Source organism: Aulonocara sp. 'chitande type north' Nkhata Bay, linkage group LG3 (assembly GCF_057382095.1).
Source record: "Aulonocara sp. 'chitande type north' Nkhata Bay isolate Kocher_YH1m ecotype deep benthic linkage group LG3, A_spYH_male_GT1.1, whole genome shotgun sequence".
Classification (NCBI taxonomy): Eukaryota; Metazoa; Chordata; class Actinopteri; order Cichliformes; family Cichlidae; genus Aulonocara; species Aulonocara sp. 'chitande type north' Nkhata Bay.
This window is the reverse complement of record NC_141346.1, coordinates 19,019,290-20,115,494: the sequence shown is the minus strand read 5'-3', so window position 1 is coordinate 20,115,494 and position 1,096,205 is coordinate 19,019,290. Positions and strand designations below refer to the sequence as shown.

Sequence of the window (1,096,205 nt, the reverse complement as noted above, 5' to 3'; positions counted from 1 at the left end):
TTAACTTGTGTGTGTCTTTGTGATACAGTGCGGTTGTGGGTGATAGGAGTCACTTTTTAATTCTGCTTAAAAAATTATTACAGTTTTATTGAGTCATTTAATGGACATCTAAAGTTTGAACAAACCTGTTTATTTTTGAAGAATTTGGTACCAACAAAAATGGAAATGTGGAAGATTCCCAACAACCAAAATTTGGTTAAGACAACAATGTAGTAAAAATATCTCTAAAAGTTAATTCTGTTCATCTGGACGTAGCGTTTTGTGGGAGAAACATTTGGTCACTCATCCAAGTGACTTCTTCAGTCTCAGCTGACTGCAGGTTTCCCCAATCGTATAAACAGTACATTTGCATAATGACTGAAACCAGCCCACTGAAGGAACAATGGGCTGTGAGGTCAGTTCCTTAACCTCCTACCTGCCGTCCACATACGTGGACATCACATTTTGGGTTATTTAGACCAAAATACTCAATTTTGCTCTACAAGGGCCTGATATCAACTTACGAGGACACTATACTGCTACTGTTCTATCAAAATTTTAATCAAATATCCTTATGTGGCTCTGATTTCTCTTAAAAACAAAAATAAGGTAAAAAAAATGATCTGGTAATTCTTTGTTTTTACATTCATCGGGCCCCAATATGCCCAAATATCAAAGAGAAATTAAAAATGTATGCCATGGAAGAGTTTGGATCTTAGGAGGTTAATCTTAATTATGCAAATTCTCATGACCATTGATCAACAACCACTGACCAAAACCCACTGATCAAAGTCCACTGATCAATGGCCATGAGTCCCATTCACAGAGAGTTGGGGAATGGCTGCAATCACAGCATTGTAAGATGGTGAAAGATGTACCCTTAGGCCCCCTCCTCGATTCAGAGGTGGTCTTTCCCTTTTCACTTAAATGGCCTCCTTAACTCTGCGCTCAAACCAGCGTTCCTCCCTGTCCAGGATGTGTACATCCTCATCCTTGAAAGAGTGTCCACTGGCCTTTAGGTGTAAATAGACTGCAGAGTCTCGGCCTGACACGGTAGCTCTTCTGTGTTGTGCATCCGCTTCGCCAGAGGTTGTTTGGTTTCCCCAATGTATAAATCCTGGCAATCCTCCTGGCACTTAACAGCGTACACTATGTTGCTCCGTTTGTGTCGGGGGACCCGATCCTTGGGGTGGACCAATTTTTGGCGCAGCGTGTTTTGGGGTTTAAAAGCTACAGAATGCATGTTTAGAAAAATGCGTCTCAACTGCTCTGATCCTCCTGACACATGCGGGATCACCATCTCTGAATTGAGGAGGGGGGCTAAGGGTACATCTTTCACCATCTTACAATGTTACAATCAATGTTGTGATTGCGGCCATTCCCCAACTCTCTGTGAATGGTACTCATGGTCATTGATAAGTGGCCATTGATCAGTGGGTTTTGGTCAGTGGTTGTTGTGGTCATGAGAATTTGCACAGTAAAAATTAACGAACTGACCTCCCAGCCCATTGTTCCTTCAGTGGGCTGGTTTCAGTCATTATGCAAATGTGCTGTTTATACGATTGGCGAAACCTGCAGTCAGCTGAGACTGAAGAAGTCACTTGGATGAGTGATGAAACATTTCTCCCACAAAACGCTACGTCCAGATGAACAGAATCAACTTTTGGAGATTTACTTACCTGGATGATTGAGACGTAGTAAAAATATGCTGTTATAATATTTAAAATAGCAATGTTGATATTCACACAATAAATGTTCTATATGAATTCAGCACAAATTTAAGGTGTTCTATTCACAAGTAAAGAATTAAGTTAATACCGTTTGCCCTATGCTCTAGTAAGTGTTGAAAGATGCAGCTTAAGAGTTCTGAAGCATGTCTTTATTAAGTAATAACATGGCACAAAACAAAGGAGACAGGGATTCCTGGTACTGAAAAACCTTGGTAACCAGACACTCGTGGAATAAGTTGATGTCTTTTGTAAAGAAAAATGTGGGTAATCTGAGACGCCATTGATATTCAAGGACTTGCAAACCTAGTTTTTGGGTAAAGAAGAAAGAAAAAGGTCTTAGCTTTTAAAGCCATACGAGAATAAGTATAAGGTGATTTAAAAGTGATCAGGACGTCATCACAATAACAGGTTTTGAGTATCTTACAGTCTATCCAATTAGGACAAAAGCACAAGAGGAGTGATTACTATGAGCCAAAAACACTGAATTTCTTTTTGAAATGAAGATAAAAATAAATAGTTAAATGAAATGAAAAAAATCTAAAGTTTATGTTCGTGTTTCCTTAACTTTATCTGTTATATCTGTTGATAAGGCCTCAGAGCTGCATGTTGATCTCAAACTGTTTCTGTATGTGTATTGTCCAGCTTATGCAGCTTGTTAACAGGCATAAAATTGATGTGTGGTATCTATGCCAGCTGAGCAGTCCTGTTGGAGCAGGGGTCTCAAACTCCAGTCCTCGAGGGTCGGTGTATTGAATCTTTTCAATGTGTCCCTGTTGCAACTTACCTGAATACAATTAGTATGTCATTAGCAGACTCGATAGAACTTAACTGCATGCTGAGGTGGAAATTCAGCCATTTGATTCACGTTACAGCAGCTCATGAGTGAATGAACATGGTGCAATAAAAGTACTTTTAGAAGTACAATTTTCCAAACACTTACATTTATTTAAATTTAATTGAGTAGCGTTAGGGGTTGCCACTTCAGCATGCAGTCAAGTTCTATACTCTTGCCAATGACCTACTAATTACATTCAGGTGTGTTGCAACAGGGACACATGGATATGTTTCAAGTCACCAGCCCTCGAGGACTTCAGTTTGAGACCCCTGTGTTAGAGGAAGAATAAGAGTACAAGTGCGCAGCTCGTCTTACCTTCTGCAGCTCTGATGGAGGATGAAAGCTGATGTTCAGGAGACTATCTGGTGGATCTGCAGTACTTGGACAGATCTGTCTGTTGGTGTCTCTGTGAGGACACCACTCTGTCTCTCTTTATGTACATCCGCTCCACTCTCCACACCCAGGAGGGGTGGATACAGAGGCGGCATCTACAGTTGAGCTACCTGATAGCTCCACTATCAGAGTTAATATAAAATGCAGCACAGATGGAAGACATGCAAAAAAAAAAAAAACAACCCCAGCTTCAGTATTACTCAACCCATAGCCAAGCTTGTACTTACATAGCCAAACCTTCTCCTAGGATAAGCCAGGTATGGAAACAACGTGATGATACCCTTTGACATTTCTCGAAGGCCTTGTCCTACACAGACAAACACAAAGTGCAACCACTGTTAAAAGTCTAAATGCCACCTTCAGCAAAATAAATGTGGGAGATGCATAAAAAGAATTTATGAGATATAAATGTATGAAATAAGTATATCAGCATACCCATGTCGTACACGTGTCGTATGTGCCACCAATATCTTGACCATCTGCTATCCGTCAGGCTTTATATCCGAGCATACTGTATTAAGTTTGAACCGTCAGCTCGTTCAAACACACGTTAAAGTCCGTTTGGCTCGACACCACCGAACAGAGGCAGCAATATAACATAGCTAACATTAACAGTGCAGTGGATCCTGCTTGTGCCGTGATATTCAGGACTGCAAACCGAGCAGCATCACTGACTTTCAGCTTGTTGTGTTTGTGGATGTATGACTGACTTTAATTATCCACAAAATCGTCAGATTCTCTGTAAGATTGAGGTCGACTATCTAACGGCGTATAAAGCAAAGGCTTTAAAAACCAAGCTGACGCTGAAAGTACAAACATCACTAATGTCACATAACTTTGCCGACATGTGGCCAACAGTAATGTTTTAATGTTCTTCGTTATTAAACATCGTCGGGTCTGCCGTGATATGTTTACAGTGGGACTTCTGCTCATGAACCTCTACGCACAGTGTTAGCAGACCGGGGCTGTACGAAGTCACTTTCATCTTTACGCAGGACAACCGCAGTAGATGTGCACGGTGTGAGGTCTCGCAGCAAGCTATCAAATATGGCGCATTTCTCGGCTTTAAAAAAAAACAAAAACGCTATGCGTCGCCAGGTGTTTCATCGGATTTGAGGTGTTACCTCCTTTGACAGTATCACAGTATCAGCTTAAAGTACTTGTTGCAGGCTGCTGAGTTTGCATATTTTGCTGTGAAGTACAGCAAGACTTTTGACCGCTTCATCTTGGGCATTTTTAATCTGTAGCTCTGCTCTAAAAGAACGTAGGTACCTGGACCCGCCTACTATCCTCGGAAATGTAAAATTATTGGCTAGAATCTAAAGTGTATCACAGCTCAGGAAAAAAAAGCACCGAAATAAAGCACCGAAATGTGTGCTGCTTTTTGGTCTGGTTACTACCGTTTATGTCAGAACCGGTCCCATCATGGCACCGGACACCGGTGCCCATCCCTACGCAGGACTGTAAGCTGTCGTCTGTGAGGCGTGAGCGGTTTTTGCTGGGGAATAGCTGCTCAAATACGTATGTGGATCCTGTTAAGATTAGATCATTTGCAGTGCCTCAATAATGCTATGCTTTTTATTAATAAGTATTATAAAGTTATATAGTGTAGTATAAGTGGGCACAGCCCTGAAAAATAAAGGCATTACACCATGTGTCCTTGGGGATACAGTCTTGTGTGTTATGTTAGTGTTTTCAGTTTTGTGTCTCGGTGTTTGTGATTGCTCCCAGCTGTGCTCTCCTCCTGTGTCTTGTTCCCAGATTATCCCTCTGTTTCTTCAAATCATTTTTTCTCACTTTAAAAGTATGTCAGCTAACTGCCAACAGTCCATTGAGTTTCGTTTCCAACTTTCTTCACGTGAGACATGATACGTGAGCTGCTGAGTGAGTGAAATGTCCTGGTTGGTTGTCTGTAGCCTGACAGTCCAGGATCAGGGTGATGGTCCATCACAAATACAGATGATAAGCAGATAGGAGGAAGAAGTTGTGTGTGTATATCTATCTATCTATCTATCTATCTATCTATCTATCTATCTATCTATCTATCTATCTATCTATCTATCTATCTATCTATCTATCTATCTATCTATCTATCTATCTATCTATCTATCTATCTATCTATCTATCTATCTATCTATCGTCAAACTCTTACCCACTTTATTCCCAGTGTGAGCGGAAATCAGCATTATGACTAATAAAATGAATTCCAGTTTATTCAATAAATATCCATCTTTAAACACTGACCTGTGTTCATTGTGGAGCTGCTCAGCTTCAGGACAAACTGAGCAGTGACAGGAAGCTGCCAGGAGGTGGCAGCACACAAAAACAACTGTGCCAGAGGAGCTTCAGTGGAGTCAAAAACAGGTGTCACACAGCTGGCAATGTGATGGCTGTTAATTTCATGTCTATTTCATGGTGAAACTGGTAAAACAAAAACCTTCCTGTTGTGTTAAAAAACCCTGCCCAGCTTTTAGTTTTTAGATGCATAAAAGTCTCTTTTAAATTTGTTTATTGGACCAAGGTTTTATTTGACTTTGTCAGGAATCTCTAATTAGACAGAAAGACACAAAAAAATAGAATTTCACTAAATTATAAAATGCTCTGGTGAAAGTCATGATGTTTGTGATGAGTATGAAATGGGGATCATATCTTTGCTGAAGATGAGGAAGAACCAGAACAGCAAAGCAATATGGATGAGCATCTTCCTGAGGACGATACAGATCCACTAGTGGACAAAAATACATCTGATGAGTCTGAGGAGGTCAAGCCCTGGACATAAGCCTTTCCTTCGGACTGAGAATGATCACATCCGTTGTGAAACAGATGTACCAGTTTGGCTCTGACCTTCCTAAATCTTGATTAATCATTAGTGTTATGAGCAAGCGCTTTGGCAACAATGGCAAGGAAAAACTCCCCTTTAACAGGAAGAAACCTCCAGCAGAACCAGGTTCAGGGAGGGGCATATGGGCTCAAAATGTGGTCATAAATATTTTGTACTTGTAAAAAAGATTTGTGTGTGCGTAAAAGAGATTTGTATGTGTAAAAAAGATTTTTGTGTGTGTAAAAAAAATTTGTGTGTGCGTAAAAAAGATTTGTGTGTGCGTAAAAGAGATTTGTATGTGTAAAAAAGATTTGTGTGTGCGTAAAAGAGATTTGTGTGTGCGTAAAAGAGATTTGTGTGTGTAAAAAAGATTAGTGTGTGTGTAAAAGAAATTTGTATGTGTAAAAAAGATTTGTGTGTGCGTAAAAGAGATTTGTGTGTGCGTAAAAGAGATTTGTGTGTGCGTAAAAGAGATTTGTGTGTGCGTAAAAGGGATTTGTATGTGTAAAAAAGATTAGTGTGTGTGTAAAAGAAATTTGTATGTGTAAAAAAGATTTGTGTGTGCGTAAAAGAGATTTGTATGTGTAAAAAAGATTAGTGTGTGTGTAAAAGAAATTTGTATGTGTAAAAAAGATTTGTGTGTGCGTAAAAAAGATTTGTGTGTGCGTAAAAGAGATTTGTGTGTGTAAAAAAGATTTGTGTGTGTGTAAAAGAGATTTGTGTGTGCGTAAAAGGGATTTGTATGTGTAAAAAAGATTAGTGTGTGCGTAAAAGAGATTTGTATGTGTAAAGAAGATTTGTGTGTGCGTAAAAAAGATTTGTGTGTGCGTAAAAAAGATTTGTGTGTGCGTAAAAGAGATTTGTGTGTGCGTAAAAGAGATTTGTGTGTGCGTAAAAGAGATTTGTGTGTGTAAAAAAGATTTGTGTGTGCGTAAAAAAGATTTGTGTGTGCGTAAAAGAGATTTGTGTGTGCATAAAAGAGATTTGTATGTGTAAAAAAGATTAGTGTGTGCATAAAAGAGATTTGTATGTGTAAAAAAGATTTGTGTGTGCGTAAAAAAGATTTGTGTGTGCGTAAAAGAGATTTGTGTGTGCGTAAAAGAGATTTGTATGTGTAAAAAAGATTAGTGTGTGCATAAAAGAGATTTGTATGCGTAAAAAAGATTTGTGTGTGCGTAAAAAAGATTTGTGTGTGCGTAAAAAAGATTTGTGTGTGCGTAAAAAAGATTTGTGTGTGCATAAAAGAGATTTGTATGCGTAAAAAAGATTTGTGTGTGCGTAAAAAAGATTTGTGTGTGCGTAAAAAAGATTTGTGTGTGTAAAAAAGATTTGTGTGTGCGTAAAAGAGATTTGTGTGTGCGTAAAAGAGATTTGTGTGTGGACTTAGAAAAAAAACCCCTGCAAGTTACAAGTGCGAATTTTGACCCTATTTTTCTTCCTTTCATCTGATTGGTCAATGTCATGTCAATCACAAATGTAACAATCCAATCAGAGAACAGATGGGTTTGACTGTCGGAGGGGCGCTTTTTTGAACTGCAGGTCTTTGAAGGGAATAAATGTCCTTTTATATGCTTTTTTTTACGCACACACAAATTCTTTTTACACAAATCTTTTTTACAAGTACAAAATATTTATGACCACATTTTGAGCCCATAGGGGCGGCCATCTGACTCAATGGGTTGGGGATGAGTAGATATTACTGGAGCATTTTGCAGTGTTTTAGCACTCATAAGTAAATAATGTGACTGTTTCTTCCTAGTGGAGAGTTCACAAGGTTGAACTCTAGAACTAAGGTTCTGCACAGATGCCCAGTACAAAATAAAGAAGGATTATTTTCAGTTCCGAGTCATGCAAAGTTACTCCAGCAGAGCCAAGGAATTTTAAAAAATTATGGCAGTGGAAAATAGCGGCTTATTTTGTCGAGCACAGTGGACAGTCACAGGCTCTACTTCGAAGAGTTTTTACAGAGGATGATTGTGCTTATTTAAAGTAACGTAGCTGCAGGACTCCCAGCCCAGCAGGGGGGCAGTTTTAAACCTGCAGCCAAGTTTAGAAAGCATTTTTCTGAAAAGCCTGTAGAGGAGCAAAAACCACAGAAACCACAGCAGATGTTCTGAGGAGGAGTCACAATGTCCGTACTTTGAAAGCCTGAAACTCTCCACAAGCGTAAACGAGCACATACAGTCTTTGTTTTGCAATTTAGGAGGACAGAGGCATCATGTAAAGGAGATCTGAAGCGTAAACCCAGACTTCGGCTTCACGGGCTCAGTGTGTTGAGTCTGCAGTGTTCAGTAAAAGTAAGCAAAAGAACAAAAAAACAAACTCAAAGAGGATGTGAGAATGTGTCGCCCTGTCAACCACAGCCAGACCACAATAAGCACACGGACTTTCCATCTAACTGATGAGTGGAAAAACACTGTGAGTGCCTCTTTATTGAAAAAACAAAACTTTATTTATTAGATGAATAAAAGCATAAATATAGCATATACATATATATGTACAGTGTTGGGAAGGTTACTTTTAAAATGTATTCCACTGCAGATTACAGAATTCATGCACCCAAATTGTCACGGCGGGGTGCGCCGATGTGTGATGAAACAGGACCCAAAAGCAGATGACGACGAAGAGTAGTAAGGTTTTAACAGAAAGGTGAGGCTTTATTAGATGACTGCAGAAGTAAACCAGGAAACCAAAGTAAACTGACAAGACACTAAGAAACAAAATACTAAACCGGTACTGAGACCAAAAACTAGAACTATGACTGAGGTGAGGTAAACAGGCGACCCGACAATAGCATGCAGAAAACAAAGGGCTTAAATACATACATGAGGTGATCAGGGGAAGTGAAGACACATGGGGGAACAGCTGACTGACATAAACCTAATGACAGGACCAGGAGAGGAAAGCTAAATACAATGAACAAAGAACATATGACACTGTCAGAATAAAACAGGAAACACTAAACCTAGACATGACAACACAAACTTAACAAACCTAATGCGTGATGAATAATACAAGAACCCAAAACATAGAAAACCAGAGGAACAATAAACAATAACTGCCCAAACTAAAGACAGATAGGAAATGACACAAAACTAATCACATAACAAAATGAGACAAATACAAACATGAACTCAGAGCGCTGGGTCAGAGACCCAGCCTGTGACACAAATGTATTTTGTAACGTATTTGGTTAAGTTACTCAATGAGAGTAACATATTCTGAAGACTTTGGATTACTTAATATACTGTCATGCTTTTTACAACGACATGAATGTACTACTGCTGTGTGATTTATTAGTATTATTGAAGGCTACTCGCCACCCCACTAACATTGTTAGCTGCCGTTTGCTGAGGTTAGTTCATAGACCGCTTTCAGAACTGCACATGATTATTTGCAGCTAACAGGTTGTTAATCCTATCCATCAAGTCTAACAGTCTGCAGTCTATGAACTAACCTCAGCGACACTGTCGCCAAATTGCTTGCTCATAGGAGGTTATCTGATTGTTGTGGTTTTCTCTCTTTTCTCTGTATTATTGTACAGAGAACATTCATTGTACTTACAATATAAAGCACCTAAAGGCAACCTTTGTTGTGATTTGGTGCTGCATTAATCAAACTGAATTGAAAATGTAATTGTTTTTATGCCAATAAAGGGCACTGAATATAAATCCTAAAGAAAAGAGAGGTCCCAACGGTTAAGTATTCATAATAATAATAATAATAACAATAATACATTTTATTCAAAATGTGCCTTTCAAGACACCAAAGGACACTGCACAATAGGATAAAACACATAATAGAACAATGACACAATGAAGAACAATAAAATAAAAGCACAAGATAAAATGAACAAACAGTGGATTCACAGTGAATATGCAGATTTGAACAGACGGGTTCTGAGCTGAGATATAAGAAAAGGCAGGTCAGGTGCTTAACAGGTCAGAAAGATAAGGAGGAGCAAGGTTATGAAAGGCCTTGAAGATGAGCAGAAGAAGTTTGTACACCATCCGGAGTTTCACTGGGAGCCAGTGAAATTCCTGGAGAATGGGGGTGATGTGCTGGTAGAAGGGATTTTGAACCAGTTGAAGCTTCTGGAGGGATTTTTGGAGGAGACCATGTAAGAGAGAATTACTATAGTAAATGAAGGAGGAAGGAAGAGAATGAGACTATGGACTAGAATGGACGTAGACTGGGTGGAAAGAGAAGGACGTAATCTGTTAATGTGGTGTAGATGGAAATAGGCAGAAAGGGTGAGATTACTGATGTGAGATTTATAGGAAAGTGAACTGTCTACGATGACACCAAGGCTCTTAACCTGAGGAGAAGGGAAAACTGTGGAGTTATCAATGGTGAGTGAGAAATGAGTCGCCTTCGCCTTGGTGATTCACATATTGATCCTAAGAATGTATTTAAGAAATTTTACGAGTGAAAAGCAACAAAAACAACTGCTATTAATGTTTTTAAAAGGATTTATGGAAAAAGCCTGACGTTAAGACCTAACAGGGAAAGATCAGGAAGCAGACATATCTTTGTACAAAGAGTCTATGTTGACTTTTCTAAGCTGCATCTCACACTTGATGCTCAGTGGTCAGTCAAACAAGTCGTCAGGCAACTTCTGTCCAGTGCAGGTAGGTGGTGCTGTTACCAAAGAAACAAGGAGCGCCTGTTGAATAAGTTAACCCCAGATCGAGCTTTAAAAATATTCGAGGGGAATCAAAGTGTTACCTTTGGCTCTGCGTCGACATAAAGACACCATGAGGACAGTGGCAATGAAGTATGGACAGAACACCAGCAGGTGGAAAGGCAGTCTGAACTCAAGCTGGAGGGAGGGGGCATCAGGGTGTGGAGCTGATCCAGGGGTGAGGGATGTAAAAGTGGGTGGTGGGGGTGTAGATGTAGGCAGGACTGTGGTTATTGGATTACCTGCAGAGAGAATCCCACCTGTTCAGGTGAATATGTGGATGAAATAAGAGGTGAAATTAGAGTGAAGCTCCTCACCTGTGACAGTGATCCAGCTGGATGGAGACTCTCCATGACCGCTGATGTCACACTTGTAGAGGCCTTCATCAGACCTGGAAACATGCTGGATGGTCATGTGACCTGTAGGCTGCTCCCTGATGAGGGAGCCATCTTTATAGAAAGCAGCTGGGAGGTTGGAGGGAGTGGTCTTTGTTTTACAGAGCAGAGTGACGTCATCTCCCTCCATCACAGGGAGGACAGGACTCTGCAGGATCACTGATCCACCTCAACACAGAGACAAACTACAGCATTTCATCCATTTACACACAGCTTCATCAACACTAACTCCACACACTCAGCTTACCAGTGACTGTCAGGTTAACCATGTTACTGATGGGACCCTCTCTGGACTCACACCAGTAAACTCCACTGTCCCATGGGAGCGTCATGCTGATCTTACAGGAAGAATTGGACCATCTTCCCCACGTTTCTCCACAGTGACTCTTTCCTTCAAGTGTGCTTCTCCTCAGAGTCCATCCAGCAGAGTTTTCGGCCCCCTCACAGCTCAGAGACACAGACTTTTCTTTGAAGAACTGAGAGCTGTTTGGGTTCACAGTCAGACGAACTGAATGAAACAGGGAAAAAATACTTGGATATGAGAAACTGTCAACCTGAGCACTGATCACAAAGGTCAAGCAAGTTTCCACCGTAAATATTGAATTTTTAACAGTATGTAAGTGATCCAGTTTTGGCAATCACACTGATCCAGGTACAGACTTTTAAGGTTTATCAAATCTGGATTAGCAGGACTCTATTTGGGATTACTGGCAGTGCCGAAATTCATTCAAAATAAACAATGTTTAATTACCTGTGTTAGGTTTAAAACTAAGAGGTATTTCATTAGCAAGGCAATATTTTTTTTTACACACAGCCATGTTTACCTTGCATACACAGTGACACAGAATCGCCTGTAGGACCACAAAAGCCACAAGTCGGAGAGAAAAAGTTGCCTGCTGCTGTTAGCTAGAAGAGCTAATAAATAACAAATGCTTCCAATTCGAAGCACCAATCTTTCCAGGCTTTTGTCTTCATGCCTTTACTCCACTGGCTGTAAATATTAAGACCATATGAACAGATTCTTATCTCAACTCTAATCTACTTGTGAGCACCCTTGAATGACTTAATTCATAACACATTTTTAAATGAATGTCTTGACTTTACCAAACAGTTAACAGTTTGTCTTTATAATTCTAATGAATAAAAACTTATTTATATAAAGAAAATATTGCATACAGTTAATCATAAAAACCTAAATGTGTACTACAAAATAAATGTACTACTTCTGCTATATTTATTTAATGGTACTGACAAGTGGAGGTGAAATTTTTAATTGTTCTAAAAGCACATATAAGATGTCTCTGCTCCAGTTTTAGTGATTGAAATTTTAGGATTTTCTTTGGATGTCACTTAGCACTAACTGGCTAGCATTAGCCAATAGCTTAGCATTGACCTCTCACCCAAGTACGGTCACTTCTAAGTACGATGTTCCCGATTGAAGCTAAAACTAAAGCTTTAAACAGTTCACTAATCATTAACATACTGTTGTTCCATTTGACTTCAGCCATCTTTTATATACAGTTTATAGTCCCAGACTGCACAGATGAACAAGCTCTGGTCACCTGCTGATGAATTTTCTACTCTCATGCTCCGATCACTGTCTGTTTGTCTCTGTAACAGCGTCACTTCCTCCTTTTCTGCTTTCATTATCAGTGAGGCCACCAATGGGAGCTCTTGTTAAAACCATCTCCTCCCTTTGTAGCTGTTTGTTTTCTTTCCTTTTATTTTATTTTTTTCTCTTGGTACAACACGAGTTTGACCTTTTTCATGTTTTATACCATCATGTTGCCCTGTGAAGCATCGGGGTGAAGCAGATTGTATGAAATGAGAGTTTAAGCATGTAATCAATGAGTAATAATAATGAAAACTTTTCCTTAAACCAACACCTGAATGCTTAAATTAAGTTTTTACTAACAAAGACGAAGCTCACTGACCTTGGTTTGTCGTGTAGATCAGCAGTGAGGTCAGGACTGAAGACAAATGACACTTGGGTTAGTTTTTAATTTGAGAGGTTTAACGAAGTGATCAGAGGGCAAAGTGACAAAAAAAACACTGAAGAAAAGCCAGCAAAGGAAGGAGAAAAAGTGCTGAAAACAAGGAATTGATTCAAACGTAAAGAGAATTTAAATACAATTTCAACGTTTGTATTTGTTACGGCCCTAGCAGGACGTAACAGTATTAAAATGTATTAAAATGAAAAACATGCAAACTTCCTGTAGGAGTATCATTACGACCTTTCTGAGTAAGTCTCACAAATTAATCGTAACAAAGCCAAACATCCCTAAAAGCATTCTTTGGAGAAATGTTTTTGTTCCCTTTTGCACGTATCTTTAACTAAACTTTGTAGAAACAGAGGGAACTTACAGAGCAGCCACAGCACAGAAACTTCCCCCATCTTCACACTTGGTAAGTTAAAAGTTTATAAGTGATCAGTTTCTATGCACACCCTCCTCTTCCTCCTCCTCTGTGACTGTGGTTTCCTCTTCACTCATCAGTACGAGGCTTTTCTATTAAATCAAAGCTCTAATATCTAATATGAAGTAAATATGAATGTGATTTTATTAACCATGAGCTCTTTGATTCCCTTTCATGGGGAGAATCAGAGAGCTTTAATGGACAATGATTGATGAGGTGATGACCTGTTATGTCAGAACATTAGGTTTTGTTTTCCTGATAGTGAGAGCAGTTCACATGAAAGGAAGTGAGATGGAGGTGGTGTTGTGCTTCTCTCTCTTTTAACCACAATCGGGTGGTTTGTAAATGTGTTATTGGCGACTGTCAAGCCTTTGAGTCGCCGAGCAGCTGAATAGGGGAATAATGTTGACGCGCCCACTGTTTAAAACGTAAGTCAAAGTTCCAGGTTAAAACTCCTTTATTTGTTATCAAATCCTTAAAATCCGTAGAAAAACAATCAAAAACATTCTAAACTTGAACAGTCAGCAAAAGTCGACTTCCCCCATCACCCACTCATTCACAAAAATTCCCTCGGGACGTGAACAGGTCATATAGCAATCACTATTACTATTACAGACACCACGTGACCCAAAGCTACGCCTATCCACAACAGGTGTCATTAGACAAACTTCCTTATGCCCTTATGCAGTAGAGGTTTTTGATACAGGCGACATGGGCAAAAAAAAAAAAATAATAAATTGCTGTACTCATCCTGCCCCGATGTCATGCCAGCGCATATTGGGAATAGCATAGGCACCGATCGGTTTTCTGCCGCCCATTTGATGGGAGTAAGAGCGCCCTCCATTTGCGAGGTTCGCTTGCTGCACAGGGAGGAGAGGGCGGGGCGGCAGGGGATTCTCTGACCGGCTGGAGCAGCATCTAATAACTGTGTGTCTTTGTCCTGTCTCCCTCCCCTCACCCCCAACCAGTCACACGAAATAGCTGCCACTGAGTGTGATTCTGTCAGGTATTTCTTCCTGTTAAAAGGTAGTTTTTGCTTCCCACTGTTGCCAAGTGCTTGCTCACAGGGGGTTGGGCTGGGTTGTATTATTGTTCGGTCTTTACTTTACAACATAAAGCACCTTGAGGCAACTGTTGTCGTGATTTGGCTCTGCATTAATAAAATTGAAATGCATAGAAATTATTTATAAATCAATAAGTTATTACTACAGGTGAATACTACTAGGCTGAGCTATGGCAGAATAATGAATGAGAAATCCATAGAAGTTGAATAATAATATAATAAATCTGTTTTCTTTTTATGGCTAAAAAAAAGACTTTTCTGCATCATTTCACATGGAAAGTGTTTTAGCCCTTCAAATTGAAAAAAGTATGAAAAGTTTGTTTTTTTTTTATTGTGAAATACTTGCAGGAAGTCTGAAATATGAAAAAATGTTAAACTGTGAAACATCAGGAATATAAATAGTTTCATTCTTCACACCATAAAAATGAAGGTTTATTGACATCTAGTGGTTCAAAACAAGAATGTAGTGAACATGTGTGAGCACTGTCAATCAATTTAATCAAAAAAGTATTTTCTTAAATTAGTAATTATTATTATTAGAAATCATTTTCTGTGACAGGAAGCAGGTAGGCTGAGACTCTGCACGTGTTTCATATATCACAGTAAAGCCTGTGATATTGTAAAGTGAAGGTTCATTATGTTGATCTGAATCTCTCTGAACCAGGGGTAGGGAACTCCAGGCCTCGAGGGCCGGTGTCCTGCAGGTTTTAGATGTGTCCTTGATCCATCACAGCTGATTTAAATGGCTAAATTAGCTCCTCAACATGTCTTGAAGTTCTCCAGAGGCCTGGTAATGAACTAATCATTTGATTCAGGGTGATATCTAAAACCTGCAGGACACTGCAGCAACATCCCCCAAAAACACGAAGAGGAGAGTCCTGGGGCCTGTTCTTCGTACCTCGCTAAGTAAGTTAGCTGGATTAGATTGTTGACGATTTCGCGTGATCCTGGATCGTTCGGTTCCCCGAAGCTCATCCGGGACTTGCTGTCATAGCAACAGAGCCGTAAGCGTAAACCTGCTCGGGAGCAGGCTTACTTTATGTAAACAGGATTAGATCGCGGCCACGCAGGTATGTCCGCTTCATTTATACGAAAGCAACAGCGATATTTTACCACTGTTTCACCATAAATAAATAACATCAATGTAACTAAAGATAATGCAGCACTTGATCCTTGTATTGATGTCACACAGATACATACAGGTCATTTCCTAAAAAAAGGGAAATGTACTATTAACATTCTATTACATGTATGTGATTATTACAGATCTAATCCATATTTCAGAGTAGTAATTGTAAATTACTTCGTGTAATCAAGATGAGAGACCACGGCTATAAAAGCGAAGGTGGATTTGGGAAGTCTGTCGCAGCCATGTCCTGTCCGTATACGCGAGCAACCCATTGCGGAAGGTGCAAGATTGATAAGGAGAGTCCTCAGAATCCAGCGTATATTGCGGGACAGACAGGATCCTTTAGCTCAGCGCGACAGTGTGCTCATAGAGAGATATCGATTTTCCCGTGAGGGTATTATTCACTTAACCAACTTGTTGACGAGGGGGTGCAGGACCACCACCTGTCTTTTTTTTTGCTCTGCCCTTTTCTTGGTTGCTGTTATGAACAAACTAACAGAGTATTACAGGCCAGTATTACCTTGCCAAGAGACGAAAAGCAATCTAAGAGATAAATATTACCATTCTGTAGAATACTCCTGTATTCCACTTTTACTTGTTCCCATGTTCTTGTGGGTCCTGTTGTGGCTCTAATGTGAAAGGGGATATAATATAACATATTATAATATAATATAATGCCATATGATATTGGACAATATAGTGTCATATGATAGATCTACCCTACCGCCTACTGGTGTTGGCCAGAGGGGCCGATGGCGCGATATGGCAGCCTGGCTACAACCGTAGCTGCCTCCACCAGTGTGTGAATGTGGGAGTGAATGAATAGTGGTATCGTAAAGCGCTTTGGGTGCCTTGGAAAGCGCTATATAAACCCAATCCATTATTATTATTATTATTAAATTACCTACGAGTTTGATTTGTCAGCAACTTTCTGCCAGCCCTCTCTCCTTGCTTTTGCAGCCTTTGCAGTGTTCTCTTGCGTTTTAATTAAACTCTGAAACTCCTGAAATCCCTCACTCATGAGTTCTTGCTCTGCTGCCGGAAAATACCGAGCACGCCCCTTCGACATTTTCGCCGACCAATCAGCGGGTTGCCGATCAATGTTTCTACTATCGATGCGTAGCCCCTTTTACGACACCCAGTGATGTCACATTACTGCGTCCAGCTGTACTAATCGTCAACAGCAGGTGTGTTCGGAGAACCGGATTAGCGAGCTCACGGTTAGCGCGATGGTTTGGTCTTGGATGTGTCATTTGATCTTGGATGTAGTAAGCGACGTACGAAGAACAGGCCCCTGGCCCCTAGCCCTGCCAGTGTAGCTGAGTGGAACTGAGCATTAAGACCTGCAGTGTGAACGTAGCCTTAGAGTAGGGATGTCAAACTCCAGGCCTTGAGGGCAAGACTTTATAGAACTTGACTGAATACTGAGATGGCGACATCTAACCCTACTCAAGTAAATTTAAATAAATGTAAGTAAGTGTTTGGGAAAGTGTACTTATTTAATTACTCGTATTGCACAATGTTCATACACTCATAGTGCAAATAACATGAATCAAATGGCTGAATAGCCACTTCAGTACATTGCCACAGTCAAGTTCTAAAGTCTTGCTAATTCAGCTTATTTAGCTTTATTGCAACAGGGACACATTTAAAAGTTTCAGCCCTTGAGGACTGGAATTTGATCTGTTTCTGAGAAGTGATGGGAGAAAACTTTAAAAAGCTGATGTGAGATGGGTGGCTTCTAAAAACAAAGACAGAATGGCCTTCTTTTGTCCTACATTTCATTCTGTTCATTCATCCTTCGGTGGGTGAATAACTTCGAATTTGTCATTTTTGAACATTTGGTAAGGTGCCTGTTTAAATGAATTCACTCATCTCCCTTCATGGACTACACTTGAATAACGTTGCACTCTACCTTATCTAACCAGCATATTAAGAGGCTGAGACAGGCTGTGTAATGGCCCTCCCATCCTCCTATGCTGGCTCATAGAGAGTGTGACTAAATTAACCACACCCTGTGTTCAAAGGACAGGTTCTTCCTCTGCTTCTCGTGCTTCAGCTCTGCACACCTGGGTTCATTAACTCACATACTGGTAAAGCTCTGATCAGCTGCCCACAACTTAAGATGGAGGAGGGATTTCATCAGATGCTTGATTATTAGACTCAAACAGTTAGGAAAGTTGGCTCTTTCAGTCTGAACCTTTGGCTCATTGACCTTGTCTTACCTCTTCTTGTTCTCTGTGCAGGAAATTGGGAGAGAGAGAGAATTCCTGTGAAGAGAGATTCTGTGGACCTGCCTGAACTGAAGCTTTGGATTCACTAACTGGAATTTATCTCTACTTTTAAGATTAGGCTTAAAACTTTCCTTTTTGCTAAAGCATATAGTTAGGGCTGGACCAGGTGACCCTGAATCCTCCCTTAGTTATGCAGCAATAGACATAGGCTGCTGGGGGATTCCCATGATGCACTGAGTTTTTCCTTTCCAGTCACCTTTCTCACTCACTATGTGTTAATAGACCTCTCTGCATTGAATCATATCTGTTATTAACCTCTGTCTCTCTTCCACAGCATGTCTTTTATCCTGTCTTCCTTCTCTCACCCCAACCGGTTGCAGCAGATGGCCCCACCCCTCCCTGAGCCTGGTTCTGCCGGAGGTTTCTTCCTGTTAAAAGGGAGTTTTTCCTTCCCACTGTCGCCAAAGTGCTTGCTCATAGGGGGTCATATGATTGTTGGGTTTTTTCTCTGTATGTATTATTGTAGGGTCTACCTTACAATATAAAGTGCCTTGAGTCGACTGTTGTTGTGATTTGGCGCTATATAAATAAAATTGAATTGAACTGAAAAAAAAAATCCTTCTGTTGTCACATTCTGTTGTTACTTCACTGTAAATAAACGCACTGAACTTGGAGTTTGTGTTAGTCCAGTCAGTCTATTAGTTATGACCGAGAGGGGGAATTCCTCGCCTGATTTCAATGTGTTCTCCAAAAGTTGATTCTGTTCATCTGGACGTAGCGTTTTGTGGGAGAAACGTTTCGTCACTCATCCAAGTGACTTCTTCAGTCTCAGCTGACTGCAGGTTTCCCCAAATCTTATAAACAGTACATTTGCATAATGACTGAAACCAGCCCACTGAAGGAACAATGGGCTGGGAGGTCAGTTCCTTAATCTTTATTATGCAAATTCTCATGATCATTGATCAACAACCACTGATCAAAGACCACTGATCTATAGCCATGAGTACCATTCACAGAGAGTTGGGGAATGGCTGCAATCACAGCATTGTAAGATGGTGAAAGATGTACCCTTAGGCCCCCTCCTCAATTCAGAGATGGTCTTTCCCTTTTCACGTAAATGGCCTCCTTGACTCTGCGCTCAAACCAGCGTTCCTCCCTGTCCAGGATGTGTACATCCTCATCCTTGAAAGAGTGTCCACTGGCCTGTAGGTGTAAACAGACTGCAGAGTCCTGGCCTGTAGAGGTGGCTCTTCTGTGTTGTGCCATCCGCTTTGCCAGAGGTTGTTTGGTTTCCCCAATGTATAAATCCTGGCAATCCTCCTGGCACTTAACAGTGTACACTATGTTACTCTGTTTGTGTCGGGGGACCCGATCCTTGGGGTGGACCAATTTTGGGCATGAATCAAGACTTGTTTTTAATTATTTTCAAATCTCTTTCAGATACGAGGACATCTAGAACATGATATCATGAAGGTGAAGTTTTTATGTAGTTAAATCCTAGAACCTCACCAGGGCTATAGTAATGAAACAGGTTTCCTGAGCATGTGGGCTTCTTTGCATACAGTACCATGGCACCAGATGGTGCAGGTATGCCACCTTTAGCCACCCAGCAGCGTCTGAGGGCAAAATTTAGCAGGCAAGAGACAGGGTAAGACTTTATAATTGTATTACAGCATCCATACCTGTGTAAGGAGGGGTTACATCACATGTTTGTTTTTCTTCCAATAACAACAAGGCAGCATGTGCCTTTCATAGTTTTACATAAATGTAAATTTCTTATTAAATAGCCGTGTTCTCCTGCTCTTTCTGCAGACCAGCTGGTGCCACAGGAGTGAGGAGGCATCACCTTTGTGGTTCGAAGAATCAACAAGAGTCATCATTGCATCAAAGTTGAATGGTGCGTTGTTGTATATTTGAGCCACTAAATAAGCCACACACAGAGCACTAACTAGGCTAAATGTGTTGCAGCATACTATATTGCAATACCTGGATAGCTCAACCTGGGGTCCGTTCTTCGTACCTCGCTTACTACATCCAAGATCAAATCATCGCGCTAACTTTGAGCTCGCTATTCTGGTTCTCCGAACACACCTGTTGTTGACGATTAGTACAGCTGGATGAAGTAATGTGAGATCACTGGGTGTCGTAAAAGGGGCTACGCATCGATAGTAGAAACATTGATCGGCAACCCGCTGAGTGAGGGATTTCAGGAGTTTCAGAGTTTAATTAAAACGCAAGAGAACACTGCAAAGGCTGCAAAAGCAAGGAGAGAGGGCTGGCAGAAAGTTGCTGACAAATTAAACTCGTAGGTAATTTATTATATTATATTACATTATATCATATTATATTATATTACATTATATCCTCTTTCATATTAGAGCCACGACAGGACCCACTAGAACATGGGAACAAGTAAAAGTGAAATATAAGAATATTCTACAGAATGGTAATATTTATCACTTATATTGCTTTCAGTCTCTTGGAAAGAGACCCTGAAATAATCTGTTTGTTTGTTTATAACCGCAACCAAGAAAAGGGCAGAGCAAAAAAAAGACAGGTGGTGGTCCTGCACCCCCTCGTCAACAAGTTGGTTAAGTGAATAATACCCTCACGGGAAAATCGATATCTCTCTATGAGCACACTGTCGCGCTGAGCTAAAGGATCCTGTCTGTCCCGCAATATACGCTGAATTCTGAAAACTCTCCTTATCAATCTTGCACCTTCCACTATGGGTTGCTCGCGTAAACGGACAGGACATGGCTGCGACAGGCTTCCCAAATCCACCTTCGCTTTTATAGCCGTGGTCTCTCATCTTGATTACACGACGTAATTTACTATTACTACTCTGAAATATGACTTACATCTGAAATAATCACATACATGTAATAGAATGTTAATAGTACATTTCCCTTTTTTTAGGAAATGACCTGTATGTATCTGTGTGACATCAATAAAAGGATCAAATACTGCATTATCTTTAGTTACATTGATAATATTTATTTATGGAAAAACAGTGGTAAAATATTGTTGTTGCTTTCGTATAAATGAAGCGGACATACCGGAGTGGCCGCGATCTAATGTTGTTTACATGAAGTAAGCCTGCTCCCAAGCAGGTTTACGCTTACGGATCTGTTGCTATGACAGCAAGTCCCGGATGAGCTTCGGAGAACCGAACGATCCAAGATCACGCAAAATCGTCAACAATCAAATCCAGCTAACTTACTTAGCGAGGTACGAAGAATGGACCCCTGGCCAAAACAAATCCTGTTTATTTGTTTGCATCCATGCAAACGTAAGTCCTTACCTTTGCATGCTTCTGTTTATTGACGTAGTCTTACCTGTTCTTCTCTGTGCAGGAAACCACCACTGAGAGAGAATTCCTGTGGAGAGAGATTTTGTGGACCTGCCTGCACAGAGCTTTGGATTCACTAACTGGAATTTATCCCTCTTTTGTCACATTCTGATGTTACTTCACTGTAAATAAACACAATGAACTTGGAGTTTGTGTTAGTCCTCTCAGTCCATTAGTTATGACCGAGATGGGGAATTCCTCGTCTGATTTCAATGTCTCAGTGTTAAAGTATAAACACACCAACAACAAAGAGATCAGTAACATTCAGTTCAACTCATGGCCATTGATCAGTGGTCTTTCATCAATGGATAAACTCGACCCAGATTTGTAATATAGAATAGAATAATCCTTTAATTGTCCCACAAGGGGAAATTTGGTTGTAACAGCAGCCAGAAAGACACATATACAAACAAACAGTACACAGGACACAGAACAGAAACATACACAATTTTTTTCTTACATATTTACATCAAGGATAATGGTTACTATAAACAGAGTACTGTGCAGTTATTAAATAAAATAAAATAAACTACAGATAAGAGGCAAACCCAGGTTGTAGTGCAAATCGGTTCGACTCCAGCTTTTGGTATTCTATCCTGTGGTGTTTTGTGACGTGCATGTTTATTTGAATTGTTTTTTCTGTAACACGTCTGAGCCTGTTTGTTTTTGTTTTATATTTTGAAAATCTAAAATAATTTTTTTTTTAAAATATGCTGCTGTTGATTAATGGTCATGAGAATTGATATTAATTATTAAGGAACGGACCTCCCAGCCCATTGTTCCTTCAGTGGGCTGGTTTCAGTCATTATGCAAATGTACTGTTTATAAGATCGGGGAAACCTGCAGTCAGCAGAGACTGAAGAAGTCACTTGGATGAGTGACGAAACGTTTCTCCCACTGAAATCACTGAACAGAATCCACTTTTAGGACAGGTCCCATAGTCTCCTGGAAGAGTGAATGAAAACACAGTGCTGCTGTAATACATCAGTATTGTCAGTAGATGGAAGCAGAGTTTACATGAGAAACAAGGTCATTTACAACATCACTGACTTTTCAGAGTCTGTTTGTGCTGATTCAGGATGAGAAGATGGAAAAAATGATTCCGAGGTCCAGTCTTACTTACATGATCAGAAATTTACAGATATTAGAAAATGAAAAAAGATGTAAAAAAAAAAAAAGTCAAAAAAATAGAAAAATGAGCCGTATTTTATGAAGAGTTCAGACAAAGAGAGGTGTTAATCATCAGCATATTTATGGACCAGTAAATGAGTCAAAGTGTTACCTTTGTCTCTGCGTCGATATATAGACACCAAGAGCAGAGTGGAGATGAAGAACTGGCAGAAAATCAGGAGGTAGAGGACAGCTCTAAATGCAAGTTGAAGGGGGGCTGTAGTTTTGGGTTTACCTACAGAGAGAATCCCACCTGTTCAGGTGAACATGAGGATAAAATTAAAGGTGAGTGAAGCTCCTCATCTGTGACAGCTCATCTGTGATATCAGCTGGATGGAGACTCTCCATGACCGCTGATGTCACACTTGTAGAGGCCTTCATCAGAGCTGGAAACATGCTGGATGGTCATGTGACCTGTAGGCTGCTTCCTGATGAGGGAGCCATCTTTATAGAAAGCAGCTGGGAGGTTGGAGGGAGTGGTCTTTGTTTTACAGAGCAGAGTGACGTCATCTCCCTCCATCACAGGGAGGACAGGACTCTGCAGGATCACTGATCCACCTCAACACAGAGACAAATGTTATGGAAATTTTAACAATAACCTGCCACACACCCAGTGAGCTTGATTTGAAGTGGGTTTAATAAACACATTGCAATGTGGAGAGAGCATCCCAGTGAAACACCAGGACCATCTCTGAATTGTGGCCACCGCCCTTACATCTTATATACAGACACACAGACAAAGAACATTTCTCAAACTCTTACATGTTGGCCCCTCTCACAGGGGGGCTATACCTCCTCCCTCACAGAGAGAATTATGACCTTGTTTTCTGCTCAGCCTTCACCTAAGGATTTACATCCCTGATAAGCAGAAGGAGCCTCACTGTGTTAACTTTCCACATGCATGTAAAGTAGTGGCAGGAGTGCTCTTACTATAGTAAAGTGAGAAAGTAATATTACTATAACTAATGTGATATGATTAAATATGTGATTAATACATGAGAAAAGAAATCTGCCACCACACAAACTACAGCATTTCATCCATTTACACACAGCTTCATCAACACTAACTCCACACACTCAGCTTACCAGTGACTGTCAGGTTAACCATGTTACTGATGGTACTCTGATTAGACTCACACCAGTAAACTCCACTGTCCAATGGGTCGATGTAACTGATGTTACAAGAAGAACCAGCTGATTTCCCCCAGTCAGCCCCACACTGAGTCCTCTGTTGTTTGCTTGTGTTTCTCCTCAGAGTCCATCCAGCAGAGCTGTCGTCCTCCTCACAGCTCAGAGACACAAAGTCATATTCAAAGAACTGAGAGCTGCTGGGACTCACAGTCAGACGAGCTGTGAGGAACAAGAGGAGACACATACATTACATTGTTATCAGGCATATTTTACACTGACTGAATTCACATTGTGAGTTGTTTTATGCTGACTTTCAGTGATGGGAAATTATCACTTTCATTCTTGTACCTCACATTTATATGACATCTAATCATTTAGACTGATATAATAACATGATTAGATACACCGACAATGACTGAGGAGGAGTCTGTCTGCAGTTAGCTGCACCATGTTCTTAATAAATGTGTCCCACAGTCTCCTGAGAGAGTGAGTCAGGTTTACAGTGTGACAGAAGAAGGTTACTGACCTTGGTTTGTGGTGCAGCTCAGCAGTGAGATCAGAACTAAAGAGAAATTAAACTCAGGTTAGTTCAGAGTTTCACATTCAACAAGACAGCAGACGCATGAAAAACACAGAGTGAGCTTACAGAGCAGACACAGCAGAGACGTTTCCTCCATCCTGCTGCTCAATGATATCAAACCAGCTCTGAGATCAGCTAACGCAAAAACCTTCCTCCTTCTCCTCTTCTTCCTCCTTGTGTTTGACTTGGTGTCAGCATTCCCTTTCCCCCCAAAACTCTACAAATAGAAAAAGCAGAACCTCAGTGGTTGCTCAGAGGGGTGTGTTTTGCAGTTTTTTCGTCATAAATAAAAAGAATCTGAGCTACATTATTGAAAGGATTGATTTTAATAATAGGTTAGCAGATCGATAGAAACGAATTGTGTCTCCCTGTGAGAAACGAGCCAGATTTTACTCCTGCTGTCAAAACGTGAATAAACTGTGACATCAAACTGGCAATCACACTTTAGATGAGCTGCTATAAAGTCACTTCTTATTGTATCTGAAACATAAATGGTTATAAATCAGGGATGTGATCACCACTAACTGATAACCTGGTGGGATTTTCATGTGTTTTTGTGTGTCCGTGACACTTTCTGATCAGTAGTTATGTGCAATACCACTGATTTCCTTTCCAATCGGATACCAAGTAAAATTCAGGGTGGTATTGGCGATACTGATCCGATACCTCATAATGATTAAAGGACGTCAGGTTACTTGTTCTTATCATTTAATAATGCAGAATTATCACATAGAAATAAAAAAGCTTTTTTGAACACCTTGCCTGCACTTAAGGACTCCGCGAGAGACGTCTGTCTCACCCTAGCAGCACCTGACCCTGTCCACCCCTCCTCTTCAGTTCATCTCAACATAAACATAAACAATGTGATTTACTCTGAGGTGTTTGACGACTTTAGTGGTGTTACCACAACACCTCACTATCTTGCCACATTTACCACAAACCGCGTCTTGGCTGTTAGTGGAGGTAAAGTACATCGGCCAATGACTCCATTTACACACAGCCATTGTTGTGAGTGTGTGCACCAAGGGGCAGCGACACATTTATAAAGCCATATTTCACACATGACTATTAAAGACGGAAGAGGAAGTAGTTCCTTCCAGTGTAGACAATCCGAATTATATCATTTCTTTCCACTCTGTATCTGTTAACGATAAACTACAAATAGGGGAGGGGGCGTGTTTTATAAGTAAGGTTTGAAGAGAGAAAAAAAACAGCGGTTTGTTTACTTCCTATATGAACGGGAACCGCCCACAGATTGGCTGAATGATTTCCGTGTGATTAGTTTTTTTATTGAAAAAAAGAGCGCCATCAATCAGCTATTTAAACGAACCATGTTTACTTTAATGTAAAATCGCAACATAAAAATCTAAACGAATAAACAAATGTCGGTTAATGTATCCTCCGCTGGTCCGGAAAACTCCAGAAAGTTCTGGAGCCGGTAAAGAAGCTTCACCGGAACCGGCGCGCTCATTCAGAGTAGTTTCCACCGTGGTCGTGTTGGCGGTACGTGGCTGAGAGCTCGTGAGTAACTGACAGAAAACCTTTAAAAGATAAACGTTTACCGGCTCCTCTGTTTTTACTGACACATTGAACGTGACCGTCGCTGTTTACTTACCGTTAATAATCTGTAAAGCGCTAACGTTTTAACTGGTTCACGGTACGAGCTGGTACAGCAACGTCACATCATTTTCTGCCGTAGTTTAAAACGACGGTAAACAAACGGATATTTGCGTAAATCTCTACTGTGCAATGTAAACTAACTGGACTCCGTGACTTTAATCCTGCGTCTATTCCCTCCTCAATCTTTGCTGTTTTAGGTTAAGCGCAAATGGCTGTTGTAACGTTTTCGTGGCCCTGCTGGATTTTGATGCTCGTTGTCGTCGCCACCGCGTCCACTTTCGCCGGTGAGATTTCGCCTCGGCGCCGAACCGAACAAAACAAATCACTCTGCTGACTGTGCAAACCTCTATGTGTGATTTAGTATTCGGTGCCTTTTATTGGTTGGAAAAATGTTCCAAAATCTCAAAGTTGTGGTCACGTCACGTCATCGTAGATGGCGCGTTGGTCGTAAGTTTGGAAGCCTTTGAATGGAAGAGTCGCGAGTTTAAACAGGGAGACTTCAGATCGTTCCCTGCGGTGCTTACTTGTCAAACATATTGAGCCACAAACAACGTTCCTGTCAAAAGGGAGAAGCTGCTATCAATTTTCTGCTAAAAACTTTAATAGACACAAAAATACCTTTCAAGTGGGCCAATATATAACCTCTCTTTAATTTTGTAAAGATGTTTTAATTGGCTGAAAAAAGGCAGGCACAAATATGTTTGCAAGCAGGGGCGCCTCCAGAAATTTTCTTAGGGGTGGCCATATAGGGACCCCTAAAAACACTGGGCTTACACACCAACAACAGAATTTCCAGTCTTATTATGCTTTTGTAAAATATAGGTTACTTTAAAAATATGGCAAAAAAAGAGAGAAAGAAAATAAATATGTACTTAGTTAATTTCCTGCTGTTAAAGTTGATATGACTAAAAATAGGTACATAAGAAAAATTTTGAACTCAATAATAAAACCCTCTCTCTTGTGCTCAGTCTGCCATTGCTATAACAACAAAAGACTGATCCATTGGCGTGAATGGAGATAATGCGACTCTTCCATTTAACGGCTGTAGTATCAGCTGAGTTGTGTATTAGATATGATGCGTTATACTGTATCAAATCCCTCACGCCCGACAAGTTGGAAGGACGCCTCTTCTACGTCACACTGGATGCTCTTATTCACAGAGTTACGGTAAACTAGGCGCCACGTGAGTTCCACTGATATGTCCAAATATCAAACTGCAATATTTACTTAGGGAGTTTACACTCCACTGATTAAAAAGGCACTTTTGAAAAGTTTTTTGAAAATATGTCACTTCATTCTGTGCAACTGTGCAAAAATTAGCTTTTCAGCCAGTTTCTGAGGAAAAGGAGTATCAAGGACACACTAAGAAGAAGAAAAATATTTTCATTTTGAAGGTTTTTTTAAAAAAAAATCTATGGATTTATCAAGCAAAAAAAAGTGGTGCTCCAGAGTGGAAGGAGAGTGAACAGGAGGATGACTGCAACGCTAGGACTTGGGATTTGGCTATTGAGGCCCATGGTGGGTGTGAAACATGAAGGAGGGTGAGTAGTTTGGGATTTTTGTAAAACAATGAGATATTGTTAGCACTTATGCACTTGTACTGTAACTTGTGTGATATCTGCTGGCTCACTGAAAATGAGGAGTCAAATAGACGAGTGGCGAGGCTGAATCTATTTCGTGTGTGTGTGTGTGTGTGGTAACCCAGATGACAATGACAGTGAGAGTTTATACCCTTAAATAAATGCGTCCAGACAGAGAGAGCCAACAATGTCTTGCTGCATTATTAACCAAAAATGTACTTACAGATTTTAGAAGTGTACCAGATAAACATACCTTTTGTAAATTCTCTAACCTCTGTGTTGTTTCGTCTTTCAGAGCGCAAAATCATCACCGCTGGACCCGTCGTCACTCTGCCGTGTCAACCTCCAAATGACCGCTCCATCCTAGCTGTAGAGTGGACAAGAGCTGACCTGGGCTATAAATACGTGGTTTTGTACCGGGCTGGACACTTTGACTCTGTCATCGGGTTTAAGAACCGGGTGGATCTGCAGCAGGGGAACATCATCAACCTGAGTGTTGTTGTTCCTCCAGGTGAGTGAGTAGAGTTGAGTGTGTGTGTGATCAGAGGTGAAGCTGCTTCCTGGTTGTTGATGTTTGTTTGTAAAGATGTTGTTGATGAGACTTTGTAGAAAGCAGCTGGTCTGAGTGATGTGATCAGAGTGCAGTAGATAATGTCTGACAGCAGTTTGAAGAGGAAATGGATTCTGTTCTGTTCTTCACTCATCACCTACCTGACAGCTGACACCTCACACCTGTTTCTCACCTGCAGGTCAGCCAGGAGGACTCACAGAGGATGGATCTGTTGGAATGAAGTTTTTGTTTAGGGAGTTCATGGCGGTGGTGTGTGTGGTGGGGGTGTTGGTGATGTTTTCAGAGCTGCCTTTGAAAATGTCTTTGGTTGTTTTGTTGGTGGTGGTGATGGTGTTGTTGTTGTTTTTTTGAGGTACAGAAAACTTAAAACAACAGATGCAGGGTTCATATCAGGCTGCAGTTGAACTTGAGTCTGTTTGAAATGTTTCAGTTTTTTCCAGCTGATCTGAGGTGACCGCAAAGATTTTCAGGTTTCATATTTAAACATCCATTAATTAATTAATTAATTAATTTATTTATTTATTTTAAGTGGAAAAAAATGTCCAGAGTCAAAGTTGTGCTTTTAGTTACTCACTGTCTGTTCACAAAAATCATGCTTAACTGGAAGTCTTCATATTCATTTGAAAAGAGAAAGTTGTTACTTTTACTTGTTGCATCAAACTACCTGCTGCTTCACTTTAAACAGATAAAACACTCATGTTTATATCAGAGAGCTTTCTAAGCATTAAGCACTGTGCACACTTCTTAACTTTGTTATTGCACACAGTTTTTAATATATTTATTTCTATTGCAGACTTCATTAGTAATAGTGAAATGTAGGATTTATTTTTATTCTATTTTAAAAATGAAATGTATTTCATCAGAAATCTGGGAGTTTGTGATTCTAATGTTTCTACTATAAAGTTAAAGTGCCCTGTTGATATCACCTGAATAAAACTGAAGCTGGAATCAAAGTGTCATGCCTGTACTGGTTCTTTTCATTTTAAAATGTTACTTATTTGATGGTTTCAATCATTTTTAATCCAGAGAGGAGTTAAATCAACTCAACCCTCTCTACCGAAAAGTCACTTTGGACTCAATCTGCTTCAAACTTCTGCTAGTCGTGAATCAAACACCAAAATGTGGTTATACAAAGTGGAAAAATTACAATCAAATCAAAATCTGCAAACTTTGACCCCCACAGAGTCGAGCTTTTCAGTTCAATCAGCTGCATTTTGATGTCATTGGCATTACCTCAGCCAATTAATGCCAGTAATTCCTTTAAAGAACTGCAAACTGTTGGGACTCACAGTCAGATGAGCTGGGAGGAAGTGGAGAGGATACATAGAAATGTTTAATTAATTTAGTTTGTGGTGCAGCTCAGCAGTGAGATCAGAACTAAAGAGAAATTAAACTTAGGGCTCTACTTTGAACTAACCTATGTGTGAGTATTTCTAATCCAGCTCCTGCAATATTTGTGTTTAATCCTGTCCACACCCACAGACTCACTGATATTTATCATTTTTACGTGATGTTAGAGCTTCTGGGATACGCCCACCTCGAGGGCAAAAGCTATACTGGGTCCTTTGCCCTGCAGTCATTCGAGTTTAATTAAAGTGCCAGATGTTTGCTGTGCTCTCCAATGCACTAATCAGTGTTTATTTACAGCTGAAGAATGTAGAGCAGCGGTCCCCAACCCCCGGGCCTCGGACCGGTACCGGTTCGTGAGTCGTTTGTACCGGGCCGCGAGAGTTGAGGCTCAGGTGTGAAATGTATGGTTTTCAGGATTTTTATCGGTTTTCAGCGTTATTTTGTTATCGTTTTTATCGTTTACTCGGTTTTCCTGGGTCTTTTCACGTGTGTTATGAATAAATTTTCTTTTTTTCGGTACCAGTACTAGTTTTATTTTGTTGTATTTATCCGCAACACCTTAAAGGCCGGTCCATGAAAATATTGTCGGGCATAAACCGGTGCGTGCCGCAAAAAAGGTTGGGGACCGCTGATGTAGAGTATGGCACCAACATGTGAGCACACCTCTCCTAACCCTGCCTTACAGACCAAATCACACCAATGCCTGCTTCTCCATCAAAGTAAAACATGAACCCACAGCAGAGGCACGGACTACAAACTGAACAAAGGGAACATGGAGTACAAGGACAGGAGTGACATGAGAAGCAGAGGAACCAAAACCTAAGAACTAGAATTCCAAAATAGAAACCAAAACACTAACAGACTAAACAATGAGGAAAATAAAGATGAATAATGATACAAACGTCAAAACATTGGGTCACCGAGCCAGGACCGTGACACTGGCTGTGCAGAGCAGCTGGGAAGTGGACCTGAGCAGAGAGTCCAGAGTGTGGAGAACTGATCTGAGCAAATAAAGAATGAAATCCAGGATCAGGTCTGAGCAGGAGAGCTGAGGAGGTGAAGCTGACCACTGAGGCGGAGCACAGTGGAGGGTGGATGAAAGGCAGCAGGTTTGGTGATCAGATGTGGACGAGATGATAAACTTTCACTGTTCTACTTTTACAGTAATATTGTTTTTAAATGTGTTTTAGCTGTGAAGTCAGTTTTAAAACAAAGACAATCAGCTGTTCAGTCTGTTTCACAGTGAGACTCTTTCTAGACTCCTACTTTGAAAAACAAAAGTTACTAGAAATAAATCATCTCTAACACTCAGATGACAGAAGACCTCTTTGTAGAAATGACAATAAATGCACAGCTTTATTTATTACTGATATAAAGTTTGCAGAGATCACCGAGACACAATAGAGGCGATTCAGAGGTGATGCTCCGTGGTGACATCAGTGATGACATCATTATTCTCATCATTATGAGAAGCGCAAAGGAAATTTCCTGTAAATATGTAGAAAGACTAGTTTACACAGGGAGACTAGTTCATCATTAGTACACTGAGTGATGAGTCAGTGATTCAGTGTTACCTTTGGTTCTGCATCGATACAAAGACACCACGAGGAGAGTGAAGTATGGACAAAACACCAGCAGGTGGAGGACCACTCTGAATGCAAGCTGGATGGAGCTGCAATCAGGGAGTGGAGCTGAGGAAGGGGGCACTGTTTCCATGGTGGCTCGCACTGTAGCTGTGGTTGTAAGTGTACCTGCAGAGAGAATCCCACCTGTTTAATCTAAATTGTATTTAATCAATTCACTGTTTCTTCAAATAAAAACATTACTCTTCCTCTTCACCTTCTTCCTCCTTCTATTTGACTTGGTGTCAGCATTCTTGTTTCCCCAAAACTTTAGAAAAGCAGAACCTCTCTGCAATGAAAAGAGAACATGTTGGATTTACTTAATTCAGTAGTAGACATTGGTTGCACACAGAGGTTTTTCACCTTAAACAACTGAGTTAAATCACACAGGTCATTTGGGCCTATCCCAAATGTGATAGAGCGAGAGCCGGGGCACACCCTGGACATGCCACCAGTCTATTGCAGGGCTAACGCTGGAGAATATTTCCCAACTAACCTAACCCCAATAACTGCATGACTTTTAACTGTTGGAACCAGAGTACCCAGAGAGAACCCACTGCTAACTAGCTGGATTGCAGACTTGAACCCAGGACCTTCTTACTGTGAAGTAACCACCGCGCCACCAAGCTGTCAAGCCTGACTTCCCAAAAGTAGGAAATCTGTGGTTACAAGGCTTGATGCAGAATTTTCTTTACGTTTTTGTCCTTGACAGGTTAAACCACAATAAATAGCAACAGCATACACATAGTTGTCTTCCTCTAATAACCCCAGTGATTTTCCTGTGGTTTGAAATCTCGTGTGATCTTGTGAATTTCATAAGTCCAGGCAATAAACTATTCTTACTAGATTGTATCATGTCATCGACACAAGATCAAATTAAGTTGTTGAATTTCATGCAGATCCCACATGATTTAATTATGTTGAGCATAGAAACATTAAATTGTTTTGTTCAAATTCTAAGTTAGTAAACTGTAAATGTAACAACCACCCAATTTCCTTTTCTTGAATGTGGTGCCTTTGCTTACACTTCAAATAAATCAGAGGGATGTTTTTCAGCTTTTTTTTTCACAGATACACTAAAATTACTGACTGAGTTACTGAAAATATTCATGATTATCGATCATATTTCATGTTGACAGGCACACGATTTGTCTTCTTGCAAACTGGAAAAACTGTGTTTCCAACCTTTTTGTCGTGACCTCACAGAACAGCAAATTAAAATGATGAAAATGAAAAACAAAATAAATTTATTTGTTGCTGTTGCTACGTTATAAGGTCAGCTCCTTGTCGGTTTTGCTTTGGTCAAGAGTTGCTCACAAACTAATAATCCACCACCAAAGAGAATCTGGAGTACATAAAACCACAAACAATGGCAAAAACCCTCCCCTTCGTCATCATTGTCACCTGCCACATTTTTTCACCACCCAAAGCTAAAGAACAACATGTCTCCGTTATTTAAACCACTTTTGTTTGGACTGAACTGAGCTGCAGAGAAGTCATTTAGCTATTTTTTCTCCAGAATTGCATCTCTACAGCTTTCTGTAGTGCCAGTTCAAGTTGGCCCTTAGCCTGAGACACCTCATTACCATCAAACACATCCAGCACTGTTTCACGCAATAAGACATGAAATAAACATAATGTTTTAAGAACAGATCAAAGTGAGTGAGATTAAAGCAACAAGGCAAGGATGACATGGTTTTATGTAACTTAAGCCAGGTACTGTACTTGTTTCCACCAGCCTTGGAAAGCTGAGGGAAAACAGGTTGAGGGTTGAATAAAAGTATAGTTTTTGGTGTAGAAGGTTCTACATCAAAAGAGTTCAGAGGATATAGAAGTGCTGGGCAATTTATTAAGGATTGCTTCAGCTTCACTGAACAGGATTTGGAGACCTTTGTCACCTACTGTTTGCCATGTAAAAGAGGAATCAGTGACCCTTAGCTTACTCCCCTCAAACATGGTATTTTACTGATGTCAACTCTTCCCCCCTAGCCTCTTTCTTAGTACCAACAAGATTAGTTCCATTATCAGACCAGACAGGCCAGATACATTTTAAAGTATTTGCTCGGATATGAACTTAAGTGGCATCTCATTCTTAATCCATATGGTTTAATATAATGTTGTCCCACTATTTTCAGCAATAACAGCTTCTGCACGTCTGTGTAGGATTTCCACAAGGTTTAGGAGTGCTAATGGGAATATTCGATCATGTTTCAGAAGTGTCATATCAGACACTGATGTTGGATGACAAGGCCTGACTTACAGTCTGCACTCAAATGGATCCCAAAGATGTTCTGTTGGGTTGAGGTCAGGTCTCTGTGCGGGCCAGTCAAGTTCTTTCACTCCAAACTCATTAATCCACCATCATCCATGTCTTTATGGAACTTGCTTTTGTGCACTGTTAGAACAGAAAGAGGCCATCCCCAAGCTGTTGCAGAAAAGTTGAGAGTTTGAAATATTAAATTATACCTCAAAGTGGCAGCATTGCTTGAAAGAAGAGTCTGAGTCCACATTACCTCTTCTTCTTTTTTATATTTCCACAAACAATTTGGTCCACAAAGAGACTTCACCCTGTTTAAATCCTTACTAACTCTTTCATCTGTCGCCCACCTTTGACACCAGAGGGAGGAAACATTAGCACATCTCTGACATTTACAAAGAATTTTCTAAGTGTGGTGCAAATGGTCCTGTGTGTAAAGACAGCAGGGACTTTTGAATTACATGACTTCTGTAAAAGACTTCAGTTGAAGTCATGTGACTTAAGAGAAACTGGTGATCTTTACACTTTATCTGTAGACCTGCCTCATTCGCTCTGCTGCTGCTCTCTGAATAAACACCTGGCCACACAATCATAGCAAATGTTATAAACAAGTTACAGTGAAGTTATCAAGAAACCGTTTAATATGATCATTTCAGAATCAGAATCAGAGAAACTTTATGAACTGTCAGCAGCAGAATACACACATACAGCAGACAGCAGAGCAATCGTATAAAAAGAATTGTAGAAACAGAGATAAAAATATAAAAGGAAAGTCATATTAACAGTAATGTTAGTGGGATATTAACAGGTATTATAGCTGCACAGGTATGCAAGTGTACGTTGTGGTGTAAAAAAAGTGACGCTTTGCAGTGAGGTGTGTTTACTGTGGTTCAGTATTTGTGGATCTGACCACGTGGTTGAATTAAATAGTCTGACAGCAGCAGGAAGGAACGGCCTCCTGTTGAAACTGCTCCAAGGAGGTTGGAGTCATCGCCAGGTTTCTGTCACCAAAAATAAATGAAATAAAGTTCATGTGAGGTTAAAAGTTTAATTAAGACTAAAAGTTTTGACTGCAGCATTCTGAGGGTCCTGTATGGATGTTACTGAGGTTGTGGGAATGTTCCTTCCGGGTAACAGTTAAAATATCTGAAACAAAACTTTTTTTCACATGTTTCTGCTACACTGATATTTTACCTTTTTCTTAACGTGACCGAGTTGGTTAAATTTAGTGGTGGGATGAGAACTGAACAGTAAGTATGAAAGTTTCCTGAAAGAACAAAACTTTTACTTATTCTGATGCACGAAATCAACTGTTTTTAGTGAGAGGCAGCAGTTCTGACAGCTTTTTGCACTGTGGCTGCTGAAAGTCGGGGTTTTGTTAGCAGTCGACTGTCCTCAGTTTGTTTTCTCGCTCCTTTGTTTATTTTGGTTCTTTCAGTTTACTTTCTTGTTTAAAGACATGACTCACTGTGTGCACTAGCATTCATATAGATAGGCTGCTGCTGCAAGCCCCACAGCAGGGTGGACTAAACCATTTTTTTTTATCTGTAAGGGGTGAAATGGCATCACACCTAGTATTATCACGGCTAGTTAGGAATCAAAGTTTAGTCACCTGACTGATTTATTCATGAAATTTAAATATGACACTAATTACTAAAAAACAAAACAAAAAATGCAAACTAAAAAAAAAAATGTTTCAGGTTTGGATAGACCCCTCCCACCTCAGGGGCCCTGGGTAGTCCTACTCTTCCTCCACCGCTTCCACGCCCCTGCTTGCGTTGACACGATCACGGAAGACGCGGAAGACGCACGGATATTTAAACAACATTAAATGTTAATGTTTTTAATAAAGTCCAACTCAGATAATCTCACGTCCAGGATCTATCGATAAGGAAGTTTAAAGTTTTTTTTTTAAAGCTGAAGAAGGAAAAGTCCGAACACGGAAATGAGAGCTGGCAGGTCTGCGTGTCTCTGCTGGAGTTTACTGTCTGTCTGCGTCCTGCTGGTCTCTGCAGGTGAGACTCAAGCTGTTTTAAAGCAACATGAAGTATGAGAGTTCACTTTATATTACTCTGAAAAGTCCGTAATACTGAGCCTATAATATCTGTGTCATTAGTGTCTGTTTAACCTGTGCTGTGGAAACTCAGCACGCAACCCGATTTATTTGCAGTTCTTCTGAAATACGCACGGCGGGGTGCTGCGCTCAGTTCCCAACAATTTCTTTTCACTAACACGACAAGATCCGGAGAAATGATGTTGCTCTGCGCTGTCACTGAGGGAGGAGTTTAAGGTGTGCAGGAGGAGGTGGAGACTATATGGACTGCATGTTTCCAAGTGATTCATGTATTTTAAAAAACAGCTTTTACTATAACCTGCATAAAACTAGACCCGTTTTGGATAATTAATTGCAAAAGTTATGCATTTTTACCACCACCAACAGTTTATTTTGTTCCCCTTTTTGGAACATTGTGTTATAGCCTACAACAGGATTTTACCAAAGAGTAATGCTGTGCAATACTACATATTCTTGTATTCATCCAATATCGAGTAAATATAGGGTCAGTATAGCTTTTAATTCATAAAGGCAGATTATGTTGGGGTGAGCAGTGTGTTGTGATTTATGGGCTCGGTCATCCTCAAATTGAAAATTCTGAACACATTTTCAATCTGATACCAATATCATCACTGTACTGATATTTGCATGGATCTGCCCACCTCTATAGGAAGGGTTCAGAGGCCGATGTGCTCCTAATACCTGTCCCAAGACCAGATAGCTCAATGCAGGTGAGCTGAGTTCTATCAGGGAGGGTACAGGGACATTTCCCGGCGGCCTTGGGATCATTTTTGCCAGCCATGGACTTCAGCTGTGCAGGAAAGCATTGACAGGGCTCTGACAATCCACACATGTGGTGTGGCTGTGTTAGGCTCACTTAAAGACTGTTTGCTGTTACCAATGCATTTGTAGTTGTAGGGGACTGTAACACTGTCATGAGAACTCCCTCTGTTCCATTTGTCCACAGTGTTCCCACAGAGACGGAGACCTGCTGATCTTTGAAGGATTATGAAGAATCTCCAAACAGTTTAATAGTAAAACGGCACCGAAAACAAGAAAATAAACAATTTAGATTAAAAGATAGATCATAAAAGGACTTAAGGGGCTCATAAGATTATAAAGTTACCTGAGCTGCCGTGTGAAACACATGAAAATCCCACACTGAGTGGTCTCTTAGCTCCTTACTCTGATTGGCTGCTATACTTTGAACCCATTAAACTCTCTGCTCTGAATTATTTCTTCTTTCAGACCGCAAAATCATCACAGCGGATAGTGGACAGACTGCCACTCTGCCGTGTCGAGGTCCAAACAGCGACATCATAGGTGTGGAGTGGAGCAGAGCTGACCTGAAGACACAATATGTCCTTTTGTACCGAGACGAGCAGCTCGATCCAACAAACCAGCATCCGAATTTTAAGGACCGGGTGGATCTGCAGGACAGACAGATGACGGATGGAGACGTGTCTTTGATTCTGAAGGATGTGAAAACTGAGGACACAGGAACATATGAGTGTCGTTTGTTAGATGGGAAGTCCATCAGCAGCATCTATCTGAGAGTTGTTGCTCCAGGTGAGTGAGTAGAGTTGAGTGTGTGTGTGATCAGAGGTGAAGCTGCTTCCTGGTTGTTGATGTTTGTTTCTAAAGATGTTGTTGATGAGACTTTGTAGAAAGCAGCTGGTCTGAGTGATGTGATCAGAGTGCAGTAGATAATGTCTGACAGCAGTTTGATTCTGTTCTGTTCTTCACTCATCACCTACCTGACAGCTGACACCTCACACCTGTTTCTCACCTGCAGGTCAGACAGGAGGACAGAGTGGAGATGGAGTGAACGAGGATGGATTTGTTGGACTGAGAGCTGGTCTGCCTCTTCCTGTGATGTTCATCATTGCTGGTGTATTTTTAATTTACCGAAAACATAAAAAACGCAGGCGTCACGGTTTGTACTATCATGTGTGAACTGAAACTCTTTGTTGCACTACATGAAGCAGGAAAATGGTGGAGCGGTTTACAGTGGAGATGTGGCCATTACTTTTATTTATTTTTTGCACAGAAGGACAACAGAGCAATGCTAAACAGTATCCTGCTAACAGAACTTTGGCTCTTTGCAACCATTTGCACAGACAGCATGCTAACACTAAGTTAGCCAATAACACAGAGTGTTGCTGAAAGTGGGTGTATGCTGACCCCAGCCCAGCAGCCAGAGTCTGAACTTGCACAGGTAACAAAGGCAGAGATGATCAGTCAGACTTGAAATTGGTGTTTCTACCTGTCCGTGTTTCTATAGTAGAGCAGCTGTGGTGATCACTTTGAAGTCATCTTTGCTTTGTGTTGAAACCTGAATAATAAAAGAAAGATCATATATGTGTGTCCTCATTAGGACAGGGATTTTTGTTGATGTGTGGGACTCGGTGTAATGACACCAAAGCTGGTTATAAGACACAAACACAAGAATCAAACTGAGCTGTTAAGAGTTTATGACAGAAACTGAGTAATTTGTCATCACATGAAGTCAGATTATATCAAGTAATTAATAGACATGGAACTATTTTTTCTTCTCTCCATTAAGTGTTTTCTCTTAAAGGTGAAGCTAGTTTTCCTCTCTATGAATTATAATGTAAAATGTCCTGTTTTTACAGTTTTGTAAACAAAGCTTTATATTTTATACGCTAATGCTAACAAAAACTGTTTCATTTGTGAATGTGAAGATATCCTGTAAGTTGTCAGATTAATGCAGCTATTACAGTAAAATGACTCTTTGCACAGATAAAGCTTTACCTCCATGTGTGAGTGATCGAAGCAGATGCTGTATAGACATGTTTGTATTCACTGAAATTCACAAGAACGTCTCGTGTGAAGTTCACATTTAAAAACAGGGTCTAAACGGTAAAGATGATTTGGTAGACAGAGGATGGAGGGTGGGTGGATGAATTGATGGATATTTTTTATACATCCAAATAAGAAAAAATGATTATAATTAAGGATTAAACTATATCACTGTACATTCATGCTACTGGAAGGATTCATTAAATAGAATAACATCAAGTGAAACGCTACATGTATAAAGGCTACCTTACACCACAAAGCCTCGCTCTAAAAAGCTTTCACAGATTTAACACTGTGAAGCTGGGAATAAAGTTTCTATTTTTAGAGTATGTTTGGCACCATGTTGTGCAAGTACCGCATGTGATGTTACTGGGTTGGTTGGCTAATAGACTTCTATTCATTTATGTTAGCTAACTAGTGACAGATCAGATGTACCTGACTCAAACTGGCTCTCCTCCTCACTCTTAAAACAGGTGGATTTTCATGTTTCAGTTCAGCTAGCCGATGTTGAAGAATCACTTGCTGCTAAAGAGACAGAGGTGTAAATTAACCTTTACACATGTAATGTTTCATGTCCACTTTAAATACAATGCAGGGATTTAGTGTAACACATGGGATACGTCCAAGTGAACACATTTACGTTAATTACTTACATAAAAGTCTTCTTAGCTTACAAAGTTTTTCTATCAGGCTGTAAAGATGTCGTTATGTAAACTTTAACAGATTGACAGGTGACAGGATATGATGTATGCTGCTGTAGTGAAACTGGAATGGGGTTTAAAACTTGTGATTTTAACACAGATAATTTATGCACTTTTTAATTTTATGATGTTTAAGACTTTGAAAAAGTATTTTCATGAAGTCAGAGCTCCTATCTTGAGAGCACAGGGTTAGCTTAATGTGACATCAGAGGCTGAGGAGGAGGAGAAGCTTCCACTTTATCTTTGTGGTAAAATGTTTCACTGTGTTTAAAGACATGAATAAAAACTGTGTTAAATCAATGTTTCTGTGCTGACTGTGTTGTTTTCTGGTAGAAGGAAGTTTCAGGAGGAAAAGGTTTTAAAACTCAGAGAAGCTGTGCTGAGCTGTATGTTCCTTCCAGGCAGACGCAGATCAGGGTGTGATCAGTTAAGTAAAGACGGCTAATGCCCAGGAGTGCAGGGTGCTGTCCTCAGACATGCAGTTTTACTAACGCACAGACATGAAAAACGGAGAGAGTATAGAGCGCTCTTCCAACAAAAGGTCAAAGGTCAGTAAATGCAACATAAAATCCAAAGCAAAGAATTACTCGGACATAGAAATGGTGATTAGTGATCAGACGTCTGAATCTGGGACTTTTACTGTGAAAGGGTTTTAAAAAACTGCTAATTAATAACCAGACAATACAGACCAAAGAGAATTGAGGGAAACATTTACAGGCTGGATTATAAAAAAATCAAACAATAATCAAACATCTTATTTGGTCTCTTATGACAGAAAAACGCTGAGCTCAGGCATTTAAAGAAGACATTAAGATTAGAGACATGTTGCCTCACACACTGACCACACATTGGTCTTTTTGTAGAAAGTATTTGTTATTAGTATCATGTAGTCCATCCCAAGCTTCTCATTGACTCTTGAAACAAAAGGCAGTAAACTCTTGCTGTGTCCTCTATACTAGACTACAGGTGGACACAGCTGTAGTCTAAAGGGGAAAAGTCTTTCAGGTCACATCAGGAAAAGAGGCTATCCTAGATCAGATTCAAAGTCTAATCAGAATTCCTGATGGGTGTAAAGGAGTAACTTCTTGAAGCAGCCAGCAGGTGGCAGCAGATCACCTCTTCAGTATCCTTAGAGAGCAATTTAGGATGTAAAATTGGATTCAGAATTCAGCATTTCTCCATGAGTCATTGAAATAGAGACAAAGATGGTTAAAAACTACAACACAGAGCAGAGAAGTGAGTGCAGAAACAAAGAAAATAGAAGATTGTTTAACACAGACAGGCGACTAAGACAGAAACAGATGTGTAACTGCCCATATGGAAAAGAAATAGATAAAAAAAAAATTATAAAAGACTTGCATAAGATGTGGCCTACTTCATACAGTGAATCATATAAGGCTTATATGATTTACTCATGAAAGTGGCCACTTTCTCATTACTTTCATATATTGTTTTAATAAGTATCCAAGTATACAAGTTTCATTTATATAATTTTTCAAGGGATCTTATATCTGTTTTCACTCTTGTATGCTTTTCATACAAGTTTCACACAAGACAGATACAAACAGATATCTCCAAGCTCATAACCATGCTGCACTCAGTGAGCCCATTCTGAGAAGTCGGGAGTGTGTGTCATCTGTCCATAACTCTGGTTTTCAGAGCTAGCCTAAAGCTGCTCTCAGAAACACGGAAAACACACAGTGACAAAGGCTTAACTCAGTGTGAACACACCCAGAAATGATTAACAGCATAATCAAGGAACAAAAAGTCGGAGCTTAAATTAGACTCACAGTTTTTTAAACATGCTTTATCTGTGTCTGTAGCTCAGACTGACATTTGAACCAGAAGAATGACACATTAGAACATTTACTCAGCTCGCCATCAGTCTTTGTTCAAACAGCAGGGACCAAACTAGGTGCAGAAACGCATTAATGAGGTGTGTCTGTAGGAAATGTACAGATATTTATTTTACCTCTCCAAAAGCTGATTCTGTTCATCTGGGCGTAGCGTTTTGTGGGACAAACGTTTCGTCACTCATCCAAGTGACTTCTTTAGTCTCAGCTGACTGCAGGTTTCCCCAATCTTATAAACAGTACATTTGCATAATGACTGAAACCAGCCCACTGAAGGAACAATGGGCTGGGAGGTCAGTTCCTTAATCTTAATTATGCAAATTCTCATGACCATTGATTAACAACCACTGACCAAAACACACTGATTAATGGCCATGAGTACCATTCACAGAGAGTTGGGGAATGGCTGTAAGATGGAGAAAGATGTACCCTTAGGCCCCCTCCTCTATTCAGAGGTTTAAGTGTTAAAGAGTGTCTACTGGCCTGTAGGTGTAAACAGACTGCAGAGTCCTGGCCTGTAGAGGTAGCTCTTCTGTGTTGTGCCATCCGCTTCGCCAGAGGTTGATGTATAAATCCTGACAATCCTCCTGGCACTTAACAGCGTGCACTATGTTACTCTGTTTGTGTCGGGGGACCCGATCCTTGGGGTAGACCAATTTTTGGCGAAGCGTATTTTGGGGTTTAAAAGCTACAGAGACCCGGTGTTTTGAAAAAATGCATCTCAACTGCTCCGATACTCCTGACAGAAACGGGATCACTACAGGTTTTCGCTTGGGCAGCAGTTGTCCTTCTCTCCTGGATCAGCTGGAGCTTTCTTTAGGTGCCTTTCCAGCTTTGACAAAAGTCCAGCTGGGATAACCACATTTACTCAGGGCCTTCTTGATGTGATGTTCTTCTGCCTGTGTTCAGAGCTGCCCACCAGCGGGTTGCGGATCGAAACCAAAAACTTGGAGATGTTATAGGTGACAGAGTTGATCATGCAGACTATCGGTCTTAAAGGTGCACCCTGTTTATGTATTTTCGGTAAACCATACAGACTTCGTGTAGACTCCCCTGGATACAGCCTGTGGTATGAGGTCCAGTCAATAGCCTTGTCTTGTTCTAACTGCTTCAGAGAACTCTCCCCAACTCTCTGTGAATTGCCATTGATCAGTGGGTTTTGATCAATGGTCATGAGAATTTGCATAATTAAGATTAAGGAACTGACCTCCCAGCCCATTGTTCCTTCAGTAGGCTGGTTTCAGTCATTATGCAAATGTACTGTTTATATGATCGGGGAAACCTTCAGCTGAGACTGAAGAAGCCACTTGGATGAGTGATGAAACGTTTCTCCCACAAAACGCTACGTCCAGATGAACAGAATCAACTTTTGGAGATTTACTTACCTGAATGATTGAGCATGCATCAAGTTATTTATTTTACATTTATCATTTAATTATTCATATAAATAAATATGGAAACCAGCAAAACTGATTATTGACATGGTTCACTATTTACTTAATTCTCTGGAGTACAGGTGTGCAGAACATTTTTTATGCATCTTCTTTGGATGTCATCACAGGAGAATTCAGCTCAGGCCTGTGCATGGAGGCAGCAGTATATTTCTGCCTGCCGGTGGTCTTTATGCTTTACATACTTTCTGTCCCACTGGATTAACACCTGGCTCACTGTTTGCTGAGAAAGGCCGGATAGTAAATAATCAGGAGATGCAATGGTGGGTCAACTTTGAATAAAGATAATTATCTGAGTCTGCTAGAAAATGTTTTCTCTACAACTTTATTAGAACTACTTTAGCTTTTAGCAACTTTTCTTACTGCAGGTTTTTATGTTATTCCCAGAAAAACAGGATGAGCTCTGGAAAGATTTCTGTGAAACCTTTTTCAGGTTTCAGGTTTCCATAGTGTGGTTTAAGGTGGTTTGAGAATGAGCAGAATAACCTGACATGCATGTGTCTGGGCTGACGGAGTACCTGGTTATAAGACACAAACACAAGAATCAAACTGAGCTGTTAAGAGTTTATGACAGAAACTGAGTAATTTGTCATCACATGAAGTCAGATTATATCAAGTAATTAATAGACATGGAACTATTTTTTCTTCTCTCCATTAAGTGTTTTCTCTTAAAGGTGAAGCTAGTTTTCCTCTCTATGAATTATAATGTAAAATGTCCTGTTTTTACAGTTTTGTAAACAAAGCTTTATATTTTATACGCTAATGCTAACAAAAACTGTTTCATTTGTGAATGTGAAGATATCCTGTAAGTTGTCAGATTAATGCAGCTATTACAGTAAAATGACTCTTTGCACAGATAAAGCTTTACCTCCATGTGTGAGTGATCGAAGCAGATGCTGTATAGACATGTTTGTATTCACTGAAATTCACAAGAACGTCTCGTGTGAAGTTCACATTTAAAAACAGGGTCTAAACGGTAAAGATGATTTGGTAGACAGAGGATGGAGGGTGGGTGGATGAATTGATGGATATTTTTTATACATCCAAATAAGAAAAAATGATTATAATTAAGGATTAAACTATATCACTGTACATTCATGCTACTGGAAGGATTCATTAAATAGAATAACATCAAGTGAAACGCTACATGTATAAAGGCTACCTTACACCACAAAGCCTCGCTCTAAAAAGCTTTCACAGATTTAACACTGTGAAGCTGGGAATAAAGTTTCTATTTTTAGAGTATGTTTGGCACCATGTTGTGCAAGTACCGCATGTGATGTTACTGGGTTGGTTGGCTAATAGACTTCTATTCATTTATGTTAGCTAACTAGTGACAGATCAGATGTACCTGACTCAAACTGGCTCTCCTCCTCACTCTTAAAACAGGTGGATTTTCATGTTTCAGTTCAGCTAGCCGATGTTGAAGAATCACTTGCTGCTAAAGAGACAGAGGTGTAAATTAACCTTTACACATGTAATGTTTCATGTCCACTTTAAATACAATGCAGGGATTTAGTGTAACACATGGGATACGTCCAAGTGAACACATTTACGTTAATTACTTACATAAAAGTCTTCTTAGCTTACAAAGTTTTTCTATCAGGCTGTAAAGATGTCGTTATGTAAACTTTAACAGATTGACAGGTGACAGGATATGATGTATGCTGCTGTAGTGAAACTGGAATGGGGTTTAAAACTTGTGATTTTAACACAGATAATTTATGCACTTTTTAATTTTATGATGTTTAAGACTTTGAAAAAGTATTTTCATGAAGTCAGAGCTCCTATCTTGAGAGCACAGGGTTAGCTTAATGTGACATCAGAGGCTGAGGAGGAGGAGAAGCTTCCACTTTATCTTTGTGGTAAAATGTTTCACTGTGTTTAAAGACATGAATAAAAACTGTGTTAAATCAATGTTTCTGTGCTGACTGTGTTGTTTTCTGGTAGAAGGAAGTTTCAGGAGGAAAAGGTTTTAAAACTCAGAGAAGCTGTGCTGAGCTGTATGTTCCTTCCAGGCAGACGCAGATCAGGGTGTGATCAGTTAAGTAAAGACGGCTAATGCCCAGGAGTGCAGGGTGCTGTCCTCAGACATGCAGTTTTACTAACGCACAGACATGAAAAACGGAGAGAGTATAGAGCGCTCTTCCAACAAAAGGTCAAAGGTCAGTAAATGCAACATAAAATCCAAAGCAAAGAATTACTCGGACATAGAAATGGTGATTAGTGATCAGACGTCTGAATCTGGGACTTTTACTGTGAAAGGGTTTTAAAAAACTGCTAATTAATAACCAGACAATACAGACCAAAGAGAATTGAGGGAAACATTTACAGGCTGGATTATAAAAAAATCAAACAATAATCAAACATCTTATTTGGTCTCTTATGACAGAAAAACGCTGAGCTCAGGCATTTAAAGAAGACATTAAGATTAGAGACATGTTGCCTCACACACTGACCACACATTGGTCTTTTTGTAGAAAGTATTTGTTATTAGTATCATGTAGTCCATCCCAAGCTTCTCATTGACTCTTGAAACAAAAGGCAGTAAACTCTTGCTGTGTCCTCTATACTAGACTACAGGTGGACACAGCTGTAGTCTAAAGGGGAAAAGTCTTTCAGGTCACATCAGGAAAAGAGGCTATCCTAGATCAGATTCAAAGTCTAATCAGAATTCCTGATGGGTGTAAAGGAGTAACTTCTTGAAGCAGCCAGCAGGTGGCAGCAGATCACCTCTTCAGTATCCTTAGAGAGCAATTTAGGATGTAAAATTGGATTCAGAATTCAGCATTTCTCCATGAGTCATTGAAATAGAGACAAAGATGGTTAAAAACTACAACACAGAGCAGAGAAGTGAGTGCAGAAACAAAGAAAATAGAAGATTGTTTAACACAGACAGGCGACTAAGACAGAAACAGATGTGTAACTGCCCATATGGAAAAGAAATAGATAAAAAAAATTATAAAAGACTTGCATAAGATGTGGCCTACTTCATACAGTGAATCATATAAGGCTTATATGATTTACTCATGAAAGTGGCCACTTTCTCATTACTTTCATATATTGTTTTAATAAGTATCCAAGTATACAAGTTTCATTTATATAATTTTTCAAGGGATCTTATATCTGTTTTCACTCTTGTATGCTTTTCATACAAGTTTCACACAAGACAGATACAAACAGATATCTCCAAGCTCATAACCATGCTGCACTCAGTGAGCCCATTCTGAGAAGTCGGGAGTGTGTGTCATCTGTCCATAACTCTGGTTTTCAGAGCTAGCCTAAAGCTGCTCTCAGAAACACGGAAAACACACAGTGACAAAGGCTTAACTCAGTGTGAACACACCCAGAAATGATTAACAGCATAATCAAGGAACAAAAAGTCGGAGCTTAAATTAGACTCACAGTTTTTTAAACATGCTTTATCTGTGTCTGTAGCTCAGACTGACATTTGAACCAGAAGAATGACACATTAGAACATTTACTCAGCTCGCCATCAGTCTTTGTTCAAACAGCAGGGACCAAACTAGGTGCAGAAACGCATTAATGAGGTGTGTCTGTAGGAAATGTACAGATATTTATTTTACCTCTCCAAAAGCTGATTCTGTTCATCTGGGCGTAGCGTTTTGTGGGACAAACGTTTCGTCACTCATCCAAGTGACTTCTTTAGTCTCAGCTGACTGCAGGTTTCCCCAATCTTATAAACAGTACATTTGCATAATGACTGAAACCAGCCCACTGAAGGAACAATGGGCTGGGAGGTCAGTTCCTTAATCTTAATTATGCAAATTCTCATGACCATTGATTAACAACCACTGACCAAAACACACTGATTAATGGCCATGAGTACCATTCACAGAGAGTTGGGGAATGGCTGTAAGATGGAGAAAGATGTACCCTTAGGCCCCCTCCTCTATTCAGAGGTTTAAGTGTTAAAGAGTGTCTACTGGCCTGTAGGTGTAAACAGACTGCAGAGTCCTGGCCTGTAGAGGTAGCTCTTCTGTGTTGTGCCATCCGCTTCGCCAGAGGTTGATGTATAAATCCTGACAATCCTCCTGGCACTTAACAGCGTGCACTATGTTACTCTGTTTGTGTCGGGGGACCCGATCCTTGGGGTAGACCAATTTTTGGCGAAGCGTATTTTGGGGTTTAAAAGCTACAGAGACCCGGTGTTTTGAAAAAATGCATCTCAACTGCTCCGATACTCCTGACAGAAACGGGATCACTACAGGTTTTCGCTTGGGCAGCAGTTGTCCTTCTCTCCTGGATCAGCTGGAGCTTTCTTTAGGTGCCTTTCCAGCTTTGACAAAAGTCCAGCTGGGATAACCACATTTACTCAGGGCCTTCTTGATGTGATGTTCTTCTGCCTGTGTTCAGAGCTGCCCACCAGCGGGTTGCGGATCGAAACCAAAAACTTGGAGATGTTATAGGTGACAGAGTTGATCATGCAGACTATCGGTCTTAAAGGTGCACCCTGTTTATGTATTTTCGGTAAACCATACAGACTTCGTGTAGACTCCCCTGGATACAGCCTGTGGTATGAGGTCCAGTCAATAGCCTTGTCTTGTTCTAACTGCTTCAGAGAACTCTCCCCAACTCTCTGTGAATTGCCATTGATCAGTGGGTTTTGATCAATGGTCATGAGAATTTGCATAATTAAGATTAAGGAACTGACCTCCCAGCCCATTGTTCCTTCAGTAGGCTGGTTTCAGTCATTATGCAAATGTACTGTTTATATGATCGGGGAAACCTTCAGCTGAGACTGAAGAAGCCACTTGGATGAGTGATGAAACGTTTCTCCCACAAAACGCTACGTCCAGATGAACAGAATCAACTTTTGGAGATTTACTTACCTGAATGATTGAGCATGCATCAAGTTATTTATTTTACATTTATCATTTAATTATTCATATAAATAAATATGGAAACCAGCAAAACTGATTATTGACATGGTTCACTATTTACTTAATTCTCTGGAGTACAGGTGTGCAGAACATTTTTTATGCATCTTCTTTGGATGTCATCACAGGAGAATTCAGCTCAGGCCTGTGCATGGAGGCAGCAGTATATTTCTGCCTGCCGGTGGTCTTTATGCTTTACATACTTTCTGTCCCACTGGATTAACACCTGGCTCACTGTTTGCTGAGAAAGGCCGGATAGTAAATAATCAGGAGATGCAATGGTGGGTCAACTTTGAATAAAGATAATTATCTGAGTCTGCTAGAAAATGTTTTCTCTACAACTTTATTAGAACTACTTTAGCTTTTAGCAACTTTTCTTACTGCAGGTTTTTATGTTATTCCCAGAAAAACAGGATGAGCTCTGGAAAGATTTCTGTGAAACCTTTTTCAGGTTTCAGGTTTCCATAGTGTGGTTTAAGGTGGTTTGAGAATGAGCAGAATAACCTGACATGCATGTGTCTGGGCTGACGGAGTACCTGGTTATAAGACACAAACACAAGAATCAAACTGAGCTGTTAAGAGTTTATGACAGAAACTGAGTAATTTGTCATCACATGAAGTCAGATTATATCAAGTAATTAATAGACATGGAACTATTTTTTCTTCTCTCCATTAAGTGTTTTCTCTTAAAGGTGAAGCTAGTTTTCCTCTCTATGAATTATAATGTAAAATGTCCTGTTTTTACAGTTTTGTAAACAAAGCTTTATATTTTATACGCTAATGCTAACAAAAACTGTTTCATTTGTGAATGTGAAGATATCCTGTAAGTTGTCAGATTAATGCAGCTATTACAGTAAAATGACTCTTTGCACAGATAAAGCTTTACCTCCATGTGTGAGTGATCGAAGCAGATGCTGTATAGACATGTTTGTATTCACTGAAATTCACAAGAACGTCTCGTGTGAAGTTCACATTTAAAAACAGGGTCTAAACGGTAAAGATGATTTGGTAGACAGAGGATGGAGGGTGGGTGGATGAATTGATGGATATTTTTTATACATCCAAATAAGAAAAAATGATTATAATTAAGGATTAAACTATATCACTGTACATTCATGCTACTGGAAGGATTCATTAAATAGAATAACATCAAGTGAAACGCTACATGTATAAAGGCTACCTTACACCACAAAGCCTCGCTCTAAAAAGCTTTCACAGATTTAACACTGTGAAGCTGGGAATAAAGTTTCTATTTTTAGAGTATGTTTGGCACCATGTTGTGCAAGTACCGCATGTGATGTTACTGGGTTGGTTGGCTAATAGACTTCTATTCATTTATGTTAGCTAACTAGTGACAGATCAGATGTACCTGACTCAAACTGGCTCTCCTCCTCACTCTTAAAACAGGTGGATTTTCATGTTTCAGTTCAGCTAGCCGATGTTGAAGAATCACTTGCTGCTAAAGAGACAGAGGTGTAAATTAACCTTTACACATGTAATGTTTCATGTCCACTTTAAATACAATGCAGGGATTTAGTGTAACACATGGGATACGTCCAAGTGAACACATTTACGTTAATTACTTACATAAAAGTCTTCTTAGCTTACAAAGTTTTTCTATCAGGCTGTAAAGATGTCGTTATGTAAACTTTAACAGATTGACAGGTGACAGGATATGATGTATGCTGCTGTAGTGAAACTGGAATGGGGTTTAAAACTTGTGATTTTAACACAGATAATTTATGCACTTTTTAATTTTATGATGTTTAAGACTTTGAAAAAGTATTTTCATGAAGTCAGAGCTCCTATCTTGAGAGCACAGGGTTAGCTTAATGTGACATCAGAGGCTGAGGAGGAGGAGAAGCTTCCACTTTATCTTTGTGGTAAAATGTTTCACTGTGTTTAAAGACATGAATAAAAACTGTGTTAAATCAATGTTTCTGTGCTGACTGTGTTGTTTTCTGGTAGAAGGAAGTTTCAGGAGGAAAAGGTTTTAAAACTCAGAGAAGCTGTGCTGAGCTGTATGTTCCTTCCAGGCAGACGCAGATCAGGGTGTGATCAGTTAAGTAAAGACGGCTAATGCCCAGGAGTGCAGGGTGCTGTCCTCAGACATGCAGTTTTACTAACGCACAGACATGAAAAACGGAGAGAGTATAGAGCGCTCTTCCAACAAAAGGTCAAAGGTCAGTAAATGCAACATAAAATCCAAAGCAAAGAATTACTCGGACATAGAAATGGTGATTAGTGATCAGACGTCTGAATCTGGGACTTTTACTGTGAAAGGGTTTTAAAAAACTGCTAATTAATAACCAGACAATACAGACCAAAGAGAATTGAGGGAAACATTTACAGGCTGGATTATAAAAAAATCAAACAATAATCAAACATCTTATTTGGTCTCTTATGACAGAAAAACGCTGAGCTCAGGCATTTAAAGAAGACATTAAGATTAGAGACATGTTGCCTCACACACTGACCACACATTGGTCTTTTTGTAGAAAGTATTTGTTATTAGTATCATGTAGTCCATCCCAAGCTTCTCATTGACTCTTGAAACAAAAGGCAGTAAACTCTTGCTGTGTCCTCTATACTAGACTACAGGTGGACACAGCTGTAGTCTAAAGGGGAAAAGTCTTTCAGGTCACATCAGGAAAAGAGGCTATCCTAGATCAGATTCAAAGTCTAATCAGAATTCCTGATGGGTGTAAAGGAGTAACTTCTTGAAGCAGCCAGCAGGTGGCAGCAGATCACCTCTTCAGTATCCTTAGAGAGCAATTTAGGATGTAAAATTGGATTCAGAATTCAGCATTTCTCCATGAGTCATTGAAATAGAGACAAAGATGGTTAAAAACTACAACACAGAGCAGAGAAGTGAGTGCAGAAACAAAGAAAATAGAAGATTGTTTAACACAGACAGGCGACTAAGACAGAAACAGATGTGTAACTGCCCATATGGAAAAGAAATAGATAAAAAAAAAATTATAAAAGACTTGCATAAGATGTGGCCTACTTCATACAGTGAATCATATAAGGCTTATATGATTTACTCATGAAAGTGGCCACTTTCTCATTACTTTCATATATTGTTTTAATAAGTATCCAAGTATACAAGTTTCATTTATATAATTTTTCAAGGGATCTTATATCTGTTTTCACTCTTGTATGCTTTTCATACAAGTTTCACACAAGACAGATACAAACAGATATCTCCAAGCTCATAACCATGCTGCACTCAGTGAGCCCATTCTGAGAAGTCGGGAGTGTGTGTCATCTGTCCATAACTCTGGTTTTCAGAGCTAGCCTAAAGCTGCTCTCAGAAACACGGAAAACACACAGTGACAAAGGCTTAACTCAGTGTGAACACACCCAGAAATGATTAACAGCATAATCAAGGAACAAAAAGTCGGAGCTTAAATTAGACTCACAGTTTTTTAAACATGCTTTATCTGTGTCTGTAGCTCAGACTGACATTTGAACCAGAAGAATGACACATTAGAACATTTACTCAGCTCGCCATCAGTCTTTGTTCAAACAGCAGGGACCAAACTAGGTGCAGAAACGCATTAATGAGGTGTGTCTGTAGGAAATGTACAGATATTTATTTTACCTCTCCAAAAGCTGATTCTGTTCATCTGGGCGTAGCGTTTTGTGGGACAAACGTTTCGTCACTCATCCAAGTGACTTCTTTAGTCTCAGCTGACTGCAGGTTTCCCCAATCTTATAAACAGTACATTTGCATAATGACTGAAACCAGCCCACTGAAGGAACAATGGGCTGGGAGGTCAGTTCCTTAATCTTAATTATGCAAATTCTCATGACCATTGATTAACAACCACTGACCAAAACACACTGATTAATGGCCATGAGTACCATTCACAGAGAGTTGGGGAATGGCTGTAAGATGGAGAAAGATGTACCCTTAGGCCCCCTCCTCTATTCAGAGGTTTAAGTGTTAAAGAGTGTCTACTGGCCTGTAGGTGTAAACAGACTGCAGAGTCCTGGCCTGTAGAGGTAGCTCTTCTGTGTTGTGCCATCCGCTTCGCCAGAGGTTGATGTATAAATCCTGACAATCCTCCTGGCACTTAACAGCGTGCACTATGTTACTCTGTTTGTGTCGGGGGACCCGATCCTTGGGGTAGACCAATTTTTGGCGAAGCGTATTTTGGGGTTTAAAAGCTACAGAGACCCGGTGTTTTGAAAAAATGCATCTCAACTGCTCCGATACTCCTGACAGAAACGGGATCACTACAGGTTTTCGCTTGGGCAGCAGTTGTCCTTCTCTCCTGGATCAGCTGGAGCTTTCTTTAGGTGCCTTTCCAGCTTTGACAAAAGTCCAGCTGGGATAACCACATTTACTCAGGGCCTTCTTGATGTGATGTTCTTCTGCCTGTGTTCAGAGCTGCCCACCAGCGGGTTGCGGATCGAAACCAAAAACTTGGAGATGTTATAGGTGACAGAGTTGATCATGCAGACTATCGGTCTTAAAGGTGCACCCTGTTTATGTATTTTCGGTAAACCATACAGACTTCGTGTAGACTCCCCTGGATACAGCCTGTGGTATGAGGTCCAGTCAATAGCCTTGTCTTGTTCTAACTGCTTCAGAGAACTCTCCCCAACTCTCTGTGAATTGCCATTGATCAGTGGGTTTTGATCAATGGTCATGAGAATTTGCATAATTAAGATTAAGGAACTGACCTCCCAGCCCATTGTTCCTTCAGTAGGCTGGTTTCAGTCATTATGCAAATGTACTGTTTATATGATCGGGGAAACCTTCAGCTGAGACTGAAGAAGCCACTTGGATGAGTGATGAAACGTTTCTCCCACAAAACGCTACGTCCAGATGAACAGAATCAACTTTTGGAGATTTACTTACCTGAATGATTGAGCATGCATCAAGTTATTTATTTTACATTTATCATTTAATTATTCATATAAATAAATATGGAAACCAGCAAAACTGATTATTGACATGGTTCACTATTTACTTAATTCTCTGGAGTACAGGTGTGCAGAACATTTTTTATGCATCTTCTTTGGATGTCATCACAGGAGAATTCAGCTCAGGCCTGTGCATGGAGGCAGCAGTATATTTCTGCCTGCCGGTGGTCTTTATGCTTTACATACTTTCTGTCCCACTGGATTAACACCTGGCTCACTGTTTGCTGAGAAAGGCCGGATAGTAAATAATCAGGAGATGCAATGGTGGGTCAACTTTGAATAAAGATAATTATCTGAGTCTGCTAGAAAATGTTTTCTCTACAACTTTATTAGAACTACTTTAGCTTTTAGCAACTTTTCTTACTGCAGGTTTTTATGTTATTCCCAGAAAAACAGGATGAGCTCTGGAAAGATTTCTGTGAAACCTTTTTCAGGTTTCAGGTTTCCATAGTGTGGTTTAAGGTGGTTTGAGAATGAGCAGAATAACCTGACATGCATGTGTCTGGGCTGACGGAGTACCTGGTTATAAGACACAAACACAAGAATCAAACTGAGCTGTTAAGAGTTTATGACAGAAACTGAGTAATTTGTCATCACATGAAGTCAGATTATATCAAGTAATTAATAGACATGGAACTATTTTTTCTTCTCTCCATTAAGTGTTTTCTCTTAAAGGTGAAGCTAGTTTTCCTCTCTATGAATTATAATGTAAAATGTCCTGTTTTTACAGTTTTGTAAACAAAGCTTTATATTTTATACGCTAATGCTAACAAAAACTGTTTCATTTGTGAATGTGAAGATATCCTGTAAGTTGTCAGATTAATGCAGCTATTACAGTAAAATGACTCTTTGCACAGATAAAGCTTTACCTCCATGTGTGAGTGATCGAAGCAGATGCTGTATAGACATGTTTGTATTCACTGAAATTCACAAGAACGTCTCGTGTGAAGTTCACATTTAAAAACAGGGTCTAAACGGTAAAGATGATTTGGTAGACAGAGGATGGAGGGTGGGTGGATGAATTGATGGATATTTTTTATACATCCAAATAAGAAAAAATGATTATAATTAAGGATTAAACTATATCACTGTACATTCATGCTACTGGAAGGATTCATTAAATAGAATAACATCAAGTGAAACGCTACATGTATAAAGGCTACCTTACACCACAAAGCCTCGCTCTAAAAAGCTTTCACAGATTTAACACTGTGAAGCTGGGAATAAAGTTTCTATTTTTAGAGTATGTTTGGCACCATGTTGTGCAAGTACCGCATGTGATGTTACTGGGTTGGTTGGCTAATAGACTTCTATTCATTTATGTTAGCTAACTAGTGACAGATCAGATGTACCTGACTCAAACTGGCTCTCCTCCTCACTCTTAAAACAGGTGGATTTTCATGTTTCAGTTCAGCTAGCCGATGTTGAAGAATCACTTGCTGCTAAAGAGACAGAGGTGTAAATTAACCTTTACACATGTAATGTTTCATGTCCACTTTAAATACAATGCAGGGATTTAGTGTAACACATGGGATACGTCCAAGTGAACACATTTACGTTAATTACTTACATAAAAGTCTTCTTAGCTTACAAAGTTTTTCTATCAGGCTGTAAAGATGTCGTTATGTAAACTTTAACAGATTGACAGGTGACAGGATATGATGTATGCTGCTGTAGTGAAACTGGAATGGGGTTTAAAACTTGTGATTTTAACACAGATAATTTATGCACTTTTTAATTTTATGATGTTTAAGACTTTGAAAAAGTATTTTCATGAAGTCAGAGCTCCTATCTTGAGAGCACAGGGTTAGCTTAATGTGACATCAGAGGCTGAGGAGGAGGAGAAGCTTCCACTTTATCTTTGTGGTAAAATGTTTCACTGTGTTTAAAGACATGAATAAAAACTGTGTTAAATCAATGTTTCTGTGCTGACTGTGTTGTTTTCTGGTAGAAGGAAGTTTCAGGAGGAAAAGGTTTTAAAACTCAGAGAAGCTGTGCTGAGCTGTATGTTCCTTCCAGGCAGACGCAGATCAGGGTGTGATCAGTTAAGTAAAGACGGCTAATGCCCAGGAGTGCAGGGTGCTGTCCTCAGACATGCAGTTTTACTAACGCACAGACATGAAAAACGGAGAGAGTATAGAGCGCTCTTCCAACAAAAGGTCAAAGGTCAGTAAATGCAACATAAAATCCAAAGCAAAGAATTACTCGGACATAGAAATGGTGATTAGTGATCAGACGTCTGAATCTGGGACTTTTACTGTGAAAGGGTTTTAAAAAACTGCTAATTAATAACCAGACAATACAGACCAAAGAGAATTGAGGGAAACATTTACAGGCTGGATTATAAAAAAATCAAACAATAATCAAACATCTTATTTGGTCTCTTATGACAGAAAAACGCTGAGCTCAGGCATTTAAAGAAGACATTAAGATTAGAGACATGTTGCCTCACACACTGACCACACATTGGTCTTTTTGTAGAAAGTATTTGTTATTAGTATCATGTAGTCCATCCCAAGCTTCTCATTGACTCTTGAAACAAAAGGCAGTAAACTCTTGCTGTGTCCTCTATACTAGACTACAGGTGGACACAGCTGTAGTCTAAAGGGGAAAAGTCTTTCAGGTCACATCAGGAAAAGAGGCTATCCTAGATCAGATTCAAAGTCTAATCAGAATTCCTGATGGGTGTAAAGGAGTAACTTCTTGAAGCAGCCAGCAGGTGGCAGCAGATCACCTCTTCAGTATCCTTAGAGAGCAATTTAGGATGTAAAATTGGATTCAGAATTCAGCATTTCTCCATGAGTCATTGAAATAGAGACAAAGATGGTTAAAAACTACAACACAGAGCAGAGAAGTGAGTGCAGAAACAAAGAAAATAGAAGATTGTTTAACACAGACAGGCGACTAAGACAGAAACAGATGTGTAACTGCCCATATGGAAAAGAAATAGATAAAAAAAAAATTATAAAAGACTTGCATAAGATGTGGCCTACTTCATACAGTGAATCATATAAGGCTTATATGATTTACTCATGAAAGTGGCCACTTTCTCATTACTTTCATATATTGTTTTAATAAGTATCCAAGTATACAAGTTTCATTTATATAATTTTTCAAGGGATCTTATATCTGTTTTCACTCTTGTATGCTTTTCATACAAGTTTCACACAAGACAGATACAAACAGATATCTCCAAGCTCATAACCATGCTGCACTCAGTGAGCCCATTCTGAGAAGTCGGGAGTGTGTGTCATCTGTCCATAACTCTGGTTTTCAGAGCTAGCCTAAAGCTGCTCTCAGAAACACGGAAAACACACAGTGACAAAGGCTTAACTCAGTGTGAACACACCCAGAAATGATTAACAGCATAATCAAGGAACAAAAAGTCGGAGCTTAAATTAGACTCACAGTTTTTTAAACATGCTTTATCTGTGTCTGTAGCTCAGACTGACATTTGAACCAGAAGAATGACACATTAGAACATTTACTCAGCTCGCCATCAGTCTTTGTTCAAACAGCAGGGACCAAACTAGGTGCAGAAACGCATTAATGAGGTGTGTCTGTAGGAAATGTACAGATATTTATTTTACCTCTCCAAAAGCTGATTCTGTTCATCTGGGCGTAGCGTTTTGTGGGACAAACGTTTCGTCACTCATCCAAGTGACTTCTTTAGTCTCAGCTGACTGCAGGTTTCCCCAATCTTATAAACAGTACATTTGCATAATGACTGAAACCAGCCCACTGAAGGAACAATGGGCTGGGAGGTCAGTTCCTTAATCTTAATTATGCAAATTCTCATGACCATTGATTAACAACCACTGACCAAAACACACTGATTAATGGCCATGAGTACCATTCACAGAGAGTTGGGGAATGGCTGTAAGATGGAGAAAGATGTACCCTTAGGCCCCCTCCTCTATTCAGAGGTTTAAGTGTTAAAGAGTGTCTACTGGCCTGTAGGTGTAAACAGACTGCAGAGTCCTGGCCTGTAGAGGTAGCTCTTCTGTGTTGTGCCATCCGCTTCGCCAGAGGTTGATGTATAAATCCTGACAATCCTCCTGGCACTTAACAGCGTGCACTATGTTACTCTGTTTGTGTCGGGGGACCCGATCCTTGGGGTAGACCAATTTTTGGCGAAGCGTATTTTGGGGTTTAAAAGCTACAGAGACCCGGTGTTTTGAAAAAATGCATCTCAACTGCTCCGATACTCCTGACAGAAACGGGATCACTACAGGTTTTCGCTTGGGCAGCAGTTGTCCTTCTCTCCTGGATCAGCTGGAGCTTTCTTTAGGTGCCTTTCCAGCTTTGACAAAAGTCCAGCTGGGATAACCACATTTACTCAGGGCCTTCTTGATGTGATGTTCTTCTGCCTGTGTTCAGAGCTGCCCACCAGCGGGTTGCGGATCGAAACCAAAAACTTGGAGATGTTATAGGTGACAGAGTTGATCATGCAGACTATCGGTCTTAAAGGTGCACCCTGTTTATGTATTTTCGGTAAACCATACAGACTTCGTGTAGACTCCCCTGGATACAGCCTGTGGTATGAGGTCCAGTCAATAGCCTTGTCTTGTTCTAACTGCTTCAGAGAACTCTCCCCAACTCTCTGTGAATTGCCATTGATCAGTGGGTTTTGATCAATGGTCATGAGAATTTGCATAATTAAGATTAAGGAACTGACCTCCCAGCCCATTGTTCCTTCAGTAGGCTGGTTTCAGTCATTATGCAAATGTACTGTTTATATGATCGGGGAAACCTTCAGCTGAGACTGAAGAAGCCACTTGGATGAGTGATGAAACGTTTCTCCCACAAAACGCTACGTCCAGATGAACAGAATCAACTTTTGGAGATTTACTTACCTGAATGATTGAGCATGCATCAAGTTATTTATTTTACATTTATCATTTAATTATTCATATAAATAAATATGGAAACCAGCAAAACTGATTATTGACATGGTTCACTATTTACTTAATTCTCTGGAGTACAGGTGTGCAGAACATTTTTTATGCATCTTCTTTGGATGTCATCACAGGAGAATTCAGCTCAGGCCTGTGCATGGAGGCAGCAGTATATTTCTGCCTGCCGGTGGTCTTTATGCTTTACATACTTTCTGTCCCACTGGATTAACACCTGGCTCACTGTTTGCTGAGAAAGGCCGGATAGTAAATAATCAGGAGATGCAATGGTGGGTCAACTTTGAATAAAGATAATTATCTGAGTCTGCTAGAAAATGTTTTCTCTACAACTTTATTAGAACTACTTTAGCTTTTAGCAACTTTTCTTACTGCAGGTTTTTATGTTATTCCCAGAAAAACAGGATGAGCTCTGGAAAGATTTCTGTGAAACCTTTTTCAGGTTTCAGGTTTCCATAGTGTGGTTTAAGGTGGTTTGAGAATGAGCAGAATAACCTGACATGCATGTGTCTGGGCTGACGGAGTACCTGACAGAATCCATGATCCACACTGGTCGTCCAACAATCCTGCTTCCAGGGAACATTTCCACAACAAGTTCTAGTGATGCTTTCAAAGAAGGAAGTTTGAAGTAATGTTTCTGTAAAATGTTATTTCATAAAACGTCCCCACAGTGGACACGACAACAGTGAAAAGAAATCTCCATTATGGGACATTATATCAATCAGTGAATCAATCAGTCAGGCCTTTATTTGTCACATGCAATGTTACACATACCTGCGTTGAAAATTTGACCGACCATACATATATTGCACAAACATCACATTGGGAAGACAGGTCGGAAACAGAAATAAATGTAATGGTTTGTACAATAATTAGTGACAGAGCTGCAGTGGTGCACACAGTACATGACGGATCTTTTCCTCTGAGCAGGAATATTTACTGGTTATCTACAGAAAAAAATTTGAGAGATGAACATCTGAGTCCATTTATTCAAATAATCTCCACATCAGAGATGGAGAGGACAAAGTTAGTGAGACTCACAGAGACACAACAGAGCTCTGATTCAGAAGTGATACTCTGTGGTGACATCAGTGATGACATCATAATGATCATCCAGTCCCTGATCAGGGTGAGCTGGCAGGATTGAGACACGAATGTTATTTCCTGCAAAAATGTAAGAAGTGTTTCAGCTGTTAATTTATAGAGAATTCTGCATATTGATTAATCAGAGAACGATTCAAAGTGTTACCTTTAGTTCTCTGTCGACATAAAGACACGACAATGAGAGTGGAGATAAAGTATGGACAGAACACCACCAGGTGGAAAACTACAAGCTCAGGTGAAAATAAGTCAGGATGCAGAGTTGATGGAGTGGGAGGTGGTGTAGAGGTGGGTGGTGGTGTGGTAGTAGGTTTTTCTGTAGAGAGAATCCCACCTGTTCAGGTGAATATGTGGATGAAAAAAGAGGTGAAATCAGAGTGAAGCTCCTCACCTGTGACAGTGATCCAGCTGAATGGAGACTCTCCATGACCGCTGATGTCACACTTGTAGAGGCCTTCATCAGAGCTGGAAACATGCTGGATGGTCATGTGACCTGTAGGCCGCTTCCTGATGAGGGAGCCATCTTTATAGAAAGCAGCTGGGAGGTTGGAGGGAGTGGTCTTTGTTTTACAGAGCAGAGTGACGTCATCTCCCTCCATCACAGGGAGGACAGGACTCTGCAGGATCACTGATCCACCTCAACACAGAGACAAACTACAGCATTTCATCCATTTACACACAGCTTCATCAACACTAACTCCACACACTCAGCTTACCAGTGACTGTCAGGTTAACCATGTTACTGATGGGACCCTCTCTGGACTCACACCAGTAAACTCCACTGTCTGATAGGAAAACATTGTTGTTACAGGAAGAACCAGCTGGTTTTCCCCACCCATCTCCACACTGAGTCCTCTGTTGTTTGCTTGTGTTTCTCCTCAGAGTCCATCCAGCAGAGCTGTCGTCCTCCTCACAGCTCAGAGACACAAAGTCTCCTTTAAAGAACTGAGAGCTGCTGGGACTCACAGTCAGACGAGCTGAAAACATATAGAACTACAGTGTCAGTGCAGTCTTATACAACCACTTAAGTCCTCATACCAGATGTCATTGTATGGTCAATAAATCAGTTGTTTCTTGCATTAGACTAATTGCCAACAAGCAATTTTTGGTGTGTTTGATCTAAATAAGACATGACAACATTTAGACTGAACAAGAGTAACTCTGACATGTTCTTAATAAATGTGTCCCACAGTCTCCTGAGAGAGTGAGTCAGGTTTACAGTGTGACAGAAGAAGGTTACTGACCTTGGTTTGTGGTGCAGCTCAGCAGTGAGATCAGAACTAAAGAGAAATTAAACTCAGGTTAGTTCAAATTTCACATTCAACAAGACAGCAGAGGCATGAAAAACACAGAGTGAGCTTACAGAGCAGACACAGCAGAGACGTTTCCTCCATCCTGCTGCTCAATGACATCACACCAGCTCTGAGATCAGTTCATGGTTACACTGAGTAAAACCCTCCTCTTCCTCTTTCTCTGTCTCTGGGTCTTAGACTTGTGGTTAGAAAAAACCTTGTGTGAAAAAGCTTTGTGTGTTTATTTCTCTGCTTCCTTGAAACCAAAGTTTTACACGTTTCAACTGAATATTGAATAAGAATTAAAAGCAACAAAATCTACAACTGACATTTGACCCTGAATGCAACACCAGTACCTGTATGATGTCTTCACTGACTGTCCGACCTCTTTTAATGGATGTTTTCTCAGCTCTTTGAAATAATTATATTGACTGCATTAAAGTAATTATTGATTTAATTAATAATATCGCAGATTGAGCCAAACAAACTTCCTGTAGTTGACTGCACGTTAACTGTGCAAACTTTAGTTGCTTTTGTGCTTCTCTCTGTTCCAACCACTGACTTGTGGTCCGAAAGACTAAATAACTTGAATGGCTGCACAACATCAGACTACACGTCACGCCCTGGTTAATGTTTGTGAAGGTCTGAAGGAGACGTGTGCTGCATACAGTGATCTTTGTTCATGTACCTGCAGTGACAACACAGATCACAAATCTTGTGTTTCTCCTCAGAATCTATCTGTCAGTTAAGTTAATACATTATTATTCCTACATTATTCATGAAAACATTTATGTTACTTGGGATACAATATAGTTTTTCAGTTATCAGCACAAAGGTCAGATAAACATTAAGTGTGCTTTGCTGCAGCGCTCACGTGATCTCAGCTCATCAAGAAGGAAACCCAAAATCACAGAACAGAGCATCAGGATTATGATTCTAGTTTGTGTTCATATGAAGGATTTTTCAGTGTGTTATTTGATGACAGTTACAACACAACACATCTCTGTGTGTAATTAGTTCTACAGTAAATAAGTAAAGTAATCCATTATACTAACACTGCTACTCATACTGTCTTTGCTGATAATCATAAAGTTAGTGATCTGTCAAGCTTTGGTTGGTCTTTTAAAGCTGTACAAACAAACAAATATGTGCAGAATTAACTGAAAGAAGATGATCCTTATCATACTGATATTTCATAACTGTCAGATTAGAGATGCATGAAGTATCTGAGCAATAAATTTGAACACATTCTGGTCCTGCTTCCTCATTGGCTGCAGTAATAATGACTTCAGACTGTCACATGATGACGTTACTGACTTTGGTTTGTGGTGCAGCTCAGCAGTGAGATCAGAACTAAAGAGAAATGAGTGTCAGATTAGTTTAGAGTTTGTGGTGGTGAAGTGGTCAGAGAGCAGAGCCAGGAACATCTCCGTGAGCTGATTGTAAGAAAATAATGAAGCAAAGCCAGAGCAGGAAGTAGGGACATTGTTGAATTCAAAGATATGAAGAAGATTCATGTTACAGACAAACATCAATGAAATCAAACTACAGACATGACTGGGGCAGAAAATCAGCCCTGGCTTATTTTAGCCAGGGCTGATTTTATGTCTAGTCTCTGCTGGGCTGCCCAGGTTGCCTAGCAACCATAATACTAACAGCTGGAAACGTTTCATACAGCTTTGTTTGACAGAAACGAAGGAGAAAATCTTTTGTTCATTTGTTTGTTTGGTTCTACATGAGCTTTGATCATTCTCTGTAAGATTAAGCTCAGCTATTGAACGGCGTATATTTTAAAGTAAAGGCTTTAAAACCAAATAAGTACAAACGTCACTAATGTCACATAACTTTGCCGACATGTGGCCAACAGTAATGTTTTAATGTTCTTCGTTATTAAACATTTGCACGCAAATAAGTGACATAATATTCAGTATTTACTTTTAAATGTGTACTCTTCGGGCGCCCCTCATCTGCCATTTTTTTTCCGGCAAAATTATCCACACCCACCGCCGCGCTATGCATTCTGGGATATGTTGGGCAATGAAGTCTACACCGCCACATCCTTAAAATTCAGGGAAATGAAGGACGCATTTCGAGCAGCCTTCGAAGTGGCACAGCCTTCGTCGCGTCGCTGTGACGTAATCGGGCTTAAAATGCGGCCTTTAAGGCTGCAGACCCTGAATTGGGATACAGCCTATTGCTGTACAATGCCATCTGCCATCTTAGTTGAATTGGTCACATGACTACATCATATGACTAAAATGTGTCATCATTTTCGAAAGCCTCGGTTTTTCCAGTCCGCACTGCAACGTGAAAACGCTATTTTCAAATTTATCTGCATTTTCAAAAAGCTCACATTTCCTTGACCAAAAACGTCGTCTCAGTGTGGACGGACGAAGGCCAAAATGGAGAGAAAAAGATGCATTTTCAAACAAATTCGGATTAGTGTGGACGTAGCCTTATTGTGACTGCTTTCCCTCCTCCTCCACTTCTTCTCAGAGTCACAGCCTCCTGTGACTGTGATGAGTCGTTACTGCTTGTTGCTGGTATGACTGTTGACAGTGCAGCAGCAGCCCTGAAAGCTAACATGTGATAAGAGTCTTTCTTCCTCTTTCTGCACTGTTACATATGAGTGCATCAGTGTGCTTTTCTCTGAGGATACAAGTGTTAAACCCACAAACATGTGACCCAACTAAACACTGGGTGAAAAGCTGACACAAACGCTGAAAAAATAACACTTTAATGTGTGAAGTCCTTCACCTGAATCTCAAAACATTAGAAATGGCTTTGTAACCATAATAAATGTGTCTCAGTCTCCTAGAACTAAAGATCACGTTTCCTCCGACCTGCTGCTTCCTGATAATCAGACCAACACTGAGATAAGTTCACAGTCACATCTAGTAAAACCTTCCTCCTCCAGCCTGTGACTGTGGCTTTCTCTCCCTCAAGCATTATGAGAAACTTTTATTCTTTGACTGAAAAAAATTGGAAAAATAAAGTGTTAAAGATTCAAACTGAAACAGTAACGATGAACAACTGATATCAGGACCTGAAGGCAACATGAGCATCTGTGTGATGCTTTCATTGACCCTCCGACCTCCTGTAAGGAGGGTTTGAAGCTCTTTTTACACAAAGAAAATAAAATTCAGCTATTTAATATATTATTGATAGTACATTCAATGATTTTTTTTCAGACCTTTTGCAGATTGTTAGATACCAGCTGTGTCTTTCTGTAGCTGAATGTAGGTCAACTGTGAGGTCTGAGTTGGAGGTGAGCTTTAGCTTCTCTCTGTTTCAACCACTGACTTGTGGTCAGAAAGATAGTAAATAAATGTTTGGCTGCACAACATCAGACTGAAAGAAACACTAAAGATGTGAATCAGAATACTTTATTGATCCTTGTAGGGGAAATGTTGTGGGTTACAGAGCTTCAGTACAAACAGTAACAAAAACAGACAATACAAGAAGTAAAAAATAGCACAATATATACAATATATATATATATATATATATATATATATATATATATATATATATATATATATAGAGAGAGAGAGAGAGAGAGAGAGAGAGAGAGAGAGCATGTGCAAAAAGGGTGTAACTATTGCAGTGTTTACAGTGTGTTAGATGGATGCGTTGTACAGGGAGATGGCCACAGGCAGGAATGATTTCCTGTGTCGTTCAGTGGTGCTTTTCGGTAATCTCAGTCTCTCACTGAACGAGCTCCTGTGACTGACCAGCATGTCATGGAGTGGGTGGGAGGTGTTATCCAACATTGTCTTTATCTTGGACAACATCCTCCTATCCGACACCACCTTAAGAGAGTCCAGCTCCATCCCCACAACATTGCTGGCCTTACAGATCAGTTTATTAAGTCTGTTGGCATCTGCGACCCTCAGCCTGCTCCCCCAGCATGCAACAGCATAGAGGATCGCACTGGCCACAACAGACTCATAGAAAATCCTCAGCATTTTCTGGCAGATGTTGAAGGACCTCAGTCGCCTCAAAAAATAGAGACGACTCTGGCCCTTCCTGTAAAGTGCTGTGGTGTTTTTAGCCCAGTCCAGTTTATTGTCAATGTGTACTCCAAGGTATTTATAGTCCTCCACAATGTCAACACTGACCCCCTGGATTGAAACAGGGGTCAAGTGTTTCCTGGTCTTCCTGAAGTCCACGATCAGTTCCTTGGTCTTTGCCACGTTGAGCTGCAGATGATTCTGCTCACACCACGTGACAAAGGAGTCGACCACAGCCCGGTACTCTGTCTCATCATCCCTGCTGATGCATCCAACCACCGCAGAGTCATCAGAAAACTTCTGAAGATGGCAGGTCTCTGTGCAGTGGCTGAAGTCTGTGGTGTAGAGGGTGAAGAGGAAGGGGGAGAGGACAGTCCCCTGTGGTGCCCCTGTGTTGCTGATCACCTTGTCAGACACACACTGTGGGAGACGTACATATTCAGAATCAGAATCAGAAGACTTCATTTATCCCCAAGGGGCAATTAACAAACAACAGAGCAGTATAATGTTGAAGGACAAATAATAAATATACAGTATATACACTTTTAAAATGACACAGTTTTAAAAGTAAAGTGACTGAAAGTGAATAAAGTGTCGGTAGTATAAGAAGACTGTAGTTTATATTGTGGTCTTCCTGTCAGGTAATCAACAATCCAGGACACCAGAGAAGCATCCACCTGCATCGCTGTTAGCTTATCACCCAGGAGGGTCGGCCTGATGGTGTTGAAAGCACTGGAAGTCAAAAAAAATATGACCCTCACAGTGCTCGTGGCTGGTCCAGGTGGGTGTAGACACGATTGAGCAGATAGATGATGGTGTCCTCTGTTCTGAGACGCAGAGAAGCTGAGCTGAGCTGCTATCAGATCACTTCTGCTCTCACACTAACAGAGTTTTTGTAAATCCTCTAAGTGTTTACTCTCCATGTCGTCAGAACTCTAATCTCACTGAAATCCAACTGAATGTGTTGCACAGAAACCACATCACACAAGCTGAGCTGTGTTGATGTAACTGCAGTGAAAACACAGAGTCAGTATTTATCTCCACATAATGTTCAAAAGAAACAGTGTTAAATGGGTCTCTAAATATCTGAAATAAAATGTTCATTAATCAGTGATTTGATAACAAATTATTTGTTATCAAATCAAATGTGATTTACATGTGGTGGTCCTGAAACATTGGCCCTGACCTACTTAGAAATGTCTGACAGTCATGAACAGTAAAAATTAGGATTTCAGTCCTGCTTCGATTTGATTTGTACTTTCACTCATATTTCTATGGATGTAGCATGTTGCAGCTAATGCGTGCTCCACCCTGTTGCACACATTTGATCACTTATGACAACAACAACAACAACAAGAACAAGAAACACTGCTGTGAAATAATTGAAGCTACAAACTAAATGATCCAAAATCAGTCGATCTTTCATACTGTCTGTGGGTCTTATGAGCCAGGCTGTGACAATGTGCGGGCTCACCTGGGATTCAGACCCAGGACCTCTCATTTCATATGAGGCTATGACAAAAAGAGTTGGGACAAAGAGAGCAGGGGGCCATCACAGCACAAACCACATGAGCTGTACGTACAGATACTAAAGAGTGACACGGACAACTGGAGCAGTTTGAAATGTTTCACAGGATGTGGCTTTAATAACAAAAAAGCACCAACAAGAAAGAGTCAATTTCAAGGCTCACTGAAAAATTCACAGTTTGTGTTGATCCAGGAAGAGGTGAAAAGACAAAAACTGCATTAGTCCAGTCTGAGTCATGTGATCATGTGTTTACAGTCAGGCACCAAAACGCTATGACAGCATCTGTGTGTGACGGGTAGATTTTATTCCGGTCAGAACCATCAGGACACCAGCTACTCCAGTGAGGTGATCAGGTAGGATGTGGAAACATGAAATACCAAAATCAAACAGGAAGTAGCATGACTTTGTCTTTTTCTCTGATATTTGACCTGAAAATGTCTTTCATGTAAAAATAAGCTGAAAACGTCTTTCAGTGACAGAGCTGCAGTGATGCACACACACAGTACATGATGATCTCCTCCTGTGAGCAGGAATATTTACTGTTTATCTACATAAAAATATCCAGAGATGATCATCAGAGTCCATTTATCCAAATAATCTCAACATCAGAGATGGAAAGGACAAAGTTAGTGAGACTCACAGAGACACAACAGAGCTCTGATTCAGAAGTGATACTCTGTGGTGACATCAGTGATTACATCATCATGCTCATTATCCAATCCCTGGTCAGGAAGAGTGGGCTTGGTTGAATCACTGATGCCAATTCCTGAAAAAAACAAAACAAATGTAGAATATCTATCGGCTGTTTATTCATGAAGAGACAGGATTTAATCATCAGCACATTCATTGATCAGTGAATGATTCAGTGTTACCTCTGGCTCTGCATTGATATAAAGACATCATGATGAGAGTGGAGATGATATATGGAGAGAAAACCACCAGGTGGAGGACTATTCTGAATGCAAGCTGTAGAGAGGAGTCAGCGGTCAGATCTGGAGCGGTGGGAATAGTTGTAGTGGTGGGTGGAGGTGTGGTTGTATGTTTGTCTGCAGAGAGAATCCCACCTGTTCAGGTGAATATGTGGATGAAATAAGAGGTGAAATCAGAGTGAAGCTCCTCACCTGTGACAGTGATCCAGCTGGATGGAGACTCTCCATGACCGCTGATGTCACACTTGTAGAGGCCTTCATCAGACCTGGAAACATGCTGGATGGTCATGTGACCTGTAGGCTGCTTCCTGATGAGGGAGCCATCTTTATAGAAAGCAGCTGGGAGGTTGGAGGGAGTGGTCTTTGTTTTACAGAGCAGAGTGACGTCATCTCCCTCCATCACAGGGAGGACAGGACTCTGCAGGATCACTGATCCACCTCAACACAGAGACAAACTACAGCATTTCATCCATTTACACACAGCTTCATCAACACTAACTCCACACACTCAGCTTACCAGTGACTGTCAGCTTAACCATGTTACTGATGGGACCCTCTCTGGACTCACACCAGTAAACCCCACTGTCATGAGGGAACACAGTGATGTTACAGGAAGAACCAGCACCTTCTCCCCACCCATCTCCACACTGAGTCCTCTGTCGTTTGCTTGTGTTTCTCCTCAGAGTCCATCCAGCAGAGCTGTCGTCCTCCTCACAGCTCAGAGACACAAAGTCATATTCAAAGAACTGAGAGCTGCTGGGACTCACAGTCAGACGAGCTGTGAGGAAGAAGAGGAGACACATACATTACATTGTTATCAGACATATTTTACACTGACTGAATTCACATTGTGAGTTGTTTTATGCTGACTTTCAGTGATGGGAAATTATCACTTTCATTCTTGCACCTCACATTTATATGACATCTAATCATTTAGACTGATATAATAACATGATTAGATACACCGACAATGACTGAGGAGGAGTCTGTCTGCAGTTAGCTGCACCATGTTCTTAATAAATGTGTCCCAAGAGAGTGAGTCAGGTTTACAGTGTGACAGAAGAAGGTTACTGACCTTGGTTTGTGGTGCAGCTCAGCAGTGAGATCAGAACTAAAGAGAAATTAAACTCAGGTTAGTTCAGAGTTTCACATTCAACAAGACAGCAGAGGCATGAAAAACACAGAGTGAGCTTACAGAGCAGACACAGCAGAGACGTTTCCTCCATCCTGCTGCTCAATGACATCACACCAGCTCTGAGATCAGTTCATGGTTACACTGAGTAAAACCCTCCTCTTCCTCTTTCTCTGTCTCTGGGTCTTAGACTTGTGGTTAGAAAAAAACCTTGTGTGAAAAAGCTTTGTGTGTTTATTTCTCTGCTTCCTTGAAACCAAAGTTTTACACGTTTCAACTGAATATTGAATAAGAATTAAAAGCAACAAAATCTACGACTGACATTTGACCCTGAATGCAACACCAGTACCTGTGTGATGCCTTCACTGAGTATCTCACCTCCTTGGAGGGAAAGTTACGCAGCTCTTTCTTGACAATTACATTTTAAATATATCGACTATGCTAATGTAATGTGTCTTCCTGTAGCTGACTGCACATTGACTCTGAGGTAGAAAGCTTTAGTTGGTTTTGTGCATCTCTCTGTTCAAACCACTGACTTGTGGTCAAAAAGAGTAAACACATTGAGTGGCTGCAAAACATCAGACTACACATCATGCTCTAGTTAACATTTAGAAAGGTGTAAAGCAGACATGTGTTGGATACAGATAGTTGTGTTCATGTACCTGCAGTGAAACATTATCTACCAATAATGTTTATAGGAGACGCTGTGACATGAACGAAAAGGGCTAAAAATTCACTGATTTGTTGACATTCAAAGGACAATGCCTAAAAATCACAGAGGTAACAGAAAACATGGACACTACCTGACGTAAACTTACACATTTGTGGATTCCTCTACAGATATCAGATGTAAAGCACAGATGGAGAGGATCATCATCAGCATACTGTCAGTGTCTATATCTGAAAATAAAGATTTTTAACAACTCAGTGATTTGTTGACTTTCTGCCTAAAAACAAAAAATAGAGACAGTAAAAAACACGGACATTTACTTACTTTGAGTCACATGTTTGTGAAATCCTCTACACGTTTAGCAATCCAAGTACAGACATGGATTTAGGTGCACACACAAAATGACATTTACAGACACACATGCATTTGCTGCAACAATATCCACATAGAATCCTCTTTCACATGAGTTGGACAATGTAAGGAAAGTTCCATGTGCGAATTACGGAGAAAGCTGTAAGATGTCAGCATTAGCAAATCGTACATTTTAACATTAGCTTTTTAAAATTGTATTTTAATCCTCAATGTTCTCAGAGGTTTGTGCTCAGTCAGGAAGATAAGAAGCGATCCCTGAATCCACTCCCAGTCACATGATGTTATTTTTATCATCTACTGGACACTATTTAAAGTAACATGTCAGTATCTGTGAGGGAAAGTGCATGATGCATATCCTCATCTGAGCAACCAGGTTGTCCATTGATTTCAATAACAACACAGGAAAAACTATAATAAAACAGTCCTTATCAATAACTCTTTTATGTGTTCCTCAAATATCACTGCAGGTTTCATTTAGAGATAAACTGGATGCTACTGTCAATAATTAGTTACAGAGTTGCTGTCGTACACATACAGTAATGATGATAGAAATCTTCCTTTATGAAAGAATATTTGGTTTTTAATTTAGATAAAATGATCCAAAGATGAACATCAGACTCAATTTATTGTAATAATCTCCACAACAGAGATGGAGAGGACAAAGTTAGTGAGACGCCAACATCATCATGCGTATCATTCAATCCCTGCTCAGAGTGAGCAGATAGGATCAAGGTATAAAGATTGTTTAGTAACGAGTCCATTAGCTGAGCTATGCCAGAAAGCAGTTAGTGAACACCAGAGTGGTGTAAATCATGTCGTCTCTGTCATCCTCTACAGGAGTCCTCAGGGTCCATTTCTTGTTCAAAACACTGTGCTGTACATTATGATTCAAATAAAGACTCCAAGGTAGAGCGAATTAACAAATAGTGAATGTTTACTAAGGGTTACGTTGCAAAGATCCAACTAACTCCAAAGGTTAAATAAAAAAAAGGAATCAGCAAACCAAAGTCCAGGTAGTTTCAGGAAACAGCAGGAGTCTAATCAGCTCATCAGAAAAGAGGACAAAACAGGAAATACCAAAATAAAACAGAATGTACCAAAACATGTTCCTTTAACACCTGATCTGAAAACATCTGCAGGTTTCATTTAGAAATAAGTTGGATTATTTGTACAAAACAGTAGTTACAGAGCTGCAGTGGTAAACACACAAACAAACCAGGAGATTTAAGCTAGAATACAAAACAAAATATGACAAGAATAATAAATATGACTTAAATTTCAAGTTAAAAAGTACTGGAGCAAAGACCCAGGCCTGTGAACAGTCCATGGACCTGAGAAGGAAGGAGAGGGACTGAGGAAATATCCAGAGGAAACATTATCTATATAGCAGATGTTTGGTGTTTTTTCTCCAACATCAGATCTGAAAGCATCTGCAGGTTTGAATTTTTAGAAATAATCTGAATGCTTTGAAGAATCCCTTAGTTACAGAGCTCCAGTAACACACACAGTATATGATGAAAATCCGCCTCTTAGGATCAATCTATTTGATCTTCCCCTGCCAGTGGCAGACGCCCACAGACATCGCTGCGTTGGTGGTTCTTTGTGTCTGGGGGTGGGCGTCCAGGTACACACCGGCTCACTCCTGGTGGCTGCTTGTCGGGGCCTGGAGCCTGGGGCTCGCTCGGGCCTCTTCGGGGGTGGGGTGCCCCCGGCCTCTCGGCCTGGGGCTCGGTCACTCCGGCACAGCTCGCTGCCGGCGGAGCTCCCGGGCACGTCACTGCAACTCCCCCTGGCTTCTGCTCCGCGGCTGCTGAGTGAGCCCTCATCTGGGACTCTCCTCAGCTCTTTCTGGGACAGTGGCGCGGCTGCTCCTCTGTTGGTCTTCCTTGGTCTCTTGTGCTCTGAGGGCCTGGATGTCTGGAGCCTGGATCTCCTCCATACCTGCTTCATGCCCTGGAGGACGGGGCTGTGGCCCCCCCACACCCTCTAGCAGATCATTACATGAAGGAACCTTTTAAATACAAGCGCGTCCATGCTCACAGGTGTACACACGGGTGCTCACACACACAAACTACACCCTTTTTGGCTGCTACCTCAAAGCACACTGTGCGCTGTCGATCTTACGTGCTGCACAATAATGTTTAATATTTTGTATTTACTGTTATATTCACATAGATCATCACGATGATGTTGTTTATTATATTGCTCTCTTTTTTGCTTGTTTTCTCTTTTTTTTTTCTAGCAGAGAGGTAGGTGGTAAGGTTGTGGTTGTAAGTGTACCTGCAGAGAGAATCCCACCTGTTCAGGTGAATATGTGGATGAAATAAGAGGTGAAATCAGAGTGAAGCTCCTCACCTGTGACAGTGATCCAGCTGGATGGAGACTCTCCATGACCGCTGATGTCACACTTGTAGAGGCCTTCATCAGACCTGGAAACAAAGTCTCCTTTAAAGAACTGAGAGCTGCTGGGACTCACAGTCAGATGAGCTGTGAGAGAATTCAGTGTATTTTTACTAGATTAATTGACCTGCTGACTTTTACAATTCATTAATGGATGACAGGAAGACATTACCATAAGCATATCATTACAGTATTTACATTGGATTTGTGTCTAATACAGTTATTTCTTGTATTAATGTTCTTAAAGTCAACCAACACCATACATATAACAATCACATGAGTATTCCAGTTGTTTTTTTAAGCATCAAATGTATTTTACCTCAGCTTATCAAAATTCAGCATCAAAATCACAGAGTCATCTACAAGTCTCCATTATGCTAATATGTTTTCATCTATGTTTTACCATTAAGTTTTTTGCTGCAACATGATGCATCTCTGTGTGCAATTAATTATTTTCTAAAGGCAGTAAATTATGGAGCGCCAGGACTGCCATAATGAATTAATTAAATACACCATTAAATAATTAATTAAATGTGTCAATAATTAATCAAAATTGGAATTAATTAATTAAATAAATAGTTATGACACATGTAATTAATTAATTATTGACACATGTAATTAATTAATTATTGACACATTTAATTAATTATTTAATGATATATTTATTTATTTCATTTTGGCAGTCCTGACGCCTGGCTCTCATCTTGAATTAATTCTATCTGTCAGCCTCACCCATCAAACTCAGGGGGCGGGGTTAACGCTGATCGAGTCAAAACCATTGCTTTGGCCTGGTGGCCATTGTTTCTAGCACACAACAACCGGCATGTGGAAACTAACAGAACTGAACTTTGAAAAACCCTGTTTGTGTGTCACTGATAGGTTTGTAGCTTGAACCCATCCGCTGGAACATTGAAGACAATATAATTACACTGCAAAGCAAGACACAAGGTTCTGGTTTACTCATGCATGAGGGAGGTGTCTGGCTGGAGCCAAGTGTCGTCCCACCACTTGACCTCCGTCAGAGACTCTCAGCCAGGCTCCCCATAGCACTCCTTTTATTGTGGTTACATGAATATGCATAGGTTCATTAACATATGACGTCTACATACACACAAAGAGTACCTTGCCTGTGTATGTGGGTGGGTGTGTGTGTGTGTGTGTGTGTGTGTGTGTGTGTGTGTGTGTGTGTGTGTGTGTGTGTGTGAGAGAGATCTGTGTGAGGTCAAGATGTGACCCTGTGAAGACTCTGGCGCTAGCTTGTACCAGGACGTCTGGGTCCGTCTAACAAAAGGCTCTTATACTTAGACAGATATACGTGTGCTTGCTATACCATAAATCAGCAAAAGAAGATACGACCTCTCCTCTGTAGGGGAGTGAACTCACCCCCCTCTTCATGCTACACAGAGTTGTTACAGACCTCTTAGGATGAGACATTCTTTCAATCTACAAATGATTATATACTTCTAAGCATAAATGACAATCAACAATACAAATCTAACAGTCACCAAATACCGTTTTAATATTTTTTTAGCCGAGAATGTAGTGGTTTAATCTTCATGTGTCTGGTCGGTTTGTCAAGATACAGCCTCTTTGCAAAAGTGTTTCGATGATTTCGGAGATGTCTGCCCAGTCTCACGGCAAAGCGTGGGATAGACCCGCTCGCCTCGCAAGCAATCCCACCGACAAAGCGCAGGCCCCGGTACACAGCTGTAGTAACCCCCGCTGACTTCTTTTACTGAGGTTATATTTATCGATGTTTTATTTCCTGATGTTCTTATGTGTCCTACGTGTTTCAGTCGCCAATTCTGAATTATAACTAACATTAAAAACATGTTTAAGGAGGAGAGAGAGCAAATAAATCTGTTTAACATCTGATCTTTGGGTTTTTGTTCAGTAATCAGCGTGACCTGTGTATAAACGCATAAAAGAGATAACGTTGGTGTTTCCGTCATGTAGTAACTGCTGGCTTTAACTGTACAAAGGTTGTTCGACACTATGAAACACATACAGACTTCATGATGTTCGGCTAATATTTTTATTGTGAATATTAATCATGCTGACCTCGCTCTGTACACCACGCAGCGAGGTCAGCATATCCACGATATCCTCAGCTCCATGAGTTAACACAAAGTTTCCCAGCTGACTAACTGCCAACTATTCCAGAGACGTGAAAATATACAGCATAAAGAAAAGTGTAAGAGACTCAGCAGCAGATTAGAATAACAGTTATACATTTAATAAATCACCAAATGAATCCAAGAAAGGAGCAAACCTGTTCCGACAATTTGAGTTTGTATTCCCTCAGCTGCAGACTCGCTGCTGTTTAAATGTTTGAAAAGGAAGATTAGATATAAAAAACGTCAAACATAGACTCAGTCTGCCTTCACATTTGATATGAGGCCAGCACGTATAGTGGCCTCAGCAGGCTATTACTGAAATACACGTGCTATATCATAAACTATGATATAAATAGGGAGGTCCTATTAACATGTTTAGTTTTAAAGGACACCTTCCTGCCTGTAGTCTCCTTCATGAGCAGTATTAGTTTTCTTCTAACATCCAGAAGTCTGCACAATGTGTTTCATAGTTTGTAACAAGCCTTTGACAGGTAAACATAACATGACCGAAAAAGCAAAAAAAAAGCAAAAAAAAAGAGAGAGAGTGTTGACATAAGAAGAGAAAATGCTCTCAATTATGGAGACAGGCAAATGGTTCATTTATGTTTGATGTGTGTTTATTCCTCCCTAAATATCGTTGGTGAAGTTTGCCATGCACGTCAGATTTTCCTGCGCATTTTTATACCTCTGCCAACAGAGAGAGAAAAAAAATCACATTCTAACAGACAGCTGGTGCTTAGAATACAGTTGAATAACTATTAAAAAACAGATGATATTTAGATGATAGTTCAGTCTAACACATGTGCCAGTGAACCATTAAACGTCTGTGAAACTATGCAGTTATGAAACGTAACTTTAACCTCAGCCAAACCGATTTGCTCAGTTGTAAATAAAACAGCGAAGTAAACGTGACCCGACAGACAGAACCTGAGTGAATGAAGTCCAGCGTTTAACCACTGAGAGCTAAAACTCAGCTGAGGTTTGAAAGCTGTGTGCCGGTGATTGGACATCAGCCGCTGATAAAGCTGTTCGCCTATAAAGTGCTCTGTAAGGAAACGAGCTCCAGCAGCTCTGCGCTCGGGGAAAACACTATATTTACTTATCTTGTGCAGAAAAATGCGCTGACATTGCTTTATATCGAGCACCGGCTGCCCAGTTAAACTGTGACTATCACCAGGTAACGTAGGCGTGTTTCTTGAATTAGCAGCAGGTGTTAAACAGCTGACAGATGAGGAGGAGGATGCATGCAGGTAAACTGAGGGTCTGTTGAGCTGATCGCTGGTTTCGTGAGAAAAATGTCAGCTCGTTCTTTATGTTACAGAAGCACAGAGACACAAGACCAGGCGGAAAGAGACGATCGTTCGGTGAAAATGAGAATCTGCGAATGCAACATGTGGAACACGGAGAGTGGAATATGTAAACAAACCGGTTAACGTAACCCCGGTGCACTCTGCATGCTAACTGTTAGCAGAGCTAGTGAAATCTCTGAAAACATCTGAGCACTTTTGCAAACATGTTCTATGTTGACAACCTGACCAGACATACGTCGCGACATTCGCGGCTAAAACACTGTTAAAAGTGTAGCTGGTGACAGAAAAACGGGGTATTTTAAAACTACACCACCACCATTGCTGCCTGTGATTTGATCTGCATTCTGGGATACCTGGCTGCCCCAAGTCTACACAAGCAATCGAGATCGACCTGTTTTGACTTACTTTGCACGGCAACCAATCAAATGTTAGAGAAGCTGCATGGGCAGCGTTAACCCCGCCCCCTGAGTTTGATGGGTGAGGCTGACAGATAAAATTAATTCAAGATGAGAGCCAGGCGCCAGGACTGCCAAAATGAAATAAATAAATATATCATTAAATAATTAATTAAATGTGTCAATAATTAATTAATTACATGTGTCATAACTATTTATTTAATTAATTAATTCCAATTTTGATTAATTATTGACACATTTAATTAATTATTTAATGGTGTATTTAATTAATTCATTATGGCAGTCCTGGCGTTCCATAAATAAGCATGAAAATCTTAAAATAATGAAATAAACACTTTCAGTCTCACAGCCTTTATGAAAGCTTCATAAAATTAATAATCTGTCAAGTAAGTTTGTCTTTTTCAGTTGTAATAATGGATGAATAAATACAGAAACGAGAAAAGAGTGTGATCCTCATTATGCTTATATTTCATAACTGTCAGACTTTAGCTGCATATCTGAGAAATAGAATAAAACACATTCTGGTCCTTTAGTTTGTCACATGATGTTACTGACATTGGTTTGTGTTGAGGCTCAGCAGTGAGATCAGGGGCCCGTTCTTCGTACGTCGCTCACTACATCCAAGATCAAACCTTCGCGCTAACCGTGAGCTCGCTAATCCGGTTCTCCGAACACACCTGCTGTTGACGATTAGTACAGCCAGACGCAGTAATGTGACATCACTGGGTGTCGTAAAAGGGGCTACGCATCGATAGTAGAAACATTGATCGGCAACCCTCTGATTGGTGGGCGAAAATGTCGAAGGAGCGCGCTCGGCTCTGTATTTTTCGGCAGCAGAGCAAGAACTCTTGATTGAGGGATTTCAGGAGTTTCAGAGTTTAATTAAAACGCAAGGGAACACTGCAAAGGCTGCAAAAGCAAGGAGAGAGGGCTGGCAGAAAGTTGCTGACAAATCAAACTCGTAAGTAATTTAATAATAATAATAATAATATATTGGATTTATATAGCGCTTTTCAAGGCACCCAAAGCGCTTTACAATGCCACTATTCATTCACTCTCACATTCACACACTGGTGGAGGCAGCTACAGTTGTAGCCACTGCTGCCCTGGGACAGACTGACAGAAGCCAGGCTGCCATATCGCGCCATCGGCCCCTCTGGCCAACACCAGTAGGCGGTAGGGTATATTTATTATATTACACTATATTATCCAATATTATATTACATTATATTATAATATGTTATATTTTATCCTCTTTCACATTAGAGCCACGACAGGACCCACTAGAACATGGGAACAAGTAAAAGTGAAATATAAGAATATTCTACAGAATGGTAATATTTATCACTTATATTGCTTTTCGTCTCTTGGAAAGAGAGCCTGAAATAATCTGTTTGTTTGTTTATAACAGCAACCAAGAAAAGGGCAGAGCAAAAAAAGACAGGTGGTGGTCCTGCACCCCCTCGTCAACAAGTTGGTTAAGTGAATAATACCCTCACGGGAAAATCGATATCTCTCTATGAGCACACTGTCGCGCTGAGCTAAAGGATCCTGTCTATCCCGCAATATACGCTGAATCCTGAGGACTCTCCTTATCAATCTTGCACCTTCCGCAATGGGCTGCTCGCGTAAACGGACAGAACATGGCTGCGACAGACTTCCCAAATCCACCTTCGCTTTTATAGCCGTGGTCTCTCATCTTGATTACACGAAGTAATTTACAATTACTACTCTGAAATATGAATTACATCTGTAATAATCACATACATGTAATAGAATGTTAATAGTTCATTTCCCTTTTTTAGGAAGTGACCTGTATGTATCTGTGTGACATCAATAAAAGGATCAAGTGCTGCATTATCTTTAGTTACATTGATGTTATTTATTTATGGTGAAACAGTGGTGGAATATCGCTGTTGCTTTCGTATAAATGAAGCGGACATACCTGCGTGGCCGCGATCTAATCCTGTTTACATAAAGTAAACCTGCTCCCGAGCAGGTTTACGCTTACGGCTCTGTTGCTATGACAGCAAGTCCCGGATGAGCTTCGGGGAACCGAACGATCCAAGATCACGCGAAATCGTCAACAATCAAATCCAGCTAACTTACTTAGCGAGGTACGAAGAACAGGCCCCAGAACTAAAGAGAAACGAGTCTCAGGTTAGTTTAGAGTTTGTGGTGTTTAATGAAGTGATCAGAGAGCAGAGCAGACACAACATCTCTGTGTGCTGATTGTAAGGAAAGACTGAAACAGAATCAGAGCAGGAAGGAGGAAGATTGTTGAATTCAAACACGTGAAGAAGATTCGTGTTACAGACAAAGATCACTGACAACAAAATAGACAGACTGGACTGGGACATAAAATCAGCTCTGGCATTAAGAGTGGCTCATGTTCAAAGTTGAATCTCTCCCTTTCTAATTACATTCCTCCATCTATTTCATCTATTTTCTCACCTTGTTACTTTCACGTCTTTGTCACTTCCACTTACTTATTGTTGGGACTGTGCTCCCTCCTCCTGCACTTCTACCAGGAGTGGCTGTAGCTAGACAGAGCAACAACATCTTCTACTAATTGGAAGGTTGGTGGTTTGATATCTGACTTCCCAAGTCTGAATGCCAAATATACTTAAGAAAGATATTAACTCTAAGTTGCTCTCTCATGTGTCCATCAGAGTGTGAATGTTAGATAGGAAGCACTCAGAGCAGAAAAGCACTATATTAAAAAAAAAACAAAAAACACCCAGCCCTGATTACAACTTCTTGTTAGATTTCTTCAGCAAAAAACACACAGACTGAACTTACAAAACAGCCATAGCAGCGATGTTTCCTCCATCTCAATCACCCAACGTTATGTTAAATAAAGTTGATCCTTTTCATCAGGAAGCTGTCAGAGGACGATCTAAGCACAAAGTCTGATCTTCCTGTCAGTCACAGCAGGTCGGCTGAAACCAAATGAGGTGGAGATGGTTTTGTTGCTGCTTCTCAGTTTTGAGGTCAGAGAGACAATAAATAAACTGTGTGGCAACACACTGACTTTACTTAACTTTAAGCATCAAAAACTGGCTTCAGTGTGACTAAACCCTGCACGAGCCTAAAGCAGGAAGCAATGAACCAATAAATGTTCACATAACCTCCTTAACATGAATCCTAGAAGAAAAAAAAAAACAGATGGCATAATTTAGAGTATCGGGAGCTCATGTTTAGTGATGTGACTGAAAAACAATTTCTGCATTTAGTCTCCTGGAAGAGTGAGTCAGGTTTACAGTGTGACAGAAGAAGGTTACTGACCTTGGTTTGTGGTGCAGCTCAGCAGTGAGATCAGAACTAAAGAGAAATTAAACTAGTTCAGATGTCTTTTCTTTTCTTTATTGCTGAAATGAACAGCGACAAAATCTACAATTGACAGCAGAATCTGAAGGCAACATGAGCACCTGTGTGATGCTTTTAGTGACCCTACAGCCTCCTCTGAAGGGGAGTGTTTGAAGCTCTTTTTTCACAAATGAAATAGAATGCAACTAAATTATTTAACATTTTATTGACAATACATTCAATCATTTTTTTACGACTGTTGCAGATTGTTAGAAATGAAATGTGTCTTTCTGTAGCTGAATGTAGGTCAACTGTGGGGTCTGAGTTGGAGGTGGGCTTTAGCTTCTCTCTGTGTACTAACCACTGACTTGTGGTCAGAAAGATAGTAAATAAATGTTTGACTACATAGCATGAGTCTGCATGTCACACTCTGTATACTCTTTGTAAAGATGTAAAGCAGAGCTGAGCTTCTATGAGGCAATTTCTGCTCCCACACTAACAAACTGTATCTCCCCATAATGTTTAGAGGAAATGGTGTGACAAAACTGAACAAGAACATGAAGTAAAGATTGACAGGAACAAAATTTACAACTGACAGCAGAGCCTGAAGGCAACATTAGCAGCTGTGTGACGCCCTCTTTTCTGACCCTTTTCTGTGAAATAAATGCATCAAGCGTTGTTTGAAATACTGTTTTCACAATAAAAATAAAATTCTTGAGTGTTTTATTGAAATAATGATTTTATCAGTCATGTTACAGATTTTTAAAGAAAATAAAATTCAACTATTTAATATATTATTGATAGTACATTCAATGATTTTTTTTCAGACCTTTTGCAGATTGTTAGAAACCAGCTGTGTCTTCCTGTAGCTGAATGTAGGTCAACTGTGAGGTCTGAGTTGGAGGTGGGCTTTAGCTTCTTTCTGTTTCAACCACTGACTTGTGGTCAGAAAGATAGTAAATAAATGTTTGGCTGCACAACATCAGACTGAAAGAAACACTAAAGATGTGAATCAGAATACTGGTGCTTTTTGGTAATCTCAGTCTCTCACTGAACGTGCTCCAGTTAGTACGTCATGGAGTGGGTGGGAGGTGTTATCCAACATTGTCTTTATCTACCACCTTAAGAGAGTCCAGCTCCATCCCCACAACATTACTGGCCTTATGGATCAGTTTATCGAGTCATTGTTGGCATCAGTGACCCTCAGCCTGCTCCCCCAGCATGCAACAGCATAGAGGATCGCACTGGCCACAAGAGACTCTTATAAAAAACCTGAGCATTTTCTGGCAGATGTTGAAGGACCTCGGTCGCCTCAAAAAATAGAGACGACTCTGGCCCTTCCTGTAAAGTGCTGTGGTGTTTTTAGCCCAGTCCAGTTTATTTTCAATGTGTACTCCAAGGTCAGTGTTGGGAAGGTTACTTTTAAAATGTATTCCATTACAGAATACAGAATACATGCCCCAAAATGTATTCTGTAACGTATTCCGTTACGTTACTCAATGACAGTAACGTATTCTGAATACTTTGGATTACTTAATATATTATCATGCTTTGTAGTAAAGGGACCTCTGACTAATACGGCGGGGTCCCTGTCAGCTCGTAGCCGAAAAATAGCTTTACTTTGTTGTGTGGGTCAACTTTTCTTGCGAGAGACAGAGAGAGGCGTTGAAAGACTGCTCCAACGGAACTTATTGTTTCGGAGGAAAACACGAACACGGTGTACAGTCGAGTCTTAATAGCTTACTTACAACTGGGCTCATCAGGCACTCTTCTTGGCTGAAGTGGTTATTATTATATTTACATGCTTCCAGCTCCCGTTTTTCCTCGATGACAACTCCTACCTTTCCACTCCCCTTTTTCTCCCTCCTCGCGCTCACAGACCCATAACGTGTATGGCAGTGCATTCTCCCTGCAACACGGACTACACTGCCCATGATGCTACATTCTTTAGAGCTATGCTTGTAGCATTCTGCCTGTTAGCTTAGCACAACAACAACAACAACGAAAAGGCGCTCTCTCACCCAGGAAACACACAGTCGCAGAGAGAGAGAGAGAGAGAGAGCGTCACCCTGTAACCATGGCAACTGTAACGCTGCCGCCTGGAACAACAGAACGTAGCTGTCAAACAAAACCCAAACAGTCCTGACCCGCGACAAAATGAAACAGGAAAGTACCGCCGTGTAATCCATTTATTTCAACAAAGTAACTGTATTCTGAATACCACCTTTTTAAACGGTAACTGTAACAGAATACAGTTACTCATATTTTGTATTTTAAATACGTAACGGCGGTACATGTATTCCGTTACTCCCCAACACTGTCCAAGGTATTTATAGTCCTCCACAATGTCAACACTGACCCCCTGGATTGAAACAGGGGTCAAGTGTTTCCTGGTCTTCCTGAAGTCCACGATCAGTTCCTTGGTCTTTGCCACGTTGAGCTGCAGATGATTCTGCTCACACCACGTGACAAAGGAGTCGACCACAGCCCGGTACTCTGTCTCATCATCCCTGCTGATGCATCCAACCACCGCAGAGTCATCAGAAAACTTCTGAAGATGGCAGGTCTCTGCAGGGCTGGACTGGGACAAAAAATCGGCCCGGGCATTTTGACTAGAGACCGGCCCACCAAGTATTATAGGAAAAACCATAAAGCCTTTGAATGAAAACAAATGCTGTTGTCACAGTGATGTACACTGTCTTGCTATCAGTCTAATAAACTTAGACCTACACCATACTCCCTATTCTGGTATTCTAAACAGTACCTGAAAGTAGACTGCTTGGTCGAGTTAACCTCCTGAACTATCTACAACACATGGTGGAAACCTGAAATTAAGACAGAGAAGACTAGAGTGAGACATGATCATTACTGATTACTGATGACAGATTTAGATATATTTTCATAAACCATTCATTTGCCACATCAATAAACAGCATGGCAGGGCAAAATATTTTTTCTAACATGGCAACCTTTAAAACGTGAAAGGAGACAGAAAGACAGATGAGAAAGAATAAAACTTAATTGACTTTTTGATGGCATTTTACACACAGTACTGGTGCAGTATCTAGAAAATGTGGGAAAATACTGGCATCATGTGCAGTACTTAGCTACTTCTGAAGAAATTATGATGGGACCCTCAAAAAAATTACTATGTACAATAATGGATTTCTATATTTTACATCAGATGAAATCGTTTGTTGTAAGATTCAGATAATTATTTTTTAAAAGCTAGACATTTTAAATGAGAATAAGAAAGAAAAGTATTTCTTTGTGCCCCCCTCTCCCTGTTAATGCCCTACCTGGCCCCCCTGGCAACACTTTGCTAGATCCGCCCCTGCACAGTTACCAGCTGTCAGCTACTTAGAAAAGGATCCTGGTGTTATTTGTCTCTCAGAAACAGTTCATAACTTCCCTTCAACTCATTCATGTCACCTAAAAGGTAAACCTGTTTCTCCATCACCTGTTCAGCTCTGATGATTCAGTAAGGACATCTCCTGGTTTCATCTTCATGTTTCCCTCTCACCACATATCCAAACCGACATCATGACCAGCAGCTTTACAGCTGTGGCCCAGACGCGGAGCCAGACATTTGAAACACCCCGGGCTTAGCCCTAAAGGGTAGTATGCATGCGGGATCTTTTTTATTTTATTTTTATTTTTATTTTTATTTTTTTTTTGGGGGGGGGGGGGGGGGGGGGGGGTAGAAATGACTGAAAGATTAATAGGCTCTGTTTTGAGTTTTGTTCAAAAAAGAATGACTTCATATAGGATAAAAATATATCACATATGCAGGACACCTTGAGCTAGGTTTTTAATTAAGCAGCAAGGCAGAACAAAGTCGGGGCTGTATCAAGACACAGGGACTAAACCCCAATTCAACCAGACCCAGAACTGATCTGGAATTAAAACAGGACTACAACAGTTCAAAATCAGGACTACTGAGGACTTAACCAAGACAGAACCAGAATCAGAACTAGATGATAGTAGCACTAAAAATCCTCATAGACCTGCACTACGCTTGTTTTTTTTTTAATTCTACCAAAGTCCACTATTTAGATTGAGAAAAGTTTATATAATTATTTAGCCTTGTTGTGCAAACAAGCCTGCAGAACTTAATAAATTTAGAATTTGAAAAATAGCAAACCTAAAAAGAAACACTAGGTACGAGATACATGAGTACCTATGATACAGTGATACTTTTGGTAAACAACCATTTGACTAACATGTGTGTCTCACCTGCTCTTGTTCATCTCTGTTCTGTCCTCATTCTCCATCTCCCTCTCTGTCCCTCTCTCTCCCTCTCTGTTCCTCTCTCTCCCTCTTTGTGCTGACAATCATCAAATATACAGTTGAAACCAGATATTTACAAACTCTTCAGATAAAAAACACTTTTTTAATTGTAACATCAAATCAGACTAAATGTTTATTTTTTAGATTGATAAATATAAAAAACATATTTGTTAACTTTAAGAGTAAAGAGAGAAACTGTCTGTATTTCTTAATTGCAAATGGCACCAAATTGTGTTCAAAACTGAGCCACACTTATGGAGCTCCACAGTTCTGTTCCTGGTGTTTGGTTGACATCTCTTGATTTTCCCATGTCAAAGAAACAGGCTCTGTGTTTTGCCTTATATGCATCCACAGCTGTGCCACCAATTTACTCACATGGACTCTACTAACCTATCAGAAGCTTCTTCAGCTCAGAATGGAATCGTCTGGAGTTTTCTTATTAATTAACAATAAACTTAGTGTATATGTACTCCTAAATTTAATGAAAGAGATAAAAAATAGACAGCTCTGTCTCTCTTTATTCTGACATTTAACTAATTCAAAAGCTATTTCAATATTTATTTATCCAAAACAAAACAAGTTTACTCTAAATTGATGTTGTACAGTAAAAAAATGTTCTTGTGTTTTCCCTAAAGTGTATGTAAATATCTGGTTTAAACTGTGAATATACTGCTGTGTATTGAAATTCCTCTTGTTTTGCATAGAAATATACTGAACAACATACAAAGCATAATATATAAAATACTACCAGAGTTTTTTCTTTGAAAGAAGCCCCTTATGTCCATTCTTGTATATTAGTGCATTACTGAAACCGATTTATTTAGCCGTGGAGGAAACTGAAAATATGAAATAAACACACATGTAAGCTAAGACTCTCTAAAGAAACAGCATTGTTGTTGGTTCGGCTTTTCATTTCACCATTTGTTGATTCACTTGAAGAGAAAGTAACGTAATAATGGGTCAAGTGATCAGTTTGACCTCAATCTTTCGTGATACACCGTCATATTTACATTATTTGTACAGTACGAATGATTTGCTTTGGTATCTGGTCGAACTTCAGTTCTCCTCTGTCTGCCTAGCTCACTCGTAGGCAGCAGCTGCCCCGCCCCGCTTAGTGCCTGAGCTCGGATCATACCAATATTAGGGGGAATTTACGCACAGTCGTAAATTCCCACAGTGTGCACTATGTGCTTCGAATATTGTGTGTAGTTTTTGTTTTATACAGTTGTCAGCCAGGCATCTAACTATGAAAAAATTACACCCCAAAATACCCCGGGCTTCTGGAAAAACAACTGGGGCTTAAGCCCAGTAAGCCACCCCCCTGCTCCGCCACTGCTGTGGCTCCAGCAAACATCAGCTGATACTAGAAATTAATATTAAATAAATTCTAACAACAGCTGATTAAGCTTTAACGTGCTGCTGTTGTTTAGTGCAACATCCACTGTTTTCCTCTTTGTGGAAACAAACAAGAGAGAAAAGCCGATCAGCTGATCATTGATCAGTTTCATGATTGAAGTAGAAACAGGAGAGAGAGGGGAGAGAATGAGAGAAGAAGAGGCAGCTGTGCAGCAAAGACACAGAATAAATCCAGCTTTGTGTCTTTTTTCATTATAGCTAAAGTCCTGGACAAACTGTGTTCCTTTTCACCTCAATACCAAACGCACAATATTTTCTCTGAATACGAGACGACTCCTGTAGAATGACCACTCGGTAGCTTTCTTGTGACGCTGCTTTATTGAACGTGTATCCAGCATGGGTTATCACAGCACAACAACGTGTGTGTCAGCTAAGACATAGAACAGGATATAGACAGCCCCCTGCCGCAAAGCATGTCCTAGTGGCGTAAAGCCGTAATGCCCACACGCTTGACACAGGCAACCCAGTACATGACATCTCCCCCCTTTTCATGTTATTTCCAATAACAAACCCCAAATAGAACAGCAATGACACAATGATAACATGTGACACTATAATAGCCTCAGGGCGGTTCTCTTAAGGACCGAGCACAAACGGCTTACTGTCGGCCTGAAGGGCAATGTCCACAAAACAGGACTTATTAAACATGGCAAACCTTTAAGGTAATTAACTCAACCAGGTAACAGCAGTATTGGTTGCAGCTGAAAACATAAGTGCAAAACAGCAACAATACAACATTCCCACTCCCCAGTCCTTCCTTCTGTCCCATTACCCCAGTGTCTATAGATCCAGCCTGTTGACTGGCTTGCGTACCCGGCCGCACCTCGTGCAGAACTGATCCGGTACGTGAGTGGGAGCAAGCGTTGGGGCAAGACTAGGGGCCAAATGTGGGGTCTCTGGAGTGGACTCACCAGCGCACTGAGATGGCGGTTCCTCAGCGTCCACAGTGGGTGTTGGAAGGGGTTGTGGCATAGCCCGTGGAGATGGTTCGAGGCGGAGATGGCGGCGGTTCCGTCGCAGCACTGCACCTTGGGGTGTGGCAACGAGATAGGACCTTGGAGTGACGCTCTCCTTGGAGATGATGGCCGGTGTTGCCCAAGCCTTCTCCTGGTCCAGCTTAGTTAGGACAGCATCCCCTGGATGAAGTGGAGGTAGGGGCTTAGCACCATGGCGGCGGTCGAAGTAGAACGCCTGCTTGGCCTTCTGACCAGCATCCCTTCGTTTAACTTCTCTTTTGTTTGGCCATTTAGGTTGAAGATTCTTCTCCAAGGAAGGCAGGGTTGTCCTGATCTTCCTCCCCATAAGAAGTTCCGCTGGGCTGAAGCCTGTAGTGGTACAGGGAGTAGACCTAAAGCACATCAGTGCTATCAGTGGGTCGTCGTGCCGGAGGATTTTCTTTGTAGTCTGCACTGCCCTCTCCGCGTGACCATTTCCCTGTGGGTGGTGGGGACTAGACGTTATGTGGGTAAAATCCATCTCTCTCGCGAAGGCCTGGAACTCAGAGCTGGAGAACTGAGGGCCACTGTCACTCACCACCACGTCAGGGATCCCAAACCTAGCAAAGGTCGACTTCAGTTTCTGAACAACTTGGCCGCTGGTCGTGGATGGTAGGTGAAGTATTTCCAGAAAACGTGAGTAGTAGTCCGACACAATGAGATAATTATTCCGGTTGTGTTCACAGAGATCCAGGGCTATCCTTTGCCATGGACGATCCGGCAAAGGTGTGGGGATGAGCGGCTCCTTTGTCTGTGTTGGCCTCTGTGCCAGACAGGTGTGGCACTGCAGCACTACATTCTTTAACTCAGTGGAGAGCCCCGGCCACCACACAGATGAATTAACCCTGTCCCTGCACTTGGTGAGGCCTTGGTGCCCTTCATGTAGTTTGTGTAGAATGGCTGTTCTCTGCGACTTTGGAATGACGATTCTGCAGCCTCGTATAACCAGGCCGCCAGCCTCTGATAGCTCGTTTTTCACTTTCATGTACGCTTTCATGTTCAATGGCACACTAGCTCCGTGTACAGGCCAACCCCTGCGAATGTACGTAATGACGGTCTGTAGTTCAACGTCCGTTGCAGTGGCTGCTTTAATGCTTTCCATTTGGCTTGGGGACGCTGGAATGCCCTGTAACACGGTGGCTATGTAGCAGTCCACTTCACTGTGAGTGCTAGTGTCATCCTCAGCCCGAGTCTGTGGACTCCGTGACAACGTGTCGGCGATGACAAGCGTTTTGCCAGGGACATAGACGGCCTCCGGCTTGTACCTCATGAGCCTCATCAGGAGGCGTTGACACCTCAATGGAACATTGTCAAGGTCCCGGCTATTGACCAGGGGTACCAAAGGTCTATGGTCGGTCTCAAGCCTGAAGCGATCTAAGCCACATATATACTTATCAAACTTCTCGCAGGCCCAAACACTTGCCAAACACTCCTTTTCGATTTGTGCGTAGCGTGTTTCAGCCTCCGTGAGGCGTCTAGAGCAGTAGGCAACAGGTTTCCACTCTGCGCCATGAAGCTGAAGCAGCACAGCCCCAAGCCCGTAGCTACTGGCGTCGGCAGATACAGCTGTGAGTCTGTTGGCGTCATAGAAGGCAAGAACAGGTGCTGATGTAAGCGCTCTCTTAATGTTCTCGAAGGCTGCCTGCTGTGGGTGACCCCAGGTCCAACTGTTTTTGCTTTTAAGCAACTCGTACAGTGGCTGGCATACTGTGGCAAGAGCAGGAATATATCTGCCCAGGTAATTAACCATTCCTAGGATCCGTTTAAGCTCTTGCACATTTTCTGGTGACGGCAGCTGAAGAATGGCGTTCACTTTCTCAGGGTCTGGCCTGACCCCAGAATGGTCGATCAGGTGCCCTAGGAAGCGAAGCTGGCTCTGTCTGAAGGAGCACTTCTCTCGGTTGAGCTTCAATCCGGCTAACTCAATGCGCTGCAGCACCTTCTCAAGTTGGGTGTCGTGTTGTTCCATGGTGGCCCCATAGACCAGGATGTCATCCATAAAGACCTCCACACCTTCGAGCCCCTCTAAGGTCTCCAACATCTTTCGCTGAAAGATCTCTGGTGCACTTGTTATCCCAAAGGGCAGCCTCTTAAAGCAATACCTGCCAAATGGCGTGATGAATGTCGTTAGTTTGCAACTCTCGTGATGCAATGGGATCTGCCAAAATCCACTGGCTGCATCCAGCGAGGAGAAGACCGTTGCCCCACTCAACCTGGACATCGTTTCCTCAGGGGTAGGCAAGATATAGCGCTCTCTTTTGACAGACTTATTCAGTTTTGTCAGATCAACGCAGATCCTGGCCTTTGCTGTGTTCTTCTTCAAGACAGGCACCATTGGGGCACACCATTCGGTAGGTTGGGTCACCCTCTCAATGACACCATGGTTCTCCATTCTTTGTAGTTCCTCCTTCACTTTCTGCAGCATGGGGAAAGGCACACGGCGTGCTGTATGCACCGCGTATGGCACAGCATCGTCCCTTAACTGAATTTTGACTGGTTCAGTTTTCAGTGTTCCGTGTTCACCGTAAAGTGGTTGGTTCCTGGTGAGTGAGATCGTTGCTTCATCAATTCTTCTCACCAGGTTCATCTGCACTGACAAGGAGCGGCTGAGAAGGTTGCTGACTCTGTGTCCACGAACCACATACACCTTGGACAGGTAGTCTTTGCCTTTATAACTTATTGTGGCTTTTAAGTAACCGAGACATAACAGCTCTCCTCCGGGGCTATCTAGAGGGCGATCAGAAGGCTCTAGTGTTCTCTTATGAGCAAGTGTGTGTAACGTGTCCTCATTTATGATAGTGACATCTGCTCCTGTGTCAATCTTAAATTCTATTGGGGCAGAGTCTAGCAGTAACTGCACAGTCCATGCTTCACTATTTCCGTTTGCATTACACACTGAGCCTAGAAAATATGAGGCCTGCTCTCTTTTCTCTGTCTCAGTAACCTCATTCACTGATCTGGTGTTACGACACACCCTGGCCCAGTGTCCAATTTTTTGGCAGCCATGGCAAACAGATTTTGCTGCCGGGCACCTTTCATCCCTGGCATGCTGTGTCTTCCCACATTTACCGCATTTCTTGTCACGCCCCGCCCATTTTGTTTTCGCGGGTAGCCTGACGCGCTGTTGTTGTGATTTCCAGTCCATGCTTTTCCGTTGATCCCGTACCTCCTGTACTGAGCCTCCCTCATCTCCCTGCAAGCTGACCTGCGCTGCGACCTCCTCTGACTGTCTGACGATCTGTGTCGTTTGCGCCAATGTGAGGTCCTTCATCAGCTGTAGCCTGCGGGAGAGGTCCTTGTCTCGTATCCCGACCACAATACGATCGCGGATATTTTCCTCTTTACATGCACCAAACTCACAGTGCTCTGAGAGGTCATACAGGGCTCGGATAAAACTCTCTGCCGTTTCGCCTGGCCGCTGGACTCGCTGGTGAAAACATGCTCTTTCATGTATAGTATTCCGCTGCGGGAAAAAATACTCGTCGAACTTCCTCATTACGACGGCGAAGTCGTCACGACTTTCATCGGCGGCGAAGGTGAGTGACTTGTAAATGTTCTCTGCTTCATTTCCCATCGCGTAGATTAGGCAGCTCACCTGTACTTGTCCTTCGTCTTTGTGGAGTTTCGTTGCGATCCTGTAGCGCTCGAAACGCTGTTTCCAATCGGACCATTCCGTCGGCTTATCGAAGGGGAAGCCTGTCGGGGGATTAAACTTAGCCATTCTGTCGTTTTCTCCCTTATGGCGTTATTCGGCGATGGTCCAGGCCACTTCTGACACCATGTAGAATGACCACTCGGTAGCTTTCTTGTGACGCTGCTTTATTGAACGTGTATCCAGCATGGGTTATCACAGCACAACAACGTGTGTGTCAGCTAAGACATAGAACAGGATATAGACAGCCCCCTGCCGCAAAGCATGTCCTAGTGGCGTAAAGCCGTAATGCCCACACGCTTGACACAGGTAACCAAGTACATGACAACTCTGTTTTTTACGGGACAGTTGGAAACTCTAATAACTAACCTTACAAATAAAATAAGATAAAACAAGTTCAACATCAATAAAATCATAGCACCCGCCCAGCAGTATATAAACTCCGTCATGCTAGCTAGTACACAGTACGAGTTATTGTAACTGACTGTAAAAAGTCAGCACAACAAAAATAAATTACACTTAAACTTGGTTTATATCTGACCCAGATATTGAGCAGATAGATGATGGTGTCCTCTGTTCTGAGACGCAGAGAAGCTGAGCTGAGCTGCTATCAGATCACTTCTGCTCTCACACTAACAGAGTTTTTGTAAATCCTCTACGTGTTTACTCTCCATGTCGTCAGAACTCTAATCTCAGAAACCACATCACACAAACTGAGCTGTGTTGATGTAACTGCAGTGAAAACACAGAGTCAGTATTTATCTCCACATAATGTTCAAAAGAAACAGTGTTAAATGGGTCTCTAAATATCTGAAATAAAATGTTCATTAATCAGTGATTTGATAACAAATTATTTGTTATCAAATCAAATGTGATTTACATGTGGTGGTCCTGAAACATTGACCCTGACCTACTTAGAAATGTCTGACAGTCATGAACAGTAAAAATTAGGATTTCAGTCCTGCTTCGATTTGATTTGTACTTTCACTCATATTTCTATGGATGTAGCATGTTGCAGCAAATGCGTGCTCCACCCTGTTGCACACATTTGATCACTTATGACAACAACAACAAGAAACACTGCTGTGAAATAATTGAAGCTACAAACTAAATGATCCAAAATCAGTCGATCTTTCATACTGTCTGTGGGTCTTAGGCTGTGACAATGTGCGGACTCACCTGATTCAGACCCAGGACCTCTCATTTCATATGACGCTATGACAAAAAGAGTTGGGACAAAGAGGGCAGGGGGCCATCACAGCACAAACCACATGAGCTGTACGTACAGATACTAAAGAGTGACACGAACAACTGGAGCAGTTTGAAATGTTTCACAGGATGTGGCTTTAATAACAAAAAAGCACCAACAAGAAAGAGTCAATTTCAAGGCTCACTGAAAAATTCACAGTTTGTGTTGATCCAGGAAGAGGTGAAAAGACAAAAACTGCATTAGTCCAGTCTGAGTCATGTGATCATGTGTTTACAGTCAGGCACCAAAACGCTATGACAGCATCTGTGTGTGACGGGTAGATTTTATTCCGGTCAGAACCATCAGGACACCAGCTACTCCAGTGAGGTGATCAGGTAGGATGTGGAAACATGAAATACCAAAATCAAACAGGAAGTAGCGTGACTTTGTCTTTTTCTCTGATATTTGACCTGAAAATGTCTTTCATGTAAAAATAAGCTGAAAACGTCACACACACACAGTACATGATGGTCTCCTCCTGTGAGCAGGAATATTTACTGTTTATCTACATAAAAATATCCAGAGATGATCATCAGAGTCCATTTATTCAAATAATCTCAACATCAGAGATGGAGAGGACAAAGTTAGTGAGACTCACAGAGACACAACAGAGCTCTGATTCAGAAGTGATACTCTGTGGTGACATCAGTGATTACATCATCATGCTCGTTATCCAATCCCTGGTCAGGAAGAGTGGGCTTGGTTGAATCACTGATGCCATTTCCTGAAAAAAACAAAACAAATGTAGAATATCTATCGGCTGTTTATTCATGAAGAGACAGGATTTAATCATCAGCACATTCATTTGTCAGTGAATGATTCAGTGTTACCTCTGGCTCTGCATTGATATAAAGACATCATGGTGAGAGTGGAGATGATATATGGAGAGAAAACCACCAGGTGGAGGACTATTCTGAATACAAGCTGTAGAGAGGAGTCAGCGGTCAGATCTGGAGTGGTGGGAATAGTTGTTGTGGTGGGTGGAGGTGTGGTTGTAGGTTTGTCTGCAGAGAGAATCCCACCTGTTCAGGTGAATATGTGGATGAAATAAGAGCTGAAATCAGAGTGAAGCTCCTCACCTGTGACAGTGATCCAGCTGGATGGAGACTCTCCATGACCGCTGATGTCACACTTGTAGAGGCCTTCATCAGACCTGGAAACATGCTGGATGGTCATGTGACCTGTAGGCTGCTTCCTGATGAGGGAGCCATCTTTATAGAAAGCAGCTGGGAGGTTGGAGGGAGTGGTCTTTGTTTTACAGAGCAGAGTGACGTCATCTCCCTCCATCACAGGGAGGACAGGACTCTGCAGGATCACTGATCCACCTCAACACAGAGACAAACTACAGCATTTCATCCATTTACACACAGCTTCATCAACACTAACTCCACACACTCAGCTTACCAGTGACTGTCAGGTTAACCATGTTACTGATGGGACCCTCTCTGGACTCACACCAGTAAACCCCACTGTCCACTTGGAAAACATCGATGTTACATGAAGAACCAGCTGCTTCTCCCCACCCATCTCCACACTGACTCCTCTGTTGTTTGGTTATGTTTCTCCTCAGAGTCCATCCAGCAGAGCTGTCGTCCTCCTCACAGCTCAGAGACACAAAGTCTCCTTCAAAGAACTGAGAGCTGCTGGGACTCACAGTCAGACGAGCTGTGAGTAATAGAGTAGTAGAGGATATATAGACCAGGGCCCATATTACATTTCATATCTTAACTTCTAGTCCCATATTCCTTGTTTTCATTCACTATCAATTGTTACTGGATGATAATAAATCAGATATTATTTCTTACATAAGAGTCTTTGTTAAGGTGCAGATGTATTTGAGTGTAAGACATCTGTTTAATTGTAATTCAACATGAAATTATGTAGACTGACAGGAGTAAGATAACATTGATTTGACTGAAGTTTGGCACCATGTTCTTAATTAATGTGTCCCAAGAGAGTGAGTCAGGTTTACAGTGTGACAGAAGAAGGTTACTGACCTTGGTTTGTGGTGCAGCTCAGCAGTGAGATCAGAACTAAAGAGAAATTAAACTCAGGTTAGTTCAGAGTTTCACATTCAACAAGACAGCAGAGGCATGAAAAACACAGAGTGAGCTTACAGAGCAGACACAGCAGAGACGTTTCCTCCATCCTGCTGCTCAATGGTATCAGACCAGCTCTGAGATCAGTTCATGGTTACACTGAGTAAAACCCTCCTCTTCCTCTTTCTCTGTCTCTGGGTCTTAGACTTGTGGTTAGAAAAAACCTTGTGTGAAAAAGCTTTGTGTGTTTATTTCTCTGCTTCCTTGAAACCAAAGTTTTACACGTTTCAACTGAATATTGAATAAGAATTAAAAGCAACAAAATCTACAACTGACAGTTGACCCTGAATGCAACACCAGTACCTGTGTGAGGTCTTCACTGAGTATCTCACCTCCTTGGAGGGAAAGTTACGCAGCTCTTTCTTGACAATTACATTTTAAATATATCGACTATGCTAATGTAATGTGTCTTCCTGTAGTTGACTGCACGTTAACTGTGCAAACTTTAGTTGTTTTGTGCATCTCTCTGTTCCAACCACTGACTTGTGGTCAAAAAGAGTAAACACATTGAGTGGCTGCAAAACATCAGACTACACATCATGCTCTAGTTAACATTTAGAAAGGTGTAAAGCAGACATGTGTTGGATACAGATAGTTGTGTTCATGTACCTGCAGTGAAAACACAGAGTCAAACATTATCTACCAATAATGTTTATAGGAGACGCTGTGACATGAACGAAAAGGGCTAAAAATTCACTGATTTGTTGACATTCAAAGGACAATGCCTAAAAAACACAGAGGTAACAGAAAACACGGACACTACCTGACGTAAACTTACACATCTGTGGATTCCTCTACAGATATCAGATGTAAAGCACAGATGGAGAGGATCATCATCAGCATACTGTCAGTGTCTATATCTGAAAATAAAGATTTTTAACAACTCAGTGATTTGTTGACTTTCTGCCTAAAAACAAAAAATAGAGACAGTAAAAAACACGGACATTTACTTACTTTGAGTCACATGTTTGTGAAATCCTCTACACGTTTAGCAATCCAAGTACAGACATGGATTTAGGTGCACACACAAAATGACATTTACAGACACACATGCATTTGCTGCAACAATATCCACATAGAATCCTCTTTCACATGAGTTGGGCAATGTAAGGAAAGTTCCATGTGCGAATTACGGAGAAAACTGTAAGATGTCAGCATTAGCAAATCGTACATTTTAACATTAGCTTTTTAAAATTGTATTTTAATCCTCAATGTTCTCAGAGGTTTGTGCTCAGTCAGGAAGATAAGAAGCGATCCCTGAATCCACTCCCAGTCACATGATGTTATTTTTACCATCTACTGGACACTATTTAAAGTAACATGTCAGTATCTGTGAGGGAAAGTGCATGATGCATATCCTCATCTGAGCAGGATGATCTCATCTGAGCAACCAGATTGTCCATTGATTTCAATAACAACACAGGAAATACTATAATAAAACAGTCCTTATCAATAACTCTGTTACTAATTATTGACAGTAGCATCCAGTTTATCTCTAAATGAAACCTGCAGTGATATTTGAGGAATACATAAAATAGTTGCTGTCGTACACATACAGTAATGATGATAGAAATCTTCCTCTATGAAAGAATATTTGGTTTTTAATTTAGATAAAATGATCCAAAGATGAACATCAGACTCAATTTATTGTAATAATCTCCACAACAGAGATGGAGAGGACAAAGTTAGTGAGACGCCAACATCATCATGCGTATCATTCAATCCCTGCTCAGAGCGAGCAGATAGGATCAAGGTATAAAGATTGTTTAGTAACGAGTCCATTAGCTGAGCTATGCCAGAAAGCAGTTAGTGAACACCAGAGTGGTGTAAATCATGTCCTCTCTGTCATCCTCTACACGAGTCCTCAGGGTCCATTTCTTGTTCAAAACACTGTGCTGTACATTATGATTCAAATAAAGACTCCAAGGTAGAGTGAATTAACAAATAGTGAATGTTTACTAAGGGTTACGTTGCAAAGATCCAACTAACTCCAAAGGTTAAATAAAAAAAGAATCAGCAAACCAAAGTCCAGGTAGTTTCAGGAAACACCAGGAGTCTAATCAGCTCATCAGAAAAGAGGACAAAACAGGAAATACCAAAATAAAACAGAATGTACCAAAACATGTTCCTTTAACACCTGATCTAAAAACATCTGCAGGTTTCATTTAGAAATAAGTTGGATTATTTGTACAAAACAGTAGTTACAGAGCTGCAGTGGTAAACACACAAACAAACCAAGAGATTTAAGCTAGAATACAAAACAAAATATGACAAGAATTAAAAAAAAAGAACAAACTAGGCATAAAGCAGGATAATAAATATGACTTAAATTTCAAGTTAAAAAGTACTGGAGCAAAGACCCAGGCCTGTGAACAGTCCATGGACCTGAGAAGGAAGGAGAGGGACTGAGGAAATATCCAGAGGAAACATTATCTATATAGCAGATGTTTGGTGTTTTTTCTCCAACATCAGATCTGAAAGCATCTGCAGGTTTGAATTTTTAGAAATAATCTGAATGCTTTGAAGAATCCCTTAGTTACAGAGCTCCAGTAACACACACAGTATATGATGAAAATCCGCCTCTTAGGATCAATCTATTTGATCTTCCCCTGCCAGTGGCAGACGCCCTCAGACATCGCTGCGTTGGTGGTTCTTTGTGTCCGGGGGTGGGCGTCCAGGTACACACCGGCTCACTCCTGGTGGCTGCTTGTCGGGGCCTGGAGCCTGGGGCTCGCTCGGGCCTCTTCGGGGGTCGGGTGTCCTCGGCCTCTCAGCCTGGGGCTCGGTCACTCTGGCACAGCTGACTGCAACCCAGCTTTGCCAGACGGGCGCGTCACTGCAACTCCCCCTGGCTTCTGCTCCGCGGCTGCTGAGTGAGCCCTCAGCTGGGACTCTCCTCAGCTCTTTCTGGGACAGTGGCGCGGCTGCCCCTCTGTTGGTCTTCCTTGGTCTCTTGTGTTCTGAGGGCCTCTGGATGTCTGGAGTTTTGATCTCCTCCATACCTGCTTCATGCCCTGGAGGACGGGGCTGTGGCCCCCCCACACTCCCTAGCAGATCATTACATGAAGGAACCTTTTAAATACAAGCGCGTCCATGCTCACAGGTGTACACACGGGTGCTCACACCCACAAACTACACCCTTTTTGGCTCCTACCTCAAAGCACACTGTGTTCTGTTGATCTTATGTGCTGCACAATAATGTTTAATATTTAGTATTTACTGTTATATTCACATAGATCATCACAATGATGTTGTTTATTATATTGTTCTCTTTTTTGCTTGTTTTCTCTTTTTTCTCTCTCAACAGGTGATCCAGGTGATTGATATGTGGATTTTTTGTCTGTTTTGTTGGTTTATGTTTTTTGCCCTCTATGACAGTTCCTCTTTCCTGCTGTTTTCCTTTCTCCCTTTTCCTTTCCCAGTCAAGTCTGTCCTGTATTTAGCAAGTGAAAATAGAATAAAATAAACAATAAAAGGTGAATTCAATAGACCATTACGGCAAGGTTGGGATGGTCCATTTGGTAAAGTAAATCCGTTGGGCATCTTTCTTTGCCTTTAGACAATAATTCTGATGGCAAAAGAGCCAAACGGGACAGGCAAAAAAAAAAAGAAAAAAAAATGATCAATTTATTTGTTTAGCTAGATGAAAATATCCCGAGATGAACATCAGAGCCCATTTATTCAGATGACACAACAGAAGTTTGTTTCAGAAACGATGCTCTGTGGTGACATCAGTAATTACATCCTCATGTTCATCATCGAATCCCTGCTCAGGATGAGTGGGCAGGTTCAAGATGCAAAGTTTGTTCCCTGCACATACAAAATATGAAAAAGTATCAGATGTGAACCAATGAAGAGTTCAGATGAAAAGAATATAATCATCAGCATATTAGGGGATTGATTCAGAGTGTTACCTTTGGCTCTGTGTCGATATAAAGACATCATGAGGAGAGTGGAGATAAAGTATGGACAAAACACCAGCAGGTGGAGGACCACTCTGAATGCAAGCTGGAGGGAGCTGCAGTCAGTGGGTAGTGCTGAGGTGGTGGATGAAGGTGTGGTTGTATGTTTGCCTGCAGAGAGAATCCCACCTGTTCAGGTGAATATGTCGATGAAATCAGAGTGAAGCTCCTCACCTGTGACAGTGATCCAGCTGGATGGAGACTCTCCATGACCGCTGATGTTACACTTGTAGAGGCCTTCATCAGACCTGGAAACATGCTGGATGGTCATGTGACCTGTAGGCTGCTTCCTGATGAGGGAGCCATCTTTATAGAAAGCAGCTGGGAGGTTGGAGGGAGTGGTCTTTGTTTTACAGAGCAGAGTGACGTCATCTCCCTCCATCACAGGGAGGACAGGACTCTGCAGGATCACTGATCCACCTCAACACAGAGACAAACTACAGCATTTCATCCATTTACACACAGCTTCATCAACACTAACTCCACACACTCAGCTTACCAGTGACTGTCAGGTTAACCATGTTACTGATGGTACTCTGATTGGACTCACACCAGTAAACTCCACTGTCCAATGGGAACACAGTGATGTTACATGAAGAACCAGCACCTTCTCCCCACACATCTCCACACTGAGTCCTCTGTTGTTTGCTTGTGTTTCTCCTCAGAGTCCATCCAGCAGAGCTGTCGTCCTCCTCACAGCTCAGAGACACAAAGTCTGTTTCAAAGAACTGAGAGCTGCTGGGACTCAAAGTCAGACGAGCTGTGAGGAATTTAGTGTATTTTAACTAAAATTAATTGACCTGCTGACTTTTCCAGTTCATTAATGGGATGACAGGAAGACTTTACCATAAGCATACATTAAGGTATTTACGTTGCATTTGTATCTAATTAGTAATTTAATGAATTATTATTCTTAAGAACACTACTGCAAACAACCAACACCATCTAGATAACAATCACAGGAATATTTCAGGGTTTTTTAAGCATCACATTTATTTAACTTCACCTCAGCTTATTAAAAGTCACAACAAAAATCACAGCGTGATCTCCAAGTCTGCATAAGTCTGCACTAACATGTCATCATCTATGTTTTTTCATCATGATTTTATGCTGACAGTTGCAACACAACATATCTCTGTGTGTAATTAGTTACTTTTTAAAGGCAGTAAATAGGCTTTTTAAATAATGAACTGTTAGTCTCACAGCCTTCGTGAAATGTTCATAAAATTAATGATCTGTCAGGTTAGTTCGTCTTTTTTATCTGTAAAAATGGATGAATAAATACAGAAATGAGAGAAAAATGTGACCCTCATTGTATTAATATTTCATAACTGTCAGATTACAGATGCGTGAAGTAGTCGAGGACTAAATTCAAACACATTGTGATCCTGATTCATCATTGGCTGCAGTAACAACTAACAATGTTAATGACTATAAACTGCATGACAGCGCCATATGATGAACTTACTGACCTTGGTTTGTGGTCCAGCTCAGCAGTGAGATCACAACTAAAGAGAAATTAAACTCAGGTTAGTTCAGAGTTTGTGGTGTTTAATGAAGTGATCAGAGAGCAGAGCAGACACAACATCTCTGTGAGCTGATTGTAAGGAAAGACTGAAACAGAATCAGAGCAGGAAGGAGGAAGATTGTTGGATTCAAACACGTGAAGAAGATTCATATTACAGACAAACGTCACTGAAAACAAACTACAGAGTGTTTTATGAGCTTTTTAAAGATTTCATCATCTGAATCTTCCAGAAATACACAGAGTGAACTTACAGAGCAGCCATAACAGAGATGTTTCCTCCATTTAAATCCTCAAACTTTCTGTTAGATGAAGTTGATCCTTTTTTCAGGACGATGGAGGAGTTTTCTTTGAAGCTGTCAGAGACGAGGACGATGTTAAACACAAAGTTTGATCTTCTTGTTAGTGACAGCAGGTCAGCTGAGACTTGTTGCTGCTTTTCTGTTCTGATGTCAGAGAGACATAAACTGTGTGGCTGCGACTGCACCTTGCATCACCAACAACACACTGACTTTAGTTCAGCTCAAGCGTCATAAACTGGTTTCAGTGCAACTAAAACCTGCACAAGCCTAAAACAAGAAGCAATGAACCAATTATCACATCTACTTTAACATGTCTGAGTACTAACGTAACAATAATGTTCACATGATCTCAGATCTATAAATGGTGTCTGCTCCCTGACATCAATCCTAAGAAGTAACTGAGATCAGCAGCAGTTTGACAGCCAGTAAACGCGTCTCTCTGCTTCTTCTTCTTTCTGCATCATTACATGTCACAGGGTCAGTGCGCTTTTCTCTACCAGGAAGCAATTTTATATGAGAGTTAACCCCACAAACACAAACATGTGGTCCTAATAAACACTGACAGAAAATCAGCTTTATTCTTATCGACTGCTCCAGCTGGCTCAAACACTGAAGAACTACACAGTAGAACATGAGCTGATGTTTATACCTGAAGTGTAAATGACACATTTCTTTTCTATAAATTCAGTTTTAACTGCAATTGGTTGTTGAATAAAAAATATTCTATTGCACAGATATATTTCCTTATGTGTGGATGTTTAATTTAGAAAAACAGGTGACATCATCTAGACTGTCAGAAAATCAGGTTTGGTGATGCAACAGGAAAAGGATTTTTTCTTTTTTAAATAAATGTGTCCCACAGTCTCCTGGAAGAGTGAGTCAGGTTTACAGTGTGACAGAAGAAGGTTACTGACCTTGGTTTGTGGTGCAGCTCAGCAGTGAGATCAGAACTAAAGAGAAATTAAACTCAGGTTAGTTCAGAGTTCTGAAACGTTTCCTCGTGCTGCTCGCTGATATCAGACAAAGACTGAGTTCAGGTCACTCTCATATAGAGTAAAACCCTCCTCTTCCTCCTCACCTGTGACTCGGTGCCAGTGTTGTGGTTTCCTCTCTGAACTTCACGCAAAAGTTAAATTATTTGGTGGAAATAAAGCAGAAATACAAAATTTTAAATGAAAAAAATTGAACCAGAACATGAAGTAAAGATCAACAGCAACAAAATCTACAACTGCACCTGAAGGCAACATTAGCAGTTGTGTGATGCCTTCACTGACTCTCTGACCTTTACTTGTGAAATAAATGCATCAAGCACTGTTTGAAATACATTTTCACAATTAAATTAAAATAAATTCTTAAGTGTTTTATTGACAATAATGATTTTATCAGTCATGTTGCAGATTGTTACAAACCTGCTGTGTCTTCCTGTGGCTGACTGTGGTTTAGCTGCGAGGTTTTTGAGTTGGAGGTGAGCTTTAGCTTCTCTCTGTTTCAACCTCTGACTTGTGGTCAGAAAGGCAGTGAGTTCACTGTTTGGCTGCTCAACATCAGACTGCACGTCACAAACTGATGGCTTTTAAAGAACATCCTACCTATCAGCACTAAAGCACAGTGCTGATAGAAAACATGGACCTACTTTAACTCTTAGAAATGTCTGACAGTCATGAATGATAAATATGATTTCAATTCTGCTGTTTTCTAGACTCCAATTAATTTTTTATTGAATGTATTTCAGTTTGATTAATTTCTCATTTTTGTTATTATCATGACCATATAATGCCCAAGTAGCATCCTCTGTAGATGAAGAAGCTAGCATAATACTTTTCACTATTTTGCAGGTATCTCTATCTGTATCTAGCGACAAATTGCATGATCCAACACCAACTAATCTTTCATACTGACTGTGGGTCTTATGAGCCAGGCTGTGACAATGTAAGGCTTGTGTGGGATTCAGACCTGGGACCTCTCACAACCTGTCATACGAGGCTATGACAAAAACAGATGGAGAAAAAGTGCAGGGGGTATCACAGCTAAAACCAAATGAGCTGTAGGTACACGAACGAGAGGAACAGTTTAAAGAGTTTCACAAGATATCATTTTAATAGCAAAAGCACCAATAAGAAAGAGTCAATTTCAACACTTTTACACTCTGTCAGTATCTGTGAGTGAGCAGCAGCAACAACCTGGCCGTTGGAATTCAGTCAGAAACGTCAACAATAGGACGCCAGGTAGTTCAAACTGATGATCGCGAAGGAGGCAGAGCAAGCAGAGTTGGCAAAAGTTCAGACATTAAGTACAAATACAAACACTACTGTAAAAAAATACTCCAGTAAAAGTTGAAGTACTGATTCAAGTTCCTTACTCAAGTATAAGTAGAAAAGTGCAGGCTCTGAAATGTACTCATTAGCTCTATTTTCAGTCACCTACATTGTAGAGGGTGACTTTGCCTGTAAACAGTAAAATGTGCACAGTCAGAGGTTAAAGTGGGTTCAGTAGGTGGAGAAACTCTAAAATTGATTGTAGTGACTGAGTGTAGGGCATAAAATCATAATTTCTATTGAGAGCTCCAGTAGATTTTCTTGGGAACATTTGCTGCTTATCTACATAAAAATATCCAGAGATGAACATCAGAGTCCTTTTATTCATATAAGATTCACAACAGAGGTGGAGAGGACAACATTAGTGAGACCTAAAGAGAAGCACCAAAGCTCTGATTCAGAAGTGATACTCTGTGGTGACATCAGAGATGACATCATAATGCTCATCGTCCAGTCGCTGCTCAGGCTGAGTGGGCAGGATCAGGACACGGAAGATTTTTCCTGTAAAAATGTATGAAGTGTTTCAGCCATTAATTTATAGAGATTTCAGCATATTGATTAATTAATGAATGATTCAGTGTTACCTTTAGCTCTCTTTCGATACAAAGACACCATGAGGACAGTGGAGATGACGTATGGACAGAACACCACCAGGTGGAAGAGCAGTCTAATCACAAAGTGGAGTAAGGACGAGTCAGGGGGCAGAGGTGTGGTTATATGTTTTTCTGCAGAGAGAATATATGATTATTTCAACCACATGTGAATATATAATGAAAAAAGAGGTAACATAAGAGTGAAGCTCCTCACCTGTGACAGTGATCCAGCTGGATGGAGACTCTCCATGACCGCTGATGTCACACTTGTAGAGGCCTTCATCAGACCTGGAAACATGCTGGATGGTCATGTGACCTGTAGTCTCATTCCCAATGAAGACACCATCTTTATAGAAAGCAGCTGGGAGGTTGGAGGGAGTGGTCTCTGTTTTACAGAGCAGAGTGACGTCATCTCCCTCCATCACAGGGAGGACAGGACTCTGCAGGATCACTGATCCACCTCAACACAGAGACAAACTACAGCATTTCATCCATTTACACACAGCTTCATCAACACTTTAATGCCTGGCTTCTGATGGCCTTGTCTCGTCTCGTGTAACTTTAACCCTCAGAGAGTCTTTCAGTCTTGTTCTCTAAAACCTAAAGAAGATGGATTTGATCATCTGGTAACTGGGTTCATTAGTGCCCGATCCCAAAACGTAACATATTACACTTTGTGACAACACATCTCTATGCTACACGTTCAGAAACAGGAGGAAACATGAGAACTGTTTGGACTGAATCAACACATGTATATTTATTTTACTTTCTCTTCATGAATAGTTTTGGAAAACTCTATCAAACACGATTAAGGTTGTTGTTAAAGTTAGGGATAAGTTTATGGTTGGAATAAAAATAATAATGTATACTTCATTGAGCGATGGGAAGGGTGCAGCATCATGCCGCAGGACCGTATGCTGCTGTCTACACCGGCGAACTCTCACCCCATTTACCCACCCCTTTAGCTTCCTGATGATGTGATGTGTTTTCGTGTCATGTTGTGAAGATTCATGTGCTTTTTGTGCTGAGGGGTTTTTGTTTTCTGTTCTCATACTGATCTTCTACCAGGAGCTCAGTCTGAGTAGAGTTCTCTTTTTCTCTCCTCCACTGCCCTCTTGTGTCCTACATTTCATTTGTTTTCTTTCCACTACCTGTTCTGACCTGTCTCACCAATGTGATTTTTGTGTAATATATGTATGGTTGGAGGAGGTCCAATCTTGCTACAGGCAACTGCAAGTGACAAATAAAAGCTTTGTCATCATCATAATCATCATCAACACAAACTCCACACACTCAGCTTACCAGTGACTGTCAGGTTAATCATGTTGCTGACGGCACCCTCTCTGGACTCACACCAGTAAACTCCAGTGTCCCATTCAGGAATAACTTTCATGCTACAGAAATATTCTGGTCCTTCTCCCCACACAGCTCCGCACTCAGCTCTTTTGTCTGTGCTTGTGTTTCTCCTCAGAGTCCATCCAGCAGAGCTGTCGTCCTCCTCACAGCTCAGAGACACAAAGTCTGCTTCAAAAAGCTGAGAGCTGCTGGGACTCACAGTCAGACGAGCTGTGAGGAACAGGAGATGATATATAATATATTATAGCCATTTTTCAATAATTCTGACACTATGTTGAACAGCTCCTTCGAATCAATGGTTTCTGTGGAAGCATGTACACTTGGACAAATAAAGAGGATAATATCTGATTCATTGTTATTTTTGCTGTGAAGAGCAATATACGCTTGTCATTTACTTAAACACTGAGATCAAAAGTGTTCATAAAAGTTGCTTTAATCAAACATTTACTGATATATAGAGGGAAAGAAAGAGACTCTTGGATGAGCTCCAAAGAGTTACAGGAGAGAGAGATCGGCTCTGTGCTGTGATTGTATTAAATTATATCAGAAAATCAGACAGAACAATTTCCAGCTCTAACTTTCATCTGTTTTCGTTTTTCCTTTTCCCACTGACAGAAAATATCTCAAAAACCGAGAAAGTCATGCAGATTTATTTAACCAAAACGTCAAACTCAGACTAAATGAAAAATAATGCATATGTCATCTATCCATAGCAGCATGCATATCAAATAAAGTTTTAGGAAAGTTTCTTCATTCTTTGCTGAAAAAGTTCTGTTTCTTCCGATTTAAAGAAAATAGGTATTTATCAGTTTGAAATGGACTTACAGTTATTACAGTTTCCCAGAATTAGCCAGTGATAGCTTTTGTAAAATATGTCCTTTCTTGTCGAAGGAAAACTATTTTTATTTTTAAAAACATATTATTTTCAAAATTAAACTTGAGAAAGTTGATCGGCCCATTGCTTAAGTGTTTGGATTCTGGCGCCTAGGTCCATGCACAAAGCTACAGGAGCTTCTAGCTTTGTTTGACTGTGTGTACAACAAACCCGATGACATTAACTACCAGAAAGTTGAAAGGCCAAACAAAAACACACTTTGACACCAAAGACTGGGCAGGCAAATGATTCAGCACCAAAACAGTTAAAAACGTTTGTGGTTATTAAAATAAAAATGCTCATCTTTTCTAAGGACCTTGCAAAGAAAAGCATCTGGACTTCTTTAAGTTGCTTGAAGACACTTCACCTCTTATCTGAGAAGCTTCTTCAGTTCTAAGGTCAAAGGGTGGACAGTCCCAGATTTAAGCTCTGTGGGTGTGTCCCACAAGAGGGTCATGGACCCCTCATCATCCTCTACCTATTCACACGAGCCAAGGTGTGAAAACAGTTGTAGGCCACAATCTGAATCTGTCATGATCTAAAAAAGCTTCTTGGATGAGAGGTGAAACATACAGACGCTTTTCTTTCCAAGCTCCTCAGACTACGATGACCTGGATGACTGAGAACCAGTCATCCAGACATGCCCATCTTTTCTCACTATATTCATACATTTGTTTATTGTGCATTGTACTGGATTACTAAGCAACTGAAACAGCCTCACATATGTTAACACAGGGGAAAATAGTATTTGCTGAAGTACACTGTTTTTGTCAGCTTGTTTACTTTAACAGTCTCAATGTTTCTTTCCTTGTTGTACAGGGATTTCTCCGTTTGTACAGTTTGGGTTTCAGGTTGTTTCGAAAGATCAGTATAATTTTAGCTAGTTGGTTTCAGTATTTCTCAAAGCCTCGCTATCTTTTACAACCCTTAACCTCGTACAAATGGAAGATAATTTCTGCTGACCTTTGGTTTGTTTCATCTGCAACATTTTTAGTATTCCTAGTCTAATTCTGATAATTTTGATAAATTCAAAAATTGTAGGAAAAAAAGTAGCCAGAAAAGCACAGGACAAATCGACTGTGCTAAACTGGCCAATTACAATAGTCGTGAGCTGCATTGACCCGACTTGAAGTCACAGTTCTCTGGAGGTGTCCATCGGGCTAGTTGGAAAGTTAGGACACTGAGGTTAAAATAGACCATAGGTGTCAAACTCTGGCCCGCGAAGCCATACCAAATTACTATTAGAGCTAGCCTACTGGTATTATACAGCTAATATATATATTGTTTAGTATTAAGCTTTGCTTGTTCCATATTCCGTTTTTCAGCAAAACGTGTTTGAGTCCATAAGAAAAGATTCATTCTTATATCTGGCGGAATAAATATATTTCAATAAATATTAACATTAGCCCGCGACTTTGTTCCAGTTTTGAATTTTGGCCCACTGTGTATTTGAGTTTGACACCCCTGAAATAGACTTTCCGGTTACTTCATAGGTTGCAACACAGATTTCCCACAGGAGTCTAAACAAGACCTTAGGAAAACAACTAACAAATGGACAACTGTACCCTCATACACACAATAATAACATGGACTAAACCACCACTCAAAACCACTAGCACTTTATATAGCCTCTGTAGGAATTATCTACATATTTCACTGATCTAAACTGCACTACTGTAAATGCTGTAGACACAATCATTCTGTACAATAGGATAATTATAATTCTACAACTGTTTATAACTTGCATAGCTCATATTTCATATTTCTGTATAGTTTTCATATTTATATCCTGTTTATACCTGTACATAGCTTGTACACTCACTACAGCCTGTACATACTTATAGTACAGCAGATCTGTACGCTCTACTGTACAATATAAAGCGCCTTGAGGCGACTGTTGTTGTGATTTGGCGCTATATAAATAGAATAGAATTGAACCGTGACACTCCACATTGTTCTCCTCCATAAAAACGACATCTGCATCTGCTGGGTCCAAAGTGGTCAGTTACTGTCATGGAGTTGAGTGTGAGGAGTGAGGACCCAAATGCAGAGGCCTCGAGGCAGGCTAAGTTTAACTGAAAGCAAGCCGTTTATTTCGGCTGATGGTAGGAAGTGCAAAAGGTAAAATATAAAGTTCAAACTTGTGAAGCAAAAAATATTAACTTATTGAAACCGAAAGCATTACAATTAAAAACTGGAACCTGTGCTAAGGCTGGACATATTATAACTGGGAGAACAGACACTTTGACAAAGAGTATACGTGAAGAAAAGGAAACTTGAGAGAATGAGACAACTAAACAATTGAAGTAAATCAAAGCATACAAGACAAAGGAAGGAACTGAAAGAGGAACAAAACTAATGCAACTATGAACTCAAATAACAACTTACACACTAACAGGAAAAATGCATGTGTGTGTAACTAGTAAGTCCAAAGAAAGTCCAAAAAGCTCAAATGCCAGGTAAATTGACCCAGTGTTTGACTTTTAACTGCTGGAAGGAGTGATTGAGGTTTAGGAAAATAATACAAACAACAAAATTCAACAAAAAAGAGGTCTGTCTGCAGTTAGCCGCACTATGTTCTTAATTAATGTGTCCCAAGAGAGTGAGTCAGGTTTACAATGTGACAGAAGAAGGTTACTGACCTTGGTTTGTGGTGCAGCTCAGCAGTGAGATCAGAACTAAAGAGAAATTAAACTCAGGTTAATTCAGAGTTTCACATTCAACAAGACAGCAGAGGCATGAAAAACACAGAGTGAGCTTACAGAGCAGACACAGCAGAGACGTTTCCTCCATCCTGCTGCTCAATGACATCAAACCAACACTGACATCAGCTCATAGTTCACTTCAACTACAACCCTCTTCCTCTTTCTTTGTCTGTCAGTTTTGTAACTTCATCCCCACTGTATATCATGAGAGGAGTTTCTTTGTTTGACCAAAATAAACCAGAACATAAAATAAAGACAACAAACTAACAGCAGAAACTGAAGGCAACATAACTACACATCTATCTCACTCATCTACAATAAGTGAGATAGATGTGGTTTGGACAAGGCAACGTCTCCCTGCTTCAACCACTGATTTTTGGTCAGAAAGAGAGGAAATAAACTGTGTGCCTACTTCTTTCTGCCTTCACATTTTGAAAATCCTTGTTCCTTTAGTCTTGATCCTACATGTTTTTACATGTCTGAAAAGCACATCAGACACAAAGAGCTGTGTTAATATAACTGCAGTGAAAACACAGGCAGAATCGGCCTTCATCTCCTTATGATATTCAGAGGAAAAAAGTGTGTAGGTCTCTTTATATATGAAATGCAAATGATCATAAATCAGTGATTTGAAGACTTATAAAGGACATCCTGCCAAAGGATCATACAGAGCTGATAGAAAACATGGATGTTGATCTCCTTTAACTCTGTTAATGAGTTGTAGAAATGTCAGTGGGACAAGTGCTGTAGGGAGCAGTTCAGAAGGGGAATGGTCTGAAGGTGAAAACAGTTCAGAAGGTCGACCAGCAGATGACCTTGTTGGAGTCGTCTGCTGGTTTGTTAGACCTCTGTGGAGGTCTAGTGACCATTGTCCTCAAAGGGAGGATGCGTTTAGGTCTGGAATCACCTTACCCTGGTAGAGGAATGTTCAGGGAGCTGCAGTGTCCAGTTTCCTCTTTGAAAGAGGAGGGGAGCACAAGGAAGTAGCTGGTAAGAAACACAGCAAAGGAGGTGAAGGGACATGAAGTGTAACAACAACAAAATCCTTTAGCCAAGTCAGGAGTCCATTAGTCCTGGGTTCATTTCTTGGGCAAGTGCTCTGACATACAATGTAAATCAAGAATCAGATACAGACTCGAAGGCAGACTAAATTAACAAAAGTTAATCTTTATTGAGGATGAAGTTGGAATGATTCAACTAACACCAAAAGTTACATTTTCAAAAAGCAGGGAACCAAAGTCCAGGTAGTTTCAGGGGAAAAGGTTCAGATGGAGTCACCGCCTGGTAGTTATAATTCCATCAGGAGTGTAATATCCTCATCAGAAAGGAGATGAAAACAAGAATTAACAAAATAAAACAGGATGTAGAATAGCATCTTCCTCTAAAACCTAATCTGAAAACAGTTGTAGGTTTCATTTAGAAATGAGTTGAATGCTTCCTACAATAGAGTAGTTACAGAGTTGCAGTGGTAAACAAACAAACAAGGAGAGTTAAGGTAGAATACAAAACAGAACATGAGAAGAATTAAAAAAAAAAAAAGAAGATACCAAGCACAAGACAGAATAATATAAATAAATTAAATTTCAAGTTAAAACATGCTGGGGAAAAGACTCCGGCCCATGAACAGTCCAGCTATTTAATCATGCAGGACAGGGACATAAAACATGAACATTATCTATGTAACAGTTTTTAGGTTTTCCTCCAATATCAGATCTGAAAACATCTGCAGGCTTGATTCAGAAATAACCTGAATACTTGGTGAAAAATACCTTAGGTAGGTTTTTTTTCCGGTGACGTCATCCCAACGCATGGCAGCCTAACGAGTAGCGCTCTCTCATATATGATTTGTTCACCCCGCGAAGTGTCAAAATTATTACCAATTTTTGATAGATAGTAGAGTTACAAGCGGGGTGAACATGGGGAAAAGAGACAAACAGAAAAGCTCAGCAGAAGAACGTGTAAACGAAGGGCCTATGGCAGCGGCATCGCCATCTCGACATGAAGTCAATACTAGGGCCAATATGGATGAAGGCTCGGGCTTGACCATGATACTGGAAGAATTACGGGACTTTCGAAGAGAGTTCCAAGAATTTAAATCCGACTTGGTCAGAGCCAATAACAGGATAACCGAAGCAGAAACCCGCATTGCAAAGCTGGAAGACCGGGTCCAAAACGCGGAACAGGTGATGCTAAAGATGTTAAAAATTATCAACGAGCAAGAAAACAAAATTGTGGATCAGGAAAGCCGGGCCCGGCGAAAGAATCTGAGGCTGTATAATGTCCCTGAAGGAGTGGAGGGGTCTTCGATGACAGTTTTTGTGGAAAAAGTATTGACGGAATGCCTCGACCTCCCCCAGGGCACAGAGCTTGGTATTGAGAGATCACACCGGGCCCCGGGAGCAGTGAGGAACCGAGAGGGAACCCCACGTTCGATATTGATTTGTTTTGCACGTTACAACACCAAGGAAGAAGTTTTGCGTAAAGCGTGGGCCAAGAGGACTGTTCTGTTGAACGGTCAGAAAATATATTTCGATCAGGATTATGCACCAGCTATTCTGCGAAAACGTAAAGGCTACGCTGAAGCTAAAAGAGCTCTGAAACAACAGAACATAAGGTTCCAGACTCCTTATCCTGCTAAATTAAGGGTCTTCTATCAAGAGGGAACCATGCTTTATGCGACGGCGGAGGAAGCAACCGCGGACATGCGGACAAGGGGATTTCAGATTGATAAAGTTGCCCAGAAGCAGACTTTAACGGAACAGCTGTCAAATTTGACGTGGGCGAAGATTGGAAAGTCGCAGCGGTGTGACTCGGAGGGACATAGAGAAAGTCCCAATAGTGAGCAGCTTCAGCTATCTAGAAGGTGCTCTCCCTCTACGACAGGAGACTAATGGAGATATACTGTGCGGCCGCAATGGGTGAGATAACAAAAACTTTTCCCTTATTAGATGATTAAGATTGCAGAGAGACTGTGGAGAAATGCACCTTAAAGGAGCTAGCAGGGGCCCTTGCCCTCCAGTCAGGGGAGGTTTCCCCCTGTCTATGGGATATACGTGCCAGGGTCTGTTAGGACTGACCCCAACCTTGGAATCACATATTACTTTTGTTTTTTTGTCTTGTTTTGTTTTTTCTTTGTCCGATTCTGGACGATTGTGGTTGTTTATTATTTGGGTTGTTAAAGGGAGTTTACCAGTTGATAAATTAATTAAGTCTGGATATTTTATTTCGGATAAATGACTGCTAGAGGAATTAAGGTTATATCTTTTAATGTGAATGGGCTCACGAATCCCATTAAACGAAGTCGAATCTTGAATAAAATGAAGAAAGATCGAGCGCAGATAGTATATTTACAAGAGACACACTTGAATAATAATGAACATGAAAAACTCAGGAGGATGGGTTTTACAAATATGTTCTCCTCAGCGTATGAATCAGGCCGCAGACGGGGCGTGGTAATCTTGATTTCCAGGGCACTGAACTTTGAAAAGTCATTTGAACTTAAAGATAAGGATGGGAGATTTATACTGGTACGGGGAACAGTTGATGGTAATCAGGTTACTCTAATGAATGTGTACGCCCCACCAGGAAGTGACCTAAGCTTTTTTAAGTACATTGTTAACATAATGGTGACAGAAACTCAAGGCCCTTTAATTTGCGGCGGTGATCTGAATATACGCCTACAACCGGACCTAGATAGCTCTAAAAGAAAGAAGCCGGGATCGAGTACATTATATAAAAGAATCTCAGCACTGTTCGATGAGGTGGGTTTAATTGATGTATGGAGAAATCGCTTTCCTACAAGGAGGGATTACTCTCATTTTTCAGCCCCACACTCACTTTACACGAGGATAGATTATTTTTTAATGTTTGGAAGAGATAGGGATAAAATCTTAACATGCGAGATGGGCTTGATAGATATAAGTGATCACGCACCGCTGTACCTAACGATTGATATGAATGTACACCCAAAAGTTTCAATTTGGAGATTGAATTCATCCCTGCTTAAAGATGTAGAATTTAGGAAAGTAATAAAGGCAGAGCTCAAAGATTACCTTGAAATTAATGATAATGGGGAGGTTTTACCCCCGATACTATGGGACGCATTAAAAGCTGTTATGAGGGGGAAGATTATAGCATTTGCCTCCTTCCAAAAAAAAGCAAGAGAGAAAAAAATGGAAGATTTACAAGCGATTCAAAAACAATTAGAAAGTGAGCACAAACATAAGCCTTCAGCGGGCACCTTGCAGAAACTAACAATGATTAGAAATGAAATAAATACGCAGAGTATACAGACGATAAAGAGAAAATTGTTATATTTGAAACAGAAACATTATGATGGAGGATCGCAATCAATGAAAATTTTAGCATGGAAACTTAAGAAGAAGATAGCGGAGAATACTGTAACTAAAATCAAACACCCAGAGACGGGGAATATAATGACTCATCCTTGCAAGATACAAAACGCCTTTGAGTCATTTTATAAAACATTATATGCGGGAGTCCCAGGGGGGGCTGAACACGAAATGGACAACTTCCTGAACTCTTTATGCCTACCAAGCTTTAACGAGGAACAAAATAAAACGATGATAGCGGAGGTGACGGAAGCTGAACTTGTGAATGCCATCAATAGGCTGAAATCAAATAAGTCACCAGGCTCCGATGGTTACACCGCGGAGTGGTATCGGGAATTCAAACAGGACTTGATCCCTACACTACTTACTACTTTTAACTGGGTGTTAAAAACAGCGCAAATTCCACCGAGTTGGAAGGAGGCAATTATTTCGGCTATTCCGAAAGAAGGGAAAGACAAAATGGAGTGTGGCTCATATAGATCTATTTCTGTCCTTAACATAGATTATAGATTGTTTACTTCGATAATGGCCAGGAGAATGGAAGAATTTTTACCTGACTTAATTAACAATGATCAAACGGGGTTTATAAGACGACGACAGACCCAGGATAATATACGTAGAACTCTTCATGTAATACATCAGATACAGACATCTAAGAGTACAGCCATGCTTATGAGTATTGATGCAGAAAAAGCCTTTGATTCTGTAAATTGGGACTTTCTATATAAAGTCCTGGATAAATTCGGCTTACATAAGGGAATTGTTGATACGGTGAGGGCACTATACACTAACCCCACCGCAAGAATTAAAGTTAATGGTTCTCTCTCAAATAGCTTCGTTCTGCAGAGAGGAAATAAACAAGGCTGTGCTTGGTCCCCGCTCCTGTTTGCATTGTACTTAGAACCCTTGGCACAATCAATTAGACAAAATAAAGACATTAAGGGGATCACTATTGCAGGACAGGAACACAAGCTCGCTTGTTATGCGGATGACATATTGATCTATTTAGATCAGCCCACTAACTCCTTGCCTTCGCTGATGAATCTGTGTCAAAAATTTGGGAAACTCTCTGGATATAAAATTAATATGTCTAAAACTCAAATTCTCAGCTATAACTACAACCCCCCAGCTCACATGGTTGTTCAATATCCAATGAATTGGCAAGCACAATCATTGAAATATCTAGGAGTTGTTATTCCCAAGGATTTAACTAAACTATTTGAGGAGAATTTTGGTTCTCTACAAAGGAGAATAGTGGGTGATATTAGGCGATGGAACATGATCCCCTTTCTTTCTTTACACTCACGAGTTGAATCTATTAAAATGAATATCTTGCCAAGAATATTATATTTATTCCAAACACTACCAATATCCATTGATCCAAGTCGTTTCAATGAATGGGATAAAATAATATCGCGGTTTATATGGGGGGGGAAGCGGCCGAGGGTTTGTTTTAAAACTTTACAATTACATAAGAAGGTGGGAGGATGGGGGTTGCCATCACTAAAAAATTATTATCGGGCTGCTCAGTTGAAAACGGTGGTTAATTGGTGTGATACAAGCTACCAAGCACACTGGAAGACTATAGAGGAGAATATATTTTCCTCCCCAATACAAGCTGTCCTGATGGACTCGAATATTCGAAAATATATTGACAAGATTCATAACCCCTGGGTGTCGTGCACACTTAATATATGGAGAAAAGTCGTGAAAGAATTCAAACTTGAACAGGATTTGGCTTTATTCAAATGGTATGCATATGATTCTGACTTTACCCCGAATAAATTGGACTCACGTTTTAAAAGCTGGCCTGCTAAAGGGTTATCTACATATGATAGTTTGATAAAGGATGGGAACCTTATTAGTTTTGACATGCTGAAACAGAGACACAATCTAGAAAAACAGGATTTTTTTCGATACTTGCAAATAAGACACTATATAAAGACAACAATCGGTCAGATGTCAAATACTAACGTGGAATTGGTAACTTTATTTAGACAGGCGTACAGTGGGGATGTTGACACAAGACTCATTTTTTTTTGGTACAATTTTTTTATGAATAAGCTTCCACACTCAACTGATTATGTGAAGATGTTATGGGAAAAGGAGGGAGGGATGTGTATTTCTAGGGAAGAATGGACTCAGATGTGGGAATGGCAATGGAGGAGCACTTCCTCCAAAAGCTGGAGGGAGTTCGGATGGAAAACTCTGATAAGGTTCTTTATCACTCCATGTCAAAAGGCTCACTATGATGGGAATCCTCCCGTGTGCTGGCGAAACTGTGGATACCAAGGAGCCCATCACACCCATATTATGTGGGACTGTCCTGTGCTACGGACTTACTGGAAAGACATTCATGGTATATTACAAGGCATTTTTAACTGTACATTCCCTCAGGATATGAAGACAATTTTTTTTGGCTGTATACCGCAGAACTGGTCCAAAAGTGACATATGTCTGTTAAGAGCTTTATTGGTTGCAAGTAAGAAATGTATAACAAAGAAATGGTCCTCGCAAGACATACCGACTTTGTCATTATGGTGGGAAATTACGTTAGAGATATATAGGATGGAGGAAGTAACAGCTCATGTTAATGACAGGATGGCCTGGTTCCATCTGTGCTGGGATAAGTGGGTCCAATACGTTAATACCTATAAACCGAATTTTCTCTTTAAAGCTTGAAACCACCAATTTAGTTAATTGTTTACTCCCGACAGAGCTTTCTCCTTTTATTTTATATATATAATTTTTTTTCCTTTTTTTTTTTCTTTCTTTCTCTTTCTTTCTATCTGTCTGTCTTTCTTCTCGTTTTGTTTCGTTTTTCTCTTGTAAACTGTGTTAATTAATGCCTGTAATCATCTTTATGAGGTAATATTGTAGAAATAAAGAATATAAAAAAAGAAAAAAAAGAAAAATACCTTAGGTACAGAGCTGCAGTAACATACACAGTACATCATGGAAATCCTCCTCTTAGGATGAATATTTGTTGTTTGTCTGCATGAAAATATCCAGAGATGAACGTCAGAGTCCATTTACTGCAATGACGTCAGAGGTGAAGAGGACAAAGTTAGTGAGGACCACAGAGACACAACAGAAGTTTGTTTCAGAAGCGATGCTCTGTGGTGACATCAGTAATTACGTCCTCATGTTTATCCTCTAATCCCTGCTCAGGATGAGTGGGAGGGATTGAGACGGAAAGTTTGTTCCCTGCACAAACAAAAAATATGAAAAAGTATCAGATGTGAGACAATGAAGATTTCAGAACAAAAGGAGTTCATCATCAGCACACTAAGTGAGGAAATGATTCAGTTTTACCTTTAGCTCTGTGTCGATATAAAGACACCATGAAGAGAGTGGAAATGAAATATGGACAGAACACCACCAGGTGGAGGACCACTCTGATAGCAAGGTGGAGGGTGGAGGAGTGAGAGGCCAGTGTTGTGGAAGAGGGAAGAGCAGAGGTGATGGGCTTCACTGTGGCTGTAGGTTTTTCTGCAGAGAGAATCAGGTTCAGGTGAATATGTGGATGAAATAGGAGGTAACATAAGAGTGAAGCTCCTCACCTGTCACAGTGATCCAGCTGGATGGAGACTCTCCATGACCGCTGATGTCACACTTGTAGAGGCCTTCATCAGACCTGGAAACATGCTGGAGGGTCATGTGACCTGTAGTCTCATTCCCAGTGAAGACGCCATCTTTATAGAAAGCAGCTGGGAGGTTGGAGGGAGTGGTCTTTGTTTTACAGAGCAGAGTCATCTCCCTCCATCACAGGGAGGACAGGACTCTGCAGGATCACTGATCCACCTCAACACAGAGACAAACTACAGCATTTCATCCATTTACACACAGCTTCATCAACACTAACTCCACACACTCAGCTTACCAGTGACTGTCAGGTTAACCATGTTACTGATGGGACCCTCTCTGGACTCACACCAGTAAACTCCACTGTCCAATGGGAGGATAAAGCTGATGTTACAGGAAGAACCAGCACCTTCTCCCCACCCATCTCTTCCACACTGAGTCCTCTGTTGTTTGCTTGTGTTTCTCCACAGAGTCCATCCAGCAGAGCTGTCGTCCTCCTCACAGCTCAGAGACACAAAGTCTCCTTCAAAGAACTGAGAGCTGCTGGGACTCACAGTCAGACGAGCTGTGAGTAATAGAGTAGTAGAGGATATATAGACCAGGGCCCATATTACATTTCATATCTTAACTTCTAGTCCCATATTCCTTGTTTTCATTCACTATCAATTGTTACTGGATGATAATAAATCAGATATTATTTCTTACATAAGAGTCTTTGTTAAGGTGCAGATGTATTTGAGTGTAAGACATCTGTTTAATTGTAATTCAACATGAAATTATGTAGACTGACAGGAGTAAGATAACATTGATTTGACTGAAGTTTGGCACCATGTTCATAATTAATGTGTCCCAAGAGAGTGAGTCAGGTTTACAGTGTGACAGAAGAAGGTTACTGACCTTGGTTTGTGGTGCAGCTCAGCAGTGAGATCAGAACTAAAGAGAAATTAAACTCAGGTTAGTTCAGAGTTTCACATTCAACAAGACAGCAGAGGCATGAAAAACACAGAGTGAGCTTACAGAGCAGACACAGCAGAGACGTTTCCTCCATCCTGCTGCTCAATGGTATCAGACCAACACCGACATCAGCTCACAGTCACTTCAAGCAAAACCCTCCTCTTTCTCGTTGACTGGCTGTTAGTGTTGTGGTTTCCTCCAGAAATGCACTAAATTGAACATCAGCACCTGTGTAATGCCTTCGCTGCCAGTCCGAACAAACCACAGGGATGTGTTATAGCTCTAGCTGACACAGAGTAAAATTACTGACTATGTTACTGAAAGGATTGATTTTATCAATTGTGTTACAGATTGAAAGAAACAAGTTTTGTCTTCCTGTAGCTGACAGCAGGAAGTGACCCGGAGGTGGTTTTGTTCCTGTTGACTTCTCTCTGTTCCAACCACTAACATGTGGTCAGAAACTGTGTGGATGCACGACATCAAACTGCATCAGGCTGTGGTTAAAGATTTTAAAGGTATTTGGCAGAGGTGAGCTGACGTTTGATCACTTCTATCAGCTAACAGACTTTTTTTAAACCCTTTAACCATACATGTCGTTACACCTCTTATCTCACTGAAATCCAGCTGAACACGTTCCAGTTCACATTTCTCTTGGTTGTGTGTTTGGGATCATTGTCTTGTTTAAATGTTGGCCCTCATTTCATCTTCGTCAGGCTGGTAGCAACACTATACCAACTTCACTGCTGATTTGGTGTTTTCTGGATGATATGCAGTGCCTTTTGACCAAACGTGGTGTGCATTATGGCATCCAAAGAGTTCAGTTTTGGTTTTATCTTGCCAGACTATGTAATTCCAGTATTTCAAAGGTTTCTCTAAATGTTGTCCAGTGAACTTGAAACGTGCTTCAACAGGCTTTTGTTTCAATGGAGTGTTGCATGGTGAGCATGCATATGGGCCATGGTGGATGAGTGCATTGCTTATTGTTTTCTTTGAAACAATCATCATGAGATGTGTGTTGTGTGAAAACTTGCTAAAAAGTTACCTTTTTATAGACGATCAGTTGGGAAAGAATCAGCTGATATCAATTTCCACCAAGTGGCAAATTACTAATTACTGATAGATTTCAACTAGTGTCATAACTTTCCACGCCTTTTTCCACCTGCTTTTCTTCACGTGCTCAAAAAGTTTTCCCTGTGTTATTTTTAATTATTACACTTCATTTATGGACAATGGACATCTATGGTTTTCTTTGCACGTGTGGATTGGTTTGGAAATGCGTATATATAATATATATATATATATAGCTCGAGACGTTGTGGAGGGTGAAGGTAAAGGTGGTCCCAGTGGTAGTTGGAGCAGTTTTCCTTTAACACAAGAGGACTTAAAGACTCAATTAAGCGCAAAGCTGTTTTTCTGTTGTGCAAGGGGCAACAGGCAAATTGTTTTTTTCTTGATATCATCTCTTATTTTCAACAAAGTTGGGGGGGGGGATCCAATTCCTATTAGTATGTGATTTTGAAATTTTTAAACTGGCCATAAAAATCTCCAAATTTCATCAACAAGTTTTGTTAAATTGGAAATTAATGTTTAAACATAACTTTAGTCCCCACAACATTCCATTGTGGAATAATAGGGTGATATTGAATCAGGGGAAATCTATGTTTGTGGAAGAATGGATGACAAAACAAATTTGGTCTGTGACACATATAATGGATGAAAATGGAAATATACTTGAATTAAACAGGTTTATTGAGAAATATGGCATGAGTTGCTTGCTTGAGCTCTCTAAAAAGGTTTCACAGAATATCCCAGTAGTCCTTATCAATATGATAAAGAACAGTTTTTCAAATATATCGACTCCAAATTTACATAAAATTAAATTAGATGGTCTTGACTTGGTTAATGAAAAATGCAATAATCAGTTTTTGAGGAGGTATTTGGTTAACACCTTTCTCCAGGAAAAAACACTCACTCATCTTTAAAGATTATAACAAATCTGAGATCTCGTTGATCAGAACCAAATATTTAAAATGTCCATTCCCCCCCAAATTTAAAGAAGTCCATTTTATAACTACCACAAATATTTACCCCTCCAATGAATTTATGAGAGAAAGATTTAAATTAAGGAACCTTTTAAAAAAACAAGCGCGTCCATGCTCACAGGTGTACACACGGGTGATCACACCCACAAACTACACCCTTTTTGGCTCCTACCTCAAAGCACACTGTGTTCTGTTGATCTTATGTGCTACACAATAATGTTTAATATTTAGTATTTACTGTCATATTCCCATATATCATTGTGATGTTGTTTATTCTATTACTCTTGTTCTCTTCTGCTTGTTTTCTTTTTTTTCTTTCTCAACAGGTGATCCAGGTGATCGATATGAGGATTTTTTTTTCTTTTTCTGCCCGTTCTGTTGGTTTTTCTTTTTTGCCCTTCTCCCCCGTCCCTCTTCTCAGCTGTTTCTCTTTCCCTCTTTCTTTCTCCCCTTCTTTCCCCCAGTCAAGTCTGTCCCGTATTCAGCAAGTGAAAATAAAATAAACAATAAAAGGTGAATCAAATGGACCATTACGGCAAGGCTGGGATGGTCAATTTGGTAAAGTAAATCCGTTGGGCATCTTTCTTTGCCTTTAGACAACAATTCTGATGGCAAAAGAGCCAAACGGTAGTGATGTGTCCTCTGTGTCGAAGCGTCGAATCGTGTGTCGGGTAATCTCGGGGGCGTTTTTGTGAAGCGCGTATCGAGGCTTGCTTTGATTACGTATGCAGTGACGTTCGAGGCCTCGCGGGCAGTCCGTACCACGTGACTGATTCAGGGACTGGTTCACCGGTTCGCGCCAGATTCGAAATTAAATGGGCAGCAAAATACAGCTGATTTCCCATCACACTGTGTTGTGGAATTGGATTACGTACGTGTTACATAGTTACTTGAGCATTTCTTCTTCGATGGAACCAGCAAGGAAGAGATGTTTTTTTTTTAATTTTGTCTCTCCTAATAAAGTATGCACATAAAGTATCCTAATATTAATATTAAGTATCCTAATAAAGTATCCGTCGACGGGTCCGGGCTTCGTGTTTACGCCTTTTTTGCGCTGATTCTGAAGCTGCAGGTTTTATTTCTCTTCAAACAATATTGACCGAACCAGCAGCAAAAGAAGATCCAAACTACGATTCACATAAACATCGTCATGAATTTCCTCTGACTTTTGCTGTTTTGCTTTCACCAGGATAAAATCACACTTCATGCACAGCTTTCTCTCTCTCTCTCTCTCTCTCTCTCTCTCACACACACACACACACACACACACACACACACACACACACACACACACACACACACACACACACACACAATACTTCAAGAACAGTTTCCCGTCTAAAAATCTGTTTTCTGCATTATTCGCTTGTTTGTTACGCATAAGACCTCCGTTGTTTACAGCGCTGTCAGCCGCTGTTTTTTCCCATTTAAATACTTCCGAAAAGAAAACCTAATTTCTGCCGTTCAATAGGCTACTAAAATAATTTAAACTTTTTAACATTATGCAAAATTGCAAAACGCTAAGGTGTGTCTCTAATAAAACCTCTATTTGCTCTGCTTCACTTCAGCAGCATCAGGTAATGTTCATTTGTTGATTGATGGTTTTCTTTTGGTTTTGATCTACTGCAGAATATTTTTATAGAATCGTTTTTCTGTTTTAGCCTCAGCTATGTTGACACAAAGGCATCTGCTGTGATGCTTACACATTAGATAAAGTCTCGAAAGTGTCAGCTTTCTTTTTATAGTTATACAAATATGCAAATGTACTGATCTATGATCTGAATTATACTATTGACAGACTGTCTGAGGCTAACAGTTTCATACCAAAACGCTGTCCTGATAGTTTCCACTTTCTCTTTTGTATCACACATACTGAGACAATATTCGGGATAAATAACCAAGAAAACAATTTATTTATTCAGTTTAGAGGTTTACACATCATTATAATCACAGAGCCCGCTTCACTTGAATTGTCCACTTGATGGCGCAGTAGAGCAAATGAATCATCACAATGCTTCGAACCATGAGTCGACCAATTGGGTGGAAAGCTTCAGTTCATCATGAGGCTTCATCTCACCATCACTACCAAACGGGACAGGCAAAAAAAAAAGAAAAAAAAAAAAAAGAGAAAGATTTAAATTTGTGTCAGACAACTGCTATATTTGTAAAACAACGTTGGAAACAACAGAGCACATGTTTTATGGGTGTGTGACAGTCCGGAATTTATGGAAATCTCTCCATGTCCTAATATTATCCCAGTATGGAGATGTTGATTTTCGGTCTTTTCAAAATGTTCAAATTGGAGTAATTCTTAAGGACAAAAATAGTGAGTTTTTAATTAACGATCTCATTATTATAACAAAACATTACATTCATATATATATATGTCGCTTGTCTGTTTGAGATTGTCATTGTTCTAAATAAAGCTTATAGAGAAAAAAATTTCTTGAGCTTTGTTTACTTCCTGTTTGAACAGGTATTTCCTGTATGTTTTAATGTTTTTATTTATTTTTATTTTGTTAAGTAGTTATTGTAGGCTGCTAACAAGTGGAAACATGTTTAGTTTATAGTACAATAATTAAATAAAATATAAAAGTCAGTTAGTCTATCTAGTTGCAGCCGCTGGTTCACCGTTCACCTGGAAGATTCCAGAACGTTCTGGAAAGGTAAGGAGGCTACGTAAGCTCCCGTCACGGGATCACTGTGTTCATTTATGAGTAGCGTTTACACCGTGGACGTCGGCGCCCGCCAGCTCGTGAGTAACGGAAACGATTAAACTCTCCTTAATCGAGCGACAACTCATCTCCGCTACATACCGGATGATTTCCCGTCTAAATAATCTGGATTTTGTAAACGCCTAATTATAAAATTGATCTACGTTACGATCTACGACGTATCGGTTCAGGTTCCTGTCGCGGTGTAAAAACAGTAAGTGAACGGAAACTTTTACTCCAAGTTTAAGTTGACTGTGTTCGATTAATGTTATTCTGACGATCGGTTTTCCCCTACTGTCTGCAGTTTTCAGTTAAACAACAATGGCTGCGTGCTCGCTGACTACCTGGATTTCGCTATTCGTTGTCGTCGTCGTTCCCTCGGCTGTCGTGTCCGGTGAGATTTCGCTGTGGCGTTAAAATAAGCATCATTAATCGAAATCAATGAGTCCCGTAAAAATCTGTTCATTTCTGCTCTGAAAACATCGGTGTCTTGTGTTGGTTAAAAGTAGCCCACAAATCAAATTTGTGCCGGTACGTCAATACGGCGCTCTGGTAGCAGCGATTTATTAAATGATGCGTCATTGCGGCCGCCATATTGTATACAGGCAAAGGTAGTTAATGAGGTTAGGACTGTTTTTATTCATGTACTAACTTGGTGAATGATAACCCAAACTCGTTACAGGTGGTGATAGTGTATGATACAGAACATGGTTGCACCGGTCTCTGCCTGAAGCCCATTTATAAAATAGATTTTGCTCATTTCAACAAACAGTTTTTTCTCCTTTCTTTTAAAGTTAATTTCTATTCTCCGGTTAAGTGATTACGTGTGAACCCTGCTTTGGGGAATACTCTGAGTTTATTAAGGCTGTTGTGTTTTTAACATGTTTTAATGCTGTGGTGTCTTGTTCTGTTTAATCTTAACAACCCACTATTTAAAAGGAAGGAAAAAAAAAAAAAGTTAGTGATCTAGTGATCACTGTTGGCATCTCTCGCTTTTTATTACCACTATTCATCGGCAGCACGTTGTAAAGCTCAGTTTTTAAAACCTTACCATGTATCTACGGCCCAGCCCACGTAGCAGTAAATTAATGACTATTCTTGTATTGTGGATGGATTATCGTTTGAAGCTTCTGAATGTCCTCTGACAAAGTCAAGTCACTCCCCAGCCATCCCAAACAGAGCAAGGACCTGATTTACCTGCACACTAAAGTACACAAAGCACAACATGTGGCCATTTATATTGTTTAAAACAGATGCTATACGTAGGTATTTTGTAATACATTTTTAATTAATTTTAAGTTGTTCATTCTACTTTATTTTTTGTATTGAGTTTTTTTTTTCTTTTTTAAACAGTGATGTGGAGGGTATTTTAAAGTTCAGACTGGTACAGTTACAATAGAAAGGCATCACTTATTGGCAGCGGTCGCATAGCTGTTCTAACTGTCAAATACATTCGATTCCTCATCAAGTAGGTAGTGATTGGTGATTAATTAGTTTATGAGCTGTGTTCTACATATCCAATGGCCTGGGGTGAGTAGAAGAAGTTTGTGTTAGTAACTTGTTTACAGGTGACTCATTCATCTGTGAAGAAATTGACACTCACTTGTGGGCCTTTTCACATTAAATTCCTAACAAAGAGTCTTCATTAACCCCTATTGTGGATACTTTTAAAAGCAAAGAAAGATGGAAGGCAGAGCTCATCATGACCACAAAGGACAGGATTAGAAATTAGTACATCATAGTGAAGGGGGGCATATAGAGCACTTAGTGTGGCATGTGAAGATCATGAGGACAGGGTAAGATGGGTGCAGGTTATCCACTGGTTATCTAGAATTGGCCAATGGTATGCTACAGCACTATTATCAGATGGTCAGCCAGTACTCTCTTATAGCCCTTTTTCTACTGGTACTTACTCGGCTCGGCTCAGTTTTTAGGGTTTTCCGTTTTCCATTAGTGTGGTAGCACCAGTGACCAGGTTATTTCTCAGTACCTACTCGGCCACAGTTCCAAGCGATCTGAAAATGTGACATCAACAGACTACATGACACCAATTTGTAAGTCAGTGGCATCACTTGATGAGTCATGAGCGTGTCCCTCATAAAAATCAAAACTGATATTTTTGAAACCTGACAGTGAGGGAAATGGCTACACAAAAAACAACTCTATGGTCCCCGAGTCTGACAAAAAGCCACTGATAGAGGAGCAGGTATACCATCGCCTCGACATCCTCCTTGTGACATTCTTGTTGCATACAAATGATGTCATGGGACTTTCAGCCGCATGGCTATAGTAATCCCATGCACATTAGGTGGTATTTGAATGTAATAGAAAACAACTCAAGTTACACTGATCTGAGTAGGTACTACTAATGGAAAAGAGCTGTCAGGGGTGAGCCACATTTACCATTTACTACCACTCTGTTAAGAGTTTGTATGCTCTACATGTATGGAAATCTCACAGCAGAGGGCAGCAAATGATCTGTTTCACACTGCACGTTAGTCATCCATCTGCTCAAATACTTCCATAAACATTTGGGAACACATAGTTCCAAAATAATGTTGTTAAAGTTACTTTTGCAACAGGTTGTTTACTGTGAATAAAGCATATACTTGTTTAAACAAAGCAAATAGTCAGATGGTGTTATGATGAAAAGTGTCAATGTGATTGTTTCTTTTCTTTTTTTCCCCCCCTTATCTCAGAACTATCAGCTGCTCTTGACTGGTCTGCTGCTGGTTTCAGACAATCAGTTGTTCTCCTGTGGTCAAATGCTGCTTGCCTGGACTGGGTTATGCTCTAAATCACAGGTGTCAAACTCCAGGCCTCAAGGGCCGCTGTCCTGCTTGTTTTCCAACTAACCTGCCCTTGTAGCTTCTTATTGGCAAAGCACACCTGATCCAGGTAATCAACAGCAGGTAGGGCAGGGATATCTCAAAAACAAACAGGATGCTGGCCCTCAAGGACTGGAGATAGACACCACTGCTCTAAGATGATACTCAAGAAAAAATATATTAAAAAAAAATCAGACAGCTTTCAAAAGTTCTTTATCGGTTTCAATTGTGCCTCTTTTAACCTTGATGTTTAAGTTGCATTACCTGTATGTGCATGTACTAATTTGACAGCAGTGACCTACTGTGGGAATTTCTACATTTCTCTGTGTAAAATGTCACCAAGGTTATAAATGTCCGTGAGTGACCTGGGCAAGAGGTCAACAGAAGTTGTAACGAGTAAACAAACTGACACTTAAATTGGGCCAATTTCATCTGAATGAACACAATATCACGGTGTGTGTGTATAGATATAGATTATGGTTGAAATGGGTACAATTCCAACTGATATGAAGGACTTTGGAAAATTGTACGTATGATAATACCATCTTTGAGCAGTGTGCAGTGACTGACAATCTCAAACTTCCTGGCATTTCAGCCAACAGCAGCAGCTAGTTCTTGGAGCAAAAAAAGGCACTTCACATCAAAATAAGCTGTAGTATGCCTGCTTTTTATTTTTTCCCCCTTTTTTAAATATTTGATTAAAAAAGGACAAGAAAAAAATAAACTGCCCACATGCTATGAATTAGTCTAAATAAACTTACAAAAGTAATGTTAACATTCTGGATGTTAATGCACACAAAGACATGTTCTGTCTTCTTCTGCAAACTCGTCACTTTCTAGCCAGCTGTAGGAGCTTTTCTTCTCATATTTGTGATCTGATAGAAAAGGTAAATCTAACAGATTTAAATAAAGTAATTGAGTTGGTTTTCTTGTGGGCCCACAGAGCAGACATTCAAGTGACAGTGGTTTCTGTTTGTTGTTTTTATACCCTTTTTTTCCCCTGAAGTCTTTTTTTTTTTTTTTTTATATCAGAATTTTATTTTTAGTTCACTATAGTAACCCTGCACTTTACATAAAGAAGACTTAATCCACAATCCTACTATGGCTACATGACAGGTGTCTGACCTAAGTCAACTTCAACAGGAGAAGTGAGCCTATGGAGCAAAAATTGGGGCCAAAGCTTTTCTTAAACTGAAACTGAAATTCTAAGTTTTGATGTCTTGGTGCATGCCCAATTATCCAGGTATTTATGATGATTTTAGTTTTGATATTTAAAAACACGTGTTAAAATAATTATCAGAATATTAATATAATAATATTAATTTTGAATTAATTGTTTTACCCTGAAGCAATTTTTTTTTTTTTTTTTTTTTTTTACAGTTTTTTTTTTTTTACAGTTTTTTTTTTTTTTTTTGCGTCTGCTTTTTTTAAATTTGAACTCTTAATTTTTTCAGTTTCAGACTTCAGATCAGATGTTCAGATCCTGATTTTGTATTTTGGGCATGTATCATAGGGGAGGGGCAGAGTGTGGACTAATGATTGACAGTTGACATTTGTTACAAATTAAAAATAAACATTTTAGTTAAAGGTGGCCACCGTTCTGTCACAGATTGCGGCAGACACCAGCCAACAGGTAAGAAACACGGTTTCTGATTGTCCTATGATGGACTATATTGCTGGGTGAATGTTTGTAACATTAGCTTAATGACTGAATGAATTAACTTAGTAGTCAGTCATTAGTCAAAGCCCCGCACCTCTTCATTGATACAGGCCCACAAGGCAATACTAAAAATAAAAAGGGTGTAAAGCTGAAGGAAAAAAAACAACAAGAAAGATTTGTATGGAAAAACATGTATTTTATAAATTTATTCAAGACAAAATAATTCATTTGGGTTTTATGTGTATGTGTGTATATATATATATATATATATATATATATATATATATACATATACACACACACACACACACACACACACACACACACACACACACACACACACACACACACACAGTGGGGCAAAAAAGTATTTAGTCAGCCACCGATTGTGCAAATTCCCCCACTTAAAATGATGACAGAGGTCAGTAATTTGCACCAGAGGTACACTTCAACTGTGAGAGACAGAATGTGAAAAAAAAATCCATGAATCCACATGGTAGGATTTGTAAAGAATTTAATCTTAAATCTGGGTGGAAAATAAGTATTTGGTCACCTCAAACAAGGAAAATCTCTGGCTCTCACAGACCTGTAACGTCTTCTGTAAGAAGCTTTTCTGTCCCCCACTCGTTACCTGTATGAATGGCACCTGTTTGAACTCATCATCTGTATAAAAGACACCTGTCCACAGCCTCAAACAGTCAGACTCCAAACTCTGCCATGGCCAAGACCAAAGAGCTTTCGAAGGACACCAGGAAAAGTATTGTAGACCTGCACCAGACTGGGAAGAGTGAATCTACAATAGGCAAGCAGCTTGGTGTGAAAAAATCAACTGTGGGAGCAATCATCAGAAAATGGAAGACATACAAGACCACTGATAATCTCCCTCGATCTGGGGCTCCACGCAAGATCTCATCCCGTGGGGTCAAAATGATCATGAGAACGGTGAGCAAAGATCCCAGAACCACACGGGGGGACCTGGTGAATGACCTGCAGAGAGCTGGGACCAAAGTAACAAAGGTCACCATCAGTAACACACTACAACGGCAGGGAATCAAATCCCGCAGTGCCAGACGTGTTCCGCTGCTGAAGCCAGTGCATGTCCAGGCCCGTCTGAAGTTTGCCAGAGAGCACATGGATGATACAGCAGAGGATTGGGAGAATGTCATGTGGTCAGATGAAACCAAAGTAGAACTTTTTGGTATAAACTCAACTCGTCGTGTTTGGAGGAAGAAGAATACTGAGTTGCATCCCAAGAACACCATACCTACTGTGAAGCATGGGGGTGGAAACATCATGCTATGGGGCTGTTTTTCTGCCAAGGGGACAGGACGACTGATCCGTGTTAAGGACAGAATGAATGGGGCCATGTATCGTGAGATTTTGAGCCAAAACCTCCTTCCATCAGTGAGAACTTTGAAGATGAAACAAGGCTGGGTCTTCCAACATGACAATGATCCAAAACACACCGCCCGGGCAACAAAGGAGTGGCTCCGTAAGAAGCATTTGAAAGTCCTGGAGTGGCCTAGCCAGTCTCCAGACCTCAACCCCATAGAAAATCTGTGGCGGGAGTTGAAAGTCCGTGTTGCTCGGCGACAGCCCCAAAACATCACTGCTCTCGAGAAGATCTGCATGGAGGAATGGGCCAAAATACCAGCTACTGTGTGTGCAAACCTGGTAAAGACCTATAGTAAACGTTTGACCTCTGTTATTGCCAACAAAGGTTATGTTACAAAGTATTGAGTTGTATTTTTGTTATTGACCAAATACTTATTTTCCACCCTGATTTACGAATAAATTCTTTACAAATCCTACCATGTGAATTCATGGATTTTTTTTTTCACATTCTGTCTCTCACAGTTGAAGTGTACCTCTGGTGCAAATTACTGACCTCTGTCATCATTTTAAGTGGGGGAACTTGCACAATCGGTGGCTGACTAAATACTTTTTTGCCCCACTGTGTTGTTTTTCCTACAGATGGGGTGATGTGTGTGTAGTGATTTCTTGTTATGTTGTAAATTGTTTCATTGTGCTGAGAAAAGAGAGAATGTTTAATTGCATAAAACAGTGCCGATTAGGGCTGGGTGTCGTCACTTGTGCAGAAAATGCAGAAAACAGATTTTGAGAGAGAGAGAGAGAGAGAGAGAGAGAGAGAGAGAGAGAGAGAGAGAGAGAGAGAGAGAGAGAGAGAGAGAGAGAGAGAGAGAGAGAGAGAGAGAGAGAGTGATGTAACTTTATGAGTGAAGGGCTCCTGCAGAGTGTTTCACACTAATATTTCATTAACATAGTTCAATTAGCCTGACTTAGCTGCCTCAGGTCCTTTACTCTATGTCTTTAAGACACAAACTTTACTTTGGATAACCGGGTTTGAATAAAAGGTAAACACAAAAAATTCTTTCTAATACATTAATTAAAATGTTCAAGAAGCAATTTAATTTAAGTTCAGCATAGTCAGAGAGCTTTAAGTCAGATTAAATTCTGTACATTTGATTAAAAACTAATAATATTAAAATATCAAGCAGCTTCCTAATTGTTGGACGTTTTTCTCAGTTTCTTTTTAGATTTCTTTGTTTTTTATTTCTCTGAAACATGAAAAACACATGTAAAATGATGTAAACTGTATTTTACAGGAACAGGTCGGGTATTTAAATGCCTTCAGCAATATGGCGGCAGCAAATACGCGTCTTACTACCCCGATGCTTTGTTTCTGTGCTTCAATCTGTGGTCGTCTAATCCTTGTCCTCTTTCAAGAAGTCTGCATCTGGGAATTGTTTTAGATTTGATCAACAAACAATAGATTCAGTCTTTCTGGGAGAAGCTGTAGCACATCAGCCCAGTTTAATAGTTAAAGCTCAGTCAGAGGAGAACTCAGGAGGACAGAGGAGGGAAATGCTGGTAAATTAATAAACCATCAGCAGAGCTCGAAGTTCACACAGCTAGCCTCCTATACACATAAATAACTGAGCTCATCTTCATCCCGAGTGGATGGATGTCAGCTGAACATGCCAAATTGTTTGAAGGGTTGACTTCTGTCTGGTTCTTTATTGCTCTCTGTATATTTTTCGTATGAAACACATGGGCCCTGCAGGGCTGTGGGGTTTTATGTACTGGCAAAAACACTGAAATGTGTAGGAAAAAAGTTCACGTTAGAAACCACAGAACTGAATTTATTTACAAATTTTATTTTTAAATAATTTATTTAAAACCACTTTTGTCCTGGTTGAACAGCACACGCAGAGTCTCATATAATATTCCCTCCCTTTTTCAGCTCAACAGAGCTAACTGGTTTCTGATCCTTAGTGTAGTTTTACATTAACCTCTCTGCTCTGTGTTATTTCCGCTTTCAGGCCAGAAAAACATCACAGCTCATTCTGGACAGAACATCCCTTTCCTGTGCCGAGCTCCAAACAACAAAACCATCCATGTAAAGTGGAGCAGAACTGACCTGGGGGAAGAATATACCCTTTTGTACCGGGATGATGTGTTTGTTTCAGGAAACCAGCATCAATCTTTTCAGAACCGGGTGGATCTGCAGGACAGACAGATGAAGAATGGAGACGTGTCTCTGATTCTAAAGAATGTTACGACTGCCGATGCTGGAACATACGAGTGTAAGGTGTTAGTCGGAAAAGAAATGAGGCTCAGCTACACAATCACACTGATTGTTGATCCTCCAGGTGAGTGAGTAGAGTTGAGTGTGTGTGTGATCAGAGGTGAAGCTGCTTCCTGGTTGTTGATGTTTGTTTCTAAAGATGTTGTTGATGAGACTTTGTAGAAAGCAGCTGGTCTGAGTGATGTGATCAGAGTGCAGTAGATAATGTCTGACAGCAGTTTGAAGAGGAAATGGATTCTGTTCTGTTCTTCACTCATCACCTACCTGACAGCTGACACCTCACACCTGTTTCTCACCTGCAGGTCAGCCAGGAGGACACACAGAGGATGGATCTGTTGGAATGAAGTTTTTGTTTAGGGAGTTCATGGCGGTGGTGTGTGTGGTGGGGGTGTTGGTGATGTTTTCGGAGCTGCCTTTGAAAATGTCTTTGTTTGTTTTGTTGGTGGTGGTGATGTTGTTGTTGTTGTTTTGAGGTCCCCTAAGGAAGCAGGGCCCTGTGCTTCGTACGTCGCTCACTACATCCAAGACCAAACCATCGCGCTAACCGTGAGCGCGCTAATCCGGTTCTCCGAACACACCTGCTGTTGACGATTAGTACAGCTGGATGAAGTAATGTGAGATCACTGGGTGTCGTAAAAGGGGCTACGCATCGATAGTAGAAACATTGATCGGCAACCCTTTGATTGGTCGGCGAAAATGTCGACGGAGCGCGCTCGGCTCGGTATTTTTCGGCAGCAGAGCAAGAACTCTTGAGTGAGGGATTTCAGGAGTTTCAGAGTTTAATCAGAACGCAAGGGAACACTGCAAAGGCTGCAAAAGCAAGGAGAGAGGGCTGGCAGAAAGTTGCTGACAAATTAAACTCGTAAGTAATTTAATAATAATAATAATAATATATTGGATTTATATAGCGCTTTTCAAGGCACCCAAAGCGCTTTACAATGCCACTATTCATTCACTCTCACATTCACACACTGGTGGAGGCAGCTACGGTTGTAGCCACAGCTGCCCTGGGACAGACTGACAGAAGCCAGGCTGCCATATCGCGCCATCGGCCCCTCTGGCCAACACCAGTAGGCGGTAGGGTAGATTTATTATATTACACTATATTATCCAATATTATATTACATTATATTATATTATAATATGTTATATTTTATCCTCTTTCACATTAGAGCCACGACAGGACCCACTAGAACATGGGAACAAGTAAAAGTGAAATATAAGAATATTCTACAGAATGGTAATATTTATCACTTATATTGCTTTTAGTCTCTTGGAAAGAGACCCTGGAATAATCTGTTTGTTTATAACAGCAACCAAGAAAAGGGCAGAGCAACAAAAGACAGGTGGTGGTCCTGCACCCCCTCGTCAACAAGTTGGTTAAGTGAATAATACCCTCACGGGAAAATCGATATCTCTCTATGAGCACACTGTCGCGCTGAGCTAAAGGATCCTGTCTGTCCCGCAATATACGCTGAATTCTGAGGACTCTCCTTATCAATCTTGCACCTTCCGCAATGGTTGGCTCGCGTATACGGACAGGACATGGCTGCGACAGACTTCCCAAATCCACCTTCGCTTTTATAGCCGTGGTCTCTCATCTTGATTACACGAAGTAATTTACAATTGCTACTCTGAAATATGAATTAAATCTGTAATAATCACATACATGTAATATAATGTTAATAGTACATTTCCCTTTTTTAGGAAATGACCTGTGTGAAATCAATAAATGGATCAGGTGCTGCATTGTCTTTAGTTACATTGATGTTATTTATTTATGGTGAAACAGTGGTGGAATATCGCTGTTGCTTTCGTATGAATGACGCGGGGATACCTGCGTGGCCGCGATCTAATCCTGTTTACATAAAGTAAACCTGCTCCCCAGCAGGTTTACGCTTACGGCTCTGTTGCTATGACAGCAAGTCCCGGATGGGCTTCGGGGAACCGAACGATCCAGGATCACGCAAAATCGTCAACAATCTCATCCAGCTAACTCACTTAGCGCGGTACGAAGAACAGGCCCCTGGTCAAAAACTGTTGAATCTGCTCAGAGTTCATATAGAGTCTGGTCCACATGTCTGTACTAATCATTCAGCTCCCTCCTTGAATTCTTTTTTTGTGAGCTCAAAGGATCCTGAGCGCTGACTTGTCTGCAGCTTTCGACTTCTGATAAGCTCAAGAAATAGTAATAATTTTGAATTTGTTTTCCTGACTGCAGCATTTACATCTGCTGCCCTGACTTAGAGCAGGGACACAGACACCCAGCCCTTAAACTGACTGATGTTTGCACAATCTTCTCATCTAACATGTTGAAGAGAAGTCTGCTTTGTTTTTGCTGTTCAAGCTGGGGGAGAAAGACTGAACTCTGATTCTTGAAGTGGGGAAAACATACATTTTGAGAACCACTGAAATAAACACTATTTATTACATGTTGTTAACTGATGTTAAAGAACTTCCTTAGTTATATTGTTCTTTAGTTACAAAACCTAAAGAATATGGATTTCATCAACTGGTCCCCCAAACACAATTGACACCCAGTTTCTCAACAAGAAACATGGGTTCAGGAGTGCCCTTTTCCTGCCGGATACACGATGGATGGGTGGCAGCAGTCGTGTGCCTTAAGGGACTGTCAATTGAGGACATGGAATATTTATTCCTATTCAGAACCATAATAACAGGTTTCTTGCTGATCAGAGCTGGCTTGGTCCTGGCTTATCTAATATTAAAGAAAGTGGTTACAGCTGTTCAAAACCCAACAAGGCTAGCTGCTATGATCAAAGTGATGGAAGGGCTGGTGGGTCGACTGGACCAGCACAACGTCATGCTGCAGGACCGGATGCTGCTGTCTACACTGGCGAACTCTCACCCCATTTACCCACCCCTATTGCTTGTTCTGTGTTTTCAGGTTATGATGTGAAGACTCATGTGCTTTTTGTGCTGAGGAGTTTTTGTTTTTTGTTCTCATACTGATCTCCTACCAGAAGCTCAGTCTGAGTAGAGTTCTCTTTTTTCTCTTCCACCCCCCTATTGTGTTGTACATTTCATTGTTTTTCTTTAATGTAACCTGTTCAGACCCGATTCCCTAATGTGATGTTTGTGTAATGTATGTATGGAGGTCCAATTATTCACTGCAGGCAACTGCAAGTTACAAAGGCTTCATCACTGCACACTGTAAAAACTGTTAAATTTATTCACCTAAATGAAATGTAAAGTATTCTAAATTTAAGTACATCTTTGTATATTTTTGATAGTTAATTTGTTGTAATAAATTAAATGTACATTTTTCTTCTGTTTCTTGTTGTTTTGAGATCAGCTCTGGATTAAAATCGCTTTATATTTTTGGCAAATCACAAATTGAGATAATTGTAAGCACTACAGAGGACCGTTGTAGCAGTTTTCAACAATGCAATCAATACAGCATCACAGTAATCATCTGGGTAAAATGGAGTGCAAAATAAACCTACTTCCACATGATGGATTGTACGTGCACCAAACACCTATCCACAGCTTGCATCCAAGGTCCAGTTAAGGGGGGGATTAGGCCTTCCCTCAGAGATTACACTTTCCCTAACTCAATATTGCACCATGCTCAGATGCAAGTCGTCGTAAACTTGCATAGCACCAACTACCTTCTGCAAAAGTTGAAGTGCAAACTGAGTTATCAGGTTTCTCCTGTTAACCATTAAGAGGAAATCTGGAGGAATCTGAGGTAGGCCTAATGAGGAGGTATATTTCACTTCTTCTCCCTCCTCCAAGTTACAAAATGAGATCTACCAACTAATGAACTCCTGACACTGAGCTTTTTTTTTTCTTCTTTTTTCTTTTAAACACTTAATTGTAATTGGGGCATTTAAAAAAAAATCATTGGTTACTGTTATAGCGGACACACTAGTCCACTATCTCTGAAACGTGATTCTGTACTGTTAGAACTTTATTTACAACGAGTCCACATCAAAAACACATTCTCGTTTGCGAGTAAAGATGTGGTTCTGAAATTAATACAAATAAGAAATAACATAAACATCTTTCTCACTTGTTTAGCATTTCTTACACTTCAGTATAGAGAACACCATACCAGATTACAAATGGACAGAACCAGATACCAGAAAAAGATTATCATAATGACATAACCAGATGGCATGAACACAAAATCATAGTTTAGGATAATTCCCCCATTTTCGAGTCAACACCACCCTCTAGTGGACACAGTGCTCACTCAAATGCCGCTATGTTTACACAGTGGTTATTAGCAAGAACAAGTTTGTATGTTAGCATAGTAACTACATCTGTTGCTCCACAACAATTGAAACAACTTAGAAACGAGGGATATCCTGTGAAGCCACACTACTACCTACTTTACTTTTCTATAGCATATCTACTGACACACAAGCCGTAGTAACAGGTCTACATTGGTACATTAACTGCAACAGAAATAAAATGTTCCCAATGTTACTGGTTCTATGAACGCACACTTGCCAGCATTAGTCCAATTCAGTTCAAGTCCATAAATTATCCTCAGCAGCGCTACTCTACAACTACGCTCTCAATTGCCATAGAAAAATGCAACTCTGCGCACTCTGATTGGCTAATGTCCCCTGTGGGAATCATGCTCCTCCCCAATGACTGTATAAAGTTACAGTCATTGCTCCTCCAATGCAGTGAATGCATGACCGGGCAAGGACTTTTTAACAGTTATGTTTCTGCAAAGGTTAAGCCACCAGTGTGCACAAGGCCTTTGATCAGTGTGATATATTTAATGTGAAAATATAATTGCTGTTGTTATTTAAGAATTTTCAAATTTACCGTTTTAAAAAGGAAGCAGAAAAGAATAGTAAAAAAATTATATCATTATTATTATTTATTTTTGATGAAGATGACGAATTACACTGTATACATGTATCTGCATTCTTGAACAGTAAATCTAAATATAAAACGACAATTCAGATTGTGATTTGCCTAATTAAGTATGAACTTGTGTAAGAAAAATTATTTTCAATTCTTCTAAATTAAATTTGATTTTTTTTTAAAGTGGCCTAACAAATTTGTTCAGTACTATAAATGCAGATTTTATTTCTTTTAAGTGAACCGTGAATACATTATTGACTGAATGAGTTTAACTTTATTAAACTACTGAAGTCGCTGAAGTGAGTTTCTTTAATCAAGATGTTTAAAGAGTCTAAGATGTTTATTAGCCATCTCCTCTCTGTCTAATCATAATGCATTTTTTACTTTATTGGGATATTTTGTATGATTGTTTTATGTTTAACTTTTGTGAGAACATACTTTTTTCGTATGCGACTGTAACGGAGCGAAGGTGATGTTTTTCCACAGTGTTTTTAAAGGAGGGAAACCTTCCTCCAAACGGACAGAGCAGTGGAGCCGCCAAGGGAAAGTACACGAATTAAAGACTGCATAATTAAAATATAATTTATTATATTTAAACAGCTAAAAATGTAAAATGAATTAAACCAGCCCTGGCCAGGGGACAACACAATAAAAATCAATAAAACACAACATTAAAAGTCCAGTGGCGTCCGCCACGGTATAAAAGTCACTAAGAATTAAAAATCCAGTGAACCGGTGCAGAAGGGAAACCCGGCGGCGTCCTCGCCTTCCTCTCCGCGTTCTGCGCCCCGGTGCGCTAAAGAAAGAAAGGCAGCGGCAGTCACTACTCTTTTAGGCAGATGCCATTCATTAAAGGGGACGAGTCAAAAGACTTACCCCGGGTGGGCAGAGCTCTCAACTCTGCCCGCCGTTTCTTTGTAACCGCCAATCGGTACCGGCCCGCCGTCTCTAATTTCCCGCAGACGCGTAATCTGGCCTCCTGTTGCTGCAGCAGTCGGACCGCTCGCTCCGCGTCCTTGGTCGCTGGCGCTGTATCTTCCTCCCCCCTTAACGCCAAGCTCCACCAGTGTTATGTGTCACTGAGCACACCCTGTAAATTACCACTCCCTCCTTTCCTCTCAGGTGTGTCCAATTAGTAAAACGGGAAAATGGCGGAGTCTCTCCAGAACAGATTGACGGTATAACCAAAACATCCATCCATCCATCCATTCGCTTCTCCTTTTCAGGGTCGCGGGGGGCGCTGGAGCCAATCCCAGCTGTCATAGGGCGAGAGGTAGGGTACACCCTGGACAGATCGCCAGTTAACACACAGGGACAGACAACCATTCGCACTCACTCGCACATTCACACCTAGTGGCAATTTGGATTATCCAATTAACCTATCCCCACAAGCTGCATGTCTTTGGACGGTGGGAGGAAGCCGGAGTACCCGGAGGGAACCCACGCAGACACGGGGAGAACATGCAAACTCCACACAGAAAGACCCCGGCCTGATGCTGGAATTGAACTCAGGACCTTCTTGCTGTGCGGCAACAGTGCTAACCACCGTGCCACTGTGCTGCCTATATTGGTATAACCAAAACATGCAATATAAAGAAAACACTGCACAAAATATAACCAAAACATGCAATATAAAAAATAGATAAGCACACTTCACATTAAAACACAGCAAAGCAAAACATCATCCGTCCTTCCCTGGATGACACGACAACTATTTTTTTAACTTCACTTTTGAACGAATTTCACTGCCAAACATCAAGTTAAATGTGGTTTCTGATTGGTTTAGATCAGCGGTCCCCAACCTTTTTTGCGCCACGGACCGGTTTATGCCCGACAATATTTTCACGGACCAGCCTTTAAGGTGTCGCGGATAAATACAACAAAATAAAACTAGTACCGGTACCGAAAAAAAGAAGATTTATTCATAACACACGTGAAAAGAGCCAGGAAAACCGAGTTAACAATAAAAACGATAACAAAATAACACTGAAAACTGATAAAAACCCTGAAAACCATACATTTCATACCTGAGCCTCAACTCTCGCGTACCAAACGACTCACGGACCGGGACCGGTACCGGTCCGAGGCCCGGGGGTTGGGGACCGCTGGTTTAGAGTATAGCGCTATACTCTAAACCACTACAGGTGTATACGCACTACAGGTGTATACGCACTACAGGTGAAATGATTAGATTGTGAAACACAAGTTTGTTTTTCATTAAAAAATTATGATTGACCTCAAACTGGAGATACATTGATTTTTATTGTAAGATTAAACAACAACAGCAAAAAAAAAAAAATTGTTTACGTGTCTACCTGGTAGAAGTGGTTGTCACAGCTACAAGAAATCACGTGATCACTAAAGGTAAAGCGGCTGAGCGCACCTAAGTGTTCGCGGAAGTAACTCGTTGTGTTACTGTGGAATTTTACAATCTCGATTACATGTCGACTCAAGGTTTGTTCTTGCTTTAATGACAGCTTTAATTTGACTTCACAGGATGATGAGAAACTCTGTGTCAGTAATTTTACGTGTCGATGTTTACCTCATGCTTCCTGCATCCCGTATATTTTATGTTAATGTCATACGGTTGGTGTTGCATACGGTGCGAGCTGTTGTTTCTTCAGGTGTTTCTTTGGAAAAACTGTATTTAAGTGAAAGGAGATGACCAAAACCTTTGAACATTTTTACGTAGTTTGAACTAATTTTACTCGGTAGATTCAATTTAATCATTAATCTTTTATTCCGTTTAGTTTTTCGGACAGCTGAAATGTCTGATGCAACGTCTTCATTCTGGCTCCGGTTGATTTTACTGGCCATTTTCATCCCTTCTTCCTCCGGCGGTGAGTTAAACTATTTTCTGATATAGAAAATGACTTTGGGCCTAGCCCGAACCTTTTTTTATTCTATTGAGATTAAAAATCGATTTTCAAGGGAGACCTGGGCAAGATAGGCAGCAGCAGTATCACACAGCAACAAAATCTTTAAAAAGAAGTTCTTTGGAATTGCGCCACCAGCCGCTGTATTGTTCAAAGGCCTCATTGAACACACACATCCAGAAAAAAAAAATCACAACTCATTGAATTCACGACTGATTTCTCTGCAGAGGTGAAATGAAATTTATTGGAATTCTGGCGTCCATGTCTGGAGTTTACTAATGATTATTAATGATTAATTATGATCATAGTTATGGAGGAATAAACAACCCCTGAGGATATTTTTACATATGTCAACATGATGATTCAAGATATTTAGAATCTGTGCTTTCATACTAAAATATTTATTTTTATGTTAATTGTAATTAACAAGATTTGTTTAAAAAGTAGAATAGCCTACACAAAAGTACATTTTCAGGAGTTTTGGGCTAAAGTCCTAAAAATTTATGTGTATCTGTATAATATAATCATATGTGAGTCTTGAATTTTGTGTGTGATACAGTATTTCAAAGGAAAAAGCCATGACCTCCGCTACTTGTATCACATATTCTACACATGTATTATTTTCCTGGTAAAAACATTAGTTTTATTTGGGAATTTAATTGCTCATAAAATTGAGTCAATTCATTTAAAGGGTGCATTTAGCTGCTTTTTAAATCCTTTCATTATTTCTAATGCACCACTGGTAAAATAAACATACAACGAATACTACTTTTACTTTTGTTTTTGTTTTTTTCAGCTTGTGCAGGCCTTTTTTTTAAAATTTTTTTTATCTCCAGAAGACTTCTTGCTTGATGAAAAAACATCTATGTGGAGACACTTATAATAATTCAAGACACTTTAACACAATAATAGTTGATTTTATTGGGTTCAGTTGTCTCGAACTAGCAGTAGGATTATAAGAACGATTACTTATTTCGTAATCTATTAAAACAAACTGTTCCCTAATGGTAAACTAACTCCTATTCAGAGTCCCAGTCAGGGTTTGCTTGCTCAAAATGAGGCTATAAGTGGCGACTGCACACCTACAGTAAACACATCAAGTCTGTGTTGGGGGAAAAAAGAACTCAAACTAAGTAATGGCAGGGTTTGTTTTTTTTAATAATGTTGTGGATGGATATCAGCTGAAGATGTGGAAATGTATCAAATGACTTTTGCTTGGGTTTTTAATCCCCTTGTTGAAACTTCATAGCTTTTGTGTTTGTAAAAATGGGGTCATGCCTGCAGCATGCTGGACTTTGAGTATATCACCCAAAACGGTGAAATTTGCCATATTTTTACAAATAGTTTTAAGATAAACTGATGTGATTGTGTCAAATGTAAACTCACTATTTCCATTCAGCAGGGGGTTTGGGTACTCAGGGCTTTCTCACTCTAGGTTTTCACACTGTGGTTGGCTGGGTTAGAAGTCAATATTGCCTTTCTCTTTTTTCTCTCATTCAGACCGGTTTAAACTGACTGCTGTGTTTGGCAAAAACACAACTCTTCCATGTCAAGCTTTAAATGGTAATAAAACCATTATTGGCCTAGAGTGGAGTAGACCTGATCTGGGGAAAAAATATGTCCTTCTGTACCGGGACAATCAACCTGATCCTACCAAACAGCATCAGTCTTTTAAGAACCGGGTGAATCTGCAGGACAATCAGATGACAGATGGAAACGTGTCTTTGATTCTGAAGAATGTTACGACTGCTGATGCTGGTATATATGAGGTTCGCATAAGCAGAAAACGCTGGAAGAGAGCATATCTGGACAGTGATCCCATCTGCACCTTCAGCCTGAGTGTTGTTGATCCTCCAGGTGAGTGAGTAGAGTTGAGTGTGTGTGTGATCAGAGGTGAAGCTGCTTCCTGGTTGTTGATGTTTGTTTCTAAAGATGTTGTTGATGAGACTTTGTAGAAAGCAGCTGGTCTGAGTGATGTGATCAGAGTGCAGTAGATAATGTCTGACAGCAGTTTGAAGAGGAAATGGATTCTGTTCTGTTCTTCACTCATCACCTACCTGACAGCTGACACACCTGTTTCTCACCTGCAGGGCCACCAAGACAAGAGAAAGATGGAGGCAAGACTGAACTGATAGTTGTTCTGACAGTTTTTGCTGTGGTTGTTGTTGCTGTTGTTGCATTTGCAGTTGTTGTGCATAAACAATGTGCCCACTGTAAATATAGGGCACTACCCCTAAACACTAGTGTAAACAATAGTAAGACAACTACAGTGTAACTACAGTATACTATACTGTTAACACAGATGTGTCTACAATATACTATAGTGTAAGCCAGTAGTATTCTAAGCCTACATTACATTACACTGTGACCTTACAGTACACCAGACTGTAAACACAGGTGTACCTGCACTATACCATTGGCATGGGTGTATCTTCACTACACTCTTAGCACATGTGTACATACCCTACATGTGTTCACATTGGTGCATACCCTACATGTGTTCACATTGGTGCATACCCTACATGTGTTCACATTGGTGCATACCCTACATGTGTTCACATTGGTGCATACCCTACATGTGTTCACATTTATGCATACCCTACATGTGTTCACATTGGTGCATACCCTACATGTGTTCACATTTATGCATACCCTACATGTGTTCACATTGGTGCATACCCTACATGTGTTCACATTTGTGCATACCCTACATGTGTTCACATTTATTCATGTGTTCACATTTGTGCATACCCTACATGTGTTCACATTTGTGCATACCCTACATGTGTTCACATTTATTCATGTGTTCACATTTGTGCATACCCTACATGTGTTCACTTTCGTGCATACACTACATGTGTTCACATTTGTGCATACCCTACATGTGTTCACATTTATGCATACCCTACATGTGTTCACTTTCGTGCATACCCTACATGTGTTCACATTTATGCATACCCTACATGTGTTCACATTTATGCATACCCTACATGTGTTCACATTGGTGCATACCCTACATGTGTTCACATTGGTGCATACCCTACATGTGTTCACATTGGTGCATACCCTACATGTGTTCACATTTGTGCATACCCTACATGTGTTCACATTTGTGCATACCCTACATGTGTTCACATTTATGCATGTGTTCACATTTGTGCATACCCTACATGTGTTCACTTTTGTGCATACCCTGCATGTGTTCACTTTTTTGCATAGCCTGCATGTGTTCACATTTGTGCATACATTACATGTGTTCACATTTGTGCATACATTACATGTGTTCACATTTGTACATACCCTACATGTGTTCACATTTGTGCATACACTACATGTGTTCACATTTGTGCATACATTACATGTGTTCACTTTTGTACATACACTACATGTGTTCACATTTGTGCATACACTACATGTGTTCACTTTTGTACATACACTACATGTGTTCACATTTGTGCATACATTACATGTGTTCACATTTGTGCATACCCTACATGTGTTCACATTTATGCATACACTACATGTGTTCACTTTTGTACATACACTACATGTGTTCACATTTGTGCATACACTACATGTGTTCACTTTTGTACATACACTACATGTGTTCACATTTGTGCATACATTACATGTGTTCACATTTGTGCATACATTACATGTGTTCACTTTTGTGCATACACTACATGTGTTCACTTTTGTGCATACATTACATGTGTTCACTTTTGTACATACACTACATGTGTTCACTTTTGTGCATACATTACATGTGTTCACTTTTGTGCATACACTACATGTGTTCACTTTTGTGCATACCCTATATGTGTTCACTTTTGTACATACATTACATGTGTTCACTTTTGTACATACCCTACATGTGTTCAAACACTACATGTTCTCCCAGGTGTACTTACACTACATGTAATCACATGTGGATCTACACTACACTTAAACACTAGTGTGTCTACAGTACACTATACTGTATGCCTAGACTACATTATAAGACTATACTACATTATAAGAATAGGTGTATGCACTACACTCTAAGCACAAGTGTATGTACACTACACTGTATTTGGAGTACACTACATTATAAGCCTGCATTTGTCTATCTACAGTGCACTACCCCATAACCACACGTGTACAGTCTGTTTTTATAGACTGACTAAAATACAGTTGTTCTAAGAGCTGTTTTTCTCAGTCTGTTATGTTTAATTTGTTAATTGTACTAATAATTTTATAGTCTGTGTTAGGAGCCTCTCTTCATTTTAATCGCTCTTGTCAAACACTTATTGTTGCTAAAAAAAAATGAGGACTTTTGTGCCTGTGAAGACTGATTTTCACAGAGTTTGTAAAAAAAAAAAGTAGAACAAATGCAGCTTTCTGGTAGCTCAGACCTGTAATCTGTAATTTAACCTTTTTGTAGTGTAGCCGTTCTCAAACGTCAAGTCTCTGCAGGTGGAATACAAACAAGGATCTGCTGATGCTCTGACCTGACAGTAAAATTTTACCTCCTTACTTTTATTGTTGAAGAATAATTCCAAATTATTCAGCTGCTAAGTAAGGCACTATAATAAAGGTTTGAGAACCATTGATTCAAAACCAGAGCACTTAGAAGTAATTGTACATTGTACAGTTTTTACAGTGCCACTAAGCTTGAAATGATTGAATTTATCATCATTCAACTAAAATTGTGTAAAATCTGGGTTTTGTGAGTTCAGATATCTGAGAATAAAGTTGTATTTATTTGATATGTTTGTGTATTTATGAACCTCCTGGAAGAAGAAAAGGAGCTGAAAATAGACTATTAACTTTACTGAAGCACAATAACTGCAACCCACCAAAAGGAGCTTCCTTCTACAAACAGTTGCTGTAAACATAAGCGCTGTGACTGTGATGTGTTTATGAAGTACTATGAGTGGTTTAAAGCTCCATTACAAAGTGACTATGTAACAAGTACAAGTTTATAAAGAAACTCAGAGGAATGCTCTAATGCCTTACAGGTTTAAAATGTGAACTTGCTCCAGCTTCATTCAAGATTACACTGAGGTCAACGGACTTATATTCGGTCCTTCCACATACAGTTTGGTCCACTGAGATTTTAGTCAGCCTTTAAAGGCAATCATGTCTTCTCATCAGATCTCTTCTCTCTCTGTGGTTTTTATTTTCTGCTGTGTTTTCAGGGTTCTGAATGTGTGCAGAGATAAACTCAGCATAAACAAATCAAACAGGTTCACTTGTTGTTTGTGACACAGAATTTTAAAGGCTGGTACTCTGAGGTCTGAAGTAAATCTTTCACATTCACATGTGTTTCTAACATGTATTCAGGGCTGTGTTAGTGTTTTTTAGAGCAGCAGGGACTTTGTACAGAAATGTTTGACTGATGTGTGGAGACGTCAAAGAATAGCATCTATACATTTGTCAGTGCTGACGCACAAACCCAGTAGGTCATAGGCTCCTATTGTGTGTTCAAAAACAAAGTGGACAGGCAGGTTTTCAGTGTAACATACTAAAAATAAGTCATTATGTTACACAGAAGATATATCTTCAGTGCTGTCATGTGACATTTTGGACATTTTGCAGTTTATGGTGTAGTGCAGATAAATCTGTACACCTTTGCAACTTTTTTTTTTTTAAATAATAGAACCTATAACTTTAGAATAGTTTGAGACCTTTGTTAAATTTGTTGCAGGATAAACTTTTTCTTATTTTGGTGCTTCCATTGTTTGTTGGTCTATTTAATGTTTATCGAGTGATTTTTATTAATAAAAACTGACTAAACATGTAGGAAACATTTAAAAATGTTGTGGGAACATTGATTGTTAATTAGGAAGACAGGAGATTGAAATCGTTTCTACAGGCTGAAGAACAACTGGATTCAGCATCTGCACATTCCTTAAGAGAAGCTCAGTCTCAGGCTATCAGAGGAAACACTTAAATATTTTGTATGTCAAAATGTTGATTACAATTTAATTAATTCTGTGCAATAAAAACAAGTTGAAAAAAAATCACAGTCATTATTTACTGAAGCGATCTATACTCTGAAACACAAACATTTTTCTTGGTTTGTTTTATAGAAATTACAATGACACACGCACAACATATGTAGTGGTATACAGGCATATTCATTCATTCTTTTTGTTTCACACATTGTACAGCAGTAATTCATGTCCTATACACAAACCTTCCTTTCATTTAAAGCAACACTGTTTCTATGCATGAAAAGGAGCAGGAAGAAGAATAAACACTCATACCTATACAGTTCTTTCTGATCCATACATAACTGCGGCATCTGATCTATATCTCGTCTCCGTGCATAATGGTGACACCGCTGGAGTAGCATCCCAGTTCCATGGCAAACTGGGATGCTACTCTTGCAGCTTCACACTAATACTTTTCCAGTCTACTGTATCATACCTTGCCATTTTCCCCTTTGACATTTGGAAATGGTGTTTTTCATTGAATAAGTTTGGCTAGTTGTTAGCAAACACATCATAACAGACCTTCGTCCCCGGTAATTGTCCAAATCATGAAGATGCCTGATCATTACGACCATGGCTTCTTCTGGTGTTCCATTGAGCTTTATCGTCACTTTGCAATTTCTCGTCCATGTTGCTTGGATTTTATTTTATTTTTTGTGAGATGTTCATTCATCACTATTCTTTGTTTTTGAACGCACATCTCATAGAAACCAAACACCAGAGCTACTGACACTGAGAATGGTGTGAAGTCTGGCGGGGATGAGCCCCTGGTGGAGGAGCAACAAACACTAGAGCGTCAGGTAGTGGAGGCTTTTTGCGAGCAAAAAATTTCCCCTGCATAGCAACAACGTCGCAGCGTGTTATACCCTTCCCATAAAGAAATCCACATAAAGACATACAAAGTTTAAGGATGTCATGATGAGCAAACCTCCAAAACCTGAAATCCTTTAGACAAAAAGCCTTCACATCTCGAATTGCTCTTTGATATTCAAAATATATATGGTACCTTCTCCAGTGTCTTCCATTTGTGTTACTGATTCATAGACAGCAACATTACCTAAATTTAAAAAAAAAAAAAAAAAGGAATAACCCTGTCATACTCTTGGATCACATGTTAGCTAGTAGAATTGGGGATCTTGTGAAAATTGTTAGAGTAGTGAATAGCGACACATAGAAACACGTACACACTACAGACAATAATTGTCATAAAGTGAGATGTTGCAGACTTAGCTTCTTTATTGTTATCTCTTTGTATTTATAAAAGTGTTGTATTCAAGTCACACACATTCACATTTTAGTTCTCTGTTTCCTTGTCTTTTTAGGAACTTTTGTGATTTTTCACGGTGTCCTGTTGATTGATACCATACTAGAATTTCCCTTTTTTCCTCTGACTGCTCAAAACTGGAAGTTACTGGCAGTCGTCAGTATTTATTCTGGTATACTTGTAATTACAGTGCACTTGTTGTATTCTGGCAGCTAGTTATAAACTCGCTGCCACCTCCTTGATTCCATATCAGGAATTAATACCAAATACGCCAGGCATATCGAAGCAAAACAAATCTATCTTGGTCCCAGTATTCATATGGCTTCTTTTTAAGTTCTTTATTGGACCCAGTGGAGGTGGTGAGTGACAGGAGAATGGCGGCTAAGCTGTCATCCCTGATGGACAACATCTCCCACCCCATGCAGCAGACTGTGACAGCACTGAGCAGCTCCTTCAGTGGGAGACTGCGGCACCCACGGTGTGGGACGGAGAGATTTCGCAGGTCTTTCCTCCCCACTGCTGTCAGACTCCATAATAAAGACTTTAACTGATCAAGCACACACATCCATACATATGCAATAATACTAAGTGCAATAATCCTTTCTGTCATCGTTGTATTTTTACTCAGTTGTATATAGTATTTGTATTTGTATTCTATTTTTATCTTATTGTATATTTATTTTATTTTATTCTACTGTATATAGTATTTTATTTTATTCTGTACAGTTGTGTACTGTATTTATTCTTATTGTATTCTAATTTTTGCCTCATAACTTTTGCACTGTCCACTTCCTGCTGTGACAAAACAAATTTCCCACGTGTGGGACTAATAAAGGTTATCTTATCTTATCTTATCTTATTAAAGTTTATTCTTTCTGCTTCGTGACAAAGAACAAGCAGAGTCCATGTGGGTTTCATATTTTCTTTTTGTATAGCTGTCTGACAAACTCAGATTGTTATTGATAACATCTTTGCTGTCTGAAATAGTTTACCTCCATTTTTCAGAGCATAGCTGAATTAAGGTTATTGCATTATCCTTGGCATTGTTTTTAAGACAAAGGCTCCAATTAGTAGATCTATGACTCATTGGATAGCATACCTTGTGTTTTTATGGAGAGAGTGCAAATATAGAATTTGAAAACAGTAATACAGACATGCATGAAAATCTAATTTACAGACCTCTGGCAAAGTGTTATGTATCTGCTTTATGTCTGTAGTGTTTTGGTTGCTTCTACTGAAACTAACTTTTTAATATTCAAATTGATTAAAAACAAATAGTTTTTTATAGACTTGCTTGACAAATATGTTACGACCCGGCTCAAAAGCCACCACACAAAAAAGGAGATGAATACCAGAATGTTAGTGAGAAGAGGTTTTATCTTAAAATGGCATAGCAGGTTGGCTAAAATGGCTCCCTCCAAGGCAAAGACTAGTGAGCTTCCCTGAAAGCCTGCCTCAGGTCACCTTTTATCCACACCTGATTAGGTCAATTAGCAACAGCTGAACCCACTGAAGAGATTAGGGGCTGCAGAGGGAAGTAACAAAATATTACAAAGAAATAATCAACTTTCGTCTTTGAATGACACAAATTACCCAAATCAATTTTATACATTTTTATTCTTCACGTTTCAGCACAGTTGTTTGCTTCAAAGTAAAACAGCTTTGGTGTTGTGCAGGTGTGCAAGTCTGCTCAAAGTAGACTTGCACACCTTGCACACATTTTAAAAAAAGCATCTAACTCTTCATAGTCGCAAACAATAACTAGTTTCTTTTTTTTCGACTAAATCTACATATTATATATGTATACACATTCTGTATTTTTCATATGAAAGAAACTATACTGTGGTGGGGCTTGCTAATTTCTTGTTTTTGATTTATGTATGTTTTGTTTTGTTTTGCTTTATTTTTGTTGCATATGTTGTTTGTTTAATTTAAGACAAAAAAAAGAATTAAATGAATGAGAGGTAAAACTTGAGGGGGTAGGGACAAATAAGTAAATACTTCTGCCTACTCCTTTTCAAACAAATAATGGAATAATAGTTTGTAATGATTGTGAAGGCACGTGTTTGAAATGTTTGAAATAAAAATGAACTGAACTGAACTGAATCTTGTGTTCATCAACTGAATCCTGTATTTCATTAGATTTTAAATATGTATTGCCACAGTATCCCCATTGAATCCAGTTGTTAAACATTACAGGAAAAGATTTTCAGCTGGATCACCTTCCACACATTCAGTGTCATATTTTAATCAGAATATTTTTAGAACAGGACTTTTGACTAATTAGGTGATTGAGGGCAATATGTTGCACTGGATGAACTGAAAATTTTGTAACATGTGTCATAGCGAGGCTGCTTCCTAAGACAGAGACACAAAACATTTGTTTTATATTTTCATCTTGTCTCACTCCACCTATCTCATACGGGTAAAGATAGTAATTAATAATTGAGTGATCAAATGCATAAATAGCCTATATAGAGTGAATATGTGTTTGGAGGATTAATTCAGGTTCAGAGTGGTAGATTTGGTCAGACAGACAACAGATAAGCATAATCAGACTCACACAGCGTCACAAAAACCCCCCAAAATTTTCAGAAAACATGACCTCTGACCTCGAGGTCACTGTCATTCAACGTATCTGACATTTTTAGGAGATTGTATGGTTTACAGCTCCATTACAAATGAAAATGTAACCAGTTTGAGTCTATATTTAAACACAGAAGAATGCTGTGATATGTTAAAACATGTTGTACATTTGAACTCGCTCCAGCAATGGTGTTAAATTCAGCTTTTGTCATGACCTGGGTAAGTGTCTGGTGTTTTTCCGCCTAGCACCTGCGCTTTCCTGTGCTGCTCCTGTGGGTGGAGCCAAAGGCCCTCGTTTGTTTTCCCCAGCTGCAATCCATTGGAGGCAATCACTGAGGTGATACTTACGCCAGCTCAGTCCTCTACTTACTGCCAATTCATCTGCTATATCATGGTGGTAACCTCCCCTCCTTGTCTCTTGTTGGGCATGTTTTTGCCAAAACAAAACAATATGCTAAGCAGTTACAGAATTACACTGTGGTAAGAGAAAGATACCACAAACGTGTGTGTGTGTCCTCCACTACATTATTTAATTGTTTTTACATTTTCTAATATTCCGTTTAATTATAAAAGTAATGTTATAACATAGCTTAACAAATAAATAAACACATCTGTACTGACTAACTGTTTGTGGATCAGACTGAAAGGATATGGACACATGTGTAAATCAAGTAGCTCAAAGCATTTTCTAAGCAGTTTGTAATACAGTCAAGACCAATAATCCGGGCATTAGAGATCCTTATTCTTTCACTGTGTTACAAAAATCCATCCTCTTCCGCTTATCCTTTTCATCGTCGTGGGGGGCACTGGAACCTATCCCAGCTGTCTTAGGGCGAGAGGCGGGGTACATCCTGGACAGATCGCCAGTCTGTCACATGGCTAACACATAGACAGGAGACAGCCAATCGCACTCACATTCACTCTCGCATTCACACCTATTGGCAATTTATTGTTTCCAATTAACCTATCCCCACCAACTGCATGTCTTTGGACTGTGGGAGGAAGCTAGAGTACCCCGGGAGACTATGCAAACTCCTCATAGAAAGACCTGGGCCTGATGGTGGAATTAAACTCAAGACCTTCTTGCTACAAGGCAACAGTGCTACAATAAATGTAAATGAGAATCTAAAAAAAAATAAAAAATAGAGCTTATACACATGTTTCCTTTGAATTCCCATATAGAAAAGATATTTATTTAAATAAATATAAAAATCTTACAAAGTTTGTATCTGTCTTGTGTGAAACTTCTATGAAAAGCATACAAGAGTGAAAACAGATATAAGATCCCTACAAAAATTATATAATGAAACTTGTATGTTTTGGATACTTACTAAAACAATATATGAAAGTAATGAGAAAGTGGCCACTTTCATGAGTTAAGTCATATGTTTTTACTATTTCTTTTCCATATGGGTTAGATTCTTGTCATGTAGAATTTTGTCCACACAGCAGCTTTTAATCAGCCCACAAAAAAGTTTATCACTTTTATTCAAAACACCAAACATATTGTGTGTCTATATCATTGTGGAAAAATTCAGCTCGAGTTCAGACATGACTGTATCTAAAGGAGCCATTAGAAAGCCGAATTCATAGATAACATGTATACATTCCACCTTTTGTTTGAACAGAAGTCATGTGACACAGCAGCTTTTCATTCTACTTGAAATATTTGTTTACGTGTTAGTTGCAAGCCTGTCTGCTTTACTCTGCAGCTGCTTCCAGACAAGTGGAACAATAGTTTTAATCACAAGGTAACAGGTAAAGAGAAGCTTTTGCAAGAAGTCGCTCTCAGCACGCCTTTGTTTTGCAGGGGGGAAAACAACAACATAGCTTTCTCAGGAACAAGCAGGGCAACATCAGCAGGTGCGCCAGGCTTCATTAACTGTTGTAGTTCAACAACCCAGACTGAAGACAAACCACCACTTTAAGTATGTAGAGTTATAGGTCATTGGAACAAATGATCTGTGTGTGTGTGAAGCCAAAGGGAGCGAACAAAGACAAGTCCTGTCCATGAAATATGGTATACTTTGTCCAAACAGGAGGACAAGAACTGGATGCAAATCTCATACATGAAACCATCAAAACCAATTTTTGGTACGTTATTTCAATTAGTGCATAAACATACATATCTAAACTTTGACTTTGTAAGCTCCAATAGTGATTACAATAGAATAATGCTGCTCTATGATAGATTTTTAAACTATTTGTTTGTTTGTCAAAGTTGCCGGAAGGATATATTAAGTCTTTGTATTTACATTTAAAATTCATTATATGTGAAAATGTACTTTTCTTTATTTCTGTTCAAAGAATGATCTTACTAACTGTAGTAGTGAAGACGGCTGTAAAGAAAACCCCATTTCAGTAAGGCAGCTGCACTCATCTGCTTCTCAGAGTTACACCATTACAACAGCTTCCTTCCCTAAAAAATTGTGCTCCCATATTTCCCCCCCTCTTGCCTCATACAGTAAAAGGTCTTGAATTATGAGGCCCCATCATATCCCTGAATCTGAGGTTTCATCATGTGCTCAGACTGGTGCACCATCAAAAACTCAAAAACTTTATTGAACAACAAGAAAATGCAGTGAAGTAAATTACAATACCCTCAAACTGTGCATAAGCTACATCCACACTCAGTGTGTGATCGGTGAGTTTAAGTCACCCAGTCTGTAGATGGCAGCATTAGTTCTATCTTCTCCACCTTTCCTTATAACCATTCCTTTAGGTGACTTACATAACAGCAGCAGCCACATCCTAACACACACATTAACCCTGCAGTATGCATCAACAGATGCTCAAACAACAAGTGGCATAAACGTATGATATAACTGTGGCTAATACTTGACCTAAACATATAGGTTAAATGCTTAAAAATTTGCACTCACATTTACATCTGTGGGCAATTTAGAATCACCAACAAACCTAAACCCACCAACTGCATCCGGGAGAAAACGTGAAATGGACACACATGCAGAACTTGCAATGCAGATAGGAGAAGAATATATTTACAATAAAAAAGTAGTCAGAAGTGAGCAAATAATGCACGATTACATTTTAGGGACCTTACTTGCCAGAAACAATTAAGCTAGGCTGCTAATATGTGTTTATATTTAATGTTTTGATAATGTCTGTTTAAAGATTTGCCATTGACTATTTTCACTCCCTCTGCTGGTCCTGCAGCTTACTGCAACTTCTGCATGCACACAGCCATAGTCTCAATACTGACATCATTACTCTAGTCCAATCATCTTCTTTTTAACCTTTTTTTGAGCCAATCAGCTGCCACTCTGCACGGTTTAAATCTCAGTGCTCTTCTGTCATTTTCCTTTTTAGACTCTAATTCACTTAATCCACCTCCTCCACATCTCCACTTTGAGAGATACCTCAGTCAGAGCTCCATCTAAACCACAGTCTTCATCAGCCCTCTGTCATACACAAATTTAACATGAGGAATTGAGGACTAACAAAGATAATTAGTTTATTGATTTTAAACAAAATATGGTTACCGTGTGAGTAAACATCAGTCACATGTGGTTGATACACCAAAAACGTCAGAAAGCAAAAACGTCCTCCTTCACTTTTGGCGTCTGTGCTGGCAGATGTTCTCACACACTGTAAAAAACTTAATCATTACAAAAACACGGAGTAAAAGTAACCAATTGATTTACAACTCGAAACACAGAACACATTTAATTTTTTAAGTTAAGGTAGAGAGGTTCAGATGTGGTGCTCTTTGTTGATGCAGTGATGTTGTAATTACAGTCATCATCCAGTCCCTGCTCAGCCTGGTGGGGTGGGCCAAGAGAAGACAGAGTTTAAACAAAGAGAGGAATTTATCATCAGCATATTGATTGATCAGTGAATGATTCACAGAGTTACCTTTGGTTCTGTGTTGATATAAAGATACCAAGAGGAGAGTGGAGATCAAATATGGACAGATCACCAGCAGGTGGAGGACTAGTCTGAAATTAGGATGGCAGAGGGAGCAGCCAGGGTTTGGAGCTGTTGTGGTGGACAGTGATGTGGATGTGAGAAAAGTTGTTGTGGTGGGTGAAGGTGTCGGTGTAGGTTTATCTGAAGAGAAAATCGTAGTTGTTAGTGTGAATATGTGCATTAAATTAGAGGTGAAATCAGAGTGAAGCTCCTCACCTGTGACAGTGATCCAGCTGGATGGAGACTCTCCATGACCGCTGATGTTACACTTGTAGAGGCCTTCATCAGACCTGGAAACATGCTGGATGGTCATGTGACCTGTAGGCTGCTTCCTGATGAGGGAGCCATCTTTATAGAAAGCAGCTGGGAGGTTGGAGGGAGTGGTCTCTGTTTTACAGAGCAGAGTGACGTCATCTCCCTCCATCACAGGGAGGACAGGACTCTGCAGGATCACTGATCCACCTCAACACAGAGACAAACTACAGCATTTCATCCATTTACACACAGCTTCATCAACACTAACTCCACACACTCAGCTTACCAGTGACTGTCAGGTTAACCATGTTACTGATGGGACCCTCTCTGGACTCACACCAGTAAACTCCACTGTCCCATGGGTAGATGTAGTTTATGTCACAGGACGAACCAGCTGATGTTCCCCACCCATCTCCACACTGAGTCCTCTGTCGTTTGCTTGTGTTTCTCCTCAGAGTCCATCCAGCAGAGCTGTCGTCCTCCTCACAGCTCAGAGACACAAAGTCTCCGTTAAAGAACTGAGAGCTGCTGGGACTCACAGTCACACGAGCTGTGAGGAAAGGGGGAGAATATATAATATTTGCATGTGATTGGCTTGGTTGAATCAATACACAAGAATCCGATCCTGTGGCCCATGATGGCGAAGCTGAAACACATTACAGAGCAGAGCCAAGTTCACAAATTTATTGAGATTTTAAATATCTCCTGTTCATCTCAGTAAATGAATGAGTGTCTAAACTTTCCTTTTTTAGGGAGATTCGAAATTTGGGCAAAATAAGGCAATGTGGTGCAGACAAGGCGGGAAAAGTCATGTTTCTCAGGAAAACTGAATATTGAAACAAACTGGAATGTTTATTAATTGTTTTTTTGTTTTTTTTTTTGTTTTTTTTATGTTTGTTTTTTAAGAGTTAGCTGCTGTGACATTTTCATATCAAATACAAGATAAGTCCGTCTGTACATCCAATTCATGCTGCTTATCTGGGTTGGTGGGGAAGCACTCTGAGCTGAAATTTCCCAGGGACATCAACATGCTCCTGAGGCAGCCTAGAGGTGCCCTGCAACATCCAGAGCCTTCAGGAACTCAGGGTGAATCTCATCAATCCCAGTCAAGGTTAGCAGCTTGCCACCAAACAATGAACAATGTTTGTAGAATACCGCTTCCCTCTCCTGCATCATCTGACAATTGCCAAAATCGCTTTGATGCTGACCAAAAGTCACGTTTCATTGTCCCACTGAACTCCCAAACCTAAGTTTTTACAAAGCCGCACTCCGCTCGTCCTGCCAGCACCTGTTATCTCCTTCTGGAGTCCCACGGACTAATAAAGCCCAGTAAGACTCCTCCTGCATGACGGCTCCCTTCAGCTCCAGTGTCCATCATCTGGTTCTGGGATTACTGCAGAGACAGGTGCCATCAACCTTGCAGGATTCTCTGCAATAGAGGTGCAGAACATTGTCCAATCTGGCTCAGTGCCCCCAGCCTCCATTACAAAGCAATCAAACCAATGCTGGAGGTGGGAGTTGAAATTTCGTGGAGTGAGGGCTCTGACAGATGTTCCCAGTGCACCCTCAGAACAAAAGAGTATCTGGATGATGAATTCTCCAACACCCCATCAAGGATACAAGTTAAGCCGCTTATTTAAATAAAATATAAATAATGGAGACAGTCAGCAGGAGTGAGATAAGACTGATCTGTTTTTATACATTTTCTTTCACCATGTTTTAATAGCCTCTTGCAGCCTCCTGAGAGAGTGAGTCAGGTTTACAGTGTGACAGAAGAAGGTTACTGACCTTGGTTTGTGGTGCAGCTCAGCAGTGAGATCAGAACTAAAGAGAAATTAAACTCAGGTTAGTTCAGAGTTTCACATTCAACAAGACAGCAGAGGCATGAAAAACACAGAGTGAGCTTACAGAGCAGACACAGCAGAGACGTTTCCTCCATCCTGCTGCTCAATGACATCACACCAGCTCTGAGATCAGTTCATGGTTACACTGAGTAAAACCCTCCTCTTCCTCTTTCTCTGTCTCTGGGTCTTAGACTTGTGGTTATAAAAAACCTTGTGTGAAAAAGCTTTGTGTGTTTATTTCTCTGCTTCCTTGAAACCAAAGTTTTACACGTTTCAACTGAATATTGAATAAGAATTAAAGGCAACAATATCTACGACTGACAGTTGACCTTGAATGCAACACCAGTACCTGTATGATGTCTTCGCTGACTGTCCGACCTCTTTTAATGGATGTTTTCTCAGCTCTTTGAAATAATTATATTGACTGCATTGATGTAATTATTGATTTAATTAATAATATCACAGATTGAGCCAAACAAACTGTGTCTTCCTGTAGTTGACTGCACGTTAACTGTGCAAACTTTAGTTGTTTTGTGCTTCTCTCTGTTCCAACCACTGACTTGTGGTCCGAAAGACTAAATAACTTGAATGGCTGCACAACATCAGACTACACGTCACGCCCTGGTTAATGTTTGTGAAGGTCTGAAGGAGACATGTGCTGCATACAGCGAGCTGTGTTCATGTACCTGCAGTGACAACACAAGATCACAAATCTTGTGTTTCTCCTCAGAATCTGCCAGTTAAGTTAATACATTATTATTCCTACATTCAGTCATCACTCTATATTTAATCATCAAAACATTTATGTTACGTGGGATACAATATAGTTTTTCAGTTATCGTTTTAATAGTTATTAGTTACAAGACAGCAGAGGCATGAAAAACACAAAGTGAACTTACAGAGCAGACACAGCAGAGACGTTTCCTCCATCCTGCTGCTCAATGACATCACACCAGCTCTGAGATCAGTTCAGAGTCACATCAAGTAAAACCCTCATCTTCCTCTTTCTCTTTGACTGCCTCAGAGTCGTGGCTTCTTCTCCACTGAACACCATGAGAAAGTTTCAGTTTTTGGTTAAAACAAACCAGAAAGAAAATGTAAATGCTGAAACAGAAAGACTTGGATTGAAGCAAAATCTACAACTGACAGTAGTTTTGTTGACAACGTCTTATCAATAATAAATTAATGTTTTTAGGTTGATAGAGGCAAGTATTTCATTTTTTTCTGTATCGGTTAACTGACCTAGTCTTAGTACCAAGAAGTTCCAGCTTCTCTGTGTTTTAATCTCTGAAACGTGGACAGACACTGTGTGAATACGCGAGATCAGACCACATGTCATGCTCTGGCTGATGTGCTGCTATGAGATCTCTTCTTTCTGCTCTCAAACTACCAGATATTTTTTTGCAAATCCTCAAAACATTAACTCTGCATGCTGTTACGGTTGATATGACAGAAATCCAGCTGAACGTGTCTGAGAGAAACCACATCACACACACAGAGCATGTGTAACTGTAGAAAACACCCACAGTCAGTGAGTATCTCCCCATAATGTTCAGATAAGACGGTGTGACATGGGTCTCTTTATAGCTGAAACAAAAATGGTTATAAATCAGTTTTTTGATGACTGTTAAAGCATGTTTCCTGCTTAACGGTCACACAGAGTTGACAGAAAACATTTTCTGTATTACTGAATCTCAGCAATAACTTTGTGTTGTCTTATTTTGATTGTTGTTGATTTCATTTCATTTGAAACATTTAAGGTCTTCACTTCCAAAGCAGTGAAATAAAAAAAAACTAAACTACACGAAATAACTAAAAATAGCTGTGATGTCAGTAAGTACACTCCCGTTCCCGTAGAAGGGTTGCTCTGCGTTCTTGGGAAGTCGGGACTCCTGTGTCAACTTACAAAGTCTGGAATAGTGAAAAGGTGAGTACGGACTCTTGTACATGAGTATTGAGAAACGGCCTAACAGTCTGCAGTCTATGAACTAACCTCACCAAACGAGCATTCATCATTAATAGTAATAAAAATCACACAACAATAATACATCGAAGATACTGAAGTTTCGCCCATCCCATTCTTCTTATGAAATGGTGTCGGAAATGGATTCCTGCCTGTGCACTGCTGGCTCTGGGTCCATTGTGTAACTGATGCCACCAACATTAACAGGACACTTACATTACAGCCTTTATTGCTCGTTTTGTTTGGATTTACAGTAATCAGAATCAGAGAAACTGTATTAATCCCAAACTGAAATTGAGTTTAAAAATAATTTCTTTTTAAAAAAAGAAAGAGTCCTGGGTTGTACTTGAACATGGGCTGGCCGCTCTCAGCCCTGCGATATATGACTACATACACTCAACAAAAATATAAACGCAACACCTTTGTTTCTGCTCCGATTTGACATGGGATGGACATAAAGACCTAAAAGTCATTCCAGATACACAATATAACCATCCCTCCCAAACAGTGGTCACAAATCAGTCCAAATGTGTGGTAGTGGGCACATCTGCCATATTGAGATAATCCATCCCACCTCACAGGTGTGCCACATCAGGATGCTGATCTGACATCATGAGTAGTGCACAGGTGTACCTCAGACTGCCCACAACAAAAGGCCACCCTGGAATGTGCAGTTTTTTGCTTTATTGGGGGTCTGATACACAACAATATTGTGTATCTGGAGTGACTTTTAGGTCTTTATGTCCATCCCATGTCAAATTGGAGCAGAAACAAAGGTGTTGCGTTTATATTTTTGTTGAGTGTAGATATATATTCACTTGTCAGAATAAAAATGAACAAAAATGAGAAACGGTGAAGAACTGCAAGCAAGTGCTCGAGGGGAAAAGTCCTTAGTGACCTTTCATTACATTTTGTCAATCCGAAACTCGTTGGTGTATTTCCAGGCACTAGGTGTACCGAGTGTCTCCCCGACTGTTATACAGTTCACACTAATTCTAACATTGCATAACTTATTTTTTCCATCATCACTCCTTCCACATACATTCCACGTAGATGTTAGTCAGCTTTTAAAGGCAATCATGACCTTTGATCAGAGCTTTCCTTTGCGGTTTTATTTCCTGCTGTTGTTTGAGGGGTTTGGCTGTGTGCCAAGCTAAACTGAGCATAAACAAATCAAAAAGGTTTACTTATTATTAGTACCTTGGCAATTTTAAAGGATGAAACTCTGAGAAACTTTATTTGTCTTTATTTATAAATCAGTCTGATCGAATGTACTTGGATGAGTGTCTAAAGCTCAGGCTGACTTTTGAGAGAGGAAACATTCACATCTGTTTCTTACATGTATTCAGGGCTCCATCACTGTTTTCTAGAGCAGCAGGAGCCGAGTGAAATACAGAGTCAGCTTTGATATTTTCTTGATTCCAGTCATAACCAATCATAGAGCAAATGTATTAAATAACTTTTTGTACAGAAGCTACAACAACACAAACTGAATCAGTGTTTGATTGCTGGTTTTTATTTGAACTGGTCTGTAGGTGGCAGCACTGTTTATTCTCTAACCTCCACTTTTCCTTTAACCCACTCAAACCCACTTCTTAAAACGACTTATCTAACAGTCACACTCTACAGGGAGAAAATCACCTGTTTTCTCTAAAACAGGTGATTTCTGTTTCCAAGAATTATTTCACTTTGGATCTTGATCTGTGCTCAGCCCAGCTTCTTGCAAACTAGAATCAAAGGACTTTGTAACAATCAAAGTTTGTGATTAGCAGACTTGGAGGAAGAGAGATAACTGCTGTCTGTACCTGTGCTGCTCTGCTGGACTTTGCTGATTTTTACCTGTTTGTTCAGTAAGTGAAATGCACATAATAACAGCACCGCAATAATGATGCTTTTCACGCTGATTTTGCATGCATGTGTTTAAGGTTAAGGAGAAATCAGGCAGGTACAGCTCATTCAATAAACACATGCCAATATACTGTAACGATGGTTAAGTGTTATTGTACATGTTGGTTATCTTTGCACACTGTTTGTTCCTTTAAGATTCATGTTTGGTTGTGCTGCAGGAAGTAGGGAGGGTGGTGTGGAGGAAGGGGAGGGGGGACCTGGGTTCTGTGTTGTGTGGGTGCCAGGCTGAAGAGAGGTGTAGCACGAGGGCGCTCTCCCCTGAGTTAGCAACCCGCTTGCTTATGTGCCGAATAAACGGACAAACTGAGACCCAACCGTCTGGTTCTTGTGAACGTTACATTGGTGTCAGAAGTGGAGAAAGAAAAAAGAACCCCAGAACGCCCGAGACCCTGTTGCCGGCGACGCTTGCCGTTACGAGACGAGGATGTTGCCGGGCAGGATTAAGAAGGAGACGGAGGAGAGAGAGGTTCGTCCGCGCTCGCCCGCCCATGGAGTGAGGGAAACGGCGCTGCGGCTGTCTGCCGAGGTTGGATTTTCTCCAGGTTTGACTAGGCTCGGGAACTGTTCGCACAGCGGCCGCGATTCCGGCGGGAAGGAGTCGACCTCGCTTGGCGCGCCGTCACGTGATGTAAACAAACATGGCGGCGCCCAGCAAGCTGCAGCGAATATAAAAACGCCTAAGTTCAGCGGCAAGACGCCATGGGAAGTGTTTACCGCACAGTTCGAGCTGTTAGCTGTTGCAGCTGGCTGGTCTGAGGAACATAAAGCTCTCCAGTTGGCTTTGTGCCTGTGTGAGGATGCAGCTGCATGCCTGCTGCTGCTAACCGAGGAGCAGAGGGGAGATTATAATGCTCTGGTCAGAGCACTTCAGAGGTGCTTCGGGCAGTATAACCAACCAGTGCTGCTGAGGTCGGAGTTCCACAGCAGACGCAGATTGCCAGGTGAGCCCCTCCGCATTTTGGCCCATGAAGTCGAGTGCCTTTGCCGGAGGGCGTATGACAGCATGCCACCATCAGTGCAGGCGGAGTTAGCTCGGGACCAGTTCCTGCAGGCCCTGAGCCCTAAAGAGCTCCGTATGCAAACTCAGCTTGCTCGGCCGGCCACACTCAGTGCAGCCCTGGAGCTAGCGTTGGAGAGGGAGATGCTTGCGGGATCCTCTGGGGGCGCTGATGACGCACACGTGGTGAGGGCTGTGTCAGCACCTGTGGAACAGACGGAGACGCCAGCGGGCCTGTGCAGTTTGGTGCAGGCGGCTTCGCTGCAGTCGCCTTCCCCTCGGGATGGCCCACACCGCCGACCGCAGAGCTGCTGGGGATGTGGACAAGTCGGACACCTCATCAGGCAGTGCCCCAAGCTTGCAGCGGTTCAGGGAAACGCCCATGGGCCCGTGTAGGCGGGAGTACACGGGCCTGGGAGAACAACATCCCCACTCCACCGCCACCCCCACCTGGTGCGGCCATCGCTGTGGGCTGGACCCAGGTTGGCGGCTTTTGCCATGTTCCAGTGACGATTGCGGGGGTGTCCTGTACGGCCCTGCTGGACACGGGGTCCAATGCAACGCTGGTCCGACCCGATGTTGTCCCACCCGGAGCTGCTGTGCAACCGACTAATGTGCAACTTAAGACTGTGACCGGTGATCTGGCCCCAATGAGAGGGAGGGGAGTGTTCCAGTTCAAGGTGGGGGACCTCGGTGTGTCTTATGCTGCCTGGGTGGCTGACGTGCAGGACGCCTGCATCCTTGGGCTGGATTTTTTACGAGCCATTGGTGGTGTACTGGACTTAGGCAAAGGCTTCCTCGCACTCCCTGATGGGAAGAAGGTGCCGCTTATTCCCCCCCCCCGGTCTGCACAGCATCTGCCGCAGCGTCCACCTCCACCGCAGAGACCCCTGCAGACCCGCCAGCAGAACAGCGAGCGGAGGAGGAGGAGAGGCTCTCAGCAGTGAGGAGTATCTGGTCAAAGAACTGTGAGGGGCTGACTCCACAGCAGCAAGAGAGTCTATGGCAGGTACTAAAAGAGTTTAGTGACATTTTTGCCCTGAAAGAAAGTGATGTTGGCTTGACACACTTGGTAGAGCACGTCATTGAGACCGGGGATGCCCAGCCTATTAAAGTGCGCCCCCGCCGCCTGCCCCTGGCTCATCAGGAGGCTGCAGACAGAGAGTTGTGTGAAATGATGAAGGCGGGCATCATAGAGCCATCTGATAGCCCGTGGGCCTCCGCGGTGGTGATGGTGCCTAAGAAAAAAAGTCCTAGGATGCGTTTCTGTGTGGACTACAGACCACTCAACAAAGTGACGAAGAAGGACTCTTACCCCCTTCCCAGGATTGATGAGTCTCTCGACTTAGTAGCCGGGTCCTCCTGGTTCTCCACCCTGGACCTGCGGAGTGGCTACTGGCAGGTGCCACTGTCCCCGGAATCCAGACCGAAGACAGCCTTCTGCACTAACAGGGGACTATGGCAGTTCAAAGTCCTGAGCTTTGGTCTTTGCAACGCTCCTGCGACCTTCGAGAGGCTTATGGACAGTGTGCTGGCTGGCGTCTCACGGCAACGGTGTCTGGTTTACCTGGATGATCTTCTAGTGCACGGGAGCTCCTTTGATGCTGCCCTGGATGCCCTGAGACAAGTGTTGGAGAGGGTGGCGGCTGCAGGCCTGAAGCTGCATCCCGACAAGTGCCACTTCATGAGGAGGGAGGTGGAGTTTCTGGGCCACAAGCTGGGTCGTGAGGGCATCAGCACTTTGGAGGAAAAAATTCACACCATTACCGAGTGGCCCACACCAGCAGACCAGAAACAGCTCAAAAGCTTCCTAGGACTGGCGTCTTATTACAGGAGGTTTGTGAAGGGCTTTTCCTCCATAGCCGCACCACTCTTCCACCTGCTGCAGAAGGACCGTGACTTCATCTGGACCCAGGACTGTCAGCAGGCATTCAACACCCTCCGCAAATCGCTGACAGAGTCCCCAGTCCTTGCCCCCCCTGACCCCACCCTGCCTTTTGTCCTGGACACTGACGCAAGTAATGTGGGGCTGGGAGCTGTGTTGTCGCAGGTTGGGCCGGAAGGTGAGAAGGTGGTGGCGTACTTCAGTCGGGTCCTGAACAGGAGTGAGCGGCGCTACTGTGTCACACGACGAGAGCTGCTGGCTGTGGTGGCAGGGGTGAGACACTTTAAGTACTACCTGTGCGGCACAGCATTTGTTATCAGAACTGATCATGCTGCCCTTCAGTGGCTGATGTCTTTCAGGGAGCCAGAGGGACAGGTGGCTCGCTGGCTGGAGGAGCTCCAAGCCTTCAATTTCACTGTGGAGCACAGAGCAGGGACGCACCATTCTAACGCAGACGCCCTCTCTCGCCGCCCATGTGCTGCAGCTGGCTGCCGTTACTGTGAGAAGCGAGAGGAAATAGAGCGGGAACTCACGACAATAGACGGAGCAGCACAGCTCGCCTGCAGGGCTCTTCTGGTGGTGGATTCAGCGGAGTGGAGGGCACGGCAGGAACAAGACACAGACCTGCTGCCGGTCCTGCAGTGGCTGGAGAAGGGGGAGCAACCCCTTTGGGATGAGGTCACTGGGTTTTCCATCTGTACCAGGGGGCTATGGGCCAAGTTTGCAGCTCTCAGGCTGAAGGAGGGGGTGTTGGAGCGTGCCTGGAAGGATCCTGCCACGGGGGAGGAGAGGTGGCAGGTTGTGGTGCCAAGGTCGCTGAGGTCAGCGGTGCTGGAAGCCTGCCATGGGAGCACTGGCTCCGGCCATTTTGGGGTCTCTAAGACTCTCCGCCGCCTCCGCCAGGGCTATTACTGGGGTCAACAGCGGAGGGATGTGGAGGACTTTTGCCGCAGCTGTGATGCATGTTCCTCACACAAAGGGCCACAGGACCAGTCCCGGGCTCAGCTTCAGCAGCAACCAGCAGGGGCTCCAATGGAGCGAGTAGCTGTGGACGTCATGGGCCCATTTCCTCGCACAGACAGAGGAAACCGCTATGTTCTTGTGGCCATGGACTATTTTACCAAGTGGCCGGAAGCATACGCCATCCCAGATCAGGAGGCTGAGACGGTCGCTGATGTATTAGTGGAGGGGATGTTCAGCTGCTTTGGAACAGCAGAGACCCTCCACAGTGACCAGGGGCGTAACTTTGAGTCCAAGGTATTTGCTGCCATGTGTGAACGCCTTGGGATTAAGAAGACCCGCACCACCCCACTTCACCCCCAAAGCGATGGACTGGTGGAAAGGTTTAACAGGACGCTGGCCCAGCAGCTAGCCATCCTTACCTCAGAACACCAACGGGACTGGGACTACCATCTTCCCCTTATCCTCATGGCCTACAGGTCGGCAGTGCAAGACTCCACCCAATGTACGCCTGCCCTGCTCATGTTAGGGAGAGAGCTGAGAACTCCTGCAGAGTTGGCTTTTGGGAAGCCCCCGGACGCGCCAGAAGCACCACCAGGCCGGGACTACGCAAGGAAGCTGCAGGACCGGCTGGATTCTGCACATTCCTACGCCCGGGAGCAGCTGGCGAAGGCAGGCCTGCGCCAAAAGAGGAATTATGACATCACCACTAAGGGGAGGCACTTCCGTGCTGGGGAGCTGGTGTGGGTCTACAGCCCAAAGAGAAAGAAGGGACGGTGTCCTAAACTGGATAGCAGCTGGGTGGGGCCTTGCAGCGTCCTAGAGCGAGTGGGGGAGGTTGTTTACAGGGTGCAGTTGCCTCCTAGGGGGAGGATAGTAGCGCTGCACAGAGACCGGATGTCCCCCTACAGAGGGCAGTCCCTCCCGTCCTTTCCAGAGGGACGTGTACAGAGCGTCCATGACCCTGTTCAGAGGGGCCCCCGACCGGGGCTGCGTTCCCCTCCCTCGGACTCTTCACCCCAAAGCCCCGACGCTCCGCGCCCACCTCAGGGGCTCAGGAGGTCAAGGAGGGAACGTAGGCTACCACCCCGCCTCAGAGACTGTGTCGTTCCCTCGGGGACGAGGAACTTATTGCTGGGGGGGCAGTGTAACGATGGTTAAGTGTTATTGTACATGTTGGTTATCTTTGCACACTGTTTGTTCCTTTAAGATTCATGTTTGGTTGTGCTGCAGGAAGTAGGGAGGGTGGTGTGGAGGAAGGGGAGGGGGGACCTGGGTTCTGTGTTGTGTGGGTGCCAGGCTGAAGAGAGGTGTAGCACGAGGGCGCTCTCCCCTGAGTTAGCAACCCGCTTGCTTATGTGCCGAATAAACGGACAAACTGAGACCCAACCGTCTGGTTCTTGTGAACGTTACAATACTTTTTGTGGAGCCTGATTAGCAGATTTGCATTCTGGGTTGAGTTCATATTCAACATATCGACATGTTCGACCTCTTTTATTTCTTCACATATTCTGACACTGTACCAGCTTCAGAAAGAGGGCAAAGTGCAAAAGACTAAATTCCCTGATTTGTGCTTCAATATGTGGACGCAATTCTTGGTGCCTTTAGGTTCACTTCATAAATTTAGCAGTCTATACTCCAAACACAAAAGTTTGTTTTATAAACACATATGACATATGCAGTGCTATATTTATATACTTCTAAGACTATTGTAATCAAGTTGTTACCACTTTGCTCACAATATCTTTGTCTTTGTTTTCTATTATTAAATACATTATAACAACTGTGATACCTACATGGTTACCATGTGCTTTGAAGAGAGAGTAAATCCTATGAACAGGATTGAGATTTAAATGCAACACACGATAACAAATGAATGAATGAATACAAGATGATATATATCATATGATACAGCTCAGTGGTCTTTGTTTGCTCCTTAATCTGAAGTAGGAGAAGGAGGTTTGCCTTGTTTCCTTTTCTCACCTTTGACCGGGTGTGGTGCTTGTCCTTAATTGCACTCACCTGTCACATGTTATAAAAGGACTGCACCCACCTAGAGCTCACTGCTTCTTCACTCCCACATGGGGCGGCAACTGAGGTGAGTTTTTGTTTGGGTCTCCTGAGTTCACGCATTATTTTAAGTTAATGAGTGACTTAAATCACATTTTGTTTCTTTTCAGAGTTGGCAGTCCATGTGTGTCCTTTAATACTGTTTATTCGAATAAATCGAGAAGCCTGTAAGTAATTGATAACTCTTCATTCACATTCTGACCAGATGAGCCCATAATGGTAACAAGCTCCAACTTCCTCTGAGCCTCCTCCTCCTTAACAGTTGCTATGGCAATTTCATCACTGAAATTGAAATACAGCTCTGCTTATTACACAACGCTTTCTGTTTAAACTTTCCTCATAATGTGGTTGCAAATTTGTTTTGAATGTTTACTCTCTTCCCTCTCCGTTTGTTGTTGTTGGCAGTTTTAACTGGCTTTAATCTAAAATCTAAAATCCATGTTAATCTATGCGAAATTTAAGACAATATTAATAAACAAACAAATGAATGTGCCCACTGAATTTCTTTAAACATTTATTTGGTACAGAAATGTAGAAAATCAAATATGGACCATTAGTAAAAAAAACTGTAATCATCATGGATAATCCTGATTGGCCTCAGTACCACTTACTGTACAGTTTCACCTCTGCTGTCATAAGGACAGACACAGGAGATTTTTCATACTGCATGCTACTACCCTCTATACACAATCTATACAGAGATTATTCAGATGCATTATCAGTCACTGAAGATCACATATTTCAGATTTTTCTTACTACAAATGATTATATTTATACTTTTTAATTGTAAAAAACAAATGATTATAGAGCCTGAATAATGTATTTATGGTGTTATTTGTGCTGAAACAAACTATGAAGTCTGTATTTAGTTGTATTATCTTCAAACAAACGAACTGTAGAAAATATGCATGTGTTTGATATGTGTCTGATATTTGTGTAGCAGAGGAGCAACAGTGATTCATAAAATGCTTCTTTTTTTGCTTTGTGGCTACAGCTCTCCTCACTGACCTGTAAAACATCCACATAAAGACAGAAAGTTTAAAGTTGTCATGATGAGCCAAATCCTCCAAAATCTGATATCCTTCAATCAAAAAGCTTTCACATCTTGTATTGCTCTTTAATATTCGAAAAAATATACAGTACCTTCTCCAGTTTCTTCCATTTGTGTTACTGATTCATAGACAGCATCATTACCTACATAAAAGAAACATCCAGCAACAATTAATTTAATGTTATTGGACTCAATAAATATCACATTGTCATACACTGCAAAGACCAAGTATTTGGAAACTATATAACTAAAACCAGAATTATGCAATATTTTCGTACTGTGAGTCTGCATGCTGTTGATATGAAGTGAAACACTAACATTTGGATTATTTAAAGTCTTTACAATTTTGTTTAACTTTGATCTATTTGTCAGTTGGCTGTTTGACTGCTTGCTCAGCAACTGATTTTTAAGAACAAGGTTAGTGGACCAATACTGATAGCCATGAGTTGCATGTACATTAAGGTTGATAAAGGCTTAATGGCAAGTCCAAATCATCTTCTTTAGGGATCACCACAGCAGATTATCTGCCTCCCTCTCAGCCTGTCCCTCTTATCCTCCACAGTGACACCAACCCTCTGAGAAAAAAATCCTTTCAGGCCACTGTGATCCCAGATGATCCCAGACTGGAGAAAATCTTGTTTTTTCTGTAGTTTCATTGTTTAGTACAGGATAAATAAGCCAACACCAAAAGCAGTCTCCTCTCCTCCTGATTCATCAGAAATTCTATTCAGTTTGGGTTATTGGTCATGTGCCTGGTCATGTGATTTTTCTTAAAGCGATACAGGCACCGATTGATCTTTGTTGTGTCAGTTACTTTGGATGTTTGACCCCAGGGATTTAAACCCATCTGCCTTCATGACCTCTACTCCTTGTATGTTCATCTTCCCACACACAGTTACTATGTCTTGCTTCTAGTGACATTCACTCCTTTTCTCTCCAAACCATACCTCTACCTCTCCTCTATTCCAACTGCTCCCAACTCTCACTGCAGATCACGGTGTCACAGGGGGAGTAGGTTCAGCCAGATGGCTCTCCAGCCCAATCGGGCGAAGGGGGTATATGGTAGGGCGTGGTCTGGGGTGCCGTGCAGGGAGGGCCCACGCACCTGCGCGGCAATTACGCCCACCGACCTACACAAGGGGTTGTTGTGTGTTGTGGTGTGATGTGCGGCTGGCAGTTTGGGATTGTCAGCCAATGCAAATAAATGGCTCATAATTACAATCAGTGGTGCCGTGGTGCCTTATTCACTCCACACATAGTTTACAGAGAGTCCAGCCTGACCTCATCAGTCAGCCTGTCCATCACCACTTCAAACAATAGAACTGATCCCTGATGTAATTCCACCTCATTGTTAAACCCATTTGTTACTACTGCTCACCTCGCTCATTGTCTTCATACAAGTCCTCCACCACTCTCACATACCACTCTATCAGTCTTGACCTCCTCATGCAAAGAAAATGCAGTACCGCAGTTCCTCTTTTGGCACCCTCTCAAATGCTTTATTTAGATCCACAAGGACTCCTGACATTCTCTGTACTTTTACTTTTGGCTTTTAACTCCATCTCAGTTCACATTAAAATGGTAATAATAACTGGTTTCAGTACTGACCAGGATGAAGGCGACTGCATTCATGACTTTCATTCTGACAGGAAATGAAGAGCTTTCAGGTCCGACAGCAGCTAGTGTGATAACAAACAGAATTGAAAGATGTTATGAGACATTTTTACAAAATATAATTTAATAAACTATAAAACAGAGTAAGTTTACTTTACTTAAACAGGCACACATTTCTATCTGCTATACATATTTGCTAACGCAATACATGAGGACTGAGTTCCTTCTCAAACATTAAGATGGTTTTTAAAAAAGTCATGTTTAAATAACGTTGCAATGCTACTCACACTTAACCGACATGTAACGTGATGGCGACTCTTTTCCTGAGTACTGACACTTGTAGGAACCTTCATCAGATTTTGACACTGCCAAGAAGTTCAGCTCCTCTCGGGAATCATTTTGGATAAGTTTGTTATTGTGGTAAAAAGCCACACTGGGGAAGTTTTTTTTTATTCTCAAGTTGCAGCTAAGACTAACGAAAGTTCCCTTTTTCACAGGATCATCAGGGATCACCATGAGAGGACCTGAATAAAAATCTGAAAAACAGTCAGAATATATTGTTTCAACTGGATCAGCTGGTGCCGGCTTTCAGAAAAAAAACAAAAACAAAAAACGCTTATTTGCAATAATAATAATAGATTTCATAAATGTCTTGTAGCATGAAGATGTGATATGTGACCTGGCTTATTTAATAACTATTCTATAAAAATAATAATTTCCAAATAAACAGCAGGTTTATGAACTATATAGAGCTTTTAAATAATAATAATAATGAAATAATAATGGATTGCATTTATATAGCGCTTTTCGGGACCCCTCAAAGCGCTTTACAATACCACTATTAATTCACTCTCACATTCATACACTGGTGAAGGCAGCTACAGTTGTAGCCACAGCTGCCCTGGGGCAGACTGACAGAAGCGAGGCTGCCATATCGCGCCATCGGCCCCTCTGCCCAATTGTGTCTAATGATATAAAAACCTAACCTCTAAGCTCCAGGGAATTTTTTTTTACATTTCGCCTGATTCAGCCTGTAACCAGCTGCCTTTTTGGAAACAACACTGTTTTAAATTCCAAAACATTCTTTTCCTAATTACAAGCCCAGAGTAAAATATGAAAAACATAAAAAAATATATTAGTAGCCATACTCAGTACTAAAACGTCAAGAGAAAATAATGATACAGATGTTATTGAATATGTCTAATAAAATAACACCAGCATTGCTCTAAATTGGACAAAACAGTAAGTGAGGCATAACTAATCATCCTTTCTTTTAGCTCACAGAGCCCTTTGAACTGTCGAGGTCAAGGACATTCACAGAGTTGTCCTGAATCCAACTCTGTGTGCTTAGGATCGTCGGCCTGTTGGAAGATGTGGCACTGTGGAGGAGATTATCATCAAGGGTGTCTCTGTACGTGGCTGCATTCATTTTTCCCTCAACACTGACTAGTCTCTCAGTTCTTGGTGGTGAAAACATCCTCACCGCAGATGCTGCCACCACCATGCTTCACTGTAAGGATGGTAATAGTCAGGTGATGAGTGGTGCCTGGTTTCTTCCAGACACAATGCTCGACATCGGGCCTGACATTTTTGCTTGGTTGTTCTTTTGGAAAGTTTATAAGAGTAACATAACGAAATGTGGAGCAAGTGCTGTGAATACTTTTACTGCAGATGGTCCTTTTTGCAGCTTTTACATGATAATCTTCAGGAATATTACTTTGGTGTCACAGATAACATAACCTTTACATTTTTGCCTGTTTTTTCACAAAAAAAATTTTAAAATACAGAATATTGAGAGAAATATTTATGAAACATTATAAGATACAAAAAATATTCTACATACCCTGTAAAGTGATGTTGACTGCATTGCTGAACTGTTTTGACATAGACTCGCACCAGTAAACTCCATCATCTGAATATGAAGCTTTTGTGTAGAGTGTGCATACGGATTCTCCTAGATTCCAAACGTTACTGCAATACGGCACGCTATTCTCAGGGAACTTCCTCACTCTCCACCAAATAGAGTTTCCCTTGCAGGTCAGTCTGACAAAGTCAAAGCCTAATCTTTGCTCTACAGGGCCGACTGTGAGAGATGCTGCTGAATAAAGATCTGAAAAACAACACGGATAGATGAGTGAAAGCACAGGCACAACACATAAAAACTAAGTATCAAGCATTGACATGAGCTTAAATGCAAGTAAAAGCACATGGATCTAAGATAAGATAAGATAGAACTTTATTAATCCCTCGGGTGGGTTCCTCTGGGAAATTCGACCTGACATTAAATACAGCTTATCAAAAAGAGACAGAAACAAACTGACCTGCAGACCAGACAAACTTTGGTTTACTGTAATAGGTGTAGTAGTAGTTCCTTCCTCTTTGCGCTCTGCACACATATGCTGCTGTGTGTGTTTGTCCAGTAATGATGTACAAAGTCTGAGCAGTCTCGCTGCCATCTGGTAGCAGCTCGTACTTGTAGGCCTCTTCTTTTATGTCCAAATCAGGAATAGCTTTATACCAGTAAAAGCTCCATCCCTCCGAAGGATATTCAATCTCACAGCTCAGAGTTACTGAGGCTCCGGGACTCAGCCATGAAGGGGACACGGTGAGGACAGGTTGCAGTTTAACTGTTGAAAGAGTTTTTTTAAATCAGGTTTTTAAAATTTGTTTTATTTTTTCTAATAACATTGCTAAGTGATGGGTTCACAAATGAGGTGAACAGCCAGCTTATCATCACTCTGGTTTGGCCTGTGTTCACTTTTGAACATAAATGGTAAATGGCCTGTATTTGTATAGCACTTTTACTAGTCCCTAAGGACCCCAAAGCGCTTTACACATCCAGTCATCCACACACTGGTGATGGCAGCTACATTGTAGCCACAGCTGCCCTGGGGCGCACTGACAGAGGCGAGGCTGCCAGACACTGGCGCCACCGGGCCCTCTGACCACCACCAGTAGGCAACGGGTGAAGTGTCTTGCCCAAGGACACAACGACTGAAACTGTCCAAGCCGGGGCTCGAACCGGCAACCTTCCGATTACAAGGTGAACTCCCAACTTTTGAGCCACGATCGCCCTTATAAGTAAATTAAGTAAATAAGTAAATTGCTACAAAATTAGAAACTGCCATTGTTATACATAAGACTAAATTTATTGATGTTATTTGAACCACAGCATGTCACAGTACGCTGTGTGTGGCACACATGAGCTAAGCAGGGAAAATGAACACACTGGGGAACACAAGTGAACAAGATCAGACTAATGAGCCGAGTGAAGAAGAACTCAACATGCTCACAGGACAAGAGACTGTAAAAACAGGACAGGATCATTTGGATGAAACAGTTTATATGGGTAAGACATGTCTGTCCAACTTACATGATATAGTGACTGGAATGACATTACTCCATTCTGTCAAGGAAAGCCCCATGTTGCCCCTGCATTGATAATTTCCTTTGTCTTCCCAACCAACATTGTAGAATGTTCTTTCATTGGTTGTGTAATATGTGGTGAACCTTTCTGGTCTCCAGTCATAGCTCCAGTAAGTCCCTTCTCCTCCTGGGATCTCACATCTGACAGTGAATGCTTCACTCGTGTATATCCTGGTCCAGTTGGGCTGTATAGTCAAAATGGCCGTAATAGGAACTGTTCACAGAAAATATTAAATTAAGAGACAGAAGCATCATTCAATTCAGTCCTATTAAATTTAATTTACTTGATGCCAAATCATGACAGCAATTTCCTCAACGCGCTTTATATTATGAGGTGATATATGAAACCCAAATCTCTTCACTTCAAAAAAAGTCCTAGACTCACTAATACATCCAAAAGTGAACATCCTCTCCTGTGGGGATAAATAACCAGCCTGATCTTTGAGTTTCAGGTGAAGTGTCATGCTAGTCTAAATGCGTGTCAGCATCTTAACTCCACTGAAGGAGGCAATAAAGGAGGCACTAAAGAATCGCCAAAGTGCCAAATCACAACAAAAGTCGCCTCAAGGCGCTTTATATTATAAGGTAGACCAACAATAATAGATACAGAGAAAAACCCAACAATCATATGACCCCCTATGAGCAGCACTTTGGCGACAGTGGGAAGGAAAAACTCCCTTTTAACAGGAAGAAACCTTCAGCTGAACCAGGCTCAGGGAGGGGCGGCCATCTGCTGCGACCGGTTGGGGTGAGAGAAGGAAGACAGGATAAAGACATGCTGTGGAAGAGAGACAGAGATTAATAACAGATATGATTCAATGCAGAGAGGTCTATTAATACATAGTGAGTGAGAAAGTTGACTTGAAAGGAAAAACTCAATGCATCTATTAGATAGATATGATACAAACCACTTCAGCGCAATACCTGTAATACCTACAGCATATTCTAATCGCTCTATTAGGATATTATGTCTGACAGTATCAAACGCTGCACTAAGGTCTAGCAGGACAAGCACAGAGATGAGTCCACTGTCAGAGGCCATAAGAAGATAATTTGTAACCTTCACTAAAGCTGTTTCTGTGCTGAGCTCTGAAACCTGACTGAAACTCTTCAAATAAGCCATTCTTCTGCAGATGATCTGTTAGCTGTGGTTTAATTTCTTCTGCTTGAAAGCCCGATGTATCAGGAACATACAGTACAGTACTTAAATTTCTATCTTTCAATTTACAAAAGAACTCTGTGAAACAAGTGAAAGATTTAAATAGCAAAGTCAAGCACAAGTCATCATTGTTATTTCCATGTCATACTTCACTAATGTAATATTACTGACAGAAAGACAAAAAGAAGGACAGAGAATTTAACTTTCATAACAACGATATAAATAGCTAAACTCACGAGTGTCTTTAATGATGGCCTTATCACTGTTGTATGTGTGGCGACCTGAATCACTTCTTCCTCTGCAGGAGTAGAGACCTCTTTGTGATACAAGAATAGCTTTCTTCCCTTCATATTCTGTCATAGGCTCTTCTTTAGAACCAAATGAAGCAGCACTGTACCACAAAATCGTCCATTTGCCAGAGCCCTCCACAGAGCAGCTCAGTGTCACGCTGCCCCCTATTGGTAACTGATACCTTGTTGGTCTCAGTATGGCAGTGGGTGTTTCAAAAAGGTACTTCACTTTTCCAGTAGTATTTAGGGAAAAGGGCAAGAGAGAGCGAGAGAGAGAGAGAGAGAGAGAGAGAGAGAGAGAGAGAGAGAGAACATAAACGTGTTACTTATTTCACAAGAAAAAGTACTACATAGAGAGTATATACAATAAATGTCACTAATAATGCTGTCATGTTAGTGAATGTTTTAGTTGTTACAGTCCCCTAAAAGGTATTTTTTGTTTCTGAGTGAGTTTTATTTACTGATGAAAACAATTTCACAAATCTGAAACCTCTTTTTAAACACTCTGTAAAAAATATAATAAAATATAAATAATATATAAAATATAATATAAATACTAAGACAATTAAACTACAGAAAATGCATTGCCACACTAATTAACCATGCACATGTGCTCATAGATTAGGAGAAAAAAAATACATGACAAACGTGTATCATAATGTTTCTTACAATAATACTACACATGTACAGCATGCCGCATTTTGAGTTTAATACTAATAGGAAGTTAATCTGATATGTTTGGGATGTGTTATTGTACTTTAAAAGCTGTTTCAGATATTTTGTTTTTGAACAAAAATAGCTAGTAACACTGAGCAGCACAAAACACAATGTTCAACTCATTGAGCTGAAACTAATAACTTGAATAAACATTTTAAAAATTATGCAATCCAACCAATGCAACATCAGATGAACACTGAATATCCTGTGTTCATTGGACGTTTCACCTCATCGTTTCTGAGCCTAGCCAGGCTCAAAGACAACAATAAACTCAATATGAACTGTTCACATTAAAACATCCATTTAGGAGATAAAAAAAAATCTGATCTTTATAACGTATGAATAAAGTAAATGTAAGAAGGCTAGTTGGGTCAAGGACAAACTGTAACACAACAACACATTCACAAACTATTATGAAAGCAACTTAAATTTATAGTCTTTATTTTGTGATAGTTCTTATTTTCTTTTTATTTCATGTCATATTTACTTTGCCCAAGTATTAGCCTTTACCTGTCAGGAAGAAATCTTTCCTGAGGCTTACTGTATGGTCTCATTGTCATAATAGCACACTTTAGCCAGTGTTAGAAGTATTTCTTATTCAAAAATGAACCCTGTAGAAATACCAGTAGGCCTAATCTAAATTTGTGAGATAATCACTACAATTAGGAATATAGTATGTGTCTGTGGTTGCACTTGTTTCTCCACCAGTGGTTTCTGCTGGATAACCTAAAACCTCTGCACCAAACCTCATGGCTGAGTGCAATATTTTCTCATGTGACCAACAACATGTGAACTTAAAATATAGTACAGAAACATAGAATTAATAGTTTTATGTGTAAAATATAAATACAAAGAAAATGTTAATTTGAGTGTTACTCAGACTGAAATAAAAGAAAGCAGTTTCTTACCTTGAGCATTGCCAGAGAAGAGTGATGCGAGCACTAGAGCAAAGATTAAATTGAGACATTATGAAACTGAAAATCATAATCCGCATTCTCTCTCTCTCTCTCTCTCTCTCTCTCTCTCTCTCTCTCTCTCTCTCTCTCTCTCTCTCTCTCTCTCACACACACACACACACACACACACACACACACACACACACACACACACACACACACACACACACACACAGCACTTAAACAGCACTTCTGCACTTCATCTCTCACAGTAGAAAAACATTTCTTTTAATTATTGCCATTCGTAGAAAATACTTACAAAATAACCCCAGCAAAGTGTGTCTCATGCTCATGTCCATCACTGCTGCTTTCTGATACAAAGCTTATCTCGAGGTTTCCTACTTTGCATAAATAATGCAGAAGAAAGAGAAGTTATACACTGATGAAAGCTATTTTGGAGAAAGGTATACATAATCTATGCAAATCATACAGAATTTACTCTATTAATGCACTCAGCCAAAGAATTATAAAGTAATGGGATAATTATACCCTGTTAAGAATAACAACATTACATCAAAAATACCCCAAACCAAATATATATATATATATATATATATATATATATATATATATATATATATATATATATTAGGGGTGCAACGATACTCGTATCGGTATTGAACCGTTCGATACAGTGCTTTCGGTTCGGTACGCATATGTATCGAACAATACAAAATGTTTTATTTATTTTATCAACTTTTCTTCTGATGATGCTGTCTGTGTTGAGAGCTCAGTGGATCTGCATTCGACTACTCCGCCTAGGCTGCACTGTTGAGCGCAGATCCACTGAACGCAGCACAAGCTAGCAAGACAGAAGCTAAGCTCGTTGCAACATGGCAACTGCCTCAACGCTACCTGAAATTGAACCTCCCCCACCCTAATTCAGATCTGGCGTTTGGAACTATCTTGGTTTTCATGTGGAGTATGACCCTGATGGTAAGCACGTCATGGACAAAAGTAAAACAGTATGTCGGATGTGCCACGCAATGCTCAATTTGTGGGAACTAGTGCGTTAGCGCAGTTAGCTTGTTAACGTGTTGACGCCGTCCAGCCCCACGCACGGGGCGATCCGCGGTAACTCGTTAACAGAGATTTGCCGCGTTATGGCTTTAATGTCATTTTAACGAGTTTAAAGCTGACAGCACTAGTGGGAACACAACGAATATGACTGCACATTTACGCCGACATCATCCTAGTGCAAAGACAAGTGGAAGCAGACAAAAACAACAAGCATGCATGCTACAAACTTTACCCGAGTCATTTAAACAGCCGATAGCACATGATTCTCCTTATGGGGACCACCACCAGTAGGTAACGGGTGAAGTGTCTTGCCCAAGGACACAACGACCAAGACTGTCCAAGCAGGGGCTTGAACCGGCAACCTTCCGATTTCAAGGCGAACTCCCAACTCTTGAGCCACGATTGCCCATGTTATATTTATCTGGAACTATTCCTGCTCATGATTTTCTTTATTTTCATAATGTGCCATTTCATTACACGTCTGTCTAAAGTTTGCTAGTATTTTACTAACAATTGGGAGATGAATGTGTGGTTGAAGGAGCAAACTTTCCCTGTTGTGTTGTCACCACTGTTACGTCCTGTCCACGCTGTTGTTTGTATTGATTCAGTTTTTTCAAAATTAAAATTGAAGAAATGGAGACTTGGACAAGTTGTAATAGCATAATATCCTGAGCTGGACCAAGATATTGTTCCTAATACTTTAATAAGCCCACTTGTGAAATAAATAAAAATTGTAGAAAACTTAACATTTCTACGTTGAAGTGAGTGAAATAGGAATAACCCTGTCATAATCTTGGATCACATGTTAGCTAGTAGAATTGGGGATCTTGTGAAAATTGTTAGAGTAGTGAATAGCGACACATAGAAACACGTACACACTACAGACAATAAGTGTCATAAAGTGAGATGTTGCAGACTTAGCTTTAGAAATCTATGGGTCAAATCATCACAGTTTAAAACTGTGACTGTAAAAGTGTTTCTTCCTTTGCATTTCAGGTTTTGTCTTTTATTGTCAGTTTTTGAATTCACTTTAAGGAAATACAGGATTCTCAGCCCACACTTTAGACGCGCCTCTGCTTGAATGGGTGTAGCACAAAAGTCCAAGGCAGGTACAAACCTGGAATTTTGTTTTCACCAAATATGACAAACTCAGTGAAGCACAGTCAGAGGCAGCCTACCTAAAAAATAAAGCAATGCTTTATCACAACTGCAGCTTGAAGCAGGGCACATGTGCTGTCTGATATGAGCTGAAAACAGCCAATCAAACCACCCACAAAAGTACCAACAAATGTAATAAAGTCATCACTGTGTATGAGCAGAACAAGACAAGCAGCTTACCTTTTAGTTTTTTTGAAATCTCGATTGAAAACCAGCTTAAAATGCTCTGAAAGCTTGTTGCTTCAGACAAAGGAGTGAATGAAAAAGAAAGACAAAACCATCTGTTATATAGCAGAGAAGCACCGCCCAGACGTTAACACACAGGTGAGCTACCTGCTAACATGTGAATGTGTGTTCAAGTCACACAATTCACATTATAGTTCTCTTTTTCTTTTTTTTTTTAGAAACTTTAGTGATTTTTCACGGTGTCCTGTTGATTGAAGCCATACTAGAATTTCCCTCTTAACCCCACCTACTCAAAACTGGAAGTTACTGGCAGTCGTCAGTATTTATTTTGGTATACTACAGTGCGCTTGTTGTATTCAGGCAGCTAGTTATAAACTCGCTGCCACCTCCTAGATTCAATATCTGGAGGAGTTAATACCAAATATGCTGGAACCTACTGAAGCTAAGCAAATCTCTCTTGATTACAGTATTCATATGGCTTCTTTTCAAGTTCTTTATCAAACCTTAGTCTTGCTGTTACATGCCAAAGTACAAGAACAGTCCATGCGGGTTTCATATTTTCGTTTTGTTGTAGCTGTCTGAGAAACTCAGATTGTTATTGATAACACGTCTGAAATAGTTTCCATCATCATCATCTTTCAGTGCTGAGCTGAATTAAGATTATTGAATTATCCTTGGCATCATTTTAAAACAATTTTAGACCAAAATCTAATTTACAGCCCTTTGACAAAGTGTTATGTATATCTGTAGTGTTTTGGTTGCTTCTCCTGAAACCAACTTTTTAATAATGAATTTGATTCAAAACAAATACAGTTTTTTTATAGACTTTCTTGACAAACATTACAAAGAAATAACCAACTGGGACCTTGAATGACACAATTTACTAAAACCAATTTTATAGACTAATATTCTTCATGTTTCAACACAGTTGTTTGTGTTGTTTCCCACATTCTTTCAAAGTAAAACAGCTGTGGTGTTGTGCAAGTTTGCAAGTCTGCTCTGAATAGAGTTCGCAAATTTTAAAAAAGCATTCTTCATCTTCATAGTCAAAAACAATAACTAGTCTCTTTTTTCAATTAAATATATGAGATTAGTTACTCAAATCTTGTGTTCAACAACCGAATCCTGTATTTCATTAGATTTTAAATACATCTTGCCACTGTATCCCTGCTTTTAAATGTTTTCAGGAAAAGTTTTTCAGCTGGATCGCCTTCAACAAATTCGAGCTCATATTTTAATTAGAACAGTCTTAGAACAACAGGACTATTGCATTGGGTAATCTGAACACATATTTTTTATATAAGTAACAATTATATTTTTTCCATGAGGCCCAAAGGCAGAACTAGATGCTTTCTATTTGTTAGCTATCCACATCATAGTAAGGCTGCTTCCTAAGACGGAGACACAAAATATTTGTTTTATATTTTCATCTTGTCTCACTCCACCTGTCTCATACAAGTAAAGATGGTAATGAATAACTGAATGATTAAATGCATAAATAGCCTATTTAGAGTGAATATGTTTTCTTTGTACCTGTAGGTGGACAGACAGACAACAGCAAATAAGTTATCCTAATTGGGTGTTTATAAAGTCAGCAATAAGGCACAGAAAAAAAGATCCGACACCAGGATAGGACAGACAGACGCAACAACACTGTCATCCCCTATGTATCTGTTGTATCAGAAAAACTCAGGAGAGTTTTCTCCAAGCATGACATCCCGGTGCATTTCAGACCCAGCAACACACTCAGACAAAAACTGGTTCAGCCGAAAGACAAAACGCCAAAACACAGACTTAACAATGTGGTGTATGCTGTACAGTGCAGCGAGGAATGCCCAGACCTCTACTTTGGAGAGACCAAACAGCCACTTCACAAGCGTATTGCACAACATAGAAGAGCCACCTCCACAGGACAAGACTCAGCTGTCCATGTGCATCTTAAGGATAAAGGACACTCTTTCGAGGATGGCAATGTTCACATTTTGGACAGAGAGGACAGATGGTTTGAAAGAGGAGTGAAAGAAGCCATCTATGTCCACTGTGAGCGACCATCTTTGAACAGAGGCGGGGGTTTACGACACCAACTCTCTGCCATCTATAATCCAGTTTTGAGATCCCTTCCCAGACGCCTTAACGCCCACTCACATCCTGGGCCATCTGATCTCAGGAATTTGCATGATAAGGTGGGGCCAGGTTTCACAATGAACCCACCCGAAACTCTGGCTGATTGGGCCCCACACCCAATTTCACACCTTGGCTCAGGTGATTAGAGGATCATCAGGGGGTCCTTTTGTCCCTGTCTGAGTGGTGTCCCAGAAACGATGTGGGCTTCATAGATAATTGGCAAACCTTCTGGAGGAAACCTGGTCTTGTTAGGAGAGATGGCATCCGTCCCACTTTGGATGGAGCAGCTCTCATTTGAGAGCTGCATTCATCTCACCTGAAACCCTGGCTGATTGTGACCCACACCTGTTTTCACACCTTGGCTCATGTGATTAGGTAGAGGATTGTTACGGCCAGAGGCCTTGGAGGCCTTACTCCTTCCCTTACGCCTAGCAGAGGGGGTCGTAACAAGGATCATCAGGGGGTCTTTTGTCCCTCTTTGGGGGGAAACTCCCACTGGGTTTAAATCTGGGACTCTCCGCTGTTTGACTCCAGAACTGAAGAAGCTTCTCAGATGAGAGGTGAAACGTCTTCAAGCAACTTAGAGAAGTCCAGACGCTTTTCTTTCCAAGTCTTAACAAAGAGATGAATAGTTATAGACAATTCCACAGTGTCGCAAATGTCACGTGAAACATGACCTCTGACCTCAAGCTTACTGTCATTCAACCTTATCTGACATTTTTAAGAGACTTTCAGGTGATGCACCTATGCTATCAGTTTGAAAATCCTGGGCCTGCTAGCTGCCTGCCAGGCTTAACCTCAGCTTTTGTCTGTGTTCAAGCATCTTATCAGCTGATCACTGAGTTCAAAAGACAGTTGCACAAAAGACAGTGACTGATGTCAGACTGATGTCAATGATTTTCATTTCACACACAGTCAGTGATATCCTGAGCTGAACTGACAGCAGCATTTACCGTTTAAACCTTTGAGGAAATGCTTTTTATTCTTCTGTGAGATATTTTTCATTTTTAGGTATTCTCTTATCACGTTTAGACACAGGGATCACATTTTAGACATGAACACAACTACTAATGTTGATATGATAATTTAAGAAAAAACATGTTTTATCATCTTAGAGTAAGATTTTTTAATTATTTTGATCACCATAACTGTGAAAATCCCACATATTATCATGAATCACTCTCACATCAACTCATCGTTGCATAGTAAAATCCCCTATCTATCAATACCAGTGGGAATTACAGTGATAGGACAGATGATATTTCCTCAGAAACCCTAAAAAACTCCCCATCTTATTAGGCCTGTTTAGCTTGTCCAGCTGAAAAATCACAGTTATGGTTAAAAAACACAGTTTACCATATTAAACACACTTTAAAAGGCAAACTCCTCATATTTGGTAGAATCTTTTCTGACATCTCCTGGGTTACCACAAGCAACATTTAGTCTGTATCTCTGGTGTTGATTTCAGACACTGACGGGCTGCTATTGATCTCTGTTAGAGTGTCGTACATGGTGAAAAATAGCACTAAACGAGTACCAGTCATGTCAGATGCGGTAACAACGCATCTTATCTAAGCAAGAGCTTGCATGAAAATAGGTCAGCTGATAGATTTAGCACATGCTGCTTGATCAAAGCGAGACATAACTGAGATAAACTGCAAGCTGCATTTAGGTGCTTTCAACCTCGTCGTGTTCTGTTTTAAGAATAAATGAAGAGAATAGTAACTGCTGTCTTCAAAGATAAGATAAGATAAGATAATTCTTTATTGTTATTGCACAGTCATACATAGTACAGTAGTACAATGAAATTGGAAAAACTGTCCTACGTCGGCACTACATATAACACAACACGACACGATATGACACATCACAACGCAACAAACAACACAACACAGTATATTAACTTGGTATAAAAAAGAAGAATAAGTGTATGTGTATTGCACACTGTTATTATTGCACATTAATTGTTATTGCACCTTGTTATAAATATAAATATTATTATTGTTATTGTTTTAAACATTGTTACCTCCCCCCTAAAAAGTCCAGGGAGGTATCCAGTCAGGTCAGCTGTTTGCATTGATCAGGGCTATTGCCCTGTTGTAAAAGCTGTCCTTGAGTCTATTTGTTCGGGACCTCAGCAGCCTGAACCTCCTGCCAGACGGCAGCAGCTTAACCACCCGGGTGTGTACAGTCCCGTAGGATGCTGCGTGCCCTCTTGAGACAGCGAGTGCTGTACAGGTCCTTCAGGGAGGGAAGAGGATGTCCAATGATTTTTTGGGCCATGTTGATGACCCTCTGGAGTGCCTTTCTGTGTGCTGTGGTGCAGCTGGAGAACCACACACACAATATGTCAGCACACTTTCAATGGAGCAGCGGTAGAAGACGGTCAGCAGCTCCTTCTTCAGGTCCATTTTTCTGAGGATTCTCAGAAAGTGGAGACGCTGTTGGGCCTTCTTTAAGACCGCAGAGGTGTTAGAGCTCCATTGGAGGTCTGTGTCTATGTGCACACCCAGAAACTTGAAACTGGAGACCCTTTCCACGCACTCCCCGTTGATGCTGACAGGCTGCAGCTCGGACTTCCTCCTTCTGAAGTCAACTACCAGTTCTTTTGTTTTGGTGGTATTGAGGTCCAGGTTGTTGTCTGCACACCAATCTGACAGCCTCTGAACTTCAGCTCTGTACACTGTCTCATCTCCCCCTGAGATGAGCCCCACCACGGTGGTATCATCTGCAAACTTGATGACTGTGTTGTCTGGGTGGGAACTAACACAGTCATGTGTGTACAGAGTGTACAGTAGGGGACTCAGTACACAGCCTTGTGGAGAGCCAGCACTTCATAATACAGCAGCAAGAAACTCAGACAGAAACTAAGTTTTTATAGCTTACAATGTATTTTTGCATAAGTTCTCTGAAGACTCTGCAGTAGTTGGCCTCATCACTGATATCACCACGATAAAATAACACTTCATGCACATCTCTCTCTCTGTATGTACTTCACGAACAGTTTCTCAAATCTAAGGCTGGGCAAAACGATTATTTTCCTAATCGATGAATGTAGAGATTAATTTTTCGATGCATCGATTAATCTAACGATTCATTTTTCGATCCGATTCAATTTCGATTTGATTCGATTAACGATTTTTTTCCCCATTATTTGACTTGTATAGCAATTTCACATTTACTAATTCATGTATATAAATGAAAAACACAAATTTATTCATTTGAAGACCTTTTAATAAAAAAAAAATTGCAAAATAAAGTTGTAGAGGTCGTACAATCAATACAATAGAGATAGCATTTAACAAGAAATGAAATGTGCAAACATATATAAAATTAAGGAAAAGTTAACAAAACATTTCAAATAAATAGCAACAATGGTGTCTTTAAACAAACAAAATGTAACATTCACTTTGCTTTCTGCCAAAAAGTGCTCTTCATTCACAAAACAAAATCCACAATAACATTGTACTACAATCTTCTGTTTTTAACAAAAAATTAAATGTTTTGCAAAACAAATATAACAAAGGAAATCATAGCAAAAAATTTATAATATACAAACAGCAGCAATGGCGTCTTTGAACAAATAATGAAATGACAAGTTACCCCTAAGTAGGACTCTGTGACCAGACTTGTCCAAGCATCAGTGGTAAGGGAGATTTTGGATGTGGCCTTTTTTAGTTCTTTCCTTAGTTTCTCCACTGAAGTTTCATACTTTCTCTCCATCATGCTTGTAAAATGACGCTTAGATGGCAGAGTGTAACCTGGTTGGAAAGTGGTCAGCATTTCTTTGAATCCCTCACCCACAGCAAGTGGTCTCTTGTCTTTTAAAATCATAGATAAGACGCTCTCAGTAAGTACAGCCACCTCCTGGGGGGTGCATGGTGTACTTCTTCTCTGACAGTAGTCCTCCAGACTTTTCTGTTTATTCCTGAAATCATAAATCACACACAGCACACAGATGAATTCGAATAATTACAAAATAATTATATGGAAAGCATAATATCAAAATAATTTGATAAGGATCTGGTTTAGATAGATAGATAGATAGATAGATAGATAGATAGATAGATAGATAGATAGATAGATAGATACACACATACTGTTATGCCATGTGCTTTCATAGCATAACAGTAAGAGGTTAATAATAATCCCCAATGTTGAACATATGATATGCAGTAATCATGATGGCTGGAAAAGATAACGTTTAAACAGCCATAGCTGATGGCACTTTTACTGGTGCACTGCTTTCTAGTCATTAGATGGCATAACTTTGACCTATAAGATCAAGCTGGAGAAGCATTATGTATAAAAACAGCGTTCAAATAGGATGAAACACATTAAATTTGACAAATCAAGAGTTCATTGTCATTTTGCTTTTGCAAGCACTTTAACAATGTTGTAATAGTGTCCACGACGGCTACGTTTAGCAGGTGGTGCATTATCCTTGTTAACATTTCTCCTGCGGCCAATTCGCTGTCTCACATTTTTGTCTTTCGCCGATTCTGATAATCAGCCTGCGTGCATTCCGACTCATTTTGCCAGCATGGGCCACAAACAAAAAAACAATAACAACTAAACAGCAGCTGCTATATGTTACTGCTAAGCAGCTTAAATGAGTTTTGCATTTACGGAGGTTGGGTGTTTATCTGTGTCTATGAGTGAGTGTACGTCTACGTGGGGGGGGTCTGGATGAATTAACAGGTAAAAACTAGCGTTAGTAAAAAAGTTGAAAACTTACGGTGGTTTGTCCTTTGCAGAAGCTGCTCCTGGATGCCGTCGTTTGAGGTGCTGGTGCATAGGTCGTGCTTTTATGATAGGCCATTTCCACCTCACAAAGCCGGCAAACGACTGAATCACTTCCTTTTCTGTTAAAATATCCCCATACTGTAGAACTGCGTGTCCGGGTGGAGTGATTTAAGTTCACTGCAACTGCCTCACTCATGATTCTGCTACTCGCTGCCGCCATGTCTTTTTTTTGAAAGTGATGACGCATCGACGCAGATTTTTTTACGTCGACGCGTTGTCCCAGCCCTACTCAAATCTCTGTTTGCCACCAACATGTAGCCACACATCTGAACGCTTATTGATTTTCTCTCCTGATATTTAGACTGTAGTGTTGATATTTTAACCGCTGTTTACCAGTCTGCCTTTGTGTTCAGCGCTGGCGGCCACTGTTTTTTTTTTTTTTTGTATTCAAATGGCTTCTGAAAAGAAACTCTCACGTCTGCTGTTAAATACTGAAGAAGTTAAAACTTTTTAAATTATGTTTTGTGAATTACCAAACACTTAGCTGTGTCTCTAATTAAACCTCTGTAACATTACTCTTCTTTACTTCAGCAGCATCAGGTAATGCTCATATGTTGATTCATTGTTTTCTTCCATTTTTGTTCTATTGCAGAATATGTTTAAGGTTATCTCCTATAAAAAGCCAGGCCAGAAAAATCTCCTTCATATTTTTCTGTATTTTATCTAATTTGCTACAAAGGCAACTGATGTGATATTTACACCTTTGATAAAGTCTCACAAGTGTCAGCTTTCTTTTTATGGATATATAAATATGGATATGTACTGATAAGTGATCAGAATTATAATATTTTTATTCAAATTGAATCGAATTGAATCATGGATTGAATTAAATCGGGATCCTGTGAATTGATTATAGAAATCAGTGACGATACCCAGCCCTACTCCCCCCCCCCCCATCTGCCTGACAGTGTGGAAAAAATACCCAATCAGCCTTTTTAGATGAGGGTAAAAACCTAAAACTAAAAGCAGGAGACCATTTAAAAAAATCACAACTAAGAATGTTTTGAATTAAAATCTTTTTGTTGAAAGTTTACACCTTAAATGATGATAAATGCATTTTATTTTTGAACTCATCTATATCCCGTGAAGACACATTGATCAAGGGGATGAAAGTTGGCACTGTGATGGTAAAAGAAGAAGATATCATTGATCTGTTTGTTGTCCTTGAGGAGGCAGTAATCCTGTCTGATCTGAAGGGTGTCCCTATTCAAAGTATAAATAACAGAACATCTATAGAAATGAAAATGTAAATATAAGATCTGAGATCAAACAGGTAAATGGATGTTGGTTGGCTCATAGAATTACTTACTTAAGAAGTTTATACACAAAAAAATGTAGAAGAAGAGAGTCTATTTCTTAAAAACTGCAAGGCAGCGCTTGGATATATATGTTGAAAGAACATGTTATAATTTTAAACACGATTTCACTTTAGTTTTTAATTTTTAGAGGAATTAAAACATAACTAGGTTCAGCTTCACTAGCCTGTAGATGAAGCAATTACAGAGAAACACCAGAAGATGACTAAAGAAATCATCAATGACAGCTGAATAGAGACAATGGGGCAACGGTGAAACGGGAAAGGAGAGAGGTTTCAGTCATTTGTTTCAAAGAAATGACCACAGGTGTGATTGTGAAGCCTTACAATCTCTTTCGATTAGATCTCCATTTAATCAAGAAAGCGAAGAAAAGCCACAGAAGTGGCGACTCATAGAACTTTATAGTCAAAGTCAAATAAACTTTATTGTCATCTCTGCTATACCCAGTGCAGCAGAGAGACAAGACGACAAGGCTCTGGTTACATCAGTGCAAGAAAACCAAATAAATATATATAAGAGGAGTAAGAAAATAAATATAGGGAGACCGGGGATAGTTGTAACGTGGGTCAGTTGTAACACTTCCAATTTCTCCAATCAGGGCTAAGTTTCAAATGATGTGACTCATCCTGTGCATGCCCAATTCAGTTCTGCTATCACGTGAAAAATCAGCACATTTTGTCAAACACAGATAATTTAACATGAAAAAAAGTAATTTGTATGCCAAAAAGTAAGTTTTTCTACTTTATTTCAATTTCTAATAGCATTGTCTGCTTTGCAGTTAAACTCATCAAACTTAAATTATGTTATTTGTATGTCTATGGGGATATATTCTGTGTAGGTCTTTAGTGCTAATGTTTTAGCCGTTGGCTGTAATGCTAGCTAGTTCATGGCTATAGGAGTCGGGGTTAGTTGTAACAGCAACAGTCTGGGTTAGTTGTAACAATAATGCAGATGTTACAACTTACCACACTATTACTTTAACTTATATTAAACAAGTTGGGGCAACGACATCAGCAGAGAGAGGTTCACTGGTCGCATTTGTATATGTGGTTAATGCCATTAACGACACAATTCCTCCACTGTTTGTGTTCCCACACATACATTATGCAGCCCACTGTGTCAGAGATGGACCAGTAGGAAGTACTGGTAGTGGAAATAAATCAGGATGGATGCAAGAAACAGATTTCCTCATCTTTCTGAAGCACTTTGCAAACCACACCAAGGTAAGCCATGATAAAAAGTAATGGAATTGCGATGCTGGTGAACAACTACATTTTTTCAGCTTCATTGTTATGTTCAAAATTGGTGCAAGAGTTGTAGGTTATAATGCCCACTGAGCCAATGAGGCCAAACTCAAGGAAGACCAACCAAAATTAATGAAATATTCAGTTGCAGAAAATTCCATAATTTGTCTTTTTGGGGGGTTGGAATATGTTCAAAAGCTAGATTTCTGCATTCTGTCACACACACACACACACAGCTACATAAATGGCTCTAAGTGCATTCATGTATTGAATAAACAAAGATTACATGTTAATGTTTTGTTAGTACCCTTATTTCATTGTGTTACATTTCACCCCAGGATATGTTACAACTAACCCAGACTATGGGGTTAATTGTAACATTTCACTCTTTGTGTTTGAGACCATACCATGCAATGGGTAATTGTGCTGCAGAGAAAATAGCTGCACTATTTAATAGCAGAGACATGTAAATACTTTGGATTACATTTTGAATCCACTACCTTAAAAGAGCTTCACTTTACAGACAGAAATGTCAAAAATGTTACAACTATCCCCGGTCTCCCCTACGCTTAAGTCTAAATGATCAAGAGAAACTACAATTTACAGTTTAGAGTGGTTTAAAGTGACCAGTCTAGCAGCTTGTAAGCATGAGATTTCTTGAAGGTAAAAATTGTCCAAGCGCTGAGACAGTCCCACTCGGCCAGACTCTGATAGTTTTTTGGCAGACCTTGTGCGTTTCAGCAGTAATGTATTCGCGGGCAGCAGCATCACAGTGGCGTGATCAGATGAGCCGATTAGCAGGCGTACAGCTGCTGTAAACTTAATTCAGGCGGATTTGGAATTTGGAGTGACTGTCGTGAGAATTGCTTGGTTGAAGTCGCCGGGCCACAATAACGAATCCTTCCGGGTGCGCAGTCTGGAGCTTGTTGACAGCTTGAGAAAGCTTGACTTTTATTCATCTCAGCAGCTGAACATAAGTGCCCTTTTGATCTTCCATCTGTTCGATGAGTGCAATCCGTCATATATCGCTCTGCAGCTTAAAGCCTGCTGCGCCGTGTCTTACTCACACGCTACAGTTCAAAGTGACGGACATCGCTTTCTCGCTTCCAGTGTGTGCGCAGTTAGAATAAATAGCCTTATTAGGCTGCTCGTTAATGCCCAGCACTGCTCACACATCTTATTTGCACCACCAGTGCAACAGTTTCCTCGTATATTTAAAGGCTTTACTTTGTAGCTCTCTGTGATCCTGTCTCTCAGTGACGTGTGCGGCGGTCAAACGGTCGTTCACGCGCACAACACAAAAACAAAACGCCTGCTTTTATGTGAGCGCGCACAGAGAGAACCACAAAGTCTGCGCGGAAGGTTTTTAACGTCCGCTCCTCACACCGTCTCTGACTGAATGTTTTGGTTTCTGGAGCCAGCAAATAAAAATAAAATGTTTTGTTAACGCGCTCCAGAATCTGAGCAGAAATGATGGTTTCCTAAACTGTTAATCTACAGAGAGCGCGGACAGGTCACGTGGTTTACTTACACGCAAGTTTACAAATCTAACAAGTTTACAAATCTAACAAATACGAACAAACCTCTTATGTTAGTTCAAACTCACCTGCAGACACAGACGGTGAGTCCAGCTGAGACGCTCCAGCAGCTATTTCCGCCTGATGATCCGACTCTTCAAAGTTTGCTATATATCCAGAGGATACTGAGATTTACCGAGAACAGAACATCCAAATTTAATCCTGACGGCGAGTTTAAAGAGGAGTTTTTCATTAAAGCTGAACGTTATTTAGGGTGAAAACAGATGCGTTTGTGTTCAGTGACAGGGCTGCTTGTCTTTTGAGGAAGAAAACAGACTGAGGGTGGGGACATAACACGTCATAAACACAAAGGGGCTCATTTCACTGAATTAAAGGTTTGGATTCAGAGCTGATCAACAACAAAACTGATTACTAATCTACCATCAGTCACATTAAGATCACCATAGAAGCTGTTTAATAGAATAAACAGGAGTCAAGCTCAGATTTAGGTGGCTCTCCTCTGACTATGACCTTGATGTAGGAGAAACCTTCCATCATACTGACAGTGGCCCACATTTGATTGGCTCTATCCTGAGAAAATGAACATGTCTGCGAAGAAATGTGTGGCTGAAAACCCAAACAACATCTGCAATTACAGTGTAAACCAGTGGTGTGAAATATGAGGCTCACAGACCTGAACCAGCCCACCAACAGTGAAGTGAAAAATCATGTATGATTTTTGTTCCAAATCAGAGTAAGTGGAGTGCTGCTACTGAGACATGCTTTCCATTCATAAAGAGAAATTAAACTCAGGTTAGTTCAGAGTTTCACATTCAACACGACAGCAGAGGCATGAAAAACACAGAGTGAGCTTACAGAGCAGACACAGCAGAGACGTTTCCTCCATCCTGCTGCTCAATTATATCAGACCAACTCTGAGATCAGCTCACAGTCACATCAAGCAAAACCGTCCTTTTTCACATTCTTGTATGTAGACTGGCTGTCAGTGTTGTGGTTTCCTCTAGAAATGCACAAAAGCAAACATCAGCACCTGTGTAATGACTTCACTGTCTGTCCAAACCTCAGGCATGTGCTCTTTTTGACAGAGTAAAATAAATGACTATGACTATGTTACTGAAAGGACTGAGTTTATCAATTGTGTTACAGATTTAAAGAAACAAGTTTTGTCTTCTTGTAGTTGACAGCAGGAAGTGAGCTGGAGGTGGTTTTGTTACTGTCGACTTCTCTCTGTTTCAACCACTAACATGTGGTCAGAAACTGTGTGGATGCACAACATTGAACTCCATCACGCAGTTTTTTGTGACTTATGTGCCGTGGCTCCAACAGGTTGGGAAACACTGGTTTACATGAACATAACTTTAACATAACATGAATACTTCTATATATATAACTTCTATGACTACACTGCATGTTCCTGCTCAGAACTCCAAACAGTTTGTACAGTGGCTTGCCCCTTGAACTTTTTCACATTTTGTCACATTACAGCCACGAATCAATTTTATTGGAATTCCACGTGAAAGACCAACACAAAGTGGTGCACACGTGAGAAGTGGAACGAAAATCATACATGATTCCAAACATTTTTTTTTACAAATAAATAACTGAAACTTGGGGTGTTTGTGGCTTTTTGTATTTGGCAGAAGTGAGCTGCAGTTTGATCACTTTTGTTAGCTAACAGACTTTCTGTGAACCCTTTAAATGTTTACTATACATGTTGTTACAGCTGTAATCTCACTGAAATCCAGCTGAACACTTCCCAGTTGACACTTCCCTTGGTTGTGTGTTTGGGATCATTGTTTAAATGTTGGGCCTAATTTCATCTTCATCAGCCTGGTAGAAGCTTCCTGCTTAAAGGTCACACAGAGTTGACAGAAAACATTTTCTGTATTACTGAATCTCAGCAATAACTTTGTGTTGTCTTATTTTGATTGTTGTTGATTTCATTTCATTTGAAACATTTAAGGTCTTCACTTCCAAAGCAGTGAAATAAAAAAAAAAACTAAACTAAACTAAATAACTAAAATTAGCTGTGATGTCAGTAAGTACACTCCCGTTCCAATTGTAGAAGAGTTGCTCTGCGTTCTTGGGAAGTCGGGACTCCTGTGTCAACTTACGAAGTCTGGAATAGTGAAAAGGTGAGTACGGACTCTTGTACATGAGTATTGAGAAACGGCCTAACAGTCTGCAGTCTATGAACTAACCTCACCAAACCCAGCTAACAATGTTAGCTCGGTGATGAGCATTCATCATTAATAGTAATAAAAATCACACAACAATAATACATCGAAGATACTGAAGTTTCGCCCATCCCATTCTTCTTCTGAAATGGTGTCGGAAATAGATTCCTGCCTGTGCACTGCTGGCTCTGGGTCCATTGTGTGACTGATGCCACCAACATTAACAGGACACTTACATTACAGCCTTTATTGCTCGTTTTGTTTGGATTTACAGTAATCAGAATCAGAGAAACTGTATTAATCCCAAACTGAAATTGAGTTTAAAAATAATTTCTTTTTAAAAAAAAGAAAGAGTCCTGGGTTGTACTTGAACATGGGCTGGCCGCTCTCAGCCCTGCGATATATGACTACATACATGCTCAGCCAACTGAGCTAAACCTGTGCCTGCATTAAACTGCATTTAATCGCCAAAATTGGAGAAGGGAGAACTGACTCCCTCTTCCCGCGCCACCACACCCACCCACACATGCAGGGCCTTGGGGTGCAGGTGTGTCACCAGGGTGCAGGGGAGGCATCCTCCCTCTGTCCCCTTCTGGCCGCCTGTGCCTCAATTTTATTCCACAACTTAGACATCCACATTACTCACCCTCTCATAACACATACATATAGGGCCTTTTGGGTGGGCACAGAGGACAGTCTGTGTATTGAAAATCACCTCTGGCGCTGGTGCCCATTTCTCAATTTTAAATCCATGTAGACATTGAGGGTTTCCAGGAGGGGCTGTGCTGACACCTGCTGCTCTCCCGTGTTTTAAATTTAGAACAGCACGCAGCAACACTACATACGAGCAGGTGGAGGGAGGTTTGGGGTCTTCACACACCCCCGTTCTCTGTTAGCCATCAGGGCTGGGCGGAGGTGTTGGCCGTCCGGTTGGGTTCTGGGATGCGAGCCTCTCTGCTACTACTGAGCCGGGGGCGATCTGCTTGTCTCCACCTCAGGGGAAAGGGTAACATCTCCTGGGTTAAAGTAAAGTAAATCCGTTGGGCATCTTTCCAAACGGGAAGGGAAAAAAAAACAAAAAAACCCCCAAAAAACCAAAATTGGAGAAGGCATAGAGAGGGGATAGCCTAACATATGGAACAGGAAGTGACCACCGTGTATTCTATTTAGTTCAACAAAGTAACTGTATTCTGAATATCACCTATTTAAATGGTAATGGAACGGAATACAGTTACTCATATTTTGTGTTTTAAATACATAACACTGGTACATGTATTCCGTTAATCCCCAACACTGCCTATTAAAACAGGTTAATATTGGAGGGGAGTTAAAGGGATCTGCTGGATTAATAGTGGCCTCCTTGCTGTTCGTCAAACAAAAATAAAACATAAAAAACAACAGATTTAGGATTCACAGCAGCCTCCAGCTCAGTCTCCTGCTGCTGTTCCAGTTATTTTAGTTTTCATTCCCAGATTTCAAACATTCCTAGAACTGGGAATAAAAGAAAGAATGTCCAACCCACCTACATGTATACTTACCCTCAGCAGGCAGTAGGACGTCATCCAGAAACTTATCTTAAAGCAAAATGTGGAACAACATTTGATAACAGTTCAGTTCCTTTTGTTTATTTTGCCCCAACAAAGAGTCACATTTAAACAAAGAATGTTCAGATTCATCCAGTAACACAGCGGTCCCCAACTCCCGGGCCTCGGACCGGTACCGGTCCGTGAGTCGTTTGGTACCAGGCCGCGAGAGTTGAGGCGCAGGTGTGAAATGTATAGTTCTCAGGGTTTTTATCGGTTTTCAGCCTTATTTTGTTACTGTTTTGATCGTTAACTCGGTTTTCCTGGGTCTTTTCACGTGTGTTATGAATAAATCTTCTTTTTTTCGGTACCGGTACTAGTTTTATTTTGTTGTATTTATCCGCGACACCTTAAAGGCCGGTCCGTGAAAATATTGTCGTGCATAAACCTGTCCGTGGCGCAAAAAAGGTTGGGGACCGCTGCAGTAACAGGTATTCATCACATGTGGGAGAGATACAGAAAAATGTGTGTTTATATGATGTATTTTCAGTCTGGTAATCCTTCATCAACAATAAAAACATTTTCACTCTGAATAACTAACTATAAACATATCACAACATATAGACATTAAGTAGTTTTTCATTTGCTAATACCCAGTATTAGCAGTAGATGGCAGCAGACTCTGAAGGCCTTTATAAACCACAAAACTAACGTCATGTCTATGTTCTTCTTTGTGTTCGTTGTCTCTGTGTTTCACATTTAAAATACATGCTATCTGATGGAAGCATGATTAACTGTGGTTCTATAATTTTTTGGACTGGATCAGGGGAGCTGTCCAGTTTGAGCACCTCGGGGCGACTGTTGCTGTGATCTTTTTATTTGCCATACAAATGGAACTGAATTGACTGAGTTGAATTATTTCAATCAAACAATTAATTCAATTAAACTGACTAAACATGATGAAATGTTTTCTTTTTCATCAAACCAAATTTCACGATTTTGAGTTTGAAAGCACAGAATGCTTTTAATTTAATAATGAAACAGTTCATTGGGTTTCTGAAAACTGTCATATGAATTGCTGCTTGTAACTCACACAATGCAGCGATGCTCATGCTGTTTATAGTCTGTGGTTGCAGTTAATTTGTTTGTTTCCTATCTGAACTGAAGACAGATGTTTTATCAGTCCATTCAAATTTTCCATCAGTCATCTTCATGAAACCCACAGGACAACACGAGAAGAGCAGCTGGACTCCACTGGCTGGACTGGTCGACTACTTTGGAGATTGGAGTAAATGACCTCTGGCTCCAGGAAATCTGAGCACACAAACATGCACAGCTCAACCCACAGCTCTGTACAAAACCAAACCTATATGCAGTTAAATCGCAACAAAACAACAAAAGAACTGTTGAGTGTCATCAAAATGAAACATTATTGATCAAAGCTCAGACAGTTTAAATAATATAAATGTTATTTTTAGGGCAGAGTGTTCATCTTTCGAAAACTCATTGTCCTTATCAATGTCAAAATGCCATGAATGAAGCTCAGTACTTCCTCCAGCATTTTCACATTAAAAGTTTTTCAGCCTTTCTGTCATAAATTAACTTTTAATTTGAAAGAAAGCCAGCAGGAAATGCTTAGGTTTAGTAGTTCATGGAAAAGAAACAATGAGCCTCAGCAGAGTGCTGACTGTGTTTCTGTCACCCAAACTTTATCTTATAGTTACTCACCCAGAAACCGCAGATCAGGACCTGCTCTATGTTTATGCTACAGATACATTTCCTGGTCACTTTAAAGGATCATTTCAACCTTTTAGAAAAAAAACCTAATCATTTTATAGTGAAGAATAACTGTACCTGCAGGTCTGTTTGCTCTGAAGCCAATTTGTTCATAACTAGTTCACACTTCGGAGTAGGCTGCAGGTTTTTACAGGTTGTACTGGCAGCCTTTTTGTTCAATTCTTACAATGAAAAGTAACATAACAGAGAACAAAACTGATAACCGAATGGAAACTAAAGCTTTTTCCTAATTCATCTGACCCTAACCTTTGACCTAAGATCTTGAAGAATTATATACGAAAACTGTGTATTTTATTATCTTTACCCATATGATTGGAGCACAACTGGCAGAAATCTACAGGGAGTGCAGAATTATTAGACAAATGAGTATTTTGTCCACATCATCCTCTTCATGCATGTTGTCTTACTCCAAGCTGTATAGGCTCGAAAGCCTACTACCAATTAAGCATATTAGGTGATGTGCATCTCTGTAATGAGAAGGGGTGTGGTCTAATGACATCAACACCCTATATCAGGTGTGCATAATTATTAGGCAACGTCCTTTCCTTTGGCAAAATGGGGACAAAAGAAGGACTTGACAGGCTCAGAAAAGTCAAAAATAGTGAGATATCTTGCAGAGGGATGCAGCAGTCTCAAAATTGCAAAGCTTCTGAAGCGTGATCATCGAACAATCAAGCGTTTCATTCAAAATAGTCAACAGGGTCGCAAGAAGCGTGTGGAAAAACCAAGGCGCAAAATAACTGCCCATGAACTGAGAAAAGTCAAGCGTGCAGCTGCCAAGATGCCACTTGCCACCAGTTTGGCCATATTTCAGAGCTGCAACATCACTGGAGTGCCCAAAAGCACAAGGTGTGCAATACTCAGAGACATGGCCAAGGTAAGAAAGGCTGAAAGACGACCACCACTGAACAAGACACACAAGCTGAAACGTCAAGACTGGGCCAAGAAATATCTCAAGACTGGTTTTTCTAAGGTTTTATGGACTGATGAAATGAGAGTGAGTCTTGATGGGCCAGATGGATGGGCCCGTGGCTGGATTGGTAAAGGGCAGAGAGCTCCAGTCCGACTCAGACGCCAGCAAGGTGGAGGTGGAGTACTGGTTTGGGCTGGTATCATCAAAGATGAGCTTGTGGGGCCTTTTCGGGTTGAGGATGGAGTCAAGCTCAACTCCCAGTCCTACTGCCAGTTTCTGGAAGACACCTTCTTCAAGCAGTGGTACAGGAAGAAGTCTGCATCCTTTAAGAAAAACATGATTTTCATGCAGGACAATGCTCCATCACACGCGTCCAAGTACTCCACAGCGTGGCTGGCAAGAAAGGGTATAAAAGAAGAAAAACTAATGACATGGCCTCCTTGTTCACCTGATCTGAACCCCATTGAGAACCTGTGGTCCATCATCAAATGTGAGATTTACAAGGAGGGAAAACAGTACACCTCTCTGAACAGTGTCTGGGAGGCTGTGGTTGCTGCTGCACGCAATGTTGATGGTGAACAGATCAAAACACTGACAGAATCCATGGGTGGCAGGCTTTTGAGTGTCCTTGCAAAGAAAGGTGGCTATATTGGTCGCTGATTTGTTTTTGTTTTGTTTTTGAATGTCAGAAATGTATATTTGTGAATGTGGAGATGTTATATTGGTTTCACTGGTAAAAATAAATAATTGAAATGGGTATATATTTGTTTTTTGTTAAGTTGCCTAATAATTATGCACAGTAATAGTCACCTGCACACACAGATATCCCCCTAAAACAGCTAAAACTAAAAACAAACTAAAAACTACTTCCAAGAACATTCAGCTTTGATATTAATGAGTTTTTTGGGTTCATTGAGAACATGGTTGTTGTTCAATAATAAAATTATTCCTCAAAAATACAACTTGCCTAATAATTCCGCACTCCCTGTATAAGCTGTATAAACTTGAGATTTTAACATGTGTTCATGCAGACTGCGATTTTTGGAAACTTTACAAATCAAATCAAATCAAATCACTTTTTATTGTCACATCACATGTGCAGGTACATTGGTACAGTACATGTGAGTGAAATTCTTGTGTGCGAGCTTCACAAGCAGCAGAGTTGTGCAACATACAATAACGTAAAACAAGCAAAATATAAGAATGTCTAAATCTGAAACTAATAAATATATGTACAATATATATATATATGCATACAGTATATGCATTTACTGCTTCATTGTGATGTTGTATTGAAATCATGACTCATGTGACCCAGGGCCCAGTATAATGTTGTGAAGTTTGAAGAAGATCAATAAAAATGTTGGGTAATATACCATTTTTATGATATTTCTCATTTGGTGTGGCCTTAACCCGATAGTAATCGGTCTAATTCCATCCAAAAACAAAGACTTGTCAAAGAAGAGAAGAGTATCAGCAGTGTGGTGATTCTATATCGGCAACTTTGTATAGCTCTGATGCTGTTAGAGAAGAAATGTGCAGATCACGTCATTTTGGTCATGTGGTGAACATGACTCTAGCTGCCCTGATACCATTTAAAATACAGCAGCAGAATTTCAATGTAGAACAGCAAGTTAGAAACTTAAAGAGATTCAGCTTAAAATAAACAATTTTTAGCTTAAGACCAAGAGCCTCTAAGGCTGGATTCACAATAAAGCCCCACTGTGAGCTGTGGGGGTCTGCAGTGACAAAGCAGAGTGGTTGTACCTCACCTCTCCTCTTTGACTGTTTTTTCTTGTCTTTGATGATGATTCGTCCATAAGTGACGTCTTCCCTCCTCACTGTGGAGTAGACTGCAGCTGGATCGCTCTCTGCACAATAAATACACACAGTGGACATCACTGCAGCTAGAACAGGCGAGAGCTGAAATGAGCTTTCAAACATTGCAGGAAGACACACAAGAATGTAGAAAATATATGATCTGAAATAATGAACTGGCTGTTTGATGGGGTTTGGTTATAATGTTCAGAGAGTTTTGGTGAGAATCTGAGTTTCTCTGGAGTTCTGGGGAGAATTTTTTAAATGTTTAAATCAAGTTATTCCTTTCCTCTTTTCTTTAACTTTCCCTGTAACTTATTTAAAGTGACACTGGACTTCATAAAGATAGCAACATGGACCCTCAGCATATAAAACACTACCTGGGCTCTGTCTGGCTGGCTGCTGTTGATAATTTGAGGTTATGATTTCACTGTATATGACGCCATCTGTGATGTCATTTTCTCTAACTTCTTCTGCATCCTCTGAAATGAAGAAAATGAACAGCAATGTATTTTACTGCTTGGACATAAAAGTGTTGGACATGTTTGTTATTACAAGTTTCAAAATAAATCTATAAAATTATTATTTTTAAAAAATGTAATAATCTTACCTTTGGGTTTTCCACATACACATCGTTTCACCACCAGAACCACTAACATAAGCAAAACCACAGCACACACTGATCCCATAGATGACAACACAGCAATGAGTGATGGAGTGACGGAGGCAGATGTAGGTGGAGGTGTGGTGGTGTGATTGTGATTGTCTAAAATAAAGCAAACACAGTCATTAAAGGACTGGATTCAAATCCAAATGAGATGCTGTGGCACGACCTCAAACAGGCTCTTCATTCTCAAAACCACTCCAATGTGTCTGAATTCAAGCAATTCTGCAAACACGAGTGGACCAAAATTCCTCCACAAGCATTTTGTATTTACCCATTTTATCTTTGATTAAAATTAAAATTGTTTGATAAAGTGAAACATTCAAGTGTGACAAATATGCAAATAACTAAGAAAAATGAGGAAAGGGGAAAAGAACTGAGGTGACAGTGCATATACCTACTTGAAAAGTAGACTAGATCGATTACATATGACACTTCTATCAAAGTCATGCGACTTTCACAAAATGCTGCAGCATCTCGTGTTCCTGGAGAAATTACAGGGTCTGAGAAAATCGCTCATGTGCATCCATCCACCAAACCAGAAACAGACATCCTGTGAGATAAACCTGACACAGTTTCCTCCTCATGTTTACTTACAAGTAATAAAGAAAGAAAATGTAAAATAAAGGCATAGATAACAAAGAAAGCTATAACCAGAAACCACTGTGGCTTCTACAGAAAGCACTGAATATGAGTCACATCCACAAAGCAGTCCACATGTTAAAGTAGTGAAGCATGAAGCCAGGGTGTCTTTTCTTTCATTGTTATCGACCTTTACAGAATTATATGTGGTTTTCAGTTGGTCTCAGTCTTCAATTAATATTTTTTTCTGTTTGAAGCAGAAAATCTTCTTTTTTTGAGTGTTGTCAGCATTTTAAAATACTTTCACCATGACAACAAATGCTGCAGACCTAATCTTCGTGTCAGTGATAAATAGGTCCAAACCCTCGCTGATCAATCAGTACTTCAGAAACAAGATCTGTAAGATTCCACAGACCACTGGAGCAGACAAATGGTCTTCATTGTACATTGATAGGCAAGGAAGCAAGAAATCGAGCAAGAAACAACTTTATTCCAGCATTTTTAAAATCTTATGGCTTAAATCCTAAACCTGGTTAGAAAACAATGCAAAGGCTGGCTTCCTAACCTGTTTTTATTGGAGACTCTGTCTCCTGAATTTGTTCTTTACTTAATATTATTAAAGATATTTATTGATAAAAATAATTGCTGAGTGTCCTGAACAATGACCCGGCCCTTCAGAAAAATAACTCCTTAACTCTTAGTTAAGTTTTTGTTATTTTTTTGAGACTTCTACACCATTTTTAAGGAAATAGAGTTTAAAAAAATACCAGACGCTAGCAAATATAATAAAAATTCAAATATGCAAATTAATATAGATTTGTTTTATTTTAAATTCTGTTAGTAGGTTAAATAAACACTCCATTTTCAAAAAAAAAAAAAAATCATGTTTCAAGTTTTAAAATGATGAAGCGGGCAGTATGAACACACATGGAACTCACCTGGCAAAGAAAAGGCCAGAGAGCCAATGAGGACGCAGGAGACAATCCACATTTCAGTGCTGAGCTGCTGCTGAGGTTGTGATCAGTGTCTGCACGATAGAGGAGGACTGAGTAAGACGGGCTTAGACTCTGTATTTACAAAACACCCAGAGCTCACTTTTAGTCTACAAACAGCTGTGAGGGAGGAGCCAGTTTATTAGGAACACCTCTTTCACTCATTGCACTCAGACGCAGGCCTGGGGTCAGCTGTTGCCTGCTGTGAGTGAAGAAATGATGCTAAACTTTTTTACTCTGTTTTGTTTTTGACACTTTCAATAATTCTGCAGCGCTCTGAAAGAACACTTAGATCAAAGAACTGATAATATTTGGGTATATAAATGTGCATATAATATTCTGTGCTTCAAGACATCACTTAAACAAATATTAAAGAAAAGTGATAGTCCCTGTTTAGATTTCATTATATTATATTTTTTAAGGAATGATCCACCCTGCATGACTGCCAATGTTTTGCATGCAGGGCCGACACAAATGATGGTTACTCATGTGCAGGCAACATATGCAGGACATTAAACTCTTAATCACAGATTCCACTGAAAAATTCATCCGGATCAGGAGAAGTGTGTTCTAGATCCAGCAGCAACGTGAAGAAGAGCTGCAGTGTGTGTGCCCAGAATGTGCAGGAAGACACAGCATGCATATAACAAGTGCAAGAAGTACAGATGCAACACACATAGAAGAAATGTGTTATACAGTCAGCATGAATAGATTGAATAGATTATTCTTCTATTTATGTTTGCCAAGGATAAACATAAACATAAACAAAGTCAGAGTGCTGCCCCCTGCTGGCTGTATTTATCCAACCTTTTCATCCACAGTCAGTTCAGTCAGCCTCTGATTCTGATTCGTTACAGCACTGCAATCCAGCTGAACCTGTCCCAAAGAAAGCAAAACACACACTGCGCCATGTTAAAGTAACTGCAGATGAAAACACCGGCACAGTCTACCTTTAACTCCCAGAGGAAACAGCATGACCTGAATCCCCTTATATTTGAAGTACAAATGGTCATAAAACATGTATTTAATCAGTATTAGAGAAGTAGAAGAAGGATTAGAAAACATAGACTCTGTTATGGGGTTGCTTAAATGTGTGAGAGTCTATTTGAATTCTGTTTGATTCATTTAATTTTATCAGCTAATGAACTGTTCAGCGTGAGAGTGAAGACCTTCAAATTCCTCGGCACCAACATCCTCATTGAGCATCTCACATGGACCCATAACACACAGCAGATCATCAACGACTCTTCTTCCCAAAAAGATGAGAAAATTTTGGATTTAACAAGTGCTACAAAGCACTTGTTTTATTATTTTCTATGCTCAGAGTTAAGTTTACTTTGGGTTTAGTTGTTATTTATTATTTATTTAGTTTTGTGAAGGGAACTGGCAAAGCAAGATTTTCATTGCTCTGCGTAACCACTTGTGTTTTTGGTGTATATGACAATAAAGCTTGTGAATCTTGAAGAAATCACAATAAAAATGTAATGATGTCAGCTATGGATCTTTCTTTTGATTAATTTCATGATGCGATGACCTCTGCCCTTTACTCAGCCTTCCTTCTGCACGTGTTCTGGGTTGCTGGTGGGTGGAGCGAGACCCATCAGTCCCAGATTGAAACAGCCTTGCTGGGTGCCGGGAGTAGCAGACAGAGCCACAAACTGCCAGTCTCATTACGTCTGTGACTCAGTATTTTCTAGTTCTGGACATTGTGGTGTTCGTTTTAAAAAAATATTATAATTCTTAGGTTCCTGGTTATTCATTTGCCAAGTTTAAAGTGTGTTTCTGTTAGCCTTCTGTTATTAGTGGCCTTAGTTGTCTAATCTTCTATATTTAGTCAGTCTTGTCCCCGTGTTTACTCTTGTCTCCCCAGTTTCTTTGTCCAGCTTGCGTGTCAGAGTCTCTGTCAGTGTGTTTCCAGTCTTATTTTGATTTGTCTCTTGTCCTGTATGCACTTTGTTCAGGTTCGCTTCCCCTTTGTCGTTATGTCTGATTTGTGTCTCCTGTGTTTCTACTTTTCCCATCCTATCGTTATCATGTGTATATCAGTCTCCCTCTGCTTGTTACTGCATTTTTCATGTTCTCTTGTTTATGCCAAGTTCCTTGCTTACAAGAGTCCTTGTTTCTAGTTTATCTTTTGTTTGCTACTTTTAGTGTTTCTTTGTACTTTATTTTTTAGTTCCGTTTCACAGCAAATAGAGCTGTTGCTTAAGTTATTTACTTCCTCCTATGTGTTCGGGTCCTACCCTTGCCTGCCACACTGACAAACTTGACACCAGTGAGCTTTGATCTGTTGAAAGGCGCATCTAGTGGTCATACTGGTACACATCATAAGTGATGTTTCCTGGGTTCTATGGGTGTTTCGGGCCTCTCAACATTACACGTCCTTACCTAGATGATCCAGCCCTGTCCCAGCAGCTTTACCCAATCACCACCACTTGTAACCCACAGCCAACTGGCAGCTGTCTCTTCTGCTCCTGTTGGAGTCCTGGTGGCTATACTTTTGTATGGTCCCCTCAGAACACCAGACTGAGCTTTACTGCTGGGCTTTGGGGATCAACTAGCCAACAGGATGGAGCCAACCGTGCTTCCACTGGTCCTTTATGAGCCTGGGCCAGCTTCCTTTTAAAGTGACTTTGTGTGAAAAGTCACTTTAAAACCATAGTGGAAAAATGCAGCTCAAGTTCAGACACGACTTCATCTCAAGGAGCAGAACAATGAGTCCACTGATAACATGTACACATTCCACTTTTTATTTCTACAGAAGTCTGGTGACACCGCAGTGTTACACTACACTGCAAATATGTTTTTACATGTTACCTGCAGGCCTGCACTTCACTCTACTGCTGCACATCAAACCTGAATGCAGGTTCCTCTGCACCAGCTGCAGTGTTTGCTAAGAAAGTGCAAACAGCCCAAATGAATAAAACAGGACAACAAAACTATTTTTTGTAATAATCAGAAATGACAAAGCTATTTTTTAAATAGTGTTTTCATGCTGATTTCAGGTTGTTGTTTTTTTTCATGGTTTTACTGAAACGCAAGCACCAATCAAGAAAATCTTGCATTATCATCAGTACTTAGACAATTAAGCAAACATCATGGCATCTGTTTTAAGCAGCTGCGAAAAAAAATGTGTTTTGGCGACAGCGTGCTAGTGAAGGGTCAGTCTTAAGTGGCTTAACAAGCAACAACAGCTGAAAATGGTGAGGAAGAATGATTGAAGAACTATTCCTCAAGGCCACTTTAAAACATCACAATAAAGTCTGGCTGCTTGGAGGCAAAATATATAGAGATGACATATGGCTCAAGACAGCAACATAGAGGGTGACAGATATCAGAGGTTTTTAATCACGCAGAGAAACAGTGAAGGGCACAAAGTTTGAACATCTTAAAGAAATTAAACAACCGATCAATGTAAAACATCTGTTCCTCCTCATGCACTGTTTCTAGATTCTATCAGTGGCCACGCCCCCTCGAAGGTTAAATCGTCTGTCATCAAGGAAGTTAAAAGTTTTTCAAGGCTGAAGGAGGAGAGATGTCTGCTGGTACATCTGCGTCACTCTGCTGCGGTTTGCTGTCTGCCTGCGTCTTGCTGGTCTCTGCAGGTGAGTCTGAGCAGGGTCTGGAACAGGAAACCAGTTCATTCCGCAAGTGTGTTTGCAACTGTTAGGCTTTAAGCTGCAGGAGTGAATATGCGATAACACTGCTGTTTTATATTTTCCGGTCTTTTGAAAATGCCTGTCAGTCTGTGTTCATGGATACTTTAAAACTTGTGCTAAAAAAAACTATAATGCGAGAGGAAGATCAGGTTTACAGAGTGAGGCATCTACACAAAAAATAAATAAATAAACATTTTAAAAAGTTGTAAATGATGTTTTGAATTAATAATTTATAGCTTATGTATTATTTATTTATAACAAAGTATTTTTGTAATATTTAGGAGAATTTAAACGGCAACATAATTTTTGTAAAGGTCAGTTTTTGTTTCTTGATATAAGCCTGCATAGCTATGGGTAGTGTCCAGCAGAGGGACCTGTCACGTAGTTAGCCACAAGCTGCACTTCCAGCTCAGACCCAATTTTGTGGCTCACATGTGCCACAATGCAGCTCTCAATGAAGCGTGAAGCAGCGTGATACAAGACAAAATTAAGGTACATGTTTTAAACTGTACTTTTCCTGGGAAAAATGAGAAGGCATTATTATGACTTATGACACTTGGAAGAAGGCAGCTAAAGAAATCAGAACAAAGTTAAAAATTTTGGCTCACCTGAAGAGCTAAATAATGGCAGTCATGACATAAGACATAAGCACGCTGTAGTACAACGGCATTATGAACCCATTCTAGCAGCCAATCCATGATTCCAGACATTGTTAAACGAACAGATGCTTGTGCAGTGCTTACAACTAACATTTGTGAAGTCATTGCTAAACGACAGGAAAATATTGAAAGGGAAAGAGTACAAGTGATGTTAAACAAAGGGGAATATGGTTCTGTGTTTGGTAATACCGAAACTGAAACATCATTCCCAGATGGTTCGGTTGCATACTCAAAGGCAGATTCTACTGGCAGTCATGAGGTGGAAGCAGAAGCTGAACTTGCAGCCAAAAGCCACAGAAGAAATACTGGCACAAGAAACCAAGATCAGACAAATGGAAATTGAGTGGAAATTAAAGGAATTGGAAACAAAAGCAAGGTTGGAGGAGGAGAAAACTAAACACTATCAGTTAAAGGCAGACAGTGAAGTGAAAGTAGCAGCTGCCCTAGGAAGAGCCTTTAGTGCTCAAAACGACATTGAAAGCCATGATCTAGCATCCTGCCACAACTTAGAAAATTCCGCAAATCTCCCCAACAGCGCGACACAACTTTTTTTTTTTGTTATCATCTATTGTCCACCTGGGCCTTACACAGAGTTTCTGCCTGATTTCTCAGACTTTTTATCTGATTTAGTTCTCAGCTCAGATAAAATAATTATTGTCGGTGATTTTAACATCCATGTAGATGCTAAAAGTGACAGCCTCAACATGGCATTTAATCTGTTATTCGACTCAATTGGTTTCTCTCGAAACGTAAAAGAACCCACCCACCACTTTAATCACACTCTAGATCTTGTTTTAACATATGGCATAGAAACTGAACATCTAACAGTGTTTCCTGAAAACCCTCTCCTGTCTGATCATTTCCTGATAACATTTACAATAATTGATTACACAGCAGTGGAGAGTAGACTTTATCACAGTAGATGTCTTTCTGAAAGTGCTGTAACTAAGTTTAAGAATATAATCCACCCACTGTTATCATCTTCAATGCCCTGTACCAACACAGAGCAGAGCAGCTATCTGAACGCTACCCCAACAGAGGTCGATTATCTTGTTAATAATTTTACCTCCTCACTGGCGATCGTGGCTCAAGAGTTGGGCGTTCGCCTTGTAATCGGAAGGTATCCGAGCCCCGGCTTGGATAGTCTCAGTTGTTGTGTCCTTGGGCAAGACACTTCACCCGTTGCCTACTGGTGGTGGTCAGAGGGCCCGGTGGCGCCAGTGTCCAGCAGCCTCGCCTCTGTCAGTGCGCCCCAGGGTGGCTGTGGCTACAATGTAGCTTGCCATCACCGGTGTTTGAATGGGTGGATGACTGGATATGTAAAGCGCTTTGGGGTCCTTAGGGACTAGTAAAGCGCTATATAAATACAGGCCATTTACCACTACGTACGACTCTGGATACTGTAGCTCCTGTGAAAACTAAGGTCTCTAATCAGAAGTACCTGACTCCGTGGTATAATTCTCAAACACATAGCCTAAAGCAGATGACTCGTAAGCTGGAGAGGAAATGGCGTGTCACAAATCTAGAGGATCATCATTTAGCCTGGAGAAATAGTTTGCTGCTTTATAAGAAAGCCCTCCACAAAGCCAGAACATCTTACTATTCGTCACTGATTGAAAAAAAAAAAAGAACAACCCCAGGTTTCTCTTCAGCACTGTAGCCAGGCTGACAAAAAGTCAGAGCTCTTTTGAGCCAACAATCCCTTTAACGTTAACTAGTAATGACTTCATGAACTTTTTCACAACTAAAATTTTTATCATTAGAGAAAAAAAATACCAACAATCATCCCACAGATGTAATATTGTCTACAGCTACTGTCATGGTCTGGCTGGTGGACCGTGGGGATGTGGGGAAAGGAGGACCCAAAACGCAGACTCTGCGATGCAAACAGTGCTCTTTATTTACAGTGAAAAGCTGTAAACACAATAACTCCCCGTTGCTCCCTTGAACCCTGTGTGCGTGCTTCCCCCCGACGTCTGTGCTCGTGCTCCCCGCTGTTGTGTTTCTGCACACCCCGTGCGTGCTGCCTTTCTGGACCACTCTTCCTCCTGCAGGGAAACCATAGAAGCAGCCGTCAACACTAACCTTCGGCGGGCATATATGAACAGCACTGACATATGCTGAGACACACACTAACTTAGTACGATAACTCAATGATCCCGCACCGGTGGGAGCTCCAACACTCTCCTAAGTAGCTCCCCCGACGAGCCCTGATCACCAACAGGTGTGGCAGAAACTTAAGGTGTGGCCAGTCCTCCCGCAGGGCCACACCCATCAGGCCTGCAGGTGGCTGTGCTCCATCCTCCAGCCACACCCACAGACATACACACCTACACACCCACACCCTGCCTATACATACGAGTGGAACACAGACTAACACAGCATTGTGCAGAAAAACACACACATCACCAAATAATAATAATACTACTACTACTAATAATTAGAGATGGCACGATACCACTTTTTTATGTCCGATACCGATATCATAAATTTAGATATCTGCCGATACCGATATGAATCCGATATAGTGTTTTTTAATCAACAAAACTGTTTTTTAAAATATCTTGCTGCATTTTGTATAAGTTCATACTCAAGTTTAAAACAACAACTACACTAAAGCTATTCTGTTATACCTGTATACAAAAAAAATATTTCATAGTTCAGCAATACTGATCAATCTAATAAACTTAGACCTACACCATCCTCCCTATTCTGGTATTTTAAAGAGTACTTAGCGTAAATATTAAGCAACCTAACTAATAGGGTTCCAACTCCCAGCAACAACAAAAATAAATAAATAAAAAATAGGGAACCACCCCTCACGCGCCACCTCATGATGCTTAATCGACGTAATCAACCTTAATTTGATGCAGTGTGAAAAAAAATGCACAGAAATCAATTATTTTTCAAGAAATATTAAATAGATTCAACATCTTTCTTCAACAAAATTGCAGACTGCACAGATGGTACCTTCCCAAAGTAAAAAGTACTATAGCTTACTAGGTATATATATATTAGACTTAATCACTATATACAGTAATTGATTTCTATTCATTTTACATCAAATTAAAACTTTGGGTGTCAGATAATTATTTATTAAAAGCTCGACATTTTAAATGAGAATAAGAAAGAAAAGTATGTCTTTGTGCCCCCTTTTCCCTGTTCATGCCCTATCGGCCCCCCCTGGCTAAACTTTGCTAGATCCGCCCCTGCACAGTTACCAGCCGTCAGCTACGTAGAAAAAGATCCTGGTGTAGAAATTAATATTTAAATAAATTGTAACAACAGCTTATCAAGCTTAAACGTGCTGCTGTTGTTCAGCCGCTGGTTTGCTCTTTCTGGCGCAAAGTGGACCAAAAACAAATGAGAGACGGACTCGCGACAGAAAAGCCGATCAGCTGATCATTTAAGCAGTTTCACGATTGAAGTAGCAGCCGGAGAGCGAGAGGCAGTCGCTCGTTAAGCTTAACGTGGGAATGCTTTACAAACATTCAGAGATGGACTTACACACTTGCTTTACTTCTCTCGGGGATAACTTTGTCGTAGATGAAATGCCAGGTTGCTAGCGAAGCTCCAAATGCTATCCAGACCACCGACGGGTCCCGCATGCCACAGCCGCTCTATCACGTGATGCATACTGCTCCGACTGCTAACGTTCTGAGGTGAGTTACGGCGTGTTGCAAGTTTTGTGAGGTGCTTTTGTGATATTTAATGGATCGGATTACATTTTTTATTTTTCTCCGATATCCGATCCAGTAATTTAGGTCAGTATCGGACCGATACCGATACGTAATATCGGATCGGTCCATCTCTACTAATAATAATAATAATAACAACAACATTCAAAACTGCTCAAGGACCCCCGAGTCCTCCAGAGCCGGGTCCGTGACAGCTACTCTTAGTACCATTGATGTTTTCTCCAATTGATCTTTCTGAGTTAACTTCAATAATTACTTCCTCCAAGCCATCAACGTGTCTTTTAGACCCCATTCCTACAAAACTGCTCAAAGAAGTCCTGCCATTAATTAATTCTTCGATCTTAAATATGATCAACCTATCTCTAATAATCGGCTATGTACCACAGGCCTTCAAGGTGGCTGTAGTTAAACCTTTACTCAAAAAGCCATCTCTAGACCCAGCAGTCTTAGCTAATTATAGGCCAATCTCCAACCTTCCTGCAGTGAAATAGGACACCCCCCCCCCCCCCGGCCCTTACACACACAACACAGACATCACATGGGGATACAGGTCGGAGATCGGTAGCGTTACAGAAAACAAACGCTGAAATATACACTACAATGGGAAAGTACAAGAGGAAAAAAAGAGACCTCTACTCTTGTTGGGCTCCTGGGAGGATAGCATGAGAACAGGAAACAAAAAAACTCCTCTGCACAAAAAAGCACATAAATGTCCAGAGCACAACAGTATGGAACACGTGACAAGCCACAGGGTCGGGTGGGGGGTGAAGAGTAATCCGACCCAAACACAGCAGCCATCCTGCCCAGCGCTACCATTCCACCGCGGGCTCAGACCCGCCGTGTTCCCAGGAAGGAACAAGCATCGAAGGCGCTTGGAAAGGGAGGGGGGATGAGTGTGTGCATATCAGTGTATATGTATGTGTGCGCGTGTCCAGAGTTCAGCTGAGACAGTGTCCTTCGCCCTGCTAGGCTAAGTAAACAGTCTGCCAGCCAACCCAGGTGGCCTTGCATGGAATGGGAAGGAACAGTCTAAACACAGTCGTTATCAGGGTGTTTTTTGTTCGGCTCCAGCCTTGCAACCGCAGCTGGCACCGAAAGGGTATCCGCATGAAGTGATGGTGGTTTTTACTTTAGTGCGAACAACTCATATGAATTTTAAAGCAGTTCTACAGTCCAACACTGGTCTCTCAATCTCCCGTTGGAGAGCCGTGAGCTTCGCCATACTTGCGTTCTGTGATGTTGTCATTCTTGTGCTCAAAGAGCCGATTCTGAGAACTCACGACCACAGTGAGCCTCCCCAAGGTGTAATCCAGTCTGCACTCAGAGATCTTATTATGAATATTCGCAGCAGCCGTAGCTTTTCCAAGATCTTATCCATGCTGCACTCAATGAGCCCATTTTGAGAAACTCACGCCTCTCCCATCGTTTCAATCCCAGCGGGCAGCCTTGTGGGGGTTTCTTAAATCTTCGATAAGTCAGGGCCAAGCCAGCTCTGATCAGCCAGAACGCCTGTTACCATGGTTCCGAATAGGTAGATATCTTCAGCACTTAGGCTCACCCAAGCCCAAACTTCTCGTTGAGAAAGGGGTGTCAATTGCATTTAGGGACCAGTTGATCAAATCCATAATTCCTCTTTTAGGTTTTAGAGAACAGACTGTGAGAGAATGTTCCAGGGTAAAGTAATACAAAAAACACGAGACTAGACAAGGACATAAAAGGCTAAGCAGGGAAGCTAAGGGAGAGGAGGAGAGGAGAAAAGTGGGACCGCCTTCGTCAAGAGCAATGGCTTATTTGAAGAGTTTCAGTCAGGTTTCAGAGCTCATCACAGCACAGAAACAGCTTTAGTGAAGGTTACAAATGATCTTCTAATGGCCTCTGACAGTGGACTCATCTCTGTGCTTGTCCTGCTAGACCTTAGTGCAGCGTTCGATACTGTCGACTATAATATCCTATTAGAGCGATTAGAACATGCTGTAGGTATTACAGGTACTGCACTGCAGTGGTTTGTATCATATCTATCTAATAGACTCCAGTTTGTACATGTAAATGGAGAGTCCTTTTCACACACTAAGGTCAATTATGGAGTTCCACAGGGTTCAGTGCTAGGACCAATTCTGTTTACATTATACATGCTTCCTTTAGGCAGCATCATTAGAAGACATAGCATACAGTTTCACTGCTATGCTGATGACACCCAGCTCTATCTGTCCATGAAGCCAGATAACACACACCAATTAGTTAAACTGCAGGAATGTCTTAAAGACATAAAGACTTGGATGGCCGCTAACTTTCTGCTTCTTAATTCACCTGGTCCAGTCACCAGTCACCTTTCTCACTCACTATGTGTTAATAGACCTCTTTGCATTGAATCATAGCATGTCTTTATCCTGTCTTCCTTCTCTCACCCCAACCTTTTTAACAGCCTACAAGTTTTTTTGTTTCTTTGTAAATATGGCCCTAAATATCAATGAGACCCTTTAAATGTTACATAATGTTATATAATTATAAAATGTTTCCTTCAGTGACAACTTTTATTCAAGATTTAGCACATGCATGTTTCCAAATTTCAGCAACATTTTGAATGCAGGGGTATTTTTACAGAGTGGCTTTGTTTTCAAATGTGAAATATAAATATATCCACACTGCACATCAAACACACAACTCGCTCCCGAGAGAGTATATTTATTAACAGTGTCAGGATCTTACACTTTGAGTTTTCTTGTGTCCTTGTGATTTTCTATTATGATTTGTTCTAAGTTCACTTAGTTGCCCTAGTTTAGTGTCTTAGTTTGAGTTTCTTGTATTCTCTCTAAATTTCCTGTGTTACGTTTAAGGTCCGCATCTTGGTGTCAGTGTTTTTAGTTTCGTGTCCTCTCCATCCTGTCATGTGTAAATTCCTCAGCTGTGTTCCCTGTTTGATTCCACTTCCCTCATTATCTTCTGTGTATTTATGTCAAAGTCTCCCTCTGTTCCATGTCGCGTCGTCCCTCAGTGTTGTGTGCGTTTCCCAGTGATTTCCCTGTGCCTCCTTGTGAGTTAGTTTTAGTTCATCCCAGTGTACTTTTGTATCGCCCTTTTCCTTTCTGTTAATAAAGCCGTGCTTTGAGTTCATGCACGTGTGGAGGAAAACCTTTTTCTCTTAGATTCTTCCTCTGATTGGCTGCTGGATAGGTAAACAGTCGTACTTTGATCCATTTAACCTCTCTGCTCTGTGTTGTTTCCTCTTTCAGTCCATAGAAACATCACGGTTGAGCCCGGACAGAACGTCACTCTGCCATGTCGAGCTCCAAACAACACCTCGTCCATCTGCGTAGCAGAGTGGAGCAGGGCTGACCTCGGGACAGATTATGTTCTTTTTTACAGAGAGAAGCGAATTGATCCAGACAACCAGCATCCATCCTTTGTGAACCGGGTAGATCTGCAGGATGGGGAGATCAAAGATGGAGACGTGTCTTTGATTCTGAAGCATGTGAGGGCGAACGACACTGGAACGTACCATTGTCGTGTCGTTAAATGCCGTCAACGGCAGAGTCTTAATATTCCAACTCCCCCCATCAGCAGCATCCAGCTGACTGTTGTTGATCCTTCAGGTGAGTGAGTAGAGTTCAGTATGTGTGTGTGATCAGAGGTGAAGCTGCTTCCTGGTTGTTGATCAGACTTTGTAGAAAGCTGCTGGGTCTACTGTACTATGAAGAAAGTTGAACTTACCCAGTATACTGTCTGTTGAAACATCTACCCAGGTTTTATCAGTTCAGCTGAGAGCGTGTTCAGAGGGGGTGTACGGGATGGGGTTGGCACTGATCACAAACTGGGATTTTTATCTTTCCTTGTAAAGAAAATATTGAAAATCATGCAGCGTCAGTAAACCCACTCAACAACAGAGTGATGTTGTTTTATATGGTATTTTTTGGATGTCCAGTTTTGGTCCACTGAAGGGGCTGTTGTGGATGTCTTTTCAATGTCAAACTTTATATTCATTATAGGCTCTGCTGTAGGATGTTTTCTGTGTGAAGGAATGCAGAGTTATCAGCAGACAGCTGCAAGATGGCGTGTGAATGTCATAGTACAGGCCTCAGGTCTGTGATCACATACCTGACAGCTGACACCTGTTTCTTACCTCCAGGTCTACAAGGAGGCGTCAGCAATGGAGGAAGCATGATTGCATGTGTTGGACTTATAGCTGGTCTGTTTGTTCTTGTTGGTGAGTTTTGATCCGTAGAAAACCTGCCTGGAGCTGAAATGTCTTGGAATTTTAAAAAAAATGTTTATCTTTAATTTTCCAGCTGAACTCTGAGTCAACACTGTTGTCATTCAGGATTTGAAAGATTCCCACAACTGGAAAGATTCCAATGAATGTCAAACCCACTCGTCGTCACGCTCATCAACCAACAGGAGGTGATGTTATAATAGAAAATTCAGTGATAGCAAATTGTGTTTTAATTCAGAGAAGCAACACGTTTTGATAATATTTAGGTTAGCAGCACTGATCCTGCGTTCAAACCTGAGCAGGACCCTCCCACCAGTGCAAACAAATGTTAATTTACTGTAACTTTTAACCCTTGACCTTTATTTGTTGAACTACAAAAGTCCAGCTTGTTCATTATTCTCTGCAATGTCACGAGCCATTAAAAATCAGATGAAAAGTTTTGCAGTAACATGTGTCCTACATTTATTTTGTATTTTTTAAATGTAACATTTCATTTTTACTGTGTACTGAAAACAACAGCTGAATATAATGCATAATGCTGTGAGAAGTCTTTTTTTGTCTGAATGTTTAATCTGATTTAGACTTTGATCTAAACCCTGGATTCATCAAAAAAAATGAGTACTAAGGGAAAAACACAATTACAGCTTATCACTGTCTGACAGAAAAAGGTTTATAAATCTGGCTTCTTATCATGTTTGTGTAGTGTGCTTGGCTCTAAGTCACCATTCTGACATCCATCTGTGATGAAAGACAATCCCAGGAAGCTCTTATTACAGAGTGAAGAGTACCACTGCCTAACTGGAGGGTTGTCACAGTTGGTGCATGGCTGTTATTGCACAGTGATTACCAACAGCATACACGTAAATGTAAATTTATAATACATGAGCTTATAAAGACAGACACAGGCCTGCAGTAATGAGTTATAACACATTTTTATTTATTTAAATAATACCTTCTGCTCAGAGTTCTCCTCTCTGTGTGGTTTTATTTCCTGTGATTTCAGTTTCAGTCTGTTTCAGTTAAACAGACTGAGCCCTGGTACTAACATGACTTTAAAGTTGTTACTCTGAAGATACTCTGAACTTCTTTCTGTACACAGATCTGTGTCTGTAACTGAGGTTGACCTTTGCCACCAGAGGGAGAATACAGTAAAAATACAGTAACTGACTTCAGCTCAAGCCCAGACAGGACTGTGCCTGTAGGCACCAGTGAAATATGCACTTTTATTTCTAATTAAGTCATTTCACTTATGCATGAATACCCCAGTCTTTCATTCCCCTGCAGACATTTGGATCAGGCAGTGTCTGAGTTTTTCATAAACAGTAGGTCACATGAAGCCTGCTCATTTTGCTGCAATGTTTAAAATGTTTCACTTAGTTTAAGAATGATCAGTTAACCTGATGTGGGTGAATAACCCCACTAAACCATCTTAGCATAGGTTGTATTGTAAAGCTCTACTCCCAAAAAATACAAAAAGAGCTTAGTGTACTTGTTCTGCTATGAAACTGGGCAACCAAAAAGAGCTGTGGGCTCCTCATTCAGTTTGTATGTGTGGAAAACCTGCGAGTGTGGACAAAGAGATTTTTCTGGATTTTCTTATTCCAGTGATAAGATAAGATGACCTTTATTAGTCCCGCAGGTGGGAAATTTGCTTCATTACAGCAAAAGTGCAAAGCTTTGTAGCAGAAATTAGAAAACACTGGAATGCAATAAAATAAAATATATGATATGATATGAAGGGATATGTTTTTGGCATTATTTCTGTAAGCAGTTGCAAATCTAAATCTTCTGTCAGTTACCCCAACCTTCATCAGCAATGACACCTGTACCACATTCAGACGAAACACCGCTTCCCAGCTTTACCGGTTTAGTTAATGAGAGAAATGTGTCTAATGAGGTTTTGTCTCCAGATTGTTGAAATGCCATCTTTTTGCCATAAAAAACTGACTTGTAGTGAAAAAAGAGAAAGAAAATCACATTTCTTTGGCCAGAACTGTACACAGTTGAATATTTTACTGGTGCTTCTGAACATCATTGAATTGGCTTTGATTCATTATATTCTGGAAAACAGCAGGATTGTTATTTTTTGATGCAGGGTGGTGGGATAAAACCTTGTGTAAGCTTATATTCCTGCAACATCCTCAGATGATCCATTTGCTTACACTTGTCCAAGTTAGGGTCACGGGCTGGGTGCTGGAGTCTACTCCAGCTGTCACAGGACATCACAGACAACCATTCACACTCACACCTTTAGAATAACCAGTTTACCTAACATGAAAATTCCACACAGAAAGACAGTGCTACCTACCATGCTGCCCATCCTCTGACCGTGAGAAGAGTCTGGATGCAGCCAAAATCTCGTTCTTTTTGTCACTACCCACAGCTCGTGACGATAGGTGAGGGTAGGAACGTATATTGACATGTAAATTGAGAGTTTCACTTTTACACTCAGCTCTCTCTTCACCACAACAGGTATAGGGTCCACATCACTGCGTCCGCAGCACCAATCCATCTGTCGATCTCCAGCTCCCTCCTCCCGTCACTCGTGAACAAGACCCCGAGATACTTAAACTCTTCCAATTGGGGCAAAAACTCGTCCCTGACCCGGAGTGGGAACTCCACCCTTTTTCCGGCTCAGGACCATGGCCTCAGATTTGGAGGTGCTGATCCTCATTCCCACCGCTTCACACTCGGCTGTGAACCGTTCCAAGGCGAGCTTGAGGCCATCACCCGATGAAGCCAACAGAACCACATCATCTGCGAAAAGCAGAGATGAGATTCTGAGACCACCCAAGTGAAAGCCTTCCGCCACTTGGCTACGCCTATAAATTCTGTCCATAAAAATTGCAAACAAAATCAGTGACAAAGGGCAGCCCTGGCAGTGCCCATCACCCATCAGGAACAAATCCAACAAATGGATTCTGTTCTGTTCTTGTCTGTGAAGTGGAGCAACACAGTTTGAAAGTATTCAGTTTGTGAAACTGTGAAAGAGGTATTTCCACAAGAGGCTATATTGATGGAAATGGTGATCCTGAAATTCTTTGGAGAGGCCAAGGCTGCGACATGGAAAAGGAGACAGAAAGTTGCCCAGATGGCACATGCTCCACTTTGTGTGAGGGTAGATTTTGGTGCATCCTCTTCACAGACATGTTTCTCTGTACTTAAGCCTGAAATACAGTTTGGAAAGATATTTGTGACTTACAATGCGCAGAGGAAGACCTGGCATTGTTCAAAGCCACAAATATCATGTCCTCATAAAACACATTGCTAAATAGCATCTCTTTCAGACACAGACAGACCTCTTCCAGTCAAATGTGCTACAATCATCAGGCCCCCCATCACCGATGACCCAGGAGGGTTCTTCCTGTGAGGACAATGCTGCTGTGGAAAGGAGTATATGCTATATATTTAAAGAGAAGAAAAATCCTCAATCTCTTGCAGAAGATGTCATGTCACAGCAACCTGAACATCAGAAACAGCTCTTTCCTTTGTGCTAGGTGTGCCCAGACCACCTTAAACTTGACGAGGCTGTTCAAATTACAGGATTGTCCACATTATTGTCAGCATGATGGGAATGATTGGGAGTAAGTTGTAATGAATCAGATTAAATCTCAGTGTGGAATTATGACTTTTAATTGCGTTTTACGATAGTTACGGGTCAGAGTATCTGTTAAGAATAACAAGTATCTCTTAAAATGTTTCCAATAATGAAACATTTCAATATAATGTAGACAAAAACGAAAAATAAAAAGATAGTTACGGATCAGGACTCCCCGATCCGTACCACGCATGTGCAGGGGTTTTCTTCTTCTTCTGTTCGTTTAATGGCAGTTTACTCCCCAGTGTAAGAGGATACTGCCACCTGCTGACCGAGCGAATGAACCCTTTTGTAAACTGAATTAGCGTCATTACAACCCCTGTGTGGCCCTGGGACCATAAATGGTCCCTTTAGGTTTTCAGGTACAAGCCATTTGCACTGTGTTGAATGGAATATAGCCAAATCCTCTAAAAAAAAACTTGGCATAATTTCATTTCAAAATTCAAGTCTGACTTCCTTAAATTAGCTTCAGTGGCTAAGCTAACAATACACATCCTCTCCGAGCCCTGGGGACCATTTTTGGCCCATTGACTTCCATTATAAACGCTATTTTTCACTGCAGAATTATTACCATTAATGTCTTGGTGATTACTTATGTTTCCGTTTCGTTTTGGTCTATGGGCCTTAGAGTTGTAATTTTTTTATTTGTCCACCGGGTGGCGCCCTTGCTCCACATTTGATCCCGGCTGGAAAACAGCGGGCTGCTTAGACAGACCTGCGGGAAACGAAGCCTCATTTCCGGCGTGCAGCAGCGGCTTCGCCCGCTGATCGGGCGGGACCATTTTCGGCCCCTAGGACGTGAGAGGGTGCATTTTTTTTTAGTCAACAGGAAATGACGTATTTGTTGTCACGTGGTATCGGACGTGTGTGCTTAGAATTGTAATTTTTTTATTTGTCCATCATGTGGCGCTCTTGTTTCACATTTGACGCCTGCTGGAAAATACAAGTTTTACAGAGGAAAATCCCACATTCAAAGCAGTGTCTTTCTGCTCAAATGATGAGTTTGGATCATCATCAATGTGTGTGTGTGTGTCTTAAAAAAAATAAAGGAGTGTGTGTCTAACCTCAGAATCAAAGAGTGTGTGCCTAATTTAAAACGTTTTCTCCTTTTGAAGTCTGCAGTTCAGTGCACCCTGCAATGTAAACAAATCAAATATGAAACGAATACCAAAGCCAAATTAGACTTGTTTTGTCTGCAAGCTCGGGTTGTTTGTGCAGCTGCACTAAAACCGTGGTTATAAGAATGAGCAGTAGCTGGGAGTAATCTTTTTCACAATGGCAAGACGGTACAACGCGGAGGAAGCCCTGCGACTCATCATGGACCCCGACAGCGAGGAAAGTGCCCCATCCTCGGGGGATGAATCGGATACTTCTTCAGAGGAGGAAACGGAGGAGCAGGAGTCCGGTTCCGACTCATATGGATCGGAGTCCGAAAGTGAGAGCGGAGAGGAAGAATCAGCGGGGTGGATCTCAAAAAATGGAACACGGTGGTCACCTACGAACGCTGAGACGTTCCGCTACGTTCCAGCGGCCACGGGACGCACCGGACCCACTTTATACGCCCTGGCCCGGATCAGTGACCCACTATCCAGCTTTTCCCTTTTCCTCACGGATGACATTATCCAGCACATCGTGTCAATGACCAATCTCCAGGGGAGACGTGCTATGGCTGACTGGAGGGACGTGGACAGCGATGAGCTGCGTGCCTATGTCGGACTAATAATTCTGGCCGGTGTTTATCGTTCCCGAAACGAAGCCACGATCAGCCTCTGGAGCGAGAAATCCGGCCGGGTGATTTTTCGTGCAACCATGTCGGAGAAAAGGTTTCGCCACATCACCAGAGCTGTGCGATTCGACGACAGACTTGCGAGACCAACACACTCTGACGACAAACTGGGTCCATTTCGCAAGATCTGGGACATGTGGACCCATCGTCTCGAAATGATGTTCCTCCCAAACAAAGACATTTGCGTGGACGAACAGCTTGTCCGATTCAAAGGGAGGTGCAGCTTCAGGCAGTATATGCCCAAAAAGCCGGGGAGGTATGGACTGAAGGTATGGGCGGTGTGCGACGTGGAGACGTCTTATGCCTGGAGGCTGCAGCTGTACACGGGCAAAGCAGCCACTGGGCGCGCTGAGACCAACCAGGGTATGCGAGTGGTTCTGGAGCTGACGGAGGGGCTACAGGGACACAGCGTCACCTGTGACAATTTTTTTACTTCCTACCCTCTGTCAGTGGAGCTGCTGAGGAGAACAAATACCCTGGTTGGCACCATTCGGAAGAACAAGCCCGAGCTTCCGCCAGAACTGCTGCAGACAAGGGGGAGAGGAGTTTTTTCCTCCGTGTTTGCTTTCACCTCCACGCATACGGCCGTCTCATACGTCCCTCGCCGCGGCAAAAATGTGCTCCTGTTGAGCTCCAAACACCGGACTCCAGGAATCTGCGACGGACCCAAGAGAAAGCCGCACATAATAAGGGATTACAACAGATGCAAGGGAGGTGTGGACAAACTCGATCAGGTAGGTGTCAGCATCAGTTGCGCACAAATTTATTCATTCTTGCTCATATATTCTTGTGTAAAATATACGTAGGTTTAATGTTTTTGTGTGTGTGTGTGTGTGTGTGTTTTGTGTTTTTATTAGGCTGTTAACGACTACAGCTGTAGGAGGCGGACGAGACGGTGGCTGTTAGCCCTTTTCCACCATCTGCTTGACATTTCTCTTTATAATGGCTATGTCCTGTGGACCGCGGTGGACCCAGCTTGGCAGCGAAATAAAGGTTACAGGAGGAGGGTCTACATAGAGCAGGTTGGAGAAGCCTTAGTGCAACCATGCATTGCTAGGAGAGAGCGACTTCCCCGCTCTGTCCTCACAGCAGAGTTTGTAAGACAGGCGCAGGCCGCTGCTTCTCCCGATGCTGCAGATCCTTCTCCCGATGCTGCAGATCCTTCTCCCGGTCCCTCTGCAGCCATCAAACCAAAGCTCAGGAGGCAATGTCAGCTGTGCCGAGGAAAAAGAAAGAGGGTCTACAGCGTCTGCCACAAATGTGGGAACGTGACATGCAGGGACCACAGCCTGACCACCTGCAGGAACTGCTCCACCTGAGCAGGACTGCCCCCCAGCCGATCCCCCCCCCCCCCCCCAGCCGATTCCCCCTCACTCCCCTCCAGCCCCCACTCTCACTCATACCTTTCCCCATTCCAAATATTCCAGTATATGTTCATTGTTATATAGTTCTAAAAATAAATGTTTTCTTGTTCAAAGTGATCTTGTATTTTTATTTTCATATTTTTTTATTTTAGAACACAACAAGGTAATAGTATATAGTGGTAATAAGCAATAAGTAAATAATAAGTGCTAATAAGCAAAAAGTGAAAACATGATCACCATTTATTACATTTACTGTGCTCCTAGAAAAAAATAGTAATAGCGGCGACCCAACCACTTTGCCCCGGGGCTGCTCGACACATACCCGCGAGAGAGGCACTCCTCCCGGGGTGCAGCAGCAGCTTGGCCCGCTGATCGGGCGGGACCATTGTCGGTCCCTAGGGCCGTGAGAGGGTGCATTTTTTTTTTTTTAGTCAACAGGGAATGACGTATTTGTTATCACGTGGTATCGGACGTGTGTGCTGGAAAAAGGGGTCCCCGGTGATTGTGCCCCGGTAATCGTCGCGACTTACCCCGGCAAGATGCACTGTTTTCGGCCTAGAGGAGGAGCATTTGCCGCCTGGAGACCATTTTCTGGTCCTAAAAAAAAAAAACCAAAAAGGCGATCGAAATGAATGTTGGTGCCAATCTTTAGTCCATCTAAAGGCCTAATTATAATAACAATTGAATATTACTTCAAATGTTTTTTTTGGAAAATATTTAGTTTTTTGTAAAAAAAAAACAGGGCGCTCATGTAATAAAACTGGGATTTAAAGGGTTAAAACAACGAAAATATAATTAAAACTTTATATGAATATTTCAGGGAGAAGTAGTTTTAAAAGACTGACCAATTTAAAGTGGAAAAAAATATGAATATATAATCTTTTTATTGCACTTTTTGGGGCGGGACCATTTTTGGTCCCCAGGGCTCGGAAGGGATGCATTAGTGATAGTCGAGTGTGTTTATGCTTGTCTGTGTGGAGAGGATTGTTGGAATACTGATGATGATGTCTGCTATCACTGTCAATTGTCAGTAAACACTTCATCTGGTTGAGGAATCTTCACGTGACATATTACAAAGTCTGTATTATTAACTCTGTAATTAGGCGCCATTCTTCTTATTTTACGGCGCTGTTGTTCAATCGGGGAACGCTCTCTGTTGAGAAGAAAAGCATGAATTTGTTTGTATACAGATTATCCATTGTTTAAATGTCCTGGTAGTCGAAAAGGAGGCAGAGCTGCTGAGAAATGCCAGGAGCTAACTGGGCGCTAACCGTATCATTCAAATATATTGAATGTCGCAATGCTGGCAAAGAGAGGAAGTGATGTAAGATTTGCGCATGCGGGGTACCGATCGGGTTTCCGGTACGGATCGGGTAGCGACAAGCGCGAACGATCGCATGTCCGCCATTACCTGCCTGAAACCGGAAGTGACGTCATTTTCGCCGAAAATGTGTTTTACTTGTAGGCCTTAAAAGCCTATACTGGTGTTTTTATAAGTCATGTTTGACTTTATGCTTTTCTGAATAGTTTCTGTGATGCTAAGAACTCAAATTGCACTGCTTTAAATAGTTTATTTTGATGCACATGCTGTTTTCTTTGCAAATTTGCATCATAAGATTGTTTTTCGTTTTTTCTGCATTATATAAAAATTGGTGTATCTCAAAAATAAAACTATGAAGACACTCAAAATAAATTTCCTGTGGTTGTAAACTACTTTTTTTGCAACTTTTTTGTATTTAAAGTTTTGAGGGATAAACCTCTTAAATTTCTCCAAGTAGAAATATATGTAAAAAACAAAACAAAAACGATTTTAAATTTTTTTGTAGTTTATTGCACTTTTTTGCAATTTATGTAGTTACTATGGACTTAATGCATACATATTATTAAAATGTGGGCTATAACAGTTGTATTGATGTATAGCAACTTTAAATGCTCCCTAAATGGCACTACAGCCTGTAAAAATATAAAGTAAGCTCTGGCGGCCTTGGTTCTATGGTAGGTCTTAAAGGGTTAAAGAAAACTTGTGGAGGATATATGTAAAACATTTGAGCTGAGAATTGAGGCTCTGTCAAGCTCACTTACTCAAATTTTAATTACTTCATTATTTTGCTGTTATTTCTCTTTCATGCTCAGACATGTGTCTCCCGCCTCTCAGCTTCACTCTTCCCACTATCTGGTTTCTTTACACCGCACACACACCCTCAACCTCAAGTCAAAGCAAGACTGTTTATATCAGTTACCTGACATTTACAGTGTTAGATTGTCTTCCTGACAATATCAGCATTCTTGGATTTTTAACAGCTGAACTTTGAAGTGGATGAAGAGAAAATGAGTGCAGTGACTGAGTCGCTCTGCTGCATTCTGCTGCTTTTTTTCTGCATGTTTTCCCGTAAGTACAAAATAACAGCAGCTCACTAATAACACTAAGAACAATTGATTGATTGGAGGAAGTAAGAAGCTGTGTGGAAATGGAGTAGACTATATCTTGTAGCTAAGTAACACATTTGGCAGTCCTGATATTTATTGCGACTGAAGCGAACCCTAATATAGAAAAAAGTCCACGACAGCTTATCTTTACATTTTTACATGTTGTTACACATTTTATTAATTTGTATGTATTACGTCGACAGCAACAACAAACTGCTAAAAACTGCAATAAACTCAAAGAAATTACAATCATTTTTGTTTTTGTACACATTTTCTTTACTTACAACAATGTCAAAGGCGTTGAAGAAGAGGTTTGGGGCCACTTCATCCAGAGAACTGCTGCTTACTGGATATTTCCTCTTGTTCAGACTATTCTCTGTAGCGATGACTGTGAGCAGATCAGACCTGTCTGCAGTATTCAGCCCAGCCCATGTGGCACCAACAACCATCCTACATTCAAAGTCACTTATATAACCATTCTTCATCATTCTGATGTTCAGTTTGAACTTCAGCAGGTTGTCTTGATCATGTCTAAATGCCTAAATGCATTTGGTTGCTTCCATTTTATTGGCTAATTAGTCATTTGCATTAACAAACAGATGAATACAAAACGACAGGGATTGACCCAAAGTACTTTTTCGTAAAGGCAGTGAGATTAATAAGGAAAGTATATAAAAACTGATTTGAGAAGGGAATAAAACCTAAGATTTAAATGTAAAATATGATTAAAAATACATGAAATACAGCTCAGGAATCTCTGTTTGGTCCTCACTGTGAAGTGAACAGTTGTATTTTCACCTTTAACCTCTCTGCTCTGTATTGTTTCCTCCTTCAGACCAGGAAACCATCACAGCTGATTCTAAGCAGAATGTCAATCTCACATGTCAGGTACCAAATAAAACGGACCCCATCATTGTTGTAGAGTGGAGCAGAGCTGACCTGGTACCAGAATATGTTTTTGTGTATCGGAATGAGAAGCTTGATCTGGAAAACCAGCATCCATCCTTTAAGAACCGTGTGGATCTGCGAGACAGACAGATGAAGGACAGAGACGTGTCTTTGATTCTAAAGAATGTGACGATTAATGACACTGGAATATACGAGTGTCATGTCTTCATGAGTGCAACAAAAGTTCGTCTGAAGACCAAACCCATCTGCAACATCACCCTGAGAGTTGTTCCTCCAGGTGAGTGAGTAGAGTTGAGTGTGTGATCAGAGGTGAAGCTGCTTCCTGGTTGTTGATGTTTGTTTCTAAAGAAAGCATCTGGTCTGAGTGATGTGATCAGAGTGCAGTAGATAATGTCTGACAGCAGTTTGAAGAGGAAATGGATTCTGTTCTGTTCTTCACTCATCACCTACCTGACAGCTGACACCTCACACCTGTTTCTCACCTGCAGGTCAGCCAGGAGGAGACACAGAGGATGGAGGGAAGGAGGATGGATCTGTTGGACTGAAAGTTGGCCTGCCACTTTTAGGTGTGCTACTTATTGCTGCTGCTGTTGTTGTTTTTTGATAAAGAACAAGGTCAAGATTTATACCAATCTGGGCACGCAGTAGAGAATGAGCTGTAGACTTCAATCATGTAAAATGTGTTTCATCTCTGTCAAACCTCCTGTTTTATTGTGTTTATCAGTGGCTCTGTGAGCTTCAGTGTGTTCGTGTGTATTTTGTTTCAAGGTGCTGCTTAGTCTTTAACAATGCTCTGTAGTCAAAATGTTTAAAATGAGTCGAAGGTTTTCTTTTTTAAATATGTTCAGAAAGTGTGTGGGAAAATAATTATTGGATATTAAGTAGCGGAATTTCAAGAGCAGGACCACGTCTCCAACACGCTCCTTCCGGTTCCCCCAGTTCTGCAAGCTGTTGATTCTCATTTACGCGCCTCACCCTCCCTTCCTCCCTTTTTCAATTCTGTAACTTCTTCACTTCTATTAGGTACATGGGGATCTGCCAGGCCCGGGAACCGACGCCAATCCCTTTCAAGGCCTTCCCCAAACCATAGCTCAATTCATGTCCAAGAATAAACCTTTACCTACTTATGGATGGCGGTGTTCCAGTTTGACCACTTGGTGGCAGCTTTGTGTCTCTCTTATAATGCTGCTGTATGGTAGGCTTCAAAAGCCGAATGTTTTTCAGCTTTAAATCAGCCGAGATCCTTTGAATCTACCATTGTCTGTGCTTTGCTCCATTTTCCATGAATATTTCCTGAATTTCCCCTCACCCCAACCAGTCGCAGCAGATGATTGCGCCTCTCTGGTTTTGTTGGAGGTTTCATTTCTCATGAAGGAAGGTTTTCCCTACCCACTGTCACCCAACGCTTGGTCACAGTGTATCATCTGTTTTGGGGTCTTCTCTGTACTATTGTAGGGTCTTTATCCTTAAATACAAAATTGCCTGGAGGTGACTGCTGTTGTGATTTGGTCCTCTATAAATAAAATTGAATTTAACTGACGGACTGTAAACTGTTTCTTTTCTCGTGTTCAGCCACTGCTGGCAGAGAGAAAGAAAGTAAAACCTAAAAGGGAGTATCCTTCATCAAAGCTCCACCAGTCTCCTAGAATATGTTCACACGTACACGGGTTTTTTGAAAACAGATTTTTCTATGCATCTTTCGTCCAAACGTAAACTGCATTTTCAATCACTGAAAACCGAGATGTTTATTAACTCCTGCTGGGGTGGAGAGTTTCGAAAACTTAGTTTTTACATGTGGACGAGGAAAACAGAGATTTAATCTGACTATCTGCAGTTTTTAAACGCTTATATATGCACACAAAGTTACTGTACCTCCATTTAGAAAGACAGAGGCGTCAGAGCGAACTTCTACATTCACACTGATGTCGTCGTCAGTTTTTAACAAACTTGATTTTTTTTAAAGTTAAATTTAGGCCTGCTGTATGGATTTTGTTCATTCCTAAGTTGTGAGTCTACACCAGCCAAAATACTGTCTTTCGTTATTAACATTTGAAGTGATGAAGGCATGAAGGAAAAGTAACACAGAATTAAATGCTTTTCCAGAAAAACTTTTCAGAAGTACTGTGTAAAACCCTCTTTACTGTTTCCCTCCCAGGCTTCTAGACTTCTCATTGGACAACATTTCCACAGGGCTAAGATCTGGCATGTACTTGACAACATTTGACTGTGTTCTTGGCATTTAAATTGGACAGATATTTTTCAAAACTGCACCTGTGGACGGGATACTTAAAAAAAATGTACACATAAAATCTCTATTTTTAAAAAATACCCGTGTACGTGTGGACGCAGTCCTAGATTCATCACAATTGGACTGTTAGTTTTTTTAAGTAAGGGGTGTCCAACTCCAGTTCTCGAGAGCTACTGTCCTGCAGCTTTTAGATGCATCTCTACTCCAACACAGCTGAATCAAATGGTTGGATTACCTCTTCAGCAGGCTATCAAGTTTGGCAATGGCCTGATAACAAGCCATTCATTTGATTCAGCTGTGTTGGAACAAAACCCCCCTTAAAGAACTACCGGACCAAACTGGTTTCATTAAAGGTAGGCACTCATCAACAAATACACGCAGAATACTTAATTTTATAGACTACATGTAGTAAAAACATTGAAACCACGATATTGTCTCTAGATGCAGAAAATACATTTATATTTTTTATTTATATTTGCAAATTTACACAATTTTGGTTTTGGAGACTTTCATAAACTGGTTGAAAATATTACATAATTGCCCAACAGCCTGTGACAGCACAAATGCCCAAACATCCCCCAGCTTCTGTCTCCCCTTCACTGTTTGCAATTTTTATTTAATCACTAACAGCAGCAATCAGACAGGCTACAGTAATTAAGTGCAAAAAATGTAAAACATAAGATCAGTCTTTATGCGGATGTGTTACTTTTTCTCCAACACTCACAAACCACTCTCTGAGGTAATTACATTAATAAACTTGTTCTCAAGTGTTTCATATTATTTGATAAACAGTTTTTCCCATTAATTGCTCCTTCCAAAATTCTTCTACCCCACTGCAATTTGGAAATATTAAATATTTAGGTATTAATGTTATTAATGAAACCACATCCCACTTAATAAAGAAAGTAGAAGATGATCTGTCTAGGTGGAAATCTCTACCCATATCACTCATGGGAAAGGTTGTGTCAGTAAAAACTATGGTCTTGCCAAGACTCAATTATTTATTCTTAGTGATTCTGAATAAACAATCAGTAGACACGTTTAGATCTGTTCCGACGACCATTTATAAATTCCTTTAGAAAGATACACCAACGTGTATCAGTCTAAAAATGCTTTAAAGGACCAAGAACAAAGGAGGACTAGATCTGCCTAACTTTCAACACTACTTCCTAGCCAACAGGCTACAATCATTTTAGCATAGTTTAAAAATACCCTCAAAGATGAGCCCTGGCTAGATGTAGAACAAGCACTATGCAGTAATATAGATTGCAGACCTACCATTTATCAGGTCAAACATTAAATGACATGAATGCTTTAAAAGTATCAACATCGGCTCCTCTCTGACAGCATGGTGGGAGTTTCTAAAAATGACCTAGTTTTCATGAATCCCATGCAAATGTACACCCATCTGAACAATAGTGATGGGATTTTTGGCTCTTTTTAGTGATCCGAGCCGAAAGAGCCGGTTCTCTAAAAAGAGCCGAAACTCCCCGGCTCTTTCGGTTCCCAACCGGCTCTTCAGGTTGCTTTGTTGCTTTAATTATTATTAACAACAATATAAAATTATGCACAAAAATAATTACTAATGTAAAAGAAATGTGGTTTTATTTATATATGTTTATATATAAATATATACAGTGGCCCCTAGACTCCAAAGCACATTTATTATATATTACACTTGTAACTATATTACAGTGTGATCCTCACACTGTAATATAGTTGTCATTTCAACGGTGTCTTTATTCTTATAAAAAAAGGGTTGGTTTAAAGAAATTGGCTAATGTCTGTTGGGTCAAGGCCTTTGTTTTAGTTACTATGCTAAAGTAAATGTCAGGGATTTTAAATTATTACTTTTACTATCCTTAGCTTGAGAAAGAATTCCCTTTACTACTATTCAGCATTTATAGTAGATATATTCATAGCTATTGTACATTTTACACAGTTTGTATGTCAGTGCAAAGTGTATTTCACCTCTTTGTTAAGGTTAGCAATAAATCTGACCTGGTTACAATGTTTTTACTCCTTTTTTATATAAACCTGTATTAATAAAGCTAATAATACAACCACGTGTCTAGCATTTAAGGTGGAGGTTAAGAGAGTCTTCACAATATCTGTTAGCAGAAATAATCTTTTTGATCTCACAGTCACAACTGATATTCTTATTTGGAAAAACACAAAGGGTATTTTTTTTTGACTATAAATGTGTTCTACTTGAAGCAAAAAACAGCCTTAACCAAAGTGCAGGTGTTGCCTTCTGATAACAACAAAGTGGACTCCACAGTTCTGGGATGTATGGGAAACTTGGCATTACAACACAGCAAGTGTTTTTAGTCTCAACCCTGTCACAACCTGGCTCAAAGGAAATGACAAGCAAGTGCGAGACCACACACAGGCTTTTGAAGGCTGTAAGATATATTTAATGAAAATAAGGGGAAGAAACTTAAACACAATTGAAATGATATAAAAGCCATAACTGAAGCCTCAAATAAACATGATGGATGCCAGGCGGAGAGAGACAGCCCGCCATGGTTTAGTCATGATGTCTTTATATACTGGGACTGCCTTTTCAGGTGTGCTGCATCTATAATTGGGTCAGCTCCACCTACCTGCAAGAAACAGGTAACAGAAAAAACAAAACAAGGCCAGCCCACTGGCTGTCACACTTGGACTAGAACAGCACCTACACCAATGTGGCTTGCGTCCACATACAGCTTGAAGGGCTGATCCAGACGAGGTGCTAAGAGCACTGGTTCAGAGCACAGTAAAACCTTTACATCCTGAAAAGCTTGCTGGCATGCTGCAGACCAAATAAACTTTACTTTGGCCTTGAACAAATCAGTCAGAGGAGCAACCACTGTTGAGAAGTTTTGACAAAAACAGCGATAATAACCGACCAGACCAAAAATCTCACGAGTTCTTTTTTGGTTACTGGAACAGGGAACTCCTTGATGGCCAACACCTTTGCATCAACCGGCCTCACATAACCTTGGCCCACAACCTTACCAAGATAGGTCACAGTTGCTTTTGCAAATTCACATTTCGCCAAGTTGATAGTCAGATTTCCCCAAACTAGTCGTTCAAACAGAGTGCGAATTAGTGATGGGTCGTTCGCGAACGAAATGGCTCTTAGATCCGACTCTTTGAAGTGAACGACGCGAGCCGGCTCCTTATCGCGAGCCGTCACGTGGTTTTTTTTTGTTTTGTTTTTTTCTCTTTTCTTTCTCTCAACCTCTCTCTCGCACTTTTTTTCCGCTTCACTCTGCACGCGAGTCTTGTGCTTTATGCTGGGCAGAGGGGGGAGGGGCGGTAGTTACACTCAGTAGCACAGGAACAGAGCCAGAGGGAGAGAGAGAGAAAGAGCCAGGGACAACAACGTCACATTAGAAAGGTATAGTAATCATCCACAACTATTTTCGGTTGCAGATGATAAAGGATTCAGAAAGTTTATTCATGCAGGTCCATATGACAGAGAATATGCATCTTCTTTTTGTTTTCATATTATAATTTATATTTATTTGTGTTGTGGTTTGCAGTGTTTTGTGTTGTTTCACTTTAAATTTGTAAAAGGAAAAAGCGGAAAATTTAAATAGTTAAAAGTTGAAATGTGAATAGTTGATTTTTGTATTATGTGATTTATTTATTACATTTTTTGTGGAGTGAATAAATAAAAGTATATTTACGGTGGCCCCTACAGACAAAGCACGTAAAAACTCCAAGACACGTACAAACTCTGAAGCACATACAAACCCTGAAGCACGTACAAACTCCAAAACACGTAAAAACTCAGAAGCACATAAAAACTCAGAAGCACATAAAAACTCAAAACACGTACAAAAGACAACAGAAGTGCTCCAGGATGCTGGGCGCAGTGTGGAGCTTTTGTTATCTTGTGGCTACACAAGCCAGCAAGTACCAACGACCGGATTTGGTGTGTTGTAGTAACAGGTAAATGAACTTTTTTTAAAATTTGAATATATATGAGTGCCTGTGTATAAATACACAAACAATACACACATGCTTTCAATTGTGTAATTTAAGTGATCTAGTAGCTCTGCTTTGGAAGTTCAGTTCATGCTAGAAATGTGTTTTATATTTATATATAAACATATATAAATAAAACCAAATTTTTTTACGTTAGTAATTCCTTTTGTGCACAATTTTATAGTATTGTTAATAATAAATTAATTAAAGCAACAAAACAACCTGAAGAGCCGGTTCGGAGCCGAAAGAGCCGGCTCTTTTTAGTGAGCCGAACCGAAAGAGCCGGATGTCGTCAATATGAGGCAAAGGATAAGAATCGGGTTTGGTCACTGCATTTACTTTACGAAAGTCTGTGCAACAACGTGGTGATTTATCAGCTTTTTCAACCAACAAACATGGGGAAGCCCAGCTTGATGACGACGGCACTGCAATGTTGTTTTCCAACATGTACTGAACTTCCTGCTCATTTATTTTCCTCAGAGACTCTGTAGAACCTCTGCCAGATTGGTTTGGCATCACCCACATCAATATCGTGCTCTATCAAAGTTGTTTTAGAAGGTGTGTCTCTAAACAAAGTTGGATACCTTTTAATTAATGCAGACAGTTCTGCACGTTTGTCATCAGGCAAATGGCCCAACAGCACATCCAAGTTCTGAAGAGTTTCTGAATTCTTCAGATGACCAAGCAATAAAGGATCATCAGGTGCTGCCACATCCTCCCCCCCACAAGCAGTCAACGTCACTGCACAAGTAGTCAACGCTGGACTTGATGTGGAAGGAGAAATGAGAGAGCCTGATAAACTAACAGATAAAGGACAAACATGATATGGTTTTAACAAATTAACATGGCAAAGTTGATTTCTTTTCCTGCGATCTGGGGTCGCAATCAGGTAATTCTGTTCTGACAGTTTCTGCACCACAGTATAAGGTCCAGCAAATCTTGCCTGGAATGGTGACCCTGCAATTGGCAGCAAAGCCAAAACCTGGTCACCTTCACTAAACTGCTGCTTTTCAGACTGCCGGTCACGAAAATATTTCATCCGGAGCTGAGCCTTTTCAAGGTTCCGTTGTGCCAACTGACCTGCCACATACAGCCTGTGCCGAAAAGGTAATCTATCAAGTTCACTGGTGGTTCACCTGATAACCACTTATCACACAGCACTTTCAAGGGTCCCCGAACTTTGTGGCCAAAGACCAAGTCTTTTGGGCTAAACCAAGTACTCTCCTGGCACACTTCTTGTGCCGCCAACAGAAGCCACGGTAAACCTTTCTCCCAGTCACTCCTCATTTCTGTGCAATAGGCATGTAACAAGGACTTCAGCGTTTGATGGAAGAGCTCTAAAGCACCTTGGCTCTGATTCCAATGTCTGTGATGAACTGAAGCCACTCTTTAGTCCTTCAAAATATTCCTGTACTTGAGGGTGTCCACAGAAATCTGGAGTTGAACTCATCCTGAACTGACTCAGCTCTTGATGTTCAACTGCAAGGCCACAGTCGCGTCCATCAAACCTAAAAGTACAAGAAAAAATTTTACTATGAAAATACTAGGAAAATGCTACAACATCCTTGTCTCTGTAGGGGAACAAAAGCTATGCTTAAAGTGACCAGGTAAAGTGGTTAAAGTAAAGTGGTTTTCTTAAAACCATTGAATAGAATTTAATAGAATAGAAAGTGGTCAGAGTTCCTGTAACTAGCTGCCTCTCGTGGTGCCATCTTGAACAATTGAGTTGCTGAAAACATTGGCCCATTTTTGTCATGCATTTAAGGAGATAATATCAAACAGCTTTTTATAAATTGTAGCACTGGAATCAACATGTGAAAAAAGTAGAGCTATTTAGTCCAAATTTTTGGTGGTGCAAACACTGTGGTGTCTGCTTTGACCATACAGTATGAGCAGACCAAGATCAAGTGCATAGATTAAAAGGTGGTATAAACTGTCATTTTTGTGATAACTACTTAAATTACAGAATTTTGATTTTTCACATTTTTAATTGACAAGAGTGATACAAACATGAGGCAGGTAATACATCACATCCGGTTTACCAGATGGACAACCTAACTGGGGGAATCAGGTTCGTGTTCCACTTCCTTTTGCATTCATTCAGATCCCTTTGAAGCAAAGCCATGAAAATGAAGCGCAGCAAGCACGTGTGTTCATGACTACCATTAAAGAGGTGCATTTCCCTAATGTCACTCAAAAGGTCCATCCAGAACTGGGTTATAAAAGAGACATAAAAACATAGTGTCAGTTCACAAAGCACCAGGCTTCAAAGCCTTACTATTTCTTACGTTTATGAAATTGTTTCTTGAGTTGATGTAAAGTGCGTGCATTTTGGATACTTTAGTTAGGTTATATTTTCTTATACCACAAATGACCATCTAACATGCACTTTCTCCAAGTGTTTCTTTTTTCCATGAGATTTCTATTCATCTTACTTTCTTTATTGACTATTTCAGTTTATATTTTCTATCTAATGCTTCTATGTAACATAATGGCTACACATTGAAGCTATAAAAGGAAAGGCGGTGTGATACACAGCAAGGCTTCTGAATCACTGATTATATATTACAGCCACACTTTTATCTGGTTAATATAGTGGTTCCTGGCAACAATTTAAAACCTACTGCTGTTTTCTGAAGTACGAACACCAGCTTTCATTTCTTTGGTTTGTTGTTGAAGATCCATACATATGACTGGCAGCTCCTGCAAAAAAATCCTGATGAGATGATCGTAAGGCACAATGCATTGCTGCCATTGTCCCATTTTCAGTGCTGTAGTCTGTGCGAAGTCACACTGGTATAACTCCAAGCACACTGAACGTAGTGTTGAGTGACTTCTGGGTTGCTGTTAGTTGCTTTGCAAACCACCACAATACCTTCCGTGAATAGCTATCAATACAACCACTGATAGCCAAACCATATGGCTTTAATTTGTCATATGTCCAGGTGAATCGTAAACTCTTCATACAAACTTTTTCCTTGAGCGTTTTGGACTCCAAATGGGTCGAGCTCTGCCATCATTACCATGACATCATGCCTTTTCACAGAAAGATGGTGTTTCTGACGCAGTGTCTGCCATACTAAACGGTATCCATAATGTTGACCAGGTCCCTTCAGCTCTTCTAATATTGCACCGAGGTGAGTAATGTTTTTTTTTCGGGACAGTGATAAACTTTTTAATCTACATTTCAGTGTGGTCAGACTGATCTTCTGTTTATGTTTTGAGGCCAAAATGTCCAAAGTTTCATTATAGGAGTAACCGTCTCTGAAATATTTCTGAATGAGGTCTTCGATGGAAATGTTTTCTTGAATTGGTCCTGATAAACAAAAAAGAAATAAGATGGGAAATGGTAAACTAGATCTTCAGACAAGAAATGTACAGTTTTAAATAACAATGGCATTTTAAAGCCAATGTATTGTCTCATTATTAAACTAAATTAATATGCTGCTTCTTTGGGCCTCAGTAAATTCAAGACAATTAAGGTATACAACTATAACTCTAACCTAGACGACTAGGAATCTTCACAGATATATACCTTACTGGTTTAAATGATTGCAAAATAACGCCTATGCAATTTATATAACATAAAAAATAATATAGTAAATAAGGATTGCTTTCAACTGTAAATAAACTGTAAACATCCAAATGGCAGCTTTGAAAACTGGTTGAGACAACCTTTTTTTTAATGTCTTATTTGTGAAATACTTACTGTTCTCGACAAACACCAAAAACTCAATATCTTTGCCACATGAACGTGAAAATGTTTTCTCTGAAACAAAAAGCATTTTTCTTTTACAATGGAGTATTAAAATGGCAAAGGGCAGCCCTAAGCTAAGGTGTATATACACAGACGCATTTCCAACACCTGTACTAAACAGCTACGTTGCTAGCGTTAAACTGAATTTCCACAACAGAGCTACCTAGATCACTTAAATTACACAATTGAAAGCATGAAAGCATATGTGTATTGTTTGTGTATAAATACACAAACAATACACATATGTTCAAATAATTAAAAAAAAAGTTCAGTCCCCGAGAGCTACTGTCCTGCAGCTTTTAGACTCAGCCCTACTCCAACACAGCTGAATCAAATGGTTGAATTACCTCGTCAGCAGGCTATCAAGTGTGGCAATTTCCTGCTTACAAGCCATTCATTTGATTCAGGTGTGTCGAAACAAGGATGCGACTATTCATGTAGTAAAAGCGTTGAAACCACAATATTGTCTCTAGATGCAGAAAAAGGCATTTTATAGAGTTTTTATTTTTATTTGCAACTTTACACAAATTTGGTTTGGAAACTTGGTTGAACATATTATATAATTGCCCAACAGCCTGTGTAAGAACAAATGACCAAACATCCCCCAGCTTCTGTCTCTTCTGTCACATTACAAACACCACCAAATATGCATACATGCCAACCCTCCCGATTTTTCCGGGAGAGTCCCAAATTTCAGTGCCCCTCCCGAAAATCTCCTGGAGCCACCATTCTCCCGAATTTCTCTAGATTTTCCAGCATAAAAATAGACGATGTCCTCTGCAACTCTGCACAAAGCTTCCTGTTCTGCACAGTTTCAGACTTGCTAAGCAATCTAATGACCTATGACACAGTTTATAACTAAAAGGTGGCATCTAATATACTGGCCTGTTATTAAATGCATAAAACACAATACACAGCAAATAAGCACTAGAAAATATATTTTCCTAATAGGCAGTAAAGGGGACAAAGTGTTCGTCACATCAGATGGAAAAAGATGAAAAAATAATTATTTTTATGTAAAGAACATGGTTATTTCTTGTACAGCAGCTATTATAAATGCAAAACAAGATTGGGATCTACTGAAGGATCCAGTGACTACAGCCTGTGGACACAGCTACTGCATGAACTGTATTAAAAGTTTCTGGGATGAAGAGGACAGGAAGGGAATCCACAGCTGCCCTCAGTGCAGGACGACTTTCAAACCGAGGCCTGTCCTGGAGAAAAACGTCATGTTTGCAACTTTAGTGGAGCAGCTGAAGCATACTGGACTCCAAGCTGCTGCAGGTGAGCAATGCTATGCTGGACCTGAAGATGTGGCCTGTGATGTCTGCACTGGGAGGAAGCTGAAAGCCATCAAGTCCTGTCTGGTGTGTCTGATCTCCTACTGTGAGAAACATATTCTGCTTCATTTTGAGTCTCCTGCCTTTAAAAAACACAAGCTGGTGGCCCCCTCCAAGAAGCTCCAGGAGAACATCTGCTCTTGTGATGATGAGGTGATGAAGATTTTCTGTCGTACTGATCAGCAGAGTATCTGTTATCTCTGCACAATGGATGCACATAAAGGCCATGAAACAGTCCCAGCTGCAGCAGAAAGGACTGAGAAGCAGAAGGAGCTCGAGGTGAGACGACTAAACATCCAGCAGAGAATCCAGGAGCGAGAGAAAGATGTGAAGCTGCTTCAACAGGAGGTGGAGGCCATCATTGGCTCTGCTGATAAAGCAGTGGAGGACAGTGAGAAGATGTTCACTGAGCTGATCCGTCTCATCCAGAAAAGAAGCTCTGATGTGAAGCAGCAGGTCAGATCCCAGTAGGAAACTGAAGTGAGACGAGTCAAAGAGCTTCAGGAGAAGCTGGAGCAGGAGATTGCTGAGCTGAAGAGGACAGACGGCGAGCTGGAGCAGCTCTCACACACAGAGGATCACAACCAGTTTCTACACAACTACCCCTCACTGTCAGCACTCAGTGAGTCTACACACTCATCCAGCATCAATATTCGTCCTCTGAGCTACTTTGAGGATGTGACAGCAGCTGTGTCAGAGACCAGAGATAAACTACAGGACACTCTGAGAGAGGAATGGACGAACATCTCACTGACAGTCACTGAAGTGGATGTTTTACTGTCACCACCAGAGCCAAAGACCAGAGCTGGATTCTTAAAATATTCACATGAAATCACACTGGATCCAAACACAGCAAGCACACATCTGTTATTATCTGACGGGAACAGAAAAGTAACATTAATGAAACAACAACAGTCTTATTCTGATCATCCAGACAGATTCACTTCATGCCATCAGATCCTGAGTACAGAGAGCCTGACTGGACGTTGTTACTGGGAGGTGGAGTGGAGAGGGGAAATGGTTTTTATAGCAGTCACATACAAGAATATCAGCAGAGCAGGGGGCCTCAATAAATGTGGTTTTGGATGGAATGAGAAATCTTGGGTATTAAATTGTTACAAAAACATTTTTCAATTTTGGCACAACGATGTCCGAACTCTCCTCTCAGGTCCTCAGAGTAGGAGTGTACCTGGATCACAGAGCAGGTATTCTGTCTTTCTACAGCGTCTCTGAAACCATGACTCTCCTGCACAGAGTCCAGACCACATTCACTCAGCCGCTCCATGCTGGACTTTATCTTTCTGAAGTTGGAGACAGTGCAGAGCTGATTAAAGTCAAATAGACAGAGAAGATATGTTCATGTTGATCCCTGATCACTATATTTGTGTAGTTTCTAAATGAGGCTTTACATTTTAGAAGCTGAGAAGTTCAGTGGCCCATTGATTCAAATTGTACTTACATTTATATACCTTACATCATTATAAATCTTAATTTGTTCTTATGGCTGATAATGTGAGTTAAATGATACTACTCTTCATATTCAGCATGTTTGAAATCTTTAATCAATCTGGTTAGTGGTTTTATTCTGTAGTTGCTGTAGTGGGTTGTCAAATGCAACAATATATTGAAGCTGCATCAGTTGATTCATCAGTTAGTCAATGATTAGAGAATTGATTGTTTTATCATTATTTTAGTAACATTTAAAGCTGGTTCCAGTTTCTGAAATGTGAAGATTGTTGATTTTATATGTAAAGAATTTTTCTTTTTTCATTGAACCTTTTAAGGGTTTTCTCATAGTAGTTTTGGGGAGTTTTTAATTAGATTTACAGCTTCAGAATAACTTTGTGATGTCAGATTAGAAAGTTTGCGTCCAACTGCAGGGTTGGATTTTTTTTATATGATAGTTGAATTTGTTGTATTGGAATTGAGTAACATTTTTACTGATGGATGATTCGTTGTAAAACGTTGATCTACCAACAGTTTATTTCTTTATTATGATTAAATGTAAAACAAATATATTTTCCACTTTTGTTTGACAGAGGCAGGAATGTCTCTGTCTTGCATGTAACTTTGTCCAGTAAATTGTTGAAACTGAAACTAAACAGCTACGTTGCTAGCGTTAAACTGAATTTCCACAACAGAGCTACCTAGATCACTTAAATTACACAATTGAAAGCATGAAAGCATATGTGTATTGTTTGTGTATAAATACACAAACAATACACATATGTTCAAATAATTAAAAAAAAAGTTCAGTCCCCGAGAGCTACTGTCCTGCAGCTTTTAGACTCAGCCCTACTCCAACACAGCTGAATCAAATGGTTGAATTACCTCGTCAGCAGGCTATCAAGTGTGGCAATTTCCTGCTTACAAGCCATTCATTTGATTCAGGTGTGTCGAAACAAGGATGCGACTATTCATGTAGTAAAAGCATTGAAACCACAATATTGTCTCTAGATGCAGAAAAAGGCATTTTATAGAGTTTTTATTTTTATTTGCAACTTTACACAAATTTGGTTTGGAAACTTGGTTGAACATATTATATAATTGCCCAACAGCCTGTGTAAGAACAAATGACCAAACATCCCCCAGCTTCTGTCTCTTCTGTCACATTACAAACACCACCAAATATGCATACATGCCAACCCTCCCGATTTTTCCGGGAGAGTCCCAAATTTCAGTGCCCCTCCCGAAAATCTCCTGGAGCCACCATTCTCCCGAATTTCTCTAGATTTTCCAGCATAAAAATAGACGATGTCCTCTGCAACTCTGCACAAAGCTTCCTGTTCTGCACAGTTTCAGACTTGCTAAGCAATCTAATGACCTATGACACAGTTTATAACTAAAAGGTGGCATCTAATATACTGGCCTGTTATTAAATGCATAAAACACAATACACAGCAAATAAGCACTAGAAAATATATTTTCCTAATAGGCAGTAAAGGGGACAAAGTGTTCGTCACATCAGATGGAAAAAGATGAAAAAATAATTATTTTTATGTAAAGAACATGGTTATTTCTTGTACAGCAGCTATTATAAATGCAAAACAAGATTGGGATCTACTGAAGGATCCAGTGACTACAGCCTGTGGACACAGCTACTGCATGAACTGTATTAAAAGTTTCTGGGATGAAGAGGACAGGAAGGGAATCCACAGCTGCCCTCAGTGCAGGACGACTTTCAAACCGAGGCCTGTCCTGGAGAAAAACGTCATGTTTGCAACTTTAGTGGAGCAGCTGAAGCATACTGGACTCCAAGCTGCTGCAGGTGAGCAATGCTATGCTGGACCTGAAGATGTGGCCTGTGATGTCTGCACTGGGAGGAAGCTGAAAGCCATCAAGTCCTGTCTGGTGTGTCTGATCTCCTACTGTGAGAAACATATTCTGCTTCATTTTGAGTCTCCTGCCTTTAAAAAACACAAGCTGGTGGCCCCCTCCAAGAAGCTCCAGGAGAACATCTGCTCTTGTGATGATGAGGTGATGAAGATTTTCTGTCGTACTGATCAGCAGAGTATCTGTTATCTCTGCACAATGGATGCACATAAAGGCCATGAAACAGTCCCAGCTGCAGCAGAAAGGACTGAGAAGCAGAAGGAGCTCGAGGTGAGACGACTAAACATCCAGCAGAGAATCCAGGAGCGAGAGAAAGATGTGAAGCTGCTTCAACAGGAGGTGGAGGCCATCATTGGCTCTGCTGATAAAGCAGTGGAGGACAGTGAGAAGATGTTCACTGAGCTGATCCGTCTCATCCAGAAAAGAAGCTCTGATGTGAAGCAGCAGGTCAGATCCCAGTAGGAAACTGAAGTGAGACGAGTCAAAGAGCTTCAGGAGAAGCTGGAGCAGGAGATTGCTGAGCTGAAGAGGACAGACGGCGAGCTGGAGCAGCTCTCACACACAGAGGATCACAACCAGTTTCTACACAACTACCCCTCACTGTCAGCACTCAGTGAGTCTACACACTCATCCAGCATCAATATTCGTCCTCTGAGGTACTTTGAGGATGTGACAGCAGCTGTGTCAGAGACCAGAGATAAACTACAGGACACTCTGAGAGAGGAATGGACGAACATCTCACTGACAGTCACTGAAGTGGATGTTTTACTGTCACCACCAGAGCCAAAGACCAGAGCTGGATTCTTAAAATATTCACATGAAATCACACTGGATCCAAACACAGCAAGCACACATCTGTTATTATCTGACGGGAACAGAAAAGTAACATTAATGAAACAACAACAGTCTTATTCTGATCATCCAGACAGATTCACTTCATGCCATCAGATCCTGAGTACAGAGAGCCTGACTGGACGTTGTTACTGGGAGGTGGAGTGGAGAGGGGAAATGGTTTTTATAGCAGTCACATACAAGAATATCAGCAGAGCAGGGGGCCTCAATAAATGTGGTTTTGGATGGAATGAGAAATCTTGGGTATTAAATTGTTACAAAAACATTTTTCAATTTTGGCACAACGATGTCCGAACTCTCCTCTCAGGTCCTCAGAGTAGGAGTGTACCTGGATCACAGAGCAGGTATTCTGTCTTTCTACAGCGTCTCTGAAACCATGACTCTCCTGCACAGAGTCCAGACCACATTCACTCAGCCGCTCCATGCTGGACTTTATCTTTCTGAAGTTGGAGACAGTGCAGAGTTGATTAAAGTCAAATAGACAGAGAAGATATGTTCATGTTGATCCCTGATCACTATATTTGTGTAGTTTCTAAATGAGGCTTTACATTTTAGAAGCTGAGAAGTTCAGTGGCCCATTGATTCAAATTGTACTTACATTTATATACCTTACATCATTATAAATCTTAATTTGTTCTTATGGCTGATAATGTGAGTTAAATTATACTACTCTTCATATTCAGCATGTTTGAAATCTTTAATCAATCTGGTTAGTGGTTTTATTCTGTAGTTGCTGTAGTGGGTTGTCAAATGCAACAATATATTGAAGCTGCATCAGTTGATTCATCAGTTAGTCAATGATTAGAGAATTGATTGTTTTATCATTATTTTAGTAACATTTAAAGCTGGTTCCAGTTTCTGAAATGTGAAGATTGTTGATTTTATATGTAAAGAATTTTTCTTTTTTCATTGAACCTTTTAAGGGTTTTCTCATAGTAGTTTTGGGGAGTTTTTAATTAGATTTACAGCTTCAGAATAACTTTGTGATGTCAGATTAGAAAGTTTGCGTCCAACTGCAGGGTTGGATTTTTTTTATATGATAGTTGAATTTGTTGTATTGGAATTGAGTAACATTTTTACTGATGGATGATTCGTTGTAAAACGTTGATCTACCAACAGTTTATTTCTTTATTATGATTAAATGTAAAACAAATATATTTTCCACTTTTGTTTGACAGAGGCAGGAATGTCTCTGTCTTGCATGTAACTTTGTCCAGTAAATTGTTGAAACTGAAACTAAACAGCTACGTTGCTAGCGTTAAAAATGAATTTCCACAACAGAGCTACCTAGATCACTTAAATTACACAATTGAAAGCATGAAAGCATATGTGTATTGTTTGTGTATAAATACACAAACAATACACATATGTTCAAATAATTTAAAAAAAAGTTCAGTCCCCGAGAGCTACTGTCCTGCAGCTTTTAGACTCAGCCCTACTCCAACACAGCTGAATCAAATGGTTGAATTACCTCGTCAGCAGGCTATCAAGTGTGGCAATTTCCTGCTTACAAGCCATTCATTTGATTCAGGTGTGTCGAAACAAGGATGCGACTATTCATGTAGTAAAAGCGTTGAAACCACAATATTGTCTCTAGATGCAGAAAAAGGCATTTTATAGAGTTTTTATTTTTATTTGCAACTTTACACAAATTTGGTTTGGAAACTTGGTTGAACATATTATATAATTGCCCAACAGCCTGTGTAAGAACAAATGACCAAACATCCCCCAGCTTCTGTCTCTTCTGTCACATTACAAACACCACCAAATATGCATACATGCCAACCCTCCCGATTTTTCCGGGAGAGTCCCAAATTTCAGTGCCCCTCCCGAAAATCTCCTGGAGCCACCATTCTCCTGAATTTCTCTAGATTTTCCAGCATAAAAATAGACGATGTCCTCTGCAACTCTGCACAAAGCTTCCTGTTCTGCACAGTTTCAGACTTGCTAAGCAATCTAATGACCTATGACACAGTTTATAACTAAAAGGTGGCATCTAATATACTGGCCTGTTATTAAATGCATAAAACAAAATACACAGCAAATAAGCACTAGAAAATATATTTTCCTAATAGGCAGTAAAGGGGACAAAGTGTTCGTCACATCAGATGGAAAAAGATGAAAAAATAATTATTTTTATGTAAAGAACATGGTTATTTCTTGTACAGCAGCTATTATAAATGCAAAACAAGATTGGGATCTACTGAAGGATCCAGTGACTACAGCCTGTGGACACAGCTACTGCATGAACTGTATTAAAAGTTTCTGGGATGAAGAGGACAGGAAGGGAATCCACAGCTGCCCTCAGTGCAGGACGACTTTCAAACCGAGGCCTGTCCTGGAGAAAAACGTCATGTTTGCAACTTTAGTGGAGCAGCTGAAGCATACTGGACTCCAAGCTGCTGCAGGTGAGCAATGCTATGCTGGACCTGAAGATGTGGCCTGTGATGTCTGCACTGGGAGGAAGCTGAAAGCCATCAAGTCCTGTCTGGTGTGTCTGATCTCCTACTGTGAGAAACATATTCTGCTTCATTTTGAGTCTCCTGCCTTTAAAAAACACAAGCTGGTGGCCCCCTCCAAGAAGCTCCAGGAGAACATCTGCTCTTGTGATGATGAGGTGATGAAGATTTTCTGTCGTACTGATCAGCAGAGTATCTGTTATCTCTGCACAATGGATGCACATAAAGGCCATGAAACAGTCCCAGCTGCAGTAGAAAGGACTGAGAAGCAGAAGGAGCTCGAGGTGAGACGACTAAACATCCAGCAGAGAATCCAGGAGCGAGAGAAAGATGTGAAGCTGCTTCAACAGGAGGTGGAGGCCATCATTGGCTCTGCTGATAAAGCAGTGGAGGACAGTGAGAAGATGTTCACTGAGCTGATCCGTCTCATCCAGAAAAGAAGCTCTGATGTGAAGCAGCAGGTCAGATCCCAGCAGGAAACTGAAGTGAGACGAGTCAAAGAGCTTCAGGAGAAGCTGGAGCAGGAGATTGCTGAGCTGAAGAGGAAAGACGGCGAGCTGGAGCAGCTCTCACACACAGAGGATCACAACCAGTTTCTACACAACTACCCTTCACTGTCAGCACTCAGTGAGTCTACACACTCATCCAGCATCAATATTCGTCCTCTGAGGTACTTTGAGGATGTGACAGCAGCTGTGTCAGAGACCAGAGATAAACTACAGGACACTCTGAGAGAGGAATGGACAAACATCTCACTGACAGTCACTGAAGTGGATGTTTTACTGTCACCACCAGAGCCAAAGACCAGAGCTGGATTCTTAAAATATTCACATGAAATCACACTGGATCCAAACACAGCAAGCACACATCTGTTATTATCTGACGGGAACAGAAAAGTAACATTAATGAAACAACAACAGTCTTATTCTGATCATCCAGACAGATTCACTTCATGCCATCAGATCCTGAGTACAGAGAGCCTGACTGGACGTTGTTACTGGGAGGTGGAGTGGAGAGGGGAAATGGTTTTTATAGCAGTCACATACAAGAATATCAGCAGAGCAGGGGGCCTCAATAAATGTGGTTTTGGATGGAATGAGAAATCTTGGGTATTAAATTGTTACAAAAACATTTTTCAATTTTGGCACAACGATGTCCGAACTCTCCTCTCTGTCACGGTCCTGGGTCTTATGACCCAGTGTTTTGAGTTTCAGTTCTTTTGATGTTCATAGTGTATGTTTAAGCTTATCAGGTTTCCTAAGTTTATTTGTTATCATGCCTAAGTGTTTCTAGTTCTTATTATTTCCCCCTCGTGTTCCAACTATGTTAAATCTCCCTTGCCCTTCGTGTGTTTCATGTCTGTTGTCTTATGTTGTTATGTCTGCCTCTCATGTTCCTGTTTCATTTTGGAGAGATCTCGTGTTTTTATATTATGGATTATGTTTTGAGTCCTTTGTGGTACTGTTTCGTGTTTCCCTAGATCTCAGTTATGGTTATCTTAGGTTTTGCTCTTTGGCTTCATCATATGGCTTCCCTGTGTTCCATGTTATGTCCACTGTGATGGTTTTGTACCATATTTCAGGTTCCTATATTCTGTCTCCCCAGTTGCTGTTAAGTTTGCATGTTTAGAATTCAGTCAGTGTGTTTCCTGTTTTACTTTGAAGGTCCATGTCTCATGTGAGTGTTTCTAGTTTTGCTTCCCTTGCCTCGTCCTGCTTTATTACCCTCAGCTGTTCCTCCATGTGTTCCCACTTCCCCTAATCACCTCCTGTGTATTTAAGTCCTCTGTTTTCAGTGTGTGATTGTCAGGTCGTCTGTTGTCCACGCCATGTTTCCAAGTTTCTTGCCTAGGTTTTTCTTATTGCTTGTTTAGATTCCCCAGTTTAGGTTTGTGTTAATTTTGCTTCAGTTTGCCTTGCCCTAGTGATGGGCAGATGAAGCCTCATGAAGCACTGAAGCTTTTCATCCAATTGGTTCACCCCAACGCGAAGCTTCTTGAAGCTTCATTTGCTCTAGCAGGACACCTACTGGACGTAAAAATATTAGTTGGCATGAATTTGAAGAGTGTGGCATTTTGCACACAGCCTGTAAATGTCAACAACAAAATGAGTGTGTAAAACATCTATATTGTAGTGATGGCAGTATACTGTGTATATTTATGCTGGCAGTATGGAAAATGATTATTTGCGGCAAAGTTCGAACCGCTTCCTGAACCAGTCATGTGGTACAGCCGGGCAGCGAGGCTTCGGACGTCATCATTTTCAGCTCCTCCCATAAATGAAGCAAGCCTCGATACGCGCTTCGCGGAAACGCCCCCTCCATTACTCGACACACGCTTCGAAGCCTCGATACAGAACGTCACATCACTACCTTGCCCTTTGTTTGTACCTCTTCTACTAGCCTTATTAAACGGCTCGCCTTTTGTTAACATTTCAAGTTCTGTTCCCTGTTCCTTGGCGTCTGCGTTTTGGGTCCTTTTTCAATTCATACAGTCTGCCCTCGCCAGACTGTGACACTCTCAGGTCCTCAGAGTAGGAGTGTACCTGGATCACAGAGCAGGTATTCTGTCTTTCTACAGCGTCTCTGAAACCATGACTCTCCTGCACAGAGTCCAGACCACATTCACTCAGCCGCTCCATGCTGGACTTTATCTTTCTGAAGTTGGAGACAGTGCAGAGTTGATTAAAGTCAAATAGACAGAGAAGATATGTTCATGTTGATCCCTGATCACTATATTTGTGTAGTTTCTAAATGAGGCTTTACATTTTAGAAGCTGAGAAGTTCAGTGGCCCATTGATTCAAATTGTACTTACATTTATATACCTTACATCATTATAAATCTTAATTTGTTCTTATGGCTGATAATGTGAGTTAAATTATACTACTCTTCATATTCAGCATGTTTGAAATCTTTAATCAATCTGGTTAGTGGTTTTATTCTGTAGTTGCTGTAGTGGGTTGTCAAATGCAACAATATATTGAAGCTGCATCAGTTGATTCATCAGTTAGTCAATGATTAGAGAATTGATTGTTTTATCATTATTTTAGTAACATTTAAAGCTGGTTCCAGTTTCTGAAATGTGAAGATTGTTGATTTTATATGTAAAGAATTTTTCTTTTTTCATTGAACCTTTTAAGGGTTTTCTCATAGTAGTTTTGGGGAGTTTTTAATTAGATTTACAGCTTCAGAATAACTTTGTGATGTCAGATTAGAAAGTTTGCGTCCAACTGCAGGGTTGGATTTTTTTTTATATGATAGTTGAATTTGTTGTATTGGAATTGAGTAACATTTTTACTGATGGATGATTCGTTGTAAAACGTTGATCTACCAACAGTTTATTTCTTTATTATGATTAAATGTAAAACAAATATATTTTCCACTTTTGTTTGACAGAGGCAGGAATGTCTCTGTCTTGCATGTAACTTTGTCCAGTAAATTGTTGAAACTGTCAAAAAAAAACAAACCTTGTTTGTGTTTTGTGATAATAAAGCACAACCCAGTGTTCCCAGGTAATGTAGAGAGGTCTGTGTTCACAATGCTCATGCGTGGAAATGTATCAATAGTGTGTTTTGGGAACTGATAACAAGCGAAGACAGCCAGGAAATGTGTCCTTGAGAATTGTTCTTTTAAAAATGCTGATTAATTCTGTCGTGTTCATGTTGATTATTAGTAGGAGTCTGTGGTGGACTGTGGTTTGTGGCTCGGCTGTATGAGGAGGGGAGGAAGCAGTGGGTTCAGGGTGTGGTGTCAGGGGAGGCTGGTTGTCACAGCCAGCAAGCATCATCTAATCATACCTTCACTATTTCAGTAGCTGCTGGGGCCGGAGGAGGAGAGAAGTGAGCTGAGGGTGAAGCAACTGCACATGCAGTGTGAAAATACAACTGTGGCTGTGCCAGCAGAGCGCTGGGCAAAATATAAAGAAAGACGATTGTCAGCATCCCACACCTGAGTCGTGCCAGGTCATTTACACAGTCCAAGAGATCTTTGGGTGTTTTGATGCCTGGACCTGGGTGTATAGAGTACATAGGGGGAGCGTGAGTGCCTGTACTGCATCCATTGTGTCTCAGGTAACCCAGGTGTGAGAGCGTATTTCCCCCTGCAATACTCCCTGCCAGTGATTGGTGCCCCTATCTGCCGGTGCGGCTCCCCCAGCTGCCCTGATAGCCGCTGGGGGAGGAATATCCTCCGCCTATGAGTGCTTTGGCACGGGCGACGTGCCCACGACACCACCGCTGCTTGTTGAGAAGAGCTATTTCACGTCAAAAAGCCGTCATAAATAAGTCTCCAATAACACCAGAAAAAGTCGCTAGATTTGTCTGTAGTTGGTTTTTAGAAAAAAAAGTCACTAAGGGGGCCTGAACACTCGCTAAATATAGCGACAAATCCGCTAAGTTGGCAACACTGCAGTGTCCTGCTATCGGCCAAGGTTACCCACCAGACTGAGACAATTCATCTCATCTCTGAGCAGCTGGATCATGTAGTGGAAAAACTACACACTTTTGGAGTGTGAATTGCAAGTACAATTCCCCCCTGGTGTGCAGTAAGTGTCCTGGCACTAAAACATCTACCAGAATCAGCATGTTAGAGATACTGTGAGGATTTCTGTAGTTTGGAAGCTGCAGTAACACATGCCTTTTTGGTTCATTTACAAGTAACAGAAGCTGTTGACCCAGGGTGCTTTTTAGTGAAAGCAGGTGGATTAAACATATACATGAATGCTTTGCAGACAGAGTGCAGGACTGACACTGAATCACAAAGAATGAAAGAAAAAAAAACTGTAAGCCAATGATCTCTCTCATATTCTCACTCTCATTGGCTGCTGTAGAAAGAAGTGTTCAACCTCTGTTATGTGTAGAGTGGAGCAGACCTGATATAAATCAAACATATGTCCTTTTGTACCAGGATGGGCACTTTGATCCAGCCAGCCAGCATCCATCATTCAAGAACCGGGTGGATCTGCAGGACAGACAGATGAAGGATGGAGACGTGTCTTTGATTCTGAAGGATGTGACGATTAATGACACTGGAACATATGAGTGTCATGTCAGAGGAGAAAACAAGTCAAAGAACAGAGCTCATCTAAGTGGTAACTCCATCAGCAGCATCTACCTGAGTGTTGTTGATCCTCCAGGTGAGTGAGTAGAGTTGAGTGTGTGTGTGATCAGAGGTGAAGCTGCTTCCTGCTTGTTGATGTTTGTTTCTAAAGATGTTGTTCAGTTAAACAGATTGAGCCTTGGTACTCAATCGATTTTAAAGCTGTTGCTCTGACGATACTCTGAATATCTATCTGTACTGAGATCTGTGGCTGTACCTGAGTTTGACCTTTGACACCAAAGATGTCAAAGAGGAAGAAACGTTCATTTAATCTTGTTATTAGAGTTTCCAGCATTTGTAACTTTTATTCAGCTCTCTTTTAATGTTTGTTAAACCAGCAGAGACTGAAACTAACTACAGCTCAAGCCCAGACATGACTGTGCCTGTAGGCACCAGTGAAATGTGCACTTTTATTTCTAATGAAGTCATATCACTTTAATTTCCCTGCAGGCATTTGGATCAGTTAGTCTCCCTTCTTTTTATGTACAGTAGGCCATGTAAACCCTGTTCATTTTGCTAGGTAACCAGTTAACCTGATATGGGCAAATAATCCCCTAAACCATCTTAGCATGGGTTATATTGTGAAGATCTACTCAAAGAATCAGACGTGCTGATGATGTTTTGTCTCCAGATTATTAAACTGTCACTGTTTAGGATTTGAGAAAGCACAAAAAACTGATTTTGAATGTTTTCTTTTTTTAAATCACATTTTGGGGGCAAAACTGTACATGATAGAATATTTTATTAGTACTTTCTGGACATCACTGAATGGGCTTAGGTTAGTTATGTTTTGGAAAGCAGCTGAATTGTTATTTCTCAATGCAGGGTATGTAATAAAACCTAACATATGCTCATTGATGTTCCTGCCATGGTCCTGGGTCATTGTGACCCAACAGTTTAAGTGTCCTGCGTTTTCTGTCATATTTTGCATTATGTTGAGGTTTCCTAGGATATTCTGTTCAGTATTGTTTATTAGATTTCTCCTCTGTGTCTCCCTCTGTGCGACTGTGTACATGGTGATTGTGCTTTGCTCCTCTTTCAATCGTGTTCTTGCTCTCTCTGCTGTCTCTGTGTACTGTCTGTGTTATGTTTAAGATCCGTGTCTTGGTGTCAGCATTTTCAGTTTCGTGTCCCCACTCTGTCATGTGTAATTGTCCTCAGCTGTGTTCCCCGTGTGCTTCCACTTCCCTCGTTACTTTCTGTGTATTTATGATATATGTAAAACAGGAGCAGAACTGGGTCCTCGGTCAAGCCCACATTCCTAGTTACTGCTGTTATTTCACTGTTATTTAACTTTCATGCTCGGACATGCATCTCTCCTGCCTTCCCACTAACTGATTTTTCCACTGCACACACACCCTCAACCTCAAATCAAACAAAGACTGTTAAAAGCAGTTACCTGATATCTACAGTTTCAGATTTTGTTCCTGAAAACATCAGCATCCTTGGATTTTTAACAGCTGGAGTTTGAACTGGATAAAGGAGAAAATGACTGCAGCGAGTGAGTCGCTCTGCTGTACTCTGCTGCTTTTTGTCTGTGTGTTTGCAGGTAAGTACAAAATAACAGCAGTTCACTTATAACTACTAAAAAAACTACCACTAATAACTATTGATTGACTGATTGATTGTGTTTAAGTAGGAAGTAAGAGGCTTGGTGGAAATGGAGTAGACTATATTTTAAAACAAGTAACAGATTCTGTGAACCTGATGTTTACTGAGCATTGAGTGAACATATGGTTACATTGTAACCTTTGTTCTCTGAGTGAGAGACTCTATTTCCATGCTGTTACATTCTATATGTACGGGGTATGACCTTGGTCGTGGCATGTGGATATTTCTTTAAGACACTCTTACACTCCACAGCTTACGTATAAAAAACAGCTGTGCAAACACTGGTGATAGTTTAATCAGGATGCATCTCCAAGCAGCCTGAAGAGAGAGTCTCTCACTCAGAGAGCCAAGGTTACAATGTAACTGTACGTTCTCTATCATATCGAGACTATCTCTCCACTCCGTCACATATTCTATATGTACAGGGTAACTATGTAAGACAGACACCCTGCGAGGAGACAGTGCACCCGAATCACAGAGTGAAAGTACCAATGAACTATTTACAAATATACATATATACACGCCACCCCGGTCAGGGCTTCGCCAGACACAAAGGCCGAGCCGGGGGGCGGAGGCATCAGTCTGCCAGACGCAAGACTAGCCTAAGCAAGTCCCGTAGGACGCAAGGACTGTAACTGAGTGACCACTTCAGGTCAGCCCACCACTGCTGCGGAGTGGATTGCCAAGTAAGGGATGCGGGATGGCCGAGGTAGAGACGCAGCCCCAGTTCTGTCCCCAGAGTCAAGCAGCCGACTCACGACATCCGAAGACTGGGGATGAGCTGGTGGCTTAGTCCACTAATGCTGGGCTTACACTGTGCGATTTTTTTTTTTTTTTTTTTTTTTTTGGCCCATTTTGAGCCGATTTTTGAGTCGTGCGACCGTTTTGGCGATCGGCCCGATTTTGGCCTTCATCATGCGTCGTGCATCGTGTAGTATACGTGGGGTAACGAGACGCGATTAACACCTCACGACCAGCTCCCGATCATCAATCGCTTGGTCGCGAGGATTTCAAACCTGTTTGAAATCCTCGCGACCGTCGTGAGGGTGTCACCGCAGATTGTCACACTGCGCACGCGCAAACACAAATGTCAGCGAAAAAGAACGGCGCAGCACGGCAGTGCAGCGTGTGATCTGGACACAAGCGATGGAGGCACAACTTGTAGAACTTTGGAAAGCTCATCCGAGCCTTTTCGATGTGGCCTCACAAAATTATCACGACACAACAACCTTGAAAATAGTTGGATTTACACTGCTGCTCAATCACAGCTGCCTGATCAATGTTTTTCATTAGCAATTTAGCAAAGTTGATGGTGGTGGTGTGCGTGTCTGTGTGAGTGAAAGACAGAGAGCGAGAGAGCGACAGAATTTCTGTTATAACCTTCATTTTATGGACGCACAGTGTGAGCACTCAGGTCGCATCAGAGCATCGGGCCGTATAGTGTGAGACCCTGCATCGTGACCTATGAACTTCTAACCCCTGCGAGTCAATTGTACAGTTTGAGCAGGAGCTGAATCGCGCGACTGAAAAAATCGCACAGTGTAAGCCCAGCATTAGAGTGAAGGGCCCAAGTGGGGCTGTGATCCAAAGGTCCATCAGCAGGGCGTAGCAGCCACTTCGTGCCGTCTACAGACAGGGGAGCAGTAAGAGTGAACTCGAACGAGACACTCGTGGACAGTCAGGAAGTTTCAGCTCACTGAGCGGCCCCCGCTGGCTGTGTAAACCAGCGACACACGGGCAATACACCAGACAGGGAACCAACGCCTCAGGCTGGAGAGCTCACCTGCCTGCCGATGTACCAGACACAGCAAGGTCTGACTGGCATGTAAACGGGCAAACCGCAGGCAATACTCCAGGGGAACACAGCCTGCAGCAGCAGCGCAGCCGCTGAAGTAGAGGGCTGAGCTATGGATGTGAACCCACGGTCCATCCGCAGCACCCAGCAGCTGCTCCATGCTGTTCGCAGCAGCAAGAGTAAACCGAATAAGACACTGGTGCAGCCAGGAAGCTCAGCTCACTGAGGGGGCCCATGCTGGGTCAGCAAACCAGCGACCCACAGGCAATACACTGGAGAAGGAGCCAACGCTGCAGGCTGGAGAACTCACGCTTGCCGGCTGACGTATCAGACTGCTTTGACACCCGACACCCTCCCCAGGAGGGAGCACGTTAGAGGCAAATCACAAAGGGCTTCTGCAGTCTGTGCTGGCAAGATAAGCAGTTCATTCAGGATTCAGGGGTTTCTCTGGATAATAAAGCATGTTCTGGGGACAAGCGCAACACACACCGATCATATCCATCCTCTATCGGCATGGAAATGTCATACCAAAGGAATTACTAATGTAAAAGAAAAAAAACTTGTGGTTTTATTTATGTATTTATTAGGGGTGCAACGATACACAAAATTCACGGTTCGGTTCGATACTTTGGTGTCACGGTTCGATATTTTTTCGATACAAAAAAAATGTTCATGCCTTTTTAGTTTGTCATTTATTAAAATTATAAATATATATTTTAACTCAAAAGTACAGTTTTTAAATTTAACCCTAACCCTTGTGCGTGTTTTTTATTTTGACAGCGAATGCGCACCTGCGGACCACTTATGTGCAGCCCTGGTTATTTAGCTCGTCATATTGCAGCCACAGAAATTCTTTTGTCCATGAAACCATAAAGCTGCACTTTCTTTTTGCCTTATAGTCTGATTTGTCATAACTTCTCCGTTTTGTGGTAAGCTTTTCTTTGGCTGTCACTTCTTCACCCTGACCTGTCTTATTTGGCTCAGCAGAACTAAAATATATATCTGTCTGTGAAGGTTCTCAGTCATCCAGGTCATTGTAGTCAAATATAAATCCTGCTGCTTTTACACACGCACTCACATAAGCTCAGCGATTCTCTGCGCGATCAACCTCTCACATGTTTAAGCTTGCTGCGGGAGATTTCACTTGTCATGTTTGCATAGTAAGCTAACGATTAATAAGACGATGTCAGAGGAATTGGTGCACAAATTATCATCACTCACAGATCAGTGCTGTCGCTCTCTATACACAGTTCGCGCGATTGCAAAGTGAAAGCAAAAAAACAAGCGCAAATTCAAACGAGATTTCAATATGTCACATATTGACAGTGGCTCACCGATGCCAATGACATAATTACCCAGCTACATTTCCGAAAGAATGCAAAAGCATTGACATATATTTTTCCTTCCTACAAAAGCCCGACGGGCAGGGCAGAGATAGATTTTGGTAGCCCGACTGGAAAAATCGCTAGCCCCAGGACGTCGGACTAGCGATATTGCAAGCCCTGTATCTGATTGAGGAATCACTCATCTTTGGAAAAGAGAGTTTATTACAGAGAAATGTCTCTTTCCAAAATAAAAGCTATACTATCCGCTTCTTCTGGGCTATATTCTCAGCAGCATAAGGAGAATCATGTGCTAACAGCTGTCTAAATGACTCGGCTAAAGTTAGTAGCATGCTTGCTTGTTTTTTTTCTGCTTCCACTTGTCTTTGCACTAGGATGATGTCGGCGTAAATATGCAGTCATATTCGTTGTGTTCCCACTAGTGCTTTCAGGTTAATCTCGTTGAAATGACCTTAACGCCACAACACGGCAAATCTCCGTTAACGAGCTACCGCCGATCGCCCCGTGCATGGGGCTAGACGGCCAACACGTTAACGAGCTAACTGCGCTAACACACTAGTTCCCACCCATGTAATTGAGCATTGCATGGCACATCCAACATACTGTTTTACTTTAGTCCATGACTCGCTTACCTTCAGGGTCATACGTCACATGAAAACCAAAATAATTCCAAACGCCAGATCTGAATGAGGGTGGTCCATGGGGGAGGTCCATGTTGTAAGGGGAGCTTAACTTCTGTCTCGCTAGCTTGCCCTGCGCTCTTCCTTCTGATGATGCTGTCTGTGTTGAGCGCTCAGTGAATCTGCGTTTGACTACTCCGCCTAGGCTGCACTGTCGACCCTAGGCGGAGTAGTCGAACGCAGATTCACTGAGCGCTCAACACAGACAGCATCATCAGAAGGAAAGTTGATAAAATAAATTACAAATTTTGTATTGTTCGATACATATGCGTACCGAACTGAAAGCACTGTATCGAACGGTTCAATATCGATACGAATATCGTTGCACCCCTAGTATTTATATATAAATATATATACGGTGGCCCCTTGAGACAAAGTATGTACAAATTCCAAAGCACATACAAACTCCAAAGCATATTATATGCCATATAATATATGGCTTTTTAGTTAATATAAAGCATAGAATTGAGGCACTTCAAATAATTCCATTCCAACATGATCTAGATTGCCTTTTTAGTGAAAGCCGGTGGACTAAACATATACATGTCAACTGTGGAGATCTTCAAGTTCCTGGGTACCACCATCTCCCAGGACCTGAAGTGGGAGACCAACATCAACTCCATCCTCAAAAAGACCCAGCAGAGGATGTACTTCCTGAGACAACTGGGGAAGTACAGTCTTCCACAGGAGCTGCTGATCCAGTTCTACACTGCGGTCATTGAGTCTGTCCTGTGCTCCTCCATCACAGTCTGGTATGGAGCAGCCACTAAACAGGACAGGAGCAGACTGCAGCGGACTGTACGGGCAGCAGAAAGGATCATCGGCGCCCCCCTGCCCTCCATCCAGGACCTGTACCTCTCAAGAACCAGGAAACGGGCAGGGAAAATCATCACAGACCCCTCACACCCTGGACACAGACTTTTTGATCTGTTGCCCTCTGGCAGACGGTACAGAAGCCTGCAGACCAGGACCACCCGACATAGGAACAGTTTCTTTCCCCTCGCCACCTCCCTCCTAAACAGTTGACCTGTCGCACTGCTCCCACTGCCAGACTGCAACTGCACCTTATCTACATTCTGTAGTATTCATTCCACCTCATTTATGTATTTTATGTTTATAAGTTTAGATTGGTTATTTATAGCTGGTTTACACAGCTATGTGTATGCATATGTAATGTATATATAGACGCGTGCGTGTGTGTGTGTGTGTGTGTGTGTGTGTGTGTGTGTGTGAGAGAGATTTACATTGCTGTGATTGAGAGCCACCATCTACCGGAACCAAATTCCTTGTATGTGTCTGCACATATACTGGGCCAATAAAAACGATTCTGATGAATGCTTTGCAGACAAAGTGCTGGACTGAAACTGAATCACAAAGAAGGAAAAAAAAAACTGTAGGCCAATGATCTCTTTCTGATCTCACTCTGATTGGCTGCCTTAGAAGAGAAAATTTCAGTCTCTCTGCTCTGTGTTGTTTCCTCTTTCAGATGAGAAAAGCATCACAGCTGAGTCTGGACAGAACGTCACTCTGCCATGTCGAGCTTTAAACACCATCATAGGTGTAGAGTGGAGCAAACCTGATCTAAATGAAGAATATGTCCTTTTGCACCGGGATGGGCACTTTGATCCAGCCAGCCAGCATCCATCATTCAAGAACCGGGTGGATCTGCAGGACAGACAGATGAAGGATGGAGACGCGTCTCTGATTCTGAAAGATGTGACGACTAATGACACTGGAACATACGAGTGTCGCATCAGGGAGTCAAAGAGCAGAGGTATTCTCGAAGGTGGCCCCAGCAACATCATCTACCTTCATGTTGTTCCTCCAGGTGAGTGAGTAGAGTTGAGTGTGTGTGTGATCAGAGGTGAAGCTGCTTCCTGCTTGTTGATGTTTGTTTCTAAAGATGTTGTTGATGAGACTTTGTAGAAAGCAGCTGGTCTGAGTGATGTGATCAGAGTGCAGTAGATAATGTCTGACAGCAGTTTGATTCTGTTCTGTTCTTCACTCATCACCTACCTGACAGCTGACACCTCACACCTGTTTCTCTCCTGCAGGTCAGCTAATAATCAGAAGGGTCAGTGTGGGAGAGAAGATAAATGCTCCATTCGGACTCATAGTCGCTCATTCAATTTCTGCTGTGCTTCTTGTTGGTGGGTTTTGACCTACAGAAAACATGAAGACAAGCAGACTCACCTGAACCAGCATGTCTGAAATTTCTCTGATGTTTGTCTTCCTTTGTTTTTGTTTTCAGTTTTCAGCTTTATATGTCAAATGCACGTTACCACACTGCAATGAAATGTGTTAGATGAGCATAAGACAAGTCTTTGAGCAGTATAATACAATACACACTAATAATAATATTGAGTATAATACACTAACACTATAGGTTAAATAAATATGTATAAATATAAAAGAAAATTTTAAGCACTAAAATTGCAGTTCTAGACATAAGAAGGAAAATAGAAATGTAACTGTTGGCATGTATGGGGGTGGGGGGGTTCAACGTAATTGCAATTGGGAGTGAGCTGCAGTAGAAATTTTTAGAGCAGTATGAGATTTAAGGTGGCAATTAGTACAATAGTTCAGCCTAATGTTCATTACTCTGTGTTTGGTGACAAGCCTTAAGGTAACCTGTGTGCCACATTTTTATTTGTAGCATTTTATTTTTATTGCGTACTAAAAACAACAGTTAAATATATCGAATAATGCTGTGAGAAGCCTTGGATTTTTTTCTTCGTATTTCATGTGACATTAGTTTTGTTTTGAAGGCCCGGGCTTGGTTTCATCCTGATAAAAAAGTTCTCCTTATTCTTTTTTTTGTTTGTTTGTTTTGTTTTTTCCCCCTTCCATTAATCTTGTAATCAAGCTCACTTCTCTCCTGGTTGTACAAAAAAGAAACTGGATAAGACCACTCTGAACTAAGAACAGACTTTAAAGCATGTCATAACATAAGGCCCACAGGCCTGAATCACCCGAGTAATGACTCCAATCCGGCCATCCTGAACGTCTTTGACAAATGTGAATGACAGGACAGATTTTTAGACTAACCTGTTTTTGGTTTTTTTAAACAAGTTTTACAGTTTCTGTGTTGATTAAAAGCTTCTGCATTGCCATTCATACTACACCAAAGAGAAGTCCCTGTTTTTCCCACCAACCCAAGTGGATCAGATGAGTGAAACTCCACTTTTTGTTAGCGTAAATAAGTTTCACTATACATTTAATCCCTGATAGATCTTAAAATAAAAAAGAGGTTTCCAACACAAATCTGTAAAAAAACAACTCCCAAAAGTTGATTCTGTTCATCTGGACATAACGTTTTCAGTAGACTTCTTCAGTCTCAGCTGACTGCAGATTTCCCCAGTCTTATAAACAGTACATTTGCACAATGACTGAAACCAGCCAACTGATCCTTCAGTGGAAGGTCAGTTCCTTCATCATAATTATGCAAATTCTAATGACCATTGATCAATAACCAATTCAATTCTATTTTATTTATATAGCGCCAAATCGCCAAAAAAAGCCGACTGTTGATCAACAACCACTGATCAATGGCCATGAGTACCATTCACAGAGAGTTGGGGAATGGCTGCAATCACAGCATTGTAAGATGGTGAAAGATGTACCCTTAGGCCCCCTCCTTGATTCAGATATGGTCTTTCCCTTTTCACGTAAATGGCCTCTTTGACTCCGCACTCAAACCAGCGTTCCTCCCTGTCCAGGATGTGTGCATCCTCATCATTGAAAGAGTGGTTGTTGATCAATGATCATGAGAATTTGCATAATTATGATTAAGGAACTGACCTCCCAGCCCATTGTTCCTTCAGTGGGCTGGTTTCAGTCATTATGCAAATGTACTGTTTATAAATTAGGAAACCTGCAGCCAGCTGAGACTGAAGAAGTCACTTGGATGAGTGATGAAACGTTTCTCCCACAAAACGCTACGTCCAGATGAACAGAATCAACTTTTGGGGATTTACTTGCCAGGATGATTGTGTGAAGTCTGCTTAGCTTTAATTCACCATTCGGACAAGGAACTGTGATTAAAAACACCCACAGGAAGCTCTTATTACTGCTTGAAGAGTAACACTGTAAAACTGGAGGATTGTTAAAGTTGGTGTGTGTTCGGTTGACAGTAAAAACAAAGGTTCACAAAAGAGATATCGTAAATATGAACTCATATTAGTTGACATATATAATGTAATGTGTACTTTTGTTGAAAAATGTAATTAAATTATTATTTTTCATGTTGCATTAATGTTTGTGTCATTTTATTTAGGGAATCACAATCTGTACGTTACTAATAAGCTAGTTAGCCTTGGGGTCTATTGGTATTGGCTCCATCCTCCACTAGGGGGCATCTTCATGCTCTCTCCTCATTCCATTAAACTCCTGCAAGAGAGAAGAAACTGAAAATCACTCTGGTGTCCTCCCTTTTTCCTTTTTCGGGTAATGGTGGTAATAAGTTCACTGACATTTGTGATGAGTCTGCTTCTGGGTCCTGTATCTGTGAGAACTTTGGTTCACGACAACTACTTCTGTTATTTCACCTTCATGCTCAGACATGTGTCTCTCCCTCCTCTCAGTTTCCCACTATCTGGTCTCATTGCACTGCACACACTCTCAACCTCAAATCAAAGGAAGACTGTTAAATAAATAAAGTAAATAATCCTGTGAGACGTCGTCTTTTTTTGCTGAATCTTTATCAGACATTGATTCTGTTTTGAAGCTCCACGCCTGGCTTTATTCTGATAAAAATAGATAATCTTATTTATTTTTTTGTTTTGATTTTTTCTTCCATTAATCATGTATTGTAGCTTCTGTCGTGGTTGTTCAAAAAAAGGTACTGGATAGGATCACAGCTTTGAAAAAATATAAATTATTAGAGGATTCAATGGAAACAGTTTGATGTGTGATTGTAATCCAACTTGTTATCACCCTGCATGGGGGGACATTTGACACTCAGGACTTGACATGATTGACATGATTTTAAACACTGTTTACTAACATTTGCAGGTCTTTGTCCCGTCTTCCTCCCTCAACCACATCCAGTTGCAGCAGATGGCCGCCCCTCCCTGAGCCTGGTTCTCTACCATAGACAGACAAACAAGCTTTTGCACTAACATTCACAGCTGTGTGCCAATTATATTCACCGATTAAACTAATCCCACGAACTGCACGTCTCTGGAAAGTGGCAGGTTGTCATTTATCACCAGTTGATGGCAGGAAGTTTCAACTGTTATCATTAACTGAAGTTTTTTAACAAAAGTGCATGAAGGATGAGAGACAACATGGGATTGTTCAGACATTGTTCAGCTCTCACCCCAAATGCCTCCCTGTGTCATGATCCTGGGTCTTTTGACCCAGCGTTTTAAGTTTGAGTTTATTTTGTTCATTAGGTTATCTAAGTTCATTTGTTTATTAGATTCCCCTTGTGTATCCAACCCCGTTAAGTCTCCCTTGTCCTTCATGTGCTTCATGTCTGTGTTTCTTATGTTGTCATGTTTGCATTTCATTATGTTTCCCATTTTATTTTGAAAGAGGTCCTGTATTCCTGCATTTTGTTTTACTCTTCCCCTGTGGCGTTGTTATGTTCCTGTTGTGTCTACTGTGCCTTTCTGTTCATGTTTCAGGTCCCTATGTTCTGTCTCCCCAGTCTGTTAAGTTTACATGTCTTGAGTTCCGTCAGTGTGTTTCCTGTTTTACTTTCACAGTCTGTCCTATGTTAATGTTTCTAGTTTTGCTTCCCTTGTCTCGTCCTGCCTGATTACTCCCAGCTGTGCTCTCCTCCTGTGGCTCATTCCCCCTCATTATCCCTCAGTGAATTTAAGCCCCATGTTTCTCTTTGTCAGGGTTGTGTTCTCCCTCATAGCTGTGTGATTTTTCCCTGTGGCTTCTCGTGCTTTAGTTTTCCCAGTTTAGTTTTTGCCACTCCATGCCAGCAATAAAGCTATGTTTTTTGAGTGTACTTTTTGTCTCTGAGTTTCCGTCTGGGTCCTACTCTTGCCTGCACACAGCCGTATTGTGACACCCTGGAATATATAAAATTTCAAATGTATGCTAATGGAAATTGGCTTATGTGTAATTTATAGTATTTTATATATTGGATGGTTTTAATGTGAAAGTTGCCCCTAACCTCCTACCAGTCTATACATTTCTGAAGTTTCCACACTGGTTGATGTTCCTACTGTGTATAGTCTGCGGCTGCAGATACTATTTGTTTTTGTTCTTTATCTGTTCCAAAGGCAGATGCATGTTGATTAGCCACAGCAACTCACATTTTCCATCAGACATCTTCATGAAAAAACCACAAAAGGAAGAAGTGAAAGCAAAGTTTCTCCTGCATAGACAGCCGGAGCTCTTCAGGATGCTACATGCAAAGCACGAGGTTTGCTGAGACAAAGCTGACTAAAAGATAAAGATTATAAAGTTTTATTTGATTTTTTTTACTACCTTTTACAAAATGTATTGTCATGAAAAATTTGTCTTGTATTATGAGTGTTATGAACCGGCTTATGAAGGTAAGTGGATTAAAAACGAACACACACAGAAAATTAAGAAGAAAATGCTCTCTGGTTTGATTGGCAGAGCCGGCGAAGACCACATGGACCCCAATGGTTGGACTGGTGGATTACTTCACTGTGGAGTAGATGACATTTGGCTCTGGCTGAAACTCTGAACACACACAGAAAACAGAAAGAGGTCAACAACTGGAGAAAAATAACCAACTCTGCAGAAAAGCTCTCTTAAAATTATATTTATGTCCAGTTATTTTAGAATAGAATAGAATAGAATTCAACTTTATTGTCATTGCACATCCACAGGTACAGGGCAACGAAATGCAGTTTGCATCCATCCAGAAGTGCTTTAGTGATATAGATATATTACAATATATATTAGCAATAGTATAGATATGTAAGTATATTACAGAAATGGGTCTATTATGGTATGTTATAATGTACACGGTATGAAGTATGTTGTGAATATTCTATAACTATAAGTATGTACAGGCTGTAGTGAGTACAAGCTATGTACAGGCTATGAACAGGATATACAAAAACATAACAAAAATTTTAATTGTCATCATAACGAAAAGTTACCAGACCAACCAGAGTTCAAATAATATAGTGGTCCTCTTTATGTGGCCAGGTTTGCATTAAACCAGCACTTTAAATTCTAAACTCGGTGCACCCTGAACAGTTTCAAAGTCCCACAAGTGAAACTCAGTGCTTCCTTTTTCCAGATGCATGTATGTATGTATGTATGGGTTTAACTGTTTAATTAAGTTTCTTTACACTGACAGAAAGTTGAGTTTCACTGCTCCACGATAATCACATGACTATTTTTGGCCCACAATGTAAAATGAGTTTGATACCAGTGACCGGCAGAGAACGGCTGCTCTGACCTCCACCCTGTGTCTGACCCTAGCTGACCACTGCACACAACAGGAGCCACAGACAGAGGAGACAAAGCGGAGTGACCATACCTCTCTTTGACCTGTTTCCCATGTCTTTTATGATGATTTCCGCATAACTGACATCTTCTGTTCTCGCTGTTGGATGACCTGCAGCTGAATCAGTCTCTGCACAATAAAAAAAAAAACAAAACAAAAAAAAAACACAAAAGGACATCAGTGCAGTGATAGCAGCGCCGCTGGTATAAAAACTGCAGGAAACATTAAGAAGACAACGGTCAGATCATTCATACTCTGTTTTAGTGTGTTGGTAGAAAAAAGGACACTGAATTAAACAAAAACATGCAAACACAGGGATTCCTTTGAATCAGGGAATGGCTATATGAGCTGGTCAGGATGTCAGGATGTTACACGAAGTACAAAATGAAACCTACAAATAAAATACGTGGTGAATAAAAGGCTGATTAAAGCATGGGCAGATCCGTGGAGGAGGGACTTAAAGGGTATAAAGTGATAGCTCTAAGTTTGATTAATGTGATTATTATTCACATGAAAGAACCCATATGGAAAAGATATATATACATCTTATAAAGTTTTTATCTGTCTTGTATGAAACTTGTATGAAAAGCATACAAGAGTGAAAACAGATATAAGATCCCTTGAAAAATTATATAATGAAACTTGTATGTTTTGTATACTTACTAAAAATATATATATGAAAGTAATGAGAAAGTGGCCACTTTCATGAGTAAATCATACATGTTTTTACTATTTCTTTTCCATATGGGAAAAAACACTGTTGAATGAAATGGTGATTGTTTGTTCCATTGTGAACAGGACAGGATGAAAAACATGTCACTGTTTCACAGCTGCTGTTTGTGGGAAAAGTTGGGAAATAAAAGAAAATGATGATGAAGATGATGCAGTTTGACCTTCGAACTCTGCTCAGCACCATTTTTTGAGTTTTTAACAAAACAGGGATGTAACCAATGCAGGATTGGAAATATTTAAGGAAGTGGATTCTGTAAAGTGTTGTTTGATGAAACGTTTTTAACAGGTTGGTTAAAACTGAAGAAGTCCACAAAGACACCATTGGTGCATGAAAAAGTACCTGTGCTCCGTCTGATTGGCTGCTCTTGACGGTCTGCCCTTATGATGTCACAGTAGTAGGTTATCTGATGTCGAGTTTCTTTCTTACAAGCTGAAATGCAGCAAACTGTAAACAATAATAACGGACTTTAAAAAACAAACTTTTAAACACTTCTTAAATGTTTTTGAAATTTGAAATGAATTATTCTGTTTCTCACCTGGTTTATCGTAAACATACTTTCTCACCAGCAGAACCATTAAGAACAGCAAAAGCGCAAGGCAGACTGACCCAGCAGACAACAACACGCACATCAGAAGATAAAAAGAGGTGGATGCGGCTGTGGGCGGAGGTGTTGCAGTTGGTGTCTTTGTCACAGTCTCATTCCAACCTGCAGAAACACAGACAGGTGAGTGTGTCACCTGTGACAGTGATCCAGCTGGATGGAGACTCTCCATGACCGCTGATGTCACACTTGTAGAGGCCTTCATCAGACCTGGAAACATGCTGGATGGTCATGTGACCTGTAGGCTGCTTCCTGATGAGGGAGCCATCTTTATAGAAAGCAGCTGGGAGGTTGGAGGGAGTGGTCTTTGTTTTACAGAGCAGAGTGACGTCATCTCCCTCCATCACAGGGAGGACAGGACTCTGCAGGATCACTGATCCACCTCGACAGAAGTAAAGCTTGGGGAGGGTTTCACCATTCTGTGAAAGACTGTGGGGGCAGATGCGGATTGGAATCTTTGTTTGACAATGTTGCTTAGATGTTATCATCTCTGACTTTCAAGTCATGGTCACCTGTTGCTGGAAAATGTGCACCTGGCTTAAAGAGGAACTGTGTAATTTTTAAACTCCCTCACAGTCTTGGGATTAGTTTTAACCATTTTTTTAAAGGTGTTACAGCTGTTCACACCCCTGTCAGCCTCTCTTTAGCTTCCTGTCACAGCATGATGGTTTCAATGCCTCACTTTGTACCTATGACACATCTCTTTACAAAAATACAACTTCCATCATATCTTAGTGGAAATCAGTGATTTTCCTTTAAATTATGAGTCCTTCTTTACAGAGCTTTGCAATTTTACATGCAAGGTTGGGTAGGGAAGTGCAACATTTGGACCCGATTACACGATTGTTTGTGTATCCCTTCTTGGTGAAAGCTATGCCCTTTGTTACAACCATCCCTGTTCTCCACTAATAGGATTTTTTTAGAATTTACATCATCTCAATAAAAACATTGAGAACTTGTTGAGACATTTCTGCATAGAAGAGTCAAGACTGAAAACTAAGATTGGATGCTGTTGGGGTTGAGGCTTTCAGTCAGCACTGCATCGTGGGAAACATGGCACAGCCTCGGCTACTCAAAGCCATCAGCAGTGAGTGCAGCTCATCGCTGCAGCCATCTGAAATTTAGACACCAGCTGCTGCATCATGGTAATCTGGCTTAGCGGAAATAGTAGAAATTCAATTCCTTGGTAGAATTACAGCATCTGGCTAAATTGCTCATTTGTGTCGACCCATCCAACCACGAAGTTACATCCTGCGACACCTCACACCTGTTTCCTCCTCGTGCTTATTGGAAAGTGCAACAGAACTTTATTATAACGAAAATGTGGAGGACAAGTCGCTGTTACCGAAGCTATGGCTTTAAGAAGCTACAAAAAAATCTAATATTATTTACAACCTCCATGCTGCGGTCCACATGTCAGTGTAGTGAAATCATTCAGCCCATTAAATCCCTGATCCTGTGCTGCAAAGTATGTTCAGCAAACCCAGGATGTCTTTGTGTTCCACTGGTTATAACCTTTTACTCACTGCGTTTTTTCTGCCCTTTATTTTCAAGCAGGATTTATTCTGGGGGCTGTTTTCAGTATTTTAAACATTTTCTTATCAGAATACTTTATTGATCTCGGGAAATTATTTGGTTACAGTGTTACAAACATGAGCCGTGGTAACCGAATCTGCTCTGAAACAAGTTACGTTTGAGGTGAGAGATCAACAAGACCTTCCCTCACAGAAAAAAGGGTTTTCAAAGAGAGCATTAGCAAGAGATACAGACCCACAGGAACAATTTTATTCCTGCATATTTGATCTTTTGGCTGAATTTTTGGCTTCATCTTAAACCTTGATCATTGTGTGAAAACACAAGAAAAAAATAAGAATTCTTGCACAAACATGTGCAGAACTCTCTGATTTTTTTTTCTGATTCTGACTGAAATCAAGCACAGACGACACTGCCTTCAGATTATTGAAATACAATGAAAAGCAGCTCCTAGCTTCCTAGTGTCTCAACTTTTCTCTCCTGAGAATAAGTGCTGATTCTCCTTATAAATGGTCCGACTGATAAGGAGCATCAGTGAAACAAAGCAAACAGCATGAACGCACACGGAGCTCACCTTGCAAAGAAGAGGCCATGGAGCCAATGAGGAAGCAGGAGAAGATCCACATTTCTGCAAGAGACACTGCTGAGGCTGCGATCTGTGTCTGCATGATGGAGGATGAGCTCATGGTCTGCTTTCACAAACTCCCAGGACTCACATTTGATGTCAGTTAGAGGAAGTGGTTGTGTGCAAGGAGCCAACACCTCTTTCATTCAGTAGACTCACACACAGACCTAAGATCAGCTGTTTTCTACCCCGAGTGAACAATCAGGAGCTTTTATCTTGGTTCCTTCAGCACCTTCAGTGACTCTGCAGTGCTCTGTCTGCTCCTTTACAGGATACACTACTCCTTACACCTCTTACACCCCAACTCTTTGGGGTGGCTGTAACTCAGGGCGGGTCACCTACTCACTAGAAGGTTGGTGGTTTGATTCTAGTCTGCATGCAAATATCATTAGGCAAGATATTAACCCCATGATGCCCTCCAATGCATCCATCAGAGCGTGAATGCACGTGAATGTTAGATAGAAGCACTAAAGACCACTTTCCAATGGCTTCTAAGAGTGCAAAAGCGAACAAAAAGGAGGATGCTAGCTTAACACTGGAGGCTATCACCACGCTGCTCCAGCAGCACCAAGATGAGTTAACATCTGAATTTAAACCCTCATTTAACGCCCTCGAATCAAAACTGGACCAACTGCAACAAGCCCTATAGGAACAGGCCGAGAGAGTTTTGTCCTTGGAGCTTGTAACTAAAGACCGGAGCCAACGAGTCACTGAAAGCATGTGTGCCACTCTTCGCGAAGATAACAGCCAGCTAAAGAACAAAGTCACCGACCCGGAGAGCCGTAGTAGGCATCAGAACATCCGCGTCCTCCCTGAAGACACTGGAAGTGGGCGTACCACTCACTTTTCTAACATTCTCTGTGAGTTATTTGGCAAGAAATTGCCTAGAAATACTTAAATCTCCACCGGAGCTCGATAAAGCATACCGCTACTTCAGGGCGCAGGGAACTAACCCTCTCATCCACTGGAAAGAACCCCAACGTACATGCAGCAAGCCAAAGGGGATGTTAATGCACCTCTGTAAGCCATTTTCTGCTATAGTGCAAGAACACAGTACAGATATGTAAAGAGTTTTGATTGTGAAAGGCATGGACGAGAAGAACCCCTTTTGTCAGAAGCGTAGGTTTTCTCTGCAGATCGGATTGTAAAAAACTCACCTGGTTTTTCACTGAAGGCAGGTAGGCGGGCAGTAAGACCTGGGGGAGTGAGGGAGGACAGAGGTTCATTCAGGAAACAAAACTGGATTATAGATGGCAGATAGTTGGTGTCTTGAACCACCGCCTCTGTTCAAAGATGGTCGCTCACAGTGGACATAGAGGGCTTCTTTGACTCGTCTTTCAAACCCTCTGTCTTCTCTGTCCAAGATATGTACATTGGCTTCCTCGAAAAACGCATGGCACAACATAGAAGAGCCACCTCCACAGGGCAAGACTCAGCTGTCCATCTGCATCTAAAGGACAAAGGTCACTCTTTCGAGGACTGAAGTTTCTCAGATGACAGGTGAAACGTCTTCAAGCAACTTAAAGAAGTCCAGACGCTTTTCTTTCCAAGCTCCTTAGACTGAGAGGATTTACGGTTTGTCACTTCTTGTTTCTAAGCAACAGAGAGCCTGTTCACTTCCTGTCAATCCCAGCGCACTGAAACTGGTGCTTCTTTCTTGAAGCTCAGTATTTGACACAGAGTTCAAGTTCACTGCTGCAATTATTATTAATATTATTATAACTTTAATGATGGCAACATTATCTTTACATTACCAAAGTGAGATGACTTTAGCCTCATGAACAACATAAGCTAATTGTTATTTACTAGCTAAGTTTGAAATGACTGTTAAGTACAGAAATGAAGCCCAACAATCATGTTTTTACAGTCCCGTGGTCTCAGCCTCAGATACTTATCAAATCAAACAAAGCTCATATAAAAACACAAAGATGAACAAAATCATATTTCTCTATCATTTCTGTCAAACAATGCTGTGTGAAACGTTTCTAGTGGTAGACCAAGAAGGCCGCGACCTCCAAGGATGCAGACCGTGAATTTGGACACCCCTCATGTCTTGAAGTTCTCCAGAGGCCTGGTAATGAACTAATCATTTCATTCAGGTGTGTTTACCCAGGGTGAGATCTAAAACCTGCAGGACACCGGCCATTGAGGCCTGGAGTTGCTCAACCCTGCAGTAACTGCTGGTTGTTCAGTGAGAGGAGCCAGAAACACAATTTTATGATCCATTTCACTTTTATAGCTCTGCAACAAAGTGAATCCACCTTAACACCACCTGTGTTTGTGTAACTGTGTTACACTCCCACTGCTGGAAACCTGACAAATAACAAAAACAAAGTCCAAAATAAAAGCTGACAAACAGGGGCCTGTTCTTCGTACCTCGCTAAGTAAGTTAGTTGGATTTGATTGTTGACGATTTCGCGTGATCTTGGATCGTTTGGTTCTCCGAAGCTCATCCGGGACTTGCTGTCATAGCAACAGATCCGTAAGCGTAAACCTGCTCGGGAGCAGGCTTACTTTATGTAAACAGGATTAGATCGCGGCCACTCAGGTATGTCCGCTTCATTTATACGAAAGCAACAGCAATATTTAACCACTGTTTCACCATAAATAAATATTATCAATGTAACCAAAGATAATGCAGCACTTGATCCTTGTATTGATGTCACACAGATACATACAGGTCATTTCCTAAAAAAAGGGAAATGTACTATTAATCATTCTATTTCATGTACTTGATTATTTCAGATGTAATTCATATTTCAGAGTAGTAATTGTAAATTACTTCGTGTAATCAAGATGAGAGACCATGGCTATAAAAGCGAAGATGGATTTGGGAAGTCTGTCGCAGCCATGTCCTGTCCGTATACGCGAGCAACCCATTGCGGAAGGTGCAAGATTGATAAGGAGAGTCCTCAGAATTCAGCGTATATTGCGGGATAGACAGGATCCTTTAGCTCAGCGCGACAGTGTGCTCATAGAGAGATATCGATTTCCCGTGAGGGTATTATTTACTTAACCAACTTGTTGACGAGGGGGTGCAGGACCACCACCTGTCTTTTTTTGCTCTGCCCTTTTCTTGGTTGCTGTTATAAACAAACAGATTATTTCAGGGTCTCTTTTCAAGAGACTAAAAGCAATATAAGTGATAAATATTATCATTCTGTAGAATATTCTTATATTTCACTTTTACCTGTTCCCATGTTCTAGTGGGTCCTGTTGTGGCTCTAATGTGAAAGATGATATAATGTAATATAATAAATTTACCCTACAGCCTACTGGTGTTGGCCAGAGGGGCCGATGGCGCGATATGGCAGCCTGGCTTCTGTCAGTCTGTCCCAGGGCAGCTGTGGCTAAAACCATAGCTTACCTCCACCAGTGTGTGAATGTGAGAGTGACTGAATAGTGGCATTGTAAAGCGCTTTGGGTGCCTTGAAAAGCGCTATATAAATCCAATCCATTATTATTATTATTATTATTAAATTACTTACGAGTTTAATTTGTCAGCAACTTTTTGCCAGCCCTCTCTCCTTGCTTTTGCAGCCTTTGCAGTGTTCCCTTGCGTTTTAATTAAACTCTGAAACTCCTGAAATCCCTCACTCATGAGTTCTTGCTCTGCTGCCGAAAAATACCGAGCGCGCTCCTTCGAGATTTTCGCCGACCAATCAGAGGGTTGCCAATCAATGTTTCTACTATCGATGCGTAGCCCCTGTTAAGCCACCCAGTGATCTCACATTCCTGCATCCAGCTGTACTAATCGTCAACAACAGGTGTGTTCGGAGAACCGGAATAGCGAGCTCAAAGTTGGCGCGATGATTTGATCTTGGATGTAGTAAGCGAGGTATGAAGAACGGACCCCAGGTGAAAGACTGAGTCACACTACATGTTGTAAGATGTTTCACAGCTGCTGGCAGGTAAACGACTAAACCCTGGAATGAATCACACCCTTGTTTATGGGGGAAGCAACAGCCTCTATAAAAGGAAATGAATGAAGCTCCGCCCTTCACCTCACTCACCTGAGACAAATCAGGAAACAGGGTGATCTTCTTCCTCAGTAAAGAGAGACACACAGACGATCAGACTGAGTTCAGACCAAACTAGCAGCTTCCTCCGAGTGAGTCCAGCTACAGGAGAGACAAGTGGAGAACTCCAACACTGCTGCTTCAAGCTGCTGACACTCCACACACTGAATGTGAGTTTGAGCAAAAACACAACTCAAAGGAAGTTTCAGTGAAGGTAGTAGAGGAGGGAGGAGAGCCAGGACTGACTGTACTTCCTGTCTGCTGCTTTCAGATTCACTCACAGACTCAATGGCTTCCATATTAGAGGAGGATCTCTGCTGTCCGGTCTGTCTGGAGGTCTTCAGAGATCCTGTTCTTCTGTCATGTCGCCACAACTTCTGTAAAGAATGTCTGAAGCGATGGTGGGGAGAGAGAACAATACACGACTGTCCACTTTGTAAGAGAAGATCTTCAGAGGATAATCCACCTTTAAACAGATTTTTAGGGACCGTTTGTCAATTTTTCTTACGGAACAAGTATCAGGAAAAGTTAAAGGTTTGTAAAGAAGTTCAAGTGAAGTTTGCTCAAACAGCAGAACACATTGAGGTCCAGGCCCGACACACAGAGAGGCAGATTAAGGAGCAGTTTAAGAAGCTTCACCAGTTTCTAGCAGAGGAAGAGGAGGCCAGGCTGGCTGCACTGAAAGAAGAAGAGGAGCAAAAGAGTGAAATGATGAAGGGGAAGATGGAGGCTTTGAGCAGAGAGATAGCAGCTCTTTTAGACATAGTCAGAGGCACAGAGGAGGAGCTGAGAGCTGCAGAGGAAAGAGTCCAGCGCTGCCCCCTGCTGGATGATCCAAAGCTGCCCTCAGGAGCTCTGATAGACCAGGCTAAACACCTGGGCAACCTGACCGTCAACATCTGGAACAACATGAAGGACATGGTCTCGTACACTCCTCTCATTCTGGACCCAAACACTGCTCATCCAGACCTCATCCTGTCTGAAGATCTGACCAGCGTAAGACGAGGAAAAGAGAGGCAGCAGCTTCCTGATATTCCAGAGAGGTTTGATTGTTCCTGCTCTGTCCTGGGCTCTGAGGGCTTTAACTCAGGAACTCACAGCTGGGATGTTGAGGTTAGAGACAGTACATGGTGGGACCTGGGTGTGTTATCAGAGTCTGTACAGAGGAAGAGAGACACAGAGTCTGGATTATGGAGAATACGGTTCTTTTTAGGTAAATACTCAACACACTCACCATCAGCTCAATCCACTCCTCTCTCATTCCAGAAGAAGCTCCAGAGGATCAGAGTGAATCTGGACTGGAACAGAGGAAAGCTGTCGTTCTCCGATCCTGATACTAACACACACATACACACCTTCACACACACTTTTACTCACAGGATGTTTCCATATTTTGAAGCTTGGAATAATCTAAATGTGCTGCCATTGAAGGTGTCAGTGTCACTGGAGCAGATGAGCTGAGGATGATTATATTTCTTTCTGTCCGTCCGTCCTGTCTGGCCAACAAAAATGTGCCTAACATTTACTTTCCCAAGTGCACCTTTTGCTATATACTGGTCCACTTGATTGTCATAGTTTATTTGATCTGTATTAGTTATTTTTATTCTAAATTATTGTAATCAGACTAGACTGGACTCGGGAACTGGAAAGAAAAACGATAAGAAAAGTTAGTAAGAAAGTTAAGAGAAGGAGAGGGAGAGAAAAATGGGAGAAAGGGGATAGAGAGAAAGGATGGTGAAAATCTGCTTCACCACCTGCTCAAGGAAAGAAAAACAAAAAAAACAAGCAAAAAGAAAACAATGCTGTAGCGAAATTACAGCAACATCCAACATATGCGTAGGTAACAGTAAATAATAAATGCTGAATCTTATTAAGCAGTACACAAGATGAATAATGTATGATATGTTTAGAGGCAGCAGCCACCCAAGATCGTGTGTCTGTGAGTACCCGTGTGTGCTCGAGCTGAAAGCAGCAGATGTCAGCATGGCCCCTCCCAGGAGGGCTCAATGTCTACATCTTTGTAGGGACTAACGCGTTATTAAGTAACGCGTTACTTTAACTATGTTATTATTGTGGTAATGAGCACGGTAACTAGTTATTATGCCAAAATCGGGAACTGTTACTGGGATTTAGATAGGGTCGTCATTCATTACTTCATGTGTTTATTATTACTAATAAAACAGTGATACCAAATGCAGGTACAAACATTGCATACATGTATAGAGGCACAGTCTGCATCTACGTAAGACGCTGCTTTTCCCCTCCGAGTGCAGCTATATAGTCTGAATGTTCTAGTACTGAAATGCTGATTAATACTCTTCCTTTAACTCCATAATTTTCTTTTTTTCTTTGATAAGGAGGTAACCTCATTAACCTCATTGACCTCCACTCTTTGGATAATGACGTAATACCTTTTGCATGAAGATGGGGAGCTTTGTTATCTCTCCGTAGCCTTCTGTCTGTTCTCATTCAATGATTCAGTTGTGCCAGCAGTACTTATTGAACTATATCTGCCTTTTTGTGTTTGTTTGTTTACATACTTGGACTACATTGAAACACTCCAACAATTACATTTGGACTTGGTGGCTGATACACAGTTTCAAAACTTAACAGTTAGATTAGGGGTTTCTGTCATGTTGGCCAGGAGGGCAAATTTCAAAGCATGTGGGGTCCCTTCCTTGATGCATTTCAAAATCTGTGAGAATTTTCCAGCAAACTCTCTTATGTCAGGTGTGGAAATACAGTGTACAGGTCTAGGGCAGTGACCTGGGTGGGAATGAACAGGTTTATTTGGCAGGGATTATGTTCCATCCATTCGCTTCCGCTTATCCTTTTCAGGGTCGCGGGGGGCGCTGGAGCCTATCCCAGCTGTCATAGGGCGAAAGGCGGGGTACACCCTGGACAGGTCGCCAGTCTGTCGCAGGGCCAACACATAGGGACAGACAACCATTCACACTCACATTCATTCACACATTCACACCTAGTGACAATTTGGCTTAATCAATTAACCTATCGGCACGGTGGTTAGCACTGTTGCCGCACAGCAAGAAGGTCCTGAGTTCAATTCCACCATCAGGCCGGGGTCTTTCTGTGTGGAGTTTGCATGTTCTCCCCGTGTTTGCGTGGGTTCTCTCCGGGTACTCCGGCTTCCTCCCACCGTCCAAAGACATGCAGGGATTATGTTACTTTGGGAAATATCATACATATGTTTTTATTTCTCCTTTTTTCTTCTTCTCTGTATTTCCGTTTTTTCATTTTCTTTTCCCCCCCTTTTATTTCACAGCCTAAATGAATGAGCTACTTAACCCGAATGTACAGATCATCTGTATCCTTTTCTTTTTTCTGTTTATATGTATAAAAGGAAAAACTCTTAATAAAAAGACATTGTTAAAAAAAAAAAAAAAGACTAACATCGGTAGTGATCAATTTGCTTCATATATATTTATTTTCATATGCTGGTTAAGATTCACTTTTATGTTATTTAATGAATGTTTATGAAGAAACACTGAGTGGCTCTGTTCATAAATACCTGATGTTAACGTGTGTGAAGTGTTTTTACATATATTTTCATGTCTGCGTTGACTGGATAAAAATGCAGTGGCTTCAACAGACCTGCAAACACTGGCTGAGTAAGAAAAATATGAATCCCACACTAAGGTCAAAGGTCAGAGTGGAAACCACCATATGTTGTTGAACAAACTGAAGCCGTGCTGCCGCCTGCTGGTTGCATTTATACAACACTTTGATCCAAAGTGAACAGTTTCCCTCTGATTCACACTCACAGCAGTGACTGTGAGCGAGTCACGCTTTGGAGACAAGAAACTTTGTAGTTGTTTTGCTTCACACTCATTAAAAAGTAAATTAAACATCTGAGTGATTTCTGAAGTTGACAACAGTAAAAAAAAGTGTTAATTATTTGTAGCCAATTTTAATATGGATCATTAATATATTAATTGCTAACAACTAATGTCCTGATGTTTTATGATGATTTACAATAATTTAGATGTTTTTTTTAAATTAATGTCCAAGTGTCTTCATTTGGCATAAAGTTGCAGCTGTGTTGTAATACACCAGGTTTACCAATAGATGTCAGCAGAATTAGAGTTGATGAGATCCAGACCTCCAGTCTGAGTCACTTGTTCAGGGGTTTGATATTTGTCAGAGACCGAAACACCTCAGCTCTCTGTTTTCATGTCAGACTGCAGAGTGAACCACTGTAAACGTCTCCCTGGAGGACGAACATTTAAAACACAGCAAATATGATTTCCTACTGTCAGCCACAGCTGTAATCTGCTCTGTGTTGGTCTGAATATTTGGATTAAGACAATTATTATTTTGTCAAAATCGCACTTCAATTTGCAAAGATGAAAAAGGAAAAAAATCATCATATATTCCCTTTTTTTTTTGTTAAACGTTACACACAAATTGAAATATGAAATAGTCGACGCATCATTTCCTCTATGTTGGTTTCAGGGTTAAGCAGACGCAGGCACACAAACACTGAACTGAAACTTTCTGGTGTTAGATTTACAGCCACTCACTGATGTTCGCGCTGATTATAATCCACAGTTGTGGTTTTGTTTATCTTTAATCTTTGCTACAATCACTCAAGATAATTATCAGCCGACCACAACAAAACAGGAGCAGCTCAGATTCATCACATCAGATGACCTGATGAAACCCAGAGAAGCACACAAGAAAATCAACAAGTGAGAAGAAGACTTTATTGATCCTGCAGAGAAACCAGATCTCTGCTGCAGGAACAACTGCACAATCAAAGAAACACAAACTACAATTAAAATATATAAATTAGAGTGAAGCTACAGCTAAGGGTAACTCGAGGTGTATTAAATGCACTCCGGTCTGATGGCCTGGTCATCAGTGGTTGGACGGGTGAACTTCTTCACTGAAGAGTAGATGACCTCTGGCTTTGATGGCGTCTCTGATCACAAAGACACACAATTCAAACAACATGAAACACAGTTGTAGAAAAATGAATTCAACCTTTGCAACACAAATCTGTATTGATTAAGGGCAGAAGAGCTCCCGATACTCCCACATGACAATCTAAGGTGCAGATTAAGGAATTATAGTGACCTCTGACCTCTGTGGCCTCACATGAATAAATGCTGGTTTCCTTGTTTCACTTCATCACGTTTACCTCCACACATAACTAAGAAACTTTTTTTTTTAAAGATTCAGAATACCTTCAACCATTATTATAGCATTAGCATTATTATTTTCTTTTTAAAGATGTTGTTATGTTTCCTTGATAGTTCTGGTATTTTAAAATATGTAGACATTCCCTATGATTAATGTTTTATATGTAGAATACTGCAGATGAAATGGGCATCTGTGCAGCACCTATGCTGGCATAATGCATTAGTTTGCTTAACTTATCCAAAAATCTCACACTGAGCACCAAACATTTAGGATCTGTTTTTACTGTGTTACTAACCTGACCCTCAGGACAGATGTGCACAATGACCACATCTGATTTGTGCAAGATTTATTCAAACTAGCATTGCTCCTCACAGAGATATAAAAATATAAACAATACTACCTCTGGCCTCTCTCGCTGTCTGCTGAGGCTCTTGTGCTATTTTGATTTCGCTGTACGTGGTGTCATCTGTGATGGCATCTTCTCCAGCTTCTTGATCAGCTGAACCAAAATAAAGTAAAACACGATTTAAAAACACTCAGAGTGGGCCTTTCTTTATAAATGTAATTAAAAGATTGAAATGATAATATTAGCACTTTATAATAGAGCCTTCAATTTAGATGCACCCTAATCTACCATGTAGCACAGGTGTTTTCTACATTTAGGGTTTAGTTTTCAGTAAACATATTTAACTGTTTGAAACAATGAATAATCCTAAAGTAAGAAGGGGAGGTTAGGAGAGTCTATGAAAACAGCCTGAACTGCAAATGACAACAAAGTGAAAATGGACATTAGGATAAGCTGTAATATAATAAGTTGTAATAATGTAACATTCAGAGCAAGTATTTGTACCTAACCATACCTCGAGGTCACAGAGTAATATTTCATGATGATAAAAGTAACACTTCATAACACAACCACTGATTTATTTTGTAAGTTGCTAACAGTGACCATGTGTTTCTTCTAAATGAGGGATATGTTGTTAAAAAGGCATTTACTATAATTCACACCTACATATGAAACCTGATGAGGAAGCAGTGAATGTTTTCAGGTAGTGAAAATAACACTTTAGATTCCAAACATTATAAATTTTGGGAATTCACACCATAGAGTTTGAGCTGTAATGTGACGACATGTACTTACAATGTAGACACAACATATATATATAGGAAATTGTTTAAATGTACAAACCATTTAGCAAAATTAAGCCACACATACAAAATCCAGACATTTGAGTCTCACCTTCAAGTTTTCTGCAGACACATTCCCTCATCACTAGAACCAGTAACAACAGCAGAACCAAAACACAGACTGATCCAAAGGCCAACACAGCAAGTAGAGGAGGTAACGCAGGTGGAGGGGTGGATGCAGGTGGAGCTGCAGTGATGGGTTTTTCTAAATGAACCGAAGAAAAAGTTATTTTCATGCACTGAATGTTTGAATACTGAATACACAAACACAGTCTAAGTGTGTCACCTGTGACAGTGATCCAGCTGGATGGAGACTCTCCATGACCGCTGATGTCACACTTGTAGAGGCCTTCATCAGACCTGGAAACATGCTGGATGGTCATGTGACCTGTAGTCTCATTCCCAATGAAGACACCATCTTTATAGAAAGCAGCTGTGATGTTGGAGGGAGTGGTCTTTGTTTCACAGAGCAGAGTGACGTCATCTCCCTCCATCACAGGGAGGACAGGACTCTGCAGGATCACTGATCCACCTCAACACAGAGACAAACTACAGCATTTCATCCATTTACACACAGCTTCATCAACACTAACTCCACACACTCAGCTTACCAGTGACTGTCAGGTTAACCATGTTACTGATGGGACCCTCTCTGGACTCACACCAGTAAACTCCACTGTCCAGTGGGTCGATGTAGCTGATGTTACAGCATGAACCAGGTGGCTCTCCCCATTCTTGATTGTGATCTTCACACTCAGCTCTGGTGTCTCTGCTTGTGTTTCTCCTCAGAGTCCATCCAGCAGAGCCGTCGTCCTCCTCACAGCTCAGAGACACAAAGTCTCCTTCAAAAAACTGAGAGCTGCTGGGACTCACAGTCAGACGAGCTGTGAGGAAAACATCAGAAGAAGACATCCAAACATTGGTCATCTCAGCTGATTTCAGTTAAAGCACACATAAAGTGAAATTGTTACCCTTCTATGAAGGGTTGACAAATGTTTTAAAAGACACATTATTTACAGGCTGCTCTACCCTAAATACTGTTGCTTTTTTTCTGCAAGCAGCTTTTTCAGCCACCTCAACCTCAGCAGAGGAGGTCCTACAACTGCTTTTTCTTGTTTCAGAATGACAGGGCTTAGTCACAGGAAAAAAAAATAAAACAGAAACAGAACAATAAATGAAACAAAACACAGGGAGACTAAACAACAATACAGAGACACAGAATTATAAAACAAAACTAAACAAAATGACAAGGGACAACTACAAAAAGCAATCCTCCTCATGAGACTCACATTACAACCATGTGACCTATGTGTCATGTAATTATATTTGTTGTCTCTTTATTTCTTGTAAAAGTGGAAATGGCAATTAATTTTGCACAGCTTACAATTCATGGTGTGTGATCCTGGGCTTTGGTGCATATAGTGCATGTATGAAACAAGAAGCCATCTGTCTTCTCACTGGTTGCTCCTCACAAACACAAGGCTGGACCAGAAGCTTTTTAGTGCAGTCTGAAGCCTGAGATGTTGGCTCACAGGAATTACTTATACGTATCTCGTTATTAGAAACTTTAGCCATGTTGACTGTTTAGTATGAACAGGCAGCGGGGAAAGTTAAATAGGTCACCTGTAGTAAGCATGTAAATGTACCAATGAACAGATGTGCACTGATGGCAAGACACAGAACTGAAGTAAAGTTGAGTAAAATAAAACATTGCAATAAAAATAATACTTATTTTTATAAATGATTGTTTTTAACAGCTTAAAGTCTCAGGTGGTCGTATAGAGTGCAACGGGCAGAGTAACTGCAGCAAATACTGCAAACAGAGAGCAAACAGACCACTGACGGCTGGAGCCACACTGAAAAAAATGTTACAGAGAAAAGTGCTGTGTGGTTTATTAATGCGTTTGAAAAATGTACCAACCTTGGGAGGGTCTGCAGCCCAGCAGTGAAGTCAGCACTGAGGAGAAATGACACACAGGTTGGTGTTAAATTCAAAAAGGAAACGAGTGTAATGCCATTAACTGCTTTGTTCTTTTTTTGTTTGTTTTATGTTTTGGGGTTTTTTTGTTTTGTTTTGTTTTGTTTTGTTTTTCTTTGTTTTACAAACTTACAAAAAGCAGTTTTTAATTGATGATTTCATTTATTAAGGAAAACATAGTCCAATCCTAGTTGGCTCTGTGAGAAAAAGTAATTGGAAAGCTGGGTTCAGTTTGACCAGCCACACCCAGGACAGGTTACTGTCAGACATGTTTGCTAAAGCATATAGTTAGGACTGGATCAGGTGACCCTGAATCCTCCCTTAGTTATGCTGCAAGGTGTAGGCTGCTGGAGGATTCCCATGATGCATTGGGTTTTTTACTTTTCAGTATCTCTGCATTGAATCATATCTGTTATTAACCTCTGTCTCTCTTCCACAGCATGTCTTTATCCTGTTTTCCTTCTCTCACCCCAACTGGTCGCTGTTTTTTAATAAATGCTGGCTCACACATATGGTAAATGGCCTTTATTTATATAGCACTTTTCTAGTCTCTAAGGACCCCAAAGCGCTTTACATATCCAGTCATCCACCCATTCACACACACATTCACACACTGGTGATGGCAGCTACATTGTAGCCACAGCCACCCTGGGGAGCACTGACAGAGGCGAGGCTGCCGGACACTGGCGCCACCGGGCCCTCTGACCACCACCAGTAGGCAACGGGTGAAGTGTCACAACGACACAACGACGCAGACTGTCCGAGCTGGGGCTCGAACCGGCAACCTTCCGATTACAAGGCAAACTCCCAACTCTTGAGCCACAATCGCCATATCAGCTGTGTGCGGATGTGTCACACCAATCAATCTAAAGTTTGCCAGTAAACGTGTGAATGATTGAGAGAAGATTCCTGAGCATCCTGTGGTCAGATGAAAGTAAAGTCATGCTGTTTGCTATCAGCTGTTTGAAGAAGAGAAATGCCCTAACGATTCTTTGAGGCTCTTTTTCTGCAGAACGACTTCTTTCCACTGAGGAGCCAATGAATCGAGCCACTGAAGCTCCTTCCATCAGCCAGAAAAATGAAGATGGGTTATGGCTGCATGACAATGACTAAGAACATACTGCAAAGGCAACAAAGGAGCCGCTAAAGCAGAAGCATATTAAGGTCATAGAGCAGTTTCAAGACCTCGGTCCTGAAGAAAATCTGTGGAGGGAGCTTAAGAAGAAGCAACTGAAGCAAACCTTCGTACAAACCCATTGACCACCAACGAGAAACGTTTCACCCTATGGTTGATATTCTCTCTCTCCGCGTTCACTTTATATTTCTCAAATTTTGCGAGCTGAGTGTACAGTCTTGCAATTTTTATAATCTGTCTCCAGCAAATATTTCCTTACATTATAACAAAAATAAGAAAAATCTAAAACTTGTATTTAAAAACGGCTATTTTTCAGCATCAAACAGGATTTCACTCATTTGTCTGATCATTCAATCTGCCCACATAACACTTGTTCCTGTGACCTTTCGGGTTTCCATTAATGCTCCCGTTTCTATTATTTCATATTTGGAAAAGCTGTACTTACAGAGCGACAGCAGGAGCGATGTTCTCGGCATTGTTTCACATCTTTATTTGCGCATTTCTTTCAGTTACACACACCCCAAAAACAGTGTCCTACTTCTGTGTAAGTGTCTGTGGTTTTCTGTCAGCTGTAAAGGAAAAAGGAAAAACATCTGACGTGGCTCCGTTTCTCAGCACAGAGACCACCCGAACGCGTGACGAACTAAGAGTGAAACCAAACTACAAACTGCTTTGGTCTGGTCTGGTTTTGAATGAAACTCTGCCCTCATAAAGAACTCTTACTCTACTCTTACTTACATGTTAACTTTACTTTCAGAGCATCTTTCAACAGCTGAAAACAAATATGAATACAACACTGAATAAAATAATCGTGTGACATAATCACACTCTGTCAGCACTTCCTGTGCATTTCCTCTGAAGCTTTGAGTCTCTGCTGGTAAGCCAGACGTTAGGAGCCGTTCACACCACAGACTGCGGCATGTGTGCTGTATGAATGTGTTAAACTGCCAGCCCGGGCCTCTCAAGTACATTTTTTCCTCCATCTGCGCATCTTCTCTTCAGAAATCTGTAAAACATCTCAAGTTGAGAACCTGTAAGTCTGTTGCTTGCTTCAGATCAGTCTTAGAGGATTTAGATACCAGCTGGAAACAAAACTGGAGATGGATTATAAATCTAAGATGAAGCTAACGTATATGTGCAAAGTGAGAATCAATGTGACATTGCCAAGTCAGAAAGTATGAGCGCCTTCTTGTCAGCTCAAACAAAAAGTCTCGTCAGTGGCTTGACGTCATATAAAGATCATGACACACCGACTGCGAATCAAACCAAGATGCAGAGCTGAATGTGAGACCTTCTCAAAGCAGAATGTAAAATCACGCGTGAAGTACAAAAAGTCTGACAACATGAAGGTGTTTTGTCTCAGCACACTCTCATGACCACTAGTGTGTGACTTTACACACCTACATATTTTATTATTCATGCCCCGCTAATACTGGGCTGGCCCCAGTTCAACAGGGTACTGTAAACATTCCTCTGAGATTTTGGTCCATATTGACATGATGACATCACACATTTGCTGCAGATTTATTGGCTGCACATCCCCTGTGTTCCAACACATCCCAATTAGATTAAAATTGGAGGTGATTTGAGTACACTGAACTCATTGACATATTCTTAGCTTTGACAGCTTTGATGTTCTGAGGTGCTGGAAGCAGCCATCACTATGGTGGTCTGATGGACAGGGTCAGCAGTGAAACATTTGCAGTGTTTGTTGTTGTTTTTTTAAGTAAAATCATTCACGATTTTCATTCAAGTTGTAGTGAAATGAATAAAAATCAGCATGTTGAGGATCATCTAGCATGTGTGTAATATTTTGGCATGCTGTGGTGTTCCTGCTGCCTTCTGCATGCTGATTGTGAGGCTGCAGTTAACTGTAGTTGTGTTTGTGAGTTGACACGTCGACTTTAATCTCTCAGATTTCCACATGTCAAACGTGCACATAGACTAGGAGGAACTTTACATCTTAGACACTTTACATCTTTAAAGTGCTCTCAGAAATTTCTCTTCCTCTTGCTCTGCAGAACTGAAAATCTTTGTTTGAAATACAAAAGTCATTCTCTCAGTTCCTAACTGTTAAGTCTAACTTTATTGTCCTTCATGTCACGGTGGACCACAGCCGATCATCTTTGCTCCTGTCCTTCATGGATTCTCTGATATTCATCCTGATTTTGACTCTGATTTCTGGGTATTCAGGTGAGTGAAGCGGTTAGCCTTTTCATGCATAGTGGTCACTACAGTGGGCAGCTATTCAAAGGCTGTTTTCTTGTATTCGTGTCAGTGTTGATAGTATACTTGCACATAAACCACTGCAGTGGACACTGATGTGTTTTTCCATACACATCAGTTGTGCACCTTTTTTATGCCTAAAGATGAATAAAAATACTTATGAAAAACATCCTGATTGAGGTTGTCATAATTCATGCATGCCAGGATTAAAGACAAAAGTCAATATGTGGGCAGTCTTTTAATGCTCTGTTTGTCTGAGTAAAGGGTGAATGTTTACTATAGCAGGTATCTGTTACTGTTAAAGTAACTGTAATAGCAGTGCTTTCAAGAAAGACGGCCTTAGGATGTTAAAGATGTGTTGTTGGTGGCATAAATTACAGAATACTCAGACCTTTATTAGCCTGTTTGGCTTTTTCTGCTGATTTATTGATTTAGATGAACTAAAGGGCCAGATGAATCACTGAGGTCCTGTATCAGGTCTTTTCTGCATCTTTTCTTTACTGCTCACATTTACTAACTATATGATATTCAGACACTGTTCATCTCCTGCAAACAGTTTTTTTAGGCCGCTTCTTTTTTTGTCCTCCGTTGGTCCAGTTTCGCTCTGCGTCATTGCAAAATCCTATTTTATGTCTATGAAACTGTTACATTTGGAATTTTTAGTAGAATAAAATATTGTCTAAGAATATTAATATAATATTAATTCATCCCTTCAGTCAGGTGGCTCGTTATGCTTGAATGATTCATAGATCAGTGTTAAGTGGTTAAAACAAAAAAGAAAAGAAAAGAAAAAGAGCATCTGACTGAAAATGGTCAGGTAAAAGGACTGGACTGAAAATAAATGGAAAATCAGCAGGTGTCCAAAGAAACACTTTGAAAGCCATTTTTCAGAAGACCACTTTAACAAATTCTAAGAAAGTAAATTGGAAGTAAAATATAAAGAAATGAGGGATGACTCAAGAGTTTTGCATAGTATTGCACATCCATCTTTTATATACAGTTGATAGATGTATGTGTAGGCAGGAGTGGGCTCAGACCAGCCAAATGGTGGCTTGTTTCCATTCATCCGGTGGAATAAAAATAAAAGAGGAAACATGAAACACTGTTTCTGACTGACTGATTGGATCAGCGGATTGCAGCACGCCTCCAGAGTTTCTCAGTGCCCACCTTCAGAAATGCAAACAGAGAGGGGAGGAAACAGAACTGTGTATGTGTGTGGACAAACACACGTTCTGACGTGTAGATGAGTCATTATGTTGCTTGTGTTGTTTTTGTTCTTTGCCATAAAGAGTTCATTTCTTTCTAGGTTTTCTTTACCTCTTACCTTTGTAGCTAACACCTTTACCGTCAGATAAATCATTACTGATTGAATGTTGTGTTAAATCTCTGCTGGGAGAGAAGTTGTTGTTGAGTGTGGATTAAAGTTTACATTAAATGTGCTTAGTGATTATTTTCAGTTTGTTTTACTGCAGGTTAAGATTTTTTGAGCAGATGTTCATTCCTACAGTGCGTGCTCTTCTACAGCCTGTTGAAACGACTTCTGCCCACATGTTCTGTGGTTTCATTTCAGCTGCCACAGCTCGTCTGACTGTGAGTCCCAGCAGCTCTCAGCTGTTTAAAGATGATTTTGTGTCTCTGAGCTGTGAGGAGGACGACAGCTCTGCTGGATGGACTCTGAGGAGGAACACAAGCAGACAACAGAGGACTCAGTGTGGAGATGGGTGGGGAGAAGGTGCTGGTTCTTCTTGTAACATCAGCTACATTGACCCATTGGACAGTGGAGTTTACTGGTGTGAGTCCAAAGAGGGTCCCATCAGTAACATGGTTAAGCTGACAGTCACTGGTAAGCTGAGTGTGTGGAGTTAGTGTTGATGAAGCTGTGTGTAAATGGATGAAATGCTGTAGTTTGTCTCTGTGTTGAGGTGGATCAGTGATCCTGCAGAGTCCTGTCCTCCCTGTGATGGAGGGAGATGACGTCACTCTGCTCTGTAAAACAAAGACCACTCCCTCCAACCTCCCAGCTGCTTTCTATAAAGATGGCTCCCTCATCAGGAAGCAGCCTACAGGTCACATGACCATCCAGCATGTTTCCAGGTCTGATGAAGGCCTCTACAAGTGTGACATCAGCGGTCATGGAGAGTCTCCATCCAGCTGGATCACTGTCACAGGTGACACACTCACCTGTCTGTGTTTCTGCAGCTTTCAACATTCACAATGTGACGACAACTTAATGACTGTGTTTGCTTTATTTTAGGGGAACACACCACCACACCTCCACCTACATCCACACCTCCCCCTACATCCACACTTCCACCTACATCTGGACTTTCACTTACATCGTCCTCTGCATCATTCGTCCCTGGTCTTCTTCCTGTCTTGCTGACTGTTGCATCAGCCTGTGCTGCGATGCTGAGATGACACGATTACAGGAAACTCAAAGGTGAGATTCAGACTTCCGGATTTTACGTCGTTTTAAACTTTATATTTACCACAGTTCAAAATTTTCTTCAATATTTAATTTCTTAAATAATTTTTAAAAAATTGTGGTTTGTTTCAGATAAACAAGAAGGAGCTGGATGAGACAACATCACCAGTGTCATCATGCATTTTCACCGTCTATGAGGACATTTTTATCAATGACATTATTATTACTGTTTCTCTCGATTGCAGAGACTCGTTTCTTAAAATGATGTCTCCTAAAACTTTCTACACAAGTTCACAACTACACAGCCACTTCCAACAAAACCTCCATTTACCAGGTTAAAAGCAAACTTTGCCTAAATATATCACATAAAGCCCTCAAAACACACTGGAGTTCCCCACCCCTGCTCTTTGACTGTTTTCTGCAGGGGTGGGGAACTCCAGGGCTCGAGGACCAGTGTCCTGCACGTTTTAGATGTGTTCTTGATCCAACACAGTCTTTAAGTTCTCCACAGGCCTAGTAATGAACTAATCCTTTGAATCAGGTGTGTTAACCCAGGGTGAGATCTAAAACCTGCAAGACATCAGCCCTCGACTCCTGGAGTTCGACGCCTGTGCTTTTCTGTGTGCAAAACCAACACCATGGGGATCCCCCACCCTCAGCTCTCAGGTTTATTCCAGTGTTTCATTTTTTCCAGGGCAAATCTGTTTCACCAAGATCAAAGTTAATCTTCATAAACTGAAAATTCAGATGAATTAAATCTCACATAAACATATTTTAATCCATCCATCCATTTTCTTCCACTCATCCTTGTCAGGATTGTAAGGATGGCTGCAGCCTATCCCAGCCACCAGGGTGGGAGGCGGGGTACACCCTTGCCAGTCTGTCACAGTGCCAACACAGAGACAGACAACTATTTACACCTATGGGTAATTTAGATTCACCAGTTGACCTAACTCCACTAACTGCATGTCTTTAGACCAGGGGAGGGAGCCAGAGTGCCCAGAGAGAACCCACACAGACACATGCAAACTCCACACAGAGAGGCCGTGGCATGATGGTGAAGTTAAATGCACGACCTTCCTTCTGTGAGGCAACAGTGCTAACCACCACATATTTAACCTGCGAGGAAAGTGAGAGCATTTTCACATCACAGCAGAAACATCTGGACCTGCATCCTGATGCTGTTCGTGGATATCCTGAAGACCGATAACGAGGCTCCTCCAGAAAAGTTCAAATAATTTGCTTCAATATCGAGTCATCTGTATATTAAACACCAGCTGTTTGTGTCACATGTTTGGAAGTATACTGGAATAAAAAAGAACATTTAAACATTTGATAAGTGTGTTTTTGTTCAATAAGCAGTGACAGATGTGTATACTGCACCCTTGCTGTATGATGTATGTGAGAGACACCTGCTCCTCAGACTTGTGTCTGATTAATCAGTATCATTATTTTCAATAATAATATGTTAATAGTGATTACTGAGAAAATTTTGGACAGCACACACAGCTGTTTGAACTCTAATATAGTGAAGGTAGCATGGTCACTCATGTTGGGTAAACATTTATTTATTTCACAATTTCAAATCATGTCTCGGTGTCATTGTGTTGGTTTTAAGTGTGATTTTGTTGCTTGCAGATGTCTTATAGGAAGAGGGTTTAACTTCCATAACAACTGCTCCCAGTGATCTAATCCAGTGTTCACACAGGTGAAGAAGTGCTTCCTCTCGCTTTGTAAAATCTCTCTTTAAGTAACAGGAGTCACTTCCTCCCTTCATTAAGGAGACAGCTGAGTGAAAACTTGCTTTAAGACAGACTGCAGCCACTCCTGTCTGCCGCTGTCATTCATCGATTCCCTCACATGCATTTTGGCTCTGATTTCTGGCTCTGCAGGTGATTGAAGCAGTGAATCCATGCATCTGTGTTTATCCATTTTTTCCCATGACCTAGGATGCAAGGGCAGCATCCTAAGCAGAGAAGCCCAGACCTCCCTTTGCCCGGCCACCTCCTCCAGCTTGTCAGGGGGAACATCAAGGTGTTCCCAGGCCAGCCAAGAGATATAATCTCTCCAACGTGTCCTGGGTCTGTCCAGGGACCTTCTCCCAGCACGTTTAATATATTATATTATATATCAGAGATCAAGCGTGTTTCAGACTACAAGCCCTGTAAGAAGTAGGTTTTTAACTGCGTTCAGGTTCAGTTCCAGGCAGGAAATGTTTGAGGATATTCAAGTTGAAGTGTTTTACTCCACCTCCAAAGTTTCTCACTGGACGTTCATATTAAATATTTTCAGTGTTTCAGATGCTGAGGTTAGTGTATATATGAGTAATCCCTGTGAAACTAACCCTGCGAACACTCAGTGGGCTCTCCTCTTTCATCTGAATGATGTCAGGAAATTCATCTCAGGTCTGCTGTCTCTGCACTTCTTCCCCTTTTATGCGTTTTAACCTACATTGTTCTGTATAATGTATTCACACGCAGAGACTAGCATTACTGCAGTCTTGACTGTTTAAGATTCATGCTGAACTTAATGTATGCACTCACAAATATCCCCTCTCTGCCCCCTGCTGGTAACATCTCCAACCTTTTACTGCAATTGATCATATTGACTATAGCAGCATTTTTTATACTTATATTTGTAATATTTTGACACCAACAGCAGCTGACCAGCTTTTTTGTGCAAATGTTTATTGTTACACTGACTGCTCTTCAACACCTCGTAATAATCATCTATACTAATCGTCGTTCTACATCTGCCTACATGTTCTAATGTTTGATTTCAGCCCTTACAGCTCGTCTGAATGTCAACTGAATGTCAGCTCTCGGGTTGACAGTCAATGAATATATATATTCATCTGTATTTGAAACAAGAGCCATCTGAACAGGTTTTGGAAAACTATTTAAAAAACATTTGATATGTGTGTTTTTGTTCAGTGAGAGAGTTGTCTAAACATTTAAAAGTGATCTACTGAAAAGACCTGACTCTGACTAATCTGTTGTCTTTATTTCTGTATGTTGGTGTGTTGGTGTTTACTATGGAGTGAAATTAGTCTCCATTTTGCACATTTGAACATCTTATTTTATGTTTATGGATCATATGATACACATTTCTAACGTTTTTGAGACTAATGTTTGAGGATATCCAAGGTTAAGTGGTTTACTCTCCAGTATATTTGTGGTTCTCTGTGTGTTTGTGCCTCGATTCACCAGCTGTGCCAGTGGTGATACATAAACACTGCATTAGGGTAAAAAAGAGGAGGTGGTGGTGGCACAAACTGCAGGTTAGTCAGACCCCGGGGTGTCTCTTTGTTCTTTATTTTCTCCTCTTTCTTCGGTTTTTCTTTTTCTTTTAACAGTTAAGTTTAGAAAATAAGTTTTTGCTATTTTTTCTTTTAAATGCTTCCCAGCAGTGAATCTGCTCAGTGATACAACACAATTTGGGACAGAGCCATCTCACGGGTGTTATAACCTACAGGGCAGGGCTTAGATAACAAAGCGCACCGTGTGCATGAATGAGCACCAATAGCTGCTTTGAAAAAATGCAACCCTTTGAGATCTACTAGTCTGTAGCGACTGCTGTTTGCTCTGCTGTCTGCTGGGGGGGGGAAGTATCAGAGCCAGAGAAGCCAGCTGGATCAGCAAAGGGATCAAAAGGTTCGAAGCGACATTGGTCACAATTTAGAGGCGTTTGAGTCATTGAGGGTCAGAGGTCACTAAACTGAGGTGGACATGTGACAGGTTGAATGACTATTGCATATAAAACTGTTCAGTTAATACTAATTCATATCAGTTGATATAAGGACGAAAATAATGTAAATATGGTAAGAAAATGGTTAAGAGTTTATTATTTTTCATGTTATATTAATGGCTTTCATGTTACTTAAGAGAACTGCAATCTATACATCAGTGATCGGCTAGTAAGCCTTTTCTGGGATCGATTAGTAGTGTCTCTATTCTCCACTAGGGGGCTTTCGCGCGTTCTCCTCACTGCAATAAACTACTGCATGAGAGACGCAAGTCATAATCACTCTCGTGATTCTTTTCCCCCTGTTTTCAGGTAAAAGTGTTTAAAAGTTGATATATTTCCAATGTGTACACTGTTAAGATATTTAAGAGGTAATCCTTCATTGTTTTGTAAGCGTTAAAAGCATTACATTGCAGTTTTGTGCACATATACGTGGCGGTTTTGAGCTGTGTTTTGTACTGTGTAATGGCCATTAAGATAACGGCAGGAGCTAAAAACACCACAATTGTCAGCCATTTTGTCAGGAAACCTGCTCAAGTATATGTATAATAAGCACTTTAGTATTTCGGTTTATTATTTAGTGTTTTTCTTCCACCATGTGACATTTAGCAGTACAGAATGTGAAACGTTTCTGCTCATTTTGACTGCAATAAACTACTGCATGAGAGACGCAAGTCATAATCACTCTCGTGATTCTTTTCCCCCTGTTTTCAGGGGTGTAACAGACAACCAATCCCACCCACTCCACTCCACACTGCGGAGGCAGCAGAGCTTCTTCTCCCTCAGACTGATTTAACCTCGCTACCATAAAGAACACCTTCCTACCATTCTCTATGAAGCTGCATAACAACTCTTCATTCTGTGACAAGTGACACCTGCCAGCCATAATGTCCCAATCTCATCTGTGTTTTACTATTATATCAAACTATTTACCTTAAATATTGTATTACATTATTGTATCCTTTCAGCTGTTTTTCTTAGATTTAATGTATACATATTATTCTAATTTTACACAATGTTAAAGTTACTTTTACTTAATGTTTTATTAAATCCCTGCATAGTAAAGTATAAGACCCTCAGCAGGCACCTGTGGCACCTACCTAGCTATTGATCTATCTTGACAGCTCACAGATAAAAAGTTATATCCGACGGTGATGCTCAGGCCACTCAAAGGTGAACTGTTTCTTAGACAATGTTTTTAGTTTATGCTCAGCCAATTGAGAAATCCCTCCATTTGCAGTCAGACGTCAGGCTTGTCTGACTGGATAAACAGCTCAAAGCCCGTCTCCCGTTTCTCACTGTGAGAGATGTAAACACACGGAGGAGGAAACAGACGGCTGCGTGGACATCTTCAGCTCATAGCAAAACAAACAAAATGCACACACAGTAAAAAAACACTCACACTGACGTACAGATGAGACCATATGTTGCTGATGTTTTTGGTCTCTTCCATGAACTACATTTTTTGTAGGTCTGGTTTAGCTTTTCCATTAAAAGTCTTATTGTGTTGAATTTATATTACTGGTGTGTACTTTTATGGTACAACGGCAACAGAAAAAAGCAAATATGCTTTTTATGAGCACTTTGAGCGCCAAACTTTCTAAAATAGAAGCAAATGAGTTCATCAAGCAGAAGTACAACGATGTGCAGCAGTTGAAGTAAAGAAATGTGAGTTTCTGTGGGTGAAGGAGGAAAACAGTGCCAAATCACAACAACAATCGCCTCAAGGTGCTTTATATTGTAAGGTAGACCCTGCAATAATACAATAACCCAACAATCATATGATCCCCTCTGAGAAAGCACTTTGGTGAAAGTGAGAAGGAAAAACTCCCTTTTAACAGGAAGAAACCTCCGGTAGAACCAGGCTCAGGGAGGGGCGGGGCCATCTGCTGCGACGGTGCAGAGAGGTCTATTAACACATAGTGAGTGAGAAAGGTGACTGGAAAGGAAAAACACAATGCATCATGGGAAATTCCCTGGCAACCTACGTCTATTGCAGCATAACTAAGGGAGGATTCAGGGTCACCTGGTCCAGCCCTAACTATATGCTTTAGCAAAAAGGAAAGTTTTAAGACTAATCTTAAAAGTAGAGATAGTGTCTGTCTCCCGAATCCAAACTGGAAGCTGGTTCCACAGAAGAGGGGCCTGAAAACTGAAGGCTCTGCCTCCCAGCAGGTAAGCCTGCAGTTTGGGATGGAGTGACATGGTAGTATGAGGTGATTAAGATTTTTGATGTTAGATATTTTAGAGATTAATTTTACAGTATTTGCTCAAATGGAATAAAGCAGTCCTACATATTTGTTTTAATATGTGCTTTGACTCTACAAGCACAGTGTAAATATCAGTACAACAGCCTTGATTATATGGACACATGGCTCGTTTGAATGAAATAAACTTTACTGATATACAGAGCTTGTTCTCATTTTTTTTCTATTCTTTTTTTTAAAATATCATATTTCTGATGTTTTATATCTGTTCTCAGTGTTTACAATATAATACAATATAAGTCCTAATGATTTTGTAGTATTATCAGATGTTTGTGCTATGCTACTATATTATATCTCATGTTCCTTATATCTTATTTCACATTCCTTACATTTTATATGACACATTTCAAATGTCTTATGTCAATAAAAGATAAGGGAACTGTTGGAACATCGAGCAGCTTTATTTTGACATCCTGTGATATTCCTGCTTTATGCTCTGTGTCGTGCTGTGGCGGTGCATGTGTGCTCTGTTTTGAGGCCAGAGATGTTAATCTAGTTAAATAATCTCACTGGTCACAAGGATCTTTACATTTATTTACTTTTGAATAAGCGTGTGATCCCTTTGTCTGCTTCTGGTCTCGATTCTGAGAACCACAAACCCTTCCTTTAAATGACGCTGCCTCCTTGTATAAACACTTGTCAGTGTCGAATGTAAAGCTGGTTTCCTTCTGCAGTCACTCTGCACTCGTCATTCATGGATTCTTTCAGATTCCTCCTGATTTTGATTCTGATTTGTGGTGAGTAAAGCACTAAAAAGACAAAAGTTTATAAGGAAGTGATGGAAGTTTTTTTTTAAATATGTAATATAATTGGTTTGTGGCACATATCAGAGATCCTGCATGTTTTTGTTTCTGTAATTCCTATGATTGGTTAGTTTTTAGCTGCATGTATTACTGTAGGGTCTACCTTACAATATAAAGCACCTTGAGGCGACTCAAGGAGTTAATTAAGCGACTTAATTCAGGAGATGATGGTGATCTCTGTGAAGTCCGTGGCCTGACTGATGGTGTTGAGGATACAGAGATAATGGTCTATCATAAAGGAAGTTAATTAATGGATTGGTGTAGGTGACCTAAATAAGTTTCAGTGTTTGACTTTTATCTCTCACAGGTTAGTAAAGGATGGTGCTAACAGTGTAAAGACGAGTTGGGAGAGACAGACCCGTCTCGCTGATGTTTGTCTGGGAACAGACAACAAATCCATGTGCATACATGAGCCTCACCAGCTGCTTCCACAAACACGAAATGAGGATGAGAACAGGTTGTTCACAAGCTTAGTCTAAACCTATGAGCTCTCGACAGCAGCGGGCCTTTTGTTGTTGTTGTTCATTCAGTGGAAAAAATATAGCACAGAAACCATTAGCTATGTTTCTGATGTGTAACAACAACAAACTCTCTCCCTGCCCACCGTGTTAGCTCCGCCCCACCACGGGTGAAAACACTCACAGCATGCGGTCAATTTCTTCCACTATGAGCTTAGAGCAAGACAAATAAAACATACACGCACACGGTTGTGTTGCATACAACCTGCTACTACATGTAGAGGAGTCCATATGTTTCCATTCGTATTGATAGATCAGTACATCTGCATTTTACTTTTATTTTCTTTATTTTGCATCTTTTCTAACTGGTCGCACTGAAAAATATAAGGTTGAGGTGTTTTGTGCATATGCAGAGGAGGGATAATGGATATACAGGACAAAGAATCATAAATATGGAGCTGCCAGGCAGGAGGAAAAGAGGAAGACCACAGAAAAGACTGATGGGTGGAGGGAAGGAGGACAAGCAGAGGGTTTCAGAGGGAGGATGTTAGGGATAGCTGTATAGACAAGTACAGGGTACAGAGAGCAGCAGTTGGTTTTTTTAGTGCTGTGCTTTTACCACACTGACAGCAGTACAACAAATTACAACAAATCTATTTCTAAGATTTGTAATTGTAGTCCTGTGGTTTGATACAGACTCATGTTGGTGTATGAACTGAGATAAATCATCTTTTGTATTAATATGGCGCCAAATCACAACAGCAGTTGCCTCAAGAGGCTTCGTGTTGTAGGATACAGACCGTACAGTGTTAGAAAAAAAACACCCAACAGTCAGACGATCCCCTCTGAACAAGCACTTGGCGATAGTGGGAAGGAAAAACTCCCTTTTAACAGGAAAAAGCTTCAGACTGGGTGGAGCAGCCATCTGCTGCCACAGGTTAGGGGTGAAGGAATGGAAATAAATGGACAGAGGTGTATAAACAGATAGTGATTACACATCACATGGGTTACAGATTCAGATTTAGATTTGAATATTTTCGTCATGAATCCTCTTCAAACCATCATGTGAGAAACTTGCATGTTAGTCTGCTCTTTTATTCTCCGGGGCTTCATCTCACCTAAGTTGCACAAGTATCTCACTTATGTGAGAAGACTGATTTAAAAAAAAAAGACCAGATGGTTTTTGGTATCAAAATGATTCCTTGTTTTTCACTTTAGCCCTCACAGCTCGTCTGACTGTGAGTCCCAGCAGCCTCCAGCTGTTTGAAGGAGACTTTCTGTCTCTGCGCTGCGTGGAGGACCACAGCTCTGCTGGATGGACTCTGAGGAGAAACACTAGTAAAAAGCGAATGACTCCGTGTGGAGATGGGTGGGGGCAAGCAACTGCTTCTGCCTGCAAGATCACCTATATCTTAACACAGGACAGTGGAGATTACTGGTGCGAGTTCAGAGAGGGAGAAACCAGCAGCACCCTCACCCTGAGAGTCACTGGTAAGTTGAGTGTGTGGAGTTAAGCTTCTTTTATGGTCAAGCATGTTCACTGTCTGTTCCAATTCAGGGATGGCCTGTCTCCCTGCAATGAGCTCTGTTGCCAGATGGAGGCAGTATACCAAAGTATAGTCTGTGGGCCAGTCTTGCTTGTAGTAGTGATGGTCTGTCAGCCACCCACGGGGAAGATCGACGTTCAAACACAGAAAGAGCTGAAGTGAAAAAAGGGTTAAAATAATGAAAAGTGTTGACTGTGTTTTTCATACTATTTTTTTTTTCACTTTTTCCCCATCCTCCTGTTCTGATTCGATCCTCGCTCTATTTCGGCCCACATTCAACTGCTCACATAATCTGCTTCCAGTGATTTCCAGTCAGGATCTTGGAGTACTGCACTGGAACACACCTGGGATAGGAAAAAACCCAACCACGATTGTGCATGTGTGGGACCGTAAAACCAACATTACTGTTCATGAAGCTATGTGTAAATGGATGAAATGTTGTAGTTCTTTGCCTGAAGGGAGGAAGCATGTAATTGATTCTGTTTGATTGTCTGATTGGATGCCTTTTTCAAATGGTAGATAAAAATGGTAGATACCAATAACAGCTCGAGCTGATTTAATTTTGGGGAAATCAGGTCAAGGTCACTCCACATGGGGAAATCATCAAAAAATGCATATTACCCACAACTGTTTATGGATCTTCTTCAAACTTGTGAACAACATACTAGGCTTTACTTAGCCTGACTAAGCACTTGAACTTGACCCTTCATTTCTAAGACCCAGGGTCAAAGCTGACCTTCACAAAAAGATAAATAACCCACATAGAGTAATATATCATGTGAAAGGGCACAAGAGCATTTTTAACCTCTTTTTCAATTGAGAACTCAACTTTTTAGAGCTTATAGAAACCAAACGCTTCAGACAATTCTGTTCCAATCATATATATATATATATATATATATATATATATATATATATATATAAAATATGGTTAACCTGACAGTCACTGGTAAGCTGAGTGTGTGGAGTTAGTGTTGATGAAGCTGTGTGTAAATGGATGAAATGCTGTAGTTTGTCTCTGTGCTCAGATAAATCAGTGATCCTGCAGAGTCCTGTCCTCCCTGTGATGGAGGGAGATGACGTCACTCTGCTCTGTAAAACAAAGACCACTCCCTCCAACTTCCCAGCTGCTTTCTATAAAGATGGCGTCTTCATCGGGAAAGAGCCTACAGGTCACATGACCATCCAGCATGTTTCCAGGTCTGATGAAGGCCTCTACAAGTGTGACATCAGCGGTCATGGAGAGTCTCCATCCAGCTGGATCACTGTCACAGGTGACGCACTCACCTGTCTGTGTTTCTGCAGGTTTCAACATTCACAATGTGACGACAACTTAATGACTGTGTTTGCTTTGTTTTAGAGAAACACACCACCAAACCTTCTGGAGCCTCTATACTTCTCACCGTGTTGTTGACTGTTGCATCAGTCTGTGTGGTGGTTTTATCATTGGTTGTATGGAACCAGCTTACCAGAAGAAGCTGGAGAAGATGACATCACCAGTTTCCTCATGTATGACTTCAGTAAATGAGGACATTTTTGAAAAACACAATATAGTTTTTAAATGTTGACACTATAACTGCATATTTAAACAGTAAAAATATGGAGACTTTTACAAAAGGACAAAAAGGAGACGGAGAAAAGTGCAAACATGACACTGAGGACAACAAGCTCATCTTCTTTGTGATTTAGTGTTTGTTTTGTCATTTACGGGTTGAAATGTGATAAGAGAAGAGCATTAGCTTATTGTTTGCTGGATTTTAAAGTTTCTATCTTTATGTCTGTACGCACAGCTGCATGTTTGTTTTTTTTTCTTAACCACATTTAGAGTGTGTAATGTTTTCAAGTTGCTAAGGCTCAACCTCCTCTGTGTTTTTGCTCAGATACAACAGATATTTTCAGTATTCATTTCTTTAGTTGAACAGCACCACTTCCCTTCAGTTATCCAGTTTTTTGTACTGTTTAAAAATTGTTGTTAACTTTTTCATCTCTTCATCAGTGGTAAGTTCCTCTTTCTTCACAGATACTGGTGTGAGTGCACAAAGCTCCTGCAGTGCAGAAGCCCCGCCTACCTGCTTTTTAACTCTTTCAGCCAATCAGAAGAAAGTTATGCTGAAGAGGGAGGAGTTAAACAGCTCATTTCAGATAGATTCTATCTGATAAGGGATACACCAAGGGGCTTCTCATTTTGAACTGCATGCAAAGCTACTCTGGTATAAGTAGCTCTGGCACAATATGAGTACTTGGGTGAAATGACCAAAACATTTCCACTTTAAAAGAAGCGCAAATGTTAGTGTAGCAAAGCACAACCACTCGCATACTTGTCAGATGACCTTTCTGTTGATTTACTCTCATGTCCCTGTGTGTGTCCACAGAAACGTATGTTACAGTGTTCATCACTGTTTGTTGAGATTAAGATTGTGTAGCTATTTTGCAGGCTGGAGCAGATAGTGTATTTTTCCATGCTAACACAGTTTATGGCTGTTTTTAATTCAGTTTGCCCTTTGACATTTACACTGTTCAGTTTATGGTGTACAGTACAAAGCTGCACTACTTCCTTCAGATAAACTGTAAAATTAAAAAAAACCTGTTTCATTTTTTTATTGATGTGCTGATACTAGTGTTTTATTAATAATAAATAATACTAACTGTGAATGGAAAGCACGTGTCGGTGTCAGTACGCCACTGACTGAACACTTGAGTTTTTGTTTTTTGTTTTTTTAACTAGTAGAGTGCACCCTGCCATAGTTTCCTTTTTTAATTTAAGGAATTACATTCTGAAAATAGTAATAAATAACGAGACACTGGGAAAAAAAGCTAAAACATGAATCCTTTACCCAACTTAAACAATTTGATTAATACATTTGCTTTTTATGATGAGTCACATTTTCTATCTATTTTTTATTTCCAATTTTTTATGATGGTTTTCTTTTTTATATCTACATCTGGAAATATTCTAGTTTTGTATAATTTTTCACTCCTTCAACTCCAGTCGGCCTAAATTCATCTTGTTGGTGGGCTGGTTCTGCTCCCCAGGCCTCGTGTTTGACACCACTGCTTTAAACTGTAACTGCAGATCTTGTTTGAGCTTCATGATTGACTCCACGTCACTTTCTTAGCCACACATTTCTTGGCAGACATGTTCATTTTCTTAGCTTAGAGCCAATCAAGTGTGGGCCACTGTCAGTATGATGGAAGGTCACAGTCAGAGATCTACTTCAAGCTGAGCATGAATCCTTTAGATTCGACTAAACAGCTTCTATGATGGTTTTAATGTGACTTATGATAGATTGGTTTTGTTGTTGAGCAGCTCTGAATCCAGACGTTTAGCTCATTGACTTGAGCCCCTTTGTTATTAGCACGTGTTTATAACCCCACCCTCAGTCTGTTCTCCTTCCTCAAAAGACAAGCAGCCACTGAACAAAAACGCACCTGTTTTCACGCTCAGAAACTTTTAGCTGTATTGAAAAACTTCTCTTTAAACTCCTCGGCAGGGTTTAAACTGGGATATTCTGTTTTGGGGAAATCTCACCATCCTATGGATATTTCTCAAACTCGGAACATTGAAGCGGAAATGGCTGCTCGGACATCTGAGCGTCTCTGCTGGACTCACTGTGTCTGCAGGTGAGCGTTAACTAACATAAGCGATTTCTTCATATTTATTAGATTTCCAAACTTGCTCATAAGTAAACCATGTGAGACCTGCCTGCAGATAAACAGTTAAGGAAACCATAATTTCCACTCAGAATGTGGAGTAACTCCGGAGCGGGTCAAATATATATTTTCTTTTTTGTTTGCTGACTCCAAAAACAGAAACGTTCAGTCAGAGACGATGTGAGGAAATTAAAAAACTTCCTGCTTCTCGCTGTGCGCGCTCAGATCAAATCAGGCCGTTTTGTTTTTGTCTTGTGCGCGTAACCGACCGCTTGAGCGTTTCCCATTTCACTTAGAGAAATGATCAGAAAACAGCTGACAGAGAGCTACAAAGTAAAGCCTTTAAATATACGAGGAAACATGATGCATTAGTGGTGCAAATGAGATGCGAGAGCATTGCTGAGCATTAACGAGAAGCTTTTGTGCGCGCACACTTTGAGCGAGAAACGTAAGACACGGTTCAGCAGCGTTATAAACCGCGTTCTTACGGCACAGAATCTACAAACAGCCTAAAACACACTGAGAAGGGAAACTGAAGATTACAGCTGATTTTAACCTGGAAGTCAGAAGAGTTACTATGGTTACCCACTGAAGACTGAATTTGTCCATCTCGCTGTTTGCGACATCTGCTGCTGTCAGAACATTTAAAACACAAAATCTGAGGATTTCTTGTTTCTGTTGTTGTCGCTCCACAGGACACAGCATGTATCCGGGCCTGAAGCGAACACGTTCATCCATCGAAGCTCAACATACAACTCTAATTTCAAACTTGTATTTAAACAGATCGGACTGAAATATGACGGGCGCAGTCACATTGAGCTGCTGAGGTTAATACAATTAGGTTTTTCCCAGTGATTTCTTCAGTAGCTTGTGTTTTCTTCCCCCCCCTTTTTTTTTTTTACAGGGGAAATGCGCTTTACTAAGAGCTAGATCAACCGCTGCGTTGCAAGCTAATCGATCCGTGAAGCAGCCTCGTAAATAGAGGTGTGACAGCTGTGTCGCTTTGAATAACTTCTTTGAAACCCTGTGACTTCTTCGCTTTCATTTGCTTTAGTCTTCCTCCTGTTCTGCTCAGTGTGCAGCTGCTCCGCCGTGACCGTCCACCTATCAGACTTTAGATGACTTCTTTAATAATCTTCCTGTATTTATCTCTAATTGTTTCATCTATAGGTGAGTGAAACTGAGCATGTTTATATTTTAATTCGTGTCAAACTTCAAAGCTAAACTAAAAAGAGTAACTAAATTAATATTTTTCCGTGTAGAGAAAAAAATTAACTTGAATTGTTCAAAACATGACTAAATGTATTTTCCCTGTCACTTTTCATAGATCTTGATTAAGGCAATGAGTTCAGTTCACTCAAGTCTTTAACAATGAAACTCAAAAAATAACTCTTCGAATAACAATCATGGAAAGAATTTCCACGTATTTTAAATTGCTTTATTTTTTATTTTTAGCATTATGCAATTCTGTTATTCCAATTTGATGAAATGTGGAAATCCTTTCCATGATTATTTTAAGTTCATTCTTTAGAGTTTTCAACAAAGTCTAGCGTCTGGTTAACATACATTTTTAATGGGTTTATAACAACTTCCACTTCATCCATCCTGGGATAGTGTTTACTCAAATGTTCAGATATTTAAGATGTTGAAAGCAGTTTTACGAGTCCATGCCCCCCTCAAAATACAGCCCTGGTAAAAATGCGTTAGCAAGCTATAACAGCCCATTTGTCTGTATCCATTTTCACACTGATGCTTAGGCAAGATGTGTTGTTATCAAGTCTGACACTTCTGACTAGGGATGGGACTAGCGAATGAACCCTATTGTAAACCGGAGTAGCGTCATTATTAGGGATGGGTATTGATAAGATTTTCACGATTCCGATTCCATTTTCGATTCTGTTTAACGATTCGATTCTTTATCGATTCTCTTATCGATTCGATTCTTTATCGATTCTCTTATCGATTCTTTTTAAAAAAGGAGAACACTAAGGTCGATTAGCTTAGAACTTTGTTTTATATCTTCTCTTTGAACAAGATAGAAATTTAGGAGTAACATGGCCTTACAAACCCAACAGTGAGATCTTAAGAGATCCAGCCTACGGCTCTTCAATGGGGTGTCACAGGGTCCCCAGGAAAAAAAAATTGTAAATGTAAAATAATAAAATAAATATTCTTCTGTAGCAATAACAAAGTATAACATAAATTATTCTGTGGCAATTACACAAGAATATCCAGTAATGTCCCTGCCTACAATTAAACACATTCACTTACCGAAAATCGGGGGCATCTGCTGTGGCAAATGGGTTCAAGCCTTTGACCACAAACTTAGTCACTGCTCGGTGACATTCGTCTATCCTGGCTTGAAAGGAGACGCTACCGGTAGACTGCAGCGAGAACTGCCAGCATCTGAGCCAGCCAGACTCTGTCTGTCTCTCTCATCGTGGTCACCTAAATGCACAGTAATGGCAGGTTTTGTAATAAGGCAGATCGCGCTAACATAATATGCACTGTTAGTTGATTATTTACCTGCCGCATTAACGGGAGAGGACGTGCAAACGTTACCGCTGCTGCTCGGTTGAGATTCACGAGTCCGGAGCGGAATTAAAAACACGACATTCATTTAAGGTCATCGTGTGTTTTGTGAGCAAATGCTTTTGCATATTCATAGTGTTTCCTCCCTTAAATGAAATCTCTACTTTGCAAGTATTGCAAGTTGCCCTGTTGTCATCTGTTCTCGTAAAGTATAACCAAACTTTTGAGCGTTTGAGCCACTTAGGTGCCGTGTTTCCTGCCAGGTAAATGACGCTCCACAACGTGGTGACGTCATTCGGGGCGACTGGAATCGATAAGAGAATCGTTTGTTAAAATGGCAAACGATTCCAAGGAATTGAAACAGTGGGAACCGGTTCTCAACAAGAACCGGTTTTCGATACCCATCCCTACTTCTGACACTTGTTAAGTGATAATTTTTACCATGCACGACGCTGTGACAGAGTTCAGTAGCAGCCTGTCAGTCATTGAAATCAACACCAAGAAGGCAGGCTTATTGTTGCTTCTAGAGCCCCACGAGATGTCATAGGGGATTGTATCAAATATGAGAAGTTTGCTCTTTAAAGTGTGTTTAACATGGTAAACTGTGTATTTCAACCATAACTGTGATAAGATGGGGAGTTTTTTAGAGGTTCTGAGGAAATCTCATCTGTTCCATGACTCTAATAGCCATTATTATTGGGGGATTTTACTATGCAACGATGAGTTGATGTGAGAGTGATTCATGATAACGCGTGGGATTTTCACAGTTGTGGTGATCTAAATCATTAAAAATCGTACTCTAATATGAGAAAACATGTTTTTCCTAAACTATCATTTTAACATTATTAGTTGTGTTCATGTTTAAAATGTGATCCCTGTGTCTAAACGTGTTAAAAGACTACCTGGAAATGAAAAATATCTCACAGAAGAAGCATTTCCTCAAAGGTTTAAACTGTTAATGCTGCTCTCAGTTCAGCTCAGGATGTCGCTGAATGTGTGTGAAATGAAAATCATTAACATCAGTCTGACATCAGTCACTGTCTTTTGTGCAGGAGGTAGTTTAAAGCAAAGAGGGACCACCGACTGGACATCAAACACATCATCACAGATGTGTGCTCAGGTGAAAACCATCTGACAGCCTTACAAGGCATTTGTGATCACATGCTTGGTATCAGAGGACAAAATAATATCAAAGAGGAGTGTTTTATTGATGATAATGTTTCATTATCTGGGCTAATATCGTTCACGAGTGCTTTAAATCCAATTGGAAAAAACTGGTGAAGGACTTTTACAGACTCACACTGAGCTGGAACCTGTGGTCAGAGGAGTTATCTTATTGTGAACACGATATCTCCTGAACAACTTCAAATAATAGGATCATGTCTAACACAGATGTTCAAATGGACTCCGTGACCACAGACAAAAGCTGAGGTGAAGCCTTGCGGGCAGGTACAACCACCTCTGTTAGGTCCACGTTAATCAAGTGTTTTCCTCATTTCTAGCCTCGGCATAATCCATATGGAGTTATTAGAAAAGGGGAAATTAGGTACGAAGACCCAAACAGTTTAAAGTCTGTAGACAGCTTATTTTGCCGTTCTAAGATAATAGTTAATACGAACAGTCTCTTTTGAAGCTGTAAGTGAACATTAGAGGCACTGCATTTTGTACTGCTTCTGGACTGACTTGTTTTTACAGGTTGAAAATGTACTTTTAGTTTACGCAAATGCTAAATGTAAATTAATAAATACAATAACTAAATAAATAAAACACAATGATCATGTTCAAGATATCTCGGTGTACTTTTAGACATTTAAAAAGAAAAACCTGCCTGCACTGGATGAAAAGAAAAAGGTTTCCATGACATTTTCACACTTGTGATGTGTGGAACCACAAACGCCCTTTTTTCCTCTGACATCATTTCAGGCTTTTTTTGGATCAACTGTGGTGTGTTCAGTTTTAAATATCCTGTTCTAACAGTGGGAAAAAAAGATTGATTCTTTTCTTTTCTGCAGCAGGATGCGCAGGCGAAGCTTGAAGAGGACGTCACACTTCAGTGTCAGATTTCCACAGATGAAAGAATCTCGGTGTTGAAGTGGAGCAGAGCTGACCTGAACACAGACGGCTACGTCTACTTCTACAGGAACAAACGATTCTATGAAAACTACCAACATCCATCTTTTCATGGCCGAGTGAAGCTGAGGGACCCGGAGATGAAGGATGGAGACGTTTCTGTGATCCTGAAGAACGTCACGTTTAATGACACTGGGATGTATGAGTGTCATGTAGCTGTGAGGAACCCTGTGAGAAGTAAAAGAGTTCACACTGAGATCAGTCACTTCATCAACCTCACAGTCACAGGTGAGTTTGTCTACACGCCCTGAAAACTGCATCGCACCCCAGTTTTTTGGGCCAGTTATAATTTTGTGCAGTTTTGACATAGTGGGTGGATGACCATGTGATGGGTGAAGTCATAGCATGCTGCTAACTCTGTGGATGATCAACAGCAAAACTCTGACAGCTGATGTTTTCTCTGCAGGTGAAACGGATAAAACCTTGTTGGAACAGCAGCTGAAGAAAAAAGGAGCTACAGACATGTATGATGGAAAAGCAGAAACTCTGAGTATTCAGATTGTTGTTGTTATTGTTCTCATCACTGCTGTCATTGGGTTTATGGTATTTCTGAGATTTAAAAGAAGTAAGGAGCAGTTTCCAGCCAAGCCTAGTGATAAGAGGGAGGAAATGGCCTGAAATGTTACTTTCTTTACGATGCAATAAAGAGCACCTCAAGATGATTTCATGTTATTTCTGAATGTACATCAAGTATTTACATGCTGTGTATGATCCTATTGGATTATCTCAAAGTTCCCACCTGAACCCATTTGAGAATCTTTTAGATGTGCTGACAGCTGTAAGTCAAGCTAAATGTTGTCCTTGCACATGCAAAGTGAAGCAACGAACTGTTAACAGCAGCTAACAGCTTGGTTGTTAAGGAGATAAACATGGTCCCTACAAGAATTGGCACCCTGATGTAGTGCATTCTGGGTAGCATTCAGAGGGTCATATGGATAAGTTGGGATAAGTTGCTGCTCAAAACAAAGGTCTTGTATTAATACCAGAATCAACTGTTAAATATAGAAACAGCACTGGTGTTCACATTCAGTTCCCTTTTATTTATATAGTCACATTTCACAGTAGGTTTGACTTCGAGGTGCTTTATGCTGTCAGGTTAATACCCTACAATAGCAAAAAGCTCCAACAATCAAGCTGTGAACAAGCACTTGGGTAGACAGGGTAGACACTTTATATTCAACCATCAAACAAAAGAAGCTTCAGTGACACTGAAATTACACGTAACTTAAACTTAAACTCTGCTGATAATAACTTCTGTTCAGTGGTAAATGGACTGAACAGAAAATGGGGAGCTTTAAAATCATACTGTGATTATTTTCAGAGTTCCAGAGAGTTTCAGAGCTCAGAGTACACATGACACTTGGTGCCTTTTAATTCGCCTTATCTCTGACGCATTTTTTAGCCCTCATAACTTGATTAGTAAAACACATATGAAAACATGAAATTTTCAGGGCTTTAAAACACAATTAAGCTTTGTCTCATTCAATCTAAATGTCAGAATCTGAAGGCAGTGAAGTGTTTAATAAAGACATCACAGATGTTATCCTCCACATCTTCTCAGCTCTTGATATTTCTCCAGTTCTCGTGTTCCTTGTTCCTGATGTTGCCGTCACTCAGTATAGTCACATCTGTTCCTCTGCTTGTTCACCACTGCTAGATCTGGTTAGTTAGCCATAACCAGTTTTTTCTCGTCTGTATCTGAGCTTAGCTCCAATATGAGCTAAGCTCTGAGTGCCCTCTTGTGGCACATTTATTAATTGTTTAGAATATATTTATTGCATTCATGTTCAGCTAAATTGCAGTGATGTAACTACTTAATAGCACAGTAGTGTGGGTGTTTGAAGCCTGTGAAATTCCTTATTTTTTGTAATTTCCTTTTGGCTCCTGTTTGCAGAAACCACACAATACCCAACCCTCATGTACCACTACACTGAATATAAAATAAACTGCATCTGTTGGAACTCTACATCTGGATGTCAACCTCTCCTTCTGATCCAGGATAACCACAGTAGCACAATCCAGCATTAAAAAGATTTTACACCATCCTCCACAGCAGTACTTTTTATTAATAATCAAAGTCCTCCTGATTGTGACTGGAAAGCATTTATTCCCGAACCTCTAAACTGTTAGTGTCAGTGCTCTGGTCTCTAAAGGTTTAGATTAAGATGTTGTTCATATGTCCAGAGTGTAATGGACCACAAATGTTGCTCTATATAGTCTAAGAATAAAAATATGGGACTGTTAAGAAGTTTCAGGTGACCACTGAAATAATAGCTGATAATCAAGAAAATGCTGAAACAACAAACCTTAAAAGAATCCCTGTAGAAAAAAAAAACCTACCCTTTTCTTAGTTTTTCAGGAAAAAAAGAAGAAGCCTGATTTCGCTAAATTGAGAGAATTTTTAACAATATGCCTGCGTTGCAATTTACAACAACCTTCCCATGTAGAATTTCTATGAGTAAACATATTTTACATATGTAGAAATGAAAGATAACAATAATTCATTTTCTCTTCCTCACTTCAAGTGGACTGAAATGGATCATTTGGTGGGCTGGCTCTGGTCCATGAGCCTCATGTTTGATACCGCTGGTGTAAACACCTTTTACAGATGTTTGAGTTTCAGGGCAAAACTTTTGTTGTCAGAAAAATGTACTTTCTTAGCTTAGAGACAGTTAAACGTGAGACAGTGTATCAGTGAGAAGCACAGGAGGATAAGAGATGACACATCTCACATCAAAGTCACAGTCAGAGAAGATCCACTTAAATCTGAGCGTGAATCCTGTTTATTCTATTAATCAGCTTCTATAATGGTTTTAATGTGACTGATGACTGATTAGTGATCGATTTTGTTGTTGATCAGGTCTGAATCCAGTGGCTTGCCGCTTTGTTATTACGCACATGTTTATGACCCCGCCCTCAGTTTGTTCTTCTTCCTTTAAAAGACACTTGAGGGCGCACTTGAAAACAAACGCACCTGTTTTCAGGCTCGGAAACTTTCAGCTTTATTGAAAAACTGGGATCTCCTATTCTCGTGAAATCTCACCATCCTTTGGATATTTAGCAAACTTTGAAAAGTAGGATCTTCCGAACAATAAGACGGAAATGGCTGCTCGGACATCTGAGGTTCCCAGCTACACTCAACCTCTTTGTCTGCAGGTGAGTTTGTACTAACACTAAGAGTTTGGATCATATTTATTAGATTTGTTAACTTGCGCGTAAGTGAACCATGAGACTTGCCAGCTCTCACTGCAGTTAAACAGTTAAGGATCATTTCCGCTCAGACTCTGGAGTAACTCTGGAGCGGGTTAAATACATATTTTCTTTTGTGTTTGCTGGCTCCAAAAACCAAAAAATTCAGTCAGAGACGGTGTGAGGAGGTTAAAAACCTTCTGTGCAGACTTTGTGCTTCTCACTGCGCGCGCTCAGATCAAAACAGGCCGTTTTGTTTTGTCTTGTGCGCGTAACCGACCGTTTGAGCGTCTCCCACTTCACTTCATAGAGTAAAGCTACAAGGATAAATGCTGCGTTAGTGGTGCAAATGAGACTTAACATAATATTTGTCTTCTATTATTTACACAATTTCTCATTTTTTTTCCAAACTGCAGTCCGTTTTATTTGAACAATAATATAAAATTTGACGGATTAAACTGATCAAGCAGAAGAAAAGTTACTGCAGCCACAGTCCCTGTGCTGCACTCTGCATTCGTCTGCAAACATCATACAAGTCACTACTACAACTTTCATTACTTTATTCTTATTGTACTAAATGTTTCTCATATTGTGACTTGTGCTGCCATCTGCTGGTTAAAATAAGCATAAACTGTAACACTTCTCAGAAGTGCTCGGATTTCTTGTAAATGGTCATCTTGTTGCTAATGCTCAGTGCGCCCCCAGGGTGGCTACAATGTAGCTTTCCATCACCAGTGTGTGAATGGGTGGACTAGAAAAGCGCTATACAAATAAATACAGGCCTTTTTTTCTTTTTTTTTACCATTGAGTGTGTGTCTGTGTAATATTTTGCCATCATGTGTTGATATAATCCAATAAAGAATGAGTTATCTATATTCATCTATGCTCTCTCCCTCCCCCTCTTACAAAGTGAAAGTGACACCAACTCTGTTTTCAGTGCAGGTCAGGCTGCGGACTCTTCACTTCCCAGCCTCCAGTCACAGCAGTCACAGATGGAGTCCCTCATAGTCTTCCTGTTCGTGATTTCTTGCTCTGTAGGTGAGTGAAAGAGAGTTTTTTAAAAAAAAATTTTTTTTAGGTAAGTATAAATATGTGTAATGTGTTTAAATGTTGATTCCCATGTTGTGTTTGCAGGTTGAGCTCCTGTGTCTCTTTGTAGTCATTTTTTTCAGCATTTTTACAGCAGCATGTTTAATGATGTAACAGCTGATGTCAGATCCAGGGGTGGGGTGGAGGGATTTTAAAGTCCCAGAGTTTACCTGAATCTGGCTGCTGTAAGCTGCTTGTGTTTTGAGTCAGCAGCCACTTTGTGGTTTGTGTGTCCTTTGAATTGCTGCACGATGAGAACAGCAGCAGTCACTCTGGGTCTGAAATGGACACCATGAGATGTTACTTACACGAGATGTTGGACAACCTTTCCCTTTTAAAGTGTGTTTAACAGTGTAACTTTGCAATTTTATCTTAACTATCTTCATCCCACTACGACTGAGTTCTAACAGTGAAAAAACAAAAAGGGAAATGCGAAGTGAAAGCAAAACATCAACAACTTCAATCCAAGACTTTCTCTTTTGGTTGGAAGTCTTTCAGTTCTCCTTTCACTTCTGCTTTGGATTTTAAGGAAATCCTTTATGTCACATAGCTCCAATGTGAGACCTCCCAGCATTAAAATATGACAAGGACAGCTCTGGACTTTGCTTATGTGATGAGTGGGGCTGAGAGTGTTTTGTGCTAACATATAAGATTTTCAAATTTATTGTAAAGAAGCTCATTCCAAATATGCCTCTAATAATTCCACAACATAAAAATATTATATTAACTTGTGACTTTATTCATTGTGTATTTGAGTCTCTTTTTTTTTCTTTTTTGTAAATTCATGAAACTCAGAGCTCCCATGCAGGGAGGTGGAAGGAGTCTGAAGTGATGTAAAGCTTGGATTAGCTGTCAAACACCTGGGGATCAGACAGATGTTTGACTAAAGATCATCTTTATTGAACTTGAACACATAAGCTTCATTTATATGAAAGTTTAAGTGTTAAGTGTAAATTAAGTGCAGTACACTCAAAAAAGAAAGAAAATCTGCTTTTATTTGACTTTAACTACTTTAATTTCATATATCAGAATCAGAATCAGAATACTTTATTCATCCCGAGGGAAATTAGGGGTTACAGCAGGCAGCACGCTAATGGCGCATGCGCACTCACAAAGGAACCTTCTGACCAACTTTACACAAACATCACATTGGGCAGACATGTCAGAAGGTAGGCTGATAGGAAAAAAACAACGAAAATACACTACATGAGGTAAGAGGAGGAGAAAAAAAAACTCCACTCAGACTGAGCTCCTAGTGGGAGAACAGTTTGATAACAGAAAAAACACCTCAGCACAAAAGCACATGACTATCAATACACCATAGAAACACGAGACAAGCAACAGGGGCGGGTAAAGGGTAAGAGAGAGTCGGTGTAGACAGCGCATCCGGTCCTGCAGCATCTGTGCTGGTCCAGTTGACTGCTATCTTCCCCGGTAGGGCACAAGCATCGAAGGCGTTTGGAAGGGAGGGGGATGAGTGCGTGCTTATCAGTGTAAGTGTGTGTGTGTGTGCGTGTCCAGAGTTCAGCGGAGACAGTGTCCTTCGCTCTATCAGGCTAAGTAAACAGTCTGCCAGCCAACCCAGGTGGCCTTCATGGGGCGGGAAGAATAGTCATCACACAGTCGTTATCAGGGAGTTGTTTTGGTGGGCTCCAGCCTTGGGCCTGCAGCTGGCGCCGTGGTGTCCAAATGTTGAATATTGTTGATTTCAACTTTGTGAGCAGCTCGAATTTAGCACTCTGAGACTGGTCTCTCGATCTCCCGTTGAAGAGCTGCGAGCCTCCCCATGATGGTATCAAAGACCTCACAACTGCAGTGATCCGTTCCGCGATGTTTTCCAACTGTCGCTCAAGGGTCTCATTTTGAGCAGGCCTCTCTATATAGGCCTGCTCATATATATATGAAACATAAAACAATATAACATCACACACACACACACACAGGTAATTTTGTTACATAGGTTCAATTTAAATGTTCGATTTAATGGAATTTAGTCAAATGAAATTAACTTGATTCATTTTATACCAAGCACTCATAAATCCCACTGTCATTAAATGTGACACTGGCCATATTCTTAATGAGCAATTATTCGAATACATAAAAAAAGTATTTTACATGTTTCAGTTGCATTTTAATTAAATCATTGCTTTATGTTTAATAAGGGTGTATAATATTTATTTTTAGTGTGATAGACAATAAAATTGCACAATAATCAGGTACCTTTGAAATAAATAGACAACAAAATACAAAGTAAAGTAGCCAAAAGATACACTCAAAGTTACTTTCTTTCTTACCTGTAAAATTTTAACTTGTTAGTCTGTTATTTTAGTGCCCTGCAGGGTACATAATAATAACATAATTCAGCTAAAATACTCTGAAATTACATTTAAATTAATGGAATTACACCTTGAGACTGGTTTTTACAGAGTCAAGCAAACATAGTTGGAGTTTATTTGATGCCAAAGAAACTAGCAGCCTAGCAGACAGCCAGCAGCTACAGCCCTGTGTTAGGGATCGTATTATCGTAATCAAGTATGTCTCCGATTGTAAGCCTCTACCCACACAAAGCTGTTACAGAACGGGAAATTAGTACAGAGACCAAAACTGCTTTTTGTAGGCCATAAACATTTTAACATGGTGCTCTGTGAGGACTGACGAGCAAAGAGCCTCAAACTGCTGTTTGAGGCTCTTTGCTGTTGTCTTGATTTTTCAGCCACAAATTCTTATCAAGTGCTGTTAACAGTTAAAAATTTTTAAAAATTTAAAAAGGAGTTACATTTTAAAAAGATTATTTTCTTTCCTTCAGCTCTTCAGCAGGATGTGCAGGCGAAGTTTGGAGAGGACGTCACTCTCCAGTGTCAGATTACTACAGATGAAAGAATCTCAGTGGTAAAGTGGAGCAGAGCTGACCTGAACACAGACGGCTACGTCTACTTCTACAGGAACAAACGATTCTATGAAAACTACCAACATCCATCTTTTTATGGCCGAGTGAAGCTGAGGGACCCGGAGATGAAGGATGGAGACGTTTCTGTGATCCTGAAGAACGTCACGTTTAATGACACTGGGATGTATGAGTGTCACATAGCAGTGAGGAACCCTGTGAGAAGTAAAAGAGCTCACACTGAGATCAGTCTCTTCATTGACCTCACAGTCACAGGTGAGTTTGTAGAGCTCACGCTCAGCTCCCATATCATAAAACCCCCAAAACATAAAAGCGTGAAATTACAAACAAAAATCTAAAACTGCTTGCTGCTAGTATTTCTCTACTCTACGGAAACTGCATGATTATTTGTGACTTGGCAAATAAACAAACAAAAGCCAGTGAGCTACAATTTATCCACAGCTTCTTCTGCTCAATTATTTTAGTGTTAAGCGTGAAGGGGAAACGGCATGCTGCTAACTCAGATGCTAAACATTAAACCACTGTTTGAAATATTCTCTGACAGCTGATGTTCTCTCTGCAGGTGAAACAGATGAAAAGTTGTTGCAGCACCAAATCGTGGAAAGTGAAGCTGGAAACATCCAGGATGTTGGAGACGTAGTAACTCCAACTCTTATAATGGGTGTTTGTTATGTTGTGGTTGCTTTTATTGTTGTTGGTTTTCTGACATTATTCATATTTAAAAGAATTCAGTTAAAAGGACTAGAGGTTACAGTCCCTGATAATGCATTGCTTTAGATGGAGAGACTCTTGAGGGACAGCTGTTATGAGGAAAGGCAGCCCAGAAACTTTGCAAGCAGCACACGTCGTTGTTGCCTCAACTTTCAGTCTTTTACCCAGGCTAATCCGCCATTTTCCTTCCTTGGTTAGGTTTAGGGATTAGAGATCGATCTAGATTATCATATTAAGATTTGGGACACATCGTCAATAGTGGACCTTGGATTCATCGGGTTTTTCAGACATTATCACTAGACACCCTCATCAAGGAGGCCCTGCCAGGGTTGATCAGGCCCTGCAGTGTGTCACTGGTTTATGTTAAATTGTTATTTCTTAGTTTATTTTCTATCTACTGCAACTGAGAAATAATACTTACCTCTTTAGCATTTATGAAGCCATACTTCTTCAAAGGGATAGAAAAGGTGATGTAAGACAAAAGGGACAAGATAGGAGAGAGCAGAGAGGAGAGCCGGAAGAGAGGCGCCCGATCTGGCTTCCCACACCTCCCCGCTGGATCAGGCTGTACGCTCTACCTCCCCACTGCCTCCCAGAAAAGGGAAGAAGAGCAGAATATTTCTTTTCTCTCATGGTTAGCTGATTGCCTTGTTGCCCAAGTGATGTCGGCCCTTTTTAGCCATAGCCAGTGACTGGTCCTCTCAACAGTGTTAGCTAGTTTTCTTTTAGCCTGCCGTTGCGCCTGTCCTCTGATCCCATTCTCTCTAAGCAGTTTTGCTGTTGTACTGGCAACAAAGCCCCTGCACCCCACCTCCACCGGGCACACCTTGATCTTCCGGCCTCTGTCCTCTGGAAGTCGATTTAACATGTCCAGAAATATGATTTTATAGAAAGAAAATTTACAGATTTGATGAACTAACACTGATAGCGACTTTGCCAGGCAGCTAAGCAACATGGCCTTTTGGTTTAAAAGTGAAAAATAAGAAATAAAAAGACTGTTCTGTGGTTATCAAAAACATAACAGCTCTGCAAACTCCTCAAACAAACAGCAAATTCAGCCTGGAGCTTCTCACTGAAAATAAAAATAATAAAATAAATAGAAAATTCTGAAGAAAATCACAAAAAATGTTTCCGATTGGTGCTAAAAAAGGATTCAGATTGTAAGAGTTACTGAATTGTCCAATAACTTGTTTGCTGTTTGTTTATTGTCATCAGTCTGTGTTTGATGTTGATCCAGGATAATGTGAAACAACGATCCTTGTATCCTCACGAGAGTTTGCAAGTCGTATGGTGCTGTTTAATAACAGATGTGTGTTTAGCTCAGTGTCAGTGTCCCTTGCACGAGTGGTCACCTGCTGCTTTTAACTCTTGACCTTTTTTTGTAAACGCGGTATACTGATTTGTTCTGGTTTCTTTCGGTCTGTTGTGTAGGACTGTTCACCTGCACATCTGCCCTAATTACCAGTATGATGTTCAGAAATGTCTTGGCCATCAAATTATTTATTAATAAAAAAAGAATAAAAACTGAAAAAGGAAACACAGAATGTGTCACAACTTTCTTTCAGATGCAAATTTAGCTCACTCAAGCTTTTAACTAACTCTTTAAATTCAATCAAGTAAAAAAAAAACTTCACACATTCACTGAAATAGAACATATGACATGATGTACAAACAGGGTGTGTGATTTTTGCAGACCTGCTGACTGTCAGGGAGATTTGATGCTGTGAAGAGAAACAGGTATGTGTGGCTTTCAGAGCGAGGATGATGATGTTAGGTGAACACCCACAACATCTGTGGATGAGGGTGACTAAATCTGATCCTCTGATCCTTATTTCTGCTGCAGGAGCCACAACGCATTGATTGTTTTATTTTTTTTTAATTCACAGAGGGCTACACAGGAACCTATGGAGAAATGCCCCAGTTGCCTATACTCACTATCCTCCAAAACTAAATTGAAAGAAATTTCTGTTTCTGTCACATTTAACAAGAACTATTTCTTTTATGAAATAGTGTCAGTGCTGAAATCCCTTAAACTGTCCTGAAATATCAGCTGACAGACCAGCTCATACTGAGGAGACACACAACATGATAGAACATATTTTACATACACTTGGAAACCACGATGAACTCAGAGTCATGAGTTAAAACAATTCAAAATCTGCTTCTCTAACATAATCAGCTTTTGAATTGTTTTAATGCAGCTGAAGCTGTAAAAGGGAGAAACAACACTCGTGTTTACAGAGTGAAACACTTTCAGACGCTCAGGTGAGATGATCAAGTAAAGCAGAAAAAAATATAACGTACAGCTTACAAAGGGCAGTTTGTTACTCTCCATGAATAAATATAAAAAAGAACATTTTACTTCTGGGAAAATGTTAACAGATCATTTTATTTTATTTATTTTTGAGGGAGTCTGGTATAAGCAGTGACTGCAGTGCTTCTAAAATAGGGTGGGACTATTTGCAGTATAGTTACACTTGTGTTTGGTGTCAATGATCATGTCCCGGAATGAATGGGGAAGTTTGTATGACTCATTACTGTTGATATTGATGTGACATTTTTATGCTTCAGTGGTTAACCCTTTAAAGCCGGTCGGAGCGGGCACGCTCTGTTTTGCGTAACTATTTTTAAATCCCAGTAGCACTGCAACCACGTAAGCTAGTGCAAAATTTTTTTTTTGCATATGAAACCGGAGGAGTTGTACTTACATCTTATGCCATCAGCTTGTCCTAGGTCACGGTTTCCTTCCACACAAAAACTGCATAAAAAGCGCTTGCAGGAACAAAAACACAATATTCCAGAAACACGCTTTGCCGATCCGATCAGCTGTTCATAACACTTCCTACGTTGGAATAGACGTCAGCTCGAACTTTTGCATTTCCGCCATTACCTGCCCAAAACCGAAAGTGACGTCATTTTTGCGGAAATTTAGTTTTTTACCATCAGGGCCTCAGGGCCTATACTGGTCTTTTAAAAAGTTATCTTCGACTTTATGACTTTCTGTGTCGTTTCTGGGATGCTTAGGACTCATATTGCACTGCTGGAAATAGTTTATTTTGATGCATATGCTGCTTTTTTGCAAATTTGCAGTATAATATTTATTTTCGTTTTTCCTGCAGTATATAAAAATTGGTGTATTTTGTAGAATAAGGGGGGGATTTGAAATCAGGTTTGAAAATATTCCAATAATTTCTGCTTTCTTTCCAGTGACTCCAAACAAGAATGTAGATAGGATTAATTATGTTCATTACAATGTACTGAGGCTCTCTAACCTGACCAGAGACGGATTGGAGGGGCTAGCGGAGCAGGTGGGTCCGACCTCGTTAATGGGAGTGCAGAATAGAATGGCCCTTGACATGTTGTTAGCGGAAAAGGGGGCGTGTGTGCTATGTTTGCTGACCAGTGTTGCACCTTTATTCCAAACAATACTGCTCCAGATGGGTCGGTAACCAAGGCTCTGGAGGGCCTAAAGAGCCTTTCTGAAACTATGCATGATCACTCCGGTGTTGGTAATCCATTAGAAGGCTGGCTGACCTCAGTGTTCGGACGGTGGAAGGGGGTCATCGCTTCGGTCATGTTTTCTTTGTCTATTGTGGTGGGTATTATGGTTATTTGTTGTTGTCTCATCCCTTGTGCCAGACGAATGTTCAAAAGTATGTCTGTGAGGGCAGTGGACCCTGGAGTCATTACTCCAATGTCCATGATGCCAATGATGCATGTGGAACTGAATGTGTAGGCCAAGGAGGGACACAACTGTTTGTGACCTCTGGATTCTCCAGAGGTCAACAGAGGGAATTGTAGAATAAGGGGGGGATGTTTTTCTCATTATCATTTAATATTTTAATATGTCATTATTAGTTCCTTAGAAGTATATAACCAGCTTTGCATTAAGCATAAATTGAAGTTTTTGATCTTACATTATTCTTTGCATTACAGTGATGGTGATAACTTTAATTTGATCTTTCTTACAGGTATCAGAATAATAACATGATTTTCCATTGCAGATGTAACCATGATCATTCCATACACATTGCAGTTTGTTGCTCATTCTAGAGTTGTGCTCAAGGTAATTAAAGGTTAAAAGCTACAGCCAGCGCGAGTCTGGCTGATCTATGGAGGGCAAAGGCTTTGAGCTTGGAAGGCCGCACGCGCTTACACAGCACTTATAAGATGTCATTCTTGGTGATTTTGTGCTTAGTCATGTTTTAATATGTTTTAAGTAGAAGTAGCTGATCCAGCAATATTCATTTAATATTATATACTTGATTTAGAGCAATACACACTGATGGTCTTAATAAATGAAAGAGTCCTTGTAGTTGCCATGTTGTGTCTCAGCAGGGTACAGACGGTTCCAGGAGAAGGGGGGCAGGTAGCGTCTGCCCTCGGGAAGGAGACAATGTTATTCTTTGTGTTAAATAAAATTGTCAACATTGATTGTATTACACCTGTCACTACGCATGAGGGGGCGTTCTAATACCCTGATTTCATAAAACTATGGAAATGTGTTTTTTGAGATGAGATCTGAGACTGTCTGCATACAGTGTCCATCTCCCACGTGTGTGATCATTAAATCATCGTTTGACTCAACCCGACCGGACCAGTGTTGTTATTGTGGGTTTTTCCTCTGGTGTCCATCTCCAATATTTTTGAACCATAACAATTTCAAAAATAAAACTATGAAGACACTCAAAATAAATTTCCTGTGGTGGGAAACTATTTTGTGCAACTTTTTTGTATTTAAAGTTTTGAGGGATAAGCCTCTTAAATTTCTCTAACTAGAAATATATGTTAAAAAATCAAAAACGATTTTCAATTTTTTTGTAGTTTATTGCACTTTTTTTTGCAATTTATTTAATTACTATGCACTTAATGAATACATATTATTAAAATCTGGGCTATAATGGTTGTATTGATGTATAGCAACTTGAAATGCTCCCAAAAATGGCTCCACAGCATGTAAAAATATAATATAAGATCTGACGGACTTGGTTCTATGGTAGGTCTTAAAGGGTTAATGAAGGGGAGTTTGTGCTGTGACAGATGTAACATTCTCTCTCTTTCTCTTTTTGTTCCCTGCACACATCAGTCAGTGTGGGTGAAGCCTCTGCACTGTCTCTAAGATGTTGTCACAGATGAGTTGTCTCAAGGTCCTCTTGATTACATTTCTAATTCCTGCATCCTAATGTGATTGATGCTGAATTGTTTATTTATTTAGTATAATTCAGAGTAATCTTGTAAACTTGTTTATTTTTGTGTATTCTCTTGCACACATAGTCAGACAAAAATAAGCAGTGTGCCTGTACACCCGTAACTGTCTGCAGTTCTTTGCAACAATGTGTTGTTGCAGTGAAATGAACAAACAAATCTATCATATCTACCTATATATAGCTCATCAATTCATTTTTGCACCAGAGGTTGTGTAGTTAGGCATGCTATTACTTGTCAAGCCCATGAAAAATGTACTAAATCTTGTCTGCCAAAGAATTTGTTCTGCTCTTGTTTGGTGTCATTTAATTGGCCCAGTTTAAGGGAAATAAACAGGCTTTCCAACATTAAAAGATTTACTGCCAAGAAGGATTTTTACAACAAAGAAATAATCAACCAAACACAAATTTCCTTCTGTGCTAACTTTATGTGATGTGAATATTACTAGGGTGACCTACTGTGACACCACAGCTGGGAGGACACACACCATGCTGAGTGTCTAACATAAATCTTATTTTGATCTTATCTGCACTCCTGTCAGTTTTATTTGACCAGAGCAGGTTGAAATTTGGCAGCTTACACTCATGAAACAGAAGCAAGAAGAAACGTGCAAAAGTTCAGCTGCTGAGGGCTGTAGCCCAGGTGGTAGAGCAGGTCATCTACTGATCGGAAGGTTGGTGGTTCGATTCCCGGCTTCCCCTAGTCTGCATGCCAAATATCCTTGGGCAAGATACTAACCCGAAATTGCTCTCCGATGCATTCATCGGAGTATGAATGTGTGTGAATGTCAGTTGTGTGAATGGGTGAATGCACAAGTTGTGTAAAGCGCTTTGAGTGCTCAGAAGAGTGGAAAAGCGCCATATAAGAACCAGTCCATTTACCATTTACCAAATGTCAGTTACTCTGAGATAAAGTTGTATGTTTTTCTCATTATTTATCACCTTCTTTTGACTGTGACTATGTTGTGTTTTTATTGCACTATGTTGCAAGAGGAAAACTTGTGATGATGATCTTCTTGCTTGTGGTGTTTGAGAACTGCCAATGTCCATATTTTTAACCACATCTTCTTCTTTGACTCCTAACAGCTTTCAGCTACTCCACTGTCTTCATTCACTTGTCAGAGATGGCGTCTTTAATAATCCTCCTATCTTTGTCTCTAATTGTTGCATCTACAGGTAAGTGAAACATGTTTTTATTTTCAGTAACATTATTTAAAGTAAAGAGTTATTCATTAAACTGAAATGGTGATCAAATTTGAGCAAAAAGCAAAGATGCTGAAACAAAGCTACTCATTATGAAGACTACAAAGTCCGAGTGTCACCTGAATAAATATGTAAGCTGCTGATATTTCAATCTTTGGCTTTTGATCTGTTCTTGAATTGCTGAATGTTGAGAATAAACATTTATAGACTGAAAACGTGCAAACTTCACAGCAGAGAGGTGGGAGACGTCTTTTTCAATAACTACAATCCCATTAATTATCAATTAGATCAAAAATTAATGTGATTGTATACCTCTGTATAATCGTTCTTTCCTCAGCCAAATACTTGAAAACTTTAAACATCTGTCGTGTCACTCTGTCAAACTTCATGTGACTGCTCTCCAACAAGTACCTTTTTGTTTCTTTTGCTTATTTGCGTAGTAGTCATGACTCTCACAGACATTCTCTCATAGTCAGTCTTTCTAACTGTGGCTTGTATTAGTCAGCAGCCCTGGCACATTACTGCACTTTGAAGTTGAAACAAGAAGCTGTAGACTTCAGCCTTGAAGGGAATTCTGATGTAGATGATCAGGTTCATACACACGGGTATAAATTTGATGCTCTGAATCCTTTCTATTCCATTTATTTGGTTAATGGTACTTTTCACTCTGAAACAGTGATGCTTATTTGCTTAATGAAAAACTGGATCAGAACAGAATGAGCATCATCCGACATGAAAGTAAAAGTGAGGAGATCTAGTTTAAATGTTGTTTGCACTACAGAATGTTTCAAGATGATGTGAAGGATAAAAATAGTGTAGTAAGAGTCAGATATATACACCCTCTTTACAATAGCCAAAACAGAAAAACAGCTTAGCTCAATACATTATATCACTGAATAGCTCAAATAAAGTAAACAGTTCAGTAAATATGGTACAGCAGCTTCTCACCTGTAGCATGTCAGTCCTGTTTCTTTTCAATCAAATGGTCTAATGGTCAGTTTGTAGAACATCAGTGCACCAGATGCTTTGTTTTCTCTGGTTTAGTTCAGCAGAGCTCAGTTCTCTCTGTAGCCTCACTGTGATTGGCTGCTGTGCTGAATGTTTCCTTTAATGTCTCTGTACTGTGTTGTTTCCTCTTTTAGACCAGACAAACATCACAGCTGAGTCTGGGCAGAACATCTCACTGACATGTCAAGCTCCAAATAATAATAAGCAGATCTTGGCTGTTCAGTGGAGCAGAGCTGACCTGAAGCAAGAATATGTGCTTTTGTACAGAGATGAGGTTTTTGTTCCGGACAACCAGCATCCAGCTTTTAAGAACCGGGTGGATCTGCAGGACAGACAGATGAAGGATGGAGACGTGTCTTTGATTCTGAAGAATGTGACGATTAATGACACTGGAACATACGAGTGTCGCGTCTTCAGGAGAGGAACAAAACACAGGATTAGTACCATCAGTCTGAGTGTTGTTCCTCCAGGTGAGTCATTAAAGGGTAGGTTTTTTGGTCAAAGGGCTTTGATATTTATTAAGTTGTTTTTATGGTGCATTTTCTTTTACTTCATAATACACAGTAATACTATAAGTCATCACCTGACTGACAGCTGATGTCTCACATCTGTCCAATCTGCATGTCCACCACACACAGCAGATCGAGTGGAGACGGGTGGAGTCAGCAGAGGACGCTTTGGACTGGTGGCTGCTCTGTCTGCTTTTGTTGTGACCATCGCTGTCATAGCTGTGATCTCCAAGAAAGAAAAGATGAAGAATACTCCCACTTCCTCCCCATCTTGATGAACTAGCTTACATAGATCTGGTCTGAAACAGAAAACAGGGAACTTTTCTGTGAGAGCAGAAGAACAACCAGAGTCTGACATTAAAGTAATGAAGACCAGCAGAGGGCAGACATGTCTTCTTCAGCTCTTCCTCAGGAGAGGAAAGATTTCTTTATATTCCAGAGAAAATGTTCACACTGCACCAAAACAATACTGACACATCTTTTCTACAAAGGAGTCAGTGTCCATCTTAGATTTAAAACAAACCGTGGCTCCAGAAAAAGAAACACACATTAGAATTGTGATAGCTGTGATGTTTCTGTGAAAACCAAGGTTAAGGTTATCTACACATCATGAAAGGCTGCACACAAAGGAGGAAGAGAAAAAGTGTGTATGTTTAAGTCTCAGTTCAAAAATGTTCATTTCAAGGGTCTTGTTTATTGTCATCACCAACTTTTGTGTCACAATGTGCAACTTTGCAGGGACCCTTTATAAAACCACATTACAAAGTTAATGTGTTTGTGAGATGAAGTTGTTGAGCTTGCATACCTCCAGCTCCTCCTGACTCTCCTGCAGTAATTACATCCAGCTGTATTGAGAATAACTAAAAGGACTAATTTACTCTATAACTCTGGATCGTTTTGCCACCTCTGTCTTACTAAAGTATTGGCAATCTTGAACACCAATTTATGGTCTACAGAGACCCCTTGTGGACTTTAAGGATTAAGGGTTAACCCTAATCCTTGCTTGTGAGTGTTTACTACCCCAGCAGAAGTTGACGTCATTGTTATTTATTATAGATTGATTATAGAGTTGTCTGCTTCTGTCCTACACACACACACACACACACACACACACACACACACACACACACACACACACACATACACATTATATTTGATTAGGACTGGCAGCAATTTCATGTACATGACGTTCATGTTCAGTGTGTCTATGGAGCTTTATTAGAGACAGTTTCTGACAGAAGACTCAGGCCAGGCTGGTATATACCAGATGTTCTTCATATATTTCACATTGAGGGCTAATATTTGTATAAACTTTTGCTTACTATGTCTCTATCCCATCTGCACAGTGTGGTGGAACTTAAACTTGTCCTAGTAGACTTCAAGAATAATGACATGAAGCTGTAAATGAACAAATTAACTTCACATTACCAGTAGTGTTTGTTTGACTACCTGTTGTACACCTGTGTGAATACTTTTGTGTGTGAGTGCACTTGGGTTCATAAAGCTTAATTTAAAGTAAAAAAGTTTAAAAAATGCTACCAGAGTCAGTGATCATACAATTTAATTTCAGTGGCAGTTCTCACAAACTAAAGGAAAGCCAAGGCTTTAATGTTTTTACCACATTATAAAAGTGTGATTATGAAAGTTTTATGCTGACTCGAAAACTGCCAGAACTGACAAACAAACAAAATCTTTACACAGTGACTGAGGCCTCTGTGTCATGGTCCCTGTGCCTCCCCGGCCAGCCCAGTGTGGCCACAAGTGTTTGTTGTTTTTCTCTCGCTCTCTCTCCCCTACCTGTCTGCCTGGGCAGAGCTCTGATTGGGCTCCTGCCCTTGGCCCACGCACCTGCAGCTGATCTCGAGCGAATTGCGGTTCTCTGGCTCTTCTTAAGGCTGGGGCTCTGAGCTATTTGTCGCTGGAATATTGAGTAACTCTCGTTAGTATTGCCTGGCTTCTTTGCGATCCACTCCCGTGACACTCTGACTGTATGAAGGTCATTTGGAGACATTTCACTTTTTTGTTTAACTGCAAAGTAAACTCTCTTTGATTTGGATTTAACTAAACCCTACCCTTGTGTACATAACACTCATTTAACTTTACTTATTATTTTCTATGCTTAGAGTTAGGTTTATTCTTATATTATAATCTTTTTTTTTTTTATTTAGTCGTGTGAAGGGAACTCACAAAGTATGAATTTCATTGCTCAGCATAACCATTTGTGTTTTGCAGTGTATATGACAACACATATCATGAATCTTGAATATTTGTGTCTTCTATGATGATCTGTTGTCACTCAAGCTGCTCTTCTGCCACCTGGAGGCTTGAAAGTGTTAAAGCATCAATCTGCAGCTCAGTGAATGTGACATCTGAATAACCAGCACAGCCAAAGAATCCCGAACAAACTGAAGTGTTTGCTGACGGTTCACACTTCACTTCCCCTTAAAGTGAGAGACCAGATTCAGCTGTTGCAGTTTGAGCATCACGTTCACACAAAACATAAAGTTAAAGCTGTCGTGTTGATATTTAAAGTACTTTGATTCGTTTGGATAACAAGAGACCATTTAGAGCAGCTAAGAAGGAAAAAAGTCCACAACATGAGACTGATGACTAACTTAAAATAATTTTTCTTTTTAACTCTCTTTATTAGAGAGGAGCTGGAAGCAGCTATTAGCTATATGCTCTTTTGTCTAAAAGTAGCACTTCTGGCTTTTGCTACTAATTAAAAGCATTTCTGCAAACAGTTGCATTGTATTGCTTACTGAGGCTTTTATTGTGGGGCATTTACAGGAACTTTCTGTAGTAAAAAGAATTACCTTCATGTGATCAACCTGCACCATTGCGTTCGGCTCCGTGTGTGCATGTGGCTCTCTTTCTGTTTCGCTTCTGTGTATAAAAGGTTTTTGTTCCCTGTCAACATCTTTCGGTGTAGGTGAAGCGTCTGCAGTATCTCACAGCTGTGGTCACAGATGGATTCTCTCAATTTCCTCCTGATTTCATCCCTCGTTTCTGCATCTACATGTGAGTGAAACTGAAGTTGTTTGTATTTTTATTCCTACAGAACTAAGAAGAAACCTATGAGTAATAAGGGTTAAGTAATGGTTAATGAGTATCATTCAGAGTGATCTGTTTAACATGTGAAATGTTCATTTTTGAGTATTATTTGGAGGTTGTGGTCAATATGACTTCCTCTTTTCCTGAGTCACTTTTTATTGACCTTGAATGAAGAGTCTCGAGTTAATACACTGCAGTTTTTGATAGTGAGATAGTGGATGGCGTAGACTCTACTCATTGCGGGATGGGGATCTCCTTTGCAGGAGGTGTTTCCAGGATTTTGCGAGATTTTTGATCAGAGAAAAATCACCAGTATGGTTAACTGGTGTGAAAACCTTTGTATTATGGCTGAATGTGAGCCTAAAAATCAAGACTGTTTACAGAAAAATGTCTGCACAGGGCTTTACGATGTTTTGAAAGCTGTTGAAAAAAACTTTTTAGACTTACGTAAGTAAAAAGTACCAGAGTTTTATGACACCCTCTGGGTACACTCCTAGTTAAACCACGATGTAAACATCCTGAGTCTGTGGCTCTTGTACAGTGTTTTTTGCTTTGATGCTGACTTTATGAAATTGCAGGATGCTGACAACAAAGACAAAAGACTGCAAACTTCAAAACAGAAAATTAGTGAGGGATAAACACCTACATACTCGTAATCTCCTGTTAAAATACAAAACTGCATAAATAACCTCAAGTAAGGTCAAAGGTCAAAGTCATGAAAACACAATACATTTGAAATCTAAACTAAGGCAGAAAAAATTACTTTTACTCTGCCTCTGAGTTTTAATGGCCCATCAAGATTTCTATTGGCTTGTGAAAAAAATCTTTTTTTGATATTTTTAAATGTTACCACTGTTTAATTAACATGATTTTTTAAATATTATTTCACTTAAAATCTGTAAAATTTTATGAAAGCTTTAAAATTAATCTGGTGTAGTGGAAGCATCACTTTCACACAAACTGATGCTTAGTCCGACATGCATATTTCAAAGCATCACTCAAATACCCAAATACAGGGGCGTCTAACTCCAGGCCTCCAGGGCCGGTGTCCTGTAGGTTTTAGATGTGTCCTTGATCCAACAGCTGATTTAAATGGCTAAATTACCTCCTCAACATGTCTTAAAGTTCTCCAGAGGCCTGGTAATGACGTAATTATTTGATTAAGGTGTGCTGACCCAGGGAGAGATCTAAAACCTGCAGGACACCGGCCCTCGAGGCCCAGAGTTCCCAACCTCTGCTCTAATAGAACTACACAAAGTAAAAAAAACAAAAAAACCAATCATATTAATTTTTAAACTTGTTGCATTTTTTGTCTTTTTTTTTTTTGACAAATTAATGAAACTCAAACCTGACGTGCAGCAAAGTGGAGACACCAAATCTGAACAAAACAGAAGAAAATATTTTCGATTTTTCTTTAAGATAATTTAAGTGCTGTGGTTTAAAGAAACTATCAACCTAAACTATTTATCTTCTGTCCCCTGTAGTAGGCATAAGAATCTGTCTCATCTTATTGAATTGACCACAACTAAGAGCCAGTCAATTCGGATTCTAGTTTATCTGAATCATGCTGTGAACACATGATCTGAACTTCTAGTTTTTTCTCTAAAACCTGGTTTATGTAAACAGAGGGCCACCTGTTTGGTGGTTTGGGGCAATGTCCTTTTTCTAATACTAAAAAACAATTTCAACCCAGTTTCACTTGGTATTAATGGTTCTTCCCTTCAGAGAGGAGAACCACGCTCTGGTTTGTGCCCCCCCCTTTTTTTTCTGTTTGCTATAACCTGAGGACCACCTGTTTTTTTGCAGTTTGGCACAGTGTTTCTTTTTCACTCAGCATGTGTTTATACACCTCTCTGCATTTAATCCTGAGTTACTATTCATCTCACAGTCCGTTCAATAGCATGTCTTTTATCCTGTCTCCCTGCGCTCACCCTCAACCGGAATGTTTCCTCCTGTTAAAAGAGTTTTTCCTTCCCGCTGTCACCAACTGCTTGCTCATAGGGGTCTGATTATTGGGGTTCATGTTGAATATTGTTGGATCTGTATTGGATGTGCTGATATGCTAACATCCAAATAAATCACTCAAAAAACCTGGAGCAAAAACTGATTTGATGGTCTCCTCTGCACAGCAGCAATAATATTAATTGTGAGATAATTAAATTAAAAATGCACCAACAGGACAAAGAAGGTCCACAGGTCTAATTCACGCATCTCCAGTTAGCTGAGGTTAAGTCAGCAGTTAGAAGCTGCACACAGCCATCTTATAACACCTGTTAATTAACCATGTTCCTAATTTTATTTCTTTTTCTTTTAAATTCACCCCCCTGTAAACTGTTACGAAGCTGGAAATATGAATTTAAATTATCTTTGAACTGAAGTAACAGTGTAAAGAACAGAAGGACAGCGATGTGAGAGACGATTATGTCAGGTCATTGCTGAGAAAGCTCCTGAGTCTTGCAGTTTACTTAAATTTTCACTTAGTCTAATGGAAACTTTTATTTTTCCCAGAACTGCAGGCGTTTTACAAGAAGTCACTTCGCTTACTTGCCTAAAAACGTTTCCATCATGAGGCGCTCACACCAGAGATGTGTGAAACATTAAAAGTGTCAAAGGTTATGTTTAACAGCAGCTTCATAAATTAAAAAAAGTCACAGGTTTGAAATTAAACTCATGATTACTGATTATTTTGTTGTCTTCAGCTCTGCAGCAGGATATTGAGGCAAAGCTTGGAGCTGACGTCACTCTTCAGTGTCAGATTTCCACAGATGAAATAATCTCGGTGTTGAAGTGGAGCAGAGCTGACCTGAACACAGACGGCTACGTCTACTTCTACAGGAACAAACGCTCCTATGAAAACTACCAACATCCATCTTTTCATGGCAGAGTGAAGCTGAGGGACCCGGAGATGAAGGACGGAGACGTTTCTCTGATTCTGAAGAACGTCGCGTTTAATGACACTGGGATGTATGAGTGTCACATAGCTGTGAGGAACCCTGTGAGAAGTAAAAGAGTTCACACTGAGATCAGTCTCTTCATCAACCTCACAGTCACAGGTGAGTTTGTGGAGCTCACGCTCAGCTCCCACATCATTTACAAACCTGAAAATTGAAAATAAAATCAGTTGGCTCCCAGCACCTACAGGAACTGCGCAGTCTCGCAGCTTTATGAGATGGTTACACTTCTCTGCACTTGCAACTTGACAAATAAATGAAGAGTACCTCCCATGGTCTCCTCTGCTCACTCCTTCCAGTGTGAATGTGAAGGGCAGTAGCATTGCATGCTGCTAGCACAGATGCTAGACATGCTTTTTTTCTGATGAGGAGCTAAAGCTGCTGTAGGGCCGGCTCTTTACTGTCATTGCACAGTCATAGTTTGTACAATAGTATACTGAAATTGTAGTATTGTCCCACATCGGTGCTACAGAAAGACAAGCAAAACATACTAAACAAATGTCACACATACAGCATAGAAATACACAAAAATGCACGTGTATGTGCAGTTAATTGAATTACGATGTGTTCAGAGATTAAATGTACAATATGTGCAGAAGGTAAGAAAACATATGCACAAAAATAACATGAGGTATCAGCACTGATTATGGCTGCAGAGTCTGTGACAACAAACAACCGGTGTCCTGGATTTGTGCACCTGTAGGTTTGCTGCTGCTTTGGTGTCTGACAGATTTTCCGCTGACAGCTGATGTTTTTCTGCAGGTGAAACTCATGGAAACATGAAACTGGTGAAAACAGGAGATGGAAACATAGAGGAGGTGGTAGAAGTGGAGACTAGGACAGATCAGATGGTTGTTCCTGCTGTCTCTGCTGCTGCGACTGTCATTGTTATTACAGCTGGATTTGTGGCAATGTGGAGATTTAAAAGAAAGAAACAGCAGCACATGGAGGCAGATAACCAGCAGCTGGTCTGAAACGTCCAGGAGTTTCTGGTACAGTAAGCTAATTGTGCGTGAGAGCAATACACAGAGAGGGAGGACAGGTGGGACCAGTTCTGTGGGCGATGTGCTTCTGAGAAGGAGCGGCGTCTGTGTTCGTAGTTCCCGCCTGACCTCTTCAGAATCAGCTGATTTTTTTTTTTTTTTTTTTTTGCACCATAACTTTAGTATATTTAGAAAAAACACACAGACTTTCTTTGTAGTATTAATTCACCCGGTTTCTCCAGCATTTTTCCCCTGAAGTGCAGAAGATATCCACATGAAATCTTCAGGGCAGACAAACAAATTTAAAACTGCAACCAAATCAGTTTTATACCCACTCAAAGTGACAAACTCAAACTCTAACAATAACATCTCTTTTGTATTTGTTTGTTTAGCGTAATTGTTTCCCATAGTTTCACAGCATAACCTGTGAGCATCTGAGTTTTATTTTCTGTATTTTCATAGTAACAGTTGGGACTTTTTTTTTCTTTTTGTTTGTTTCTTTATGTTTCTGCTGTTATTTTACTGTTTTTGTTTCATGACCACTTCAAGGCACTGAGTTCCTTTTAAGTTTTTTATTGCATAATTTTGGGGGTTTTCTGGTTGCTTTTACTCAGACTTCATGTTCTCAGTTTGAAAGCTTCTCTGTTTTGAGTTTTTCGTACTTTTGAAATCTGTTTGAGAGGTTGCTGTTTGCATTTGCATCATGGTGTTTTCCCCCAACATTTTGTTCAGTGTGTTTTAGTTTCATTATGTCTTTTGTTATTTCCACTTTCCTTTCATCATTCTCTCACCGCATCTGTTTGCCTGTGTGTTTACCTTTGCCCACAGACTCTTGGTGTTCTGGGAAATTTCCAACAATGTGAATTACTTTCTCCCTGAAAGATGATTGATTACATTTCAGTTTGTATCTTAATAAAATTTAAGAAAGTTGTTGTTTGTTTTACAGAAAAACTGTTAAATCTGTTAAAAAATGCAGAAAAAAAGAATTCTTGTACTTTCTCAGCAGGTTACAGTCACTACAGTCTGCACCTGTTTGTTTTGTAGTGTGATTATTACAGGAAACTTCACAGACAGTTTCTCTCTCCATCACATCAACAATGGAGATTTCCTCTTTCAACCAGCCATCTATTAGAAACTCCCAGGTGCTCATGAGCAGAGCAATCTGAGACACTGTAAGATCTGTTATTTTTCAGTGGCAGGAAAACATAATCACATGAATAATAATCAACTGAATTGTCTCTAAAACATAAATCAAATGCACTCAGAGTATATTCAGAGATACTTTCAGATATTTTTAAACTCCTTGCCCACTTCCACAGTCATCATCTTAGTCCTTAGAAATATTCTGTTTCTACTACTGTGACATGTGTGCTCTTTAATGCCCTCAAACAATAAAACAGGTTTCATTATTTTTGTTTTCATTACTTTTTAAACCCATGCAGGATGATCACTGTGTGGCTGAGGATGGTGCAGAGATGTAAAGTAAAAAGGCTTCATATTTCCTGTGATGTACATCGTCTTCTAGAGCGTCACATTAAACAATGATGTTAGAGTCGGAAATCCCTGCAAGTTAAAACTTCAGGCTGCTCTAAACACTCAGTTTCAAACTTTTACAGACATGTCCTCAGTGTGAGGCAGAGGAGGATGAGAGATCAAAGAGAAATACTGAAATATGAAATCATCAAATAGAGATGGGCAGGTAGATATAAAGTAAAGCGTGTTAAACAGCTTCTATCAGCCCTGAAGCACGCGCTTTTTGTTTTTGTCTTCAGCCTCGTCGCATTTACGCTTGTGTTTATGACCCCGCCCTCATTATATTATTATTATTTATTTTCTCCTTCTCCTGACATAATCGGATCGAGCTGCTGAAAACAAACGCGACTGTACCCACTCGGACATCTCAGCTTTATTTCCAAGCTGAATTTTAACCCCATCATAGTTTAAACTGGGATAATTAGCAAAATTTGAAGAGTCGGATCAGCAGAACAATTTGACAATGTGGCTGCTGGTACATCTGGTCATCTCTGCAGGTGAGTGTTAACCTGTTTTGACTCCAGCAGTGTCACACAAGAGCTTTCTTCATATTTATCATGTAAACATGCCTTTAAACAGATCGCGTGATCTGCCAGCTGTCACTGCAGATAAGCAGTAACTGACATGGAGGGTGGGGAAACTGCAGAGCGGTTTGTTTTCTTTTTAGTTTGCTGGCTTCATAGAACCTGAAAGTTCCGTCAGATTCACTGATAGGAGGTTAAAAACTTCCTGTGCAGACTTTCTGCGTCTGTCTGTGCGCACTCACTCATTTTCTTTTCCTTTCTTTCGTCTCTAGAGAGTATTTTAAATTCAGGGAATTTAAAATAGAAAGTAGCTCGTCCACAGAAGGACTGGTAGCTCCCCTTACGATAAGGGTTCAAATCGCGCGAACAGGTGTGAATGTGTGTGTTTAATTAGTTTGTTTGTTTGCTTGTTTTAATCAGTTTTAAATCATGCTTTTTATTTGTTTTTGTTTCTAATGTCTCTGTAAAGCACTTTGAATCACCTTGTTGTTGAATTATGCTTTACAAATAAATTTGCCTTGCCTTGCCTTGCCTTCTTTCTGTGCACAACCTACTGTTGAGACGTCAGAGATCAGCTGAATAAGCATATGACACACGAATATGAAACAGTGCTCAAAGACAAGTATCTCTGACAGTGGATATACAGATGTGTTATACATAAGAGACAAATATTGTTCGTTTAATATGTTGGCATCATTACATTTGGCTCAATGCTTAGATACATGTGTAAAAAGAAAATGTACGAGCTGTGAAGACCATTTCTGATAAAATGAAGAGTAGGCTGATATATTAAATATTCCTTTATTGGGTGAGAAAATCAGACCATGTCATAACTGCTTTAAGTCATACAGAATAGATATCAGAGCCTTAAACAGGCTGACTTCTGCTAAATGGGTCAAACTGGGCAGAAAGTCTACAAACACATAGCATCCTTATAGAATATGATGTAACACTATAGATCAACTTACCTCAGAATATATAAAGCATATAAACAGTTACAGCAATATGATGCAACAAACACAGCAGCTACTGATCCAAAATACTCAAAGCTTCATAGAACTGAAACAAACATTTATTTTTAGGTCCATTCTGCTGCTGATACATACTTTATTATTCTGAATATTAAACTTGTTGCTGCCTTTCATAGTGTGTAACTTGAAGGCCCTGAGTACTTTCTCCCACACTGAAAACACTGGGAGGATAAAATTATTTGAACATTACCTAATAAGACTGATTCAGGACAGACAGTTAGTTATGTTAAACTTTTCTAGCAGTCCTTCACAAACAGGGAACAGTCTGTCTATTCTCTCCATCTGTCAGCTGCTGCTGGCTCTTCCTCCTCCTCTTCCTCACACACTGTTGAGTTCGGTGGATCATCGGGGATGCAAAGCCTCACAGATGATGTGCAGCAGTGGGTCCGTCAGTCTGTCCTCACTCTGGACACTTGCAGTTGTCACACATGGAAATCAAATGTGTGATAAGCTTCAAACACAAGTGTAACTTATAAATAATTCAGTTCAATTCAATTCAATTTTATTTATATAGCGCCAAATCACAACAAAAGTCGCCTCAAGGCGCTTCATACAATACATGTTCATACTTTTATTACACAATCAGAGAGTAAGAAACAAACAAACCCAAACAGATGCCTGTAGGAAAAAAGTGGGCTTTGGGGTAGGGAAACAGCCTTCAAAGACGTCTAAGACAGTGCTGAAGCTACGCAAGGACCCATGACACTCAGACAAATGCAACATATTGAAAATTGTGTAAATATATTTGCTCGGGTGAAAATCCCCCAGTGATAGTGTTGTAAGGTTAAAATGATTGGTTATAAATATCCTAAAATGTTAAATGAACATTTCTAATTGGTGTTGTGGCAGCTGCAGTTTCAGCGATAAGATTAGGATCAGTCCCCCGCTATATAAAAGGCTTGGTGTTGATGTAGGCTTTCCTCTCTGTCTCACTATCAGGCTGCTGCTACTCCCCTCTCCACCCTCCGCTCACAGATGGCTGCTGTAAGATTGCTCCTGTTTTTGCCTCTAGCATCTGTTTCTGCAGGTTAGTGAAACACACTTACATTTTTAAAATTTCTTCTCAAACCAAAAACTCATGAGTAAAGTGAACAATGTTTATGCTAGCTGAGCTCCATTTAATTCACATGGGAAGTTAATTAGTGCCCAGTTAATGGTTTTGTTTGTAAAGGTTTAAGTGTTGGCCGGATGATGTTTTCCTCCAACAGACAGTAAAAAATTTTATCGTTTCTAGTAATGTTCATTGCTTATGTCCACATGAACTGACTGATTAAATAAGCATGTTAATCTGTAGCATCACTGCAATCCCTGAGTTTATAAACAAAAAATACAAACTTAGGATTCACACGTCTTTTTCTCTTAATTGGTTCAAATATTCATTTGTCACACTCGGTTCATACTTTATTAGCTGTCCCTTTCACTTTCTCTTCCTGTTTGCATACATGTTATCTTACAGATGCAGACTCTCTCTTCACTCCCCTACACTCTTAAACGAGTGTAATTTATTTACCAACAGTAAATAGTTAATTTATAGTTAATTTATTTTTATATTTTTATAGTTTTATTTAACTATATTAGACTTTAAATTATTATGTAATTTAAAATGACATAATAATTATGTCATTAAACTGGAAGCCTGATATGGTGACTCTGGTTATAATTGAATCATCAAAGTGTTTGTGTATATCTTTTAAATTACCTTGAAGCAGCAGTTTTCAGGCCCATACGTTGCGGGTTTGAAGGAGTTAATGCATCTCAAGATAAAATTTTTACATTTCTATAACACTTCTTTTGACTGCTCCCTTTAGGCATCAGCACAGCAGATGCAAATGTCAAATGTGCAGTTTTAACATCAGTTCCATGCATTAAAATTATAAAATGAATAATAAACATAGATGCATTAAGATAAAAACTGATGATTTTTGTCTTCAGCGCTACAGATGGGTTTGCAAGTGAAGCTTGGGGATGATGTCACTCTCCAGTGTCAAATTATCACAGATGAAAGAATCTCAGTGTTGAAGTGGAGCAGAGCTGACCTGAACACAGACGGCTATGTCTACTTCTACAGGAACAAACGCTCCTATGAAAACTACCAACATCCATCTTTTCATGGCCGAGTGAAGCTGAGGGACCCGGAGATGAAGGATGGAGACGTTTCTGTGATCCTGAAGAATGTCACATTTAATGACACTGGGATGTATGAGTGTCACATAGCTGTGAGGAACCCTGTGAGAAATAAAAGAGTTCACACTGAGATCAGTCACTTCATCAACCTCACAGTCACAGGTGAGTTTGTCACCCACAAAAAACAACATTGTCTCATTTATAATTCAGTTAAAATGTTCTCCACTTATCACGTTAAAATATACATAATGAATAAGTTTAAATTATTGACAGTCCCTCTGCTCACTTCTAGTTTGAGTATGAAGGGTGAAGTCGTAGCATGCTGCTAACACAGAGGCTAACAGAGCATCTGTGGACTGTCAGCAGTTTCCTCGCCTTCTTTGAACTTTCGCGGTTTCTGTTCTCGCACACCCTCTGCATAAATAATTTGATTGGGTGACTGTGTTTTCGGCCAGATTAAAATATATGGGAATAAGAACTGTATGTATGAGAAAAGGTCTGCAGAGTGATCGGTAATAGATTTGGCTGCAGATCCAGTCCGTGGTTTGCATATTGGTGATGTGGCATTAGATTTAAAAACAAAAAATGCTAAGTGGATAAACATGAATTCAAACCTCCACACAGGTTTATGTTAAAGGTAAAAACAGATTTTTTTGAAGGTTGATGTGGGATAAAAGGAGCTGTATCAGCTCTGCAAGCAGAAAACTGAACAGAACCTTAGTCTTGTTTGACATTCTTAGTCTCCAGAACATCTTAGTCTAGATGTTTATGTTATTTCTTATTTGTATTAATTTCAGAACCACATCCTTACTTGCCAGCCAGAGTGTGTGTTCAATGTGGGCTCGTGGTAAATAAAGTTCTTCCACTCTGACATCATTCCCGTCTGTGACGTTATTACCAGGGAACAGTACAGAATCACATTTCAGAGAAGGTGGTCCAGGGCGTCCGCTATAACCGCAGAGTTTTCATTTCAGTGGCAGATCTCACACATGCTGCTCACGGCTGTAAAACTGAAAATGAGGTTTAGTGATCAGAAAACTAAAAAGAAACTGTGATGATGAAAGTTTCACGCTGACTTGAGAACTGACACGACTGACAAACACTCAAGAATATCGTTACACAACACGGTGACAGATCTCTCTGACTTTATGAAGATCATTTGGAGACATTTCACTTTTGTGTTGAAACCACAAAATAAATTCTTTGATTTGGATTTAGTGTTTCACTTTAAAATTCCACTTTACTGAAATTTCATGAACGACACCAATCCACTCTGTGTCAGCTGCTTTATGTTCACACTGAGGTGACCTGTAATGACTCATATTCTGCATGATTGAACTTCCTCCTGCACTCTTTGTGTTTCCCTGGAGTAACAGATTAAGAATGAATCGCCTTTTTTTCCTTCCTCAGTAAAAAAAAGACTTCTAGATGGTGTGTGACAGATTTTATGATGATGATGTTTGAATATTTGTGTCTTCTATGATGATACTGGTTGTCGCTCAAGTTGCTCTTCTGCCACCTGGAGGCTTGAAAGTGTTAAAGCATCAATCTGCAGCTCAGTGAAAGTGACATCAGAATAACCAGCACAGCCAAAGAATCCCGAACAAACTGAAGTGTTTGCAGTACAGCTGCAGTGCTGACGGGCAGTAGTGGTTTTTGATATGGGCGACATGGGCGGTCGCCCAGGGCGGCATCGTGGTTGCTTGCTGCTGAAGTCAATTTAAACTTTATTGTCATCTCCACTACGTACAGTCCATAAGACGACGAGACGACGAGGCTTACAGTTTGATGATTTAAAGTCTCACACACAACCTGTCGAAAGGGGGGGGGGGGGGCTGCTGCTTCCAAATAGAGCACATTTCATTCATAATGTTGTAAATCCAAGCCCATTATGTATTCATGATTTGAATCCTGGGTTGTGTGAAATCCCAGAAATAAACCCTAGACAAAGTGAATCTGTGAACTAAGGTGTAGGTCTATTAGGTTATGATCCTCGGGTTGTGAGGTGGGTGTTCATACTGGAGGGCAAAATTAAAACCAGTGGAAGACGGACAAGAAAAGTTCAAAGCCATCAGGAGCTCAGTTTAGAAAAAAGAAGAGGAGGAGAAACGAGCAAAAGATACAGGTAAACAGATGTGTCATTGGATAATGGCAGGTCATCCTGTAACAACCAGAATCAGAATACTTTATTAATCCCTAAGGAAATAACGTGCGTTACAGTTGCTCCAAGAAGAAATGGTAAAAATAGTAGCAGTAACAGACTAAACTCCAAACAATACATTATGTTACAGATTTTACACATTTAAGAAATAGCACTAATATGTAGAGATCACTCAATTATAAATATCAAGGATTAACAGAGGTGATTATAATTATAATATAATATAATAATTATATAACTATCAAGAAAATTTTCAAGAATATTCCAGAGTAGAAAAGAGCGCGTGTAAAAAGGGTGTAAGTTTTGCAGTGTTTACAGTGTGTTAAGTGGATGCGTTGTACAGGGAGATGGCCACAGGCAGGAAAGATTTCCTGTGTCGTTCAGTGGTGCTTTTTGGTAATTTCACCCTCTCACTGAACGAGCTCCTGTGACTGACCAGCATGTCATGGAGTGGGTGGGAGGTGTTATCCAACACTATCTTTATCTTGGACAACATCTGACTCTCAGGCACCACCCTAACAGAGTCCAGCTCCATCCCCACAACATTACTGACCTTGTGGATCAGGTTATTTAGTCTGTTTGCATCTGTCAGTGCCAGAGGGAGAGTTCGCCCAGGGCGCCAAACAGGCTAGGACCGCCACTTCTGATGGGTCACATATCAGTGAAAAGTGAAATATTTCACTTCTCCTCAAAGTGAGAAATCAGATTCAAGCACTGGTGTAGTTTGAGTACTTTCACACAAAAAGTTAAAGCTGTTGTGTTGATATTTAAAGTGCTTTGATTATTTTTGGATAACAAGAGAACAGCTCTGAAGGAAAAAAGCACATAAACAGAAACTGACTTCATATAATTCAGTTTTTTGAGCAGCTGAAAGTAGCTACAAGCTAAATCCTCTTTTGTCAAAACACATCACTTCCTGCATCTGTTACAAATTAAAAGCCTTTGTATGAACACTTCGATTGGATGTCTGACCTAGGGTTTTATTGTGAAGCACTTACAGGAACTTGCAGTAGGAGCATGAGATGAAATAGAAATGCCATGCAGTGTATATAAAGGTTAAAAGTTACAGAGATTCACGTAAGATGATCGTGAATCCTTTTGATTCTATTAAAAAGCTTCTGTGATGGTTTTAATATGACTGATTATTGATTAATGATCAGGTTTGTTGTTGATCAGCTGTGAAACACGAAGCCTGCCAGACGTTTATTTGAGTAACGTGACCTTCTTTGTTATTACGCACGTGTTTCTGATCCCACCCACAGACTGTTTTTGTTCGTCCTCGTGACACAAACAGTCGCCAGAGCGCGAGGCTGAGAACAAACCCACCTGTCATGACACTCGGGAGTTTTATTTTCAAATCGAACTTCGACATCGTCCGGATTAGAATTAGGATAAAGGGATAAGGGATGTTCTGTTCCCAGGAAATCTCACCAGCCTTGGATATTTAGCGAGCTTGAAGAGTCGGGTCAGCAGAACAATGAGGCGGAAATGTCTGTGCTGGGCTCACCGTGACTGCAGGTGAGCGTTAACTCGTTTTGACTCCATCAGTGTCATACAGGAGCTTTCTTCATATTTATGAACGCGACTGTAAGTGGACCTCGTGGCCTCACTGCACAAAAACAGTTACTGACACGAAGTGGTTGAATGTGGGTTTTTTTCTCTTTTTTTTCTTTTTGTCTGTTGGCTGTTTGTCTGTGTCTGTTTGTGCACGCTCACATAAAAAGTGGGTGTTTTGCTTTCCCCTCTCTCCGCCCGTAACACACTATTTGGGCGCCGCCTGAATCAGAGTGAGGACAGCTTACATATAAATCAGACATGAGACCAGCAGCAGCTATGAACACTCAGTGCGCCAATTATTTCAGATGTGAATAAATTAGAGCTGGAACTTTAATTTGGATCTGCTGCTCCGTGCGTTCAGGTCTGACGCTGATCAAGAATGAAAGAAACCTGGACTGGATCCCTTTAGTCTTTGTCTCTTACTGATTGAAAGTTATCGGTGATAAAGATCCTCTACATGTAACTGAATACTTCCCTGAGCTGCATTCTAGCAGCTGCAGTTCCAGACTTGAAGGCATCAGGACCAAACATGGGTGCCAAAACGAATTAATAGATAATTAATGAGAACATCAATGGACATTTAATTATTTATATATTTGTTTCATTAAATCATAATCAACTAAAGCAGATTTATTTCACCTGAAAATGATTTTTTTTTCTGTTCTGATGGGGGAAGGGAGAGGAATTCAGTTGAGCTTCCTGTTAATCCACTGGTGAACTGTCACATTTATAAGTCTAAAAAGGAAATCGGAAATCAAAGTTTTTGGGGGTTTTCTATTGATTTGTTGACTTTTTTCTGTCTGAAATGTCATACATTCTTCATTGCATTTTTAAAGTGCGGATTATATATGGTTCTACTTTCCGGTGTGACTGTAATTTTAAATAGTTTAAATAGTTTCGTTTTTAAAGTGGCCCACCCTCCCTAAAAAGGCTGGTCTGGAATGTGAGCTGCTTCTTTCTGTTTAGGTCAGGGCTGCTATAATCTTCTCCCCTCTGGCTTGTCACAGATGGCTTTTGTCAGATTTCTCCTGTTTTTGTCACTAATTTCTGTGTCTGCAGGTGAGTCAAACAGTTTTTTCCTTGCTTATTCTTTCTGCAACTAAAGGCAGTTTTATAAATGAGCGAGTTCTGTTCGTGTCTCAATGTTCCATTTAATTTACGTAAAAAGGTTATTGGCACCCAGTCTAAAGGTGATAAATTCACTCTCGCTTAACAGGTGAAATCTCACTACTAGGTTGTGACCCCTTTGTGACAACGGGATGGTCAAAAGACTTTTTTTTTTTTTAATCCGGCTAATCACGCATTCCTAGTCGGAAAACGGGATTTGCGAGAATGAGCGCTTCATCAGGAAACTAATGAGTCATGGAATGAGGTTCGGCTGATTGCAAATGACAAAGGAATTAAACTTTCTCTTTTCGTAATTGGTTAAAATAAATAAATAAATCATTGATATAAAATGGGTTATAGATCACATGCATTACTTTTAACTGCAAACTTTAAATGTAATTATTTTCTTCATTGAGCTGTGAGGAAAAAATAATAGTAATTCTTGAAGACTTTTAGAAAGGATAAAGGGACTGAGAATCAACTATGACAGCATCAGAGTTCACAAGTGCACTTTTGGGTAAATATATAATAATTAGCAAACATCCACACAGCTGTAGTTGGCATGACTGGTTATCATGTGTCAGGCTTGCTTCTTATTATAGAAAGAAACTTTGGGGTTTCAATAGATGCATGTTTTTACTGTGTGTTTTGACGTTTTCTTAATATTTAATTAATTCAGGTGTGTAAAGCTGTAATAAAAAATCTAAATCACGCTTTTGTTCTGTATCCTTCCTCCACTGTCTACCTTGTTGATGGTTGTCCCTGTTACGTTGCTCGCTCAGAGATAACAGTATACATGTTTGGATGGAGAGAAACAGTTGGATTACTGCAAAAAGAATAATCATACTTTAACTATAGTTTACATTTTCTAAAAAGTGTAAGTAAATCAAATCCAACTAAAAGCAATACTTTGAAAAGTTTACATTCCTTGAGAACACCACAGCATTGGGAAACTCAATATTACAAGTGATGTTGAAAACAAGGAGAGGACAATTCTTGGAAATCAAAGGGAGTTTGGTCTTAGCCTCCACTTGGGTTTTGCTATGATGACAGAGGACAAATGGAGAAAAAAAGAGGAAATGCTGACACACCTGTGTAGGTTTGGTCACATAGATGGATCAGAAGACCACGTGTGGTTTTTATTACCCAGTTACCAAGTTTTGTCAATCAATTACATTTTCAGTTAAAGTTTGCCAAATGTTGCCATTTGAAACAAGTGTATAAAAGTAATATATATTCTAAAACTGTCATATTATATATGCTTGTTGTTGTCTCTAATACAATATAATAAAACTAAAGCCCCATTTGGGCCTACCACCTCTGCTCTGCTTTACTAGCTGAAAAGCAACCAAATATAGAGGGTAAGAGTGGACAGAATCGCAAAGATGGATTTCAAATATGCTCTCTGAATCTATATTGATATAGTGCATCTCAAACGACTGTGCTACTATATCTATAAAGCTGGTTGCTGAATTTCAGGGTCTGTGTAAAGTCTTGACTGTAAAACATTTCAAAGTAATGTGGTCGTGTAATCGCATTACACTATTCAATAATCAAATAAGTTGCTGAACGAAATTCAGTAACTACATAAAAGTTAAGGACATTTTGAGCATTCTATCTTTATCTAATCTTTCAGTACATAGCATGGTCTAGATTTAAATTCTCTTCATTCCCATTCTCTTGTTCTTCTTTTTTTTAAACATAAAGTGAACTTTTTAAATCATGCACAGAGAACCTGATATGGTTACAGCGCTGAATACAGGGAGGAGATGTTTTCACGCCTGATATTGGTGAAATTTTCCTTCAAACTTAGTTTGGTCTACTGTGGTTTGTTTAAAAATATTAAATGTCCTGTTTTAATGTCAGTTTCATGCATTAAAAATGTCTTTGCAATAAGAAAATTGATCGTTCTTTTCTTCAGCTCTACAGCAGAATATGCAGGCGACGCTCGGAGCAGACGTCACTCTCCAGTGTCAGATTACTACAGATGAAAGAATCTCGGTGCTGAAGTGGAGCAGACCTGACCTGAACACAGACGGCTACGTCTACTTCTACAGGAACAAACGCTCCTATGAAAATTACCAACATCCATCTTTTCATGGCCGAGTGAAGCTGAGGGACCCGGAGATGAAGGATGGAGACGTTTCTGTGATTCTGAAGAACGTCACGTTTAATGACACTGGGATGTATGAGTGTCACGTAGCTGTGAGGAACCCTGTGAGCAGTAAAAGAGTTCACACTGAGATCAGTCACTTCATTGAGCTCACAGTCACAGGTGAGTTTGTCATGCCAACAGCAAATGGAGTGCGTCCATAATGTCGTAGTTAGCATGTTCACTTAGCAAGTTCAAGCCCAGGTGACACAAAACCTTTGGGCTATAGTCAGCAAAAACATATGTGTGTTTAGTGTCACATGTCAGATAAAACATGCTGAGCTGCTCACTCTGTTGCGAGTAGCTTTAATACAGAAAATGACATGCACTGAGCTAGCAGTTCTTACTACTGTATATCAAGGGTAAAGTCGTAGCATGCTGCTAACATAGATGCTTTCGGTCAACAGCCAAACACATTTTATGTAACTTGACATCTCCTTAACTGCAGCTGACTGAAGCTGTTCTCCTGCTAGCTTTACCTGCTGAACACGTTAAAGCTCACATCTGAGGGTTTCTTCTCTGACAGCTAATCTTTGCTCTGCAGGTGAAGTGCATGAAAACATGTTGGAGAAGCACATCATGGAAAGAGAAGATGCTGATGGAAACAGTGAGGTTGAACAGGTTGAAGCACAGACTATCCTGATTGTTGTTGCTGCTGTTGCTGCTGTTGCTGCTGTCATTGCTGTTGCTGCAGCTGTTGGTTTGTTAGTGTTGCTTCTTAAGAGAAATAAGAAGCAGCGTCTAACATCCTACTGAGGAAGAATCAGTCCTGCTGATTACAAATAACCGCCATAAGGATTTAAATATATTTAATTTAAAGTGAAAATGATAAGATCACAAACTGTTTGTTTATTAGATGATAATTTGTAACCATTACAACGATTAAATACTGTCCTCACATATCTATCATAAAAATGCCCTCATAACTACATTTATAATTATTAATACTAGTTAAATATATACACCTAGAGAACAAGTCTTGCTTATTGAAGCTAATCTGTGCATTCAAAGCAGTGGTAGGAAACTTTGCGTGCACACCTTCGCATGTATGGAATGACACATGGATATTTGTGCTTGCAGGTGCACTGCAAACATTTTATGTACTGCATACACATGGACACATTAGAATTACTAACATAACTGAAATGTATGTGTTTAGACTTTGAACCATCTGGAGTACCAAGAAAATCCATGCAAAAAGGCCACAGGCAAGATTTAAACCAGGAATATTCTTATTGTGAGGCTAATCACACCAAATTATAATAATAAAAGTTATAATAACAACTGGAATAACAACAAAAAAAAATCCCGATGGCACGTTGTGAAGGAAGGAGGGTGTGGGCAACCAAAATGAATGCTCTGCCCATGAAAGTATGGAGGTTGGGGAGGGAGAGAGACCGACCATGGCAATCGAGACTGTGTGTGTGGGTGCAGCAGGTTAGACAGGTACTGTGGGACCAGGCCATTGAGGGATTTGTAAGTGGGGGAAGAAAAACTTGTAGTGTGTAACTTTAGTGGATGCCGATGGAAATGTGAGGGTGGGGGGTGATGTGTTGTTAAGACCGTTTGTAAAATGTTAAGACCGTTTGTAAAAAGGTCAAATTTGACCCAAACTGAAAGTAAAGGGTTGAGCAAAGATTAAACGCTGACACTTCAGTAACTACGTTTATCAAGTACACCACACTGAAGGACATCTCTGCTGTCCATTTATGTCAAATCAAGTAAAGTTTTAGACATTGCGGGTGATAATTTTGAAACTACCTCACTTCCTCTGTCACATGATGTCAGACATTTTATCTTCACACTCTTTTATTTGAGCAGTGTTACATTTTGAGAAAACAAAAAAAACAAAGGAGAAAGACTGAAAAGATGTTTGCTGATGCTTTAGCAACATTTACCTCAAGACTGTAGGGAAAAAAAAGTCTACTGAGGTCAGTAAAGGTTCTACACCTCTGCAAAGGTGGTGGTATGGTGAATACATCAGTCAGTTACTGAGGCCTCCATATCCTCAACTCAGCTACAAATAGCCATTTTTTACTAATACCTACTTCGACTCTGCTCTGCTTGGTTTTGGTCATTTGCTTTTATAATCGAGTGCCACCTGACATGCATGCAGGCGTGAAAGTGATGCAGCCGAACATAAGGATGTCAAGGTGATACTTACTGATTGTTCTGTGGCTGTCCTTTCCCTCATTGCTGGCTTTTAACAGTGGCTAGTCAGCAACACTGACTAGCCATCAATAATGTCACATTTTTGGATCGCCACACTTAGTTCACTCATAAAGTACCAGGTACTACAAGATAATGGCAAACCCTAAAAACTGAGTCAAGCTGAGCCGACCTGACCTGAGTAGGTACTAATAGAAAAGGGCTAAAAGTGTTGAGTGGAGGGAGGGAGGGGAACAAAAAACTGGAAACTGCTCAGTGAATTAACATCCATTCAGTTTACTTTTTCTAATCAAAAGCAGAAGTAATATAGCATGTCTTTTTTAGCTTGGGTGTGAAGGAGGTTTCTCTCCACTTCAACCAAGTGCTGCTGATCTGATCTTTGGAGCCCTTAGTTTAGTGTTTTTATTATTAGGTGTTGTGAGCTGAGACTAAACAGATCTTACTGACCTGAATTACTTCTTCATAAATACTTTACATTCATGTGTATGTGTTTGCATTTTGCTGAACGTTTGATGAATTTTTGCCTCTTGCGCTTATTTATACCACACAGTCTGATCTGCACACATAGAATATCAATGCATATGTAAAGAAGACAATGACTTTAAAATATTTGGTGTTTTGTTTTTTTTTTTATATAAGCTGATTTTTTTTTTTTTTTAACTGTGATTTTTACATATTTGAATAAAATACAGTTTTCTGTTTGTTTTTTTTTAGGAGAGGCTTGACAGGCTTATTATTAATTTATCATCAAAATGGCAAGAATAATAACAATAAATAATAATGAATTATTATTTTTAATAATAATAATGGCATAGTGGTGGTGGTGTTATTGATATTATCATTATTATTAGATTCATTAAATGTATTCCTTTTGATTTTTGCTCTCCATTTGTGGATATTTAATTAAAATGAGCTCGACATCCCTCCTTGATACACACGTCACATACTCAGAACAAAAATCCTTAAGAAGAAACTGAAACTATGATTATTCAGATCATTTTGATTATAGGGATGTTGAGTTTCTGATAACTCCTTGTTTTTGTGTTGTATGTCATCAGTGTGTTTATTTCGAGTTTGATTGTTCAGTTTGCCGTGAACCATTATTATGCAAATTATCATGAGTACAATGTACAATGTTTCTCTACACTGCAAAATCAAGTGTTACTTAGCATTACTGAACTGTGAAGGTTTTGTCCTTTGGTCAACTGCTGCTTTGAAAAGCATGTATACTGAGCACCAGATGGTTTTATTTTCTGCTATTATCTGCACACCGCATAATAAATAAATCATTAAATTGTGTAAAGGAGTGCCGTTTGTGGAATTCAAATATTTGAAATAAGAATATTTATTATACTGCAGAGACAATACTGACACACGTTTGCTGAGTGTCCAACCAAATGTTAACAATAAGTGAGGGAAAATTGTTCCTCCATTCAACGAGTAAAGGTGAATATTAGGGAGGGAGGCTTTTTTTTTTCTACCTCGACTTTTAGATTTTCAGATTTGTTTTGTTTTTTGTACAAAAATAAGCAACTTGAATAAAATATGTTTACAAGAATAACATATTTTAAAGAGGTGGAAAAGGTTGTGTTCATGTTAAAAAAGAACAGCACTTCGTTTTAAACTAACATCACTGTTTTAGTGAACCATACAGTCCAGATGGGTTTTAGATAGTTACCCATTTATTTATGTAATACCCTAAAATTTGTACAGCACCCGTTCTCATTTATCTGTACCTACGGGCAGCAGGTGGTTCAAACCCAGTCTCTCTCTTTGAAGAGCTTTTTGTGAAATTATTAACCCCCCGCAAAATATTATGAAATTACAACATCATTTAATATAACTAAAGCTTCAAACAGGTTAAAAATAAGGTGGTAATGAACTTTCTGTTAAAGCAGGTTCACTGCTTTAGGCTCTGTGTGCACATAAAGAGATATTCTGCAAGCGATGATCAAATGGTGATTAAAAAACAAAAAATATAACGGTAAAAATTAATCAAGTTAACCTGAGTACACTCTCAGTGCTTCGTTTATTTCTAAGGTGACAGCTGCAAATTGAAACTCTGAATATTTAAACAGGATCAATTTAAACATTAAAGCGTACAGAGGAGAGCTGTATTGGTAATCTGGCATAATGGACATCTTCCCGGTGGGACGACCTATTTTTGGGCCGATGGGTCAATTGAAGGGCCGCTGCAAATCGCCTGTAAAGCAGCCCAGTCGTTCATTTTCAATACTGACATTGTATTGTAGTGAAATCTCTGAACGCAGCATCCTCCCCTACAGAGTTTAATGTAGAAGAAATAGTGAAACTATGGATGTGACAAGCTGATACACACACACACACAAAAAAAATAAATGCAGCAAAATGTGTCAAATTAATGACATGATAATTTGCTGTTGCTGCAGCTCCACCACCGTCAAGTAACCAGCAACACCCAATAACCACCTGTTAGCACCAGCTGTGGAGAAACAGAAGTGAAGACACAAAGGAAGGTGAAAGTAACATGGTAAGAAAATAATGGTGAGACATAATTAGGAATGGAGAGATTCAAGAATTCAAGTAAAATAACTGGCTACTTTGATCATCAGCCACCACTAATATCTAAAGTTTACCATATAATCAATTAAAATTGTCACATGCTGCCATGCAGTGCTGCTAAGATGTCCTAACCTAACTACAACTGTACCAACCTAATTAAAACCCATTATATATCTATCTAGCTGTGTGTATATATATATATATATATATATATATATATATATATATGTGTGTGTGTGTGTAAATATAATGTAGCAATAATCAAATGAGATGTAAACGTTTATAGGGTGTCTGTATCAGTAAAGGCCCCTATAGGTACCCCCCTCTGACGGAAGTGATCCCCCTCCCCCCTTTGTTTCCTTTCTTTAAATGTCACGCATTAAAAGCTAGTGAGGTGTTGCATGCATGCATGGGTGGTCTTTGAAGCTTACACCCACACACTAAACAAATGTGAGCCCTCTTTACTCATTTCTACTTAGACCACTGTCAGTTCGAAGGCACGAGATGACAGCACCTTTGTGATCCTATCAAAACAAAAGTGAAGGCAACAAACGCAAAGACTAATAGAAATAAATATTGTTTGAAAAAACACTTCTTATATCAAACAGTGTAACTGATGAATTGACTGTTGTTGTTGTTTTCTTGTTTTTTTTTATTTTTGTTTTTTTTTTTTGGGGGGGGGGGGGGGGTGTCAGTAAATTCGGTATATCAATGGTCAGTATATTTAATGGAGGCATGGAAAAAAAATTACCTTCATATACAGAGATTTAAAATATATGTCTGAAATATTCAGCTTTTTAATTCTCCTTATTTTTGTTCCCCAGGTAGCTTCAGAAGTATAGAAATATTAACACATTTTCACTCTGCAAACAAGGGAGCATGTTAAAGGCCCACATCACCCTGTGGGACAGGCAGTTGCACAAAGCTAATTCTTTCATAGGGATGAAAATTTGTCCCATTCACTTGGACACCAGGATCATTTTCTACTTGGGATTCCTTCTGTGTCAAAATAATGCTCTAATAGACTCAGAGTTTAACACTCTTAAATTCAGAAAGCTGTAAACTGGAACAAGATGATTGGTATGTTAAAACATCTTAAACAAGTGGTCAGGTAAGATGATCTCTTAGGAATAATTTTACATAAAGTTCCCAAACAACTTGCATGATGTAAAAAAATCACACGGCTTTCGTGGCCTTTTCTAGAAAGGGCATAGTCAGTTTCCAAGATGCAATGGTCTCTCCTGTCACTTGGAGGAGTTTGACAGCTGGCAGTCAAACTTGATTACCAGCTGAAATTCCTCGTGGGGATCACAATGTTATCCTTGAACCCAAACATGGCCAGTCACTGACAGAATAGTTAGGTGGAGCTGACTATCCCATAAAAAAAGCAGACAGAGGCTTCTCATGAGAGAAAGAGGGAAAGGTATGCAGAACTGTCAGCCACATGTACACAGGCAGGCTGGAGAGCTCACACCGGCCCAGTGGAAGTCAGGTGCTGATATTTCAGTTAAAAAACATTTGGTGTTGCAGGTAACATCTTGTAACGCCGTTATTCCCATTGCTGGTAGGGAGACATTTCTACTGCTGCTCCACCACACGAAGATGTTCTGGGATTAACAGAGTGAGTCATCAGGGAAGGATGTGTCCCAGCCCAACGACACTGTTAGAGGTGAGAATTGGGAGAAATGCCCAGGAGTTAACATTTGTTCTCTGCTGGTTTTCCTTCAATTTGTTTCATCTGAAATAATTATGTTTATCTAAAAGTCAATGCTAAGACATTTGAGCTTTTAGTGCTGTAAAGATGTAAATTTTCATCAGGTCATTCGAAAACTAAAATTGTCAAGGTTTCAGTGTGAAACTAAGAAGATGGACCACACTGCCATGTGAATCAGAGAGATTTATTTCACCGTGTAAAGGTAATTTGGTGACACCACAGAATAAATGGTTTTTATCTTTTTTATATGTATTCTTTATTGACTCGCAGTTTGCACTGAAACTTTGTGAATCAGGTTTTTGTTTGTTTTTTTACTTTGTTCTGGCAAATGCTTAATAGTAAAGGGGAAGCTTGTAAGAAACTGTGTAAAAGGCATGCTATAGCTAACTTTCCCTTTCTTTTGCCTTTCAGAATAATACTCATTTCCTTTAAACCACTCCCTTCCTCTCAACATAAGGTTTCAGTTGACTGAAAAATAAAACTTTTTGTTTAGTCTGCAGGCACTTCAGTGTAATCTGTTGTCACACATGGCTTTTCTCAGGGTCCTCCTGGGTTTCTTCCTAATTGCTGAATCAACAGGTGAGTGAAACAAAATTTGTTAATATTTTTATTCTGTACAACTAAAGGCTGACAAGAAAAAACTTTTATTTATATGAATGAGAGGGAGACTGGTGTAACAGGGAAGCTGCATGAAACAGAGGTAAAAAGTAACCAAAAGTTTAAAGACTGGAACAAAGTAATGGACGGTGAAAAAGAGCAATGAAGAAGAGAGTGCAGGCAGGATTTCAGGGGTGACTTGTGAAAGAACGGTAGCAGCAGGAGTGAGATGATAGTTCTATGTTGGGGGAAAACTCTGCAAAAGACCCAGGAGAAATAAAGACACAATGAGACAAAGTTACTTTTTATGCTTTAACGTGTACACGGGTAAGCTGTTAAGAACAACTCACACCATGAACAGAGGCTTGGCACTTTTTATAGGAGAGACAGTGAGAACAGGATAAGAAAATAATAAACAGATAAAATAAACAACTCCATATGTGGCGCTAGTCTCGTCAGCAGAGAGCTGGGAGAAAGCTGTGAGAGATAAAACAATCAAAACAATATGTCCCAAAACAGTATGTCTCTGCTGAGAAAGTCTAAAAGGATAATTCTAAACTAATCTAACCATAGACAAAAGGGCATCTTTGTACATTTAAAAGAAGGTAAAGAAACATAGAATCATTTTTCCTGTAACATATTCCCTCCTGTTTTAACTTATTTTAAATGTGCAAAACAGTTGTCTGAAAAGGTTACTGATTAGTTACGCTTAGCAATTTTCTAATTTTCAAAATATCAGAAATGTAAATCATGTGGTCTAAAGAATAAAACAAATAAAAAAGATAATAAAAGAACAAAGAAAAGTATAGTAAATGAAATAACAAAAGGAATAGTCAAGAGAAAGTAATAAAACTAAAACTACAAAAATAAAAGGATAAAAACCTTATGTTGTACCTGCATAAACTACTAATGTGTTAATCAGTGCATGATCACTTGACAAGTCATTTTTAATCACCACGTAATTTATTAGCAGCTATTACAGGTTCTCCTCTAACAGAATTGCAACGGGATGTTGTTCTTCTTGAGGCACGGCAACATAAGCAGTCATTGTAGTTGTTATCATCTTTGAAGTTATTACTCTTAGACATGGCGGTGTAGCTGCTCCAGATGTGTGGTCAGTGCATAAATGTCTCCTCCAGCGTCGTATCCATCAGGGATAAAGGTGCAACATGTCTCCCCGATCAGCTTGCAAACTCCTCCTTGTGATGCTGTTAGCAGGTCTAGAGTCAGTCTGTTCTTCAGCACCATCGTTCTGATGGCCTGCTGTTCTCCTGCTAAGGCCGTTCCCAGGGTCTTAGTCACCTCGGCAACTCCAATGCCGGGGATCAAGTTCTGTAAGAATTTCACTCCTCCTCAGATGCGAAACTCTGGTTCCTTTACTGCTTGGTGCCGTCCGTGCACATCCTGTCTGGTACTGAGTCTTTGTTTTTAGTGGCATTCGGTAGCTGTAGTTGGAGCGACAGTTGAGGCTCATCAGCGTCGTGTTACTGGCACAGGTTGCGTTGATTGAACAGGCCATACACTTCCTCTCGTTCCTCCGTGGGCAGAAAGTGTATATGTATTTACATAGGTGAGTAGGCAGCTCCCCCACTGCCCGCGATCCATTGTTCATCACACATACTGGCAGCTGCGCTGTGCTCAGTTTGTTTAGTAGAATGACATCAGGCAGTGGGTCTGAGACTTGGGGCCAGGTCAGTAGGTAGGTCTGTCCGGAACAGTTCACATTCGTGAGTGACGATGACCTCCAGGTTGCTTTAGCTGGGATGCTGTAGTTGGCCTTGGACCAAAGAGTACCGTAGCCTGGATGTGTTGCCAGGCCCAACAGGCACCAACTGCGATCTTCAGGTATGCTGTACGGCCATAGGCCAGACGTCTGTGAGGATAGGGGCATATGGGTACATGCATAGCAGTCAGTTTTATTATTCAAGTGAGCTGTAGTGTTCATAAGCTGCCACCAGAAATTAGTGGCGTATCCATGGGGAAACTTGGTGTACTTTCCTTTGTCATACAGTGTCTGCCTTTTCTTCATATAGCGTGACTTGTTGTCCCTCACGGAAGCAAAGATGAGGAGCCCGGCCAGGGTCAGGGCCGCTGCAGTTATTAGGAGCCACCACCTCATGACAACAGGACACACCCTCCTGTTGTGAGTAGACCCCTCGGCCAGAAAGGCTGATCCCTCCACCGAGCGAGATCACGACAATTGGGCGAGCCTGTGCCGGCTGAGTTTAGATGGCTTAACCTGATATGGTCCCTCCCACCTGGGTGCGCTCCAGTTTTTCCTTTGGAGCACCTTGATCAGAACCCAGTCACCGGGCTGTAATCTGCAAGACACTTGATAGACATCATTACATTCTTCGTTATTTACAATCACCTCTTTATTTTCCTACAACTTAGACATTTTGCTACTGAAATTGTATCTGCCTTTTTCACTGGGTAGATTTCTGGCCACTTTGAGAATACATCTATAACCACTAGGGCGTATTTTTACCCTTGGCATTCATTTAGCTCAATAAAGTCCATATGGATTGTGTGAAAAAGATAAGGTGGTGTGGGAAAACGGCCTCTTTGTGGTCTCAGGTTTCCCTGAGCATTATATTTTTGACACGTCATGCACTAGTGCTTTTAGCTGTGGCAAAGCGAGAGTCCAGTAATAATGTGGAACACCGTAGCCTGGAGAGAGACACACGCGGCTACTGTTTTCTGTGTTAGTGCTATCTGGCTCTGGTGGGGTGTCATTTAGCATGCACTCAGCAGTCATGCCATTCTTTTCTGGTATTACACCTATCTTAAGTTTTGTCAGAGCGTCTCTACCTAGCAAATTTACTGGACACGACGGGTCATATATGCATTTAATAAAGCACCTGCGGCCACTTGCTGTATATACTAGGTCTAAAGGGGCAGTTAATTGTTGTACAGTTGTGTGGCCTGAGGCTGACTTTACAACTAATTTGTCCTTTGAAAACTGTAAGTTTAAGTGGCTGCCTCAAAACTGTTTTGCATTATTTCTCTGTGGCCTACTCCTACAATCTCGTGTGAAGTGACCTTCCTCTCCACGGTTCTAGCAGGCGTTGTCTCTATTTTATCTGCTGTTTCTGCGTGGCTGTCTACAGCCTTGGTGTCTGTGACGTTGCTTGCCTCTCTGTTCTGCAAATGAGTCTCTTAGTCTATTGTCAACACGTCAGCCTTATTTTTAAGTTACAGAATGCTTCTTCTCCTTTTTTTTTTGTTTTTTTTTATTTATTTATTTTTTTCTCTTGGTTTGGGAGAATAGATGCAACACTACATTTTCACTTAAGGCATTTTTAGATAATTTCTAGTTTTTCAAACAATTCATGCATCTCACACATTTCAAACTTTGAAGTTAGGGTTGTTTCCCATTTATACATATATATACCGTATATATATTTAACTTTGCATTGCTCACAGCTCATAGCTCACAGCTCTAAACCTAGGCATTTTTCAATCATATGCCTAATCACTATGTGTCACTGTGACTCTCAATTTACAGACACTGTTTTGTCTGGACTTTTCTTTTCTCACCACTACTCGTCAGCAGGAGTGAGTTTTAATTTCACTTGCTTGATTACCCATCTTATTTATGTATTTACTTATTTTTTGTTTAAGTAATATATACACGATACAGCTGCTATCACCTTCGCTGGTATTAGAGACGAGAGTGGTTGCTCACACGCCCTTCGACTTTCGGACTAGTTCCGAAAGCGGTGTGAACTTTACGAGACGGAACTCGACCATTCTCTCAACTCACCAGCACGTCAGTGAACAGCAGTAAAAGAAAAACACAGTAGGAGCAGCTCAGTCTCTTATTGGACCGTGAAAATTCAGCTTGCTCCGTTAATTAAAACAATACACACACATTCACATTCACAGCTTTGACGCGCGCGCGACCGGAACCCTTATCATAAGGGGAGCTCCCAGAGCTACTTACTCCCTAGACCCAGTCTAGACCCAGCTGGGGGAGCTACCCAGAGCTCCAAAGCTACCAGTCGACGAGCTTCCAAAGCTACCAGTCGACGAGCTACGCTACCAGTCGACGAGCTTCCAAAGCTACCAGTCGACGAGCTACGCTACCAGTCGACGAGCTTCCAAAGCTACCAGTCGACGAGCTTCCAAAGCTACCAGTCGACGAGCTACGCTACCAGTCGACGAGCTTCCAAAGCTACCTGTCGACGAGCTACTTCCGCTATTTTAAATTCCCTGAATTTAAAATGCGCTTTTACGCAAGATTGTGTCAGTGTGTCTGTATCTACCTGATCAGTGTCGCCGGGTCTGGTCCACCTCGATCGGGCCCCACCACCGTGGGTCGCTTTCTAAGACGTTGGCCAAGACCCGAATTTAACGCTCTTGGACTTTTATCACACACCTGGTGTGTGAGCTGTCGACAGGCGAACAACGTGGACTGGTCACGGAGATGGGACACGATGGAGGTGCTCCGGCTCTCGAAGGACCAAGAAATGTTGGGGGAAAACTCTGTAAAAGACCCAGGAGAAATAAAGACACAATGAGACAAGATCACTTTTTATGCTTTAACGTGCACACGGGTAAGCTGTTAAGAACAACTCACACCATGAACAGAGGCTTGGCACTTTTTTATAGGAGAGACAGTGAGAACAGGATAAGAAAATAATAAACAGATAAAATAAACAACTCCATATGTGGCGCTAGTCTCGTCAGCAGAGAGCTGGGAGAAAGCTGTGAGAGATAAAACAATCTAAAACAATATGTCCCAAAACAATATGTCTTCGCTGGGAAAGTCTAAAAGGATAATTCTAAACTAATCTAACCATAGACAAAGGGCATCTTTGTACATTTAAAAGAAGGTAAAGAAACATAGAATCATTTTTCCTGTAACATTCTACAAGATGGTTGTGAGACCTGCTTTGATGAACGGCTTAGAGCTGGTTCCACGAAAAGGCAGGAGGCTGAACTGAAGATGCTAAGGTTTGATTTGGAGTGAACAGGATTGACATAATTAGAATGAATATATCAGAGGTTTGGAGACAAAGTCAGAGAGGCAAGTTTGAAATGCAATGGCATAGTCCTCTTAGGAGTTGAGATGACAGACACCCCAAGCCCACTGTGCAATGCCCCCAAACTGCAAAAAAACAACAACAAACAAACAAACAAAAAAAAACACAGGAGCGATAATTAGCATGTTAAATGTTAAGCTTTCTGAAATTCATTCATGCGATTTCATGAACTGGAGACAAATGTGAGATTTGATCATTTCAGTTATCACTTACATTGTATAAACAGCAGCTACACGTATTAAAGTAACAGTAGAGCAAGATAAACTTCATACTTACCGATTGTTCTCTTTCCTTCAGCTCTGCAGCAGGATGTGCAGGTGAAGTTTGGAGCAGACGTCACTCTTCAGTGTCAGATTTCCACAGATGAAATAATCTCAGTGCTGAAGTGGAGCAGAGCTGACCTGAACACAGACGGCTACGTCTACTTCTACAGGAACAAACGATTCTATGAAAACTACCAACATCCATCTTTTCATGGCCGAGTGAAGCTGAGGGACCCGGAGATGAAGGATGGAGACGTTTCTGTGATCCTGAAGAAGGTCACGTTTAATGATGCTGGGATGTATGAGTGTCACGTAGCTGTGAGGAACCCTGTGAGAAATAAAAGAGCTCACACTGAGATCAGTCACTTCATCAACCTCACAGTCACAGGTGAGTCTCTTCCCCAGCCCGGAAATTGCAGCACTTGCTCACTTTAAGAAGAATTTTCTGTACTTGTGTGATATAGTAAATGACCAACCAATATGTGTGTAGGTAAAATAACTCACCCACTGTCCCCTCTGCTCACTTCTACTCCGATGGCGAGTGTGAAGGGTAAAGTCATAGCAATCTTCTTCTTTCAGCTGCTCCCTTTTGGGCTTGATACAGAATCTCACTCTGATCATCCTTAGCATCCCCTTCTGTCACACCAACCCTCTATGGATGATCTGATATCCTCGTGTTGGTGTTGTTCCCAGACCATCATGAAAATGTTGTTCCAGGTTCAACATTGCAAGTGACCAATCACATTGTTGTGACGTTATTCTTTTGCGCGCCAAGCCATTCGTGCATTTATGAAATTCCAATGTTGCAATGTTGCAATTCTACTTACTGTTTATTAAAGGGTTACGGTTAAGGTTAGGATTAGGGTCAGGGTCTGTTGATCGGCGGACAGAGGCGGTTTCACGCAGCTTAAGTACAGTTTTTTGTTTTACGCCGGTTTTTCCCGAAGTCGCAAAAGTATGACGTCATAACATTCTGATTGGTCACTTGCAATGTTGATCCTGGAACAACATTTTCATGATGGTCTGGGAACAACACCAACACGAGGATATCAGATCAATCAACCCTCTATATGTCCTGCTTCACTACATCCATGAATATTCTCTGGACATATTCTCTCACACATGGATACTAAATGTACTTTGGTGGACATTGGTCATTAAAGCTATATTTTAGCTGTATATTTGAAAACTTTTTGCTGTTTTCGCAGCTGTAAAATATAATTTGCTCCAGATGAGTAACTGAAGCTGTTGTCAGTAGTTTCACCTGCAGAACACACACTCTTGTTGGTTTCTTATTTTGGTGTCTCAGCATTTCTGCTCTAACAATTCATGTTTTCTCTGCAGGTGAAACACTTAACAGCATGTTTGAGCAGCCCATCACTGAAGGAGAACATGGAGGTGGAAACATGCATTTCGTTCAAGAGAAAGAAACTCCAACTGTCCTGATGGTTGTTCCTGCTGTTGTTGTTGCTGCTGTCCTTGTTGTTACTATAGGTGGTTCTGTGCTTCTGTGGACGTTTAAAAGAAAGAAGCAGCAGACTACTGAGGCAACCACAGCTGATTTGAAATGTCCTGCTGCTAAAATTTAGAACTGAAACAGGTTTCATGGAGTGGATAGCCTGTCAGCACATCATAAACTGCCAACTGTCTCCACCTTCAGGTTTCTGGGCTCCCACATCTCTGCCTATCTCACTTGGACCCACAACAGCAATACCCTGCTAAAGAAGGCCCGGCAGCGGCTACACTTTCTGCTTGTCCTCAGGAAGAACAATCTGGACAGAAGCTGCTGCTGGCCCGTTCCCGCTCCTGAGTAGAGAGCATGCTCTCCTACCACCTGAGTGTTTGGTACACAGGAGCCACAACTGAGAACAGGAAGGCTGGCCAGAGGGTAATTAATATTGCCCAGAAACTCATTGGCTGCCCTCTGCCACCCCTGGGGGTCATCATCAGCTCCTCCTATATCCTCCTAATATATCTATATCACTAAAGCACTTCTGGATGGATGCAAACTGCATTCCGTTGCCCTGTACCTGTGCATGTGCAATGACAATAAAGTCGAATTCTATTCTATCAGGAAAACCAGGGACATCACAGGTGACCCCTTGTGCACTCTGGTTGGTGCCACAGGTCAATGACGTTCAACACCTCCAGACTCACTAACAGCTTCTCCCCTAGGCTGTGAGTAAACACGCTGTACATGTACAGTAACAATAATGGTCAATTCTATTCTATTCTATTCTCCATTCTCATAGCATTATTCATGATTCTCTTGCTCTTGACGGAGGTGGTCACACTTTTCTCCTTCTCCCTCTCCCTTATCTTTCCTGCTTGGCTTCTCGTGTCTTTTGTATTGTCTCGCTTATTCTCTAACCCTCAAAGAGTTTCTCAGTTTTGTTCTCTAAAACCTAAATAATTATGGATTTGATCAACTGGTCCAGTAATGGAATTAACACCTTCCGGGGCTTGGGAGAGCTTGATTGTCCTGAGGAGACGTTTGCTGCCGCATACTCGATGGTCGGTTGCGTCATGTGTCTGGCGACACTCTCGATGGAGGACATTGAACGACATCTACCAATTCGGAACCACGATCTGACTGATTGGAGCTGGCTCGGACCTGGCTTATCGAAGTACAAGAAACGGCTACAGCTGTTCAAAATCCCACAAGGCTGGCTGACATTATAGATGATGGGCAGGGCTGTGAGTACTCAGACTGTGTTTTGAACTCAATATGGATAACATCTTGGAGAGAAGTCTTCCCCATGTGATGTTTGTGTAATGTATGTATGGTTGGAACGGTAAGATGACGCTGGCACGGCTGGCAGCCTTAACCCAATTTCCCTCTGGATGAATAGTATTATCAATCAATCAATTCAATTCAATTACCTCTTTTGAAAAAAAGCAGGAAAGGAGCTCAGGCAAAACTCATTGAAAAGATGCTAAAGACATCTTTGAACATACGTCTAAGGAACGCCAACCATTTCTTCACGGGTTGCTAGGTGACAGTGACAACGCCTCAGTTAACTGCTATCCTGAGAATCGCAGCCACTTTGAGGTGGCAGTTCTAACCACTGTAACATCAGCACACTCTGACATTTCCACCCGCCTCAACTGAGGAGTGTGGCTGTAGCTCAGGCGGTAGAGCAGGTCATCTACTGATCGGAAGGTTGGTCTAGTCTGCATGCCATCCTTGGACAAGATACTAACACCAAATTGCTCTCCGATGCATCCATCGGAGTATGAATGTGTGTAAATGTTAGTTAGAAAGCACTTAGAAACATGTGCTTGTGCAAATGGGTGTGAATGGGTGAATACACAAGTTGTATAAAGCGCTTTGAAGCGCTCAGAAGAGTAGAAAAGCGCTGTATAAGAACAAGTCCATTTACCATTTACCAAAGGAAAGGCACCCAGCATAAAATCTTTGTCAAATCTTTGTTTTCTTTTAACACATCTTTTTCTATTCGTACCTAAAGCTTCTATTGTTTTATTTGTCTGTATGTATTATTTTTCAATAAATTTAACTAAAAAATTGAACTCATTATATACCAGTACTGTCTTTCTTCTACTGAGTGAGCTCACTGAAACTTTAGGATGACTGAATCTTTTCAAGCATCAAACAAAGTCTGATCAGGAAACTTGTCTTGAAAACTATTGTTAGCATTGTGTCACTTTTTTGTGTGTTGTTTTGTTTTTTAAATTTGTTGTTTTTAATCCTGTGATTAACCGTGTGAGTGAAACAATTTGTTTCCGTAATCTGAGAAAATAAAGAGGAAATCACTTTTGCAAAAGAGTATACATTTTGAAATCCTTCAAAAACATGTCAAAATATCAGCTGAGAACGACACCTCGGGTCTTACAGCAACAGGAAATTGATTTATTTCATCATGTCTGAAAATAAATTCCCACCTGACCCTTCAGAAAAAGCTGATGTTTTACTCAGTAACAAGGCAATAAATTTCCAGAACATGGGCTGTCATATGCAGTTTGTTTTCCTAGTAATACCATGTACATATACAATTTTCAGGGTAGAAATTCTCATTTAAACTCTGTTCAAAGCTGCTACCAGATCAGCTTCTCCCTCCAAGTTTTGTTAAGCGTTGTTTCTATAATGAGTTTTGAGCAACAATATCATGGGATATACCAGTGGGATGGTCCCTGGATTTCTTGAAAGCATCTGACTTTAGGTTTCTGTCTAAGCTTTTTCTTTTCTTTTCTTTGTAATAATAATGGGGAGACTTGTGTTTTGAGGATTGTATGTTTTTTTGGGTCTTTGTTTTGGTTATCCATGATCCATCTATCGACCTTCTTCTGCTTATCCGGGGCCGGTCAGGGGGGCTGCAACCTAAGCAGAAAAGCCCAGACCTCCCACTCCCCGCCCACCTCCTCCAGCTTGTCCGGGGGGACACCAAGTCGTTCCCAAGCCAGCTGAGAGATATAATCTCCCAGAAAACCGCGCCCAGGAAGCATCCAGATCCCCAAACCACCTCAACTGGCTCCTTTCGATGTGACGGAGCAGCGGCTCTACTTCTACACCCTCCCGGATGCCTGAACTGCTCACCCTATCTCTAAGGGTGAGGCCTCATTCTTTTGGTCACCACAGCTCATAACCATAAGTGAGGGTAGGGACATAGAGTGACTGTAAATCGAGAGCTTTGCTTTTACACTCAGCTCTCTCTACACCATGACAGACCAGTACAGTGTCCACCTCACTGTAATCACAGCAACAATCCATCTATCGATCTCCTGCTCCCGTCACTTGTGATCAAGACCCTGGATACTTAAACTCCTCCACTTGGGGCAGGAAGTGGAGGAGTATCCTCTTTCATTTATTGGGCATTTTCTAGTCGGTTTCACTCTGACTGTATGGTCTCACTTCAGTCTTTAAGGTTCCTTTACCTTCAGTTTTTTCAGTTGGCTCTTTGATTTATCTTGACTTACGAAAGCGAAAGCGCATCAAATCCAATTTTTTTGACCCTATGCGACCCATATCCGATCATGGTATGACAGTGTGAACGGCACAAATCCGATATTTTCAAATCCGATCTGGTACTGAATCCGATACATATCCGATGTTTCAGAAAGCGACTGCTGTTTGAACGGTTATGTCGCATTAAATCCGTCTTTTACGTCACTGACACAAGACAGACGCCAATTATCAGCTGTCACGGCGAGTGAGGTGAGCCGTGTGGAGGAAATGAAGGAGGATCCAAATGCAGGCAGTCGTGAAGGTGTGAAGGTGGTTTATTGAACATGAAAGTAAACACAAACGGCAAATGGAGCTAGAACTAAACTATACTGGGATAAACTAAACTACAGAGCACAAACCTGAACATGAGCAGAAACACTTGGCGGTTGACAGCAGGGAAACACACAGATGACGCAGGGTGGAATACACAGACGGACCAGCAACAACAATGACGGAAGACATGACTTAAATACACAGAGAAACACAGGGGAATTACACACAGGTGGTGGACACAGCTGGGAATAATCAACAAGATGCGACAAAGGTAAAACTGAACACACTCACATGAGACCCAGACCTTCACAATAAGACAGGAAATGAGAACACCACACCAAGACGCAGACCTGACACTGAGAGACAGACAGGAAATGACATAAGAAACTAAACCCACATCGTAAACCCAGATAAACAGAAACATGGAACTCTAATAATAGAAATCATAATCATCACCATAACACGACAAGAGAACAAGAACACAATCCCTGATGCAAACTTAAATCAAAACACAATAAACTCAAAATACTGGGTCCAACGGACCCAGAACCGTGACATCAGCGGCGGAGAAGACATCGTGAACGCTTCCTGGCCATCCAGTGAAACAGTTGGGAAGACAACGTGAACATTTTATTTGTACTGTATAATCTGCAGATTCTGACAGAAGTCTGCAACTATCCTTTTAAGCACCGTTCCTCTCTAAAACAGCAATAATGATCATTATTAGGTTATTTACATTATTATGTAAATAACAAAATAACCTAAAGCAAAAAATTGGGAAACGTAAAGTCAGAAGTCTTTATATTAAGGGCCATCAGTCAAACTATATTGTTTGCTCTGGGTTTAAACAGAGTGCGTCGTGTGTGACGACTTCTTTTGCGCATGCGGGCCGCTTTGAGCGTTCACACAGGAGCACGTTTGCTGTCACATTTTAGTTGTAGTGTGAACAAGCAGACAAAAAATCGGATTTGATCAAAAAATCGGAATTGAGCATTAAGACCTGCAGTGTGAACATAGCCTTAGCCTTAGATCCTAAGGCTAAGGCTACGCCCAATTCATGGCGCATTGGGCGCCATGAATTGGGCGATTTCTTTTCTCTTCATCCAGGTAAGAAAATCGAATAAAATGGATTCTCTTTATCTGGATGTAGCAGGCAGGGCTATTTGGTTTCATTCATTGTGTTGTGCTTCATGAATCACCCAGAGTTCCCCTGTATCCTGTTCACCGTGCTTCCTGCCTTTGTGTTTAGCAAATTATTTAACTTTCAGTTTTACTTTGTCACTTTATTTTATTTTTTTGTCCTTGTCTATGATTGTTTAGTCTTTAGTCTCAGTCTGCCTCAGTGTCTGCCTCCCATGCCAGTCCTGTTATATTCTCTTTGTTTCCTTACACTTTCACATGAAAGGGGTGGTGTTGGCAGCATTAGACTAATGGGACTAAGGGGCTTTTTACAGACGATGAATCATTTTCCACAAATCTCTATGAGTGCTGCCATAAAGAACCAAAAATAAATAAATAAATAAAAATGCTACAGTGTTTCAAAAAGACAACTTATTAATGGTGAAGAGAATCAATACTGGTTTGTTAAAAAAACAAACAAAAAAGAAAAGTCATGGTGCTCCTGCATCGGCTATTTCATTCTAATTTTCTTCAGTTATATTTTTATAACAGCAAAGTCTGGCTCTTGCTGCTTCCTGTGCTTCAGCTCGATGTACCTGGGGTGAGACTTTTTTTTTTTTTTTAACAATTATTGAATTATTACTGCTGAAATTTGCACATTTGTATGCTTTGGCTCTGTGATCTTAACTTCTGTTCTTCTCTCTGCTGAAAACCTGGATCCTTTGAGTGATTTACCTTTAGAGAGAATTTGTGGATCTAAATTGGACCAGTTGTGTGTGTGTGTGTGTGTGTTTCCCCTTTTTTGTGCACGTAGTGTGGCAGCTGCACCCTTGGACAAAAGTGGATTTATCCCAAAGACAAAACTCCTAGTTAGATAATGTGTGCGCTGCAGCGAGGAGTGTTCAGCCCTCAAAATTGGAGATTCCTCCGATGTAAGGGCCCGCATCTTTCCTCATGATTGATAGAGGGGCAGCAACCACCTCTCAACTCCTGCCGTTCAAGAGAATAACTAAAATATCATTGACTTCTACCTTTCGACCTCTCAAAGTACTTTAAATATCCGTATGACAGCTTTGACCATCATATGTTTTTGTGAAATTCTGAACCAATAACTGGATGTGCCCGCCTTGTCAGGCTCAGGAGAGACTCGGAGGCAGACCGTCTCTAAGTTTCACAATCTATTTACACACAGACACCAGGTGCAGATATATACAGTTGAGGGGGTACGGGAAGAGGGTCTCCGGGGAACACAGGCATGGGAAGGGGACACACGGGGCTATGTACACAATCCTTCGCTGATGCTCAAGTTAGCTCCGACTCCGGCTTTAGCTCACCAAACAGCGGTCCTCAGGCTGACGAGAAGTCTGGCACAGGGAGGAAGAACAGGTAAGTTGCGGCACGAAAGAAACTCGTGGAAAAGCTCAGACTTGCAATGACACTGACGAGTGTTACACAATAATCCAGCGAAGAAGCATTCTCGGCAGCCGCCTTGAGAAGTGAGCGTGGTGATGAGACGATTGCTTGCAGGTGTCTGAGCCAGGGGCTGAAGTCATCATGACTACGCCCTGGTAGAGCGCAGTGCGCAGGAGGAGAGTGAGAGACGCAACACAACAAAAACTCTTGTAGCCATACAGAGTCAGCCGAGAAGGCACAGGGTCATGACACGCCTACTTGAAATGGAGTCTTTTGCCAGCAGTTCTGTACTTTATCAGGATTCTTTGCTTTTCCAGCAGAATAACTTCCAGCAGGCTGTTCTGTAACCAGAACAGCCTGCTGGAAGTTTGTCTCCGAAACACTTGCTAAAAGTCTTATTTTTTTTAATTCATATGGGAAAAAAAGTGTTTTTATTTGTTAGTGTAGAGAAACAAATTATGTGGGAATTGTGAAAACTCCGTCATTGCAAGTCACCTATGACTGAAACTGAAAAAACTGACATAAACCTTTAAAACTTTAATTTCAAAAACAACAAATTAAATCCAAATTGGGTTTTTTTTTTGTGGTTAAAAAAATTTTGGAAATATCTCTAATTTATCTTTACACAATCAGGGAATTCTGTCCCTCTATGATGCAGTATAGATATAATCTGGAATGATATTCAGTTTTTCTCACTGAGTGTCCTGAGTCAGTGTGAAACTGAAGTATTTATTTTTTATTGTTTTCTGCTTGTGTTATATTCATAGTTCACAGTCTTTAGTTTTGTCACTGTCTTCCTCGTGTTCCACATTTAGTTACTATTGTCTCCATGATTCATGTTCCCTCTCTGTTTCCCTAGTCAGTCAGGTCTCCTGTTTTATTTTATAGTCCCTTGCCTAGTGTTCAGTTTATTTAGTTTTGCTTCCTCCCTGTCTCATTGTGTCTGATTAGTTCCAGTTTCCCTCCCGTTTCCCAATCCCCTCATTATCCTTTGTGTATTTAGTGTATATTTGTCTTTCTTTGCCTGTCTGTATAGCTCCCCCTCTGTTTCCCATGTTCTCTTTCACCAAAAATCACAATAATTTTTATCCATGCGAAAATACTACTAGTACTAGTAATATTCACAGTGAGTGGGCAATTCAGGGTTCAGTATCTTGAACAGAACTCCTCAAGAAACTGGTAAATTTCATGTACCAACCAACCAGGCCATCTTAGATCTTCAAAATTAGTTAATGTTAATTTTCAAAGTGTTATTAGTCTTCATAGCTGTCACGTTAGCAGACTGTTTACCTGTAGCCTTTATGCAAAATGGTATCTTGAGCCAAAAATTATTTTATCAGACCTAAAAAACACACAACTCAGACATGAGGATTGATGTATATGTGAATATACATTATTAACCTTTCTGTCTTAATTGTAAAGTCATTCTTATTTGTGTAGCAGATTTAAATCCACAGAATCTGTCCCAAATGCTTTAAAATCAGGTAGATTTTGTCACGGTCCTGGGTCAGTGACCCAGTGTTTTGAGTTTCTTGTGCCTCTGAGTTTTCTGTATTATGTTCTTAGTTCTCTTTGTTGTCCCAGCTTATTCTTTAGTGTAGTGTCTTAGTTTGGTGTTCTTGTATTCTGTTTAGTTCTCTGAGTATTTGGTAGCTGCCCTCTGTGCTTCTTAGTTGCTTTGTCTCCCCTAGTCTAGTTTGCATCTGTGCTAATTCCTGTTTTACTTTGAAGGTCTGTGTCTCATGTGAGTGTATCTTACTTTGCTTCCTTGTCTCGTCAGTTCTGATTTCCCCCAGCTGTGCCCTCCTTCTGTGTCTCATTCCCCTTGTTACTTCCCAGTGTATTTAAACCCTGTGTTTCTCTGAGTCAGTGTCACGTTGTGCCTCATGCTGTGTGGATCGCCCTGTGTGTTTTAGTTTGTATGTTTTTTTTTTCCTGCAGGCCAATAAAGCTGTGACTTTGAGTTAACACCTGCAGTCTGAGCGCCTGCATTTTGGGTCCACATCTCCTGCCTGCCACGATTCATGACAGATTTACACCACATTTACAAAAGACACGAAGAGTAACATGTATTTTTGTACTAATTTAAATAAGAGCTTTTGTTTTATCCCATAGTTGTGAAATACAGGCTTAACAGTGAAACAGTTGGTGATACACTTCATACCTAATTGCATAAACATTGCTCTCTCCTACATAAGCTCCATTATAAGTTAAAAGAATTGGTATTAGTACTTGTTAAATGCAGTACTGGCCTGTGTAGTGATCATGTGTGTCACACACACACACACACACACACACACACACACACACACACACACACACACACACACACACACACACGACTAATCATCCTCTTTGAGATTGATTGACTTATGTTATTATTGTGCAATAGCATGTCAAAATGCTCCTAACTGCTGATATTTGTCCGCCTAACCTGCTTACATCTCCTTGTTCATGTGAAAAAATAATTTCTGCATTTTAAACAGCTTGAATCGCATAACAAGGCAGTGACATCATTTCAGAGAAACTGAGCCTTTGGTCACGTGATATTCTAAAAACAGACACAGGCTTTATTTGGACATGCGACTTTACTGGACCTTTACTCGACACAGGCTTCAGTGTCAGACGTAACATCACTAGTCCTGTATTTACTTCTTATTGGATCAGCACCAGTCACACGTCACTGCACTTTGGGGCCCTAAAGGTAGGAGGGGCCTATTGAAAATGTCTGATCAAAGTAGCTCCCCCTCTACCTTACACTATATGCTGATATTCACAGTATTACGGTAAACACCATTACAAGAGATCCACTATATGTTTAAGCCATGATTTTATTTTGTGAACCAAACTGGACAAATTTCCTGAAACACTTTGCTGGAAAAGAGAAATGCTTATACTTCCATGAGTCACTAGAGGGAACCAAAGGACAACAAAAAACAGCTTCTTCAAAACACACAACAGTCTCAATCTATTGTAATCTAGAGTTTTAGCTTATTACCTGCAGCTTTCTGCTGTGTTTTTTAAAGAAGACAGAAATATACAAACAGTATTTATAAAATATGAACATATTTTTCTAGTCTATGAACATGTTAATTTCCCCAACCATGATGTGGTTAGCACACAACCCTTACTAGCCGGTACACACAGAAACAAATTAATAGTAAGTTCGTGAGTAAATTTCATTGATAACACATTTAAAACCAAAGTGCTTTTATAATTCTGTCTAGAAAATAAAAAAGAGAATATACATATTCAGTCTGTATATGAAATAACCCAAGAGCACCCAATCCTTCAATCACAGTTCCAGAAATGAGAGGTCTAAAAACACAGAGACAGAAAAGGTTCATCTTCAGCTGAGTCTGAAACTGTTATCTGAGGTCTGTTGGGAGGTGATTGAAGAGACTGTGCAACAATAGCAACAACACCCAATTTTGAAATGAGCTTAAACTGCAGGATGATCACAAGTGATTAAGAAGGCCTTAATGATCTGGAGGGAAAATACAGACACACTATTTCTACCACATATGCAGGTTTGACACCATTTAGGCTTTAAACACAAACAGCGTCTTAATACTGAATTCTATCATTCACAGGGAGCTAGTGCAAGCCTGCTGACACTGTACTAATGTGATCTCTTCTCTCAGTCAATGCAAATGGATAAAAGATTAATGAGTAACTCTGGTATACAGTGTGTAACAATAGTCCAATTGAAATCAAACAAAGCTATGCATGAGCCTTTCCAAATCAGAAGACCAATCAGAGAGCACAGCACTAAAACATTAAATCAAACCTTAAAGAGTATCTGCATCATTATTCAGGGTGAGTTTGATACTAAGAGTGTGTTAATGGGTCATATAGTACTTTGTGACTTCCATGCTTCTGCTGTGTTAATCAGAGATGAGCAGACCAGTGAGAATAAATAAATCTACAGTCAAACTTTTGTGAACCTGCTCTGGAAGTATTTCAACAAAAGCAACATAGAGTAAAAAATGAGGCATGACACTCCCTCTGTCTTTGTGACATCATCAATCTCCTGGTCCAGTCCCTGTTAAGCCTGTGTAGGCGGGATCATCACTGTCACAGGAGGCATTTCATGGAGTCCAGCAAGGTCAGAAAGGAAAGTTTGATTTATTCTATTTAAAGAATTAAACAATAAACAGCTGCCAATCATTAGGTTATTAGGTCATTGATGATTGATTATTGGCTCTGGATAAATATAAAGACACCATAAGGAGAGTGGAGATAAAGTATGGACAGAACACCACCAGGTACCGGAGCAGGGTCAGCGTGAGCTGTGAGTGTGTTGAGGCAGAGGGTGGAGCTCCAGATGTGGGCTGGACAGAAACTGTGCTCAAGGAAGAGATGGGTGGTTTTAAGGCAGGAAGTGGAGCTTTGATTGGAGGTCTACCTATAGAGAGAATCCGATCTGTTCAGGTGAATAAATAAATAAAATAAAAGGTGAAATCAGAGTGAAGCTCCTCACCTGTGACAGTGATCCAGCTGGATGGAGACTCTCCATGACCACTGATGTCACACTTGTAGAGGCCTTCATCAGACCTGGAAACATGCTGGATGGTCATGTGACCTGTAGGCTCTTTCCCGATGAAGACTCCATCTTTGAAGAAAGCAGCTGGGAAGTTGGAGGGAGTGGTCTTTGTTTTACAGAGCAGAGTGACGTCATCTCCCTCCATCACAGGGAGGACAGGACTCTGCAGGATCACTGATCCACCTCAACACAGAGACAAACTACAGCATTTCATCCATTTACACACAGCTTCATCAACACTAACTCCACACACTCAGCTTACCAGTGACTGTCAGGTTAACCATGTTACTGATGGGACCCTCTCTGGACTCACACCAGTAAACTCCACTGTCCAGTGGAAAGACATAACTGATGTTACAGGAGGAACGAGCTGGTATTCCCCACCGAACTCCACACTGAGTCCTCTGTTGTTTTCTTGTGTTTCTTGTCAGATTCCATCTCGTAGAGCTGTCGTCCTCCTCACAGCTCAGAGATACAAAGTCACCTTCGAAGAACTGAGATTGGTTGGGGCTCACAGTCAGATGAGCTGTGAGGGAGAGGAGAATACAACCTCCATATTTCTTAACAATTGCAAACCTTTTAAAACCTCTAACCACTGTGATTGGCTGCTTCTCTGTATGACAGCTTGTGACTCCTAGCAGTGTGCAGGTAGCACCATTCCTAAATTGTCAATTATTGACTTGGATTGACATTTCATTTATGGTTTTCCAGATTGGTTTGCTGCTTTTTGGAACATCTGACATTCCCACTCATTTGAATTAATGGGAGAGCATTGGAGCTCTATATCCACTGGCTGGCTTAACTTAATTAAGTTTTTTTTTTATATATATTCAAAACACAACAGTGGTTGCCTTTTTCACACACACAAAAAAAGTTAATCATGGAGTTCCACAGGGTTCTATACTGAGACCATCACTTTTCACTTTCTTGATGCTCCTACCTGCACTATTATTAGAAAATAGTGACTAAATTTCAAATTATACGCCAATGATACATGTTGTCACGTTACTGTGTTATATTCTACCATGGATTGTACCATACACGCGTTTGTGTATGATACATACACGATACATACAGTAACTATGTATATTTTTAAAATGTACTAAAATTAACTTAATAGTTAACATAAACTGGAGAACTTACATACTTTGTAATGATGTACAGAACAATACTCAAAACAGACAATCTGAAGAGCATTTTTACAGATGACCAATTCATTACATTTCCTGATCAACAAACTAGTTTGGATAGTTGTGCTTGTCAAGCACAATAACAACAATCAAGATGCCAGGTCAGATCAGAATGAAAATTCTCAAAACCATTAGTGCAACCTCTACAACATTTAGTCATTTGTATACATCATAGTTGCAATTTCTCCTTCCTCTGAACAAATTGCAAAGGCTCTTGGACAGTTGTATCAGTTGCTTTCATACAGTTCTCTGCTGTCGACAACATTATTATTTGCTTATGTCATGTCAGTCAAAATGAACTATACTTTTGGATGCTGAATAGTTGTTCCCAATAAAACTAATAGTCTTCATTTCATTGCTTGAATCATTACATACAAAATTGGTAAATTAGTTTTCAAATGCTCTCCAGCATTATTATTTTTTCCTGGAAATGTCCCCTAAATTGAACATTTTCTCTCAGGTGAACTGGAGCTTTCCCTGACAATGAGGTGTGTGAAGTAATAGTTGTAACCAATGACAAGCCACTTGTTCACAGTCACTCATGGATCGATCCAAAGAACCCTCAATTGGCAAGCATATATGAACCAAACAGGACATAGTGTGTACCATGTCTACAATTCTGTGACACAGAAATGGAAGGTCAGCATCGTGGAAGAGGGGTGGGGAAGAGGGAGAAGACGCCAAATACATAGGCAGATCCCTAATGAAATCAGGGCAAACTTGTGGACCATGTTGTCAATCACTGTCTCAAAATGGATGAGGCTGGTCGGAGGATCCAACCAAATGTTGGAAGAACACTGTGAATTTAATCAGTCAAAAATTTTGTAGGGAGAACAGGTATGTATAGTGTTGGACAGTAATCCAACATCTCATAATATCTCATGTTTAGTGTACATTACTGTAATTTTACTGTACACGGCTGTACAAAAAGTGTATAGTGCTGTCTTGAGCACTTTCAGGTAGTGTCACCAAGTTCTGACCTTTTTTGGAAAACACTGAGAGAATACTGTACACTGTCATAATGGAAACATGACAAAGCCACTTGACTATCTTGTTCATCAAGATGGTGTCAAGACTTCTCATTTTGATGACACTGGCAGTTTCATTGACATGAATACTTGCTTTTGAGGAATGGGTTATCGATTTTGAGCAAGTGAACTGCTTTTGCAGGTTATCCACTAGGATTTGCAGCTTGCACCAAATGTTTCGAGAAACAGTTGGTTCCACTGCTGTGCAAATGTTAATAGTGATGTGAGAAAAGCACCAAAGTGACTGAGAAAAACTGTAATATCCAAATCTGGGTGCATCAAAACAAACACAATGTTTCCAAGAATATCATGTTTGTTTGTTTTGTTGTGTTTTTTGAAAAAAAAAAAAAGGCTCTGGATGTTAAGCAGTTAAAGTTGTACTGTCTCAGTATGACATGAAAGTGGGACAGGATGTGATGTCTCTGAGTTTCACCACAACATGCACAACAGTAACATGTAACTACTTCTCTTTTCTGGATCCCATTACTTTGAAAAATTAAAAATGTGACAAAGATCCAAAAAATAATGCATTTTCATATGGAGTTAACTGCAGGCAAGATAAAATCTGATCTATCCCACCAATGAAAAGCCTCTATGAGCTCTTCTAAAGCACTTTACAGACTTTTCTTTTATTAGAGCTGCTGAGTTTCCAACTTTGACAGACGTTTACTGACCTTGGTTTGTTGTGCAGATCAGTAATAAGGTCACAACTAAAGAAAAATGATACTCAGGTTAGTTTCAGGTTTTAGACTCAGGAAGGCATGCACAAAGCATAAAAAGCATTTTTAAAGTCACTAAACTCCACTTTTAAAGCTTTTAACTCCACAGTATCGCAGATCAAATGCAGTGGAGAGTTTGGTCTTTGGCATCTCATCATAGACCTATTTCTATTTCACAGCAAGCATGCTTTAAACGTCATCTTTCAAAACTGGAAACACTTTAGTTTAAAAGCAATCTAAGCTGACAGAAGTGTTTTAATAACATCCTTTTTAAAAATGTCAATTTAAAAAAAATTATTTTACATTAAAAACACAAAATGAAGCTAAAATGTTGTTTAGAGTTTGTGGGGACCTTAATAATATTTAACATTTTAAGCCCCAAGCCTAACTGATCTCCTGCCTTTTGCCCCCGTATCAGGGGGCGTTGGGGCTTAAGAGGTTAAGACTGTTGTTTCTTAAATTCTCTTTTTTAATCTATTTAGACTTTGTTAAAGAATATCATGGGAGCTGAAAAATGCTATAGGAGTACCAGAACAACTTAAATGAAATTAAATGTTATTGGAATCAAACTCAACAAAACTGCAGTGCAGATGTCAGCTAGTGTAGTAATAATTCATTATGTTGTACTTACAGAGCAGCCACAGCAGTGATATTTCTTCCATTCTTTCTCTTAATGGTGTTATTGACATTTTGATCATAGTTAAACATCATAGTCACATCTCGTTGGACACGCCTCCTTCCTGATTCTGTGAGACACTGTGGTTTGGCTTTTCCCCCCTTTAGCTTTATGAGAAATGTTCCTTTTCATGATTCTATAAAGTGAGGAAATGAGAAATGCTTCGTTGTTTTACGAACCAGAAAGACCCAAACTACTCTTGTCATGATAGTCTTTGTTTTAATATTTATCCTAAAATTTAAACTGCTTGTTTTTTTCTACTGTTTGTGACGTCAGTTCAGCTAAGAGGAAATGAGATTGAGGTGTTTTTTTTTTAACCTGAAGCAGAGAGCCTCTCTCTGCTTTAACCACTAAAAATGTGGTGAAAAAAAAGGGTACAGCTTGTCTGGTTCAAACTGGTTTCAACCTTTTTGCTCAGCTGACCCACATTAAACATCCTTTTTCCGTCTACTGTTGCAAACCAGGCCGCATGGTATCATTCAAAAAGCTATTTATTTTAAATGAAGAAATAAAACAGAAGCCTTACACAAACCATGGATTTTGTGGTCAGTACAAACAGTGGTGTCGATAAATTCATCGGTGGAATAATGGCCTACACAACATTGTTTAGTGCTAACCCAAACGAAAAACCACAGGGTATCTCAGAGGAGAGCACCACACAGTGACTGGAGACCCTTTTCACTCCCAATGCATAACATACATGTACCAATGATTTGTCACATGGCGTCGGTATGTTAAATTTTGGGATTAGAACATGTTAGTGACTGAGCTCAGATGGCCTTTATAGAGCACTGGCACGCTAAGCCCAGTTCTTGCCATTGTCATTAATTGGAAATGAACTACTCTACTCCTCTAATGCCTGCAAACGAGGCACAAAACAGAAAAACAAACAGGCCGACAGAAGGGCAACATGGAGTGGGTTGTCACACTATCCAAAGTTCTTGGGCAGGGGAGGTTATCCCAGCCTACTTCAGGGTATTACACAATAAAGCCTGAAATAGCACTGACCAGAGCTAACACAGCTTAGAATCACCATTTAACTTAACTTGCATATCGTCAGCCTGCTGGGGGAAGCTGAAGTACCTGCCATAAATCCATGCAGGAATAGGTTGAACATGTTAGGTGGCAGTGTAAGCCACCGATTAAGCATATCACATAGAAGTAAAAATGATTTAGGATAAAGGTGCTCATCCTCCTGCTCATCTGGGGGAACATCAGCGATTTCCCAGGCCATCCAAGACACATAATCTCTTAGGCGTGTCCTGAGTCCACCTCAGTGTCTCCTTACTCTATGACAGGCTCAGAACACCTTGCTCAGGAGATATCCCAATGAGATGCCCAAACCATTTTATCAAAGATCAAAGACATTCTTCTATTTCAATTCCCCTCCCCATCCTGTTGAATGGTGTGGAAGGCAATTAGCTGTAGTTTTAACTCCAGAAGTTGCAAGTAAGATTCTGTGTGTCCTTATTTGGTGAGGATGTTTTACTTCCTTCCCTTTATGTCCTCACCTGTGTTTGTATATGGTCAACTGTTAAGGGAAGGTAAGCACTGTACAGGGTGAGGGGAGATGACCCTTTGTCAGCATGAAGTTGTATGTGTGTATGCACTCACGTGCAGACACGCGCGCGCGCGCGCACACACACACACACACACACACACACACACACACACACACACACACACACAGTGTTTTAACTTTTTGTGACCTTTTGTGGGTGTTACAATGGGTGGTGCTTGTATTCACCGAATAAAACGCTGCAAGTGTTTCTTTGAAGTTGGCTAGGACATAGGTGAGGAGCGTTCAGCTCCAAGAGCCTGGTTCCGACCAGCCTTCCCTTGCTAGCAAGTAAAAAACCATTTTCGCCGTTGTCTTGCTTTCTTCATGAGTAATGAGTTTCTCAACTAGTGGGCCTGCTGAAGCACAGGCCCAATAGATATTATTGATTTTTGCTATATGATATTATTATTGCTCTTAAAGTGTGCATTTTATCCAATACCATGTGTCAGTTACTCACCACCAAAAAACAAAGAAACAACTGGGGTGTTACTGTCACTTGGTGTTTGCTCTCTGCGGTAGAGTATCATTTACTATTTCTGTTCCAATACACAATGGTGTTTTTGTGTAACTGAACAGCTTATAGATAACTTCTTATTTTATACTGTAATCTTCATATGCTTCATGCAAAGATCTCTATGTATAGACTCTCTAACTTATAGTCACAGTATTCACTCACTGTGTCTTTAGGGATTTGCTAGCACATAGCCAACTCGCTAGCAGCATTGCCTCTTATCCCTCCTACACTTTCCTGCTCATTGTGTTTAATTGCTCCTCATCCTACTTCAGCAGTAATGGCACTTTTACTAAATGTAGGTAATGACACCTGGTTAGATCATCGGAAGGTCACTAAAATCAATATTGAATCGGTGTGTAACTTTGTCAAAACAATGTTGGACTGAAATCAAGGGTTGTTCTTATGGTTCTCATTTCTTCAATCAGTGATAAATAGTAAGATGTTCTAGCTTTAAGTGGGACTTTCTTATAAAGCAGAAAACTATTTCTCCAGGCTAAATGATGTTCTTCTAAATTTGTTATTAATCTCTGGCTCTCTTCCCCAGCATATCTTTTATCCTATCTTGATTCTCTCACCCCAACCGGTTGCTGCAGATGGCCACCCTGTCAAAGGGGCCCAGAGACCTTTACGTGGCTGTGGACTCAAGTGCAGAACCAGATATGGATATGGCCGAGTTAATTTCATACAAGGTGTGAACAGAGGAGACAGTAGTTAGTGGGGATACAAAAGTTATCCACACTGTAAAAAAAATTGTAATATAAAAGTATTTTACTGTGTATTTTACAGTTTTTTACTGTTCTTCTAAAATATCATTAAATTTACATAAATAGACTGTGATTTTACATTTCAAATGTAAATTAACGTGAAATCACTGTAAATGTAATAAAACATAATTTTCTTGTTTTTTAAATGTATTTGTCTGCACATATGCATATTTAGATTGTTAAAATACATTTACAAATGTATCATAATTTCACAAATATTTGTCCGTTATTTGAAAGATTGAACTGTTAAATTCAAATGTAATAATATAGAAAAATGTATAAAATTATTCTTATAAACGTTTTTTACATCAAATAATAATAATAATTATTATTGTTATTTAGGGCGTTCGGGCTCAAGAATTGGCAGTTCACCTTGTAATCAGAAGGTTGCCGGTTTGAGCCCCGGCTCGGACACTCTCAGTTGTTGTGTCCTTGGGCAAGACACTTCACCTACCACCTACTGGTGATGGCCAGAGAGGAATTATAAAGCGCTTTGAGGGTCTCATAAAGTGCTATATGAATGCAATCCATTATTATTTAAACCAACTGTTAACTGTATATTTCTGTACATTTAAGCATTATTATTCATATTGCCACATTCCTTGACCTTGTTTATAAGTAATTTCATTGTTTAATCACGTTAAAATGTTCCTAATTTAATGTTTAAAAGCACTTGAAAAAGGCAAAATCCCATGTAAAATTAGGGCAATAAACTGTATCGTCATTACTGAAAATAACCGTATTTTCATGGGAAAGTTATTTTCTGTTATTTTCTGGTATTATTTTGGCGCCCCAGCTGCCGGGATATTACTGTTTTTTTTAGGATTTTTTTTTTTACAGTGTAGATTGTTTCTTTGAACCATTACCGAGGCACTAAATATGCCCACAAATCCAGCTACAGCATCATTTCATTGTGTATTTATTAGGATTTGGGTCCAGTATAAACAAAAAAATATATATTTTCTAACCTTAACCGAAAAATAAAATAAAAAAGTGGACTTACAAAGCAGTTGCAGTAGAAAGGCGTTGAAACCAAGCACACCATTGTTTTTTTGTGACATTACCAATAAGTTGATGTGTCACATGGCCCTCTTCCTATTGAAAAAACAAAAGTTGTATCCAAGATGGCCGACTTCTAAATGGCCACCATGGTCACCACCCATCTTGAGGAGTTTGCCCCCTCACATATACTAATGTGCCACAAACAGGACTTTATTATCACCAACCATTCCGGTGTTACTACGGTGTATCCATATAAATGTCCCACCCTGTAGATTTACACTGTCACCAGTTGTATACATGCCCACCACAAACAGGCCTTATGCTCTATCACACCTACACATACACATAGTGGGGCATTATAAGTACATGGGAGACATTAAACTGAGACGCCTTCTGCTTATCAGGGATGTAAATGATTAGGCCATGGCTAAGCAGAAGACAAGGTCATAATTCTCTCTTTTTCAGGGAAGGTTTCAAGGACGTTTTGAGCTGAAGGTATAGACTCATGTGACATGCTGAGGAATTTTATTTGTGTGTGAGTTTGGTAAAAACAATATAAAATGAGCAACCCCACCCAAATTTCAGAGATCACCCTGGTGTTTGGCTGGGATGTTTCTCTCCATGTTGCAATGTGTTTATTAAACCCACTTCAAATGATGTTCATGAAGGGAGTGCTGCAGGTTATTGTGAACATTCCTATAACAAATCAGTCTAAAGAAAATTAAACACTGATGTTTGGGGATGTGAATGAACCTGCAGGTAACAACAGGTGTAACACAGAAACCTGAAAAACAATGTAACTGAGTGAAAGTGAAACCTGTCTGAGCCTGTCCCTGTGAAACAGACGGTTTGAAGCCTGCAGCGTTGTTGCAGTCAGAATAAAGTCTGAATAACCAAATGTTGTGATGACTTCCTTCTACACAGAGGACGGGACTTTTTTAGGGCCCGGCAGCTTCAGCAGTACTGAGAAGAGTGGCTGTGTTTGTGGGAGGTGCTTAAATGAAAAGAGCCCAGGCAGCAGGTTTGACAGGTCTTTGCATTCAAACATGAGGTCTGATTCAACAAAACCTCGACATACACCCACAGTACATATACCTTTACTAAGCTACATTTTCAGTTCACTCCTCTGTGAATGTTTTAAAAGAAAATTAAAAACAGTAATTTCTTCTAGACTGAAGTTGCTGATAACGTGGGACAGGATTTTTCCAGAATGTGTCATAATATTTGAATTCCTGTTTGATTTACTGTTTTATTTTTCTTCTCTAGAAACATTAGAGCATTTTATCAGGAGGCACAAACCTGAAGCTGCCTAGATTTGTGATTTAATTAGTTTAAAATAAACCATTTTATAATTCTATATATGTGTTTGAGTCTAATTGTTCTTTAAATTTGACTCTTAATTTCAATCTTATCCTCAAAAAGGACTCCTTGAGAAAAACAGCAGTGGGTTTAATTTCTGGCTTGTTTGTAAAAACAGAGTAGAAAACATGATGTGACCAACAGCTGAGACAGTGGAAAAACTAACTTACTTCTAGCTGTCCTTCCTCTTCCCTGCTCACCTGTGACTTCTGTAAACAGGCTGTGTCCACTTTGATGTCTCTTCCGCCTACCCCTGACCACACCTCAATCTTAGCGCAAATACACACTTAAAAACTTGCTAAAATTCAACTCAACTTCTGATTATTATCCACTAAGGCTTCAGTGTTTTGTCATCTAATATTAATCTTATTTTAAATCAGTGACTGATTTATGATATTGTTCTGTTAATTATTTTTCTGTCTTAAATGCTTCTTGGGGACACGTGACATGTAAATGAATGAATGAATAAAAATCTTTAACTTTATTTTTTTCCAATGTTTTTTTTTGGTTTGTACCCTTCATCACAGTTAGTTGTCGAGTCTGACCTTTAGAGGCACACTATCACAAATTTAGCCTATTATCTTCATGTACACTCATCTTCTCTTTTATCTTTAAAAACAAACACTAGACTTTAGAAAATAAAAATAAAATCCACTAAAATCATAATTTGACCGTACAAATCATAAAAATAGTTTCAGTTTCAATTTGGCCAGATTTATCAACCAAACACGGGTGATAAGATCGGCCCTCAAACTGTGTGTGGTTGTAAAGAAATATTTTTTTTCTGAACTTTTGAATCCAGTATATACACAAAGAAAGAATACTCAAGAAAACTTGAACTAAAAGTGACGCTAAACTGCAATAAAAACAAAATAATTTTTACAGGATGGCCAGGATGGAGCTGTGATCATTTTGGGGTGGCACACATGTCTCACAAACAATGCATTGCTATTTAAGCAGCTTAAACTACACACCTGTACAATATTTGGATGTAGGTAGTGTAGCAAAGAAGCACTATACAAATGTAGCAGTGTTAATAGAAAATAGTACTGTGTATTACTACTGTGCCGAGAAGAGATGTTCTTCAGTTTATGTTAGGTTTTGTATTGTTTATTGTCATTTATGCTTAGAAATATTTAACCATATATGCTTAGAGGTGTATAATCAATTGTGTAGTGATAGGATGTGTGATCTTTAGCAGGCTGCAAAGGCTTTGTGTGTATTCCACACTGGAATGCACACCTACATCCTGGGAGCATGGGAAGAGGTCGTACCTTGTTTTATTGTTTTATGGCAGGATAAACGTGGCTATATCTGTTTTAGGCTAAGTGCCTTTTGTTTAGATGAACTGTTGGACTTCCAGACCAGCAGGTTTAGGGAAGTCATTTATGGGGTCACACTCTGACCCCACACACACACACACACACACACACACACACAGTATTCTTTGTTCACATGTATACCTATGTAAGATGTTATATGTTAATGACCCTATGCATATTCATGTAACCACAATAAAAGGAGTGCTATGGGGAACCTGGCTGAGAGTCTGACGGAGGTCAAGTGGTGGACCGACACTTGGCTCCAGGCAGGTCTCCCTCATGCATGAGTAACACGAAGAACTTTGCCTACTTCGTGTCTTGCTTGCTGTGTAATTATATTGTCTTCAACGTTCCAGCGAATGGGTTCAAGCCACAAACCATCAGTTTAGCTAAGTAAGTTTATTACTCGAGTGAAAGTGAAAAAGAACATGCTCTGTAATGTACTCAAAGTAAGAAAGTAAAAAGGGCTCCTTGAAGGAAGATTCTACTAACCATATTGTACATAGGTAACTAAATATGTGCAATATTAATATAATAATATAATAATGTTACTACTTAAGAATACAAATATTGTTAGAATTTAAACTATCCATCCATCCATCCATCTTCATCCGCTTTATCCGGAGCCGGGTCGCGGGGGCAGCAGCCTAAGCAAAGAGGCCCAGACCTCCCTCTCCCCAGCCACCTCCTCCAGCTTATCCGGGGGAACACCAAGGCGTTCCCAGGCCAGCCGAGAGATATAATCTCTCCAGCGTGTCCTGGGTCTGCCCCGGGGCCTCCTCCCGGTGGGACATGCCTGGAACACCTCACCCAGGAGGCGCCCAGGGGGCATCCTTGTCAGATGCCCAAACCACCTCAGCTGGCTCCTTTCGATGTGGAGCAGCAGCTGCTCTACTCTGAGCCCCTCCCGGATGGCCGAACTTCTCACCCTATCTCTAAGGGAGAGGCCGGCCACCCTTCGGAGGAAGCTCATTTCTGCCGCTTGTATCCGCGATCTCGTTCTTTCGGTCACTACCCACAGCTCGTGGCCATAGGTGAGGGTAGGGACGTAGATCGACCGGTAAATTGAGAGCTTCGCTTTTACACTCAGCTCCCTCTTCACCACGACGGACCGGTGCAGCGTCCACATTACTGCAGCCGCAGCCCCAATCCGTCTGTCGATCTCCGGCTCCCTTCTCCCATCACTCGCGAACAAGACCCCGAGATACTTGAACTCCTCCACTTGGGGCAGGAACTCATCCCCGACCCGGAGTGGGCACTCCACCCTTTTCCGGCTGAGAACCATGGCCTCAGATTTGGAGGTGCTGATCCTCATTCCCGCTGCTTCACACTCGGCTGCGAACCGTTCCAGTGCGAGCTGGAGGCCCTCACCCGATGGAGCCAACAGAACCACATCATCTGCAAAAATCAGAGATGAGATTCTGAGGCCACCAAAGCGAAAGCCCTCCGCCACTTGGCTGCGCCTAGAAATCCTTAAACTATAATTTAAATAAATGGGGCTAGTTTGTAGGAGACATGCAGTAAACAAAAATAATTTACTGTTGCCTACATGGCAGAGGGTGACTTCACCTCCAGACCTAAACAGTAAAATTACAACAGTCAATGTTAAAATTGGGATTCAGCAGATGGGGGACCCCTAAAAAAGGGAAAAAAATCACAACTCATAATAATTTCTAATGTGAGCTTCAGTAGTTGGTCTTTTTTAGTTTCTTTGTTTTTTGATTTGTTTTTTTTTTTAATGTACATGATGTGATCACAAGACCTCTTTGTGGCTCTTTGTGAATTTACACCATTAAATTCAACAAGATGTCAGCAGATGTTTCACAGCCATCCTGGCGGATTTCCATCCTCTACACTGACGATACACTGTTTATACTTTCTCTCTACTAGACATTTGGTTTGGTATAAAGTTGGAGTTCAAGACAAAAGTCTCGCTCAGTTTTATTGCATAAAAAGTCCAGATTATGTTATTGTGACGTCATTACCCAGCAGCCCTTGCTCAGTCATGGGATTGCATCCTAACAGACTGTATGACTCCAAAGCAGAGCACTGTTGTGAACTAAGTGAATCTCTATATTGTCACTTTAGTTAAATACAAATTAGAAATTACCACTAAAATTGGCTCATTATTTGAGCTTATTGATCTTTTGGGGGGTTTGTTTGTTTCCTTAAATATCGAATGTGTTTTTGAACATTATATTGTGTGGCTGTACAAAGCCATGTTTCTGCTGCGCAGAGGTTATTAGATGTGTAGTAGTGATTGCTGACCTGCCTGAGCAGGAATGATTTCAGTCCTTGTGTTCAATCACGATCTTGTGCTGCTTATGAGAATTGTTGAGAATTCCTATTCTGCCCCCCTAAAGCACAAATAAGATAATGTAATTCCTTAAAGTTGTAACATTTTTAACTAGTGCTGTCAGCGTTAACACAGCGTTAACGCTAATGCTGACAGCAGTATTTAACCAGTAAAGAGTTTCCTTTTTTGGTTAAAGAAAAAAAAATGCTTGTTTTATTTTTAATGAGTTTTATCAGAATCAGAATCAGAATCAGAATGGGTTTATTGCCAGATGTTGAGGTTTACAACATTAGGAATTTGCTGCGGTGCTTCAGTGCAAACAATAAGAATTAAAGTGCTATGTAGAAAGAAAGAATTAGGACACGTTAGCATTGTGAGATGTGAGGAAACACTGAGAGGAGGAAAAAAAACTGCTCATCTTGTAAGGATGTCTATAATTTAGCATTTTCATTGTGATAGTTATAAAGCTTGTGTATGAGTTCAATAACAACGATCTGTAATCACTCATCTATCTGTTTGTTTGGGTTGCTTTTCCATTTTCTACATCACTACCATGTGGTAGCCGTCAATCTCAATACTGTCACCATTACTCTAGTGCAATCACCATCTTGCCTGCTTTCTTTGGAACAATCATTCTGGTGTCATTGTACATTGTTTTCAATTATCACTAAACCTCAGGTTTAGAGTCAAACAGTGTGTTATTACATCTTTCAATACTTTGTAGCTTTAACACTTTTCTACAAATGATCTCTACCAACAGCATCCACCAGTAAAGAACATTTTCTTTAAGTGGTTCTTAAATGAAATAGTTTTATTTTGTACATGTTGTCTTTCATGCACATGGCACAGCATTCAAGTTTAAAAAGGAGTCTTTATGTGGCCCTGCTAACAGTCTCCCTTTAAAATCTTTTAATCTGAAGCTCATTATTCAGACATGAGTGAGACACTGAGACAGCAAGCAAAGAATGTCTTCCTAAAATGAGAAATAAATAAATCTGCAGTCAAAGGGTACGATAGTTGCTCAGAATTGCTCAAATTGTTATCTTTTCCAATCTGCATGTTTGGTTTAGAAAAAAGCTAACTGCCTTGTACATTACCTATTGTACAGAGCTACAGTGATACATAGGCAGCACATGATATAAATCCTTAGCAGGAACACGTTTTCATCAATATCAAGCTGAACATGAGCTCTGCTTCAGAAGTGATGCTCTATAGTGACATCTTCATAGTCATTATTCAATCCCTGCACAGCCTCGTCGAGTGGGGTCTTTACCACAGACATGCATGTAGTTTCCTGTAAATGTTAGAAAGTTAAATCAGCTGCTTAAACAGGAAGAAATGATCAGTCTGATCAATGACCAGCATATTGACCGATCAGAGTGTTACCTTTGGCTCTGCATCGATACAAAGACACCACGAGGACAGTGGAGATGAAGTATGGACAGAACACCACAAGGTGGAGGACCACTCGGAATACAAACTGGAAGGAGGAGGAGTCAGGGGACAGTACTGAGGAAGAGGGAGGAGCTGAGGTGGTTGGTGAAGGTGTGGTTGTAGGTTTTTCTGTGGAGAGAATTGCACCTGATGAGATTAATATGTGGATGAAATAAGAGGTGAAATCAGAGTGAAGCTCCTCACCTGTGACAGTGATCCAGCTGGATGGAGACTCTCCATGACCGCTGATGTCACACTTGTAGAGGCCTTCATCAGACCTGGAAACATGCTGGATGGTCATGTGACCTGTAGGCTGCTTCCTGATGAGGGAGCCATCTTTATAGAAAGCAGCTGGGAGGTTGGAGGGAGTGGTCTTTGTTTCACAGAGCAGAGTGACGTCATCTCCCTCCATCACAGGGAGGACAGGACTCTGCAGGATCACTGATCCACCTCAACACAGAGACAAACTACAGCATTTCATCCATTTACACACAGCTTCATCAACACTAACTCCACACACTCAGCTTACCAGTGACTGTCAGGTTAACCATGTTACTGATGGGACCCTCTCTGGACTCACACCAGTAAACTCCACTTTCCAGTGGGTCAATGTAGCTGATGTTGCAGGAAAAACCAGCTGGTTTCCCCCACCCATCTCCACACTGAGTCCTCTGTTGTTTGCTTGTGTTTCTCCTCAGAGTCCATCCAGCAGAGCTGTCGTCCTCCTCACAGCTCAGAGACACAAAATCGTCTTTAAAAAACTGAGAGCTGCTGGGACTCACAGTCAGACGAGCTGAGAAGAACAATAAGAAATATACAGTGCATTATTTCCTTTTTGCAGCAATCAGACACCTTTCAGATCAACTGAAGTTATGAAACTTTGTGACTACTGCTGACCAGAGTGTTTTGAACTCAGTTAGGGAGAGTGGATTAAGCAAATCAATAAGAAGGATTGCATTTCTAATATTTTACACTCCCATTTAATGCATCAATTTGTGCTGTTTAACAGACTCCATGTTTGCAATCTATCTATAGTAACTACTTGGTAAGTTTACACCTGCTTACTTTTACCAATGCAGCAGTATAAATTTCTACTGTGGCTTTGGCATCAATGAAAACAACTAACTCATCTATACCACAGCAACAGTGATCTTTGAGATGCTTGGCTACACGATAAACAACAACAACAAGGAGCTGTTCCCTCCATAGAGATCGAGACCACAGCCTAAGGTCAAGGCAGCATGGAGGGAAGTTAGCCAACTATCAGAACTACAGAAAGCTGTGATAAAGAAAGGGGTGGCTCAGAGAAGACCACAGCAACTCCCCGAACAGGGTCCAGTATCCATCACAGTGGCAGACACTGAAGAAAGAGTCTAAAGCATGAAGGCTGGACAGCCCCAAGGACCTGACTTGACTAATGCCTACTGGCTAAAGAAGCTAATTGCACTAAATGAGCACCTCACAGTGTGACACCTACAAATGTATGGTCACAATTGTAATTTCTTTTGAGAATTTATTGTTATAAAATGACTTATTTACTGAATTATTGCACTGATTCTTAGTTAGGGTTATACAGATGTAATTGCATGGCTTTGCCACAAAAGGGACGCAACTGAATGCAGTAGCTTGCTCCACGGCCCCCATCTGTTTGATGAGGAAGTTACTCTAGACTGAAGGCAACAAATGTCTCCTGTCTCTACTTTTTCTGTTGGTACTCTGAGTTGTCAAATTGCATATTTAGAGGCATAAAACCTTGTTCATGTTAGTTCAATGAAAGTTGAATTTTGAAAGAAGTATATTTTCACAGATTCTCTGCTGGTTGAAATGAGAGTTGCTATTATCTAACAAAATGATGGGCCACACTGAATATGTGTTATTTATTTAAAAATGTAGCTCCTGGACAAGGTTCTATGATTGATAACATAACTTCACCCTGGTCCATTTCTCACTCATATTGTTTATGGACTGTATAGTAAATACTGATTTGGGGAGATGGGAGAATAAGACTTGTTTATGGTTTTCTGATGTGAAGTATTTTTGCACATGTTAGGATATAAAGAGAGTTTACTAAGATAACAATAAGTAGATTAATCACAGTGTTAATGCTATGAAACTGGACAGCAGAATTTAGTTATAGTGCTTAAAAATACAGATAAAGGGTATTTATTATTTTGTGTATTTATACCTCAAAAATGTAAACTTGATTTAATGTCATGGTTTGTGTTACAAGAGAACGTATGGAGAAAAGATGGAGGAACATGTAAATGAACAAAAGATTGGTCTAAAATTCTGCTTAATGAACAGCTAAGGAAGAGCCTGTAAAAGGAATACCCCTCATGTCTCATGTACCTACTTTTCCTGTATAACACAGCTAAAGGCCTGTAACATAGTTTTGGAGATCAGCAAGCTGCACAGGCAGCTGATCCTGATCCTTTATTTAACAAACCTGAGGCAGACATCACCATGCAGGTATGTTGGAGCAGCAGACAGCTAACTATGGAGGACTACCCTTGCAACTACACAGACACTTTAGGCTAGAGCTGGGAGTGAAACCAGTTAGCAACTTTACAGCAGACATGGGACACTGTAAGCCTGATCATACAGTTTCCCTAAGAGACATTTTTGCTAAGCAGAGAGGTTAAAGTACATGGGGGTCAGTTTGAGAACATTAAAAATGACATAAGTTACCATGTACTACTGTACGCAACCAAATTGATGAGTGGCTTCATGTGAACCACACAGAGGGAGAGATCATCCAAGGTGTGCTCAGTATTATTAAACTTGAGCAGTTCAAGGATATGTTGATTGGCAAAGATGACTGATGAAAGAGTGAGTGATTCATTTCTGTCATGGTCTCTGTGTCGCTCTGGCTGGCTCACTCTTGGCCACATGTTTGTTGTTTCCTCTCTCTTGCTTTCTCTCCACTGTCTCCTGACTGCTTGGGCTGAGCTCATTATTGGGCTCCCGCCACTTCCTAGTATTGCACGCATAACATATCACATTTTTACTAGTGTGTTTCAGTGAATATATTGCACATTAGTCAGTGATTTTATCCCGTTATGCATTCGGCGTTCAATATTTTTTGTTTTGCCATGAGTCTGACAGTGAAGGGGAAGAAGCTGTTCTGTTCTGCTCTGATGTGTGTCAGATTGTATATACAGTTTTTGTGTCTGAGCAGAGGGTGAACTGGATGGTGTGAGTCCCTGATAATTCTCTCTGCTCTTTTTCAACAGCGTTGTGTGTACAGAGAGTCAATTGTTATGCAAATTGAGTTTGTGTAACCCCAGCAAATTCCTCGTCTTACTCTCCTGTGAATTCTCTAACGTTTTTTCTAACTGATATTCTCTATACATAGATTCCCTGGACCCTCCCTGTTTTCTGGATTCCTGAGTTTAGCTAAGTGGCGTGAAGTGAGAAGGAGCATGAGTGCCAGAAGGAGTGTGGCTTGTGAATAGAAGAGGAGCGTAGCGTGTGTGGACCCACTGGGGGCTCTGTGGGTCTGCCCACATTGCCCCCACACATTTGTTAGGTAAGGCACAGAAGCAGCACCTGCCTGTCTTTCAAGCTTGTGTTTGATAAGGACAGCTTATTTTAAAGTGAGTTGGTTTAAAGGGGAGGAGCTAAAAAACAACTAGTTTAGGACAGAGGATGAATTTAGAGAATGGACCAAGGCCCTGTATAAAATAAAGAATTATGAAAATGAAAACTTTAGAGTGTGACAGAAGAAGGTTACTGACCTTGCTTTGTTGTGCAGCACAGTAGGGAGATGACGGCTACAAAGGAAGACAGCTGGGTTAGCTTGAGGTTTTGCAGCAGTGTGTGCAACATTCAGAGGAAGTAAAACCATGCAAACCGCAATCATGTATGTACAAAGCATTGTATACAAGCATGTATGCAATGGAAAAAGTACAGACAAAGTCTTTTTTTTAAACGTACACACAGTTTTCTTTCACAGACTTTCTAAACTGAGAGAGCCACTTGACAAAAAAAGAACAGTTTATTTATTCAATTTATTGATTCAAGGGTGCAATGTATTATCATCAGTGGTGTTCCCTGGTTTTGTAAAAACACATTAACTCTGTTAATCTCCTTGATCTTTGAGCTACTCATTCTTTGGGGATCATCATAGCAGGTCAGCTTCCTCAATCTCTCCCTATCCCTAGTATAGTGGGGATATCAGGAATAGACACGGTTGGCACTGATTCACCCTGGTGTGTCAGCCAGAACACCACTTAAGGCCAAATTATCCCAGAGTACAGAAGAAGGAGCTTGATGTTTGGTTTGAGGATCTTTATTCTCTCACAGCTCAATTCCTGTGGCTGTAATCACAGGTGTGTTTGTGTGGTTTTCTACAAAAGAAGTACACAATACCAATAAATGATAATTACAGTGTAGAGTTAAATGACATACTCAGATATATGCATAATACAAAATAGCTAACATAACTATATACAAGGATCAGACCAATGTAGTACACTTCTACTGCTCACACTATGCAACTAAACAGCATTCTGTGTGAGATTAATTACCCTCAGTACAAAGGAATTACTTCCGGTGGTTGCACAAAATAAAGGCAACACAGGTTGATATTCACTTATCATTCAGGCACACATCAGGAATCGGTGCACTCCACCAGAGTAACAGCGCTCATCCAATACTAAAACTGCCACCCTTACTAACTGGATGACGTCACCAGATGGTGGCTGGCTCGAACCAACAGAAGGTTAAATGCAAAATGAATAGTATATTGTTGAGAAATCAGTTTGACCCCGGTTCTTTTTATTCCTCAAGCATCCAGAGATGGCACCGGACTCAGTAGTCATTTTCACAAAATCTTTATTCATCTTTATTCATCTTTTACTCATCTTCATTTATCTTTACTCTTCTTCATTTATCCTCATTTATGCATGCACTTCTAGAAGGGAAGACGAGGCCGGTGTCCCTCTCCAAAATCTTCACTCCTTTGTCTGTGAAACACAGTTTTATAGAAGCGTCCCCATCATAAAACCCCCTACGGTGTGCTGCAAACTCTGTGTCTGTGTCTATGTGCACGAGCACATGAATGTCTACATGTGCGCGTTCCCTCGTGTCTATGTGAGTGCTCGTGTGTGACTGTGTAAGCATACCTGTGTGTATGTGTGAGTGCACATGAGTGAGTGTGCGTGTGGATGTGTGTGCGTGACAGTTAAAACACTGTAGTTGTAGGTAACTCCCTAGAGGTCATAAAACCCCTCTCCCTTCCAGACCACAGTTACAAATCTTGAGACCCCCACCCTAAAACATCCTCTGGGGAATTTCCACTCAGTGGGGGAGAGGTCTCCTACAATCTACTCCTAAGTTCACGACACAGTGAGGCCTTTATTACTTTAAGGGCAGTGTCTCTACAATAGTTCTACGTTATTTTAACACATTTCTAAACTCTAAAATCAGCTAAACATTCTACAATATAAGGTTCAAGGTTCTTTATTTGTCACATGCATAGTTATACAACTATAACACACAGTGAAATGTAGCCTGACACGCTCCTCGACATGTGCAAAAATTGGGGGGGGGGGGGGTGTAGAGGAAGAACATTATATATATATGTATATATATATATATATATATATATATATATATATATATATATATATATATATATATATATATATATATATATACATATAGTATATACACTGGGTGAATGTGCAGTAGTAGCAGCAAGCAGGTGAATTCTGTACATTAATATGAATAGACATCTGACTATTTTACAGGATAGACAATATAAACATATTTAAATTTAAAGGAATTTGAAATGTACATTGTGCCTTGGTTTAGAGTGTCTGGAAGAGAGTCCTGTCTCAGTCAATTATAGATGATGTGAGAGGGCGGGTGTGTGTGTTTAGGGCACGGATGGCTTGGGGATAGAAGCTCCTCTTGAGTCTCTCTGTCCTTGCCCGGAAGATGCGGAACCTTCTACCAGATTGCAGAAGTTGGAACAGTTTGTTGCCAGGATGGGACGGGTCCTTCAGTATCTGCGCTGCTCTAGTCCGGCATCTCCTGGTGTAGGTGTCCTGAAGCGGGGGGAGAGCAATCCTGCAGCAGCGTTCTGCTGTACGGATCACTCTCTGGAGAGCTTTTTGGTCCTTCACACAGCTGTTCCCGAACCACGATGTCATGTTCTGTGTGAGGATGCTCTCCACAGCGCCTGTATAGAAAATCCTGAGGATCTTTGGAGAGACCCTGAACTTCCTCAGTTGTCGTAGGTGATACAGGCGCTGCCTAGCCTTTTTGGTCTGGACCTGAATGTGGGCAGCCCATGTCAGGTCTGAGGAGATGTGGACACCAAGATACTTGAAGGACTGCACCCTCTCCACTGGAGCTCCATTGATGATAATGGGCTTGTAGTCTCTGTGCTGACCCCTTCTGAAGTCCACCACCAGCTCCTTGGTCTTGCAGACGTTCAGCTGGAGGTGGTTGTCCTGGCACCACGATGCCAGATTCTTCACTTCATCCATGTAGGCCGCCTCATCGTTGTTGGAGATGGCACCCAACACCACTGTGTCGTCAGCAAACTTCACAATGGTGTTGGAGCCATGGGTGGCCACACAGTCTGAAGTGTAGAGGGAGTAGAGCAGTGGCGAGAGGACACATCCCTGAGGTGCTCCTGTGTTGATGGTGATGCTGTTGGAGAAGCACCTGCCCACCCTCACCACCTGAGTTCTGCCAGTGAGGAAGTCCAACACCCATGCACACAGACGGCTGTTAAGTCCCAGATCCCTGAGCTTTGTGAACAGTCTTCAGGGCACTATTGTGTTAAACGCTGAACTGTAATCAACAAACAGCATTCGCACATAGTTACCCTGTTTCTTGTCCACGTGGCTGAGAGTGGTGTGTAGGACGTGGGCGATGGCATCCTCTGTGGATCTGTTGGATCTGTAGGCGAACTGCAGCGGATCTATGGTGTCTGGGATAGAGGAGGAGATGATGTTCTTCAGCAGCCTCTCAAACACCTTCATTACTACCGAGGTCAGTGCAACTGGCCGGTAATCGTTCAGGGATGAGGGTTTGCTGTTCTTGGGCACAGGGATGATGGTGGATCTTTTGAAGCATGTGGGGACCACAGACTTCGCCAGGGACTCGTTGAAGATGTAAGTGAACACACCTGCTAGCTGGTCAGCACAGCAGCGCAGCAGACGGCCGGTGATGCCGTCTGGCCCCGCCGCTTTCCTTGTTTTCACTCTCCTCAGTGCCGCTCGGACGTCATGCTCCGCGATGCTGGTCACCGGTCTCTCGCTGATGATGTCACTGTCCTCGGTAGTCAGGCGGTAGATAGCATTAGCCGCCTGGCTAACCTCGAAATGGGCGTAGAACCGATTCAGCTCGTTGGTGAATGCAGAGTCGGCGTTGATCGGCGCAGTGTCCCTGGCTTTGTAGTCCGTAATGGTGCGTAGTCCGTGCCACATACTCCGTGTGTCGCCCTGGTGGAAGCGGGACTCCACACGTTCCCGGTACCGGCGTTTGGCATCTCTCACCGCGCGCCGCACGCCGTATGAGGCCGCTTTGTAGGCGCTCATATCGCCAGTGGCGAGACCCGCGTTGTAGGAGGCGGTCCTGGCGTTTACTGCAGTGCGGATCGATCTGTCCATCCACGGTTTCTGGTTTGGGAATGTGGTGACTCTCGCAGTGGGGATAATCTCCTCCGCTAGCATATTGACGAAGCATACTGCTACTTCCGTAAACTCGTTGATGTCGACTGCGCATGCTCTGAACATGTCCCAGTCGATGTCGTTGAGTGCGTCCTGTAGCGTAGCTTCTGATTGGGCAGACCACCATTTTACCTCCCTCGTGGTCACGTCTTCCCTCCGTATGCTTTGTTTATACTGGGGAATGAGGAAGATGGCGTTGTGGTCAGACTTCCCAAAAGCCGGGTGTGAGACAGCTTTGTAGCCCTGCTTGTATGGCGTGTAGCAGTGATCCAAAATCCGATCCCCTCTCGTTGGACACGAGACATGCTGGTGAAAGTTTGGCATGACTTGTCTGAGGTTCGCTTTGTTAAAGTCCCCTGCTACAATGAGGGCTGCGCCCGGGTCCTTGTTTTGAAGCGAGCTCAGCACATCATGTAATTCGGACAAAGCCATACCTGTGTCCGCTTGGGGTGGGATGTAGACCACCGTGGCGATGACTGAGGTGAACTCACGGGGCAGACAGAAAGGGCGGCACTTGATGCTCAGGAACTCCAGATGTGGCGAGCAGCCGCTGGAGAGAGTAGAAATGCTCCTGGCATCACACCACTTTCTGTTTACCATGAAACACACTCCTCCACCTTTGGTTTTGTTCGACTCTGCCGTTCTGTCCGCGCGGAGCACAAAGAATGAATCCGACGGAGTTACGGCCTGGTCCGGCACGGTGGGGGTCAGCCATGTCTCCGTGAAGCACAGAATGTTGCACTCCCTCATGTCACGTTGGAAGGTGACCCTTGCTCTTAGGTCATCGAGCTTGTTCTCCATGGATTGTACATTGGCCAGTAGGATACTGGGCAGTGGTGCGCGATGCGCCTGCTGTCTCAGTCTGTTCCTAATACCAGCGCGTTTTCCCCGGCGCTTCTTTGTTCTGCGCCTCGGATGAGTGGCCCGTCCTTTGTTGTTCTCCGCGCCGCGTAGAATCTCTGGCGGCCAGGAAGGGTCTGGTTTAAAAGTGTCCAAGATTAGATGTGCAACCTTGGCACCGATGTTTACAAGTGATCCGCATATAAACTTACATGAACTTACACACCTGTATAAGAACCCAGAATTATCCTAGGAATTTTGGGCCTTTTATACACTATGGCTGTGTCCCAAAACGTCGGCTGCATCCTCCGGAGGCCGCATTTGAAGGCCGATTACGTCACAGCCGGGCGACGAAGGCTGTCCCAATTCGTCGACTCCTTCAAATGCGGCCGACAACTGCGTCCTTCATCTCCCCAAATTTGAAGGATGGGTCGGGTGTGTCCTTCGTGGCCCACCATATCCCAGAATTCATAGCGCGGCACAGCCAAACTCCAGTTTCCAACAATGGCGATAAATAATTACTCTTATTAATCTTTCTGGGTCACAAAATAAACTTTTAACATATTTTAAGGCGAGAAAGTAGCTGTGTAAATTACAAATATCTGCTCGGTTTATCAAGACATTGCATATTTGCAAAAGTGTGCCGACATTTTCGGAGACGTCTGGGGGGGATTCAATGGTCACTCCAGCCGGCGAGAGCAGCGGACTCCCGGCTTCATCGATTTCCGACCCCCGGTCTTTCGCTACTCGGGTTAAACATGATATATAAGTCACTTGGATAACTTAAAAATGTAATTGTTTGCCTTTGTTGCCGGCGTTTCATTTGTTAATCGGATTGGCTGAGATCAAAGTTATTAGATTATTAGATTAAAAAAAACTTTATTAATCCATCGGGTGGGTTCCTCCGGGGTTTTCACACAGCTGAATAAATGTTAAACAGAAAACTGAGATCGACAATTTACGCCAGTGTTCTGTTATATTTTAGATAGCAAGGAGCAGATGGACGAGTTTATTAAATTCCACCGACACAGCGGTGATGCAAATCTGAAGGCTAGACCAGACTCATGTCCAGACCATCTCAGCCTTGCCTCTTTCACTTTGTCTGTAAATTGATCAACCTAAGCGTTCCCTCCGATGCATTCATTTCGTTTCTTGTTCATCTCGGTCATTCCCTATGAAACCCTTAACATCTTCAGCTCAGTCTCCTTTCTTTTTGTCAGTGTCAACCAGTGTTGGTCAAGTTACTTGAAAAAAGTAATCAGTAACTAATTACTGATTACTTCCCCAAAAAAGTAATCCCGTTACTTTACTGATTACTTATTTTCAAAAGTAATTGATTACTTAGTTACTTAGTTACTTTTTAAAAACATGATTTACAACCTGAAGAGGTGATAAAGCGATAGATCTTTCAGCCCAATTCTACTTTTTCTACATAATCCATCATATAAAATGTAATCAAATGGAAAAGTCTATTTTTTTAACTTGTTTTATTAGTTTTAATCTTTTAACTTTATGCATCAAGCAAAAATTTAATTATATGCAACATTCTCTGACTTGAATAAATTAGTTTAACATTTAAACCTATTTTCTACACATTCCAGCACATAAAATAAAATATTTTTTGTGTTTACACTCACTCTTTCAAATAGATGCAAGTAAAACACAGCAGAAAATAAATAAAGTCAAAGACTCAGCGGTCCTGTTGCTCTATTTTCACCTGTAAAGCAGGACTGCGGTAGGCGGAGGTTTACCCTGGTGCAGGTGTGCTGCGGTCAGTTGAAGAATCTGCGAGTTTCTCTGTGAGTTCCCCATTACGTCGTTGCGCACTCGGTGCTTGCTTGGAAGTTTAGGGGTTTTTTTCGCTGTAAAAAGAAGTTTTCTTCCCACGCACGATGGACACTAATGTTTTTGTCACTTTTTATGGAATCAAACTCAAAGTAAGGTCAGTACTTCCACGCTTTAAACGCTGCACGCTCATACTCTCTCCCACAATCGATATATGATCCATTGTTGATCTGCACACAGCTGTTGTCGCACTCGCTTACGTCACTGTCGTGAGACATTCTCGCAAAAAAATCACGGTTTTAGTAACGCAGTAACGCAGCGTTCCTACGGGAAAGTAACGGTAATCTAATTACCGTTTTTGCAATAGTAATCCCTTACTTTACTCGTTACTTGAAAAAAGTAATCAGATTGCCCATCTCTGGTGTCAACATCTCCAAACCATACATTATAGCAGGTCTCACGATCATCTTGTAAACGTTCCCTTTCACTCTTGCTGCTATCCTTCTGTCACCCCTGATACTCATTTCCACCTATACCACCCAGCCTGTACTCTCTTTTACACCACTCTTGTGCACTGTCCATTGATTTGAGTGGTTGGCCCTAAGTATTAAAAGTCTTCTACATCTTCACTTTTTCACCATCCTCCCTCTCACCCACACAAGTATTCTTTCCTACATCTACTTTCTTTAATTCCTCCTCTCTCCAGAGCATACGGCCACCTCTGCAGGCTCTCTTCCAACTGCTCCCTGATCTCACTACATGTCAAAATGTTGCCTGCTAACATCAAAGTCTAGAGATTCCTGCCTGGCCTCAGCCTGGTTCCAGCAGATTGCCACTGCTCCCCGACTCTGGTTCTGCCAGAGGGTTCTTTCTGTTAAAAGAAAGTTTTTCCTTCCCACTGTCAACTTGGTTATAGGGGTTATCTGATTGTTCAGGTTTTCTCTTTTCTCTGGAGGGTCTTTATGTTGCTATATAAAGCACTTTTAGGTAACTGTTGTAATTTGGTAATATATGAATAAAATTTAATTGGTTTTGGTATCTTATTTCTTTTACTGCTGCAACATGGTGAGTTAGATTTTTTCTGTGAACCACTGCTGAGTCACTAAATATATTCATAAATCCGATCAAAGCATGGTTCAGTGGCATATTTATTAGGATTTGGGTCCAGTATAAACGGAAAATGTATTTTCTAATCTTAACCCAAAAATAAAATCAAAAAGTGAACTTATAGAGCAGTCGGAGTAGAGAATCAGAATCAGAATCAGAATCAGAATCAGAATACTTTATTGATCCCTGGGGGAAATTATTTTTTGTTACAGTGCTCCACTTTAAACCAACATTAAGACAAGACAGACAATACACTAACTAAGAATAGTACAATATATACATATATATACATACATACATACATAAGTCACTTATAAATAAATATTTGGAAAAGAAACATGTGTAGCTGTAGCAGCAAACAGTGTGTTAAGTGGATGCGTTGTACAGGGAGATGGCCACAGGCAGGAATGATTTCCTGTGTCGTTCAGTGGTGCTTTTCGGTAATCTCAGTCTCTCACTGAACGAGCTCCTGTGACTGACCAACATGTCATGGAGTGGGTGGGAGGTGTTATCCAACATTGTCTTTATCTTGGACAGCATCCGCCTCTCCGACACCACCTTGAGGGAGTCCAGCTCCATCCCCACAACATTGCTGGCCTTACGGATCAGTTTATTAAGTCTGTTGGCATCTGCGACCCTCAGCCTGCTCCCCCAGCATGCAACAGCATAGAGGATCGCACTGGCCACCACAGACTCATAGAAAATCCTCAGCATTTTCTGGCAGATGTTGAAGGACCTCAGTCGCCTCAAAAAATAGAGACGACTCTGGCCCTTCCTGTAAAGTGCTGTGGTGTTTTTAGCCCAGCCCAGTTTATTGTCAATGTGTACTCCAAGGTATTTATAGTCCTCCACAATGTCAACACTGACCCCCTGGATTGAAACAGGGGTCAAGTGTTTCCTGGTCTTCCTGAAGTCCACGATCAGTTCCTTGGTCTTTGCCACGTTGAGCTGCAGATGATTCTGCTCACACCACGTGACAAAGGAGTCGACCACAGCCCGGTACTCTGTCTCATCATCCCTGCTGATGCATCCAACCACCGCAGAGTCATCAGAAAACTTCTGAAGATGGCAGGTCTCTGTGCAGTGGCTGAAGTCTGTGGTGTAGAGGGTGAAGAGGAAGGGGGAGAGGACAGTCCCCTGTGGTGCCCCTGTGTTGCTAATCACCTTGTCAGACACACACTGTGGGAGACGTACATATTGTGGTCTTCCTGTCAGGTAATCAACAATCCAGGACACCAGAGAAGCATCCACCTGCATCGCTGCTAACTTATCACCCAGGAGGGTCGGCCTGATGGTGTTGAAAGCACTGGAAAAGTCAAAAAACATGACCCTCACAGTGCTCGCCGGCTGGTCCAGATGGGTGTAGACACGATTGAGCAGGTAGATGATGGCGTCCTCTGTTCCGAGACGAGGCTGATAAGCGAACTGAAGGGGATCCAGATGTGGTCTTACTATGGGTCGCAGCTGGTCCAGGATGAGCCTTTCCAGGGTCTTCATGATGTGGGAGGTCAGTGCCACGGGCCTGTAATCCTGGGGGCCACTGGGACGGGGCGTCTTTGGTACAGGGACGAGGCATGATGTCTTCCACATCACCGGGACCCTCTGCAGACTCAGACTCAGCATAAACAGTTTATGAAAGACTCCACACAGCTGGGGGGCACAGGCTCTGTTCATCATGCTGTTTATGTTTTTGATCAGTTCACATCAGATAACACAACCCTCCTCCGTCCTGACCGAGCATCGCTGTCAGCACTGTGGTTTCCTTTTCAGAGAAAATTCAACACCTTTCTTTTTTTTCTTTTCTGTTTGTTTCTATAGAGATGAGATATTATTAAAACAAGAGACTGGAATATGTCACAGAGATGAAAATATTTAGAAGTTGAAATCAAAATCAAAGGAGAATATTTGTATAACCAGTATATGTTTATCTTTAATGCTAAAATGACACATATCTGCACTAAAATTCAGATTAGATAGTTCAAGGTTCAAGGTTCAAGGTTCTTTATTTGTCACATGCATAGTTATACAAGTATAACACACAGTGAAATGTAACCTGACACTCTCCTCGACATGTGCAAAAATTGGGGGGGGGTGAATAAGATGTGCAACCTTGGCACCGATGTTTACAAGTGATCTGCTGTCGTATACTATAAGACTAGAGGATTTTGGGATGTAAACCAGAGCAAAAAATAAGTAAAAAACAAGAAAAGTGGATAGTCGGAGCGGAGCGGTCAGGAAGGCGTCTGGACGTGGCCGCGCCATCTTGAGGAGGAGTTCATGTTGCATATTGGTAGAAACAAGTTTTGTCTTGCGGTAGCTATCAGTGTTTCAGCTGTACACAAGGCCTTTTGTTTCTGCATTTCACACAGACCTCTGCTCTACCTTAACCACAACCTTTTTTTTTTAACTACATGCTATAATGCTTAACTATTGAAAGTCCACCCATCTATCACCCATCTGCTTTCTGCAGCTTATTCAGGTGGACTTTCTCCAGAACTTCTCTAGGTTCATCAATGCTTTCTTAACCCAGCCAAGAGACAAGTAATGGTGCATGAAAAACCAGCTGGTTTCCCTCATGGCTGTGTTTCTGGACATGGTTTTACAGTTTTTTTCTTCATTTGTGAGTTCTCACCAGTCTGGACTAATATGCCCTTCATATATATGCCAGAATGTAATATTTGCAACATTTAAAAAGAAAATTCTGTATATTCTGTAATGAAGCAGATCATCTAAACTGTCATGCTAGAACCTCAAGGTTGACTCATAACATTTTTTAGTAATTTTTTGTATAATTTCTAAAATGATTTGTTAATTAAAATGCTGTTTGATTAAGTTTAGCCATTAACCCTTTAAGACCTAGCATAGAACCAAGTCCGCCAGAGCTTATATTATACTTTTACATGTTGTAGTGCCATTTTTGAGAGCATTTCAAGTTGATGGTAAATGGTAAATGGCCTGTATTTATATAGCGCTTTACTAGTCCCTAAGGACCCCAAAGCGCTTTACATATCCAGTTATCCACACATTCACACACTGGTGATGGCAAGCTACATTGTAGCCACAGCCACCCTGGGGCGCACTGACATAGGCGCCCCAGGGTGCCTCTGTCAGTGCTGCCTCTGTCAAGCCAGGGCTTGAACCGGTAACCTTCTGATTACAAGGCGAACTCCCAACTCTTGAGCCACGATCGCCCCAGTTTATATACATCAAAACAACCATTATAGCCCAAATTTTAATAATATGTGACTGAATTTACACGTTCAGTCATCCACCCATTCACACACACATTCACACACTGGTGATGGCAAGCTACATTGTAGCCACAGCTGCCCTGAGGCGCACTGACAGAGGCGAGGCTGCCGGACACTGGCGCCACCGGGCCCTCTGACCAACACCAGTAGGCAACGGGTGAAGTGTCTTGCCTAAGGATACAACAACCCAGACTGTCGGGGCTCGAACCAGCAACCTTCCGATTTCAAGACGAACTATTTCTAGCAGTGTAATATGAGTCCTAAGCATCCCAGAAACGACACAGAAAGTCATAAAGTCAAACATAACTTTTAAAAACACAAGTATAGGCTCATAAGGCCCTGATGGTAAAAAACTAAATTTCCGCAAAATAGCGTCACTTCTGGTTTCGGGCAGGTCATGGCGGACATGTGATAGTTCACGCTGATGGATGTAGGAAGTGTTACAAACAGCTGATCGGATCCGCAAAGCGTGTTTCTGGAATATTATGTTTTTGTTGCTGCAAGTGCTTTTTACGCAGTTTTTGCAAAGCTATATGTGGAAGGAAACTGTGACCTAGGACAAGCTGATGGCATAAGATGTAAGTACAACTCCTCTGGTTTCATATGCAAAAAAAATTATTGCGCTAGGTTACATGGTTGCAGTGCTACCGGGAGGATTTAAAAATAGTTACGCAAAATGGAGCGTGTCCACTCCGACCGGCTTTAAAGGGTTAACTATAACCAGTGTCGGTAAGTTACTTTAAATTAGTAACTTAGTTACATTACTAGTTACTTTAAAAGTAACTCAGTTACTTCAAGTTACTCGTTACTTTCAAATTAACTAGTTACTAGGGAAAGTAACTTTGGTTTTACTCAGAATTCTCTTGTTAATTTGTTGCTAACTGGATACCCAGCAAGAGTGCCAGTCTTCTAGCTTGCTTACTTGCCACAAGTGCAGTGTGCCACCTACCAATGGGAAGGAAAAAATAATCTGCATATTTCCACGAGAGAAATCCCACGCCTGGACCGTCGTTGACCGCCACCATGATTCTAACCTATGTCTCAGTTTCATGTGCGCTTTTTACATCCAACACAAAAACTGCAGTCGTGGTGCTTTCGATTGTACTCAGAACTGAGAAATTCTGCCTTCTGAATAGGAAGATGTAGGTAACACCAGACTGCAGATGAGCTGCATACAGGGCTGGACTGGGACAAAAAAATCCGCCCGGTCATTTTGACTAGAGACCGGCCCACCATTATAGGAAAAATCATTAAGCCTTTGAATGCAAACAAACACTGTTGTGACAGTGATGTACACTGTTTTGATGGTATATATGTATCAATCTATCAATCGTTTATTGTAAGATTCAGATAATTATTTTTTAAAAGCTTGATATTTTAAATGAGAATAAGAAAGAAAAGTATTTCTTTGAGCCCCCCTCTTCCTGTTAATGCCCTACATGGCCCCCCCTGGCAACACTTTGCTAGATCCGCCCCTGCACAGTTACCAGCTGTCAGCTACGTAAAGAAAAAAACGATCGTGGTGTTATTTGTCTCTCAGAAACAGTTCATAACTTCCCTTTAACTCATTCATGTCACCTAAAAGGTAAACCTGTTTCTCCATCACCTGTTCAGCTCTGATGATTCAGTAAGGACATCTCCTGGTTTCATCTTCATGTTTCCCTCTCATCACATAACCAAACCGATATCATGACCAGCAGCTTTTACAGCTGTGGCTCCAGCAAACATCAGCTGATACTAGAAATTAATATTAAATAAATTCTAACAACAGCTGATCAAGCTTAAACGTGCTGCTGTTGTTTAACAGACCTCCGTTGGTTTCTTCTTTCTGGCGCAAAGTGGGCGATAAACAAACAAGAGAGAAAAGCCGATCAGCTGATCATTGATCTTTTTCATGATTGAAGTAGAAACAGGAGAGGGAGGGTGAGAGGATGAGAGAAGAAGAGGCAGCTGTGCAGCAAAGACACAGAATAACTCCAGCTTTGTGTCTTTTTCATTGTAGCTGAAGTCCGGGACAAACTGTTCCTTTTCACCTCAGTACGAAACGCGTAATATTTTCTCTGAATGCGAGACCATTCCGTTTTTTAGGGGACGTTTGGCAACTCTAATAACCAACCTTATGAATAAAAAAAATAAAGTTCAACATCAGTAACATAGCACCCACCCAGCTGTATAGAAACTCCGTCATGCTAGCTAGTACGCAGTAAGAAAAAATCAGCATAATGAAAATAAACTCCACCTAAACTTGGTTTATCTGGGTCCCGAAACTCTGGCTGATTGGGACCCACACCCAATTTCACACCTTGTCTTCAAGTAACTTAAAGAAGTCCAGACGCTTTTCTTTGCAAGCTCCTTTGACTGTGTGAATTGTAGTTCGTAGGCACTTAAAAGCATAGAAAACAGTGCTCTTGAGAATGTGGTATGTTGTATAAAGCACTTTCAGTACTCTGGGTGAGTAGAAAAGGGCTATATAAGAATCAGTCCATTTACCATTAACAAATCCTTAGGAGTCAGCTGAATGCTAAGAACAAGATCTCTCCCTTTAAGCCGAAAGACTCCACCAGCCAAGTAAGCCAAGTTCCTCCCTTAACCTTCATTTCCTCCTGGATAACTTTCATATGACTACTATCTCCTCTGTTAAGTTTGCCACTTTAGATCACCACACCACGAATCCCTCGTTGTATTTAATTCTTTGTTTATATTTACAAATAAACCTTGTGTAAAATTAACTCAGCCGTCTCCATATCTTGTTCACATTTGAGTCCACAGTCACATACAGGCCTCCAGGCCCACTTTGATAGTTTTTACCCTCAGCTATAAAGGCTGATGAGGTATTGTCACCACCCTGCCAGGAAAGCAGACAGGCAGCATGGACACCAACGCTTGTGAATGCAATTGGGAATCCTTGCAAAGTAGGATTTTGAAATTCATAACATATATACTAAAGTCTCAGAGTTTGAATCTGATTGACTTTAAGGTCAAGGTTAGAGGTCAAGTGCCAGGTTCAGGGAAAGAACAGGAAATAACAGGAAAAACAGGATCCAAACGCAAGACTTCCTGGTTAGGGACAGTAAGTTTATATATAGTGAATAAAGAACAGCATATGTGAATTGCAAAATCAAAATGTTTCAGAGGTTTTCCAGTCTGGCTTTAAATCCTTACATGGCATTGAATTAGCCCTTTTAAAAATTCTTATCGACATATTTTTAGCTACTGATGCTGGCAACTGTGTTGTTCTCATGATTTTAGATTTGACAGCTGGACTTTGATAAAGTGGATCATGCTATTTTACTGTCTCGTTTGCAGCAGTAGGTTTGTATTAGGAACACAGCACTGCAGGTCCTACTTGGCAGAGTGACCTCTTTGTGTCAGTCTCTGTGACTATACCAAAAATTAACTCCATAAATTTTTGGTAGACCCACTGAGACCTGCAATGTGTATTTACATTTTTTTGGCCCAGTATAATAAACTAACTATCATGAACCTGGGGTCTAAACTGAAGCTTAACAGTCAGATTCAGGCAGTAATAAAATCAAACTTCTTTTTGCCGAGACAGTTGGCTAAAACAAAGCCAATTCTTTTACGGCAGCACTATGAGGCAGTTACCCACACCTTGGATTACTGTAATGCCCTTTATATAGAGGTCAGTGCTTCATACATTACTCATCTACAGAGGGTGCCAAATTTTCTTATCTCTCTGAGCTGCTACAGTCTTATGTTGATTTTAGTGAGATGTTGCTTTTTAGTTTATTTTTCTTAGTTTATATTAATTGAATCTATATTGTTTTTTGTTGTTACAGCCCTGGACCTCTTAGGGAGTGAGACCGCCTTTCTCTTCAAGCAAATCCGAGAGTGCCAGGACTCACCGATGATTGGCTAGCTGGTGTTAGATTATAATATTATTTTATGCCATGTTAGACCCCTAATTAAAGATTGTGAATTATTATGTAGTTTTAGTTTGCATTATTCTCCTGAATTAGAAGAAGCTGATAACTATTGCATTAGTTAAACTGATTTGCATTACATTAAACTGCTGACTTGTTGTGAATGAATGATATTGTTGTATGATGCATTATACTGCTGAGTTATAAGAAATCTAATTTGTCTGAGTAGAAGAGAACAGAGTGTGCTGGAGTTTTCTGCCCCATTTCAGCAGGAGCAGATAAACAGGGAGCCAAGGTCGTAGCTTAGGCGCTGTGTGAGAGAAAGCATGTGAATGTTTAGGCTTTGTATGATAAGGTGGAGGCACCAGAGGCTATAAAAGTTTGAGCAATGCTCCACCATTTTGAGATTTTGAGGCTGTCTACATCAGTGTCCATCTCCCACGCGTGTGATCATTAAAATCATCGTTTGACTCAACCCGGCCGGACCAGTGTTGTTATTGTGGTTTTTCTCTTGTTTCCATCCCCAATATTTTGAACCTTAACACTGGAGACCCGTACCAGCCCTCCTATATGCAGATTGCAGTGTGTCAACCCTCCTAGACAATTGGCTACCTGGATCCTGTAGTGCTCTAGGAAGCAATGAGTGGTTGATTGTACTTGCCTTTGGCTACAAAAGGCTGGAGATCCTTCTGATGCTTAGGGCTGAACATGTAGTTTGCCCTTTGTGCCTCTGGCACGGTTGGGTGTAGGTCACAATCAGCCAAGGTTTCGGATGAGCTCATTGTGAAACCTAGCCCCGCCCTATTATGTGATTTCCTGAGGTCAGATGACCCAGGATGTGAGTGGGCGTTAAGGTGTCTGGGAACGGATCTCAAAGCTGGATTATAGATGGCAGACAGTTAGTGTCATAAACCACCACCTCTCTTTAAAGATTGTCGTTCACAGTGGACATTATAATTGCTTCTTTCACTCCTCTTTCAAACCATCTATCTTCTCTGTCCAAAATGTGAACACTGGCATCCTCGAAAGAGTGACCTTTGTCCTTTAGATTTGGATGAACCGCCAAGTCTTGTCCCATTGATGTGGCCCTTCTATGTTGTGCCATGCGTTTACGAAGTGGCTGTTTGGTTTGGTGGGGCAAGGTTTCACAATGAGCTCACCAAATATTGGCTGATAGTGATCTACACCCATTCTCACACCTTAGCTCATGTGATTAGGTAGAGGATCATTAGGGGCTCCGTTGTCCCTCTCGGAGGCTTACTCCCACAGAGCTTAAATCTGGGACTCGGATGAGAGGTGAAACATTTTCAAGCAACTTAAAGAAGTCCAGATCCTTTTCTTTCCAAGCTCCTTAGACTACGATGACCTGGATGACTGAGAACCTTCACAGACATACTGTTTAAAGATAGTCTACCCTACCCTAAAAAGAGATATGTTAGATACCAAATGCACTCTGATGGCAGTGTGCTGGTATACTTTGAGTGTGTTTAATCTTCTTTTGTTTTATATAGTTTCTCATCCTCTTGTGGTCCCAGTTGGAACTTGGAAAGCTTGTTATACCCAACTAGCTCATGTCTGGTAGAGGATTCTAGCCTCTCAATATATCTCCATGTCTTTGTCCGATTTTTCATTTAATTATGTTTTTGGCTGGTAAAAGTCATAGGTCAGTTTAAGGTAGGTCAGTTTGACACTTGAACTTTTAACTTATGCTGTTGTAATAGATACATTATATGGTTTAGGATCGTGCAATTGAAAAATGTAAGGCCTTCCCAGAAAGGGACATTTGTCAGGGACATGTCTACAGAATATTCTGCTCTAAAATCTGTATGTACTTTTCAACATTAATGGTGCTTTTTCAGATATTCAGCCTGTGACTCCAAAAGTATATATGGCTTCTCCTTTGTATGAGAGAGCTTTAACCTACATCTGTGGACGTTTTTTCTGAAACTGTTCCTGAGCCCATTCAGTGATTTCTTTAACAGAATCATCCCAGTTTTCAATACAGCATTGCCTGAGGGCCTAAAGGTCATAAGCCTCTAACTGTGATCTTTGGTCCCTTGTGCACAGAGCTTTCTCAGATTACTAGAATCTTTAGTGAACTTCTACCCATCCTTACTTCTGAGAAGCTTTGCAACTTCTCTGAGGAGGAAACCACAAAAAATGAAACTAGTCAGTCCTTCTTCCTGACGGTATGTTTCTTGTCATGCATGCGAACGCAGCTAAGATCTTATAGCATCATCAATGAGCATGTTAATAGGAAAATTGTACTTAGTAGTCAGTATAATCTTTTAATGATATAAGTTTGCATATGGTAGAATGCTGCATGTAATCATTTGTGTGTAGAAGTATATAGTTGGTGGCATATTGAAAGAATGTCTCATCCTAGGGTGTTCACCCCCACATCCTAGGACCATGAGAGAGGTCGTACCTTGTCTTATTGTTTTACGGTAGAATTAACGTAGCTATGTCAGTTTTAGTCTAAGTGCCTTTTGTTTAGATGAACTGCTGGACTTCTTCACTGTGTTATCTAGGGTGAACCATCTAGGGTGAGGGGGAGACCAAGGACCCTGTTCCTGACCAAGGATGTACCTTTTGTGCTTTCATGTTATATGACCCTTTGATCAGCAGGACACCACACACACACACACACACACACACACACACACACACACACACACACACTGAAGTATAAATAAAGACAGTTTCTCAGCGCGAGTCTTTAGTTCTGCTTTTGTCAGCAAGAAGTTCTGTGTGTTTCTCTTCTCTGAGTCTTTACTGAAGAAGTGTTTTAGAGTATATTTCTTAACAGAGCATGATGGAGGGAACGTATCTGCTGTGGCTGCTCTGTAAGTTGTCTTTATTTTTATATCCAGACTCAGATTTGAATAAAGCCTTTTAAATTACACGAGATTTAAACTACATTACTACATTAGGAAATAAAGCTGCAGTTGGTTAGTTATTGGGCATATTCAGTGCTTCAGTAGGGGATTACAGAACGACTCTAAATGGTCATGTGACAATAAGGAACATAAGAAAGAAGATGCAAATAACACACTCTTAGAATATTTTTTATTGCTGGTAATATAATTTCTTTAGGTTTCACATAGGTCTTCTAATTTGATAAGTTACAAATCAAACACATATTCAGTGATGGTGATTTTTTTGAGGAGTGGCAAGTCATAAGATGTGGAAAGAAGAAGAATTCTAAGAGGTTTACACAATTACTAAGACACTTTCCATTATTCTTTTATTCAAAAAATATATATAATATTGAGAGATTTTGATTTGTGCTCAAAACCACACAGTGTTTTGTTTAGTTGTTTTTTTTATGTTAGATCATGTGCAAGGCCAGGAAAACACTAACAGAAATTAATTGCACACTTCAAGATGAAATGGAACAACAAAAATATCCAGTATACTGTCTCGTGTTCTCAGTTTGGCCAGTAAAAGAAAAACAGGTTGATATAAACTGTTTAAATGTGAAGAAGCCTTTCTGCCTACTTGTTTTTTGTAATTGCAAACATCCGGCCTGCTCTACGGAGGACGTTTCCTGCTTCTTGTCAGTCGCCTTAACCTCAACTAACAAAACGCACGCATGTTATTCACACCTGTTTGTTGCTCTTTCTTTCTGTGAAAATTCACCTGACTATGCTTCTTCCAATTTCATTGTACTACTGTACTATGTATGACTGTGCAATGACAATAAAGAGTTATCTTCTATCTTTCTTTGCAGTTCTGAACTCAGTGCTGACTTGTTCAACAAAGCAAGGTGAATAATTTTCTTGAATCACAGTTTCAAGTTTTCCTTTAAATATTTTATCCTTGGACTCTAATCGAGTAGCTTTGCAAAATTCATATCCCAAAATAGTTCTTATTTATCTTATACTGGGCTCAGGACTAGAAAGAAAGTTCAACATATCCAGAATATTGCTAGATGGTTTACTTAGCCTAATTACCAATGTTAAGGATAAGTAGTTACATGATGGTGAGCAACTTTATAAGTTAGCTCAGAATTTTTCATTTTGTTAGAGCTACAGGCCTCCAGGCAGGTTTGCTCTGTGTGTGTGTGTTTGGTGCTGCAGTAGTTTCCAAAATAGAGATTCAGGAGATGGCTGAAACTACAGAAAACATGGCTGGTGTTCTGAGAGGCTATTTAAAACTCAGAGAAGAGCTCACTTCTTGAGTGCTAACAGAAATTCATTGCACACTTCAAGATGAAATGGAACAACAAAAATATCCAGTTCTCGCGTTCCTTCTTCTTTGTGTCGCTGTCATTTGGGATCGTTACATCTATCACTACGGCCGTCTTCTTCTGCTTATCTACCACCATTAAAACTGTTGCTGGGCAAGGAGGGCTCCCACTGTCTTTGCTCCAGGAAGCACCTGGCACAGGCCTCCCTGGGAATCCTCACACTCACTATCTCCCTCTTCTCTATCTGAGTCTAAACTTTGCAAAATATGCAAAATATTATTAACGGTACAATGGAAAAATAAAAAACTTCCAAGAATATCAGATTACCCATGGAAATATTAAACAGTGTTAGTTGTTCACCTGCAAAAAGAGAAAGCTTTAACATTTTAGCTAAATGAATTTGCTCATTAATGAAAAACTGTTGTTAAGATAAGGTTGTCATTCTGTGTGAGAGATGTTTATCAAACTCATCCATTATCCAATGTTTCCAATTTAGTGATTGTTTTTGCAAAAAAACAAAAAAAAACAAAACAAAACATTTCGAGAAGTATTTTTTGGGATAAAGGTACAAACACATCACCAAACATCACATACATTCTTGCGAGAAGAAGTCACCAGAGTCGCAGTTTGGCTTTGGAATACGGTAAAAAAAATACATTTTTCCTGGCCAAAATATATTTAAAATATATGGTAAATATATTTTGTATTTGTGATGCTCCAAAAAATATATTTTTGAAATTGAAAATATATTTCTTTCAAACCAAAATACATTTCAAAACATATTTTTGGGTGAAGAAAATACATTTCCAACCTTATGTATATCAAAGTATCCTTTATTTAAAATGTATTTAGTGCAATAATGATGATAATGATAATAATACTAAAAGTAACATGTTTTATGCACATCTGCAAAAAACAGTTGGATTCAAACAAAACAGAGTCAAAGGTCTATCACGAATTAGGTTGTTTATTCATTTGCTTACAGTATTTTACATTACACAATATCTCACTATAATGTAGCGTTCATTGACTTTGAAATTATTTGTCAGTGATACAGTAAACAAGATACAACAACTGCTATGTACACTTTAGTTTTTGACAATATAGTACTGTTACGACCCCCTCTGCTAGGCGTCAGGGAGGGAGTAACATACACGAGCCCCCCAACACAAAACTGAGTAAAGCAAAAGGTTTTAATTACAAACTTTAAACAGAAAACCGACAGGGCTGTTCAACAGACCACTGGGCAGACAATTATTACATAAAGAAAGAACAGTCACGAGTAAAAGTTAAAGGGTAACTAAGGCAGGCTGGCCGCACACAAAATAAAAGCTAGGGTTTTAACTAAGGCAAGCCAGCTTCACAAAATCCTACTCACAGCCAGCTAGCAGCTCAAAACTCTAATAAGGCTAAGTTTAAAGCATGCACCAAGATTTGACAAAGTTCAGCAATATGAACAAGTTCAACAAAGATCGACGAGGGAGGCACGAAGGGCAAACTGCATGTTCAGTCCTAAGCAGCAGCCACTAAGTGAAGGACCTCCAGCCTTTTGTAGCCACAGGTGGGCACGATCAGCCACTGATTGCCTCTTGGAGCATCACGGGATCCCCGGGCAGCCAATCGTCCGTGTGGTCTGGCACACTTCATTCTGCATAAGAGAGGGTTGGCACGGGTCTCCCAGTAACCAATCACACACGAGTCCTGGAACACATTGATTTACCTAGAGGAAGGCGGGGCCACCTGAGGCCAGAGGCCGTAACACCCCTCCCCTTAAAACACCAACTATGTCGGGCAGAAGCGGACATTGCAGAGTGTGAACAACAACAAAGAACAAACACAGTAAAACATGTTTACAAGCGGGACAGACCATCAGCTAAAACATTTTCAGACCCCTTTTTATGGCGAATACTTAAGTTGTATTCCTGAGCCCAGAATACAGAGCCCAGCGCATAAGGCGCTGGTTATGATTAAACATACGAGCAAGGAACACAAGTGGGTTGTGGTCGGTGTACACAACAAGAGGCAACATGCTGGACCCCAGATACACGTGAAAGTGCTGAAGAGCCAACAACAAAGCCAGGGTCTCCTTTTCAATGGTGGAGTAGTTTAACTGATGTGTATATATATATATATATATATATATATATATATATATAGATAGATAGATATACACATATATAGGTCCGTCATCCGTGTGTGTGTGTATGTATATATATATATAAAAAAAAAAAACACCCAGCACGCTCGGGTCCTCTACCAGAGGCCTGGGAGCTTGAGGGTCCTGCACAGTACCTTAGCTGTTCCCAGGACTGCGCTCTTCTGGACAGAGATCTCCGATGTTGTTCCCGGGATCTGCTGGAGCCACTCGCCTAGCTTGGGAGTCACCGCACCTAGTGCTCCGATTACCACGGGGACCACCGTTACCTTCACCCTCCACATCCTCTCGAGCTCTTCTCTGAGCCCTTGGTATTTCTCCAGCTTCTCGTGTTCCTTCTTCCTGATATTGCTGTCATTCGGAACCGCGACATCGATCACTACGGCCGTCTTCTTCTGTTTGTCTACCACCACTATGTCCGGTTGGTTAGCCACCACCATTTTGTCCGTCTGTATCTGGAAGTCCCACAGGATCTTAGCTCGGTCATTCTCCACCACCCTTGGGGGCATCTCCCATTTTGACCTTGGGACTTCCAGGTTATACTCGGCACAGATGTTCCTGTACACTATGCCGGCCACTTGGTTATGGCGTTCCATGTATGCCTTGCCTGCTAGCATCTTGCACCCTGCTGTTATGTGCTGGATTGTCTCTGGGGCATCTTTACACAGCCTGCACCTGGGGTCTTGCCTGGTGTGATAGACCCCAGCCTCTATGGAGCTTGTACTCAGAGCTTGTGCTGCCGTGATTAGTGCCTCTGTGCTGTCTTTCAGTCCAGCTTTGTCCAGGATTTCTGGATATCAGCCACCTCCTCTATCTGCCGGTGGTACATACCGTGCAGGGGCCTGTCCTTCCATGATGGTTCCTCGTCTCCCTCCTCTTTCTTGGGTTTCTGCTGCCTGAGGTATTCACTGAGCACTCGGTCAGTTGGGGCCATCTTCCCAATGTATTCTTGGATGTTCGTTGTCTCATCCTGGACTGTGGTGCTGACACTCACCAGTCCCCGGCCCCCTTCCTTCCTCTTGTGGTGCTGTTCTCTTATTATTATTGTTCCCTTGCCACTGAGAGCACACCTTTGCTGGTTCTGTAGAGAACAGCTGGTTTATTCTCCTGCCTTCTATCTCTCTGGTGTACCTCCTCAAGCAGCTGGCCAAGGCCTCAGGTATGGACAGCTTGCTGTATTTCTTACGCACCTTCTTTGTCGCACCTTTCTGCAACTCAGTTAGTTGGCTAACCTCCCTCCGTGTTACTTTGATCTTGCCATCTAGCCTCCTTCTCCATGGAGGGTACTGCCCCTGTGGCTGTTCAACTTATTTCCAAAGGCGTGTAGTCTAACCACTACGCTATCCAGCTGCTATACATACATACATATATATATATATATATATATATATATATATATATATATATATATATATATATATATAAACACACACACACACACACACACACACACACATATATGTATATGTGTGTGTGTTTCTTTTAGAATGTTTAAGTATGTAATGAGAATAAAATTATAAAATGAATATTCCTTGCTTGATTGATATGCTATATGTATGTTTTAAACATCAAATAAAGATTTCTTTCAGCTGTTACATGTGAATGTGTTTTCTTAGAAATATATGAAGGGTTAAATTTATATATTTTTGAATGATTTTAAATAAGTTTAAATTGTATTTTGAAATATACTTTATAAATATATTTCAAAATATAAAAAAACAGCCAAAAAATATATGTGCTAAAATGCATTTCAAAATATATAAATATATTTTAAAATGTATTTTAGCACATATATTTTTTGGTAATTGTTAAGTTAATTCTTAACAACATAAAAGCAGTTAGCCAAGGATATAAGTCTTTGGCAGTTATTGATGTCTCTGGTATTGGCAGCTTGTTTTAGTTCTTAGGCACCCCTTTCTTCATCACAGCTTTCTGTAGTCCCCATAGTTGGCTAACTTCCCTCCGTGCTGCCTTGACCTTAGGCTGTAGTCACTTTGTAGCTCAGTTCATCTTGTAGCCAAACATCTCAAAGATCACTGTTGCAGTGGTATAGATGAGTTGGTTGGTTTCAGTGATGGTCACAGTAGAGACTGATAATGCTGCATTTGCATGTTCTAGTAGACACGTTGTTTTTGTTGTTATTATTATTATTATTATTATTATTATTACTATTATTATTATTATTATTATTATTATTATTATTATTGTTGTTATTTTTATTATTATTATTATTATTTTATTTTTATTAGTGATCCAGCACAGTCCTACAGCTTACAGTGTGTACTCTAAATAGATAAAAGTAATCCTATGGAACAGCCCAAAACTGGTAATTCAAAACATTCAAAAAATGATGCATTTGGGAATATTAGGGATAGTCAGAAATCTAATTGCCAGTGCTAATGTATTGGACTGAATTAAATATGAAATGCTTACTTTTAAAAAAGTGGCTGTAGAGTGTGTTTCATGTGAACCATTTTTTTCTTAATAATTTGCATAATCCGCTCTCCCTCACAGCTCGTCTGACTGTGAGTCCCAGCAGCTCTCAGCTGTTTAAAGATGAGTTTGTGTCTCTGAGCTGTGAGGAGGACGACAGCTCTGCTGGATGGACTCTGAGGAGAAACACAAGCAGACAGCAGAACACTCAGTGTGGAGATGGGTGGGGGAAACTAGCTGGTTCTTCCTGTAACATCAGTTACATTGACCCACTTGAAAGTGGAGTTTACTGGTGTGAGTCCAGAGAGGGTCCCATCAGTAACATGGTTAACCTGACAGTCACTGGTAAGCTGAGTGTGTGGAGTTAGTGTTGATGAAGCTGTGTGTAAATGGATGAAATGCTGTAGTTTGTCTCTGTGTTGAGGTGGATCAGTGATCCTGCAGAGTCCTGTCCTCCCTGTGATGGAGGGAGATGACGTCACTCTGCTCTGTAAAACAAAGACCACTCCCTCCAACCTCCCAGCTGCTTTCTTCAAAGATGGAGTCTTCATCGGGAAAGAGCTTACAGGTCACATGACCATCCAGCATGTTTCCAGGTCTGATGAAGGCCTCTACAACTGTGACATCAGCGGTCATGGAGAGTCTCCATCCAGCTGGATCACTGTCACAGGTGAGGAGCTTCACTCTGATTTCACCTCTTATTTCATCCACACATTAACCTAAACAGGTGGGATTCTCTCTGCAGAAAAACCTCAAATTACATCTGGAGCTCCGCCCCCCGCAATATCCCTCCTGCATTTTGAGTTTACTCTGATGGGCTACCTGGTGTTTGTTGTTCTGTCCATAGTACATCTCCACTCTCCTCAAGGTGAATCTCTAACATCACACAGCCATGGGCAACACACAGACCTGTCAATCAGTTATTAACAACCTGATGATTATAGAATAGAATAGAATAGAATAGAATTCAATTTTATTGTCATTGCACATGCACAGGTACAGGGCAACGAAATGCAGTTTGCATCCATCCAGAAGTTCTTAGTGATATAGATATATTACAATATATATTAGCAATAATATAGATATGTAAGTATATTACAGAAATGGGTCTATTATGTTATAATGTACAAGGTATGAAGTATGTTGTGAATATTCTATAACTATAAGTATGTACAGGCTGTAGTGAGTACAAGCTATGTACAGGCTATGAACAGGATATAAATATGAAAAACTATACAGAATATGAAATAAATAACTTTACAGAAATCTGAGATATACAGTTATACAGAAATGGGAACTATGCAAGTTGTAAACGAGATTATGAGCTGTCTCTAACTGAAACCATGATAAAGTTAAATCCTTTCTATTCCAACTTTAGGTAACTGAGCTGCCTGCCCCCAGATGATAACCAGATCCACCAATGGTGAGCAGGATTTGGGCAAGGAGGTTGATGATGTCACCTTATGGCTCGTGCTAATCTATTTCTGTGTTTTTATCAACTGTTTCCACTTTGCTTTTGTTCTCTGATCCAGTTCATAAACTTTTGACTGCAACTCTGTTCCATATTTATTTACGTTTGGCTCTTCTGATTAGATTGTATATGGGTGTTAATGCACCCATCGTTGCTGTTCATTGTTAGGATAAAGGATTTTGAAAAAGTCTTTGTAAGTCATGAATTGTAAATTTTTATCCAAATTCTGGGTTCTTTGCAATGGGGTTGGGTTTCAATTATCAATTTTCCAATTAAAATCGATTCTAGCTTGAATAACTTGATTCATTAAAATCCTGAATCATTTTTAAATATAAATGTATTTTGCCAGGATCTCAGGTTAAAGCTGTCATTCCAAAACCACCAAACAGCAAAAACAGTAAATCAGATAAGTGGATTTCACACAAAGACGTAAACACAAAGCTGTTTTTTTCCGTCTCGTCTTCATGTTTTTCTGTGTTTTATCCTCAGTTACTTTGACACAAAGACATCTGCTGTGATGCTCACACCTCTGATAAAGTGTCAGCTTTTATTTTATAGATATAAAAATATGGATACAGTGGGGCAAAAAAGTATTTAGTCAGCCACCGATTGTGCAAGTTCCCCCACTTAAAATGATGACAGAGGTCAGTAATTTGCACCAGAGGTACACTTCAACTGTGAGAGACAGAATGTGAAAAAAAAAATCCATGAATTCACATGGTAGGAGCAATCATCAGAAAATGGAAGACTAATGGAAGCTTTTTTTTTAATTTTTACTTCCAATAGTTGCAATCCACTAGTACCATCTGTGGCAACGTTTCACAGTCTACGACGGGATTAACTCGTGACACACAGGCACCTGGCTCTGTCATCATATTTTAACACTTCATGCACAATAATGTTCTTCTGTTCTTGCTTCTTGCAAAGAAACTGTTACCTAAATAAAATGTCCCGGTGTATTCATTTTCAGCTTGATGAAATGTCCAATTATGAAAATTAAACTTTAAAAATCACCACTACTTTTGTTCAGGACGATTTTAAATTAAATAGATTCAATAACAAGAAATTATGTATTCATGAAAAGTTTATACACTAATGTTTGGCATTCAGCACAATGTCTGTTTTTGCTTATTAAATCAATTTGAAAATCATCTGAAATAATTGAGTAGTGCCTTTTAATATTTTATTGGTGTAATTTCAGTCATGTGAGACAATCATAAAGTGTGTGTCAGGAACATTTGGGGCAAATACACATAATTAATCAGCACACTTGGAGTGGATTGGTAGTTACATACTGGCTCAGATAATGTAAACATTTTGGATTTAGTGAGGAGACAGCAGTGAAGCAGTGATTACAGAACAATTAGAGACATCGTGAATGAGTATTCATTCCTGTGTTAGCAGCTGTTATAATTTTCTAACATTTATAGGAAACTACATGCATGTCTGTGGTAAAGATCCCACCCAACCAGGCTGAGCAGGGATTGGATAATGACAATGAAGATGTCACTATAGAGCATCACTTCTGAAGCAGAGCTCATGTTCAGCTTCATATTGATAAAACCTTATTCCTGCTGTGAGGAGGATATACACCATGTGCTGTTTATGCATCACTGTAATTCTGTGCAATAAGTAATGTACAAGGCAGTTAGTTTACTTCTAAACCAAACCTGCAGTTGTTTTCAGATCATATTGGAAAAGACAACACATTTTCTTAGCAACTATTGTACCCTTTGACTGCAGATTTATTTATTTAAGACATTCTTTGTTTGCTGTCTCAGTGTCTCACTCATGTCTGAATAATGAGCTTCAGATTAAAAGATTTTGAAGGGAGCCTGTTAGCAGGGCCACATAACGACTCCTTTTTAAACTTGAATGCTGTGCCATGCACATGAAAGATAACACGTACAATATAAAACTGATTTCATTAAAGAACCACTTAAAGAAAATGTTCTTTATTGGTGGTTACAGGTTGGTAGAGAGAATTTGTAGAACAGTGTTGAAGCTACAAAGTATTAAAAGATGCATTAACACACTGTTTGACTCTAAAACTGAGGTTTAGTGATAACTCAAAACAATGTACAATGACACCATAATTTACTATCCAATCAAATTTGTGTCTAGTTTATACTTTACCGGTTAGTCAGACAGTCTGTTAGGATGAAATCCCATGAACTGAGCAAGGGCTGCTGGGTAATGAAGTCCCAATAACATAATCTGGACTTTTTATGCAACAAATCTGAGTGAGGCTTTTGTCTCGAATTCCAACTTCATACCAAACCAAATGTATAGAGAAAGTATACACAGCGTATCGTCAGTAGAGGATGGAGATCAACCAGGATGGCTGTGAAACATCTGCTGACATCTTGTTGAATTTAATGGTGGAAATCCACAAAAAGCAGCAGGTCATGTGATCACATCATGTACATTAAAAAAACATAGTGAAGCTCACATTAGAAATTATTATTGTTGTGATTTGTTTCCCTGTGCTGAACCACTAAAGAGATTTTAGGGTTCCACATCTGCTGAATCCCAAATTTAAAACTTGAGTGTTCTAATTTTACTGTTTAGGTTTGGAGGTGAAGTCACCCTCTGCCCTCTGTAAGCAACAGTAAATACTTATTTTCTTTTACTGCATGTCTCCTACATAACAAACTAGCCCCATTTTTTTTTAAATTATAGTTCAAATTGTAATAGTATTTGTATTCTGTCGTAGTAATATTATTATATTATTATAGCACAGGTTCAGTTCTCTTTGTGCAAGAGAATCGTCCTTGAAGGAGCCATTTTTACTTTCTTACTTTGACTACATTACAGAGTCTGTACTTTTTCACTTTGACTCAAGTAATAAACTTACTTTGCTAAACTGAACATCTCTTCTCGGCACAGTAGTAATACACAGTACTATTTTCTATTAACACTGCTACATTTGTATAGTGCTTCTTTGCTACACTACCTACATTCACATATTGTACAGGTGTGTAGTTTAAGCTGCTTAAACAGCAATGCATTGTTTGTGAGACATGTGTGCCACCCCAACATGATCACAGCTCCATCCTGGCCATCCTGTGGAAAATGTTCTTTTATTTTCATTGCAGTTTAGCTTCCCTTTTAGCTCAAGTTATTCTAATATTTTGCATACATATTGGATTCAAAAGTTTAGAAAAAAGATACAACCACACACATTTTGAGGGCAGATCTCATCACCCATGTTTGGTTGACAAATCTGGCCAAACTGAAAGTGAAAATATTTTTATGATTTGTAAGGTCAAATAATGGTTTCAGTGGGTTTTATTTTTATTTTCTAAAGTCAAGTGTTTGTTTTTAAAGATAAAAGAGAAGACAAAAGTGTAAATGAAGATGATAATAGGCTAAATTTGTGATTGTGTGCCTCTAAAAATTTGGTTAGTCTGTGAAAAAAAGCATTGGAAAAATAATAAAGTTGTTTTCTACTACAAATGTTGCTGAAGCTTCGACCTCTTCTGAGCGATAACTCAGATATTTCTCGGCAGCTTTTGAGGTTGAAATTTTTTTATTCATTAATTCTTTTATGTCACGTGTCCCCAAGAATCATTTAAGACAGAGAACAAATTAACAGATCAATATCATAAAACACTCACTCATTTAAAATAAAATTTACTATTAGATGACAAATATTTAAGGCCTTAGTGGATAATAATCAGAAGCTGAGTCGTGTTAAGCCAGTTTTGAAGTTTGCTCTTAGGTTGAGGTCTGGTGAGGGGCTGGGGTTGATGTAGTACCTGTACTGGCCACCAGGCGGCGCAGACATTAAAGTGGACACAGCCTGTTTACAGAAGTCACAGGTGAGCAGGTAAGAGGAAGGACAGGTAGAAGGAAGTGAGTTTTTCCACTGTCTCAGCAGTTGGTCACGTCATGTTTTCTACTCTCTGTTTTTACAAACATGACTTTTGCCCCAAGACTTTTGTAGATGTTTTAAATCTAAATGAAAGTGTTTAAATTTGAAGCACAAGGACCAGTTAGACTCAAATATACCTGAGAAATATTAAATGTTTGTCTTATATTAATGAAATCACAAAGCTGCAGGTTTGTGCCTCCTGATGAAATATATTTCTAGAGAAGAAAAATCAAACAGTAAATCAAACAGGACTTCAAATATTATGACACAGCAGTCTGGAAAATTCCTGTCCCACCTTATCAGCACCTTTTGTCTGAATGAATTTACTGTTTTTAGTTTTCTTTTTAAACATTCACAGAGGAATGAACTGAAAATGTAGCTTAGTGATGGTATACTGTGGGTGTATGTCGAGGTTGTATTGAATCAGACTTCATGTTTGAATGCAACGACCTGTTAAACCTGCTGCCTGGGCTCTTTTCATTTAAGCACCTCCCACAAACACAGCCACTGTTCTCAGTACTGCTGAAGCTGCCGGGCTCTAAAAAAGTCCCGCCCTCTGTGTAGAAGGAAGTCATCACAACATTTGGTTATTCAGACTTTATTCTGACTGAAACAAGGCTGCAGGCTCCAAACTCTGTTTCACAGGGACAGGCTCAGACAGTTTCACTTTAACTCAGTCACAGTGTTTTCAGGTTTCTGTGTTTGTACATGCAGTGGGTTCATTCACACGCTCACACATCAGTGTTTTATTTTCTTTGGACTGATTCCAGATCAGATTAAATCTGCATTGACTGGCTCAACCGGTCAGAGGTTGAACCAAGATATACTTTTTTTAAAATCAAATATTAAAACATTTTAGGCCTATATTTAAAAAAAAAAAGCCATGATGAAAATTTGGAAAAAAAATTAAGCCCATTTTTCAAACCCATCCGATGGTTCTCAGGCTGGACATTTGGCTCTCCTACCATAGAGTGTAGCCTAACCTATCTAGCATGTGTGTGTGTGTGTGTGTGTGTGTGTGTGTGTGTGTGTGTGCATAATAAGAGAATATAACATCCACACCAGTACAGTAGCTGAGTGATACATGTTTATGTGTTACAAACTTTCTTAAAAATCACTACATAATCTGTAACAATTCAAATACATTATTATTTTTTTTTATAAAATCTAAAATATATATAAAATAAAATATTTTATAAACAACAGATAATGATTTAAACTGACAATTATTTTTAAAATTAAGCAGTTTGTTGGTATGGTGAGCAGGAACATCAGAGATCAGATAATTATGCAAAACAATGCAAAGTTTCATTTTGTCTTGTTTCCTGTGTCTCTCCTCTGTCAGTCTGAATGCTGAACTTACTGATAATAACCTGGAACAGCAGCAGGACTCACAGCTCAGTTATGAACCCACTGAACACATTTCAAATCATTGGATTATTTGGAAGAGGTCGCCCTCTATGATTTCTGTAGAACAAAAACAACAAGAAGCATGGCAGAAACTGACAGACCAACTTTAAGTCCACTGTTCTGACCTCCGTCATTCTTCTCATACTCCTTCCCTCCACTTTGTCCTCCTGTCTGACCTGCAGGTGAGAAACAGGTGTGAGGTGTCAGCTGTCAGGTAGGTGATGAGTGAAGAACAGAACAGAATCCATTTCCTCTTCAAACTGCTGTCAGACATTATCTGCTGCACTCTGATGTCACTTTCTGGATGCAGTTCTGTTCTTTGCTGAGACTGAGGTTGATGAAGCAGTTCCTTCTCAAGTGTCAAAGTGACATCAGGGATCCTTGTGGCATGTTGGTGACAGCTGTCTGTTTTCATATCATTTTTGTCTCCATCTTCATCAGCAGGAGATTCACAATTCAGCCACAGAACGTTCTCAAACATTTGTCTCTGTGGTTCAGTGCAAGGACCATGTGAGTCCTAACGTTGTTCTTTATATCTTATGTTGATCAAAACACCAACACCTGCAACAACAACAAAAACTGACATTGCTACTATCTGAGTCCACTGTTGGACCAACATCAGTCACTCTGAATGTTGAACTGGCTTTTCATGAATCTGAAACAAGCAGCAGGACTCACAGTTCAGTTTGGAAGCCACTGATGGAATTTCAAAGCCCCTGATCGTCAGCGGGCTGGTAATCTTGATTTTGTCTACGTCTGCATGTTCTGTAGATAAAAACAGCACCAACAACAACAACAAGCACAGCAGGAACTGACAGACCAACTATCAGTCCAACAGAACCACTCTCCTTTACTCCAGTCTCCTCCCCTCCATCTTCACTTTGTCCTCCTGTCTGAGCTGCAGGTGAGAAACAGGTGTGAGATGTCAGCTGTCAGGTAGGTGATGAGTGAAGAACAGAACAGAATCCATTTCCTCTTCAAACTGCTGTCAGACATTATCTACTGCACTCTGATCACATCACTCAGACCAGCTGCTTTCTACAAAGTCTCATCAACAACATCTTTAGAAACAAACATCAACAACCAGGAAACAGCTTCACCTCTGATCACACACTCACTCACCTCGTTCTTCTACTGTCAAATTGATGCTCACTGTCTTATTGACGTCTGTATTGCCAACATAACATTTATATGTTCCAGTATCATTCATGGTGACATTTCTGAGAATCACAGAAACATCTCCATCCTTCATTTGTGGATCTTTGAGCATTACTCGACCTTTATAAGATCGATCCTGCAATTCTTCATGACAGCGATTCTGTTTGTAGTAGAAGACATAAGTGTTTGGCTGGATATTATCTCTGCTCCATCTTATAATTCTGATGGTAGCATTTTTGGGGCCATGGCATCCAAGAATGGCGTCTTTTCCACATTTTACTTTCAAGTCATGTTGTCCTAAAAAGTTGTTTTGTGTTTTTTTTTAAAGAGAAAAGAACAAAGAAATAGTTACTAATACAATAATTAGAATTTTCTATTAATATGATTCTGTTTGTCAAAATTTTGATAATATTAAATAATGGTGAATATGTCACAGATTGTCTTTTCTTTTATCTGTCAAATGATCAGCTTTTAAGCTTCAGAGAGGTTACATTTGGGCAGAGTGAGAGTGTAAGAGAAATGTTTCACCATTAAAAAGGGGCACTGTACTAGTGTATACAGTGTATACTATATAGTATATTGTGTGCTATATACTCAAAGACTACCAACTTAAGTAATAGATGGTGAGACAGCTCTTTACCACTCTGTTATGTATTGTCACAAAGCATGTGCTTCTTTAAAAAATCAAACACACAAACAAAAAAAAAAAACCCACATTATCTGATAATCAGGAAGCTAAGTCATTCACAGAAATCTTGCAAATGTTCCCAGAGCGTGCACTTGGGCAACATATACACTGAATTTTATTTACAATTGAACATGTCCCAGCAACTTTTGCTTACCTCATTGTCTTTTTTTGAGAAAAAAAAACGGCCAGTCTTTTTAGATTTAATAATATTTGGCTTATTTTAAGTAGAGCTGTTTTTGAAAGAAAAGGTTAGACATAGTTCCCTAGGATGAGTTTACTTTTCTTGTGCAAAACGTACTTGCTTGTTGTGTGAATGCCTCACAGGCATTCACACAACACTCTTTATTCTTTATACTTTATTCTAGTTGCTCCATTTTTCTTCGCCGTGGAACGACTTCCGCAGTTTTTATCTGATTTTCGCCGTTCAAACCTTAAAAAATTCTGCTATTTCTGCTAATGCTGGCTATGACTTTTGATGCTCATAACTTCTATATTTTTTTGAGATATTGATTTTTTTTGCATTTTGTTTGCCAATTGAAATGAATGGAACACATTATCAGTGTGGTCACTGATTTTTCTTGCTGGGTTGAGCTATGTTTTAGCTCAGTGAGATGAGCAGCCGTTCTCAGAGCAGGGTTCAAACCCCGCTTATGGCAGCAATTTTTTCAGCTAACACTTAAACTTTTTTTTAAACTCTTTTCAACACAAATATCAGCTTCTTTACCCCTTTTCAGCAGAATTTTCTGTTTTTTCACCTCTGTTCATGAGAAATTTCAGTTTCTGCACCTCTTTTCAGCACAATTTTCAGTTTTTTCATCTCTTTTCAGTAGAAAATTCAAAAAGGTTTCTACTTTTCAGCAGAATTTTCAGCTTTTCCACCTCTTTTCAATTACCTAACAACCAGTTTGGCTCAGTGAGCTGAGTAGCTCCCTTGAGAGCAGAAAGCCTGGGTTCAAGCCCAGCTTATGGCAACATTTCCTTTCAGCAGACAGTTAAAGTTTTTCACCTCTTTTCAGTACAAATTTTAGCTTCTTCACCGCTTTTCAACAGAATTTTCAGTTTTTTCACCTCTTTTCAGCAAAATATTTTGCTTCTTCACCTGTTTTCAGCAGAATTTTTAGTTTCTTCACCTCCTTTCAGCACATAGTTTTACTTCTTCAGCTGTTTTCAGCAGATTCCACTACAAGGCATTCACAGAGCATTTTCGCAGGAAATGCAACTTTTTCTAGTTAAGAATAGGTTTTCTTTTTAGATAAAAAATAAAATAAAATTAGAAAAAATGTCCATAAAAAGTTTTTTTTTGTACTTTCTTGAAAATCATTTTTAATCTACTGTCAAACTATGAGTCACATCTCTCTCTCTCTCTCTCTCCAAACTTGAACCTCTGAAAATGAAACTTTAGAGGGACTCATACTACAGTATATTGATATGCCTGTAAGCAGGTGAAATAAGTACACAATTAAGCCTACAGCAGCAGTTTGGAAAAGCCTTTTATTACTGTTGATGAAAAGATAACAGGTTTTTCCACTACGCTAACTACGCAGCTGAAGTAAACTGTACCCGAATTCAAGTAACTGTTTTACTTCTCTTTTCCCTCTTTTCAGTTAATGGTATTTAACACACAGAGAGTTTACTTTACCTTTACCTTCAGAATCAAGTTCTTTCCATAAACAAATGAGGAGAAAAAAGAATAAAGCTGATTTCCAAACAGACATCCTTCCACCCCTTCTGTCTACAGGGTTCATGAACAGTAACTTCCTAGTCATTAATTCTCCACGCCTCCTGTTGTTATGTCATTTTCAGGAAATGAAGCACAGGAACACTTTAACCCTTTACAGCCGATCGGAGCGGGCACGCTCTGTTTTGCGTAACTATTTTTAAATCCCGGTAGCACTGCAACCACGTAAACTAGCGCAATTTTTTTTTGCATATGAAACCGGAGGAGTTGTACTTACATCTTATGCCATCAGCTTGTCCTAGGTCACGGTTTCCTTCCACATAAAGCTTTGCAAAAACTGCATAAAAAGCACTTGCAGGAACAAAAACATAATATTCCAGAAACACGCTTTGCCGACCCGATCAGCTGTTCATAACACTTCCTACGTTGGAATAGACGTCAGCGCGAACTTTTGCATTTCCGCCATTACCTGCCCGAAACCGGAAGTGACGTCATTTTCGCGGAAATGTAGTCTTTTTTACTATCAGGGCCTCAGGGCCTATACTCGTCTTTTTAAAAGTTATCTTTGACTCCATGACTTTCTGTGTCGTTTCTGGGATGCTTAGGACTCATGTTGCACTGCTGGAAATAGTTTATTTTGATGCATATGCTGCTTTTTTGCAAATTTGCAGTATAATATTTATTTTCGTTTTTCCTGCAGTGTATAAAAATTGGTGTATTTCAAAAATAAAACTATGAAAACACTCAAAATAAATTTCCTGTGGTGGGAAACTATTTTGTGCAACTTTTTTGTATTTACAGTTTTGAGGGATAAGCCTCTTAAATTTCTCTAACTACAAATATATGTTAAAAAAGCAAAAACGATTTTCAATTTTTGTGTAGTTTATTGCACTTTTTTGCAATTTATGTAATTACTATGCACTTAATGAATACATATTATTAAAATCTGGGCTATAATGGTTGTATTGATGTATAGCAACTTGAAATGCTCCCAAAAATGGCTCCACAGCAGGTAAAAATATAATATAAGCTCTGGTGGACTTGGTACTATGGTAGGTCTTAAAGGGTTAAACAACATGTACTGAAGTACTACAATGTTTTTATGTGTTAAAACATCCTCGTATCCGTACAACATTAAAAAGTTTTTGCATCTCTGTGTGTGGAGTGAAGCTGTGGAACAGACTAAGTAAAGATATGAAGCAATGTCCAAGCATGGCACAGTTTAAAAAGCGGTTTAAGGATATGGTTTTTACAGGGTACAGGGAAAAGGTAGAGATTTGATAGGGTGTTCTTGTCTAATATTTTCATGTGTGTGCGCATGCACGGGTATGTTGGTATGGGTATATATATATATGTATATATATATATATATATATATATATATATATATATATATATATATATTTGTAGGTTGTGTATCCTTGAGGTGTTAATGGGGTTATTGAAAATGTGCATATGTGTGTATATATGTATGTATGGATAGATAGAAACATATATGTGTATATATTAAAAAAAAAAAATTACACATAACATATAATGTAATTGCAAGGAGGTATTTCTGTAGTCTATTGATACTAGATAGTGGAAAAGGTGTCATGGTCCTGCGACCATGACTCAGTGACTTTATGTTTATGTTCTTTATTGTTATTACTTTCATTATTATTCATGGCTGTTTTGGGATGGTTTGTGTTTGGGATTTTAGACACTGGGTTCTGGGTTTGTGCTCCCTCTGTTGGTCCCTGGTGTTAGTGTTCCCCTGTCTCGTCAGGTTAATCAGGTCCAGCTGTTTCCCCCACCTGTGTGTGATTTCCCAGTGTCTCTTTGTGTACTTATAGTGTGTGATTTCCTCTGCTCCTCGTCGCGTCGTCTGTGTTCCTACCTGTGTTCATCCTCTGTGTTACCCTGCGTACTCTGCATCTACCCTGTGAAATCCTCTGCGTGCTCTCCCTGCTGTTCTCCCTTCGTGTTCAGGTTTGCCACTCCTCTGTGTAGTTTATCCCAGTTTAGTTTCGTCCTTAGTTTTGTTTGCCATCTCCACTTTGTGTTTGTTATTAACAATAAATCACCCTCACATCTGAATAAGTGCTGCATTTTGGGTCCTCCTTCCACTCTCCACACGGCCGCTGCCCCGGACCGTGACAAAAGGGGTGGGATTAAATAAGCTTATGCTTCTTCCTGCTCCTTTTTGAACATGGACGTTATTTGGAGTTGTGGTTGCTCGTTTTCCTTTTGTTTGCTTTGTTCATTTGTCTCTTTTAATTCTATTTTTTTTTATACTTTTTCAACATGTTCAAAATAAAGATTCAATCAATCAATCAATCAATGTGTTGCAAGATGGACATCTGCATTTGTTATCTCGTCTGTTATTTCAAATTCAGATCATTTTTTATTTTAATTTTGTTTCACACATGGTAGAGCAGTAATTCATTTCCTATACACAACCTTCCTTTCAATTAAAGTAACACTGTTTCCATGCATGAAAAGGAGCAGGAAGAGGAATAAATTCTTATTGATACATGCCCCCTATCTGTGATAGTACAAGTAGGCACTTACAACCAAAAATACACTCTGACACTATTCTGCACACAGCAAAACAAAACAAAACAAACATAACAATATACTCAACTCAATATCAAACTAAAAGGATAATTCTTTCTAAAATTAAATTCTGTTATTTTCAGCTTCTTCATATTGGTTTATCATTTTATTCTTATAGAAGATTTTAAATTGAGAAACATTTGTACAACCCTTAAACTGGAATTCTCTCCATGATCATCATGGAGAGAATTCCAGTTTCTTATGCCTATGACTGTTGGACACATTTGCCTTTGTGTGGTTCGAGCAAACCGATGCTTAAAATAAAACTTCCTTCGGCCGTCCCCATTTTCTGAACACAATACAAATAAACTTTGTAGTTTCAGAGGTAATGTTTTTTTTTTTTGCCCTAAACAAAATAATTCATGTCTGTAATTTCACTATATTTTCTAGTTTTAATAATTTTGATTTTTATAAACAAACTATTAGTGTGTTCTCTATATTTAACATTATGCATAATTCGAAGCGCTCTCTTCTGTAATAATTATAATGGTTTCATATTTGTCACATATGTATTCCCCCATACTTCAACACAATGAGTCAGATAGGGTAGAAATAATGAAAAATATAATATTCACATTGCCTTGTAATCTAATATATATCTAACATTACTCAGGATATAAATACTTTAAGCCAACTTTTTTTTAACATGTTCAATATGAGATTTTCATGTTAACTTGTCATCCACTATTACACCCAGGAAATGGAATTCTGTAACTCCTTCAATTATAGGGGTGCAACGATACACAAAATTCACGGTTTGGTTCGGTTCGATACTTTGGTGTCACGGTTCGATATCTTTTCGATACAAAAAAATGTTCATGCCTTTTCAATTTGTCATTTATTAAAATTATAAATATATATTTTAACTCAAAAGTACAGTTTTTAAATTTAATGTTGCTGAAACAACAAAATAAAAAAATTAATCTATCTGATCGAGAAATCACTCATCTTTGGAAAAGAGAGTTTATTACAGAGAAATGGCTCTTTCCAAAATAAAAGCTATACTATACGCTTCTTCTGGGCTATATTCTCAGCAGCATATTAAACATATCAGGTCCCCATAAGGAGAATCATGTGCTAACGGCTGTCTAAATGACTCGGGTAAAGTTTGTAGCATGCGTGCTTGTTGTTTTTGTCTGCTTCCACTTGTCTTTGCACTAGGATGATGTCGGCGTAAATGTGCAGTCATATTCATTGTGTTCCCACTAGTGCTGTCAGCATTAAACTGAAACAGGGCCGTGCAGAGAGGTTTAAAGGGGCGGGTGCTCAAAGTTAAAAAGGGGCACATTGAACCAGGCTGAATAACAACAACACACATTCATCAAGAATCTAATATGGGAAGGGCAGGGCTGTGTTGATCTGAGACTGTAGACATTAAAAAGTCCATAGGAGAGATGGTAGCTGATTAAACAAGTGTCATGAGATAATAACAAAATGCAAAGATTGGTGACAGCGCTTGGAACCATAAGGCAACAAAAAACTGTGAGAAATAATTTAGGCTCTGCCTGTGGTTCACTCTTTGCTTCTCTTCTTCCTTCCATCCCATCATTTCATATGTCACTCTCCACTTGCTGTCTATCTGAGAACAAGGCACAACTTGCTATTGCAATAAACTATAATCTAATTATCCACACCTAACAACTCTTGCACTTAATCTATAATAAAATGATGAGAGAAAAATGTTATAGCACTGCCTTTAGTAGCCTCACACAGCTCTACTGTTTCCTCCTCATGTCCTTACCAGCCATGTCTGCACAATGTTATATCATGAGTAATATTTTTTTTAAAATCCATCTAAATAAAACACACACATGCACGCACACACAGTGACATTTTAGACCTTCTTCAGAATACTGTATATACTATGGACATCATGGTGCTGATCCAGAATCCTTACATTATTATTTATTACTAGAGCTACAATAATAAAGCAATGAGGAGGGGGAAGTAATAAATATGAAATAATGTATTTATGATGATTCCATTTGTTTCACTATCCACTCTGTGCAGGGCAAAGCTTATTACATTTTTAAACTATAGAGATACAATCATTTTACTGCTGTAAAATCCAAATTTTGTCTTATTTAAAATATAAATCTAATATAATCTGCTTCTTAATGTATGTTCTTTAAAATACAGCGTGTGTTTTTTAATATATTATAATTATAATTATTATTATGTGGACATGCATATTAGATCGTTTTTTAGTGAAATATAATCCCTCCAGAAAGGCAGGAAAAGCCCGGAAACTTACTTTAAAACTAAATATGTTCCCTAAAACGGTGACAGAGCTGCAGACCCATGACAGCCTTACACAGGTAGCCAGCAGCTATGACCAGCACTACATGTGCAGTTAATAAAAGGACAGGTAATGTTTGTCGCGCTGTTGCACACACAGCACGCTCGTTTGTTTCAGTTCGTCAGTTGCAACAAGACAGCTTACCAACATGTACGTAATAAGCTAATACTCCTGGCTAGTGATGGTCCGCTTGAAGCTGAAGCTCCGGTGCGTGTGTCAAAAAAATCAACATACTGCTTCAGAAGCACTGTGTCGAAGCTTGATTCATTTGGCCAGAGTCACGTGATCAGTGACGTCCGAAGCTTCATTTAGAACCTGACTGCTTCGGTATCTGATTCAATGGTTTATAAGGAAGCGAATCATTCGCGGGATTTGTGGAGTGTTTTGATGGTGACAGATAGCGAACCACTGATCATTCTACTGAGAGATTTGGAGCCAGCGAGGAATAGAGGAGGTTCTATTGTGTGGGAGATTTTGAGTTGATTTTTGTCAATCGGGTGGGTTTTCCAGCTTTGTGTTCTGGCTGTTTGCTTTTGTTTTGTGTTTTGTATAATATTATTTATAAATACACCCCTCCGGCGATTAATTGCATACCTGCATGGAGGCAAGACCTCACAGCAGAAGCATACTCCATAATGTGTTTTACATTATTATATGTATATATATATGTAACGTGGTATTTTTCAATTATTGTATTTACCAACATCAAGAAGTCACAAGCAAAGAAAGACCACACCATGGTACATATTTAAACAAGGGGAGTTTACTGGTCAAAACTATTTATTAAACAAATAAAACACATTTTCTTAACCACCAAAAAATACACGTTCAAAGCAACACAACGGAGGCCCAATATCAGACAGGATTCCGCTCTGTAGAGTGGGCAATCATAATGAAGCGGTTGGTTTTATTTTGTGGATTCAAGCTGCTCTTCATAGTTTTGGCCACCAGATGTCACCAGAGAGGACTGTGTTGAAAAGCTTCGAGTAATGAACCGTTTTTCAATACAAGCTTCAGTGCTTCAGAAAGCTTCATTTGGCCATCGCTACTCCTGGGTGCTATACACTACAGTGCACGCTGTACACCTACTTACTGGTTTTGTCGCATCAGTCTGTGTCTCTGAGTTAACTTGTGTTTCTCCTACAGCTCCGGGCCGCTAAAAATGCGCGTGCTCTTTGTGAGCTCGTTCCCGGCTCGTAACCAGCCCGTTCTGCTGTCAAGGGCGGTCATTGGTTAAATGTGATCATGTGACTGATGCGAGCCAGATCCTTTTATTTAGCAAAACTGTGATTAATAGTTAAATATTATTGTTGAGGGGCACAGACAGGACTCCGCACGCACGCACACACACATAAAAAAAATAAATAATTTTTTTTTAAAAAGTTGCCTCAACAAAAGGACACTTTGGGCACCCATCAGGAAAGGGGCGGGTGCTCAAGCCCCTATAGCCCCCCCCCCCTCTGCACGTGCTTGAACTGAAATGACGTTAATGCCACAACACGGCAAATCTCCGTTAACGAGCCACTGCGGATCGCCCCGTGCGTGGGGCTGGACAGCCAACACATTAACGAGCTAACTGCGCTAACGCAGTAGTTCCCACCCATGTAACTGAGCATTGTGTGGCACACCCGACACAGTTTTAGTTTTGTCCATGACGTGCTTACCTTCAGGGTCATACTTCACATGAAGACCAAAATAGTTCCAAAGGCCACATCTGAATGAGGGTGGGTGTCAATAGAAAATTGTACTTAGTAGTCAGTATAATCTTTTAATAATATAAGTTTGCATATGGTAGTGATAGGATGTGCGATCCTTAATAGTCTGCAAAGGCTTTGTGTGCATTCCAGAGTGCTCTGGCATTCACACCCACATCCTGGGAGCATGGGAGAGGCCGTACCTTGTCTTATTGTTTTATGGTAGGATAAACGTAGCTATGGCTTTTGTGTTTTAGCATTTGAGAAAAACTGTAATACCATTATTCTCTCAAAGCTGGACAGGAAACTGCAGGTTCTAGGATTAAGCAGCTCTCTCTGCAGCTGGATCCTTCACTTCCTGACTGATAGACGTCAAGTGGTAAGACTGGGCACCTCATCCCCCGTCATAATGAACACTGGTGCTCCACAGGGGTGTGCATTGAGCCCTCTCCTGTACTCACACTACACCTATGACTGCACTGCCACTAGCAACTCCAACATCATTGTGAATTTTGCGGACAACACTACAGCGGTGGGTCTTATCACCAAAAGTGATGAGACAGCTTACAGGGAGGAGGTTAGCACCCTGACCCACTGGTGTCAAGATAACCATCTTACACTCAACATTGCAAAGACAGAGCTAATAGTGGACTTCCGGAGGTGCAGAGAAGCACACACCCCCATCATCATCAACGGAGGTGCTGTGAAGAGAGTGAGCAGCTTCCGTTTCCTAGGTGTACATCTGGTAGAGGATCTCACATGATGAGTACGCATAAACAAAACAGTGAAGAAGGCGCAGCAGCGCCTCTTCTTTCTTAGGAGACTGAAAAGATTTGGCATGAGCCCCACATGCTCAGGACCTTCTACCGCTGTGCCATTGAGAGCATCCTCACTGGATGCATCGCCATCTGGTATGGCAATAGCACCGCTTACAACAGCAAAGCTCTCCAGAGAGTGGTGCGGTGCTCTGAACGGATAACTGAGGGTGAGCTTCCCTCCCTCCAGGACATCTACAGGAAGCGGTGCCTGAGGAAAGCGGGGAGGATCATCAAAGACTTCAGTCACCCCAGCCATAAACTGTTCAGACTACTTCCATCAGGCAGGACGTACTGCAGTATCTAGTCCTGAACCAGCAGACTGAGAGACAGCTTTTTCCATCAGGCCATCAGACTGCTGACTATTTCATAGACACCTCACCTTACCTTACCAGAACTTCAACATTATGCACTCCAGACTGTACATTAATGGCTCTGTTTTGCACATTTCCAAATGCCAACCTCTGCTTATTTTTATTTAATTTATATATATGTATACACACACACACACGCGTAGATTTATATATATTCATTAATGCGCATACACTCTTATATTGTACATATAGTTATTGTTATAATCCTCAGATGTACCCATTCTTGTATTTTGCTTGTTCTTATGTTATTGTGTATTTTGCACACCTCTGTTTCTTGTGAAGCTTTCACACAAGAATTTCACTGTGCTGTACCAGTGTACTTGCATGTGATGTGACAATAAAAGTGATTTGATATTAATATACAGAGTTATCATTCCTTTTATGAAACTTTTTTACAAAGTCTAAAATCAAATTTATCCTTTCATGTAAGTTTTCTTGTCAGTGAACATCAGGTAATAAATATCTACAGATTTTACCAGTGTTCCTCTTTGCTTTGTAATTCAGCTTCTAGATTATCCTTTTCCTTGATAGTGTTATGTCTAATTTTCTTTTGTTAAGAATATCTTCTCTGCAGACAATCACAAAGAAAAATTTTTTTTTCTCTAAAGAGGAAACCACAGCATTGAAAGCCACAGTCAGTCAGGAAGAGGAGTGTTCTGTCGCCTGATGTCACCGTAAACTGATCCTACACATTGCAATATAGCACGATGGAAGGATCTTCTCTACCACAGTTAATCTGTAAGTTTACTCTTTAATTTCATACAACTACATTGGGGAATGATGCTACAATCATCTTTTTTAGCATATTCACACAATGACTCCAACGGGTTATGAGACAATTAGCAGCATAAGAAAAAGATAATAAAATTCCATTTTAGAAAATTATTGTTACTGGCTAAAATGACTTCTTTAAGTTTCAAATAGCCCTTTTTAGTGATGGTTCAACCAAGTTATTACTCCACCATTAAATAATGGTGGCTGAAACAAGTTGACATTTTGACGGAAAACAAGTCACAAGAGGAATCATCAATTTTTGCATGGTTCCCAAAACACTTCTTAGTATTTGTTTATGTTCCAGAACTATAAAGACAAAAAACCCTGACAGTAACTGCAAGTATCTGTTGTATCTGTCCTTTAAGCTACACAGTGTTTTTTTTAGGTCATGCATAAAATCAGAAATAAAAGAAAAATATCAACACTACTCAGTATTCATACAACATTTAAATCAAAAAGTGTTCAGTCTTTTCACCATCGTGTGGTCATCCCCAGGTTACAACATCTATAAAAGACAAAAGGAAGACATATAGCGTGAAAAGTGAAAAGGATGCTTTCTGTCTTCTCCGTTTCCATTGCAGACATCTGGTCTGCTGCAAACCTACATTAGAGAGTGGTTTGCTGCTTCCTGTGCTCATTTTGAATCAGCTAAAGCCCACCACTTAAACACCAGTGCATGTTTCACACACGCTGATCTCCATTTTTCTTTTCTCTGCTGTGAAACCTCAAACTAACCTGACCATCTTTCTCTGTAGTTCTGATGTCACTGGTGAGCTGCACAGAAAATCAAGGTCAGTATAGTTCTTTTATCAGTTGAAACTGTGAATTTCTCTATTAATCTTTGCAGTCTACTAGAGCAGCTTGGCATACTGTACAGTTCAAAATATCCCAACTTTATCTTGTCCAAATGACTAGGCTAAAAAATGTGGGGTTTTTTTTAAACTAAAAAGTAATTATATAAAGTAAAACTAAAAAGTGATCACAAAATCGCCATTTGTAATTAATTTAATTACTGTAATTAATCTTTTCTGTTATGGTCTCATTTTGTCCTAAATCAAGTGCACCCCTGACCTTTATAGGAATATTTTCTTCTCTTTCTAAAAACCCAAAGTTGCTCCCTGAATAGTTCAGCTTCACCCAAGATAAGAGAAAAATCATGCATTCTTACATGTGTGGTATCCACAGAAACCTCACAGTTAAGAGCTCATATAAAACCATTTCTATGACCACCAAACACAGTGAAAACAACAAACAGTTAAAAAAAGAAGTTATTTCATTTCGTGAAATGTACATAAAACACAAAAAATCGAATTCCGCAATCTACCACGTTTAACAGACCAAAGAGAACATTTTCAAAAAGGCGACATTTCACAGATTTAAAGAAAACTTCAAATTTTGTCAGGCTCCAAGCAAAATTCACCTACTGCTTCACACTCGGCTGAGAATCGTTTCAATGCAAGCTGGAGGCCACCACCTGATGCAGCCAACAGAACCATATCATAGGACTCCTTCAGCCTGATGGTTCCCTTCACCTCCAGTGACCACCAGCTAGTTTAGGTTTATATCTATGTCCCCTTGTGTGGGTCAGCCCTTGTCCTCTGTGTCAGTATGACTTGTATTTCTTGTCTGTTTGTTTCATGTTGTCAAGCCTGTGTTGTCACCCCTACGTCTCTCCGTGTTTCCTGTTTTATTTTGAATGTCTTGTGTTTCTTTGTTCAGTGTGTTTAGTTTTACTCTTTTCCTGTGATGTAGTTATGTTCATTTGTGTCATCTGTTTCCCAATGTGTTTCCACTTCCCCTGATCACCTCCTGTATGTACGTATTTATTCTGTGTGTTTCGTTCAGTCTTTGTCAGGTCATTTGTGTTCCTTCCCTCCACATCACATCATGTTAAAAGTTTTTCATGATTTTCCTCAGGTCATGTTCATGTTCTTGTTGTTTCATCATAGTTATTTGCATGTCCCTGCTCAAAATCACGTTCCTGTCAGTAGTCATAATTATCATAGTTTAATCATAGTAATCACAGTCTTTTTTCCCCCAGTTTAGATTTTAGTTCAATTTTTGTCCATGTTTACCTTTTGCCTTGTTTTGTGTATTCATGTTATATGCCACAATAAAAGGCTCGCTTTTGTTTGCCACTCAGTTCCGTCTCCTTTAGTGTCTGCATTCCGGTCCATTTACTTAAACACACTGGCTGACACTCAGTTTCAACTGAAGAGAAGACTTCCAGCTGCAGGTTTAACAGGACGAACTGCAGCAAGAAAGTCATTGCCAAGTAGGGCTGGGATGTAAAATACGTTGATGTAAAAAATTTGCGTCGATGCGTCGTCACTTTCAAAAAAACACATGGCGGCAGCGAGTAGCGGTAACATGAGTGAGGCAGTCGCAGTCGACTTAAACCACTCCACCCAAACACGCAGTTCTACAGCATGGGGATATTTTAACCGAAAAGGAAGTGATTCAGTCGTTTGCCGGCTTTGTAAGGTGGAAATGGCCTATCATAAAAGCACGACGGCTATGCACCAGCACCTCAAACGACAACATCCAGGAGCAACTTCTGAAAAGGACAAACCACCGTAAGTTTTCAACTTTTTTACTAAAGCTGGTTTTTACCCTTTAATTCATCCAGACACACGCCCCCCCGTAGACATACACTCACTCATAGAAAGGGATAAACACCCAACCTCCGTAAATGCAAAACTAATTTAAGCTGCTTAGCAGTAACATATAGCAGCTGCTGTTTAGTTGTTGTTGTTTTTTTAATTTGTGGCCCATGCTGGCAAAATGAGTCGGAATGTGCGTAGGCTGATTATCATAATCAGCGAAAGATGAAAATGTGAGACATGTAAGACAAAATGTTAACAAGGATAATGCCCCACCTGCTAAACGTAGCCGTCGTGGACGCTATTACAACATTGTTAAAGTGTTTGCAAAAGCAAAATGACAACGAACTCTTGATTTGTCAAGTTTAATGTCTTTCATCCTACTTGATACTGATAGTTATGCCATCTAATGACTAGAAAGCATTGCACCAGTAAAGGTGCCATCAGCTATGGCTGTTTAAATGTTGTTTTTTGACGTTATTTTTTGCAGCCATCACGATGGCTGCATATCATATGTTCAACATTGGTGATTATCTTTAGCCTCTTACTGTTATGCTATGAAAGCACATACATGGTTTTTATATATATATATATATATATATATATATATATATATATATATATTAGGGGTGCAACGATACACAAAATTCACGGTTCGGTTCGGTTCGATACTTTGGTGTCACGGTTCGATATTTTTTCGATACAAAAAAATGTTCATGCCTTTTTAATTTGTCATTTATTAAAATTATAAATATATATTTTAACTGTGCGTGTTTTTTATTTTGACAGCGAATGCTCACCACTTATGTGCACCCCTGGTTATATAGCTCGTCATATTGCAGCCACAGAAATTCTTTTGTCCATGAAACCATAAAGCTGCACTTTCTTTTTGCCTTATAGTCTGATTAGTCATAACTTCTCCGTTTTGTGGTAAGCTTTTCTTTGGCTGTCACTTCTTCACCCTGACCTGGCTTTTACACACGCACTCACATAAGCTCAGCGATTCTCTGCGCGATCAACCTCTCACATGTTTAAGCTTGCTGCAGGAGATTTCACTTGTCATGTTTGCATAGTAAGCTAACGATTAATAGGACGATGTCAGAGGAATTGGTGCACAAATTATCATCACTCACAGATCAGTGCTGTCGCTCTTTATACACAGTTCGCACGATTGCAAAGTGAAAGCAAAAAAACAAGCGCAAATGCAAACGCGATTTCAATATGTCACATATTGGCAGTGGCTCACCAATGACATAATTACCCAGCTACATTTCCGAAAGAATGCAAAAGCATTGACATATATTTTTCCTTCCTACAATAGCCCGACGGGCAGGGCAGAGATAGATTTTGGTACCCCGACTGAAAAAATCGCTAGCCCCGGGACGTCGGGCTAGCGATATTGCGAGCCCTGTATCTGATTGAGGAATCACTCATCTTTGTCTTTGCACTAGGATGATGTCGGCGTAAATGTGCAGTCATATTCGTTGTGTTCCCACTAGTGCTTTCAGGTTAATCTCGTTGAAATGACTTTAACGCCACAGCACGGCAAATCTCCGTGCTACCGCCGATCGCCCCGTGCATGGGGCTAGACGGCCAACACGTTAACGAGCTAACTGCGCTAACACACTAGTTCCCACCCATGTAATTGAGCATTGCATGGCACATCCAACATACTGTTTTACTTTAGTCCATGACTCGCTTACCTTCAGGGTCATACGTCACATGAAAACTAAAATAATTCCAAACGCCAGATCTGAATGAGGGTGGGGGAGGTCCATGTTGCGAGGAGAGCTTATCTTCTGTCTCGCTAGCTTGCCCTGCGCTCTTCCTTCTGACGATGCTGTCTGTGTTGAGCGCTCAGTGGATCTGCGCTGGACAGTGCAGCCTAGGCGGAGTAGTCGAACGCAGATTCACTGAGCGCTCAACACAGACAGCATCGTCAGAAGGAAAGTTGATAAAATAAATTACAAATTTTGTATTGTTCGATACATATGCGTACCGAACCGAAAGCACTGTATCGAACGGTTCAATATCGATACGAATATCATTGCACCCCTTATAATATATATATATATATATATATATATATATATATATATATATATATATATATATATATATATATATATATATATATAACAACCAGATCCTTATCAAATTATTTTGATATTATGCTTTCCATATAATTATTTTGTAATTATTCGAATTCATCTGTGTGCTATGTGTGATTTATGATTTCAGGAACAAACAGAAAAGTCTGGAGGACTACTGACAGAGAAGAAGTACACCATACACCCCCCAGGAGGCAGCTGTACTTACTGAGAGCATCTTATCTATAATTTTAAAAGACATGAGACCACTTGCTGTGGTTGAGGGTGAGGGATTCAAAGAAATGCTGACCACTTTCCAACCAGGTTACACTCTACCATCTAGCCATCATTATAGTATGAAACTTCAGTTCAGAAACTAAGGAATGAACTAAAAAAGGCCAAATCCAAAATCTCCCTTACCACTGATTCTTGGTCTGGTCACAGAGTCCTACCTAGGGGTAACTTGTCATTTCATTAATGACAATTGGGATCTTCTCTCCTTCAATTTAGCAACACTGACAGTTGAAGAGTGCCACACTGCAGAAAACCTTGCCTCCTGGGTGGAGAAGGTGGCAGAAAAATTCCACATTTCCTTGCATAATGTCCTTGCTGTTGTGCATGATAATGCAAATAACATAGTTGCAGCTCTCCAGATCCTGACGTTTGGAGTGGTGTCCTATTGGTGTGCCGGGCATACACTGCAACTGGTTGTAAACCATGCACTGAAAGACCCCAAGATTGATAAGGCACTATCAGCTGCACGGGGCCTTGTAAAGCACATCAGGAAAAGTGAGCCAGCTAGCACCAAACTTAAGCAGAAGCAAAAGCAGATGGGTACAGCTGAGCATAAACTAATCCAGGATGTTGCTGTCAGATGGAACAGTTCATACTACATGATTGAACGTCTGTTGGAACAGAGATGGCCAGTGGTTGCGACGCATTCAGATCCAAAAGTCACACAGCGTGGGAAACAGTACCTAGATCTGAAAAGTGATCAGTGGATTCTTCTGGATGAATTGAAGGAGGTGCTCAAGCCTTGTGAGCAAGCCACTAATGTTCTTAATGGACAGTCTTATGTCACAGTCTCTGTTCTTCCCCCCCTGCTGAAAGGTCTCCTGAAATCCACCCAAAACAAATCAGTGAACTCTTTCCAGAACTGTGCAGAAGAGGAAATCTTGTATAGGTGGCATCCAGAGGTATCTGCATTTCAAGCAGATGGAAAAAAATGTGTCACTCATTGCTGCTGCCCTCGATCCACGTTTTCGTAAACTGAAATTCCTTTCTCCAGAAGATGCTCTGAAACTGCAAGCAAGAGTACAGAGGGAGGCACTTGATCTCAAAAGGGAGCAGAGATCACAGTTACAGCAGGAACATGTGGTACAGGAAGCCTCAGCAATTCCCCCAACAAAGAAGAGGTCTGTGTTGGACACTTTGTTGGGTACAGATTCTGAGGAGGTCAGAAAACACTGACCAGGGTGGGGATGGAGAAAATGAGGCGGTGAGGAAAGAAGCACTGTTGTATGTTGGGGAAGCCCCTATTCCAAGGGATAATGACCCCCTTACATGGTGGAAGAATAATGCAACAAGATTCCCCACACTGGCTAATTTAGCCAAATCATATCTGGCTGTACCTGCCACATCAACACCATCTGAAAGGCTTTTTTCAGTTGCCGGAAACATTGTCACCAAAAAAAGGGCAAGCCTGACTGCTGAGCATGTAGAAATGCTAACATTTCTCCACTCCAATGCATAACTACTTCATGTGATGAACGTGATTGAACACACACACACAGAAATAGGAGAGAAGGCAGCAAAATGGATATTTTGTTAATGAATAGCACTTTTTTTGCAGAGAGCAAAGTGAATGTTATGTTTTATTTTTTCAAAGACGCCCTTGCTGCTGTTTATATTTTATTGATTTTTTGGTATGATTTCCTTTATTCATATTTGTTTTGCACAACATTTAATTTTTTGTTAAAAACAGAAGATTATACTACAATATTATTGTGGATTTTCTTTTGTGATTGAAGAGCACTTTTTGGCAGAAAGCAAAGTGAATGTTACATTTTGTTTGTTTAAAGACACCATTGTTGCTATTTATTTGAAATGTTTTGTTAACTTTTCCTTAATTTTATATATGTTTGCACATTTCATTTCTTGTTAAATGCTATCTCTGTTGTATTGTTTGTACGACCTCTAAGACTTTATTTTGCAATTTTTTTATTAAAAGGTCTTCAAATGAAGAAATTTGTGTTTTTCATTGATATACATAAATTAGTAAATGTGAAATTGCTATACAAGTCAAATAATATGGAAATAATCAAATCAAATTGAAATCGAATCGGATTGAAAAATTAATCATTAGATTAATCAATGCATCGAAAAATTAATCGCTAGATTCATTTGATTAGGAAAATACTCGTTTTTCCCAGCCCCATTGCTAAGACGTCAGAATAAGGCACAGAAGTTTGCCTGGGCCATGAAACACTGTCCATGGACTACTGAAAACTGGAAAAAGAAAAATTTTGGACTGATGAATCAAAATTTGAAATCTTCGTTTTATCTGGCAGTATCTTTTTATGCCGTTGAGTAGTCGAACGGATGGTTCCACAGTGTGTGGCATCAACTTTCAACCATGGAGGCTACCCCAGCATTCTGCAGTGGCATGCAGTACCCTGTGCTTTGTTTCTAGTTGGTCAGGGGTTCACCCTACAACCAGATAATGACCCAAAACATAAGTCCAAGATTTGGCAGAACTACCTCAGGGAAAAATAAAAAGAAAGTCAGCTTGAAAATATGGGAGTGTCCAGCACAGTCTCCAAACTTAAACCCTATCAATTTGGTTTGGTATGAACTGGACAGAAGAGTGAAAGCAACCTACAAGTGCTACACATCTATGGGAACTTCTGCAACAGATATGGGAAGAACTTTCTGATGAATATTTGAATTTGAACATATTGTAGAAAGAGTGCTGCCTGTGTGTTCATCTGTTGTATCTGTCATGATCCTGGGTCCTTTTGACCCAGTGTTTTGTGTTTTGTGTTATTGTGATTTTGGTTCTGTTCTTCCTCTGTTTAGTGTTTATTCGGTTCTGCCCATGTATTCATGTGTTAAGTCCGCGTTTTTTAGTCCGTGTCCTTGCATGTGTAGGTTCCTGTTTTATTGTGAAGGTCTCTGTCTTATGTCAGTGTGTTCTGTTTACGTTTCCTCTGCCTCGTCAGCTGTTATGTCTTCCAAGTGTGTTCCCCTCGTGTTTCCCATCCCCTGATTCCTGGCGTGTGTATTTATAGTGTGTGTGTTACCTCGTCCTCGTTGCTGGTTCGTCTGTGTTATTTGGTGTTTTCGTGTCTGTGAATCTCCTGCCATCATCCTGTGAATTCTCCCTGCAAGGTACTCTCATTCGTGTTCGGGTTTTGTGGTTTAAGTTCTAGTTTTCCCAGTTTAGAGTATTTTCAGTTCCATTCTCGCCACCTTTTCTTTTGTGTTGTACTTCATGCCTTTGGTTAATAAAGCTCGCTCACTACTACGCAGTCTGCATCTTGGGTCCATTTATATTCACACACGGCCTGCCTCGGCACCCCATGACAGTATCAGCCAAAGGTGGCTACTTTGATGAGTCAAAAATGTGAATACATTTGGTCTTAAAATTGATTCCATGATTTCTTCTTTTTTTTTTTAATTCCAATCACTTATTTGTACTATGCTTTCATTTCAGAATACAATGAGACATTAAACCACATAACCTTTTAATGAAAAACTGAAAAAGTGTGGGTGTTTTGACTTTTGACTTTATTTGAAAGCATAATTAACCACATATAGTTCTCTATCCATATTTACAATGCCAATGGTAAGATTATTTCACGACAACCTTACTTTTATGCATTCATGCATAAAATTATTATTATTATTAATATTATTAGCTAAGGTCATGTTAGCTACTATACAACTGTTAGATACTCTGTTAATCTTGTACTTTGTGGCATAAGTTAATAACTAAAAGAGACATAGTCCTAAATATATATTAAGGTTTTTATTTACCTTGCAGTCCTGCAACAGTAGCTAGAATGTGGGTTAAATTCCAAATACACTGTTATAGTCCACTGATTTATGCAAGCATGGAGCTACGAGCAAAAAAACGTTGCTTATAATAGGAAATGTGCATTAAATTAGACTGTATGATGATAAATCACTCGCAAGCAGGTCAATTATGAATTTAACTCCACTTTAGTGACTGATTAGTTCCAAAAACACAAAAGAAAATAAGTAAAATTAATAAAGTATACAAGCACTAAGAATATATATTAAATACAAGACAGTTTCCAGGTAATCAGAATCAGAAAAGGTTTTATAACCAAATGTTGAGCAGGTTTACAACATTAGGAAATTGCTGCGGTACTTAGTGCAAACATACTGTCAGATAACGCTTAAATAAACATAAAAATTAAAGTTAAAAGTGCTAAGTAGATAGATATATACATGAGTGTATATATCCTATAATTCCTATAATCTATAATTTATAACTTATAATCTTTATAATCTCTTCTGCTATTTGCACATTCTTTACTGTAAATTCCTAAGTTAATTTGTAAATTCTGTAGTAAACTGTAAATTGTAAATATTGTAAAACTTTTCTTCTGTCATTTAATGGTCTGGCATTTTACAGCTACAAGCATTTCACCCCCATGTCATACTGTGTATGGTTGTGTGTGTGTGACAAATAAAATTTGAATTTGAATTTAAAAATTTGAATTTGAGTGCAGGTGGTGATCAGTGCAAACATGGAATGATGCAGTGAACACGGTGTCGGGTCATGTGTTAGTGGTGGGAACAGTCATATGGTTATTGTTCATGAGTCCAACAGCAGAGGGGAAGAAACTGTTCTTATGGCGAGAGGTTCTGGTGCGAATGGACCGGAGCCTCCTGCCTGAGGACAGCAGGTCAAACAGAGTGTGTCCAGGGTGAGAAGGGTCAGCTGTACACAGCTTTTTAAGTTTGCTTCAAAAGGTTATTAATATGGTATTTAATAAAAACAGGGACTTTTACATTTTGCAGCTCTGTTTTCCTCCATATTACACAGAAACTACCACAGATAATAATTGGGGTTATATGATTGTTGGGTTTTTCTCTGTATGTATTATTGTAGGGTCTTACAATATAAAGCACCTTAAGACAACTGTTGTTGTGATTTGGTGCTGTATAAATAAAACTGAATTGAATTTGGTAATAATTTAGAAATTACCACAATAATACGTTTGTGTCTTCTTTGTTAAGCTACTATTTTGATACTATTACTTTACCGAGCTCCACATTATTTCCCCAGTTTTTGGGCCCTTATTATCCAGTTAAATAAATTTCAGTGTAATATTACTTAACTGTAGCCAATGTTGCTACCACGATATTACTTGGAAATTAAATTACTTGTTATTACTTTGGTAATTATATTGTAATTGCATTACCACATTATTACGTTCTTGTTTTTGCTTTGTTACCCTATTATTACCACTGTTTTGTTTTATTGAAAAATTAATTTAATCTGTCTTTCACAGTTCATCTGACTGTGAGTCCCAGCAGCTCTCAGCTGTTTAAAGATGAATCTGTGACTCTGAGCTGTGAGGAGGATGACAGCTCTGCTGGATGGACTCTGAGAAGAAACACAAGCATACACACCAGAACTGAATGTGGAGTTAAATTTGGAGAAATACATGGTTCTTCCTGTGAAATCATCTACATCGAGCCATCTGAAAGTGGAGTTTACTGGTGTGAGTCCAGTGAGGGTCCCATCAGTAACATGGTTAACCTGACAGTCACTGGTAAGCTGAGTGTGTGGAGTTAGTGTTGATGAAGCTGTGTGTAAATGGATGAAATGCTGTAGTTTGTCTCTGTGTTGAGGTGGATCAGTGATCCTGCAGAGTCCTGTCCTCCCTGTGATGGAGGGAGATGACGTCACTCTGCTCTGTAAAACAAAGACCACTCCCTCCAACCTCCCAGCTGCTTTCTTCAAAGATGGAGTCTTCATCGGGAAAGAGCTTACAGGTCACATGACCATCCAGCATGTTTCCAGGTCTGATGAAGGCCTCTACAAGTGTGACATCAGCGGTCATGGAGAGTCTCCATCCAGCTGGATCACTGTCACAGGTGAGGAGTGTCACTCTGATTTCACCTCTTATTTGATTCACATACTCACCTGAACAGGTGGGATTCTCTCTGCAGGTAAACCTACAACCACACCTCCACCAACCACCTCCACTCCACCCAGTTCCGGAGCTTCACCCCCTGTCTCAAGCACTTATTTTGACTTCACACTGATGCGTTATCTGATGGTGTTCTGTCCTTACTGCATCTCCACCCTCCTTATGGTGAATTTATATTGTCACAGGTAAGTTTTAATCAGTAATGAATAATCTCATGATTGGTATCTGTCTCTAAATGTATCAATTTGTTAATATTTGGAAAAAATAAGTTAATATTTTGTTTCCTACCATCTCCAAAGAAAAGAAAAACACACAAAAAACTTGAAACTGTGGAGATCTCAATATGGATTTGCTAAACCTAAGCAAACATAAAATCACTGAGGAATTTTTTAACACAATGTACTGCATGAACATATTCCCTAAAATTACTAGCCCTACCAGGATCACATCACATTGTGCAACTCTCATAGACAAGATTTTTACAAATGACATTGAAAATAAGACTGTAAGTGGACTTACATCAGTGACCATCTTTCAATTTTTACAGTATACAATATGAATTACAAGATTAATTACAAGTGGACAGTAAAAAACAGAGTACAGACAAATAAGAGCAGAGGAAAGAATAAATGCATTTTAAAAAAGATTTAATGAAAGAGAACTTCAAAAGAGTTAAATATATCAGAAACAAAACGTCAATAGTGTGTATGATGGATTCTTTAGAATATTTACATTGTTGTATAATACAAACTGTCCAATGAAGCAACGTAGTAGGAAACATAATTATATGGCCTGTCCATGGGTAACAAAAGGTCTACAAAATGCATGTAAAAAAATGCTCTATACAGATATGTCTTAAGAAAGACAACTGAAGATGCTGAAATTAGATATAAAAGGTATAAAACTAAGTTAATAAATATAATAAGATATAGTAAAAAGTAATACTATAAAAAGCAATTATATAATAATAGAAATAATATTAAAAGATTGTGGGAAATACTGAACAGTGTTATAAAACGTGGGGCTAGACTAAACAACTATCCCAAGTATTTCATTGTTAATGACCATGAAGTATATAATATGGATGTTGCGACAAACAGCCTCAATGACTTCTTTGTAACTGATGGGCCAAATTTAGCAAGAACTGATCCTGGGAAAGAAGAGGAAAAACTGGATACACTGATTGACTAAAATCCTTATTCAATGTTTCTCATAGCCGTTGATGAAAATGAAGTTTTTGAAATTGTCGAAAAATGTAAAAAACAAATCTTTGGATTGTAATGATATTGATATGAGAGTGTTTAAAAGGGTAATTGAGGCTATTTTAAAACCATTTACATAAATCTATAAGTTCTTCTTTTCTTTGCTAAATGCACTTGTATATTGTTTAGATGATCAAAATCAATTAACAATCAATCAATCAAACTCCAGGAAGTGACCTGCTTTTCTCCATGGTGATTACTCCATCCTTTCAGGCTAAGCAGGTATTGGACAAGAATGTTGATGACATCACAAAACAGCATCACTTTTGAACTAAACTTAAGTCAGCGCAGTGTCTCTATCAACTGCTTCTATTTTGCGTTTGTTTATTTAGATTTTCTGTGCAAGTTCATAATCCTTTGACTGTATTCATTTCTCCTTCTAGAAATAATTTCTGTTTTTTGTGTATGAGTGGCCAACTAAACTGTGAATGATAAAGTAGACTGATCTTCAGATTTGATTATTTTCAAAACATTAAGCGTAACAAATGCTTTTAGAAGACTTTGTTTAGTATGTTAGAACTGGGTTACAAATGGCTCCATTCAAGAACCACTTAAATGTTAAAGTAGTTAAAGATAATTATTAATTTGTAGCACAGAGTCAGGAAATCACACTGTATTGAAAGATGCATTAATATACAGTTGGTTTGAGTGTAAACATGATGTTTGACATTAATTAGAAAAATGTACAATAAAACCAAATGTATTCTTTGTTAAATTGGCTCTCATGCTTTAATACTGACATTGCTGGACAAAATGACCCTTTCTCCTTCCTTAGCTTACCACAAGTTGTATGGCATGCAACGGAGTTGAGGAGATGTTCATTTCATTTGAGGAAGCAGTCATTAATTCTCCTGATATCTTAATCCAGACCATAACCTTTTACTAGAACATAACTGTTATCCTGTGGCTAGGAAAAACCCAAGCTTAACATAAATGAACAACACTGCTGTCTGAATCACATCACAGTCTGGTTGGGAGTCAAACTGGATCACAGCAAGTCTAAATTAGAGTTCACATAATTGAGAACTCAAAGCAGGGTGAACAGCAACATTCACAGACATTGGCTGTATCCCAATTCAGGGTCTGCAGGCTTAAAGGCTGCATTTTAAGGCAGATTACGTCCCAGCGACGCAGCTGTCCCAATTTGAAGGCTTACACATGCACACGCGCGCACACACACACACACACATACGGGTCTATGTGGTATGGAGGGACTATCCTATGTCAATCCGCCCGGTGGTGGTTTAAGTGGACTACCCTTTTCAAAGGACTTAGAGCCAAGGGAGCGAGGTTAAAGTGTTCGAAAAAATCTGAAAAAAATTTGGGTCACTTCAGACCTCATGCACTCCCTATAGAAGTCTAGATACACTGATACACACCAACCAGACTCTATTGTGTTTTCTGGAGACATTGTCCACTTGACAACAATGTGTTTTATGAGGTCCAAAAAAAACAATATTGGGTCTTTAAAGGGACAATGATGTAATATTTAAATAGCTCATCATTACCATGAATACACATCTGACAGGACACAGGATTACTGGAACATCATTTTATTAGTGTTCTTGGATCTGAACATTAATTTTAACCATAAATAAAAAAAGAAATCTATGGACAAAAATGCCCACGCTTCCCACAGAAATATAAAAATATAGAAAACAGAAAAATTAAAAACATTTAAAATGAATTTTAATAGTTTAAAGGTAAATATTAAGGGGAGAAAATATGCATTTATAATTTTTTATTTTAAATATAACCCGTCAAAAAAACCCTAAATAAATTAAATGTAAAAATTATGAAATACAAACTACTTCTGTATTTAACAAGAACTTTTTTTTTCTTTAAACAGAACATCAGTGTTAACAACAATTGGCAATCTGACCAAGATGTAAAACCACATCTGGCTAAACAGTTTTTTTAGTTCATTTTTTTCTGCCTTTTTGCAGTTAATCCTCTGTTTCTTACAAAATCTCTTATGTTTTGAACTGTTCTTCCTGCCAACACCGGATCTTCTACCAATTTGCAATGACTGCATTCATTTTTGGTGGCTAGTTTCCCTTCGTTTATGTGGTCTTTAAAATGCCTCATCACTGCAGCAACCTCAGCCTTGGACCACATGTTTTTGGGAGCTCTTCGGGAATTGTGGGATTGAGCAGCATTTTTCTCTGGAAGATATATAAAGTAGTAGTAGTTAAAACAAACAAAAACCCAAACAAAAAAAAAAACAAAAAACATTTGCTTGCTAAAAGAATGGATGCTACCCTGTACTAACTTCTGAAATGTGTTGCTACCATCAATATCAAAACGAGCTAAAATTCTCTTTGAAAATTTATCAAATTTCTAAAATGAGACAACATTTAGTGTTCCGCTGTGAATAAAAGACTGAATAAAAAGTTGAATAAAAGTCTCTTGATGCATGCTCAATCATCCAGGTAAGTAAATCCCAAAACGTTGATTCTGTTAATCTGGACGTAGCGTTTTCAGTGGGAGAAACATTTTGTCACTCATCCAAGTGACTTTTTGCCACCACTCTGCAGTTTGCCATATGTTGCAAAGTGATGAAACAATAATAAGCTTAGAGAACCAACTGCACCCCTTACCTTCAGAGGGAGCAGCAGTCTCACTTGCTGCAGGCATTGTGAGTGGTCCTTCATCTGCTGATTACACAATTTGATTAAGTTTTAATATTTGTAACAAACATTTTATCCACAGAAACAAAGCTAGTGGTAACTTACCACAATCTACAGTGTCTTGGAGCTGCGCTGTGTTTGTGGAATCAGCTACTGCATGTACAGGCTCACTGGTGCCACACGCCGACATTGTGAGTGCTGTGTCATCATCATCTGATTCACTCTCACTGTCCTTTGTTTCAGCATCACTTAATGCAATTTCATCTGAGAAATTGTGGGGGGGAAAAACCACAAAAAACAAACACAAACACAACCCCCCAAAAAAACCTCACATTAACCCTTTACAGCCGATCGGAGCGGGCACGCTCTGTTTTGCGTAACTATTTTTAAATCCCGGTAGCTCTGCAACCACGTAAGCTAGCGCAATCATTTTTTTTTGCATATGAAACTGGAGGAGTTGTACTTACATCTTATGCCATCAGCTTGTCCTAGGTCACAGTTTCCTTCCACATATAGCTTTGCAAAAACTGCATAAAAATCACTTGCAGCAACAAAAACATGATATTCCAGAAACACGCTTCGCCGATCCGATTAGCTGTTTGTAACACTTCCTACGTCCATCAGCGCGAACTATCACATGACCGCATGACCTGCCCGAAACCGGAAGTGACGTCATTTTGCGGAAATGTAGTTTTTTTTACCATCGTGGCCTCATGAGCTTATACTTGTGTTTTTAAAAGTTATGTTTGACTTCATGACTTTCTGTGTCGTTTCTGGGATCCTTAGGACTCATATTGCACTGCTGGAAATAGTTTATTTTGATGCATATGCTGTTATTTTGCAAATTTGCAGTATAATATTTATTTTCGTTTTTCCTGCAGTATATAAAAATTGGTGTATTTCAAAAATAAAACTATGAAGACACTTAAAATAAATTTCCTGTGGTGGGAAACTAGTTTGTGCAACTTTTTTGTATTTACAGTTTTGAGGGATAAGCCTCTTAAATTTCTCTAACTAGAAATATATGTTAAAAAAACAAAAACGATTTTCAATTTTTTTGTAGTTTATTGCACTTTTTTGCAATTTATGTAATTACTATGCACCTAATGCAGACATATTATTAAAGTTTGGGCTATAATGGTTGTATTGATGTATAGCAACTTGAAATGCTCCCAAAAATGGCTCCACAGCATGTAAAAATATAATATAAGCTCTGGCGGACTTGGTTCTATGGTAGGTCTTAAAGGGTTAATAACGAGATATGACAAAAAACAGAGCAAATACTGGAAATTATAGTACATAGTTTTACTATTTAAGGCCTGCTGCTGGGTTGTTGCCCTCCTATGGCCTACTCCACATCCAGGTAGCACCTCCATGCTCTGGACACTACACTAACAGACACAGCAAACCTTCTTGCCACAGCTCACATTGATGTGCTACGCTAGATGAGCTGCACTACCTGAGCCACTTGTGTGGGTTGTAGACTGTCTCATGCTACCACTAAAATGAAATCACCGCCAGCATTCAAAAGTGACCATAACATCAGCCAGAAAGAATAAGTGCTGAGAAGTGGTCTGTGGTCACCACTTGCAGAACCAGTCCTTTATTATGGTGAATTGACTATAATTTCCACTTGTTGTCTACTCTATTTGCAAAACAGCATGTGAAACTGGTTGTCAGTGTTACTTCCTAAGTGAACAGTTTGATATAACAGAAGTGTGACTGACTTGGAGTAACATCGCATTGTTTAAGTGTTCCCTTTATTATTTTGAGCAGTTTATGTTATGGAATGGGGAATTGAGGACAATCCCAAGTATACCATTTTTACAAGGTCCTGCACCAATGAGGTAATACTACATTTCTTTAATTAGACGTGACCACCCATTAATTAAAAAGGGAGCAGTGTTCATTTCAGCTAGTCTTAACTTGTTGAACTCCATTAATGCTTTTTACTATATACTGTACCTATTCACTAAATGTCTCACCTTTGCACTTATAGCCAAGCAACTTGAGGGAGGAAACCAGTCCCACACACTGAATGCACTTGTCCAAAGATGATATTGTTGTGCACACGAGACGATGATTGTGACACTGTTAGCAAAATATTGCAAATTTATTTGTTTTGGACAGTTGGAAAGGTGAGGCGTTTTCAATTCAGTTGCAGATATCAACTAATAAACTTCGTCCATGTAAATCACATCTCACCCAGGTGACTGCCAAACACACACACACACAGCATCCATAAAGAATGATGATAGATTAAATTATTAGTTCATTAAGTGGTACACTGGATTATATTTACCCTTTCAGGCTCTGGATGTTTCAGGTCCAGATCATTGTTTGGAAAGCTGTTTGGTTGCGGCTTTAGGCAGCTCACAGTCTTCTGAATCTGGCTGGTCTCAGTCTTCGTGTGTAACAGATAGAAAATGAAGACAAAAGAACAGTAATCTGACAGTTACTAAAAATGCATCACTCAAGAGGATGAATAAACCATTTCACTATCGGCAAATAGCGTAAGGTACACATCGTGCATGAGAAACATTCATTAAAATCTGTCCTAGGTCAATGTTACCTCTTCAAAATCTTGCACTGAAGAAGAATGCATGGCTTCTGAGCCTTGCTGAGGCATTTCTTCATCAAGATCCTGCAACAAAGAAAAGATGGCACAAAGATTAGACCAAGTGCTCTTCTTGCAACTGTACTGGGCAAGCCTGTGCTTCTGTTTCTATTTTGCATGTGTGTGTGTGGGGTGCGGTGGGGGGGTGGGGGGGCTTTTCACTCAAGAAATGTTTTCTTCTGAAAAAACTACTGGCTACAATAATTAACAACTGATTCCTTTGCAATCATCCATCCTCTTCCACTTATCCTTATCAGGATTGTGGGGTAGCAGGTTTGGGGCCTATACCAGCTACCATAGGGCAGTACAACCTGGACAGATCACCAGTCTAACATGGAAGGACAAGCATTTGCATTCACACCAAAGGGCAGTTTTGAATCACCAGTTAACCTAAGCCCATAAGCTACATCTTTGGACTGTGGGAAGAAGCCAGAGTACACAGCCAGAGAGAACCCATGCACTACAGCAGTAAAAAGTGCCTAAAACAAGTTAAGAAGTTGTATAGTACTATCTATCTTAATGTTCAAGCCTGAGTTTCAAACCATTTCAACATAGAAACAAAGCACATGTAGTCAGTTCTGCATGCTGTAGGTCAAACTGTCAAAAAATACGAGAAGACCACTCCTAAAACCAGAGTGATGTCACCATGAAGCAAACTTTGACGGAGTCTCCCAATAACAGTGTGGTCCTCCTAAGTCACATTTGGGTGGTTAACACACACACACACACACTCAGATGTTATCCAGACTTGCACTTTGAAACAATGAAAAGGACCTACAAGCCACGGTCCATGTAAATCACATCTCACCCAGGTGACTGCCAAACACACACACACACAGCATCCATAAAGAATGATGATAGATTAAATTATTAGTTCATTAAGTGGTACACTGGATTATATTTACCCTTTCAGGCTCTGGATGTTTCAGGTCCAGATCATTGTTTGGAAAGCTGTTTGGTTGCGGCTTTAGGCAGCTCACAGTCTTCTGAATCTGGCTGGTCTCAGTCTTCGTGTGTAACAGATAGAAAATGAAGACAAAAGAACAGTAATCTGACAGTTACTAAAAATGCATCACTCAAGAGGATGAATAAACCATTTCACTATTGGCAAATAGCGTAAGGTACACATCGTGCATGAGAAACATTTATTAAAATCTGTCCTAGGTCAATGTTACCTCTTCAAAATCTTGCACTGAAGAAGAATGCGTGACAGTTAAAACACTGTAGTTGTAGGTAACTCCCTAGAGGTCATAAAACCCCTCTCCCTTCCAGACCACAGTTACAAATCTTGAGACCCCCACCCTAAAACATCCTCTGGGGAATTTCCACTCAGTGGGGGAGAGGTCTCCTACAATCTACTCCTAAGTTCACGACACAGTGAGGCCTTTATTACTTTAAGGGCAGTGTCTCTACAATAGTTCTACGTTATTTTAACACATTTCTAAACTCTAAAATCAGCTAAACATTCTACAATATAAACTTACATGAACTTACACACACCTGTATAAGAACCCAGAATTATCCTAGGAATTTTGGGCCTTTTATACACTATGGCTGTGTCCCAAAACGTCGGCTGCATCCTCCGGAGGCCGCATTTGAAGGCCGATTACGTCACAGCCGGGCGACGAAGGCTGTCCCAATTCGTCGACTCCTTCAAATGCGGCCGACAACTGCGTCCTTCATCTCCCCAAATTTGAAGGATGGGTCGGGTGTGTCCTTCGTGGCCCACCATATCCCAGAATTCATAGCGCGGCCCAGCCAAACTCCAGTTTCCAACAATGGCGATAAATAATTACTCTTATTAATCTTTCTGGGTCACAAAATAAACTTTTAACATATTTTAAGGCGAGAAAGTAGCTGTGTAAATTACAAATATCTGCTCGGTTTATCAAGACATTGCATATTTGCAAAAGTGTGCCGACATTTTCGGAGACGTCTGGGGGGGATTCAATGGTCACTCCAGCCGGCGAGAGCAGCGGACTCCCGGCTTCATCGATTTCCGACCCCCGGTCTTTCGCTACTCGGGTTAAACATGATATATAAGTCACTTGGATAACTTAAAAATGCAATTGTTTGCCTTTGTTGCCTTGCCTCTTTCACTTTGTCTGTAAATTGATCAACCTAAGCATTCCCTCCGATGCATTCATTTCGTTTCTTGTTCATCTCGGTCATTCCCTATGAAACCCTTAACATCTCCTTTCTTTTTGTCAGTGTCAACCAGTGTTGGTCAAGTTACTTGAAAAAAGTAATCAGTAACTAATTACTGATTACTTCCCCAAAAAAGTAATCCCGTTACTTTACTGATTACTTATTTTCAAAAGTAATTAATTACTTAGTTACTTAGTTACTTTTTAAAAACATAATTTACAACCTGAAGAGGTTATAAAGCGATAGATCTTTCAGCCCAGTTCTACTTTTTCTACATAATCCATCATATAAAATGTAATCAAATGGAAAAGTCTATTTTTTAACTTGTTTTATTAGTTTTAATCTTTTAACTTTATGCATCAAGCAAAAATTTAATTATATGCAACATTCTCTGACTTGAATAAATTAGTTTAACATTTAAACCTATTTTCTGCACATTCCAGCACATAAAATAAAATATTTTTTGTGTTTACACTCACTCTTTCAAATAGATGCAAGTAAAACACAGCAGAAAATAAAAAAAGTCAAAGACTCAGCGGTCCTGTTGCTCTATTTTCACCTGTAAAGCAGGACTGCGGTAGGCGGAGGTTTACCCTGGTGCAGGTGTGCCGCAGCGGTCAGTTGAAGAATCCGCGAGTGTCTCTGTGAATTTCCCATTACGTCGTTGCGCACTCAGAATCAGAATCAGAATCAGAATGGGTTTATTGCCAGATGTTGAGGTTTACAACATTAGGAATTTGCTGCGGTGCTTCAGTGCAAACAATAAGAATTAAAGTGCTATGTAGAAAGAAAGATATGTGCATGAGATATACATGAGATATATACATGAGAATAAGAATTAAGAGTGCTACGTAGAAAGATATATACATGAGTGCAGGTGGTGATCAGTGCCAGACATGAAATGATGCAGTGACACAGCGTAGGGTCATGTGTTAGTGGCGGGGACAGTCATGTGGTTATTGTTCATGTGTCCAACAGCAGAGGGGAAGAAACTGTTCTTGTGGCGAGAGGTTCTGGTGCGAATGGACCGGAGCCTCCTGCCTGAGGGGAGCAGGTCAAACAGACTGTGTCCAGGGTGAGAAGGGTCAGCTGAGATCCGGGCTGCACGCCGCAGTGTCCTGGAGGTGTACAGGTCCTGCAGAGATGGGAGTCTGCAGCCAATCACTCGGTGCTTGCTCGGAAGTTTAGGGGTTTTTTTCGCTGTAAAAAGAAGTTTTCTTCCCACGCACGATGGACACTAATGTTTTTGTCACTTTTTATGGAATCAAACTCAAAGTAAGGTCAGTACTTCCACGCTTTAAACGCTGCACGCTCATACTCTCTCCCACAATCAATATATGATCCATTGTTGATCTGCACACAGCTGTTGTCACTAACGGCGCACTCGCTTACGTCACTGTTGTGAGACATTCTCGCAAAAAAATCACGGTTTTAGTAACGCAGTAACGCAGCGTTCCTACAGGAAAGTAACGGTAATCTAATTACCGTTTTTGCAATAGTAATCCCTTACTAGTGTTACAAACAGATGATCGGATCGGCAAAGCGTGTTTCTGGAATATTATGTTTTTGTTGCTGCAAGTGCTTTTTACGCAGTTTTTGCAAAGCTATATGTGGAAGGAAACTGTGACCTAGGACAAGCTGATGGCATAAGATGTAAGTACAACTCCTCTGGTTTCATATGCAAAAAAAATTATTGCGCTAGGTTACATGGTTGCAGTGCTACCGGGAGGATTTAAAAATAGTTACGCAAAATGGAGCGTGTCCACTCCGACCGGCTTTAAAGGGTTAACTATAACCAGTGTCGGTAAGTTACTTTAAATTAGTAACTTAGTTACATTACTAGTTACTTTAAAAGTAACTCAGTTACTTCAAGTTACTCGTTACTTTCAAATTAACTAGTTACTAGGGAAAGTAACTTTGGTTTTACTCAGAATTCTCTTGTTACTGTGTTGCTAACTGGATACCCAGCAAGAGTGCCAGTCTTCTAGCTTGCTTACTTGCCACAAGTGCAGTGTGCCACCTACCAATGGGAAGGAAAAAATAATCTGCATATTTCCACGAGAGAAATCCCACGCCTGGACCATAGTTGACCGCCACCATGATTCTAACCTATGTCTCAGTTTCATGTGCGCTTTTTACATCCAACACAAAAACTGCAGCCGTGGTGCTTTCGATTGTACTCAGAACTGAGAAATTCTGCCTTCGGAATAGGAAGATGTAGGTAATACCAGACTGCAGATGAGCTGCATACAGGGCTGGACTGGGACAAAAAAATCCGCCCGGTCATTTTGACTGGCCCACCATTATAGGAAAAATCATTAAGCCTTTGAATGCAAACAAACACTGTTGTGACAGTGATGTACACTGTTTTGATGGTATATATGTATCAATCTATCAATCGTTTATTGTAAGATTCAGATAATTATTTTTTAAAAGCTTGATATTTTAAATGAGAATAAGAAAGAAAAGTATTTCTTTGAGCCCCCCTCTTCCTGTTAATGCCCTACATGGCCCCCCTGGCAACACTTTGCTAGATCCGCCCCTGCACAGTTACCAGCTGTCAGCTACGTAAAGAAAAAAACGATCGTGGTGTTATTTGTCTCTCAGAAACAGTTCATAACTTCCCTTTAACTCATTCATGTCACCTAAAAGGTAAACCTGTTTCTCCATCACCTGTTCAGCTCTGATGATTCAGTAAGGACATCTCCTGGTTTCATCTTCATGTTTCCCTCTCACCAGATAACCAAACCGTATCATGACCAGCAGCTTTTACAGCTGTGGCTCCAGCAAACATCAGCTGATACTAGAAATTAATATTAAATAAATTCTAACAACAGCTGATCAAGCTTAAACGTGCTGCTGTTGTTTAACAGACCTCCGCTGGTTTCTTCTTTCTGGCGCAAAGTGGGCGATAAACAAACAAGAGAGAAAAGCCGATCAGCTGATCATTGATCTTTTTCATGATTGAAGTAGAAACAGGAGAGGGAGGGGAGAGAATGAGAGAAGAGGCAGCTGTGCAGCAAAGATACAGAATAACTCCAGCTTTGTGTCTTTTTCATTGTAGCTGAAGTCCGGGACAAACTGTTCCTTTTCACCTCAGTACGAAACGCGTAATATTTTCTCTGAATGCGAGACCATTCCGTTTTTTAGGGGACGTTTGGCAACTCTAATAACCAACCTTATGAATAAAAAAAATAAAGTTCAACATCAGTACCATAGCACCCACCCAGCTGTATAGAAACTCCGTCATGCTAGCTAGTACGCAGTAAGAAAAAGTCAGCATAATGAAAATAAACTCCACCTAAACTTGGTTTATCTGGGTCCCGAAACTCTGGCTGATTGGGACCCACACCCAATTTCACACCTTGTCTCAGGCGATTAGAGGATCATCAGGGGGTCCTTTTGTCCCTCTGTGGGGGGTCACTCCCACTAGGTTTATATCTGGGACTCTCCACCATTTGACCTTAGAACTGAAGAAGCTTCTCGGATGAGAGGTGAAACGTCTTCAAGTAACTTAAAGAAGTCCAGACGCTTTTCTTTGCAAGCTCCTTTGACTGTGTCAATTGTAGTTCGTAGGCACTTAAAAGCATAGAAAACAGTGCTCTTGAGAATGTGGTATGTTGTATAAAGCACTTTCAGTACTCTGGGTGAGTAGAAAAGGGCTATATAAGAATCAGTCCATTTACCATTAACAAGTCCTTAGGAGTCAGCTGAATGCTAAGAACAAGATCTCTCCCTTTAAGCCGAAAGACTCCACCAGCCAAGTAAGCCAAGTTCCTCCCTTAACCTTCATTTCCTCCTGGATAACTTTCATATGACTACTATATCCTCTGTTAAGTTTGCCACTTTAGATCACCACACCACGGATCCCTCGTTGTATTTAATTCTTTGTTTATATTTACAAATAAACCTTGTGTAAAATTAACTCAGCCGTCTCTATATCTTGTTCACATTTGAGTCCACAGTCACATACAGGCCTCCAGGCCCACTTTGATAGTTTTTACCCTCAGCTATAAAGGCTGATGAGGTATTGTCACCACCCTGCCAGGAAAGCAGACAGGCAGCATGGACACCAACGCTTGTGAATGCAATTGGGAATCCTTGCAAAGTAGGATTTTGAAATTCATAACATATATACTAAAGTCTCAGAGTTTGAATCTGATTGACTTTAAGGTCAAGGTTAGAGGTCAAGTGCCAGGTTCAGGGAAAGAACAGGAAATAACAGGAAAAACAGGATCCAAACGCAAGACTTCCTGGTTAGGGACAGTAAGTTTATATATAGTGAATAAAGAACAGCATATGTGAATTGCAAAATCAAAATGTTTCAGAGGTTTTCCAGTCTGGCTTTAAATCCTTACATGGCATCGAATTAGCCCTTTTAAAAATTCTTATCGACATATTTTTAGCTACTGATGCTGGCAACTGTGTTGTTCTCATGATTTTAGATTTGACAGCTGGACTTTGATAAAGTGGATCATGCTATTTTACTGTCTCGTTTGCAGCAGTAGGTTTGTATTAGGAACACAGCACTGCAGGTCCTACTTGGCAGAGTGACCTCTTTGTGTCAGTCTCTGTGACTATACCAGAAATTAACTCCATAAATTTTTGGTAGACCCACTGAGACCTGCAATGTGTATTTACATGTTTTTGGCCCAGTATAATAAACTAACTATCATGAACCTGGGGGTCAAACCTGGGGTCTGAACTGAAGCTTAACAGTCAGATTCAGGCAGTAATAAAATCAAACTTCTTTTTGCCGAGACAGTTGGCTAAAACAAAGCCAATTCTTTTACGGCAGCACTATGAGGCAGTTACCCACGCCTTGGATTACTGTAATGCCCTTTATATAGAGTGTTATGGTTCAAAATATTGGGGATGGAGACAAGACTGTGCAAGATGGCGCCAGTGTGTACGGCAAGCCGTCTCCGCTCCTCCGAGTTCCTTTTGTTGTTAGCTGTTTTATTTTCCTTATGTTTTTTGGATGGAACCACATTAATTGTTTATGACCGTCAAACGCTGCTGGATCTCCGACCTCTGAAACATTTCCGACCTTTGAAACATCAACCAGCATATCCACTTTTGAAATTGGGAAGCGACATTCCGTCTCCCATAGACACGACTACTGGCATATATTGCCTGCCTTTTTTCCCCCCTGCCAAGAAACGGCCCAGACGACGGGGAAAACGGAGCGGCATCCGGATTCGCATCAAAACTTATTTGAAACTACATGGTGTAACCAACTACTACGCCATTTCGGATATCCTCCAACCCCTATCCTCTCTCCATGACCAGCACACCATCAGATTACTCCGCCATCGATGGATCCGACAACTCGGACAACTCGCTAATTCGGAACTACCAATCGTCCACTAGAAGCTGGATACGGGCGCGTGGTGGTGGCGTGAACCACAGCAACCTACGTCCGCTGAGGCGTGCTCCAAATAGCGATGAGATGACTACGATCAAGATGGCTGTGCTGAACATTAGATCGCTGGCGAACAAGTCTTTCGTTCTGAATGATTTTTTTCTTTCCTCCGAGCGAGACTTTCTATTCCTGACAGAAACCTGGATCCGACCTGGTGAGTCTGTCTCCCTATCGGAATTTCTTCCACCAGAATGTACTTTTGTCAGTACTCCTAGGACTTCGGGCAGAGGGGAAGGGCTAGTCACGGCTTTTAAAAACAAATTCCGTGTGCGACAGCTTCCCCCAGCCATATTTTCTAGCTTTGAGGTGCAGTTACTTGAGTTGAACTGCTCCTCCCCGATCCTCTGTGCGGTGGTATATCGCCCACCAAAAGTCAATAAGGATTTTATTCATGAGTTCGCTGACTTTTTAGGAAACCTCTTGGTTAATTATGACTGTACTCTCATTACTGGTGATTTCAATATTCATGTCTGTTGTGAGTTGGACCCACTGGTCAAGGACTTTCTTGCTCTTATAGACTCTTTTAACCTTACTCAGTGGGTCAGTAAACCAACCCATATTAAAGGCCACACGCTTGATTTGGTACTATCCTACGGTTTGGACATTTGCATTACGGACATTTATAATCCTGGGATATCGGACCATTTCCCGGTTTTGTTTAATGTCAATGTGTGCAATATGGAGCTGAAACGTGAGGGTCCTGTGCAAAATATACGCATGATTAACTCAGAGACTATTGCTCAGTTTTCTATGGCTCTGACCAACACTGCCTTCTGCGAAATTAACTGGGATACAGCTACACCGGTTAATGATCTCGCTAACTCCTTCATCGCCACCTGTACTTCTATTTTAGACACTGTGGCTCCCTTAAAGACCAAACGCCTTAAACCATTCCGTCAACCATGGATGAATGACTATACTCGTACCCTCCGACGTGAATGCCGCCAAGCGGAGAGGAGATGGAAGAAAGACAAACTCCAGATCTCCTTTGACATTCTCCACAATTGTCTGAAGAAATATCAGAAGGCTGTTAAAACTGCAAAAGCCTCCTTCCTTTCGGAGATCATTGCGACTAATAGTCATAAGCCGCAGGTCCTTTTTGGCATTTTTAATTCGTTAATAAATCCACTCTCCACTCAGACCGAGACCTCCCAAGCTTTATGTGAAAAATTCCTAAACTATTTTTCAGATAAAACTATAGCACTAAGATCCCCATATCTACCCATTGAGGACACATCTTTAACATCCGAACCCTCGTTGGTACTAGAACAGTTTGAATTTGTTTCCTTTCCGACCCTTAAGGAAATAATAGCTCAAACGAAAAATTCCAATTCCCGTCACGATGTGCTCCCTTCTCGCATTATCAAAAACGCCCTGAATATTGTAGGACCCTGGATTTTACTTATAATGAATTCATCACTACTATCAGGCTGCGTCCCTGCCGTGTTCAAACATGCAGTTATCCAACCTGTAATCAAGAAAAGTAATCTTGATCCTAATGTCCTCTCAAACTATAGGCCGGTATCGAAACTCCCTTTTATGGCTAAAGTCTTAGAGAAAATTGTTCTCAAGCAATTGCAATCTTTCTTAGAGGCAAATGGAATCAATGAAAAATTCCAATCTGGTTTTAAACCTCACCACAGTACCGAGACAGCTTTACTGAGAGTTTTTAACGATCTCCTCGTAACTGTTGATACAGGGCGCCCTGTGGTTTTAGTTCTTTTAGACTTGTCCTCTGCTTTTGATACGGTCAACCATGATATTCTCCTTTCAAGACTTGAACATGTAGTTGGCCTTAAAGGCAAAGTACTCTCATGGTTTAAATCATACCTATCCGAGCGGTTTTTCTCTGTCTCTATGGGAAATCACTCCTCTTCCCCCGCACCCCTTCGTTGCGGTGTTCCCCAGGGGTCTGTGTTAAGTCCCACGTTGTTCTCTCTCTATCTGTTACCCCTGGGAAAAATCTTTAGAAATCACAATATCTCTTTCCACTGCTATGCGGATGATATCCAAATCTATTTCCCTTTGGATTTGGATCTTCAATCCCCGCTATTGCCGTTGCTTAATTGCCTGTGTGACGTCAGAGACTGGCTACTGCATAATTCGCTCACCCTCAATGAAAACAAAACAGAAATTATCGTCTTTGGTAGCCACATGCCATTGAAACAGCTTTCGGAGACCTTAGGTTCCTATGCCAGCCACTTATCGCCCACTGTTAGAAATCTCGGAGTAATGCTGGACAGCTCCCTCAAATTAGATAAGCAAGTGGCTGCAGTGGTAAAAACCAGCTTCTACCAACTACGCCAAATTTCGAAGGCAATGCCTTACCTACGACATAAAGACCTTGAAAGGCTCATTCATGCTTTTATAACCTCTAGACTGGACTACTGTAATTCTCTTTACTTAGGCCTCCAACTCTCTCTTATTCAACGCCTACAATTAGTCCAGAATGCCGCAGCACGCCTTTTAAGCGGCACTAGAAGACAGGATCATATTACTCCCATTCTAGCTGACCTCCACTGGCTTCCAGTCAAATACCGTATTCTTTTTAAAATTCTTTTATATACTTTTAAAATCTTAAATAACTTGGCACCCAGTTATTTGATTGACCTTCTTAATCTATATATCCCTACAAGGGCACTCAGATCCTCTAATCAGGGGCTCCTAATGCAACCAATGTCTCGATTAAAGACGAAGGGGGATCGGGCCTTTGCTTTCGCTGCACCAAAACTCTGGAACAGCCTACCGGTTGATGTCCGTGCGTCGGAAACTATCCAATCTTTTAAATCTCGGTTAAAAACCCATCTGTTTAAGCTCGCTTTTCATTTTTTTTTTTTTTTTTTTAAATGACATCAGAAACAGCAGTATGCGACATTACGTGATGGCAGAGCTTCAGTTCATCCTTTGTCATTTTTTTTTTTTTTTTTTTTTTTAATAAATAGGACAGGGGGAATGAATGAGAGAAAGAGGGGGAGAGAAAGAAAGAAAACCAAAGGGGAGAAGAGACGGTGAGAAGGGGGGGGGAAGAGAGAGAAAAAAAAAAAAGAACTCCTGGGTCACCTGTATGGAGAAAAAAAAAAAACAAACAAAAAAAACAAACAGAGGAGACAGCAAACAACAAAGAGTAACATAATAATAGAGAAAACAAAGCACCATCACAATAAACTAGCTAGTCATAGATATCAATATTTACTAAATAATAAACGATATTGTGCAGCACGCAAGATAGACAGCGCACAGTGTGCTTTGAGGCAGCAGCCAAGAAAGCTTTAGTCCGCGTCTGTGAATACCCATGTGTGCATACCTGTGTGGATCAGCATGCTTGCATTCCAAAGGTTTCTCCATGTAATGATCTGCTAGGGAGTGTGGGGGGGCCACAGCCCCGTCCTCCAGGGTGTGAAGCGGGTATGGAGGAGATCAAAACTCCAGACATCCAGAGGCCCCCAGAACACAAGAGACCATGGAAGACCAACAGAGGGGCAGCCGCGCCACTGTTCCAGTAAGAGCTGAGGAGAGTCCCAGATGAGGGCTCGCCCAGCAGCCGCGGAGCAGAAGTCAGGGGGAGTTGCAGTGACGCGCCCGTGAGCTCCGCCGGCCCCCAGCTGTGCCTGAGTGACCGAGCCCCAGGCCGAGAGGCCGGGGGCACCCCACCTCCAAAGGGGCCCGAGCGAGCCCCAGGCCCCGACAAGCGGCCGCCAAGGAGTGAGCCGGTGTGTACCCGGACGCCCACCCCCAGACACAAAGAACCACCAACACACCGACACCTGAGGGAGTCCGCCACCGGCAGGGGAAGTGGTGGTGGGTGGAGATAGGCCTCCAAACCTTGGAGGGCCTGAGGTGTCCCCAGAGAGGTGGCGTCTGATACCCAACCTGACATATAGACACAGACATACAGGCACACACAGACACAAACATCCATTCCCACCCTCATGCTCTCATATGCACTCACTCCACACTCAACCAACGTGGAGACAGACATAAAGAGACGCTGTACACACAATCACACTCCCCAAGCATACTCTACAAACCGGGTCTAGGTACCCTTGCCCCTGGAGGGGGGAATTGCACCCAGACCCAGGTGGTGTTACCCTTTTCCCTGCGGTGGGGAGAGGCAGACCACCCCGACTCCGCAACAGCAGGGAGGCCCCACACCCCAGACCGCAGTCGGACGGCCAACTCCTCCTACTAGCCCTCCCGCTCCAGCAGGCCGCAGAGAATGGGGGTGGGAGAAGACTCCAAACCTCCCTCCACCCGCTCATTGTAGTGTTGATGCATATGTGTTCTAAGGTGCAATTAAAACCCAGGAGGGCATGGAGCTACCTGCCAAGGAGCAGCAGGTAAGCGCATAGTCCCTCCTGCTAGCCCTCAATGACTAAGTGTATTTAAAATTGAGAGGTGGGCAACGACGTCAGGGGTGAGGTATACACCCTGATGGTGATTTGGACTCCGTGATTGTGCCCACCCCCAAGATCCTATATGTATGTGTAATGAGAGTGTGAATAATGTGAATGTCTAAGTTGTGGGATAAGCTCGCTTTTCAAACTACTTAGCTTAATTTTCCCCGATTCATGTCTGTTCCTATATTATTATTTTATAATTTTATTCTTTGTTAACTGTTTTCTCCTGTTGTAAATTGCAAGTATGGTTCGTTTGTGAAGCACTTTGTTGTACTTGTGACTTTTAAATGTGCTATAGAAATAAAATTGAAATTGAAATTGAAATTGAAGAGAAAAAACCACAATAACAACCCTGGTCCGGCCGGGTTACGTCAAACGATGATTTTAATGATCACACACGTGGGAGATGGACACTGTATGCAGACAGCCTCAGATCTCAAAATGGTGGAGCATTGCTCAAACTTTTATAGCCTCTGGTGTCCCCACCTTATCATAAAAGCCTAAACATTCACATGCTTTCTCTCACACAGCGCCTAAGCTACGACCTTGGCTCCCCGTCTATCTGCTCCTGCTGTGATGGGGCAGACAACTCCAGTATATTCTGTTCTCTTCTAATCAGACAAATAAGGCGATGACTTTCTGCGAACAGTATTTCTTATAACTCAGCAGTATAATGCATCATACAACAATATCATTCATTCACAATAAATCAGCAGTTTAATGTAATGCAAATCAGTTTAACTAATGCAATAGTTATCAGCTTCTTCTAATTCAGGAGAATAATGCCAACTAAAACTACATAATAATTCACAATCTTTACTTAGGGGTCTAACATGGCATAAAATAATATTATAATCTAATAAGAGGTCAGTGCTTCATACATTACTCATCTACAGAGGGTGCCAAATTTTCTTATCTCTCTGAGCTGCTACAGCCTTATGTTGATTTTAGTGAGATGCTGCTTTTTAGTTTATTTTTCTTAGTTTATATTAATTGAATCTATATTGTTTTTTGTTGTTACAGCCCTGGACCTCTTAGGGAGTGAGACCGCCTTTCTCTTCAAGCAAATCCAAGAGTGCCAGGACTCACCGATGATTGGCTAGCTGGAGACCCGTGCCAGCCCTCCTACAGTGGGGCAAAAAAGTATTTAGTCAGCCACCGATTGTGCAAGTTCCCCCACTTAAAATGATGACAGAGGTCAGTAATTTGCACCAGAGGTACACTTCAACTGTGAGAGATAGAATGTGAAAAAAAATCCATGAATTCACATGGTAGGATTTGTAAAGAATTTATTCGTAAATCAGGGTGGAAAATAAGTATTTGGTCAATAACAAAAATACAACTCAATACTTTGTAACATAACCTTTGTTAGCAATAACAGAGGTCAAACGTTTACTATAGGTCTTTACCAGGTTTGCACACACAGTAGCTGGTATTTTGGCCCATTCCTCCATGCAGATCTTCTCGAGAGCAGTGATGTTTTGGGGCTGTCGCCGAGCAACACGGACTTTCAACTCCCGCCACAGATTTTCTATGGGGTTGAGGTCTGGAGACTGGCTAGGCCACTCCAGGACTTTCAAATGCTTCTTACGGAGCCACTCCTTTGTTGCCCGGGCGGTGTGTTTTGGATCATTGTCATGTTGGAAGACCCAGCCTCGTTTCATCTTCAAAGTTCTCACTGATGGAAGGAGGTTTTGGCTCAAAATCTCACGATACATGGCCCCATTCATTCTGTCCTTAACACGGATCAGTCGTCCTGTCCCCTTGGCAGAAAAACAGCCCCATAGCATGATGTTTCCACCCCCATGCTTCACAGTAGGTATGGTGTTCTTGGGATGCAACTCAGTATTTTTCGTCCTCCAAACACGACGAGTTGAGTTTATACCAAAAAGTTCTACTTTGGTTTCATCTGACCACATGACATTCTCCCAATCCTCTGCTGTATCATCCATGTGCTCTCTGGCAAACTTCAGACGGGCCTGGACATGCACTGGCTTCAGCAGCGGAACACGTCTGGCACTGCGGGATTTGATTCCCTGCCGTTGTAGTGTGTTACTGATGGTGACCTTTGTTACTTTGGTCCCAGCTCTCTGCAGGTCATTCACCAGGTCCCCCCGTGTGGTTCTGGGATCTTTGCTCACCGTTCTCATGATCATTTTGACCCCACAGGATGAGATCTTGCGTGGAGCCCCAGATCGTGGGAGATTATCAGTGGTCTTGTATGTCTTCGATTTTCTGATGATTGCTCCCACAGTTGATTTTTTCACACCAAGCTGCTTGCCTATTGTAGATTCACTCTTCCCAGTCTGGTGCAGGTCTACAATACTTTTCCTGGTGTCCTTCGAAAGCTCTTTGGTCTTGGCCATGGCGGAGTTTGGAGTCTGACTGTTTGAGGCTGTGGACAGGTGTCTTTTATACAGATGATGAGTTCAAACAGGTGCCATTCATACAGGTAACGAGTGGGGGACAGAAAAGCTTCTTACAGAAGACGTTACAGGTCTGTGAGAGCCAGAGATTTTCCATGTTTGAGGTGACCAAATACTTATTTTCCACCCTGATTTACGAATAAATTCTTTACAAATCCTACCATGTGAATTCATGGATTTTTTTTTCACATTCTGTCTCTCACAGTTGAAGTGTACCTCTGGTGCAAATTACTGACCTCTGTCATCATTTTAAGTGGGGGAACTTGCACAATCGGTGGCTGACTAAATACTTTTTTGCCCCACTGTATATGCAGATTGCAGTGTGTCAACCCTCCTAGACAATTGGCTACCTGGATCCTGTAGTGCTCTAGGAAGCAATGAGTGGTTGATTGTACTTGCCTTTGGCTACAAAAGGCTGGAGATCCTTCTGATGCTTAGGGCTGAACATGTAGTTTGCCCTTTGTGCCTCTGGCATGGTTGGGTGTAGGTCACAATCAGCCAAGGTTTCGGATGAGCTCATTGTGAAACCTAGCCCCACCCTATTATGTGATTTCCTGAGGTCAGATGACCCAGGATGTGAGTGGGCATTAAGGTGTCTGGGAACGGATCTCAAAACTGGATTATAGATGGCAGACAGTTAGTGTCATAAACCACCACCTCTCTTTAAAGATTGTCGTTCACAGTGGACATTATAATTGCTTCTTTCACTCCTCTTTCAAACCATCTATCTTCTCTGTCCAAAATGTGAACATTGGCATCCTCGAAAGAGTGACCTTTGTCCTTTAGATTTGGATGAACCGCCAAGTCTTGTCCCATTGATGTGGCCCTTCTATGTTGTGCCATGCGTTTACGAAGTGGCTGTTTGGTTTGGTGGGGCAAGGTTTCACAATGAGCTCACCAAATATTGGCTGATAGTGATCTACACCCATTCTCACACCTTAGCTCATGTGATTAGGTAGAGGATCATTAGGGGGTCCATTGTCCCTCTCGGAGGCTTCCTCCCACAGATCTTAAATCTGGGACTCGGATGAGAGGTGAAACATTTTCAAGCAACTTAAAGAAGTCCAGATCCTTTTCTTTCCAAGCTCCTTAGACTACGATGACCTGGATGACTGAGAACCTTCACAGACATACTGTTTAAAGATAGTCTACCCTACCCTAAAAAGAGATATGTTAGATACCAAATGCACTCTGATGGCAGTGTGCTGGTATACTTTGAGTGTGTTTAATCTTCTTTTGTTTTATATAGTTTCTCATCCTCTTGTGGTCCCAGTTGGAACTTGGAAAGCTTGTTAGACCCAACTAGCTCATGTCTGGTAGAGGATTCTAGCCTCTCAATATATCTCCATGTCTTTGTCCAATTTTTCATTTAATTATGTTTTTGGCTGGTAAAAGTCATAGGTCAGTTTAAGGTAGGTCAGTTTGACACTTGAACTTTTAACTTATGCTGTTGTAATAGATGCATTATATGGTTTAGGATCGTGCAATTGAAAAATGTAAGGCCTTCCCAGAAAGGGACATTTGTCAGGGACATGTCTACAGAATATTCTGCTCTAAAATCTGTATGTACTTTTAAACATTAATGGTGCTTTTTCAGATATTCAGCCTGTGACTCCAAAGGTATATATGGCTTCTCCTTTGTATGAGAGAGCTTTAACCTACATCTGTGGACGTTTTTTCTGAAACTGTTCCTGAGCCCATTCAGTGATTTCTTTAACAGAATCATCCCAGTTTTCAATACAGCATTGCCTGAGGGCCTAAAGATCATAAGCCTCTAACTGTGATCTTTGGTCCCTTGTGCACAGAGCTTTCTCAGATTACTAGAATCTTTAGTGAACTTCTACCCATCCTTACTTTTGAGAAGCTTTGCAACTTCTCTGAGGAGGAAACCACTAAAAATGAAACTAGTCAGTCCTTCTTCCTGACGGTATGTTTCTTGTCATGCATGCGAACGCAGCTAAGATCTTATAGCATCATCAATGAGCATGTTAATAGGAAAATTGTACTTAGTAGTCAGTATAATCTTTTAATGATATAAGTTTGCATATGGTAGAATGCTGCATGTAATCATTTGTATGTAGAAGTATATAGTTGGTGGCATATTGAAAGAATGTCTCATCCTAGGGTGTTCACCCCCACATCCTAGGAGCATGAGAGAGGTCGTACCTTGTCTTATTGTTTTACGGTAGGATTAACGTAGCTATGTCAGTTTTAGTCTAAGTGCCTTTTGTTTAGATGAACTGCTGGACTTCTTCACTGTGTTATCTAGGGTGAACCATCTAGGGTGAGGGGGAGACTACCCTCTTCCTGACCAAGGATGTACCTTTTGTGCTTTCATGTTATATGACCCTTTGATCAGCAGGACACCACACACACACACACACACACACACACACACACACACACACACACACACACACACACACACTGAAGTATAAATAAAGACCGGGACAGCGCGAGTCTCAGTTCTGCTTTTGTCAGCAAGAAGTTCTGTGTGTTTCTCTTCTCTGAGTCTTTACTGAAGAAGTGTTTTAGAGTATATTTCTTAACAGAGCATGATGGAGGGAACGTATCTGCTGTGGCTGCTCTGTAAGTTGTCTTTATTTTTATATCCAGACTCAGATTTGAATAAAGCCTTTTAAATTACACTAGATTTAAACTACATTACTACATTAGGAAATAAAGCTGCAGTTGGTTAGTTATTGGGCATATTCAGTGCTTCAGTAGGGGATTACAGAACGACTCTAAATGGTCATGTGACAATAAGGAACATAAGAAAGAAGATGCAAATAACACACTCTTAGAATATTTTTTATTGCTGGTAATATAATTTCTTTAGGTTTCACATAGGTCTTTTAATTTGATAAGTTACAAATCAAACACATATTCAGTGATGGTGATTTTTTTGAGGAGTGGCAAGTCATAAGATGTGGAAAGAAGAAGAATTCTAAGAGGTTTACACAATTACTAAGACACTTTCCATTATTCTTTTATTCAAAAAATATATATAATATTGAGAGATTTTGATTTGTGCTCAAAACCACACAGTGTTTTGTTTAGTTGTTTTTTTTTATGTTAGATCATGTGCAAGGCCAGGAAAACACTAACAGAAATTAATTGCACACTTCAAGATGAAATGGAACAACAAAAATATCCAGTATACTGTCTCGTGTTCTCAGTTTGGCCAGTAAAAGAAAAACAGGTTGATATAAACTGTTTAAATGTGAAGAAGCCTTTCTGCCTACTTGTTTTTTGTAATTGCAAACATCCGGCCTGCTCTACGGAGAACGTTTCCTGCTTCTTGTCAGTCGCCTTAACCTCAACTAACGAAACGCACGCATGTTATTCACACCTGTTTGTTGCTCTTTCTTTCTGTGAAAATTCACCTGACTATCCTTCTTCTATCTTTCTTTGCAGTTCTGAACTCAGTGCTGACTTGTTCAACAAAGCAAGGTGAATAATTTTCTTCAATCACAGTTTCAAGTTTTCCTTTAAATATTTTATCCTTGGACTCTAATCGAGTAGCTTTGCAAAATTCATATCCCAAAATAGGTCTTATTTATCTTATACTGGGCTCAGGACAAGAAAGAAAGTTCAACATATCCATAATATTGCTAGATGGTTTTACTTAGCCTAATTACCAATGTTAAGGATAAGTAGTTACATGATGGTGAGCAACTTTATAAGTTAGCTCAGAATTTGTCATTTTGTTAGAGCTACAGGCCTCCAGGCAGGTTTGCTCTGTGTGTGTGTGTTTGGTGCTGCAGTAGTTTCCAAAATAGAGATTCAGGAGATGGCTGAAACTGCAGAAAACATGGCTGGTGTTCTGAGAGGCTATTTAATACTCAGAGAAGAGCTCACTTCTTGAGTGCTAACAGAAATTCATTGCACACTTCAAGATGAAATGGAACAACGAAAATATCCAGTTCTCGCGTTCCTTCTTCTTCGTGTTGCTGTCATTTGGGATCGTTACATCTATCACTACGGCCATCTTCTTCTGCTTATCTACCACCATTAAAACTGTTGCTGGGCAAGGAGGGCTCCCACTGTCTTTGCTCCAGGAAGCACCTGGCACAGGCCTCCCTGGGAATCCTCACACTCACTATCTCCCTCTTCTCTATCTGAGTCTAAACTTTGCAAAATATGCAAAATATTATTAACGGTACAATGGAAAAATAAAAACTTCCAAGAATATCAGATTACCCATGGAAATATTAAACAGCGTTAGTTGTTCACCTGCAAAAAGAGAAAGCTTTAACATTTTAGCTAAATGAATTTGTTCATTAATGAAAAACTGTTGTTAAGATAAGGCAGTCATTCTGTGTGAGAATCAAACTGTGTTTATCAAACTCATCCATTATCCAATGTTTCCAATTTAGTGATTGTTTTTGCAAAAAACAAAAAACAAAAAAAAACCATTTCCAGCAGTATTTTTTGGGATAGAGGTACAAACGCATCACCAAACATCACATACATTCTAGCGAGAAGAAGTCACCAGAGTCGCAGTTTGGCTTTGGAATACGGTAAAAAAATACATTTTTCCTGGCCAAAATATATTTAAAATATATGGTAAATATATTTTGCATTTGTGATGCTCCAAAAATATATTTTTGAAATTGAAAATATATTTCTTTCAAACCAAAATACATTTCAAAACATATTTTTGGGTGAAGAAAATACATTTCCAACCTTACAGTAGAATGTATATCAAAGTATCCTTTATTTAAAATGTATTTAGTGCAATAATGATGATAATGATAATAATACAGTGTTACAGATGATGATTCCAAGATGGCGCCGCGGATGGCAGCCTCGGTACTGCGCTCTCTCGCACTTTTCTTGTTTTTGTTTATTTTCTGCGCTTTTGGCCACTCAGACCACATCACTTTCTCCAGAGATCAACTGCTTAACATCAGGCAGTCGTCTCACTATAGTTCTTATCCATTTTTCACAAACCCGGAAAGTTTTTTGGAGATTTTAATTGGAGGCGCAGCAGCTCTCTGTGGCTCCTGGAGAAGACGTAGACGGGGGAGTCGCGCCGGTGCGCTGGTGAAACTACGTCGGCGAGGATTCCGCACGGCACTCCCCTCCATTCACCTCGCGAATCTCCGCTCTCTTCCAAACAAAGTCGACGAATTACTGCTCTTAAACCGGACTAACAATGTCACGGTGGTTAGAGAGTAGACTCAGGCGCGGAGCTCAGAAATAATGACAGTGCATTTATTTACAGTGCAGCAAGGTGACAACAGTTCAAATGTGCGACAGTGGTGATAGTGCGTCCCTCCTTCCGTGTAAGCCCGTGCGTAGTAATGAGTGCCCGTCTCTCCTCCAGGTGCTTCCCTTGTGTCCGTGAATCCTCCGTCAATCCCTGGGTGAACACACACACACGACAGCAGAATGAGTATGACGATCGGACAGCACTACAATAACGTTTAGCGACTAAACGACACTACCAGGCTTAGTGCAATACTCCAGCGCTGTCTGTCGCTCAGCCACACCATTAAGTAGCCCTGCTGAAGATGGAAGTTGATTGGCAGCAGCTGGTGGCTTGACTGTAGGTGTGGCAGCTCCAGGCGACAGCACCTCCGGGTCGAAGGTAGCCCGTTGCTAGGCTACCCCCCAACACATCACAGCGGAGCCGGAGGGGAAGACAGAGTGACAGGAGAGACACATATACACACACACACACACACACACACACACACACACAGGCAGGTCAACCGGTCAGGGTACCGTCAGATCCTGACAGTATCCCCCCTCTAATGGGAGCCACCCGGCGACCTACCAAACTTGTCTGGGTGCCGGCGGCGGAACTCTCTCACCATGGCATCATCGAGAATCGCAGACCGCGGCACCCAGGAACGCTCTTCCGGACCATACCCGTCCCAATCCACCAAAAACTGAAAACCCCTACCGCGGCGCTGGGCATCCATAATGCGGGTGATGGAGTACGCCGGGGCGCCGTCGATAATCCGGGCAGGCGGCGGGGGCCCGGGAGGTGGGCACAGCGGGCTGGTCCGAACAGGCCTCACCTGCGAGACATGAAAAACATTGTGAGTTCGCATGTTACGAGGCAGGCTCAACCGAACAGTCACCGGATTCAACACAGACTGGACAGGAAACGGGCCAATGAACCGAGGAGCAAGCTTCTTAGATTCAGTCCTGAGAGAAACATGCTTGGTCGAGAGCCACACCCGCTGGCCCACCTGGTAGTCTGGTGCCGGGACGCGGCGGCGATCGGCCAGTCTCTTGTTCAGGGCCGCCGTCCTCAAGAGGGCTGCCCTGGCGGCGCGCCACGCTCTCCGACAGCGTCGCATGTGGAGCTGGACCGAAGGAACGGCCAACTCTCCCTCCGAAATGGAAAGAAGCGGGGGCTGAAAACCCAAGGACGCCTCGAACGGGGACACACCGGTGGCCGCCGACATACTGGAGTTGTACGCATATTCCACCCATGCGAGCTGCCCGCTCCACGTCGATTGGTTGGAGGAGATCACACAGCGCAGCATAGCCTCCAGTGCCTGATTAGCCCGTTCCGTCTGGCCGTTGGTCTGGGGATGGAAACCCGAAGACAGGCTGACCTGAGCCCCCGGCTCCGCACAGAACTCCCGCCACACCCGGGACGTGAACTGGGGACCACGATCAGACACGATGTCCCGAGGAATGCCATGGAGCCGAAAAACATGCTGGGTGAGAAGGCGAGCCGTCTCCAGAGCAGAAGGAAGCCGCGGCAGGGCTACAAAGTGGGCAGCCTTGGAAAACCGGTCAACAATAGTGAGCACAGCAGTGTTGCCCGAGGACGGAGGCAGTCCCGTAACAAAGTCCAGAGCAATATGCGACCAGGGACGCATGGGAACAGGCAAAGGGCATAGGAGGCCAGCAGGCGGCGAGGTTGGCATCTTGTTCGCAGCACACACAGGACAAGCCACCACGTATTCCCCAGCATCCCGCAACAGAGAGGGTCACCAAAACAACCGGCGCAGGAAAGAGACGGTGCGGTTCTTACCCGGATGGCAGGCAAAACGGGCGGTGTGAGCCCACTGAAGCACCTTACCGCGGGCCGACGCAGGAACAAACAGCTTGCCCCCCGGGCCCGTGCCAGGATCCGGTTCCCGCCGCTGGGCGTCCCGCACAACCCGCTCAATCTCCCAGGTCAAAGCGCCGACGAAACAAGAGGGAGGCAAGATGGGCAAGTCCTCCCCATCGCCCCCGGCCTCAGGCGCAAACTGTCGAGACAGCGCATCAGCCTTGGCGTTGCGAGACCCGGGCCTGTAAGTGATGGAAAGGTCAAAGCGAGCGAAGAACAGGGCCCACCTGGCCTGTCGGGCGTTAAGGTGCTTCGCAGCCCGGAGGTACGCCAAATTCCTGTGGTCAGTCCACACCACCACTGGATAACTGCTCCCCTCCAGCCAGTGACGCCATTCCTCCAGGGCCATTTTAACAGCGAGAAGCTCCCGGTCACCAACATCATAATTCCGCTCTGCGGGCGACAACCGGTGAGAAAAAAAGGCACAGGGACGCATCTTACCGGCCACCCGCTGTGAGAGAACGGCCCCCACCCCCGAGTCAGAAGCATCCACCTCCACGAAGAATGGGAGCTCCAGGTCAGCCTGCACCAGCACAGGCGCAGACGAAAACAGAGCCTTCAGTTGAGTGAAAGCCCGTGCGTAGTAATGAGTGCCCGTCTCTCCTCCAGGTGCTTCCCTTGTGTCCGTGAATCCTCCGTCAATCCCTGGGTGAACACACACACACGACAGCAGAATGAGTATGACGATCGGACAGCACTACAATAACGTTTAGCGACTAAACGACACTACCAGGCTTAGTGCAATACTCCAGCGCTGTCTGTCGCTCAGCCACACCATTAAGTAGCCCTGCTGAAGATGGAAGTTGATTGGCAGCAGCTGGTGGCTTGACTGTAGGTGTGGCAGCTCCGGGCGACAGCACCTCCGGGTCGAAGGTAGCCCGTTGCTAGGCTACCCCCCAACACATCACAGCGGAGCCGGAGGGGAAGACAGAGCGACAGGAGAGACACATATACACACACACACACACACACACACACACACACACACACACACACACACACACACACACACACACAGGCAGGTCGACCGGTCAGGGTACCGTCAGATCCTGACAAACAAGGACTTTGCACGCTCTGCTGCCCTCTGCTTCACTGAAACCTGGCTCAGTGAGCGAGTCCCAGACGCTGTCTTAAATCTGCCGGGCTTCCAACTTCACCGGGCGGACCGCGAAACAGAGCTCTCAGGGAAAACAAAGGGTGGTGGAGTCTGCTTCTACATTAATGAAGGTTGGTGTACTGATGTCACAGTGTTACAGAAACACTGCAGAAAGTTTTTTCATCAACTGTAAACCTTTTTATTCACCGCAGGAGTTTTCTTCCTTCATGCTGGTCGGAGTTTACATCCCTCCACAGGCCAACGCGAACAACGCACTGTGCGAGCTGGCTGACCAGATTACTACCCTGGAGAGGAAATTCCCGGATTCCTTTACAATTATTCTTGGGGATTTTAACAGAGCAAACCTAAACTACGAACTCCCTAAATACAGACAGCATATAGACTGCCCCACCAGGGACAACATCATACTGGATCACTGCTACACCACTCTAAAAGATGCCTATCGCTCTGTGCCCCGGGCAGCTTTGGGACATTCTGATCACTGCATGGTCCATCTTATTCCAGTTTATAGGCAAAAACTCAAACGTGCCAAGCCTGTAGTCAAAACTGTGAAGAAGTGGACTAACGCAGCAAAGCAGGAACTGCAGGACTGTTTTGACTCCACTGATTGGACTATTTTTGAAGCTGCATCTGAGAACCTAGATGAGCTCACGGACACTGTGACATCATACATCAGTTTCTGTGAAGACGTGTGTGTGCCAACAAAGACCTTTTGCACATACAACAACAATAAACCACGGTTCACTCCTAAACTCCAACATCTTCGTAAGGCCAAGGAGGACGCCTACAGAAGTGGTGACAGGGTCCTGTACAAGCAAGCCAGGAACACACTGACCAAGGAGATCAAAGCAGCTAAAAGGATCTACTCCCAGAAGCTGGAAGAACGGCTCTCAGCCAACGACCCTGCGTCAGTGTGGAGGGGCCTGCAGGAAATCACCAGCTACAGACGCCCCCCACCCACTATTGAAGCAAACAAAGACCTGGCCAACGAGTTAAACACTTTCTATTGCAGGTTTGAGACGGACAGACTCCCACGCCCCACCCTCCCCTCCCCAGGGACATTGCTTCAGACATTGACCCCCAACACACCTTCCACCTCTCCCCCCTTCACCCTGCCCCTCCCCAATCAAGACTCAACGACCACCCCCACCCTCCCCAATCCAGACTCAACGACCACCACCACCCTCTCCAATCCAGACTCAACGACCTCCACCACACCTCTCACCCCCCTTTCCTCCTCCCTGAAACTAAGAATACAAACTCAGGATGTGAGCCGACTATTCCAGAAACAGAAGCCCAGGAAAACCCCCGGACCAGATGGCGTCTCACCCTCCTGCCTCAAAACCTGTGCTGAACAGCTGGCTCCCATCTTTACTCGCATCTTCAACAGATCCCTGGAGCTGTGTGAAGTTCCCTCCTGCTTCAAACGCTCCACCATCATCCCTGTTCCAAAGAAACCCACCATCACAGGACTGAATGACTACAGACCTGTTGCCTTGACGTCTGTGGTCATGAAATCCTTCGAACGACTGGTGTTAGCCCATCTGTAAGACATTACAGGCCACCAGCTGGACCCTCTGCAGTTTTCCTACCGGGCAAACAGGTCGGTGGATGATGCAGTGAACATGGGGCTGCATTACATCCTGCAACACCTTGACCGCCCGGGAACTTATGCCAGGGTCCTGTTTGTGGACTTTAGTTCGGCTTTTAACACCATTGTGCCTGAACTTCTTTCCTCCAAACTCTCCCAGCTCAGCGTGTCACCAGCTACCTGTCAGTGGATCACCAGCTTCCTGACAGACAGAAAGCAACAAGTGAGGCTGGGGGAGATCACCTCTGAAACCCGGTCCCTCAGTATTGGTGCCCCTCAAGGATGTGTCCTCTCACCACTACTGTTCTCCCTCTACACTAACGACTGCACCTCCAAGAACTCGGCTGTCAAACTCCTAAAGTTTGCAGATGACACCACTGTCATTGGCCTCATTCAAGATGGTGATGAGTCTGCATACCGGCAGGAAGTTGAGCGGCTGGCACTCTGGTGCAGACAGCACAATCTGGAGCTGAACACTCTTAAGACTGTAGAGATGACAGTGGACTTCAGGAGACATCCCTCAACTCTGCTCCCCCTCACCATATCAGACAGCCCTGTGTCAACTGTGAAGACCTTCAAGTTCCTGGGTACAACCATCTCCCAGGACCTGAAGTGGGAGACCAACATCAACTCCATCCTCAAAAAGACCCAGCAGAGGATGTACTACCTGAGACAACTGGGGAAGTACAGTCTTCCACAGGAGCTGCTGATCCAGTTCTACACTGCGGTCATTGAGTCTGTCCTGTGCTCCTCCATCACAGTCTGGTATGGAGCAGCCACTAAACAGGACAGGAGCAGACTGCAGCGGACTGTACGGGCAGCAGACAGGATCATCAGCGCCCTCCTGCCCTCCATCCAGGATCTGTACCTCTCAAGAACCAGGAAACGGGCAGGGAAAATCATCGCAGACCCCTCACACCCTGCACACAGACTTTTTGATCTGCTGCCCTCTGGCAGACGGTACAGAAGCCTGCAGACCAGGACCACCCGACACAGGAACAGTTTCTTTCCCCTCGCCATCTCCCTTCTTAACAGTTGACCTGTTACACAATATCTCACTATAATGTAGCGTTCATTGACTTTGAAATTATTTGTCAGTGATACAGTAAACAAGATACAACAACTGCTATGTACACTTTAGTTTTTGACAATATAGTACTGTTACGACCCCCTCTGCTAGGCGTCAGGGAGGTAGTAACATACACGAGCCCCCCAACACAAAACTGAGTAAAGCAAAAGGTTTTAATTACAAACTTTAAACAGAAAACCGACAGGGCTGTTCAACAGACCACTGGGCAGACAATTATTACATAAAGAAAGAACAGTCACGAGTAAAAGTTAAAGGGTAACTAAGGCAGGCTGGCCGCACACAAAATAAAAGCTAGGGTTTTAACTAAGGCAAGCCAGCTTCACAAAATCCTACTCACAGCCAGCTAGCAGCTCAAAACTCTAATCAGGCTAAGTTTAAAGCATGCACCAAGATTCGACAAAGTTCAGCAATATGAAAAAGTTCAACAAAGATCGACGAGGGAGGCACGAAGGGCAAACTGCATGTTCAGTCCTAAGCAGCATCCACTGAGTGAAGGACCTCCAGCCTTTTGTAGCCACAGGTGGGCACGATCAGCCACTGATTGCCTCTTGGAGCATCACGGGATCCCCAGGCAGCCAATCGTCCGTGTGGTCTGGCACACTTCATTCTGCATAAGAGAGGGTTGGCACGGGTCTCCCAGTAACCAATCACACACGAGTTCTGGAACACATTGATTTACCTAGAGGAAGGCGGGGCCACCTGAGGCCAGAGGCCGTAACACCCCTCCCCTTAAAACACCAACTATGTCGGGCAGAAGCGGACATTGCAGAGTGTGAACAACAACAAAGAACAAACACAGTAAAACATGTTTACAAGCGGGACAGACCATCAGCTAAAACATTTTCAGACCCCTTTTTATGGCGAATACTTAAGTTGTATTCCTGAGCCCAGAATACAGAGCCCAGCGCATAAGGCGCTGGTTATGATTAAACATACGAGCAAGGAACACAAGTCGGTTGTGGTCGGTGTACACAACAAGAGGCAACATGCTGGACCCCAGATACACGTGAAAGTGCTGAAGAGCCAACAACAAAGCCAGGGTCTCCTTTTCAATGGTGGAGTAGTTTAACTGATTTTTATTGAACTTGCGGGAAAAGTAACAAACGGGGTGGTTCAAACCCTGCAAGTCTTCTTGCAACAGCACTGCCCCAGCCCCGACAGCACTGGCATATATATATATATATATATATTATGGAATGCCCTTTAGGAAAATATTATATATATATTCCAACCAAAGTCTGAGTATATAGAATGAAACTTGAATATATAGAATGATCTTTTGAATATATAGAATGAAACTTGAATATATAGAATGATCTTCTGAATATATAGAATGATCTTTTGAATATATAGAATGAAACTTGAATATATAGAATGATCTTTTGAATATATAGAATGAAGCTTTCATTAATATTAATAAAAAAGTGGTCATGGCCCACTGCACCATGGCAACGTCGTCAGAGATGAAACAAAACTGTCGCACGTCATACTGGTCGCTGAACATTAGCTGACTAAACCTGGACGGGTCTGTGATGAGCTCAGATGACGCCATGTTTGACCTCATACTGAAACGACCCCATAACGAGTTTAGCAACAGCTTGTTGCAGTTTCGAACAGCTTTATTTACGCCTATTTTGGCCGGATCTAGCATTATTCCCTCCTTTTCATGATACTTGTCTATGTATTCTTGCTGTTCGTTAGGGGTTTTCACATGTTCTGGATACCCCGAGGACTCCTGTTTAAGTTTTAGAAAGGCTTTCACATAGTCTTTAAACAATGTTTCAGTCTTGTTGGGGAAATGCCACACCTCATCAATAGAAACAAGCTTGTATCCTAGCTCAACGGCTTTTTCAAGCTCAAATGAGACCCATGTACCTTTCAACACCCATTCACTGTCACTGTGCCCGCAGGCAGTGAGCTGATTCTGTTCTTCAGCGCACATACTGCAGAGTGGAAACATCAGTTTACCATGGCACCTGTAGGGAAGTACGGGGTGAAAAAGCCCTCTTGGGGGCAGTACTGTGCATTTAACAAAGCCGAAATAATTTTCTAGCCTGTCAAAGTTACTGTAAATGATTTGTGGGTGTCCTACAGGATAATCTTTTTTAGATTGCACTGTGGGATAGAGGCTGGTGAAGTCGTAGTAAAATATTTTTTCATCACACGCAACCTTGTGGTACAGTTTTAGAGCATTTGTGCGACCGCCAAAAAGGGCGTCTCGGGGATTTAGGCGTTCTGGCCTTCTGTATGTGTGCATGAAAGCCGCAACTGCAGGGTCTGCCTGCTTCAGTGCAGCCCATTCACACTCCCACATCACAACAACGGTCAAATGGTATTGCGATCTCAGTGCATACACTTTGTCACAAAACATACGGTGCAACAGTCCATAGGATGCTTTGCTGACAGGATTAACTTCACTCTCGGGGTAGCATTTAACACATCCGTGGTGAAAACATCCTGCAAATTCGTAAGCCTTGTTAGTTGTGGGGTCAAAGCCGTCCACAAAATATGGCCTGACCCTATGCTCGCCTCCTCTGAGAGCGTGTTTTATCACTGTGTTGTTTGTGTGGGACACATATTGAAGCCATTCAATAGAGACGTTTGAAAACGTCTTATTCTGCTCAACGTATGCACCATCATACGTGAGAGCGAGCGTGTCTCTAGGCAGAAACAGGGTTTTATACACACCCATACTGAATGCAGCCAGGGTGGTGTGCATGAATGGATCGACTTGTGTACAATCCAACAGTGTGTCACGATAAATGATGCATGCTTTACGCAGGACTTCGACATCGTTAACACAGTAGCGCCTGAGTTCGGTCTGAAAATCAAAGGGTTTCTGTGAAGCGGTCTGATACCATTCCATGAAGTGCACCTTATCACTTTCAGACATGCGCTCATAGCCGTAGAAGGAGGGGTTTGGGTATGGACCAACATAATACTCATTATCCCTAGTGTTGAATCTGTGTGGGAAATGACCCTTCTGCAGGTCTTGAAAACCTAAAGCAGAGGGTATTTTGGCAAGACCCATGGGCAAAAAGCTGAACGAATCAATCCACCGCTGGTCATAGTCCCTGTCATGCATCAGAATCACATGACTCCCTCTCATTGTGACGGTGGGTGTTATACGTTGCTTGACAAAGTACTCCAAAAGTATGTAGTTATCAAAGCCCGATGCATTATGTGCTATGAATGTGTACCCACGAAACCTCGGACGTCTGTAATGCCGCAGAAACGCCTTCACACATTTTAATGTATTAAATGTGAACTTGTTGCCCTTCAGATCAGAGGCACACACAAAGTTGGCCTCATGTTTGCCGTTGTGATACCGTGTCTCAAAATCATATAAAATATATTTATCACAAGGTTTCTGTTGTTCAACAGGCTGTATGAAACACTGATGCTCAGAGTCCCCTGCTAATTTAGGCTCGCGGCAGTGCTCGCATTTAGGCTGGACACATTTGTGTGGTGATTTTTTGGATTCTTTATATGTGATACCACAACTCATGCAATGCTTCATATTGTCACACGGGACCATGTTGTGTTTTATTTCTGGTAATTTGTGTTGTTGGTAACAGTGTTGTGATTTGTAGATGCGGTTACAGTCACTGTATTTCACTGTGGGACCACTGTGGTGATGACAGAGTGTGAAACATACATTGCATCTATGTTTACAGCTGTGATAGAGCGGTGATTCATATGTATTGTAACAAAAATTACACACATAGCTTGCCCCGAGAAACGCTGTTGGCTTTTCAATCAGGTGATAGTGTTCATTGTGTAGGTACAGCATTACAGTGTTTGGATTTGGCTCATCACGTGTGAAGAAACTATGCAGACGTTTACGCCCTGCTGCGTGATAATAGATTACTATCTTAATGTTTAGGTGCTTCTCAAATTTGCAGACATCAGAGAATGATACTGTCTGTGTGTCGCATAGCCCTACTTGAGCATGTAACTGTTTAGCAGTAGCATGTTTTTCATGTTCGGATGCTGTTGGGTTTAATGAATGTGCTATGCACAGGGAGAAACACAAATTGTTGTGCATATTGTTTGGTGTGTACAAATGTTTACCCTTCTTTGAGAGAATCTCATCATAAGGAATGTTTGCCAGTTTTAAGCGAACACCTCCGCTACTGTTTTGTGCAACCGTGACAATAAACTCTAATTCATCATCACCGATAGATTCATCGTTACTTTGCATAACTTGTGCTATTTGTTCAAGAAACAGGTCAGGATCATACTGATTATCAGGATTTAAAACAGCTTGAACATCAGAAGCCAGTGAGGGTCCCCGTAGGACTACATTTAGAACACAACCCTGCTGAGATCCAGTCACTGCTCTATCTATCACATTAGCTAAGCAGCTTCTAACTCTTTCTGGCACTTGTTCTGGATCATCGAGACTTATGTCCCTAAAATCAAGGCGCTCGCGCAATTCTCACGCATTGAAATTAGGTATCTCTCTGATGCTAAGCTGACTGTGACTACCAGCCCCTGACTGAACAATGGGTTCGACTGCTGCAGCACTTGTTTGTGAATGGATAACACTTAAGGTATTTCCATTGTTTGAGGGGATGTGTGGTGATGCGTCAGCAGCAACAGATGCAGTAGCGTCTGCAGTCAGGTGAGCATGTGCGCGAGGTGCACAGACCCTATCAGGCGTGACAGAAGCTCCGGTAATAAGGCAATCGGTGGCAGCTTGAGTAACAATAGTCCCTGCAACAGTAACCCCAGTGGCTACAGGCAAATCCGAATGTGTTTCGGCTAGTTGATCAACAGCATCATCAGCTACGGGTTCAGAATGAGTTGGACGAACGGGCTCATTAGACACACCCCTGCTTGTTGCAGCGAGACTACTAAGCGTTGCATGCAAAACTTGACAATTGCTTACTAATTGTGCAACCGACCGGTTAAAAGCGTCAAAGTCAAACCATTTAGATCGATTGGAGGTACCATCATTGTGTTTGAATAATTTACGGGGTGGATCCATGGTGTGGATTTTAAAAAGTCACCTATTTAGAATGCTGGTATTTATGAGATGTAATACACCAGAGGTATTGTTTATTGTCTGGTGGATACTAGTTAAAACTCCTGCTATTTCTTGCAAGTTCCCATGTACGGCTTCTTGATGTTGGTTGGCTATAGCCACTATTTCATGCGTGTTCACTTGTGCTGCTTGTTTATGTTGGTTAAGTTTAGCTGCTATTTCTTGCATGAGTTTAGCTGCTATTTCTTGAACATCCCTCTGTACTATTTGTTGATGTTGCCTGAGTTTAGCATCTATCAAAGATAATATATCATTTTTTGAAGCATAATGACTCTGTTCAAAAGTAGAGGTGTTTGCTGCTGCTGCTGCATTTAAGTATGCGTCATATGCCTGTGATATTTGCGAGTCTGTTATGCAACCTTCTTCTTCAAAACCGATGCCTGGATCACTGTTGATGTTTCTGAGACATTCAGGCGTGGTGGGTATGTGATTTATATTAAAATCTGATAGACTGTACTCAAAAACATCGCTGAAATCACTAGGCAGACACTCACTCACTGGCCCTGTGATGAAGATTGCTTCCGAGTCACTGTTGTTGCACAAAGGTTGTGGGTTTTCTGGTTGTTGTTGTTCTGGGAGTTCGATATCGCGTAAATATTCCAAAAACATCAAGGGGTCTTCATGGGGCCCATAGTGGTAAGGGGTTGTGTGATCACTGTGGAGATAGAAGAGTGTTAGAAACAAATATATATATATATATATATATATATATATATATATATATATATATACATGGTATATCATTTCAAAAACGGGATGTGTTTGGCTCTTTTGATTTATTTATGCCTATACTCACACAATGTTCTGTGTTATTCCGGATGGCCCCGGTTCTTGACACGCTGCGTACTCTGTCTCAGGTCTGGTGTATTAGAACATTTGTAAACATTTAAAACCTTTTTTTTTACCTTTAAATTGAGTGTCATGTATACATACCTAGCATATGGCTTGGTCTTATTGCACCCGCTTCTGTAGGTTTTTCTGGACAACTTATTGACCCTGTGCCCAGGGGATACGTCCCATTAATACAAGGTTTAAACAAACACGCATATATTTAAAACATGTGTAACACCGTATTTACCTTGTGTTTTTTGGAGGTGTAGTTTTCCCAATATAGCTTTGTGATCCTGTAGAAACAAAGAGAAATATACATTTAAATGATACTATGTGTGAAACAGGTAAGATTGCTTCTAAAACAATGAGGCACAGACTGTTTTCTTCTGAACAACAACTGGTGCAACAGTGCGAACGTTGTTCCTCTCACACGCTCCTGCACACCAAATCTGGAACTACTGTCCATCATGTGTCGTCCTTTTTATCTACCTCGGGAATTTACATCGGTCATTATAAGTGCCGTTTATATTCTACCACAAGCGGACACGGTCACCGCCTTATGCGAGCTGCATGAGGCACTCACACAGCACCAGACACAACACCGGGACGCTGCGCTTATTGTGACGGGGGACTTTAATAGCGCCAACCTCAAACGCGCAGCGCCGAACTTTTATCAACACATCACCTGCCCCACCAGAGGTGAAAGGACACTGGACCACTGCTACACTACGGTCAAGGACGGCTACAAGGCACAATCCCGCCCTCCGTTTGGCAAATCTGATCACGCCGCCATCTTCCTCATGCCAAAATACAAACAAAGGCTGAAACAGGAAGTTCCGGTTCAGAGGAAGGTCGCGCGCTGGACGGATCAATCAGTGGCCGCGTTACAGGACGCACTCGATGACGCAGACTGGGGCATATTCAGAAACAGCTCCGATGATGACGTCAACGTGTTTACGGAAGCGGTTGTGGGATTCATCGGGAAACTAGCGGATGATACCGTGGAGACAAAGACTATCACAACGTTTCCCAACCAGAAGCCGTGGGTGGATAAAACCATCCACGACGCTCTGAGATCCCGCACCGCTGCCTACAACACGGGACTCACGACGGGGGACATGGACCCGTACAAAGCCGCGTCATATAACGTGCGGAGGGCGGTGAAAGAGGCGAAGCAGCGCTACGGGAGGAAACTAGAGTCACAACTCCAAGAGAGTGACTCTAGGAGCCTGTGGCGGGGACTAAGGACAATAACGGACTATAAAGCACCAACAACCGGTATGACGAACGCGGCCGTGACTCTGGCAGACGAGCTGAACACTTTCTATGCTCACTTCGAGGCTGCAGCTAAGGACTCCAACGATGCTAATGCTAGCGGCGCTAACGGCTGCAGACAGGAAGATACTGCCAGCACCGGAAACGTGCTCGTCATCTCCGAGCATGAAGTAAGGAGAGCCTTCAAGAGAGTGAACACCAGGAAAGCAGCAGGACCAGACGGCATCCCAGGTCGTGTCCTAAGAGACTGCGCATACCAGCTAGCTCCTGTGTTCACTGAGATATTCAACATCTCTTTATCTCAGTCGGTGATCCCCACATGCTTCAAAGAGTCCATCATTGTTCCTGTCCCGAAGAAACCCCACCCTGCTTCTCTCAATGACTATCGCCCTGTAGCCCTCACCTCAGTAGTGATGAAGTGCTTTGAACGCCTGGTCAGAGACTTCATCATTTCTTCACTACCAGACACACTGGACCCACTACAGTTCGCTTACCGTCCAAATCGTTCCACAGACGATGCCATCTCTCATCTCCTCCACACATCACTCACTCACTTGGACACTAGAAGGGGGAATTATGTTAAAATGCTCTTCATAGACTACAGCTCTGCATTTAACACCATAATTCCCTCCACACTCACCACCAAGCTGGAACATCTGGGACTCAGCTCATCTATGTGTCAGTGGATCTCCAACTTCCTAACTGGCAGACCACAGGCAGTAAGGATGGGCGGACATGTCTCAGCCTCCACCACTCTCAGCACTGGAGCCCCCCAGGGGTGTGTTCTGAGCCCCCTGCTGTACTCTCTGTACACATATGACTGCGTGGCCACTACCAGCTCCACCACCATCATCAAGTTTGCTGACGACACCGTCGTGGTGGGCCTGATCTCTGATAACAACGAGACGGCCTACCTGAAGGAGATTAGGAATCTGGAGAACTGGTGCCAGAGGAACAACCTCCTTCTAAACGTCAGTAAGACAAAGGAGCTGATAGTGGACTTCAGCACTAAGCAGGAGAGGAACTACCAGGCCCCCGTCATCAACGAGTGCCCAGTGGAGAGAGTGGACAGCTTCAAATACCTCGGAGTTCACATCACGCAGGACCTGTCATGGTCCTGTCACATCAACTCCGTGGTGAAAAAGGCCCGTCAGCGTCTCTACCACCTCAGACGCTTGAGAGACTTCCAACTGCCCTCCAAGGTGCTCAGGAACTTTTACTCGTGCACCATAGAGAGCATCCTGACGGGAAACATCTTAACCTGGTTCGGGAACAGCACCATGCAGGACAGACGAGCTCTACAGAGGGTTGTGCGATTAGCTGAGCGCACCATCCGCTCCGAGCTCCCTGACCTGCACTCAATCTACAGCAGGCGGTGCTGGACCAAGGCCAGGAAGATCGTGAAGGACCTCAGCCATCCCAACAACAGACTGTTCTCTCTGTTGAGGTCAGGAAAGCGATTCCGCTCCCTGAAGACCAACACAGAGAGACTGAGGAGGAGCTTCTTCCCGCAGGCGATACGGTCTCTCAATCACAATCACACCACCACACAGTACTGACCCACACATATAGTTCTTACACACACACTGGGCATTCTGGACATTGTTTTCACTTCATCACTTAAATCACTGCTGCTGTTATTGTGTATATATTTATTTATACTTCTTGTGTATTTTGTTCATACATTCTTATATAGTTCTATATTGTGTATTTTGTTGTACAGTTATTTTATTTTCAATTTAATTTATATATTTTATCTTATTCTTTCCCAGTGTGTTGTACAGTTATTTCATTTTTAACCTTAATTTATATTTTATTCCTTCCTAGTTAAATTTACCCTTTTTAATTTTTCATATTTATTTCCTATCTTATTCATAGCCTTTTCCTTTTTTGTTTTCTTTAGGTCACGAGCAGTTGTCCAAGCATTTCACTACATATCGTACTGTGTATGACTGTGTATGTGACAAATAAAATTTGAATTTGAATTTGAATTTTGAATTTTGAATTTTTGTGTGAACTGATGACTGTTTTTAAAAAAGAAGAAACTCAGACCTTCTGTAAGTGAAACGTGTGTTGTCCCTTTGTGTCGATCTCCTAAAAAATCAGGCTTTTGTTTAGAAAAAGAAAACAGTTTGAATATTTTATGATATACCGGGGTATACATTTAAGAATCCAATAATATCATTGTTTTACTTACCATATATGTTGTCCATGTTAAAAAGAATGCTGTTAGGTTTGCTGACCGCGTTGATGAATGATGTCTTATGCTCTTGAGGTCCGTTGTGATACCGTGTGGAAGAATACCAGGTGTCTGATTAGGGTGTTTTTATATAGGTGGGACTACTTTCAGTTGACCTCTGAGATGTAGAGATATAAGAATATGCTGTAAGGAAGAAAGGTGGAAAGCCTTTGGAGACTCTGTTGGACATGGTTTCTGCTGGCCTCTGACATGATAAGACTAGTTGCATGAAAGCCATTAACTGTTTGTGAATATACACCTTTGGGCTGGGATGCTCTTGATAAGGAGCATCTTTTGTTTGCTTCATACTTTTTTATAGACTTTTGGGAGCCTAACTGTTACAGAGTGTGGGAATATGACTGTTGCAGCGTGTGGGAATTAACTGTTTGTGAGAAAACACCTTTGGGCTGGGATGCTCTTGATAAGGAGCCTCTTTTGTTTGCTTCACGACTTCTTTTGCAGACTGTTGGGAGCCTAACTGTTACAGAGTGTGGGAATATGACTGTTGCAGCGTGTGGGAATATGTGTTTTTTAGAAGTATCACAGCTTATTTCTAAAAGAAATACATGTTGTTTGCGGTGCTCTATTTAAAACTATTGGTCTGTGAAACTTTTAGAAAAGTGAAATGCCCCTAAAGTAGTTAAATCATCTATGTGTAATCATCGAGTCTAACTGTTGCAGACTAGTAGATAATTATAAGACTAGTTTCATTAAAGCCACATTGAGGTTGATACAGCTCTAGTGTGAATATGTACTTTTAGAAGTATCACAGTTTATTTCTAAAGGGATACATGTTGTTTGTGGTGCTCTATTTAAAAAAAACTACTAGCCTGTGAAACTATTAAAAAAGTGAAATCTTCCTAAACTAGCTAAATTAAATGCTGTGTGGGAATACACGGTTTTTAGAAGTATCACTGTTTATTTCTAAAGGGATACCTGTTATTTGCTCCTAAATAGCACTGAAGAAAATGCAAAAGGCTCCTAAATAGTTAAAATACCCCTAAAGTAGTTAAATTAAATCATCTATGTCTAAATAACAGAACTCTGAGACCTATACAATCCTTTAAAAAGAGTTTAATTAAAACACATAATGGTTTCATTAAATAATACTCTATTAAACACATGTGAACTTATATGACCCCTGGACACACACGCACATGCAAAAAGTCCGTTCTCGCGCACGTGCACACGCACATGGACGCGGCGGGGGATAGGGAGGGGGGAAAATGCCCTCGGGGTGTGGGGGGGGGGGGGGGGCAAAAATAGGTACAGGTATATTACTACTAAGTTTCATTCTATATATTCAGAAGATCATTCTATATATTCAGACTTTGGTTGGAATATATATATATATAATATTTTCCTAAAGGGCATTCCATAACACACACACACACACATATATATATATATATATATATATATATATATATATATATATATATATATATATATATATATATATATATATATATATATATTTCACATTTCCCCATTTTTGTGTCTTGTTTATACACTCAACAAAAATATAAACGCAACGCCTTTGTTACTGCTCCCATTCCCCATGGGATGGACGTAGAGACCTAAAATTCATTCCAGATACACAATATAACCATCCCTCCCAAACAGTGGTCACAAATCAGTCCAAATGTGTGGTAGTGGGCACATCTGCTATATTGAGATAATCCATCCCACCTCACAGGTGTGCCACATCAGGATGCTGATCTGACATCATGAGTAGTGCACAGGTGTACCTCAGACTGCCCACAACAAAAGGCCACCCTGGAATGTGTTACTTTGATCTTGCCATCTAGCCTCCTTCTCCATGGAGGGTACCCATGGAGAAGTGTAAATATACTTTATAAATATATTTCAAAATATAAAAAAACAGCCAAAAAATATATGTGCTAAAATGCATTTCAAAATATATAAATATATTTTAAAATGTATTTTAGCACATATATTTGTTGGTAATTGTTAAGTTAATTCTTAACAACATAAAAGCAGTTAGCCAAGGATATAAGTCTTTGGCAGTTATTGAGGTCTCTGGTATTGGCAGCTTGTTTTAGTTCTTAGGCACCCCTTTCTTCATCACAGCTTTCTGTAGTTCCCATAGTTGGCTAACTTCCCTCCGTGCTGCCTTGACCTTAAGCTGTAGTCACTTTGTAGCTCAGTTCATCTTGTAGCCAAACATCTCAAAGATCACTGTTGCAGTGGTATAGATGAGTTGGTTGGTTTCAGTGATGGTCACAGTAGAGACTGATAATGCTGCATTTGCATGTTCTAGTAGACACGTTGTTTTTGTTGTTATTATTATTATTATTATTATTATTATTATTATTATTATTATTATTATTATTATTATTATTGTTGTTATTTTTATTATTATTATTATTATTTTATTTTTATTAGTGATCCAGCACAGTCCTACAGCTTACAGTATGTACTCTAAATAGGTAAAAGTAATCCTATGGAACAGCCCAAAACTGGTAATTCAAAACATTCACAAAATGATGCATTTGGGAATATTAGGGATAGTCAGAAATCTAATTGCCAGTGCTAATGTATTGGACTGAATTAAATATGAAATGCTTACTTTTAAAAAAGTGGCTGTAGAGTGTGTTTCATGTGAACCATTTTTTTCTTAATAATTTGCATAATCCGCTCTCCCTCACAGCTCGTCTGACTGTGAGTCCCAGCAGCTCTCAGCTGTTTAAAGATGAGTTTGTGTCTCTGAGCTGTGAGGAGGACGACAGCTCTGCTGGATGGACTCTGAGGAGAAACACAAGCAGACAGCAGAACACTCAGTGTGGAGATGGGTGGGGGAAACTAGCTGGTTCTTCCTGTAACATCAGTTACATTGACCCACTTGAAAGTGGAGTTTACTGGTGTGAGTCCAGAGAGGGTCCCATCAGTAACATGGTTAACCTGACAGTCACTGGTAAGCTGAGTGTGTGGAGTTAGTGTTGATGAAGCTGTGTGTAAATGGATGAAATGCTGTAGTTTGTCTCTGTGTTGAGGTGGATCAGTGATCCTGCAGAGTCCTGTCCTCCCTGTGATGGAGGGAGATGACGTCACTCTGCTCTGTAAAACAAAGACCACTCCCTCCAACCTCCCAGCTGCTTTCTTCAAAGATGGAGTCTTCATCGGGAAAGAGCTTACAGGTCACATGACCATCCAGCATGTTTCCAGGTCTGATGAAGGCCTCTACAAGTGTGACATCAGCGGTCATGGAGAGTCTCCATCCAGCTGGATCACTGTCACAGGTGAGGAGCTTCACTCTGATTTCACCTCTTATTTCATCCACATATTCACCTGATTAGGTGAGATTCTCTCTGCAGAAAAACCTCAAATTACATCTGGAGCTCCGCCCCCCGCAATATCCCTCCTGCATTTTGAGTTTACTCTGATGGGCTACCTGGTGTTTGTTGTTCTGTCCATAGTACATCTCCAATCTCCTCAAGGTGAATCTCTAACATCACACAGCCATGGGCAACACACAGACCTGTCAATCAGTTATTAACAACCTGATGATTATAGAATAGAATAGAATTCAACTTTATTGTCATTGCACATGCACAGGTACAGGGCAACGAAATGCAGTTTGCATCCATCCAGAAGTTCTTAGTGATATAGATATATTACAATATATATTAGCAATAATATAGATATGTAAGTATATTACAGAAATGGGTCTATTATGTTATAATGTACAAGGTATGAAGTATGTTGTGAATATTCTATAACTATAAGTATGTACAGGCTGTAGTGAGTACAAGCTATGTACAGGTTATGAACAGGATATAAATATGAAAAACTATACAGAATATGAAATAAATAACTTTACAGAAATCTGAGATATACAGTTATACAGAAATGGGAACTATGCAAGTTGTAAACGAGATTATGAGCTGTCTCTAACTGAAACCATGATAAAGTTAAATCCATTCTATTCCAACTTTAGGTAACTGAGCTGCCTGCCCCCAGATGATAACCAGATCCAAATCCAAATCCAGATCCATGGTGAGCAGGATTTGGGCAAGGAGGTTGATGATGTCACCTTATGGCTCGTGCTAATCTATTTCTGTGTTTTTATCAACTGTTTCCACTTTGCTTTTGTTCTCTGATCCAGTTCATAAACTTTTGACTGCAACTCTGTTCCATATTTATTTACGTTTGGCTCTTCTGATTAGATTGTATATGGGTGTTAATGCACCCATCGTTGCTGTTCATTGTTAGGATAAAGGATTGAAAAAGTCTTTGTAAGTCATGAATTGTAAATTTTTATCCAAATTCTGGGTTCTTTGCAATGGGGTTGGGTTTCAATTATCAATTTTCCAATTAAAATCGATTCTAGCTTGAATAACTTGATTCATTAAAATCCTGAATCATTTTTAAATATAAATGTATTTTGCCAGGATCTCAGGTTAAAGCTGTCATTCCAAAACCACCAAACAGCAAAAACAGTAAATCAGATAAGTGGATTTCACACAAAGACGTAAACACAAAGCTGTTTTTTCCGTCTCGTCTTCATGTTTTTCTGTGTTTTATCCTCAGTTACTTTGAAACAAAGACATCTGCTGTGATGCTCACACCTCTGATAAAGTGTCAGCTTTTATTTTATAGATATAAAAATATGGATACAGTGGGGCAAAAAAAGTATTTAGTCAGCCACCGATTGTGCAAGTTCCCCCACCTAAAATGATGACAGAGGTCAGTAATTTGCACCAGAGGTACACTTCAACTGTGAGAGACAGAATGTGAAAAAAAAATCCATGAATTCACATGGTAGGATTTGTAAAGAATTTATTCGTAAATTAGGGTGTAAAATAAGTATTTGGTCACCTCAAACATGAAAAATCTCTGGCTCTCACAGACCTGTAACGTCTTCTGTCCCCCACTCGTTACCTGTATGAATGGCACCTGTTTGAACTCATCATCTGTATAAAAGACACCTGTCCACAGCCTCAAACAGTCAGACTCCAAACTCCGCCATGGCCAAGACCAAAGAGCTTTCGAAGGACACCAGGAAAAGTATTGTAGACCTGCACCAGACTGGGAAGAGTGAATCTACAATAGGCAAGCAGCTTGGTGTGAAAAAATCAACTGTGGGAGCAATCATCAGAAAATGGAAGACATACAAGACCACTGATAATCTCCCACGATCTAGGGCTCCACGCAAGATCTCATCCTGTGGGGTCAAAATGATCATGAGAACGGTGAGCAAAGATCCCAGAACCACACGGGGGGACCTGGTGAATGACCTGCAGAGAGCTGGGACCAAAGTAACAAAGGTCACCATCAGTAACACACTACAACGGCAGGGAATCAAATCCCGCAGTGCCAGACGTGTTCCGCTGCTGAAGCCAGTGCATGTCCAGGCCCGTCTGAAGTTTGCCAGAGAGCACATGGATGATACAGCAGAGGATTGGGAGAATGTCATGTGGTCAGATGAAACCAAAGTAGAACTTTTTGGTATAAACTCAACTCGTCGTGTTTGGAGGACGAAGAATACTGAGTTGCATCCCAAGAACACCATACCTACTGTGAAGCATGGGGGTGGAAACATCATTCTATGGGGCTGTTTTTCTGCCAAGGGGACAGGACGACTGATCCGTGTTAAGGACAGAATGAATGGGGCCATGTATCGTGAGATTTTGAGCCAAAACCTCCTTCCATCAGTGAGAACTTTGAAGATGAAACGAGGCTGGGTCTTCCAACATGACAATGATCCAAAACACACCGCCCGGGCAACAAAGGAGTGGCTCCGTAAGAAGCATTTGAAAGTCCTGGAGTGGCCTAGCCAGTCTCCAGACCTCAACCCCATAGAAAATCTGTGGCGGGAGTTGAAAGTCCGTGTTGCTCGGCGACAGCCCCAAAACATCACTGCTCTCGAGAAGATCTGCATGGAGGAATGGGCCAAAATACCAGCTACTGTGTGCGCAAACCTGGTAAAGACCTATAGTAAACGTTTGACCTCTGTTATTGCTAACAAAGGTTATGTTACAAAGTATTGAGTTGTATTTTTGTTATTGACCAAATACTTATTTTCCACCATGATTTACGAATAAATTCTTTACAAATCCTACCATGTGAATTCATGGATTTTTTTTCACATTCTATCTCTCACAGTTGAAGTGTACCTCTGGTGCAAATTACTGACCTCTGTCATCATTTTAAGTGGGGGAACTTGCACAATCGGTGGCTGACTAAATACTTTTTTGCCCCACTGTACCAAACCTGATGGAGATGATGGTGGCGTCTTCATATGGTATCCCAAAGCCTAAGCTGGTGATCTTCCGGTCGGGGAGAGAGAGTGACTTCGCCTTATTAAAGAAAGGGCTGGACAGCACCTTAGGGCCACATTCACATCTGGGAGAAGATTACAAGTATCAGGTCCTACTAGATCATCTAGAGCATCCCAGCGCCTTACAGGTAGCCAAGCGCTACATTCACGACCGCACTCCCTACACTAGTGCAATGAGGGCGCTAGAGCAAAGGTATGGACAGCCAAGGCAGTTAGTCCAAAGTGAGTTTAGCACCATATTAAACGGCCCCCCTATTAGAGCCGGAGACTATGGCTACCTGGATTACCGAGAAGGCCAAATGCTGGCGCTGTGGCCGTAAACATTCTCCAGAGCAGTGTACTCTGAAGAAGCCGTGCAGCACCTGTGGTGACCAGCATTTATCGGTGCTCCATGACCTGGTTGAGGCCAAGAAGCGGGACCCTAACATACTAACTGTGAGTACTAGTATGGTCTACCTAGACTATTCAAGTCACTCAGGTCGTGTTATGCTTAAGGTAGTACCAATCCAACTACATTATGGGGGCAAATCACTGGATACATTTGCTGTGCTCGATGACGGCTCAGAGAAGACTGTTGTGCTTCCAGCGGCAGTTAAATCTCTAGGTTTGGAACAGGAGGAAGCAACACTCTCACTGAGAACTATCTGTCGAGATGTAATCCAGATGAAGGGAGGCTTTGTCTCATTTCAGGTGTCACCAAGGGCTAAGCCCAAAGTGAGGTACAAAGTAACACATGCCTTCACAGCCCAACAACTGAGCCTAGCTACTCAGTCATGTCCAGCTGAACAGCTAAAGAAGAAGTATCTTCACTTACAGAAAGTCCAGATTGAGGGATTTAACCAGATCCAACCTTTGGTGCTGATTGGCTCAGATAACGCTCATCTCATCACCCCTGTCCGCCCCGTCCTTCGGGGCTCGTCCAAAGGGCCAGTAGCTATCTGCACCAAGCTCGGATGGGCCATCCAGGGGCCGGCGAGTAGTATGCCTACATCTGAGGGGGACCTGCAGTGCCTGAACATGTGCCTTTCTCCTGCAGAGGCCCTGCATCAAGATGTGAAGCGTTTGTGGCAACTAGATGCTCCCCCCTACAGGACAGAGAAGGAGGTCACACGGTCAAAGGAGGACAGAGAGGCGGTAGCTATGTTGGAGACAAAGACTATCAGAGTCCCAGTAGACAGCGTCGAGAGATACGCCACTCCGCTGCTGAGAAGAAGGGACTTTCCACGGCTGTGTGTCTCTCCTGAAGCAGTAAAAGGCCTCCTCAGATCCACCGAACGTAAGCTGGCCAAGAATCCTGATCTGACCCTCACATACAGCCAGGAGATCCACAGGTTAGTAGATTCTGGTTATGTTGTTAAGCTGAGCCCAGATGAGACACATAGCTCTTCCGAGTCATGGTATGTACCCCACCACATGGTACATCACAATGATAAGGCTAGGGTGGTCTTCAACTGTTCGTTTGAGTTTCAGGGGGCCGTCCTGAACCACTACCTCTTACCAGGACCTCCCTTGGGGCCCACTCTGCTGGGGGTATTACTCCGCTTCCGCCAACACCCTGTAGCCGTGAGTGGAGATATCAAAGCCATGTTTCACCAGATTCGGCTGCTCCCAGAGGACTGTCCTCTGCTACGGTTTCTGTGGAGGGATTGTGAAACTGACCGGCCCCCAGACGTATATGAGTGGAGAGTTTTGCCCTTCGGAACGACATGTAGCCCCTGTTGTGCTATTTTCGCCCTACAGAGACATGCAAGGGAGCACGAAGACACCCACAAGGACATCTGTGACTCTGTCCACACAGCCTTCTATGTGGATAACTGTTTACAGTCCTTATCCAACCCAGAAGAGGCAAAGCAGCTCATCGACCGAATGAGAGATTTACTCATTCAAGGAGGATTCGAGATACGTCAGTGGGCGAGCAACGTGCCCGAAGTAGTTGCTCACCTGCCTGCTTCAGCTAGATCAGAGAGCTGCGAGCTTTGGCTGAACTTCAAAAGTCTCGACCCACAAGAGTCAACATTAGGACTCAGCTGGTACTGCCCGACAGATGTCCTGGGATATAAGCACCGCCCTATAACCTACTCCACGGTCACGCTGCCTAACGTGTACAAGGTACTAGCTACCCAGTATGACCCCCTAGGTTATATTTATCCCTACACTACAAGGGCCAAGCTGATTGTACAGGCCCTGTGGAGCACAGAGAGAGGATGGGATGAGCCCATCGAAGGGAATCTACTTCAGTCCTGGCTTGAGTGGGAAGTGAACTGTCACACCTTCAGCATGTCACCATTCCCCGCTGCTACACTCCTTCTCACAACTCCAGCAATGTGACATACGAGGCTCACATATTCTGTGACGCATCCGAAAAAGCGTATGGGGCTGTGGCTTATCTCCGAGTAATCGATCAACAACTGCCCATCGCCACATCATTCCTGATGGCTCGCTCCAGAGTGGCCCCACGTAAACAGGTGTCAATGCCCCGGCTGGAGCTTTGCGCAGCACTCACAGGGGCCCAATTGGCCAAATTACTCCAGACAGAGCTCACCATTCTCCTGCAATCGATCTACCTGGGGACAGACTCTACAACGGTGCTGCAGTGGATCCAGTCTAGTTCCTGTCGCTATAAGGTATTTGTGGGGACTAGAATCTGTGAAATACAGGAGCTGACATCTCCTGAACAGTGGCGGTATGTGACCTCTGACCTCAATCCCGCTGATGACATCACCAGAGGGAAACATCTCGCTGACCTAACTGTCCGCAATCGTTGGTCACATGGTCCACCCTTTCTGTCACAAACTGCTGACACTTGGCCTAAGTTGCCAACAGAGTTCCAGGCATGTAGTGAGGCAGAGCTCAGGAAGACTGCATTCTGTGGGCACGTTTCTGCATCCCCGACTTTACCGGATCCAACACAGTATGCCACGCTAGATGAGCTGATTGCTGCTACCTACCAGACCCAACACGGGGCGGCTGATGCTCCTATTACAGCAGCGGAGCAACTAGAAACCGAGACCATGCTGCTTCGCTCGGCACAGACTGATAGCTTCCCAGAGGAGGCCCGAGCCCTCCAGATCGGGCACCCAGTCCGCTCAGACAGCCGTCTTAGCGTGCTGTCCCCTGAATATGACAGTCTTACCGGTCTCATCAGAGTCGGAGGCCGCCTCCGTCGAGCTGCCGACTTAGATCCAGACAGTATTCATCCCATCGTATTAGCAGCTGAACATCCCCTGACCAAGCTCATCATAAAAACTTATGATGACCAGCTCCTTCATCCAGGTGCAGAGAGGCTGTTTGCGGAAATACGGCACACCTATTGGATTCTCAGAGGACGCCAAGCCATTAAGAAGCATCAGCACCAGTGTGTGGACTGTAGGAGATGGCGCGCCTCACCTTCTACACCCAAAATGGCTGACTTACCTTCATCGCGGCTGAGACTCTATAAGCCGCCGTTCTGGTCAACGGGCGTAGACTGTTTTGGGCCATACACGATAAAGATAGGTTGTAGAAGAGAGAAATGCTGGGGAATCATCTACAAGTGTCTTACAACCAGATGCGTGCACCTTGATCTCCTCCCTAGTCTTGACACCGATTCCTTCCTTATGTCATTACGCAGATTTATTGCACGCCGAGGAAAGCCATACGAGATGTGGTCTGATCGAGGGACCAATTTCAGAGGTGGGCACAGAGAACTCCAAACGGCGTTTGAAAACATGGAGCTGGACCTCAAGCAGCAACTGGCCAAGCAGACTATCAACTTCTGCTTCAATCCCCCACACTCTCCTCATTTCGGAGGAGCATGGGAAAGGGAAATCAGAGCAGTGAAGTCAGCTCTGCAAGTGGTCCTGAAGGACCAAGTTGTGGCGGAAGAAGTCCTACTCACTGCTCTCATAGAGGTTGAGGGCATTTTGAACTCAAAGCCGCTCGGCTATGCATCGGCTGACATAGCTGACCCAGATCCCATCACACCAAATCTTCTCTTGATGGCGGCATGATTCGGCACTACCCCAGGCAGCTTACGGCCCCTCAGGCACTCTTTCTAACAGAAGATGGAGGCACAGTCAGGTCATCAGTGACCACTTCTGGAAGCGGTTCATACAGAACTACCTCCCAGGACTGCAACTCCGACAGAAATGGAGGAAGTCCACTGACAACATGGCTGTGGGACAAGCTGTTATGATTGTGGACTGTAACTTGCCTAGAGGCCTTTGGCCTGTGGGTACCATTGCCAAAGTTTTCCCAGGGATTGATGGCGTTGTTCGAGCTGCCGAGGTCAAAGTTAAAGACAGTACCTATGTTCGCCCGGTAACTAAGCTGGTGGAACTTCCCAAAGTTCCTGAGGACTCAAATGACACTGTTTCAAAATAGAAGGACTCTAGCGGGAGTGTATTTGCCTACAAATACAGGGGCGGCTGTTAAAAGTCCGCTTGTTCACTGTAGCTGTTTTTATACTACGTTACCCATGATGCACCTCGGTATCTGTACTTCCGGTTGGGAACGTGTTCAGCGCAGTTCTGCACAGATGAGAGGTGTGTCGGAGGAGTAACGTATTTACTTGCATTCCTGTGTGAGTTAATACTGTGTGCGTGCTTACCATGTGAGTATTGTAGGATGAGAGTGATGATTGTTTGACTTCATCTGTGTAATTTGCTACGTAAGAAGCTAGTCCCGTTGCTATCGCTAAGATGCGTTTTTTGACCTACTACAGGCAGCCTTGTGTTCAGCCCATATTTCATTCCATATACGACTTACTGTCAAGCATTGTGGTTGTAGGTGGATTTAACTATTTACTATGTTTATTCTCTGAAGCGTTGTAAATCTGCAGAGGTCTGGTTTGCCAATGTATATACGAGCCAGAAATGCATTTATGGTCTTAGGGTGCCATCTAGTGGCCATGAGGTTATGGCAGATTGTATAACATTACGCTGGAAACCCACAGTACTGTATAAGGGGTACACTGCTATCCATAGTGGTTAATACAATGTCACGGCTCAGCTGTGTGGCAGGCAGGATGAGGACCCAATCGCAAAAACTCACAGACTCAGGGGATGAACTCAAAAAGCAGCTTTATTGCTGACAAAAGATAATAGGAGATACAAAACTAAACTGGGAAAAACTAACATAAAGCTCACCAGGAAACACAGGGGGAATCACACACAGCATGAGGGAGAACGCGACACAGAACTGAGGGAGACGCAGACATAAATACACAGAGGGTTAACGAGGGAAGTGGGAGCACACGGGGAACACAGGTGACACTGATAATAATCACGAGACATGGCAGGAGTGAACACAACACTGACGGGAGACGGGCGAGGTGAAACAGGAAGTACAGAGGTTCAGACAGGAGGAGAGAGAGCACGAGTAGAACACCAACATAACGGGCAGGGGAGACACGGAATAAACACGAAAGGGGACGAGGGCTCATGAATACACAGAGGGGCACACAGGGGGTGAGAGTCACAAAGGGAAAGCACTCAGGGAACAACGCAACAGGGCAACTCAGGAAACAGAGCCTAAACAGGGAACTGAATACAAAGACACATGAGAACTAAGAATACTGGGCCAACATGGCCCAGGATCATGACAGTACCCCCCCCTCAAGGGCTGGCTCCCGACAGCCCAAACCCAGGAACCAAAACAGAAAACACCCCACCCAGGGCGGGAGGCGGGGGACCAGGACGGAGGGACCAAAACAGGAAACAAAACCCCTAACAGAAAATACAAGAGCACAAGACACTAGTTCATAACAAACGTCAGGAGGCCGACCCAGGGCCCACAGGCACAAAAGTTCACGGGTCACACAGTCGGGGGGCCGACCAGACGGGTGGCACAGGAGACAGAGCTGGTCCGGAGGCCGGCCGCGTGGAAGACAACGGCGGCGACGAAGGAAACGGAGCAGTTCAGGAGGCCGGCAGCGCGGAAAGCAGCGGCGGCGGCGAAGGAGACGACGGAGCAGTTTAGGAGGCCGGCCGCGCGAAAGGCAGCGGCGGCGGCGAAGGAGACGACGGAGCAGTTCAGGAGGCCGGCCGCGCGAAAGGCAGCGGCGGCGGCGAAGGAGACGACGGAGCAGTTCAGGAGGCCGGCCGCGCGGAAGGCAGCGGCGGCTCTCCAGTGTTAGGCGTGCAGGCCATGGCCTGGTGGGCACAGGACCAGACGAGGCAGGACCAGACGAGGCAGGACCAGACGAGGCGGGACCAGACGAGGCGGGACCAGACGAGGCAGGACCAGACGAGGCAGGACCAGACGGTGGCGATGCGGGGGCCGGACCAGGCGTCGCTGCAGAGGCTGAGGCTGGACCAGGCGACGGCGAAGCAGGAGCTGAGGCTGAGGCCGGACTGGGCGAAGCACAGGCTGAAGCTGGACCAGGAGGAGCAGAAGCCAAAGTCGAAGCTGGACCAGACGAGGACGAAGACTCCGAGGCTGGGCCAGGCGAGGACGAGGCTGCCGGTGAAGCAGCTGGTGGCTGAACGGGCCCCTCGGACCCTCCAGCGGAGACGAGGAGGTGCTGGCCGGGCTGACCTGAGCCGCCAGCGGAGACGAGGAGCGGCTGGAGAGGTTCCCCTGAACCCCCAGCGGAGACGAGGAGGTGCTGGCCGGGCTGACCTGAGCCGCCAGCGGAGACGAGGAGCGGCTGGAGAGGTTCCCCTGAACCCCCAGCGGAGACGAGGAGGTGCTGGCCGGGCTGAGCAGAGCCGCCAGCGGAGACGAGGAGGTGCTGGCCGGGCTGAGCAGAGCCGCCAGCGGAGACGAGGAGGTGCTGGAGAGGTTCTCCTGAACCCCCAGCGGAGACGAGGAGCTGCTGGAGGGGTCCTCCTGAACCCCCAGCGGAGACAGATGCAGAGCCAGCAGGTGCAGAGACTTCTGGCTGAGGGGACGCTAACTGTAGCTGCACAGGGCACGCAGTCGGCTTAGCATGCAACGGCTGGGGCTGTGCAGGGCAAACAGTCTGTCCAAAGTTTGTCAGCACCACACAGTCCGCAGCTGGCAGAGAAAGCTCACAAAGGCTTCCAGCTGAGGTTGGCAGTGTCTGAGCGGGTTGCTGTGCTATGAACTGAGCTGGTGACAGAGGTGATGACAGAGCTAATAATGACTGAGCCGTTAACTGAACAGGCAATGGAGTAAGACACTGAGGTGGTAACAGAGCGGATGACTGAGTGGGTAATGGAGCCGCTAACTGTGCTAAAGACTGAACTGGTGACAAAACAGGAAACTGTGCTAATAACTGAGCTACTGACTGAGTTATGGACAGCAATGCCAGTTGTAGTGGTAGTTGCGCTTGTGGTTGAGCAGGTGTCTGACTCTGGGCTGCTCTCCTCCGGGGAACAGGAATGGGTGCTGGGCCTGGCCGAACACCAGCCATCCCCACCCGAGGAACAGATACGGGTGCAGGGACGAGCTGGGCTCTGGCTGCCTTTACCCTGGGGGCCGGTGTAGGTGCAGGAGCTAGCTGGACCTCTGTCGCTCCCACCCGAGGAACTGAGACGGGTGCAGGAGTCGGCAGGGTCACGGCCGACCTCACCCGGGGAACCGGAACAGGAGCAGGCAAAGGCTGGGTGTCCATCAACCCCACCCGAGGAGCAGGTACGGGTGCCGGGATGAACGGAGCCTTTGCCAGACTGGGGACAGAAGCAGGCACAGGCTGGACCTCAGCCACCCTCTCCCGAGGAACTGATACGGGAGCAAGGGAAAGCTGGGCCCGCGCTGCCCTGGTTACAGGAACTGGAGGTGGAGAGCAGAGTTCAGGAGCAGAAGAAACACCATCCACAGTTTTATACACAGCAGGTACAGGAGTTGGGGAGTTAACACAGGTGGTGTCTGAGGCAACTGGGTGCGAAACCAACTCAGGAATAGTCAACCTGAGCTCCCCTAGCAGTTTACACATGACGGACGGTAACTTGTTGCACTTGACCTTAACAGCTGTGATTGAATGCACAGTCTTAGTGTTTTCAAAACCTGAGTTAACAGACTTCGCATCAGCTAGTGTTAACACGAGAGGAGCAACATTTTTTAACCCTGGAGAAACAGTTTCAGAGCTAAGAGACAAGACAGGAAAATCTACATGTGGCAGAGGGTCACAAGCAACCTGAAGAACAGAACGCGCAGCCTTTGAAGGTTGGCAGACACACTGTTCGTTCTCCAGGGGGTCCACTCTGGTTTCAGCAGGAAGAGGAAACTCAGGACAGTTTGTTTTAATATTTAGTTCACAAGTATGCAACTCAAAAATAGTATTTTTCTTTTCTAAAGTGGGATTATCAGTCTGTGTGTTAATTACTGCTGACCCAGGAGGAGCAAAGGAAAAACAGTCATTCTCAAACATGGGTGTGAGGGTAGGTAATGCAGACTCTGGATTAACTGACCCAGAATTACCAGACACAGAGTCAACGGTCTCTGGGATGACGCACACAGAGTTTACAGTGCCAGAGTTTTTTAAGTCAGCCTGAACAGCAGTCTCTAGGGGGGCAATGACCTCAGTCTCATGCTTAATAGGTGCAGAGGTGAACTTAGAAATGTTATGAGGCCTGGAAACACAGTCATTTTCAAACTTACTGTTCATCTCTGATGAGTTACTGACGTGAAAAACTGCGGACTCAGGAACAGAATATTGTCCGAGTCGGTCCGACTTGGAAGTGGCATGGAAGAAACAGTCAGAGTCACTCACCACCGGAGTTTGCTCAATAACTTTAGGGCGGCGGCGGCGTGAGCGCCGTTTTTTCCGGGGACCTGTGCCGTGAGTTCCCGAGGCTATAGGCGCAGGCACCTCGGAGATGTCGGCTGGCTGAGCCGCTGACGGGCCGGGCCGCATTGCAGTGACAGGGAGCTTGTGCAGCTCTGAGCGTGGAAGTCCCAGGAAGAGCGCAAAGGACTGCAGCGGGGATAGGCTGCTTGTCGGAGACACGAAATCTCTCCTCGGCCGCCGAGTAACCCTCTTCTTTGTGCGGGACGTGGGCGGCGACTGGGGAGGTGAACCGGAAGTTGAAAAGGCCGGAGGAGTTGTGGCAGGCGATAGGCTGAATCCTCCAACTCTTATCACCGTGGGACGATGTGGGGAAAAGGCAGCAGCGTTTGCAGTTTGGAGGCTGCGCGGCCCACCTAGAGCCAATCGAGTCCCATAGAAGGCAGACTCGCGCTCCCGGGCATGCCGAGCCTCCTGCCTTCTCCTCTCGTTAGGGAAGGCGGAGTCTGCACGCTGCCGGTTCCGTAGGGAGTTTGCTGGGTCCATTACTGGTCGCGTTCTTCTGTCACGGCTCGGCTGTGTGGCAGGCAGGATGAGGACCCAATCACAAAAACTCACAGACTCAGGGGATGAACTCAAAAAGCAGCTTTATTGCTGACAAAAGATAATAGGAGATACAAAACTAAACTGGGAAAACTAACATAAAGCTCACCAGGAAACACAGGGGGAATCACACACAGCATGAGGGAGAACGCGACACAGAACTGAGGGAGACGCAGACGTAAATACACAGAGGGTTAACGAGGGAAGTGGGAGCACACGGGGAACACAGGTGACACTGATAATAATCACGAGACATGGCAGGAGTGAACACAACACTGACGGGAGACGGGCGAGGTGAAACAGGAAGTACAGAGGTTCAGACAGGAGGAGAGAGAGCACGAGTAGAACACCAACATAACGGGCAGGGGAGACACGGAATAAACACGAAAGGGGACGAGGGCTCATGAATACACAGAGGGGCACACAGGGGGTGAGGGTCACAAAGGGAAAGCACTCAGGGAACAACGCAACAGGGCAACTCAGGAAACAGAGCCTAAACAGGGAACTGAATACAAAGACACATGAGAACTAAGAATACTGGGCCAACATGGCCCAGGATCATGACATACAAATGTTTGTTCTTTCTGTTTACAGATGACCACACACACACACACACACAAACACCCATATACACACTCACACCCCCTTTACCTGCATGTGAATACTGTAATGCCTCCCTACCAACGCTGTACATCCTGTTGATGTCATCTGCCACCTCCTTAGTAAAGTTATTTGAACTACATCACTGTGGAGTACCATTCCTTCTGACCGAGGACGACTCAGTTGAAGCGTGATCGGCAATCAGTGCAAACATACATTACACTCTCCCTTCACCCCCAACTGACAGTGGCAGATGGCTGCCGCTCCACAATGTAAAGTAATGTTGGACAGACCATCACATCATATTTGAACAACTGAATTTAAACCAAAAAAGGCCCCAGGCTCTGGAAAGCATTTCAGACCCAGCAACACACTCAGACAAAAACTGGTTCACCCAAAAGACAAAACTCCTAAACACAAACTTAACAATGTGGTGTATGCTGTACAGAGTTCTACATTGGAGAGACCAAACAGCCACTTCATAAACGCATGCCACAACGTAGAAGAGCCACCTCCACGGGACAAGACGCGGCTGTCCATCTTCATCTAAAGGACAAAGGTCACTCTTTTGAGGATGCTAAGAGCATTTTCTTAGCGGTTCTTTAATGAAATCAGTTTTATATTGTACATATTATCTTTAACCCTTTCATGCATGAATTGTGTACTCAATAAGGATTTTCTTAAGTATTTTTATTCATCTTTAGGCATGAAAAAAATATTTTTGAACTTCATTTTTTAAAAACATGTACTTTCCAAAGAGTTTTCTTTTTAATTTTTTAAACATGTTCACTTAGGTGGACACGTTTTGACTTATCAATTTGACAAAATCCACATCAGTGTCCAATGTAGTGTCACGGTTCTGGGTCAGGTTGACCCAGTATTTTGAGTTATGTTTTGGTTTATTTTTGAATGATAGATTGTTCTTTATGTTTCTCTGGTGCTTTGTTGGGTTTTATGATGAATCTGCCTTTCAAGTTACTTTGGTGTGTTTCATTGTTTCCTTGTTCTCTTAGTGCTTGTGATGATGATGATGATTATGATGCTGTTCTATGTTCCAGCTTATTCTGGTTTATTCTTAGTTCTGCCCGTGTTAAGTCTGTGTCTCTTACTCTGCATCCTTGTGTCTTATTTCCTGTTTTATTGTGAAAGTCTATGTCTTATGTTAGTGTGTGCTGCTTTGCTCCCCCTGTCTCGTTAGTCCAATTTCTCCTAGCTGTGTCTCCCTCATGTTGCCCATTCCCTGATTACCACCCTGTGTATTTAAGCCCTGTGTTTTCCTGTGCTCAGTGTTGCGTCGTACCCTCAACTAGCTGTGTGTTCTGGGGCTATGTTCCTAGTAGTGATGGGCAGATGAAGCTTCATGAAGCACTGAAGCTTTTCATCCAATTGGTTCACCCCAGCGCAAAGCTTCTTGAAGCTTCATTTGCTCTAGTAGGACACCTACTGGACGTAAAAATATTAGTTGGCATGAATTTGAAGAGTGTGGCCTTTTGTACACAGCCTATAAATGTCAACAACTAAAGGAGTGTGTAAAACATCTATATTGTAGTGATGGCAGTATACTGTGTATATTTATACTGGCAGTATGGAAAATGATTATTTGGAAATGCTTAAAATGGAAATGATCATTTACTGTGAGGTGAGGTGTGGTTGGGGTGTGGACAGTAGTTGTGTTTTTGTGACGTTGAGGTATGGACAGCTACACACTGAGGCGTCAGTCCTGCCTGTTCACATTTTATTCTGTAAAAACTACATTTTCACTGCTTTTATGACCTTTTTTAGTGGGGAGAACATAGCTAGGATTTAATGATTTAACAAATCTTTTGAATCCTTTGTCCTCCACAATGCTAAATGGCTGGGAGTCCTCAATCACCATGGTAACCAGGTCTTCATCTATTGGAGATTGTTCTCCTGAGGAAAGACAATAAAGACAAAGCACAAATATAAATATCACACACGTAACTTATTACAGTTGTATAATATTGTTATATCATTTAGTAACATTACTGCATGCTATATTATCATGGCATTTGATGGCTCACCTGGTCTTGCTCCACAATCGGTGTTCCCCTTATTCTCATGCAAAGCTCTGTAGTGCCTAAGCATGAATGAGGTGTTGTTGTTATATCCCAGCTCCCTGGCACATAGCAAACACTTCACCTTGTACAAAAGTCAAGACAGCTTAACATAAATTGTATTGCACCATCAGTATTATGAAAATACATCTTCTGTGGAAATTTACATACCTTGTTGGGAGGAATAAGATCAAAATGTTCCCACACAGGGGAGGACATCCTCCTCTTCTTAGCTGGCTCCACTCTTTCCTGACTTTCTCTCCTCACTCTCATAAACCTCCAAACTGTCTCCAAGCTCTCACTAACCGCAACTCTCCATCAAACACCCACATTTTTGAATGAAGTCTGAGGGGTTTATATCGCTGTCATAGCTCGCGGCAAAGTTCGAACCACTTCATGAACCAGTCACGTGGTACAGCCGGGCAGCGAGGCTTCGGACGTCATCATTTTCAGCTCCTCCCATAAATGAAGCATCGCGGAAACGCTCCCTCCATTACTTGACACAAGCTTCGAAGCCTCGATACAGAACGTCACATCACTAGTTCCTAGTGTTTAGTCTCCTGCTCCAGTTTTGTATTTCTTTTCCATTGTCTCAGTCCTTGGTTCCTCTGTTCAGTAGTGATGGTGAGATGAAGCCTCATGATGAACTGAAGCTTTCCACCCAATTGGTCGACTCATGGTTCGAAGCATTGTGATGATTCATTTGCTCTACTGCGCCATCAAGTGGACAATTCAAGTGAAGCGGGCTCTGTGATTATAATGATGGGTAAACCTCTAAACTGAATAAATAAATTGTTTTCTTGGTTATTTATCCCGAATATTGTCTCAGTATGTCTGATACAAAAGAGAAAGTGGAAACTATCAGGACAGCGTTTTGGTATGAAACTGTTAGCCTCAGACAGTCAGTCAATAGTATAATTCAGATCATAGATCAGTACATTTGCATATTTGTATAACTATAAAAAGAAAGCTGACACTTTCGTGACTTTATCTAATGTGTAAGCATCACAGCAGATGCCTTTGTGTCAACATAGCTGAGGCTGAAACAGAAAAACGATTTTATAAAAATATTCAGCAGTAGATCAAAACCGAAAGAAAACCATTAATGAACAAATGAACATTACCTGATGCTGCTGAATTGAAGCAGAGCAAATTACAGAGGTTTTATTAGAGACACACCTTAGCGTTTTGCAATTTTGCATAATGTTAAAAAGTTAAAATTATTTTAGTAGGCTATTGAACGGCAGAAATTAGGTTTTCTTTTCGGAAGTATTTAAATGGGAAAAAACAGCGGCTGACAGCGCTGTAAACAACGGAGGTCTTATGCATAACAAACAAGCGAATAATGCAGAAAACAGATTTTTAGACGGGAAACTGTTCTTGAAGTATACTGTGTGTGTGTGAGTGTGTGTGTGTGAGAAAGAGAGAGTGTGAGAGAGAAAGCTGTGCATGAAGTGTGATTTTATCCTGGTGGAAGCAAAACAGCAAAAGTCAGAGGAAATTCGTGACGATGTTTATGTGAAGTATAGTTTGGATCTTCTTTTGCTGCTGGTTCGGTCAATATTGTTTGAAGAGAAATAGAACCTGCAGCTTCAGAATCAGCGCAAAAAAGGCGTAAACACGAAGCACGGACCCGCCGATGGATCAGAATCAGCGAGCTGTCGGCTTTCAGCCCCGACCGTGTCCGTGCTGTCTGGTGAGAAAGGCGACATCTCACTGATTCTGATATGTCAGCGGTCCGCGCCTTGTGTTTACGTCTTTGTGCAGAATCGGTGTACCTGCTCTCATTTACTGTTTTAGCTGTGTAGAATAAGGAGGGGATGTTTTTCTCATTATCATTCATTATTTTAATATGGCATTATTAGTTCATCAGAAGTATATAACCAGCTTTGCATTAAACATAAATTGAAGTTTTTGACCTTATATTATGCTTTGCATTACAGTGATGGTTTTAACTTTAGTTTGATTTTTTTCCTTACAGGTACCAGAATAATAACATGATTTTTCATTGCAGATGTAACCATGATCATTCCATACACATTGCAGTTTGTTGCTTATTCTAGAGTTGTGCTCAAGTTAATTAAAGGTTAAAAGCTACAGCCGGCGTGATGTCTGGCTGATCTATGGAGGGCAAAGGCTTTGAGCTTGGAAGGCCACACGCGCTTACACAGCACTTATAAGATGTTATTCTTGGTGATTTTGTGCTTAGTCATGTTTTAATATGTTTTAAGTAGAAGTAGCTGATCCAGCAATATTCATTTAATATTATATACTTGATTCAGAGCAATACACACTGATGGTCTTAATAAATGAAAGAGTCCTTGTAGCTGCCATGTTGTGTCTTAGCAGGGGTACAGACGGTTCCAGGAGACGGGGGCAGTCAGCGTCTGCCCTCGGGAAGGAGACAATGTTATTTTTTGTGTTAAATAAAATTGTCAACATTGATTGTATTACACCTGTCACTACGCATGAGGGGGCGTTCTAATACCCTGATTTCATAAAACTATGGTGATGTGTTTTTTGAGATGAGATCTGAGACTGTCTGCATACAGTGTCCATCTCCCACGTGTGACCATTAAAATCATCGTTTGACTCAACCCGACCGGACCAGTGTTGTTATTGTGGGTTTTTCCTCTGGTGTCCATCCCCAATATTTTGAACCTTAACAGCTGTTTGGTGGTGTTGAAATGTAGTAATATTTATGTTAAAAATCGATTCAGGATTTTAATGAATCGATATCACGTTATCCAAGCTAGAATCGATTTTAATCGATAATCAAAACCTTCCCTAACTGTGTAATCATGCTTATGTACATCTGGATAATGACACAAACTAGTGTTTGGCGCTTCACCTTTTAATAAACTAAAAGACAGAAATCAGATTATAGGATCTGTAGTGTTGCTTATTTATATTATGGTGTTTATCATTTGTGATATTTATTACTGTGTGCATACTTTATTAGGAGAGATAAAATAAAATAAAAAATCTCTTCCTTGCTGGTTCCATCGAAGAAGAAATGCTCAAGTAACTATGTAACACGTACGCAGGGCTGTAGACTAACTTTTTGCCATGGGCGTACCGGTATGCCTAACTTTAAAAAGTTAGGCGTACCGGCACAAAAGTTAGGCGCACACAAATTTTCTAATAATTGATATAATATAATGTGTTTTTCTGGATACACTGTGCTTTTTCAGCATTCAAAGATTGATGACACCCTGTCAGAGCACTGGCTATGAATTTCAGAAGGATCAGGCCTTAACTTAACAGAAAAGTTAGCAATAGTTCTTTTCCTATTACAGCTACATCCACTTCTGTCGTGCCTAGGCTGCTCACTAGGGCTGGGTATCATCACTGATTTCTATAATCCATTCGATTCCGGTTTTCAAAGTCCCGATTCGATTCAACTTACCGTATTTTCACGACCATAAGACGCACTGTGCTAAAAGGCGCAGTCTCAGTTATGTGTGCCATTACTGTATTTAACACACACATAAGGCGCACTGGATCATAGGGCGCATACAAGTACCGTATGCGTATTTAAAAATAAAGCGGGAGCAAACCTGAGTTCGGTACCTTACTCACATTTTTATTACCAGTAATCGTCATCATCAACAACACACAAGCATACAAGTGTGCGTATTTAAAAATAAAGCAGGAGCAAAACAAAGTTTGGTACTCACATTTTTATCATCAATCAAACCCATCGAAGTCCTCATCCTCTGTGTCTGAATTGAACAGCTGCGCTAAATCTCCATCAAACATGCCAGGTTCACTTTCTTCACTGTCAGAGTCACTTTCCGTGCCGTGCGGCTCCTCGGAAATGATGCCGGCTTTTGCGAAAGCTCGAACAACAGTGCCAGCAGACATGTTAGCCCAAGCATCTACAATCCATTGGCAAATTGTGGCGTAACTCGCCCGGCGCTGCCTTCCACTCTTGGTGAAACTGTGGTCTCCATCGGTCATCCATCGCTGGATGTGTTTGTCGCCGTTGTGTTTGCTGCAGTAGGAGCGAAAGATGGCCAGCTTTTCCTTATAATCCGCTGGAAGTTGCTGCGCTACCGTAGTCCTGGTCCAGATGGAAAAATGGCACCGTTTCATAAAAAGTGAAAGTGAAACTGCTTTTAGCCGAATGGTGACCGTCGAAACGCTTCTCCCGCTCGTTCTTTGCTTGATGATCGCCTTATGTCCGCGGAAACTCAGCTGCGTATTCTTGACCTATCGGAGCTTGTTTTCCAGATTCCTCTACTTGCGAACCATCGATTCATTAATCTTAAATTCTCTCGCCGCTGCTCGATTTCCATGTTCCTACGCGTAGCTGATGGCCTTCAGTTTAAACTGTGCTTCGTAAGCGTGTCTCTTTGCCATTTTCAGGGTTGTTAAAACAACGGTGTCCTGCATAACGCACATACCTGTTCTTTTATACAGGTATGTGCAATAAAGTCAACGCACACACTTCACCCTTTAGCGTTCTCATGGTGTTCTCTACTACGTCCTCCTTACAACACAAAGGGCGCACTGCGCTATAGGGCGCGCCGTACTTTTTGAAGAAAATCTAAGACTTTTAAGTGCGCCTTATGGTCGTGAAAATACGGTAGCCTCAGACAGTCAGAAATATTATAAATCTGATCATTTATCAGTACTGACTTCAGAATTGTGAACATCACAGCAGATGCCTTTGTGTGAAAGTAACTGAGAATAAAACACAGAAAAACATGAAGGAGATTTTCCTGGTCTGGCTTTTTATAGCAGATAACCTTAAAAATATTCTACAATGTTCTGCATATAAAGTTTAAATTTCTTCAGTATTTAACAACAGAAAAAATAGGCTTTCTTGTCCGAGGTCATTTAAGTGAAAAAAAGAAAAAGAAAAGAAAAAGACAGCAGCCACAGCGCTGTAAACAACGGTAGACTGGTGGGTAATAAGCGAATGAATAATACAGAAAACAGAGATTGGAGACGGGAAACTGTTCTTGAAGTACAGAGAGAGAGAGAGCTAGCTGTGCATGAAGTGTGATTTTAATAGTCGTGGAAGCAAAACGGCAAAATTCAGCTCGGTAAATTTTGGTTGGAGAGACAAAACCTGCAGCTCAGAATCAGCGCAAAAAGACGTAAACACAGCGCGGACCGGACGCATCAGGATCGCTAAGCTCCGACAGCGTGTCCGGCTACAGGCCGTCGGGTCAGAAAGCCGAGAAAGACAAAGCTGATTCTGACGCGTCGGTCCGCTCTGTGTTTACGTCTTTGTGTGGAATCCGTGTACCTGCTCTCATTTGCTGTTTGGTTGTTGTTGAAATGGTTTTGTGAGCTTTAATCTGAGAATCTGGCGTTTCTGGCAAAACACAGTTATATTTAAAAGTCAATTCAGGATTTAATGAATTGATATCGCTTTATTCAAGCTACTCACCTCCCACTTCCACCTGCACTTTCAACTGGACCACGGCCAATCAGAGAGGTCCCGCCCCTGACTATCTCTGATTGGTTTAGTCCACGATAGGGGCAAAATGTGTGTCTGTTGTTGACCACAGGGAAGGTTGCAGATTTTTTTTTTTTTTGCTACCCGAACAGTTGGTCGCACAGGTGCAACCAAATATTTTTTTTTAGTCGCACCACTGAAAAATTTGGTCACATTTGCGACCAAATTGGTCGCACTCTAGAGCCCTGGTACGTAATCCAATACCACAACACAATGTGATGGGAAATCAGCTGTGTTTTTCTGCCCATTTTATTTCGAATCTGGCGCGAACCGGTGAACCAGTCCCTGAATCAGTCACGTGGTACGGACTGCCCGCAAGGCCTCGAGCGTCACTGCATACGTAATCAAAGCGAGCCTCGATACGCGCTTCACAAAAACGCCCCCGAGATTACCCGACACACGATTCGACGCTTCGACACACAGGACACATCACTACTGTTCAGAATTTTGTTTGTCTTTTGGTGAGTTTAGTTTGTACTAGGTTTTTCCCAGCAATAAAGCTGCGCTTTAATTTTCACTTCCGTGTCTGAGTTCTGCATTTTGGGTCCACCACTCCTGCTTGCCTGCCTGCCACACAGCGATTCATGACATGTAGTGGTTTATGTGCAAATATACCATCAACACTGACACAAAAACAAGAAACCAGCCTTTGAATAGCTGTATCACTGTAGTGACCACTATGTGTGAAAGGGTTAATACACATGGCACAGGAGTCTGTATGTGGAATTTAAAATCGTTTAATCTGAAGCTCATTATTCAGACACTGAGGCAGCAAATAGAGAATGTCTTCCTAAAATGAGAAATGAATAAATCTACAGTCAAAGGTTTATGAACTTGCTCAGAAAATATGAGTCCATTTGTTATCTTTTCCAATCTGATCTGAAAACAGCTGCAGGTTTTGTTTAGATTTAAGCTAACTGCCTTGTACATTACTTATTGTTCAAAGCTGCAATGATGCATAGATAGCACACGATGTGAATCTTCCTCAGAACAGGAATAAGTCTGCATCAATACGAGGCTGAACATGAGCTCTGCTTCAGAAGTGATGCTCTATGGTGACATCTTCAGAGTCATTATCCAATCCCTGCTCAGCCTGGTTGGTTGGAGTCTTTACCACAAACATGCATGTAGTTTAGTTATGTTAAAACATTGTATCAGCTGTTAACACATGGACAGTTCAGAGAAAGAGACGATAAGTCTGATCAATCATCAGCATATTGATTCATTAGAGCAGCGGTCCCCAACCCCTGGGCCTCAGACCGGTACCGGTCTGTGAGTCGTTTGGTACCGGGCCGCGAGAGTTGAGGCTCAGGTGTGAAATGTATGGTTTTCAGGGTTTTTATCGGTGTTCAGCGTTATTTTGTTATCGTTTTTATCATTAACTCGGTTTTCCTGGGTCTTTTCACATGTGTTATGAATAAATTTTCTTTTTTTCGGTACCGGTACTAGTTTTATTTTGTTGTATTTATCCGCGGCACCTTAACCTCCTAAGACCCGAACTCTTCCATGGCATTTTTTATTTCTCTTTGATATTTGGGCTGATTGGGGCCTGATAAATGTAAAAACAACGAATTAGCAGATTTTTTTTTTCTTCACCTAATTTTAGTTTCTAAGAAAAATGAGAGCCACATATGAGGATATTCATTTAAAATTTCGATAGAACAGTAGCAGTATAATGTCCTCGTAAGTGGATATCAGGCCCTTGTAGAGCAGAATTGAGTATTTTGGTCTAAGTAACCCAAAATGTGATGTCCACATATGTGGACGCCAGGTCCTAGGAGGTTAAAGGCCGGTCCATGAAAATATTGTCGGGCATAAACCAGTCCATGGCGCAAAAAAGGTTGAATCATTAGAGAATGATTCAGAGTGTCACCTTTGGCTCTGCATCGATATACAAACACCATGGTTGGTGGGACTGTGGTTGTAGGTTTTTCAGGTAAATATGTGGATAAAATAAGAGGTGAAATCAGAGTGAAGCTCCTCACCTATTACAGTGATCCACTGAATGGAGACTCTCCATGACCGCTAATGTCACACCTGTAGAGGCCTTCATCAGACCTGGAAACATGCTGGATGGTCATGTGACCTGCAAGCTGCTTCCTGATGAAGCAGCCATCTTTATAGAAAGCAGCTGGGAGGTTGGAGGGAGCTCTGTTGTTTACTTGTGTCCATCCAGGAGAGCAGTCGTCCTCCTCACAGCTCAGAGACAAACTCATCTTTAAACAGCTGAGAGCTGCTGGGACTCAGTCAGTTGAGCTGTGATGGAGAGCAGATCATGACACGCCACCGGGCCCTCTTACCACCACCAGTAGGCGAACATGGGGTAAAATATTAATTTAAGTACTCTGTCTCAACCAGTACTATTGTAGTTTTTGTTTTTATGTTTTCCTATGTAGCTGCAGCACTAAAGGCCATTTTAACATCATACATTTTTGCTTGGCATGTGACTGATTCGTGCATTTGGCATCATGTTGTACTGAATGCAGCAGGCCAAGCATGCATTGCAGACCCCACTTAAAGTAGCTCCTCTCCTGTGAAACAATGTTTTACCAGCACAAGGCAGGAGATTTTAAATGTGAGTCATAGATATGTCAACCTTCAGGCTGTTGTGTGGGGAGGCTAGTTCAGGACATCAGAGCAGCTATTCAAAGCTTTGAGGTTGTAATGCTAAATATATATATATATATATATATATATATATATATATATATATATATATATACATACATACATACATACATACATACATACATACAGGGAAAAATATGCATAAAAGACACCAGACATTTTGGTGCATTTTTACTTTTTATTTTGCAGTTTTAAAAATAAAAGATTAAAAGAAACAAATTTTGCTTTGCCGCATCAGCTGCTGATGTTGGTTTCTGGGTGAAGAGAGGAGTGTATTGGTTAGCCACAACCAAACCAGAACAAGTTAAATTTTCCATTTGACACCATTTTAAGACAACACCGTCACAGAAGGAAAACAAGTGAGACAAACATTTATTAAACCAGATCTCTGTCATGCGAATAAAAGAAGCTTCAGTAACAGTTAAGTTACTTTAGGTATAAAACAAATGAAAGTTTTGATCAGTTTATTTTAACGAGAAATTTCTGTATATACATATGTAAACATAAAATTTTATATTTGCTCTTTGCTAAGGTGTCTGTTACGTGTGGACACAACACTGGTTCATTCCTTGATGTAGATGCATTTTATATGCTTAAACAATTCACAGGTGGATCAATGAAAAAACTAAATAAAAAAAATTTAAATCACTCTAAAACTTATCATATACAAGGCCTGGACTGAAAATGAGTGTAAAAGCAATGTCCAAAGAAAACCTTTGAAAGGCCTTCAGACAGGAATATCATGTCTCTCTCTCTCTCTTTATGTTCTCTCTGTTCCTCAAGCTTGGGTCTTCTACCAGAGGCACAGATTATTATCACATTTAGATATACACATACACTGCTCAAAAAAATTAAATTCACACTTAGAAAGATATCAAATCCAAAACAATCCAGGGTATGTGTACGGCTGGGGGACCATGTTTGATGTGGTGATTAGTAATACTAGACTAGGGGGTGGTCCTATCTCCATTCCTATTTACCTTGTACAACTCAGATTTCCAGTACAACAGTGAAACATGCCACCGTCAGAAGTTCTCTGATGACACTGCAATGGTTGGGTCTATTAAGGGTGGGCAGGATATGGAGTACAGGGAGCTGGTTAGGAACTATGTGGAATGGCCCTGAAGTAATCACCCTCATCTAAATGTCAGCAAGACAAATGAGTTGGTGGTTGACTTCCAGAAGAAAAAAAACAGTGACTAGGCCCATCAACATCATGGTAAAGAAGGTCAAAACAGTGGACAGCTTGGATGTTCACCTGAATGACAGACTGAACTGGAGGACCAACAGTGATGCTGTTTACAAAGGAGATGAGCAGACTCTACTTTCTAAGGAAGCTCAGATCCTTTACTGTGTGCAGCAAGATGTTGGAGATCTTCTACTAGTCTGTGGTAGCGAGTGCTCTTGTCTGCTGAGGGAGCAATGTCGGTGCCAGATATGCCTACAGGATTAACAAACTAATTCACAAGGCTGGAAGCATCATTGGTCAGAATTTTGAGGTGTTTTAGTCAATGAGGGACAGGAGGTCACTGAAGGTCACTGAACAAACTGCTCTCTATCACACCCACTGGCTGGAAAGGTTAACAGCACTCTATGATCACTTGGCAGCACAAATGAAGAGTCTACTAACAGCAGGTACTCATCCAGACTTGCTAACACCGGGCAGAACAATCCTGGTCATGAAGAATCCCCAGAGCAGCTGCTTTAAAAGTGCCTCAGGCAGCTGAAGACAAACAGTAATATGGAACAAGAGAATGAATTGTAATGGCTAGAAAAGGCTGGAATAAAGAACACCCAAGTTTAAAACTGTGCAAAGGTCCTCCAGACACTATCCAACACATTGTAGCATATAAGAGAAGATATGAACTGGGATAATGTATACTGAGAGGAACAACCAAGTCTTAGATAGTGTACAGGAGTATCTGTGGTGAGGTGTGGACTAAAAGTCTCAGAGTCCCAATGGGAGACGCCACCAATGGAGGTTGAGAAAAACAGGGTTAAGAACAGACAAGCAGCTGCTAGCCAACCAACCAGTGCTGGTTGATAAGTAACAGAAGGGGGGGTTACATATATAAACACAACCACAACATATACTTAATATGTCCAACTTGGGTTCATTTTCATCAAATGAGAAAAAAAGTATTAAATCATTTGAAGATCTTTCTTAACACATTTTAAGACATGTACTCTGTTCTGCAGTTGTTGGGGACCAAGTTAGTGACCAACATCAACTGGACATCAGTGGTTGGACTGGTGGACTACTTCAGTGAAGAGTAGATTATGTCTGGCTCTGGTTTCAAGTCTAAACACAAACAAAAACAGTTCAAATGACAAGATGTTTAGAAGATTTGTAGTTCAATCAGAACCACTTCTCTGCATCACAGTCCCAGTTCTGATTTCACACTTTACTGGGAACCACCTCACATACAAATCACAGAGTATCTTGCTGCTTAAATTTCAACTGATTATTAAATGGTCCAATAAATTCAAATCTGGAACTGAAAAAACTAAAACAATCAGTTCATTAACAGAATTAATTTATGTTAAAATTGAAACACTGACTGCTTTCCCTTTCTTTTTCTTCCTCTCCACTTTATAAATTACGCAGACAGACCTTTTTTATACTGTGTTGCAAGGATGAGTATGAATCACTAGAGACACCGCAGTCAAATAGTCAATCCTATTATACTGCTTTGAAGTCAGCTACTGTCTGGGGCACATGTGCAGTTGGTGCACTAAAATGTAAAATCTCTGTGCAGTCACAAAACATTGGTATGGATGTCATTTAAAACCCTCATGCTTATTGTGTGATGCCCTTAGACAATCTAGCACATAACAGCAAGGATCAAGATGCTATCAAGCAGGGTATTCATTGAACAGCATAACCAAGTGGCTGGAAGATCTGCGCCAGAATGGCCTGGAGGTCCCGAGGTCAAAATAGGGGACGCCCCCAGGGTGGTTGAAAAAATGACTGAGCTAAGATCCTGTGGGACCAGATACTGACAGACAAACTATTGATGGCTAATCATAGTAGTGGTGGAGAAGCAGAGGAAGATGGCCATAGTGATAGATGTAGTGATTCAGAAAGACAGCAAAATCAGGAAGAAGGGACACGAGAAGCTAGAGAAGTATCAAAGACTGAAAGAGGAGCTTAAGAAGACGTAGAGAGTGAAGGCAACAGTGGTTCCATTGGTAATTGGTGCACTTGGAGCAGTGGCCCCAAAACTGGGCGAGAAGTTCCAGCAGATCCCAGGAACAACATTGGAGATCTCTGTCCAGAAGTGCAGTCCTAGGAACAGCAAATATACTGTGTGGGACCCTCAAGCCCCCAGGTCTCTGGTAGAGGACCTAAGCTTGAAGGATAAAGACTGCCTGCACCCCTAACCCCTATCACTCTGCAGAGAATTGTACAAACTAGTCTTCTGGCAGCATTTCATTTTGATGGGATTTTAAAATGCAAAACTTTAAACTTTAATTTAAATGTTAAATGTAAACATTTGGATTGCACAGTGATACTTTAACTTTTGATAAGAAACAGATGTATTTCTTTAGCTGTATTTCAAATACTCAATTTTAATTTCAAATGGAAAATCTAATCTTTCCATTACGAACTCATAAGGAGGGAATTGAAAATGTATTTTTGTGTTTATTTTATACAATGGAAAAGTCTAAGATGTTTATGTTGATGGCTTTTGCTTATGATGTGGTCATAAAAATAGCAGAGTAGTTTTGTTTTGGACTACATTGAGAGTCACAGCTTTAAGTCCCGTTTTGCTCTTTTCCTGCTCCTGAAAACTACAACAAAGTAAAAACCTCACAATAACGTTTAAATTTCAATTAGGTCTTAAAAATGACAATAACACTGTATTTTAGTATCAAGAAAACTCAGTGAAACTCAGTACATTACTTTTTTAATACACTCAACAAAAATATAAACGCAACACCTTTGTTTTTGCTCCCATTCCCCATGGGATGGACGTAGAGACCTAAAATTCATTCCAGATACACAATATAACCATCCCTCCCAAACAGTGGTCACAAATCAGTCCAAATGTGTGGTAGTGGGCACATCTGCCATATTGAGATAATCCATCCCACCTCACAGGTGTGCCACATCAGGATGCTGATCTGACATCATGAGTAGTGCACAGGTGTACCTCAGACTGCCCACAACAAAAGGCCACCCTGGAATGTGCAGTTTTTTGCGCTATTGGGGGTCTGGGGACCCAGAACCGGTCAGTATCTGGTGTGACCACCATTTGCCTCATGCAGTGCAACACATCGTCGCATGGAGTCTATCAGATTGTCAATTGTGGCCTGTGGAATGTTGGTCCACTCCACTTCAATGGCTGTGCGAGGTATTCGTGGGAACTGGTACACGCTGTCGTATACGCCGGTCAAGCACATCCCGAACATGCTCAATGGGTGACATGTCCGGTGAGTATGCTGGCCATGCAAGAACTGGGACATTCTCAGCTGCCATCTGCCCTGAACAATGTGAACCATGATTCATCCGTGAAGTGCACACCTCTCCAACGTGCCAGACGCCATCGAATGTCAGCATTTGCCCACACAAGTCTGTTACGGCGACGAGCTGAAGTCAGGTCAAGACCCCGATGAGGACGACGGGCATGCAGTTGAGCGTCCCTGAGACGGTTTCTGACAGTTTGTGCAGAAATTGTTTGGTTGTGCAAACCAATTGTTCCAGCAGCTGTCTGGGTGGCTGGTCTCAGACGATCTTGGAGGTGAACCTGCTGGATGTGGAGGTCCTGGGCTGGTGTGGTTACACGAGGTCTGCGGTTGTGAGGCCGGTTGGACGTGCTGCCATATTCTCTGAAATGCCTGTGGAGACGGCTTATGGTTGAGAAATGAACATTCAATGCACGGGCGACAGATCTGGTTGACATTCCTGCTGTCAGCATGCCAATTGCACGCTCCCTCATTGCTTGTGGCATCTGTGGCATTTTGCTGTGAGACAAAACTGCACATTCCAGGGTGGCCTTTTGTTGTGGGCAGTCTGAGGTACACCTGTGCACTACTCATGATGTCAGATCAGCATCCTGATGTGGCACACCTGTGAGGTGGGATGGATTATCTCAATATAGCAGATGTGCCCACTACCACACATTTGGACTGATTTGTGACCACTGTTTGGGAGGGATGGTTATATTGTGTATCTGGAATGAATTTTAGGTCTCTATGTCCATCCCATGGGGAATGGGAGCAGTAACAAAGGTGTTGCGTTTATATTTTTGTTCAGTGTACATTACATGACATGTCTTTGAGAAAACTTTATATTTTAATAGCTGTAAATGGTAAAATATTCTATGGTATTTCTGGAGTGTTGGCAAAATAGAAGAAGGAGAAGAAGAAGAAAACAGCATGAATTTTGTGAACCTTTTCAGCCCTAGACTAAAATTGAAAACACACCTGAATTGAAAAATTTAAAAGTGTGGCCCAAAGAGTTTGTCCACATCCACTGTAGCTTCTTTCTATCCAAAGTTTAAAAGTAGCCATACCTCGAGTCCTCTTTGGTGTGATGGCTATTTGTCCATAACTGACATCTTCAGTTCTCACTGCTGAGTACACTGCTGCTGGATCACTCTCTGGAGAATAAAACATATTTAAATTACTGCAGGTACAACAGCTGCAAGAGTACTGTTATGTTAAAAAGAAAACACAAGAGTGCTATTGGTATTCCTCAAATCTCCAGTGCTTTCAAAGAGAAATGTAGTAAGACAGATACAGTACAGTAATACGATATGATACCTTTATTTATATAGCACTTTTCAAAACACAGAGTCACAAAGTGCTTTACAGTTCAAACAAATACCGCACATGGAAGGTAAGTGTACATATTAACACATACAGACACATAAACAGACATGTAATCAACTGACAGTCATTCATTCCAGCATTCATACATACACACATACATCCTTGTGTAGTTTTCAAACTATGGCAAGAAATGAAGGGGAATGGATTAAGGAAATTCTAACCTATAAAAATGAATTTTCAGCATTCAGCAGTTAGAGTGAGTAAGACTGTTTCACAGTTTGGGTGCTATAACCTCAAAACACGATCGCCTCTGTTTTTTGTTTTTTTAAATCAAAGTGTGTGGCTGTTAGAAGGCCCTGATCAAAGAGGCTGGCTGCATTTATAAGGTGTTAGAAGCTAAGCTAATTTATTTAACTAGTAATGGTGATTTGTCGGCACATATTTAAAAATGTCAGATTTTTGACAGTGCATCTGGAAAGTATTCACAGAGCTTAATTTTGTCATGCCTTATTCCCTCTGCCTTGGAGGGAATATTTTCTGTCCTGTGTTGTAGGGACCTGAACACTTCAAGTTTGTGTTCCAGAGGGTGATGGGAGTCAAACAGTAGGTACTGGGCTATCTGTAAATGTCAGAGTTGAGACTTCCATTCCCCTCAGTGCATACAGCACACTGCGTACATAGAGGAGGATGATAGCCTCAACACTGAAGTTTACTGGAAGCCCACACACACCCACACACACACAGACTGGTAACTACTTTTTGACTCCACCACCCTCTGAAACACTAACCTGAAGTAATCAGGATCCTGCAAGAAAATGTACCCTGCCAGACAAGAAATAAAAGGAAGACACGTGTAAAGAAAGTCTTAAAACGTGTGGTTATCCCACATGAAATCAGCAAAGATGCCACCAGATAGGGGAAAACAACATAGTCATTCTTTATGTAGCAGGTTTATCAGAGAAATTAGGGAAAATTTCCTCCAAGTGGACATCCCAGTGTACTTCAGATTGAGTCACACGTTTAGAAAAAAAACTGGTTCCTCTTAAGGACAAAACTCCCAAACACAAGCATGGGACAACATAAAACAGCCACCTTGAAAGGACAAAACATAACTATATATCTCTACCTAGAGAGGTCACTCTTGTGAGGATGCGAAAGAGGCCATCTATGTCAGTAGTAATATACCTGTACTTTTTTTGCCCCCCCACACACACACACCCCGCACCCTCCACCCCCCCCCACCCCCCCACTTCCTCTTTCCCCCCTCCCCTAGCCCCCTCCGCGTTCATGTGAGTGCATGTGCGCGTGAACGGACTTTTTGCACGTGCATGTGGGTTCAGGGGTTCAGACTTTGCTACCCGCACAGAGCGTTTCTGACAGTCAGGCGCTGCTTGTACAATAGAGAAAAGAAACAATACAGAGTGTTTCTCTGCTCCAAGAAATCCGAGGGCCTTTCACAAGGTAAGCATGTCTGTTATGCCCAGGGCATAAATGTCTGTATGTCAGTGCTGATTATTCAAACCCTGTTTAAAATGTGACACACATGTCCGAAAACATTTCCTCTAAATTTGCAAAGTTACTGATTTAAAGAAAATATATTTTCGAATTTTTAGTTGCATGTCAAACATATGATAGACTCTTGAGCATGTTTATATAGCTAAATTCACAATGGTATAACCATGCTAAATAAAAGAGGCCCAAGCACCAAGGCACTCTAATGCAAACCTCTAAACTGTATGTTGATAAGTACTGTCAGAAACGCTCTGTGGGGGTAGCAAAGTCGGCTCAATGCACATCCAGGAATCCTTGTGAAAGAAAGGTGTCGCTGCAGCTAGGCTCTCAGGATAGTGAGGCTTTTATTTATATTTGCATCCTGGTGCGTTAAAACTAGCAGCCTCTGTGTCCCGCTTGGATCCTCATTCCGAAAATTCAGATATTTAAATAAAATGGTGAATTGGCTAGTGATGAGGAGCCACTTAGCTCCGTAAAATGAGGTTTGATTAAATTAAACTCTTATGAACAGCTTTGAATTCTACCTCTCTGCTGATGTGTTCCAAACAAACGATGTTTTCTACATGGTCAAATTGTGTGCTAACTACCTCACACCGCTGTGTCTGGGATCTGAAAAAATAAAAAGTTAAAACGATATACCTTGCGGCAGTTGTGAAGTGCTGAGGAAAATACTGTGTGTCTGATGGGGTGTTTTTATATAGGTGGACTTGGTTTCAGTTGGGTTCTGAGATGCAGATATAAAGAGGAGGTTGTAAAGAGAAGGGTGGAAAAACTATGGTGGTTCGGTTAGTCAGTAGGAGGTGTAATTGTCTGCCTGTAGAGATAAAGGTGTGGGGTGTAAGAAAATGTGAAAAACCTTTGGAGGTTCAGTTGGACAAGGTTTCAGTTGACCTCTGAAATGATAGGATAAGATAATGGAACTGTTTGTAATTAAAAATGTGGAAACTATGGAACTACAGTTGGGATGTGTGCTGGGATGCTCTTGGTAAAGGGAGCCTCTTTTATTGTTTTATGACTTGTTTTGCTGACTGTTGGGGCCCTACCTGTAACCCACTCTGTCTAACTGTTGCAGAGTTAAGAATATGTGGTTTTAGAAGTATCACTAGAAAAGTTTATTTCTAAAGGAATACCTGTTGTTGTTTGTGGTACTCTAAACTATTAGCCTCTGTGTCTTTTTGGAGCACTAAAGAAAAAAGCAAAATGCTCCTAATGGAGTTAAATCATCTTTGTGTAATCATTGAGTCTTACTGTTACAGGGTGTTTGTGCCTTTTGGATAATTAGAGGTTTAGTTGCATTAAAGGCACATTGGGGGTTGATACAGTGCTAGTGTGGCTATATGTGAATATGTGCTTTTAGAAGTATCACAGTTTATTTCTAAAAGAATACATGTTGTTTGTTGTGCTCTGTTTGAAAACGATTTGCTCCTAAATAGCACTAAAGAAAAAGCAAAAGGCTCCTAACTAGTTAAAATACCCCTAAACTAGTTAAATTAAATCATCTATGTCTAAATAACAGAGCTCTGAGACCTATACAATCCTTTAAAAAGAGTTTAATTAAAACACATAATGGTTTCATTAAATAAAACGCTATTAAACACATGTAAACTCACATGACCCCTGAACCCACATGCATGTGCAAAAAGTCCGTTCACGCGCACGTGCACTCACATGAACGTGGAGGGGGATAGGGGAGGGGAGAAAGAGGAAGTGTGTGTGTGTGTGTGTGTGTGTGTGGGGGGGGGCAAAAAAAGTACAGGTATACTACAACTTATGTCCACTGCTAATGACCATTATTAAACAGACACAGTGGCTTATGACACCCCCATCAGGCAACTACTATGCAGTTTCTTTATAATGTTTTTGATCAGGGCAGCCTCTCTCCTATAGTATTTGACAAAGTAAGGTTATAGTAAAGCTATAGCGGCTCTCCTGAGGTCTTTGTTTCTTTGCACTTTGAACAAGGTTGATATGTATTAGTGTATTTTATTGTCTTTATTCCAGTAAAATAAAGTTTTTTTATTCCTTTTTAAACTTACATTGAGTGCCTGGACTTGGATGTTTTATGCCATGCTTTGATCACAATCTTTCCATTTGTCGTAGTACTGCAATACAGCTATACAAACCTTTTTATTTTTGTAACGCTGCATTATATGGAGATGCTTTTTTTAAAAGCTGCAACGCCTTTTCACAGTTTTTTGTTTTTTTGTTTTAACACCTCTGCTGTCAAAAGCAGAATGACCAACTGGAAGTCGTGGGTGTTTGTATGTGTAAAGATCTCCACAGTTGTCACGCTAATACAAAGCTGTGAAAAAGTAAGGTGGACAACCATGTAGTTCACCATCTTCTTTCAATGCAAACTAACACTTTTCACCACAGAGCAATAAACAAACACGTTCTCACAAAATGAATGCTATTATTAGCCACTCAACAACAGACTGTGGTGAGAGGTGTTATCATCTTTACACTACAGTTAACTAGAATCAAGAGGTACTGCTATGCCTTTACACTGAAATTTAAAGAAGTGAGAATGACAGTTTGAAAACACGTAGTTAAGAATAACTGATATTTTCCATCTGTCTTTTGAATCTTATAGTACCTGGAAATATTTCCTGCTAATCCTGCTAAAAAATTGAGTGTGCACCAAACCCTGAAAGGCAGACACATCTGGGGCCATTCTGGGCACTTAATTGCTTGTCTAAAAAGCAGCCCCCTTCAAAATGCTCTGTGGGTCAGATGTGGCCTAAAAGTTACAAGACGTCTGATGTTGTAAAGATTTTATTAACTAATTATTGCCAAAAAACACATCAACAGTCCAAGTTTATTACCAGTGTTGGAGTGTAATGTGTTAATGTAATTGCATCACATTTTACAGTAATGCAGAAATATAACAAGCTAGTGTACTAAATCAAATAATTGCATTACATTTACATTTATTACAAAAATCCTTCAGTTATTGTCACACTGGATGGATGTGCAGGGAGGTGGAAAATGATGGAGTACAGTCTATTTCTTTTTTGGGAATAGAGATAAAGTCATTACTTTTTTTTTCACAAAAAGACACGAGAAGAGTGGTAAAGTGCAAACTGCATCCAGGATAGAACAAAGAGCATAATCGTGCTAACACAACTTTTGCCTCTTTGCAAACATCTGAACATACAGCGTGTGTGTAAACCCCAACCCAATAGACAAACCCTTAGGTGCCAGTAGGTGCCAAAGGCACTGATTCAGGGTTAAAGCAATTATTTCCACTTGTACATTATTCTATAATAGAATCACAACTGTGATCGCTTTGAACTTTCTGTGGGCCGGTTTCCAGCTTTCCATTTTGCTGTTAATTTTTTCTTTAATGTGGAATGTTTAAACTGTTTGGTATAGTGATGTTGACTAACATGTGTTGTCCCTGTTAAAGAACAAAAAAGACATAAATAAAAGAAATAGAATGCAATTTAGGTCATTTTATGGTGTAACACAAAAGTAGTGTAACACGTAGTGTAATAAATTGCTTTCTTTGGCAAATAAATTGCAATTACTTTTCTAATACATTACATGGCATGTCTTTGAGAAAAATGGATATTTTAAAAGCTGTAAATGGTGGAATATTATATGATATTTCTGGAGTGGTGACAACATAGAAAAATAAGGGGGAAAAACAAACCATGGATTTTGTGAACCATTACAGCCCTAGACTAAAATTGAAAACACACCTGAATTGAAAAATTAAAAAGTGTGGCCCAAAGAGTTTGTCCACATCTTCTGTAACTTGTCTCTATCCAAAGTTTAAGAGTAGCCATACCTCGAGTCCTCTTTGGTCTGATGACTATTTGTCCATAACTGACATCTTCAGTTCTCACTGCTGAGTACACTGCTGCTGGATCACTCTCTGGAGAATGAAACACATTTAAATGACTGCAGGTACAACAGCTGCAAGAGTACTGTTATGTTAAAAAGAAAACACAAGAGTGTGAAGATATGCGTAGCCTATTTTAGAGTTTAGCAATGTGTTAGATAGGATGTAGAATTATTGTAGAGACACTGACACTGCCCTGGATGTAATAAAGGCCTGAGTGTGTCATAAACTTAGGAGTAGATTTCTAGGAGACCCTCCCCCAGTTTGAACTGTGAAAGTGAGACAAAGAGAGGTTAATGTTGAGTGGAAATTCCTCAGGGCATGCCTGGCTGGGAGTCCCAAAGTTTGTAACTAAATGACTTTGGTTTGGAAGGGAGACGGACTTTTATGACCCTCAGGAAGGCACGTACATAGAGATATACGCACATAGTGCTTTAACTGTTACGCACACACATCCACACGCACACTCACTCACGTGTACTCACACATACACACGGATACGCGCACACACAGGCACTCACGTGCTCTTGCACATAGACACAGACAGAGTTTGCAGCACACCGTGGGGGTTTTGTGATAGGGTCGCTCCTATAAAACTGTGTTTCACAGACAAAGGAGTGAAGATTTTGCAGAGGGACATCGGCCTGGCAAGTCTTCCTTTCTAGAAGAATGCATGCTTGAGTAAAGATGAGTAAAGATGAATAAAGTTTTTGTGAAAATGACTACTGAGTCCGGTGCATCTCTGGAGGCATGAGGAATAAAAAGAACCGGGGTAAAACTGATTTCCCAACAAGTGCTATTGGTATTCCTCAAATCTCCAGTGCTTTCAAAGATAAAAATAGTAAGAAAGAAATATAAAAAAAGGGCAAAAAATGACATAAATTACACAGGTCTCTGGACTAATAAAATGCCTTTCTTTTAATGGATTAAATACATTAAAAACGTGCTCTAATTTAGTGGCTTTTGCCTTCTAGAGTGCAGAAAAATAAACATGGCAACAAAACAGTTCCAGCATCACTCAACGCGCATTCACAACACTTATTTCTTTTTATACACATTTTTCCTTCTTTTTTTCAGCTTCTCGGAGCAAAGATGTGTCCACCATTTATTTAGCATTTAAGGGCATCACCCACGAAGGCTTTTGTAAACACTTTTGTAATCAACTGTTTGTAGACAAGAAATTAAAATACATAATAAAAACACATTAAAATAAATGATATTCAGTAATAATAATAATGACGACCCTAGCACTGGTCATTCCTATCAGTCTCATACAGCATATTTGTAAAGCATTATAAGGTTTCCCATTAGTGGTAATACCTGGTACCAGGTTTCATCGGTAGTATTCATGAGTCACTAGAATGACTCCTTCACATAATTATACCCAACATTTTTTTAAACCTGGTAATGAGGGAAGTGGCCACATGTTTATGGGTAGCTGTAGCTCAGCTTGTACAATAGGTCACTAACTGGTTCAACCCCTGGCTGCTTCAGTCTGTACTTTAAATATATGTGGGCATGATATTAACCATGATTAAAATACATTCATCCAAGCCTGTACTGGTAATCTGGCATGGTGGGCATTTTCAAAGTGGGGCGGGTGGTGACTGGTGTGCAGTGGCCCATCCCGACATGCATTTACAGCAGCCTATTTGTTCATTTTTTTGTGGAAGAAATGGCAAAAAGGTGGAGCTGAAAAGCGAAGATTAAACAATATATATGCAGTATAAGCAAAAAATAAGCAGTTAAATAAGTCAAGGGGAACAGACTGACCACAGAGCTGTAAGTGTTTTATCAACAGTATGAAAGGATCTGGTTAACATGTCAGGATGTCACACAAACTATTGAATTATTGTCTTTACAAAAGTTAGATTCAGAATTTAAGAGTAAATTTGTATTGTAATTAATAATTAAGTTTTAAAATTATGGTAATAAATAATATAACAGTGTTTGATTCATGGTTTGTGCATATAATTTGCACTACTGTTATACTTTTACAACCTTTTTGAAATGAACATGGTTTTAATAATTGTATTACTTTTTAATTGTGGAAAAATAGGACGCTAGATAGCTGGAGAGCTGGTGTCATGGTCCCTGTGTTTCCCCAGAAAGCTTGCTCAGAAGCAATGTGTTTTTGTTATTGTTTCTCTCTCTCTCTCGCTCTCTCTCTGTGTGTGTGTGTGTTATGAACAGCTGATCAGATCATTGTGCAACCTGCGTCATTGTAGCCCCGGCTTTATTCTACACTCATGTTTCTTTGTGATCTTTTAGTGTTGTTCTAATCATTGCAAGAACCAGTTCACCTACCAACCCAGCAGATCCACAAAGGATGCCATCTCCAATGTCCTGCACACCACTCTCAGCCACATGGGCCAGAAACAGGGTAACTATGTGAGACTGCTGTTTGTAGATTATAGTTCAGCATCTAACACAATAGAATGTAGACAGTAGAATGTTCACAAAGCTCAGGGATCTAGGACTCAACAGCCGTCTGTGTGCATGGGTGTTGGACTTCCTCACTGGCAGAACTCAGGTAGTGAGGTTGGGTAGGTGTGTCTATGACAGCATCAACACCAACACGGGAGCGCCACAGGGGTTTGTACTCTCGCCACTGCTGTACTCCCTTGTCTAAATGAAACACAGGATGTTGGAATCCCTTCTGACTGTGTGGCCACTCATGACTCCAACACCACTGCGAAGTTTGCTGATGACACAGTGGTGTTGGGCGCCATCTCCAACAATGATGAAGCGGCCTACATGGATGAAGTGGAGAATCTGGCATTGTGGTGCCAAGAAAACCATCTCCAGCTGAATGTCGGCAAGACCAAGGAGCTGGTGATGAACTTGAGAAGGAGTCAGCACAGAGTCTACAAGCCCCTCCATTGCAACCTCCATCATCAGTGCGGTCCTTCAAGCATCTCGGTGTCCACATCTCCTCAGACCCGACATGGTCTGCTCACATTCAGGTCCAGTCCAAAAAGGCTAGGCAGCACCTGTACCAACAACTGAGGAAGTTTGGGGTCTCTCCAGTGATACTCAGAACTTTCTATGCAGGCGCACAAGAGCATCTTCACACAGAACATAACATCCTGGTATGGGAACAGCTGTGTTAAGGACCAAAAAGCTCTTCAGATAGTGAGCCATACAGCAGAACGTTGCTCTTCCTTCCCTACAGGACAGCACCAGGAGATTTTGTTCTAGAGCACCTCAGATAATAAAGGACCCGTCCCATCCCAGCAACAAACTGTTCCAACTTCTGCAATCAGGCAGAAGGTTCCACACAATCCAGGCAAAAACAGAGAGGCTCAAGAAGAGATTCTGGACCCACCCACCTGGGGGTGTTTGTATCCAGTAAGGGCCTAAGGCTAGACCCCCCATGGTAAGCGAGCCTACTGCGGACATGAGCGAGACAGATAAATATGAAGGCATGCCAGCTCGGACGTCGCCCAGATTGACAAGGTCAGGTATTGAGGAACAAGATCACCCTGATGAGAAGTGAAAACAGGGCATTGTTGAAATGCTACTACACAAGTAACCCTGGTTTAAGGGGTTACATGAATAGGATGAGGGACCTATGGAATCTTTGATACCCAACATCCACATTGAGGGTGAAACAACTAGTAGCTCAGTGTTCCAACATTGGGAAGAAGGGACTGCTCTCACAGCTAGAGATTGACATGGTACAACACACATGCTACGGCAAGGGGGAGCCAGGACGACAGGTCAGAGGGGGAGATTTTATCACTCCCACCCGAGATTGGGTACCAAGCCTCAAGTGGGATAGAAGAAGGATCGTTGAGTGCGAGAGGAACTGACCTGAAAGATAGGATCACGACGAAGCTTGAAACCTGGATCCTCCATAGCCGGTTCCCAAGACTACTTGAAGTACCATGACAAGATCTGCGTGAGGATGTGAATGAGCACTTGATGGTTTGCCTTTAAAGTTGTCTCGAACCTGGTACACTCCAGAAGCTAAGTAAGCTAGGTTTTGAGTAAGTAGGCCTGGGGTGAGGGGTATTTTTATGGTAAAAATACAGTGGTAGGGGAAGGGGATAGGGGCCTTGCCAATGTCTGCCAGTTCACCTTGTGTGGCTGAGCATGGTGCAGCATCTCACCCTGTTCCTCTGCTACCGGATCAAGCTGTAGCACCATCGGTGTCTACGCCTGTTGCTCAGGGGCTGCCTGAGAACAGGCCGATGACACTGCCTCACTTTGAACCACTCTCGATAGTCATCAGTGGGTTCAAAGCAGGATGCTAGACTCCGGGTACGCCTGGCTCATCTCCAGCTGGAAAGGGAAGATCGTGAGAGAGTGTTCCAGCTGAAGAAGGAGTTGGAGCTTAGGCGTTTAGAGGCGGAGCAGGCCAGAGCCAGAGAGATTGAACTGAAAAAGGTGGAAGCAGAGACGACTGTCAAACTATGACAGTTGGAACTCCAACAGGTTTCCCTTCCAACTACTGCCTCCATGCCACGGTCTGAGGCAGAGTTTGATGTAGAAAAAAATAATCGTCTTGTTCTGGTGTTGACGGTTATTTTGAGTCATTTGAGCAAATAGCCACAGCCTTGCACTGGCCACGAGATGTGTGGGCCATCCTGCAGCAATGCAAACTAGTAGGTAAGGCTCAGGAAGTTTGTTCCTCATTGTCAGCTGAGGACAGTCTGAATTATGACTGCTGGCTTATGAGCTGGTCCCAAAGGCGTATAGGCAGCGTTTCCGGGGGTTGAAAAGGGGACAGGGTCAATCCTACTGAGATTTTGCAAGGGAGAAAAGTGTGCTTTTTAATCGGTGGTGTGTGTCCTGCAAAGCTGCTGACCTGGTGTTGATGCATGAATTAATGCTTGTAGAAGAATTTAAGAACTGCATTTCCAAGAAAATTGCAGTATATCTTAGCGAACAGTAGGTTTCCTCGCTACAGCAGGCTGCGACGCTGGCTGATGAGTTTCTGCTCGTCCATAAAACTAGTGTCAGTAGGTATGACCGAGTCACCTCGCTAGCCCCAGTGAAGGCTAGCCAGGTGCCACCTGGGCAGTACCCAAAGTGTGAGGTACTTGTGTCTCGTCCCAAGGTGGAAAGAAAGCGTTTCTTCTGTTTCAAGTCTGGCCATTTAAGAGCAGATTATGAGGCCTACAAACGGAAACAGTCAGTCTCGAGAGCTAGGAGTGTGCCAGCTAACAAAGCTGATACAGGCATGGTTTTAAGATCCGAAACAAAGCTTTGTTTCTTCTGCCACAAAACTGGCCACCTGGTTGCTATCTGTTTGAAAGGGACGATCTGATATCCTCGTGTTGGTGTAGTGCCCTCGTCATCATAAATAATGTTGTTCCAGGTTCAACATTGCAAGTGACCAATCACCTTCTCCTGAGGTCATCCGTGACCTCGAAAAAAACAAACGCCTTCAAAAAATCTACCTCACTTGCGCGAAGAGAAACCGCCTCTGTAAGGACAATATGTATAATGCTTACCGTTTATTAAAGAAAAGTATCCTGAAATGCAAAGAATTCAAGTTCCTGGATCGGCGGACAGAAGCGGTTTCTCTTCTCGCAAGTGAAGTAGATTTTTCTAAGGCGGTTAGTGGTAACATGGTGCATGGTAAGTAATATATTTTTTTAAAAATTTTGTAGGACGTTCTGTGACAAACCACTGGTTTGTATTTATGGGAGGGGGTGTTACGGCCTCTTGAAATTGCCCTTGTGTGGGTGTGGTGTTCTCTCTCCACCTCCTCCTTTCTTGCTCCACCCCTCCGTCTCTCTTTTACTCCCTCTCTCTCCCCAGGATACAGTTGCCGTTCATTGGCCTCGTTTACCACCTAGGCCCAGTCAGCAATCTGGGCTGGGGAAGAACTGTGTGATAGAGGGTGGTGTTTCTGTTGACTCTACACTATTTTTCTAGGTGTTGGAAAGGTTGCGTGTTTGTCCTGTCTGTGGTGTGGAGTTGTAGGAGCAGTGGGGAGAGTAGCTGCCTCATATGAATAGCATGGGCTTGTGGGCCTCAACAGCAGTGGCAATAGGGCTTGCTGCTGCTAGTGACAGGGTGGGCCTGTGGGCCCCCGGAAGTGCCTCCTCGTGGTGTGGAGTTTCTTTGTTTAGTTGTTGTGTCCTTTGTTGTTGTGACCTCTTCTTTCTTTTGGTTTTATTGATAAAGTGGCATTGCAGTTTCTTTATGTTAAGATTATTTGCTAAACACTTCTGTCTGGTCTCTTTTTCTTTCTGTTCTACACCCATTTGTTAACGGTCCCCAAACACACCCCTAGACCTCTTTCATGTGGACATAACAAGCATAACAGACGATACCTACAGCCGCCATTACCAAGACTAACAAGCTGATCCACACTACGGCAGCAGTGATCCGTGAGATTCTTGGCTACAAGTTGAACAGCCACAAGGGGCAATACCCTCCATGGAGAAGGAGACTAGGGGCTAAGATCAAAGTAGCACAGAGAGAGGTTAACCAACTATCGGAGCTGCAGAAAGGTGCGACAAAGAAGGTGCCAAAGAAGTATATCAAGCTGCCCATACCTGAGGCCTTAGAAACTGCCAAGCAATGACTTAAAGCCTTAAACTCCTGCACGCTTTCCCTCACTGCTAAAAGGAGCAGCGGCAACCCCTCATCTGCCGATCGTGTCTGGCACTTAGGGGAAACCCTATAACTTTTGGCAGGATGAGTTGCGGAAGTGTACTCACGGCGCGCTGTCGAAAGTGCAGCACGATGAGTTAACACAAATTCATCGGCAAGGACAGCGGCTTTAGACAGTAACCCCACCTTCTGTTCATTAAGGTACACCACAATATTTTCAGGGAGACATGTCTTGAACTCCTCCAGCAGGATCAACTCTTTCAGCTGAGTAAAGTTCTCCGTGTGACTGGCAGCCAAAACTCACGTGGGCCCAAATTTACTGCATGTGGCATTTGTCCAGTCATGTGTCTGTAGGTGGGTCTAAAATGGAGGTTGTTGACGGAAATGGCTCTGATGCGGCTAGTTAGCCATGTTAATGATATGCCATGATAGTCATGAGGCTACCAGTTACTGGCAAAAATAATGGAGGAAATTGGGACGGTAAGCCAATTTCTGTCTTTCTGGTTCGGTTTTGTTTGTTTAGCGGACTTTTGTGCATTTACGTAACTGCTCTTTTAATCATGGCTTGTTTTTGTTGTGTTTGGTGGTTGTACAAATGGTTTATATGAGATTTTAGCTGAGATTCAGAGGTTTCTGTGGATACCACACATGCTGGGACTTATATTTCTGACCCTGTGTTATAACCGATTAAACATTGATCTCCTCCCTTTTGCCCTTGTTACGGGGAGGGGGGGGCGTAACCGGTTCTGTGCTTGAAGCTGTTGTCCTGTGAGCCCCCTATCACTCAAGCTGTTAACTCTCAGAAACTTGATGGTGAAGGAAACTGTACTTACTGACACCTTGACTTTCTTTGCAATTTATCTGTAGGAAGGACCCACATTTTAAGTGTTAAACCTGTAGAAATTATTAGAACCAGCTTGATCAACCTCCATTGCTGCAGAGCAGCTTTAAATTGCTGACCCATTTTGTGTTCACTGAAAAAGACTATTTTGTATCATTTTGAAATGTACATTATTTTTCAGTTTTGGGTAACCTTAAACTTTTTTTTAACCTCTGGCAGTTCACCACTTACCATTTCAAACTATTCATTGGACTGGAACAACTTGAATAGCAATAAATAACTGGAAAAATTGTGGTGTTATAAAACTTTTGACAGTTAGTGTATACAAAATGTGGAACAAGTGAAGTGCAAGTGAAGGGAATTTCTGACTGGTAGTGTATATATAGTGCAATGAGTCCTTGGTACATTTGTTTATTTTCCTTGGTTGTGTGTTGTGTCTGTGTGGATTTTTGATTCGTTTTTATTTGTTTGTTTTTTTTTTATTCCTTTTATCTACTTTGTGTTTGTTTCAATTTCTGCCTCAGCATCAATAAAATTGCTCCCTTTGATTATTGTATCTGCTTGTGTCCTGAATTTTGGGTCCTAACTCTGTAAAAACTGAGAAAAATATACATTAGAAAATGTATATTTTACTCATTTTATTTAAAAAAAAAACCTTTTCGTAACTCCATGATCGTCCAATAGCCCCCAAGCACACCATAAAAGAATAAGATCACCTCTGCTTTGTTTGACTGGCAGCTGTTGAAGATGTGATATTTTTATATCACTATATGTGACATCAGCAGCATCTTCTCCAGCTTGTTCATCAACTGAAATTAAACAGAATAAACAATAACATGAAATGAATATAAACTTTATTCTGCAAAACAAACCTATATATCTAAGATACAGAAAAATGGGTTTTACCTTTAGACTTCTTACGAACATGTCTTCTCACCAGCAGAGCCAGTAATGCCAGTAGAACCACAACACAGACTGATCCAGCAAAAGACAACACAGAGAAAACAGAAGGAAAGAGGGATGGAGCAAGAGAGGTCCAACCAGGAGGAGGTGTGTATGTAGGTGGAGGGGTGGGGGTGGGGGAGGGTTTCTCTGAAATAAAGCAAACACAGTCCTTAAGTTGTCGTCACATTGTGAACGTTGAAACCTGCAGAAACACAGACAGGTGAGTGTGTCACCTGTGACAGTGATCCAGCTGGATGGAGACTCTCCATGACCGCTGATGTCACACTTGTAGAGGCCTTCATCAGACCTGGAAACATGCTGGATGGTCATGTGACCTGTAGGCTGCTTCCTGATGAGGGAGCCATCTTTATAGAAAGCAGCTGGGAGGTTGGAGGGAGTGGTCTTTGTTTTACAGAGCAGAGTGACGTCATCTCCCTCCATCACAGGGAGGACAGGACTCTGCAGGATCACTGATCCACCTCAACACAGAGACAAACTACAGCATTTCATCCATTTACACACAGCTTCATCAACACTAACTCCACACACTCAGCTTACCAGCGACTGTCAGGTTAACCATGTTACTGATGCGACCCTCTCTGGACTCACACCCGTAAACTCCACTTTCAAGTGGGTCAATGTAGCTGATGTTGCAGGAAGAACCAGCTGGTTTTCCCCACCCATCTCCACACTCAGTCCTCTGTTGTTTGCTTGTGTTTCTCCTCAGAGTCCATCCAGCAGAGCTGTCGTCCTCCTCACAGCTCAGAGACACAAAGTCGTCTTTAAAAAACTGAGAGTTGCTGGGACTCACAGTCAGACGAGCTATGGAGAATTCAATGTAATCTGATTCTGTATTCTGATTAAAACATGCTGTTTTTTATAACCTATGGAACGCCAGGACTGCCATAATGAATTAATTAAATACACCATTAAATAATTAATTAAATGTGGCAATAATTAATTAAAATTGGAATTAATTAATTAAATAAATTGTTATGACACATGTAATTAATTAATTATTGACACATTTAATTAATTATTTATGTATTTCACATTTTAATTAATTATTGACACATTTCATTAATTACTGACACATTTAATTAATTATTTAATGATATATTTATTTATTTCATTTTGGCAGTCCTGACGCCTGGCTCTCATCATGAAATAATTTTATCTGTCAGCCTCACCCATCAAACTCAGGGGGCGGGGTTAACGCTGATCGAGTCAAAACCATTGCTTTGGCCTGGTGGCCATTGTTTCTAGCACACAACAACCGGCATGTGGAAGCTAACAGAACTGAACTTTGAAAAACCCTGTTTGTGTGTCACCAAATACCGTTTTAATATTTTTTTAGCCGAGAATGTAGTGGTTTAATCTTCATGTGTCTGGTCGGTTTGTCAAGATACAGCCTCTTTGCAAAAGTGTTTCGATGATTTCGGAGATGTCTGCCCAGTCTCACGGCAAAGCGTGGGATAGACCCGCTCGCCTCGCAAGCAATCCCACCGACAAAGCGCAGGCCCCGGTACACAGCTGTAGTAACCCCCGCTGACTTCTTTTACTGAGGTTATATTTATCGGTGTTTTATTTCCTGATGTTCTTATGTGTCCTACGTGTTTCAGTCGCCAATTCTGAATTCTAACTAACATTAAAAACATGTTTAAGGAGGAGAGAGAGCAAATATATCTGTTTAACATCTGATCTTTGGGTTTTTGTTCAGTAATCAGCGTGACCTGTGTATAAACACATAAAAGAGATAACGTTGGTGTTTCCGTCATGTAGTAACTGCTGGCTTTAACTGTACAAAGGTTGTTCGACACTATGAAACACATACAGACTTCATGATGTTCGGCTAATATTTTTATTGTGAATATTAATCATGCTGACCTCGCTCTGTACACCACGCAGCGAGGTCAGCATATCCACGATATCCTCAGCTCCATGAGTTAACACAGAGTTTCCCAGCTGACTATCTAACTTCCAACTATTCCAGAGACGTGAAAATATACAGCATAAAGAAAAGTGTAAGAGACTCAGCAGCAGATTAGAATAACAGTTATACATTTAATAAATCACCAAATGAATCCAAGAAACGAGCAAACCTGTTCCGACAATTTGAGTTTGTATTCCCTCAGCTGCAGACTCGCTGCTGTTTAAATGTTTGAAAAGGAAGATTAGATATAAAAAAACGTCAAACATAGACTCAGTCTGCCTTCACATTTGATATGAGGCCAGCACGTATAGTGGCCTCAGCAGGCTATTACTGAAATACACGTGCTATATCATAAACTATGATATAAACAGGGAGGTCCTATTAACATGTTTAGTTTTAAAGGACACCTTCCTGCCTTTAGTCTCATTCATGAGCAGTATTAGTTTTCTTCTAACATCCAGAAGTCTGCACGATGTGTTTCATAGTTTGTAACAAGCCTTTGACAGGTAAACATAACATGACCGAAAAAGCAAAAAAAAAAAAAAAAAAAAAAGAGAGAGAGAGAGAGAGAGAGAGAGTGTTGACATAAGAAGAGAAAATGCTCTCAATTATGGAGACAGGCAAATGGTTCATTTATGTTTGATGTGTGTTTATTCCTCCCTAAATATCGTCGGTGAAGTTTGCCATGCACGTCAGATTTTCCTGCGCATTTTTATACCTCTGCCAACAGAGAGAGAAAAAAAATCACATTCTAACAGACAGCTGGTGCTTAGAATACAGTTGAATAACTATTAAAAAACAGATGATATTTAGATGATAGTTCAGTCTAACACATGTGCCAGTGAACCATTAAACGTCTGTGAAACTATGCAGTTATGAAACGTAACTTTAACCTCAGCCAAACCGATTTGCTCAGTTGTAAATAAAACAGCGAAGTAAACGTGACCCGACAGACAGAACCTGAGTGAATGAAGTCCAGCGTTTAACCACTGAGAGCTAAAACTCAGCTGAGGTTTCAAAGCTGTGTGCCGGTGATTGGACATCAGCCGCTGATGAAGCTGTTCGCCTATAAAGTGCTCTGTAAGGAAACAAGCTCCAGCAGCTCTGCGCTGGAAAACACTATATTTACTTATCTTGTGCAGAAAAATGCGCTGACATTGCGTTATATCGAGCACCGGCTGCCCAGTTAAACTGTGACTATCACCAGGTAACGTAGGCGTGTTTCTTGAATTAGCAGCAGGTGTTAAACAGCTGACAGATGAGGAGGAGGATGCATGCAGGTAAACTGAGGGTCTGTTGAGCTGATCGCTGGTTTCGTGAGAAAAATGTCAGCTCGTTCTTTATGTTACAGAAGCACAGAGACACAAGACCAGGCGGAAAGAGACGATCGTTCGGTGAAAATGAGAATCTGCGAATGCAACATGTGGAACACGGAGAGTGGAATATGTAAACAAACCGGTTAACGTAACCCCCTGGGTGCACTCTGCATGCTAATTGTTAGCAGAGCTAGTGAAATCTCTGAAAACATCTGAGCACTTTTGCAAACATGTTCTATGTTCACAACCTGACCAGACATACGGCGCGACATTCGCGGCTAAAACACTGTTAAAAGTGTAGCTGGTGACAGAAAAACGGGGTATTTTAAAACTACACCACCACCATTGCTGCCTGTGATTTGATCTGCATTCTGGGATACCTGGCTGCCCCAAGTCTACACAAGCAATCGATTATCTAGGATCGACCTGTTTTGACTTACTTTGCACGGCAACCAATCAAATGTTAGAGAAGCTGCATGGGCAGCGTTAACCCCGCCTCCTGAGTTTGATGGGTGAGGCTGACAGATAAAATTATTTCATGATGAGAGCCAGGCGCCAGGACTGCCAAAATGAAATAAATAAATATATCATTAAATAATTAATTAAATGTGTCAATAATTAATTAAATGTGTCAATAATTAATTAAAATGTGAAATACATAAATAATTAATTAAATGTGTCAATAATTAATTAATTAAATGTGTCAATAATTAATTAAAATGTGAAATACATAAATAATTAATTAAATGTGTCAATAATTAATTAATTACATGTGTCATAACAATTTATTTAATTAATTAATTCCAATTTTAATTAATCCACATTTAATTAATTATTTAATGGTGTATTTAATTAATTCATTATGGCAGTCCTGGCGTTCCATAATAACCCACCATTCAGTGGTGGCTTGTAATAACATATTACCAGAAACAATATATTACAATAACCACATAGTATTTGCTTCTAATAAAATATATTTGTTTTCCTAAATTCCATAATCACTTTATGTTTAATAATCAAAGATTACTGTTAGTAGTTAGTAAGACAACAGGCTAATATCAGACTTAGCGGGAACTAAAAAATATGGAATCAGAGAATTACATTTTTCCTTTTCTGTCAAGATTGGCAGATTTAGAGAGACTGAGAAAATTAAGCTATACATAAAATCACATAAAACACATAAGCTTAGTATGGAGTCATGTCCAGACCAGATAAAGAGTTTTTACTCCATGATAAATGCTTCTTGGAGACATAGATAAGGTAGACTCATAGGTTTGTTGATATTTCATTACTTTCAGGTACACCACAATGCAAGAAGTAATAATGCAGTAATTAAAAAAAAAAAATTCTGGTGTTGTTTGCTTATTAACTCCATTAACAACATGTAGAAAAGGATGTTTAACACACTTTATTGGGTTTAGATTGGTTTAGATTGTCATATGGTAAACTTACTGACCTTGGTTTGCTGTGTAGCACAGAAGTGAGGTCAGAACTAAAGAGAAATAACATTTAGGTTAGTCTAAGCTTTGAGTTGTTTAAATTACAGCAAATTTCTGGTACAATAGTTTCCCTCTATCCATCCATCCATTCGCTTCCGCTTATCCTTTTCAGGGTCGCGGGGGGCGCTGGAGCCTATCCCAGCTGTCATAGGGCAAGAGGCAGGGTACACCCTGGACAGGTCGCCAGTCTGTCACAGGGCTAACACACAGGGACAGACAATCATGCGCGCTCACATTCACTCGCACATTCAGACCAAGTGGCAATTTGGATTATCCAATTAACCTATCCCCACAAGTTTCCCTCTATTTGCCTCATTTTACAGTGACTTAAAACATCTGTAGACTCAGTAGATTTTCAATCAACACATTTACAGCACGATTTTTAAAATCTAATGTGGCAGCATTTCAGTATGAGACTTGTGCTCATGTATATTTTTGATGAGTCCTGTGTAAATTCCATGTGTTTTTTTGTAAATGTTTGTCAAACTATTTCTTTCCTTCATAATAAATTCTTGTGTGGACCGATGATGTTGCCTGTGTAGCTGCATTCTGCAGCTGAAAGCACAGCTGGAGCCAGTTATCGCTGACAAATCGCTGGACTTTGGTGCATGTACCTCAAAGGGTCTTAAGGTTGCATTTGCTAGGGCAGGCTTTGTATGCAGCTATACCTTTTCTCTTTTCCTTTATTACAGGAATCATTTCCTCTGAACCTTCTTCCAACTACTCTGCTAAATTGATGTTCGTCTTGCCAAAAGTGGACATTGCAGAATTGTAGATGGTGTTTTTGAAGTCCATTTTCATTCATTATCCCCATACCAAACTTTTCTTCTTTCTGTTGCTTGATGTGCATTTGTTAATCCACTTGTTGGGGTCTTCCACTTGACTTTTTTTGTTCCATAACCCTCAGGATCATTAAGAATTTCCAAATGACTGTCTTACTAAGTCCAACCTCAGCAGCGATGGAGCGCTGTGAGAGATCCTGCTTAAGCAGTTCAACAACCCTCCACGTTCAAAAAGGGAATGTTGGTTTTTTTTGCCGTTGCCATCAGAATATCATGACACAGCCTGACAGAAAACTACAATGAATCCACATTTTTACACAGAATTGGCTTTTTAATGGCATGTGGTCCTAAACTTTTCATCAGCTGTGAAAGCAGCCTGTTTCAGTTCAAGCGTTGTTTTCAATACATGCTTTTTTGCCATTTTTCAAGTGGTTTTAAACTTTTGATCGCAACTGTATAAAAAGAAATATGGTATCTAACCAAATGCTTACTCTGCATTACCTTGGCCTCCAGTAACACTGTGAGAAATCTTGGAATCATTTTTGACCATGATATGTCCTTCAAAGCACATATTACAAAATATGTAGGACTGTTTTCTTCCATTTGAACAACATCTCTAAAGTTAGAAATATCCTGTCTCAGAGTGACGCTGAAAAACTAGTTCATGCATTTATTACTTCCAGGCTGGACGACTGTAATTCATTATTATCAGGATGTCCTAAAAACTCCCTGAAAAGCCTTCAGTTAATCCAAAATGCTGCAGCAAGAGTCCTGACAGGGACTAGAAAGAGAGAGCATATTTCTCCTGTTTTGGCTTCGCTTCATTGGCTTCCTGTTAAATCCAGAATTGAATTCAAAATCCTGCCCCTCACATACAAGGTCTTGAATAATCAGGCCCCATCTTATCTTAACCACATAAAACCATATCACCCTATTAGAGCACTTCGCTCTCGCTCTGCAGGCCTACTTGTTGTTCCTAGAGTATTTAAAAGTAGAATGGGAGGGAGAGCCTTCAGTTTTCAGGCCCCTCTTCTGTGGAACCAGCTTCCAGTTTGGATTCAGGAGAAAAACACACACTCTATTTTTAAACTTCAAACTTTCCGCTTTGATAGAACATATAGTTAGGGCTGGATCAGGTGACCCTGAATCATTCTTTAGTTAAATTTAGTTGAATTTCAGCCAAGACTTGGCTAATGGGGCCTTCCCATGATGCACCAGGTGTTTCTTTTTCTTTTACATTCACCTGTATCACTCATTTTTTTTATGCACCTCTGTGCATTTAATTATTAGTTATTATTAATCTCTGGCTCTCTTCCACCACATGTCATTTCTTTCCCACTGTTGCTAAAGCACTTGCTCACAGTGGGTGATATGATTGTTGGGATTTTCTGTTTTCTTTGTAGTATTGTAGGGTCTTTACCTTACAAGATAAAGCATCTTGAGGAAACTGTTGATTATTTGGCACTATATAAACAAAATTGAATTGAATTGAAAATTAAGTAAGTACAACTTGTTAGAGTAGTTTTAATGAACCAATTTTTGTTTTAATTTGCAACAGCCATTAAAAATTGGAAATGTTTTGCTGCCCACTGAAGGTAAAACACAACTCTAGTCTTTGCACAAGCTGATCCCTTCCAACCCGTTCTCACTCCCAAAGCGTAACATTTTACGCTAGGTGACAAATCGTCACCATATTACGTTTTCGGCTACCCACCACGTTCCTAAATGACGACCTCGGGAAAAGAGGAAATATGAGAACCGTCTGGACTGAACCTACACATGTTCGCTCTTTTTCTTCAAATCGCTTAGAAACACGCTATTTAACATCATTAAAGTCCTGGTTACGGTCTGGAATAAGGTTATGGTTAGGGCTAGGGATAAGGTTAGGTTTAGGGCTGGAATACAGGGCTGGAACGTCTATTACCGCGGGAGCGTCATTGCACTGGATTCCAGCCATAACCCACCGCGTACCATAAGAACGCCGAAGGTCTCCTTTCGCGTTCCTCAGGAACGCCGCGGGACGTGACAAAACGTCGACATGTTACGCCTCGGGAGTGAGAACGCTCTGTCCCTTCAGTTATTCTCATTTTTGTTTGTTGAGGTTGGCTCTCCGTTAAAAGCTTTGTTTCCATCACTTGTCAGCCAGAACTTTATCCTAGTTATTTTCCACTAAAGGCAAATATGAATTGATAAGATGACTTCATGGCTAATAATAGTAAAGAAAATTAAAATGTATAAATTACAGATTACTGATATTAGATCTAAAGATATAAATCCCTGATCAAAAAAGTTGCACTCTCATCCTTAATAATATAATGTTAAAGTTATGGTCCAAGACCATAATTCTCAAAGATAAAAATAATTAGAAAAATGAATAAATGAAATTAAATGTGATACACACCTTCTTCTAAATCTAAATATTCTAAGTCATATTGCTGTTGTTTATTATATATTTTTATACCAGCAGTCTTTCACTGTTTAGCCGAATGCAGAAACCACTAAACTATGGAGCCGCTATATCGTTTCATATTACATAATTTTCTATATGAAAGGATTGCAATAAATTGTCTTTTGAGAAAGAAAAGTGATTATGATATGACATGGATCTTTTAACAAAGAGAAACTTGAATATACCGCTTTAAGACCTATCATCGCAGACTCTTAAATGATGAATTGAATTGTTATTATTAATCTATGTGTGTGTTCATTTCCCTCCTTTTTCAAACATGTGCATTCTACACTTGCATTGTTACTTCATTAAAAAATAAAAATGTTCTGAAATTATTTCATTGTTTCTACTGTTGATTATTTATTTTCTAATGCTAATCAGTAATTTAAAAAAAAATTCTGTAGAAAAAGTCTGGTTCTTTAACTGATGTGGTCTAAATATAATTAATTAAGTTTGGAAATTAAAGGTTATACTCACAGAGCAGCTTCTGAAGAGATGCTGGGTTCATTTTCCTTCCCAAGAACTTACTGAGCTAAACACTTTTTTTGGACACAGCAGTTAAACCAACTTCCTTCCTCTTTGTAAGTTAGGTTCCGATGCTGGAAATGCAACAGTTGTTCGTTTGCATTACTAGAACAGAGGTATTTGATGGTTTGATGTGACTTTAGTACTATATTGTGTTCTGTCAGGTTTCCTCCTACTTTTTAACATAAACCACAAAAGATCATATTGACTGAGTGGATAGCTCTGCTAGGTAGAAAGTGTCTTTGTTTTCTAGTCGGGGCTGCTTGTCTCTGCTCTTTTACGATGCAAGAATTGCAGGATAAAAGACACATAGCAACACATTAGGACCAGACATCAAAACAGTTACACATTTTTTTCATCACCAGATTAATATATGTAAACTCCAGCGGCAACATCGATTTTACATGACGTTTGCGCTGTCCAGACTTCACAACAAGGTTTAACAATTGGCACATAAAACATATCCAACATTTTATAATGTAAATGCAACAATGAATGAAAATGTGTCACGTCCATACATTGTTCATGGTTACCATCTTATATGGAAAGACACCTTTGTGACAATGAAGACTGGTTCCACCCTTCCCACCCCCCACCGGTTTTATCAATTTAGCTTTGTGTGCTTTCTGATGAAAGAGGTAGAGTTTGCAGCACTTGACCACAAATGCCACAGGCAAAGGTGTTCTAGCTTCTGATTGGGTAGTGCAATCACAAGGACACGAGAAAGGAAGTTTTATGGTGAGTTGTTGATTGTGTGGTCAAGAGAGCAGGTTTTGCTCAAGGAAGTCATCTATCTCAGAAAACCTGTTTCTTTTAATATGAGTGCTTCACTACCTCACACATATATACAGGGAGTGCAGAATTATTTGGCAAATGAGTATTTTGTCCACATCATCCTCTTCATGCATGTTGTCTTACTCCAAGCTGTCTAGGCTCGAAAGCCTACTACCAATTAAGCATATTAGGTGATGTGCATCTCTGTAATGAGACGAGGTGTGGTCTAATGACATCAACACCCTATATCAGGTGTGCATAATTATTAGGCAACGTCCTTTCCTTTGGCAAAACAGGTCAAAAGAAGGACTTGACAGGCTCAGAAAAGTCAAAAATAGTGAGATATCTTGCAGAGGGATGCAGCAGTCTCAAAATTGCAAAGCTTCTGAAGCGTGATCATCGAACAATCAAGCGTTTCATTCAAAATAGTCAACAGGGTCGCAAGAAGCGTGTGGAAAAACCAAGGTGCAAAATAACTGCCCATGAACTGAGAAAAGTCAAGCGTGCAGCTGCCAAGATGCCACTTGCCACCAGTTTGGCCATATTTCAGAGCTGCAACATCACTGGAGTGCCCAAAAGCACAAGGTGTGCAATACTCAGAGACATGGCCAAGGTAAGAAAGGCTGAAAGACGACCACCACTGAACAAGACACACAAGCTGAAACGTCAAGACTGGGCCAAGAAATATCTCAAGACTGGTTTTTCTAAGGTTGTATGGACTGATGAAATGAGAGTGAGTCTTGATGGGCCAGATGGATGGGCCCGTGGCTGGATTGATAAAGGGCAGAGAGCTCCAGTCCGACTCAGACGCCAGCAAGGTGGAGGTGGAGTACTGGTTTGGGCTGGTATCATCAAAGATGAGCTTGTGGGGCCTTTTCGGGTTGAGGATGGAGTCAAGCTCAACTCCCAGTCCTACTGCCAGTTTCTGGAAGTCACCTTCCTCAAGCAGTGGTACAGGAAGAAGTCTGCATCCTTCAAGAACAACATGATTTTCATGCAGGACAATGCTCCATCACACGCGTCCAAGTACTCCACAGCGTGGCTGGCAAGAAAGGGTATAAAAGAAGAAAAACCAATGACATGGCCACCTTGTTCACCTGATCTGAACCCCATTGAGAACCTGTGGTCCATCATCAAATGTGAGATTTACAAGGAGGGAAAACAGTACACCTCTCTGAACAGTGTCTGGGAGGCTGTGGTTGCTGCTGCACGCAATGTTGATGGTGAACAGATCAAAACACTGACAGAATCCATGGATGGCAGGCTTTTGAGTGTCCTTGCAAAGAAAGGTGGCTATATTGGTCGCTGATTTGTTTTTGTTTTGTTTTTGAATGTCAGAAATGTATATTTGTGAATGTGGAGATGTTATATTGGTGTCACTGGTAAAAAGAAATAATTGAAATGGGTATATATTTGTTTTTTGTTAAGTTGCCTAATAATTATGCACAGTAATAGTCACCTGCACACACAGATATCCCCCTAAAATAGCTAAAACTAAAAACAAACTAAAAACTACTTCCAAAAACATTCAGCTTTGATATTAATGAGTTTTTTGGGTTCATTGAGAACATGGTTGTTGTTCAATAATAAAATTATTCCTCAAAAATACAACTTGCCTAATAATTCTGCACTCCCTGTAGATGATAGCAAGGATGAATCAGCTGATGCAGCAAATGACATTTTCTGTAGAAAGTAGAAAATGCTAGTTGTTGAGCACTGATGAGCAGCGCCTTGATGAGCTTTCTACCTCTTCAGTTTAGGTAACCACGTTAGTATGCTAACAAGCTTGCTAAAAGAAGCCTGCCTGTCACCTGGCATGTTGATTTGATAGCAACATATAAAATCTTTAATGATCTGTTGTAAATAGCAAAACAAACATGTTAACTTTTGGTAACATATTTTGTTATAGAGTGGGGGCAGACAGAAATGTAAAGGGGGCACATGGTGGCAATGGAGGCAGGAAAGGGGTTGGGTAGGGTGCTGTGGATAACTGTTTTTGTCATGTAATTGGATTGCACTTTGTCAGGCCTCTACCCTAAGACCTGACTAACTTGGGTGTCCCACATGAAGGCTAAGTTTCTGCTGGTCTAGCTCTTAGGGTCACTGAGGTGTACATGTCACACAGTGGAAAATTGTGTTTTTATATTTTGTTTTGGATCAGACTGTGTTGGTACAGGGTGTCGATTTTATTTGCATGATTTTATTGTAATAGTGATATTGCATGTTTGTTTATTGATATTCCTATTGCATGATTTTATCTCCATATTTATAGTGTGTGTTTAGTGTTGATTGAACAATATGCTTTTTTTATTCCACTGTGGATTAAGCGGACAATTGTAGGCACCTGTGAGGTGGGGGCGTTCCCCGAGGTGGCCTATCAGCCACCAAACGGACTTAAGGGAGATAGTGAGCGCAAAGACTGAAAAAAGAGAGACACACGAAAAGTGAAGAGCTGGAAAACAAAACATGTGCAAGCCAGCATATGAGAAGAAGGACCTCCGGCCTGACTGTGGGGCGCCACGAGACATTCGGCGATCGGCCAGCATAACCCGGCGATCCAGTCCCGACGGACAGAATAGCGACCGTGGGAGGCGACGCGTGAAATCCACAGTAGGGCAGGGGTACGCCTCTGTCTGCATCTGTGAGTATCGCTCTCCCACTGTTGGGCGCTAGGAGTAGCTTTGCCGGGGAAGGGTAACAGCGGCTGCGCTGACAACGTTGCTGGCCCGTGTCTGTTGTTTCAGGGCGGAGCTACGAGGGAGGTCGTGCGCGGAGGTGGAGAGTGGCTGGACTGCACGATTGCGCACAGTCAGGTGGAGATAGGAGCCTCCTCCCTGGTCTTCTGCTGGCGAGATTCCGCATCCCGGAAGAGGAGTTCCTCTCCTGTCTCTTTCAGCTCAGGAGAATTTGCCCGTGTGTTGCTGGACTGGGAGAATTAGGACCCTGGGGGGGAGTTTTTAGTATCGGGAAAAACATTCATTTTGCTTTGTGTTTTTAGCATTTAATCATTCCTGCCGGCAGGGTTTTTAGCGGGTTGTAAACACGATTTTTATTGTATACTGGGATTTTAGCTTGTATTTGGGGTTCTGACTGTGTTTTATCCTGAAAATAAATGGTGTGTTTGAAGCCAGCTAAATTTCTGTGCTCTGAGCGCTGACCCACTCACTCCCCTTTCGGCTTGTATAGACGTGGTGGTGAAGATTTAGTTCCACCAGTTTAGCGGCTACACACAAACCCCTGACCATGTTAACTGAAAAACAAAACAACAAAAAATAAATTAAAATATTGTTCATCAGATTCTATTTAGTATTTATTTATTTATTGTCATTGTCAAGAACAATGAAATTGCGTTTGGGGCTTCCATACAACCCAAAAAAAAGAAGAAAATAATAAATACCCCTTAAAACCCAAGTGTACATATTTAACCCAGTGTGACTCCAATGCAATAAGACAATCCTTAGCAATAATGTTCGTAGAAATTCAGACAAAGACCTGAGAAACATGACAAAATACAACAATGCAACCCATTCAATATTATTGTACTGTGAGATATGATATCAGATATGATAGTTATCTATTTAAGAAAGAGGGGGGGGGGGGGCAGGAGGGGGAAGAGAATAAAGATATGATGCACCAATGCAGACCAGTTCATTGCTATTAAGAAGTTGGATATGGTTATTGTCCGTGAGAGGGGGGCAGAGAGTTCAGGAGCCTCACAGCCTGTGGATACAGGCTGTTGGCCAGTCTGGATGTTCTGGCCTGTATAGACCTGTACCTTCTCCCTGAGGGCAGCAGATGGAAAAGGTGGCGCGCAGGGTGATGTTGGTCCCGCAGGATACTGTGCACCCTCCTCAGACAGCGAGTGGGGAAGATATTACTGATCTCTGGCAGACTTGTTCCAATAATTCTGCCAGCTTCTTTCACCACCCGCTGGAGTGCTTGCTGATCGGCCTTGGTGCAGCTGGGGAACCACACTAGAAATCCATACATCAGAACGCTGCTGATGGCACAGTTGTAGAAGTTCAACATCAGAGATCTGGGAATGTGTGCGCTCCGCAGTCTCCTCAGGTAGTAGAGGCGCTGTTGGGCCTTCCGTGCAACTGAGGTGATATGGTTGCCCCAGGACAGGTCCTCGGTCACAGTTACCCCCAAGAATTTAAAACTGCTCACCCTCTCCACCGCCTCACTGCCAATGAAGAGAGGCAGATGGTTGTTATGACCCCTCTTCCGGAAATCTACAATGATCTCCTTGGTCTTTTTGGTGTTTAAGACCAAGTTATTGTCGTGGCACCATGACTCTAGTTGTTGCACCTCTGTCCTATAGTTTGTCTCATCATTGTTGGATATAAGTCCGAGCACTGTGGTGTCATCTGCAAACTTAACAATGAGATTGGACGCGCAGGAGGAAATACAGTCATGGGTGAAGAGAGTGTATAGCAGAGGGCTCAGAACACACCCCTGAGGGGCCCGGCCGCCTTCCTGGTGTTAATGCTCCGGAACACACGCCTCAGCTCATGAGTGCTCAGGACCGGAGCAGGGTCGGTTGAGGGGAGAGGGGACAGGACAGGGTCGGTGTTCTCCCTATCAAAACGGGCATAAAAGAGATTTAGATCCTCAGCCAGAGTAGAACTGTCGGCTGAGGATGATGGTGTTCTTCTTTTGTAGTCCGTGATAGCCCTGATGCCCTCCCAGACCTGCCTTGGGTTTGTGTTGTTCTCAAACCTGGCCTCGATACGCCTCCTGTGCTGCTGCTTGGCAGTCTTGATGCCTCTTCTCAGGTTGGCCCTGGCAGCACTGTATGCCTCCTGGTCCCCGGATTTGAAAGCGTTGTTCCTTGTTCGAATAAGTTGTTGAACTCCGTGTGTCATCCAGGGTGGATTATTAGGGAACACACGGAATCGTTTCCAAGTTGTTACATTGTCCACACAGAAACAGATGTAGTCCAAGACAGTGGAGGTGTAACTGTCCAATGCGACACGATTGTCAGTGTCCTGCACCTTGAATACATCCCAGTCTGTGCAGTGGAAACAGTCCTGAAGCATCGGAATAGCATCCTGCGGCCATGTTCTCACGGTTTTGGTTGTAATCCCAGTGCTCTTGATCTTTTGTGTGTATATTGGGTGTAGCAGAAGGGAGAGATGGTCTGACAGACCCAGGTGGGGATAAGCCTGGGCTCTGTACGCATTCGCCATGTTGGTGTACACCTGGTCCAACGTTCTATCTCCTCTGGTAGCACACTTCACATTACGGTGGAAATTGTGAAGTACAGATTTCAGGTCCGCGTGGTTAAAATCCCCAGCCGCAATAGAGACACTGTCCGGGTGTGCTACCAGGCTGTTATTGATGCTGCTGCTCAATTGTGCTAACGCTAGCTTAGCATTAGCATCTGGTGGAATGTAAACAGCGCAGATGTAAACGGCAGAAAATTCCCGAGGGAGATAGAATGGACGGCACTTTAACACCAACAGTTCTACCTCTGTACTGCACAGTCTTTCCGTTACCGTGACGTTTGTGCACCAAAGGTTGTTAATATAGATGCACAGCCCCCTGCCAGTCTTCTTACCCGAGTCCGCAGACCTGTCGGCTCGATAGGCGGTGCGGCCTGCTAGATCGATAGCCGCATCGGGAATGGCGCTGTCCAGCCAGGTTTCAGTGAAAATCATGCACGAACAGTTATTAAAAGTCCGTCGAGTGGGGATAGATTGGCGACTTCCGGAAGGAGAAACCAAGATGGACGTGTAGTTGGGAGTCTGGCAGCAAACTTTTCTAATTAACCCCCCAAATTCAAGAAGATACACAATTATTCGTGATTCTTGACTGGGATGAGTGGGGGTAAGAAGACGAGAAGTCACAAAAAGCGAGCAGCATACCAAGAATATAAAGAAATGGATAACTCTGATCAACGGCGGGACTCCGAGAGTTTTAGCGAAATGTTAAAAGACATCAAGATGGAGCTGCAATCATTTCGCGCTGAAAGTAAACAAGATATGCTAAAAATTAGAGAAGAGTTGAAACAAGACATGAGAGTTGAGTTGGCATTATTGAAAACAGAAGTCTATCAAAGCATCTCTGCAAATACTGAAAAAGCCAACACACTTGAGCGTAAATTGACAGAAGCAGAGACACGAATAGCGGAAGCGGAGAAATTAAACGCAGCCATGAAAGATGCTTTAATCAAAGTTATGGAAAACTACAAATCTATACAAAGAAAGATGACGGATTTGGAAGGACGATCCAGGAGGAATAATATTCGACTTTACGGAGTCCCGGAAGGAGTAGAAGGTGAATCGATGCCACAGTTCGTGGAAGATTTATTGAAAAAAGCTCTTTCATTGCCACAGGATATGAGACTACGGATACAACGAGCCCATAGAGCGTTGACGGGAAAACCGGGTCAGAATGCGCCGCCCAGGTCAATAATAATAAATTTTCAGGAATACATATGTAAGGAGGACATCTTGAAAAGAGCCTGGGCTGGCAAAGTGGAGTATGAAGGTCAGCATATATCATTTGACCATGATTATGCCACAGAGGTGGCCCAGAAACGTCGGGAATATGGGAACATCAAAAGGGCATTGAAAGAAAAAGGCGTCAGATTCCAAACACCGCTGGACAAAATTCGTATCCATTGGGATACGGGTGTACGAACCTACGGCAGCGCAAGGGAGGCTGCGCTTGAGCTGAGAAAGAGAGGATACACTGTGCAGCTGCCAGGAGCAGATTCAACGGATTTGGGACCGGAGATGGAGCATCTTTTACGAGCAACAGTGCGGCAGTGAATCGGCGCAGTAAGAGGATAATACAAGCTGCTCTCAAGACATGAAGATCTCATCTATGTCACTCAAGGTATCGATTATTTTTCCCACGGGATTACTTAACTTTAGAACTGTGAGTCCTCAATTATTCTCTACCCGGGGTTTCCCCCTTTCCCCCTTTTTCCCTTTTTTTTTTTTTTTTCTTCTTCTCCTTCCTCTTCCGAGAGTGACAATCTATTCCTAAGTGTGAGAACAACGATCAAAAAAAGAGCACCTACTGAATAGTTTAATACAAAGTAGACTTCGCTGTGACTTTAAATATCGCTGCCAGAGATTGTTGGACTTTTGGATGTGTGAAACATTATGTATCACCGCCAAGGAGGGGCCCTCTGTGAAGAGACTTTCTCCTCAGCCTGCCAACGGGGATTCGGGGTGGGAAGCGTTCACCCCAACGTGGAAGTCGGGTGTTATAGGGGTTGTTTGTTTTTTTGTTTTTTGTTTTTTGTTTTTTTTTTTTATTTTGCACTGTTGTAATGGTATATGGTGGTTGGCCAAATGTCAAGGCCACAATTTTTTGTTGTCTGGAGAATTACGATCTACAATCGCGTGGATTACATGCCTTTTAATAATATAAAACTGGTGTCACTAAATGTGAATGGTCTGAATAACCCAATCAAAAGAAGTAAAGTGGTAACAAAACTCAAAAAAGAAAAGGCACAGGTAATATTCTTGCAGGAGACTCACCTGCCCCAACAGGAACATGAAAAATTGAAAAGATTTGGTTATAAAAACACCTATTACAATTCCTACAGACAAAGTCAGAAAAGAGGAGTAGCTATTTTAATAGCAAACTCTGTACAATTTGAATGCCACAAAGAAGTGTCTGATAAAGAGGGTAGATACTTACTAATTAAAGGGAAATTGGAAAATAAACTAGTTACCCTGGTTAATATCTACGCCCCACCAGGAAGTAAGAAAAGTGATTACAAAGATTTATTCAATTTAGTGACACAAGAATCTGAAGGTCCGGTGATATGTGCAGGGGATTACAATGTTGTGCTAAATCGGGATATTGACACTACCAGTGCTGCAACATGTAAACATCGTTTGTCTAATTTTATGAATACAATATTACAAGAGGTGGGACTGATTGATGTATGGAGAACACGTAATCCTCAAACCAGGGACTACACCCACTACTCTGCACCTCATGCCACATATTCGAGAATTGATTATTTTCTAATTAATATTGAAGAACTTCATAATGTTACAGATTGTAAAATAGGTGTGGCAGATGTCTCAGACCATAGTTTGATTAGTCTAGAAATCAGTCTCGATAATAGGAAAATACATACAGCATGGAGACTTAATTTGGGTATTTTAAATAGGGATGAACATGTTAAGAAAATTAAAGAAGATATAAAAATGTATATAGAAGACAATGATACCGGAGATGTGAGCCCAACTATACTTTGGGATGCATTAAAGGCAGTCTTAAGGGGAAAACTCATAGCCCTAACAGCAGCACAAAAAAAAGCGCGACTGGCCCTATATAAAAATTTGATAGAAAAACTTAAACATCTGGAGAGGGAACATAAACTACTTAAAAATCCTGAAATTCTAGAAGAAATATCAGACATCAGAAACCAAATTGATGAATTACTAAAAGAAGAAGTAGAAAAAAAGGCTAGGTATATGCAACAAACCTATTACGAATCAGGGCCCAAAGCAACTAAAATACTTGCCAGTAGACTGCGTAAAAAGCAGAGATCAAGGATTATTGATAAAGTAAGAAATTTGGATAGTAACAAATTACACTATATGCCTAATGAGATAGAAAATGAATTTAAAAAATATTACACGAGACTGTATTCACAACCGGCAGCCGCAGACCTTGAGACAATAAAAAATTTTCTTGACCCGCTGGATCTGCCCTCCATAGGAGATACCCAAAACAAGTTACTGATTTCACAGATTACAGATAAGGAACTAGATACAGTTATTGCCGAACAAAAAACAAATAAAGCCCCAGGAAGCGATGGCTTTCAGGCTGAATTTTACAAAGTTTTCAAAGAAGAACTCAAGCCACTTCTTCTATCTTGCTTCAACTGGACTCTGAATCAGGGAATAGCTCCACCATCATGGGGAGAAGCTATTATAACAATCTTACCCAAAGAAGGAAAAAACAAAGAATACTGCAAGAATTATAGACCCATTTCCCTCCTAAATAACGACTATAAATTGTACGCTTCGATCATTAGCAAAAGACTCCAAAAATTTGTACCAGATCTGATAGAAGTGGATCAAACTGGATTCATCAAGGGACGTCAGGCACAGGACAATATAAGGAGAGTCCTTCACATTATTGACAATGCAGAAAAAACGAATATCAGTACTGTGTTAATTAGCTTAGATCAAGAAAAGGCATTTGATAGCGTAAGCTGGCTCTTCCTATTTGGAGTATTGGAAAAATTCGGGTTTAAGGACAGCTCAATACAATGTATAAGGACAATCTATAATCAACCTACAGCTAGAATCAAGGTGAATGGTAGTCTGACAGATAGAATTCGGCTATATAGAGGTACAAAACAGGGCTGTGTCTTGTCACCAATTCTTTTTGCTTTATATGTTGAGCCACTAGCACAAGCAGTGCGACAACATTCAAAGTTGGAGGGGGTATCCCTTGCTGGACAAAAACACCTTATTGGATTGTTTGCTGATGACGTTATTATTTTTCTACAAAACCCTGACAAGTGCTTCCCAATTTTGATGCAACTATTCTATACCTTTGAATACTTATCAGGCTATAAAATTAATGTATCCAAAACACAAATTCTATCATTCAATTATATACCCTCCCAAAAGATCAGAGACGAATACAAATTAAATTGGCACTCGAACAACATGAAATATTTGGGCGTAACCTTGACAAAATCATTATCAGATATGGCGGACATAAACTATAATCAGGTGGAGGGCAACATTAGAAAAGATCTAGAACGGTGGTCGGCAACACCTACAAACTTCTACTCAAGAATCCAAATAATAAAGATGAATGTTCTCCCAAGACTGTTATACATGTTTCAGTCACTCCCACTTCCTATATCTCAAAAAAAATTCAAAATATGGGACAAGGTTTATTTGGGGTGGGAAGAAGCCCAGAATAAGACTAACAACACTGCAACTCCCGAAGCGCAAAGGAGGGATGGCCTTGCCGAACCTAAGGGAATACTTCTATGCAGCCCAACTCAGACCACTTGCTGGTTGGTGTAGACCAGAATATGAGGCAAGATGGAAGGAAATTGAGAAAGAAATCGAGGGAAACAACATTCAGATTTTTATCTCTGACAAACATTTAATGACAAAGAATAAAAGTGGAATGAATCAAATTGTGAAATTTACATTAGACATATGGCACACAGTAATAGAAAAATGTCAGTTAAAAGAACAATTATTTATACTCAGATGGTTTAGACATGATAAAAATTTCAAGGCAGGACAATTGGACCAAACATTCAAACAGTGGGAACTAAAAGGGATTACAGCAGTTTGTACCCTTATGAAAAACGGAGGACTAATGAGTTTCCAACAACTAAAAAACAAATACAAATTGGAAAATAGAGATTTCTTTAGATATTTGCAAGTTAGGGACTACTACACAAAACAAATAAAATCTGACTGGCTTGGTAAACCACTGGGGGTTGTCGGAAAAGTAAAAGATTGCTATGAAAATAAACAATTTAAAACTATTTCCACCTTCTATAGGTCATTAGAAGAAAATAGACAAGATTCAACACTCTATATTAAAAAGAAATGGGAAGTTGAACTGACCATAAAAATAACAGAGAAAGAATGGCTCAATATGTGTGAATTGCAACACAGTACAACTAATTCGCCGTTGTGGAGGGAATTTTGTTGGAAAAATTTGACACGTTTTTTCATTACACCCAAAATAAAAAGCAAACTGACCTCAAGTTTACAAAATTGTTGGAGATTGTGTGGAGAAATGGAAGCGGATCATTCTCATGTATTCTGGAAATGCATTAAAATTAAAAAGTATTGGGAAGACTTAAAAATGAATATGGATAATATTTTGAGTTATACATTCCCAAATACTTGCCAAGTGATGTATCTAGGAAACATAAAAGAATACACACAAAAAGAGGACGTGTATTTAGTCAAAATAATTCTGGCCGCAACAAAAAAAGCAATTACAAAGAAGTGGTTACATCCAGATCCTCCCACCCAGCGGGATTGGATCAGTATTGTAGAGGATATCTCAGAGATGGAAAAAATAACACTCAACATTAGACTGATGGGAGGTAAATACGACAGACTATGGAGGAAGTGGAAAACATTCAGAAGTGACACAAATGAAATAACATAATAGGTTTTCTTTTTTTTTTTCCTGCAATGTGATAAATGGAGAAAGATATGTAAACTCCAGACTCTATGTTTGTTTATATGTATGTCTGTTTGTTATTTTCTTTACTGTATGTCCACAATGTCAAAATAACCTATAAAAATCAAAGTAAAAAAAAAAAAAAAAAGTCCGTCGAGTGGCGATCTGCAGTCGTATTTCATCCAGTTTGTAACGGATTGAACGGGCGTTGGAGAGGAATATGATCGGGAGTGGTGGTTTAAACGGACTAGTCTTTAGCCGTGCCCACAGGCCTCCCCGCTTGCCTCTCTTCTGCCTCCGATCGCAACGTCTCCTCCTGCGGCTTGCTGTTGCGGGTAGCCCCGGGGGCGTTGCTTAACGATCTCCGGGGGGATGAGATACTCGGATGTTAGTTGAAGATCTCCACGGCTTAGTTGTAGTAGATCATCTCTGTTGTATTGAAGTAACCCCAGACTGTGTGAAATAATACACAGTACCACCAAAAGTGCAAAAGTGTAGGAGCTCCGGGCCGCTGCGTCTGTGCGCGCCGCCATCTGGTCATGGTGTAACCTAACACCTAAAAACATGACATTTACCATAATTGGATGGCCTATATCAAATATATTCAAGCCCAACAATAGTACTTCTCACTATTGCCAACATTAACAAAACTAAAAGGGTAGGCCAAGTCATTTTAAAAAAAGGCAATTCACCAAGTCTTCAAAAATAAAACAGAAAAATTTAGTAAAAAAAAAAGTTAAATAAATAAAATAAAGAATAAAATACATTATTCATCTAGATCTTTAGAAACAGCAGCATAAAATCGGTCTTAATTGCCTAATTCTCGAATAACTTCTCAAAATAAAGTAAGAATAAAATAACCCTGCCTAGTGAGAAACCTGACACCGGGTCGTTTGCATACTAACAACGATTCGGTATTTAGCTGGGGTGAGTGCTGCGTGAGCCTGCGCAGTGCGCACAAACAGAGCACGCGAACGAATGAAACCTATCATCTCATTTGTGCCTTTTCCAGCGGATTTTTCAGCTATTGTAGTAAACCTTGTCAATATTCAGTTTGTGGATAATCTATTATTTTCTTTCTCAACTTCTAAAAGTCTGATTTAAGGGGGCATTGCCCCAGTGTATAAGCGGCGCCGCTTCCGACTGTAATGCCGCCTTGGCGACCATGGACTGTCCTGACGGAAGTATTAATCTTCTATCTGCTGGGACTTGACTGTGAAGGTAACCAGCGTTTAATCAGTCTGATGGGTAGTAAAATGTCACAGGGAGAGGGATAGATTTGGGCTCTATGTAATTACTGTGAGGCATCGTGTAAGTCACAAGACTTCAGTCACGATAACAGTTTAGTTTCATTTTCACTTGCGGAGCTGCTGAGTAAAATTAAAGTGAACTTTTAAAAACGTATGGATTTAACAGTAGATTGGTTTTAGAGCTAAGTGACGACATTATGACGAAATTTACCGCGAGACAATTTTTTCGCCGTTGAAATAAGAGACATGATCAATATAAAATCAAAAGGCCTCCATCTGAGGGTTAAAGGAAAGTCCCGTTTGCACCATCGTCACGTGGTTTATGTAAACGTCAGCTATTTCCAACATGTGGATAGAGGGAGACAAAGCTCCGTTTATTATTAATAATAATGATGATAATAAAATGCATTTATCCACAATAGTTTTTATACCAAAGTGAAGTGTATGTAGTTGAACTTCCTTATATTTATAAGTCAAACATTCAAGCATCAGCAGCCTTACCTTTTTGCTGACATTAAGTTTGTATTATCACAGATGGAGATGCTGCTGCCTAAAAAAAAAAAAAGTACATTCTAACCAGCGGTCACAGCTTAATATTTATTGTTATATTTTGATAGAATACGGGTAATATTAACATAGTATTATAATCTATCAAATTAATTATTTTCTACCTGACAGTTTTTCTTCACTGTGCTTTGAGTAATGCCATAATAACACAGACTGTAAATGATCTTTATAACTAAAACACTTTTAAGTCACAGACTGAGTGCATGTCTCCAGGTCCTGCTGTTAAAATATGGATCGTCTGTCAGATCAAAACAGTCCTGTTGCTGGAGGAGAGCATTATCAGGCCACGTTTTAATGACCCAGGTGCTTGGAGGGGTTTGTTTCCTGACGGGGATGTAGGCAGGAATGAGGAGCAGAGAATAAAATAGAGTAAACCTTTATTATCCCACGAATGAGAAATGTGGGTCTTACACAGCTCTTATAGCAAGAGGAGTATAAAAAATTAATATACTCCTCACACATACATATATATGTGTATGTGTGTATAAACAACAGAAATTCGAATGGGGAAAAAAAAACATACAGAGATATGTATAAATTGTACAGGGATATGTACGCAAGTGTGGGGAGTGTGAATGATCCTTATGAAATACAGTGTACAAACAAGCTGCAGATCAGTAGCAGCATTTGATGAGTAAGATAACCAAAAAGTGTTAAACTGTGTTATAGAGTCTGACAGCTGCTGGTAAGAATGACCTGCGCTCCTTCCTACACTGTGGGTGTAAAAGTCTCCTGCTGAACGAGCTGCTCAGTGCTCCTACAGTCTCATGCAGGGGGTGGGAGGGGTTTGCCATGATGGATGTTAGCTTAGACAACATCCTCTCCTCTCCAACCTGCTCAATGGACTTAAGTGGACAGTCCAGCACAGAGCTGGCCCTCCAGACCAGTTGAGTTTCCTTCTGTCCCTCTCTGCCATTCTAGAGATGGCACGATACCACTTTTTTATGTCTGATACCGATATCATAAATTTGGATATCTGCCGATACCGATATGAATCCGATATAGTGTTTTTTAATCAACAAAACTGTTTTTTAAAATATCTTGCTGCATTTTGCAAGTCTGCAAGTTCATACTCAAGTTTAAAACAACAACTACACTAAAGCTATTCTGTTATACCTGTATACAAAAAAAATATTTCATAGTTCAGCAATACTGATCAATCTAATAAACTTAGACCTACACCATCCTCCCTATTCTGGTATTTTAAAGAGTACTTAGCATAAATATTAAGCAACCTAACTAATAGGGTTCCAACTCCCAGCAACAACAAAAATAAATAAATAAAAAATAGGGAACCACCCCTCACGCTCCACCTCATGATGCTTAATCGACGTAATCAACGTTAATTTGATGCAGTGTGAAAAAAAATACACAGAAATCAATTATTTTTCAAGAAATATTAAATAGATTCAACATCTTTCTTCAACAAAATTACAGACTGCACAGATGGTACCTTCCCAAAGTAAAAAGTACTATAGCTTACTAGGGTATATATATTAGACTTAATAGTCACTATATACAGTAATTGACTTCTATTCATTTTACATCAAATTAAAACTTTGGGTGTCAGATAATTATTTATTAAAAGCTAGACATTTTAAATGAGAATAAGAAAGAAAAGTATGTCTTTGTGCCCCCTTTTCCCTGTTCATGCCCTATCGGCCCCCCTGGCTAAACTTTGCTAGATCCGCCCCTGCACAGTTACCAGCGTCAGCTACGTAGAAAAAGATCCTGGTGTAGAAAGTAATATTAAATAAATTCTAACAACAGCTTATCAAGCTTAAACGTGCTGCTGTTGTTCAGCCGCTGGTTTCCTCTTTCTGGTGCAAAGTGGGCCAAAAGCAAACTAGAGACACGGACTCGCGACAGAAAAGCCGATCAGCTGATCATTTAAGCAGTTTCACGATTGAAGTAGCTCGTTAAGCTTAACATGCTTAACAGTCGCTTGTTAAGCTTAACGTGGGAATGCTTTACAAACATTCAGAGATGGACTTACACACTTGCTTTACTTCTCTCGGGGATAACTTTGTCGGAGATGAAATGCCAGGTTGCTAGCGAAGCTCCAAATGCTATCCAGACCACCGACAGGTCCCGCATGCCACAGCCGCTCTATCACGTGATGCATACTGCTCCAACGTGCTAACGTTCTGAGGTGAGTTACGGCGTGTTGCAAGTTTTGCGAGGTGCTTTGTGATATTTAATGGATCGGATTACATTTTTTATTTTTCTCCGATATCCGATCCAGTAATTTAGGTCAGTATCGGACGATACCGATACGTAATATCGGATCGGTCCATCTCTATGCCATTCCACCAGTTTCTCTCTTCAAAAAGAGTTGATGAGAGTACACCACAGTGAAACCCAGAAACTAAATAACCAAGCAAGAATTAAGGAAGTAAGCAGAAATAAACAGAAGTGTTCTGCTCTTGTAGCTGAAACTGTTGCAAACTGACTGCAATACGATTAGATCCATGATTATTTGGACAGAGACAATTTGTTTCTAATTTTGGTTTTGTACATTACCACAATGAATTTTAAATGACATGACTCAGATGCAGTTGAAGTGCAGACTTTCAGCTTTAATTCACTGAGCTGAACAAAAAGTATTGCATAAAAGTGTGAGGAACTAAAGTATTTTTAACACAATCCCTTCATTTCAGTGCCTCAAACGTAATTGGACAAATTAAACAACTGGAAATGAAATGTTAATTTCTAATACTTGGTTGAAACCCCTTTGCTAGCAATGACAGCCTGAAGTCTTGAAGCCATGGACATCACCACATGCTGGGTTTGTTCCTTTTTAATGCCCTGCCAGACCTTTACTGCAGCTGCTTTCAGTTGGTCTTTCCAAGTATTCGACACCCTCTTACCCAACACCAAATTAAAAGAGTCAAAACAGAACCCACATGAGTCCAGAAATCCAAACTGACTGTAGGTGTTGTGGGCTGGGATGGTGGTCACATCGTGGGTGTGACTCCAGACAATAATGTTCATTGCTGTTTTTGCTCAGCACGCTGGTGTCTACTGCAGTGAATATAATGGGACCTTAAGAGAAATGACTACTTGGCTGTTGGCTCTCCACTGTACACAAAGGTGTAACTAAAGCTTGTGCTTGTTCTATGGTATTGCAGATGTCTCTGTTTCCGTAGGATGTGGTTGGTTAAAAACATTTTATAAATTTCCTTTTATTATTGAGCTGTTTGATATTCATCCTGTCAGGGATCTGTGCAGACATTAGCTGGACTTTCAAGCAAGAGGAAATGTGTTTTTAATACAATTATCAGTGAAAACAAACAAACAAGTTAAAAACAAATGGGTGCATCACGGTGGCTACATGTACATGACATTTATTCACGTAGAGCAAAAAGTCAAACTCAAAAAAATGTTTAGCTGATTATGGTTCAGAAATCACACAGTTCAGTTTAGGTGAGCACTGTTTAACAAACCGAACTTTAAAGCTCCCAGGCTCCATCCTGTGTCTGTGAAAACACCTGAAAGCACTTTGTAGGACTCACTTAAAAGGTACATTTTAAGTGTAGACCATTTTGATATATATTTTATCTTTATCTAAGTCAACAACAACATGTTTAAAGTTAATTTTAAAAAATACTTTCAATTATTGACTTTAATATGCACACCAGCTTTATTATTGGGGTTTTTCACTAGATTAAAAGCAAAGTACACAGGTTGGACATTTGTTCTATTTTTTTATGCAAGATATGTACTCAGGATAGAAATCTTCTACAGCACCTTCTACAAAAACAATAAAATTAAATAAAAATATAATTAAAATTAATGAATAAAACAGTAATTGGTATGACTTTACATCTACTTTTGTATAGGCTCTGGTGTTTTCCAAAAGTAAAATCAACATATTTTAATTAGTTCCTCTACAGACAAAAATCTATCATCAACATAAAAAGATCTATAAACACACGTGAATATGTCACCAGTAAAGCTTCGTTATTCACTTATAAACTCTCATACATATTTTTCTATTTCCATCATCTTATCATCTGTTTTGTGACATGTTCAGTTTAAAGTGAGAAGACTGCTTGAATTATTGTATTGAAATTAAATATTTTGTTAGAACTGTGTTACTGATTTTTCTTCCTTTTTTATCCCCTCATCTTTTTCTTCTGTGGGCCAAAAAGTCAGACGAGGAGAAGATGCCACTCTGGAGTGTTACGGCCCCAGTGATGCTACTAACGTACTGTTGAGGTGGACCAAACCTGAGCAGCAGATACAGGGTTATGTCTTTTACTTAAAAGACGGTCATTTTCAGGAAGACCTCCTGGATCAATCATTTAAAGGTCGGGTGAAGCTGAAGGATTCAAAATGGATGAAGAATGGAAACTTCTCAGTGATTCTCCAGAATGTCACCATGAACGATTCTGGAACATATGAATGTGAAGCAGCATACAACAATCAGGCAGCTCAGCTTTTAAACAACATCAGCCTGAAGGTAGAAGAACGAGGTGAGTGTGAAGTTGAGTGTGTGTGTGTGTGATCAGAGGTGAAGCTGCTTCCTGGTTGTTGATGTTTGTTTCTAAAGATGTTGTTGATGAGACTTTGTAGAAAGCAGCTGGTCTGAGTGATGTGATCAGAGTGCAGTAGATAATGTCTGACAGCAGTTTGAAGAGGAAATGGATTCTGTTCTGTTCTTCACTCATCACCTACCTGACAGCTGACACCTCACACCTGTTTCTCACCTGCAGGTCAGACAGGAGGACAGAGTGGAGATGGAGGAGAGAAGAGTGGATCTGTTGGACTGATCGTTGGTCTGTCAGTTTCTGCTGTGCTTCTTGTTGTTGCTGTTGTTGATTTTGTGATCTACAGACAATATGGGAATTCAAAGTACAAGTCTCCTTCTGAACAAGGACAGCAGATGGAAATGTCTTAATAGCTGACCTGTGAGTCCTGCTGCTGTTCGATTTTTTTAATCATTAAGTGTTAACACTTAATGTGACAGTTGGACAGGTACAGGTAACAATGCAAAAGTAAACTGTGTATAAAGGATTTAGAGTGGAGAGAATAGTAGTGGGGTTGGGCGATATGTAAAAATTTTCCAACAAGACATCACATATTAAATGTCTGTTACCCAACAGCCTGATAGCTCGCCGGAGTTCAAGGGTCACTAGAGCTGGCGAGAACAGCAAACTCCCGAGGCATCATTTTCAAACCCAGCCTATTAATTTGGACACGGCTGTAATCATGCACAATCAGATTTGAACATTTACAACACAGAAAAAGTCCAAACACAAACTAAGTGCCAAAAAAAGTAGCCAGTTTGGGATTTCTTTGGCTTTAAACCGGATGAAAGCGGTAAACCAAAGGATGTAACTAAAGCGGTTTGCCGCTTGTGCAGACGTATAGTGCGAGCAAAGGACTCAAACATGACTAACTTGCATGAGCATGTACGTGTCCAACATCCGAATGTTTTTTTCTGAGGCTACTGCCTTTCTATTATGAGTTTGAGTAAATGACTCGTTGCATTTGGGCGCACTCTGAGGAGGGAGCATTTGCTCGCAGATGAAAGAGGGTCCTGTTAAAACAGCGCTTTGATTTTATTTTTCTGTTGACTGCTTCTGTTAGCTCCATCATTATTAGCCAACTTACTCATGGGCAAATAAATAAACAAATTGCCCATGTAAAAACTATCGACGATGGGATAGTCGATGTATTCGTCCAATCGCCCAACCCTAAACGGCAGATCTGTTGGACTCATAGTTGGTCTTTCAGTTTTTGCTGTTAGTGGTGTTGTTGGTTTTTGGATCGACAACACATTCTGTCAGTGTCTTTACCAGCGTGCACTGCCTTATTATTTCTCTGTAATTCAAGTTAATTGTAAATTCAGAAGAATGCTGTGAAATGACTTTGCAAACACTGTGATCTGTAGTGAGAACAGGAAGCAAGTGGAGTTATGCACTGGTGAGAAGACGAATGAAAGTCAGTATAAACAACACAGAATACATGTGAGTGAATGACAGAGACATACAAGGAGTACAAGTAGTGACTGTTTGCCCCAAATCAAGTGTTTTGTTTGTTTGTTTAGAAACATGTTTTTATAAATAAAGTTTTAAGATGTATCAGTGTTTTGTATTTCTTTTTCAGTTCTTAGCAGAAAGACAATAAGAACAACTTTATTGATCACAGAGTGAAATGAGTCTTGAGAGGAAAAGAAAACTCTGACCTCTCAAATCAGTGTGTGCAGCTTTAGTCTGATCTGGAATCAATCCAAAGAAAATTGCAATGTTTAGGAAGTAGATGTGTGAATGAACCCTCTGCATCTACAAACATTTATTACATGAATAATAGAAAACCCATGTAAACCTATGTTCCTGTGTGCTGGAGCTTTGTTTCAAGCCTGGTGGCTTCAGCAGTGCTGGGAACAGTGGGTGTGTTAGTGGGAGGTGCTTAAATGAAAAGGCCATCAAATATTTGTAATTTGAAGTAAGATTTGATAAAAGTAGCATTTGAGATTTTTTTTTTTGTATGTTTTATCAGTTAAGTTAATTTACTGTGGTGGTTTGTGGCTCAGCTGCAGGGTGACCCGCACAGGTGACCTCCATCATGTAATCATGCCGCACTATTTGAGCAGGACGCTGAGCTGTGCTGCACTGGAGGCTGCTGGAAAGCTGTAGAAGCAAGAGTGAACACACTGTACATAAAAATATTCACGTGCCTGCAGTGTTATGTGCCTCAGGTCCTTTCTGTCACAAATACAGATTAGAGTAAACTAATAAAGAGTACAATAAAAACACAATGGCTAACACACAGATAATTTTATTATGAAAATCCCAAATGAATTTATGTGTGTAGGTGTGAAACAGATTAAACAGCTGATTGCCAAAATGTTAAAACTGACCTCAGAGCTGGATACAAAAACAGGAACATTGAATTGTGTGACTGTTAAGCAGAGGAGTTATGGAGCCGTATTCCCGGTGCACAGAGGTTAGTTGGAGGACCTGATTGCTGACCTGCCTGAGCAGGTATGATTTCATTACTTGTGTTGGAGTGCCATCTTGTGGAGCTTTTTTAGAATTTGTTTGGTACAGCACAATTTGGAGTTTGAGGCCTGTTTCAATGATCTTTATTCCTTATTTATATTGTAATGAACCTTTTGCGAGATCTCGGAATAGTTCATCGTAATTTTTTTCTCTCCAGTGTTCCTTGTGGGACTCTGTAAAAGTCAGGCTTTGGAACTCAAAGATCAAAAATATGTTTCTTGTGTTTTTTGTGTGTGTGCTCCTGAATCTGCTCCTGAAAGATGTCTCAGTGAGTTTGTAGCGTTGGAGGGAGTCATGTTTCCCTCCCTCTAATTTAGCAATGAGAAGCATTCAATAATTTATGAAATTTTACTTTCAAAAAGATCCAGACTTGGTGTGTTTGTTACTTCAGTTTAAACTTGATTAGAAGAGCTGTGTTCCCACCTGGAAGCTAAATTATGTGAGGACCTTCATTGTGATCACACAAATTGAGAAAAGACAAAAATCACAGTTGGCATACGTCAGTCATTCATGTTCTTCTATCCAGTCACAGTCTTTACTTAATCATCTATATTTGCCCAAAGTGTTCCAGGTGACTATAGTTAAACAAATGAAACAAAAAAATTCAGTACCCCATCATTTTAGAGGCATTTAAAATTGAATTTATTTCCCAAGCAAAAACAGAAGCAGTCTATGCCAACAGAACATGATAACATAAGCAAAATATTACTCTCTAAAATATCATGTGTGTGACTTGACATGTTCTTTCCTATAGATTTAAGCTAAAGATGAATAAACAGCCTTGCTTGGCCCACCGCTACTCCTAAACAATGAAAAAGAGGCGAAACAATTTTTAAATCAAAACAAATAAAAAAATAATATAGCTGTCTTCTGACTCCTACTTGAACTTATGCAAAACACTCAGAATGTACAATGGTTAAGTGTTTTATTTACAAAAACTATTGATTTCATCTAAGAACAAACAGCAAAGAGCACACACACAACCAGACACACTAATGGGAGGAGCTAAAGATTTTAAAAAATTTGGGATGCGGTCATGGCTCATAACAAAGTCTTCCTGACCACAGATAATACATGTAGAGTCAAAAGTTTATGATCTGGTTCAGAAAACATGTAAACAAAAGCAAAGTGGAAACAGCTGATAAACACACAGCGCTGGTTTGATTCAGTTCATAACTGCTCTGTGATGCTCTGGGGTGACATCATCAACCTCCTTGTCCAATCCCTGCTCACCACTGGTGGATGTGATTAGCACTGGAGGCAGATATTTATTACTGATTAATAGGTCAGTATAGACAGAACAACACCAGTTAGACCATTGTTGTAAAGTCAAAATGCAGGAGAGATACTGGGGCGGAGCTCAGTGGATAATTGGAGTTTCACCTGCGGAGCGAATCGCTCCTGTCCGGGTGATGAAATGTGGATGAAATTAGAGGTGAAATCAGAGTGAAGCTCCTCACCTGTGACAGTGATCCAGCTGGATGGAGACTCTCCATGACCGCTGATGTCACATTTGTAGAGGCCTTCATCAGACCTGGAAACATGCTGGATGGTCATGTGACCTGTAGGCTGCTTCCTGATGAGGGAGCCATCTTTATAGAAAGCAGCTGGGAGGTTGGAGGGAGTGGTCTTTGTTTTACAGAGCAGAGTGACGTCATCTCCCTCCATCACAGGGAGGACAGGACTCTGCAGGATCACTGATCCACCTCAACACAGAGACAAACTACAGCATTTCATCCATTTACACACAGCTTCATCAACACTAACTCCACACACTCAGCTTACCAGTGACTGTCAGGTTAACCATGTTACTGATGGGACCCTCTCTGGACTCACACCAGTAAACTCCACTTTCAAGTGGGTCAATATAGCTGATGTTACAGGAAGAACCAGATGGTTTTCCAAATCCATCTCCACACTTTGCTCTGGTGTCTCTGCTTGTGTTTCTCCTCAGAGTCCATCCAGCAGAGCTGTCGTCCTCCTCACAGCTCAGAGACACAAATGTATTTTCAAACAGCTGAGAGCTGCTGGGACTCACAGTCAGACGAGCTGTGAAGGAGAGGGAATGATGTGAATCAACTTTCACTAAAACTAAATCAAAATGAACTCTGCAGCCTTGTTTTGGGGTAAAAATCTCACATCCATTCCAACACAGCAACTCTGCCAGTTACACTTAAAATAATTTGTAATATTTTGGCCTCCCGTTGAAAATACATGATATTGCATACGTTTCCAGTGACCAGCTTTGAGTGCTCCTCAGTTTTCACATGTTTGCTGTCTGTGTATTCTATCATAATCAATAATTATACTTTTATCTATTCAGTAAATGCTGTCAGTTGTAGCTTTGTCTCATATGGGTCTTTCTTCTTGAAGTTTTCTTTTTCCATAATGTGGTCTCAAAGAAAATGGTCACTGTAGCTCATTTCAAATGTTTTCCAATTTTCCTATTTTATAAATATGACTACTTTTTTTTTTACACTTATTGCAAAAATCATAATCATACAATCAGTAACTGTAACCAAAATTTAACACAATTATTAATTAATGTAAAAAATGGTGAATGACAAATTCTTAAACTTTACATGTTTTTGAAATGAAGAAAAAAAAGCACAATTGGTGGATGTGTCAGCAATAGAAACAATCAGAAGTCTGGATGTTCTTCCCTCCTGGGTCTCCACTCTGTGTCATTTTTTTATTTATTTGTTTTTTCCAGAGGCAAGCATGTTTGCCCCTTAAGTTCTTACACTTAGTTTCAGTAATCTCCATCCCGGAACTGAACTGAACTGAAAAAGAACTGAACATGCCAGTCACAATATCGGTGGACAGCGTCAGTAGGACATATAGTTATTTTTCTAGGGTCTACAGCCACAACATGCTGTTAAAACCTTCTGTTTTTGTGAGGAGCAGCCATTTAGTGACAGTTGGCTTAAATGGGGAGGAGCTAAAAAAAAAAAAAAGAAAAAGCTTGTTTCAGAGAGAGAATAAACTAAAGGGCTGCTCCAAGGCAAATAAAGAAGGATTAGTTTTGAACTGTGATTAATGCAAAGTTACTCTAGTAGAGTCCAAGAATAAAAATAAATACTTTGAACTATAAGACAAGAAATTTGCTGACCTTGGTTTGTTGTGCAGCTCAACAGTGAGATCAGAACTACAAAGAAAGGCACATGTGTTAGTTTGACATTTCACAACTGAGACCAAAAAAAAAGACTCCAGATGTGCAGTGATATTTTCATGATTAGCTTTTAGCAGGCTGAGCAGATGAAGCAGCAGGCAGCAGACTGGATATATGCAATGGAAAGAGAACAGACAGAAAACCTTCCTTTTCACACCTTAAAACTTTACATCTACCAGTTTTTCTTTTACAAACACCTGAAATGCAAAAAATGTTTTTTTTCCAGTCTTTTATGTTCTTGACATTTTGCTCTTCCTCCTTTTGATGAACATACAATGAACAACTGAGTTGCGCTGAAACTAAAACAAAAAGAAACAGGCCATAAATGTGTGTGTGATCCCGCTGCATGAATAAACAGATTCCAGACTGTCACTGAGGCAAAGTGAAAACCTGTCTTAGCCTGCTTGTGTGTGTGATGGCTGCATGCAACCACACAATTCAAATACTCTGGTTTCTATCTTCCTTCTACATTAAGTTACATTCTACATTAAGTTTAGCTATTGTCAATGTGGTTTTAAGGTGGACCTTACAATAATAAAGAAAAACCAAACAAACCCTTTTAATAGGAATAAACCTTCAGCAGAACAAGACTCGGGGAGGGGCGGCCATCTGCTGGGTAAGAGAAGGAAGACAGGATGTTGGGGGAAAACTCTGTAAAAGACCCAGGAGAAATAAAGACACAATGAGACAAGATTACTTTTTATGCTTTAACGTGCGCACGGGTAAGCTGTTCAGAACAACTCACCCCGTGAACAGAGGCTTGGCACTTTTTATAGGCACAAATCACAGAGACAGTGAGAACAGGGCCCTGTGCTTCGTACGTCGCTTACTACATCCAAGATCAAATGAAACATCCAAGACCAAATCATCGCGCTAACTCTGAGCTCGCTATTCCGGTTCCCCGAACACACCTGTTGTTGACGATTAGTATAGCTGGATGAAGTAATGTGAGATCACTGGGTGGCCCAACAGGGGCTACGCATCGATAGTAGAAACATTGATCGGCAACCCTTTGATTGGTCGGCGAAAATGTCGAAGGAGCGCGCTCGGTATTTTTCGGCAGCAGAGCAAGAACTCTTGAGTGAGGGATTTCAGGAGTTTCAGAGTTTAATTAAAATGCAAGGGAACACTGCAAAGGCTGCAAAAGCAAGGAGAGAGGGCTGGCAGAAAGTTGCTGACAAATCAAACTCGTAAGTAATTCAATAATAACAATAATAATGGAGTGGATTTATATAGCGCTTTTCAAGGCACCCAAAGCGCTTTACAATGCCACTATTCAGTCACTCTCACATTCACACACTGGTGGAGGCAGCTACGGTTGTAGCCACAGCTGCCCTGGGGCAGACTGACAGAAGCCAGGCTGCCATATTGCGCCATCGGCCCCTCTGGCCAACACCAGTAGGCGGTAGGGTAGATTTATCATATCACACCATATTATCCAATATTATATTACATTATATTATATTATAATATGTTATATTATATCCCCTTTCACATTAGAGCCACAACAGGACCCACTAGAACATGGGAACAAGTAAAAGTGAAATATAAGAATATTCTACAGAATGGTAATATTTATCACTTATATTGCTTTTCGTCTCTTAGAAAGAGACCCTGGAATACTCTGTTTGTTTGTTCATAACAGCAACCAAGAAAAGGGCAGAGCAAAAAAAAAGACAGGTGGTGGTCCTGCACCCCCTCGTCAACAAGTTGGTTAAGTGAATAATACCCTCACGGGAAAATCGATATCTCTCTATGAGCACACTGTCGCGCTGAGCTAAAGGATCCTGTCTGTCCCGCAATATACGCTGAATTCTGAGGACTCTCCTTATCAATCTTGCACCTTCCGCAATGGGTGGCTCGCGTAAACGGACAGGACATGGCTGCGACAGGCTTCCCAAATCCACCTTAGCTTTTATAGCTGTGGTCTCTCATCTTGATTACACGAAGTAATTTACAATTACTACTCTAAAATATGAATTACATCTGTAATAATCACATACATGTAATAGAATGTTAATAGTACATTTCCCTTTTTTAGGGAATGACCTGTATGTATCTGTGTGAAATCAATAAAAGGATCAAGTGCTGCATTGTCTTTAGTTACATTGATGTTATTTATTTATGGTGAAACAGTGGTGGAATATCGCTGTTGCTTTCGTATGAATGACGCGGACATACCTGCGTGGCCGCGATCTAATCCTGTTTACATAAAGTAAACCTGCTCCCCAGCAGGTTTACGCTTACGGCTCTGTTGCTATGACAGCAAGTCCCGGATGGGCTTCGGGGAACCGAACGATCCAGGATCACGCGAAATCGTCAACAATCTCATCCAGCTAACTCACTTAGCGCGGTACGAAGAACAGGCCCCAGACGAGGTCACAGAGATGCGAGGATCCTCTGCAACAGAGACAGACACAGTGACTGCCGAGACACCAACTGAGTCCAAGGGTCATGGCGTTTGGGCTCCAGCTAGTCACCACAAAAGGATGGATCCCATAAACACAGCAATAACCATGAAGGGGTTGGCGGAAATCCGGGAACACCAGACCAACGAAGTTCGAGAGGCTTTTGGGCAAAAAAGGGGGACACCTTCCTGTTCCTTTTCTGGAGGGTACACAGATCGTTGTTTGAAATCGGGGCAGAATAATCCCCTGATCTGTGCCACGACTGAAGGGTTGTCTAACCCCTAAGGTTGAAGAATGAAGAGCAGAGGATCACCCAACTGGAAGACACTGGTAGCTGCAGCAATAAAATAAAGGCTAAAAGCTCTTTGGACAGAGGTTCTAGCCTGAGTACGTCTGAAGGGTATAAGGTAGCATCAAATAAAGCTGTTGGAGACATGGGGAGTGTCATCTGTACCCGCTATTGTTGGAATAATAGTTTTTCTTGCATCTGAATTGCGCAAACACAGAGGTCATCCCACATATGGTTCGCCCATCAGGGGGACAAAGGACCTCAGGAGTGAGAAGAGATGAACCCGGCCACAGTGGATTATAGGGTGTTGGTGAGCTCATTATTCTAATGAGCTCATCAGGGGGAATTATTAGATTATAATATTATTTTATGCCATGTTATACCCCTAATTAAAGATTGTGAATTATGTAGTTTTAGTTTGCATTATTCTCCTGAATTAGAAGAAGCTGATAACTATTGCATTAGTTAAACTGCTGACTTGTTGTGAATGAATGATATTGTTTTATGATGCATTATACTGCTGAGTTATAAGAAATACGGTTCGCAGAAAGTTATTGTCTTATTTGTCTGATTAGAAGAGAACAGAATATACTGGAGTTTTCTGCCCCATCTCAGCAGGAGCAGATAAACAGGGAGCCAAGGTCGTAGCTTAGGCGCTGTGTGAGAGAAAGCATGTGAATGTTTAGGCTTTTATGATTAGGTGGAGACACCAGAGGCTATAAAAGTTTGATCAATGCTCCACCATTTTGAGATCTGATGCTGTCTGCGTGCGGTGTCCATCTCCCACGCGTGTGATCATTAAAATCATCGTTTGACTCAACCCAGCCGGACCAGTGTTGTTATTGTGGTTTTTCCTCTCGTATCCATCCCCAATATTTGAATCCGTAACAGTAGAAAAAGTTATATTTTTTACTGTAACAACCACAAACATCTTTAATGAATCATATTTTATAACTTCAAATGCAAATATAAATACCTACAGGGCTCTAGAGTGCGACCAATTTGGTTGCAAATGCGACCAAATTTCTCCATGGTGCGACTAATAAAAAATACTTGGTTGCACCGGTGCGACCAAGTAAAAAAAATACCAAGTATTTTCTCGGAAAGAAAGTTTCAGCAACCCTGAAAGTCTCCGTGTGTTCAACAACAGACACACATTATGCCCATGTCGTGTTCTAAACCAATCAGAGATACTCAGAGGCGGGGACCTCTGTGATTGGCCATGGTCCAGATATTCCTGCAGACCTACTTGTGTTTACGTTTGAAAGTGCGGGCAGATAGAGAAGGGTGAGTAGCCCAGGTCAGAAGTGTATGAAGTTGGTATTGAGAAAATATGAAAAGAACAATTGATAACTTTTTCGTTAAGTTAAGGCCTGATCAGTCCAAAATTCTGAGCCAGCGCTCTGACACGGAGCCATCAACCTCTCCGTTTTTGTCAAACACTGGTCCGGAGACGGCATCAGAAAATGAGCCACATACGATCGACTCCCAGCCGGAGTCCACTCAAAGTAAAAGTGAGAAAATGTATAAATTTCGAATCGAGTGGCTTGACCAGTTTCCCTGGCTAAGATACAGCCAAGCTGACAATATGATGCACTGCATTTATTGTCGCGAGTGTGGAAAGACCATGGCCGGCAACACTGCATTTGTCACTGGTGCTAATACGTTTCGAATTGAAACGCTGAAAAAGCATACAGCATCGAGAAGACACATTATATGCCGCGATAAATGCTCTGCCAAAATGTCCCCGCTCCCCACTGCCTTTCAGCGGCAGGCAGGAGTAAACAGGTCATCGGAGGAGGCCGAGATGATCATTAAGTTTAACATCGCCTACAATATTGCAAAAGAAGAAGTTCCGTTTACTAAGTTCAAGTCAGAAATAACTCTTCACAGGAAAAATGGCTTGGACATAAACCCCACATACAGCAATGATGTTGCGTGCGCCCAGTTTATAGGCGTAATCGCTGACACACTGAAAAAAAAGACGTCAGTGGAAATTGCGAACAGTACATACATGGCCTTCCTGATCGATGGAGACACAGACATCGCCACAAAAGAATGTGTCATTGTGTACGCTCGTATCTTGCAAAAAGGAAGACCAGCGAATATACTGATTGGACACATTGAGGTCCAGCATGCCCATGCCCAAGGTAAGCCATGTCATGTCACGTAGCCTATGTATATGATTAATAATATTACGTCGTGTTACTGAATTAACCATATCTAGCATATTCTTATCATTGAAAATTAAACATAGCAATAATACATGAATATAGAAACTCAAACTGAAAAAGACTGCATTGTAAACTCTTGATCTGATAAGTAAATGTTTTTTTTTTTTAATTTGTTTAGGAATTTATGCTGCCTCAAAGAAAGCATTTGATGCTCTTGGGGACCAGTGCAGTAACTGGTTGGAGAAAATCATTGCTATGGGGGCTGATGGAGCTGCTGTTAATTTGGGCAGCAAAGGGGGTGTCATAGCCCTTCTGCAGCAGGAGGCAGGTGACCACATTGTGCCCTTCCACTGTATGCCTCACAGGTAAGACTAGAAGACAAGAAATGACTGACACTCTAAAGTCACTGTGTGGGTTAATTTCTTTTATAGAGCAGATATATCTACATTTAAAAGTTTACTATCGTTTCAGATTGGAATTGGCAATGTTGTCAGTTCAGAGGGAAATTCCAATGATCAGGCAGTTGTATGACCTTCTCCATTTAATTTGGAAGACGTATCATTTCAGCCCAAAATCAATGAGAGAGCTTAGGGTCATTGGGGCTGACTTGGGAGTAAATGTGCTGGTGCCCAGTGGGGTGAAGGGAACAAGGTGGCTCCCACATGTTTCAAGGGCCCTGGAGACCTTTCTGAAACCAGGGCAGTTCACTACTGTGTACCGCCACATGGACTATTTGGCAGGTTCCTCTTCTAATGCAGACATTGCAGGCCGAGCTACGAAGGTCAGTGCATTATTTCTGAATATTCTTTTTATTTTAGCGAATTATGCAATTGTTATTGACTTTATATTTTTTAAGAATGTAGTTCATCAATGTTCTAGGTGACTAATTTTTATTGTTGTATCATACAGGTTAGGAAATCAATGGAAGATGCCACTTTTGTGGCCTTTTGCCATTTTATTACAGATGTGTTCAGTGGCATTAGTAAGTTTAGCCTCCTACTTCAAAGGAATGATGTCATCTTACCACAGGTAAGTGAGATAAAGTGGGATGTGTAAATATGAACTGTGTTTGTGGTCATCTTCAACTTAAAAAAAAAAAAAAATACAGCACTGTTATACCCAAACAGGTCGTTTGCAGCCTGGAACAAATGCTGGTGACCACAGAGATAATGGTTGCAAGACCCAAGCCTCATGGAAGACTGTCAGAGTTCCTGAATGATATGAGGCTGCAGAGGAGGCAGCAGGATAAAGAGGGTGAAATGGCAGTCTACAAATTCCAGGTAGGCCTACATATAGCTGTGTCTCATATTTAAACAGAACACTATTTATTATTTTATTATTATTTTTTATTTATATTTGCAGACATATTTCTAATATCAATATCACAATCTCTATTTATCGTTTATGCAATGCACAGACAATAACACTCAAAGGAGATGCATCAACTCTGGCTGAAGATGGTGTTGCTGCAACTAAACTTAAAAAAGTAATGGATGCAACAATCAAATCCACTGTGAAAAATCTGAAAGCAAGATTCAGCAGTCTCCTAGGCAAGTGTATTAAATACATGTAGATAAGAAATATTTTTATTATTGTTAACAACATTGTTATATTTTTATTTTCATTTATTAAAATGTAGTTGTTCTTACAACAGAGGATAGTGCTTCTGAGTCAGCCACAACCAAAGCTGTCAAATGCTTCAACATTTTCAATCATGATAGCTGGCCAGAGAACAAAGAGGATTTAGTGGATCATGGTGCTGATGACCTTGCTTTTCTCTTGGATCACTTCTCCACAGTCCTGAGAAGGTAGCTGGTGGATTGCTACGATATCATGTGTGCTGGTCGTAGATATGTTGTTTATGTGAACACTGATTAGCTGTGTAAACCACATCATTTTCAGAAATGGTGTAAACGGAGAGCTTGCAAAAGAAGAGTTTGTAAGTTTGAAGCTGTTAATTGCCAGGATGTTCAAAGACAAGACCTACCTCAGCCTTTGGGAGCTCATGTTGACCAGAGAGCCGTACTGCTCAGAGTACAAGGTCAGTTTTGGTTGATGTTCTTTCCTAAGATTGTGTGAGTTTTGCTAACTAACACAAATTGGTTCAACAAATCTCTTGAATGTATTTTTCTCTCAGAACATCCTGCATCTTGTACACATTATGCTGGTCCTACCTGTCTCAGCTGCGGTATGTGAAAGAGGGTTCTCTGCACAGAAGAGAATTAAATCAGACACAAGAGCATCCCTTCATTCAGAGACAGTGGATGACCTGATAAGAATCAGTGTGGAGGGGCCAAGTTTGGAAGATTTTGATGCTAGAGAGAGCGTGGCAAGCTGGTTCACCCAAGGCGAAAGATCAAGAAGGCCAAATTACAGGAGCTGGCCATCTGAGGGGCATGTGACTACAATGGAGGACAATCCATAAGATGTCAAGTTGTTCGGATATTGAAATGTTCAGTGTGAAGCCTTTGACACTTTGAGGAACTTTTTGAGGATTTTTTTTTAAATTTAATATATCTTGAGATGTTTTAAATTTGTTTAATGTTTAAATTTCAGCTCATGAAGCACTTTAATCACAAGAATTTTTAAGTAATCTTTCTTGTAGAACATTGCTACAAATAAAGAGCTTTGTGTTGAAAGGTTGTTAGTTAATCATTTACAAATCAAAAAAACGTGAACATGTAAAACTGCGGTGTTAAGTAATGCAGTTAAAAAATTTGGGTACGCCTAACTTTTGTGCTTGTACGCCTAAATTTTGTGCTGGTGCGCCTAAATTTTATTTTTAGGCGCACCAGTGCAACCATGGCAAAAAGTTAGTCTAGAGCCCTGACCTATACCTATAAACCATTTTTTCTGGTGATACTCCCATACGTGAGAGAACTGCAAGGTCACCACACCAGTGCTGTGAAAGTGATCAGTCTGGAGAATCGTCTTTCCTTAGTTCTAACCTCACAACTAAAGTGTGCAGTTTGCATGTGCTCAAACGGACTCCAGTCCACCAGCACCACCTGTGGCAAACTGCCTTACAACCAGATTAACTTGTAACGCATCTGCACCTGCTCTGTCACCACATTTTAATACCCATGTCATGCACAATACATTTGTAACTTTTATTCTTGTTTCTTGCAAATAAGCAGTAATTTCTTCAGTTATCTCACATCAATAGGAAACAACATGTCAAATCGAACACATGGCATTTTAGAGAGTACTATTTTGGTTGTGTTATCATGTTCTGTTGGAATAGATTGTGTTTGTTTTTGCTTAGGAAACAAACTCAATTTTAAATGCCTCTGAAAGGATGGAGTAGTGTATTTTTCCTTCCTTCTTCTTTTTCTTCCTCAAAAAAAAACTTTTAAAGAAAACTAGTCAGTTAGTAGTCACAGTTAATAATCCTTCACATTATGGCATTATGATCGTGATTTTCTGTTTGCTTCAGATAGTTCCAAAAGTAGTCCCAATGTTTATCTTTGTCTTCTGCATCATTTTTAAGTTTATTGAGCATGGACTCATAGGAAGCAGTCTCTGCCATTGCTCTGATCCCATCTTTCAGCTCAGGACATACTGTAGTATTCCAGTGCCCGACGATAATCCTCAATGCAGTTACTAGTCCAACCATAACAACAGTAAAAATATTTTTATGAATTTTTGGGATATGAAAGTGGTCTCCTAACAAACTCAATCCAGGAGTTAAGGGCAATTCTAATCCTGACCAACCTTTTAGAAGTGTGACAACTTCCTTCCAAAAAGGAGCTACAAGGGAACATTCCCAAAAACAATTTAAGAAAGTCCCCACCTCAATTTTGCATTTCCAACAAAGATTGTCAGGTATATGCTTCACAGGGCTATGTGTTTATTATGTTTCTTATGTGTAACTATAGTAACCTGGGACACTGGAACACTTTGGGCAAATATAGGTAATTAATTAACACAGCTGGAGAGAATTGGTAGTCTGCTCCACTTCACCACTATAATGGGTTTGTTGTTGTTTGGAGCTCGACATGGCAGTGTTGTGTTCTGTTCAGACTCAGATGTGATGATCTTCTGGTCTGAGAAGAGGAAACAAAGAGCAGAGAGGCAGGAGTGATTCTACATTCAGGCTTTTATTAAAAAAAAACATAATTTAATGGATATAGTCTCTTCAAAAGAGCTGCTGTAACAGGCCACACGCTGTAACAACAGGTTATGCTTGCAAATGTTGTCAATTCTTCACATTTTTTTAAGACGTATTTCAACTGGGTCCATTAACTGTGTGGCCTTCAAAAGCAAGTCATTAAATTGGATGACCAACTGACAGAAAATAATACTAAAAGGAATTAATATTACTGCTATTTGTACAATTACTTTTAGAGGCGCTTGAGTATCCCCAAAAAGCATCTAAACTCGCCTATGCAGAACGGTTAAAGGTTTCAGATTATAACTGTTCACTTCTAAAGCAGCCAATCAGAATAGAGAGAACCCCCCCCCCCCCCCCCCCCCAAAAAAAAAGACCACTGAACTCCACAAAAGTGCTGCTGGCCGTATGCTGGACAAAAACAGTTTCAGTTTCAGAGTTCAAATAAACAGAATTCTAATAAAAAATACTTAACAAAATATCATAACTTAAAAAAATGACCGGCCCAAATGAGAGGCAGCTCCACGTATACAGTAACTCAATCGGAGGCAGAGCCTTCAGTTTTCAGGCCCCTCTTATATGGAACCAGCTTCCAGTTTGGATTCAGGAGACAGACACTATCTCTACTTTCAAGATTAGGCTTAAAACTTTACTTTTTGCTAAAGCATATAGTTAGGGCTGGACCAGGGATTCCCATTGTTATAGACAGTGTTGTTGTTAATGTATGTTTGGGGGCGTTGCACCCCGGAACCTTCAGAGGTTTTTCAGGGTTCTCCCTGCCGGAATGTTATGTGTGGGACAGTTTCCTGTATGTATGCGACTAGCTGTGGTTGTTTCTAAAAGTGGTCAGTAAATGTCCTAAAACTGGCACTTGAGTTTCCGAGCATTTTTATCCTGAGGTTATAACACCCATGATGCATTGAGTTATTCTTCTTCAGTCGCTATGTGTTAATAGACCTCTCTGTACTATATCATACTTGTTATTAATTTCTGGATCTTTCCATAGTCTGTCTTTTATCCTGTGTTACAGGAAAAATGATTCTATGTTTCTTTACCTTCTTTTAAATGTGCAAAGATGCCCTTTGTCTATGGTTAGATTAGTTTAGAATTATCCTTTTAGACTTTCTCAGCAAAGACATACTGTTTTGGGACATATTGTTTTAGATGGTTTTATCTCTCACAGCTTTCTCCCAGCTCTCTGCTGACGAGACTAGCGCCACATATGGAGTTGTTTATTTTATCTGTTTATTATTTTCTTATCCAGGGGCCTGTTCTTCGTACCGCGCTAAGTGAGTTAGCTGGATGAGATTGTTGACGATTTCGCGTGATCCTGGATCGTTCGGTTCCCCGAAGCCCATCCGGGACTTGCTGTCATAGCAACAGAGCCGTAAGCGTAAACCTGCTGGGGAGCAGGTTTACTTTATGTAAACAGGATTAGATCGCGGCCACGCAGGTATGTCCGCGTCATTCATACGAAAGCAACAGCGATATTCCACCACTGTTTCACCATAAATAAATAACATCAATGTAACTAAAGATAATGCAGCACTTGATCCTTTTATTGATTTCACACAGATACACACAGGTCATTCCCTAAAAAAGGGAAATGTACTATTAACATTCTATTACATGTATGTGATTATTACAGATGTAATTCATATTTCAGAGTAGTAATTGTAAATTACTTCGTGTAATCAAGATGGGAGACCACGGCTATAAAAGCGAAGGTGGATTTGGGAAGTCTGTCGCAGTCATATCCTGTCCGTTTACGCGAGCAACCCATTGCGGAAGGTGCAAGATTGATAAGGAGAGTCCTCAGAATTCAGCGTATATTGCGGGACAGACAGGATCCTTTAGCTCAGCGCGACAGTGTGCTCATAGAGAGATATCGATTTTCCCGTGAGGGTATTATTCACTTAACCAACTTGTTGACGAGGGGGTGCAGGACCACCACCTGTCTTTTTTTTTGCTCTGCCCTTTTCTTGGTTGCTGTTATGAACAAACAAACAGAGTATTCCAGGGTCTCTTTCCAAGAGACGACAAGCAATATAAGTGATAAATATTACCATTCTGTAGAATATTCTTATATTTCACTTTTACTTGTTCCCATGTTCTAGTGGGTCCTGTTGTGGCTCTAATGTGAAAGGGGATATAATATAACATATTATAATATAATATAATGTAATATAATATTGGATAATATGGTGTGATATGATAAATCTACCCTACCGCCTACTGGTGTTGGCCAGAGGGGCCGATGGCGCAATATGGCAGCCTGGCTTCTGTCAGTCTGCCCCAGGGCAGCTGTGGCTACAACCGTAGCTGCCTCCACCAGTGTGTGAATGTGAGAGTGAATGAATAGTGGCATTGTAAAGCGCTTTGGGTGCCTTGAAAAGCGCTAGATAAATACACTCCATTATTATTGTTATTATTAAATTACTTACGAGTTTGATTTGTCAGCAACTTTCTGCCAGCCCTCTCTCCTTGCTTTTGCAGCCTTTGCAGTGTTCCCTTGCGTTTTAATTAAACTCTGAAACTCCTGAAATCCCTCACTCAAGAGTTCTTGCTCTGCTGCCGAAAAATACCGAGCGCGCTCCTTCGACATTTTCGCCGACCAATCAAAGGGTTGCCGATCAATGTTTCTACTATCGATGCGTAGCCCCTGTTGGGCCACCCAGTGATCTCACATTACTTCATCCAGCTATACTAATCGTCAACAACAGGTGTGTTCGGGGAACCGGAATAGCGAGCTCAGAGTTAGCGCGATGATTTGGTCTTGGATGTTTCATTTGATCTTGGATGTAGTAAGCGACGTACGAAGCACAGGGCCCTGGTGTCTGTTCCTTTCTCTGTGAGAGACAGAAAACCAAAACACCTCTCTTCCTAACCCTAATAATCTGATGTTGTTATCTACTGACCTTCTAACGGTGTGTTCACACCGAACGCGATGGACGCGAATAGAGCGTCAGGTTTACATGTAAAGTCAATGGAAAGGCGCGATGACGCGCGATTGCGGGTCCCGCGAAAATTCGGAAGCAGATTTGCGTCGCGAAAACGCCAAAACGCGTGAAACGCGCGTCAGTGTAGCGCATCTGGCGCGTTTGACTCGCGAATAAAACCACGCGCGTGAGTTTTTGTGTTGCATTTTGTGCATACGCGCGTTTCGCGTCTACCGCTCGAGTTGGAAAAATCTGAACTCCAGCGTCAAATCGCGCCGCAACAACCAATCAGGAGCCTGGTGACGTGGCTGTTACCTAGGTCAAAGGGGCAGATCCAGCCAAAGCCTTTCATACTTCAATGGAGGGGAAGGCTAATCAATGCGGTAGCAAACAACTTGGAGCTGTACAACACCAGCTGCTTTCAGTACCGAGACAGGAATAAAAAGGACCGAGCTTGGAGGAAGATATGTGAAGAGATCGGGCAACCTGGTAAGTTCATTCATTTCTCTTTTGAAAGTTTTCACTGACCCGGGGAAGCCGCACAAAAGCTAGCAAGCCACCGCTATTTTCCCACTGACGTACAAATACCGTTCTGCTTTTATGCATGTTGTCATTTAGGAATATATTTTATTGTTTATTAATAAACAGCACACAGTGGTCCCGCTGTTCATCCGTCACTGCTTTGCTTTTTCGCTGATTTTTTATTGCACAGTACAGCATTGCATTCTGCAGCCTGATTGACAAATCTCCTGCGCTTGCCAAATTTATCACGTTTGGTTTTGATAACCATCGCGTCCAATAGAAAAAACAGCACAAAAACACCCATAACTATGAGCCTCATTCGGAAATAGACACCTGCACCGTGAGGGAAAAAGGCGCACGAAAGTGGCGGGCAGATGAAGACAAACCGCGGCATAATAATACTTTTACGTTTTGCAATCTACAAAGGTTTGCACTTTGAGAATCAATTGTGAGAACTGTGACCAGGGGCTAGTTATTCTGAGAACCCCTGCAATAAATGAGGGACCACTGTCTACTCTACGATTATTATATCCAACCTGTTAACATTTAATACTGTATTGATAGAACCAACTGATTCTGCAGCAGAGCATCCCCAGTCCCTGAGCTCCTGCTGCTGCACCCAGATATGTACAGCAAGCACTGATACCTTTTTAGTCGGTGGGATTCCCTTGTGATCACCTTTACTAAATATCTACAACCAATCTGATTATATCCTGTTTTTGTTTTTTTTCACTGTTGAAATTAAAATCTAGTAGCAGCCTTCTCATTTCTTTGTGTTTTGTGCTGTTTTACAGGCCCACAGAGGAGGACGGCTCCGAGGCAGATGAGGGACGGGTCCCAGGACGGTCCATCGGCGGTGGAGCTGGCCATCCTGGAGTCCCTGAAGAGGCCACACCAGTCTCCAATGGAGCATTTCCTCCTCAGCCTTGTTCCTGCTCTGGAGAGCAGCTGGTCCTTTTTATTCCTGTCTCTCTGTAAATTCTTATATTTTATATATTTATGTTTAATGTTTTTCTGTTTGAGACTTTTAATATTATTTCAAATAAATGTTTATAATGACTAATGTCTCAGTTCTACTACACAGCAAATGTTGGCACACAACTTGACACATGTAGAATTTATTTCATATTATACTAATGACAAAATATACTGATACAGTGGGATGCAGAAGTTTGGGCAACCTTGTTAATAGACATTATTTTCCTGTATAAATTGTTGGTTGTTACAATAAAAAATGTCAGTTAAATATCATACAGGAGACACACACAGTGATATTTGAGAAGTGAAAAGAAGTTTACTGGATTTACAGAAAGTGTGCAATAATTGTTTAAACAAAATCAAGCAGGTGCATCAATTTGGGCACCACAAAAAAGAAATGAAATGAATATTTAGTGTATATCAATGTGTGTGTCTCCTATATGATATATGGGGTGCCTTTGTCTGGATGTGCTTCCCATCCAGAGCTGCACAGCACAGAGGGAAGTTCCAGCGCTCCTGGAGTCCCTCTGTGATGGACCGCCAGTCTCCAGGTGAAGGCACAGCCATGAAGTCGTCCACTAGACAGTCCCAGATGGACGTCGCTGCCTGGGGGGTGATCTGGCTCACCGTGGACACACCGACTCTGAAACTGAACGCGATGGTCCTGAAGGAGTCCCCGGTGACAAGGAACCTGGACAAAATTGTTCAAAATCAGTATTATGTGTACTGCAGTTACAAAATACATTATTCAAATTCCAAAATACATTTGTGATGTCAGATATAAATCACAAAACTTAAATCTTACATAAAACATTTTGTAATTATAAGGATAATTACAAAATGTATATTAGATAATATCTAAAACAGTTGTGTTTTGTTTTAACTTTAACATATCATAATTTGATTGGTAGCAACTTTCACAACTACAGTGAGCCAATCACTCATAATTCCTAAACATGTCAATCAGGTAGGAATGAAGTAAGACATTAATAGAAATAAAGAGTTGTGTGTTGACATGTAGCCCTTTCCTTGCTTAAATCATTAATATTTTTGAAAAATTAATCTGTGATAAGACAGCTTATCAAGATAGAACCATGTAACTAGAGATGAACCAAACTGTTCACAGTTTTATCTAACTCTGTTTTAATAAAGGCTGTGACCCCTGCTATAGAGTCTGACAGCTGCAGGGATTATATACAAATATTCAACTATCCCAGAATTAAACCAGGTCTAAATAACAAGGAGTGAGTATCACTACAAAGGTTAACTCAGTGGTCCTAATGCTACAGTTTGATATCAGCAAACACCGAGCGCATACATTGATGTGACACCACAGCCATGCTATCATGCAAACACTGATAACAGCATAAATCGAATTAAATCGGGACTTGATGAGAGCTTCTGAGTATCACTAGAAATATTATAAAGAGTCGTCTCTGTACCACAGTTTGCTTTCAGTAAACACCGACAGCATTCACTGTTAGCATAGCACATCCATGTTAACAGTGTATAACTGGATGGATTAGCATATTAGCACAGATATCAATAAAGGACTACCGTATTAAATAGTTTTACTAACCTCAGGCAGACGGACAGGCGCTCTGCAGGTGGGATTGAGCGTCTGTAGTTGGTGTCTAGGCGGGCGATGCTGGGACCGACGAGGGAAAGCAGGTCCTCAAACTGGCCGACGGTGATAGCGCTGGAATCGGCCGTCATCCAGGCGCAGCTCCTGGAGCAAGTGGTGAAACTCACCAAACTGCTCATGCCTCTGGAGGACCTGATGGACCCAGGTACGGCGAGGACGTCTTTTACGCTGCTGCTCTGCTCTCCACAGTACATAGAGAAGGGAGACTCTCTCTTCCGATAGCTGCCATCTTGCAAAGATACCGGTCTGGCACAACTCCCTCCCACATTCCTCCCACATTTCCGGTTCACACGCGTCAAAATATCATATTTTGACGCGCGATGGATTTTTCTTGGACACGCGTTGAGACGCGAATGTACACGCGTCAAATTAGGGGCGTTTGGGGCGTTTTATTCGCGTCCATCGCGTTCGGTGTGAACACACCGTAATGATTCAGAATTGGTCTAAAACATTCAGAATGTCCCAGGGACTTATTCTAATCATATCCTATGTGTGTGTAAGCGTGTTTGCATTTAGCCCTCTGCACTCAAAGTCAATACCTGCAATATATCAGTCTGGACCATCACGCCGAATGAAGCTTATGACCTTCAAAAGACCAAGTGCCAACTCATTATAAGCACATTTGCAAGGTGTGTCTGAGAATTATTGAAACCACTCTTTTTAACAAAAGACAAAGAAATTAACAAATCTTCTAAACGCTATTCAGTTCATTTCAATGATTAATGCTTAAACATGGACGTGATGATCTATGCTTCTCACTGATTCTCTAAAAAAGTCCAGAAACTTCTCGGACCGCTATTAGCTTAAGCTTTACCATACCTAAGGTATTAAAGACACAAATGAAGTTATAAAATGTTCAAATAATCCTTGTTTGATGTTAAAGCTCAACCTTCCCCCCCTTTTTTGACACATTCCAATGTGTCAAATCAACGGAGCTAGAACATTCAAAAAAAAAAAGTTAGGCAGCTACAAAGTTTCCCAGACTCTTAAGCTGACTCAGGTATTTAATATTTTAATAAATGTCGTTTAATTAACTGCCACTATTTAAACTAAACAAAAGACATAATTCAAGAAAAAAATCACAAAGAATAACATGATATCAGTGTTTTGTAAGCGCGTGCGGCCTTCTATGCTCGAAGCCTTTTCCCTCAATAGATCAGTCAGACATTCGCGCTGACTGTAGCTTTTAACCCTTATTAACTTGAACACAACTCTACAATGAGCAACAAGTTGCAATATGTATGAAAATGATCATGGTTACACCTGCAATGAAAAATTATATCATTATCCTAACACCTGTAAACAGAAGATTCATCAGAGGTTATAACAATCACAGGAACACAGATGTTAGTATAAGGTCAAAAGCTTCAATAAATGATCATCGATGCAATGCTTGTTGCATGATTCTCATACAATAATAATGCTGATATTAAAATAACAGTAAAACACCCCCTTTTGTCCCGTTTAACTTGACCCATAAACGTTTTTAAATGCCTCTTTTATTCTTAATTTTATTTCCCCTGTTCTCCCCTTACTGACCACAGCAGAGGGATCTTAGTTTTGAATCAGCCATGAATCCAGCTCACCTGATTCATCAGTGAGCTCCACCGTCACTGGCGTCTGACAGGGTGGCGCTGCATACTCTTCCTTTAATGTTACTATTTTCAACCTGTTAATTAGAGTGTTTAAACCTGAAGTCGACTACGTCCACAACAAGTCAATACAGCTGTAAATGTGGCCAATTATCAATCTATTACTAATCAATAACAACAGATAACTTCTATTTTATGCATGCTTTTAATCAACCACTCACCCAGAGGATCTCCAATCCCAGGAAATTCCTTCTCCTCAGTCAATGAGTCTGTCCTCCTTCCATGCCCTGGTAACTGGTCCATCCAGAGCCATATGATCTCAAATATACATACAACAAGCCAAACCACACCTTGGTCACACCAACCCTCTCCTGCCCCGAAGATGTCCAATGCCATCCTAGTATGGACTGAAAGTGGCTTTAACGCTGACTGTCCTGACAATCCATCTCATACATTTCCTGGTCAGATTTGCCAATCTCTGCACCAGGGTTTTAAACGTTTCGCCATTTTCATTAGTTGTTATTTTTTATTTAGTTTCGACTCCAGATTTTCAATTTTTACCAGTTGTAATTAGTTTTTACCAATTCTTTGCTAGTTTAGTCTAGTTTTTATTTTCTGAAAATCCTTAGTTTCAGTTTAATTTTAGTTGTGTTTTGCAAAAATTAAGTGTAACAAAATCTCAGTTCCATCATATCAATCATGCTCTTCTGGTTATCCTTGGGTGTTGAGACTAATAACTATTAACTCTTGCCGCACCGAGTGTTCCTAATTTTGGTTGAAGTGAATTGATAACCTTTTTGAAGGCGGTTGTTTCACACATTTATTTAGATGTCCCCGTCCTGTTATCTCGGGATACATCACGCTGCCTTATCTGGGGTTAGCTATTTTCGGGGGACGCGGGTTGAGTGGGGGAGCTCTTCAAGGAGGGGGAGAGTGCTCCCCCTGATGAGGTCTTCTAGGTAAGCCAGGTTAACCTTCTTGTGTGAGCTTTTCAAGTGCACTTTAAGATTTGTGGGATTCTTCGTGTCATAAATGTCCCTCATAACCCCCTGATGACCCAGTAATTCATTTTTGCGCACTGTAGTACACATTTAGTTTTTGCTTGTAGCTCTCATACTCTACTTGCCACTCCTCGAAGTCCTGATGTTTCTTAGCGAGGACAACTGATAGGTTTGTAGCTTGAACCCATCCGCTGGAACGTTAAAGACAATATAATTACACTGCAAAGCAAGACACAAGTAGGCAAGCTTCTTCATGTTTCTCGTGCACGGGAGAAAACCAGACAAACGCCGTTCCTTCGCTTGACCCCAGTAGCTCTCGTCCGTTCTCCCGTACCACTGTTCTTTTATTGAGGTTACATGAATATGCATAAGTTCATTAACATATGACGTCTACATACACACAAAGAGTACCTTGCCTGTGTGTGTGTGTGTGTGTGTGTGTGTGTGTGTGTGTGTGTGTGTGTGTGTGTGTGTGTGTGGACTGCTGATCAAAGGGTCAAACATCCTTGGTCAGGAAGAGGGTAGCCTCCCCCTCACCCTAGATGGTTCATCCTAGATAACACGGTGAGGAAGTCCTGCAGTTCATCTAAACAAAGAGCACTTAGACTAGAACAGACGCAACTACGTTAATCCTACCATAAAACAATAAGACACGGATGACCTCTCATGCTCCCAAAGTGCTGTCTAATACACACAAAGTTTGCAGACTATCAAGGATCAAAACCTCTACCAATCTACAACTAATTACAAAACTCTAAGCATATATAAGTAAATATTTCTAAGCATAAATGACAATCAACAATACAAATCTAACAACAACAGTACCTTTAACCTTATATCACATGTGTGGGGGTGTGGCCTTGCCAATTGTTTTTCCCACCTTTTCAAAATGGCCGGCGTGCCCACAAGCACATTTTATGGAAGAAAGAAAGGTAAGCTTGATATTTACATTTAAAATGTTTTGTTAAACTCAGATTTTTATTTTATTCAAAAAATAAACATCTAGTAAATAATTTGAGGGGTCTTTAAGAATTAGGTTTATTTAGTTTCACAGAGAACATGACTAATTTATTAATGTGTGCTCTACACATTGGGACTTTGTACTTATATTTATTTCACTGTTTCCTAATAGACAACTCTTTAACAAAGGCAGAGAGAATTCATAGCAGAATAATTGAGGGAGATTCAAACATAGATTCTTCTGAGGATGAGTGTCATGTGAGCCAGATAGAGGAGGGTGAGAACCCAAGAAAAACCACACAAAGATTATCAAGATGCAGTGGCACATGTAATAGTGAAAGACACAGGGCCACCTGGAAACTGTCGTCCTATCTGGTCCAAAACCAACATGTAGTAGAATCTGGAATTTTGATTTTGAGTTAAAAATAAAATATGGGTAAAATGCAGAAATGTTTTCCAGTAAAGTAAAAAATAAGAGTCGCAATTATAGCTGAATCCATAACACCTAATTGTTTCTACAAGATCACGTCGTTGCTAAAAGTTATCAGTGATCTCAATGTGCGAAAAGAACTCACAGTATCTGGAGTTCAAGCTCCTCTTGGCTGAGAACCCTGGGACAAACATGTGAGCGAGACCTGAATAGTACCAGTAATGAAGAGTTCTCTCCAAAAATCAAGAAAAGGAAGCCCCAATCAGATGAGAGTGTAGCAAAATATGGTTCACTCCACTTGCCTGAAATGGTTAACAGTCCAAGGCATTTCAGTTGTAAAATGGTTGGGTGCAACAGTAAAACACATGTGAGATGTGGGAAGTGCCAAATGTTCCTTTGTGTGTCCGAATAAAAAAAAAATAATAATAAAAATAATCACAGTACCTCAGATATCATAAATTGACTTTTGTGAAATAGAAATCCCAGTGCAATCACTTGTTCCTGAACCAATGGCTTACATCTAGTGAAGTGTCAATGACTTCTAAGTTGATCCCTGATCTACATTTTTATGATATTGTTATATAAATAAGTTTTAATATCCTGCTTACAAAAATTTCAGTGGAACGTGTAATCTTCTTAAATAGCTCTTGAACGTTGTTTGTTTCACCTTCGTGATCAATGAACTCCCCTTGTGCACTGTAGTGCACATGTTGTAAAATTTAAATAAAATTAGTTTAAAACAATTTTGATTTTGTAATGTGTTTATTTTACCGTCCCAACACTTGATTTATCTTAAAAAGAAAAAAGAAAAAGAAAAAGAAAAAATGAAAATACTTTTCCTTTTTTCCTTTTCTTCCTCCCTGGGTCTCAGGAGGACATTGTGTCTCTCTCCACTACAAGACACTTGCTATATCTAAAAAACAGTCATATTCAAAGTAATCCTAAATTGGACTCTGGCGCTGTCTCCCGACTTTTCCTGACATGATTCTGCGCGTGGACGGAGCAGCAACACAGACGACTCGACTAACGTACTGCCTTAACTTTACTATTGCAGGGCACGCACACATCAATGCAACCAAACACATTTTGCTATAAATCCAGTTAATTTTAGTTAGTTTTGTGAACATTCAGTACAGTTTTAGTTAGTTTTCCTTTTTGTTTTGATTTCATTACCGTTAACGGAAATTTTTCCACTTCTAGTTTCGTTATTTCATTTGTTGTCTTTAATAATAATAATCTTGCTCTGCACACTGGAATAAACATAATCAATATGATCAACATTTTGCTGCTTATCAATTCACCATCTTATCGATTCAAATGCTCCAGCCGTATGTGATTTGTGACATGTGTTTATCTAAATCTCCACTTTGTCTCTAAATGTTTGAAGAATTTTTAGTTCGGGGTCAAATTTTGAGAATTTTGACCATAAGTGAAAGTTATGGCGTTATCACCCCCTTTGGGGATTACCTTTTTCCAGTTTTGATGATATTCCTCCCCATTCTCTATTTTTTACAAGTACCCCTCTTCGGTGGCGAGAAACTGTTGGTGTGATCAAGCGGGTGCTGTAAAAACAAAAGCTCAGGACAGAACAGTCACCAATCATGTACTTCATTCAAAATTAACATATATCAAACGTCATATTGATCCTCTGAGTGTAATGGTACATTTTAATTTGCACTTCTCAAAACTAAAAACAATATTTTCTTTATTTTGCTCTTGTTCTTGTGCAGCACCACCCCTCAGCACATGCCCCTGTTATTTTATCTTACTTTTAAATTGTTGACTACTTCAAGAAAGTGCCCAAAAGACGGGGACCAGTGTTTATCATTACATATCTCCATTTTGAGTGTGGCTGTCTATCATTCCCCTGTTATTCATAGACCTCGGTGGAGGTTTTTTTTTTTTTTTTTTTTACCTCTATAAAATTAATTGACTCTTTACAGTGACCCACTATGGTTAATAATAACATGTTCAGTCATGAGTGGAATCAAACCTTTTCTTCACTTTAGCATTTAACATTCCCAACCATATAATATGATACATTAATTAAAACACAGCTACTAAATCACAATTTTCTTAATGCAAACATCAGTAACTCAAAATTAGCAACCAAAGGGTTAAGTCTGCAGTTCACACTGCTGTGAAGCTACAGCTCTTTAGTCTCTGTCATTCTTCTGTTCTTGCAAACGAAACAAAGCAAGACAAAACATCCACCCTTCTTTTACAGGCTGGGTGAATTGTCTGTGGACATTCAATAATCCTAAAGTCGGCACCGTTTGTGTCTCAGTATCAAGTCAGTTAAACTTTTAGTCGTCAGTCCATCACAGTCCAGACACATGCATACATCCACACACATTCATACCATAAGTTGCTGATAATGGAGTCTCACGCACAACCTATTCGAGCCTCCCTCACCAGCAAGATGACGTCATCATATCAAAGGAAGCAGTTCCTTGTTTGTTTTTCCTTCTTTGGACTGGATTGACTCGCTGCAATCCTTTTAGGCTCAGGACTTCTCATTCGATCAGTGTCCCATATAAGTGAATTTCTCCCAAGCTCATTATAATCATAGAGAAAAACTACTTTGCGACCGTTTTCAGTAAGAATATTTTATAGCGCTTTAAAGTTCAATCTCTCAGGCCTGGATTAAAGAGCTGATTTGTTAAATCAGGAACTCACAAAATACCAAAATATCACCACCGGTGGATCACACCTCTCTGATGTTCTTATCTCAGTGCACTGTAACAAAAGAAAAAACAAACGTAACCAATAAAACACTCATATAATAACAGATACTGGGGCCCATTGCAAACATGTCCAAAGTTCAAACCATCTTTCTCTCTCTTAGAGAAAGAGAACAATCCAAACCTCACTGATAGAATCAACCTAGTGTCAAACAAAACCCAAAAATCAACCAAAACTTCACACACTATATTGTGTAGGCATACAGGCACCGTAACTCCTTTTTTTTTTTTCACTGACAAAAACATGTTGGATTGACTTAATTCAATAGTAGACACTGGTTACACACAAATGTTTTGCTTTGGCAGAAACTTAAACAACTGAGTCAAATCAACACAACCTTTTCATATTCTCTCCGAAATAAAACTCACATCATTCACTCATCATTTTCACTCTGTACCACTGCTCCTTATCAGGCTGTGTGAAGCACAGTAAACAATTCAGTGGAGGCCTTAAGCCATAAACAGACATTACGCACAGACATTGTTTTCACAACCAAACTACTTTAGACCTTGTCCCCTAAATCTACACAGATACCCTCTGTGTGGCATGAAATGCATTTAACCAATAAACAATCAATGAGTTCTTATTGTTGTAACCGACTCCATATTTGGATGTTTGTGTGCAGCATTTGTTAGTAAAGCATTCTTCATTGCATCAGCGTGTGTGTGTATCACTCTTTATTGCACAAGCTTGTAAATGTGTGTGTGTGTGGATTACTCTTCAGTGAGTTGAATCAGCATTTCGATTTTTTTTTTGCACGTGTGTGTGTCATTTCTCACTCAATCAACGAGTGCATATGTTCATATGTGTGTTTCTCTTCATTCTGAGTCAATGCATGTAGATGTGTGTGTTTGTGTGGGTGTTTGTGTTCATCACTTTCCTGTTCTGGTGTTCTGGGTAAACCGTGGCCTGAAGCGTGCCCTGGGGTCCTGCCCTCCTCCTTTTCAGTCTGTTTGCATCTGTTGGTGCTGCTGCTCAAAGTTCTGTCCATACTGGTTCTGGCCCCAATTGAGGCAGTGCTTTTCTCCAGTATCCTGCATCTTCTCCTTATTCCACGCCTCCTTAACTTGACCCTTTTGCTTCTGTAGCTCCTTCAGGGTTTTGATACGCAGCTCAATCGTCTGGATGTCAGTGTCAAGCTCCAGTCTACGCTGCTGCTCCAGCTCTTCCTCTGTTTCTCCCAGCCAATTCAAGATTTTGTTCAGGTCAAAGTTCAGCTGCTGTCACTGCTGCTCGTTCTGCTTTGTTCTCATCTCCTTGCTGAGGTCTCCTTGCTGATTTCAAGTCGTGTGTCTGGGACTCCAAGTCTGATGGGTTCGATAATCAGCCAGCTCCTCCTGAGCCATGCTCAGTTTCTGCTCTGATGCCTTGAGCTCTTACTAAGGGCAGAAAACTCAGAATCTTTTCCGTCCACTTCAGATTGAAGTCCATCGATGTTTTCCATGCTTTGCTCCACAGCCTTTTGCGGCTTTGCTGTTCGGCTCTTCTCAGAGGTCAGCTCCTGGCCGAGCCCCGACACCTGTGCCTTCAGCTTATTTTCTCCTGGTGTTTTGTCCATTCTGAGGTGCCTCCTGACCTCAGTTACTCCTCCTGTCTCTGGCACGCCCTTTTTTGCTGCCCGATGATCATTGTTGGTCCGTCACTGTCCTGCACAGTTTTAATGCAGAGTGGTTAAGGTCAGCATTGTTTTGCTTGGCCTCTCTTTTCATCTGGGCTTAATGGGCGTCTCGTCACAGCTCTGTCAGCTGAAGCTGTCTTTTTCCATATGGCAAGAGTGTGAAGAGTGTGTGAGAGGGGTGTGTCCGATCAGGCACAATGCTGGTGGCTTTGCGAGTGCCTCGTTTTCCAAATCCAGATGTTTATTTGTCACATACACAGCAACAGAGAGAACAGTCTGTTGTTGGGATGGCTGAGGTCCTTCACGATCTTCCTGGCCTTGGTCCAGCACCGCCTGCTGTAGATTGCGTGCAGGTCAGTGTGCTCGGAGCGGATGGTGCGCTCAGCTGATCGCACAACCCTCTGTAGAGCTTGTCTGTCCGGCATCGTGCTGTTCCCGAACCAGACAGTGATACAGCTGCTCAGGATGCTCTCGATAGTTCCTCTATATAAGGTGGTCAGAATCGGTGGTGGGAGCCGGGCCTTTCTCAGTCTTCTCAGAAAGAAAAGACGCTGACGGAAATCTCCCCGTGTAGTGAAACGGGCCTTGGATTTAACTCTCTCCGTCTCTGCTGCATGAGATCATTTTCCTGCAGCACTGTTGACATTTTCAAGTTGTTGTTGTGGGTCCAGCTGCTGTAGCATTTAGTCAGGGTCACAACACAAATGGTAGAGGAGAGAGCAAAGATGGTAGAGGGGAGAGCAGGAGTCCAGGGTCAGCCTCAGCTTCCCGGGCCGACAAAGCAGCCTGTAACCAAGCATAAAGAGAAAAAACAAAACAAAACAAAACAAAGACAAACAAAAACAAACGAACAGGAAAATCATGTTGTATTGGCTGTGTTATTCAGAGGGGGAGAAACAACGGGACCAGGCCCTGTGTCAGCCTTCTCTCCCCCTTTTTTTGTTTTTTCTCTCCATATAATCCACTCATGACCCGCCAAGCTGACAGGACAACACCGGTACATGTTAAAATTCTTAAGATCATGTTTAAAAGCACAAAAATTGGAATTTTCTTTCATTTAGTAATCACTTGTATTAATCAATCAGCAGAAAACATGTCACAATTTGACTTTTATTAACCACTAAATTTGTCGTGTCTTTTTTTTTTTTTTTTTTTGAAGTTAAGTTGTTGTCCTGCAACCCAGAGAGTTTATTTGTTAGTAGTGGATAAACTTTATTATTTAACGGCGGGTGTATGTTAAGTTTCACTGCTTTAAACTTGCTGGAAAATCTTCACGTGTTCATGGGTGTAAGCTGTTTCTTCATTGCGTGTATGTGCGTTTGTAGATGGGCTAATTTAACGTTTTTTTCTCAAACAAGGCATTTCTCTAGCACGTGCCTCTCTCTCACATTTCTCTGCTTGTGTGTGTTTTTGTTTCACCTTTTTGTTGTGATGCTCCGGACGCCTTCCCAACCTCCACACGTCTGTTGGCCCCAATTTTATGTGTTAAAACTTCTCTTAATTTCTCCTTTAATTCTCTGCTAGCTGCTGTCTTTTCCACAGCTGCTGATTCTTGCTGAGTTTGGTTTCCATTACTATAATTTGCTTCGGCCGCTGTGCTTGTGTGGGCAGTTGGTCCAGGCCCGTAGCCACCTGTATCAACACACTGAGAGATTTATTTAATATCATTTTCATCACAATCTTACTCTGCCGGCTGAGGTGCCGGTCTTAATCATACACGATTTGTCTCTTTTATATCAAAACCCAGCCAAACATCAAACATTCAGCGTAGTCATTCAAAACCTTATCTGTAGTATTATAATCAGAAAAATCAGCGTTTTAATTACAGGCATGTATCATTGTTTGCAAATTAAAATTATAAAACTCAATAACACGCTAAACAGGAAGCAAAGTCCTCTGTGCGCGTCACAGCTCATTTGCATGTTCACACACAGTCTAAAAATAGCTCGCAGCCCTGCAGCTGCACCTCACCCACAATCTCACACAAAACTCAGACAAAACTCTTTTATTATATATTACAAAGACATCTTATATTTACAATCACTGACAGGCCTGACAGATTCAGCACCTAACAAATGTCGACAAATTTAACCATAACGGGTCCAACCGAAGAAAGGTCACTTTTTTGTAATCAATTAACCAGTATCAGACTAACTGTATCTGGCCTAATCCCTAAGGTCCCTAACTCAATTTAACAGTATCCAAAAAAGCACATCACACCGTTTCTGACGGTGAAGTGGTGAAACCACTTAGTTGTTCTGGAGTGCCCCAGGCTCCACAGTGACCAACTGACTATCCCTCAAAGAGGACGGGCATTGAGCGTCCCCAACCCCGGCAAGCGTTACCTCTGAGCAATGCGCTTCTTAGCGCTTCTTAATTTCAGTGAGTAGACTTTAATTTAGTCATATCCAATTTGGCACACTTTGGAAATAATTCAACAGGTAGTGCCTTACCTTTAGATAAGCCGGCTTATGCCCACTCACGTCAGACCACTGGCTCGTGCCTGTCCGTTCAACAACCTCGGACCGTCCAAACTTTTAAATTCCACCCCAATACCACAGGACGAGCCCCCAAAATGTTAAGGTTCAAAAATATTGGGGATGGAGACAAGAGAAAAACCACAATAACAACACTGGTCCGGTCAGGTTGAGTCAAACGATGATTTTAATGATCACACATGTGGGAGATGGACACTGATGCAGACAGCCTCTGATCTCAAAATGGTGGAGCATTGCTCAAACTTTTATAGCCTCTGGTGCCTCCACCTTATCATAAAAAGCCTAAACATTCACATGCTTTCTCTCACACAGCGCCTAAGCTACAACCTTGGCTCCCCGTTTATCTGCTTCTGCTGAGATGGGGCAGAAAACTCCAGCATGTTCTGTTCTCTTCTAATCAGACAAATAAGGCGATGACTTTCTGCGAACCGTATTTCTTATAACTCAGCAGTATAATGCATCATAAACAATATCATTCATTCACAACAAGTCAGCAGTTTAATATAATGCACATCAGTTTAACTAATGCAATAGTTATCAGCTTCTTCTAATTCAGGAGAATAATGCAAACTAAAACTACATAATAATTCACAATCTTTAATTAGGGGTATAACGTGGCATAAAATAATATTATAATCTAATAACACCTCTAAGCATATATGGTTAAATATTTCTAAGCATAAATGACAATCAACAATATAAACCCTGACAATACCGATAATATGCCATTTTCAAGCTGCCAAAAAGTGATTGCCGCCTATAACTTGTCACTGAAACAATATCTCTGCTTCAAAATTGTTCGATATCACCCAGAAGGGCGTTGATGTGACACATCATATCCCAAACACTCTTCAAGAACTGCTGAATAACTTTTAAAATAACATTAATACTGATAAGATGTCATTTTCAACCTGCCAAAAAGTGATTGTGGCTTATAACTTATCACTGAAACAATATTTCTGTTTCAAACTTGCTGGAAATCATCCAGAGGTGTTACATGCAACATATTACATCCCAAACATTCCCTTAGAACTGCTGAATAATTTTTAAAACAACATTAATACCGATAATTTGTCATTTTCAACCTGTCAAAAAGTGATTGGCGCCTATGTCCTGTCACTGAAATAATATTTCTGCTTCAGATTTTATGGACATCATTCCCAAGGGTTTTATGTGACACATTTTGCTGCAAATTTAAATCAAGCCTTTATTGGACAGTGCATAAAAGGTCAAATTTCAAAAATGTTGTAATTCCAAAATAATACAAAAAAAGGATGATGGTCAAATGGAAACAGGTGGGAGGAGATCTGCTTAAACACATTAGGAACACCAAGTAATAGGAAAGAGAAAACAAACGGTAATAAAAATGTCATTCCAATACAGCACTTATTAATTGAAACGAAAACCAAAAACGAATAACAATTACATCCAATTAAAGAAACCACCAGTTAAACTAAACTAACAAATAGACCAGAAACAGGGGGTATAGCGGAAGCTCAACACCAGTAAACCATGGAACAACATATATATTAATTCTTTGCACACAGTAACTATGCTAACATGTTAGGAAACACAATAATTGAACAATCCTACAAACAAATTGCAATCAAAGCTGAACTGTAATGCTGTGAACAACACAGAAACACACACAGCAACACGAACATAAATGAATGAATTAATAAATAAACAAACAACCAATAAATATTATATGAGACCTTTGCTTTTTATGCAGTTTTTGCAAAGCTACATGTGGAAGGAAACCGTGACCTAGGATGAGCTGATGGTATAAGATGTAAGTACAACTCCTCTGATTTTATATGCAAAAAAATTATTGTACTAGCTTACGTGGTTGCAGTTCTACAGGGATTTAAAAATAGTTACGCAAAACGGAGCGTGCCCGCTCTGACCGGTTTTAAAGGGTAAAATAAATTCTAACAACAGCTGATCAAGCTTAAACTGTCAGGGCTCTGTGTGCGGGCAGGCGGAGAGGAGGATCCAAGCGCAGGACTCAAACACAGAATTGTAAATCAGAACCTCAGCTTTATTGCTGACATGAAAACCAAACGTGAAGTGACGTGAATACAGAAATCAAAGAAACACACAGGCAGGATCTGAGGGTACGACGCGACACCGAGCATGGGAAAACACCGGGCTTAAATACACAGGGTAGTAATGAGGGAATGGGCAACAGAAGGGAGACACAGCTGGGGGAGATCAGGGCTAACGAGACGGGGGAGCTAAGCTGCACACACTAACATAAGACAAAGACTTACAATAAGACAGGAAACAAGAAGTACTAAACCAGATGCAGACATGACACTGAGAGACAGACTAGACACTGAACAGAAACTGCAATTCACATGAGAACCCAAAACCTAAGAACTGATCCCTCACCAAGAATAACAGAAACAGATCCATAATGATAATAATAAACAAAGCACCAGAACATCAGAAAACAATCCATAATGCAAAAATAAACCAAAACATAATAAACTCAAAATACTGGGTCCAACGGACCCAGAACTGTGACATAAACGTGCTGCTGCTGTTTAGCGCGACATCCGCTGGTTTCTTCTTTTTGGCGCAAAGTGGGCGATAAACAAACAAACAAACAAGAGAGACGATCAGCTGATCATTGATCAGTTTCATGATTGAAGTAGCAACAGTAGGGTGGCCCCTAGAGACAAAGCACATAAAAACTCCAAAATGCGTACAAAGTCAGAAGCACGTACAAATCCCAAAGCACGTACAAACTTCGAAACACATGCAAACTCAAAAACACAACGGAAGTGCTCCAGGACGCTAGGGGCAGTGTTGAGCTCGATTTTTCAAAATAAACGGGAAGTTTGTTGCAAAAATGTAGGCCTTCGCGGTCTACGTCGGCCGGGTCCTTCGAAGACTGAGAAGGCCGGAAGTGTAAGGCTGTGAAATGGGACAGTCTAGCCCTCAGATTTGCGTCACCGCTGTCTCGGTGGAGTTTAATAAACTCAGCCATCTGCGCCTCGCAATCTAAAATATAACAGGACACTGGTCTCACACTTCTGTTTAATCAGTTTTCTGTTTGACGTTTATTCAGCTGTGTGAAAATCCTGGGGGAGCCCACCCGATGGATTAATTAAGTTCTATTTAATCTATTCCAATCTAATAACTTTGATCTCAGGCAATCTGATTTACTCTGGAACAAATGAAACATCGAAAAAAAGCCAAACAATTGCATTTTTAAGTTATCAAAGTGATTTATATATCATGTTTAACCTGAGTAGCGAAAGACCACAGGGGTCTGAAAACGATGAAGCCGGGAGTCCGCTGTTCTAGCCGGCTCGAGTGACCATTGAACTCCCCCCCCCCCCCGGCCTAGCAACTTTTGAGTTTGCATGTGTTTTGGATTTTGTATGTGGTTTTTGGAGTTTGTACGTGGTTTGAAGTTTGTACGTGTTTTGAAGTTTGTACGTGTTTTGAAGTTTGTACGTGCTTTGTCTCTCGGGGCCACCGTACAACAGGAGAGGGAGGGGGAGAGAATGAGAGAAGAAGAGGCAGCTGTGCAGCGTGAAGACACAGAAAAACTCCAGCTTTGTGTCTTTTTCATTCTAGCTGAAGTCCGGGACAAACTGTGTTCCTTTTCAGCTCAATACGAAACACGTAATATTTTCTCTGAATACAGGACGATTCCGTTTTTTACGTTGGTAACTAATTAAATAGCTTTAAACAGCATCTGTATATTCCTTATTATTCTTTTTTTAATCCAGGAAACTACCAACAATGAAGCTGTGGGAGATAAGAAAGGAAATCATGTTAAAAACGGCTTTAACTGTGTTTTTCGTCTCATGTTTCCTGGGACGTCTGGACTGTGAAGGTAAGATGTGTTTACCTGTTTGAATAAATCTTAAAGATCTTTTCTGTTCCACATAACAGTTGAGATAAATTCAAGTGAACTTTCTGACAGGGAACATAAGTCCACTTGTTTTTTTTTTGGTCAAAAGTGGAAGCTGACATTACCTCTTCTTGAACTTCCTTTTTATTCCATCAAAAGAAAGTGTATCTTAATATTTTTTATTTATTTATATTTTACCATCAATTAGAATAATAATACACATAAACATTCTGATTATAAATGATGAGAAGATTTTAAGAGTCTGTGTTTTGTTTTTCATAAATCGTGCAAGAAAAAACATTTAATTGTAGGTAAATTCAAATGCTAATATACAGTACAGGTTCAGTACATCAGACACAGCCTCTCAACTGTCTGGCCTTATGTACAGGTCCTTTAGAAATAAACTATGAAATGAATAACATGCCATCGCTGTCTGGTACACAAAAATCAACAAATTTCTGTATTAAACACCCTGAATGTGACTGACAAGTACAAACAGGTTTGTATACCTTTTGTTAGTATTTTGTACAGACTCTGGGCTTTTCCACAAAGTATGTGAAGCTATTTTACCCATTTTAGCTCAACAAAACCCACACTGCAGTATACAAATGTTAAAAAGGTTATAAATAAATAAACTCTGAACTTAGACTCTCAAAACCCGCTGAAGTTCATACTTTAACATACTGGATGTGTAAACTTATCTGGGTGTAAATGTATCACAGTGAAACTTTTTTTACTCTTATAAATTCCCACAGAATTTACACAAAAATAAAAACTCAGGTTTCTGATATTTGAAGCACAATAATAAGCGTGTTTGAATTATTGGATGCATATTATCTTTATGACTGACCTGTTTTCTTCTTATTTTAGAGCTAACAGTCAAACAAGCAAAGGATGTAACTCTGGAGTGCTATGGCCCCAGTGATGCTAACATAATGATAAGCTGGCAAAAGCCTGACCTGCAGTCAGAGTATTATGTGTTCTACTTCAGCGATGAACACATTCACAAAGACAAACAGCATGAATCATTTAAAGGTCGAGATGAAGAATGGAAACTTTTCTGTTCTCAAAAATGTCACCATGAACGACACTGGAAAATATGAATGTTATGCTGGATACAACGATCAGGGACCTCAGCTTTTGAAGAGCATCAACCTGGAGGTAAAAGAAGAAGGTGAGTGTGAAGTTGAGCTGTTTCCTGGTTGTTGATGTTTGTTTCTAAAGATGTTGTTGATGAGACTTTGTAGAAAGCAGCTGGTCTGAGTGATGTGATCAGAGTGCAGTAGATAATGTCTGACAGCAGTTTGAAGAGGAAATGGATTCTGTTCTGTTCTTCACTCATCACCTACCTGACAGCTGACACCTCACACCTGTTTCTCACCTGCAGGTCAGACAGGAGGACAAAGTGGAGGGAAGGAGGATGAGAAGAATGACGGAGGTCAGAACAGTGGACTTACAGTTGGTCTGTCAGTTTCTGCCATGCTTCTTGTTGTTTTTGTTGCTGGTTTTGTGTTCTACAGAAATCGTAGAAGGCGACCTCTTCCAAATAATCCAATGATTTGTGTTCAGTGGGTTCATAACTGAGCTGTGAGTCCTGCTGCTGTTCCAGGTTATTATCAGTAAGTTCAGCATTCAGACTGACAGAGGAGAGACACAGGAAACAAGACAAAATGAAACTTTGCATTGTTTTGCATAATTACAGTGGGGCAAAAAAGTATTTAGTCAGCCACCGATTGTGCAAGTTCCCCCACCTAAAATGATGACAGAGGTCAGTAATTTGCACCAGAGGTACACTTCAACTGTGAGAGACAGAATGTGAAAAAAAAAATCCATGAATCCACATGGTAGGATTTGTAAAGAATTTATTCGTAAATCAGGGTGGAAAATAAGTATTTGGTCAATAACAAAAATACAACTCAATACTTTGTAACATAACCTTTGTTGGCAATAACAGAGGTCAAACGTTTACTATAGGTCTTTACCAGGTTTGCACACACAGTAGCTGGTATTTTGGCCCATTCCTCCATGCAGATCTTCTCGAGAGCAGTGATGTTTTGGGGCAACACGGACTTTCAACTCCCGCCACAGATTTTCTATGGGGTTGAGGTCTGGAGACTGGCTAGGCCACTCCAGGACTTTCAAATGCTTCTTACGGAGCCACTCCTTTGTTGCCCGGGCGGTGTGTTTTGGATCATTGTCATGTTGGAAGACCCAGCCTCGTTTCATCTTCAAAGTTCTCACTGATGGAAGGAGGTTTTGGCTCAAAATCTCACGATACATGGCCCCATTCATTCTGTCCTTAACACGGATCAGTCGTCCTGTCCCCTTGGCAGAAAAACAGCCCCATAGCATGATGTTTCCACCCCCATGCTTCACAGTAGGTATGGTGTTCTTGGGATGCAACTCAGTATTCTTCTTCCTCCAAACACGACGAGTTGAGTTTATACCAAAAAGTTCTACTTTGGTTTCATCTGACCACATGACATTCTCCCAATCCTCTGCTGTATCATCCATGTGCTCTCTGGCAAACTTCAGACGGGCCTGGACATGCACTGGCTTCAGCAGCGGAACACGTCTGGCACTGCGGGATTTGATTCCCTGCCGTTGTAGTGTGTTACTGATGGTGACCTTTGTTACTTTGGTCCCAGCTCTCTGCAGGTCATTCACCAGGTCCCCCCGTGTGGTTCTGGGATCTTTGCTCACCGTTCTCATGATCATTTTGACCCCACGGGATGAGATCTTGTGTGGAGCCCCAGATCGTGGGAGATTATCAGTGGTCTTGTATGTCTTCCATTTTCTGATGATTGCTCCCACAGTTGATTTTTTCACACCAAGCTGCTTGCCTATTGTAGATTCACTCTTCCCAGTCTGGTGCAGGTCTACAATACTTTTCCTGGTGTCCTTCGAAAGCTCTTTGGTCTTGGCCATGGCGGAGTTTGGAGTCTGACTGTTTGAGGCTGTGGACAGGTGTCTTTTATACAGATGATGAGTTCAAACAGGTGCCATTCATACAGGTAACGAGTGGGGGACAGAAAAGCGTCTTACAGAAGACGTTACAGGTCTGTGAGAGCCAGAGATTTTCCATGTTTGAGGTGACCAAATACTTATTTTCCACCCTGATTTACGAATAAATTCTTTACAAATCCTACCATGTGAATTCATGGATTTTTTTCTTCACATTCTGTCTCTCACAGTTGAAGTGTACCTCTGGTGCAAATTACTGACCTCTGTCATCATTTTAGGTGGGGGAACTTGCACAATCGGTGGCTGACTAAATACTTTTTTGCCCCACTGTATATGTTCCTGCTCACCATACCAACAAACTGCCTAATTTTAAAAATAATTGTCAGTTTAAATCATTATCTGTTGTTTGTAAAATATTTTATTAGATTTTATATATAAAGAAAAATAAGAATGTATTTGAATTGTTACAGATTATCTAGTGATTTTTTAAAAAGTTCGTAACACATAAACATGTATCACTCAGCTACTGTACTGGTGTGAATGTTATATTCTCTTATTACACACACACACACACACACACACACACACACACACACACACACACACACACACACACACACTAGATAGGTTAGGCTACACTCTATGGTAGGAGAGCCAAAAATACAGCCTGAACCAGCCCATTGGATGGGTTTGAAAAATGGGGGGTCTTACTTTTTTTGACAAAAATAGACAGAACAAAATTGTCAATATTTTTTTGAGTGAGTGAATAATTTAATAAAAACAGTTGTTCTTCAACTGTTTTTTCTTCAATTGTCAGCTCACTTTCATGTAATTACATTTAAAAGTCAAAGATTTGCTGCTCCTAGCTTCTCTCTCTCTTCCGTCCTCCCTGACAGAAGGTTTTTCAGACAGGCTGAGCAATCAGGCTTAAAAAGAGGAACAATGATCACTTTTAGGTTTTAAACACAATCTCATAATTAATATGGGGCTGGGGTGGTAGAGTGCAGTGGTTAGCATGGTTGTCTTACTGCAAGAAGGTTCTGGATAGCAATCTGCCAGATAGGGTGTTTTTGTGTGAGATTCCTCTGAGTATTCTGGCTTCCCCCAAAAGTCCAAAAACATGCATGTTTGATTAATTGGTGATTCCTAATTGAATTTTTTGGTATGTTAGCTCTGTGACAGCTTTGATGGAGACTAAATTGAATAACCAGTGCTCTGGAGAAAAGAGGGAAAAAGTCAGAAGCAAGACAGAATACATGTGTATATGAGAGAGAGGTGGACAGGTGAACATGTATGGAGTAAAAGAGTTTAAATATCAGGGGGATAACAGGAGGAGAGAAGCTGCAGAGAGGAGTGTAAGACTGCAACTCTGCTTCCTGGTCCCAACTCTGGATTGTCATATTTTGGGGGGGTTTAACAAATTTGGCCAGATTTCTAGAAATGAGGGCTGCTCCATCCAAAGTTAGATGTATGGCATTTAGTAACTGCTAAAATAATGTATGTTTCCTGAGCAGAATATTTATACTAAATCTCAAGACAAGATACCTGTGGTAACTCCTCAAAAAGTACCCCTAATCTGTTTATTCCAGGCTCAATATCTTGAGCTTTAAAATCTGCTTTTTGCATTTCAAAATAATCCTTCTTTATTTTACCCTGGGCCTTGGTGGTGACCCTTAATTCAAACAACCTTCTTCTAATTGGTTTCCGATGGCCAACAGAAGGTTTGAACAACAGCTTGGTGGGGCATGAGACGTGAAATGTCTTAGCATAAAGAGTGGAAGAAAAAGTAAATACTGCTAGATTCTATCCAAAGTTATAACTAAAGAGCAGCTGTACCTCTGGTCCTCTTTGCTCTGATGGTTATCTGTCCGGAAATGATGTCTTCTGTTCTCACTGCTGAGTAGACTGCAGCTGGATCACTCCCTACACAATAAAATGAATTCAAATTACTGTAGATATAACAAACATTACAGCACTGTTATATTTAAAAAGAAAATACACGAGCACTGCTGGTACAGTTCTCTTGGATGTTTTATGTTTGATCATAATCTTCCATTTATTCCCAGTGTTGCTATAACCAATAATGTAGTTAATGCACTACAGCTGTGACAAATATTTTATTATTTGTAATGTTATATCATGAGAAGAGTAAGAGAAGTAAGAGAAGAGTAAGTAATAAGGAATAATGTTTATAAACCACAGCAGCTTTTCACACTTTTTTTCTTATCCTTTTCTCATCATCTCTTTGCTATGAAAAGACTGACCATATGGAACTGTTTGTGTGCAAAATGAAGGTAGAAAACCACAGAGCTGCCAGAAGCTATTAATATAGACTGACACACTTCACCACAGAGCACAAAGCAAACTGTTGCTTTGCAACATGAATGCTATTATTAACCAAATCAAAATAGACTGGGGCAAGAATTCTCATTAGCTTCAGAACACAAAAACAGGATGCTGCATCTGTGGTTACAAACTGAACGTTGGCTGTACCTGAAAGCAGGCAGTTAGTCATCTTTGTTCTGTTTAATCTGTCTCTTTATACATCCTGCTAACAGCTTGTGTGTGAACAAAACCCAAATAGCAGAGACATGGGCACCTCTTCTGAGCTGCTTTGGGCAATTGCTGCTCAATTCCAAAACTGCTGAATGATCTGTTGCCCAAAAGTTGATAGAAAGTCACAACGACATTATACTGTATATTAATCATTACCAATAGCAGATCACGCCTCTGCAATGTTGCGTGGAGATCAGGGGCAGTACCTGTGGACTGGCAGACCGGGGTGGTGGTCCCCATCTTTAAGAAGGGGGACCGGAGGGTGTGTTCCAACTACAGGGGGATCACACTCCTCAGCCTCCCTGGGAAAGTCTATGCCAGGGTGCTGGAAAGGAGAGTTCGTCCGTTAGTCGAACCTCGGATACAGGAGGAACAATGCGGTTTTCGTCCTGGTCGCGGAACACTGGACCAGCTCTTTATCCTCTCGAGGATACTTGAGGGTGCATGGGAGTTTGCCCAACCAGTCTACATGTGTTTTGTGGACTTGTAGAAGGCATTCGACCGTGTCCCTTGGGGTGTCCTGTGGGAGGTGTTGCGGGAATATGGGGTGTCTGGCCCATTGCTACGGGCCATTCGATCCCTATACAACCATTGTAAGAGCTTGGTTCGCATTGCCGGCAATAATTCGGACTCGTTCCCGGTGGGTGATGGGCTCCGCCAGGGCTGCCCTTTGTCTCCGGTTCTGTTCATAATTTTTATGGACAGGATTTCTAGGCGCAGCCAAGTGGCGGAGGGCTTTCGCTTTGGTGGCCTCAGAATCTCATCTCTGATTTTTGCGGATGATGTGGTTCTGTTGGCTTCATCGGGTGAGGGCCTCCAGCTCGCACTGGAACGGTTCGCAGCCGAGTGTGAAGCAGCGGGAATGAGGATCAGCACCTCCAAATCTGAGGCCATGGTTCTCAGCCGGAAAAGGGTGGAGTGCCCACTCCGGGTCGGGGATGAGTTCCTGCCCCAAGTGGAGGAGTTCAAGTATCTCGGGGTCTTGTTCGCGAGTGATGGGAGAAGGGAGCCGGAGATCGACAGACGGATTGGGGCTGCAGCTGCAGTAATGCAGACGCTGCACCGGTCCGTCGTGGTGAAGAGGGAGCTGAGTGTAAAAGCGAAGCTCTCAATTTATGGGTCAATCTACGTCCCTACCCTCACCTATGGCCACGAGCTGTGGGTAGTGACCGAAAGAACGAGATCGCGGATACAAGCGGCAAAAATGAGCTTCCTCCGAAGGGTGGCTGGCCTCTCCCTTAGAGATAGGGTGGGAACGCCTTGGTATTCCCCCGGATAAGCTGGAGGAGGTGGCTGGGGAGAGGGAGGTCTGGGCCTCTTTGCTTAGGCTGCTGCCCCCGTGACCCGGGATGATAAAGCGGATGAAGATGGATGGATGGATGGATGGATGGATGGATGGATAACAGATCAACAGTCTAGATTAACTACAATCAGTCCCATTAGGCTCATGACTGACCTAAAATAATAACAGAATACCTCAAAACAAGATAATTAGCTTTTTCATAATGTCCAGGATTCTGGTGAATCAGGATTTGGTTACTTAAAAGTAACCAAACCTGCGAAACTCAGAATACGCCTGGTAGCTTGGTGTTACTTACCAGATGTCACTAGTTACTAAGATGGAGATCATTATAAAAATTAAACATTTTAATGTTTTGTTAGGATTTTAATGTCAACATTTAGATTGAAACAAAGCATCAGTTCTTGAGTGTTGAAGTGAACCAAACCAGGAGACAAAGAAGAACAGATGTACCTCTCATCTTTGATTTATTTTTCTTGTCTCTTATGATGATTTCTCCGTAAGTGACATCTTCAGTTCTCACTGCTGAGTAGACTGCGGCTGGATCACTCTCTGCACAATAAACACACAATAATACACACACAGAGGGCATTACTGCAGATCATGCAGAGTTGCTGATATTGATATTGATATTGATACTGCTCCTGCAGAAAGATTTTTGAATCTTTTCATTTACTATTCATATTGTTATATCGGTCTAAAATAAATTAACATAAACGCTCCTTTACAGATAAATCCAGGATCAGGATGAGGCCCCTTTTTAAGGTTCCTGGCCTTTTTTTGTGATGCACGATATAGGCCAGGCCTGCCCAATCCCGGTCCTCGAGAGCTACTATCCTGCAGCTTTTAGATGCATCCCTACTCCAACACAGCTGAATCAAATGGTTTGATCTCTTCAGCATGCCATCATGTTTGGCAAAGGCCTGATAACAAGCCATTCATTTGATTCAGGTGTGTGGGAACAAGGATGCATCTAAAAGCTGCAGGACGGTAGCTCTCGAGGACCGGGATTGGGCACCCCTGATATAGGCTATAGACTAAAATAAATTATTCTACCTACCATCATGCAGACACTGCCTCGATACAATTTAAACATTTTCACATCTATTCTCTGCATGTTATTTTATTGTTATATTTTTATTTACACATACATAGTTTAAATAACTTAACTCTGTTAAAACTATTCCCCTCAGTTATGGCCGCTTCATGGTTATAGGCATCAGCAGCATCAGATGGGCTTATCTGCTGCTTCAATGCTACAAAAACATTCCATTTAAGAATTATTTAATATTACACAGATCATCCTGGAACCTATAAATTGTGTTTATTTTCATCTTAAAACTAAGGATTGTCGTGAATTATCCTCCACTTATTGGGTTCTAATAAGCTAATGACCTTGGTCATATTAATTTGTTTTATAGCAAAGGTTGTGCTGACCTTATTGGCCATGCTGAAAATACAGAGTTTGATCTGTATAATCTCTTTATCAACTGCACCTGTGGTCTGTAAACAGGTTAGTTAACACAGTATATTTTTCAGTATCTTCCTCCAACGTCTTTCTTTTTTTGAGCTTAGCCTTTTCAATTCCTTGTGGCCTCGTGCTGCCCTCTATAATCACAGACTGATGCCTAACAGTGTTCCAGTCACATGCTTCACCAAGTTTGATATCACACCCTCTGGCGGACAGAGGCTCAGAGATATACAGATATATGGAGGGAGATGTTGCAACAGTTTGAAAATACAACACGTTGGAGAAAAAAAACAAAAAACATTGCAAAACGTTCCATGGTCCATGGTCGGAATTCACATCTGTGCCTGTTTGTCTGTGTCTATATGTCAGGTTGAGTATTAGACGCCACCTCTCTGGGAACATCTCAGGCCCTCCAAAGTATGGAGGCCTATCTCCCCCCACCACACTCCCTGCCGGTGGCTGATGCCCTCAGCCGTCGGTGCATTGGTGGTTCTTGGTGTCTGGGGCTGGGAGCTCAGGTATGTACCGGCTCACTCCCGGTGGCTGCTTGGCGGGGCCTGGCTCGGTCGGGCCGCTTTCCAAGCAAAAGCTTGCAAAAGCTTGGCAGGGACTCTCAACCATTTTTTTTCCCACTCAAACCTTTTCTTCTGTTCCAAAAAGTTGATTCTGTTCATCTGGTTTTTAGTGGGAGAAAAGCTACGTCCAGATGAACAGAATCAACTTTTGGGGATTTCCTTACCATGATGATTGTGCATGCATCAAGACCTTGTCTCCTGTTTTGTGGCCAGCCAGGGAGCATAAGCATTTTACTTTTTTGGGTTCACTTTATTGTTCACTGTTTCCTTTTCTGCTGGTTGTTTTGGTATTATAGAAGCTACTACTTAATGGTGTGAGGTAATTATAAATAGTTTGTAAGATTGTAAAATGTATTTCATGCACACGGTTTTTTGTTTGGAGATTCGGCTTATGTATAACTTGAGTTGTTGCCCTGTTATGTTGCACCACTTTTGCCACAGGGGTCATAAGACTTGGCAAGCTCCAGTTTTGATTTTTTTTTCTCATCCTATATCAGCGTTTATGTGATGGTAGTTTATGAGTAGCAACAGTATCATTCAAATGAATATTGCAGCAACTTTCCACGCCATAAAATTGCAGTGGTGTGCGACGCAATCAGTGCTAAGTGTATACTGGTGCCTTAATTCTAGAAAGACCAGAGCTGTTGAATGAAATTCACATCATGTCTTCATTTCTATGGACCTTTTTGTTAAGACCAGTGGCAGATTATTAGATCAGAGAGGCTAAGGACAATTACAGGAGGAAGCTGGAGTGGAAACTCCAGCAGAACAGCATGAGAGAGGTGTGGAGGGGCATGAAGACCATCACTGGATTCAGGCCAACCAACAGCAGGGGAGCTGAGGGAGGTGAGAATAGAGCCGACGAGTTGAATCTGTTTTTCAATAGATTCGACACCACAGTGTCTGCTCCCACCCCCACAACCTCACCTGCAGTCAGCCTGGAATCCAGAGCCACACCACTGTGCCAGCCTCTCTCTTCACATGTTGCCTCCTGTGAGATTCCTGACACCCCTCCCCCACCCATCACCTTCACTCAATACCAGGTTGAGATGCAAATGAGGAGACTTCACTCAGGCAAGTCTGCTGGACCAGACGGAGTGAGTCCCCTTGTCCTCAAGGCCTGTGCCCCCCAGCTGTGTGGAGTCTTTCATAAACTGTTTATGCTGAGTCTGAGTCTGCAGAGGGTCCCGGTGATGTGGAAGACATCATGCCTCGTCCCTGTACCAAAGACGCCTCGTCCCAGTGGCCCCCAGGATTACAGGCCCGTGGCACTGACCTCCCACATCATGAAGACCCTGGAAAGGCTCATCCTGGACCAGCTGCGACCCATAGTAAGACCACATCTGGATCCCCTTCAGTTCGCTTACCAGCCTCGTCTCGGAACAGAGGACGCCATCATCTACCTGCTCAATCGTGTCTACACCCATCTGGACCAGCCGGCGAGCACTGTGAGGGTCATGTTTTTTGACTTTTCCAGTGCTTTCAACACCATCAGGCCGACCCTCCTGGGTGATAAGTTAGCAGCGATGCAGGTGGATGCTTCTCTGGTGTCCTGGATTGTTGATTACCTGACAGGAAGACCACAATGTGTACGTCTCCCACAGTGTGTGTCTGACAAGGTGATCAGCAACACAGGGGCACCACAGGGGACTGTCCTCTCCCCCTTCCTCTTCACCCTCTACACCACAGACTTCAGCCACTGCACAGAGACCTGCCATCTTCAGAAGTTTTCTGATGACTCTGCGGTGGTTGGATGCATCAGCAGGGATGATGAGACAGAGTACCGGGCTGTGGTCGACTCCTTTGTCACGTGGTGTGAGCAGAATCATCTGCAGCTCAACGTGGCAAAGACCAAGGAACTGATCGTGGACTTCAGGAAGACCAGGAAACACTTGACCACTGTTTCAATCCAGGGGGTCAGTGTTGACATTGTGGAGGACTATAAATACCTTGGAGTACACATTGACAATAAACTGGACTGGGCTAAAAACACCACAGCACTTTACAGGAAGGGCCAGAGTCGTCTCTATTTTTTGAGGCGACTGAGGTCCTTCAACATCTGCCAGAAAATGCTGAGGATTTTCTATGAGTCTGTGGTGGCCAGTGCGATCCTCTATGCTGTTGCATGCTGGGGGAGCAGGCTGAGGGTCGCAGATGCCAACAGACTTAATAAACTGATCCGTAAGGCCAGCAATGTTGTGGGGATGGAGCTGGACTCCCTCAAGGTGGTGTCGGAGAGGCGGATGCTGTCCAAGATAAAGACAATGTTGGATAACACCTCCCACCCACTCCATGACATGTTGGTCAGTCACAGGAGCTCGTTCAGTGAGAGACTGAGATTACCGAAAAGCACCACTGAACGACACAGGAAATCATTCCTGCCTGTGGCCATCTCCCTGTACAACGCATCCACTTAACACACTGTTTGCTGCTACAACTACACATGTTTCTTTTCCAAATATTTATTTATAAGTGACTTATGTATGTATGTATGTATATATATGTATATATTGTACTATTCTTAGTTAGCGTATTGTCTGTCTTGTCTTAATGTTGGTTTAAAATGGAGCACTGTAACAAAAAATAATTTCCCCCAGGGATCAATAAAGTATTCTGATTCTGATTCTGATTCTGATTCTCTCAATAGTTCCAGATGTTAGCAACATACGCTCGCAGGACATCCCATTTAACAACTCTGGGTAACAATAACTGTTCAGACAGATCCATTTATACCTTAATAATTTTCAAACTTGAAAGTCTGTCACTTAATTTAAATTTGCATTGAAGCACTGCAAGATATATTTGTAGTCTCCGTGTATCATGTGACAGCTCCAGTTCTGAAGCCCTGCTGATGTGACTTTGGCTCTGAGAAAGAAGAGCGATGGGCCAAACCAGCAGAAACATTTCAGATTCTAATAAACTACTAAACTACTAAATATCTTTATATAGGTTACTTAGAATTTGTGAACAGTGAAGACACTGATAATCCAAATGTTGGTGTTAAAAAATATGAAAGTGAAGGAAAAACGGCACTGGAAGTTCTTATTTCAAATCGTAATTTAAAAAAAAAAATCTGAATATTTACTAACTTTTATTAACAATTTTGAATTCATGACAGTGTGCACAGTTTATCAATAAGTTATAGATATTCCTTTTTAGAAAAAAAACAAACACAAAATAAAAACAAAAAGAAGAAGCCTACAAACTTTTTTTCGCTAATGATAAACAGGAAAGTGGACGACAGCGGAGCTGTTTTTTTTTAATTTTTTGTTAACCACAAAGAGTAAATCCAGTGCGCAAACAACACTCAGCAGTGAGATTTTAAAGATGAGTACATTTGAAAAAAGCTTCAATACAATCAATGGGAAAATGAAAACTTTGTACCGATATTGGTTTAAAGTGTAAAAATATGGACTGTAATGTAAGGTTATAAGTCAACCATTAAATCAATAAAATACATATTTTTAATTTAAAAACAACACTTATTTTCACAATTCTAATAATCTCAACATAGAAAAGGTTTTTCTTTTTGTAGTTTGTTTTCCTAATTTTTATTCTTCTTTACTCTATAATAAAACCAGATCTTAATTATTTATGAATTTGAAGATCAGAGAAAAAGTCCTCCTGGATAAAACTATGAGCATAATGCACATGTGGACATTTTTACTATTTTAATTTTAAATGTAATTTTGAAAAAAACTAAAAAAAATAAGTGACATCCTTTTAAATTGTTGCATTTTATTTTCTGTTTTTATTTTATTTTATCTTTTCTTTATTAGTGAATAGTAGTGTTCTCCCTGCTGAACAGAGTGCAGCTGGATCACTCTCTGCACAATATAAAACACATGCAGAGGACAGAGTTGGTGCCTTTTTAAATGTATGTGTCTGAAAAATACTATGGCTGACTGTGCAGGTAATAGTACTATTTAAATGTTTTTAGTGCTAATTAACAGGTGTCTGTGTGATGCAATGGATATAGCTTGCAAGCAATTCCGTACACTATTGTCTCATCCAAATATACTTCTAGCTAAAAAATAAAAATAAAAAATAAATAAATAAAGACAATATGGTATGCTTGTATCCCATAATCTTGGGTCCTAACTCTTTGCAAACCCTGAAACATAAAAATGCCCAGTGTTCTCAACACTACACAATCGTGCAACCCCACCCCCAACCCAGCAAAATACAATATTACCTCTTTGTCTGGCTGGCTGTAGTTGGTGAGTTGATATTTTGATGTCACTGTACATGACGTCATCTGTGATGTCTTCTCCATTTTCTTTTTGATCTGCTGAAATGAACCAATAATGTTTAAGAAAGTTGTTTCCCTCTGCCATAGAGAATAAATACTAACACTAATGCTAATGTAATCATAATGAGTGTATACTTTACTTTATTCTACAAAACAAACCTGGACACGTATAGTCTAACAGTCTGAGTCTCACCTTCAGGTTTCCTATGAACAAGTCGTCTAATCAGCAGAACCAGTATCACCAGAAGAACCAAAACACAGACTGGTGCAGCAATCAACACAGGGAGGTTGATATGGACATATGACATGTGTTTATTATCAGGAGGAGGTGTGGATGTAGGTGGAGGTGTGGTGGTGTTTCTCTCTAAAATAAAGCAAACACAGTCATTAAGTTGTCGTCACATTGTGAATGTTGAAAGCTGCAGAAACACAGACAGGTGAGTGTGTCACCTGTGACAGTGATCCAGCTGGATGGAGACTCTCCATGACCGCTGATGTCACACTTGTAGAGGCCTTCATCAGACCTGGAAACATGCTGGATGGTCATGTGACCTGTAGGCTGCTTCCTGATGAGGGAGCCATCTTTATAGAAAGCAGCTGGGAGGTTGGAGGGAGTGGTCTTTGTTTTACAGAGCAGAGTGACGTCATCTCCCTCCATCACAGGGAGGACAGGACTCTGCAGGATCACTGATCCACCTCAACACAGAGACAAACTACAGCATTTCATCCATTTACACACAGCTTCATCAACACTAACTCCACACACTCAGCTTACCAGTGACTGTCAGGTTAACCATGTTACTGATGGGACCCTCTCTGGACTCACACCAGTAAACTCCACTTTCAAGTGGGTCAATGTAGCTGATGTTGCAGGAAGAACCAGCTGGTTTTCCCCACCCATCTCCACACTGAGTCCTCTGTTGTTTGCTTGTGTTTCTCCTCAGAGTCCATCCAGCAGAGCCGTCGTCCTCCTCACAGCTCAGAGACACAAAGTCGTCTTTAAAAAACTGAGAGCTGCTGGGACTCACAGTCAGACGAGCTGTGGAGAATTCAATGTAATCTGATTCTGTATTCTGATTAAAACTTAAAAGCCGTGCTGTTTTTTATAACCCACCATTCAGTGGTGGCTTGTAAGAACATATTACCAAAAACAATATATTACAATAACCACATAGTATTTGCTTCTAATAAAATATATTTGTTTTCCTAATTTCCATAATCACTTTATGTTTAATAATCAAAGATTACTGTTAGTAGTTAGTAAGACAACAGGCTAATATCAGACTTAGCGGGAACCAAAAAATATGGTATCGGAGAATTAAAATTTTCCTTTTCTGTCAAGATTGGCAGATTTAGAGAGACTGAGAAAATTAAGCTATACATAAAATCACATAAAACACATAAGCTTAGTATGGAGTCATGTCCAGACCAGATAAAGAGTTCTTAGATCACATAGAATGTGGCTGTCCAAAAAAGCTTTTCTTGAACAGTTCCAGTTTTTACTCCATGATAAATGCTTCTTGGAGACATAGATAAGGTAGACTCATAGGTTTGTTGATATTTCATTACTTTCAGGTACACCACAATGCAAGAAGTAATAATGCAGTAATTTAAAAAAAAATATTCTGGTATTGTTTGCTTATTAACTCCATTAACAACATGTAGAAAAGGATGTTTAACACACTTTATTGGGTTTAGATTGTCATATGCTAAACTTACTGACCTTGGTTTGCTGTGTAGCACAGAAGTGAGGTCAGAACTAAAGAGAAATAACATTCAGGTTAGTCTAAGCTTTGAGTTGTTTAAATTACAGCAAATTTCTGGTACAATAGTTTCCCTCTATTTGCCTCATTTTACAGTGACTTAAAACATCTGTAGACTCAGTAGATTTTCCAGTTATCAACACATTTACAGCACGATTTTTAACATAGTATGTACCACAAATCTAATGTGGCAGCATTTGGTATGAGACTTGTGCTCATGTATATTTTTGATGAGTCCTGTGTAAATTCCATGTGTTGTTTTGTAAATGTTTGTCAAACTATTTCTTTCCTTCATAATAAATTCTTGTGTGGACCGTGTGATATTGCCTGTGTAGCTGCATTCTGCAGCTGAAAGCACAGCTGGAGCCAGTTATCGCTGACAAATCACCTGGTGATATGCTGGACTTTGGTGCATGTACCTCAAAGGGTCTTAATGTTACATTTGCTAGGGCAGGCTTTGTATGCAGCTATACCTTTTCTCTTTTCCTTTATTACAGGAATCATTTCCTCTGAACCTTCTTCCAACTACTCTGCTAAATTGATGTTCGTCTTGCCAAAAGTGGACATTGCAGAATTGTAGATGGTGTTTTTGAAGTCCATTTTCATTCATTATCCCCATACCAAACTTTTCTTCTTTCTGTTGCTTGATGTGCATTTGTTAATACACTTTTTGTTGACTTTTTTTGTTCCATAACCCTCAGGATCATTAAGAATTTCCAAATGACTGTCTTACTAAGTCCAACCTCAGCAGCGATGGAGCGCTGTGAGAGATCCTGCTTATGCAGTTCAACAACCCTCCACGTTCAAAAAGGGAATGTTGGTTTTTTTTGCCGTTGCCATCAGAATATCATGACACAGCCTGACAGAAAACTACAATGAATCCACATTTTTACACAGAATTGGCTTTTTAATGGCATGTGGTCCTAAACTTTTCATCAGCTGTGAAAGCAGCCTGTTTCAGTTCAAGCGTTGTTTTCAATACATGCTTTTTTGCCATTTTTCAAGTGGTTTTAAACTTTTGATCGCAACTGTATAAAAAGAAATATGGTATCTAACCAAATGCTTACTCTGCATTACCTTGGCCTCCAGTAACACTGTGAGAAATCTTGGAATCATTTTTGACCATGATATGTCCTTCAAAGCACATATTACAAAATATGTAGGACTCTTTTCTTCCATTTGAACAACATCTCCAAAGTTAGAAATATCCTGTCTCAGAGTGACGCTGAAAAACTAGTTCATGCATTTATTACTTCAAGGCTGGATGACTGTAATTCATTATTATCAGGATGTCCTAAAAACTCACTGAAAAGCCTTCAGCTAATCCAAAATGCTGCAGCAAGAGTCCTGACAGGGACTAGAAAGAGAGAGCAGATTTCTCCTGTTTTGGCTTCCCTTCATTGGCTTCCTGCTAAATCCAGAATTGAATTCAAAACCCTGCTCCTCACATACAAGGTCTTAAATAATCAGGCCCCATCTTATCTTAACCACATAAAACCATATCACCCTATTAGAGCACTTCGTTCTCGCTCTGCAGGCCTACTTGTTGTTCCTAGAGTATTTAAAAGTAGAATGGGAGGGAGAGCCTTCAGTTTTCAGGCCCCTCTTCTGTGGAACCAGCTTCCAGTTTGGATTCAGGAGAAAAACACACACTCTATTTTTAAGCTTCAAATTTTCCGCTTTGATAGAACATATAGCTGGATCAGGTGACCCTGAATCATTCTTTAGTTAAATTTAGTTGAATTTCAGCCAAGACTTGGCTAATGGGGCCTTCCCATGATGCACCAGGTGTTTCTTTTTCTTTTACATTCACCTGTATCACTCTTTTTTTTTTATGAATGCACCTCTGTGCATTTAATTATTAGTTATTATTAATCTCTGGCTCTCTTCCACCACATGTCATTTCTTTCCCACTGTTGCTAAAGCACTTGCTCACAGTGGGTGATATGATTGTTGGGATTTTCTGTTTTCTTTGTAGTATTGTAGGGTCTTTACCTTACAAGATAAAGCATCTTGAGGCAACTGTTGATTATTTGGCACTATATAAACAAAATTGAATTGAATTGAAAATTAAGTAAGTACAACTTGTTAGAGTAGTTTTAATGAACCAATTTTTGTTTTAATTTGCAACAGCCATTAAAAATTGGAAATGTTTTGCTGCCCACTGAAGGTAAAACACAACTATAGTCTTTGCACAAGCTGATCCCTTCAGTTATTCTCATTTTTGTTTGTTGAGGTTGGCTCTCCGTTAAAAGCTTTGTTTCCATCACTTGTCAGCCAGAACTTTATCCTAGTTATTTTCCACTAAAGGCAAATATGAATTGATAAGATGACTTCATGGCTAATAATAGTAAAGAAAATTAAAATGTATAAATTACAGATTACTGATATTAGATCTAAAGATATAAATCCCCGATGAAAAAAGTTGCACTCTCATCCTTAATAATATAATGTTAAAGTTATGGTCCAAGACCATAATTCTCAAAGATAAAAATAATTAGAAAAATGAATAAATGAAATTAAATGTGATACACACCTTCTTCTAAATCTAAATCTTCTAAGTCATATTGCTGTTGTTTATTATATATTTTTATACCAGCAGTCTTTCACTGTTTAGCCGAATGCAGAAACCACTAAACTATGGAGCCGCTATCTCGTTTCATATTACATAATTTTCTATATGAAAGGATTGCAATAAATTGTCTTTAGAGAAAGAAAAATGATTATGATATGACATGGATCTTTTAACAAAGACAAACTTGAATATGCCGCTTTAAGACCTATCATCGCAGACTCTTAAATGATGAATTGAATTGTTATTATTAATCTATGACTGTGTTCATTCCCCTCCTTTTTCAAACATGTGCATTCTACACTTGCATTGTTACTTCATTAAAAAATAAAAATGTTCTGAAATTATTTCATTGTTTCACTGTTGATTATTTATTTTCTAATGCTAATCAGTAATTAAAAAAAATAATTTCTGTAGAAAAAGTCTGGTTCTTTAACTGATGTGGTCTAAATATAATTAATTAAGTTTGGAAATTAAAGATTATACTCACAGAGCAGCTTCTGAAGAGATGCTGGGTTCATTTTCCTTCCCAAGAACTTACTGAGCTAAACACTTTTTTTGGACACAGCAGTTAAACCAACTTCCTTCCTCTTTGTAAGTTACTGTGTGGTTCCGATGCTGGAAATGACACAGTTGTTCGTTTGCATTACTAGAACAGAGGTGTTTGATGGTTTGATGTGACTTTAGTACTATATTGTGTTCTGTCAGGTTTCCTCCTACCTTTTAACATAAACCGCAAAAGATCATATTGACTGAGTGGATAGCTCTGCTAGGTAGAAAGTGTCTTTGTTTTCTAGTCGGGGCTGCTTGTCTCTGCTCTTTTACGCTGCAAGAATTGCAGGATAAAAGACACATAGCAACACATTAGGACCAGACATCAAAACAGTTACACATTTTTTTCATCACCAGATTAATATATGTAAACTCCAGCGGCAACATCGATTTTACATGACGTTTGCGCTGTCCAGACTTCACAAGGTTTAACAATTGGCACATAAAACATATCCAACATTTTATAATGTAAATGCAACAATGAATGAAAATGTGTCACGTCCATACATTGTTCATGGTTACCAAGTTATACGGAAAGACACCTTTGTGACAATGAAGACTGGTTCCACCCTTTCCACCCCCCACCGGTTTTATCAATTTAGCTTTGTGTGCTTTCTGATGAAAGAGGTAGAGTTTGCAGCACTTGACCACAAATGCCACAGGCAAAGGTGTTCTAGCTTCTGATTGGTTAGTGCAATCACAAGGACATGAGAAAGGAAGTTTTATGGTGAGTTGTTGATTGTGTGGTCAAGAGAGCAGGTTTTGCTCAAGGAAGTCATCTATCTCAGAAAACCTGTTTCTTTTAATATGAGTGCTTCACTACCTCACACATATATACAGGGAGTGCAGAATTATTAGGCAAATGAGTATTTTGCCCACAACATCCTCTTCATGCATGTTGTCTTACTCCAAGCTGTATAGGCTCGAAAGCCTACAACCAATTAAGCATATTAGGTGATGTGCATCTCTGTAATGAGAAGGGGTGTGGTCTAATGACATCAACACCCTATATCAGCTGTGCATAATTATTAGGCAACGTCCTTTCCTTTGGCAAAATGGGTCAAAAGAAGGACTTGACAGGCTCAGAAAAGTCAAAAATAGTGAGATATCTTGCAGAGGGATGCAGCAGTCTCAAAATTGCAAAGCTTCTGAAGCGTGATCATTGAACAATCAAGCATTTCATTCAAAATAGTCAACAGGGTCGCAAGAAGCGTGTGGAAAAACCAAGGCGCAAAATAACTGCCCATGAACTGAGAAAAGTCAAGCGTGCAGCTGCCAAGATGCCACTTGCCACCAGTTTGGCCATATTTCAGAGCTGCAACATCACTGGAGTGCCCAAAAGCACAAGGTGTGCAATACTCAGAGACATGGCCAAGGTAAGAAAGGCTGAAAGACGACCACCACTGAACAAGACACACAAGCTGAAACGTCAAGACTGGGCCAAGAAATATCTCAAGACTGGTTTTTCTAAGGTTTTATGGACTGATGAAATGAGAGTGAGTCTTGATGGGCCAGATGGATGGGCCCGTGGCTGGATTGGTAAAGGGCAGAGAGCTCCAGTCCGACTCAGACGCCAGCAAGGTGGAGGTGGAGTACTGGTTTGGGCTGGTATCATCAAAGATGAGCTTGTGGGGCCTTTTCGGGTTGAGGATGGAGTCAAGCTCAACTCCCAGTCCTACTGCCAGTTTCTGGAAGACACCTTCTTCAAGCAGTGGTACAGGAAGAAGTCTGCATCCTTCAAGAAAAACATGATTTTCATGCAGGACAATGCTCCATCACACGCGTCCAAGTACTCCACAGCATGGCTGGCAAGAAAGGCTATAAAAGAAGAAAAACTAATGACATGGCCTCCTTGTTCACCTGATCTGAACCCCATTGAGAACCTGTGGTCCATCATCAAATGTGAGATTTACAAGGAGGGAAAACAGTACATCTCTCTGAACAGTGTCTGGGAGGCTGTGGTTGCTGCTGCACGCAATGTTGATGGTGAACAGATCAAAACACTGACAGAATCCATGGATGGCAGGCTTTTGAGTGTCCTTGCAAAGAAAGGTGGCTATATTGGTCGCTGATTTGTTTTTGTTTTGTTTTTGAATGTCAGAAATGTATATTTGTGAATGTGGAGATGTTATATTGGTTTCACTGGTAAAAAATAAATAATTTAAATGGGTATATATTTGTTTTTTGTTAAGTTGTCTAATAATTATGCACAGTAATAGTCACCTGCACACACAGATATCCCCCTAAAATAGCTAAAACTAAAAACAAACTAAAAACTACTTCCAAAAACATTCAGCTCTGATATTAATGAGTTTTTTGGGTTCATTGAGAACATGGTTGTTGTTCAATAATAACATTATAAATTCTGCACTCCCTGTAGATGATAGCAAGGATGAATCAGCTGATGCAGCAAATGACATTTTCTGTAGAAAGTAGAAAATGCTAGTTGTTGAGCACTGATGAGCAGCGCCTTGATGAGCTTTCTACCTCTTAAGTTTAGGTAATCACGTTAGTATGCTAACAAAAGAAGCCTGCCTGTCACCTGGCATGTTGATTTGATAGCAACATATAAAATCTTTAATGATCTGTTGTAAATAGCAAAACAAACACGTTAACTCTTGGTAACATATTTTGTTATAGAGTGGGGGCAGACAGAAATGTAAAGGGGGCACATGGTGGCAATGGAGGCAGGAAAGGGGTTGGGTAGGGTGCTGTGGATAACTGTTTTTGTCATGTAATTGGATTGCACTTTGTCAGGCCTCTACCCTAAGACCTGACCAACTTGGGTGTCCCACATGAAGGCTAAGTTTCTGCTGGTCTAGCTCTTAGGGTCACTGAGGTGCACAAAACCCCTGACCATGTTAACTGAAAAACAAAACAACAAAAAATAAATTAAAATATTGTTCATCAGATTCTAACACTTAAAAACATGACATTTACCTTAATTGGATGGCCTATATCAAATATATTCAAGCCCAACAATAGTACTTCTCACTATTGCCAACATTAACAAAACTAAAAGGGTAGGCCAAGTCATTTAAAAAAAGGCAATTCACCAAGTCTTCAAAAATAAAACAGAAAAATTTAGAAAAAATAAAAAAGCAAAATAAATAAATAAATAAAATAAAGAATAAAATACATTATTCATCTAGATCTTTAGAAACAGCAGCATAAAATCGGTCTTAATTGCGTAATTCTCGAATAACTTCTCAAAATAAAGTAAGAATAAAATAAGCCTGCCTAGTGAGAAACCTGACACCGGGTCGTTTGCATACTAACAACGATTGGGTGAGTGCTGCGTGAGCCTGCGCAGTGGGCACAAACAGAGCACGTGAATGAATGAAACTAGTGATGGGCAGATGAAGCTTCATGAAGCACTGAAGCTTTTCATCCAATTGCTTCACCCCAGCGCAAAGCTTCTTGAAGCTTCATGTGCTCTAGTAGGACACCTACTGGACGTAAAAATATTAGTTGGCATGAATTTGAAGAGTGTGGCATTTTGCACACAGCCTGTAAATGTCAACAACAAAAGGAGTGTGTAACACATGTATATTGTAGTGATGCAGTATACTGTGTATATTTATGCTGGCAGTATGGAAAATGATTATTTGGAAATGCTTGAAATGGAAATGATCATTTACTGTGAGGTGAGGTGTGGTTGGGGTGTGGACAGTGGTTGTGCTTTTGTAACGTTGAGGTATGGACAGCTACACACTGAGGCCTCAGTCCTGCCTGTTCACATTTTATTCTGTAAAAACTAAATTTTCACTGATTTTACGACCTTTTAGTGGGGAGAACATAGCTAGGATTTAATGATTTAACAAGTCTTTTGAATCCTTTGTCCTCCACAATGCTAAATGGCTGGGAGTCCTCAATCACCATGCTAACCAGGTCTTCATCTATTTGAGATTGTTCTCCTGAGGAAAGACAATAAAGACAAAGCACAAATATAAATATCACACACGTAACTTATAACAGCTGTATAATATTGTTATATCATTTAGTAACATTACTGCATGCTATATTATCAGGACATTTGATGGCTCACCTGGTCTTGCTCCACAATCGGTGTCCCCCTTATTCTCATGCAAAGCTCTGTAGTGCCTAAGCATGGATGAGGTGTTGTTGTTATATCCCAGCTCCCTGGCACATAGCAAACACTTCACCTTGTACAAAAGTAAAGCCGCTTAACATAAATTGTATTGCACCATCAGTATTATGAAAATACATCTTCTGTAGAAATTTACATACCTTGCTGGGAGGAATAAGATCAAAATGTTCCCACACAGGGGAGGACATCCTCCTCTTCTTAGCTGCCTCCATTCTCTCCTGACTTTCTCTCCTCACTCTCATAAACCTCCAAACTGTCTCCAAACTCTCACTAACCGCAACTCTCCATCAAACGCCCACATTTTGAATGAAGTCTGAGGGGTTTATATCTGTCATATCTCGCGGCAAAGTTCGAACCGCTTCATGAACCAGTCACGTGGTACAGCCGGGCAGCGAGGCTTCGGACGTCATCATTTTCAGCTCCTCCCATAAATGAAGCATCGCGGATACGCGCATCGCGGAAACGCCCCCTCCATTACGCGACACAAGCTTCGAAGCCTCGATACAGAACGTCACATCACTAAATGAAACCTATCATCTCATTTGTGCCTTTTCCAGCGGATTTTTCAGCTATTGTAGTAAATCTTGTCAATATTCAGTTTGTGGATAATCTATTATTTTCTTTCTCAACTTCTAAAAGTCTGATTTAAGGGGGCATTGCCCCAGTGTATAAGCGGCGCCGCTTCCGACTGTAATGCCGCCTTGGCGACCATGGACTGTCCTGACGGAAGTATTAATCTTCTATCTGCTGGGACTTCACTGTGAAGGTAACCAGCGTTTAATCAGTCTGATGGGTAGTAAAATGTCACAGGGAGAGGGATAGATTTGGGCTCTATGTAATTACTGTGAGACATCGTGTAAGTCACAAGACTTCAGTCACGATAAGTTAAGTTTCATTTTCACATTTCACATTTTCAAAACGTATGGATTTAACAGTAGATTGGTTTTAGAGCTAAGTGACGACATTATGACGAAATTTACCGCGAGACAATTTTTTCGCCGTTGAAATAAGAGACATGATCAATATAAAATCAAAAGGCCTCCATCTGAGGGTTAAAGGAAAGTCCCGTTTGCACCATCGTCACGTGGTTTATGTAAACATCAGCTATTTCCAACATGTGGATAGAGGGAGACAAAGCTCCGTTTATTATTAATAATAATGATGATAATAAAATGCATTTATCCACAATAGTTTTTATACCAAAGTGAAGTGTATGTAGTTGAACTTCCTTATATTTATAAGTCAAACATTCAAGCATCAGCAGCCTTACCTTTTTGCTGACATTAAGTTTGTATTATCACAGATGGAGATGCTGCTGCCTAAAAAAAAGTACATTCTAACCAGCGGTCACAGCTTAATATTTATTGTTATATTTTGATACAATACGGATAATATTAACATAGTATTATAAATCTATCAAATTAATTATTTTCTACCTGACAGTTTTTCTTCACTGTGCTTTGAGTAATGCCATAATAACACAGACTGTAAATGATCTTTATAACTAAAACACTTTTAAGTCACAGACTGAGTGCATGTCTCCAGGTCCTGCTGTTAAAATATGGATCGTCTGTCAGATCAAAACAGTCCTGTTGCTGGAGGAGAGCATTATCAGGCCACGTTTTAATGACCCAGGTGCTTGGAGGGGTTTGTTTCCTGACGGGGATGTAGGCAGGAATGAGGAGCAGAGAATAAAATAGAGTAAACCTTTATTATCCCACGAATGAGAAATGTGGGTCTTACACAGCTCTTATAGCAAGAGGAGTATAAAAATTAATATACTCCTCACACATACATATATATGTATATGTGTGTATATACACACATATACATATATATATGTATGTGTATATATATATATATATATATATATATATATATATATATATATATACACACATACATATATATGTATATGTGTGTATATACACATGTATACATATGTGTGTATATATATATATATATATATATATATATATATATATATATACACACATACATATATACACACATATGTATACATGTGTATATACACACATACATATATATGTATATGTGTGTATATATATATATATATATATATACACACATACATATATATGTATATGTGTGTATATACACATGTATACATATGTGTGTATATATGTATGTGTGTATATATATATATATATATATATATACACACATACATATATATGTATATGTGTGTATATATATATATATATATATATATATATATATATATACACACATACATATATATGTATATGTGTGTATATACACATGTATACATATGTGTGTATATATGTATGTGTGTATATATATATATATATATATATATATATATATATATATATATAAACAATAGAAATTCAAATGGGAAAAAAAACATACAGAGATATGTATAAATTGTACAGGGATATGTACGCAAGTGTGGGGAGTGTGAATGATCCTTATGAAATACAGTGTACAAACAAGCTGCAGATCAGTAGCAGCATTTGATGAGTAAGATAACCAAAAAGTGTCAAACTGTGTTATAGAGTCTGACAGCTGCTGGTAAGAATGACCTGCGGTAGCGCTCCTTCCTACACTGTGGGTGTAAAAGTCTACTGCTGATCGAGCTGCTCAGTGCTCCTACAGTCTCATGCAGGGGGTGGGAGGTGTTGGCCATGATGGATGTTAGCTTAGACAACATCCTCTCCTCTCCAACCTGCTCAATGGACTTCAGTGGACAGTCCAGCACAGAGCTGGCCCTCCTGACCAGTTGAGTTTCCTCCTGTCCCTCTCTGCCATCCCATCTCTCTCTTCAAAAAGAGTTGATGAGAGTACACCACAGTGAAACCCAGAAACTAAATAACCAAGCAAGAATTAAGGAAGTAAGCAGAAATAAACAGAAGTGTTCTGCTCTTGTAGCTGAAACTGTTGCAAACTGACTGCAATACAGTTAGATCCATGATTATTTGGACAGAGACAATTTGTTTCTAATTTTGGTTTTGTACATTACCACAATGAATTTTAAATGACATGACTCAGATGCAGTTGAAGTGCAGACTTTCAGCTTTAATTCACTGAGCTGAACAAAAAGTATTGCATAAAAGTGTGAGGAACTAAAGTATTTTTAACACAATCCCTTCATTTCAGGGGCTCAAAAGCAATTTGACAAATTAAATAACTGGAAATAAAAAGTTCATTTCTAATACTTGGTTGAAACCCCTTTGCTAGCAATGACAGCCTGAAGTCTTGAACCCATGGACATCACCACATGCTGGGTTTGTTCCTTTTTAATGCCCTGCCAGACCTTTACTGCAGCTGCTTTCAGTTGGTCTTTCCAAGTATTCGACACCCTCACACCCATCAGTGTCACCCGGATTAAAAGAGTCAAAACAGAATGGTGATGAGAACCCACATGAGTCCAGAAATCCAAACTGACTGTAGGTGTTGTGGGCTGGGATGGTGGTCACATCGTGGGTGTGACTCCAGACAATAATGTTCATTGCTGTTTTTGCTCAGCACACTCGTGTCTACTGCAGTGAATATAATGGGACCTTAAGAGAAATGACTACTTGGCTGTTGGCTCTCCACTGTACACAAAGGTGTAACTAAAGCTTGTGCTTGTTCTATGGTATTGCAAATGTCTCTGTTTCCGTAGGATGCGGTTGGTTAAAAACATTTTATAAATTTCCTTTTATTATTGAGCTGTTTGATATTCATCCTGTCAGGGATCTGTGCAGACATTAGCTGGACTTTCAAGCAAGAGGAAATGTGTTTTTAATACAATTATCAGTGAAAACAAACAAACAAAAAACAAGTTAAAAACAAATGGGTGCATCACGGTGGCTACATGTACATGACATTTATTCACGTAGAGCAAAAAGTCAAACTCAAAAAAATGTTTAGCTGATTATGGTTCAGAAATCACACAGTTCAGTTTAGGTGAGCACTGTTTAACAAACCGAACTTTAAAGCTCCCAGGCTCCATCCTGTGTCTGTGAAAACACCTGAAAGCACTTTGTAGGACTCACTTAAAAGGTACATTTTAAGTGTAGACCATTTTGATATATATTTTATCTTTATCTAAGTCAACAACAACATGTTTAAAGTTAATTTTAAAAAATACTTTCAAGTATTGACTTTAATATGCACACCAGCTTCATTATTGGGGTTTTTCACTAGATTAAAAGCAAAGCACACAGGTTGGACATTTGTTCTGTTTTTTTATGCATTTTTTATGCAAGAAATGTACTCAGGATAGGAATCTTCTACAGCACCTTCTACAAAAACAATAAAATAAAATAAAATTAAAATTAATGAATAAAACAGTAGTAATTGGTATGACTTTACATTTACTTTTGTATAGGCTCTGGTGTTTTCCAAAAGTAAAATCAACATATTTTAATCAGTTCCTCTACAGACAAAAATCTATCATCAACATAAAAAGATCTATAAACACACGTGAATATGTCACCAGTAAAGCTTCGTTATTCACTTATCAACTCTCATACATATTTTTCTATTTCCATCATCTTATCATCTGTTTTGTGATATGTTCAGTTTAAAGTAAGAAGACTGCTTGAATTATTGTATTGAAATTAAATATTTTGTTAGAACTGTGTTACTGATTTTTCTTCCTTTTTTATCCCCTCATCTTTTCCTTCTGTGGGCCAAAAAGAGGTCAAAGTAACACAAGGAGAAGATGCCACTCTGGAGTGTTACGGCCCCAGTGATGCTACTGAAATAATGTTAAGGTGGACCAAACCTGACCTGCAGACAGATGATTATGTCATTTACTTAAAAGACGGTCATTTTCAGAAAGACCTCCAGCATAAGTTGTTTAAAGGCCGGGTGAAGCTGAAGGATTCAAAATGGATGACGAATGGAAACTTCTCAGTGATTCTCCAGAATGTCACCTTGAACGATTCTGGAACATATGAATGTTATGCAGCATACAACAAAGAGGCAGCTCACCTTTTGAACAGCACCAGCCTGACAGTTGATCCTCCAGGTGAGTGAGCAGAGTTGAGTGTGTGTGTGATCAGAGGTGAAGCTGCTTCCTGCTTGTTGATGTTTGTTTCTAAAGATGTTGTTGATGAGACTTTGTAGAAAGCAGCTGGTCTGAGTGATGTGATCAGAGTGCAGTAGATAATGTCTGACAGCAGTTTGAAGAGGAAATGGATTCTGTTCTGTTCTTCACTCATCACCTACCTGACAGCTGACACCTCACACCTGTTTCTCACCAGCAGATCAGACAGGAGGACAAAGTGGAGATGGAGGGAAGGAGGATGAAGGAGAGAAGAGTGGTTCTGTTGGACTGATAGTTGGTCTGTCAGTTCTTGCTGTGCTTGTTATTGTTGGTGTTGGTGCTGTTTTTATCTACAGAACATATAGACGTAGACAAAATCCAGATTACCGGCCCCCTGAGGATCAGGGGCTTTCAAATTCCATCAGTGGCTTCCAAACTGAACTGAGTCCTGCTGCTTGTTTCAGATTCATGAAAAGCCAGTTCAACATTCAGAGTGACTGATGTTGGTCCAACAGTGGACTCAGATAGTAGCAATGTCAGTTTTTGTTGTTGTTGCAGTTGTTGGTGTTTTGATCAACATAAGATACAAAGAACAACAGTAGGACTCACATGGCACTGAACCACAGAGACAAATGTTCTGTGGCTGAATTGTGAATCTCCTGCTGATGAAGATGGAGACAAAAATGATATGAAAACATACAGCTGTCACCAACACGCCACAAGGATCCCTGATGTCACTTTGACACTTGAGAAGGAACTGCTTCATCAACCTCAGTCTCAGCAAACAGCAGGACTGCATCCAGAAAGTGACATCAGAGTGCAGCAGATAATGTCTGACAGCAGTTTGAAGAGGAAATGGATTCTGTTCTGTTCTTCACTCATCACCTACCTGACAGCTGACACCTCACACCTGTTTCTCACCTGCAGGTCAGTCAGGAGGACAAAGTGGAGGGAAGGAGGATGAGAAGAATGACGGAGGTCAGAACAGTGGACTTACAGTTGGTCTGTCAGTTTCTGCCATGCTTCTTGTTGTTTGTGTTCTACAGAAATCGTAGAAGGCGACTTCTTCCAAATAATCCAATGATTTGTGTTCAGTGGGTTCATAACTGAACTGTGAGTCCTGCTGCTGTTCCAGGTTATTATCAGTAAGTTCAGCATTCAGACTGACAGAGGAGAGACACAGGAAACAAGACAAAATGAAACTTTGCATTGTTTTGCATAATTATCTGATCTCTGATGTTCCTGCTCACCATACCAACAAATTGCCTAATTTTAAAAATAATTGTCAGTTTAAATCATTATCTGTTGTTTGTAAAATATTTTATTAGATTTTATAAAAAAAAATTAATAATGTATTTGAATTGTTACAGATTATGTAGTGATTTTCTTAAAAGTTTGTAACACATAAACATGTATCACTCAGCTACTGTACTGGTGAGAATGTTATATTCTCTTATCTCACACACACACACACACACACACACACACGTGTTAGATAGGTTAGGCTACACTCTATGGTAGGAGAGCCAAATATCCAGCCTGAGAACCATCGGGTGGGTTTGAAAAATGGGCTTAATTTTTTTTCCAAGTTTTCACCATGGCTTTTTTTTTAAATATAGGCTTAAAATGTTTTAATATTTGATTTTTAAAAAGTATTTCTTGGCTCAACCTCTGACCGGTTGAGCCAGTCAATGCAGATTTAATCTGATCTGGAATCAGTCCAAAGAAAATAAAACACTGATGTGTGGGCGTGTGAATGAACCCACTGCATGTACAAACAGGTGTAACACTGTGACTGAGTTAAAGTGAAACTGTCTGAGCCTGTCCCTGTGAAACAGAGTTTGGAGCCTGCAGCCTTGTTTCAGTCAGAATAAAGTCTGAATAACCAAATGTTGTGATGACTTCCTTCTACACAGAGGACGGGACTTTTTTAAGGCCCGGCAGCTTCAGCAGTGCTGAGAACAGTGGCTGTGTTTGTGGGAGGTGCTTAAATGAAAAGAGCCCAGGAAGCAGGTTTAACAGGTCGTTGCACCCAAACATGAAGTCTGATTCAATACAACCTCGACATACACCCACAGTATACCATCACTAAGCTACATTTTCAGTTCATTCCTCTGTGAATGTTTTAAAAGAAAACTAAAAACAGTAATTTCATTCAGACAAAAGGTGCTGATAAGGTGGGACAGGAATTTTCCAGACTGCTGCATCATAATATTTGAAGTCCTGTTTGATTTACTGTTTGATTTTTCTTCTCTAGAAATATATTTTATCAGGAGGCACAAACCTGCAGCTTTGTGATTTCATTAATATAAGACATTTAATATTTCTCAGGTATATTTGAGTCTAACTGGTCCTTGTGCTTCAAATTTCACTTTCATTTAGATTTAAAACATCTACAAAAGTCTTGGGGCAAAAGTCATGTTTGTAAAAACAGAGAGTAGAAAACATGACGTGACCAACAGCTGAGACAGTGGAAAAACTCTCTTCCTTCTAGCTGTCCTTCCTCTTCCCTGCTCACCTGTGACTTCTGTAAACAGGCTGTGTCCACTTTGATGTCTGTGCCGCCTGGTGGGCAGTACAGGTACTACATCAACCCCAGCCCCTCACCAGACCTCAACCTAAGAGCAAATACACACTTCAAAACTGGCTTAACACGACTCAGCTTCTGATTATTATCCACTAAGGCTTTAATTTTTTGTCATCTAATAGTAAATTTTATTTTAAATGAGTGAGTGTTTTATGATATTGATCTGTTAATTTGTTCTCTGTCTTAAATGATTCTTGGGGACACGTGACATAAAAGAATTATTGAATAAAAAAAATTTCAATCTCAAAAGCTGCCGAGAAATATCTGAGTTATCGCTCAGAAGAGGTCGAAGCTTCAGCAACATTTGTAATAGAAAACAACTTTATTATTTTTCCAATGCTTTTTTTCACAGACTAACCAAATTTTTAGAGGCACACAATCACAAATTTAGCCTATTATCATCTTCATTTATACTTTTGTCTTCTCTTTTATCTTTAAAAACAAACACTTGACTTTAGAAAATAAAAATAAAACCCACTGAAACCATTATTTGACCTTACAAATCATAAAAATATTTTCACTTTCAGTTTGGCCAGATTTGTCAACCAAACATGGGTGATGAGATCTGCCCTCAAAATGTGTGTGGTTGTATCTTTTTTCTAAACTTTTGAATCCAATATATACGCAAAATATTAGAATAACTTAGAAAACTTGAGCTAAAAGGGAAGCTAAACTGCAATGAAAATAAAAGAACATTTTCCACAGGATGGAGCTGTGATCATGTTGGGGTGGCGTACATGTCTCACAAACAATGCATTGCTATTTAAGCAGCTTAAACTACACACCTGTACAATATTTGAATGTAGGTAGTGTAGCAAAGAAGCACTATACAAATGTAGCAGTATTAATAGAAAATAGTACTGTGTATTGCTACAGTGCCGAGAAGAGATGTTCAGTTTAGCAAAGTAAGTTTATTACTTGAGTCAAAGTGAAAAAGTACAGACTCTGTAATGTAGTCAAAGTAAGAAAGTAAAAATGGCTCCTTCAAGGACGATTCTACGAACTATTTTGCACAAAGAGAACTGAACCTGTGCTATATTAATATAATAATATTACTACGACAGAATACAAATACTATTACAATTTGAACTATAATTTAAAAAAATGGGGCTAGTTTGTTATAGGAGACATTCAGTAAAAGAAAATAAGTATTTACTGTTGCTTACAGAGGGCAGAGGGTGACTTCACCTCCAAACCTAAACAGTAAAATTAGAACAGTCAAGGTTTAAATTGGGATTCAGCAGATGTGGAACCCTAGAATCTCTTTAGTGGTTCAGCACAGGGAAACAAATCACAACACATGATAATTTCTAATGTGAGCTTCACTATGTTTTTTAATGTACATGATGTGATCACATGACCTGCTGCTTTTTGTGGATTTACACCATTAAATTCAACAAGATGTCAGCAGATGTTTCACAGCCATCCTGGTTGATCTCCATCCTACACTGACGATACGCTGTTTATACTTTCTCTATGCATTTGGTTTGGTATGAAGTTGGAATTTGAGACAAAAGCCTCACTCAGATTTGTTGCATAAAAAGTCCCGATTATGTTATTGGGACTTCATTACCCAGCAGCCCTTGCTCAGTCATACAGACTGTCTGACTCCAAAGCAGAGCGCTGTTGTGAACTAAGTGGATCTCTATTTTGACACTTTAGTTAACTTGCTAATTAGTAATTATCACTAAAATTGGCTCATATTTTGATATTTGTTAATCTTGTTCAGGGTTTGTTTGTTTCCTTAAATGTCTGATGTGTTTTCGAACATTATATTGTGTGACTGTGTAAAATGGAGGCGTTGTGAAACCATGTTTCTGTTGCGCAGAAATTAATTAGATGTGTAGTACATGTGACTGCTGACCTGCCTGAGCAGGAATGATTTCATTCCTTGTGTTGGAGCGCCATCTTGCGGTGGTTTAGAGAATTGTTGAGAATTTATATTCTGTCCCCTTAAAGCACAAATATGATGATGTCCTTTCTTGGTTTAAAAACGTATGTTATGTTTTTAATGAATTTCATTAGGACATCTTAGCATTGTGAGATGTGCAGAAACACAGAGCGGAGGAAATTTTCATTTTTCATTCAATTTCATTTTCATTCTGATTGTTATGAAGCTAATGTTTGAGTTCAATAGCAGAGATCTGGAATCACTCATCTGCCTGTTTGTTTGGGTTGCTTTTCCATTTTCTACATCACTACCATGTGGTAGCCGTCAATCTCAATACTGTCACCATTACTCTAGTACAATCATCTTCTTGCCTGCTTTCTTTGGGCTAACCAGCCTCCACTTTTTGTAGTTTAAATTTCTGCTCTCCATCATTCATACTGTAAGATTCTGATTTGTGCAACCCACCTCCTCCCCATCTCTGCCTCACTGAGATATCAGCCAGACCTCCATCCAAGCCCCAATCTTCATCTTCAACACCACTGGCACCACCTCCTTAGACTCATGGGACTCTTCACCTAAATCCTATCACCACTGGGATCTCTTTCTGCCATGATGAGTCATCAGAGTCTGATCTTCAAATACATTAGTTTCTCTATCTGAAAAAATAGTGTAAAATTCTTTCAAGTTTTCTCATCATTAAACCAGTTGTCTTGATTAATGATGGATGATACATGTATTTCATTCTGTTATGATGAATGACCTTTAAAGAAATACATATTTTGGGCCATTATCCAAACAGAGATGTATTTCTTCTTTGATCTGGGAACAACATATTTTTTTCTGGGATTTAAAGCATCCATTTAGTGTAAGAGTAGCGGTAAAGTATAAACTAGACACAAATTTGATTGAATAGTAAATTCTGGTGTCATTGTACATTGTTTCGAGTTATCACTAAACCTCGGGTTTAGAGTCAAACAGTGTGTTAATGCATCTTTTAATACTTTGTAGCTTCAACACTGTTCTACAAATTCTCTCTACCAACCTGTATCCACCAACAAAGAACATTTTCATTAAGTGGTTCTTTAATGAAATCAGTTTTATATTGCACATGTTATCTTTCATGTGCATGGCACAGCATTCAAGTTTTAAAAGGAGTCTTTATGTGGCCCTGCTAACAGGCTCCCTTTAAAATCTTTTAATCTGAAGCTCATTATTCAGACATGAGTGAGACACTGAGACAGCAAACAAAGAGTGTCTTCCTAAAATGAGAAATAAATAAATCTGCAGTCAAAGGGTACGATAGTTGCTCAGAAAATGTGTTGTCTTTTCCAATATGATCTGAAAACAACTGCAGGTTTGGTTTAGAAGTAAACTAACTGCCTTGTACATTACTTATTGCACAGAAGTACAGTGATGCATAAGCAGCACATGGTGTATATCCTCCTCACAGCAGGAATAAGGTTTTATCAATATGAAGCTGATGAGCTCTGCTTCAGAAGTGATGCTCTATAGTGACATCTTCATTGACAAAAAAGCAAACACAGTCATTAAGTTGTCGTCACATTGTGAATGTTGAAAGCTGCAGAAACACAGACAGGTGAGTGTGTCACCTGTGACAGTGATCCAGCTGGATGGAGACTCTCCATGACCGCTGATGTCACACTTGTAGAGGCCTTCATCAGACCTGGAAACATGCTGGATGGTCATGTGACCTGTAGGCTGCTTCCTGATGAGGGAGCCATCTTTATAGAAAGCAGCTGGGAGGTTGGAGGGAGTGGTCTTTGTTTTACAGAGCAGAGTGACGTCATCTCCCTCCATCACAGGGAGGACAGGACTCTGCAGGATCACTGATCCACCTCAACACAGAGACAAACTACAGCATTTCATCCATTTACACACAGCTTCATCAACACTAACTCCACACACTCAGCTTACCAGTGACTGTCAGGTTAACCATGTTACTGATGGGACCCTCTCTGGACTCACACCAGTAAACTCCACTGTCCAATGGGTCGATGTAGCTGATGTTACAGGAAGAACCAGCTGGTTTTCCCCACCCATCTCCACACTGAGTCTTCTGTCGTGTCTTTGGGTTTCTCCTCAGAGTCCATCCAGCAGAGCTGTCGTCCTCCTCACAGCTCAGAGACACAAAGTCTCCTTTAAAGAACTGAGAGCTGCTGGGACTCACAGTCAGACGAGCTGCCAGGAAGAGGATATGATGTGAATCAATTTTCAAAAGAGAACGACCAACTGAGTTTCATAATCTTTTACTGTTTCAACAACAGTAACACAGCCACCCAAAATAAAACATGTATTCCACTATAAACATATAATGCAGTAAACATCACGTGTCTTCAGTATTCCTAAATCACTTTACATTTAAAATGTGATACTGATAGTAAAGACAGTAGCCAAGCATGCAGTCAGATCCTGGCTGGTCCAGGTTCAGTGCTCTCAGATGCACAGTTATTATTAATGTTATTAAAAACACCAAAAAAGGTGGTTTTGGATTTAATGCCTCAGTTTTTAGAGACAAGCTTTATTGAAAGTTTATACGTGGCAGACAGCATTAAAAATAAGATGCAGAAAATCTCTATTTAAGACTCTTTGAGATGTTTTGGATGATCACGATGAGGTCACTGACCTTGGTTTGTTGTGCAGCACAGCAGTAAGTTCAGACCTAAAGAGAAATGATATCAGTCAATCTGAGTTTTCAGCTGGTTCACATTACAGCAAAGCTCCTTCTGGTAGCACGTCTCCCCTTTAGGGGACTTTTAGCTTCTGCTTAGTCCTTTTCTAGCTGTTCATTTGTCTGTTTTTGTTTTTGTTTTTAAAACTATATCCATAAATATCATGAATGTATCACAGAGACACAGACACCTGCTAATCAGTGTCAGTAACAGACAAATAAAATAGGTTCAGTTTCCCACTTCTGGGATAGCTGAGGTGAACGGCAGCAGACAGAAGGTACAGCCCCCTGTGTCAACATCTGCCTGTCAATTAAACAGGCCACACCTGTAATAATATTTATAATTTTACAGTTTTTTTTAATTGGTTTGGTACTATTTTCATAACTAAAGTGTGCATTTTCAAATCTCTCAGTACAAAACTCACATTTGATCACATTTGTAACACCACTAGTCATCCTTCCAAATCTGATGTCATGAGTTCATTGTATTTGCACATATTTTCATTCCACTTAACCATTGTTTCAGAACACATGATCATTGTGATATATTTTGAGAACATTTGCTTTAATCACCCAAACAAAACAGTAAGATCTTTTTTCAACTTAGTACTTTTACCAATCATTTCATTCAGGAGCAAATAATACAAGGTAAGGGTTTCAAATTGTCCTTGGTGATGAATGAGTGTAACTGAACTGTAAAACTTCACACAGAAAATTTTACACTTATGTTCAGACATAAAAAAAAAAATTATACACACATACACACACGAAAAAGGGAGAAAAAAAACAAGTAATTTAAAATGATAATTTTGTTAGTTTTTTTTAGCCATATGCCATTCCTTGCCCTGACCATTTCCACCACAGCCAACTCCTGCTGGTCAGTCAAAACACGTGGGCGACCACCACCAGGTTGTCTCCTATTACAGTTTTTTTCAATTGCTAACAAGCGCCTACCCATACTTCAGATACTTTTTCTAAACTCTTAACACTGACTCACACCTACAAAACACAATTGGCCAAATGGATAATTTTCTTCTCAAAAATACATTTTGTTAAATATATACTAACTCCTCATTTCAAAATTAGAACACATCTTTCTCTGCACACACTAACTGTACAAAAACACTATAAATCTGACTCAAAATGAAATTAGTCTGTCAAAGAATAACACTTGTTTTCACTTCACAAGGTACACGCAGTCAATCAAAGTACACCAGGTTTCAAAATACTGGCTATTATTGACATTACAAAAACTGCATAGACTTTTATGTTTCAGTTTTACAGGTATTTGCATGCGAAACATGCAATCCACCATTTTGACACCAGAAATGTCTTGGTTGGTAACTGTATGTCCACATGTACAGTAATGTTCACATTCAAAAGCATTCCAGTAAAAAGCAAACAAGTTTATGTTTCTTTACTGTTTACTACAGGAGGTACAGTAGAAACACAGTATGATAGGACAGAGAAAGTTTTACAGTATTGCTTACAGTGAACAAAATATCCATGAAACACACAAGAGCATTCTGAACAAAAAAACAACAGCAAAAAGCCAAGATCAAAAGGGGGGGAGGGGGGCTAAAAAAAGGCAAAAACTTTGCATCTAATCTCTGCGATCTTCAGGGTTAGGCCACATGTTTTCATCAACATCACATCTGATGTTATCCAAGTCGATGCACCTGGGATAGAATCGCCTGGTATGTCGGATCCACCCTTGGCAATCGTCAACTGTGATGTCCCTGGAGCCAGCATCCATGGCTTCGAGGAGGGACATCTGGTCATGTGGCTGATGGTCATAAACCTTCCACCTCCATGCAGAAAAGAACTCCTCTATGGGGTTGAGGAAAGGTGAATAGGGTGGAAGGAAGAGACTTACCAGTCTTGGGTGGACTTCAAACCATGTTGTTATTGCTTGCGAGTGATGGAAAGCCACATTGTCCCAGGTAATTACAAAGGTCCTCATGTTTTCACCCTCCTGACCCTGCTCTGGAACCAGGCGCTGGTGGAGATCATTGAGAAAGGCAAGCAAGCGCTCTGTATTATAGGGTCCAACCTGACATCTGTGAAGGAGTAATCCTGCATTTGCAATTGCTGCACACATGGTAATGTTTGCCCCTCTCTGTCCTGGCACATCAACTGTGGCCCTTTTTCCAATTACATTTCGTCCACGTCGACGCCTTTTGGCCAGATTGAATCCTGCCTCATCGATGTATATGAATTCATGAGGGGCCTGGTTGGCCTCCAATTCCATAACTCTCTGAAACAAAGTTTATGTAAGTCATGTTATTACTGTATACCATACTGTACTGTAACCTAGTATTGTGTAGGTTACCTACTTGCAAAGTGCAAAGCTTATAGAACTGGACATTGGATTGAATATACACTATACCTGGACATATTGTCGTCGTAGCTCCTTGACCCTCTCACTGTTCCTCTCAAAGGGAACAGTGTAGAGCTGCTTCATCCGCACTCTATGTTTGGACAATGTCCGCGTAATGGTTGTGAGGCTGATTCTATCGATATTGTCAAATATCTCATGGTCCGCCACAATTCTGGTTTGAATTTCACGCAGTTTTATTGCATTATTTGCAGTAACCATTTCTACAATGGCAAGCTCCTGATCATTACTGAGGAGCTTTCCTCTTCCCCCAGAGGGTGGAAGACGTTGCATTCTTTAGAAAGACAAAAAAATCAACATATGCATTACTGTATGACCATATTGACATGTCAAGTGAGAATAGAAACAATCCATGTAAAATGCAATACTTACCTGTTGGTTTGTTGAAAGATGCGTATAATGGAGGCAACCGTTGACCGCCTCAAATTGGGCTGCACTCTTTCACCAGCCTCTCTTAGTGAAAGACCATGGTTGATTACATGGTCAATGATAGTGGCACGAATTTCATCACTGACTACTGTTCTTGCAGCCCTTGGAATGCCACCACCACGCATTCTTACACCTCTACCTTGCCCTCTCCTTGGGCCTGCTCTTCTCCCTGGGCCCCTTGCTCTTACTCTTCCTCGACCAGACATTACAGTGTTTGTCTTTTTTTTGTTTCCAAAAACATCACTCCTCAAGGTCTTGCCTTATAAACCCCACTGAGTCTAAGCCAGAATGGAAGAAGCTGTCGTTGGCCCAATTTACCCAACATAAATCAGCTGTGTGTCAATTATTCAATTGTTTGTTTATTATCAGCTGAGATATGTTTTTGATATTGATATTGTTTTTGTACTGATATCATTGCAGAAGCAGAGGTTTTTATACTGTATCTACGGTTTGGAATATTGTTTTTGCTATTGTGGGATGTTGTGTGTTAACATTCGTAAATACTACAAAAACAGTCCATAATTTTGTTGGGAGGTATAGCTTGTCTGTTAAGAAAATGTAAGCATTGTGGAAATGTGTTCACTGACTGCATATTGGGTGAACACGACATGAAATGTAAGAATGGTATGGCCACAACAGACCGATGCTGTGCTAATTGTGTTTAGAGTTTTGCAAATGTGACAACTGTTTGGACAAACGCTTGTTAGCGACTGGAAAAAACTGTAAGATCAGTTGAATTAAATGACAGACAAATGTATTAAACTGAATAATAAGAGATGCAAATCAAAAATTTTATAGTGATAACATTATGAAAGGCAGTCATTGTGAACAAAACATTTATTTAGATGAAACACTTATTTTGTCTAGTGAAAAGTATATTTTGTCATTATGTGTATTGTACTAACACAATTGAAAATATGCTGAAATGTTTGAAAAAGGTGCACTTTTGATGATCTGTTGTGATATAAGTACTAAGAGTTTTGAAAATGTACCAATTGCTTGTGAAAACTGCGCCAAACCAATAAAAAAAAAACTGTATTCACTGTAACGTTTAACCTGGGTGACGCCACAAAGTCTGAGAGGGGAGGACAAAAAGGGAGAAAAGACAGAGAGCAGGATGGTTGAGAGTCTGTAAAGAAAAATGTGAGTTTTTAGTTCCATCTGTGGGATATTTGGGGGATTTGATTGATGCTGGTGGACTGCACACTGCTCCATCCAAGGTCCCAGCCATCGATGGACCTCCACCCTAATTTGCCACTCAGCTAAAGATTTTCTCGTGGACACTGGACTAATATTTCCTCCTGAGATCATCAGTGCTTTTTGCGATGTATCCTGTGACAACCTCAGTGTATTTCTCAGTGTCTGTAGTTATTGCAGGTGGCTGATTGTTTGAAGATGTCCCAGTTTGTAGTGCTGAAGCAGTCCTTCAGAGCATAGGCGCCCCCCTCTGGCCACACATGTATCTGCTTCTGTGTTAGTCTGGTGACTCTCACTCTGGGTGTGTTTACAAGTCTCAGCACGACGGTTCTGTGATCAGAGACCCAGGTGGGGGAAGTGAGAGGCCTTATGTGCTCCTTTACAGGTTGTGTCCAACAAATCCAGTAGGTTATCTCCTCTTGTGGGAATTATATCAATAAAACCTTTAAATCTGTATTAGTAGCTATGGAGTTGACAGTTTACACATCTGGTAACTGTCAATACTGTCAGTTTAGGTCAACATAGCATCTGGATGCTGAACTCACCTGCCTGCAGTTTGCAGTCCAGACCTTTCAACATCTAGAGCACCATGAAACAAACAAACAAAAAGAAGAAGACCCAGGACAGTCGAGCAGCTAGAATCAGACATGAATAGTACAACAGTCGTCTTGCAAAATCCAGCAACTGGTCTCTGTAAGTATTTAAGAATACAGACACCTTGTCTATAAAGTTTCCTTGTGTCACACACAGATATGTACACAGACACTAGGCAGTTTTTTATTACCTGGTATTTTCACTCGAGGGGCCGATGCAGTGCATGAACTTATACGCCTTCTCCGTCAATTCTACAGTGGCCCCTAGAGACAAAGCATGTACAAACTCCAAAGCACATGGGAAGATGGGACACTTGTTCTTAACTTTTAAGTGTGTGTGCTGGGTACCTTAGTCAATGGTTAGTGTACAATGAATGTTACTGATTACGTGGTAGCATGGTGGTTCAGCCCACTTAAGATCAAACTGGGCTGTAAATGGTAAATATCTGTTTAAAACAAAGCTTCAGTAATCACTGCTGCAAATCCTGATTTTGAAAAAAAAAGAAAAAAAGGAAAAAAAAACTCAAAAGAAAATATATGATGGTTTAAAATCAGGCTTTGTAACTCGAAGACTGAAACTATGTTTCATGTGTTTTGTGTGCTCCTGAAAGACATCTCAGTGAGTTTATAGAGTTATGAGGAAGCACTGAGAAGCATTGAATCATTTAACTTTTACTTTCAAAAAGATGATGAATTACACTCAGCATGTTTGTCACTTCAGTTTAAACTTGAAGAGCTGTTTTCTCACTTGCAAGCTAAACTATGTGAGGACCTTCATTATGATCACACAAGCTCAAAATTAAAAAACAAACAAACAAACAAACAAGTCCACAGTTGCAAAACGTCGTTCTTATGTCCAATCACAGTCTCTACTCATTTACTTTGTCTCTAGTTGTTCTCTAATCACTGATTGCTGTATCCGTGTTTGTTAAATTAACTGAGTTCATACAGACACACTCAAAAAAATGAAACTGGGTGATTGTTACATGCACAAGATTCAAACTTGTAATTTGAACTAAATAATTTCATGTTTCTATGGTGAACATAATTAAATCATGTAGCATCTGCATGAAAATCAGCAACTTATTTTCTTCTTGTTGAGATGACATCATACAATCTAGTAAAAGTGGTTAGTTGCCTGGACTCACGAAATTCACAAGATCACATTAGATGTCAAACTGCAGGAAAGTGTTTTAAGAGGCAGATAACTACATCCACACCACATGTGTATGCTATCGCTATTTATTGTGGTTTAACCTGTCAAGAACAAAAACGTACAGCAAACTCTGCATCAAGCCTTGTAATCATAGCTTTCCAGTGTGTAACTAGCAATTCTCTCCAGCTGTGCTGATTAATCATCTATATTTGCCCAAAGTGTTCCAGTGGCCCAGGTAACTATAGTTACACAAATAAAACATAAAATACACCACCTCATCATTTCAGAGGCATTTAAATAATTGAATTTATTTCCCAAGCAAAAACAAAAGCAGTGATAACACAAGCAAAATATTACTCTCTAAAACATCATGTTCCAAATGATGTGAGATAACTGAATAAATCACTATTTAATAGTTAATTTGTAAGAAACAAGAATGAAAGTTACAAATGTATTGTGCATGACATGGGTATTAAAATGTGGTGACAGAGCCAGGTGCAGATGCGTTACAAGTTAATCTGGTTGTAAGCTATGGCAGTTTGCCACAGGTGGTGCTGGTGGACTGGAGTCCATGTGAGTGCAGAAAATGCAAACTGCACATTTTAGTTGTGAGGTTGAACTCTGAAATCACATCACAGCAATAACATGTGGAGCAAACGAGAACTAAGGAAAGAAGGTTCTCCAGACTGATAACTTTCACAGCACTGGTGTGGTGACCTTGCAGTTTTCTTACATATGGGAGTATCACCAGATAAAATGGTTTTAAAATTTGTTTTGGTCAAGAACAATATGAATGTTGGATTGTTGCATTTGAACCAATCCCAAAAATGTGGTCGAGTGTTTGCAGTTCATGATTTACAAAGACTATTGCTCTCATCTAACAACAAACAGCAAACAGGGGTGCACACAAAACCACACACTAATGGAAGGAGCTATAGATGTAAACAAATATGGGACATGATCATGGATCATAATAAAGTCTTCCTGAAAACACATAAGAAATCTAGAGTCAAAAGTTGTGTATAATTTTTCTATTGGTTTATTTTTCAGAGGCAACAATATTTGAACTGAACTAAAGAAGAAGGTAACATGGCAATAACAATATCAGCGGACTGCGTCAGTAGGACGTATAGTTATATTTCAAGGGTATACAGCTGTGACATACCTACAGCAAAGATTTACTATAGAAGCATAAACCCTTCTTAGACCCAAGCCAGAGTGAAAGCCTGTACAGTTCAGTTCATCTGATGTCCACTTAGGACTTTCTCCAAAACAGGGTCCATGCCCACAGAAGCATCTAAGAGAGAATTCATCTATCTGGATACCTGATGTGACCTCTTTCACTGACAGATACCAGTGTCAGTTGTGCTACCCAAAACTTAAACTTGACCTCTGTACTGTTTATGTGCTTCTGGTGTATTTTAGAACATTTTTAACTGCACAGCAGTTAAAAATGCTGATTTTCTATCACATTTATGACTTTTTTTCCCATGATGATTTTTTACCAGGATAAATAAAGGACTAATGATAAAAAATTATTTTATTGCGGTTGATTTTCAAAGGTTCACATAATGGGGTCAGTGTTTGTGAGCCAAACAACACTGCTTGGCTGTGTAAGTGGAGCTGCCTGTCATTTGGGCCGGTCATTTTTTTGAGTTATGATATTTTGTTAAGAATTTTTAAGTAGAATTCTGTTCATTTCCCCTCTTTTATGGGCCGACTTAGTTCTTAAAACAGCTTGTTTCCCCTCATTTAAAATGTTTGTATTAACTTTGTCTTTTTGGGGTATAATGAAACCCAATCACCAAGCATCTGAACTGTACATGTGAAATAATAACAAGAGCACTCAGAGCACAACTCCCTTTGAAGAGCAATAATGAAATGGAAACATCCAGTTTTATGACGTTATTACATTATGCTGATGTCTGACCTGTGACCTATGACTGTTGCATACTAAAATGGCCTACTTTATTATGTTTACCCATATGATTGGAGCAGAATTAAAATTTTCCATATCTACATCACACAAAATCTAAACATGACATCTTTAACTGTGGATGCTAGACTGCTAATTGATTGCCCCTCTACCTTAGAGGGGCGAATAAAAGACAAAAATATACCATGTACACAAGTGTTCACAGCATTTTCCGTGAGACTCACCTGCTTACAGCCTGACGCTGCTTTTAACATGTTTGGTGCTAAGGTAAAGAATGCAGTTATCTGCATAGGTCACCGTGGTGGTGCGGTGCTTAGCACTGTTGCCTCACAGGAAGTATGACCTGACTTTAAATCTACCTTTCTGGCCTTTCTGTGTGGAGTTTGCATTTTCTCCCTGAGCTTCATTATTTAGTGAGTAAAACTGGCTGTGATTGGATAAATGGAAGAACAGGGATTCTAAAGAGGACCAGGTATTCACCACATTTTATACTGACAGCAGTGGAAATGTTAAGGAGGTTAAACTGTTGCCATTTATAAAGCAGCTACTGTGCTACCAGTTTCACCAGTAGATGGCAGCAAAATGTAAATGTGGCTCATGTCCAACTCTGGCTTTACAGAGCCAGAGCTTTAGGAGGGACTCTGTGCTGGTTCTGGAGATGGGAGTCAGAAAATACCCAGCCTCAATTATACATATTCATGAGTTTTCAGTTTATGACTGAACGCTTATGTTAATAGACCTCTCTGCACTGAATCATATCTGTTATTAATCTCTGTCTCTCTTCCACAGCATGTCTTTATCCTGTCTTCCTTCTCTCATCCCAGCCAGTCGCAGCAGATGGCCCCGCCCCTCCTTAAACCTGGTTCTGCTGGAGGCTTCTTCCTGTTAAAAGGGAGTTTTTCCTTCCCACTGTTACCAAAGTGTTTGTTCATTGGGTCATTTGATTGTTGGGTTTTTGTCTGTATGTATTATTGTAGGGTCTATCTTACAATATAAAGCACCTTGAGGCAACTGTTGTTGTGATTTGGTGCTATACAAAAATATTCCAAGTAAACCGACCATAGAAAACATTTTGAGTCTTTATTTTTTCTTGATTTTCATGATTTGTATGATAGAAAAACTCTGGAGAGAAAGAAAAAACCCAACTCCAACAAGTTATTTTGAACTTTAGTATAAATTAAATTGAATTGAAAGCTCTTTGTTTTCATCTTAAACTATCAAGTGTGACACTAGAAAGTTTCCATGAGAAAGATTGATACAAATACTATGATGTTTTGTAAAAGTGAGGTTAACTGTAAAATGATGATCACCCAATAATAAAATTACGTTTCTCTGAGAATACATCATTTAATTTATCACAACTCATGTCATTAATTATTCATGTGTGTACTGACAGAATGCTGACAGTACTTTGTTCAGCTTTTACATTTTACCATAAAGATGAGATCTTTTCAGTCTCAAACACATATGTCATGCACTGAGGCTTTCTGCACAGTTTGCAGCCACTCAAGAGTGCCCATGCTGTTCTTAGTCTGTGGTTGTGGTTTATTCTTTATTTTTTGCTCTGAAGAGACAAGTGTATCGGTTAACCAAAATGGAACAACTCCAATTTAGTTTTTTATCTGAACCTTTGGTGAAACCTACACAGAACCACACGAGAAAAACTAGTGAAAAAATATTTTACTGAACATGATCTCTACACCTCTACTGTGGAAAGAAGAGCAGGATCTAACAAACATGAAAAAAACACAAATAACAGTGATTAACTGCATGTTTGTATTAGTCTTAAATAAGTGTGTGTGTGTGTGTGTGTGTGTGTGTGTGTGTGTGTGTGTGTGTGTGTGTGTGTGTTTGTGCCTTTAAGTAATATGTAGGTTTTGGTTAGGTTCACTGTAATTGTAATTAGACAGGTATAGACATAAAATATACTTTTGAACATGTTGATGTCCTCTGGTTTGAGGTGTTGGCGGGGTCTGTTAGAGACCAGCAGCTGGATTGCGGCTGTGGTTGGACTGGTGGACTACTGCAGCCCAGAGTAGATGATGTTTGGCACCAGTTTAAAGCCTGAAAACAAACACACAGTCCAAAGAACAGGAAACACAATTACAATCTTTGTAGTTTAATCAAAACCTCAAATCCATCCATTTTCTACCACTTATCTGGGTTCAGGTCCTCGAGGAAGATCAGTCTAAGTAGAAAAACCTAGACACAGTATGCCCACACCTAGAGTGTGGGCATACTGTGGGTACATTGCGGGCCCACAGTGGACCTCATTGTTGGCCCCCCTCTTTGATTAGTGTAGGTAGCCTACAGTAGTGTGACACCCACATTGGCCCACATAGCCCTAGCATGGACCCCAAAGGGGCATATTGCTGGATACATCCCAGCTTTGGAGAAACCTGAGCTTAACACGATTCCCATGTTCCAAAGAATCTGCAGTCCATAACACAACTTCAGGGTGAGCATGGCAGAAACTGCAAATGAAAACATTCTCACATATAATGATCTAACTTACATCAAATGAAAACATTCTCACATATAATGATCTAACTTACATCAAATGAAAACAAAAGGAAACACAGGCGTCTGATCTGCCCCCCTGACATAAACAGGAGAGAAACATTTAAAAAAAAAGCTTCCCATCAGGCCATTTTCCATTTTCATAGTTTAAAAATTACAATTCAAGGGTAGCACCTGTGCTCCAATGAGTGGTAGAAGCTGCACTTCTTAACAGATTGGAGATGTAATGCATTCAAAATCAGAAACTGAAAACTGTACAGCTGCCCTCTTTTGCATAAACAGCTTTTTTTAATAGAAATGATTTATGGCATTTTTTTCTGTTTTGCTTTAAAAATAATTTGACATCCAGACTTTGGTGAGCCATGAGATTTGTTACAACGTCATATGTTTTTTTATTTGGTTGGTTTTCCTAAATTCAGCACAAATTCAAACATTAAGACGTGGAACTGACTCCTGTCAGAATAACTAATTTTAAAGATGTCTTGTTAAAATAAACAGGTCATGTCAAATTGTTTGAAGTTGACCTAATATGATTTCAGCACAACATTTTTATCTTTAAATTACACTGGTCCATTGGGACCCTCAGTCCATCCTGGTGCCTACGTTGACTGCTTTATTTGAAGCTTTAAACACACTTAATATGAACATCCAACAGTGAAAAAGGATATATATGCCAGGGAATAAGAAAAGTAGAATGGGTCCATTTTTACATTGGCTGTACCTCTCGTACCTCTTGGTCTGTTGGCTATTTGTCCTTCACTGACATCTTCATATATTCTCACTGTTGAGTAGACTGCATCTGGATCACTTCCTGTTCAATGAAGAACATTTAGATTACTGCAGGTACAAAAGCTGCAAATTTAGCAAGAACAGTGTTATATTAGAAGGAAATAACAGGAGTTGCAATAAGGGCAATAAGAGAAATCTAACAATGATTATACATAAAATGACATAAAACATCCAAGTCCAGGCACCTATGCTAGGTTTGAAAAAAAGAAATGATTTTGTAAAATACATTAAAAATAGCAGCACGGTGGTTAGCACTGTTGCCGCACAGCAAGAAGGTCCTGAGTTCAATTCCAACATCAGGTCGGGGTCTTTCTGTGTGGAGTTTGCATGTTCTCCCCGTGTTTGCGTGGGTTCCCTCCGGGTACTCCGGCTTCCTCCCACCGTCCAAAGACATGCAGCTTGTGGGGATAGGTTAATTGGATAATCCGAATCGCCACTAGGAGTGAATGTGAGTGCGAATGGTTGTCTGTCCCTGTGTGTTAGCCCTGCGACAGACTGGCGACCTGTCCAGGGTGTACCCCGCCTCTCGCCCTATGACAGCTGGGATAGGCTCCAGCGCCCCCCGCGACCCTGAAAAGGATAAGCGGAAGCGAATGGATGGGATGGACATTAAAAATATACCAACATATATTGGATTACTCTTCCATCCCAGTGCAGAGATACAAAGATACAACAGAGCAGCTTCACTCACCATAGGTGTGCAACACTATGTGCATGCTGTTATGGTCTGTTAAAAGCACTTTTGTAACAGAAGATTGTGTCAACAGAGGAAATTTAAATCAACTTTATAATCAACATAATAACAATAAAAAACACTGTTAGTAAAGTAATTGAAATAAATACACAACAAGCCAGTCCAGAAATATAAAACCTCCACTCCAGTCACAAACCTCTCGCCTACTGTAGGAGGTGCCCAGGAGACATCCTGGTCAGATTATGAGTCACCTTAAAATAATCCTTTCCAATGTGGAGGATTAACGTCTCTACTCTGAGCCGTTTCTGAATGACCAGATCAAGCTGTAAATCATCAACTCTCTCTTTACTACAACAGGCAGAGCAGCATCCCAGTTACTGTAGCAATACGGCTGCAGTAACTTCCAGTCATGTTGCAGTTTATGAAACTGGTGATATGATCTATTTTATTGCCAAACATATTTAAAATGTCAGCTTTCATGTTCTCAAAATAACTGCAGTTACCACAGTCTGTAGGCCGCCAAAGCCAAGTTCTAGGTTTGAGAGCAGAAAGGTGACTTTGACAAGTTTGTCTCTGATTAGCAGGGATTCAGTAAAAATCTCTAAAAGTGTTTCTCTCAAGAATGTCTCATTTTTTTTCTTTAGGAAGTTTTGATCAAGACAGCCTCTCTGCTGTACCATGTGACAATGCAGTTATAGTCGAGCTATGACTGCTCTGTCAATATCTTTGTCTCTACACCCTTAAAAAGGCTGATCCGTGATGGTATTTTCAAATGTTTTTAGCTCTTTACTTTAGTTTAGATTACTTTTCATAACCTACATTAAATGCCTGGACTTGGATCTTCACCTGTGTCAGGCCCATCAGAGTTCAAGTAATTCAAGGAGCCCTATTTGTGACTGTGGCTCAGGTGGTAGTGGTTCATCTATGAGTCAGGAAGTGTGTGGATCAATCCATGACTCCCCCACTCCATGTGCTGCAGTATTCTGGGGCAAGATACTGAATCCTGAGTCTCCCCCAATGCATCTGTTAGAGCAGTGGTTACCAAACTTTCTTCGCTGGGCCCCCCTTTGTTTTACAGAAAAAGGTTCACGCCCCCCCCCCCCCCCCCCCCCCCCCCCACACACACACACACACACACACGCACGCACTAACACATCCTCCAACCACACACACCCATATTTTGCTCAATTGCGGTTTATTTCACACCTCAAATATTTAGTAAACAATTAAGCAAATACAAGTAGTCTGCAGGTAGTAAGAAAATAAACTACTAACTCTTTTACGCTGCGTCCACACCTACACGGGTATTTTTGAAAACGCGGCTGTTTCGTCCACACGTAAACGGCGTTTCGAATCACCGAAAACTGCGATTTTTTAAAACTCCTTTTTTGCGTTTACGTGTGGACGAGGAATACAGAGTTTGTCATGCAATGTCAAAGGTATGTGCCTTTATTCACGTCAGCTGTGCGCCACGTAATTGTTTACATGAGAGGAATTGCAGAATATAAACAGTATTTTGTCTCTATCTTCAGGTTTTACACACTTACATACACACACGCAGTTCCTGTCCCTCCATTTACAGAGGCAGAGGCATCACGGTGTGATTATTTTACATGCAGTTGTTTTTTTCCTGTGTAATAATATTCAACATTGCTATCAATACATTTTTCAAAAAAAATGCCTCTCTGTGCAAAATGCGCTTAAAAACATAAACAGCTGTCGGATACTGTTTGTCCGTGATTTAGACAGGGGGACAAATTGTGGCAGGATCAGCCTGATATTATTTGTATCCCACTGTAACTTTACTGTATAAAGAGCTAACGTCTCCAAAATGTCAGGAGTAGTTAGTCATTACAACAAGTTTTTGTGAACTAAAAATCAAGAATGTGGGATCTTGTTTGTCCGTGATTTGAAAAGCCCAGCGCTGCTCCTGACGAAGGGAAAACCAATCCTGCAGGGGAGACCTACCTCGGCACTTGTGCAGGTGAAGCCAAAGGGCAGATATGCTTCACCATATTTTCTAGTCTTTGGCTTAGAATGAAGTTGGTTTGGAAACATATTCAGCGATGCTTCATCTCCTGCTTTGCGTTTCTGTGGGCGCCCGTGCTAGCAGTGTCCAAGCGTTTTGTCCCCCTCCCCCCCCCCTTTTTCATAACACGCCCCCCCCCCGCAATGGCTCTGGGGGGGGGGGGGGGGGGGGGGGCACACTTTGGGAAGGTCTGTGTTAGAGTGTTATACACTTAGGCATAAATAGGCCAAGTGGGGCTTTCTCAGCGCTTCAGGACTGTTTTGAGTGCACAGCCTGGAACATGTTTAAAGAGGCAGCCACCCAAAATGGCTTCTTGGACCTGGACGAGTTCACTGAATTCGTGACCTGTTACATCAGTAAGTGCACAGAAGATGTAACTGTAACTGGAGATGTCACACTCCCTGAGGAGCTGAACAAATTCTACGCGTGGTATGATGCCCTGAACAACACACAAGCAAAGAAAGCCACGCCCCCCACCACCGACCAGACCATCTCTTTGCCTGCAGCCGATGTGAGGAGATCTCTCACCAAGGTCAACCCACGAAAAGCTGCTGGACCAGAAAACATCCCAGGTCGTGTGCTGAGAGAGTGCGCTGATCAGCTGGGTGATGTCTTCACAGACATTTTCAACTCATCACTGAGCCAGATGATCGTCCCAGCGTGCTTCAAGTCCACCGCCATCATCCCAGTGCCAAGGAAATCCTCAATATCCTGCCTGAATGACTACTGTCCCATCGCACTGACCCCCATCATCATGAAGTGCTTTGAGAGACTTGTCATGGAACACATGAAGAGCAACCTCCCCTGCTCACTGGACCCGCTGCAGTTTGCATATCGGCCAAACAGATCGACCGAAGATGCTATTTCCACTGCACTTCACCTCTCCCTCTCCCACCTGGACAAGAAAGACAGTTATGTCAGAATGCTGTTCATAGACTTCAGCTCAGCATTCAACACCATTATCCCCCAAATCCTGTTTAACAAACTCAGCAAGTTGGGACTGAGCACCTCTCTCTGCAACTGGATACTAGATTTCCTGTCAGAGAGGCCTCAGTCCATCCGTATCGGCGACAACATCTCCAGCACCATCAGGCTGAGCACAGGAGCTCCTCAGAGCTGTGTTCTCAGCCCTCTGTTGTTCACCCTCCTGACACACGACTGCACCGCCCTACACAGCTCTAACCACATCATCAAGTTCGCTGACGACGCAACCGTGGTTGGACTCATCAACAGCAACGACGAGTCAGCGTACAGAGATGAGGTTCAGCAGCTGGCGTTCTGGTGTAGTGAGAACAACCTGTCACTAAATGTGGACAAAACCAAGGAGATGATCGTTGACTTCAGGAAGACTCGCTCCACCCACACACCGCTCAGCATCCACGGTTCCATTGTTAACTGTTAACTGCACCAAGTTCCTGGGAGTTCATACCTCAGACGACCTCACCTGGACCACTAACACCACTTCCATCACCAAAAAGGCCCAACAGCGCCTCCACTTCCTGAAATGCCTGAAGCGGGAGAACCTCCCACCCTCACCATATTCTACAGGGGCATCATAGAGAGCGTTCTGACCAGCTGCATCTCCGTGTGGTTTGGAAACTGCAAAGTCGGTGACCTCAGCCAGCTACATCGGATCATCAAAGCAGCTGCCAAGATCATCAGAACATCTCTCCCTCTGCTACAGGACATCTTTCACAAACGCTGCATCAGTAAGGCCTCCTGCATCGTGTGTGACCCCTCACACCCCTCACATGGACTCTTTTCCCTCCTGCCATCTGGCAGACGCTATCGCAGCATTGGCGCCCGATCCTCCTGACAGATAGCTTTCTCAAAGTGTATACTCACTCCCCTTACCTCAGTCTCAAGTGTGTGTGGGCGGTTTATCCTTCAAGCTCGGGTCCTCTACCAGAGGCCTGGGAGCTTGAGGGTCCTGCGCAGTATCTTAGCTGTTCCCAGGACTGCGCTCTTCTGGACAGAGATCTCTGATGTTATTCCTGGGATCTGCTGGAGCCACTCGCCTAGCTTGGGAGTCACCGCACCTAGTGCTCCGATTACCACGGGGACCACCGTTACCTTCACCCTCCACATCCTCTCGAGCTCTTCTCTGAGCCCTTGGTATTTCTCCAGCTTCTCGTGTTCCTTCTTCCTGATATTGCTGTCATTTGGAACTGCTACATCGATCACTACGGCCATCTTCTTCTGTTTGTCTACCACCACTATGTCCGGTTGGTTAGCCACCACCATTTTGTCCGTCTGTATCTGGAAGTCCCACAGGATCTTAGCTCGGTTATTCTCCACCACCCTTGGGGGCATCTCCCATATTGACCTCGGGACTTCCAGGTTATACTCGGCACAGATGTTCCTGTACACTATGCCGGCCACTTGGTTATGGCGTTCCATGTATGCCTTGCCTGCTAGCATCTTGCACCCTGCTGTTATGTGCTGGATTGTCTCTGGGGCATCTTTACACAGCCTGCACCTGGGGTCTTGCCTGGTGTGATAGACCCCAGCCTCTATGGATCTTGTACTCAGAGCTTGTTCTTGTGCTGCCATGATTAGTGCCTCTGTGCTGTCTTTCAGTCCAGCTTTGTCCAGCCACTGGTAGGATTTCTGCATATCAGCCACCTCCTCTATCTGCCGGTGGTACATACCGTGCAGGGGCCTGTCCTTCCATGATGGTTCCTCGTCTCCCTCCTCTTTCTTGGGTTTCTGCTGCCTGAGGTATTCACTGAGCACTCGGTCAGTTGGGGCCATCTTCCCAATGTATTCTTGGATGTTCGTTGTCTCATCCTGGACTGTGGTGCTGACACTCACCAGTCCCCGGCCCCCTTCCTTCCGCTTAGCGTACAGCCTCAGGGTGCTGGACTTGGGGTGAAACCCTCCATGCATGGTAAGGAGCTTTCTTGTCTTTATGTCAGTGGCTTCTATCTCCTCCTTTGGCCAGCCTATTACCCCAGCAGGGTACCTGATCACGGGCAGGGCGTACGTGTTGATGGCCCGGATCTTGTTCTTACCATTCAGCTGACTCCTCAGGACTTGCCTGACCCTCTGCAGGTACTTGGTGGTTGCAGCTTTTCTAGCGGCCTCTTCATTGTTCCCATTCGCCTGCGGGATCCCCAGGTACTTGTAACTGTCCTCTATGTCTGCAATGTTGCCTTCTGGTAGTTCAATCCCCTCAGTTCTGACTACCTTCCCTCTCTTTGTTACCATCCGACTACACTTCTCCAGTCCGAACGACATTCCAATGTCATTGCTGTATAGCCTGGTAGTGGATCTGGATCAGTGAATCAATGTCTCGTTCACTCTTGGCATACAGCTTGATGTCATCCATGTACAGGAGGTATTCTTCTTATTCTTATTTTTCCTATATTTATTGTTGCTCTTTTGCACTATATGGAACTGGAGCCTCGTCGTCTTGTCTCTCTATGTACTGAACTGTACATAGCAGAGGTGACAATGAGGTTGACTTTGACTTTGACTAAAAGTGCTTTATAAATGTGTGAGTGAGCTATGCAGTAATAAGCACTTTGAATGCTCAACTGAGTAGGAAGTTACTAAATAAGTTTATTTAACATCATGCCATCTTTACATTTTTTCTTAATAAGACTGTTTTAATACACTATGTCTATGACACAAACTTTTATTATTTGTAATTTCGCATCGTGAAGAGAATAATAAATGATATTTATAAACACCATCAACTGTGAACAGCTTTATTTCCCGTAACGCTGTGAAACACAGAGAACAGGGGGCTGTAAATAACCACAAAGCTGCACAAAGTTCATCTGTTAATGCAAACTGACACTTGTAGGAAAACACCTTCTTACTACATGAACCCTACTATAAGCTAAACCAGAACACCTAGCAGTGCAAATTCTTTTTCTTTTTTTCTTTTTTTTTTTGTGTCCCGTTTGGATCTTTAGCCATCAGAATTGTTGTTTTAAGGCCAAGAAAGATGCCAAGCGGATTTATTTTACCAAGTGGATCATCATGGCCTTGCCATATTGGTCCATTTAATTGACCTTTATTATAATTATGAATTTATTTTATTTTCGGTTTCTACAAACGGGACAGCCATGTCTGTCCCGTTTGTAGCAGTGCAAATTCTGATCAGCGTCAGACTACAGTTAACTGGAAACAACAAGAGGGAAGAGGTGCTGTGGTCTTACACAGAACTTTAAAGTGGTCAAAATGATTGAAGGTCAGTTTGAGCTACAGGTAATGACAGTTAATGATCTTTTGTCTGTTCAGTCTTTCTAACAACTTGTTCAGCTTCTTCTAGGCTGCTTTATTTTCCCCTTTGTGCACTGCTGGAATGTTCAAAGGCCCAGATGTGGTTTAAAAGTCACAACACGCCTGACTTTATAAAAGCTTTAACACATGAAACCCTTGGTGAATAAGGGCTTGCCTGCCTTTGCAAGAAAATAATGGATATAGCAAGCTCTGCATCTTATCTTAAAGACCTCTTAGTACCATCATTCCAATAGAGCTCATCGCTCTCAGACTGGAACTGTTGTTCCTAGAGTATTTAAAAGTAGAATGGGAGGCAGAGTCTTCAGTTTTCAGGCCCCTCTTCTATGGAACCAGCTTCCAGTTTGGATTTGGGAGCCAGACGCCATCTCTATTTTTAAATTTTCCTTTTTGAGAAAGCATATAGTTGGGCTGGATCAGGTGACCCTGAATCCTCCTTCAGTTATGCTGCAATAGGTGTAGACTGCTGGGGGATTTTCATGAGTGTTTCTCCTTTACTTAGAATGCGTTTATACACCTCTCTGATTTAAATAATTCATTATTATTAATCTCTCGCTCTCTTCCATAGAATGGCTTTTTTCTGGTTTCACTCCCTTCACCCCCAACTGACAGTGGCAGATGGCTGCTCCACAATGTAATGTAATGTTGGACAGACCATCACACCATAGTTTGAAGTAACAACTGAATTTAACGGATTGTATTTTGTTAGATCATGAAGCATTCATGCATCAACCCCCCACCCCCACCTCCACGCCCCCACAGTCTGAATCTCACCTTCACGTTTCCTGTAAACACATCGTCTCACCAGCAGAACCAGTAACACCAGTAGAGCCACAACATAGACTGATCCAACACATGACAAAACAGAGAGAACAGCAGGAGAGAGTGATGGAGGAAGAGTGCTGGAGGTGGATGTAGGTGGAGGTGTGGTGGTGTGTTTCCCTAAAATAAAGCAAACACAGTCATTAAGTTGTCGTCACATTGTGAATGTTGAAAGCTGCAGAAACACAGACAGGTGAGTGTGTCACCTGTGACAGTGATCCAGCTGGATGGAGACTCTCCATGACCGCTGATGTCACACTTGTAGAGGCCTTCATCAGACCTGGAAACATGCTGGATGGTCATGTGACCTGTAGGCTCCTCCCTGATGAGGGAGCCATCTTTATAGAAAGCAGCTGGGAGGTTGGAGGGAGTGGTGTTTGTTTTACAGAGCAGAGTGACGTCATCTCCCTCCATCACAGGGAGGACAGGACTCTGCAGGATCACTGATCCACCTCAACACAGAGACAAACTACAGCATTTCATCCATTTACACACAGCTTCATCAACACTAACTCCACACACTCAGCTTACCAGTGACTGTCAGGTTAACCATGTTACTGATGGGACCCTCTCTGGACTCACACCAGTAAACTCCACTGTCCAATGGGTCGATGTAGCTGATGTTACAGGAAGAACCAGCTGGTTTTCCCCACCCATCTCCACACTGAGTCTTCGTTTGTGTCTTTGGGTTTCTCCTCAGAGTCCATCCAGCAGAGCTGTCGTCCTCCTCACAGCTCAGAGACACAAAGTCATCTTTAAAGAACTGAGAGCTGCTGGGACTCACAGTCAGACGAGCTGCCAGGAAGAGGATATGATGTGAATCAATTTTCAAAAGAGAACGACCAACTGAGTTTCAAAATCTTTTACTGTTTCAACAACAGTAACACAGCCACCCAAAATAAAACATATTTTGGGTGGCTGTGTATATTGCACTATAAACATATAATGCAGTAAACATCACGTGTCTTCAGTATTCCTAAATCACTTTACATTTAAAATGTGATACTGATAGTAAAGACAGTAGTCAAGTATGCAGTCAGATCCTGGCTGGTCCAGGTTCAGTGCTCTCAGATGCACAGTTATAATTAATGTTATTAAAAACACCAAAAAAAAAAAGGTGGTTTTGGATTTAATGCCTCTGTTTTTAGAGACAAGCTTTATTGAAAGTTTATACGTGGCAGACAGCATTAAAAATAAGATGCAGAAAATCTCTATTTAAGACTCTTTGAGATGTTTTGGATTATCACGATGAGGTCACTGACCTTGGTTTGTTGTGCAGCACAGCAGTAAGTTCAGACCTAAAGAGAAATGATATCAGTCAATCTGAGTTTTCAGCTGGTTCACATTACAGCAAAGCTCCTTCTGGTACCACGTCTCCCCTTTAGGGGACTTTTAGCTTCTGCTTAGGCCTTTTCTAGCTGTTCGTTTGTCTGTTTTTGTTTTTGTTTTTAAAACTATATCCATAAATATCATGAATGTGTCACAGAGACACAGACAGCTGCTAATCAGTGTCAGTAACAGACAAATAAAAGAGGTTCAGTTTCCCACTTCTGGGATAGCTGAGGTGAACGGCAGCAGACAGAAGGTACAGCCCCTGTGTCAACATCCGCCTGTCAATCAAACAGGCCACACCTACAATAATATCAACTTTAAGCCTTCATTCCTCAAGAAACAAATTAAAAATACACACTTTAAAATATGTTCTTTCCTGATTTCTCGGTTTTATGTACAAACAACACTGGTTCATCTGTGATTCATAAGTCAGTGTTAAATAGCTTAACGCTTAAAACTGTGGCTCAAGACTTTTGCACAGTACTCTGTCTCACAACATATGTCACCACCCTTGTATAACTCAGCTGATATGCTATAAAAACAGTTAACTGCATTTGGAAGTGAAAGATTGAACTTACAGAGCAGCTGCTGAAGAGATGCTGGGTTCATCTTGACTGAGCTCAGACACAGCAGTTAAATCAACTTCCTTCTGCATGCAAGGCTACATTTACTGCTTTGTGGTTTTCTTGTTGCCATTACGACAGCTGATTTAAAATAGCACAGATGATCAAACTCCATGTGACCTTTCTATGTTATGCTTTAAAGCGTTGTACTTTTGTTAAAATGGTAAAAAACAACAACAACCCTGTTTTTCAACTGTCAACTTGAGAAATAATGTTTTATAGCAGGTAGCTGTTGTGTGTTTGGGGCTAGTATGAGACCCTCTCTCTCCCACCCTCCCCCACTAAGTGAGTTGGAGGAAGGAGCTGTTGTTAAGGAAAGAGGGCCATACAAGCAGGAGGCCTAAAATAGTTAGTGCATACCTTTGTCAGTGTGTTAACTCCAAATATTTTTAATTCACTTCTTCAGTCAGCAAAGTAGAACTCTTTGAACACAACCATTTTTCACCCAAGCCTTTGGTGATTGCAGAGATACTCAGAATTCCACCTTAAGGCATAGTAGACCCTAAATTTCATCACAGCACCCCTAAAAATAACTACAGTAATACTAGTACTGATGATGTATTTTACTATTCTTTTGATATTGTTTTCTAATGTTATATTTGCCAACTGGAGAGAGTGAAAAGCGGCCAGTATTGTTGATGTCTTAAAGAGACAGTGACCTCACACAGAGGCGTTTCTGCTTGTTGATGATGAAGAGGTAATTTAATGACACAAATCAGTGATGCTGATTTAAAGCACACTTTAACTACGGCAAAAGTTCAAATTGTTCTGATGTTGTGACTTTGTCTGCTTCTTTATATTTGTTCTCTAAACACCGTCAAAAAAGTGTCGCAAAGCACGAGACATAATCCACATGTAAACTAAGCTTTGCAAATGTGTGCAATGATTTGCGTGTAAATTTTGAGGACCCACACGCAGGTGCTTCAATCCACACACATATACGAGGCAATCTGACCACCACGTAAAACTATTTTACAAATGTGCAAAAGCCAAATAATTACTGATCGTTTAAGCACAGTTTACTAAGTTCAGCTTCCTGAATTTGAAAATTTTACCTTTTGAAAACCTTTCTGAACGTACAAATATCTAAAAGTACACACGACATCACTCTTGCCCACAAAAGCTTATCCTCCTAGGACCCTGCGTCCACATATGTGGACATCACATTTTGGGTTATTTAGACCAAAATACTCAATTTTGCTCTACATGGGCCTGATAGCCACTTACGAGGACATTATACTGCTACTCTTGTATCAAAATTTTAAATGAATATCCTCATATGTGGCTCTTATTTTTCTTAAAAACAAAAATAAGGTAAAAAAAAAAATCTGGTAATTCTTTATTTTCACATTCATCGGGCCCCAATATGCCCAAATATCAAAGAGAAATTAAAAATGCTGTGGAAGAGTTCGGGTCTTAGGAGGTTAAATATGTGTGTGCGAATCACCGCACGGATCACTTCTCACACCCATGTGGGGTTTGAGACAAATGTAACGCTGGCAGCTTCCCACAAAGCCACATATGTAAGATGCGTTCAAGTCCCAGGGTAAAACTGACATCTGGGCTTCCACTGCATGTATGTGTTTTTTCTTTCAAATAAAATGCACGCTTCTTTTTCTACATAAACGGAACATAGATTTACCATTATCAGCTTTATTATTTTACTTTGTTAAATATTTCTATTCCTATTGAAGATCAGGGGTGTGTGAGTATACCCACTCCTGTTTCTTCACATCCCAACTCTGGATTAAAATGTAAAGGTGCAAAAAAACGAAACTGTCACAGCTGTCGAGGAGAGCCGTGTGGAGGTAAAAGGACCCTAATGCAGGCAGTTGACTGATAGTGCAAGTGACGTTTATTTACAAGTAATAGAGTGATGGAACAGGCAGTGAGGAATAGTGATGTGACGTTCTGTATCGAGGCTTCAAAGCTTGTGTCGAGTAATGGAGGGGGCGTTTCCGCGATGCGCGTTTCGAGGCTTGCTTCATTTATGGGAGGAGCTGAAAATGATGACGTCCGAAGCCTCGCTGCCCGGCTGTACCACGTGACTGGTTCATGAAGTGGTTCGAACTTTGCCGCGAGCTATGACAGATATAAACCCCTCAGACTTCATTCAAAAATGTGGGTGTTTGATGGAGAGTTGCGGTTAGTGAGAGTTTGGAGACAGTTTGGAGGTTTATGAGAGTGAGGAGAGAAAGTCAGGAGAGAATGGAGCCAGCTAAGAAGAGGAGGATGTCCTCCCCTGTGTGGGAACATTTTGATTTTATTCCTCCCAGCAAGGTATGTAAATTTCTACAGAAGATGTATTTTCATAATACTGATGGTGCAATACAATTTATGTTAAGCTGTCTGTACTTTTGTACAAGGTGAAGTGTTCGCTATGTGCCAGGGAGCTGGGATATAACAACAACACCTCATCTATGCTTAGGCACTACAGAGCTTTGCATGAGAATAAGGGGAACACCGATTGTGGAGCAAGACCAGGTGAGCCATCAAATGCAATGATAATATAGCATGCAGTAATGTTACTAAATGATATAACAATATTATACAACTGTTATAAGTTACGTGTGTGATATTTATATTTGTGCTTTGTCTTTATTGTCTTTCCTCAGGAGAACAATCTCAAATAGATGAAGACCTGGTCAGCATGGTGATTGAGGACTCCCAGCCATTTAGCATTGTGGAGGACAAAGGATTCAAAAGATTTGTTAAATCATTAAATCATAGCTATGTTCTCCCCACTAAAAAGGTCATAAAAGCAGTGAAGATTTAGTTTTTACAGAATAAAATGTGAACAGGCAGGACTGAGGCTCAAAGCCTCAGTGTGTAGCTGTCCATACCTCAACGTTACAAAAGCACAACCACTGTCCACACCCCAACCACACCTCACCTCACAGTAAATGATCATTTCCATTTCAAGCATTTCCAAATGATCATTTTCCATACTGCCAGTATAAATATACACAGTATACTGCCATCTCAGGAGACTGAAAAGATTCGGCATGAGCCCCCGCATCCTCAGGACCTTCTATCACTGTGCCATTGAGAGCATCCTCACTGGATGCATCACCACCTGGTATGGCAACACCACCGCCTACAACTGCAAAGCTCTCCAGCGAGTAGTGCGGTGCTCTGAACGGATAATTGGAGGTGAGCTTCCCTCCCTCCAAGACATCTACAGGAAGCGGTGCCTGAGGAAAGCAGGGAGGATCATCAAGGACTCCAGTCACCCCAGCCATAAACTGTTCAGACTGCTTCCATCAGGAAGGAGGTTCTGCAGCATCCGGTCCCGTACCAGCAGACTGAGAGACAGCTTTTTCCATCAGGCCATCAGACTGCTGAACACGTCATAGACACCTCAGCTTCACTACTGGAACTTCAACACTATGCACTCCACACACTGTACAGTAATGCCACTGTTTTGCACATATTCAACTCTGTATATTTTTATATTTTTATATATTATTATTTTTTTACTATTTAATTTGTAAAAATGTGTATACACACACACACACACACACACACACACACACACACACACACGTAGGATAATATTTAGTATACACATCCAGAAATGCATACACTATTATATATTGTACATATATTTATTAGTTTCAGATTAGCCATTCTTGTATTTTGCTCGTTTGTGTTGTTGTGTTTGCACATCTCTGTTGCTTGTGGGGCTCGCACACAAGAATTTCACTCGCATGTGCTGTGCCAGTGTGCCTGCACATGTGAGGTGACAATAAAAGTGATTTGATTTGATTTGATCACTACAATATAGATGTTTTACACACTCCTTTTGTTGTTGACATTTGCAGGCTGTGTGCAAAAGGCCACGCTCTTCAAATTCATGCCAACTAATATTTCTACGTCCAGTAGGTGTCCTACTAGAGCACATGAAGCTTCACGCTGGGGTGAACCAATTGGATTAAGAGCTTCAGTGCTTCATGAAGCTTCATCTGCCCATCACTAGTGAGGAATGACAAATGACTGGAAAACCTAAACTGGGAAAACTAAATGACAAACATAAGAAACGGGGTGCAGCGCAGAGAGCCGCAGACAGAGGAACAAAACACCATGAAACACAGACGAACAGGCAGGAGAACACACAGGGCTTAAATACACACAGCAGTAATCAGGGGATGAGAGACAGGAGGGCAACACAGCTGGGAGAAATCAGAGCTGAGGGGACAGGGGAAACGTAACCTGAACACACTCACATGAGACGGAGACCTTCAGAATAAAACAGGAAACTCAGACACAGAGAACCAGACAAGACAATGAACCACACAGACAGATTCACAAACAGACAGTGTGACACCAGAGGCAGACAGAACACAGAAGTGGGACCAGGGCAGGCACAGAACAGAAACCTAACAAATGGCAAATTATAACAGAATACATACTCAGAATAAACAAAAGCATAAAGAAACACAAAACACTGAGTCGGCAGACTCAGGACCATGACAGAAACAAACAGCCTCAATGTCCTGTCATCAGTCACAGGACCGTGATGGATGCCTGGTGGAATTCTGACTGACTGTCAGCTGGTGGGTGACTGTAACCATATCCCCCACCTGTGACCAGGACGATGCAACCATGATTATTAAATCCCATAATAGCATCACTTACTACATTTATAACTTTCAAATGTGTTCAGGGATTTATAATTATCACAGAATCACAATGTTGAGGCTGACTATAAAATATCGATGTACAGCAAATAAAACACAGGTTGTGCACACCTGACAGAAAGTGATGCTTGCATTTTATGATTATTGCTGACTTGTGTTTCTGAACATGAATGATTATTTTATTGCACAGCTCATGGTCTAATGTTCAAATGTAAATACATTATGTGTAAATACTTTTGGCAGTAGTGTATATGCTGACAGCCTCCTGCAGCAGCTCACCCACACTGGACACCTTTTGAGAAGAGAACTGTTTTCCCTCCCGAGCAACCTGACAGTTTGCCAATTTTTTTAGAGGCAGACCAAAAATCTTTTTCAATTTTTAACATCTTCATCATGTTTTGTACAATACGTCCACCACCCCTCCTGTGGACAAGTCCTTGCTTTTCTTCCATCTTCTCCCTCACACCCAACATATCTGTCCTCCTTCTATCTTCATTCTCTCTGGTGTGATTTTACAGAACATAAAAACATTTACAGTGACTGCTCTCATCAGCACAATCCTGCCTTTCCTGCTCTCCTGCTGCCTCCTAACATTCTTTTTTAATGACCTCCATGTTTTGCAGTTGCTTCCTGACACATTTCCTTCCTGACAAAGCCCTGCCCATGTATCTGGGTTTGAGATCGACAGTAAGAGTGCATACTGGGCTGGGCTTCCCTGTCGTGTACACACTCTGTACTACAAACATTTATCACACTTTCATTGAGAGTTTTAATGCAATTTAGCATTTATTTTCTGCTATACAAACACTCTACAGGTGCCTAGAGCTCTACACCTGTAGATTTTTTTTTTTTATCAAGCTAAGCTTCCTCATGTGTTTAGTGAAATACTTCCATGCTTACCAAGTGTAGCTTATAAACAATGTAAGCTGCAAAGAGAGGGAAGCAGTGGTTTGTGTTTTTGGAATGATAGATAAAAGTCCTCATCAGTATAGTAGGACTTGACTTAAGCGGCCAAAGAAGTGCAGGAGACTGATGCTGTCACCGTTTTGTGACCCAAACAATATTTACAAAGAAACAAATAAGAAACTCAACTCCAAATTAACTCAGTTCAAATAAACATAACTGAACTTAAATCAATGAAAATTACGGTCAAACTGCACACAGCTACACTGACCTGGTCCTTTCTCCTCAAACACCTGAGTTCTGCTTAAATAATAATAATGGATTGCATTTATATAGCGCTTTTCGGGACCCCTCAAAGCTTTAAAATACCACTATTCATTCACTCTCACATTCATACACCAGTGAAGGCAAGCTACAGTTGTAGCCACAGCTGCCCTGGGGCAGACTGACAGAGGCGAGGCTGCCATATCGCGCCATCGGCCCCTCTGGCCAACACCAGTAGGCGACAGGTGAAGTGTCTTGCCCAAGGACACAACAACCGAGACTGTCCGAGACATGGCTCGAACCGGCAACCTTCCGGTTACAAGACGATTAGCTGGTATGACATCATACCATCCAATGAAGGCCTCACATTATTAATTTACATTCATTATTAACACTTAACCTTCACACCTTTAGAAGCTTTTACATTTTAAACTATGATCTTTTTGAACTCGAACCTAAAACAGACAAAATCTTTTTACTAGATTCTGAACACTTGTTTATACAGACAGACGAATAGGCGCCACCTTACCTCATAATTTCCTGTAAGTTCCCTTTTTTTCATGTGGTGGAATTTCCTCTCACAGGGGCACAGGGATATTGCTCAGGGTATCAGTCATACACCGCATAAAATAACTTTAGGTAAATTTAATAGCTTTAAAGAGCATCTGTATATTCTTTATTATTGTTTTTTAATCCAGGAAACTACCAACAATGAAGCTGTGGGAGATAAGAAAGGAAATGCTGTTAAAAACAGCTTTAACCGTGTTTGTCCTCTCATGTTTCCTGGGACGTCTGGACTGTGAAGGTAAGATGTGTTAATCCTGTAAAACATTAAATTGTAGTTAAATTCAAATGCTACTGTACAGAACAGGTTCAGTACATCAGCCTCTCAACTGTCTGGCCTTATGTACAGGTCCTTTAGAAATAAACTATGAATTGAATAACAAGCCATCGCTGTCTGGTACACAAAAATCAACAGATTTCTGTATTAAACACCCTGAATGTGACTGACAAGTACAAACAGGTTTTTATACCTTTGTTTTATCATTTTGTACAGACTCTGGGCTTTTCCACAGAGTATGTGAAGCCATTTTACCCATTTTAGCTCAGTAAAACCCACACCACAGTCTACAAATGTTAAAAAAAGCGTATAAACTCTGAAGTTAGACATTCAAAACCCACTGAAGTTCATGATTTAACATGCTTGTGATGGACCGAGTTGAAAAACAGGAGGAGCCCAGGAATTATTAGAAAAATATGGTTTCCATTTATTTAACCCCCCCAAAAATTATATTTACAAGACTAATAAATGTTGAGCTCATAAAAGAGGTCAAAGAATCAAAACTGAACTCAGGCAAAGACTGCAAACTTAAACCAAATGACTGCTCAAACATACATAATTGACCTAAACATGAAATATGTTTAGGTCATATATGAAAAATGACATACAAGGGTATATATAATGGCTGATCAGACCATTGTGACACATGAGGGGTAACAAACAAAACACAATCATAAATCACAAACGATGCAGTACAATCTAGTTTGTTAAGAAACTAAACACTAAAGAAGAAAATCAAAAACCCAATTAAACCCTAAACTCAAATATTTAATTAAATACAAATACTTTGTTTTTAAAGTAAAGAAAACACACATTCCCCCCCTTCAGCAGGAAGTGGTGGTGTGGTCCAATTATCTTCCTTCATATTTAATGGTTTCAAACCCTGGCTACCATCTTTTTGTCCGGCAACTCCCAGGGATGATAGCAGGTAAGAAATAAAAAGACAAAGGTTAGTCAGAAAGCAAAGAAATGAAGTGGTATGAATACATAAGTAAACTAAATGTGCGCGCTTACAAATAGAACAAATGTATCCAAACCAATCAATAAAGTTATTGGAAACTAAAATGTATTACTATGTTCAAATGAAGAATGAAAATACGAAAGTTACCGACTTTAGAGTGTGGCCACGGGTTTGGCCATCACAATGCTGGATGTGTAAACATATCTGGGTCTGAATGTAACGCAGTAAAGCTTTTTTTACTCGCTTATAAATTCTCACAGAATTTACACAAAAATAAAAACTCAGGTTTCTGATATTTGAAGCACAATAATAAGCGTGTTTGAATTATTGGATGCATATTATCTTTATGACTGACCTGTTTTCTAATTATTTTAGAGCTAACAGTCAAACAAGCAAAGGATGTAACTCTGGAGTGCTATGGCCCCAGTGATGCTAACATAATGATAAGCTGGCAAAAGCCTGACCTGCAGTCAGAGTATTATGTGTTTTACTTCAGCGATGAACACATTCACAAAGACAAACAGCATGAATCATTTAAAGGTCGAGTGGAGCTGAAAGATCCAGAGATAAAGAATGGAAACTTTTCTGTGATTCTCAAAAATGTCACCATGAACGACGCTGGAAAATATGAATGTTATGCTGGATACAACAGACAGAGACCTCAGCTTTTGAAGAGCATCAACCTGAAGGTAGAAGAAGAAAGTGAGTGTGAAGTTGAGCTGCTTCCTGGTTGTTGATGTTTGTTTCTAAAGATGTTGTTGATGAGACTTTGTAGAAAGCAGCTGGTCTGAGTGATGTGATCAGAGTGCAGTAGATAATGTCTGACAGCAGTTTGAAGAGGAAATGGATTCTGTTCTGTTCTTCACTCATCACCTACCTGACAGCTGACACCTCACACCTGTTTCTCACCTGCAGGTCAGACAGTACTCGATAAGGACAAAGACCAGAGGAGTGGAGCTGATGGCGTAGAAGTTGACATGTCGATTTCCGTTGTGCTTGCTGCTGCTGTTTTGTTGTTTTAGCCGTCTGTTGAACTGCAGCCAGTTTGAAAGGCCACAGATGGAAATATCACAGTGTATATTCACTCCACCCACCCACTCAGCATTCACAGTGACAGATGTGCTGAGGACAGACAGAAGTTAACGATGCACAATTAAACTGGAATTTAGCACCTGGAGGAAACATTAAGTTATGTTCGTGTTTGTGATTATCTGAAGTTTCCTGCTCAACATACATGTTTGTTTACATTGTTATCTGCTGCCTTTTTTAGTCACCATCAAATATCACTGAGCTATTATGAATTCTGAATTTTACATTTTGATATTTTTGTCCTACATATTTTTCATTTTACATTTTATTTTTATATTTTACATGTTTTTTGCATTTTTAAAGGCTTAAAATACTGTTGAGAAGGAAGGTTACATTATATGGAAAGAAGGCCAAATATAAGCCCTGACGGCCATCACTAGTCCACTGGATGACTTTGAAAAATATAAAATGTGAATTAAAAAAGAAAAAGTAAGATGTTGGACTATTTACTGTATTTTGTCATTAACAGTGGATAACATCATGAGAATCGATCATAGATTAATTTTTTTTTAAACTATTAGTATAAAGAACAAAGTTTTTATAACAAATTTTCAGGATTGATGAATCTGTAACATCAGCAAAATGTTTTACACTTGGTCATGTGCAATAAAGGACATGTGAATGAATCCAGTGCATGTACGAGCAGATTAACACCAGCCTGGCTTGCAACAAACACTCTGAGAGATATCGTTGTATTATTGTTAGATATGCTGTTTCTACTACTTTACTTTCAAACCATCTGTCCTCTCTGTCCAAAACGTGAACATCGGCATCCTTGAAAGTGTGACCTTTGACCTTTAGGTGCAGATGTAGAGCTGAGTCTTGCCCTGTCGAGGTGGCGCGTCTATGTTTTGTGGCTGTTTGGTCTCACCAGTGTAGAGGTCTGAGCACTCCTCGCTGTACTGCACAGCACACACTATGTTGACTGGCTTGTGTTTGGGAGTTTTGTCCTTGGGATGAAACATCTGTGAACGACCATCTCTGAACAGAGGAGGTGGCTCACAACACCGACTGTCCGCCACCTACAACCCAGTTTTGAGATCTTGATCACATCCTGCAACAGCTGATCTCAGTAGGTCACATGACAGGATGAGGCAAGATCTCACAATGGTGGTAAATGTGGTATTGGAACCATTTTACCGGTTGTAGGTTGATTGGTGGGTGTGATTGCAAACCTGGTTGATCAGGGATGAGTTCATTCCTTGTGTTACAGTGCCATCTTGTGGTGGTTTTGAGAATCGTTGCGAATAGAGTTTGTGCAGTACATTTAAGAATGGTGCGCTTCTTTAATCGGACTGTTAAGAGGCCCGTTCCAATAATTTTTATTCCATATTTATGCTGTAATGATTTTTGTCCTTTTTCAGAGAATCCACATATTATTTAACACTCATCTACTATCACACTACATATAAAATGAATTGCATCTCTTACAGCTCGATCCCGTGGTGTAAGCCTCTCCTAATGACCGAGGATAACCAGAGTAGCACAAAGTTGAACAGACGCGCCTCATTCTGAGCAGAATTATTCAATTATGTTTTCATACATGTGCGGATGCAGGTGTGTGAGTGAGAGAGCAAGAGAAGGACTGAAAGAAAGCATGGAGGACTTGACTAAACCATGTAATCAAGATGTAAATCAACTTTGGGTTTGAATCAGCTCCAAGTACACAGCTGAGTGTGACAAGTGTTGTTGGCTTGTTTAGAAACATTTTGTGTCCTGATAGAATCAAAATTGTATTAACATCAGCTTCTTTTCAGCAGTTAGTAAGTTTGTGTCTCTTGACACTGTGGGGAAAATTGTATTTCATCTTATTTAACCTCACTGTATAAGGCAGGTACCTACATGACCATGACAAAAAAACAAACAAAAAAAAAACCTTCCTACAGCTGATTCTATCCACTCATGAGTTTTTTTCTCTTCTTTTCATCCTGCATTGATTCCTTTGCAAATGATTTTATTAATAAATCTGAGGATATCAGTTTTGGTTTCAATGGTCAGTTTATTTTTCCACAGCAGATGCCAGCTGGATTGGGAATTATGACCATGTTTAGTTAGATCTGGTGACTACTCTTTGCTTCTTTGCCTCTCACTGGCAGGTCACAGTATATGTTAAAAACAGTATATGCTAAAAGTACACAGGGTGGGTCAAAATTTGACCACCTTTCACAATTTTTTCCCATCATGTTGGAGGCTTCGTAGCTTCATTAGTACAGATGATAAACTGATTAAGTGCTAATCAAAAACTGCAACCAAAATAGTTTTATAATCCCAATTCCAAAAACAGGATCCCGTGTAAAATGTAAAGAATCACATAATGCAATGATTTGCAAATCTCAGAAACACAACTTTTAATCACTGTAGAAAATAAAATCGTCAAATGTTTAAACTGGTAAAATGAACTGCTTTAAGAAAAAAATGTCTGCTTAATTTGTATTTAACTTATAGAGAAAATTGATGTAGAAAACATCAGGCAGGATCTTTTAGGCTGTGTTTGGCCCTGTGTCATCACACAGACAAGTATCTGCCTTTTTCCCTAAAGCCTCTTAAGATCCTGCTGAAACAGGTCATAAGATTGGGACCGGAATCTCTGTGGTGACAAAAGAGCCTAGAGAAAGTGTGTAAGCAGCATCATACAGTCAGGAGGAGTGAAATGTATCATTAAACTCACAGCTCAGCTCCTGGAAGCAGTCTCCTATAGACGGGCTGGACTTAGACTGGAGTTTCCCTCAGTGAGAGGCAGCGAGAGGGCATGAGTGTTTCTTCGGTTCAGTACCTGTAAACTGAGGTTTCCTGTGATGGATGAGACAGTTGTCTTATTTCACTTTGAGCTGAATGTTTGTAGAAGGACCCAGAAATACTATTCAAGTGCACTGAAACCTGGCAGTTCATCAGTCACCATTACAGGTCTGGGACCCTGCATTCTCACGCTGTATAATCTGCTGCTGTCACTTCATTCGGCTTGGTGCTCTCCTGCCTGCCATTGTGTAATAATGACTCTTAGCTTCTTTGTTTGTTGATGTTTTCTGTTCCATAAATCTGTCTGATACAACACCCTATGTGACCGATCTCCTTTCCTCACTCGATTAGTTTCTATTTCGGTGTAATTAAAAAGCAGTATGTCCAAAACCAACAACAGGCCACCAGGAAACAGATTTAAAGGCTGCTCTGAGAGTCCTGACAGGGACTAGAAAGAGAGAGCATATTTCTCCTGTTTTGGCTTCCCTTCATTGGCTTCCTGTTAAATCCAGAATTGAATTCAAAATCCTGCTCCTCACATACAAGGTCTTAAATAATCAGGCCCCATCTTATCTTAATGACCTTGTAGTACCATATCACCCTATTAGAGCACTTCGCTCTCGCTCTGCAGGCCTACTTGTTGTTCCTAGAGTATTTAAAAGTAGAATGGGAGGGAGAGCCTTCAGTTTTCAGGCCCCTCTTCTGTGGAACCAGCTTCCAGTTTGGATTCAGGAGACAGACACTATCTCTACTTTTAAGATTAAGCTTAAAACTTTCCTTTTTGCTAAAGTATATAGTTAGGGCTGGACCAGGTGACCCTGAATCCTCCCTTAGTTATGCTGCAATAGATGTAGGCTGCCGGGGGATTCCCATGATGCACTGAGTATTTTTTCTTCAGTCACCTTTTTCACTCACTATGTGTTAATTGTCCTCTCTGCATTAAATCATACTTGCTATTAATCTCTGGATCTTTTCCACAGCATGTATTTTATCCTGTCTTTCTCCCCTCACCCTCAACTGGTCACAGCCCTCCCTGAGCCTGGCTCTGCTGGAGGTCTCTTACTGTTTTCCTTCCCTTTGTTGCCAAGTGCTTGATCATAGGGGGTCTTCTGATTGTTGTGTTTTTTCTCTGTATTATGGCAAGATCTTCACATTACAATATGAAGCATCCCAAAGGAAACCGTTGTTGCGATTTGGTGCTTTTGTATTGACATTATATTGGATGGGTGTTCTAAACCAGAATTTGTCTTATACTGTCACAAGATACATCATTTCTATGAGGCCTTTCAGGTGAAGCTCTTTTTTTAAAGATGAACAGCTCTGAAACAGGATCCTGTGTTTTTTAGAACTCCACCCTTGTTTTTCTTTTTCGTTCTGAAACAGATTAACTCCACCTTCCTTGAAAGGCAAACACAGCGAGCTGCTGAAAATAAACACACCAGTCATCCCACTCACTTTAGTTCAACAACTTTGGGGTAATGTAGGCAGATCTAAAGTTTAATGTTTTTAATGTTTGCCTCAGCAGGTGAAATCTAGCTTGTACACACACACACACACACACACACACACACACATGCTCATTTTCATATCTTAGTGAGGATATCTCATTGACATAATGCTTTCCCTAGCTGCTAACCCTAACCTTCAAAAATGAATGCCTAAACCTAACTTTAACCTAATTGTAACCCTGACACTAAAGCAACATTTTGTGCCTCAAAAATCCCTTCAAACTCATGTGGATCCATATTTTGTGCCCATAAGTGACTGTTGATCTCCACAAGTAGAGCTGTAGAGTAGCATGCCAATTTTCTGTTCTCACAAATAGGTCTAAACATGGCCACACACAGTACAGGTCAGTCTGGGAACATTCCTGGAATGCACTGTTGTGTTGTTATCTTAGTGCTCTCCCAGAGTATACTACCAAGCCAGTTTACTTATACTGACAAATCCAAGCCAACATATATGGGAGTAAGGGCAATCAGTCTTTGGCAGATCCAACATCCTGACTCTAAATTTCAAAACAACACCACACACTGATGTGACCTGTGCTCATTGATTCATTCCCGTGGCTTGACACTGCGCCACAAATAAAGAGTTAAAGCAGCCTAAAACTGATTTGTTTCAGAAAGGAGGTTCAGCGCAAAGTCTGATAACCTGGATATGAGTGTCTGTTACCACCTGACTCCTCCCCTTCTTCTATACCTGCTCTATTTACTTTTTAGCTACACTCAAAGCTTTTGTCTGCAAGTTTATTACTTTACAAACATTGAAATCAGGGTTAAATCAGTTCTTAGACAACAATCTCTCATCAGTGTGAAGGCAGGGACGGCTCACAATGAAATCTATACATTTTTTCAACTCTGTGACAGTGAACGGTCCAGCTGCTGTTCCTACTGTAATAATTGCTGTTTAAATAAAGTCTGTTTGCTTATGACTCATTTGTTATTTTGGGATCTGTCACACTGAAGGAACAGATCACACCATACCTGTGCTCTCTGTTTGCTTCTCCCTGTGAGCTGAGCAGTTTGTCTCCTTACCTCTCTGCTCTGTGTTGTTTCCTCTTTCCGACCAGAAGATCTTCACAGCTTAGTCTGGACAGAACGTCACTCTGACATGTCGAGCTCCAAATATCAGTGTTCCCATCAGAGCTGTGGAGTGGTTCAGACTTGACCTGCTGGAAGGACATGTTCTCATGTACCGGGGGGAGCAGTTTGTTTCATTCAACCAGCTTCCATCGTTTGTGAACCGGGTAGATCTGCAGAACAGACGGATGCAGGACGGAGACGTGTCTTTGGTTCTGAAGGATGTGACAAGAAATGACACTGGAACATATCAGTGTTATGTCATTCAGAGAGGAAAGAACCACAGGAAGTGCACTGTGGAACATATCAGCATCATCTACCTGAGTGTTGTTGATCCTCCAGGTGAGTGAGTAGAGTTGAGTGTGTGTGTGTGTGTGATCAGAGGTGAAGCTGCTTCCTGGTTGTTGATGTTTGTTTCTAAAGATGTTGTTGATGAGACTTTGTAGAAAGCAGCTGGTCTGAGTGATGTGATCAGAGTGCAGTAGATAATGTCTGACAGCAGTTTGAAGAGGAAATGGATTCTGTTCTGTTCTTCACTCATCACCTACCTGACAGCTGACACCTCACACCTGTTTCTCACCTGCAGGTCAGACAGGAGGACACACACAGGATGGACCTGCTGGACTGAATGTTTGTCACTTTTTGCTTCTGTTGTTGCTTTTTCTATGACCTCTTTTCACAGAAAAAGATCTACACAGTGTCATGGTCCCCGTGCCTGCTCAGCTGGCCCTGTGTGGCTACATGTTATGTTTTGTCTATTCTCTCTCTCCTCTCTCTCTGCTCGCTGCCTGGGCGGAGCTCATTGTGAGCTCCCGGCCTCCACCACCTGTAGGCAATCACCTGTGGCTCCTCACCTTGTTTGGTAAATGGCCTGCATTTGTATAGCGCTTTTCTAGTCCATAGGATCCCAAAGCGCTTTACACTACATTCAGTCATCCACACACACATTCACACACAGGTGATGGCAGCTACATTGTAGCCACAGCTGCCCTGGGGCGCACTGACAGAAGCGAGGCTGCCGGACACAGGTGCCACCGGGCCCTCTGACCACCACCAGTAGGCAAACATGGGGTTAGTATCTTGCCTAAGGATATTTGGCATGCAGCCAGGAGGCAGCCTGGGATCGAACCACCGACCTTCTGATTAGTGGCTGACCTGCTCTGCCACCTGAGCTACAGCCACCCATGTTTGCTCCCGCTACTTAAGCCAGTGACTGAGAGCACCTCGCCGCTGGACTATTGAGTAACGCTCGTCAGTGCTACTTTAGCCTCAGCCAGTTTTGAGCTCCGTGAAAGTTCCGTGCTAACTCTTGTTCTCTGTATGCAGATTTCTCGTGCTTGGTTTGGGGACTCTGGACGCTTTTCCCGACTCCTCTCTGCACCCCTGGGAACCCTGGCCCCCTTCTCCTTCACCTGTATATAGCGCACCTGGAGTGTGTAAATAAACCTGTTTTTCTGAGATTTCAGTCTGCGCCGAGTCCTCCCTGCTCCTCCGTCACGGAGGTAAAAACAAATCTTTTTTACGAGTACAAAATATTTATGACCACATTTTGAGCCCATAGAGTTTTCCTTTTTTTGAGTTGTTTCTGTATGTGGCATCCCTGTCCCCCCACTGGTAAACTCATCTATATTGATGCGCCTGTTTGTGCTTTTATGTGCTATTTTAAATAGTTACTAATAAATTGACAATTTGCTTTATCACTAGACCACGGCCCTCTATTGAGTATAACAGACCTGAGCGTCTTCCTGGTAATTAGCATTACTTCGATCCAGTGTACTCCGGGTGAAATTCCAGGGTGGCGTTGTCGGTTGTCTGTTAAATTGTGAAGAGTATTTATTCCATCCCAGCCTTGTGCTGCCACGTTTAGTTTAAGATCTACATTCTGATATTCTGATGAGAGAGAGGTTGAGTCTCCATGAACAGCTTTACTGCTGCTGTTTGACATCTTCGATCCAGCTTAGATTATTCCCACTGATGATGAAATGCACTAGCTTAAAAAAAGTCAAAATGTGGAGTATAAGATGTCATATTTAAATCCAGTAACTTGAAAAAATGCTGAAAAAATGATTTATTGTAAATCTCTTCTTTTGGTCCATCTGTGCCTCTTTCTTGGACCAACAGGGGGGCCGTGATCCACACTTTGGGAATCACTGCTATAGTGACTCAATGATCTATTTTTTTTCTGGGGTAGCATGTAGATTACTTTATATTCCTGTAAGAGTATATTTGTTTTATTTGTTTGTTATTAACAAATTTTCAACATGTATTATTACTGAGTGACGGCTTTGCTAAATCCAGCTGTGAGCTTTTTGACTGTTTCTGGGGACACTGAGCAGCAGCACAGATCTATACTGTGACAGTATAATGGATGGTATGTGTGTTTATTTATTTAATCACTTAGTCTCAGCTCAGCCTTTTTGCATATAAATATCTTCCAGTCATACAATATGCCAGCATGATTTCAAGATAGTAAGTTTAGACTGATCGAAGCAGGAACTGAGTAAAAATGTGACCTGAGTGTGAGGTATGTCTGAAAGACATACCTCACACTCAGACACTCAGGTTAGACCTGACTAACCCACAATAAATAAATAATCAAGTAACTAAAAATTATTTTTACTCAGGCCATGGTGTAATAATGATCACTAAACCTTTGAAAATAGTCCCTTTAACCTTCCTAACATTAAAAATAATATTTTAATAATACCGCAACATATTTACTTTTACAAATAGAGACAATATGAACCAGAAAAACCTGTGTGGGCCTGTCACTGTGAAAATTTGAAGCCTCCAGTTTTTGTTTTTTTGTTTTATCTGAACCAGGAAGTGTTTTGAATGCAGGGCAGAGCTCTGACTCTGCAACCAAAGGGTAAGGTTGAGGGTAAAAACCTGTTTCAGTGTAGCGTACAGGTGTTCAGCAGTACTGGGAACAGTGGGTGTGTTAGTGGAGGCGCTTAATGAAATGATCCCAGGAAGCAGGTTGTGAGATTTTTATACTATCCTATGCCACCTTATACTTCTAATCAAAGAATTGTCGAATCATTATACAGCTATAGGCCACATTATGTCTTGGATTAAAGATGTAAAATCATTACTGTTTTATGATGCACTATACTGCTGATTTATAAGAAATACTGTTTGTGAAGAATCATGGCCTTCCTTTTCTGAGTACAAAGAGAACAGAACATACCGTAGAGCTTTTCTGCCCTATCTCATCAGGAGGAGATAAAACAGGAAGCCAAGGTCGTCACGTAGGTGCCGTAAGAGAGAAAGAATGTGAATGCTTAGTGTGGCGGAGGGCTGAAGCTATAAGACTGTGAGAAACGGTCAGACACTTTGACATTTTGCAGGAAACCCCGCCTTGCTCATCTCCTGTCAGGATGTTTAAGCTCAAAGTGTGTAAGTAATTATGAGAAGTGTATGGAATAAAGAGATTGTTGATTGAGCATTTATATACTGAGTGTTTATACACCCACACACCATCAGGCTGTTTAACTCCTCTCTGGAGGGGAGAGGGAGGGGAAACAGGAGGACAAAGGAGGGGGGGACAACTAAGCTGTAGTGCCTCTTCACTGTGCAAGGCTTTTCAAATCAAATCAAATCAAATCACTTTTACTGTCACATCACATGTGCAGGTACATTGGTACAGCACATGTGAGTGAAATTCTTGTGTGCGAGCTTCACAAGCAACAGAGTTGTGCAAAATACAATAATGTAAACAAGCAAAATACAAGAATGGCTACATCTGAAACTAATAAATATATGTACAATATATAATAGTATATGCATTTCTCAATGTGTATACTAAATATTTTCCTGTGTGTGTGTGTGTGTGTACACATATTTTACAAATTAAATAGAGTAAACAATAATAAATATATAAAAATATACAGAGTTGAATATGTGCAAAACAGTGGCGTTACTGTACAGTATGGAGTGCATAATGTTAAAGTTCCAGTAGTGAAGCTGAGGTGTCTATGACGTGTTCAGCAGTCTGATGGCCTGATGGAAGAAGCTGTCTCTCAGTCTGCTGGTTCGGGACCGGATGCTGCAGAACCTCCTTCCTGATGGAAGTAGTCTGAACAGTTTATGGCTGGGGTGACTGGAGTCCTTGATGATCCTCCCCGCTTTCCTCAGGCAGCGCTTCCTGTAGATGTCTTGGAGGGAGGGAAGCTCACCTCCAATTATCCGTTCAGAGCACCGCACTACTCGCTGGAGAGCTTTGCAGTTGTAGGCGGTGCTGTTGCCAAACCAGGTGGTGATGCATCCAGTGAGGATGCTCTCAATGGCACAGTGATAGAAGGTCCTGAGGATGCGGGGGCTCATGCCGAATCTTTTCAGTCTCCTGAGAAAGAAGAGGCGCTGCTGCGCCTTCTTCACTGTTTTGTTTGTGTGTACTGACCACGTAAGATCCTCAGCCAGATGTACTCCAAGGAACCGGAAGCTGCTCACTCTCTCCACAGCAGCGCCGTTGATGGTGATGGGGGTGTGTACTTCTCTGCACCTCCGGAAGTCCACTATCAACTCCTTTGTCTTTGCGACGTTGAGGGTGAGATGGTTGTCTTGACACCAGTGGGTCAGGGCGCTGACCTCCTCCCTGTAAGCCGTCTCATCACTGTTGGTGATAAGACCCACCACTGTAGTGTCGTCCGCAAACTTCACAATGATGTTGGAGTTGTTAGTGGCCGTGCAGTCGTAGGTGTAGAGTGAGTACAGGAGAGGGCTCAGTACACACCCCTGTGGAGCACCAGTGTTCAGTGTGATGGGGGATGAGGTGATGCTGCCCAGTCTGACCACTTGGCGTCTGTCAGACAGGAAGCTAAGGATCCAGCTGCAGAGGGAGCTGCTCAGTCCTAGATCCTTTTTGTCCTTTTTGTTAATAACCAACGGTGCAATAGACTCACAATACTTGAAATGTGCAATTCCCTTTTTTGACTGCTTTTATACCTGTAAATACTTAATATAAAAAATCTGTAAGACCACATCTGATTTTATATCAATTTAAAGCTAAAAACACACGTGTTTTATAAGATTGGCCTGTAAAAGAACAGAAATTATCCATATTTTCATTACAGATAATTTGGTTCAAACTTTAAATGTTGTTTGACAACATCTCACAGCTGTATTTCAACATGTTTTTGACAGCATTTCCTTTATAACCTTTTAACATTTATAACAGGATTAAATATGCTGGGATCAGTGCAGTCAGTGCCACAGATCACATAGAGAGTGATCTCAATCTCCACACACAGAGTTAGAAAAAGTTCACAGTGTGACATTGATGAGTGTTTCTAACTCAAACTGTGAACTTCTCCTGATTAAAACACTTTAATGTTGTATTTAGTGACTGTGATAATAAAAACAGGTGCAGCAGGAAGAAAACGCGATGTACAAAAATGCGGTAACTGACTTGAGAATCCAAACATGGCTCTCAGTGCTGCGTTACTATTTGTGAATCCAGCTGAATTTAAAGCGAGTTCAGTGTCACCTGTAGAGGCAAACAGGAGGCAGGGAGTGAAATCCAGCAAACAGACACACATGTCCCAGCAGGCATTTCATCCACTTCTGCTCACCAAAACTGAATAAAACTATTCTGAATTTCCAAATGATGAAAAGAATAATCTCTGTGTCTTCTGATGATGGATGTGTTAAAGTTCTTTATTATGAAATCTGGGACTAATCAAAAAACACGCCAAGGGTTGACGGTGCACCAAAACATAAATACAAATAAGTGCCTCTAATTACTTTATGGTGTCTGTTTCCACATGTGCCTCAACTGCAGCGAGAAGTATTTCTTACTTCCGCCGCGGGGGTTGTGTTTTTAGTAGCGTTTGACACATGTGCATTTAAACATGCTACTCCCTTGGAATTAAAGATAACACACAGATAAGGAAGACAGGAAAAACTGTTTGTTACCTTTATTTCCAAACTTTATAGTTAACACACACAGACCCTGTTCGTTTCTGCTGTTTCCTAAGCACAGAATGTTTTTCATACCTTTTCTGCAAGAGGGGTTTTTTATGAGTATGTGTGTTAGTAATGAGGGTGTTTACAGAGTTAGACTGACTCTAATGAGAAGCATCTTAAATAAATTAGAATGGGATTTTCTATAAGTCCCAAATGTTGACATTTTGCAGTGTTTTCATGAGATACAGGGAAAATGAGAGCTCGTTGTAGCTGTTGCAGGCCTGTAAGACTGATTGGCCTGTTTTATACAGAAAAACACGAGCAGGAGACATAAGTTGTGTTCAGTCTGCAAACTCTTCCTCATCAATTTATTAAACAGAATTTCACCATCTTTTTTTGTCCATGTACACATTGTCATCTTGTCGTCACTTAAAAACACAACGTTAACTCAGGTTAAGATCTTTAAACCCACCTGGTTACCTTGTTTGTTTAGGTGTAAAATTACACAATATTGACCTTTTATTGATCCCTTTTACATGCAGTGTAACTTACAACTAAATCCTCCTGCTCTGCAGCTTCAATAATATATCTGAGCAGATTCACTAACACTGATTAACCTGCTTATTATTAATCACTTTGTAAACTCTCTTTATCTCAGGTGTTAGACATCTACAACCCACTGAGCAAATTGACCTCGGAGTGACTTTTATCTGCCATTTCTGTAACACCAGATGAGGTCTTTCAAGTTGTGGACCTAGTTTGGATATATAGATGTTCAGAATTGGTCATGGACTGATGGACCCAGTATAGACATGATCTGCACGTCTATCCCATGTCCAATGTTTAGTGGGTAGGTGACTTAAGGTTCACCTGTCGAGTCATCTGAGGTCTGGATCAAATCTTCTTCTCCTGTGTTTTGGGTATTGTGAAGGTCATAAAAAAAGCAAGAGCTAGCGTAACAAGTATAACACTAACTGTTAAACAAAAGTCCAGTCCAGAGGATACATCCTCGTTCCCTTTGCCTTTCCTGTGTCCTCCTGTCTGACCTGCAGGTGAGAAACAGGTGTGAGGTGTCAGCTGTCAGGTAGGTGATGAGCGAAGAACAGAACAGAATCCATTTCCTCTTCTAAATGACTCACCTGGAGGAACAACTCTCAGGTAGACGGTGCTGATATACTCAAAAATGCTTTTCCTGCCATTTGTTCCTCTCTGGACCACGTAACACTGAAATGTTCCAGTGTCATCACTCGTCACATCCTTCAGAGTCAAAGACACGTCTCCGTCCTTCATCTGTCTGTCCTGCAGATCCACCCGGTTCACAAACGATGGAAGCTGGTTGAATGAAATAAACTGCTCACCCCGGTACATGAGAACATGTCCTTCCTGCAGGTCAAGTCTGAACCACTCCACAGCTCTGATGGGCATGCTGATGTTTGGAGTTTGACATGGCAGAGACACGTTCTGTCCAGACTCAGCTTTGATGATTTTCCCATCTGAAACAGGGGAGAACCTTATTAGTTCACAGACAGAGAGCCCGCAGAGCTCAGCTGAACTAAAAAAGTCTTTTTAATCTGAGATATGGTGAGAGATAGAAGCATCTGACACACCGTGAGTTCCTGCAGTATGTAAATACATTCAATTAAATCAGAGGGAACATTTATAATAAGTAGTTAATACTGAGTATTCTAACAATTACTTTAAGTTTTCATCTCAGACAAGTGTGTGTTAGCTTTGGCAAGCATGCATACATCATTGATTAGTTTACATGTAGATTTGCCAAAGTTTTGAAATATATACCTTATTTTAAATAAAACAGTTTTAAAGCCTTATTTCAGACTCACTGTTGCAGTAAGATCAGAAGGACCTGTTTTATTATTATTATGAACAAACAGGATATGCTGACAAACCAGACTTACAACAACAACACACATAGGAAACAGTCATTACACATTCAACAGCTGTACACAGACTCCTCCATTGTACGGATTCCCTTCATTTATTTGAGAGACTGTCAGTCCAGAACATGGCTGTCACCAAAACACAGCCCCCAGAGCCTAAAGAGAAAGCCTATTTAGTAACTGGCTATCAGCGTGGTAGATAACACAGTTGGGGTCACTATACTGAATACCTGGTATGAAATGAATTTTCTTACTCTATAGTGTTTGAAAGCAGAGTTTTTTAGTTAATATTTCTTAATATTCTGTTTTAATTTTTTTATTTTTCAGTGTTGCAATTTGTAGACAGTCCCTTAAAACTTAGGCTCATGTATGTCTGAGATCAACTCCTTTGAATGAAAATGAGGTTGTAGATTTTTTAATAACATGAAACGATGGTGTTATTGGAGCTCTGATGAAATTTCTGATAGAAGTTCAAAAATGGTGAATTTCAAGTTAACCTTAAAAAGGGAAGCGATGCAACTCTAATTGAGAAAAACAAGAACTTGATTTCAACATGTGTTTTTATAGCATTTTCCAGACCTCTCATTCATAAACCTTTGACATAAACGCCATAACCATATTAATGCGGCAAATCTCCGTTAGCGAGTTAACGTGAATCGCCCTGTGCATGGTCCTGCACAGTGCTAACGAGTTAAGGAGCTAACGCGTACAACATTTACTAAAATATTTGTTACTTTGTATATTTAAAACACAATTTTAAATGTAATCTAAATATTACAGGAAACTAAATATTTAGCTAACATGCAAATTTATATTACCGGTCAATGGAAATACCAAAATAAAAGCTTTACGAAAACCTCCAGTGCTAAAGTGTGCAGTAGTGGTCCAGTTCTTCTTACCGCCATAAGCTGCTTCACTTCTTGCCTACCAGCACAAACACGATTTAGCTGAAAACATCAAAAGAGCCATCCAAAGGTTCAGCAGTAGTGCACCCTCAGCAGCTGCAGTCTCCACATCACAATCACATGTCCAGCTAAATCTCTGGAGTTTAAATGAACCCATTTTCTCAACCATATCTAAGGCTTAACAAAATCGGAACTTTCACTGACTCTACTTTCTGGAGCAGGGGCTCAGATCTTTAAAAACTCCTCAGTAGCATCTGATCGTGTCATGTACTCATAGACAGCAAGAATCCAAACATGGCTCTTCGTTGTGTGTTTCTATTTGTGAATCCTCTTGAATTTAAAGCAAGTTCAGTCTCACCTGTAGAGGAAAACAGGAGGCAGACAGACAGTAAAATCTGGCAGAGAGACGAGCTTTTCCCAGCCGGCATTTCATCCACTTCTGCTCATTCAAAGCTAAATAAAACTATTCTAAATGATTAAGCTTTTTTTCCCCAGGAAGAACAGAATAACTATGTTTTAAACCTGACTAGGTTAAACACTGGTCAGTGTCATATCAGCTCTGCATGCTTATTTTCAGCCTCTCTCTCTGACTGTCGCATGAGGAAAGAGGAGTTGATGTTGATTATGAAATCTGGGACTATTTAAAAAACAATGCCAAAGATAATGACGTTCGTGCATAAAAATAACAGGGAGTGCCTTTGTGGGAGAGCAGACTGACTTCTTTTCTTTTATTAGTTATTTGAGGTGTGTGTTTTAACAGATGCCCTGATGAATGCATTGTCTCCACCCACTAAGCATTACATGGGTGTCATCCTTTCTGTCAGTAAACACTATTACTGTTAGGTATTTTGATACCATAGTAGCATTTACAGGATATTGTTTTATACAGGAAAACTGTTACTCAATAAGGCCCAACTACTAGTTGTTTTTCTCTTTCTCTGTGACCCAAAAATTAATGTGTAGGACTCACAAGCTGGTACCCCAAGGTCGAAAACACCACAGAGATGAGACCACTTCCTTACTCCCATCCTCCCTTTTTCTTTATCTCCTGGAAAAGGCTCGTTAAAGGCTAGGTGGTTTGTTTCAGAATTCACTAATGAAAGAACTCTGTATTTTATGTCTAGGAGTGTATTTTGCTGGGATGATCATAAATTGTAGCTGAGCTGATAAACTACACACAGGATACTTCTTTGCTCACAAGGCAGGAAGACGTTTCCTTATTTGGTCTGTACCGGTTTGAACTGGGAAAGCTGACACACGAACCTTTTTTTTTCATCTATATAAACTGCTGTGTATCAAATAAACCTTTGAGTCGATTTGGGAAGACAACCTGAAGCAGTCTGTGTTTCCTTGTTCTCCCAAGCTGCTCCCGACGTCGTAACTAACCCAGCTGAATGGCATACCTGAGTGTTACTTTAAATAATTAGGAATCTTAGAAGGAAAGGACAGAACTCTGCTTATCGCTCACGCCACGGAGGAAACCCGGGAAGGCAATTTCCTTCAATTTTGGTGTCAGAAGTGGGATCCTGACAGAAGGTAAATATGTGTCTTTCATATTTATATAGAGACCATATTATACCTCTCTCAGTGATCGATCCATAAAAAAACGGGATATGCTGACGAAGTTTCACTTAGTGATCCAGAGAGATACACTGACTGACTTCCTCAGTCCCCGAATCCATAAAAAAACGGGATATGCTGACGAAGTTTCACTTAGTGATCCAGAGAGATACACTGACTGACTTCCTCAGTCCCCGAATAAAGTAAATTAACCCTTGTGTGGTGTTGGTGGACACAGGAAGTTGCCTGTTGTCTTGAATATTTTAATTTTGTTTAAAAAATAATAATAATAATAATAATTAATTGTTTAATTAAACGTACGTTAAAAAGTGAGAAGTTGCTCACTCAGAAAAAGTGACACAGAAAGTTGCCTGTTGTCTTAAATACTTCTCGTTAAGTGAGAAGTTGCTCATCAAAGAGTGACACAGGGAGTTGCCTGTTATCTTGAAACGTACGTTAAAAAGTGAGAAGTTGCTCACTCACAGAAAGCTAGTAAATAATTAAATTTAATTTTGTTAAAAAAAAAAAAAACGAAAGAAAACTGAAAACGGGTCTCACAGACCCGATTACCATACAAGGGTTAAAAGCAGTAAATTAAAAGCAGAAAGACACAGGAAGTTGCCTGTTGTTTTACGAGAAGTTGCTCGTTAAGCGAGAAGTTGCTCGCTAAGTGAGAGTTGCTCACACAAACAAAAAATTGCTAGCAATAAATTTAAAGTGACCTCAGCTGTGCCGCAGCGAAAATACTAACATAAATCCTCCTAGCGTGTAAACCCCTCTGGAAATCACTGAACATGGGTCAGAATTATTCAAAGACCACAGACAGGTCCGATAAAAAATCTAAAGTACCTGTAAAACCAAAAATTAATAAAATACAAAATAAAGTCTCAAATAACGGCTCAGTATAACTCCCATTTCCGGTTACGTGTAACCTACGTCCGCGAATCGGTGAAGACGTCCATGATCACGTATCCAGAACATGCGGGAGTGCTTATGTGACTGACTTTGTTTACAACTTAAGAAGTTCAATGCATTCTAATTTCTTTTCGGAGCCTTATCCCGAACGATTATCGCCAGAAAACAGGTCAGTAGAAATGTTGAATATCATTTGTGATAAGAAAAGTAGTCTGCTTAAAAAGTCCTGTAGAAAATATATGATAGAATGCCGCGACGTGATGCATCAAATGTTACCGCTATGGACAAAAGGAGGGTAAATAATGACAAAGTCGCCGATTTCTTTAAGAATCTAAAGAAATTCCTGCTAACAATGTCCAGAGACAAAATTGACTTAAATGCAGTAACTATGTGTAAACAGAAGCCTGATGAATCTATCCTAGTATTCATGAAACGCTTTATGCACTGTTGGACAAGCTAGAGGTGCAAATTTAGCTCAGTTTTCCAGCAGCCGCAGACACCCAAAGCAAAAATGAATTTGTGTATTTCATTTAACATAAAGGGTGAAATGTTTGCTGACACTGATAACAGCTTATGTTTTCTCTGCCCTATGTACCGACATGATGGAGAAGGAACATCCTCTGTGTCAGCTGGACCCTCAGCAGAGAATGAACTCAACATCCTTTTTGTCCGGTACTCTATGTCACACACTGTGCCAAAAAAAAACGTGTACAGACGCCACTACCAGGTAATCCCATGACTGGGAGCCACACTTTTGTTTCTCTCACACTGTTCAACAACATGATAACTGCTCACACAAGTGAAGGTCAAACAGTGATTTTGTCACATAACTCAGACATAGGTTATGATATAACTACACCATGTCGTCACATAGATCTAACCTACCCTATCGACTGTACTATTTCTGCAGTTACATTGCCAGCTGAATACCAGAATATGACATTGTGGTCAAAAAGTGAGAATGATATAGGATTTATTGACTGTACACTTTATCACGTACACCTATTAAAACACAACAAGCAGTATATGTCAAGCAGCATCCCATTTCCACGGAAAAAGCCGCAGTCCTAGATGTCATGATAGGAGATTTATTGACTACAGGAGTAATAAAGCCCACACTCCTGTCAATCCTGTGCCAAAGCCTAACAAACCTGGCGTATGGCGTTTCATACAAGACTTAAGGCAAATTAATGCAGTCAACATTCCTCTGCCACCTCTCGTTTCAGATGTTCACAGCATATTGACATGCATTGCATACGCATTTTACCGTGGTGGATTTATGCTCCGCTCCTTTTTCTCAGTACCTGTGACACACAGCCGTTATTTGCATTCACACATAGAAATAAGCAGTACACTTGGACTCGTTTGCCCCAAGGCATGATAGACAGCTCTGCTGCTTTCTCAATGGTGCTTCACTCCTCCAGGGCTGCACCCTGATCCACATGTGGATGACCTCCTCCTCTGTGCTGAAAGTGAAAAAACTATGTCAAACTGCTACACACATGCTTCTCCAGCACCTCCAAAAGACTGGCCACAAAGCATCAGCAAAGAAAATGCAGTACTGTCAGACTTGTGTTCAATATTTGGGATTCACACTGTCTCACGGAAAACGTTCCATGACTGCAGACAGGGTCAAAGCTGTGACCTCCGTCCCTCGTCCCACTACACAGAAGGAAATGTTGTCCTTCTTAGGCATGGTGAACTATTGCAGACAGTGGATACCAGACTGTTCTTTTCATGACCACATTCTGCGTGAATGCTGCAAAAAAGACAAGCCTCCTCGAATACTGTGATCCACAGAAATGACTGTCTCTTTCAATGCATTAAAGGGAGTGCTGACCTCCGCCACTCAAAGGTGCTGCCTGAATTGTTCAGGAATGCCGGCCTGCCTGAGGGCAGTAGTAGCTTGCTCTATCATGATAAGGGACTGCGAGAAGCTCACACTCTCACATGACACTATTCTACACACCAATCACCAGGTCACGACCATTCTAGCAAACATAACTACACAACACATGCAAATCTCACTATAAAAGCGAGCAGCACACCTGATTCGCCAGCACATTTATTGATCCTATGCTGTGTTCTTCTGACCGACAGGATGGCTCAGACAGGCTTGACGATCATGACTGCATGACACGTATACAGGAATCCACAGCACCATGTCCAGATTTAGAGCAAACACCTATCTCAGACTCAGCCACGGTTTATGTGGACGGGTCCTGTTCAAGGCCGAATGACAACTCATTTCTTTGTGGCTATTCAGTGGTGACATTGCCTGACATCATACTAGAGGCTCACTCATTACCATTTCACTCAGCACAAAAAGCAGAGCTCATGGCTTTAATACGCGCCTGTGAGCTACATTTGGATAAGCATGTGACGATTTACACAGACAGCCGCTATGCATTTGGCGTTGTGCATGACTTTGGCACATTGTGGAGACAGAGAGGATTTAGATCTGCTGATGGAAAATAAATTGCTAAATTCTGATTTTGTTCAAAGACTTTTTCAGGCTATACAGCTGCCATCGGCCATTGCAGTTGTAAAAACGAAAGGACACAGTACAGCTGACACAGACGAAGCAACAGGTAATGCCTTAGCAGACGTGACAGCCAAGGCTGCAGCTGCATCCCAGCTCCCACCTCCGCAGGAAGTATTATCTGTGCCCATACAGCTGCCACTTGTTACACTCCCAGACTATTTAGGAACAAATGTTGATTTAAAATTCATACAAGAGCAAGCCTCTGCATGTGATTACACCTATTGGGAGAATAATGACTGTACCTTAGATGACAGAGATGGCCTATACAAAATCTTAAGGGTTTGATTGCCCTCCCATATTCCCTGATGCCAGTCCTTGCCCGACATTTTCACTGTGTGAGTCATGTCGGACAAAGAGGGGTAATAGGGGCAATAAAATCAAGATTTGTAATTGAGAAAACATCACATGCAGTAAAAAGCATATTAGCAACCTGTCTAACATGTGCACGAACTAATGTAGGAAAATCAAAAGCGAAACATCAGCATTTACCACAACCAGATTTTCCATTTCATACATTACAAATTGATTTTACACATATGCCAGCACAAGGAAGCATCAAGTACTTACTGGTAATAGTGGATCAATTTAGTAAATGAGTAGAAGCTTATCCAACCTCAAAAGAAACTGCAGAAGTAGTCTATCAAAAGTTGAGCAATGAAATAATACCCAGATTCGGAATACCTCACCAGATTAACAGTGATAGAGGATCTTCATTCACATTAGAAGTAATTCAAAAGTGTGCTAAAACTTTAATGACCTGGGTCAAATTACTTCCTCAAGTCCTGTGTGAGATTAGAATGACTCAATCTGCAGTAACTAAATTATCTCCATTTGAAATAAGACTATTTCCAACACCATGGTCAGCTTCCAGAGGGGCACCGCTAGTAGAAGGTGATGTATATTGCATTGTCCACTGATGTTCACAACCTGGTAGAAAAACTGAATAATAACTATCAGAAAGTTTGTCTCTCTCAGCCTTTCCCCTCCACAGTTCCACCAGTGGAGACAAGGAGACGCATGTTGGAGAAGCCACTAAAACCAAGGACTCTCTGGGAGGCCGCGCGTGTTCCAGCCCCAGACTGTACTGGCAGTGACGAAGAACCAGCATCCTCACAGACGGACAACCTCAGTGGATTCATGCCAGCAGGGTTAAGACCAGCCCAATCGGACCATCTCAGGCGTCGGATCAAGCAGACGACATCTCCGGCGAGCCAGCGCCCGGAACTAGAGCAAATAAACACACACGGGTAGATGACATCTCCGGCGAGCCAGCGCCCGGATCCAGTGCACACACGCAATCACTGATTAACACACAACGTCTGAAAGAACAACGACAAGGTACTCAAACATCCAGCAGGAACAGAAAGCCAAAAGTACCACATGATGTCTAACCTGATAAAGCCAGACTCATTCCATCCTGATAATGGAGAAAATGAAATGCCCATTGTCATCATACGACGCTTATTCAATGTCTCTCGAACCTGGGACCAGGCCAGGAGACGACTGAAGAACTGTTTTTCTTATATACTTTTTTATATATTTAGGTTATTAATCATATCTACTGCATTAACCTTAGGATTTCTCTTTGCTATTTTGTATTGTAGACTGCAACCATGTTCACATTTCTGCAGGTCATATTTTGCTGACTATACCTCATGCTCCATTTTGCAAGACACCTACTTAATGCACTCCTCACGCTCCCTAAAATCAGTAAATAGCAACATAGACGCCACTAATAAACCATCTTATGCACCCTCTAGAACAGGAGCTAACGCCTGGTATGAAAATGCCAGAACAGCCGCTCGTGATTTAGGAAACAGTAACTGTTATGTCTGTTCAAAGGCTAATCCAGAACAGGTAATAGTAGGATACCCCATATCCGGTTTCCCCCTCACTGAGGGACTAGAGAAAATCAGCGGAAATAATGCTCTCTTTAAAGACGCTTTACAGTTGACTCTGAGCCCTCTCGACTGCCTACTTAGACACACACACACACCAACTAACCCTGAGACTCCATTAGGCGAATTATTGAAGTTATCTAATGACACCGCAGGGACCTGCGCCCCAATGAAACGCCCTAAGAATAGGTTAAAGCCCTCACTGCCCTTAGGACAGATCCCTCTCCATTTTAATACTAGTATGATATGTCTGCGCAGACTAAAGTTAACTGGCCCAGACACACACATAGATTATACAAAGGATAACTATACATTCTTCTCTGACTCCCCAGGTGCACGCTGTAATGAGACATGGCTAGCTGTCTCTGTGGCTGAAGTTGTATCATATCTGGAGGAACACACACACAGTTCAAGTTCGAGCAGAGAATCGATCATTGTTCCCCCAGACGGTGTCTTAAATGATACTGACTGGGGGGAGTTAGTTAAATCACACATGGTCACGCGCCTGACCAGACCAATCCCACATGCTTATTGGTTGTGCAATAATACCCTTAGATTAGCTTTACCTGTTGATTGGACCGGTACCTGTGGTCTAGTAACCGTTGATGTATGCTGTACTTTCATTCCCAATAATACCGCTCCTAACGGTTCATTCACACAAGCTATGAATAAACTTGAAGCATTGCAGATAGAACTAATTGCCAATACAGGTCACGGTCAGTGGCTACATAAGTGGCTACAGGACACGTTTGGAAGATGGAAGGAACTAATTGTAGCCTTTGTAACCGTTGCAGCATGTTTTTGATGATTATTGTCTGTTGTGTGGTACCCTGTGTACGTTCAATGATAACCCGTATAGCTACTAGTACAGCTACTTCAATGTATTTGCAATTGGCACAAATTGACCCAGATTATGTGTCAGATGTTACCAATGATGTTCCTGATGTGTATATTGAACATTAGGTTGTGAACTATTACATTTTATGATTTGCTTTTTATATTATGTTATTACATTTGTGATTTTTCCTTTCTATTTGAGTTATTATTTTTAAAAATAATAAAAGAGGGGAACTGTTAGGTATTTTGATACCATAGTAGCATTTACAGGATATTGTTTTATACAGGAAAACTGTTACTCAATAAGGCCCAACTACTAGTTGTTTTTCTCTTTCTCTGTGACCCAAAAATTAATGTGTAGGACTCACAAGCTGGTACCCCAAGGTCGAAAACACCACAGAGATGAGACCACTTCCTTACTCCCATCCTCCCTTTTTCTTTATCTCCTGGAAAAGGCTCGTTAAAGGCTAGGTGGTTTGTTTCAGAATTCACTAATGAAAGAACTCTGTATTTTATGTCTAGGAGTGTATTTTGCTGGGATGATCATAAATTGTAGCTGAGCTGATAAACTACACACAGGATACTTCTTTGCTCACAAGGCAGGAAGACGTTTCCTTATTTGGTCTGTACCGGTTTGAACTGGGAAAGCTGACACACGAACCTTTTTTTTTCATCTATATAAACTGCTGTGTATCAAATAAACCTTTGAGTCGATTTGGGAAGACAACCTGAAGCAGTCTGTGTTTCCTTGTTCTCCCAAGCTGCTCCCGACGTCGTAACTAACCCAGCTGAATGGCATACCTGAGTGTTACTTTAAATAATTAGGAATCTTAGAAGGAAAGGACAGAACTCTGCTTATCGCTCACGCCACGGAGGAAACCCGGGAAGGCAATTTCCTTCAATTACTCAAGTACTTTTGATTTAATTCTAAAAAAAATTTAGGGCTGTAGAGTGGGTTCATATTAACAGTCAAAACATTTGTTTTGCATTGACCAAGTCTTCCAGGTCAACTTGATGATTTATTGTCCTAAAACTGAAAAGAAAAAACGTAAAACTGCTATTAGACTTGCAAGTGCGTTAAGGAGATTCTTTGTCCCCACTGGGGAGTGATCATTACCAAGAGTGGCTACAGATACTGTCAGCAACCATGTCTATATAGATGACGTCAAGCTATATGCAGGAGTGAATGAGCTCTCCCCCCCCCCCCCCCCCCTGTATGGTATGTACCACCAACAGAGAGAAGTAGTGAGACAATCCAGCGCAAAGCAGCAGGGTACATGGTGCTAGCAGTCAAGGCATACAGGGAACACCATAACAAAGGTGCTGTGCATAATATACAGAAACATCTGTGACAAGTATGGCCTGGAAGTCCCGAGATAGTTGAGAATGACCAAGCCAAGATCCCATGGGACTTCCAGATACAGATGTGGGAGTGATGACAACCAATAAAATTCAAAAAGATAATAATTTATTAGGACAATGATCATAAAAATGAAGGGCTAAAATAGTCCAGTTTCACACTTGCAATAGCGATCAAACACACAGTCCAAGGCCAGAGTCAGCTACACTACACATGCCAACAGCTGTAACAGTGAACAGCAGTTGTCCTCCACCCACCACCCTGAAAGTAGTAATCCAGCAACCACCCCGGCCTCAGCAGACAAACTCTGCCTTTAGGCTGCAGCATATACTAGGCCCTGGCCTACACAGAGAGACAAAATATCACATCAGTGTTTGTAGTGTGGACTATAAGGCTACGTTCACACTGCAGGTCTTAATGCTCAATTCCGATTTTTTGATCAAATCCGATTTTTTTGTCTGCTCGTTCACACTACAAATAAAATGCGACAGCAAATGCGCTCTAGTGTGAACGCTCAAAGCGGCCCGCATGCGCAAAAGAACATGTCACACACAACGCGCTCTGTTTAGACCCAGACCAAACAATATTGTTTGACTGATGGCCCTTAATATAAAGACTTCGGACTTCATGTTTCCCAATTTTTGCTTTAAGTTATTTTGTTATTTACAAAATAATGTAGATAACCTAATAATGATCCTTATTGCTGTTTTAGAGAGGAGCGGTGCTTCAAAGGATAGTTGCAGATTTCTGTCAGAATCTGCAGATTATACAGTACAAATAAAATGTTCACGTTTCTCCAATGTTGTCTTCCCAGCAGTTTCACCGGATGGCCAGGAAGCGCTCGCGATGTCTTCTCGGGCGCTTCTCTGGCGCTGATAATTGGCGTCTCTTTTGTGTCGGTGACGTAAAAGACAGATTTAATGCGACCTGACCGTTCACACAGCAGTCGCTTTCTGAAACATCGGATATGTATCGGATTCAGGACCACATACGAAAGTGACCCAGATCGGATTTGAAAATATCGGATTTGTGCCGTTCACACTGTCATAGCATGATCGGATATGGGTCGCATAGGGTAAAAAAAAATCGGATTTGATGCGCTTTCGCCTGCAGTGTGAAGGTAGCCTTAGTAGACCAGAGGATCAGTACAATCAAATACACCTGCCTTCAATTAATCCAACACACAGACATTTGCTCACAGCAATTGTGAAACACACAAACAACTCCCATACTAGTGCCCATTTCCCACAGCAAACACAGAGATGAGTTAATATAGGCAATACTGGTCCACCATGTTACTGACTTTCCCTAATCATGAACATTGTAATAAAGTATTTTTTATTTTATTTTATTTTATTTTGAATAACATAATATGTTTATTTATATTGTAAGTAAGTAATCACTAAGTAAGCAAGTAATTACAGTACTTACTTATTTATATAGCACCAACTTACAACAACAGTTACCTCAAGATACTTTTTATTGTAAAGTAACTACGTTACAATAACAAAAGGTGAACGATAAATGATAAAAGCTGAAGTTATTTAAAACTCGTGCACATACGCACACATCACAGGTTCTGTTCATGCTCCTGCAAAGTATAACAAAAACATCTCATTGATGACGCATGAAACACGTAAATACTGTGATAAAAATCTTATACGTATATTCTTTGGACTGATTCCAGATCAGATTAAAGCTACACCAACTGGTTTAACAGGACAGAAAGTTCTTGCCCTCATTCTCTCCACGACGAAGCAAAATCTCTCTCAGATACATACACACACAGCAGCTGCAGCACCTAGTGCCAAGTACCGTATCATTTTTACATTTGTTTAAAAATATTAATGTCCTTGCAGTGGATTTCTTAGTAAGCAAGGACAAGCAAGTAGCTGTGGGACCTTCCTGGTAGTGGGTCCTGTTGTCCTTTCCCCTCTGTTGTACAGCACACAGGGTTTAAAGTTGGTTTGTTTGTACGTGTGGTCTTTCTCTTCTCTGCCAAAATCTCTGGCAAAAGATTATCTGCTGCGAGGGCCATCCAATTGATTTTGGAAGAGAGAGGAGCTTCTGATGATGATGTTGACAAAGAGGTTTCAGAATATTTCACATTTCTGAAAATTCAGAGTCTGACAGTGACTTTGAAGAAGAGGATGAGGTTGAACACCATTTAGTAACAAAACGAAGACGAGTACCCCATCTGCAGCCAGCTCCAGGACCAGAACAAGCCCACCAGACAGCAAGTGAAGAAATATGGATGTCAATAACTGGTGACATTGAATGGTCTTCTTGCCCAAGAAATGAGCCACCCTGCAGAGCTGTTACTGTGATAAGCCAGGGCCAACACGGCTGACAGTTACTCATGTGCAGGACATCAAGTCTTCATTTTAGCTTTTCATCCCAGATTCCATCCAGACAATTATTCTGGATTGCAGTAATCTAGAAGGAAGGTGTGTTTTTGGAAGGAGATGGACCAAATTCATCTAAGAACCCCAAAGGCCTACTTTGAGGTTCTTATCCTTGCTGGAGTTTTCAGGTCCAAAGGGGAATCCACAGAATCCCTGTGGGATGCAGAAATCGACACGAACCTTTCCGTGCATCAATGTCTCTGGAAAACTTCCACAAAATTTCCAGGATTATCCGTTTTGATAACCGAGACGACAGACCAGCTCGACGGCAGAGAGACAAGCTTGCTGCCATCAGGACAGTGTGGGATAAGTGTGTGCACCACCTCCCCCTGTTTTACATCCCTGGGCCTAATGTCACCATTGATGAGCAGCTGATCCCATTTAGTTGTGAAACATATTGCTTCACGTGTAAATGTGTTGTCTTTCCACTCACTCCACTTGATTATAACTGATTTATTTTTTATAACATTTTATTTAAAAAAAAAACAAAAAAAAACCGAGAAGCACATTAATTCATAAATGTGATCTAACAAAGGTAAAGGGAAAAAATTAACCATGTTTGCTGTTCATATGTCTTGTAATTGGGATGAAGTAAACATCTGTTGAGTAATTTAACATAAAACTTTTTGATAGTGTTAATTTGGAAAGCCAAAACTCTAGCGGGTCCACCAGACCCATGAACACTGGCTGAGTAACAAAAATATGAACACCACAAGGGTTAATTACTCTAATTAATTTACTGGTGATAAAAATGTGTCACTAGTCAGATCGACGGTCTGTAACCCGCCTGCTCTGTAGTATAAAGTGACATTTGACTGAGCCTCATGCTGCTCTGCTCAGGCAGTGTCGTCTCCTAAATGGAGTAATTCCAGCAGTGATGAAGCATGATTATTTCCTGATGTGTGCCAAATGTGGGAATTAAGTTCAAGTCATTCTGTCATGGTGGATTTGAACAGGTGATTAAATGTAGCAGTGAGCTTTTTCCATGCGCTGATCTAACTTTTGAGTATGAAAGTGTGAGAACAACTTAGAAATTAAAATCCCATGTGTTATTTGTCTTAGGATGCTACATCACATTGCAGCTAATAAAAAAAATCTTTGAAATCTTTTATGCTGAGGGCATCAATTGACCATACACAACAGTGTAGCCCTCTTATAAATACAAATAAACTCAAATCCAGTTTAAAGCATTCCTAAACTGTCAGTGGAACCTAATCACATGCATGGTTGTGTGTGTGTGTGTGTGTGTGTGTGTACATAGTGTATATATATAAATATAGATAGATAGATAGATAGATAGATAGATAGATAGATAGATAGATAGATAGATAGATAGATAGATAGATAGATAGATAGATCGCGGATACAAGCGGCGGAAATGAGCTTCCTCCGAAGGGTGGCTGGCCTCTCCCTTAGAGATAGGGTGAGAAGTTCGGCCATCCGGGAGGGGCTCAGAGTAGAGCCGCTGCTGCTCCACATCGAAAGGAGTCAGCTGAGGTGGTTCGGGCATCTGACAAGGATGCCCCCTGGGCGCCTCCTGGGTGAGGTGTTCCAGGCATGTCCCACCGGGAGGAGGCCCCGGGGCAGACCCAGGACACGCTGGAGAGATTATATCTCTCGGCTGGCCTGGGAACGCCTTGGTATTCCCCCGGATAAGCTGGAGGAGGTGGCTGGGGAGAGGGAGGTCTGGGTCTCTTTGCTTAGGCTGCTGCCCCCGCGACCCGGCCTCGGATAAGCGGTTGAAAATGGATAGATAGATAGATAGATAGATAGATAGATAGATAGATAGATAGATAGATAGATAGATAGATAGATGCATACATACATACATACATACATACATACATAGATAGATAGATAGATAGATAGATAGATAGATAGATAGATAGATAGATAGATAGATAGATAGATAGATAGATAGATGCATACATACATACATACATACATACATACATACATAGATAGATAGATAGATAGATAGATAGATAGATAGATAGATAGATACATAGATACATAGATAGATACATAGATAGATAGTAATGCTGACGTTAACGCCTCAAATCTCCGTTAGCGAGTTATCGCGGATCGCCCCGTGAGTGGGGCTGTGCAGCCCCGCGATAACTCACTAATGGATATTTGAGGCGTTAATGCAGTTATGGTGTTAATGTCATTTTAACTAGATTAACGCTGACAGCACTTAGCTAGTTATCACGGATCGTCCTCAAAGCATTAACGCAGTTAGCTCGTTAACGCGTTAGCACCATCCAGCACCACGCACAGGGTGACCCGGATTAACTCGCTTTGTACTGCAACTTTGTACTCTACTGCTTTGTACTGCTAAGAAGCCACTGTAGTGTGGTGTGAGCCACTCTGACAGCTTCCTTTCCAGGAAGGGGAGTTCCCTCCCCTTGAAAAAGGATCTTAAAATCATCATGAAAACTTCTTTGGACTGAGCCTGATCAGAACACAATGCAGATGGAGAAGGACTATCAAAATAAGGCAGAAAACATGACAAACACAGAAACAGAGACCCAGGGTGCGTTCTAAAAGTACCTATTCCTAACCTAATACACTTTAGTGCAACCAGTTCACTTCAGTAAAAGCAGCAGTGGGAATTACTGGCACAAAAATGCTAACCAAGTGTTTCTCTTTATAAACAGCCAGCCATTGTACAAATAAAATGTTCATGCTGTCTTCCAAACAGTTTCACTAACACTGGATGGCCAGGAAGCGTTTGCGATGTCTTCTCCGGCGCTGATAATTGGCGTCTGTCTTGTGTCGGTGACACAAAAGACAGATTTAATGTGACATGACCGTTCAAACAGCAGTCGCTTTCTAAAACATTGGATATGTATCGGATTCAGTACCACATACGAAAGTGACCCAGATCGGATTTGAAAATATTGGATTTGTGCTGTTCATACTGTCACACAATGATGGGTCGCATTGGGCCAGAAGAGTCGGAATTGATGCGCTTTCACCTGCAGTGTGAATGTAACCTCAGAGTACTAATCAGGTGGAACCAGATCCTGCACACATGATCATTTTTCACGACACACCTATGTGCTGCAGCACAGTGGTTGGGAAACATTGGTATAGATGACGTTGAATTGATACATTTACATAATGCAGATTATCTTCCTGTGCATACATCTCAATACTAAAAGATATATCTGATAAATGATATAATCAAAATTCTTAAAATGAATAAACATTGCAGTTCCACTAACATACAGCACACAACGATGCACAAAAAACATATGCATAATAAATCCAAAATAATAAAACTGTACTTTACATTTTACTGCTGCACTTGAAATGTTTATAAATGTGTATATGTGACATGCAGCATGCATACATTTACATAATGATCAACTTTTTTTAATGACTCGTAAAATGGAGACAATGGTGCATTACAATGAAGCTCATGCATGAGTTCAGTAAGATAGATCTGTATTAACTCATCTGCCTGCATCACTTCCAAATTCATAAACTAATTTCATCAGTCTGATTCTATGATTTTCTTGCTTTCTGAGACGCGTTAGGCCTCATCTCAGTGCTCTTCTGTCTTTTTGCCTTTCAAAGTCTCATTCATGTGACCCACCTTCTCTCTATTTCCACCCACCCCATAAGGCTCCAGGGATTTATTAGGAGAGTGCATAATAATAACTAATGTAATCAGAAAATAACACCAGAAAACATTTAAATAGAAAACCAGGTCAACAGAACATTTTCTTAAAAATAACTAAGTAACTGTAACAGGACACAATGCATATTTTTATATTATCAATACTTAATTGAACCTTGAATAGATTTAGTCTCTTTGTGCCACAAAGAGAAAACCTACAATTACAAATGAACTAATAAGTCACAAAGTAATAAAACTGTTTAGATGGTAAATTTAGATGGTAACAGATGGCTGACCTTTGAGGTTGTCACGGTCCTGGGTCTTATGACCCAGTGTTTTGAGTTTGAGTTCATTTTGATGTTTATAGTTTATGTTAAGCCCTTCAGGTTTTCTAAGTTCATTTGTTACCATGTCTAGGTGATTTTAGTTCTTATTAATTCCCCCTCATGTTTCCAACCCATGTTAAGTCTCCCCTGCTCTTCATGTGTTTCATGTCTGTGTCTTACGTTGTCAAGTTCTGGTTGTCATGTCTGCGTTTCATTATGCTTCCTGTTTTATTTTGGAAGGAGTCGTGTGTTCTTGGTTCTTTGTATTTAGCTTCACTGCTCCTGTCATTAGGTTCATGTTAGTCAGCTGTTCCCCCATGTGTCCCCACTTCCCCTGATTACCTCATGTCTGTATTTAAGCCTTTTGTTTTCTTCATGCCATTGTCGGTTCGTCTGTTTACATCACCGCAGTCATAGTTCTAGTTTTCGTCTGTTTATCTCACCAGAGTTCCAGTTATAGTCTTAGTCCTTGCCCGTTATTTTCCTCCACAGTTATAGTTATAGTTTTTGGTCTTAGTACCTTTAGTGTTTTGTTTCTTAGTGTTTTGCCTGTTTGTTTTGGTCTCTTGGTTCATTTCCTGCCGTCATCGCAATAAAGGTTCACTTTTCTGTTAATCATTACAATTCCTCGTCATCATCTGCTTTTGGGTCCTGTTTCCACATACATCGGCGCACCCCGCCGTGACAGAGGTTATTAAAAAAAAAGCTTTTAAGAGGTAAAAAAGAGCCTGAAAAAATGTTTGCCTCTAAAACTCAGATGGACCTGAGGCTGTTTCTATCAGACTGAATTCAACACCTTAAATATGATCTGTTGGCCCGCTATGTGAGCAAATTTATGATTTTCAGCTGTGTGGGTTTTCAGATTCGGAGATTCGGAGGTTTTCCATAACACCTTAGCAGTGCCACAGGCTGATAGCATCCATGCCACAGCACATTGAGGCAGTAATTCATGCAAAGGGGGGCCAAACCAAGTACTGAGTACATAAGTATTATTATACGTTTTACAAGTCCAACATTTCTCTATTTAAAATCCCTTTTTTAATGATTTCATGCAATATTTTGAGATTTTGACACAGAAAATATTGAGTTTTGTAAAATCGACAGTTAAGTTAAGTTAATGGCAGATGGCAGACTGAAGACGTCAGTTGGATGAGTGACGAAACGTTTCTCCCACTGACAACACTACGTCCAGATGAGGAGAATGAACCTTTTGGAACTGCATAATAAGCAGTGTTGGTCAAGTTACTTGAAAAAAGTAATCAGTAACTAATTACTGATTACTTCCCCAAAAAAGTAATCCCATTACTTTACTGATTACTTATTTTCAAAAGTAATTAATTACTTAGTTACTTAGTTACTTTTTAAAAACACGATTTACAACCTGAAGCGGTGATAAAGCGATAGATCTTTCAGCCCAATTCTACAGCTGTGTTTCCCTCCTGTTACCCTTTCCCTGATTGCTCCCTCTGTGTATTTAAGCCCTGTGTTTCTCTGTGTCCGTGTCGTGATCTACCGTTTATTTTGCTGTGTGTTTTGTCAGTCCACCGGTGTAAGTTTATTTTGATTTTTTCCAGTTATGTTATGTTTGAGTTCAGCATTAAAGCTGTTTTGGTTTAAGTTTGTCTCTGGAGTCTGCACCTTGGGTCCTATTCCTGTCCGCACACAGCCGTCACACAACAGAAGATCGCGACCTGAACATGGACCCTGCAGACTCTTTTTCCTCGGAGTTCAACGGCGAGATAAAGCGGATGGTGAGTCTGCTCGACCGCATTGCCCAGTCACGGGATTTACGGACTATGGCAGTCGGGCTGAATGCAGTGGATGCCATCATTCGCCATAACCCTCAGCTGTCTCAGTTTGCTAAGAACACTAAGTTGGACGACACCATTACTGCCTGGAGAGAGCAAGTCAAGGCTGGTGAGCTTGCTCTCTCATTCTCTACATCTTCCCCATCGTTACCCCAGGACAACACACACTCTCCTTCTGTCTCAACATTGCCACGGACTTCCTCTCCCTCCCCACACCAGCTGGGTCCTCATTCACCTGCCTTTTTCCTGGCAGCTATGTGGTCAGAGGATGAGGAGGAGGTCTCTTTTTCTCCACCGGTTCCTGTTTCCTCATCCCGAAGGAAACGGCGTTCTGGCCGCCGCCACTACAGAACTGTTGAGCATTCTGACTCTGGACATTCTGACATCACACCCACTTCATCTGTTCTGCAACCTGGTTCTGCTGGAGGGTCCGAGGGGCCCGTTCAGCCTCCTGTCTCCGCTGGAGGGTCCGAGGGGCCCGTTCAGCTTCCTGTCTCCGCTGGAGGGTCCGAGGGGCCCGTTCAGCCTCCTGTCTCCGCTGGAGGGTCCGAGGGGCCCGTTAAGCTTCCTGACTCCGCTGGAGGGTCCGAGGGGCCCGTGCAGCCTCTTGCCTCGCCGGCTGGGGGTCCAGGAGGACCCAGCCAGCACATTCCAGTGTCTGCTGACGGTTCTGGCGCGGCCATTCAACCACCACCGGCTCCACCTGCAACCTCTACATCCGCACCGCCCGCAGCGTCTACTTCCGCCTCGTCTGGTCCGGCCTTGGCCTCGGCAGCTCCGCCTGCCCATCTCTGATAATAAGGTTACCAAAATGTCAAAGTTCTTTGTGTATGGTTATTTAGTACATTTATGAGAAAACTGATTCAAAAGTTTCTAATTTTTATTTTAACAAACACCTAGTTGATTTTCACAGAAGTGTTTAATGGAATAAATAAATGCAAATGGACCACTTCATGCATAATGGACCTTCCATGACCTTCCAAGCTATATAGTTTATGTCTTCCATATTTCCAACTATATCCATAATCACATACTGTGTATGCTACCATTGTATATAGTGCATTATCTTACTTTTTTCATTGATTGTACTTAGTTGTATTTTTGTATTTCCTTCATATATCTGTACCTGAGCTGAGGTGACGCAAAAATTTCCCCGTTGTGGGATCAATAAAGTCTTATCTTATCTTATCTCTTAAATGAACTGCCCTTTGGTGCAGCGGGAAGCATCAGACAGTCTTGCTGTAAATCAGACTCATGGTTTGACTTTACACTCCTCCTTAAACATATCTCAGTATTAACAAAATCAGAGTTTTTACTACTTTAACTCTTTATGTGTAGGAGCTTCTGATCATGCCATGTACTCAGGGGCGGATCTAGAAGGGTGGCATGGGGTCATAAAATAAAACGATCCTTTGCCACCCCAAGTGCTTTGTTAAAATAAGATAGCATTAACACTTTGAGCATAGTTACAGACAACAGTGAATATAAATGCTAAAACTGAATATATTGCATAGCCATTGGCCATTTTTAACTACTTTTGATTGTCCCTCCACATTTTACCTTTAAAAACTATTTACTTTGCCTTGTTTTCATTTGTACATGTATTGTATTAACACAATAGATCTAAAATCAGAAAAAAACCATAAAATCAGAGTAGAAAAAAGTTATATTTTTTACTGTAACAACCACAAACATGTTTAATGAATCATATTTCATAACTTTAAATACAAGTATAAATTGTCAATTTTAAAATCCTATGCACAAGTTTTGCAAACAAAGTTATTTGTCACACACACACACACACACATATAGTGCCTTGTCTTAGAACCAAGGGGGGGGGTTTACGATGGGAGGTGCTTGTGTTGTGTTGTCATGTGTACTGTAAATGTCATGTCAATAAAAAGGCTACGAGGACAGCTGCTCTTTGAAGGATTTGGGCTAGAGAGTGATGAGCATTATGCTCCACCGCCTGATTCAGACCAAAGCTCTCCCTCGTTAGCGAGTTAATAACCGGTTGAAGATGTTCTGCTATGTCTTGTGTTCGTCATGAGGAATAAGTCTCTAAACTAGCGGGGCATGTGGAAACACAGACCCAACATTTAACAAATTTATTACTGCTGGAAATAAACTAAACTGGAGCACACGTTTCCAAACAGCAGAATCAAAGCTGTTAATCACGAATTAACCTCAGCAAGCAAATAATCAAAGATCAAAAGTGATAGGAGAAAACTTATTTTGGTGAAAGTGGATTGCAGCAGTGTTTAAGGGACTGGCTGCACTATACGGACTTCATTGGCATTATTACCTTTTAACAGCAACGTAATAATGAAGAAGACAATGAAAATTAACTTTGTTTTTAAATCTCCTTAACAATACTTCTAAGTAAAAAAGAGAAAAACGCTAAAAAATTCAATTGTATTTGTGTTAAACGTCTACATTTCATTGTTGGATGTCCATCGCTGCTCCCTACAACTCTCAGGTAGACGGTGCTGATATGATCAACAGTGCTTTTCCTGCCATTTGTTCCTCTCTGGACCACGTAACACTGAAATGTTCCAGTGTCGTCACTTGTCACGTCCTTCAGAATCAAAGACACGTCTCCGTCCTTCATCTGTCTGTCCTGCAGATCCACCCGGTTCACAAACGATGGAAGCTGGTTCATTGAAATAAACTGCTCATCCCGGTACATGAGGACATGTCCTTCCTGCAGGTCAAGTCTAAACCACTCCACCACAGCTCTGATGGGAACGCTGAGATGTGGAGTTCGACATGGCAGAGTGACGTTCTGTCCAGGCTCAGCTTTGATGATTTTCCCATCTGAAAAAGGAGAAAAGTGTTTGTACACAGTGAGGAGCAAACAGGGAATCAGAATCAGAATACTTTATTGATCCCTGGGGGAAATTATTTAGATGAGATAGATGAGCTGAACTAAAGAAACCTAATTTCATCTTTTTGAATTGAAATGTAAATTATTTGGCATGCATTTCAGGATGGAAATCCAATTTATCAAAGCTATTAAAGCTAATGGAAGTAGCTCTAACAAAAGTTACAGTTTTCTTGCAATTGACCACAAAAATAATTACTTTAAGTTTGGACTGACTCAAACTCTATAGGATAACTGTGTGTTAGTAATAGCAAATATGGACACTTCACTGATCAATGGATGCGTATATTTGTCAAAAACTTTTTTTTTTATAATTCAAGTATTTATTAGATTTTGCATTTTATAACAGCAAATACAGAGATGCAACAACCAAAAGCAAGAAGCAAACAAACAAAAACAAACAAACAAAATAAATAACTAAAATAAATAAATAAATAAAAAAAAAACACAACGAAACAAAACAAAACAAGTGAGGTTTTAACATATGTTGTATTAAACTCAAATGTCCAAGTCAGGTAGACATGTAGGTGCAAAAATTGTCCCACTGTTCCAGCGCAGCTTCTGTCACATGATGTATTTTTCCCAGCATCTTTTCGCATGCAACATTCCCAATCATTCTGTCTTTCCACATTTTAAGCATTGGAATATGAGAGTCCTTCCAGTGTTCCAAAATGACACGGGCACATGTTACCAATGCAGTACTTAACACTCTAAACTGGTGTTTACTTAATTGCGGCACCTCTCCTTTGTCTCCTAGTAAACATAATTTAGGTGATCTGGGTAGGTTACAAAGTGCCCACCCCTGCAAATAATTCAGTACAGTGTTCCAAACTGGAAAAACCAGCGGGCATTCCCAGAGGGCATGTATCAGACTACCTTTGACTTTTTGGCATTTCCAACACAAGTCATCTCTACCAATCCCCATTCTATACAGCCTTGAAGGAGTATAATAGTATCTGTTAAGAATTTTGTATTGAATAAATTTTCCCCTGGCTTCCCTAATGTATAATCCATTGTTCGACAATATAGAATCCCATGTATCTTCATCCATTGTATGCCCTAGATCCCTTTCCCATACTTTTTTCAGGCTCTTATTTATATTGTTTTTAATCCATGGGCAAATATTATACCATTTCGCAGCTGTGCACAGAAATGGGGGTAGTAGCATGAAATTCTCTATCGAGTTACTTTCACATGTTATTGTAACTCCTCCTTTTAAACAGTTTCTTATTTGCAAATACTTCCAGAAATGACTGTTACCCTCTAAACAAAACTTTTTTTTAATATCCTCATACGACATGAAAACACCCCCTTCAAATAGGTCACTAACAGTTCTGATACCTCTTCTCAGCCATTGTGTCCAGTAAACAGTCTGCTTACCAATTTTAATTTTAGGATTATACCACAAGGGGGCATACTTCTGTACATATGGCACAAGTTTATATTTCTTATGCACCTCCAACCATACCATTTTCGAAAATTTCAAAATAGGGTTTTGCGTCTTACCGTGATTATTCACTTTTTGTGATAAAATATCAATTGGTGTGAATGGAGATGCAAGCTCTTGTTCTATTAAAATCCAGTCTATATTATTTTTCCCTGCCCAATGTTTGCCTAATCTAGCCATTTCAAAAGAGATACTATAATACTCTATATTGGGCAGGGCTAGTCCCCCTTCTTTCTTAGATTGGGACAGTCGATTTATGTTAATACGGGGTTTACCACCCTTCCAAATGTTGCACACTTGAATTAAAATGAATTGAAACCAGTGTGGCTTTGTGAGTTCGCCTTTACTGCATCTGCAAATATATACATGGACATAGCACAGCGTTACACACTTTTGCAGTCTCACATAACGCTTATAGGCGCACTGCCTTATGGGTAGTATTTAAACTCAAATCACTAATATTTCTTACAGTGGAACAATGAAATAAACATAAACACAAGGTACTGTGATCCACCAGTCTACATCTGCTGTGATTACAGCCCGGTACAGGTATAAATCCACAAAAGTGCCACGAGGTTTCCACACAAACTAATGAATCAGATCTAGCTGCTAATCGTTAGCATCACAGCTAATTCACATCGCTACCAATAACTTATACACTAATGACACATAGTGGGGATTAACGGCCAACTTTCCCACATTCTCTGCAACCCCGTGGACTCATCTGTAGACACATTTTAAGTTATTTACCATCTTGTATCTGCTTACCTGCAAATATATACATGGACATAGCACAGCGTTACACACTTTTGCAGTCTCACATAACGCTTATAGGCGCACTGCCTTATGGGTAGTGGCTGGCTTCTTTACTCCCGCTAGAGCTGCTCATTTTAGGGGATACTCCCTCTTGTGGTGTAACGGAGGAATAACTACGCTTCCTGCACTATGTCATTTTTGGAGACTGGGGCACACATTATTTTACCACAATCAAAGAAAATACAGATGTGAACAATCAGACCATTTAACTAACTACAATATTGTCACTAAAGATTATGGGGGGTGTCTTGTTTTGTCCACAATGTCTTTCTTGTCCTTACACAAAGAAAATCTTTTATCATATTATTGTAGCTTTGCAACATCCGTCGCGGGATACACATAGGCAGCATTCCTGTATAATAGTTGATGAGCGGTGCCACAACCATTTTAACTGTGTTTACTTTTCCCCACAATGTCAAATTTAGTTTACTCCATTTACCCAAGTTTTTATTGATCTTATTTAATAATTTTCCCATACTGTTAGCCATAATATCCTCAATATTGGGGTCCAATTCAATTCCAAGATATTTCATTCCCTTGTCCACCCACTTAAAGTTAAAGCCCCATATTAAGTTATGACTGCAAGCCTGGGAAACTGGCATCGCCTCTGATTTATGCCAATTAATTTTGTACCCCGAAAACATTGAGTATGTATCAATCACCTCTAATAGTTTTGTGATAGAATTAGTTGGGTCTTGGTTTAATATCAGCACATCATCTGCATACAGGAATAATTTGTGTTCTCTGCCTCCCCCAAATACACCTTTAATCTCTGCATTTTGATTGATTGGTAATTTATTTCAACATGTGAACAATATACAAGTACATTTAGAAAAGAAATGAGAGAAAAAAAATATACTATACAAATTACATACAAAAAAAATTCTGATTAATTTACATGTTGAAAGGGAGTGGGAAGAAGTATACACTTATTTAATCCCACCCCTGTCCCATAAATTATCAGTGAATATTTAGTCAGCTTCCTTACTGATATAATTTGTAATAAAAATAGTGAACAGATTTCTGATATACTATATACTATAATATCACATCATGAATTTTTTGTTTGTTTGTTTTTAAATAGAGACATTCACTTAATTTAAATATTTTCCTTTTCTTTATAGATCGAGAAGATCATATTTTTATAACTCTTTTTGAACAGTTTTATGTTTGGACATTGCTTTAATTCCATATTCAGTTTGTTCCATAGTTTCACTCCTTGAACAGAAACACAAAAGCCTTTTCTTGTAGTACGTACCTTCATTGTTTTGAAGTTACAAAAACCCCTTAAATTATAACTTCCTTCTTTCAAAAAAAACATACTCTGAATATTACCTGGCAGTTCTTTATTTTTTGCTTTGAATAGAATTTGTGCTGTTTGGAATTTCACTATATCGTCAATTTTCAATATTTCAGACTGCAAAAATAGTGAGTTTGTATGTTCCCTATAACCTGCATTGTGGATGATTCGAATTGCTTTCTTTTGAAGAGTAAAAAGTGAATGTAATGTGGTTTTATAGTTATTGCCCCAGACCTCTGCACAATAGCTTAAGTATGGTGAAACCAGTGAACAGTAGAGAATATGAAGTGATGTTCTGTCGAATACCTGTTTTGCCTTGTTTAGTACTGCAATGCTTCGTGATACTTTGGAATGAATATATCTTACGTGAGCTCTCCAGTTAAGTTTTTCATCTATTATTACCCCCAGAAATTTATTTTCACTGACTCTTTCAATATCAACACCATTTATTTGAATCTTTGCATTTGTATTTAAACTACTATTTCCAAATAACATAAGTTTAGATTTATTCAAATTTAATGATAATTTGTTTTTATCAAGCCAGAACTTCACTTTACTTATTTCATTAGTCATATCCTCCAATAAATTCTGCAGATCATCACCAGAGCAAAAAATGTTTGTATCGTCAGCAAAGAGAACCATTTTTAATACTTTGGACACTTTACAGATGTCGTTAATGTACAAGTTGAAGAATTTTGGACCCAAAACTGACCCTTGGGGTACACCACAAGCAATGTCCATACATAAGGAGCAACCACCATTTATTTTCACAAACTGCTTTCTGTCACTTAAATAACTCCGGACCCAATCTAAAACTACCCCTCTGACACCATAAAGTTCCAGTTTTCTTATTAATATATCATGATCTATAGTGTCAAATGCCTTTGTCAAGTCTATGAATAACCCAGCCACATATTGCTTTTTGTCTATGGAATTTGTGATGTATTCTATTGAATCTAATAGTGCCGATGATGTTGATCTGCTTGATCTGAATCCGTACTGACTCTCAGTGAGTAGTTTATGTTTATCTATAAATTTTTCCAGTCTGTTTTTAAACAGTTTTTCAAGAACTTTTGAGAATTGAGGTAGTAAAGAGACAGGCCTGTAGTTTGTGAAATGGTGTTTGTTTCCAGATTTGTATAGAGGTATAACTTTTGCTATTTTCATTCTGTCTGGAAATCGACCAGTTTGAAATGATAAATTACAGATGTATGTAAATGGTTTTATAATAGCCTCAATGACTCTTTTAACCACTATCATATCAATATCATTACAATCCAAAGATTTGTGATTTTTACATTTTTTGACAATTTCAAGAACTTCATTTTCATCAACGGCTGTGAGAAACATAGAATATGGATTTCTGTCAATCAGTGTATCGGGTTTTTCCTGTGCTTTCCCAGGATGAGTGATTGTTCTTGCTAAATTTGGTCCAGCAGTTACAAAGAATTCATTGAGACTATTTGCCACAACATCCATATTGTATTCTTCATGGTCATTACAAATGAAATACTTGGGATAGTTCTTTTGTCCAGTCCCACATTTTATAACACTGTTCAGGATTTCCCATAATCTTTTATTATTATTTCTATTTATATCTAATTGCTTCTTATAGTATTCCTTTTTACTAAATCTAAGTATATTAGTTAACCTATTTTTATATCTTTTGTATCTGATTTCAGCATCTTTAGTTCTCGTTCTTAAGAACTCTCTGTATAGAGCATTTTTCTTTATACATGCATTTTGCAGACCTTTTGTTATCCATGGACAGTCCATATATTTCTGTTTCCTACTATATTGCTTTATTGGACAGTTGGTATTGTACAGTAATGTAAATATTCTAAGGAATTTATTATAAGCACTATTAACGTCCTGTTCCTGATATACTTCACCCCAGTTTTCCTTCAATAAATCTTTTTTAAATGCATTCATTCTTTCTTCTGTTCTTACTCGTCTGTACTCTTTTTTACTGTCCATTTTATTGATCTTGTAATTCCTATCATAGATTGTAAAAATTGGAAGATGGTCACTTATGTCGTTAATCAGGAGTCCACTTACAGTCTTATTTTCAATGTCATTTGCAAAAATGTTGTCTATGAGAGTTGCACAATGTGATGTAATCCTGGTAGGTCTAGTAATTTTAGGGAATAGATTCATACAGTGCATTGTGTTTATAAATTCCTCAGTGGTTTTATGTTTATTTGGGTTTAGCAAATCAATATTGAAGTCTCCACAAATGAAAACTTTTTTGCGAGCTATTTCAATAAATGTTTCTTCTAGCCAGTCTTTAAATGTCTCAATACTACTACCTGGAGCTCTGTATATACAGCTAATGATTACATTTTTACTTTTTTCTTTACAAATTTCAACTGTAATACATTCTAGTACATTATCAATCACCATCGTCATCTTTTCCACCACATTAAATTTCAAGGATTTGTCCACATACAAGGCCACTCCTCCTCCTCCTTTGTTTCGCCTAGTTATAAATGTGAATTCATAACCCTCCAGTTCAAAGTCTGTTCCTTTTTCCATATTGATCCAAGTTTCTGATAAGGCAATGACACTAAATGGATGTGAAAACTGGTTAAGATATTCTTTGATATGACTAAAATTAGCATAGAGACTTCTACAGTTAAAGTGGATAATTGATAATTTATTCTCAGTTTTAATCCTCTGATTGTAGTCTTTATTTGTATAGTAGCAGCAATTGTTATTGTTAGATGAGAAAAAGTTGTTGTCTGGATCTATTTCATATTCCAAGTCGTGTGTATTGTGATCCATATAGTTAAATGTTTTCAGTTCCAATTGATCATATTCTGCAACTGTCTGACTGATGCAGCTGATTCTTCCAGATGTATCTGAGTTCTTCCTTCCAGTGTGTGTCATAAGTGAGTGTGTGGTTGTCTGTTACCTTGTTTGCCGTCCAGATCGTGTTGCTCACTGATATTTTTCGAGATCCGCCATATTTTTAATGGTCAGAACTTTGGCTTCCTCTGGTGATCCGTTTAGTTTAATGAATATTTTGCAGTTCGTCGTCCAAGTGCCTTGGATTTTTCCCAGCTTCTTAAGGTGTCGCGCTTTTTTGGCTATTTCAGCGTTGTGTTTGGTTAGATGTTCATTGATAAAGACATTAGATCCTTTTAATTTTCTTCCTTGTTTCAGCAGCGTAATCTTGTGCTTTCGATTTACAAACCTTAATATAATAGCCGGTATGTTGCCGTTCCTCCTGGGAAGAGGGTGGCATGCTTCGACAGAGTTACAGTCCAGGGCAATCCCTTTGGACCGCAGGAAAGCAGCCACCTGTTGTTCCGTGGAGCTAATGTCAAGCTCTCCAGGTTCCTCGTTGCTGTCAGCGGTCACCGCCTGAGCGTATGACCGGGGTTTAATATGGAGCCCAGTGATGATGACGTCGTTTATCCTGGAGTATTGTTCCAGGTCAGCGACCTTACTTTCCAGGTATGCAATCTTTTTATCTTTTTCGGCATTTTGGATGCGGAGGAGCATTTTCTCTGATTTGAATAGCTAATGGCTCTAAAAATATTATAAATAGCAATGGGCTTAAATGGGCTTAAATTGCATCCTTGACGTGTTGATCTGGAAATACTAAAAAAAGGAGAAAGTACCCCATTTGTAAATACAGCTGCTTCTGGACCAGAATACATGGTTCTAATCCATCTGCAAAAATTGTCACCTATTCCAAACTTTTCCAGGGCTGTGAACAGAAAGTTCCACTCCACCCTATCAAAAGCTTTCTGTGCATCTAAAGATATAGCCAATACAGGATTTGTGTTATTTCTATTCAGCCACAGCAGGTGTAGTAATCTCCTCATATTATCAGAAGCAGATCTATTCTTGATAAACCCTACTTGATCTTGATGAATAATTTGTGGTATTACAACCTCCAACCTTGTTGCTAAAACTTTGGATAGAATTTTGCAATCCACATTGATTAAACTTATTGGTCTGTAATTACCTGGATCAGTTAAATCCTTGTCGCCTTTTGGAATTAGTGATATTACTGCCTGATTAAAACTTGCAGGGAGTCGTCCAAATTCAAAGGCTTCATGTAATACTTCAGTTAGAAAAGGACAGCAAATCTATAAATTTATGGTAAAATTCTGCTGGGAATCCATCTATTCCTGGTGACTTCCCAGCTTTCATTGCACGGATAGCTTCTTTTACTTCTACCTCAGTTAGTGGAGTTTCCAATTTGTTCCTACCCTCTTGTGAGATTTTTGGTATTTTCATTTTATCAAAGTATGTACTCAGCAGATCCATACTTACTTTGTTATCGGACGTGTATAAATCTTGATAAAATATTTTAAAAATTGTGTTAATCTCTGAAGAAGATGTAACTAATTTATCATCCTTTTTAACTGCCGTAATAACATTCTGATTGTCCATTTGCTTAAGTTGTCTGGCTAATAGCCTGCCTGTCTTTTCACCATTCTCATAGAAATTAGTTTTAAGACGAAAGAGGGCATACTCTGCTTTTTTGTTATAAATTTTATGAAGGTGTATTCTCTTTCCATAGGGTGAACAAGCCTCCAAATATCTACCACACTGAGATCTTCTTTTAAAGCATCTATCACTGTCCCAGTTCTAGTACTTGAAGTTGCATTAATGGCACTTCTATCAATATATTCATCCATCACATTATTAAAGTCTCCACCTAACAAGATTTGGCCCTTCATGTTCCCTAGCATCTTGTTAACCTCATCCATAAAATTAGGTTCATCCCTATTTGGGGCGTAAATATTGCACAGAACAACCTGAACTCCATTAATGAGAGCCTGCAGAACCAACACTCGCCCGTCTTCATCCCGGCTTTCCTTCAATAATACAAAGTTTAGTCTTTTATTAATGAGTATCATGACACCACGACTCTTGCTTGATCTTGAGTTATGAAATACTTTCCCAACCCAATCCCTTTTTAATTTCAATGCTTCATTTTCATTCGCAAAATGCGTCTCCTGGATGTATGCAATATCAGCATTATGAGACTTGAGGTAGCTAAGCACTTTTTTTCTTTTGACTGGTGTGCCACAGCCATTTATATTCCATGACACAATATTAACGTCCACATTCCCCATGACTATGCCATGTTAAGGTATCTATAAGCCTTATATCTTCCAACCCATAACCATTTAACCTGTGCTGATAACCCTGCTTGAACTAGAACATAAGTTTAAACAAGAACAGTACCTCACCTATAGAATCTCTACCAAAAAAATAAAAAATAAAAAAACAACGAACATAAAAAAAGAAATAGCGCCGTCCAAAAAAGGAACATGACAGCGCAAAAGCCCCGTGGGCAAAACTGTCTCTGGTCCGTGATGGTCCCGTGGACAGTGAACTGCTGTCCTCCTTCTGTCCTGTCGACACCCCAGGGAGCCCGCCCCCATCTTATGAAATTATTAACGATGCGCTCCCATGCACGTAATTTAGCTTATTAACCCCTTACTCCACCACTTCCTGAAAGTTCTCACGCACGAATTTCTCTGCCTCCTCAACGCTGTCAAAGCTCTTCTGCTGGCCTTTCCATGTTAATCGAAGTTTTGCTGGATGTGCCAGAGTGTGCTTTATCTGATGCTGCCATAGCTTCTTCATTACTGGGGAGAAAAGCTTCCTCTGCGCCGCTCGCTCCGCGGTCATATCTTCATAAAATGACAAACGACAGTTCTCCCACAGTATTCCTTTCTTCTGTTTAGCGGTCATGATAACTTTTTGTCGTGCAGTGTAACGGAGAAATCTCACCAGCACGATTCGAGGTGGCTGACCAGGTCCCAGGCGTGGTCTCGTACTTCTGTGGCATCTTTCCAGCTCATATTCCTCCCCTCGTAGACCTAGGCCATCCGCGAGTATTTGTCAAAAACTTGAAATACGTTTCATATTTTCATATTCTAAATAAGACAGATCTAGTGTGTGTTATTCCTTACTCAATCTTGGATCAATAGCTTTACCTGGATGTATGAGTTAATATTATTAACGTCTGAACCAAATGCATTGAGTACAAATGGTCTGGTAAATAGTCTGTATTTGTAGAGTGCTTTACTACTACTACTTTGCTGGCAAGCTACATTGTAGCCACAGCCACCCTGGGGCGCACTGACAGAGGCGAGGCTGCCAGACACTGGTGCCACCGGGCCCTCTGACCACCACCAGTAGGCAACGGGTGAAGTGCCCAAGGACACAACGACCAAGACTGTCCAAGCCGAGGCTCGAACTGGCAACCTTCCGATTACAAGGTGAACTCCCAACTCTTGAGCCACGATCGCCCCACAAGGACCAAGAAGACTTACAATAGCAGCACAGAGTGGAAAACATCCAGGGAGAGTAGAAATATAAATGTGTGTATGATGTGAACACGACGTTTATGGGCCTTAGTCAGGGAGGTCGTCACATTCCCTAGTTTTCTGACTTGCAGTCCATTTGTAAGTCTGAGTTATTCGTTTGTTCCTCTTGAGATCCGATGGAAATCTAAACACTTGTGGTTGCAGATTTTGAAGCCATCCTGATAAACTTATCCCACCAATAATGTGGAGCTCTAAGCTGTAAGAGAGAGACAGTATGAAAATGGAACGAAGTGTGGTAAAATTAATGCTGGAATTGGAGATGTGAGTAAAGAAGCTTTGGTAAGCACTCAGAGAAATGGCAAGTCTTTGAGTTCCTGTTTTGCCGCCACTATCGCTTCTGGGCAAAGCGCAACCATTCCCCGTTTTTTACTGCAGGATGGCCTGCTCACGAGGTGGTGGTCCTCAGATTAGTGGAACATTGAACGTCATGCAGGCGGTGGTACCATCCCATCATCGTGATCAGGTGCTAAGCTTAGCACATGATATAGGCATGGCATCTCGGAATAAATACATGTTGCTGCTTACAGTCGGTCGTGCGCCACATGCACCATGCAACCATCACCTACCTTGGAAAGCAGGTGGGTCAAGGGTGAGTGTGCCCCATGTAGTGATGTGTCGGTCGTGAACGAAACTGCTCTTAGAGCCGTATCTTTGAAGTGACCAGTGTTGGGTAAGTTACTTTAAATTAGTAACTTAGTGGAACAGTGGCGCGGCTGCCCCTCTGTTTGTCTTCCATGGTCTCTTGTGTTCTGGGGGCCTCCGGATGTCTGGAGTTTTGATCTCCTCCATACCTGCTTCACACCCTGGAGGACGGGGCTGTGGCCCCCCCACACTCCCTAGCAGATCGTTACATGGAGAAACCTTTGGAATACAAGCGCGCTGATCCACACAGGTATGCACAGGGGTGTTCACTGCTCGTAGACCCAAATTACACCTTTCTTGGCTGTGTCATGATTCGAGTTTTGAGGAGAAGACAAACGACTGCATGGTCTCAGTAGATGTCAGAATAGTGATTTTTATTATACATATGTACATATGGGGAAGATGAGCATCACAAGCCTTTTAGAGCCGATCTCCCCCGAACAAGCATCTCACAAGGCTTTTATTACAATGATGACGTCAAGTCACATGATAAGTATCAGTCAGTTCTCAGAACTCAGGAAGTTCCCCTCACTCCACAAGTTCTCCTTATAAGGCCTCCAGATGTTTCCACTCAGCCCAGCACTCAGAGAAAACCAGTGTGTGTGGTGTGTATATCTATTCGTGTCTATTGTGAGTGTGTATGTCAAACAGAGAGCATGTCCTGAGCCGACCCCACAGTTCTCCATAAGTGTGTGCGTGTCCTACATGACTATGTAAGTGCGTGTAGTGTGGACTTAAATGTGTGTACTCTGTGTAATTGTGGGTTTAGGCCAAAGAAAGTTTGAGTGTCCTTATCTGACTTACTGGGTCCGCCTGGAGCTACAGCTATTGCTGGTAGAGAATTACCTTGTAGCCGATTTACTAAGAATGATATGATGAATGATACAATGATATATTGCTGATAAACTGATGCAGACTAATGTAGTAATAATGAACTTACAACAGTGCATGTAAATGATATCAGTGAGATTAAAATAACATCCATTATCCTAACAACTCCTTTGAAACAATGTAAGACATTCAACATAATACAGGTCAATCCAACAGATCTAATGATTTTCACACTCTTCTAAGTCAGAGGTCTAATGCAAACTAAAACTACATACCATATTATAATGCAACTACTTTGATCTCATATATAAGGTAACATATGATAACAAATTAATCTCCACAGCTGCTACTTCGAAGCACATCTGTCCTGCGTGCTGCACAACAACATTGGATATTTAGTATTTACTGCTGTTTACACTTAGCTAGATTAATGCGATGGTGTTGTGTTTAGTATGTTGCTTTGTTTTTTTTTTGTCTTTTTTTTGCTTGTTTTCTATTCTTCTCTCAACAGGTGATCCAGGAGATTTTTATTTTTTTTTCTCCCCCCCTTTCTCACTGTCCCTCTCCCCTTCTGTTTTTCCTTTCTTTCCTCTTTCTTTCTCCCTTTCCTATCCCTCACTCATGTCTGTCCCATCTGTAACATCTGAAAATAAAATATAATAAATAATAAAAACAAAGATCGACCAAATGGACCAATACGGCAATGCCACGATGATCCATTTGGCAAAGTAAATCCATTGGGTATCCTTGTTGGTCTTCAGACAACAATTCTGATGGCTAAAGAACCAAATGGGACAGGCGGGAAAAAAAAAAAGAAAAATAAATAAATAAATAAATTAGTAACTTAGTTACATTACTAGTTACTTCTATCAAAAGTAACTCAGTTACTTCAAGTTAGTCATTACTTTCAGAGTAACTAGTTACTCAGGAAGGTAACTTTGGTTTTACTCAGAATTCTCTTGTTAATGTGTTGCTTCCGTAACTGGATACCCAGCAAGAGTGCCAGTCTTCTAGCTTGCTTACTTGCCTCAAGTGCACTGTGCCACCTACGATTAGAAAGGAAAAAAATAAAGTCCATATTTCCACAAAACAAATAGTACTGACTTTTTCGTAGTTATGCTACAAAAAAGTCAGCATAACTAAAATAAACTATACCTGAACTGACCCAGATAGACTGCAGGTCATAACTTCTTACCTGGAATTCAGTTCACCTGACACTTGGACAGCGGCCGCCTCAGGCCGCCTCACCATTTCCCTCATCCACCTGCTGGCCTCCACCACTTGCTAATGTTACTGAATCTGTGGAAGCTCCGCAATAGCCACCACACGAAGTAACGAATAACGAGCTGTGTTTCTTTTCCCCTTTCTCTCACCCGCTCTGTCTCACTATTTTCACTTCACACCGCACTTGAGCCTTGTGTTTGCGCTGAGCAGAGGGGGGAGGGGTGGTGGTTACACTCGCAGTAGCATAGGAACAGAGTGTGAAAGAGAGAAAGAGAGCCAGGGGCAACAAGACACAACATCAACACATTAGAAAGGCATGGTAATAAAAATGAGTGACACCAAGAAAAGAAGCAAAATCTGGAGCAATTTCAATTTTACTGAAAACAAAGACAGAGTGTAAAGTCTGTAAGAAAAAGATATCATACAGAGCCGGCTCCACAAACAACCTGCACAGGCACCTGAGAACTGTCCACCCATCAGTGCAATAGGAATATAAAACAGTCAGTTGAGTGTGATATTAATGAAGGTGCCAGTGTGTCTACTGCAACTGTTGCTGCCACTGCATCTACAGCATCAGTTGCAGTATACCTCCAAATCCACCTAAACCAACCCAGAGCTCGATGAGACTTTTTGCAGAAGTCTGCGACCCCAGCAAGACAGAACTCAAGTGATAAAGACCTGGCAATGATTGAGAACATCTCACAGAGGAGGAAAGGTGCAAACGCATAGAAATATCTGCGTTTTCAAAAATACCCGGGTACATGTGGACGTAGCCTCAATCTCTACAGAGTCACGGAGTTAGAAAATGATTTAAATAAAACAGTATGAATGAAACAGGAGTAGCAGGAAGCATCAGACAGAAAACTGATGCTCCTAGGGTTGTGTTGTGAATCCTGTTGAACTTAAAGCAAGATCAGTCTCACCTGTAGAGGCAAACAGGAGGCAGACAGAGAGTAAAATCCAACAGAGAGACGCCCATGGCCCAGGAGGCATTTCATCCACTTCTCGTCATCTAAAGCTAACTTGATGCACCTTAAAACTGTGCTAAATTTCAAAACGACAATGTTTTTTTTTTCCCCTAGGAAGGACAGAATTAAACCTGACTAGATCAAACACTAGTCAGCGTGACATCGGGTGTGTTTTTTTTCATGAGCTGCTCTCTCAGTCTGTATTCCGTGTCAGTCTTCAAATGACACCCCAAAGGGCAAATGATGCTCTGGTACATAAACATGTGGGAGTGTCATTTTAGAGAGCAGACTAACTTGTTTTTAGGTATTTGCAGTGTGTATTTCCACATGTGCGCTGACTACAGTGCTTTCAACAAAAGTGTTCATTATGTAAGTGGAAAGATAAATTGCCATATTTAAACTTGAAATAAAAGAAAAGTAAATAAATTCAGTTTGTTACACTCCCATTCCAAATGTTACAGTAAAACACAAAGAGGACAATTCGCTCAGCAGTGGGAACTTCAAATATATTCGAACTTCTGCTGTCAAAACCTGATCGGAAATCATATTAGAGCTCCACCTTGTCCCAAACACAATATTAAGGCACACAAATTTACAAAATTATTTTCATTCACATGTGTTGACATCAGGCCTTTGGACAATTAGGGGATGCTCAGAGAAGAGCCACTACTCCTCCTGATCTAAAGGAGCCAGTCGAGGTTTTCAAGGCCTGTCATACTAGAAGGAGGGCAGAGGGCAGACCCATTATGCGATTAAATAAATTCTGTTATGTCTTAATGAAGGGAAGTTTAAATTTGTTCTTCATCACATACAGCTTCTCTTTGTTTCTGGTGTTTATGCAAGAAAGGTTTCCGTATGTGTGTGTTGTTAGTAATGGAGGTGTTTTTAAAGTTATTGTCATCTAAAGGATGTGTTGTTCTGTCTGTGTCCCTCTTGCCCACATGACAGCAGGTGTTATCAGATGAAGGTTTAAGGCCACCCCCACCATATACACTCCATCTTACAGCTGGATTCTGCAGCTCTCCACCTTCAAAAATATATCTGTGCATTATCACTGGGATCTCTTTAACTTTTAACACATGCAATAACACATCACATCTGACAGTAACCATCAAACATGTTCCACCATCTCCAAAAGAAATATATACCAGGCTGTATTTACAGTGTAGAAACAAAACAAGTGAGAACTAGATTGTGCAGAAATCCTGTTAGTCGATCGGAAAACCTTCACTAAACATTGGAATATAAGAGGTGTGACCTGGAGCTACATGTGCATGAAAAATAAAGCATATACAGTAAGGTGGGCCATCTTGTTACACTACATACATGTGGAACAGCCAGGTAGGGCATTAACAGGGAAAGTGGGACACAAAAAAATACTTTTCTTTCTTATTCTCATTTAAAATATCTGGCTTTTATTAAATAATTATCTGACTCTTACGACCAACGTTTTTATCTGACGTAAAATGTAGAGAAATCATTCATATACCAACAGGACAGTGTACATCACTGTCGCAACAGCTTTTGTTTTCATTCAAAGGCTTTATGGCTTTAATACCTGGTGGGGTGCCCGGGCCGGTTTCCTGCTCTGGGTTATAAACTGCTGACTAAAAGAGCCCGCGATAGTTGAAATCAGCGAAGTAGCAGAGCCTTGACCTGAATTTTAAAAATATTTGGAAAAAAGCACTATGGTGCTAAAAAATGAAAAATAAATATTAACAAAATATCTGGATAAATGTTTATTTTACGTGTTTGATGTTTGTGGCAGGGCGTGGTCTGCAGTGCCACTGCAGGGGAGGCATACGCACCTGAGCGGCATCTCTCTGGCTTAAAGTCTGTGCTCTCTCGGCTGTTGTGTTGGTGTGTGTCGGGCTGTGAGTTGAAAAGCTACAGCCGGCTGTGTGGGTACAGCAACCATGTGTGAAAAGTGGTCAATAAAGAAATGCTAAAAAGCGTGTTAATGCAAAAATCGTCGAGTCTGCCGTGGTACATTTGGACTTCTGCTCCTGAACCTCTGCGCATGTCTGCAAATCGGGGCTGTACGAAGTCACTTCATCCTTACGCAAGACTGTAAGCTGTCATCTGTGAGGCGCGAGCGGTGTTTGGTTTTTACCATAGTTCATGGTGGAGAATAGCTGCTCTGCTGCGTTTTGTTCCCTGTAGTCTTATGAATGGCAAACTACACTCATTGGCAGTAGCATAGGCACACTAAAATTTCTTCTGAAAAGTTCGCTGTCTAGTTGCTTTTTATTGTGGTTTAACCTGTCAAGAACAAACATGTACTGAAAACTCTGCATCAAGTCTTGAATGGTGGTTAGTGCTGTTGCCTCACAGTAAGAAGAGCCTGGCTTCAACTCCACAATCTGGCTGGTTTGCAGTGATTTCTCTCTGGGTATTCTGGTGTCCTCCCATAGTTAAGAGTCATGCAGTTATTAGAGTTAGGTTAATTGGTGATTCTAAATTGCCGGTGAATGTAAGTGCAAATAGTTGTTTGTCTCTGTGTGATGGACTAATGAGCTGTTCAGGGTGCACCCTACCTTGTTACCTATCGTGTCCCAGCCTTCCCCCTGCAACTTTATCCTATAGGATTAAGATAGGATGGTTTTTGTTGTAGATCCATTCAATTTTTTTATGTTAACCAGCGTCTAGACTTTGTTGAAAATTATGTAAAATGAAGACAACATGTAGTATTTAAGTGACCAAGTAGTATTGGGGTAAAAGTTATTGAATACTGTTGAAATCGAAAGACAAAATTGTGAAGGATTAAAATTTAAAAGCTCAACTTGACTCAAACATGTTTAGATGAAGTGTGTTTTATGAACACAAAATGCACAGGTTTATTGAACATGAATAAGTTGTGTTGATTTAACTCAGTTGTTTAAGTTTCTGCCAAAGCATAATATTTGTGTCCACTATTGAATTAACTATGTGTGTGGTTTTATATGCATGACTCGTCCCACCACAGGATGTGATTTGGGTCTTTCTCTCTTTACACCTGGGAGGGAGAAGCATGTCTTGATGGAGACAGGTGCCTGCTGAGTGGTTGGACTGGATAATTACTTGGAGAACAGGCTTTTAACCGCCTCGCCCCTCCCTCCTGGCCTCCACCACCCAACAAACAGCCTGCGTTTTTCCTGGTAGCTTTGAGTGTTTCTGTGTGAAAAAGGTCAAAACGTTCCTGAGTAGAAGCCAATTTGTGTGTGGTGTTGTGAGTGCTAGACCAGACCTTTGTAAACAGTTGGAAGTAGTTTTGTGAATTGCACAACTCATATTGTTTCACTGTATTTAACACTGCAGCAGCCTCGTAGGAGTGAGAAACTTTTTCTCCTGAAACCTGGTTTCTCTTGTTTGTCGCAGTAGACATTTATGTAAGCAGTGTCTTTTGTTCGACTTTTATTTTGTGCATGGAAGATTATGGAGCTTTAGAGATCTTTTGTTTGTAATTTTGGCATAGCTCACTGCCAAAGTCAATAAAAGGCTGCATGGGGTTTGCAATTGCATAGTTTTGGCTCTTTCTTGGGTGGAGTTGGAGTGGGGTGTCACATTTCACCTGCAAACTGTGATTTCTATAATAGACAACACTGTCAGAGCAGTTACACAAGCCAAAGGTGTGTAATGCTCCTGTACATATCTGGCAGTGCCTGTTGTGAGAGCAGACTGACCTGTTTTTAGGTATTTGCAGTGCTTTCAATGGAAGTGTTCATTACCGCAGTTGAGAAGGATATATTTGATTATTTAAACTTCAAATAAAAGATTTAAGCAAATAAATTCAGGTTGTTACACTTTGTTTCCAAATGTGACAGTCAAACACAAAGAGGACGATGAGTTCACTCAGCAGTGAGAACATGTTGCAACATTATGCCAAATTCAATTCAATTTCATTTGAAAAAGAAATTTGAAAGGTTGCCAGAGCAGATGTGTTCATATACTTTCAAATTCATATATTTCAACTTCTACTGTAAATACTTGATGTGAAATATTATTAGACCTCCAACAACTCCACCTTTTCCCAGTCATATTATTAACGCAGACAAAACTTGTAAGCTCATTTTCATTCGTGTGTTTAACACACGTCAGGCCTTTGGACATTGGGGAGATACTCAGAGGAGAGTCACTACTCCTCCTCACCTAAAGGAGCCAATCGAGGTGCTCTGGGCATGTCCCACCAGGAGGAGGGCAGACCCAGTGTGGGATTAAATAAAGTCTGTTATGTCTTAATGAAAGCATAATGTGTTCTTGTCACAAGCAGATTCTCTTCGTTTCTGGTGTTTTGCTAAGCACAGAGTATTTTTCGTACCTTTTCTGCAAGACAGGTTTTCTTTTGTGTGTGTTGTGTTAGTAATGGGAGTGTTTTTCTAGCAACTGTCATCTAAAGGATCTGTTATTCTGTCTGTGTCCCTGTCGCCCACAGGTAAATTCCACATGATGCTTTAAGGCCACCCCCACCATGTACACTCCATCTCACAGCTGAATTCTGCAGCTCTCCAGCTTCAAAAACAAGATTGTCTAGAAATCCTGTTAGTTGATCAGTATACCACCATATACAATAAGGTGGGCCATCTTGTTACACTACATACATGTGGAACAGCAAATGTGGCAAAGTTCACATTTGTCTGTCTGTGAAAATGTATTTTAAAAATTCAAGATCATCAGATTAAAACACAACATCTTTTACGTTGTCATTTATTCGTTGTGCTTCAGTAACTCACACTACTGAGCTGTTTTATAGAGAAGAAGAGGAGACACTGCATTCAGTCTGCAGGCTCTTCCTCGACTGAGGTAGAGGAGCCTTGGCAGCAGCTGCTATCATATCTTATAGCCGCTGCTGTCATAAGGAATGTACCTCTGGGTGACCGGGACACAAACAGATCCATCGATCTTTCTCATGATAGTCGGTCTCTACAGACATTAAAAAAAGCTGACAGCTATGAAAACACCTTCAGAATTAATGAATGTTCAACAGAAACACACACACACAGTGAGACACAGAATTTGGCACATCTGTATTACATTTTCATCCAGTAATGGCACAAACTCTCTATAAACTGAAGGTTTAATGCTCACATTTACATAAAATGTTCACAGAACATTTAAAAGATGGATTTTTGGCTTTTTGCAATACCATTTATTTTTGCTTATGTACTTCAGACTTTTCTTTTGTTGTTGTCCTCATGGCCCATCTCTAAGTAAACTTATCTCCTTTTATCAAGAAACATGGGCAAGCATGCAGAACTCAGCTACCTGTCAGTGGATCACCAGCTTCCTGACAGACAGAAAGCAACAAGTGAGGCTGGGGGAGATCACCTCTGAAACTCGGTCTCTCAGTATTGGTGCCCCTCAAGGATGTGTCCTCTCACCACTACTGTTCTCCCTCTACACTAACGACTGCACCTCCAAGAACTCGGCTGTCAAACTCCTAAAGTTTGCAGACGACACCACTGTCATTGGCCTCATTCAGGATGGTGATGAGTCTGCATACCGGCAGGAAGTTGAGCGGCTGGTACTCTGGTGCAGTCAGCACAATCTGGAGCTGAACACTCTTAAAACTGTAGAGACAGCCGTGGACTTCAGGAGACATCCCTCAACTCTGCTCCCCCTCACCATATCAGACAGCCCTGTGTCAACTGTGAAGATCTTCAAGTTCCTGGGTACCACCATCTCCCAAGACCTGAAGTGGGAGACCAACATCAACTTCATCCTCAAAAAGACCCAGCAGAGGATGTACTTCCTGAGACAACTGGGGAAGTACAGTCTTCCACAGGAGCTGCTGATCCAGTTCTACACTGCGGTCATTGAGTCTGTCCTGTGCTCCTCCATCACAGTCTGGTATGGAGCAGCCACTAAACAGGACAGGAGCAGACTGCAGCGGACTGTACGGGCAGCAGAAAGGATCATCGGCGCCCCCCTGCCCTCATCCAGGATCTGTACCTCTCAAGAACCCGGAAACGGGCAGGGAAAATCATCACAGACCCCTCACACCCTGGACACAGACTTTTTGATCTGCTGCCCTCTGGCAGACGGTACAGAAGCCTGCAGACCAGGACCACCTGACATAGGAACAGTTTCTTTCCCCTCGCCATCTCCCTCCTAAACAGTTGACCTGTAACACTGCTCCCACTGCCAGACTGCAACTGCACCTTAAGAAAAAGAGACCAAATAGGATCCGGAAAAGAACTAAAAATCAAATGAATGTGGTGAAAGAAGAATGAAAAGAAGCAGAAAGTCACTTAGGACAATAACCAAAGAAGTATTGTGTTATTTAAACGGCCATTTCATGAAAAATCATTGAAAACCACCAACCTGATCCCCCAGAATCAGTTTATGTTTTTTATTTTTATTTTTTTTCATGCAACACCTTTATTATTTTCATTGAAGGCATCTAGAATTTACATTTGTAACCTTTGCGATGTTGTGCTTTCCTTTCCAGCATTTTTAATCCCGTATAAGTTATTTATTGATAGGAGATATTATATCCTAGCTGGTATTTCAACAAAAAATTATATGTGTAGTATTTAATTCTTAACATTGTCCCCTTTTTAACCTGCCCGGCACCGTTTTATTCCCTTCTATTGAGAAACCGGAGAAATTCTTGAATTTACTGAAATTTCCAGACTTTGTAAAGCTGCCCAGAGGGTTGGGTTGGACCCTTTGATGGGATGGTTGTAGCCCCACAACTCTCCCTTCTTCAAGAGAAAAAGGCAATGAGCTGCTGTGAACGGAGACACTGGTTCTCACAGGCTGACACTTTGAGGTTAAAGAAAAAACCTGAATCTACTCAAGTTTTAATACCATCATCCGTTGGACATTTCTAATAATCTGTGTGGGCTAGATAAGCAGAAATGTGTGCTGTGACATCTGCGTCTCTCTGCTGGACTTTGCTCTCTGTCTGCATCCTGTTCGTCTCTGCAGGTGGGACTGAATTTGCTTTAAATGCACAATTAATTTCTTGTGGAATTCTCTTTATATTAAAAGTTCCACTGTGAATATGAGTAGCTAATGTGATCTCTCTGATCTCAGGGCCGATGAAGTTAAAGCTGAATTAGAACTGATCAGGAATCTTTAACATTTGTGTGACTGGTTGAACATGCAGTCATATAGATTTTTAATGTTTTTATTGCTTGTATTCTCCCCTTATGTAAAAGTATATTTAATATTTGCCTATAAAAACTGTAAATACAGCAGCATGATTTCTTCATGTGTCCCTTCACAATTGTAGTCTACAGTGAGATTGATAATAATTAATAGTAGTCGCAGTCGCCACCTTTACGTTGTACTTTATTTCTGCATTTCCAGATCAGCAGAGCTCAGCGGGCTGCAAAACTTGCTCCTCACTGTGAAGTCTTTAATTGTATGTTGGACTCTTTAACCTCTCTGCTCTGTGCTGTTTGCTCTTTTAGACCCGATAAGCATCACAGCTGAATCTGGTCAAACTGTCACTCTACTGTGTCGAGCTCAAAGCAGATCTGACATAACAGACGGAAATGTCTTGAAGTACCACGGTCAGCAACTTCTTCTATCATACCAGAATCCATCTTTTAAGAACCAGGTGGATCTCCAGGACAGACAGATGAAGGATGGAGACGTGTCATTGATTCTGAAGGACATGACGATTAATGACGCTGGAGCGTACGAGTGCCGTGTCATGCAGAGAGAAATAAACCAAGAGAAGCTCATCAGCAGCATCACACTGAGTGTTGTTGATCGTCCAGGTGAGTGAGTAGAGTTGAGTGTGTGTGTGATCAGAGGTGAAGCTGCTTCCTGCTTGTTGATGTTTGTTTCTAAAGATGTTGTTGATGAGACTTTGTAGAAAGCAGCTGGTCTGAGTGATGTGATCAGAGTGCAGTAGATAATGTCTGACAGCAGTTTGAAGAGGAAATGGATTCTGTTCTGTTCTTCACTCATCACCTACCTGACAGCTGACACCTCACACCTGTTTCTCACCTGCAGCTCAGCAAGATTTACCTGTTGGAGTGGTAATCGGTGCGTCAGCAGGAGCTGTAGCTCTCCTTGCTTTGAATGGGGGTGGTATTTGGATGCTTTCGTGAGCTAAAGAAAACACAAAGAGCAGTTTTATCAGAATTCAAACCATCTTGCTGTTAATCTGAAAATTAAAACAAATCATTCAATAACTGAACTGTGAGCTTTCTGTGCTTCTTGTCTGAGCAGTTATACGTAGCCATGGATATACAATCATCACACCATGCTCACTCTTATCAGACATAAGGTGTTGTTTCCACATTATCAATAAGGACTAATTTATTAATCAGACAAAATCATATCATCAGGTTTTTGCTGAGAGGAAGTAAAATTGTGTTTCAACCATGAATTAATGTTCTGTATGTGACAGTATTAAAATTACTGAATTCAAATGTTTTAGCTTCTATTTGGAATCATGAGAGTGTTTCACAGTGTGAAGATTTAATCACCACAAAAATAACATGTGTTTAAATGAAGAAATTAAACCTTAACTCTGATGGAAACACCTGAAAGTCAACATATAAAGGATGCTAAGAGTCCAAACTAGTGGTTTGTGCCTTTGAGACATTGGCGGAGCGGGGGCGTGGCTTACTGGGCTTAAGCCCGGGTTGTTTTTTCAGAAGCCCGGGGTCTTTTGGAGTGTAATTTGTTTCATAGTTAGATGCCTGACAACTGTATAAACCAAAAACTACACACAATATTCAAAGCAAATAGCGCACACAGGGGGAATTTACCACTGTGCATAAATTCCCCCTAATTTTGGTATGATCCGAGCTCAGGCACTGGGAGACTGAGCACAGCACTTACGCATGTGAGCGAGGGGGGAGAAGCTGCTGCCTGCAAGAAGCGCAGACAGGTAGACAGAGGAAAGTTTAAGTTTGACCAGATACCAAAGCAAATCATTCGTACTGTACAAATAATGTAAATATGACGGTGTAGATTGATATCAAACTGATCACTTGACCCATATTACATTAATCACTCTTCGAGTGAATCAACAAATGGCGAAATGAAAAGCCGAACAACAACAATGCTGTTTCTTTAGAGAGTCTTAGCTTACATGTGTGCTTATTTCATATTTTCAGTTGTTACCCTCCACGGCTAAATAAAGCACGAAATCGGTTTCAGTTATGTACTGATGTACATTGACATTAAAGAGTTCTTTGAAAGAGAAAAACTCAGGTAAATGTTATTTTATATATTATGCTTTGTATGTTGTTCAGTATATTTCTATGCAAAATAAGATAATTTTCAATTCACAGCACTGTTGAAATCAGATAGTTACATACACTTTATTTCTTTAAAGGAGTTAAGTTGAACATCGATTTAGATTAAACTTTTTTGTTTTAAATTAATATTGAAATAACTTTTGAATTAGTTAAATGTCAGAACAAAGACAGAGACAGAGCAGTCTATTTTTTTATCACTTTCATCAAATTCAGGAGTACATATACAATAAATTTATTATGTCTTTAATTAATAAGAAAACTGCGATTCCATTCTGAGCATTCTGAGCATAAAAAGCCTCTGGTTAGTAAAGTCAATTTGAGTAAATTGGTGGCTAGGGCTGCCACGATTCGTCGACTAGTCATGATATCTGCTCAATTTACAAAGACATTGCGTGTTACTCCCCTCGAGTCGTAATGAAGCTCAACTTGTTCTTTGCATTTTAACTGACATTTATTTCGGACAGGAGGATTCTTCGACATGCCTTAACATGTAATGATGTCCAACCACAGCCGATACAATGCCCTCAGAACTAAAAGGAAATACAAACTTAAATGCATATTCTTAATAAAGCCCTTAAGCATTATATATGCATTATATATGCATTATATATGCATTATATAAGCATTATATAAAATGATTTACAAATAAATTCTTTACAAATCCTACCATGTGAATTCATGGATTTTTTTTTTTCACATTCTGTCTCTCACAGTTGCAGTGTACCTCTGGTGCAAATTACTGACCTCTGTCATCATTTTAAGTGGGGGGACTTGCACAATCGGTGGCTGACTAAATACTTTTTTGCCCCACTGTAGCTACCTTTCTTTGCAAGGACACTCAAAAGCCTGCCATCCATGGATTCTGTCAGTGTTTTGATCTGGTCACCATCAACATTGCGTGCAGCAGCAACCACAGCCTCCCAGACACTGTTCAGAGAGGTGTACTGTTTTCCCTCCTTGTAAATCTCACATTTGATGATGGACCACAGGTTCTCAATGGGGTTCAGATCAGGTGAACAAGGAGGCCATGTCATTAGTTTTTCTTCTTTTATACCCTTTCTTGCCAGCCACGCTGTGGAGTACTTGGACGCGTGTGATGGAGCATTGTCCTGCATGAAAATCATGTTTTTCTTGAAGGATGCAGACTTCTTCCTGTACCACTACTTGAAGAAGGTGTCTTCCAGAAACTGCCAGTAGGACTGGGAGTTGAGCTTGACTCCATCCTCAACCCGAAAAGGCCCCACAAGCTCATCTTTGATGATACCAGCCCAAACCAGTACTCCACCTCCACCTTGCTGGCGTCTGAGTCGGACTGGAGCTCTCTGTCCTTTACCAATCCAGCCACGGGCCCATCCATCTGGCCCATCAAGACTCACTCTCATTTCATCAGTCCATAAAACCTTAGAAAAACCAGTCTTGAGATATTTCTTGGCCCAGTCGTGACGTTTCAGCTTGTGTGTCTTGTTCAGTGGTGGTCGTCTTTCAGCCTTTCTTACCTTGGCCATGTCTCTGAGTATTGCACACCTTGTGCTTTTGGGCACTCCAGTGATGTTGCAGCTCTGAAATATGGCCAAACTGGTGGCAAGTGGCATCTTGGCAGCTGCACGCTTGACTTTTCTCAGTTCATGGGCAGTTATTTTGCACCTTGGTTTTTCCACACGCTTCTTGCGACCCTGTTGACTATTTTGAATGAAACGCTTGATTGTTCGATGATCACGCTTCAGAAGCTTTGCAATTTTGAGACTGCTGCATCCCTCTGCAAGATATCTCACAATTTTTGACTTTTCTGAGCCTGTCAAGTCCTTCTTTTGACCCATTTTGCCAAAGGAAAGGACATTGCCTAATAATTATGCACACCTGATATAGGGTGTTGATGTCATTAGACCACACCCCTTCTCATTACAGAGATGCACATCACCTAATATGCTTAATTGGTAGTAGGCTTTGGAGCCTATACAGCTTGGAGTAAGACAACATGCATGAAGAGGATGATGTGGACAAAATACTCATTTGCCTAATAATTCTGCACTTCCTGTAGATTAAGTGCAAGAGTTGTTAGGTGTGGATAATTAGATTATAGTTTATTGCAATAGCAAGTTGTGCCTTGTTCTCACATAGCAAGTGGAGAGTGATATATGAAATGATGGGATGGAAGGAAGAAGAGAAGCAAAGAGTGATTCACAGGCAGAGCCTAAATTATTTCTCACAGTTTTTTGTTGCCTTATGGTTCCAAGCTCTGTCACCAATCTTTGCATTTTGTTATCATCTCATGACACTTGTTTAATCAGCTACCATCTCTCCTATGGACTTTTTAATGTCTACATTCTCAGATCAACACAGCCCTGCCCTTCCTATATTAGATTCTTGATGAATGTGTGTTGTTGTTATTCAGCCTGGTTCAATGTGCCCCTTTTTAACTTTGAGTTCAGTTCGCTTTGTTTCAACTGTTTATCCATCCAAGCACAACAATTCTTTGGAAGGAGAAATGAAAACATTATTCTTTTCTTTTTATGCATAGTTTTGGAGTAATGGTTATTAGTAATTGGATCAATAGTTTATTTTTACTTTTTTTTACTTTTTTTTTTGCTATTCGTGCATGAATTAGGTAACATTATAATAAAAACACACACTACGTTTTCTTGGCTATGCAGAGATAATTGTATATTTATGTATGAAGAAAGGCCTATTTAACTGCAAGCGTGCCTTAAACCTATAATGTAATAAACCTGAATGCGCTTAAATTTTTTAAAATTTCCAAATTCAGACAAAATTGAGGTTGCAGTATTTGTCCCTAAAAATCCCAGAAATGTGGGCCGGGTCCTCAGAAGATCGGGTAGGCCGGAAGTAAACGGCCGTGAAATTGGATGGTCTAGCCTTCTGATTAGCGTCACCGCTGTCTCGGTGGAGTTTAATAAACTCAGCCGTCTGCTCCTTGCTGTCTAAAATATAACAGGACACTGGAGTAAACTCTCGGCCATCTCACACTTCTGTTTAATCAGTTTTCTGTTTGACGTTTAGTCAGCTGTGTAAAAACCAAGGAGGAACCCACCCGGGGGATTAATAAAGTCTTATTTTATCTAATCTAATAACTTTAATCTCAGCCAAACCGATTTACTCACGAACAAACAAAACACTGAAAAAAGCCCAACAATAACATTTTTAGGTTGTCTAAGTGACTTATATATTACGTTTGTCACGGCCGGGCGGGTTACACACAGTAATTCGGCGTGCCCGTGTGGCGTGCTGGCTAGACCCAAGCGCGGCGAAGGCTAGCGGTGGGTTTGGAGCAGGCACGCAGTTATTCTAGTAACGATCAGTGCACGAAGCGTGGCTTCGGAACGGTCGTTACCGACAGAGAGCGAGCGGAGCCGGGAAGAGAAAAAGGATTGAAGGGATAATCACTCACGGTTGCTGAATCAGGCGGAGACTGACGTCGGCAGAGTTTCGGAGCTCCTGACACGAAGAGAATGATGTCTGAGTGGCGAACAGGTGGGTGGCGTCTCTCTTTTAACCCCGGCCCCGTGATCAGCTGATCACAGCTGATCACCGGCTGACAACGTTTAACCCGAGCAGCGAAAGTCCGCGGTGATCTGAAAATGATGTGCCGGGAGTTGTGCCATTCTCGGCCGCATCAGTAACCCTCAAGCTCCCGGCTAGCTATCGAGCTGGTGGGTAGCAGACGTCTCCGAAAACGTCGAAGCACTTTAGCAAAGATGCGATATCTTGATAAACCGAGTAGATATTTGATGTTTACACAGCTACTTTCTCGCCTGAAAATATGTTAAAAGTTTATTTTGTGACCCAGAAAGATTAATAAGAGTAATTTTAAAACTTAGTAGCGGCCGCCATTAGCCGGAAACTGGAGCTTGGCTGGGCCGCGCTATGAATTCTGGGATATGGTGGGCCACGAAGGACACACCCGACCCATCCTTCAAATTCGGAAAAAGGAGCACGCATTTGTCGGCTGCATTCGGAGGGGTCTACGAATTTGGACAGCCTTCGGCGCGTCGCTGTGACGTAATCGGTCTACAAATGCGGCCTCAGGAGAATGCAGCCCATGAATTTGGACACGACAATGGTGTCCAACCAGATATTTACAGAACTGAATGGGGTACACCATCCATCTTTTTCTCCCAGCAGTGTCCCCGAGATGTCCTGTGAGGCTCACAGGCCAGATGAGATGATGACATCCCTTCAATTTGTAACATTTTAACCGTTTTAATTTCTGAAACAAAGGCTCAGCATATGGTGAAAATGCCAAAACAATGCACTGTTAATCTGGTGGAATCACTTGTAAGCACCAAGTATTAGCAGTAGATGGCAGCAGTCTTTAAAAATGATTTCTGTCCATTTAAACAAATGAAATATGCTTTGTAACACTGCCACATTCTTATTGAACAGCAAACTGCACAGACAAGTTCAGCATGAACATTTACATTATTTGATCACTTCTGACTTCCAATTATAAAGTATTTCAGTCCAAACATTCACTTCTCTAATTCAGCTGTTTAAAATTTATTTACATTCAAAGCAGTTGTTTCAAGGTCAGAAAAAATCAAATACAACAACTTTCAAATTCAGAGTACACACATTAAATTCCACAAAGACCACATTAAAGACCACTTACTAGCTGATAAATGAAACTGTTATAACACTCTTTAGTGTCTGAGTTGATTCCCTTGGAGATCTTTGATCTCTGCCAGAAATCAAAGGGTCTTAAACTCAAGTATAATTGACACAACTTTGTGTACACTCAGACTTAGGCTGTAATATGCTGTGTTTATCTCGTCACTTGGTTAGGCCCATGTAATTATACTGCAACGTGAGGATCAGTTTGTGTGGTTTAAAAAAGTTTGATCTTACAAAGAGTTGCTGAACCAGAAGATAAAACAAACACATTCTCTGTTTGTGATACTGTAATGTACAGGATACGTAATCGCAATACTCAGAATCTGTTAATGACTTCATCAGTATACACAAGTATCACAATACTGTCATCTTCACTGTGATGTTTCCACATTTGTTTTGTCCTTCAAGAAAGAAAAAAATAATTCTGGCCGAATTTTATAATAATGCCATTCAGATAATCTTGCAGTGCTGAATGACAAAACTGAGAAGTGAAAACAGCAGGAGACTCACATTTCAAACCTTCTGCAGTTCAACTGGAAGCTGGTATGAACCATCATTCTGTTGTTTACATTTTCTGTAGATCAAAAAACCACCACCAACAACAAGAAGCACAGCACAAACAGACAGACCAGATATCAGTCCAACAGACCCATCCTTCTTCCCTCCATCCTTCTTCCCTCCAGCCTCCTTCCCTCCATCCTCCTTCCCTCCATCCTCTGTGTCTCCTCCTGTCTGACCTGCAGGTGAGAAACAGGTGTGAGGTGTCAGACACACTGATCCACCATGTCCATCTCATGGATTTGCCTCTCCAAAGTGTGAAATGTACATGGATGCAGAACCAGCAGAGGGAGATATATTATTTCAAGCCAACATGAAAACAGAAACAGACATTATTAAAACATTTACCTGCATGTACAAATTAGTTGCCTACCTTCATCGTTTGTGGCAAAGAAGGAGCCTGGAATGTATTTTATATCTTCCTCTGTCACTAGCGACTTATTGGCTTTAAATATATTATCTCCTCCTTCCAGTACTACAGCTCCTGCATCCGTGTCAGTTTTATGCAAAGTGTGAAATGGACCCAGTGAAGCGACGTGTCTATTAAATGCTTTGCTGTGATATTGGGTTTGTCAGGTAGGTGATGAGTGAAGAACAGAACAGAATCCATTTCCTCTTCAAACTGCTGTCAGACATTATCTACTGCACTCTGATCACATCACTCAGACCAGCTGCTTTCTACAAAGTCTCATCAACAACATCTTTAGAAACAAACATCAACAACCAGGAAGCAGCTTCACCTCTGATCACACACACACTCAACTCTACTCACTGACCTGGAGGATCAACAACACTCAGGGTGATGATGCTGATGGGCTCGACACTGCGATTTGCTTTCTTCCTGCGGTTTGTTCCACTTGTGAACGCACGACACTCGTATGTTCCAGTGTCATTTATTGTCAGATTCATCACAATCAGAGACACGTCTCCATCCTTCATCTGTCTGCCCTGCAGATCCACCCGGTCCTTAAAAGATGGATGCTGCTCATCTGAAACCAAGTTCCCACCCCGGTACACAAGGACATGTTTTGGCTCGAGGTCAGCTCTGCTCCACTCTACAATGTCATTGTTGTTGTTTGGAGCTCGACATGTCAGAGTGACGTTCTGTCCCGACTCAGCTGTGATGTTTTTCTTGTCTAAAAGAGAGAACAACACAGAGTAGAGAGGTTCAAGGTCAAAGTACAACTGTTCACTTCTACAGCAGCCAGACAAAGATCTGTTATTACATGATAGCCTTTTATTCTGTATGTGTTCTTTAAGCTGCTCCCTTCAGAGGTCACCAAAGCAAATCTTCTGCCTCTTTATCTCAAAAGGACAGCAACTCAAATCAAAATATATCCTAAAGCTGGGCATACAGTGTGTGATTTTTTTCTGTCCCATTATTCAGCTCCTGCTAAAAACTGTACGACTGAATCGGGTTAGAAGTTCATAGGTCACAATGCAGGGTCTCACACTATACGGCCTGATGCGACCTGAGTGCTCACACTGTGAGCACGTTAAATTTGATGTGAGCACTCATCACACACACAATCACACACACACACATAATTTTGTGAGGCCCCATTGAAAAGGCTGGGGTCCGAGACGTGGCTGGTGACCAACACTATTACCAGCAAAATAGAGATCTTCATCAACAAGTGCTTGCGACACATCCTCAACATCAGATGTCCTGAGAAGGTCTTGAACACAGACGTGTCGAAGAGAACCAGACAGAACCTGGGTGGTCAAGACATCAAGAATAGAAAATGGGGCTGGATAGGCCACACATTTCGAAAACCATTCGACAACGACACAAGGCAAGCACTGGACTGGAACCCACAAAGAAAAAGGAAAGTGGGGAGACCCAAACAGATGTGGAGAAGAGCAAACTATGCCCTATGCTCCACCAGGAGTCTACAGGCTTAATGATGACATTGAAAAGGACGAACTTGCCAAAGTTCTACAAATTGGGCCTCCATCGCTTGTTTCCAGATCACATGCTGCCCTGCCATGCTGCTCCGTCTTTTTCACTTCCATTTCTATGTTTGCGCATGTGCAGTGTGAGAGGTTGTGTTAAATCAGCTCATGGCACTGCTTCAAAAGTGTGATACCTCCACGAGGGGTGACCAGGATTTCAAACAGGTTTGATTTTCTTGCAATCATAACCATTGATGATCGGGAGCCGGTCGTGAGGTGTTAACCGCTTCTCATTACCCCATGTATACTACACGATGCATGACACACGATTAAGGGGAAACTCAGGTGGATCCCCAAAGAACAGACAACCAAGCTTGTGGAGAGCCTGCATGACCGCGGGGCAGACGGTCAACAGAGTCTCCCTGAGCCTTACATGGCTCCCAATACCTTCCCCAGGAACAAAAGGCAGTACTCAGCTGTTTCACACCTTAAGGTTCACACTCCCTTGCTACCTCCCAGAGACCTCAAAGAGAAAAAAGACTCTTCCTGTGGAGTTGTCTGCTTCCCCCAACTTCCTTACTAGACCCCCACCTTTTGTCTTACTGTATGAGTGTGAGACATGTTAAAATCCAGTGGCACCAAGGTATCATACAATAAAATAATGTGATTAATACATAAGTAAAAGAAATTCCTATACATAGTCGAGTTCATTGAGACTCTGGATGTCCCTGCTTTTTATTGTAATATGTGGACTGATGCTCCTAAATCTTGCCTCTGACACAAAACCTCCAGACAGTAATAATAAAAAAGAATAAAACTATTAAAACCTTTAAAGCAATAAATAATAAAACTTGAACTGAAAGAAGAAAATCATCTGGAAACTAAATTAAACTAAACACAAAAAGTCAAAACAGAATAAAAACTAAGTAGGAAAAAAAACACAATAACTCTGTTCCAAAAACAAAAACACGTCCTGATAATAAGTGAACATAATGTGTGAGACAAGAGAGGGTTTTCAGGAAATAATGTTGATAATAATAACAACATTTTTAGCATCTACATGGCTGTTAAAATCAGCCACAATTATCATTTTATCTGAGCTGAGCACTAAATCAGATAAAAGTCTGAGAAATCAGACAGAAACTGTGAGGAAGGGCCAGGTGGACGAGCAGCCCTCTCATTATATAACACTGTGAGTCTCTGCATGCTGCCTTTCTGTAGCTACAGCTGTTTGTTTACACTGAACACAAAGCTTTGTAGCTGTATACTGACTCCTGAAACTACAACACATCACACTGACACACACATCACACTTCTTTGTCTCTGTGGGCTCTGATCACACCGACATGTTAGGTCCACACAGACTCCACCCAGCCTCGTGTCTCCATCACAAACACGGAAAAACTGAATCAATATGAAAATAACTCGTCAGGAAATGTTGTTAACATGTAAAGAGACTGATGCTTTTCCTCTCTGTCCCACAGAGTGAATCTCACCTGCAGAGACAAACACAAAGAGGACGACAAACAGCAAGAGCGACGCAGGCACAGCAGACATTTCCGTGTTCTTGAACTCATGTCATGTGTATGTCGCGTTAGAGTGACGTTCAGTAGGTTGGACTGGAGGACGATCTTAAATAAGTGCGTCATAACTAAAGCGATGAAATCTGAAGCAGGTCTGAGTGTTTAACAGGTTCAGTTCTTGAATGATCTCAACAGAACAACACAAACATAACCTCATCATCAATCATCAGCTACGTACTAAAGACCATCATCAGCAAAAGGACTTCAACATGACGTCACTGTATAAACATGTATATTGTACTATGGAGGAGGCAGCATTTAGCTGTAGCCTGTAGATTACATTAAACGATTAAAGCCAGTTGCTGGCTCTTTCCTATTTTGTGGCATTTACTTTAAAAAAAGAAGAAGAAGAAGAAGAGGATGACGTTAAATGATAAACCACATGATAATGAAAAAAAAATGGGTGGTCGATGTTTCGTTAACATAAACACCCCAGTTATAGGGCTATCAAACACAAAGCAAAAGACAAAAAGAGGGTGGACTAAATTTTTCCTTTGTTTTATCTCCTCTAATCTTACCCAGCCAGCAGCTATCCTATCCTACCAGCCAACAGGCCAGCAAACCACCTGTTTGCCATTTATTATCCACCAGGTTATCCTGTGCCCTCAAAAACCCCCGATGGGTCAGGAGGTGGCTGTTCAGAGGTGAAATAAAAACAACGGGCAACAACACCACCCTTAAAGGACCAACAGCTGTTTACAGCAGGTTTGGCTTCTGTAAATGTGAATAATAATTTAATATTTACATAATAAATGTAAATAATTCAGCCAATAATAGCCAATAAAAAGATTAAACAGGACACAGTAAAATAAAAATAAATATTAATTCAATAAAATATCAGTTATTACTCACTCACATATCCAATCAGAAATATCCACCCGAAGATGAGAAAAGTTTGAATCTATTTCCAAAGCTGCTTCTCTGTTTCCCAATCAAAAGGAATGGCAGCCTTTATAAGAATGACCTTTCTAGGCCGTGTAGCCCTGTGATTGGTTACAGCAAATGTGATAACATCAGCATGCTACCATCTGTCTACCATCTGTTGCTGTTTATGAAGAAAAATGAATGGAAAATAGCTTGTTGACGTGTTCTCATGTTAACTCTTTAAGCTTTAACTGCTGTGGTACATTTATGATGCAACAATATACCCAACAATTATGAATGCATAAATCAATCTTTAGGTAAACAAAGATGTTGCAAGTGGTAAAATGTAGAGGAGCACAGACATTTCACATGGCTTGACAATCCAAGACTGAGGAGTGTCTGGAGATAAACGAGTTTAAACTGGAGGCGACTGTGGGAAGAGGACCATAATGAAGGATTCACTTGTGGATCTGGTAGAAACATTTTTACCTTTAACATATATAAGAAGCACAGCTGGAATATAAAAGACAACGCATACAGTCCTTTAAGATAATCAAATTTTCTGCCCCACACGTTTTCTGCATGTCATGAAAAAAAATGGTCACATTAATTCATGTTGGTAATTTTCTTAGAAATAGCTAAATGATGAAACATAGTTGTGTCAGTCACTTAAAATGAGGCTCTAAAGTGAAGATTTCTCATTTCAGCCTTCATCGTTGCCTCTTCCTCACCTCCTCTGCTCTCTTCTCTGGGTGGATGTACACGAGCTATGAGAAAAGAGGGAAAGATAAAAAAAAAACCTTTTAAACTCTGACTCCCATTCTTAACTGAAAGTTGCTATTGTAGAAACAACATCCCAAATTACCTTATATCACCTAACTGTTTTTTACTGATCTTGAAGGCCATGAGGTCAAATAATGATTATAATGTTTAAAGTGCTATGAGCAGAAGATGAACCTCAGCATCGTGCATCACCATAGTGTTTTCTTACCCTGTGGTTTATGATTATGCAGGTCACTGTGCCTTTTTGGACTTTAAAAGGTGCTGGATTTACTTAAGAGACACAGTAAAAGTTTTATGACTCAACATTGTAGACAGGGGTATTTTTGTGGCTGGCTATACAACATCTGTGTTTGTACAAGTTTATTTTTCAAAAGGCAGACATTTAAAATAAACATACAAATGGGATTTACAAAGGTTTGCTGCATGTGTTTTATTCCAAATTGCCAGAAAAGTCAAAGAGCATGTGCTGTGCCTAATGTGAATATGATAATTGCTTCTAGGAGTGTTTATCCTTTCCCTCTCACTTATCTGTTAGATATTATCATAGCATGTGCGTAACAGGACATTTGGGTGGTTGTCTCAAACCTGAGACTCGTAAACAAACTGAGACGGGTCCGGAGCCAGGCAAGAACCAATCTCTCCATCACCATCATCACGTCAAACTATGTTAGTGTGCTGGATTCATGTCTGAATGTTTCAATATAAAATAAAAGATTTTTAAAACCTGCGCACGTGGCACAGTAACAGTACTAATTAACACACATCTATTTGCAAATAATATTTGCAGAGATGTCAGGTTCCTACAGTAGAACAGTTTGCAATATTTCAGCTCTCCTCTGGGTAAATCCTGAGCTCCACCTGAAACTCAGTCACCAAGATCACGGGCACAGACTCATCAGTTTCTATATCGATTCTTCTTCAGCCTCCTCTCACTGATCTGAATTGCTTCACTGTTTTTAGGGAGAACTACATGCACATAATCTATGGTCGCCCTGCTTAGCAAATGTGCTCTGCAGCCTGTAATATTTAATATATTTTATTTTATGTTATATTCCTTATCATTTTATCATATATCATTATATAATTTTATATCATGTTGGATACTAAGAAATCCTTTCCTCCTATAACATATGAATCTGTTTATCATGCAAAAGAACAACTGGACAAGAATTCATGATGAGAATTAAGTGGCCAGAATATGTCTGGAAAATGTGGTTAGCTGTCCATTTGAAGAGATTTTCCCTCACACAAGTTACGCAAAGTAACTTGTGTGTAACCTTTAATCTATACTACTATAGATGGATAAAAGGACTGTGGGAATTTAGCTCAAAAAAAGTTTAATGGTTGTGACCAGCATCTTCCTTTGAATTGCTTTTGGGATTTTCGAAGAGACAAAACAAATGTTGACAAGTTTGGTGTCTTCCAGTGTTTTAAAGTTGGTGTTCCCGTTCTTATAAGCTTGTAAAAGTTTGAATTAGAGAAGTAAAGGTTTTTTTTTAATTAAAATACCTCCCCTTTGGTAACACAAAATGTTCTTAATGAAAATCTTTTATATATATGTATATATATATATATATATATATATATATATATATATATATATATATATATATATACATTATATATTTGTATTTAAGTATTTTTGGGTTGTTTAAAATGTTCAGTGACTGGCATAATATGGTGTGAATTGCAATGTTTAGTAGGTTATCATTGTGAATTTGCTGAAAACCTACCTGCAAGTGTCACTATAAATATATACACAATGATTCTTACGTGAAATCGGATTTTACAAATTCCAGTTTGTTTTCAGTCTTGCCTAGTAATACAAAGGTGTGTGCTTTTCAGATTTGATATTCATTTCAAATGTAAGGCACTTTTTTGTGAGCACTTTGATTTTGTTAAGGTTAATTTGACCATGTGAAATGTATGTTTATTCACAAAATATTCTGTTTCTGCTTTTAATTCAAGTGAATAAAACTGAGTTGAAAAAACAAATTTATTTTGTCATTATTTTAACAATTAAATTAGTTTTCTGGTAATTAAAATTATGATTTAGTTGAACTTAAAATAATCATTTCAATTCGAAAGAAAATCTAGCTCAAGTGAATGACATTGTATTGAGTTGAACCAACCAAAACCTTTCACATCTTATTAATGTAATTTTTTTCCTTTTAAATGTGTTTAAAAAATTGTGTTCTACTGACTCAATTTAATTAAATTGTCATGATGTATGTAGATTTGGTTGAACCAAAATAAATGCATTACGTGGAAAACCTGCCATCAGTCAAATTGAGTTCAACCAATGACTAATTTTTATGAGTGTAGTGTGAGTGCTAACCACCGGGCCACCATGCTGCTCTCTCCACTAGATGTCCCCATTTAAACTAAATTAATATTTTTACTTAACATAATATAATAGAAATTCTAAAAGAACAAATGTGAGGATATAGGATGGATGCATGATCTTCTAGTGGTGTTGCTGGTGTTTTTAGAATCAGAATCAGAATCAGAAAGGGGTTTATTGCCAAATGTTGAGCAGGTTTACAACATTAGGAAATTGCTGCGGTGCTTCAGTGCAAACATACTGTCATAAAAATATAAAAATAAGAATAAGAATTAAAAGTGCTAAGTGGATAGATATATACATGATATATACATGAGTGCAGGTGGTGATCAGTGCCAAACATGGAATGATGCAGTGAACACAGCGTAGGGTGTAGTCTGTGGTTCAATGCTTACTGTTTGTTTTCTCCACCAAAGTCAGGCATGTATCAGTTAGCTACAACCAGACAATTTCCCATCACACACAATCATTAAAACTGACACAACAACATGAAAAATACAAACGAGAGCAAAGTTTTATTTACCAGATAGCTGCTGTGGGAACAAGAACAGGATCGAATCGAAATAAATAACATATACAGTAAGTAACAGTAAATTTACTGAATACATATAAACAACAATAGAGGAGCTTGAATAAAAGGTGTGTGGACTTTAAGTTTAAGGTTTTTTTGAAGATGTTTCAGCTTTAAAAAAAAATTGAGCATCCCAGGTTCTTATTACCCTACTGGAGTGGGAGGGTGGAGCTTTTCCCTTAGGAGGTGGTCATTAACCCGCTATTAAACTTGTGTGTCATCACATGATTAATATAAATTTTAATTCTGGATGACTGCGGACCTACAGTGACAGATTGCCTTCCCGGGATTCCTGAAACTCTCAACCTTGTGGTTTTAGAACTGAAGAATCCTCATGAATGTGAGGTAAAACATCATAAAAAACAAAAACAAAACTAAAAAATTAAATAAAGCTGTTTTCAAGCTCCTTAGACTACCATGATATGCATAACTGAGAATTTACACAGACTTTTAAAAATTCCATTAAAAAAGAAGATTGTTTTTTGAGGTGATGGGGAGACCAGTAGGGAATGTCAGTGGTTGGACTGGTGGACTACTTCAGTGAAGCTTCGACAACGTCTGGCTCTGGTTTAAAGTCTGAACACAAACACGCACAGTTCAAACAACAGGAAACATGATTGCAAGCTTTGTAGTTCAATCAAGACCTCCAATCTCCATTGATATGTCTGTGATACACACAGTGTAGATTCACACTTTATGGGAACCAGCTTAGCTACAAATCACTAAGCTTTCATACTTTTCACTGTTTAATTATTTCTTGAGACATCCACTAAATTCACAAATTTTAAACCTGGAACTACATTAAATTGCATCAAAACATTTGTTCCTTTCTGCTTTTCTTTCTCTCTCTTCTCTCCACCCTGACATACAGGTAGGCCAAGCAGCATCATTTGAGGTTTGAATGGAGCTTTGTTAACCTCTTAACATCTGTCTAGGGTTAAAACTCAGTTTTATTTCATTCACCTGCTTTCTTTCAAATAGTCCCTTATTTTATAAGGAGTGATTTGTCACTACCAGTGTGTGAATGTGTGTGTGAATGGGTGGATGACTGGACATGTAAAGCGCTTTGGGGTCCTTAGGGACTAGTAAAGCGCTATATAAATACAGGCCATTTACCATTTACTACACACAGTTCTCTGGACCAGCACTAGGGGTACACTAGCTAGCAGTAAGAGTGATTTTCCAATTCAAAATTTGTAGAGTCTTAGATTAAGACTACATTTGAAGATTATTATTTTAACTGTCATATATGCCAAAGACGATGGTTTGGAGTGAGGTGAATGTGGACCAAAATACAGACACACAGAGATGAGGTGGGTAATAACAATAGGCGAAAATATGGCAATAGGATAGTGATGTGACGTTCTGTATCGAGGAATGTGTCGAGTAATTTAGGGGGCGTTTCCGCGATGCGCGTATCGAGGCTTGTTTCATTTATGGGAGGAGCTGAAAATGATGACATTCCAAAGCCTCGCTGCCCGGCTGTACCACGTGACTGGTTCATGAAGTGGTTCGAACTTTGCCGCGAGATGTGAGAGTTTGGAGGTTTATGAGAGTGAGGAAGGAAAGTCAGGAGAGAATGGAGCCAGCTAGTTTGGGAACATTTTGATCTTATTCCTCCCAACAAGGTATGTAAATTTCTACAGAAGATGTATTTTCATAATACTGATGGTGCAATACAATTTATGTTAAGTGGTCTTTACTTTTGTACAAGGTGAAGTGTTTGCTATGTGCCAGGGAGCTGGGATATAACAACAACACCTCATCCATGCTTAGGCACTACAGAGCTTTGCATGAGAATAAGGGGAACACCGATTGTGGAGCAAGACCAGGTGAGCCATCAAATGCAATGATAATATAGCATGCAGTAATGTTACTAAATGATATAACAATATTATACAACTGTAATAAGTTACGGGTGTGTGTTACGTCCCCACATAAAAGTCTAGGCGATGAGGGTGGGGGACAGTAACAGTTAGATCCAGGTGGAATGAAAAGAACGCCAGGCAGAGGTATTTAACATAAAATAGATCTTTATTGTAGGCAAACACCTCAATAATCATATAAATGGCAACAACAAAAGGAGACAGCACCGCTGCTTTAATAAGAAATCAGGGAGGTCAACCCAAAGTGGTAATGACCACTCAACAAAGAAAGCAACAATAAGGTTTCAACAGAAAGAGACAGCAACGCTGCTAACAAACAATATCCAGGCAGGCCACACAAACTAATGAAGGCCGCCGTAACTCATGGGCAATCACTGCTCAGTTAAACACTGCTCACAAAGAGCCACACACCAGAAGGCTGGTCATACGCAGCAGGCTGTTCCACACCTAAGCCAGTAGCACACTCTGACCAGCACAGAGGAAATCCACCAGAAACCTCTCCCTCCTCCTCCACACTGCTCTTCTCCAGCTTATATCACCCCTGAGGGTAATTGGTTGTAACGAGAGCAGATGAGCAGCAGGTGTGGCCTATAGGAGAGGGCAGGGGCAGAGAGAGACAAGGGGAGGGGCCAGAATGAAGTGGAGGAGAGGGAGAAGACAACACCACGCCCACACACTCCCACAGCCTCCCAGGATGTAACATTCCCCCCACCCTAAATCCACACTATACAAAACAAAGAAGAAACTCATCACTATGCACTGCGTGAGAGTGCATCAGCCACCAGATTTGGGCGTAAGTAAACATGGAGAGCTCCAAGGGCTGCGACTCTGTTTCGCCAAACCATTCTCCGCTAGATAACTGACCTCGTTCCTCATCACCTCGCGCTTTCCCATAGGGCAGCGGTACGCGTGCTGTTTGATTGGGGTTGCGTCCCCAACATCGATATCATGTTCACAAACATTTGTACGCGAGGGCACATCACCAAAGAGAGAGGGGTAGGAGTGCAGTAGATTAAGCACATCTTCGCATTGTGAAGGGGACAGATGAGACAAGTGGGCCGTTACTTCGGCTACGTAAGCTGAATTCGCCAACCGTCCACACTGTTGTCCCTCAGAAAGTATATGCAGATCGTCGTCAGCACTGGCCTCTACACTCAGCACGGTGGCGGAGACAGAGCTGGAGGTTGCCGCACTGGCAACAGTCTCATGGGTTTCCCTATCATGGTAGGGTTTTAACATGTTGATGTGGCATAGGCGTGTTTTCCTCCTGCGCTCTGGGGTACTGAGAACATAATCTGTCTCAGACACTTTCCTCACTATGACGTACGGTCCTGCGAAACGGGCCGTAAGAGCAGAACCAGGCACCGGTAGCAACACTAAAACCTTGTCCCCAGCCTGAAAATGCCTTTTCACAGCCTTTCTGTCATGCCACGTCTTCATGCACGCCTGGGCAGTACACAGGGCCTCTTTCGCTAATGAGGTAGCACGTTGCCAACGATCCTTACATGTCTTCACAAAATCTGCCACGTTAGTTTTTGGAACACCCCCACTAAGGAACCTCTCTTTCAACATCTTTAGCGGGCCCCGCACCTCGCAGCCAAACACAAGTGTAGCTGGGCTGAATCCTAAGGACTCTTGCTTAACATTGCGTATTGCAAACAGTACAAAGGGGACACCCTCATCCCAGCTTCTGCCCGTGTCATGGCAGTACTTTTTTAGCATGGCCTTAAGTGTTTGGTGCCAACGCTCAAGTGCACCCTGCGACTCTGGGTGATAAGCACTAGACACAGAATGAGAGACGCCCAGGGAAGCTAAAGTCTGTTTAAATGCTCGAGATAAGAAATTAGTTCCCTGGTCTGTTTGCACTGTTTTTGGAAGACCAAAGGTGGTGAAAAACTTGATTAGCGCCTTAGTAATGTTTGCAGTGGTGACCCTCCGCAGAGGAATTGCTTCAGGGAACCGCGTGGACAAACACATTATGGTCAACAAAAACTGATTGCCTGCTCGTGTTCTTGGCAACGGACCAACACAATCGACCAAAACATGCTCGAACGGCTCACCAACAGCAGGTATTGGACATAGTGGGGCGGGGGGCACAGTTTGGTTTGGTTTGCCCACCAGTTGACACGTATGACAAGTATTACAATACTTCGCAACATCTGCCTTCATCGCCGGCCAGAAGAAGTGCTGCAGAATACGGTCATATGTTTTAGTTCTCCCCAAATGTCCTGACCATGAATGGTCATGGGCTAATTGTAGCACGTGCTGACGCAAACTAGCCGGGACCACTATCTGTTGGACTACACTCCGGTCCTCCCCTGGCTTTGAAGTCCACCTGCGCATTAGCAATCCATCACATACAACAAATGTCTGCTTCCTGTCTCCTGTCAGATGATCACTCTCATCTACGGCAGCAAAACATTTGGTTAACGATGGGTCTGCTTTCTGAGCGATAATAAGGGCCTCCCGTGTGAGGAGAGGGGGGGCTGCGGGTTCAGGAGCAGGCTCAGCCACTTCTTGAGCCAGTTCCTTGGCATCAGGACCCACCTCCCCCTCCTCAGAGGGCATCACATCCATCCCCAGCATAGAGCCGACCACTGACCCTGACAAGTCAACCACTTCTCCCTGCCGATGGGCCTGTGACCGGGTAAGAACACCTACGGGAAATACATCCGGGTGCTGCCGGTTTAAAACATCTGGCAAGGGGCTTGGGTCAGGGGTCTTTGTGACCTCTGGGGCAGGATAAACCTTTCCGCCTGCAATGTCATTGCCCATTATGAAGTCCACACCATCAATCGGGAAACAAGGACACACAGCTACAGGAAAAATGCCACTTACTAGGTCACTCTGCACCCAAATTTGATGGAGGGGGGCTGGCACATAAGTCATTCCAACGCCCCTAACAATAACATCAGTGCCGCTGGCGGTCTTTTCATCAAAGGCAAGTGCACTAGCCAGTATGAGGGACTGTGAACCACCTGTGTCGCGTAGAATGGTCACAGTACGCCCATCTCCAGGCTTACCAGAGAGTGACACCGCTCCTTTGAAAATGAAAGGTTTAAAACATTCGTCAGGCATTTCAGTGCTAAGTGGTCTACTACCAGAAGAAGCGTTTTTAATCAGCCCTATCCCTTTTGGTTTACGTGGTGTTGAAACTGGCTGTCTCCGCCTGTAGGCCTCGCAGTCCGCTATTAAATGGCCGGATTTAAAACAGTAGAAACATTTCCGGTCTGACCTGGGACGAGGCACAGGCACCTCTCTCCTTGTGTCTTGCTCACCACTAGCACCGCTAGCCTTTGCTAGTATGTCGCGTCGCTCATGCTTAACAACACTGGTTTTATGGACGAGTGCAAACTCGTCAGCCAGGGTCGCGGTCTGCTGCAACGTAGAGACCTTCTGCTCGTTCAGATATACTGCCATCCACTCGGTGACGCAGTTTTTGAATTCCTCAATGAGAATCAATTCCCGTACCGAAGCTAGGTCTGCAGCTTTACAGGCCATACACCACCAATCAAAGAGGACACTCTTTTCTCTTGCGAAATCCAGGAAGTATTGACCCTGCACCTTTTTCAGCCCCCGAAATCGCTGCCTGTAAGCCTCGGGAACTAGTTCATAGGCTAACAGGATTGCACTTTTCAGTTTGTCGTAGTCCAAGCTGCATTCAGTGGACAACGAGGAACAAACTTCCTGCGCCTTGCCCACCAGCTTGCACTGTAGCAGGATGGCCCACGCATCCCGCGGCCAACGCAAGGCTGTCGCTATCCGCTCAAACGATTCAAAATAAATCTCCACCTCAGTGTCACGAAATGCAGGGACCAGACAACTATTCCTTCCTACATCAAACTGAACGTCTGTATGTGACAGCGAAGCCACCACAGGAGGGGTGGAGGCCTGCTGGAGTTCTAGCTGTCGCAGCTTGACCTTCGTCTCTGCCTCCACCTTCATCAGCTCAACCTCCCTAGCCCTAGCAAGTTCCGCGTCCAAACGCCTAAGCGCTATCTCCCTTTTCAGCTGGAACTCTCTCTCACGCTGCTCCTTCTCCAGCTGGAGACGAGCCAGACGGATTTTGAGCCTAGCATCCTGCTTAGAACCCTCTGATGACTGGGTGGAGAGTGGATCAAAATGGGGCAGCGTCATTGGCCCCCCCTCGGGCAACCCCTGGTCCATAGGTATAGACACTGATGGTTCTACAACCTGGCCTGGAACGTGAGGCGCCGCACTTGGTCCAGCCGGACCGGGTGTGCTCGGGGGTTCCTGCAGTACAACCACCCTCTTCTCCAACAACCCGGACACCAGAGCGGCTTTCAGCTCGGGTTTGCGTAGACCAGTGGAGACACTGATCCCGTAATATGTAGCCAGCTCATGCAGATCCCTCTTCCTACAAACATCCAGCAGGGCAAGCGACGGCTCTGCTGTAAACCCAGCAATATCAAAAGTGGCCATGAAAACTCAAAACGGCCTGCAAAACACAAGCAAATCACTAAAGGGCTACACACAACGCCTTCACTACAGAACTACACACAGGCGAAATAAAAATGTGTGTCAAGTCAACCATCAATTAAAAAAAATAAAAAAATTCTACCCACACTCCCCCCAGTCCTGCCTACTCAGACTCTAGCCTGTCCTAGCTTCTGGAGCGTACCAGGCTCGAGGCCACTTTAAAGGCAAATCATCAAGCGCCACAGGCACCGACAAGCCTACCCCCAACAGAGAATTAATCCCCACCCGGGTTTGCTCCGAAAATAAAAAAGGCAAAACAAAAAATGAGTGTCCGAAGGAAGAGCAAATGCTCAGCTAGACACTCCCCTGTGCTAGCCGGGGAGAGCAGCAGCTAGCCAAACGACCTTCACACAACACACAAACACCTGTACGCACTTGTAATCAACCCAATTCCTTTCATTCCGATCCCGGACGAGCCCCCACTTTGTTACGTCCCCACATAAAAGTCTAGGCGATGAGGGTGGGGGACAGTAACAGTTAGATCCAGGTGGAATGAAAAGAACGCCAGGCAGAGGTATTTAACATAAAATAGATCTTTATTGTAGGCAAACACCTCAATAATCATATAAATGGCAACAACAAAAGGAGACAGCACCGCTGCTTTAATAAGAAATCAGGGAGGTCAACCCAAAGTGGTAATGACCACTCAAAGAAAGCAACAATAAGGTTTCAACAGAAAGAGACAGCAACACTGCTAACAAACAATATCCAGGCAGGCCACACAAACTAATGAAGGCCACCGTCACTCATGGGCAATCACTGCTCAGTTAAACACTACTCACAAAGAGCCACACACCAGAAGGCTGGTCATACGCAGCAGGCTGTTCCACACCTAAGCCAGTAGCACACTCTGACCAGCACAGAGGAAATCCACCAGAAACCTCTCCCTCCTCCTCCACACTGCTCTTCTCCAGCTTATATCACCCCTGAGGGTAATTGGTTGTAACGAGAGCAGATGAGCAGCAGGTGTGGCCTATAGGAGAGGGCAGGGGCAGAGAGAGACAAGGGGAGGGGCCAGAATGAAGGAGGAGGAGAGGGAGAAGACAACACCACGCCCACACACTCCCACAGCCTCCCAGGATGTAACAGTGTGATATTTATATTTGTGCTTTGTCTTTATTGTCTTTCCTCAGGAGAACAATCTCAAATAGATGAAGACCTGGTTACCATGGTGATTGAGGACTCCCAGCCATTTAGCATTGTGGAGGACAAAGGATTTAAAAGATTTGTTAAATCATTAAATCCTAGCTATGTTCTCCCCACTAAAAGGTCATAAAAGCAGTGAAAATTTAGTTTTTACAGAATAAAATGTGAACAGGCAGGACTGACGCCTCAGTGTGTAGCGGTCCATACCTCAACGTTACAAAAGCACAACCACTGTCCACACCCCAACCACACCTCACCTCACAGTAAATGATCATTTCCATTTTAAGCATTTCCAAATAATCATTTTCCATACTGCCAGTATGAATATACACAGTATACTGCATCACTACAATATACGTGTTTTACACTCTCCTTTAGTTGTTGACATTTACAGGCTGTGTGCAAAAGGCAACACTCTTCAAATTTATGCCAGCTATTATTTTTACGTCCAGTAGATGTCCTACTAGAGCAAATGAAGCTTCAAGACGCTTTGCACTGGGGTGAACCAATTGGATGAAAAGCTTCAGTGCTTCATGATGCTTCATCTGCCCATCACTACAATAGGGCACTGAGATAAACAAAGAAAACCCTAATCTGGAAAAGCTCAACAAGAAACCTGAAACTACATCGGGAGTAATGGCAGGGGAAACACAGACGACCCAATGAGAAACAAAGGGAAACACACAATATATATACACACGGAGGGTAATGAGGAAAATGGAAACAGGAGGGGAACACAGGTGAGACAAATCGTACATAACGAGATGGAAAGGAGAGCAAAACTGAAGGCACGGGAATGTCAAAGTAAAACAGGAAATACATAAACATAGAAACCTGGAACGCTAGACGTAACACATGGAACGCAAGGAAGGCACAGTGACAAAACCAAAGGACTAGAAAATAACTAAGGCATAACTAAGGAAACTAGCAATACAAACACTAAATCACAGAACCTAAAATAATCAAAAGAGTCCAAGTAGTAGTAGTCTAACTTAATTTGTGCTGAACAAAAACATTTTGTCTTTAAATTCTGTCTAATATTGACTTGGTTGCATTTTTAACAAAGATTAAATTTGTGTTTTTTGAGCTCTGAAGTGTTTATCTGTTTATCTTCTGTATGTATCAATGTATTAGAAATTGGTACTGATTGGAAAATATTACATTTAGAAATCACCGATGTACTTTAAGGGCGTCTAACTATTATGAAAGTAATAGTTTTTTGCTGAATGAGTAGTGGAGTATGGAGTATGAGTAACTCCATGACATCAGCAAGAATGAAATTAAAACGACTCCTAAAATTATATTATATAGGACATAAACTACACAGTTTCTATGTAATAAGAAAAAATATCATACGGAGTTGTGCCCTTAAGTATCATCTCAAAACTGGGGCTTGTTGTCTGGTACCTATTGCTTTGAGTCAATCATTAACTACATTCTGCTGCCCATGTAGCTCTAAATAAACTGATGTCTTTCTAAAAGACAGCAGAGAAGTTTGATACGGACTCAGGACATAGTTAGCTCAGCTTAGCATCATAAAACAGGTCGTGCAGCTAGCTTGGCTGTGTTCAAAGTTTAAAGTAAAGGGCAACTTTACCTCTTTTCTTTACCTCTTGTCCTGTAGTCTGATGATATCCACAAGTGATGTCTTCTATGCTCACTGCTGAGTAGACTGAAGCTGGATCACTCTCTGCTTAATAAAACACATAGAGATTACAGGGGTCCGTGCACAACATATAGTTAATCTGACACTGTGTTGAACTCCATTTTCTTCTCAAAACAGTCCTGACCTGTCGAGTGATGGACTCCACTAGGCCCCTGAAAGTGTGCTGGTTTATCTGGCACCAAGATGTTAACAACAGATTTTTTAAACCCCGTAACTTGCAAGGTGGGACCCAGCTTTTTGTGAATTACTTTTCAGTTTGTTGACCAACACCTGGGTTTTGTTGTTTTCTTTCTTTAAAAGATGATAGCAGCTTGTCCGTCTCTTTTAGTTTATTTAGTAACAGGAACGTTATCAAAACCCTTTAATTTAATCATTGTGCCTCCCTGTCTCCCTTTTTTGGGGCGACCGTGGCTCAGGGGGTTCGGAAGCGCATCTGTAACCGGAAGGTCGCTGGTTTGATCCCTGGCCTCTCTGTCCTGGTCGTTGTGTCCTTGGGCAAGACACTTTACCCTACTGGTGTTGGTGTTGGAACGTAGCACCAGCCCTTCTTCTTCCATTGGCACGTCTGAGGCTCATATGCCCATTGCACTGCCAGGTACAAAACAAACTGTGATGCTCTCTATATTTTGACACCTTTACACCAAAGCCAGCATTAAATTGTTTGGCACTTTGAGGTAGAGTAGCTTATGTTTTGGATTGGACAACAGAAGCCACACTTTGCTCCCTACATGCATCAGTGAGCCTTGACCACCCACGACCCTGTCAGTGGTTCACTATTTGCCTTCCTTGGACCAGATGTGATAGATACAGACCACTGCAGACCTTGAGCACCTGACAATAACTTTAGTTTTGTGAGATCCAGTCATTTAGCAATCACAATGTGGCCTTTGTACAACTCCCTCAAAGTTTTACACTTGGCCACTTTTTTCTGTTCTAACACATCAGCTTTGAGGAGAAAGTGAGTTATTTCACTCAACAGCTGTCATAATATTATCCCAGTGTATGGTAATACATATAAGGGTCTGACTGATTAGCGGGCTTGATTTATTAGCATTTAATGTTCAAACAAATGAATGACTACTCTAAAATACCTAGAGAAGGCAGACGAGGTTTGCATTTGGCTTATAAATAAAAATACCCTGACCTAAGTGCATGTACTTCTCTGTGGTATACAAACTATTTACATAAATCTATTATTTGATCACTAAATACCAAAAAAGCTATTTTTGTTACCAGTGGCGGTCCTAGCCTGTTTGGCGCCCTGGGCGGACACTCCTCCCCCCCCCCCCCCCCCCCCCCCCACACACACACACACACACACACACACACAGACAAAACATATTAAGGACTGTACATTAACATAAAACTGTTGTACACAGACACACATTTGAAGAGAGGGAGAGTATGCATTGTATGCAAACAGCTACCAAACAGCCATCATAATTCATTATACAACGAGAACAGCATAAATCAACAATTGACAATTACTAATTAATATTAAAATCTGTAACGTATTGTTTGGAGTTTAGTCTGTTACTGTTACTATTTTTACCATTTCTTCTTGGAGCAACTGTAACCCACATAATTTCCTTAGGGATTACTAAAGTATTCTGATTCTGGTTGTTTCAGGATGACCTGCCATTATCCAGCGACACATCTGCTTACCTGTATCTTTTGCTCGTTTCGCTTCCTCTTCTTTTCTCTTTTTTCTAAACTGAGGACCTGATGGCTTTTTACTTGCACTGCTGTAACTGGAGCCTCGTCATCTCATCTCTCTATATACTGGACTGTACGTAGCGGAGATGACAATAAAGTTTACTTTGACTTCAGCAGCAAGCAGGCGCACCGAGGGCTCTCGCGCTCACTTTTCGTATATAGAATTTCGAAAAACATCGGTGCAAATTATAAGTCTGTATCATAATGTCTGATGTTTACGTGTTTGTTAGTTTGTTTTTATTTTGTTTTATTTTGCGAGCTGATTATTAGATGCTGCTCCAGCCGTTCAGGGAATCTCCCGCCGCCCCGCCCTCTCCTCCCTGTGCCGCAAGCAGCAGGCGCACCTCGCAAACGAAGGGCGCCCTTACTCCCAGCAAATGGGCGATAGAAAACCGATCGGTGCCTATGCCATTCCCAATATGCGCTGGCTGACGTCGGGGCAGCATGAGTACGAGCATTTTTTTTTTGCCGATACCCGTGATGCCGCCCCGGGCAACCGCCCATGTCGCCCGTATCTAAAACCGCTACTGTTTGTTACCTTGTATTTACATATTCTAGCTCTCTGCTATAAAACTTCTGAAGTATTTCAACTCTACATGAACCACACAGTAACCAAAAATTCTGAAGCCCCTCTGACTTCCAAAATGTCTCTGCACAGAGCACAAAGAAAACATGTTTCAAAACTAGGCCATACTGTGGTAAAAACTCTTATCAGTTTCAGAGTACAGTAAACTGGAGTCAACAACAGGAAATAGCTGCTGTGGTTACATGCCGATGTTTGAAAATGAGTCTGTATTAAAGAACAGGTTTGAGAGGCTGAGAACACACAGTGAAGAATGTTTGGTCTGTTCAGATTTTCTCTGTTCATCCAGCTAAAAACATGTGTTTGTACCAAAATCAGACAGCAGACACATGTGGGGCTAATTTTGATTCGCTTAACTGCATTTACACATATGTGAACTTGCATCCCATTCTTAATCCATAGGATTTAATATGATGTTTGGTCACCCTTTAAAGTTATAACAGCTTTACATCCTCTAGGAAGGTTTCCGGCAGGGCTTAGGAGTGCTTTCATTGGAATTTTTACCATTCTTCCAGAAGTACATTTCTGACATCAGGCACTGATGTTGGAAGCGAAGGCCTGGCTCGCAGTATTCCCAAAGGTATAACATTGTGTTGAGGTCAGGACTCAGCACAGGCCAGTCAAGTTCTTCCACACCAATCTCACTCATCCATATCTATGTTGACCTTACTTTGCACATTGTATGGAGTCATGATGGAACAAGAAGGGGCCATACCCAAACTGCTCCCACGATTTTGGGAGCATGCAATTGTCCAAAATGTCTCAGGATGCTGAAGCATTGGGAGTTTCTTTCACTAGAACTAAAGGGGCAAGCCCAACTCCTAAAAAACAACCCCCCTCATAATCCCCCCTCTATCAAACTTTACACTTGGCACAATGCAGTCAGGGAAGTACCGTTCTCATAGCAACTGTCAAACCCACACTTGTGTGTGAAGTTAACAGACAGATGAGTGTGAGGCTCGGTTTAGCTCACTATGCTTTCCAGATCACCACATGGTGCATGGCTGAGAGCAGCTGGCTTGGGTTCGAGCCTGACCCATGGCCCAAGTGATTTGGATGGGTGACTGAATCCTTTTGGCAATATAGTGCATGCAATGCAATATAGTGCACTATATTTTGTGGGAATTAGTTTCTATCATGGTTTCCCAAAATAATTCACTTGATAATCATAATTTTGAGGATTCACTTTCTTTAACCATCAAGCACAAAACCTCTCGTTGGAGACTAAAGCTGATGCACCACTTAGGTTATTTTTCCTTGCCATTGATGATGATATAACAATTGATGTCTACTATCCTCATCTCTGAGTAGACTTGTGCCTACAGCAATTGCAATATTTTTATTATGCAGAAAGTGATCCAGCTCAACTGTATAACAGTAATTTATATTTTAACACTAATGGTAATTAAATATTGTTTTATGCAGCATAATGATAATGTTGTTTAATGGCTTTTATGAACAGTTTCAGATTTCTTTTATTAGTTTTTACCTCTGAGGTGACACTGCATCTCCCCCACCCCCGAAACCAAAAAGAGTCGAGGGTATATCCGTGAAAAAGATAATTGAACGACCACAAAGATGCCATCATATTTCCATGCAGGCTGACACACTTCTGCACAGAGTGCAAAGCAAAAACGTTCTACAACGAGGACAGGCCATGGTGAGAGTTTTTATCAGTTTAAAACTACAGTAAGCTGGAGTCAAAAACAGGAAGTAGCTGCTGTGGTTTTACATGCAGAACTTTGAAAATGAGTCATTGTATTAAAGGTCTTTTCCTCCTTACACACATCTCAAGACATCAACAAACTCATCAAGCTAAAAGCTTGTGTTGCGCAATCACACAAGTCAACGTCAAGTCTGGAATATACCAAAGTGATGCACTATCCCTACTGCTGTTCTGAATGGACCTCAACCCTCTGGACCAGCTCATCAATATGAGCAGATGAAAATGTAGACTTGGGATTGGATCTCCTGTTCAGTACATAGATGACATCAAGCTTTATGTGGTGGTTGACAAGGAGCAGAAGACTGCAGTTGTGATAGATGTGGCAACCCCAGCAGACAGCAACATCAGGAAGAAGGAGCACAAGAAAATAGAGAAATGAAAAATGGAAAGTACACCTTTAGGAAAGACTTGAGCAGGTGTGGAAAGTCAAAATTGGTGTCAGTGATCAAACGATGTAATCCTCAAAATAGAAGTGTGGCTCAAACAGATTCAAAGTACAACACCAGAGAAGTGTCTCCAAACTGGTTGCAGCAGATGGCTGCTCCTCCCTGAGCCTGGTTCTGCTGGAGAGTTCTTGCTATTGAAAGGGTTTTTCCCTTCACACTGCCACCAAGAGCTTGCTCAAAGAAGTTTGTTTAATTGTTGAGGTTTTCTCTGTATTATTGTGCAATGTTTACATTACAGTTTAAAGGGACTTGAGATGGCTGTTGTTGTGGTTTGGTGCTATAGAACTAAAACTGAACCAACTGAACGCCCAACAACCCTGAAGTGGATAAGTGGATGCAATATAGAAGAGTGTAGTCCTAGGAACAGAAGACTCAGTAGAATCACAATTAATGAAAGTTTACTAAGCAGTTAGTTAAATTAGGTGAGCAACAGTTCCTGCATTAATTAACTGCAAGACAAAGGTTCACAGCTCTGGCTCTAGAACTGAACCATGACAAAAAGGAAAGAAGACCAGGTGTACCTCTTATCTGCAAGTTTTTGCTCTTATCTTTGATGATGATTTGTCCATAACTGACATCTTCAGATCTCGTTCCCGAGTAGATTACAGCTGGGTCATTCTCTGCATATCAAAAGGCATACAGAGGACATCAGTGCAGGTAATATATCTGACCAAAGCTCCAATAGATTTCTATCCAGAATTCTTATTCTCTCATAATATGTCCAGCTCAACTCATTTTTAAGTACTTGCTTTCCAAACAACTACAGATTATAGTGTATAGTTCTAAAATTCCTCACAATATTTCCCTAAATTGCCCCAAAATACCTAACCCACTAAGTTCATGTCTTTGGACTGTGGGAGGAAGTCCAACTCCACACAGAAAGACCCCAGCCTAATGGTGGAATTAAACTCAAGACCTTCTTGATGTGAGGCAACAGTGCTAACCACCGTGCTTGGGTAATTGAAAAATCTAATTGCCCAAAGGTGTGAATCCGTGAGTGAATGTGAGCGCGCATGATTGTCTGTCCCTGTGTGTTAGCCCTGTGACAGACTGGTGGCCTGTCCAGGGTGTACCCCGCCTCTCGCCCTAAGACAGCTGGGATAGACTCCAGTGCCCCCCGCGACCCTGAAAGGGATAAGCGGAAGTGAGTGAATGAATGGATGGATGGATGGATGTCCCAAAATATTCCCATTTTATAAAAATTACATGACAGTTGACAGTTTGACACTTTATATAAGCTTTAATCGGTCTGAAACTACATCTCTGTAACTATTATCCGTAAAAATAACACAAACATAGAAATGACAACATCTGCACAAAATGTAAATACAAAAGTATATAATGACTGGTAGAAATTTTTAGATTATTCTGCAAAATAAAGGCATACATGCAAAATCCAGATGTTTGAGTCTCACCTTCAGGTTTCCAACGAACACATCGTATCACCAGCAGAACCAGAAACACCAGCAAAACCACAAAACAGACTAATCCAGCAAGTACCACTACAGCAAGAACAGGAGAGGAGCCATAAGCAGATGAGGATGTTGGGATCGATCCTGACGTAGGTGGAGGTGTGGATGTAGGTGGAGGTGTGGTGGTGTGTTTCTCTAAAATAAATCAAACACAGTCATTAAGTTGTCGTCACATAGTGAATGTTGAAAGCTGCAGAAACACAGACAGGTGAGTGTGTCACCTGTGACAGTGATCCAGCTGGATGGAGACTCTCCATGACTGCTGATGTCACACTTGTAGAGGCCTTCATCAGACCTGGAAACATGCTGGATGGTCATGTGACCTGTAGGCTGCTTCCTGATGAGGGAGCCATCTTTATAGAAAGCAGCTGGGAGGTTGGAGGGAGTGGTCTTTGTTTTACAGAGCAGAGTGACGTCATCTCCCTCCATCACAGGGAGGACAGGACTCTGCAGGATCACTGATCCACCTCAACACAGAGACAAACTACAGCATTTCATCCATTTACACACAGCTTCATCAACACTAACTCCACACACTCAGCTTACCAGTGACTGTCAGGTTAACCATGTTACTGATGGGACCCTCTCTGGACTCACACCAGTAAACTCCAGTGTCGAGTGGGATGATGAAGCTGATGTTACAGGAAGAACCCTCTGATTTTCCATCTCCACACTGAGTCCTCTGTCGTTTACTTGTGTTTCTCCTCAGAGTCCATCCAGCAGAGCTGTCGTCCTCCTCACAGCTCAGAGACACAAAGGCTCCTTTAAAGACCTGAGAGCTGCTGGGACTCACAGTCAGACGAGCTGTGAGGGTTACAATGAAAAAAAAAATAAAATAAAATAAAATAAAATCTTTTAATTGCTCAAACTGTTACAACTGTGACAGGAGAAGGTTACTGACCTTGGCTTGTTGTGCAGCTCAGCAGTGAGATCAGAACTAAAGAGAAAATTGACACTCAGGTGGATTTGAGGTGAACATGAAGAACAACTCCACACAAACAGCTGAAAAACGCACAAACTCGCATTGATGCAACATGCTTCAATAAAGTTTGGCTCTATTGTGAGTATATACAAACTCATAAATACATACATGGATACTTTTAATTAACACAATAAAGTCACATGTCCACCGTCCAGCTGTGTTCATGTAATGAGTTGAATGATTTGAGATTTTCACTGCCTGCTGTTTTTACCTTGAATTCAGCCTGATTTGTTTTTCATGTCTTCTCCTCCATCATCAGTTATCAGGAGAGCAGACAGTCAAAGTACAAGAATGCAAACAAACACAGAGATTCTACTTACAGAGCAGACACAGCACAGATGTTTCCTTCATCGTCCTTCTCACTCATTTGAGCTTTTCTTTTTGTCAGCGATATATAGCAAAGCCCGCCCTCTTCATCTGATTGAGGGTTTGCCCTTTCTTTACAAATACACTGGTAGGTAGCTACCATTTTTAACTATGTAGGGATGTCATTTATAAAATAGTTTCAGAAAATATGCACAAAAACACAGTGTCATAGTTTTTTTTAGTAGCAGTTTGTATAGCAGCTTTCAGTTACACTGTAACCCAAGCAGTCCAGTATGATCAATCCAGTATTAGAAAATTCCTTTCTGACTAAAGGGCTTAAAACTATGAGTTCATCAAAACTTCACAAAATTGGAATATGCAACATTCCAATGGAAGGATCGGAATATGGTGTAAACAACACCAAAGTATGAATCCATTCTTCTTAAGGCTGGTGGTGGTGTAATGGTGTGGGGACATTTTTACTGCCGCACTTTGAGCCACTTAGTACCACCTGAGGGTCATTTAAACACTGCAGCATATCTGAGTATTGTTAATGACCATGTCTATCCCTTCATGACTACAGTGTCCATCAGTGTAGTCAGCCATCTTGTGTGAGCCATTTCCAGCAAGATGATACACCATGCCTTAAATCTCAAATCATCTGAAATTAGATGACTGGACCAGATATCAGTCCAACAGACCAGTATGTGGTGGAGCAGGTGAGCCCCCTTATGGACAAATCTACAGAGACTATGTGACGTGTATACCTAATAAAGTGGCCGGTAAGTGTAAATGGATAGAGGCATCAGTCACTGCATGATAACAGCCAGCAGGTGGTAGCAGTGGAGCATTAGTTTTAGCAGTGCCTGACAGTTTTAATGTGACCTTTGACCTTAAATGCTACAGGAGATCAACCAGACATTTCCACCTGAGACCTAAGCTTTTGAGACCTCATCTCCTCCATCGTCCTGTCTGTGACACAGAATTCAGTCTCACTGTTCCATGCTGAAATGTCCTCCAGTTCCTAAAATGTATCTGGAGGATGGATGAAAGGGGAGGCTGTGGGAAGAGCTGATGGAGGATGCACAGGTTAAAGCAGGTGTGGCCACAGCTGGAATATAGAGACCATGGAGGTAGGAGGACTCCTTTAACAGCTTGTCCTCTTTTTAAAATTATTTCAGTTCTCTAAGATGATCAGAGTTTCTGCCCCTCACTTTTTCTGTGTGATTGAAGAAAAAAAAGAGATGTGATATCTGTCACACGACTCCAAGTTGCAAATTTAATCAAAAGTGTCTCTAAATAAAAACATGTTTTATTTGATAATAATATGATGTGTGCAGTTAATAAAAGGACAGGTAATGTTTGTCGCGCTGTTGCACACACAGCAGGCTCGTTTGTTTCAACTCGCCAGTTGCCACAAGACAACTTACCAACGTGTCCATAATAAGCTAATACTCCTAACCAGTAAGTACACTTACTTACTGGTTTTGTCGCATCAGTCTGCGTCTCTGAGTTAACTTGTGTTTCTCCTACAGCCCCAGACCGCAAAAAATGCGCGTGCTCTTTGTGAGCTCGTTCCCGGATCGTAACCAGCGCGTTCTGCCGTCAAGGGCGATCATTGGTTAATGGCGATCATGTGACTGAAGCAAGCCAGATCCTTTTATTTAGTAAAAATGTGATTAATTGTTAAATGGTATTGTTGAGGGGCACAGACAGGACTCGCACACATACATTTAAAAAAAAATAAAAAATTAAAACAAAGTTGCCTCAACAGAAGGGCACTTTGGGCACCATCAGGAAAGGGTCGGGTGCTCAAGCCCCCCCCCCCCCCCGCACGTGCCTGCAGACAATCCAGATATAACTCAAGCAAAAGTTGCTCAGTCTCTGCGCATTACCGAGATATGACATTTCAGCTCTATTGTCGGAGGTATAATAATAACAATAATAATATTAACGATACAATATGACTGACCCACCATGATTCCTTTTCTTAAAACAAAAATGTTTTACCGCCTGTTCTGGCTTATATGACGTGCTAATACCCCCCTCCCCACCCCCTCCAAGAAACGTGTTTAATAACTTTGTTATGACTGGTCAGTGGTATGTTGTTTGTGTGCATCTCTTTCTCGGAGATGAAAGCGTGCGTCAGAGTGCGTCAGGGATCGCAGCAATCAAGCTGTAAGGGTAAAGATAGGCATCTGTGACTTTTAGTTCAACCCAAACAAAAATGATAAAAGCTTAGAATTTAGATGATCGTGTAAGGTTTCACAGATCAAACTCTTTGGAAATGCACTGTCGGACATTAAGAGCAGTAGTTGTGGAACAGCCCAAATACTCGGTGCGGTGAATGTCTGCTGGAGGATCAGCGCCACTTTGGCGCAATTTACTGTTTGTCTTCTTCCTGCTGGTCTCTTCAGGTGAGGTTTATCTGATTAATTAAAACAAGCAGTTTTTCGCTCTGTGATATAGAGGAGGAGAGCATAACCTCTCGACTAGGTTTGAATGTTTAAATAAAAGAGCATGCTGACGTTTAACTGACGTGGTTAAAATTCGGCTGAACTTCGTAGTCTTACACATTGGTGCTCTTGGAGCTCATGAAGCAAGTTTAAACCTTTTCTTCACACACGCGCACACATCCGCTGTTTTTTTTAAGAGTTTTATTCGTAAAATCACCCGCTGTGCTTCAGTTTCTGATGGTTACGTTACCGTATCCACCAAGGACGGCCACAGCAAGAAAATTTTTTGTTATTATTATTATTATTATTATTATTATTATTATTATTCATTTTGAGGGAAAAAATAGTCACCGTGTTAAAGTATATGGACATTGAAGAAAAAGTGCAGAAAGTTGCATCTGGTCAGAAGAAAGAAAAACACAAACGTGAAGGAGTTTGTAGGATTTCTCTTCAGATTTATTCTTCGGTTTCAAATTCAAATTCAAATTCAAATTTTATTTGTCACGTACACAGTCATACACAGTACGATATGTAGTGAAATGCTTGGACAACTGCTCGTGACCTAAAGAGAACAAAAAAGGAAAAGGCTATGAATAAGATAGGAAATAAATATGAAAAATTAAAAAGGGTAAATTTAACTAGGAAGGAATAAAATATAAATTAAGGTTAAAAATGAAATAACTGTACAACACAAATTAGAATGAAGGGTAAATTTAACTGGGAAGAATAAGATAAAGATAAATATATAAATTAAAGTTGAAAATAAAATAACTGTACAACAAAATACACAATACACAATATAGAACTATATAAGAATGTATGAAGAAATCTAAATATAAATAAATATATACACAATAACAGCAGCTGTACAAGTATTAACTGGAAATGAAGAATATAGTGACCAGTGTTGTGCAAAACCAAAGTCCAGAAAGTCCAGTGTGTGTGTAAGAACTGTATGTGTGGGTCAGTACTGTGTGGTGGTGTGATTGAGAGACCGTATCGCCTGCGGGAAGAAGCTCCTCCTCAGTCTCTCTGTGTTGGTCTTCAGGGAGCGGAATCGCTTTCCTGACCTCAACAGAGAGAACAGTCTGTTGTTGGGATGGCTGAGGTCCTTCACCATCTTCCTGGCCTTGGTCCAGCACCGCCTGCTGTAGATTGAGTGCAGGTCAGGGAGCTCGGAGCGGATGGTTTTCTTCTGCTCTTTTTCATGTGTTTGTATAAATTAGACTGTTGCCACAGTTTCTCTCCTACAAACTCTGCAGTATTGTCAGTATTTTCATTCACAGTTATCACGGACATCTCATAGTTCTCTCTGTCACCACCTCAGTGGGTGGAGTTTGTCTGCGCAGTCAAAACACAAAACACAGCAGAGCAAGGTAGCAGGACCAAAGTGGTCACACGGGTTGTGAGCGGAGTGCTGTTTGCACAGACATGTCTATTTTGTGATGTAACAAGAAACATTAACCTTGATAATCAGTCCTGTCACACTGGTACTGATCATATACCAGTATCAGTGCTGTTATCTTACCAACATTTTTACAGCAAAGCTTTTGTTCCTCATTTACTTCTTTCTCATGGTTACAGAAAGGGCAGCAAAATATGTTTGCTCACAAAAATGATGAAATAAAAACACACAGTTAACTTTTTGCGCATCATTTGTTAGAAAAGTCATTCTTACATATCCACCGAATTTAAATTCCTCATGTTGCAGTTCAGCAGAGCTTAGTAGTCACACTGATGGAATGCTGTACAGGTGAACAGTTGTACTTTCGTCCCTTTAACCTCTCTGCTCTGTGTTGTTTCCAGTTTCAGACCAAAAACACATCACAGCTGAGTCTGGACACAGCGTGACACTGCCATGTCGAGCTCCAAATGACGACATAACCATCACAGCTGTAGAGTGGACTAGAACTGATCTGAAGAACGAATATGTTTTTTTTTACCGCAACAAGGGTTTTGATCCTGCCAACCAGCATCCATCGTTTAAGAATCGGGTGGATCTGCAGGACAGACAGATGAAGGATGGAGACGTGTCTTTGATTCTGAAGGATGTGACAACTGCTGATAGTGGAACATACGAGTGTCGAGTTGCCCAGAGAAAAACAAACGAAGAAATAGCAACTTTGAACCTCATCAGCAGCATAAACTTGAGTGTTGATCCTCCAGGTGAGTGAGTAGAGTTGAGTGTGTGTGTGATCAGAGGTGAAGCTGCTTCCTGGTTGTTGATGTTTGTTTCTAAAGATGTTGTTGATGAGACTTTGTAGAAAGCAGCTGGTCTGAGTGATGTGATCAGAGTGCAGTAGATAATGTCTGACAGCAGTTTGAAGAGGAAATGGATTCTGTTCTGTTCTTCACTCATCACCTACCTGACAGCTGACACCTCACACCTGTTTCTCACCTGCAGGTCAGCCAGGAGGAGACACAGAGGATGGATCTGCTGGGCTGATTGTTGGTCTGTCAGTTTTGGGGGTGATTTTAGCTTCTGCAGCTCTTATATCTGTTTATGTTTATTATAACAAAAATCAAAATGAAAGCTTCATATCTATGTTCAAGCATTTGAAACAATGTAAGGGAAGGTGAGATGTCTTTAAGCATCAGGAAAGGCAGATGATGTGACACAGACAGAAAGAAAGATGCTAAACACCAGCAGATACACATCAGCTGTAGATAATCAAACACATCCTGAATTTGGTGTCCAGCATCTTTGTGAAAAATCTCTTTAATTATTTGGTGAAAAAGGGAACATATACATAAAAACTGTTTTTATGTTTGCACATTAAGGGGACATGTTACTTTTCATTAAACACATTTAAGCTATAACAGTACAGTTACAGCTGCTGTTTTTGTCTTTGTGTTTGTAGGAGGTTTAGATTCATGTGTGTAGCAAATAAAATTAGTTGGTTTCAGGAACACATTTTATTTCAGTACTGTGGAAATTATATTACTGTAAACATATTGTTATATCTTATATATATCTGGACAGATGACAAGTTTCTTTTTCTCTAACAAAATCTTGTTGGGAATCTTAAATCTTGCTTTACGTGGAGATATCATCTGAATTTCAGGAGCGGGACCTCATTCACGCCCCTTCCAGCCGTCATTCACTTCTTGCTAGTACATGGGGATCTGCCTGACCCGGGAGTCGCTTCCAGTCCCCTTCGAGGCCTTCCCCAAACCGCAGCACCAGTTCATAGTTTCATAGATGTGGTCCCAGCTAGTGAATTTTTACTATATGACAATGGATTGATTGTGTGACTATTTGTATGTTGCGGCTTGATTCAGCGTTGCATGCTAGGTTTAAAAAGACAAAGACTCTGACACACCATTGAATTCTTTATGATTTGGTGGGTTGGCCATCACTGACCACTCACAGAAAACAGATTTGGGATATTTTTCTCAATAAAGTGACACCAGGTAAACTTCCAGTTCACCTTTGTACCCTTCTGCGCACTACTGCCAATAGTTAAAGTTAATCAGCCACTCTGAATGAGGGACCTACAGTAAATCTGGCAAAAACAGCATTTTCTTACTATGTATGTTGGATATGGAATCAGTTACAGAGAGACTCTGATTTATGGAGACTTTACGTGCAGCACAAGTAATGCAGTAAAGAAGATCTGTGGGTGGTGTACTTGGGGTCACATGTTTTTGTATATTATGCTGTAAACCTGTTATATTTTATTGCTGTTATATTTTTTGTTGTATTTGTTGCATTTCCTTTCTTTATGACTTTTATTAACTTTGTGTGGGTTCTGCTTTGATCAGGTAATCTTGATCTCAGTGGTACTTTCTGGTCAATGACAATAATGATGTGAGTACTCATCTATGAGGATGCTGTTGTGTCCATGTCTTCTAATGTGCTGCAACATTTGGCAATTCATTCTGTACCAGTGTGTACTTCGTGTATGACGAGATATCTGCACTTGATCAGCAGCGTGTGTGTTCTACACAGCTGCATGTATCAGCAGCAGGGAAAGTTTTGAAATTAAGAAAATTTCCACTCCTCCCTGATGTGTTTAAAACATAATGTCCATCAAATGATTTAAAACTGTTTTGAATGCATTTTTTAGTGATGGGGAGAAATAAGCAGGTTTCAATAGCTCCATAATGTTTGTGTAAGACATGAAGGATCACTAGTTCAATACTGGGATGAGACACAAGTCCCTGGAAGGGTTGCATCAAGAAGGGAATCGGGTATAAGATTTGTGCCGAATTAAATGTTGTGACTTCTTGTAAATAAGTAAGCAGCTAAAAATAAAGTCACAATAAGCCGGGGGTTTCTGTTTGCACTTGTAAAAGCTATTTTTATCACAAATATTCTGATCTGGTAAACAAGTTGATTCAGGTATGTAGTGTGAACACCCTCTTTCATGAGAAACAGATGCAAACAATAACAGTTCAAACAGCTTCCCGAACATGTCGAGACAAGTTTCTGAAGGAGGAATGTTCGCTGTGTGTAGATCAACAAGAAGGTGGTTATAGATCACGTGACAGTAAGTCACACGAAAAGTTACGTTTTCCCACATGAGTCATCACTTCTAAGTAATCTAACAATGAGCAAATTTCCAAATATTTGACTTTTATTTAATTTTTTTGTCATTGGTTGTTATTTATTTACATTTTTGTGCATGTTGTAAAACACTGCTTAAAATAAAAAAAATGTTTTAATGATTAAACATGTTTCTGATAAAATTCTGTCATCATTTATATAGTGTTTAGATGAATCTCGAGGCTGTATTAACCCTGGAGGCTGAGTGTTTCTGGGCTGAGAAGATCACCTGTAACCATAACTGTACAGAAGCTTTACTAAAAGATCAGTTATTAGCATAAATATGTGTTAACAGCATGATCCTAAAATTCACTCAGAATACTCATATCACTCTCACACACACACACACACAAACGTATAAAGCCAGCATGCTAAATAATTAGTCAAATAGAGAGTGAGGATAGAGCGAGCTCAAACTTTCTTTTTATTTTTTTGTCTGCTTATTTAGTTGTTTCTTGTTTTTTTGCCCTTTATCCCCGTCCCTCTTCTCCGCTGTCTTTCCCCCCTCTTCCTTTCTCCCTTTTCTTTTCCTCATTCAAGTCTGTCCCGTATCTAGCAAGTTAAAATAAAAAACAAATTAAAAAAACAATAAAAGGTGAATCAAATAGACCATTACGGCAAGGCTTTAAATCATTAAAAATACCAACCATGTGATCTATTTTTCTACATCACATGATTAACAAAAGAAAAACACTTTATCTCATGACTCTAGCTTCCTTAAATGTGCACGTTTACTTGCTTCTTCCTGGTTGATGTCACCAGGTTTCATCTTTTCTTTCTCTCTGCTTCAGTTTCTGTCTCTCCTCTCGTCTATCTGTGATCACTTGCTGTTGTTTGTTCCCTTGGATTCCCGCCCATGGCTTTATGCACCTGAGGAAATCCCCGACCGGTCATTGATGATCTCATCAGCATTGAAGAAATTCACCTCGTGTTTCCCTGTGTACAGATGTTCACCGAGTCACCTCCCTGGAGTGTTTTGAGCCTACCTGAGCTGAATAGAGTTGCCTGTTCCCTTTTCCTCTTCCACTTTGTACGTAGCACGTTTTTGGTGACCACTATAAATAAACACACTGAACTCTGATTCCTCTGAGTCCTGCTCTCGAGTCAACTGCAGTGTTTGTGACAGTTTTTCTCTTTACTTTTTTTCCAATGAGGTAAAATGAGACTCAAAATGACTTAAAAGATAACAGTGCAATTGTGATAAATCTAGAAGACTAGTGGAGCTTTGGTGAAGGAAACTCTCTGTTTGGTTTTGCTTTCTTTTTCTGTGCTGACAGTGACTGAACACAGGAAAATAAATTGTTTACAGTGAGGTCAGTTGAATTCAATTTTATTTATAGAGGACCAAAACATGATAACAATCACCTCAAGACCCTACAATAATACAGAGAAAACCCCAACAAACAGACGCCCCACTGTGAGCAAGCATTCAGTGACAGTGGGAAGGACAGATTTCTCTTTAACAGGAAGAAAGCTTAAACGCATTTTAAGCCTACCATACAGCAGCATTATGACAGAGATACGAAGCTGCCACCATGAAGACAAACTGGAACACTAGCATAACTTAAAAATGTCACTTATTACAGACCTCCACACACTTTCTGAACCTTCCTGAGAAAAGAAAAGCTTTGAATCATTTTGACTACAGAACATTGTTAAAGATTAAGCAGCATCTTCAAACAAAACACATGAACACACACTGAAGTTCACAGAGCCACTGACAAACAGAACAAAACAGGAGGTTTGACAGAGATGAAACAGATTTTACATGTTTGAAGTCTGCAGCTCATTCTCTACTGCGTGTCCAGACTGGTATGGCCCTGTTTGTCTTTTGTAGATCAAAAACCCAACAACAACAACAGCAGCAACAAGGAGCACAACTGACACTGGCAGACCAACTATCAGTCCAACAGATCCATCCTCCTTCCCTCCATCCTCTGTGTGTCCTTCTGTCTGACCTGCAGGTGAGAAACAGGTGTGAGGTGTCAGCTGTCAGGTAGGTGATGAGTGAAGAACAGAACAGAATCCATTTCCTCTTCAAACTGCTGTCAGACATTATCTACTGCACTCTGATCACATCACTCAGACCAGCTGCTTTCTACAAAGTCTCATCAACAACATCTTTAGAAACAAACATCAACAACCAGGAAGCAGCTTCACCTCTGATCACACACACACTCAACTCTACTCACTCACCTGGAGGATCAACAACACTCAAGTTTACTGTGCTCAAGAGCTTCACATCATTGTTGTATCCAGCATGACATTCATATGTTCCCGCGTCATTCATGGTGATGTTTTTGAGAATCACTGAAAGATTTCCTGTCTTCTTCCACTCCGGATCTTTCAGTGTCACTCGACCTTTAAGAAATCCATGCTGGTAGTCATCATGAATGCGGTCATGTCTAAGGTAAAATACATGGTGCAACTGCAGGCCGGGCTTTTTCCACTTTAACATTATGATGGCTGCAGAGTGGCATCTTCTCCAAGTGTGACTGATACTTTTCTTTGATCTGAAAAAAAAAGAAAAGGAACGACTACAGTTTTCAATAATCGCACAGCTAAATCAGTAAAGCTGATATATCACAGAGCACAGACACTGACAGAAAACAAAAGGTCTGTGTGAATTCAAAAAGGTTAGCTATTTAAATCCAGGCAATTTCAAACATCCAGGGTATCAAATCATTAACTTCAAAGTGCTTTAAATGAAGCCAGATGAATCCTGACTTTATAGACTTTTTTTAAAGTCTGTAACCAAGGATGATGCATTTTGTAGGTGGAGCTGAACGGGTTAAAAAACCTTCATATACCTTGTGGAAAAACCAAGCATCGACAAACATACCTCTGTGTGTACTTCACAGGACTTTTATATATTTCCTGTATGAGTGTTGATTGATTTTTTTTTTTATATAGCAGTCTGATGTACTCACTACCTGTTGCTTGAGGTGATGTTATAACCTGCAGCAGTCAAAGACATGGTCTGTGACAAACATGTCAAAATATAAACCGACTCTCTGCAGTGAATTGTGCAATATGTATGCCAGCTCCTGATTCATTCATTTCTACGCCTCCACTAACTCCCCAATGATCCACTAGATGGCATAAATGTGAACCTAACTATAACTGTTAACAGGTCACACACGACCACAGGCCTGTACTACAAATCAAATCAAAATCAAATCAAAATTTATTTATATAGCACATTTTTAAGACCGAAGTACACCAAAGTGCTTTCCATTAAAATCGCAGTACAAATAAAATCACAATAAAATATAAATTACAAATATATAAAATATAAGATAAGACAAAGCAGGATTTTGTCTCATGCAGGGTGAATCCTTGGTTTTCTTAACTATGAAGACAGGGTGACTGGGGTAAATCACCATGGTAACTTATTTACTTGATTAACTCAATTGTATTTTTTAAATAGCATCTGGTGTCCTTGTGTTATGAGCTTTAGTAAGCTAGATTCTTAGACACAATTTCCTGTTTGTTTGTTTGTTTGTTTGTTTGTTTGTTTGTTTGTTTGTTTGTTTGTTTGTGTTTAATTTCATTGTATTGCTCTATAATTGTAGTGGGGTGTGGTTAGTTGCTCTGCTGCAGGGGACGGGTGGAGCACTAATCATGCCTGAGTAGCCACCGAAAGCATAGAGAAGCAGGAGCAGCAGTAGGAAGGCACTGCTAAGAGATGAGGAGCTGAAAAGCTGCTCCTGAAAAGCACAAACTTGTTGAAAAAGCACACTGAAAGTAAAGAGTTTGCAATCACACTGCAGCGTGTGGGTCATTTATATATAAAACTAAAATAGTTTTATGGTATTTTAATATTAAACTAATAGAATACTATTATACTTTATTATAACTCTGACTCTCCTATGTCTTAATGATAAAGTTTTGATATTGATAAGTGCTACACTGCTTTTCCTCTCACACCACAGGCTTATCCACAGCAGTTGTGTTACTTGTATTTTGTATTTGTAACCTCTTCATGTTTTCCTATATTATTATTTACTCTGCCTTGGTAAAATCAGTCACTAGGCTGCTGGTACATTAGTTGGCCAGAGATTTCCAAATTCATTCCTTACGTGAATGAGTAAACCCTGGGTTAACTTAGAGAGCTGATAATCAGCTTTGTGTGATCATTTATCCCGATCACCACTGTTAGGGTAAGAGAATCCAGATAAGGCAAAGATGCCCTGGGTGTGCTGAACTTTCTTTCCAATTCAAGTGTATAATCGCAGCTACAGTGGCTCCTATAAGACATGTTTTAGGCAACTAAGAACAGAAGTAATCTGGACTGCAGCATATGTTGCTCTAAAAGCTTTATAAACCTTTCAGCATTCATAGTTCCTTCTAAAACATGCAAGCTGCCCTTACTGCGCTTACGCACCTTCATACCATAAGAGATGCTGGCTTTTAAACTAAGCGCTGATAACACACTGGAAAGTCATCCTCCGTTTTAGCACCGGGAAAGCAGCGTCCATGATTACCAAAAATAATGTATATTTGGACCATTATGAAGCAAAGAACACTTGCCCACTATGAAACAGTTCATTTCAAATGAGTCTTTACCCACAAGACATGACGGCACTTCTGGACTATGTTTAAATATGCATCATAGAGCTTTAGTTGGCATCTGCAGGTGGCACAGTGGATTGTGTTAACCTACAGAGATTTCTGGAAGTATTCCTGGGCCATTTAGTAATGTTAGAGATACAATCAGATGAGTGATGCAGTTTGTTCTCAGGGCTCGAAGACCATGGAAATCTAATGAATGTCTTCACCCTAGTCGCTTACACACAAAGACATCTTCAGTTTCTCTGACTCTTTTGTTGATGATGTACGGTAGGTGACATGAATGAGTTGAAGGGAAGTTATGAACTGTTTCTGACAAATAACACCAGGAACCTTTTCTATGTAGCTGACAGCTGGTAACTGTGCAGGGGCGGGTCTAGCAAAGTTTTGCCAGGGGGCCAGGTAGGGCATTAACAGGGACCAAAGTTTTTATCTGATGTAAAATGTATAGAAATCATACATATATACCAACAAGACTGTCATGGTCCTGGGCCGCGCAAAGAAGAGGGTTACTCGGCGGTCGGGGAGTGGTTTCGAGCCGACGACAAACGGCCTTACCCCGCTGCAGGCTTTTGCGCTCTACCTGGGACTTCCGCGCTCAGAGCTGCACAAGCTCCCTGTCTCTCCGGCGCAGCCTGGTTCGTCATCGGCTCAGCCAGCCGACATCACCGAAGTGCCTGCGCCCACTGCCTCGGGAACTCACGGCACAGTTCCCGGGAAAACACGACGCTCACGCCGTCGCCACACTAAAGCTACTGAGCAAGCTCCGGTGGTGAGTGAATCTGACTGCTTTTTCCATGCGAGTTCCAAGCCCGACCGTCTCGGACAGTATTCGTTTTCTGAGTCCGCTGTTTTTCACGTCCGTAACTCACCAGAGAAGAACAAAAAGGTTGAATATGACTGTGTTTCTAGGCCTCATACTGTTTCTACGTTCGCCTCCGCTTCTATTACGCACGAGACTGACTTCATCACCACTCTAGAGACTGCTGTTCATGCTAAATTAAAGAATCCTGGCACTATAAGCCCCGTGCGCGTCATCCCTGAGGCCATTAACTCTGGGTCTGTTAATTCTGGTCCTGCAGTGCCTACCCTCACGCCCGTGTTTGAGAGCGACTATGTTTCCTGTGCTCCTCCCAGGTCAGCAGCAATTAACTCACAGACAGATTATTTCACCGTAGAGAAGCAAAAGACCGTTTTTGAGCCGCATACTTGTGAACAGCACTGTGAAGTTAACAGTTCTGCGGTCTCTGTACCTGCTGAGTGTGAGACTGTGAGTGGTGTGTCTCCACTCCTGGACTATGCTGCTCCCCAACCTGTATATTTAGAAACGGTCTGTGTGAATGCTCCTGTGTCCATAACGGATCCACGTCGTCGCCGTTGCCTTCCGCACGGCCGGCCCCCTGAACTGTTTCCACGTCTCCACCGTTCCCGTCCGCATGGTCGGCCCCCTGAACTGCACTGTGTTTTGGGTTGTTTTTCTTGGGCTCCGGTGTTTGCTGTGCTCCTTTGTTTTCTGTTCCGTGCCCTCCGTCCTGGGCCCCCGCCGCCCGCCCTGGGTCGTTTTCTGTTTGGTTTTTTGTTTTCCTGTGTTTGGGCTGTCTGGAGCCAGCCCTTAAGGGGGGGGGGGGTGATGTCATGGTCCTGGGCCGTGTTGGCCCAGTATTCTTAGTTCTCTTGTATTTTTGTATTCAGTTCCCTGTTTAGGTTCTGTTTCCTGAGTTGCCCTGTTATGTGGTTCCCTGTGTGCTTTCCCTTTGTGACTCTCACCCCCTGTGTGCCCCTCTATGTATTCATGAGCCCTTGTCCCCTTTCGTGTTTTATTCCATGTTTTCCCCAACCTGTTATGTCTGTGTTCTCCCCGTGCTCTCTCCTCCTGTCTGAACCTCTGTACTTCCTGTTTTACTTTGACAGTCTCTCGTCAGTATGCGTCATGTTGTGTTCACTCCTGCCCTGTCTCGTTATGATTATCTGTGTCAGCTGTGTTCCCCGTGTGCTCCCACTTCCCTCGTTAACCCTCTGTGTATTTATGTCTGCGTCTCCCTCAGTTCTGTGTCGTAGTCTCCCTCATGCTGCGTGGATTTCCCTGTGTCTCTCTCCAAGTATTAGTTTATTGTGCCCAGTTTAAGTTTTGTATTTTCCTGTCATCCTGTCAGCAATAAAGCTGCCTTTTGAGTTCATCCCTTGAGTCCGTGAGTTTTGCGATTGGGTCCTCATCCTGCCTGCCACACAGCCGACCATGACAAAGACAGTGTACATCACTGTCACAACAGCGTGTGTTTTCATTCAAACTGACAGACAGAAGCGAGGCTGCCATATCGCGCCATCGGCCCCTCTGGCCAACACCAGTAGGCGGTAGGTGAAGTGTCTTGCCCAAGGATATTAACAGAATATTAACGATATTAACAGAATTAAATTTTAAAAAGAAAACAGCTTTATTGACTAAATGCTGGGGAAAAAAAGATCAATACAGATCAAATCATCTAAGGAAAACTGACAGACAGAAACTGTAAATACAGTGAGGGGGATGTAGACAGTATATACACACAACACCCACACTCATACTAATTTGTGAGCTTAAATACATGAATATCTCTATGTCAACACAATGTATATGCTAGAAAAGAAATAGCATGAAGTTCACACTGCTTTGGTTGCTGTGTGTTTTGTAACACTGGCATGATGTTTATGGTGAGGTTGGAGTTTAGGCTACAGTGAAACTGCATTACTCCTGTTGTTTTTGAGGTATTAACAAATGGAGCATCAGTGAGAAAAGAAAAAAAACATTTGTCATAAAAAATGTTAAGAAATACATCCCCTGTAATTGATAAATGTGTTTGTTTAGCATTTTTTTTTAAATTTATAAATATATTCTTTATGTGTGTAGAACATCAGAAAGTAGAAAAAACTAGAGCTGCTCTGCTGATGGGAGGGGATGAAGCCCACCCACCAGTCTCTGTCTCTAGCTTTCTCTCATCTATGTGCCAGTAATCATTAAAGTAAAATGTTTATATATTATTTCTATCTATTTAAATAATGTTTGTTTAATTACACTTTGAATTCCAGTGTTTCAGTGAGTGGATAGTCTATTTTGGTCTTTACAGTCCACAGCAAAAATAATAATGAGAGAGTGCAACATTTTGTTTCATGCATTCACAGTTGTATCATAAGCATTAATTCAATAAATACAAGTCCTAAAGACTCTGGTTAATAGAAAAATGTGAATCCTTGTGACTGGCTATGCTTCGAAGCAGCAGGTAAGACACCTGCCGAAACTGCAATACCAACACTTCATTTAGTTGCAGTCATGTGCCCTGTGTGCTTTGAACCAGGCTTTGGAGCAGTGTTTCAAAACATCTGTGCTCCAGAAGCTTAACACAGTGTTGAAATGTCTGTTTCGTAGGCATGACAAAGACACCGAGGAAAAGACAGAGAGATGAGCCTGGGAACAGGAAGGGAGAAAATACAGGGATAAGGTACAACAAAGGTATTCACGTAGACGGAGCATTAAGGCCAGACACAGACAGGGCACTCAGGAATCAGAGGTAGACAAATGGACACTGACTGGTAAATGGACTAGTTCTTCAAGTCTGAGCATTTAAAATGATTTTGCACAATTTACTTCATCCATACACTTGTTAAAAATGCTTTTCCTATGTAAGTGTATTCTATCTTACATGTACATGCTTTCACATTCATATAAAAGCAACTTGGGGTTACTATCTTGCCCCAGGATATTTGGCATGCAGGACTGCAGCAGATGAGGATTAAACCAAAAACCTGATTAGTTGGTGACCTGGTTAACCTCCTGAGCCACAGCCACCCAAAAGACAGACTGAAGAGAAACAAACATAAACCAGAAATCAAGTACTTATAAAGTTAGGGCCTGAAAGGTTAAGATCAGGAATTTCATTTTCTTTCTTGAACATGGCTAAGATTTCTTTAGAAATTGTAAGTTCTGTCTCAGCGCTGTCACTGTCATCGCTTTTTTGATATACAAATGTGACATTTTCTCCTTGGGAATCGTCATGGTGACCACCCTCCTGGATCTGCATGTCATGCAGGGTTTCTTCTTCTTCCAATTTGACCTCATGAAGGTCAATTTTTCCATCCAAGTCCTTGTTGTAGCAAAAAGCAGCCGCAGCTTTGCAGTCACTTTGAAAAGTGTTTTCCTGCAGAAAAAAAAGACAAAGTGTTGACAGTATTAATACTATTACATGTAAAATACAAAACAATGCTCGTACATCACAGACTTTGCCTTCCTCTTTTTTTAACTTGCAAGTTGAAACTCACACACAAGGACACTCGAGTGTAGATTTTTATACAAAGTGTTTTGCTATGTAATTTTTAGTGTGTCTGTGTGTGTTTTCTCTTACATCTTCTATTTGTCCAGAATCACCAGCTGTTGTCTCTCTTGTACTGATTAAGAAAAAACAAAAATACAAACGTGAGTAATTATCCTTTGCCACACTCAGTCAGCAAAATCAGATTAAACTGTGAGTAAACCTACAATGTAAACAATGGAACTTACATTTCCATGCCTTTGTAAGATGTGCCCTCCAGAAGTATAGATTCAGCTTGGTATCTGCACATTTTCCCGCTGCTTTGCAACCATCGAATCAAAACCTTAACAACAATAAAGTTAAAGTTACCACCTTTAAGCTGTATTTCTTGTATAGATGTTCACTTGAAGTTCTGCAGTTTTCATTCTCCGTTCAAGAAATTAATTATAGTAAAAACCACATGTCCTAAATTATGCTTGTCTGTTTCTGACACATATAATTCGTTCAGAATATCTACAACATTTTTTCAATCTTTGATCTTTTTTGTTCTCGGCTCACCTCTGGCAAAATGACCTCTCTAAGGTATAGCTGCTCCTCCACTGGCGTTGACAGAATTCTTTCAAGTCTTTGGATCATTTCTTCTGTCTGGAATACCAAAAAGGACAGAAGACATGGGGTAAAAGCATAGGACCCAGGTTGCATGTCTGGTGCACTGTCACTGTCAGCTCGAATATGCTCCCACTCCCACAGAGCTAAATGTATTATTGGTCATGTTTCTTGCCTGCCTGATTAATGTTGTCAAGTTTGTGTCATGCCTCCGTCTTGTCATGTTTTCTTGTTTATTGTAAAAGTCCAGTTTTCATGTCTTTTTGTTTTTGGTTTACATTTCCTGTGCATCATTATGTTCATCCTCGTCAGCTGTTTCCTCACGTGTCTCCACTCCCCCTGATCACCTTATGTGCATGTTTAAGTCCTTTGTCTCTTACTGTTCTTTGTCAGGTTGTCTGACATAGTTTTCCCTCATTTCACTGTGTTTCATAGCATTCCTAGATACTCTGTGTTCATAGTTTTTCATAGTTGTTTTCACAGAGTGTCATAGTCTTTTAATTTACACAGTGTTCTTAGTCCCCTTAGTTTTCCCAGTTTCGGTGTGTCTCTAGTGTTATTCTCATGCCATCAGCCACAATAAAGGCTCACTTTATTTTTGGAAACTTAGTTGTGTCTCCACCGTGTCTGCTTTTGGGTCTACCTCATCTACACACCCCGCCGTGACACAATTTACTGGTTAAGAAAATGTCCAACAAAGTTTTTCTTGCCACCATCACCAAGTAAAAGTAAAATTTGCTTGTATAGTGCAATGTATAGAACTAATGAAATAAATGTAAAAAACAATAAACAATTGTCACAAAGTGTCTTAAAGTCATTTAAAATACATGGTAGTAAAATGAATATAAAACTATATATTTTTGTAGTATTACCATCCCATTACTAAGCCTTAGAATGGCTTATTTCAGTGTTATTATGCAGATGTTGCCACGCAGTTAGAGTTTTGGCTTATTAGTTATGTTAATCCTGATATGGGATACATTCATCCATCCACTTATTTAACTACATATTCTGTTTACTGTCACAGCAGGGCTAGAGGCCCCAGCTGAGGGGGGGCAAATGTTGGGTAGACTTTTTGCAGATTAATAGTTGAAGGGCATGATATAAAATCTGTTTTTTTGAATTTGTTTCTGTTCAGTCCACTGCAATTCAGTTTTTATGCACATAGAACCAAATCACAACAACAGTTGCTTCAAGACACTTTATATTTTTTAATGTAAAGATCCTGAAATTTTTAGGTTATGTAAACATACTTGAGTGAAAAACTACAGATTACTATGGATGCTAAACTCAAGTTGTAAGTGTGAATAAGATCATAAACACTGAATATACATACCTTTATGTCACTGAATAAAGTAAAATGTTCACTGTAATGTTTGCGAAGTTCAGGATCAAATTCTCTGTGATTCCACAGATACATCCGATTGGAGAGAACAAGTCCACTCTGCAGTTTTCTTTCCAAATCCTGTAATATTAGAATATAAAATGTGATTTAAATGTATGGTAGCTGATAACATGACATACAGGTTAGTGAAGAAACGTTAGAATGCATTAAATCACCTTAATATCTTCATCTGAAAGGATTTCTGTAACTGTAACAGCCTCCAGTATGTCACCTCTGTTTGAGACAAAAGCATTGCCCATGAGCCTTAAATTAACCACAATCTGCAACATTTGTATTTAAATCTTTATACTGTACAGGTCAGATGTTTACCTACACTTATGGTTGTCATGGTAATTTGTGGATTCTAATGATTTTTTTTAACTGTTCTGCTTCCAGGGTAAAATAATCATACAAAATAATCTTAATGATAATACTTTATTGATCCTTAAGCAAATTATGTGGGTTACAGTTGTTTCAACAAATACAAAAATTGGGTGCACTAGTTTTAATTTATTTTGGTATTTTCTTTTAGCCGCACAGAATCAAAATTCTGACTTGATATTTGAGTATTGGAAAAATTAGTAGAGTTCTTAAGCCTAATGACTTTGCTTGGAGCTCTTTACCCAGCTCTTTAGCATAGTCCAAAAATTTTAAGTTTGAGGATTTAGGGAGGCCATTCCAAAAGCTTAATATTAGACTGTTTTATGTATTCCAAAATGAGTTGTGATGTGTTTTTGGTATAAATGTCCTGCTGGAACACCCAATTGTGTCTAAGTTTCAACCTTCCAGCTAATTTGACAGAAACTGGAAGAATTTAGAGGTAGTCCCTATTCTTCATTAGTCAACCTACTTGTACCAATATACCAGGTAACACCTTACAGCCCAGAGTATGATGCTATCACCACAATGCTTCACCTTTGGCATAATGTTCTTGGTTTTTGGCTTTTTAGTCCTCCAAACACATATTTTCCTAAATAGCTCAGTGTTACGGCCCTAGCAGGGACTCCGTTTTAAAAGACCTTCGCAAGCTGTGTAAATTTACAATTCTCCTTCTTATATCTTCACTTAGACTTTCTCATTATTCGGAGTATTGGTCAGTCCAATAAGTGCTGTCAAATAAATTACTTTTGGGTGATCAGAAATGAGAAGGTAATAGGCCTTAGCCTTGACAAGGTAAATAGCATCATAGAACCTTGACAACCACTTGTTTAAACACTTTAGTATATGTCTATATTTGAGCCCTTATGTACAATTTTGACTCTGTGGACCAGAGAAAATCTAAAATAAAAATTGTGCACTACAAGTCATTCATGATATTTGTGATGCAATCATTCCACCCTGGAAAAAGAATAGTTTAAAGAAATCATTACCGAACCACAAAATTAAATGTTAATGCTTATGATGATCATATGTAAACTTACAACAACAGTATGACAGTAACTGATATTCAAATCAAGAGTTTCTTACACATTAGTTGTAAGGTTGCATCCGCAAACAAAACCCTTTGATTCCCAGTCTTTCGAGTCTCCCTCCACACCAGCACACTCAAAATGCAGACATTTTTTGCAGACAGTGCACAGTAGCCACATACATTGATTTCTGTGGTCATGAAAAACACTGTAGAAAATCAAAGTGAATTTTAAATTTCTACCATGTTTTAAAAAAAAGAATAACTTTCATTCTCAAATGTTTGATACATAAATAATGTTTAGTTGTCAGTGTTGTTATGCACACCTGGTTTTCCCAGTCACTCTCTGGAACAAGCATGCCTTTATTTGCATGGCCATGCAATGAATCCCTGAGTCGGTCTGTTCAACTCCAGCTTCTTGTATTTCCATTTCTTTCTGTCGAATCTTCAACATGTCTTCCATAGTCGGTGGGAAATCCTAAATAACAAAACCCTTAATATTATCACACAATATTTCATATACTACCAGTAAAGATTTTGTTATACTCAGATATCTATTTCTCTAACCTCAGCTTTCACATTTTTCAGCATTTGTGTAGCGTGGTGCAGACGAAGAATCCTGCACTCACTAAGGGTCAGAGCATCATCAGTGACCTTGTGATGTAGGACTTCATTTTCTGCAGCCTAGTTTGAAATAAAATTAACAATGATGACCCAACACGTGAGCAACCAATAAATCATGCAAAAGTAGCAGCTCCCAGGACAGCAAACTCACCGAACACACAAAAACACCACAATTAACGGAGTCCTCCTGCTTCCACTGTGGAGGATATTTGACTGTCCAACCTTGAAGCCCACCAGAAAACCTGAAGACATTTCTAAAAAAGAGAGTGGCAGCAGTTCAGCTCCATCAGTATCGCATTCATTTACCTGCAAACTAAAACTGTAGCACAAAATCTCCTTTTACCTGAGCAGGTCCATGTCATCATCACTGATGCTGCTGGAAGTCATCAGTGAGTCGTATATTCTAATCTGTTTGGCTTTGAAGTCAAACACCTACAAACATATATAATCTTAAATGCTCAGAAAAATATAAAAAGAGTAAATGTTATAGGCTGAAATCTCTTTCCTAAAATGTTTTGGCTCACCCAAAGGATGAAATGGTTGCCTGTCTCTGGTGAAGAATGACCCACAATTCTGGGAAGGAATATCTTTTCTGAGTTCTGTAGCACAAACGTAACAGTTGTAGGTGCACACGGGTCATGTAGCATGTAAAAAGCAATATTGTTTTTGTAAATTTATGTTTGGGATTTTTTATTTATTTATTGTTTTTATGTTTTTAATTATGCAAAAAGGACCTACCGGAATGCATTTGGCAACTTCATCACTGACTGCTCCAGATTCGGTCCATTCCCGGTGCCACAAAGTGAAATCAAAGGTGCCTAAAGCACCACACTGTCAAATAGAACATCTCATTAAGCATTTCATAAATACTCATTGACCAATGAAAATATCATAAAGGAAACAAATGAAAATGAGTCACCTTGTTTTCTTGAGCGAGCTGCCCCACCCGATAGTTAACAGCCTGGAATGTTTACGAAAACAAGATTTGTGGCTGGCAGATGATTTCTTAACAAACAAAGCTCTTAATTGTGGTAAAAAACAAAAACAATTTTATTTTTCAGCACTTACATCATCTGTCAACCACGGCGATGACAATGATGACTGAAGCAACAAGTCTAGTGGGCAAACGCTGCTAATGTCTTTTATTGAGACTGGAAATATTCGTGAAACATAAGCCAGGGCTTGAGTTTCATCACGGGATCCAGAGAGTAGCTGATTGAGTTTCTCCTTTATGCGCACAGAAAGATAGCATACTAACTCTTAAGAACTTTAATAATGTTCTGTATGTCAACATCAAAGTGCAATACGAGGGGTTTTTTTTACCTTCTCATCATCACTTGTGGCATATAATTGTGATATGGATGAGGATTTCAACACACTGTGTTCCTCCCCTTCTAAAAAACAAAACAAAACTGAGCAATGATCTATCGTCTAAACAACGCATTTCATGTTTTTCAAGCACTCAAACTGTTTGCTTACTACAAGGCTCGAACTCAAAAATTCATACAATTTTTTTCCCCAAACACACTAACACAAAAAACCAACACCATTGACTGAGGGAGCCGGGGAATAACACAATAGCCTTCTCACTAGTAGATGACATCCTCTACCTTCCCAGCCAAAGACACCTGTGCTTACAAAACTGTGATATTTTTATGAGTTATTATTATATCATATATCAGTCAAACCTACCAGCAGTATGAAATCCCAACATCCCATGCAGTCCAACAGACAATTGTGTGTTGCCCAAAGCCTCCATCTCAGCCTTAAATGTCCTGTTAATTTTTTCATTGTGTAGTTCAATCAACACTCTCACAGTCTGTTTGAAGTGGGATTCATTCATTTGGCACAAAGATTGCCAAATGGATTCAAGCTCTTGATTGAACTGTTTTGCTACTGCAGAGTTGACCTCTCGTCGAAGTGTTGGGCAGATGACAAGGCTTCTTAAATTATCTTCTGGATGTCTTGGATTTATTTGGTGGAATTGATCATACAGTGAATACCTGTCAGATGTCCTTGTGATTGGATGTACTGCTGGTGTTCCATTTATATTTTGCTGTAACTTCACTGGTAATGGAAATCTGAGGTTCTTCACCCATTGCATTTCAACCTTTAGTTCATTTTTGGTTGCTAGTTTTAGATTATCTGTGGTTGGTGCACAAAGTCTTCCATCGTGTGGCTTAAAAAACATCTGATTAGTTTGGTCATTAGTGTGGCTGGCAACCTCACCAGCCATGTCAGAAATGTAACAGGTTGGAACGTGCTTAAAACTTAGCAAGCCATCTGCATGGTCCCTTGCTGACTCCATCCAGAAAAGAAAATTGATATAATAAACAACACCATGGACACAGGAGAAATGAAGTACACCACCTAAAAAATATATAAATTACAAAAAATTATATGTCAAAAGTACTTTTTTAAAAATTTGAGGATGTTCAAAGAGAAAAAAAAACTCATCACCTGTTTTTTGAAGTTTCTTGGAAAGTTTTGGGTGTAGTTCCTTGAATCCATTAATCATACCCAGTGCATTCTGGGATTCTTTTTTCTGGTTCTATAAAAAGAAAGATCCACAGTAACAATGACAAAAGTAAATGTTAAAAAAAAACAACAAATAGAAATTTGATTAGTTTTACCTTCTCTGAGTCAGTGGTTTGAAGTATTATGTCTTCAATTATTTGTTCTGGTGAATGTTTGTTCTGATCATTTTTTTCTTTCAGTGCCTTTTTAATCTCAGTTTTTGGAAGGATATCCCTCAATCTAGTGTGCTTTCCCATCCATGGTGCCATAGTAGACTGGTGAACAGATTTGCAGTATGGGTTTGCAACAGATGTTCCTATTTGGAAGACACAGTCTTTTGATTTGTACAAATATTCATAATAGAGACAGTGTTGTGCTTTATAATTCTAGACGGTCCTAAAACTATTGTTGTGTAAAGTTCTCACACTATAACAAACCTGCTATAAGGCCTTCTGCTATGAGTGATTTGTCCAGATCTGTCCATGCCTTGACGATATCCACTTCAAGATCCTTGTCAGATATGGTATCTGGATCTGGCCTTTCAAATGATCCAACTTCAAATGAAATTAAACACAGTTAACAATGCAGTTTTATCAAATTCTTCACCGAAATTTAGTAGTTTACACATTTCCAAGAGAAAAGACATTGTCCTTACGAGGTACATCAAAGCCTAGTTTCCAGTTGCCATCTGCCACAACCACAGCTGGGTGGTGTCCACACTGGTAGCAAAAGAAGTTGAAGTCAAAGTCTGATAATGACAAAAAGTGGTGGAATGCCTTCTCCACCATTTGGTGTTGGTAGCGATTGTCATTAAGTACTGACAGAGTGTCCAGCATACGTCCACTGGTTGTCTTGTTCTGCAATTAAACAACATATAGAATTGGCTTTCAATGTCCAAACATGTTGAGATTAATTTTCTCAAAATATGGATATGTTTTGTTATTGTTGTTATTTGTAATAAACTTCCTTAATGCACTTTCCAAATAGTGGTTCCACAATTCATTGTTAGTTGGCTTACCTCCAAACCTGACAGCAGGAGTTCACATAGAGGTAGTGTTAATAAGATGTGGTTGTTAAAATTGTGGAAACCAGAGGAATACTCCTGAAATCTCACAGTGTTAGCACACCGTGGGCACTCTTTCATAGCAACGGAGACACCTGATAATTAAAGAAAAGTACTTTGTAATAGGTTGAAGATAGTTGTATGCCAAAGGCATACACATAACACTGTTTGCATGTTTTGTTGTTGTTGTGACTTACCTTTGTGGAAATTGCTAAGACCATATATCACAGCTTGGTTGGTGATAACTTTTGGGGCGTTAAGCTGAGGAGGGGTCGGCCCTGGACAGTAGGGACAGGTGTTTTCCCAAGGAACAAAAGATGGCGGTGGTTTTTCCTCTTGAGTGCCTAACTTCAGGTCCTTCGGACGTGGAATACGCTTTTTGGTGTAAATATATTCTGTCATCCTACATATTTTTGCTGTGGATATATTTTTTGATGTCTCACTAATAATGCTGTTCTCTGATGTCTCCTGGAAAATCCACCACATTCCCATCATTACGTGGATACATTGCTGAGATCGTTCTGTTCCCTGACACTGGCAATTCCATTTTCTGGTTACTGAATCAAATGTCACCCTTGTCCTCTGGAACTGACACCAGTGGTCAGTTTCATTTGTAAAAACTGAGAAAAAATACCACTGTTGTGAGGGCCCCTGATCTTCATAACACACAGGAAATACGCTATCAACACCACATTGTTTGGCAGCACTGTCGAGTGCCTCACATTTTGCGCCCCACTCAGATGACATTAGCCCTCTGCTCAACATGTCCTGAAGTGATTTTGATGTAAGGACTGCTGGCTTAACATATGGCTTGGCATTTTTTGTTCTTTCTAAATGAACACATTCTTTTCCCGGATTTCCTGAAAATCGAGCCATCTGCATGAACCTGCGACACTTCTCAACCTCACAGTCTATTTGTGGTGGATTAGCAGACTTCATGACGTGAATTGGAAAAGCTGGACTGTGTTGTGTTTCTGTGTGTTCTGGTGTGACATAAATGCCATTTATAACATCAATACATGTCATCGGTGCAGAGTCCAGGTGATGTACTTCTCTGATGGGTCTTTTTATGTGTGGCTGTTTACTCATCATAGCTGTGCAGGGGGTGCATAAAAATTGTTCGGGCTTTGAATCTGAGTCCTCTGGGGAATCATCGCTAATGTTTTCAGCCTTTCTTTTTAAAGAGCTTGGGGTTTCTATGCAAAAAACAAAACAAAAAAAACAGCTGTTAATCACATCATTCTAAAATCTAATAAAGATGCTTTTGTTTCATTCTGAAAATAAATTATTGCCATGAACTGATGTTGCTTTTTTCAAGGTATAGGCACAAGAGTGGGTTCAAAGATGGGGAACAACTATGACAGTGAGGTAATTGCATCACTGTTATCTATCTATCTGTATATCAAAGTATAACAGTATAATCATAAAATAAAATAGTGTTAAATTACCTTGTTTTTTGCTTGATTTGATACCTGCAGAATAAAGAAATTGAAAAAATAAGGCACAAAGTATGTTATATATTGGTATAATAATATGGATGTCTTTTCGTGTAAATTTAACTTTAAAGACCTCTATAAAAAAGAACATGCTTTAATGATGTCGTGCATCTTCACTAAAAGACAGCTATTCTCCCCCTTCTTGGTAGTTATATGCTGAGAAGATCTGTGGATATTTGCGGATGCCATAGCAGAACTCTTACCATGTCTGTCTTTTAAATGTTTCGTGAAGATAGAAGATCGTGTTAAAATTGCAAAGTTACACAACGGACAATGATAATGGCTTCTCTTTGCTCCTTTGACATCCTTGCAATAGCAGGCCACCACAAATTTCTCTGAAAAACAAGCGAGTAAATGCTTTTCAGTACATGAAATGGTTAATACAAAGTCACCTAGTCAGTGACACCTTGGGGAGAAAGGCATACTGGCAATCCAGGGACCAAAAAAGCCAGTTGAAAAGAAAAAGTATTCATACTGGATATTTGCACTGATATGGACTAGGCAATATGTTAGGAATGAAAGGCTGGCACAACATTTTAATGGCACTGAAAATAATCAACTAAGGGCTCTACTCTGATACATATTTCTTTAATTATTTTGAGCAACGCACATAAACTAATACACATATTTTATCACACACAGCATGACAAACATCCAAATTGGCCAAAAGATTTTTTTTCTGGAGACACACATACACACACTAGACTAGACTTCGAAAAGAGACATGCAAATAATAAGAGCAGAATGAGATTACGTGGGTTTATCCACGTAGAGCAGACCTACAAATAATTAAACTAGACTAAACACACATCATTGGACTCTGTAACTTTTTATACACCACAATTCATATTTACACAGCTGTGCACCTATAATACCTGCCATATGATTTAGAAATAGCACTGTTAATACTCGTGTCCCTTTTTTCTTAAGAGAAGACTAAAAAGGAACACAAGCAGATTACTAACAGCAAACAAATTAAGCCAAATAAACAAATATGCCTCGAGAAAATCAGGGGAATTATAAACTGATTTAAATAATGACAAACTAATAACCAAGACAAACATTTAAATACTAAATTGAAGAATAGTGTAGTGTGTAGTAATCCCCAAGTCCACTTTGTTTACACATACATCTAGTCCTTACCTTGTTTTTTTTCCAAAAAATAAATTCCATCTTTGAGATGCTTTTTGTGAAGGTGATCCTTGTTTGCACGTTCTTTCTTTTGACAAAACACACATTTATCACCAGCAAGGGCCATCAGTGATGCAACATCACTGAATACCTGATGTGCACCTGTGAAGAACAGAAACGACAAAATTTATACAGAAAGTAAACGCTCTGAAACATTTTAGGTTTTCAAATACCGGAAATTTTTTTTTTCAGGTTTGATGCAAATGACTCAATATTGCACTTTAAAAATGTGAATTTGTGTTCTGTGTGAATTATTATGTGTTGAGCTTCTCACCTTCCTTTTTGTCCATGTTTTAAGAAGATGCAAACACACCCAGGAATCAAGAGAAGAGCCTGGAGACACATTAAACTAATTTAGAGAACAATGTTAGACAATTGGACTTAAGAATAAAAAGCTTGGTGTAGATGTAGATCAGCAGGCAATGCACCACTTATTCTATGTATACTCAGTGTTTGTGTATTTGGTTACATTCAAATTTCAGTATAAAATTCTGAACTGGTTAAAGCAATTGTAATTGTCACTTTAGAAAAAAAAGGTAAGTATACTAAGGTGCATGTTTTACGACATCTTCAAAATTAACCTTTAATGTTTTCTAATATTTTTCTAACTGGGTCAGTATTTAAGGCACTTACCGTTGTTCTGAAGAGATCTCATAAAACACAAGCACTCTTCTAAGCATCAGGATGAAAAAAAAATTGTCCACTAAAAGATAAGAAAGTTTAAATTACACCAGCTGTTTCCCTTTTTTAAATAAATAAATAAAAGATGTCAGTCTACCTGTCCCACTCAGCTGGGACAGGTAGACTGTTTTGCTATAGAATACCTGTCCAAACCTGCCAACAGTTTAAGCACCGTTCAAGCAACCACTGGGTGTGTCTATAAGGAGTGGCAACCTCTTTCATAGCAATACACACACATTGATTGTGAACCAGGAAGAGGTTTATTAAACAAAGAACAAAATTCTTCCTCTCTGACTGTGGGTTGTAGATGAAGCTTCTCTTTCGCTTTATTTCTGTGCCTGTATTTTTTATGTATTTATTTATTGTCCATGGACCAGCAGATGGAGCAGAAGCGAGACGATCCGAGTAGGTACTAAAGGAAAAGGACTCAACGCTCTGTTTGTGATCTATTGTACTGCTATGTCAACACATTGTGGCTTTGTGCTTTGTATGTATGGCATATGTGACATTGAGACAAGGGTGTTACATTACCCTTTACATTACCTTTACATTACCTGTCAGATTTTCAATGTGGTTTCATAACATGTGTTTTAAAAACTGACTTAAGATATGCTAATTATTTAAATATTTATATATTATTTAATTATTTCTTTGCACATTTATAAAACTAAAGAAGATCTTATTTCTTGGAAGTTGTGTTTATAATTTGCTCTCCTTCCACTAAATGGGACTGTAACATTTGCCTCTCAATAGTACTCCATAAAGCTCCATGGCGTTTTTGGGTTTTTTCTGTGTTTTAACCCTCTCCAGGCAGACATTGCAGATTTGCAACAGTTAAAAACTAACAACCTGATTACTCCACATACATATTTTTTGAGTTTCTTTTACTCACAAGTACCACTGCAGGACTTGGTTGTGCATTAGCAACAAAAAACTTAATTTGGGCCTGAGAGGGTTAACTTCAAAATATATGGTCGTGAAATTTATCAAGCACCAAAACTACAACTTGTCAAAATGTCCTACAGTTCCTACCGTTCAGTTCTCTGAAGTCTTATTTTCCTAATATCATGGAGCAAGGTTAATTCTAAAATTGAGTGCCCCTGGGTGCTTACTTTTGCTAAAATTCCCTGTTAGTGTTGGCATAAAAGAGCAGATATTAAAATAACAACTGTAATAATTGTTGGAATTCTGTAGTTTGGTTTATTGATACATATTGTCACATCATCATTACGAAACAAAACTGGAAAGACATTAAGACATTATTCTTGTCCAACTGAATTTAATATGTCATTTCGTGTCATAGCTAGTGTTCCTCTTTTCATTCGTTTATTTACTTTCAGAATATTAAACAGGAAAGATAAAAGGAATACGTGTGAATAACTTACACTAAAACAAGGTGATGCGATATATCTGTGAAGGTTCTCAATCATCCAGGTCATCGTAGTCTAAGAAGCTTGGAAAGAAAAGTGTCTGGACTTCTTTAAGTTGCTTGAAGACGTTTCACCTCTCATCCGAGAAGCTTCTTCAGTTCTAGGGTCAAATGGTGGAGAGTCCCAGATTAGCTTTGAGATCCCTTCGCAGACGCCTCAACGCCCACTCACATCCTGGGCCATCTGACCTCAGGAAATAACATGATAGGGTGGGACTAGGTTCCACAATGAGCTCACCCAAAACCTTGGCTGATTGTGACCCACACCCGCTTTCACACCTTGGCTCATGTGATTAATTAGAGGATCATTTAGGGGATCAAATCCCTCTCGGTGGGTTACTCCCACAGGGCTTATAACTGGGACTCACCACCATTTGACCTTAGAACTGAAGAAGCTTCTCGGATGAGAGGTGAAACATCTTCAAGCAACTTAAAGAAGTCCAGACTTTTCTTTCCAAGCTACTTGGACAAGGTGGATGCGATCAATTCCTAAAGGTTATGTCATATGACACACAAGCACTGATGCACACTGAGAAGCACCGAGAAATCTTTCAATTCATGCTGTGAACATGAACTCAAGACCCCTGACCTCTGAATTGTCATTCACTGCCCTGACAACAACTAGACATAACACAGAAGAGGAAGCACTTTCTGCACTCACTCGAAAGAGCACCATCAGCAGTATTAGTTTGTTTTCTAACAACAAAATCTCAACTCAAGAGGAAAAACTTCAAGGCCAATATCAAAACAAGGCTTACTTGTTTTTACATTGAAAGTAGATTTGTGTGTGTTAGAAGAAGCTTTGTTGGAATTTCTTTGATGTGTTGGTCACAGTCCTAAATAACAGTGCTTTGATGTCACTTGTTTCAAGTATGTCTGTTTTACACTATAATTTACGCCAATAAACATAAACAGCTTCTGAGTGTATGTCGGGAAACGGGGAGAATCCCAGAAATGGTGGAGTCTGTTGTTTGTCTTTGAAGATGGGGAAGAGGCAAAATGCTTTCTCTGCAATTAGAACAACACATATTTTTAGCCTATCATTTAGAGCAATGCCTTTATTTCTCTTATGTCCTGCATGAAGAAAGACAGTGAAGGTGGCACTGAGAGCGGTCTCTGAAAATGAACAGTCCAGGTACCTTTTAAATACAGTCAACAGAATAATTCCGCAGTTGTTGTTTGATTTTTTGTTCTTTGATCTCCTCCTTCAAAATCCCATATTACCTTCTATATGTTGAAAATATGCATGACACTTTTGAGAACCATACTTTCCAAGCTATAATACTTTTCAACCAATTAAGTTGACCTTGAACACCTTTGTGAGTAGGGCAGATTTTAATGACCTGCTAACACGACCCTGCTCTGAAACGCTACAGTTTTATCAGAATTCATTGAAAACTTTTGTAGCTATTGTATTTACACACAATGCAAACTCTATCAAAAACATAACCTTCTTGATGAAGGTAATAAAGCTGAAAGCCACTGAGTGTGAGAACAGGGAGAAATAAAGCAGGTCTAAGTCACTTCTGAGGCTGTTTTGAACCACTTACTGTTGTTCTGAAGAGATCTCTTAAAACGTCCAAGACTCTTCAGAAAAAGAAATGTCCACTGAAAAGGTTTGAATCCATTCCCGGAGTTGTCATCCCTCTTTGCATTAAATATGTCAGTCTGTTTGCGTAGGACTCAGCAGGATGCCGGTATACTATCTGCTGTGCAGGTTCATTGAGTAAGTTTCCCTTTAGTTCGAACCATTCTGATCAGACTTTGTAAATGACTGCTTCCGGAAATGTTGTGTATCCTTCTGATTGGGTGTGGAAGATATGAAAACATCCCTACGATAGTGTCATACTCTCCATACCTGTCTACCACCAGGCATGTCTTTATTTTTATGTTTCTTGCTTTCATTTTGTCCACGTTAGATACTGTCAACCGTTCTGCACCATATCTCTGATGTTTTGTCTAACCGGTTGAGCCAGTTGATGCAGGTTTTATCCGAGCTGGAATCAGTCCAAACAAACAGCTGAATATGTGATTCTACTGGCACGTACAACAAATTGAATCACTTGAACATAACGAGCAAAAGAATAAAACCTGAGAAATCATCATTGCTGTCTTTCTCAAATTGTAACTTTCTAGCAAGAGACAAGAGATGATTTAATTATCATTATTTCAGAACAAGTATGACTGCAGGACCTAAACATGTTTAAATTGTGACTCCAGAACCATTTGTGTGAACCAGGACGATGTTTTAACAAAGAACAGAGTTCAGAGTCCTTCCTCTTTAACTGAAGGATCAGATATATAACAGGTGACTGCTTTTTGCTTTAACTGTGTTTTTTTCTTTTATATGTAAACCAACAAACAAAACCATTTTTAACTCAGTTTATTATGTTTATGTCTCCTAAATGTCCTTGTGGTTATGCCAGATAGGTGAGAATTCCAAGGAATTTTCTATATATATGTATGTGCCCTTATCTTAAACACGTCACTTGCAGCCCAGTGGATGTTAAAAACCCAAGTTCCTGATAGCCTCTGCTGTTGTTTTAAAAAGTGCAAGGCATGGTATTCGATTCAAAATTCAAGAAGATAAAAAGAACAAAAACATAGGCAGCGATTCCTTATAAATAATCACCCAGTAGGAAAAAAATATCTAGGTATATAACATAAGTTAATTAGTAAAACAAAAATTAACAATAGAGTATAACGTGTGATTGTAACAGTAGCAGAGTGCAAACAAAGTGTTGTAGTTTTAAGAGTCCATTTTGGCAGAAGCTGCTTATCAGCTTTTTTGGTGTGTCAGTGGAAAATCCTGAAACGCCTTCCTGAGTGGAGTCATCAGTAATAATACCGGCGCTACCACCTAGACCACTGTTGTCTTCAACAGGACGCATTTATGGGTCAATGATGACTGTTTTCTGCAGTCCTTTCGACATCTGTTTGCCTTGTGTTGCTGTTTACTTCAGCTGTCATACCATACCAAAGCTGTGATGCAAGTGAGAACACGGTCTGCAGTATATCGGTAAAAGCTGAGGATGTGTTGCAACAGTCCGATTCTCCCCAGGGTAAATAAAAGTAGAGGTGTTGTGCTTTGCAGATGTCAGCAGAGGTGTGATTAGACCAGGGGAGGGCCTCTGTGATGTTGGAGCTCTCACCAGAGTTATGAAGCTGAGGGTTTGCTGCCCGTGGTCGCTCAGGTCGCTGCTTCTTTCTGAAATACGCCACAATCTCCTTTATTTTCTGGGTGTTGAGGATAAGATAATTCAGAGCTGCCAGATTTAGCAGTGATCCCAGTATGGCATCTCATTATTATAGATGATCAAACCACTGACTGTTGTGTCATCTGCAAATTTGCTAATGGTGTTTTCTGCATGGAGAGCTTGGTAGTCATGGGTAGAAATCATACAGGGAAAGGCTCAATGCATACTCCCAAGGTAGGCCAGTTTAACCTGAAATTCAGTGGACTCTTCGTCAGGAAGTTATGAATGGAAGATGCTATATTATGTAAAAATGTCAGTGTTTGTTATCCTTGAAGACTTCAGGTCACAGAGTGTTTGTCTCATTATAAGAGACAAAGGAAAATGTATACATTTCTGTTCTTCTGTTAAAACATTGATAAAAAACGAAAATGTAACTTTAAGACAGTGAAATTAAAACAATGCACAAACATAAAGTACTAAAAAAGGAAGTTTAAAGATCTTGTTTTTATGAAATATAAACAAGACAATGTTTAGTGTCAGTGAATGTCTCTTTTCCTGTTTCATTCCTGTCAAGAGTTCACAATTGAACTCTACTTCAAATTTGAACTTGAAGTAGACTGGATGAATGTTTACTGATGGATGAATATTTACCGATGAGACGGATAACAAAGGTCATAGGTGTGTACTTCTTCCCACTTCTTTTCAAAACTTAAACAAAAGCAATAGGTGAAGCGTTACTGGTCTTAAACACTGTTGTTCTGAAGAGATCTTGCAAAACTGGAACTGATTTTCTGAGCTGCATTCCTGTTTTTCAGTTAAGCCTGTTTGAGCACCACTCAGCATCAGTTTGGTTTCTGGTCAGACAACTTAAGCAGTGACGGTTTATAGATAAAGGCGCCTAATTTGTTAGTCAAACATCATTATGGTGCATATGTCATACTTCCTGTTCCTGTATCTCGGAGCCAGCTGGGATGTGACATAGATGTAAAGTGTTACCTAAGGCTTGCCCAGCTTAGTCGCCTTTATCGAATTCACAGTATGATCACTTTTGACCTACGTACAAGAATTGCCTCCGAATTCATGCTATTTAAGATAAGATACGATAAGTCTTTATTGTCATTGCACAGTTATACATAGTACAATAGTACAATGGAATTGGAAAACCACATCGGCACTGCGTACAACACAACACAGTAAACTAATTTCAGTTATGAAAAGAAGAAGAGTGTATTTATTGCACCTTGTTATTAATATTATTATTGTTACTAGGAAGCAGTCTCGACGTTATAATTTCCATTATAGCTTTAGGAAACAGACTGTTCTATTCTATTAAAGTGCAAGACTTCACAGCTTTAAATGTTCATTTGAAATATGACCTATTGCAAGTTCCTGTTTTATAGTTTAGTGAGATGCTCGTTTCTGCTCTTTCAGCATACCTCATACACCTGTTAAGTTCACGTTGTTTGGTGCAACTGGAAAGGTTGATAAGGAAGTATGTCTATGTATGGTATGGCTGAAAACACACACGCATGCATCCACACACACACACTGAATACAGATAACGCTGTTGCTCAGATATGCCTGCTTAAGACTGTCATGTGTATTTGTAATTGCATATTCATGTATGACCGCTTGTTGACAATAACAGGGAGTCAGTTGAAGTTGGCTAAGGACAGGTGAAGAAAGGAAGGTGAACTTGGCCTTGACTGACTTCCCACGCGGCCCACGAGACAAAGAGCTCTGACTTGTGTCTTGTTTTTGCCGTGCAGTTGGTGGTCTTGTGTTCCAGTGGGGTTTTGTACTTTAACCCTTTAAAACCGATCGGAGCGGGCACGCTCTGTTTTGCATAACTATTTTAAAATCCCGGTAGCACTGCAACGGCGTAAGCTAGCGCAAAATTTTTTTTTGCATATGAAACCGGAGGAGTTGTACTTACATCTTATGCCATCAGCTTGTCCTAGGTCACGGTTTCCTTCCACATATAGCTTTGCAAAAACTGCATAAAAAGCGCTTGCAGCAACAAAAACATAATATTCCAGAAACACGCTTTGCCGATCCGATCAGCTGTTCGTAACACTTCCTACGTTGGAATAGACGTCAGCGCGAACTTTCACATGTCCGCTATGACCTGCCCAAAACCGGAAGTGACGTCAGTTTCGCGGAAATGTATTTTTTACCATCAGGGCCTCATGAGCCTATACTGGTGTTTTTAAAAGTTATGTTTGACTTTATGACTTTCTGTGTCGTTTCTGGGATGCTTAGGACTCATATTGCACTGCTGGAAATAGTTTATTTTGATGCATATGCTGCTTTTTTGCAAATTTGCACTATAATATTTATTTTCGTTTTTCCTGCAGTATATAAAAATTGGTGTATTTCAAAAATAAAACTATGAAGACACTCAAAATAAATTTTCTGTGGTGGGAAACTATTTTGTGCAACTTTTTTGTATTTACAGTTTTGAGGGATAAGCCTCTTAAATTTCTCTAACTAGAAATATATGTTAAAAAACAAAACGATTTTCAATTTTTTTGTAGTTTATTGCACTTTTTGCAATTTATGTAATTACGATACACTTAATGCAGACATATTAAAATCTGGGTTATAATTGTTGTATTGATGTATAGCAACTTGAAATGCTCCCAAAAATGGCTCCACAGCATGTAAAAATATAATATAAGCTCTGGCGGACTTGGTTCTATGGTAGGTCTTAAAGGGTTAATAAACCCAACAATGTGATTTCCTGAGGTCAGATGGCCCAGGAGGTTAGTGGGCATTAAGGCGTCTGGGAAGGGATCTCAGAACTGGATTATAGATAGCAGAGAGTCTGTTCTGTCTCTTTGTCTGTGAAGGTTTTCAGTCATCCAGGTCATCGTAGTCAAAAGAGCTTGCAAAGAAAAGCGTCTGGACTTCTTCAAGTTACTTGAAGACGTTTCACCTCTCATCCAAGAAGCTTCTTCAGTTCTAAGGTCAAATGGTGGGGAGTCCCAAATTTAAACCTACACATCATTTTAACAACTGTGGTCCGTGTGTTGGGACAAAACTTGGCCCGCAGATCTGTGTGTACACTGTCACACACACTTTCTATGTTTTCTAATGTCTATGTACCTTGCACTGGCCTTCACACTTGCATCCTCTTACTGAGCCCTCTTGTGACAATTTTACATCTAATTTACATTCAAGTTTGCAAGTTTAAATCAAATCCTTCTTCCTGTAAATGCAACAAAATTTTGCAGCCAATCAGGAAACAGCAACTTAGCTTGTAGCTAAAACAGGGAATACCAACTAAAAACAAAATCCACGAACAAAGAATTTGTAACAGTCTCTGTTTATAAGACTGTGACTGGCTCACTGATGGCTAATAATTTCTTTCTTTTTTTTTTTTTTAATAAATTGCTGGTTGTTTTCCAGTGTGATGTTTTCCGTATACATATATCTATTTTTAAGTGAACACAATATTTTAACATATAGATATTTAGAAGTAATCTTTGAAAATTGCATGAAGTTCTCACTAACAGTGAATACTGTTAGTGAGTATTTTAACATGCTGCCAATAAAAGACTCAATGAAAATCTTTCCCATCCAGGCAGTTTTAAACCAAAACTCTAGACCTGGTCAGGAACAAGTTATATTAAGTGTTCAGCGTAACTTACAATGATGATTTATCCAGGTAAACAGAGATATACGTTGTACCTTGCTAAGCCATTGATCTGAGTTCATTGTACACCCCTCCGCTCTAATTACACTCCCTGCAATTAAAAAACGAAAGAAACACTCAAAATAACAAAAAATCTTCTTGATAGTTTGTGTTTTTGTTTATTACATGTCAGCACGACTCCAGTCCAGCTCGAGCTTGTACTAACAGAATATACATAGTTAAGATCAATTAAAAGGTGACAAAGTGATGCTTAAAAATGCCATTATAAAAAGAACATTAAACATGACAAGTACACTCGAAACTTTACATGTTGCTGAAAAATAAAGTGATTAGATATATACATATATATATTACACTGTGATTAATGATGTGTCTGTGCTAATGATTTTGAAAACATACAAAAATACAAAATATTTGCATAGAAAAATAACACAGATTAAGGCTTCACAGGCTTAAACATACAGTGCTGGTCCTTTTTACTCTTGATATCAGCAACATGTCCTCTGATAATGAACCTGTGCTGACCTTTTTTTCACTAAAATAAACTTATTTTGGTAGTGATTGATTAAAAAAAATGTGGTATGTGGGTTTAAACACTTTAGAAGAAGTAAACCACTGCCCCGTGCAGACGAGCTACAACAGTGACCTCTGTAATAAACTGAGAGGTAGCAGCTTTGACAGCAGACTCTGAAGCTTTAGCCTTTTTGGCAGAACTGGACTGATGTCAGGGAAGGGGGCAGGCTGACTGGCTGTAGAGGTAATAAAAGTGAAGATCTTCAAATACTTAATAATGTGCGTAACAACCTGTATAATTTACAGGTCACAACCCATAACAACAGTTTGCCCACACTACTTCCTTTCCTCACTTGACAAGAGAATCTGATTCCTGAGAGTAACCTGTGCAGATATTTATTATTGTGGTTAAACTGAGCATTTTGAACCATCATAAATGGACAAAAACAAGACTAATGCAGCATGGATCTCTAGTAGTCTTACAAAGATGTTTTCATTGCTGTGCAACAGCAGGACCCACAGTCATTCAGGAGGAAAGAGGTAAGGATTCAGATCTGTTATTTAGTGCTTTTTCAGGACTTTTCATACATTTTTTTAGTCTTTTGTAGATAATTACAACAGCAGGTATAGCAAAAATAAAAAAAGTGATTGGCACACCAGTTATCAGTGAAAGATACCAATTACTCTTTCCTCCATCCTTCTCTACTCTGACCTTCTCTTCTCGAACCTTTTCTCCTCCATTCTCGGTGTCTTCATCCGTGAAACCTGCAGAGCAGAAAGAGTGTGCAGACAGAGTTAGCAGACACTCTAAAATATATCTTCAGGTCATTCAGAGGCTCTGGCAGCACATGGGTTAGCCTGCCTTTATTCATAATAACTCTGAGTACAGCCAACCTCACTCCTACTGAAAAAGCTATGATATATTTTGGTCATTGCTGGATAATGTGCTTTGGTAGTTTTGAAATAGTTTTTGAAACATCAGGCTTTCATTAAAAGATTAATTACTTTGGGATTCTCCTTCTTCCAAAAAGCTTTCTTAGTCATCAAGCTGAAGTAAACCAGAACCATCCTAGAAGGAAAAGATTTTGGTAGATCCAAAATTTACTTGATCTTTTAATTTGTTTTCATTTTTGTTGGAAGCCTAACATGTAGAATAATCTGAAAATCTGATAAGAAATAAATGAATGTGCAGCTGCACCAGTAATAACTGCTGAACAACACAGGAGCGTGATCACAACGTCTTTTATAATAAGAGCAACACAAAAACATAAATTATACAAACTCACAGTTAATTAAGCTGTGTTAAAAATCACGTGACCACAGAGAGGAAGACCAGGGCTTAATCGCCAAATACTGAATTTTGGGAATGTGTGGATTAGAAAAAAAAGAAAAAAGAAAAATATGATACCAAAAACTGCCAAGGACATCATTTTGCCTCTACAGATGTGAATGTAAAACCACTAATGCTGCACACCAGGTTGCCTAGCAGCACAACTGTTTGCACACATTTTAAAGTGAACCAGAGCTAGCTAGATGTGGTTGATAAATAAATATATAGACTGTATGTATGTACACTGTATGTATGTACACTGTATTTAGATAACAGCTGAATAATTACTGCCGGGCTGGCAATGGGATGTTGAGCAAGGGGAGAGTGTGAGAAATGTGTGAGAACCGAACAGATTGCTGGCTGTGCTGCACAGCACAGACAGACCAGCATGTGGAGAACTAATCTGAGCAAATACAGAATGAAATCCAGAGCAGAGCATCGAAACAGCTTTCAGACCTGAGCAGGAGAGCTGAGGAGGTGAAGGTGCAGACTTAGGCAGAACAGTGTGGACTGCTCTACTTTACTATTATCACTTAGAATGTGTTTCTAATGTTTTTTTAAGCCACCTGTGACGTCACAGCCCCCAAAACAACCCTTAAATACTCATTTGTCCAATCTTACTTAAAATTGGATAAAAATTAACAATTGACTTTATTTCAGAAATAACATCTTTGCCATTACTTCTGTTACTGCTGCACTGCTATTAGGGCTGGGCTATATCACGGTAATACCGGTGTAATGTTGGGCAACGATAGGAAAATGACATATCGTGATAGAATATGGGTAAAACGCGCATGCGCAGTGCCTTTGTTTACATACGCACATGGCGGCGACGCAGAATGAGAAGAGCGAAAGCAGATCGTTGAATGAAACTGGTTTGTAAAAATGCTGCAACTTCAGTGATGTGGAACTGGTTTAGCTTTCATCCGTCAGATACACAACAAAGCACTATTTTTGGTAGCGTATGCTAGCAGGTCGTCGTTATTACCGTGTTTTTGGAAAATACGGCACACTTAAAATCAATCCTTTGATTTTTCTGAAAATCGACAGTGCCCCTTATAATCCCGTGTGCCTTATGTATGAATTCTGGTTGTGTTTACTGACCTCGAAACGATTTTATGTCGTACACGGCGCTCGAAAATCTGTCAAATGTTTAGCACGACTTTGCTAAACTATGAAGCTGCACCGCTTGATGGGTTGTCGGAGCATTACGGCTATCGTAGGCAGGAGCCTCGCGGAGTGATACAAACTGTGCTTCAACATAATATTACCGTGTTGTGTGTGTATAACCTCTTTTTAAGTTTTGTGGATATTATACATGGTTATGCTGAGGATATGTCGGCCAATTTCCACTGGAAATGCCTTTTGGTTAAACTGTCAGCAAGGAATTTGCATTTGCACTGTTAAATTTTTATGTAACTTTAATGCACATAATAAACAGCTGCTTGTTTAAGTGAAAATACATTGATGTTTTTCTTTTTGCACTAATAAAGTTGTGGAGTTGTAAAGTGTTTTGTCTAGTGTCAATTATATTGTCAGTTATATCATTATCGCAAATTTTTAAATGTATATCGTGATACATATTTTTGGTCATATCGCCCTGCTCTAGCTGCTATCATTTGCCACCAGGAGGGGTCATGTTATTATCTGTAGACTGTCTGATCTCACCACAGCATCAATGATGGAATGTGCACAGGAACTGTAAAGGCTCTTTTAAAATGTATTCTGTTAACGTCTAATCTGGCCTTGCTGGTCTTGAGTGTAATCTTCATTTGCACCTTGTTGTAAACACTTCTATTTCCAACATAAAGGCTTGCCTTCATTGCAGAACTTGACATTGAGATTGCTGTCTCTCCTTGAGAGACGGGCCAAGGCTTTTTTTTTCTTTTTTAAAAACAATTGAAATAATTCTGTCATCATCTACTTTAGTCGTGACTTAAGACACTTCACCCGTTGCCTACTGGTGGTGGTCAGAGGGCTCGGTGGCGCCAGTGTCCGGCAGCCTCACCTCTGTCAGTGCGCCCCAGGGTGGCTGTGGCTACAATGTAGCTTCCTATCACTAGTGTTTAAATGTGTGTGTGAACGGGTGGATGACTGGATGTGTAAAACACTTTGGGGTTCTTAGGGCCTAGTAAAGCGCTATACAAATACAGGCCGTTTACCATTTACCATAGTTGTTTTCTGTGGTCTTTCAGGCCTTTTGGTGTTGCTGAACTGGTCAGTATAGGGCTGCGCGATATGACAATATATATCGGATGATGAAATTAAAATGTCTATCGCCTCATATCCTAAGCTATCGCTTGTTTCGTGGTGTCGCATAATATTGTTTACAGTAGAGCAGGGCGATATGGCCAAAAATATGTATCACGATATATATTTGAAAATTTGCGATAACGATATAACTGACGATATAATTGATGCGAGACAAAATACAACTCCACAACATTACTAGCGCAAAAAGACAACCTATCATTTATTTTCACTTAAACAAGAAGCTGGTTTTTATGTACATTAAAGCTTTATAAAAAGGTAACAGTGCAAATGCAAATTCCTTGCTGAAAGTTTAACCAAAAGGCATTTCCAGTAGAAATGGGCTGACATATCCTGAGCATAACCATGTATAATATCCACTGAAGTTAAAAAGAGGTGCTTTGCAACATTAAACTGCAGTGTGCAGTATGCATTTTTCGGACCGTAAGGTGCACGGGATTATAAGCAGTGTTGGGTAAGTTACTTTAAAATAGTAACTTAGTTACATTACTAGTTACTTCTCTCAAAAGTAACTCAGTTACTTCAAGTTACTCGTTACTTTCAAAGTAACTAGTTACTAGGGAAAGTAACTTTGGTTTTACTCAGAATTCTCTTGTTAATGTGTTGCTTCCATAACTTTGCCAGTCTTCTAGCTTGTTTACTTGCCACAGGTGCACTGTCCCACCTACCAATAGACAGGAAAAGATAATGTGCATATTTCCACGAGAGAAATCCCACGCCTGGACCGTCATTGACTGCTGCCATGATTCTAGCCTACGTCACAGCGTCATGTGCGCCTTTTACATCCAACACAAAAACTGCAGTCGTGGTGCTTTCGATTGTACTCAGAACTCGGAAATTCTGCCTTCTGAATAGGAAGATGTTGGTAACACCAGACTGCAGATGAGCTGCTTACAGGGCTGGACTGGAACAGAAAATTGGCCCGGACATTTTGACTAGAGACCGGCCCATCATTATAGGAAAAATCATAAAGCCTTTGAATGAAAACAAACGCTGTTGTGACAGTGATGTACACTGTTTTGATGGTATATATGCATCAATCTATCAATCGTTTGTTGTAAGATTCAGATAATTATTTGTTAAAAGCTAGACATTTTAAATGAGAATAAGAAAGAAAAGTATTTCTTTGTGCCCACCTCTCCCTGTTAATGCCCTACCTGGCCCCCCTGGCAACACTTTGCTAGATCCGCACCTGCACAGTTACCAGCTGTCAGCTACCTAAAAAAGGATCCTGGTGTTATTTGTCTCTCAGAAACAGTTCATAACTTCCCTTCAACTCATTCATGTCACCTAAAAGGTAAACCTGTTTCTCCATCACCTGTTCAGCTCTGATGATTCAGTAAGAACATCTCCTGGTTTCATCTTCATGTTTCCCTCTCACCAGATATACAAACCGACATAATGACCAGCAGCTTTTACAGCTGTGGCTCCAGCAAACATCAGCTGATACTAGAAATTAATATTAAATAAATTCTAACAACAGCTGATCAAGCTTAAACGTGCTGCTGTTGGTTAGTGCGACATCCGCTGGTTTCCTCTTTCGGCGCAAAGTGGGCGATAAACAAACAAGAGAGCCGATCAGCTGATCATTGATCAGTTTTATGATTGAAGTAGAAATGGGAGAGGGAGGGGGGAGAATGAAAGAAGAGGCAGCTGTGCAGCAAAGACACAGAATAACTCCAGCTTTGTGCCTTTTTCATTGTAGCTGAATTACGGGACAAACTCTGTTCCTTTTCACCTCAATAAGAAACGCATAATATTTTCTCTGAATACCAGACGGGACGGTTGGCAACTCTAATAACTTATGAACAAAATAAAGTTCAACATCATTAACTTCATAGCACCCACCCAGCTGTATAGAAACTCCGTCATGCTAGCTAGCACGCAGTACGGAAAAAATCAGCATAACGAAAATAAACTCCACCTAAACTTGGTTTATATCTGACCCAGAGAGACTGCAGGTCATAACTTCTTACCTGAAGTTCAGTTCACACTTGGACTGGCGGCCGCCTCGGGTCTCTTTTCCTTCTGCGTCCCCTTTCTCCAGCCCGAGAACGTGTTGCTTTCTCTCATCCACCTGCTGGCCTCCACCACTTGCTAATGTTACTGAATCTGTGGAAGCTCCGCGATAGCCACCACACGAAGTAACGAGTAACGACCCTATCTAAATCCCAGTAACGACTAACGCGTTCCTGATTTTGGCATAATAACTAGTTACCGTGCTCGTTACCACAATAATAACGCAGTTACTGTAACGCGTTACTTAATAACGCGTTAGTCCCAACACTGATTATAAGGCACATTAAGCGAAACAAAGCAGTCAGATAAATCAAACTTTATTAAACTCATTCTTCTTGCTTCCTCCACTTCTGTACCATTGATTCATTAATGTTGAATTCTCTGGCAGCTGCTCTATTCCCATGTTGTTGCAGTATATTAATGACTAACCTTGTATTGTGGATGGATTATCTCAGTTGTTCTCCTGACTGAAGTTTGGTCCGTTTACAGCATCCTACCATGCGATTGCATTTGTCTCTAACCATGAGGAACCTTAACGTTAACTTTTATAAGTGGAAAAGTGTTAGTGTTCGTCCTCCAGCTTCACTGTTTATGTTATGCTAACATAGCTGTGTCGCTAGCGATCACGTAGCACATAATTATATACCAGCTAGCCCAACTTCAGTAACCCTACAAACGTCACTGCTGTTTAGTTTCCTGTCTTCATTTATGTTGGAAGTGATAGCAGAGCTGTACGTTTGATTTTTTTCAGAAATCTCTCAGTCAGAACATGCAATATCATGCTTAGGTAACTAGCGAAACTAGCGAGCTAACTTCCGCTAGCTTCCTGCTAACTTCTAACTCCGTTAAATGTAATACATTTTGTTTTCATGGATGCCTGGAAGTTAAACTTCATAGTTTCACCTGGTAAAGCAGCAATGCTGATCGTTTTATTAAAGATGAAAGAATTTACAGTTTCTAACTCTTAGTGATGCTGCAGTGTTCGTTTGACCTGAAGAATACGGAGTTTAGGACCCAGATTACTCCCAGATTTAAGGGCATCTTAGTCCGACGGCCGCTTGCATGTTCTGCAAAAAAAATGTGCTTTGTCGTGTATCTGATGGACAAACACCAAACCAGTTCCACATCACTGAAGTTGCACCATTTTTACAAACCAATTCTGGTTCATCTGTTTCACTCAACAATCGGCCATGTGCGTATGAAAACAAAGGCACTGCGCATGCGCGTTTTACTCATATTCTATCGCGATATTTCATTTTCCTATCGTTGCCTAACATTATACCGGTATTACCGTGAACGGTATAATATGGCCCAGCCCTAGTTTACAGCAATATTTTTTCTTTTTTTGTGATCAACATTTTATTGATTTAAAACGGGGTTGGGGAGGGGGGGGGGGGGGGGGGGGCAATATTTTTTCATCGTTTCAATGGTCACCGTGTGGATGCAGGCACAGAGAATACCAGCATGACCAGTTAAGATGAGGCAGAACCAGGTAGCTCCAAACAGAAGGACCAGTCAAAACAAATGGAGGACCTTATTCCTAAAGGCAAGAGGCTACCTCTGTAGCATGGACATGGACATGCAACATCTGACAGAAAACTGTACTATGAAATCTATACTAAATTTTACCGCAAAACGGTCCGCACTACAGACTCAAAGACCACAAACCTCTTCAATCACCAGAATCACGTGAAAGAGTATGGAGAGAGTTTACCGATGAGAAGCAAAAAAGAGCCGTCAAGTGCTCAAAATAAACCTTAGACTCAAACGTTAGAACAGGCTTTTCCCCGCAGCACGCCATGTTATAAATACAAAGAAAATGGCGGCCGTTACAACTTATGTCTAAAAATGTATCGTTTCATGCATCGGTCAAAACACTCGACTCCAGGTAAACAACGCCCAGCTGTGTTCAATGAATTTTCAGAAAAAGCACTATTTTGTGATATATATCGTTATTGGGATGAGAACTGTTTGTATTGAGATGAGACTTTGGTCACATCTCACAGCCCGAGGTCAGTACATTCATTCTTTGTAACAATGCACCAGATTTTCATTTATGTTACTCCTAAAGTTTATGCTCTCTCTCTCCGATTGGTTTACGTGAACTTTTAAGCCCAGTTATTGGCTCCCTCACATCTTTGTAGCATCTTTCGGGCTTCCTATTTAAGGTCAAAGTGAAAAACTATAAAATACACATCGAACACTTTGAATCAAGTTTAGGAATCATGTATAAATAACAGCACTTTCTGAATTTAAAGCTGAAGTTAAATGCAAAGTGTTGGTGTACAGATAAAAAAACAAAAAAAATCTGTTGAAACTTTAGATCCCCATCATGCAAAAACAAACAATGGAAGTGGGAAATAACTTAATAGCACCAACCACAACAATAACATCACATCTGCAAAATGTAAAACTTCCTATGGAAGAAACTGTAACACTTCCACAAACTCACCTGAGGATTTGACTGTGAGCTTGATGGAGTGCTTGAACTCACTTTGGACGCCCTTATTTCTTCTGGTGTTCCTGGTTGTAATGCGACACTCATATGTTCCTGCATCCCTGATGCTGACATTCCTTAGAATCACTGAACAGTCTCCATCTTTCATTGATGGATCTCTCAGCTTCACTCGGCCTTTAAAGAACGAGTGCTGGTAGTTTTCATATAGACGCTGGTTTCTGTAGAAGAATACATAGACATCGGACTTAAGCTCAGGTTTGCTCCACTGCAACAGGGTGATCTCCACATCTCCGGGACCCTGACACTGAAGAATGGCATCTTCTCCAGGACTCGCAGTTACCTCTGAGTGACATAAACACAAAATTCACTGTTTACTATGAGTAACAAACGGAGAATACAGATGAAAAAAAATAACCATACAAGTAAAATTAGTATTGTAATTATTATTATTTATTTTCCGGCTCCTTTTTAAAATGACCTTCAACGAACTTTTGTGTATCCTTTATTTATCCATCCAGGTAAAAAGTCTCCCTGTGATTACATATGCATTTCAAGAGAGATGTGTTTGAGAGGGCAGCAGAAACTGCAACAAAAACATTTCTATCAAGATATTTGACGTGTCAAATAAGACTGTATCTACTCTCTGAGTCATAAAGGCTCTTGCAAATCAGGTAATTTCTATATTTTATGTATAACAAGACTGCTGGCTGTTCTGAGCAGCAGGGGAGCTGTAGCTAAACTGAACTGAGTCCAGAGTGAAATCCGACAGTCTTCAGGCCTGAGGAGCGGAGCTGGGCAGTGCGGACACTGGATGAGAGGCTGCGGGCTTGGTGATCAGAAGCAGAAGTGGACGTGATGATAAACTTTGATTACTCGGATGTTTTACAGTAAAAGATGTATAATCTGTTTCTTATATTTTTGTAGCCAGGGTCATAAATCACATATTGTTATTACACAAAATGTATTGTAAACCCCAAACTGTTCCTGGTATAGCTGACTTTTAGGACCTGCAAGCCTGTAGTTATCTTCATTATTAGTTAGAGCCCCTCTTCATCCTTTTCTTCTTCTTTGGTACAACCCTATAAATTTGGGGTACCCCTACGGCCTCTCCCCTTTTCTATAATTCCCCTGTAGGAGAGGTCTATGTCATTTCTTTTCCGAGATTAATTATATCTTTATCCACTCTGATGTTTCTGATTGTGCGTTGTTAATTATTGTAGTAATCGTGTGTGTGTTAATGCTAGCATGAGCAGATAATTCCTGGTAGCTTTGAAGGTGTAGTGGGTTGAGCTAACTCTCATCCCAAGTGTTTGTATTGGGTATAGGAGCTGGAGCGGGCAAGTTGTTTCCGTGGAAGTCTTTCTTTTTGCCTTTCATTGTCAGGCACAGTGCAGGAACACACGGTTACATCAGCTGAGCAGTCTGTTTTAAAATGTAAGCAATAAACTGTTGCTAACGCGGGCTTGGTGGGGCTTCTTCGACTTTCCAAGTTTGAGAGTTCATTAAAGATGATAAATCCGACTTATGATTTTATCTGGAGTTTGCCCAACACTGTCGGAGAAACCCTGCAGTCATATATGTTAAATGTAGACAGGGCTGAGATATCGGCTGGGTTTTAAGGCACCGTTATGGCGTAGAGAGAAAGTTAGATACGTGCAATATGAGACCTGTGAGGATCCTTTAAAACAACCCATCCCCTGCTGTAACTCACCTTGATCCAGAGGAGCCGCAAAGGGCACAAAATAAAAGAAAAAAAGTGCAATGTTAGCAACAACAATCCTCATAGCAAAGAGGCGGAAGCGGAGCTCGTTGACGGCGACGACGTAGGCGTGGCTGTGGGGTTGGGAGGACCCCAAAAAGACAATAAACTCCAGTCCACATTTAAAATGGCATTTATCAATTTACAAAACTAAATAAAATCAAAAACTTAAGAAAAAAATGGCACCACTTTAGCGGGAGGCAATTCACACTGCATACGACCGATCCCACGCAAAAAAATTGATAAATTGTTCGGAAAATCACACACAGCTTATCAGGCGGTCCGAACCTAGACCCGGAAGCTGTCCCATAAGGACCCAGCTACAAAAAGAAAAACAAACAAACAATAAAACAAAGGCAGAAGTATGATTTAAACATTGCGTTTCTTTCATTTAAACAAGCTATCTTCTATACGGTAGTTGTTTAATTGCAGATGCCAACTGGATGTGAGTTCAGGAGTTAAGCTATCCCACGTGATACCTAGCGCATTTTTCTGGCACTGATCCAATACTAAATAAAAACAGGGCCATTATTTCCAGTAACAATAGTGACACATACAGTTTGAACCTTTACATGCAGCTTATGTAGGGGTCAACAAAGCAATAACTACGGTAATGTTATTAAATAAAATAGACTGGGCAGTGAACGTCTGACGTTTTTGTTGTTGTTGATTTTCAAATAAAATAATTAAACATGTTTCAGTGGGTTGAATGAATTATTTGAATGTCTAAACTGATAGTAGTCATATCAGTAATATATTAACATGATGCTGAAAATCCAACATGACTGAAACATTACTTTCACCAGTGACCACGTGCACTACCTGATTATTCTGTCCTTCTCTGAAAAGGATTGTGACAGTGACCACTGTGCTCAGGATCTGGGTTTGTCTCGCGATTTCTTTCCTCCTCTCTTTGTTTCTTTTGCTGCTTGTTTTGGGACAACGTTTTTTTTTTCATCGACTTTTATGTCTTCAAATAAGCTAGTAATGTCACAGAAGAGAATTTTACAGCAGTGCATCTGAATTACAGGGGCAGCATTCATACCAGCATGATATCAATATTTGGATTGGCCAGAGGATCCCTAGTAAACACTGCAACTCCAGAGTGCAGACAGATGAGAGTTGGAGGCAAGTTGCAGTACACATGCAAAGATACAAACAACTGCATCAGAGAAAGCTGAGAAAAGACAGAGGTGAAAAATAATGAAGAAAGGGTATTCTGCAAAAAGGAAAGTGAAAAGCAAAAATAGAGGATTTCATGGGTAAATGATGACACCGCAGATGCAACTGGTGTCCAAGCAGATACAACTATTTCAAAGCAATTTTAATACCCGACACGGTTTCCCAGGTCTGACCTCCACACGCAACAGTGAAACAGTTTTCTCAGTAATGGAAATACTAAAAATTAAATATTGTTTCAAGCTCAACAATAACCACCTTCACATGTGTATGAGAATGGTCCTGACTCCATGCAAGCACATCAAGCTGGTGTTTAATTCTCTGTCTGAGGAATAAAAAATAGGGGGAGTTGAATAAAAGAGGGGAAGAAAGTGAGCCTGTAAAACTCTAAAACAAATTATCAAGATGTGTTGAGATGTATTATCTGTAAAATTGTTCAATCAAGATGTGAAACAGAAAAGGGGGAAATGGGAGCTTCTCCTCATTTTATTTTTTTTTTCTTGATTTGTGCTTCAAGAAATTTCTTCTAAGTGGACCTGTTTAAATTTTACCCTTGATGTGTTTTGGCTATTGCCTTTAAGTATAAACCAAAAGGCAACTTTAACAAATCTCATTAAAATATTGTAATAAGTTTTTAGAAAAAGAACATCGACCAGTGTGGAAAAATATCACATTTATTAAACAAGATTTATAAAGTCTTTAATGTTGAACATTTTTAAGGGAAATCTGTACAGTAAAGCAACCACAATTAGAAATAAAAAAGCAGTTAGAATGAAATACATTGTTGATTAATATCATGTGTACAAACAACCCTGTACATGATTGTCTTTTCTCAGTTAGTTTGTATATTGTGTTTTGTATATCAGTCTTAGGTAAATGTGGGAAAGGAGGGTCTAGTCTGGGACTCTTACTGGACGCGTGGATGAGGATTCCGACCCTGACCATGGCATAATCTCCAACACCCTGAGCCTCTATGATCAAGAGGGAGGATGAGAATTAGTAAGTGTCAGGGGGGTGGGGGGGGGGGGGGGGGGGGGGTCTGTGAAGGTTCTCAGTCATCCAGGTCATCGTAGAAGAAGTCCAGACGTTTTTCTTTCCAAGCTCCTTTGACAATTGGCCCATAATTCTGCAGTGGAAGAAAAAATAGTACATAGAGTTCAGTTGTTGTTTTTTTACATATAAGAATCTGAAAAATGTTTCTGCATTTGTATTCAGACCACCTGAGTCAATAATTTGTAGGCAGCATTTTGCAAGGTCAAGACGTTAAATCTGACCAGAGAACCTTTTTTGACATGTTTGCTGTCTCAACTATGTGGCTTGTCAAAAGCTGCAAATAGGAAATATGGATTTCAGTTTGTAGAATATTCAAATGTGCACTCATATAAGCAACGTGTGTGGTGTGTGGACTTGTGTGCATGCACGTCTTAAATGTCCTGCAGTGAGACGTCAGCCGTGTTGGTTAAAGCCTTTTTACCAGAAAACAGGAAACTGGGCTACAGACCTGTTAGTTTCTTTTACTGTCAGGATGAAAAAAAAACAGTAAAGAATAAAAAGAACACCCACTGCTAACTGTCATTTAAAAAAGCCAAATACAGGAACAAAAGTGTATAGATTTTTGACTAAATGGTAAAAATCACTGTAGATGCTGACAACAAGTTTCTTTGTGTCATCAGATAAAGGGGCTTTGGCTCTGCACTTTACTGGAGTCCATTCATGAGCTGAAAGTGTGGCTCCAGACAGAGCTACACTATTTGTGAAGTGAAACCCTTAAAATAAAAAAACAAAACAAAAACAAATAAATACTGTTATTTTATTGAGCAAATATCTGTTGCTGTTTTTTTATTGACAGCAAAGCAAGGAAATGTGTGGGAAGCAAAATGCAACACCTGCACCAGTGAAGAACTTCTTCTGAACTTAGCATAAGACATTTGACTGAAGAGTAGGAAACAGTGCATACTGCTTTTAAATCACTTGGCAGGGCTGATAAAACAAACAAAATGTTTGCATTAGTAAACAGTGTATTGCAGATTTCTTTCATTGGTTAACCACGGTGATGTGACATCCACCTTCTGACTGAATGAACAGGAACTCTTACTGTGCAACTCAGAAGTGATGCTCAGTGGTCACCTCCACAATGTTATCAAAGTCCTCAGTCTGTCTCTGCTCAGCTTGGGTCGGCAGGGATGCTAGCAGAGGAGGTAAGATGAGACATTTCTAATAGAAACAAAAGAAACTGATGAAAAAAAGCAGAGGAGACTCGGAGTGTTACCTTTGGCTCTGTGTCGATATAAAGACACCATGAGCAGAGTGGAGATGAAGTATGGACAAATTACCACCAGGTGAGAGACAACGCTGAACACAAGGTTGAGGGAGGTGGGGTCAGGAGGTGGTGCTGAGGATGGGTGTAGGATTGTGTTTGCAGGCCTATCTGCAGAGAGAATCTCACCTGTTCAGGTGAATTTGTAGGTGAAATGGTAAAATGTGAGTGAAAATCCTCACCTGTGACAGTGATCCAGCTGGATGGAGACTCTCCATGACCGCTGATGTCACACTTGTAGAGGCCTTCATCAGACCTGGAAACATGCTGGATGGTCATGTGACCTGTCGTCTCGTTGCCAATAAGGGAGCCATCTTTATAGAAAGCAGCTGGGAGGCTGAAGGAATTCTTTTCTTCGCAGAGCAGAGTGACGTCATCTCCCTCCATCACAGGGAGGACAGGACTCTGCAGGATCACTGATCCACCTCAACACAGAGACAAACTACAGCATTTCATCCATTTACACACAGCTTCATCAACACTAACTCCACACACTCAGCTTACCAGCGACTGTCAGGTTAACCATGTTACTGATGGGACCCTCTCTGGACTCACACCAGTAAACTCCACTGTCCCACGGGAGGACACTGCTAATGTTACAGGAAGAATCAGCTGCTGCTCCCCACTCCTCACACTCAGCTCTGATTTCTCTGCTTGTGTTTCTCCTCAGAGTCCATCCAGCAGAGCTGTCGTCCTCCTCACAGCTCAGAGACACATAGTCGCCGTCAAACATCTGAGAGCTGCTGGGACTCACAGTCAGAAGAGCTGTGATGAAAATCTATATTAGTATATTTATATTATATTTTTCATAAACACTTAGGGCTGAAATAACATTCCTGGTGATCATCATTAACTATGTCAAACAACTGCACCTTCATCGTGATCAAACTTTAACAGAACTTTTGGGTTGAAAATATTCATTCATATTCACGAGAGTCAATAAATTTTAATCTTTAAAATGTGTCGTTTATTTCTGGTTTAAAATAGGACAAGAGAAGGTTACCGACCTTGGTTTGTGGTGTAGCTCAGCAGTGAGATCAGAACTAAAGAGAAATGAAACAGAGGTTGGTTTAGAGGTTTTACACAGTTTGATCGAGCTACAGACTCATGCAGAATTAGCAGAAAAAACAGGAAGTGATTCTCTCTTTGTTGTCTTCTACACAAACTCGATATTTATGTGGAGAAACAAAAGAAGTGGCATCTTTAGGCCTTTTCAAAGATGAAACCCATTACAGTATACTTACAAAGCAGAAGAAATGATTTCTCCATTCTGTCTTTTGTTGATACTGAATTAATTCTTCTTGCATAAGTTCACTCACATAAATCTAGAACCTCCTCCTCCTTCCTTTGTTACAGGGTGTTAGTTCATGTGGTTTCCCCCCTCATCATTATTATGAGAAAAGATTCTTTGGTTGCAATACATGAGGAAATACACTTTTAATATGAGGCAGTGATCAAAAAGATGAAAAAAGGAGAGAAAAATACACGGAAATGGTCAACAAAGCAAACCTTTGTGGAGAGAAAGACATCTACTCCAAATTTTACAACCAACGACGCTTTAGAAAGCACTGCAGCACTCAAGATGCAGGCTTGTGGGGAACAGAAACGAGGTAGGAACAGGCAGCAGAAGCAGATTTAAGATGAAAAATGAATTTAGTGCTGACGTTTGGGGAGCTGCATCTGCCATCATCAGTTAATATTACATATTTAAATAAATACGGGGCCATCTGCTGCGACCAGTTGGGGTGAGAAAAGGAAGACAGGATAAAGACGTGTTGTGGAAGAGAGACAGAGATTAATATGCACCCATGCATGTGTACACACACACACACACACACACACACACACACACACACACACACACACACACACACACACCTTGGGTTCCCTGGCAACCGTTACGGGAACTTAAGAACTAACCCCACCTGAGAATTAAGTTAGACTTTCAGCAGAAAATATCATCCTGGATGACCACGGGATCTTCAAACTGTGCTGTATCCAGGACTGATGACATCAAATCCTACTTTCAACAGTTCTTGAGTCCATCAAAACCATAGTGTTAAACTTGACCAATTTCGAGGGGACACAAACTTACAAAGACGATTGGAAAGAGGTAACCCAGAAAAGACACCAAAGCATACATGAGTCTTTGGATGCTGAGTGCTGAGTATACATCCAGAAATGAATTTAATAGCAGTTTATGGGATGCAGATTTTAGTCAGACAATTTTTCAATGCAGAATGTCACTCGAGAAATTTTGCCTCCCTTTTTTGAACCATGATACAAGACCAGTCTGCCCTCAACAAGACAAGTGTGCGGGGTGACAGCAACTCATCTACAACCTCCAAATGTCACTGTAGATGAGCATCTGGTGGCTTTTAGAGGAGACTGCCCTTTCAAACAGTATACAACAAGCAAGCAGTCTAACTATGACATAAAGATATGGGCATCATGTGATGCCCTCACAAGACAAGCTTGGAAAATACACGTTTATACCTGCAGACAGAGTTCCTGAAAATAACCAAGTGATGTTTGTGGTTCTGGAGATGATTGCAGACATCAGGGGACATGAGATAATAATTTCTTCATCTCCTCAAGTTAGGAGCTGTGTCAAAACTAGAAGTCTTAATGTTCACAAAAATCGCTGAACACAAAATGAACACAATATGAGGATTAATAAAATTCAAAGGCAGCAAAATGTAAATGGAATTGAAGAAACAGAATAAGCTTAAATTGTAAATATTTTTTTAATTTAAACATCAAGTGAAAAACTAGGTGTCATGTAGATCTGTTTCAAAAGACACAGTTTTCATGCTTCATGGTTCTTTAAATATCAGATAAAACAAATAACAAGTACACAAAAAACTGAGACTTGGTCCCAGGCCAGTGTTTCCTCTACTGACTGGATCCTCCTTCCCTCCATCCTCCTTCCCTCCATCCTCTGTGTCTCCTCCTGTCTGATCTGCAGGTGAGAAACAGGTGTGAGGTGTCAGCTGTCAGGTAGGTGATGAGTGAAGAACAGAACAGAATCCATTTCCTCTTCAAACTGCTGTCAGACACTTGCTATGTCCCAATTCAGAGGCTGCATTTTAATCCCGATTACGTCACAGCCAGGTGATGAAGGCTGTCCCAATTCAAAGACTCCTCGAAATGCGTCCTTCTTTTCCGTGGATTTGAAGGATGGGTCAGCTGTGTCCTTCGTGGTCCAGTTTCCAGCAATGGTGGCAGCTACTTAGTTGTATTACTCTTATCAATACTTTACTAGTTAAATTATTATTTATAATATTTTATAATAATATAAAAAAACTTTTCAATTGTGGCAATGTGGGAGGAGTGGGCTGGTGAGTTTGAAATATTATTCTTTCTGGGTCACAAAATAAACTTTTAACATATTTTCCGGCTAGAATGTAGCTGTGTAAACTTCAAATATCTGCTCGGTGTATCAAGACATCACGTATTTGCAAGAGTGCTCCGACACTTTCGGAGACGTCTGCTACCCACCCGCTCGATAGCTCACTGGGAGCTCAAGGCTAACTAGAGCCGGCAAGGACAGCGACTTCCCGGAATATTGTATTCAAACCCCCCCCCCCACGTTCTTTCGATACTCAGGTCAAACATGATACATAAGCAGTGTTGGGGAGTAACGGAATACATGTACCGCCGTTACGTATTTAAAATACAAAATATGAGTAACTGTATTCCGTTACAGTTACCGTTTAAAAAGGTGGTATTCAGAATACAGTTACTTTGTTGAAATAAATGGATTACACTGCGGTACTTTCCTGTTTCATATTGTCGCGGGTCAGGACTGTTTGGGTTTTGTTTGACAGCCACGTGCTGTTGTTCCAGGCGGCAGCGTTACGGTTGCCATGGTTACAGGGCGACGCTCTCTCTCTCTCTCTGCGACTGTGTGTTTCCTGGGTGAGAGAGCGCCTTTTCGTTGTTGTTGTTGTTGTGCTAAGCTAACAGGCAGAATGCTACAGGCATAGCTCTAAAGAATGTAGCATCATGGGCAGTGTAGTCCGTGTTGCAGGGAGAATGGACTGCCATACACGTTATGTGTCTGTGAGCACGAGGAGGGAGAAAAAGGGGAGTGGAAAGGTACGAGTTGTCATCGAGGAAAAACGGGAGCTGGAAGCATGTAAATATAATAACAACCACTGCAGCCAAGAAGAGTGCCTGACGAGCCCAGTTGTAAGTAAGCTATTAAGACTCGACTGTAGACCTTGCAAGAAAAGTTGACCCACACAACAAAGTAAAGCTATTTTTCGGCTACGAGCCGACAGGGACCCCGCCGTATTAGTCAGAGGTCCCTTTACTACAGTTCGGAGTCGCGGACCTTCAGTAATAGTAATAAATCACACAGCAATAGTACATTCACGTTGTTGTAAAAAGCATGATAATATATTAAGTAATCCAAAGTATTCAGAATACGTTACTGTCATTGAGTAACGTAACGGAATACGTTACAGAATACATTTTGGGGCATGTATTCTGTATTCTGTAATGGAATACATTTTAAAAGTAACCTTCCCAACACTGTACATAAGTGACTTAGATAACTTAAAAATGTTATTGCTTGGCTTTCTGTGTTTTATTTGTTCCTGACTAAATCGGTTTGGCTGAGATTAAAGTTTTCACTCAGCTGATTAAAAAGAAGTGTGAGGTGGTTGAGAATTTACTCCAATGTCCTGTTATATTTTAGATAAGGAGCAGACAGCTGAGTTTATTAAAGTCCAACTATGACGCAAATGTTAAGGCTTGGCCGTCCAGCCTCCTCGGTCTTTGGAGGACCTGGCCCACGTAGGCATTATATTACATTACATAAATCATTATCTACTGCACTCTGATCACATCACTCAGACCAGCTGCTTTCTACAAAGTCTCATCAACAACATCTTTAGAAACAAACATCAACAAGCAGGAAGCAGCTTCACCTCTGATCACACACACACTCAACTCTACTCACTCACCTGGAGGATCAACAACACTCAGGTAGATGATTTTGAGCTCCCACGAGTGTATTTCTCCCATTAAGACTCGACACTCATATGTTCCACTATCAGCAGTTGTCACATTGTTCAGAATCAAAGACACGTCTCCGTCCTTCATCTGTCTGTCCTGCAGATCCACCCTGTTCTTAAAAGATGGATGCTGGTTGTCTGGAGCAAACTGCCCATCCCGGTACACAACAACATGCTGTGTCCCCAGATCAGCTCTGCTCCACTCAAGAATTATAATGTTGTTGTTCGAAGCTCGACATGGCAGAGTGACGTTCTGTCCAGACTTGGCTGTGATGATGTTTGGGTCTAAAAGAGAAACCAAGAGAGCAGCGAGGTTAAAGGAATCAAAGTACACAATGCAGCCTTGCATTAGTAAGGTATAACCTAATAATAGCAGCCTATACTGTTTTCTTTGGTTAACTATAATTTTTATTTATAATGGTGAAGAACAGTTAAAACTGTCCTTCTGTCTGGACGTTTCTTTCCTGTCCTGTTTGTTTTCTACACCTGTTGCTGCCTGCCAATGAAGCCTGTGTAAGCCATAAAGACCTGCTCGCTGTCCCTGCTGACGATTTGTTCGAGACTGTCGAGTCTTTGCGTCCCAAGGACGATGCATATGTAGCAAAGAAATATGATTCTATTTACCAAAAAGAACAAGTAGCATGGACGGAGAAATGTTTTAAAAACAGTAAAGGCACAGTGGTGGTTTTATCATTGTGAAGAAGAGTCTATAACAGATGAACTGAATGAAATCCTGGCAGGGAATACAGCAAAGACGAGCCATGTGACGCCGTCTGATCAATTTATTCCTGTCTTCAGAACCGAAATGCACTTCAGTCTACAAGTGGGACAGAGCTAGCTCAGCAGGTAGGGTGTTCCCCCGTAATCACAAGGCTGGGGGTTCAAATCCACCAAACAGCTACCCTGAGGTATCCCTGAGAAAGGTACCGTGTCTACACACTGCTCCCCAGAGGACTAATTTCCTACGGGATTAATAAAGTATGCATAATTACGCAAGTTGTGGAACCGAGTTACATAAATACTCTTCCTATCTTGAGGAAGAGCATCAGAAGGAAACAGTGTAGTTTCTAATAGCTAAATCTCACCTCCAGAGACAAACACGACGAAGCCGACAAACAGCAAAGCCGAGCAGAGCAATGACATTTCCATGTTATCAACTCCTGCTGATCTTTCGGATGTTGTTTTTCATAAATAACAGAGCCTCAGTTCAAAAAAGTGTAGATTATTTTATTTAAAGTTTAAATGAACCCATCAGGTCATCAACGATTACAAGGACCTTGAGCGACAGTGTCGCGTTAGAGTGACGTTCGGTGGGATGGGTTATGCAAAATAAATTAATCGTCATCGAAAGCAGGTCTGAAAGCTTAGCAGGTTCTATTCTTAAAAGATCTCCAGAGAAAAACGCAACATAATCTCACCTATCGACAATCAGCTACAAACTGAAGACCACCAAAGTACTTCAAAATTATGTCACTATATAAAAATGAGAGAGACAAAGAAGAAGGAGAAACAACTACTCAACATGTTAAAGATTAGCAGCTGCAAATGGTTTGCAGGGAAGAGAACACGTGTCTCCTTATGCGGCTACATCAGCCATTTCCGTGTTTCTGTCTGCTAAGATTGTTTTAAATGTCTGAGGATATTTTAAGTAAACGACCCAAATTTAAAACTTGTATTCATGAGATTACATTTAAGGTTTAATAAAGCTGAAAGTCACTGAGAGAATAGATCTCGGCCTTCAGCCTTTTGCTGTAATGCAACCCTTTGCTCAAGGGGAAGTACCTCAGACTGATCAAAAGTAAGGGCACACTACAAAAAGATGTGATATATAAAGTAGGCCAAAGTTTTTAACAGGCTGCAGAAGGCCATTTGGAAACACCTACCGTTGTTTTAAGGATGTCTTAAATACTCCAAAAACTCTTCGCCAAAGTTTTTAACAGGCTGTGTTCTTAAATAATCAAAAAGAAGATATTTAAAGTAACTTAACTCAATTTCTGTCATCCTGAATGGACTTTTAATTTTTAATTTTTTTTTCCAAAGACTTAAAATGGGGCTGTCATGAGTCCTATGGAGATTTTGCAGGACTTATGGGCCTAGTTGACTCCTCCGCTCCCCTGACATGTGCAAACCTTAATGTTGAGGTTGACACATGTATGTCTACATAGTTAGAATGATTGATGATTTTCTTTCTTTCTTTCTTTCTTTCTTTCTTTCTTTCTTTCTTTCTTTCTTTCTTTCTTTCTTTCTTTCTTTCTTTCTTTCTTTCTTTCTTTCTTTTTGTTTAAACTTACCCAAACACCACCACTCTATAACTTTGATTGTCCAACCAGCCAACACAAAGCAACACCGAGTTTAACGCCTGTTTAGCATTGGTGGATGTTTACAGGTTGTATAAAACTGAATATAAAACATCTTTCACCGCAAAGTCTGAAAGTGACTTTAGGAAAAGCAGAAGGCCATTTGGAAACACCTACCGTTGTTTTGAAGGATGTCTTAATTCCTCCAAAACTATTTGAAACATGAAGAAGTTTCCACTGTTCTTTTCCAACCAGAAAAAAGGTAAGAAGCAGCTCCAGCACCACTCAGCAGACTGCTACAGGCTGCAGTTCAGAATGTTCTGATCAAACTGATATGTAAATGCATATCTATAAAGGTTTTGTGTCAGCTTTGTGTGGTGAGTCTCTCTGACTGGTTGAAAATAACTGATAACATCAGTATAACTGCCAGACTTCCTGCACTAGTTTATAGCTTAGTAAGCTGGTGCTCATGATGCTGACTTTCAGTTTTAACAATTTTGGTACCATCTGAGTCACATTCATGTGAGTGTTTGCTCGAGTGCAAATTGTATTTGAGCTGGAATTGGTCTAAACACAAACGAAAAACAAAACAAAAAACAAACAAACAAACACTGAGCTAGTGTGCACTAAACTCCTACACACAGAACCCTTCCATCTTATCTGAAAGACCTCAAAGTCAGTCACCGCATTAGAGCACTTCGCTCTCACTCTGCAGGCCTACTTGTTGTTCCTAGAGTATTTAAAAGTAGAATGGGAGGGAGAGCCTTCAGTTTTCAGGCCCCTCTTCTGTGGAACCAGCTTCTAGTTTGGATTTGGGAGACAGACACTATCTCTACTCTTAAGATTAGGCTTCAAACCTCCTTTTTTGATAAAGCATATAGTTAGGGCTGGACCAGGTGACCCTGAATCCTCTTTTAGTTGCGATAGGTGTAGGCTGCTGGGGGATTTCCATGATGCACTTCTTTACTCAACGTTTTTCAGCCACTGTGTGTTTATACACCTCTCTGCATTAATTATTATTAATCTCTCCTACAACGTGTCTTTTGTCCTGTCTTCCTCTCCCCACTCCCACCATTCACAGCAGATAACCGCCCCTCACTGAGCCTGGTTTTGCTGGAAGTTTCTTCATGCTAAAAGCTAAGAGGTTTTTTCCTTTTCCTTTTTATTCTCAACAAATTCTTGCTCATAGAGTGTTATCTTATTGTTGGGGTTTTCTCTGTATTAATGTAGAGTATTTCAGTATCAGGAGCCTTGAGGCAACTATTGAACTGGTGCTGTATAAATAAAATAAAATTGAACCAAATTGAATAAAACTGACAATACAAGAGCTTTAAAGAGAGAGAGAAACGTGCCACCACGGGGTCAAACTGATACACTTCCCTCCATAACTTAAAAACTTCATTTATTGCTTTGATCACATATTACTTATTCCACATAATTTCTGAACCAAAAGTTACAAAACAGAAGATTTAATCATTTTTGACATTTTGACTAATAAACACTGTTACAGAGAAAAAGTCTGAGGAGCAACAGAGAGATGAGAAGAAGAAGAATTGAATGAATACATGATGGTAACAGACAAACAAAAGCAGACAAATTTACCTTTTATTTGAGATTATGTTCCTAAGGTACAGGTTCACAAACTACAGGCCTGTCTCTTTACTACCTCAATTCTCAAAAAATCTAAACTGTTTAATAATATTTATATATTTAATCATTCATATATATATATATATATATATATATATATATATATATATATATATATATATATATATATATATATATATATATATATACCATTATAATACACACACTGAAAGAGAGAGAGAGACATATAGTAATAAAAATCAGGTGGGGAACATAATTAAATGGAACGTAAAGGAATAGATAAGAGCAGCACAGAACAGAGAGAGGTGTGGTTCACTTTCAACTAAGATTGACTCTGTAGATTGTAATCAGTTGGCTGAAAGAAGACCTGCACAATAAAAGACTTGTAAAACCATTAAGAAGTTAAAGTTAACATTTCCCCACTGTACATATAGGTACATTTATAACAGGAAGATTAGAATTCAGAAAAAGCCTCAAACATAATTACCAAGTCAGAGAAACATTACCACACAATATTAAAATTCCAAACAGTAGTAAAACTGTAAAACTTTGAACCAGCACTGCCACTTTTGCGTATTTGTGACTCACTAAGAAAGCCATACATCGAGCACTGGCTAGGCTGCATCTATGAGTGTGCTGTAGCGGAATTTGTAAGTGCAAACAAGGAAGTGTTGCGCTTTACTGCTAAGAATGAATGAATGTCTGTATGTTGCTGAGAAGGAAAACAAGGTTTCCATCTTTTTCTGACGGCTATGTCGTGGTCACTAGTTTTCTGAATTATTATTTACTATTCATATTATACATGCATTCTACTCTTTATTATTAGAAAATGACACACTACATGATGTCATTTAATGCAAGAACTTAGTTGAAGAATTTAATACATTATATTAAACGCCTCTGTCAGTGCGCCCCAGGGTGGCTGTGGCTACAATGTAGCTTGCTATCACCAGTGTGTGAATGTGTGTGTGAATGGGTGGATGACTGGTTGTGTAAAGCGCTTTGGGGTCCTTAGGGACTAGTAAAGCGCTATATAAATACAGGCCATTTACCATTTACCATATATTCTACAGTTAACATCACGAGGTTGATTATTAAATGTTTTTTGCTTTAAAAACTTGTTTTAGATGTCATGTACAAGAAACAGGAAGTATAGTGTTTCCAAGGATACAGTGAAACACGGTCAAGCCTCATTTTGTTATTCCCGTTTTTCATTTTGAAAAATTGTATCCGCTTAATTAACCAATAATTCAATTCAACTTAAATTTATTTCTACAGCGCCAAATAAAAACAACGGTCATCTCAAGGCGCTTTATATTGTAAGGTAGATCCTACAATAGTTTCCGTATTGGTATTATGGAACATAATCACAATTATCACTAGATTACATTAATAAAGAAGAATAGGCAGTGTCACGGTCTGGCTGGCAGACTGTGGGGATGTGGGGAAAGGAGGACCCAAAACGCAGACTCTGCGATTCAAACAGTGCTCTTTATTTACAGTGAAAAGCTGCAAACACAATAACTCCCCGTTGCTCCCTTGAACCCCGTGTGCGTGCTTCCCTCCGACGTCTGTGCTCGTGCTCGTGCTCCCCGCTGTTGTGTTTCCGCACACCCCGTGCGTGCTGCCTTTCTGGACCACTCTTCCTCCTGCAGGGAAACCATAGAAGCAGCCGTCAACACTAACCCTCGGCGGGCATATACGAACAACACAGACATATGCTGACACAGTAACTTGGTACGATAACTCAATGATCCCGTGCCAGTGGGAGCTCCAACACTCTCCTAAGTAGCTCCCCGATGAGCCTGATCACCAACAGGTGTGGCAGGAACTTCAGGTGTGGTCAGTCCTCCCACAGGGCCACACCCATCAGGCCTGCAGGTGGCTGTGTTCCATCCTCCAGCCACACCCGCAGACATACACACCTACACACCCACACCCTGCCTATACATACGAGTGGGACACAGACTAACACAGCACTGTGCAGAAAAACACACACATCACCAAATAATAATAATACTAATAACAACAACAACAACAACAACAACAGTCAAGACTGCTCACGGACCCCCGAGTCCTCCAGAGCCGGGTCCGTGACAGGCAGATTCTCGAGTACTATTTCTGTCTGTTGTTACTTCTTGTATCAAATTAATCCACTGATAGTTGTCAGTACACCTAGAATAAAATAAATAGATTTTTTTTTAATTATTTGATTTCTAGAATAAACAGAATCAAAGTTCATTTCATGAGCTGGCAAAACAGGTCTGAAAATGTCCATGGAGGCAACTCAGTTTTGAAATGTAGATGTTGTCCTAAAACCACCGTTGTACAAATCACCTGTGAGTGATTTTTGTTTGTCTTTGCTTTTATAAGGCACAGAGTCTCAAATATCTTGATGCATGCTCAACCAGCTAAGAAAATCCCCAAAGGTTGATTCTGTTCATCTGGACACATTTTCAGCGGGAGAAATATTTCGTCACCCATCCAAGTGACTTCTTCTTCTCCTATAGTAATGATTAACTGAGGATGCCTACTCATTTTATGAATCATAAACCACCAGACAGTTAAACCGGGCAGATAACCGTATCAACATATGAGGTAAAAGTACATAAAAAAAAGCTGAGTTAAAGCGAAGGGTTAAGAAAGGTGAAGCACTAGAGCGACATGAGGAAAAAGCTCTTGATTGTGATCAATCTCCTCTGTTTGGGGAGTCTGCTGACCACTCTTACCTGGTACGCGTTTGAGGACAGGTGAGTAATTACCTTTGTATCTTACAGATAAAAGCAAGAGGTCATGAAACAAAGTATTCTGATCAAAAGTAGCTTATGGCACTGTGATAAACGCTTCCCAACAGTTGGGAAGCTGTGTAAAATGCTAATATAAGCCTGAGGTTGCAGAAATACAAACATGCTTAATTTAAGTAGAAATACACATTTCATATTTGTTAAAAAATACTCTGGTAAAAGCTGAAGTACATGTCTTCATGTCTTTGTCATTCATTCTTTCACAAGTAACCACAAACCTCAGCTCTCACTCTGTATTTCCTTCTAAGGGAATAACAGTATTTGGTATGTTTGTTTTGTTTACATTGTTCTTTTGATACGAGTTTTGTTGTGCAGTGAAAATAAGGTTAGAGTCACATGACCGGTTTACTCTGACTACACAACATTATTGGTACTGATTTGTAAATAACTGGACATGAATAACTTGTATATTACGTAGTATTACACAAAAGTATATTTCTAATTAACTTGGCTGCACTTAATTTCTTTTGACAATACTTTTTTTTTTTTAGTTAGGATTCATTTTGAAAGAAAGGCAGACATAAAATGTAAAGTGAAATACAAACTCATATATAGTATGGTGTTGTAAAGAGCTGAGAAACCACAAAGTGGGGAATCTACAAAGAGGTACTGAACCTTCAGATGTTGCTGTAGCCCAAGAGTGTGCAGTCATATTCGTTGTGTTCCCACTAGTGCTGTCAGCATTAATCTGAAATGATGTTAATGCCACAACGCCAAATCGCCCCGTGCATGGGGCTGGAGGGCCAACACGTTAACGAGCAAACTCCGTTAACGCGGTAGCTCGTTAACGGAGATTTAACGCTGACAGCACTAGTGGGAACAAAATGAATATGACTGCACATTTACTCCAACAGCATCCTAGTGCAAAGACAAGTGGAAGCAGACAAAAACAACAAGCATGCATGCTACAAACTTTACCCAAGTCATTTAGACAGCCGTTAGCACATGATCCTCCTTATGGGGACCTGATATGTTTAATATGCTGCTGAGAATATAGCCCAGAAGAAGCGTATAGTATAGCTTTTACTTTGGAAAGAGCCATTTCTCTGTAATAAACTCTCTTTTCCAAAGATGAGTGATTTCTCCATCAGATAGATTTATTTTTTTATTACTTTGTTGTTTCAGCAACATTAAATTTAAAAACTGTACTTTTGAGATAAAATGTATATTTTAATAAGTGAAAAATTAAAAAAGCATGAACATTTTTTTTGTATTAGGGGTGCAACGATACACAAAATTCACGATATTCAATATTTTTTCCCCATTTAGCATTCCTATATGGCTATATATAATCAATATCAACAGTGACTGTAAGAAATACTATTTTAAATAGCTCAACATCAACAACAGCAATACTGCAGACTAACTAAATTTCCCCTTGTGGGGACAATTAAAGGATTATTCTATTCTATTCTATTCTATTCTGTTTAGCCTGCACCAAACTGTCTGTGCTTTATAGCACAGCAGTTGCCAATAACACAGTTGGTATATTCGAGTTGACATTTAAGACTATTAAAAAACAAAACAAAACAAAACAAACAAACAAAAACCTCATTGTGTATAGATACAATATCTGATACAAACATCTCTCAAGTGAATTAAGGCATTACTTGTAATCTTTAAATTTCCAACAACTCATAGACCCCTCTAATAATATCTTAAATATTTAACATACATAAGAACAGGGATCAGATTTAATAAATGAGTTAAAATCACAAATTACCTCCCGTGAGATGTAAACAAAACAAGAACAACAGAAAAAACAAAAACAAGACCAAAGAAGGGTTCAAGAAAGAGTCATAATTTTATCTCTTATTTGTTTCTCACAGTGTTGTCCAACTTCACCGACCAAATCCTCAAAGAAGTGCCCCAAAGCCCTCTGAACTTTGTAAAGGCTACAAGTAAGAGCAAACATTGCCATGACTTGTTCATTAAAAAATTACAATTTTTATGTCAAGATTAAGTCATGTAAGCCCCCTGCAGGAAGGAGTAGGTCTAAGGAGCTTGGAAAGAAAAGTGTCAGAACTTCTTTATTTTTCTTGAAGACGTCAACATGGTCAACATGACCCCCCCCCCCTTGGGGGACACTGCCACCACATCCACCATTTGCTCTTTGAACTGAAGAAGCTTCTCGGGTGAGAGGTGAAACATCTTAAAGAAAAATTTTAAAAGTCCAGACGCTTTTCTTTTCAAGCTCCTTAGACTATGATGACCTGGATGACTGAGAACCTTCACAGACACCCAGTGCAGGAAGGTTACTAAATGTACTGGAATGCTTGTGCATTACAGGGAAGTCATTGATGAAGTGAAAAACCTCTACAATCCAGCATGGGAAAAGCATGAGGAGAATTACCAAAGATTCAAGTAAGACCTAACATCCTGATATTATTGATTGATGGTTGAGTTTTATTTTTATGTGAATTTCTGGTTAATAATAAATAAATAGGCAGCATGGTGGCACGGTGGTTAGCACTGTTGCCGCACAGCAAGAAGGTCCTGAGTTCAATTCCAGCATCAGGCCGGGGTCTTTCTGTGTGGAGTTTGCATGTTCTCCCCGTGTTTGCGTGGGTTCCCTCCGGGTACTCCGGCTTCCTCCCACCGTCCAAAGACATGCAGCTTGTGGGGACAGGTTAATTGGATAATCCAAATTGTCACTAGGTGTGAATGTGCGAGTGAATGTGAGTGCGAATGGTTGTCTGTCCCTGTGTGTTGGCCCTGCAACAGACTGGCGACCTGTCCAGGATGTACCCTGCCTCTCGCCCTATGACAGCTGGGATAGGCCCCAGCGCCCCCCGCGACCCTGAAAAGGATAAGCGGAAGCGAATGGATGGATGGATGGAATAAATAAAACTGCCTGAAGCTAGTATGTGAGTACGAGCATGGAAGATGGCAGACTACAGGAAACAGCTGCTATTTATCCTCGAATGCAGATGAGGCAGGATTACTCCTAAAGGTCTTTAAACAAGCTCTTCAGTCAAGGCTAAGAGCCATTTGCTAAACGAAACGGCTAAACAAATTTTCCCGTCAATATGCTTAAACTAGTTTTAGTTAAGAAGACACGTGAAAAGGGGACCTTTGACCAGCCCACAATTAAAAGTCTAAGACCAGCCAGAAAGAAATAAAGATTTGGTTTACTTGTTTAGCAGACTCACACTCAGGATGTGTACAAGTGGGTGAAAAAATTGTCTGAGAGGCAACTAAATCAAGTAGAGAAAATTCTCTTGCAAAAATGTTGAACTTTGCTGTGATGTAGAGACAAATTCCACTAGTGGAGCTGATCGCAGCCACAGATTCAGAAACCTGAACCAACACTGTGGATGTGGACGCAGAGCAACTGCGAATGATGGTTTTGGCCTCCTCAGCAATGCAAATGTTCCAGCATCCATGGAGGAGAGGAAGGCGGTCGTGTCGCTTAGTGCGGACAACATAATCGTCATCTGACAGACAAGAGCGGGCCAAAGGTTTTACAAAATTGTTGGGTTTCTGAGGAAGAAGACAAATGTGCTCAAAGTACATTTTATTTTATTAAATTTATTAACCAATTCAAGGCTCAAGGTTAAAACGGCTGCCTTGTCTGTGCTCACTCAGGAGACCCAAATGAACAAAGAGCACCACACCCAGGCAGTGTACGCCTTTAAACAGAATCTTAACATGCTTGGTTGAAACAACTGAGGGTGGCCTTAAGTCTGATATCTGCTCAGGTTTCTTGTACCTCTCTCTATACGTCTCCTTATATAGACATGAGCCTTTTTCAAGAAAAAAAAAATCCCATTACCATAGCAACCACCTCTTGCACTCTGGTCAGGCCTGCATACAGAGATAGGGAGGGGGGAAGGAAAAGGAAAGTGGGGAAGAGAGCTTCTTTATGGGCCTGTTTCTTCTAACAGAGTCAGTCTTGAAGTTTTGTACCTTCTGGTGCCATCAGCAGTCCAGGCAGACCATCCCCCTCAAATTCCTCACAGAAGGAGCTTCTGTCTGTGCCTCTTGTTGTCAGTGTTATAGACTACTTCCAACATTTCTTACTAGTCTACAATCAGTGTTGGGAAGGTTACTTTTAAAATGTATTCCATTACAGAATACAGAATACATGCCCCAAAATGTATTCTGTAACGTATTCCGTTACGTTACTCAATGAGAGTAACGTATTCTGAATACTTTGGATTACTTAATATATTATCGTGCTTTTTACAACAACGTGAATGTACTATTGCTGTGTGATTTATTACTATTACTGAAGGTCCGCGACTCCGAACTGTAGTAAAGGGACCTCTGACTAATACGGCGGGGTCCCTGTCGGCTCGTAGCCGAAAAATAGCTTTACTTTGTTGTGTGGGTCAATTTTTCTTGCGAGAGACAGAGAGAGGCGTTGAAAGACTGCTCCAACGGAACTTATTGTTTTCGGAGGAAAACACGAACACGGTGTACAGTCGAGTCTTAATAGCTTACTTACAGCTGGGCTCGTCAGGCACTCTTCTTGGCTGCAGTGGTTATTATTATATTTACATGTTTCCAGCTCCCGTTTTTCCTCGACGACAACTCGTACCTTTCCACTCCCCTTTTTCTCCCTCCTCGCGCTCACAGACACATAACGTGTATGGCAGTGCATTCTCCCTGCAGCACGGACTATACTGCCCATGATGCTACATTCTTTAGAGCTATGCTTGTAGCATTCTGCCTGTTAGCTTAGCACAACAACAACAACAAAAAGGCGCTCTCTCACCCAGGAAACACACAGTCGCAGAAAGAGAGAGAGAGAGCGTCGCCCTGTAACCATGGCAACCGTAACGCTGCCGCCTGGAACAACAGAACGTAGCTGTCAAACAAAACCCAAACAGTCCTGACCCGCGACAAAATGAAACAGGAAAGTACCGCAGTGTAATCCATTTATTTCAACAAAGTAACTGTATTCTGAATACCACCTTTTTAAACGGTAACTGTAACGGAATACAGTTACTCATATTTTGTATTCTAAATACGTAACGGCGGTACATGTATTCCGTTACTCCCCAACACTGTCTACAATACATAACTGTGTGTGGTAAAGGATAAAACAAACGTGATGTTAATTTTGACATAATAGCCGTAAGGATAAAAATAAATTCCAGCTGGATCTACGGGTAACTCTTTTGAGACTTTTATAATGGTGTGATTTCAGCCATTCCAGAGCTCCGTGTGAATGATTCTAATGCCTTTGGTCTATTGGATCATAACAATCATTAAAGTGTTTTGATATTTATGCAAAGGTACTGTTTAAGTTTGAGGAAACCTGCAGTCAGCTGAGAATGAAGAAGTCACTTGGATGAGTGGTAAAATGTTTCACCAACTGAAAAGCAAATATTCAGATGAACCCAATTATCAACCTGGGACTTTTGAGTTCACACACACATCCTGTTCCCACATCACCATTGCACTAACAATGATCATGCATTTTTTGACAGATGGCTGAGTGAGGCATAGAGAATTTAAGCCCCATGGGAGTGTCCCCTAAGAAACCTTGGCTAATCGTGGCCTACACCTGTTTTCACACCTTGACTCGTGTGATTAAGTAGAGAATCAACAGGGGGTCCATTGTCCCTTTTGGGGGGACACTCCCATAGGGCTTAAATCTGGGACTCTCCACCATTTGACCTTAAATTAAAGAAGCTTCTCGGATGACAGGTGAAACGTCTTCAAGCAGCTTAAAGAAGTCCAGACGCTTTCCTTTCCAAGCTCCTCAGAGCACCTCATAAAATATATGGCTCTTAAAGTACCACCCACTTACCTCCCACTAAAAGCGCTACGTCCAGATGAACAGACCACTCTGAAGTTGTGATTTGGTACAGATGTATGAAGACAGTCATTCCTCCATGGTCTCGGCAGACTGAGTCCATCTTGTCACATTTAAGAGAGCTCTCACTTTCCAGAGGGCATCATTTGTTTACCCTGATCAGAGACATTAGGATCATTTGCTACTTTGAAGGACTGCCTAAATTTAAGGAATCTGTCTTGACTTCTTGAATTGGCTGGAACTATTATATCCAGATCCTAGAATATCTGAGTCATGCTGTTAGCAAAGATAAGTTGAAAAATATTTTCAGCTTCATTTCCTCCTGTGTTCCTCCAGTTTTCCTCCAGTGACTACCTCCTCATGTTTTCTTGTTTCCACGATATAGCAAGGTTTCTTCCTACCCTTCAAGGGTTTGTGTTTATTTATTTAAATACCTAATTTAAATGTTCCTCAGTTTAGTTTTGTTATCTTTGTTTTTCCTAGTTTTGTAAATATGCCTTAATAAAAAATACTCTGACTTAATCTCAGTTTTGTCTCCTTTTGTCTGTGTTTGGTTTCTCATAAAATCACTGTTATGGACTGTTGTGAACTTTATCTGTCTCTGATTTTTCCACGCCTTAAGTTTTTACTGTCTTGCAAATCTTTCATCTCAACACCAAAACTAATCGTACACTTTTTATGCTTTCTTTTATTTTTTTTCTCACTTGTATTTAATTTATCAAGATTACAGCTGAGCATCAATTGCAATGAATCCAACAATGGCATTGTCACTCAGGAAAACATGATATGACTACGTTTTGTCATCACCCTTAAAGGATTAAATCACATCAGTTCCTAAATACAATGAGTAGTTGTCTTTCACACACTGTATGTTACAAGCACTGTAAATGTTGCTCTTTGTTATTTATAATCTGCTGATGTCACTTCCAGGAGAATCCTTTCTCAAAAAAGAGATGGGACACTTGTTCAATTGTTGGGAGCGGTGGGATTCTAACAAACAGCGGCTGTGGAAAAATGATTGATTCAGCTGATTTTGTTATTAGGTGAGAAAGATGTTCACTGTAAGGAATGGAAATCGTGATGAGGACTCTTCTCTCTGTAAGTAATATTTCATGTTTTTTCAGGTGCAACCTTCCTCCTCTGGAAAATGAATTTCACAATGATGTCGGCAGGAAGACTAACCTTGTGACAGCAAACCCAAGCATCTTCATGCAAAAGTGAGCAATTAATGAACCCGACATTGAACCGACTTGTTAGTTTATGTCTTGTTGCTTTAAGTCATGCATTAATTTGCAGGTATGGGTCACTGACGGGACGTCGCCGGGCGTTTGCAGACAGTCTCCAACAGTATGGCAACTCCCTGCTTCTCTTTCCTTGCTTCTCCTATGGTGGTACTCGCCCAGCGTGTCAGCGGGCTGTGTATGCCATTGAGGACATGGATATCCCTATCCAACCAATCTTCATAAACCCTAGGTATCTCGAAAGACTGGTCAAATTCTGGGAATCTCTGGGGTTAAAGGAACATCGACCTAGCACTGGATTATATCTGACTACCCTGGCACTGGAATTTTGTGAAACGGTGCATTTGTATGGATTCTGGCCATTTAGTAATCACCCAGATAAACTCTTACCCCTGACTAACCACTACTATAATAATGTACCCTATGATAGGAAAGTCCATGCAATGCCAAATGAGTTTTCCCACTTGGTGGAGCTGCATAATAAGGGGGTGCTCAAGCTTCACCTTGGAGACTGTAAATCAGATCAGGTCTAGTTTGAATTTTGCAATAACAAAAGAATATGTTCAAGTATCCAACTGAGAGACCAAGACATGCTCACAATATATGTAATATTTACTTCTTTTTCTTTGATAAAACTGACATAATAGCAATAAATTGAAGAACAATGTAGGAGCAAAGCAATCAGCCATAGAAGTTTAAAAGAAAATCTATACCCTGTATCCACTGACACTGAAAAACAAGCTAAGATGAATGTGTGCAGCTGCATAATTCGAAAGATTAATACTATGGAGGCATGCTTAGTTTGAAAAACAACTGAAGTAAAGTCTCATAAATTCACTTTCCTTGAATCAAAATGTACAAATAGACACGTTCAGTTTGTTCTAAATATATTCTGTGCACTGTCGACCTTCTGAATGATGTTCATGCTGTTTACAGTCTGGTTAAAGTGAAGAGAAGTGCGCACGGGTTTGCCACAACGCCTCAAATTTTGATCAGAAATCTTTGTAAAACCCACAGAACCGCACAAATAAGAACAAAGAAATGAGACCAAAGCTAACCGATCCTGCAGAGAAACCAGATAATTGCTGTGGTGACTATCCAGAGTTGGGACCAGGAAGCAGAGTTGCAGTCTTACACGCCTCTCTACAGCTTCTCTCCTCCTGCTACCCCCCCAAAAAACCCATCTCCATAGAGACTGTGTCAGCTCCCAAACAGACAAAAAACAAACTAAAAACCAGCAACAAACAACTTAAACATAAACAATTACAAAGAAAGAACAATACAGTATCCACATCTGAACCAAAGAGTAAAACAGTGAAATGTGGATTATTAAATATTAGGTCTCTCTCCTCCAAGACTCTGCTAGTACATTACTTAATAATATACAACAAATTGATTTACTCTGCCTTACAGAAACCTGGTTGCAGCAGGATGATTATGTTAGTTTAAATGAATCAACACCCCCGAGTCATTCTAACTACCAGAAATCTCGAAGCACAGGCCGAGGGGGCGGTGTGGCAGCAATTTTTCACACCAGCCTATTAATTAATGAAAGACAGACTTTTAATTCATTTGAAAGCCTGATGCTTAACATTGTCCACCCCAGCTGTGAAACTCAGAAACCAGTCCTACTTGTTATCATCTATCGTCCACCTGGGCCTTACACAGAGTTTCTGTCTGATTTCTCAGACTTTATATCTAATTTAGTTCTGAGCTCAGATAAAATAATTATTGTGGGTGATTTTAACATCCATGTAGATGCTAAAAATGACAGCCTCAACATGGCATTTAATCTGTTATTAGACTCAATTGGTTTCTCTCAAAATGTAAAAGAACCCACCCACCACTTTAATCACACTCTAGATCTTGTTTTAACATATGGCATAGAAACTGAACATTTAACAGTGTTTCCTGAAAACCCTCTCCTGTCTGATCATTTCCTGATAACATTTACATTTACAATAATTGATTACACAGCGGTGGAGAGTAGACTTTATCAAAGTAGATGTCTTTCTGAAAGCGCTGTAACTAAGTTCAAGAATATAATCCACCCACTGTTAACATCTTCAATGCCCTGTACCAACATAGAGCAGAGCAGCTATCTGAACGCTACCCCAACAGAAGTCGATTATCTTGTTAATAATTTCACCTCCTCACTACGTACGACTCTGGATACTGTAGCTCCTGTGAAAACTAAGGTCTCTAATCAGAAGTACCCGACTCCGTGGTATAATTCTCAAACACATACCCTAAAGCAGATGACTCGTAATCTGGAGAGGAAATGGCGTGTTACAAATTTAGAGGATCATCATTTAGCCTGGAGAAATAGTTTGCTGCTTTATAAGGAAGCCCTCCGCAAAGCCAGAACATCTTTCTATTCATCACTGATTGAAGAAAATAAGAACAACCCCAGGTTTCTCTTCAGCACTGTAGCCAGGCTGACAAAAAGTCAGAGCGCTACTGAGCCAAGCATCCCTTTAACGTTAAGTAGTAATGACTTCATGAACTTCTTCACAAATAAAAATCTTATCATTAGACAAAAATTTACCAATAATCATCCCACAGATGTAATATTATCTACAGCTACTCTTAGTACCATTGATGTTAAGTTAGACTCTTTTTCTCTAATTGATCTTTCTGAGTTAACTTCAATAATTACTTCCTCCAAACCATCAACGTGTCTTTTAGACCCCATTCCTACAAAACTGCTCAAAGAAGTCCTGCCATTAATTAATTCTTCGATCTTAAATATGATCAACCTATCTCTAATGATCGGCTATGTACCACAGGCCTTCAAGCTAGCTGTAGTTAAACCTTTACTCAAAAAGCCATCTCTAGGCCCAGCAGTCTTAGCTAATTATAGGCCAATCTCCAACCTTCCTTTCATATCAAAAATCCTTGAAAGAGTAGTTGTCAAACAGCTAACAGATCATCTGCAGAGGAATGGTTTATTTGAAGAGTTTCAGTCAGGTTTCAGAGCTCATCACAGCACAGAAACAGCTTTAGTGAAGGTTACAAATGATCTTCTTATGGCCTCTGATAGTGGACTCATCTCTGTGCTTGTCCTGCTAGACCTTAGTGCAGCGTTCGATACTGTTGACCATAATATCCTATTAGAGCGATTAGAACATGCTGTAGGTATTACAGGTACTGCACTGCAGTGGTTTGTATCATATCCAGTGTTGGGTAAGTTACTTTAAAATAGTAACTTAGTTACATTACTAGTTACTTTTCTCAAAAGTAACTCAGTTACTTCAAGTTACTCGTTACTTTCAAAGTAACTAGTTACTAGGGAAAGTAACTTTGGTTTTACTCAGAATTCTCTTGTTAATGTGTTTCTTCCATAACTTTGCCAGTCTTCTAGCTTGCTTACTTGCCACAAGTGCACTGTGCCACCTACCAATAGAAAGGAAAAGATAATGTGCATATTTCCACGAGAGAAATCCCACGCCTGGACCGTCATTGACTGCTGCCATGATTCTAGCCTACGTCACAGCGTCATGTGCGCCTTTTACATCCAACACAAAAACTGCAGTCGTGGTGCTTTCGATTGTACTCAGAACTCGGAAATTCTGCCTTCTGAATAGGAAGATGTAGGTAACACCAGACTGCAGATGAGCCGCATACAGGGCTGGACTGGGACAGAAAATTGGCCCGGGTATTTTGACTAGAGACTGGCCAACCATTATAGGAAAAATCATAAAGCCTTTGAATGAAAATAAACACTGTTGTGACAGTGATGTACACTGTTTTGATGGTATATATGTATCAATCTAACAATCGTTTGTTGTAAGATTCAGATAATTATTTTTTAAAACCGAGACATTTTAAATGAGAATAAGAAAGAAAAGTATTTCTTTGTGCCCCCCTTTCCCTGTTAATGCCCTACCTGCCCCCCTGGCAACACTTTGCTAGATCCGCACCTGCACAGTTACCAGCTGTCAGCTACCTAAAAAAGGATCCTGGGGTTATTTGTCTCTCAGAAACAGTTCATAACTTCCCTTCAACTCATTCATGTCACCTAAAAGGTAAACCTGTTTCTCCATCACCTGTTCAGCTCTGATGATCCAGTAAGGACATCTCCTGGTTTCATCTTCATGTTTCCCTCTCACCAGATAACCAAACCGATATCATGACCAGCAGCTTTTTTGCAGCTGTGGCTCCAGCAAACATCAGCTGATACTAGAAATTAATATTAAATAAATTCTAACAATAGCTGATCAAGCTTAAAAGTGCTGCTGTTGTTTAGCGCGACATCCGCTGGTTTCCTCTTTCGGCGCAAAGTGAGCGATAAACAAACAAGAGAGAAAAGCCGATCAGCTGATCATTGATCAGTTTTCATGATTGAAGTAGAAACAGGAGAGGGAGGGGGGAGAATGAAAGAAGAAGAGGCAGCTGTGCAGCAAAGACACAGAATAACTCCAGCTTTGTGTCTTTTTCATTGTAGCTGAATTACGGGACAAACTGTTCCTTTTCACCTCAATACGAAACGCGTAATATTTTCTCTGAATACCAGACGGGACGGTTGGCAACTCTAATAACTTATGAACAAAATAAAGTGCAACATCATTAACTTCATAGCACCCACCCAGCTGTATAGAAACTACGTCATGCTAGCTAGCACACAGTACGGAAAAAGTCACCATAACAAAAATAAACTCCACCTAAATTTGGTTTATATCTTACCCAGAGAGACTGCAGGTCATAACTTCTTACCTGAAGTTCAGTTCACACTTGGACCGGCGGCCGCCTCGGCTCTCTTTTCCTTCTGCGTCCCTTTTCCTTCATCCACCTGCTGGCCACCACTTGCTAATGTTACTGAATCTGTGGAACCTCCGCGATAGCCACCACACAAAGTAACGACCCTATCTAAATCCCAGTAACGAGTAACGCGTTCCTGATTTTGGCATAATAACTAGTTGCCGTGCTCGTTACCACAATAATAACGTAGTTACTGTAACGCGTTACTTAATAACGCGTTAGTCCCAACACTGATCATATCTATCTAATAGACTCCAATTTGTGCATGTAAATGGAGAGTCCTCTTCACACACTGAGGTTAATTATGGAGTTCCACAGGGTTCAGTGCTAGGACCAATTCTGTTTAAATTATACATGCTTCCCTTGGGCAGCATCGTTAGAAGACATAGCATACATTTTCACTGCTATGCAGATGACACCCAGCTCTATCTGTCCATGAAGCCAGATAACACACACCAATTAGTTAAACTGCAGGAATGTCTTAAAGACATAAAGACCTGGATGGCCGCTAACTTTATGCTTCTTAATTCAGATAAAACTGAGGTTATTGTACTCGGCCCTGAAAAGCCTAGAAATATGGTATCTAACCAGTTTCTTACTCTGGATGGCATTACCTTGGCCTCCAGTAACGCCGTCGGAACCTTGGAGTCATTTTTGACCAGGACATGTCCTTCAATGCACATATTAAACAAATATGTAAGACTGCGTTCTTCCATTTGCGCAACATCTCTAAAATTAGAAATATCCTGTCTCAGAGTGACGCTGAAAAACTAGTTCATGCATTTATTACTTCCAGGCTGGACAACTGTAATTCATTATTATCAGGATGTCCAAAAAACTCACTGAAAAGCCTTCAGCTAATCCAAAACGCTGCAGCAAGAGTCCTGACAGGGACTAGAAAGAGAGAGCATATTTCTCCTGTTTTGGCTTCCTTTCATTGGCTTCCTGTTAAATCCAGAATTGAATTCAAAATCCTGCTCCTCACATACAAGGTCTTAAATAATCAGGCCCCATCTTATCAGAATCAGAATCAGAATCAGAATGGGTTTATTGCCAGATGTTGAGGTTTACAACATTAGGAAATTGCTGCGGTGCTTCAGTGCAGACAATAAGAATTAAAGTGCTATGTAGAAAGAAAGATATGTGCATGAGATATACATGAGATATATACATGAGAATAAGAATTATGAGTGCTACGTAGAAAGATATATACATGAGTGCAGGTGGTGATCAGTGCCAAACATATATACATGAGAATAAGAATTATGATTGCTACGTAGAAAGATATATACATGAGTGCAGGTGGTGATCAGTGCCAGACATGAAATGATGCAGTGACACAGCGTAGGGTCATGTGTTAGTGGCGGGGACAGTCATGTGGTTATTGTTCATGTGTCCAACAGCAGAGGGGAAGAAACTGTTCTTGTGGCGAGAGGTTCTGGTGCGAATGGACCGGAGCCTCCTGCCTGAGGGGAGCAGGTCAAACAGACTGTGTCCCGGGTGAGAGGGGTCAGCTGAGATCCGGGCTGCACGCCGCAGTGTCCTGGAGGTGTACAGGTCCTGCAGAGATGGGAGTCTGCAGCCAATCACCTTCTCAGCAGAGCGCACAACACGCTGCAGTCTCTGTTTGTCCCTGATAGTGGCTCCAGCGTACCACACGGTGATGGAGGAGGTGAGGATGGACTCGATGATTGCAGTGTAGAATTGCATCATCGTCCGTGTTGGCAGGTTGAATTTCTTCAGCTGCCTCAGGAAGTACATCCTCTGCTGGGCTTTCTTGATGACGGAGGTGATGGTGGGCTCCCACTTCAGGTCCTGGGTGATGGTGGTACCCAGGAAGCGGAATGAGTCCACAGAGGTGATGGGGGTGTCAGTCAGGATGATGGGGGGGAGTGGGGCTGTGTGCTTCCTGAAGTCCACAATAATCTCCACTGTCTTCTGGGCATTCAGCACCAGGTTGTTGTGGCTGCACCAAGACACCAGGCGTTCAACCTCCCTCCTGTAGGCAGACTCATCCCCGTCAGAGATGAGCCCAATGACGGTGGTGTCATCTGCGAACTTGATTAGCTTGACAGACTGGTGGGTGGAGGTGCAGCAGTTGGTGTACAGGGAGAAGAGCAGAGGAGAAAGAACACAGCCCTGAGGGGAGCCGGTGCTGATGGTCCGGGAGTCCGAGACATTCTTCCCCAGCCTCACGTGCTGCTTCCTGTCCGTCAGGAAGTCAGTGATCCACCGGCAGATGGGATTATCTTAATGACCTTGTAGTACCATATCACCCTATTAGAGCACTTCGCTCTCGCTCTGCAGGCCTACTTGTTGTTCCTAGAGTATTTAAAAGTAGAATGGGAGGCAGAGCCTTCAGTTTTCAGGCCCCTCTTCTGTGGAACCAGCTTCCAGTTTGGATTCGGGAGACAGACACTATCTCTACTTTTAAGATTAGGCTTAAAACTTTCCTTTTTGCTAAAGCATATAGTTAGGGCTGGACCAGGTGACCCTGAATCCTCCCTTAGTTATGCTGCAATAGACATAGGCTGCCGGGGGATTCCCATGATGCATTGAGTTTTTCCTTTCCAGTCACCTTTCTCACTCACTATGTATTAACAGACCTCTCTGCATTGAATCATATCTGTTATTAATCTCTGTCTCTCTTCCACAGCATGTCTTTTATCCTGTCTTCCTTCTCTCACCCCAACCGGTCGCAGCAGATGGCCGCCCCTCCCTGAGCCTGGATCTGCCGGAGGTTTCTTCCTGTTAAAAGGGAGTTTTTCCTTCCCACTGTTGCCAAAGTGCTTGCTCATAGGGGGTCATATGATTGTTGGGTTTTTCTCTGTATCTATGAAGCGCCTTGAGGCGACTTATGTTGTAATTTGGCACTATATAAATAAAATTGAATTGAATTGAATTGAATAAAGACAATTATTATTATTGCTTTTTGTTTTAGTCTTTAGCATTTACATTTTTAAAGGTTTTTTTTAATAAAAAATCTTTTTCACTGTTGAATTGATTTTCTTGTCTCACAAAAGTTGTGTGACTGTAACTCCATGTAAAGAACAGAAGATATCTACTAATCGGTTATACAAGTAATTATTATCTGAGGTGTTGGGTGGACGGATTCGAGACCCTCAGCTGGACAGCAGTGGTTGGACTGGTGCACTACATCTTTTAGGGGGGAGATGGCATCTGGCTCTGATGGAAACTCTGGAAAGACAAACATCATTATGTCAATTTAACAGGTTTAAACACAGTTCTTGGTGTTTTCTTTTTCCTGCTCCACTAATTAAAGAAAGTGCATCTCAGCTTTTTCAATACTGACGCAAAACCCCAAAATATGCTTCGCAAAAAACTGGTCTGCCCCAAGAATCGAGCGCCCCGGCACAAATGCCAAAACGTCACAGTCTATATATGGCTACAGGCCAGTGGACACTCTTTCAATGATGAGGATGTACACATGAAAGCTGGTTTGAGCAGAAAGTCATGGAGACCATTTATGTGAAAAGAGCCTAAGGGTACATCTGTCACCATCTTACAATGCTGTGATTGCAGCCATTCCCCAACTCTCTGTGAATGGGACTGTGAATGGGCCATTGATCAGTGTCCTTTTGATACTGACTAAAATATCAACGTGCTGGGATCTTGTTCTGATTCGGAACAATGACAGAGACAAAGGAGAGAAGCCGCACCTGTTGACTTTGATTTGTTTCTCTTGTCTTTCACTATTTGTGAATAAGTGGTGTTTTTTTCCTCACTGTTGAGTAGAGTGCATACCAATTTATCCCTGCGGAACAAAACACACAGAGGACATCAATGCAAGTTATACAGCCTGAAAGCTACCTCTGCGGCTGATTTGAATAAGATACAAAAATCATTCATGTCCTTTATCTATATCTATGTGCTCTTTTTAGTATCAGTCAATTTACATCTGTATATAAAAAGCTGGAGAGGCTGAGGACGATGGACTAAATTCTGGAGGCTCATGTCTATTAATAAAAAAGCACTGGAGTGTTTTCATCAGAAACTGGAATCCACAGAGCTGTTAGTTTCCTGTTAATCATAGGCTAAAAACAATAGATGCTCCCTGTTATGGTTCATCAACAAACACACAACAACTACTTTCGACCTGTTTAAAAAAATACTTAGCACTTTATGCTCAAGTGGGGTCTGGAGACTATCCCAGGCTTAGTGTGAAAGATGCGATACAAAACACTGTAGCAAGACAAACTATCCCCACTCAATCACAGTCACTCGAGAATCACCAAATAACTTCACTCGTATGTCTTAGGCAGTGGGACTAAGCCGGAGCGCCCAGAGAGAACCCACACAGACACAAGGAGAATGATGTAAACAGAAAGGTCAAAGGTCAATTGGCAGTCAAAAGGTAGCTGAAGGATGAGCTATTTGTTTATTTGAGTGATTTATTTATTCGATTCAGTAAAAGGACTAGATGTTGTAGTCCCTGACAGGCACGTGCAGAGGGGGTGGCTAGAGGGGCTTGAGCACCCGCCCCTTTCCTGATGGGTGCCCAAGGTGCCCTTTTGTTGAGGCAACTTTTAAAAAAATTTTTTTTTTTTTTTTTAATGTGTGTGTGCGTGCGGAGTCTTGTCTGTGCCCCTCAACAATAATATTTAACTATCAATCACAGTTTTGCTAAATAAAAGGATTTGGCTTGCATCAGTCACATGATCACATTTAACCAATGATCGCCCTTGACGGCAGAACGCGCTGGTTACGAGCCGGGAACGAGCTCACAAAGAGCACGCGCATTCGTTGCGGTCCGGAGCTGTAAGAGAAACACAAGTTAACTCAGAGACACAGACTGATGCGACAAAACCAGTAAGTAGGTGTACAGCGTACACTGTAGTGTGTAGCACCCAGGAGTATCAGCTTATTACGTACACGTTGGTAAGCTGTCTTGTTGCAACTGACGAACTGAAACAAACGAGCGTGCTGTGTGTGCAACAGCGTGACAAACATTACCTGTCCTTTTATTAACTGCACAAGTAGTGCTGGTCATAGCTGCTGGCTACCTGTGTAAGGCTGTCATGGGTCTGTAGCTTTGTCACCGTTTTAGGGAACATATTTAGTTTTAAAGTAAGTTTCCGGGCTTTTCCTGCCTTTCTGGAGGGATTATATTTCACTAAAAAACGATCTAATATGCATGTCCACATAATTATGCATTATTATAATTATAATATATTAAAAACACACGCTGTATTTTAAAGAACATGCATTAAGAAGCAGATTATATTAGATTTATATTTTAAATAAGACAAAATTTGGATTTTACAGCAGTAAAATGATTGTATCTCTACAGTTTAAAAATGTAATAAGCTTTGCCCCTGCACAGAGTGGATAGTGAAACAAATGGAATCATCATAAATACATTATTTCATATTTATTACTTCCCCCTCCTCATTGCTTTATTATTGTAGCTCTAGTAATAAATAATAATGTAAGGATTCTGGATTAGCACCATGATGCCCATAGTATATACAGTATTCTGAAGAAGATCTAAAATGTCACTGTGTGTGCGTGCATGTGTGTGTTTTATTTAGATGGATTTTTAAAAAAAATATTACTCATGATATAACATTGTCCAGACATGCCTGGTAAGGACATGAGGAGGGAACAGTAGGAGCTGTGTGAGGCTACTAAAGGCAGTGCTATAACATTTTTCTGTCATCATTTTATTATAGATTACGTGCAAGAGTTGTTAGGTGTGGATAATTAGATTATAGTTTATTGCAATAGCAAGTTGTGCCTTGTTCTCAGATAGACAGCAAGTGGAGAGTGATATATGAAATGATGGGATGGAAGGAAGAAGAGAAATAAGTAGAGAAAATGCTCTCAATTATGGAGACAGTCAAATGGTTTATTTATGTTTGATGTGTGCTTTACATTTGTGTGGCTGTTAATAAAGTTAGCGCGCTCTAGGGGGCGTATGCGTTCATCAAAAATGGCCGAAGGCTGATGTGTGATTATTCCTCCCAAAATGTCGTTGATGAAGTTAGCTATGCACGTCAGATTTTACTGCGCATTTTCATACCTCTGCCAACAGGTTATGGGCCCAGGAAGCTAAGAAGTTTTCCAAAAGAGTCCATGTGGTTTTGCCACCGAGAGAAACGCCGCGACGTACTGCGCACTCGGTGAGGATTAGCATACCATGCTAGCGCCATGAGCCGACGAGCCGCTGAGTCAAATAGCCGTTGGGCTCGGCTAGTTTTTGATGGAGACGAAAAGAATTACGAACTATGGGAGACGAAATTTTTGGGCCACCTTCGTCTGCAAGGTTTAAGAGACATTATTTTGAAGCAGCCTACCGACACGGAGGGAGAAGAAGAGAGAGCAAAGAATGCAGAGGCCTACGCGGAGCTGATCCAGTTTCTGGATGACAAAAGTTTGTCTCTTGTTATGCGAGAAGCAGCGGATGATGGACGGAAGGCACTGGGGATTCTAAGAAACTATTATGCAGGTAAAGGAAAGCCTCGTATAATTAGCCTGTATACAGAACTCACTTCGCTCCAAAAGTCCAGCAGTGAGAGTGTGACTGAGTATGTGATACGAGCAGAGACAATAATCACATCCCTGAGGAATGCTGGTGAAACTTTGAGTGATGGGCTATTGGTAGCAATGGTTTTGAAGGGACTGCCAGAATCGTTCAAACCGTTTGCGATCCATGTCACACAAAGTGAAGTTGAAGTGACTTTTGCTGAATTTAAAACTAAACTGCGAAGCTTTGAAGACACAGAGAAAATGCGCGCCGCAGCGTCAGATGACAACATCATGAAAGCACGTGCACGACCGAGCGACAATCCCACGTTTGAAAAATTGAATGACCGTGGGGCCGGCAACGCAGACATAATGTGTTTCAGATGCGGACTAAAGGGACACAAAGCCAGGACGTGTCAGCGCAAGCAGTGGTGTAGCGAGTGTAAAAGCACCACCTATCGGGACTCAACATGCAGACGGAAACGGCGGCAAGACAATGCACGGAAAGTTTCCGAGGAGTGGGGTAACAAAGACTACGCATTCCGGGTAAGCAGTGAGGGTGCAGTGTTCCAGTCAGAGCATGGCGTCAACAAAAAGGGTCTGATGGTGGACACAGGGGCAACTTCGCATATTGTTACAGATATAACGAAGTTCAGGAGATTCGACGACAGTTTCCAGCCCAAGTCACACTACGTAGAGTTGGCTGACGGCACCAAGTGCACTGGAGTTGCAGAGCAAAGAGGGGAGGCAGAGTTTTGCTTGATGGACAGCAGGGGGCAGTGCCACAAAACAACCTTGAAACAGGCACTGTACATCCCATCGTATCCAGAAGACATCTTCTCTGTGAAAGCAGCTACCTCAAATGGAGCAACTATGATCTTCAAGCAAGGAAAAGACACCCTGCGACACAAAGACGGTACAAGGTTCCCAATATATGAGTACAACAGACTGTACTACCTACAAACAGTAAACACTGAAGGTAAAGACCAGTGTAAGGGTTGCTATGACATGCAAACATGGCATGAAATTCTTGGTCACTGTAATTATGATGACATTCAGAGATTACAGGGTGTTGTTGATGGTATGGCAATCAAAGGAAAAACAGATAAATCTGTCTTGCATTGTGAAGTGTGCACACAGGGAAAGTTTGTTCAAACTAGAAACAGGGACCCTGATGCACGAGCCAAAACCGCCTTAGAGCTGGTACACACAGATCTAGCTGGTCCAGTAGACCCAGAGTCCAGAGATGGATATAGATTTGCACTATCATTCACTGATGACTATTCCAGTGCAGTGTTTGTGTATTTTCTGAAAAATAAGAGTGACACAGCAAAAGCAACTCAGAAGTTTTTGGCTGATACAGCCCCGTATGGGCAAGTTAAATGTATCAGGTCTGACAATGGAACAGAGTTTATGGGAAATGAGTATCAGGCACTCCTTAGCAAAAACAGAATCAGGCATGAGACCTCAGCACCATACTCACCACACCAAAATGGTACTGCAGAACGCAATTGGCGCACTCTTTTTGATATGGCCAGGTGTATGTTAATAGAGAAACAGTTACCTAAAGAGTTGTGGACTTACGCAGTGCAAACAGCAGCTGTAGTGAGGAATAGATGTTTTAACAGACGCACAGAACAGACACCATATTTAATGCTGACAGGAAGAAGGCCAAACCTTTCCAGGATGCAGACATTTGAGTCAGTGTGTTATGCCTACAGGCAGAACAAGAGAAAACTAGACTCAAGGTGTGAGAAAGGAATTTTTGTTGGATATGACAAGAACAGTCCAGCTTATATGGTCTACTACCCGGGCAGTGGGAAAGTACAGAAGCATAGACTGGTGAAGTTTGAGACTGTAGCATTCCAGCCGGACTTTATTGAGACGATGCACTCAATGATCATTACGGATGGACCATGGTGGGGTATTCCAACCCATTTATTCACAAATTGCCATAGACACATCGTAAGAGCTGTAATCATAACATAAAACAAATAAACATTCACTTGATATAACCACGTTTCTGTTATGCTAATCAATTCACAGAAAAGGCACAGGAGGTGCTAGCATCAGCCTGCTAGATCGCTCATAAACTTATTAACAATCAAGTAATACATTTACAAATTGTCCGAAATGTAAACAACAAGTACAACACACAAACATACCTGTTCGCCTTCCAGCTAGATGCTAATTTTAAGATGGATGGAAAACGATAACCTTCTCATTAATCCTTTCTGCGGCAAGCAGTTGCGGTACGATCTTCCTTCCCGGAAGTTGCCCGTTCCGAATTTCAAAATAAGAGTCTAATCTATATTATAAGGTATAATTCGTTCAGGGATTTAACTGTTTGAAAAATATCAAATAAACAAATAATCTGGGTCATTTACACTCCCACCAAATCATTAGTGTTCAAAAACATAACTCCATAAACATAGGAAGAAAGAACACAATGATTTCATAATACAAATAATGACCCAACAACAGAAGCATAGTATGCAAGGAATGGACTAGTCACCTTCCAACAATAAGACTAGTTTTTGAACTGGCCGTTCGAGCACTGACCGCTTAGTAAGACGTTCACCATTTTTGCCAAGTTTCCTGTCACCTAGACAGAGCTTCACTCTCCTAACCAGTCCATCTCTGTCCATTGTAGTCTCTACGACTCTTCCCAACCTCCATTCATTTCTGGGCAAGTCTTCATCCTTCATTATGACTATATCCCCGATCTGCAGGTTTCTCTTTGGGGTGTGCCAGCGTTGTCTAAAAGCAATGTTGGCTAAGTACTCTTTCTGCCAACGGCTCCAGAACTGCTCGGCCAAATATTGTACGTGGCGCCATCTCTTTCCTGCACTGTAGAGAGGCCGATTGACTTATCCTTGTTGATCCTTCGAAGAATGCGAGCCACTGCACAGATGGCGCGAGTCCAGGATGAGAACTTTGCCAGCCGATAAGTAAGAGAATCTTGTTCTACAGTTTCCGTGTTTAGAGTCCGTGTTTCCTTAACTTCTGGATCTCCGACTGACAGTTCCGGAGCCACCTCTTCTGAGAGGTCAACTCCCTTTTCCCATAGAAATGCAGGGCCGGTAAACCAGTCCGATGATATTAGCTCATGGACAAAACAACCTCTAGAAGCACGATCCGCAGGATTCTGGTCAGTAGGGACGTATCTCCATTGCCTTTGATTCGTGTAGAGATGTATCTTCTGGATATGGTTGGCTACGAATGTATGAAAACGTCGAGCCTCATTATTGATGTACCCTAGTACAACCTTGGAATCGGTCCAAAAATGCTCTTCAATGTCCGCATATCCAAGTTCTTCCTTTAAAACATTGCTGGTTTTCACAGAGATGACTGCAGCCGTCAACTCTAATCTTGGGATCGTGGTGACCTTTGTTGGGGCGACGCGAGATTTGGCCATGACTAAAGCACAGTGGATGTCTCCTTCTTCATTGCTAAGCCTTAGATATGAACACTGTCCATAGCCAGTAGTGCTTGCGTCGGAGAAGTGATGTAACTCACGTTTAATAACCCTTCCGAAATCTGCCGGGGCATAACTTCGGGGTATATTTATCCTCTCCAAGTTGTTGAGGTCGTTTTTCCATTTCTCCCACCGTGGACGAAGTTCGTTGGTTAGAGGGTCGTCCCAACCTGTTCCATGGCAGCACATCTGCTGCAGCACTTCCTTTCCAATGAGCAAAAAGGGGGCTATGAGACCCAAGGGATCGTACAGGGATGCAACAATGGACAATATGCCTCGACGTGTTGCAGGCTGTTCCTTAAGGTTGGTGCTGATCTTCAGGCAGTCTGATTCGACGTGCCATTGGATACCCAACGCTCTCTCTGAAGGTAAGTTATCAAAGGCAAGGTTGAGGTCTTTAATGTCTGATGCACGTTTAGTTGCTGGTATGCTTACCAGGACAGCTTTGTCATTGGACACAAACTTGTGGAGCCTAAGACCACCCAGGGCACAAAGTTTTCTGGCTTCTTCTGCTAACTTGATAGCCTTCTCTGAGCTGTCTGTACTTGTGACTCCATCGTCGACATAGAAATTTCTCAGAATGAACTGAGAGCCTAATGGGTATCGGTCTTTATTTTCTGTAGCCAAATGCTTCAATCCGTAGTTCGCACAGCCAGGCGATGAGGCTGCGCCAAAGATATGCACCCTCATACGGTATTCTTGGGGCTGTGCACCGAGATCTCCTTTCTTCCACCAAAGGAAGCGCAGGTAATCCTGGTCTGACTTCTTCACATGAAATTGGTGAAACATTTTCTCTATGTCGCACATCAATGCAGTGGAGTGCAACCGGAAGCGAAGAAGTACACTGTTGAGATTGTTCATCAGGTCAGGACCAGTGAGCAGATGATCATTCAAACTGGTTCCCTGGTACTTGGCAGAGCAGTCGAACACCACGCGCAGTTTGCCTGGCTTCTTGTCGTGGAATACACCGTGATGAGGTATGTACCATTTTTCGCCCTCTTTCCCATCATCGTGGACTTCCTCTGCATCACCCCTTTCTATGACCTCCTCCATGAACTTGATATACTGTTCTTTGTACCGTTCATCCTTTAACAGCTTCCTCTTTAGATGGCTCAGACGTATGACTGCAAGCTGTTTGTTGTCAGGTAAGGTAGGTCTCTCCTTAAAGGGCAACGGCATCTCGTAGTGACCTAGACTGTTCTTTTCGATGTGGTTCTTGAGTTTGTCCAGGAACAGGATGTCCTCCTGAGACACTGGTTTGCCGTCTTCCTTAGCATCCTTAAAGTCAGACTCTAGAATGCGAATGGCATCTGCCGGAGTGACTGGTGGGAGCTCCCTGACTGCAACTCGGAAGCACTGTCCCGCCGTACTTGAGGTGTCGGGGCATGTCGACGTACCACCAACTATGCTCCATCCTAAGTCGGTATGAATTGCATAAGGCTCATCGTCTCCTCCCGTTATGACGTCTCTTGGTGCCATTGCTCGTGCGCAGTTATAGCCTATCAATAAACCAACCTCACAGTCCTGTAGAGGTGGAATCTCTTCTATGACCTTGGAGAGATGATTCCACCTTTTAGCTGTCTCGCATGTTGGGATATGGGCTCTGTTTACTGGTATGCAATCCTTGGTATAAGCAGGAGGAAGGTCGATGAGGAGGGAAGAGCGATAACCCCGAACACAAAGCCCTGAGACTCTTTGGCTCTTTACGATCACGTCGCGTCCAATCATCGTAGTTAACTTCAGCTTAACTGGACAGGAATCTGCCTTTAATACATCACTCAGTTCCTGGTCAACAAACGTCGTGTCGCTTTGCGTGTCCAGCAAGGCGTAAACCAGTTTCTCAGTTCCTGTATCCTTTTTTGACACCCACACAGGCACAATCATTGATGTGTTAGTTGGCTGTCCAGTAATCACTGACATTGAAGTTGCAGCAGCCTCCGTTTGGCCGGCATTGCTCAGGATAGTGGTTTCCTGTGGCAGAACTCTTTCCTTCTTTAAATAGTTGTCATCGTGTAAACAAGTGGGATGTTTACCCTTGCACGTGTTGCATGAGTGTCGATGTCGACAGTCTTTTGCACTATGTCCAGGTTTGGTGCAGCCATAGCAGAGCTTATGTTCTCTGACAAAATCTCGACGCTCCTCCAGAGTTTTAGCAATAAACTTGGGACATCCATGTAGTCTGTGTTGATTATTTTGACAGAAGGCACAAGGAGACCTTTCCTTTCCTTTAACTGGCTTGAGCCTCTCGGTGTCAGCCTCAGTCTGTGTGTTTAGAACCCTTGCCTTGTTCCTCTTAGGGTCTCTGCTGCCTTGTTTTGCTGTGCTCGACTCAGAGCCGCGGAGGGCATAAGCTGAGGTGATTGGATTGCAAGCAATCTCTGCCTCTGTCGCCATAAATGCGGCGAAGTCCTTAAAACTGGGGAATTCCTTATTGCCCTTTAAGGCTTCAGTAACCTTCCTGTTCCAGTGAGATGCTATCCACTCTGGTAGTTTAAGGATTAGCTTCTTATTCTCTTCACAGTCGTTCAGTATTTCGAGGCTCTTCACATGTGTCATTGCATCTTGGCAAGCGTTTAAGAAATCTGAGAAGTCTCTTAATCCTTCTGCATCTCTTGGTTGGATCTTTGGCCAATCTGTGAGCTTATCTCTGAAGGCTTTCTGTATAATAAAGGTTTGGCCATATCTGTTATCCAGTTTGTTCCACGCATCCTTATAAGCGTCGCTGTCATTCCTATAGAAAGTTCCTTCTAATGTTTTACGAGCTGGGCCGCCTACATACTTCCTCAAGTAATAAAGTTTGTCTGCTGGGGAGATGGCCTTTTTGTCAATAAGTGACATGAATGAAGTTTTCCACTCAATGAACTGAATGGGGTCCCCACTAAATACAGACGGCTCTGGAACTGGAAGTCTATTTAGAGCCATACTGTCTTGTAGGGCTTGGGCAAGGGATGACACGTTTAGGTCGGGTGGCGATGCTGTGACGGTGGGAGTTGGAGGGTTGATAGCAGGGGGAACATGATGATTTCCCACTGAACTATTAGAGGAATGGAGACTGCCTTCCTGCGAGGCTACCTGGCTGTAGACTTGCAGTTTGGCCCGAGCAGCCCTCAAATTCTTTTCTGCTTGAAGGCGTTCAAGTCTGCGCTTTTCTACTTCCATTTTTCTGTGCTGTTCCTCTATCTTCTCCATTTGTCTCTCTTCTTCCAGCAACCCTTCAAATTCGACTTCCTTAGCAGCTAGCTCTGCTGCTGCATCCGCCTGTTTGAGTGTTAGAGTAGTGCTTTTGTGACTACGGATTGACTTTGTCACTCTAGATGCGGTGGATCCATAGATGGAGCGTGCGTAGCTGTTCTTAAGCAGCTCCCTGAGACGGCAATGTACTTGTTCTGCATCATAATCACCATCGAGATCTGACATTCTCTCGTAGGTAACTTTCATAATTTCGGCTGTAACTGCCTCACAACTGTCAACGTGACGTCTTAATTCTGGAGAAGGTGTAATGTGACTTCGTATTTCAAGGTAAGTGTTTAACACAGTTTCTTTCTCTTTCTCCAAAGAATCCATCAAAGATGCCAGCTCGCCTTTACTAATGTCTGACTTGAGCTGCTCTCTTGACTCTCGGGCTCGAATCTTCCATCTTTCGTACGTTGAGATGAACTTTCTTTCCCTTTTTCTTGCTTCCTCCTGCTGCATTTCGAGCGCCTTTGGAGTTGGGATTTTTGTTCGAGTGGAACGTCGGAGGCCTTCCTTAAGCTCACCTTGTAAGTTGTTCAACGTTTCTTCTCTGCGTTGAATTTCCTTCTCCAAAAGTTATATTTCCGTAGTTTCTGATGTGTCTTCAAGAGACGCCTTAAGCCCTTTGATTTTATTCTGCAGGTCGACTATCTGATGCTCTAGTTCTGTTTGTGAGGAGGGAGTCTCCATTTCCTTCATGTTTATGTTATTTACTTATCTAATTTGCAGGCTTTAGTTAATGAGCTGCTTGTGGTTACTATAACTTAAAGGCTGCATTAACAGAAGGGAGGAGAATCTCTGCACTTTAAACCAAGTTGAAATAGAAGCGGATAACCAACACAACATTGAGAAGAAATGTATAAAATCATAAATGCAACCTGCTAGCTGTTGCAAACTGATGTGGTAAAGTAAACCTCTTATGCTAAACACAGATCAATACACCATTACTATTGTACAGTTACAAATTGAACTAAATGCCCCTCTTTCACCCCCTTTTGGGTCAGTAGAAAGAATGATAAATATACAGTAGTGGTGGTAAATACCAATAAACAAAATTACTTCACTTGTTATTACTTCATGTCCGTTGTGTCTTAATGCAGCAGATGTCCACAGTAGTTGACGACCTTCTCTCTCCCTTTAACCACCACTGATGAGAATGAATGTCCTTTCCTTGTCGATTAGAATGAAATGTTCCATACCTTTTCTGACCGTCACATCAAACCATTAAGCCAGCTGCATGATGATTATAAAGTCTCTGTCTAGAAGACCCATAGAATGGCACTGAGTTGCTCCGTGAAATGTCTTGTCAATCCCAGACGAATAGCAACACAGCTCCGTGACTCGTCCTCGTGGTTCCGTGGTGCAGGATGGCAGCAGGATGATGCGGGGGATCAGCTCTTACTGTAGCATTCCAGCCGGACTTTATTCAGACGATGCACTCAATGATCATTACGGATTGACCATGGTGGGGTATTCCAACCCATTTATTCACAAATTGCCATAGACACACCGTAAGAGCTGTAATCATAACATAAAACAAATAAACATTCACTTGATATAACCACGTTTCTGTTATGCTAATCAATTCACAGAAAAGGCACAGGAGGTGCTAGCATCAGCCTGCTAGATCGCTCATAAACTTATTAACAATCAAGTAATACATTTACAAATTGTCCGAAATGTAAACAACAAGTACAACACACAAACATACCTGTTCGCCTTCCAGCTAGATGCTAATTTTAAGATGGATGGAAAACGATAACCTTCTCATTAATCCTTTCTGCGGCAAGCAGTTGCGGTACGATCTTCCTTCCCGGAAGTTGCCCGTTCCGAATTTCAAAATAAGAGTCTAATCTATATTATAAGGTATAATTCGTTCAGGGATTTAACTGTTTGAAAAATATCAAATAAACAAATAATCTGGGTCATTTACACAGACTAAAAGCACTGAGCAGCTCCTTCAGTGGGAGACTGCGGCACCCACGGTGTGGGACGGAGAGATTACGCAGGTCTTTCCTCCCCACTGCTGTCAGACTCCACAACAAAGACTTTAACTGAACAAACACACACATCCACACATGTGCAATAACACTAAGTGCAATAATCTTTTCTGGCATCGTTGTATTTTTACTCAGTTGTATAGCATTCGTATTCTATTTTTATCTTATTGTATATTTTTATTCTATTTTATTCTACTGTATATAGTATATTATTTTATTCTATTCTGTACAGCTGTGTACTGTATTTATTCTTATTGTATTCTAATTTTTGCGTCATAACTTTTGCACTGTCCACTTCCTGCTGTGACAAAACAAATTTCCCACGTGTGGGACTAATAAAGGTTATCTTATCTTATCTTATCTTATCTTATCTTATCTTATCTTATCTTATCTTATCTTATCTTATCTTAAAACAAGAGTAGTGAGACAAACACAGACTGACAAGGTGCCAGATGATGAGGGTGACTTTGAGACACCAAACAGGTTCACCAAGACCAGAGAACAGACTGATGTGAGTACAGAACACACAGATACTCAGGAACAGATCCCAGTAAGCATGTCTGAGATGAGCAGCCAGTCACAGGAGAATGAACTCTACTGCGAGGCTGCAAGGTATCCTTCCAGAGTGAGAAAGAGGCCTGGGTATTTAAGTGAATATGTTACTGATAAGGAGGATTGTGATCAAGTACTTACAAACATGGATTATTGTTACAGAGCAATGTGTAACATTCCCCAAACATTCAAGGAAGCAATAACTTCATATAACTCAGAGAAATGGGTCAGTGCAATGGATGAAGAGATGCAATCACTAAGAGAAAATGACACATTTACCTTAACCACTTTGCCTGAGGGTAAGAAGACAGTGGGGGGTAGATGGGTGTACGCAGTCAAAAACAATGTTGATGGATCTGAGAAGTACAAGGCACGTGATGTTGCTAAAGGATATAGTCAGAGGATAGGTGTGGATTATGAAGAAACATTTTCCCCTACTGCTAACCTGACTAGTATCAGAGTGTTGATGCAAAAGGCAGCACAAGAAAACATGCTTTTACATCAGATGGATGTTAAAGCTGCCTATCTTCATGCACCAATAGATTGTGAGGTATTCATGGAACAACCTGAGGGTTATGAGGTAAAATCCGACACAAATGAAAAACTGGTGTGCAAGTTGAAAAAGTCGCTATATGAGCTAAAACAATCAGGCCGAAATTGGAACAAGTTGTTGCATGAATATCTGAGTGAGAACAACTTCGTGCAAAACCCCGCTGACCATTGTGTTTACACAAAAATGACAGAAAATAAGAAGGTGATTCTGATTGCATGGGTAGATGACCTGATCATTGCTGCTAGTGATGAAAGTGAACTAACTGTTGTGAAGAAAATGCTTGCAGCAAAATTCAAAATGAAGGATTTGGGTAAACTGAGACATTTCATTGGTATAGATTTTGACCAGAGTGATAACTGTGTAAAAATGTCACAAAAACAATATGTGGAAAAAATACTTGAAAGATTCAACATGCAGGATTGTAAAGAAAGACAGACACCTTGTGAGCAAAAACTGAACTATGCTGATGATGCAGAAAGGATGAGTGATGTCAAAAGGTACAGAGAGGCAGTTGGTAGTCTGATCTATTTGGCTACATGCACAAGACCAGACTTGAGTTTTATAGTCAGTAAACTTTCACAGTACTTTACTGAGCCAACTGAAGACCAATGGACTACAGTAAAACATGTACTGAGGTATCTGAAAGGGACAACCGAGAAAGAACTGTGTTACAGGAAATGTGACAACAAAGAACTGAGGTTGTGGGCATACAGCAATGCTGATTGGGCAGCTGATGTAACAGACAGACGGAGTACAACTGGTTATTGCATAAGCTTGTCTGTAGATGGTCCTTTAATCTCATGGAAAACCAAAAGACAACCTACTGTTGCATTATCTACCTGTGAAGCGGAGTACATGGCTTTAGCTGCGACCCTACAAGAAGTTTTGTACCTAATGCAACTGTTACAAGGTATTGATGGACAAAAATATGCACCGCCAAAAGTTCATGAAGATAATCAGGGTGCAATTGCGTTGGCAAAGAATCCTGTGACGAGACAGAGATGTAAACATGTTGACATAAAGTACGACTTTGTGAGGTCAACTGTGAGTGCAGGAAAAATAACTCTGGATTATTGTTCAATAGAAGAGATGGTTGCAGATGTAATGACAAAGCCTGCAACAAAAGTTAAGCTGTTCAAGTTTGAGAAGTTTATGTTTGGGCATTAACGTGGTATACGGACATGTATACAGTACTGAGGAAGAAACCTTTTGTTTGTTGTTTTTTGTTTACTTAAGAGCATCATAATATGAGAGCAAGTGGGGGTGTTGAAATAAGAAGAGAAAATGCTCTCAATTATGGAGACAGTCAAATGGTTTATTTATGTTTGATGTGTGCTTTACATTTGTGTGGCTGTTAATAAAGTTAGCGCGCTCTAGGGGGCGTATGCGTTCATCAAAAATGGCCTGTTACATCCTGGGAGGCTGTGGGAGTGTGTGGGCGTGGTGTGGTCTTCTCCCTCTCCTCCTCCTCCTTCGTTCTGGCCCCTCCCCTTGTCTCTCTCTGCCCCTGCCTTCTCCTTTAGGTCACACCTGCTGCTCATCTGCTCTCGTTACAACCAATTACCCTCAGGGGTGATATAAGCTGGAGAAGAGCAGTGTGGAGGAGGAGGGAGAGGTTTCTGGTGGATTTCCTCTGTGCTGGTCAGAGTGTGCTACTAGCCTAGGTGTGGAACAGCCTGCTGCGTGTGACCAGCCTTCTGGTGTGTGGCTCTTTGTGAGTAGTGCTTAACTGAGCAGTGATTGCTAGTGATGGGCAGATGAAGCCTCATGAAGCACTGAAGCTTTTCATTAGTGATGGCCAAATGAAGCTTTCCGAAGCACTGAAGCTTGTATTGAAAAACGGTTCATTACTCGAAGCTTTTCAACACAGTCCTCTCCGGTGACATCTGGTGGTGAAAATTTTGAAGAGCAGCTTGAATCTGCAAAATAAAACGGACAGCTGAATCATCACTGCTCACTCAAGAGTGGAGTTCTCTCTGATATTGGGCCACCGTTCCGTTGCTTTGAACATGTAATTGGTTTTGTTTTCTCGATTGGGGGGCTGAAAAAAATGTAATGCGTATTTGCGTAATACATTTTGATCAATAAACTTTCCCTATTTAAACATGCACTATGGTGGCCTTTCTTTGCTCATAACTCCTTGATGTTGGTAAATACAATAAGTGAGCAATATATATAATATACATATGAGAATGCACAGCACATTATGGAGTATGCCCCTGCTGTGAAGTCCTGCCTCCATCTACTTGTCGTTTAATCACTGGACAGCTGGACAGGTTCATACAAAATATTAGATGAGGCCAATTATCCTATACATATTTTTGACCTAGGGGTGGGATTGATTGTGAACTGGAAAGGGAAAATGCTTAGGGAGCTGAGTACAGCTGCATCGTCACTGATTTGTAGAATCATTTTTGATTCGATACAGGATCCGATTCAATTTGATTGGAATCTGGAAAGTTTTGCCTCAGTCAGAAATATTACAATTCTGATCATTTAACAGTATATATCCATAATTTCATATCTATTAAAAGAAAGCTGACACATGTGAGACTTAATTAGAGATGTAAACAGAGAGTTATGAAACCTGCAGCTGCAGAAGCCAGCGAAAAAAAAAGAGGCAAACACAGCGCGGACCCGACGACGCACCAAAATCCTACTCTGACGCGTCGGGTCCGCGCTCTGTGTTCACGTTTGTATGCAGAATCCGTAAACCTGCTCCCAGTTACTGTTTTAGCTGTATGGTCTTTGACGACATGTTGTGAGGTTTAACCTGAGATGCTGGCGTTTCAGGCATAATAACGTTAATTTACAAATCGACACGGGATTTTAATGAATCAATATCACTTTATTCAATTTAGCATGGATTGTAATCAGAAAGGCGATAATCAAAACCCACCCCTAATCAAGAACTTGCAAAGTAAAAACATGCTCTATGTCAGGTAGCCCTTTTGTTATTTACATTTAAAAAGAGGATTAGTGTTACTGTGCGCTGGCTGAGTCTGTTTCTTTTCTTAGAAATAGTTTCTCCTGCCCTGGAGAAAATCCACTTGCATGGAACAGAAGAGGCTGTGGAGTGCAGGAACTACACTGCAAGCTGGTAGATATGCAGGTATTCCTGGGTCCTGCAGACTATCACCTAAAAACAATAAACAAAATGATTTTCTAAACTGTGTAGCAATGTAATGTACGTATAGTGTCAAATACATTTTTGTAGTCTTCATTAGCTTTAATTCACATGGAAGTGTTCCTGAAGTCATATGCTGTAATGATATTTACATTATGAAAACATGATTTTGGACATTTCAGGTGTTTCACTTCGGCAGATAAAATGAATTGAGCAAAATCAACTCAAAATATTCCCACACGCCAGAACGTCCTCTCTTCCTCGCTGGCTCCATATCTGTCAGTGGAATGATCACCTCTTCGCTCTCTGTCACCATCAACACACTCCACGAATCCCGTGGATGATTCACTTCCTTATATCCGTTTGAATCAGGTACCGAAGCAGTTACGTGCGTAATGAAGCTTCGGACGTCACTGGTCACGTGACTTTTGCCAAACGAAGCAAGCCTCGACACAGTGCTTCTGAACCAGTGTGTTATTTTTTTCGACACACGCTCCGGAGCGTCAGCTTCAAGCGGGCCATCACTACTTTTCATCCAATTGGTTCACCCCAACGCGAAGCTTCTTGAAGCTTCATTTGCTCTAGCAGGACACCTACTGGACGTAAAAATATTAGTTGGCATGAATTTGAAGAGTGTGGCATTTTGCACACAGCCTGTAAATGTCAACAACAAAAGGAGTGTGTAAAACATCTATATTGTAGTGATGGCAGTATACTGTGTATATTTATACTGGCAGTATGGAAAATGATTATTTGCGGCAAAGTTCGAACCGCTTCCTGAACCAGTCACGTGGTACAGCCGGGCAGCGAGGCTTCGGACGTCATCATTTTCAGCTCCTCCCATAAATGAAGCAAGCCTCGATACGCGCTTCGCGGAAACACCCCCTCCATTACTCGACACACGCTTTGAAGCCTCGATACAGAACGTCACATCACTAGTGATTGCCCATGAATGACGGCAGCCTTCATTAGTTTGTGTGGCCTGCCTGGATATTGTTTGCAGGCAGCGTTGCTGTCTCTTTCTGTTGAAGCTTTCTTTGTTGAAGTGGTCATTACCACTTTGGGTTGACCTCCCTGATTTCTCATTAAAGCAGCGGTGCTGTCTCCTTTTGTTGTTGCCATTTATATGATTATTGAGGTGTTTGCCTACAATAAAGATCTATTTTATATTAAATACCTCTGCCTGGTGTTCTTTTCATTCCACCTGGATCTAACTGTTACTGTCCCCCACCCTCATCGCCTAGCTTTTAAGTGGGGACGTAACATGGCCGAAGGCTGATGTGTGATTATTCCTCCCAAAATGTCGTTGATGAAGTTAGCTATGCACGTCAGATTTCACTGCGCATTTTCATACCTCTGCCAACAGATTCACAGGCAGAGCCTAAATTATTTCTCACAGTTTTTTGTTGCTTTATGGTTCCAAGCGCTGTCACCAATCTTTGCATTTTGTTATTATCTCATGACATCAGCTACCATCTCTCCTATGGACTTTTTAATGTTTACAGTCTCAGATCAACAAAGCCCTGCCCTCCAGCACTATCCACAGCAACCCCTCAACAGCAACATTGTACCCATCAGGTAAAGCATCGGCTACGTTTGCTTTGCCTTGTTGCCCATATTAGATTCTTGATGAATGTGTGTTGTTGTTATTCAGCCTGGTTCAATGTGCCCCTTTTTAACTTTGAGCACCCGCCCCTTTAAACCTCTCTGCACAGCCCTGGTCCCTGATAATGCATTGCTTTAAATGGCGAGAATCTTGAGGGATGGCTGTTATGAGGAAAGGCAGCCCAGAGACATCGTTGTGTGCCTCAACTTTCGGTCTTTAAGGCTAATCTGCCATTTTTAGGGGGATTAGATTTCTGATCTAGATTATCATATTAAGATTTGGGACACATCGCCAGTACTGGACCTTGGATTCATCGGGTGTTTCGGCCATTATCACTAGACACCCTCATCAAGGAGGCCCTGCCAGGGTTGATCAGGCCCTGGAGTGTCTGTGGTTTATGTTAAATTGTTATTTCTCTTCTTCTTTCTTCTGTTTAGTTTCCTACAGTTCATCTATTCACTGCAATTGAGAAATAATACCTGACTCTTTAACATTTATGGAGCCTCACTTCTTTAAAGGGATAGAAAAGGTGATAGAGAGAAGCAAGACAAAAGGGACAAGATAGGAGAGAGCAGAGAGGAGAGCCAGAAGGGGGGCGCCTGATCTGGCTTCCCACACCTCCCCGCTGGATCGGTCTGTACGCTCTACCTCCCCACTGCCTCCCAGAAAAGGGAAGAAGAGCAGATAATCATTTTTTATTCATTTATTTGTTCATTAGTAGAAACAAAGAACATGAACACCACCTCTGCTCTGTCCGATGTCACATAAGACGTCACTGATTGGATTGTCTTCTATAGCTTCCACTTGATTAGCTGAAGCAAACCAAAAGGAACAGCAGTATGACGCTGTGCAAGTTTTGATGACACGTTTAAAGTCATTGATATACTTGTACATAGTTCTGAAAAAACCAAACCTGAGTCAAATCCAGAGGTCCGAGTGTCACCTTCAGGTTTTCTAACATCACAAAGTTTTATCAACAGAATTATTGAAATGAGTAGAGTTGCAACACAGACTGTTAAAAAGAATGACAACACAGAGACAACAGGCGGGGAGAGTGATGTATCACAAGAGGTGCAACCAGGAGGTGTGGATGTAGGTGGAGGTGTGGTGGTGTTTCCCTAAAATAAAGCAAACACAGTCATTAAGTTGTCACATTGTGAATGTTGAAACCTGCAGAAACACAGACAGGTGAGTGTGTCACCTGTGACAGTGATCCAGCTGGATGGAGACTCTCCATGGCCGCTGATGTCACACTTGTAGAGGCCTTCATCAGACCTGGAAACATGCTGGATGGTCATTGGCTCTTTTCCGATGAAGACGCCATCTTTGAAGAAAATGGCTGTGAGGTTGGAGGGAGTGGTCTTTGTTTCACAGAGCAGAGTGACGTCATCTCCCTCCATCACAGGGAGGACAGGACTCTGCAGGATCACTGATCCACCTCAACACAGAGACAAACTACAGCATTTCATCCATTTACACACAGCTTCATCAACACTAACTCCACACACTCAGCTTACCAGTGACTGTCAGGTTAACCATGTTACTGATGGGACCCTCTCTGGACTCACACCAGTAAACTCCACTGTCCCACGGGAGGACACTGCTAATGTTACAGGAAGAATCAGCTGCTGCTCCCCACTCCTCACACTCAGCTCTGATTTCTCTTCTTGTGTTTCTCCTCAGAGTCCATCCAGCAGAGCTGTCGTCCTTGTCACAGCTCAGAGACACAAACTCTCCCCCAAACATCTGAGAGCTGCTGGGACTCACAGTCAGAAGAGCTGTGATGAAAATCTATATAAATATATTCATATTAAATTTTTCATAAACACTTAGGGCTGAAATAACATTCCTGGTGATCATCATTAACTATTGTAGGAGCCATTCTTGGGTTAATACCTTATGTGGTCACTAGAGGTCACCTTTTTCTGTTTTGATTATGTAATGTAAAGGTATTTAAGGTAGACTCACGTAATCGGCGTCAGGTGTGTCATTAAGAAGGCAAACAGTTTGTGACCGTTGCGCTGTTATGCTAAGTCAATACGGAATAAAAACAAGATACATACTGCTGTATTTATTGGACTGTTAAATTAATTCATGCATACCAGTGACATCGCGTCACCCCCCGTTAACGACCACCTCAGTGGCTTCAAGCGTAGGCTTAGCCTCTACAACTATGTCAAACAACAGCATCTTCATCGTGATCAAACTTTAACAGAACTTTTGGGTTGAAAATATTCATTCATATTCACGAGAGTCAATAAATTTTAATCTTTAAAATGTGTTGTTTATTTCAGGTTTAAAATAGGACAAGAGAAGGTTACCGACCTTGGTTTGTGGTGTAGCTCAGATCAGAACTAAAGAGAAATGAAACAGAGGTTGGTTTAGAGGTTTTACACAGTTTGATCGAGCTACAGACTCATGCAGAATAAGCAGAAAAAGCAGGAAGTGATTCTCTCTTTGTTGTCTTCTACGCAAACTCGATATTTATGTGGAGAAACAAAAGAAGTGGCATCTTTAGGCCTTTACAAAGATGAAACCCATTACAGTATACTTACAAAGCAGAAGAAATGATTTCTCCATTCTGTCTTTTGTTGATACTGAATTAATTCTTCTTGCATCAGTTCACTCACATAACACATGAACCTCCTCCTCCTTCCTCTGTTACAGGGTGTTAGTTTGTGGTTTCCCCCCCTCATCATTATTATGAGAAAAGATTCTTTGGTTTCAATACATGAGGAAATACACTTTTAATATGAGGCAGTGATCAAAAAGATGAAAAAAGGAGAGAAAAATACACAGAAATGGTCAACAAAGCAAACCTGTGAGGAGAGAAAGACATCTACTCCAAATTTTACAACCAACGACGCTTTAGAAAGCACTGCAGCACTCAAGATGCAGGCTTGTGGGGGACAGAAACGAGGTAGGAACAGGCAGCAGAAGCAGATTTAAGATGAAAAATGAATTTAGTGCTGATGTTTGGGGAGCTGCATTTGCCATCATTAGTTAATATTACATATTTAAATAAATTATATAAAAACTATAGCAGTAATAACAGTTTGGAATTCTTCAGCCAGGGACGAGTGCAGAAAGGTGAAAGTCCAGAATGCAAGCATGCCAGCATGCCCGAAACAACAAAGCACAAAGTGTTGCTCTGTGTTGTCTGTTTTGTTTCATGTTGTAACCTGTTGTGGAGGTATTTTACAGCTCTAAATGAAAAAACTGCAAATAGTGATGTGCGTCATTGGATCTTCCAAGGAAATCCTGAATGCAAGATTGCAAGCATGTTAATATTTTTCACCCTGTCACAGTCCAGGTCAGTTCTCCTCTGCCTGTCCCAGGGAGGAACTGTCTTCACCTTATCTGGAGCTAATCTGGAACAATCTGCTACAGATATTTAAGACCAGTGTTGCTGTCTCGTCACTGCCAGTTCATTAACTAACCCATGTTGGTAACAAGCACTCATGCCTCAGTCTCAAGTCTATGTACTTACCTTGTTCTCTTGTGCTTCAATTCTCTCGTCACAGCTCCACTCTTTGGCTCTGCTTGCTACTCCGACACCTTCTCTCCTCAAATCACCACTGACTCCACCTGGAACGTACGCCTTACCCCTCAGTTAAATGTACACCTGTAGGAGTTCTATAATACACAAACTCCCTTTGTTCTTTCTCCTCAGTGCCACCACACTTGTTACCAAACATGCCCTGTCCCTGCCTCAGAGCTCCACACTAGTTTTCCTAGACACAAACCTCGTGCCAAGCATGATTTTATTCTGTGTTTACACTACAAATTTTGCCACATTCCCATTGTTGCAAAAATAAAAGCATTGTGTAAAACTAACTCAACCATCTCTTCACTTGGTCCAGCACTTGAGCCCAGTTTTAGTATAGGCCTCTGGTCCTTTGTGACACTCACAGGGTAAGGACTAGGAAGCACTGACTGCAAGCATAAAACGATCTGGCAAAGACTGAACTGCAGCCTTTTCCTTATGAAGTGGTTCCATCAAACACAGAAGCCTTAGGCTACAAAATTGGCAGGTCGACACAATGGGCGACCATGACAGTTTCATTTTATATTCATATACATCTCCATTTGTCACGTGGACATATTCAGTTCAATTCAATTTTATTTATATATCACCAAATCCCAAAATCAGTCGCCTCAAGGCGCTTTATATTTTAAGGTAGACCCTACAATAATATACAGAGAAAAACCCTATAATCATATGACCCCCTATGAGCAGCACTTTGGCAACAGTGAGAAGTAAAAAAATCCCTTTTAACAGGAAGAAACCTCCAGCAGAACCAGGCTCAGGGAGGGGCGGCCATCTGCTGCGACCGGTTGGGGTGAGAGAAGGAAGACAGGATAAAGACGTGTTGTGGAAGAGAGACAGAGATTAATATGCACCCATGCATGTGTACACACACACACACACACACACATTTTGTATTCTAAGTAAACAACAGAACCTGAATTTAAAACCTGTATACATGAGATTAAATTTAACGTTTAATAAAGCTGAAAGTCACTGAGAGAACAGATCTCAGCCTTCAGTATTTTGCTGTATTGCAACCCTTTAGTCTCAAGGGGAAGTACCTTAGACTGATCAAAAGTAAGGGCACAATACAAAAAGATGTGATATATAAAGTAGACCAAAGTTTTTAACAGGCTGCAGAAGGCCATTTGGAAACACCTACCGTTGTTTTAAGGATGTCTTAAATACTCCAAAAACTCTTCGAAACATGAAGAAAAAGGCTTTTTTTTTTTAAAATAAGTTTCCACAGTTCTTCTTTTCCAACCAGAAAAAGGATCGAAACCACCTCAAGCACCACTCAGCAGACTGCTACACCCTGCACTTTTGCAGGAGAGTGCAGGCCGTTCTGATCAAACTGATATGTAAATGCTTGTCTATAAAAGTTTCATTTAAACTTTGTGTGGTGAGTCTCTCTGGCTGGTTGAAAATAACCTATAACATCAGTATAACTGTCAGACTTCCAGCATCAGTTTATAGCTTAGTAAGCTGGTGCTCATGATGCTGCCTTTCATTTTCAACAATTTTGGTTCTGTCTGCCATTCTGAGTCACATTCATGTGACTGCAAGAGAGTGAAATGGCTGGAAGGTGAGATAGAAATGCAAGGGAATAATAAGGTTGGGAGGGGAACATAATAAAATTGAACATAAAAGAAAAGATAAGAGCTGCATAGAATAGAGAGAGGTGTGGTTCACTTTTAAGATCAACTATGTACACTGTAATCAGAATCAGAATCAGAATCAGAATACTTTATTGATCCCTGGGGGAAATTATTTTTTGTTACAGTGCTCCATTTTAAACCAACATTAAGACAAGACAGACAATACGCTAACTAAGAATAGTTACTGGAACTTAAATTTTTTTTTTCATATATTTTTAGTTAAATGCAAATGTCCACCGTGTTCAAAAATGTATACAAATGCCTGTAAGGTATCTGATATGTGTCAGTTAAATGCACAGCCTTTTTATTTGTATTTTTGAGGTGTATGCCATTATTCTTTGAAATGTTATTGATATGTACTGCAGCTCCAGTGAACCCTGAAGTAGTCTCAGGTAGAAGGGGTGGGAGTAAGTGGGGAGCCGTGTGCACTCGGCAGGCAGAGAGAGACGAGAGATGAACAACAGTGTCGTGTGGACGGAGAGTTCAAAGAAGGGCGACAAACTGAAAATCAGTTTGTCGGAGGAGACGGACGTCTTGCTGGCGTGTCAGAGAGGTCCCTTCTGCTGCTGTGCTGAACTTTCATGTTCACACGGGAACACATGGATATGCAACTGTGAGTGCTGCTGCCGTGCTCTGCTGGTGGCCTTGACCCAGTTTCCCCAGCTATCTCCTTGAACTGCCTGGAGGCGTGAGTACTGTTGTGTTCACATGCTTTTTATTTTAGTGCTTGGCAACAAGTGAAGCGGCCATGTTGTTTTAGGTCCCAACGCACCCGAGCCACGACTCAGGCCTGCAATGAGGTGTTTGTTAACAGAAAGACTGTAGCAGTTAAGGTGTGTGTTGGTGAGAGTGCGTATGGGCCCACAATATTATTTAATTATTTGGTTCTGTCGAGGTAAATACCTTTACAAGTTTAACAGTTTAACAAACTTTATTAATTTTACTTATTTTCTTTTGTGTTTTGGAACCAATCATTCACTGAAGTGGAGTTAACTTTATAATTGACCTGCTTGTGTGTGGTTTCCATATAGTGTAGTTTAATGCATATTTTATATCATAAGCGTCAAAAAGGGAGTATCAGTAGTGACAACAGGAACCAGGGCCCCTCTCAATAGAACGTGGGATGTTTGTAACTTACTGTCAAGAGATTCATTACAACATATTAAGAAAATATTAATATTATAGCACATTGCAGATGAAATCTGAATTTCCAACTGGAGCACTCTCTCAACTCTAATTTCTGTTTTGGAAAGTCGGAGAAGCACTACCAAACAAAATTTAACAATCCCAAGCAGCAGTAAAACTGTAAAACTTTTAACAGCTGCCACTGTTGCATATTTCACTCTCTAAAAAAACCATACACAGAGCACTGGCCGGGCTGTACCTATGAGTGTGCCGCATCGGAGTTTGTAAGTGCAAACAAACAAGCATTGGGCTTTACTGCAAGGAATGAATGAATGAATGTCTGTACCTTGCTAAAAACAAAAATGGAAAGTTTTTCCATGTTTTCCAGACTTTACTATTGGAATGGCCACCGTTTAGGTCACCCATTTTCTGAATTATTGTTTACTACTTATATTATATATTCTATTATACTTCTTTATTATTAGAAAATGACACACTGCCTGATGTCATTTGATACAGGAACTTAATTTAAGAATTTAATAAAATATACTCCACAATTAATATCATGAGGTTGAATATTAAAAGTGTTTTGGCTTTAAAAACTTGTTTTGGATGTCATGAATGAGAAACAGGAAGTATAATATTTCCATGGATACAGTGGAACATGCGGTCAAGCCTCGTTTTGTTACTCTTTTTTTATTTAGAAAAATTGTATTCACCCAATTAACCAATAATTCAATTCAATTCAACAATTGCATCAAGATGCTTTATATTGTAAGGTAGATTCTACAATAGTTTCCTGTATTGGATATTATTGAACATTCACTGATATTTGTCAGTACACCCAGAATAAAATGAATAGAAATTTTTAATGATTTGATTTCCAGAATAAACAATATCATAGTTCATTTCATGAGCTCATGAATTGGCAAACATGCATGGTCCCAAAGCATCCATAGAGGCAACTCGGTTTAAAAACGTAGGCCTTGTCCTAAAAACATCTTTGTATAAATGACCTGAGAGTGTTTATGTCTTGATGCATGCTCAATTATCCAGGTAAGAAAATCCCCAAAAGTTGATCTGTTCATCTGGACGTGACATTTTCCTTGGGAGAAATATTTTGTCACCCATCCAAGGGACTTCTTCTTCTCCTATAGTAATAATTAACTGAGGAAGCCTACTCATTTTATGAATCATAAACCACCAGACAGTTAAACCGGGCAGATAACCGTATCAACATATGAGGTAAAAGTACATTAAAAAAAGCTGAGTTAAAACGAAGTGTTAAGAAAGGTGAAGCACTAGAGCGACATGAGGAAAAAGCTCTTGATTATGATCAATCTTCTCTCTTTGGGGAGTCTGCTGACCATTCTTATCTGGTACGCGTTCGAGGACAGGTGAGTAACTACCTTTGCATTTTACAGATGAAGGCAAGAGGTCACTAGTCAAAGTATTTTGAACAAAAGAGGCTTATGACACTGTGAAACTACAAAAAAGTAAAAATAGTAATAATAATTCTGAAACAGGGAAGATGTAAATTGCAAATGCAAGCCAGCAGTTGCAGAAATACACACACACTTATTTTAAGCAGAAGTACACATGTGTTGAAGTACTGATTTCACTTCTTTGCTCAGGTAAACAAAGTGAAGAAATGCAGGCTCTGAAATGTACTGAAAGTATAACAGTAAAAGTCGCTCTTTAAAGGACATTTGTAGCAGCTCTCTTTGTGCCGGGCAAACTTTATCATCTATGCGAAAGAGATTGTTATTGTCAGTGCTTGTGCCTACGTGTCATTCACACTGTGTTAAGGTTCAAAATTGAGGAGGGAGAGTACAAACCACCCATGGTCCAGAGGATCTTGGTCCAACAATGATTTTAATGAACACACGTGTGGGAAGACACTCTGTACGCAGACAGCCAGTAGTCCTCGACTTAATCAAAGCATAAACAGATATTTTATAGCATCAGGGTTTGATTTACTGACGCCCCTTCATGCGTCACAGATACATTTTATACATAGATCAGATCAACACCGACAATGGCTTTTCACCCAGAAGATCATCTTCTATTTTCATGGCTGGTACTTTCCGTTCTTATCTTAAAGTAGATTGTTCCTCTTTCTTGCCGAGACAACAAGGACGGTTCCTCTTTTACCGAGACACTTTTGCAGTTACAACCAGACATGACTAATCTCTCCTCTAAATAAATTTAACTCATGTGTGTGTGTGTCACGACCTCACATGCTCTTTGTGTCACCTCTTCACCTACTGTCTGTGTCTCGTCCTCAAATGCTCTTTCTCAATTCACCTGTTGCACTTCTGACCTTTTACCAGACCAGAGGCTCACTGAGACTATGTGTATGTCTTCTACTAAATAAATGTTTTAACCAAGAACCTCTACTTAAAAGCTTAATATAAAATGATCTGATATATAAGTGTTTTGTAAGCATGTATTGCAATTCCTTCTATGGCTCCAAGTCACTTGCACAATAGATTGTTCGAACATCGCGCCGAACAAAGCTTCCGACCCCCAATTAATTGACCGAGCTCCAACTCTTTAATAAGCACAGATATGCATTGTGTATAAAATAGTCATAACTGCTTAAGGCCTTCTTAAAGCTATCTGTTACATTGTTAAAGCCTCGTCTTAGCCTGCTGCTCAAAATAACTATCTGCTTTCACTTCTGCATACAACTTCCTGTCAGCCTGCAACTCAGTCTTTCTGAAAGAGACACTGTTTAAACCTCTGAATGCAATATCAACTCCAGATTATATTATTAATGCAATGGTAATGATGACAATTATTTAACAATAGCAGTAAAATAATTTCCCTGCTCCACAACTGTTAAAAAAACATCCTAAAAAACCAGTAATATTCCAGCAGCTGGGTTGCCAAAATAATACCGTAATATAACAGAAAATAACTTGCTGCCCTAATTTTAGATGGGATTATGCCTTTTACAAATGCTTTTAAACATCAAATTAGGAACATTTTAATGTGATCAAACAATGAAATTGCCTATAAACAAGGTCAATGAATGCATCAATATGAATAATAATGCTTAAATTTACAGTAATATACAGTAAATGTTATTTACACCACTGTTATTTGACGTAAAAAACAAAGTTGTTTATCCAATTATATTTGATGTAATACTACAGTATACGACAAAAATAATTTGATTTCTCTTTCAAAACGTGTGAAAAACTTGTCAAAAAACTAGATATTGGATTTAAAATTACGATTTACTCTTGATTCTAGATAATATCACATATAAATTTAGTTTCTAAGTGTAATCTAACATAGATTTCGTGAATATGTACTGGACTTCCAATTTGAATTAAAAGTGCTCCCTGTCAGATTGTTGGTTTTATCTGCAACAAAACATCCAAAGAACCCTTATTAAACAAAACCCCTGATTATAATTACATCAAGATTATGTTAATTCTTGATCATATGTTGTGTATGAACACTTTTTACATGTTTATTTTACTTATAAGACATGAGACATGGTTTCAATCATTAACATGGATTTTATTGACAAAAAGATAACCCTTCCTGGAACAATCCAAGAAGAACTAACACTTATGCATGAAAAAAAGGCACATAGAAGAAAATATCCAATTCAAACGCACATTTGAGCTTAGGAGTCATCTTATCCTCAGGATAAAAATAAGAATGTATGGTATCGGAGAATGTGAATAGGGAAAGTAGATTGTTGAGTGAAATGGATGAGCCAGAATTGTTTTGTAAAAATGGTGCAGCTTAACTGGTTTGGTGTTTGTCCGTCAGATACACATATTTTCTTTTGTAGAACATGCAAGCGGGCCGTCGTTATTGCCGTATTTGTTGGACTAAGGTGCTTGTAAATCTGGGAGTAATCTGGGTCCTAAACTCCATCCTTTAAAGTCCCGAAGTCAAACGAACATCACTGAGAGTTTAAAACTGTCTAAATTCTTTCATCTTTAATAAAATGATCAGCATTGCTGCTTTACCAGGTGTAACTATGAAGTTTAACATCCAGGCATCCATGAAAACAGAATTCATTACATTTAACGGAGTTAGAAGTTAGCAGGAAGTTATCGGAAGTCAGAGGAGATTGCAAAGAAAAGCGTCTGGACTTCTTTAAGTTACTTGAAGACGTTTCACCTCTCATCCGAGAAGCTTCTTCAGTTCTAAGGTCAAATGGTGGAGAGTCCCAGATATAAACCTAGTGGGAGAAACCCCCCACAGAGGGACAAAAGGACCCCCTGATGATCCTCTAATCACATGAGCCAAGGTGGGAAACTGGGTGTGGGTCCCAATCAGCCAGAGTTTCGGGTGAGCTCATTGTGAAACCTGGCCCCACCCTATCATGTGATTTCCTGAGGTCAGATGGCCCAGGATGTGAGTGGGCGTTAAGGCGTCTGGGAAGGGATCTCAAAACTGGATTATAGATGGCAGACAGTTGGTGTCGTAAACCCCCGCCTCTGTTCAAAGATGGTCGCTCACAGTGGACATAGGTGGCTTCTTTCACTCCTCTTTCAAACCATCTGTCCTCTCTGTCCAAAATGTGAACATTGGCATCCTCGGAAGAGTGTCCTTTATCCTTTAGATGCAGATGGACTGCTGAGTCTTGTCCTTTGGAGGTGGCTCTTCTGTGTTGTGCCATGCGCTTGTGAAGTGGCTGTTTGGTCTCTCCAATGTAGAGGTCTGGGCATTCCTCGCTGCACTGTACAGCATACACCACATTGTTAAGTTTGTGTTTTGGAGTTTTGTCTTTCGGGTGAACCAGTTTTTGTCTGAGTGTGTTGCTGGGTCTGAAATACACTGGGATGTCATGCTCGGAGAAAACTCTCCTGAGTTTTTCTGAAACACCGGCTACATAGGGGATGACAATGTTGTTGCGTCTGTCCTTCTTATCCTCCCTCGCTGGTGTCTGATCTTCTTTTCTGTGCCTCTTTGTGTCATGGTCCTGGGTCCCCTGACCCAGCGTTTTTAGTTCCTTGTGATGTTTGTAATATTGTACTTGTGTGAGTTATTTTATGGTTTCTAGTTTCGATCCCTTGCCCTTCATGTTTCTCTGTGTCCCCTCTGTTCTGTGTAAGTCTGTGTCTGCATGTTTGAGTTCCCCTCTGTGTCTTTCGGTTCTTAGAGTCCTCTGCCTTATGGTTTATGTCTCTGTGTTTCTTAGTTGCTGTCTCCACTGTGTCAAGTTCGCGTCTCTGTGTGATCCTTCCTGTTTTACTTTGAAGTTCCGTGTTTCTCTTTGTCAGTGTCGTAGTCTCCCTCATGCTGTGTGTGATTCTCCCCGTGGTTCCTGGTATACTTTATGTTTAGCTTTCCCAGTTTAGTTTAGTACTGTTTTTGTGTTTCACCTTTTGCCAGCATTAAAGCTGTGTTTTTGAGTTTACGTTTTGTCTCCGTGAGTTTGCGTTTGGGTCCTCTCCTGCCTGCCACACAGCTGAATCATGACACTTTGCTGACTTTATGTTAGGATAACATGCAGTTAGGATAACCGCATGTTTTGAGTGCTTCCTTTACATGTAAAAACATGCACCAAACAGCCACTTCACAAGCGCATGGCACAATATTAATTAATATTACAAATTGCAACAGATGTAAACAAAAGCAAGGAAACTAAGAAAAAAATGAGTTCAAGAAAGGGTAACTAATTTATCTGCACAAATCTGTCTCTTTTATTTGTCACAGTTATGTGGAATTTTACCGACCCTCTCCTCAAAGAGGTGCCCCAAAGCCCTCTGAACTTTGTAAAGGCTGCAAGTAAGAGCAAAAACTGTTTCTTAAGAAAGTACATTGTTTATGCTAAGATTAATTCATGTCAGCCCTGAATGGGTGATACTTCTAAATGTGTACCTGAATGCTTGTGCATTACAGGGAAGCCATCGATAAAGTAAAAAAACTCTACAATCAAACATGGAAAAAGCATGAAGAGAATTGCCACAGATTCAGGTAAGATCAGACCCTTAAAGCCTTCTAATATTCTGATATAATTATTTTTATTTTCATTTGAATTTCTGGAAAAAAAGAAAATTAGAAATGTTTGTGAAGGAAACACCTGGACACTGAAACATTGTTTTCAACAAAAAACTTACCATATCTGGGACTCTCCACCATTTGACCTTAGAACTGAAGAAGCTTCTCGGATGAGAGGTGAAACGTCTTCAAGTAACTTAAAGAAGTCCAGACGCTTTTCTTTGCAAGCTCCTTTGACTATGATGACCTGGATGACTGAGAACCTTCACAGACATCTTACCATAGTCACGTTTTGCTTATATTTATTATTATTCTTTTTTGATCAAACTATTGTGCATGAATGATACTCACTTAAACTTTTTTAGTTCCCGAAAAATTGAAGAGAATAAAGTCACTTGGATGGGTAACAAAACATTTCTCTTCCTGAAAACAAAACAGAATTGGCTTTCTGCAAGTTCCTTACAGCAGCGGTCCCTTTTTTGCGGACATGGACCGACAATGTTTTCATGGACCAGCCTCTAAGGCAGGGGTGTCAAACTCAAATACACAGTGGGCCAAATTTCAAAACTGGAACAAAGTCGCGGGCTAACATTAATATTTATTGAAAAAAAATATCTTCCTCCAGATTTAAGAATGAATCTTTTCTTATGGACTCAAACACGTTTTGCTGAAAAACTGAATATGGAACAAGCAAAGCTTAATACTAAACAATATATATATTAGCTGTATAATACCAGTAGGCCAGCTCTGATAGTAATTTGGTATGGCTTTGCGGGCCAAATGTAATTAGGCTGCGGGCCAAATTTGGCCTGCGGGCCAGAGTTTGACACCTATGCTCTAAGGTGTCGCGGATAAATACAACAAAATAAAACTAGTACTGGTACCGAAAAAAATAAGATTTATTCATAACACACGTGAAAAGACCCAGGAAAACCGAGTTAACGAAAAAAACGATAACAAAATAACGCTAAAAACCGTGAAAACCATACATTTCACACCCGAGTCTCAACTCTTGCGGCCCGGGGGTTGGGGACCGCTGCCTTACATGGATGATTGAGCATGTGTTGTGTCTGCTCTAGCAGTCCTCGCTGCTTCTTTTTTTTTAACTTGCGGTGCAAGGGAAGCTGGCTCGGAACCTCAGAGCAGAACCTCTGCACTCGACCTCAGACAACTCCAACTCCCAGTGTCCCCTTGCCGCCTTTTATTCAGCGACAAAAACACCCATTATAAAAGAAAACCCCGTGGTGCGTCATAAATCTAAGGCACTGTGTGTGTGTGTGAGAGAATTCCTGTTGGTCATAAAAAGGGTCATCTCCCCCACCCTGTATATGGCTTAATTCCTTTAACGGTCCGCCATATACAAAGACAGGTGAGGTCATAAATGGCAAGAAGTAAACATCCTTACTAAATAAAGAACAGAACCTTCACATAGGATATCTGTAGTTAAACACTATAGCTAATTGCCTCCCCCACCTCCTAGATGCGCAGGGAAGGATTAGAAAAAGAATTTTTACAAATTTAAGTACAACAATGGCAATTATTATCAGAATCAACCTAAAAGCATGCATCAATACATTTTAACTCACTTTGGCACAGACTGCCTAAAGCTAGTATGTGAGTACAAGCAAACACCACATAAAATGGTAGATTATTGGAACCACCTGAGATTAAGCCTCAGATGCAGACAAAGCAGAATTACTTCTAAAGGTCTTTAAATGAGATCTTGTGCTAACTTTCCAAAGTCTAACCTGTTGCTGGTGTCAGACAACAGCTTTTTGGATTTTTTTCAATATCTATAACTCTATTAACTCCTGAACTGTTTGTTCAAACGAAAGAACTCCAACTGTTCCTGATTTTTTTCAGTGAAATATTTTCAGACATTAGGGTCGTTACAGTAATCCCACACAGCAGCAGCCCCAAGAAGATGAAGGATGGTTGAAAGAAGAGAGAGTAAGGAGTTTGATGGTGCTCTACAGATAACAGAATATTTATCAGGCATTTTGATTCTTTTTATTGTTTTTTTTTTTGTTTTTTTTTTTAGTAATTTCTGTGTTATTTGCCAATATTTGGATTTACCCTGTCTGTAATTAGCATAATGACCCTACTATCGCTGAAAAAAAGCAACGAGTTCAAGGAGTATAAGATTATTTTTATTAGGCCCAGAGATGGATAAATGACTGGCAGTGACATTGATTTTCACTGGATTTCTTCTTTTAATGAATGAACCAGTCTGTTGATTAGTACATGCCTGAAGGTTTTGCTCTCTCTTTTTCAGCTAAACAATGGCCTCCTTTACTTGCACTGACATTTTGAAATGACAGCAAAAAAGATATAAAATAAAATACAAACACTTTGAGTTAGCTTCTGAAATTAGTACTTTTTAATTTTTCATGAATTCAGCGGGGTGTGAAACTGGTTGTCAATCAAATGTTAAATTATTTTTGATCAACTGAACAACTGGTTCCAACTGGAGCGAAATATAATGTTTCGAAGATTTGAGTCAATATTAGTCAAAAGAAAAAATGAAACGTAAAAAAAACTAACTGTAAATATAATGTACAACAATAGATAAGTTAATTTAAAATATAAAGACAAAAGTTGTCTGTCATGCATGTAAATGTGTGCTGTATCAGTACCTGCCTGTGGTTGAATGGCTTTTATTTTCAGTTTCCTAAAACAACATAACTGTTTTGGCTAAAACCACTGAAGCCTATTCAAATACTATATTATTAAAATTTTTGTTCCCCAAAGTGTTTTACTCTTACAGTGAGCCTAATTTACATTTCTAACAACCTTCTTTGGAAATTGATATGAAACTGTAATGATTATAGTGTTTTAAATAAAACAAAAGCTTTTTATACAAAACTAGCAGAAATGAAAATGACAAAACAGATGGACTCTAACTCTAGAAATTGCAAATCTGTCCACTTAACACTAAAGCTAACTTTATTTATTTATATTTTTGTCTTTTTTTTCACAAGATTACAGCTGAGGATTAATTGCAATGGATCCAACAATGCCATTGTCACTCAGGAAAACACTCCAGTGGGATCTAAGATTGTTTGTGACAAGGACAGAACTGTCATTCCTGTGACTCCAGAGCTTTTCAATATCTTAATAAAAGTATGTTTTTCTTAAACACGGGAACAGATCTTGAAATTTGTTGTTTATGAATGAACTACTACAAACTAAAACAACATTGCTGCATATTTCAGGTCTTCGTTATTCATCAAATGTTCTAACATGATAACCCTATGTTTTGACATCACATGTTTAGTCACATGTTAAATCTTTGATAAACAGGGACCTTTACCCTTAATGGATTAAATCAAATATAATTCTTTGTGTGTGTCTTCTGAAATTAGCTGCCTAGAGTACTTTTGCAGCAATTCATCTGTATTAATAACTTTGTGGATGCTCCTTGTTTCATCCTGAGTTCTGCCTCTTACACTCACTAGCTAATTTATAGAGCAGGCAACAGCTTAATTTTGAAATTTAGTTATCAGGCTGTGCGAAATGTAACACTGCTATAACTTTATAGCATATTTAATTGTAATACATTTTAATATTTGTAAATGGACTGATTCTTATATAGCGCTTTTTTACTCTCCACTGTATACAACATGCCTCATTCACACCCACTCATGCAAGCACTTCTAAACGCAAGTGCACACAGCACACAGTACATTCACACACAATCACACTCTGATCAACGCATTGGAGGGAGATTTGGGGTTATTATCTTGCCCAAGGACACTTGACATGCAGACTGGGGAAGCTTAGGTATAAAGATTTAAAAAGTCACATTCCTTGAAGGTCAATTGTATGGCCTGTATTTGTATAGCACTTTACTCAGTCCCTAAGGACCCCAAAGCGCTTTACACGTTCAGTCATCCACCCATTCACACACTCGTGTTGGCAAGCTACATTGTAGCCACAGCCGCCCTGGGGCACACTGACAGAGGCGAGGCTGCCGGACACTGGCGCCCTCTGACCACCACCAGTAGGCAACAGGTGAAGTGTCTTGCCCAAGGACACAACGACCGACACTGTCTGAGCCGGGGCAACCTTCCGATTACAAGACAAACTGCCAACTCTTGAGCCTTGATCGCCCCATGTAAGGAATTATATGGGGGTTTCACTAGGTTTCACATTAGTTTGGACCTTTGACTCCTTCTTCAAGCTCAAATAAGGTCAAACTTGTATAAAGTGGAGTTTTTCTTGAAAACTAACTGCTTGTGTTTGCACTTGCAACATTTAGGAAGTGATATTGGTGTATGGGGATTATAGTTTCCAAATATCATTTGACCTAACCTTTACATTTCACATCTGCTTCTCTTTCAAATTGACCTAAAATCTTTAACGGAACGAATGTAAAGAATTAGCTGACGTATTTAGAAATTTACTGTGGCACAATAATATTTAACAAGCTCAATTTATTATACAGATATTTACATTACCAGTTTATTATCGATTTACCTACTCTTAAATAATGTTTGTGTAAAAATAAAATCCACATAAACATCTGTCATGTAATCCTAATCTAAGTTTTACTGCAGTACAAAACAAACAAAAACAAAACTAATATATACAATATCCAGTACTATTCTGTTGAAAGTAAACACTGCCCAGAAGGTAGGTTGCCTTGGTTTGTGGTGTCAGAGTGCTTCTTGTTTTATCTATCATTTTAAACTTCAACTTTCAAGCGTGCCCTACACTTATTGTCTCCTTCTATTCTAGGAGAGATTCACAAATACTGGGCCAAAGATTCACTTCGACTTAAAAAGAGACTGATTTTCAAAACAGATTTTGATAACAGGGACCTCATGAATCCATTGTTTTCAATAACAAAAGGGTTTGCACAGTAACTAGAACTAACCACCGTATATGTAATATCACATATATAATGATATCATGAAAGATTTCAATTCCAAGTAACTGATAATCCAGTTCTAATGTTTTAAAGGCAATCGGATTAAACAGGTCTATACATTTCTCTAAAAGTTTTAACGTGATAACCTTATCACTGACCTCTTCCTACATGTTTGCCATCTTCCATTAAATTCAGTGAGCACTTGTCTTTCACACAAAGTACATTTCAAACTGTTTAAATTTTGCTCTTTTATAATTTATAATCTGTTGGTGTCAATTCCAGGAGAATCCTTTCTCAAAAAAGAGATGGGACACTTGTTCAGTTGTTGGGAACGGTGGGATTCTGACAAACAGCGGCTGTGGAAAAACGATTGATTCAACTGATTTTGTCATTAGGTGAGAAAGATGTTTAGAACAAAAATCATGATGAGGACTCTTCTCTCTGTAAGTAATATTTTGTTGTTTTTTTCAGGTGCAACCTTCCTCCTCTGGAAAATGAATTTAAGAGTGATGTTGGCATGAAGACTAACCTTGTGACAGCAAACCCAAGCATCTTAACAAAGAAGTGAGCCAAGAGTGACTCTAACATTGAACTGACCTGTTAGTTTTGTCTTGTTTCTTTAACTAATATATTATTTTGCAGGTATGGGTCACTGATGGCACGTCGACGGGCGTTTGTAGACAGTCTCCACCAGTATGGCAACTCCCTGCTCCTCTTCCCTTGCTTCTCTTTTGGTGCTTACCGTGCAGTGTGTCAGCGGGCTGTGTATGCCATTGAAGACATGGAAATTCCTATCCAACCAATCTTCACAAACCCTCAATACTTACAAAGTATGGACAAATTCTGGAAATCTCAGGGGGTAAATGAACGTCGGCCTAGCACTGGAGCTTATATGATTAGTCTGGCTTTGGAATTATGTGAAACTGTTCATCTTTATGGATTCTGGCCATTTAGTAATCATCCATATAAGCTCTTTCCCCTGACTAACCACTACTATGATAATGTACCCTATGATAGTAGAGTCCATGCAATGCCAGATGAGTTTTACTACTGGGTGCAACTGCACAACAAGGGCATTCTCAAGCTTCATCTTGAAGACTGTAAATCAGGTCAGGTCTAGTTTATATGATGGAATAAAATAAGAGTTTATTCAAGTGACCACCACAAAAGCCAAGACATTTGCACTGAAATCCAGTATGTGTTATTTTGATGTTACTTTAACAATCTTACAAAATATCTCTTAACTCTCTTTAAAAACCAGAGGTGACCATGCATTTACCATCATTGCCCCTGGACTCTGGAATAATCTCCAAGTCAAAATCCCTACTTCGGAATCAATTCAATCGTTCAAATCCCATTTAAAAACACACTTGTTTAACATAGTCTCCAAAAGTTGATTCTGTTCATCTGGATGTAGCGTTTTGTGGGAGAAAACTCGTCCACTCATCCAAGTGACTTCTTCAGTCAGACTGAAGAAGTCAAGTTTAGAGTGACTAAACTTGAGCTATATTGTGTCATGGTCCTGGGTCATTAGACTTTTATTAAACATTATGTTTTTTGTTTAGCATTAGTATTCAATTCAATAAAACTTGTGTTTTGGATTAATCCTTGTCTTCTGATTCTTAAGGGTTTTGATATTGTGTTTATTGTTTTGTATACCTACCTGTATCCTCCCCCAGTGCTCTGTTCACGTCCCTGAGTTGTGTTTGTGAATTTCATGTTTTACTCTGAAGGTCTGTGAAAGAAAGCTGTAGGCCTTGTCAGCACTTCCTTTTTATGGCCTTTGTCAACCCCCATCACCTCACTTCAGGCTTTCTTCCTGTGGGAGGAACCAGAGGTGGGACCAAGTCATTGTTTTGCAAGTCTCAAGTAAGTCTCAAGTCTTTATCCTCAAGTCAAGTCTCAAGTAATGTCAGGCAAGTCAGAGTCGAGTCTCAAGTCACTGGTGTAAAAGTCCGAGTCAAGTCACAAGTCTGAAATTTTGAATTTCAAGTCCTTTCGAGTCTTAAAAAAAAAAAAAAAAAAAAAAAAAAAAGCATGTTGCAGTTATGCTAAATGTAAATATACACAAATTGTGAAATTGCTCCTCTTTAAAATGCAGCTCAATTAAACCTAGCCCCCAGAATAATTTTCACCGACAGTTCTGAGATAAGCTGCATGTTATTCTTGGATGCGGTTGTAGGACCAGCTTTAAAATCGCATGACAAAAATATCATACATAAATAAATGATTTTTTTTTAAATATAATTAAAAAAAAAACTGCATCACCAACGTAGCCTGGACAACATTTACTAGTTAGATGAAGTCTCATCGTAGCATATTTATATGCATATTTATAATTATACGGTTCTTGGAGTGAGTGCACACACTCATGAAGTTTAGTAACTTCAGGTCACTGCAACAAGCCCAGGTACAGTTTACCGACGGATGGGTACAGGACCTTGAAATGCACCGTGTAGAAAGTAAAGACCATCGTACGTATCATAAGTTTACCAGTCTCACAAATCGTCGTCATAAATACACATTCGTTAACCGTCTATTAATAGGACCTTTGAGCTCAATGGTAATTAATTAGCAGTGGAAATAATTTCTGGTAGCATCACAGAAATGTAGCAGTGACAATAATACTGTATGCTGTAATCGTACTGGGCAATTAGTGATACAAAACAACTGTTTTATCCTGTGAATAAAAGTATGTTTTTGTCAATGTACCATGGTAATAACAGAAGCGAAACGCAATATTGTGTCAGGACAATTCACTATTTATGCACAATAAACAAAGGAGCATAGCACGACAATTTCTGTTCAGCGCCAGACTTGCTTGTAACCTATATCACCAATTATGTTAAGAAAAATGACGCATTAACTACAACAGCAGACTGACCTTTGTGGAAATGCTTGGAGCAGACTAACCTGTGAGCTGGAGTGTTCTGGGACGTTATATTTTGTCTTTGAATGGCTGCAATCCAGTCGCCTCTTTGTTACTTCGGAAACATGGCTCGAACAATTTCTCTTCAACGACGTAATCCGATAACAACCGATCTCTTTACCCGTCGGCTTCCCGTGGCTGTCATGCGACCGGCTATTGCAGTTAATAATACAACAGCTTCTTGACATTTTGTGTTTCTTTTTATCGCTGTATAACTGATTTTAATTGAAAGCCTGCGTACTGCTTGCCACGAGTTCCCAGAATCCTTTGCGGTTCTACCCGTGAATGACGTCACATTTTCAATCTCTATATAAGATGCATGTTAAATTTTATATTTGGGGTGAAATATCAAGTCTTTTCAAGTAAACCGGTTCAAGTCCAATTCAAGTCCCAGGTCATTGGTGTAAAAGTCCAAGTCAAGTCACAAGTCTTAGAACATTTTTTCAAGTCAAGTCTAAAGTCATAAAATTAATGACTCGAGTCTGACTCGAGTCCAAGTCATGTGACTCGAGTCCACACCTCTGGGAGGAACAAGCCACTTGGCAAATTATCTGCATTTATGTCTCCTCTACTGTCTCCCCTCATCCTTCAGATGCCCATTCTGTTGTCCACAATCTCCTCTTGATGACCTCTGCAAAGCCCCGTGGCACAGCTCTCATTCCAATTAGTGATGGGATTTCCGGCTCTTTTTAGAGAACCGGCTCTTTCGGCTCCGGACCGGCTCGTCATGTTGTTTTGTTGCTTTAATTAAGTTATTATTAGTTATTATTATTATTAATACAAAAAGAATTACTAATGTAAAAAAAGTGGTTTTATTTATATATGTTTATATATAAATATATGTGGTGGCCCCTAGAGATAAAGCACGTACAAACTCCAAAGCACATCTCTAGCGTTAACTGAACTTCCAAAACAGAGCTACCTAGATCAGTTAAATTACACAATTGAAAGCATGTGTGTATTGTTTGTGTATTTATACACAAGCACTCATATATATTCAAATAATTAAAAAAAATTAATTTACCTGTTACTACCACACCAAATCAGGTCGGTGGTACTTGCTGGCTTGTGTAGTCACCAGGTAACAAAATCTCAACACTGGGCCCAGCATCCTGGAGCACATCTGTTGTCTTTTGTACGTGTTTTGGAGTTTTTACGTGTTTTGGAGTTAGTATGTGCTTTGTCTGTAGGGGCCACCGTAAATATACTTTTATTTATACACTCCACATAAAATGTAATAAATAAATCATATACTACAAAAACCTATTCACATTTCAACTTTTAACTATTTACAGTGGGGCAAAAAAGTATTTAGTCAGCCACCGATTGTGCAAGTTCCCCCACTTAAAATGATGACAGAGGTCAGTAATTTGCACCAGAGGTACACTTCAACTGTGAGAGACAGAATGTGAAAAAAAAATCCATGAATCCACATGGTAGGATTTGTAAAGAATATATTCGTAAATTAGGGTGGAAAATAAGTATTTGGTCACCTCAAACAAGGAAAATCTCTGGCTCTCACAGGCCTGTAACGTCTTCTGTAAGAAGCTTTTCTGTCCCCCACTCGTTACCTGTATGAATGGCACCTGTTTGAACTAATCATCTGTATAAAAGACACCTGTCCACAGCCTCAAACAGTCAGACTCCAAACTCTGCCATGGCCAAGACCAAAGAGCTTTCGAAGGACACCAGGAAAAGTATTGTAGACCTGCACCAGACTGGGAAGAGTGAATCTACAATAGGCAAGCAGCTTGGTGTGAAAAAATCAACTGTGGGAGCAATCATCAGAAAATGGAAGACATACAAGACCACTGATAATCTCCCTCGATCTGGGGCTCCACGCAAGATCTCATCCCGTGGGGTCAAAATGATCATGAGAACGGTGAGCAAAGATCCCAGAACCACACGGGGGGACCTGGTGAATGACCTGCAGAGAGCTGGGACCAAAGTAACAAAGGTCACCATCAGTAACACACTACAACGGCAGGGAATCAAATCCCGCAGTGCCAGACGTGTTCCGCTGCTGAAACCAGTGCATGTCCAGGCCCGTCTGAAGTTTGCCAGAGAGCACATGGATGATACAGCAGAGGATTGGGAGAATGTCATGTGGTCAGATGAAACCAAAGTAGAACTTTTTGGTATAAACTCAACTCGTCGTGTTTGGAGGAAGAAGAATACTGAGTTGCATCCCAAGAACACCATACCTACTGTGAAGCATGGGGGTGGAAACATCATGCTATGGGGCTGTTTTTCTGCCAAGGGGACAGGACGACTGATCCGTGTTAAGGACAGAATGAATGGGGCCATGTATCGTGAGATTTTGAGCCAAAACCTCCTTCCATCAGTGAGAACTTTGAAGATGAAACGAGGCTGGGTCTTCCAACATGACAATGATCCAAAACACACCGCCCGGGCAACAAAGGAGTGGCTCCGTAAGAAGCATTTGAAAGTCCTGGAGTGGCCTAGCCAGTCTCCAGACCTCAACCCCATAGAAAATCTGTGGCGGGAGTTGAAAGTCCGTGTTGCTCGGCGACAGCCCCAAAACATCACTGCTCTCGAGAAGATCTGCATGGAGGAATGGGCCAAAATACCAGCTACTGTGTGTGCAAACCTGGTAAAGACCTATAGTAAACGTTTGACCTCTGTTATTGCCAACAAAGGTTATGTTACAAAGTATTGAGTTGTATTTTTGTTATTGACCAAATACTTATTTTCCACCCTGATTTACGAATAAATTCTTTACAAATCCTACCATGTGGATTCATGGATTTTTTTTTTCACATCCTGTCTCTCACAGTTGAAGTGTACCTCTGGTGCAAATTACTGACCTCTGTCATCATTTTAGGTGGGGGAACTTGCACAATCGGTGACTGACTAAATACTTTTTTGCCCCACTGTATATTGTCAGCTTTTTTCTTTTAAACAAATTTAAAGTGAAACAACACAAAAACTGCAAACCACAACACAATTAAATATAAATTATAATATGAAAACAAAAAGAACATGCATATTCTCTGTCATATGGACCTGCATGAATAAACTTTCTGAATCCTTTATCATCCGCAACTGAAAATAGTTGTGGACGATTACTATACCTTTCTAATGTGATGTTGTTGTCCCTGGCTCTCTTTCTCTCTCTTTTCCTCCTGCTCTGTTCCTGTGCTACTGCGAGTGTAACTACCGCCCCTCCCCCCTCTTCCCGGCACAAAGCACAAGGCTCGCATGCGGAGTGAAGCGGGAAAAAAGTGCGAGAGAGAGGGTGAGAGAAAGAAAAAAAAAACCAACCCACGGCTCGCGATAAGGAACCGGCTCACGTCGTTCACGTCAAAGAGCCGGCTCTAAGAGCCATTTCATTCACGACCGACACATCACTAATTCCACTGCAGCTTTATGGTTATTGTTGTGGTTCTGGAATCTTCTTATGATGACTAGTAGGGCACCAAACAGTACGACCCTTGACCTCAACCGCTGCTTGGGCTGCCAGCTATGCCAGGAATGGTCCCTGCTTTTTGCTGGGTCTCTGAAGACTTCTGATCAGCACCGAGTCTCAGTCTGGAGATTCCACCCTTGGGATAATTTCATCCAGCAATACTCTGGCTGCTGCACCTGTATCTCCTTACTAGAAGGAAAAACATCTAACCATTTGGAACTAACATCAATCCACATTTTCCTTTTAGTTCGGTGACCTTCACTTATGGGTCAGCAAAAAAATCGTAAATATCATGGAAAACATAGAAAGTATTGTTTTATGTTAATTCTGGAATCCCTCCTTTTGACACATGGTCTCTCCCATGAGTCAACTTAACAAAACTAGGAGAATAACAAAAGAAAAGGCTTAGATAATTTCTCAGGCAACATCAGGGCTTCTCCTCTGTAGTAATTCTGCTCCAGCCCTGTACACCTGTGTTGAAAGATATAAGACTACGTTCACACTGCAGATCTTGATGCTCAATTCCGATTTTTTGATCAAATCCGATTTTTTTTGTCTGCTTGTTCACACTACAACTAAAATGCGACAGCAAACGTGCTCTAGTGTGAACCCTCAAAGCGGCCCGCATGCGCAAAAGACTTCACACACAACTCGCTCTGTTTAGACCAAGAGCAAACAATATTGTTTGACTGATGGCCCTTAATATAAAGACTTCGGACTTCACGTTTCCCAATTTTTGCTTTAAGTTATTTTGTTATTTACATAATAATGTAGATAACCTAATAATGATCCTTATTGCTCTTTTAGAGAAGCGGTGCTTCAAAGGATAGTTGCAGATTTCTGTCAGAATCTGCAGATTATACAGTACAAATAAAATGTTCACGTTTCTCCAACGTTGTCTTTCCAACAGTTTCACCGACATCTACACGGGGTGGCCAGGAAGCGTTCGCGATGTCTTCTCGGGCGCTGATAATTGGCGTCTGTCTTGTGTCAGTGACGTAAAAGACGGATTTAATGCGACATGACCGTTCAAACAGCAGTCGCTTTCTAAAACATCGGATATGTATCGGATTCAGTACCACATACGAAAGTGACCTAGATCGGATTTGAAAATATCGGATTTGTGCTGTTCACACTGTCATACCATGATCGGATATGGGTCGCATAGGGTCAAAAAAATCGGATTTGATGCGCGCAGTGTGAACGTAGCCTTAGTGTGTTTTGCATATTAAGTTTGCTTAACTCATGGCTCCGCCTGGAGCCTGCATCCACACTATTAGTGCCTGGAAAACAAAATCTATAAGTCAAATCAAACCTCACAATCTTAAGAGTAATAAAGTATTCAGCATCACAGAGACAAGTGTTGTATGCAGTTTTTCTTGCCAAATCAATAAACCACTACTATTGCCATAATTTGTCCCAAATCATGGATCACCCCATTATTCCACACTCCAGTGACTTTCCTTAAGTAGGATCATTTACTCATTTCATCACTATGAGCTCAATAGTAGTCAAATAATAAGCTCAACATTAAAAATGTCCTCAAATCACTGCGCGTCTGCTCTAACGTCACTTAGCTGTCTGTGCTGAATCCTTCACAAGCACTCTTAGGGAGAAACAAACATTAGCCTTGGAGTGTCGTGGAGGCCAGGCCTGGTCAACAGGTTCCAGAGGTGCTGTAAAAGGTCATGAAGTGAATCATCTGCTGTAAAAAAAAAAAAAAAGTAACACTGATTTCAACACAGTATATGTCTCACATTGTATACACATTCTCAGTTCTATTTTTCCCAGGTTTGTTAACCCAAATTTGATTTCCCACATTAAATAACAGCATTCCTCTGTGCCCCCACCTGCTCCATCGTACACCCTCCAACTCAAAGCAGTGTAGCGGCTCAGCTTTGTCCTGTGCAGTCCCCACTGTCTTTTTCATTGTCATTCCACTCCAAACGTGGCAAATGTCAACTCAGACAGTCTCCTCAAAGGTCCTACACACAGTGAAGTTGTAGCTTGCTGGAAATACGGTGCCATCCATCCAGGCAGTCAGGATGATGGGTTTTCTCTTCTTCTCTGATGCTGTTTGCACACACTGCTGCTGGGGCCTTTCTGCTCAGGACCCTGCTGCTGTCTCTTGGACCTCTCTGAAGACAAGGGATGCTGTTGCTCTTTGGAACTGCATCCCTTGTCTTCAGAGAGGACTTGCTTGATAGGATGACGGACACATGACGCTGTAAACAATTCAGCCAGAAACTTGGCCTGAACGTTTCCAATGATGTTAACCTATAATTTTCTTCTGACCGCTGCATGTGGAAAATTGATCCAGGTCTGCTCTTCACTTGCAAGTGACAGACTGAGAGATTTTCATCATTTTCCTCATCATCTCCTCTCTCTGGTTTTTGAATTCTCCTTTCTTAAGAACAGAAAGTGAGATTGGAGTTGTTCCAGTCTGAGAAACACAAAACCCTTTTCCTATTATTATTTGTCATCAACAATGTACATGTTGTTTCTTTTTTGTGTCCAGCCTAGGGCAGCTGGTGATCTGCAGTTTCACCCTTTCCCAAGTTGGAGACATTTTCCTTTTCACACACTTTCCTCTGCTGAGTGTCAAACCTTAATATACATTCTACATCTCTCCATTTCATTTAATATGTTTGTGTGAATCATTTACTTCACTACAATCTAGTCATTCTAGCAGTAGCGGTTTTTGATACGGGCGACACGGGCGGTTGCCCGGGGCGGCATTGTGGCGGGGGGCGGCATCACGGGCATCGGCAACAAAAAGAAAAAAAAAAAAATGCTCGTTCTCACGCTGCCCCGACATCATGCCAGTGGGAATGGCATAGGCACCGATCGGTTTTCTATCGCCCATTTGCTGGGAGTAAGTGCGCCCTCTGTTTGCGAGGTGCGCCTGCTGCTTGCTGCACAGGGAGGAGAGGGCGGGCGGCGGGGGATTCTCTGGCTGGCTGGAGCAGCATCTAATAACCAACTCGCAAAATAAAAACAAAATAAAAACAAAACAACAAACACGAAAACACCAGACATTATGATGCAGACTTATAATTTGCACCAATGTTTTTTCGAAATTCTATACGAGAAAAGTGAGCGTGAGAGCCCTCGGTGCGCCTGCTCGCTGCTGAAGTCAAAGTAAACTTTATTGTCATCTCTTCTACATACAGTCCAGCATATAGAGAGACGAGATGACAAGGCTCCAGTTACAGTAGTGCAAGTAAACAAATAATAAATATAAGAAGAGTAAGAAAATAAATATACACTTTAGGACCAGGGGTAAAGGGATCAATAACAATTTAAAATTTACAGTTTGATGATTTAAAGTCTCACACACAAGCCGTCGAAAGGGGAGGGGGGCCGGCTGCTTCCAAATAGAGCACATTTCATTTATAATGTTGTAAATCCAAGCCCATTATGTATTCATGATTTGAATCCTGGATTGTGTGAAATCTCAGAAATGCACCCTAGACAAAGTGAATCTGTGAACTATGGTGTAGGTCTATTAGGTTATGCTGTGGTGATCCTTGGGTTGAGGGATGGGTGTTCATACTGGAGTGCAAAATTAAAACCAGTGGAAGATGGACAAGAAAAGTTCAAAGCCATCAGGTGCTCAGTTTAGAAAAAATAGAAAAGAAGAGGAGGAGAAACGAGCAAAAGATACAGGTAAGCAGATGTGTGATTGGATAATGGCAGGTCATCCTGAAATAATCAGAATCAGAATACTTTATTAATCCCTAAGGTAATAATGTAAAAATTGGTAAAAATGGTAAAAATAGTAACAGTAACAAACTAAACTCCAAACAATACATTACGGTACAGATTTTAATATTAATTAGTCATTGCCAGAGGGAGTGTTCGCCCGGGACGCCAAACAGGCTAGGACCGCCAGTGAATTCTAGGCATGGTTTTCATTAGAGATGGACCGATCCGATATTACGTATCGGTATCGGTCCGATACTGACCTAAATGACTGGATCGGATATCGGAGAAAAATAAAAAATGTAATCCGATCCATTAAATATCACGAAAGCACCTCACAAAATTTGCAACACCCCGTAACTCACCTCAGAACGTTAGCATGTCTGAGCAGTATGCATCACGTGATAGAGCGGCTGTGGCATGCGGGACCTGTGGTCTGGATAGCATGTGGAGCTTCGCTAGCAACCCGGCATTTCATCTCCGACAAAGTTATCCCCGAGAGAAGTAAAGCAAGTGTGTAAGTCCATCTCTGAATGTTTGTAAAGCATTCCTGCGTTAAGCTTAACGAGCGACTGCCTCTCGCTCTCCGGCTGCTACTTCAATCATGAAACTGCTTAAATGATCAGCTGATCGGCTTTTCTGTCGCGAGTCCGTCTCTCTTGTTTGTTTTTGGCCCACTTTGCACCAGAAAGAGGAAACCAGCGGCTGAACAACAGCAGCACGTTTAAGCTTGATAAGCTGTTGTTAGAATTTATTTAATATTACTTTCTACACCAGGATCTTTTTCTACGTAGCTGACGCTGGTAACTGTGCAGGGGCGGATCTAGCAAAGTTTAGCCAGGGGGGCCGATAGGGCATTAACTGGGAAAAGGGGGCACAAAGACATACTTTTCTTTCTTATTCTCATTTAAAATGTCTAGCTTTTAATAAATAATTATCTGACACACAAAGTTTTAATTTGATGTAAAATGAATAGAAGTCAATTACTGTATATAGTGACTATTAAGTCTAATATATATACCCTAGTAAGCTATAGTACTTTTTCCTTTGGGAAGGTACCATCTGTGCAGTCTGCAATTTTGTTGAAGAAAGATGTTGAATCTATTTAATATTTCTTGAAAAATAATTGATTTCTGTGCATTTTTTTTCACACTGCATCAAATTAAGGTTGATTACGTCGATTAAGCATCATGAGGTGGCGCGTGAGGGGTGGTTCCCTATTTTTTATTTATTTATTTTTGTTGTTGCTGGGAGTTGGAACCCTATTAGTTAGGTTGCTTAATATTTCTGCTAAGTACTCTTTAAAATACCAGAATAGGGAGGATGGTGTAGGTTTAAGTTTATTAGATTGATCAGTATTGCTGAACTATGAAATATTTTTTTTGTATACAGGTATAACAGAATAGCTTTAGTGTAGTTGTTGTTTTAAACTTGAGTATGAACTTGCAGACTTGCAAAATGCAGCAAGATATTTAAAAAACTGTTTTGTTGATTAAAAAACACTATATCGGATTCATATCGGTATCGGCAGATATCCAAATTTATGATATCGGTATCGGTATCGGACATAAAAAAGTGGTATCGTGCCATCTCTAGTTTTCATCCCAGCTATGTTTCATTATTAAAACCAATTTATAGTTTTTATTCTTGCTATTATCAGTTTGAACACATTATAGCTAAGCTGTAGTTTATTTTACGTTATTACTCTTGCACTTGTGTTTATTCATTGTGGTCCATTCCCAACCCTTTTTAACTTCTAGTCTTCCTTTTATTAAGCTAATAAAACAATCAGGTTTCTTTGATGATGAGATGAGATGAGATGATGAGATAGCCTTTATTTGTCAGTTGCAACCGAGATGACAGACCTTGCCGACCATACATACAATACACAAACATCACATTGGGGAGACAGGTCAGGCTAGATAGCGAGGAAAAAAAACATCAAAATGTGTAACACAGGAATGCACAGATATCAACACACCATAGAACAATAAACACAGACAAGGGAAAAACAGCACATGGGAAAGTGTTCCAGTGTGTACATCTGATCTGGGACCGCTGCAATCTTCGACTGCGCCTCCAGCTGACCCGATGTCCACATCAGAGGGGAGGTAAGCGTTGGAGGTGGCGTTGGAGCCGGGGTAGGGAGGGTGATGCGTCAGTGAGTGCTTATCAGTATCAGTATATGTATATGTGTGCATGTCCATAGTTCAGCTGAGACAGTGTCCTTTGCCCTGCCAGGCTAAGTGAACAGTCTTCCAGCCAACCCAGGTGGCCTTGCATGGAATTGGAAGGAACTAGAGATGGACCGATCCGATATTACGTATCGGTATCGGTCCGATACTGACCTAAATTACTGGATCGGATATCGGAGAAAAATAAAAAATGTAATCCGATCCATTAAATATCACGAAAGCACCTCACAAAACTTGCAACATGCCGTAACTCGCCTTAGAACGTTAGCACGTCGGAGCAGTATGCATCACGTGATAGAGCGGCTGTGGCATGCGGGACCTGTCGGTGGTCTGGATAGCATTTGGAGCTTCGCTAGCAACCCGGCATTTCATCTCCGACAAAGTTATCCCGAGAGAAGTAAAGCAAGTGTGTAAGTCCATCTCTGAATGTTTGTAAAGCATTCCTGCGTTAAGCTTAACGAGCGACTGCCTCTCGCTCTCCTGCTGCTACTTCAATCATGAAACTGCTTAACGATCAGCTGATCGGCTTTTCTGTCGCGAGTCCATGTCTGTAGTTTGCTTTTGGCCCACTTTGCACCAGAAAGAGGAAACCAGCGGCTGAACAACAGCAGCACGTTTAAGCTTGATCAGCTGTTGTTAGAATGTATTTAATATTACTTTCTACTCGAGGATCTTTTTCTACAGCTGACGCTGGTAACTGTGCAGGGGCGGATCTAGCAAAGTTTAGCCAGGGGGGCCGATAGGGCATTAACAGGGAAAAGGGGGCACAAAGACATACTTTTCTTTCTTATTCTCATTTAAAATGTCTAGCTTTTAATAAATAATTATCTGAATCTTACACCCAAAGTTTTAATCTGATGTAAAATGAATAGAAATCAATTACTGTATATAGTAACTATTAAGTCTAATATATATACCCTAGTAAGCTATAGTACTTTTTCCTTTGGGAAGGTACCATCTGTGCAGTCTGCAATTTTGTTGAAGAAAGATGTTGAATCTATTTAATATTTCTTGAAAAATAATTGATTTCTGTGTATTTTTTTTCACACTGCATCAAATTAAGGTTGATTACGTTGATTAAGCATCATGAGGTGGAGCGTGAGGGGTGGTTCCCTATTTTTTATTTATTTATTTTTGTTGTTGCTGGGAGTTGGAACCCTATTAGTTAGGTTGCTTAATATTTATGCTAAGTACTCTTTAAAATACCAGAATAGGGAGGATGGTGTAGGTTTAAGTTTATTAGATTGATCAGTATTGCTGAACTATGAAACATTTTTTTTGCATACAGGTATAACAGAATAGCTTTAGTGTAGTTGTTGTTTTAAACTTGAGTATGAACTTATACAAAATGCAGCAAGATATTTAAAAAAACAGTTTTGTTGATTAAAAAACACTATATCGGATTCATATCGGTATCGGCCGATATCCAAATTTATGATATCTGTATCGGTATCGGACATAAAAAAGTGGTATCGTGCCATCTCTAGAAGGAACAGACTCAACACAGTCGTTATCAGGGTGTTGTTGTTCGGCTCCAGCCTTGAGCCCACAGCTGGCGCTGAAGGGGTAGCCGGATTATGATGGTGATTTTTCTTTCCCCAATCCCCAATTTTAAAACAATTAGTGCCACAGACTACGTGTCTGTTCCGCACTCACTCACATAAACGCACACACAAAATAGGCCTATTGTCTCAAAACAGCCTCACTCAGTGGAAAAGACTTTTCACACACGCACGGTTAGAGAGACGCTCTCTTTCAACTTCCTTGGAGTTGCTTTGTGTGCATTATTGGTCTTGAGTCCCGTCAACCAGAGCTAATCGAGGAGAGAAAAGCAGATTGGTCCAAGGCTTTCTGCAGGTGCTCCTATGAGTCCTGGCTGACAAATTTCGGTGCGTCGTTTCTCCTCATCGGTGAACGTTGATACCAGGGCTCCGGCTTCCAAGAACCAATTAATGTTAGGTCTGTCTAGGCGCATACCTATTGCTGGAACTGCCGAGACAATTCTACTGCAGCTAGCAAAGCATGCTAATACACTGTAAGCACTGCAATAGTTACACCCTTTTTACACACGGTCTCTTCTACTCTGTAATATTCTTGTCAGTTTTCTTGATATTTATTTATAATTACCTCTGTTAATTCTTGATATTTATAATTGAGTGACCTGTATATATTAGTGCTATTTCTCTGTAACATAATGTCACGGCCTGGGGGTTCAGCTGGTCGCTGATCGGCTGTCTCTCCCTCTTTCTCTCTTCTCCTCTCTCTCGCCAGGGCTGAACTCATTATGGGTTCACGCCCTTGGCCCACGCCCTCGGAGGAAGAAACACCTGTGCCTCATCAGTGTGGTATTTAAGACGGGAAGCAACGGCTGTTCTTCGCTGGATCGTTGTGAGAATTGCGTCAGTGAAAGTCGAGCGCCCCAGCAAGTAAGCAACTAACTCAAGTCATCGCTCAACGGATACCGCTGGTAAGCCCGCCCACTACATCTCCGCCTGTTGTTCCACGATTACCGGCTCATGAGCCCTCTGCGCCCGGGACCTCCGCTCCTCCACCGCCGGTCCATGCGGAGCCTCCAGAGCGGTCGCTGCCCATACCGGAACCATTCTCTGGTGAGTTCCGCAAGACTGCGGGTTTTTTAACACAAGTGACATTACAGTTCAACCAGCTACGGAGGACTTATGAGACTGATGCAGCTAAGATCGCTTTTTTCGTTCAGTTGCTACGTGGTCAAGCATTAAATTGGGCGCAGGCTGTATTAAGAACGGATCCTGAAATAACCTATGCTGATTTTCTCGCTAAGTTTAAGAATGTCTTTGAGAGAGGCACCGGGGCCGAAGCGGCGGCTCACCGACTGCTTAATTTGAAGCAGGGAAGACGGAGCATGGCCGACTACTCGATTGAGTTTTGGACTCTGGCAGAGGAGACTGGGTGGGGGCAGTCGGCACTAATAAGTACTCTATTGAATAACCTGTGTGACGAGCTAAAAAGGGAGCTAGTTATGAGGGAATTACCTGTTACTCTTTCTGATGTTATGACCCTGTGTGTGAAGGTGGATGACAACATACGAGCGCGGCACGGCACTAGAGACTACAACTCCCAGAAGCCTCTAGGACGAGAGGAGATGGCCTCCGGCGGAGGTACGGCGAGTGGAATGGGAGGATGGGACCGGAACTATGAAGATGAGGGTCAGCAACCCATGCAGATATGGCGCTCCAGACTAACGCCGGAAGAGCGACAACGGCGTTGGAGGGCTGGTGAGTGCTTCTACTGCGGCCGTAAGGGTCATATGGCCGTTTCCTGTCCTTACCAGCCAAAAGACCACGCCCGCCAGTAGAGGGGAGAGTACGGGTGGGTGAGGTTTCCTGTTCACAATTCCCCCCTCGCTTGATGCTTGCGGCTAAGCTAATGGTTCGTTCGGTTTCTCATCCACTCCACGCACTAATCGATTCAGGCGCAGAGCAGAATTTCATTGACGAGTCCCTTGCTCGGGAATTAAAATTAAACACTGAACCGCTGCCTCGCTCACTCCAAGTTACCGCCCTCAGTGGGCAGCGTCTCCCGGATATCACCCATATTACGGAGCCAATATCATTAACCCTCTCTGGTAATCATTCCGAGACGTTGCAGTTGTTTGTGTTTAAGGCTCCTCTTACACCACTGGTCTTAGGGTTCCCCTGGTTACTTCTACACAACCCGGTCCTGGATTGGCGGAGGGAAAACATTCTGGGGTGGGGAGAGGAATGTCACATGTCTTGTCTAAAAGCCGCAACTCCACCCGCGAACCCTCTGAGTAACCCCCCACCATCTGAGCTGCCCGATCTCTCGTCTGTACCCTCAGTCTATCACGATCTTGAGCAGGTTTTTTGTAAAGATAGAGCACGTTCTCTTCCCCCTCACCGGCTGTACGACTGCGAAATTGATCTCCTCCCAGGCGCCCCACTTCCTACCAGCCGCTTATACAGTCTCTCTCAGCCTGAACGGGACAGCATGGAGACGTACATTAACGAGTCACTCGCCGCAGGTCTGATCCGCCCGTCATCATCCCCTGTTGCGGCGGGGTTCTTTTTTGTTGCTAAGAAGGACAAGAGCCTACGGCCGTGTATTGATTATCGGGGTCTCAATAATATCACCATCAAGAATCAATACCCACTACCACTGCTAACATCGGCCTATGACCTGCTCCAAGGGGCCACAGTTTTTACTAAGCTGGATCTGCGTAGCGCGTACCATCTGGTTAGGATACGAGAGGGGGACGAATGGAAGACGGCTTTTAACACACACTTGGGCCATTTCGAATACCTCGTCATGCCGTTTGGTTTAACCAATGCCCCAGCCGTGTTCCAGGCCTTTGTCAACGACGTGCTTCGAGACTTCCTTAACCACTTTGTGTTCGTCTACCTTGACGACATCATCTTTTCACGCTCCGTCTCTGAACATGAACGCCACGTCCGGCTGGTTTTGCAACGTCTTCTCGAGAACCGTCTCTTCGTGAAGGGCGAGAAGTGTGAATTTCACGTGACCACTGTTTCATTTTTGGGCTACATCATTGAACAGGGTAACCTCAGGCCCGACCCGGCTAAGGTCCAGGCGGTCGTTGATTGGCCCGTCCCGACAAACCGTAAGCAACTCCAAAGTTTCCTGGGCTTTGCTAATTTCTACAGACGCTTCATCTGTGACTACAGTAGGCTGGCTCTCCCACTAACTCGTCTCACATCTCCTAAGGTTCCCTTCTGCTGGGAGGAGTCAGCACGAAAGGCTTTCAATCTCCTGAAGGATCGGTTCACCTCCGCACCCATCCTGGTTCAACCTGACCTCGGCCTGCAGTTTGTTGTGGAGGTGGATGCCTCGGACACTGGGGTGGGGGCCATTCTATCCCAAGAACAGAAGGGCAAGCTCCATCCCTGTGCCTTCTACTCTCGCCGTCTCTCGTCTGCTGAACAAAATTATGACGTTGGGGACAGGGAACTGTTAGCTATTAAGCTCGCCCTAGAAGAATGGCGTCACTGGCTGGAGGGTGTTGCCCAGCCGTTTGTAGTTTGGACAGACCACAAGAACTTGGAATATATCCGGTCAGCCAAGCGGCTTAATGCTCGCCAGGCTAGGTGGGCCCTGTTTTTCACAAGGTTTCAGTTTACCATAACCTACAGGCCGGGTTCCCGCAACACCAAACCCGATGCTCTCTCTCGTCAGTTCGCTGCCTCCAAGGAGACTGCTCGAGACTCTCCCATCATTCCCCCCTCGTGTGTCATTGGGGTCCTGACGTGGGAGGTTGAATCAGCCATTAGGGAGGCCCAACGAACAGAACCAGACCCAGGAACGGGTCCCCCTGGACTACTCTTTGTGCCCTCCGCTGTCCGGTCACAGGTGATACATTGGGCACACACAGCAAAATTCACCTGCCACCCGGGGATCCTCCGCACCGTTTCACTCCTTCAGCGCTTCGCTTGGTGGCCCTCCCTCATCAAGGATGTCCGGGAGTACGTAGCGGCCTGTTCAGTCTGTGCTCAGAACAAGTGTGTCAATCAACCCCCCAACTGTCACGGCCTGACAGGGGTCCGCAATTCACATCTCGCGTGTGGAAGGCCGTGTGGTATCTGTGTATATACACTCTTTGGACATTGTTCTGTAATAAATTCCCTTGTGTGCATCATCCCCGGAGTCCAGCGCGTGAGTCCACCTTGTACGTCGTGACACATAATGTATTGTTTGGAGTTTAGTCTGTTACTGTTACTATTTTTACCATTTCTTCTTGGACCAAATGTAATCCACTTAATTTCCTTAGGGATTAATAAAGTATTCTGATTCTGATTGTTTCAGGATGATCTGCCATTATCCAATGACACATCTGCTTACCTTTATCTTTTGCTCGTTTCTCCTCCTCTTCTTTTCTCTTTTTTCTAAACTGAGCACCTGATGGCTTTCAACTTTTCTTGTCCGCCTTGGTTTTAATTTTGCACTCCAGTATGAACACCGATCCCCCAACCCGAGGATCACCACAATATAACTTAATAGACCTACACCTTAGATCACAGATTCGCATAGTCTAGGATTTAACCACCTGACTAACTACCTAATGCAACTCTTGCTATGTGTAAAGTATATATGTTTAAGATGTGCTGACATGAGTAATACAGAAATATTGCTAATGGTACTTATTTATTCTTTATTCAGTGTCCAATACAGGCAGGTTGTCAGGGGAGGTCGGTGTGAGAGCCTTGTGCTACAAGTCAATGACGAAGAGTGAGGCACCACACAGACTAAGTGTAGGCAGGAAGCTGTGTAAAGTTGTTAAGCCCTGTTCAGCTGGGTTCAGTTCATTAAAGCATTAGTTAAGTTCATTCCTAAAGGCCCATCAACTTGAATGTTTTTCTTATCTCCCTGCTTTATCACTCCTAATTTGACTGGTTAGATAGTTTAATCAATGTGTGTTTGGGTGATCAAAAATTTTTTTACAACAAGTTAATACTGCAAATATACACCATCTAAGTTATTACAGTTATCAAGGATGGTTAAGTTGTTTTAATAGGGAGAGAAGGAAACACTAAGTATTTAGGTGTGTAAGCCTATAGGGGTCAGTAACCATAACACTGAACTATGTTCCTGTTTGGCTCTTTCATGAAGATGATGTTACATTTTTAATTTTCGTTCTTTCTTCTTAGATTAAGCTTCTGGACTCATCACGGGTGGTACTGACACATAGCCAGTGCTCCTGTGTGGCAGGTACTGTTATGTGAAATCACACAGTGACGCTGGTCTTCCAAACAGCACAACTCACAACTCAGAGTGCCAGTTGTCCCCCCTGTGCATTCATTGATAATTTTAATCAAAAAATTGTTGTTGAAATAGTTTTACTAAACATGCAAACATCTACTGATGAAAATGTGTTGATTTATTGGTCTGTTATGAAGCTATTGCTACTTCTGTGTTTTCATCATGTTTTATTAATTAAACAATACATATATTCATTGTTGTGTTATCTATAGTATAGTATTTATATGTATTTATTTATAGTATAGTAAAGATATTTATTTCTTACTGTTTAAATGACTAAGATTTAGTGTGATATGTAGTAGTGATGTTGTGCTGAGGGTTAAAATGCCTTTTTGTCTTTGCCATTTCGTATAATACGAAATAGCAAAAAACCATTAATATATGTCTATCTGCTTGTATTTATTTTGCCCTACTCAAGACAATTCAATTAATGATACATTTTATTTTGAAAGATTTAAAATGGTTCTTTAAAGAACCACTCAAAAAAGGTTCTTGAAATAGGTTCTTTAAAGAACCATTTTAAAACCATTTGAAACCATTTGAAGAACCTTTAAAGGTTCCCCAAAGAACAAATTTTTGATGGTTCTTTGGGGAACCTTTAACCCTTTAAAGCCGGTCGGAGTGGGCACGCTCCGTTTTGCGCAACTACTTTTAAATTCTTGTAGAACTGCAACCACGTAAGCTAGCGCAATAATTTTTTTTGCATATGAAACCGGAGGAGTTGTACTTACATCTTATGCCATCAGCTTGTCCTAGGTCACAGTTTCCTTCCACATATAGCTTTGCAAAAACTGCATAAAAAGCACTTGCAGCAACAAACACATAATATTCCAGAAACAGGCTTTGCCGATCCGACCCGATCAGCTGTTCATACCACTTCCTACGTTAGAATAGACGTCAGCGTGAACTATCACATGTCCGCCATTACCTGCCACCGCCATTTCGCAGAAATGTAGTTTTTTTTACCATCAGGGCCTCATGAGCTTATACTGGTGTTTTTAAAAGTTATGTTTGACTTTATGACTTTCTGTGTCGTTTCTAGGATGCTTAGGACTAATATTGCACTGCTGGAAATAGTTTATTTTGATTCATATGCTGCTTTTTTGCAAATTTGCATTATAATATTTATTTTCGTTTTTCCTGCAGTATATAAAAATTGGTGTATTTCAAAAATAAAACTATGAAGACACTCAAAATAAATTTCCTGTGGTGGGAAACTATTTTGTCACGGTTCGGCATGGCAAACCGTGGGAGGTGTGGGGAAGGAGGACCCAGGCGCGGTGCTCTATGTACAAACAGTGCGTTTATTTACAGTGTATGGTACAAAACAACAATAAATCCCGGTGCTCTCCCTGACTCCCGTGTCGTGTCTCTCCGTGAATAGTCCGTGTCTCAGTGCTCTCCGCTCCCGTGTCTCAGCACCCCTCGTGCTGGCTGCTGTCTGGCGCTCCACACTTCTCCTGGGGACACAATAGACGCAGTCGCCAGGACACATATAACCGCGGGCATACACACACTAACTCAGTTCAACTGGATGACTAACGTGGAGTCTCATGGAATGATCCCGCGTCGGTGGGAGCTCCAAGACTCTCCTAAGTAGCTCCCCCAACGAGGCCTGATCAGCAGCAGGTGTGTGGCTTCGGGTGTGGCCAGACCGTCAGCAGGGCCACACCCACCAGGCCTGAAGGCGCCCACCGAAACACATATACATACACACGCAAACAGGGAGAAGGACAGCAACACCAAATATACATACAATAATAATAATAATATAATTCATAACTGCTCAGGGATCCTGGGTCGCTCAGACCCAGGACCCTGACATATTTTGTGCAACTTTTTTGTATTTATAGTTTTGAGGGATAAGCCTCTTAAATTTCTCTAACTAGAAATATATGTTAAAAAAACAAAAACGATTTTCAATTTTTTTGTAGTTTATTGCACTTTCTTGCAATTTATGTAATTTCTATGCACTTAATGCAGACATATTATTAAAATTTGGGCTATAATGGTTGTATTGATGTATAGCAACTTGAAATGCTCCCAAAAATGGCTCCACAGCATGTAAAAATATAACATAAGCTCTGGCGGACTAAAGGACAAAGGTCACTCTTTTGAGGATGCCGATGTTCACATTCTGGACAGAGAAGACAGATGGTTTGAAAGAGGAGTGAAAGAAGCCATTTATGTCCACTGTGAGCGACTATCTTTGAACAGGGGCGGTGGTTTACGACACCAACTGTCAGCCATCTATAATCCAGTTTTGAGTTCCCTCCCCAGACACCTTAACGCCCACTCACATCCTGGGCCATCTGATCTCAGGAAATCACATCATAGGGTGGGGTTAGGTTTCACAATGAGTTCACCTGACACCTTGGCTGATTGTGACCTACACCCATTTTAACACAGAGGGTCATCAGAGAGTCCTTTGTGCCTCTTTGGGGGGAAACTCCCACTGGATTTAAATCTGGGACTTTCCACCATTTGACCTTAGAACTGAAGAAGCTTCTCGGATGAGAGGTGAAACGTCTTCAAGCAACTTAAAAAAGTCCAGACACTTTTTTTTTCTAAGCTCCTTAGACTACGATGACCTGGATGACTGAGAACCTTCACAGACATAACCTTCTTAAGAACATTTAATCAGTGTCACTCTTGCAAAGGTGTTGACAATGTTGAGACGCAAAAGGAAATTCAGTGAAGCTCCAAGCAGCTTCCAGTTTTATGTATACATACAGAAAGAGAGAGAGAGAAAGATAGAGAGAAAAAAGGTGAGATAGAAAAACAATGGAATATTCAGGTTGGGAGAGTGACATGATAAAATGGAGCATAAAAAATAGATAAGAGCACCATAGAACAGAGAGAGGTGTGGTTAACTTTTAACTAAGATCAACTCTGCAGATTGTAATGAGTTGGCTGAAAGAAGACCTGCGCAATAAAAGATTTATAAAACCATTAAGAAGCTTGGCTAAAGTTAACATTAAGATATATATATATATATATATATATATATATATATATATATATATATATATATATATATATATATATAGTTCTGCTGAGCCAAATAAGACAGGTCAGGGTGAAGAAGTGACAGCCAAAGAAAAGCTTACCACAAAACGGAGAAGTTATGACAAATCAGACTATAAGGCAAAAAGAAAGTGCAGCTTTATGGTTTCATGGACAAAAGAATTTCTGTGGCTGCAATATGATGAGCTAAATAACCAGGGCTGCACATAAGTGGTCCGCAGGTGCGCATTCGCTGTCAAAATAAAAAACACGCACAAGGGTTAGGGTTAAATTTAAAAACTGTACTTTTGAGTTAAAATATATATTTATAATTTTAATAAATGACAAATTAAAAATGCATGAACATTTTTTTGTATCGAAAAAATATCGAACCGTGACACCAAAGTATCGAACCGAACCGTGAATTTTGTGTATCGTTGCACCCCTAATATATATATATATGTAGACTTTTGGAGATCACATTCAGATTGTACATATGGGTACATGTAAAAAAGGAAGGTTAGAATTCACAAAAAACTTCAAACATAACCTAACAAGCAGGTGGCAAGAAAGTTATTACAACATAGTAAGAACACATTAGTTAATGTTGATATTATAGTTTATTGCAGGTGAAATAGTAATTTCCAACTGGTAGATCCGTTACCTGTAATTTACGGCTTGGAAAGTAGTAGAAGCATTACCAAATACAATTTAACAATCCCAAGTAGCCGTAAAACTGTAAAACTTTCAACCGCTGCTACTGTTGCATATCTAAGACTTGCTAAATAAGCCATACACTGAGTACTGTATCTATAAGTGTGCTGCAATGGAGTTTTTAAGGGCAAACAAACACACATTTGTGCTCTACTGCTAGGAATGAATTAAAGCCCCTACCTTGCTAAAAACAAAACGTTTTTTCTATGTTTTCAAGACTTTACTGTTTGAATGCCCACTGTTTAGGCATGTGCTATTGGCTATGTTATGGTCACTCATTTTCTGAATGATTATAATTTACTATTTATATTATATATTCTATTCTACTTTTCTACTAATAGAAAATGACACACTGTCTATTGTCATTTAATTCAAGAATTTAATAAAAAAAAAATAATACAATATATTATACAATTAATATCATGAGGTTGAATATTAAAGGTTTTTGGCTTAAAAAACTTGTTTTGCATGTCATGTAGAAGAATCATGAAGTATATTTCCATGGATACAGTAAGACACAAGGTCAAACCTCGTTTTGTAACTCTTTTTGTATTTATAAAAATTTCACTCACCCAATTAACCAATAACAGCTTTCTGTACTGTGCATTATCGAACATAATCACAATTATCGCTTGATAACATTAATGAAAAAGAATAGGCAGATTCTCGAGTTCTATTGCTGTCTGTTGTTACTTCTTGTATCAAAGTAATCCACTTATAGTTGTCAATACGCCCAGAATAAATTAAATAACTTCTAACAGAATCACAGTTTATTTCATGAGCCCATGACTTTTAAAACATTAGTGTTGTCCTAAAATAGTCCCCATACAAATGACCTGTGAGGGACTTTTGTTTGTTTTTCTAAGGCACACAGCCTCATATGTCTTAATGCATGCTCAATCATCCAGGCAAGAAAGTCCCAAAAAGTTGATTCGATTCATCTAGACTTAGGAAAAATGTTTTGTCACTCATCCAAGTGACTTCTTCAGTCTCGTACAGTAATAATTAACTGAGAATGCCTACTTATGTTGTAAATCATAAACCACCAGGCAGTTAAAACAGGCAGACAGACATATCAACATATGAGGTAAAAGTACTTAAAAAAAAGCTGAGTTAGAAGAAAGTGTTAAGAAAAGTGAAGCACTAGAGCGACATGAGGAAAAAGCTCTCGATTCTGGTCAATCTTCTTTCTTTGGGGAGTCTGCTGACCACTCTTATCTGGTACACGTTCGAGGACAGGTGAGTGAGTAACTAACTTTGCATTTTACAGATAAAGGCAAGAGGTCACTAGTCAAAGTATTCTGGTCAAAAGTAGCTTATGACACTGTAATAATATTAATAACGATTCTGAAACAGTTGGGAAGCTGTGTAAAAGGCAAATATAAGCCAGAGGTTGCAAAAATACATGATTAATGTATGATTACTTAATTTAAGTAGAAGTACACATTTGTGTTAAAACTACTCTGGTAAAAGCTGAAGCAATGATTCAACTTCTTTGCTCAAGTGAAAGAAGTGAAGAAATGCAGGCTCTGTAATGAACTCAAAGTATAACAGTAGAAGTAGCTATTTGGAAGACATTTGTATCAGCGCTCTTTGTTCCAGGCAAACGTTATCACCTTTACTAAAGACGTTAGGTTTTTGGCAGTGTTTGTGTCTACATGTCATTCACTCATCATAGACCATCACAGATCACCGCAAATCTTAACCAAGGCAGCTCACTCTCTGGGCATTATTTCCTTATAAGGGAATAGCATTTAATTTTGTATTTATTTATTTTGTTTTCTTTGTTCATTTGAAACAAGTTTTGTAGTGCAGTGAAAGTAAGGTTAGACTCGCATGACATGTTTACTTTGATTACACAACATTGTGGAAGAGTAGGTAATGGATGACATGAATAACTTGAGCATAGTATATAATATTATACTACAGTGTATTCCTAATTAACTAGGCTGCTCATTATTTCTTTTGGCAATACTTTCTTTAAAGTTAGAATGCTCTTTTAGGTGTTGCTGTAGCCCCGGTGAAACATTGAAGATGTTTTTTTTATTCAGCACATAAAAAACAACCAGCACTGCGCTTCCCAAGGTTTCATTAACCCTGCACATAACTTCACTCATGGTGTAACATCTCTTTTTCACCACCACAACAACTCTAAGTCAAATCAACACCACAGCAGAAACAATCTATAACAGCTACAAAACCATAAAAGGTAAATTAAACACAAACTCGTCCTTAAACTCAACATGAAACACAATGTCCCAGAGGCGTGAACATCATGGGTGATCAGGCTTTCTTGTGCCCGCTCCAACTGGCTTTAAAGGGTTAAAGTACGCAGCCTTAATGGTCCTCAAGGGCAGCGTACTCAAAGACCGCTAAAGCCAGAAGTGTGAGGCTTGTGAAATGGGACGTTCTAGCCTCTGTTGTGCTGCTCAGGTTGCCTAGCAACCATGACACCAACCGCTGGAAACGTTTAATACAGCATTGGTTGACAGAAATGAAGGACAAAATCTTTTGTCCATTTGTTTGTTTGTTTTTACATGACCTTTGATTAATTTGATAACTATCTGAGGCTGAGACCACAGGACAGTAAAAACATGATTGTTGGGCTTCATTTCTGTACTGAACAGTCATGTAAAGATTAGTTAGTAAATAACAATTAGCTAATGTTGTTCATGAGAGTAAAGTCATCTCACTTTGGTGATGTAAATATAATATGGCCAATATTATATTAATCATTATTAGTTATTACAGCAGTGAACTTGAACTCTGGGTCAAATACTGAGCTTCACTAAAGATTCAAGTTGCAGTTATTTATATTTCCTATCACCTTAAATCTTCATTCAAAGACAAGTATCTTTGACAGTGTATCTATAGATGTATCATATATGAGACAAATATTGTTCCTTTATTATGTTGGCATTACTAAATTTGGCTCAATGCTTACATATATGTGGAAAAAGAAAATGTACGAGCTGTGAAGACCATTTCTGATAAAATGAAGAGTAGGCTGATATATTAAATATTCCTTTATTGGGTGAGAAAATCAGACCATGTCATAACTGCTTTAAGTCATACAGAATAGATATCAGAGCTTTAAACAGGCTGACTTCTGCTAAATGGGTCAAACTGGGCAGAAAGTCTACAAACACATAACATCCTTATAAAATATGATGTAACACTATAGATCAACTTAGCTCAGAATATATAAAGCATATAAACAATTACAGGAATATGATGCAACAAACACAGCAGTACTACTAATCCAAAATACTCAAAGCTTCATAGAACTGAAACAAACATTTATTTTTAGGTCCATTCTGCTGCAGATACATACTTTAGGTTTCTGAATATTAAACTTGTTGCTGCCTTTCATAGTGTGAAACTTGAAGGCCCTGAGTACTTTCTCCCACACTGAAAACACTGGGAGGATAAAATTATTTGAACATTACCAAATAAGACTGATTCAGGACAGACAATTATGTTAAACTTTCCTAGCAGTCCTTCACAAACAGGGAACAGTCTGTCTATTCTCTCCATCTGTCAGCTGCTGCTGGCTCTTCCTCCTCCTCTTCCTCACACACTGCTGAGTTTGTCCTGGTGGATCATCAGGGGTGCAAAGCCTCACAGATGATGTGCAGCAGTGGCTCCCTCAGTCTGTCCTCACTCTGGACACTTGCAGTTGTCACACATGGAAATCAAATGTGTGATAAGCTGCAGGAAACACAAGTGTAACTTATAAATACACGTTCATACTTTTACACGTTAAAGTCAGTTTGGCTCGACACCACCGAACAGAGGCAGCAATATAACATAGCTAACATTAACAGTGCAGTGAATCCTGCTTGTGCCGTGATATTCAGGACTGCAAACCGAGCAGCATCACTGACTTTCAGCTTGTTGTGTTTGTGGATATATGACTGACTTTGATTATCCATTCTCTGTGAGATTAAGCTCAGCTATTGAACGACGTATATTTTAAAGTAAAGGCTTTAAAACCAAGTTAGTACAAACATCACTAATGTCACATAACTGTGCCGACATGTGGCCAACAGTAATGTTTTAATGTTCTTCGTTATTAAACATTTGCACATAAATAAGTGACATAAGTAAATAAGTGACATAATATTCAGTACTTACTTTTAAACTTACTTTTAAAAGTTTACTCTTTGGCCGCCCCGCTTCAGCTGTCCGCCTTTTTATGGAGGTGTGCTATGAAGTCTGGGATATGTTGGGCCATGAAGGATACACCGACACATCCTTAAAATTCAGGGAAATGAAAGACGCATTTGAGGGCCGCATTTCGAGCAGCCTTTGAATTGGGACAGCCTTTGTCACGTTGCTGTGACGTAATTGGCCTTAAAATGTGGCCTTTAAGGCTGCAGACCCTGAATTAGGATACAGCCATTATCTTTCTGTGTCCTTTCTGTGTCCTAACTTTCTTCTGTCCTCTGTCCTCCCCTGTTCAGTGTCTTCCTGACGGTTGTCTCCCTGATGGTTGTCTTTTGTTCTTCGTCATGTTTCCATGCCTCGACGGTGCCAGGATTTTCCATGTTCAGTTTTTTTTAAATCCCGTTCAAGGTTTTGTTCTGTCTTTTGTGTTTAGCATTTAGTCCCAGTTTGGTTCTTCTTAGTTTCTCCTCAGTGTGCATCTGCCTTTAGTTTTTGTACCCTTTTCATCAGCCTTATTAAATGGCTCACTTTTTGTTAATATTAAGTTTTGTTCGCGTTCCTTCGTGTCTGCATTTTGGATCTTGGTTGACTATGGCAATCTTTGAATAACACAAAGTTGGTATACTTGAGTTAGTTTTTCAAAATTTTGAGAAATATGACTTAATCTGATTTAAAAAATCTATCAAATGAATTAAGACATTAAGTGTAAGTTTTACATTTCCAAATACTCATATATCCGTTTAATATTATTTTAAATATGTAAGACTGGGATTTTTGTCCTACAGGTTGATAACAACAAGTATCAGGCATAATAAATGAGTTAATATCACAAATTACCTCCCAACATATGTAAACAAAAGAACAAGGAAACTGAAAAAAAAATGGGTTCAAGAAAGGGTAACTTTTTTATCTCTTTTATTTGTCACAGTTATGTGGAATTTCACCCACCGTCTCCTCAAAGAGATGCCCCAAAGCCCTCTGAACTTTGTAAAGGTTGCAAGTAAGAGCAAAAACTGACATAACTTTTTCCTTCATGTCAGCCCTGAATGGGTGATACTTCTAAATATGTACCTGAATGCTTGTGCATTACAGGGAAGTCATCGATAAAGTAAAAAAGCTCTACAATCAAACATGGAAAAAGCATGAGGAGAATTCCCACAGATTCAGGTAAGATCAGACCCTTAAAGCCTTCTAATATTCTGATATAATAATTTTTATTTCCTTTTAAATTCTCTGGAAAAAAGAAAATGAAAAATGTTTGTAAAGGAAAGACCTGGACACTAAAACATTGTTTCCACAAAAAACCTATCATTGTCACGCTTTGTGTTTATATATATATTTATTATTATTATTATTATTATTATTATTATTATTTGATAAAACTATATTCTGCGTGAATGATACTCACTTAAACCTTTTTAGTTCAAAACATCAAGCTGAACAGAATTAGCTCTCTGGGATTTCCTTACATGGACATTTTAACTCACTTTGGCACGGACTGCCTATAGCTAGTATGTGAGTTTGAGCAAACACCACATTAATGGCAGACTATAGAAACCACTCAAGATAAAGCCTCAGACAAAGTAGCATTATTCCTAAAGGTCTTTAAACCAGATCTTGTGCTAACTTTCTAAAGTCTAAAATGTTGCTGGTGTCAGATGACAGGTTTTTTTGCCATTTTTTTCCATATCTGTAACTCCCTTAACTCCTGAACCATTTGTTGAATTGACAGAACTCCAACTGTTCCTGAATTTTTCAGTGACATTAGGGTCGTTACAGTAATCCCACACAGCAGCAGCCCAAAGAAGATGAATAATTGTTGAAAGAAAAGAGAGTGAGTGAGTGTGATGGCGCTCTACAGACATTTTATTGGGCATTTGGGTTCTTTTTTATTGTTTTTAATCATTTTGTTTTCAGTATTTTCTGTGTTATTTGCCAAGAATTGGATGCAGTGCTCTGCTTGTAATTATCAAAATGACCCTGCTATCATTGGGGAAAAAAGCAAAGAGTTATGGTAAAATGGTAAATGGCCTGTATTTATATAGCGCTTTACTAGTCCCTAAGGACCCCAAAGCGCTTTACATATCCAGTCATCCACCCATTCACGCACACATTCACACACTGGTGATGGCAAGCTACATTGTAGCCACAGCCACCCTGGGGCGCACTGACATAGGCGAGGCTGCCGGATACTGGCGCCACCGGGCCCTCTGAGTAGGCAACGGGTGAAGTGTCTTGCCCAAGGACACAATGACCAAGACTGTCCAAGCCGGGGCTCGAACCGGCAACCTTCCAATTACAAGGCGAACTCCCAACTCTTGAGCCACGATCGCCCCACGATACTTTAAAGAACCATTGAAATTTTTCAAGTGTGACATTTTTACAAAATGTCATACTTGACATACTTGGTCCAAATGAAAAAAAACAACAACAAAAAAAACCTCTCCGTGAATCGCTACCTTATTGTGGTGGAGGGGTTTGTGTGTCCCAGGGATTCCAGGGGCTTTTGCCCCTGGTAGGGTCTCCCATGGCAAATTGGTCCTGAGTGAGGGACCAGAGAAAGAGCGATTCAGAAGACCCTTTTGAGTAAAACATCGAGGGAACAGTTTACCCTGCCCGGGACAGGGTTACCGGGGCCCCGCCCCGGAGCCAGGCCCGGGGAGGGTACACTGAAAAAATGGGAATTGGCAGGCTTTTGGATTTGCACAAATGAATTTAGTTAATGCTACACAAGCCTTTCATGTTTCTCTTATTTACATTATTGAATAAAGTACCATTTACGTAATTATAAACAATACTGAAACTACTCATTTTTCTTGCATTGATATAAAATGACTAAATTAGTATACTAAAACCATTGTAATCATGTTTGACCACCAACGGAAATGATGTAATATATTCAAAGACAGCAACTAAATATGATTGGACAATCACATAAGCGCGGCCTTTATACAAAAACATTATTCAAGGAGAGCGCAATTGACTGCCAGTTTCTGGAAGACTGTTAAGCCACATGCAACCTTTGGCACTGCGTTAGTGGGCATAGTGAGAAGGTAAGTAAATTAAATACATTTGTTTTACTTGGGGATGTTTTCACAGAATTATTTTGTTGCGTGCTGGGAAAAAAGTTATCTGTAATGCTTTTCGTACAGCATGCACCAAAATGCACTTTTTCCTTTTCTTTTTACACTGCTAGCTAGTGTTGGTATTAGCTACACGACTATAGCTGAAAAATAGTCTAACAAAGTGCACATAGTCGGGAGAAAGCGGCTGTTATCGGTCGGATTTGGAATGTGGCAGAGAACACTGGGTTGTTAGTGGCTTAACAAGCTCATGAAATCTCACCGAGAGAGCGCAATAGTGTTTGTGTTACACTGCTAGTCATTGCTACAGTGGCTAATTGCTGCAACCGTCAGAGTTTAGCAAGCTGGGATTGCCACTGTGAGATATGTTAATTCTGGTGGCTGACACACACGCAAGTCATAACAAGAATCCGTCCACACGTACACAGATATTTTTGAAAATGGAGATTTCCCATTTTAGTTAAAAAATAAAATAAAATCCCATCCATGCTGCAGTCTTGAAAAAATATCTCCGTCCACACACCAAATCCTAGTGTAACAAACAGTGTAGAAATGTTGGTTAATCAGAAGTCTAGAAGCCTGGGAGCGGAAGGAGTAAACAGTTTTGTATACTCACAAAACTTTGAGGTAATTCTGAAAAGTTTTCGTGTTTTTTCTAGAAAGGCAGCTAATTTTGTGTTACCTTTGAAATGATGAAGGCATTTGAAATGTTAATAACTAAAGACAGTATTTTGGATTTTGTGTCTCTCGCTCTCATGGCCAGGTTCACAACGCTATGAAATACGACTGGTGTAGACTCACAACTGGGGAATGCACAAAATTCATACAGCATACAGAAATTTAATAAAAATAAAATGTTTTCGCAAAACCAACTACAAAGTTGGCATAGGTATTTAGGTTGTGAGAGCGTCCATGTTAAATGTATAAGTTCACCCTGACGCCTGTCTTTCTTAATGGAGGCACAGTAACTGCGTATGTATATGTAAGTGTGTAAAAACTGCAAACAGTAAGATTAACAGCAACTGTATTTTGCCAGTATCTGCTACTGAAGAAATTAATCTCACAGCGTGACGTCTAAAAAGGCGTTGCGTGAAAATCTCAGTTTTCAGTGATACAAAATCCCGTTTGTGTGGACGAAAGACCCAAATGCACAGAAAAAGCTGCGTTTTCAAAAATACCTTGTGTGTGTGGATGTAGACTTAGACTTGGGTTTAAGAACCTTTGCCCATGAATGCCAAATCAGCTGTCATAGTCATTGTTTTAGGTGAAGTGCCCCTTACTTAACTATTATCTTATTCAAGCCCAACTAATACAGATATCTACAAACAGATACGTACATTTGTTCAATGGAGCATGCTCCCAGCACCCCAAGAAAAGCATGGCCAATAAACAGTGGTTCTAATTGTCTAATTAAGTTCTGGATTGTGAATTTTCCAATACTGTCCAAACAAAAGTTACAACCTTTTTGGGGTTTTTTTTAGTTTGTTTGGAACATATGTGAGCTGCTTCTCAAAACATTATGTATAAATGAGCAAAAGATTGGCACTTTAATGTTCTGCTTGTTGGGAATAACTTTTTTTAGTAAAAGTTAATGTTGTTTGTGATGGTGGCATTTTTTACTTTTATGATTACACATGTCTGGAAAATGAAGTTATATTCTTGTTATGTGCAATAACATCAATGTTATTGTATACGTAGATTAGCATAAAGAAACAAAATAAATCTTCAATGTTGGCGTCCAATTTTAAGCGTGTGTGTGTGTGTGTGTGTGTGTTAGTTATCTCTGAATCTGACGTAATCCTCTGGATATTGAATGAGCTGACTCTTGATTATCTGTGTCTTACAGGGTTAGGTGGTGCTGGGAATGTGGAGTTGTAAGGGGTGCACAGAAACGGTATCAAGTCGTTCCAAGCTTTTGCATCACTAAAGATTAAAACATCCACATTTTGGACGTCGTTCTCACTTTCCATGTACATACCTGCATTGTCCATGCACCTTTAAATGCCCTTATTGTCCATCAAAATTAAATCCACAGCACGGGGGTCACTACCAAAAAAAAGGCGATTTTCAGTTGCCACCTTTGCGAATGCAATGATTTAGCATCAGAGCATGATTATTTTGCTCACATATATGCGCATCTTAAAAGAAATGAGACACTTACTTGTATATTTCTAGGCTGCAACTTTAAAACAAACATTTACTGTACATTTAAATCACACAAAAACCGTAAACACAGACATTATACACCAGGTGATTTTAAACGAGGTATAGTAAGAACAGGAATCGCACCTACAAATGAATTTGAGGAAAATAGTCAGGAGTTTGTAGATCAGTTGGATACTGTCATTCCTTCACATGGTCAGTGTGATACTGAGGACTTGCAAAAAGTCATAGAGCAAAGTTTTGCAACTACTCTGCTAAAGCTGGAGCATTTGGTCCATGTGCCAAGCACAGCTATTGATGTATTTTTAGAGGAACTCTATCATTTGATACGGTCGGCACCTGTACCCTTATCCTGTGATATTGTGACGAATATCTTTAATCAAAGAAACCTCCCCATTGATAAAGATCTCATTACAGAAACTATTAATGCAGTTTTTTCAGGTAATCCTGTACTAAGGTCCATTCAAAAGGGTGGTCCGCTAAGCACAGCATATCTGCGTAAGCAGTATTACAAGGAAAATTTCTGTGTTTTAGAACCAGTTGAATATATACTTGATGCTGAAAAGAAACACAGTTTCCAATATGTCCCATTGCTGAAATTGTTACAGCAGCTGTTGAGTAGAAAAGATGTTGTTGATGAAGTTGTGAAATGCCATAAACAACAGGTGGGAACAGACTCTACTGGGTCATATCATTACAGGTCTTCAAGTGATGGTTCCCTATTTAAGGAAAACTTTTTCCTTTCTGGAGAAAATCTAAGGATTTCCCTACGTTTTTATGTGGATGACTTTGAAGTCTGTAACCCCCTTGGTACCTCACGGAAGAAACACAAGCTTTGTGCCATTTATTGGGTTTTGACTAACTTGCCTTCAGGATCTCATTCCTCCTTATCGTCCATCTACTTGTCAGTGTTGTGCAAAACCACTGACGTTAAAACTTATGGTTATGACAAAATCTTGGAACCTCTTCTACAGGATCTGAAAACTCTTGAAGAACATGGCGTTTATGTTCCACTATTAGGAGAGTCAGTCAAAGGTACAGTCGTAAGTGTAATCGCAGATAACCTTGGAGCACACAGTGTTGCAGGATTTATGCAAAGCTTTTCTGTAGAATACTATTGCAGATTTTGCACAGGGAAGAGCAGTGATATTCAGCTGTATTCTGTAGCGTCTGGTGCTTTCACGCTAAGAAGCAAAGACCTTCACCAAGTCCATGTCAAACAAGCCCAAGATACAGGTACAGGCTGTTGTGGAGTGAAAAGAGAATGTGTCTTCACCAAAAATCTGTCCCACTTTCATGTCATATTTGGTTATCCGCCTGATCTTGCTCACGATGTTTTTGAGGGTATAATCCCAGTAGAGTTGGCTCATTGCTTGACAGTTCTTATATCAAAGAAGTTTTTCACTTTAGCTGACTTAAACAATGCGATTCTGAAGTTCCCCTACAAATGGGAAGATAAGACAAACAGACCTCATGTAGTGTCACAAACTTTCTCTAGCACCAAAACAGTAGGAGGAAATGCGCATGAGAACTGGAGCTTGCTCCGGTTCTTGCCTTTTTTAGTTGGATCACTTGTGCCTGAAGATGAGCCTGCATGGCTTGTTCTCATGACTCTGAAGGATATCACAGAACTTGTCGTGTCCCCTGTGCATAGTGATGACTCTCTGGCTTTTTTGGAAAGCAAAATTATAGAGCACAGACAGCGATACCAGGCACTGTTTCCTGATGTTAAGCTACTACCAAAACACCATTATTTGGAGCACTATCCACAGATGATTAGGTTTTTTGGTCCAGTTGTTTGGCTGTGGACAATGCGTTTCGAGGCCAAACACAGCTTTTTCAAGCAGGTCATGAGACACACAAGCTGCTTTAAGAATGTGCCTCTCTCCTTGGCCTCAAAGCATCAGATGATGATAGCTTACCATCTAAGCTCCCCATCTCTTGGCAAGTCTGAACTAGAGGTCTCGGCTGTATCAACTTTTCCAGTGGATTTGCTTAAAGAGGAGATGGCTAGAGTCATTAGGCAAACATTCCCTGACATTCTAGAGATAAACCTTGCACAGTGTGTGACAATAAAGGGCATAACTTATAGGAAGGGAATGGTACTGGCCCACAGGGCAGCTGGTGGGTTGCCAGAATTCTGTGAAATAAACCACATCTGCATTGTAAACCAGAGCATATTCTACATTGTCAGAGAGCTCGGTGGCTGGTACAGGGAGCACTACAGAGCTTTTGAGCTCAACCCAGTATCTGCAAGAATATTCACTCTTGTTTCACTCCGTGAACTCCTTGACACTTATCCACTGGTTGACTACAAGATCGGATCAGTCCGCATGGTGACTTTAAAAAGGCATATAGAAATAAAAGGTGTGCAAATATTTGTAATAAGTTCAGTCACATGTATTTCACTAGATACATTCTTTTTTTTTTTTTTTTGTAACTGACTGATATGTATGGGTAACTGTATGAAGACTAAACTGAAGTTATTCTTTCTGGGTGTCTGATGTATTGTTGTTGTTTTTTTTCGTCTACAGAATAGCTGCTTGAAATGGGGACCCCTGTGATCCTAAAGATCATCTTGACTGATGGAACCTGTCAAAGGCTCACTCTCTCCTATGGACCACCTGAATCAATTGAGGATCTCATTGTTGAAGTCAAGAGACAGTGTGGTCTTCAGGGCGATTTCAGACTTCAGTTTATGGATTCCTTGTTTGGGAATGAGTTCCTTAATCTTACCTCAGTTTCAGAAGTGGCAGACAGAGGGACTCTTAAAGTTATTGACATGTCAAGACCCACCACTATGCAGCATGAGGATTATATCATCATAAAAAAATAAAAAGTGAGTGAGTACATTTCAACATTTTCAGCAATCACTCACAATCCTGGCACTGCCATGGTATCTGTAGTCTGCATTTACCACATGTGTATCTGTAGCAGTCAATCATGTTGTAAAACACGGCAACTGGCCAGCGCCGTGTTCCTCTGCGGACAGTGTACTCCCGAACCATCTGGTCCATCACATCCACGCCACACTTTGTTTTGTTGTAAAGGGTGACAGTGTTTGGCTTCCTTTTGGTAGTGTTGGGAAGCTGGGAAGAAGGCAAGAAAAGAACAGTTGCTTTGGACACAACCCTCCACACCTAGCCCTGGAAAAAGAGCCATGTGTCAGGTCAAACACAAATGCAAGAACAATCATGCCACTGTGCGATGTGTTCACTGCTAGATACACATGTGGTAAATGCAGACTACAGATACCATGGCAGTGCCAGGATTGTGAGTGATTGCTGAAAATGTTGAAATGTACTCACTCACTTTTTATTATTATTTGTAAATATGTGTACAAATGGTTGGTTTTTTGTACTGTTTTTATCAATAAATCTCAGCAACAAAGGAAATACACCCATGTGTGTTGATTTCTCCCTAAGATGGCAAACTGAAACACTCCAAGTTTCCTTGTGGCTCAGGAAACTAACCACTCCAAGTTGGTGACTTTTGGAGATTTATTTCCCTGGATGATTGAGAATGCATCAAGACGAACACAAAAGGAAGTTCACAGCTTTTAGCAGCTCCCCCACCCCCTCATTCACACACCCCCACTCCCCTCCAGAATTCCCAGGTAACAACCTAATTTACATATGAATGACTAGACAATTTAGCTTCCACTTGGCTGAAGCTAAAGCCTAGCTAAACACCTACCAGCCATTTGGCTGGAAGGCGGGTTTTAAAGGTAGAAAAGCCAAATGGCTGCTCTCGGGGGACTCTAAGTGCTAGGCCACAGGTCGATGATCGATTTTGTAATCTTATCACCAGACCTGCGACCATATGTTCTGGACACTCGAGTAAAGAGAGGGGCTGAGCTGTCAACTGATTACGACCTGGTGGTGAGTTGGATCAGGTGGCGGGGGAGGACACTGGACAGACCCGGTGCACCTAAACGAATAGTGAGGGTGTGCTGGGAACGCCTAGCAGAGGCCCCAGTCCGTGAGCTTCAACAGCATTCTGAGGGACACTGGGGACATTGACATGGACCATGTTCAGCATCTCCATTGCCAAAGCTGCTGCATTGACCTGCAGCCGCAAGGTGGTTGGTGCCTGTCGTGGTGGTAACTCCCAAACCAAATGGTGGACACCAGAGGTGAAGGGAGCCACCAGGCTGAAGAAGGAGTCCTATCGGGCTTGGTTAGCCTGTGGGACTTCAGAGGCAGCTGACAGGTACGGACAGGCCAAGCGGAATGCGGCTCGGGCAGTGGTTAAAGCAAAAACTCTGGTGTGCGAGGAGTTCGGAGAGGCCATGGAGAAAGACTTTCAGACTGCCTCGAAGAGATTCTGGCAAACCGTCAGGCGTCTCAGGAGGGGAAAGCAGTGCTCTACCTGCACTGTGTATAGTGCTGGCAGAGCGCTGCTGATTTTGATTGAGAAAATTGTTGGGCGGTGGAAGGAATACTTCGAAGACCTCCTTAATCCCACTGACATGTCTTCCGAGGAGGAAGCAGAGTCTGGGGATGATGGGGATGACCTGCCAATTTCCGGGGGCGAGGTCAATGAGGCAGTTAAACAACTCCTTGGTGGCAGAGCCCCTGGTGTGGATGTGGTCAAGCCCGAGTTCCTGAAGGCTCTGGGCGTTGTAGGCCTGTCCTGGCTGACACGCCTCTATAATGTTGCGTGGAGATCAGGGGCAGTACCCCTGGACTGGCAGACCGGGTTGGTGGTCCCCATCTTTAAGAAGGGGGGCCGGAGGGTGTGTTTCAACTACAGGGGGATCACACTCCTCAGCCTCCCTGAGAAAGTCTATGCCAGGGTGCTGGAAAGGAGAGTTCGTCTGCTAGTCGTACCTCAGATACAGGATGAACAATGCGGTTTTCGTCCTGGTTGCGGAACACTGGACCAGCTCTTTATCCTCTCAAGGATACTGGAGGTTGCATGTGTGGCATCTGTGGTGGCCACAGCTATCTTTTACGGTGTGGTCTGCTGAGGTGGCAACATCTCTGCCGGGGACAGGAAGAGACTGAACAGGCCTATCCGCAGGGCCAGCTCTGTTCTAGGATGCCCTCTGGACCCAGTGGAGGTGGTGAGTGACAGGAGAATGGTGGCTAAGCTGTCATCCCTGATGGACAACATCTCCCACCCCATGCAGGAGACTCTGACAGCACTGAGCAGCTCCTTCAGTGGCAGGCTGCGGCACCCACGGTGTGGGACGGAGAGATTTCACAGGTCTTTCCTCCCCACTGCTGTCAGACTCCACAACAAAGACTCCAACTGATCAAACACACACATATGAAATAACACTAAATGCAATACTCTTTTTCTGACAAAGTTGTATTTTTACTCAGTTGTATAAAGCATTTGTAATCTATTTTTATCCTATTGTATATTTTATTCTGTTTATTCTACTGTATATAGTATTTTATTTTATTCTATTCGGTACAGTTGTGTACAGTATTTTATTCTTATTGTATTCTAATTTTTGCTATATAACTTTTGCACTGTCCACTTCCTGCTGTGACAAAACAAATTCCCCACGTGTGGGATTAATAAAGGTTATCTTATCTTATCTTATGGGAGTTTGCCCAGCCAGTCTGCATGTGTTTTGTGGACTTGGAGAAGGCATTCGACCGTGTCCCTCGGGGTGTCCTGTGGGAGGTGCTATGGGAGTATGGGGTGTCTGGCCCATTGCTACGGGCCATTCGATCCCTATACAACCGTTGCAAGAGCTTGGTTTGCATTGCCGGCAATAAGTCGGACTCGTTCCCGGTGGGTGATGGGCTCCGCCAGGGCTGCCATTTGTCACAGATTCTGTGATTTTTTATGGACAGGATTTCTAGGTGCAGCCAAGTGGCAAAGGGCTTTCACTTCGGTGGCCTCAGAATCTCATCTCTTCTTTTCGCGGATGATGTGGTTTTGTTGGCTTCATCGGGTGATGGCCTCCAGCTCGCACTGGAACAGTTCGCAGCCGAGTGTGAAGCAGCAGGAATGAGGATCAGCACCTCCAAATCTGAAGCCATGGTTCTCAGCCGGAAAAGGGTGGAGTGCTCACTCTGGGTTGCGGATGAGTTCTTGCCCCAAGTGGAGGAGTTAAGTATCTCGGGGTATTGTTTGCGAGTGATGGGAGAAGGGAGCTGGAGATCAACAGACGGATTGGTGCTGGTGAAGAGAGAGCTGAGTGTAAAAGCAAAGCTCTCAATTTACCGGTCAATCTACGTCCCTACCCTCACCTGTGGCCACGAGCTGTGGGTAGTGACTGAAAGAATGAGACTGCGGATACAAGCGGCGGAAATGAGCTTCCTCTCCCTTAGAGATAGGGTGAGAAGTTATGGTCATCCAGGAGGGGCTCAGAGTAGAGCCGCTGCTCCTCCACATCGAAAGGAGCCAGCTGTGGTGGTTTGGGCATCTGACAAGGATGTCTCCTGTGCGCCTCCTGGGTGAGGTGTTTCGGGCATGTCCCACCGGGAGGAGGCCCCGGTGCAGACCCAGGACACGCTGGAGAGATTATATCTCTCGGCTGGCCTGGGAATGCGTTGGTGTCCCCCCGGATAAGCTAGAGGAGGTGGCTGGGGAGAGGGAGGTCTGGGCTTCTCTGCTTAGGCTGCTGCCCCTGCGACCTGGCCCCAGATAAAGCGGAAGAAGATGGATGGATAAATGAATGAAAAAAAAATGCCACCTTCCGACAAAAGGCAGTACAGAAAGAGGGAGTCAAGCTAAAGTGGAGCATGGGCTGCAAATTTACAGACTGTGGTGTTTACATGTAAGCTTCCCAAGTGGTGCTGCTTCTCTTTCTGGCCATACAAAAGTCATAGTGCCCAGTTCTGATGAGAGGGGTTTGCAGCAGCACCCTGCAGATTTGAATTGATTACCTTTTTTGAGATGTAAACATTGTCCAAAAAAAGCATCCCTACATAAGCCCACAGTTCCTCTGTGTTCACCCAACACTGAGTGTTTCCTATAAAGGTTTGTCATGTCCACAATTTGCTACTGGATTTCTTCCTTTAGAAGAAGTGCATAACTGGGGGCATGGTGTTTAGAATCCAAGTTCTGACTGCTGGAATGTAGCAGAGGGTTGCAGGCTTTGTGGGAGACCAACAAAGTCTGTTATTCATTATTTACTGTTATGGAATAAGTTCATAACTTAGAGTGTGGCCTTCCAACAGAAAGGCTCACCCCCTGCATGAGAACGTACAAGCACTGAGCAGCTCGTTCAGCAGTAATCTTTGACACCCACAGTGTAGGAAGGAGCGCCACCGCAGGTCATTCTTACCAGCAGTTGTCAGACTCTATAACACAGTTTACCATCTTACTCACCAGCTTGTTTTTTCGCTGTACATTTTATACATAGCCCTGCACATTTTATACATATTTCCGTACAAATGTCTGTACATTGTTACTTGTATATACAAACTTTGTGTCTTCCTGTTATATTTTATATTCCCTTTGCTATAAGAGCTGTGGAACACCACAATTTCTCATCCATAGGATAATAAAGGTCTATTCTATTCTATTCTATTCCATTCTATTGATTTTTAGTGAGAATTTTTTTGGCATTATGATAGAATAACAAGAGTTGTTAAGTAGCCTCGCCATTTGAAGCATATTTAAGGAACTGAGACAACAATTCTGAAACAAAAATATCCTCTATCAAATATAAGCTATAATCATTCAACACAGCCAATGTAATATGAGAAAAAGCAACAAACACTGCTCTAAGGAATAATAGATAGAAAGTAGACCTCACTAAAACAGGATGCAACCATGCTTCCTGAATCCATGACTGTGGTAGTGTTACACCCCTGAAATGATGGGCCAACACATCTCCCGTGCAACTTATTTATTTTTACAGAAAACTGTAAAGACAGAAAAATGTATGAATAATCAGTTCTTTCGGCGCGCGGACCGTTGCCACGCTGCCTCTTCACCACTGACACTACTTCTTCTAGTGTTGAAAACATTACTTTTTACAAGTAACTTATACAGTTTTATATTCATATGCACCACCATAAACTGCTTAAATCACAAAAATACATTTTACTATACACATGAATAACATTGTGAACTCTGATTACAGTTTTATATTGTTTTTACTACTGTTTTAATCTATTTATGAACATGACTTCTTAACTGTATTTATTAAACTAGATTTCTTTCAAATAAACGTTCTTCTTAACATATTTCTATAGCATTCAGTCTTCATGAACTAAACATAAAGCAATTCACATTTTCTCCTATTGTGCAAAATATATATCTTGTGGCTTTAACCCAAAAATACCTGCACCGAGCTCACAGAGTTTCGGTACAGTCTAACACTTGGATTGGCACAGGCTAACAACAGGATGAACTTGGAAATTAGAAAGAGACCTGTTTTATTGTGTTAATGTTGTCATTTTGAGCTAAAAATAAATGGCTAAATGATCATTTGTTTCCCATACGGTCATATCACAAAGAATATGCATCTGCTTAAATCAAATCCAAGTCAAATGGTTAAAAAATAATTTCACACAAAAAAAAAGAGCTACCACACTGGGAAGGGTGAAGACAACTGGGTTGACCGGCCCTGGCCACGAGGTGTCCCTTATTTATTTTTCAGGGAGTTGGCAATCCTACTCACTAACCCCCTCCCTCCTGTGCTGAATCGTAAGCGTAAGCAAATCACTCAGGACTCGCTCACCCCCTCCCTCCTGTGCTGAATCATAGAGCGAGCGAACGAATCACTAACTCACTCACTCACTCACTCACTCACTCACTCACTAACCCCCTCCCTCCTGTGCTGAATCATAGAGCGAGTGAACGAATCACTCACTCACTCACTCACTCACTCACTCACCCCCTCCCTCCTGGCTCACAGCTTCTTCTTCTTCTTGGTTGGCAACCAATGTTAAGGCGCATTACCGCCCCCTGGCTCACAGCTCAGTGGACATTTAGATGAGAAAATATATATTTAACACATTTAAGGAAAATACTAATAAAATAAAAAATAAACAAAATAAATGTTTATTAAGCAATTTTGATAGGAAATTGCTTAATTTTAGAAATGTTTTTGCTCTTTTTTGCTCTATAAAATAGTTTTTATTTTTTTTAGAATCATTCATCTTAGCAGTGACATTTACGTGAAAAGAGAAACAAATTAAGTTTGAGTGAAAATGTAAATTTTTTGCACTCTCTGGTCAACTGACTCAGTGAATCAAATGACTCAAAAAACCCCGATTCACTTTGGTGAGTGACTCATTAAAACTCAATTCAATAAAAAGAATCAAATTTACCATCACTACTCTCCACCGCTGACACTACTTCTTCTAGTGTAGCGTCAGCTACCGATGCATACAGGACCGAGCGCCCTCTGCTGGCGAAACTTATACAACAGTAAAACTGACATTGCAGTGGCCATACTAAAAGAAAGTGTCTTTCAGTATAAATAAAATGGGGGGGGGGGGGGGGGGGTGTACTATTTTCACGTCTCTGTCTTTGACATAGTGCCACAGTAGGCCTGTGGTGATCGGCAGTTGTTTAACAAGCTAGTGTCCTGTATGGCAGTTTGTGCCAGAGAAACCACTTCTGCATCAATTTTTCATTTAATAACTTTTAAGTGGGCTGAGATCAATTTCTTTGCCTTGAGAAACTCTTGGATCACTTTTGCAGTGTGCTTTCGGTCATCATCCTTTCATACTTTGAAACTTCTGTCGTGGAAGTTTTAAAGAAACTGCACACACCTGGTGAGTGTCGTTTTGAAGTTTAATTACATGTTGTGCCAAGATAAGGACAAGGAGTCCCACCATCTGTTTAATGTCTCACATTATAGTGTTTTAAATAAAATAAAAGCCTTTTATATAGAATTAGCAGAAATGACAATGACAAAACAGGTACATTGTATTTTACTCTAAAGATTGCAAATCTTTCCACAATAAAGCTAACCTTATTTATTTATTCTTTGTCGGGTCCTGTTTGTTTGTTTGTTTTTTCAAGATTACAACTGTCAATTAATTGCAATGGATCCAACAATGCCATTGTCACTCAGGAAAACACTCCAGTGGGATCTAAGATTGTTTGTGACAGGGACAGAACCGTCATCCCTGTGACTCCAGAGCTTTTCAAGATCTTAATAAAAGTATGTTTTTCTTAAATTCTTAATTTTTTCTTCTTAATTTCAGGTCTTCGTTATTCATCAAATGTTCCACCATGATATCCCTATGTGTTGAAATCACATGTTTAGTCACATGTTAAATATTTGATAAACAGGGGCCTTTACCCTTAATGGATTAAATCAAATATAATTCTTTAGTGTCTTCTGAAATTAGCTGCCTAGAGTACTTTTGCAGCAATTCATCTGTATTAATAACTTTGTGGATACTCCTTGTTTCATCCTGTGTTCTGCCTCTTACACTCACTAGCTAATTTATAGAGCAGGCAACAGCTTAATTTTGAAATTTAGTTATCAGGCTGTGCGAAATGTAACACTGCTATAACTTTATAGTATATTTAATTGTAATACATTTTAATATTTGTAAATGGACTGACATGAAAATAAAAATGAGAATAAGAATTAAAAGTGCTAAGTAGATAGATATATACATGATATATACATGAGTGCAGGTGGTGATCAGTGCCAAACATGGAATGATGCAGTGAACACAGCGTAGGGTCATGTGTTAGTGGTGGGAACAGTCATATGGTTATTGTTCATGTGTCCGACAGCAGAGGGGAAGAAACTGTTCTTATGGCGAGAGGTTCTGGTGCGAATGGACCGGAGCCTCCTGCCTGAGGGGAGCAGGTCAAACAGACTGTGTCCAGGGTGAGAAGGGTCAGCTGAGATCCGAGCTGCACGCCCCAGTGTCCTGGAGGTGTACAGGTCCTGCAGAGATGGGAGTCTGCAGCCAATCACCTTCTCAGCAGAGCGCACAACACGCTGCAGTCTCTGTTTGTCCCTGATAGTGGCTCCAGCGTACCACACAGTGATGGAGGAGGTGAGGATGGACTTGATGATTGCAGTGTAGAATTGCATCATCGTCCGTGTTGGCAGGTTGAATTTCTTCAGCTGCCTCAGGAAGTACATCCTCTGCTGGGCTTTCTTAATGACGGAGGTGATGGTGGGCTCCCACTTCAGGTCCTGGGTGATGGTGGTACCCAGGAAGCGGAATGAGTCCACAGAGGTGATGGGGGTGTCAGTCAGGATGATGGGGGGGAGTGGGGCTGTGTGCTTCCTGAAGTCCACAATAATCTCCACTGTCTTCTGGGCATTCAGCACCAGGTTGTTGTGGCTGCACCAGGACACCAAACGTTCAACCTCCCTCCTGTAGGCAGACTCATCCCCGTCCGAGATGAGTCCAATAACGGTGGTGTCATCTGCAAACTTGATTAGCTTGACAGACTGGTGGGTGGAGGTGCAGCAGTTAGTATACAGGGAGAAGAGCAGAGGAGAAAGAACACAGCCCTGAGGGGAGCCGGTGCTGATGGTCCGGGAGTCCGAGACATTCTTTCCCAGCCTCACATGCTGCTTCCTGTCCGTCAGGAAGTCAGTGATCCACCGGCAGATGGGATCAGGCACATTCATCTGGGAAAGCTTGCCTCGGAGATGGTCTGGAAGGATGGTGTTGAAGGCAGAGCTGAAGTCCACAAACAGGATCCTGGCGTAGGTTCCTGGGGAGTCCAGATGCTGCAGGATGAAGTGTAGGGCCATGTTGATGGCGTCATCTACAGACCTGTTGGCTCTGTATGCAAACTGCAGGGGGTCCAGGAGGGGGGCCGTGAGGGTCCTGAGATAGGAGAGAACCAGGCGCTCAAAAGACTTCAAGACCACAGATGTCAGAGCCACGGGTCTGTAGTCATTTAGTCCAGTGATCCTAGGTTTCTTGGGGACAGGGATTATGGTAGAGGACCTGAAGCAGGCAGGCACATGACATGCCTGCAGTGAGGAGTTGAAAATGCCAGAAAACACTGGGGCCAGCTCGTTTGCACAGTGTCTGAGGGTGGCAGGAGACACACCATCTGGGCCGGGAGCTTTTCGAGCATTCAGACTCTTAAACTGCTTCCTCACACCTTCTTCATGAATATGAAGAGTTGTGGTGGGAGGAGGTGGTGTGAAAACCTCTTTTGTGTGGGGTGAGGAGGGGGGTGTTGTAGGTGAAGTGTTTGAAGGTGGTGATGGCTCTGTGGAGGGGGGAGAGGTGGGGGAATGAGTGTCCAAAGTGTCTCTATTGTTGGGGCCGTTGGAGGTGTGAAGGCTGCCTGATGGCTCATCAAAACGGCAGTAGAAGTCGTTGAGGGTGTTGGCTAAGAGCAAGTCATCAGTGGAGTGGGGGTTTTTAGGCTTGTAGTTGGTGATATTCCTAAAACCTTTCCACACAGAGGCCGAGTCATTCTCTGAGATCTGCTGCTGCATCTTCGCAGAGTGCTGATGTTTAGCAACGTCCACTTCTTTAGTGAACCTGTACTTGGCCTCTCTGTAGCAGTCCCTGTCTCCGCTTCTGAACGCCTTTCTCTTTTCCAGCCACAGCTTTTTGAGTTTAGGAGTAAACCAGGGTTTGTCATTGTTATAACTCACCCTGGTGCGTGATGGCACAATGCTGTCCTCACAGAAGTGGATATAGGAGGTGACAGTGTCCGTAAACTCGTCCAAGGTGTTAGAAGCAGCCTTCATTGTGTCCCAGTCTGTAGACTCCGAACATGTGCGAAGCTCCTCCACAGCCTCGTTGCTCCACAGTTTTTTGGTCCTCACGACAAGTTTTGAGAGCTTCAGCCTCTGTCTGTACGCGGGGATTAGGTGGATCATGACGTGGTCAGAAAGTCCGAGTGAAGCGCGGGGCACCACACGATAGGCCCCGCACGCATGATAGGCTGATCGTGCTGTAACAGTGGAGTACTCAAAGCACTGTATACAACATACCTCATTCACACCCACTCATGCAAGCACTTCTAAACGCAAGTGCACACAGCACACAGTACATTCACACACAGTCACACTCCGATCAACGCATTGGAGGGAGATTTGGGGTTATTATCTTGCCCAAGGACACTTGACATGCAGACTGGGGAAGCTTAGGATCGAACCACCAAACTTCCGATCAGTAGCTGACCTGCTCTACCACCTGAGCCACAGCCACCTACAAATTTGTCAGTATATTAAAAAAATCCACCAAGGTCTTCAAGTCTAAGTTAATGATTTACTGGTTGAAAACTGACAACCCCCCCACCCCCAAAAAACAAAAACAAAAAACATATAACTTAGAATCAATGATTCCTATATGTGTGGTTTATATTGTCAATATACAGGGAGTGCAGAATTATTAGGCAAATGAGTATTTTGTCCACATCATCCTCTTCATGCATGTTGTCTTATTCCAAGCAGTATAGGCTCGAAAGCCTACTACCAATTAAGCATATTAGGTGATGTGCATCTCTGTAATGAGAAGGGGTGTGGTCTAATGACATCAACACCCTATATCAGGTGTGTATAATTATTAGGCAACTTCCTTTCCTTTGGCAAAATGGGTCAAAAGAAGGACTTGACAGCCACAGAAAAGTCAAAAATAGTGAGATATCTTGCAGAGGGATGCAGCAGTCTCAAAATTGCAAAGCTTCTGAAGCGTGATCATCGAACAATCAAGCGTTTCATTCAAAATAGTCAACAGGGTCGCAAGAAGCATGTGGAAAAACCAAGGCGCAAAATAACTGCCCATGAACTGAGAAAAGTCAAGCGTGCAGCTGCCAAGATGCCACTTGCCACCAGTTTGGCCATATTTCAGAGCTGCAACATCACTGGAGTGCCCAAAAGCACAAGGTGTGCAATACTCAGAGACATGGCCAAGGTAAGAAAGGCTGAAAGACGACCACCACTGAACAAGACACACAAGCTGAAACGTCAAGACTGGGCCAAGAAATATCTCAAGACTGATTTTTCTAAGGTTGTATGGACTGATGAAATGAGAGTGAGTCTTGATGGGCCAGATGGATGGGCCCGTGGCTGGATTGGTAAAGGGCAGAGAGCTCCAGTCCGACTCAGACGCCAGCAAGGTGGAGGTGGAGTACTGGTTTGGGCTGGTATCATCAAAGATGAGCTTGTGGGGCCTTTTCGGGTTGAGGATGGAGTCAAGCTCAACTCCCAGTCCTACTGCCAGTTTCTGGAAGACACCTTCTTCAAGCAGTGGTACAGGAAGAAGTCTGCATCCTTCAAGAAAAACATGATTTTCATGCAGGACAATGCTCCATCACACGCGTCCAAGTACTCCACAGCGTGGCTGGCAAGAAAGGGTATAAAAGAAGAAAAACTAATGACATGGCCTCCTTGTTCACCTGATCTGAACCCTATTGAGAACCTGTGGTCCATCATCAAATGTGAGATTTACAAGGAGGGAAAACAGTGCACCTCTCTGAACAGTGTCTGGGAGGCTGTGGTTGCTGCTGCACGCAATGTTGATGGTGAACAGATCAAAACACTGACAGGATCCATGGATGGCAGGCTTTTGAGTGTCCTTGCAAAGAAAGGTGGCTATATTGGCCGCTGATTTGTTTTTGTTTTGTTTTTGAATGTCAGAAATGTATATTTGTGAATGTGGAGATGTTATATTGGTTTCACTGGTAAAAATAAATAATTGAAATGGGTATATATCTGTTTTTTGTTAAGTTGCCTAATAATTATGCACAGTAATAGTCACCTGCACACACAGATATCCCTTTAAAATAGCTAAAACTAAAAACAAACTAAAAACTACTTCCAAAAACATTCAGCTTTGATATTAATGAGTTTTTTTTGGGTTCATTGAGAACATGGTTGTTGTTCAATAATAACATTATTCCTCAAAAATACAACTTGCCTAATAATTCTGCACTCCCTGTATATATATAGCTTATAATTAAAATTGTGGGGGGGGGAAACAACAGCCAGTTTCTTAACAAAAGCATTTCTGCTCTGAACTGGAAGAAAAAACCCTGAGTAGAAGCTCACATCAAGAAAATAGCTCCTCGGTTCACAGTAGCATCGCTCTGCTAACATGCTAACAGCACATTTGAGCTACTCACCCCCTCCCTCCTGTGCTGAATCATAGAGCGAACGAATCACTCACTCACTCACTCACTCACTCACTCACTAATAGGGTTGCCAACCGTCCCTTAAAAAACGGAATCGTCCCGTATTTAGAAACAAAAGTACACGTCCCGTATTGAGCTAATGAGGGATGTACTTTGCCCCGTAATACGGTGAGAATCAAAAGTAGTCTATAAATGTTAATGGAATTAATGCTTTGTTTGAAAACATAATTCCCAGCCCCTCTCCTGCTTTGTGACCAATGAGCTGACAGCACACTTATGACAATTCGAGTATGACAATTCAGATTACCGCTTATCTCATTGGTCGAGGAAAGGTCGCTTGCGGAGAAAATAATCCCCCTAAAATAGCTAAAACTAAAAACAAACTAAAAACTACTTCCAAAAACATTCAGCTTTGATATTAATGAGTTTTTTGGGTTCATTGAGATCATGGTTGTTGTTCAATAATAGAATTATTCCTCAAAAATAAACTTGCCTAATAATTCTGCACTCCCTGTATAGCACTTTACTCAGTCCCTAAGGACCCCAAAGCGCTTCACACGTTCAGTCATCCACCCATTCACACACTCGTGTTGGCAAGCTACATTGTAGCCACAGCCGCCCTGGGGCGCACTGACAGAGGCGAGGCTGCCGGACACTGGCGCCCTCTGACCACCACCAGTAGGCAACAGGTGAAGTGTCTTACCCAAGGACACAACGACCGACACTGTCTGAGCCGGGGCAACCTTCCGATTACAAGATGAACTGCCAACTCTTGAGCCTTGATCGCCCCATGTAAGGAATTATATGGGGGTTTCACTAAGTTTCACATTAGTTTGGACCTTTGACTCCTTCTTCAAGCTCAAATAAGGTCAAACTTGTATAAAGTGGATTTTTTTCTTGAAAACTAACTGCTTGTGTTTGCACTTGCAACATTTAGGAAGTGACATTGGTATATGGGGATTATAGTTTCCAAATATCATTTGACCTAACCTTTACATTTCACATCTGCTTCTCTTTCAAATTGACCTAAAATCTTTAACAGAAAGAATTTAAAGAATTAGCTGACGTATTTAGAAATTTACTGTGGCACAATAATATTTAACAAGCTCAATTTATTATACAGATATTTACATTACCAGTTTATTATCGATTTACCTACTCTTAAATAATGTTTGTGTAAAAATAAAATCCACATAAACATCTGTCATGTAATCCTAATCTAAGTAAACTTCAACTTTCAAGTATGCCCTACACTTATTGTCTCCTTCTATTCTAGGAGAGATTCACAAATACTGGGCCAAAGATTCACTTCGACTTAAAAAGAGACTGATTTTCAAAACAGATTTTGATAACAGGGACCTCATGAATTCATTGTTTTCAATAACAAAAGGGTTTGCACAGTAACTAGAACTAACCACCGTATATGTAATATCACATATATAATGATATCATGAAAGATTTCAATTCCAAGTAACTGATAATCCAGTTCTAATGTTTTAAAGGCAATCGGATTAAACAGGTCTATACATTTCCCTAAAAGTGATAACCTTATCACTGACCTCTTCCTACATGTTTGCCATCTTCCATTAAATTCAGTGAGCACTTGTCTTTCACACAAAGTACATTTCAAACTGTTTAAATTTTGCTCTTTTTTAATTTATAATCTGTTGGTGTCAATTCCAGGAGAATCCTTTCTCAAAAAAGAGATGGGACACTTGTTCAGTTGTTGGGAACGGTGGGATTCTGACAAACAGCGGCTGTGGAAAAACGATTGATTCAACTGATTTTGTTATTAGGTGAGAAAGATGTTTAGAACAAAAATCATGATGAGGACTCTTCTCTCTGTAAGTAATATTTTGTTGTTTTTTTCAGGTGCAACCTTCCTCCTCTGGAAAATGAATTTAAGAGTGATGTTGGCATGAAGACTAACCTTGTGACAGCAAACCCAAGCATCTTAACAAAGAAGTGAGCCAAGAGTGACTCTAACATTGAAGTGACCTGTTAGTTTTGTCTTGTTTCTTTAACTAATATATTATTTTGCAGGTATGGGTCACTGATGGCACGTCGACGGGCGTTTGTAGACAGTCTCCACCAGTATGGCAACTCCCTGCTCCTCTTTCCTTGCTTCTCCTCTGGTGGTACTCGTGCAGTGTGTCAGCGGGCTGTGTATGCCATTGAGGACATGGAAACTCCTATCCAACCAATCTTCACAAACCCTCAGTACTTACAAAGTATGGACCAATTCTGGAATTCTCAGGGGGTAAAGGGACTTCGGGCTAGCACTGGAGCTTATATGATTAGTCTGGCTTTGGAATTATGTGAAACTGTTCATCTTTATGGATTCTGGCCATTTAGTAATCATCCATATAAGCTCTTTCCCCTGACTAACCACTACTATGATAATGTACCCTATAATAGTAGAATCCATGCAATGTCAGATGAGTTTTACTACTGGGTGCAACTGCACAACAAGGGCATTCTCAAGCTTCATCTTGAAGACTGTAAATCAGGTCAGGTCTAGTTTATATGATGGAATAAAATAAAAAAAAAGAGTCAAAGGAGCTTGCAAAGAAAAGCGTCTGGACTTCTTTAAGTTGCTTGAAGACGTTTCACCTCTCATCCGAGAAGCTTCTTCAGTTCTAAGGTCAAATGGTGGGGAGTCCCAGATTTAAACCTAGTGGGAGTATCCCCCCAAAGAGGGACCCCTTAAGATGCAGATGGACTGCTGAGTCTTGTCCTGTGGAGGTGGCTCTTCTATGTTGTGCCATGCGCTTGTCAAGTGGCTGTTTGGTCTCTCCAATGTAGAGGTCTGGGCATTCCTCGCTGCACTGTACAGCATACACCACATTGTTAAGTTTGTGTTTTGGTGTTTTGTCTTTCGGGTGAACCAGTTTCTGTCTGAGCGTGTTACTGGGTCTGAAATGCACTGGGATGTCATGCTTGGTAAAACTCTCCTGAGTTTTTCTGATACACCGGCTACATAGGGGATTACAATGTTGTTGCGTCTGTCCTTCTTATCCTCCCTCGCTGGTGTCTGATCTTCTTTTCTGTGCCTCTTTGCTGACTTTATGAATGCCCAATTAGGATAACTACATGTTTTGAGTGCTTCCTTTACCTGTGTGTGTTCCTTCTTTTTTCCTTCAGGCTTAGAGGGAACATGTTCTGCCCGGTGGTGTAGGGTCCTAATTACTCCAAGTTTGTGTTCCAGAGGGTGATGGGAGTCAAAGAGGAGGTACTGGTCCGTGTGTGTGGGCTTCCGGTAAACTTCAATGTTGAGGTTGCCATTCTCTTCAAGTATGTTGTGGTAAGGCAGAGGTCTAACAGTGTGCAGATCTGATTGGGTGTGAAGTTGGTCCTGTCTTCCAAGGAGCTGTCTTCTTGTAGTCGTTTTCTGATAGTCTCCTTGGCCTCCATGGTGGGTATGCAAGTGAAGAGAGAGACTACATCAAAGGACACCATGGTTTCATCTGGATCCAGGGTAAGTTTCTGGACCTTGTCGGTGAAGTCGGTGGAGTTCTTGATGTGGTGTGGGGTGTTCACCACGAGAGGTGCAAGGATGGTAGCAAGGTGTTTTGCAATGTTATAAGTGGCTGAGTTTATGCTACTGACTATGGGTCTGAGCGGGACATTTTCCTTGTGGATTTTAGGAAGTCCGTAAATGCAGGGTATGGCATCCCCTGGATAAAGGCGGTGATATGTAAGGCGGTCAATGGTTTTTCAAGGTCCTGAAGGCAAGCTATAACTTTCTTTTTGTAGCTGCTTGTGATACAAGTGATACAAGATCAAGGTGACTGAGGCAGCTCTGCCATGTTGTAGCTCAGACAGAGGTGAAGAGGCGAGGTCACAGGTGACTGATGATTCGGTGCTATAGATTAACTAGTATTTATTATCATGACTATTGTTAGGCTGCTGATGTAAATTGATTCATTAGTGTATATTTGACAAAGAATCTGAATTGACATGTCTCACTTTTTATATGGCGTGAATCAATGTGTTATTTTATCAGGCGGCAATATGTCCTAGTGCAGTCAGAGGGGAAGAGCCAGGGCCAAAGGTGAGGCACATCAAGCACAGAATAACAATAATATGCCAGCAGTTTATCTCAGTTAACGAGAGGAGAAGGCATGTGTGTGGCCCCTTCACATAGTGGACATTGAGTTGTTGTGTGGGACACCAGTAAAAGCATGTAGAATAGCATATGTAGGCAAGTATATTTCTCCTTTTTTATCAAGAAGCAAAGACAAAAAGGGGAAAAAAAGAAACAGGGCAGGGTTCGGTAGTTGAATCATCCGTCCCCACCAATGCCAAAACCAAATCTACGCCCTTGGTCTATTTAGTATAACGGTGTTCATTTGATACAGACCGCAATATCAATGTGCTGGATTCTTGTTTTGATTCAGATCCCATACCTGTCGGCTTAATTTGTTTCTTTTGTCTTTCACGATTTGTGGATAAGTAGTGTCCCCCCCCCCCGTTGAGTAGAGTGCAGCTGGATCTATCTCCGCAGAACAAAGCACACACAGAGGACGTCATTGCAAGTCTAAAAGACACCACAACTACTTTGAATCAGATACAAAACTTGTTCATGTCCTTTATCTGCAATTGTTGCACCCCCAGAGAGACATGACTCCATTCTCCTTTTTCTTGCAACTTGCAACAGGTTATCACTGCAGGAAAAGAAAAATGTCTGTGATTAATTGATGTTTTTAACGAAATCCTTTTATTGCATGTAACGCACAGACACACCAACAGAGGGCAGTAATATCTCTTCAACATACATTGTAAAATTAGTATTATGACACTCCCACTTAATTGTACCATGGAGCTCACTAACCTTACTGCCATTGCTTGTTTCTTTCCAAAAAAAAATTATGCACCTATATCACAGTGCTACTAGAAAATAAAACATGTTCTCTTTTGTTTTGAACGCACACAAAAAAAATGTACTGTGTCCATCTTAGACAAAACTATTATTCTGCATTGCAGTTATATGCTTGACATCTTAACATAAGCATAATGCAGGCATGTTAAGCATATGATAACCCTTTTTAAACTGAACACAGTCCAATCTTCTCTCTGAGATACTCAAACTTTTGTCTAGGCAGTGGTTTGGTTAAGATGTCAGCCTTCATGTTTTCTGTACAGCAATACTTCAGCTGGATTTTTCCATTTTGCACACATTCACGAATGTAGTGCTTTGTTCTTGCATGATCAATTGGATTTTTTGCAATTGCATTTGCTCCTTGATTGTCCTCCAGGATCACTGTTGCTGTGGTCTCCATTCCAAGCTCAGTTAGTAGTCGTCTTAACTAGGGCAGGGTGATATGGCCAAAAATATTTATCACAATATATATTTTAAAATTTGCGATAATGATATAACTGACGATATAATTTTTGCGCGACAAAATACAACTCCACAACTTTACTAGCGCAAAAAAAACCCCATCCATTTATTTTTTCTTAAACAAGCAGCTGTTTTTCATGTGCATTAAAGCTATATAAACATTTAACATTGCAAATGCAAATTCCTTGCTGAAAGTTTAACCAAAAGGCATTTCCAGTAGAAATGGGCTGACATATCCTGAGCATAACCATGTATAATATCCACTGAAGTTAAAAAGAGGTGCTTTGCTACATTAAACTGCAGTGTGCCAAATAAAAACGTCAAATAAAATGAAAACGTTTTCGGACCATAAGGTGCACGGGATTATAAGACACATTAAGCAAAACAAAGCAGTCAGATAAATCAAACTTTATTCAACTCATTCTTCTTGCTTCCTCCACTTCTGTACCATTGATTCATTAATGTTGAATTCTCTGGCAGCTGCTCTATTCCCATGTTGTTGCAGTATATTAATGACTAACCTCGTATTTTGGATGGATTATCTCAGTTGTTCTCCTGACTGAGGTTTGGTCCGTTTACAGCATCCTGCCATGCGATTGCATTTGTCTCCAACTATCAGGAACCTTAACGTTAACGTTTATTGAGTGGAAAAGTGTTAGTGTTCATCCTCAAGCTTAGTGTTGCGCGAATCATGAACGAATCATTCAATACTCGAGAATCACTTTAATGACTATTGAATCATGATTCGCAAGCCCAACGGACTCACTGACTCATCCCTGTTGCTGTTAGCAGCAATGTATCTAGCTTCTAATTAAAATTGTGGAGAAAAACACAACATCCAGTATCTTAACAAAAAAATTTCTGCTCTGAACTGGAAGAAAAAACCCTGAGTAGAAGCTCACATCAAGACAATAGCTCCTTGGTTCACAGTAGCACCGCTCTGCTAACATGCTAACAGCACATTTGAGCTACTCACCCCCTCCCTTCCTGTGCTGAATCATACAGGAACGAATCACTCACTCACCCCCTCCCTCCTGGCTCACAGCTTCTTCTTCTTCTTGGTTGGCAACCAATGTTAAGGCGCATTACCGCCCCCTGGCTCACAGCTCAGTGGACATTTAGATGAGAAAATATATATTTGACACATTTAAGGAAAATACTAATAAAATAAAAATAAACAAAATAAATGTTTATTAAGCAATTTTGATAGGAAATTGCTTAATTTTAGAAATGTTTTTCTTCTTTTTTGCTCTATAAAATAGTTTTTTTTTCTTTTAGAATCATTCATCGTAGCAGTAGGATTTACATGAAAAGAGAAACAAATTAAGTTTGAGTGAAAATGTAAATTTTTTGCACTCTCTGGTCAACTGACTCAGTGAATCAAATGACTCAAAAAACTCTGATTCACTTTGGTGAGTGACTCATTAAAACTCGATTCAGTAAAAAGAATCAAATTTACCATCACTAGTAGTAAAACGTAGTTCTACTAACCTGCGCTTGATTACTCTTGAACCGGAACCGGATGTAAGTCCCAAAAAATTGAATTGTAGAACTGAAACTGAATGGTGAGAAGTGAATCTGCAATTATTTGAGAGCTAAATTTTTAAAGGATAAAATACGGTTTCAAAGAAAATGGATTCATTTTCAATCTATAAAATTCCATTTCAATTTAGTGATGATCATTTTCAAACCAATAAATTGAATTTCAAATTAGGCTAATTCATATTCAGTTTTTAAAAGCATTTATTTAAGTTACAATTCAGATTCAGTCCGAGCAATTCAAATTCAAATTTAACTTATTCAAATTCAGTTTCTGATGACACAGATTTCTGCCCATACCCTTGGACATAAATCAGCGTGAAGAGAACTATTGATAACAAAAAAAAGAATCTTTGGATAAAATTTATCTGAGGAGAATTAATTTATTTTAGTCTGACCCCAGCCCTCTTGGAGGCTGGCAGCATGGAAGACAGTGGAGACGTGGGCAGAACAAATCCAGAGGCCAGCCACGCGGAAGGCAGTGGCAGCAACACTGTTCAGGAGGGTGCCCACGACAGGGATGATGTCCAGCCAGTGGCCTGGAAAGTGGCCGGTGATGTTGAGGTGCTGTACATGGACCGGATGACGAGGCAGGACCAGGCAAGGATGATGCTGCAGACGAGGATGTGGAAACCGCAGGTGGCTTAAGGTGTTCTTTGGATCCACCAGTGGAAGCAGTCACAGACGGACGACGGAGGGACGGAGTCCTCTGGCGAACACAAAGCAAAACCAGCAGGCACTCTCTGGCACTCATGAGGCAAAACCATCAGGCTCGGAATCCTCTGGTGAACACAAGGCAAGCCGGAAGATCTGCCTGAAGCTTGTATGTGGGTATGAGCATGGGCGATGGAAAACTACAGGAAACACCTGCTATTCATCCTTAGATGCAGACTAAGCAGGATTACTCGTAAAGGTCTTCAAACGAGCTCTTCAGTCAAGGCACAAAGCCCTTTGCTAAATGAACCGGTGAGACAAACAAATTTTACCGTCAATGTGCTTAAACTGGTTTTAGTTGAGTAAACTCATGAAAAGGGGACTTAATGAAAAGTCTAAGACCAGCCAGAAAGAAAGAAAAGTTTGGTTTACTTGCTTAGCAGACTCCCACTGAGGATGTGTACAAGTGGGTGAAAAAATTGTCTGACAGGCAAATAAATCAAGCAGAGAAAATTCTCTTGCAAAAATGTTGAACTTTGCTGTGATGTAGAGATAAATTCCACTAGTGGAGCTGATCGCAGCCACAGATTCAGAAACCTGAACCAACACTGCGGGTGTGGAAGCAGAGCAACTGCAAATGAAGTTTTGGCCTCCTCAGCGATGCAAATCTTCCAGCACCCATGGTGCAGACAACATAGTGAGGACAACATAATCGTCATCTGACAGACAACAGTGGGCCCAAGGTTTTTCAAGACCACAAAGACTACCATGGAAAACTTTGTCACTGCCTAGTAACAAAAACATTTATGACAAGGCTGACACATCACAGTGAAAGGAGAAAGACAGTCCCTGAACTGAGGAGAGGGGATTGTTGGGTTTTTGAGGGAGAAGACAAATATGCTCAAAAGTACATTTTATTAAATTTATGAAGCAATTCAAGGTTCAAGTTAAAAACCGCTGCCTTGTCTGTGCTCACTCAGGAGACCAAATGAACAAAGAGCACCACACCCACTGCCTGGGTGTGGTAGCAGATAAATTTTATCCAAAGGAAAGTGGGGAAGAGAGCTTCTTTATGGCCCTGTTTCTTCTAACAGAGTCAACCTTAACGTTTTGAACCTTCTGGTGCCATCAGCAGTCCAGGCAGACCATCCCCCTCAAACATCCCCAGATAGACTCTTTCCCCTGACTAACCACTACTATGATAATGTACCCTATGATAGGAAAGTCCATGCAATGCCAAATGAGTTTTCCCACTGGGCGGAGCTGCATAATAAGGGCGTGCTCAAGCTTCACCTTGGAGACTGTAAATCAGATCAGGTCTAGTTTGAATTTTGCAATAACAAAAGAATATGTTCAAGTATCCAACTGAGAGGCCAAGACATTTGCACTCAAATCAATTGTATTAGAGAGATGTACACTACATATTATTTCAACAGTCTTTCTTTTAATTATTGTTCCATTTCATGTGTTAGAAATAAGTTTTTTTTTGCTAAAGTTTCTTTTTAACAACATTTGCAGTGCATGGTCATGATAAAGTTGATATATTGTATATTGTACCCTCCTTCTAACTCCTCGTTAGAAGGAGGGTACAATATGCTCAGTGTTGGTCAAGTTACTTAAAAAGAGTAATCAGTAACTAATTACCGATTACTTTACCAAAAATTAATCCCGTTATTTTACTGATTACTTATTTTCAAAAGTAATTAATTACTTAGTTACTTAGTTACTTTTTAAAAACACGATTTACAACCCGAATAGGTGATAAAGCGATAGCTCTTTCAGCCCAATTCTACTTTTTCTGCATAATCCATCATACAAAATGTAATCAAATGGAAAAGTCTCTTTTTAAAACTTGTTTTATTAGTTTTAATCTTTTAACTTTATGCATCAAGCAAAAATGTAATTATATGCAACATTCTCTGACTGGAAGAAATTAGTTTAACATTTAAACCTATTTTCTGCACATTCTAGCACATAAAATATTTTTTTTGTGTTTACACTCACTCTTTCAAATAGATGCAAGTAAAACACAGCAGAAAATAAATAACATCAAAAACTAGTGGTCCTGTTGCTCTATTTTCACCTGTAAAGCAGGAGTAGGGTAGGCAGAGGTTTGCCCTGGTGCAGGTGTGCCGCGGTCAGTTGAAGAATCCGCGAGTTTCTCTGTGAGTTTCCCATTACGTCGTTGCGCACTCGGTGCTTGCTCGGAAGTTTAGGGGTTTTTTTTCGCTGTAAAAAGAAGTTTTCTTCCCACGCACAACGGACACTAATGTTTTTGTCACTTTTTATGGAATCAAACTCAAAGTAAGGTCAGTACTTCCACGCTTTAAACGCTGCACGCTCATACTCTCTCCTGCACTCGACATATGCTCCACTGTTGATCTGCACACAGCTGTTGTCACGAATGTCGCACTCGCTTACGTCACTGTCATGAGACATTCTCGCAAAAAAATCACGGTTTAGTAATGCAGTAACGCAGCGTTCCTATGGGAAAGTAACGGTAATCTAATTACCGTTTTTGCAATAGTAATCCCTTACTTTACTCGTTACCTGAAAAAACTAATCAGATTCTCTGAATCTCTGAATACGCTACAAGAAAATAAAATAGAGACTTTAGATAGAAATTGAGAAATCACCATTTGCTTTTAAGCCACTACTTCTGTTACAACCTTTATATTACTCTGCTAGTGGTCACTTTTGGTTCTGCAACAAAGACAATTCTCTGCAGCACTGACTGTTGACACTTTCAAACATAAACACTTTCAAGCATTTGTAAAAGGTTAAAAATGTGTGTTTAAGCCAGAAATATGAGTTAAACTAATAGTTAAAAAGTTAAGGGATAAGAAGCAGGAGGTCGCAGCAGACGGACGCCCGTCCCTGAGCCTGGTTCTGCTGGAGGTTTCTTCCTGTTAAAAGGGAGTTTTTCCTTCCCACTGTTGCCAAAGTGCTGCTCATAAGGGGTCATATGATTGTTGGGTTTTTCACCATATGTATTATTATAGGATATACTGTACAATGTAAAGCGCCTTGAGGCGACTGTTGTTGTGATTTGGCGCTATATAAATACAATTGAATTGAATAGAATAGAATAGAAGAGCATTCATAACTTATGGGGATTTAAGTTCAGTTCATGTCTTCAAACAAGGTAAAAAAAAATGGACACCCCCGTTATATTTTTTTGTGCTTATTATGTCTTATTATATTTGCTGAATCACGGTTATCCACTACACTTTACATGTTCTATGGCATTACTTAAAGATACCACTAGATGGCGCCTAATGCTCAGGAGGAACGTAAACCCTATTCGGAGGGAAATCTGCAGAATAAATCCTGCAGTTGAAACTGTAAACAAGCTCATGATCTGTGCCTCTTTATTTTAATACACAGCTGCAGGATCTAGGATTGCACACCTCCCAGCCACCTGTCAGACCAGGGGGCACAACACAGTCAACTTATCAATTCTAAATCCACATAAGATTTACAGTTTTAAGACTTTGAAAGTACTGTTTACCTGTGAGCCTGCAGTACATTGCATTTGTTACGATGCAGCTAAAGAGTCAACTGTCACAGCAAGCTAGCTTTCACTAGATTGTTCTTTAAAACACACAGATGTGGCTCTGATCCATTTGTTGTCAGTTTTTATGACAGGCACAGATTCATCATTGTCTTTATGGAAACTATGTACAAAAATGCAGTTTAAAATTTGTCTAAAGAACTAATATATATGATAAAAACCTGATTTATATCTATTAAAGTAGTACTTTACCCTGAACAATGAATTTGTTTTGTATTTGTATCCATGAAATTAAGTCAGTGAAAAAAACACTTTATATATGAATTTATTAACTTTGCTGCTTCACATGAATTTTGTTAATAATAAGCATTACATTTGTTTTTTCATTGTCATTTAATCATACACAGCAACATAATGACTCACAATTGTGCAACTTACAGGCAAATATCACAATCAAACACGGCACTTACAACTGCATCAAAAACATGACCTGTTTGAACATTTATCCTCACAATATATGTAATATTTACTTCTTTTTCTTTGATAAAACTGACATAATAGCAATAAACCGAAGAACAATGTAGTAGCAAAGCAATCAGCCATAGAAGTTTAAAAGAAAATCTATACCCTGTGTCCACAAACACTGAAAAACACGCTAAGATGAATGTGTGCAGCTGCATAAGTCGAAAGATATAATACTATGGAGGCATGCTTAGTTTGAATAACAACTGAAGTCTCATAAATTCAATTTCCTTGAATCAAAATGTACAAATAGACACGTACAGTTTGTTCTAAATATATTCTGTGCACTGTCGACCTTCTGAATGATTTTCATGCTGTTTACAGTCTGGTTAAAGTAAAGAGAAGTGCGCACGGGTTTGCCACAACGCCTCAAATTTTTGATCAGAAATCTTTGCAAAAACCACAGAACCACACAAATAAGAACAAAATGAGACCAAAGCTAACCGATCCTGCAGAGAAACCAGATAATTGCTGTGGTGATAAAGACAATTATTATTATTGCTTTTTGTTTTAGTCTTTAGCATTTACATTTTTAAAGGTTTTTTTTAATAAAAAATCTTTTTCGCTGTTGAATTGATTTTCTTGTCTCACAAAAGTTGTGTGACTGTAACTCCATGTAAAGAACAGAAGATATCTACTAATCGGTTATACAAGTAATTGTTATCTGAGGTGTTGGGTGGACGGATTCGAGACCCTCAGCTGGACTGCAGTGGTTGGACTGGTGGACTACATCTTTTAGGGGGGAGATGGCATCTGGCTCTGATGGAAACTCTGGAAAGACAAACATCATTATGTCAATTTAACAGGTCTAAACACAGTTCTTGGTGTTTTCTTTTTCCTGCTCCACTAATTAAAGAAAGTGCATCTCAGCTTTTTCAATACTGACGCAAAACCCCAAAATATGCTGCGCCAAAAACCGGTCTGCCCCAAGAATCGAGCGCCCCGGCACAAATGCCAAAACGTCACAGTCTATATATGGCTACAGGCCAGTGGACACTCTTTCAATGATGAGGATGTACACATGAAAGCTGGTTTGAGCAGAAAGTCATGGAGACCATTTATGTGAAAAGGGCCTAAGGGTACATCTGTCACCATCTTACAATGCTGTGATTGCAGCCATTCCCCAACTCTCTGTGAATGGCACTCATGGCCATTGATCAGTGTCCTTTTGATACTGACTAAAATATCAACGTGCTGGGATCTTGTTCTGATTCGGAACAATGACAGAGACAAAGGAGAGAAGCCGTACCTGTTGACTTTGATTTGTTTCTCTTTCACGATTTGTGAATAAGTGGTGTTTTTTTCCTCACTGTTGAGTAGAGTGCATACCGATTTATCCCTGCGGAACAAAACACACAGAGGACATCAATGCAAGTTATACAGCCTGAAAGCTACCTCTGCGGCTGATTTGAATAAGATACAAAAATCATTCATGTCCTTTATCTATATCTATGCGTTCTTTTTAGTATTAGTCAATTTACATCTGTATATAAAAAGCTGGAGAGGCTGAGGACGATGGACTAAATTCTGGAGGCTCGTGTCTATTAATAAAAAAGCACTGGAGTGTTTTCATCAGAAACTGGAATCCACAGAGCTGTTAGTTTCCTGTTAATCATAGGCTAAAAACAATAGATGCTCCCTGTTATGGTTCATCAACAAACACACAACAACTACTTTCGACCTGTTTAAAAAATACTTAGCACTTTATGCTCAAGTGGGGTCTGGAGACTATCCCAGGCTTAGTGTGAAAGATGCGATACAAAACAGACTGTAGCAAGACAAACTATCCCCACTCAATCACAATCACTCGAGAATCACCAAATAACTTCACTCGTATGTCTTAGGCAGTGGGACTAAGCTGGAGCGCCCAGAGAAAACCCACACAGACACGAGGAGAATGATGTAAACAGAAAGGTCAAAGGTCAATTGGCGGCCAAAAGGTAGCTGAAGGATGAGCTATTTGTTTATTTGAGTGATTTATTTCTTCGATTCAGTAAAAGGACTAGATGTTGTAGTCCCTGATAATGCTTTAAATGGCTGTTTTGAGGAAAGGCAGCCCAGAGAGGCAGCCTCAACTTTCCGTCTTTAACCCAGGCTAATCTGCCATTTTTAGGGGGATTAGATTTCTGATCTAGATTATCATATTAAGATTTGGGACACATCGCCAGTACTGGACCTTGGATTCATCGGGTGTTTCGGCCATTATCACTAGACACCCTCATCAAGGAGGCCCTGCCAGGGTTGATCAGGCCCTGGAGTGTCTGTGGTTTATGTTAAATTGTTATTTCTCTTCTTCTTTCTTCTGTTTAGTTTCCTACAGTTCATCTATTCACTGCAACTGAGAAATAATACCTGACTCTTTAGCATTTATGGAGCCTCACTTCTTTAAAGGGATAGAAAAGGTGATAGAGAGAAGTAAGACAAAAGGGACAAGATAGGAGAGAGCAGAGCCGGAAGGGGGCGCCTGATCTGGCTTCCCACTCCTCCCCGCTGGATCGGGCTGTGCGCTCTACCTCCCCACTGCCTCCCAGAAAAGGGAAGAAGAGCAGATAATCATTTTCATTCATTTATTTGTTCATTAGTAGAAACAAAGAACATGAACACCACCTCTGCTCTGTCCGATGTCACATAAGACGTCACTGATTGGATTGTCTTCTATAGCTTCCACTTGATTAGCTGAAGCAAACCAAAAGGAACAGCAGTATGACGCTGTGCAAGTTTTGATGACACGTTTAAAGTCATTGATATACTTGTACATAGTTCTGAAAAAACCAAACCTGAGTCAAATCCAGAGGTCCGAGTGTCACCTTCAGGTTTTCTAACATCACAAAGTTTTATCAAAAGAATTATTGAAATGAGTAGAGTTGCAACACAGACTGTTAAAAAGAATGACAACACAGAGACAACAGGCGGGGAGAGTGATGTATCACAAGAGGTGCAACCAGGAGGTGTGGATGTAGGTGGAGGTGTGGTGGTGGGTTTGTCTAAAACAAAGCAAACACAGTCATTAAGTTGTCGTCACATTGTGAACATTGAAACCTGCAGAAACACAGACAGGTGAGTGTGTCACCTGTGACAGTGATCCAGCTGGATGGAGACTCTCCATGACCGCTGATGTCACACTTGTAGAGGCCTTCATCAGACCTGGAAACATGCTGGATGGTCATGTGACCTGTCATCTCGTTGCCGATAAGGGAGCCATCTTTATAGAAAGCAGCTGGGAGGTTGGAGGGAGTGGTCTTTGTTTTACAGAGCAGAGTGACGTCATCTCCCTCCATCACAGGGAGGACAGGACTCTGCAGGATCACTGATCCACCTCAACACAGAGACAAACTACAGCATTTCATCCATTTACACACAGCTTCATCAACACTAACTCCACACACTCAGCTTACCAGTGACTGTCAGGTTAACCATGTTACTGATGGTACTCTGATTGGACTCACACCAGTAAACTCCACTGTCCCATGTAAAGAGATCAGTGATTTTACAGGAAGAACTATTCTTTTTTCCCCAGTCGACCCCACACTGAGTCCTGTTTTCCATGTTTGTGTTTCTCCTCAGAGTCCATCCAGCAGAGCTGTCGTCCTTGTCACAGCTCAGAGACACAAACTCTCCCCCAAACATCTGAGAGCTGCTGGGACTCACAGTCAGAAGAGCTGTGATGAAAATCTATATAAATATATTCATATTAAATTTTTCATAAACACTTAGGGCTGAAATAACATTCCTGGTGATCATCATTAACTATTGTAGGAGCCATTCTTGGGTTAATACCTTATGTGGTCACTAGAGGTCACCTTTTTCTGTTTTGATTATGTAATGTAAAGGTATTTAAGGTAGACTCATGTAATCGGCGTCAGGTGTGTCATTAAGAAGGCAAACAGTTTGTGACCGTTGCGCTGTTATGTTAAGTCAATACGGAATAAAAACAAGATACATACTGCTGTATTTATTGGACTGTTAAATTAATTCATGCATACCAGTGACATCGCGTCACCCCCCGTTAACGACCACCTCAGTGGCTTCAAGCGTAGGCTTAGCCTCTACAACTATGTCAAACAACAGCATCTTCATCGTGATCAAACTTTAACAGAACTTTTGGGTTGAAATATTCATTCATATTCACGAGAGTCAATAAATTTTAATCTTTAAAATGTGTTGTTTATTTCTGGTTTAAAATAGGACAAGAGAAGGTTACCGACCTTGGTTTGTGGTGTAGCTCAGATCAGAACTAAAGAGCAATGAAACAGAGGTTGGTTTAGAGGTTTTACACAGTTTGATCGAGCTACAGACTCATGCAGAATAAGCAGAAAAAGCAGGAAGTGATTCTCTCTTTGTTGTCTTCTACGCAAACTTGATATTTATGTGGAGAAACAAAAGAAGTGGCATCTTTAGGCCTTTACAAAGATGAAACCCATTACAGTATACTTACAAAGCAGAAGAAATGATTTCTCCATTCTGTCTTTTGTTGATACTGAATTAATTCTTCTTGCATCAGTTCACTCACATAACACATGAACCTCCTCCTCCTTCCTCTGTTACAGGGTGTTAGTTTGTGGTTTCCCCCCCTCATCATTATTATGAGAAAAGATTCTTTGGTTTCAATACATGAGGAAATACACTTTTAATACGAGGCAGTGATCAAAAAGATGAAAAAAGGAGAGAAAAATACACAGAAATGGTCAACAAAGCAAACCTGTGAGGAGAGAAAGACATCTACTCCAAATTTTACAACCAACGACGCTTTAGAAAGCACTGCAGCACTCAAGATGCAGGCTTGTGGGGGACAGAAACGAGGTAGGAACAGGCAGCAGAAGCAGATTTAAGATGAAAAATGAATTTAGTGCTGATGTTTGGGGAGCTGCATTTGCCATCATTAGTTAATATTACATATTTAAATAAATTATATAAAAACTATAGCAGTAATAACAGTTTGGAATTCTTCAGCCAGGGACGAGTGCAGAAAGGTGAAAGTCCAGAATGCAAGAAGCTGCCAGCATGCCCGAAACAACAAAGCACAAAGTGTTGCTCTGTGTTGTCTGTTTTGTTTCATGTTGTAACCTGTTGTGGAGGTATTTTACAGCTCTAAATGAAAAAACTGCAAATAGCGATGTGCGTCATTGGATCTTCCAAGGAAATCCTGAATGCAAGATTGCAAGCATGTTAATATTTTTCACCCTGTCACAGTCCAGGTCAGTTCTCCTCTGCCTGTCCCAGGGAGGAACTGTCTTCACCTTATCTGGAGCTAATCTGGAACAATCTGCTACAGATATTTAAGACCAGTGTTGCTGTCTCGTCACTGCCAGTTCATTAACTAACCCATGTTGGTAACAGGCACTCATGCCTCAGTCTCAAGTCTATGTACTTACCTTGTTCTCTTGTGCTTCAATTCTTTCGTCACAGCTCCACTCTTTGGCTCTGCTTGCTACTCCGACACCTTCTCTCCTCAAATCACCACTGACTCCACCTGGAACGTACGCCTTACCCCTCAGTTAAATGTACACCTGTAGGAGTTCTATAATACACAAACTCCCTTTGTTCTTTCTCCTCAGTGCCACCACACTTGTTACCAAACATGCCCTGTCCCTGCCTCAGAGCTCCACACTAGTTTTCCTAGACACAAACCTCGTGCCAAGCATGATTTTATTCTGTGTTCACACTAAAAATTTTGCCACATTCCCATTGTTGCAAAAATAAAAGCATTGTGTAAAACTAACTCAACCATCTCTTCACTTGGTCCAGCACTTGAGCCCAGTTTTAGTATAGGCCTCTGGTCCTTTGTGACACTCACAGGGTAAGGACTAGGAAGCACTGACTGCAAGCATAAAACGATCTGGCAAAGACTGAACTGCAGCCTTTTCCTTATGAAGTGGTTCCATCAAACACAGAAGCCTTAGGCTACAAAATTGGCAGGTCGACACAATGGGCGACCATGACAGTTTCATTTTATATTCATATACATCTCCATTTGTCATGTGGACATATTCAGTTCAATTCAATTTTATTTATATATCACTCAAGGCGCTTTATATTTTAAGGTAGACCCTACAATAATATACAGAGAAAAACCCTATAATCATATGACCCCCTATGAGCAGCACTTTGGCAACAGTGAGAAGTAAAAAAATCCCTTTTAACAGGAAGAAACCTCCAGCAGAACCAGGCTCAGGGAGGGGCGGCCATCTGCTGCGACCGGTTGGGGTGAGAGAAGGAAGACAGGATAAAGACGTGTTGTGGAAGAGAGACAGAGATTAATATGCACCCATGCATGTGTACACACACACACACACACACACACACACATTTTGTATTCTAAGTAAACAACAGAACCTGAATTTATGCGGCTACATCAGCCATTTCCGTGTTTCTGTCTGCTAAGATTGTTTTAAATGTCTGAGGATATTTTAAGTAAACGACCCAAATTTAAAACTTGTATTCATGAGATTAAATTTAACGTTTAATAAAGCTGAAAGTCACTGAGAGAACAGATCTCAGCCTTCAGTATTTTGCTGTATTGCAACCCTTTAGTCTCAAGGGGAAGTACCTTAGACTGATCAAAAGTAAGGGCACAATACAAAAAGATGTGATATATAAAGTAGACCAAAGTTTTTAACAGGCTGCAGAAGGCCATTTGGAAACACCTACCGTTGTTTTAAGGATGTCTTAAATACTCCAAAAACTCTTCGAAACATGAAGAAAAAGGCTTTTTTTTTTTTAAAATAAGTTTCCACAGTTCTTCTTTTCCAACCAGAAAAAGGATCGAAACCACCTCAAGCACCACTCAGCAGACTGCTACACCCTGCACTTTTGCAGGAGAGTGCAGGCCGTTCTGATCAAACTGATATGTAGATGCTTGTCTATAAAAGTTTCATTTAAACTTTGTGTGGTGAGTCTCTCTGGCTGGTTGAAAATAACCTATAACATCAGTATAACTGTCAGACTTCCAGCATCAGTTTATAGCTTAGTAAGCTGGTGCTCATGATGCTGCCTTTCATTTTCAACAATTTTGGTTCTGTCTGCCATTCTGAGTCACATTCATGTGACTGCAAGAGAGTGAAATGGCTGGAAGGTGAGATAGAAATGCAAGGGAATAATAAGGTTGGGAGGGGAACATAATAAAATTGAACATAAAAGAAAAGATAAGAGCTGCATAGAATAGAGAGAGGTGTGGTTCACTTTTAAGATCAACTATGTACACTGTAATCAGTTGGCTGAAAGAAGACCTGCAAAATAAAAGATTTGTAAAACCATTAAAAATCTTGGCTAAATTTAACATGTAACTACAAAATCCATAAAAATAAGTGTCCATTTGGATTTAAATCTTTTTGTCTTAACTGCCTCAATAAACAAAGAAAAGAACTTATAAAGTTTATGAACGCCTCTACAGACTGATTAGCTCTAACAATGCATCATTTGTTTCAGAACAACGCATGGCAGCAGCCTACATTCACAATGTACATATAGCTACCCCAAAAGGTTGATTGTGTTCATCTGGACGTAACGTTTTCAGTGGGAGAAACATTTCGTCACTTATCCAAGTGACTTCTTCAGTCTCACTGAAGTGGGCTGGTTTCAGTCATTGTGCAAATGTACTGTTTATAAGGTTGGGGAAACCTGTAGTCAGATGAGATAGAAGCAGTCACTTGAGTGACGAAACGTTTCTCCCAATGAAAACGTTACGTGCAGATGAACAAAATCAACCTTTTAGGTATTTACTTACCTGGATGACTGAGCATGCATCAATAAATGTAGCTACATTTATAACAGGAAACTTAGAATTCAGAAAAAAACTTCAAAAATAACTGTAGCCCTGGCTATATAAATAGCTCATTTACTTAAATTTTTTTTTTCATATATTTTTAGTTAAATGCAAATGTCCACCGTGTTCAAAAATGTATACAAATGCCTGTAAGGTATCTGATATGTGTCAGTTAAATGCACAGCCTTTTTATTTGTATTTTTGAGGTGTATGTCATTATTCTTTGAAATGTTATTGATATGTACTGCAGCTCCAGTGAACCCTGAAGTAGTCTCAGGTAGAAGGGGTGGGAGTAAGTGGGGAGCCGTGTGCACTCGGCAGGCAGAGAGAGACGAGAGATGAACAACAGTGTCGTGTGGATGGAGAGTTCATAGAAGGGCGACAAACTGATTTTCAGTTTGTCGGAGGAGACGGACGTCTTGCTGGCGTGTCAGAGAGGTCCCTTCTGCTGCTGTGCTGAACTTTCATGTTCACACGGGAACACATGGAAATGCAACTGTGAGTGCTGCTGCCGTGCTCTGCTGGTGGCCTTGACCCAGTTTCCCCAGCTATCCCCTTGAACTGCCTGGAGGCGTGAGTACTGTTGTGTTCACGTGCTTTTTATTTTAGTGCTTGGCAACAAGTGAAGCGGCCATGTTGTTATAGGTCCCAACGCGCCCGAGCCACGACTCAGGCCTGCAATGAGGTGTTTGTTAACAGAAAGACTGTAGCAGTTAAAGGTGTGTGTGTTGGTGAGAGTGCGTGTGGGCCCACAATATTATTTATCGAGGTAAATACCTTTACAAGTTTAACAGTTTAACAAACTTTATTAATTTTACTTATTTTCTTTTGTGTTTTGGAACCAATCATTCACTGAAGTGGAGTTAACTTTATAATTGACCTGCTTGTGTGTGGTTTATTTCCATATAGCGTAGTTTAATGCATATTTTATATCATAAGCGTCAAAAAGGGAGTATCAGTAGTGACAACAGGAACCAGGGCCCCTCTCAATAGAACGTGGGATGTTTGTAACTTACTGTCAAGAGATTCATTACAACATATTAAGAAAATATTAATATTATAGCACATTGCAGATGAAATCTGAATTTCCAACTGGAGCACTCTCTCAACTCTAATTTCTGTTTTGGAAAGTCGGAGAAGCACTACCAAACAAAATTTAACAATCCCAAGCAGCAGTAAAACTGTAAAACTTTTAACAGCTGCCACTGTTGCATATTTCACTCTCTAAAAAAACCATACACAGAGCACTGGCCGGGCTGTACCTATGAGTGTGCCGCATCGGAGTTTGTAAGTGCAAACAAACAAGCATTGGGCTTTACTGCAAGGAATGAATGAATGCATGTCTGTACCTTGCTAAAAACAAAAATGGAAAGTTTTTCCATGTTTTCCAGACTTTACTATTGGAATGCCTACCGTTTAGGTCACCCATTTTCTGAATTATTGTTTACTACTTATATTATATATTCTATTATACTTCTTTATTATTAGAAAATGACACACTGCCTGATGTCATTTGATACAGGAACTTAATTTAAGAATTTAATAAAATATACTCCACAATTAATATCATGAGGTTGAATATTAAAAGTTTTTGGCTTTAAAATCTTGTTTTGGATGTCATGAATGAGAAACAGGAAGTATAATATTTCCATGGATACAGTGGAACATGCGGTCAAGCCTCGTTTTGTTACTCTTTTTTTATTTAGAAAAATTGTATTCACCCAATTAACCAATAATTCAATTCAATTCAACAATTGCATCAAGATGCTTTATATTGTAAGGTAGATTCTACAATAGTTTCCTGTATTGGATATTATTGAACATTCACTGATATTTGTCAGTACACCCAGAATAAAATGAATAGAAAATTTTTATGATTTGATTTCCAGAATAAACAATATCATAGTTCATTTCATGAGCTCATGAATTGGCAAACATGCATGGTCTGAAAGCATCAATAGAGGCAACTCGGTTTAAAAACGTAGGCCTTGTCCTAAAAACATCTTTGTATAAATGACCTGAGGGTGTTTATGTCTTGATGCATGCTCAATTTTCCAGGTAAGAAAATCCCCAAAAGTTGATCTGTTCATCTGGACGTGACATTTTTATTGGGAGAAATATTTTGTCACCCATCCAAGGGACTTCTTCTTCTCCTATAGTAATAATTAACTGAGGAAGCCTACTCATTTTATGAATCATAAACCACCAGACAGTTAAACCGGGCAGACAGCTGTATCAGCATATGAGGTAAAAGTACATAAAAAAAGCTGAGTTAAAACGAAGTGTTAAGAAAGGCGAAGCACTAGAGCGACATGAGGAAAAAGCTCTCGATTATGATCAATCTTCTCACTTTGGGGAGTCTGTTGACCACTCTTACCTGGTACATGTTCGAGGACAGGTGAGTAATTACCTTTGCATTTTACAGATAAAGGCAAGAGATCACTAGTCAAAGTATTTTGAACAAAAGAGGCTTATGACACTGTGAAACTACAAAAAAGTAAAAATAGTAATAATAATTCTGAAACAGGGAAGATGTAAATTGCAAATGCAAGACAGCAGTTGCAGAAATACACACACACTTATTTTAAGCAGAAGTACACATGTGTTGAAGTACTGATTTCACTTCTTTGCTCAGGTAAACAAAGTGAAGAAATGCAGGCTCTGAAATGTACTGAAAGTATAACAGTAAAAGTCGCTCTTTAAAGGACATTTGTAGCATCTCTCTTTGTGCCCGGCAAACTTTATCATCTATGCGAAAGAGATTGTTATTGTCAGTGTTTGTGCCTACGTGTCATTCACACTGTTAAAAAAACATCCTAAAAACCAGTAATATTCCAGCAGCTGGGTTGCCAAAATAATACCTTAATATAACAGAAAATAACTTGTTGCCCTAATTTTAGATGGGATTATGCCTTTTACAGATGCTTTTAAACATCAAATTAGGAACATTTTAATGTGATCAAACAATGAAATTGCCTATAAACAAGGTCAATGAATGCATCAATATGAATAATAATGCTTAAATTTACAGTAATATACAGTTAATGTTATTTACACCACTGTTATTTGATGTAAAAAACAAAGTTTTTTATCCAATTATATTTGATGTAATACTACAGTATACAACAAAAATAATTTGATTTCTCTTTCAAAACGTGTGAAAAACTTGTCAAAAAACTAGATATTGGATTTACGATTTACTCTTGATTCTAGACAATATCACATATAAATTTAGTTTCTAAGTGTAATCTAACATAGATTTCGTGAATATTTACTGGACTTCCAATTTGAATTAAGAGTGCTCCCTGTAAGATTGTTGGTTTTATCTATAACAAAACATCCAAAGAACCCTTGTTAAACAAAACCCCTGATTATAATTACATCAAGATTATTGAAAGAAATCTCCGTCCCGGGTCATCCGTGGATCGGGTTTCCTCCGAGGCATGGGCACCTATCAGCCATAACCTATAGAACTCAAAGAAATATTCTCAAGTAACAGTCAAATATGCCATTCAGCGTGTTAGTTACGACGTCGGGAGTAGCTTGGGAGAACAAGGAAACACAGAAACTGCTTCAGGTTGCCTTCCCAAACCAACTCAAAGGTTTATTCATCATACAACAGTTTATATAGAGGAAAAAAAGGTTCGTGTGTCAGCAGATTCTCAGTTCAAACCGGTACAGACCAAATAAGGAAGCGTCTTCCTGCCTTGTGAGCAAAGAAGTATCCTTTGTGTAGTTTATCAGTTCAGCTACAATTTATGATCATCCCAGCAAAATACACTCCTAGACATAGAATACAGAGTTCTTTCATTAGTGAATTCTGAAACGAACCACCTGGCCTTTAACAAGCTCTTTTCTAAGAGATAAAGAAGGGAGGATGGGAATAAGGAAGTGATCTCTGTGGTATTTTCGACCTTGAGGTACCAGCCTGTGATTCTTACACATTAATTCTTGGGTCACAGAGAAAGACAACTAGTAAATGGGCCTTATTGAGTAACAGTTTTCCTGTATAATATCACTACAAAACAATATCCTGTAAATGCTAACCGTAGTGCTAAAATTCACAACAATTATGTTAATTCTTGATCATATGTTGTGTATGAGCACTTTTTACATGTTTATTTTACTTATAAGACATGAGACATGGTTTCAATCATTAACATGGATTTTATTGACAAAAAGATAACCCTTCCTGGAACAATCCAAGAAGAACTAACACTTATGCATGAAAAAAAGGCACATAGAAGAAAAAATCCAATTCAAATGCACATTTGAGCTTAGGAGTCATCTTATCCTCAGGATAAAAATAAGAATGTACGGTATCGGAGAATGTGAATGGGGAAAGTAGATTGTTGAGTGAAATGGATGAGCCAGAATTGTTTTGTAAAAATGGTGCAGCTTAACTGGTTTGGTGTTTGTCCGTCAAATACACAAGAAAGCACTTTTTCTTTTGTAGAACATGCAAGCGGGCCGTCGTTATTGCCGTATTTGTCGGACTAAGGTGCTTGTAAATCTGGGAGTAATCTGGGTCCTAAACTCCGTCCTTTAAAGTCCCGAAGTCAAACAAACATCCCTGAGAGTTTAAAACTGTCTAAATTATTTCATCTTTAATAAAATGATCAGCATTGCTGCTTTGATAACTCAGGAAGTTATCGGAAGTCAAAGGAGCTTACAAAGAAAAGCGTCTGGACTTCTTTAAGTTACTTGAAGACTTTTCACCTCTCATCCGAGAAGCTTCTTCAGTTCTAAGGTCAAATGGTGGGGAGTACCAGATTTAAACCCAGTGGGAGTTTCCCCCCACAGAGGGACAAAAGGACCCCCTGATGATCCTCTAATCGCCTGAGCCAAGGTGTGAAACTGGGTGTGGGACCCAATCAGCCAGAGTTTCGGGTGAGCTCATTGTGAAACCTGGCCCCACCTTATCATGTGATTTCCTGAGATCAGATGGCCCAGGTTGTGAGTGGGTGTTAAGGCGTCTGGGAAGGGATCTCAAAACTGGATTATAGATGGCAGAGAGTTGGTGTCGTAAACCCCCGCCTCTGTTCAAAGATGGCCGCTCACAGTGGACATAGATGGCTTCTTTCACTCCTCTTTCAAACCATCTGTCCTCTCTGTCCAAAATGTGAACATTGGCATCCTCGAAAGAGTGTCCTTTATCCTTAAGATGCAGATGGACTGCTGAGTCTTGTCCTGTGGAGGTGGCTCTTCTCTGTTGTGCCATGCGCTTGTGAAGTGGCTGTTTGGTCTCTCCAATGTAGAGGTCTGGGCATTCCTCGCTGCACTGTACAGCATACACCACATTGTTAAGTCTGTGTTTTGGCGTTTTGTCTTTCGGGTGAACCAGTTTTTGTCTGAGCGTGTTGCTGGGTCTGAAATGCACCGGGATGTCATGCTTGGAGAAAACTCTCCTGAGTTTTTCTGATACACCGGCTACATAGGGGATGACAATGTTGTTGTGTCTGTCCTTCTTATCCTCCCTCTCTGGTGTCTGATCTTCTTTTCTGTGCCTCTTTGCTGACTTTATGAATGCCCAGTTAGGATAACTGCATGTTTTGAGTGCTTCCTTTACATGTAAAAACATGCATCAAACAGCCACTTCACAAGCGCATGGCACAATATTAATTAATATTACAAATTACAACAGATGTAAACAAAAGCAAGGAAACTAAGAAAAAAATGAGTTCAAGAAAGGGTAACTAATTTATCTGCACAAATCTGTCTCTTTTATTTGTCACAGTTATGTGGAATTTCACCCACCGTCTCCTCAAAGAGGTGCCCCAAAGCCCTCTGAACTTTGTAAAGGCTGCAAGTAAGAGCAAAAACTGTTTCTTAAGAAAGTACATTGTTTATGCTAAGATTAATTCATGTCAGCCCTGAATTGGTGATACTTCTAAATGTGTACCTGAATGCTTGTGCATTACAGGGAAGCCATCGATAAAGTTAAAAAGCTCTACAATCAAACATGGAAAAAGCATGATGAGAATTGCCACAGATTCAGGTAAGATCATACCCTTAAAGCCTTCTAATATTCTGATATAATAATTTTTTATTTTCATTTGAATTTCTGGAAAAAAAGAAAATTTAAAATTTAAAATGTTTGTGAAGGAAACACCTGGACACTGAAACATTGCTTTCAACAAAAAACTTACCATAGTCACGTTTTGCTTATATTTATTATTATTCTTTTTTCATCAAACTATTGTGCATGAATGATACTCACTTAAACTTTTTTAGTTCCCGAAAAATTGAAGAGAATAAAGTCACTTGGATGGGTAACAAAACATTTCTCTTCCTGAAAACAAAACAGAATTGGCTTTCTGCAAGTTCCTTACAGCAGCGGTCCCTTTTTTGCGGACACGGACCGACAATATTTTCATGGACCAGCCTCTAAGGCAGGGGTGTCAAACTCAAATACACAGTGGGACAAATTTCTAAACTGGAACAAAGTCGCGGGCTAATGTTAATATTTATTGAAAAAAACAACTTCCTCCAGATATAAGAATGAATCTTTTCTTATGGACTCAAACACGTTTTGCTGAAAAACTGAATATGGAACAAGCAAAGCTTAATACTAAACAATATATATATTAGCTGTATAATACCAGTAGGCCAGCTCTGATAGTAATTTGGTATGGCTTTGCGGGCCAAATGTAATTAGGCTGCGGGCCAAATTTGGCCTGTGGGCCAGAGTTTGACACCTATGCTCTAAGGTGTCGCGGATAAATACAACAAAATAAAACTAGTACCGGTACCGAAAAAAAGAAGATTTATTCATAACACACGTGAAAAGACCCAGGAAAACAGAGTTAACAAAAAAAACAATAACAAAATAACACTAAAAACCGTGAAAACCGTACATTTCACACCCGAGTCTCAACTCTTGCAGCCCGGTACCAAATGACTCACGGACTGGTACCGGTCCGTGGCCCGGGGGTTGGGGACCGCTGCCTTACATGGATGATTGAGCATGTGTTGTGTCTGCTCTAGCAGTCCTCGCTGCTTCTTTTTTTTAACTTGCGGTGGAAGGGAAACTGGCTCGGAACCTCAGAGCAGAACCTCTGCACTCGACCTCAGACAACTCAAACTCCCAGTGTCCCCTTGCCGCCTTTTATTCAGCGACAAAAACACCCATTGTGCGTCATAAAACTAAGGCACTGTGTGTGTGTGTGAGAATTCCTGTTGGTCATAAAAAGGGTCATCTCCCCTCACCCTGTATATGGCTTAATTCCTTTAACGGTCCGCCATATACAAAGACAGGTGAGGTCATAAATGGCAAGAAGTAAACATCCTTACTAAATAAAGAACCGAACCTTCACATAGGATATCTGTAGTTAAACACTACAGGGAGTGCTGAATTATTAGCCAAGTTGTATTTTTGAGGAATAATTTTATTATTGAACAACAACCATGTTCTCAATGAACCCACAAAACTCATTAATATCAAAGCTGAATGTTTTTGGAAGTAGTTTTTGGTAGTGATGGGTCGTTCGCGAACGAAATGGCTCTTAGAGCCGACTCTTTGACGTGAACGACGCGAGCGGGCTCCTTATCGCGAGCCGTCATGTGGGTTTTTTTTTCTTTCTCTCACCCTCTCTCTCTCTCTCGCACTTTTTTTCCGCTTCACTTCGCACCTGAGCCTTGTGCTTTACGCTGGGCAGAGGGGGGAGGGGCGGTAGTTACACTCAGTAGCACAGGAACAGAGCCAGAGGGAGAGAGAGAGAAAGAGAAAGAGAGCCAGGGACAACAACGTCACATTAGAAAGGTATAGTAATCATCCACAACTATTTTCGGTTGCAGATGATAAAGGATTCAGAAAATTTATTCATGCAGGTCCATATGACAGAGAATATGCATCTTCTTTTTGTTTTCATATTATAATTTATATTTAATTGTGTTGTGGTTTGCAGTGTTTTGTGTTGTTTTCACTTTAAATTTGTAAAAGGAAAAAGCTGAAAATTTAAATAGTTAAAAGTTGAAATGTGAATAGTTGATTTTTGTATTATATGATTTATTTATTACATTTTATGTGGAGTGAAAAAATAAAAGTATATTTACAGTGGCCCCTACAGACAAAGCACATACAAACTTCAAATCACGTACGAACTCTGAAGCACGTACAAACTCCAAAACACGTAAAAACACGTACAAACTCCAAAACACGTAAAAACTCCAAAACACGTACAAAAGACAACAGAAGTGCTCCAGGATGCTGGGCGCAGTGTTGAGCTTTTGTTACCTAGTGGCTACACAAGCCAGCAAGTACCAACGACCGGATTTGGTGTGTGGTAGTAACAGGTAAATGAACTTTTTTTTTAAAATTATTTGAATATATATGAGTGCCTGTGTATAAATACACAAACAATACACACATGCTTTCAATTGTGTAATTTAAGTGATCTAGTACCTCTGCTTTGGAAGTTCAGTTCATGCTAGAAATGTGTTTTGGAGTTTGTACGTGTTTTGTCTCTAGGGGCCACCGCATATATTTATATATAAACATATACAAATAAAACCACTTTTTTTTACGTTAGTAATTCCTTTTGTGCATAATTTTATATTATTGTTAATAATAAATTAATTAAAGCAACAAAACAACCTGAAGAGCCGGTTCGGAGCCGAAAGAGCCGGCTCTTTTTAGTGAGCCGAACCGAAAGAGCCGGCTCTCTAAAAAGAGCCGGAAATCCCATCACTAGTTTTTAGTTTGTTTTTAGTTTTAGCTATTTTAAGGGGATATCTGTGTGTGCAGGTGACTATTACTGTGCATAATTATTAGGCAACTTAACAAAAAACAAATATATACCCATTTCAATTATTTATTTTTACCAGTGAAACCAATATAACATCTCCACATTCACAAATATACATTTCTGACATTCAAAAACAAAACAAAAACAAATCAGCGACCAATATAGCCACCTTTCTTTGCAAGGACACTCAAATGCCTGCCATCCATGGATTCTGTCAGTGTTTTGATCTGTTCACCATCAACATTGCATGCAGCAGCAACCACAGCCTCCCAGACACTGTTCAGAGAGGTGTACTGTTTTCCCTCCTTGTAAATCTCACATTTGATGATGGACCACAGGTTCTCAATGGGGTTCAGATCAGGTGAACAAGGAGGCCATGTCATTAGTTTTTCTTCTTTTATACCCTTTCTTGCCAGCCACGCTGTGGAGTACTTGGACGCGTGTGATGGAGCATTGTCCTGCATGAAAATCATGTTTTTCTTGAAGGATGCAGACTTCTTCCTGTACCACTGCTTGAAGAAGGTGTCTTCCAGAAACTGGCAGTAGGACTGGGAGTTGAGCCTGACTCCATCCTCAACCCGAAAAGGCCCCACAAGCTCATCTTTGATGATACCAGCCCAAACCAGTACTCCACCTCCACCTTGCTGGCGTCTGAGTCGGACTGGAGCTCTCTGCCCTTTACCAATCCAGCCACGGGCCCATCCATCTGGCCCATCAAGACTCACTCTCATTTCATCAGAACATAAAACCTTAGAAAAACCAGTCTTTAGATATTTCTTGGCCCAGTCTTGACGTTTCAGCTTGTGTGTCTTGTTCAGTGGTGGTCGTCTTTCAGCCTTTCTTACCTTGGCCATGTCTCTGAGTATTGCACACCTTGTGCTTTTGGGCACTCCAGTGATGTTGCAGCTCTGAAATATGGCCAAACTGGTGGCAAGTGGCATCTTGGCAGCTGCACGCTTGACTTTTCTCAGTTCATGGGCAGTTATTTTGCGCCTTGGTTTTTCCCTGTTGACTATTTTGAATGAAACGCTTGATTGTTTGAGGATCACGCTTCAGAAGCTTTGCAATTTTGAGACTGCTGCATCTCTCTGAAAGATATCTCACTATTTTTGACTTTTCTGATCCTGTCAAGTCCTTCTTTTGACCCATTTTGCCAAAGGAAAGGACGTTGCCTAATAATTATGCACACCTGATATAGGGTGTTGATGTCATTAGACCACACCCCTTCTCATTACAGCGATGCACATCACCTAATATGCTTAATTGGTAGTAGGCTTTCGAGCCTATACAGCTTGGAGTAAGACAACATGCATGAAGAGGATGATGTGGACAAAATACTCATTTGCCTAATAATTCTGCACTCCCTGTATAGCTAATTGCCTTCCCCGCCTCCTAGATGCGCAGGGAAGGATTAGAAAAAGAATTTTTACAAATTTAAGTACAACAATGGCAACTATTATCAGAATCAACCTAAAATACATCAATACATTTTAACTCACTTTGGCACAGACTGCCTAAAGCCAGTATGTGAGTACAAGCAAACACCACATAAAATGGTAGATTATTGGAACCACCTGAGATTAAGCCTGAGATGCAGACAAAGCAGGATTACTTCTAAAGGTCTTTAAATGAGATCTTGTGCTAACTTTCTAAAGTCTAACCTGTTGCTGGTGTCAGACAACAGATTTTTGGATTTTTTTCAATATCTGTAACTCTGTTAACTCCTGAACTGTTTGTTCAAACGAAAGAACTCCAACTGTTCCTGATTTTTTTTCAGTGAAATATTTTCAGTGACATTAGGGTCGTTACAGTAATCCCACACAGCAGCAGCCCCAAGAAGATGAAGGATGGTTGAAAGAAGAGAGAGTAATGAGTTTGATGGTGCTCTACAGACAACATAATATTTATCAGGCATTTCAATTCTTTTTATTGTTTTTTTTTTTTAAGTAATTTCTGTGTTATTTGCCGATATTTGGATTTGCCCTGTCTGTAATTAGCATAATGACCCTACTATTGCTGAAAAAAAGCAACGAGTTCAAGGAGTATAAGATTATTTTTATTAGGCCCAGAGATGGATAAATGACTGGCAGTGACATTGATTTTCACTGGATTTCTTCTTTTAATGAATGAACCAGTCTATTGATTAGTACATGCCTGAAGGTTTTACTCTCTCTTTTTCAGCTAAACAATGGCCTCCTTCACTTGCACTGACATTTTGAAATGACAGCAAAAAGATATAAAATAAAATACAAACACTTTGAGTTAGCTTCTGAAATTAGTACTTTTTAATTTTTCATGAATTCAGAGGGTGTGAAACTGGTTGTCAATCAAATGTTAAATTATTTTTGATTAACTGAACAACTGGTTGTGTGTATATAATGTTTGGAAGATTTGAGTCAATATTAGTCAAAAGAAAAAATGAAACAAAAAAAACTAACTGTAAATATAATGTACAACAATAGATAAGTTAATATAAAATATAAAGACAAGACAAAAGAAAGGTTGTTGTCTGTCATACATGTAAATGTGTGCTGTATCAGTACCTGCCTGTGGTTGAATGGCTTTTATTTTCAGTTTCCTAAAACAACATAACTGTTTTAGCTAAAACCACTGAAGCCTATTCAAATACTACATTATTACAATTTTTGTTCCCCAAAGTGTTTTACTCTTACAGTGAGCCTAATTTACATTTCTAACAACCTTCTTTGGAAATTGATATGAAACTGTAATGATTATAGTGTTTTAAATAAAACAAAAGCTTTTTATACAGAACTAGCAGAAATGACAATGACAAAACAGATGGACTCTAACTCTAGAAATTGCAAATCTGTCCACTTAACACTAAAGCTAACTTTATTTATTTATATTTTTTGTCTTTTTTTCCACAAGATTACAGCTGAGGATTAATTGCAATGGATCCAACAATGCCATTGTCACTCAGGAAAACACTCCGGTGGGATCTAAGATTGTTTTTGACAAGGACAGAACCGTCATCCCTGTGACTCCAGAGCTTTTCAAGATCTTAATAAAAGTATGTTTTTCTTAAATTCTTAATTTTTTCTTCAGGTCTTCGTTATTCATCAAATGTTCCAACATGATATCCCCATGTGTCGAAATCACATGTTTAGTCACATGTTAAATCTTTGATAAACAGGGACCTTTACCCTTAATGGATTAAATCAAATATAATTCTTTAGTGTCTTCTGAAATTAGCTGCCTAGAGTACTTTTGCAGCAATTCATCTGTATTAATAACTTTGTGGATGCTCCTTGTTTCATCCTGAGTTCTGCCTCTTACACTCACTAGCTAATTTATAGAGCAGGCATCAGCTTAATTTTGAAATTTAGTTATCAGGCTGTGCGAAATGTAACACTGCTATAACTTTATAGCATATTTAATTGTAATACATTATAATATTTGTAAATGGACTGATTCTTATATAGCGCTTTTCTACTCTCCCGGAGTACTCAAAGCACTGTATACAATATACCTCATTCACACCCACTCATGCAAGCACTTCTAAACGCAAGTGCACACAGCACATTCACACACAGTCACACTCCGATGAACGCATCGGAGGGCAATTTGGGGTTATTATCTTGCCCATGGACACTTGACATTCAGACTGGGGAAGCTTAGGATCGAACCACCAAACTTCCGATCAGTAGCTGATCTGCTCTACCACCTGAGCCACAGCCACCTACAAATTTGTCAGTATATTAAAAAAATCCACCAAGGTCTTCAAGTCTAAGTTAATGATTTATTGGTTGAAAACTGACACCCCCCCCCCCCCCCCCCCCCAAAAAAAAGAAGGAAAACACAACAAAAAGCAAAAAACAAATAACTTAGAATCAATGATTCCTATATTAGTGGTTTATATTGTCAATATATAGAGAGTACCATATAAAGATTTAAAAAGTCACATTCCTTGAAGGTCAATTGTATGGCCTGTATTTGTATAGCACTTTACTCAGTTCCCAAGGACCCCAAAGCGCTTCACACGTTCAGTCATCCACCCATTCACACACTCGTGATGGTAAGCTACATTGTAGCCACAGCCGCCCAGGGGCACACTGACAGAGGCGAGGCTGCCGGACACTGGCGCCCTCTGACCACCACCAGTAGGCAACAGGTAAATGGACTAGTTCTTATATAGCGCTTTTCCACTCTTCCACTCAAAGCGCTTTACACAACTTGTGCATTCACCCATTCACACCCATTCGCACAAGCACAACTGACATTCACACACATTCATACTCTGATGGATGCATCGGAGAGCAATTTCGGGTTAGTATCTTGCACAAGGATACTTGGCATGCAGACTAGGGGAAGCCAGGAATCGAACCACCAACCTTCCGATCAGTAGATGACCTGCTCTACCACCTGAGCTACAGCCACCCAGGTGAAGTGTCTTGCCCAAGGACACAACGACCGACACTGTCTGAGCCGGGGCTCGAACCGGCAACCTTCCGATTACAAGACGAACTGCCAACTCTTGAGCCTTGATTGCCCCATGTAAGGAATTATATGGGGGTTTCACTAAGTTTCACATTCTTTTGGACCTTTGACTCCTTCAAGCTCAAATAAGGTCAAACTTGTATAAAGTGGATTTCTTCTTGAAAACTAACTGCTTGTGTTTGCACTTGCAACATTTAGGAAGTGACATTGGTATATGGGGATTATAGTTTCCAAATATCATTTGACCTAACCTTTACATTTGTCACGGCTGGCGGAGTGAGCCGTGTGGTGTGGAGGAAAAGGAGGACCCAAAATGCAGCAGTGACTGATGATACGAGTGATGTTTATTTACAAAGTGGTGGTGGCAAAAACAGGCAACGAAGCATGAGACAAACTAACGGAAACCTAAACTGGGAGAAACTAAAGAGCAAACCTGAAATCTTACAAAATGGAGAGCGGAGCAGAGAGACGCAGACTAAGGAACAGGATACCAAGAAACACAGACGAGCCGACAACGAACACAGACCGACACCCACTATATATACACACACACACACACAAGGTAATCGGGTAATCGCACACAGGAGGGAAGAACAGCTGATCTGAATACACATGATGACTGGAGGACACAAGCTGAACACAATGACAACAGACACAGACCTTCAGAATAGAACAGGAAATCTAGGACCCGAACCGGACACCAGGGGGGAGGACACAGAATAACTAGAACAGAGGAAAATAATCACAAAACACAAAACGCTGGGTCAACGACCCAGGACCATGACAACATTTCACATCTGCTTCTCTTTCAAATTGACCTAAAATCTTTAACAGAAAGAATGTAAAGAATTAGCTGACGTATTTAGAAATTTACTGTGGCACAATAATATTTAACAAGCTCAATTTATTATACAGATATTTACATCACCAGTTTATTATCGATTTACCTACTCTTAAATAATGTTTGTGTAAAAATAAAATCCACATAAACATCTGTCATGTAATCCTAATTTAAGTTTTACTGCAGTACAAAACAAACAAAAACAAAACTAATATACAATGTCCAGTACTATTCTGTTGAAAGTAAACACTGCCCAGAAGGTAGGTTGCCTTGGTTTGTGGTGTCAGAGTGCTTCTTGTTTTATCTATCATTTTAAACTTCAACTTTCAAGCGTGCCCTACACTTATTGTCTCCTTCTATTCTAGGAGAGATTCACAAATACTGGGCCAAAGATTCACTTCGACTTAAAAAGAGACTGATTTTCAAAACAGATTTTGATAACAGGGACCTCATGAATCCATTGTTTTCAATAACAAAAAGGTTTGCACAGTAACTGGAACTAACCACCGTATATGTAATATCACACATATAATGATATCATGAAAGATTTCAATTCCAAGTAACTGATAATCAAGTTCTAATGTTTTAAAGGCAATCGAATTAAACAGGTCTGTACATTTCTCTAAAAGTTTTAACGTGATAACCTTATCACTGACCTCTTCCTACATGTTTGCCATCTTCCATTAAATTCAGTGAGCACTTGTCTTTCACACAAAGTACATTTCAAACTGTTTAAATTTTGCTCTTTTTGTAATTTATAATCTGTTGGTGTCAATTCCAGGAGAATCCTTTCTCAAAAAAGAGATGGGACACTTGTTCAGTTGTTGGGAACGGTGGGATTCTGACAAACAGCGGCTGTGGAAAAACGATTGATTCAGTTGATTTTGTTATTAGGTGAGAAAGATGTCAAGAACAAAAATCATGATGAGGACTCTTCTCTCTGTAAGTAATATTTTGTTGTTTTTTTCAGGTGCAACCTTCCTCCTCTGGAAAATGAATTTAAGAGTGATGTTGGCATGAAGACTAACCTTGTGACAGCAAACCCAAGCATCTTAACAAAGAAGTGAGCCAAGAGTGACTCTAACATTGAACTGACCTGTTAGTTTTGTCTTGTTTCTTTAACTAATATATTAATTTGCAGGTATGGGTCACTGATGGCACGTCGACGGGCGTTTGTAGACAGTCTCCACCTGTATGGCAACTCCCTGCTCCTCTTTCCTTGCTTCTCTTTTGGTGCTTACCGTGCAGTGTGTCAGCGGGCTGTGTATGCCATTGAGGACATGGGAATTCCTATCCAACCAATCTTCACAAACCCTCAATACTTGCAAAGTATTGACAAATTCTGGAAATCTCAGGGGGTAAATGGACATCGGCCTAGCACTGGAGCATATATGATTAGTCTGGCTTTGGAATTATGTGAAACTGTTCATCTTTATGGATTCTGGCCATTTAGTAATCATCCATATAAGCTCTTTCCCCTGACTAACCACTACTATGATAATGTACCCTATGATAGTAGAGTCCATGCAATGCCAGATGAGTTTTACTACTGGGTGCAACTGCACAACAAGGGCATTCTCAAGCTTCATCTTGAAGACTGTAAATCAGGTCAGGTCTAGTTTATATGATGGAATAAAATAAGAGTTTATTCAAGTGACCACCACAAAAGCCAAGACATATGCACTGAAACCCAGTATGTGTTATTTTGATGTTACTTTAACAATCTTACAAAATATCTCTTAACTCTCTTTAAAAACCAGAGGTGACCGTGCATTTACCATCATTGCCCCTGGACTCTGGAATAATCTCCAAGTCAAAATCCTTACTTCGGAATCAATTCAATCGTTCAAATCCCGTTTAAAAACACACTTGTTTAACATAGTCTCCAAAAGTTGATTCTGTTCATCTGGACGTAGCGTTTTGTGGGAGAAACGTTTCGTCACTCATCCAAGTGAATTGTTTAGAGTGACTAAACTTGAGCTATATTGTGTCATGGTCCTGGGTCATCAGACCCAGCGTTTTTTGTTTAGCATTAGTATTCAATCAATTCAATAAAACTTATGTTTTGGATTAATCCTTGTCTTCTGGTTCTTAGGGGTTTTGATATTGTGTTTATTGTTTTGTATACCTACCTGTATCCTCCCCCAGTGCTCTGTTCACATCCCTGAGTTGTGTTTGTGAATTTCATGTTTTACTCTGAAGGTCTGTGAAAGAAAGCTGTAGGCCTTGTCAGCACTTCCTTTTTATGGCCTTTGTCAACCCCCATCACCTCACTTCAGGCTTTCTTCCTGTGGGAGGAACAAGCCACTTGGCAAATTATCTGCATTTATGTCTCCTCTACTGTCTCCCCTCATCCTTCAGATGCCCATTCTGTTGTCCACAATCTCCTCTTGATGACCTCTGCAAAGCCCCGTGCCACAGCTCTCATTCCAATTAGTGATGGGATTTCCGGCTCTTTTTAGAGAACCGGCTCTTTCGGCTCCGAACCGGCTCTTCATGTTGTTTTGTTGCTTTAATTTAATGTATTATTAACAATAAAATAAAATTATGCACAAAAAGAATTACTTTTTTTTTTTTTTTTTTTTTTTTTTTTTTGGCCTGTCCCGTTTGGCTCTTTTGCCATCAGAATTGTTGTCTAAAGGCAAAGAAAGATGCCCAACGGATTTACTTTACCAAACTGACCATCCCAGCCTTGCCGTAATGGTCCATTTGATTCACCTTTTATTGTTTATTTTATTTTCACTTACTGAATACGGGACAGACTTGACTGGGGGAAAGAAGGGGAGAAAGAAAGAGGGAAAGAGAAACAGCTGAGAAGAGGGACGGGGGAGAAGGGCAAAAGACAAAAACCAACAGAACGGGCAGAGAAAAAAAATGCATATATCAATCACCTGGATCACCTGCTGAGAAAGAAAAAAGAAAGCAAGCAGAAGAGAACAAGAGTAATAGAATAAACAACATCACAATGATATATGGGAATATGACAGTAAATACTAAATGTTAAACATTATTGTGCAGCACATAAGATCAACAGAACACAGTGTGCTTTGAGGTAGGAGCCAAAAAGGGTGTAGTTTGTGGGTGTGATCACCCGTGTGTACACCTGTGAGCATGGACGCGCTTGTTTTTTGTTTTTTTAAAAGGTTCCTTCATGTAATAATCTGCTAGAGGGTGTGGGGGGGCCACAGCCCCGTCCTCCAGGGCGTGAAGCAGGTGTGGAGGAGATCAAAACTCCAGACATCCAGAGGCCCCCAGAACACAAGAGACCAAGGAAGACCAACAGAGGGGCAGCTGCGCCACAAAAAGAATTACTAATGTAAAAAAAGTGGTTTTATTTACATATTTTTATATATAAATATATGTGGTGGCCCCTAGAGATAAAGCACGTACAAACTCCAAAACACATTCCTAGAGTTAACTGAACTTCCAAAACAGAGCTACCTAGATCACTTAAATTACACAATTGAAAGCATGTGTGTATTGTTTGTGTATTTATACACAAGCACTCATATATATTCAAATAATTAAAAAAAAAAAAAGTTCATTTACCTGTTACTACCACACACCAAATCAGGTCGTTGGTACTTGCTGGCTTGTGTAGTCACTAGGTAACAAAAGCTCAACACTGCGCCCTAGCATCCTGGAGCACTTCTGTTGTCTTTTGTACGTGTTTTGGAGTTTTTACGTGTTTTGGAGTTTTTACGTGTTTTGGAGTTTTTACGTGTTTTGTCTCTAGCGGCCACCGTAAATATACTTTTATTTATTGACTCCACATAAAATGTAATCAATAAATCATATAATACAAAAATCAACTATTCACATTTCAACTTTTAACTATTTCAATTTTCAGCTTTTTCCTTTTAAACAAATTTAAAGTGAAACAACACAAAACACTGCAAACCACAACACAATTAAATTGTCACGGATTGCCGGGGCAAGCCGTGTGGAATGTAGGAAGGACCCAAAAGGCAGCAGCTCTGGTGCAGGTGAGTGTTTATTTACAGGGGTGGGTAAGTACAAACAGCGGTGGCGACTAGTGATGGGACGTTCTGTATCGAGGCTTCGGAGCGTGTGTCGAGTAATGGAGGGGGCGTTTCCGCGAAGCGCGTATCGAGGCTTGCTTCATTTATGGGAGGAGCTGAAAATGATGACGTCCGAAGCCTCGCTGCCCGGCTGTACCACGTGACTGGTTCATGAAGCGGTTCGAACTTTGCCGCAAATAATCATTTTCCATACTGCCAGCATAAATATACACAGTATACTGCCATCACTACACTATAGGTGTTTTACACACTCCTTTTGTTGTTGACATTTACAGGCTGTGTGCAAAATGCCACACTCTTCAAATTCATGCCAGCTATTATTTTTACGTCCAGTAGGTGTCCTGCTAGAGCAAATGAAGCTTCATGAAGCTTCGCGTTGGGGTGAACCAATTGGATGAAAAGCTTCAGTGCTTCATGGGGCTTCATCTGCCCATCACTAGTGGCGACAAAACATGAAACTGGAAACCTAAACTGGGTAAACTAATAAGACAAACCAGAACGAGGATGCAGGGAGGTCCGGAGAAATACATACGGGAAGACGCAGGGAGACCAAGGGGAAACAACACAGACGAACCAGCAATTACTAAGACAGAAAATACAACTTAAATACACTCAGAGAACATAGGGAGATTACACACAGGTGGGAGACACAGCTGGGAGTGATAAACATGACGAGACTAGGGAGGCAAACTGAAAACACTCACATAAGACGCAGACCTTCACAATAAAACAGGAACTTGCACATGAAAGGACACAAACTAAGAAACGCGGACTAGATACAGGAACACACGGGCAGAACAGAGTAAACACTAACCAGAGGAAGAACAGAACCAAAATCGCGAAGAGAAAACACAAAACGCTGGGTCAAAAGGACCATGACATAAATATAAATTCAAATATGAAAACAAAAAGAAGATGCCTATTCTCTGTCATATAGGCCTGCATGAACAAACTTTCTGAATCCTTTATCATCCGCAACTGAAAATAGTTGTGGATGATTACTATACCTTTCTAATGTGACGTTGTTGTCCCTGGCTCTCTTTCTCTCTCTTTCTCCCTCCTGCTGTGTTCCTGTGCTACTGCGAGTGTAACTACCGCCCCTCCCCCCTCTGCCCGGCACAAAGCACAAGGCTCGCATGCGGAGTGAAGCGGGAAAAAGTGCGAGAGAGAGGGTTAAAAAAACAAAAACAACCCACGGCTCGCGATAAGGAGCCGTCTCACGTCGTTCACATCAAAGAGCCGGCTCTAAAAGCCATTTCGTTCACGACCGACACATCACTAATTCCAATGCAGCTTTATGGTTATTGTTGTGGTTCTGGAATCTTCTCTTGATGACTAGTAGGGCACCAAATAGTACGACCCTTGACCTCAACCGCTGCTTGGGCTGCCAGCTATGCCAGGAATGGTCCCTGCTTTTTGCTGGGTCTCTGAAGATTTCTGATCAGCACCGAGTCTCAGTCTGGAGATTCCACCCTTGGGATAATTTCATCCAGCAATACTCTGGCTGCTGCACCTGTATCTCCTTACTAGAAGGAAAAACATCTAACCATTTGGAACTAACATCAATCCACATTTTCCTTTTAGCTCAGTGACCTTCACTTATGGGTCAGCAAAAAAATCGTAAATATCATGGAAAACATAGAAAGCATTGTTTTATGTTAATTCTGGAATCCCTCCTTTTGACACATGGTCTCTCCCATGAGTCAACTTAACAAAACTAGGAGAATAACAAAAGAAAAAGCTTAGATAATTTCTCAGGCAACATCAGGGCTTCTCCTCTGTAGTAATTCCGCTCCAGCCCTGTAAACCTGTGTTGAAAGATATAAGGCTACGTTCACACTGCAGGTCTTAATGCTCAATTCCGATTTTTTGATCAAATCCGATTTTTTTTGTCTGCTTGTTCACACTACAACTAAAATGCGACAGCAAACGTGCTCTAGTGTGAACGCTCAAAGCGGCATGCGCACACACAACGCGCTCTGTTTAGGCAAGGCAAGGCAAATTTATTTGTATAGCACAATTCAACAACAAGGTGATTCAAAGTGCTTTACAGAGACATTAGAAACAAAAACAGATAAAAAGCATGATTTAAAATTGATTAAAACAAGCAAACAAACAAACTAACTAAACACACACATTCACATTCACACCTGTTCGCGCGATCTGAACCCTTATCGTAAGGGGAGCTACCAGTCCTTCTGTGGACGAGCTACTTTCTATTTTAAATTCCCTGAATTTAAAATACTCTCTAGACCCAGCTGGGGAGCTACCCAGAGCTCTAAACCCACACCTGTTCGCGCGATCTGAACCCTTATCGTAAGGGGAGCTACCAGTCCTTCTGTGGACGAGCTACTTTCTATTTTAAATTCCCTGAATTTAAAATACTCTCTGGACCCAGTCTAGACCCAGCTGGGGAGCTACCCAGAGCTCTAAACCCACTTAACAAACAAACAAAACAGTATATAAAATCAAAACAGGTAAAATCAGAACAGTAGATAAAATCAGTAGTTAATGTAAGTTTTGAAATTTAAGCTTAAAAGTGTGGATTTGGTGCTTTATTCAAATGCAGCTGAGAATAGGTGAGTCTTCAACCTGGATTTAAATAAACTGAGTGTTTCAGCTGATCTGAGGCTTTCTGGGAGTTTGTTCCAGATATAAGGAGCATAAAAGCTGAATGCAGCTTCTCCGTGTCTGGTTCTGACTCTGGGAACTGATAAAAGACCGGATCCAGATGACCTGAGGGATCTGGATGGTTCATACTGGGTCAGGAGGTCACTGATGTATTTTGGTCCTAAACCATTCAGAGCTTTATAGACCAGCATTAGAACTTTAAAGTCTATCCTCTGACGGACAGGCAGCCAGTGTAAAGACCTCAGAGCTGGACTGATGTGGTCCACTTTTTTGGTCTTAGTGAGGACTCGAGCAGCAGAGTTCTGAATGAGCTGTAGTTGTCTGACTGATTTTTTAGGTAGACCTGTAAAGATGCTGTTACAGTAATCAAGCCTACTAAAGATGAATGCATGGACTAGTTTTTCCAGGTCCTGTTGTGACATCAGATCTTTTATCCTTGAAATATTCTTGAGGTGATAGTAAGCTGACTTTGTTATTGTCTTAATGTGTTTTTCTAAGTTTAGGTCTGCATCCATCACTACACCCAAATTTCTCGCCTGGTTTGTGGTTTTTAGATGTATAGATTGAAGTTCTCTGGTGACCTGTAATCGTTTTTCTTTGGCGCCAAAGACTATTACCTCAGTTTTGTTTTTGTTTAGCTGGAGAAAATTGTGGCACAACCAGTCATTAATTTCCTCAATGCATTTACCAAGAGCCTGTACAGGGCCTTGGTCTCCTGGTGACATTGTGATATATATTTGTGTGTCATCTGCATAGCTATGATAGTTTATTTTGTTGTTCTTTATAATCTGTGCCAGTGGGAGCATGTAAATGTTAAACAGAAGGGGTCCCAAGATGGAACCTTGGGGAACTCCACATGTGATACTTGTCTGCTCAGATGTGAAGTTACCTATTGATACAAAGTATTTCCTGTTTTCTAAGTATGTCTTGAACCAGTTTAGTACAGTTCCTGAAAGACCTGTCCAGTTCTCCAGTCGTTTGAGTAATATGTTGTGGTCAACTGTATCAAATGCTGCACTGAGATCCAGTAAAACTAGGACTGACATTTTTCCACTGTCTGTATTCAGACATATGTCATTAAACACTTTGGTCAGAGCGGTTTCAGTGCTGTGGTTCTGTCTAAAACCTGACTGGAAGGCATCGTAGCAGTTATTCTGTTTTAAGAAGTAACTGAGCTGTTGAGAAACTGCTTTTTCAATGATCTTACTTAAAAATGGGAGATTTGAGATCGGCCTGTAGTTGTTCATTTGTGTCTTGTCAAGATTGTCCTTTTTCAGTATAGGTTTTATTACAGCAGTTTTTAGTGATTCTGGAAACACGCCTGATAATAAAGAAAGGTTGACGATCTGTAACAGGTCTGACTCTAAAGTCTTTGAGACCTTTTTGAAAAAGCTTGTTGGAAGGACATCTAAACAGCAGGAGGAGGAGTTCAGTTGACCTAAGATGTCCTCCAGGTCTTTGCTGTTAATCGGGTGAAACTGTTTCATGGTGTTTAAACAGTTTTTTGGTGGACACAGTACATATCCTGGATCTGCTGTTGATGTACCAATTGCTTGTCTAATTTTTTGGATTTTTTCAGTGAAGAATTTGGCAAAGTCATTGCAGGCCATGGTCGAATGAAGTTCAGCTGCCACTGACACAGGGGGGTTTGTTAGCCTGTCAACTGTAGAAAATAAGACCCGAGCATTATGGCTGTTTTTAGTGATGATGTCAGAGAAGTAGGACATCCTTGCACTCCTCAGTTGTAAATTATAATTGTGAAGTTTCTCTTTATAGATGTCATAGTGAACCTGGAGGTTTGTTTTTCTCCATCTGCGCTCAGCTTTCCTACACTCTCTTTTTTCATTTTTCACCAGTGTGGAGTTTCTCCATGGAGACTTTTTCCTTCCAGAGATAACCTTCACCTTAATGGGAGCAATAGTGTCCATTACATTTAACATGTTAGCATTGAAGCTATTGACGAGCTCATTGACTGACCCTCTGGACAGGTCAGGTGTTAATGGGAAGACCTGGTTAAAAATTGCACTACTGTGTTCAGTTATACACCGTTTTGTGATCACTGTTGCTGATATATTTATGTGGGCTGAGATTTTACTTTCAAAGAAAACACAGTAATGATCAGACACGCCCACATCAGACACAGTAACCTTTGAAATGCTCAGGCCCTTGGAGATCAGTAGGTCAAGAGTGTGTCCTCTATTATGTGTGGCCTCTGTTACATGCTGAGTCAGCCCAAAGTTGCCCAGAGTGTTACTCAGGTCTTTAGTCCCTTTGTCCTGAGGGTTGTCCACATGGATGTTAAAATCCCCAACAATAATTACACAGTCAAAATCAATACAGATCACAGACAGCAGTTCACCGAGGTCATTAAAAAAGTCTGTGCAGTATTTGGGAGGCCTGTAAACATTAAGAAACACAACTTTGGATGGGGCCTTCAGCTGTAAAGCCACATATTCAAAAGACTGAAAACTTCCAGGAGATAGCTGCTTACATTGAAATGATTCATTAAATAAGACAGCAACCCCTCCTCCTCTCCTGCTCACCCTGGCCTCACTGATAAAACTGTAGTTAGGAGGGGTCGTCTCGATGAGAACAGCTCCACTGTTACTTTGGTCCAACCAAGTTTCAGTTAAAAACATAAAATCAAGGCTGTGCTCAGTGATTAAATCATTAATTAAAAATGTTTTCCCAGCTAAAGATCTAACGTTTAATAAAGCCAACTTAAGTGTTTTAGAGGCATTACTTGTCCCCTCGTGTTTGGGAGCAGTCTGTGGCACACAAGGTATGTTTACTATGTTTAAGGATCTTTTAGAGTGCACCTCTCTGTGTTTTGACCAGGCCACATGTCTCCTGTCACCTAAAAGTACAGAAATTTTAAAACCTTCTAGTAAACAGGGTCCCAGCTTCTCCTGGGAAAAGTCACCACTGCCATAATCCTCGCAGCCCGGACCCTTCACACATCAGACTGCGGAGACAGAGCATGAAGGTGGTAAGGAGGAACTAAGGGGGGCGAGGCTGGGCAATGTGACTTCGATTGCTCTGTTGAGGGTGGGGCTCGATGGCGAACCTTTGGCCGCTCTGGTGGGGGGTTTATGGGGGACAAAAAGGGATTGGGCCGGGGGGTAGATCTGAGCCCAGCATTGACCCGCTCCATCATCTCCTCAGTGAATTTCAGGTGTGGGGAGGGGGGAGAAAGGGAGGGGGAGGAGGGTGATGGCCTGTCAGGGGTTTGGGGGACTGGGGAAGATCGTGGTCCCTGGTCCTGGTCGTTGGTGTTGTTGAGAGAGTTGGAGGCAAATAGGGACCCCTCTTCTTGCCTCAGATGTCTCTCCTTTCTGAGGCTCTTCCCAGGTGGGGGCAAATGGAGCTCCTCCTCAAGGCTTCTGCTGGGCTTTGTCTGTTCTTGGAGTACTGTTTGTTCCTCTTTATGAGATAACTCCTCGTTTATCTCAGCCTTGGCACCAAGCACAGATGGATGACGTATGGAATAAAACAAGTTGGAGGTGAACAGTTTCACCCCTGACTTGTTAAAATTAAATCCATTTGCTTTAAACAGATGCCTGCGTTCCCAAAAAATATTAAAGTTGTTGATAAAATGCACCGAGTGGTCAGTACATGCTGATATAAGCCATTCATTCAGTGTAAACAACCTGCTGAATCTCTCGTCTCCTCCTCTGACCGGCGGTACAGGTCCACTGATGAATACAGCTGCATTCAGAGAGTTTACAGTATTTAGTAATCCAGTAAAGTCCCGTTTCAGAACCTCCGACTGTTGTTTGGACACATCGTTTGACCCTGTATGCAGAACAATGTTTGTCACAGTTGGATATTCATCTGCAATTTGAAGAATTCTCTTTCAGGTTGTTGATCATATCGTTAGGAAAGCAGAGGATTTTAGTGTTCTTACCACACATCCTTTGTACATCCTTTACGGCAGAGTCACCCACAATCAGAGTTTCAGGCCTAGCCTTTAGCTTTCCCTGTGGTCTTTTACTTTTCAACAGATTTTCAGACCTTACTTCGCTGCTTTTAGATGGATGGTTGTCCGATATAGATCCAGGGTCCTTTGATAGTGGAGCAAATCTGTTGTGCAGTTTCACATTCAGTTGTTTTGGAGGTTTGTTGTTATCCTTCCTATTCACGGTTGTCCAGTCCTGTTTCCTCTCGTATACAGGGGTAGAAGAGCTTCTCTGTCTCGTAGGAAGTGAAGGCCAGTCGGTTTCAGAGATTTCAGCTCGCTGTGCTCTGCCTGTGGTACGTCCTCCCTCTTCCAGGAGACATGATTTATGTCTTGGTTTTGCACCAAGACAGTCCAAGGGGGGATTATCACTTGAGGATTTATAATAATGCACAGAGTCTACTTTCTTGGTCATGTTATCTGTGCTCCTTAGCTGTGTACTAGCTCATCGCCATTGTTTTGAATCAAAGGCAAGGTTGTTTCATTTCCACACAGTCCATTTACCTCCACGTTTACTTCTAAGCGATGAATTTTTGTCTCCAGTACTGCAATCTTCTGCAGGAGGCTGTGGTAGTCATCTGTGGAGAGGGAAGGCATCTTGTTGCTAGTTAGCCTAGCGGTTAGCACCTTTCCAGGCTTCCAGGCTGTAATCAGGCTTCAGCTGTGTCTAGGCCACAGACACACGGAGCGCTGAGGATAAGGTAACTATAAAAATGTTGCTGTTTCTGTTAAGAACACTTTAGTCCTAATGATCTATAAGTGTCCAGAAGCTATCGCAGGTAAGCTCATACGGAAAAAAGGGAAAAAATCAGCATAAAAATCAATAAAAGAAGAAAAGCATTTAAGGAGCAAAGAGATGAAGCGTCCACACTCGCAAAGGGGAGGAGCAAGTTTAGACCCAGAGCAAACAATATTGTTTGACTGTTGGCCCTTAATATAAAGACTTCGGACTTCACATTTCCCAATTTTCTTTAAGTTATTTTGTTATTTGCATAATAATGTAAATAACCTAATAATGATCCTTATTGCTGTTTTAGAGGAGCGGTGCTTCAAAGGATAGTTGCAGATTTCTGTCGAAATCTGCAGTTTATACAGTATAAATAAAATGTTCACGTTTCTCCAACGTTGTCTTCCCAACAGTTTCACTGACATCTACACGGGATGGCCAGGAAGCGTTCGCGATGTCTTCTCGGGCGCTGATAATTGGCGTCTGTCTTGTGTCAGTGACGTAAAAGACGGATTTAATGCGACATGACCGTTCAAACAGCAGTCGCTTTCTAAAACATCGGATATGTATCGGATTCAGTACCACATACGAAAGTGACCCAGATCAGATTTGAAAATATCGGATTTGTGCCGTTCACACTGTCATACCATGATCGGATATGGGTCGCATAGGGTCAAAAAAATCGGATTTGATGCGCTTTCGCCTGCAGTGTGAACGTAGCCTTAGTGTGTTTTGCATATTAAGTTTGCTTAACTCATGGCTCCGCCTGGAGCCTGCATCCACACTATTAGTGCCTGGAAAACAAAATCTATAAGTCAAATCAAACCTCACAATCTTAAGAGTAATAAAGTATTCAGCATCACAGAGACAAGTGTTGTATGCAGTTTTTCTTGCCTAATCAATAAACCACTACTATTGCCATAATTTGTCCCAAATCATGGATCATCCCATTATTCCACACTCCAGTGACTTTCCTTAAGTAGGATCATTTACTCATTTCATCACTATGAGCTCAATAGTAGTCAAATAATAAGCTCAACATTAAAAATGTCCTCAAATCACTGCGCGTCTGCTCTAACGTCACTTAGCTGTCTGTGCTGAATCCTTCACAAGCACTCTTAGGGAGAAACAAACATTAGCCTTGGAGTGTCGTGGAGGCCAGGCCTGGTCAACAGGTTCCAGAGGTGCTGTAAAAGGTCATGAAGTGAATCATCTGCTGTAAAAAAAAAAAACGTAACACTGATTTCAACACAGTATATGTCTCACATTGTATACACATTCTCAGTTCTATTTTTCCCAGGTTTGTTAACCCAAATTTGATTTCCCACATTAAAAAACAGCATTCCTCTTCGCCCCCACCTGCTCCATCGTACACCCTCCAACTCAAAGCAGTGTAGTGGCTCATTCCACTCCAAACGTGGCAAATGTCAACTCAGACAGTCTCCTCAAAGGTCCTACACACAGTGAAGTTGCAGCTTGCTGGAAATACAGTGTCATCCATCCAGGCAGTCAGGATGAAGGGTTTTCTCTTCTTCTCTGATGCTGTTTGCACACACTGCTGCTGGGGCCTTTCTGCTCAGGACCCTGCTGCTGTCTCTTGGACCTCTCTGAAGACAAGGGATGCTGTTGCTCTTTGGAACTGCATCCCTTGTCATTCCTTGTCTTCAGAGAGGACTTGCTTGATAGGATGAGGGACACATGGCGCTGTAAACAATTCAGCCAGAAACTTGGCCTGAACGTTTCCAATGATGTTAACCTATAATTTTCTTCTGACCGCTGCATGTGGAAAATTGATCCAGGTCTGCTCTTCACTTGCAAGTGACAGACTGAGAGATTTTCATCATTTTCCTCATCATCTCCTCTCTCTGGTTTTTGAATTCTCCTTTCTTAAGAACAGAAAGTGAGATTGGAGTTGTTCCAGTCTGAGAAACACAAAACCCTTTTCCTATTATTATTTGTCATCAACAATGTACATGTTGTTTCTTTTTTGTGTCCAGCCTAGGGCAGCTGGTGATCTGCAGTTTCACCCTTTCCCAAGTTGGAGACATTTTCCTTTACACACACTTTCCTCTGCTGAGTGTCAAACCTTAATATACATTCTACATCTCTCCATTTCATTTAATATGTTTGTGTGAATCATTTACTTCACTACAATCTAGTCATTCTAGCAGTAACGGTTTTTGATACGGGCGACACGGGCGGTTGCCCGGGGTGGCATCGTGGCGGGGGGCAGCATCACGGGCATCGGCAAAAAAAAAAAAAAAATCCGCTACATACAGTCCAGTATATAGAGAGACGAGATGACAAGGCTCCAGTTACAGTAGTGCAAGTAAACAAACAATAAATATAAGAAGAGTAAGAAAATAAATATACACTTTAGGACCAGGGGTAAAGGGATCAATAACAATTTAAAATTTATAATTTACAGTTTGATGATTTAAAGTCTCACACACAACCTGTTAAAAGGGGAGGGAGGCCGGCTTCTTCCAAATAGAGCACATTTCATTCATAATGGTGTAAATACAAGCCCATTATGTATTCATGACGGGAATCCTGGGTTGTGCGAAATCCCAGAAATAAACCCTAGACAAAGTGAATCTGTGAACTAAGGTGTAGGTGTGTTAGGTTATGTTGTGCTGATCCTCGAGTTGGGGGATTTGTGTTCATACTGGAGTGCAAAATTAAAACCAATGGAAGATAAACAAGAAAAGTTGAAAGCCATCAGGTGCTCAGTTTAGAAAAAAGAGAAAACAAGAGGAGAAACGAGCAAAAGATCCAGGTAAGCAGATGTGTCATTGGATGATGGCAGATCATCCTGAAACAATCCTGAAACCTGAAATAATCAGAATCAGAATACTTTATTAATCTCTAAGGAAATTATGTGGGTTACAGTTGCTCCAAGAAGAAATGGTAAAAATAGTAACAGTAACAGAATAGAAAATGTATTGTATTTTTGAAATATTGTTGTTGAAATAGTTTTACTAAACATGCAAACATCTACTGATGAAAATGTGTTGATTTATTGGTCTGTTATGAAGCTATTGCTACTTCTAATGTGTTTTCATCATGTTTTATTAATTAAACAATACATGTATTCATTGTTGTGTTATCTATAGTATAGTATTTATATGTATTTATTTATAGTATAGTAAAGATATTTATTTCTTACTGTTTAAATGACTAAGATTTAGTGTGATATGTAGTAGTGATGTTGTGCTGAGGGTTAAAATGCCTTTTGCCATTTCGTATAATACGAAATAGCAAAAAACCATTAATATATGTCTATCTGCTTGTATTTATTTTGCCCTACTCAAGACATTTCAATTAATGATACATTTTATTTTGAAAGATTTACAATGGTACTTTAAAGAACCACTCAAAAAAGGTTCTTGAAATAGGTTCTTTAAAGAACCATTTTAAAACCATTTGAAACCATTTGAAGAACCTTTAAAGGTTCCCCAAAGAACACATTTTTGATGGTTCTTTGGGGAACCTTTAACCCTTTAAAACCGGTTGGAGCGGGCACGCTCCGTTTTGCGCAACTACTTTTAAATTCTTGTAGCACTGCAACCACGTAAGCTAGCGCAATAATTTTTTTTGCATATGAAACCGGAGGAGTTGTACTTACATCTTATGCCATCAGCTTGTCCTAGGTCACAGTTTCCTTCCACATATAGCTTTGCAAAAACTGCATAAAAAGCACTTGCAGCAACAAACACATAATATTCCAGAAACACGCTTTGCCGATCCGATCAGCTGTTCATAACACTTCCTACGTTAGAATAGACGTCAGCGTGAACTACCGCATGTCCGCCATTATCTGCCACCGCCATTTTGCGGAAATGTAGTTTTTTTTACCATCAGGGCCTCATGAGCTTATACTGGTGTTTTTAAAAGTTATGTTTGACTTTATGACTTTCTGTGTCGTTTCTAGGATGCTTAGGACTCATATTGCACTGCTGGAAATAGTTTATTTTGATGCATATGCTGCTTTTTTTGCAAATTTGCATTATAATATTTATTTTCGTTTTTCCTGCAGTATATAAAAATTGGTGTATTTCAAATTTAAAACTATGAAGACATTCAAAATAAATATCCTGTGGTGGGAAACTATTTTGTGCAACTTTTTTGTATTTACAGTTTTGAGGGATAAGCCTCTTAAATTTCTCTAACTAGAAATATATGTTAAAAAAACAAAAACGATTTTCAATTTTTTTGTAGTTTATTGCACTTTCTTGCAATTTATGTAATTTCTATGCACTTAATGCATACATATTATTAAAATTTGGGCTATAATGGTTGTATTGATGTATAGCAACTTGAAATGCTCCCAAAAATGGCTCCACAGCATGTAAAAATATAACATAAGCTCTGGCCGACTAAAGGACAAAGGTCACTCTTTTGAGGATGCCGATGTTCACATTCTGGACAGAGAAGACAGATGGTTTGAAAGAGGAGTGAAAGAAGCCATTTACGTCCACTGTGGGCGACCATCTTTGAACAGGGGCGGTGGTTTACGACACCAACTGTCAGCCATCTATAATCCAGTTTTGAGTTCCCTCCCCAGACACCTTAAAGCCCACTCACATCCTGGGCCATCTGACCTCAGGAAATCACATCATAAGGTGGGGTTAGGTTTCACAATGAGTTCACCTGACACCTTGGCTGATTGTGACCTATACCCATTTTAACACAGAGGGTCATCAGAGAGTCCTTTGTCCCTCTTTGGGGGTTACTCCCACTGGATTTAAATCTGGGACTTTCCACCATTTGACCTTAGAACTGAAGAAGCTTCTCGGACGAGAGGTGAAACGTCTTCAAGCAACTTAAGAAAGTCCAGAGACTTTTTTTTTCTAAGCTCCTTAGACTACGATGACCTGGATGACTGAGAACCTTCACAGACATAACCTTCTTGAGAACATTTAATCAGTGTCACTCTTGCAAAGGTGTTGACAATGTTGAGACGCAAAAGGAAATTCAGTGAAGCTCCAATCAGCTTCCAGTTTTATGTATATGTCTAGCTTGCCATTATAATACACATACAGAAAGAGAGAGAGAGAACGATAGAAAGAAAAAAGGTGTAGAAGGTGAGATAGAAATACAATGGAATATTCAGGTTGGGAGAGTGACATGATACAATGGAGCATAAAAAAATAGATAAGAGCACTATAGAACAGAGAGAGGTGTGGTTAACTTTTAACTAAGATCAATTCTGCAGATTGTAATGAGTTGGCTGAAAGAAAACCTGCACAATAAAAGATTTATAAAACCACTAAGAAGCTTGGCTAAAGTTAACATTTAACTACAAAATCTACAGATATATATATCTATATATCTGTAGACTTTTGGAGATCACATTCAGATTGTACATATGGGTACATGTATAAAAGGTTAGAATTCACAAAAAACTTCAAACATAACCTAACAAGCAGGTGGCAAAAAAGTTATTACAACATAGTAAGAACACATTAGTTAATGTTGATATTATAGTTTATTGCAGGTGAAATAGTAATTTCCAACTGGTAGATCCGTTACCTGTAATTTCCGGCTTGGAAAGTAGTAGAAGCATTACCAAATACAATTTAACAATCCCAAGTAGCCGTAAAACTGTAAAACTTTCAACCGCTGCTACTGTTGCATATCTAAGACTTGCTAAATAAGCCATACACCGAGTACTGTATCTATAAGTGTGCTGCAATGGAGTTTTTAAGGGCAAACAAACACACATTTGCGCTCTACTGCTAGGAATGAATTAAAGCCCCTACCTTGCTAAAAACAAAACGTTTTTTTCTATGTTTTCAAGACTTTACTGTTTGAATGCCCACTGTTTAGGCATGTGCTATTGGCTATGTTATGGTCACTCATTTTCTGAATGATTATAATTTACTATTTATATTATATATTCTATTCTACTTTTCTACTAATAGAAAATGACACACTGTCTATTGTAATTTAATTCAAGAATTTATTTAAAAAAAAATACAATATATTATACAATTAATATGAGGCTGAATATTAAAGGTTTTTGGCTTAAAAAACTTGTTTTGCATGTCATGTAGAAGAATCATGAAGTATATTTCCATGGATACAGTAAGACACAAGGTCAAGCCTCGTTTTGTAACTCTTTTTGTATTTAGAAAAATTTCACTCACCCAATTAACCAATAACAGCTTTCTGTACTGTGCATTATTGAACATAATCACAATTATCACTTGATAACATTAATGAAAAAGAATAGGCAGATTCTCGAGTACTATTTCTGTCTGTTGTTACTTCTTGTATCAAAGTAATCCACTTATAGTTGTCAATACGCCCAGAATAAATTAAATAACTTCTAACAGAATCACAGTTTATTTCATGAGCCCATGACTTTTAAAACATTAGTGTTGTCCTAAAATAGTCCCCATACAAATGACCTGTGAGGGACTTTTGTTTGTTTTTCTAAGGCACACAGCCTCATATGTCTTAATGCATGCTCAATCATCCAGGCAAGAAAGTCCCAAAAAGTTGATTCGATTCATCTAGTTTTGTCACTCATCCAAGTGACTTCTTCAGTCTCGTACAGTAATAATTAACTGAGAATGCCTACTTATGTTATAAATCATAAACCACCAGGCAGTTAAAACAGGCAGACAGACATATCAACATATGGGGCAAAAGTACTTACAAAAAAGCTGAGTTAGAAGAAAGTGTTAAGAAAAGTGAAGCACTAGAGCGACATGAGGAAAAAGCTCTCGATTCTGGTCAATCTTCTTTCTTTGGGGAGTCTGCTGACCACTCTTATCTGGTACACGTTCGAGGACAGGTGAGTGAGTAACTAACTTTGCATTTTACAGATAAAGGCAAGAGGTCACTAGTCAAAGTATTCTGGTCAAAAGTAGCTTATGACACTGTGAAACTACAAAAAAGTAATAATATTAATAACAATTCTGAAACAGTAGGGAAGCTGTGTAAAAGGCAAATATAAGCCAGAGGTTGAAAAAATACATGATTAATGTATGATTACTTAATTTAAGTAGAAGTACACATTTGTGTTAAAACTACTCTGGTAAAAGCTGAAGCAATGATTCAACTTCTTTGCTCAAGTGAAAGAAGTGAAGAAATGCAGGCTCTGTAATGAACTCAAAGTATAACAGTAGAAGTAGCTATTTGGATGACATTTGTATCAGCGCTCTTTGTTCCAGGCAAACGTTATCACCTTTACTAAAGACGTTAGGTTTTTGGCAGTGTTTGTGCCTACATGTCATTCACTCATCATAGACCATCACAGATCACCGCAAATCTTAACCAAGGCAGCTCACTCTCTGGGCATTATTTCCTTATAAGGGAATAGCATTTAATTTTGTATTTATTTATTTTGTTTTCTTTGTTCATTTGAAACAAGTTTTGTAGTGCAGTGAAAGTAAGGTTAGACTCGCATGACATGTTCACTTTGATTACACAACATTGTGGAAGAGTAGGTAATGGATGACATGAATAACTTGAGCATAGTATATAATATTATACTACAGTATATTCCTAATTAACTAGGCTGCTCATTATTTCTTTTGGCAATACTTTCTTTAAAGTTAGAATGCTCTTTTAGGTGTTGCTGTAGCCCCGGTGAAACATTGAAGATGTTTTTTTTATTCAGCACATAAAAAACAACCAGCACTGCGCTTCCCAAGGTTTCATTAACCCTGCACATAACTTCACTCATGGTGTAACATCTCTTTTTCACCACCACAACAACTCTAAGTCAAATCAACACCATATGTGGAAAAAGAAAATGTACGAGCTGTGAAGACCATTTCTGATAAAATGAAGAGTAGGCTGATATATTAAATATTCCTTTATTGGGTGAGAAAATCAGACCATGTCATAACTGCTTTAAGTCATACAGAATAGATATCAGAGCTTTAAACAGGCTGACTTCTGCTAAATGGGTCAAACTGGGCAGAAAGTATACAAACACATTACATCCTTATAGAATATGATGTAACACTATAGATCAACTTAGCTCAGAATATATAAAGCACATAAACAATTACAGCAATATGATGCAACAAACACAGCAGTGCTACTAATCCAAAATACTCAAAGCTTCATAGAACTGAAACAAACATTTATTTTTAGGTCCATTCTGCTGCTGATACATACTTTAGGTTTCTGAACATTGAACTTGTTGCTGCCTTTCATAGTGTGTAACTTGAAGGCCCTGAGTACTTTCTCCCACACTGAAAACACTGGAATGATAAAACTATTTGAACATTACCTAATACGACTGATTCAGGACAGACAATTAGTTATTTTAAACTTTTCTAGCAGTCCTTCACAAACAGGGAACAGTCTGTCTATTCTCTCCATCTGTCAGCTGCTGCTGGCTCTTCCTCCTCCTCTTCCTCACACATTGCTGAGTTCGTCCTGGTGGATCATCAGGGGTGCAAAGCCTCACAGATGATGTGCAGCAGTGGGTCCCTCAGTCTGTCCTCACTCTGGACACTTGCAGTTGTCACACATGGAAATCAAATGTGTGATAAGCTGCAGGAAGTGTAACTTATAAATACATGTTCATACTTTTACACGTTAAAGTCAGTTTGGCTCGACACTACCGAACAGAGGCAGCAATATAACATAGCTAACATTAACAGTGCAGTGAATCCTGCTTGTGCTGTGATATTCAGGACTGCAAACCGAGCAGCATCACTGACTTTCAGCTTGTTGTGTTTGTGGATATATGACTGACTTTGATTATCCATTCTCTGTGAGATTAAGGTCAACTATTGAACTGCGTATATTTTAAAGTAAAGGCTTTAAAACCAAGTTAGTACAAACATCGCTAATGTCACATAACTGTGCCGACATGTGGCCAACAGTAATGTTTTAATGTTCTTCGCAGAGGTGGGACCAAGTCATTGTTTTGCAAGTCTCAAGTAAGTCTCAAGTCTTTATCCTCAAGTCTCAAGTCAAGTCTCAAGTAATGTCAGGCAAGTCAGAGTCGAGTCTCAAGTCACTGGTGTAAAAGTCCGAGTCAAGTCACAAGTCTGAAACTTTGAATTTCAAGTCCTTTCGAGTCTTTAAAAAAAACAAACGAAAAAATAATGTTGCAGTTATATGCTAAATGTAAATATTAGACCATGTAATTTTAAAATCTGTGTTTTTCTCAACACATACAAAATAGTGAACTTAGAAAATATACACAAATTGTGAAATTGCACCTCTTTAAAATGCAGCTCAATTAAACTTAGCTCCAAGAATAATTTTCACCGACAGTTCTGAGATACGCTGCATGTTATTCTTGGATGCGGTTGTAGGACCGGCTTTAAAATCGCATGACAAAAATATCATACACATTAAAAAAAACTGTATCACCAACGTAGCCTGGACAACATTTGCTAGTTAGATGAAGTCAGCTATCTCATCTTAGCATATTTATATGCATATTTATAATTATACGGTTCTTGGAGTGAGTGCATACACTCATGAAGTTTAGTAACTTCCGGTCACTGCAACAAGCCCAGGTACAGTTTACCGACGGATGGGTGCAGGACCTTGAAATGCACTGTGTAGAACGAAAGACCATCGTACGTATCATAAGTTTACCAGTCTCACAAATCGTCTTCATAAATACACATTCGTTAACCGTTTATTAATATAACCTTTGAGCTCAACGGTAATTAATTAGTAGTGGAAATAATTTCTGGTAGCATCACAGAAATGTAGCAGTGACAATAATATTGTATGCTGTAATCGTACTGGGCAATTAGTGATACAAAAAACCTGTTTTATCCTGTGAATAAAAGTATATGTTTTTGTCAGTGTACCATAATAACAGAAGCGAAACGCAATATTGTGTCAGGATAATTTACTATTTATGCACAATAAATAAAGGAGCATAGCGCGACAATTTCTGTTCAGCGCCAGACTTGCTTGTAACCTATATCACCAATTATGTTAAGAAAAATGACGCATTAACTACAACAGCAGACTGACCTTTGTGTAAATGCTTGGAGCAGACTAACCTGTGAGCTGGAGTGTTCTAGGACGTTACATTTGATCTTTGAATGGCTGCAATCCAGTCGCGTCTTTGTTACTTCGGAAACATGGCTCGAACAATTTCTCTTCCACGACGTAATCCGATAACAACCGATCTCTTTACCCGTCGGCTTCCCGTGGCTGTCATGCGACCGGCTATTGCAGTTAATAATACAACAGCTTCTTGACATTTTTGTGTTTCTTTTTATCGCTGTGTGACTGATTTTAATTGAAAGCCTGCGTGCGCTAGTACCGCTTGCCACGAGTTCCCAGAATCCTTTGCGGTTCTACCCGTGAATGACGTCACATTTTCAATCTCTATATAATATGCATGTTAAATTTTATATTTGGGGTGAAATATCAAGTCTTTTCAAGTAAACCGGTTCAAGTCCAATTCAAGTCCCAAGTCATTGGTGTAAAAGTCCAAGTCAAGTCACAAGTCTTAGAACATTTTTTCAAGTCAAGTCTAAAGTCATAAAATTAATGACTCGAGTCTGACTCGAGTCCAAGTCATGTGACTCGAGTCCACACCTCTGGTTCTTCGTTATTAAACATTTGCACATAAATAAGTGACATAAGTAAATAAGTGACATAATATTCAGTACTTACTTTTAAACTTACTTTTAAAAGTTTACTCTTTGGCCGCCCCGCTTCAGCTGTCCGCCGTTTTTGGAGGTGTGCTATGAAGTCTGGGATATGTTGGGCCATGAAGGATACACCGACACATCCTTAAAATTCAGGGAAATGAAGGACGCATTTGAGGGCCGCATTTCGAGCAGCCTTTGAATTGGGACAGTCTTTGTCACGTTGCTGTGACGTAATTGGCCTTAAAATGTGGCCTTTAAGGCTGCAGAACCTGAATTAGGATACAGCCATTATCTTTCTGTGTCCTTTCTGTGTCCTAACTTTCTTCTGTCCTCTGTCCTCCCCTGTTCAGTGTCTTCCTGACGGTTGTCTCCCTGATGGTTGTCTTTTGTTCTTCGTCATGTTTCCATGCCTCGACGGTGCCAGGATTTTCCATGTTCAGTTTTTTTTAAATCCCGTTCAAGGTTTTGTTCTGTCTTTTGTGTTTAGCATTTAGTCCCAGTTTGGTTCTTCTTAGTTTCTCCTCAGTGTGCATCTGCCTTTAGTTTTTGTACCCTTTTCATTAGCCTTATTAAATGGCTCACTTTTTGTTAATATTAAGTTTTGTTCGCGTTCCTTCGTGTCTGCATTTTGGATCTTGGTTAACAATGGCAATCTTTGAATAACACAAAGTTGGTATACTTGAGTTAGTTTTTCAAAATTTTGAGAAATATGACTTATCTGATTAAAAAAATCTATCAAATGAATTAAAACATTAAGTGTAAGTTTTACATTTCCAAATACTCATATATCCATTTAATATTATTTTAAATATGTAAGACTGGGATTTTTGTCCTACAGGTTGATAACAACAAGTATCAGGCATAATAAATGAGTTAATATCACAAATTACCTCCCAACATATGTAAACAAAAGAACAAGGAAACTGAAAAAAAAAATGGGTTCAAGAAAGGGTAACTTTTTTATCTCTTGTATTTGTCACAGTTATGTGGAATTTCACCCACCGTCTCCTCAAAGAGATGCCCCAAAGCCCTCTGAACTTTGTAAAGGTTGCAAGTAAGAGCAAAAACTGACATAACTTTTTCCTTCATGTCAGCCCTGAATGGGTGATACTTCTAAATATGTACCTGAATGCTTGTGCATTACAGGGAAGTCATCGATAAAGTAAAAAAGCTCTACAATCAAACATGGAAAAAGCATGAGGAGAATTCCCACAGATTCAGGTAAGATCAGACCCTTAAAGCCTTCTAATATTCTGATATAATAATTTTTATTTCCTTTTAAATTCTCTGGAAAAAAAGAAAATGAAAAATGTTTGTGAAGGAAACACCTGGACACTAAAACATTGTTTCCACAAAAAACCTATCATTGTCACGCTTTGTGTTTATATATATATTTTTTATTATTATTATTATTATTATTTGATAAAACTATATTCCGCATGAATGATACTCACTTAAACCTTTTTAGTTCAAAACATCAAGCTGAACAGAATTAGCTCTCTGGGATTTCCTTACATGGACATTTTAACTCACTTTGGCACAGACTGCCTATAGCTAGTATGTGAGTTTGAGCAAACACCATATTACCGCGGAAGCACTAGCTGGTAGTCGGGCCGTACGCGTGTCTTAGTGCAGTTGAACATAATCCACAAAGTCCGCTTGTAGTCGAAAAACAAACAGGCAAACATTTATTTCCACAGTTTTGAAATACAGTGATCCATTTGAATGTTCCAGTACACTGCAAACACGGTAAGAAACTGTTTTTCTCCACAGCTAGTTAAAGCCCCCGTAGCTCCACACTGCCCGTCGTGAACGCTCCCTCCGTGCACAGTTACCGTATGTTAAAGGAACAGTACGTAAAAATTAAATAAGGCAAGAAAAAATACAATTTAACTGTAAATCTTATGCTAAACAAATTATAAAGTAAAAACTGAAATTCCCCATTATCTTACACTTATCCTTATCCAAAATGATTCAAATTATTAACAAATATACACTCTGTGCAATCTGAGCAAACTAAGAGATGATTAGACCTTATCCTATACACACCACATTAATGGCAGACTATAGAAACCACTCAAGATAAAGCCTCAAACAAAGTAGCATTATTCCTAAAGGTCTTTAAACCAGATCTTGTGCTAACTTTCTAAAGTCTAAAATGTTGCTGGTGTCAGATGACAGGTTTTTTTTGCCATTTTTTTCAATATCTGTAACTCCCTTAACTCCTGAACCATTTGTTGAATTGAAAGAACTCCAACTGTTCCTGAATTTTTCAGTGACATTAGGGTCGTTACTGTAATCCCACACAGCAGCAGCCCAAAGAAGATGAATAATTGTTGAAAGAAAAGAGAGTGAGTGAGTGTGATGGTGCTCTACAGAAAACAGACATTTTATTGGGCATTTGGGTTCTTTTTATTGTTTTTAATCATTTTGTTTTCAGTATTTTCTGTGTTATTTGCCAAGAATTGGATGCAGTGCTCTGCTTGTAATTACCAAAATGACCCTGCTATCACTGGGGAAAAAAGCAAAGAGTTGATACTTTAAAGAACCATTGGAATTTTTCAAGTGTGACATTTTTACAAAATGTCATACTTGACATACTTGGTTCAAATGAAAAAACAAAACAAAAAAAAACCCTCTCCGTGAATCGCTACCTTATTGTGGTGGAGGGGTTTGTGTGTCCCAGGGATTCCAGGGGCTCTTGCCCCTGGTAGGCTCTCCCATGGCAAATTGGTCCTGGGTGAGGGACCATACAAAGAGCGATTCAGAAGACCCTTTTGAGTAAAACATTGAGGGAATAGGGTTACCGGGGATGGGTTACCGGGGCCCCGCCCCGGAGCCAGGCCCGGGGAGGGTACCCAAGAGCGAGCTTCTGGTGCCAGGCGTTAGTCCATGGGGCCCTGCTGGGCACAGCTCGAAAAGGGGACATGGGCCCATCCTCCCACAAGCTGGGTGGGGTGCTGGAAGATGCTCCACCATGAGACAGTTGTCCTACTGGAAGACTTCAATGCTCACGTGGGTAACGACATCGAGACCTGAAGGGGGGTGATTGGGAGGAACGGCCTCCTTGATCTGAACCCGAGCGGTGTTTTGTTATTGAACTTCTGTGCAAATCACAGTTTGGCGATAACAAACACCTTGTTCGAGCATAAGAGTGTCCATAAGGGCACGTGGCACCAGGACGCTCTAGGCCACAGGTCGATGATCGATTTTGTAATCTTATCACCAGACCTGCGACCATATGTTCTGGAAACTCGGGTAAAGAGAGGGGCTGAGCTGTCAACTGATTACCACCTGGTGGTGAGTTGGATCAGGTGGTGGGGAAGGACACTGGACAGACCCGGTGCACCTAAACGAGTAGTGAGGGTGTGCTGGGAACGCCTAGCAGAGGCCCCAGTCCGTGAGATCTTCAACGCACACCTCCGGCAGAGCTTCAACAGCATTCTGAGGGACATTGAGTCCGAATGGACCATGTTCAGCATCTCCATTGCCAAAGCTGCTGCATTGACTCCCAAACCAAATGGTGGACACCAGAGGTGAAGGGAGCCACCAGGCTGAAGAAGGAGTCCTATCGGGCTTGGTTAGCCTGTGGGACTTCAGAGGCAGCTGACAGGTACGGACAGGCCAAGCGGAATGCGGCTCGGGCAGTGGCTGAAGCAAAAACTCTGGTGTGGGAGGAGTTCGGAGAGGCCATGGAAAAAGACTTTCAGACTGCCTCAAAGAGATTCTGGCAAACCGTCAGGCGTCTCAGGAGGGGAAAGCGGTGCTCTACCTGCACTGTGTATAGTGCTGGCGGAGCGCTGCTGACTTCGATTGAGAAAATTGTTGGGCGGTGGAAGAAATACTTTGAAGACCTCCTTAATCCCACTGACATGTCTTCCGAGGAGGAAGCAGAGTCTGGGGATGATGGGGATGACCTGCCAATTTCCGGGGGCGAGGTCAATGAGGCAGTTAACCCTTGTGTGGTGTTCGTATTTTTGTTACTCAGCCAGTGTTCATGGGTCTGGTCGACCCGCTAGAGTTTTGGCTTTCCAAATTAACACTATCAAACAATTTTATGTTAAATTACTCAACAGATGTTTACTTCATCCCAATTACAAGACATATGAACAGCAAACATGGTTAATTTTTTCCCTTTACCTTTGTTAGATCACATTTATGAATTAATGTGCTTCTCGTTTTTCTTTTATATAAAATGTTATAAATAAATCAGTTATAATCAAGTGGAGTGAGTGGAAAGACACAACACATTTACACGTGAAAAAATAATTAATTGTTTAATTTTTCTTTTGAAAAAAACTGAACACGGGTCTCACAGACCCGAACACCATACAAGGGTTAAACAACTCCTTGGTGGCAGAGCCCCTGGTGTGGATGTGGTCAAGCCCGAGTTCCTGAAGGCTCTGGGCATTGTAGGGCTGTCCTGGCTGACACGCCTCTACAATGTTGCGTGGAGATCAGGGGCAGTACCCCTGGACTGGCAGACCGGGGTGGTGGTCCCCATCTTTAAGAAGGGGGGGGCGGAGGGTGTGTTTCAACTACAGGGGGATCACACTCCTCAGCCTCCCTGGGAAAGTCTATGCCAGGGTGCTGGAAAGGAGAGTTCGTCTGCTAGTCGTACCTCAGATACAGGATGAACAATGCGGTTTTCGTCCTGGTTGCGGAACACTGGACCAGCTCTTTATCCTCTCAAGGATTCTGGAGGTTGCATGTGTGGCATCTGTGGTGGCCACAGCTATCTTTTACGGTGTGGTCTGCTGAGGTGGCAACATCTCTGCCGGGGACAGGAAGAGACTGAACAGGCTGATCCGCAGGGCCAGCTCTGTTCTAGGATGCCCTCTGGACCCAGTGGAGGTGGTGAGTGACAGGAGAATGGTGGCTAAGCTGTTATCCGTGATGGACAACATCTCCCACCCCATGCAGGAGACTCTGACAGCACTGAGCAGCTCCTTCAGTGGCAGGCTGCGGCACCCACGGTGTGGGACGGAGAGATTTCACAGGTCTTTCCTCCCCACTGCTGTCAGACTCCACAACAAAGACTCCAACTGATCGAACACACATCCACACATGTGAAATAACACTAAATGCAATACTCTTTTTCTGACAAAGTTGTATTTTTACTCAGTTGTATAAAGCATTTGTAATCTATTTTTATCCTATTGTATATTTTATTCTGTTTATTCTACTGTATATAGTATTTTATTCTATTCGGTACAGTTGTGTACAGTATTTTGTTCTTATTGTATTCTAATTTTTGCTATATAACTTTTTCACTGTCCACTTCCTGCTGTGACAAAACAAATTCCCCACGTGTGGGATTCATAAAGGTTATCTTATCTTATCTTATGGGAGTTTGCCCAACCAGTCTGCATGTGTTTTGTGGACTTGGAGAAGGCATTCAACCGTGTCCCTCGGGGTGTCCTGTGGGAGGTGCTATGGGAGTATGGGGTGTCTGGCCCATTGCTACGGGCCATCCGATCCCTATACAACCGTTGCAAGAGCTTGGTTTGCATTGCCGGCAATAAGTCGGACTCGTTCCCGGTGGGTGATGGGCTTCGCCAGGGCTGCCGTTTGTCACAGATTCTGTGATTTTTATGGACAGGATTTCTAGGTGCAGCCAAGTGGCGGAGGGCTTTCACTTCGGTGGCATCAGAATCTCATCTCTTCTTTTCGCGGATGATGTGGTTTTGTTGGCTTCATCGGGTGATGGCCTCCAGCTCGCACTGGAACAGTTCGCAGCCGAGTGTGAAGCAGCAGGAATGAGGATCAGCACCTCCAAATCTGAAGCCATGGTTCTCAGCCGGAAAAGGGTGGAGTGCTCACTCTGGGTCGGGGATGAGTTCTTGCCCCAAGTGGAGGAGTTCAAGTATCTCGGGGTGTTGTTTGCAAGTGATGGGAGAAGGGAGCTGGAGATCAACAGACGGATTGGTGCTGGTGAAGAGAGAGCTGAGTGTAAAAGCAAAGCTCTCAATTTACCGGTCAATCTACGTCCCTACCCTCACCTGTGGCCACGAGCTTTGGGTAGTGACTGAAAGAATGAGACTCACAACTTAGACATTCACATTACTCACACTCTCATTACACATACATATAGGATCTTGGGAGTGGGCACGATACACGGAATCCAAATTACCATCAGGGTGTACACCTCACCCCTCGCGTGGTTGCCCACCTCTCAATTTTAAATACACGTAGACATTGAGGGCTAGCAGGAGGGACTATGCGCTTACCTGCAGCTCTCTGGCAGGTAGCTCCATGCCCTCCTGGGTTTTAAATTAGAACACACATGCATCAACACTACAATGAGCGGGTGGAGGGAGGTTTGGAGTCTTCTCTCACCCCCATTCTCTGCGGCCTGCTGGAGCGGGGGGGCTAGGAGGAGGAGTTGGCCGTCCGACTGCGGTCTGGAGTGTGGGGCCTCCCTGCTGCTGCGGAGTCGGGGCGGTCTGCCTCTCCCCACCGCAGGGAAAAGGGTAACACCACCTGGGTCTGGGTGCAGTTCCCCCCTCCAGGGGCAAGGGTACCTAGACCCGGTTCGTAGAGTACGCTTGGGGAGTGTGATCGTGTGTACAGCGTCTCTTTATGTCTGTCTCCACGTTGGTTGAGTCTGGAGTAAGTGCATATGAGAGCATGAGGGTGGGAATGGATGTTTGTATCTGTGTGTGCCTGCATGTCTGTGTCTATATGTCAGGTTGGGTATCAGACGCCACCTCTCTGGGGACATCTCAGGCCCTCCAAGGTTTGGAGGCCTATCTCCCCCTACCACCACTTCCCCTGCCAGTGGCGGACTCCCTCAGACATCGGTGCGTTGGTGGTTCTTTGTGTCTGGGGATGGGCGTCCAGGTACACACCGGCTCACTCCTTGGCGGCCGCTTATCGGGGCCTGGATCCTGGGGCTCGCTCGGGCCACTTCGGAGGTGGGGTGCCCCCGGCCTCTCGGCCTGGGGCTCGGTCACTCAGGCACAGCTGGCTGCCGGCGGAGCTCACGGGCGCGTCACTGCAACTCCCCCTGGCTTCTGCTCCGCGGCTGCTGAGTGACCCCTCATCTGGGACTCTCCTCAGCTCTTTCTGGGACAGTGGCGCGGCTGCCCCTCTGTTGGTCTTCCTTGGTCTCTTGTGTTCTGGGGGCCTCTGGATGTCTGGAGTTTTGATCTCCTCCATACCTGCTTCATGCCCTGAAGGACGGGGCTGTGGCCCCCCCACACCCTCTAGCAGATCATTACATGAAGGAACCTTTTAAAAAAAACAAGCGCGTCCATGCTCACAGGTGTACACACGGGTGATCACACCCACCAAGTGACCAATTAAATGTCACTTGGTTCAAGATGGTATGTGGGTTAGCAACCACTGGAGGTATTTGCTCTGTTACCTCATTTATTGCTCTTAGGTCATGAACTAGGCGATATTTTCCTGTATTGGCCTTTTTTACTGGAAAAATTGGTGTATTACACGTGGCTTTATTAGTTTTCACGAGAATACCTGCTTTCTGCATGTCTGCTATTACTGGCCTAATTCCTTCCCTTGCTTCTGTACTCAAAGGTTATTGTGGTTTCACAGGCCTTCTGGTCCTGATGCTGACCTTAACTATCAGAGTGTCATTAGAGAATTTCATTTTCACTTGAGGCATTTTTAGATACCTTCTAGTTTTTCAAAAAATTCACACATCTTACATATTTCAAACTTTGAAGTTTTTTGTTTTGTGTATATATATATTTTTTTCCTAAACTTTGCATTGTTCATAGCTCACAGTTCTAAAACTGGGCATTTGTAAATCATATGCCTAATCACTATGTGTCACCGTGTTCTGTTGATCTTATGTGCTGCACAATAATGTTTAATATTTAGTATTTACTGTTATATTCACATATATCATTGTGATGTTGTTTATTCTATTACTCTTGTTCTCTTCTGCTTGTTTTCCTTTTTCTTTCTCAACAGGTGATCCAGGTGATCGATATATGCATTTTTTTTGTTTTTCTTTTTTTTTTCTGCCCATTCTGTTGGTTTTTGTTTTTTGCCCTTCTCCCCCGTCCCTCTTCTCAGCTGTTTCTCTTTCCCTCTTTCTTTCTCCCCTTCTTTCCCCCAGTCAAGTCTGTCCCGTATTCAGCAAGTGAAAATAAAATAAACAATAAAAGGTGAATCAAATGGACCATTACGGCAAGGCTGGGATGGTCAATTTGGTAAAGTAAATCCGTTGGGCATCTTTCTTTGCCTTTAGACAATAATTCTGATGGCAAAAGAGCCAAACGGGACAGGCAAAAAAAAAAAGAAAAAAAAAAAAGAATGAGACTGCGGATACAAGCGGCGGAAATGAGCTTCCTCTCCCTTAGAGATAGGGTGAGAAGTTTGGTCATCCAGGAGGGGCTCAGAGTAGAGCCGCTGCTCCTCCACATCGAAAGGAGCCAGCTGTGGTGGTTTGGGCATCTGACAAGATGCCAAGTCTCCTGTGCGCCTCCTGGGTGAGGTGTTCCGAGCATGTCCCACCGGGAGGAGGCCCCGGCGCAGACCCAGGACACGCTGGAGAGATTATATCTCTCGGCTGGCCTGGGAACGCGTTGGTGTCCCCCCGGATAAACTAGAGGAGGTGGTTGGGGAGAGGGAGGTCTGGGCTTCTCTGCTTAGGCTGCTGCCCCTGCGACCTGGCCCCAGATAAAGCGGAAGAAGATGGCTGGATAAATGAATGAAAAAAAAATGCCACCTTCCGACAAAAGGCAGTACAGAAAGAGGGAGTCCAGCTAAAGTGGAGCATGGGCTGCAAATTTACAGACTGTGGTGTTTACATGTAAGCTTCCCAAGTGGTGCTGCTTCTCTTTCTGGCCATACAAAAGTCATAGTGCCCAATTCTGATGAGAGGGGTTTGCAGCAGCACCCTGCAGATTTGAATTGATTACTTTTTTTGAGATGTAAACATTGTCCAAAATGAGCATCCCTACATAAGCCCACAGTTCCTCTGTGTCCACCCAACACTGAGTGTTTCCTATAAAGGTTTGTCATGTCCACAATTTGCTACTGGATTTCTTCCTTTAGAAGAAGTGCATAACTGGGGGCATGGTGTTTAGAATCCAAGTTCTGACTGCTGGAATGTAGCAGAGGGTTGCAGGCTTTGTGGGAGACCAACAAAGTAATGTTATTCATTATTTACTGTTATGGAATAAGTTCATAACTTAGAGTGTGGCCTTCCAACAGAAAGGCTCACCCCCTGCATGAGAATGTACAAGCACTGAGCAGCTCGTTCAGCAGTAATCTTTGACACCCACAGTGTAGGAAGGAGCGCCACCGCAGGTCATTCTTACCAGCAGTTGTCAGACTCTATAACGCAGTTTACCATCCTTTGGTCATCTTACTCACCAGCTTGTTTTTTAACTGCACATTTTATACATATTTCCGTACAAATGTCTGTACATTGTTACTTGTATATACAAACTTTGTGTCTTCCTTTTATATTTTATATTCCCCTTGCTATAAGAGCTGTGGAACACCACAATTTCTCATCCATGGGATAATAAAGGTTTATTCTATTCTATTCTATTCTATTCTATTCCATTCTATTGATTTTTAGTGAGAAATTTTTTGGCATTATGATAGAATAACAAGAGTTCTTAAGTAGCCTCACCATTTGAAGCTTATTTAAGGAACTGAGACAACAATTCTGAAACAAAAATATCCTCTATCAAATATAAGCTATAATCATTCAACACAGCCAATGTAATATGAGAAAAAGCAACAAACACTGCTCTAAGGAATAATAGATAGAAAGTAGACCTCACTAAAACAGGATGCAACCATGCTTCCTGAATCCATGACTGTGGTAGTGTTACACCCCTGAAATGATGGGCCAACACATCTCCCGTGCAACATATTTACTTTTACAGAAAACTGTAAAGACAGAAAAATGTACGATTAATCAGTTCTTTCGGCGCGCGGGCCGTACGCTGCCTCTTCACCACTGACACTACTTATATATACAGTTTCATATTCATATGCACCACTTTTATAAACTGCTTAAATCACAAAAATACATTTTACTATACACATGAATAACATTGTGAACTCTGATTACAGTTTTATATTGTTTTTACTACTGTTTTTATCTATTTATGAACATGACTTCTTAACTGTATTTATTAAACTAGATTTCTTTCAAATAAACGTTCTTCTTAACATATTTCTATAGCATTCAGTCTTCATGAACTAAACATAAAGCAATTCACATTTTCTCTTATTGTGCAAAATATATATCTTGTGGCTTTAATCCCAAAAATATCTGCACCGAGCTCACAGAGTTTCGGTACAGTCTAACACTTGGATCGGCACAGGCTAACAACAGGATGAACTTGGAAATTAGCTCTCTAGCTTAACATTCGCCACAAACAAGACACTTATCATTATTCGCCACTGCTGTCTGTCACTTTTATAACATCTGTTTATATTATCAACCACCTAGCTTACCTGTAAAGACATAAAAATGTCTGATTAATCAGTTCTTTCAGCACGCAGGCCGTACCCTGCCTCTCCACTAGTGATGTTCGATTCGTGAACGAATCGTTCAATACTCGAGAATCACTTTACTGACTCGTGAATCATGATTCACAAGCCCAACTGACTCACTGACTCATCCCTGTTTCTGTTAGCAAACTAATTCACTTAGTAGAAATATATCTAGCTTATAATTAAAATTGTGGGGGGAAAAAAACAACAGCCAGTTTCTTAACAAAAGCATTTCTGCTCTGAACTGGAATAAAAAACCCTGATTAGAAGCTCACATCAAGAAAATAGCTCCTCGGTTCACAGTAGCATCGCTCTGCTAACATGCTAACAGCACATTTGAGCTACTCACCCCCTCCCTCCTGTGCTGAATCATAGAGCGAACGAATCACTCACTCACTAATAGGGCTGCCAACCGTCCCTTAAAAAACGGAATCGTCCCGTGTGTAGAAACAAAAGTACACGTCCCGTATTGAGCTAATAAGGGACGCACTTTGTCCCGTAATACAGTGAGAATCAAAAGTAGTCTATAAATGTTAATGGAATTAACGCTTTGTTTGAAAACATAATTCCCAGCCCCTCTCCTGCTTTGTGACCAATGAGCTGACAGCACACTTATGACAATTCGAGTATGACAATTCAGATTACCGCTTATCTCATTGGTCGAGGAAAGGTCGCTTGCGGAGAAAATACCGGAAGACAACAGATGACCACAACAAGAAGCATGGCCAACAGGGAAACAAGCGCCGACACTGCGGTGCAAGTCTCGGACGACAGTACACCTAAAGCTGGGCAAACACTGTGCGATTTTTTCAGTCACGTTATTCAGCTCCTGCTCAAACTGCACGATTGACTCGCAGGGGTTAGAAGTTGGTAGGTCACGATGCAGGGTCTCACACTATACCGCCCGATGCTCTGATGCGACCTGAGTGCTCACACTGTGCCTCCATAACATGAAGGTTATAACAGAAAATCTGTCGCTCGCTCTCTCTGTCTTTCACTCACACAGACACACCACCACCATCAACTTTGCTAAATTGCTAATGAAAAACATTGATCAGGCAGCTGTGATTGAGCAGCAATGTAAATCCAACTATTTTCACGGTTGTTGTGGTCGTGATAATTTTGTGATGCCACATCGAAAAGTCTCGGATGAGCTTTCCAAAGTTCTACAAGTTGTGCCTCCATCGCTTGTGTCCAGATCACACGCTGCACAGCCGTGCTGCTCCATCTTTTTCACCGACGTTTACGTGTTTGCGCGTGAGCAGTGTGAGCGGCTGCGGTGACACGTCACGAGCGATTGATGATCGGGAGCTGCTCGAGGTGTTAATCGCTTCTCGTTACCCCACGTATACTACACGATACACGATGAAGGCCAAAATCGGGCCGATCACCAAATCGGTCGCACGACTCAAAAATCGGCTCAAAATGGGCCAAAAAATCGCACAGTGTGAGCCCAGCATTAGAGCAGCAATGTTTGTTCCCCTCAGAGAAAGAAAAAAAAAAGGCTGCAAAAGTACAGGGAGGAATGGGAAAAGGAAAACACCTGGCTGGGAAAGTGCACGATAACACCTATAAAGCGCACTGCACTGTGTGCCGGCGCACTTTTTCCATAGTATTTTAGTATTTATTTATTTATTGTCATTGTCAAGAACAATGAAATTGCGTTTGGGGCTTCCATACAACCCAAAAAAAAGAAGAAAATAATAAATACCCCTTAAAACCCAAGTGTACATATTTAACCCAGTGTGACTCCAATGCAATAAGACAATCCTTAGCAATAATGTTCGTAGAAATTCAGACAAAGACCTGAGAAACATGACAAAATACAACAATGCAACCCATTCAATATTATTGTACTGTGAGATATGATATCAGATATGATAGTTATCTATTTAAGAAAGAGGGGGGGGGGGGGGGGGGGGCAGGAGGGGGAAGAGAATAAAGATATGATGCACCAATGCAGACCAGTTCATTGCTATTAAGAAGTTGGATATGGTTATTGTCCGTGAGAGGGGGGCAGAGAGTTCAGGAGCCTCACAGCCTGTGGATACAGGCTGTTGGCCAGTCTGGTTGTTCTGGCCTGTATAGACCTGTACCTTCTCCCTGAGGGCATCAGATGGAAAAGGTGGCGCGCAGGGTGATGTTGGTCCCGCAGGATACTGTGCACCCTCCTCAGACAGCGAGTGGGGAAGATATTACTGATCTCTGGCAGACTTGTTCCAATAATTCTGCCAGCTTCTTTCACCACCCGCTGGAGTGCTTGCTGATCGGCCTTGGTGCAGCTGGGGAACCACACTAGAAATCCATACGTCAGAACGCTGCTGATGGCACAGTTGTAGAAGTTCAACATCAGAGATCTGGGAATGTGTGCGCTCCGCAGTCTCCTCAGGTAGTAGAGGCGCTGTTGGGCCTTCCGTACAACTGAGGTGATATGGTTGCCCCAGGACAGGTCCTCGGTCACAGTTACCCCCAAGAATTTAAAACTGCTCACCCTCTCCACCGCCTCACTGCCAATGAAGAGAGGCAGATGGTTGTTATGACCCCTCTTCCGGAAATCTACAATGATCTCCTTGGTCTTTTTGGTGTTTAAGACCAAGTTATTGTCGTGGCACCATGACTCTAGTTGTTGCACCTCTGTCCTATAGTTTGTCTCATCATTGTTGGATATAAGTCCGAGCACTGTAGTGTCATCTGCAAACTTAACAATGAGATTGGACGCGCAGGAGGAAATACAGTCATGGGTGAAGAGAGTGTATAGCAGAGGGCTCAGAACACATGCTTCTAATGGTGGGCACATGAAGAACATGAGGGGCGTGAAAGCTCGGGGAACCCTTAACCAATTTTATGTCCACCAGGCCACGGCAGAAGCAGATATGGTATGTAAACAGTGGTTTGTTTTTTTTAAACCCTCTGGTTAAGGTTAATATGGGCATGTGCAGTGAATATCAGCGCTCTGTGGCCAGAAGTGTGATAATAAGATAAGATAAGATAACCTTTATTAGTCCCACACGTGGGAAATTTGTTTTGTCACAGCAGGAAGTGGACAGTGCAAAAGTTATGACGCAAAAATTAGAATACAATAAGAATAAATACAGTACACAGCTGTACAGAATAGAATAAAATAATATACTATATACAGTAGAATAAAATAGAATAAAAATATACAATAAGATAAAAATAGAATACGAATGCTATATACAACTGAGTAAAAATACAACGATGCCAGAAAAGATTATTGCACTTAGTGTTATTGCACATGTGTGGATGTGTGTGTTTGTTCAGTTAAAGTCTTTGTTGTGGAGTCTGACAGCAGTGGGGAGGAAAGACCTGCGAAATCTCTCCGTCCCACACCGTGGGTGCCGCAGTCTCCCACTGAAGGAGCTGCTCAGTGCTGTCACAGTCTGCTGCATAGGGTGGGAGACGTTGTCCAACAGGGATGACAGCTTAGCCGCCATTCTCCTGTCACTCACCACCTCCACTGGGTCCAGAGGGCATCCTAGAACAGAGCTGGCCCTTCGGATCACCCTGTTCAGTCTCTTCCTGTCCCCAGCAGAGATGCTGCCGCCCCAGCAGACCACACCATAAAAGATAGCAGAAGCCACCACAGAGTCATAGAAGGTCTTCAGGAGTGGGCCCTCCACCCCAAACGACCTGAGTCTCCGCAGCAGGTACAACCTGCTCTGCCCTTTCCTGTAGAGGGCGTCTGAGTTATGAGTCCAGTCCACTCTGTTGTTCAGATGAACACCAAGGTACCTGTAGCTGTCCACAGCCTCAATGTCCATACCCTGGATGTTCAGTGGTTGCAGTGGAGAATGCTTGTGCCTGCGGAAGTCTACCACCAGCTCCTTGGTTTTACTGGCGTTGATCTGGAGGTAGTTCAGCTGGCACCAGTCCACAAAGTCTTGAGTCAGTCCTCTGTACTCCTTGTCGTCCCCATCAGTGATGAGGCCGACTATTGCAGAGTCATCAGAGAACTTCTGCAGGAAGCACTGGGTGGAATTGTGGGAGAAGTCTGCAGTGTAGATGGTGAAGAGGAACGGAGCCAGAACCGTTCCCTGTGGGGCCCCCGTACTGCAGACGACCCTGTCCGACACACAGCCCTGAGTCCTCACATACTGTGGTCGGTCGGTGAGGTAGTCCAAAATCCAGGTAGTGAGGTGATGGTCCACTCCAGAGTTCTCCAGCTTGTCCTTCAGAACCGAGGGAAGAATAGTGTTGAAGGCACTGGAGAAATCAAAGAACATGATTCTCACAGTGCTTCCAGCGGTCTCCAGGTGAGCGAGGGAACGATGTAGGAGGTGAATGACGGCATCATCCGCTCCAATGCCAGGCTGGTAGGCAAACTGAAGTGGGTCCAGTGATGAGCTTGTTAGGCGCCGAAGCTGAGCCAGGACCAACCGCTCCAGGGTCTTCATCAGGTGGGATGTCAGAGCCACCGGCCTGTAGCTGTTGAGGTCCTTGGGGCGTGAAGTCTTTGGCACTGGTACAACACAGGAGGTTTTCCAGAGCTGTGGGACTCTTCCCAACCTCAGGCTCAGGTTGAAGAGGTGCTCCATCACCCCACACAGTTGGTCCGCGCAGGACCTGACGACCCTCGAGCTGATGCCATCTGGGCCCGCTGCCTTCTTGCCATTAATCCTCCTCAGTTCCCTCCTAACCTGGGTGGTTGAGAGAGACAGGCTGGAGCCTTGTGTTGAGTGTGTATTGGATGCTGTTGTTGGGGGTGGGGAGGAGTGAGCAGGGTGAATAGAGGAGGTGTGAAGTGTCTGAGGTGTCAGAGGTGGAACAGCAGCAGTGGGGGTGGGTGAGTCTGCAGCCGATGTTGTAGACTGTCTCATGGTTGAATCAAATCTGTTGAAGAAATGATTCAGTTCATTTGCCCACCTCACATCCCTCCCAGGCAGAGAGTTCTGCTGTTTGTGGCCTGAGATGGTTCTGAGGCCTCTCCAGACTTCACCAACGTTGTTTTGCTGAAGCTGGTTCTCCATCTTCTGCCTGTAGCTGTCCTTCCCATTCCTTATCAGTCCCCTCAACTCTCTCTGCACCCTTTTCAACTCCAATATAATTTATTTTGTGTAATAAAGAACTGCAAGGATAGATGATTACAACAAATTGATGACTAATACATAAAAGTAATACATAGATGAATAATGATAATGAGTTATGATGCGTAATCATGGGAACAAGCGGGTTTACAAACAGGAGCAGCTGATTAGCATTAGAAAAGCTGAAATAATACCTCAACTGAAGCCAATTGTACTAAATGCACTAAATGTGCACAGTTACAAGAATATTTTTCGTTCTGTTGCTTTCTATTAATTTATATAATTTTAAGTTAAGCAGGACAGAGTTCTTTTAAAGAAAGATTTACTTATATTCTCAAAAGTTTAGCATGACAGGCTTCTGTTTAAGAAAGAGACCTGTTTTACTGTGTTAATGTTGTCATTTTGAGCTAAAAATAAATGGCTAAATGATCATTTGTTTCCCATATGGTCATATCACAAAGAATATGCATCTACTTAAATCAAATTCAAGTCAAATGGTTAAAAAATAATTTCACACACAAAAGAAGAGCTAGAAAATTCACCACACTGGGAAGGGTGAAGACAACTGGTTTGCCCAGCCCTGTCCACGAGGTGTCCCTTATTTATTTTTCAGGGAGTTGGCAACCCTACTCACTAACCCCCTCCCTCCTGTGCTGAATCGTAAGCGAATCACTCAGGACTCACTAACCCTCTCCTTCCTGTGCTGAATCATAGAGCGAACGAATCACTCAGGACTCACTAACCCCCTCCCTCCTGGCTCACAGCTTCTTCTTCGTCTTGGTTGGCAACCAATGTTAAGGCACATTACCGCCCCCTGACTCACAGCTCAGTGGACATTTAGATGAGAAAATATATATTTAACACATTTAAGGAAAATGCTAATAAAATAAAAATAAACAAAATAAATGTTTATTAAGCAATTTTGATAGAAAATTGCTTAATTTTAGAAATGTTTTTGCTCTTTTTTGCTCTATAAAATAGTTTTTTTTTTTTAGAATCATTCATCTTATTAGTGGCATTTACATGGAAAAGAGAAACAAATTAAGTTTGAGTGAAAATGTAAATTTTTTGCACTCTCTGGTCAACTGACTCAGTGAATCAAATGACTCAAAAAACCCAGATTCACTTTGGTGAGTGATTAAAACTCGATTCAGTAAAAAGAATCAAATTTACCATCACTACTGCTGAGGGATCACTACTCTCCACCGCTGACACTACTTCTTCTAGTGTAGCGTCAGCTACCGATGCGTACAGGACCGAGCGCCCTCTGCTGGCGAAACTTATACAACAGTAAAACTGACATTTCAGTGGCCATACTAAAAGAAAGTGTCTTTCAGTATAAAATAAAATGGGGGGTGGGGGTACTATTTTCATGTCTCTATCTTTAACATAGTGCCACAGTAGGCCTGTGGTGATCAGTAGTTGTTTAACAAGTTAGTGTCCTGTCTGGCAGTTTGTGCCAGAGAAACCACTTCTGCATCAATTTTTCATTTAATAACTTTTAAGTGGGCTGAGATCAATTTCTTTGCCTTGAGAAACTCTTGGATCCTTTTGCAGTGTGCTTTCGGTCATCATCCTTTCATACTTTGAAGCTTCTGTCGTGGAAGTTTTAAAGAAACTGCAAACACCTGGTGAGATATGGACAAAGAGTCCCACCATCTGTTTAATGTCTCACATTATAGTGTTTTAAATAAAATAAAAGCCTTTTATATAGAATTAGCAGAAATGACAATGACAAAACAGATACATTGTATTTTACTCTAAAGATTGCAAATCTTTCCACTTAATACTAAAGCTAACCTTATTTATTTATTTTTTGTCGGGTCCTGTTTGTTTGTTTGTTTTTTCAAGATTACAACTGACAATTAATTGCAATGGATCCAACAATGCCATTGTCACTCAGGAAAACACTCCAGTGGGATCTAAGATTGTTTGTGACAGGGACAGAACCGTCATCCCTGTGACTCCAGAGCTTTTCAAGATCTTAATAAAAGTATGTTTTTCTTAAATTCTTAATTTTTTCTTCTTAATTTCAGGTCTTCGTTATTCATCAAATGTTCCAACATTTGTTCCATGTTCCATGTGTTGAAATCACATGTTTAGTCACATGTTAAATCTTTGATAAACAGGGACCTTTACCCTTAATGGATTAAATCAAATATAATTCTTTAGTGTCTTCTGAAATTAGCTGCCTAGAGTACTTTTGCAGCAATTCATCTGTATTAATAACTTTGTGGATGCTCCTTGTTTCATCCTGAGTTCTGCCTCTTACACTCACTAGCTAATTTATAGAGCAGGCAACAGCTTAATTTTGAAATTTAGTTATCAGGCTGTGCGAAATGTAACACTGCTATAACTTTATAGTATATTTAATTGTAATACATTTTAATATTTGTAAATGGACTGATTCTTAAATAGCGCTTTTCTACTCTCCACTGTATACAACATGCCTCATTCACACCCACTCATACAAGCACTTCTAAACGCAAGTGCACACAGCACACAGTACATTCACACACAGTCACACTCCGATCAACGCATTGGAGGGAGATTTGGGGTTATTATCTTGCCCAAGGACACTTGACATGCAGACTGGGGAAGCTTAGGATCGAACCACCAAATTTTTGATCAGTAGCTGATCTGCTCTACCACCTGAGCCACAGCCACCTACAAATTTGTCAGTATATTAAAAAAATCCACCAAGGTCTTCAAGTCTAAGTTAATGATTTACTGGTTGAAAACTGACAACCCCCCCCCCCCCCCCCCCAAAAAAAAACCCAAAACAAAACAAAAAAACATAAAAAACAAAACAAAAACAAAAAACATATAACTTAGAATCAATGATTCCTATATGTGTGGTTTATATTGTCAATATACAGAGAGTACCATATAAAGATTTAAAAAGTCACATTCCTTGAAGGTCAATTGTATGGCCTGTATTTGTATAGTACTTTACTCAGTCCCTAAGGACCCCAAAGCGCTTCACACGTTCAGTCATCCACCCATTCACACACTCGTGATGGCAGCTACATTGTAGCCACAGCCGCCCAGGGGCACACTGACAGAGGCGAGGCTGCCGGACACTGGCGCCCTCTGACCACCACCAGTAGGCAACAGGTGAAGTGTCTTGCCCAAGGACAAGGCAAGTGTCTGAGCCGGGGCTCGAACCGGCAACCTTCCGATTACAAGATGAACTGCCAACTCTTGAGCCTTGGTGAGCCTTCATGGTGTGATCCTTCTTAATGATTAACACCTTAAAAACCAAGGACATGGTTATTGACTTCAGGAAGTCATCCCCTCATCCTGCGCTAACAATGGTAAATGGTGCAGCCATTGAACTGGTGGACAGTTATAAGTATTTGGGGGTTGTTCTTGATAAGTCTCTGTCCTTTGAGTCACATCTTGCTGCTACAGTGAAAAAGGTTCAACAAAGACTGTACTTTTTAAGGAGGTTGAGAGGTTTTAATGTTTCATCTGAAATGATGACTCTTTTTTATAAAAGTTTTATTGAATCTGTTTTAACCTTCTGTATCATTGCTTGGTACGGTAATATGTCCCTGAATAATAAGACCAGACTTAACAACCTGGTTAAAGTGGCGGGCAAGATTTCAGGGAGGTCTCAGGTCCAGCTTGTGGACTTTTATAACAGGCAGGTGCTGAGGAAGGCGACCTCTGTCCTGTTGTGTTCAGATCATCCTCTCTTTAATGATTTTCAACTGCTTCCATCAGGTCGTCGTTATAAAGTGACTGCAGTGAAGACAATGAGACACAGACTGTCTTTTGTACCCAGTGCTATTATCATAGTTAACAACACTAAACCGTAAGTGTCGTTGCCATTGCACATTGCACTTTTTTGATGAAAAATCTAGGTTGTTTTATCAGGTTTTTATTATATTATCTAGGTGAGTGTATGTGATGTGCTGGTTGTCTGTTTGTTTGTTTGTATGGACATACTGCAAATCAATTTCCCGTTAGGGACAATAAAGTTACCATTGACCATTGACCATTGATCGCCCCATGTAAGGAATTATATGGGGGTTTCACTAAGTTTCACATTCGTTTGGACCTTTGACTCCTTCTTCAAGCTCAAATAAGGTCAAACTTGTATAAAGTGGATTTCTTCTTGAAAACTAACTGCTTGTGTTTGCACTTGCAACATTTAGGAAGTGACATTGGTATATGGGGATTATAGTTTCCAAATATCATTTGACCTAACCTTTACATTTGTCACGGCTGGCGGAGTGAGCCGTGTGGTGTGGAGGAAAAGGAGGACCCAAAATGCAGCAGTGACTGATGATACGAGTGATGTTTATTTACAAAGTGGTGGTGGCAAAAACAGGCAACGAAGCATGAGACAAACTAACGGAAACCTAAACTGGGAGAAACTAAAGAGCAAACCTGAAATCTTACAAAACGGAGAGCGGAGCAGAGAGACGCAGACTAAGGAACAGGATACCAAGAAACACAGACGAGCCGACAACGAACACAGACCGACACCCACTATATACACACACACACAAGGTAATCGGGTAATCGCACACAGGAGGGAAGAACAGCTGATCTGAATACACATGATGACTGGAGGACACAAGCTGAACACAATGACAACAGACACAGACCTTCAGAATAGAACAGGAAATCTAGGACCCGAACCGGACACCAGGGGGGAGGACACAGAATAACTAGAACAGAGGAAAATAATCACAAAACACAAAACGCTGGGTCAACGACCCAGGACCATGACAACATTTCACATCTGCTTCTCTTTCAAATTGACCTAAAATCTTTAACAGAAAGAATGTAAAGAATTAGCTGACGTATTTAGAAATTTACTGTGGCACAATAATATTTAACAAGCTCAATTTATTATACAGATATTTACATCACCAGTTTATTATCGATTTACCTACTCTTAAATAATGTTTGTGTAAAAATAAAATCCACATAAACATCTGTCATGTAATCCTAATCTAAGTTTTACTGCAGTACAAAACAAACAAAAACAAAACTAATATATACAATATCCAGTACTATTCTGTTGAAAGTAAACACTGCCCAGAAGGTAGGTTGCCTTGGTTTGTGGTGTCAGAGTGCTTCTTGTTTTATCTATCATTTTAAACTTCAACTTTCAAGTGTGCCCTACACTTATTGTCTCCTTCTATTCTAGGAGAGATTCACAAATACTGGGCCAAAGATTCACTTGGATTTAAAAAGAGACTGATTTTCAAAACAGATTTTGATAACAGGGACCTCATGAATCCATTGTTTTCAATAACAAAAAGGTTTGCACAGTAACTGGAACTAACCACCGTATATGTAATATCACACATATAATGATATCATGAAAGATTTCAATTCCAAGTAACTGATAATCAAGTTCTAATGTTTTAAAGGCAATCGAATTAAACAGGTCTGTACATTTCTCTAAAAGTTTTAACGTGATAACCTTATCACTGACCTCTTCCTACATGTTTGCCATCTTCCATTAAATTCAGTGAGCACTTGTCTTTCACACAAAGTACATTTCAAACTGTTTAAATTTTGCTCTTTTTGTAATTTATAATCTGTTGGTGTCAATTCCAGGAGAATCCTTTCTCAAAAAAGAGATGGGACACTTGTTCAGTTGTTGGGAACGGTGGGATTCTGACAAACAGCGGCTGTGGAAAAACGATTGATTCAGCTGATTTTGTTATTAGGTGAGAAAGATGTCAAGAACAAAAATCATGATGAGGACTCTTCTCTCTGTAAGTAATATTTTGTTGTTTTTTTCAGGTGCAACCTTCCTCCTCTGGAAAATGAATTTAAGAGTGATGTTGGCATGAAGACTAACCTTGTGACAGCAAACCCAAGCATCTTAACAAAGAAGTGAGCCAAGAGTGACTCTAACATTGAACTGACCTGTTAGTTTTGTCTAGTTTCTTTAACTAATATATTCATTTGCAGGTATGGGTCACTGATGGCACGTCGACGGGCGTTTGTAGACAGTCTCCACCAGTATGGCAACTCCCTGCTCCTCTTTCCTTGCTTCTCTTCTGGTGGTACTCGTGCAGTGTGTCAGCGGGCTGTGTATGCCATTGAGGACATGGGAATTCCTATCCAACCAATCTTCACAAACCCTCAGTACTTACAAAGTATGGACCAATTCTGGAATTCTCAGGGGGTAAATGGACATCGGCCTAGCACTGGAGCATATATGATTAGTCTGGCTTTGGAATTATGTGAAACAGTTCATCTTTATGGATTCTGGCCATTTAGTAATCATCCATATAAGCTCTTTCCCCTGACTAACCACTACTATGATAATGTACCCTATAATAGTAGAATCCATGCAATGCCAGATGAGTTTTACTACTGGGTGCAACTGCACAACAAGGGCATTCTCAAGCTTCATCTTGAAGACTGTAAATCAGGTCAGGTCTAGTTTATATGATGGAATAAAATAAAAAAAGAGTCAAAGGAGCTTACAAAGAAAAGCGTCTGGACTTCTTTAAGTTGCTTGAAGACGTTTCACCTCTCATACGAGAAGCTTCTTCAGTTCTAAGGTCAAATGGTGGAGAGTCCCAGATTTAAACCTAGTGGGAGTATCCCCCCAAAGAGGGACCCCTGATGATCCTCTAATCGCCTGAGCCAAGGTGTGAAAATGGGTGTGGGTCCACATCAGCCAGGGTTTCGGGTGAGCTCATTGTGAAACCTGGCCCCACCTTATCATGCGAATTCCTGAGGTCAGATGGCCCAGGATGTGAGTGGGCATTCAGGTGTCTGGGGAGGGAACTCAAAACTGGATTATAGATGGCAGACAGTTGGTGTCGTAAACCCCCGCCTCTGTTCAAAGATGGTCGCTCAAAGTGGACATAGATGGCTTCTTTCACTCCTCTTTCAAACCATCTGTCCTCTCTGTCCAAAATGTGAACATTGGCATCCTCGAAAGAGTGTCCTTTATCCTTAAGATGCAGATGGACTGCTGAGTCTTGTCCTGTGGAGGTGGCTCTTCTATGTTGTGCCACGCGCTTGTCAAGTGGCTGTTTGGTCTCTCCAATGTAGAGGTCTGGGCATTCCTCGCTGCACTGTACAGCATACACCACATTGTTAAGTTTGTGTTTTGGTGTTTTGTCTTTCGGGTGAACCAGTTTCTGTCTGAGCGTGTTGCTGGGTCTGAAATGCACTGGGATGTCATGCTTGGAGAAAACTCTCCTGAGTTTTTCTGATACACCGGCTACATAGGGGATTACAGTGTTGTTGCGTCTGTCCTTCTTATCCTCCCTCGCTGGTGTCTGATCTTCTTTTCTGTGCCTCTTTGCTGACTTTATGAATGCCCAATTAGGATAACCGCATGTTTTGAGTGCTTCCTTTACATGTATGTGTTCCTTCTTTTTTCCTTCAGGCTTAGAGGGAACATGTTCTGCCCGGTGGTGTAGGGTCCTAATTACTCCAAGTTTGTGTTCCAGAGGGTGATGGGAGTCAAAGAGGAGGTACTGGTCCGTGTGTGTGGGCTTCCAGTAAACTTCAATGTTGAGGTTGCCATTCTCTTCAAGTATGTAGCGGTGAGGCAGAGGTCTAACAGTGTGCAGATCTGATTGGGTGTGAAGTTGGTCCTGTCTTCCAAGGAGCTGTCTTCTTGTAGTCGTTTTCTGACAGTCTCCTCGGCCTCCGTGGTGGGTATTCAAGTGAAGAGAGAGACTACATCAAAGGACACCATGGTTTCATCTGGATCCAGGGTAAGTTTCTGGAATTTGTCGGTGAAGTCGGTGGAGTTCTTGATGTGGTGTGGGGTGTTCACCACGAGAGGTGCAAGGATGGTAGCAAGGTGTTTTGCAATGTTATAAGTGGCTGAGTTTATGCTACTGACTATGGGTCTGAGTGGGACATTTTCCTTGTGGATTTTAGGAAGTCCGTAAGTGCAGGGTATGGCATCCCCTGGATAAAGGCGGTGATATGTAAGGCGGTCAATGATTTTGTCCTTTTCAAGGTCCTGAAGGCAAGCTATAACTTTCTTTTTGTAGCTGCTTGTGATACAAGTGATACAAGATCAAGGTGACTGAGGCAGCTCTGCCATGTTGTAGCTCAGACAGAGGTGAAGAGGCGAGGTCACACGTGACTGACTGATGATTCGGTGCTATAGATTAACTAGTATTTATTATCATGACAATTGTTAGGCTGCTGATGTAAATTGATTCATTAGTGTATATTTGACAAAGAATCTGAATTGACATGTCTCACTTTTTATATGGCGTGAATCAATGTGTTATTTTATCAGGCGGCAATATGTCCTAGTGCAGTCAGAGGGGAAGAGCCAGGGCCAAAGGTGAGGCACATCAAGCACAGAATAACAATAATATGCCAGCAGTTTATCTCAGTTAACGAGAGGAGAAGGCATGTGTGTGGCCCCTTCACATAGTGGACATTGAGTTGTTGTGTGGGACACCAGTAAAAGCATGTAGAATAGCATATGTAGGCAAGTATATTTCTCCTTTTTTATCAAGAAGCAAAGACAAAAAGGGGAAAAAAAGAAACAGGGCAGGGTTCGGTAGTTGAGTCATCTGTCCCCACCAATGCCAAAACCAAATCTACGCCCTTGGTCTATTTAGTAAAACAGTGTTCTTTTGATACAGACTGTAATATCAACGTGCTGGATTCTTGTTTTGATTCAGATCCCGTACCTGTCGGCTTAATTTGTTTCTTTTGTCTTTCACGATTTGTGGATAAGTAGTGTCCCCCCCCCCTTGTTGAGTGGAGTGCAGCTGGATCTATCTCCGCAGAACAAAGCACACACAGAGGACATCATTGCAAGTCTAAAAGATACCACAACTACTGATTTGAATCAGATACAAAACTTGTTCATGTCCTTTATCTGCAATTGTTGCACCCTCAGAGAGACATGACTCCATTGTCCTTTTTCTTGCAACTTTATTCTCCTCAGTTCAGGTTTGGAGTTTACAGGCAGCATAGCATATCATCAGCAAAACATCGCTCCCTCACGTCTCAGACACTGTTTGTTTTTTTTGCGCTTACTGATGACATCACACGTCTGAACTCTGACCTCCTGGAGCTAGTAAACTACAAAAATTAACTAGAAATGTGTCCAAAAACAAAACACAATTAAATAAGAATAGTCTTTAAAGATTTTCCCAACGATTCAGAAAAATGTAAGTTTTATAACTACTTTTAGAGCGCAAGGCAAGGCAAGGCAAGGCAAGTTTATTTGTATAGCACAATTCAACAACAAGGTGATTCAAAGTGCTTTACAGAGACATTAGAAACAAGAACAAATAAAAAGCATGATTTAAAATTGATTAAAACAAGCAAATAAACTAACTAACTAATTAATAAACAAACAAACAAACAAACAAACAACAGTATATAAAATCAAAACAGATAAAATCAGAGATAAAATCAGTAGTTAAATGTAAGTTTTTAAATTTAAGCTTAAAGTGTGGATTTGGTGCTTTATTCAAATGCAGCTGAGAATAGGTGAGTCTTCAACCTGGATTTAAATAAACTGAGTGTTTCAGCTGATCTGAGGCTTTCTGGGAGTTTGTTCCAGATATAAGGAGCATAAAAGCTGAATGCAGCTTCTCCGTGTCTGGTTCTGACTCTGGGAACTGATAGAAGACCGGATCCAGATGACCTGAGGGATCTGGATGGTTCATACTGGGTCAGGAGGTCACTGATGTATTTTGGTCCTAAACCATTCAGAGCTTTATAGGCCAGCATCAGAACTTTAAAGTCTATCCTCTGACGGACAGGCAGCCAGTGTAAGGACCTCAGAGCTGGACTGATGTGGTCCACTTTTTTGGTCTTAGTGAGGACTCGAGCAGCAGAGTTCTGAATGAGCTGTAGTTGTCTGACTGATTTTTTAGGTAGACCTGTAAAGATGCTGTTACAGTAATCAAGCCTACTAAAGATGAATGCATGGACTAGTTTTTCCAGGTCCTGTTGAGACATCAGATCTTTTATCCTTGAAATATTCTTGAGGTGATAGTAAGCTGACTTTGTTATTGTCTTAATGTGTTTTTCTAAGTTTAGGTCTGCATCCATCACTACACCCAAATTTCTCGCCTGGTTTGTGGTTTTTAGATGTATAGATTGAAGTTCTCTGGTGACCTGTAATCGTTTTTCTTTGGCGCCAAAGACTATTACCTCAGTTTTGTTTTTGTTTAGCTGGAGAAAATTGTGGCACAACCAGTCATTGATTTCCTCAATGCATTTACCAAGAGCCTGTACAGGGCCTCGGTCTCCTGGTGACATTGTGATATATATTTGTGTGTCATCTGCATAGCTGTGATAGTTTATTTTGTTGTTGTTTATAATCTGTGCCAGTGGGAGCATGTAGATGTTAAACAGAAGGGGTCCCAAGATGGAACCTTGGGGAACTCCATATGTGATACTTGTCTGCTCAGATGTGAAGTTACCTATTGATACAAAGTATTTCCTGTTTTCTAAGTATGTTTTGAACCAGTTTAGTACAGTTCCTGAAAGACCTGTCCAGTTCTCCAGTCGTTTGAGTAATATGTTGTGGTCAACTGTATCAAATGCTGCACTGAGATCCAGTAAAACTAAGACTGACATTTTTCCACTGTCTGTATTCAGACATATGTCATTAAACACTTTGGTCAGAGCAGTTTCAGTGCTGTGGTTCTGTCTAAAACCTGACTGGAAGGCATCGTAGCAATTATTCTGTTTTAAGAAGTAACTGAGCTGTTGAGAAACTGCTTTTTCAATGATCTTACTTAAAAACGGGAGATTTGAGATCGGCCTGTAGTTGTTCATTTGTGTCTTGTCAAGATTGTCCTTTTTCAGTATAGGTTTGATTACAGCAGTTTTTAGTGGTTCTGGAAACACACCTGATAATAAAGAAAAGTTGACGATCTGTAACAGGTCTGACTCTAAAGTCTTTGAGACCTTTTTGAAAAAACTTGTTGGCAGGACATCTAAACAGCAGGAGGAGGAGTTCAGTTGACCTAAGATGTCCTCCAGGTCTTTGCTGTTAATCGGGTGAAACTGTTTCATGGTGTTTAAACAGTTTTTTGGTGGACACAGTACATATCCTGGATCTGCTGTTGATGTACCAATTGCTTGTCTAATTTTTTGGATTTTTTCAGTGAAGAATTTGGCAAAGTCATTGCAGGCCATGGTCGAATGAAGTTCAGCTGCCACTGACACAGGGGGGTTTGTTAGCCTGTCAACTGTAGAAAATAAGACCCGAGCATTATGGCTGTTTTTAGTGATGATGTCAGAGAAGTAGGACCTCCTTGCATTCCTCAGTTGTAAATTATAATTGTGAAGTTTCTCTTTATAAATGTCATAATGAACCTGGAGGTTTGTTTTTCTCCATCTGCGCTCAGCTTTCCTACACTCTCTTTTTTCATTTTTCACCAGTGTGGAGTTTCTCCATGGAGACTTTTTCCTTCCAGAGATAACCTTCACCTTAATGGGAGCAATAGTGTCCATTACATTTAACATGTTAGCATTGAAGCTATTGACGAGCTCATTGACTGACCCTCTGGACAGGTCAGGTGTTAATGGGAAGACCTGGTTAAAAATTGCACTACTGTGTTCAGTTATACACCGTTTTGTGATCACTGTTGTTGATATATTTGTGTGGGCTGAGATTTTACTTTCAAAGAAAACACAGTAATGATCAGACACGCCCACATCAGACACAGTAACCTTTGAAATGCTCAGGCCCTTGGAGATCAGTAGGTCAAGAGTGTGTCCTCTATTATGTGTGGCCTCTGTTACATGCTGAGTCAGCCCAAAGTTGCCCAGAGTGTTGCTCAGATCTTTAGTCCCTTTGTCCTGAGGGTTGTCCACATGAATGTTAAAATCCCCAGCAATAATTACACAGTCAAAATCAACACAGATCACAGACAGCAGTTCACTGAGGTCATTAAAAAAGTCTGTGCAGTATTTGGGAGGCCTGTAAACATTAAGAAACACAACTTTGGATGGGGCCTTCAGCTGTAAAGCCACATATTCAAAAGACTGAAAACTTCCAGGAGATAGCTGCTTACATTGAAATGATTCATTAAATAAGACACCAACCCCTCCTCCTCTCCTGCTCGCCCTGACCTCACTGATAAAACTGTAGTTAGGAGGGGTCGTCTCGATGAGAACAGCTCCACTGTTACTTTGGTCCAACCAAGTTTCAGTTAAAAACATAAAATCAAGGCTGTGCTCAGTGATTAAATCATTAATTAAAAATGTTTTCCCAGCTAGAGATCTAATGTTTAATAAAGCCAACTTAAGTGTTTTAGAGGTATTACTTGTCCCCTCGTGTTTGGGAGCAGTCTGTGGCACACAAGGTATGTTTACTATGTTTAAAGATCTTTTAGAGTGCAGCTCTCTGTGTTTTGACCAGGCCACATGTCTCCTGTCACCTAAAAGTACAGAAATTTTAAAACCTTCTAGTAAACAGGGTCCCAGCTTCTCCTGGGAAAAGTCATCACTGCCATAATCCTCACAGCCCGGACCCTTCACACATCACGCATCAGACTGCGGAGACAGGGCATGAAGAGGAACTAAGGGGGGCGAGGCTGGGCAATGTGACTTCGATTGCTCTGTTGAGGGTGGGGCTCGATGGCGAACCTTTGGCCGCTCTGGTGGGGGGTTTATGGGGGACAAAAAGGGATTGGGACGGGGGGTAGATCTGAGCCCAGCATTGACCCGCTCCATCATCTCCTCAGTGAATTTCAGGTGTGGGGAGGAGGGAGAAAGGGAGGGGGAGGAGGGTGATGGCCTGTCAGGGGTTTGGGGGACTGGGGAAGGTCGTGGTCCCTGGTCCTGGTCGTTGGTGTTGTTGAGAGAGTTGGAGGCAAATAGGGACCCCTCTTCTTGCCTTAGATGTCTCTCCTTTCTGAGGCTCTTCCTCAGATGCCATGGATGTCTCTCCTTTCTGAGGCTCTTCCCGGGTGGGGGCAAATGGAGCTCCTCCTCAAGGTTTCTGCTGGGCTTTGTCTGTTCTTGGAGTACTGTTTGTTCCTCTTTATGAGATAACTCCTCGTTTATCTCAGCCTTGGCACCAAGCACGGATGGATGACGTATGGAATAAAACAAGTTGGAGGTGAACAGTTTCACCCCTGACTTGTTAAAATTAAATCCATTTGCTTTGAACAGATGCCTGCGTTCCCAAAAAATATTAAAGTTGTCGATAAAATGCACTGAGTGGTCAGCACATGCTGATATAAGCCATTTATTCAGTGTAAACAACCTGCTGAATCTCTCGTCTCCTCCTCTGACCGGCGGTACAGGTCCACTGATGAATACAGCTGCATTCAGAGAGTTTGCAGTGTTTAATAATCCAGTAAAGTCCCGTTTCAGAACCTCCGACTGTTGTTTGGACACATCGTTTGACCCTGTATGCAGAACAATGTTTGTCACAGTTGGATATTCATCTGCAATTTGAAGAATTCTCTCCTTCAGGTTGTTGACCATATCGTTAGGAAAGCAGAGGACTTTAGTGTTCTTACCGCACATCCTTTGTACATCCTTTACGGCAGAGTCACCCACAATCAGCGTTTCAGGCCTAGCCTTTAGCTTTCCCTGTGGCCTTTCACTTTTCAACAGATTTTCAGACCTTATTTCGCTGCTTTTAGATGGATGGTTGTCCGATATAGATCCAGGGTCCTTTGATAGTGGAGCAAATCTGTTCTGCAGTTTCACATTCAGTTGTTTTGGAGGTTTGTTGTTAACCTTCCTATTCACGGTTGTCCAGTCCTGTTTCCTCCCGTATACAGGGGTAGAAGAGCTTCTCTGTCTCGTAGGAAGTGAAGGCCAGTCGGTTTCAGAGATTTCAGCTCGCTGTGCCCTGCCTGTGATACGTCCTCCCCCTTCCAGGAGACATGATTTATGTCTTGGTTTTGCACCAAGACAGTCTAAGGGGGGATTATCACTTGAGGATTTATAATAATGCACAGAGTCTACTTTCTTGGTCATGTTATCTGTGCTCCTTAGCTGTGTACTAGCTTGCTCATCGCCATTGTTTTGAATCAAAGGCAAGGTTGTTTCATTTCCACACAGTCCATTTACCTCCACGTTTACTTCTAAGCGATGAATTTTTGTCTCCAGTACTGCAATCTTCTGCAGGAGGCTGTGGTAGTCATCTATGGAGAGGGAAGGTATCTTGTTGCTAGTTAGCCTAGCGGTTAGCACCTTTCCAGGCTATTGAGGCTGCTCGGTGCCCAGACGCTGTAATCAGGCTTCAGCTGTGTGTAGGCCACAGACACACGGAGCGCTGAGGACAAGGTAACCATAAAATGTTGCTGTTTCTGTTAAGAACACTCTAGTCCTAATGATCTACAAGTGTCCAGAAGTTATCGCAGGTAAGCTCACACGGAAAAAAGGGAAAAAATCAGCAGCATAAAAATCAATAAAAATCAATATAAGAAGCAAAGCATTCAAGAGCAAAGAGATGAAGCGTCCACACCCACAATATTCCGCATGTAACAGACAACCTAATGAGTTCAAGCAGCAAGCAACAGGTTATCACTGCAGGAAAAGAAAAATGTCTGTGATTAATTGATGTTTTTAACGAAATCCTTTTATTGCATGTAACACACAGACAGACCAACAGAGGGCAGTAATATCTCTTCAACATACATTGTAAAATTAGTATTATGACACTCCCACTTAATTGTACCATGGAGCTCACTTACCTGACTGCCATTGCTTATTTCTTTCCAAAAAAAAATTATGCACCTATATCACAGTGCTACTAGAAAATAAAACATGTTCTCTTTTGTTTTGAACGCACACAAAAAAAATGTACTGTGTCCATCTTAGACAAAACTATTATTCTGCATTGCAGTTATATGCTTGACATCTTAACATAAGCATAATGCAGGCATGTTAAGCATATGATAACCCTTTTTAAACTGAACACAGTCCAATCTTCTCTCTGAGATACTCAAACCTTTGTCTAGGCAGTGGTTTGGTTAAGATGTCAGCCTTCATGTTTTCTGTACAGCAATACTTCAGCTGGATTTGTCCATTTTGCACACATTCACGAATGTAGTGGTAACGAATGTCTATGTGCTTTGTTCTTGCATGATCAATTGGATTTTTTGCAATTGCATTTGCTCCTTGATCCTCCTCCAGGATCACTGTTGCTGTGGTCTCCATTCCAAGCTCAGTTAGTAGTCGTCTTAACTAGGGCAGGGCGATATGGCCAAAAATATTTATCACAATATATATTTTAAAATTTGCGATAACGATATAACTGACGATATAATTTTTGCGAGACAAAATACAACTCCACAACTTTACTAGCGCAAAAAAACCCCCCCATCCATTTATTTTTTCTTAAACAAGCAGCTGTTTTTTTATGTGCATTAAAGCTATATAAACATTTAACAGTGCAAATGCAAATTCCTTGCTGAAAGTTTAACCAGGCATTTCCAGTAAAAATGGGCTGACATATCCTGAGCATAACCATGTATAATATCCACTGAAGTTAAAAAGAGGTGCTTTGCTACATTAAACTGCAGTGTGCCAAATAAAAACGTCAAATAAAATGAAAACGTTTAAGGTGCACGGGATTATAAGACACATTAAGCAAAACAAAGCAGTCAGATAAATCAAACTTTATCCAACTCATTCTTCTTGCTTCCTCCACTTCTGTACCATTGATTCATTAATGCTGAATTCTATCACAGCTGCTCTATTCCCATGTTGTTGCAGTATATTAATGACTAACCTCGTATTTTGGATGGATTATCTCAGTTGTTCTCCTGACTGAAGTTTGGTCCGTTTACAGCATCCTGCCATGCCATTGCATTTGTCTCTAACCATGAGGAACCTTCACGTTAACGTTTATTGAGTGGAAAAGTGTTAGTGTTCGTCCTCCAGCTTAGTGTTGCGCGAATCATGAACGAATCGTTCAATACTCGAGAATCACTTTACTGACTAATAAATCATGATTCACAAGCCCAACTGACTCATCCCTGTTGCTGTTAGCAGCAATGTATCTAGCTTATAATTAAAATTGTGGAGAAAAACACAACATCCAGTATCTTAAGAAAAAAATTTCTGCTCTGAACTGGAAGAAAAAACCCTGAGTAGAAGCTCACATCAAGACAATAGCTCCTTGGTTCACAGTAGCATCGCTCTGCTAACATGCTAACAGCACATTTGAGCTGCTCACCCCCTCCCTTCCTGTGCTGAATCATAGAGGAACGAATCACTCACTCACCCCCTCCTTCCTGGCTCACAGCTTCTTCTTCTTCTTGGTTGGCAACCAATGTTAAGGGGCATCTGGTGCAATGCCAAATGAGTTTTCCCACTGGGCGGAGCTGCATAATAAGGGCGTGCTCAAGCTTCACCTTGGAGACTGTAAATCAGATCAGGTCTAGTTTGAATTTTGCAATAACAAAAGAATATGTTCAAGTATCCAAATGAGAGGCCAAGAGATTTGCACTCAAACCAAATGTATTAGAGAGATGTACACTACATATTATTTCAACAGTCTTTCTTTAAATTTTTGTTCCATTTCATGTGTTAGAAATAAGTTGTTTTTTTGCTAAAGTTTCTTTTTAACAACATTTGCAATGCATGGTCATGATAAAGTTGATACACTCCTCGTTAGAAGGAGGGTACAATACGCTCAGTGTTGGTCAAGTTACTTGAAAAGAGTAATCAGTAACTAATTACCGATTACTTCACCAAAAATTAATCCTGTTATTTTACTGATTACTTATTTTCAAAAGTAATTAATTACTTAGTTGCTTAGTTACTTTTTAAAAACACGATTTACAACCCGAATAGGTGATAAAGCGATAGATCTTTCAGCCCAATTCTACTTTTTCTGCATAATCCATCATACAAAATACAAAATGTAATCAAATGGAAAAGTCCCTTTTTAAAACTTGTTTTATTAGTTTTAATCTTTTAACTTTTTGCATCAAGCAAAAATTAAATTATATGCAACATTCTCTGACTGGAAGAAATTTGTTTAACATTTAAACTTATTTTCTGCACATTCCCATTACGTCATAGCGCACTCCCGGTGCTTGCTTGGAAGTTTAGGGGTTTTTTTTCGCTGTAAAAAGAAGTTTTCTTCCCACGCACAACGGACGCTAATGTTTTTGTCACTTTTTATGGAATCAAACTCAAAGTAAGGTCAGTACTTCCACGCTTTAAACGCTGCACGCTCATACTCTCTCCCTGTCACGGGTTGCTCTGAGGATCCACTTGCAGGACTCCGGAGTGTGTAGTAACAGAGACAGTTTATTCACAAAAATCTTCACCAAGTGTATTTACAGACAGTGCGAGGACAGTGCTATATACAAGATGTGCGAGGGCGGGTTCCAGGGCTCCAGGGAAAACAAGGGAATCACACACGCTCACACCAACCTCTCTCCGCTAGTGACCAGCCACCTCTTACACGCTCCACACGGGGAAACACGGGGACGGGTCCGGGGAATCTAGAACAGAGAGACAAATGTTAACTTTCTGAGGCGGAAGTGTGGGAAACTAGGGCTCGATGTGTACTGACAAGAGTCTTCACAACAATCCAGCGTTGAACGGCTGATCTCCTCCTTCTGATATACCAGCTGGTCTGATGAGGCCCAGGTGTGCATGATCTGGGAGGGCGTGGACCGAGAGCGTGAACCCGCCATGAGTTCCGCCCCGGCAAAACAGGGGAGGGGGAGAGAGATTGCTGATCAGTGCCTTGCCGATCCCGCAGGTCGTGACACTCCCGCACTCGATATATGATCCACTGTTGATCTGCACACAGCTGTTGTCACGAACGTCGCACTCGCTTACGTCACTGTCATGAGACATTCTCGCAAAAAAATCACGGTTTTAGTAACGCAGTAACGCAGCGTTCCTACGGGAAAGTAACGGTAATCTAATTACCGTTTTTGCAATAGTAATCCCTTACTTTACTCTTACCTGAAAAAACTAATCAGATTCTCTGAATCTCTGAATACGCTACAAGAAAATAGAGACTTTAAATAGAAATTGAGAAATCACCATTTGCTTTTAAGCCACTACTTCTGTTACAACCTTTATATTACTCTGCTAGTGGTCACTTTTGGTTCTGCAACAAAGACAATTCTCTGCAGCACTGACTGTTGACACTTTCAAACATAAACACTTTCAAGCATTTGTAAAAGGTTAAAAATGTGTGTTTAAGCCAGAAATATGAGTTAAACTAATAGTTAAAAAGTTAAGGGATAAGAAGCAGGAGGTCGCAGCAGACGGACGCCCGTCCCTGAGCCTGGTTTTGCTGGAGGTTTCTTCCTGTTAAAAGGGAGTTTTTCCTTCCCACTGTTGCCAAAGTGCTGCTCATAGGGGGTCATATGATTGTTGGGTTTTTCACCATATGTATTATTATAGGATATACTGTACAATATAAAGCGCCTTGAGGCGACTGTTGTTGTGATTTGGCGCTATATAAATAAAATTGAATAGAATAGAATAGAATAGAAGAGCAGTCATAACTTATGGGGATTTAAGTTCAGTTCATGTCTTTAAACAGGGTAAAAAAAAAAATGGACACCCATTTTTTGTGCTTATTATATCTTATTATATTTGCTGAATCAGTGTTATCCACTACACTTTACATGTTCTATGGCATCACTTAAAGATACCACTAGATGGCGCATAATGCTCAGGAGAAGTAAACCCTCTTCGGAGGCAAATCTGCAGAATAAATCCTGCAGTTGAAACTGTAAACAAGCTCATGATCTGTGCCTCTTTATTTTAATACACAGCTGCAGGATCTAGGATTGCACCTGTCAGACCAGGGGGCACAACACAGTCAACTTATCAATTCTAAATCCACAGAAAATTTACAGTTTTAAGACTTTGAAAGTACTGATAGAATTGTTTACCTGTGAGCCTGCGGTACATTGCATTTGTTATGATGCAGCTAAAGAGTCAACTGTCACAGCAAACTAGCTTTCACTAGATTGTTCTTTAAAACATACAGATGTGGCTCTGATCCATTTGTTGTCAGTTTTTATGACAGGCACAGATTCATCATTGTCTTTATGGAAACTATGTACAAAAATGCAGTTTAAAATTTGTCTAAAGAACTAATATATATGCAGTGTTGGGAAGGTTACTTTTAACATGTATTCCATTACAGAATACAGAATACATGCCCCAAAATGTATTCTGTAACGTATTCTGAATACTTTGGATTACTTAATATATTATCATGCTTTTTACAACAACGTGAATGTACTATTGCTGTGTGATTTATTACTATTACTGAAGGTCCGCGACTCCGAACTGTAGTAAAGGGACCTCTGACTAATATGGCGGGGTCCCTGTCGGCTCGTAGCCGAAAAATAGCTTTACTTTGTTGTGTGGGTCAACTTTTCTTGCGAGAGACAGAGAGAGGCGTTGAAAGACTGCTCCAACGGAACTTATTGTTTCGGAGGAAAACACGAACACGGTGTACAGTCGAGTCTTAATAGCTTACTTACAACTGGGCTCGTCAGGCACTCTTCTTGGCTGCAGTGGTTATTATTATATTTACATGCTTCCAGCGCCCGTTTTTCCTCGATGACAACTCGTACCTTTCCACTCCCCTTTTTCTCCCTCCTCGCGCTCACAGACCCATAACGTGTATGGCAGTCCATTCTCCCTGCAACACGGACTACACTGCCCACGATGCTACATTCTTTAGAGCTATGCTTGTAGCATTCTGCCTGTTAGCTTAGCACAACAACAACAACAACGAAAAGGCGCTCTCTCACCCAGGAAACACACTGGTCGTGTCCAAATTCATGGGCTGCATCCTCCTGAGGACCCGGCCTTCGCGGTCTACGTGGGCCAGGTCCTCAGAAGGTCGGGTAGGCCGGATGTAAACGGCCGTGAAATTGGACGGTCTAGCCTTCAGATTAGCGTCACCGCTGTCTCGGTGGAGTTTAATAAACTCGGCCGTCTGCTTCTTGCTATCTAAAATATAACAGGACACTGGTGTAAATTCTCGACTGTCTCATACTTCTGTTTAATCAGTTTTCTGTTTGACGTTTAGTCAGCTGTGTAAAAACCAAGGAGGAACCCACCCAATGGATTAATAAAGTTTTATTTTATCTAATCTAATCTAATAACTTTAATCTCAGCCAAACCGATTTACTCACGAACAAACAAAACACTGAAAAAAGCCCAACGATAACATTTTTAGGTTGTCTAAGTGACTTATATATTACGTTTAACCCGAGCAGCGAAAGTCCGCGGTGATCTGAAAATGATGTGCCAGGAGTTGTGCTCGTTCTCGGCCGCATCAGTAACCCTCGAGCTCCCGGCTAGCTGTCGAGCTGGTGGGTAGCAGACGCCTCCGAAAACGTCGAAGCACTTTTGTAAATATGCGATATCTTGATAAACCGAGCAGATATTTGATGTTTACACAGCTACTTTCTCGCCTGAAAATATGTTAAAACTTAAAACTTAGTAGCGGCCGCCATTGTTGGAAACTGGAGTTTGGCTGGGCCGCGCTATGAATTTTGGGATATGGTAGGCCACGAAGGACACACCCGACCCATCCTTCAAATTCGGGAAAAGGAGGACGCATTCCAGGGTGGCCTTTTGTTGTGGGCAGTCTGAGGTACACCTGTGCACTACTCATGATGTCAGATCAGCATCCTGATGTGGCACACCTGTGAGGTGGGATGGATTATCTCAATATGGCAGATGTGCCCACTACCACACATTTGGACTGATTTGTGACCACTGTTTGGGAGGGATGGTTATATTGTGTATCTGGAATGAATTTTAGGTCTCTACGTCCATCCCATGGGGAATGGGAGCAAAAACAAAGGTGTTGCGTTTATATTTTTGTTGAGTGTAATACTATGGAGGCATGCTTAGTTTGAAAAACAACTGAAGTAAAGTCTCTTAAATTCAATTTCCTTGAATCAAAATGTACAAATAGACACGTTCAGTTTGTTCTAAATATATTCTGTGCACTGTCGACCTTCTGAATGATGTTCATGCTGTTTACAGTCTGGTTAAAGTGAAGAGAAGTGTGCACACGTTTGCCACAATGCCTCAAATTTTTGATCAGAAATCTTTGTAAAACCCACAGAACCACACAAATAAGAACAAAGAAATGAGACCAAAGCTAACCGATCCTGCAGAGAAACCAGATAATTGCTGTGGTGATAAAGACAATTATTATTATTGCTTTTTGTTTTAGTCTTTTTTTTAATAAGAAATCTTTTTCACTGTTGAATTGATTTTCTTGTCTCACAAAAGTTGTGTGACTGTAACTCCATGTAAAGAACAGAAGATATCTACTAATCGGTTATACAAGTAATTGTTATCTGAGGTGTTGGGTGGACGGATTCGAGACCCTCAGCTGGACTGCAGTGGTTGGACTGGTGGACTACATCTTTTAGGGGGGAGATGGCATCTGGCTCTGATGGAAACTCTGGAAAGACAAACATCATTATGTCAATTTAACAGGTTTAAACACAGTTCCTGGTGTTTTCTTTTTCCTGCTCCACTAATTAAAGAAAGTACATCTCAGCTTTGTCAATACTGACGCAAAACCCCAAAATATGCTGCGCCAAAAACTGGTCTGCCCCAAGAATTGAGCGCCCCGGCACAAATGCCAAAACGTCACAGTCTATATATGGCTACAGGCCAGTGGACACTCTTTCAATGGTGAGGATGTACACATGAAAGCTGGTTTGAGCAGAAAGTCATGGACACCATTTATGTGAAAAGGGCCTAAGGGTACATCTGTCACCATCTTACAATGCTGTGATTGCAGCCATTCCCCAACTCTCTGTGACTGGGACTCATGGCCATTGATCAGTGTCCTTTTGATACTGACTAAAATATCAACGTGCTGGGATCTTGTTCTGATTCGGAACAATGACAGAGACAAAGGAGAGAAGCCGTACCTGTTGACTTTGATTTGTTTCTCTTTCACGATTTGTGAATAAGTGGTGTTTTTTTCCTCACTGTTGAGTAGAGTGCATACCGATTTATCCCTGCGGAACAAAACACACAGAGGACATCAATGCAAGTTATACAGCCTGAAAGCTACCTCTGCGGCTGATTTGAATAAGATACAAAAATCATCCACGTCCTTTATCTATATCTATGTGTTCTTTTTAGTATCAGTCAATTTACATCTGTATATAAAAAGCTGGAGAGGCTGAGGACGATGGACTAAATTCTGGAGGCTCATGTCTATTAATAAAAAAGCACTGGAGTGTTTTCATCAGAAACTGGAATCCACAGAGCTGTTAGTTTCCTGTTAATCATAGGCTAAAAACAATAGATGCTCCCTGTTATGGTTCATCAACAAACACACAACAACTACTTTTGACCTGTTTAAAAAAATACTTAGCACTTTATGCTCAAGTGGGGTCTGGAGACTATCCCAGGCTTAGTGTGAAAGATGCGATACAAAACAGACTGTAGCAAGACAAACTATCCACACTCAATCACAATCACTCGAGAATCACCAAATAACTTCACTCGTTTGTCTTAGGCAGTGGGACTAAGCTGGAGCGCCCAGAGAGAACCCACACAGACACGAGGAGAATGATGTAAACAGAAAGGTCAAAGGTCAATTGGCAGTCAAAAGGTAGCTGAAGGATGAGCTATTTGTTTATTTGAGTGATTTATTTATTCGATTCAGTAAAAGGACTAGATGTTGTAGTCCCTGATAATGCATTGCGTTAAATGGCGAGAATCTTGAGGGATGGCTGTTTTGAGGAAAGGCAGCCCAGAGACATCGATGTGTGCCTCAACTTTCCGTCTTTAAGGCTAATCTGCCATTTTTAGGGGGATTAGATTTCTGATCTAGATTATCATATTAAGATTTGGGACACAGCGTCAGTACTGGACCTTGGATTCATCGGGTGTTTCGGCCATTATCACTAGACACCCTCATCAAGGAGGCCCTGCCAGGGTTGATCAGGCCCTGGAGTGTCTGTGGTTTATGTTAAATTGTTATTTCTCTTCTTCTTTCTTCTGTTTAGTTTCCTACAGTTCATCTATTCACTGCAACTGAGAAATAATACCTGACTCTTTAGCATTTATGGAGCCTCACTTCTTTAAAGGGATAGAAAAGGTGATAGAGAGAAGTAAGACAAAAGGGACAAGATAGGAGAGAGCAGAGAGGAGAGCCGGAAGGGGGCGCCCGATCTGGCTTCCCACACCTCCCCTCTGGATCGGGCTGTACGCTCTACCTCCCCACTGCCTCCCAGAAAAGGGAAGAAGAGCAGATAATCATTTTCATTCATTTATTTGTTCATTAGTAGAAACAAAGAACATGAACACCACCTCTGCTCTGTCCGATGTCACATAAGACGTCACTGATTGGATTGTCTTCTATAGCTTCCACTTGATTAGCTGAAGCAAACCAAAAGGAACAGCAGTATGACGCTGTGCAAGTTTTGATGACACGTTTAAAGTCATTGATATACTTGTACATAGTTCTGAAAAAACCAAACCTGAGTCAAATCCAGAGGTCCGAGTGTCACCTTCAGGTTTTCTAACATCACAAAGTTTTATCAACAGAATTATTGAAATGAGTAGAGCTGCAACACAGACTGTTAAAAAGAATGACAACACAGAGACAACAGGCGGGGAGAGTGATGTATCACAAGAGGTGCAACCAGGAGGAGGTGTGGATGTAGGTGGAGGTGTGGATGTAGGTGGAGGTGTGGTGTTGGGTTTGTCTAAAACAAAGCAAACACAGTCATTAAGTTGTCGTCACATTGTGAACATTGAAACCTGCAGAAACACAGACAGGTGTGTGTGTCACCTGTGACAGTGATCCAGCTGGATGGAGACTCTCCATGACCGCTGATGTCACACTTGTAGAGGCCTTCATCAGACCTGGAAACATGCTGGATGGTCATGTGACCTGTAGGCTCTTTCCCGATGACGACGCCATCTTTGAAGAAAGCAGCTGTGATGTTGGAGGGAGTGGTCTCTGTTTTACAGTGCAGAGTGACGTCATCTCCCTCCATCACAGGGAGGACAGGACTCTGCAGGATCACTGATCCACCTCAACACAGAGACAAACTACAGCATTTCATCCATTTACACACAGCTTCATCAACACTAACTCCACACACTCAGCTTACCAGTGACTGTCAGGTTAACCATGTTACTGATGGTACTCTGATTGGACTCACACCAGTAAACTCCACTGTCCCATGTAAAGAGATCAGTGATTTTACAGGAAGAACTATTCTTTTTTCCCCAGTCGACCCCACACTGAGTCCTGTTTTCCCTGCTTGTGTTCCTCCTCAGAGTCCATCCAGCAGAGCTGTCGTCCTCCTCACAGCTCAGAGACACAAAGTCATCTTTAAAGAACTGAGAGCTGCTGGGACTCACAGTCAGACGAGCTGTGAGGGTTAAAATAAAAATTATGTTGATCTTTTTTAAAAATAATGCCACAAAATTATTTCTACTTTCAGTAGTTTTACATTAGTGATCCCCACTGAAAGAAGGAGTAACAGACTTGATCATTTAACATAATTGGAATAAATAAATGAAAAAAGGTTACTGACCTTGATTTGCTGCGCAGCTCAGCACTAAGATCAGAACTGAAGAGAAATAAAACAGTTCACTGAATCACCGAGAGGAAAACAATTTAGTTTTCTTAAGGTAACCAAGGAACATTAAACTCTGGTGTCTCCTTTTATTATGTGGCAACCACATATTAAGAGGAGACACTAGATGGAAGAAAAAGAAGATAGAGATGGATACGATGCACTGTAGAATCCAGGCAACAACATCACCAGAGAAGTGAGGAGAAACAGGACTACACAGTAAAGAGACCTCCAAAAGTACAGCGAGAAGTTTGGATAGACCTGCAATGAGATCAAGATGCAGAGCTCCATGCCATTCGTATATAGGTGTTTTTTTTTTAATGTGCAGGGTAAAGAGGGCTTACCATAAACAAATACAGAGGGGTATGTTGCATCTGGGTTATAAAGTATTGAATCTGGGATAGCATTGTATAGGGCAGACACACCCAAGAACTACAAAGTAATGTCTTGATTTTTTTTCTTTTTTATGCTGCTACTGTGCAAGAAAACTCTGCGGTCCTAAAAATAAAACCTGAGCAGTTAAAGTGTTTTCATCAGAAACAGGAAACTAGATCACCGCACAGCTGCTAGTTTCCTGTTAATCACAGACTGAAAAAATAGATGCTCCACACAGATTAATGCATCATCTTAGTGTTAAATGCAAACGCAGAACAACTGCGTTTGCGTTTAACACTCATAGTGCTACCTGCTCTACTTCCTGAAATAAGGCTTTTAGTTTTATTTGCTAAAGTTGAAAGTGACTTTTATGCTTTACTTGTATTGAGAATGACTTAATAATCTTGAATTAGAATATTGATTGTTAATTTAAGCTGGCAGCTGTTTAACAGACAGTCTGAGCCACAGCTTGCCTCATTGGTGAGACTGGTCTAACCCATTTACCGTAACATCAGAGGAAAGGACACCACACTGCTGCTGCATTACCAAACAAGTTGTCTGCAGGCACTGGCGACATCATACTGCTCAATTCACTCACCGAGACCACAGCCTCACTTCAGGTTTGACAGCATTTCTAGCAGCTTGAAAGTGAATTGAGGCTGCAGTTTGGGGGAGGTCTCAGAGGGGACTGGCAGCAGGGTGGGTATATCCACAAATACTAACATACCGGTATGTAGATAAAGAAACAGAAGGAAAGAAACTGGTCTCCATAAAGGATCTCCGATTCTAAATGGATACTTTATATAACATTTCTTGCTAGTACTGGTTTCAACCATCTTTTGCCTTCTTCATGGCGTAAATTTATTCACCTCAGAGAATTTAGTCTATATTGACAAGATGTCATCACACAGTTGCTGAAGATTTGTCAGATACTTGTCCACAATTCAAAGCTCTCCTTTCACCAAATCCAAAAGGTTCTCTAATGCATGTGGTGCTGTGGCACATCAGCTTTAACTTTCCACATGTTGGGTTGTCAGAAATGTTCTTCTGCACAACTTGGATGCAATAGGTGGTCAATCATACTGAGTTACAGCAATATGACTGGCCATTTGTTGTCGATTCAGTTTTGTTTATATAGCACCAATTTACAATGACAATCACCTCAAGATTTTGCCTAATATGGTTGGGCAGCAAGGTAATATACATCAACACTGGCAAGAACTCATTCTTCACTCATTTAGCCTACTTTTTATTTTATTGCTTATTTATTACTGTATATCTCAAAAATCTAAAAAAGTTGATTCTGTTCATCTGGACGAAGCGTTTTCAGTGGGAGAAACCTTTCGTCGCTCATCCAAGTGACTTCTTCAGTCTCAGCTGACTGCAGGTTTTCCCAATCTCATAAGGTATGACTGAAACTAGCACCACCGACGAACATTGGGCTGTGAAGTCAGTTCAGTGATCATTAATATGCAAATTGTCACGACCATTGATCACTCGCAATATTGATCATGTTCGTCCTCAAGATGTTCTTAAGATGAATTCAGTCTGACGTAAATATTTCGTGCCTTCTCCATAATAACTCATCAACAGCAGATGGTTAAAGTACAGAAATGTAAACAGAGAGAATCTACTCACAGAGATAAAGTAGAAATGTTTCCTCCATTGTTGCTCTTAGTAATCTGCTGTTTCCTCATCAGCAGTGACAACATATAGTGACCCAGTCCTTCCTCTTCATATATGTCTGTTTCCATATATAAAAGCATGTGTCATAGTCCCTGTTGGTCAGATTGTTGACACCTATGGTGGTATCAGGATGTTAAATCAACTGTTTGCTCGCACTTCACCATGCTTAGTTTTCTCTCTCTTTCTCCTTCCTTCTACCAAGTAAGAGCTCGAAATCACGTTCAGATTTCTCTGGCATTAAATTATTGTTTTTCAGAGAGAGAGAAAAACACTAAACTAACTTATGTTTGGGAGCTCGGCGGTCCCTGCTTCTATATCAATCAATAGATCCCCCAAATACACAGACACGAGAGAAATTGATTTGGTTCCACCCATAAAAAGCTCATTTCCTTTGAGATAGTACATGTTTATGCTAGTGCGTGTCCTAATCCCACAACAAATGTACAAACCTTAGGAAATCACAGACAAGTATTTCTTGTCGTTGAAAAAGGTTGCAAATTGTCGTATGTGCCACCAGCCTCAGGTTGAGACATAAACCATTTTGTATTCTTCTAATATATAGTTATCCCCCCCCCCCCCTTTTTTTTTTCACTCTCCCTGGGTTAAGTGTTTGGCAGAAACAGCAACAGGCAATCATCAGAGCCTGAAAACCATCACACACTTAGGGTAATGAGAACCAATACAAGCCCAGATACCCCAAGTGGCTGCAGCCTAGAGTGAAGCCCAAGCCACAATGGAAACCAGTGTGTCGGACCAGAAACACTCCAGTCAAGACTGAGTGAGAGCCAGACAGCACAACACGATCCCACCCATGTAGCACAGATGACCAGGAAGAGGAGTCCAAACTAATCTCCCTTTTTTAGTAAAGTAACTAGTGTACATGTAGTGATAAGCTGGGTTAGCTGCTGCTGATCATTTTCAGAGGTGTTGCTGAGTTCCTGCAGTGACCTGTAAGTCTGTGTTTATTGCAGTGCTGCCTGAGGGCTTCAACACCTTCAGCATTCACAGTCTGCAGCCTGGTCCTTTGTGCACTGGGACGTCTCTGGATTCTCTGAAGATGAATGGGTTAACTTAAAACCTCCCTGAGGTACTTTTTACGTCCAGTAGAGGGAGATGTTGGTTCTGCATGAATGTGAGCAGAAGCTACTCTTCCAAAGTGTCCTGCAAACTCAAGTTTTTAAAGATTTGTTGATTTGTGTATTTATACATCTGCATTTACTTCATGTTCTTTTGTTGCCGTCTCAGTCTATTGTTAGTACAGAATACATACATGTTATGTCCTGAGAACTGTCAACAGCAGGACTCCGTAAACTGTTGTCAGATAATGTTAGTCGTGGCAAATGTTAACTGGGTGTCAGGTTCATATTGTTGGATTGTCATTTATGCTTAGAAATATATATTTATATATATTTAGAAATGTATAATCATTTAGAAATGTATAATCATTTGTAGATTGAAAGAATGTCTCATCCTAGGGGGTCTGTAACAAGTCTGTGTAGTGTGAAGAGGGGAGTGCGTTCACTCCTCTTCAGAGTATTCTGGCATAGATCACCCACCTCCTAGGATCATGAGAGAGGTCGGAACTTCTTTTGCTGATATACGGTATATCAGTCCCACACACACACACATACCTACACTATGCACAGACTGGTACTCTTTGGTCACATGTATATATATATATATATATATATATATATATATATATATATATATATATATATGTAAGACATCATATGTTAATGAACTCATGCATATTCATGTAACCTCAATAAAGTGTTACGAGGAAGCAGACGAAATAACTGTGGTCAAGCGAAGGATTGGCGCTCATCCAGTTCTCTCCCTTGTGCGCGAGTGACACAAGAACTTTGCCTACTTGTTTCTTGCGTTGCTGTGCAGTAGAAATATCTTGAACGTTCCAGCAAATAGGTTTATGCTAGACAAACCCATCACTGGGTATAAGGATAAGCTATAGTTGTGGCTGGGAATTCATACAACTACAGAGACACGTGTTGGGAATATGGAGTGCTGACCTCTATAAAGCTAAAAACTATAAATGTGCACAGGAGGTGAAATGCCATGAAGTGGTTTTGAGTGGAGCTGAGTATAAAGGCCTGTACTATTAAACAAGCACTGTAAGTACTGTACAGTAGTTTATTGCAGTCAGGGCTCTGTGTGCGGGCAGGCGGAGATGAGGATCCAAACGCAGGACCCGGAGACTGAATTGCAACTTAATACTTCAACTTTATTGCTGGTGACGAAACAAAACATGAACTGACAAAGAGCACAGTGAACAGAAACACACAAGCAAATCTGAGGGTACAACACAACCCTGACACAAAGAAACACGGGGCTTAAATACACTGAGGAAGTCAGGAATGAGAAACAGGAGGGAGACACAGCTGGGAGACATCAGGGTTAACGAGACAGGGGGAGCAAAAGGGGAGACCTTCCCAATAAAACAGGAGACAAGAAACAGAGACGCAGACTTGACACTGAACTAAACTTTTACTAAACACCAGACACAACCTAAGAACTAATCTCTCACCAAGAATACCTGAAACATAGATTAATAATAATGATCAGCAAAACACCAGAGAATCACAAAATAATCCATAATGCAAAAACAAGCCAAAACATAAGAAACTGAAAATACTTGGTCAAAATCACCCAGAACCGTGACAATTGTAAAAGCACTTATGTGGATGGAGGTTCCAGGTAATCTCTAGTGAATATGACCCTTTGCTCAGTCTGTGGTTTAGGTTAATGTTATTCTAATTGAAGTGTTTCTAAATTGCATGCAGGGAACAGGAAATGCAATGAGAAAGACAGAGGGGAAGGAAACCTTAACCGAAAATGGCCTGCAATTGCATAGCGCTTTTCTAGTCCCTAAGGACCCCTTCACACTACATTCAGTCATTCACCCACACATTCACACACTGGCTACATTGTAGCCGCAGCTGCCCTGGGGCGCACTGAGGCGAGGCTGCCAGACATTGGCGCCACTGGGCCCTCTGACCACCACCAGTAGGTAAACATGGGGTTAGTACCAAGGATATCTGGCATGCAGCCAGGGTGCAGCCTGGGATCGAACCACCGACCTTCTGATTAGTGGCTGACCCGCTCTGCCACCTGAGCTACAGCCACACTGAATGAATACACTGCTGCAGATACACTCCTCCCTAATAGTGAGAGTTAATTCTTAAATGGAAAAATAAATAAATAAAGGCTTCATTTTATTATCAGAAAAAAATGCTGTGTAATGGCTCTCAGAGCACTGGTGTAGTTTTATTGGCATGATTTTTCTCACTGTAAGAAACACACAGGCAGAGCTGCCACACTGAGACCTGATGACCAACGGCATCAGCTTTCACACTGGCACAAGTCATTTCGCTCTCAGTGCCTGGATTTTTGTTTTCTTACATGGATTCAACAGAGCAGGACCAGGATTGTCTCCTAGCAACACGCCACTGAACAGTCATGTATTAAAACGACTGTAAAATTATATATGAGCATAATTAAAATGTTTTAAAATGACATAACAAAATACTGTAAGCAGTGTAGTTCTGCCATCAGTGTTTTATTAGTCTATTCATTTATTGACTCAACACAGCCTTTCACCCACGCCCACTGCATTGTTCCCACTTAACTCCTCCCACTCCTCACAGTCAGAATTTTTAGCTTTCTCAGCACTTTAGTTTTCATTCATCATTTCATTTATCGGAGGGTGAGAATGGTTGTGTTTCTTGGCTGGACTCTGCTCTCTGTGCGCCTGCTGGTTTGTGCCTCTCAAGGTGAGCTGTGGTCTCTACCAAAGTATCAAATATTGAGGGGGAATTTGGGATGTGGATTTTTAACCCTTAGTTGGTGTTCGTGTTTACTTCAAATGTGTTTAAAGATGTTTTCCATTAAGACTTTAAGAGTTACAGAGATTTCTATTCACAGTCCCTCATTTTCAGATGGGGGACTGTCTGTACATGTAGTTTTATGGGCAGGTGAGGTCTGGTTCCCTGTTATTTCATCACAAATGAAGTAGACATATGAGCTGAGGTTGATTCATAGTGTTGAGTATGGACTTCATAGGGAGCTCAGCAGAACTAAAAGGGAGAAGAGAGAGAAAGGAGGAGTATTATGCTCAAAGTCTAGAACAAAGATATGCCTTTAATAATGTTAGTGCAGTCTACGGGGCCATACTTGGCTGAGCTTTAGCCAAATGCTCTGAAACAAATGATTTTTAAAAACTATTTTTAAACTATGCAACGTAAGAGTTTCTCACGGTGAAGAAGATGAAGAAATGGGACAGTCATCAGCAGCAAAATTAATCATCTAATTTCTGCCCCACAGGGCAGCTTTTTGGGTGAATACAGACAGACACACAGACAAGCAGCAGTTTAATGTGGTCGTCATGATCTCCAGGTCTTGGAACCAGAGTTTTTAACTTTAGGTTGTTTAGGGTTTGTCTGCGTTTATAGTTTTAAATTAAATTCAGTAAAGCTGTGTCTTGCTCTCAGATGGATTTATGACTGTACATGGCTAATATCTGATATTTAGCTTTCAGTGTGGCGTGTATTCCCATACACTCGAAATGTGAGGGCTAAGTTGCTGGGTCTTTTGGGTAAGCCATCATAGATAATTTAGCTCTCAGAAGACAAATTGTTGACTAATTTGTTAATTAATCTAAGGTGTGGCAAATCACTGAAATAAAGTTCAGTGCATAGTTGATATAAATTGTCATGTTCATGTCAACGCCTTGATAAATAATGCTCAAAAAATATACATTTCTTGTGCTGTGATATTATGTCACAGGAGTGTAAATCTGTAAACCCTCAGAGTCACATGATCAGTAACACATGTGAATGGCAGCCACACATGATTCCCACTTTTCTGTTTTAAATTCATGATGGTACACGTGCATTGTAGCCTCTGACAACGTCACTTCACTTTACTTTACAATTACTTATTTTCAAAAGTAATTAGTTTCTTAGTTACTTTTTAAAAACATGATTTACAACCTGAATAGGTGATAAAGCGATAGATCTTCTACTCTTCTACTTTCTGCCTAATCCATCATATAAAATGTAACCAAATGGAAAAGTTTCTTTTTAACATTCATTTTATTAGTTTTAGTCTTTTAACTTCATGCATCAAGCAAAAATTTAATTATATGCAACATTCTCTGACTGGAAGAAATTAGTTTAACATTTAAACCTATTTTCTGCACATTCCAGCACATAAAATTTACACTCAGTCTTTCAAATAGATGCAAGTAAAACACAGTAGAAAATAAATAAAATCAAAAACTAGCGGTCCTGTTGCTCTATTTTCACCTGTATAGCAGGAGTGGCGTAGGCGGAGGTGTGCTCTGGTGCAGGTGTGCCGCGGTCAGTTGAAGAATCCGCGAGTTTCTCTGTGAATTTCCCATTATGTCATAGCGCACTCGGTGCTTGCTTGGAAGTTTAGGGGTTTTTTTTCGCTGTAAAAAGAAGTTTTCTTCCCACGCACAACGGACACTAATGTTTTTGTCACTTTTTATGGAATCAAACTCAAAGTAAGGTCAGTACTTCTACGCTTTAAACGCTGCACGCTCATACTCTCTCCGCATTCGATATGTGATCCATTGTTGATCTGCACACAGCTGTTGTCACGAACGTCGCACTCGCTTACGTCACTGTCATGAGACCCTCTCGCAAAAAAATATCACGGTTTTAGTAACGCAGTAACGCAGCGTTCCTACGGGAAAATAACGGTAATCTGTCTATGAATAACTTTTGTGAGACTCTAAGATCTGAAATTTAAATGAGCTTCTCTGCCTTAAGAAACTCTTCACACTCTTCCTCAGCATAAAAGAAAATTTTAAGGGCTATGGAAAACAAAATTCACCAGTTAAACTAGTAAACCTTTCTGGAATTCACCTTTGAAGTTAAAGGGAAATTCTCAGCAGAAGAGTTCTGGTGTCTGCTGTAGAAGTGAACATTTGTACTTTAACCTCTCTGCTCTGTATAGTTTCTCTTTCAGACCAGAAAAACGTCACAGCTGAGTCTGGACAGAACGTCACGCTGCCATGTCGAGCTCCAAACAACATCCAGACTGTGGAGTGGAGCAGAGCTGACCTGGGAGATGACTATGTTTTTTTGTATCGGGATGAGAGGAAAACTTTAGTGCACCAGCATCCATCTTTTAAGGACCGGGTGGATCTACAGGAGAAACAGATGAAGGATGGAGACGTGTCTTTGATTCTGAACAATGTGACGATTAATGACACTGGAACATACGAGTGTCGTGTGAAGGCAAACAAAAAAAAACGCAGGAAGAGAGCTAATCTGAAGACTCCCCCCATCTGCATCATCAGCCTGAGTGTTGTTGATCCTCCAGGTGAGTGAGTAGAGTTGAGTGTGTGTGTGATCAGAGCTGAAGCTGCTTCCTGGTTGTTGATGTTTGTTTCTAAAGATGTTGTTGATGAGACTTTGTAGAAAGCAGCTGGTCTGAGTGATGTGATCAGAGTGCAGTAGATAATGTCTGACAGCAGTTTGATTCTGTTCTGTTCTTCACTCATCACCTACCTGACAGCTGACACCTCACACCTGTTTCTCACCTGCAGGTCCGACAGGAGGACCAGAGAAGGATGAACCTGTTGGACTGATAGTTGGCCTGTTAGTTTCCTGTGTCCTCATTGTTGCTGCTGTTGTTGGCTTTGTGATCTACAGAAAGTATAAAGGATAAAAGAGTCAGGCTTCACACTAACTTACTGATGATCTGCAGCACATCCAAATATCTCAGACGTCTGAACAGCTAAACTTTGAGTCTCCTGCTGCTGTCTCGACTTCCAAGTGATGTCAGTGAACAGGGGGACAGACACCAGGGACTTCACAAAGAAATTAATTATGAAGTGTCACCATAAAATGTTATTCTGTCTTATCTCTGGGTATGGAGATGATGGAAAGTCTTTGTGAGGAATTCAGAGTAAAGAAAATCTTAAAGAAAACAGAGAATTCTGCTGATTCAACAGTTATTGTCTGATTTTGCTGCATCCAGCTTACACAGTAAAATTAGACTTGCTGTTGTTCATAAGTTCCAATTTTAACAAAAACAGGGTGCTTCTATTTATTACTAATGTTATGGCTGCAGATTAGTGTCTCACACTTGAACTCAGCACTTTATCAGGAAATTGCTTTAGTTTGTCAGTAGATCAAGTGTGAAGTGAAATTAATTTGACTGATTCAACGGTCATTCTTGGAGGTTGTTCAGCAGAGACCAGAATCAAATGTAAAAACATTTATACATACATGCACATATACATGCGCACTCATGTCAAAATGTGATGCTCAGTTTTCATGTTAGTGATGCTGTAACCTTCGAGCTGGGCTCGATTTATGCTTGCACGTGTGAAACGTATTCCCACATGAATCTATGTTGGCCTTCAGCAAATGTTACCATGTTGAGTAAAATGAAATAAGAGCTGCTTTCCTGATACTTTAAACTGTGACTGTAAGATTGACACAACTTGCTAAACTATTAATCCCACTTTTAAACTTCATAGCAAGACCACAATGGTGCAAAAAAAAAAAAAAAACCCAATATCCAAATATAATATAATAAATAAGGGTGGAAAGGCTTTAGTCATTATCCTTATAATCTTTATTTATGGTGCACTACTCATCTGAAACACTCGTCATCACAGCGTTTCTGGTTTTCAGCTTTGTTTTTTCTTAAGAGGATCTTTGTGTATTTACCATTTGTTTATATTTTAAAACATTTTGTGTATTTTTTTGAATGTCAAGCAGTTGTTTCATTGTGACACTTTTATTTATCTCTGCTATAAAAATCAAGTATACAATCAGGCTTCATGTCCGTTTTCACACAGAATAAAGTCCTGAAGTATTTCTGTTGTTTGCCAGTCTTTTTCTTTCAGGCGGACTTTAACTCATCACCCTGTGACTCATCCAGCATCTGTGTGGCAGGGTGACAAATCAGCTCTAGCACAGACTGGACTGCCGGCTCTGTCCGCAGTTAATGACTAAATCCCTGTCATAAACTGCACACAGTGCAAAAATTTTTTTATTATAATTTGGCTCAGTGTAAAGAGGGGGAATTACATCCCTTTTAAATTCAAAATAGCTTTTTCTTAACATTGGGGGGAAGAAACCTCTCCTGGGCCTTTCTGGATGGAGATTGCGTGTTCTTCCTGTCTAGGCTCTCAGTTGTTGTTAGTGTGGTGTGAATATGAGTGTGTGGTTGTCTGTTTCTCTGCATCAGCCCTGTGTCAAGCTGGTGACCTGTCTAGACTGTATCCTGACTCTCGCTCTGTGGCATCTGGGTTAAGGTATATCTGCTGTAATGGTTGCTTTGTTCACCACCGCAACCAGTCTGACAGTCCCTGATATTTATACCTGCAGGAGGCGGGTATAAGGCGCAGGAAGGTGTCGCCACACAGACAACATCTCCCTCTGTGTGACTGTATGTGTCTGAGCTCCTGATCTAAAGTATCATTTAGCTGTAGGTCAAAACCGACACAATCATATATTCGATGCAATGCACCTTGGAGGTACCACAAACATCGTTTTACATGACATGATATCAAAATTGGCACGCAACACCCATGACACAGGCAACATCGCATAATGGGGTCTTAGGCTCCAGCACTTTACCACGAAGGAAGGAAGATGGATGTAAGATGACTCATCTGGGTCAGAGGACATCAGAGCTTACGTGACATTAAAACTGTAGCTGCCGGTGTTATTATGAGGTTTTTCCGGTGACGTCATCCCAACGCATGGCAGTCTAACGAGTAGCTCTCTCATAATTAATTCGTTCACCCCGTGAAGTGTCATAATTATTACCAATTTTTAATAGATAGTAGAGATATAAGCGGGGTGAACATGGGGAAAAGAGATAAACAGAAAGGATCGGCAGAAGAACGCGTAAACGAAGGGTTTTCGGCAGCGGCATCGCCACCTCGACATGAAGCCAATGCTAGGGCTAACATGGACGAAGGCTTGGCTTTGACCACGATACTGGAAGAACTACGGGACTTTCGAAGAGAGTTCCAGACTTGGTCAGAGCCAATAATAGGATAACCGAAGCAGAAACCCATATCGCGAAGATGGAAGATGTCCCCAAAGGAGCGGAGGGGTCTTCGATGCCAGTTTTTGTGGAAAAAGTATTGACGGAATGCCTCGACCTCCCCCAGGGCACAGAGCTTGGTATCGAGAGAGCACACCGGGCTCTGGGAGCAGTGAGGAACTGAGAGGGAACCCCGCGTTCCCTCTGGAGATATACTGTTCTGTCGAAGTGGGTGAGATAACAAATACTTTCCCCTTACTAGATGATTAAGATTGCTTTAGAGACTGTGGAGAAATGCATCTTAAAGGAGTTATCAGGGGCCCTTGCCCTTCAGCCAGGGGAGGTTTCCCCCTGTTTATGGGATTTATGTGCCAGGGTCTGATAGGACTGACCCCAACCTTGGAATCACGTTGTTTTTTTTTGTTTTTTTTTAATTTGTCTGGTTTTGGACAGTTGTTGTTGTTCATTGCTCGGGTTTTTAGAGGGAGTTTACCAGTCGATAAGTTACTTAAGTTTGGATACTTTATTTTGGAAAAATGAGCGCTAAGGGAATTAAGGTTATATCCTTTAATGTGAACGGGCTCACGAATCCTATTAAGCAAAGTAGAATTTTGACTAAAATGAAGAAAGATTGAGCACAGATAGTATACTTACAAGAAACACACTTGAATAATAATGAACATGAAAAATTTAGGAGGATGGGCTTTACAAACATGTTCTCTGCAGCGTATGAATCCGGTGTTCCAGATCTACTGGCGTTTAGATCAACTGGCATTGGTCGAACAGATGTGTGGCAGACTTGCGTTTCAGGAGCTCCTACCGACAAACCAGCAAAAAAACGCCAAATGTGTCATCTGTGACACTTGTGAGGTTGTCTCAAACACACTCCGTCAGACTTGATGCTGTTGAACAACAAAATGTTTAAAAATGTGGCGACCTGGTGATATCCTCATGCGCGACGCGATCGCGAAAACAGCAAACCAGTAATACCACGCCGATGTTGTTCACAAGACAGCAAGAGTAAACGATCGGGAGACTCTTGTCGTCATTATCGTTCCCCTCGCACGTTTTATTTCTCCGGTTTCAGCGTTTTTGCTTCACAACTAAAGCGAGCAGTTTACTTTGTGCACTAACATGGAGTCGAGTCAACCAGCGCCACCTCTGGCCAAGTGCACAACACATTTGTACCTTTCAATTGTGTCTGTTTGTGCGTCATGCAAATAAACCTTTGAAATGAATGAAATGATATCATATATTCCTTATTGGCCTACATTTGTAAAAAATTCCAAATTATATACACAAAGTCATAGAAATCACCACTCCAATTGGTCATCATGATTTTGATATTCTCTTTTTCCATAACAATAAAATACGCCTTTCGTCAATATTTCATTAGTGTTGTCACATCACATCCTGTAAGCATCGTCTGTCTGTGTCTTTTCCCTGGAAATGAATATTTCCAGCCAATATAGGCAATCCATCAACATGGCTGGAGAGTTGGTAGTTATATACAGTCTGTATTAGTGTGGTTAATCCAATGAAGATTTGTAAGGAGATGGCAGTTACTGTGAATTCACAGCAGTTACACAGTGATTAGCAATAAACAGTCAGACAATGACTCTGACAATCTCATTCAATCTTGCAGATTGCACCTTCTGTGGAAAGTGGTACCACACAGTGTGTGTGGACTTCCCCTGTGCAGAAGGCGACTACAAATGTTGTGCATGCTAAATAAACAGAAACAAATGATCCCTGTTGTTATGCAAAAACCTCAACCCACCAGGCTGAGGGAGGGGCGGCCATCAGCCAGTCAGAGATCTGCCTTGACACGTCGTAGATGAGCTGTGGCTGTTCCTCGGGATTTTACTCTTAAAAAAATAAATAGCTGGAAAGTTTTCCAAACTCCAAGAGAGCAAATTGGAATCAGGCTCCATAGCATGCATCTGTGAACAAGAGAGGGAGCTCTGCTTTATAAGAGACCGTGATGGATGGATGGACAAGCTTCATATCAGTAAATCAGTGTTGACATATAAAATAGGAAATAAAATATTCTGTGTCTGTCTGTGTCGGCCAGAAGACAAAAGACAGAGTTTTAAAGTGATCCCTTTAGAGCCTGAACCATGGCTGAGATCGTGTTCATTGAACCTTATAACAAGTTAAAAATAATAGTAATAAAATTTCCAGATATGAGTTTCAAATAGGATCATCTGCAATCTTTTGTGCATGTTATTGCTCAGTTCATCTTAGACAAACAAAAACATATACAGGCAGGGCTGGTGTTAATAAACAACACTGATGATGTACAAGTCTAAGAAATAAACTCGCCCATCAAATATTATGTGTCTGGTGTCACATTTGGCATCCTTGAACAACTGAAACAGTTGTTTTTAGGAATGTGTAGTCCTCCTCCCTGTGCGATTCACTCATTTCAGCTGTGTTTCAGTCCTCTTTCCTGTGTCACAACCAAAAACATCATTTGTGGGAACACAAAGGAATGTTTGATGAGAAAGAGAAAGAATTATGATAATTTTGTCACGGTTCGCCGTTTTATTACAGTCCCACCAGGTGTATATACAAGTTGTGCAGGGGAAGTGATATATACAGAGCGGTGATAGGGAAAAGGCTCTGGGGAATCCAGGGCGGGGAAAAAAAACCACTTGCTCTTCTTCAGGCACTCTCACGATCAGTGTCTCTCCAAACACTCTCAAAACAGGAATGCCCCTCGGGGAACGCAAGAAGAAGGAATGCGCTGAGATGCCTGAGTAGACTTGCTCAGAAGTGGGCTGCAGTGATGCGAGTCACACAAAACGATCCAGCGATGTATAGTAGTTACTCCCTGCACTAATGAGGCCCAGGTGGGCCGAGGTCGTGAACCTGCCATGAGAGAGAGAAAACTACTGATCAGTGACCTGCTGATCCTCTGGGCCGTGACATATTTATATGTTTGAAGCTTTGAAAATACACAGGAAGAATGAATACTGCACTGACTGGGGAATTTCACCCAGCAAATATATCAAAAGGTACTAATTACCAACAAGGTCCATTAACCCTTTAGAGCCGGTCGGAGCGGGCACGCTCTGTTTTGCGTAACTATTTTTAAATCCCGGTAGCTCTGCAACCACGTAAGCTAGCACAATAATTTTTTTTGCATATGAAACCGGAGAAGTTGTACTTACATCTTATGCCATCAGCTTGTGCTAGGTCACGGTTTCCTTCCACATATAGCTTTGCAAAAACTGCATAAAAAGCACTTGCAGCAACAAAAACATAATGTTCCAGAAACACGCTTTGCCGATCCGATCAGCTGTTCAAAACACTTCCTACGTTGGAATAGACGTCAGCGCGAACTTTTGCATGTCCGCCATTACCTGACGGAAACCGGAAGTGACGTCATTTTCGCGGAAATGTAGTTTTTTTACCATCAGGGCCTCAGGGCCTATACTGGTGTTTTTAAAAGTTATCTTTGACTTTATGACTTTCTGTGTCGTTTCTGGGATGCTTAGGACTCATGTTGCACTGCTGGAAATAGTTTATTTTGATGCATATGCTGCTTTTTTGCAAATTTGCAGTATAATATTTGTTTTTGTTTTTCCTGCAGTATATAAAAATTGGTGTATTTCAAAAATAAAACTATGAAGACACTCAAAATAAATTTCCTGTGGTGGGAAACTAGTTTGTGCAACTTTTTTGTATTTACAGTTTTGAGGGATAAGCCTCCTAAATTTCTCTAACTAGAAATATATGTTAAAAAAGCAAAAACGATTTTCAATTTTTTTGTAGTTTTTTGCAATTTATGTAATTACTATGCACTTAATGAATACATATTATTAAAATCTGGGCTATAATTGTTGCATTGATGTATAGCAACTTGAAATGCTCCCAAAAATGGCTCCACAGCATGTAAAAATATAATATAAGCTCTGGCGGACTTGGTTCTATGGTAGGTCTTAAAGGGTGAAACTTCAGAGATGTTGTTCAGGTCATACAAATGGTTTCCTGACAATGATTGCAAGCATTAAATTGCATCGTGAGCCACACACAGCCAGCTTTAATGACTGCCAGATAAGGGAAATTCCTTTTTTCTGTCACTGTACAGAAGTTTCACTGCACTTTTAAACCTAATATGAGAAGAAAAGAAGTTAAAACTTAAGTTTGACACCTCTGTTTTAGAGCTGTCGAGGTCCTGGGTCGCTGGAAAAGAGTTTTGAGTTTGTTGTTATTATTTTTTTTCCATTTTGTATTAGTTCTTAGGGTTCAAGTCTTGTGTTTAGTTTTTCTATTATCCCTACCTGTGTCCTCTCCCGGTATTCTGTTCGTGTCCCCGTTTGTGTCGTTTGTGTTTTCTGTTTGACTTTGAAGGTTTGTGTCTCGTCTTGTGACTGATGACACAAAGTTTGAAATTTTCTGGGTCACCAGAGATTGAAGTCAGTTATGTCTGTTTCATTTCTAAAACTGATATACTTTCTACTTAAGACTCAGCAAGTTACATTTTAAAGGTCAAAGTCAGCAACAGAAAAAGGAAAACAAAGACAAAAAGGAGAAGCAGCAACACCTTTGTAGTGTGGCTCAGAGAAGCAGTAGTAGTGGTGCAGTAGAGCTATGAGCAACGCACCGAGGCCCAAACGTCTGAATCATTAGCTGATTCGGAGAAGAGTCAGGAAACACAGGGCTGGGTCAGAACAGTAAAGTTCACATAGTATTCCTCAAGTATTTTTCCTGGAAACAAATGGGCATGTTCATCATTTTGGGGGGAAAGGGGGAAAAAACTAACAAAAACTTGCAGTGACACACATGTTACAGGTTGCTCCAGTGGTGTGATGTTGAACCATACTGAGCAAGTTCCAGGATGACTCTGTTACTTCATTGACAACATGCAGCATTCAGCCACTTTTGGACGTTAAATATTCTTCTGGTGCCAAATGTATTGCGCCCAGTAATAAAAGCAAGCTCCTCAGCAAATATAACTCCGCAGGAGCACTGAGATCATTGAGCCAGATGATCTTATTACAACTCAGGTCTGGTTTAAAGCAGAGAGGAATTTGGGCCTTCGCAGGATCATTTATTATGGCAGTTTCATATCGCAGCTGCAGTGCTTAGACTCTGGAATAACTTAATATTGGTAATTCAGAATCTATCCAGCCTTTCAAATTCTGTCTTAAAACTCACTTTTTTATGTCGGCTTTAATCTGAGTTCAGTCTGAGAACCATCGGGTTTGTTTTATGTTTGTTTTTATGTTAAATACATTGTATTTGTGTCATCTCACGTCTTGTTTTCTGTATTTGTTTTCTCTTGTTCATTAACTAACTAGTTTGGTCAACTTTGTTGCTTTTAAATGTGCTATAGAAATATAATTGACATTGACTGATACAACACTGGTCTGCCCAGCTATTGGTTGGTAAATGTATTTATGTAGTGTTCTCTTTGCCCGACTCTCCCCCAGTTCAGTCCATGGTAAATGGACTGTGAACTCACAGAATGCAGGCTGCATAAACCATATTTTACTCTCACCTAACACTCAAAGCACTTTGCACTCCAAGCTGTAGCAGCAGACACTTTTAACATCTGCGTTATTTGATACACGGCCCTGCTTTAAAATTATTCAGAAAAAACAAAGAAAAACAAAAACTTCTAGATAATCTTGGTGTAAAGTCGACTTCCACATGGCTGGAAAACAAAGGCCTCCAAAAAGCAACTCTTGTTTACTTAATCCCAAAGAAGACAAGAATGGCATTTTGTCCTTGTTTATAGCCAGATGTTGTCCATCTTGCGTTCTGGTTCTTGTTTGTGCTGTGATTTTTTTTCATTATCATCCACTAAACTAAAACATGTACTTTTTACTTTGATTTAACAGCATGAATGGCTGTTTGCTTCTCTGTAGTGAGCCTGCGATAGACTGATGAAACACATCTGAACTACATGTGAGAGAAATGATTGTGAAATTTTCCATCTGTTCCCTCTCTCAGAGAAACATTATTCTCTTACAGTGTTTTCCTTCCTGTAACTAAAGGTCAAAGGTCAAGTGAAGGCCTGCATGTGCTTTGCAAATAGAAGCTCCTCTGCTGCCACCTACTGGTCGTTACTAAGCAGTGAATGATGTCTGTTCATGGCGCTTACACTCACCGGCCACTTTATTATGTACAATTTCTTCACAGCAGTGACTTCAACTTCCTCTTCTTGCCTGGAAGTTGAGGATCACAGTTATTTATGTGATAACCTGGCTGATTGTGGCTCAAGAGTTGGCAGTTCGTCTTGTAATCGGAAGGTTGCTGGTTCGAGCCCCGGTCTCGGTTGTTGTGTCCTTGGGCAAGACACTTCACCCGTTGCCTACTGGTGGCGCCAGTGTCCAGAAGCCTCGCCTCTGTCAGTGCGCCCCAGGGCAGCTGTGGCTACAATGTAGCTTGCCATCACCAGTGTGTGAATGGGTGTGTAAAATGCTTTGGGGTTCATAGGGACTAAGTAAAATACTATACAAATACAGGCAATTATCATTTAATCAACCTCAATAACCCTGTGGAAAGGATGAGACGCTGAAGGTCTCCATATTTTCTCATACTAGATGATGACAGATGGTGTAGATATCCTCAATATTGAGAGATCCTCAGATTAAACCTTATTTGTTTCATTGGTTTCATTTTGATTGAGAATAATTTGACCTATCAGAGACTAGCAGCTTGATTCTGGTGGTTGGATATAATAATGTCTAAAAAAACAAACCCACAAACTTACAATAAACAGACAAAATGGGGAACCGGTAACAGATAAGATAATGTTTGAAACTTATCCGAAACATTTCCATATCTAAACTCTTCCAGGCCTATTTACTGCAAGACAATTGATCATAAGAGCAGCTTCAGCTGTTCAACTGGAACAATGTCTAACTGGCATCTGTGAAGCCCCACACTTACTTCAGTCCTTACTCTGTACTTCTAAATATCAGCTTTAAACTGAATTTATCATGTGAATTGTTGCATCATTTAACCCCATCTGTGATTCTTTTACCTCACCTTCTTCTGAATATCAGATTTTCCCCTGAGTAATTACAGTATTTTAGTAATAAATAAATAAAATTTGCCAGATCTGTGTCATGGTTGACCCAGGGAGCAGAGACAGCACATACTGAATTTAAGATCTTTATTTTACAAAAGCAAAATTGTAAGTCATCATTTTCCTTACTAAGTACTGGAGCTACATCGTGACATTAAGGCGACATCAGGGAAACATCAGACATGATGGGCTTGGAGTACTGAGTGTAGGGAGACAAAGGAGTGATGGCTCAAAATGACTCCTCCTGGCAGTTCTAAGTGATTAGCTCTAATGTTTGTACGGACTTTCAGTGAGTGATCAAAAACATCTGCAGGTACATTCAGTGTTGATATTTGACACATCTGAACCACAAGGTACAAAATAAACTGATTAATATAAACTGTGTGGAGTCGCAAATTTTGAAGCCAGCATGATAACCTTATCTAACGGATGATGTGGAGATCCAGCTTATTTAGATCTGATTAACATCAGTTCACTAAAGAAAAAGACCCCCTGAAAAGATTAGAATTGTTGAGACAGAGTTTAATACACTGAATCATCTGAACAGCAAGAAAGTACATAGCAAAGCAAGCAAAGCAATCTCGGGGGTGTAGAGTAGCACAAACAGCAAAGCCCGTTAACTGCCCCTGCTGCTGGGTAACGTTCCACCTGTCCTCCAGTCAGAAACAGCAGGTGCAGGGTCAGGTACAGGCCACGGTCCTGCCAGGGGTGGTCAGGACTCTCAATAAGGGCCATCTGCAGAGGGGCAACCTTTGAATAACCCTTTGCTTAGCCTTATCTCAAAACGCGGTCAGACATGGCACATTAATGAAAATGATTAAATCTTACAACAAGCAGTATGCATCAACAGGTGCTCATACAGGAAGTGGCATAATCATATGATATACGTGTGAATAATACTTAACTGAACTACATCACTAAGTTACATGCAATTTAAATTTATTGGGTAAATGTTTAACATGCTGATTCTGATACAGTGGACCCTCGTTTATCGTGGGAGTTATGTTTTAAAAATAAAAATAGGTGAAATCTGCAGGACCAGTGCCTGGATTGATTACAAGAACGCCTATGACTCAATGCCCCACACCTGGATCCTGGAATGCCTAGAACTATATATACATGTACATGTATATATATACATGTACATGTATATATATACGTGTACATATACGTGTATATATATATGTATATATGTGTACATATATATACATATATGTATATATATATGTATATATATATGTATTAATTATGCTGCAATAGGTGTAGGCTGCTGGGGAATTCCCATGATGTATTGAGTGTTTTTTATTCAGTCACCTTTCTCACCCACTATGTATTAATAGACCTCGCTGCATTGAATCGTACTTGTTATCTCTGTCTCTCTTTCACAGCATGACTTTATCCTGTTTTCCTTCTCTCACCCAAACTGCTCACCGCTGATGGCCGCCCCTCTCTGCGCCTGGTTCTGCTGGAACTTTCTTCCTATTGATTTTTATTATATTTATGTTATTATTTTATTCTAATTTTTGAGTTCAAAAATCATATTTGTATGCATAAACTGAATAAGTAACTGAAGTAATTTGGACACAACCCTCCACACCTAGCCCTGGAAAAAGAGCCATGTGTCAGGTCAAACACAAATGCAAGAACAATCATGCCACTGTGCGATGTGTTCACTGCTACAGATACACATGTGGTAAATGCAGACTACAGATACCATGGCAGTGCCAGGATTGTGAGTGATTGCTGAAAATGTTGAAATGTACTCACTCACTTTTTATTATTATTTGTAAATATGTGTACAAATGGTTGGTTTTTTGTACTGTTTTTATCAATAAATCTCAGCAACAAAGGACATACACCCATGTGTGTTGATTTCTCCCTAAGATGGCAAACTGAAACACTCCAAGTTGGTGACTTTTGGAGATTTATTTCCCTGGATGATTGAGAATGCATCAAGACGAACACAAAAGGAAGTTCACAGCTTTTAGCAGCTCCCCCACCCCCTCATTCACACACCCCCACTCCCCTCCCTCCAGAATTCCCAGGTAACAACCTAATATACATATGAATGACTAGACAATTTAGCTTCCACTTGGCTGAAGCTAAAGCCTAGCTAAAAGCCTACCAGCCATTTGGCTGGAAGGCGGGTTTTAAAGGTAGAAAGGTAGAAGGCTGGGCACTGCTGCTCTCGGGGGACTCTAGATGACTGTGCTTGCTTTGTTTTAGACAAACCCACCACCACACCTCCACCTACATCCACACCTCCTCCTGATGATAAACACGTGTCACATGTCCGTGTCATCCTCCCTGTGTTGATTGCTGCATCAGTCTGTGTTGTGGTTCTGCTGATTAGACGACTTGTTCACAGGAAACCTGAAGGTGAGACTCAGACTTGTAGACTATACGTGTCCAGGTTTGTTTTGTAGAACAAAGTAAAGTATACACTCATTACTGATCACAGATGACATCATGTACAGTAACATCAAAATATCAACTCACCAATTACAGTCAGCCAGACAAAGAGGTAATATTGTATTTTGCTGGGTTGGGGGGTTGCATGTTTGTGGTATTTATAAAGTGTTCCTACAACACTTTTATTTATTTACTTACTCAGGTTACTTAAAACTATGAATACATAACTAAAAAAACTTGTTAAAACAGTTTAATCGGTGCCTGTTTCTTTTTGTTTTAGTTTCAGCGCAACTCAGTTGTTCATTATATGTTCATCAAAGGGAGGAAGAGCAAAATGTCAAGAACATAAAAGACTGGAAAAAAAACATTTTTTGCATTTCAGGTGTTTGTAAAAGAAAAACTGGTAGATGTAAAGTTTTAAGGTGTGAAAAGGAAGGTTTTCTGTCTGTTCTCTTTCCATTGCATATATCCAGTCTGCTGCTTGCTGCTTCATCTGCTCAGCCTGCTAAAAGATCATCATGAAAACATCACTGCACATCTGGGGTCCGTTCTTTGTACCTCGCTTACTACATCCAAGACCAAATCATCGCGCTAACTTTGAGCTCGCTATTCCGGTTCTCCGAACACACCTGTTGATGACGATTAGTACAGCTGGATGAAGTAATGTGAGATCACTGGGAGGCTTAACAGGGGCTACGCATTGATAGTAGAAACATTGATCGGCAACCCTCTGATTGGTCGGCGAAAATGTCGAAGGAGCGCGCTCGGTATTTTCCGGCAGCAGAGGAAGAACTCTTGATTGAGGGATTTCAGGAGTTTCAGAGTTTAATTAAAACGCAAGGGAACACTGCAAAGGCTGCAAAAGCAAGGAGAGAGGGCTGGCAGAAAGTTGCTGACAAATTAAACTCGTAAGTAATTTAATAATAATAATAATAATAGATTGGATTTATATAGCGCTTTTCAAGGCACCCAAAGCGCTTTACAATGCCACTATTCATTCACTCTCACATTCACACACTGGTGGAGGCAGCTACGGTTGTAGCCACAGCTGCCCTGGGGCAGGCTGACAGAAGCCAGGCTGCCATATCGCGCCATCGGCCCCTCTGGCCAACACCAGTAGGCGGTAGGGTAGATTTATTATATCATATTACATTATATCCCCTTTCACATCAGAGCCACAACAGGACCCACTAGAACATGGGAACAAGTAAAAGTGAAATATAAGAATATTCTACAGAATGGTAATATTTATCACTTATATTGCTTTTAGTCTCTTGGAAAGAGACCCTGAAATAATCTGTTTGTTTATAACAGCAACCAAGAAAATGGCAGAGCAAAAAAAGACAGGTGGTGGTCCTGCACCCCCTCGTCAACAAGTTGGTTAGGTAAATAATACCCTCACGGGAATATCGATATCTCTCTATGAGCACACTGTCGCGCTGAGCTAAAGGATCCTGTCTGTCCCGCAATATACGCTGGATTCTGAGGACTCTCCTTATCAATCTTGCACCTTCCGCAATGGGTGGCTCGCGTATACGGACAGGACATGGCTGCGACAGGCTTCCCAAATCCACCTTCGCTTTTATAGCCGTGGTCTCTCATCTTGATTACACGAAGTGATTTACAATTACTACTCTAAAATATGAATTACATCTGAAATAATCACATACATGTAATAGAATGTTAATAGTACATTTCCCTTTTTTTAGGAAATGACCTGTATGTATCTGTGTGAAATCAATAAATGGATCAAGTGCTGCAGGATCAAATACTGCATTATCTTTGGTTACATTGATAATATTTATTTATGGTGAAACAGTGGTTAAATATTGCTGTTGCTTTCGTATAGATGAAGCGGACATACTTGAGTGGCCGCGATCTAATCCTGTTTACATAAAGTAAACCTGCTCCCAAGCAGGTTTACGCTTACGGCTCTGTTGCTATTACAGCAAGTCCCGGATGAGCTTCGGAGAACCGAACGATCCAAGATCACGCGAAATCGTCAACAATCTAATCCAGCTAACTTACTTAGCGAGGTACGAAGGAGGAGAGCTTGCCCTCACTCCTCCAGCTCCCATCCACTGACTCTGGCAAAGTGTCCTGTTCTGTACATTAGCAGCAGCATTACTGCAACCCAAACCAAACTCTCTTTCACACTAAAACCTTATTTGTGACAGTTTGGCTGTAAAACCTTTAATAAGAGTTTGTTGTTTCCTCGCTGAAGATCTGTTCTAAAAATGACCTTTACTGATCTTAACTGTGAATGTTCTCTTATTGTTTGAACTGTGTGTGTTTGTGTTTTCAGAGGTCCCGTCTGACCAAAATGGCATCTACTCATGAAGTAATCCACCAGTCCAACCACTGGAATCCTGTTGCTGGTCCACACAAGCGCTCAGACTAGATTTTTATATATTATGTTTGATCTTCTCATTAAACATACACATCTAACACATATTATAACTAATATTTGAATGTAATGTAATGCAGTGTATGGAAAACAATCAGTAACTGGCAGGACAGTGCTGCCCTCCCCACAGCAGTGATCTCTGCAGATCTCTGTAAGAAACTTTGGTCTCACTTGTTCTTCTTGAGGAGTTCTTTGGGTTTCACAAATATTACTGAAGGAAAATGTGAGTCATTGTGGCTGATTAAGATCTAAATAAAACCTTAACTGCAGATTAAAAGAAGCATGAGCATCATTGGAAACTTTTAAAACTTAAAGAGTTTTAAAAGATGAAGAGAAAAATCTCAGTTCATATGGTCCAGCCGAGCTTTAAAAGAAAAGTTAAAAACATAATACAAGTTAAAAACAATAAATAATTAAAAACTAAACGGCATAGAATTAAGACATGTAGGATAGGGTGAACAAGTGGGTTTTCAACTTAGCTTTAAAAACCTCCACAGAGCATGCCTGCCTAATATCTGTTAGGATGCCTGGGTCGTCGACCCAGGGTTTTTGAGTTTATGATATTATTTATACTTTCTAGTTTTTGGTTTCTTTGAGTTCTGTCTTATGGCTTAGGTCTCTGTCTTCTTTAGTTGCTCTGTCTCCCCTATCACCTGCATCCCCTTGTCTAGTTCGCGTCTATGTGTATCCTAAGTTCCTATATCCCCGTGTTCAGTCAATGTTTGTGTCTGCCCTGTTCCCACGTCTCTGTTCCCTTTGTTATAGTGCCTGCCCGTGAGTCTGTGTTATGTTTCCTGTTTTACTTTGAAAATCCATGTCTGATGTTAATGTGTCTGGTTTTGCTTCCCCTTGTCTCGTTAGACCTGATTTGCCCCAGCTGTGTTTCCCTCCTGTTACCCATTCCCTGATTGCTCCCTCTGTGTATTTAAGCCCTGTGTTTCTCTGTGTCTGTGTTGCGATCTACCAGTTTCCTAGCTGTGTGTTCTGTCATTCCTCCAGGTTAAGTTTGTTTTGAGTTTTTCCCAGTTATGTTATATTTTGAGTATCACATTAAAGCCATTTTGAGTTTACGACTGTCTCCCGAGTCTGCACCTTGGGTCCTATTCCTGTCTGCACACAGCCACACATAACAATATCTTGAGGGATGTTGTTCCACAAAAATGAGGCACGAAAAGAAAAAGCACTTTATCCAATAGTCTTTTTCTGACTTTAGAAACACTGTGTTGAATAAAAGCCTTGAGTTATGATTATGATGAGATTTGAGAAATAATTTGCTTTGTCTGTAGGGGCCACTGTAGGGTCCATTAAATCAGATTAAATATGTACACACACTCAGGTTGATGTCAGTGTACCATCAAAAGTATAAAATATAAACGTGCATTTCTGAAACAAACTCTGTCCTGAATTTTCTCATGTTAAAGAATGACTCAAACAAACATGTATCTTTATACGTTTGTTTGAGTATAAATAGTGTAAAGGATGACGTATATTTGTGAAACTTCATGTATTATTAGCCTTCATCTATGTGACCAAACTAATTCAGACCCTGTAACAGAACAGATCAGACAGGAGGCTGCAGACGGAGCTGCATATACAAAAATACCTGCATATACAGTACCATGAAAAAGTATTCATACCCCTGAACTTTTACACATTTTGTCGCCTTACAAACACAAACTTAAATGTTTTTAATTGGGATTTTCTGTTATGGAGCAACACAATTGTGAAGTGGTGTGAAAGTGATGCGTGTTTTTCAAATTTTAAGCAAATAAAAATCTGAGAAGAACTGAGAATCAATGAGTCTATAATATTCAGAGATGGGCAGTAACGCATTACGCGTCACTGTAATCTGATTACTTTTTTCAAGTAATGAGTAAAGTAAGGGATTACTATTGCAAAAATGGTAATTAGATTACTGTTATTTTCCCGTAGGAACGCTGCATTACTGCGTTACTAAAACCGTGATTTTTTGCGAGAATGTCTCATGACAGTGACGTAAGCGAGTGCGACGTTTGTGACAACAGCTGTGTGCAGATCAACAATGGATAATATATCGAGTGCACGAGAGAGTATGAGCGTGCAGCGTTTAAAGCGTGGAAGTACTGACCTTACTTTGAGTTTGATTCTATAAAAAGTGAAAAAAACATTAGTGTCTGCTGAAGAAAACTTCTTTTTACAGAAAAAAACCCCTAAACAAGCACGACGTAATGGGAAACTCACAGAGAAACTCGCGGATTCTTCCACTGACCGCTGCGGCACACCTGCACCAGGGTAAACCTTCGCCTACCCCAGTCCTGCTTTACAGGTGAAATTAGAGCAATGCATGTTTTACTTGCATCTATTTGAAAGAGTGAGTGTAAACACAAAAAATGTTTCATTTTATGTGCTGGAATGTGCAGAAAATAGGTTTAAATGGTAACCAATTTCTTCAAGTCAGAGAATGTTGCATATAATTATTATTTTTTTTATGCATAAAGTTAAAAGATTAAAACTAATAAAACAAGTTTTAAAAAAAGACTTTTCCATTTGATTACGTTTTGTATGATGGATTATGCAGAAAAAGTAGAATTGGGCTGAAAGATCTATCGCTTTATCACCTCTTCAGGTTGTAAATCGTGTTTTTAAAAAGTAACTAAGTAATTAACTACTTTTTGAAAATAAGTAATCAGTAATGTAACGGGCTTGGGGAAGTAATCTGTAATTAGTTACCGATTACTTTTTTCAAGTAACTTGACCGACACTGATAATAATAAACCTTTACAGCGGTATTTCCATGTTTTTTCCGACACTGCTTTAAAGTGAATGACAGCACTAACTGCTGCCTCTGCAGGACAGGATGAGTAATGCAGTTATAAACTGTTTCTTTTAACAGCAGACTCTTCTCTTCACAACTTCATTATACAAACTCTTATGTAAATATGTGTTAGTACATCTAAAAACTAACACTTTCTCACATGACAGAAGAGGTTTGTATTTCCTCCATTTGAACAATACAGTGGGGCAAAAAAGTATTTAGTCAGCCACCGATTGTGCAAGTTCCCCCACTTAAAATGATGACAGAGGTCAGTAATTTGCACCAGAGGTACACTTCAACTGTGAGAGACAGAATGTGAAAAAAAAATCCATGAATTCACATGGTAGGATTTGTAAAGAATTTATTCGTAAATCAGGGTGGAAAATAAGTATTTGGTCACCTCAAACAAGGAAAATCTCTGGCTCTCACAGACCTGTAACGTCTTCTGTAAGACGCTTTTCTGTCCCCCACTCGTTACCTGTATGAATGGCACCTGTTTGAACCCATCATCTGTATAAAAGACACCTGTCCACAGCCTCAAACAGTCAGACTCCAAACTCCGCCATGGCCAAGACCAAAGAGCTTTCGAAGGACACCAGGAAAAGTATTGTAGACCTGCACCAGACTGGGAAGAGTGAATCTACAATAGGCAAGCAGCTTGGTGTGAAAAAATCAACTGTGGGAGCAATCATCAGAAAATGGAAGACATACAAGACCACTGATAATCTCCCACGATCTGGGGCTCCACGCAAGATCTCATCCCATGGGGTCAAAATGATCATGAGAACGGTGAGCAAAGATCCCAGAACCACACGGGGGGACCTGGTAAATGACCTGCAGAGAGCTGGGACCAAAGTAACAAAGGTCACCATCAGTAACACACTACAACGGCAGGGAATCAAATCCCGCAGTGCCAGACGTGTTCCGCTGCTGAAGCCAGTGCATGTCCAGGCCCGTCTGAAGTTTGCCAGAGAGCACATGGATGATACAGCAGAGGATTGGGAGAATGTCATGTGGTCAGATGAAACCAAAGTAGAACTTTTTGGTATAAACTCAACTCGTCGTGTTTGGAGGAAGAAGAATACTGAGTTGCATCCCAAGAACACCATACCTACTGTGAAGCATGGGGGTGGAAACATCATGCTATGGGGCTGTTTTTCTGCCAAGGGGACAAGACGACTGATCCGTGTTAAGGACAGAATGAATGGGGCCATGTATCGTGAGATTTTGAGCCAAAACCTCCTTCCATCAGTGAGAACTTTGAAGATGAAACGAGGCTGGGTCTTCCAACATGACAATGATCCAAAACACACCGCCCGGGCAACAAAGGAGTGGCTCCGTAAGAAGCATTTGAAAGTCCTGGAGTGGCCTAGCCAGTCTCCAGACCTCAACCCCATAGAAAATCTGTGGCGGGAGTTGAAAGTCCGTGTTGCTCGGCGACAGCCCCAAAACATCACTGCTCTCGAGAAGATCTGCATGGAGGAATGGGCCAAAATACCAGCTACTGTGTGTGCAAACCTGGTAAAGACCTATAGTAAACGTTTGACCTCTGTTATTGCCAACAAAGGTTATGTTACAAAGTATTGAGTTGTATTTTTGTTATTGACCAAATACTTATTTTCCACCCTGATTTACGAATAAATTCTTTACAAATCCTACCATGTGGATTCATGGATGTTTTTTTTCACATTCTGTCTCTCACAGTTGAAGTGTACCTCTGGTGCAAATTACTGACCTCTGTCATCATTTTAAGTGGGGGAACTTGCACAATCGGTGGCTGACTAAATACTTTTTTGCCCCACTGTATGTGTCGCTAACTGGTGATTCTAGGTGGGTCATGTATGTGAGGTAGGTGAGGTGCTTGAAGTGCACAGAATAAGCTGCTGTATGAGTGTGTGGTTAGTCAACAGCACTTTGAGCTGTCAGTGAGACAGAAAAGAACTTTATATATATGCAAGTTCATTATGTGTCTGTTTAATGGTGCAGACTGATGGTAGTTTGTACCTGTGAGCAGAAACACCAACAATGAAGGCTAATAATCCAACATTTGAATCTATTTATTCTGAGCTGACTGAGAGCCAGGCTAAAAATAAAAAATCATCACTGCTGTCTATCGCACCCTGTGCTGATTAAAGTGAGAGAAGGTCAGTGAGCAGGTTTTCCATCAGGTTTTCCTGCAGTTTGATTCTTGGTTCAGTTTAAAGATTTGACTTTAGTTCAGATTACACTTTTGCTCAGTGTGTTTGTTCACTGTGGACTGATTCCAGATCAGATTATTCAGGAAACAACAGCAGACATCTGAAGACACTTTATTTACTAGATTTAAGCCCTAACAGTCCTTAAAAAAGTAAGTAACAGTAACCTAAGTAACAATCCTTAAAAAAAGAAAAGCAAAAGGACTGTAGAGGCATAAATCAGTATAATAAAAACTTGTTATTACAAGAATAAATGGAGTTGCTAACATCTGTTTTTAATTATTTTATTGACCGACTTTAAATGAGCCCACACCCACCCAGGAAACATTAAAATAATGGAGCACTTCTCAGAGTCAACCTTTGTCATTGTGTGGGCGAGCCTGAGTAACTTTCCACAGCATCAGCTCCTCAGCTGCAGGCAATTATTCTGGCAGCGCACACAATGAGTCCTCAGTTAGTTCACAGCCTCATGTTCCTGTGTATTTATCAGTGTGCATTACTTAGTCTGGACTCCGTACCTGGACTCGTCATTCCAAACCCTGCCATAGCCTTGCTTCTGGATTCAGCTGCTGCTTAATCTTTTTCAAACAAACTGCCATTCTCACCTGCCTGCCTCCCTGCACACCTATATTGGACTCAGCACTCGCCTGGACCTCGCCTCGCCTCCACCTCCAGCTAATCCCCGCCTGCAAACACGTAAGCCATCCCAGCTTGTCAAATGGGAAAACACTCACAACTCCTTGGACTGTTCTGATTTTCCTCTCCTATGTTTCAGTGCCCTCACCAGCCCCACTCCAGTCTCAGCAGTTTTTGTTTTCGCAAATCACTTGGAGCTTCCGGTCTTTGGTTCTGCGCCCGAGTCCATTCCACGCCACAGACCTCTGAGTCCTGACAACGGTCTAAACATCTGGAAAGTCCTGGAGGAAGAGAATGGCTGGACTCATCTGGATTCTGCTTTCTGCGTGCCTGCTGGGTTGTACCTCTCAAGGTAAGCTGTGGTCTGTGTACCAACTTTAATCAGTCTGCGTGAAGTTATAGGCTGTAATCAGTAATAAAAGTTTTAGGTGGAGTTTGTGTACAATTAGAATTTAACCACACAAACCTGGAGCAAATCAAAGTTAACTAAATAAGGAATTCAGGACTTTCGGAGTTACTGACATTTTTATACACAGTCCCTTGATTCAAAGCAGACATTGATTCAAAGTGTTGAAAATCACAATCAGCTCAGCTGCACCAAAACCCCCGAAAGAAGATAACTAAAGTGCACAGCTGCAGACTTTTTCCATGGTTGAGACAAACGACTTCACAAAGTCTAACAAAGTCAAAAATGCTCACGAGGAAGGAGGAGTATTATTATTGTTATTATTATTATTAAGTCTAAAACCAAAAGATGCTGTTTATAATGGTAATTAAACTCTATTTTAAATCCTCGAGGGTGTTTCTTGGTTGCGAACCTCTTTAGTTGTTCTGATCATAGAAATAATTCTCAAATAATCAGGCATTTTACATGTCTTCTTTGATTTGTCAGGCCTTCTGTCGAACTGGTCAGTGGATTTTCTTTTTTTTTTAAATAATCAATCAAATTCTGAATGTTTTGCTCGATTTATTAATAATCTTGTTTTTCCTTTTTTCCAGAAAAAACACTTTTTAACAGTTAAATTTAAAGGAAAATTCCCTGGATTGTCATTGAAACACATTATATTGTCCCAAATGCTGCTACCCAAGTGTTAACTGTACAGTCCATGTCCAGTGACCCTGATGCTTTCTGTTGAAGTAAACAGCTGTTTGAAACCTTTACCTCTCTGCTCTGTATAGTTTCTCTTTCAGGCCAGAAAAACGTCACAGCTGAGTCTGGACAGAACGTCACGCTGCTATGTCGAGCTCCAAACAACATCCAGACTGTTATGTGGAGAAGAGCTGACCTGGGAGATGACTATGTTTTTTTGTATCGGGATGAGATGAAAACTTTAGTGCGCCAGCATCCATCTTTTAAGGACCGGGTGGATCTAAAGGACAAACAGATGAAGGATGGAGACGTGTCTTTGATTCTGAACAATGTGACAATTAATGACGCTGGAAGATACGAGTGTCGTGTCGTTGAGAAAGGAACAAGTGGTTTTAAGCTCATCAGCATCATCACCCTGAGTGTTGATCCTCCAGGTGAGTGAGTAGAGTTGAGTGTGTGTGTGATCAGAGGTGAAGCTGCTTCCTGCTTGTTGATGTTTGTTTCTAAAGATGTTGTTGATGAGACTTTGTAGAAAGCAGCTGGTCTGAGTGATGTGATCAGAGTGCAGTAGATAATGTCTGACAGCAGTTTGAAGAGGAAATGGATTCTGTTCTGTTCTTCACAGCTGACACCTCACACCTGTTTCTCACCTGCAGGATCTGTTGGACTAATCGTTGGTGTGGTAGTTGCTGCTGCTGCCCTCGTTGTTGCTGCTCTTGCTGGATTTGTGATCTACATAAACCATAAAAAGGCAAAAGAAGTTCGTCTCAGACCTCTTGTCATTAAACAGTCTCCTGCTGCTGTTCCCACTTCCCAGTGTTGTCAGTGAACAGACACAGCTGGAACTTCACAATGAAACTGATTTGTGAAATGTCACCGACAGTTATAGGTTTTTGTTTAGCTGTTGACCTAGTGTGTGAGAGCAAAGAAAACATCGAATTTTGCTGTTTTATCATTTATTATCCAGTTATTGCTTCATCCAGATCACACAATATAATTCTGACTATGAATCACTTTGAATAATCTCAGCATTATTACAATATTCTGCTCTTTACACTGGATGTCTTTGCTGCAGTGTTCAAATATTCAACTTGAACAAAAACTCAGTGCTTCTGTTTTAATAGCTGCTCTGAAACTTGAACTTGATACACTTGAAGCTTTGCTGTCACACAGCCTGACGGAGACAATGTGGAAATCGCTTCAGCTTGTGAACAGATTAAAGTGAAATTAATTAACTTGACCGACTCAACCATCACTCTTGGTTTGTGTTCAGCAGCAGAAATGTGAATTTCAGAGATCAGAAGATTAGAATCAACAATAAGAACTTTTATACATTTTAATAATGTAATGTAAAATTGATCTCACCAGTGTTCACCAGCTTTGTTTTGATACCGAGATTGTTTACATTCCTTTTGGGTTTGTCATTTTCAAAGAGCAAGCTCAGGCAGCCTCGTTGGGGCTTAACAGGAAAAACTTTAATCACTGAACTTTTGGAATAGGGGTTGGGGGGAAATTCCATTAATTATATATGTACCTTGTGCATTTTGGCAGTGCCAGGAGCTCTGCCATCTACTGCCATCTACAAGTACTGTATTGTACACAGGTATGAATAGACTCACGAGCCACAAAAGATCGAAGATTATTAATTTAAGGAAAATATGAATCTAATGAGGACTTATGAGCAACTGCTGTGACGTGTCTCTTTCATTGCTTGTTATTTAGTAAAAAAAAATGCTTGCATGTAAAACTCGTAATCACAATAAAAGAATAAAAGCAGAAATGTGAAAATCATCTTCATCACTGCTGTTTCTGTTTTGGTTTCTTTCTGAAGAAGAAGAAGGTATTTGTGCCTTTTTGAACATCAAACATTCATTTCATTGTGACACATCTTTACCCTGCTATAAAAAATCTGGTATATAATCAGGCTTCATGTCAGTCATCCACAGAATAAAGTCCTGATGCATTTTTGTTTGTCTGTTTCTTTCAGGTTGAATTTAGCTCATCACCCTGTAACTTTTAATGCTATGTGGGTGCACTCTGCAGCTCTGGCTGTTGCTGAGTGCAGTTTGTGACTGAGTGTGCAACAGAAAAAGAAGTGTTTAATTTTCAGTTAGGATCTAATGCACAGCTTTCTTATGTGTCAGGAACTGGCATCACCCTACGAAGCAGTATTGCTGCCATGCAGAGTTGTGCACAAGTCATTGTTAGTCAAATGAAATTTGCACATTATATTTACACTGGTCACTTTAAATCAGAGCTAGAGGAAAGTTTGAAACAATTCGAAAGTCACACCAATAACCACCTTAACTCAAAAACACACTGGAATTCCCAGAAAACACTCCCTGACTGTTTATCAGACACCGTCTGCGTTCCATCCAGATCCCTCGTGGGCGGCTCAGAGTCTCGCTCTGCACGTCACTAAGCTGGAGCTTGGTATGCTCTTGTTGGAGGACGGCGCTTTTTCACCCCTCACTCTCTTCTACCAGCGCAGCTGCAGGATGAAAGAACAGAGCACAGTTCACACTAATGTTTACTGCCAGATGCTTACTAACCACCTCATTCTAACTATTTATCCCTGGAATGTGAGTTTCTTCCCACATCTGTACTGTTGCACTCACTTTAGTCACAGACCCAATCGTGATATTTAGCTTTTAAAATAAAACTGTGTGAGATGCTGTCATGTATTTGACAAGGCAAGTTTGTTCCCATGCAATCTTTAACCAGACCCGCATCATATTCAGATGAGGCCATTAGGCTCCTCTGCGAGCAGTGGGTGAGAGGAGCCTGCGCGGGATGTGGCCTGCAATAAATAGCAACAAACAGAGGGATCCAACAGTTCAACTCAGCAAACACAGTGAATAGTATAGTAATAAACAGCATAACTGTTTTATAAGCATTTAATTTTTAGGGAGGACAACATTTTTGAGTGTTCCCTGACTTGCTGCCCAGGTCTTCTCACCTACAGTCAGCAGATCTAGCAAGGGAAATGTGTGGGGTGGATGCATCCATTATGAAAACAGTTTTTTTTTTTTCCTTTAGTGAGCGAAATTGCAAGTGCAGCAAATGTAAAGCTCTAAAATATACAATTCACTGGTAGTTTATCATTTTCAACCCTGCTCTCCCCCTCATGTCTCTCATCAGGAGCCTGCGAAGCACTGTGAGAAGTGCAGTGCAGGCTGTCAGCAGCCAAAACAGCCATCTAGAGACATTTGAAACACTGGCTCTTCCTCGTGGAGCTCATAGCTCACTAAAATACCTGACCTGTATTTAGAAACACGTTTATAGTCTCTGATCTATCACTTCTTTCAGCAGTCATATGAAATAACTGCAAGTTACAATTTTCATTTTTTTTATTTATTTATTTTTTTAGAAAGAGGGGCAATACATATTAATGAACATTTTAACAAATGTAAATATGCCAGATTATAGCCTTGGGCTAATTTCCATCTGCAGACCCTCTGGCAGGTTGGTGTTAACCACAAGTTAGTAAAAACATACAGAGACACTATTTACAGGTCATGTGACAAGGACAAAAACAGTGATCACATTATACTAGAACAAACAATGACAAGGAGAGTGGACACAGAGGACAGTATAGATAACAATAATGGAAACATCAATTATATTGCACAAACCCCAGTATTGTACATGCCCTGACTGTCGTGACATTGCGTTCACCCATTGCACTAACAGTTGTTTCCCTTTTTGTAATACACTAACTCTTTTTCCCGTCCAATATTAAACATGATTATTAAACATGATTACATGTTTGTGTGTCCCTCAGCCGCCCTTTTAAGTGACTCTTAAAGATGGGTAGACTTGTACTTTCCCTCACTGACAGTGGAAGACTATTCCAGAAGCTCACTCCCTGATATGACAGAGCATTCTGTGAAAAGGTGGTCCGTCTAAATGCCAGTTCACAATCACCTCTAACAGTGGCTCGAGTCAGTCGAGACCCGGCAACACTGCTAGACTTTTGTTTAATAAAATCACTCATTGGTGGAGGCGCCAGACCATGTATAACTTTGTATATTAGACAGGCAGATTTAAATAATTTGAAATTAGTAAAATTTAAAAACTTGTATTTTTCTAAAATTTGACAATGGTGATATGAAAAAGGTTTTTTATCTAATAATTTCAATGCTCTTTTGTAGCATACTTCAATTGGCCCAATAGCAGCAGAGCTCGTATAGGACCAACTTGTAATACAATATTCAATATGAGCCAGTATCATAGAGTGCAGGAATGTAATCGCTGCTGTGTCTGTTAATGATGTGCGGATATGTCTAAAGTTCTGTATATTAACATTTACAGTTTTCACTACTTTTTTAATGTGTTTTTTAAAGGATAATTTAGAGTCTAGTAGCACTCCCAAATACTTAAATACCTCAACATTAATTAATTCTTGTGCACCCAAGCAGACTTTTACTGCAGCCACGGTTGTTTTAGGTTTACTAAAAAACATTGATTACGTACATCCTGCCAAAGTGTGATACTCTTCAGTTAAGAGAATAGGTTTTCTCAAATGGGTAGGACACTCTCACAATGTTAACACACAACAAGCTCCTGCTAGGCACAGCAGGAAGTGTGTAAATAAAACATTTGTTTTCACAGCATCACTTCTTGTGACAGAAAAACAAAAAACAAATAAAAGAATGATTCTATAACTAAACTAATACCATATAAAGGTATTGATCCCATATTAACCAGTTTCTCCAGCTGGGTTACATAAAGTAAAAAATACACATGTGCACATAAGCATACACATAAACAAAGAAAGCAGAGAAAACTCCAGTAATCAGATGATTCCCAGCAAGAACTCTGACATTAGTGAAACCCTAAAAACTCCCTCATAAGTAAAAACACATCCAGAACCACCCAGGCTTTGGCCTCCATCTGCCATGAGCGGTTTGGGACTGAGGGGAGGGAGACAAGCCAAAAGACATGCTGGAGCCAGAGACCATTTCCTGCTAAACAAATGTTTCTGAAGTAGTGCAGATTGGATTCCAATATGTTTGTCATTGATTTATTTTACCGCGCGAAAAGAAACTGTGAGAAGGGCTCCAGCCTTTCCCCATGAAGGACAGAGTGTGGGTGGATGAAAAGCAGGCTCATTTAGGTTAGAGAACATTAGAGCTGATGTGAGAGGCTCAAAGGCCTCTCACCCAAACTTTGCAATCCAAAGTTGTGCAGGCCTGGTTCATATCAATCATTAAAAAAAAAAAAAAAAAAAAAAAAAAAAAAAAAAAAAACCACGAATAAGATATTTGGAGGGGTCATAGGTCAGTACCAGGTAACCCATGAAGAACATATATTAAGAAGACAAAGCAAATTTATTTTAAAAATTTAGTTATAAAACAAAACAAAAAAACAACCCTAAATAATCTCGGTCTAAAGTCGTCATCTCCATGGTAGTATGGACATGGTTTGAGAACAACTCTCGTTTAATTCAAACAGTTTCTTGCCTTTGTTGATAGCTATTATAAAATAGCTCTTGTGTTTTTGAACAGGTGATGGATGAGCTTGTGCTTTCATTAATAAAAGAAATAAATCTTGTCTCATGTCTCCTGTATGTGGTGTTAAACAGGCTAATACTGCTGCACTTTAATGTCGGTAGTTCAAAAGCCATTATAGTTTATGATGTGGGACTCACTGTGGAAAGTTTGAGAACTGCTGATTTAGAACTTTAAAGCTTTAAGAGTAAAGACTTGTAACTAAGGGTCAAAGGTCAAGTGAAAGCAGGCATGTGCTGAGTAGAACCACCTCTGCTGCCACCTACTGGCCTTTATTAAGCAGTGACTGATGCCTATACACAGTGCTTCCAGTCACTGGCCACTTTATTGGGTACATCTGATAGTAATAAGCTGAAACCCTTTTCCTTTACAAACTGCCTTCTTTATTCTAGTATAGCTTTAACAAGCTGGTGGAAACATTCCTCAGAGGATTTAGTCCATACTAACATAAAAGCATCACACGACTGCAACACATTTGTTGGCTGCACATCCATGTCTGCTGGAAGAGGAGAGGGAGGTCTGGGCTTCTCTCTTTAAAGAGAGACTGATGGATGGATGAACAAGCTTCATATGAGTATATCAGCACTGGCACAATAGACTGCCTCTAATTAGTTTACATTTTCGAAATGTCTTCAAAGTTTCTTCAACCAACAAAAGAATGAAGGAAAATGTGTAGCTTTAATGTAGTTCTTCCGCTGGTCTTATCAACAATTCTACTTTTGATAGTTTCTTTACCCTCTTTAAATCTGTTGATATCAAACTACTAAGTGACTAAATCTGTCGTTCCATGACGATCCCAAAGGTGCTCTGTTGGATTGAGGCAACTGGTTTGGAATGATTTCAGCTTTGTGACATGGTGTGTTGTCATAAAAAGATGGATATGCTCAGCAACAAGACTCAGGCAGAGTGTGCAAAAATGGAAAATGTGTCACACCACTACACCACCAGCCCGAACTGATGCAGGTCAGGGTGGAGCCATGACCTCCTATCCAAATTTTGCAGAAAACTGGAAACTCATTAAAACCAGACAATATTTTTCTAATCTTCTAGTGTCCCATTTTAGTGAGCCTGTGTGAATTATAGCCTCCACTTCCTGACAGTAGTGAGTCCTGCTCTTCATCTTCTTGCCTTGAGGCTGATAGTCACAGTCATTTGATGAACCTCAATAACCCTGTGAAAAGGATGAGATGCTGGAGATCTCCAAATTCACTCAGATTAGATGAAGACGGATGTCATAGATATCCTCATTATGCAGAGATCCTCAGTTTAAATCTGGGTTCTTTAATTTTTATTCAAAATAATCTTTTTTATCCAAAAGAAATGTTTCCATATCTAAAATCTTCCAGGCCTATTTCCTGCAAGACTAATTGATTAGAAGAACCACACCAGCTGGTCCACTGGACCTTTTCAGTGCTTACTCAGTTCTAAATAATAGCATTAAACTGGATTTATCATGTGAACTTCTGCATCATTTAACCCCATCTGTGATTGTTTTACCTTCTCTACAAATACTGCAGCCTGGTATATAAACCATGCCAACATTCCCTTTCTATCAGGGGTGGGGAACTCCGTCGAGAGCCGATGTCCTGCAGGTTTTACATCTCACCCTGGGCCAACACACCTGAATCGATGATTAGTTCATTACCAGGCCTCTGGAGAACTTCAAGACATGTTGAGGGGGTAATTTAGCCATTTAAATCAGCTGTGCTGGATCAAGGACACAGCTGCAGGAAACCAGTTCTTGTGGCCTGAAATTCCCTAAGCCTGGTTTATATCAAAACCAGCTCTTATATCCTGCTGTAAAATGACCTTTAGTCTTGTGTCTGTGAAGTATCTCTATTCATCTACATGCATCCGAAGTAGGGTTTTTTTTTTGTTTTGTTTTTTAAAAATCAGACTGCACCCAACACTTTAATGACCTAAATTCCAAGTACTGTGTGTGAAAAGACTCCTGACTCTGGTTGAGTCTTGCTTTAATTTGTAATTTTTCTGCAAATCTATGTAGAGTCTATTACGCGAGTGGCCAATGTCATTGCCAGCATTTATAGCTGTGTGGCAGTACCATTGTTGACATTCATTCAAATTCGGAGCATGTGAGGTTAAGTTGTAGATTGTGGCTTCAAATGTTCAGAAAATCCAATATTTTGCATGACAGTGAAATTTCAATGTTGCAACGGACAGTTCCAGCAACTGCACAACTTCCAGCGTTGAGGCAACACTACCCTGTTAAAATTTATGGGTACATGGAAGTATGCAGAGTACATTGTGTATCAAAGGAAGTGTCCTTATTGAGACAGTGATTTGCTTTTTATTTGGTTTATTTGGCTCGTTTTCAGCACCAGGTCAAATAGGATGCAGGTAGTGGTTTGCCAATTTCATGCTTCACTGCTATTACACTATTATTTTAAACCTACAGCACAACCTGGACGACGGGTTTTTACCTCACCACGGGCAGTTGTCAGATAGTTGCAGACCAGTCTCTTGGCTTGGATGATTGGAGCCTAACAGGAAAGTCAAAATAGCGTTACTGGGCTTTGATGTAAATTAAAAGAAAGAAGAAAACACATCAAAAACATGAATTTAGTTGAACTTATTGACATCAGAGCAGACAAAATTACCCAGACTAGCTCTTCCTTTGTGGAAGCTGCAGCAAAAATGCTGCACACATAGATGAATGCCCCAAAATGGCCTATTCAATGCACATATTTCATTGTTGTGTCATTGTTTAGTCATTAAGTTTTTGACACTCAGAAGCAGTTTACTTCGATTTCCCCTCACACCAACTCACACCCTTACTCAACCTCCAGTTTCTCAATGGGAAGAGTGTAGATGTAGTAAACCGTCATGTTCCCTCAGTCGGTGACTTTCCAGCTTGCTTAATCTGACTTGCTTAGGATAAGATATTAGAAGCAGGTTCTGATTTTTTTCTTCTTCTTAATTCCGTGTGAGATCAGAAGATCTACAGAAGGTGGAAAATGCCCACTGTAACATCTGTGTTACACTACTGGATTTGGATGTCTGCCTGCCTTCTCGTGCCTGTGTCCACATGTGAGTTGCATATCGGTTCGCGATTTGTGTGTCTGCATCAGCGGCATTTGCTTAAGTCATACTAGGACATAGATATATAGATATAAATGTAGTCATCTGGCTCAGGGGGTCTCTGTGTGGGCTATGACATTTTCTGAAATAATAAGTAAGACACTTTTGGCAGCCTAAACACTAACGTTTCATCCTAAGTGATCATATTTGAACTACAAGGTTAATTATCAGGTAATTACATTTGGCTTGGTTAGCACTCTGCATTTATAGGTCATATGGTTGTAATCCCGAGACACTCATATCTAATTAAATCAAGTAAGAGATTGAATTAAGAAAAACAAAACAAAAAAAAAAAACAATTTCACTGGACAAAACTAAAGCACACCTTCTTGGATGGTCTGAACCAGACCGCAGGTCATACCATCGATAATCCATAAATGCTCTAAACACCCTAATAAACATGGGTCAGTGGCGGTGAAGTCCACTACACTGTTCTCACGGGAACGCAATGTTTCCTACCTACAAGTGTGCAAATAACTGTAAACCTCGGCCACAACAACCAGAGCTCAAGTGGTACATTGTTGTGTAACCTACCGTTCTAACAGAAGATTAGGGGGACCCGCATCAAGCTTTCATGGAAAGAAATTAAAAACACCAACTTGCCCAACTTGGACCAAGCACTGGCAGCTTCAGGTTTGCTGAGGAATACCTAATTGCCCACACCTGAGCTTATGAAAAAAGCAAAGACCAGCTCCGCCCACCAGGGGCGGTTCCCAGACTCAGGTCTCACCTGCCACACATGCCTCTTACTGCATTATCCAAGTTTGTTTTTATTGAGACATATATATAGAAACTAATAAAAAATTGTAGTCAGCTGCACACCAGTTTATTTCAGCTGTAAAGCTAGACATTTTAACATGATGGGCATTGACTCTCTTGGTCAGGAGATGACTGCCAGTGTAATTATCTTCCATTACAGAAGCTCTGAGACATACAGATATACAGAGGGAGACTCCAGAGACTTCCCTTTTTGGAAAGTTATATAACATATTGAAAGCTTGAAACCTTCGAAGAGCTTCTGAAAGCGTGGCCTCTAATTTATACACATTTTGGTCAGAGATAACTTCCATGGTCTCGTGGCCTAACTTGTTTAATCCCCTTGATAAGGTCAGGCGGGTGGTCATTAACAGCAACATGGCATTCATTATGAAGTCCCCAAGTATTGCAAATTATTGCTAAAAGTACATGTGGTGGGACGTCCCCACACCGGCCTCTGTGGAAGTTGGAGTGAGAGTTGCACTTTGACCTGATTTAACTTATGTGGTCTGTGTTTGCTCTCTTTCAGTCTCATTAAGCACAACAGTTGAATCTGGAATCAATGTCAATCTGTCATGTTTTGCTTCTGTCTATGACAACAACAACATCACCGCTGTACAGTGGAGCAGAAGTGACTTGGAGCCAGAATATGTCCTTTTGTATCAGGATGAGCAGTTTGTTACAGACAACCAGCATCCATCCTTTGTGAACCGGGTGGATCTGAAGGACAGACAGATGGAGGATGGAGACGTGTCTTTGGTTCTGACGGATGTGACAACTGCTGATAATGGAACATATGAGTGTCGTGTCCTGTTGACGGGAACAAACCATGAAAAGAGAGCCTTTTTCAAGGGTAACCCCATCTGCAGTGTAAACCTGAGAGTTGTTCCTCCAGGTGAGTGAGTAGAGTTGAGTGTGTGTGTGATCAGAGGTGAAGCTGCTTCCTGGTTGTTGATGTTTGTTTCTAAAGATGTTGTTGATGAGACTTTGTAGAAAGCAGCTGGTCTGAGTGATGTGATCAGAGTGCAGTAGATAATGTCTGACAGCAGTTTGAAGAGGAAATGGATTCTGTTCTGTTCTTCACTCATCACCTACCTGACAGCTGACACCTCACACCTGTTTCTCACCTGCAGGTCAGCCGGACATTCACAAAAAGGATGGAGGGTTCAAAATTAGAGTTGTTATCCATCCAGCTAGTTTGACAGTTTTTATTTTGCTTGTTGTTGGTGCAATTGTTGGCTGTGTGAGCTACAGAAAATATAGACAACGGCAGAGTCAAAGTTCTTAGTCTCAGAGCTTTAAAAAGCTGAAGTGTGAGTCAACACATCCTGAATTCGGTGATCAGAACATTTTCTTGTTTGGGCATGTTAAGAACTTGTAACAGAACTTCATCATGATGAAAAATAAGAATAATAAAGATTTCTTCATCTCAAAATATGATATAATGAGTTTTTGATTTTGAACATCAAGTATAAAACACTTTGGATTGATTGATTGATTATACTTTATTCATCCCGAGGGAAATTGGGTTAAGGCTGCCAGCCGTGCCAGCGCCGTTGACTGACGTTATTTTTGGTGTGTCAGCCTTTCAGTCTTCCTACCATTTCAACCCTCCTACACTATATACACAAGCTCTTGAACTCCTGTTGGTATCACAATTGTGTTTCTGCTTTTTATGCTCCGCACTGGAGGTGCCATATATCTGATGTTAGCAACTATGCAGGTTGGCCCTGGTTAGTGTGACTGAGTATTTACAGAAGACATTTTGAGGCTCTCCTATTGGTTGCTGTAGAGTTTCTTTCATATCAGATGCAAAACAGCTCCTGCACCTTTACATTGTTAGGTTAGTCACCTTTCACTGGTGCAGACACAGAGTTGTACAGCTAGTTGGTGCACTTTAGTGTCAGTAGATGGCAGCACTAGTTGTTGGTTTATTGTTGAGATGGTGGTCAGAGCGGCCAGAGCTGGTGCCACATCCAAGAATCACCTTTGCTGCTAAATCAGCTCATTAAACTCTTCTTTAAAACCACGACTTCACATCTGTTACCTAAATGCTAAATGGTGATATTACAAATACTGCTTTTCTTATTGCAACAAAGAAAACCCTGCATGTGCGTTCTGCACACTGCTGTCACATCTGCCCGCCACTCACACTGCTATGACAGAAACACTTTAACAGGTGTTTACTTTATTATTTCACAAATGCATGACTAGTGCAAGAGAGCAGTTGTTATTTTATGAGAGCTGACAATAAGAAGGAACTTGAAGAAACTACACTAACTTGTAATCACATCTGTGCACGGCAGCTGCAGGAGCACTGAGCTGTTGATGTGCTGCTGTGAAGGTAAGACATTAAAAAATGAGTTGGAATCTGCTCATTATGTATCTATTAGACTTGTAACTAGCTGATCATTTGAAAAAGACACTCAGCTCTATTTGTTTGAAACATCAGATGTAACCGATTTCTTTTTTTGGGACCTTGGAGAGTGTAACAGACTTTGAACCACAGACAGCAAACTGCACGCCAGATAAGATGCGGTGTACAGCTTCTTAAGTTAAACGTCATCTCCCAGTGCAGCCATCCATAGCCCAACAGACTTCATTTCCTATCACGAACACGTACGCACTTTGTTCTGACTTTTTTTCTCTGAAGTTTCCAGCCACTGAATAATGCTCCTGCTGTTTATAGTGTGCAGCTGTGGCGTGTATCAGTTAGCATCAGACATCTTTCTGAAACCCACAGAACCACACGAGAACAAAAGTGAGACCAAAGTTTATTGATTCTGCAGAAAAACTAGATCACTGCTGTGGAGCAGACAACACGGTCTCCCACTTAGAAATTAAATAGATCGATAGAAAGATCAATAGGGGATCATATACAGTGCATTCCATTACTGCATTAATGCATTACATACTATACATACTCTTGATAAGGCAAGCGTGCTGGCTGTGTAAGGTGATGAGAAAAACACACGGAAATATATGAGTATTACACATCTATGTCCTGGGGTCTTATGGGTCGGTTGGACCAGTAGCTGGAAGTCATCGGCTGGACTGGTGGGAATCTTCAGTACAGAGCTCTGGCTTCACAATCTGAACACACAGTTTAAAACATCATGAGAAACAATAAGCACCTGTGCACAAACCTGGCCTGTCTGTTATATTCATATACAGAGAGCGAGGAACACGTCAAACCAGTTACAGTTAAGACGTATCTTAACGAAAGGTTTCAATGTCTAAAGTCTCTCAGGCGCAAACCTGCATTTTAAGTATTAATCACCCTAACACACTGAATTATGAATACTATAAACAGTATATGTGAAACTTCAGATCACACAGCATCTGCAGGTGCACCCCCTGCTCTTTGATACATTTCAACCACAAGATACCGAAGGTCTCACGCAGTTTACAGGAACAACATATAACAGGTGGAGACTGTTGCTGTGGGTTTTTACTCTGACAAAAGGTCAATATTCTGTATCTAGGTCTCCTTTGTTTGCTACGTGGCTTTCTATATGTTTTTATAGAGCAGCATCCATCCCAGAAAACAATTGAAACATGAACATTGTAACATGTCGTGCATTTGTTTGTCTGAGGTTGTATTTAAATCATTTTTAAACCTACTAAGGGACGGATCTGCTAATGATGTCAGTGTTAATTTAAACCGATGAGCTCACCGTGCTTGGATCACGTGACTTACATTTTTCTGTTTTGACATTTTTTTAACTGGAAGATACAAAATAAGCTCATCAAAATAAACTGTCTGAGAAGTATGAACCAATCTTCCCACACAGGACAAAAAAATAAAAAACAGGCGGATGCTGCTGCTGTGGTTTTACAGTGAGAAAACGTCATTTTCACACCTTGCACATCCTATCTCACTTTTACCTTTAGATCATTTTGGATTTTTCTATTCTATTGTTTTTTCTTTTCTGCACATGTGCAGAGCCAAACAAGTGTGATGTTGACAAGTGTGATGTGATGCAGAGCCGTGCTGTTAGAATAGAACCAGGAAAATCCAAAAGAAGAGCGTGAAAATCAAAGGAGTGCGTAAGAGAGTGTAAATGTTGGCCTCATGACAATCTGAGGTGCTTAATTTTCTTCTGCATTTCCTTCCAGCTTGACTCTGAGTCTACATCACTTCCTGTACTTAACATTGTTCTTTGACTTAAACTCAAACTTAAACAAGCACTTGTTTTCTATTGATTTAAAATTGATTTTATCCCTTAGCTGTATTATATAAAAGGAAGTGTGAAATCAATAGTTGAATTAATTAGTGTAAATTGACACGGGAGGTCTTTATGAGAAGGAAAATCTGAAATGCTTATGACAACACAGTCGTCCAACATTTCTGCTCTCCTTCAAATGTTTCAAAGTCATCCAATGAGTCAGATTAGAGTCTTTGCTTATTCTGGCCTCTGCGACTTATGTTTGACACCACTGGTTTAAACTGGAATGCCAGGAATAGCTGGAATTGTTCAGAGCGTTAAGACAAAGAGGAGCAGCTGTACCTGGTCTTTGTTTATGTGGGTTTCTCTTTAATCTTGATTTCTACATAACAGATGTCTTCTGTCCTCACTGCTGAGTAGACAGCAGCCAAAGCGCTCTCTGCACAATGAAACACACAGAGAGGACATCAGTGCACATGTCATAGAGACACTACTGCCATTACATTAATCATTCAGATTATTTATTGTGGGGAAAGTAATTATGATTTTCCTGCTGAATTTGTAAGTATTATTGTAGCTCCCACAGATTGACCCATGAAAGCGTCGAATGAATGAATGAATCAACAAATCCACGAACTAATCAATCAGTTTGTTCTATGTATAAAGCACATAAAGATGTTATAAAGTTTACATATTTGCTGTAATTATTCATTCAATTTATGTTATTTTATTCTATTTAATTTCTATGATTTATATCTTGCTGCTTTATTTTATATATTGCGTTTATATCTTACACTCTTGCCATTATAGTGCACTGATTGAATTTTATATATTCCTTTAACTTTTCTTAAGTCTTTTTTTTACACTGAGGTGAGTAAGAAACAGTATTTGAGTTATCCTGTGTGTCCAAGTAGAGAACTGACAGTAAAACATTTTTGAATCATGAATTTTTGAAAAGCCTGAAAGTCGGAGTCTCACCTTGAAGCTTCCTGTCAACATATCGTTCCACCAAAACAATCAGTAAGACCACTAGAGCTATGACACAGAGTGTTCCAGCAGTCAGCAACACCGGGAGAAGAGGAGAGGAAGCGGCAGGAAAGGTCGAGGTGGTCGAGGTGGTTTTAGGTGGAGGTGTGGCTGTAGATGGAGGTGTGGATGTAGGTGGAGGTGTGGATGTAGTTGGAGGTGTGGATGTAGTTGGAGGTGTGGTGGTGTGTTCCCCTAAAATAAAGCAAACAGTCATTAAGTTGTCGTCACATTGTGAATGTTGAAAGCTGCAGAAACACAGACAGGTGAGTGTGTCACCTGTGACAGTGATCCAGCTGGATGGAGACTCTCCATGACCGCTGATGTTACACTTGTAGAGGCCTTCATCAGACCTGGAAACATGCTGGATGGTCATGTGACCTGTAGAGTCTTTCCCAGTGAAGACGCCATCTTTATAGAAAGCAGCTGGGAGGTTGGAGGGAGTGGTCTCTGTTTTACAGAGCAGAGTGACGTCATCTCCCTCCATCACAGGGAGGACAGGACTCTGCAGGATCACTGATCCACCTCAACACAGAGACAAACTACAGCATTTCATCCATTTACACACAGCTTCATCAACACTAACTCCACACACTCAGCTTACCAGTGACTGTCAGGTTAACCATGTTACTGATGGGACCCTCTCTGGACTCACACCAGTAAACTCCACTGTCCAGTAGGACGATGTGGTTGAAGGTACAGGAAGAACCAGCTGATTCTCCAAACCCATCTCCACACTGAGTCCTGGTTTCTTTGCTTGTGTTTCTCCTCAGAGTCCATCCAGCAGAGCTGTCGTCCTCCTCACAGCTCAGAGACACAGAGTCTCCGTCAAAGAACTGAGTGCTGCTGGGACTCACAGTCAGACGAGCTGTGAGGGTTAAAAATAAGCTTTTCATTAATTTCAAAAGTAATATAAATTATTGTTTAGATGAAATCAGCCTATAGAATGAAAATAAGATTTAAATGTGCTATAGCAGCCCATAAGCATCTACACACCAGATATTTCTGATTCTGATCACCATTTTAGCAATTTATATTTAAAAAAAGACGTTTACTGACCTTGGTTTGTTGTCCAGTAAAACACCGATGTCAGAACTAAGGAGAAATTACAATTAGGTTAGTATAGAATAAAGACTAAAGAATAATGTCATGTATGGAGTGGGATGATTAAAGCAGGATGATTATGTTAGTTTGAATGAATCAACACTTCTGAGTCACACTAAATGTCAGAATCCTCGAAGCAGAGGTCGAGGAGGGGGTGTGAGAACAATTTAAGGAAAAACTCTTCTTCGTCTTTCATGTAAATTCATAGGTAGATTTAGAAGTCGATAATAATGAATATATAGAAAGAAATCTTTGCAGTATCATTTCCTCTGTAAATGTCACACAAAACTGTCTTTTTGCACTATTAGGGGTTTTTTTCTCACTGTACTGGTGGCATAAAGAGCACTACCATAACGTGGTGCTTTTATTCTTCTTTTTCCTTCATCACTTTTGATTAACAGAACAGAAAGTAAAAGTTCAACATTTAAAACAAAGAAAAACCAAAAAATTCATGCTTTACTCACAGAGCAGACATAGTACAGACGCTTCCTTCATCGTCCTCTTAACTGACGTGACCTTTTGTTCCTTTTCGTTATAGAGACAAGGTAAACCCCACCCTCTTCACCAGCTTGTCTTTTTTCTATATGTGTAAGATGTGTGACAAATATAAGTTAAAACAAAAAATCATTCAATTCAAATTGTAGTTTAAAAGTTATTTGACAGAAAAGAGTACAAAGCTGCACTTTCAATAATTTAACCGCTTTTAGTGTTTGAAAATGTGTTGTGTTGTTTGGCAGCTTCTCTTTTAGCAACACTTTAACAATGAAGAGCTGGGAGAATAGGGATGCAGTGGTGAAAATTTCCCAGTCTTCCCAGATATGCAGTTTTAGCTGTTGAGCACAGCGGGGTTCTTGGAGACTGTTGCCCACAAAAACACTTGCGCAGGCTGTCACCGCACCAGCAGCAGAATCATTGATAGGAAACGGGATGGGTCTGTGCTTTACCTTGTTTACATCAAATTCTGACCCTACCTAAATCTTTCAGAATATATTGAAAGTAACCAGACCAGGCAGTGTTTTTAGAATCTTTTATTTACATTTGGTTAGTGAATGTGTGAATTGCAGCCTCGGTTTCCTGTTGTTAGCTGACAGGAGTTTCAGCTGGTGTGGTTTTTCTGCTGCTACAGAATCTCCTTCATATGCGGTGCATTCAGAGAACAGCAAGTATCATTTTGTTGTAACGAGTGGTTGTTCGAGTCACTTTTGCCTTCCTTTCATCTCAAAATATAAAAAACGGGTGTTGCACATTCATTATGCGAGTTAGTGACCTTTCACTTGTGCAGACTCAGTGTTGGAGGGCTTGTTGGTGCACTTTAGTGTCAGTAGATGGCAGCACCAGACTATGGTTCCTTGGGACCCGTCACTCAGGAGGACGTGGCTGATTTTTCTTTTTTTTTCTCCCCATTGACTCATCACACGCAAGAAAACTTGCACACACAGACACACACGCCTGGTGCTAAAACTCACCCATCCTGCTATATCAGCTTCTTGTTAAAGATTAGACTTGCTCCAAATTACAACTTAAGTCATTTATATGCTTTTAGATCAGTAATAGTTACCACATGCCATACGGTAATATTACAGGTACCAGTGGTGAATTTTGGTATTGCAACAACAACAACAACAAAATCCCCCGCTGCATTGACTGTTGACAGAAAATCTTCTAATGTGACAAATCCAAATTATATCTGTGTTTTAAGATTTTACAAGGTTTTATATTTGAAAAACTTCCTCATAGCCAAAAAAGTTTCTTTTTCTACAGGGAGTGCAGAATTATTAGGCAAGTTGTATTTTTGAGGAATAATGTTATTATTGAACAACAACCATGTTCTCAATGAACCCAAAAAACTCATTAATATCAAAGCTGAATGTTTTTGGAAGTAGTTTTTAGTTTGTTTTTAGTTTTAGCTATTTTAGGGGGATATCTGTGTGTGCAGGTGACTATTACTGTGCATAATTATTAGGCAACTCAACAAAAAACAAATATATACCCATTTCAATTATTTATTTTTACCAGTGAAACCAATATAACATCTCCACATTCACAAATATACATTTCTGACATTCAAAAACAAAACAAAAACAAATCAGCGACCAATATAGCCACCTTTCTTTGCAAGGACACTCAAAAGCCTGCCATCCATGGATTCTGTCAGTGTTTTGATCTGTTCACCATCAACATTGCGTGCAGCAGCAACCACAGCCTCCCAGACACTGTTCAGAGAGGTGTACTGTTTTCCCTCCTTGTAAATCTCACATTTGATGATGGACCACAGGTTCTCAATGGGGTTCAGATCAGGTGAACAAGGAGGCCATGTCATTAGTTTTTCTTCTGTTATACCCTTTCTTGCCAGCCACGCTGTGGAGTACTTGGACGCGTGTGATGGAGCATTGTCCTGCATGAAAATCGTGTTTTTCTTGAAGGATGCAGACTTCTTCCTGTACCACTGCTTGAAGAAGGTGTCTTCCAGAAACTGGCAGTAGGACTGGGAGTTGAGCTTGACTCCATCCTCAACCCGAAAAGGCCCCACAAGCTCATCTTTGATGATACCAGCCCAAACCAGTACTCCACCTCCACCTTGCTGGCGTCTGAGTCGGACTGGAGCTCTCTGCCCTTTACCAATCCAGCCACGGGCCCATCCATCTGGCCCATCAAGACTCACTCTCATTTCATCAGTCCATAAAACCTTAGAAAAACCAGTCTTGAGATATTTCTTGGCCCAGTCTTGACGTTTCAGCTTGTGTGTCTTGTTCAGTGGTGGTCGTCTTTCAGCCTTTCTTACCTTGGCCATGTCTCTGAGTATTGCACACCTTGTGCTTTTGGGCACTCCAGTGATGTTGCAGCTCTGAAATATGGCCAAACTGGTGGCAAGTGGCATCTTGGCAGCTGCACGCTTGACTTTTCTCAGTTCATGGGCAGTTATTTTGCGCCTTGGTTTTTCCACACGCTTCTTGCGACCCTGTTGACTATTTTGAATGAAACGCTTGATTGTTCGATGATCACGCTTCAGAAGCTTTGCAATTTTGAGACTGCTGCATCCCTCTGCAAGATATCTCACTATTTTTGACTTTTCTGAGCCTGTCAAGTCCTTCTTTTGACCCATTTTGCCAAAGGAAAGGACGTTGCCTAATAATTATGCACACCTGATATAGGGTGTTGATGTCATTAGACCACACCCCTTCTCATTACAGAGATGCACATCACCTAATATGCTTAATTGGTAGTAGGCTTTGGAGCCTATACAGCTTGGAGTAAGACAACATGCATGAAGAGGGTGATGTGGACAAAATACTCATTTGCCTAATAATTCTGCACTCCCTGTATGAGTGACATCCTGAGCTAAAGTCTGTTGGCCATTGAAGAGAAAAAAGAGAGAAAAAAATAACATAGAAATAAACCCAGAAGCAAAACCAATCATCTTTGAGCCCACTGACTCATTTTTGAATTTTCTTCAGATGAACATTTCACAAACATGCTCTAAAGATAATTCATCACTGGGAGCTGATCTATTTAATCTATTTAATCTATTGAAAATAGAGTTTCACTTTATCATAATTGTCATGTTATTTTCTGACAATAGTCCAGCCTATGTGTTATCTGGCCTGAATTCAAAAGATCCTTGAGTTCCATCTCTGGCAGGACTTTTGATAGGCTGAGTACAGACTGGACCATGCTCTATACCTCTCTTGTTGTGGCTGTTGCTACTAGCTATTGACCTCCAGGGGCAGCTGACAGGTTCCCGGCTGCATCAGTGGCGTGTGGCTTGGGCAGTGGCTGATGCAAAAACTTGGGTGTTAGTGGGAAGTTGCTGACATCTGTAGAGGAAGCAGAGTCTGGGGTCTGAGTCACCTATTCAGGTGGTTGAGTTGCTTCACCTGTTTTGTTGCGCTGTAGAGCTGCTCTTCACCCTCCCTTTCTGTGCGTGGAGCTATGTATACACAGAGTGGTAACCCCTGCTCTGAAGATTTAAGCATAAACATTGCTCAGCAGAAACAAACTCAAGGACTGTTTGTATAGCAGCTGATCTAGCACGCTAGAGTTTGTCAACCCTGAACATAGCTCTTCAGTATCTGTAAACTAGCATCTCTGTGTCTGTAAGTTCTCAAATTGTACATTCAAAAACTGTTTCCTCAGAGGCCACATCCTCTGGCCCTATGGATATAGGGAGTAAATATAACTGGGACTGTTTATTCAAAGCCTGTTAATTTAAAGGATTGTTTTTTGATTGCTTATTCAAAGCAGAGAGCAAATCCTATTAAGACTTTAGCTGCTTCTCAAAAACTGGCCTTATTGGAGACTGTCATTCCCAGGGCCTCCCAAGAGGCTGAGTTTCAGCCTTCTGCTGACTCTGGACTCCTGGAGACTAAGAAGCCAACACAACCTGCATTACCTGGAAACTCTGCCTTGCCATCTCAGCTGTCTGAGCAATTAGTTTCTGCTGAGAGCCCGAGCGCGTTGACCCAGCCGTCTCCGTCCTCTTCTGGAAGCTTCCGTGAACTCATTTAGCCAGCTGAGGATTGCACCTTGCTGTCACGGCCTGGGCAGAGCCAATGCCCTGAACAGCTCCAGCCAGCATTACCACTGCCAGATTTTTCTGTGCCTGCTGGTTCCATTTCATCGCTGGAGAACCATGCCAGCTGTCTGCCATGTGGGACACCTTGCCAGCCAGAGGTGGTGGACGAGGCGTGCGGGGGGTCCTTGAATGCCGGAAGAGGGGGAACAGCCGGGTGAAGGGCTGCTCCTGCCGGAAGTGGTGGAGGAGCCACTCCAACCAGACGGTGGAGGTGTGGGTGTAGATCTCCCTTAAATAAAGAACATCAGCTAAAAGTCACATTGTGAATGTTGAAACCTGCAGAAACACAGACAGGTGAGTGTGTCACCTGTGACAGTGATCCAGCTGGATGGAGACTCTCCATGACCGCTGATGTCACACTTGTAGAGGCCTTCATCAGACCTGGAAACATGCTGGATGGTCATGTGACCTGTAGGCTCCTCCCTGATGAGGGAGCCATCTTTATAGAAAGCAGCTGGGAGGTTGGAGGGAGTGGTCTTTGTTTTACAGAGCAGAGTGACGTCATCTCCCTCCATCACAGGGAGGACAGGACTCTGCAGGATCACTGATCCACCTCAACACAGAGACAAACTACAGCATTTCATCCATTTACACACAGCTTCATCAACACTAACTCCACACACTCAGCTTACCAGTGACTGTCAGGTTAACCATGTTACTGATGGGACCCTCTCTGGACTCACACCAGTAAACTCCACTGTGCCATTCATAGATGTTACAGATGGAACCAGACCACCTTACCCAGTCAGCTCCACACTGAGTCCTCTGTTGTTTGTTTGTGTTTCTCCTCAGCAGAGCTGTCGTCCTCCTCACAGCTCAGACATAAACTCTCCTCCGAAGAACTGAGAGCTGCTGGGACTCACAGTCAGACGAGCTGTGAGGGTTAAAATTAAAATGTTTCATTACTTGCAAAAAGGAATATAAAAATATTAAACAAAAGCCTAAACAGTAAAAATTAGATTTTGTTTCGCTCAGTGAAAAACAAACAATCATCTAGGAACTGGATTGGTTTTTGACTCCTCAATCATCCTTTTAAGCGCATTAAGACTAAACATCATATTTAAAGAAGTTTACTGACCTTGAATTGTTGTCCAGCAAAGTACTGAAATCAAAAGTAGGAAGAAAGGACATTTAGATTAGAATATGAAAGAATATCAACAACACATTGTGTGCAGATCCAATATGTGATTTAAAAATTTGAAAGCTGCATTTGAAATTGTTGACAGTATTAGTGTGACCCTGGGATGCAATTTTATTATAAGTGGCTGGGAGCTGCAGCACAAGAAGGTAATTCATTGCCTGTTATGTGTTAATCATTCATGTGTAACTGCTCACATGTAAACACTTTGTTGAGAATGTAATTATTTCACTTCAGTTCAGCTTCTGCGCTCTATGATCACAGCTGTCAGCATCTGGAGAAAAGTCACAATCACAGATGATGGTTTTCCCAACACAGCGTGGAACTGTTGTTTTTTCTTCAGAGTTTATCGACACTTCAGCACAAATTTGTGTCTTTGTGCCTTCAAGGTTGTTATTTCACTTGCTTTGTCATGGTTGTGTGGCGGCATGAAGAACATAGACACAACTTGTAGCTCTGATCATGAAGACCTGTGTCCACTTTAAAGGTCAGCTGATGTAATAACTGACTCATTTCTGTGGATTTCACTGGTTAACATGGAAGAAACTTTAATCTGCTGTTACATCAGCCTGACTTCTTGTTCATGTGTCCTCCATCATCAGTGATTAACACAGCAGACAATAAAAGTTCAATGTTTAAAAGAAAGATGTTCTTTACTTGCAGAGTAGAGTTGCTTCCTTCATTGTCCTCTTGACTGATATGACCGTTTCATTCTTTATGTTATATAGATTAAGCCCCACCCTCTTCCCGCACGTTTTCCACCCCATATGTAGAATGTGTGCCAACATATCTGATATTTACACAGTTTCTTCTGTTTAAAAAAATAATGGATTTGTGCAGCAGCTCCTTTTGTAGTAAAAACTGAGAAGTGGGGAGACTAAGTGATGCAGCTTTGATGAGACATTCTACCATTCTTTCTTTAAAGTGATGTTTTAGTTGCCCAACACATTGGGGCCCCTTTTTTGGAGACCGTTCTCTGTCCACTAAAGGTCCATGAGTCACTTTTTGCAAGCTGTTACTGCACCAGCAGCCTAAACCACTGATCCAAGGTGGGGTGGATCCATGCTTTCATGTCATTTACACTAAATTCTGCCCCTAACATTTGAATTTCTCAGCACACTTTGAGACTCATAAGACCAGGACGTGATTTTAGAATCTTTTTTATATTTGGTGAGCCTGAGTGAATTTTAGCCTCGGTTTCCTGTTCTTAGCTGACAGCAGTTTCAGCCAGTGTGGTCTTCTGCTGCTGTAGCACATCTGCCTCAAGGTTTTACATCCTGTGTGCTCAGAGATGCTCTTTTACCTACTTGTGGCACAAGAGAGAGCGGTTAATGGATTTACTGGTGCTTTCAGTGGTGCTCACTGTTGATCTTTGCTCTAGTCTTTGTCTGTATGACAAAAAAGAAACTCAGTCTGGGTAATCTGCATTTTTAGTTAGTTGTTCTTCTGTGAAGTGATATGTAAATTGTCATTTTTCATTTATTGCTATAGTTTACTGTGCTCTGTGACCACTAGAGGAAAACACATTTTAATGTTTCATTGTGCAAGCTAAGAAAGTTAAAGTGTTTTTTAGAAAGCAGAGTCCTTGAACTTTTTGGACCTTCTTTACCTGAGCGTGCCTGAGCCTAGAAGCAATGCAGGTTGGGCCTGTTTGTACTTTGATGGGAAACAATCTGGGAATACCAGGTGTGTAAAAGTGCTGTTTAAAATCATATCAGGCCACCTTCCACTAGAGGGCAGTTTTACATAAACAGAAGTGAATTTGAGGCATCTGCTGTCAGTTTCACCAAAATGCTTAGAAGAAAACTTTGGGCATAAATGCAGTTAACTGGCAGCCTAAACAAGTTCCCATGTCTGAAAAACATTTAAATCTATTTTTTAAAGAGTTTCACTTTATCATCTTATGTATTTTGTTTTACACTGAAACAGAAAGACACAGTTGTATAAAGCTTACAGTCAAATATCATATTCATGAACTGCATTTCACTCCTCCCAGAACCTTAAATGACTACTTTAAAGAGCATTTTTCTACAAATACATGAGTCCTGCAAGTGAGCAATAAGTAGTTTAAAAGAACTAAAGACAGATGTGAAGAAGGATTTTTCTTTTTTTCCACGCTCAATCAGTTTTACCCCCTCACAGCCATCTTTGGCAACTCATTAAGGGTTAGGATTGTTCTGCCTGTTTGGAAACCCCAATTTGAAAACCTTTGGACTGAAAAGGTGCATGTTTAGTAGTGATGTGACGTTCTGTATCGAGGCTTCGAAGCGTGTGTCGAGTAATGGAGGGGGCGTTTCCGCGAAGCGCGTATCGAGGCTTGCTTCATTTATGGGAGGAGCTGAAAATGATGACGTCCGAAGCCTCGCTGCCCGGCTGTACCACGTGACTGGTTCAGGAAGCAGTTCGAACTTTGCCGCAAATAATCATTTTCCATACTGCTAGCATAAATATACACAGTATACTGCCATCACTACAATATAGATGTTTTACACACTCCTTTTGTTGTTGACATTTACAGGCTGTGTGCAAAATGCCACACTCTTCAAATTCATGCCAACTAATATTTTTACGTCCAGTAGGTGTCCTGCTAGAGCAAATGAAGCTTCAAGAAGCTTCGCGTTGGGGTGAACCAATTGGATGGAAAGCTTCAGTGCTTCATGAGGCTTCATCTGCCCATCACTAATGTTTAGTAGGTTACAGTAAAAACAACAACAACAAGCAAGGACTCTCTACAAGTTGCAAATGGCCTGAAAATAACGTCTCAAATTTAATTTCTTCAAATCAAAGCTATTCAAACGCACACATACACACTTTGTTCTCAGTCTTTATTTTCCAGCTTTGAATGATTCATGCTTTAGACTGGCGTTGAGGTGAAGTTTTAATTGTTTCTTTCTTTGTTATCTGGGCCCTGTTTCAGGAAGCCGGTTTGGAAAACTCAGAGTGAAAAACGACACTCACGGTTGAGTAACCCCGAACTGTCCAACTCGGAATATTCCGTTTCAGAAAGGCTGATAACAATTAGTTCAATCAAGGCGGAGTTGCTTTAACCCCAAGTGAAGCGCGCGGACGAGGATACATAAAGCCCTGATAAGCGGAGCACAGATTAAGCGAGTCACCATGGAGACGGAGGGAAAGAAGGCGCGGTCAATGTATTTCACAGCGCTTGAGGCCGAAATGCTGATGGCAGCATATGCCGATAACATGCAAATTCCGCGGAAAAAAGTAACACAGCGACAGCTGCAAAAGAAAGTGAGCATGCATGGCAAAACATAGCCGACAGAGTCAATGCGTGAGTGTTAATTTAAACATTGATCTAGGGATTTCCACCCATTTAACACGTTATTTTATCATATGTTATTTTATTTGTTATTTTATACATTTTATTTTGTGATGTGATGTGAGCGCAGGTGCAACCCAACAGGCCCCAAACGTGCCTGGCAGCAAGTAAAAATGAAATATAAAAATATAGTCCAAACAGGTAAGGTGTAATTGTATTATGAGCCATAGTGCTTGGTCTGTTTGTCCGATGTAAATCAATTGCAGTTAGAGGTTACATTAATTTTCTGTCTGTAAGCACTTATTGAAATTATCTGAGCACATTACAAGTACATATTTGCTTACTCTGTATGCTCAAATGTGACCCGTTATAGCCAACAGAAAAAAAGCGGAGGCCCGAAAAACAGGTGGGGGTCCTCCACCACCACCACCACTCACAGAGGCTGAGCAGTTGGCCCTCAGCCAAAACAGTGGGCGCCCTGTGGCCGAAGGCATCTCTGCGGGGACATCCTCTGAGTCAATAACCCCGCAAGACACAAGTGCCTACATAGGGGGTAAATTCAAAATAATACATGATGTGCATACATCCTTTCTTCACAGTCACCTTTGCAGTGCTGCTCATTCATTTGATAAACTCTTTACCATAATGGATTATTTTGTAGTGAAGTTATTTTCCTACTGATTTTGCCTTGCCTCAGTCTTGGTTGTCTTTGAGAGCATAATGACAATGAAGTGTAAGCTGATTGGTATGTTTGTTAATTGCCATTTGGTCCCTTGTTATAAGTGACCTGTATAAACCTCATATTCTATCAGTTGATGGTGATGGTGTACTGCATCTGGTGCAGCCTCCTGTTGAGCCAGACCAACATGTAATACTCCACAGATTATATGAGTTTACAGTAGAACAGCAATGTTGTTTATTTCTTTACTACAGGAAAATAATGAAGAAACATTGACAGCTGTTACAGAGGAGGAAGCAACAGAGACACTTTATGAGGTTTACATCTTGTAATACTTTGTGTACAGGAAATACAGGCGACCAATAAAGCCAGTTGAACAAAAAATCTGTTTATTCTTCTTTCAACATGTTGAGGTGATGGGTCAAAGGAAATGATTGTGACATATGGTGTCTCTGACTGCTCTTCCATCTTGTATGTCCGTGGGAGGGTCAGGATGTTCATGGTTTGGATCACTGCTGATGTTTGGTTCAGAAGGACAGTGTTCTCCTCTAATTGTGGCAATGTTGTGAAGAATCACACATGCCACAATAATGTCACATGCCCTTTCTGGGGTGACCCTGAGTCTTTGCAGGCACTGGAACCGGGCCTTAAGCATTCCGATAGTCATTTCAACTCTGGCTCTTGTCCTGCAATTAGCCAGATTATATCGCTGCTGTGGGCCCGGTTCAGGGTCAGGGTAAGGGGTAAGCAAATAGGGTAAACATGGATACCCCCTATCACCAAGCAAGTAGCCAGTGAACTCTCCTAAGACAGAAGGATACACTTCAGTTCAAATGTCCCTGAAGCAATTGGTCTTTATATATTTTAAAGTATTTTCAACTCACCATGTCCAAATTTTGTGCTCAGTGTACATTCACGGAATATTTGTGAGTCATGAACAGAGCCTGGCCACTTGGCTTCCACATTTGTGATAATGTTGGCAGCATCATATATGATCTTCACAGTGCAGAGAACACAAATTAGCATCCATTACTATGATGAAATAATTTGTTAGTTTGACATGCTACAGGGAACTATGTACCTGTACATTAATGCTGTGGAAAGACTTCCTGTTCACATAGTCTCCTTCATTTACTGAAGGAGCAATAATTGGAATGTGAGTACCATCTATACAGCCAATCACGCCTGGGAACCCTGAAAATAAATGTAAAATTTAAGTAGTAGTCCAAGTATCACCACATCATAAATTAAGTTTTGTTCATCCTGATACCTGCAATTTTGTGGCATCCCTCTTTGATGAATCTTGTGGGTCTGTGACCGGGGAACACCACAAACGAGTACAGGAGACGTTTCAGTGCAACTGTAACATTCCTGACTGCCCGACAGACGGTAGCCTTGGAAACGTGCTCAGCGTCACCAATATTATACAGAAAGCTCCCGTTTGCAAGAAACCGAAGTGCAATACAAATAATATGCAATGAACTGAGAGCATGTCCGCGATGTGTCACATGCGTAATATATGGCCTGAGGATGTTATCCAAATAACTTATTGATTGTGCTGAGAAACGGTAACGTTCGCACAGAAGATCATCAGGAAATGATAAAATGTCCAAACGCGCTCTGATCACTCTCTCCCGGCGGAGAGCTCTGCGGAGAATTTGGGCTTCACGATCTACTGGCTCTTCAAGGAAGTGGCACGCCATGTCTGACACTTCCTACTGTCAGGTTTCCGACAAAGGGGCGGAGACAGTCAGGGTTAGTTGTAGTAAACCTGCTAGGGGGCAGGTTAGCTTCACGGAGTGTGTCGTCATAGTGACTCACTCAGGCTGCAGCTGAACTCGCTTTGTGAAACCGAAAACCCAGAGTTTTCGTTAACTCAGGGTATACTTACTCAGTTTTTCCACTAAACCGGCTTCCTGAAACAGGGCCCTGCTCCAAACCGAGCCGTGTTGTCATGTTTCGGCTGTTTGCAGGCAGGAATTGGACCCAAACGCAGACTCACTGGAAACAGGACTGAACTCAAAATGGCAGCTTTTATTGCTGAACACAAAACCTAAACTGGGAAGCCGCTAACAAAACACACACAGGGAGCCACAGTGCAAAACATATAGCATAAAGACAATCACTACACTGACACAGAGAAACACAGGGCTTACATACACTGGGACATAATCAGGGAATGGAAAACAGGAGGGAGACACAGCTGGGAGAGATTGGGGCTAACGAGACAGGTTGAGCAAAGCTGGACACACAAAAATGAGACACATACCTTCACAATAAAACAGGAAACAATACACAAGGACGCAGACTAAGAAACACTGACTTTACATAGGCAGAACTAAACCTAAACCAGAATAAGCTTGAACATAGAACATCATCATCATCATCATCATCATCAAAAAGATCAAGAAAATAACCACAAATATGAAAACTCAAAATACTGGGTCAAAACTGACCCATGACACGTGTATCTGTTGGCCATAACTATTCAGTTTCCTGTCAGACGTCTTTATGAAACTCACAAAACCACATGAGAAGAACAACAAGGGAGACGAAAGTTTACTGATCCTGCAGAGAAACCAGATCAGTGCTGAGAAGACACCAGCAGGGCCCCACATTTAGAAATAAAATATATAACTGGCCTTAAATACACAGCATCACATTGATATATTAGTTATATTCTCTCTTAACTACATGTTGCTGAAGGCACATTTGTTTGTTTTTTCTTTGTTTTTGCAGGTTCTTCACATAAAAATCTTCATGAGGTGCTTTGAGGACTCGGCGAGACCTGCAGCTGCATCTCAGTGGCTGGACTGGTGAAATGCTTCACTTCGGAGTAGATGACGTCTGGCTCTCTTGGAAACTCTGGACATACAAACACAGACAGATCAAACAATGTGAGGATAAGCACCTGTGTACAAAACCAGGCCTGCTTCTTATGTTTATAGATAGTAAACTGACAGAATGGGGAAATGTCAGTGAACACGTGTGGTCAATACCCTAAAGGCCTTTTCTCTAGACTTAAAGGTTTTTTTAATCTAATATCCAACTTCAGAAATTTACATTAAAAGTCTTACTACATTCTGTCATGAATGAGCTTTTAATCTGAAAGAACCCCACCAGGAAATGTTTAGTTTGGTAGCAGAGAGTCTGAGCAGAGAGGGGACTCTGAAGCTGTCACTATTAGCATTAACCTGAAGTCATCATGTGAGCTGTTGAAGCATTAAATCCTCTCCGTGATTATTTTGCCCAGCAGCCTTTAAGTGATTATCACCTTTACTGTGACTATCTACAGTAACTTGGTTGGTTTCATTGGTCATTGATCTCTAATCCAGTTTAATTTAACCTGTTCTGAAGCTTTTAGGACCTCAAATGACTTTCAGTGTTAAACATTAAGTAAGTTTTATGCAAACATATACCGGTAATAGAATATGTTGTACATAACACACACAGCTCCTACATATAGACTCAAGATGAAAACTGAATAGTTTCTGGGGCCTTGTGTCTATTAAAAAACAAAAACACAATGCAGCATGCTAAAGTGTTACTTAGCCAGCAGTAAAAATGTGTCTTTGTAGGAAAAACAGCTGTGACAGAAAAAAATGACCCACTATTGGCGGTTACACCAGTGCTGAGTCAGCGTGCTACTTTTACTTTGGTGCTTGGAGCACATTTTGCTAAATTTATACTCTTATAGCTTCACTTATGTTGAAGCTTCTTTCAGTCGTTTCCTTATTCACAAGGGGTCGCCATAGCAGATACACCTGTTTCCTTGGACCCACACTTTGTCACACTGCAGAGACATTATCTTTTGCACTGTGGCGTGAAATCATTCTTAGTAACCACACACGAGTTCAGTGTAAACTACGGGGCGAAGCTGCAGATGTTGTTGTTTCACATGCAGAGTTTAAAACATGCAAAACTGTTAATGTTAGTGTAGGACACTTGGAGATGTAGAAAACACATGGTTCATTTATTCATTTAAATTTATATTATACTATTGTTTTGCATGTTATTTGATCAAAAGTGCAATAAAGAGTTATATTTTTTTGTTGCTCAGATCAAAGCAACAAAAAAGCATCCCTGACAGAATACCCTGAGGGAGACAGTTGAATGCCTTCTCCAGGTCTACAAAACACATGAAGACTGGTTGAGGAAACTCTGACACGCGCATGTAAAAATCCTCGAGAGGATAAAGAGGTCTACACTGTGCCTCCTGCATCTGACGTTTTACTAATAAACTGACTCTTATTTCCCTGGAATGGACTTTCCCAGGGAGGCTGATTAAAGTGATCTCCTATACTGAGCATGCTCAATATCAGCATCTCTCCACCTGCACTGTGCATTGTGTGAGCAGAATACCATCATCCCGTATGCTTTGAGAAAGACCAAAAGTCTTTTTCCATGAAATATTAATGATCAGTAAGACATTTGCTCTTAGATCTGTTGTTTGTGCAGAAAACAGTGAGTATGTGTGTTTAACAGCTCTGCAGTAAAGCTGCAGAAACTGGAAACTGGACGACCACAGAGCTGCTAGTTTCTGTTAAACACAGGCTGAAAAACACTGTTCAGCATGTGAAGAACAACACTTACATTGAAAGGCTGCGACTAAGTTTTGAAAAATACATCACTAAAACAAGTTAGCTACGCTAGTGTGAAAGGTGGGCTGCACACCAGACATGTCTCCAGTCCTTCAGAAATAGAGACAGACAACTAAACTCTATGTGGGAAGTAAAGTTAGTTTTAAAATATATCATCCATGAAAACAGCTCTGTGATGATTTCTGCCACTCAGAAGATTAAAATCCTTCAACCAGAATGCTAAATTTATACATATTCCACCTGCCATTCTCTCTCAAGAAACACCATCAGATCTAATTGTGGATGTGGTCCCTGCTGGTGAATAAGGAATTTAATTTATTAGTTGTACTACAAGAAGTCATTCTGTGAGCTTTTGAAAGCCTGAAAGAGAAAAAAAAAAACTGAGTGTGAATCTCACCTTCAAGTTGACTGTGACTGGTTTGCTCCATCAAAAGAAACATTAACACCACTACAACCACGAGACAGACCGACGCAGCAGTCACCACCATGGGGAGAAGAGAGTAACAATCCAGAGAGGTCAATGTAGAGGTGGCTGCAGGAGGAGCTGTGGCTGCAGGTGGAGGTGTAGCTGCAGACAGAGGTGTAGATGCAGGTAGAGGTGAAGATGCAGGTGGAGGTGAGGATGTAGGTCCAGATGTATTTTTCTCATTCAGCTCCTGTTATGTTTATCTCCACCTCATCACGCCCTGTCCTTTTGGATACTTTCTCTCCTGTTTCACTACCTGAGCTGGTAAAACTAGTGAATTCAGTGAAAGCATCCTCTTGTCCACTTGACATTGTACCTGCATCATTATTCAAAAATGTCTTCCAGGTTATTGGTCCATATGTGCTCACTCTAATCAACCCTTCACTGGCGTCTGGTATAGTTCCGATCTATTTTAAAAATGCTGCTATTCTCCCACTTTTAAAAAAACCTCAGCTAGACCCCTCTCTTTGGAGCAGCTACAGACCAATCTCTAAATTACCGTTAATCGCTAAGCTTCTAGAAAAGGTTGTGGCTAGGCAACTTATAGCGGCTCTGGACAAACATAACATTTGCGATAAGTTTCAGTCCTGCTTTCGCAGAGCTCACTCCACAGAAACAGCCCTTCTTAGGGTCTCAAGTGACATCCATCCATCCATCCATTCGCTTCCGCTTATCCTTTTCAGGGTCGTGGGGGGTGCTGGAGCCTATCCCAGCTGTCATAGGGCAAGAGGCAGGGTACACCCTGGGCAGGTCGCCAGTCTGTCGCAGGGCCAACACACAGGGACAGACAACCATTCGCACTCACATTCACTCGCACATTCACACCTAGTGGCAATTTGGATTTTCCAATTAACCTATCCCCACAAGCTGCATGTCTTTGGACGGTTGGAGGAAGCCGGAGTACCCGGAGGGAACCCACACAAACACGGGGAGAACATGCAAGTGACATTTTGATGAATAATGATGCAGGAAGATGCTCGGTCCTACTTATGTTGGACCTAACATCGGCTTCTGACACTGTTGACCACCACATCCTCCTCGAAAGGCTTAAGCATTAGGTTGTTGTATCGGGTACTGCCTTGAAGTGGTTCTCCTCATATCTACATAACCGATCTTTTTTCTGTGGTGGTCTCCGATTTTAGGTCATCCTCTACCTCCCTTACTTGTGGTGTCCCTCAGGGTTCGGTTTTGGGGCCTTTATTGTTCTTAATATATCTTCTCCCCCTCCAGCATATAATGGGCTCTTTTGAGGACATTTCTTATCACTGTTATGCTGATGATATTCAGTTGTACATCTCTTTTAAGCCCCAGGAGTTATCTAAGCTTCAGCTTTTAAATGACTGCTTAGATTTCATCAAACGTTGGATGGCTGTAAATTTTCTCCAACTGAACGAGGGGAAAACTGAAGTCCTCATATGTGCTCCGGACAGATTTTTATCCCAGATAGTGAAAGCCCTTGGTCCTCTCTCACTCTATGTTAAAATCCTCTATTAGGAATTTAGGTGTCACTTTTGACTCGACTCTCACATTGGATGGGCATGTGAAATCTCTGGTTCGGTCTTGTTTTCATTTAAGAAATGTTGCTAAGTTAAGCCCTATTTTATCTCGCCCTGAACTGGAGATAGCTATACATGCATTTATTTCCTCACGCTTGGACTATTGTAACTCTGTTTATGTGTCTAAGCAAAGGTTCTCTGGATCGTCTGCAGGTTGTGCAAAATGCTGCAGCTGGGCTGTTGACAAAATCCTCCAAGTATTCACATGTGACACTGTTGCTATTTCAGCTACACTGGCTTCTTGTTGAATTTAGAGTACATTTTAAGATCCTGGTCTTGACATTTAGAGCCTTGCATGGACTGGCACCAGCCTACATCTCCGATCTGCTACAGCCCTATGTCCCTTGCAGGTCCCTGAGGTCATCTGATCAGGGCTTACTTGCTATAAAACAGACTAAGATGAGAACTAAGGGTTACAGAGCTTTTGCCACTGTGGCCCCGAGACTGTGGAACTCTCTCCCTCATACATTAAGAACTGTGGACTCGGTAGTTGTTTTTAAAAAACAACTCAAAACTCACCTTTTTAAAACTGCTTTTGGTTAAATTTCTGCCTGTTTTATATTGTCTGTTTTACCCTTTTATTGTTTGTTACCTTATGTGCAGCACTTTGTGACTCTGTCTGAAAGTGCTATATAAATAAAATTGTATTTATTTATTTCTGTAGATGTAGGCGGTGCTGTGGCTGCAGGTGGTACTCATGATATACACTCAACAAAAATATAAACGCAACACCTTTGTTACTGCTCCCATTCCCCATGGGATGGACGTAGAGACCTAAAATTCATTCCAGATACACAATATAACCATCCCTCCCAAACAGTGGTCACAAATCAGTCCAAATGTGTGGTAGTGGGCACATCTGCCATATTGAGATAATCCATCCCACCTCACAGGTGTGCCACATCAGGATGCTGATCTGACATCATGAGTAGTGCACAGGTGTACCTCAGACTGCCCACAACAGAAGGCCACCCTGGAATGTGCAGTTTTTTGCGCTATTGGGGGTCTGGGGACCCAGAACCGGTCAGTATCTGGTGTGACCACCATTTGCCTCATGCAGTGCAACACATCGTCGCATGGAGTCTATCAGATTGTCAATTGTGGCCTGTGGAATGTTGGTCCACTCCACTTCAATGGCTGTGCGAGGTTGTTGGATATTCGTGGGAACTGGTACACGCTGTCGTAAACGCCGGTCAAGCACATCCCGAACATGCTCAATGGGTGACATGTCCGGTGAGTATGCTGGCCATGCAAGAACTGGGACATTCTCAGCTGCCATCTGCCCTGAACAATGTGAACCATGATTCATCCGTGAAGCGCACACCTCTCCAACGTGCCAGACGCCATCGAATGTGAGCATTTGCCCACACAAGTCTGTTACGGCGACGAGCTGGAGTCAGGTCAAGACCCCGATGAGGACGACGGGCATGCAGTTGAGCGTCCCTGAGACGGTTTCTGACAGTTTTTGCAGAAATTGTTTGGTTGTGCAAACCAATTGTTCCAGCAGCTGTCTGGGTGGCTGGTCTCAGATGATCTTGGAGGTGAACCTGCTGGATGTGGAGGTCCTGGGCTGGTGTGGTTACACGAGGTCTGCGGTTGTGAGGCTGGTTGGATGTGCTGCCATATTCTCTGAAACGCCTGTGGAGACGGCTTATGGTTGAGAAATGAACATTCAATGCACGGGCGACAGATCTGGTTGACATTCCTGCTGTCAGCATGCCAGTTGCACGCTCCCTCATTGCTTGTGGCATCTGTGGCATTTTGCTGTGAGACAAAACTGCACATTCCAGGGTGGCCTTTTGTTGTGGGCAGTCTGAGGTACACCTGTGCACTACTCATGATGTCAGATCAGCATCCTGATGTGGCACACCTGTGAGGTGGGATGGATTATCTCAATATGGCAGATGTGCCCACTACCACACATTTGGACTGATTTGTGACCACTGTCTGGGAGGGATGGTTATATTGTGTATCTGGAATGAATTTTAGGTCTCTACGTCCATCCCATGGGGAATGGGAGCAGTAACAAAGGTGTTGCGTTTATATTTTTGTTGAGTGTATTATACTCATATAAATCAACCTAAAATGGGAAATAAATTAAAAATAAATTCAATGTAGTCAGAGCTGCCATCCTAACCATCCAAGAACAAAGAAGATTCGAAGCATAGATTTGTTAGAAATGTTTTAAAAAAGGTTCATTTGGTTACCTTGGTTTGTTTTGCAGAAAAGCACTGAAGTCAGAGCTAAAGAGAAATGACACCTGTATTAGTTTAGACTAGAGTACCTCCCACCAAGAAAAGGAAGTTCAAATGTAACTGAGAAGAGTTCATGTCCACTTTAGTCACTCCTTTATATGAAAAATGAAAGACTAATTTGTAGCTGCCATGTCTAAAATAATGTAGCAGTTTTGTAAAAAAAAAAAAAAAAAAAAAAAAAGCTGTGTGTCTCTGAGTACTCCACAGTGCAAAGACCTGCCTGTTAAGTTAATATACCTCCAAAATAGGTAATTTCTTTATTTTAGATGTAATCCCTGTGTAAATCATGTTGACTGCAGACTATTTATCAAGATAAGCAAAGTTGTTTGAGGTAAACTCAGATACAAATACTGTAAATCAATTTATGGCATCAGAGTGATCAGGGTAAACCCACAGTCTGTTAGGTTTTCACATCACGGCATGAAGCGATATTGACCGAGGACCGACTTACAAAGTCTGCCATTAATTTGCATCATTTTACTAAGTAAAATTAAACATACAGATATAAATCTGTCTTTGAAATATTTGCCTTTTTAAATGTGAACCAGATCAGCCTATCAGTCTGTTTACACTGTGCATTTCTGCTCCCACACCTCTAACACCAAGTCTGTAAAGCTGTTCTTTTAGTGATTACTTCATGTTTTCTGTAGTGGATGCATAAGTAACAGAACCACAACTTTTAACTCGTGTGTCCACTTTTAACGTAAGCTGACATAATAACTAATTCAGTGAAGTCAACTGGAAAGATGCAAAAACTCCTTTTAACCCGCTGCCTGGATCCAGCCTGACTTCTTCTTTATGTCTTCTCCTCCATCATCAGCTATTAGTAGACAGTAAAAGTTCCGAACTATAAAAACAAAGAAATTGTCCACTTACAGAGCAGAGCTGTTTCCTTCATTGTCGCCTTGACTGATGTGACCTTTTTCTTTCTTTTTTGTTAGATACACAAAGTAGGCCCCGCCCTCTGACCCCAAATGTTTGTTTTTTCTCCACATGTGTGTGAAATATAGATTCAAACATTGTGAAACTGCTACATGTCTCACAGCACTGAGCTGCTGCGATGTGATTGGCTCATTAAATACTTGCATTAACAACCAATGCAAAATGTGTAATAAAGTGGTCAATCAGGACAGACTGTGATCAGAATAGTTACTCTTCATAAATGTGCATTTATCTTTGCTTTGAATATTCCTTAAAACTGATAAAGGTACTATCATAAACACTCAAACATGCTGTGCCCTTAAACAGGGGAAATAGTGAGGAGAAGTGAAAGAATGGCACGAACACGCAGCTCTCACTCGTCTGTATTGAGTGAAGGAGAAGACGCGCGAATCCACCTACTGGAGCCCCGAGGCATTACCAATGGATTGACGCACAATCAACCCAGGCAAAACTTTCACTGCTTATCTTCCTCTACCTTCCCACTGCATAATCTATAGAGCACAACAGTCAAAACAACAAATAAAGCAATAATAAAAGCATGACATGAAATATAAGGAACAGAGATGTGCAACTCAAAAACTAATCAAATTTATGATCCACCACAAACATATTGAATAGAAACTCTGCTCATTGAAAGAAGCCTGAAAGAAAAACCTAGGAGTGTGAGTCTCACCTTTGAGTTTCCTTTGAATGTTTCATTCCAGCAAAAGAACCAGTAACTCCAGTACAACTACAACACAGGCTGATTGAGCTGTCAGCAACACAGGGAGACGAGATGAACAGCAGAAGATGTAGGTGGAGGTGTGGATGTAGGTGGAGGTGTGGTGGTGTTTCTCTCTACAACAAAGCAAACACAGTCATTAAGTTGTCGTCACATTGTGAATGTTGAAACCTGCAGAAACACAGACAGGTGAGTGTGTCACCTGTGACAGTGATCCAGCTGGATGGAGACTCTCCATGACCGCTGATGTCACACTTGTAGAGGCCTTCATCAGACCTGGAAACATGCTGGATGGTCATGTGACCTGTAGGCTGCTTCCTGATGAGGGAGCCATCTTTATAGAAAGCAGCCGGGAGCCTGACATCTTGTTCGTGTCTACATCACTTCAGGGCCGTGCAGAGAGGTTTAAAGGGGCGGGTGCTCAAAGTTAAAAAGGGGCACATTGAACCAGGCTGAATAACAACAACACACATTCATCAAGAATCTAATATGAGCAACAAGGCAAAGCAAACATCGCCGATGTTTTACCTGATGGGTACATGGTAAATGGCCTGCATTTGTATAGCGCTTTTCTAGTCCTTAAGGACCCCAAAGCGCTTTACACTACATTCAGTCATTCACCCACAGGCAATAGCAAGCTACATTGTAGCCACAGCCACCCTGGGGCGCACTGACAGAGGCGAGGCTGCCGGACACTGGCGCCACCGGGCCCTCTGACCACCACCAGTAGGCAAACATGGGGTTAGTATCTTGCCCAAGGATATTTGGCATGCAGCCAGGAGGCAGCCTGGGATCGAACCACCGACCTTCTGATTAGTGGCTGACCTGCTCTGCCACCTGAGCTACAGCCACAGTACAATGTTGCTGTTGAGGGGTTTCTGCTGCTCCTGCTGCTGATAGTGCTGGAGGGCAGGGCTGTGTTGATCTGAGACTGTAGACATTAGGAGAGATGGTAGCTGATTAAACAAGTGTCATGAGATAATAACTAAATGCAAAGATTGGTGACAGCGCTTGGAACCATAAGGCAATAAAAAACTGTGAGAAATAATTTAGGCTCTGCCTGTGAATCACTCTTTGCTTCTCTTCTTCCTTCCATCCCATCATTTCATATATCACTCTCCACTTGCTGTCGATCTGAGAACAAGGCACAACTTGCTATTGCAATAAACTATAATCTAATTATCCACACCTAACAACTCCAGCACTTAATCTATAATAAAATGATGAGAGAAAAATGTTATAGCACTGCCTTTAGTAGCCTCACACAGCTCCTGCTGTTTCCTCCTCATGTCCTTACCAGGCATGTCTGGACAATGTTATATCATGAGTAATATTTTTTTTAAAAATCCAGCTAAATAAAACACACACATGCACACACTGTGACATTTTAGACCTTCTTCAGAATACTGTATATACTATGGGCATCATGGTGCTGATCCAGAATCCTTACATTATTAATTATTACTAGAGCTACAATAATAAAGCAATGAGGAGGGGGGAGTAATAAATATGAAATAATGTATTTATGATGATTCCATTTGTTTCACTATCCACTCTGTGCAGGGCAAAGCTTATTACATTTTTAAACTGTAGAGATACAATCATTTTACTGCTGTAAAATCCAAATTTTGTCTTATTTAAAATATAAATCTAATATAATCTGCTTCTTAATGTATGTTCTTTAAAATACAGCGTGTGTTTTTTAAAATATTATTATAATGCATAATTATGTGGACATGCATATTAGATCGTTTTTTAGTGAAATATAATCCCTCCAGAAAGGCAGGAAAAGCTCTGTAACTTACTTTAAAACTAAATATGTTCTAAATACTTTAAAACTAAATATGTTCCCTAAAACGGTGACAGAGCTACAGACCCATGACAGCCAGGTAGCCAGCAGCTATGACCAGCACTACTTGTGCAGTTAATAAAAGGACAGGTAATGTTTGTCGCGCTGTTGCACACACAGCACGCTCGTTTGTTTCAGTTCGTCAGTTGCAACAAGACAACTTACCAACGTGTACGTAATAAGCTGATACTCCTGTGTGCTACACACTACTTACTGGTTTTGTGGCATCAGTCTGTGTCTCTGAGTTAACTTGTGTTTCTCCTACAGCTCCGGACCGCAAAAAATGCGCGTGCTCTTTGTGAGCTCGTTCCCGGCTCGTAACCAGCGCGTTCTGCCGTCAAGGGCGATCATTGGTTAAATGTGATCATGTGACTGATGCAAGCCAGATCCTTTTATTTAGCAAAACTGTGATTAATAGTTAAATATTATTGTTGAGGGGCACAGACAGGACTCCGCACGCACACACACATTAAAATAATAATAATAATAATTTTTTTTTTTTAAAAAGTTGCCTCAACAAAAGGGCACTTTGGGCACCCATCAGGAAAGGGGCGGGTGCTCAAGCCCCTCTAGCCCCCCCCCCCCCCCCCCCCCCCCTCTGCACGTGCCTGCATCACTTATTAGCAAACTGTAAACATTCAACATTTAAAACAAAGAAATTTACTGCTTACAGATTAGACGTAGTAGAGATGCTTCCTCCATCGAAGAATAAAGAAAAAGCAGCAACACTTTTTGTAGCTCAGACAAGCAGCAATAGGAGGCTTCTGCAGCTACAACCTTATGGACGGAGGGGAGGCTTATGTTACAGCTAGAGAAGTCAGGTCACCGATGACCGCAACATGCTCAGACAGCAGCTGCTACTTATACATGACCACCTAATGTGATTGGCCAGTAATTAGCAGTGAAATATTAAATAAATTATTCATTCTCTTAGAGTCAGAAATGTATGTACATTTATCTAACCCTCGGTGTCTCCACCTTGTGTGGGGGACACAGGTGAGGTCGTAACATCGTTATATCGTTACGTAAAGCATCACAATTAAAAAGTATGCAGAAAATGACATTTATGGTCAGTGATAATATTTATGTAAACCACATTTTAACAATAGGGATATAAGTATTTTATTAAAAGTTAGTTTGTACTAACTATGTGATCTAAAAGTACCAGATGCTTTCATGATCTTTCAGTGTTGGAGGGCTTGTTGTTGCCATTGAGTGTCAGTAGATGGCAGCACCAGGCTGCGGTTTAATCTTGATCATCAGATCATCAGAGGGACATAGCTGATCTGTGTGTGTGTTTAAACACAATACAAGTAAACTCCCACCGACAAACACCTTTATGTTTCCACACACCATACCAGCGGTCACTTTTAGTCTTGCTACATGTGCTACAAGGGCTGACATCTAACTGAATTTTAAATCCATGGAGGGTTTCTTTCTATTTCTCTTTTGTAAAACCTCCTCAAAGCCAAAAAGGTTTCATCTCCTAGTCCACTGCTCAGGCCTCACACATGCGCATTAGTTTAAAGCAATAGTGAGCACTTTAACATACACAGATGTGGCTCTGATCTGTCATCAGTTTTCTTGGAAACACTTTTACCAGTATAAGTAAATCCATTATATTGTACATAAAGGTGGGCCAAGCATGTGTCCAATGTGTGATAATCAAAGAAAAACCTTTAAGTGTGTAGAAAGAAGAGTTTCATTTCATCATGATAATCATTTTATTTCACAATGAAATAGAAGGACAGCTGTGCATGTACATGACTCCTGTAAGTGAGCATTTGTTATGGTAGCATAAACCGATTAAACAGTTTTCTTTACTGAAGGAATATTTCAAAACTGAGATTTGTGGCCTCCTCCTCTAAACTAGAGAAACTTGTGCGTGCATTTGTGTTCAAAGATTACTGTCCTGTTTTATAGGCTTCAATAAATAATCTCTTTCACACCTGCTAATGCAGAAAAAAATAGCTAAATAGATGGAAAATTTATGAAAAGTGTTATAACATAACATAAAACCTGCAGATACAGTCTGTTTTTTGTTTGTTTTTAAGACAGTTTAATCACAAGATATTAAAAGAATATCAATTAGCTGTAGAGCACAGAGACGTCTGCTCACACACCCCTATTTGGAAAAAAAAAGGTCATCCTGAACCATGATGGAGACAAAGAAGAGCAGCTGTACATTTTATAGTTGCTTCTTCTTGTTTCTCTTTGATGTTGATTTCTCCATGAGTGACATCTTCTGTTCTCACTGCCGAGTCGACTGCAGCTGCATCACTCTCTGCATAAGAAAACACATAAAGTGAGCATCAGTGCAGGCAGTACAGTCCTATAGATACTGCTGCTGTTACATTAACGATGACATAAAAATCATTCAGATTAATTATGCGCCAATATTTTGTGCAGGATTCAAATGCGACATGATGGAAAACTGATCAGATCCAGCAGCAAACATCAGCACACTACTGCAGGTAAAAATCATTACAACTAATAAATGTCTTGTTTATGTTTCTTAAATTTATGCGCTTTTTAAATGATAAAAACATGTTATTGTTGTTATTATTTATTTAGTATTTTCTTAAAAGGTCATGCTATGAACAGTAAACACAGCCAAACATCAGAAAACAGAAAAATGTAAAAAGTAGTAAAAGTCAGTGGCACCAAAGAATAGAAAGGAGAGAAACAACTAAACCTGTCCTGTGGGTTTCTTTTAAACCACCATATCCTAGATTTAAGCACAACATGTCATTTTTCCCCCCCCACTCTCAGTTTTATTTTCACAGCGCCAAATTATAACAGCTGTTGCCTTGAGGTTCTTTCTGTTAGCTGGCGCTAAATAAGCTAAATTAGCGTTTTTAGCTTAGCTTGCCCTGGATTCAGCTTTAAAAAATATGATCGACTGTTTCCAGTAGAGTTCCATCATCTTGTCATCTTTTACCCTCTCAGAGCACCGTGTGTTTGAGTGTCCAGACCATTGCATTTTAGATTTATTCATGTCTTTTTTTTTTTTTTTTTTTTTTTTTTTTCTTTTTTTTTTTGAAATTAAGAGGGCAGTTTAGTTCATTTTCATGAAAATATCCTTAGTACAACTTCATATAAATTCATAGGAAATGCTACTAAAGTTTTTTTTTTTTTTTTTCCTAAATGACATCAGAAACAGCAGTATGCGACATTACGTGATGGCAGAGCTTCAGTTCATCCTTTGTCATTTTTTTTTTTTTTTTTTTTTTTTTTTTTTTTAATAAATAGGACAGGGGGAATGAATGAGAGAGAGAGGGGGAGAGAAAGAAAGAAAACCAAAGGGGAGAAGAGACGGTGAGAAGGGGGGGGAAGAGAGACAAAAAAAAAACAAACTCCTGGGTCACCTGTATGGAGAAAAAAAAGAAAACAAACAAACAAACAAAAACAAACAGAGGAGACAGCAAACAACAAAGAGCAACATAATAATAGAGAAAACAAAGCACCATCACAAAAAACTAGCTAGTCATAGATATCAGTATTTACTAAGTAATAAACGATATTGTGCAGCACGCAAGATAGACAGCGCACAGTGTGCTTTGAGGCAGCAGCCAAGAAAGCTTTAGTCCGCGTCTGTGAATACCCATGTGTGCATACCTGTGTGGATCAGCATGCTTGCATTCCAAAGGTTTCTCCATGTAATGATCTGCTAGGGAGTGTGGGGGGGCCACAGCCCCGTCCTCCAGGGTGTGAAGCGGGTATGGAGGAGATCAAAACTCCAGACATCCAGAGGCCCCCAGAACACAAGAGACCATGGAAGACCAACAGAGGGGCAGCCACGCCACTGTCCCAGTAAGAGCTGAGGAGAGTCCCAGATGAGGGCTCGCCCAGCAGCCGCGGAGCAGAAGTCAGGGGGAGTTGCAGTGACGCGCCCGTGAGCTCCGCCGGCCCCCAGCTGCGCCTGAGTGACCGAGCCCCAGGCCGAGAGGCCGGGGGCACCCCACCTCCAAAGGGGCCCGAGCGAGCCCCAGGCCCCGACAAGCGGCCGCCAAGGAGTGAGCCGGTGTGTACCCGGACGCCCACCCCCAGACACAAAGAACCACCAACACACCGACACCTGAGGGAGTCCGCCACCGGCAGGGGAAGTGGTGGTGGGTGGAGATAGGCCTCCAAACCTTGGAGGGCCTGAGGTGTCCCCAGAGAGGTGGCGTCTGATACCCAACCTGACATATAGACACAGACATACAGGCACACACAGACACAAACATCCATTCCCCCCCTCATGCTCTCATATGCACTCACTCCACACTCAACCAACGTGGAGACAGACATAAAGAGACGCTGTACACACAATCACACTCCCCAAGCGTACTCTACAAACCGGGTCTAGGTACCCTTGCCCCTGGAGGGGGGAATTGCACCCAGACCCAGGTGGTGTTACCCTTTTCCCTGCGGTGGGGAGAGGCAGACCACCCCGACTCCGCAGCAGCAGGGAGGCCCCACACTCCAGACTGCAGTCGGACGGCCAACTCCTCCTACTAGCCCTCCCGCTCCAGCAGGCCGCAGAGAATGGGGGTGGGAGAAGACTCCAAACCTCCCTCCACCCGCTCATTGTAGTGTTGATGCATATGTGTTCTAAGGTGCAATTAAAACCCAGGAGGGCATGGAGCTACCTGCCAAGGAGCAGCAGGTAAGCGCATAGTCCCTCCTGCTGACCCTCAATGACTAAGTGTATTTAAAATTGAGAGGTGGGCAACGACGTCAGGGGTGAGGTATACACCCTGATGGTGATTTGGACTCCGTGATTGTGCCCACCCCCAAGATCCTATATGTATGTGTAATGAGAGTGTGAATAATGTGAATGTCTAAGTTGTGGGATAAAATTGAGGCAGAGGCAGCCAGAAGGGGACAGGGGGGGGGGGTAGCCTCCTCTGCACCCTGGTGACATACCCCCACTCCAAGGCCCTGCATGTGTGGGTGGTTGTGGAGGAGCGGGAAGAGGGAGGCAGCTGGAGATGGGGAGGGAAGGAAGGGAGGGGCAGGTAACCCCTCCCTGGGGCCAGCTCCCCCGCTGACCCCAGTAGGCACTCCCACCCTCCGCGACCCGCCAGGGAAGGGGGGCCCAGGCCCATCAGACCGGGGCCCAGTGCAGTAGCGCCCCCCGGCTCCACAGAGCCCTGGACAGTCCACCCAACCCCACCACAGAGAAAACTGCACCCACTCCACCAACCACACATCTTCCAGACTACATAAGACGGTAAACGCCCAGGCTGAGATCTTCCTCCACCTCTCCTGTATCTCCCCCTCCTGCAGAGAGTTCCTGAGAGAAGAAAGCTCCTGCAAGATGTGACCATCCCCCCCACCAGTTGAAGAGCCCCCCAGGCGGCTCGATGCACCGGCGGCACCCTGCTCCAGGGCCGGGCCCCCATGCACCCACCCGCCCACAACCCCGGCAACACACCAACCAGGACCCGAGCCCCCGAGGCCCGGCCCGGGCCCCAGCCCAGAGACGGAGCGCCCCCAGAACCTCACGCCCATCCCGGACCCACCCAGGGGCAGCCAGGTTGCCAGGTCAGTAACCCGCGTCCGTCAGCACAGACCCTCCCCTAGCCCCGCTGCACGCAGCCGCGAGGAAACAGTCACCTGAGAGCCAACAGAGCCCTCAACCGGACGTGACCGCTACCCCGGGTTGAGCCCCCCAAGGAAGATGCCTCCGGGGAACCCCCCGACGCCCTAAGCCTGTCCCTGATTTATTCATGTCTTACACATCATCCCAACTCTTTGGGTAACTGAACAACTTTAACTAAAGTGAATAGTTAGTCTAATTCATTACTGTGCCCTGTTTGAAATTAAATGTTTAGCACACAAGGAACAACAACTCACCATTAACAGACTTCTACAAACACAGAGCAACCAGCATGTGATCTACAGTATGATTGTAGGCTTTGACTAAGCTTTTAAAATATGTATCACTAAAATGATCTATACATTCTCTTAACCACTGATCAGGAAGCAGGAGGGCTGGAGCTTCTCCCTGCTGAGATAGTATGAAAGGCGGGCTGCACATCAGACAGGTTTCCAGTACATCACAGGGCTAAGAAAGACAACTTAGCAATCTTACACGCCTACATCTAATTTGAAATCACTAGTTAACACCTATCATGTCTAGACTGTGGGAGGAAGAACTCAACACTGTGAACTGTTTTAAGCCGCACCACGTTTTAGTTTGTAACCATGAAAACAGGTCTGTGATGGTTACTGCCACTCAGAAGAACAACCAGAATGCTTTGCAGTTTGTTACTTCCTAATGCAGGCCTTCATCTCCTCCTGAGCCAAAAGAAAAATAACTATCAGAACATTTGATATCTGCACATTAAAGCCCATGACCTTTGTTCTCATTTTGTCTGAATGTCTATATTTAATAGTACAAAAGACACAAATTATATGTGTTACGACCCGATTCGAAATGACCGTAACAAGAGCGGGGTGTCCCGCGACTTCCCACGCCCAAACAGACACAGCCACAGCATCGGACTTTTAACAACAATTTATTCACAACAATGACACTCACAGTAGTAGAAGTGTATGATTTCAGGGTGAGCTAAGGCCAACACAACAAACAAAACTCAACCTAGGCTTCGGTTCCCCTCTGACCTGTTCAGGGAAAAGAAAACAAAGAAATGACACAAATAACACAGTCTGACCTCCCTGGTCTAAGAACACAGGAGAAAAGAAGGCTTCCCAAAATAATCGGCAGCTCACCCCTACTTGCTCTGCACTTCACACACATGTCTGACTTTAACTAAGTAGCTATGGCTGCGGATGCGGATGCGGATGCGGCTGCGGCTGCTCCGTCTGGACCTGAGGCAAGTGCATGGGAAGTCTGCCAAACCCCACACCGCAGCGCTTCAGTCGTCCGTTTATAGTTCACGTCCACAGCAGGAACCAGTTACATCAGGCCGTTCCTTAGGTCCACCAATCACAGCCGAGCCCCTGCACAGGTGAATTTGCATACACACATTAAGAAACAAACAAACCAACAACACATACACGTAACAATATGTTTGATACCTTAAATTACGATTTGATTTAAAGAGCACCTTATGGGCAGTATATGACATGGTGGTTAGCACTGTTGCCTTACAGTAAGAAGGCCCTAGATTCAAATCCACCTTTTGTGTGGAATTATCATGTTCTCTTTCTTTTATACTCTCCAGGTCCCTCTTCAAAAACAAGCATTAATAGAGTTAGGCTAACTGATGATTAACTGTGAATGGTTATCTGTCTCTGTGGCCTGTCCAGAATGTACCTCACCTACCTGGGACAGCCTCCAGGATATTTATAATAAAGAAAACTCCACAGAGCTGCTTTTAACCAAGCTTCAGCTTTCCTTTGGATATTGTTTAAAATTGAAAAACATACTAACGTAAAACATTCATGGAACACATAAAGAGTGAAAGTCTCACCTTTAAGTTTGCTTTCAACATGTCGTTCCACCAAAACAACCAGTAACATCACTACTAACACAACACAGACTGTTGCAGCTGTCAGCAACACGGAGACAAGTGGAGAGGAACCAACAGAAGAGGCAGGTGGAGGTGTGGATGTAGGTGGAGGTGTGGTGGTGTGTTTGTCTAAAATAAAGCAAACACAGTCATTAAGTTGTCGTCACATTGTGAATGTTGAAACCTGCAGAAACACAGACAGCTGAGTGTGTCACCTGTGACAGTGATCCAGCTGGATGCAGACTCTCCATGACCGCTGATGTCACACTTGTAGAGGCCTTCATCAGACCTGGAAACATGCTGGATGGTCATGTGACCTGAAGAGTCTTTCCCAGTGAAGACGCCATCTTTGAAGAAAATAGCTGGGAGGTTGGAGGGAGTGGTCTTTGTTTTACAGAGCAGAGTGACGTCATCTCCCTCCATCACAGGGAGGACAGGACTCTGCAGGATCACTGATCCACCTCAACACAGAGACAAACTACAGCATTTCATCCATTTACACACAGCTTCATCAACACTAACTCCACACACTCAGCTTACCAGTGACTGTCAGGTTAACCATGTTACTGATGGGACCCTCTCTGGACTCACACCAGTAAACTCCACTGTCCAATGGGTCGATGTAGCTGATGTTACAGGAAGAACCATCTGCTACTCCCCACTCCTCACACTCAGTTCTGGTGTCTGTGCTTGTGTTTCTCCTCAGAGTCCATCCAGCAGAGCTGTCGTCCTCCTCACAGCTCAGAGACACAAAGTCTCCTTCAAAGGCCTGAGACCTGCTGGGACTCACAGTCAGACGAGCTGTGAGGGTTAAAATTAAATATTTAATTGTTTAGCAAAGTAATAATTAAACTATTTTTTCTGTGGTTAGGGCTTCCACCTTAAAGATGTTAGATTAAGCCAAGAAACAAATATTTGAAATATTTAAAAGAAATCACTGACCTTGGTTTGTTGTCCAGTAAAGCATTGAAGCCATAACTAAAGATAAATGACACTTAGGTTAGTATTTAAAATAATAGAGAACTGAGGTTTATTTAGCTCATTTTCAAAAGCTAGAACTGGAAAAAAACAAGGCAGAGATGATAATAACTCTTTTTTGAAAGGAAATTTTAGCTTTATTCATAGATCTCTGGTCCACTCACATTATTGTGCAGTCACGGAAATGTGCTACATGTGTTACACGTCCTCTCTGAATACTCCACAGTCAAAAAATGCTTTTTTATTAATAGTTAGTCTGATTATAATTAGAAATGGGAAACATTGTAACTCTGAGCATGAAGTCGTGTGTTCACTTTAAAGTTAAGCTGATATAATAACTAACTAAACTCTGTCAAGTTCACTGGTTCACAGGGTAAAATTTCCCCTTTAACCTGCTGCTCAGTCCATTCAGCCTTTTTTCTTCTCCTCCATTATTGTTTATTAACAGAACAGACAGTAAAAATTCAACATTTAAAAGAAAGATATTCTTCACTTACAGAGCAGAAATAGTAGAGACGCGTCATCCATTGTCCTCTTGACTGATGTGGCCTGTTTTCTCTTTTTGTCACAGAGCAAACCCCGCCCTCCTCCCCATATGCTTTTTTTTTTGTCTATATGTAAGATGTGTGTAACAAGTATATTAAACTAGAAAATCAAAAATGTTGTTGAACAGAAAATAATAAAACAGCAGAATCTCCAATGTTTAGAATGTTTTTGCTTTTTGAAAAACATCGACTCATTTTGAATTTGAAGCACTGCACAAACTGAGAACTGTGGAGACCAAGTGACAGTTTTTCCCACATATATATCTTTAGTTGCTCAAACATACGAGCCTCCTTTTGAGAAACTGGTCTGTGCCCATAATCATGTTTGCAGTCTGCATTCATGTTGTTTTACACCAGTTTTGACCCCACCATCTAAATGCTGAAGCATTAGACTAGACTATGTTTTTACAATCTTCTCTGATGTTGGTGAGCCTGTGTGAATTGTGACCTCAGTTTCCTGTTCTTAGCCGTTATTACGTCCTTTGTGCTGTGCATACTGTGCTCTTCTGCATACCTTGGCTGTAATGAGTGGCTATTTATGTTCCCTTACTATTAGCTTGAAGCAGTCTGACCTCTCTCATCAACACTTTTCAGACAATTCTCTGTAAACCGTATAGATGGTTTTGTGGGAAAATTCCAGTAAGTTTCTGAAATACTCAGACCAGCCGGTCATTCTGATGTTCACTTGGGACCAAGCATGGAAATATCTGTACTTCTAATGCTGGTGTGCGCTTTAATAGCATGTTCATTTGAGTGTTCATTTCTTTATATATGTTTGCGTGCCTACCTCTGAGTGTCTCAGCCTTTTGTGGGGACAGAAATGAGCTGTTGTGAGTTGCAGGTGAAGCTATATTAGCCATGGCTGTGGTTTGAGACTGATATGAATATAAATGTGAGAGTAACAGATACCACACAGTGGCTCATCAGTGTGAACCGGGGGCACAAAAAGTACCAGTATATTTAAAGGGTTAACATTAAAAGTTAAAGATGTATATCATTTAATGTGACATTATAGGGAAAAATAACTAATGTTTGTGTAAAAGAAAATATTTGGCCTAATATCATTTTTGTTCACTAAACAGGTGGATACATGCCACAACATTAGAACAACCGACAAGTACAGTTAATGACATTAAGAGCACTCCCACAGCAGGAGAGTTTACCCCATTACACCAGAAAACACTCAGGACACAGGCTCCAATCTTCTATGGCCTCATTACTGCAATACTCTAACACTACATAAAAAAAGATTAACAATAATTGCATTAAAACACATCTTATTGTTTGAGATAATTATAATTTCAAATATATATATTTTTTAAATATAAAAACCTGTTTTGCACTGTGTGATCTGAAAGTGCTGTATGCTGTGAACTGAATGCTGGCAGCACAGCACATACATAGGAGGACTGAAGTGTACAGGAATATACTCTGGAAAAAAAGAAAAGCATCCTGCAAAAGTAAACCAAGCCTTTCCCAAGGCAAATAAATGGGATATTCTTCAATGACCAAGTCAGTCAGTTGATCTCAGCCCAAAAGAGCCACTTTTCAGTTTCAGTTTTTTTCAGTTTTCAGTTTTATTTGTCATATGCAAGTTAGCACAGGGTCAACATTGCAATGAAATGTGTTTGACGAGCAGCAGTCACTCAGCAGCATAGTACAGTAGGAGAAAATATAATAAAATATAATAAAATAAAATAAAATAATAAAAAAATAGAAAAATAGTAAGGAGCAAAATATTAGAGAGACATGGTAAAAAAGAAAAGATGACTAAATATATATGTATCTACAAATATAAATATATGTACACCAGTGATTAAATGAGAAAATCTTGAAAAGAAATATGACGGGAGGGCAGATGGGATATTGCACAGGAATGAGCAGCACTTTTCAGTTAGTCGATACAAAACTGAAGACAGAGAAAGTCACAAAGAGCAAATCAACACAGTAAATGCCTGACAAAGTTTGTCAAGGATGAAAACAGCATCTGGTGATGTGCATGGGTGATAGACTTCAGGTACTCATTGTTCAGGACTTTAGGACTTCAGGCCAAGTAAAACCTGTGCTTCTATTTAAAACAATGTAACTTTGTCTAATTACCTTTGAGCCTCTTAAAATGGGGGATTGCTCATAAAAATCGCTCCAATTCATAACCAATGAATGCCATGCGGCTGTTAAACCATTAAATTAAAGCTGGAAGTTTGCACGTCAGTCACATTTTGATTGTATTGTCAAATATGTTGTGGTGGTGTACAGAGGCAAAACTGAACTCTCCTCTAAATTATGTCCATAACTATAACACCCACTGCTGCTGATAACACACAACTCTGTTACTGTGACAACTTTATTTAATAAAGTGCATTAAATAAGAAACACAACACATAAAGTATCAGAACATAGTTCATGACATTTCTTTACAATAAAAACTAGTTACAAGTTGACAAAATACATTCAGATAATTCAGAGACACCCTTTCCTCAGATTAATGAAGACAATGTCTACACTACAGTCACAGACCTTACAAGACAACAATGAACTGATAACTGATAATGAAGAAACAAAAGTTTTTACAGCACAATGTTTGTCGAAGGCTGTGTGGAGGTGAGATAAAGACCCAAAGTGCAGGCACAGGCTGACATGTGAGTGAGCTTTTATTGAAGGAGAGTCAGTGTTGGGAAGGTTACTTTTAAAATGTATTCCACTACAGATTACAGATTACATGCCCCAAAATGTATTTTGTAACGTATTCTGAATACTTTGGATTACTTAATATATTATCATGCTTTTTACAACTACATGAATGTACTATTGCTGTGTGATTTATTACTTTTACTGAAGGCTACTCATGATACCAACACCAACTAGATGTTTAAATCTTAATATAAAATGAGTAACAGTAGGGTGGACATTAGGTAAAGCTGCACTTGTTGCAGTGATCTTGTATAGAAAACTATTTGGCGCGTATATAAAACAGGTCCGCGGCTCTGAACCGTAGTAAAGGGACCTCTGGCTAATACGTCGGGCTCGTAGCCAAAAACTAGCTTTACTTTGTTGTGTGGGTCAACTTTTCTAGCGAGAGACAGAGAGAGGCGTTGAAAGGCTGCTCCAACGGAACTTATTGTTTCGGAGGAAAACACGAACACAGCGTACAGTCGAGTCTTAATAGCTTACTTACAACTGGGCTCGTCAGGCACTCTCTTTGGCTGCAGTGGTTATTATTATATTTACATGCTCCGGTTTTTGCTCAGTGACAACTTGTACTTTTTGGCTCTCCTTTTTCTCCCTCCTCGCACTCACAGACACATAACGGGTATGTCAGCACGGACTACACTGCCTATGAGGCTACATTCTTTAGGGCTATGCTTGTAACACTCTGCCTGTTGCCTTCATCCATCCATCCATTCACTTCTGCTTATCATTTTCAAGGTCGCGGGGGGTGCTGGAGCCTATCCTAGCTGTCATAGGGCGAGAGACAGGGTACACCCTGGACAGGTCGCCGGTCTGTCCCATGAAACCCATGAATAACCAATGATCAGGACATAGAACTTAAACATAAAACACTGGAAAACACCCAGGACCATGACAGTTCGTGAGCTGGTAAAACACAGTTTCATGTCAGGTGTAGTTCCTACAGATTTTAAACATGCTGTAATCAAACCCATGGTTAAAAAACCTGCTCTTGATCCTACAATTCTTGCAAATTGCAGGCCTATCTCCAAACTACCTTTTCTTTCCAAATTTCTTGAAAAGATGGTTCACAGCCAATTAACGACATTCCTGGAAAAACTTAAATGTTTTAGAGGTTCCAGTCCGTTTAAACTATTTCATAGCACTGAATCAGCCCCTTTAAAGGTTTTTAATTACATACTGACTCTGAGGACTGTGTTGTTCTTGTGTCTTTAGATTTGACAGATGTGTTTGATACAGTGCATCATGCCATTTCACTCACTTGTTTTGAGCAATGGGTGGGCATTAGGGGCACAGCACTGGCGTATAGAAGGGCGCAGATCAGTTTAATGCTGGGTTGTGCTGTAATAGTTATCCTCGGTCAGAAGGAGAAGCTGACATCCAGGGAGTAGATTGTAACAGGTGGAATTTATTTGCATTCAGATTGGTGGTACAAGGAGATATGGCATAGTGTAGGAGGATGTAGAGGGGTGATGCGGGGTGGTTTCTGCGATCAAGAACAGGAAAAGCATTGGAACATGAATACAGATTAAAGGGTAAGAGAGCTAGCCATGAATTTCTCTACAACAACTATGCTACGGTTGAGCATCAGTTTGACAGTGTATACATTTATTAAAGCACTACCTAAATTGAGCCACAAGATGGCACTCCAATACAAGGGACAAATATTCATATTGAGGCAGTTAGCAGTCAGCCCTCTAGTTAACCACTACGTAATACAATAATATTACAGCACACAAAGTTATGTGAATTGGTAAAGGGAACAAATAAAGCTGGAACAAGGCCAGAAACTATCAAATAACTGAGCCACCATAGCTATCATTAACTAGCACATATGCCAAAGGTAGATAAAACCAATGCGCACAAGTAATAGGGCAGAGCATCTTAAACATGGAATGTTAACTCACACACCATTCACAACAACCACGGGGTGGGCTATTCGTTTTTCTTCCCAGCAGCTCTCTTCTCCTCTCTCATCAGCCCAGGAACAAGTCAGGGGTCCCATGAATCCCACAGAGGCTGCTGGGTAATGTAGTTGATGCTTACACTGACTTTTCTACCACCGCATTGGTTCAGGTCCTACTTTGCCAGGCAAACTTTTTATGTTAGTCTCTGTGACCATGTGTCGTCCTCCGCTCGTCTCTTGTGTGGTGCCCCACAGGGCTCAGTTCTCGGCCCCCCTTCTCTTTTCTTTGTATCTGCTCCCTCTTGGTTATATACTGAGAAAACACTGCATTGCATTTCACTTCTGTGCTGGTGATTGTCAGATTTATGTCCCTCTAAAGAAAAAACACACAGCCTTTACTTCAGTGTCTTGATGACATTAAGGTTTGGATGTCTTTTAACTTTTTAAAATTCAGCGACAAAAAACCCCCAATGTGTATTTAGATTCCTTGGCCCAGTATAATAAGCCAACTGTCACAAACCTGGGCATCAAATGGACTGTGATCAGTGTCTTCACAGTCAGATTAAGATAGTGGTAAACTCAAGCTTCTTTCAGCTCAGGCAGCTGGCTAAAATAAAGCCAATTCTTTCACGGCAGCACTTTGAGACAGTTATCCCCGCCTTTGTTAGCACTCGGCTGGATTACTGTAATGCACTTCATTGGATTGGATAATACTTGTGTTTTAACAGTGGAGATATAAGTATTTTATTTATTTTTATAAATAATTTATTTATAAAAATGAGTATAAAAAGTATGTGGTCTGAAAGTACCAGATGCTTTCAGATTATCTTTCAGTGTTGGAGAGCTTGTTGGTGCAATTTAGTGTCAGTAGATGGCAGCAATGTCCCTGTAGAGGCTAAGCCTATGCTTGAAGCCACTGAGGTGGTCGTTAACGGGGGTGACGCGATGTCACTGGTATGGATGAATTAGGTAAAAAGTCCAATAACTCCAGCAGTACTTATCTTGTCCCTTTTGGTCTTTATTCCCATATCATCTTAACATAACAGCGCAACGGTCACAAACTGTTTGCCTTCTTACAATTAATGACACACCTGACGCCGATTATGTGCGTCTACCTTAAATACCTTTACATGAACAAAACAGAAAAAGGTGACCTCTAGCGACCACATAAGGTATTAACCCAAGAATGGCTCCTACAGTCCCTCTTGATCATCAGAGGAACATTGCTGATGTTTTTGTGTGTGTGTGTGTGTGTGTGTGTACACACACACACACACACACACACACACACACACAAGTAAACTCCCACCCACAAACACCTTAATGTGTCCACATGGCATACCCGTGGTCATTTTTGGTGTTGCTACATTTGTTACAAGAAAAATCCATGGAAGAGAAAGAGTAATGGGTACAGAAAAAAAATCAAAAGCAACAAAACCAAGTTTCATCTCTGAGTCCACTGCCCAGGCCTCACACATGTGCTTATAGTTAAAGCCATACCAGCTACCATCCATTACTTTAGCATACACAGATGTGGTTCTGAGGAATCTGTCATCAGTTTTCTTGGAAACACTTTTACCAGTATAAGTAAATCCATCATATTGTACATAAAGGTGGGCCAAGCATGTGTCCCGTGTGTGATAAACAAAGAAAAACCTTTAAGTGTGTAGAAAGAAGAGTTTCATTTGATCATGATAATCATTTTATTTCACAGTGAAACAGAAGGACAGTTGTGCATGTACATGACTCCTGTTTATGATAGCATAAACCGATTAAACAGTTTTCTTCATTTAAGGAATATTTCTTAACCGAGAACTGTAGTCTCCTCATCCAAACTAGAGAAACTTGTGTCATCGTTCAAAGATTACTGACCTGTTTACTGGCTTTCACACCTCCAAGCAACCCAAAATGCTGCAGACAGACTCCTAACACGTTCCAGCAAGTGAGCTCACATTATTGCATTTATTGCAAGACTAAAGACTAGGATAAGGGGAAGGCCCACTCCAGCTCCTTTTAGCTGGCTCCTTAAAAAGTTAGAGAAACTGCTGTGAAATATAAGTGCCTATAAACATTTAACTGTTATTTGGTGAGGTGGGGTTTTGTGTATTGTGTATAGCCAGAGCCCACTGCCATATTTTTGAGTTCCCTTCAGGTAGTCTGGCTTCCTCCCCCAATCCAAAGACATACAGTTAGTGGGTTAAATGATGATTGTAAAAGGAGGGTGTAAATGCGAGTGCGAATGGTTTTCTGTCTCTCTGTTTTAGGCCTCGGGCCACCCAAATGACCCTGAATTGCACAAATGGAATAAAAATGGATGGTAAGATGGATAATATATGAAACGTTTCAGATCACATAACATCTGCAGATACAGTTGTTTTTCTTTTTTCTTTTTTAACACAGTTTAACCACAAGATATAAAAAAAATCACAATCTTATGGTCCGTTTGGCCTCTCAGGGCCACCGTACAATCTCAATAAAATATAGAAGACTGCTCACACACCCCTATTAAAAGTCATCTTGAACCATGATGGAGACAAAGAAGAGCAGCTGTACATTTTTGCCTCTTCTTGCTTCTCTTTGATGTTGATTTCTCCATGAGTGACATCTTTTGTTCTCACTGCTGAGTCGACTGCAGCTGCATCACTCTCTGCACAAGAAAACACATAAAGCGAGCATCAGTGCATCAGTGCAGGCAGTACAGTCCTACAGATACTGCTGCTGTTACATTAACGATGACATAAAAATCATTCAGATTAATCATGCTCCACCTTTTTGTGCAGGACTCAAATGGCAATAGATGCAAAACTGATGTCAAACTGCTGCAGGTAAAAATCATTACAACTAATAAATGTCTTGTTTATGTTTCTTAAATTCATGTGCTATTTAAATCATAAAATCTTGTTATTATGGTTATTATTTATTAAGTATTTTCTTAAAAGGTCAGACTATGAATAGTAAACACAGCCAAACATCAGGATAGAGAAAACGAAGTAAAAAATCAGTGGCATGAAAGAATAGAAAGGAGAGAAACATCTATACCTGGTATAGATCCAGAGGGTAGATTCCTAATCATTAAATTATCTATACTTAACAAAAAGCTATGTATTGTTGATATATATGGCCCAAATGTTAATGACACCTTATGTGGTTCTGGGGGTGCTCTGCCTCCGCGCTGGGGCTCTGGCTTGGGTCTGTGGGGGCTTGGTTACTGGTTGGTGTGTTGTCGGGGTTGTGGGTGTGTGCACGCGGGGCCAGCGTACAGGACCTCTGGTGTCCTGTACGCCAGAAATGGGGTCCTCTTTAACTGGCGGGGAAGTTGCCACATCCTTGCAGGAGCTCCAGCTGGTGGGGGAAAGCTATAGTAGAGGTGGAGAATGAACTCAACCTGGGTGTCTGTTGTCTCATGTAGTCTGGGAGATGATTGGATAACGGGGTGGGTGCAGTTTCCTCTGTGGTGGGGTTGGGGGGGCCGCCTCGGGCTCTGTGGGGCTTGGTGGTGCTGCTACTGTTTGCCCCGATCCGAATGGGTCTTAGACTCCATCTCTCTGGGAATACCTCCACAGGTTTGGGAGGTTATTTCCCCCCCACCACACTCCCTGCCGGTGGCTGATGCCCCTCAGCCATCAGTGCATTGGTAGTTCTCGGTGTCTGGGGCTTGGCGTTCAGGTATGTACCGCCTCACTTCTGGTGGCTGCTTGGTGGGGCCTGGTGCCCGTGGCTCAGTCGGGCCCTTTCCGGGGGGTGGGGGGCCCTCAGACCCTGGGCATCTGGGCTCGGTTTGCTCTGGCACAGCAGGCGTAGCCGCTGCTGGCAGATCCTAGCCTTGTCACCACAGCCCCCTGTAACGACGAGCTCTCATTGTCACTTACTGGGTCTGTTGACCCAGCGTTTTAAGTTTTAGTTTATTTGGATGTTGATGTTTATTTTTAAGTTCTTTAGGCTAGCTAAGTTAATTTGTTCATTAGATTCCCCTTTTGTTTTCTACCCCTGTATTTAGGGTTCCCTCACCCTTTATGTGTTTCAGGCTGCGTGTCTTATGTTATCCAGTTCCTGTTGTCATGTCTGCTTTCCATTCTGATTCCTCTTTTATTGTGAAAGTCCTTATCCTATGTGCAGTGTGTCTAGTTTTGCTTCGCCCTGTTTCGTTAGGTCTGATTTGTCCCAGCTCTGTTCCCACCTGTTCCCCATCCCCTCATTATCCTCCTGTGTGCATTTAGTTTGTGTTTTCTCATTCAGTTTTTGTCAGGTCGTCTGTTGTTCCTTTTCATGTTTTCCTGTTGTCAGGATTTCCCACATTCAAGGTTTCGTTCTTTGATTTTTGTGTTCAGCATTCAATTTTGCCAGTTTATTTCTATGTAGTTTCTCCCCAGTGTGCATGTGCCTTTTTGTTTTTGTACCTTTTAATCAGCCATATTAAACAGCTCACCTTTTGTTAATATTCAAGGTTAGTCTCACGTTCTTTCGTGTTTTAAATAAATACTTAAATAACACAGTACGGTGGCACGGTGGTTAGCACTGTTGCCGCACAGCAAGAAGGTCCTGAGTTCAATTCCACCATCAGGCCGGGGTCTTTCTGTGTGGAGTTTGCATGTTCTCCCTGTGATAGTGTGGGTTCTCTCCGGATACTCTGGCTTCCTCCCACCGTCCAAAGACATGCAGCTTGTGGGGATAGGTTAATTGGATAATCCAAATTGTCACTAGGAGTGAATGTGAGTGTGAATGGTTGTCTGTCCCTGTGTGTTAGCCCTGCGACAGACTGGCGACCTGTCCAGGGTGTACCCCGCCTTTCGCCCTATGACAGCTGGGATAGGCTCCAGCGCCCCCCGCGATCCTGAAAAGGATAAGCGGAAGCGAATGGATGGATGGACTTAAATAACAGTAAATACTTAGTATTTACTGCACACTGCAGTGTGAGACTGAAGTGCCCTAATAGGGTGATATGGTACTACAAGGTCATTAAGATAAGATGGGGCCTGATTATTTAAGACCTTGTATGTGAGGAGCAGGATTTTGAATTCAATTCTGGATTTAACAGAAAGCCAAAACAGGAGAAATATGCTCTCTCTTTCTAGTCCCTGTCAGGACTCTTGCTGCAGCATTTTAGATTAACTGAAGGCTTTTCAGGGAGTTTTTAGGACATCCTGATAATAATGAATTACAGTCGTCCAGCCTGGAAGTAATAAATGCATGAACTAGTTTTTCAGTGTCACTCTGAGACAGGATATAATTTTAGAGATACCAGAACTAAAGTAGAGATTGTATACTGAGTATATACTTTCACAAGAGTACTTCTGTGAAACATGAAGATGGAGCTGAAACACAAGGCTGTATTTGAACTGACTGACCACAGACCTGCTTTCATGAAACCCCCGTAACCATAGAAAAATGCGGCAGGATGTCAGAGAAACTCAAAAAATCATTACATTTCCTCAAGTGAAGTCCACAGTTGAAGGATTTGTGACTAATAAAATTGTGCAGAACTGATTAATAATTTAATGTTTGTGTGTGTATGTGTGGCCTGCAGTAAAAGTTGAGCAGCTTATGAGTTTTCATCTGAAACAGGAAACTGGATGAGCACAGAGCTATTAGTTCTGAAAATACTGTTTGCACACAAGGAACAGGACTCACCGCTACAGACTTCTACAAACACAGAACAGCTACTGTGATCTATGGCATGATTGTAGACTTTAAATAAGCTTTTAAAAATATGTATCACTAAAATTATCCATACATTTTCTTAACAACTGTAGCGGGAGAACTGGAGCTTATCTCCACTGGGATAGTGTGAAAGGTGGGCTGCACACCACACAGGTTTCCAGTCTGTCACAGGACTAGGAAACACAACTTAACAATCTATCCAATTTGAAATCACTAGTTAACACCTATCATGTCTTTAGACTGTGGGAGGAAGAACTCACTCAGCACAGTGAACTGTTTAAACTGCACGTTAGTGTGAGGTGAAGAGTAAAGATAGTCTTCTTTGCAGTGGAAAGTTTTAAACCTTGTGGTCTTTAACCATGAAAGCAGGTCTGTGATGGTTATTGCCACTTAGAAGAACAACCAGAATGCTTTGCAGTCTGTTACTTCCTCATACAGACCTTTATTTTGTCTCATTGCTGTTTTGGGCCTCCTCTTGAGCCAGAAAACAATCAGAACATTTGATATTGGCACATTCAAGCCCGTGACCTTTGTTCTAATTTCTTCTGAATGCCTATATTGAATATGATAGAAGACATAAAATATATGTTTGATAGCTAAGATTACTTTATTATTATTATTATTAGTTTAAATATAAAAAGTACCTTTTGGGCAGCATTTGACATGGTGGTTAGCACTGTTGTCTTGGAGCAAGAAGACCCTGTATTTGAATCTACTATCTGTCTGGAGTTTACATGTTCCCTCTGTTTTTGTGTGAGTGCTCCTCCAAAAACATGCACTTAATAGAGTTAGGTTAACTGATGATGTCCAGGGTGTAGCCCACCTACCTGGGATACTCTCCAGACCCCCTGCTACTCTAACTGGACAAGCGAATGGATGGATATTAAGTAATAAGGAAAACTCCACAGAGCTGCTTTTATCCAAGCTTCATCTTTCCTTTCAATATTGTTTAAAATTGAAAAACATACTAACGTGAGACGTTCATGCAACAAAAAGAGTGGAAGTCTCACCTTTTAGTTTCCTGTCAACATGTCGTTCCACCAAAACAACCAGTAACATCACTACTAACACAACACAGACTGTTCCAGCTGTCAGCAACACGGGGACAAGTGGAGAGGAACCAGCAGAAGAGGCAGGCGGAGGTGTGGATGTAGGTGGAGGTGTGGTGGTGTGTTTGTCTAAAACAAAGCAAACACAGTCATTAAGTTGTCGTCACATTGTGAATGTTGAAAGCTGCAGAAACACAGACAGGTGAGTGTGTCACCTGTGACAGTGATCCAGCTGGATGGAGACTCTCCATGACCGCTGATGTCACACTTGTAGAGGCCTTCATCAGACCTGGAAACATGCTGGATGGTCATGTGATCTGTAGAGTCTTTCCCAGTGAAGACGCCATCTTTGAAGAAAATGGCTGTGAGGTTGGAGGGAGTGGTCTTTGTTTTACAGAGCAGAGTGATGTCATCTCCCTCCATCACAGGGAGGACAGGACTCTGCAGGATCACTGATCCACCTCAACACAGAGACAAACTACAGCATTTCATCCATTTACACACAGCTTCATCAACACTAACTCCACACACTCAGCTTACCAGTGACTGTCAGGTTAACCATGTTACTGATGGTACTCTGATTGGACTCACACCAGTAAACTCCAGTTTCCAATGAGTAGATGTGACTGATGTTACAGGAAGAACCATCTGCTACTCCCCACTCTTCACACTCAGCTCTGGTTTCTAAGCTTGTGTTTCTCCTCAGAGTCCATCCAGCAGAGCTGTCGTCCTCCTCACAGCTCAGAGACACAAAGTCTCCTTTAAAGAACTGAGAGCTGCTGGGACTCACAGTCAGACGAGCTGTGATGTTACAATTAAACATTTCATTGTTTTGCAAAGTAGTACTTCGACAAATTTTTTTAAATGAGAATTAAACTATTTTTTCTGTGGTTAGGGCTGCCACTCTAAACATGCCAGAATAAGAAGCCAACAAACAAATATTTTAAATATTTAAAAGAAAATCACTGACCTTGGTTTGTTGTCCAGCAAAGCATTGAAGTCAGAACTAAAGATAAATGACACTTAGGTTGGTCTGGAAAATAATAAAGGGCTGTGGTTTATTTAGCTCATTTTCAGCCCCCGAAAAGTATAACAATCATTAAAAGGTGGAACTGGATGCAGCAAGTTTAGAAAAAAGCCAGAGATAATAATAACTCTGTTTTGAAAGTGAAAGGAAAAGTTTATTTCAGCTTTATTTATAGATCTCTGGTCCACTCACATTATTGTGCAGTCACGTAAATGTAAAAGGATTAAAGAATGTGTGTTTGAACTGCTGTAGAAAAAAAGACGTCTTCATAGTTTACACGTCCTCTCTGAATACTCCAAAGTCAAAACATTTTTTATCAATAGTTAGTCTGATTATAATTAGAAATCAGAAACATTGTAACTCTGAGCATGAAGTCATGTGTCCTCTTTAAAGGTAAGTTCATATAATAACTAACTAAACTCTGTCAAGTTCACTGGTTAAAACGGTAAAATGTCCCCTTTAACATGCTGCTTTTAACAGCAAGTTTTTATCTTCTCCTCCATCATTGTTTATCTACAGAACAGAGAGTAAAAGTTCAACATTCAAAAGAGAGAATTTATCCACTCACAGAGCAGACATAGTAGAGATGCTTCATCCATTGTCCTCTTGACTGATGTGACCTGTTTTCTCTTCTTGTCATAGAGACACAGTAAACTCCGCCCCCTTCCCCCACATGTTTTTTTTTTGCCTATATGAATGATGTGTGTAACAAGTAGATTAAAAAAGAAATTCAAAAATGTTGTTTAACAGAAAATAGTAACAATGTTTAGAATGTTTTTGCTCTTTGAAAAACATCGACTCGTTTTGAATTTGAAGCACTGCACAAACTGAGAACTGTGGAGACTAAGTGACAGTTTTTCCCACATATATATCTTTAGATGCTCAAAATATACGAGCCTCCTTTTTAGAAACTGGTCTGTGCCCATAAACCATGTGTGCAGGCTGCTTTCATGTTGTTATACACCAGTTTTGACCCCACCATCTAAATGATGGAACATTAGACCAGACTATGTTGTTACAATCTTTTGCTCTCTGATGTTGGTGAGTCTGTGTGAATTGTGACCTCAGTTTCCTGTTCTTAGCCGTTGTTACGTCCTGTGTAGTGTGCATACCGTGCTCTTCTGCATACCTTAGTTGTAATGAGTAGCTATTTGTGTTGCTATCAACTTATCAACTTAAAGCAGTCTGACCTCTGACCTCTGCCATCAAGATGGCAGAGAGCTCCTTCTCTCCTTTTCAGACCATTCTCTGTAAACTGTACAGATGGTTTTGTGGGAAAATCCCAGTAAATCAGAAGTTTTTGAAATACTCAGACCAGCCCGTTTGGCATCAACAACAATATCTGACCAAATATCATTTTTGTTCAATAAACAAGTGGATACATGCAGCATTACATGAATTGTTATAGATGTAACAACTGTATAAAACAATGATAATAAAAAATAAACTGTACATTGTTACATTACAGCATTCCGTTGGATTGATGTGGATGTCACTCTGAGATGTAACACTGGCTGAATGTTGTTTCAGACCCAACATACTCATCCCGGATAGCAGCACTCCCCCAGCAGGACAGTTTACCACATTACACCAGAAAACATCACTCATCGTGACACAGGCTCCAATATGCATGGGGCCTCATTACTGCAATACTCTAATACTACATTAAAAAACCCCAATGATTAGCGATAATTATATTGACAAACACATTTTATTGTCCCCTCCACGAATCACTACCTTAACGTGGTGGAGGGGTTTGTGTGTCCCAGGGATCCCAGGAGCTATGTTTTCTGGGGGCTTTGCTCCCTGGTAGGGTCTCCCATGGCAAATTGGTCTTGGGTGAGGGACCAGACAAAGAGCGATTCAGAAGACCCTTATGAAAAGACCATCGAGGGAACAGTTCACCCTGCCCAGGATAGGGTTACCCGCCCTGGAGCCAGGCCCGGGGAGGGTGCCCGAGGGCAGGCATCTGGTGGCCGGGTCTTAGTCCATGGGGCCCAGCCAGGCACAGCCGGAAAAAGGGACATGGGCCCATCTTCCTGAAGGCCCACCACCCGCAGGAGGCACCGCAGGGGTCAGGTGCAATGTGAGCCGGGCAGCAGCCAGGAGTGGCTCGGGGGGACTCAGAGTAGAGTCGCCACTCTTCCACATCGAAAGAAGCCAGTTGAGTTGAGGTGCTTCCTGGGTAAGGTTTTCCAGGCACGTCCCACCGGGAGGAGGCCCCAGGGCAGACCCAGGACACTGGAGAGGCTATATCTCTTGGTTGGCCTGGGAACGCCTTGGTGTTCCCCCAGATAAGCTGGAGGAGGTGGCTAGGGAGAGGGACGCCTGGGCTTCTCTGCTTGGGCTGCTGCCCTCGCGACCCGGCCCTGGATAAAGTGGAAGAAAATGGATTGATGGACATTTTATTGTTTGAGATGATTACAGTTTTTTCTGAATGCTTAAACCCTAACTGTGATTCCTGTAGCACAATCTCTAAAACTATTCAGACTTATAGCAAAACCACTCACTGAGTTTGCAAAACTAAAAGCACAAAAACTGCTTTGCACTCAGTTTGCAATTTTGTAACACACACTTTGCAAAACTGTAGGCACAATTCACTGCACAACACTCAATTACCAAATTTCCAACACACTCCTAGCAAAAGTATACACATGTATGGCTATCATTAACACTAATTTGCCAACTGTCTGGCACACTTTCACATGTGAAAACTGTTTTAGATAATTAGTTCACTTTGCAATCAGCCTAAGCACTATAATACAGGTAAGCTGTGTGTGCGGAGTACAATGGAGGGAGCAGAAAGAGTGAGAAGTAGAGGAGGCCGAGGAAGAGGACGTGGAGGTGAAGAAGTAGGATGAAGAGGACGACAAGGACAAGGAGGAGCAAGAGGAAGACGAGGAGGGGGGAGAGGAAGATGAGGAGGGGGGAGAGGAAGGGTAGGAAGAGTAAGAAATAGAATTGCTGATGACATCAGAGCTACAATAGTGGACCATGTAATCAACCGTGGAATGACCCTGAGGGTAGCTGGCCAACGGGTCCAGCCTAACTCGAGCCGCTACACTGTAGCAAGTACCATAAGGACATCTTGAAATGAGAATCGGTTAGTACAGTCACTTCGCACAAAGATTTGTAGCACTGCCATATGCCAATGAGAAACACACCAATACCATTGATGTAAAAATACTGAAATTGTTACTTTACAGAATTGCTAGATGACCAGATGCTGGGGCAGAGGAAGCATGTTCACTGCAGACCAAGTAACCCATATAGTCATTATGGCGATTGCAAATAATCCTATACTTGGAAATAAACACTTGTGTTTGTTTTGATGTGTTTGAATAAACACCAGTACTTGAAGTTTGGATCCCTCTATGCTTATGGATCTATGACAGAAGTATGAGCTCAAACTGACATAGCCTACCTTGTGCACAGAGAAAGCAAAAGCCAGATGTGTTTTGTATTCATACCATCAGTGTGCAGTTGGCGCATTGTGTGCTTAGTAGATGATGGCTTGTGTGTACTGTTTGATACGGAAACACCGTATCAAACACAGCAGTATTTATTTTTTTATTTAAAAAAGAAACCCAACAATCTTCACCCTCCAGGGCCAGTTTAGTATCACCAATTAATCAAACTCCATGCAGGTCTTTGGTCTGTTTGAAGAAACCCTGAGAAACTACCCAGTGAGAACCCCCACAGACACGGAGAGAACATGCAGACTCCTCAGAGAAAGGGTCCAAACAGCAGGTGGATTCAAATCCTGGAACCAGAATAAACCAGGAAATAAATGAATGTGTGTTCTTCGTCTTTCAGAGGTGAATTGTTTTTGATTTCCTGATTTTGAACCTGTACGATGGTGGTAGGTGGTAGAGCCCGTCACCTACTAACCTGGAGGTTGGTGGTTTGATCCCCGTCCGCTCCATCAGAGTATGAATGTTAGATAGGAATCTCTTACATGGAGAAAGAACCTAGAGAAAATATGCTTGGGTGAAAGAGGCAAATTCGAGTACTCAGAGTACAATAAGAACTGGTCCATTTACCATTTACACACCAAACTGTATCCCAGGTTACAATCAGAGCAGCCCCTTCCTCCAGAGGATGTTTTGATGGCCAACCCTCATTTGTGAAGTCCATCAGTATGTTTCTGCCTGTTCAGTCTGTGCCCAGACCAAGTCATTGAGCTCACCACCTGCTGGTTTACTGGTCCAGACAGCTGCGGTCCTACATCATGGTAGATTTCCTCACTAGCCTCCAGGTAAAGTCACCATACTAACTATTGCAAACTGTTTATCCAAGGCTGTGTATTTTGTTTCTCTCCCTAAGCTTCCTTCAGCCTTAGAGACCTCTCAGCTTTTGTCAGATCATGTCTTCATGTTACACATGACAGAATCTCCGCAAAAAGTTTCCTTCGCTTCCCGCGAACTCACATGAAGTAAAGAAAGCAGCAGCACTTCTGTAAAGTAGCTCAGACAAGCAGCATCAGGAGATTCTCCAGCTATAACCTAATGCACGGAGGGGAGGCTTATGTGACAGCTAGGGAAGTCAGGTGACCGGAGGCTGCAACATGCTCAGACAGCACCTACTACTTATATATGACCAACTAATGTGATTGGCCAGTAATTAGCAGTGAAATATTAAATAAAATATTAATTCTGTTAGAGTCTGACACACAAAATAACTGTAACGTGTGTGTGTGTGTGTGTGTGTGTGTGTGCGTGTGTGTGTGTGTGTGTGTGCGTGTGTGTGTGTGTGTGTGTGTGTGTGTGTGTGTGTGTGTGTGTGTGTGTGTGTGTGTGTGTGTGTGTGGAATATAGATTGAGACATTGTTACACTGTTACATGTTTAAATGCACTGAGCTGCTGTGATGTGATTGGCTCCTCACATATTTGCATTAACAAACAGTGAGACATGTGTACATAATAAAATGGCCAGTAGGTTTGTACTGTGATTAGAACAGTTACTCTTTTATCACATGTTGCATGTTGATTCTTCATAAATGTGCATTTATTTAAATCTCACCATCTCCCCTTTCTGTGGAGGGCACCGATGAGGTCATAACATCATTACATTGTTACTGAAAGCATCACAATTAAAAGTATGCAGAAAATGAAATTTGAAGTTAATGATAATAATTGTGTAAACTACACTTTAAAAGTGGAGATATAAGTATTTCATTTCTAAAAATAAATATATAAAGTTAGTTTGTACTATGTGATCTGAAAGTACCAGATGCTTTCAGATGATCTTTCAGTGTTGGAGAGCTTGTTGTTGCCATTAAGTGTCAGTAGATGGCAGCACCAGGCTGCAGTTTAATCTTGATCATCAGAGGGACATAGCTGATCTGTGTGTGTGTAGTCCCCTCATCCAAACTAGAGAAGATTGTGCATGAATATTAGTCATCATGCAAAAATTACTCTCCTGTTTACCGGCTTAAATAAATCACCTCTTTCACCTCCAAGCGATCCTAAATGCTCCTGACACGCTCTAGCAAGAAAACTCACATTATTGCATTTTTATTCCCCAACCCTGAATTGCACAACTGGAATAAAAACGGATGGTAAGATGGATAATATATAAAAAGTTTCAGATCACATAACATCTGCAGATGTTTTTCTTTTTTCTCTTTTTTAAACACAGTTTAGCCACAGCAGTGATTCTTGATATAAGGGACAAAACATGTCCGGCAGATAAAACCCAATTTTGTGGTTAAAAATATGCATACAAGTGTTAACCCAACTGCCTAAAAGACAAACCAAGGCAATGTTTATACAACAAAACTATGATTTTGCATTTTTTATAAATATATATTTATTTTAAATGGTACAATACATTACCAGTACCTTAAAAGTCCATTGTCCAGAAGCAGGTGTGATAATATTAAAATACAGAAAAAAAATTAAAAGTAATGTAAAAGTAAACATCATGGCTCTCGTCACTAAGTATTTAAGTCAATACCTTATATAATATCAAAATATGCAATTGAAAATTTATTTTTAAATATTTTTTAAGTGATTAAAATCGTGTCCAGAGTTTTTGTCAACACCGTCAGATTTTTTCAAAAGTACAAAAAAATCAGGAATTATTGTGGGCAGCTAACACTCTGAGGACCCCTTTACCACTTCCTGTTTGATACACATGCCATGAAGTCACTGCTGTGATAATTTGTTTGTTTTTATTTCATTTATTGCACACCTTTCTGATAAAACTCTGTGTCACAACCATAGTGCGTCAACACCAAAGTCGATGTAAACCAAGATTTAATTATTTTTTTTGTAATAAGAGCTTAATTTAGGTAGATTGTTGAGGCCATAAGCAAATGATGAAAAACAAGATGGCTTTTGTCAGAAAAACATGTGTTATGAGAGAAAGTCGGGTATTTTGTCAACACCATCAGGATTTTTGTCTGAGGGTGTTGACCCTTTTTCTAATGGTGTTGACAAATGTCACAAAAGTGTGCTATTCACCATTTATGTTAAGTCATTTTTTATTAATATTTCAGACATATTACTTCCTGTGTATTTTACTGATATTTCTGCTTCACAGATGTGTCAAATATTATCAAATTTGCCTTATCTTGAATCTCATTGTTTATGTATACATTATTAATCCTGTAGGAAAATGCTTAGTCCTCTGCATTTAACCCATTCACTCAGTGATGCAGTGGGCAGCTACCAACCCAGGTTAGCCTCTGCTCGTTGGATTTGGATTAAGCCTGTTGTGCTGTTAAAATGTTTTAATGCTTTTTATCTTGTTCTATTACATCTGAATTTAAACAGGTTGTAACTCTCAGTGATGCCGCAGAGTTCCTTTGACTTTGGGATCTGCAGCCCAGGTTGGACCTGGAAATGGCTAATGACATCAGACTTAAAGACCAGATAGCATTTCTATTGCTGAATGCATAATTGTGTTGTGAATATTCATCCTTAATCTGTGAAAAAGCATAAGGTTCAGAAAAAATATAGTAATTAAAAAAATGGTACATTTCAGGCTAGAATAGCAAAGGGAAACCTGTCAGTAGAGGAACGAAAGAGAGGGAACAGGGATGATCAAAAAAGAAGGAGAGAAAAAATTAACAGCCAGCCTGAGTTGAAGAAAGAGTTTCTCATAAAGGAAAGATGGAGAAATAGAGTGAAAGAGGGAAAAATAAAGAACACCAGTGATCTGAAAGGAAGAGAAAAAAGTCAGAAGAGAAGGTTTTGGAAACAAGCACAGAGACAAAAGGAGAGAAAGTACAGCAGGGTCTAAACACACAACCACAGAGAACTTTAGGAATCAAGGAGTAGTAGGCTGGTGAACTATTAAGATGTAGAACTTGACATGTGCAAAAACAGAATTGTTATTATGTGTCTTGTGATATTACAAAGGTTGCTAAGGTTTAATTTTCATTTTGAAATAAATAATATCTTGTTTTCTACTAGAGTGTCACCACCGTCAGCACCTTGTCAACTCCATAATATGGAGTTTTTGTTTATTTTTCTCTTTTGGAGAACCATATAGTTTCCTCCCTCATGATCTTCCAATAAAAATACGTAATTTTCTCAATAAATGTGTAATTTGCATGCTGCTTAATATGACTGTTTCTTATACAGATTAAATACAAGCTTCTGAAAATATGTATGACTGTAACTCTAATAATAAAAAGCCAAAACAATCTTACTTTTAAATGTGGTATAATTACTTTGAAAACATATGTGCATAAACAATAGAATAGAGAAGCTGCTAATAGTCAAAAGAGCTGAAACAACTTAATTTAAAATATATATTTTTGCATTTCTTTGTGTCTGACGGTATTGACAAAAACCTTGCACTTCTCCAGCAAAAACATAAATTATTAAAAAATGTTACACCTGGGAGATTGTACCAAGACATGGTGAGACTTTGTGTAACAATTATATGTAAATATGTTTTTGAAAAATCAAAAAATATATTTTAGAAAATGAAAACCTGTTTTGTCCCTAATCTCAGGAATCACTGACAGTATACATAAAAAATCTCAGTAAAATATAGAAGTCTGCTCACACACCCTTATTTTTTTTAAAAATTCATCTTGAACCATGATGGAGACAAAGGACAGCAGCTGTACATTTTTGCCTCTTCTTGCTTCTCTTTGATGTCGATTTCTCCATGAGTGACATCTTCTGTTCTCACTGCTGAGTCGACTGCAGCTGCATCACTCTCTGCACAAGAAAACACATAAAGCGAGCATCAGTGCATCAGTGCAGGCAGTATCCTATAGATACTGCTGCTGTTACATTAACGATGACATAAAAATCATTCAGATTAATTATGCTCCACCTTTTTGTGCAGGACTCAAATGGGACATGATAGAAAACTGATCAGGTCCAGCTGTCAGGTTGTTGTGTGTGGGCGAGGAAGAGATGACCCAAACGCAGGACTCATGGTGCAGAATGATGAGGATTTATTGGAGCGAGTGAAAGAACAGAGCAGGAACGACAGGACTGACTAACTGACTGGAAGACTGAATGGCTGGCTGAACAGCTGAACAACTGAACACAGGCGGAAACGACAACAGTGACAACATCAATGACACGACGGTGAAGGAGTGGAAACAGAAGACTGATGAGGATGATAATGAGAGACCGGTGAGCACACAGCTGAAAATAATGTGGCTAACGACACATTAGACGAGCTTACACAGGAAACAGGAAGTGAAAAAACATGGATGTGGCAAAATCTGTGCTCTCCTCCTGTCTCATTCCCTCATTATCCCTCAGTGTATTTAAGGCCTGTGTTTCTCTCTGTCACTGTTGTGTCGTACCTGCATTACGCTGAGTGGTTTTCCCTCTGAATTGCTGAAGGTTAGTTTTGCTCTAAGTGTGGTTAGTTTCTCTCATTCATGCCACCACGTTTCTTGTTTTCATTATACAGTTTACTTTCTATTTGACATTTTTAAGGTTTTGGTTTGTTTGTGAAGTTATTTCTGATGATGCAATAAAGCTGTCGCTTTCAGTTCATCCCTCTGCATTCAGTGAGTCCTGCATTTGCCTGCCACACAGCACACCATGACAAGGTCAGGCTTTGAACAGTAAACACAGCCACACATCAGAAGACAGAAAAATGAAAAAGCAGTAAAAAGCCAGTGGCATGGAAAAATAGGAGGGAGAGAAACAGCTAAACCTGGCATGTGGGGTTCTTTTAAACCATTGTTTCCTAGATTCAAGCATGCAGTGTGAAGGGTTATTTTTGTCATTATAATTTAGTTTTATTTTCATATCAATCATAACAGCTGTTGCCTAAAGGTTCTTTCTATTGTAAAACCCTATAAAATGACCCCTGTACAAGCAAACACTAGGCAACAGTGGGAATGAAAAACGCACTTTTTAACAGGAAGAAATCAGCTAGAACCAGGCTCAGGTGGGAGCAACCATCTGCTGTGACTGGTTAGGGATGTGTGGATGAAGACAGGACAAAAGACACATGGAAGAGAGCCAGAGGTTAATAATAATTAAATCCAGAGAGGTGTATGAACACATAGTGAGTGAGAAAGGTGACTGAAGAAGTAATACTGATTGCGTCATGGTAATCCCCCAGCAGCATACACCTATTGCAGCAAAACTAAGGCAGGATTTAGGGTCACCTGGTCCAGCCCTAACTATATGCTTTAGCAAAACGGAAAGTTTTAAGCCTGATATTAAAAGTAGAGATAGTGTCTGTCTCCCGAATCCAAACTGGAAGCTGGTTCCACAAAAGAGGGGCCTGAAAGATGGAGAAATATGCTCTCTTTCTAGTCCCTGTCAGGACTCATGCTGCAGCATTTTGGATTAACTGAAGGCTTTTCAGGGAGTTTTTAGGACTGATTGTATACTGAGCATATACTTTCACAAGATTACTGCTACGAAACATGAAGATGGAGCTGAATCACAAGGCTGTATTTGAACTGATGACTACAGACCTGCTTTCATGAAACCCCCCGTAACCACAGAAAAATGCAACAGGATGTCAGAAACTCAAGAAATCATTACATCTCCTCAAGTGAACTCGTAATGAAGTATTTTTGAGTAATAAAAAGAGCAGATGCAGTTTTTGTCCAGAACTTTTAAATAATTTAATACAGTCTTAATACTGTGTGTGTGTGTGTGTGTGTGTGTGTGTGTGTGTGTGTGTGTGTGTGTGTGTGTGTGTGTGTGTGTGTGTGTGTGTGTGTGTGTGTGTGTGTGTGTATTAACATCCCTGAGGAGCTGACGAGTTTTCATCAATAAAAGGAAAGTGGACGACCACAGAGCTGTTAGTCTTTGTTATACACAGGGTGAAATACATGTTTGGAGCACAAATAACAGCACTCACTGCTAACAGATACTGCAAACACAGAACAACTACTTAGTGATCTATATATACTGTAGGTCTTTGACTAAGCTTTTAAAAATGGTTTAAAAAAGCAGGAGAACTGGAGCTTATCCTCTTTGGGATAGTGTGAAAGGCAGTTTGCACACCAGACAGGTTTCCAGTCTGTCACAGGACTAAAAAACACAACTTAACAATCTATCCAATTTGAAATCACTAGTTAACACCTATCATGTCTTTAGACTGTGGGAGGAAGAACTCACTCAGCACAGTGAACTGTTTAAACTGCACGTTAGTGTGAGGTGAAGTAAAGATAGTCTTCTTTGCAGTGGAAAGTTTTAAACCTTGTGGTCTGTAACCATGAAAGCAGGTCTGTGATGGTTATTGCCACTTAGAAGAACAACCAGAATGCTTTGCAGTCTGTTACTTCCTCATACAGACCTTTATTTTGTCTCATTGCTGTTTTGGGCCTCCTCTTGAGCCAGAAAACAATCAGAACATTTGATATCAGCACATTAAAACCCATGAACGTTGTTCTAATTATTTATTTAATAATACCTGACATTTTGTAATCTAAAGAGTACTTTGTGGGCAGCACTTGCCATGGTGGTTAGCACTGTTGTCTTACAGCAAGAAGGTCCTGAGTTCAATCCTTTTGAATGTTCTCTCTGTTTTTGTGTGGATTCACTCCGAGTACTCCTCCAAAAACATGCAGTTAATAAGATAAGGTTAACTGATTATTCTAACTTGCCACATAGGTGTGACTGGTTGTCTGTCCATGGTGTACCCCACCTACCTGGGATAACCTGCAGACACCCTGCTTCCTTAAATTGGACACGCAGAAGAGAATGGATGGACAGACTACATTCAGGATGTTCAACATTATTAATAAAGGACAAATTTCTGCTTGAGAAATACTTGATGCAAATGGAAACTTTGGTTTGTTTGTGAGAAACTCCAAAGAGCTGGTTTTATCCAAGCTTCATCTTTCCTTTGAATATTGTTTAAAATTGAAAAACATACTAACGTGAGACGTTCATGCAACAAAAAGAGAATAAGTCTCACCTTTTAGTTTCCTGTCAACATGTCGTTCCACCAAAACAACCAGTAACATCACTACTAACACAACACAGACTGTTCCAGCTGTCAGCAACACGGGGACAAGTGGAGAGGAACCAGCAGAAGAGGCAGGTGGAGGTGTGGTGGTGTGTTTGTCTAAAACAAAGCAAACACAGTCATTAAGTTGTCGTCACATTGTGAATGTTGAAAGCTGCAGAAACACAGACAGGTGAGTGTGTCACCTGTGACAGTGATCCAGCTGGATGGAGACTCTCCATGACCGCTGATGTCACACTTGTAGAGGCCTTCATCAGACCTGGAAACATGCTGGATGGTCATGTGACCTGTAGAGTCTTTCCCAGTGAAGACGCCATCTTTATAGAAAGCAGCTGGGAGGTTGGAGGGAGTGGTCTTTGTTTTACAGAGCAGAGTGACGTCATCTCCCTCCATCACAGGGAGGACAGGACTCTGCAGGATCACTGATCCACCTCAACACAGAGACAAACTACAGCATTTCATCCATTTACACACAGCTTCATCAACACTAACTCCACACACTCAGCTTACCAGTGACTGTCAGGTTAACCATGTTACTGATGGTACTCTGATTGAACTCACACCAATATATTCCACTGTCATGAGGCACCATCATACTTATATTACAGGAAGAACCAGCTGGTTTTCCCCACCCATCTCCACACTGAGTCCTCTGTTTGCTTGTGTTTCTCCTCAGAGTCCATCCAGCAGAGCTGTCGTCCTCCTCACAGCTCAGAGACACAAAGTCTCCTTCAAAGAACTGAGAGCTGCTGGGACTCACAGCCAGACGAGCTGTGAGGGTTAAAAATAAAAATAAAAATGTCATGGTTGTGCAAAGCAATGATGATACAACATTCTTTAAATTAGAATTAAAATACTTCTCATGTGTTTCGGGCTGCCAACCCTAAACATTAAAGAAGAAGAATTTAACACATATTTGACATATTTAAAAGAAAATCACTGACCTTGGTTTGTTATCCTGCAAGGCATTGAAGTCAAAACTAAAGATAAGTAAAACTTAGGTTAGCATGTAAAATAATAAAGACTGTAATTAATTTGGCTCGTCCCATCTCGTCTATCTCTGATCTCTTGTCCACTTATAATTATGTGAGTAAGTAATCCTTGTGGGAGGCATACATCAATGTAAAAGAATAACAGACTGTGTTTTTGAACTCTTTAAGAAAAAGATCTATTCATATTCATTATTTTTAGCTTGTTGCTATGTTTATATTTATAGTTCTAGTCTTAAGGTTTGTTACTGTTACGTTCCTCATTTCATCTCAAGTCTCCTTTTTCTTTATGTTTGTGCGTCTCCTGTGTCTAGACTGGGTTCTCTCTCTGTCTCCCTAGTCCGCTGTGTCCTCCTGTCTGTTCTTCTCTGGTTCCAGTGTTAAGACTGTGTTTCTGTGCCTTTGTGTTAGTTATTGCTAAGTTCACAAGAACTCAATAAAATTAAATATTGGAAATCAGAAATCCATCAGTTTATTAGCACTGTGCACATTTCTGCTCCCACATCTCTAACACCAAATCTGTAACGCTGTTCCTTTAGTGATTATTGGATGTTTTCGAATTCACTGTACCCGATGCATAAGAAACATTTGGAAACATGACCGGTGTCGAGAAGGGAAATTATTTTACTGCTATAGTTAAATAATTGTCATCATTACCATTGCATTAATAATAAAATCTGGAGTTTATATTGCATTCAGGGGTTAAACAGTGTCTCTTTTAGAAAGACTGAGTTGCAGGCTGACAGGAAGTTGTATGCAGAAGTGAAAGCAGATAGTTATTTTGAGCCGCAGGCTAAGACGAGGCTTTAACAATGTAACAGATAGCTTTAAGAAGGCCTTAAGCAGTTATGACTATTTCATACACAATGCATATCTGTGCTTATTAAAGAGTTGGAGCTCGGTCAATTAATTGGGGGTCGGAAGCTTTGTTCGGCGCGATGTTCGGACAATCTATTGTGCAAGTGACTTGGAGCCATAGAAGGAATCGCAATACATGCTTACAAAACACTTATATATCAGATTATTTTATATTAAGGTTTTAGTAGAGGTTCTTGGTTAAAACATTTATTTAGTAGAAGACATACACATAGTCTCAGTGAGCTTCTGGTCTGGTAAAAGGTCAGAAGTGCAACAGGTGAATTGAGAAAGAGTATTTGAGGACGAGACACAGACAGTAGGTGAAGAGGTGACACAAAGAGCATGTGAGGTCGTGACACACACACATAGAGTTAAATTTATTCAGAGGAACCGTCCTTGTTGTCTCGGCAAGAAAGAGGAACAATTCATTTTAAGATAAGAACGGAAAGTACCACGCCATGAAAATAGAAGATGATTTTCTAGGTGAAAAGTCATGATGATGTTGATCTGATCTATGTATAAAATGTACCGGTGACGCATGAAGGGGCGTCAGTAAACAAACCCTGATGCTATAAAATATCTGTTCATGCTTTGATTAAGTCGAGGACTACTGGCTGTCTGCGTACAGAGTGTCTTCCCACGCGTGTATTCATTAAAATCATTGTTTGACCAAAGACCTTCTGGACCATGGGTGGTGTGTACTCTCCTTCCTCAACTTTGAATCTTAACACCGGTAACAGTAAGCATGAAGTCGCGTGTCCACTTTAAAGTTAAGCTGATATAATAACTAACTAACCTCTGTCAAGTTCACTGATTCACAGGGTAAAATTTCCCCTTTAACCTGCTGCTCAGTCCATTCAGCCTTTTTTCTTCTCCTCCATTATTGTTTATTAACAGAACAGACAGAAAAAGTTCAACATTTAAAAGGAAGACATTCTTCACTTACAGAGCAGAAATAGTAGAGACGCGTCATCCATTGTCCTCTTGACTCATTTTCTCTTTTTGTCATAGAGACACAGTAAACTCCGCCCCCTTCCCCACATACTTTTCTTGCGTATATGTAAGATGTTTGTAAAAAGTAGATTAAAAAAATCAGGACAGAAAATCAAAAATATTGTTTAACAAAAGATAGTAAAAGAGCAGGCTCTCTAATGTTGCTTTTTGAAAAACATCTACTCTTTTTGAATTTGAAGCACCGCATGAACTGAGATCTGGGGAGGACCAACTGATGCAGTTTTGAAAGTACAGTTTTTCCCAGACATACGATTTTAGCAGCTCATTGAGCCTCCACTCTGGAAACTTTCTCTGCCAACAAATGGCTCATAAATCGCTTGTGCAGGCTGCTTTCATGTTGTTTTACACCAGTTCTGATCGAAATGCTGAAGCATTAGACCAGACTATGTTTTTACAATCTTCTGTTCTCTGATGTTGGTGAGCCTGTGTGAACTGTGGCCTCAGTTTCCTGTTATTAGCTCTACGCTCTTGCTGTTGTTACGTCCTATGTGCTGTGCATACCGTGCTCTTCTGCATACCTTGGTTGTAATCAGTGGCTATTTGTGTTGCCTTACTATCAGCTTAAAGCAGACTGGACTCTGACCTCTGTCATCAACAGATGTTTTTTTGGGAAATCCTAGAAAATCAGAAGTTTCCATCTGGCATCAACAACAATGCCACATTCCCCTTTACTTAAATCACCTAAATCAAATGAGAATATCTGTAACTCTAATGCTGTTGCTATGTGATTTGCTTATTACATATTTGCATAAAAAACAGTGACATTTGTACCTAATAAAATGGTCAGTAAGTTTGTACTGTGATCAGAACAGTTCCTCTTTAATAGCATGTTGATTTCAGTGTTTGTTTCTTTATACATGTTGTGTGTTTCTCGGCCTTATGTGGGGACAGAAATGAGCTGTTGTGAGTTCCAAGTAAAGCAGTGAAGCTTTACTAGTAAAGCACTGCTATATTAGCAATGGGCTGTGGTTTCAGACTGATATGAGTACAAATGTGAGAGTAACAGATACCACAGAGTGGCTCATCTGTGTGAAACTGGGGCACAAAAAGTACCAGTATATTCAAAAGGTTCAGTTTGCAGGCCTGCATTAACACTAAAAGGTTAAAGATGTATATCATTTAGTGTGAGGTAATATAGAACATTATAAGGAAAAATAACTGATGTTTGTGAAATGTGGATGTTACTCTGAAATGTGCCATCAGCTAAATGCCATTTCAAACCCAACAGCACTCCCCCAACAGGACAAGGATGGAAACAGCATCTGGTGATGTGCATGGGTGGTAGACTTCAGGTGCTCATTGTAGGCAAAGGACTTTAGACCGAGTAAAACCTGTGCTTATATTTAAAACAATGTTAATTTGTCTAATTGTCTTTGAGCCTCTGAAAATGGAGGACTGTTTATAAAAAATGTGTCTTAATTCATTGAATGCAACACACTTAAATTACAGCTGGAAGTTTGCACATCAGTCACATCTTGATTATAGTGTCAAATATTTTGTGGTGGTGCACAGAGGCAAACTATGAACAAACGTGTTTTTTGCCACCAAATGATGTCCATAACTCTAACACCCATTACTGATGATAATACAACTCTGTTACTGTTACAACTTCATTTAATAAAGTGCATGAGATCAGAAACACAACACATAAAGTATCAGAACATGGCTCATCAAATTTGATTACAATACAACTAGTATGTAAGTTGACAAAATACATATAAATACTTCAGAGACACAATCCTTCCCTGAGATTAATGAGCACATATTTTCACATTTATAAAACCTCATTCGAGCCCAAAAACTGAAATCGTTTATTTTTATGTGAATGACATCATGATTTAAAGACTGTGGGTCAGTGAAGAGAAACAGTAACGTGCTCTGTTCTGTTCATCTGGATGTAGCGTTTTCAGTGGACATTTCGTCACTGATCCAAGTGACTTCTTCAGTCAGTCGATAAATTATGATGTAAATTTTTAATATGAATTCTTGTCGCATACTTGATTTTGTAATAATATCTTATGATTTGACAAATTGGAGTTGATTCATTATCACTTGCCTCACTTAATAGACCAGAGAACGCTACCACAACTAGAAACCAGGGTTACACTACTTTCCACTGGAGAAAAGCTGGAAAAGGGTAGATATATATTCTTGGGAATATAGTTTGATTCAAAGGTTAGAGCACATTAATAAAGCTGAGAAAAATGTAAATGAGATTTTAAATATAATTAGATAGAGGGCAGCTTTAAAAATGTATATATAGCATTAGTAAGATTAGATGTGGATAAAGTGGATAGGATGCAGGCCAAGGCACTGCGTCTCTGCTGTGGGATAATGAGATCTTTGGCTGCTGTTGATGTGGACATGGGAGGCAACAGCAGCTAAAATTTACTGGGCTTCACTTACAGGTTACAGAGATTTCCATCCAGACGAAAAGCATCTTAACTGGGAGAGAGAAAGGGCAAGGAGGAGTTGTTTTGAGTGGAACGATGAGATCACCAACCGTGTTTATACCTCCTACTCATCTCTGCAGATATTGAGGACGGACATTCAGCAAAATACAGCCTTGCAACAATAACATAAAGACAACTGTAATGTCTGCGAGCATGGGGCAAAACAGAACCACAGGTCCTCACTGGCTGGACAAGCACACACACTCATTTATATCATTTCTCAGTAACTGTTTCCAGTTGGACCAGCTTCTACATATATCACACAGACACATGTTACAGCATGAGTGCATGTTTTTAACATATAAGTGTAACAATATTTGAATCCTTTAATCACCCATCAGATCTTCATTTCTGGATCATCCATTCAACCAAGTCATTGACAGCACTGCTCTGATACAAAGTCATAGTAGTATATGCACCCTGCTCTCTGCCTTCCTTCCTATTTTAAAACAGTTTGTTTTCTTGTCCACCGTTAAAGCGTTTCAGAAAATTGCATCTATTTTAATCAGTGATGTGTAAAATAGCTGAGCAAATATTTTTAGTGTTAAAATTCAGTTAATGAAAAATGTAAACTTGATAAACAAGATTTGATTCATCAGATAAAAGCACGACAAGTTAAACTTTGTGCACTCAACGCCTCATAGTATCGTGCACCACCACTCCAGAGGAGTAGATGGTGATAATACACTGTGGTCTACAGGAACCAGGGAAATCCATGGTTTACAGTTTTTTCCGAATGCCTAAACCCAAACTGTGATTCCTGTAGCACAATTTCTAAAACTATTCAGACGTATAGCAAAACCACTCACTGAGTTTGCAAAACTAAAAGCACAAAAACTGCTTTGCACTCAGTTTGCAATTTTGTAACACACACTTTGCAAAACTGTAGGCACAATTCACTGCACAACACTCACTTGAAGTTTGGATCCCTCCATGCTTATGGATCTATGACAGAAGTATGAGCTCAAACTGACATGGCCTACCTTGTGCACAGAGAAAGCAAACGCCAGATGTGTTGTATTCATACCATCAATGTGCAGTTGGCGCATTGTGTGCTTAGTAGATGATGGCTTGTGTGTACTGTTTGATACGGAAACACCATTTTTACGAAGGTGTGAAGAGTTAATCTAGCTGTGTTTGCTTTTGCAAGAGAACTACGATGTTTTGATGATTGGGTGACAGGTTTTTTTATTTGTGTGAAGAGTTTTGCAAAATTAGCCAATAGTTGCAAAAAAAGGGCTTAAGCGATCAGAAAAAACTGTAACACTAATTTGCCAACTGTCTGGCACACTTCCACATGTGAAAACTGTTTTAGATAAGTAGTCCACTTTGCAGTCAGCCTAAGCACTATAAACAGGCCACAGGTAAGCTGTCCATGTGGAGTACAATGGAAGGAGCAGTAAGAGCGAGAAGAGTGAGAATCAGAGGAGGCCGAGGGAGAGGACATGGAGGTGAAGAGGTTGGAGGAAGAGGACGTGGAGGTGAAGAAGTTGGAGGAAGAGGACGTGGAGGTGAAGAGGTTGGAGGAAGAGGACGTGGAGGAGCAAGAAGAGGACGAGGAGGGGAAAGAGGAAGGGTAAGAAGAGTACGAAACAGAATAAGTGATGACACCAGAGCTACAATAGTGGACCATGTCATCAACCATGGGATGACCCTGAGGGAAGCTGGCCAACGTGTTCAGCCTAAACTGAGCCGCTACACTGTGGCAAGCATCATTGGGACATTTCGAAATGAGAATCGGTAAGTACTTTGTAGCACTGCCATACTCTAATGAGAAACACAACAGTACCATACATGCAAAAATACTGAAATTGTTACTTTACAGAATTGCTAGACGTCCAGATGTTGGGGGCAGAGGCAGAATGTTCACTCCAGAGCAAGAGACCCATATAGTGAACATGGTGATTGCCAATAATGCAATAAGACTGCGTGAAATACAGCAGCGCATAATGGATGATGACACCATCTTTCAAAATATACACAGTGCAAGCATTTCTACACTAAGTCGTGTACTTGCGCGCCACAGAATAAGAATGAAGCAAATTTACAGAGTTCCTTCGAGAGGAACACAGAACGTGTAAAGCAACTGCGATATGACTATGTGCAGGTAAGCTAGTGTCATTGGTTCTGGATTTGGAAGTGCATACTGTAGTGCTGTGCATGGGCCTGATGTGTTGCATTTGTTTTGTCTTGTCCAGAGAGTGATGGAACTAGAAGCAGATGCAATGGGACATGAGCTACTTTTTGTAGATGAGGCCGGTTTTAACCTCAGTAAAGCCAGGAGACGTGGCAGGAACATTATTGGACACCGTGCCATCATCAATGTCCCAGGACAACGTGGTGGTAACATAACCATGTGTGCAGCTATAAGCCAAAATGGTGTTGTTCACCATCATGCAACCATAGGCCCATACAACACTGCACACATTATTGCATTCCTGGACACCTTGCATGACATGCTCACTGTTCAGAGACCAGAGCAGACCCGATATGTCATCATATGGGACAATGTTAGTTTCCATAGGGCTGCTTTGGTCCGCAACTGGTTTACAGACCATCCATCCTTCATGGCACTCAACCTCCCTCCATACTCTCCATTCTTGAATCCCATCGAGGAGTTCTTCTCTGCCTGGCGCTGGAAAGTGTATGACCGTCATCCTCATCAACAGGTGGCCCTTTTACAGGCAATGGAGGAGGCATGTGGAGATATTGACCAGGCATCATGTCAGGCCTGGATACGGCATGCAAGGAGATATTTTCCCCGGTGCCTTGGACTGGAGGATGTCGCATGCAATGTGGACGAAATTTTGTGGCCGGACCCAGAAAGACGACATGATGTAGGCTGATTGTCTTTTTTTTTCCTTTTATTTGTGGAATTCCTATTTTGTGTTCTGACTTTGTCTTGGTATTGATGAGTGTGAATAAACACCAATACTTGACGTTTGGATCCTTGTATGTTTACATGACACTATGACAAAGGTGTAACCTCAAATTGACATCTGTACACAGAGAAAGCAAAAGCCAGATGTGTTTTGTATTCATACCATCAGTGTGCAGTTGGCGCATTGTGTGCTTAGTAGATGATGGCTTGTGTGTACTGTTTGATACGAAAACACCATTTTTACAAAGGTGTGAGGGGTTAATCTAGCTGTGTTCGCTTTTGCAAGAGAACTACAATGTTTTGATGATTGGGTGACAGGTTTTCTTATTTGTGTGAAGAGTTTTGCAAAATTAGCCAATAGTTGCAAAAAATGTGCTTAAGCAATCAGAAAAAACTGTAACTAATGAGTAGTGATGGGCAAATGAAGCTTTCTGAAGCACTGACGCTTGTATTGAAAAACGGTTCATTACTCGATGCTTTTCAGCACAGTCTCTCTGGTGACATCTGGTGGCCACAAATATGAAGAGCAGCTTGAATCTACAAAATAAAACCAACTGCTTCATAATGATTGAGAGTGGAATTCTGTCTGATATTGGGCCACCGTTGTGTTGCTTTAAACATGTAATTTTTAGTCTGAAAAAATTGTTGTTTATTTATTTAATAAATAATTTTGATCAATAAATGTTCCTTGTTTAAACGAGCGACATGGTGTGGTCTTTCTTTACTTGTGACTTCTTGATACAACACATTATGGAGTATGCTTCTGCTGTGAGGTCCTGCCTTCATGTACTTATGCATTTATTTAATCACTGGACCGGTGGACAGGTATGTTCATAAATAATATTATATTATATTTTTCCTTATGCATATTTTTTGACCTGGGGGTAGAATTGATTGTGAACTGAAAGGGAAAATGCTTATGAACTTGCAAAGTAAAATCACGATAGGTAACCCTTTTTCATTTTTATTTAAAAAGAGAATTTGTCCCACTGTGCGATGGCCGAGGCTGTTTCTTTTCGTGGACATATTTTCTCCTGCTTTAAAAAAAAAATCCTCTCACATGGTACAGAAGAGGCTGGAGTGCACGAAAACTGGTAGAGAACCAGGTGAATAAACAAATTAAATTGCAGCACATTTTGTAGAATAACTTCTAAAGTTATTTAATAATATTTATATTATACAAAGCAGATTTTTGACATTCTAAGTTTTTCACCTTTTCAGATAAATAAACACGCACAAAACAGAAGCAAACAACAGGAACACAAAGCTGGCAAACCCAACCAAAACTGACCATAATCAACTCAAAATACCTCCACACTACAGAACCTCCTCTTCCTCGCTGGCTCCTTATCTCTCAGTAGAATGATCAGTGGTTTGCTCTCTCGCCATCAAAACACTCCACAAATCCGTCGAAATCACTTCCTGATAAAGCACTGAATCAGTTACGTTCTAAATGAAGCTTCGGACGTCACTGATCACGTGACTCTGGCCAAACGAAGCAAGCCTCGACACAGCGCTTCTGAAGCATGTTGGTGGTTTGTTTGTTTTGACACACGCACCGGAGTGTCAGCTTCAAGCCGGTGTTCGGCGTTGGTGTTGTGCGCATGCGCCGCGTCTGCGCAGGGTAGGATGTTTTTTCAGGTAGGATGGATTCCCAGAACATGTGTCATCACTACTTTTGAAGTCGCGTTTACAGCAACCATACCGTGCACCATACCAGACAGTTTCACGAAAGGCCGGAAAGCAAATTCAAAGTCTTTGTTTGTCTGTTACATTCGGACTGCACCACTGACTGGATACATTATTTTGAAACACCTGCATTATTATCATTATTAGGCCATATTTAAATAACAAAATAACTTAAAGCAAAATTGGGAAACATAAAGTCTGAAACAAGTCTTTATATTAAGGGCCATCAGTCAAACAATACTGTTTGCTCTGGGTCTAAACAGCGCGTTTTGTGTGAAGTCTGCTTTTGCGCATGCGGCCGCTTTGAGGGTTCACACAGGAGCGCGTTTGCTGTCACATTTTATTTGTAGTGTGAACAAGCAGACAAAAAAAAAAATCGGATTTGATCAAAAAATCGGAATTGAGCATTAAGATCTGCAGTGTGAACGTAGCCTTAGTCATCGACTGTTCCGTCCTGCTTGTACTATATAGTCATACATGCTGTAGATGTGTGACTGTCACAGACGTCATTTTTAGACAGTTCTAAAAGTAAAGTCAGAAAATAATCTTTTCTTTTTTTAAATGGAGTGGCTCAACAGCTGCAGTAATCATTGCCATGTTGCTATCCTGGAAGTCTCATTTTGGATTTCAAAGTAAAAACAATTAAATAGCAAACTTGTAAATAAAGACCTGGATCTTTTTCTCCCTCACACGAAGCTCCTTTTAAGCATGTCTTTGTAAAATCCTGTGCATGCTTTGGTTTCTGTTCCTTTATGTTATTGATATGTTATGTCTTAATTTGCATTGCTTTTGACCTCTTGGGGCCACCATAGAAAGCCCTATATGAGCTTTTTAGTTTATGTATTTTTTTTTTATTTAAAAAAAAAAACAATCTTCACCCTCCAGGGCCAGTTTAGGATCACAGTTAATCCAACGCCATGCATGTCTTTGGACTGTTTGAGGAAACCCTGCAAAACTACCCAGTGAACACACCTACAAACATGGAAAGAACATGCAGACTCCACATAGAAGGGCTCCAAACAGCAGGTGGATTAAAATCCTGGAACCTGAATAAACCAGGAAATAAATGAATATTTTCCTATTTTGTCTTTAAACATTTCTTTTTCTGTTGTTTCTTTGTTGAATATGACTGTGAAAAGGACCAGGACCTGACACACTGTTCCGTGTGGCAGATTTGATTGTTTCTGGATTCAGCACTCACACATCTGACAGCTTTCCAGCAGTCTCACACTCCTGTGATCTCCTGTGAAATAACACTATAGGTGACAGTGCTAATGTCTGTTTTGTATTTAAGTTAATAAACTGTTTAGCAAATGTTCTTGTAGCCATTTGATTTCAGGATTGTCAACTAAATATTATACTATATACCCTCAGAGTGGATATAGTGGATGTAGCTCAGTTGGTAGAGCAGGTCGCCTATTAATTGGAAGGTTGGTGGTTCAAAGACTATGTATGCTGAATGTTTGATAGACAACACATACATAGAAAGAGCATTGAAAAAATGTTCTTGGGTGAAAGAGGCAAATTTGAGTACTCAGATTAGAATAAGAAATGGTCCATTTACCATTTACACACCAAACTGCCACCCAGGTCAGTGTGTCCCAGGGCAGCTGTGGCTACAATGTAGCTTGCCATTGCCAGTGTGTGAGTGTGTGAATGACTGAATGTAGTGTAAAGCGCTTTGGGGTCCTTAGGGACTGAGTAAAAGCACTATACAAGGCCATTTACCATTTTTAGAATCAGAGCAGCCCCTTCCTCCAGAGGATGTTTTGATGGCGATCCCTCATTTGTGAAGTCCATCAGTATGTTTCTGCCTGTTCAGTCTGCACCCAGACCAAGTCATTGAGCTCACCACCTGCTGGTTTACTGTTCCCCACAGCTGTGATCCTACATCATGGTAGATTTCCTCACTAACCTCCAGGTAAAGTCACCATACTAACTATTGCAAACTGTTTTTCCAAGGCTGTGTATTTTGTTTCTCTACCAAAGCTTCCTTCAGCCTTAGAGACCTCTCAGCTTTTCACAGATCACATCTTCATGTTACACAGAATCTCTGGTGACATTGCCTTGAACTGAGGACCCCAGTTCAACCCCAGTTTGACTAATGGTCAAACAAAGAGGACCAACCAGGAATTGGAGGCCACCCTCACTGTGTGTTCTAATCAAACCCATCAACTTAGAGCTTGCACCTGGCCTGTGCCAAATACCTCCAACATTTGATGACCTTCTCTGCGACTGGATTATTCCTGTTTGAGGCTTTACTGGAGTATCATTTTTTCCAGGCCAACAAAGTGAGTTCTCTGTTCTTTCTGTCCAGCATCACCTTTGACATTGCCACCAAGGTGGACCTGCATAAAACTATGGAGCAGAACAAGCTTACGGTGATTGGATCTCGGCCCTCATCTACACTCCAGGTCAGAAAGTTACTTCCAAAACTATCCCATTGAGGACCAAATCCCCCAAAACGTCTCACAATTACATTAGTCCATTTGGGATCAAGTCACTCATCAACCCATCACTGTCCACCTTAAGCTCCCCAGAAATGTGACAGTTCACAATATGTTCCACATCTCCAGTTCAGTCCAGTCCACTGTTCACTCTTGGTGATATGCTTCTGTCAAAATAAATATGTGGGAGCACAATTAGCTGAGCTTTCTCTCTGACCCCAGTATTTGTCTCGAAATTCAGGTATTCATCTGGAAAATTCTGCAAATTCAAACTCAATCTCTCACCACTGTATTGCTGTGTTTGCAATATGTCACCAGCACCGAAGAATATTTAGTAGGTGAATCATTTCTTTGCAATGTGTCCTTTATATTGAGGCTAATTCTGCTAACTTTTATGTAGTTTTCATTCATCTAGAAATTACAGATCACATTTCTCCAATATTGCATTTCATACTTCTCTTACACAACTTCTCTAAGATCGTGGATCATGCTTGCTAGATGGAAAAAAAGCTTTTCCATAATAAAACTTGAACTCTACAAGTGAGAGATTGAGGAAGATTAAAATCCGAAGACTGGGAAGATGATTGGACTTTCGATTTTGATTTTTTTTTCTTAAAAAAGCAGCATAAATAGTAAGAGTTTTGCATTTCTGAAGCAGGGAAGGAGAGAAGAAGTCTCAGGTCCAGTACCAAAGAAATGTGGTAAGAAGAAATATATATGGTCACAAAACTGACATCATTAACAGATGAATTTCTTTTGTACTAACCCAAGCTTCTAGCTGACACTTTAATTCAGCTGTGTTGGAGTAGGGATGCATCTAAAAGCTGCAGGACAGTAGCTCTCAAAGAGTGGAGTTGGACACCCCTGCATTATGCCATACAATTTTCTTTGTGAAGGTCACTGTTATTCATTTATTTATTTAAACTGTGGAAATTTTGTTTGACAACAAAATGTAATCATAGCCATGCTAAATGAATAAACGTGTTCTGTGTAAAATAAGATGGACTTCAAAATTCATACGCGTTGGGGAAAAACCTTTAAGACTTTACACAGGTTGGTGGTTAAGCCCTTGCTGCTCCTTAGTGAACCCCAAGTTGTTCTCTGATGTCGGAGTGTGAATGTGTTTGAAGGCTAGAAAAACTTCCTTCCATACATATAAGTGAGTAAGGCGCTGTATGAAGCCCTTTGAGTGCTCTAGTAGAGTAGAAGAGCACAATAGAATATCCAAACACAGAGTGCAGAATACTTGCATAATATTAAACCGGGGCAGATGCTCGAAGCTTACTATGTTGATTATTTGTGCTCAGATCATTTCGTGATAGAAATGGAGCTTTTAAAATGATAAGGCATTATTAGAGAACTAAAGTATCTGTTAGTGATATCATGTGACAATCCAGTGTTTGAAAATATTTATTATAAAAAATGTAGATGACTTTAAACCCTCCAGTGCTGGTTTTGGTATAGCTGAGGTGTTAGCATAGCTTAAAAAACATACTGATTAATTAATGATCATAGACCAAAAAATGCATGTACTCCTCACACGTCAGGTTTTCAAACTGAAATAAATCAAAGTAGTTAAACTCTTGAAATACTGCTGTAGACGGGAGTCTTGAAACTATAACTGGCTTAGCGTGTTTAAATGTTCTAACATACTGTATATGCTTTTATGTAGAATCCAAATAAAAAAGGATTAAAGTGAATAAATAAAAGCTTAATGTAAAATTATTTAATTTTCTTTGTGAGTGACGGTGTTGGCAGCAGGTGATCATGTCCGTGCGTTTGTTCGTCTGTGCAGACCTTTAAATGTCCAAATCAGAATGTTAAAGCAGACCCTGAAGTTAATGGGGAGTTTGTACAGCCTATCTAATATAAAACATATTAAGTTAAAACACTTAGACACGAGAAATGAGAAGAAAATACAGAGACGTTATTGTTACAGATAAAGCTCCTGAGGTCTGAGGGCCTACGTGCACCAGCAGCAGAACGTATCAGACCAGTCACAGTCAAAATAACACAAAGGTTACAGAAAGGTTTTTATTTCTAAATTATTTGAGCTTTGAGCCATTGATGAACTGCAGCACTTTCTCCAGAATTTACACATTAAACATCTTAACCTACTTTTAGTTGCTTTACTTGGTCCTTGTGTGTTGATCGCGACTGTGCACAAGCTTTTTCCTTATTGCTGCCTCCCTAAAACACTCTGTGACTGGTTGCTTGTCTTGAAAAGTGCAACATTAATAAATTTGGCTTACTTTAAACCTCCTCAAAACAAACAACCTAAAGAAATCAAACCTTCAACGCTCTAATTATGAACCATGAAAACCAAAAACAGCTGCCACAGTAATGTTGGTTTTATGGACCCATGTTGGTGGATTTTAATTTATTTATTTATTAACACAGTTCAGAGGCTACAGAGATGCACTTGTGTGAAGTCGTCTAAAGATCTTTTCATGGTACGCAGAGCTTTGCAGACCCGGTTTAGTTAAATCAAAGATGGTGGCCGCGTGTGTGTGTGTGTGTAGGACACAGTCAGCAGGAGTTCAGGTGGAAGATATTTACTCTTATTATTTATTTAAGATATTTACTGAGCTGCTGTAACTCTCTGTCTGGTCTCAGCCATGATGATGGAGCTCGTTTTCCAAACCTTGTATCTACATTTTTTTTCCTGTGACGTCAAAGGTCAAAGGTCAGATGAAAGGCATCACAGTTAGGCAACTGAAGCTCCTCTGCTGCCACCTACTGGCTGTTTTATTCTGTTACTGATGCCTTTACACAGTGCATGTACTCCCTGGCCACTTTATTAGGTACACATTGCTAATACTGGGCCATGTTTTCCTTCAGAACACATTTTTAGAACTGTATTTATTTTCATACCAAAATTGTTTGTTATGTTTACAGGAACATTTATAATGAGAAAGAAAAAGTTCTTTCGTTTCACATTCAGAGGGAGGACGGCTGAGCTCCGACATTTTTCAGTAATTTCACTCATTTTAAACCTCATCTGACAAAATGTAACCTTTGAAGGTCAAAGGTCAGACTTAAACAGACTGCAAACAGAACACAAAAAAAGAGAAGAGGGGGAGGACACTTGTGTATTTCACCCTCCCATTAAGTCGTATTTCCTTTGGTATTTATTGGGTTGTTGTAACCGCTGCTCATTTTGTAATTTGTCTTTCCTCAGTGCTTCTACGCCAGCAGAGATGTGAGCAGAGGAGGGAGGAAAATGAGACGTCTTTCAAATCTTCCTTTAAAAGTGAAGTCAGTGAAATGATGTTTGACTCAACTGCATCATGTACAGTTTTGAGACTGACTGCAGCTGGGTTTTATCATCTCAGGTGTTCATGACATGTTTTATTTAGAGACGCTTTTGGTTAAATTCATAATTTAGATCATGTGACAGACATGACATCTTTTTAAGAAATCACACACAGAAACAGTGAAGGGCAGAAGGTTTGATCCTCTTAAAGAACTGAAATAATCCGAATAAAGAGGACGAGCTGTTAAAGGAGTCCTCGTTCTGTGGTTTCTATATTCCAGGTGTGACCACAGCTGTTTAACCTCTGCATCCTCCATCTGCTGTCCTCCAGACGCCTTTTAGGACCTGGGACATGTTTCCAGCTTCCAGATGTGTAAAAATACATCCCAAAGAAAAGCTCAGGTCTCAGGAGGAAACATAGTTTGTTTGTTCTCCTGTAACATTCAAGGTCAAAGGTCACATAAAACTGTCAGGCGTTGGGAAAACTAATGATCTTCTACTGCTGCCACCTGCTGGCTGTTATCATGCAGTGACTGATGCCGCTATCTATTTACACACAGTGCATACATTCGGCGGCCACTTTATTAGGTATACCTGGCTAGTCCCATGTTGAGATTCCTTTTTTCTTCTGAGATATTTAAATTCTTCATGGCACTGATTCAACAAGCTACTGGAAACATTCCTCACAGATTCTGGTCCATATTAAAATGACCGCATCACACAGCTGCTGCAGATTTGTCCATGATGTGGATCTCCTGTTAAAACCACCTCCTAAGATGATCTGTTGGACTGAGATCTGGTGACTGTGGAGGCCATTGGAGTATTTCTGTGAACTCATTGTTATGTTCAAGAAATTAGTTTGAGATGATTTGATTTTTTGACATGGTGCTTTATCCAGCTGGAAGCAGCCACCAGACGACACTGTGGTTATAAAATGATGCACGCAATCAGTTAGAATACTTCAGCAGGCTGTGGGCTTTGAACAGTCCTCAGTATGGGGTCCAAAATGTGCCATTAAAATATCCCCTGACCAATACACCACCAACGAACTGTTACTTCTCCCTTCTGCAGAAGCAACAGGATCATGCTTCTGCAAAACTCATCAGACCTGTGCTGTAACTCTGCAGTTACCCTCAGTTTAAATCTCTAAAAAGATAATTTTTCAGCAGATTCTGGTTTATGTGAGTCATCTTCTTCCTTTTCAGAGCAGAATGGCAGAAATATAAAAAGGTTCTCAATTTGAACTTCACTGGATCCACTTCATCATGTCTATATGCCAAAGGGTTGAGTTCTGCCGTGTGATTGGCTGTTTAGATATCTCTGCACCTACTCAGTGGTTTAACCAGCAGTTTAATAGGTGTGCCGAATAAAGTGGCACACCTATTTAGGAGGACTCACAGAGGATGGATTTGTTGTGTCAGTTTGTGTCAGTTTATGTTGTTGGGTTTTTTTTATCTATATAAAACAACAACAGACTCGGGGTTCCTACCAGCTGAACAGCTGAACAGCAGCTGGAGGCAGCGTTGAGCAGATGAACCTGCTCGCTGACTTTCTCTCGCTTTGACTTTGAAACTGTAACGAGAGACACGATTTACAGATTAATTTTCATTACTGTAAAGATCATTACTGATTACTGTTACACTTTAGTGCCAGTAGAGGGCAGCACCGCACCATGGTTTATTCTTGGGCAGTTGTGCGAGAGTTGCTGACTTTCCCTACAAACTGCACCAGGTCTGTTAAATCAACTTATCATTAAAAACCAGAGTTCATTCATATGACCACAACCTTCCACCGGGGGGCGCTTTAACATAAACACACATGTCAGTTTTTATTAAAGACAATATCACAAGCATGCTCAGAAGAACTCAACACATTTTACTTAAAGACAGTTGTGAAAGTTGGGAAAGTGAAATTGTTCCTCCTGCTTTTAGTTTGTGGCTGAAGTTAACCTGTGTGTTGTCTTTGTTATCTGCTCTGAAGGTGACTGAAGTGTGTTTGGGTTCACCACAACAACTCACGTTTTCCATCAGACATCTTTGTGAAACCCACAGAAGCACACGAGAAGATCAAGTGAGACCCAAGTTTATTGAACCTGCAGAGAAACCAGATCACTGTGGAGACGACAGCACACTTAGAAATAACATATAAATAACAGGAAAGTTACTGAAGACATGAAACTTGGATTACACCTACATTTTAGTTACATAACATTTATTATTGTTTATGTATAAATGATGTCTTGGTCATGCTTTTATTCTGAAAGACCTGGTGAAGAAAATATTCTTTTTTAATATAAAAAATCTAAAAACTAGTTTAAGAAAGTTAAATTTTTCCAGCTTCTTTATAAAAGAAAGAATAATAATAACTCTCCATTTAACTTTCTGCCCTCAGAGGTTGTGTGAGGTTTCCTTCATGAGGAGAACAAACAGAATATAAACCAGTGTGTTTACAGTGAGTGTGTCAGGTCTGAGCTGCTGTGGGGACCAGTTAGAGAGCAGCAGCTGGATCCCAGTGGTTGGACTGGTGGACGACTTCAGTGAGGAGTCGATGACATTTGGCTCTGGTAGAAACTCTGCACACACAAACACACAGGAGGAGAATAGAAGCACAAAGCAGAGCCTCTCTGTTCTCTTTATATACAGCAAAGCATCAGGACACGTCAGTGAACGCATCACAGTTACAATAATATAACTTGGATCACATAACATATTGAACTTTGGACACATTTTCTGCTGATATATGACGAGTATATGAACAGTATCAGATCACACAGCATCTGCAACTTCGCTCAGAACCTTAATACTGCTGCTATCACTCTGAGCCCTGATGGAGAAAGAGTAGCAGCTGTACAAAAACAAAACTGAAGTAATAGTCTTTGGCGCCAAAGAAAAACGATTACAGGTCACCAGAGAACTTCAATCTATACATCTAAAAACCACAAACCAGGCGAGAAATTTGGGTGTAGTGATGGATGCAGACCTAAACTTAGAAAAACACATTAAGACAATAACAAAATCAGCTTACTATCACCTCAAGAATATATCAAGGATAAAAGATCTGATGTCTCAACAGGACCTGGAAAAACTAGTCCATGCATTCATCTTTAGTAGGCTTGATTACTGTAACAGCATCTTTACAGGTCTACCTAAAAAATCAGTCAGACAACTACAGCTCATTCAGAACTGCTGCTCGAGTCCTCACTAAGACCAAAAAAGTGGACCACATCAGTCCAGCTCTGAGGTCCTTACACTGGCTGCCTGTCCGTCAGAGGATAGACTTTAAAGTTCTAATGCTGGCCTATAAAGCTCTGAATGGTTTAGGACCAAAATACATCAATGACCTCCTGACCCAGTATGAACCATCCAGATCCCTCAGGTCATCTGGATCCGGTCTTTTATCAGTTCCCAGAGTCAGAACCAGACACGGAGAAGCTGCATTCAGCTTTTATGCTCCTTATATCTGGAACAAACTCCCAGAAAGCCTCAGATCAGCTGAAACACTCAGTTTATTTAAATCCAGGTTGAAGACTCACCTGTTCTCAGCTGCATTTGAATAAAGCACCAAATCCACACTTTTAAGCTTAAATTTCAAAACTTACATTTAACTACTGATTTTATCTACTGTTCTGATTTTATCTGTTTTGATTTTATATACTGTTGTTTGTTTGTTTGTTTGTTTGTTAATTAGTTAGTTAGTTTATTTGCTTGTTTTATTCAATTTTAAATCATGCTTTTTATTTGTTCTTGTTTCTAATGTCTCTGTAAAGCACTTTGAATCACCTTGTTGTTGAATTGTGCTATACAAATAAACTTGCCTTGCCTTACCTCTGAGCTCTCGTCTCTCTGATGATGAACGTCCATAACTGATGTGTTCACTTCTCCCTGCTGAGCAGACTCCAGCTCCATTACTGTCTGAAACACACATGGAGGACGTCAGTGCAGGCAGCACAGTCTCTGAAATAACCTCAGTAGTATCTATAACACAAAAAGGTTTGTTGAACATTTTTTCTCTACAGTGCAAAAACTGTGAGATGACTCGTGACTCGTGGCAGGTCTGACTCATAGAAACACGATTACAGATCAGGAATGTGTTTCTCATCAAAGCCGTCAATCATCAAAAACTTGTAAAACCATCTGACCGATCCTGTCAGGAGGCTACATCTGCAAAACTACAAAATGAGCCACATAAAGAAAGTCAAATCCAAAAGACCAACACAGCTGAATAGATCAGGTTGATTTTTATTGTTTGTATAGAAATTATAAACCACTCAGAGTGTTTTTTATTGTCTCTTTATCTCTGCGGTAGAACCTGTGCAGTGACACGAGTTAATCAGAAACCAGAAGCTGGATGATCACAGAGTCATTTCTGATAAGTGCAGGTGGACAAACACTAAACACAGCATTTACTGTAAAGGTCACCCAACAAAACATAATGACAGCAAAGCGACTTGTGATCATTTGTCAAAGTTGTCAGAGTTTAAAGGGCAGTCTGGATTCTGCAAACCTCCTTAAAGTTAGAAAATAAACACACACCAGCACAGCCGACAGGAAGGACGACTTTCAATGAAAACTACATGTAAAAATTTTAATATGATAAAAAAGCTGCTGAACTGGAAGCTCAGCTTCCTGTTCATGAACTTTAAGACTTCAGGCATGTTGTCTCGTTGCATTTTTGGACGTTGCCCGATGTCCTGCTGGCATAAAATAAACACACTCTGAGAGTTTCCAGTTTGACCAAACAGAAGTTTCCATACAATGATTATTATGGATATATTATTTCTGACTTTCTCTGTCTGCTGTGTTTCCTGGATTTGTGAGCAAACACAAGAAAAAAGTGCAGTCTGTCCTTGTTGAGTTTCTTAGTTTGATTCAGTGAGAAGAGTCTGGAAGAGGAGCTGAGGAGGAGCAGGAAGGAGGAGGGAGGAGCAGGAAATAGCAGTAGTTTCACTTTGTCAAAAGGAGGACTGCAGCTCACCTGTGGACTCCACCATGATTGTTTGAGTGAGTGAAAATTCATTTACTTCTTTCTTTAACCAGGTTTGTCACACAGTTCTCTTATTCAGCCTTTAAACAGACAGATCTGAGTCTACAGTTTAAAACACAGCGAATACAACGTGATGATGGGAAATGTGGAGCACTGCCTTCATGATCTAAATCTGGGGTCAAGCAGGGCCCGAAACTGGTGCTTTATAATAAATATGATGATAATAAGAACTGAATTACACATTCAAACGCAGAGCTCCTGCTGTAACCTTCACTCTCTAGGTTTTTCCTTTTCTTCACTCATCTCAGATTTCTGGCACAAACACGTCGTAAACAACATGAGTGATACTGGTGTTGGTATGTGATTCATATCAGCATGATGGGATTGATGCTTTAGTTTGCTTCTAAAGGAAACATGTCTGCACATGTTCCCTGTGATCATGTGACAAAAGGCCTGAGCAAATACATTTAAGCTGCAGCGAGTGAGAAAGAGGAACACGAGGAGGTGCATTGAGGTACCTCCACACCATGGAGCTGAGTGGAAAACAGAGCAAACAGTGATGTGTTTGCTTCAAATTCTCTGCTGTGGCAAAACCACCGACCTCAGACATGAAGCCTGAAAGCAAAGCTCCAGTTTGATTTGAAAAGCCTGTTTAAAAACAAGCTAGCCCTCTTTAGCACGGTGCTGCCCTCAAACAACAAAAGTTTGGTGATTACGCTGTGCCTTAAAGTTTTTTTTCTTTATGTTGTGACACCAACACCTCAGTGTTGAGTAAAATGATGCGTAGCAGAGAGTTTGACCTTTGACCCGAGGATGGAGCACTCCTTCCAGGTGCCAGATCTGCATGTGGCCGTGTTAGCTACAGCTAAGCTAAGGCTGATATCATTTTTATAAATGTTTACATTAAAATAATCAGTTTTCTTAATATGTGCATCCACATGTTGTTTACAGACAGATTCTGGTCCTTTGTTCAAATATAAACCAGGAGCCCCAAACTCTCAGAACGTAGGGTAATATAACACTAACATTAATGCCATGGAGGGCTAGTCTCACCCAAAGTGCTTTAGAGACGGGCACATTTACACTCCAGGTGTCTAAAAACAAACAGTTTCAAAATGCATTGAAAAGCTCAAAGGTGTGATTTTTCCATTATTTCTAATAAAAAACAAATCTCACAGTGATTTAATGATCATTCAAATGTGATCAGAAACTGGTGTTTGATCTCATGAATCCTGGCACACTGCTCTCCACCTTTAAAACTTGATATCGTGGTACCAGTATTTACTCAGTACTGGAAGATAATCCAGTTCTGCATTGTCACACACTGCTAGAAAGAAAGGAGGGAGCTTTGATAACCAAGCTCACCACAGCCAGGTGTAGCTCATGAAATAAAGCACAGCAGAGAAACCAGAACAGACACAAGCAGGCAGAGTGTGGGAGTTTTTTTTAAGGTGGACTTGGACACAATATGAACAGGCTGTGTGGGCGTTCTCTGTCTTGCCTGGAGGGGTGAAAGGAGGAAGCCTCGGCTGAATCCAAAGACGTCATGTTTGAAAATGTGTTTCTGTGCAGTTTCCATTTTATTTATATTATACATTTATATACATTTATATCCCTGAGTACTGTCTGTCAGCAAGCTGTCAGTTTGTTTCTGACATGAAGGTGTGCAGTAAGGCCGGGCTGGTTCCTCTCATGCAGCAGTTTCTCTGCAAACGTCTCCAGTTTAACAGAACGATATCTCTTTACATTAAAAGTTCTTAAACTCATAGTTTCATAAATATTGATCACATGTTAGCAGTTAATCTTCTCTCTACTGCTGTGAAACACAAAGAGAGAATCTAACCTTTTATCACCCAAGATTCAAGAGACAAGATTCAAACAGGCCGTCTGAACTTATTTTATTAAGTTTTGGAATTAAATCACAAAATTCTCAGCTTTCAGGAACCATTTGAATTTTCTCACTGGTCTAAAATGTCTGATGAGTTACAGTAACGTGAAGCACACATGCTAAAATCTTGGCAGAGCTGATTTATCTGCCTTGTTAAACTGTCTGAGCACAGAAAAGCAAAGGACAGATGCACCAACAGGTCAGAACATCACTTTATTTAAACAAACAGGCTCCTGGTCGGAGAGCGTGTCCTATTCTCAGTCTCCTGATGACGACTGGACCCCGACTCTCACCTCTCCTACTTTCCTTTGTTTAGTCATCCTCCTCCTGGATTTCCTTCCACCTCATCAGCAGTAATGACTGATGCTAACCTCATCAGTCTCATCACCACCCTCTTCTCCAACTGTAGTCTCATAAAAAGTCCACTAGTTTTCACAAACCCGAGAAGTTACTTTCCTGCAAAGTCCACA

General features: G+C 40.8%; 60 protein-coding genes, 5 long non-coding RNA genes and 5 pseudogenes across 80 annotated transcripts; 34 read left to right on the top strand and 36 right to left on the bottom strand.

The window, feature by feature from the left end:
* Nucleotides 1-9,654: 9,654 nt before the first annotated feature.
* LOC147334425 (low affinity immunoglobulin gamma Fc region receptor III-like) lies at nucleotides 9,655-11,782 on the bottom strand (annotated as a pseudogene). The gene is made up of 4 exons (XR_015126088.1): nucleotides 11,662-11,782; nucleotides 11,085-11,345; nucleotides 10,487-11,005; nucleotides 9,655-10,399 (listed from the first exon to the last, which is right to left on the bottom strand). The product of XR_015126088.1 is annotated as a low affinity immunoglobulin gamma Fc region receptor III-like (transcript).
* Nucleotides 11,783-22,143: 10,361 nt separating this feature from the next.
* Nucleotides 22,144-23,575, bottom strand: LOC147334424 (low affinity immunoglobulin gamma Fc region receptor II-like). Its single transcript, XM_086285925.1, has 2 exons — nucleotides 23,287-23,575; nucleotides 22,144-22,758 (listed from the first exon to the last, which is right to left on the bottom strand). Exons 1-2 carry the CDS (start codon nucleotides 23,573-23,575, stop codon nucleotides 22,526-22,528), a joined length of 522 nt encoding a protein of 173 aa, XP_086142051.1. The 3' UTR covers nucleotides 22,144-22,525.
* Nucleotides 23,576-25,164: 1,589 nt separating this feature from the next.
* On the top strand, nucleotides 25,165-28,623 carry LOC147334423 (uncharacterized). Of its 3 annotated transcripts, none has more exons than XM_086271846.1 (4): nucleotides 25,165-25,414; nucleotides 26,926-27,049; nucleotides 27,407-27,622; nucleotides 27,861-28,623. In XM_086271846.1, exons 1-4 carry the CDS (start codon nucleotides 25,304-25,306, stop codon nucleotides 28,031-28,033), a joined length of 624 nt encoding a protein of 207 aa, XP_086127972.1. In that variant the 5' UTR covers nucleotides 25,165-25,303; the 3' UTR covers nucleotides 28,034-28,623. The 3 variants fall into 3 exon arrangements, with proteins under 3 accessions (XP_086127972.1, XP_086127991.1, XP_086127981.1); XM_086271855.1 differs by having other exon boundaries at nucleotides 25,267-25,432; nucleotides 26,926-27,072; XM_086271865.1 differs by lacking the exon at nucleotides 26,926-27,049 and having other exon boundaries at nucleotides 25,229-25,815.
* A 5,849-nt stretch (nucleotides 28,624-34,472) lies between these two features.
* On the top strand, nucleotides 34,473-38,761 carry LOC147334422 (butyrophilin subfamily 1 member A1-like). The gene is made up of 3 exons (XM_086271472.1): nucleotides 34,473-34,926; nucleotides 36,213-36,533; nucleotides 36,760-38,761. Exons 1-3 carry the CDS (start codon nucleotides 34,857-34,859, stop codon nucleotides 36,918-36,920), a joined length of 552 nt encoding a protein of 183 aa, XP_086127598.1. The 5' UTR covers nucleotides 34,473-34,856; the 3' UTR covers nucleotides 36,921-38,761.
* Nucleotides 38,762-57,341: 18,580 nt separating this feature from the next.
* LOC147334421 (Fc receptor-like protein 4) lies at nucleotides 57,342-59,118 on the bottom strand. The gene is made up of 7 exons (XM_086287331.1): nucleotides 59,009-59,118; nucleotides 58,890-58,925; nucleotides 58,362-58,622; nucleotides 58,037-58,282; nucleotides 57,794-57,979; nucleotides 57,586-57,708; nucleotides 57,342-57,491 (listed from the first exon to the last, which is right to left on the bottom strand). The coding sequence occupies exons 1-6, from the start codon at nucleotides 59,055-59,057 to the stop codon at nucleotides 57,608-57,610; spliced, it is 879 nt and encodes a 292-aa protein (XP_086143457.1). The 5' UTR covers nucleotides 59,058-59,118; the 3' UTR covers nucleotides 57,342-57,491; nucleotides 57,586-57,607.
* Nucleotides 59,119-64,586: 5,468 nt separating this feature from the next.
* Nucleotides 64,587-66,724, bottom strand: LOC147334420 (Fc receptor-like protein 4). The gene is made up of 6 exons (XM_086271459.1): nucleotides 66,603-66,724; nucleotides 66,483-66,518; nucleotides 65,925-66,185; nucleotides 65,600-65,845; nucleotides 65,351-65,524; nucleotides 64,587-65,244 (listed from the first exon to the last, which is right to left on the bottom strand). Exons 1-6 carry the CDS (start codon nucleotides 66,649-66,651, stop codon nucleotides 65,141-65,143), a joined length of 870 nt encoding a protein of 289 aa, XP_086127585.1. The 5' UTR covers nucleotides 66,652-66,724; the 3' UTR covers nucleotides 64,587-65,140.
* A 22,102-nt stretch (nucleotides 66,725-88,826) lies between these two features.
* On the bottom strand, nucleotides 88,827-90,974 carry LOC147334419 (Fc receptor-like protein 5). Its single transcript, XM_086287329.1, has 6 exons — nucleotides 90,853-90,974; nucleotides 90,733-90,768; nucleotides 90,140-90,400; nucleotides 89,815-90,060; nucleotides 89,566-89,739; nucleotides 88,827-89,459 (listed from the first exon to the last, which is right to left on the bottom strand). The coding sequence occupies exons 1-6, from the start codon at nucleotides 90,881-90,883 to the stop codon at nucleotides 89,356-89,358; spliced, it is 852 nt and encodes a 283-aa protein (XP_086143455.1). The 5' UTR covers nucleotides 90,884-90,974; the 3' UTR covers nucleotides 88,827-89,355.
* Nucleotides 90,975-94,540: 3,566 nt separating this feature from the next.
* On the bottom strand, nucleotides 94,541-96,606 carry LOC147334418 (low affinity immunoglobulin gamma Fc region receptor II-like). Of its 2 annotated transcripts, none has more exons than XM_086271717.1 (6): nucleotides 96,576-96,606; nucleotides 96,269-96,304; nucleotides 95,296-95,556; nucleotides 94,971-95,216; nucleotides 94,749-94,925; nucleotides 94,541-94,644 (listed from the first exon to the last, which is right to left on the bottom strand). In XM_086271717.1, the coding sequence occupies exons 1-6, from the start codon at nucleotides 96,604-96,606 to the stop codon at nucleotides 94,541-94,543; spliced, it is 855 nt and encodes a 284-aa protein (XP_086127843.1). The 2 variants fall into 2 exon arrangements, with proteins under 2 accessions (XP_086127843.1, XP_086127852.1); XM_086271726.1 differs by having other exon boundaries at nucleotides 94,749-94,907.
* A 2,589-nt stretch (nucleotides 96,607-99,195) lies between these two features.
* On the bottom strand, nucleotides 99,196-113,549 carry LOC147334416 (low affinity immunoglobulin gamma Fc region receptor III-A-like). Of its 2 annotated transcripts, none has more exons than XM_086271693.1 (6): nucleotides 113,421-113,549; nucleotides 113,301-113,336; nucleotides 112,702-112,968; nucleotides 99,746-99,991; nucleotides 99,523-99,663; nucleotides 99,196-99,439 (listed from the first exon to the last, which is right to left on the bottom strand). In XM_086271693.1, the coding sequence occupies exons 1-6, from the start codon at nucleotides 113,449-113,451 to the stop codon at nucleotides 99,336-99,338; spliced, it is 825 nt and encodes a 274-aa protein (XP_086127819.1). In that variant the 5' UTR covers nucleotides 113,452-113,549; the 3' UTR covers nucleotides 99,196-99,335. The 2 variants fall into 2 exon arrangements, with proteins under 2 accessions (XP_086127819.1, XP_086127828.1); XM_086271702.1 differs by lacking the exons at nucleotides 112,702-112,968; nucleotides 113,301-113,336; nucleotides 113,421-113,549 and adding exons at nucleotides 100,834-101,097; nucleotides 104,404-104,439; nucleotides 104,524-104,572.
* Nucleotides 111,922-112,519, bottom strand: LOC147334417 (uncharacterized). Its single transcript, XM_086272115.1, has 3 exons — nucleotides 112,382-112,519; nucleotides 112,134-112,310; nucleotides 111,922-112,025 (listed from the first exon to the last, which is right to left on the bottom strand). Exons 1-3 carry the CDS (start codon nucleotides 112,476-112,478, stop codon nucleotides 111,922-111,924), a joined length of 378 nt encoding a protein of 125 aa, XP_086128241.1. The 5' UTR covers nucleotides 112,479-112,519.
* Nucleotides 113,550-118,093: 4,544 nt separating the features above from the next.
* LOC147334415 (hyaluronan and proteoglycan link protein 1-like) lies at nucleotides 118,094-126,536 on the top strand. 2 transcript variants are annotated; one of them, XM_086272092.1, is made up of 3 exons: nucleotides 118,094-118,327; nucleotides 118,418-118,507; nucleotides 125,946-126,536. In XM_086272092.1, exons 2-3 carry the CDS (start codon nucleotides 118,435-118,437, stop codon nucleotides 126,281-126,283), a joined length of 411 nt encoding a protein of 136 aa, XP_086128218.1. In that variant the 5' UTR covers nucleotides 118,094-118,327; nucleotides 118,418-118,434; the 3' UTR covers nucleotides 126,284-126,536. The 2 variants fall into 2 exon arrangements, with proteins under 2 accessions (XP_086128218.1, XP_086128212.1); XM_086272086.1 differs by having other exon boundaries at nucleotides 118,094-118,507.
* Nucleotides 126,537-131,898: 5,362 nt separating this feature from the next.
* LOC147334414 (butyrophilin subfamily 2 member A2-like) lies at nucleotides 131,899-135,800 on the top strand. The gene is made up of 3 exons (XM_086285924.1): nucleotides 131,899-131,990; nucleotides 133,775-133,899; nucleotides 135,436-135,800. The coding sequence occupies exons 1-3, from the start codon at nucleotides 131,899-131,901 to the stop codon at nucleotides 135,798-135,800; spliced, it is 582 nt and encodes a 193-aa protein (XP_086142050.1).
* An 11,234-nt stretch (nucleotides 135,801-147,034) lies between these two features.
* On the bottom strand, nucleotides 147,035-149,966 carry LOC147334413 (uncharacterized). Its single transcript, XM_086272172.1, has 5 exons — nucleotides 149,857-149,966; nucleotides 149,737-149,772; nucleotides 148,235-148,498; nucleotides 147,910-148,155; nucleotides 147,035-147,834 (listed from the first exon to the last, which is right to left on the bottom strand). The coding sequence occupies exons 1-5, from the start codon at nucleotides 149,903-149,905 to the stop codon at nucleotides 147,458-147,460; spliced, it is 972 nt and encodes a 323-aa protein (XP_086128298.1). The 5' UTR covers nucleotides 149,906-149,966; the 3' UTR covers nucleotides 147,035-147,457.
* Nucleotides 149,967-160,103: 10,137 nt separating this feature from the next.
* Nucleotides 160,104-182,472, bottom strand: LOC147334412 (uncharacterized). Of its 3 annotated transcripts, XM_086271494.1 has the most exons (11): nucleotides 182,249-182,472; nucleotides 169,048-169,126; nucleotides 168,741-168,773; nucleotides 167,062-167,343; nucleotides 165,614-165,880; nucleotides 164,562-164,867; nucleotides 164,084-164,350; nucleotides 162,528-162,776; nucleotides 162,235-162,305; nucleotides 160,719-160,769; nucleotides 160,104-160,583 (listed from the first exon to the last, which is right to left on the bottom strand). In XM_086271494.1, exons 2-10 carry the CDS (start codon nucleotides 169,085-169,087, stop codon nucleotides 160,743-160,745), a joined length of 1,542 nt encoding a protein of 513 aa, XP_086127620.1. In that variant the 5' UTR covers nucleotides 169,088-169,126; nucleotides 182,249-182,472; the 3' UTR covers nucleotides 160,104-160,583; nucleotides 160,719-160,742. The 3 variants fall into 3 exon arrangements, with proteins under 3 accessions (XP_086127620.1, XP_086127610.1, XP_086127615.1); XM_086271484.1 differs by lacking the exons at nucleotides 160,104-160,583; nucleotides 160,719-160,769 and having other exon boundaries at nucleotides 161,716-162,305; XM_086271489.1 differs by lacking the exons at nucleotides 160,104-160,583; nucleotides 160,719-160,769; nucleotides 182,249-182,472 and having other exon boundaries at nucleotides 161,716-162,305; nucleotides 169,048-169,186.
* Nucleotides 182,473-196,179: 13,707 nt separating this feature from the next.
* On the top strand, nucleotides 196,180-205,250 carry LOC147334411 (butyrophilin-like protein 2). Its single transcript, XM_086272039.1, has 4 exons — nucleotides 196,180-196,251; nucleotides 203,893-204,252; nucleotides 204,786-204,863; nucleotides 204,946-205,250. The coding sequence occupies exons 1-4, from the start codon at nucleotides 196,182-196,184 to the stop codon at nucleotides 204,954-204,956; spliced, it is 519 nt and encodes a 172-aa protein (XP_086128165.1). The 5' UTR covers nucleotides 196,180-196,181; the 3' UTR covers nucleotides 204,957-205,250.
* Nucleotides 205,251-213,828: 8,578 nt separating this feature from the next.
* Nucleotides 213,829-215,880, top strand: LOC147334410 (butyrophilin subfamily 2 member A2-like). Its single transcript, XM_086287328.1, has 3 exons — nucleotides 213,829-214,006; nucleotides 214,880-215,230; nucleotides 215,442-215,880. The coding sequence occupies exons 1-3, from the start codon at nucleotides 213,946-213,948 to the stop codon at nucleotides 215,555-215,557; spliced, it is 528 nt and encodes a 175-aa protein (XP_086143454.1). The 5' UTR covers nucleotides 213,829-213,945; the 3' UTR covers nucleotides 215,558-215,880.
* Nucleotides 215,881-225,964: 10,084 nt separating this feature from the next.
* On the top strand, nucleotides 225,965-227,643 carry LOC147334409 (tripartite motif-containing protein 16-like; annotated as a pseudogene).
* A 1,645-nt stretch (nucleotides 227,644-229,288) lies between these two features.
* On the top strand, nucleotides 229,289-230,945 carry LOC147334408 (tripartite motif-containing protein 16-like; annotated as a pseudogene).
* A 1,668-nt stretch (nucleotides 230,946-232,613) lies between these two features.
* On the top strand, nucleotides 232,614-235,619 carry LOC147334407 (tripartite motif-containing protein 16-like). Its single transcript, XM_086285922.1, has 3 exons — nucleotides 232,614-234,095; nucleotides 234,797-234,810; nucleotides 235,454-235,619. The coding sequence occupies exons 1-3, from the start codon at nucleotides 232,614-232,616 to the stop codon at nucleotides 235,617-235,619; spliced, it is 1,662 nt and encodes a 553-aa protein (XP_086142048.1).
* Nucleotides 235,620-239,300: 3,681 nt separating this feature from the next.
* LOC147334406 (V-set domain containing T-cell activation inhibitor 1-like) lies at nucleotides 239,301-245,283 on the top strand. Its single transcript, XM_086272105.1, has 2 exons — nucleotides 239,301-239,567; nucleotides 244,934-245,283. Exons 1-2 carry the CDS (start codon nucleotides 239,507-239,509, stop codon nucleotides 245,281-245,283), a joined length of 411 nt encoding a protein of 136 aa, XP_086128231.1. The 5' UTR covers nucleotides 239,301-239,506.
* A 4,637-nt stretch (nucleotides 245,284-249,920) lies between these two features.
* LOC147334405 (uncharacterized) lies at nucleotides 249,921-254,904 on the bottom strand. Its single transcript, XM_086272062.1, has 5 exons — nucleotides 254,339-254,904; nucleotides 252,166-252,336; nucleotides 251,970-252,074; nucleotides 250,931-251,026; nucleotides 249,921-250,119 (listed from the first exon to the last, which is right to left on the bottom strand). The coding sequence occupies exons 1-5, from the start codon at nucleotides 254,448-254,450 to the stop codon at nucleotides 250,076-250,078; spliced, it is 528 nt and encodes a 175-aa protein (XP_086128188.1). The 5' UTR covers nucleotides 254,451-254,904; the 3' UTR covers nucleotides 249,921-250,075.
* A 3,515-nt stretch (nucleotides 254,905-258,419) lies between these two features.
* Nucleotides 258,420-262,268, top strand: LOC147334404 (nuclear factor 7, brain-like). Its single transcript, XM_086271553.1, has 2 exons — nucleotides 258,420-258,578; nucleotides 258,680-262,268. Exon 2 carries the CDS (start codon nucleotides 258,697-258,699, stop codon nucleotides 259,867-259,869), a length of 1,173 nt encoding a protein of 390 aa, XP_086127679.1. The 5' UTR covers nucleotides 258,420-258,578; nucleotides 258,680-258,696; the 3' UTR covers nucleotides 259,870-262,268.
* A 914-nt stretch (nucleotides 262,269-263,182) lies between these two features.
* On the bottom strand, nucleotides 263,183-268,443 carry LOC147334403 (sialoadhesin-like). Its single transcript, XM_086272161.1, has 7 exons — nucleotides 268,318-268,443; nucleotides 266,681-266,716; nucleotides 265,371-265,643; nucleotides 265,046-265,291; nucleotides 264,812-264,964; nucleotides 263,972-264,070; nucleotides 263,183-263,350 (listed from the first exon to the last, which is right to left on the bottom strand). Exons 1-7 carry the CDS (start codon nucleotides 268,346-268,348, stop codon nucleotides 263,256-263,258), a joined length of 933 nt encoding a protein of 310 aa, XP_086128287.1. The 5' UTR covers nucleotides 268,349-268,443; the 3' UTR covers nucleotides 263,183-263,255.
* Nucleotides 268,444-269,961: 1,518 nt separating this feature from the next.
* On the top strand, nucleotides 269,962-272,516 carry LOC147334402 (low affinity immunoglobulin gamma Fc region receptor II-like). The gene is made up of 4 exons (XM_086271739.1): nucleotides 269,962-270,065; nucleotides 271,669-271,941; nucleotides 272,021-272,266; nucleotides 272,353-272,516. Exons 1-4 carry the CDS (start codon nucleotides 270,014-270,016, stop codon nucleotides 272,514-272,516), a joined length of 735 nt encoding a protein of 244 aa, XP_086127865.1. The 5' UTR covers nucleotides 269,962-270,013.
* A 12,237-nt stretch (nucleotides 272,517-284,753) lies between these two features.
* On the top strand, nucleotides 284,754-291,599 carry LOC147334401 (uncharacterized). Of its 3 annotated transcripts, none has more exons than XM_086271800.1 (5): nucleotides 284,754-284,963; nucleotides 285,689-286,163; nucleotides 288,578-288,645; nucleotides 289,541-289,883; nucleotides 290,062-291,599. In XM_086271800.1, the coding sequence occupies exons 2-5, from the start codon at nucleotides 286,112-286,114 to the stop codon at nucleotides 290,271-290,273; spliced, it is 675 nt and encodes a 224-aa protein (XP_086127926.1). In that variant the 5' UTR covers nucleotides 284,754-284,963; nucleotides 285,689-286,111; the 3' UTR covers nucleotides 290,274-291,599. The 3 variants fall into 3 exon arrangements, with proteins under 3 accessions (XP_086127926.1, XP_086127917.1, XP_086127935.1); XM_086271791.1 differs by having other exon boundaries at nucleotides 289,538-289,883; XM_086271809.1 differs by lacking the exon at nucleotides 285,689-286,163 and having other exon boundaries at nucleotides 289,538-289,883.
* A 1,019-nt stretch (nucleotides 291,600-292,618) lies between these two features.
* On the top strand, nucleotides 292,619-313,863 carry LOC147334400 (butyrophilin-like protein 2). The gene is made up of 8 exons (XM_086271544.1): nucleotides 292,619-292,811; nucleotides 293,782-293,882; nucleotides 296,740-297,093; nucleotides 305,099-305,404; nucleotides 309,544-309,547; nucleotides 310,015-310,052; nucleotides 311,224-311,580; nucleotides 312,241-313,863. The coding sequence occupies exons 2-8, from the start codon at nucleotides 293,837-293,839 to the stop codon at nucleotides 312,450-312,452; spliced, it is 1,317 nt and encodes a 438-aa protein (XP_086127670.1). The 5' UTR covers nucleotides 292,619-292,811; nucleotides 293,782-293,836; the 3' UTR covers nucleotides 312,453-313,863.
* Nucleotides 313,864-316,483: 2,620 nt separating this feature from the next.
* Nucleotides 316,484-329,310, top strand: LOC147334399 (myelin-oligodendrocyte glycoprotein-like). 2 transcript variants are annotated; one of them, XM_086271885.1, is made up of 3 exons: nucleotides 316,484-316,576; nucleotides 317,482-317,835; nucleotides 329,228-329,310. In XM_086271885.1, the coding sequence occupies exons 1-3, from the start codon at nucleotides 316,525-316,527 to the stop codon at nucleotides 329,272-329,274; spliced, it is 453 nt and encodes a 150-aa protein (XP_086128011.1). In that variant the 5' UTR covers nucleotides 316,484-316,524; the 3' UTR covers nucleotides 329,275-329,310. The 2 variants fall into 2 exon arrangements, with proteins under 2 accessions (XP_086128011.1, XP_086128002.1); XM_086271876.1 differs by lacking the exon at nucleotides 329,228-329,310 and adding an exon at nucleotides 325,195-328,145.
* Nucleotides 319,766-338,915, top strand: LOC147334398 (uncharacterized). The gene is made up of 6 exons (XM_086272150.1): nucleotides 319,766-321,352; nucleotides 322,399-322,450; nucleotides 324,420-324,773; nucleotides 337,017-337,370; nucleotides 338,327-338,466; nucleotides 338,643-338,915. Exons 2-6 carry the CDS (start codon nucleotides 322,399-322,401, stop codon nucleotides 338,790-338,792), a joined length of 1,050 nt encoding a protein of 349 aa, XP_086128276.1. The 5' UTR covers nucleotides 319,766-321,352; the 3' UTR covers nucleotides 338,793-338,915.
* An 8,417-nt stretch (nucleotides 338,916-347,332) lies between these two features.
* On the bottom strand, nucleotides 347,333-352,990 carry LOC147334397 (Fc receptor-like protein 5). Its single transcript, XM_086271627.1, has 5 exons — nucleotides 352,865-352,990; nucleotides 352,189-352,224; nucleotides 349,559-349,822; nucleotides 349,234-349,479; nucleotides 347,333-349,158 (listed from the first exon to the last, which is right to left on the bottom strand). The coding sequence occupies exons 1-5, from the start codon at nucleotides 352,929-352,931 to the stop codon at nucleotides 348,929-348,931; spliced, it is 843 nt and encodes a 280-aa protein (XP_086127753.1). The 5' UTR covers nucleotides 352,932-352,990; the 3' UTR covers nucleotides 347,333-348,928.
* A 10,088-nt stretch (nucleotides 352,991-363,078) lies between these two features.
* LOC147334396 (Fc receptor-like protein 5) lies at nucleotides 363,079-366,989 on the bottom strand. Its single transcript, XM_086285921.1, has 4 exons — nucleotides 366,899-366,989; nucleotides 363,691-363,954; nucleotides 363,366-363,611; nucleotides 363,079-363,254 (listed from the first exon to the last, which is right to left on the bottom strand). Exons 1-4 carry the CDS (start codon nucleotides 366,987-366,989, stop codon nucleotides 363,079-363,081), a joined length of 777 nt encoding a protein of 258 aa, XP_086142047.1.
* A 17,542-nt stretch (nucleotides 366,990-384,531) lies between these two features.
* Nucleotides 384,532-421,439, top strand: LOC147334393 (Fc receptor-like protein 4). Its single transcript, XM_086285919.1, has 6 exons — nucleotides 384,532-384,562; nucleotides 385,450-385,485; nucleotides 390,578-390,841; nucleotides 419,915-420,160; nucleotides 420,236-420,401; nucleotides 421,433-421,439. Exons 1-6 carry the CDS (start codon nucleotides 384,532-384,534, stop codon nucleotides 421,437-421,439), a joined length of 750 nt encoding a protein of 249 aa, XP_086142045.1.
* On the bottom strand, nucleotides 397,050-400,837 carry LOC147334395 (myelin-oligodendrocyte glycoprotein-like). The gene is made up of 3 exons (XM_086271943.1): nucleotides 400,740-400,837; nucleotides 398,377-398,709; nucleotides 397,050-398,152 (listed from the first exon to the last, which is right to left on the bottom strand). Exons 1-3 carry the CDS (start codon nucleotides 400,813-400,815, stop codon nucleotides 397,962-397,964), a joined length of 600 nt encoding a protein of 199 aa, XP_086128069.1. The 5' UTR covers nucleotides 400,816-400,837; the 3' UTR covers nucleotides 397,050-397,961.
* Nucleotides 414,328-415,778, top strand: LOC147334394 (E3 SUMO-protein ligase ZBED1-like; annotated as a pseudogene).
* Nucleotides 421,440-423,015: 1,576 nt separating the features above from the next.
* Nucleotides 423,016-430,973, bottom strand: LOC147334392 (uncharacterized). Its single transcript, XM_086285918.1, has 9 exons — nucleotides 430,947-430,973; nucleotides 427,901-427,966; nucleotides 427,631-427,732; nucleotides 426,681-426,752; nucleotides 426,411-426,512; nucleotides 426,094-426,199; nucleotides 424,214-424,372; nucleotides 424,079-424,135; nucleotides 423,016-423,643 (listed from the first exon to the last, which is right to left on the bottom strand). The coding sequence occupies exons 1-9, from the start codon at nucleotides 430,971-430,973 to the stop codon at nucleotides 423,396-423,398; spliced, it is 939 nt and encodes a 312-aa protein (XP_086142044.1). The 3' UTR covers nucleotides 423,016-423,395.
* Nucleotides 430,974-449,426: 18,453 nt separating this feature from the next.
* Nucleotides 449,427-451,952, top strand: LOC147334391 (uncharacterized). Its single transcript, XM_086285917.1, has 3 exons — nucleotides 449,427-449,432; nucleotides 449,514-450,436; nucleotides 451,949-451,952. The coding sequence occupies exons 1-3, from the start codon at nucleotides 449,427-449,429 to the stop codon at nucleotides 451,950-451,952; spliced, it is 933 nt and encodes a 310-aa protein (XP_086142043.1).
* Nucleotides 451,953-463,865: 11,913 nt separating this feature from the next.
* LOC147334363 (low affinity immunoglobulin gamma Fc region receptor III-like) lies at nucleotides 463,866-993,707 on the top strand. The gene is made up of 4 exons (XM_086285916.1): nucleotides 463,866-463,884; nucleotides 464,073-464,336; nucleotides 464,416-464,661; nucleotides 993,508-993,707. Exons 1-4 carry the CDS (start codon nucleotides 463,866-463,868, stop codon nucleotides 993,705-993,707), a joined length of 729 nt encoding a protein of 242 aa, XP_086142042.1.
* Nucleotides 490,011-539,276, bottom strand: LOC147334389 (uncharacterized). Its single transcript, XM_086287758.1, has 10 exons — nucleotides 539,255-539,276; nucleotides 538,296-538,559; nucleotides 511,954-511,989; nucleotides 507,807-508,070; nucleotides 507,482-507,727; nucleotides 507,210-507,395; nucleotides 507,020-507,112; nucleotides 498,836-498,922; nucleotides 493,272-493,358; nucleotides 490,011-490,054 (listed from the first exon to the last, which is right to left on the bottom strand). Exons 1-10 carry the CDS (start codon nucleotides 539,274-539,276, stop codon nucleotides 490,011-490,013), a joined length of 1,329 nt encoding a protein of 442 aa, XP_086143884.1.
* LOC147334390 (uncharacterized) lies at nucleotides 528,667-535,583 on the top strand. The gene is made up of 3 exons (XM_086271967.1): nucleotides 528,667-528,904; nucleotides 533,655-533,978; nucleotides 534,219-535,583. Exons 1-3 carry the CDS (start codon nucleotides 528,832-528,834, stop codon nucleotides 534,401-534,403), a joined length of 582 nt encoding a protein of 193 aa, XP_086128093.1. The 5' UTR covers nucleotides 528,667-528,831; the 3' UTR covers nucleotides 534,404-535,583.
* LOC147334388 (uncharacterized) lies at nucleotides 551,806-553,188 on the top strand. The gene is made up of 2 exons (XR_015126070.1): nucleotides 551,806-552,092; nucleotides 552,920-553,188. It is a non-coding gene; the product is annotated as an uncharacterized LOC147334388 (long non-coding RNA).
* LOC147334387 (uncharacterized) lies at nucleotides 552,878-554,956 on the bottom strand. Its single transcript, XM_086272014.1, has 2 exons — nucleotides 554,683-554,956; nucleotides 552,878-553,794 (listed from the first exon to the last, which is right to left on the bottom strand). The coding sequence occupies exons 1-2, from the start codon at nucleotides 554,940-554,942 to the stop codon at nucleotides 553,524-553,526; spliced, it is 531 nt and encodes a 176-aa protein (XP_086128140.1). The 5' UTR covers nucleotides 554,943-554,956; the 3' UTR covers nucleotides 552,878-553,523.
* LOC147334386 (low affinity immunoglobulin gamma Fc region receptor III-like) lies at nucleotides 573,349-584,344 on the bottom strand (the record flags this gene model as incomplete). Its single annotated transcript, XM_086287757.1, has 7 exons — nucleotides 573,349-573,353; nucleotides 574,264-574,350; nucleotides 576,737-576,835; nucleotides 582,775-582,945; nucleotides 583,032-583,277; nucleotides 583,357-583,620; nucleotides 584,305-584,344. Coding segments are annotated over 7 exons (912 nt in total), but the record flags the coding sequence as incomplete, so codon positions are not given.
* LOC147334385 (uncharacterized) lies at nucleotides 592,058-598,489 on the top strand. Its single transcript, XM_086271777.1, has 3 exons — nucleotides 592,058-592,345; nucleotides 596,249-596,581; nucleotides 596,820-598,489. The coding sequence occupies exons 1-3, from the start codon at nucleotides 592,273-592,275 to the stop codon at nucleotides 597,098-597,100; spliced, it is 687 nt and encodes a 228-aa protein (XP_086127903.1). The 5' UTR covers nucleotides 592,058-592,272; the 3' UTR covers nucleotides 597,101-598,489.
* Nucleotides 602,570-604,222, bottom strand: LOC147334384 (Fc receptor-like protein 5). The gene is made up of 4 exons (XM_086287756.1): nucleotides 604,192-604,222; nucleotides 603,013-603,276; nucleotides 602,688-602,933; nucleotides 602,570-602,595 (listed from the first exon to the last, which is right to left on the bottom strand). Exons 1-4 carry the CDS (start codon nucleotides 604,220-604,222, stop codon nucleotides 602,570-602,572), a joined length of 567 nt encoding a protein of 188 aa, XP_086143882.1.
* Nucleotides 613,027-624,602, bottom strand: LOC147334383 (high affinity immunoglobulin gamma Fc receptor I-like). The gene is made up of 7 exons (XM_086271679.1): nucleotides 624,491-624,602; nucleotides 623,843-623,878; nucleotides 623,112-623,375; nucleotides 622,787-623,032; nucleotides 622,533-622,700; nucleotides 614,726-614,806; nucleotides 613,027-613,539 (listed from the first exon to the last, which is right to left on the bottom strand). Exons 1-7 carry the CDS (start codon nucleotides 624,519-624,521, stop codon nucleotides 613,496-613,498), a joined length of 870 nt encoding a protein of 289 aa, XP_086127805.1. The 5' UTR covers nucleotides 624,522-624,602; the 3' UTR covers nucleotides 613,027-613,495.
* LOC147334382 (programmed cell death 1 ligand 1-like) lies at nucleotides 630,918-633,863 on the top strand. Of its 2 annotated transcripts, XM_086272025.1 has the most exons (4): nucleotides 630,918-630,948; nucleotides 631,041-631,147; nucleotides 632,520-632,846; nucleotides 633,060-633,863. In XM_086272025.1, exons 2-4 carry the CDS (start codon nucleotides 631,054-631,056, stop codon nucleotides 633,164-633,166), a joined length of 528 nt encoding a protein of 175 aa, XP_086128151.1. In that variant the 5' UTR covers nucleotides 630,918-630,948; nucleotides 631,041-631,053; the 3' UTR covers nucleotides 633,167-633,863. The 2 variants fall into 2 exon arrangements, with proteins under 2 accessions (XP_086128151.1, XP_086128156.1); XM_086272030.1 differs by lacking the exons at nucleotides 630,918-630,948; nucleotides 631,041-631,147 and adding an exon at nucleotides 631,161-632,111.
* Nucleotides 645,118-647,846, bottom strand: LOC147334381 (butyrophilin subfamily 2 member A1-like). Its single transcript, XM_086271980.1, has 3 exons — nucleotides 647,620-647,846; nucleotides 645,598-645,951; nucleotides 645,118-645,504 (listed from the first exon to the last, which is right to left on the bottom strand). The coding sequence occupies exons 1-3, from the start codon at nucleotides 647,687-647,689 to the stop codon at nucleotides 645,353-645,355; spliced, it is 576 nt and encodes a 191-aa protein (XP_086128106.1). The 5' UTR covers nucleotides 647,690-647,846; the 3' UTR covers nucleotides 645,118-645,352.
* LOC147334380 (uncharacterized) lies at nucleotides 648,103-655,743 on the top strand. The gene is made up of 2 exons (XR_015126080.1): nucleotides 648,103-649,905; nucleotides 653,257-655,743. It is a non-coding gene; the product is annotated as an uncharacterized LOC147334380 (long non-coding RNA).
* LOC147334379 (uncharacterized) lies at nucleotides 664,433-665,338 on the top strand. The gene has a single exon (XM_086287755.1). The coding sequence runs from the start codon at nucleotides 664,433-664,435 to the stop codon at nucleotides 665,336-665,338; it is 906 nt and encodes a 301-aa protein (XP_086143881.1).
* On the bottom strand, nucleotides 666,203-681,232 carry LOC147334378 (uncharacterized). Its single transcript, XR_015126079.1, has 2 exons — nucleotides 680,970-681,232; nucleotides 666,203-667,360 (listed from the first exon to the last, which is right to left on the bottom strand). It is a non-coding gene; the product is annotated as an uncharacterized LOC147334378 (long non-coding RNA).
* Nucleotides 694,972-698,860, bottom strand: LOC147334377 (putative butyrophilin subfamily 2 member A3). The gene is made up of 3 exons (XM_086271922.1): nucleotides 698,800-698,860; nucleotides 696,184-696,543; nucleotides 694,972-695,586 (listed from the first exon to the last, which is right to left on the bottom strand). The coding sequence occupies exons 1-3, from the start codon at nucleotides 698,858-698,860 to the stop codon at nucleotides 695,363-695,365; spliced, it is 645 nt and encodes a 214-aa protein (XP_086128048.1). The 3' UTR covers nucleotides 694,972-695,362.
* LOC147334376 (ICOS ligand-like) lies at nucleotides 722,042-726,958 on the top strand. Its single transcript, XM_086271909.1, has 3 exons — nucleotides 722,042-722,294; nucleotides 724,140-724,499; nucleotides 724,738-726,958. The coding sequence occupies exons 1-3, from the start codon at nucleotides 722,225-722,227 to the stop codon at nucleotides 724,911-724,913; spliced, it is 606 nt and encodes a 201-aa protein (XP_086128035.1). The 5' UTR covers nucleotides 722,042-722,224; the 3' UTR covers nucleotides 724,914-726,958.
* On the bottom strand, nucleotides 733,863-746,802 carry LOC147334375 (uncharacterized). Its single transcript, XM_086272127.1, has 28 exons — nucleotides 746,657-746,802; nucleotides 746,298-746,356; nucleotides 745,976-746,125; nucleotides 745,036-745,167; nucleotides 744,785-744,808; nucleotides 743,534-744,532; nucleotides 743,292-743,431; nucleotides 742,929-743,130; nucleotides 742,711-742,827; nucleotides 742,390-742,589; nucleotides 742,217-742,307; nucleotides 741,449-742,126; nucleotides 741,080-741,150; nucleotides 740,825-740,983; nucleotides 740,676-740,717; nucleotides 740,495-740,587; nucleotides 740,281-740,355; nucleotides 740,100-740,188; nucleotides 739,908-740,010; nucleotides 739,700-739,816; nucleotides 739,459-739,610; nucleotides 739,192-739,341; nucleotides 737,901-737,958; nucleotides 737,677-737,805; nucleotides 736,293-736,379; nucleotides 735,983-736,077; nucleotides 735,828-735,870; nucleotides 733,863-735,623 (listed from the first exon to the last, which is right to left on the bottom strand). The coding sequence occupies exons 2-28, from the start codon at nucleotides 746,311-746,313 to the stop codon at nucleotides 735,315-735,317; spliced, it is 4,521 nt and encodes a 1,506-aa protein (XP_086128253.1). The 5' UTR covers nucleotides 746,314-746,356; nucleotides 746,657-746,802; the 3' UTR covers nucleotides 733,863-735,314.
* On the bottom strand, nucleotides 754,891-765,662 carry LOC147334374 (coxsackievirus and adenovirus receptor homolog). The gene is made up of 3 exons (XM_086271820.1): nucleotides 765,291-765,662; nucleotides 763,574-763,921; nucleotides 754,891-756,266 (listed from the first exon to the last, which is right to left on the bottom strand). The coding sequence occupies exons 1-3, from the start codon at nucleotides 765,361-765,363 to the stop codon at nucleotides 756,028-756,030; spliced, it is 660 nt and encodes a 219-aa protein (XP_086127946.1). The 5' UTR covers nucleotides 765,364-765,662; the 3' UTR covers nucleotides 754,891-756,027.
* LOC147334373 (low affinity immunoglobulin gamma Fc region receptor III-A-like) lies at nucleotides 767,539-770,184 on the bottom strand. The gene is made up of 7 exons (XM_086271642.1): nucleotides 770,079-770,184; nucleotides 769,842-769,877; nucleotides 769,339-769,599; nucleotides 769,017-769,259; nucleotides 768,787-768,945; nucleotides 768,613-768,703; nucleotides 767,539-767,643 (listed from the first exon to the last, which is right to left on the bottom strand). Exons 1-6 carry the CDS (start codon nucleotides 770,101-770,103, stop codon nucleotides 768,621-768,623), a joined length of 807 nt encoding a protein of 268 aa, XP_086127768.1. The 5' UTR covers nucleotides 770,104-770,184; the 3' UTR covers nucleotides 767,539-767,643; nucleotides 768,613-768,620.
* Nucleotides 786,393-788,193, top strand: LOC147334372 (alpha-2,8-sialyltransferase 8E-like). Its single transcript, XM_086287754.1, has 4 exons — nucleotides 786,393-786,419; nucleotides 787,268-787,380; nucleotides 787,462-787,554; nucleotides 787,634-788,193. The coding sequence occupies exons 1-4, from the start codon at nucleotides 786,393-786,395 to the stop codon at nucleotides 788,109-788,111; spliced, it is 711 nt and encodes a 236-aa protein (XP_086143880.1). The 3' UTR covers nucleotides 788,112-788,193.
* On the bottom strand, nucleotides 814,090-815,486 carry LOC147334371 (Fc receptor-like protein 5). The gene is made up of 5 exons (XM_086287753.1): nucleotides 815,478-815,486; nucleotides 814,893-815,166; nucleotides 814,579-814,813; nucleotides 814,442-814,494; nucleotides 814,090-814,187 (listed from the first exon to the last, which is right to left on the bottom strand). The coding sequence occupies exons 1-5, from the start codon at nucleotides 815,484-815,486 to the stop codon at nucleotides 814,090-814,092; spliced, it is 669 nt and encodes a 222-aa protein (XP_086143879.1).
* LOC147334370 (alpha-2,8-sialyltransferase 8E-like) lies at nucleotides 821,002-831,701 on the top strand. Its single transcript, XM_086271560.1, has 7 exons — nucleotides 821,002-821,087; nucleotides 825,382-825,453; nucleotides 825,568-825,642; nucleotides 828,648-828,789; nucleotides 830,822-830,934; nucleotides 831,011-831,103; nucleotides 831,182-831,701. The coding sequence occupies exons 1-7, from the start codon at nucleotides 821,002-821,004 to the stop codon at nucleotides 831,657-831,659; spliced, it is 1,059 nt and encodes a 352-aa protein (XP_086127686.1). The 3' UTR covers nucleotides 831,660-831,701.
* On the top strand, nucleotides 854,443-886,620 carry LOC147334369 (alpha-2,8-sialyltransferase 8E-like). Of its 2 annotated transcripts, XM_086271577.1 has the most exons (8): nucleotides 854,443-854,528; nucleotides 858,388-858,459; nucleotides 858,552-858,626; nucleotides 872,654-872,795; nucleotides 879,395-879,507; nucleotides 879,584-879,676; nucleotides 879,755-880,081; nucleotides 886,421-886,620. In XM_086271577.1, the coding sequence occupies exons 1-8, from the start codon at nucleotides 854,443-854,445 to the stop codon at nucleotides 886,569-886,571; spliced, it is 1,059 nt and encodes a 352-aa protein (XP_086127703.1). In that variant the 3' UTR covers nucleotides 886,572-886,620. The 2 variants fall into 2 exon arrangements, with proteins under 2 accessions (XP_086127703.1, XP_086127695.1); XM_086271569.1 differs by lacking the exon at nucleotides 886,421-886,620 and having other exon boundaries at nucleotides 879,755-880,232.
* LOC147334368 (uncharacterized) lies at nucleotides 889,927-891,964 on the bottom strand. Its single transcript, XR_015126084.1, has 3 exons — nucleotides 891,892-891,964; nucleotides 890,534-890,623; nucleotides 889,927-890,055 (listed from the first exon to the last, which is right to left on the bottom strand). It is a non-coding gene; the product is annotated as an uncharacterized LOC147334368 (long non-coding RNA).
* On the top strand, nucleotides 899,359-964,931 carry LOC147334366 (alpha-2,8-sialyltransferase 8E-like). 3 transcript variants are annotated; one of them, XM_086271512.1, is made up of 12 exons: nucleotides 899,359-899,444; nucleotides 902,784-902,855; nucleotides 902,970-903,044; nucleotides 908,683-908,824; nucleotides 911,874-911,986; nucleotides 912,063-912,155; nucleotides 912,234-912,406; nucleotides 950,433-950,578; nucleotides 954,169-954,281; nucleotides 954,358-954,450; nucleotides 954,529-954,902; nucleotides 964,828-964,931. In XM_086271512.1, the coding sequence occupies exons 1-12, from the start codon at nucleotides 899,359-899,361 to the stop codon at nucleotides 964,929-964,931; spliced, it is 1,584 nt and encodes a 527-aa protein (XP_086127638.1). The 3 variants fall into 3 exon arrangements, with proteins under 3 accessions (XP_086127638.1, XP_086127649.1, XP_086127643.1); XM_086271523.1 differs by lacking the exons at nucleotides 899,359-899,444; nucleotides 902,784-902,855; nucleotides 902,970-903,044; ... (2 more) ...; nucleotides 912,063-912,155; nucleotides 912,234-912,406 and adding exons at nucleotides 929,171-929,256; nucleotides 934,035-934,106; nucleotides 934,199-934,273 and having other exon boundaries at nucleotides 950,437-950,578; XM_086271517.1 differs by lacking the exons at nucleotides 899,359-899,444; nucleotides 902,784-902,855; nucleotides 902,970-903,044; ... (3 more) ...; nucleotides 912,234-912,406; nucleotides 964,828-964,931 and adding exons at nucleotides 929,171-929,256; nucleotides 934,035-934,106; nucleotides 934,199-934,273 and having other exon boundaries at nucleotides 950,437-950,578; nucleotides 954,529-955,006.
* Nucleotides 955,200-963,247, bottom strand: LOC147334367 (uncharacterized; annotated as a pseudogene).
* LOC147334365 (low affinity immunoglobulin gamma Fc region receptor III-like) lies at nucleotides 969,840-975,159 on the bottom strand. The gene is made up of 8 exons (XM_086271616.1): nucleotides 975,132-975,159; nucleotides 973,077-973,112; nucleotides 972,648-972,911; nucleotides 972,323-972,568; nucleotides 972,009-972,236; nucleotides 971,839-971,907; nucleotides 970,446-970,535; nucleotides 969,840-969,967 (listed from the first exon to the last, which is right to left on the bottom strand). Exons 1-7 carry the CDS (start codon nucleotides 975,157-975,159, stop codon nucleotides 970,471-970,473), a joined length of 936 nt encoding a protein of 311 aa, XP_086127742.1. The 3' UTR covers nucleotides 969,840-969,967; nucleotides 970,446-970,470.
* On the top strand, nucleotides 978,892-983,048 carry LOC147334364 (butyrophilin subfamily 2 member A1-like). Its single transcript, XM_086272002.1, has 3 exons — nucleotides 978,892-978,970; nucleotides 981,180-981,548; nucleotides 981,775-983,048. Exons 1-3 carry the CDS (start codon nucleotides 978,910-978,912, stop codon nucleotides 981,894-981,896), a joined length of 552 nt encoding a protein of 183 aa, XP_086128128.1. The 5' UTR covers nucleotides 978,892-978,909; the 3' UTR covers nucleotides 981,897-983,048.
* A 7,821-nt stretch (nucleotides 993,708-1,001,528) lies between the features above and the next one.
* On the top strand, nucleotides 1,001,529-1,004,382 carry LOC147334362 (butyrophilin-like protein 8). The gene is made up of 4 exons (XM_086271976.1): nucleotides 1,001,529-1,001,785; nucleotides 1,001,865-1,002,077; nucleotides 1,002,905-1,003,249; nucleotides 1,003,472-1,004,382. Exons 2-4 carry the CDS (start codon nucleotides 1,002,020-1,002,022, stop codon nucleotides 1,003,642-1,003,644), a joined length of 576 nt encoding a protein of 191 aa, XP_086128102.1. The 5' UTR covers nucleotides 1,001,529-1,001,785; nucleotides 1,001,865-1,002,019; the 3' UTR covers nucleotides 1,003,645-1,004,382.
* A 6,872-nt stretch (nucleotides 1,004,383-1,011,254) lies between these two features.
* On the top strand, nucleotides 1,011,255-1,013,493 carry LOC147334361 (uncharacterized). Its single transcript, XM_086272186.1, has 4 exons — nucleotides 1,011,255-1,011,376; nucleotides 1,012,713-1,013,078; nucleotides 1,013,317-1,013,343; nucleotides 1,013,429-1,013,493. Exons 1-4 carry the CDS (start codon nucleotides 1,011,304-1,011,306, stop codon nucleotides 1,013,491-1,013,493), a joined length of 531 nt encoding a protein of 176 aa, XP_086128312.1. The 5' UTR covers nucleotides 1,011,255-1,011,303.
* A 1,479-nt stretch (nucleotides 1,013,494-1,014,972) lies between these two features.
* On the bottom strand, nucleotides 1,014,973-1,018,977 carry LOC147334360 (putative high affinity immunoglobulin gamma Fc receptor IB). Its single transcript, XM_086271607.1, has 7 exons — nucleotides 1,018,947-1,018,977; nucleotides 1,018,438-1,018,473; nucleotides 1,017,983-1,018,246; nucleotides 1,017,658-1,017,903; nucleotides 1,017,331-1,017,573; nucleotides 1,016,695-1,016,791; nucleotides 1,014,973-1,015,276 (listed from the first exon to the last, which is right to left on the bottom strand). Exons 1-6 carry the CDS (start codon nucleotides 1,018,975-1,018,977, stop codon nucleotides 1,016,706-1,016,708), a joined length of 906 nt encoding a protein of 301 aa, XP_086127733.1. The 3' UTR covers nucleotides 1,014,973-1,015,276; nucleotides 1,016,695-1,016,705.
* Nucleotides 1,018,978-1,030,857: 11,880 nt separating this feature from the next.
* On the bottom strand, nucleotides 1,030,858-1,038,765 carry LOC147334359 (uncharacterized). Its single transcript, XR_015126081.1, has 3 exons — nucleotides 1,038,643-1,038,765; nucleotides 1,033,148-1,033,318; nucleotides 1,030,858-1,031,014 (listed from the first exon to the last, which is right to left on the bottom strand). It is a non-coding gene; the product is annotated as an uncharacterized LOC147334359 (long non-coding RNA).
* Nucleotides 1,038,766-1,047,356: 8,591 nt separating this feature from the next.
* Nucleotides 1,047,357-1,049,511, bottom strand: LOC147334358 (high affinity immunoglobulin gamma Fc receptor I-like). The gene is made up of 6 exons (XM_086271753.1): nucleotides 1,049,481-1,049,511; nucleotides 1,048,948-1,048,983; nucleotides 1,048,546-1,048,806; nucleotides 1,048,221-1,048,466; nucleotides 1,047,967-1,048,134; nucleotides 1,047,357-1,047,493 (listed from the first exon to the last, which is right to left on the bottom strand). The coding sequence occupies exons 1-6, from the start codon at nucleotides 1,049,509-1,049,511 to the stop codon at nucleotides 1,047,480-1,047,482; spliced, it is 756 nt and encodes a 251-aa protein (XP_086127879.1). The 3' UTR covers nucleotides 1,047,357-1,047,479.
* A 6,097-nt stretch (nucleotides 1,049,512-1,055,608) lies between these two features.
* Nucleotides 1,055,609-1,062,457, bottom strand: LOC147334357 (high affinity immunoglobulin epsilon receptor subunit alpha-like). The gene is made up of 6 exons (XM_086271598.1): nucleotides 1,062,425-1,062,457; nucleotides 1,061,800-1,061,835; nucleotides 1,061,370-1,061,630; nucleotides 1,061,045-1,061,290; nucleotides 1,060,791-1,060,958; nucleotides 1,055,609-1,056,769 (listed from the first exon to the last, which is right to left on the bottom strand). Exons 1-6 carry the CDS (start codon nucleotides 1,062,453-1,062,455, stop codon nucleotides 1,056,615-1,056,617), a joined length of 897 nt encoding a protein of 298 aa, XP_086127724.1. The 5' UTR covers nucleotides 1,062,456-1,062,457; the 3' UTR covers nucleotides 1,055,609-1,056,614.
* Nucleotides 1,062,458-1,069,893: 7,436 nt separating this feature from the next.
* On the bottom strand, nucleotides 1,069,894-1,074,257 carry LOC147334356 (Fc receptor-like protein 5). The gene is made up of 5 exons (XM_086285915.1): nucleotides 1,074,222-1,074,257; nucleotides 1,073,788-1,074,048; nucleotides 1,073,463-1,073,708; nucleotides 1,073,227-1,073,376; nucleotides 1,069,894-1,070,036 (listed from the first exon to the last, which is right to left on the bottom strand). Exons 1-5 carry the CDS (start codon nucleotides 1,074,244-1,074,246, stop codon nucleotides 1,069,894-1,069,896), a joined length of 825 nt encoding a protein of 274 aa, XP_086142041.1. The 5' UTR covers nucleotides 1,074,247-1,074,257.
* Between the last annotated feature and the right edge of the window lie 21,948 nt (nucleotides 1,074,258-1,096,205).

What these genes read in the sequence shown, in the direction of transcription:
- LOC147334376 (XM_086271909.1), top strand. Translation starts at nt 722,225, where the DNA reads ATGTCTGCTGGAGGATCAGCGCCACTTTGGCGCAATTTACTGTTTGTC. An exon ending in CTTCCTGCTGGTCTCTTCAG is followed by an intron (nt 722,295 to 724,139) that starts GTGAGGTTTATC and finishes TGTTGTTTCCAG; the next exon opens with TTTCAGACCAAAAACACATC. An exon ending in CTTGAGTGTTGATCCTCCAG is followed by an intron (nt 724,500 to 724,737) that starts GTGAGTGAGTAG and finishes TCTCACCTGCAG; the next exon opens with GTCAGCCAGGAGGAGACACA.
- LOC147334364 (XM_086272002.1), top strand. Translation starts at nt 978,910, where the DNA reads ATGGTTGTGTTTCTTGGCTGGACTCTGCTCTCTGTGCGCCTGCTGGTT. An exon ending in GCTGGTTTGTGCCTCTCAAG is followed by an intron (nt 978,971 to 981,179) that starts GTGAGCTGTGGT and finishes TGCTCTGTATAG; the next exon opens with TTTCTCTTTCAGACCAGAAA. An exon ending in GAGTGTTGTTGATCCTCCAG is followed by an intron (nt 981,549 to 981,774) that starts GTGAGTGAGTAG and finishes TCTCACCTGCAG; the next exon opens with GTCCGACAGGAGGACCAGAG.
- LOC147334365 (XM_086271616.1), bottom strand. Translation starts at nt 975,159, where the DNA reads ATGGAGGAAACATTTCTACTTTATCTCT. An exon ending in GGTTAACCTGACAGTCACTG is followed by an intron (nt 972,569 to 972,647) that starts GTAAGCTGAGTG and finishes CTCTGTGTTGAG; the next exon opens with GTGGATCAGTGATCCTGCAG. An exon ending in CAGCTGGATCACTGTCACAG is followed by an intron (nt 972,237 to 972,322) that starts GTGACACACACA and finishes GCTTTGTTTTAG; the next exon opens with ACAAACCCAACACCACACCT.
- LOC147334390 (XM_086271967.1), top strand. Translation starts at nt 528,832, where the DNA reads ATGCCGCCTTGGCGACCATGGACTGTCCTGACGGAAGTATTAATCTTC. An exon ending in GCTGGGACTTGACTGTGAAG is followed by an intron (nt 528,905 to 533,654) that starts GTAACCAGCGTT and finishes TGGGCCAAAAAG; the next exon opens with TCAGACGAGGAGAAGATGCC. An exon ending in CCTGAAGGTAGAAGAACGAG is followed by an intron (nt 533,979 to 534,218) that starts GTGAGTGTGAAG and finishes TCTCACCTGCAG; the next exon opens with GTCAGACAGGAGGACAGAGT.
- LOC147334415 (XM_086272092.1), top strand. Translation starts at nt 118,435, where the DNA reads ATGGCTGCGTGCTCGCTGACTACCTGGATTTCGCTATTCGTTGTCGTC. An exon ending in TCCCTCGGCTGTCGTGTCCG is followed by an intron (nt 118,508 to 125,945) that starts GTGAGATTTCGC and finishes TTCCGCTTTCAG; the next exon opens with GCCAGAAAAACATCACAGCT.
- LOC147334374 (XM_086271820.1), bottom strand. Translation starts at nt 765,363, where the DNA reads ATGAGGATTGTTGTTGCTAACATTGCACTTTTTTTCTTTTATTTTGTG. An exon ending in TGCGGCTCCTCTGGATCAAG is followed by an intron (nt 763,922 to 765,290) that starts GTGAGTTACAGC and finishes TATGTCACTCAG; the next exon opens with AGGTAACTGCGAGTCCTGGA. An exon ending in GCTCACAGTCAAATCCTCAG is followed by an intron (nt 756,267 to 763,573) that starts GTGAGTTTGTGG and finishes TCTGCTCTGCAG; the next exon opens with GTTTCACGGATGAAGACACC.
- LOC147334371 (XM_086287753.1), bottom strand. An exon ending in TCCAGCTGGATCACTGTCAC is followed by an intron (nt 814,495 to 814,578) that starts AGGTGACACACT and finishes TGCTTTATTTTA; the next exon opens with GGGAAACACCACCACACCTC. An exon ending in ACCTCCTGGTTGCACCTCTT is followed by an intron (nt 814,188 to 814,441) that starts GTGATACATCAC and finishes GGTTTGCTTCAG; the next exon opens with CTAATCAAGTGGAAGCTATA.
- LOC147334413 (XM_086272172.1), bottom strand. Translation starts at nt 149,905, where the DNA reads ATGTCATTGAGCAGCAGGATGGAGGAAACGTCTCTGCTGTGTCTGCTC. An exon ending in GGTTAACCTGACAGTCACTG is followed by an intron (nt 148,156 to 148,234) that starts GTAAGCTGAGTG and finishes CTCTGTGTTGAG; the next exon opens with GTGGATCAGTGATCCTGCAG. An exon ending in CAGCTGGATCACTGTCACAG is followed by an intron (nt 147,835 to 147,909) that starts GTGAGGAGCTTC and finishes TTTTCTCTTCAG; the next exon opens with ATAAACCTACACCGACACCT.
- LOC147334395 (XM_086271943.1), bottom strand. Translation starts at nt 400,815, where the DNA reads ATGTCTGTTTGGAAATCAGCTTTATTCTTTTTTCTCCTCATTTGTTTA. An exon ending in ACTTGATTCTGAAGGTAAAG is followed by an intron (nt 398,710 to 400,739) that starts GTAAAGTAAACT and finishes ACAACTTTTTAG; the next exon opens with GACAACATGACTTGAAAGTA. An exon ending in TTTGACAGTAGAAGAACGAG is followed by an intron (nt 398,153 to 398,376) that starts GTGAGTGAGTGT and finishes TCTCACCTGCAG; the next exon opens with CTCAGACAGGAGGACAAAGT.
- LOC147334418 (XM_086271717.1), bottom strand. Translation starts at nt 96,606, where the DNA reads ATGGAGGAAACATCTCTGTTATGGCTGCTCT. An exon ending in GGTTAACCTGACAGTCACTG is followed by an intron (nt 95,217 to 95,295) that starts GTAAGCTGAGTG and finishes CTCTGTGTTGAG; the next exon opens with GTGGATCAGTGATCCTGCAG. An exon ending in CAGCTGGATCACTGTCACAG is followed by an intron (nt 94,926 to 94,970) that starts GTGAGGAGCTTC and finishes TCACCTGAACAG; the next exon opens with GTGGGATTCTCTCTGCAGGC.
- LOC147334357 (XM_086271598.1), bottom strand. Translation starts at nt 1,062,455, where the DNA reads ATGGATGAAGCATCTCTACTATGTCTGCTCT. An exon ending in ATCTCTACTATGTCTGCTCT is followed by an intron (nt 1,061,836 to 1,062,424) that starts GTGAGTGGATAA and finishes ATTTATCTTTAG; the next exon opens with TTCTGACTTCAATGCTTTGC. An exon ending in TGTTGACAGGAAACTAAAAG is followed by an intron (nt 1,056,770 to 1,060,790) that starts GTGAGACTTCCA and finishes TTTCTTGTGCAG; the next exon opens with AGAGTGATGCAGCTGCAGTC.
- LOC147334400 (XM_086271544.1), top strand. Translation starts at nt 293,837, where the DNA reads ATGGAGTCCCTCATAGTCTTCCTGTTCGTGATTTCTTGCTCTGTAG. An exon ending in CGTGATTTCTTGCTCTGTAG is followed by an intron (nt 293,883 to 296,739) that starts GTGAGTGAAAGA and finishes TCTTTCCTTCAG; the next exon opens with CTCTTCAGCAGGATGTGCAG. An exon ending in TCTTATTGAATTGACCACAA is followed by an intron (nt 310,053 to 311,223) that starts CTAAGAGCCAGT and finishes TTTTGTTGTCTT; the next exon opens with CAGCTCTGCAGCAGGATATT.
- LOC147334389 (XM_086287758.1), bottom strand. Translation starts at nt 539,276, where the DNA reads ATGGAGATTACTGAAACTAAGT. An exon ending in CAGCTGGATCACTGTCACAG is followed by an intron (nt 507,396 to 507,481) that starts GTGACACACTCA and finishes GCTTTATTTCAG; the next exon opens with AGAAACCCTCCCCCACCCCC. An exon ending in TGTTCGTAAGAAGTCTAAAG is followed by an intron (nt 507,113 to 507,209) that starts GTAAAACCCATT and finishes GTTTAATTTCAG; the next exon opens with TTGATGAACAAGCTGGAGAA.
- LOC147334375 (XM_086272127.1), bottom strand. An exon ending in AAACCACTGACTCAGAGAAG is followed by an intron (nt 742,308 to 742,389) that starts GTAAAACTAATC and finishes TTCTTTTTATAG; the next exon opens with AACCAGAAAAAAGAATCCCA. An exon ending in TCTTACAAAGGCATGGAAAT is followed by an intron (nt 735,871 to 735,982) that starts GTAAGTTCCATT and finishes TTTCTTAATCAG; the next exon opens with TACAAGAGAGACAACAGCTG.
- LOC147334420 (XM_086271459.1), bottom strand. Translation starts at nt 66,651, where the DNA reads ATGTCATTGAGCAGCAGGATGGAGGAAACGTCTCTGCTGTGTCTGCTC. An exon ending in GAGCTGCACCACAAACCAAG is followed by an intron (nt 66,186 to 66,482) that starts GTCAGTAACCTT and finishes TCTTCCTCACAG; the next exon opens with CTCGTCTGACTGTGAGTCCC. An exon ending in CAGCTGGATCACTGTCACAG is followed by an intron (nt 65,525 to 65,599) that starts GTGAGGAGCTTC and finishes TTCTCTCTGCAG; the next exon opens with ACAAACATACAACCACACCT.
- LOC147334405 (XM_086272062.1), bottom strand. Translation starts at nt 254,450, where the DNA reads ATGAGCTCATCCTCCATCATGCAGACACAGATCGCAGCCTCAGCAGTG. An exon ending in GTATGTTTACGATAAACCAG is followed by an intron (nt 252,075 to 252,165) that starts GTGAGAAACAGA and finishes TATTGTTTACAG; the next exon opens with TTTGCTGCATTTCAGCTTGT. An exon ending in GCCAATCAGACGGAGCACAG is followed by an intron (nt 251,027 to 251,969) that starts GTACTTTTTCAT and finishes TTTATTGTGCAG; the next exon opens with AGACTGATTCAGCTGCAGGT.
- LOC147334361 (XM_086272186.1), top strand. Translation starts at nt 1,011,304, where the DNA reads ATGCCCACTGTAACATCTGTGTTACACTACTGGATTTGGATGTCTGCC. An exon ending in TCTCGTGCCTGTGTCCACAT is followed by an intron (nt 1,011,377 to 1,012,712) that starts GTGAGTTGCATA and finishes GCTCTCTTTCAG; the next exon opens with TCTCATTAAGCACAACAGTT. An exon ending in GGACATTCACAAAAAGGATG is followed by an intron (nt 1,013,344 to 1,013,428) that starts GAGGGTTCAAAA and finishes TGTTGGCTGTGT; the next exon opens with GAGCTACAGAAAATATAGAC.
- LOC147334377 (XM_086271922.1), bottom strand. Translation starts at nt 698,860, where the DNA reads ATGTCTGCTGTGCCTGCGTCGCTCTTGCTGTTTGTCGTCCTCTTTGTG. An exon ending in CTTTGTGTTTGTCTCTGCAG is followed by an intron (nt 696,544 to 698,799) that starts GTGAGATTCACT and finishes TCTCTCTTTTAG; the next exon opens with ACAAGAAAAACATCACAGCT. An exon ending in GAGTGTTGTTGATCCTCCAG is followed by an intron (nt 695,587 to 696,183) that starts GTCAGTGAGTAG and finishes TCTCACCTGCAG; the next exon opens with GTCAGACAGGAGGAGACACA.
- LOC147334369 (XM_086271577.1), top strand. Translation starts at nt 854,443, where the DNA reads ATGAGGAAAAAGCTCTCGATTCTGGTCAATCTTCTTTCTTTGGGGAGT. An exon ending in TCAACTGATTTTGTTATTAG is followed by an intron (nt 879,508 to 879,583) that starts GTGAGAAAGATG and finishes TGTTTTTTTCAG; the next exon opens with GTGCAACCTTCCTCCTCTGG. An exon ending in TTTAGTAATCATCCATATAA is followed by an intron (nt 880,082 to 886,420) that starts GCTCTTTCCCCT and finishes ATCCCCAGATAG; the next exon opens with ACTCTTTCCCCTGACTAACC.
- LOC147334387 (XM_086272014.1), bottom strand. Translation starts at nt 554,942, where the DNA reads ATGTACTGTGGAGAGCAGAGCAGCAGCGTAAAAGACGTCCTCGCCGTA. An exon ending in CGCCTGTCCGTCTGCCTGAG is followed by an intron (nt 553,795 to 554,682) that starts GTTAGTAAAACT and finishes AATTTTGTCCAG; the next exon opens with GTTCCTTGTCACCGGGGACT.
- LOC147334398 (XM_086272150.1), top strand. Translation starts at nt 322,399, where the DNA reads ATGGCTTTTGTCAGATTTCTCCTGTTTTTGTCACTAATTTCTGTGTCT. An exon ending in CATTGAGCTCACAGTCACAG is followed by an intron (nt 324,774 to 337,016) that starts GTGAGTTTGTCA and finishes TCTTTCCTTCAG; the next exon opens with CTCTGCAGCAGGATGTGCAG. An exon ending in CATCAACCTCACAGTCACAG is followed by an intron (nt 337,371 to 338,326) that starts GTGAGTCTCTTC and finishes TTTTCTCTGCAG; the next exon opens with GTGAAACACTTAACAGCATG.
- LOC147334356 (XM_086285915.1), bottom strand. Translation starts at nt 1,074,246, where the DNA reads ATGCCTTGCAGGATAACAAACCAAG. An exon ending in TTGCAGGATAACAAACCAAG is followed by an intron (nt 1,074,049 to 1,074,221) that starts GTCAGTGATTTT and finishes TAACCCTCACAG; the next exon opens with CTCGTCTGGCTGTGAGTCCC. An exon ending in TGTTGACAGGAAACTAAAAG is followed by an intron (nt 1,070,037 to 1,073,226) that starts GTGAGACTTATT and finishes TTTCTTGTGCAG; the next exon opens with AGAGTGATGCAGCTGCAGTC.
- LOC147334412 (XM_086271484.1), bottom strand. Translation starts at nt 169,087, where the DNA reads ATGGACATGAGCATGAGACACACTTTGCTGGGGTTATTTT. An exon ending in CATTCCAGTCACTATATCAT is followed by an intron (nt 164,868 to 165,613) that starts GTAAGTTGGACA and finishes CTCTTTCAACAG; the next exon opens with TTAAACTGCAACCTGTCCTC. An exon ending in ACGTTACATGTCGGTTAAGT is followed by an intron (nt 162,306 to 162,527) that starts GTGAGTAGCATT and finishes TTATCACACTAG; the next exon opens with CTGCTGTCGGACCTGAAAGC.
- LOC147334385 (XM_086271777.1), top strand. Translation starts at nt 592,273, where the DNA reads ATGCCGCCTTGGCGACCATGGACTGTCCTGACGGAAGTATTAATCTTC. An exon ending in GCTGGGACTTCACTGTGAAG is followed by an intron (nt 592,346 to 596,248) that starts GTAACCAGCGTT and finishes TGGGCCAAAAAG; the next exon opens with AGGTCAAAGTAACACAAGGA. An exon ending in CCTGACAGTTGATCCTCCAG is followed by an intron (nt 596,582 to 596,819) that starts GTGAGTGAGCAG and finishes TCTCACCAGCAG; the next exon opens with ATCAGACAGGAGGACAAAGT.
- LOC147334399 (XM_086271876.1), top strand. Translation starts at nt 316,525, where the DNA reads ATGGCTGCTGTAAGATTGCTCCTGTTTTTGCCTCTAGCATCTGTTTCT. An exon ending in TCTAGCATCTGTTTCTGCAG is followed by an intron (nt 316,577 to 317,481) that starts GTTAGTGAAACA and finishes TTTTGTCTTCAG; the next exon opens with CGCTACAGATGGGTTTGCAA. An exon ending in CATCAACCTCACAGTCACAG is followed by an intron (nt 317,836 to 325,194) that starts GTGAGTTTGTCA and finishes TTTGCTCTGCAG; the next exon opens with GTGAAGTGCATGAAAACATG.
- LOC147334396 (XM_086285921.1), bottom strand. Translation starts at nt 366,989, where the DNA reads ATGTTGCACACACTGCTGCAAAACCTCAAGCTAACCCAGCTGTCTTCC. An exon ending in GTGCTGCACAACAAAGCAAG is followed by an intron (nt 363,955 to 366,898) that starts GTCAGTAACCTT and finishes TGTTCTTCTCAG; the next exon opens with CTCGTCTGACTGTGAGTCCC. An exon ending in GGTTAACCTGACAGTCACTG is followed by an intron (nt 363,612 to 363,690) that starts GTAAGCTGAGTG and finishes CTCTGTGTTGAG; the next exon opens with GTGGATCAGTGATCCTGCAG.
- LOC147334404 (XM_086271553.1), top strand. Translation starts at nt 258,697, where the DNA reads ATGGCTTCCATATTAGAGGAGGATCTCTGCTGTCCGGTCTGTCTGGAG.
- LOC147334423 (XM_086271846.1), top strand. Translation starts at nt 25,304, where the DNA reads ATGTATCCTCCGCTGGTCCGGAAAACTCCAGAAAGTTCTGGAGCCGGT. An exon ending in CCACCGTGGTCGTGTTGGCG is followed by an intron (nt 25,415 to 26,925) that starts GTACGTGGCTGA and finishes TTCATTTTGAAG; the next exon opens with GTTTTTTTAAAAAAAAATCT. An exon ending in GAGTGTTGTTGTTCCTCCAG is followed by an intron (nt 27,623 to 27,860) that starts GTGAGTGAGTAG and finishes TCTCACCTGCAG; the next exon opens with GTCAGCCAGGAGGACTCACA.
- LOC147334373 (XM_086271642.1), bottom strand. Translation starts at nt 770,103, where the DNA reads ATGGAGAAATCATTTCTTCTGCTTT. An exon ending in GAAATCATTTCTTCTGCTTT is followed by an intron (nt 769,878 to 770,078) that starts GTAAGTATACTG and finishes ATTTCTCTTTAG; the next exon opens with TTCTGATCTCACTGCTGAGC. An exon ending in ATATCGACACAGAGCCAAAG is followed by an intron (nt 768,704 to 768,786) that starts GTAACACTCCGA and finishes CTCCTCTGCTAG; the next exon opens with CATCCCTGCCGACCCAAGCT.
- LOC147334381 (XM_086271980.1), bottom strand. Translation starts at nt 647,689, where the DNA reads ATGCCGGCTGGGAAAAGCTCGTCTCTCTGCCAGATTTTACTGTCTGTC. An exon ending in CCTCCTGTTTTCCTCTACAG is followed by an intron (nt 645,952 to 647,619) that starts GTGAGACTGAAC and finishes CCCCTGTTTCAG; the next exon opens with ATGGGAAAATCATCAAAGCT. An exon ending in CCTGAGAGTTGTTCCTCCAG is followed by an intron (nt 645,505 to 645,597) that starts GTGAGTCATTTA and finishes TCTCACCTGCAG; the next exon opens with GTCAGACAGGAGGACACAGG.
- LOC147334382 (XM_086272025.1), top strand. Translation starts at nt 631,054, where the DNA reads ATGAAGCTGTGGGAGATAAGAAAGGAAATGCTGTTAAAAACAGCTTTA. An exon ending in GGGACGTCTGGACTGTGAAG is followed by an intron (nt 631,148 to 632,519) that starts GTAAGATGTGTT and finishes TAATTATTTTAG; the next exon opens with AGCTAACAGTCAAACAAGCA. An exon ending in CCTGAAGGTAGAAGAAGAAA is followed by an intron (nt 632,847 to 633,059) that starts GTGAGTGTGAAG and finishes TCTCACCTGCAG; the next exon opens with GTCAGACAGTACTCGATAAG.
- LOC147334366 (XM_086271512.1), top strand. Translation starts at nt 899,359, where the DNA reads ATGAGGAAAAAGCTCTCGATTATGATCAATCTTCTCACTTTGGGGAGT. An exon ending in GAGAATTGCCACAGATTCAG is followed by an intron (nt 903,045 to 908,682) that starts GTAAGATCATAC and finishes TTTTTCCACAAG; the next exon opens with ATTACAGCTGAGGATTAATT. An exon ending in TCAGTTGATTTTGTTATTAG is followed by an intron (nt 911,987 to 912,062) that starts GTGAGAAAGATG and finishes TGTTTTTTTCAG; the next exon opens with GTGCAACCTTCCTCCTCTGG.
- LOC147334384 (XM_086287756.1), bottom strand. Translation starts at nt 604,222, where the DNA reads ATGACTAGTGGTGTTACAAATGTGATCAAAT. An exon ending in TGTTACAAATGTGATCAAAT is followed by an intron (nt 603,277 to 604,191) that starts GTGAGTTTTGTA and finishes TCTTCCTGGCAG; the next exon opens with CTCGTCTGACTGTGAGTCCC. An exon ending in CAGCTGGATCACTGTCACAG is followed by an intron (nt 602,596 to 602,687) that starts GTGACACACTCA and finishes TTGTCAATGAAG; the next exon opens with ATGTCACTATAGAGCATCAC.
- LOC147334419 (XM_086287329.1), bottom strand. Translation starts at nt 90,883, where the DNA reads ATGGAGGAAACGTCTCTGCTGTGTCTGCTCT. An exon ending in GGTTAACCTGACAGTCACTG is followed by an intron (nt 90,061 to 90,139) that starts GTAAGCTGAGTG and finishes CTCTGTGTTGAG; the next exon opens with GTGGATCAGTGATCCTGCAG. An exon ending in ATATCAATGCAGAGCCAGAG is followed by an intron (nt 89,460 to 89,565) that starts GTAACACTGAAT and finishes TGTTTTTTTCAG; the next exon opens with GAAATGGCATCAGTGATTCA.
- LOC147334379 (XM_086287755.1), top strand. Translation starts at nt 664,433, where the DNA reads ATGGACCCTGCAGACTCTTTTTCCTCGGAGTTCAACGGCGAGATAAAG.
- LOC147334421 (XM_086287331.1), bottom strand. Translation starts at nt 59,057, where the DNA reads ATGTCATTGAGCAGCAGGATGGAGGAAACGTCTCTGCTGTGTCTGCTC. An exon ending in GTCTCTGCTGTGTCTGCTCT is followed by an intron (nt 58,926 to 59,008) that starts GTAAGCTCACTC and finishes ATTTCTCTTTAG; the next exon opens with TTCTGATCTCACTGCTGAGC. An exon ending in CAGCTGGATCACTGTCACAG is followed by an intron (nt 57,980 to 58,036) that starts GTGAGGAGCTTC and finishes TCACCTGAACAG; the next exon opens with GTGGGATTCTCTCTACAGAA.
- LOC147334422 (XM_086271472.1), top strand. Translation starts at nt 34,857, where the DNA reads ATGAGAGCTGGCAGGTCTGCGTGTCTCTGCTGGAGTTTACTGTCTGTC. An exon ending in CGTCCTGCTGGTCTCTGCAG is followed by an intron (nt 34,927 to 36,212) that starts GTGAGACTCAAG and finishes TTCTTCTTTCAG; the next exon opens with ACCGCAAAATCATCACAGCG. An exon ending in TCTGAGAGTTGTTGCTCCAG is followed by an intron (nt 36,534 to 36,759) that starts GTGAGTGAGTAG and finishes TCTCACCTGCAG; the next exon opens with GTCAGACAGGAGGACAGAGT.
- LOC147334407 (XM_086285922.1), top strand. Translation starts at nt 232,614, where the DNA reads ATGGTTATTTCTTGTACAGCAGCTATTATAAATGCAAAACAAGATTGG.
- LOC147334410 (XM_086287328.1), top strand. Translation starts at nt 213,946, where the DNA reads ATGAGTGCAGTGACTGAGTCGCTCTGCTGCATTCTGCTGCTTTTTTTC. An exon ending in TTTTTTCTGCATGTTTTCCC is followed by an intron (nt 214,007 to 214,879) that starts GTAAGTACAAAA and finishes TTCCTCCTTCAG; the next exon opens with ACCAGGAAACCATCACAGCT. An exon ending in CCTGAGAGTTGTTCCTCCAG is followed by an intron (nt 215,231 to 215,441) that starts GTGAGTGAGTAG and finishes TCTCACCTGCAG; the next exon opens with GTCAGCCAGGAGGAGACACA.
- LOC147334393 (XM_086285919.1), top strand. Translation starts at nt 384,532, where the DNA reads ATGGAGGGAACGTATCTGCTGTGGCTGCTCT. An exon ending in GACTTGTTCAACAAAGCAAG is followed by an intron (nt 385,486 to 390,577) that starts GTGAATAATTTT and finishes TCTCCCTCACAG; the next exon opens with CTCGTCTGACTGTGAGTCCC. An exon ending in CAGCTGGATCACTGTCACAG is followed by an intron (nt 420,161 to 420,235) that starts GTGAGGAGTGTC and finishes TTCTCTCTGCAG; the next exon opens with GTAAACCTACAACCACACCT.
- LOC147334424 (XM_086285925.1), bottom strand. Translation starts at nt 23,575, where the DNA reads ATGTGTCTCCTCTTGTTCCTCACAGCTCGTCTGACTGTGAGTCCCAGC. An exon ending in GGTTAACCTGACAGTCACTG is followed by an intron (nt 22,759 to 23,286) that starts GTAAGCTGAGTG and finishes CTCTGTGTTGAG; the next exon opens with GTGGATCAGTGATCCTGCAG.
- LOC147334392 (XM_086285918.1), bottom strand. Translation starts at nt 430,973, where the DNA reads ATGGTGGCGGTCAACTATGGTCCAGGC. An exon ending in CAGTGCAAGATTTTGAAGAG is followed by an intron (nt 427,733 to 427,900) that starts GTAACATTGACC and finishes TTACACACGAAG; the next exon opens with ACTGAGACCAGCCAGATTCA. An exon ending in GCTTGGCTATAAGTGCAAAG is followed by an intron (nt 424,373 to 426,093) that starts GTGAGACATTTA and finishes ACAATTTCTCAG; the next exon opens with ATGAAATTGCATTAAGTGAT.
- LOC147334414 (XM_086285924.1), top strand. Translation starts at nt 131,899, where the DNA reads ATGCCATTCATTAAAGGGGACGAGTCAAAAGACTTACCCCGGGTGGGC. An exon ending in TTCTTTGTAACCGCCAATCG is followed by an intron (nt 131,991 to 133,774) that starts GTACCGGCCCGC and finishes TTTACTCGGTAG; the next exon opens with ATTCAATTTAATCATTAATC. An exon ending in CATCCCTTCTTCCTCCGGCG is followed by an intron (nt 133,900 to 135,435) that starts GTGAGTTAAACT and finishes TCTCTCATTCAG; the next exon opens with ACCGGTTTAAACTGACTGCT.
- LOC147334397 (XM_086271627.1), bottom strand. Translation starts at nt 352,931, where the DNA reads ATGATCAAAATGTCAATAACACCATTAAGAGAAAGAATGGAAGAAATA. An exon ending in GGTTAACCTGACAGTCACTG is followed by an intron (nt 349,480 to 349,558) that starts GTAAGCTGAGTG and finishes CTCTGTGTTGAG; the next exon opens with GTGGATCAGTGATCCTGCAG. An exon ending in CAGCTGGATCACTGTCACAG is followed by an intron (nt 349,159 to 349,233) that starts GTGAGGAGCTTC and finishes TTCTCTCTATAG; the next exon opens with GTAGACCTCCAATCAAAGCT.
- LOC147334360 (XM_086271607.1), bottom strand. Translation starts at nt 1,018,977, where the DNA reads ATGAAGGAAGCGTCTGTACTATGTCTGCTCT. An exon ending in CAGCTGGATCACTGTCACAG is followed by an intron (nt 1,017,574 to 1,017,657) that starts GTGACACACTCA and finishes GCTTTATTTTAG; the next exon opens with GGGAACACACCACCACACCT. An exon ending in TGTTGACAGGAAGCTTCAAG is followed by an intron (nt 1,016,792 to 1,017,330) that starts GTGAGACTCCGA and finishes TTCATTGTGCAG; the next exon opens with AGAGCGCTTTGGCTGCTGTC.
- LOC147334402 (XM_086271739.1), top strand. Translation starts at nt 270,014, where the DNA reads ATGGATTCTCTGATATTCATCCTGATTTTGACTCTGATTTCTGGGTAT. An exon ending in GGTTAAGCTGACAGTCACTG is followed by an intron (nt 271,942 to 272,020) that starts GTAAGCTGAGTG and finishes CTCTGTGTTGAG; the next exon opens with GTGGATCAGTGATCCTGCAG. An exon ending in CAGCTGGATCACTGTCACAG is followed by an intron (nt 272,267 to 272,352) that starts GTGACACACTCA and finishes GCTTTATTTTAG; the next exon opens with GGGAACACACCACCACACCT.
- LOC147334383 (XM_086271679.1), bottom strand. Translation starts at nt 624,521, where the DNA reads ATGAACCCAGCATCTCTTCAGCAGCTGCTCT. An exon ending in GTGCTGCACAACAAACCAAG is followed by an intron (nt 623,376 to 623,842) that starts GTCAGTGACCTC and finishes TCTTCCTGGCAG; the next exon opens with CTCGTCTGACTGTGAGTCCC. An exon ending in AATAGCCAACAGACCAAGAG is followed by an intron (nt 613,540 to 614,725) that starts GTACGAGAGGTA and finishes GTTTGTTTTCAG; the next exon opens with GCTTTAAACTGGTGCCAAAC.
- LOC147334363 (XM_086285916.1), top strand. An exon ending in GGTTAACCTGACAGTCACTG is followed by an intron (nt 464,337 to 464,415) that starts GTAAGCTGAGTG and finishes CTCTGTGTTGAG; the next exon opens with GTGGATCAGTGATCCTGCAG. An exon ending in CAGCTGGATCACTGTCACAG is followed by an intron (nt 464,662 to 993,507) that starts GTGAGGAGCTTC and finishes GCTTTGTTTTAG; the next exon opens with ACAAACCCACCACCACACCT.
- LOC147334358 (XM_086271753.1), bottom strand. Translation starts at nt 1,049,511, where the DNA reads ATGGATGACGCGTCTCTACTATTTCTGCTCT. An exon ending in GTCTCTACTATTTCTGCTCT is followed by an intron (nt 1,048,984 to 1,049,480) that starts GTAAGTGAAGAA and finishes ATTTATCTTTAG; the next exon opens with TTATGGCTTCAATGCTTTAC. An exon ending in TTACTGGACAACAAACCAAG is followed by an intron (nt 1,048,807 to 1,048,947) that starts GTCAGTGATTTC and finishes TAACCCTCACAG; the next exon opens with CTCGTCTGACTGTGAGTCCC.
- LOC147334401 (XM_086271791.1), top strand. Translation starts at nt 286,112, where the DNA reads ATGACTTCTTTAATAATCTTCCTGTATTTATCTCTAATTGTTTCATCT. An exon ending in TCTAATTGTTTCATCTATAG is followed by an intron (nt 286,164 to 288,577) that starts GTGAGTGAAACT and finishes TCTTTTGTGCAG; the next exon opens with GAGGTAGTTTAAAGCAAAGA. An exon ending in CATCAACCTCACAGTCACAG is followed by an intron (nt 289,884 to 290,061) that starts GTGAGTTTGTCT and finishes TTTTCTCTGCAG; the next exon opens with GTGAAACGGATAAAACCTTG.
- LOC147334411 (XM_086272039.1), top strand. Translation starts at nt 196,182, where the DNA reads ATGTCTGCTGGTACATCTGCGTCACTCTGCTGCGGTTTGCTGTCTGCC. An exon ending in CGTCTTGCTGGTCTCTGCAG is followed by an intron (nt 196,252 to 203,892) that starts GTGAGTCTGAGC and finishes TTCCTCTTTCAG; the next exon opens with TCCATAGAAACATCACGGTT. An exon ending in GACTGTTGTTGATCCTTCAG is followed by an intron (nt 204,253 to 204,785) that starts GTGAGTGAGTAG and finishes TCTTACCTCCAG; the next exon opens with GTCTACAAGGAGGCGTCAGC.
- LOC147334362 (XM_086271976.1), top strand. Translation starts at nt 1,002,020, where the DNA reads ATGGCTGGACTCATCTGGATTCTGCTTTCTGCGTGCCTGCTGGGTTGT. An exon ending in GCTGGGTTGTACCTCTCAAG is followed by an intron (nt 1,002,078 to 1,002,904) that starts GTAAGCTGTGGT and finishes TGCTCTGTATAG; the next exon opens with TTTCTCTTTCAGGCCAGAAA. An exon ending in CCTGAGTGTTGATCCTCCAG is followed by an intron (nt 1,003,250 to 1,003,471) that starts GTGAGTGAGTAG and finishes TCTCACCTGCAG; the next exon opens with GATCTGTTGGACTAATCGTT.
- LOC147334417 (XM_086272115.1), bottom strand. Translation starts at nt 112,478, where the DNA reads ATGACCCTCCAGCATGTTTCCAGGTCTGATGAAGGCCTCTACAAGTGT. An exon ending in CAGCTGGATCACTGTGACAG is followed by an intron (nt 112,311 to 112,381) that starts GTGAGGAGCTTC and finishes TTCTCTCTGCAG; the next exon opens with AAAAACCTACAGCCACAGTG. An exon ending in ATATCGACACAGAGCTAAAG is followed by an intron (nt 112,026 to 112,133) that starts GTAAAACTGAAT and finishes TTGTTTGTGCAG; the next exon opens with GGAACAAACTTTCCGTCTCA.
- LOC147334416 (XM_086271702.1), bottom strand. Translation starts at nt 104,572, where the DNA reads ATGTCATTGAGCAGCAGGATGGAGGAAACGTCTCTGCTGTGTCTGCTC. An exon ending in CAGCTGGATCACTGTCACAG is followed by an intron (nt 99,664 to 99,745) that starts GTGAGGAGCTTC and finishes TTCTCTCTGCAG; the next exon opens with AAAAACATATAACCACACCT. An exon ending in GTATCGAAAGAGAGCTAAAG is followed by an intron (nt 99,440 to 99,522) that starts GTAACACTGAAT and finishes ACATTTTTACAG; the next exon opens with GAAAAATCTTCCGTGTCCTG.
- LOC147334406 (XM_086272105.1), top strand. Translation starts at nt 239,507, where the DNA reads ATGACTGCAGCGAGTGAGTCGCTCTGCTGTACTCTGCTGCTTTTTGTC. An exon ending in TTTTGTCTGTGTGTTTGCAG is followed by an intron (nt 239,568 to 244,933) that starts GTAAGTACAAAA and finishes TTCCTCTTTCAG; the next exon opens with ATGAGAAAAGCATCACAGCT.
- LOC147334372 (XM_086287754.1), top strand. Translation starts at nt 786,393, where the DNA reads ATGTATGAAGACAGTCATTCCTCCATG. An exon ending in AAGACAGTCATTCCTCCATG is followed by an intron (nt 786,420 to 787,267) that starts GTCTCGGCAGAC and finishes TGTCACTTCCAG; the next exon opens with GAGAATCCTTTCTCAAAAAA. An exon ending in TCAGCTGATTTTGTTATTAG is followed by an intron (nt 787,381 to 787,461) that starts GTGAGAAAGATG and finishes ATGTTTTTTCAG; the next exon opens with GTGCAACCTTCCTCCTCTGG.
- LOC147334403 (XM_086272161.1), bottom strand. Translation starts at nt 268,348, where the DNA reads ATGCCGAGAACATCGCTCCTGCTGTCGCTCT. An exon ending in ATCGCTCCTGCTGTCGCTCT is followed by an intron (nt 266,717 to 268,317) that starts GTAAGTACAGCT and finishes ATTTCTCCTCAG; the next exon opens with TGCTGACTTCACTGCTGGGC. An exon ending in CAGCTGGATCACTGTCACAG is followed by an intron (nt 264,965 to 265,045) that starts GTGACACACTTA and finishes CGGTTCATTTAG; the next exon opens with AAAAACCCATCACTGCAGCT.
- LOC147334370 (XM_086271560.1), top strand. Translation starts at nt 821,002, where the DNA reads ATGAGGAAAAAGCTCTTGATTATGATCAATCTTCTCTCTTTGGGGAGT. An exon ending in GAGAATTGCCACAGATTCAG is followed by an intron (nt 825,643 to 828,647) that starts GTAAGATCAGAC and finishes TTTTTTCACAAG; the next exon opens with ATTACAGCTGAGGATTAATT. An exon ending in CCAAGCATCTTAACAAAGAA is followed by an intron (nt 831,104 to 831,181) that starts GTGAGCCAAGAG and finishes ATTATTTTGCAG; the next exon opens with GTATGGGTCACTGATGGCAC.